This window comes from Hemitrygon akajei, chromosome 15 (assembly GCF_048418815.1).
Source record: "Hemitrygon akajei chromosome 15, sHemAka1.3, whole genome shotgun sequence".
NCBI classification, from domain to species: domain Eukaryota; kingdom Metazoa; phylum Chordata; class Chondrichthyes; order Myliobatiformes; family Dasyatidae; genus Hemitrygon; species Hemitrygon akajei.
In genome coordinates, this window is record NC_133138.1 from 86,638,813 (window position 1) to 87,748,608 (window position 1,109,796).

Consider the following 1,109,796-nt stretch of genomic DNA (forward strand, 5'->3'; position numbering starts at 1 on the left):
ACAGTCTATACTCCGTCCATCCACAGTCTGTCCTCAGTCCATCCTCAGTCCATCCACAGTCCATCCACAGTCCATCCACAGTCTGTCCTCAGTCCATCCACAGTTCATCTACAGTTCTTCCGCATTCCATTCACAGTCCATCCACAGTCCAACCACAGTCTATCCTCACTCCATCTACAGTCCATCCATAGTCTATCCCCAGCCTATCCACAGTCTATCCACACTCCATCCACAGTCTATCCTCTGTCCTTCCACAGTCTGTCCTCAGTCTATCCTCAGTCCATTCACAGTCCATCCACAGTCTGTCGACAGTCCATTCACAGTCCATTCACAGTCCATCCACAGTCTATCCTCAGTCCATCCACAGTCTATCCTCACTCCATCTACAGTCCATCCATAGTCTATCCCCAGCCTATCCACAGTCTATCCTCACTCCATCCACAGTCTATCCTCTGTCCTTCCACAGTCTGTCCTCAGTCTATCCTCAGTCCATTCACAGTCCATCCACAGTCTGTCGACAGTCCATTCACAGTCCATCCACAGTCCATCCACAGTCTATCCTCAGTCCATCCACAGTCTGTCCTCAATCCATTCACAGTTCATCCACAGTCCATCCACATTCTATTCTCAGTCCATCCACAGAGTAACCACAGTGCATCCACACTCCATCCACAGTTCACCCACAATCCATCCACGGTCTATCCGCAGTCCATCCTCAGTCCATCCACAGTCTATCCACAGACTATCCTCCGTCCATCGACAGTCCGTCCTCAGTCCATCCTCAGTCCATCCACAGTCCATCCACAGTCTGTCCTCTGTCCATCCACAGTCTGTCCTCAGTCCATCCTCAGTCCATCCACAGTCCATCCACAGACAGTCCTCAGTCCATCCACAGTTCATCTACAGTTCTTCCGCATTCCATTCACAGTCCATCCACAGTCCAACCACAGTCTATCCTCACTCCATCTACAGTCCATCCATAGTCTATCCTCAGCCCATCCACAGTCTATCCTCACTCCATCCACAGTCTATCCTCTGTCCATCCACAGTCTGTCCTCAGTCTATCCTCAGTCCATTCACAGTCCATCCACAGACTGTCGACGGTCCATTCACAGTCCATCCTCAGTCCATCCACAGTCTATTCACAGACCATCCTCATTAAGTCCACAGTCCATCCACAGTCTATCCCAGCCCATCCACAGTCCATCCTCAGTCCATGCACAGACCATTCATAGTGCATCCAGTCCATCCTCAGTTCATCTACAGTTCTTCTGCATTCCATTCACAGTTCACTCACAGTCTATCCTCAGTCTATCCACAGTCTATCCTCAGTACATTCACTGTCTATCCTCAGTCCATCCACAGTCCATCCACAGTTCATCCACAGTCCATCCACGGATTATCCGCAGTCCATCCTCAGTCCATCCGCAGTCTATCCTCAGTCCATCTACAGTCCATCCACAGTCCATCCACAGTCTATCCTCAGTCCAACCACAGACTGTCCTCAGTCCATCCACAGACCATTCATAGACCACGCAGTCCATCCACTGTTCATCTACCGTTCTTCTGCATTCCATTCACAGTTCACTCACAGTCCATCCACAGTCCATCCACAGTCTATCCTCAGTCCATCAACAGTGTATCCACAGTGCATCCACACTCCATCCACAGTTCACCCACAGTCCATCCACGGTCTATCCGCAGTCCATCCTCAGTCCATCCACATTCCATCCACATTCTGTCCTCAATCCATTCACAGTTCATCCACAGTCCATCCACAGTCTACCCTCAGTCCATCCACAGAGTAACCACAGTGAATCCACACTCCATCCACAGTTCACCCACAGTCCATCCACGATCTATGCGCAGTCCATCCTCAGTCCATCCACGGTCTATCCACAGTCTATCCTCCGTCCATCCACAGACTGTCCTCAGTCCATCCTCAGTCCATCCACAGTCCATCCACAGTCTCTCCTCTGTCCATCCACAGTCTGTCCTCAGTCCATCCTCAGTCCATCCACAGTCCATCCACAGACTGTCCTCACTCCATCCACAGTTATTCTACAGTTCTTCCGCATTCCATTCACAGTCCATCCACAGTACAACCACAGTTTATCCTCACTCCATCTACAGTCCATCCATAATCTATCCTCAGCACATCCACAGTCTATCCTCACTCCATCCACAGTCCATTAACAGACCATCCTCAGTCTGTCCACAGTCCATCCTCCGTCCATCCACAGTCTGTCCTCAGTCCATCCTCAGGCCATCCACAGTCCATCCACAGTCTATCCTCTGTCCATCCAGAGTCTGTCCTCAGTCCATCCTCAGTCCATCCACAGTCCATCCACAGTCTGTCCTCAGTCCATCCACAGTTCATCTACAGTTCTTCCGCATTCCATTCACAGTCCATCCACAGTCCAACCACAGTCTATCCTCACTCCATCTACAGTCCATCCATAGTCTATCCCCAGCCTATCCACAGTCTATCCTCACACCATCCACATTCTATCCTCTGTCCTTCCACAGACTGTCCTCAGTCTATCCTCAGTCCATTCACAGTCCATCCACAGTCTGTCGACAGTCCATTCACAATCCATCCACAGTCCATCCACAGTCAATCCTCAGTCCATCCACAGTCTGTCCTCAATCCATTCACAGTTCATCCACAGTCCATCCACAGTCTATTCTCAGTCCATCCACAGAGTAACCACAGTGCATCCACACTCCATCCACAGTTCACCCACAATCCATCAACGGTCTATCCGCAATCCATCCTCAGTCCATCCACAGTCTATCCACAGACTATCCTCCGTCCATCGACAGTCTGTCCTCAGTCCATCCTCAGTCCATCCACAGTCCATCCACAGTCTGTCCTCTGTCCATCCACAGTCTGTCCTCAGTCCATCCTCAGTCCATCCACAGTCCATCCACAGTCTGTCCTCAGTCCATCCACAGTTCATCTACAATTCTTCCGCATTCCATTCACAGTCCATCCACAGTCCAACCACAGTCTATCCTCACTCCATCTACAGTCCATCCATAGTCTATCCTCAGCCTATCCTCAGTCCATCCACAGTCTGTACTCAGTCCATCCACAGAACATTCATAGACCACGCTGTCCATCCACTGTTCATCTACCGTTCTTCTGCATTCCATTCACAGTTCACTCACAGTCCATCCACAGTCCATCCACAGTCTATCCTCAGTCCATCCACAGTCTGTCCTCAATCCATTCACAGTTCATCCACAGTCCATCCACAGTCTATCCTCAGTCCATCCACAGAGTAACCACAGTGCATCCACATTCCATCCACAGTTCACCCACAGTCCATCCACGGTCTATCCGCAGTCCATCCTCAGTCCATCCACAGTCTATCCACAGTCTAGCCTCCGTCCATCCACAGTCTGTCCTCAGTCCATCCTCAGTCCATCCACAGTCCATCCACAGTCCATCCACAGTCTGTCCTCAGTCCATCCACAGTTCATCTACAGTTCTTCCGCATTCCATTCACAGTCCATCCACAGTCCAACCACAGTCTATCCTCACTCCATCTACAGTCCATCCATAGTCTATCCCCAGCCTATCCACAGTCTATCCTCACTCCATCCACAGTCTATCCTCTGTACTTCCACAGTCTGTCAGTCTATCCTCAGTCCATTCACAGTCCATCCACAGTCTGTCGACAGTCCATTCACAGTCCATTCACAGTCCATCCACAGTCTATCCTCAGTCCATCCACAGTCTATCCTCACTCCATCTACAGTCCATCCATAGTCTATCCCCAGCCTATCCACAGTCTATCCTCACTCCATCCACAGTCTATCCTCTGTCCTTCCACAGTCTGTCCTCAGTCTATCCTCAGTCCATTCACAGTCCATCCACAGTCTGTCGACAGTCCATTCACAGTCCATCCACAGTCTATCCTCAGTCCATCCACAGTCTGTCCTCAATCCATTCACAGTTCATCCACAGTCCATCCACATTCTATTCTCAGTCCATCCACAGAGTAACCACAGTGCATCCACACTCCATCCACAGTTCACCCACAATCCATCCACGGTCTATCCGCAGTCCATCATCAGTCCATCCACAGTCTATCCACAGACTATCCTCCGTCCATCGACAGTCTGTCCTCAGTCCATCCTCAGTCCATCCACAGTCCATCCACAGTCTGTCCTCTGTCCATCCACAGTCTGTCCTCAGTCCATCCTCAGTCCATCCACAGTCCATCCACAGACAGTCCTCAGTCCATCCACAGTTCATCTACAGTTCTTCCGCATTCCATTCACAGTCCATCCACAGTCCAACCACAGTCTATCCTCACTCCATCTACAGTCCATCCATAGTCTATCCTCAGCCCATCCACAGTCTATCCTCACTCCATCCACAGTCTATCCTCTGTCCATCCACAGTCTGTCCTCAGTCTATCCTCAGTCCATTCACAGTCCATCCACAGACTGTCGACGGTCCATTCACAGTCCATCCACAGTCCATCCACAGTCTATCCTCAGTCCATCCTCAGTCTATCCTCAGTCCATCCACAGTATATCCTCAGTCCATCCACAGTCTATTCACAGACCATCCTCATTAAGTCCACAGTCCATCCACAGTCTATCCCAGCCCATCCACAGTCCATCCTCAGTCCATGCACAGACCATTCATAGTGCATCCAGTCCATCCACAGTTCATCTACAGTTCTTCTGCATTCCATTCACAGTTCACTCACAGTCTATCCTCAGTCTATCCACAGTCTATCCTCAGTACATTCACTGTCTATCCTCAGTCCATCCACAGTCCATCCACAGTTCATCCACAGTCCATCCACGGACTATCCGCAGTCCATCCTCAGTCCATCCGCAGTCTATCCTCAGTCCATCTACAGTCCATCCACAGTCCATCCACAGTCTATCCTCAGTCCAACCACAGTCTGTCCTCAGTCCATCCACAGACCATTCATAGACCACGCAGTCCATCCACTGTTCATCTACCGTTCTTCTGCATTCCATTCACAGTTCACTCACAGTCCATCCACAGTCCATCCACAGTCTATCCTCAGTCCATCCACAGTGTATCCACAGTGCATCCACACTCCATCCACAGTTCACCCACAGTCCATCCACGGTCTATCCGCAGTCCATCCTCAGTCCATCCACATTCCATCCACAGTCTGTCCTCAATCCATTCACAGTTCATCCACAGTCCATCCACAGTCTATCCACAGTCTATCCTCAGTCTATCCTCAGTACATCCACAGTCCATCCATAGTCTATCCACAGTCTATCCACAGTCTATCCTCAGTCTACCCTCAGTCCATCCTCAATCCATTCACAGTTCATCCACAGTCCATCCACAGTCTATCCACAGTCTATCCTCAGTCTATCCTCAGTACATCCACAGTCCATCCATAGTCTATCCACAGTCTATCCACAGTCTATCCACAGTCCATCCACAGACCATCCACAGTCTATCCTCAGTCCTTCCACAGTCCATCCACCGTCTATCCACAGTCTATCCTCAGTCCATCCACAGTCTATCCACAGTCTATCCTCAGTCCATCCACATTCCATCCACAGTCTAACCTCAGTCCATCCACAGTCCATCCACAGTCTATCCTCAGTCCATCCACAGTCTATCCACTGTCTATCCTCAGTCTATCCACATTCCATCCACAGTCTAACCTCAGTCCATCCACAGTCCATCCACAGTCTATCCACAGTCTATCCTCAGTCTATCCTCAGTCCATCCACAGTCCATCCATAGTCTATCCACAGTCTATCCACAGTCTATCCTCAGTCTATCCTCAGTCCATCCTCAGTCCATCCACAGTCCATCCACAGTCCATCCACAGACCATCCACAGTCTATCCACATTCCATCCACAGTTCACCCACAGTCTATCCTCAGTCCATCCACAGTCTATCCACTGTCTATCCTCAGTCTATCCACATTCCATCCACAGTCTAACCTCAGTCCATCCACAGTCCATCCACAGTCTATCCACAGTCTATCCTCAGTCTATCCTCAGTCCATCCACAGTCCATCCATAGTCTATCCACAGTCTATCCACAGTCTATCCTCAGTCTATCCTCAGTCCATCCTCAGTCCATCCACAGTCCATCCACAGTCCATCCACAGACCATCCACAGTCTATCCACATTCCATCCACAGTTCACCCACAGTCCATCCACGGTCTATCCGCAGTCCATCCTCAGTCCATCCACAGTCTATCCACAGTCTATCCTCCGTCCATCCACAGTCTGTCCTCAGTCCATCCTCAGTCCATCCACAGTCCATCCACAGTCCATCCACAGTCTGTCCTCAGTCCATCCACAGTTCATATACAGTTCTTCTGCATTCCATTCACAGTTCACTCACAGTCTATCCTCAGTCCGTCCACAGTCTATCCTCAGTCCATCCTCAGTCCATCCACAGTCCATCCACAGTCTGTCCACAGTCCATCCATAGTCTATCCACAGTCTATCCTCAGTCTATCCACAGTCTATCCCCAGTCCATCCACAGTCCATCCTCAGTCCATCCACAGTCTATCCTCAGTCTATCCTCAGTCCATCCTCAGTCCATTCACAGTCTATCCTCAGTCTATCCTCAGTCCATCCTCAGTCCATTCACAGTCCATCCTCAGTCCATCCACAGTCTATCCTCAGTCCATCCAGAGTGTATCCACAGTGCATCCACAGTCCATCCACAGTCCATCCACAGTTCACCCACAGTCCATCCACGGTCTATCCGCAGTCTATCCTCAGTCCATCCACAGTCTGTCCTCAATCCATTCACAGTCCATCCACAGTCTATCCACAGTCTATCCTCAGTCTATCCACAGTCTATCCCCAGTCCATCCACAGTCCATCCTCAGTCCATCCACAGTCTATCCCCAGTCCATCCACAGTCCATCCTCAGTCCATTCACAGTCTATCCTCAGTCTATCCTCAGTCCATCCTCAGTCCATTCACAGTCCATCCTCAGTCCATCCACAGTCTATCCTCAGTCCATCCAGAGTGTATCCACAGTGCATCCACAGTCCATCCACAGTTCACCCACAGTCCATCCACGGTCTATCCGCAGTCTATCCTCAGTCCATCCACAGTCTGTCCTCAATCCATTCACAGTTCATCCACAGTCCATCCACAGTCTATCCTCAGTCCATCCACAGTGTATCCACAGTGCATCCACAGTCCATCCAGAGTCCATCCACAGTTCAGCCACAGTCCATCCACAGTCCATCTACAGTCTGTCCTCAATCCATTCACAGTTCATCCACTGTCCATCCACAGTCTATCCTCAGTCTATCCTCAGTCCATCCTCAGTCCATCCACAGTCCATCCACAGTCTATCCTCAGTCTATCCTCAGTCTATCCTCAGTCCATCCACAGTCTATACTCAGTCCATTCACAGTCTGTCCTCAATCCATTCACAGTTCATCCACAGACAATCCTCAGTCTATCCTCAGTCCATCCACAGTCTATCCTCAGTCCATTCACAGTCTATCCTCACTCCATCCACAGTCTATCCTCACTCCATCCACAGTCTGTCATCAGTCCATCCACAGTTCATCCACTGTCAATCCACAGTCGATCCACAGTTCATCCACAGTCTGTCATCAGTCCAACCACAGTCAATCCACAGTTGCTCCACAGTTCATCCACAGTTCATCCACAGTCAATCCACAGTCCATCCACCGTTCATCCACAGTCTATCTTCAGTTCATCCACAGTCTGTTCTCAGTCCATCCACAGTCCATTCATAGTCCATCCAGTCTATCCACCGTTCATCTACATTTGTTCTGCATTCCATTCACAGTTCACTCACAGTCTATCCTCACTCCATCCACAGTCTATCCTCACTCCATCCACAGTCTGTCATCAGTCCATCCACAGTTCATCCACTGTCAATCCACAGTCGATCCACAGTTCATCCACAGTCTGTCATCAGTCCAACCACAGTCAATCCACAGTTGCTCCACAGTTCATCCACAGTTCATCCACAGTCAATCCACAGTCCATCCACCGTTCATCCACAGTCTATCTTCAGTTCATCCACAGTCTGTTCTCAGTCCATCCACAGTCCATTCATAGTCCATCCAGTCTATCCACCGTTCATCTACATTTGTTCTGCATTCCATTCACAGTTCACTCACAGTCCATCCTCAGTCCATCCACAGTCTATCCTCAGTCCATCCAGAGTGTATCCACAGTGCATCCACAGTCCATCCACAGTCCATCCACAGTTCACCCACAGTCCATCCACGGTCTATCCGCAGTCTATCCTCAGTCCATCCACAGTCTGTCCTCAATCCATTCACAGTCCATCCACAGTCTATCCACAGTCTATCCTCACTCTATCCACAGTCTATCCCCAGTCCATCCACAGTCCATCCTCAGTCCATCCACAGTCTATCCCCAGTCCATCCACAGTCCATCCTCAGTCCATTCACAGTCTATCCTCAGTCTATCCTCAGTCCATCCTCAGTCCATTCACAGTCCATCCTCAGTCCATCCACAGTCTATCCTCAGTCCATCCAGAGTGTATCCACAGTGCATCCACAGTCCATCCACAGTTCACCCACAGTCCATCCACGGTCTATCCGCAGTCTATCCTCAGTCCATCCACAGTCTGTCCTCAATCCATTCACAGTTCATCCACAGTCCATCCACAGTCTATCCTCAGTCCATCCACAGTGTATCCACAGTGCATCCACAGTCCATCCAAATGCCATCCACAGTTCAGCCACAGTCCATCCACAGTCCATCTACAGTCTGTCCTCAATCCATTCACAGTTCATCCACTGTCCATCCACAGTCTATCCTCAGTCTATCCTCAGTCCATCCTCAGTCCATCCACAGTCCATCCACAGTCTATCCTCAGTCTATCCTCAGTCTATCCTCAGTCCATCCACAGTCTATACTCAGTCCATTCACAGTCTGTCCTCAATCCATTCACAGTTCATCCACAGACAATCCTCAGTCTATCCTCAGTCCATCCACAGTCTATCCTCAGTCCATTCACAGTCTATCCTCACTCCATCCACAGTCTATCCTCACTCCTTCCACAGTCTGTCATCAGTCCATCCACAGTTCATCCACTGTCAATCCACAGTCGATCCACAGTTCATCCACAGTCTGTCATCAGTCCAACCACAGTCAATCCACAGTTGCTCCACAGTTCATCCACAGTTCATCCACAGTCAATCCACAGTCCATCCACCGTTCATCCACAGTCTATCTTCAGTTCATCCACAGTCTGTTCTCAGTCCATCCACAGTCCATTCATAGTCCATCCAGTCTATCCACCGTTCATCTACATTTGTTCTGCATTCCATTCACAGTTCACTCACAGTCTATCCTCACTCCATCCACAGTCTATCCTCACTCCATCCACAGTCTGTCATCAGTCCATCCACAGTTCATCCACTGTCAATCCACAGTCGATCCACAGTTCATCCACAGTCTGTCATCAGTCCAACCACAGTCAAACCACAGTTGCTCCACAGTTCATCCACAGTTCATCCACAGTCAATCCACAGTCCATCCACCGTTCATGCACAGTCTATCTTCAGTTCATCCACAGTCTGTTCTCAGTCCATCCACAGTCCATTCATAGTCCATCCAGTCTATCCACCGTTCATCTACATTTGTTCTGCATTCCATTCACAGTTCACTCACAGTCCATTCTCAGTCCATCCACAGTCTATCCTGTCCATCGTAAGTCCATCCACAGTCCATCCACAGTCTGTCCACAGTCCATCCTCAGTCCATCCACAGTCCATCCACAGTCTATCCTCCATCCATCCACATTCTGTCCTCAGTCCATCCTCAGTCCATCCACAGTCCATCCACAGTCTATCCTCTGTCCATCCACATTCTGTCCTCAGTCCATCCTCAGTCCATCCACAGTCCATCCACAGTCTGTCCTCAGTCCATGCACAGTTCATCTACAGTTCTTCCGCATTCCATTCACAGTCAATCCAGAGTCCAACCACAGTCTATCCTCACTCCATCTACAGTCCATCCATAGTCTATCCTCAGCCCATCCACAGTCTATCCTCACTCCATCCACAGTCTGTCATCAGTCCATCCACAGTTCATCCACTGTCAATGCACAGTCGATCCACCGTTCATCCACAGTCTATCTTCAGTTCATCCACAGTCTGTTCTCAGTCCATCCACAGACCATTCATAGTCCATCCAGTCCATCCACAGTTCATCCACTGTCAATCCACAGTCTATCCACAGTTCATCCACAGTCTGTTCTCAGTCCATCCACAGACCATTCATAGTGCATCCAGTCCATCCACAGTTTATCTACAGTTCTTCTGCATTCCATTCACAGTTCACTCACAGTCTATCCTCAGTCTATCCACAGTCTATCATCTGTCCATTCACAGTCTATCCTCACTCCATCCACAGTCTATCCTCACTCCATCCACAGTCTGTCATCATTCCATCCACAGTTCATCCACAGTCAATCCACAGTCGATCCACAGTTTATCCACAGTCTGTTCTCAGTCCATCCACAGACCATTCATAGTCCATCCAGTCCATCCACAGTTCATCTACAGTTCTTCTGCATTCCATTCACAGTTCACTCACAGTCTATCCTCAGTCCGTCCACAGTCTATCCTCAGTCCATCCTCAGTCCATCCACAGTCCATCAACAGTCTGTCCACAGTCCATCCACAGTCTATCCACAGTCTATCCTCAGTCTATCCACAGTCTATCCCCAGTCCATCCACAGTCCATCCTCAGTCCATCCACAGTCTATCCTCAGTCTATCCTCAGTCCATCCTCAGTCCATTCACAGTCCATCCTCAGTCCATCCACAATCTATCCTCAGTCCATCCAGAGTGTATCCACAGTGCATCCACAGTCCATCCACAGTCCATCCACAGTTCACCCACAGTCCATCCACGGTCTATCCACAGTCTATCCTCAGTCCATCCACAGTCTGTCCTCAATCCATTCACAGTTCATCCCCAGTCCATCCACAGTCTATCCTCAGTCCATCCACAGTGTATCCACAGTGCATCCACAGTTCATCCAGAGTCCATCCACAGTTCAGCCACAGTCCATCCACGGTCTATCCGCAGTCTATCCTCAGTCCATCCACAGTCTGTCCTCAATCCATTCACAGTTCATCCACTGTCCATCCACAGTCTATCCTCAGTCTATCCTCAGTCCATCCTCAGTCCATCCACAGTCCATCCACAGTCTATCCTCAGTCTATCATCAGTCTATCCTCAGTCCATCCACTGTCTATACTCAGTCCATTCACAGTCTGTCCTCAATCCATTCACAGTTCATCCACAGACAATCCTCAGTCTATCCTCAGTCCATCCACAGTCTATCCTCAGTCCATTCACAGTGTATCCTCACTCCACTCACAGTCTATCCTCACTCCATCCACAGTCTGTCATCAGTCCATCTACAGTTCATCCACAGTCAATCCACAGTCCATCCACCATTCTTCCACAGTCTATCTTCAGTTCATCCACAGTCTGTTCTCAGTCCATCCACAGTCCATTCATAGTCCATCCAGTCTATCCACCGTTCATCTACAGTTGTTCTGCATTCCATTCACAGTTCACTTCCAGTCCATCCTCAGTCCATCCACAGTCTATCCTGTCCATCATAAGTCCATCCACAGTCCATCCACAGTCTGTCCACAGTCCATCCTCAGTCCATCCACAGTCCATCCACAGTCTATCCTCCGTCCATCCACATTCTGTCCTCAGTCCATCCTCAGTCCATCCACAGTCCATCCACAGTCTATCCTCTGTCCATCCACAGTCTGTCCTCAGTCCATCCTCAGTCCATCCACAGTCCATCCACAGTCTGTCCTCAGTCCATGCACAGTTCATCTACAGTTCTTCCGCATTCCATTCACAGTCAATCCAGAGTCCAACCACAGTCTATCCTCACTCCATCTACAGTCCATCCATAGTCTATCCTCAGCCCATCCACAGTCTATCCTCACTCCATCCACAGTCTGTCATCAGTCCATCCACAGTTCATCCACTGTCAATGCACAGTCGATCCACCGTTCATCCACAGTCTATCTTCAGTTCATCCACAGTCTGTTCTCAGTCCATCCACAGACCATTCATAGTCCATCCAGTCCATCCACAGTTCATCTACAGTTCTTTTGCATTCCATTCACCGTTCACTGACAGTCTATCCTCAGTCCATTCACTGTCTATCCTCAGTCCATCCACAGTCCATCCACAGTTCATCCACAGTCCATCCACGGTCTATCCGCAGTCCATCCTCAGTCCATCCTCAGTCCATCCGCAGTCTATCCTCAGTCCATCCACAGTTTATCTACAGTTCTTCTGCATTCCAATCACAGTCCATGCTCAGTCCATCCACATTCTATCCTCAGTCCATCCACTGTCTGCCCTCAATCCATTCACAGTCCATCCACAGTCTATCCACAGTCTATCCTCAGTCTATCCACAGTCTATCCCCAGTCCATCCACAGTCCATCCTCAGTCCATCCACAGTCTTTCCCCAGTCCATACACAGTCCATCCTCAGTCCATCCACATTCTATCCTCAGTCCATCCACAGTCTGTCCTCAATCCATTCACAGTCCATCCACAGTCTATCCACAGTCTATCCTCAGTCTATCCACAGTCTATCCCCAGTCCATCCACAGTCCATCCTCAGTCCATCCACAGTCTTTCCCCAGTCCATCCACAGTCCATCCTCAGTCCATTCACAGTCTATCCTCAGTCTATCCTCAGTCCATCCTCAGTCCATTCACAGTCCATCCTCAGTCCATCCACAGTCTATCCTCAGTCCATCCAGAGTGTATCCACAGTGCATCCACAGTCCATCCACAGTCCATCCACAGTTCACCCACAGTCCATCCACGGTCTATCCGCAGTCTATCCTCAGTCCATCCACAGTCTGTCCTCAATCCATTCACGGTTCATCCACAGTCCATCCACAGTCTATCCTCAGTCCATCCACAGTGTATCCACAGTGCATCCACAGTCCATCCAGAGTCCATCCACAGTTCAGCCACAGTCCATCCACAGTCCATCTACAGTCTGTCCTCAATCCATTCACAGTTCATCCACTGTCCATCCACAGTCTATCCTCAGTCTATCCTCAGTCCATCCTCAGTCCATCCACAGTCCATCCACAGTCTATCCTCAGTCTATCCTCAGTCTATCCTCAGTCCATCCACAGTCTATACTCAGTCCATTCACAGTCTGTCCTCAATCCATTCACAGTTCATCCACAGACAATCCTCAGTCTATCCTCAGTCCATCCACAGTCTATCCTCAGTCCATTCACAGTCTATCCTCACTCCATCCACAGTCTATCCTCACTCCATCCACAGTCTGTCATCAGTCCATCCACGGTCTATCCGCAGTCCATCCTCAGTCCATCCTCAGTCCATCCGTAGTCTATCCTCAGTCCATCCACAGTTTATCTACAGTTCTTCTGCATTCCAATCACAGTCCATGCTCAGTCCATCCACATTCTATCCTCAGTCCATCCACAGTCTGCCCTCAATCCATTCACAGTCCATCCACAGTCTATCCACAGTCTATCCTCAGTCTATCCACAGTCTATCACCAGTCCATCCACAGTCCATCCTCAGTCCATCCACAGTCTTTCCCCAGTCCATACACAGTCCATCCTCAGTCCATCCACATTCTATCCTCAGTCCATCCACAGTCTGTCCTCAATCCATTCACAGTCCATCCACAGTCTATCCACAGTCTATCCTCAGTCTATCCACAGTCTATCCCCAGTCCATCCACAGTCCATCCTCAGTCCATCCACAGTCTTTCCCCAGTCCATCCACAGTCCATCCTCAGTCCATTCACAGTCTATCCTCAGTCTATCCTCAGTCCATCCTCAGTCCATTCACAGTCCATCCTCAGTCCATCCACAGTCTATCCTCAGTCCATCCAGAGTGTATCCACAGTGCATCCACAGTCCATCCACAGTCCATCCACAGTTCACCCACAGTCCATCCACGGTCTATCCGCAGTCTATCCTCAGTCCATCCACAGTCTGTCCTCAATCCATTCACGGTTCATCCACAGTCCATCCACAGTCTATCCTCAGTCCATCCACAGTGTATCCACAGTGCATCCACAGTCCATCCAGAGTCCATCCACAGTTCAGCCACAGTCCATCCACAGTCCATCTACAGTCTGTCCTCAATCCATTCACAGTTCATCCACTGTCCATCCACAGTCTATCCTCAGTCTATCCTCAGTCCATCCTCAGTCCATCCACAGTCCATCCACAGTCTATCCTCAGTCTATCCTCAGTCTATCCTCAGTCCATCCACAGTCTATACTCAGTCCATTCACAGTCTGTCCTCAATCCATTCACAGTTCATCCACAGACAATCCTCAGTCTATCCTCAGTCCATCCACAGTCTATCCTCAGTCCATTCACAGTCTATCCTCACTCCATCCACAGTCTATCCTCACTCCATCCACAGTCTGTCATCAGTCCATCCACAGTTCATCCACTGTCAATCCACAGTCGATCCACAGTTCATCCACAGTCTGTCATCAGTCCAACCACAGTCAATCCACAGTTGCTCCACAGTTCATCCACAGTTCATCCACAGTCAATCCACAGTCCATCCACCGTTCATCCACAGTCTATCTTCAGTTCATCCACAGTCTGTTCTCAGTCCATCCACAGTCCATTCATAGTCCATCCAGTCTATCCACCGTTCATCTACATTTGTTCTGCATTCCATTCACAGTTCACTCACAGTCTATCCTCACTCCATCCACAGTCTATCCTCACTCCATCCACAGTCTGTCATCAGTCCATCCACAGTTCATCCACTGTCAATCCACAGTCGATCCACAGTTCATCCACAGTCTGTCATCAGTCCAACCACAGTCAATCCACAGTTGCTCCACAGTTCATCCACAGTTCATCCACAGTCAATCCACAGTCCATCCACCGTTCATCCACAGTCTATCTTCAGTTCATCCACAGTCTGTTCTCAGTCCATCCACAGTCCATTCATAGTCCATCCAGTCTATCCACCGTTCATCTACATTTGTTCTGCATTCCATTCACAGTTCACTCACAGTCCATCCTCAGTCCATCCACAGTCTATCCTGTCCATCGTAAGTCCATCCACAGTCCATCCACAGTCTGTCCACAGTCCATCCTCAGTCCATCCACAGTCCATCCACAGTCTATCCTCCGTCCATCCACATTCTGTCCTCAGTCCATCCTCAGTCCATCCACAGTCCATCCACAGTCTATCCTCTGTCCATCCACATTCTGTCCTCAGTCCATCCTCAGTCCATCCACAGTCCATCCACAGTCTGTCCTCAGTCCATGCACAGTTCATCTACAGTTCTTCCGCATTCCATTCACAGTCAATCCAGAGTCCAACCACAGTCTATCCTCACTCCATCTACAGTCCATCCATAGTCTATCCTCAGCCCATCCACAGTCTATCCTCACTCCATCCACAGTCTGTCATCAGTCCATCCACAGTTCATCCACTGTCAATGCACAGTCGATCCACCGTTCATCCACAGTCTATCTTCAGTTCATCCACAGTCTGTTCTCAGTCCATCCACAGACCATTCATAGTCCATCCAGTCCATCCACAGTTCATCCACTGTCAATCCACAGTCGATCCACAGTTCATCCACAGTCTGTTCTCAGTCCATCCACAGACCATTCATAGTGCATCCAGTCCATCCACAGTTTATCTACAGTCCATCCACAGTCCATCCACAGTCTATCCTCAGTCTATCCTCAGTCTATCCTCTGTCCATCCACAGTCTATACTCAGTCCATTCACAGTCTGTCCTCAATCCATTCACAGTTCATCCACAGACAATCCTCAGTCTATCCTCAGTCCATCCACAGTCTATCCTCAGTCCATTCACAGTCTATCCTCACTCCATCCACAGTCTATCCTCACTCCATCCACAGTCTGTCATCAGTCCATCCACAGTTCATCCACTGTCAATCCACAGTCGATCCACAGTTCATCCACAGTCTGTCATCAATCCAACCACAGTCAATCCACAGTTGCTCCACAGTTCATCCACAGTTCATCCACAGTCAATCCACAGTCCATCCACCGTTCATCCACAGTCTATCTTCAGTTCATCCACAGTCTGTTCTCAGTCCATCCACAGTCCATTCATAGTCCATCCAGTCTATCCACCGTTCATCTACATTTGTTCTGCATTCCATTCACAGTTCACTCACAGTCTATCCTCACTCCATCCACAGTCTATCCTCACTCCATCCACAGTCTGTCATCAGTCCATCCACAGTTCATCCACTGTCAATCCACAGTCGATCCACAGTTCATCCACAGTCTGTCATCAGTCCAACCACATTCAATCCACAGTTGCTCCACAGTTCATCCACAGTTCATCCACAGTCAATCCACAGTCCATCCACCGTTCATCCACAGTCTATCTTCAGTTCATCCACAGTCTGTTCTCAGTCCATCCACAGTCCATTCATAGTCCATCCAGTCTATCCACCGTTCATCTACATTTGTTCTGCATTCCATTCACAGTTCACTCACAGTCCATCCTCAGTCCATCTACAGTCTATCCTGTCCATCGTAAGTCCATCCACAGTCCATCCACAGTCTGTCCACAGTCCATCCTCAGTCCATCCACAGTCCATCCACAGTCTATCCTCCATCCATCCACATTCTGTCCTCAGTCCATCCTCAGTCCATCCACAGTCCATCCACAGTCTATCCTCTGTCCATCCACATTCTGTCCTCAGTCCATCCTCAGTCCATCCACAGTCCATCCACAGTCTGTCCTCAGTCCATGCACAGTTCATCTACAGTTCTTCCGCATTCCATTCACAGTCAATCCAGAGTCCAACCACAGTCTATCCTCACTCCATCTACAGTCCATCCATAGTCTATCCTCAACCCATCCACAGTCTATCCTCACTCCATCCACAGTCTGTCATCAGTCCATCCACAGTTCATCCACTGTCAATGCACAGTCGATCCACCGTTCATCCACAGTCTATCTTCAGTTCATCCACAGTCTGTTCTCAGTCCATCCACAGACCATTCATAGTCCATCCAGTCCATCCACAGTTCATCCACTGTCAATCCACAGTCGATCCACAGTTCATCCACAGTCTGTTCTCAGTCCATCCACAGACCATTCATAGTGCATCCAGTCCATCCACAGTTTATCTACAGTTCTTCTGCATTCCATTCACAGTTCACTCACAGTCTATCCTCAGTCTATCCACAGTCTATCCTCTGTCCATTCACAGTCTATCCTCACTCCATCCACAGTCTATCCTCACTCCATCCACAGTCTGTCATCAGTCCATCCACAGTTCATCCACTGTCAATCCACAGTCGATCCACAGTTCATCCACAGTCTGTCATCAGTCCAACCACAGTCAATCCACAGTTGCTCCACAGTTCATCCACAGTTCATCCACAGTCAATCCACAGTCCATCCACCATTCATCCACAGTCTATCTTCAGTTCATCCACAGTCTGTTCTCAGTCCATCCACAGTCCATTCATAGTCCATCCAGTCTATCCACCGTTCATCTACAGTTGTTCTGCATTCCATTCACAGTTCACTCACAGTCCATCCTCAGTCCATCCACAGTCTATCCTGTCCATCATAAGTCCATCCACAGTCCATCCACAGTCTGTCCACAGTCCATCCTCAGTCCATCCACAGTCCATCCACAGTCTATCCTCCGTCCATCCACATTCTGTCCTCAGTCCATCCTCAGTCCATCCACAGTCCATCCACAGTCTATCCTCTGTCCATCCACAGTCTGTCCTCAGTCCATCCTCAGTCCATCCACAGTCCATCCACAGTCTGTCCTCAGTCCATGCACAGTTCATCTACAGTTCTTCCGCATTCCATTCACAGTCAATCCAGAGTCCAACCACAGTCTATCCTCACTCCATCCACAGTCTGTCATCAGTCCATCCACAGTTCATCCACTGTCAATCCACAGTCGATCCACAGTTCATCCACAGTCTGTCATCAGTCCAACCACAGTCAATCCACAGTTGCTCCACAGTTCATCCACAGTTCATCCACAGTCAATCCACAGTCCATCCACCGTTCATCCACAGTCTATCTTCAGTTCATCCACAGTCTGTTCTCAGTCCATCCACAGTCCATTCATAGTCCATCCAGTCTATCCACCGTTCATCTACATTTGTTCTGCATTCCATTCACAGTTCACTCACAGTCCATCCTCAGTCCATCCACAGTCTATCCTGTCCATCGTAAGTCCATCCACAGTCCATCCACAGTCTGTCCACAGTCCATCCTCAGTCCATCCACAGTCCATCCACAGTCTATCCTCCGTCCATCCACATTCTGTCCTCAGTCCATCCTCAGTCCATCCACAGTCCATCCACAGTCTATCCTCTGTCCATCCACATTCTGTCCTCAGTCCATCCTCAGTCCATCCACAGTCCATCCACAGTCTGTCCTCAGTCCATGCACAGTTCATCTACAGTTCTTCCGCATTCCATTCACAGTCAATCCAGAGTCCAACCACAGTCTATCCTCACTCCATCTACAGTCCATCCATAGTCTATCCTCAGCCCATCCACAGTCTATCCTCACTCCATCCACAGTCTGTCATCAGTCCATCCACAGTTCATCCACTGTCAATGCACAGTCGATCCACCGTTCATCCACAGTCTATCTTCAGTTCATCCACAGTCTGTTCTCAGTCCATCCGCAGACCATTCATAGTCCATCCAGTCCATCCACAGTTCATCCACTGTCAATCCACAGTCGATCCACAGTTCATCCACAGTCTGTTCTCAGTCCATCCACAGACCATTCATAGTGCATCCAGTCCATCCACAGTTTATCTACAGTCCATCCACAGTCCATCCACAGTCTATCCTCAGTCTATCCTCAGTCTATCCTCTGTCCATCCACAGTCTATACTCAGTCCATTCACAGTCTGTCCTCAATCCATTCACAGTTCATCCACAGACAATCCTCAGTCTATCCTCAGTCCATCCACAGTCTATCCTCAGTCCATTCACAGTCTATCCTCACTCCATCCACAGTCTATCCTCACTCCATCCACAGTCTGTCATCAGTCCATCCACAGTTCATCCACTGTCAATCCACAGTCGATCCACAGTTCATCCACAGTCTGTCATCAGTCCAACCACAGTCAATCCACAGTTGCTCCACAGTTCATCCACAGTTCATCCACAGTCAATCCACAGTCCATCCACCGTTCATCCACAGTCTATCTTCAGTTCATCCACAGTCTGTTCTCAGTCCATCCACAGTCCATTCATAGTCCATCCAGTCTATCCACCGTTCATCTACATTTGTTCTGCATTCCATTCACAGTTCACTCACAGTCTATCCTCACTCCATCCACAGTCTATCCTCACTCCATCCACAGTCTGTCATCAGTCCATCCACAGTTCATCCACTGTCAATCCACAGTCGATCCACAGTTCATCCACAGTCTGTCATCAGTCCAACCACAGTCAATCCACAGTTGCTCCACAGTTCATCCACAGTTCATCCACAGTCAATCCACAGTCCATCCACCGTTCATCCACAGTCTATCTTCAGTTCATCCACAGTCTGTTCTCAGTCCATCCACAGTCCATTCATAGTCCATCCAGTCTATCCACCGTTCATCTACATTTGTTCTGCATTCCATTCACAGTTCACTCACAGTCCATCCTCAGTCCATCCACAGTCTATCCTGTCCATCGTAAGTCCATCCACAGTCCATCCACAGTCTGTCCACAGTCCATCCTCAGTCCATCCACAGTCCATCCACAGTCTATCCTCCATCCATCCACATTCTGTCCTCAGTCCATCCTCAGTCCATCCACAGTCCATCCACAGTCTATCCTCTGTCCATCCACATTCTGTCCTCAGTCCATCCTCAGTCCATCCACAGTCCATCCACAGTCTGTCCTCAGTCCATGCACAGTTCATCTACAGTTCTTCCGCATTCCATTCACAGTCAATCCAGAGTCCAACCACAGTCTATCCTCACTCCATCTACAGTCCATCCATAGTCTATCCTCAGCCCATCCACAGTCTATCCTCACTCCATCCACAGTCTGTCATCAGTCCATCCACAGTTCATCCACTGTCAATGCACAGTCGATCCACCGTTCATCCACAGTCTATCTTCAGTTCATCCACAGTCTGTTCTCAGTCCATCCACAGACCATTCATAGTCCATCCAGTCCATCCACAGTTCATCCACTGTCAATCCACAGTCGATCCACAGTTCATCCACAGTCTGTTCTCAGTCCATCCACAGACCATTCATAGTGCATCCAGTCCATCCACAGTTTATCTACAGTTCTTCTGCATTCCATTCACAGTTCACTCACAGTCTATCCTCAGTCTATCCACAGTCTATCCTCTGTCCATTCACAGTCTATCCTCACTCCATCCACAGTCTATCCTCACTCCATCCACAGTCTGTCATCAGTCCATCCACAGTTCATCCACTGTCAATCCACAGTCGATCCACAGTTCATCCACAGTCTGTCATCAGTCCAACCACAGTCAATCCACAGTTGCTCCACAGTTCATCCACAGTTCATCCACAGTCAATCCACAGTCCATCCACCATTCATCCACAGTCTATCTTCAGTTCATCCACAGTCTGTTCTCAGTCCATCCACAGTCCATTCATAGTCCATCCAGTCTATCCACCGTTCATCTACAGTTGTTCTGCATTCCATTCACAGTTCACTCACAGTCCATCCTCAGTCCATCCACAGTCTATCCTGTCCATCATAAGTCCATCCACAGTCCATCCACAGTCTGTCCACAGTCCATCCTCAGTCCATCCACAGTCCATCCACAGTCTATCCTCCGTCCATCCACATTCTGTCCTCAGTCCATCCTCAGTCCATCCACAGTCCATCCACAGTCTATCCTCTGTCCATCCACAGTCTGTCCTCAGTCCATCCTCAGTCCATCCACAGTCCATCCACAGTCTGTCCTCAGTCCATGCACAGTTCATCTACAGTTCTTCCGCATTCCATTCACAGTCAATCCAGAGTCCAACCACAGTCTATCCTCACTCCATCCACAGTCTGTCATCAGTCCATCCACAGTTCATCCACTGTCAATCCACAGTCGATCCACAGTTCATCCACAGTCTGTCATCAGTCCAACCACAGTCAATCCACAGTTGCTCCACAGTTCATCCACAGTTCATCCACAGTCAATCCACAGTCCATCCACCGTTCATCCACAGTCTATCTTCAGTTCATCCACAGTCTGTTCTCAGTCCATCCACAGTCCATTCATAGTCCATCCAGTCTATCCACCGTTCATCTACATTTGTTCTGCATTCCATTCACAGTTCACTCACAGTCCATCCTCAGTCCATCCACAGTCTATCCTGTCCATCGTAAGTCCATCCACAGTCCATCCACAGTCTGTCCACAGTCCATCCTCAGTCCATCCACAGTCCATCCACAGTCTATCCTCCGTCCATCCACATTCTGTCCTCAGTCCATCCTCAGTCCATCCACAGTCCATCCACAGTCTATCCTCTGTCCATCCACATTCTGTCCTCAGTCCATCCTCAGTCCATCCACAGTCCATCCACAGTCTGTCCTCAGTCCATGCACAGTTCATCTACAGTTCTTCCGCATTCCATTCACAGTCAATCCAGAGTCCAACCACAGTCTATCCTCACTCCATCTACAGTCCATCCATAGTCTATCCTCAGCCCATCCACAGTCTATCCTCACTCCATCCACAGTCTGTCATCAGTCCATCCACAGTTCATCCACTGTCAATGCACAGTCGATCCACCGTTCATCCACAGTCTATCTTCAGTTCATCCACAGTCTGTTCTCAGTCCATCCACAGACCATTCATAGTCCATCCAGTCCATCCACAGTTCATCCACTGTCAATCCACAGTCGATCCACAGTTCATCCACAGTCTGTTCTCAGTCCATCCACAGACCATTCATAGTGCATCCAGTCCATCCACAGTTTATCTACAGTCCATCCACAGTCCATCCACAGTCTATCCTCAGTCTATCCTCAGTCTATCCTCTGTCCATCCACAGTCTATACTCAGTCCATTCACAGTCTGTCCTCAATCCATTCACAGTTCATCCACAGACAATCCTCAGTCTATCCTCAGTCCATCCACAGTCTATCCTCAGTCCATTCACAGTCTATCCTCACTCCATCCACAGTCTATCCTCACTCCATCCACAGTCTGTCATCAGTCCATCCACAGTTCATCCACTGTCAATCCACAGTCGATCCACAGTTCATCCACAGTCTGTCATCAGTCCAACCACAGTCAATCCACAGTTGCTCCACAGTTCATCCACAGTTCATCCACAGTCAATCCACAGTCCATCCACCGTTCATCCACAGTCTATCTTCAGTTCATCCACAGTCTGTTCTCAGTCCATCCACAGTCCATTCATAGTCCATCCAGTCTATCCACCGTTCATCTACATTTGTTCTGCATTCCATTCACAGTTCACTCACAGTCTATCCTCACTCCATCCACAGTCTATCCTCACTCCATCCACAGTCTGTCATCAGTCCATCCACAGTTCATCCACTGTCAATCCACAGTCGATCCACAGTTCATCCACAGTCTGTCATCAGTCCAACCACAGTCAATCCACAGTTGCTCCACAGTTCATCCACAGTTCATCCACAGTCAATCCACAGTCCATCCACCGTTCATCCACAGTCTATCTTCAGTTCATCCACAGTCTGTTCTCAGTCCATCCACAGTCCATTCATAGTCCATCCAGTCTATCCACCGTTCATCTACATTTGTTCTGCATTCCATTCACAGTTCACTCACAGTCCATCCTCAGTCCATCCACAGTCTATCCTGTCCATCGTAAGTCCATCCACAGTCCATCCACAGTCTGTCCACAGTCCATCCTCAGTCCATCCACAGTCCATCCACAGTCTATCCTCCATCCATCCACATTCTGTCCTCAGTCCATCCTCAGTCCATCCACAGTCCATCCACAGTCTATCCTCTGTCCATCCACATTCTGTCCTCAGTCCATCCTCAGTCCATCCACAGTCCATCCACAGTCTGTCCTCAGTCCATGCACAGTTCATCTACAGTTCTTCCGCATTCCATTCACAGTCAATCCAGAGTCCAACCACAGTCTATCCTCACTCCATCTACAGTCCATCCATAGTCTATCCTCAGCCCATCCACAGTCTATCCTCACTCCATCCACAGTCTGTCATCAGTCCATCCACAGTTCATCCACTGTCAATGCACAGTCGATCCACCGTTCATCCACAGTCTATCTTCAGTTCATCCACAGTCTGTTCTCAGTCCATCCACAGACCATTCATAGTCCATCCAGTCCATCCACAGTTCATCCACTGTCAATCCACAGTCGATCCACAGTTCATCCACAGTCTGTTCTCAGTCCATCCACAGACCATTCATAGTGCATCCAGTCCATCCACAGTTTATCTACAGTTCTTCTGCATTCCATTCACAGTTCACTCACAGTCTATCCTCAGTCTATCCACAGTCTATCCTCTGTCCATTCACAGTCTATCCTCACTCCATCCACAGTCTATCCTCACTCCATCCACAGTCTGTCATCAGTCCATCCACAGTTCATCCACTGTCAATCCACAGTCGATCCACAGTTCATCCACAGTCTGTCATCAGTCCAACCACAGTCAATCCACAGTTGCTCCACAGTTCATCCACAGTTCATCCACAGTCAATCCACAGTCCATCCACCATTCATCCACAGTCTATCTTCAGTTCATCCACAGTCTGTTCTCAGTCCATCCACAGTCCATTCATAGTCCATCCAGTCTATCCACCGTTCATCTACAGTTGTTCTGCATTCCATTCACAGTTCACTCACAGTCCATCCTCAGTCCATCCACAGTCTATCCTGTCCATCATAAGTCCATCCACAGTCTGTCCACAGTCCATCCTCAGTCCATCCACAGTCCATCCACAGTCTATCCTCCGTCCATCCACATTCTGTCCTCAGTCCATCCTCAGTCCATCCACAGTCCATCCACAGTCTATCCTCTGTCCATCCACAGTCTGTCCTCAGTCCATCCTCAGTCCATCCACAGTCCATCCACAGTCTGTCCTCAGTCCATGCACAGTTCATCTACAGTTCTTCCGCATTCCATTCACAGTCAATCCAGAGTCCAACCACAGTCTATCCTCACTCCATCCACAGTCTGTCATCAGTCCATCCACAGTTCATCCACTGTCAATCCACAGTCGATCCACAGTTCATCCACAGTCTGTCATCAGTCCAACCACAGTCAATCCACAGTTGCTCCACAGTTCATCCACAGTTCATCCACAGTCAATCCACAGTCCATCCACCATTCATCCACAGTCTATCTTCAGTTCATCCACAGTCTGTTCTCAGTCCATCCACAGTCCATTCATAGTCCATCCAGTCTATCCACCGTTCATCTACAGTTGTTCTGCATTCCATTCACAGTTCACTCACAGTCCATCCTCAGTCCATCCACAGTCTATCCTGTCCATCATAAGTCCATCCACAGTCCATCCACAATCTGTCCACAGTCCATCCTCAGTCCATCCACAGTCCATCCACAGTCTATCCTCCGTCCATCCACATTCTGTCCTCAGTCCATCCTCAGTCCATCCACAGTCCATCCACAGTCTATCCTCTGTCCATCCACAGTCTGTCCTCAGTCCATCCTCAGTCCATCCACAGTCCATCCACAGTCTGTCCTCAGTCCATGCACAGTTCATCTACAGTTCTTCCGCATTCCATTCACAGTCAATCCAGAGTCCAACCACAGTCTATCCTCACTCCATCCACAGTCTGTCATCAGTCCATCCACAGTTCATCCACTGTCAATCCACAGTCGATCCACAGTTCATCCACAGTCTGTCATCAGTCCAACCACAGTCAATCCACAGTTGCTCCACAGTTCATCCACAGTTCATCCACAGTCAATCCACAGTCCATCCACCGTTCATCCACAGTCTATCTTCAGTTCATCCACAGTCTGTTCTCAGTCCATCCACAGTCCATTCATAGTCCATCCAGTCTATCCACCGTTCATCTACATTTGTTCTGCATTCCATTCACAGTTCACTCACAGTCCATCCTCAGTCCATCCACAGTCTATCCTGTCCATCGTAAGTCCATCCACAGTCCATCCACAGTCTGTCCACAGTCCATCCTCAGTCCATCCACAGTCCATCCACAGTCTATCCTCCGTCCATCCACATTCTGTCCTCAGTCCATCCTCAGTCCATCCACAGTCCATCCACAGTCTATCCTCTGTCCATCCACATTCTGTCCTCAGTCCATCCTCAGTCCATCCACAGTCCATCCACAGTCTGTCCTCAGTCCATGCACAGTTCATCTACAGTTCTTCCGCATTCCATTCACAGTCAATCCAGAGTCCAACCACAGTCTATCCTCACTCCATCTACAGTCCATCCATAGTCTATCCTCAGCCCATCCACAGTCTATCCTCACTCCATCCACAGTCTGTCATCAGTCCATCCACAGTTCATCCACTGTCAATGCACAGTCGATCCACCGTTCATCCACAGTCTATCTTCAGTTCATCCACAGTCTGTTCTCAGTCCATCCACAGACCATTCATAGTCCATCCAGTCCATCCACAGTTCATCCACTGTCAATCCACAGTCGATCCACAGTTCATCCACAGTCTGTTCTCAGTCCATCCACAGACCATTCATAGTGCATCCAGTCCATCCACAGTTTATCTACAGTCCATCCACAGTCCATCCACAGTCTATCCTCAGTCTATCCTCAGTCTATCCTCTGTCCATCCACAGTCTATACTCAGTCCATTCACAGTCTGTCCTCAATCCATTCACAGTTCATCCACAGACAATCCTCAGTCTATCCTCAGTCCATCCACAGTCTATCCTCAGTCCATTCACAGTCTATCCTCACTCCATCCACAGTCTATCCTCACTCCATCCACAGTCTGTCATCAGTCCATCCACAGTTCATCCACTGTCAATCCACAGTCGATCCACAGTTCATCCACAGTCTGTCATCAGTCCAACCACAGTCAATCCACAGTTGCTCCACAGTTCATCCACAGTTCATCCACAGTCAATCCACAGTCCATCCACCGTTCATCCACAGTCTATCTTCAGTTCATCCACAGTCTGTTCTCAGTCCATCCACAGTCCATTCATAGTCCATCCAGTCTATCCACCGTTCATCTACATTTGTTCTGCATTCCATTCACAGTTCACTCACAGTCTATCCTCACTCCATCCACAGTCTATCCTCACTCCATCCACAGTCTGTCATCAGTCCATCCACAGTTCATCCACTGTCAATCCACAGTCGATCCACAGTTCATCCACAGTCTGTCATCAGTCCAACCACAGTCAATCCACAGTTGCTCCACAGTTCATCCACAGTTCATCCACAGTCAATCCACAGTCCATCCACCGTTCATCCACAGTCTATCTTCAGTTCATCCACAGTCTGTTCTCAGTCCATCCACAGTCCATTCATAGTCCATCCAGTCTATCCACCGTTCATCTACATTTGTTCTGCATTCCATTCACAGTTCACTCACAGTCCATCCTCAGTCCATCCACAGTCTATCCTGTCCATCGTAAGTCCATCCACAGTCCATCCACAGTCTGTCCACAGTCCATCCTCAGTCCATCCACAGTCCATCCACAGTCTATCCTCCATCCATCCACATTCTGTCCTCAGTCCATCCTCAGTCCATCCTCAGTCCATCCACAGTCCATCCACAGTCTATCCTCTGTCCATCCACATTCTGTCCTCAGTCCATCCTCAGTCCATCCACAGTCCATCCACAGTCTGTCCTCAGTCCATGCACAGTTCATCTACAGTTCTTCCGCTTTCCATTCACAGTCAATCCAGAGTCCAACCACAGTCTATCCTCACTCCATCTACAGTCCATCCATAGTCTATCCTCAGCCCATCCACAGTCTATCCTCACTCCATCCACAGTCTGTCATCAGTCCATCCACAGTTCATCCACTGTCAATGCACAGTCGATCCACCGTTCATCCACAGTCTATCTTCAGTTCATCCACAGTCTGTTCTCAGTCCATCCACAGACCATTCATAGTCCATCCAGTCCATCCACAGTTCATCCACTGTCAATCCACAGTCGATCCACAGTTCATCCACAGTCTGTTCTCAGTCCATCCACAGACCATTCATAGTGCATCCAGTCCATCCACAGTTTATCTACAGTTCTTCTGCATTCCATTCACAGTTCACTCACAGTCTATCCTCAGTCTATCCACAGTCTATCCTCTGTCCATTCACAGTCTATCCTCACTCCATCCACAGTCTATCCTCACTCCATCCACAGTCTGTCATCATTCCATCCACAGTTCATCCACAGTCAATCCACAGTCGATCCACAGTTTATCCACAGTCTGTTCTCAGTCCATCCACAGACCATTCATAGTCCATCCAGTCCATCCACAGTTCATCTACAGTTCTTCTGCATTCCATTCACAGTTCACTCACAGTCTATCCTCAGTCCGTCCACAGTCTATCCTCAGTCCATCCTCAGTCCATCCACAGTCCATCCACAGTCTGTCTACAGTCCATCCACAGTCTATCCACAGTCTATCCTCAGTCTATCCACAGTCTATCCCCAGTCCATCCACAGTCCATCCTCAGTCCATCCACAGTCTATCCTCAGTCTATCCTCAGTCCATCCTCAGTCCATTCACAGTCCATCCTCAGTCCATCCACAATCTATCCTCAGTCCATCCAGAGTGTATCCACAGTGCATCCACAGTCCATCCACAGTCCATCCACAGTTCACCCACAGTCCATCCACGGTCTATCCACAGTCTATCCTCAGTCCATCCACAGTCTGTCCTCAATCCATTCACAGTTCATCCCCAGTCCATCCACAGTCTATCCTCAGTCCATCCACAGTGTATCCACAGTGCATCCACAGTTCATCCAGAGTCCATCCACAGTTCAGCCACAGTCCATCCACGGTCTATCCGCAGTCTATCCTCAGTCCATCCACAGTCTGTCCTCAATCCATTCACACTTCATCCACTGTCCATCCACAGTCTATCCTCAGTCTATCCTCAGTCCATCCTCAGTCCATCCACAGTCCATCCACAGTCTATCCTCAGTCTATCAACAGTCTATCCTCAGTCCATCCACAGTCTATACTCAGTCCATTCACAGTCTGTCCTCAATCCATTCACAGTTCATCCACAGACAATCCTCAGTCTATCCTCAGTCCATCCACAGTCTATCCTCAGTCCATTCACAGTCTATCCTCACTCCACTCACAGTCTATCCTCACTCCATCCACAGTCCATCCACAGTCTATCCTCCATCCATCCACATTCTGTCCTCAGTCCATCCTCAGTCCATCCACAGTCCATCCACAGTCTATCCTCTGTCCATCCACATTCTGTCCTCAGTCCATCCTCAGTCCATCCACAGTCCATCCACAGTCTGTCCTCAGTCCATGCACAGTTCATCTACAGTTCTTCCGCATTCCATTCACAGTCAATCCAGAGTCCAACCACAGTCTATCCTCACTCCATCTACAGTCCATCCATAGTCTATCCTCAGCCCATCCACAGTCTATCCTCACTCCATCCACAGTCTGTCATCAGTCCATCCACAGTTCATCCACTGTCAATGCACAGTCGATCCACCGTTCATCCACAGTCTATCTTCAGTTCATCCACAGTCTGTTCTCAGTCCATCCACAGACCATTCATAGTCCATCCAGTCCATCCACAGTTCATCCACTGTCAATCCACAGTCGATCCACAGTTCATCCACAGTCTGTTCTCAGTCCATCCACAGACCATTCATAGTGCATCCAGTCCATCCACAGTTTATCTACAGTTCTTCTGCATTCCATTCACAGTTCACTCACAGTCTATCCTCAGTCTATCCACAGTCTATCCTCTGTCCATTCACAGTCTATCCTCACTCCATCCACAGTCTATCCTCACTCCATCCACAGTCTGTCATCATTCCATCCACAGTTCATCCACAGTCAATCCACAGTCGATCCACAGTTTATCCACAGTCTGTTCTCAGTCCATCCACAGACCATTCATAGTCCATCCAGTCCATCCACAGTTCATCTACAGTTCTTCTGCATTCCATTCACAGTTCACTCACAGTCTATCCTCAGTCCGTCCACAGTCTATCCTCAGTCCATCCTCAGTCCATCCACAGTCCATCCACAGTCTGTCTACAGTCCATCCACAGTCTATCCACAGTCTATCCTCAGTCTATCCACAGTCTATCCCCAGTCCATCCACAGTCCATCCTCAGTCCATCCACAGTCTTTCCTCAGTCTATCCTCAGTCCATCCTCAGTCCATTCACAGTCCATCCTCAGTCCATCCACAATCTATCCTCAGTCCATCCAGAGTGTATCCACAGTGCATCCACAGTCCATCCACAGTCCATCCACAGTTCACCCACAGTCCATCCACGGTCTATCCACAGTCTATCCTCAGTCCATCCACAGTCTGTCCTCAATCCATTCACAGTTCATCCCCAGTCCATCCACAGTCTATCCTCAGTCCATCCACAGTGTATCCACAGTGCATCCACAGTTCATCCAGAGTCCATCCACAGTTCAGCCACAGTCCATCCACGGTCTATCCGCAGTCTATCCTCAGTCCATCCACAGTCTGTCCTCAATCCATTCACACTTCATCCACTGTCCATCCACAGTCTATCCTCAGTCTATCCTCAGTCCATCCTCAGTCCATCCACAGTCCATCCACAGTCTATCCTCAGTCTATCAACAGTCTATCCTCAGTCCATCCACAGTCTATACTCAGTCCATTCACAGTCTGTCCTCAATCCATTCACAGTTCATCCACAGACAATCCTCAGTCTATCCTCAGTCCATCCACAGTCTATCCTCAGTCCATTCACAGTCTATCCTCACTCCACTCACAGTCTATCCTCACTCCATCCACAGTCCATCCACAGTCTATCCTCCATCCATCCACATTCTGTCCTCAGTCCATCCTCAGTCCATCCACAGTCCATCCACAGTCTATCCTCTGTCCATCCACATTCTGTCCTCAGTCCATCCTCAGTCCATCCACAGTCCATCCACAGTCTGTCCTCAGTCCATGCACAGTTCATCTACAGTTCTTCCGCATTCCATTCACAGTCAATCCAGAGTCCAACCACAGTCTATCCTCACTCCATCTACAGTCCATCCATAGTCTATCCTCAGCCCATCCACAGTCTATCCTCACTCCATCCACAGTCTGTCATCAGTCCATCCACAGTTCATCCACTGTCAATGCACAGTCGATCCACCGTTCATCCACAGTCTATCTTCAGTTCATCCACAGTCTGTTCTCAGTCCATCCACAGACCATTCATAGTCCATCCAGTCCATCCACAGTTCATCCACTGTCAATCCACAGTCGATCCACAGTTCATCCACAGTCTGTTCTCAGTCCATCCACAGACCATTCATAGTGCATCCAGTCCATCCACAGTTTATCTACAGTTCTTCTGCATTCCATTCACAGTTCACTCACAGTCTATCCTCAGTCTATCCACAGTCTATCCTCTGTCCATTCACAGTCTATCCTCACTCCATCCACAGTCTATCCTCACTCCATCCACAGTCTGTCATCAGTCCATCCACAGTTCATCCACTGTCAATCCACAGTCGATCCACAGTTCATCCACAGTCTGTCATCAGTCCAACCACAGTCAATCCACAGTTGCTCCACAGTTCATCCACAGTTCATCCACAGTCAATCCACAGTCCATCCACCATTCATCCACAGTCTATCTTCAGTTCATCCACAGTCTGTTCTCAGTCCATCCACAGTCCATTCATAGTCCATCCAGTCTATCCACCGTTCATCTACAGTTGTTCTGCATTCCATTCACAGTTCACTCACAGTCCATCCTCAGTCCATCCACAGTCTATCCTGTCCATCATAAGTCCATCCACAGTCCATCCACAGTCTGTCCACAGTCCATCCTCAGTCCATCCACAGTCCATCCACAGTCTATCCTCCGTCCATCCACATTCTGTCCTCAGTCCATCCTCAGTCCATCCACAGTCCATCCACAGTCTATCCTCTGTCCATCCACAGTCTGTCCTCAGTCCATCCTCAGTCCATCCACAGTCCATCCACAGTCTGTCCTCAGTCCATGCACAGTTCATCTACAGTTCTTCCGCATTCCATTCACAGTCAATCCAGAGTCCAACCACAGTCTATCCTCACTCCATCCACAGTCTGTCATCAGTCCATCCACAGTTCATCCACTGTCAATCCACAGTCGATCCACAGTTCATCCACAGTCTGTCATCAGTCCAACCACAGTCAATCCACAGTTGCTCCACAGTTCATCCACAGTTCATCCACAGTCAATCCACAGTCCATCCACCGTTCATCCACAGTCTATCTTCAGTTCATCCACAGTCTGTTCTCAGTCCATCCACAGTCCATTCATAGTCCATCCAGTCTATCCACCGTTCATCTACATTTGTTCTGCATTCCATTCACAGTTCACTCACAGTCCATCCTCAGTCCATCCACAGTCTATCCTGTCCATCGTAAGTCCATCCACAGTCCATCCACAGTCTGTCCACAGTCCATCCTCAGTCCATCCACAGTCCATCCACAGTCTATCCTCCGTCCATCCACATTCTGTCCTCAGTCCATCCTCAGTCCATCCACAGTCCATCCACAGTCTATCCTCTGTCCATCCACATTCTGTCCTCAGTCCATCCTCAGTCCATCCACAGTCCATCCACAGTCTGTCCTCAGTCCATGCACAGTTCATCTACAGTTCTTCCGCATTCCATTCACAGTCAATCCAGAGTCCAACCACAGTCTATCCTCACTCCATCTACAGTCCATCCATAGTCTATCCTCAGCCCATCCACAGTCTATCCTCACTCCATCCACAGTCTGTCATCAGTCCATCCACAGTTCATCCACTGTCAATGCACAGTCGATCCACCGTTCATCCACAGTCTATCTTCAGTTCATCCACAGTCTGTTCTCAGTCCATCCACAGACCATTCATAGTCCATCCAGTCCATCCACAGTTCATCCACTGTCAATCCACAGTCGATCCACAGTTCATCCACAGTCTGTTCTCAGTCCATCCACAGACCATTCATAGTGCATCCAGTCCATCCACAGTTTATCTACAGTCCATCCACAGTCCATCCACAGTCTATCCTCAGTCTATCCTCAGTCTATCCTCTGTCCATCCACAGTCTATACTCAGTCCATTCACAGTCTGTCCTCAATCCATTCACAGTTCATCCACAGACAATCCTCAGTCTATCCTCAGTCCATCCACAGTCTATCCTCAGTCCATTCACAGTCTATCCTCACTCCATCCACAGTCTATCCTCACTCCATCCACAGTCTGTCATCAGTCCATCCACAGTTCATCCACTGTCAATCCACAGTCGATCCACAGTTCATCCACAGTCTGTCATCAGTCCAACCACAGTCAATCCACAGTTGCTCCACAGTTCATCCACAGTTCATCCACAGTCAATCCACAGTCCATCCACCGTTCATCCACAGTCTATCTTCAGTTCATCCACAGTCTGTTCTCAGTCCATCCACAGTCCATTCATAGTCCATCCAGTCTATCCACCGTTCATCTACATTTGTTCTGCATTCCATTCACAGTTCACTCACAGTCTATCCTCACTCCATCCACAGTCTATCCTCACTCCATCCACAGTCTGTCATCAGTCCATCCACAGTTCATCCACTGTCAATCCACAGTCGATCCACAGTTCATCCACAGTCTGTCATCAGTCCAACCACAGTCAATCCACAGTTGCTCCACAGTTCATCCACAGTTCATCCACAGTCAATCCACAGTCCATCCACCGTTCATCCACAGTCTATCTTCAGTTCATCCACAGTCTGTTCTCAGTCCATCCACAGTCCATTCATAGTCCATCCAGTCTATCCACCGTTCATCTACATTTGTTCTGCATTCCATTCACAGTTCACTCACAGTCCATCCTCAGTCCATCCACAGTCTATCCTGTCCATCGTAAGTCCATCCACAGTCCATCCACAGTCTGTCCACAGTCCATCCTCAGTCCATCCACAGTCCATCCACAGTCTATCCTCCATCCATCCTCATTCTGTCCTCAGTCCATCCTCAGTCCATCCACAGTCCATCCACAGTCTATCCTCTGTCCATCCACATTCTGTCCTCAGTCCATCCTCAGTCCATCCACAGTCCATCCACAGTCTGTCCTCAGTCCATGCACAGTTCATCTACAGTTCTTCCGCATTCCATTCACAGTCAATCCAGAGTCCAACCACAGTCTATCCTCACTCCATCTACAGTCCATCCATAGTCTATCCTCAGCCCATCCACAGTCTATCCTCACTCCATCCACAGTCTGTCATCAGTCCATCCACAGTTCATCCACTGTCAATGCACAGTCGATCCACCGTTCATCCACAGTCTATCTTCAGTTCATCCACAGTCTGTTCTCAGTCCATCCACAGACCATTCATAGTCCATCCAGTCCATCCACAGTTCATCCACTGTCAATCCACAGTCGATCCACAGTTCATCCACAGTCTGTTCTCAGTCCATCCACAGACCATTCATAGTGCATCCAGTCCATCCACAGTTTATCTACAGTTCTTCTGCATTCCATTCACAGTTCACTCACAGTCTATCCTCAGTCTATCCACAGTCTATCCTCTGTCCATTCACAGTCTATCCTCACTCCATCCACAGTCTATCCTCACTCCATCCACAGTCTGTCATCATTCCATCCACAGTTCATCCACAGTCAATCCACAGTCGATCCACAGTTTATCCACAGTCTGTTGACAGTCCATCCACAGACCATTCATAGTCCATCCAGTCCATCCACAGTTCATCTACAGTTCTTCTGCATTCCATTCACAGTTCACTCACAGTCTATCCTCAGTCCGTCCACAGTCTATCCTCAGTCCATCCTCAGTCCATCCACAGTCCATCCACAGTCTGTCTACAGTCCATCCACAGTCTATCCACAGTCTATCCTCAGTCTATCCACAGTCTATCCCCAGTCCATCCACAGTCCATCCTCAGTCCATCCACAGTCTATCCTCAGTCTATCCTCAGTCCATCCTCAGTCCATTCACAGTCCATCCTCAGTCCATCCACAATCTATCCTCAGTCCATCCAGAGTGTATCCACAGTGCATCCACAGTCCATCCACAGTCCATCCACAGTTCACCCACAGTCCATCCACGGTCTATCCACAGTCTATCCTCAGTCCATCCACAGTCTGTCCTCAATCCATTCACAGTTCATCCCCAGTCCATCCACAGTCTATCCTCAGTCCATCCACAGTGTATCCACAGTGCATCCACAGTTCATCCAGAGTCCATCCACAGTTCAGCCACAGTCCATCCACGGTCTATCCGCAGTCTATCCTCAGTCCATCCACAGTCTGTCCTCAATCCATTCACAGTTCATCCACTGTCCATCCACAGTCTATCCTCAGTCTATCCTCAGTCCATCCTCAGTCCATCCACAGTCCATCCACAGTCTATCCTCAGTCTATCATCAGTCTATCCTCAGTCCATCCACAGTCTATACTCAGTCCATTCACAGTCTGTCCTCAATCCATTCACAGTTCATCCACAGACAATCCTCAGTCTATCCTCAGTCCATCCACAGTCTATCCTCAGTCCATTCACAGTCTATCCTCACTCCACTCACAGTCTATCCTCACTCCATCCACAGTCTGTCATCAGTCCATCCACAGTTCATCCACTGTCAATCCACAGTCGATCCACAGTTCATCCACAGTCTGTCATCAGTCCAACCACAGTCAATCCACAGTTGCTCCACAGTTCATCCACAGTTCATCCACAGTCAATCCACAGTCCATCCACCATTCATCCACAGTCTATCTTCAGTTCATCCACAGTCTGTTCTCAGTCCATCCACAGTCCATTCATAGTCCATCCAGTCTATCCACCGTTCATCTACAGTTGTTCTGCATTCCATTCACAGTTCACTCACAGTCCATCCTCAGTCCATCCACAGTCTATCCTGTCCATCATAAGTCCATCCACAGTCCATCCACAGTCTGTCCACAGTCCATCCTCAGTCCATCCACAGTCCATCCACAGTCTATCCTCCGTCCATCCACATTCTGTCCTCAGTCCATCCTCAGTCCATCCACAGTCCATCCACAGTCTATCCTCTGTCCATCCACAGTCTGTCCTCAGTCCATCCTCAGTCCATCCACAGTCCATCCACAGTCTGTCCTCAGTCCATGCACAGTTCATCTACAGTTCTTCCGCATTCCATTCACAGTCAATCCAGAGTCCAACCAGTCTATCCTCACTCCATCTACAGTCCATCCATAGTCTATCCTCAGCCCATCCACAGTCTATCCTCACTCCATCCACAGTCTGTCATCAGTCCATCCACAGTTCATCCACTGTCAATGCACAGTCGATCCACCGTTCATCCACAGTCTATCTTCAGTTCATCCACAGTCTGTTCTCAGTCCATCCACAGACCATTCATAGTCCATCCAGTCCATCCACAGTTCATCTACAGTTCTTTTGCATTCCATTCACCGTTCACTGACAGTCTATCCTCAGTCCATTCACTGTCTATCCTCAGTCCATCCACAGTCCATCCACAGTTCATCCACAGTCCATCCACGGTCTATCCGCAGTCCATCCTCAGTCCATCCTCAGTCCATCCGCAGTCTATCCTCAGTCCATCCACAGTTTATCTACAGTTCTTCTGCATTCCAATCACAGTCCATGCTCAGTCCATCCACATTCTATCCTCAGTCCATCCACAGTCTGTCCTCAATCCATTCACAGTCCATCCACAGTCTATCCACAGTCTATCCTCAGTCTATCCACAGTCTATCCCCAGTCCATCCACAGTCCATCCTCAGTCCATCCACAGTCTTTCCCCAGTCCATCCACAGTCCATCCTCAGTCCATTCACAGTCTATCCTCAGTCTATCCTCAGTCCATCCTCAGTCCATTCACAGTCCATCCTCAGTCCATCCACAGTCTATCCTCAGTCCATCCAGAGTGTATCCACAGTGCATCCACAGTCCATCCACAGTCCATCCACAGTTCACCCACAGTCCATCCACGGTCTATCCGCAGTCTATCCTCAGTCCATCCACAGTCTGTCATCAATCCATTCACAGTCCATCCACAGTTTATCTACAGTTCTTCTGCATTCCAATCACTGTCCATGCTCAGTCCATCCACAGTCTATACTCAGTCCATCCACAGTCTGTCCTCAATCCATTCACAGTTCATCCACAGTCTATCCTCAGTCCATCCACAGTGTATCCACAGTGCATCCACAGTCCATCCAGAGTCCATCCACAGTTCAGCCACAGTCCATCCACAGTCCATCTACAGTCTGTCCTCAATCCATTCACAGTTCATCCACTGTCCATCCACAGTCTATCCTCAGTCTATCCTCAGTCCATCCTCAGTCCATCCACAGTCCATCCACAGTCTATCCTCAGTCTATCCTCAGTCTATCCTCAGTCCATCCACAGTCTATACTCAGTCCATTCACAGTCTGTCCTCAATCCATTCACAGTTCATCCACAGACAATCCTCAGTCTATCCTCAGTCCATCCACAGTCTATCCTCAGTCCATTCACAGTCTATCCTCACTCCATCCACAGTCTATCCTCACTCCATCCACAGTCTGTCATCAGTCCATCCACAGTTCATCCACTGTCAATCCACAGTCGATCCACAGTTCATCCACAGTCTGTCATCAGTCCAACCACAGTCAATCCACAGTTGCTCCACAGTTCATCCACAGTTCATCCACAGTCAATCCACAGTCCATCCACCGTTCATCCACAGTCTATCTTCAGTTCATCCACAGTCTGTTCTCAGTCCATCCACAGTCCATTCATAGTCCATCCAGTCTATCCACCGTTCATCTACATTTGTTCTGCATTCCATTCACAGTTCACTCACAGTCTATCCTCACTCCATCCACAGTCTATCCTCACTCCATCCACAGTCTGTCATCAGTCCATCCACAGTTCATCCACTGTCAATCCACAGTCGATCCACAGTTCATCCACAGTCTGTCATCAGTCCAACCACAGTCAATCCACAGTTGCTCCACAGTTCATCCACAGTTCATCCACAGTCAATCCACAGTCCATCCACCGTTCATCCACAGTCTATCTTCAGTTCATCCACAGTCTGTTCTCAGTCCATCCACAGTCCATTCATAGTCCATCCAGTCTATCCACCGTTCATCTACATTTGTTCTGCATTCCATTCACAGTTCACTCACAGTCCATCCTCAGTCCATCCACAGTCTATCCTGTCCATCGTAAGTCCATCCACAGTCCATCCACAGTCTGTCCACAGTCCATCCTCAGTCCATCCACAGTCCATCCACAGTCTATCCTCTGTCCATCCACATTCTGTCCTCAGTCCATCCTCAGTCCATCCACAGTCCATCCACAGTCTGTCCTCAGTCCATGCACAGTTCATCTACAGTTCTTCCGCATTCCATTCACAGTCAATCCAGAGTCCAACCACAGTCTATCCTCACTCCATCTACAGTCCATCCATAGTCTATCCTCAGCCCATCCACAGTCTATCCTCACTCCATCCACAGTCTGTCATCAGTCCATCCACAGTTCATCCACTGTCAATGCACAGTCGATCCACCGTTCATCCACAGTCTATCTTCAGTTCATCCACAGTCTGTTCTCAGTCCATCCACAGACCATTCATAGTCCATCCAGTCCATCCACAGTTCATCCACTGTCAATCCACAGTCGATCCACAGTTCATCCACAGTCTGTTCTCAGTCCATCCATAGACCATTCATAGTGCATCCAGTCCATCCACAGTTTATCTACAGTTCTTCTGCATTCCATTCACAGTTCACTCACAGTCTATCCTCAGTCTATCCACAGTCTATCCTCTGTCCATTCACAGTCTATCCTCACTCCATCCACAGTCTATCCTCACTCCATCCACAGTCTGTCATCATTCCATCCACAGTTCATCCACAGTCAATCCACAGTCGATCCACAGTTTATCCACAGTCTGTTCTCAGTCCATCCACAGACCATTCATAGTCCATCCAGTCCATCCACAGTTCATCTACAGTTCTTCTGCATTCCATTCACAGTTCACTCACAGTCTATCCTCAGTGCGTCCACAGTCTATCCTCAGTCCATCCTCAGTCCATCCACAGTCCATCCACAGTCTGTCTACAGTCCATCCACAGTCTATCCACAGTCTATCCTCAGTCTATCCACAGTCTATCCCCAGTCCATCCACAGTCCATCCTCAGTCCATCCACAGTCTATCCTCAGTCTATCCTCAGTCCATCCTCAGTCCATTCACAGTCCATCCTCAGTCCATCCACAATCTATCCTCAGTCCATCCAGAGTGTATCCACAGTGCATCCACAGTCCATCCACAGTCCATCCACAGTTCACCCACAGTCCATCCACGGTCTATCCGCAGTCTATCCTCAGTCCATCCACAGTCTGTCCTCAATCCATTCACAGTTCATCCCCAGTCCATCCACAGTCTATCCTCAGTCCATTCACAGTGTATCCACAGTGCATCCACAGTTCATCCAGAGTCCATCCACAGTTCAGCCACAGTCCATCCACGGTCTATCCGCAGTCTATCCTCAGTCCATCCACAGTCTGTCCTCAATCCATTCACAGTTCATCCACTGTCCATCCACAGTCTATCCTCAGTCTATCCTCAGTCCATCCTCAGTCCATCCACAGTCCATCCACAGTCTATCCTCAGTCTATCATCAGTCTATCCTCAGTCCATCCACAGTCTATACTCAGTCCATTCACAGTCTGTCCTCAATCCATTCACAGTTCATCCACAGACAATCCTCAGTCTATCCTCAGTCCATCCACAGTCTATCCTCAGTCCATTCACAGTCTATCCTCACTCCATCCACAGTCTATCCTCACTCCATCCACAGTCTGTCATCAGTCCATCCACAGTTCATCCACTGTCAATCCACAGTCGATCCACAGTTCATCCACAGTCTGTCATCAGTCCAACCACAGTCAATCCACAGTTGCTCCACAGTTCATCCACAGTTCATCCACAGTCAATCCACAGTCCATCCACCGTTCATCCACAGTCTATCTTCAGTTCATCCACAGTCTGTTCTCAGTCCATCCACAGTCCATTCATAGTCCATCCAGTCTATCCACCGTTCATCTACATTTGTTCTGCATTCCATTCACAGTCCATCCACAGTCTATCCTCCGTCCATCCACATTCTGTCCTCAGTCCATCCTCAGTCCATCCACAGTCCATCCACAGTCTATCCTCTGTCCATCCACAGTCTGTCCTCAGTCCATCCTCAGTCCATCCACAGTCCATCCACAGTCTGTCCTCAGTCCATGCACAGTTCATCTACAGTTCTTCCGCATTCCATTCACAGTCAATCCAGAGTCCAACCACAGTCTATCCTCACTCCATCCACAGTCTGTCATCAGTCCATCCACAGTTCATCCACTGTCAATCCACAGTCGATCCACAGTTCATCCACAGTCTGTCATCAGTCCAACCACAGTCAATCCACAGTTGCTCCACAGTTCATCCACAGTTCATCCACAGTCAATCCACAGTCCATCCACCGTTCATCCACAGTCTATCTTCAGTTCATCCACAGTCTGTTCTCAGTCCATCCACAGTCCATTCATAGTCCATCCAGTCTATCCACCGTTCATCTACATTTGTTCTGCATTCCATTCACAGTTCACTCACAGTCCATCCTCAGTCCATCCACAGTCTATCCTGTCCATCGTAAGTCCATCCACAGTCCATCCACAGTCTGTCCACAGTCCATCCTCAGTCCATCCACAGTCCATCCACAGTCTATCCTCCGTCCATCCACATTCTGTCCTCAGTCCATCCTCAGTCCATCCACAGTCCATCCACAGTCTATCCTCTGTCCATCCACATTCTGTCCTCAGTCCATCCTCAGTCCATCCACAGTCCATCCACAGTCTGTCCTCAGTCCATGCACAGTTCATCTACAGTTCTTCCGCATTCCATTCACAGTCAATCCAGAGTCCAACCACAGTCTATCCTCACTCCATCTACAGTCCATCCATAGTCTATCCTCAGCCCATCCACAGTCTATCCTCACTCCATCCACAGTCTGTCATCAGTCCATCCACAGGTCATCCACTGTCAATGCACAGTCGATCCACCGTTCATCCACAGTCTATCTTCAGTTCATCCACAGTCTGTTCTCAGTCCATCCACAGACCATTCATAGTCCATCCAGTCCATCCACAGTTCATCCACTGTCAATCCACAGTCGATCCACAGTTCATCCACAGTCTGTTCTCAGTCCATCCACAGACCATTCATAGTGCATCCAGTCCATCCACAGTTTATCTACAGTCCATCCACAGTCCATCCACAGTCTATCCTCAGTCTATCCTCAGTCTATCCTCTGTCCATCCACAGTCTATACTCAGTACATTCACAGTCTGTCCTCAATCCATTCACAGTTCATCCACAGACAATCCTCAGTCTATCCTCAGTCCATCCACAGTCTATCCTCAGTCCATTCACAGTCTATCCTCACTCCATCCACAGTCTATCCTCACTCCATCCACAGTCTGTCATCAGTCCATCCACAGTTCATCCACTGTCAATCCACAGTCGATCCACAGTTCATCCACAGTCTGTCATCAGTCCAACCACAGTCAATCCACAGTTGCTCCACAGTTCATCCACAGTTCATCCACAGTCAATCCACAGTCCATCCACCGTTCATCCACAGTCTATCTTCAGTTCATCCACAGTCTGTTCTCAGTCCATCCACAGTCCATTCATAGTCCATCCAGTCTATCCACCGTTCATCTACATTTGTTCTGCATTCCATTCACAGTTCACTCACAGTCTATCCTCACTCCATCCACAGTCTATCCTCACTCCATCCACAGTCTGTCATCAGTCCATCCACAGTTCATCCACTGTCAATCCACAGTCGATCCACAGTTCATCCACAGTCTGTCATCAGTCCAACCACAGTCAATCCACAGTTGCTCCACAGTTCATCCACAGTTCATCCACAGTCAATCCACAGTCCATCCACCGTTCATCCACAGTCTATCTTCAGTTCATCCACAGTCTGTTCTCAGTCCATCCACAGTCCATTCATAGTCCATCCAGTCTATCCACCGTTCATCTACATTTGTTCTGCATTCCATTCACAGTTCACTCACAGTCCATCCTCAGTCCATCCACAGTCTATCCTGTCCATCGTAAGTCCATCCACAGTCCATCCACAGTCTGTCCACAGTCCATCCTCAGTCCATCCACAGTCCATCCACAGTCTATCCTCCATCCATCCTCATTCTGTCCTCAGTCCATCCTCAGTCCATCCACAGTCCATCCACAGTCTATCCTCTGTCCATCCACATTCTGTCCTCAGTCCATCCTCAGTCCATCCACAGTCCATCCACAGTCTGTCCTCAGTCCATGCACAGTTCATCTACAGTTCTTCCGCATTCCATTCACAGTCAATCCAGAGTCCAACCACAGTCTATCCTCACTCCATCTACAGTCCATCCATAGTCTATCCTCAGCCCATCCACAGTCTATCCTCACTCCATCCACAGTCTGTCATCAGTCCATCCACAGTTCATCCACTGTCAATGCACAGTCGATCCACCGTTCATCCACAGTCTATCTTCAGTTCATCCACAGTCTGTTCTCAGTCCATCCACAGACCATTCATAGTCCATCCAGTCCATCCACAGTTCATCCACTGTCAATCCACAGTCGATCCACAGTTCATCCACAGTCTGTTCTCAGTCCATCCACAGACCATTCATAGTGCATCCAGTCCATCCACAGTTTATCTACAGTTCTTCTGCATTCCATTCACAGTTCACTCACAGTCTATCCTCAGTCTATCCACAGTCTATCCTCTGTCCATTCACAGTCTATCCTCACTCCATCCACAGTCTATCCTCACTCCATCCACAGTCTGTCATCATTCCATCCACAGTTCATCCACAGTCAATCCACAGTCGATCCACAGTTTATCCACAGTCTGTTGACAGTCCATCCACAGACCATTCATAGTCCATCCAGTCCATCCACAGTTCATCTACAGTTCTTCTGCATTCCATTCACAGTTCACTCACAGTCTATCCTCAGTCCGTCCACAGTCTATCCTCAGTCCATCCTCAGTCCATCCACAGTCCATCCACAGTCTGTCTACAGTCCATCCACAGTCTATCCACAGTCTATCCTCAGTCTATCCACAGTCTATCCCCAGTCCATCCACAGTCCATCCTCAGTCCATCCACAGTCTATCCTCAGTCTATCCTCAGTCCATCCTCAGTCCATTCACAGTCCATCCTCAGTCCATCCACAATCTATCCTCAGTCCATCCAGAGTGTATCCACAGTGCATCCACAGTCCATCCACAGTCCATCCACAGTTCACCCACAGTCCATCCACGGTCTATCCACAGTCTATCCTCAGTCCATCCACAGTCTGTCCTCAATCCATTCACAGTTCATCCCCAGTCCATCCACAGTCTATCCTCAGTCCATCCACAGTGTATCCACAGTGCATCCACAGTTCATCCAGAGTCCATCCACAGTTCAGCCACAGTCCATCCACGGTCTATCCGCAGTCTATCCTCAGTCCATCCACAGTCTGTCCTCAATCCATTCACAGTTCATCCACTGTCCATCCACAGTCTATCCTCAGTCTATCCTCAGTCCATCCTCAGTCCATCCACAGTCCATCCACAGTCTATCCTCAGTCTATCATCAGTCTATCCTCAGTCCATCCACAGTCTATACTCAGTCCATTCACAGTCTGTCCTCAATCCATTCACAGTTCATCCACAGACAATCCTCAGTCTATCCTCAGTCCATCCACAGTCTATCCTCAGTCCATTCACAGTCTATCCTCACTCCACTCACAGTCTATCCTCACTCCATCCACAGTCTGTCATCAGTCCATCCACAGTTCATCCACTGTCAATCCACAGTCGATCCACAGTTCATCCACAGTCTGTCATCAGTCCAACCACAGTCAATCCACAGTTGCTCCACAGTTCATCCACAGTTCATCCACAGTCAATCCACAGTCCATCCACCATTCATCCACAGTCTATCTTCAGTTCATCCACAGTCTGTTCTCAGTCCATCCACAGTCCATTCATAGTCCATCCAGTCTATCCACCGTTCATCTACAGTTGTTCTGCATTCCATTCACAGTTCACTCACAGTCCATCCTCAGTCCATCCACAGTCTATCCTGTCCATCATAAGTCCATCCACAGTCCATCCACAGTCTGTCCACAGTCCATCCTCAGTCCATCCACAGTCCATCCACAGTCTATCCTCCGTCCATCCACATTCTGTCCTCAGTCCATCCTCAGTCCATCCACAGTCCATCCACAGTCTATCCTCTGTCCATCCACAGTCTGTCCTCAGTCCATCCTCAGTCCATCCACAGTCCATCCACAGTCTGTCCTCAGTCCATGCACAGTTCATCTACAGTTCTTCCGCATTCCATTCACAGTCAATCCAGAGTCCAACCACAGTCTATCCTCACTCCATCTACAGTCCATCCATAGTCTATCCTCAGCCCATCCACAGTCTATCCTCACTCCATCCACAGTCTGTCATCAGTCCATCCACAGTTCATCCACTGTCAATGCACAGTCGATCCACCGTTCATCCACAGTCTATCTTCAGTTCATCCACAGTCTGTTCTCAGTCCATCCACAGACCATTCATAGTCCATCCAGTCCATCCACAGTTCATCTACAGTTCTTTTGCATTCCATTCACCGTTCACTGACAGTCTATCCTCAGTCCATTCACTGTCTATCCTCAGTCCATCCACAGTCCATCCACAGTTCATCCACAGTCCATCCACGGTCTATCCGCAGTCCATCCTCAGTCCATCCTCAGTCCATCCGCAGTCTATCCTCAGTCCATCCACAGTTTATCTACAGTTCTTCTGCATTCCAATCACAGTCCATGCTCAGTCCATCCACATTCTATCCTCAGTCCATCCACAGTCTGCCCTCAATCCATTCACAGTCCATCAACAGTCTATCCACAGTCTATCCTCAGTCTATCCACAGTCTATCCCCAGTCCATCCACAGTCCATCCTCAGTCCATCCACAGTCTTTCCCCAGTCCATCCACAGTCCATCCTCAGTCCATCCACATTCTATCCTCAGTCCATCCACAGTCTGTCCTCAATCCATTCACAGTCCATCCACAGTCTATCCACAGTCTATCCTCAGTCTATCCACAGTCTATCCCCAGTCCATCCACAGTCCATCCTCAGTCCATCCACAGTCTTTCCCCAGTCCATCCACAGTCCATCCTCAGTCCATTCACAGTCTATCCTCAGTCTATCCTCAGTCCATCCTCAGTCCATTCACAGTCCATCCTCAGTCCATCCACAGTCTATCCTCAGTCCATCCAGAGTGTATCCACAGTGCATCCACAGTCCATCCACAGTCCATCCACAGTTCACCCACAGTCCATCCACGGTCTATCCGCAGTCTATCCTCAGTCCATCCACAGTCTGTCCTCAATCCATTCACAGTTCATCCACAGTCTATCCTCAGTCCATCCACAGTGTATCCACAGTGCATCCACAGTCCATCCAGAGTCCATCCACAGTTCAGCCACAGTCCATCCACAGTCCATCTACAGTCTGTCCTCAATCCATTCACAGTTCATCCACTGTCCATCCACAGTCTATCCTCAGTCTATCCTCAGTCCATCCTCAGTCCATCCACAGTCCATCCACAGTCTATCCTCAGTCTATCCTCAGTCTATCCTCAGTCCATCCACAGTCTATACTCAGTCCATTCACAGTCTGTCCTCAATCCATTCACAGTTCATCCACAGACAATCCTCAGTCTATCCTCAGTCCATCCACAGTCTATCCTCAGTCCATTCACAGTCTATCCTCACTCCATCCACAGTCTATCCTCACTCCATCCACAGTCTGTCATCAGTCCATCCACAGTTCATCCACTGTCAATCCACAGTCGATCCACAGTTCATCCACAGTCTGTCATCAGTCCAACCACAGTCAATCCACAGTTGCTCCACAGTTCATCCACAGTTCATCCACAGTCAATCCACAGTCCATCCACCGTTCATCCACAGTCTATCTTCAGTTCATCCACAGTCTGTTCTCAGTCCATCCACAGTCCATTCATAGTCCATCCAGTCTATCCACCGTTCATCTACATTTGTTCTGCATTCCATTCACAGTTCACTCACAGTCTATCCTCACTCCATCCACAGTCTATCCTCACTCCATCCACAGTCTGTCATCAGTCCATCCACAGTTCATCCACTGTCAATCCACAGTCGATCCACAGTTCATCCACAGTCTGTCATCAGTCCAACCACAGTCAATCCACAGTTGCTCCACAGTTCATCCACAGTTCATCCACAGTCAATCCACAGTCCATCCACCGTTCATCCACAGTCTATCTTCAGTTCATCCACAGTCTGTTCTCAGTCCATCCACAGTCCATTCATAGTCCATCCAGTCTATCCACCGTTCATCTACATTTGTTCTGCATTCCATTCACAGTTCACTCACAGTCCATCCTCAGTCCATCCACAGTCTATCCTGTCCATCGTAAGTCCATCCACAGTCCATCCACAGTCTGTCCACAGTCCATCCTCAGTCCATCCACAGTCCATCCACAGTCTATCCTCTGTCCATCCACATTCTGTCCTCAGTCCATCCTCAGTCCATCCACAGTCCATCCACAGTCTGTCCTCAGTCCATGCACAGTTCATCTACAGTTCTTCCGCATTCCATTCACAGTCAATCCAGAGTCCAACCACAGTCTATCCTCACTCCATCTACAGTCCATCCATAGTCTATCCTCAGCCCATCCACAGTCTATCCTCACTCCATCCACAGTCTGTCATCAGTCCATCCACAGTTCATCCACTGTCAATGCACAGTCGATCCACCGTTCATCCACAGTCTATCTTCAGTTCATCCACAGTCTGTTCTCAGTCCATCCACAGACCATTCATAGTCCATCCAGTCCATCCACAGTTCATCCACTGTCAATCCACAGTCGATCCACAGTTCATCCACAGTCTGTTCTCAGTCCATCCATAGACCATTCATAGTGCATCCAGTCCATCCACAGTTTATCTACAGTTCTTCTGCATTCCATTCACAGTTCACTCACAGTCTATCCTCAGTCTATCCACAGTCTATCCTCTGTCCATTCACAGTCTATCCTCACTCCATCCACAGTCTATCCTCACTCCATCCACAGTCTGTCATCATTCCATCCACAGTTCATCCACAGTCAATCCACAGTCGATCCACAGTTTATCCACAGTCTGTTCTCAGTCCATCCACAGACCATTCATAGTCCATCCAGTCCATCCACAGTTCATCTACAGTTCTTCTGCATTCCATTCACAGTTCACTCACAGTCTATCCTCAGTGCATCCACAGTCTATCCTCAGTCCATCCTCAGTCCATCCACAGTCCATCCACAGTCTGTCTACAGTCCATCCACAGTCTATCCACAGTCTATCCTCAGTCTATCCACAGTCTATCCCCAGTCCATCCACAGTCCATCCTCAGTCCATCCACAGTCTATCCTCAGTCTATCCTCAGTCCATCCTCAGTCCATTCACAGTCCATCCTCAGTCCATCCACAATCTATCCTCAGTCCATCCAGAGTGTATCCACAGTGCATCCACAGTCCATCCACAGTCCATCCACAGTTCACCCACAGTCCATCCACGGTCTATCCGCAGTCTATCCTCAGTCCATCCACAGTCTGTCCTCAATCCATTCACAGTTCATCCCCAGTCCATCCACAGTCTATCCTCAGTCCATCCACAGTGTATCCACAGTGCATCCACAGTTCATCCAGAGTCCATCCACAGTTCAGCCACAGTCCATCCACGGTCTATCCGCAGTCTATCCTCAGTCCATCCACAGTCTGTCCTCAATCCATTCACAGTTCATCCACTGTCCATCCACAGTCTATCCTCAGTCTATCCTCAGTCCATCCTCAGTCCATCCACAGTCCATCCACAGTCTATCCTCAGTCTATCATCAGTCTATCCTCAGTCCATCCACAGTCTATACTCAGTCCATTCACAGTCTGTCCTCAATCCATTCACAGTTCATCCACAGACAATCCTCAGTCTATCCTCAGTCCATCCACAGTCTATCCTCAGTCCATTCACAGTCTATCCTCACTCCATCCACAGTCTATCCTCACTCCATCCACAGTCTGTCATCAGTCCATCCACAGTTCATCCACTGTCAATCCACAGTCGATCCACAGTTCATCCACAGTCTGTCATCAGTCCAACCACAGTCAATCCACAGTTGCTCCACAGTTCATCCACAGTTCATCCACAGTCAATCCACAGTCCATCCACCGTTCATCCACAGTCTATCTTCAGTTCATCCACAGTCTGTTCTCAGTCCATCCACAGTCCATTCATAGTCCATCCAGTCTATCCACAGTTCATCTACATTTGTTCTGCATTCCATTCACAGTTCACTCACAGTCTATCCTCACTCCATCCACAGTCTATCCTCACTCCATCCACAGTCTGTCATCAGTCCATCCACAGTTCATCCACTGTCAATCCACAGTCGATCCACAGTTCATCCACAGTCTGTCATCAGTCCAAACACAGTCAATCCACAGTTGCTCCACAGTTCATCCACAGTTCATCCACAGTCAATCCACAGTCCATCCACCGTTCATCCACAGTCTATCTTCAGTTCATCCACAGTCTGTTCTCAGTCCATCCACAGTCCATTCATAGTCCATCCAGTCTATCCACCGTTCATCTACATTTGTTCTGCATTCCATTCACAGTTCACTCACAGTCCATCCTCAGTCCATCCACAGTCTATCCTGTCCATCGTAAGTCCATCCACAGTCCATCCACAGTCTGTCCACAGTCCATCCTCAGTCCATCCACAGTCCATCCACAGTCTATCCTCCGTCCATCCACATTCTGTCCTCAGTCCATCCTCAGTCCATCCACAGTCCATCCACAGTCTATCCTCTGTCCATCCACATTCTGTCCTCAGTCCATCCTCAGTCCATCCACAGTCCATCCACAGTCTGTCCTCAGTCCATGCACAGTTCATCTACAGTTCTTCCGCATTCCATTCACAGTCAATCCAGAGTCCAACCACAGTCTATCCTCACTCCATCTACAGTCCATCCATAGTCTATCCTCAGCCCATCCACAGTCTATCCTCACTCCATCCACAGTCTGTCATCAGTCCATCCACAGTTCATCCACTGTCAATGCACAGTCGATCCACCGTTCATCCACAGTCTATCTTCAGTTCATCCACAGTCTGTTCTCAGTCCATCCACAGACCATTCATAGTCCATCCAGTCCATCCACAGTTCATCCACTGTCAATCCACAGTCGATCCACAGTTCATCCACAGTCTGTTCTCAGTCCATCCACAGACCATTCATAGTGCATCCAGTCCATCCACAGTTTATCTACAGTTCTTCTGCATTCCATTCACAGTTCACTCACAGTCTATCCTCAGTCTATCCACAGTCTATCCTCTGTCCATTCACAGTCTATCCTCACTCCATCCACAGTCTATCCTCACTCCATCCACAGTCTGTCATCATTCCATCCACAGTTCATCCACAGTCAATCCACAGTCGATCCACAGTTTATCCACAGTCTGTTCTCAGTCCATCCACAGACCATTCATAGTCCATCCAGTCCATCCACAGTTCATCTACAGTTCTTCTGCATTCCATTCACAGTTCACTCACAGTCTATCCTCAGTCCGTCCACAGTCTATCCTCAGTCCATCCTCAGTCCATCCACAGTCCATCCACAGTCTGTCTACAGTCCATCCACAGTCTATCCACAGTCTATCCTCAGTCTATCCACAGTCTATCCCCAGTCCATCCACAGTCCATCCTCAGTCCATCCACAGTCTATCCTCAGTCTATCCTCAGTCCATCCTCAGTCCATTCACAGTCCATCCTCAGTCCATCCACAATCTATCCTCAGTCCATCCAGAGTGTATCCACAGTGCATCCACAGTCCATCCACAGTCCATCCACAGTTCACCCACAGTCCATCCACGGTCTATCCGCAGTCTATCCTCAGTCCATCCACAGTCTGTCCTCAATCCATTCACAGTTCATCCCCAGTCCATCCACAGTCTATCCTCAGTCCATTCACAGTGTATCCACAGTGCATCCACAGTTCATCCAGAGTCCATCCACAGTTCAGCCACAGTCCATCCACGGTCTATCCGCAGTCTATCCTCAGTCCATCCACAGTCTGTCCTCAATCCATTCACAGTTCATCCACTGTCCATCCACAGTCTATCCTCAGTCTATCCTCAGTCCATCCTCAGTCCATCCACAGTCCATCCACAGTCTATCCTCAGACTATCATCAGTCTATCCTCAGTCCATCCACAGTCTATACTCAGTCCATTCACAGTCTGTCCTCAATCCATTCACAGTTCATCCACAGACAATCCTCAGTCTATCCTCAGTCCATCCACAGACTATCCTCAGTCCATTCACAGTCTATCCTCACTCCACTCACAGTCTATCCTCACTCATCCACAGTCTGTCCTCAATCCATTCACAGTCCATCCTCAGTCCATCCACAGTCCATCCACAGTCTGTCTACAGTCCATCCACAGTCTATCCACAGTCCATCCACAGTCTGTCCTCAATCCATTCACAGTCCATCCTCAGTCCATCCACAGTCCATCCTCAGTCCATCCACAGTCCATCCACAGTCTGTCTACAGTCCATCCACAGTCTATCCACAGTCTATCCTCAGTCTATCCACAGTCTATCCCCAGTCCATCCACAGTCCATCCTCAGTCCATCCACAGTCTATCCTCAGTTTATCCTCAGTCCATCCTCAGTCCATTCACAGTCCATCCTCAGTCCATCCACAATCTATCCTCAGTCCATCCAGAGTGTATCCACAGTGCATCCACAGTTCATCCAGAGTCCATCCACAGTTCAGCCACAGTCCATCCACGGTCTATCCGCAGTCTATCCTCAGTCCATCCACAGTCTGTCCTCAATCCATTCACAGTTCATCCACTGTCCATCCACAGTCTATCCTCAGTCTATCCTCAGTCCATCCTCAGTCCATCCTCAGTCCATCCACAGTCCATCCACAGTCTATCCTCAGACTATCATCTGTCTATCCTCAGTCCATCCACAGTCTATACTCAGTCCATTCACAGTCTGTCCTCAATCCATTCACAGTTCATCCACAGACAATCCTCAGTCTATCCTCAGTCCATCCACAGTCTATCCTCAGTCCATTCACAGTCTATCCTCACTCCACTCACAGTCTATCCTCACTCCATCCACAGTCTGTCATCAGTCCATCCACAGTTCATCCACTGTCAATCCACAGTCGATCCACAGTTCATCCACAGTCTGTCATCAGTCCAACCACAGTCAATCCACAGTTGCTCCACAGTTCATCCACAGTTCATCCACAGTCAATCCACAGTCCATCCACCATTCATCCACAGTCTATCTTCAGTTCATCCACAGTCTGTTCTCAGTCCATCCACAGTCCATTCATAGTCCATCCAGTCTATCCACCGTTCATCTACAGTTGTTCTGCATTCCATTCACAGTTCACTCACAGTCCATCCTCAGTCCATCCACAGTCTATCCTGTCCATCGTAAGTCCATCCACAGTCCATCCACAGTCTGTCCACAGTACATCCTCAGTCCATCCACAGTCCATCCACAGTCTATCCTCCGTCCATCCACATTCTGTCCTCAGTCCATCCTCAGTCCATCCACAGTCCATCCACAGTCTATCCTCTGTCCATCCACAGTCTGTCCTCAGTCCATCCTCAGTCCATCCACAGTCCATCCACAGTCTGTCCTCAGTCCATGCACAGTTCATCTACAGTTCTTCCGCATTCCATTCACAGTCAATCCAGAGTCCAACCACAGTCTATCCTCACTCCATCTACAGTCCATCCATAGTCTATCCTCAGCCCATCCACAGTCTATCCTCACTCCATCCACAGTCTGTCATCAGTCCATCCACAGTTCATCCACTGTCAATGCACAGTCGATCCACCGTTCATCCACAGTCTATCTTCAGTTCATCCACAGTCTGTTCTCAGTCCATCCACAGACCATTCATAGTCCATCCAGTCCATCCACAGTTCATCTACAGTTCTTTTGCATTCCATTCACCGTTCACTGACAGTCTATCCTCAGTCCATTCACTGTCTATCCTCAGTCCATCCACAGTCCATCCACAGTTCATCCACAGTCCATCCACGGTCTATCCGCAGTCCATCCTCAGTCCATCCTCAGTCCATCCGCAGTCTATCCTCAGTCCATCCACAGTTTATCTACAGTTCTTCTGCATTCCAATCACTGTCCATGCTCAGTCCATCCACAGTCTATCCTCAGTCCATCCACAGTCTGTCCTCAATCCATTCACAGTCCATCCACAGTCTATCCACAGTCTATCCTCAGTCTATCCACAGTCTATCCCCAGTCCATCCACAGTCCATCCTCAGTCCATCCACAGTCTTTCCCCAGTCCATCCACAGTCCATCCTCAGTCCATTCACAGTCTATCCTCAGTCTATCCTCAGTCCATCCTCAGTCCATTCACAGTCCATCCTCAGTCCATCCACAGTCTATCCTCAGTCCATCCAGAGTGTATCCACAGTGCATCCACAGTTCATCCAGAGTCCATCCACAGTTCAGCCACAGTCCATCCACGGTCTATCCGCAGTCTATCCTCAGTCCATCCACAGTCTGTCCTCAATCCATTCACAGTTCATCCACTGTCCATCCACAGTCTATCCTCAGTCTATCCTCAGTCCATCCTCAGTCCATCCTCAGTCCATCCACAGTCCATCCACAGTCTATCCTCAGACTATCATCTGTCTATCCTCAGTCCATCCACAGTCTATACTCAGTCCATTCACATCTGTCCTCAATCCATTCACAGTTCATCCACAGACAATCCTCAGTCTATCCTCAGTCCATCCACAGTCTATCCTCAGTCCATTCACAGTCTATCCTCACTCCACTCACAGTCTATCCTCACTCCATCCACAGTCTGTCATCAGTCCATCCACAGTTCATCCACTGTCAATCCACAGTCGATCCACAGTTCATCCACAGTCTGTCATCAGTCCAACCACAGTCAATCCACAGTTGCTCCACAGTTCATCCACAGTTCATCCACAGTCAATCCACAGTCCATCCACCATTCATCCACAGTCTATCTTCAGTTCATCCACAGTCTGTTCTCAGTCCATCCACAGTCCATTCATAGTCCATCCAGTCTATCCACCGTTCATCTACAGTTGTTCTGCATTCCATTCACAGTTCACTCACAGTCCATCCTCAGTCCATCCACAGTCTATCCTGTCCATCGTAAGTCCATCCACAGTCCATCCACAGTCTGTCCACAGTCCATCCTCAGTCCATCCACAGTCCATCCACAGTCTATCCTCCGTCCATCCACATTCTGTCCTCAGTCCATCCTCAGTCCATCCACAGTCCATCCACAGTCTATCCTCTGTCCATCCACAGTCTGTCCTCAGTCCATCCTCAGTCCATCCACAGTCCATCCACAGTCTGTCCTCAGTCCATGCACAGTTCATCTACAGTTCTTCCGCATTCCATTCACAGTCAATCCAGAGTCCAACCACAGTCTATCCTCACTCCATCTACAGTCCATCCATAGTCTATCCTCAGCCCATCCACAGTCTATCCTCACTCCATCCACAGTCTGTCATCAGTCCATCCACAGTTCATCCACTGTCAATGCACAGTCGATCCACCGTTCATCCACAGTCTATCTTCAGTTCATCCACAGTCTGTTCTCAGTCCATCCACAGACCATTCATAGTCCATCCAGTCCATCCACAGTTCATCTACAGTTCTTTTGCATTCCATTCACCGTTCACTGACAGTCTATCCTCAGTCCATTCACTGTCTATCCTCAGTCCATCCACAGTCCATCCACAGTTCATCCACAGTCCATCCACGGTCTATCCGCAGTCCATCCTCAGTCCATCCTCAGTCCATCCGCAGTCTATCCTCAGTCCATCCACAGTTTATCTACAGTTCTTCTGCATTCCAATCACTGTCCATGCTCAGTCCATCCACAGTCTATCCTCAGTCCATCCACAGTCTGTCCTCAATCCATTCACAGTCCATCCACAGTCTATCCACAGTCTATCCTCAGTCTATCCACAGTCTATCCCCAGTCCATCCACAGTCCATCCTCAGTCCATCCACAGTCTTTCCCCAGTCCATCCACAGTCCATCCTCAGTCCATTCACAGTCTATCCTCAGTCTATCCTCAGTCCATCCTCAGTCCATTCACAGTCCATCCTCAGTCCATCCACAGTCTATCCTCAGTCCATCCAGAGTGTATCCACAGTGCATCCACAGTCCATCCACAGTCCATCCACAGTTCACCCACAGTCCATCCACGGTCTATCCGCAGTCTATCCTCAGTCCATCCACAGTCTGTCCTCAATCCATTCACAGTTCATCCACAGTCCATCCACAGTCTATCCTCAGTCCATCCACAGTGTATCCACAGTGCATCCACAGTCCATCCAGAGTCCATCCACAGTTCAGCCACAGTCCATCCACAGTCCATCTACAGTCTGTCCTCAATCCATTCACAGTTCTTCCACTGTCCATCCACAGTCTATCCTCAGTCTATCCTCAGTCCATCCTCAGTCCATCCACAGTCCATCCACAGTCTATCCTCAGTCTATCCTCAGTCTATCCTCAGTCTATCCACAGTCTATACTCAGTCCATTCACAGTCTGTCCTCAATCCATTCACAGTTCATCCACAGACAATCCTCAGTCTATCCTCAGTCCATCCACAGTCTATCCTCAGTCCATTCACAGTCTATCCTCACTCCATCCACAGTCTATCCTCACTCCATCCACAGTCTGTCATCAGTCCATCCACAGTTCATCCACTGTCAATCCACAGTCGATCCACAGTTCATCCACAGTCTGTCATCAGTCCAACCACAGTCAATCCACAGTTGCTCCACAGTTCATCCACAGTTCATCCACAGTCAATCCACAGTCCATCCACCGTTCATCCACAGTCTATCTTCAGTTCATCCACAGTCTGTTCTCAGTCCATCCACAGTCCATTCATAGTCCATCCAGTCTATCCACCGTTCATCTACATTTGTTCTGCATTCCATTCACAGTTCACTCACAGTCTATCCTCACTCCATCCACAGTCTATCCTCACTCCATCCACAGTCTGTCATCAGTCCATCCACAGTTCATCCACTGTCAATCCACAGTCGATCCACAGTTCATCCACAGTCTGTCATCAGTCCAACCACAGTCAATCCACAGTTGCTCCACAGTTCATCCACAGTTCATCCACAGTCAATCCACAGTCCATCCACCGTTCATCCACAGTCTATCTTCAGTTCATCCACAGTCTGTTCTCAGTCCATCCACAGTCCATTCATAGTCCATCCAGTCTATCCACCGTTCATCTACATTTGTTCTGCATTCCATTCACAGTTCACTCACAGTCTATCCTCACTCCATCCACAGTCTATCCTCACTCCATCCACAGTCTGTCATCAGTCCATCCACAGTTCATCCACTGTCAATCCACAGTCGATCCACAGTTCATCCACAGTCTGTCATCAGTCCAACCACAGTCAATCCACAGTTGCTCCACAGTTCATCCACAGTTCATCCACAGTCAATCCACAGTCCATCCACCGTTCATCCACAGTCTATCTTCAGTTCATCCACAGTCTGTTCTCAGTCCATCCACAGTCCATTCATAGTCCATCCAGTCTATCCACCGTTCATCTACATTTGTTCTGCATTCCATTCACAGTTCACTCACAGTCCATCCTCAGTCCATCCACAGTCTATCCTGTCCATCGTAAGTCCATCCACAGTCCATCCACAGTCTGTCCACAGTCCATCCTCAGTCCATCCACAGTCCATCCACAGTCTATCCTCCGTCCATCCACATTCTGTCCTCAGTCCATCCTCAGTCCATCCACAGTCCATCCACAGTCTATCCTCTGTCCATCCACATTCTGTCCTCAGTCCATCCTCAGTCCATCCACAGTCCATCCACAGTCTGTCCTCAGTCCATGCACAGTTCATCTACAGTTCTTCCGCATTCCATTCACAGTCAATCCAGAGTCCAACCACAGTCTATCCTCACTCCATCTACAGTCCATCCATAGTCTATCCTCAGCCCATCCACAGTCTATCCTCACTCCATCCACAGTCTGTCATCAGTCCATCCACAGTTCATCCACTGTCAATGCACAGTCGATCCACCGTTCATCCACAGTCTATCTTCAGTTCATCCACAGTCTGTTCTCAGTCCATCCACAGACCATTCATAGTCCATCCAGTCCATCCACAGTTCATCTACAGTTCTTTTGCATTCCATTCACCGTTCACTGACAGTCTATCCTCAGTCCATTCACTGTCTATCCTCAGTCCATCCACAGTCCATCCGCAGTCCATCCTCAGTCCATCCTCAGTCCATCCGCAGTCTATCCTCAGTCCATCCACAGTTTATCTACAGTTCTTCTGCATTCCAATCACAGTCCATGCTCAGTCCATCCACAGTTCATCCACTGTCAATCCACAGTCGATCCACAGTTCATCCACAGTCTGTCATCAGTCCAACCACAGTCAATCCACAGTTGCTCCACAGTTCATCCACAGTTCATCCACAGTCAATCCACAGTCCATCCACCGTTCATCCACAGTCTATCTTCAGTTCATCCACAGTCTGTTCTCAGTCCATCCACAGTCCATTCATAGTCCATCCAGTCTATCCACCGTTCATCTACATTTGTTCTGCATTCCATTCACAGTTCACTCACAGTCCATGCTCAGTCCATCCACAGTCTATCCTCAGTCCATCCACAGTCTGTCCTCAATCCATTCACAGTTCATCCACTGTCCATCCACAGTCTATCCTCACTATCCTCAGTCCATCCTCAGTCTATCCACAGTCCATCCACAGTCTATCCTCAGTCTATCCTCAGTCTATCCTCAGTCCATCCACAGTCTATACTCAGTCCATTCACAGTCTGTCCTCAATCCATTCACAGTTCATCCACAGACAATCCTCAGTCTATCCTCAGTCCATCCACAGTCTATCCTCAGTCCATTCACAGTCTATCCTCACTCCACTCACAGTCTATCCTCACTCCATCCACAGTCTGTCATCAGTCCATCCACAGTTCATCCACTGTCAATCCACAGTCGATCCACAGTTCATCCACAGTCTGTCATCAGTCCAACCACAGTCAATCCACAGTTGCTCCACAGTTCATCCACAGTTCATCCACAGTCAATCCACAGTCCATCCACCATTCATCCACAGTCTATCTTCAGTTCATCCACAGTCTGTTCTCAGTCCATCCACAGTCCATTCATAGTCCATCCAGTCTATCCACCGTTCATCTACAGTTGTTCTGCATTCCATTCACAGTTCACTCACAGTCCATCCTCAGTCCATCCACAGTCTATCCTGTCCATCGTAAGTCCATCCACAGTCCATCCACAGTCTGTCCACAGTCCATCCTCAGTCCATCCACAGTCCATCCACAGTCTATCCTCCGTCCATCCACATTCTGTCCTCAGTCCATCCTCAGTCCATCCACAGTCCATCCACAGTCTATCCTCTGTCCATCCACAGTCTGTCCTCAGTCCATCCTCAGTCCATCCACAGTCCATCCACAGTCTGTCCTCAGTCCATGCACAGTTCATCTACAGTTCTTCTGCATTCCGTTCACAGTCAATCCAGAGTCCAACCACAGTCTATCCTCACTCCATCTACAGTCCATCCATAGTCTATCCTCAGCCCATCCACAGTCTATCCTCACTCCATCCACAGTCTGTCATCAGTCCATCCACAGTTCATCCACTGTCAATGCACAGTCGATCCACCGTTCATCCACTGTCTATCTTCAGTTCATCCACAGTCTGTTCTCAGTCCATCCACAGACCATTCATAGTCCATCCAGTCCATCCACAGTTCATCTACAGTTCTTTTGCATTCCATTCACCGTTCACTGACAGTCTATCCTCAGTCCATTCACTGTCTATCCTCAGTCCATCCACAGTCCATCCACAGTTCATCCACAGTCCATCCACGGTCTATCCGCAGTCCATCCTCAGTCCATCCTCAGTCCATCCGCAGTCTATCCTCAGTCCATCTACAATCCATCCACAGTCCATCCACAGTCTATCCTCAGTCCATCCACAGTTCATCTACAGTTCTTCCACATTCCATTCACAGTCCATCCACCGTCTATCCTCAGTCCATCCACAGTTCATCTACAGTTCTTCCGCATTCCATTGACAGTCCATCCACAGTCCACCCAGTCCCTCCACGGTTTCTATAGTCCATACACAGTCCATCTGCAGTTCGTCCACCGTCCACCCAGTCTATCCATAGTCCATCTGCTGTTTATCTTCAGACCATCCACAGCCCATCCGCAGTCCAGGAGTACAGCATTCTCACAGCTGTGTCTGGTTTGATTTTGACCTTGGGTGCTGTCTGTGTGGAGTTTGCATGTTCTCCCTGGGACTGTGCAGATTTCTCCCAGAGCCTCCACTTTTCTCATATGATCCAAAGATGTGTTGGTGATTGAATACATAGATGGAGAGTATGGAGACCTAAGGGGTTGTTAATGGACATGCATGAGGTAATAGCTTACAGTGGGGGAAGCGAACTGCTCTGAGATCTGTTCCAGACTTGATGGGCTAAGTGACCTTCTATGCCATAAAGAGGTATGGAATATTGACTATGAACTATATAACGACCTTAAGACATAGGAGCAGAATTAGGCCTTTTAGCCCATTGAGTCTTCTCCCCATTCCATCATGGCTGATTTATTATCCCTCTCCACCCATTTTCTTCCCTTCTCTCTATTCATCATCATCATCAGGTGCCAAGCCTGGTTTGAGCTTTGACTTCCATTACCCACACACTCCTCTTTCGGGTCAAGTGGATCAATTCATTGGAATTCATTTCCTTCTCTCTATTGCCTTTGATATAACCTTTTAAATATACCCAATGACTCTGCCTCCATGGCTGTCTGTGGCAATAAATCCACAAATTCACCACTCTCTGGCTAAAAAAACCCCATTTCTGTTCCAAAGGTAACAGAGGCTGTGTCCTCTTGTCCTAGACTCACCCACTATAGGTAACATCCTCTCCACATCCACTCTATCTAGGCCTTTCAATATTTGCTAGGTTTCAATGAGATTCCCCCACCCCTTGTTTTTCTAAATTACAGCGAGGGCAGGCCCAAAATTATCAAATGCTCCTCTTTCGTTTCTGGAATCATTCTCATGAACCACCTCTGGACCCTCTCTAATGTCTGCACATCCTTTCTTAGATATGAGGCCCAAATCTGCTAACAATGCTGTAAGTATAGTTTGACCAATGGATTTTAAAGCATCAGCATTACATCCTTGTTTTTCTGTCTAATCCTCTCAAAAGTATTACATTTGCCTTTCTTACCATCAACTCAACCCGCAAGTTAACCTTTAGGGAATCCTACACAAGATCTCTGAAATCCTTTTGCACCTCTGATTTCTGAATTGTCTCCCCGATTAGTAATTAGTCTATGCCTTTATTCCTTCTGCCATTGTACATAACCATACTCTTCCCTGCATTCTATTCCATCTGCCAATTACTTGTGCATTCTTCTTATTCGGCTAAGTCCTTCTGCAGATTCGCTGCTTCTTCAACACCACCTGCCCCTCCACCTATCTTTATATTGTCTGCAAACTTGGCCACAAAACATTCAATTCCATCATCAAAATCATTGATATTTAGCATGAAAAGAAGCGGCTCAAGCACAAACCCTGTGGATCAGGGTGCAACAGAGCATATTATCAAAGAATTGCAATTTATTTCCTCATACCAGCAGAATCGGTCTCAGATAACTGCTTGCATCTTTATTCATTTTTATCTGAGCACCTTACAAAAGAAAGTGATACGAAACACACACTTCTTTTCCTGCTTCATTCAGCTTCAAATGCTCTGACAGAGATCATTTGGAATCGTTGGAAGCATTGAAGAAACAAGTATCATCGGGGAGTTTAACAATAAGATATCGATTGGCAAACATTCCTGGTGAAATGGAGAATGAAGGCACAGAACTCCTGCTGATTTAGTGCAGCATGGAAATCTGTCAGGGAGAAGCAGCTGAAGCAGAAATTAAATTATGGTTCAAGCAACGAAGTGAAACAATTGAAACAATATGAGAGAATGGGGGTGTTAATGCCACCTTGTAAATCTGATGCTTGGAAATCAGCTTTAAAAACAAACATACACACGAGAGATTCTGCAGATACTGGAAATCCAAAGCAACCCCCACAAAATGCTGGAGGACTAAGCAGGTCAGGCAGTATCTATAGAAATGAACAAACAGACAATGTTTCAGGCCAAGACCCTTCTTCAGGACTGGAAAGGAACAGGAAAGATGTCAGAATAAAAAGGTGGTGGGGGGGGGGAAGGAGGACTAGCTAGAAGGTGAAGTCAGGTGAATGGGAAAGGTAAAGGACTGGAGAGGGAGGAATCTGATAGGAGAGGAGAGTGGACCATAGGAGAAAGGGAAGGAGAGAGGTGATAGACAGGTGAGAAGAGGTAAGAGGTCACAGTGGGGAACAGAAGAAGAGGGCTGTGGAATGGAATTTTTTTAACTGGAAGGAGAAATCAATATTCATGCCATCAGGTTGGAGGCTACCCAGATGGAACATAAGGCATTGCACTCCATCCTCACTGTGGCACAAGAGGAGGCCATAGACTGCCATGTAGGAACAGGAATGGGAATCAGAATTAAAATGTCTGGTCACTGGGAAGTTGCACTTTTGGCAGATGGAGCAGAGGTGCTCAGCAACGTGGTCCCCCAATTTACATCGGGTCTTACCAATATAGAGGAGGCCACATCAAGAGCACCGGACACAATAGATGACCCGAACAGATTCACAGGTGAAGTTTGCCTCATCAGGAATGACAGTTTGAGGCTCTGAATGGAGCTGAGGGAGGAGGAGAACGGGCAGGTGTAGCATGTTGGCCTCTTGCAAGGATAAGTGCTGGGTGGGAGATTAACGGGGAGGGACGAGTAGACAAAGGAATCATGGAGGGAGAAATCCCTGCAGAAAGGAGCGGGAGGAGGTAAGGCTGTGCTTGGTTGTGGGTTCCCTTTGGGGATAGCAGAAGTTACGGAGAATAATGTGGTGGATGCAGAGGCTCAGGGAGTGGTAGGTAAGGTCAAGAGGAACTTTATCAATGGGAAGATGGGGTGAGCGCGGATGTCTGGGAATTGGACGAGATGCAGGTGAGGGTAGTGTCAATGGTGGAGGAAGGGAAACTCCAATCATTGAAGGAGGAGGACACCTCTGATGTCCTGTGAAGGAGAGCCTCATCCTGAGAACAGATATGACAGAGACAAAGGAACTGAGGAAAGGGATTAGCTCTTTTACAGGAGACAGGGTGGGAAGGGGTATAGTTAAGTTATAAAAAAACAAATATGGAAACGCTCAGCAGATCAGGTTGCATCTGTGGAAAGAGTAAGAGAGATTACATTTCAGATCAAAGATGTTTTGTCAGGCTGTTTCCTTTTCCACAGATGCTGCCTTTCCTGCTCAGTGTTTCCAGAATTTTCAACTTTAATTTCAGATTTCCAGCATCTGCTGCTGTTTGGTTGGGGCGCCATAAATGAACTTGAAAATGTATCGCCAGTCCTTTATCATCACTGTTCTAATCCTGGAACTACTGCCCCAATGTCACTGTGGGAGTGCCTTCACCAAGAGGACTGCAACAGTTCAGAAATGCTCATCCTCACCTTCTCAAGGGCAATTAGGAATGGGCAGTAAATTCTTCTTTGCCAGTGACATCCAGATTGCCAAAATGGGTATTAAAAATAGACCCCGAGAACATTGTACACTTCAACAAAATCACTTACTCTGTTTAAAGTTTCTATGGAAATCAGTCCAATCAATCTGATGATAACTTGCTACACTCATTCAATGGCAAGGATATCCTTGCTGCATACCTATACACAGATTCTAGAGATGGCCTCATCAGTGTTTATATAATCAGGGCAAGATGTTTCCCCTCATGTACTCAAACCTTCCTTCAGTGAAGGCCAATGTTCTGTCTGCCTTCTTATGTGCTTGTTGAACCTGCATGTTAACTGTCAGTTATTCAAGTGGAAGGACACTCATCACCCTCTGACATTTAATCTGACAATCTCTCAGCATTTAAAATATACTCTACCTTTCTAATTCTTCCTGGAAAATGAATAGCCTCCCAACCCAAAAGCTTTCTGCAACCTGTCAATTAATCCATCCACTCCCAATGCTGCATACTTTTCTTTAATAAACTTATATATTTTTAATTCTGGAGCAAAGGAGGCTGAGAGGGGATCTGGCAGACGAATATGAACATAAAGTGCACCTACAAGGTAGAAAAGCATACAGAAAGCCTTACAACTGTAGACATTCAAATCATTTTCCAATGTCAGGGTTACCAAACACAAGAAGCAGTTTTAAATGGAATTTGAAGGGTGGGTTTCTTTTATTGCAAATTTGATTGATATCTGGAACACCCAGCCACAGAAAGTGTTGGAATCAGATACAAGCAGGACATTTCAGCAAACAGTTAAATAGGCAAGTGATGCACCATCAATAACACACTCTGAGACGTAAGAAACGAGGTATCGGCTTTTATTGACTGGAAGAATGAACAACACTACATCCTGGGGAATGAGGCTGGGCAACAGGCCTCAGTCGCCTTTATACAGGGGTCTGTGGGAGGAGCCACAGGAGCAGTCAGCAGGGGTCTGTGGGAGGAGCCACAGGAGCAGTCCAGACAGGTATATGTAGTTCACCACATTCACCCCCCCGCCCTTTGTTTTAAAAGAGTCCCCAGGTGGCGAAGTTTCTTACAAGTATATTTACAGGTTAAGTCTATCAGGTGATCTACGTAGCTCCGGCTGCAATTGCACAGGTGCTGGACGTGGTGATTGCACCGGAGACGGAGGTTGTGCTGGTTCTGGCCCAACTGGAGGTGTCAGGGATCCCTCGCGTGTGTGCGAGGCCCCCGGAATAGACGCGTACGAGATGCCCGGTACATGAGCGTCGTGAGGAGTCTGGGTGTGGCACGGTGTGCGCAGTGTCACCTCGGGTACAGGGTTCATAGTTACCGTGGAGTGTTCGGGGTAGTGGTCTGCTGCTCCGGGCGGGCGCCAGGTCGCGGACAGAGACCGTGTCCTCCCGCCCATCAGGCAAGACCACGTAGGCATACTGGGGGTTAGCATGCAGAAGGTGAACCCTCTCAACCAGCGGGGAGTATTTATTACTCCTCACATGTTTACGTAGCAGCACTGGCTCCGGGGACGTCAGCCAAACTGATAGGGTGGTCCCAGTGACAGACTTCCTGGGAAAAGAGAATAGGCGTTCGTGAGGGGTGGCATTGGTGGACGTACACAACAGGGAGCGGATAGAGTGGAGTGCCTCAGGGAGGACCTCCTGCCATCGGGAGACTGGCAACCCTTTTGACTTAAAGGCTAAAAGTGTGGCCTTCCACACTGTGGCATTCTCCCTCTCCACCTGTCCATTCCCCCGGGGATTATAACTTATGGTTCGACTAGTAGCAATGCCCCTAGCTAGCAGGAACCGGCGCAACTCGTCACTCATAAAGGAGGACCCTCTATCACTGTGGATATAGCAGGGATATCCGAACAGAGTGAAGAGCTGGTGCAGGGCTTTTATGACGGACGTGGTAGTAGTGTCGGGGCAGGGAATGGCAAAGGGGAATCGCGAGTACTCGTCAATAATACTGAGAAAATAGACATTGCGATCGGTGGAGGGAAGGGGGCCCTTAAAGTCAACACTCAGTCGCTCAAAAGGGCGGGTGGCCTTGACAAGCTGCGCAGTGTCAGGACGGTAGAAGGGCGGTTTGCACTCAGCGCAGATCTGGCAGTCCCTGGTCATTGTCCTGTTGTCCTCCAGGGAGTACGGCAGGTTCCGGGCTTTAACGAAATGGTAAAATCGGGTGACCCCCGGATGGCAAAGATGTGCATGAAGGGCATACAGCTGGTCGAGCTGTGTGCTAGCACACGTTCCCCGGGATAGGGCATCAGAGGGTTCATTGAGTCTGCCAAGCCGGTACAGGATATCATAATTGTAGGTGGAGAGTTCTATTCTCCACCGCAAAATTTTATCATTTTTGATTTTGCCCCGCTGTTGGTTGCTGAACATGAATGCAACCGAGCGCTGGTCGGTCAGCAAGGTGAACCTTTTGCTGGCGAGATAGTGCCTCCAGTGCCTAATAGCTTCCACTATGGCCTGGGCTTCTTTCTCCACTGCGGAGTGCCGAAGTTCAGAGCCTTGAAGGGTACGAGTAAAGAATGCCACTGGTCTGCCTTCCTGATTGAGGGTAGCGGCAAGCGCAAAATTGGAGGCGTCACTCTCTACTTGGAAGGGAATGGTCTCGTCCACCGCATGCATCGTTGCTTTGGCAATGTCCCCTTTAATGCAGCTGAAGGCCGCGCAGGCCTCAGCAGAGAGGGGAAAAGTGGTAGACTTGACCAGGGGCGGGCCTTGTCTGCATAATGGGGGACCCATTGGGCGTAATAGGAAAAAAAACCCAGGCACCGCCGGAGGGCTTTGAGAGTGGTGGGAAGAGGGAGTTCTAACATACGGTTATATTATTATATTATATTATATTATATTACCATATTCATAGCATACAGTCGGGGTCAGGGCCAATGACCCCGTTCTCCACGACATACCCAAGGATAGCGAGTCGGGTGGTTCTGAACACACACTTGTCCCTGTTATAAGTAAGGTTCAAAGCTTCGGCCACTTGGAAAAATCGTTGGAGGTTGGCGTCGTGATCCGGCCAGTCGCGACCACAGGTGGTGATGTTATCTAGATAGGGAAATGTGGCCTTCAGTTTGTACCGGTCCACCATCCGGTCCATTTCCCTCTGGAAGACTGAGACACCATTGGTGACACCAAATGGTACGCGCAGGAAGTGATAGAGCCTGTAAGTCTAAACCGCGCGCGGGGTCGAGCAGTGCTGCGTCTGAGACCTGGGGGCCGCCATCTTGCATGCCCGGATGTGAACGGCCATCTTTGCGGGCGTCACCATGCCCCGCCCCTACCTACCCGTGTGAGACGTGGGGGCCGCCATCTTGCATGCCCGGATGTGAGCGGCCATCTTTGCCGGCGTCACCATGCCCCGCCCCCAACTCGCCGAAGTTTACCGGGCACCAGGACGGCTCAACTCTGGCCACCGTAACCCTCGACCAAAGCGCTCCGCACCAGCTCGCAAGGTCAATGATGGACATCCTGGTGGAGGGACACAGGACTAGCTGCCTGCTTGACACAGGCAGCACTGAGAGTTTTATTGACCCGGCCACAGTGCAACGCTGTGGACTCGTGACACGGCCGGTAAGTCAGAGGATCACCATGGCTTCTGGGTCGCATTCCACAGACATCCGGGGGGGGTTGTGTAGCGACATTGGTGGTGCAGGGCACAGAATATCGGAACTTTGCGCTCCTGGTCATGCCTCGACTGTGCGCACCTGTGCTATTGGGGCTGGACTTCCAGAGCCATCTCGTAAGTGTGACTATGGCATATGACGGGCCCCTCCCACCACTCACTGTCAGGAATCCTCAGTTTGGTGGGACTTCACCATATACTCCGTTACCACACGCACATACACACCGAACCGCACATCCTGCCCAGCACCATGCCGATAGCTGTGCTACTGACACTACTTGCAGCTTCTCCACCCTCAAGATCCCTCCCCCACCGCTGTTCACCAACCTGACCCCCGACTGTAAACCAGTGGCGACTAAAAGCAGGAGGTACAGCGCAGGGGACAGGACCTTCATTCAGTCAGAGGTGCAGCGGCTGCTCGGGGAGGGGATCATTGAGCCCAGCACAAGCCCTTGGCGGTCCCAGGTGGTTGTTGTTTGGACTGGGCAGAAAAATAGGATGGTTGTGGACTATAGTCAGACCATCAATAGGTTCACGCAGCTTGACGCGTACCCCCTACCCCGCATCGCGGATATGGTCAACCAGATAGCTCAGTACAAGGTGTACTCGACGATAGATCTGAAATCTGCTTATCACCAGCTCCCCATCCGCCCAGAGGACCGCCCCTTCTAGGCGGGCGGCAGGCTCTATCACGGTGGCCAGAGTTGAGCCGTCCTGGTGCCCGGTAAACTCCGGCAAGTCGGGGGCGGGGCATGGTGACGCCGGCAAAGATAGCCGTTCACATCCGGGCATGCAAGATGGCGGCCCCCAGGTCTCAGACGCAGCGCTGCTCAACCCCGCGCACGGTTTAGACTTACAGGCTCTGGCAAAATGGCCCTTTTTCCCGCAGCTGGAGCAGGTCGCTTCTCGAGCTGGGCAACTGTTTCGAGAATGTTTCAGGAGCCCACAAAAGTAACACAGTTTTCTGTCTGACGAGTTCGGGCAGCGGCGTTGGCGAATTCGCTTGCGGGAACCGGTGGCGGCGGGGCCGGAGACGTCCACAGACCCAGCGGGGAATCGCACGGCTGGACAGTGTCAGCGTAGTGCAGAGCAGCCTCCAGCATATCAGCCGTCTCGATCGCTGAGCGTAAGGCCAGATCAGCCTTTTCCAGCAGCCGCTGGCGCACATACACTGACCTGAGTCCTGTAACAAAGGCGTCTCGGACCAAGAGTTCCGCATGCTGTTCCGCTGTGAGCATTTTGCAGTCACAAGTCCGCACGAGTGCCTGTAGAGCTCGGAGAAATTCAGCGGTCGACTCTGCAGGCCGCTGTTTGCGCGTGGCCAAGCGATGTCTGGCATAGACGGCGTTCACTGGCCGCAGGTACTGTCTTTTGAGGGCATCAAGCGCCCCTTCGTAGGTCGAGAGGTCCCTGATGAAGGAATAAACTTTTGGGGCGACTCTCGAGAGGAGAATTCTGTGCCTAACAGCGGGGTCAGTTGCACGAACCTCCTCCAAGTATGATTGGAAGCATGCAAGCCAGAGTTCAAAGGCAAGAGCTGCTTCAGGGTCTTGGGGGTCCAAATCCAACCGTTCCGGACGTAAAACGGTTTCCATGCTTTAACTTCCAGTCAATAAAATTGATGCACCATCAATAACTCACTCTGAGACGTAAGAAGCGAGGTATCGGCTTTTATTGACTGGAAGAATGAACAACACTACATCCTGGGGAATGAGGCTGGGCAACAGGCCTCAGTCGCCTTTATACAGGGGTCTGTGGGAGGAGCCACAGGAGCAGTCCAGACAGATATATGTAGTTCACCACAGCAAGACATGTAAAGGACATACCTAATGGTATGGATGTGGTGGGCAAAGGTGCGATTTCTGTGCTATACAACTTTATAACTATAACTCATATCTCTGAATGACATCTTCCCACAGTTCATACCACTGTACCAACACATTCCCTTATCTATTCCATAGGCTGCAACTTTTAAAAAATTCCTAAAGATTTATCAAACAAGATTTCAAACAAGATAGTACAGAGGAGATTTACTAGAATGTTATCTGGGTTTCAGCACCTAAGTTACAGAGAAAGGTTGAACAAGTTAGGTCTTTATTCTTTGGAGCGTAGAAGGTTGAGGGGGGACTTGATAGAGGTATTTAAAATTATGAGGGGGATAGATAGAGTTGACGTGGATAGGCTTTTTCCACTGAGAGTAGGGGAGATTCAAACAAGAGGACATGAGTTGAGAGTTAAGGGGCAAAACTTTAGGAGTAACACGAGGGGGAACTTCTTTACTCAGAGAGTGGTAACTGTGTGGAACGAGCTTCCAGTAGAAGTTGTAGAGGCAGGTTCGATTTTGTCATTTTAAAAAAATTGGATAGGTATATGGACAGGAAAGGAATGGAGGGTTATGGGCTGAGTCCGGGCCAGTGGGACTAGGTGAGAGTAAGTGTTCAGCATGGAGTAGAAGGGTCAAGATGGCCTGTTTCCGTGCTGTAATTGTTATATGGTTATATTTCCTTTTTATCAATCCATTTTGACTCTGTCAAGGGCTATTATGATTATTCAAGCATCTTATCAGCATTTCCTTATAAAAGATTCCAGCATCTCCCTTTCTCAGCCAGTCCAGCTGAATGCACCTCCACCCACACTAACTCAGTAGACCATCCCTTCATGACTTTCTCCTTTTCTGCAGCCGTGACATTATCTCCAATTAGCAATGCCACAGCCCCACCTCTTTTGCCTTGTCTGTTCTTTTAGAAACATCTGAAGCCTGGCACTCTCAGCAGCCATTCCTGCTCCTAAGACATCTAAGTCTCTGTGATGGCCACAAGTCATAGCTCCACATATTCACCCACGCTCTAAGTTTATGATACTCATAGAAACATAGAAAACCTACAGCACAGTACAGGCCCATTGACCCACAAAGCTGTGCCGAACATGTCCTTACCTGAGAAATTACCTAGTGTTACCCATAGCTCCATGTACCTACCCAGGAGTCTACCCAAGACCCTATCATATCCGCCTCCACCACCACTGCTGGCAGCCCATTCCATGCACTCACCACTCTGTGTAAAAATCTTACCCCTGACATCTCCTCTGTACCTACATCCAAGCACCTTAAAACTGTGCCCTCTTGTGCCAGCTATTTCAGCCCTGGGAAAGAGCCTCTGACTATCCACATGATTGATGGCTTTCATCATCTTATACACCTCTATCAGGTCACCTCTCATCCTCCATCGCTCCAAGGAGGAAAGGGTAACTCAACCTATTTTCATGAGGCATGCTCCCCAGTCCAAGACCCCTGCTCTTCGTGATTTTTATAAATGACCTAGACAAGTTCACTCGACCCATTCTCATAAGGTATGCCATCCTTGTAAATCTTCTCTGCATCCTTTCTATGGTTTCCACATCCTTCCTCTAGCGAGGCGACCAGAATTGAGCACAGTTCTCCAAGTGGTGTCTGACCAGGGTCCTATATAGATGCAACATTACCTCTTGGCTCCTAAACTCAATCCCATGATTGATGAAGACCCATGCACCATATGCTTTCTTAACTACAGAGTCAACCTGCGCAGCAACTTTGAGTGTCCTATGGACTTGGACCCCAAGATCCCTCTGATCCTCCACACTGCCAAGAGTCTTACCATTAATACTATATTTTGCCATCATATTTAACCTGCCAAAATGAACTACCTCACACTCCACCTGCCACTTCTCAGCCCAGTTTTGCATCCTGTCAATGTCCTGCTGTATCCTCTGACAGCCCTCCACACTATCCACAACACCCCTAACCTTTGTGTCATCAGCAAATTTTTAAAAATCACGAAGAGTAGGGGACCCAGAACAGATCCCTGAGGCACACCACTGATCACCAACCTCCATACAGAATATGACCTGTCTACAACCACACTTTGCTTTCTGTGGGCAAGCCATTTCTGGATCCACAAAGCAATGTCCCCTTGGATCCCATGCCTCCTTACTTTCTCAATAAGCCTTGTATGGTGTACCTTATCAAATAGATAGATAGATAGATAGATAGATAGATAGATAGATAGATAGATAGATAGATAGATAGATAGATAGATAGATAGATAGATAGATAGATACTTTATTCATCCCCATGGGGAAATTCAACTTTTTTCCAATGTCCCATACACTTGTTGTAGCAAAACTAATTACATACAATACTTAACTCAGTAAAAAAATATGATATGCATCTAAATCACTATCTCAAAAAGCATTAATAACAGCTTTTAAAAAGTTCTTAAGTCCTGGCGGTTGAATTGTAAAGCCTAATGGCATTGGGGAGTATTGACCTCTTCATCCTGTCTGAGGAGCATTGCATCGATAGTAACCTGTCGCTGAAACTGCTTCTCTGTCTCTGGATGGTGCTATGTAGAGGATGTTCAGAGTTTTCCATAATTGACCGTAGCCTACTCAGCGCCCTTCGCTCAGCTACCGATGTTAAACTCTCCAGTACTTTGCCCACGACAGAGCCCGCCTTCCTTACCAGCTTATTAAGACGTGAGGCGTCCCTCTTCTTAATGCTTCCTCCCCAACACGCCACTACAAAGAAGAGGGCGCTCTCCACAACTGACCTATAGAACATCTTCAGCATCTCACTACAGACATTGAATGACGCCAACCTTCTAAGGAAGTACAGTCGCCTCTGTGCCTTGCTGAAATCCATATACACTCCATCTACTGCTCTACCTCCATCAATGTGTTTATTCACATCCTCAAAAAAAATTTAATTAGGCTCATAAGGCATGACAAGCCTTTTACAAAACCATACTGATGATTCTTAATCATATTATGCCTCCCCAAATGTTCATAAATCCTGCCTCTCAGGATCTTTTCAATCAACTTACCAACCACTGAAGTAAGACACACTGTTCTATCTCTACACCCTTTCTTGAATAAGGGAACAACATCCCGCAACCCTCCAATCCTCCGGAACCTCTCCCATCCCCATTGATGATGCAAAGATCATTGCCAGAGGCTCAGCAATTTCCTCCCTCTTTTCCCACAGTAGCCTGGGGTGCATCTCGTCTGGTCCTAGTGCAGGCATGGGCAAACTACGGCCCAGGGGCCATATGCTTTTTAATCCAGCCCGCAGAACTTGATGAAATTATATTAATAAACCTTGTTAATGTTTTTTCCCCGCAATTCTGGCATTTTCCCAATAGATGACGCACTCTATATACATTGACCTTTGTTGAGGTGCAGCGTATTATTCCACATTTGCGCTTTACTCTTTGACCTCTCACCCCTTCTGTAAAGATGAGTGGAGCTAAGAAAAGAAAAGTGGATAGAGAATGTCGGGTGTTTAATAAGGAGTGGACAACTAAATATCTTTTTACCGAACACCGATCAACTGCTGTATGCCTGATATGCCAAGAGACTGTGGCGGTTTTTAAAGAACATAATATCAGCCGTCACTTTGCCACAAAACATGCCAACTATGCTAGCAACCAGTCAACGAAAGAACGGGAAGCTAATGCTCAGAGGTTGGCAGCTAATTTACAGGCTCAACAAAATTTTTTTCACCGTCAAACTGCCATTCATGAGTCAAGTACCAAGGCGAGTTTTATGCTGTCATTCAAATTAGCAAAGGCCAGCAAGCCTCTGTCTGAAGGTGAGTTTTTAAAAGAATGTATGGTGGAGACAGCAGGTGTATTGTGTCCGGAGAGCAAAGACAAATTTGAAAAAATCAGTTTATCACGCAGGACAGTGACTCGCCGTGTGGAACTGATAGATGAAGATATAACCAGCGACTTAAATAAAAAGGCAGAGTCGTTCACGTTATATTCATTAACACTGGATGAAAGCAACGATGTAAAAGACACTGCTCAGCTCCTCATTTTTATCCGAGGAATTAACAATACTTTTGAAATAATGGAGGAGTTTTTGACAATGGAGTCTCTGAAAGGAAAAACACGGGGAGAGGACTTGTATGACCGGGTGTCTGCTGTCATCGAAAATATGAAGCTCCCTTGGAGTAAACTTATCAACGTCACCACAGATGGATCTCCTAATTTGACAGGGAAAAATGTCGGCCTGCTGAGGAGAATACAGAATAAAGTGAAAGATGAAAATCCTGACCAGGATGTTATTTTCCTTCACTGCATCATCCACCAGGAATCTCTATGTAAATCGGTATTACAGCTGAATCATGTTGTGAATCCTGTCGTAAAACTTGTCAACTTTATACATGCAAGGGGACTTCAGCACCGTCAGTTCATCACGTTCCTGGAGGAAACTGATGCGGATCACCAGGACCTACTTTATCACTCCTGTGTCCGCTGGTTAAGTTTGGGCAAAGTGTTTCAACGAGTATGGGAGCTCAAAGAGGAGATCGGTGCATTTTTGGAGTTACTGAGGAAGGCCGGCGAATTTCCTGAGCTGAGCAACAAGAGCTGGCTTTGTGACTTTGCGTTTGCTGTGGATATATTTTCACACATGAATGAACTGAACGTGAAGCTACAGGGGAAGGATCAGTTTGTGCATGACATGTACACAAACGTGAAAGCCTTTAAATCCAAGCTGGCTTTTCTCTCCAGGCAAATTTTGAATAAGTTATTCACTCATTTTCCCACACTAGCCACGCTGGAAGAGGCCGGCGCAAATGTGAAAAAATACAGCGAGTCACTGGATGCGCTGCACAGAGAATTCTGCCGTCGCTTTGCTGATTTTGAAAAAATTGACAAGTCACTTCAGTTGGTGGCCTGTCCCCTGTCACAAGATCCTGAAACAGCACCAGAGGAGCTACAGCTGGAACTGATCAACCTTCAGTCTGACCCCATCTTAAAAGAGAAGTTCAACCCTCTTAAACTGAATGACTTTTATGCTTCACTTGGTAAAGAGGTGTTTCCAAACCTCCGGAGGACGGCACAGAAGATGCTGGCGTTGTTCGGCTCGACCTATTTGTGTGAACAGGCGTTCAGCGTCATGAACATCAACAAAGCCGGCCACAGATCCAAGTTAACTGACCAACACCTCAGATCCATCCTGAGAATCGCCACAACAAAACTAAATCCAGACTTTGATGCGCTGGCTAAAAAGGGAGACCAACAACACTGTTCCCACTGAAATTAAAATTAAGTTTCTTCATTGTGTTATGTAAAAAATGCATTTGAAAATATTTTTTTCAATAAGCCTTACATGTTACATGTCATTTCTGTTAAGTGATGGACATGAGTAGTGCGCAGGTGCACGTACGTTCTCAAAATAAAAAATGCGCTCCAGATCAAATAACGCGCTGTGCTGGTCGTTGTTGAGTTTTGGCACAGGGGACAATTCAATAAGAAGGAGCAGGACAAGTAGACCTGCATCTCCTACCGGTTTTGAAATAAAGACAGTCAGGAGGAGAGTGATGATGATAATATCTTGAAGGATAACAGAATTTTCAGTGCTTTAAAATAATAACTGTTACTATTAAAAAAAGCTGTATTTTATTCATTTAATTTTCAGTGTTTTAAAAGTCATTTCAATAAATAGCTAAATACCATGGGACTTCAAAGACAGATATTTTGTTGTAATGCATTTGTTCATTTTCAATTGAAATTAAAGCACATGTTTTCTACATATCCCTTGATATTTTATTTTCTCTTATGAGGTGTATTACCAAAACACTCCGTCCATCTGCTCCTGGTCCGGCCCCCCTGTCAAATTTTAGAACCCTTTGTGGCCCACAAGTCAAAAAGTTTGCCCACCCCTGTCCTAGTGACTTATCCGACTTGATGCTTTCCAAAAGCTCCAGCACATTCTCTTTCTTAATGTCTATATGCTCAAGCTTTTCAGTCCACTGTAAGTCATCCCTAAAATTGCCAAGATCCTTTTCCGGAGTGAATACTAATGCAAAGTACTCATTAAGTACCTCTGCTATCTCCTCCAGTTCCATACACACTTCTCCACTGTCACACTTGATTGGTCCTTGCATTAAAATAGACACATCTCAAACCATCAAGCTGAGTGCATCTTTGCTCTAACATCTGTCAATCATTTCTCAGAGACTCCCTATAAGCTGTCTCTATTTGTGTTCCAACTTCCCCATATTCTGCCTCTTCATTTCAGTTGCAACCCCCCTGCAAATCTAGTTTAAACCCTCCCCGATAACATTAACAAACCTCCCTGCCAGGATATTGGTCCCACTCAGATTCAAGTGCAACCCGTGCAAGCAGGTGCATTTCCTTTCAGTGCTGGATCCATAATCTCAACTACTGCAAGGAATGAACTCCATTTAGAAGCAAGGTCCAAAGACTTTACAGACATATTGGCACTCATTTATAGAAACATCATTTCACATGCTTGCAGTGAGTGGGGGTACAGAAATAAGATTGTCTTTACGTGCAGTCTGGAAGAACACCAGCTTCAAGGAGGAAATGAGAGCTGAAGCCTTTGAGTTGAGTAACGGCAACCTCTCCATGGGATCACTAGTATGGAGAGCCTGACATCGTCTCCATAGGATCACAACATGGAGAGTCTGACATCTCACCATGGGATCACAACACGGACAATCTGACATCACTCCACAGGATTACTCGTATAGAGAATCTGACAACCTCTCCATGGGATCACTAGTATCGAGAATCTGACAACCTCTCCATGGGATCACTAGTATCGAGAATCTGACAACCCCTCCATGGGATCACTAGTATCGAGAATCTGACAACCTCTCCATGGGATCACTAGTATCGAGAATCTGACAACCTCTCCATGGGATCACTCGTATGGAAAGTCTGACATCTCACCATGGGATCACAACATGGAGAAACTAACAACAGTGACATCAGATTGTGCTAAAGAGATGGCCCAAATTAAGAATCTGTTTTGGCAGTGAAGCCACTGCCAAAAATGTGCTACACAAACTGAAATGTCTTAAGGTGGATCAGTCTACTGGTACAGATGGACTACAGTGTAGTGTCCTGAGAGAGGTTGCTGAAGAGATAATAGGCACATTGGCCATGATCTTTCATGAATTACTTGATTCTGGCATGGTTTCGGAGGACTGGAAGATTGCATATATCACTCCTCTCTTTTAGAAGGGAGGAAAGCAAAAGAAAGGTGGAGCTAAGGAGCTAATGGCGCCTAACGGCGACTCCTTTGCTTGCATCTTCGGAAACAGCTCTATTATCTTTAATATCTCTATTTCCCTTTCAGGATTCTTTTGAAGACCCTTACCTGGAGGTACACGCTGACTTTGGTTCTTTGCAAGAATGGGACCCCCTCATGGGGTCTCACAACCAGCTGTTACTCGAGATACCAAGGACGCAGCCTAGAAGATTAGCTCGCCTTTGGAGTTCCGGGGTTTCATGGCTCTGGAAGCGGGCGGACTCATGGTCGGTGCCTCTGCAGGGAATCAGTGAGTTGAGGCAGACTGAAGATTGAAAGCAGCAAGCTGGCTGCTGGCTGTGTGCCCAGAGACCCGAGTTCTTTGGGCACAGAGCTCAGAAAAAACGATGCAATGGATTTTTAACATTGTAAATCAACGAGTTGTTTGTTATGTCTCCACTCTCGCTGTGAAATGGGGACATCTCTTTAAACTTTATTATGGAGAGACAGAGCCTGTGGAATGTTGAATTACCAGGTGAACGAGTAGTCATTGGGGTTCTGCAAGTCTGTGTCTTTATTGATGCTTTACTGCATGCTTGAGTGCTCGGTGGGGGCTGCCGATGCTTTTTTTGCTGGTGGGGAGGGAGGTCATTGCTTTGCTGTTGCTTACATGTGGGAGAGGGGAGCTGGGGTGGTTTTGGGCTTCTAACATTTAACTATCATTCATTCTTTGGGGCGCTCCTCTGTTGCGAAGAAAAAGCATATCAGGATGTATATTGTATACGTTTCTCTGACATTAAATATACCTTTGAAATCTTTGAAAGGAAATTATAGGCCAGTTAGCCTAACCTCAGTTGTTGGGAAAGTACTGGAGTCTATTATTAAGGATGAGGTTTCCGGGTACTTGGAGACTAATGATAAAATAACTCAAAGCCAGCATGGTTTATGAATAGGGAAATCTTAAATGAGAAATCTATTAGAGTTCTTCAAGGAAGCAACAAGCAGGGTTGACAAAGGAGAGGTAGTGGATGTCATTTACTTGGATTTTCAGAAGGCTTTTGATAAGCTGCCACACAAGAGGCTTCTTAACAAGATAAAATCCTATGACGTTACAGGAAAGTTACTGGCATGGATAGAGGAATGGCTGACAGCCAGGAGGCAGTGAGTGGGAAAGAAGCAATCTACTTTTCTCATTGGCTGCCTGTGTCTATTGGTGTTCCTCAGGGGTCAGAATTGGGACTGTTACTTTTACATTGCTTGTCAATGTAAACAAAATTGCAATGATAACAATGATAACAAAATTGCTGACTTTGTGGCAAAATAGGTGGAGGGGTAGGTAGTGCTAAGGAAGTAATGCAATTGCAACAGGACTTAGACAAATTGGAAGAATGGGCAAAAAAGTGGCAGATGGAATACAGTGTTAGGAAATACATGATAATGCATTTTGGTAAAAGGAACAATAGTGTAGACTATTATCTGAATGGAGAGAAGGTTCAAACATCAGAGGTGCAGAGGTGAAGCAGGGCTGCTAAAGCTTTTGATGTCATCATAACAACAGATAAATCTGTCTCAACCTTGTGCAAGACTCCTAGAAGGTTAATTTACAAGTGGAGTCTATGGTAAAGAAGGCAAATGCAATGTTGGCACTGAAATCAATGGGAATAGAATATCAAAGTGAGGAGATAATGCTGAGGCTTTATAAGACACTAGTAGGGCCACACTTAGAGTATTATCAACAGTTTTGGGCCCTAGATCTCAGAAGGATGTGTTGTCATTGCAAAGAGTCCATAGGAGGTTCATGAGGATGATTCCAGGAATGAAGGGGTTAATATATGAAGAGCGTTTTGCAGCTTTGGGCCTGTATTCACTGGAATTTAGAAGAATGTATGGGAATCTCATTGAAACCTACCAAATGTTGAAAGGACTAGATAGGATGGATGTGAAGAGGATGTTTACTATGGTGGCGGTATCCAGAACTAAACGACACAGCCTTAAAATTGAGGGGCGATTTCTTAGAACAGAGGTAAGGAGGAATTTTTTTAGCCAGAGAGTAGTAAATCTGTGGAATATTACCACAGACGGTTCTGGAGGCCAAGTATATATATATAAGGCAGAATGTGATTGTTTCCTGATCGATTCGGGCATCAAAGGACATAGCGAGAAAGCTGGTGTATGGGGTTGAGTGGGATATGGGATCAGCCATGATGGAATGCTGGTACGGACTTGATGGGCTGATTGGTCTAATTCTGCTCTCATGTCTTATGGTCTTACAGCAGAGAATCTACAGATTTGCTGTTTGCAATCATTTTGTTTCGATGCCTAGTGAGCTTGCAACTGGAATGACAAACATTATGGCATGTGCTTGCTTCCAGTAATTCTTACTTCTCCATTATATATGCCTGAGGCCCCTTAAGTATTAATTCATTGAGTTATTATTGTGCCAGTTATAGGAAACCATTCCTCTGTGTCCTTCAGTGATATAGGCTCAGGGTTAGCATAGCAATGTTATATTCCCTGTGAGGGCATTCCCGACAGAACAGAAGGCAGTTTACCAATAGCAACCTCACTGCCCCGCAGTTATAAGGCTGTTAGATAGTTCTCTGGTACAACAAGATGGACTCTTGACTTCACAATCTACTTTGTTATGATTTTGCACCTTATTGTTTATCTGCCCTACACTTTACTCAGCATTGTTATTGTTTTACTTTGTTCTACCTCAATACACTGTGGAGTGATTTAGTCTGTATGAACAGTAGGCAAGACAAGCTTGGTACAATAATAAACCAGTTCCACGCTGCTACCTCAAAGCTGAGACAGATTTATCCGTTGTAATGATGACATCAAAAGCCTTAGCAGCCCTGCTTCACCTCTACCCGTGGTATAAGGGCTGAGTCTGCAGTTTTGGATTATACCAAGACTCTCAGGAGGAAGGAAGCTCACATTATCAAGTATCTACCATCTTCAGAGCCCTGTTAAACTGGTTGGTGATGGGTGGAGTCAGTTAATTTGAAGAAAATATTTATAGACATTTTCATTTTAAAATCCCACCCTATCTAAATGTACTTGTTTTGGTGGATAATATTATCCAATTTGTGTTGAGGTTCAAGAAGATAAGCAGATAAAACTGTTATAAAGAAAAGAGGAAAAGATGTACAACAGCACAGAGATAATTAGTTGATAAACTCTGGAGATTGTGTCAAACTTCATGGGGGCAGGATGTTAACATGTGAAGTGGGTGTCAAGAATCCACTGAAATGATAAGAGATATCTGGCGGTGTGGAAGACTAAACTGGCTATTTTCCTGAAAGGCTTAAGAGCAAGGCTGAAGGAGGAGAAAAGTTCAAACTACATACTTTAGTAAAGATCAAGGAAAACTATTTTGATACCTTGGTGAGTGGCATTGAAGGTTAAGAATATTTATTGGAGAATTACTAAGACATTCGCAGCTGTTCTGCAAAATATGGTAGGGACAGAATCCACGGGAAGTTTTAAAGGGATAAATATTACCGAAAGCAAAGGAAAGCCTTTGCCGATGGCTCCATAGAGAGCAGTTATCAGAGACAGATGTATTGTAAAAACAATTACTGTATGAGCCTTCCATTCCATCTCAGTCAGAATAATGGGTAAAGATCACAGTGTTCTGGAAAAAGAAATATACTGCCAGAAAGATGCTTTTACAAATTCTAATCCAGAGGATGTTTTTCCACAAGCAGCCTGAAGTTCAAATTGGTACTGGCTTCAGATGTCCAAACATCTGTGAATATTTTATTCAAAATAATCAATGCACCTATCACTTTCCGTGTAGCCCACTCCCAGTCTGGTGGACATTGTATCAACAGAGGCAGGCCTCAGGGATGCATGCTTAACCTGGTCTACTCTCTCCACATTCAAGACTGGCTAAGCACAATCAATTACTTAATGAAGAGGAAAATCAGTGCCTGTAACTGCACAAGCATGGAAGGACAGAGTCTTATTGTATGTACATCACAACCATCAACTTGAAAGGAAAAACTCTTTCTTTTCTCTCTCAGTCAATGCAATCAATTGCAAAAACACTGTGAAGTCATTACTGCAATGAAGTTGCAGTTAATGATAAGGTTTAAATGCTTTTGCACCTGGTTGTTTTTTTATCAGGTTATGTTTCTGAAAAATAAACCCAGAGTAACAGAAGGATTTCATTTTCTTGGTAATTAAACTTATTGAAAGTCTTTTCAATGATTTGACCTGACACATTTTTGTTTCCAGGGGCACTTGGAAATACACACTCCAGGTTTTCTGCTTCTAAGAGGGACATGAAGGTGAAGTGAAGAAAACATTAAAAGTGAACAGATATCAGGATCCATGTGGGAACCAATGAGGTGTGAACATTTACTTTGCCCCTCTCCACATATATAAATCAGTTTATAAACACAAATAATCTACATATCTGAAAAGAGGGGCTAAAGACACAATTACAGATCTCTGTTTTATAGTACACAAGAGTTCTTTCATTTACGTATTGATCACTAAAGTCACAAGATATTAAAATCCAAATCAGGTCTGAACATTTAAAGCTGGAAGGTCAGTGAGGCTGGACCTTTTCTCAGGCAGTGACCTTGTGTACACAGTGTGAAATGAAATATTCATTGCAGACCACATTAAGGCTATGTTAATTCCCTGATGCATGAAATGTGCAGTGGCAGAGTTGAGTTAAAAATATGGAATTCCTATAAAAATTAATAAGCCACACAGAGCCAACTTAATGATAAATTAATTGGCTACCTCTGGTCTTAATCATGATATTGGGAGTGGTTATGATTTCACAATAACAATGTAAATTCAACTTGAGATTTAGCAGTGTTCTTCTGCATGTCTGTGTAGAAGGTGCTGTGATGAATCTTTGGAGCTCACACAAAAGAGTCTAGAGCGCAGGATAGTGGAGCACTGGGACAGGTCTCCTCGTGAGTATTCAGGTGGATAGGTCTCCAAGGTCTGATGGGATTTACCCCAGGTTTTTGAAGGAGGCAGGAGATGAGATTGCTGGGCCCTAGACCAATATCTTCATACCCTCTCCAGCCACAGGCGAGGTCCCAGAGGACTGGCGGGTGGCTAATGTTTTATCTGTATTTAGGGAGGGAACAAGGGAAAATCCTGGCAACTATAAACAGGTGAATCTCACAACAGTTGTAGGGAAATGGCTGGAAAAATACTTAGGGATTGGATATAAGAGCATTAGGAGACCTAGAGTCTAATTAGGGAGAGCCAACATGACTTTGTGTGTGGCAGGTCGTTGCTTACCAATTTAATTGAGTTTTTTGATGAGGGAGATTAATTAGGGTAAGGCAGTGGAAGTTGACTACATGGATTTTAGTAAGGTATTTGACAAAGTCCCTCATTGGAGGCTAATCCAAAAGATTATGATACATGGGGTCCGCAGTGAATTGACTGTTTGGATTCAGAATTGGCTTGCACATAGAAAACAGAAGTTAGTGGTTGAAGGGACTTATTTGAGCTGGAGGTCTGTAATTAGTGGTGTTCCACAGAGATCTGTGCTGGGACCTTTACACGTTTGTAATGTATATCAATGACCTGGATGAAAATGTAGATGGATGGGTTAGTAAGGTTGCGGATGATACCAAGACTGGTGGTCTTGAGAATAGTGTAGAACTCTGGCCAAGAATATAGCACAATTTAGATCAGTTGCAGATATGGACAGAGAAATGGCAGATAGAGTTTAACTAACCCAGATAAATGTGAGGTGTTTCACCTTGGTAGGGCAAATACAAGGAGACAGTACACTTTTAAGGGCAAGATCCTAAGTGTTGTTGAGCAGAGAGATCTTGGAATTCAAGTTCATAGCTGCTTGAAAGTGGCTACACAGGTCAATAAGGTGGTTAGGAAGGCTTATGGAATGCTTGCTTTTAATAGTCAATGCATTTAGTTCAAAAATCAAGAATTATGTTGCAACTTTATAAAACTCCAGGTAGGCCACATCTGGAGTATTGTGTACAGTTCTGGTCGCCCCCACTATAGGAAGGATGTTGAGGCCTTGGAGAGGGTGCAGAAGAGATTTACCAGGATGTTGTCTGGTTTAGAGGGTATGTGCTACCATGAGACACTGGATAAACTGGGGTTGTTTTCTCTGGAGCTCCAAAGACTGAGGCGAGATTTGATAGAGGTTTACAAGATTATGAGAGGCAGAGGCAGAGTGGACAGAGAGCATCTTTTTCTCCCCCAGAGGTGAAATGTCTAATACCAGAGGGCATGCATTGAAAGTGAGGTGGTAGTTTCAAGGAGATATGAGGGGTAAATCTTTTACTGAGAGGAGTTGCGGATGCCTGGAGTGTGCTGCCTGGTATGGTGGTAGAGGCAAATATGTTAGAGGCTTTTAAGAGATGTTTGGATAGACACATGGATGTGAGGAGGCTGGAGGGATATGGACATGGTGTAGGTAGGAGGATTAGTGTTTGCGTGTTTTTGATTTGCTTTTTAATTGGTTCAGCACAACATTGTGGGCTGAATGGACAATCCTGTGCTGTAATGTTCTATGTTCTAACAGCAATAATGCCAAGTCTATCTAATCCTATCTGCCTCTGTGGGGTCTAAATCTGTCAATTCCCTGTCTGTTCGTGTGTCTGTCTTAAATGTTCAGAGTTCAAAGTATATTTTCTTGTGGGCATACTCAGTAAATCTATAGAATAGTAGCTATAACAGGATCAGTGAAAGATCATCCAGAATACAGAAGGCAACAAACCTTGCAAACGCAAATATAAATAAATGGCAAAAAATAAGAAGAACATGAGATATGTGATGAAGAGTCCTTAAAGGAGATCATTGATTGTAGGAACATTTCAATGATGGGGCAAGTGTGCATAATTACCCCTTTTATTCAAGAGCCTGATGGCTGAGGGGTAGTAACTGCTTCTGAATCTAGTGGTGTGAGTCCTGAGGCTCCTATACCTTTTACCTGATGGCAGCAGCGAGAAGAGAGCATGACCTGGGTGGTGAGGATCTTTGATGATGGATTTTGCCTTTCTGTGACAGTGTTTCATGTGATGTGCTCAATATATCTGCTTCCACCAATATATCTCAATATATCTGCTTCCACCATCACTGCTGGCAGCACATCTGTGTAAATATATTGCCTCATAGATCTCCTTTAAGGCTTCTCTCTCACCTTAAACCTATGGCCTATGGTGTTTGCCAGTTCCTTCCCGGGAAAAAGACTCTGATACCCCCTATCCATGCCTATCATAATTTTATATACATTCATCAGTTCGGAGCCTTTTCCCAGGCAGCAGGAGGGAGAAGAGAATATATGAGGGGTGTTCATTTAGAATAGAGTTGGGGAGGAATCACTTTAGCCAGAGAGTGGTGAATCTGTTGAATTAATTGCCACAGGTACTGTGGAGGCCAAGTCATTGGGTGTATTTAAGGCAGAAATTGATAGATTCTTGATTGGGCAGGGCATGAAAGAATACAGAGAGAAGGCAGGAGACTGGGGCAGAGAGGGAAATGTATCAGCCATGATGAAATGGTGGAGCTGACTGGATGAGCCAAATGGCCTAATTCTGCTCCAATATCTTATGGTCAATTTCCTCACTTGTTTCACTCAGTATTCTGGAATAGATTTCATCAGTTCCTAGAGGCCTATGCACAGCAATGTATTTCAAGCACCCAACAAATCCTGCTTTCTTCATATTGACATGCTCTTGAACACGTGCTTATCCCTTCCCAATCTCAATTTCAAACAAGTCCCTTTCCTTGGTGAATACCAATGCAACATACTCATCCTGATTAGAATCTCAACCCGAAACATCTTTTCCATAGGTGCCACCTGAGCTGCTGAAATCTCCAGCATTTTGTGTATGGTACTCTGGATTTCCAGCATCTGCAGAATTTCTTCTGTCTCTTTAGTCCTCGAGTGGACCTATCCTTTCCTCAGCTACCTCCTGGCTCCAAAAATATGCATAAAATACTTGGAGTCTCTCTTTAATCCTACTTGCCAAGTATATTTTATGGTTCCTTTTAACCCTTCTCATTTCTTAATTTCATCATAGCTAGTTCAGCAAGAAATGCTCCTGAAAGTTAGGCAGAAGCTGAGTTATTCCACAGAACCTTTCCCTCAGGTAGTTTTAATACTATGTATAAATGTGTGCACACCCACTCCTCGTACTCAGACTCCACAACAGAGGGTTTCCAACAACTGAGAAAACTACCCTAGGACACAGTTTATGATCTTTTACTAATTGACCATCAATCAAGTCAAAATTGTTCAAGTTCATTAGACATAAAAATTAGCTTTTAGCAATAGCAGCACAGTAAATTACTAGATGACAAATAATTTGTTAACACAAGTTAAATTAACATGAATTATTCATAATCCATATATGTGGGATACAAGCAGAAGGAGGGTTTTCACCTCAGCCTAAGCGGTTTGTCACAAACCCAGCCAATATTTTGTATCATACTGCAGAGGTGCAGTCTGAAGCTGCACTGTCTATATTAGGAAACAATACTTCCGATAAACATTCCGCACCCAACTGATATACATCTGTGAATCATACAGCTGTGACTGTGCTTGCCCTTCATCAGTGTCAGTCTCTCAAGTGACCTCTGTGTCTTTGCGGTCTGCATCACTCTTGGTGTCGTTTGTTTCCATGTCTGTATATGTGGAAATGCCCTTTGCATCTGTAAGTGGAAACTCCCTCTCACCTGTCTTCAGTAGATGCTTCCTGTTCCTCCTGTAGACACTTCCATCCGGCATGCAAACTATGAAGGATCTTGGTTGCTGATGTCTGTACACAATCACAGCTGGTTGCCAAATGTCTCCTCTCTGTATTCTGACATATTCACCTGTATGCAGATCTGGCAACTGTCTTGTATGTCTGTCATAGTAGCTCTTTTGCTTTATTTGCTTGTATTTTTGCTTGTCATGTACTTGAGCATTACCTTCAGGAGTCAGTAGAGTTATAGATGTTGACGGTTTGGACTTCAGACGACATCCCATCAGCAGCTGCGCAGGAGAGAACCCCACACCCTCAATCAGTGTGTTGCAGTATTCAAGCAGAGCAATATAAGGTCACCGTTGCTGCTTTGTGCCTTCTTGAGCATGTTCTTGACAGTTTGTACAGTTCTCTCTGCTTGTCCATTAGACTGAGCATGCCCTGGACTGGAAGTAACATGTTGAAATTCCCAGCTTTCTGAGAATCCTCTGAACTCACCACTGGATATTGTGGACCATTGTCACTGACGACAATATCTGGAATACCATGTCTTGTGAATATCGACTTCATTGCGGTAATGACACCTTGACTGGACGTGTCACTTAACTTGGTGATCTCCGGATATTTTGAATAGTAGTCCACACAAAGCAGATATTCTGCACCATTGTAGTGAAAGAGATCTGTGCCAAGCTTCTCCCATGGTCTTCCTGGTAGTGAATGGAGAAGCAGAGGCTCTCTTGGATTGCTGATTTTGTTTTCATTACAAACAACACACTGAGACACAATGTCCTTTATCTGAGTCGACATGCCTGGCCAATAGAGAATGTCTCTTGCTCTATCTTTACATTTCACTATCCCCAGGGGTGACTCATGAATTCTGTTGAGCATTTCCTGTCTCATTTGGTTTGGTACGATGAGTTGTGCCGCTTTGAACATTAGTACTGATGCATAGCTGATTTCCTCTTTAAATGTCCAGTACTTCTGCATTTCTTTTGGAGCATCTTTTCTTTCTGTTGGCCATCCATTCATTGTAATGTCTCTTAGCATTTACATTTCAGAATCATCTGCAGTCGCTTTCCTGAACATGTTCAACTTCTCCTCAGAGATGGGTAGCTGAGGTATAACCCAGTTGACCCCCAGCTCTCTTCCTGGCAGCTCTTCCTTTTGCTCTTTGAGGTAAGCATGGCTCAAGGCATCAGCGATGTACAATTCTTTTCCTGGCTTATAGGTGACTGTGAGAGTGTACCTCTGTAGCCTGAGAAGCATCCTTTGCAGCCTCATAGGAACTTGGTGGAGTCGCTTTTTGAAGATGCTCTCAAGTGGTTTGTGATCACTCTCAACCTGGATTTCTTTGCCATATACATATGGTGGAACTTCTCACACCCATAAACTATGGTGCGTAATTCCTTCTCGATTTGAGCATATTGGCATTGATAGTCCGTAAGTGCTCGTGATCCATATGCCACAGTCCTCCCATCTTGTATTATAACAGCTCCTATTCCTTCCGAACTGGCATCCACAGACATTATCACCGGTTTATTGACATCATAGAACTTGAGTGCTGGTGCATTGGTAACTAACTGCTTCAAGGTGTCAAAACTTTTCTTTTGTTCGTCTTCCCAATCAATGCCATTCAGTGTTGCTCTCTACTAGCTTTCGAAGTGGAGCACTGACCTCTGATAAGTTGGGAATGAACTTGGCAAGATACTGTATCATGCCCATGAACCTCAATAGTCCTTGCTTGTCTTCGGGTGGTGGTAGCTGTACCACAGCCCTGACCTTTTCATTATCTGGTTTTAGCCCATCAGCGCTGAGTATGTGACCTATGTATTTGATCTCTGTAGTTCTGATCTTACATTTACTTTTGTTCAGTTTTAGGTTGTATTCACGTGCTCTCTCCAGGAGCTTCCTCAGTCTCTGATCATGTTCCTCAATGGTGTCACCCCATACCAGCAAATCATCAATGATATTGACCACTCCGTCCAGGCCTTCAATCATTTGTGTCGCTGACCTCTGGAATACCTCTGATGCAGAAGAAATCCCAAAGGGTAGACGCAGGAAACGATATCTCCCTATGGGCATGTTGAAAGTGCATAATTTGGAACTTTCCTCATCCAGCTTGATCTGCCAGAAACCTTGATTTGCGTCTAATACTGAAAAGTATTTCGCATTAGGTATGCAGGAGACAACCTCTTCAACTGTGAGCAGTGGATAGTGCTCTCTTTTAATGGCTTGGTTGAGATCTTGTGGATCCATGCAAATCCTCATCTTTTTTTCTGTGACCACTGTCACCATACTATTCACCCAGTCGGTCGGTTCTATTTGTCTCGTTATGACTCCCATCTGTTCCATTCTGTGTAGCTCCTCCACTACTCGATCCCTGAGAGCTACTGGAACCTTCCTCGGAGCATGCACAACTGGTGCAACAGTTGGATCAATCTGGATATGGTGTTTCCCTGGTAAACATCCTAATCCAGAAAACAAGTCAGCAAAGTCTTTGAGAATGTCATTTTCTTTTTCCACACCATAGATTCACTTCACCAGGCCTAGCTTTGTGCATGTTGCTTTGCCCAGTATTGCTGCAACATGTTGCTGTACTATCTCAAACTCTATCTTGTGTTTTTGTCCTTCGTACTCACAGGTGAGTGTTTACTTTCCCAATGACGCCGTCTTGTGGCCAAAATACGCAACAAGCTTGCAGGTGGATTTTCTCAGTCTTCCTCTGATGTCCAGTGAGTTGAATGTTTCTGCTGACATTACATTGCACTTTGCCCCAGTGTCAAGCTTAAATGTCACATTCCTCCTGTTTATCATCAGATCTTGAGTCCAATCATCTTCATCCTCCATCTCTGCATTGTCAATATTCTTGATGCATACCTCCTGTTCCACTTCAACTGTGCCGATGAACATGTCACTGTTGCCCTCACTCTGTTCCACAGCATGCATTTTCCTTGCGTGCTCCTGCGATTTGCACATCTTTGCAACGTGATTTCTTTTCTGGTGTAACTTGCATGTCTGACCAAAGGCTGGACATTTTCTGTATCCAAGGAGATGGTTTGCAAGTATGAGGTTTCACTGTTGCAACTTATGATAGTTTCAGGAAGCTGGACTGTCTTTTCAGCTCTGAGTTCATGAAGGCTGACAAGCCAGGGCCCACACATTGATCTGAGCATCAGGAAGCATCACAACGTGATATGGCAATTGCCCTGTCCGAGTCAATGCACAGTGAAGATCACATCCATTACAACTCTAGAAGGAAGAAATCCACATTGTGATTCAGGAAGCAGCTCTGTGAGCAAGGAGGAATTTAAGTGAGACAATGAGATAATCATCAAGAGATGATAAGGTTTACTGAGAAAAATTCTAAAGATTGCTCTCAAAAATCCACTCATTCTCTAGCTGAAGTGCTCAACTCATTGATAAAAACAGACATAAACCATGGATCCAAGGTAAAAGGTAATTTTGAACAGAGGTTGGCATTCACTAGAAATCAAATACAATTTCTGCCCACTTTTGAAAATATCTTACTCTATTGTAACTAAATAATCTAATGTCTGCACTCTGTCAGACTCTTAAACAGAAACTAGCCTCCAACGGTTACACCCTCAGATGGTGGATGAATTTGACCCATTGAGACAAACTTCTGTGGCACTATGACTATTTCAGCTGCATTGTAAAGTAGGATTTTTTGACACACCTAGGAATGTACTGCAGCAGCATCGTTGGCTTTATTGAGCAGCTGATGAAGGCTATTCATTAGAAGACTACAGGATTTATATTGTATTGGTCTCACTCCAGGAACAGAAGAAATATACAGTATATTACTTTGTATGATAAAGGCTTTTAAAAGAAAGTCTTCCAAACTGACCCTGACACACCAACTACTTAATTCAGAACAGCATAACTTACTGTGTATTTACTTGTGATTTTTGAAAAGATCCCTCTTACATTACTGGTTTACCTGCAGACAATTTCCAGAAGCTGGCCTCAGCACTTCGGATTTTGTAAAATATGTTATTTCTAATAAGTTTAGAACATAGAACATTACAGCACAATACAGGCTCTTCAGCCCACTATGTTGTGCCATCCTCTTAGCCAATTCTATGATCAATCTAACTCTTCCCTCCAACGTAACCACTTTTCTATTGTCCATGTAAGAGTTTCTTAAATATTGTACCATCTTGTCTGGCAGGGCATTCCATGCATTCACTGCTCTTTGTGTAAAAAAACTTAACCCCTGATATCCTCCCTATACTTTCCACCAATCTCCTTAAAATTATGCCCCCTTGTATTAATCATTTCAGCCCTGGGAAGAAGTCTCTGACTATCCACTATCTAAGCCTCTTATCATCTTGTACACCTTTATCAAGTCACCTATTATTCTCCTTGGTTCCAAAGAGAAAAGTTCTAGCTTGCTCAACCTATTTTCATAAGACATGCCGTCTAGTCCAGGCAACAACCTAGTAATTCTCCTCTGCACCTTCTCTAAAGCTTCCATGCCCTTCTGATAATGAGGCGACCAGAACTGGACACAATATTCCAAGTGTAGAATAACCAGGCTTGTATAGAACTGCAATATTACCTCACTATTCTTCAACTCACTCCCCTGATTAATGAGGGCAAACACACCAAACGTCTTCTTAGCAAACCTATTAATCTGCACAGGAACTTTGAGGGATCTACGGACATGGACTCCCAAGATTCCCCTTTTCTCCACACTGTGAAGAATTCTGCAATTAACCCTGTATTCTGCCTTTAAATTCAACCTTCCAAAATGAATCTCTTCACACTTTTCCATTTTTAATTCTATCTGCCACTATTCTTCCCAGCTCTGCATCCTGTCAATGTCCCGCTATAACCTACAATCTAAACCCCTACACTGTCCACAACTCCACTCACCTTCAAAGCATCTTCCACTTCCTCATCCAAGTCGGTTATAAAAATCACCAAGAGCAGGGGACCCAGAACAGATCTGTGGAAAACTGCTGTTCACTGGTCTCCACCTATTACTACCCTTGTTTTCTTTGGGAAGAAAATTTCTGTATCCACCCAGCCAAATTTCCCTGGGGAAACTCATCAAATACCTTACTAAAATCCATATACATCACATCCACTGTTCTTTTTTCCCAAAAATGGCACTGGCATACATTGGTGATTGTGGGCTACAGGAAATTGTACCAGTTTTTCCAGCATGTAAGTGCCCTCTTAACAACAGACTACAAAATTATGTCAAAGATCTTCAGATCTCACAATTGACGGTTAAATGCAGAGCAGTTAAGCGTGGCAGCTTTAAGGGTCAACGCCATAGCCAAGAACGCAGCAGGAGAAGCAGAATTCAAACCAGGCTGAAACATAGAGGGATGAGGCCTCCACCATTTCCATGTAGAAATTAACAATAGCTGATGACAATGGAGGACTTCGAGGAGAGGGCTTGGAGTTGATTGTCCTTGCGCCCCAAATGCTTCTTCAGATACATCGATAATACCTTCGTAGTGTGGCCTCATGGACTCTAGGAACTCCAACAGTTCCACGACCGTCTGAACAGTATACATCCAAACAATAAAATTATGATGGAGATCGAGAATCATGGTTGCCTCATGTTCCTGGGCATTTTAATATGACAGAATCCAGATGGTAGCCTCAGACACGGTTTCTGTCGGAAATCCATTCACATGGACTTGTACCTCAACAATAGCAGCCACCATCACGTCTCCCAACGTAGAGTGGTTCTTTCTACTTTGATTAACTGTGCAAAAAATATTTCAGACCTTGAGAATTTCCCCAAGGAAATAAAATGACTATGCACGATATTCCTACAATGGCTTTTGTATAGGTCTTGCTCCAAGTAGAACTGGAATTCAATTGTAAACAAGTGGGAGAGTGGAAACCTGATTGGATGAGGACTAAGCAATCAGAAAGGATGGAGTATGGGGAGGGGGTTATAAATACCACCAGACTAGACATGCTCAGGCATCATCCCTGATCAAGATTGCAGAGTTTGTCATCAAAATGTTGGGTACAATCAATATCTGTACTTGGCTGGAAGCCTGAGAAAAGTTTATTCCTTTAACCAGGCCTGTTTGAAGAAAACCCAGCCCAATCATCACCAGCATGTAACTAGTTGCACCAGAGGTCCCAACACTCTGGACCACTGCTACACTACGATAAGGAATGCCTATCGTTCCATCCTGAGATCACATTCTGGCAAGTTGGATCATTTGGCTATACCCCTACTACCTGCATACAGACAGAGCCTAAAGAGCAAGGCTCCAGAGATCAAGACATCTAAGAGGTGGTCACAGGAGGCTGAGGAATGGTTACAGGATGGCCTTGAGTCAGTGTACTGGGCCATGTTCAAGAACTCATCTGAGGACTTGAATGACTACACTGGTGGTATTACAGACTTTATTAAAACAGCTGTGGATGAGTGTGTCCTCATGAAATTGTTCGGGGTTCCCCCCCCCCCCTTCAATCAGAAGCCCTGAATAAATAATGAAATCCAGAAATTGATGAGAGCCAGATCAGAGGCATTCAAGTCTGGAGATCAAGAAAGCTACAGGAACTGCATGATATCGACAAAGCCATCTCTCAGGTGAAGTAGAGATTCCAGACTAGACTGGAATCAAAGAGGGATGCTAGATAGCTGTGGCAGGGTTTGAATGCAATAATGTCCTACAAAGCTAAATCTTGTGACACAAGAGCTTTGCTTCCAGATGAACTCAATGCCTTCCATTCTCGCTTTGACCATCAGAACAGGAAGAATCATCACACAGCCCCATGACTCCTGATGATCCTTTGGTCTCAGCATCTGAAGATGACATGTGGGCTGCCTTCAAGAGAGGGAATCCAAGGAAAATATCTGGTCTGGACAGAGACCCTGGCTGAGTACTGAAGACCTGAGCAAAACAACTGGCTAGTGTATTCATGGATATCTTCAACTTCTCACTCCAGCAGTGTGTGGTACCCACCTGCTTCAAGCCGGCGTGGTAACCTGTCTAAGTGACTATCGTCCAGTGGCACATACATCAACAGTGATGGAGTGTTTTGAGAGGCTGGTGTTGAATCATATCAACTCCTGTCTGAGTAGTGACTTAGATCCGCTCCTAATCACCTACCAAAGCAACAGGTCTGCAGTAGATGCTATTTTGTTGGCTCTTTACACAACCCTGGAACATCTGGACAGCAAAGATACATACATCAGAATGCTCTTTATTGATTACAGCCTGGCATTTATATCGTCATCCCTTCTAAATTAATCAGTAAACTCCAAGACCTGGACCTCAATACCCCCTTGTGCAATTGGATCCTGGATTTCCTCACTTCTAGACCCCAGTCAGTTCAGATAGCAAAAACATCTCCTCCACAATCTCTGTTAGTACAGGAGTATCACAGGAATGTGTGCTTAGCCCTTGCTCGACTTGCTTTACAACCATGACTGTGTGGCTAAGTACAGCTCCAATGCCATATACAAGTTTGCTGATGACACCACTGTTGTGGCCTGTATCAAAGGGGGTGATGAATCAGCATTCAGGAGGGAGATTGAAAATTTGGTTGAGTGATGTAATAACAACAACTTCCCACTCAAGGTCAATAAGACCAAAGAACTGATTGTGGACTTCAGGAGAGGGAAACGAGAGGCCCATGTGTCAGTAATCATTGGTGGGTCAGAGGTGGAGAGGGCAGTACCTTTAAATTCTTGGGTGTCACTACCTCAGAGGTCCTAGCCTGGACCCATCACACAAATATAATTGCTACGAAAGCTCAGCAGTAGCTCTATTCATCAGGAGTCTGCAGAAGTTCGGCATATCATCAAAAACCTTGGCAAACTTCTATAGACATATGCTGGAAAGGGTACTGACTGGCATGGGAACACCAATGCCTTTGAGTGCAAAATCCTACAAAAGGAAGTGGATTTAGCCCAGTACATTATGGGTAAAGGCCTCCCAACCACTGAGCACATCTACATGAAACATTGCCGTAGAAAAGCAGCATCCATCATCAAAAATCCTCACCACCCTCTTCTCGCTGCTACCATCAGGTAAAAGGTACAAATGCCTCAGGACTCGCACTACCAGGTTTAAGAACAGTTACAATGCCTTAACCATCTGGCTCTTGAACAAAAGGGGATAACTACACTCATTTAAGGACTCGTGTTATTTCATGCTCATTATTTATTGCTATTTATTTATTATCTGCATTTGCACAGTTTGCTTACAGCTCCTGATGTTCATAGTTACTGTTCTATAGATTTGCTAAGTAGGCATTGATTGTGTATGGATAGTCAGAGGCTTTTTCCCAGGGCTGAAAAGGCTAGCACAAGAGGGCAGTTTTATGGTGCTTGGAAGTAGGTACAGAGGAGATGTCAGGGGTAAGTTTTGTTTTACACAGAGAGTGGTGCGTGTGTGGAATAAGCTGACGGCGATGGTGGTGGAGGCAGATACAATAGGGTCTTTTAAGAGACTCCTGGATAGGTACATGGAGCTTTGAAAAATAGAGGGCTATGGGTAACACTAGGTAATTTCTAAGGTAAGGACATGTTCGGCACAGCTTTGTGGGCTGAAGAGCCTGTATTGTGCTGTTGGTTTTCTATGTTTCTTTGTTTCTATGCCTGCTGAAAAAGAATCTGAGTTGTATGTGGTGACCTGTTCATACTCTGATAATAATTTTTTCTTTGATTTTCATATCAATGTGCTTTGCCACATCCTCAAAGACTTCAATCAGGCTTGTGAAGCATGGCCTGCCTCTCCCTAATCAGTTTCTCCAAATGCTCATTAATTCTGTCTCTAAGAGTCTTAGTGTGGAGTGACATTTCCAATTTTTCAGTCTTCTGGAACCATTCTGGAATCTAGTGATTCTTGAAAGATCATTACTAATCCCTCCACAATTTCTTCAGTCACCTCTGTCAGAATCCTGGGGTGTACACCATTTGGTCCAGGTGACTTATCTACCTTCAGACCTTTCAGTTTCCCCAAGAACCTTCTATCTAGTAATGGTATCTTCACACACTTAATGACCCCTAACATATGGAAGTCCCACCACACTGCTGGTGTCTTCCACCATGCAGACTGATACAAAATACATATTCAATTCACCTGCTATTTCCTTTTCCCCCATTACTACTTCTCCAGCATCATTTTCCAGCAGTCCAATATTCACTCTCATCTCTTTTACACTTCATGTATCTGGAGAAACTTTTGGTATATCCTTCAATATCATTGGCTAGCTTACTTTCGATTTCCATCTTTACCTTTTTAATTACTTTTTAGTTGTCTTCTGTTGGTTTTTAAAAAACTCCTAATCTAACTTCCCACAAATTTTTGCTCTATTATATGCCCCCTCTTTGGCTTTGACTTCTCTTGTTAGCCATGGTTGTATCATCTTGACATATATATATATATATATGTTGTGCCATCCGAATTGTTTCCAGAAATTCCAGCCATTGCTACTCTGCCATCAACCCTGCCAGTGTTTTTTTCCAGTCAATTCTGACAAACTCCTCTCATGCCTCGTAATTCCCTTTTCTCCACTCTAATACTGATACTTCTGGCTTTAGCTAAATTTGATCATATTATGATCACTTTGTTACATACCCACAGTTTGAACATGGGACAGTGGGATGATGTAATTGCTCATGACCGTGGCGTGATGTTATGTCATGTGAAGGCATGTTCCAAATGGTATTTAAACCAAAGCCTGCGGTCTGTGACGCAGTTCTCATTTTTATTTTTGTGCAACATTGTTGCCGGTTGGAGGTGTGGAGGCTCCACCAGTTTTGTTTGTTGCACGTTTATTTTTTCCTTACAGTCCAGTATCGGAGAGTGAAGGCATTACTGGAGTTATCCAAGTTCAAAGAATTGGACAAAGTTAATGTTGTTCAGCGTTTGAGGAATGATAGACCTTTGTGACTTCGTTCAGGAATTGTGGCATGCACTTTTGAGTTAAACTCCTGCAAGGTTGGGAAGGTTTGTGCAGTGACCACCCTCCAGCCCAAAGGTCAGTTCCAGCTATTTCCTCGTGATTTCTTTGAACAAGGCATCTCTCAGCTGTGGGATCGGAAGATTCATCATTACTTCCAAGGAATCATTGTTTTGGGGAAGTCTCTCCTTAAAGACAGCATAAATCACATGGACTTTTTTGAATTTATTACTTTAAGTCTGTGCTTGGATGAGAACTCGTTAAGAACAGTTTCTAAGTTTGACTGTTTGTTAGATATTGCCGCCTAACTATTAACTTCCGGTTAAGTTAGTCGTTTGTTTACTTTTCTAAGTTTTGAGCAGAGTTTAATAAATCTCAGGATTTGTTTTAAACCCTGTCTCAGTTTCATATTCATTACTGCTGCATTCATTACAAATGTAGGAGCTCATCCAAATTTGAACCTATTTTGAGCTTAATTGCTTGTTTAATTGTTGATCCGATTGGAAAAGGGGAAATCCTTTTTTGTTTGATTGGTTTGTGTGTGGGTTAGCAGCAATGGATATTAATAATTTTCTGATGTCACCAACCCCTGCGGCATTAGTGTATGCAGTAATGGGTGAGGTGCGGGAAATTGCTAAAGATCTGAAGCATAAAGGAATACCGATGGTTAAAACTAAGCCAGTAATTCAGAGAACAATCACGGAACACTATACAAATTCAGGAGGTTTTGCTGAAGCGGAGTTAGATAAGTTCCCTGTCAGTAAGGAGGTGATCCAGTTGCACCTGGAACTGGTAGCGTTCGAGGAGCTTAGAGCAGAAGATGACTTGGAACAAAGTCGATTAGAAGCTGCAGAAAAACAAAGGGATTTTGAGCTAGCGATAGTGAAGGTAAGGTCTGAGAGTCAGTCCTCTGGTTCTAGGAGACAGTTTGTTGCTAGTCAGGAAGTTAAATTGGTTCCTCCATTTAACAGGGCAAAAATTAAGGCAATTTCTGATGTTCTCATTCCAACTGGTTAAAATGGAAATGGTTAATTAAACTCCAATTTAATGATAGAACAAAACTTAATTTTATAGTGATATGATATATTAATAATGCATATTAAAGGCATATTATAAGGTGATTGCAATTGTCTGTTCAGATGTTGATTTTACAATGTAATTTTTTTATGGAGTGGAATTTTAATATTTGTAACACTCCTACTGTATATTAGTTTGTAAGGTGCTGTATAAAAATTATATGTACATTTTGTGGGTTTTATACATTTGTATATTTTATTTGTAAATGGTAGTTAAAATTTTGCTCATAATAGACCAAAATTTCCCCTTTTTTGTGGGGGGGGAGGTGTTACATACCCACAGTTTGAACACGGGACAGCGGGATGATGTAATGGTCTTGTGAGTAGGATTATATAATTTTTCATGACCGTGGGGTGATGTTATGTCATGTGAAGGCATGTTCCAAATGGTATTTAAACCAAAGCCTGTGGTCTGTGACGCAGTTCTCATTTTTATTTTTGTGCGATGTTGTTGTTGCCGGTCGGAGGTGTGGAGGCTCCACTGGTTTTGTTTGTTGCACGTTTATTTTTCCCTTACAGTCCAGTATCAGAGAGTGAAGGCATTACTGGAGTTATCCGAGTTCAAAGGATTGGATAAAGTTAATGTCGTTCAGCGTTTTGGGGAATGATAGACATTTGACTTCGTTCAGGAATTGTAGCATGAGCATTTGAGTTGAACCCCTGCAAGGTTGGGAAGGTTTGTGCAGTGACCACCCTCCAGAGAAAAGGTAATTTCCTTTCGTTTCCTTGTGATTTCTTCGAATAAGGCATGTCCAGGCTGTGGGATTGGTAGATTCATCGTTACTTCTGTTACGAACCCCGTAACTGGGTTACTTACCAGCAAAGATAGAGACGTCCGTTGGAGTCTGGTGATACTATTTTTAACAGTATTTATTAGTAAAAATACACAAAAATAATATCAATGAAAATATACAGATAATATACGTCATCAATACTAAACCTAAAAGTGCGGGTATAATAATAATCAATAAGAAATAAGCTCTATCGTTGTCTAGGGGATAATGAATTGTCCGATGGAAATATAAAGTTCGTTTCAGTTCACACAGGCGGCGGTGCTTGTTTGTTGCTGCGTTGGAGAGAGAGAGAGAGATAGAAGAATGGGAACAGTTACCGCTATTGGTTTTGCCAACCTTCCTTTATGATTTCGATCCGTCGGTGTCTCGTTGTTGTGGCCGTTCAAGCATGACCTCTCCTTTAGCTAAACCGTTCTTCCGTGATGAGCCCGCCACCCAGGCAAGGGAGGACACACACGAGCTCTCACCAGCTTTCGCTATAAAACGCTGTCACTGGATTTCTAGCGTTTCTCCTGGTGTGTCTGAGGGGTGTTCCCCAGACACGACTTTTATCCTCACTCACAGGGTCTCAGATGTCAATCAGGTTGGGATGATGCAATCCCTCAACCAGACCACTCTGGCTGTGTCCTGAGGGGTTTCAATGAATAGTACAGTACTCAATACACAATTCCTTCTCCAAGAGACTATAGCAGTAATCAGTGGTTCCGTTCCGCTTTGTGTTAGGAGACATTCCACTTTTTGTGTATTCCTGCATCTCTCTCTCATTACTGACATGATGTGTATCTCTCTCATTTCCTGGGTATCAGACCCGAAATAATAGCGATCTTGCGATTCTCAAAAAGGAGGGGGCGACTTTGCACCCTTCGGCCCATCAGAGTTGCTCCACATTCTTAACACTTCAAAGGAATCATTGTTTTGGGGAAGTCTCTCCTTAATGACTGTATAGGGGGTGGGGTCTGAATACAACTCCCACCAGAGTATTTTTACCCTTGTAGTTCTTTAGCTCCATCCACAATGATTCAACACCTTCCAACCCTATGTCACCTCTTTTTAATGATTTAATTTCAATTTTTACCAACAAGCCCTCCCTGCCTGTCCTCTTGATACCTTGGACATTAAGCTCCCAGCTACAATCTTCTTTCAGCCATGATTCCGTGGTGTACAACATCTTACATGCTAACCTGTAACTGCACTACAAGTTAATCTCCCTTATTCCGTATACTGTGTGCATTAAAAATATAACACCTTCAGTCCTGTATTCATCCTTTTAGATTTTGTTCATCTTTTATGTTGCACCTCATCCAGTTGACCACAATTTTATCCTATCAGCAATCTCTCCTGACTATACATTGCCTCTATAAACCAACCACCTCATTTTCAACACCATCACTCCAGTTCCCTTGCCCCTGCTAAATTCATTTAAATCCTCCCAAACAAGTCTAGCAAGCCTGCCCCCAAGGATATTGAACCCCTCTGGTTCAGGTGTAACCTGTCCCTTTGTACAGGTTGTCCCTTCCTCAGGAGAGATCCGAACGATCCATAAATCTGAACCCCCGCCTCCTGCATCACTTTCTCAGGCACTGCTAAATCATCCTATTCCTGCCCTCACTGGCAAGTGGCACAGGCAGCAATCCAGAGATTACTACCCTGGAGGTCTTGTTTCTCAGGTTTTTATACACTGCCTCCTGCTGATTTGTCGCTCGTCAGCTCAGTGAATCTGCCACAAAGTTCTGCATTTAAAACCTCGATCGTCCTGATCGAAAGCTAGCTCTTTTCTCAGCTTTCTACCTGTGGTGAACTAGATATACCTGTCTGACTGCTCCTGTGGCTCCTCCCACAGACCCTGCTGACTGCTCCTGTGGCTCCTCCCACAGACCCCTGTATAAAGGCGACTGTGGGCTGCTGCTCTCCCTCATTTTCCCCAGGATGTAGTGCTGTTTATTCTTCCAGTCAATAAAAGCCGATATCTCACTTCCTAAGTCTCAGCGTGAGTTATTGATAGTGCATCACTACCGAACTCCCTAAAATCTCTCTTCAGTACCTCCTCCTTTTGTCTATCTATGTCACTGGTGCCAATATGCACAAAATTTCTGGCTGCTCAGCCTCACCCTTGAGAATGCCTGATCTGAGGCATCCCTAGCCCTGGCACCAACATACTATCTGGGTGTCTCTATTGTGCCCACAGACCCTAGTCTCTGTTTCTCTAACTAGGGAATCTCCTATCAACACTGCAGTTCTCTTCACCACTGTTCTTTTGAGCCACAGCACCAGACTCAGTGCCAGAGACCCGCTCACTGTGGCTCTCCCTCCCCCCCCCCCACCAATTAGGTTGTCCCCCTCAATAGTATCTAAGGTTGCATACTTATTATTGAGAGGAACAGTCACAGGTGTACTCTGTACTGGCTTGTGCATTTCCCCTCCTTCTCCTGACAGTCACCCAGTTACCCGTCTCCTGCAATCTTGGAACAAGAGAAAAATTGGCCTGAAACGTTGACTGTACTTTGTTTTTCCATAGATGTTGCCTGGCCTGCTGAGTTCCTCCAGCATTTAGTGTGTGTTGCTGGTATTTCCAGCATCTGTAGATTTTCTCTGGTTTGTGGTTTGGTTCTGTGAAGCCTCTTCCAGCGATGCCTACCCTGAAGAAGTTCAAATCTTGCCTTCAACGGGAGTTCAATTATACTCTCTCTCACTGCTCCCCTGCTGCTCTCCAACTCTTTGACCACGTGCTTACCCAGACCCACTACTACAGCCAGGTATAATTTCTGGAAACATGTCCTCACCACCAGCTTATACAAAGGTTTCCAGATTCATTTTCAAGCTGCTCAATTTGGACCTTCTGAGGACCCCAGGTACTCATATTCAATTGAATGCTTCACCCACCGTGTTCTACGCACCATGCTTTTTGCCATGAGAAGGTACCTGGTGTCCCTATCCCACTCACTTCTACAACTCCGGGATTCCCTCTCTGCTGGCTGTAATAGACCTGTACACTATTTCACCCTTCGCTGGATCCACGTTTTCAATTGCTGGACTCCTGCCGAAGGGTCTCGGCCTGAAATGTTGACTGTACATTTTTCCCCATAGATGCTGCCTGGCTTACTGAGTTCCTCCGGCATTTTGTGCGTGTTGCTTCTGCAATCTAGAGCTGAATTCCTCTATCAACTCCTTGTTCTCCTGTATGAGTCAAAGGTAATCAAACAGCAACTCCAGTTCCCTAATACATTCTCAGGGGAGCTGCAGCTCGGTGCATCTACTGTAGATGTGTTTATCCAGGAGACTGGAGGTCTCCCAGATTTCCCACATCCCATGCAGAGTACAAAATACTGCCTCTGGCGTCATGCTCACTAAACTACAAGGAATGAACAAATAAGAACAGAAAGAGAGTAACTTATGATACTTTACCTCACCTGAGCCTGATGAGCCAAAACTACACTAAACAATGGCACGCTCCAAAATAACGGCTGCTCCGTTTGCACCTGTGCTAGTTTTATAGACCCTTTATAATGAATCTCTCTTACTGACTGGTCACTCCTCAACTCAGGGAAACTGTCATGAAGCTCTGTCTTTAAAATCTTGATCACCCATCCTGATTGAAGGCTAGCTCTTTTTAGAACAGTACAGCACAGAAACAGGCCTTTTGGCCCTTCTTGGCTGTGCCGAACCATTTTTCTGCCTAGTCCCACTGACCTGCACCTGGACCATATCCCTCCATACACCCCTCAAGTTTTTCTTAAATGTTAAAAGTGAACCCGCATTTTCCACTTCATCCGGCAGCTCATTCCACATTCCCACCACTCTCTGTGTGAAGAAGCCCCCCACCAATGTTCTCTTTAAACATTTCCCCCTTCACCCTTAACCCATGTCCTCTGTTTTTTTTCTCTGCTAGCCTCAGTGGAAAAAGCCTACTTGCATTCACTCTATCTATACCCATCATAATTTTATATACCTCTATCAAATCTCCCCTCATTCTTCTACGCTCCAGGGAATAAAGTCCTAACCTATTCAACCTTTCTCTGTAACTCAGTTTCTCAAGTCCCGGTAACATCCTTGTAAACCTTCTCTGCACTCTTTCAACCTTATTAATATCCTTCCTGTAATTCGGTGACAAAAACTGCACACAATACTTTAAATTCAGCCTCACCAATGCCTTATACAATCTCACCATAACATTCCAACTTTTAGACTCAATACTTTGATTTACAAAGGCCAATGTACCAAAAGCTCTCTTTACGACCCTATCTACCTGTCACGCCACTTTTAGGGAATTTTCTATCTGTATTCCCAAATCCCTCTGTTCTACTGCACTCCTCAGTGCCCTACCATTTACCTTGTATGTTCTACCTTAGTTTGTCCTTCCAAAGTGCAATATCTCACACTTGTCTGTATTAAACTCCATCTGCCATTTTTCAGCCCGTTTTTCCAGCTGGTCCAAATCCTTCTGCAAGCTTTGAAAACCTTCCTCACTGTCCACTACACCTCCAATCTTTGTACCAGCAGCAAATTTGCAAATCCAGTTTACCACGTTATCATCCAGATCATTAATACATGATCATTGATCATTGATTGGCAGTCTTTTTACGCCAATTGTCCAATCCAGAGAAAACTGCCGCAAAGCTTTGCTTATTAAATTTTGTATGTGGGCCGGACTGAAAGGTAGTTTTTTTCACAGACTGCTTCTTTCTGACGATTCAAAGAGACAACAGAGGGCTGCAGGTGATGATATCTGATAAGTACGGAAGCTGGGAATTGGATATTGGGCAGATGGAATAAGGTGGGAGAGGGGAAAGGACATATAGGGCTCCATTTAAAACCCAAATATCTCTCCAAATCACTTTACAAACAATGAAATAAATGCAGTAACATTTTCAAAATGGGAAACAGCTGGCAAGATTTTATAGTAGGTAATTTCTCAGGCCACTGCAACAGAAAGAATTATAGCATCAGCAGAAATGGACTTAAAACCTCTTTGTATTTAAACACAATAAAAGTGGCTTTGGAAAGAGTTTTTATCTGACAGACGCTAAAGCATCACAAGACTGGGTAACACTGAGTTTTCAGTGGATAGCCATGGTGAATGAGTTGGGTGACCAGTGATGGGAACGGAAGAAGGTGATTGGGGAAGCATACAGTCATGTGATGAATGTGTGTAAACGGAGTTGGCAACCCCCTGTACTCAGTTGGACAGTTCTTATGCTGCAATGAGAATCTAGAATGGGATGTGCAAATGTGCTTCTTTCTCTGATGGCCACAGTTGAATCAAGATAAAGTCCCATCACTTGAAAAAGAACTGAAACTCTTGCACTTCATTGAAGCAGACTTAGCTGCAGTTTATTCATTAAGAAAAAAAGCAGACAGTAACAAGGACAAAGGTACATCAGCTGAATTGTTTGACCCATACAATAAAGAGCCAATCTCACCTGCCCTTTCCCTTCCCAATATATAAAGCACTTGTATCAGGTGGTCAAACCCCTAACACAAAACAGCCACAGCATGTCCTAAAGCTCAGAGCAGTACTTTAGTCACATCCATGACAACCCTCCCCACTTCCCCATCTCTTCTCCCCCCTCCCCCCACCAACTTCCCCATCAAAAAAGGGCATGGCAATTAGCATGCAATAAAAAACATTGTAATACAGAAGAGAATAATTTACTGCAAATTCACTTGAGTTTTTTTTAAAAAGAAAATACTGAAATTGTCCAGTTCTCCCACCAACCCCTCATTCTTTTAAACATACATGTATGGAAACAAGTATATGGCATCAAACACCAACTCTGGCATCTTTCCCATTGATTAGGTAGCAGCAGGCAGGTGCCTTGTATCTTGGTTCTGGAATTTGTTAAGCCATCACTGGAAAAACATGCAGTGTCCTTTTAAAGTGGTCCCTGAAATAAAGGTTTTCTGTTTTGGGATCCATGAAAGTACCTACTGAAGTTAGTCTGAGCTTGAGCCAGTCCTTTGGTACTATAATTTCCAAAGGAACTTCTGGCAAGAGTAGAGAACAAATGCTTTAAGTTTTCAAACCACATTTTCAAAGTTTAAATGGAGTTGGTCTGACCTACTTAAAATAAATTGGTTAAACATTTGGCTTCTGTCAAAGTTATGCAGCACCACACAAGCTCACTAATGTTGGTGCCCTAACAAAGCCAATGGTCAGCTCCAAAAGTATTTCTCATCTGTTTTTTGGAAACTAGATTTCACCAGCAGATCATATACAAGAAAACTGGTCTTTTGGGGGGGGGGGGGAAATAGGTGAATAGTGAATATTATTTCCAATTGGTTAGAAGCTGAATAGAATAAAAGGTGAATTTGAGAGATTTATTCTTGAAAACCATTGGTACATAAGGAATAAGGACCAATTAACAATTTAGTATAGGGAGCAAAGGCAAATGATAACTGATAATGGAAGTAAAACAGGTAATTGTTTTAAAGAGAAGAGGTAGTGAAAAGGGCTGAAGAGGGATTAAAATTTGACAAGAGACAATTGGCAGCATGGAGTCTGTAAGTTCAGTTTGAACATTTAAGAAAAACTTGGACAGGTATGTGGATGAGGGGTGTATTGAGGGATATGGGCCAGGTGCAGGTCAGTGGGACTAGGGAAAAAAATGGTTTGGCACAGCCAAGAAGGGCCAAAAGGCCTGTTTCTGTGCTGTAATGTTCTATGGTTCTAAATGTTAACATCTTTCGCAGATGCACCAGCAAAGGCCTCTTATCAGGATGCATCACAGCTTGGCACGGCAAACTACTGTGACCAAGATCATATGAAAACACAGAGTTGTGAACTCACCCCAGTCCATCCTCTCTGCTGGCTTCACCAACACCTCTATTTATTTATTGGGATACAGTGCAGAGTAGGCCCTTTTTGCCCTTCGCGTCGTGTCATCCAGCAATTCACTGATTTAATCCTAGCCTAATCATGGGACAATTTACACAGTAACCAATTAACCTAACGGTATGTCTTTGGACTGTGGGAGGAAACCATGGCACCTGGAGGTCACAGGAAGAATGTACAAATTCCTTTCAGGCAACAGCGGGAAATGAACTCCGATCGCTGGCAATGCTGGCTCAGGAAAGCAGCCAACAATATCCAAGATCTTTCCAATCTTGGTCTTCCTTTCTTCTCCCTTCACCCATTGGGCAGAAAATACAAAAGCTTGAGAGCACACATCACCAAGCTCAAGGGCAGCTTCTGAACGGGTGTTATCAGACTTTGAACAGACCTCTCATACAGTAAAAGATGCCCTTGAACTTTATTTGCCTGCCTGGACTGTACTTTCTCTGTAACTGTAGCACTATATTCTGCATTCCAAATAGCTCAATGTGCTTCTTATATGGAAAGATCTGTCCGGATGGCATGCATAACAAAGCTTTTCACTGTATCGCAATCACAGCTTGGCACAGCAAACTACTGTGGCTTAGATCATATGAAAACACATAAATATCAAAATCAACACAAGCCTACATTTTCTTGAGTGAATCAGGTCTACACTATGATGGCTAGATCTGGCATGAAAGTTTCACTCAAAGAACAATAAGTTGAAACTCTAATTCGGTTTGCTGTATGGCCATGGTCAGATTATTGATCAGGTAAGAGGCTGAGTTTGGGGAAGAGGATGGATGGAAAGGGGAGAGGGATGATTTGGTGATGGGCCATGCAATGAAAGAGAGGAGCTGTATCGTGCAAGCCTCATCTATCTCAATTACATATTATTGGTATTGGGGCCTGAGACCAGGTTAGCATTGGGACAAAGGGCAATTAGTGGATGGGAATCTCATTGTATATTTCTTGATCAGGGCCTAGGGCAATTGGCAATGCAATTCAGGTACCAAAGTGTAATCATCTGAGGATGGGACCCAGTCTGGACAAGAGCCACAAGACCTTATATGCCCATTGATGGATATCAATATCTTAGTTTAACATGATCTAATTTCCACTGTAATTCTACAAAAATAATATAGGGTGGGGAAGTCCATAGTCAAATTTATATCCAACCTTGGCATTGTCTCAGCTGGGCAGACAGGGCCATAATGGGTAATGTCCATCCGCATTCTGGATTGATGTAAAGTGGTTGGAGAATGATGCTATCACTTCCACTCTGTGGGCCACACATCTTCAACTGGGATGTCCTGAAATAAGCAGCTTAATGAGATCTAATTTCCAGATAATCAGGTGAAAAACTCATTCTGTTTTTTACTTAAGGGGCTTTCTGCTACCCCATTGATACAAATCAGTTACTCTAATCAGAGTTCATGAGTCAAGAACGGTTCCTCATGCTTCAACTGGCCTTAGTGCCATTGAAAATGGCACAGGCAAAATAAATACTATATCATCCATATTCCCATCTTAGATAGTTATTCAATGATCACTGCTGGAAGGTCTAATGAAGTGAGGTGAGACATTACCATCACTGTTCCAAGTGCAATGCAATGAAGAATGAGGATGAGGAGCTAAGCTCTGAGACAGTGGTGTCAATGGTCCAGTGACTGCTGCATATATATAAATTATGTTTAACTTCAAAACCCTATGTTTGAATAGTCACCTGTAACATGTCTAATGAGTGCTGAAAAAAATTTCGGCGAGTGCCTATTATCTGGGAGATATTGACTCTGACTAGTTTAGTTATGTTATAAATGATGAATCACTGCAGACCAGATCAACCATGTTATACGTGGTAATTAGTACTACAGGCACATTAGAAGAGAAAATTGTAAAGAATGAAATCATTCCCAATTCAACAGGAGACAGTCAATATGATTCTCAAGTCCACTTCATACTCTGGACATTGAAGGGTAGAGTTCAGTCTAAATCTAAGAAAATTTGGTGCAACTAATACTTGAAAAAAATTATCTCATTGGATTAAGAATTGATAAGCTTACTTTTTAGAGTAGTTGGTGGTATGTTGCAGAATTTAATGACATCACTTTTTAAAACTAAACTTTCCACCAATGTTTGCTGAACAACAGATCGAATTTGCTGTACTATTATAAGCACATCATTCTAAATGTTAAGACAAATTTCAAATAGTAATTCTTCTTTTGGTGAATTTAATTAAAAGAAATTAATTCTTGAGATCCAAGGATTGTGGTCATAACATTATTTGATTCATTTTAAGAATAATGGTTTCTCCCTCTCTTGAATGTGTTGTTTGCTTTCTCTGTTGCATGGTTCTAAGGATGGCAGGCACTTCCAGTTCCTTGATGAATTCTTTGTGATGGAACCCAAGTTCTTTAAATTCTGATCCTGCTCTCAGTACCCATCCACCTGTCCATTACTACAAGACCAGTTTCTACTCAGGGCTTCTGTACATTGATTGCAAGTTTTTACTGATTTCTTTTCGCTCCTTCCCTAACCCAGGAGCTGGAGTTGTAAGGAGGATAGTAACTTACTTGTGAACGTGGATGAGATCAATACAAACTGAGAAAATTGATATGTACTATTACATTGCCCACTCCCTTAACCCACTCAGCTACATAGTGAAAGCACCAAACCTCCTTTAAGCTTCAATCAACATAGCAAAACTTAGGGACAAGTAAAAGTCAGAGGAATGGTCATAAATACAAAAAAACTTGCATACTTAGTTAAACTTTCCAACAATACAGAGAGGACAGTGTAGTTTGACAGTATTCTGGTGTAAATGAATACTGCTGTTTTTAAATACTACTAGAAACAGAAACTCCACATTCTATGCCTAGCTATACAAGTATTAAACTGAGGAACCTGTGCAAACTGCCAGGATAATATTAACAGAAGACATTACAATGTCTGAAAGAGGTAGCTGAAGAGATTGTGGAGGCATTAGTAATGGTCTTTCAAGAATCATTAGATTCTGGAATCATTCCAGAAGACTGGAAAATTACAAATGTCACTCCACTCTTTAAGAAGGGAGGGAAGGAAAAGGAAAGAAATGATAGGCCAGTTAACTTGACTTCAGTGGTTGGGAATACGTTATAGTCCATTATTAAGGATGAAGTTTCAGAGTACTTTAGAGTCACATGATAAAATAAGCTAAGGTCAGTATGGTTTCCTTAAGCGGAAATCTTGCCTGACAAATTTGTTGTAATACTTTGAGAAAATAACAAGTAGGATAGACAAAGGAGAATCAGTGGATGTTGCCTATTTGGATTTTCAGAGGGCCTTTGACAAAGTGATGCAGATGAGGCTGCTTAGCAAGATAAGAGCCCATGGTATTACAGGAAAGATATCAACATGAATAAAAGATTGGCTGATTGGCAGGAGGCAAAGAGTAGGAATAAAGGGGGCCTTTTCTGCAGGCTAGTTGTGTTCCACAGGGGTTGGTGTTGGGACCATTTCTTTTCACAGTACGCATCAATAATTTGGATGGTGGAATTGATGGCTTTGTCGCTAAGTTTGTGGGTGATATGAAGATAGGTGGAGGGGCAGGTAGTACTGAGGAAGGTGGGATTCTGCAGAAGGACTTAAACAAATTGGGATAGCGGGCAAAGAAGTGGCAGATAGAATATGTAGGGAAGTGTATGGCCATGAATTTGTGTAGAAGGAATGAAGGTGCAGACTATTTTCTAAACAGGGAGAAAATTTAAAAATCGGAGATGCAAAGGAATTTGGGAGTCCTTGTACAGGATTCCCTAAAGGTGTAACTTATAGGTTGAGTGTGTGGTAAGGAAGGCAAATACAATGTTAGCATTCATTTCAAGAGGTCTAGAATATAAGAGCAAGGATGTAATGCTGAAGGTTTATAAGACATTGGTCAGACTGCATTTGGAGTATTGTGTTAAGTTTTGAACCCTTTATCTAAGAAATAAAGTGCTAGCATTGGAGAGGGTCCAGAGGAGGTTCACAAGAATGATCCTGGGAATGAAAGGGTTAATGTACAGCATGAGGAGAGTTTGATGGCTTTGGGCCAGTACTCACTGGAGTTTACAAGGATGGTTGGGGGGGGGGGGGGTGTGATCTCATTGAAACATATTGAATATTGAGAGGTCTGGATAGAGTGCATATGGGGAGGATGCTTCCTATATTGGGTGAGTCGAGGACCAAAGGGCACAGACTCAGAATAGAAGGATGGCCATTTTGAACAGTGATAAAGAGCAATTTCTCTTGCCAGGGTAATAAATCTGTGGAATGCATTGCCACAGATGGCTGTGGAGACCAGGTCATTGGGTGTATTTAGAGTGGAGGTTGATAGGTTCTTGATTAGTCAGGGTGTCAAAGGTCATGGTGAGAATGCAGGTCAACAGGGTTGAGTGGAATAATGAATCAACCACGATGGAATGATTGAATGGCCGAATTCTGCTCTTATGTCTTATGATCTTATTACAAAGAAATCAATTACCAGAACTGAATTCTTCATCATTGGGAAGCTAGGGGGAGGGCAAAAAGACATTTTGAGATCTGACATAAATAGGATACAATTTAAAAGTAAAATTTTAGGGTATACACAGTTACTCCCATCATAAGAGTTGTAAAACTTGAAAAACACTACCTACAAGAGCCTTGAGAGCCTCAGGGCTTTAAAAATCTATATTTTCAAATTGGCATTAATACAGTTAAATGCTTTCTAGTTTGCTTGTTCAACAACATTTCATTCTCCTGTATACTGAGCTACAAAATTCTCCGGGTCACTTCACAAATAAGAGAGACTTTAGTTAAAGGAATTGTGATTGAAAATTCCCTGATTCATTAAACTTCATTCATTATAGGATACTGGCGGGTGCATGGAATTACTCTCGATCCTAGAGTGTGTAGAAACAGGAGGGCGCGTCTTATGGAGAAAGGAAAGTAAAAAATATAAACTTGGTTTAAGATTTGATGCTCTCTGGAAGCAGCTGTCAATTGGTGCAAATAAGTTATTTGGATAAACATATCCAAGGCATTGACAGCTGAACAGAAGAAATACAGAACATAGCTTTTTACCCCCATTTCTATGAGGAAAATAAAAGAAAATATACAAGACAGTGTTGAATATTTACACCCTTAAAAGCCAGAAGGAGTAGATGGAAATCTTACGAACAGAAGCCATTTGTTCTAGAACGAATGCATCAAAGGAACTCTGAATCCACACAACAAAAGGCACCCCACAGCTTCATTAAGACAGACAACCTGACAAAGCTATTGTTTGGGTTAATTTCCAGAGGACAGATTTTCCTTTGAAAAATAATAATTTGATGTTTAATCATATGCAGTGTTAAGGTGACCAGTCAAACAAATGTTCTAGTTCACTTTGTCCTGGAATATATAGAGGTTGTTTGTGGCAGCGACTGCTATAATATTCTCTGAAGGGTGCCATGCTGTGTGCAGAATCTTCTTACTGAAGTCCAAACTGTCGACACTAATTTCATCTTTCTTCCGCTTGCCCCCCATGCATACTTTGCGGGGTTTGAGGATTGCTCTGGGCTTGCTGTTCTCACGTGATGCTTCCAGCGTGACATCGCGCTTTGTATTGCGATCGAACATCCTGAAGAAATTGTTGTATGAGCCAGTCATGATCACACTGTGGAGGAAGAACAAATGCAGGCATAAGACTGTGCGACATAACATCCTTCCAAAGCCCCTCAACCTCCTCCAAGGCACAGTGACCACCAACTAATCGCCTACTGGTAGATTGGCTATGTCATAAACAGTATTCCCCAAATAAAATGGGATCAACTAGAGGAAATAATTTTTTAGGATACACTCTCAAGAAATTATTCAACATTGAAAACCTTTATTGATTGTATTCAGTGCTATAAATATTTTCTCTTGATAACATTTCAGCTAATCTTTGCTGTATCCTTTGACTTCTGTATATATCTGCCTCTACCCTTTTCTTTTCAGTGACATCCAAAAGACCAAGTCCACAATCTTCCAACAAACCCAGTTTTAAAGTGCCGTGTTATTGCTGGTTTTGCTTTAAGGACAGTTAAGTATTCTTGCATTTTTGTGGATGTTTTGGACTCCCAATCCAAGAGAAATAAGATTTAAAATTAGTGATAGAATTAAAGGCACAGAGTGATGACTATCTGTGATAATGGACACAGGAGACTGATGGACAGTAGTGATGAGATAATGCTAATTTATCCTTGGACATGTACAACCTTGAATTGTATTAATGAATGTTTGGCACATATAGATGATGTATTAACTAATTGAAGAATTCTATCCCAATTCTCAATAGGAATAATAAGATTGAGCTCTCTTTCCCAATCATTTTTGGTCTTATCAAAGGGCACTGAACATATCTTCATAATTATATTATAAAGTTTTGATATAATCCCTTTTTGAGAAGGGTTTAATTCAAACAAACTCTCCAAAATATCTGAAGACACAAAATTTGGAAATGTAGGAAGTACCATACTTAAAAAATGCCTAACCTGTAAGTATCTAAAAAAATGAAATCTAGGCAAATTATATTTATTAGATAATTGCTCAAAAGACATAAAACAGTTGTCCGAAAATAAATCGGAAAATCTTAATAAACCCTTGGTTTTCCAAGCCAAAAAAGCTTGATCTATAATTGAGGGGTGGAAAAAACAATTAGATACAATAGGACTATTTAAAACGAATTGAGTCAACCCGAAAAATTTCTGAAATTGAAACCATATACATAAGGTATATTTAACTATCGGGTTGTCAATTCATTTCAGCAATTTAGAAAGAGCAAAAGGGAGAGATGTCCCTAAAATAGAACCCAGAGCATAACCTGGTACCAATTTAATTTCCAAACTCACCCAATGAGGGCCAAAAGGACCATCCCAGTCTTTCAACCAACATAACAAATATCTAATATTAACTGCCCAATAATAAAATCTGAAATTGGGTAATGCCAACCCACCTTCCTTCTTTGTCTTCTGTAAGTATGTTTTACCTAATCTGGGATTTTTATTCTGCCATATATATGAGGAAATTTTTGAATCAACATTAGTAAAAAAGGATTTCGGAATAAAAATTGGTACCGCTTGAAAAATATATAAAAATTTAGGTAGAATAACCATCTTAATAGCATTAATCTTACCTATCAGAGATAAAGATAATGGTGACCACTTAGTAAACAAGCCTTTAATCTGATCAATTAAGGGTAAAAAATTAAACCTAAATAATTCTTTATGGCTTTTTGTGATTTTAATCCCTAAGTAAGTAAAAGAGTCATTAACTAATTTAAAAGGTAAAATACCATAGCTTGGGACCTGTCTATTCAAAGGAATCAATTCACTCTTATTAAGATTTAACTTATACCCAGAAAACTCACTAAATTGAGCCAACAATAATAAGACTGCTGGAATAGATTTCTCAAGGTTAGAAATGAATAATAATAAATCATCTGCATACAAAGATACCTTATGAATATCTGTTCCACGATTAATACCCAAAATATCCTGTGATTCTCTGATGGCAATTGCCAAAGGTTCTAAAGCAATGTTAAATAGTAATGGGCTAAGAGGACAACCTTGTCTAGTGCCCCGAAATAAACGAAAAAAAAGATAAATTAGCTCATTTTTATTCTTGTATAAACCCTATTGGTGACAGATGTCAATTAGAAATCGCGTCTTTAACTCATATGTTTTGGTCATGTCCGCTTTTGAAAAAATATTGGAAAGATATTTTTGATATTATCTCTGCGGTACTGAACATCGATTTACAACCCCATCCTATTACCGCAATTTTTGGTTTACTGATGATGGACTCACTCCATTTATCTCCTTCCGCCTGTCGAATGATTGCTTTTCTCACTTTGATGGCTAGAAGATCCATTTTGTTGAATTGGAAGGAAATTAATCCTCCCACGGTATTTCATTGGCTTTCTCAAACTATGTTATGTCTAAATTTAGAAAAAATTAGAAGTGCTGTATTTGATACTTCTATTAAATTTGAAAAGATATGGAGACCATTTATTCAATATTTTCATATGAGGTAATATGACCCTGTGCCAAGCTTATTGGTTTTTTCAGCTTTAATCGTATTTATGTTGAGAGGATCGGAGTTGACGACATTGATGTTTATGTATTCTTGTGAGATACTATAAACAGCCCTTTTTTTTCCTCTTTTTTTAGTTTTTTTTTCTTTTTTTGCTTCCTTTTTTTTCCCTTAGATACTAGATTAGTAGTTAGTCAACTTTGCATATTTTTTTCTTTTTTTATATTATATATTATGAAATATCTAGATTTACCTTGTTCATATATATACTATATGGTTCATGTTTTGGGAAAACTTATACTGTATTCATTGCTTATGTATTCTTTCATGTATAATGGGAATTTGTATGTTTGTAATCCCTTTACTAATATATTAATTGTATTTTGTTCATAATATTATTAATACTAATAAAAAGATTGAAAAAGAAAGAAAGATGAGATAATGCATGAGGATAAAGAACAGATTGAGATTAATGTTAAATATTGGTAAATTGGTTTATTATTGCCGTGTACTAAGATACAGTGAAAAACCTGTCCTGCATACTGTCCATGCACATTAATTCATTACAATGGTGCGCCGAGGTAGCACAAGGTAAAACAATAACAAAGTGCAGAATAAAGTGCTACAGTACATTGAAAGTGCAGTTCAGGTGGACACTAAGGTGCCAGGTCACAATGGGGTAGATTATGAGGTGAAGGTGAATTGTATAGCACATGCTGGGAAAGAAATGCGCTTGTGGATTTCTCAGAGGATTGTGAAAGCACAATTTTTTAAATGATCAGTAATCATCTGTCCTTTATCCTAGCAAGATGACTCCTGTTTACCAACACATAGGAAAGCTACCTCCACTCTAGAATTCTCTGAAGTGCTCTGTCTCTGAGCCTCTTTCCCTTCTTTCATGATATTTGTTAAGTTGCTGGTTGTCTTGCCTAATTTCTCTCCCTCGCTGAGAATCATGCCCTGACGCCTATACTAATACCAGGATATAACCATGTATCCTAGCAGAGGCCTGCTACTGGCTTAAGTTGGGAGTGACAGCTTCTGCCTTGCTGCCTGTCCCTGCTTTGTTTCAGTGGATTCCACTGGGCTTCCAACAGGACGGCCCAATGTTCTTAAGATTTCCTAGCTTTGATTTTACCTGTGAAGGGTGAACCCACTGGAACCCCCCCAACTCCCCCCCCCCACCAACTGGAAGCCAGAGTCACTGTGCAAGACTGCACAGGGGCTTAACCAGAATAGGGATAGGCAGACAGCCTATTCAGAATGACTAAAGATCTGAACACGAGACTAGTCGGTCAATGAGTTTGTGCTGTTGAAAAATCATGTCAGTTTCATTGCCTTTCTCTCTTCCCATAGCCCTACAGATTATTTCCCTACTAATACCTATCCAATTGGGTATCCACACCTCTTGATTATGCACCAATTCCTTTCCATTTTTCAAGCTCCTTTGGTCCTCTAATGGGAATGTGTTCCTTCTAGCTACCCTGTATAAAGCAGTAATAATCTCTTAACAAAGACAGTGGCCAATCAGAGATTAGGATTCATTAGCAAGAGCAAATAAGAATAAGGCGGGGCAAGCGGAGCTGCCTTTGTCGGAGCTACATTGCTGGAGTGGACAGTGTTAGACTGGACAGTGCTGGAGTGGACAGTGTTACAGTGGACAGTGCTGGAGTGGACAGTGTTACAGTGGACAATGCTAGAGTGGACAGTGCTGGAGTGGACAGTGTTAGACTGGACAGTGCTGGAGTGGACAGTGCTAGAGTGGACAGTGCTGGAGTGGACAGTGTTAGACTGGACAGTGCTGGAGTGGACAGTGCTAGAGTGGACAGTGCTGGAGTGGACAGTGTTAGAGTGGATGATGATAGAGTGGACAGTGCTGGAGTGGACAGGCTTGGGGTAGACAGTGCTGGAGTGGACAGTGCTGGAGTGGACAGTGTTACAGTGGACAGTGCTAGAGCAGACAGTATGGAGTGGACAGTGCTGGAGTGGACAGTGTTAGAGTGGACAATGCTAGTGGACAGTGCTGGAGTGGACAGTGTTAGGGTGGACAATGCTGGAGTGGACAGTGTTAGAGTGGACAATGTCGGAGCTCCCATTGTCGGAGTGGACAGTGCTGGAGTGGACAGTGTTACAGTGGACAGTGCTGGAGCAGATAGTATGGAGTGGACAGTGCTGGAATGGACAGTGTTAGAGTGGACGGTGTTAGAGTGGACAGTGCTGGAGTGGACAGGCTTGGGGTAGACAGTGCTGGAGTGGAAAGTGTCAGAGCTACCATTGTTGGAGTGGACAGTGTCGGAGCTACCATTGACAGAGTGGACAGTGCTGGAGTCAACAGTGTTGGAGTGGACAGTGTTACAGTGGACAATGCTAGAGTGGACAGTGCTGGAGTGGACAGTGTTAGAGTGGACAATGCTTGAGTGGACAGTGTTGGAGTGGACAGTGTTGGTGTGGACAGTGTCGGAGCTACCATTGTCAGAGTGGACAGTGCTGGAGTCAACAGTGTTGGAGTGGACAGTGTTGGAGTGGACAGTGCTGGAGTGGACAGTGTTACAGTGGACAGTGCTGGAGCAGATAGTATGGAGTGGACAGTGCTGGAATGGACAGTGGTAGAGTGGACGGTGTTAGAGTGGACAGTGCTGGAGTGGACAGGCTTGGGGTAGACAGTGCTGGAGTGGAAAGTGTCAGAGCTACCATTGTTGGAGTGGACAGTGTCGGAGCTACCATTGTCAGAGTGGACAGTGCTGGAGTCAACAGTGTTGGAGTGGACAGTGTTACAGTGGACAGTGCTGGAGTGGACAGTGTTACAGTGGACAATGCTAGAGTGGACAGTGCTGGAGTGGACAGTGTTAGAGTGGACAATGCTTGAGTGGACAGTGTTGGAGTGGACAGTGTTGGTGTGGACAGTGTCGGAGCTACCATTGTCAGAGTGGACAGTGCTGGAGTCAACAGTGTTGGAGTGGACAGTGTTACAGTGGACAGTGCTGGAATGGACAGTGTTACAGTGGACAGTGCTGGAGTGGACAATGCTTGAGTGGACAGTGTCGGAGCTACCATTGTCAGAGTGGACAGTGCTGGAGTGGACAGTGTTACAGTGGACAGTGCTAGAGCAGACAGTATGGAGTGGACAGTGCTGGAGTGGACAGTGTTAGAGTGGACAATGCTAGTGGACAGTGCTGGAGTGGACAGTGTTAGAGTGGACAATGCTGGAGTGGACAGTGTCGGAGCTCCCATTGTCGGAGTGGACAGTGCTGGAGTGGACAGTGTTACAGTGGACAGTGCTGGAGCAGATAGTATGGAGTGGACAGTGCTGGAATGGACAGTGTTAGAGTGGACAGTGTTAGAGTGGACAGTGCTGGAGTGGACAGGCTTGGGGTAGACAGTGCTGGAGTGGAGAGTGTCAGAGCTACCATTGTTGGAGTGGACAGTGTTGGAGTGGACAGTGTTGGTGTGGACAGTGTCGGAGCTACCATTGTCAGAGTGGACAGTGCTGGAGTCAACAGTGTTGGAGTGGACAGTGTTACAGTGGACAGTGCTGGAGTGGACAGTGTTACAGTGGACAATGCTAGAGTGGACAGTGCTGGAGTGGACAGTGTTAGAGTGGACAATGCTTGAGTGGACAGTGTTGGAGTGGACAGTGTTGGTGTGGACAGTGTCGGAGCTACCATTGTCGGAGTGGACAGTGCTGGAGTGGACAGTGTTGGAGTGGACAGTGTTACAGTGGACAGTGCTAGAGCAGACAGTATGGAGTGGACAGTGCTGGAATGGACAGTGTTAGAGCGGACAATGCTGGAGTGGACAGTGTTGGTGTGGACAGTGTCGGAGCTACCATTGTCGGAGTGGACAGTGCTGGAGTGGACAGTGTTGGAGTGGACAGTGTTACAGTGGACAGTGCTAGAGCAGACAGTATGGAGTGGACAGTGCTGGAATGGACAGTGTTAGAGCGGACAATGCTGGAGTGGACAGTGTTGGAGTGGACAGTGTCGGAGCTACCATTGTCAGAGTGGGCAGTGCTGGAGTGGACAGTGTTAGAGTGGATGGTGTTAGAGTGGACAATGCTGGAGTGGACAGTGTCGGAGCTCCCATTGTCGGAGTGGACAGTGCTGGAGTGGACAGTGTTGGAGTGGACAGTGCTGGAGTGGACAGTGTTAGAGTGGACAGTGCTGGAGTGGACAGTGTTAAAGTGGACAGTGCTGGAGTGGACAGTGTTGGAGTGGACAGTGTCGGAGCTCCCATTGTCGGAGTGGACAGTGCTGGAGTGGACAGTGTTGGAGTGGGCAGTGCTGGAGTGGACAGTGTTGGAGTGGACGGTGCTGGAGTGGACAGTGTTAGAGTGGACAATGCTAGTGGACAGTGCTGGAGTGGACAGTGTTAGAGTGGACAATGCTGGTGGACAGTGTTGGAGTGGACAGTGTCGGAGCTAACATTGCCGGAGTGGACAGTGGTGGAGTGGACAGTGTTGGAGTGGACAGTGTCGGAGCTACCATTGCCAGAGTGGACAGTGCTGGAGTGGACAGTGTCGGAGCTCCCATTGTCGGAGTGGACAGTGTTACAGTGGACAGTGCTGGAGCAGATAGTATGGAGTGGACAGTGCTGGAATGGACAGTGCTGGAGTGGACAGTGTTAGAGTGGACAGTGCTGGAGTGGACAGGCTTGGGGTAGACAGTGCTGGAGTGGAGAGTGTCAGAGCTAACATTGTTGGAGTGGACAGTGTTGGTGTGGACAGTGTCGGAGCTACCATTGTCGGAGTGGACAGTGTTGGAGTGGACAGTGCTGGAGTGGACAGTGTTACAGTGGACAGTGCTAGAGCAGACAGTATGGAGTGGACAGTGCTGGAGTGGACAGTGTTAGAGTGGACAGTGCTGGAGTGGACAGTGCTGGAGTGGACAGGCTTGGGGTAGACAGTGCTGGAGTGGACAGTGCTGGAGTGGACAGTGTTACAGTGGACAGTGCTAGAGCAGACAGTATGGAGTGGACAGTGCTGGAGTGGACAGTGTTAGAGTGGACAATGCTAGTGGACAGTGCTGGAGTGGACAGTGTTAGGGTGGACAATGCTGGAGTGGACAGTGTTAGAGTGGACAATGCTGGAGTGGACAGTGTCGGAGCTCCCATTGTCGGAGTGGACAGTGTTACAGTGGACAGTGCTGGAGCAGATAGTATGGAGTGGACAGTGCTGGAATGGACAGTGTTAGAGTGGACGGTTTTAGAGTGGACAGTGCTGGAGTGGACAGGCTTGGGGTAGACAGTGCTGGAGTGGAAAGTGTCAGAGCTACCATTGTTGGAGTGGACAGTGTCGGAGCTACCATTGACAGAGTGGACAGTGCTGGAGTCAACAGTGTTGGAGTGGACAGTGTTACAGTGGACAGTGCTGGAGTGGACAGTGTTACAGTGGACAATGCTAGAGTGGACAGTGCTGGAGTGGACAGTGTTAGAGTGGACAATGCTTGAGTGGACAGTGTTGGAGTGGACAGTGTTGGTGTGGACAGTGTCGGAGCTACCATTGTCAGAGTGGACAGTGCTGGAGTCAACAGTGTTGGAGTGGACAGTGTTACAGTGGACAGTGCTGGAATGGACAGTGTTACAGTGGACAGTGCTGGAGTGGACAATGCTTGAGTGGACAGTGTCGGAGCTACCATTGTCAGAGTGGACAGTGCTGGAGTGGACAGTGTTACAGTGGACAGTGCTAGAGCAGACAGTATGGAGTGGACAGTGCTGGAGTGGACAGTGTTAGAGTGGACAATGCTAGTGGACAGTGCTGGAGTGGACAGTGTTAGAGTGGACAATGCTGGAGTGGACAGTGTCGGAGCTCCCATTGTCGGAGTGGACAGTGCTGGAGTGGACAGTGTTACAGTGGACAGTGCTGGAGCAGATAGTATGGAGTGGACAGTGCTGGAATGGACAGTGTTAGAGTGGACAGTGTTAGAGTGGACAGTGCTGGAGTGGACAGGCTTGGGGTAGACAGTGCTGGAGTGGAGAGTGTCAGAGCTACCATTGTTGGAGTGGACAGTGTTGGAGTGGACAGTGTTGGTGTGGACAGTGTCGGAGCTACCATTGTCAGAGTGGACAGTGCTGGAGTCAACAGTGTTGGAGTGGACAGTGTTACAGTGGACAGTGCTGGAGTGGACAGTGTTACAGTGGACAATGCTAGAGTGGACAGTGCTGGAGTGGACAGTGTTAGAGTGGACAATGCTTGAGTGGACAGTGTTGGAGTGGACAGTGTTGGTGTGGACAGTGTCGGAGCTACCATTGTCGGAGTGGACAGTGCTGGAGTGGACAGTGTTGGAGTGGACAGTGTTACAGTGGACAGTGCTAGAGCAGACAGTATGGAGTGGACAGTGCTGGAATGGACAGTGTTAGAGCGGACAATGCTGGAGTGGACAGTGTTGGTGTGGACAGTGTCGGAGCTACCATTGTCGGAGTGGACAGTGCTGGAGTGGACAGTGTTGGAGTGGACAGTGTTACAGTGGACAGTGCTAGAGCAGACAGTATGGAGTGGACAGTGCTGGAATGGACAGTGTTAGAGCGGACAATGCTGGAGTGGACAGTGTTGGAGTGGACAGTGTCGGAGCTACCATTGTCAGAGTGGGCAGTGCTGGAGTGGACAGTGTTAGAGTGGATGGTGTTAGAGTGGACAATGCTGGAGTGGACAGTGTCGGAGCTCCCATTGTCGGAGTGGACAGTGCTGGAGTGGACAGTGTTGGAGTGGACAGTGCTGGAGTGGACAGTGTTAGAGTGGACAGTGCTGGAGTGGACAGTGTTAAAGTGGACAGTGCTGGAGTGGACAGTGTTGGAGTGGACAGTGTCGGAGCTCCCATTGTCGGAGTGGACAGTGCTGGAGTGGACAGTGTTGGAGTGGGCAGTGCTGGAGTGGACAGTGTTGGAGTGGACGGTGCTGGAGTGGACAGTGTTAGAGTGGACAATGCTAGTGGACAGTGCTGGAGTGGACAGTGTTAGAGTGGACAATGCTGGTGGACAGTGTTGGAGTGGACAGTGTCGGAGCTAACATTGCCGGAGTGGACAGTGGTGGAGTGGACAGTGTTGGAGTGGACAGTGTCGGAGCTACCATTGCCAGAGTGGACAGTGCTGGAGTGGACAGTGTCGGAGCTCCCATTGTCGGAGTGGACAGTGTTACAGTGGACAGTGCTGGAGCAGATAGTATGGAGTGGACAGTGCTGGAATGGACAGTGCTGGAGTGGACAGTGTTAGAGTGGACAGTGCTGGAGTGGACAGGCTTGGGGTAGACAGTGCTGGAGTGGAGAGTGTCAGAGCTAACATTGTTGGAGTGGACAGTGTTGGTGTGGACAGTGTCGGAGCTACCATTGTCGGAGTGGACAGTGTTGGAGTGGACAGTGCTGGAGTGGACAGTGTTACAGTGGACAGTGCTAGAGCAGACAGTATGGAGTGGACAGTGCTGGAGTGGACAGTGTTAGAGTGGACAGTGCTGGAGTGGACAGTGCTGGAGTGGACAGTGTTACAGTGGACAGTGCTAGAGCAGACAGTATGGAGTGGACAGTGCTGGAGTGGACAGTGTTAGAGTGGATGGTGATAGAGTGGACAGTGCTGGAGTGGACAGGCTTGGGGTAGACAGTGCTGGAGTGGACAGTGCTGGAGTGGACAGTGTTACAGTGGACAGTGCTAGAGCAGACAGTATGGAGTGGACAGTGCTGGAGTGGACAGTGTTAGAGTGGACAATGCTAGTGGACAGTGCTGGAGTGGACAGTGTTAGGGTGGACAATGCTGGAGTGGACAGTGTTAGAGTGGACAATGCTGGAGTGGACAGTGTCGGAGCTCCCATTGTCGGAGTGGACAGTGTTACAGTGGACAGTGCTGGAGCAGATAGTATGGAGTGGACAGTGCTGGAATGGACAGTGTTAGAGTGGACGGTTTTAGAGTGGACAGTGCTGGAGTGGACAGGCTTGGGGTAGACAGTGCTGGAGTGGAAAGTGTCAGAGCTACCATTGTTGGAGTGGACAGTGTCGGAGCTACCATTGACAGAGTGGACAGTGCTGGAGTCAACAGTGTTGGAGTGGACAGTGTTACAGTGGACAATGCTAGAGTGGACAGTGCTGGAGTGGACAGTGTTAGAGTGGACAATGCTTGAGTGGACAGTGTTGGAGTGGACAGTGTTGGTGTGGACAGTGTCGGAGCTACCATTGTCAGAGTGGACAGTGCTGGAGTCAACAGTGTTGGAGTGGACAGTGTTGGAGTGGACAGTGCTGGAGTGGACAGTGTTACAGTGGACAGTGCTGGAGCAGATAGTATGGAGTGGACAGTGCTGGAATGGACAGTGGTAGAGTGGACGGTGTTAGAGTGGACAGTGCTGGAGTGGACAGGCTTGGGGTAGACAGTGCTGGAGTCAACAGTGTTGGAGTGGACAGTGTTACAGTGGACAATGCTAGAGTGGACAGTGCTGGAGTGGACAGTGTTAGAGTGGACAATGCTTGAGTGGACAGTCGGAGCTACCATTGTCAGAGTGGACAGTGCTGGAGTGGACAGTGTTAGAGTGGACAATGCTTGAGTGGACAGTGTTGGAGTGGACAGTGTTGGTGTGGACAGTGTCGGAGCTACCATTGTCAGAGTGGACAGTGCTGGAGTCAACAGTGTTGGAGTGGACAGTGTTACAGTGGACAGTGCTGGAGTGGACAGTGTTACAGTGGACAATGCTGGAGTGGACAGTGCTGGAGTGGACAGTGTTAGAGTGGACAATGCTTGAGTGGACAGTGTTGGAGTGGACAGTGTTGGTGTGGACAGTGTCGGAGCTACCATTGTCGGAGTGGACAGTGCTGGAGTGGACAGTGTTGGAGTGGACAGTGTTACAGTGGACAGTGCTAGAGCAGACAGTATGGAGTGGACAGTGCTGGAATGGACAGTGTTAGAGCGGACAATGCTGGAGTGGACAGTGTTGGTGTGGACAGTGTCGGAGCTACCATTGTCGGAGTGGACAGTGCTGGAGTGGACAGTGTTGGAGTGGACAGTGTTACAGTGGACAGTGCTAGAGCAGACAGTATGGAGTGGACAGTGCTGGAATGGACAGTGTTAGAGCGGACAATGCTGGAGTGGACAGTGTTGGAGTGGACATTGTCGGAGCTACCATTGTCAGAGTGGGCAGTGCTGGAGTGGACAGTGTTAGAGTGGATGGTGTTAGAGTGGACAATGCTGGAGTGGACAGTGTCGGAGCTCCCATTGTCGGAGTGGACAGTGCTGGAGTGGACAGTGTTGGAGTGGACAGTGCTGGAGTGGACAGTGTTAGAGTGGACAGTGCTGGAGTGGACAGTGTTAAAGTGGACAGTGCTGGAGTGGACAGTGTTGGAGTGGACAGTGTCGGAGCTCCCATTGTCGGAGTGGACAGTGCTGGAGTGGACAGTGTTGGAGTGGGCAGTGCTGGAGTGGACAGTGTTGGAGTGGACGGTGCTGGAGTGGACAGTGTTAGAGTGGACAATGCTAGTGGACAGTGCTGGAGTGGACAGTGTTAGAGTGGACAATGCTGGTGGACAGTGTTGGAGTGGCCAGTGTCGGAGTTAACATTGCCGGAGTGGACAGTGCTGGAGTGAACAGTGTTGGAGTGGACAGTGTCGGAGCTACCATTGCCAGAGTGGACAGTGCTGGAGTGGACAGTGTCGGAGCTCCCATTGTCGGAGTGGACAGTGTTACAGTGGACAGTGCTGGAGCAGATAGTATGGAGTGGACAGTGCTGGAATGGACAGTGCTGGAGTGGACAGTGTTAGAGTGGACAGTGCTGGAGTGGACAGGCTTGGGGTAGACAGTGCTGGAGTGGAGAGTGTCAGAGCTAACATTGTTGGAGTGGACAGTGTTGGTGTGGACAGTGTCGGAGCTACCATTGTCGGAGTGGACAGTGTTGGAGTGGACAGTGCTGGAGTGGACAGTGTTACAGTGGACAGTGCTAGAGCAGACAGTATGGAGTGGACAGTGCTGGAGTGGACAGTGTTAGAGTGGACAGTGCTGGAGTGGACAGTGCTGGAGTGGACAGTGTTACAGTGGACAGTGCTAGAGCAGACAGTATGGAGTGGACAGTGCTGGAGTGGACAGTGTTAGAGTGGATGGTGATAGAGTGGACAGTGCTGGAGTGGACAGGCTTGGGGTAGACAGTGCTGGAGTGGACAGTGCTGGAGTGGACAGTGTTACAGTGGACAGTGCTAGAGCAGACAGTATGGAGTGGACAGTGCTGGAGTGGACAGTGTTAGAGTGGACAATGCTAGTGGACAGTGCTGGAGTGGACAGTGTTAGGGTGGACAATGCTGGAGTGGACAGTGTTAGAGTGGACAATGCTGGAGTGGACAGTGTCGGAGCTCCCATTGTCGGAGTGGACAGTGCTGGAGTGGACAGTGTTACAGTGGACAGTGCTGGAGCAGATAGTATGGAGTGGACAGTGCTGGAATGGACAGTGTTAGAGTGGACGGTTTTAGAGTGGACAGTGCTGGAGTGGACAGGCTTGGGGTAGACAGTGCTGGAGTGGAAAGTGTCAGAGCTACCATTGTTGGAGTGGACAGTGTCGGAGCTACCATTGACAGAGTGGACAGTGCTGGAGTCAACAGTGTTGGAGTGGACAGTGTTACAGTGGACAATGCTAGAGTGGACAGTGCTGGAGTGGACAGTGTTAGAGTGGACAATGCTTGAGTGGACAGTGTTGGAGTGGACAGTGTTGGTGTGGACAGTGTCGGAGCTACCATTGTCAGAGTGGACAGTGCTGGAGTCAACAGTGTTGGAGTGGACAGTGTTGGAGTGGACAGTGCTGGAGTGGACAGTGTTACAGTGGACAGTGCTGGAGCAGATAGTATGGAGTGGACAGTGCTGGAATGGACAGTGGTAGAGTGGACGGTGTTAGAGTGGACAGTGCTGGAGTGGACAGGCTTGGGGTAGACAGTGCTGGAGTCAACAGTGTTGGAGTGGACAGTGTTACAGTGGACAATGCTAGAGTGGACAGTGCTGGAGTGGACAGTGTTAGAGAGGACAATGCTTGAGTGGACAGTCGGAGCTACCATTGTCAGAGTGGACAGTGCTGGAGTGGACAGTGTTAGAGTGGACAATGCTTGAGTGGACAGTGTTGGAGTGGACAGTGTTGGTGTGGACAGTGTCGGAGCTACCATTGTCAGAGTGGACAGTGCTGGAGTCAACAGTGTTGGAGTGGACAGTGTTACAGTGGACAGTGCTGGAATGGACAGTGTTACAGTGGACAGTGCTGGAGTGGACAATGCTTGAGTGGACAGTGTCGGAGCTACCATTGTCAGAGTGGACAGTGCTGGAGTGGACAGTGTTGGAGTGGACAGTGTTACAGTGGACAGTGCTAGAGCAGACAGTATGGAGTGGACAGTGCTGGAGTGGACAGTGTTAGAGTGGATGGTGATAGAGTGGACAGTGCTGGAGTGGACAGGCTTGGGGTAGACAGTGCTGGAGTGGACAGTGCTGGAGTGGACAGTGTTACAGTGGACAGTGCTAGAGCAGACAGTATGGAGTGGACAGTGCTGGAGTGGACAGTGTTAGAGTGGACAATGCTAGTGGACAGTGCTGGAGTGGACAGTGTTAGGGTGGACAATGCTGGAGTGGACAGTGTTAGAGTGGACAATGCTGGAGTGGACAGTGTCGGAGCTCCCATTGTCGGAGTGGACAGTGTTACAGTGGACAGTGCTGGAGCAGATAGTATGGAGTGGACAGTGCTGGAATGGACAGTGTTAGAGTGGACGGTTTTAGAGTGGACAGTGCTGGAGTGGACAGGCTTGGGGTAGACAGTGCTGGAGTGGAAAGTGTCAGAGCTACCATTGTTGGAGTGGACAGTGTCGGAGCTACCATTGACAGAGTGGACAGTGCTGGAGTCAACAGTGTTGGAGTGGACAGTGTTACAGTGGACAATGCTAGAGTGGACAGTGCTGGAGTGGACAGTGTTAGAGTGGACAATGCTTGAGTGGACAGTGTTGGAGTGGACAGTGTTGGTGTGGACAGTGTCGGAGCTACCATTGTCAGAGTGGACAGTGCTGGAGTCAACAGTGTTGGAGTGGACAGTGTTGGAGTGGACAGTGCTGGAGTGGACAGTGTTACAGTGGACAGTGCTGGAGCAGATAGTACGGAGTGGACAGTGCTGGAATGGACAGTGGTAGAGTGGACGGTGTTAGAGTGGACAGTGCTGGAGTGGACAGTATGGAGTGGACAGTGCTGGAATGGACAGTGTTAGAGCGGACAATGCTGGAGTGGACAGTGTTGGAGTGGACAGTGTCGGAGCTACCATTGTCAGAGTGGGCAGTGCTGGAGTGGACAGTGTTAGAGTGGATGGTGTTAGAGTGGACAATGCTGGAGTGGACAGTGTCGGAGCTCCCATTGTCGGAGTGGACAGTGCTGGAGTGGACAGTGTTGGAGTGGACAGTGCTGGAGTGGACAGTGTTAGAGTGGACAGTGCTGGAGTGGACAGTGTTAAAGTGGACAGTGCTGGAGTGGACAGTGTTGGAGTGGACAGTGTCGGAGCTCCCATTGTCGGAGTGGACAGTGCTGGAGTGGACAGTGTTGGAGTGGGCAGTGCTGGAGTGGACAGTGTTGGAGTGGACGGTGCTGGAGTGGACAGTGTTAGAGTGGACAATGCTAGTGGACAGTGCTGGAGTGGACAGTGTTAGAGTGGACGGTTTTAGAGTGGACAGTGCTGGAGTGGACAGGCTTGGGGTAGACAGTGCTGGAGTGGAAAGTGTCAGAGCTACCATTGTTGGAGTGGACAGTGTCGGAGCTACCATTGACAGAGTGGACAGTGCTGGAGTCAACAGTGTTGGAGTGGACAGTGTTACAGTGGACAATGCTAGAGTGGACAGTGCTGGAGTGGACAGTGTTAGAGTGGACAATGCTTGAGTGGACAGTGTTGGAGTGGACAGTGTTGGTGTGGACAGTGTCGGAGCTACCATTGTCAGAGTGGACAGTGCTGGAGTCAACAGTGTTGGAGTGGACAGTGTTGGAGTGGACAGTGCTGGAGTGGACAGTGTTACAGTGGACAGTGCTGGAGCAGATAGTATGGAGTGGACAGTGCTGGAATGGACAGTGGTAGAGTGGACGGTGTTAGAGTGGACAGTGCTGGAGTGGACAGGCTTGGGGTAGACAGTGCTGGAGTCAACAGTGTTGGAGTGGACAGTGTTACAGTGGACAATGCTAGAGTGGACAGTGCTGGAGTGGACAGTGTTAGAGAGGACAATGCTTGAGTGGACAGTCGGAGCTACCATTGTCAGAGTGGACAGTGCTGGAGTGGACAGTGTTAGAGTGGACAATGCTTGAGTGGACAGTGTTGGAGTGGACAGTGTTGGTGTGGACAGTGTCGGAGCTACCATTGTCAGAGTGGACAGTGCTGGAGTCAACAGTGTTGGAGTGGACAGTGTTACAGTGGACAGTGCTGGAATGGACAGTGTTACAGTGGACAGTGCTGGAGTGGACAATGCTTGAGTGGACAGTGTCGGAGCTACCATTGTCAGAGTGGACAGTGCTGGAGTGGACAGTGTTGGAGTGGACAGTGTTACAGTGGACAGTGCTAGAGCAGACAGTATGGAGTGGACAGTGCTGGAGTGGACAGTGTTAGAGTGGATGGTGATAGAGTGGACAGTGCTGGAGTGGACAGGCTTGGGGTAGACAGTGCTGGAGTGGACAGTGCTGGAGTGGACAGTGTTACAGTGGACAGTGCTAGAGCAGACAGTATGGAGTGGACAGTGCTGGAGTGGACAGTGTTAGAGTGGACAATGCTAGTGGACAGTGCTGGAGTGGACAGTGTTAGGGTGGACAATGCTGGAGTGGACAGTGTTAGAGTGGACAATGCTGGAGTGGACAGTGTCGGAGCTCCCATTGTCGGAGTGGACAGTGTTACAGTGGACAGTGCTGGAGCAGATAGTATGGAGTGGACAGTGCTGGAATGGACAGTGTTAGAGTGGACGGTTTTAGAGTGGACAGTGCTGGAGTGGACAGGCTTGGGGTAGACAGTGCTGGAGTGGAAAGTGTCAGAGCTACCATTGTTGGAGTGGACAGTGTCGGAGCTACCATTGACAGAGTGGACAGTGCTGGAGTCAACAGTGTTGGAGTGGACAGTGTTACAGTGGACAATGCTAGAGTGGACAGTGCTGGAGTGGACAGTGTTAGAGTGGACAATGCTTGAGTGGACAGTGTTGGAGTGGACAGTGTTGGTGTGGACAGTGTCGGAGCTACCATTGTCAGAGTGGACAGTGCTGGAGTCAACAGTGTTGGAGTGGACAGTGTTGGAGTGGACAGTGCTGGAGTGGACAGTGTTACAGTGGACAGTGCTGGAGCAGATAGTATGGAGTGGACAGTGCTGGAATGGACAGTGGTAGAGTGGACGGTGTTAGAGTGGACAGTGCTGGAGTGGACAGGCTTGGGGTAGACAGTGCTGGAGTCAACAGTGTTGGAGTGGACAGTGTTACAGTGGACAATGCTAGAGTGGACAGTGCTGGAGTGGACAGTGTTAGAGTGGACAATGCTTGAGTGGACAGTCGGAGCTACCATTGTCAGAGTGGACAGTGCTGGAGTGGACAGTGTTAGAGTGGACAATGCTTGAGTGGACAGTGTTGGAGTGGACAGTGTTGGTGTGGACAGTGTCGGAGCTACCATTGTCAGAGTGGACAGTGCTGGAGTCAACAGTGTTGGAGTGGACAGTGTTACAGTGGACAGTGCTGGAGTGGACAGTGTTACAGTGGACAATGCTGGAGTGGACAGTGCTGGAGTGGACAGTGTTAGAGTGGACAATGCTTGAGTGGACAGTGTTGGAGTGGACAGTGTTGGTGTGGACAGTGTCGGAGCTACCATTGTCGGGGTGGACAGTGCTGGAGTGGACAGTGTTGGAGTGGACAGTGTTACAGTGGACAGTGCTAGAGCAGACAGTATGGAGTGGACAGTGCTGGAATGGACAGTGTTAGAGCGGACAATGCTGGAGTGGACAGTGTTGGTGTGGACAGTGTCGGAGCTACCATTGTCGGAGTGGACAGTGCTGGAGTGGACAGTGTTGGAGTGGACCGTGTTACAGTGGACAGTGCTAGAGCAGACAGTATGGAGTGGACAGTGCTGGAATGGACAGTGTTAGAGCGGACAATGCTGGAGTGGACAGTGTTGGAGTGGACAGTGTCGGAGCTACCATTGTCAGAGTGGGCAGTGCTGGAGTGGACAGTGTTAGAGTGGATGGTGTTAGAGTGGACAATGCTGGAGTGGACAGTGTCGGAGCTCCCATTGTCGGAGTGGACAGTGCTGGAGTGGACAGTGTTGGAGTGGACAGTGCTGGAGTGGACAGTGTTAGAGTGGACAGTGCTGGAGTGGACAGTGTTAAAGTGGACAGTGCTGGAGTGGACAGTGTTGGAGTGGACAGTGTCGGAGCTCCCATTGTCGGAGTGGACAGTGCTGGAGTGGACAGTGTTGGAGTGGGCAGTGCTGGAGTGGACAGTGTTGGAGTGGACGGTGCTGGAGTGGACAGTGTTAGAGTGGACAATGCTAGTGGACAGTGCTGGAGTGGACAGTGTTAGAGTGGACAATGCTGGTGGACAGTGTTGGAGTGGACAGTGTCGGAGCTAACATTGCCGGAGTGGACAGTGCTGGAGTGGACAGTGTTGGAGTGGACAGTGTCGGAGCTACCATTGCCAGAGTGGACAGTGCTGGAGTGGACAGTGTCGGAGCTCCCATTGTCGGAGTGGACAGTGTTACAGTGGACAGTGCTGGAGCAGATAGTATGGAGTGGACAGTGCTGGAATGGACAGTGCTGGAGTGGACAGTGTTAGAGTGGACAGTGCTGGAGTGGACAGGCTTGGGGTAGACAGTGCTGGAGTGGAGAGTGTCAGAGCTAACATTGTTGGAGTGGACAGTGTTGGTGTGGACAGTGTCGGAGCTACCATTGTCGGAGTGGACAGTGTTGGAGTGGACAGTGCTGGAGTGGACAGTGTTACAGTGGACAGTGCTAGAGCAGACAGTATGGAGTGGACAGTGCTGGAGTGGACAGTGTTAGAGTGGACAGTGCTGGAGTGGACAGTGCTGGAGTGGACAGTGTTACAGTGGACAGTGCTAGAGCAGACAGTATGGAGTGGATAGTGCTGGAGTGGACAGTGTTAGAGTGGATGGTGATAGAGTGGACAGTGCTGGAGTGGACAGGCTTGGGGTAGACAGTGCTGGAGTGGACAGTGTTACAGTGGACAGTGCTAGAGCAGACAGTATGGAGTGGACAGTGCTGGAGTGGACAGTGTTAGAGTGGACAATGCTAGTGGACAGTGCTGGAGTGGACAGTGTTAGGGTGGACAATGCTGGAGTGGACAGTGTTAGAGTGGACAATGCTGGAGTGGACAGTGTCGGAGCTCCCATTGTCGGAGTGGACAGTGCTGGAGTGGACAGTGTTACAGTGGACAGTGCTGGAGCAGATAGTATGGAGTGGACAGTGCTGGAATGGACAGTGTTAGAGTGGACGGTTTTAGAGTGGACAGTGCTGGAGTGGACAGGCTTGGGGTAGACAGTGCTGGAGTGGAAAGTGTCAGAGCTACCATTGTTGGAGTGGACAGTGTCGGAGCTACCATTGACAGAGTGGACAGTGCTGGAGTCAACAGTGTTGGAGTGGACAGTGTTACAGTGGACAATGCTAGAGTGGACAGTGCTGGAGTGGACAGTGTTAGAGTGGACAATGCTTGAGTGGACAGTGTTGGAGTGGACAGTGTTGGTGTGGACAGTGTCGGAGCTACCATTGTCAGAGTGGACAGTGCTGGAGTCAACAGTGTTGGAGTGGACAGTGTTGGAGTGGACAGTGCTGGAGTGGACAGTGTTACAGTGGACAGTGCTGGAGCAGATAGTATGGAGTGGACAGTGCTGCAATGGACAGTGGTAGAGTGGACGGTGTTAGAGTGGACAGTGCTGGAGTGGACAGGCTTGGGGTAGACAGTGCTGGAGTCAACAGTGTTGGAGTGGACAGTGTTACAGTGGACAATGCTAGAGTGGACAGTGCTGGAGTGGACAGTGTTAGAGTGGACAATGCTTGAGTGGACAGTGTTGGAGTGGACAGTGTTGGTGTGGACAGTGTCGGAGCTACCATTGTCAGAGTGGACAGTGCTGGAGTCAACAGTGTTGGAGTGGACAGTGTTGGAGTGGACAGTGCTGGAGTGGACAGTGTTACAGTGGACAGTGCTGGAGCAGATAGTATGGAGTGGACAGTGCTGGAATGGACAGTGGTAGAGTGGACGGTGTTAGAGTGGACAGTGCTGGAGTGGACAGGCTTGGGGTAGACAGTGCTGGAGTCAACAGTGTTGGAGTGGACAGTGTTACAGTGGACAATGCTAGAGTGGACAGTGCTGGAGTGGACAGTGTTAGAGAGGACAATGCTTGAGTGGACAGTCGGAGCTACCATTGTCAGAGTGGACAGTGCTGGAGTGGACAGTGTTAGAGTGGACAATGCTTGAGTGGACAGTGTTGGAGTGGACAGTGTTGGTGTGGACAGTGTCGGAGCTACCATTGTCAGAGTGGACAGTGCTGGAGTCAACAGTGTTGGAGTGGACAGTGTTACAGTGGACAGTGCTGGAATGGACAGTGTTACAGTGGACAGTGCTGGAGTGGACAATGCTTGAGTGGACAGTGTCGGAGCTACCATTGTCAGAGTGGACAGTGCTGGAGTGGACAGTGTTGGAGTGGACAGTGTTACAGTGGACAGTGCTAGAGCAGACAGTATGGAGTGGACAGTGTTGGAGTGGACAGTGTTAGAGTGGACAATGCTAGTGGACAGTGCTGGAGTGGACAGTGTTAGAGTGGACAATGCTGGAGTGGACAGTGTCGGAGCTCCCATTGTCGGAGTGGACAGTGCTGGAGTGGACAGTGTTACAGTGGACAGTGCTGGAGCAGATAGTATGGAGTGGACAGTGCTGGAATGGACAGTGTTAGAGTGGACAGTGTTAGAGTGGACAGTGCTGGAGTGGACAGGCTTGGGGTAGACAGTGCTGGAGTGGAGAGTGTCAGAGCTACCATTGTTGGAGTGGACAGTGTTGGAGTGGACAGTGTTGGTGTGGACAGTGTCGGAGCTACCATTGTCAGAGTGGACAGTGCTGGAGTCAACAGTGTTGGAGTGGACAGTGTTACAGTGGACAGTGCTGGAGTGGACAGTGTTACAGTGGACAATGCTAGAGTGGACAGTGCTGGAGTGGACAGTGTTAGAGTGGACAATGCTTGAGTGGACAGTGTTGGAGTGGACAGTGTTGGTGTGGACAGTGTCGGAGCTACCATTGTCGGAGTGGACAGTGCTGGAGTGGACAGTGTTGGAGTGGACAGTGTTACAGTGGACAGTGCTAGAGCAGACAGTATGGAGTGGACAGTGCTGGAATGGACAGTGTTAGAGCGGACAATGCTGGAGTGGACAGTGTTGGAGTGGACAGTGTCGGAGCTACCATTGTCAGAGTGGGCAGTGCTGGAGTGGACAGTGTTAGAGTGGATGGTGTTAGAGTGGACAATGCTGGAGTGGACAGTGTCGGAGCTCCCATTGTCGGAGTGGACAGTGCTGGAGTGGACAGTGTTGGAGTGGACAGTGCTAGAGTGGACAGTGTTAGAGTGGACAGTGCTGGAGTGGACAGTGTTAAAGTGGACAGTGCTGGAGTGGACAGTGTTGGAGTGGACAGTGTCGGAGCTCCCATTGTCGGAGTGGACAGTGCTGGAGTGGACAGTGTTGGAGTGGACGGTGCTGGAGTGGACAGTGTTAGAGTGGACAATGCTAGTGGACAGTGCTGGAGTGGACAGTGTTAGAGTGGACAATGCTGGTGGACAGTGTTGGAGTGGACAGTGTCGTAGCTAACATTGCCGGAGTGGACAGTGCTGGAGTGGACAGTGTTGGAGTGGACAGTGTCGGAGCTACCATTGCCAGAGTGGACAGTGCTGGAGTGGACAGTGTCGGAGCTCCCATTGTCGGAGTGGACAGTGTTACAGTGGACAGTGCTGGAGCAGATAGTATGGAGTGGACAGTGCTGGAATGGACAGTGCTGGAGTGGACGGTGTTAGAGTGGACAGTGCTGGAGTGGACAGGCTTGGGGTAGACAGTGCTGGAGTGGAGAGTGTCAGAGCTAACATTGTTGGAGTGGACAGTGTTGGTGTGGACAGTGTCGGAGCTACCATTGTCGAAGTGGACAGTGCTGGAGTGGACAGTGTTACAGTGGACAGTGCTGGAGCAGATAGTATGGAGTGGACAGTCCTGGAGTGGACAGGCTTGGGGTAGACAGTGCTGGAGTGGAGAGTTCAAAGCTACCATTCTTGGAGTGGACAGTGTTGGTGTGGACAGTGTCGGAGCTACCATTGTCAGAGTGGACAGTGCTGGAGTCAACAGTGTTGGAGTAGACAGTGTTAGAGTGGACGGTGTTAGAGTGGACAGTGCTGGAGTGGACAGGCTTGGGGTAGACAGTGCTGGAGTGGAGAGTGTCAGAGCTACCATTGTTGGAGTGGACAGTGTTGGAGTGGACAGTGTTGGTGTGGACAGTGTCGGAGCTACCATTGTCAGAGTGGACAGTGCTGGTGTCAACAGTGTTGGAGTGGACAGTGTTACAGTGGACAGTGCTGGAGTGGACAGTGTTACAGTGGACAATGCTAGAGTGGACAGTGCTGGAGTGGACAGTGTTAGAGTGGACAATGCTGGAGTGGACAGTGTTGGAGTGGACAGTGTCGGAGCTACCATTGTCGGAGTGGACAGTGTTGGAGTGGACAGTGCTGGAGTGGACAGTGTTACAGTGGACAGTGCTAGAGCAGACAGTATGGAGTGGACAGTGCTGGAGTGGACAGTGCTGGAGTGGACAGTGCTGGAGTGGACAGTGTTACAGTGGACAGTGCTAGAGCAGACAGTATGGAGTGGACAGTGCTGGAGTGGACAGTGTTAGAGTGGATGGTGATAGAGTGGACAGTGCTGGAGTGGACAGGCTTGGGGTAGACAGTGCTGGAGTGGACAGTGCTGGAGTGGACAGTGTTACAGTGGACAGTGCTAGAGCAGACAGTATGGAGTGGACAGTGCTGGAGTGGACAGTGTTAGAGTGGACAATGCTAGTGGACAGTGCTGGAGTGGACAGTGTTAGGGTGGACAATGCTGGAGTGGACAGTGTTAGAGTGGACAATGCTGGAGTGGACAGTGTCGGAGCTCCCATTGTCGGAGTGGACAGTGCTGGAGTGGACAGTGTTACAGTGGACTGTGCTGGAGCAGATAGTATGGAGTGGACAGTGCTGGAATGGACAGTGTTAGAGTGGACGGTTTTAGAGTGGACAGTGCTGGAGTGGACAGGCTTGGGGTAGACAGTGCTGGAGTGGAAAGTGTCAGAGCTACCATTGTTGGAGTGGACAGTGTCGGAGCTACCATTGACAGAGTGGACAGTGCTGGAGTCAACAGTGTTGGAGTGGACAGTGTTACAGTGGACAATGCTAGAGTGGACAGTGCTGGAGTGGACAGTGTTAGAGTGGACAATGCTTGAGTGGACAGTGTTGGAGTGGACAGTGTTGGTGTGGACAGTGTCGGAGCTACCATTGTCAGAGTGGACAGTGCTGGAGTCAACAGTGTTGGAGTGGACAGTGTTGGAGTGGACAGTGCTGGAGTGGACAGTGTTACAGTGGACAGTGCTGGAGCAGATAGTATGGAGTGGACAGTGCTGGAATGGACAGTGGTAGAGTGGACGGTGTTAGAGTGGACAGTGCTGGAGTGGACAGGCTTGGGGTAGACAGTGCTGGAGTCAACAGTGTTGGAGTGGACAGTGTTACAGTGGACAATGCTAGAGTGGACAGTGCTGGAGTGGACAGTGTTAGAGTGGACAATGCTTGAGTGGACAGTCGGAGCTACCATTGTCAGAGTGGACAGTGCTGGAGTGGACAGTGTTGGAGTGGACAGTGTTACAGTGGACAGTGCTAGAGCAGACAGTATGGAGTGGACAGTGCTGGAGTGGACAGTGTTAGAGTGGACAATGCTAGTGGACAGTGCTGGAGTGGACAGTGTTAGAGTGGTCAATGCTGGAGTGGACAGTGTCGGAGCTCCCATTGTCGGAGTGGACAGTGCTGGAGTGGACAGTGTTACAGTGGACAGTGCTGGAGCAGATAGTATGGAGTGGACAGTGCTGGAATGGACAGTGTTAGAGTGGACAGTGTTAGAGTGGACAGTGCTGGAGTGGACAGGCTTGGGGTAGACAGTGCTGGAGTGGAGAGTGTCAGAGCTACCATTGTTGGAGTGGACAGTGTTGGAGTGGACAGTGTTGGTGTGGACAGTGTCGGAGCTACCATTGTCAGAGTGGACAGTGCTGGAGTCAACAGTGTTGGAGTGGACAGTGTTACAGTGGACAGTGCTGGAGTGGACAGTGTTACAGTGGACAATGCTAGAGTGGACAGTGCTGGAGTGGACAGTGTTAGAGTGGACAATGCTTGAGTGGACAGTGTTGGAGTGGACAGTGTTGGTGTGGACAGTGTCGGAGCTACCATTGTCGGAGTGGACAGTGCTGGAGTGGACAGTGTTGGAGTGGACAGTGTTACAGTGGACAGTGCTAGAGCAGACAGTATGGAGTGGACAGTGCTGGAATGGACAGTGTTAGAGCGGACAATGCTGGAGTGGACAGTGTTGGTGTGGACAGTGTCGGAGCTACCATTGTCGGAGTGGACAGTGCTGGAGTGGACAGTGTTGGAGTGGACAGTGTTACAGTGGACAGTGCTAGAGCAGACAGTATGGAGTGGACAGTGCTGGAATGGACAGTGTTAGAGCGGACAATGCTGGAGTGGACAGTGTTGGAGTGGACAGTGTCGGAGCTACCATTGTCAGAGTGGGCAGTGCTGGAGTGGACAGTGTTAGAGTGGATGGTGTTAGAGTGGACAATGCTGGAGTGGACAGTGTCGGAGCTCCCATTGTCGGAGTGGACAGTGCTGGAGTGGACAGTGTTGGAGTGGACAGTGCTGGAGTGGACAGTGTTAGAGTGGACAGTGCTGGAGTGGACAGTGTTAAAGTGGACAGTGCTGGAGTGGACAGTGTTGGAGTGGACAGTGTCGGAGCTCCCATTGTCGGAGTGGACAGTGCTGGAGTGGACAGTGTTGGAGTGGACGGTGCTGGAGTGGACAGTGTTAGAGTGGACAATGCTAGTGGACAGTGCTGGAGTGGACAGTGTTAGAGTGGACAATGCTGGTGGACAGTGTTGGAGTGGACAGTGTCGGAGCTACCATTGCCGGAGTGGACAGTGCTGGAGTGGACAGTGTTGGAGTGGACAGTGTCGGAGCTACCATTGCCAGAGTGGACAGTGCTGGAGTGGACAGTGTCGGAGCTCCCATTGTCGGAGTGGACAGTGTTACAGTGGACAGTGCTGGAGAAGATAGTATGGAGTGGACTGTGCTGGAATGGACAGTGTTAGAGTGGACGGTGTTAGAGTGGACAGTGCTGGAGTGGACAGGCTTGGGGTAGACAGTGCTGGAGTGGAGAGTGTCAGAGCTAACATTGTTGGAGTGGACAGTGTTGGTGTGGACAGTGTCGGAGCTACCATTGTCGAAGTGGACAGTGCTGGAGTGGACAGTGTTACAGTGGACAGTGCTGGAGCAGATAGTATGGAGTGGACAGGCTTGGGGTAGACAGTGCTGGAGTGGAGAGTGTCAAATCTACCATTGTTGGAGTGGACAGTGCTGGAGTGGACAGTGTTAAAGTGGACAGTGCTGGAGTGGACAGTGTTGGAGTGGACAGTGTCGGAGCTCCCATTGTCGGAGTGGACAGTGCTGGAGTGGACAGTGTTGGAGTGGACGGTGCTGGAGTGGACAGTGTTAGAGTGGACAATGCTAGTGGACAGTGCTGGAGTGGACAGTGTTAGAGTGGACAATGCTGGTGGACAGTGTTGGAGTGGACAGTGTCGTAGCTAACATTGCCGGAGTGGACAGTGCTGGAGTGGACAGTGTTGGAGTGGACAGTGTCGGAGCTACCATTGCCAGAGTGGACAGTGCTGGAGTGGACAGTGTCGGAGCTCCCATTGTCGGAGTGGACAGTGTTACAGTGGACAGTGCTGGAGCAGATAGTATGGAGTGGACAGTGCTGGAATGGACAGTGCTGGAGTGGACGGTGTTAGAGTGGACAGTGCTGGAGTGGACAGGCTTGGGGTAGACAGTGCTGGAGTGGAGAGTGTCAGAGCTAACATTGTTGGAGTGGACAGTGTTGGTGTGGACAGTGTCGGAGCTACCATTGTCGAAGTGGACAGTGCTGGAGTGGACAGTGTTACAGTGGACAGTGCTGGAGCAGATAGTATGGAGTGGACAGTCCTGGAGTGGACAGGCTTGGGGTAGACAGTGCTGGAGTGGAGAGTGTCAAAGCTACCATTGTTGGAGTGGACAGTGTTGGTGTGGACAGTGTCGGAGCTACCATTGTCAGAGTGGACAGTGCTGGAGTCAACAGTGTTGGAGTAGACAGTGTTAGAGTGGACGGTGTTAGAGTGGACAGTGCTGGAGTGGACAGGCTTGGGGTAGACAGTGCTGGAGTGGAGAGTGTCAGAGCTACCATTGTTGGAGTGGACAGTGTTGGAGTGGACAGTGTTGGTGTGGACAGTGTCGGAGCTACCATTGTCAGAGTGGACAGTGCTGGTGTCAACAGTGTTGGAGTGGACAGTGTTACAGTGGACAGTGCTGGAGTGGACAGTGTTACAGTGGACAATGCTAGAGTGGACAGTGCTGGAGTGGACAGTGTTAGAGTGGACAATGCTGGAGTGGACAGTGTTGGAGTGGACAGTGTCGGAGCTACCATTGTCGGAGTGGACAGTGTTGGAGTGGACAGTGCTGGAGTGGACAGTGTTACAGTGGACAGTGCTAGAGCAGACAGTATGGAGTGGACAGTGCTGGAGTGGACAGTGCTGGAGTGGACAGTGCTGGAGTGGACAGTGTTACAGTGGACAGTGCTAGAGCAGACAGTATGGAGTGGACAGTGCTGGAGTGGACAGTGTTAGAGTGGATGGTGATAGAGTGGACAGTGCTGGAGTGGACAGGCTTGGGGTAGACAGTGCTGGAGTGGACAGTGCTGGAGTGGACAGTGTTACAGTGGACAGTGCTAGAGCAGACAGTATGGATTGGACAGTGCTGGAGTGGACAGTGTTAGAGTGGACAATGCTAGTGGACAGTGCTGGAGTGGACAGTGTTAGGGTGGACAATGCTGGAGTGGACAGTGTTAGAGTGGACAATGCTGGAGTGGACAGTGTCGGAGCTCCCATTGTCGGAGTGGACAGTGCTGGAGTGGACAGTGTTACAGTGGACAGTGCTGGAGCAGATAGTATGGAGTGGACAGTGCTGGAATGGACAGTGTTAGAGTGGACGGTTTTAGAGTGGACAGTGCTGGAGTGGACAGGCTTGGGGTAGACAGTGCTGGAGTGGAAAGTGTCAGAGCTACCATTGTTGGAGTGGACAGTGTCGGAGCTACCATTGACAGAGTGGACAGTGCTGGAGTCAACAGTGTTGGAGTGGACAGTGTTACAGTGGACAATGCTAGAGTGGACAGTGCTGGAGTGGACAGTGTTAGAGTGGACAATGCTTGAGTGGACAGTGTTGGAGTGGACAGTGTTGGTGTGGACAGTGTCGGAGCTACCATTGTCAGAGTGGACAGTGCTGGAGTCAACAGTGTTGGAGTGGACAGTGTTGGAGTGGACAGTGCTGGAGTGGACAGTGTTACAGTGGACAGTGCTGGAGCAGATAGTATGGAGTGGACAGTGCTGGAATGGACAGTGGTAGAGTGGACGGTGTTAGAGTGGACAGTGCTGGAGTGGACAGGCTTGGGGTAGACAGTGCTGGAGTCAACAGTGTTGGAGTGGACAGTGTTACAGTGGACAATGCTAGAGTGGACAGTGCTGGAGTGGACAGTGTTAGAGTGGACAATGCTTGAGTGGACAGTCGGAGCTACCATTGTCAGAGTGGACAGTGCTGGAGTGGACAGTGTTGGAGTGGACAGTGTTACAGTGGACAGTGCTAGAGCAGACAGTATGGAGTGGACAGTGCTGGAGTGGACAGTGTTAGAGTGGACAATGCTAGTGGACAGTGCTGGAGTGGACAGTGTTAGAGTGGTCAATGCTGGAGTGGACAGTGTCGGAGCTCCCATTGTCGGAGTGGACAGTGCTGGAGTGGACAGTGTTACAGTGGACAGTGCTGGAGCAGATAGTATGGAGTGGACAGTGCTGGAATGGACAGTGTTAGAGTGGACAGTGTTAGAGTGGACAGTGCTGGAGTGGACAGGCTTGGGGTAGACAGTGCTGGAGTGGAGAGGGTCAGAGCTACCATTGTTGGAGTGGACAGTGTTGGAGTGGACAGTGTTGGTGTGGACAGTGTCGGAGCTACCATTGTCAGAGTGGACAGTGCTGGAGTCAACAGTGTTGGAGTGGACAGTGTTACAGTGGACAGTGCTGGAGTGGACAGTGTTACAGTGGACAATGCTAGAGTGGACAGTGCTGGAGTGGACAGTGTTAGAGTGGACAATGCTTGAGTGGACAGTGTTGGAGTGGACAGTGTTGGTGTGGACAGTGTCGGAGCTACCATTGTCGGAGTGGACAGTGCTGGAGTGGACAGTGTTGGAGTGGACAGTGTTACAGTGGACAGTGCTAGAGCAGACAGTATGGAGTGGACAGTGCTGGAATGGACAGTGTTAGAGCGGACAATGCTGGAGTGGACAGTGTTGGTGTGGACAGTGTCGGAGCTACCATTGTCGGAGTGGACAGTGCTGGAGTGGACAGTGTTGGAGTGGACAGTGTTACAGTGGACAGTGCTAGAGCAGACAGTATGGAGTGGACAGTGCTGGAATGGACAGTGTTAGAGCGGACAATGCTGGAGTGGACAGTGTTGGAGTGGACAGTGTCGGAGCTACCATTGTCAGAGTGGGCAGTGCTGGAGTGGACAGTGTTAGAGTGGATGGTGTTAGAGTGGACAATGCTGGAGTGGACAGTGTCGGAGCTCCCATTGTCGGAGTGGACAGTGCTGGAGTGGACAGTGTTGGAGTGGACAGTGCTGGAGTGGACAGTGTTAGAGTGGACAGTGCTGGAGTGGACAGTGTTAAAGTGGACAGTGCTGGAGTGGACAGTGTTGGAGTGGACAGTGTCGGAGCTCCCATTGTCGGAGTGGACAGTGCTGGAGTGGACAGTGTTGGAGTGGACGGTGCTGGAGTGGACAGTGTTAGAGTGGACAATGCTAGTGGACAGTGCTGGAGTGGACAGTGTTAGAGTGGACAATGCTGGTGGACAGTGTTGGAGTGGACAGTGCTGGAGTGGACAGTGCTGGAGTGGACAGTGTTACAGTGGACAGTGCTAGAGCAGACAGTATGGAGTGGACAGTGCTGGAGTGGACAGTGTTAGAGTGGACAATGCTAGTGGACAGTGCTGGAGTGGACAGTGTTAGGGTGGACAATGCTGGAGTGGACAGTGTTAGAGTGGACAATGCTGGAGTGGACAGTGTCGGAGCTCCCATTGTCGGAGTGGACAGTGCTGGAGTGGACAGTGTTACAGTGGACAGTGCTGGAGCAGATAGTATGGAGTGGACAGTGCTGGAATGGACAGTGTTAGAGTGGACGGTGTTAGAGTGGACAGTGCTGGAGTGGACAGGCTTGGGGTAGACAGTGCTGGAGTGGAAAGTGTCAGAGCTACCATTGTTGGAGTGGACAGTGTCGGAGCTACCATTGACAGAGTGGACAGTGCTGGAGTCAACAGTGTTGGAGTGGACAGTGTTACAGTGGACAATGCTAGAGTGGACAGTGCTGGAGTGGACAGTGTTAGAGTGGACAGTGCTGGAGTGGACAGGCTTGGGGTAGACAGTGCTGGAGTGGAGAGTGTCAGAGCTAACATTGTTGGAGTGGACAGTGTTGGTGTGGACAGTGTCGGAGCTACCATTGTCGAAGTGGACAGTGCTGGAGTGGACAGTGTTACAGTGGACAGTGCTGGAGCAGATAGTATGGAGTGGACAGTGCTGGAGTGGACAGGCTTGGGGTAGACAGTGCTGGAGTGGAGAGTGTCAAAGCTACCATTGTTGGAGTGGACAGTGTTGGTGTGGACAGTGTCGGAGCTACCATTGTCAGAGTGGACAGTGCTGGAGTCAACAGTGTTGGAGTAGACAGTGTTAGAGTGGACGGTGTTAGAGTGGACAGTGCTGGAGTGGACAGGCTTGGGGTAGACAGTGCTGGAGTGGAGAGTGTCAGAGCTACCATTGTTGGAGTGGACAGTGTTGGAGTGGACAGTGTTGGTGTGGACAGTGTCGGAGCTACCATTGTCAGAGTGGACAGTGCTGGTGTCAACAGTGTTGGAGTGGACAGTGTTACAGTGGACAGTGCTGGAGTGGACAATGTTACAGTGGACAATGCTAGAGTGGACAGTGCTGGAGTGGACAGTGTTAGAGTGGACAATGCTGGAGTGGACAGTGTTGGAGTGGACAGTGTCGGAGCTACCATTGTCGGAGTGGACAGTGTTGGAGTGGACAGTGCTGGAGTGGACAGTGTTACAGTGGACAGTGCTAGAGCAGACAGTATGGAGTGGACAGTGCTGGAGTGGACAGTGTTAGAGTGGACAGTGCTGGAGTGGACAGTGCTGGAGTGGACAGTGTTACAGTGGACAGTGCTAGAGCAGACAGTATGGAGTGGACAGTGCTGGAGTGGACAGTGTTAGAGTGGATGGTGATAGAGTGGACAGTGCTGGAGTGGACAGGCTTGGGGTAGACAGTGCTGGAGTGGACAGTGCTGGAGTGGACAGTGTTACAGTGGACAGTGCTAGAGCAGACAGTATGGAGTGGACAGTGCTGGAGTGGACAGTGTTAGAGTGGACAATGCTAGTGGACAGTGCTGGAGTGGACAGTGTTAGGGTGGACAATGCTGGAGTGGACAGTGTTAGAGTGGACAATGCTGGAGTGGACAGTGTCGGAGCTCCCATTGTCGGAGTGGACAGTGCTGGAGTGGACAGTGTTACAGTGGACAGTGCTGGAGCAGATAGTATGGAGTGGACAGTGCTGGAATGGACAGTGTTAGAGTGGACGGTTTTAGAGTGGACAGTGCTGGAGTGGACAGGCTTGGGGTAGACAGTGCTGGAGTGGAAAGTGTCAGAGCTACCATTGTTGGAGTGGACAGTGTCGGAGCTACCATTGACAGAGTGGACAGTGCTGGAGTCAACAGTGTTGGAGTGGACAGTGTTACAGTGGACAATGCTAGAGTGGACAGTGCTGGAGTGGACAGTGTTAGAGTGGACAATGCTTGAGTGGACAGTGTTGGAGTGGACAGTGTTGGTGTGGACAGTGTCGGAGCTACCATTGTCAGAGTGGACAGTGCTGGAGTCAACAGTGTTGGAGTGGACAGTGTTGGAGTGGACAGTGCTGGAGTGGACAGTGTTACAGTGGACAGTGCTGGAGCAGATAGTATGGAGTGGACAGTGCTGGAATGGACAGTGGTAGAGTGGATGGTGTTAGAGTGGACAGTGCTGGAGTGGACAGGCTTGGGGTAGACAGTGCTGGAGTCAACAGTGTTGAAGTGGACAGTGTTACAGTGGACAATGCTAGAGTGGACAGTGCTGGAGTGGACAGTGTTAGAGTGGACAATGCTTGAGTGGACAGTCGGAGCTACCATTGTCAGAGTGGACAGTGCTGGAGTGGACAGTGTTAGAGTGGACAATGCTTGAGTGGACAGTGTTGGAGCAGATAGTATGGAGTGGACAGTGCTGGAATGGACAGTGTTAGAGTGGACGGTGTTAGAGTGGACAGTGCTGGAGTGGACAGGCTTGGGGTAGACAGTGCTGGAGTGGAAAGTGTCAGAGCTACCATTGTTGGAGTGGACAGTGTCGGAGCTACCATTGACAGAGTGGACAGTGCTGGAGTCAACAGTGTTGGAGTGGACAGTGTTACAGTGGACAATGCTAGAGTGGACAGTGCTGGAGTGGACAGTGTTAGAGTGGACAGTGCTGGAGTGGACAGGCTTGGGGTAGACAGTGCTGGAGTGGAGAGTGTCAGAGCTAACATTGTTGGAGTGGACAGTGTTGGTGTGGACAGTGTCGGAGCTACCATTGTCGAAGTGGACAGTGCTGGAGTGGACAGTGTTACAGTGGACAGTGCTGGAGCAGATAGTATGGAGTGGACAGTGCTGGAGTGGACAGGCTTGGGGTAGACAGTGCTGGAGTGGAGAGTGTCAAAGCTACCATTGTTGGAGTGGACAGTGTTGGTGTGGACAGTGTCGGAGCTACCATTGTCAGAGTGGACAGTGCTGGAGTCAACAGTGTTGGAGTAGACAGTGTTAGAGTGGACGGTGTTAGAGTGGACAGTGCTGGAGTGGACAGGCTTGGGGTAGACAGTGCTGGAGTGGAGAGTGTCAGAGCTACCATTGTTGGAGTGGACAGTGTTGGAGTGGACAGTGTTGGTGTGGACAGTGTCGGAGCTACCATTGTCAGAGTGGACAGTGCTGGTGTCAACAGTGTTGGAGTGGACAGTGTTACAGTGGACAGTGCTGGAGTGGACAATGTTACAGTGGACAATGCTAGAGTGGACAGTGCTGGAGTGGACAGTGTTAGAGTGGACAATGCTGGAGTGGACAGTGTTGGAGTGGACAGTGTCGGAGCTACTATTGTCGGAGTGGACAGTGTTGGAGTGGACAGTGCTGGAGTGGACAGTGTTACAGTGGACAGTGCTAGAGCAGACAGTATGGAGTGGACAGTGCTGGAGTGGACAGTGTTAGAGTGGACAGTGCTGGAGTGGACAGTGCTGGAGTGGACAGTGTTACAGTGGACAGTGCTATAGCAGACAGTATGGAGTGGACAGTGCTGGAGTGGACAGTGTTAGAGTGGATGGTGATAGAGTGGACAGTGCTGGAGTGGACAGGCTTGGGGTAGACAGTGCTGGAGTGGACAGTGCTGGAGTGGACAGTGTTACAGTGGACAGTGCTAGAGCAGACAGTATGGAGTGGACAGTGCTGGAGTGGACAGTGTTAGAGTGGACAATGCTAGTGGACAGTGCTGGAGTGGACAGTGTTAGGGTGGACAATGCTGGAGTGGACAGTGTTAGAGTGGACAATGCTGGAGTGGACAGTGTCGGAGCTCCCATTGTCGGAGTGGACAGTGCTGGAGTGGACAGTGTTACAGTGGACAGTGCTGGAGCAGACAGTATGGAGTGGACAGTGCTGGAGTGGACAGTGTTAGAGTGGACAATGCTAGTGGACAGTGCTGGAGTGGACAGTGTTAGGGTGGACAATGCTGGAGTGGACAGTGTTAGAGTGGACAATGCTGGAGTGGACAGTGTCGGAGCTCCCATTGTCGGAGTGGACAGTGCTGGAGTGGACAGTGTTACAGTGGACAGTGCTGGAGCAGATAGTATGGAGTGGACAGTGCTGGAATGGACAGTGTTAGAATGGACGGTGTTAGAGTGGACAGTGCTGGAGTGGACAGGCTTGGGGTAGACAGTGCTGGAGTGGAAAGTGTCAGAGCTACCATTGTTGGAGTGGACAGTGTCGGAGCTACCATTGACAGAGTGGACAGTGCTGGAGTCAACAGTGTTGGAGTGGACAGTGCTGGAGCAGACAGTATGGAGTGGACAGTGCTGGAGTGGACAGTGTTAGAGTGGACAATGCTAGTGGACAGTGCTGGAGTGGACAGTGTTAGAGTGGACAATGCTTGAGTGGACAGTGTTGGAGTGGACAGTGTTGGTGTGGACAGTGTCGGAGCTACCATTGTCAGAGTGGACAGTGCTGGAGTCAACAGTGTTGGAGTGGACAGTGTTGGAGTGGACAGTGCTGGAGTGGACAGTGTTACAGTGGACAGTGCTGGAGCAGATAGTATGGAGTGGACAGTGCTGGAATGGACAGTGGTAGAGTGGACGGTGTTAGAGTGGACAGTGCTGGAGTGGACAGGCTTGGGGTAGACAGTGCTGGAGTGGAAAGTGTCAGAGCTACCATTGTTGGAGTGGACAGTGTCGGAGCTACCATTGTCAGAGTGGACAGTGCTGGAGTCAACAGTGTTGGAGTGGACAGTGTTACAGTGGACAGTGCTGGAGTGGACAGTGTTACAGTGGACATTGCTAGAGTGGACAGTGCTGGAGTGGACAGTGTTAGAGTGGACAATGCTTGAATGGACAGTGTTGGAGTGGACAGTGTTGGTGTGGACAGTGTCGGAGCTACCATTGTCAGAGTGGACAGTGCTGGAGTCAACAGTGTTGGAGTGGACAGTGTTACAGTGGACAGTGCTGGAATGGACAGTGTTACAGTGGACAGTGCTGGAGTGGACAATGCTTGAGTGGACAGTGTCGGAGCTACCATTGTCAGAGTGGACAGTGCTGGAGTGGACAGTGTTGGAGTGGACAGTGCTAGAGCAGACAGTATGGAGTGGACAGTGCTGGAGTGGACAGTGTTAGAGTGGACAATGCTAGTGGACAGTGCTGGAGTGGACAGTGTTAGAGTGGACAATGCTGGAGTGGACAGTGTCGGAGCTCCCATTGTCGGAGTGGACAGTGCTGGAGTGGACAGTGTTACAGTGGACAGTGCTGGAGCAGATAGTATGGAGTGGACAGTGCTGGAATGGACAGTGTTAGAGTGGACAGTGTTAGAGTGGACAGTGCTGGAGTGGACAGGCTTGGGGTAGACAGTGCTGGAGTGGAGAGTGTCAGAGCTACCATTGTCAGAGTGGACAGTGCTGGAGTCAACAGTGTTGGAGTGGACAGTGTTACAGTGGACAGTGCTGGAGTGGACAGGCTTGGGGTAGACAGTGCTGGAGTGGAAAGTGTCAGAGCTACCATTGTTGGAGTGGACAGTGTCGGAGCTACCATTGACAGAGTGGACAGTGCTGGAGTCAACAGTGTTGGAGTGGACAGTGTTACAGTGGACAATGCTAGAGTGGACAGTGCTGGAGTGGACAGTGTTAGAGTGGACAATGCTTGAGTGGACAGTGTTGGAGTGGACAGTGTTGGTGTGGACAGTGTCGGAGCTACCATTGTCGGAGTGGACAGTGCTGGAGTGGACAGTGTTGGAGTGGACAGTGTTACAGTGGACAGTGCTAGAGCAGACAGTATGGAGTGGACAGTGCTGGAATGGACAGTGTTAGAGCGGACAATGCTGGAGTGGACAGTGTTGGTGTGGACAGTGTCGGAGCTACCATTGTCGGAGTGGACAGTGCTGGAGTGGACAGTGTTGGAGTGGACAGTGTTACAGTGGACAGTGCTAGAGCAGACAGTATGGAGTGGACAGTGCTGGAATGGACAGTGTTAGAGCGGACAATGCTGGAGTGGACAGTGTTGGAGTGGACAGTGTCGGAGCTACCATTGTCAGAGTGGGCAGTGCTGGAGAGAACAGTGTTAGAGTGGATGGTGTTAGAGTGGACAATGCTGGAGTGGACAGTGTCGGAGCTCCCATTGTCGGAGTGGACAGTGCTGGAGTGGACAGTGTTGGAGTGGACAGTGCTGGAGTGGACAGTGTTAGAGTGGACAGTGCTGGAGTGGACAGTGTTAAAGTGGACAGTGCTGGAGAGGACAGTGTTGGAGTGGACAGTGTCGGAGCTCCCATTGTCGGAGTGGACAGTGCTGGAGTGGACAGTGTTGGAGTGGACAGTGCTGGAGTGGACAGTGTTGGAGTGGACGGTGCTGGAGTGGACAGTGTTAGAGTGGACAATGCTAGTGGACAGTGCTGGAGTGGACAGTGTTAGAGTGGACAATGCTGGTGGACAGTGTTGGAGTGGACAGTGTCGGAGCTACCATTGCCGGAGTGGACAGTGCTGGAGTGGACAGTGTTGGAGTGGACAGTGTCGGAGCTACCATTGCCAGAGTGGACAGTGTTGGAGTGGACAGTGTTACAGTGGACAGTGCTGGAGTGGACAATGTTACAGTGGACAATGCTAGAGTGGACAGTGCTGGAGTGGACAGTGTTAGAGTGGACAATGCTGGAGTGGACAGTGTTGGAGTGGACAGTGTCGGAGCTACCATTGTCGGAGTGGACAGTGTTGGAGTGGACAGTGCTGGAGTGGACAGTGTTACAGTGGACAGTGCTAGAGCAGACAGTATGGAGTGGACAGTGCTGGAGTGGACAGTGTTAGAGTGGACAGTGCTGGAGTGGACAGTGCTGGAGTGGACAGTGTTACAGTGGACAGTGCTAGAGCAGACAGTATGGAGTGGACAGTGCTGGAGTGGACAGTGTTAGAGTGGATGGTGATAGAGTGGACAGTGCTGGAGTGGACAGGCTTGGGGTAGACAGTGCTGGAGTGGACAGTGCTGGAGTGGACAGTGTTACAGTGGACAGTGCTAGAGCAGACAGTATGGAGTGGACAGTGCTGGAGTGGACAGTGTTAGAGTGGACAATGCTAGTGGACAGTGCTGGAGTGGACAGTGTTAGGGTGGACAATGCTGGAGTGGACAGTGTTAGAGTGGACAATGCTGGAGTGGACAGTGTCGGAGCTCCCATTGTCGGAGTGGACAGTGCTGGAGTGGACAGTGTTACAGTGGACAGTGCTAGAGCAGACAGTATGGAGTGGACAGTGCTGGAGTGGACAGTGTTAGAGTGGACAATGCTAGTGGACAGTGCTGGAGTGGACAGTGTTAGAGTGGACAGTGCTGGAGTGGACAGTGCTGGAGTGGACAGTGTTACAGTGGACAGTGCTAGAGCAGACAGTATGGAGTGGACAGTGCTGGAGTGGACAGTGTTAGAGTGGACAATGCTAGTGGACAGTGCTGGAGTGGACAGTGTTAGGGTGGACAATGCTGGAGTGGACAGTGTTAGAGTGGACAATGCTGGAGTGGACAGTGTCGGAGCTCCCATTGTCGGAGTGGACAGTGCTGGAGTGGACAGTGTTACAGTGGACAGTGCTGGAGCAGATAGTATGGAGTGGACAGTGCTGGAATGGACAGTGTTAGAGTGGACGGTGTTAGAGTGGACAGTGCTGGAGTGGACAGGCTTGGGGTAGACAGTGCTGGAGTGGAAAGTGTCAGAGCTACCATTGTTGGAGTGGACAGTGTCGGAGCTACCATTGACAGAGTGGACAGTGCTGGAGTCAACAGTGTTGGAGTGGACAGTGTTACAGTGGACAATGCTAGAGTGGACAGTGCTGGAGTGGACAGTGTTAGAGTGGACAATGCTTGAGTGGACAGTGTTGGAGTGGACAGTGTTGGTGTGGACAGTGTCGGAGCTACCATTGTCAGAGTGGACAGTGCTGGAGTCAACAGTGTTGGAGTGGACAGTATTGGAGTGGACAGTGCTGGAGTGGACAGTGTTACAGTGGACAGTGCTGGAGCAGATAGTATGGAGTGGACAGTGCTGGAATGGACAGTGGTAGAGTGGACGGTGTTAGAGTGGACAGTGCTGGAGTGGACAGGCTTGGGGTAGACAGTGCTGGAGTGGAAAGTGTCAGAGCTACCATTGTTGGAGTGGACAGTGTCGGAGCTACCATTGTCAGAGTGGACAGTGCTGGAGTCAACAGTGTTGGAGTGGACAGTGTTACAGTGGACAGTGCTGGAGTGGACAGTGTTACAGTGGACAATGCTAGAGTGGACAGTGCTGGAGTGGACAGTGTTAGAGTGGACAATGCTTGAGTGGACAGTGTTGGAGTGGACAGTGTTGGTGTGGACAGTGTCGGAGCTACCATTGTCAGAGTAGACAGTGCTGGAGTCAACAGTGTTGGAGTGGACAGTGTTACAGTGGACAGTGCTGGAATGGACAGTGTTACAGTGGACAGTGCTGGAGTGGACAGTGTTAGAGTGGATGGTGATAGAGTGGACAGTGCTGGAGTGGACAGGCTTGGGGTAGACAGTGCTGGAGTGGACAGTGCTGGAGTGGACAGTGTTACAGTGGACAGTGCTGGAGCAGATAGTATGGAGTGGACAGTGCTGGAGTGGACAGGCTTGGGGTAGACAGTGCTGGAGTGGAGAGTGTCAAAGCTACCATTGTTGGAGTGGACAGTGTTGGTGTGGACAGTGTCGGAGCTACCATTGTCAGAGTGGACAGTGCTGGAGTCAACAGTGTTGGAGTAGACAGTGTTAGAGTGGACGGTGTTAGAGTGGACAGTGCTGGAGTGGACAGGCTTGGGGTAGACAGTGCTGGAGTGGAGAGTGTCAGAGCTACCATTGTTGGAGTGGACAGTGTTGGAGTGGACAGTGTTGGTGTGGACAGTGTCGGAGCTACCATTGTCAGAGTGGACAGTGCTGGTGTCAACAGTGTTGGAGTGGACAGTGTTACAGTGGACAGTGCTGGAGTGGACAATGTTACAGTGGACAATGCTAGAGTGGACAGTGCTGGAGTGGACAGTGTTAGAGTGGACAATGCTGGAGTGGACAGTGTTGGAGTGGACAGTGTCGGAGCTACCATTGTCGGAGTGGACAGTGTTGGAGTGGACAGTGCTGGAGTGGACAGTGTTACAGTGGACAGTGCTAGAGCAGACAGTATGGAGTGGACAGTGCTGGAGTGGACAGTGTTAGAGTGGACAGTGCTGGAGTGGACAGTGCTGGAGTGGACAGTGTTACAGTGGACAGTGCTAGAGCAGACAGTATGGAGTGGACAGTGCTGGAGTGGACAGTGTTAGAGTGGATGGTGATAGAGTGGACAGTGCTGGAGTGGACAGGCTTGGGGTAGACAGTGCTGGAGTGGACAGTGCTGGAGTGGACAGTGTTACAGTGGACAGTGCTAGAGCAGACAGTATGGAGTGGACAGTGCTGGAGTGGACAGTGTTAGAGTGGACAATGCTAGTGGACAGTGCTGGAGTGGACAGTGTTAGGGTGGACAATGCTGGAGTGGACAGTGTTAGAGTGGACAATGCTGGAGTGGACAGTGTCGGAGCTCCCATTGTCGGAGTGGACAGTGCTGGAGTGGACAGTGTTACAGTGGACAGTGCTGGAGCAGACAGTATGGAGTGGACAGTGCTGGAGTGGACAGTGTTAGAGTGGACAATGCTAGTGGACAGTGCTGGAGTGGACAGTGTTAGGGTGGACAATGCTGGAGTGGACAGTGTTAGAGTGGACAATGCTGGAGTGGACAGTGTCGGAGCTCCCATTGTCGGAGTGGACAGTGCTGGAGTGGACAGTGTTACAGTGGACAGTGCTGGAGCAGATAGTATGGAGTGGACAGTGCTGGAATGGACAGTGTTAGAGTGGACGGTGTTAGAGTGGACAGTGCTGGAGTGGACAGGCTTGGGGTAGACAGTGCTGGAGTGGAAAGTGTCAGAGCTACCATTGTTGGAGTGGACAGTGTCGGAGCTACCATTGACAGAGTGGACAGTGCTGGAGTCAACAGTGTTGGAGTGGACAGTGCTGGAGCAGACAGTATGGAGTGGACAGTGCTGGAGTGGACAGTGTTAGAGTGGACAATGCTAGTGGACAGTGCTGGAGTGGACAGTGTTAGAGTGGACAATGCTTGAGTGGACAGTGTTGGAGTGGACAGTGTTGGTGTGGACAGTGTCGGAGCTACCATTGTCAGAGTGGACAGTGCTGGAGTCAACAGTGTTGGAGTGGACAGTGTTGGAGTGGACAGTGCTGGAGTGGACAGTGTTACAGTGGACAGTGCTGGAGCAGATAGTATGGAGTGGACAGTGCTGGAATGGACAGTGGTAGAGTGGACGGTGTTAGAGTGGACAGTGCTGGAGTGGACAGGCTTGGGGTAGACAGTGCTGGAGTGGAAAGTGTCAGAGCTACCATTGTTGGAGTGGACAGTGTCGGAGCTACCATTGTCAGAGTGGACAGTGCTGGAGTCAACAGTGTTGGAGTGGACAGTGTTACAGTGGACAGTGCTGGAGTGGACAGTGTTACAGTGGACATTGCTAGAGTGGACAGTGCTGGAGTGGACAGTGTTAGAGTGGACAATGCTTGAATGGACAGTGTTGGAGTGGACAGTGTTGGTGTGGACAGTGTCGGAGCTACCATTGTCAGAGTGGACAGTGCTGGAGTCAACAGTGTTGGAGTGGACAGTGTTACAGTGGACAGTGCTGGAATGGACAGTGTTACAGTGGACAGTGCTGGAGTGGACAATGCTTGAGTGGACAGTGTCGGAGCTACCATTGTCAGAGTGGACAGTGCTGGAGTGGACAGTGTTGGAGTGGACAGTGCTAGAGCAGACAGTATGGAGTGGACAGTGCTGGAGTGGACAGTGTTAGAGTGGACAATGCTAGTGGACAGTGCTGGAGTGGACAGTGTTAGAGTGGACAATGCTGGAGTGGACAGTGTCGGAGCTCCCATTGTCGGAGTGGACAGTGCTGGAGTGGACAGTGTTACAGTGGACAGTGCTGGAGCAGATAGTATGGAGTGGACAGTGCTGGAATGGACAGTGTTAGAGTGGACAGTGTTAGAGTGGACAGTGCTGGAGTGGACAGGCTTGGGGTAGACAGTGCTGGAGTGGAGAGTGTCAGAGCTACCATTGTCAGAGTGGACAGTGCTGGAGTCAACAGTGTTGGAGTGGACAGTGTTACAGTGGACAGTGCTGGAGTGGACAGGCTTGGGGTAGACAGTGCTGGAGTGGAAAGTGTCAGAGCTACCATTGTTGGAGTGGACAGTGTCGGAGCTACCATTGACAGAGTGGACAGTGCTGGAGTCAACAGTGTTGGAGTGGACAGTGTTACAGTGGACAATGCTAGAGTGGACAGTGCTGGAGTGGACAGTGTTAGAGTGGACAATGCTTGAGTGGACAGTGTTGGAGTGGACAGTGTTGGTGTGGACAGTGTCGGAGCTACCATTGTCGGAGTGGACAGTGCTGGAGTGGACAGTGTTGGAGTGGACAGTGTTACAGTGGACAGTGCTAGAGCAGACAGTATGGAGTGGACAGTGCTGGAATGGACAGTGTTAGAGCGGACAATGCTGGAGTGGACAGTGTTGGTGTGGACAGTGTCGGAGCTACCATTGTCGGAGTGGACAGTGCTGGAGTGGACAGTGTTGGAGTGGACAGTGTTACAGTGGACAGTGCTAGAGCAGACAGTATGGAGTGGACAGTGCTGGAATGGACAGTGTTAGAGCGGACAATGCTGGAGTGGACAGTGTTGGAGTGGACAGTGTCGGAGCTACCATTGTCAGAGTGGGCAGTGCTGGAGAGAACAGTGTTAGAGTGGATGGTGTTAGAGTGGACAATGCTGGAGTGGACAGTGTCGGAGCTCCCATTGTCGGAGTGGACAGTGCTGGAGTGGACAGTGTTGGAGTGGACAGTGCTGGAGTGGACAGTGTTAGAGTGGACAGTGCTGGAGTGGACAGTGTTAAAGTGGACAGTGCTGGAGAGGACAGTGTTGGAGTGGACAGTGTCGGAGCTCCCATTGTCGGAGTGGACAGTGCTGGAGTGGACAGTGTTGGAGTGGACAGTGCTGGAGTGGACAATGCTGGAGTGGACGGTGCTGGAGTGGACAGTGTTAGAGTGGACAATGCTAGTGGACAGTGCTGGAGTGGACAGTGTTAGAGTGGACAATGCTGGTGGACAGTGTTGGAGTGGACAGTGTCGGAGCTACCATTGCCGGAGTGGACAGTGCTGGAGTGGACAGTGTTGGAGTGGACAGTGTCGGAGCTACCATTGCCAGAGTGGACAGTGTTGGAGTGGACAGTGTTACAGTGGACAGTGCTGGAGTGGACAATGTTACAGTGGACAATGCTAGAGTGGACAGTGCTGGAGTGGACAGTGTTAGAGTGGACAATGCTGGAGTGGACAGTGTTGGAGTGGACAGTGTCGGAGCTACCATTGTCGGAGTGGACAGTGTTGGAGTGGACAGTGCTGGAGTGGACAGTGTTACAGTGGACAGTGCTAGAGCAGACAGTATGGAGTGGACAGTGCTGGAGTGGACAGTGTTAGAGTGGACAGTGCTGGAGTGGACAGTGCTGGAGTGGACAGTGTTACAGTGGACAGTGCTAGAGCAGACAGTATGGAGTGGACAGTGCTGGAGTGGACAGTGTTAGAGTGGATGGTGATAGAGTGGACAGTGCTGGAGTGGACAGGCTTGGGGTAGACAGTGCTGGAGTGGACAGTGCTGGAGTGGACAGTGTTACAGTGGACAGTGCTAGAGCAGACAGTATGGAGTGGACAGTGCTGGAGTGGACAGTGTTAGAGTGGACAATGCTAGTGGACAGTGCTGGAGTGGACAGTGTTAGGGTGGACAATGCTGGAGTGGACAGTGTTAGAGTGGACAATGCTGGAGTGGACAGTGTCGGAGCTCCCATTGTCGGAGTGGACAGTGCTGGAGTGGACAGTGTTACAGTGGACAGTGCTAGAGCAGACAGTATGGAGTGGACAGTGCTGGAGTGGACAGTGTTAGAGTGGACAATGCTAGTGGACAGTGCTGGAGTGGACAGTGTTAGAGTGGACAGTGCTGGAGTGGACAGTGCTGGAGTGGACAGTGTTACAGTGGACAGTGCTAGAGCAGACAGTATGGAGTGGACAGTGCTGGAGTGGACAGTGTTAGAGTGGACAATGCTAGTGGACAGTGCTGGAGTGGACAGTGTTAGGGTGGACAATGCTGGAGTGGACAGTGTTAGAGTGGACAATGCTGGAGTGGACAGTGTCGGAGCTCCCATTGTCGGAGTGGACAGTGCTGGAGTGGACAGTGTTACAGTGGACAGTGCTGGAGCAGATAGTATGGAGTGGACAGTGCTGGAATGGACAGTGTTAGAGTGGACGGTGTTAGAGTGGACAGTGCTGGAGTGGACAGGCTTGGGGTAGACAGTGCTGGAGTGGAAAGTGTCAGAGCTACCATTGTTGGAGTGGACAGTGTCGGAGCTACCATTGACAGAGTGGACAGTGCTGGAGTCAACAGTGTTGGAGTGGACAGTGTTACAGTGGACAATGCTAGAGTGGACAGTGCTGGAGTGGACAGTGTTAGAGTGGACAATGCTTGAGTGGACAGTGTTGGAGTGGACAGTGTTGGTGTGGACAGTGTCGGAGCTACCATTGTCAGAGTGGACAGTGCTGGAGTCAACAGTGTTGGAGTGGACAGTATTGGAGTGGACAGTGCTGGAGTGGACAGTGTTACAGTGGACAGTGCTGGAGCAGATAGTATGGAGTGGACAGTGCTGGAATGGACAGTGGTAGAGTGGACGGTGTTAGAGTGGACAGTGCTGGAGTGGACAGGCTTGGGGTAGACAGTGCTGGAGTGGAAAGTGTCAGAGCTACCATTGTTGGAGTGGACAGTGTCGGAGCTACCATTGTCAGAGTGGACAGTGCTGGAGTCAACAGTGTTGGAGTGGACAGTGTTACAGTGGACAGTGCTGGAGTGGACAGTGTTACAGTGGACAATGCTAGAGTGGACAGTGCTGGAGTGGACAGTGTTAGAGTGGACAATGCTTGAGTGGACAGTGTTGGAGTGGACAGTGTTGGTGTGGACAGTGTCGGAGCTACCATTGTCAGAGTAGACAGTGCTGGAGTCAACAGTGTTGGAGTGGACAGTGTTACAGTGGACAGTGCTGGAATGGACAGTGTTACAGTGGACAGTGCTGGAGTGGACAGTGTTAGAGTGGATGGTGATAGAGTGGACAGTGCTGGAGTGGACAGGCTTGGGGTAGACAGTGCTGGAGTGGACAGTGCTGGAGTGGACAGTGTTACAGTGGACAGTGCTGGAGCAGATAGTATGGAGTGGACAGTGCTGGAGTGGACAGGCTTGGGGTAGACAGTGCTGGAGTGGAGAGTGTCAAAGCTACCATTGTTGGAGTGGACAGTGTTGGTGTGGACAGTGTCGGAGCTACCATTGTCAGAGTGGACAGTGCTGGAGTCAACAGTGTTGGAGTAGACAGTGTTAGAGTGGACGGTGTTAGAGTGGACAGTGCTGGAGTGGACAGGCTTGGGGTAGACAGTGCTGGAGTGGAGAGTGTCAGAGCTACCATTGTTGGAGTGGACAGTGTTGGAGTGGACAGTGTTGGTGTGGACAGTGTCGGAGCTACCATTGTCAGAGTGGACAGTGCTGGTGTCAACAGTGTTGGAGTGGACAGTGTTACAGTGGACAGTGCTGGAGTGGACAATGTTACAGTGGACAATGCTAGAGTGGACAGTGCTGGAGTGGACAGTGTTAGAGTGGACAATGCTGGAGTGGACAGTGTTGGAGTGGACAGTGTCGGAGCTACCATTGTCGGAGTGGACAGTGTTGGAGTGGACAGTGCTGGAGTGGACAGTGTTACAGTGGACAGTGCTAGAGCAGACAGTATGGAGTGGACAGTGCTGGAGTGGACAGTGTTAGAGTGGACAGTGCTGGAGTGGACAGTGCTGGAGTGGACAGTGTTACAGTGGACAGTGCTAGAGCAGACAGTATGGAGTGGACAGTGCTGGAGTGGACAGTGTTAGAGTGGATGGTGATAGAGTGGACAGTGCTGGAGTGGACAGGCTTGGGGTAGACAGTGCTGGAGTGGACAGTGCTGGAGTGGACAGTGTTACAGTGGACAGTGCTAGAGCAGACAGTATGGAGTGGACAGTGCTGGAGTGGACAGTGTTAGAGTGGACAATGCTAGTGGACAGTGCTGGAGTGGACAGTGTTAGGGTGGACAATGCTGGAGTGGACAGTGTTAGAGTGGACAATGCTGGAGTGGACAGTGTCGGAGCTCCCATTGTCGGAGTGGACAGTGCTGGAGTGGACAGTGTTAGAGTGGACAATGCTAGTGGACAGTGCTGGAGTGGACAGTGTTAGGGTGGACAATGCTGGAGTGGACAGTGTTAGAGTGGACAATGCTGGAGTGGACAGTGTCGGAGCTCCCATTGTCGGAGTGGACAGTGCTGGAGTGGACAGTGTTACAGTGGACAGTGCTGGAGCAGATAGTATGGAGTGGACAGTGCTGGAATGGACAGTGTTAGAGTGGACGGTGTTAGAGTGGACAGTGCTGGAGTGGACAGGCTTGGGGTAGACAGTGCTGGAGTGGAAAGTGTCAGAGCTACCATTGTTGGAGTGGACAGTGTCGGAGCTACCATTGACAGAGTGGACAGTGCTGGAGTCAACAGTGTTGGAGTGGACAGTGCTGGAGCAGACAGTATGGAGTGGACAGTGCTGGAGTGGACAGTGTTAGAGTGGACAATGCTAGTGGACAGTGCTGGAGTGGACAGTGTTAGAGTGGACAATGCTTGAGTGGACAGTGTTGGAGTGGACAGTGTTGGTGTGGACAGTGTCGGAGCTACCATTGTCAGAGTGGACAGTGCTGGAGTCAACAGTGTTGGAGTGGACAGTGTTGGAGTGGACAATGCTGGAGTGGACAGTGTTACAGTGGACAGTGCTGGAGCAGATAGTATGGAGTGGACAGTGCTGGAATGGACAGTGGTAGAGTGGACGGTGTTAGAGTGGACAGTGCTGGAGTGGACAGGCTTGGGGTAGACAGTGCTGGAGTGGAAAGTGTCAGAGCTACCATTGTTGGAGTGGACAGTGTCGGAGCTACCATTGTCAGAGTGGACAGTGCTGGAGTCAACAGTGTTGGAGTGGACAGTGTTACAGTGGACAGTGCTGGAGTGGACAGTGTTACAGTGGACATTGCTAGAGTGGACAGTGCTGGAGTGGACAGTGCTGGAGTGGACAATGCTTGAATGGACAGTGTTGGAGTGGACAGTGTTGGTGTGGACAGTGTCGGAGCTACCATTGTCAGAGTGGACAGTGCTGGAGTCAACAGTGTTGGAGTGGACAGTGTTACAGTGGACAGTGCTGGAATGGACAGTGTTACAGTGGACAGTGCTGGAGTGGACAATGCTTGAGTGGACAGTGTCGGAGCTACCATTGTCAGAGTGGACAGTGCTGGAGTGGACAGTGTTGGAGTGGACAGTGCTAGAGCAGACAGTATGGAGTGGACAGTGCTGGAGTGGACAGTGTTAGAGTGGACAATGCTAGTGGACAGTGCTGGAGTGGACAGTGTTAGAGTGGACAATGCTGGAGTGGACAGTGTCGGAGCTCCCATTGTCGGAGTGGACAGTGCTGGAGTGGACAGTGTTACAGTGGACAGTGCTGGAGCAGATAGTATGGAGTGGACAGTGCTGGAATGGACAGTGTTAGAGTGGACAGTGTTAGAGTGGACAGTGCTGGAGTGGACAGGCTTGGGGTAGACAGTGCTGGAGTGGAGAGTGTCAGAGCTACCATTGTCAGAGTGGACAGTGCTGGAGTCAACAGTGTTGGAGTGGACAGTGTTACAGTGGACAGTGCTGGAGTGGACAGGCTTGGGGTAGACAGTGCTGGAGTGGAAAGTGTCAGAGCTACCATTGTTGGAGTGGACAGTGTCGGAGCTACCATTGACAGAGTGGACAGTGCTGGAGTCAACAGTGTTGGAGTGGACAGTGTTACAGTGGACAATGCTAGAGTGGACAGTGCTGGAGTGGACAGTGTTAGAGTGGACAATGCTTGAGTGGACAGTGTTGGAGTGGACAGTGTTGGTGTGGACAGTGTCGGAGCTACCATTGTCGGAGTGGACAGTGCTGGAGTGGACAGTGTTGGAGTGGACAGTGTTACAGTGGACAGTGCTAGAGCAGACAGTATGGAGTGGACAGTGCTGGAATGGACAGTGTTAGAGCGGACAATGCTGGAGTGGACAGTGTTGGTGTGGACAGTGTCGGAGCTACCATTGTCGGAGTGGACAGTGCTGGAGTGGACAGTGTTGGAGTGGACAGTGTTACAGTGGACAGTGCTAGAGCAGACAGTATGGAGTGGACAGTGCTGGAATGGACAGTGTTAGAGCGGACAATGCTGGAGTGGACAGTGTTGGAGTGGACAGTGTCGGAGCTACCATTGTCAGAGTGGGCAGTGCTGGAGTGGACAGTGTTAGAGTGGATGGTGTTAGAGTGGACAATGCTGGAGTGGACAGTGTCGGAGCTCCCATTGTCGGAGTGGACAGTGCTGGAGTGGACAGTGTTGGAGTGGACAGTGCTGGAGTGGACAGTGTTAGAGTGGACAGTGCTGGAGTGGACAGTGTTAAAGTGGACAGTGCTGGAGAGGACAGTGTTGGAGTGGACAGTGTCGGAGCTCCCATTGTCGGAGTGGACAGTGCTGGAGTGGACAGTGTTGGAGTGGACAGTGCTGGAGTGGACAGTGTTGGAGTGGACGGTGCTGGAGTGGACAGTGTTAGAGTGGACAATGCTAGTGGACAGTGCTGGAGTGGACAGTGTTAGAGTGGACAATGCTGGTGGACAGTGTTGGAGTGGACAGTGTCGGAGCTACCATTGCCGGAGTGGACAGTGCTGGAGTGGACAGTGTTGGAGTGGACAGTGTCGGAGCTACCATTGCCAGAGTGGACAGTGTTGGAGTGGACAGTGTTACAGTGGACAGTGCTGGAGTGGACAATGTTACAGTGGACAATGCTAGAGTGGACAGTGCTGGAGTGGACAGTGTTAGAGTGGACAATGCTGGAGTGGACAGTGTTGGAGTGGACAGTGTCGGAGCTACCATTGTCGGAGTGGACAGTGTTGGAGTGGACAGTGCTGGAGTGGACAGTGTTACAGTGGACAGTGCTAGAGCAGACAGTATGGAGTGGACAGTGCTGGAGTGGACAGTGTTAGAGTGGACAGTGCTGGAGTGGACAGTGCTGGAGTGGACAGTGTTACAGTGGACAGTGCTAGAGCAGACAGTATGGAGTGGACAGTGCTGGAGTGGACAGTGTTAGAGTGGATGGTGATAGAGTGGACAGTGCTGGAGTGGACAGGCTTGGGGTAGACAGTGCTGGAGTGGACAGTGCTGGAGTGGACAGTGTTACAGTGGACAGTGCTAGAGCAGACAGTATGGAGTGGACAGTGCTGGAGTGGACAGTGTTAGAGTGGACAATGCTAGTGGACAGTGCTGGAGTGGACAGTGTTAGGGTGGACAATGCTGGAGTGGACAGTGTTAGAGTGGACAATGCTGGAGTGGACAGTGTCGGAGCTCCCATTGTCGGAGTGGACAGTGCTGGAGTGGACAGTGTTACAGTGGACAGTGCTAGAGCAGACAGTATGGAGTGGACAGTGCTGGAGTGGACAGTGTTAGAGTGGACAATGCTAGTGGACAGTGCTGGAGTGGACAGTGTTAGAGTGGACAGTGCTGGAGTGGACAGTGCTGGAGTGGACAGTGTTACAGTGGACAGTGCTAGAGCAGACAGTATGGAGTGGACAGTGCTGGAGTGGACAGTGTTAGAGTGGACAATGCTAGTGGACAGTGCTGGAGTGGACAGTGTTAGGGTGGACAATGCTGGAGTGGACAGTGTTAGAGTGGACAATGCTGGAGTGGACAGTGTCGGAGCTCCCATTGTCGGAGTGGACAGTGCTGGAGTGGACAGTGTTACAGTGGACAGTGCTGGAGCAGATAGTATGGAGTGGACAGTGCTGGAATGGACAGTGTTAGAGTGGACGGTGTTAGAGTGGACAGTGCTGGAGTGGACAGGCTTGGGGTAGACAGTGCTGGAGTGGAAAGTGTCAGAGCTACCATTGTTGGAGTGGACAGTGTCGGAGCTACCATTGACAGAGTGGACAGTGCTGGAGTCAACAGTGTTGGAGTGGACAGTGTTACAGTGGACAATGCTAGAGTGGACAGTGCTGGAGTGGACAGTGTTAGAGTGGACAATGCTTGAGTGGACAGTGTTGGAGCGGACAGTGTTGGTGTGGACAGTGTCGGAGCTACCATTGTCAGAGTGGACAGTGCTGGAGTCAACAGTGTTGGAGTGGACAGTATTGGAGTGGACAGTGCTGGAGTGGACAGTGTTACAGTGGACAGTGCTGGAGCAGATAGTATGGAGTGGACAGTGCTGGAATGGACAGTGGTAGAGTGGACGGTGTTAGAGTGGACAGTGCTGGAGTGGACAGGCTTGGGGTAGACAGTGCTGGAGTGGAAAGTGTCAGAGCTACCATTGTTGGAGTGGACAGTGTCGGAGCTACCATTGTCAGAGTGGACAGTGCTGGAGTCAACAGTGTTGGAGTGGACAGTGTTACAGTGGACAGTGCTGGAGTGGACAGTGTTACAGTGGACAATGCTAGAGTGGACAGTGCTGGAGTGGACAGTGTTAGAGTGGACAATGCTTGAGTGGACAGTGTTGGAGTGGACAGTGTTGGTGTGGACAGTGTCGGAGCTACCATTGTCAGAGTAGACAGTGCTGGAGTCAACAGTGTTGGAGTGGACAGTGTTACAGTGGACAGTGCTGGAATGGACAGTGTTACAGTGGACAGTGCTGGAGTGGACAGTGTTAGAGTGGATGGTGATAGAGTGGACAGTGCTGGAGTGGACAGGCTTGGGGTAGACAGTGCTGGAGTGGACAGTGCTGGAGTGGACAGTGTTACAGTGGACAGTGCTAGAGCAGACAGTATGGAGTGGACAGTGCTGGAGTGGACAGTGTTAGAGTGGACAATGCTAGTGGACAGTGCTGGAGTGGACAGTGTTAGGGTGGACAATGCTGGAGTGGACAGTGTTAGAGTGGACAATGCTGGAGTGGACAGTGTCGGAGCTCCCATTGTCGGAGTGGACAGTGCTGGAGTGGACAGTGTTACAGTGGACAGTGCTGGAGCAGATAGTATGGAGTGGACAGTGCTGGAATGGACAGTGTTAGAGTGGACGGTGTTAGAGTGGACAGTGCTGGAGTGGACAGGCTTGGGGTAGACAGTGCTGGAGTGGAAAGTGTCAGAGCTACCATTGTTGGAGTGGACAGTGTCGGAGCTACCATTGACAGAGTGGACAGTGCTGGAGTCAACAGTGTTGGAGTGGACAGTGTTACAGTGGACAATGCTAGAGTGGACAGTGTTAGAGTGGACAATGCTTGAGTGGACAGTGTTGGAGTGGACAGTGTTGGTGTGGACAGTGTCGGAGCTACCATTGTCAGAGTGGACAGTGCTGGAGTCAACAGTGTTGGAGTGGACAGTATTGGAGTGGACAGTGCTGGAGTGGACAGTGTTACAGTGGACAGTGCTGGAGCAGATAGTATGGAGTGGACAGTGCTGGAATGGACAGTGGTAGAGTGGACGGTGTTAGAGTGGACAGTGCTGGAGTGGACAGGCTTGGGGTAGACAGTGCTGGAGTGGAAAGTGTCAGAGCTACCATTGTTGGAGTGGACAGTGTCGGAGCTACCATTGTCAGAGTGGACAGTGCTGGAGTCAACAGTGTTGGAGTGGACAGTGTTACAGTGGACAGTGCTGGAGTGGACAGTGTTACAGTGGACAATGCTAGAGTGGACAGTGCTGGAGTGGACAGTGTTAGAGTGGACAATGCTTGAGTGGACAGTGTTGGAGTGGACAGTGTTGGTGTGGACAGTGTCGGAGCTACCATTGTCAGAGTGGACAGTGCTGGAGTCAACAGTGTTGGAGTGGACAGTGTTACAGTGGACAGTGCTGGAATGGACAGTGTTACAGTGGACAGTGCTGGAGTGGACAATGCTTGAGTGGACAGTGTCGGAGCTACCATTGTCAGAGTGGACAGTGCTGGAGTGGACAGTGTTGGAGTGGACAGTGTTACAGTGGACAGTGCTAGAGCAGACAGTATGGAGTGGACAGTGCTGGAGTGGACAGTGTTAGAGTGGACAATGCTAGTGGACAGTGCTGGAGTGGACAGTGTTAGAGTGGACAATGCTGGAGTGGACAGTGTCGGAGCTCCCATTGTCGGAGTGGACAGTGCTGGAGTGGACAGTGTTACAGTGGACAGTGCTGGAGCAGATAGTATGGAGTGGACAGTGCTGGAATGGACAGTGTTAGAGTGGACAGTGTTAGAGTGGACAGTGCTGGAGTGGACAGGCTTGGGGTAGACAGTGCTGGAGTGGAGAGTGTCAGAGCAACCATTGTTGGAGTGGACAGTGTTGGAGTGGACAGTGTTGGTGTGGACAGTGTCGGAGCTACCATTGTCAGAGTGGACAGTGCTGGAGTCAACAGTGTTGGAGTGGACAGTGTTACAGTGGACAATGCTAGAGTGGACAGTGCTGGAGTGGACAGTGTTAGAGTGGACAATGCTTGAGTGGACAGTCGGAGCTACCATTGTCAGAGTGGACAGTGCTGGAGTGGACAGTGTTGGAGTGGACAGTGTTACAGTGGACAGTGCTAGAGCAGACAGTATGGAGTGGACAGTGCTGGAGTGGACAGTGTTAGAGTGGATAATGCTAGTGGACAGTGCTGGAGTGGACAGTGTTAGAGTGGACAATGCTGGAGTGGACAGTGTCGGAGCTCCCATTGCCGGAGTGGACAGTGCTGGAGTGGACAGTGTTACAGTGGACAGTGCTGGAGCAGATAGTATGGAGTGGACAGTGCTGGAATGGACAGTGTTAGAGTGGACAGTGTTAGAGTGGACAGTGCTGGAGTGGACAGGCTTGGGGTAGACAGTGCTGGAGTGGAGAGTGTCAGAGCTACCATTGTTGGAGTGGACAGTGTTGGAGTGGACAGTGTTGGTGTGGACAGTGTCGGAGCTACCATTGTCAGAGTGGACAGTGCTGGAGTCAACAGTGTTGGAGTGGACAGTGTTACAGTGGACAGTGCTGGAGTGGACAGTGTTACAGTGGACAATGCTAGAGTGGACAGTGCTGGAGTGGACAGTGTTAGAGTGGACAATGCTTGAGTGGACAGTGTTGGAGTGGACAGTGTTGGTGTGGACAGTGTCGGAGCTACCATTGTCGGAGTGGACAGTGCTGGAGTGGACAGTGTTGGAGTGGACAGTGTTACAGTGGACAGTGCTAGAGCAGACAGTATGGAGTGGACAGTGCTGGAATGGACAGTGTTAGAGCGGACAATGCTGGAGTGGACAGTGTTGGTGTGGACAGTGTCGGAGCTACCATTGTCGGAGTGGACAGTGCTGGAGTGGACAGTGTTGGAGTGGACAGTGTTACAGTGGACAGTGCTAGAGCAGACAGTATGGAGTGGACAGTGCTGGAATGGACAGTGTTAGAGCGGACAATGCTGGAGTGGACAGTGTTGGAGTGGACAGTGTCGGAGCTACCATTGTCAGAGTGGGCAGTGCTGGAGTGGACAGTGTTAGAGTGGATGGTGTTAGAGTGGACAATGCTGGAGTGGACAGTGTCGGAGCTCCCATTGTCGGAGTGGACAGTGCTGGAGTGGACAGTGTTGGAGTGGACAGTGCTGGAGTGGACAGTGTTAGAGTGGACAGTGCTGGAGTGGACAGTGTTAAAGTGGACAGTGCTGGAGAGGACAGTGTTGGAGTGGACAGTGTCGGAGCTCCCATTGTCGGAGTGGACAGTGCTGGAGTGGACAGTGTTGGAGTGGACAGTGCTGGAGTGGACAGTGTTGGAGTGGACGGTGCTGGAGTGGACAGTGTTAGAGTGGACAATGCTAGTGGACAGTGCTGGAGTGGACAGTGTTAGAGTGGACAATGCTGGTGGACAGTGTTGGAGTGGACAGTGTCGGAGCTACCATTGCCGAAGTGGACAGTGCTGGAGTGGACAGTGTTGGAGTGGACAGTGTCGGAGCTACCATTGCCAGAGTGGACAGTGCTGGAGTGGACAGTGTCGGAGCTCCCATTGTCGGAGTGGACAGTGTTACAGTGGACAGTGCTGGAGCAGATAGTATGGAGTGGACCGTGCTGGAATGGACAGTGTTAGAGTGGACGGTGTTAGAGTGGACAGTGCTGGAGTGGACAGGCTTGGGGTAGACAGTGCTGGAGTGGAGAGTGTCAGAGCTAACATTGTTGGAGTGGACAGTGTTGGTGTGGACAGTGTCGGAGCTACCATTGTCGAAGTGGACTGTGCTGGAGTGGACAGTGTTACAGTGGACAGTGCTGGAGCAGATAGTATGGAGTGGACAGTGCTGGAGTGGACAGGCTTGGGGTAGACAGTGCTGGAGTGGAGAGTGTCAAAGCTACCATTGTTGGAGTGGACAGTGTTGGTGTGGACAGTGTCGGAGCTACCATTGTCAGAGTGGACAGTGCTGGAGTCAACAGTGTTGGAGTAGACAGTGTTAGAGTGGACGGTGTTAGAGTGGACAGTGCTGGAGTGGACAGGCTTGGGGTAGACAGTGTTGGTGTGGACAGTGTCGGAGCTACCATTGTCAGAGTGGACAGTGCTGGTGTCAACAGTGCTGGAGTGGACAGTGTTACAGTGGACATTGCTAGAGTGGACAGTGCTGGAGTGGACAGTGTTAGAGTGGACAATGCTGGAGTGGACAGTGTTGGAGTGGACAGTGTCGGAGCTACCATTGTCGGAGTGGACAGTGTTGGAGTGGACAGTGCTGGAGTGGACAGTGTTACAGTGGACAGTGCTAGAGCAGACAGTATGGAGTGGACAGTGCTGGAGTGGACAGTGTTAGAGTGGACAGTGCTGGAGTGGACAGTGCTGGAGTGGAGAGTGTCAGAGCTACCATTGTTGGAGTGGACAGTGTTGGAGTGGACAGTGTCGGAGCTACCATTGTCAGAGTGGACAGTGCTGGAGTCAACAGTGTTTTAGTGGACAGTGCTGGAGTGGACAGTGTTACAGTGGACAATGCTAGAGTGGACAGTGCTGGAGTGGACAGTGTTGAGTGGATAGTGCTGGAGTGGACAATGCTAGAATGGACAGTGCTGGAGTGGACAGTGCTGGACTGACAGTATTAGACTGGACAGCGCTAGAGTGAACAGTGTTGGAGTGGACAGTGTTACAGTGGACAGTGCGGGAGTGGACAGTGTTACAGTGGACAGTGCTGGAATGGACAGTGCTACAGTGGACAATGCCGAGTGGACAGTGCTGGAGTGGACAGTGTCGGAGTGGACAGTGCTGGAGTGGACCGTATCGGAGCTACCATTGTCAGAGTGGACAGTGCTGGAGTCGACATTGTTACAGTGGACAGTGTTATAGTGGACAGTGTTGGAGTGGACAGTGTCAGAACTACCATTGTTGGAGTGGACAGTGCTGGAGTGGACAGTGTTACAGTGGACAGTGTCAGAGCTACCATTGTTGGAGTGGACAGTGCCGGAGTAGACAGTGCTGGAGTGGACAGTGCTACAGTGGACAGTGTTGGAGTGGACTGTGCTGGAGTGGACAGTGTTGAGTGGATAGTGCTGGAGTGGACAGTGTTACAGTGGACAGTGTTAGAGTCGACAGTGCTGGAGTGGACAGTGTTAGAGTGGACTGTGCTGGAGTGGACAGTGTTGGAGTGGAAAGTGCTGGAGCGGACAGTGTCAGAGCTACCATTGTTGGTGTGGACAGTGTTGGAGTGGACAGTGTCAGAGCTATCATTGTTGGTGTGGACAATGCTAGAGTGGACAGTGCTGGAGTGGACAGTGTTGAGTGGATAGTGCTGGAGTGGACAGTGTTACAGTGGACAGTGGTGGAGTGGACAGTGCTGGCGTGGACAGTGTTATAGTGGACAGTGCTACAGTGGACAATGCTAGAATGGACTGTGCTGGAGTGGACAGTGTCAGAGCTACCATTGTTGGCGTGGACAATACTAGAGTGGACAGTGCTGGAGTGGACAGTGTTGAGTGGATAGTGCTGGAGTGGACAGTGTTACAGTGGACAGTGGTGGAGTGGACAGTGCTGGAGTGGACAGTGTTACAGTGGACAGTGCTACAGTGGACAATGCTAGAATGGACAGTGCTGGAGTGGACAGTGTCGGAGTGGACATTGTTGAGTCGATAGTGCTGGAGTGGACAGTGCTGGACTGACAGTATTAGACTGGACAGTGCTAGAGTGGACAGTGCTGGAGTGGACAGTGTTACAGTGGACAGTGCTGGAGCAGATAGTTTGGAGTGGACAGTGCTGGAGTGGACAGGCTTGGGGTAGACAGTGCTGGAGTGGAGAGTGTCAAAGCTACCATTGTTGGAGTGGACAGTGTTGGTGTGGACAGTGTCGGAGCTACCATTGTCAGAGTGGACAGTGCTGGAGTCAACAGTGTTGGAGTAGACAGTGTTAGAGTGGACGGTGTTAGAGTGGACAGTGCTGGAGTGGACAGGCTTGGGGTAGACAGTGCTGGAGTGGAGAGTGTCAGAGCTACCATTGTTGGAGTGGACAGTGTTGGAGTGGACAGTGTTGGTGTGGACAGTGTCGGAGCTACCATTGTCAGAGTGGACAGTGCTGGTGTCAACAGTGTTGGAGTGGACAGTGTTACAGTGGACAGTGCTGGAGTGGACAGTGTTACAGTGGACAATGCTAGAGTGGACAGTGCTGGAGTGGACAGTGTTAGAGTGGACAATGCTGGAGTGGACAGTGTTGGAGTGGACAGTGTCGGAGCTACCATTGTCGGAGTGGACAGTGTTGGAGTGGACAGTGCTGGAGTGGACAGTGTTACAGTGGACAGTGCTAGAGCAGACAGTATGGAGTGGACAGTGCTGGAGTGGACAGTGTTAGAGTGGACAGTGCTGGAGTGGACAGTGCTGGAGTGGAGAGTGTCAGAGCTACCATTGTTGGAGTGGACAGTGTTGGAGTGGACAGTGTCGGAGCTACCATTGCCAGAGTGGACAGTGCTGGAGTGGACAGTGTCGGAGCTCCCATTGTCGGAGTGGACAGTGTTACAGTGGACAGTGCTGGAGCAGATAGTATGGAGTGGACAGTGCTGGAATGGACAGTGTTAGAGTGGACGGTGTTAGAGTGGACAGTGCTGGAGTGGACAGGCTTGGGGTAGACAGTGCTGGAGTGGAGAGTGTCAGAGCTAACATTGTTGGAGTGGACAGTGTTGGTGTGGACAGTGTCGGAGCTACCATTGTCGAAGTGGACAGTGCTGGAGTGGACAGTGTTACAGTGGACAGTGCTGGAGCAGATAGTATGGAGTGGACAGTCCTGGAGTGGACAGGCTTGGGGTAGACAGTGCTGGAGTGGAGAGTGTCAAAGCTACCATTGTTGGAGTGGACAGTGTTGGTGTGGACAGTGTCGGAGCTACCATTGTCAGAGTGGACAGTGCTGGAGTCAACAGTGTTGGAGTAGACAGTGTTAGAGTGGACGGTGTTAGAGTGGACAGTGCTGGAGTGGACAGGCTTGGGGTAGACAGTGCTGGAGTGGAGAGTGTCAGAGCTACCATTGTTGGAGTGGACAGTGTTGGAGTGGACAGTGTTGGTGTGGACAGTGTCGGAGCTACCATTGTCAGAGTGGACAGTGCTGGTGTCAACAGTGTTGGAGTGGACAGTGTTACAGTGGACAGTGCTGGAGTGGACAGTGTTACAGTGGACAATGCTAGAGTGGACAGTGCTGGAGTGGACAGTGTTAGAGTGGACAATGCTGGAGTGGACAGTGTTGGAGTGGACAGTGTCGGAGCTACCATTGTCGGAGTGGACAGTGTTGGAGTGGACAGTGCTGGAGTGGACAGTGTTACAGTGGACAGTGCTAGAGCAGACAGTATGGAGTGGACAGTGCTGGAGTGGACAGTGTTAGAGTGGACAGTGCTGGAGTGGACAGTGCTGGAGTGGAGAGTGTCAGAGCTACCATTGTTGGAGTGGACAGTGTTGGAGTGGACAGTGTCGGAGCTACCATTGTCAGAGTGGACAGTGCTGGAGTCAACAGTGTTTTAGTGGACAGTGCTGGAGTGGACAGTGTTACAGTGGACAATGCTAGAGTGGACAGTGCTGGAGTGGACAGTGTTGAGTGGATAGTGCTGGAGTGGACAGTGTTACAGTGGACAGTGGTGGAGTGGACAGTGCTGGAGTGGACAGTGTTACAGTGGACAGTGCTACAGTGGACAATGCTAGAATGGACAGTGCTGGAGTGGACAGTGCTGGACTGACAGTATTAGACTGGACAGCGCTAGAGTGAACAGTGTTGGAGTGGACAGTGTTACAGTGGACAGTGCGGGAGTGGACAGTGTTACAGTGGACAGTGCTGGAATGGACAGTGCTACAGTGGACAATGCAGAGTGGACAGTGCTGGAGTGGACAGTGTCGGAGTGGACAGTGCTGGAGTGGACCGTATCGGAGCTACCATTGTCAGAGTGGACAGTGCTGGATTCGACAGTGTTACAGTGGACAGTGTTATAGTGGACAGTGTTGGAGTGGACAGTGTCAGAACTACCATTGTTGGAGTGGACAGTGCTGGAGTGGACAGTGTTACAGTGGACAGTGTCAGAGCTACCATTGTTGGAGTGGACAGTGCCGGAGTAGACAGTGCTGGAGTGGACAGTGCTACAGTGGACAGTGTTGGAGTGGACTGTGCTGGAGTGGACGGTGTTGAGTGGACAGTGTTGAGTGGATAGTGCTGGAGTGGACAGTGTTACAGTGGACAGTGTTAGAGTGGACAGTGCTGGAGTGGACAGTGTTAGAGTGGACTGTGCTGGAGTGGACAGTGTTGGAGTGGAAAGTGCTGGAGTGGACAGTGTCAGAGCTACCATTGTTGGTGTGGACAGTGTTGGAGTGGACAGTGTCAGAGCTATCATTGTTGGTGTGGACAATGCTAGAGTGGACAGTGCTGGAGTGGACAGTGTTGAGTGGATAGTGCTGGAGTGGACAGTGTTACAGTGGACAGTGGTGGAGTGGACAGTGCTGGAGTGGACAGTGTTATAGTGGACAGTGCTACAGTGGACAATGCTAGAATGGACAGTGCTGGAGTGGACAGTGTCAGAGCTACCATTGTTGGCGTGGACAATACTAGAGTGGACAGTGCTGGAGTGGACAGTGTTGAGTGGATAGTGCTGGAGTGGACAGTGTTACAGTGGACAGTGGTGGAGTGGACAGTGCTGGAGTGGACAGTGTTACAGTGGACAGTGCTACAGTGGACAATGCTAGAATGGACAGTGCTGGAGTGGACAGTGTCGGAGTGGACATTGTTGAGTGGATAGTGCTGGAGTGGACAGTGCTGGACTGACAGTATTAGACTGGACAGTGCTAGAGTGGACAGTGTTGGAGTGGACAGTGTTACAGTGGACAGTGCGGGAGTGGACAGTGTTACAGTGGACAGTGCTGGAATGGACAGTGCTACAGTGGACAATGCAGAGTTGACAGTGCTGGAGTGGACAGTGTCGGAGTGGACAGTGCTGGAGTCGACAGTGTTGAGTGGACAGTGCTGGAGTGGACCGTATCGGAGCTACCATTGTCAGAGTGGACAGTGCTGGAGTCGACAGTGTTGAGTGGACAGTGTTACAGTGGACAGTGTTAGAGTGGACAGTGTTGGAGTGGACACTGTCAGAACTACCATTGTTGGAGTGGACAGTGCTGGAGTGGACAGTGTTACAGTGGACAGTGTCAGAGCTACCATTGTTGGAGTGGACAGTGCCGGAGTAGACAGTGCTGGAGTGGACAGTGCTACAGTGGACAGTGTTGGAGTGGACTGTGCTGGAGTGGACAGTGTTGAGTGGACAGTGTTGAGTGGATAGTGCTGGAGTGGACAGTGTTACAGTGGACAGTGTTAGAGTGGACAGTGCTGGAGTGGACAGTGTTAGAGTGGACTGTGCTGGAGTGGACAGTGTTGGAGTGGAAAGTGCTGGAGTGGACAGTGTCAGAGCTACCATTGTTGGTGTGGACAGTGTTGGAGTGGACAGTGCTGGAGTGGACAGTGTCAGAGCTATCATTGTTGGAGTGGACAGTGCCGGAGTAGACAGTGCTGGAGTGGACACTGCTACAGTGGACAGTGTTGGAATGGACTGTGCTGGAGTGGACAGTGTTGAGTGGACAGTGCTGGAGTGGACAGTGTCAGAGCTACCATTGTTGGAGTGGACAGTGTTACAGTGGACAGTGTTAGAGTGGATAGTGCTGGAGTGGACAGTGTTGGAGTGGACAGTGTCAGAGCTACCATTGTCAGAGTGGACAGTGCTGGAGTCAACAGTGTTGGAGTGGACGGTGCTGGAGTGGACAGTGTTACAGTGGACAGTGCTGGAGTGGACAGTTTTACAGTGGACAATGCTAGAGTGGACAGTGCTGGAGTGGACAGTGTTGGAGTGGACAGTGTTGGAGTGGACAATGTTACAGTGGACAGTGCTGGAGCAGATAGTATGGAGTGGACAGTGCTGGAATGGACAGTGTTAGAGTAGACGGTGTTAGAGTGGACAGTGCTGGAGTGGACAGGCTTGGGGTAGACAGTGCTGGAGTGGAGAGTGTCAGAGCTACCATTGTTGGAGTGGACAGTGTTGGTGTGGACAGTGTCGGAGCTACCATTGTCAGAGTGGACAGTGCTGGAGTCAACAGTGTTGGAGTGGACAGTGTTACAGTGGACAGTGCTGGAGTGGACAGTGTTACAGTGGACAATGCTAGAGTGGACAGTGCTGGAGTGGACAGTGTTAGAGTGGACAATGCTGGAGTGGACAGTGTTGGAGTGGAAAGTGTCGGAGCTACCATTGTCGGAGTGGACAGTGTTGGAGTGGACAGTGCTGGAGTGGACAGTGTTACAGTGGACAGTGCTAGAGCAGACAGTATGGAGTGGACAGTGCTGGAGTGGACAGTGTTAGAGTGGACAGTGTTAGAGTGGACAGTGCTGGAGTGGACAGTGCTGGAGTGGACAGGCTTGGGGTAGACAGTGCTGGAGTGGAGAGTGTCAGAGCTACCATTGTTGGAGTGGACAGTGTCGGAGCTACCATTGTCAGAGTGGACAGTGCTGGAGTCAACAGTGTTTTAGTGGACAGTGCTGGAGTGGACAGTGTTACAGTGGACAGTGCTGGAGTGGACAGTGTTACAGTGGACAATGCTAGAGTGGACAGTGCTGGAGTGGACAGTGTTACAGTGGACAGTGCTACAGTGGACAATGCTAGAATGGACAGTGCTGGAGTGGACAGTGCTGGACTGACAGTATTAGACTGGACAGCGCTAGAGTGAACAGTGTTGGAGTGGACAGTGTTACAGTGGACAGTGCGGGAGTGGACTGTGTTACAGTGGACAGTGCTGGAATGGACAGTGCTACAGTGGACAATGCAGAGTGGACAGTGCTGGAGTGGACAGTGTCGGAGTGGACAGTGCTGGAGTGGACTGTATCGGAGCTACCATTGTCAGAGTGGACAGTGCTGGAGTCGACAGTGTTACAGTGGACAGTGTCAGAGCTACCATTGTTGGAGTGGACAGTGCCGGAGTAGACAGTGCTGGAGTGGACAGTGCTACAGTGGACAGTGTTGGAGTGGACAGTGTCGGAGTGGACAGTGCTGGAGTGGACTGTATCGGAGCTACCATTGCCAGAGTGGACAGTGCTGGAGTCAACAGTGTTACAGTGGACAGTGTTATAGTGGACAGTGTTGGAGTGGACAGTGTCAGAACTACCATTGTTGGAGTGGACAGTGCTGGAGTGGACAGTGTTACAGTGGACAGTGTCAGAGCTACCATTGTTGGAGTGGACAGTGCCGGAGTAGACAGTGCTGGAGTGGACAGTGCTACAGTGGACAGTGTTGGAGTGGACTGTGCTGGAGTGGACAGTGTTGAGTGGACAGTGTTGAGTGGATAGTGCTGGAGTGGACAGTGTTACAGTGGACAGTGTTAGAGTGGACTGTGCTGGAGTGGACAGTGTTAGAGTGGACTGTGCTGGAGTGGACAGTGTTGGAGTGGAAAGTGCTGGAGTGGACAGTGTCAGAGCTACCATTGTTGGTGTGGACAGTGTTGGAGTGGACAGTGTCAGAGCTATCATTGTTGGTGTGGACAATGCTAGAGTGGACAGTGCTGGAGTGGACAGTGTTGAGTGGACAGTGTTGAGTGGATAGTGCTGGAGTGGACAGTGTTACAGTGGACAGTGTTAGAGTGGACAGTGCTGGAGTGGACAGTGTTAGAGTGGACTGTGCTGGAGTGGACAGTGTTGGAGTGGAAAGTGCTGGAGTGGACAGTGTCAGAGCTACCATTGTTGGTGTGGACAGTGTTGGAGTGGACAGTGTCAGAGCTATCATTGTTGGTGTGGACAATGCTAGAGTGGACAGTGCTGGAGTGGACAGTGTTGAGTGGATAGTGCTGGAGTGGACAGTGTTACAGTGGACAGTGGTGGAGTGGACAGTGCTGGAGTGGACAGTGTTACAGTGGACAGTGCTACAGTGGACAATGCTAGAATGGACAGTGCTGGAGTGGACAGTGTCAGAGCTACCATTGTTGGTGTGGACAATACTAGAGTGGACAGTGCTGGAGTGGACAGTGTTGAGTGGATAGTGCTGGAGTGGACAGTGTTACAGTGGACAGTGGTGGAGTGGACAGTGCTGGAGTGGACAGTGTTACAGTGGACAGTGCTACAGTGGACAATGCTAGAATGGACAGTGCTGGAGTGGACAGTGTCGGAGTGGACATTGTTGAGTGGATAGTGCTGGAGTGGACAGTGCTGGACTGACAGTATTAGACTGGACAGTGCTAGAGTGGACAGTGTTGGAGTGGACAGTGTTACAGTGGACAGTGCGGGAGTGGACAGTGTTACAGTGGACAGTGCTGGAATGGACAGTGCTACAGTGGACAATGCAGAGTGGACAGTGCTGGAGTGGACAGTGTCGGAGTGGACAGTGCTGGAGTCGACAGTGTTGAGTGGACAGTGCTGGAGTGGACCGTATCGGAGCTACCATTGTCAGAGTGGACAGTGCTGGAGTCGACAGTGTTGAGTGGACAGTGTTACAGTGGACAGTGCTAGAGTGGACAGTGTTGGAGTGGACACTGTCAGAACTACCATTGTTGGAGTGGACAATGCTGGAGTGGACAGTGTTACAGTGGACAGTGTCAGAGCTACCATTGTTGGAGTGGACAGTGCCGGAGTAGACAGTGCTGGAGTGGACAGTGCTACAGTGGACAGTGTTGGAGTGGACTGTGCTGGAGTGGACAGTGTTGAGTGGACAGTGTTGAGTGGATAGTGCTGGAGTGGACAGTGTTACAGTGGACAGTGTTAGAGTGGACAGTGCTGGAGTGGACAGTGTTAGAGTGGACTGTGCTGGAGTGGACAGTGTTGGAGTGGAAAGTGCTGGAGTGGACAGTGTCAGAGCTACCATTGTTGGCGTGGACAGTGTTGGAGTGGACAGTGCTGGAGTGGACACTGTCAGAGCTATCATTGTTGGAGTGGACAGTGCCGGAGTAGACAGTGCTGGAGTGGACAGTGCTACAGTGGACAGTGTTGGAATGGACTGTGCTGGAGTGGACAGTGTTGAGTGGACAGTGCTGGAGTGGACAGTGTCAGAGCTACCATTGTTGGAGTGGACAGTGTTACAGTGGACAGTGTTAGAGTGGATAGTGCTGGAGTGGACAGTGTTGGAGTGGACAGTGTCAGAGCTACCATTGTCAGAGTGGACAGTGCTGGAGTCAACAGTGTTGGAGTGGACAGTGCTGGAGTGGACAGTGTTACAGTGGACAGTGCTAGAGTGGACAGTGTTGGAGTGGACACTGTCAGAACTACCATTGTTGGAGTGGACAGTGCCGGAGTAGACAGTGTTACAGTGGACAGTGCTACAGTGGACAGTGTTGGAGTGGACTGTGCTGGAGTGGACAGTGTTGAGTGGACAGTGTTGAGTGGATAGTGCTGGAGTGGACAGTGTTACAGTGGACAGTGTTAGAGTGGACAGTGCTGGAGTGGACAGTGTTAGAGTGGACTGTGCTGGAGTGGACAGTGTTGGAGTGGAAAGTGCTGGAGTGGACAGTGTCAGAGCTACCATTGTTGGTGTGGACAGTGTTGGAGTGGACAGTGCTGGAGTGGACACTGTCAGAGCTATCATTGTTGGAGTAGACAGTGCCGGAGTAGACAGTGCTGGAGTGGACAGTGCTACAGTGGACAGTGTTGGAATGGACTGTGCTGGAGTGGACAGTGTTGAGTGGACAGTGCTGGAGTGGACAGTGTCAGAGCTACCATTGTTGGAGTGGACAGTGTTACAGTGGACAGTGTTAGAGTGGATAGTGCTGGAGTGGACAGTGTTGGAGTGGACAGTGTTGGAGCTACCATTGTCAGAGTGGACAGTGCTGGAGTGGACAGTGTCAGAGCTGCCATTGTTGGAGTGGACAGTGTTACAGTGGACAGTGTTAGAGTGGATAGTGCTGGAGTGGACAGTGTTGGAGTGGACAGTGTTGGAGCTACCATTGTCAGAGTGGACAGTGCTGGAGTGGACAGTGTCGGAGCTGCCATTGTTAGAGTGGACAGTGCTGGAGTGGACAGTGTCGGAGCTGCCATTGTTAGAGTGGACAGTGCTGGAGTGGACAGTGTTGAGTGGACAGTGCTGGAGTGGACAGTGTTGAGTGGATAGTGCTGGAGTGGACAGTGCTGGAGTGGACAGTGTTGAGTGGACAGTGCTGGAGTGGACAGTGTTGAGTGGATAGTGCTGGAGTGGACAGTGTTGAGTGGATAGTGCTGGAGTGGATAGTGCTGGAGTGGATAGTGCTGGAGTGGACAGTGCTGGAGTGGACAGTGTCGGAGCTGCCATTGTTAGAGTGGACAGTGCTGGAGTGGGGAATTGAGGCTTTAGCTCTTCGAGGCTTCAGCAAGGAGAGGCTGGAGTGAGAGAAGGCAAAAAGCTGTAGGTAATTTTCTTTCAGTTTATTTATTGTTTCCTTCTTTATAATTGCATAGTTAGAGCAGTAGGGTTGCCAGGCAGGATAGCTGAATGGTCCTCTTGTGGGATGTGGGAAGGCAGGGTGTCCCTGACAACTACTCCTGCAAGAAGTGCATCCAGCTGGAACTGGATGAAATTTGGATCATTCAGGATGCTCAGGGTGACAGACAGAACATATAAAGAGATAGTTACACACAGGAAACTGGGGTTGCAGTCAGGAGGGTGAAAGGATTTAAACTGCCAGTGAAGCAGATCCCTGTGGCCATTCCCATTATATACTGCTGGGGAGGATGACTATCAGTGTAATCAACACATACAAAAAAGTTGGATGAACTCAGCAGGTCGGGCAGCATCCGTTGAAATGAGCAGTCAACGTTTCAGGCCGAGACCCTTCGTCAGGACTGTCCAAACTGTCAGGACCTATCCAAATTTCACTTAAACGTTGAAATCAATCTCAAATGCACCATTTGTGCTGGCAGCTCGTTCCACACTCACATGATCCTCTGAGTGAAGAAATTTCCCTTTATGTTCCCCTTAAACTTTTCACCGTTCACCCTTAATCCATAACCTCTCGCTATAGTTCCACCCAACCTCAGCAGAAAAAGCCTGCATGCATTTATCCTATTTATACCTGTCATAAATTTATATACCCCCATCAAATCTCTTCTTAATCTTCTATGTTCTAAGGAATAAAGTTCTAACCTATTCAATCTTTCCTTATAACTCAGGTCCTTCAGACCTGGCAGAGTCATAGTCTATGTCGGTACCAATGACATACTGTGGACAGAAGAGGGCTGAGGTTCTTCAAAGTGAATTCAGGGAGTTAGCTGCTATGTTAAAGGACAGGACCTCCAGGGCTGTGATCTCAGGACTGCTACCCTTGGCATGTGCTAGTGAGGGCAGAAATAGGAAGATCATACAATTTAACACATGGCTAAGAAGCTGGTGTAGGAGATTGGGCTCTCTTCTAGGGAAGGTGGGACCTGCACAGAAAAGCAAACACGAGGAAATCTGCAGATGCTGGAAATTCAAACAACACACACAAAATGCTGGTGGAACACAGCAGGCCAAGCAGCATCTATAGGAAGAAGCACTGTCGACATTTCAGGCCGAGTCCTGACGAAGGGTCTCGGCCTGAAACGTCGACAGTGCTTCTTCCTATAGATGCTGCCTGGCCTGCTGCGTTCCACCAGCATTTTGTGTGTGTCACCTGTACAGAAGAGACGGCTTGCACCTAAACTGGAGGGGACTAATATCCTAGTGGGAAGGGTTGCTAGTACTGCACAGGGGTGGCTGGTTTAAACTAGAGTTGTAGGGTGATGGGAACCAGAGTGCCAGAACAGATAGTGGAGTGGTTGTGTAGACAGATGTTGTTATGACCTCAAAGTCAGGAAGCAAAAGGTTCAACATGGTGGGACTAATGTTCTGAGTTCTGTATACTTCAATGCAAAAAGTATTGTAGGAAAGGTACATAAGCTCAGGGCATGGATCAACACATGCAATTGTGATATTGTAGCCATTAGTGAGACTTGGTTGCAGGACGGGCAGGACTTGAAGCTCAATATTCTGGGGTTGTGTTGTTCTAGAGGGATTAAAAGGAGAAGGGTGGCATTACTAGTCAGGGAAAATGTCATGTCAGCACTCAGTCAGGGCAGACTGGAGAACTCATCTAGTGAGACTTTATGGGTAGAAATGAGGATTAAGGAGTAAGGAATATCATGTTAATAGGGCTATATTACAGACCACCCAACAGTCCATGGGATTTAGATAGGCAAATTGGTAGAGATATTGCAGACTGTTGCAAGAAACATAAAGTTGTAATAGTAGGGCGATTTTAACTTTACATATATTGACTGGCACTCCCAAACTGTGAAAAGTCTAGATGGGATAGAGTTTGTCAACCGTGCTCGGAAAAGTTTCCTTGATCAGTACGTAGAAGTCCCAACAAGAGAGTGTGCGATATTTGATCTCCTAATACTTTACTTTATTGTCACCAAACAATTGATACTAGAGCGTACAATCATCACAGCGATATTTGATTCTGCGCTTCATGCTCCCTGAAGTACAAATCAAAGTAAATATAATAAAAATTTAAACTATAAATCATAATTAGAAAATAGAAAAGGGAAAGTAAGGTGGTGCAAGTCAGGTCCGGATATTTGGAAGGTACGGCCCAGATCCGGGTCAGGATCTGTTCAGCAGTCTTATCACAGTTGGAAAGAAGCTGTTCCCAAATCTGGCCGTACAAATCTTCAAGCTCCTGAACCTTCTCCTGGAGGGAAGAGGGACAAAAAGTGTGTTGGCTGGGTGGGTTGTGTCCTTGATTATCCTGGCAGCACTGCTCCGACAGCGTGCGGTGTGAAGTGAGTCCAAGGATGGAAGACTGGTTTGTGTGATGTGCTGGGCTATGTTCACGATCTTCTGCAGCTTCTTTGGTCTTGGACAGGACAACTTCCATACCAGGTTGTGATGCACCCTAGAAGAATGCTTTCTACGGTGCATCTATAAAAATTAGTGAAGGTTTTAGGGGACAGGCCAAATTTCTTCAGCTTGCTCAGGAAGTAAAGGCGCTGGTGGGCCTTCTTGGCAGTGCTTGGTTAGACCAAGTCAGGTCATTTGTGATATTCACCCTGAGGAACTTAAAGCTTTTGACCTGTTCCACCTGCGCACCACTGATGTAGATGGGGTCATGCGGTCCGCTACTCCTTCTGAAGTCAACAACCAATTCCTTTGTCTTGCTGACATTGAGGGATAGGTTATTGTCTTCACACCATGCCACCAGGTTCTTAATTTCCTCTCTATACTCCGACTTGTCATTACCCAAGATACGGCCTACAATTGTGGTGTCATCAGCAAACTTATATATTGAGTTCGATGGAAACTTGTCTACACAATCATGGGTGCACAGTGAGTACAGCAAGGGGCTGAGTACACAGCCTTGTGGGGCACCGGTGCTCAGAGTGATTGTAGAGGAGAGCTTGCACCCTGTCTGTGAGGAAGTTGAAGATCCAGCTTCAGATCTGAGTGCTAAGACCCAGGTTCCAGAGCATAGGAATCAGTTTATTTGGAATGATGGTATTAAAGGCAGAGCTGTAGTCAATGAAAAGGAGCCTTACATATGCGTCTTTATTCTCCAGGTGTTCTAAGGAGGAATGTAGTGCCAGAGAGATGGCATCTGCCATTGACCTGTTACTCCGGTAGGTGAATTGCAAAGCGTCGAGGTTGACCGGTAGGTTATGGTTGCTGTGTGCCATAACCAATCGCTCGAAGCACTTCATAGTAATTGACGTCAGAGCCACAGGTCGATAATCATTCAGGCATGCCACCTTGCTTTTCTTCGGCACCGGGATTATCGTTGCCTTCTTAGACTGAAGCAGGGAGCAGTTGAAGATGTCAGCAAATACTCCAGCTAGCTTGCTTGCACAGGCCCGGAGAACCCGTCCTGGGACGCCATCTGGGCCCCTTGCCTTCCTTGGATTTATCTTCAGGAAGGCTCTTTTAACGTCTTCCTCGGTGACGATGAATCTTGATGCCACCAGGTCTGGTTCATCCTGAGGGTGCGGGATGCTCCTCTTCTGTTCGACTCTTGTGTAGAATACGTTAAGTTCATCAGGAAAAGAAGGGCTACAGTTATTGATATTCCCAGCCTTTTCTTTGCACCCGGTGATCTCATTTAGACCCTGCCATAGTCTACTGGCATCCCTCTGGTCAGCCTGGGCTTCCAACTTGGCTCGGTATTTCCTCTTGGCACCCTTAATGGCTTTCCGGTGTTTACACCTGGATTCCGTGTAGCGACTGATATCCCCAGACCTAAAAGCCGCAGCTCTAGCCTTCAAAAGGGATTGGACCTCATAATTCATCCAAGGTTTCCGGTTAGGGAATACCCGGATTGTCTTGTGAGACACACAGTCCTCTGTGCATTTCCAGATGAAGTCCATGACAGCTGAGGCGTACTCTTTGAGCTTAGCTGCCGAGTCCTTGAATACTAACCAGTCCACTGATTCACAGCAGTCACAAAGGACCTCATCCATTTCCTCTGTCCAACGTGACACCACTTTTGACACCGTGACCTCCCGCTTCAGTTTCTATTTGTAAGCCGGGAGGAGGAGTACGGCCTAATGGCCCGATTTTTCGAAGTGAGGTCGTTGGATGGAACGGTAGGCATCCTTGACTGCTGTGTAGCAGTGGTCAAGTATATTCGGGCCTCTAGTGGAGCAGGAGACATGTTGGTATAACTTTGGCAGAGCTTTTCTGAGGTTGGCCTGGTTAAAGTCTCCGGCTGTAATGAGCAAAGCCTCCGGATACCTGGTCTCAAGTTCACTGATGCTGGCATACAGTGTATTCACAGCACACTCCACGTCTGCCTGGGGGGGAATGGAGATCGCTGTCAGTATGACCGAGGTGAATTCCCGTGGCAGATAATAGGGACGACACTTCACCGACAGATGTTCCAGGTCTGGACTGCAGGAGCTTGTCAGTGACACTGTGTCCAAGCACCACACAGTGTTGATCAGTAGGCAGACATCACCTCCCTTCGTCTTGCCCGAAGACGCCGAGTGGTCCATCCGATGGATCGAAAATCCCTCTGGTCGGATGGCACAGTCGGGGGTGGCAGGGGAGAGCCAGGTCTCTGTGAAACAGAATACACAGCAGTTCTGCATCTCCCTGCAGTAGGTGAGTCTCCCTTTAAGATCATCCACCTGGTTCTCTATGGCTTGCACATTAGCTAGTAGGATGATGGGCAGAGGGACCCTAAAGCCCCTCCACTTCAATCTGACCAGCAGCCCAGCTCTTTTCCCACACTTCTTCGGTAAATAGTGCATCTTTCCAGGTTTCCATCGATATAATGTGTTGTTGGCAGCTCTTTGAGGTTGATGGACGCGTCCCGCGGGGATCGATCGGAGGGTCGCATCGTTGGGCGCTCCAGGTCGGGCCGAGTGACAGGGGAGGCTCCGCTGCCACTTCCAACTGCCAGGGGCCCGGGCTGTCGATCGGGTTGGGCCCCAAAGCCGACACTTAATCCCGGAGGGCCGGGCTGCCAGCTGAAACAAGTCCGTGAACTGAGTCACGATTGCGGAGGCCTCCGCTCTAGCCGAGCCCCGGGCTCGATTTCCAAGGTCAGTGGTGGAGGCCTCACTACCAGCAGCTGTGGATAGCCACCAACGGACCAGGCCTCGCTGATCGGGTCCAGGTGTGGTCCGGAATTGAAGAAGAAATTCTGACGCGTCGATGATCTCCAGCTGGGTCAGTAGCTTCGCCAGGGTGTTGTTGATCTTGCTAGATGTAGCAAATTGGAGGTTTAGATGGGTTTCTCGGGTATAGGATAGTGTAGAGGGCAGTTTGCTCAGGAGAGCACGTGCAGAGTCGCCATCATAGTAGTGAACGAGACAGGGCAGGTGACGAAGTTTGTACAGGCGAACACTTGCATCTAGTGATCATAATGCCATTCTTTTCAAGGTAATTATGGAAAAGGAATGGTCCGGTCCTCAGGTTGAGATTCTAAATTGGAAAAAGGCTAATTTTGATTATATCAAAAGGATCTGACAAGTGTAGACTGGCAAATGTATACTTGGTAAGTGAGAGACCCCCAAAACTGAAATTTTGAGAGTACAAAGACTGCATGTGCCTATCAGAATAAAAGGCAAGGATAAACAATTTAGGAAACATTGGTATTTGAGAGATATTGAAAAAATGGAGGTGCCAAAAAGTACAGGCAGGTAGGAACAAGTGTGGTATTTGCAGAATATAAGAAATGGAAGAGCACACTTACAGAAATCAGGAGGGTTAAAAGAAGGCATGAGGTTGCCTTTGTAGACAAAGTGAAGGAGAATCCTTAAGGGTTCTATAGATATGTTAAGAGCAAAAGGATTGTAAGGGATATGTGTGGAGCCAAAAGAGTTGGGGGAGAACTTAAATGGATTCTTTGCATCTGCATTTACTCGGGATATGGACATAGAGGCTATAGAAGTGAGGCAAAGCAGCAGTGAGGTCATAGACCCTATACAGAATACACAGGAGGAGCTGTTCGCTGTCTTGAGGCAAATTAGGATGGACAAATCCCCAGGCCCTGACAAGGTGTTCCTTTGGAACTTACGGGAGACAAGTGCTGAGACTGCAGGAATCCTAGCACAGATATTTAAATCATCCTTAGCGACAAGGGAGATACTGGAGGATAGCTAATGTTGTTCTGCTATTTAAGGAAGGCTCTAAAACTGGACCAGGAAATTTTAGGCTGGTGAGCCTGACATCAGTAGTGGGAAAGCTATTGAAAAGTATTCTAAGGGACTGGTCCTATAAGCATTGGGATAGACAGAGATAAATTAGGGACAGTCAACATAGCTTTGTGCTTGTTAAGTTGTATCTAACCAATCTTACATAAGTTTTTTGGGAAGTTACCGGGAAAGTTGATGAAGGCAAGGCAGTGGATGTTGTCTGCATGGACTTTAGCAAGGTCTTTGACAAGTTCCTACATAGGAGGTTGGTCAAGAACTTTCAGTTGCTTGGCATTCAAGATGAGGTAGTAAATTGGATTAGATATTGGCTTTGTGGGAAAGACAGAGGGTGGTAGTAGATGATTGCCTCTCTGGAGGGCTGTGCCTATAGGTGTACCACAGGGATTGGTGTTGGGTCTGTTGTTGTTTGTCACCTATATCAATGATCTGGATGATAACATCTATTATAAACCCATGGACTCTCATAGCTACCTGCACTGTATCTCGTCCCACCCTGTTACTTGTAAAAACACCATCCCCTTTTCTCAATTCCTCCATCTTTGCCGCATCTGTTCTCAGGATGAGGCTTTTCATTCTATAACGAAGGAGATATCCTCCTTTTTTCAAAGAAAGGGGTTTCCCTTCCTCTACCAGTAACACTGTCCTCAATCACATCTCTTCCATTTCACACGTCTGCTCTTACCCCAACCTCCTGCCACGCTACCAGGGATAGGGTTCCTTTTGTCCTTGCTTACCACCGCACCAGCCTCCATGTCCAGCACATAATTCTCCGCAACTTCTGCCATCTCCAATGGGATCCCACCACCAAGCACATCTTTCCCTCCCACCTCCCCTCCCCCACTGTCTGCTTTCCACAGGGATTGCTCCCTACGCAACTCCCTTGCCCATTTGTCCCTCCCCACTGACCCCTCCTGGGACCTATCCTTGCAAGTAGAACAAGTGCTACACGTGCCTCCTCCCTCACTACCATTCAGGATCCTAAGAAGTCCTTCCATGTGAGGTGACGTTTCACCTGTGAGTCTGTTGGGGTCATATTCTGTGTTCAGTGTACCCAGTGTGGCCTCCTGTATATTGGTGAGACCTGACATAGATTGGGAGACTACTTCACTGAGCACCCATGTTCCGTCCATCAGAAATAGCAGGATCTCCCAGTGGCCACCCACTTTAGTTTCACTTCCCATTCGCATTCCCATATGTCCATCCATATGTCCATTTCCATATGTCTCCTCCTCTGTCATGATGAGGCCACACTTAGGTTGGAGGAACAACACCTTATATTCCATTTGGGTAGCCTCCAACCTGATGGCATGAACATACAGTATATTTCTCAAACTTCCAGTAATGCCCCCCACCCGCTCCCCCTTCACCATTTTCCATCCCCTTTTCCCTCTCTCACCTTATTTCCTTGCCCACCCATCGCCTCCCTCTGGTGTCTCCCCCCCCCCCACCTTTTTTCTTTCTTCCACGGCCTTCTGTCTCTTTCACCAATCAGCTTCTCAGTTCTTTTCTTCATCCTTCCCCTTCAGGTTTTACCAATCACCTTGTGTTTCTCTGTCCCTTATCCCAATCTTTTAAATCTATTCCTCAGGTTTTTACTCCAGTCCTGCCGAAGGGTTTCGGACCGAAGTGTCAACTGTACTCTTTTCCTAGATGCTGCCTGGCCTGTTGAGTTCTTCCAGCATGTTGTGTGTGTTGCTTGGATGATAATGTGGTTAACTGGATTAGCAAATTTGTGAATGACAATGTAGGGTTCTCAGTACCAGAAACAGTGGTGTTAACTGTTCAGGCTAACAAAATGGCTTCTCCGTATTTTATAATAAAATGGCTTCTCTGTAATGCTGTAATGGGACCCAGTGTCTCGTACGTTTGGGTTACGGGTATTGATAAGGGGAAAACTAACCAATGGAGAATTGTTATGCTATCTTGTCTGTATCAGCTGAATGGGAGTTCGTGGTCTTTTCCGGGAGGAGCGTGAGGAGGACGGACATGTGTGGAGCGGGCAGCGGTTCCAGAGCAACAGATACTGGACATCGGCGGTTCGGACGGTGGCCGAAGGCTCGATAAAGGAACCGGAGGCATGAGCTCCAACATATTAAAATATGTGCACAAACTGACAAACTGATTATTACTTTGGTGCCTTTAGGTTATCTGTTTCTACTAACCCATCACTAAGAAATCACTATAAAGTTGCAATTATTTATTCACTTTTGGGTATTGTCTGGTACTTGTATTGTGAGCGTGTACTTGGGGGGCATTACACCGTATTTACAAAGAAGTATTGCACTACTGGCGGGGCGACGGCGGTTTACCATAGGCAAACGGGGGGTCAACTGGGGGTACGGAGGCTACAACACCAAGATAGGGGATGTAGTGGACAGCGAGGAGGACTATCAAATCTTGAAGTGAGATTTGGACCAGCTGAAAAAATGGGCTGAAAATGGCAGATGGAATTTAAAGCAGACAAATGTGAGGTGTTGCACTTTGGGTGGACCAACCAGGGTAGGTCTTACACAGTGAGCAGTAGGGTATTGAGGAGTATGGTAGAACAAAGGGATGTGGGAAAAAGATACTTAATTCCTTCAAAATGGAGCCAAAGGTAGAGAGGGTCGTAAAGAAAGCTTTTGGCTTATTAGCCTTCAATAAGCAAAGTACTAAGTATAGGAGTTGGAAGTTCATTGTGTGCAGTTTTGGTCACCTGTCTACTGGAAGGGTGTAAATAAGATTGAAAGAGTGCAGAGAAAGTTTACAAGGCTATTGCTGGGACTGAATGACCTAAGTTATAAGGAAAGGTTGAATAGGTTAGAACTTCCCTAGAGTGTGGAGGTTTGAGGTGAGATTTGATAGAGGAATACAAATTATGAGGGGTAAATTATGATAGGGTAAATGTCAGCAGGCCTTTTCCACTGACATTAGGTGAGACTACAATTAAATGTCATGGGTTAAGGGTATATAGTGATTGTTTAAGGGGGACTTGAGGGGAAACCTCTTCACTTAGAGGGTGGTGAGAGTGTGAAACAAGCTGCCAGTACAAGTGATGAATGAGATTTCAATTTCAATGTTTAAAAGAAGTTTGGATAGATATATAGATGGAGGGTTGGAGTGGTATGAATGGCTATAGTCCAGGTACAGGACAATGGGACTAGGCAGTTTAAATGGTCACCATGGACTAGATGGACCAAAGGGCCTGTTTCTGTGCTGTGTTTTCTATGAATACATGACTCTGAATCTCTGCTGTAAGAACAATTCCCAGTTTCTCTGGTATAATCCATTGGACAGAGTCAGGGGATCATGCAGCACAGAAACAAGCCATTCAACCCACCACATCCACACTGATTACACTGAACAGTAAATTTTTTTCAAAGGTGTTGCTTCCTCAGACATTTTTTGTGGTTATGTTCAGCTTGAAACTGAACACAAATATAATTTCAGACTCAAACACGAGGAAATCTGCAGATGCTGGAAATTCAAGCAACACACACAAAATGCTGGTGGAACACAGCAGGCCAGGCAGCATCTATAAGGAGAAGCACTGTCGACGTTTCGGGTGTGTGTTGCTATAATTTCAGACTATTGTAATTATAAGTACTATATCACTATTTATAATTTGGAGAAACAAGAAATTAACTTTTATTGAATATAATGTGTTTAATTGCATAATGGTGCTGACATTTTGCAATAGTTCAACTAAGCTAAAAATGTTTTGTTGATGATTTTCATTGTACCGAGTGTCTGAGGCTTCTCACTATAATCAGCCAGCACTGATGGATTCCAGTTTCCTGGATACCATTTTTCCATGACCACAATATCCTGGTGAAACCTTTCACCATGCTTGTCACTGACAGTGACAGGATTTGCAAGGAAGAATTCTAAACAGGAATGTAGAAAATGTGACATGTACACTTCATGATTTTGAATGCTTGAAGCATGTTGTCAACCAGCTGCATATAGCTTGGTGCACTGTAGTTGCCAAGAAAATGTTCAACAACATCTTTGAATGCCTTTCATGCAATTTTCTCTGGTCCCATTTAAAGTTCTTTGAAATGCCTATCATTGATGACCTGATTGATTTGTGGACCAATAAAAATGCCTTCCTTAATTTTGGCATTAGTTATTCTGGAAACATCTGTCTCAAACATCAAAATCCTTCATGGAAATTTTTGTGTTTGGTGACAGCAGATTCCATCCTTGCAGTCTTGAACCCAGTAATTCTGCTTTTGCCTTTGACAAATGCAAGTCCAATCAGGTCACTCATAATAAAGAGTTAAAAAATCTGTATTAGTATCAATGTCGTTTTCCATTCCTGGCTTGTGCATCAAGGCGTCTTTGTCTGCCCCCTCTAGACTCCATGTCTCTGGTTGGCTTCGGTGGTGGAAGACTATTGTCATGCGCCACAGGTCTCGTGGCTGAAGGGAGATTGGGATATTCAACAGATTTCTTATTTTTAGCAGAGAAGCCAGACTCACTGGTCAGACAGAAGCAGAGTCTATCACATGATCCTTCTGTTCTCGCCATATCATCGGGACAGCAAACAGCATTTTCTTCCGAGTACCTCTGAGCCAAGCTCTAAGATCAATAGTGCATGTTGCACAACAAACATGAGGAGCCCGGGCTTCATCTTGGTCATCAATTTGAGACCCAAAGTAAAGCTCATAGGCTTTCTTAATAAGAGGAATCATGCTCAGTCTTTGAGATTTAAGCATAAACTCGCCACAAACATAACAGCAAGTATTACAGCTAACACAACATTGGTGAGACATTTTGCTAACACAATTACTCCTGAAAATACTTTATTATAATGAGTATGCACAATATGCTATGTGCATAGAGTATGCGCATCAATGTGATCTCAAACCGATATACATGTAAACACATGCATAGAATGGTGTGTACATGATGTCTTTATTGCCTTTCTAAAGCCCGTCCTGCCATGCAGCATCCACCCTGCCTAAGTATGCCCAGGCATGCCTTGACAAGATAGAAAACTTTTCAGCTTATATTGTGGGCAACATTTTAATTGACTTGAATTATGAAATAGCAAATATAGGCAATTTTTAAAAAAACTGGTGCATGATCGGGAAATCTAATGGTGAGTTTCATGATCAGCAACCCAAAATCCATAAGGTACACCCAAAGGTATTCAGGAAGCAAAATCATTGTTGTTTACCAGTGTAATGTTCATTTGAAGTGTCTCAAGACTATTTGCTGTTTAAGGAACAATGTAAAAGTAGACTATTTATAATCACTCATAATCATTATAATCATTCTTTTTTTCACAAGTCATGATCTGCTTGTCTAATCCCTTAAACTGCACAAATATTCTTATCAACAAAATGTACCATGTATTTCACAGCAAAAATCTCTATCTGCCCTCTGTCCTTATACATTTTCCTGTCTGCGTTGTTCCTTGTGCAGTCTATTTAATCACAAGCAGTTATGTCCTTCTTTATCTTGTTTGTATCAGTAAATTTCAATACTATTTTTCATGGGTCTGGTTCAAACCTTCAATATAAGTAGAAGAGCAAGAGTGTGGAAGGTCGTTAGGCACACCTCTTACCTCATTCTACATTTACCTTTTCGTTCTGTGTTTTAGCCATTTCTAAGATGTTGCCCCTTTGATACTGTTGCTTATAATTTTGTAACAAACCTCTCATTTTAACAGATGCCTTCTGAAAATTCATACATACAAGACCTGTCCGTTTCTCTTTAGGTAGGCCCTGAGATTTCTTCAGCAAAAGACCTCCCCATATGAAAACTGGATTTTTGCCAGGATATGGCACCTCATGTCGTGATTGCTGTTTATATGTGGCCTAGAGAGTGTTTCCCATTTTCAATTTCTTCTACGTCGTATAGAAGCTGCTGAAGTAATTGCACTTTGACCTACAAGAGATCATTTCAATGACAGCTCCAGCCCACGGAGAAAGAGGCCTACTCCTGCCTGTGTTTTATTTGCAGTGAATGCCTGAAGGCAAAGGCAGATCAAAAGGACTACCTACCTGTCAGAGCCATTCCACACACATTCAAACTTGTCAAAGATGCAGTCATTTTCATAGAGGGAACATAGCTTACTCCTCAGGTATTCATGCACCTAAAAGACCCCAACAGGAAAGAAAGAGGATTAAAAATGAATGGCAGAAATGATATAGAATCCACATTTTCATCCAAGTATTAGACACCCCAGCTAAATATACAAAATGCTAGAAGAACTCAGCAGGTCAGGCAGCATCTATAGAAATGAATAAACAGTGATGTTTCGGGCCAAGACCCTTCCTCAGGACTGGAAAGGAAGGGGGAGGAGACTGAAATAAAAAGGTGGGGGGAGGGGAAAGAGGCTAGCTGGAAGGTGATAGGTGAAGCTAGGTGGGTCAGAAAGGTAAAGGGCTGGAGATGACCCTTTTGTGGGCCGAAGGGCCTGTACTGTGCTGTAGGTTTTCTATGCTTCTATGCTTCTAACAGTTACTTTCCTTCAACCGTTCAGTTTTGTACCAATCCTAATCACTACAGTTCAGCAGCTCTATGAACGTATGTGATAGGAGAGGAGAGCATGCCATAGAAGAAAGGGAAGGTGGAAGGGACCCAGGGGGAGGTGATATCTTGGTAGCCTCCAACTTGGCATGAATATTGACTCTCCTTCCAGTAAAAACAATTCCCTCCCCCTCCCCTTCTCTTTTATTCCCTACTCTGGCCTCTTACCTTTTCTCACCTCCTATCACCTCCCCCGGGTGCTCCTCCTCCTTCTTCTCTTTCTCCTATGGTACACTCTCCTCTTCTATCAGGTTCCTTCATTTCCAGCTCTTTACCTTTCCCACCCACCTCACTTCACCTGTCACCTTCCTACTATCCTTCTTCCCCTTTCCCTATCTTTTTATTTTGGTGTCTTTCCTCTTCCATCCCATGGATACTGCCTGACCCGACCAGCATTTTGTGTATGTTCCTTTGGATTTTCAACATCTGCAGAATTGCTTGTGTTTATCCATGTGGAATGTCTCTAACCATGGACCTCCAACCAGAATAAGTCATTGACTACTTCTATGGACAAGCTAATTATAGACAATAGACAGTAGGTGCAGGAGTAGGCCATTTGGCCCTTCTAGCTAGCACCGCCATTCACTGTGATCATGGCTGATCATACACAATCAGTACCCCGTTCCTGCCCTCTCCCCATATCCCTTGACCCTGCTATCTATAAGAGCTCTATCTAACTCTCTCTTGAATGCATCCAGAGACTTGGCCTCCACTGCCTTCTGGGGCAGAGCATTCCACATATCCACCACTCTCTGGATGAAAAAGTTTTTCCACATCTCTGTTCTAAATGGCCTACCCCTTATTCTTAAACTGTGGCCTCTAGTTCTGGACTCACCCATCAGCGGGAACATGCTTCCTGCCTCCAGCATGTCCAATCCATTAATAATCTTATATGTTTCAGTCAGATCCCCTCTCATCCTTCTAAATTCCAGTGTATACAAGCCCAGTCGCTCCAGTCTTTCAACATATGACAGTCCCGCCATTCTGGGAATTAACCTTGTGAGCCTACGCTGCAGTCCCTCAATAGCAAGAATGTCCTTCCTCAAATATGGAGACCAAAACTGCACACAATACTCCAGGTGGGGTCTCACCAGGGCCCTGTACAGCTGCAGAAAGACCTCTTTACTCCTATACTCAATTCCTCTTGTTATAAAGGCCAGCATGCCATTAGCTTTCTTCACTGCCTGCTGTACCTGCATGCTTGCTTTCATTGATTGATGTACAAGAACACCTAGATCTCATTGTACTTCCCCTTTTCCTAACTTGACTCCATTTAGATAGTAATCTGCCTTCCTGTTCTGGCCACCAAAGTGGATAACCTCACAGTTATCCAAACAACCGATTCATCTTGGATCCCATGCATCTCAATCTTTTGGATGACCCTCTCATGAAGGACCTTGTAAAACGCCTTACTAACTTCCATGTAGAAAATATCCACAGCTCTAATTTCATCAGTCATCTTTGTCACCTCGTCAAAGACATCAAGTTAGAAAGACTTGACTTGCTCTGCACAAAGACATGTTGACTGTTCCTAATTATGCCATGGTTTTCCAAATAGCCTTAAACTGTATCCCTAAGAATTCTCTCCAATAATTTCCTTGTTACTGACATGAGATTCATCGGTCTAGAGTTAACAGGATTATTCACATTTCCCCTCCCAGAAAAAAATCGAACAACATTAGCTACTCACCAGTCCTCCAGGACCTCACCTGGAGTTAGAGAGGACATAAATACCTTGTCAAGGTTTCTGCAGTCTCAGCTCTTGCCCCTCTCAATAACCTGGTGTCTGTTCCATTGAGCCCTGGGGACTAATCCACCTTAATGTTTTTTTAAGAAACCCAACACACTACCTCTTCCTTAATCTCAAAATGCCCTGGCATATTAGCGTGCTTCACAATGATCTCACTATCCTCAACATCTCACTCCTTGGTACCCTCACTCAAATCCTCTACCTCCAAGCGCACGTTCCCTCCTTCATGTTTGAGTGGTCCTACCCTCTCCTTAGATATCCTCTTGCTCTTAATGTAGGTGGAATGCCATGGGATTTTCTTTAATCCTACCTGCTAAGGAGTTTTCATAGTTCCTCCTGAATTTCCTAATACACTTCTAAGAATTTTTTAGGCTTCCTTATAAACCACAAGCTCCTTGTTTGATTTTGAAGTTTGAAGTCCAGATTTTTAAAGACACTGTTGCCCAGACAGACAAAACATGCGCTATGACAGAGACTTTCTTGGTGAATTTCATCATTGATGTCTGCCTGCAATGAGAAAAGTCTCCAAACTGGTCCAAGATTTCAGGAACTCATGATGAAGCTTTATTGTTGAAGGACCATGTTGTGAGGCAGGGGCAGGTTGGTAGAGGCCTACTGTCTCTGGACTTTGAATGTAAGGGCTGTTACATCATATGCTTCAAGGGAACAAGATGACAGCTTGAAGCCTGATCTTTGAACTTGAAGAAAGGCATGCTGCTGTTCCAAAAGTGAGACAAAAACTAATTCTTCTGAGAGACAACCAGACTATGGAACAAAATGTATGAGAAGACCCAACAGGATCGTCAACAGAAGGTATTTCTTCACATGGTCAAAAACAGCCTTGGCAGCTGTATTATCTGTGACATCTTTACAACACCAGACATCACAAAACACTGAATTCTGACATTGACAATGAACAGAGAGCCAGTGATTATGGAAAAACATGTCTACTGAGGCTGTAAAGAGGGGGAGCAGTGCAAGATGGATGTCTGCAGAAAATGTATGGGGAATAAAGTCATCTTGAAATTTAAAGCAATGTCCCACTCTGTCTTGGAAATACATTGTTGTTCAGAATCAGAATCACTTTATTGCCAGTATGCGAAACAAACCAGAATTGATTGTGGTCGGGTGCCAAGCATAAAACACCAAAACAGACAGCACAATAGCAACCAACAAATTATAAGAAAGACAATAATACAAACAGCCATGAGCAATCAACAATTAGCACAAATGTCAATAATCAACATTAAATCAATGTGAACATATAAATAGACTAAATAATTATCATCAGAACAAGAGGAGCAGGAAAGACCATGTAACTGATTTGTTGTGCAGGGACAGTCAGGGTATTACACCAGAGTGAGTTTTGTTGAGACATTGGATAGCTACAAGAAAGAAACTTTTTCCAGATCTTTTCGTTGCCCTGGTGATGAACAAGTCTTTGAACATCTGTAGCTGACAGTCAATGATCATCTTTGCTGAGTGAACCACAATCCGCAACCTGGACTTGGAGAGGAAGGAGGTGGCAGGAAACCAAATGGTGCTAGAGGTGGTCATAACACTCTCAATGATGACTGAGTAAATATTCTTGAGATGTTAAGTTTCCTAAACTGGTACAGGAAGAGCAATCTTTGCTGAGCTTTCCTAGTGCTTGTCCCACTTCAATGTATTGGTATTGGTAGTCCCAGGAACTTGAATAACTCAATGATAGTCATAGCCTGACCATTAATTTCTGAGAGGGAGGCAGGTAGGGTGGTTGCTGCTGGAATTCAATCCTCCTTTCCACTGTTTTGATAGCATTAAGCTCTAAGCTGTTACAAACACTTCTTTATTAGAGATGAGACCAGCTACAGTCATGCATCCATGAACTTCAAGATTTGTTTGGATTTGTCTGAGGAGGTACAGTCATTTGCATAAAATGAGAACAGGAGGGGTGAAAGTACACAGCCATGGGGAGAGCCTGTGCTTATAGACATAGGATCAGACAAGCAGGAGGCCAGCCTTACATACTGCTTCCTTCCTGTAGAGAAGTTCGTAATCCACTGACAGATAGCTGGGTTAGTTTGCTATGGAGCAACTCTGGAACAATAGTGTTGAAGATGGAGCTAAAATCCACAAACAAGATCCTCACATGGGAGATGAGGGAGTTCAAATGTTGAAGAATGTAATGAAGGCATAAATTAACTGCATCCTCAACTGAGCAATTTGAACTTTAGTTGGTCAAGAAGAGGATCAGTAGTGGGCTTAAAGTAGGCCAACATCAGACATTCAAAGGTTTTCATAACTACTGAAGTCAGAGCAACTGGCCTATAATAATTGAGTCTAGTAATCTTGTCTTCCTTGGGAACTGGAATGATTGTAGCAACGTTAAAGAATTCCAGATCTTCACATAATTGCAGGGAGGTGGTAAAAATCTCAGTGAAGATAGTTTCTAGCCGATTGGCACAGTTCCTTAGACTACCAGGTTTTCCAAATAGTTTGTGAATGTCTTTTTGCTTCAGGGTGGGATGGAGAGACAGGGGTAAAGAGGTGGGGAAGGCCAAAGAAGGTGAATGGAGCTAGGGTGAAGAGGAGATGGTGACATTGAAGTAATTATGAAAGGGAGCTGGGTAGGAGCTCAGAGTATCAGGATTAGAGGAAATGAGAAGAGATAGATGTTGATTGTCTTTATTAAATCAGCAATAAAACTGATTGAGCTGATTGGCCAAGGTCGGAAGGGGGAGACTTGGGAGTACTTCTGTTTGAAGCTTGATGCCTGGCTATTGTTGTTGAAGTCTCTGTCTAGCCGATCTTTTTAAGTGGCTTTTGCTGTCACTGGGCCAAACTGGTAATCCCTACTGAACAAAAGTGCAGATGTACTTTCATCTTCAGATGAAGGTGGTGGCTCACCACCACTTTCACAAGAGATTGGGTGGATATTAAATGGTGGCATAACTAATAGTGCCATAATCCATGAAGGAATACAAAACTTTGACCAGAAGTGTGGAGAGTAGAATTGAGACACAAGAGGCTGTAAATGCTAGAATCTGGACACATACACACACAGTGCTGGAGGAACTCAATGGGTCGGATAGCATCTATGGAGGGAGATGCACAGTCAATGTTTTGGGATGTGACCCTTCATCTGAATGTGAAATATTGCCAGTCTGTTTCTCTTCATAGATCTAACTGATTTGCTGAGTCCCTCCAGTGCTTTGTGTGTTGCTGTGGTGTAGAGAGAATGTTCTAACAAAACCCATTTTCAACCATGGTGCCTGGAATTATCTTTCAGTGACAAACATTGGGAAATGAACTCAAATGCAAGTTATTTGGTGAAACTGTATGAAGAACAATTCAATTACTCATCTGCTCAGCAATAAGAAACCTCTAAATATTTGGAAATGTTAAATTATTGGGAAGTTTGAAATTCTCTGCTATTTGCACCATGATATATCGTTATCCACCATGTAAAATAACAGGAATTTTTATACTTTATACTTTACTTTATTGTCACCAAACAATTGATACTAGAGCGTACAATCATCACAGTGATATTTGTTTCTGCACTTTGCACTTCCTGAAGTACAAATCAAAGTAAATATAATAAAAATTTAAATTCTAAATCATAATTAGAAAATAGAAAAGGGAAAGAAATTATTTACTAATGGCACTGGAGTTGGTTCATTAACTTTCTTGAATTCCAATCTTACATATTCCAGTCAAGCCACAGAAGGTTGCAGATGCTGGAACCTGGAGAAACATATAAGATGCTGAAGGTACTCTGTGGGGCAATCAGCATCTGTGGAGAGAACTGAACAAGTCGTTTTGTGACCCTTCACCCGGACTGAAAGACAGAGGGGAGATAGCCAACCTAAAAAGGTGCAGAAAAGGTTTTAAGAGGTAGGAGGGGAAATGTGGGAATATCACCAGAAACTGGGAGGTGACAGATGGAATCAACAAAGGGCTGCAGATGATAGCAGAGGAATGTGGACCATGGAATCAAGTGAGAGAGGATGGGGGAGAGGGGAATAATGGAGGAGGAAAATCAGCAGAAGGAATGTATGATTATAGGAAAGTGATATGTGTGATAGAGGGTAGAGAAACCAGGTGATGCGGCTGGACTGTGTGTAGGAAAAACTGGATAGATCACGAGAGATGAAAAGGAATAGAGAGGGAGAGATTTACAGAAATTTTAAGAATTCAATGTTTGTGCTGTCAGGTTGTAGACTAATGAGGTGGAATACGAGTTGGTGTACCTCTAGTTTGTGTTTAGCCTCATCTTGGCGGTGCAGGAGGCCAAGGATAGACAAGTCAGTATGGGAACAGGCATAATTTGAATGACTGACAACTAGGAGATCTGCATGGCTGTGCTTGAATGAACTTCAATGCTAGGTGTTTTTGTCCATCTCTTCCATATTTGGTTTCCACACACTTTTAACTCAACTGTGCCCTGTTAGTCTCTTAGAAATTCCCTTAAAGATTAAAGATGCAATTTTTTAGTAATGCACACTTGTTTCCTGGGCCATTCCATTTTTTATGGTTTCAAAGACAATGAAGCATCTGGAAAATAGTATGGAAGTTAATATGCAGAAAAAATAAATTACTTACACTGGCAGACTGTAAATATACTACATCTTTTCCAAGGAACTGAGTCAATGAAATCAAATGTTACATGTGAAACAAGCATGTAACTGTTGTTAAGTAACTAATTTAGCTGCGAAAAAGAATACTTTTCTAGCTAATCAATTTTAAATAGTCGGAGACTTTCCATTCTCAGTGCCGTTCCCCAGCTGCAATCTCATAGTACTGAAATTCCAAACTGGTTGGTAAGCTAACCTCTTCGGATGCCAAAAACATTGAAATAAAAGTGGTAAATCCAGAAGACACCCAATGCGTCAGGCAGCATGTGTGAAGGGAGAAAAGGAATTTTAGCCTGAAAAAAAAATTAATTTTGTTTCTCTCTGCACAGATGGTGGGTGGTTGATGCAGAATAAAAACCTTGGTTGAGAACCGGATCCTGTGAACTTCACAACATAGAAGACACTTCAGCTATACCAGGATGAACTTTGACTGTATATGATCAGCTGAGTTGTGAAGAGGCCTGGGAAAGGTCAATGTGGAGAAGGTGCTTCCATTAGTAATAAAGTCTAGGATCTAAGGGCACAGCCTCAAAAATGTAGGGACATCTCTTTAAAACTGAGATGAGGAAGAATTTCTTCAGCCAGAAGGTGGTGAATCTGTGGAATCTGTCGACACATATTGCTGCAGAGGCCAAGTCATTAGGTGTTTTTAAGGCAACAATTGGTAGGTTCTTCATATGGAAGTGCATTAAGGGTGTTTGGGAGAAGGCAGGAGAATGGGATTAGAAAAACAAATAGACATGATTGAATGGAAGAACAGATTTGATAGGCCAAATAGCCTACTATTGCTCCTATAATCTTATGGCATTATGGTCTATTGAGCTGGAAGATGTAGCTAACCAAATCATTTACAATCATATAATGATGGAGTAAAAAGGCTCAATGATTGCACTTCTAAATCCACATACTCTTCTCAAAAGCCAAGAAGAACCCAGTCCTGCTCTTGCACTCTCTACCTGTGGAGTAGCAAGAGCGTAAAGCTCCAATCTGTCCTCCTGACAAGAAGGAATGAATAAAGAGAAGGGATAAATGAAACAACATTGCTGGAATACTAATTTCTGTTTCAAATTTAATTGAATATCTCTCTAACTTTCCTATTCACTCGCCAACCTCCCATGCCAGATTATTCCTCACTGTAATACATTATTCCAGTATGGATTCAGTTCACTGGCTCCAAATTTTCCTCTCCTTTCGTACCTCTCTCCATGGCTGTCTAATAAGATGGGCTAACAACAAACATTCATTACAAGCCTACAGCTACCTTGACCATACTCACTCCCAGTAGAGCTACTGTAGACAGCCTTCACACCATTCTCCCAGTTCCCCTTTCTCCATTGGGTTTGGTCCAATGATGTGCATTTCTTTTTAGATGCTTCCAACATGTCTTCCTTTCTCCTCAACTGTAGCTTCCTCCCATCATAATGGACAGAGTCCTTGACCACATCACAACCTGTTTTAATGTCCTATCCTGGACAGACCAAGGACAAGATTACCCTGGTACTTGCTTTCTACCTTATCAATCTCTGCATTTAATGGAACAGCTTTTACAATTTCCAACTCCAACAAGATTCTACTACACATTCCTTTCCCTTTCAGCATTGCAAGGGGATCATTCCTTTAGAGACGCCATTGTCTGCTCTTCCAACCTCACTAACCCCAGCAACAGCAGGCAATGCAACACTGTTCATTCACCTCTTCTCACCCCCACCATCCAGGTTCTTCCAGATGAAGCAGCAATTCAATTACACTTCCTTCAAGCATCCAGTGTTAACAATATGGTCTTGTCTATAATGGAGAAATTAAGATAAATTGAGCTTTTGTGGAGCGCGTGCTCAGTGCAGATTCTTGTTAACTGCCTTTTAATTCTCTAACAGTCCTGCACTATTATAATTCCAAAGTACACTTGGACCCAATTTCCAATTGGAAATACTGAAACATTCTGGATTCAATATCAAATTCTTCTAATTTTTTCTGTTTGTATCAGAACTAGCCACATCTGCTGGAAGTTATCCATATGTGATATTGGCTCAGCTTTTTCTCCTCCATCAGCATTGCATTATCTGCTGGGCATAGAGTCCAGGAGCAGCAAACAGGTAGGGTTTTGCAAATTGCTTTTTCTATTGAGGCATTGTAAACATGTGGCCAGATTGATGGGGATAAAGTTCAGTTTAAAACAGAAATAGAGTCTGCTGATCAGAAAGCAGCCTATATTAGCATGTGAAATAACTTACACACCAAGACAACACATTGGCGTAACAAGTAGAGCTGCTGGCTATCAGATCCAGAAATCTGGCTTCAATCCTGACCCTTTTGTACCGTCAATGTGCAGACATTCTCCCTGTGATCACTTGGATTTCCACTAAATGCTCTAGTTTCCTTGTAAACTAATTGGCCAACTGCAAAATAACACTATTGTATAGATGAATGATAGAATCTACAGTAGTTGATTGAAATTTGGGGAGATTTCCTGCTGCCTCACTAAAGTAGCCAACATAATCAAAGATCCCTCCCACCCAGATATTCTCTCTTCTCCCCTCTCCCATCAGGTAGAAGGTACAAAAGCCTGAAAACACATACCATCAAGTTCAAGAACAGCTTCTATCTAACAGTTCTAAGACTATTGAATGGACTTCTTGAGCTCACAATCGACACTCAGTGGCCACTTTATAAGGTACAGGAGGTATTTGATTTAATGTCGCCTTCCTATCTGGCCATTGTCCTCTGACCTCTCTCATTAACAAGGCATTTTTGCTCACTCATATTTTTGTTTTTATCTGTTTTTCAAAACATTCTCTGTAAACTTTAGAGACAGTTGTGTGTGAAAATCCCAGGAGATCAGCAGTTTCTGTGGCACTCAAACCAATCCATCTGGCACCAACAATCATTCCAATGGTCAAAGTCACTTAGAACACATTTCTCCTTCCATTCTGATGCTTGGTCTGAACAATTGAACCTCTTGACCATGTCTGCATGCTTTTATGCATTGAGTTGCTGCCACATGATTGGCTGATTAGATATTTGCATTAACCAGCAGCATAAAGGTGTACTTTAAAGTGACCACTGCGAAGACCTTGTCATGACATGCATCTTATTGTCTGCCTACACTGCACTTTCTCTGTAACTACAACATTATACTCTGCATTCTGGTATTGTTGTTTTCCCTTGTGATACTTTGGTACACTGATATAATGCAATGATCTGTATGGATGGCATGCAAAACAAAGTTTTTCATTGTTTCTTGGTACATGTGATTCCAGATTTCCAATTACCAGAAAAAGTAGTATTACTTGGTTGATACTTGTGGGCTTAAGGACCTGGTTCTGCAGTCCTGATGAAGGGCCTTGCCCCGAAGCATCAACCATTTATTCCTCTCCATAGATGTGGCCTGACCTGTTGAATTCCTCTGGACTTTTGTGTGTGTTGGTCTGGTTTTGCATTGTTCGACTTAATGACTAACTTATCGAAGTGAACAGGATTAATCAAACTTTGCCAAGTGCTTTAGCTCCAAACTGAAACCACCGTTGAAGCTGTATTAAATATGCATTTCTGACATCAGACAGAATACTCCATTTCAACTTTGCATTTAATGTAAGTATGAAACATGTTTTCTCTAATAATTCAGTTTTGGTCTCTTGGGAATCCTGCCCATTAACGTACAATTGCAAGGTTCCAATCTCCATTCTGATCTGTTTATCAGTGGCAGCCTACATGATTGTCATGAGACACGTGTGCTTGAAGAACAGCAACTCATTTCCAACTCGGCACAATTGGAATTCAAAAATTTCAGATAACTTGCTTTTCATCTGTATTAGAAGTAGCCAGTTCTTCTGGAAGGTTATCCATCTGTAAACATTAACTTAATTTTTCTTTCTTCACTGACACTGCCTGATCTGTTGGGCATTTCCAAAATTCTCCATTTGTTTTTAGGTTTTAGTAGCAGCTTAGACCTGCATTCCACAGCTTTTATGCCTCTGTTTGCCTTCTCTCTTTCTAACTTCCCTCATTAATTTGTCAACTAGATAGCTACAAAAACATCAGCAGCACTAGCCTCACCCATTGTTCTACACCTTCTCTCTGCAATTTAAACAAAACTCACTTCTTCAGTCTCTCAGTCCTGACCCTCTCTCCACAGGTCCACAAGTGTTTCAGCATGTTCTAGTTTTTATTGGAAACTCCATTCAACAAGTACCTGGTACGTTTCCAACGGTCTGTTCTCCATGTTCAAGTCCCAGACTTTGACGGTGAGGTAATCTCTTGTCATCATATATCTTCCACTGTGGCTGAACTTCACATCTGATATTGAAGAGATGATTTCAGAGAAAAACGACCGGTTGCTGGGGTCTTCTGGCTCTTCGAAAACTGGAGATCATCACAGTCAGAAGAATAAAAGTTAAATGTACACATTAGCAGTCCTTCATTGAAAGGAACAAAAGAATATTAGAAATAAGAGCAGACAATGCCTCAAAAATAAAAATTGTTTTGTCGCAACAACTTTGCACTCATTGTCAGTAAGACCAAGGAATTGATTGTGGACTTCAGGAGGGGGAAGTCAGGAACACACACCAGTCCTTACTGACAGATCAACAGTGGAAAGGGTGAGCAGCTTCAAGTTCCTGAGCGCCAACATCTCAAAGGATCTATCTTGGGCCCAACATATTGATGCAATCACAAAGAAGACATGCCAGTGAGTATACTCCATTAGGAGTTTGAGGAGATTTAGCAGACCCGAGCAGATTTCTACAGATGTATTATAGAGAGTATCCTGACTGGGTGCACCACTTCCTGGTGTGGAAGTTCCAGTGCACATGTTCAAAGAAATCTGCAGAGGGTCGTAGACTCAGCCAGTTCCATCATGGGCACTAGCCTCCCCACCATCAAGGATTTCTTCAAAGTAAAAGACTGGCATCCATCATTAAGGATGCTCACCATGCTGGACATACCCTGTTCTCACTACTACCATCGGAGTGGCAGTACAGGAGTCTTAAGACTCAGTCTTAAGCAGCTTCTTTCCCTCTGCTATCAGATTTCTGAAAGTTCCATGAATACAATCTCACTGTTTTGCTCTCTTTTTGTACTTATTTTTATATTTCTTATTATAACTTATAGCAATTTTTATGTATTGCACTGCTGTCAGAAAACATCAAATTTCATGACATATGTCAGTGATAATAAATTCTGCTTCAGCTGGATCTATGTTCAAATTAAATTAATGCAGTATTTGACATGACCTGTTCTCAACTCAACCTTATAGTGTGGGTCTTTAGAAAAAGCTTCAGTATGAATTTGTGAATCCTAGGGAAGGAAGCAGCAATGACAGTTTACATGAAGAGCTGCAGCCAGTGTTAGAGGGGACACAGTCATGGGCTACAGCTATGGAAGGAAATGGAAAGTTCAGATTCATTTCTCACAAATGCATTGAATTGAATTTACTTTATTACTTACATCCTGCACATATATGAGTAAAAATCTTTAAGTTACATCTCCATCTGAATGTGAAGATTATAGTAATTTGTAATAAATAGTATGGACAGTAAGATATACAACAGAACAGTCAATATAGCTTAGAAATACAATTGTATCAGCGTGAATTAATCAGTCTGATGGCCTGGTGGAAGAAGCTGTCCCAGCACCTGTTGGTCCTGGCTTTTATGCTGCGGTATTGTTTCCCAGATGGTAGCAGCTGGAACAGTTTGTGGTTGGGGTGACTCAGGTCCCCAATGATCCTCCGGGCCCTTTTTACGCACCTGTCACTGTAAATGTCCTGAATAGTGGGAAGTTCAAACCCATAGAGTCCTGCGATTAAGGGAAGTGCAGTTCCCATACTAGGCAGTGATACAGCCAGTCTGGATGCTCTGAATTGTGCCCCTCTAGAAAGTCCTTAGCATTTGGAGATTCATTCCGAACTTCTTCAACTATCTGAGGTGAAAGAGGTGCTGTTGTATTGAAACACTGAAGGAGTCGACAACAGTCCTTTTCCCTCCATAACTGCTGCCTGACCTGCTGAATTGTTCCAGAGTTTTATGTGTTGCTCCACATTTCAGCATCTGTCGTCTCTTGTGTCTCTATATAAAGAGCTTTTCAGGGTGGCCGGGTGTTAAATATCTGCATTATGTTACTGGCCCTCCTCTGAGACTGACTATTTAAATGCAAACACATTTTCTAATCTTTGTGTGGAGAAAGAACTTCCTCATTTGCTTCCTAAATGGTCTACCTTTATGATGATCTTTTTATTCTATAGGTTTGCCCCAACAGAGGACACTGCTTCTTTGTATCTATCTAACTCTAAATCAGTTCACACCCCTCAAATTTCTACACTCACAAAAATTCAGGGCACAGAATGCAAACTGAGAGTCTTGATCTGCCCTAGACCTGCTCGATGACTTCCTATGCTGTAATACTTAAAACTGAACACACTGGTCCTGACAAGATCTGACTGATACTGAACCTCACCTCAGCAATGCACAGAAAATGAACTCAGCAGGACAGGCAGCATCTATGGAAAAAAGTACAGTCGATGTTTTGGGCCAAGACCTTTCATCAGGACCATGGATTGACATACTGGAATGGGAATGGGAAGTGAAATTAAAATGGGTGGCCACTGGGAGATCCCACTTCTTCTGGCAGGTGCTCGGCGAAACGGTCTCCCAATCTATGTTGGGTCTCATTGATATACAGGAGGCCACTGGGAACACCAGATACAGTATATGACCACAACTGATTCACAGGTGAAGTCACAAATAAGAGAGAATCTGCAGATGCTGGAACTCCAAGCCACAAACTCAATATGGAAAAAAGTAGGGTCTTCAGAAGGGTCTCTGTCCAAAACATCGACTGTATGTTTTTTCATAGATGCTGTCTGGTCGCTGAGTTCCTCCAGCATTTTTTGTACAGTAGATGACCCTAACAGACTCACAGGTGAAGTGTTGCCTCACCTATAAGGACTGTTTGGGGCCTTGAATGGTAGTGAGGTGTGGCTCTTTATCCACTTGCAAGGATACATGCCAGGAGGGAGATCAGTGGGGAGGGACGAATGGACAAGAGTTGTTAAGGGAATGATCCCTGCATAAAGCAGAAAGTGGGGGGGAGGGAAAGATGTGCTTGGTGGTGGGATCCCATTGGAGATGGCAGATGTTGCAGAGAATTATGTAAACAACACACACAAAATGCTGGTGGAATGCAGCAGGCCAGGCAGCATCTATAAGGAGAAGCACTGTCGACGTTTCGGGCCGAGACCCTTCGTCAGGACTAACTGAAAGGAGAGATACTAAGCGATTTGAAAGTAGTGGGGGGAGGGGGAAATGCGAAATGATAGGAGAAGGCCGGAGGGGGTGGGATGAAGCTAAGAGCTGGAAAGGTGATTGGCAAAAGTGATATAGAGCTGGAGAAGGGAAAGGATCATGGGACGGGAGGCCGGGAGAAAGAAAGGGGGAGGGGGGAGCACCAGAGGGAGATGGAGAACAGGCAGGGTGATGGGCAGAGAGAGAGAAAAAAAAACAAACAACTAAATATGTCAGGGATGGGGTAAGAAGGGGAGGAGGGGCATTAATGGAAGTTAGAGAAGTCAATGTTCATGCCATCAGGTTGGAGGCTACCCAGCCAGTATATATGGTGTTGTTCCTCCAACCTGAGTGTGGATTCATCTTGACAGTAGAGGAGGCCATGGATAGACATATCAGAATGGGAATAGGACGTAGAATTAAAATGTGTGGCCACTGGGAGATCCTGCTTTCTCTGGCAGTCCGAGCGTAGGTGTTCAGCGAAATGGTCGCCCAGTCTACGTCGGGTCTCACCAATATATAAAAGGCCACACCGGGAGCACTGGATGCAGTATACCACACCAGCCGACTCACAGGTGAAGTGTCGCCTCACCTGGAAGGACTGTCTGGGGCCCTGAATGGTGGTGAGGGAGGAAGTGTAAGGGCAGATGTAGCACTTGTTCCACTTACAAGGATAAGTGCCAGGAGGGAGATCAGTGAGAAGGGGTGGGGTGTTGTGAACAGTTTTGGGTCCCTCATCTTAGAAAAAATGTGTTGGCATTGGAGAGGGTCCAGAGGAAGGTTCCAGGAATGAAGGGGATGTTTGATGGCTCTGGGTCTGTACTCGCTGGAATTCAGAAGGATGAGGGGGGGGGGATCTCATTGAAACCTTTCGAATGTTGAAAGACCTAGACAGAGTAGATGTGGAAAGGATGTTTCCCATGGTGGAATAGTCTAGGACAAGAGGGGACAGTTTTAGGATAGAGGGCCCTTTCGAAACAGAGATACAAATAAATTTCTTTTTAGCCAGAGGGTGGTGAATTTGTGGAATGTGTTGCAGAGGCCAGGTTGTTGGGTGAATTTAAGGCAGCAACTGATAGGTTATTGATTGGACACAGCACTAAAGTGGAGAAGGCCAAGAACTGGGGTTAAGGAAGAGAAAAAAAAGGATCAGCCATGATTGAACTGTGCAGCAGACTCAAAGGGCCAGAAGGCCTAATTCTGTTCCTATATATTGTGGTCTAAGACTAACTGACCATCTGGGAATAATTAACAAGAAGAAAAAGATGATTAGTATACAAATGTAGACCTTACCCAGGCATGGTTGGTGGTTGGAACTGGACCCCGAATTTAATCACAAACATAATATCATTAATGACCCAAATCTCATTATGTCTGTGCCAATCAGGAAAGAAAAAAACTACCCAGGCTAATTTCAGCTCAAGGTGCATAGCCTTGCAAGTCAAGGCTTAAGTGAATATTCAGTTTTTAATGAGGGCTTATCAAACTGCAGAGCTGAGGTTCACCTACCATCCCACCAGCCTCCGCATCCAGCACATATTTCTCTGAGCAAACACGAGGGAACCAAGGGTGTAGCCATGGGCACCTGTATGGGTCCCAGTTGTGCCTAGCTTTTTGTTGGCTTTGTGGAACAGTCCATGTTCCAACTCTATACAGGTATCCGTCTCCCTCTTTTCCTTCGCTACATTGACGACTGCATTGGCGCTGCCTCCTGCACGCATGCTGAGCTCGTTGACTTCATTAACTTTGCCTCCAACTTTCACCCTGCCCTCAAATTTACCTGGTCCACCTCCCTCCCCTTTCTTGATCTTTCTGTCTCCATCTCTGGAGAAAGCCTATCTACTAATATCTACTATAAGCTCACAGACTCTCACAGCTACTTGGACTATTACTCTTCCCACCCTGTCTCTTGCAAAAATGCTATCCCCTTCTCACAATTCCTCCGTCTCCGCCGCATCTGCTCTCAGGATGAGGCTTTTCATTCCAGGACGAAGGAGATGTCTTCCTTTTTTAAACAAAGGGGCTTCCCTTCTTCCACCATCAACTCTGCTCTCAAACACCTCTCCCATTTCCCGCACATCTGCCCTCACCCCATCCACCCGCCACCCCATTCGGGATAGTGTTCCCCTTGTCCTTACCTACCACCCCACCAGCCTCCAGGCCCAACATATAATTCTCCGTAACTTCCGCCACCTCCAACGGGATCCCACTATCAAGCACATTTTTCCCTCCCCCCCTTTCTGCTTTTTGCAGGGATCGCTCCCTACGCGACTCCCTTGTCCACTCGTTCTCCCCCCACCCCTTCCCACCGATCTCCCTCCTGGCACATCCTTGTAAGCGGAACAAGTGCTACACCTGCCCTTACACTTCCTCCCTCACCACCATTCAGGGCCCCAGACAGTCCTTCCAGGTGAGGCGACACTTCACCTGTGAGTCGGCTGGTGTGGTATACTGTGTCTGGTGCTCCCGGTGTGGCCTTTTATATATTGGTGAGACCCAACGCAGACTGGGAGACCGTTTCGCTGAACACCTACGCTCGGTCCGCCAGAGAAAGCAGGATCGCCCAGTGGCCACACATTTTAATTCCACGTCCCATTCCCATTCTGATATGTCTATCCATGGCCTCCTCTACTGTCAAGATGAATCCACACTCAGGTTGGAGGAACAACACCTTATATACCGGCTGGGTAGCCTCCAACCTGATGGCATGAACATTGACTTCTCTAACTTCCGTTAATGCCCCTCCTCCCCTTCTTAACCCATCCCTGACATATTTAGTTGTTTTTTTTTCTCTCTCTCTGCCCATTACCCTACCTGTTCTCCATCTCCCACTGGTGCTCCCCCCCTCCCCCTTTCTTTCTCCCGGCCTCCCGTCCCATGATCCTTTCCCTTCTCCAGCTCCGTATCACTTTCGCCAATCACCTTTCCAGCTCTTAGCTTCATCCCACCCCCTCCGGTCTTCTCCTATCATTTTGCATTTCCCCCTCCCCCCACTACTTTCAAATCTCTTAGTATCTCTCCTTTCAGTTAGTCCTGACGAAGGGTCTCGGCCCGAAACGTCAACAGTGCTTCTCCTTATAGATGCTGCCTGGCCTGCTGTATTCCACCAGCATTTTGTGCGTGTTGTTTGAATTTCCAGCATCTGCAGATTTCCTCGTGTTTACTCAAGGTGAGGCCTCACCAGTGCCTTATAAAGCCTCAGCATCACATCCTTGCTCTTGTATTCTAGACCTCCTGAAATGAACGCTAACATGGTATTTGCCTTCCTGACCACTGACTCAACCTGCAAGTTAACCATTAGGGTGTTCTACACAAAGACTCCCAAGTCCCTTTGCATCTCAGATTTTTGGATTTTCTCCCCATTTAGAAAATAGTCTGCACATTTATTTCTACTACCAAAGTGTATGACCAAGCATTTTCTAACAGTGTATTTCATTTGCCACTTTCTTGCCCATTCCCCTAATCTGTCTAAGTCCTTATGCATCCTAACTATTTCCTCAACACTACCTGTCCCTCTACCAACCTTCGTATCATATGCAAACTTGGCAACAAAGCTATATATTCAATCATCTAAATCATTTATATACAGCATCAAAAGACGCGGTCCCAACAACGACCCCTGTGGAACACCACTACTCACTGGCAGCCAACCAGAAAACAATCCTTTTATTCCCACTTGCTGCCTCCTACCAACCAGCCAAAGCTCTAACCATGTTAGTAACTTTCCTGTAATACCATGAGCTCTTAAGTTGGTAAGCAGCCTCATGTGTGGCACCTCGTCAAAGGCCTTCTGAAAGTCCAAATATATAACATCCACAACATCCCCTTTAACTATCCTACTTGTAATCTCCTCAAAGAATTCCAACAAGTTCGTCAGGCAGGATTTTCCCTTAGGGAAACCCTACTGACTTTGTCCTATCTTGTCCTGTGTCACCAAGTACTCCATAACTTCACCCTTAACAATTGACTCTAACATTTTCCCAACCACTGAGGTCAGGCTAACTGGCCTAAAATTTCCTTTCCTCTGCCTTCGTCCTTTCTTAAAGAGTGGAGTGACATTTGCAATTTTCCAGTCCTCTGGCAACATGTCAGAATCCAATGATTTTTGAAAGATCATTTCTAATGCCACCATAATCTCTAACACTACCTCTTTCAGAGCCCTAGGGTGCAGTTCATCTGGTCCAGATGACTTATGTACCTTTAGGTCTTTCAGCTTTTTGAGCACCTTCTCCCTTGTAATAGTAACTGCACCCACTTCTCTTCCTTCACACACTACAACATCAGGCACACTGCTAGTGTCTTCCACAGTGAAGACTGACGCAAATTACTTAGTTGGTTCATCTGCCATCTCCTTGTCCCCCATTATTATTTCTCCTGCTTCATTTTCTAGCGGTCCTATGTCCACTCACATTTCTCTTTTATTTTTAACGTACTTGAAAAAACTTTTACTATCTACTTTGATATTATTTGCTAGCTTGCTTTCATATTTCATCTTTTCTCTTTGAATGATTTTTTTTAGTTGCTCTCTATAGGTTTTTAAAAGCTTCCCAACTCTCTTTCTTCCCAATACTTTTTGCTTTGTTGTGTGCCCTTTCTTTTGCTTTTACAATAGTTTTGAATTACCTTGTCAGCCGCGGTTGTACTATTTTACCATTTGAGTTCAGTATTTCTTCATTTTTGGAATACATATGTCTTACACCTTCCTCATTTTTCCCAGAAATGCACGCCATTGCTGCCAGCAGCTCCTTCTAATTTACTCTGGCCAACTCCTCTCTCATATCTCTGTGATTTCCTTTACTCCACTGAAATACTGCTACATCAGACTTTACTTTCTCCCTCTCAAATTTCAAGTTGAACTCAGTCATATTGTAATCACTGGTTCCTAAGGGTTCTTTTACCTTAAGCTCCCTACTCGCCTCTGGTTCATTGCATAACACCCAGTATATCTATAATCCAGTTTAGCTGATCCCCTAGTAGACTCAACGACAAACTGCTCTAAAAAGCCATCTCTCAGGCATTCAACAAACTCACCCTCTTGAGATCCATTACCAACCTGAAATTCTCCATCAACCTGGATGTTAAAATCTCCCATGACTACCGTAACATTGCTCTTTCGACATGCCTTTTCTATTTCCTGTTATAATCTGTGGTCCATCTCCCAACCACTATTGAGAGGCCTGTAAATAACTGCCATCAACATGCTTTTACCCTTGGAGATTCTTAACTCAACCCACAAGGATACAACAACTTCCGATCTTAAGTCACATCTTTCTACTGATTTGATGCCATTCTTTACCAGTAGAGTCACACCACGCCTATCTTCCTATCCCTCCAATATAAAGCGTAACCTTGGACAATCAGCTCCCAACTACAACAGCCACAATTCAGTGATGGCTACATCATACCTGGCAATCTGAAATATTGCAACAAAATCATTCACCTTATTTCTTATACTACACGCATTTAGATACAACACCTTGCTATTCTTTTTTTATTCTGCATCCCTAATGTTTTGATACTCCTTGTGCCCCTCCCTAACCTTTGATATGGAGGATGAAGAGATCCATCCAAAGAAGAAAATGATTTTACAAAAAGCAACAAATGGAAGAAAAAATGGTCCTTTTACTGTATTCTTGCTAAAGAATATTAGGAACATAGAAAACCTACAGCACAATACAGGCCCTTTGGTCCACAATGCTGTGCCGAACATGTACGTACTTTAGAAATTACCTCAGGTTACCCACAGCCCTCTATTTTTCTAAGCTCCATGTACCTATCCAAGAGTCTCTTAAAAGACCCTATCATATCTGCCTCCACCACCGTCACTGGCAGCCCATTCCACGCACTCACCATTCTCTGCGTAAAAACATTTACCCGCCATCTCCTCTGTTCCTGCTTCCAAGTACCTTAAAACTGTGCACTCTCGTGTAAGCCATTTCAGCTGTGGGAAAAAGTCTCTTTCTGACTATCCACACATCAGCATCTGTCAGCATCTTATACACCTCTATCAGGTCACCTCTCATCCTCCATCACTCCAAAGAGAAAAGGCTGAGTTCACTCAACTTATTCTCATAAGTCATGCTCTCCAATCCAGGCAACAGACCTTGTAAATCTCCTCTGCACCCTTTGTATGGTTTCCACATCCTTCCTGTAATAAGGTGACTAGAATTGAACAGAGTGGGGTCTGACCAGGGTCCTACATAGCTGTAATATTACCTCTCGGCTCTTGAACTCAATCCCATGGTTGATGAAGGCCAATACAGGTAGTCCCCGAGTTATGAATGTCCGACTTACGGACAACTCGTTCTTATGAACCGAGGAAGGAGAACGCCATCCACCATTTTAAGTCAGATTGCGACACTGTCCACCATTTTAAGTCGGATCACGATGCCGTCTGCCATTTTAAGTCGTTGCCGTTGACACTGTGTTGAGTGTTTAACTATGCATTTGGTTTAAATTTTTCTTAGTAAGATTCAACCTGACCCTGCATCCCCCCCCCCCCCCCCACCCATTCTGGTCAGCTGGTGACGCAGTGAGATCAGCGCCGGGCTGGAGAACAGAGGTTCCCGAGTTTGATTTAGTGACAGACAGCTCCCATACCAGGTTGATGTCGAGCTCACAACTCAATCTCATAAAAAAAAAACTGCCACTTCCAGTTTAAATTCCCATGCGGAATATTGTGGAGGATCAAATACCCAAACCCAGCACAGCCCCCACTTGTCCCATTTAACCTGTTTCAGTGCGGTGGAGTTTAGGACCCGGGGAATTTAGTGCAGTGGTCCTTAGGACCCAGCGGACCTTGGGACCTGCCGCCCGCAGTATTTCTGTTCCACTGACGGGAAGCGATTGCAATTGAAAATAAAGTGGCAATAATAAAGCATTTGGAAAAAGGTGAAACACCATCAGTCACTGGAAAATTGTTAGGCTAGAGTCGGTCAATGATCAGAACAATTTTAAAGGATAACAGATAAAGTGAGAATAATGGAGCAAGGTCCTGCCCCGATGAAAGCTACAATTATTACTAAGCAACGCAGTGGTTTAACTATTGGAATACATACGTTTCTTAAGTGTTTTATATGCATAGAAAGGTAATATATATATATACACACTAAGACAAATGTTTGACTGACTTACACTAAATAATATTGGATGTACTTGTTCCGACTTACGTACAAATCCGACTTAAAGATGGACTCAGGAACGGAACTCGTGCGTAACCCGGGGACTGCCTGTACACCGTAAACCTTTCTAACCACACAGTCAACCTGCGCAGCAGCTTTGAGTGTCCTATGGACTCGGACTCCAACATCCCTCTGATCCTCCACACTGCCAAGAGTCTTACCATTAATGCTATATTCTGCCATCATATTTGACCTACCAAAATGAATCACCTCACACTTATCTGGATTGAAAAAACTACTTATAATTTAAGAAATGAATATGATATATTTCTGAAAATTTGGCATCCTTATTTACAAAAGATAGGATTAAATATATAGGCCCTTTGAAGATAAAGTTATTAGCCATTTGGGGAAATAAATAAATATATATATTAAAGTTATTTTCAATTCCATGGAGCATGTGGGGATCTTCCAATATCCAGGCAATCTTTCTTTCTTTCTTCTTTCTTTTTTTCTTTTTTTTCCTTTTTTTTCCAGATGAGGATGTTAGCGGGGGAAGGGTAAAGGGGAGGGGGGAGGGCTGATATTATACTCTATTATTCTATTATACTATTTATTCTATGTAATTATCTTAAAAATTGAATAAAAAATATATATTTAAAAAAATTATCTGGATTGAACTCCATCTGCCACTTCCAGCCCAGTTTTGCATCCTATCGATGTCCTGCTGTAACCTCTGACAGTCCTCCACCCTATCCACAACACCCCCAACTGTTGTGTCATCAGCAAATTTACTAACCCATCCCTCCACTTCCTCATCCAGGTCATTGATAAAAATCACAAAGGGAAGGGGTCCCAGAACAGGTCCCAGAGGCACATCATTGGTCACCGACCTCCATGCAGAATATAACCCATCCACAACCACTCTATGGGCAAGCAAATTCTGGATCTACAAAGCAATGTCCCCTTGGATCCTATGCCTCATTACTTTCTCAATAAACCTTGCATGGGGTACCTTATCAAATGCCTTGCTGAAATCCATATACACTACATCCACTGCTCTACCTTCATCAATGTGTTTAGTCACATCCTCAAAAAATTCAATCTGGCTTATAAGGCACAACCTGTCTTTGACAAAGCCATGCTGACTATTCCTAATCATATTATGCCTCTCCAAATGTTCTTAAATTCTGCCTCTCAGGATCTAATCAACTTACCAACTACTGAAGTGAGACTTACTGGTCTGTAACTTCCTGGGCTACCTCTACTTCCTTTCTTGAATAATGAAACAACGTCTGCAAACCTCCAATCCTCCGGAACCTCTCCCGCCCCTATTGATGATGCAAAGATCATTGTCAGAGGCCCAGCAATCTCCTCCCTCACCTCCCACAGTAGCCTGGGGTATATCTCATCCGGTCCTTGTGACTTATCCAACTTGATACTTTCCAAAAGCTCCAGCACATCCTCTTTCTTAATGTCTATATGCTCAAGCTTTTCAGTCCACTGTAAGTCATCCCTAAAATTGCCAAGATCCTTTTCCGTTGTGAATACTGAAACAAAGTATTCATTAAGTACCTTTGCTATCTCCTCCGGTTGTATACACACTTTTCCACTATCACACTTGATTAGTCCTATTCTCTCACGTCTTATTCTCTTGCTCTTTACATACTTGTAGAATGCCTTGGGGTTTTCCTAAATCCTGCTCACCAAGGCCTTCTCATGGTCCCTTCTGGCTCTCCTAATTTCATTCATAAGCTCCTTCCTGCTAGCCTTATAATTTTCTAGATCTCTATTATCACCTAGTTTTTTGAACCTTTCGTAAGCTTCTCTATTTTTCTTGTCTAGATTTTCAACAGCCTTTGTACACCATGGTTCATGCACCCTACCATCCTTTTCCTATCTCATTGGAATGTACCTATGCGGAACTCCACGGAAATATCCTCTGAACATTTGTCACATTTCTACCGTACATTTCCCTGAGAACATCTGTTCACAATTTATGCTTCCAAGTTCCTGATTAATAGCTTCATATTTCCCCTTACTCCAATTAAATGCTTTCCTAACTTGTCTGTTCCTATCCCTCTCCAATGCTTTGGTAAAGGAGTTAAAATTGTGATCACTATTTCCAATATGCTCTCCCACTGAAAGAACTGACACTTGACCAGGTTCATTTCCCAATACCAGATCAAGTACAGCCTCTCCTCTTGTAGGCCAATGTACATATTGTGTCAGGAAACCTTCCAGAACACACCTAACAAACTCCATCCCATCTAAACCCCTTGCTCAAGGGAGATGCCAATCAATGTTTGGGAAATTGCAATGGACTTTTTCAAGCTATTAATCTCCCACCCATAACCAAGATGCCATGCTGCAATAGATAGGTATATTTACAACAATGTAAAATGCTAAACTGAGAGATAATAGAAAGAGGATTCACATGTGGAAAAAATGAAAAATGCATTCTTGGAAGCAAAGTTGGTCAGGCAAACAAACCTCCTATCTGGATAATTTTTCATTCAATCTTTGACCTGTGCTATCTCAACTGATCTTGATGATAAGAACTCAATCATAAAAGACCGATAAATTAACAGAAGTTTTTAGTTTCAATTTTCAATGATGATCCTGTACTCATGACCATGCTGTGTAATGATAGGACTTGCCGTGATACCACCTTCTTTACCCCCAGTAGCTTTAGTGGATCTGAGCAAGTGTAACAATTACCAACATTTAGGGAGGAACTGCCTGCACCAGTTCTTTGAAAGAGCTAACCATTCAGTCCTGCCGAAGGGTCTCGTCCCGAAATATTGACTTTTTTCCATAGATGCTGCCTGGCCTGCTGAGTTCCTCCAGCATTTTCTGTGTGTTGCTTGGATTTCCTGCATCTGTAGATTCTAATGCTTAACCATTCAGTCCTACTTTTGCCTTCCTCTGAACATTCTGTAAATCTTCCCTTTTCCATACAATTAACTTCCCCTCTTAGATTTACTGTCATCTCCAGTTGCTCTATACCATTACAGAATTATAATCAAGTCTAGTGTAACTCAATATCCAAAAAAAACTCATCATATTTCTGCTCCTTAGGCTTAAAGTGCACCCTCTGGTAACCATCCACTCTATCAGGGGAATCAGCTTTTTCTTATTTACTCTATTAAATTGATTTTGAACATTTTTCTAAATCCTTTCCTGCTTAAAAGAGGTTCTCCAGCCTCTGAAATCAGAAGCAACTGAGAAACTCAAAGCTCTGTCCCTGGTAACATTCTTGTAAATCTCCTGAGAATCCTCTTCAGAGCACTGTTATCCAGGCTCAAAGAAATGCAATCATTCTGTGCAGATGACTCTGGCACTTTCACACCATTTATGATTCCTGACACAATAACCTGTGTAGGAAAATTCAAATTGGTCACTGAGCATGCCTTCCTGCTCAGACACACTTTAATGAGAATCCTTCAATTTACACCATGGTTCCCAAGCAGATGGTGCCACAGACAGTGATGCCCAAATAAACTGCCTGTGTAAGGTAGTTAGCCTGAAGAGTGTAAATTTGTAAATTTGCTGAGATTGATCCTGGCTGTTGCTTTAGAATATGTTACACAATCACAAATGCTTTTATATTTATTAAAAAAACAATCAGTACAGTCATGCTGAAATTCTCCAATTTATTTCAGCTTTTAAAATTCTCAGCTGTGGGAGCCCCAAAATGTGGGGTTCAATTTGTTTAGATGACAGGCTGCATTGTTCACTTTCTTTGTTGGTTAACCTCCTCTCCTAGCAGACTCCGGCTCTCGGGAGACTGACTTGCCTCTGAGTTGGGAAGTTGTGGTTTCAAGCTGTCTTTCAGATGAAGTGATAAACCAGGCCTCTACATGGTTGTTTTTGGAAGGAAGGAAGAGTCCCACTGCTTTCCATACAGAGTGCCTGGGGAAATTTTCTCCTGTTTCCTCACTAACATTTATCTCAGTCAACACAGTAAAAAAAGATGATTTGCCCATTTACCCAAACACTCTTTGAGGGAGATTTCCATATGTTGTAATTTACATATGAAAGCAATTCACTGATTGTGATAATCCTTGGAACATATCAATGATTTCAAAGCTGTCATATGTACTACAGAGCTTTTTTTTCTTTCTCTCATTGGGCATAAAGGACATAGGCTTTAAAAATAATGCTCAGGATATGGGTATCACTGGCCAGCACTTACTGACCATCACTTAGACTTTATACAATTGCTTAACTGTTGTGTTTTAATCGGATGTGCAAATATAAAGCAATATTATATAATAAAGTTCCAACCTGCTTATGTCAACACTACTTGGCCTGAGTAAACTTTGTCAATGTAAGAGGTTCTCAACGTTATTGACTAAAGCTAATTGGATGGGGCATGCAGTCAGCATGTCCCTGTGTTTCTTTCATCATGTTTAAATGTCCAGTAGGAAACGTGGTATGCACACCAAGACCTCTATGCAACATGTATTACTGACTGCCAATTAAAACCACCACAGCTAGCTCAAGTCTGACAACACAGACAGGAACAATTAATTTCTATTTGCTATATTGAGGGTGCAAAAATCGGTACAGCATGCAGCAGGATTTTTCAGCACAGCATGTTTATTCCAGCTGATTGAAAGAGCAATCCAATTAATACTTCTCCCCTGCCCTGAAAATGCCTCATTTACCAGTATATATCACTATTCTGCTGCTTGAGTTTTCTCCTGAATCTGCTTTCACCATCCTTTTGGTCAAATCATAAAAACTCACTGTATAAAGTAATTTCGCATGACACCTTTGGGGGTACACATCAGAAGAAAGAGACTAGTAGGGGGCAGGGAAGATGTATAGTTGGCCATGTTCAAATTCCAGGCTGTGCTGATCACCATTGGGTGTGCCATAATGGATTACAGCAGGTGAGGAAAAGCAACCTGGAACCCCACTCTGGGTCAGTGATTGTTGTGCAGCTGTTTGGGATAAACAGAGACAAGGATCCTTGCATCCTTTTCCGCACCCTGTTAGTCTGCGAAGAGGTGGGTGACTGTCCCTCTACTGCAGCTGTCCCTAGGGCTGTGTGCATGGGACAAGGTAAGTCCTCATGGTTGAATAATACAGAAGGAACATCCTTTCAGCTCCTCAAGTTTGTTCTGCTCTACACTGCTCATACTTACATTAAATGCTTCATCATTGAAAACAGCCCATCAGGGCACAGAGCCCAAAGGCAGCGGAAACCCGTGGGACAGGATGCTTAGATAAATCAACAACTTCAGCAGAGGAGAAACAGGAGGGAAATAGAGATGTGCTTTGGGCAATAACACAAGTGTTGCTGAAGCATGACAGAAGCCATGTTACCTACTCACACGTCTCAGTCAGCTCTTCATTCGTCATACCTTAATGGGTCTCTCTGCAGCAAAAACAGTGAATCCACTTGTTTCCTAACCAAATGGCAGGTTTTTGCCTACTTCTTGATCTGTTGTAATAGTAAATTTTCTTTTTGCAAGATTTCCTGAATAATACTGTCATTATTTACCACAGTTTCACCAGGATGTACAATACATCCTCACTTCAAAATTAGGTGATAAATCAGGGTTTGTTTATGCTACAGTACTATATTTTTAGTCTGAAACCCATTGCCTTTTGCAGTGTTATCTTGCCAAAACATTTGAATCAGTTCAGTTTGTGAGGGCTATAAAGGATTGAATACATTCTCTGGAGGACCTGGAGTGAGAGAATACATTAAGGATGTTAATTCTATACAAGAAAACTGGATTAGAGGTCTGGCACCTATGAATAGGACCAATGTTGACGCATTTTTTCAGTTTTAACTAAGCAACGCCTTTGCAATTAATCTATAATTAGCAGAGATTAAAAGAGAAAGCAAAAATGCAAATGACAGGAAATCAGGAATCGAATGAGAAATTTCTGCCTTTTGTCTCTCTTGCTTTTGCCTCGAGCAAAAATTTCTCTGCTGATCTCATCTTCCTGTCCAAAGCTTCCCCAATTCTCTTCACTGCTCCCTCTGGTCCAATTGATCACTCCAAACCATTTTATTGAACACTGCCACCCACGATACCAGCTGTGTTTCTCAAATCCTTTTACACACTCTAGTCTATCATCCTCTCAATTTCTGGCTCCTGTTTATCGGCCAATGGTGCCAGTCATGAATCAGTTAGTTATAATCAGAAGAGTAGTTAAGGATGAGTTACAAATGCAGGCACTGCTAATGACAGCCACATCCTCAAATGAATAAAATAAAATTCCAGGGACTTTAGCACAGAATCTAGGCTGTGAAATCAGCGCAAGCAACAAGGGAGGGTCCTACATCATCTGCGGCACTAATGTCTAGATAGCAATAGTCAGGATGCTTTGAAATCTCATTTCATCAGTTTTAAAACACCTCAGATGTCCCAGGGGTATAAAACCTGTTAATGGATGCTGCCTGAGCTGCTGAGTTCCTTCACCATTTTATGTGTGTTGCTCAAGTAAATGCAAACAACTGTTTGTAAAATGCTCTCTTTCAATAACAAAAGGCAGAAGGTTGGGTTGGGGACAGTGCACCCAAATATTGCTATCCATTTTTGTGCAAGCTAGAAAAGTGGACTAAATACTCTGTTAAATCATCAACATGGTGAAAGGCAATCTTTAGTCTGCCTGAAACTGGTTGGTCTTACATCTGTTACGTACCCGTGGGTATCTTGTGACTGTCACATGACCATGATGTAATTGAGGCTCTGCTGAGCATGATGTAATGGTCTTGTGATGGTGGAGTGATGTCATTTTCCCGCCAGTGAGAGGTCATGTGATGTTTTTTCCCCAACAGGGTATAAAAGGAGAACCCCTCCCTGTGACGCAGCTAAGTTCGTGGCTTAAGTCGTCAGTGATTCTGTTCTGCTGCATATTTGATTTTATGACGCAGTTTTGTTTTAAAAGTGGAGTTTTAATTTCTACCATAAGAATTGTTGTGTTGGCAGTTCTGAAAATCACTGCCAGTTAAAGCTCAGTCGGACAGTGAAGAATTATTGAAGCTCGGGAAGCTGAAGGATTGAGGAAAGTTGATGTTGTTGGCGGTAAAACAGGTTCGACCTTATTTAATCTTCATACAAAGAGTTAGTAATCTGTGTCCGAGATAGCTCCTGCTAAAAGAGCAGAAAGAGTTGGATGCAGAGTTTCGCCAAGGAAAGGTCAGTGCCTTTAAGCCATTTTATTTCCTGCATCATAAATCCTTCGGGCAAGGTACTTCGGCTGGGATCAGCAGTAACGTCATGAAAGAGAATTTATTACTTCAAGCAAAGTCTCTCCTAACTGACTGTAAATCATTTTGGACTTTTTGCAATACTATTTTAAAGAACTGAGTTCGCATTTCTTGCTTTAAGAACTGTTTGAGCTGCCGTATAGCAGCCAACTTCCGGTTAAGTTAGTCGTTTGTTTACTTCGGGATTTTTTAAAATCAGTCTTTAATAAATGTTTTATTTGTTATAAAAAACCTGTCTCAATTATATATTCATTGTTGCTGGATCATAACACACCAAAGCAATATGAGCACTGAGTGGCACAGGTGATCTGTGAATAGAATACATTGATGTGAAGACACCACGTAAAGAGGGATGCATTATGATTGCACTGGATTTCTTGCATATGTACATTTGTATGAATGAAGTTCATTTCTGAAATAAAGAAAGCGGAAGATAGCAAAACAAGTAAAAGAAACCTTGTCAGCATTAGTAAAATGTTATGACCTTTGTTGAGAGGTAACATTCTGTCTTATAATGGGAATTCATATAACTAGTTTCACAATACCTTCAGCTACATTGTAAGGAATAGAGCTTCACTCGTGTGTTTAAATATACAGATATTGAGGTTAGCACACTGTTATCTTGCTTAGCATTACCCTGTAGAGAGCTGACTTGTTACAGCACTTGTGTTCCTCCAGTACAAACAATTATAAACCACTTTTGTGCATTGTCGGGCTGGAATCCTCATGGGAGTTCCTGCCATCTGCTGCCATGCCTCCAGCAATGGCTCAGAGTGGAAAGGACTGGTTCTAGGCAGGCTGGCATGACTGGTGCCTCTGCTCCATGATGCTTCCTGGTGGGCCAGTGCTGCGGACTGCCATTGCCTCTCCTTGCTGTGTGCACAATGTGATTGCTCTCTGGTAACAAGCGCCCTAGGGTGGGAAGTCCGACTGCAAACTAATGAAGAGGTAGAGAGACACCATCTTCTATCACATACAACAGGGGGTGATGGGAGAAATGGTAGCATCTGGATATGTTAACATATGGAGCAGATTCTGCCAGTCCCTAATGAGGGTTCACATTGCCCAGGGTTAAACGCTGTGCACTATATGTAATGCTGAGTGGCTGCATGGCCTGTCCAAAACCACACCTGAGAGGCACCCATTGCTGATGGACTGTAAGGTTCCAGAGAAAAGGAGGGCAGGGCCACGTCTAGTTACTATCCCCATGAATATCAGTGTCTGGCTCAGTTCTGGTGGGTATAACAGTTGGGAGTTTATGGCTGCATTTGGGAGTATCATGCTCAGTTTTGGTTGCCCTTCTATAGGAAAGATGTTATTAACTGGACAGAATGCAGAAAATATTTACAAGGATATGTCCAGGAATGGAGGGACTGAGTTACTGGAAGAGGTTGAGAGAGAATAGACTGCCAGAGAAAGTGGCTGAGGGAGGTACTATTAGAACTTTTAAAAGACAGTTGAATGAGCACATGGACAGGAAAAGTTTGGAAGGGTTAAACACTAGCAAATGGGACTAGCTTGGATGGGGAATCTTGGTCAACATGGATCAATTGGGCAAAGGTAAAAACAATCTAAAATATACAGGCCTCCAAACAGCAGCCAGCATGTGGGGTAGAAATTACAATGGGAGTAGAAAAGGCAATTATCATGGGGATTTCAATATGCAAGTAGATTGGGAAAATTAGGTTGGTGCTGGACCCTAAGTGGAGGAATTTGCAGAATGGCTATGACATAGCTTTTTAGAGCAGCTTATGGTTGAGGCCACTAAGGAAAAAGAAATTTTGGATTGGCTGCCGTGCAATGAACCTGATTTGATTAGGGAGCTTAAAGTAAAAGAACTCTTAGGAGGCAGTACTCATAATGTGATAGAATTAATCCTGCAGCTTGAGAGAGAGAAGCTAAAATCAGATATCTCAGTATTACAATGCAGTAAAGGGAATTATAGAGGCATGAGAGAGGAGCTGGCCAAAGTTGATTGGAAGCGGACATAAGCAAGAATGACAGCAATGGCTGGAGTTTCTGGAAACAATTCAGAATGCACAGGATAGATCTCAAAGAAGAAGCTACTCTAAAGGGAGGATGAAGTAACTGCAGCTACAAGGGAAGTCAAATCAGTATAAAAGCAAAAGAGAGAGCATATAATATACAAACGTTTGTAGTAAAAAGTAGTGCAGAGTTTGAGGATTGGAAAGCTTTTAAAAATCAGAAGAAGCCAACTAAAAAGCCATTAGGATATAAAAGGTGAATTATGAAGTTTTGCTGGTCAATAATATGAAAGAGGATACCAAAAGTTTTCTCAGATATATACAGAGTAAGAGAGAGGAGAGAGTAGATATCAGACTGCTGATATCAGATATCATGGTAACGGGAGCAGAGAAATGGCAAGAACCTACTAAGAACTTTGTGTCCATTGACAATGTGAAGACACCAGTAGTTTGCCTGAAATTCCAGGGTTTCGGAGGGGATGAAGTGAGTGTAATTGCTATTATAAAGGAGAAGGTGCTTGGGAAGCCAAAAGGTCTGAAGGTGGATAAGTCACCTGTTCCAAATTGACTACACCCCAGGGTTCTGAAAAGGGTAGCTGAAGAGATTATGGAGGCACTTGTAATAATCTTTCAAGAATCACTAGATCCTGAAACAGTTCCAGAGGACTGGAAAATTACAAATGTCACTCCATTCTTTTAACAGGGGGAGGGGGGGAAGAAGAAGCAGAAAACAGGAAAGTATAGGCCAATTAGCCTGACTTCAGTGATTGGGAAGATGTTGGAGTTGATTATTAAGGATGAGGTTTTGGGAAGTCAGCATGGTTTCTTAAGGGAAAATCTTACCTGACAAATCAGTCTCTGAGGAAATAACAGGCAGGATAGACAAAGGAGAGTCAGTGGATGTTGCTTACTTGACATTCAGCAGGCCTTTGACAAGGTGCAGCACATGAGGCTGCTTAACAAGATAAGAGCCCATGGTATTACAGAAATGATACTAACATAGAAAGTTGGCTGATTAGTAAGAGGTAAAGAGTGGAATTAAAAGTGGGGGGGGGGGGGAGCTGATGACCAGGGATGTTCTGCAAGGGCCAGTGTTGGGACCACTTCTTTTCAAGTTATATGTAAATGATTTGAACAATGGAATTGTTGGCTTTGTGGCTAAGTTTGCAGATGATACAAAGACAGGTGGAAGGGCAGGTAGTGTTGAGGAAGCAGGAGTCTGCAAAAGGACTTTGATAGATAAGGAGAATGGGCAAAGAAGTAGCAGATGGAATATCGTGTTGCAAAGTGTATGGTCATGCACTTTGATAGAAGGAATAAAGGAATATGTTCAGAAATTCAGAAATCAGAGGTGAAAGGCAGTTTGGGAGTCCTTGTGCAGGATTCCCTAAAGGTTAACTTGCAGGTTGAGTTGGTGCCAAGGAAAACAAATGCAATGTTAACATTCATTTCAAGAGGACTATGATGTAATGCTGAGGATTTATAAGGCATTAGTCTGACCACACTTGGAGTACTATGAGAAGTTTTGGGCCCCTTATTCAATAAATGATGTGCTGGCATTGGAGAGAGACCAGAGGAGGTTTGTGAGTATGATCCCGAAAATGAAAGGGTTAATGTATAAGGAACATTTGATGGCTCTGGTCTTGTACTCACCAGTGCTTAGAAGAATGACGAAGCATCTCAGTGAAACACATCAAATATTGGAAGTCCTGGATAAAGTGACTGTGGCAAGGATGCTTTCTATAGTGGGGGAGTCTAGGACCAGAGGGCACAGCCTCAGAATACAAGGACAACAGAGATGAGGAGGAATTTCTTTAGCCAGAGGGTGGTGAATCTGTTGAATTAATTGCCACAGGAAGCTGTGAAGGGCAAGTCACTGGGTATATTTAAAGCAGATATTGATAGTAAGGGTAAAGATTATGGGGAGAAGCAAGGAGATTGGGGTCAAGAGGCAGAATAAATCAGCCATAATGGAATGGCTGAGCAGACTCGATGAGCTGATCTGCCTAATTCTGCTCCTATATCTTACTGTTGTATTATAGGGAATGATTATATATAATTGATGCATATACTGGGTACAAAAGGAGCTTAGTTATATTTGTAGTTTTATTATTTATATGAAGTCCTCTCCCTTGACTTTAATGAACGTGGACATAATATATTTCTATATTCCACTTTTCCCTCTGATTGCTGTTCAAAAGAATACCCTCATTGACAGTTTTATTTTGATTTTTATTTTCTTTCAGCTTTACAATACAGAACCTATAAAATAGCATTGAACCCATCAGACAAGCCAGGAGAGCAAAGAGCTGAATTTCACTGCCTGCTTTCCCTCCATACCCCTACTGCTTTTATTCCTTCAGGTAATTATTAAATTCCCTTGGAAAAGTTAAAATTGAATCTGCTTCCACTACATCTGTCAGGCAGTGCACTTAAGATCACAACAGCTCAATGTAACAGCAGTCTCCTCAAATCTCACTTCTCAGGATGTTTAATTCAATTAAAAAAACATGCATGAGTTATGTGGATAATACACACTAATATATTCTAAACATCTGGCTGTACAATATATTCCAATCACTGTACATGATATATGTGCTTCACTTTAAATGTTGCATTTATTTATTGGAATGGTTTTTTGATTAAGAAAAAAAAATCACAGCTTTCATTTGCTTGGTATCTCCATAAACTATGAATGACAAAACACTAAAAATAGTGACCTAATGAGACACAAGATCCTTTCATAATATTCTTCATCTGACGGGGTAGAATGATAAACATTCCTAGTATTTATGAACAATGATTGATAATTAAGTCTCATGTTCTTGCAGCAGAGAACAAGGAGCTTATTACAAATAACCCTATCCGAATTAGTGTGCAAATATTCTATGTTTTGCTTCTCTTTCTGTTCTATTATCATCTGCTTTTTATATCCTTACTTTTCTCATCATCATTCTGTCCTTCTCACGTTCCCTTTATTCTTTTCTTCCCCACTACTTATTCCCCTAGCTTTTAAATGGTTAATCACCAACATCTTACATTTCTGGTGAAAGCTCCTCACTTTGTTACTCCACACTTCCCACTTGATCTGAACCTTTACTGCTTTTCAGTTTCAGTGTTGTGTAACTGTTGATCCAGTAGTTCATCCTGTCTCATTTATTTACTACAACATAGGGGGCAGCCATTTAGATAATTGGATCTATCTGATTTCTCAGCAGACCAATTAATCAGTCCCATCCCCTCTCCCCTTATATCCTTGGACCAATGCAACTTATCCTCTTTTGCATTCCATCAACTTTCCTTTGATTCTTTAGCCATACACTGATGGTAATTTGAAGAAGATAGATAACCTAGAAGCATATCTTTCAGGATGAGCTCTGAGGACACCAGAGCACCCAGAGGAAACCAGGGAGAATGTGCAAACTACACATATGCTATGCCAGAGATCATAATTGAATTTTGAAGCTGAAGCTGAAAGGCAGTGACTCTGACTGACGTGCCACTGTGCCATGTTTCTTTAGGAGAATACAGCTGGTCAGTTGTGGCTGTGACTGAAACCAAGAGCACTGCTGGGGGGAGTGGATTATATCCGCACATCAACCTCTTGTACCCCACATCTTGCAACGGTCACCACAACGATCTTAAGTGAGACGGTCGTGTACAATCCAAACCACCAGCAATTGACGTAGTGAAAGAATCAGATGGGTACTCACGCTTGGAATGCTTGTCACACAGTGCTGAGGCCCGCATGTCACACAGTCGGATTGTTCCTTTACTGCTGCTGTACACAAACATGTTACAGTGATGCGGGTGGAATTCTGCTGCTGTTATCACCTCTGTTAACTCCTCCATGTTGGCAGGCTTTATATCTACAATGTCTGAAAAGCTATGGATTAAGGCAGCAACAAGACTAAAGTAAAATGTCAGATTTCCAAGTACAATGTTACATTCTACCCCTGTACTCTGGATACACTCGTACACTAATAGATTCTTAGAGCAATGGAAGGTGGCGGTCAGTAACTCTAAACCTCCTTCCGTCACTGAGCCAGTGATATTAAACCTGATTCTGATTCTGACACTACTTCTGATGTGCCTCTTAACTGGAAAGCTGGGAAAGATGCCCTGTGATTCTATTCAAAGCTATTTTCACAGAAACATAATTTTAACAAAGGCACAGTCCTCCTCATACTCTCTTTCTATTCATGGCTCTTCAGTAGCTTTGGAATTTTCCTTAGAGGTTCTCCATTTAAACTTCTGTCAGCAATGGCCCTACCACTTGTTGTCTAGCATGTCAATCCTCATAGTATACCAACCTCCCTAAGCCAGAGGAAAGGTGGATGGACTATTTGGTTGAATAAACTAGTTTCCCAAGCTTTATTCTATCGGAATTTGAATCATATTTATTATCACTAAATTATATGATGTGAAATTTGTTTTGAGACAGCAGTACAGAGTAATGACATAAAATTACAATACATGGTGCAAAATTAGTGCAAAAAACAATTCAAAAATCTGATAGCAGAGAGGTAAGAAGCTGTTTCTGAATTGTTGAATAAGGGTTTTCATATGTCTCCTCCCTGATGTTAGTTATGAGAAGAGAGCATGAACCAAATGGTAAGGGCCCTTAGTGATGGATGCAAATATCTGTGGCACTGCCTCTTGGAGATGTCCTCGATGGTGGGAAGGAATGTGCCCGTAATGGACTGAGTCTATAACCTACTGCACCCTATTGTGATCCTGTGCATTGGAGACTACACACCAGGCTATGAGGCAACCAGTCAAAATGTTCTCTATTGTACATCTATAGAAATTTATAAGAAGCTTTAGTGACATACCAAATCTCTTCAGTCTTCTAACAAAGTAAAACTGTTGGCATACTTTCTTCACGTTTGCATCAGCGTGCTGGGTGCAGAGTAGATCCTCTGAGATACTGGTGACCAGGATCTTGAAGCTGCTCATCTTTTCCACAGCTGGCCCCTCAATGAGTATTGATGAGTGTTTTCCTGACTTCCCCTTCCTGCAGTCTAGGATCAATTCCTTGGTCTCACTGACACTGAGAGCAAGGTTGTTGATGTACCATTCAACCAGCCAATCTACCTCATCTTTGCCATCTGCGATTCGATCAGCAACGGAAGTGTCATTGGTGAATTCACAGGTGGCATTTGAGCTTTGTTTAGCTACAGTCATGAGTATAGAGAGTGGAGCAGTGAGCTAAGCACGTATCCTTGAGGCATGTTCCTTGTTGACTGTCAACAAGGATGAGGTGTTATTACTGATCCCCACTGACTGTTACCTCCCAATTAGGAAGTTGAAAATCCATTTGCAGAGGGAGATACAGAGGCACAATGGATGATGGTTTTGAATGTGGAGTTGTAACTGATAGACACCAAGCCAGTTTTCTGAGTGCTTCAAAGCAGAGTGGAGAGCCAGTGAAGTTTCAAGACCAATTACAAAATGATAGCATTCAAGCTGTTTGTTTAATGAATGTCTATTTCTAACGTCAGTATTTTAACACAGTGACTACACTGTAAAAGCACTAAATTTACTGTGAAGAATTGTAACATTCCCAGTGTGGAAAGTGTAATAGAAATTAGAGTCTGCTTCTCTCTCTCACGGGGGGGGGGGGGGGGTCATCTGTACACTTACCAGTGTCTCTCAGTCCCTCTCTCCCTCAGAAGGACATTTCTACACTCACCGGGATCTTCCAGTCACTCTCTCTCCAGTGACTAGAATATAAAAGCAAGGACGTAATGTCGAGACATTGTAAAGTACTGGTGAGGCCTTACCTGGTGCTGTGAGCACTTTTGGGTCCCTTATCTAAAAAAGGATACACTGACATTCAAAGCAGGTTCACAAACATGATTTCAGGATTGAAAGGTTTGTCATATGAGGAGCGTTAGATGGCTTTGGGCCTCTACTCACTAAAATTCAGAAGGATGGTGGGGGGTGGACCTCATTGAAATCTATCAAATGTTGAAAGGCCTTGATAGAATAGATACAAACACGAGGAAATCTGCAGATGCTGGAAATTCAAACAACAACACACACAAAATGCTGGTGGAACACAGCAGGCCAGGCAGCATTTATAGGGAGAATCGCTGTCGACGTTTCGAGACCCTTCGTCAGGACTAACCGAAAGGAAAGATAGTAAGAGATTTGAAAGTAGTGGGGGGAGGGGGAAATGCGAAATGATAGGAGAAGACCAGAGGGGGTGGGATGAAGCTAAGAGCTGGAAAGGTGATTGGCGAAAGTGATACAGAGCTGGAGAAGGGAAAGGATCATAGGACGGGAGGCCTCAGGAGAAAGAAAGGAGGTGGGGGGAACACCAGAGGGAGATGGAGAACAGGCAAATGACTAAATATGTCAGGGATGGGGTAAGAAGGGGAGGAGGGGCATTAACAGAAGTTAGAGAAGTCAATGTTCATGCCATCAGGTTGGAGGCTACCCAGCCGGTATATAAGGTGTTGTTCCTCCAGCCTGAGTTTGGATTCATTTTGACAATAGAGGAGGCCATGGATAGACACATCAGAATGGGAATGGGACGTGGAATTAAAATGTGTGGCCACTGGGAGATCCTGCTTTCTCTGGCGAGCCGAGCGTAGGTGTTCAGCGAAACGGTCTCCCAGTTTGCGTCGGGTCTCACCAATATATAAAAGGCCACACCGGGAGCACCGGACGCTGTATACCACACCAGCCGACTCACAGGTGAAGTGTCGCCTCACCTGAAAGGACTGTCTGGGGCCCTGAATGGTGGTGAGGGAAGAAGTGTAAGAGCAGGTGTAGCACTTGTTCCATTTACAAGGATAAGTGCCAGGAGGGAGATCGGTGGGAAGAGATGGGGGGGGGCGAGTGGACAAGGGAGTCGCGTAGGGAGCGATCCCTGCAAAAAGCAGGAAGTGGGGGGAAGGAAAAAATGTGCTTGGTAGTGGGATCCCGTTGGAGGTGGCGGAAGTTACGGGGAATTATACGTTGGACCTGGAGGCTGGTGGGGTGGTAGGTAAGGACAAGGGGAACCCTACCCCGAGTGGGGTGGCGGGCGCATGGGGTGAGGGCAGATGTGCGGGAAATGGGAGAGATGCGTTTGAGAGCAGAGTTGATGGTGGACGAAGGGAAGCCCCTTTGTTTAAAAAAGGAGGACATCTCCTTCGTCCTGGAATGAAAAGCCTCATCCTGAGGGCAGATGCGGCGGAGACGGAGGAGTTGTGAGAAGGGGATAGCATTTTTGCAAGAGACAGGGTGGGAAGAGGAATAGTCAGGTAGCTGTGAGAGTCTGTAGGCTTATAGTAGATATCAGTAGATAGGCCATCTCCAGAGATGAAGACAGAAAGGTCAAGAAAGGGGAGGGAGGTGTCGGAAATGGACCAGGTAAATTTGAGGGCAGGGTGAAAGTTGGAGGCAAAGTTAATGAAGTCGACGAGCTCAGCATGCGTGCAGGAGGCAGCGCCAATGCAGTCGTCGATGTAGCGAAGGAAAAGAGGGGGATGGATACCCGTATAGACTTGGAACATGGACTGTTCCACAAAGCCAACAAAAAGGCAGACATAACTGGGACCCATACGGGTGCCCATGGCTACACTCTTGGTTTGGAGGAAGTGGGATCCCCATATCCCTTCATACCTGTTCTCCATCTCCCTCTGGTGTTCCCCCCACCTCCTTTCTTTCTCCTGAGGCCTCCCGTCCCATGATCCTTTCCCTTCCGCAGCTCTGTATCACTTTCGCCAATCACCTTTCCAGCTCTTAGCTTCATCCCACCCCTTCCGGTCTTCTCCTATCATTTCGCATTTCCCCCTCCCCCCACTACTTTCAAATCTCTTACTATCTTTCCTTTCGGTTAGTCCTGACAAAGGGTCTCGGCCCGAAACGTCAACAGCGCGTCTCCCTATAGATGCTGCCTGGCCTGCTGTGTTCCACCGGCATTTTGTGTGTGTTGTTGATAGAATAGATGTTACCTATGGTGGGAGAGTCTACGACCAGAGGACACAGCCTCAGAATGGAGGGATGTCCTTTTAGAATGGAAGAAGAAGAAAACCCTTAACTTGAAGTGCAGTAATCGGGATGCTGTCGTGACGGCATTTTTTTTTAGTAGGCTTTCTTGTTTTTACGAGGCCGAGTTGCTAGCTTGACGCTCAACCCAGCATGGGTTGAGGCAGGAACTCAGCATGGATGGAAATTGTGCAAGGAACCTGGCTGGATTCGACCTTGGGAGCCTTCACTCCAAAGTCCAGCGCTGATGCCACTACACCACCAGCCGGCTTTAGAATGGAGATGAGGAGGAATTTCTTTAGCCAGAGAGTGACGAATCTGTGGAATACATTGCCGTAGGCAGCTATGGAGGCCAAGTCATTGGGTATATATAAGGCAGAGACTGATAGATTCTTGATTAGTCAAGGTATGAAGGGATATGGGGATAAGTCAGGAGACTGGGGCTGAGAGGGAAAGGGATCAGCCATGATGGAGTAGCTGAATATTTTATGGTCTTATGTGCAGAGCAGATACCATACCAAACTGTTATGTATCCAGACAGAATAGTTTCTATGGTACATCCAAAAAAGTGGTAAGAGTTGACAGGGACATGCTAAATTTCTTTAGCCTCCTGAGGAAATAGAGGCACTTGAGAGCTTTCTTGGCTGTGTCATCAACATGGTTGGACCAGGAAAGGTTATTGGCAATGTTCACACCTGGAAACATGAAGCTCTCAACCCTTTAAACCTCAACACCTTTGATATAGACAAGAGCATGTGCACCACCCCCATTTCTGAAGTCAACAGCCAGTTCTTTCGTTGACATTGAGGGAAAGGTTGTTGTCAGAACACCATGTCACTAAGCTCTCTATATCCTTACTGTACTCTGATCCACTAGTAGTGTGTGGCCCACTACAGTGGTATCATTTGCAATCTGCAACATGTACATTTTTGGGATGTGGGAGGAAACTTGAGCACCAAAGAGATAGTCACAAGGAGAAAGTATAAAATTCACATGAACAGCATCCAATATCAGGATCAAAGTCAGAGTGCTGGTGCAGTGAGGCAACAGCTCTACAGCCTGTGCCATTGGCTTTGGCAAGGTGGTACACACTGAAGATGGAATGCTGGGTGATCAATGTTAGTGCAGTTGCAGGTATGAGGCTAAATGGCAGAACCTGCATGAAAATTTGCCATTAGACTAGAGAATCCTAAATGGAGAGATAATGGAGATTACTGTGCCTCTGTCAAAATGATGTTCTTTCCAAGCAAGCAAAAATAGCTGCAAATAGAAGTGATGGTAACTTCTCTGCTGTTTCACTCCAAGTAGAGAGCTATAATCCATATATTCAAATCAAGTTTAAGGGAGATCATGTCCTGATCTATACCTACTGCAGTTCTGAGTTCTGCAAGTTCCTTGTGATGAGGAAGTAGTGATTCAATTACTCTTCATACTGGGTCTGAAAAGACTAGTGCCAGATAGAACGTAACCAGTTGTCAAGGGATCAGCATCAATAATTGCCCATAACAACCAGAGGCTGTCACTGACTTGAATTAGACCTTCATACCACACTGGGTCAGCATAGTAAGGGGTTGTATGGATAAGTCACCACCTCTTTTCACCCAAATGCCTCTCTTTCCCTTTGGAAAGTTTTCACTTCCATTTTGTAAAAAAGGTTTTTGTTAAAAAAAAATATTTACTTTTAACTTATATTAAATTATCTACAAATTTCTCATATTAAAATGTGACTATCCTTGTCCAGGATGCTCTCCAGCACCTGGCGTGCCCAAACTTTCTGAAAAGCCTCCCAAGAGCCAGTAAACATGGAGTCAGGATTTCAAGAGTTATAGAATTCTGTAATATATCAGATATTAATTCAAACAAGAACCAGCTTTCAGTTCTTAATGTAAATTACAAGCAGTAACCGAACTGAAATTAAAAGGGCAGCCTTGTAAGTAAACAACAGTCTACGACACACAGACTACTAGCCCATGGCAGGAGGCTGAATGCACAAAGAGATATGGTTTGAAAAGTATAGTGATCAGTTGTATGGTGTTGGGGATAGAGAAGGGAGTTAGGAGTCAGATTAGGGTTTGGAGCCAGGGATCTGGAGGAATCAGACATCAGGCCTCCGCTCTGTGTTCAAAGTCCATCGATGTGGTAAAGTGATGAAAGAGAATCAGAGTCCAGGCCTTCACTCTGTGCTTGAAAGCCAGAGATGTGGATGGGTGATGAAGGACATTGTGGATGTCAGGCTGGGAGAAGTCGGTGGGTCTGAGGTCGGATATCCGTGCAAAAAAAGGCACGAGGACCAGTCAATCGACGAGCCTAGAGTTTGGGGTTCTGTCATCGCCTAGACTGGCATCTATACTGAAGATTGAAGCCCGAAGGTCAATAGGATTAAAAGTCTGGAGGGTGTGTGTGTGTGTGTGTGTGTGTGTGTGTGTGTGTGTGTGTGTGTGTGTGTGTGTGTGTGTGTGTGTGTGTGTGTGTGTGTGTGTGTGTGTGTGTGTGTGTGTGTGTGTGTGTGTGTGTTTCTGTGGGTGAGTGTGTGTGTGGGTGAGAGTGAGTGTGTGTGTGTGAGTGAGTGAGTGTGTGTGTGTGTGTCTGTCTGTGTGTGTGTGTGTGTGTGTGTGTTTCTGTGGGTGAGTGTGTGCATGTGTGTGTGTGTGTGTGTGTGTGTGTGTGTGTGTGTGTGTCTGTCTGTCTGTCTGTGTGTGTGTGAGTGTGTAAGGGAGTTGTTTTATTGCTTGTTGTGTTCTGTGTTGTTCTGCCAAGCATTATGGGCAGACTATGTTGGCACTGGAATATGAGGAGTCACTTGCAGGAGCCCCAGCGCATCCTTAGTTGTGTTGGTGTTAATGCAATACAATGTTGCATTTCACAGTACGTTTCAAAACAGGTTGATGAAGAGGTCCCCCAACCAACTCTCCCACCACTCCATGAAACTTCTCCTGCCAAACAACCCCTCCTGCCAAAAGGTCAGTACTATATGACTTAAGTGCAACCAGAACTTGAGAAATAGCCCCTTCAAATACTCAAAGAGGGGCTGCAACCTCAGTATGAAGGATACTGAAACTTCGGTTTGTGATCTCCAGATGCCAAAGGTTTATTCTCAAGTCATCGGCCGACATGTAGGTCTCATAGTCGCTGTTAACCGAAATGGAGTTGATGTGATACGTGTGAGCATTGGCAAACACTCTTCTTGGACTGGCCTCCACCATTAGATCCATGGGTCTCAGCACTGGCACCTGGGGATGAGAACACACAGCACTTGAGCATCAAGCTGCAAGAGTTCAGCAGAACAATAAGTCAAACAGCACTTCACATCATGGTCCCAATGACTCTCCAGCCTCAAGATCGTGAACTCCTCCAAAAAGAAGTAGGTGAATTCAAACTCTCAAGTGGCAGGAACCGATGTCACATGTCAAGGTAAAAAGTGCAAGTTTCTGGTTATTATCTATTCACAAAAACTTGTTTCTCTTGTACCAAAGACAAAGTGTTCATTGATAGTTAAAAAGAGGCCTTTCAATCCAATTCACCCAAGTTGACCACTGTATTACCTAAACTGACACTTCACTTCAAAGTTCAAAGCTCATTACCGAAGTACAAACACGAGGAAATCTGCAGATGCTGGAAATTCAAACAACAACACACACAAAATGCTGGTGGAACACAGCAGGCTAGGCAGCATCTATAGGGAGAAGCGCTGTCGACGTTTTGGGCCGAGACCCTTCGTCAGGACTAACCGAAAGGAAAGATAGTAAAAGATTTGAAAGTAGTGGGGGGAGGGGGAAATGTGAAATGACAGAAGACCGGAGGGGGTGGGATGAAGCTAAGAGCTGGAAAGGTGATTGGCAAAAGTGATACAGAGCTGGAGAAGGGAAAGGATCATGGGACGGGAGGCCTCAGGAGAAAGAAGGGGGGGGAGCACCAGGGGGAAATGGAGAACTGGCAAACAACTAAATATGTCAGGGATGGGGTAAGAAGGGGAGGAGGGGCATTAACGGAAGTTAGAGAAGTCAATGTTCATGCCATCAGGTTGGAGGCTACCCAGCGGTATATAAGGTGATGTTCCTCCAACCTGAGTTTGGATTCATTTTGACAATAGAGGAGGCCATGGGTAGACATATCAGAATGGGAATGGGACATGGAATTAAAATGTGTGGCCACTGAGAGATCCTGCTTTTTCTGGTGGACCGAGCGTAGGTGTTCCACGAAACGGTCTCCCAGTCTGCGTCGGGTCTCACCAATATATAAAAGGCCACACCGGGAGCACCGGATGCAGTATACCACACCAGCCGACTCACAGGTGAAGTGTCGCCTCACCTGGAAGGACTGTCTGGGGCCCTGAAGGGTTGTGAGGGAGGAAGTGTAAGGGCAGGTGTTGCACTTGTTCCGTTTAAAAGGATAAGTGCCAGGAGGGAGATCGGTGGGAAGGAATGAAGGGGGATGAGTGGACAAGGGAGTTGCGTAGGGAGTGATCCCTGCGAATAGCAGAAAGAGTGGGGGAGGGAGAAATGTGTTTGGTAGTGGGATCCCGTTGGAGATGGCGGAAGTTATGGAGAATTATATGTTGGGCCTGGAGGCTTGTGGGGTGGTAGGTAAGGACAAGGGGAACACTATCCCGAATGGGGTGGCGGGTGGATGGGGTGAGGGCAGATGTGCGGGAAATGGGAGAGATGTGTTTGAAAAGGGCATGATGGCATGAACATTAACTTCTCTAACTTCCGTTAATGCCCCTCCTCCCCTTCTTACCCCATCCCTGACATATTTAGTTGTTTGCCTGTTCTCCATCTCCCTCTGGTGCTCCCCCCCCTTTCTTTCTCCTGAGGCCTCCCGTCCCATGATCCTTTCCCTTCTCCAGCTCTGTATCACTTTCGCCAATCACCTTTCCAGCTCTTAGCTTCATCCCACCCCCTCCGGTCTTCTCCTATCATTTCGCATTTCTCCCTCCCCCCACTACTTTCAAATCTCTTACTATCTTTCCTTTCGGTTAGTCCTGACGAAGGGTCTCGGTCCGAAACGTCGACAGCGCTTCTCCCTATAGATGCTGCCTGGCCTGCTGCGTTCCACCAGCATTTTGTGTGTGTTGTTATCTAAGTACATATATGTCATGACATACAACCCTGAGATTCATTTTCTTGCAGGCATTCACAGTAAATACAAGAAACACAATAGAATTAAAGAATGACTGCACTCAACAGGATGGACAAACCACCAATGTGCAAAAGACAAAAAACTGTGCAAGTACAAAAAGAAAGGAAAAAAAACATCCTTCTAAATAATTCCTATCCATGTAGCTGTTCAAATGTCTTCTTAACATTGTAATTGTGTCTGCCTCTGTCAGTTTTTCCTGTATGGCCACTATTCCTGGTATGAAAAAGTATCCCCACAGGTTCCCTTTAAAATTTCTTCTCTCACCTTAAACCTAAGTCCTCTAGTTTTAGACTCCCTTATCCTGGAAAAGATTTGAAATCCTCTACATTATTAAACCCCCTCATGATTTTATAAAACTCTATAATCCAAGGTATTTTCTGTTTTACAACAGCTACAGAGCCCTGCCATTCACTGTCTTGCCCTGCTTTAACTTACCAAAATATATCACTTCACACTTGTCCAAGTTAAATTCCATCTGACATACCTTTGCCCACTTTCCCAGTTGATCTAGATTCTGTTCTAACCCCAATCTTTTTCACTTAACCAACTTTACAGAACAAGCCCACAGAATCAACCCAATATTATTTTACAAGCAGGGAGGAAAAATACTATATGATCTGTCAGGTACTCCTCCTGAAATCTGACCACATCTTTAAAAGCACTTCAGTCCTCAAGAGTATTTTACAAGGTAAACTTAAAGGCAACACTAACTATTAGGGGAAAAAAGGAAAAACCTCTTCATGCTTTCATCTGACAGGTTAGACATTACCCTTTCCCTCCTTTCCCTACATCAGGAACACATTCCCTCCTTGTTCACTTTCAGTAACTTTATATGTTACAGAAATCATCAAGCAATTTCTTTTTAGCTTATCTCTTAACCAAAGTAATAAAATTAAGCGAGGGAAGGAATGAGGGGGAGAGAGAGAGAGAGAGAGGGAAGGAATGAGGGAGAGAGGTTGATCATCCACTGAATCTTACAGCCACTGTGTTGGCACCAGCTCTTCAAAATTCTTCTCTAAAATTTCCAAATTGAGCGGCATGCAAAAGTTTGGCACCCCTGGTCAAAATTTCTGTCACTGAATAGCTGAGCGAGTAAAAGATGACCTAATTTCCAAAAGGCATAAAGTTAAAGATGACACATTTCTTTAATATTTTAAACAAGATTACTTTTTTATTTCCATTTTATACAATTTCAAAATAACAAAAAAGGAAAAGGGCCTGAAGCAAAAGTTTGGGCACCCTGCATGGTCAGTACTTAGTAACACCCCCTTTGGCAAGTATCACAGCTTGTAAATTCTTTCTGTAGCCAGCTAAGAGTCTTTTGATTATTGTTTGGGGGATTTCCGCCTATTCTTCCTTGCAAAAGGCTTCTAGTTCTGTGAGATTCTTGGGCTGTCTTGCAGGCACTGCTCTTTTGAGGTATATCCACAGATTTTCGATGATGTTTAGGTCGGGGGACTGTGAGGGCCATGGCAAAACCTTCAGTTCGCGCCTCTTGAGGTAGTCCATTGTGGATTTTGAGGTGTGTTTGGGATCATTATCCTGCTGTAGAAGCCATCCACTTTTCATCTTCAGCTTTTTTTTTACAGATGGTATGATGTTTGCTTCCAGAATTTGCTGGTATTTAATTGAATTCATTCTTCCTCTACCAGTGAAATGTTCCCCTTTGTGCCACTGGCTGCAACACAAGCCCAAAGCATGATCGATCCACCCCCATGCTTAACAGTTGGAGAGATGTCCTTTTCATGAAATTCTGCACCCTTTTTTCTCCAAACATCCCTTTGCTCATTGCAGCCAAAAAGTTCTATTTTAACTTCATCAGTCCACAGGACTTGTTTCCAAAATGCATCAGGCATATTTAGATGTTCCTTTCCAAACTTCTGATGCTGAATTTTGTGGTGAGGACGCAGGAAAGGTTTTCTTCTGATGACTGTTCCATGAAGTACTGTTCCACAATAGAACAGCACACCACCACTCCAGAGTCTGCTAAATCTTCCAGAAGGTCTTTTGCAGTCAAACAGGGGTTTTGATTTGCCTTTCTAGCAATCCTACAAGCAGTTCTCTCGGAAAGTTTTCTTGGTCTTCCAGACCTCAACTTGACCTCCACCATTCCTGTTAACTGCTATTTCTTAATTACATTAAGAACTGAGGAAACTGCTACCTGAAAACACTTTGCTATCTTCTTATAGCCTTCTCCTCTTTGTGGGCATCATTTATTTTAATTTTCAGAGTGTTAGGCAGTTGCTTATTGTTGGTACAAGGTTTGAAGAGTCAGGGTATTTAAAAAGCTTTGAAATTTGCATCACCTGGCCTTTCCTAACGATGACTGTGAACAAGCCATAGCCCTAACAAGCTAATTAAGGTCTGAGACCTTGGTAAAAGTTACCTGAGAACTCAAATCTCTTAGGATGCCCAAACTTTTGCATGGTGCTCCTTTTCTTTTTTTTTACTCTAAAATTGTACAAAACAAAAATAATTGACTAATCTTGCTTAAAATGTTGAAAAGAATGTTTCATCTTTAATTTTGTGACTTTTGGAGATCAGTTCATCTTCTACTCACTGAAATATTCACAGTAATAGAAATTTTGACCAGGTATGCCAAAACATTTGCACACCTCTGTATATAGTCACACTGAACCCAGCAATACCCTACCCGTTATATAATAACAGAGTACACCTGCAGCACTATACCTGTGTTTTACAATGTTGGACTGTACCCAGCAATACTGGACCTGTTATATAATAACAGAGTACGCCTGCAGTACTATACCTACAATGTCAGATTGTACCTAGCAGTACTGTTCCTGGTATATAATGCCAATCTGTACACAACAGTCCTAGTAAGGATCAGCCAACTTTCTTTTCAGATAATGGGAAGCCCCAAATCACTTAGAACTACTGGCAAACTAAGAAAGATCCCGGAGATTTAGGGCCTGCTTTGTGGGATGGGGGGGATTTAGTGCAGAAATATAATTGATCTTTGGGATGGGTGATGAGGGATCAGAAGTCCAAAGACCCAGCAGGGAAGCAAAGTCAAGTGTGGCCCCTGCCACAGAAAGAGCTGTGCTTACTTGGTTGTCTCACATCATTAACCACTGCAACATTTGCAATATAGACCTTACAGATAATACTTTCCATGATCTCAGTGGATGATGGATTCAGTAATACAAAGATATTTCACACAAGTTACTTCATAATAACATCAGAAAGAGCAGAGCTTGGGGCAAGGAACTTATATCACAGGTACAGATGGGAGCGAGAGTTATTCACTATGGAAGGATGGAAAGTGGAGTTCGACAAGAATCAATATGGGAACAACAATTTATATCTGCCATTTAGACTCTGGAATTAAACACCATCTCTAACGTTGCAGATATCACCAAATTAGAAGAGAGCGGGGAAGAGAAAGAAAGAAAGAGAGAGAGAGCGAGAGCGAGAGAGAGAGAGAGAGAGAGAGAGATTGAACATGTACACATCATCTCGATTTAAACACAGATGTTGGGTAATTGTTAAAAAGCAGGAATAAAGTGCAGCAGAACAGTGAATACACTAGCCTTCAGTCTGAAAGACATAGCAGCTAATTTTCCCTGACAAAAATCAATGATGCATCACTTGATGTGCTTGGGTACTGCTGAGTTCCTAGGGAACTGGGTTGAGATGCTTGCTTAGAGATAAGGCAAACCCGAGGCAGCTACCTCCATGGGAAGAGGGCATTAAAACCTCAGCAGCAGATCTGCTGGTGCAACTGAGACAGCCCTCACTGAATTACTGAATGAAATCCAGTGACCCATCCCTAATTAGTCTTGCACCTTCAAAGCTCTCTGAGTGCAATGAATCAAGCACCGATAAACATTGCTCAGTATCTACAGCAAGTTCAATTACCTTTTGCATGTAATCCATGCTTTGCTGCTTTCCCTGGTTTGTATGCTAAGGAGATGCTCTAGGCATGATGCCCGGATAGTTTGAGGAAAAGCCAGGTTGCCTGATTGATCCTTTTTAACTCTTTGTAGACTCTAAATCTGTCTAACAACCTTCATTCTACTTCACAGTCTTTTTCGCCCCAAGCAGCACTAAACCTGTGCAAAGCTCAGTTCTGGGATCATTCTATGTGGCTTTAATAATGGAAGTTCAGCATACCACTTTGCAAATAACTAAATTTACTTATTATAACAAAAGGACCAGTCAGCCCATTGGATCCATGCTGGCTGCAAGTAGAGCTATTTGGCAATTGGCTTATAATTGTTCGTGTGTCAAGATGCAGTGAAACACTTCTGCATGCATGTCTTCATTCGATACATCAGCACAATGAGGTGGTAAAAAGGGGGGAAATGAATGCAGAGCTTCAAGCTGCAGTTACCGAGAGAGGGCAGTGCAGGTGAACGTTAAGGTGCAGGCATCACAGCAAGCGATGTTAGAAATCAAGAGTTCACCGTTCAGCATATGAGAGGTCTGTTAACAGTGGAATAGAAGCTGTCCTTGAACTTGCTGAGATATGCTGTCAAACTCTTGCATCTTCTGCCGGATAGGAGAGGGGAATGACTGGAATAGGAGGGGCCCTTGATTGAGTTGTCTGCTTTTCCAAGGCAGTGGGAAGTGTAAACAAAATCAATAGAAGGGAGGCTGGGTTGTGCGATGGACCAAGCTGTGTTCACAATTTTCTACAGTTTCTTGGGTTGTTCCACAAATTATTCTCTTTCTTTGATTCTTCTGCCACTTTCTTACTCTAAGCATTAACTTATAGCAACCAATTAACCTACCAGCATGTCTGTGGGACGTGGGAGGATGAGGAGTAATTCATATGCTCTCAAGAAAAGTGTGCAAACTCCATACAGGCGGACTGAAGGTCAGAGTTGAACCTGAGTCACTAGGGATGTGAAGCAGCAATACCCAAACATGATTGGCAGGGATTTCAGAGGCCTGGCAAACCAGGATGGACACACAACAACAAATAAGAATACTGCAGATATTGGGGGTATTCATCTACAAATCAAGCCCCAAGTTAAGTCAATGCTTGCAAACTGAAGTCTTATGATGAAACATCACCAATTAATAGGTCATTGGTTGACCGACTATTTGCTGTACATAGATTAGTCATACCTGCTTCTTTAACAATGACAACAGTTTTGTAAAACCAATTAATTAACAGAGGAATCCTGAAAAGTGAAAGGGATGACAGGATGTCAGGCTTCATCAATAAGGCAACTGGATTTTTATTTGTTAATAAAACAGACTTAGTGACATATTATAAAATTATGGGGGGGGCATTATATTATGAAATGTCTAATGATGACATTTCAGGATACAAGTTCAAAGGAGGTGTGCAAAGCAGATGTTTTACACAAAGAACTGTGGGTGCCTGGAATGTATTGTCACGGGTGGTGGTGGAGGTTAATCCAATAGAGATGTTTAAGAGGCTCTTAGTCAGGTATATGAATATACAGAGAATGGAGGGATATGGATGATGGACAGGTGAAAGGGATAAGGATCATTAATTTAATGAATTTGGAACAACATTATGGGCTGAATGGACTGTTTCTGTGCTGTACTGTTCTATGTTCACTATCAGATTTAATATCACCAGCATATGGCATGAAATTCTATTAATCTTACACACCAGATGTTACACTAGTATAGCTAGTAAAACTGCAGCCTCAGAACCAGAGAGACAGGTTCAATCTGGACCTCATGTTAAGTTCATTCTTTCTCTCTGAGTCTGCATGACTTTCTTTCAAGTGCTTCAGTTTCTCCCTACATCCCACAAACGTGTGGGCCAGTGGGTTAATCTGCCAGTGTAAATTGTCCCTAGTGTGCAGATGGGCAGAAATGATGGAGAATAATACGTGATTACTGTAAATGAGCGGTTGATGGCCAGCACAAATCTGATGGGCTGAGGGTTGGTTTACATCTGCTTTATCTGTCTGATTCTATTAACATTTATGAAACGTAGAACAAATCTGAGGATAGGTTTGATATTGATTAAGGGTTGAAAAAGCTCCAACTTACAAGTAATATAAAACAACACTGAATAATTTCCTGAAATTTTCTTTCTTCCTGGTAGGGCCACATTACTTTACATATCTAAGTAATGCCTCCACAGGGAGCATTCTGACCCAAATCAAAAATTGTGGTTCTGACTCCCGCTGCTGAGACTTCAGTGCAGAGTAGAGGCGGAATTTCACGACATATGCCAGTTATTAAGCCTGATTCTGACACAGATTCTGTCCTTTCAATGCATCACTGTGCTGACATCTCTTGGCAAACTACCACACTCAGTGTGAAATTTCTCCCCAAAACTTCCAGACCAAACTCATCTTCCTCTGGGACCTGGATTGACAGCCTTCTTTCCCTCCACTTTCCAGATCTGGCCTTAGCTCCTGATTTATCAGGGTCTCCACCCAAAATGTTGGTCATCCCTTTGGCAACAGAGATGTTGTTCAGCCTGCTGAGTTTCACACATTGAGAAGGCTAGAATGGTTGTTTTGGAACAGTGAGCACAGAGTGGCAGACCAAGCACTAGAGCAAAATAAAGTAAAACGCTCCACAAAGAGCCACTAGCATTAGAGTAAAAATTTGTAAATCAGGGAATTATTTATTTCAATTGGGCCCTATGTGGAAGAGAGTAGAATAAGTAATGTGAACTGTCCTGGGTCATTGCTCAATGCTGTTTTCTGAATTCATGACTGGAATAATTGTGGATGCGCTGTGTGATGGTCCTGTAAAGGCACAGATGAATATCTCGACCTGTGCTTCCAGGGGAAAAAAGACTAGATGAAAATTTAAAAAAATACATTGAGACAGATTAACACTCCCACAGACAGTCGGCCGGTTGCCAAAGACAAACAGATGACATTTTCGACAGTTTAATGCCACCAATTTTATTTCCAGCTCACATTAGTGATGCAAAGCAGTTACTTCGGCACTTTTGAAGCATACAGGGGAAACAATTTGGAGTGGAAAATGTTCGAACTGACAGAAAGGGTGAAAGGTCGATTTGAGGTTTACAGAACTATGTCAGCCGCATACCAAAAGGTTAATCCAATTGCATTCATGTTGACTTTTTTTTATTATTGTTGCCCATATTATTCAATTTCCTGCCACTCCCTGTTTGATTCCAGGACAGCATTAGAGGAATTCTGATGCAGGGTTTTGTTTTCGAGGACGAATTCAATCCTTTTAAACTAGATAATAAAAGAAATGAAGACTTAACCTGCAGGTCAGAATGACTCGCTTCTAAGTCTGCAGCACAGTCATTACTTCACTGGAAAACTGAGAGTGGGGAACTGTGCAGGTGAGAGGAGGGGGAGGGCAATGTTATCAGTGTAGCTAGTGGAAGATAGTTATTTGGTTTGCAAGGCCTCTTCCACCTCTAAAGGGGTTAGCTCCTGTTAGCTGACAACATTGCGGTAATCGTTGTCAAGGCAACCCTATCATCACAGCTGATAGGGTGAACAGCAGTGAAATATATTCAATGTTAATGTGTCTGCTTGAACTGTTGCTTATGTTGGTTTCTGCACTGCCCATTGTCTTTGTGGAAAGGACCAGTCCCTGAACAATGCCCGTGTACAATGATGAGCCATATTCCTCTCCAGCATCCTCATTGTTGAGGGGTAACTATGCTTTATCTGATTTCCCAATGCCACCAGCCAATGCCACCAGCAATTTACCCTTGGGTGGGTGGGTCTAGTTTTTCTGTAAAACATCTCAAGAGTGCCTTTGTTTCCCAGCTCATGGACCAGATACATGCAAGCTAGTCTTCATTCTCAGTGTTCCCGAGAGTTAAAGGATGCAGTAAAATTGTAACAGAAGGAAAAAGGCAAAGGGCTCTTGCTCCACTGTATTGTAGATGATAGTATAAGAAGAGAATAGCACAAGAAATCCCGTTAATCGAATGAAAGGGTGAAATCAATGGGCAGCAAATAGAGGGGAGTCTCTCTGGGCTTCATTAACATCCAAACAGTTAGCAATCTTTGTCTTAATATTCTCAGAAACTGAGCTTTGGCTAGTGAACTTTCACTATCCTCTGGATGAAGAAATTTCTTCCCATCTCTGTCCTTAATAGCTGATTCTTTAATTTTGAGACTGTGCAGTTCGAGACCCGACCATGAGAAATGCACTCCCTGTGTTTGCCCCTTCAAGCTCTGGAAGAACTTTGGATATTTCAGTGAGATCACCTCTTATTTTTCTGGAATTTGCAGAGTACAGGCCCATACTTCTTAACTTCCTATAGGAGAGTTTCCCCTGTCCCAGGAATCAACCTGCTAATTCATTGTTGCACAGGGAGGCCGTGACAGCTGATTATGATTCATTTAAAAGGTTTTGATGAGAGGATCAAATACATTATGTCCAAGTTTCCAAATGATAAAGCAGCGGACAGCAGTAAGAGTTCTAAGGAGAATACAGATAGGCTTCAGGGTGATGCAGACAGGCTCACTGAAATCAGGCAAATAAATGGAAGGGCAGCACTAGAGAGAGTTCAGAAGATATTCACTTGGATCTTGGCTCAAATGGAGGGTGGTGGTTCTAAGAGATTAGAAGGCTGAATTTATTCTCACCAGAACATAGAAGGCTGAGGGATGACATTACTGCAATTTATAAAATTATGAAGGTAATATTACAGACCCTCTTTTCCAAGGAAGTCTAGAACCAGAAGGTATAGACTTGAGGTACAAGGGGAGAAGTCTAAGTAAGATCTGAGTAGTGTTATGACCTCGGCCCCCTCCTTTGTGAGAATCGCAAGAGCCCTAGTCAAGGGGGGGTCAACTGACCCAAGAGGGGGAGAGACGTGCTGAATAGACACAGGAAATGGGAGAGAGAGAGGGAGACGTGCGGAAGACCACGTTCTCCCGAGAAGCAGAATAAAGACAACATTGACTATTGTCTCATGGAGACCACGTGAAAAGCCCTCGGGCAAAGTGGGCTGGTTGAGAGAGAGATCGCATCACCTGCAACCTGATTGACACCTGTGATCCGTGAAGAAGTATAAAGGAGGGTCTGAGGGGGGGACAACCCTCAGACGCACCAAGGAGACACCAAGGAAGCACGATACCGATTCCCGTGGGAGCGGGAAGCCATTTTGAAGGAAGCCACGTGCGTTAGATTCCGAATTTTGAATCTGTGGCTGGAACCAACGGAAGACCGCTTTTAACTAACAACGGGGAAGCCTGCTCCCCTGATTCCAAGGATTTGCTCTGTAAAGACAACGGGCAAGTGTTTATCCTTTCTCAACCATCTCTCTCTCTCCACAACGTGAAACCCCAGCGGTTCCCAAAAGGGAAAAGCCTGCAGACTTCTGAGTGACTCTTTATATTTCAATTGGACTCAGTATTATCCCCTAGACAACAATCGAGCTTATTTCTGATTGATTATTATTACACCGGTGTTTTAGATTGAGTTTTGACGATGTATATGATCTGAATGTTTTGTATTAACCATACGTTTGTGCCCCTTTTTGAATAAAACGTTTGAAAATAGTAGCATCCGACTCAGCTGATCCCGCTATCTTTGCTGGTAAGTTACCTGGTTACGAGGTTACGTAACAAGTGGGGTTCTCGTCCCGGATTTGAAACCAAAGGGGAGGGTCAGTGAATCGGGCTGTAAGTCCAAACTTAAATCTGGTTACGCAGGTAGCCAGACAGGAAACCAGCAAAGATGGATGTGGATGAATTTACGAGAAACCCAACGGTAGAGGCGCTAGGGAAGGCTACAAAATCAGACTTGGTAAATTTGGCGCAGGCGTTAGACCTCACAGCGGTGAAGCCAGCAATGAAAAAGCAGGAAGTGCGAAGGGTCATACAACAGTATTACGTTGAAAAGGAGGTGTTTGCAGCTGAGGATTTGGAAAATATCCCCAAAAAGAGGTTAGCGAGTGGGACAGATCAGGTAGAGTTGGAGAAAGCAAGGTTGGACCATGATCTTAAAGTAAAGCAGCTAGAAGCAAAGGAAAAGGCTGAGGAAAGGGAGCATGTGTTCAAACTAAAGGAATTAGAGATGAAACGGGGTCATGAGCTCCAGCTAAAGCAGCTAGAAGCAGAAGCAGAAGCAGAAGAGAAAGAGAAACAAAGGAGCCATGAATTGGCGCTGGACAGGCGAAAGCAAGAGCGAATAGCTCAAGGGCAAGAGAGAGAGGAGGGGTTTGATGTTAGTCGGGCGTTGAGGTTGGTCCCTCCGTTCGAGGAGACGGATGTTGATAGTTATTTCTTGCTTTTTGAGAAGGTGGCAGTGAATCAGAAGTGGCCCAGAGAGCAGTGGGTGGTGTTGTTACAAAGTGTGTTACGAGGGAAAGCACAGCGGGTATATGCCGCGCTGCCCCCAGAAAGGGACGGGAATTATGATCAAGTAAAGGAGGCCATTCTCCGAGGTTACGAGTTAGTACCTGAGGCGTATAGACAAAGGTTCCGAAATTTAAGGAAAGGGTGGAATCACCCACGAGAAGGGTGTGCTCTTGGATCGCTGGTGCACCGCAGAAAAGGTGGCCGAGAATTATGGGCGTATCAGGGAGTTATTTTTGGTTGAGGAATTTAAAGGTTGTGTTCCGGAAGAGATCCGGGTGTATTTAAATGAGAGGTCGAATCAGTCCATCTCAGAACTTGCTAGGTTCGCAGATGAATATGCCCTAACCCACAAGCCAAAGTTTTCCTCGCCAAAAAGTTACCCGAGAGACCGTCGGAACGGCAGGGAAAGCCCACCGGCTGAGGCGGAGATTCCGCCGGGGCTAGCAGAAAAAGTGAGGATAACAGAAAGGAAACCTGGAGACCCCCTGGTTTAACCTGCTTTAATTGTGGGAAGGTGGGTCATATCGCATCAAAATGCTTTACTCCGAGAAAGGAGCCAGAGAGGGAGAGAGCAGCGATCTCTATCGGGCGTGCAGTGGTAATCAGGAAATCGACAAGAGGGCCCCAGATAGATGGAATACAGGAGGGGCGGGAGACATTTAGTTCCGAAGGAACCGTGTCTTTGAAGGAAGGGGACCCCCCCATCCCCGTACGAATTCGGAGAGACACGGGGGCGGAGCTATCATTAATTAGCCGTAACGTATTACAATTCGGACCTCCGACGTCGAGGTAGCCCTGAGAGGCCTAGGGAACTGGATCAAAGTAGTGCCTTTGCATAGGGTCCTTCTCGATTGCGAGTTGGTGTCGGGACCTGTGGAACTAGGAGTCCTGCCGGAGTTGCCGGGGGAGGGCGTGGACCTCCTTTTGGGTAATGACCTCGCGGGTGGGAAGATGGGAACTGCCCTGATAGTTGAGGCCCTGCCCATGGAGCCCCCGAGCTATCCCGCATGCGCGGACACTCGCAGCCTGTCGAGAGCGGCGGCTGGGACAGCGCGCAGTTTGAAATTGGCCCAGACGTTTTTACAGACCCTGTGCCACGAGGGTTTCGTGGGGGGTAAAACAGAAGGTAGTAAAGTGAAAGGGGGTAAGGGCGAGGAGATAGCCCTCCCCTTAGTGAAGAGAAAGGTCCTAGAGGTAGGAAATAAAGATGAGAAACGGATAAAGCTGTTAAAAGGTCCAGAGTTGGGCATGATTGATCTGTCTGGTTTGGCAGAATTGTTTGGAGAAGTTGAGAGTTCTAAAGGTGTTCCCGATGGTCCCGAGAGTGAAATGAGGGCAGTCTTAGAGAGGAAGGGTATCCTTGCTGTGGAGAAGTCAGCTGAAATGGCCGAGGAGGTTGTTTCAGCTCGCAGGGTTGCGCCTTCCCCAACGGGGGGCTGCCTAGAGAGTAACTGGAAGGATCGGGGGACGTTAGAATTTGGAAAAGGTACGGGTGTTGAAAGCCTGGAAGAGGCCAATGTCCCATTTGAGTGTGTCCAAGATGGGGATGCACGTGGTGCTGAACCTAGTCACGGAGCTCAGGAAAAAGCTGAGGTATTTGACTCAGCTGGACGAGATGGCCGTCCTTTTGGATCAGATAGGCTTGGTTCGGGGAAGAAAGGGTTAACCTTGGGGAGTGCGAGTCCCCAGAGGGTTGTGCTGAGGGGAGTGTTCAGAGTTAATGTGGAGTTTATGAATGGGGAGATAACTGTTGTTGTGGGGGAGAACGGTAAATCTGTAGTTCCCAACTCGAAGGGAAAAAGGTTAAAGTCTAAAATGATGCCTACGCACCGATTACGGGTTGAGTGGGTATGTAAAGGTGCCTCACACGCTATTGTTATTCAAGAAAGCGCTGCGAGGAAGCCGAAATTTAAATGCGGCCAGGGAGAAAGGTTCGCCCTGAAACACATCAGCCTGTATGGTCTTGGCAGAAGGGCTAACTACCTGGGTGGACGCGGAGTTAAGAGAATAACCCTTGTGGGAAGGAAAGGAGGGAGAGTACCTTGCCAAATTACTCGCAGTCCCCACGGGGGGACTCACCGGGAAAAGGCGATGGGTAATAGAAATGCCCTTTGTAAATCACAACGCCGGTTGTACGGGTTCGCACCAAAGCCTGTGAATAATAAAGACCACCCCTTGGGAGACCTGCCAGTGAAATAACACGACCGAAACGATTAGTATTTGTATAAACTTTTGTAGATGCACCTAAGCTAAGATCACACCTCCTTAGTTATGTTGCTGAAGAAAGCAAATAGATAAGGTGGTTATTGAGCTGAAGTTTGATGCTACCAGACTTTAGTATGGCACGTGAGGTTAAGGTATTAAAGAAAGGGGCACTGTACTTGTTACCTGTTTAGATACTGACTTGAATGTATAACGGTAGTACTCTGTGAAGAGAAAAGCTTGTGTAGTATGTAGATTCAAAAAAAAAGTCCTGTACCAACCTGTTTTTAACCGCTGGTAAAAAACCTGCTATGGGGGGAGGTGTTATGCCCTTGGCCCCCTCCTTTGTGAGAATCGCAAGAGCCCTAGTCAAGGGGGGGTCAACTGACCCAAGAGGGGGAGAGACGTGCTGAATAGACACAGGAAATGGGAGAGAGAGAGGGAAACGTGCAGAAGACCACGTTCTCCCGAGAAGCAGAATAAAGGCGACATTGACTATTGTCTCATGGAGACCACGTGAAAAGCCCTCGGGCAAAGTGGGCTGGTTGAGAGAGAGATCGCATCACCTGCAACCTGATTGACACCTGCGATCCCATGAAGAAGTATAAAGGAGGGTTTGAGGGGGGGACAACCCTCAGACACACCAAGGAGACACCAAGGAAGCACGATACCGATTCCCGTGGGAGCGGGAAGCCATTTTGAAGGAAGCCACGTGCGTTAGATTCCGAATTTTGAATCTGTGGCTGGAACCAACGGAAGACCGCTTTTAACTAACAACAGGGAAGCCTGCTCCCCTGATTCCAAGGATTTGCTCTGTAAAGACAACGGGCAAGTGTTTATCCTTTCTCAACCATCTCTCTCTCTCCACAACGTGAAACCCCAGCGGTTCCCAAAAGGGAAAAGCCTGCAGACTTCTAAGTGACTCTTTATATTTCAATTGGACTCAGTATTATCCCCTAGACAACAATCGAGCTTATTTCTGATTGATTATTATTACACCGGTGTTTTAGATTGAGTTTTGACGATGTATATGATCTGAATGTTTTGTATTAACCATATGTTTGTGCCCCTTTTTGAATAAAACGTTTGAAAATAGTAGCATCCGACTCAGCTGATCCCGCTATCTTTGCTGGTAAGTTACCTGGTTACGAGGTTACGTTAACAGTAGAAAGATTTTCATACAAAGGGCAGTGGTTATGGAACAAACTGCTAGAGGAGATGGTAGAGGCCGATTTAGACAGACACAGAGTAGAGGGAGAAGGGTCTGTGCAGACAAATGGGATTGGTGTATATAGGCATGGTCAGCATGCATGAGTTGGGCTAACGGGAATGTTTCTATGTTTTATGATTCTATAATAACATATAAAATTAGGCAAAGGGAACATTTTTAAACATGAAAGTTTGAAAGGAATTTGTTTTCAGGGGTACGTACACAATCACTGAAAGAACATGCATGTACAAGCATTAAGAAAGACACATTATATGTTCATCTTTAGTGCAAGAGTGTATTTGTAAATAAAATCTTACTGCCATTATTTAGAACCCTGATTTTGTGCACTGAGCCAATTCCTCAACTTGAGGAAGGCCATTCTATTATAGAAGATTTGTAATGATGGTTTAACAAGCAGATTCATGAGATAGGAGAAGTCTTCTGTCAGGATTGATTAAGAAGTATGAACCTAATTATTCAGAGAGTTCAGGAGAATGAGAAGTGATTTCACAGAAACATCCAAACTTCTCACAGGGCTTGAGAGGGAGATGCAGGGAGCACACTGCTCCTGGCTGGGGTATTGAGCATGAGGGCACAGAATCAAACTAAATGATCAGTCATTAAACCCACAGAAAAGAACCTAGGGGTTCTATGTGGTGACACATACAGTGCCTACACAAAGTATTCACACACACCCCCCTTTGGAAGCTTTCATGTTTTATTGTTTTACAACATTGAATCACAGATGATTTAATTTGGCTTTTTTGACACTATCAACAGAAAAGACTCGTATAAGTGAAAACAAAGTTTTACAAATTGATAAAAATTTATTACCATTATTAACCAGAAAGTAATTGATTGCATAATTATTCACCCCCTTCAAGTTGGTATTTAGTAGATGCACCTTTGGCAGAAATTACAGCCTTGAGTCTGTGTGGATCGGCCTCTATCAGCTTTGCACAGCTGGACACTGTAATTTTCCCCCATTCTTCTTTACAAAACTGCTTAAACTCTGTCAGATTGCATGGGGATCATGAGTGAATAACCCTTTTCAAGTCCAACCACAAATTCTCAATTGGATTGAGGTCTGGACTCTGACTTGGCCACTCCAGGACATTAACTTTGTTGATTCTAAGCCATTCCTGCATAGCCTTGGCTTTATGCTTGGAGTCACTGTCTTGCTGGAAAAGAAATCTCCTCCCAAGTCGCAGTTCTCTTGCAGACTGCATCAATATCATATTTTGCTGCATTCATTTTACCCTCTACCTTATAACCATATAACAATCACAGCATGGAAACAGGCCATCTCGGCCCTCCTAGTCCGTGCCGAACTCTTAATCTCACCTAGTCCCACCTACCCGCACTCAGCCCATAACCCTCCACTCCTTTCCTGTCCATATACCTATCCAATTTTACCTTAAATGACACAACTGAACTGGCCTCTACTACTTCTACAGGAAGCTCATTCCACACAGCTATCACTCTCTGAGTAAAGAAATACCCCCTCGTGTTTCCCTTAAACTTTTGCCCCCTAACTCTCAAATCATGTCCTCTCGTTTGAATCTCCCCTACTCTCAATGGAAACAGCCTATTCACGTCAACTCTATCTATCCCTCTCAAAATTTTAAATACCTCGATCAAATCCCCCCTCAACCTTCTACGCTCCAATGAATAGAGACCTAACTTGTTCAACCTTTCTCTGTAACTTAAGTGCTGAAACCCAGGTAACATCCTAGTAAATTGTCTCTGCACTCTCTCTAATTTATTGATATCTTTCCTATAATTCAGTGACCAGAACTGTACACAATATTCCAAATTTGGCCTTACCAATGCCTTGTACAATTTTAACATTACATCCCAACTTCTGTACTCAAAGCTCTGATTTATAAAGGCCAGCGTTCCAAAAGCCTTCTTCACCACCCTATCCACATGAGACTCCACCTTCAGGGAACTAAGCACTGTTATTCCTAGATCTCTCTGTTCCACTGCATTCCTCAATGCCCTACCATTTACCCTATATGTTCTATTTGGATTCATCTATTTGGCCACTAGACAGCGTAGCAATAGGCAGGTAGTGCAGGAGTCCCCTGAGGTTATCTCCCTCCTAAACAGATATACTGTTTTGGATACTGTTGGGGGAGATGTCTCATCAGGGGTAGGCAGCAGCAGCCGAGTTCATAAGCCTTCCAGGGCCTGCTGCAGTGAAGCATCCCCACAGCATGATACAGTTACCACCATGCTTCACGGTAGGGATGGTGTGTTTTTGATGATGTGTTGATAAAGTTTTAAGGGAATTGGAGGATTCTCGGATTCCTGTGAATAATGGGTTAAGGTTGAGTACCAACTGTGCCTGTGTATTCTGGTCTGAGCAGCTGCTTCTTTTCAGCGAGATAAGGACTAAAAAGCGGTGTGGAAAGTGGCCATTGAGTGAGTGGGCCAGTGAAGGAGTGGAGATTTGAGGCTTTGACGCGAGAGGCTTCGACGAGAAGAGGCTGAGGACGAGCTTCACTCCAAGTGAGGTAAGGCCGGGTAAGTTCCTTTCAAAGGAGAAAGTTTCAAAAGTTGAGGCAAGTATTGGGTCTCATGGCAGCTGAGATCGGCCCCGTGGTTTGTTCATCCTGCAGCATGTGGGAAATCAGGTGTTCCAGTGTCCCTGACGACTATGTGTGCAGGAAGTGTGTCCAACTGCAGCTTCTGGCAGACCGCATTGAGCGTCTGGAGCTGCAATTGGATTCATACTGGAGCATCCGCAATGCTGAGAAAGTCGTGAATAGCTCGTTCAGTGAGTTGGCCACACCGCAGGTAAAGGCTACACAGGCAGAAAGGGAAGGGGTGGCCACTAGACAGCGTAGCAGTAGGCAGGTAGTGCAGGAGTCCCCTGAGGTTATCTCCCTCCTAAACAGATATACTGTTTTGGATACTGTTGGGGGAGATGTCTCATCAGGGGAAGGCAGCAGCAGCCGAGTTCATTGTACCATGGGTGGCTCTGCGGCACAGGAGGGAAGGAAAAGGAGTGGGAGAGCTATAGTGATAGGGGATTCGATTGTGAGGGGAATAGATAGGTGTTTCTACGGCCGCAAATGAGACTCCAGGATGGTATGTTGCCGCCCTGGTGCAAGGGTCAAGGATGTCTCTGAGCGGCAGCAGGACATTCTGGAATGGGAGGGTGAACAGCCAGTGGTCGTGGTGCACATAGGTACCAACGATATAGGTAAAAAATGGGATGAGGTCCTACAAGGTGAATTTAGGGAGTTAGGAGATAAAGGAAAAAGTAGGACCACAAAGGTAATAACCTCTGGATTACTACCAGTACCACGTGCTAGTCAGATTAGAAATAGGAGGATATTTCAGGTGAATACATGGCTTGAAAAATGGTGCAAGGGGGAGGGATTCAAATTTCTGGGGCATTGGAACCAGTTCTGGGGGAGGTGGGACCGGTATAAACAGGACGGTCTGCACCTGGGCTGGACCGGAACCAATGTCCTAGCAAACCAATGTTTGCTACTGCTGTACAGGAGGCTTTAAACTAATGAGGCAGGGGGATGGGAACAAGTGCAGAGAGACAGAGAGGTGTAAAATGAGGGTAGAAGCAAAAAGTAGTAAGGTGAAAAGTAAAAGTGGCAGGCAGGCAAATCCAGGGCAAAAAGCAAAAAGAGACACTTTTCAACATAATTGTATAAGGGTTAAGAGTGTTGTAAAAACAAGCCTGAACGCTTTGTGTGTCAATGCAAGGAGCATTCATAACAAGGTGGATGAACTGAATGTGCAGATAGTTATTCATGAATATGATATAGTTGGGATCACAGAGACATGGCTCCAGGGTGACCAAGGATGGGAGCTCAACATCCAGGGATATTCAATATTCAGGAGGGATAGACAGGAAAGAAAAGGAGGTGGGTAGACATTGCTAGTTAGAGAGGAGATTAACGCAATAGAAAGGAAGGACATTAGCCTGGAGGATGTGGAATCGATATGGGTAGAGCTGCATAACACTAAGGGGCAGAAAATGCTGGTGGGAGTTGTGTACAGGCCACCTAACAGTAGTAGTGAGGTTGGGGATGGCATTAAACAGAAAATTAGAAATGCATGCAATAAAGGAACAGTAGTTATAATGGGTGTCTTCAATCTACATATAGATTGGGTGAACCAAATTGGTAAGGGTGCTGAGGAAGAGGATTTCTTGGAATGTATGCGGGATGGTTTTCTGAACCAACATGTCGAGGAACCAATTAGAGAGCAGGCCATTCTAGATTGGGTATTGAGCAATGAGGAAGGGTTAGTTAGCAATCTTGTCGTGCGAGGCCCCTTGGGTAAGAGTGACCATAATATGGTGGAATTCTTCATTAAGATGGAGAGTGACATAGTTAATTCAGAAACAAAGGTTCTGAACTTAAAGAAGGGCAACTTTGAAGGTATGAGACGTGAATTAGCTAAGATAGACTGGCAAATGATACTTAAAGGGTTGACGGTGGATATGCAATGGCAAGCATTTAAAGATCGCATGGATGAACTACAACAATTGTTCATCCCAGTTTGGCAAAAGAATAAACCAGGGAAGGTAGTGCACCTGTGGCTGACAAGGGAAATTAGGGATAGTATCAAGTCCAAAGAAGAAACATATAAATTAGCAAAAAAAAGCGGCACACCTGAGGACTGGGAGAATTCAGAGACCAGCAGAGGAGGACAAAGGGCTTAATTAGGAAAGGGAAAAAAGATTATGAGAGAAAGCTGGCAGGGAACATAAAAACTGACTGTAAAAGCTTTTATAGATACGTGAAAAGAAAAAGATTGGTCAAGACAAATGTAGGTCCTTTACAGTCAGAAATAGGTGAATTGATCATAGGGAACAAAGACATGGCAGACCAATTGAATAACTACTTTGGTTCTGTCTTCACTAAGGAGGACATAAATAATCTTCCGGAAATAGTAAGGGACCGAGGGTCTAGTGAGATGGAGGAACTGAGGGAAATACATGTTAGTAGGGGAGTGGTGTTAGGTAAATTGAAGGGATTAAAGGCAGATAAATCCCCAGGGCCAGGTGGCCTGCATCCCAGAGTGCTTAAGGAAGTAGCCCAAGAAATAGTGGATGCATTAGTGATAATTTTTCAAAACTCCTTAGATTCTGGATTAGTTGCTGAGGATTGGAGGGTGGCTAATGTGACCCCACTTGTTAAGAAAAGGACGGAGAGAGAAACAGGGGAATTATAGACCGGTTAGTCTGACATCGGTGGTGGGGAAAATGCTAGAGTCGGTTATCAAAGATGTGATAACAGCACATTTGGAAAGAGGTGAAATCATCGGACAAAGTCAGCATGGATTTGTGAAAGGAAAATCATGTCTGACGAATCTTATAGAATTTTTTGAAGATGTAACTAGTAGAGTGGATAGGGGAGAGCCAGTGGATGTGGTATATTTAGATTTTCAAAAGGCTTTTGATAAGGTCCCACACAGGAGATTAGTGTGCAAACTTAAAGCACACGGTATTGGGGGTATGGTATTGATGTGGATAGAGAATTGGTTGGCAGACAGGAAGCAAAGAGTGGGACTAAACGGGACCTTTTCAGAATGGCAGGCAGTGACTAGTGGGGTACCGCAAGGCTCAGTGCTGGGACCCCAGTTGTTTACAATATATATTAATGATTTAGACGAGGGAATTAAATGCAGCATCTCTAAGTTTGCAGATGACACGAAGCTGGGCGGCAGTGTTAGCTGTGAGGAGGATGCTAAGAGGATGCAGGGTGACTTGGATAGGTTAGGTGAGTGGGCAAATTCATGGCACATGCAATTTAATGTGGATAAATGTGAGGTTATCCACTTTGGTTGCAAGAACAGGAAAACAGATTATTATCTGAACGGTGGCCGATTAGGAAAAGGGGAGATGCAACGAGACCTGGGTGTCATTGTACACCAGTCATTGAAGGTGGGCATGTAGGTACAGCAGGCAGTGAAAAAGGCAAATTCATAGCAAAAGGATTTGAGTACAGGAGCAGGGAGGTTCTACTTCAGTTGTACAAGGCCTTGGTGAGACCGCACCTAGAATATTGTGTGCAGTTTTGGTCCCCTAATCTGAGGAAAGACATTCTTGCCATAGAGGGAGTACAGAGAAGGTTCACCAGATTGATTCCTGGGATGGCAGGACTTTCATATGAATAAAGACTGGATCGACTAGGCTTATACTCACTGGAATTTAGAAGATTGAGGGGGATCTTATTGAAACGTATAAAATTCTAAAGGGATTGGACAGGCTAGATGCAGGAAGATTGTTTCCGATGTTGGGGAAGTCCAGAACGAGGGGTCACAGTTTAAGGATAAAGGGGAAACCTTTTAGGACCAAGATGAGGAAAAACTTCTTCACACAGAGAGTGGTGAATCTGTGGAATTCTCTGCCACAGGAAACAGTTGAGGCCGGTTCATTGGCTATACTTAAGAGGAAGTTAGATATGGCCCTTGTGGTTAAAGGGATCAGGGGGTATGGAGAGAAAGCAGGTACAGGGTTCTGAGTTGGATGATCAGCCATGATCATACTGAATGATGGTGCAGGCTCGAAGGGCTGAATGGCCTACTCCTGCACCTATTTTCTATGTTTCTATGTTTAAAAGCTCACACAGATGCAGGATGTCTCCTGACTTCTCACACCTTTTAGGTTTCGACAAAAGGTGGAGATAAGGCAGGGCATTCCTTTCTTAACTTCAGTAGAGTCTCTTCTTTAAATTATTAAGTTCTGCTCTATTTGAGTAGCCGGAATATCTATTGATCTGACTGTTATTTTGTATTGAGATGTTAAAGGATCAATCTGCCCTGCCAACATGTAAATACTGAGTGTCCAGACAAGCACATGCAGGATGTGAGAATTAATTCTACTCTGTCCTCTGTTTACCTCTGCCTGATGTAATTACATATTCTTTGTCAAGGATGTTTACCTCCGTTTTAGGTGATTAAGAGGCCTTTGTTTTGGACTATTACTGTTGCTAGGCTTTTGTGACAAATATAGTATAAAAATCTCTGTATCTCTGTGCTTCGAGAGCGAGCCGTCCATGTCTGACCCTCCGTGAGTGCAGAAGGAAGATTCTCTCTCGTAGCTTGCTACTAACAAAGGTGGAAAAGAATCAACTGTGGTATTTGTTTCATTACATTAGGTTAATAGTGTGATGTTTGGTTTATGCCAAACATAGTGTTTAGTCTAATGGCTGAAAAGCTCAATTTTTGTTTCATCAAACCATAGAACCTTCTTCCAGCTACCTTCAAAGTCTCGCACGTGTCTTCTGGCAAACTCCAGCTGACAATTCATGTGAGGTTTTTTCCAACAGTGGCTTCCTCTTTGCCACTCTCCCATAAAACTGTGACTGGTGAAGCACCCGGGCAATAGCTGTTGTATCTGCAGTCTCTCCCATCTCAGCCACTGAAGCTTGTAACACCTCCAGAGTTGTCATAGGTCTCTTGATAGCCTCCCTCACTAGTCCCCTTCTTGCACGGGGACTCAGTTTTTGAGGACGTCCTGCTCTAGGCAAATCTACAGCTGTGCCATATTCTTTCCATTTCTTTATGATTGACTTAACTGTACTCCAAGGGATATTCAGTGACTTGGAAATTTTCTTCTATCCATCTCCTGAATTGTGCATTTCAATAACCTTTGTCGTGGGAGTTGCTTGGAGTGTTCTTTTCTCTTCATAGTATAGTTTTTGCCAGGATACTGACTCACCAGCAGTTGGATGTTCCCGATATGGGTGTATTTTTACTTCAATCAATTGAAACACCTTGACAGGTGATCTCCATTTAGCTAATTCTGTGACTTCTAAAACCAACTGGCTGCAGCAGTGATGATTTGGTGTGTCATATTAAAGGGGTGAATACTTGTACAATCAATGATTTTGTGTTTTACATTTGTAATTAATTTAGATCACTTTGTAGAGATCTGTTTTCACTTTGACATGAAAAAGTCTTTTTCTGGTGATCAGTGTCAAAAAAGGCAAATTAAATCCACAGTGGTTCAATATTGTAAAACAATAAAATACAAAAACTTTCAAGGGGAGGTAAGTACTTTTCATTGGCATTATATGTACTCTAAAAATAAATTTTACTTAGAACTTTGAACTTTTAAAGGCAGAGATGGGAAGAAACTTCTTCATCCAGAGAACAGTGACTATTTGGACTTCACTATCCCAGGTCGCTATGGAAGCTCTGTCACTGAGTATGCTTAAGAGAGAGGTTGATAAGTGTTTGGATGTTAATGAAGATCAAAGTGACTATGACAATGTAGCAGTAGCGTAAAAAATCCACCATGACACTGAATAGATAAGCAGGTGCAAGGGGATAATGGCTTACTCCACTTTTTTTTATATATTCATTAAAAACGCATTAGTGAGGTTGGATTTTCTGTAGCACATGTAAGCAAAATGAGAATCAGGTTCAACATTGCCGGCATATGTTGTGAAATTTGGCACTTCACATCAGCTGAACCATGTTCATTACAAAGGATTCAGTATTACGAGCAGAGAAGCATGTTATGATCAATGACATCCAAACAACAATAAAACAGAGGCCACAGTAATTCACCGCTTTCCAAAGTTGGCCTGTTCACCAGAAGAAAAAACCCTTCATAGTTGGTGACACTTTGTGGCAACAATGTGGCTTCAATGTCAGTTGCCCACATGATAACATCACTCTGGGTCCAAGGTTTCCTTTGGAATTCTTTTAGATTGCCTAATTGACCTGTATATAGGATGTCCTCAGCATTGAATAAGACACTGCTAGGCTAGTGTGTTCATCGCTGATGTGAGTTCATCGCTTGCCCCTTCCCCATTTCCTAGCCAAAATACACGGACCCCTCACTCCCAACTGAGAAACCCAATGCTCCAGCCACGGATGCTCAGCTTTGCTCTCCTGCTTCCATTTTATTATTTTACACACCCCACCAGATGCTCAGCTGTCAGCCCCTAACCCAAACTCCCACCCCTAGCACTCTGGTCCCACCATCCTTCCCTCCCAACCTTCTGATACACTTTGTTCTTTCACATGCCAATCTCCCTGCCTTCTGGTATTCATTTCCAAAAGCCCCACCTCTGGGAGGAGGAGCTTAGGAGAGTCAACGGCATCTAACAGCGACTCCTTTGCTTGCATCTTCGGAAACAGTTCTATTTCTATCTTTAATATCTCTATTTTTTCCTTTCAGGGTTCTTTTGAAGACCCTGACCTGGAGTTACACGCTGACTTGGGTTCTTTGCGGGAATGGGACCTGCTCGTGGGGTTTCATGACGGGCCGTTACTTGACATGCCAAGGGCCCAAGAGCTCTGCTTGACTTCGGAGGTCCGAGATTTTCTGGTTCTGGAGACGGGTGGATTGAAGGTCCATGTCCCAGAAGGAGATTGGTGTGTCGTGGGAAGTTGGAAGATCTATGGCTGTGTGCCCAGAGCTCGGAAAAAGCGATGCAACGGACTTTTAACATTGCAAACCAGTGAGTTGTTTGTTATGTCTCCCTTCTCGCTGTGAAATGCAGACACCTCTTTCTCTCTTATTATGGAGAGAGAGCCTGTGGTATGTTGAGTACTGGGTGAACGAGTAGTCTTTGGGTAATGCAAGTCTGTGTCTTTGCCGTTTCTTTGCTGTACACTTGAGTGCTCAGTGGCTAGCACCGATGTGCTTTTTTTTGTCGGTGGGGGAGGGGGGATTGTTGCTTGCTGCCGCTTACACGCAGGAAGGACAGGAGCTGGTGGGGGTTCTTTGGGGTTCTAACATTTAACTGCCTGTAGCGATGTGCTACACACAGCGCTGAAATAACGACACACAGTCGGTAAGTCGTTTCAAGACTAGTTTATTCAAACTTCGTGGCGCAGGCATTTAATCCCTAATGCCTGCCCTCTCCAGGCGGAAATGACGTCAGCGGCGCATTACCAAAGTCTCCCCCCGCGCGCTGGCTATTTGTGAGCCGGTTTGCCTGCGCAGAAAATGGGTTGCCACAGTATCACATAACTCACACACTTGCACGCTCAAGTCCCATTCCTGAGGCAAGATCTAGACTGACAACCACACAGCACTGAAGGAGGGCTACCTAATTCTTGTTCTTCTTGGAGATAATTATCTGATCATCATTGTCTTACTGTTTTGGGGGTTGCTATGATGAGGCTCACTGCTATGTCCCCTCCAATGCATCAAGAACTTTATTTGATGTGTGAACTTTGAGAAACTACGAGACATTCAAATAGATACCTTCTTTCTTTCTGTAAAGTGAGCAGGAGCAGAAGGAGCTGATGCTGAGATTTGACAAAGATTAGATTTATTTGTCACATCAAAACAAGATAGTGAAATGCATTGTTTGTGTCAATAACCCACACAGTCTCGGATGTGCAGAGGGCAGTCCGCAAGTGTCACAATGCTTCTGGTGCCAACGTAACATGTCCTCAACTTATTAACCCTGACTCGTATGTCTTTTGAATGTGGGAGAAAACCAGAATACCTGGAGGAAATGCGCATTCATTGAAAATGTAAAAGCTCCTTACAGGCAGCAGCAGGAAATGAGCTCTAATCTTCTACTGGTGCACTCCCATGATAAATCAGAGATATGATGATATCCGCTGGGTGTTGTGCTTGCCATTTAATATAACCTGGCACTATGCTGTTTAACCTATGATGGTTTAACCTGCACAGATTCAATATACCGTAGATTCCGGACTACAGAGCGCACCTGATTAAAAGCCGCTGGCTCTAATTTTAGAAATAAAATCAATTTTTTACTTGTAAAGGCCGCACCGGATTTTCGGCCGCAGGTGTCCCACGTTGTAATATGAGATATTTACACAGAAAGATATTACACGTGAGGATTTTTTAACTTTTAATTAAATCCATATGGTAACAAAAACAAATACATATTGCAAATGCTTTTTTTCGAACCGTGCCCGTAACGCGGCTACTTTTAAATATACGTTGCGTATACTTCTTTACTGAACAACATTCCAATATCTCCTAACGACTGGTAAAAAATATATATACTGCAGCCTACCAGGAAAAGTTATTGATCGCCTTTAACTTAAAAGCAGCGTTTTCGCTCCGCCACTCCGCTGCTCCCCCACCCCCCGCCGTCCCGTTTATCGCAAACGGCATTTAAAAGCAGCGTTTCGCTCGGGTCTAATGCCCCCTCCTTCCCGTTTATCGCAAACTGGTATCCCACAAGACGCGGCGAAACCGGGTGTGACGTCATAGCATCCCGCGATGTAGTACAGAAAACAAATATAGTTAAAACTCTTCTAACTTTAACTAGAAAATGAATTACTAAGCGAAAATATTATAAACTAAATAACTGCCATAAAGGCAGCACAATGCTTTTCTTCGAGTGTTTTCCATGTTGATGAGGGTGAGTACAAATGACTGATTTACAATAATTTAATTGTGAAAGTGCGCTTGATTTATCGTACAATTTCATTGGACCTCTGTGAACTACTCATCAATTTTATTGGTCTACTGTTACGAGGCAAAATGTTTACGAGGCGGCATGAAAAAAAACCATGTATTAGCCGCTCTGTATTAAAGGCCGCAGAGTTCAAAGCTGTTCAAAATGTGGGAAAAAAGTAGCGGCTTAAAATCCGGAATCTACGGTAGTTGTTGTGTTAACTGCACCTTGGCTGTTCGGCACTGCGCGCACGTTCTGGCCCATTCACTGAACTGCTTGCGAAGTCCGTGCCACGTGAACTTGCTGGAGACCAGCCGGATGGTTGTCCTGATAGATGGGTGCGCCAAACTGTGTATGGAGTCAAAAACTCGCTGCCTCCAGGCTGCTGGGACGATGAGGCGAGGTTGGCTGGTAGCCACGTCGCACAGGAGGGTCCTCTCACCTGGGCCTACGAGAAAGTCCTGCAGCTGCAAACCCGAGACTGCTGTCCTCTAGCTGCGCATCTCGTCGTCTGCCTGCTGCGCCTCCGCCAGTGCTGCATAGTCACCATCCAGAGACAGAGAAGCAGCTTCAGCGGCAGGTTGCTATCGATGCAATGCTCCTCAGACAGGATGAAGAGATCATTACTCCCCAATGCCATTCGGCTTTACAATTCAACCGCCAGGGGAAAGATATGTTAAAGTGCCGGGGTTATGACTGAGCTTAAGTTACCATTCAATGTATTTTAGTAAACTATTTAAGAACTTTTTAAAAGCTATTTATTAATGCTTTTTTTTGAGAGGGTGATTTTAGATGCATATCATATTTATACTGAGTTAAGTATTGTATGTAATTAGTTTTTGATACAATAAGTGTATGGGACATTGGAAAAATGTTGAATTTCCCCATGGGCATGAATAAAGTATCTATCTATCTATCTATCTATTTATCTATCTAGTCCACCCCCAGGGACAGAGCCTGGACAGCTGGTCTGGAGAGTGCGTCCGCCACGACGTTGTCCTTTCCCGAGATATGCTGGATGTCCGTTGTGTACTTGGAGATGTAGGACAGATGTCGCTGCTGGCAAGCCAACCAGGGATCGAACACCTTCGTGAATGCGAAGGTCAACGGTTTGTGGTCCGTGCCTTCTAAGAAGTACCTGAAATGCCGGATTGCCAGATACAGCGCCAACATTTCCTGGTCGAAAGCACTGTACTTGAGTTCGGGTGGTCGTAGGTGCTTGCTGAAGAACGCCAGGGGTTGCCAGCGCCCCTCGATGAGCTGCTCCAGAACCCCACCGACTGCTGTGTCGGATGCGTCCACCGTAAGTGCGGTTGGAACGTCTGTTCTGGGGTGCACCAGCATCGCGGCATCTGCCAAGGCTTCCTTGGCTTTGATGAAAGCGGCCGCGGCCTCCTCGTCCCAAGTAATGTCCTTGCCTTTACCCGACATCAGGGTATACAAAGGGCACATGATACGGGCTGCTGAGGGGAAGAAATGGTGGTAGAAGTTCACCATACCAACGAACTCATGTAGGGCCAAGTGGCAGATCGCGTCTACCTTGGCGGGCAGAGGTGTTGCCCCGTCTTTGGTAATCCTGTGGCCCAGGAAGTCGATGGTATCGAGACCAAACCAGCATTTGGCCCGGTTGATCATAAGGCCGAAATCACTCAGGCAGGAGTAGAGCTGGCGGAGGTGGAACTGATGCTCCTGGCAACTACTGCTGGCTATAAGGATGTCGTCCAAATAGATGAACGCAAAGTCCAGGTTGCATTCCACTGCATCCATTAGCCGCTGGAATGTCTGTGCGGCATTCTTCAGGCTGAACGGCATTCGGAGGAACTCGAACAGGCTGAACAGGGTGATAAGTGCTGTTTTGGTGAAGTCTTCAGGGTGCACCGGGATTTGATGGTATCCCCGGATGAGGGCTACTTTGGAAAATATTCTTGCCCCGTACAGGTTTGCTGCAAAGTCCTGTATGTGCGGCATGGGGTAGCGGTCTGGAGTTGTAGCCTCGTTCAGTCTGCGGTAGTCGTTGCATGGTCTCCAACCCCCGGCTGCTTTGGGCACCATGTTCAGGGGGGAGGCCCATGGGCTGTCGGACCTCCGTACGATCCCCAATTCCTCCATCCTCTTGAACTCCTCCTTCGCCAGGCGGAGCTCTTCTGGGGGGAGCCTTTGTGCGTAGGCGTGGAGGGGTGGTCCCTTGGTCGTGATGTGGTGCTGAACCCTGTGTCTGGGCATGGCTGCCGTGAACTGTGGTGCCAGAATCGATGGAAAGTCCGCCAGGATTCTGGTGAATTCGTTTTCCGACAGCGTGATGGAGTCCAGGTGTGGGGCCGGCAACTTGGCTTCACCCAGGGAGAACGTCTGGAAAGTCTCGGCATGTACCAGTCTTTTCCCTTGCAAGTCAACCAGCAGGCTGTGAGCTCACAAGAAGTCCGCCCACAGGAGTGGTTGGGCCACGGTGGCCAGTGTGAAGTCCCACGTGAACCGGCTGGCACCGAACTGTAGCTGCACTGTGCGGGTGCCGTAAGTCCGTATCGTGCTGCCGTTTGCGGCCCTCAGGATGGGTTCTGGCTTCCTGTTGCGGGTGTCGTACCCTGTCGGGGGCAAGATGCTGATTTGTGCTCCGGTGTCGACCAAGAAGCGGCATCCCGACTGTTTGTCCCAGACGTACAAGAGGCTATCCTTGTGGCCAGCCGCCATAGTCATTAGCGGCAACTGGCCCTTGCAGGGCGGGCGACAACAGTGGGGTTTTGTGCCCCACCGCTGGTGGTAGAAACACCACTGTTCACTGGCCTCCTCACTCCTGCCTGTGTTGTGTGCGCCCCCCTGCCGGGCCTGGTCTGGTCCGCTGTTGGGCGCGTGGCCTGGTAATCTGACTGACGGACTAAGCTCTGACTAAGCTCTCCCTCTTGGCTTTCCACAGCACGTCTGCCCGGGCCGCCACCTTCCGGGGGTCGCTGAAATCTGCGTCGGCCAGCAGCAGATGTCCCCGGGCAGTTGCTCTAGCAACGCTTGCTCGAACACGAGGCAGGGCTTGTGTCTGTCAGCCAGGGCCAGCATCTCGTTCATCAATGCTGACGGCAGTCTGTCTCCCAAACCATCCAGGTGAAGCAAGCGGGCACCTGGCTCACACCGTGAGAGGCCAAAGGTCCCAATGAGCAGCGCTTTGAATGCTTCATATTTGCCTTCTTCCGGGGGCGACTGTATGAAATCCGTAACCTGGGCGGCCGTCTCCTGGTCAAGAGCGCTCACCACGTGATAGTAACGTGTGGAATCAGAAGATATCTGCCGAATCTGGAACTGGCCTTCTGCTTGGCTAAACCACACACGTGGTCGCAGCGTCCAGAAAGTTGGCAGTTTGAGCGAAACTGCGTGAACAGATGAAGAGTTGGTCATCTTTGGTCCAAATTCCGTTTGGACCGTCGGGGTCACCAATGTTGCAATGTGCTACACACAGCGCTGAAATAACGTAAGTCGTTTTGAGACTAGTTTATTCAAACTTTGCGGTGCTGGCATTTAATCCCTAGTGCCCGCCCTCTCCGGGCGGAAATGACATCAAGGGTGCATTACCAAAGTCTCCCCCCGCGCGCTGGCTATTTGTGAGCCGGTTCGCCTGCGCAGAAAGTGGGTCGCCACATGCCATTAATTCTTTGGGGGCACTCCTCTGTATTCATGGATGGTTGTGAAGAAAAAGCATTTCAGGAGGAATATTGTATACATTTCTTTAAGATTAAATATACCATTGAAACCTTCACCTCACCCATCTCATTGCCTGTCCTGCCTCTATGCCAAATCTAATGGTTACCAACTCGACTACTTGCCTACAAAAGAGGAATCAGTCTGCACATTTTGACTAGCAATACCCACTTGTTTCCTCAAAATGTCCAAGGCCATACTGCAGCCCAATTAACATATCCCTTAGGCAAATTTACACCTGATAAAACCGGGATGTGAAAGTGCAAATACATTTTTAATGGATGTTAAATGTTGTCAAACAACTTCTCTCATGCCCAGAACTATCAACAGTGGAGAATTCCTTCAGATTGTAATTACTGAATATTTGAAACCATTAAAATAATTTTCATCACTTTTAGAATCATGTTTCTTCCTTTCAAGTCACAGAATTATTGAATCATATTGGCTGCAAACAGCCCCTTTCACCCAACTTGTCCTTGCTGATCAAGATGTGTATCTGAGCCAATCCCATTTACTTGTCGTTGGCCCATATCCTTCTAAACCTTTCCTATCTGTGTACCTGTCTGAATATGTTTTAAACATTGTAATTGCAACTTCCTCTACCGCCTCCTCTGATAGGTGGTTCCGTATACCACCACCCCCTGCATGACGAAATCTCCACTCAGTCCCCTTTAAATATTTCCACACTCACCTTAAAATTATGTTCTCTAGTTTTAGACTCCCCTACCCTGGAAAAAGACTATTAATCTTATATATGCCTCTCAGAATTTTATGGACTTCTATAAGGTCACCCTCAACCTCCTACACTCCAGGAAAAAGTCCCAGCCTATTCTTGTAAGTCAGGCCCTCTAGACTCAGTAATGACCTTGTGAATCTTTTCTGTACCCTTTCCACCTTAATGACATCCTTTGAAGAGCTGGGTGACCAGAACTGCAGACAATACACAAATTGTGGTCTTGCCATAGTAAGTTATTATTCACGTGTAAGCGAGTGGAGAATCTGGGGGGAATTGATGGGAATGTGCTTAAATGGGTAATTGGGGTCAGTATGGACAGAATGGGACAAAGGGTCTGTTTCTGTGCTGCTTCTCTATATGATTGTATCACAGAAATATCATTCAAACCATGCACACCACTCACTGATGACTTTGGAGCAAGAGTTGGCCACTTGCAGGGATGAAGATGAATCTCTTGCAGGGATGAAGTGATACATAATCACTGCTGGCAGCAGCAGCTGGTATGGTTAGGCTTGGATGGATCACCTCATTCCCCTGAAGGAGTTAACAAACCTCAGCACTGGAGGGTCCATATCCAGACTTGCTGAGGCACTTTCAGGAGGTCACAGTGGCAGTGTGGAGCGAAACGTGCCACCATTTCTCAAAATGATCACACCATTCCAACGCTGCCTGTTTGCCAACATACAAGTGAAAGGCAAGTCCCCTTGGCTTAGAGTTCCAGATGATTGCCCTGTCAGGACAGTCAACCTGTCACAAGTCAATGTACTATGAAAGCCAAAGGTCCAAGGGAAATTGGTTCTATAGGTATGCATAAGCTTTACTAATTAGGATACTGCACTACGTGGCAGATTCTGTATTTTAAATTTAGTTAAAGTCTTGCATTGTGGCCAAAAGGAATTTATGAAAGTTAGTGACAGAGTTAAAGAAGATGTGATAGTATAGGTAAATTGGAACTCAGTGTCGTACACAATAGGACAACTTAAATGTTATACAACCAGGCTAGTAAAGACAACTTAGATTCCCTCTAAACATCTTTTTTTTTAATGATGGCAGGACAAGCTGGACATTCAGAACTTTAGGTACTACAGGTCTACCCCGTCAGTGAGCTGCTCACTGGCAGAGTTGCTACAGAAGCAGGCCGTGTTATTGTAAAGGTGGTGTGCAGTCAAACAGTAACTTGGACATTTCTCTTGCGATCACAAGACATTGGTAATGTAAAATGCTGCAAGTCAATTTCCCTTGTTTATTGGCGAGACAGACAGCGGAGAGCTGCGTGGCCTTGGTTGTAGTAAGGACCCGGCCTCAAGCCATCGGCTTGCCTGTTGCAGCATTCCAGGAGAGGAGACAATGGAGGTGGTGTAGCACAGTGTCCATGCTGGTTTGGGGGCTGGCCCCTTCTGTCAATGCTGCCCTCCAATGACAACCTGGGATTAAATGTGTGCGTATGTTTGTCTGCAGACTGCTGACAACTGTTTGCCTTTGCTGATAACACCCATGCACCAAGCCATGTCACTCAGGGACTTGGGATATATACTGTGTGTATATATTGTGTGACTGTATGTTTACTTGCTATCTTATATGTGTTATATGTGCTTATGCTGTATGACTGTTGATACTGTGTTTTGCACCTTGGCTCCAGAGGAACACTGTATTGTTTGGCTGTATTAATAGGTGTTCATGTATGGTTGAACTTGATCTCTACATTCTGTGTTTAGCTGAGTGCAAGGACTGAATGTCAGAATGGTGCAGTCTAATAGCACATCTGACAGTACCTCCAGTTTAAGCACCTCAGGTCTTCTGCTGAGAAGTGCAGCAAGTAGAATCATTGAGCATGCCAATAGTCTGTCTGACAGCCCCATATAATTGTAGCAAGTAAAGGCAATCACAAACCAATCTGTACATACCCAAGGGTTCCTTTGAAATGGATTGTTGTGCGATTCTTGTTGCTGTTGAAAGCATGTTCAGCTGGGTTTCATTAATCTCAGATAAAATGTTGAGCTTATTCTGGTGATAGTGCTGTCAAATCAGTACTGTATACTTAATGTATACAGTATAACCTAGAGTGTAAAAGACTTCAGGTTGACAAAAAGATGATGGGTGCAACATGAATGCAAGCCAACGACTGGACACAAATGCAGGCAGAGCAAAGAGCTAAATTGTACCACAGAGGCAAAAGTTCAAAAGGGCAAAGAATGCAGGACTGAAGGTTCTGTATTTACATTAAATGCGCATAGCATTTGGAATAAGGTGGACGAACTCGTGGCACAATTAGTGATTGGTTGGTATGACGTTGTGGGCATCACTGAATTGTGGTTGAAAGAAGACCAGAGTTGGGAGCTTAACATCAAAGGATAGAAGAACATAAGAAATAGGAGCAGGAGTAGGCCATCTGGCCTGTCGAGCCTGCTCCGTCCTTCAATATGATCATGGCTGATCTGGCCATGGACTCATCTCACCTCCCTGCCTTTTCCCCATAACCTTAATTCCCCTACTATGCAAAAATCCCATCCAATCTTGTTTTAAATATATTTACTGAGGTAGCCTCCACTGCTTCATTGGGCAGAGAATTCCACAGATTCACCACTTTCTGGGCAAAGTCGATCCTTCACATCTGCATCCTAAATCTACTCCCCAAAATCTTGAGGCTATGCCCCCTAGTTCTAGTCTCACCTAGCAGTGAAAACAACTTTCAACTTTCTACTTTGTATCAAAAAGACAGGCAGGAAGGCATAGGCAGTGGTGTGGCTCTGTTGGTATGAGATGGAATTTCATTTTTAGTAAGACGTGATACAGGGTCAGAGAATGTTGGATCTTTGTGGGAGGAGATAAGAAACTGCAAGGGTAAAAAAAAACCATTATAGGAATCATATTTAGGCCTCCCAATGGTAGTCAAGATGTGGGATTAAGATTGTAAAGGGAGCTGGAAAGGGCGTGTAATAAAGGTAATGACACAACTGTAATGGGGGACTTCAATATGCAAAGGGATTGGGTAATGACACAACTGTAATGGGGGACTTCAATATGCAAAGGGATTGAGAAAATCAGGTTAGTGTTGGATCACAAGCGAGGGAATTTATTGGAGCCTAGAATATGGCTTTTTAGATCAGCTTGAGTTTGAGCCTATTAGGGGAAAGGCTATCTTAAATTGGGTGATGTGTAATAACCCAGATCTTATTAGGGAGCTTAATGCAAAGGAACCCTTATGAGGCAGTGATCATAATATGATTGAATTCATACTGCAATTTGAAAGGGAGAAGCATAAGTCTCATGTATCAGTATTGCAATGGAATAAAGGGAATCACAGAGGCATGAGAGAGGAGCTTGCCCAGGTGGATTGGAGGAGGATATTGGCAGGGATGACGGCAGAGCAGAGATGGCTGAAGTTTCTGGGAATAGTTCACAAAGCGCAGGATAGGTATATCCCACAGAAGAAGTTGTTCTCAAATGGCAGGCAGGCGTAGGCAACCATGGCTGACAAGGGAAGTTCAGAACTGCATAAAAGCCAAGGCAAGGGCGTACAAGGTAAAAAAAAATGAGTGAGAAGGTGGATGATTGGGAAGCTTTTAAAATCCAACAAAAGGCAACCAAGAAGTTATAAGAAGGGAAAAGATTAACTATGAAGGCAAACTAGCCAATAATATAAAGCATCATACCAAATCTTTTTCAGTTATATAAAGAGTAAAATGAGGGTGAGAGTTGATATTGGACCACTGGAAAATGATGCTGGTGAGGTAGTAAAGGGTGACAAAGAAATGGCAGATGAATTTAATGGCTACTTTACATCAGTCTTCACTGTGGAAGACACTAGCAATGCGTCAGAGGTCTGTGAGTGTCTGGGAGCAGGAGTGAGTGCCATTGCTATTACAAAGAAAAAGTGTCAGGCAAACTAAAAGGTCTTAAGGTGGATAAATCACCTGGACTAAGTGGACTACAGCCCAGAGTCCTGAGAGAAGTTGCTGAAGAGATAACAGATGCATTGGTGATGATCTTTCAAGAATCACTTGACTCTGACATGGTCCCGGAGGATTTGAAGATTGCAAATGTCACTCCTCTCTTTAAGAAGGGAGGAAGGCAAAAGAAAGGAAATTATAGGCCAGTTAGCCTTTCAGTGGTTGGGAAAGTGTTGGGGAGTATTATTAAGGATGAGGTTTCGGAGTACTTGGAGACTAGTGATTAAATAAGTCAAAGTTAGCATGGTTTCTGTAAAGGGAAATCTTGCCTGACAAATCAGATCAGATTCAGATTCAGATTATTGTCATTTAGAAACCACAAATGCAATGCAGTTAAAAAATGAGACAACGTTCCTCCAGAATGATATCACAAAAGCACATGACAAAACAGACAACACCAGAAAATCCACATAACGTTTGGCAATCCCCAATCCAGAGTCCGGAGAGGCTGCTGCGTATTAATATCATGCTACCGTCTTAGCACATTCCCTGGAAAGGAACTCCAAAACCACCAGACAAAAGAAGACCAAAAACTAAACCTACAAGACCTGCACAAAACCACATAGTTACAACATATAGTTACAACAGTGCAAACAATAGCATAATTGATAAAAAACAGATCATGGGCACAGTAAAAATAGTGCAAAGATGTTAAAAGACTATAAGTTCAAAAGAAACCACCACACAGGAGGAAGTAACAAGCAGGGTGGACAAAGGAGAGTCCGTGGATGCTATTTACTTGGATTTTCAGAAGGTATTTGACACATGAGGCTGCATAATAAGATAAATTCCTATGGCATTAAGTGAGTGGGATTAAAGGAGGGCTTTTCCAGTTGGCTGCCAGTGCCTAGTGGTGTTCCTCAGGGGTCAGTATTGGGACCGCTACTTTTCACATTGTTTGTCAGTGTTTTAGATAATGGAATTGATAGCCTTGTGGCAAAATTTGCAGATGATACAAAGATAGGTAGAGGGGTAGGTAGTGCTGAGGAAGCAATGTGATTGCAGCAGGACTTCGACAAATTGGAGGAATGGGCAAAAAAGTGACAGATGCAATGCAGTGTTGGGAAATGTATGATAATGCACTTTGGTGAGAGGAACAATACTGTGGACTATTATCTAAATGGGGATAATAGAAGTGCAGAGGTTCATAAGTATGATGCTGGGGATGATGGGGTTAACATATGAGGAGTATTTGGCAGCTTTGGGCCTGTACTCACTGCAATTTAGAAGAATGCGGGGGATCTCATTGAAACCTACTGAATGTTGAAAGGACTACATAGGGTGGATGTGGAGAAATGATCCCTGTGATGGGGGTATCTAGAACTAGAGGGCACTGCAAAAATTGAGGGGTGATCTTTTAGAACAGAGGTAAGGAGGAATTTTTATTAGCCAGAGAGTAATGAAACTGAGGAATGCTCTGCCACAGACTGCAGTGGAGGCCAAGTCCATGGGTATACCTAAGGTAGAAGTTAATTGTTTCCTGATCAGTCAGAGCATCAAAGGATATGGCAAGAAGACAAGTGTACAGGGTTGAATGGGATCCAGGATCAGCCATGATGGAATGGCGGACCAGACTTGACAGGCTGAATAGCCTATTTCAGCTCCTATGTCTTATGGATGTAGTTTCCAGGGATGCAGTGATTCCTGCCCCTTAGAGACATAGATGATCTCAGGCAGGCACCTCATGGCATTGGGAAACAACCTCTTGCATCTATCCTGAGCCCAACATATCGATGTAATAATGATAAAGGCAACGAGTGGTTTCCTTTGTTAGAAATCGAGGGAATTTGTTATTTCACCAAAGACTTAGAAATTACTATAGATATAAGGTGGAGAGCTTTTCGACTGGTTGCATCACAGCCTGGTAAGCAGCCTCCAATGCACAGGATTACAAAAGGCAGCAGAGGGCTGTAGACTCAGCCAGCACCATCACGGATACCACCAACCCTACTATTGAAGACATCTTTCAGATATGATGCCTGAAGTGAGCGGAGGTTAATTATGATGGCGCTAAACAGTAACTCTTTTGCTTGCATCTTCGGAAACAGCTCTATTTTCACTTTAATATCTCTATTTTTCCCTTTCAGGGTTCTTTTGAAGACCCTCACCTGGAGTTACATGCTGACTTTGGTTCTTTGCGGGAATGGGACCTGCTCTCGGGGTTTCATGACTAGCCGTTATTCGACATACCCAGGATGCGGCCTAAGAGCTTAGCTTGCCTTTGGAGGCCCGGGATCTTGTGACTCTGGAGACAGATGGATTGAAGGTCAGTGTCCCGGTTTGAGATTGGTGTGTCATGGGAGTCAGAAAATCTCTAGGAGGAGTTGGGGACATACTTTGGGGTTCTAACTTTTATTCTTTGGGGCAATCCTTTGTTTTTGTGGATGGTTGCGAAGAAAAAGCATTTCAGAATGTGTTTTGTATATATTTCTCTGACATTATATGTACCTTTGAAACCTTTGATGAAGGCAACATCCATCATTACGGACCCTCACCATATTCCTCATCTTATTACTACCATCAGGGAGGAGGTTCAGGAGCCTGAAGACTCACACTCAATGATGTAGTAAGTTACTTCTTCTCTGCTCAGATTTCTGAATGGTCCAGGAATACAACAATTTATTTATTTTCATTGGCACTATTTATTTTTGTAATTTATTGGTCTTTATGTGTTTGAACTGCACTAATACTAATTTATGTCATATCTCACAAAGAATAAATTTGATTCTAATTCCAATGTTGAAACCACAAACTGCACCAAACTCACCAGAAGGAAAGTTATCAACATCAGTTTCCTCTGGCAGTCCACAATCCTTGCATCGAGATTCCTGTTTCTCTCAGTATACCAAAACTGGCAGGCCTCATTATTCACATACCTCACAACAGAGTCTGTCCTCAATCCAGCACACTTGCAATCTCTAGTCTCTAAATGAACACTGGATAATTTCTGTCATTTCCTACAGATGTTGCTCAACCTCCTGAGTTGATCCAGGTGTTAGCTTTTAACTCCAGCATTCATTTTAGACAATTTCTATGACTGATGCAATGGTGGGCAATGTAGATTCATCCACGTGGGGAAGAAAGTCTGCTGGTAGTATTTTCCTACCACATATTGGTAGGCCAATATGAATTTTTTGAAGTAGTTACGAGGAATGTTGACGAGGGTAAGGCAGTGGATGTAGTCTATATGGACTTCAGCAAGGCCTTTGACAAAGTTCCACATGGAAGGTTAGTTAAGAAGGTTCAGTCGTTAGGTATTAATGCTGGAGTAATAAAATGGATTCAACAGTGGCTAGATGGGAGATGCCAGAGAGTAGTGGTGGATAATTGTTTATCGGGATGGAGGCCGGTGACTAGCGGGGTGCCTCAGGGATCTGTTTTGGGCCCAATGTTGTTTGTAATATACATAAATGATCTGGATGATGGGGTGGTAAATTGGATTAGTAAGTATGCTGATGATACTAAGGTAGGAGGTGTTGTGGATAATGAGGTGGGTTTTCAAAGCTTGCAGGGAGATTTATGCCGGTTAGAAGAATGGGCTGAACGTTGGCAGATGGAGTTTAATGCTGAGAAGTGTGAGGTTCTACATTTTGGCAGGAATAATCCAAATAGAACATACAGGGTAAATGGTAGGGCATTGAGGAATGCAGTGGAACAGAGAGATCTAGGAATAACAGTGCTTAGTTCCCTGAAGGTGGAGTCTCATGTAGATAGGGTGGTGAAGAAGGCTTTTGGAACACTGGCCTTTATAAATCAGAGCATTGAGTACAGAAGTTGGGATGTAATGTTAAAATTGTACAAGGCATTGGTAAGGCCAAATTTGGAATATTGTGTACAGTTCTGGTCACCGAATTATAGGAAAGATATCAATAAATTAGAGAGAGTGCAGAGACGATTTACTAGGATGTTACCTGGGTTTCAGCACTTAAGTTACAGAGAAAGGTTGAACAAGTTAAGTCTCTATTCATTGGAGCGTAGAAGGTTGAGGGGGGATTTGATCGAGGTATTTAAAATGTTGAGAGGGATAGATAGAGTTGACGTGAATAGGCTGTTTCCATTGAGAGTAGGGGAGATTCAAACGAGAGGACATGATTTGAGAGTTAGGGGGCAAAAGTTTAAGGGAAACACGAGGGGGTATTTCTTTACTCAGAGAGTGATAGCTGTGTGGAATGAGCTTCCTGTAGAAGTAGTAGAGGCCAGTTCAGTTGTGTCATTTAAGGTAAAATTGGATAGGTATATGGACAGGAAAGGAGTGGAGGGTTATGGGCTGAGTGCGGGTAGGTGGGACTAGGTGAGATTAAGAGTTCGGCACGGACTAGGAGGGCTGGAATGGCCTGTTTCCGTGCTGTGATTGTTATATGGTTATATGGTTATATCATTCTTAAAGTGTGGAACTGAAAGTTTCAGACATAACAACACACACATCTCACACAAAGTGCTGGTGGAACACAGCAGGCCAGGCAGCATCTATAAGGAGAAGCGCTGTCGACATTTTGGGCCGAGACCCTTTGTCAGGACTAACTGAAGGGAAAGATACTAAGAGATTTGAAAGTAGTGGGGGGGGGGGGGAGGGGGAAATGTGAAATGATAGGAGAAGACCGGAGGAGGTGGGATGAAGCTAAGAGCTGGAAAGGTGATTGGCGAAAGTGATACAGAACTGGAGAAGGGAAAGGATCATGGGATGGGAGGCCTCAGGAGAAAGAAGGGGGGGGGGAGCACCAGAGGGAAATGGAGAACAGGCAAACAACTAAATATGTCAGGGATGGGGTAAGAAGGGGAGGAGGGGCATTAACGGAAGTTAGAGAAGTCAATGTTCATGCCATCAGGTTGGAGGCTACCCAGCCAGTATATAAGGTGTTGTTCCTCCAACCTGAGTTTGGCTTCATCTTGATAGTAGAGGAGGCCATGGATAGACATATCAGAATGGGAATGGGACGTGGAATTAAAATGTGTGGCCACTGGGAGATCCTGCTTTCTCTGGCGGACCGAGCGTAGGTGTTCAGCGAAACGGTCTCCCAGTCTGCGTCGGGTCTCACCAATACATAAAAGACCACACCGGGAGCACCGGACACAGTATACCACACCAGCTGACTCACGGGTGAAGTGTCGCCTCACCTGAAAGGACTGTCTGGGGCCCTGAATGGTGGTGAGGGAGGAAGTGTAAGGGCAGGTGTAGCACTTGTTCCGCTTACAAGGATAAGTGCCAGGAGGGAGATCAGTGAGAAGAGATGGGGGGGACAAATGGACAAGGGAGTCGCGTAGGGAGTGATCCCTGCGGAAAGCAGAACGGAGGGAGGGAGGGAAATATGTGCTTGGAACTGGGATCCCGTTGGAGGTGGCAGAAGTTACTTTTAGGAGCGGGCAGTGTCGGTGCGGGCAGCGGAGCGGGAGCAAGGAGTGCTCGAGGTTGACAGACGACTGGAGATCGGAGGATCAGCCATTGTAGGTAGGCCGAGACCGTCGGACCTACTTGGACAGTACCTGAGGAGGAAGGTAAAACTGCGCAGGCATGGGTGACGTCAGCGGCGAGCGTGGGGTTTAAAAAGAGGCCCACTTTCAGGAGCGGGCAGTGTCGGTGCGGGCAGCGGGGTGCGCGGGAGCAGAGTGCTGGGCTTTGGCTTAGCGGGCTTTGGCGCAAGGGGACTTCGGTGAGAGGAAATCAGTGAGCCTGAGTACGTGCTTGCTGAGGTAAAAAAGGTAAGGTCGGTAGGTACTTTTTTCATTTATTCTGACTAATCTGGGATCAGGTAATGGGGGAGACAGTTAGAGCAGTGGTGTGCTCCGTTTGCAGTATGTGGGAGGTCAGGGTCAACACAGTTGTCCCTGATGACCACACCTGCAATAGGTGCATCCAGCTGCAGCTCCTATCAGACCGAGTTAGGGAATTGGAGCAGGAGCTGGATGAACTACGGATCATTCGGGAGGCAGAGGCAGAGATAGATAAGAGTTATCGGGAGGTAGTCACACTGAAAAGACAGGAGGTAGGCAAATGGGTGACAGTCAAGAGAGGCAGGGGGAGCAGACAGAGAGAGCAGAGCACCCCTGTGGCCGTTCCCATCAACAATAAGTATACTGTTTTGGATACTGTTGGAGGGGATGACCTACCAGGAACAAGTTGCAGTGGTCCTGTCTCTGGCACTGAGGTTGGACCCTCGACTAGGAAGGGGAGGAGGGAAGAGAAGAGAGCGGTAGTGATAGGGGATTCTATAGTCAGGGGGGCAGATAGGAGATTTTGTGGGGAAGATCGGGAGTCTCGGATGGTATGTTGCCTCCCTGGTGCCAGGGTCCAGGACATCTCAGATCGGGTGCAGGTTATTCTCGAGAGGGAGGGCAAGAACCCAGATGTTGTGGTCCATGTAGGGACCATTGACGTGGGTAGGATGAGTGAGGGGGTCCTGCGTAGGGAGTTCAGGAAGTTAGGTGCGAAGCTGAAGGGCAGGACCTCCAGGGGAACAATCTCAGGATTGCTACCTGTGCCACGTGCGAGTGAGGCAAGGAACAGAAGGATTATACAGATTAATACGTGGCTGAGAGGATGGTGCAGGAGGGAGGGCTTCAGGTTTTTAGATAATTGGGCTTTGTTCCAGGGAAGGTGGGATCTGTTCCAACGGGACGGTTTACACCTGAACTGGAGCGGTACTAACATTCTTGCAGGAAAGTTTGCTAGTGCTGCTCGGGGGTGGGGGGGGGGGGTGGTGAACTACATATACCTGTCTGGACTGCTCCTGTGGCTCCTCCCACAGACCCCTGCTGACTGCTTCTGTGGCTCCTCCCACAGACCCCTGTATAAAGGCGATTGAGGCCTGATGCCCGGCCTCATTCTCCAGGATGTAGTGTTGTTCATTCTTCCAGTCAATAAAAGCCGATACCTCGTTTCTTACGTCTCAGAGTGAGTGATTGATGGTGCATCAGGGGGGGTTTAAACTAAATTTGCAGGGGGCAGGGATCCAGAATGTAAGAGAGGATAGCGAGATGAAGAATAAAGGACAGGTGGGGACTACACGGTTCCGGAATATTAAGTGTGTAGTAGAGAAAGGTGAGGCGGAACAAGTGCTAAGGAGGACACATGTACAGAGGGATGGTCTGACGGAACATGGAGGTAAATGTGCAGAAAGAATAAGTCAATTTAGGAAGGACAACAAAATTCAAGGGGCATATAGCCCGATGGGAGTTCAGGGAGCTGAGTTAAGCACAATAGGCAGCGATTTAAACAGAGAGAGGAGAAATGGGCTAAAAATTCTATATCTGAATGCACGAAGTGTCAGAAATAAGGCAGATGAGCTTGAAGCTCAGGTGCGAATGACTAACTATGATGTTGTTGGGATAACGGAGACATGGCTGCAGGGAGATCAGACCTGGGAAATGAATGTACAAGGGTATACGTGCTATCGTAGGGACAGAAATGTGGGCAGAGGGGGTGGGGTGGCCCTGTTGGTGAGGAATGAGATTCAGTCCTTTGCAAGGGGGGACATAGGGTCAGGAGAAGTAGAGTCTGTGTGGATAGAACTGAGGAACAGTAAAGGCAAAAAGACCCTAATGGGTGTTGTCTACAGGCCCTCAAACAGTAGCATGGATATTGGGTGCAAGTTGAATAGGGAGTTAACATTGGCATTTGGCAAAGGTAATGTTGCAGTAGTTATGGGGGATTTCAACATGCAGGTGAACTGGGAGAATCAGGTTGGTGCTGGACCACAGGATAGGGAGTTTGTAGAGTGCCTACGGGATGCATTCTTGGAACAGCTTGTACGAGAGCCGACCAGGGACAAGGATATTCTGGATTTAGTGTTGTGTAATGAACAGGATTTGATAAGCGATCTTGAAGTAAATGAGCCATTAGGAGGTAGTGACCATAATATGATAAGTTTTTATCTGCAATTTGAGAGGGATAAGGGCAGATCGGAGGCGTCAGTGTTGCAGTTGAACAAAGGAGACTATGGAGCCATGAGGGAGGAGCTGGCCAAAGTTAAATGGACAGATAGCCTAGCAGAAAAGACAGTGGAACAGCAATGGCAGGTATTCTTGGGAATAATACACAAGGTGCAAAATCAGTTCATCCCCCGGAGAAGGAAGGATTCAAAGGGGGGAAAGGGGCCACAGTGGTTGACAAAGGAAGTCAGAGACTGCATAGCATTAAAAAAAAAGTATGACAGAGCTAAGGTGAGTGGGAAGACAGATGATTGGGAAATTTTTAAGGAACAACAGAACTTAACTAAAAAGACAATACGGGGAGAAAAAATGAGGTACGAACGCAAGCTAGCCAGGAATATAAAGGAGGATAGCAAAAGCTTTTTTAGGTATGTGAAGAGAAAGAAGATAGTTAAGAACAATGTTGGGCCCTTGAAGAATGAATTGGGTGAAATTGTTATGGGAAACAGAGAAATGGCAGAAGAATTTAATAAGTACTTTAGATCTGTCTTCACTAGGGAAGACACAAGCAATCTCCCAGATGTATGGATGGGCCAAGGACATAGGGTAACAGAGGAAATGAAACAGATTGACATTAGGAAGGAAATGGTGATGAGTAGACTGATGGGACTGAAGGCTGACAAATCCCCAGGTCCAGATGGTCTGCACCCTAGGGTACTAAAGGAGGTGGCTCTGGAAATTGCCGATGCATTGGTAATCATTTTCCAATGTTCCTTAGATTCAGGATCAGTTCCTGAGGATTGGAGAATGGCTAATGTTATCCCACTTTTTAAGAAAGGAGGGAGGGAGAAAACAGAGAACTATCATCCTGTCAGCCTAACATCTGTAGTGGGGAAGATGCTGAAGTCCATTATTAAAGATGAAATAGTGGCATATCTAGATAGCAGTGATAGGATTGGGCCGAGCCAGCATGGATTTACCAAGGGCAAATCATGCTTGACTAATCTATTGGAGTTTTTCGAGGATGTAACCAGGAAGTTAGACAAGGGAGATCCAGTGGATGTAGTGTACCTCGATTTTCAGAAGGCATTTGATAAGGTCCCACATAGGAGATTGATGGGTAAAATCAGTGCTCATGGCATTGGGGGGAACATATTGACATGGATAGAAAACTGGTTGGCAGATAGAAAGCAAAGGGTAACGGTGAATGGGTGTTTCTCGGAATTGCAGGTGGTGACTAGTGGGGTGCCACAGGGCTCGGTATTGGGACCACAGCTGTTTACGATTTACATCAACGATTTAGATGAAGGCATTGACAATAACATCAGCAAGTTTGCTGATGATACTAAGCTGGGTGGCAGTGTGACATGTGATGAGGATGTTAGGAGAATTCAGGGTGACTTGGATAGGCTGGGTGAGTGGACAGATACTTGGCAGATGACGTTTAATGTGAATAAGTGTGAGGTTATCCACTTTGGGAGTAAGAACAGGAAGGCAGATTATTATCTGAACGGTGTAGAGTTAGGTAAGGGAGAAATACAAAGAGATCTAGGAGTCCTTGTTCATCAGTCACTGAAGGTGAATGAGCAAGTGCAGCAGGCAGTGAAGAAGGCTAATGGAATGTTGGCCTTTATTACAAAGGGAATTGAGTACAAGAGCAAGGAAATCCTTTTGCATTTGTACAGGGCCCTGGTGAGACCACACCTGGAGTATTGTGTACAGTTTTGGTCTCCAGGGTTAAGGAAGGACATCCTGGCTGTAGAGGGAGTGCAGCGTAGATTCACAAGGTTAATTCCTGGGATGTCAGGACTGTCTTACTCAGAGAGGTTAGAGAGACTGGGCTTGTACACGCTGGAATTAAGGAGATTGAGAGGGGATCTGTTTGCAACATATAAGATTATTAAGGGATTGGACAAGATAGAGGCAGGAAATATGTTCCAGATGCTGGGAGAGTCCAGTACCAGAGGGCATGGTTTAAGAATAAGGGGTAGGTCATTTAGGACAGAGTTAAGGAAAAACTTCTTCTCCCAGAGAGTTATGGGGGTATGGAATGCACTGCCTCAGAAGGCAGTGGAGGCCAATTCTCTGGATGCTTTCAAGAAGGAGCTAGATAGGTATCTTAGGGATAGGGGAAACAAGGGATATGGGGACAAGGCAGGAACCGGGTATTGATAGTAGATGATCAGCCATGATCTCAGAATGGTGGTGCAGGCTCAAAGGGCCGAATGGTCTACTTCTGCACCTATTGTCTATTGTTATGGAGAATTATACATTGGACCTGGAGGCTGGTGGGGTGGTAGGTGAGGACAAGTGGAACTCTATCCAAAGTGGGGTGGCGGGCAGATGGGGTGAGGGCAGATGTGCGGGAAATGGGACAGATGTGTTTGAGAGCAGAGTTGATGGTGGAAGAAGGGAAGCCCCTTTGTTTAAAAAAGGAAGACAACTCCTTCGTCCTGGAATGAAAAGCCTCATCCTGAGAGCAGATGTGGCGGAGACGGAGGAATTGTGAGAAGGGCATCTCAAGGGCATTGAGAATTGTGTGCATTTTTGCAAGAGACAGGGTGGGAAGAGGAATCATCCAGGTAGCTGTGAGAGTCTGTAGGCTTATAGTAGATATCAGTAGATAAGCCGTCTCCAGAGATGGAGACAGAAAGGTCAAGAAAGGGGAGGGAGGTGTTGGAAATGGACCAGGTAAATTTGAGGGCAGGGTGAAAGTTGGAAGCAAAGTTAATGAAGTCAACGAGCTCAGCATGTGTGCAGGAGGCAGCGCCAATGCAGTCGTTGATGTATCGAAGGGAAAGAGGGGGACGGATACCCGTATAAGCGAAGGAAAAGAGGGGGACTTTTATATATTGGTGAGACCCGACACAGACTGGGAGACCGTTTCGCTGAACACCTACGCTCGGTCCACCAGAGAAAGCAGGATCTCCCAGTAGCCACACATTTTAATTCCACGTCCCATTCCCATTCTGATATGTCTATCCATGGCCTCCTCTACTATCAAGATGAAGCCAAACTCAGGTTGGAGGAACAACACCTTATATACTGGCTGGGTAGCCTCCAACCTGATGGCATGAACACTGACTTCTCTAACTTCCGTTAATGCCTCTCTTCCCCTTCTTATCCTATCCCTGACATATTTAGTTGTTTGTTTTTTTTCCCTCTCTGCCCATCACTCTGCCTGTTCTCCATCTCCCTCTGGTGCTCCCTTCCCCTTTCCTTCTCCCGAGGCCTCCTGTCCCATGATCCTTTCCCTTCTCCAGCTCTGTATCACTTTCGCCAATCACCTTTCCAGCTCTTAGTTTCATCCCACCTCCTCCGGTCTTCTCCTATCATTTCGCATTTTCCCCTCCCCCCACTACTTTCAAATCTCTTACTACCTTTCCCTTCAGTTAGTCCTGACAAAGTATCTCGGCCCGAAATGTCGACAGTACTTCTCCCTATAGATGCTGCCTGGCCTGCTGTGTTCCACCAGCATTTTGTGTGTGTTGTTGTTTGAATTTCCAGCATCTGCAGATTTCCTCGTGTTTGCTCTTTAAACACACATCTGGAGATTTTCTCTTGTTTAATTGTACTCTCATATATTTGATAATACCTCTCAATTTCCATATAGGCTTTTCCCTAAGGCTGAAATGGCTAACACGAGGGGGTATCATTTTAAGGTGTGCTTGGAAATAGGTACTGAGGGGATGTCAAGGGTAAGAATTTCACACAGAGAGTGGTGGGTACGTGGAATGCACTGCTGGAACAGCGGTGGAAGTGGATAAATACGGTCTTTCATGAGCCTCTTAGGTACATGGAACTTAGAAAAATAGAGGGTTATGCTAGGCGGTCTCTAGAGTAGCTTACATGGTCGGCACAACATTGTGGGCCGAAGGGCCTGTGATATGCTGTAAATTTCTATGTTCTATATTTTAAAACTGAGATATAGCACTGATCTTCTGGCCCTTTGAACCACACCACTTAGCAATCCCCAGATTTAAGCCTAGCCTTATCATGGCATAATTAACAATGGCCAATTAACCTCCCAACTGGGTTGCATGCTCAGTCCACTGCTGTTCACTCTGATGACCCACGACTGTGCTGCAACACACAGCACGAACCATATCATCAAGTTCGCTGATGACATAACCGTGGTGGGTCTCATCAGCTAAAGAATGACGAGTCAGCTTACAGAGAGGAGGTGCAGCGGCTAACGGACTGGTGCAGAGCCAACAACATGTCTCTTAATGTGAACAAAACAAAAGAGATGGTTGTTGACTTCAGGAGGGCACAGAGCGACCACTCCCTGCTGAACATCGACGGCTCCTCGGTAGAGATCGGAAACAGATCTACATAATAATACCATCACTGCCTGATTCCCCTTACCACTCCTCGGAACAGATTGTTAAGAGCACCAAATTTCTTGGTGTTCACCTGATGGAGAATCTCACCTGGTCCCTCAACACCAGCTCCATAGCAAAGAAAGCCCAGCAGCGTCTCTACTTTTTGTGAAGGCTGAGGAAAGTCCATCTCCCACCCCCCCATCCTCATCACATTCTGCAGGGGTTGTATTGAGAGCATCCTGAGCAACTGCATCACTGCCTGGTTTGGAAATTGCACCATCTCAGATCGCAAGACCCTGCAGCGGATAGTGAGGTCAGCTGAGAAGATCATCATCACCCTCTTCCTGCCATCACGGACATTTACACTACACGCTGCATCCGCAAAGGAAACAGCATTATGAAGGACCCCATGCACCCCTCATACAATCTCTTCTTGCTCCTGCCATCTGGGAAAAGGCTCCGAAGCATTTGGGCTCTCATGACCAGACTACGTAACAGTTTCTTCCCCCAAGCTATCAGACTCCTCAATACCCGAAGCCTGGACTGACACCTTGCCCTACTGTCCTGGTTATTATTTATTGTAATGCCTGCACTGTTTTTGTGCACTTTATGCAGTCCAGTGTAGGTCTGTAGTCTCGTGTAGCTTTCTCTGTGTTTTTTTTATTACGTAGTTCAGTCTAGTTTTTTGTACTGTGTCATGTAACACCATGGTCCTGAAAAACGTTGTCTCATTTTTACTATGCACTGTACCAGCAGTTATGGTCGAAATGACAATAAAAGTTGACTTGACTTGAACTGGTACATCTTTGGATTGTAGGAGAAAACCAGAGCACCTGGAGGAAACCCACGTGGTCATAGGGAGAACATACAAACTCCTTTCAGGCTGCGGCAGAAATCGAAACGGAGTTGTCTGTACTGTAAAGTGTTGTGCTTTACATATCTGTTGTATCTCTGCTGTAAAATCTGTAACCATTAGATTTTTTAATAGTCTAATATATTTGAAGTGTGGTTTGTTTGTAGGTTAGGTCTAATTCTATGTCAACTGATTACAATGTATGAGTACTTGCTTTTTATTATACTAGCATACATCAGCTACTTAACTCGAATGTTATAATGAGTGCATTCTCTATTAAAATTACAAGATTTACGGTTCATAAGCCTTTCACTACTGCTATAAGTGCTGTGATAGCACTGAAATTATTACGAGAAAATATTTATTTTGGAATAATGACCAAAGTATTCAGTTCTTCCACTCACAATCTATTACAACGTCCCACATTATACACAAAGACATGGATGTACTACAGAGGTTAAGGAGATTTATCAAAATGATTGCAGAGGATGTGAGACTTCAGCCACAGGGCAAAGTAAATGGAACTGGTGTTGATCTTCCGATTACAGAGTGTTAGGGTGACCATTATGACACTTATGATCTAGAACAGACTGGTGACAGAAGCTTTTATAATAAGTTTTAAAGGGAACAGGTATGGAATTAATGGAGCAGTTCTGAAAGTAGTTTGGGAGAAACCATCTTGATGGGCAGTTGAGTCAGTAACAAAGGACATAGATTTAAAATAACTAACAAAAGGACCAGAGAAAGCAGAGGACAGAGGACACTTTTTTCAAGAGCAGTGTGGTTAGTTAGGTCTTATATTTGCTTCCAAAACAGAGGGAAGTGATTTATTCCACTGTGTCAATGCTAGCACTCACAGCTACCTTCCCAATTTATATCTCACACACACACACACACACACACACACACACACACACACACACACACACACACACACACACACACACACACACACACACACACACACACACACACACACACACACACACACACACACACACACCCCCCCCCCCCCCCCCCAATTAGCTGTCCACTGATTTCCCCATCACCTGGGGCTATTTACAGCAACCAATACCCAATCAACCCTTCCCCATTACATTGCCCTCCACATTTCTATTGTCCATGTGCCTAAATCAGAGTTTCTTACATGTCCCTAATGTATGTACCACTATCCCTGGCAGGGCAATCTACGCATCCACCACTTACCTCTGACATGCTCTCGATCTCCTCTGTAACTTTCAATTCCATGACCCTGGCGGCCTCATTTTCACCATAGATGACCAGTCCCTATACACTTCTATACCCCATCATGAATGCCTTAAAGCTCTCTGCTTCTTTCTCAATAAAAGAAACCAACCAGATCTACTCCACCACCACCTTCCTCCATCTGGCAGAACCAGTCCTCACCCTGAACAATTTTTCCTTCTGCTCCTCCCACTTCCTCCAGACTCGAGGTGTAGGCATGGGCACTTGCATTGGTCCCAGCTAAGCCTGCCTTTTCGTTGGCTCCATAGAACAGTCCAAGCCTTCCCCGGTAATGCTCCTCAACTCTTCCTGTGCTACGCCGATGACTGCATTGGTGCTGCTTCATGCACCCATGCAGAATTCATTAATTTCAACAACTTTGTCACTAACTTCCACCCTGCCCTTAAATTCACGTGGTCTATCTCTGACACCTCCCTCCCCTTTCTCAATCTCTCTGTCACTATCTCTGAAGACAAACTGTCAACTGACATCTTTTATATACCTACTGATTCCTACAGTTCTCTTGATGATACTTCTTCCCACCCTGTCTCCTGTAAAAATGCAGTGCCCTTTTCTCTGTTACTTCGTCTCAACTGCATCTGTTCTCAGGATGTGGCATGCCCTTCTAGGACAGTCCTCCTTTTTCAAAGAATGGGGTTCCCCTTCCTCCACTATTGATGCCGCCTCACCTATATCTCCCCAATTTCCTGAACATCTGTGCTCACCCTGCCTTCTGCCACCTTAACAGTGATAATCTTGTCCTTATCTACCACCAGCCTCTGCATTCAACATATCATCCTCCACAACTTTGGCCATCTTCAAAGGGATCCTACAACTGCTCTCCGCTTTCTGCAGGGATCTGTCCCTCTGTGATTCCCTTCTCCATTCATCCTATTCTAATGAACTCCCTCCCCGCACTTACCCTGCAAGCAACTGAAATGCTACGCCTGCCCATTCACCCCCTCTCTCACCTCCATTCAGGGCCCAAACAGTCCTCCCAGGTGAGCCTGTGAATCTGTTGGGCCTGTCTATTGTGTCTAGTGCTCCTGATGCAACCTCTTATACATTGGTAAGGCCCGTTGTAAATTTGGGGACTGCTTCATCGAGCATCTCCGCTCCATCTGCCAAAAGTGAAACTTCCTGGTGGCCAGACATTGTAAGTCCAATTTCCATTCCTGTTCTAACATGTCAGCCAATGCCCTCTTCTTGTGCCAAGATGAGGCCACCCTCAGGGTGATGGAGCAACACCCTGCCTGAGTAACCTCCAACCTGATGGTATGAGTATTGATTTCTCCCTCCAGTAAAAAAAATTCCCCCCTCCTCTCTTCTATTCCCCACTCTAGCCTCTCAACCTCTTCTCACCTGTTTATCGACGCCCTCTGGGTCCCTTCCTGCTTCTCTTTCTTCTCGGGTCCACTGTCCTCTCCAGACCTTTACCTTTCCTACCAACCTGGCTTCACCTATCACTTTCTAGATATCGTCCCTCCACTCCTACCACCTTTTTATTCTGAAGTCTTCTCCCTTCCTTTCCAGTCCTGAAGAAGGGTCTTGGGTCAAAACATCGACTTGTTTATTCATTTCCATACCTGTTGCCTGACCTGCTGACTTCCTCTAGGATTTTGAGTGTGTTACCTTAAAATTACACCCTCTTGTATTAGCCATTTCCCACCTGTCTCTGTCTATCCACTAGATCTATGCCTCTTTTCATCTCCTGCACTTCTATCAAGTCACCTCTCATCTTCTTTTGCTCCAAAGCAAAAAACCCTAGCTCACTTAACTTTTCCTCATAAGACACGCTTTCTCACTCAGGCAGAATTCTGGTAAATCTGCTCAGTACCCTCTCTAAATTTTCCCACATCCTGCCTAGAATGAGGTGACTAGAACTGAACAGAATATTCTAAGTCTGGATTTTATAGAGCTGCAACATTAACTCGTGGCTCTTGAAATTGATCCCCTGACCAACGCAGGGCAACACACCTTTTTAACGATCTTATCACCTTATGCAGCAACTTTGAGGGATCTACGGTTGTGAACCCTAAGATCCCTCTGTTCTTCCGCATTGCTAGGAATCCTTGTATTCTGTATTACCCCTGTATTCTGCCTTCAAATTTGACCTTCCAAAGTTAATCACTTCACACTTTTTTGGCTTGAATTTCATCTACCACTTCTCAGCCCAGCTCTTCATCTTTTCAATATCCTGTTGTAACCATTGACAATCTTCTACACCATATATGTCAAACTCAAGGCCCGCGGGCCAAATCCGGCCCGCGGTGGAATTATCTTTGGCCCGCGAGATAATATCTAATTACTATTAAAGCTGGCCCCAGTAATCGAAGCGCCTATGGCGTATGATATGGCTAATGCTGTGTTTATTCAGGTACCAGGTTTTCAGGGTTTTTAGTGTTTATTCGGCAGTCTTCTTCATAAGAAACGGAATTTGTAAAGTGAAACACTTTGTAGTTATAGCAGAGACTGAGACACATGAGAGCAGGCTGAAAAAACGGAGGCAACGAAAGCTGCATTCGCACGCGTCCGACTGATCTGGCCCGCATGAAGCTGCATTTTGCTCAATCCGGCCCGTGACCTAAAATGAGTTTGACACCCCTGTTCTACACTATCATATATAACCATATAACAATCACAGCACGGAAACAGGCCATTCCGGCCCTCCTAGTCCGTGCCGAACTCTTAATCTCACCTAGTCCCACCTACCCGCACTCAGCCCATAACCCTCCACTCCTTTCCTATCCATATACCTATCCAATTTTACCTTAAATGACACAACTGATCTGGCCTCTACTACTTCTACAGGAAGCTCATTCCACACAGCTATCACTCTCTGAGTAAAGAAATACCCCCTCGTGTTTCCCTTAAACTTTTGCCCCCTAACTCTCAAATCATGTCCTCTCGTTTGAATCTCCCCTACTCTCAATGGAAACAGCCTATTCACGTCAACTCTATCTATCCCTCTCAACATTTTAAATACCTCGATCAAATCCCCCCTCAACCTTCTACGCTCCAATGAATAGAGACCTAACTTGTTCAACCTTTCTCTGTAACTTAAGTGCTGAAACCCTGGTAACATCCTAGTAAATCGTCTCTGCACTCTCTCTAATTTATTGATATCTTTCCTATAATTCGGTGACCAGAACTGTACACAATATTCCAAATTTGGCCTTACCAATGCCTTGTACAATTTTAACATTACATCCCAACTTCTGTACTCAATGCTCTGATTTATAAAGGCCAGCGTTCCAAAAGCCTTCTTCACCACCCTATCTACATGAGACTCCACCTTCAGGGAACTATGCACTGTTATTCCTAGATCTCTCTGTTCCACTGCATTCCTCAATGCCCTACCATTTACCCTGTATGTTCTATTTGGATTATTCCTGCCAAAATGTAGAACCTCACACTTCTCAGCATTAAACTCCATCTGCCAACGTTCAGCCCATTCTTCTAACCGGCATAAATCTCCCTGCAAGCTTTGAAAACCCACCTCATTATCCACAACACCTCCTACCTTAGTATCATCAGCATACTTACTAATCCAATTTACCACCCCATCATCCAGATCATTTATGTATATTACAAACAACATTGGGCCCAAAACAGATCCCTGAAGCACCCCGCTAGTCACCGGCCTCCATCCCGATAAACAATTATCCACCACTACTCTCTGGCATCTCCCATCTAGCCACTGTTGAATCCATTTTATTACTCCAGCACTAATACCTAACGACTGAACCTTCTTAACTAACCTTCCATGTGGAACTTTGTCAAAGGCCTTGCTGAAGTCCATATAGACTACATCCACTGCCTTACCCTCGTCAACATTCCTCGTAACTACTTCAAAAAATTCAATAAGGTTTGTCAAACATGACCTTCCACGCACAAATCCATGCTGGCTACTCCTAATCAGATCCTGTCTATCCAGATAATTATAAATACTATCTCTAAGAATACTTTCCATTAATTTACCCACCACTGATGTCAAACTGACAGGTCTATAATTGCCAGGCTTACTTCTAGAACCCTTTTTAAACAATGGAACCACATGAGCAATACGCCAATCCTCCGGCACAATCCCTGTTTCTAATGACATCTGAAAGATCTCCGTCAGAGCTCCTGCTATCTCTACACAAACTTCCCTCAAGGTCCTGGGGAATATCCGGTCAGGACCCGGAGATTTATCCACTTTTAAATTTCTTAAAAGCGCCAGTACTTCCACCTCTTTAATTGTCATAGGTTCCATAACTTCCTTACTTGTTTCCCACACCTTACACCATTCGATATCCTTCTCCTTAGTGAATACCGAAGAGAAGAAATCGTTCAAAATCTCTCCCATCTCCCTCGGCTCCACACATAGCTGACCACCCTTATTCTCTAAGGGACCAATTTTATCCCTCACTATCCTCTTGCTTTTAATATAACTGTAGAAGCCTTTCGGATTTACTTCCACCTTATTTGCCAAACCAAACTCGTAACTTCTTTTAGCTTTTCTAATCTCTTTCTTAAGTTTCCTTTTACATTCTTTATATTCCTCGAGCAATTCCTTTACTCCATGCTGCCTATATCTATTGTAGACATCCCTCTTTTTTCGAACCAAGTTTCTAATATCCCTTGAAAACCATGGCGCTTTCAAACCTTTAATCTTTCCTTTCAACCGAACAGGAACATAAAGATTCTGTACCCTCATAATTTCACCCTTAAATGACCTCCATTTCTCTATTACATCCTTCCCATAAAACAACTTGACCCATTCCACTCTCTCTAAATCCCTGCGCATCTCCTCAAAGTTAGCCTTTCTCCAATCAAAAATCTCAACTCTAGGTCCAGTCCTGTCCTTCTCCATAATTATATTGAAGCTAATGCTATTGTGATCACTGGACCCGAAGTGCTCCCCAACACATACATCTGTCAGCTGACCTATCGCATTCCCTAACAGGAGATCCAACACTGCCCCATCTCTAGTCGGTACTTCTATGTATTGTTGCAAAAAGCTATCCTGCTCACATTTCACAAACTCTAAACCATCCAGCCCTTTTACAGAATGAGCTTCCCAATCTATGTGTGGAAAATTAAAATCTCCCACAATCACCACCTTGTGTTTACTACAAATATCTGCTATCTCCTTACACATTTGCTCTTCCAACTCACGCTCCCCATTAGGTGGCCTATAATACACTCCTATCAGTGTTACTACACCTTTCCCATTCCTCAATTCCACCCAAATAGCCTCCCTAGAGGAGCTCTGTAATCTATCCTTCCAAAGCACCGCCATAAGATTTTCTCGGACAAGCAATGCAACACCTCCTCCTCTGGCCCCTCCTACTCTATCACACCTGAAGCAACTAAATCCAGGAATATTTAGTTGCCAATCACACCCTTCCTGCAACCATGTTTCACTAATAGCTACAACATCATAATTCCATGTATCAATCCACACTTTAAGCTCATCCACCTTTCTTACAATGCTCCTAGCATTAAAATAGATACATTTAAGATACTCTCCACCTCCTCCTCTCTTTTCATCCCTAGCAATGCATTCAAATTTATTATCCTTTTCTTTCTTCTCCCCTACAACTTCGGGCTGAGCGCATCCCTCCTCCATCACCTGCCTGTCCTCCCTCACACACGGTCTACTTACTTGCTCTACTGGTGAACTAACCTCCTCTCCCATAGTTTCCTCAAATTGATTTCCGCCCCCCCATCTTACTAGTTTAAAGTCTGCCCCGTAGCCCTAGCAAACCTCCCCGCTAGGATATTGGTCCCCCCAGGATTCAAGTGTAACCCGTCCTTCTTGAACAGGTCACGCCTGCCCCAGAAGAGGTCCCAATGATCCAGAAACTTGAATCCCTGCCCCCTGCTCCAATCCCTCAACCACGCATTCATCCTCCACCTAATTCCATTCCTACTCTCACTGTCGCGTGGTACAGGCAGTAATCCCGAGATTACTACCTTTGCGGTCCTTCTTCTTAACTGCCTTCCTAACTCCCTATACTCTCGTTTCAGGACCTCTTCCCCTTTCCTACCTATGTCATTGGTACCTACATGTACCACGACCTCTGGCTCCTCACCCTCCCACTTCAGGATATCTTGGACTATCTTGGACTATCCATAACACCACCAACTGTTTGCATCTGCAAATTTACTAACCCACCCCTCCATGTTCTCATCCAGGTCATTTATAAAAATCACAAAGATTGGGGGTCCCAGAGGACCACTGATCACTGACCTTGAAGCAGAATATGCTCCATCTACTTCCACCTCCTGCTTTCTATGGTAAAGCCAATTCAAAATTGCCAGAATTCCCTGGATCTCATGCCTTTTAACTTTCTGAATGAGCCTACCATGGGGAACCTTATCAAACACCTTACTAAAATCCAAATATACCATGTACACTGATCTACCTAATTCAATGTGTTTTGTCACATCTTCAGAGAATTCAATCAGGCTCCTGAGGGATGACCTACCCTCACCAAGCCATGCTGACTATGCTTCTTCAAATGCTTGTAAATCCTATCTCTTCTCCAATAATTGAAGAAAGACTCACTGGTCTATAGTTCCCAGGATATTCCCTACTCCCTTTTCTGTACCAAAAATAACATATGCCACCCTCCAGTCATCTGATACTATAGCCTTGACCTGCAAGGATGCATAGATCATTGCCATAGGTGCAGAAATCTCTTCTCTTGCTTCCCTGGGGTGTAACTGGTCTGGCTCGGGATTTAACTATCCTAATGTCTTTCAAAAGTTCCAGCACATCCTCTTTCTTAATGTCAACATGCTTTAGCAATTTAGTTGCTTTATGCTTCCCAGACAAACGTCAAGCTTTCCTATCAGTGGTGAATAATGAAGTAAGGTATTCATTAAGGACCACCCTCTACCTCCTCCGACTCATGGCACATTTCATCTTCTATCCCTGATTGGTCCTACCCTCACATTACTCATCCTTTTGTTCTTCATATATGTGGAGAATGTCTTGGCGCTTTCCTTTATCATACTCACTGAGGCCTTCTCATGACCCCTTCTAGCTTACTTAAGTCCATTCTTAAGCTTCTTCCAGGCTACCTTTTAACTCTCTAGAGTCCTGTCTGACCCTTGCTTTGTAAATCTTAAGAAAGCTTCTTTTTCCCTCTTGACTAGATGTTGTACATCTCTTGTCAAATATGGTCGTGTCACCCTCACATTCTTTCTAAATGGAACAAACCTATCCAGAACCTGATACAAGTGCTCCCTAAACAACCTCCACATTTCCTTGTGCATTTCCCTGAGCACATTCATTCCTAATGTATGCTCCTAAGTTTCTGCCTAATAACATTATGATTCCATCTCCCACATATGCATTCTCATATCGTCTGCTCCAATCCCTTCCTAAGTAAGGCTACAATCTCCGAAATGCTCACCCACTGAGAGATTGGACACCTGACCAGGTTCATTGCCTGGCACCAGATCCAGCCTGGCCTCTCCTCTCAATGGCCTATCTACATAGTGTCCAGGAATCCTTCCTGAACACACCTAACAAATTCCGCCTCATCTAAACCTTTTGCACTAAGAAGCTGCTCATCAGTATTAGGGAAGTTGAAATAACCCATGACAACAACTCTGTTATTTTTGCACCTTTTCAAAACATGCCTCCCAATCTGCTCCTCAGTATTCCTGTTGCTAATGGGTGGTCTATAAAATATTCCCAATAGAGCTGGGACTCCCAACCTGCTTAATGGTATGGTCCATGGCATTAAAAAGATTGGAAATCCCTGCAATAGAGTGATTACTCCCTTGCTATTTCTGACCTCCACCCACACTAACCTATCTTTCATATCATCATAATTGGACTGCTACTGGTTTGTTCTTTCTGACAACATTCCATACACCATCAATCTACAGGACATGTCACTCAGAGACTTGGGTTATTTTTTTAAATGTGACTGGTTTAGGGGAATACTGAAAATCTCGTGACAGCAATCTATTTTCAGTTGCATTCTGGCATGATAGGAGTTACCTTGGTTGGTTATGTAGAACCTTTGTCATTGAGTCAGACGTGTGTTTCATTGCCCAGAGACGTGAACAAAACATAGATCAGCATTCGTTTATAGTACTGAGGGTGTGCAGTGTTACAAGATGTGATCTGTGAATGAGAACCTGCATGCATCTTCCTAGGTACATGAGAAATGGAATTTTCCCAGTCATCCTGCCAATATTTCCCTTCAAATAGTGACACTAAAAATAGATGTTCTTGTAGTTCTTGGCCTTGAATGGCTGCATCAATATGCACATAACAAGCCACAAAATTCAGATGTTGAATCTGAACCAAACATCACATAAATCCAGGTTAGAATAAGCCAAAATGCAGGAAGTAGTAATGTGTGCAATGACTATAATTATTTAGTCATTATTCTCCAAGGAGATATTACATCATGTTTCAGTCATAGTTCAAGTTATTGATGGGCTATAACTCCCATTCAAATCAATGGGTTGCTTCATTCCAAATTCAGGATGCAATGCTGTTGACTGAGGGAATGTAAAACTAATGATACTGCTTTAAAAATAGCTCACATAACTTAGCAGCACTCTGCAGTGGCTGTGCTTTTAATATTCATGTGTGCCTTTGTTTTGAATATTCATTTAATTCCTGCCTCAGCAATCCCCCTATATATATAAAATATACTTTACTAAAAATACCTCATTTTCTGAATGCCAGACAGACTCCCCTCAGACCTTGAAAGATAAAGTGGGCTCCATTTTATTTCTCCCTTCTAACAACTAGCAATTTGCATTTTTATAGGAGTGTTGGAGAGCATTCTGACTGTGATCCACATTTGGAGAGTGAAAGACAGGTGAGCAATGAATTGCTGAAGGAGGAAGCATTTAAGAAACATCTAAAAAAGGTTTGAGTGAGTGGTGGGGGATAGAGAGAGAGAGGGAGAGAGAGGAAAACAAAGTAAGAGAAAGGGGAAAGAAAGAGAGTGAGAAAAAAGAGGGAGAGAAAGAGAATGTAAAGAGAGGGAGAAAAAGGGAGAGAAGAAAAGAGAGAGAAATAAATAATGGTGTTGGTGGTGGTTATGGTCGGGGAGGGATTCAGGGAGGAAATTCCGAAACAGTAGTTCGGCCGCCCAAATCACAACTGTCAAGGTTGAAGCAGTGAAGCTTGGGGATGCTTTGGCGGTCAGAAATGTAGCAGCACTGAGACCTGGAAGGTTGGTGGGTTGGAAGAAATCACATGGATCAGCCCATGGCTCCTGGAGTGTTTTCCCCCTCATCCCTTATTATGGTTAGCTTTAATTTTCCTCTCCTTGTTACTTCCCCTCCTCCCCTTAAAGCACAGTCTCTAATTTATGGTTTTGCATGATTGGAGATATTCTTCACACGGATGACTGGGCACTGGATGATTGGTAGGTAGTCAGCTACCAATTCAACCATGGCAATGTGTCATTTCTTAATGCGCCGATCAGAGGGAGCCACAGTTATAACACTATAAAATTACATTCCATACCGTCACCATTCAATTGCTTAATGTGCCACCTGCTTCACCAGAGTCTTTCACCTACGTAATGCAGCAGGTTAAACCTGCGATCAATGTTTTTTCAAAAGCCATGTGCTGCTTGTGAGAATTGTGATTTATAGCATCAAATGTTTAATACTATGTTAGTCACCCTAGTCCAAGACTGTTTATAGTAAATGAAAATAGTTTCCAAGGATGCTTTCTGCCTGACACAGTTCTTATTACTATCTCTGATACTGAATAAGAAGTATCCTAGAATGCAAACACGAGGAAATCTGCAGATGCTGGAAATTCAAGCAACACCCAAAAAGTGCTGGTGGAACGCAGCAGGCCAGGCAGCATCTATAGGAAGAAGTACAGTTGATGTTTCGGGCCGAGACGCTTCGTCAGAACTAACTGAAAGAAAAGATAGTAACAGATAGTAAGAGGTCTCTTACTATCTTTTCTTTCAGTTAGTCCTGACGAAGGGTCTCGGCCAGAAATGTCGACTGTACTTCTTCCTATAGATGCTGCCTGGCCTGCAGTATCCTAGAACTTTGAGTTTGTTCTCTTTTAAATCAATGTGTCTTTGGATAATTATTAACAAACGAGTAGTTAGCAAAATAAAATAATATATAATTGACCACAATAAAACAGTCTCACCTAGGAGTCAGAGGTGAGAAAAATTGGAAAACATCTCAAGAATTCATTTGCAGCACTACAGTACCCCACCCAGGAGAGAATCCACTCCCTATCAGAACAGTGAACAAATTTCTGACAAATTCCTTATCAGCAACTGATGAAAAATGGTTTTCCACTCCTTCTGCAACATTCTTGTTTACAAGTTCAAGCTTGTACTTTCAGAAACTGGGTCTGTAAACAATAGTACCCATACCATACTTTTTGTAAGGAACATTCAGCAATCAGCCTCACCACTATTACTATCTGAAATATTTGCATCTATACAGTCCATGATTCGTCATAGCAGAGGTATTGGTCGTCCAAACCTTCTCTTGAATTCTGCCATTAAGATCATGGCTGAACTGCAGTTTGAAATATCCTGGAGTAACACACACACAAAATGTCAGAGTGACACACACACAAAATCCCAGAGTAACAAACACAAAATGCCAGAGGAACTCACACAAAATGCCAGAGTGACACACACAAAATGCCAGAGTAACAAACACAAAATGCCAGAGGAACTCACACAAAATGCCAGAGTGACACACACAAAATCCCAAAGTATCACACACAAAATGCTGGAGTAACACACACAAAGTGTGTGATAAGTAGAAGAAAAGGGTTGAAGAAGAAGGATGATGATAGAAAAGGAGAATGGACCATGGGAGAAAAAGAAAGAGAAGGAGCACCAGCGGGGAGGTGAAAGGCAAGTGAGGAGAAGCGAGGTGAGAGGGGAACCAGAATGGGGAATGGAAGAATAGAGAAGAAAGAGAGGGAGAAGTTATTGAATGTTAGAGAAATTGATGTTGATGCTGTCAGGTTGGAGGTTACCCGGACAGAATAGGACTTGCTATTCCTCCAAGAGTAGCCTCATCATAGCAGTAGAGAAGGCCATGAACCAACATGTTGGAATGGGAATGGGATTGGACTTAAAATGGTTGACCACTGGGAGATCCTACTCATTGTGGATGGAGCTAAGGGTGCATCGGGTCTCACCAATGTAGAGGAGGTACACAGGGAGCACTGAATTCAGTAGATAACCCCGACAGACTCACAGGTGAAGTGTTGTCTCACCTAGAACGATAGCCTGGTTATTGGGATATTGGAGGTGGTGCATCTGCAGAACCTCTTGTGTTTTTGAAATATCCTAACTTATTTAAAGTGAACAATCTTAAAATCAACAATATCTAGTCAAATGAAGTAACTGACCTTAATGAGCAGTGTTTCATGCCCGCACGGTCAACAGCTCTATAGATATATTTGGTCGTTCCTGGTTTATGGCAGTAAAAACAACAGAACTGGCCATTATCCAGCTAGACATTAAAGAGGTCTAGCTGGATAAAATGCATGATGTTATGTCCCATCTTTCCTAATGGCATTCTTCCATAGAAACATAGAAAACCTACAGCACAATACAGGCCTTTCGGCCCACAAAGCTATGCCAAACATGTACTTACTTTAGTAATTACCTAGGGTTGCCCATAGCCCTCTATTTTTCTAAGCTCCGTGTACCTTACCACTTTACCACGCATTCACCACTCTCTGTGCAAAAAACCTACCCCTGACATCTTCTCTGTACCTACTTCCAAGCACCTTAAAACTATGTCCTTTTGTGTTAGCCATTTCAGCCCTGGGAAAAAGCCTCTGACTATCCACACAATTAATACCTCTCCATCATCTTATACACCTCTATCAGGTCACCTCTCATCCTCCATCTCTCCAAGAGGAAAAGGCCAGGTTCACTCAACCTATTCTCATAAGGCATGCTCTGGAATCCAGGCAACATTCTTGTAAATCTCCTCTGCACCCTTTCTATGGTTTCCACATCCTTCCTGTAGTGAGGTGACCAGAACTGAGCACAGTACTCCAAGTGGGGTCTGACCAGGGTCCTATGTAGATGCAACATTACCTCTCGGCTCTTGAACTCAATCCCATGGTTGATGAAGGACAATGCACCATGTGCCTTCTTAACCAGATTCAACCTGTGCAGCAGCTTTGAGTATCCTATGGACTCGGACCCCAAGATCCCTCTGCCAAGAATCTTGCCAAGAATAATATATTCTGCCATCATATTTGACCTTTCCTTTGGATAGGAGCACAAAATAAAGAACCAGGTTGTATAAGCCTCCAACATTCCAGAAGATTATAGCTGATCCTGTCCATAATATACCCCAATTCCTTTAGTGTCTCAAAATGCAGCAAACACAGCCTTGAATGAATATCCTTAACTCTGAGGGAAAGAATTCCAAAGATCTGGAAAAAAGAAATTTCTCCATATCTCATTTAACAGCCACCCTATATTCTGAAAGTACATTCTCTTCTTGAAATTACCTAAGATTATTGGTTCAAGTCCTAACATAGGAACAAAAACTTGGACAACTCTGTACACTACTGAGAGATACTGATATACTGTACATACTGAGGGTGTGCACCATTGATGGATTTTACACAGAACATGAAAGTAACTTCACAAACCTCCACAGTTACTGATGACCTTGTGATTTCAGTCTTTGAGGCCAATGTGAGAACATCCTTCGTGGGGGTGAACTGAAGGAAAGCATCTGGCCAACTACTGTAGACATGTGCTAATCAACTGGCTGCAGTGTTCACTGACATCGTCAATCTGTCACTTCAGCAGTCTGAGACACTTACCTATTTCAAGCAGGCTGCAATCATTTTGGTAGCCAAGAAGAACATGGTAACCTATTGTCCAGTACCACTTATTGTACATCCACTGTGATAAAGTGCTTTGAGAGGTTGGTCATGAAGTATAGCAACTACTGCTTGAGGAGTGGCTTGGATCCACCTACCATCATAACACGTCAACAGTAGATGCCGTTTCATTGACTCTTCACTCAGCTCTGGAATATCTGGACAATGAAGATGCTCTTCACTGACTACATCTCGGCATTCAACACTATCATCCCCTCAAAACTAATCACTAAACACTGTGATACCTCACTATGCAATTGGATCCTTTATTTCCTCACTTGCAGACCCCAGTCAGTGGAGATGGGCAAGAACATTTCCACAATCACCATCAGCACAGGTGCAACACGAGGCTGTGTGTTTAGTTCTCTACTCTACTCGCTTTATCTCTGTGATTGTGTGGCTAAGTACAACTCTAATGCTATATTTAAATTTGTTGACAACACCACTGTAGTTGGCTGAATCAATGGTGGTGACAAATCAGTTTATAGGAAGACTAAAAATCTGGTTGAATGGTGCCACAACAACATCCTCTCACTGAAATTCAGCAAAACCAAAGTTGATGATTGACTATAGGACAAAGAAACCAGAGGTCTATCAGCGAGTCTACATTAGGGGACCAGAGGTGCAGATGGTCAGTAACTTTAAATTTCTTGGCATTATCATATTGGAGGGTCTGTCCTTGGACCATTGGTAAGTGCAATTATAAAAAGGGCACAACTTCAGCTTTACTTTCTTAGAAGTTTGCATATATTTGGCAAGTCATCATGCAATATTACCATCACTTCTTATCTGAACACTGTGAATGTGCATCCATTCTTTATAACTGTATAATATTATGGTAATTCCTGCACTACCATCTTATCTGTATGAACTTGGAAATCTTAGAAATCTTGTAATTTTTGACTTGTAAATCTTGTACAGCTTATTTTTAAGGTAACTTTTTTTCTTACTTCTCTTCTAATATTTGTATATCTGTACACTTGTAATACTCCTGTAACACTGCAATTTCCTTTGGGATCAAAGAAGTACCTATCTATCCTTAAACCCTTCACCCTTGGGGAAAAGAAGAGTATTTTGTCTGGGCTGCCACCACATAAAGATGCTTCTGGGAATTCAGAATTCTGGTGCAAGCTCAAAGAACTGATTGAATTTTACCAGATGCACCCAAAAGATGTACACATGTTGGTAAAAGAAGAATGCCCAAGGAATATGTGGGCCAGCAAGGCCCAGGGAGCGCAGAACAGCACATGTGTAATGAACAGGAATGAGGAGAGATTTTGCTGCTGTAAAGGAGACAGATTGTGTAAGTGGTTGCACAATCCAGGGAGGGATGATCTAGTGTTTCTGAAAATGCTGAAGGTGCTCAGTACACCGGGAGGTCCTAGATTGTGGGACAGCAGAGAGATCGACCTACTCCATGATTATATCATGGGCTGGGGAGACAGACCAGAGGAGGGGGAAGGGAAGTTGAAAAGAGGCTGTTGCAAAGGTTGCTTCTGCAATGTCACAGAGGCAAATAAATACTGTCTGTGGAGCACAGGCTGGCCCAAAGACTAATAAATGGTTTTCAAAATGGTGACCATCAGCCAAACAAATTGGGAAATTTGTGTACTCAGAGAGTCATCTTTCACAACACCGATCTTGGGCATATGGCTCTCTGTTCTCAGAAGTCTTCTTTAAGAGCAATTGTGTCAATTAGTTTGTTCCAGCAAAGGTAATTGAACATTCAGAGGTGTCTCCCACTGGAGGTATGCAATTCAATGTAAGCATTATCAACCCAAAGTATTGAAGTAAACACTATCACTGTAACTATTGAATTGTATTTAATCATCTACTGTTACCTTTGATATTAAGAGTATAAAAATATGATGTATTTCTGAGTTTGTGAGACTCCATTGAGAGGATCTCCAGAAGAATGCCTGCTTATCATATTGAATAAAGACTTCAGGGCCTCTCTGGTGACTTCGATTGCTGTATGAATTCAAGTCTTTCTTTACTGTAATAGAGAGCCTAGTTCAAAAGTCCAGTGGGAGATGTAAACTCACCATGACTAAGGGCACATTTATTACCTAATATTTCACTAATAATACCCATCAGCACAGGTGAGATGCCAGGAGGGAGAATGAAAATATGGCTGAATGGTGCCATGACAACCTCTCACTCAGTATCAACAAAACCAAAGAGCGGATTATTGACTACACAAAAGAAAACCAGAGATCTATGGGCCATTTCTCATCAGGGCAGTAACTTTAAATTTAACCATATTATCATATCAAAGGATCTATGCTGGGTCCATCATGTTGCTGCGAAGGCACACCACTGCCCCTACTTTCTTAAAAGTTTGCCAAGATTTGACATGCCATCTAAGACTTCTATAGATACACAGTAGAGAGAATACTGACTGGTTGCACCTTGGTCTGATATGGAAACACCAATGACCTTGAACTGAAAAGCATGCAAAAAGTAGTGGATACAGGCCAGTCCATCAGAGGTAATGGCTCCTCCCCCCCCCACCCCACCCTCACCATTCAGCACATCTACAATAAGCACTGTAATAGGAAAGCAGCATCCATCATCAAGGATTCCCACCATCCCTACCATGCTCTCTTCTCACCGATGCCATTGGGAAAAAGGTACAGGAGCCTTATGTCCCACACCACAAAGTTCAGGGACAGTTATTACCCCTCAACTATCAGGTTCCTGAACCAGAGTGGATAATTTCACTCATCCCAGCACTGTATTGATTCCACAACCTGTGGACATACTTTCAATGATTCTTCAACACATGTTCTTATCATTTATTATTATTTTGTTTTTTAAAATTTTGATTTTTGCACAATTTGTTATCTTTTGCACATTGGTTGTTTGTCTTTGTGCAGAGTTCTTCATCCACTGTATTGTGTTTATTTTTATTTACTGTGAAAGCCCACAAGAAAATGAATCTCAGGGTAGTATATAGTGACATACATGTACTTTCATAACAAATTCACTACATTACTTTCTGATACTGAACATTTGACACTAGAAGTTGCTTCATTCTCAACTCTTAAATCACACAGTTTTGTGGAAACATAGAAAACCTACAGCACAATACAGGCCCTTCGGCTCACAAAGTTGTGCCGAACATTACTAGGCTTACCCATAGCTCTCTAGTTTTCTAAGCTCCATGTACCTATCCAAAAGTCTCTTAAAAGACCTTATCATATCCGCCTCCACCACAGTTGCCAGCCACCCATTACATGCACTCACCACTCTCTGAGTAAAAAACTTACTCCTGACATCTCCTCTGTACCTACTCCCCAGCACCTTAAACCTGTGTCCTCTTGTGACAACCATTTCAGCCCTGGGAAAAAGCCTCTGACTGTCCACACAATCAATGCCTCTCATCATCTTATACACTTCTATCAGTAGCAAAACAACCAATATCTTTCCTAAATTTGTAAACCCTTGACTTCATTCCAACAAATTTCTGTCCAGCTTTTTCTTACAGACTCACATTATCAAATTCTTTCAGCAGGCATCCTCTGTGCAGAGTACAGTGTAGGTGGGAAGAAGTGGGAATGATTGATGGGTTTAGCAGAAAGTGCTTGTGGGTCAGGATAATGTGATTTGACTATGTCACAAATTTTTCAGAAGCTGTATCCTGTAGACATACATAGTTCAGACCAGAACATCCCATTACATTTATGTGCACATTAGAGATACCTGCACATTCCCCACCTCCTTCACTGGCTGTCCCTCTGAAAAGATAAATTGGCCCACTCCAGGGCTGAGGAGTGAGAGTTGCCTGGGCATGGCTATCTCTATTGTGGGCTGCCTATTGTACACTAGCTACAAGAGTTGAAGCAGAGAGTATTTGGTCTAATGGCGAAAGGGATCTAAACAATTGGATACCAGGCTCTAATGCACAAGACAACTAACACATTAAGAACAGACATACACACTTGATCCAAACACATGGACATATGATCTTACCCAGCAACTTTTCCTTCACAGAATCTTGCTCCCCCACACCCAAAAGTTAGATCTTCCCTCCCTCAGTTTTCCTATCTCAGCAACTCCTCCTAGTCGACCTCCGTCACCCTTTACTTACAATCGCAACCGTCGCTGCCTCAATGTGCCTCCTTCCCTAGTTGATCACTCTTCCTAAAATGAGGTGATACAATGATTGCTGCCACCCACACTCTTCAGAGACAATCACCATTCTTTACACCTGGTTGTCATCGTAGTCACCCTCCACCTCACTGCTGGGGAAGTCTATACCTTACACCTTATCTCTAGGTGAATGCATTCCCATGCTTCCCTCCATCCCATCACTGTTTCTAATCTCTGCCCTCCTCCCCACCCTGGGAGCCCCATTCCCCACACTCCTCTACACCTCAGGGGACACTGTTCCTTTCAGCTTGCTCCACTACCAGTCACCTACTAGTGAATAGTGGTGACCCCCCCCACCAAAGCAGCCCATAACCTCCCCACTGCCTTTAATGCTCCTCCAGCTCTAAAGTTTCACCTGCAGCCCCCATGATGCTCACTTGGTGAGGAAGGGTGATAGGCAGATGGGAATAGAGATAGAAGATGGGAGGTATATGATAAAGGGCCGCGGATGATGGAACCTGAAGGGAAAGGAAGGTGGAGCATGGAACCAAATAAGGAGGCAGAGAGGGCAGATGGGAACAGTGGGGGTAGAGTACCTACCGGAAAGAGTGTGCAGGTGATGGGCAGACAGAATGTGTAGAGGGTCTGAGTCAAGGGATGCAGGAGGAACTGGGTAAGTCAGAGCAAGAAAAAATGGACAAAAAAAAAGCAGGTTGCTTGAAATTGGCAGTGTTCATGCCATTGTGTTACAGGTTAGCATATTCCATTCCTCTTATTATTCACGAAGATCGGTTTTATTTTATTTTGAGTTCTCTCTACAGTTGTTTGCAAAGGTGTTCAGGAGGTTAACTTTTAATTACTGATGAAAGATCTTTAACTCTGCTTCTCTTTCTGCAGATGCCTTCTGACCTGCTGAATGTTTCTAGAGCTTACGGTTCCAATGATCTTTAATGACTGTGGGCAGCATGTCGATATTGGAGGGCTATGGACTGTTGGATCACTAGAATCTATCGCCAGGACTTGTCTGAATTGTCATTGAGACAGCTTAACACACCTTCCCCTCCTGGCTTTCAGCAAACTCCAGAATGAAATGTCTGTCAGACAATTTTCTTCTGCTAGAGGACTCCTGTAAAAGCAAAAGTCACATAATCCTTTGTAGAACAGGTCACTAGCCAGCAAATTATTTTTTGGCCAATAATTTATAATGAAATGATCTGTCAGTAAGCTTTCTTGATTCTCCTCCCCCACCCCATCTGCACTGTTCACTTGTGGATATAAATATTAATACTGAGCATGTGGAGTTCTTATTCTCCCCGTCTCACGGCTGATCAATAATTACATTAACTCCTGCAGAGATAAATTGAACTTCTATGACTGCCACCAGTTCATTGGGAATATTTTACTTGGTAATTTCAGGGTCCCTGCATCAAGGAAAATGGTTCAGTTCAAATGTGGCATAATACTGTTGGGAGAGGCAGCAACTCAGATGTTACCTTAGCAACTCAAATTTGGACCCTGTTTAAAATAAAATGCTTGCATTTTGTACAGTGTTATTACTTTGAAACACTACCAATCTTTTCATACACTGGTCTTCTAGATGATGGGAGAGGGACTGACAAAACTGGAAAGAACTTGATCAGATTTTGATGAAAAAGAATCACTGGGTTAACATTCCAGGCCATTATTAATATGTAAACCAACCAACGTGCAGGAAGCAGCCCATGAGGAAAATATTTCTTTGCCAGTTTTGCATTAACTGCCAATTAACCTTTAATAGTCAGCAATCAGACTCTCATCTATAAAGTTTAAATATGCTGCCTCATTCCTTCAAGGATTTAGAAGATTTTTAAAAATTACAGACTTCACATTAATAAATACTTCTCTATTTTCCTTTGTCATTTTTCTTCCTCAATTTAATCTGTATTTCTGTTTCTCTCTGTATGCACTGTATGTTGACTTGAATTCTCTTTCTCCAAAATACAGCATTTTTCAAATCTTTAATCTGCAATGGTAGAGAGATGTACTGATGGGCTACTGTATTCTCTGAAGTCTCTGGCACTGTATTGCTCTCGAGTATCTTTGAACAGTTTGTACTTCTACCAGCTTCACAGACCCATCTAAATACCATGATCTGTCACAAGATCTACTGATCTAGAAAAACATGTTATAGAACCATATGTCCTCTTAGATGCTGTGTATGATGTAAATGCCTACCTAAATGTTGTCTCATTTTTAACTGCATTGTATTTGTGGTTATAAATGACAATAAACTGAATCTGAATCTGAAATGCCACATTTTCCACACAGCAGTATCCCACTAACAATAAAAGAGCAACGAGGTAAATTACTGGCTTTACCCTTAATTGACAACTGGGAGAATAATATCTGTTTACCTCTCGTAGATCCACAGGACCTTGAATGAACTAGGAGTGTCTACAGTGCCCAACCTTACTCCTTGTTATACTAATGACTGCAAGGCCAGATTTTGCTCCAACTCCATCTACAAGCTTGCTGATGACATCACCATAGTGGCCAAATTTCAAACAAAGGGCTGGAGTACAGGAAGGAGATAGAGAGTCTTGTGGCATGGTGTCATAATAACTGCCTTTCTCTCAATGTCAACAAAACCGCCAGTTAGAGATCAATCACTAACTAGAGAAAATCTACAGATGCTGGAAATCCACACGACGTACACACAAAATGCTGGAGGAACTCAGCAGTCTAGGCAATATCTATGGAAAAAAGTACAGTCAGTGACTTTGGGCGGGGGTGCTGGGGGCTGGTGTACTTGTTCCTATTTATAGTAGCGGTGTAGAGTTTGAATGTTGAGAGTTTCAAGTACCTAGAAGGGAACATCACCTGTCCTGGTCCACCACATGGCACAATGATACCATTGGCCAAGAAGGTATGCCAGTATCTCCACTTCTTCAAGTGGCATATCCCCTATGATTCTCACTAATTTTTAATTGACACACAAGAGAAAGTATCCTGGAAATCATAAACACAAGCATCAAGGTTTGGTATAGGAATGGCTCTGCTCATGATTGTAAGAAACTGCAGGGAGATGTGAACATCATTGAAACCAACCTCCCCTCCAAGGACTCTTGCATGATAAAATTAACTCTTGACCTCACAACATACCTCTTCATGGCATAGAGAGTACAGCACAGAAACAAGTCCTTCGGCCCATCGGGTCCATGTCGAACCATGGCCTTGCACCTTGCCTGCTTTCACTGCATCTTCTCTATAACTGTAACACTATTCTGCATTCTCTTGTTGCTTTTCCTTTATACTACCTCAATCTATTGACTTGATGAAAAAATCTGCATGGATGTGACATGTGACAAGAATAAACCAATTTACCACCACACTCATGCAGGAGATGGTTTTATTCTAAAGACAGCTGACATGTTTCTAAGGTAAAGTGCACAGAATGAATAGAATAATGTGACAATTGGGTAAAGTTCTGTCCTGAGAAGGGCTTCAGGAATATGGGAAATACTACAGTAAGTGTTACCTACTCCAAAGAGAGAAATGTGTTTATTGAGCAGAACAGCTCTTCCCTCAACGTTCCAAGTTTATACCAGTATTCTCTTGAAACAACTTAGCTAAGTGCTAACAATGTCATACTTACTGCAGAAAAATCACACAAGTTCTGGATCAAAGTAATATCTTACAACCAGTTATTTTAAGACCTGCTCATCCCTGAGGGCAACTGATATGGACTCTAATCTCAAATCATTGCTCAAACACTCCTCAAAATTAAATGCAGACTTTAACAAAAATGATAAGCTCCTCGTTCTCTTTTACTAAAACTTCACACTTTCAACAATCCACATGCCCTGATCCCTTTCCCAGGCACTACACTAAGTTTCTCTTCATATGTTCCATATTTCCATTCCTTTCCATCTGATGGTCGCTTTTCTTTGCTTCATAGAGGGGAAGGGGGAGCAATAAAGGATGGATTGTTGAACAAGGAACAGTAATTATTTAGCTGTAAATTTATTCAAGATTTCAAGAATTACAGCTGCCTTCCCCAAGCCCAGTCCTTTTTTTATCCTCCCTGCCACCTTCTACTCCTTTGACTATTGCGGCTCGCTTTAATGTTCTTTCTGAGTTGTTCCACTTCTATTGTCCTGCCCCTGTTATAAACACAGAGTGCTAACTCTCCAGTTAGGAGTAGAGCTTTTAAAGTACTGGTCAGGGATTAATAATCTAGCAGTCCTTGAACTGCCCCACTTGTGCTTGTTCCCTACCTACACAATCTATGTACTGAATCAGGAAGGGACACCTTGTCACCATCTGTTTTCAATACGATCGGAAGCACAGACATCAGATCATACATGTATGATGATGATACTCAATATCACAGTTACATCACCTCTGCCTGCTCCTGTAAACCTCTCCAAATGCCTACTTATCAGCTGTGGCTCTCTGGACAGCATTCACACCTGGTAAACTGGAAGCTGGTGGACTTCAGCTCCACACTGGAGACTGAGCATATGGGGCAACAGTGGCATAGCTGGTAAAGTCACGGTCTCACAGCTCCAGTAGCTTGAATTCAATCATGTGCAGGTTGCACATTATCTTTGTAACTGTGTAATTTTCCTCTTGAGACAGCAACCCCTTTTCTGGGAGACTTACAATTCCTTCTGAGCAACTGTGAACCTGGAAGACTGCAGACAGGGATACAGGATTTTGTCCATTCCACTGACAGGAAGTCAAAGTCAAAGAGGAGTTTTTAACATATGCGCAAATATGTATATGCAGAGGTGCAACAGAAATATAACAGAAACAGGATCATCACAGGCATATATAACATTCCCCAAAAAAACTAAGGATAAACGATACAAAAACTTATAGAGAAAGAAAATATTTAGAAAAAAAAGTGGTTATAGTGTTGCTATACAGTCATGTTGGTTTGTTCCAGAACCAAATGTTGAAGGGAAGTAGCTGTTCTCAATCCCAATGGTGTGGGACTTTAGGCTTCTGTAGATCCTGCCCAATGGTAGTTGCAAGAAGATGGCATGCTGAATGGTGAGGATCTTTGATTATAAATTACGTCCATCTATAAACTGGAGAAGAGATTCTCACACAGCATACAGTGGTTGCTTAGCTAACTTTCAGCTACTGAATCAGGCTGACAATTTATGTCCGCTTGCTTGGGTGACAGAATGGTGCAGCAGGTAGTGCAATCACTTCGTCTCTCTAGGAATCCAGATTCAATCCCAATCTCTGTTGAACTTGTATATTCTCCCTGTGGGTTTCCACTGGGTGCTCTAGTTTCCTCCCACCAATGTTCCCACTAATATGCAATAACCAGTCTGCACAAAAATCTTGTGTTATGCAATTTTTTTTGCCCAGTGACAACATGTGCACATTGAATTTTATACAGAGAGCTAGCAAAACACTATCAGGTAAGAACTTAGATCTCTTCTGGGTTTGATAGTTTTCGGTCTCGTTCATGTGCACTCTCACAAAACAAAAATAACAGGCCTGTAGTGGGTAATGAAGGATATTCTTGCACACTGTCCATTGTGATCTGCTTGCTAAATGATGTTTCAAGTTTCCAAATATCACTGTACTTTGTCACACCTGCAAAATCTCCAGCAACTTTTGCATCATGACAATACACACAGGTAAAACCAGCTTCTCTATTGTACATAAATATTTATTGTAACTGCATGTTCCTGACCTCATGAGCTTTCAATAGAGCAATTTCTACTGTTTCATTAAGCTATTGTACTTCATACCCTTTGCTTCCTTGGAATTTGACATAGTGAATCAATGATTTCTTCAATAAAAACAGTATAATAAGCCAGTTCTAAAATCTGCAGACAAATCATCATAAACTCCACATTGTCAACACCTTCTGCACCAGAAACCAGAAAAGGAAATGTGATTATGTATGATCACAAAATATACCTAACATGCCAACGAGGTAGGGGGTTGACAACCTTTTGTGTGCAATTTAAATTCCTTTGTGCGCTAGTAGCACACACCTTAGAGGGAACATTGCTCCCACCTCCTATTGACATGCAGGTTGGTAGGTTAAACTGGCTGTTATAAATTGTCCCTAGTGAACAGACAAGTGGTGGAACCTGATGAGAATAAAAGGGAATTCAACTAAATAGGTTAGTATGGGCTCAGTGGACTGCATGATCTATTATTCTATAATCTGGGTAGTTTCCAGTGCAAGGCTGCAAGGCTGTAATGGACACAAGAGATCCCACAGCAATATTCACAAGAAAACATTCAAATGCTGTAGGTATTCTTGGGGGGGGGGGGAATCTTTCATCCAACATCACTAAAACAGAGTACGATGCTGTTACTGGGAACTCATGCAGCCAAGTTGCTATTTAATCAGCTACAAATCACGTAGGGTGGGAGAAAGGGAGGCTCCCAAATATCAGATTCAAGTTTTAGGTCATTGCTCACAGAATGGAGTAACCCCCTATTAATTTTTGAATCGCCTCAAGGGATGTTAGCCATGGTTAGCAGAGAGAGCAGCTATTTGATCATTTGAATCCCAAATCTCTGAATTGGGATAAATGTAACATTTTTTGATTCTCACAAATTAAATATAAGGCCATAAGGTATAGGAGCAGAAGTATAGGCCCATCGAGTCTGCTCCACTAGTCAATCATGGGCTGATCCAATTCTTCCAGTCATTCCCACTCCCCTACTTTTACCTCATACCCTCTGATGCCCTGGCTAATCAAGAACTTATCTATCTCTACCTTAAATACACCCAATGACTTGGCCTCCACAGCCGCTCGTGGCAACAATTCCACGGGTTTACCACCCTCTGACTAAAGTAATTTCTCCGCATCTCTGTTCTAAATGGACGTCCTTCAATCCTGAAGTTGTGCCCTCTTGTCCTAGAATCCCCTACCATGGGAAATAACTTTTCTAATCTGTTCAGGCCTTTTAACATTCGGAATGTTTCTATGAGATCCCCCCCTCATTCTCCTGAACTTCAGGGAATACAGCCCAAGAGCTGTCAGGTATTCCTCATACGGTAACCCTTTCATGCCTGGAATCATTCTTGTGAATCTCCTTTCAACCATCTCCAATGTCAGTACATCTTTTCGACAATAAGGAGCCCAAAACTGCACAAAATACTCCACGTGTGGTCTCATGAGTGTCTTATAGAGCCTCAACATCACATCCCTGCTCTAGAAATGAATGCCAACATTGCTTTCATCTTCTTCACCACTGACTCAACCTGGACGTTAACCTTTAGGATATCTTGCACAAGGACTCCCAAGTCCCTTTGCATCTCTGCGTTTTGAATTCTCTCCCTATCTAAAAAATAGTCTGCTCGTTTATTTCTTCCATCAAAGTGCATGACCATACACTTTCTAACATTGTATTTCATTTGTCATTTCTTTGCCCATGCCCCTAAACTATCTAAGTCTCTCTGCAGGCTCTGTTTCCTCAACACTACCCGCTTCTCCACCTGTTTTTGTATCATCGGCATATTTAGCCACAATCTGTTAAACCCATAGTCCAAATCATTGACCTGCATCATAAAAGTATATGTTTTTTTCTGTGGCCAGCAAATAATTAATTCCCTAACAATCACCATCCTTTTCATCAGCAGCTACTGCTGTACGGTCAAAGTTTTTGTCAAATGCTTGCATCTTGTTCTTTAAGAGTGGCATCCATCACTGTGTGCAAGGCAGAATTGTGCATGCGTGCCAACTGAAAGTTGGAAATTATTTGGCACTTACTGCTCCAAGCATGATGCTACTGCTCCAACATTGCACTGGTACTACATCCAGAACAACATCTCCCATTTCCTGGAAAGACAACTCAGTCCTGGCAGAAGCTCTTGCTTGAGGCTACATTCCTTCCACTGCTTTTATCAGCCACTGCTTTATAACTGCACACCCACTGAGCCATGTGTAATGTGACCTTTCTCACACCCAACTACGATATCCACCGAGTCACAAACAATTGGCAGAAATGGTCTGGAAGTAAGTGCAACAAGGCTTTTGGCTTTGCACCCCAGAGGAGTTGCCCTAATTCATAAAATTCTGCTTTACTAAACTATTTGCCAGACAGGAAATGAGCTAATATTTCAGAACAGCTGAGTGGTTACCAATAGCAACATGTACATTAAGATACATCCAAGGCTTGAGCATATACTCACAATGTTACTTGTGGAAGATTTTACACTTGATGAGCCTAACATTGAACAATTTACAATATCCAAGTTTAGAAACCTATTTAATACTAGCACATAATAGCATATGATAAAAATGGAACAGCATGGGCAGGTGGAGCTAATGTAGGAACTGAATGAGCTCTTTGTATTAACATTGGGAGAACATCTAAATAAAGTGAAAATAGAGGTGCTTGCAATGTAAAGCATCATTTAAGGTAAGGTAGCTATTGAGATTTTCTTGGACTCTAGTTCACAAGTGCACCAGTGTTCAGTTAAACAAATGAGTAAAGTCATTCTTGCAACTTTTAACCTTTAATTGAACTTTTAATTGAACAATTAAATTTAACTTTTAATTGAACAATTCAGGATAGATATGTTAATGCTCCGTACTGATGTCACAATAGCATCATCTGGATTGAGGTGACTTGTGGAAAAGTATCCATAACATTGATTTGAACTGTACTACTGCCATCCTACTTCCATACATCTAAAGCCTGCCTCAGATGAAGTCACGATTATTAGTGAAAGTTGCCTCACATGCTCCAGCTATGACTATGTGGCACCTTTACAACAGTTTCATGAAGTTACATTCTAATTTACTGATAGTCCTGTTGCAGAACTTTGACCTGAAATGTTGACAATTTCTTTTCCCCACAAATGATGCTTAACCCGCTGTTCCTCCAGCAGATTGTTTGTAGATCCAAATTCTAGCATCTGAAATCTCTTGCGTCTCTCATTTACTTTTGGCTAATTCCCATCTTTCCTACACAGAAATGCTAACTCCTTGCTCCAGCATTGATCAAAGGCCACTAGAAACCCTTCATTTCATTGTCCGAGTGCACATTTCTCATGTGCAGGTCTTGCTGAATGAGTGCTAGGAGACTATCTTGCTACAAAGGACCACAATCTGCTCCATTCCAGTGGTTGGATGGTAATCAGGTTATAAACAAGGAAGGGTTTTCTTAACTCATGGCTTGCAGCATTCACAATATTGCCCGTGGTGTTGGCTGAAATGCATTTATGTAAGACAAGACTAGGGATCATACTTGGAGCCTGTTGATCTGTGCAGCTTTTGCTAGACTTCGCCTTGAAGGCTATTAGGAAATTTAGCCAATGTGCTTACATCCCACTTGGTGTGTTTCAGGTTCACAATTATTAGCAGCTCTGGAGGACTAACTCACTCTTTGCTGAAAAACATCTGCTGAAGATGCATTTAATTGCAAAAATTGGAAGTCAAGATGGTGCCAGTGACCAATAGGGAAATGTTGCAGGCAACTTACAAAACTGTTAGACACTCTTCTACTTCCTCTTCTGAACTGTGATTGATTGCAGCCTGTAATTCCCCTTTTAAGGATGTACTTTTGAGCTGACAAAATGATCTGGCGTTATTGTAATCTCCTGGGGAATTTGGCGAACTAGTTTCTCGAGAGAGCTGCAGAGGAGGCCATCACTGGGGGTGTAGGCTATGTTGACCCCTGATGGTGGAAGTTAATTCCATGGTCCGTTCCATTACTCGAGTTGAGCAAGATTAAAATCGCCAAGGATGAGAGCAGAAAAGAGACAGATGTTCAGCTGTCTCCCTCTCTTCTTGCTGCTTCCATCAGGCAGGAGGTGCAGAAGTCCTGGGTCCCATGTGGCCAGGTTTGGGAATAGCTGCTACCCTGCAGCCCGGGCCCCAGGACAGGTTCGAACAAGTTCTGCAGCTTTGGACTCACTTTCAGGGACTCTGCAGTTCATGGTCCATGTGTTTTTGTTTACATATTGTGCAATTTGATCAAGGCACTTTAGCGCTGAAATAACTCTGCAGTGATTGCCCACAACCACTGCACTCACCTCTGCACTGAACTGGCTCTGTGTCTGTGGATTCACTTTCAGGACTCTGCAGTTAATTTTGTGTTTTATTTGTTTACTTGACCAATTTGTTCTTTTTTTCACACATTGTGATTTGATGGTCTTATGTGAGTTTGCTTTTTAATGGGTTCTCTTTCTTTGTTTGGCGACTGCCTGCAAGAAGATGAATCTTAAGGTTGTATATTGTACACATACTTTGATAGTAAATGTTCTTTGAATTTTGAAACTCGTCTATACACCTCAAGAACGCACAACCAGCAATGAAACAGATGGCCCCACAACTTGTTTACAACTACAAACAGAAAATACTGGAAACACTCAGCAGAATTGATGACCCTTCACCTTTGATCTAAACTGGTTTCTTTCTCCAGAGACGCTGCCTGATCAGTTGCGTATTTAGAACATTTTCCATTTTCTTTTCATAGTTTCAGCATTTGTAGTTTTTTTTTGCTTAGTGTTGATTGGGGAACAAATGATCCTCAGGCAATTGTTGCACTTTTTATTTGAAGTACTTACTTGCTATGATGCAGTTTAAGATCATTCAGCCGAGGCTCAGTGGCAAAATTCTATTTTTCCTTAAATCTATCTAAGGAGGTATAAATACTCGTTTTCAAATCTTTTTATTAATTTTTAAGAAAAACATAAGTAAAATATAAGTACAAAACATTTGAGAGTACACAATTAATAGATTAATTAACAATCAGATATGTATTAATCAATATATAAAGTCTCCCAAACTCATAGTATTAATGTAAAGGAATTAAGAAAAAAAGAAAAAGGAGAAAAAGAACCCCCCCAAAAAAAACTAAAAGAATTAAAAAAAAACAACTAATAAAAAAAAACTAACCAACATGGGCAATTGCATAATGTTAAATACATACAGTAGTGCCGATGACTCCGAACCTCCATCCACACAATTCAGGATAGTAACAATAAGGTTCAGGATCAGACCATTTAATTCATATGAAAATGTTGAATAAATGGTCTCCAAGTTTCCTCAAATTTAACTGAAGAATCAAAAACCACACTTCTAATTTTTTCTAAACTCAAACAGGAAATAGTTTGAGAAAACCACTGAAATACAGTTGGAGGGTTAATTTCTTTCCAATTCAGTAAAATAGATCTTCTAGCCATTAGTGTAACAAATGCAATCATTCGTTGGGATGAAGCGGATAAACGCTTATTATCTATCATTGGTAGACCAAAAATTGCGGTAAAAGGATGTGGTTGGAGATTAATATTTAAAACTCTTGAAATAATATTAAAAATATCTTTCCAATAGTTTTGTAAACAAGGACAAGACCAAAACATATGAGTCAATGAAGCAACATCAGAATGACATCTATCACAGGTTGGATTAACATAAGAATAAAATCGAGCAAGTTTATCTTTAGACATGTGAGCTCTATGTACAACCTTAAATTGTATTAGAGCATGTTTAGCACAGATAGAGGATGAGTCTACCAATGATAAAATTTTTTCCCATTGCTCAGTAGATATAGGGCAATGCAATTCTTCCTGCCATTCCTTCTTAATTTTTTCTGATACATCTGGCTGTACATTCATAATCATATTATAAATGATAGCTACTAAACCCTTTTGACAAGGATTGAGAGCTAAAATTCTTTCTGTAATGTCCAATGGACATTCTTTCCAAAAAGACTTTAGTTCGTTATATAGAAAATTTCTAACTTGTAAATATCTAAAAAAATGGGTTTTAGATAAATTATATTTATTAGATAACTGTTCAAAGGACATAATGTTATCATCCAAAAACAGATCACGAAAACATGTTATACCTTTTGTTTTCCATAAAAGAAAAGCTTGATCTATAGATGATGGTCGGAAGAAGTAGTTAGATATTATAGGACTTAACAGCATAAACTTATTCAAACCAAAAAATTTACGAAATTGAAACCAGATTCGTAATGTATACTTGACTATGGGATTAGTTATCTGTTTATTCATTTTGAGTAATGAAAAAGGAAGTGAAGATCTTAAGATTGAGATCAATGAGAAATCTTGCACAGACTTACATTCCAAATTCACCCATTGTGGGCCAGCAACTGTAGTCGATTCTTGTGTCCAAAATATCAAATACCGTATATTAACTGCCCAATAGTAAAATCTTAAATTTGGTAGAGCCAAGCCGCCCTCCTTCTTAGGCTTCTGTAAATATTTTTTACCTAGCCTAGGATTTTTGTTCTGCCACAAATACGAAGATATTTTAGAGTCAACCATATCAAAAAAAGATTTAGGAATAAAAATTGGTAATGCTTGAAACAGATATAGAAATTTAGGTAGTATCATCATCTTAATGGCATTAACTCTGCCTACCAAAGACAAAGATAGTGGAGACCACCTATTAGCAAGTTGCTTAATTTGGTCTATTAAAGGTAAAAAATTAGTTTTAAATAAATCTTTATGTTTTTTAGTAATTTTAATACCTAAATAAGTAAAATAATCTGTAACAATTCTATATGGTACATGATTATAAATTGAAGTATGCATATTTAATGGAAAAAGTTCACTCTTATTAAAATTCAATTTATATCCAGAAAAATTACTAAATTGAGCAAGCAAAGAAGAAATAGCAGGAATAGATCTTTCAGGGTCAGATATATATAATAACAAATCATCCGCATATAATGATACCTTATACATCGTCTCCCCACGGGTAATACCTAAAATATTGGGTGATTCACGAATGGCTATAGCCAAGGGTTCTAAAGCAATGTCAAATAATAAAGGGCTTAAAGGACAACCTTGCCTTGTACCCCGAAATAACTGAAAAAAAGGGGATCTTTGATTATTGGTAAAGACTGAAGCTAAAGGTTTCTGATATATTAATTTAATCCATGATATAAATTTTGAACTAAAATTAAAATGTTGCAATGTATTAAATAAATATGACCATTCGACTCTATCAAATGCTTTTTCGGCATCTAAAGAAATGACACATTCTGGGCTTTTAGATGAAGAGGTATAAACAATATTAATTAATTTTCTAATATTAAAGGATGAATAGCGATTTTTAATAAATCCAGTCTGATCCTCAGAAATAATCCAAGGCAATATATTTTCTAATCTAATAGCCAAAATTTTACTAAAAATCTTAAAATCCGTATTCAGCAAAGATATAGGCCGATAGGATGCACATTCAGTAGGGTCTTTATCTTTTTTAAGAATTAAAGAAATAGAAGCTTCATAAAAAGATTGTGGTAGTTTACCTATACTTAATGCATCTTTAAAAATTTTACAAAGCCAAGGAGAAAGTCTGGAAGAAAAGGATTAAAAAAATTCTGCAGAAAAACCATCTGGACCCGAAGCTTTACCCGAGTTCATTGAAAAAATAGCCTTTTCTATTTCAGACTCCGTAATAGGTGTATCCAAAAATACACTATCCTCAACAGTTACTTTTGGAATATTCAATTTCCTTAAGAATCCATTCATTATAGAAGAGTCCTTAGTACATTCTGATTGATATAAGGAATTATAAAAATCTTGAAAGGCTTTATTTATCTCTTTATGATCAATCGTCAAAGTACCATCCTGTTTGCGAATCCTAGTAATCTGTCGCTTATCCGAAGCAATTTTCAATTGGTTAGCTAGTAGTTTACCAGACTTATCTCCATATGTATAGAATTGAGCTTTCGATTTAATTAACTGACTTTCAATCGAGGAGGTTAATAATAAACTATGCTCCTTTTGAAGTTCCACTCTTTCTTTATAAAGTTCTTTACTAGGGGTCAATGAATAGATCTTGTCAATTGCCTTAATTTTATCAACTAATGTTAATATTTTAGAATTAGTTCGTTTCCTAACTCCAGCAGAATATGAAATAATCTGTCCACGAATATATGCCTTAAAAGTATCCCACAAAATTCCACTAGAGATCTCTGCTGTAGAATTTATTGAGAAAAATAAATCAATTTGCTGTTTAATAAAGTTGACAAAGTCAGAGTCCTGCAGTAAACCAGGATTAAACCTCCAACCTTTAGTACTAATATATGAATCCGTCACCTTAATAGATAACTTCAAAGGTGCATGATCAGATATAGTAATAGAATCATATTTACAATCCATAACATCTGTAAGTAAATGCTGATCAATGAAAAAGTAATCAATTCTTGAGTAATTATGATACACATGGGAAAAGTATGAGAACTCTTCATCATTAGGGTGTAAAAAATGCCAAATTTCACAAATAGCTGAATCAATCATAAAAGAATTAATAAGAGAAGCTGATTTATTCGGAAAAGTTTGAGTGGGCTTGGATCTATCCATCAAAGGGTTTAGACAACAATTAAAATCCCCACCCATTATCAGTCTATATTGATTCAGATTGGGAAAGGATGTAAATAAGCATTTAAAAAATTCAGGACAGTCAGTATTTGGAGCATAAACATTAACTAAAACAACTTTTTGATTAAAAAGTAAACCAGTAATAAGCAAAAATCTACCTTGCGGATCTGAAATTGTTTCATGATGTATAAAAGCAGTTGATGAGTCTATAAAAATAGAAACACCTCTCACTTTGGCTTGCGAATTTGAGTGATACTGTTGGCCCTTCCAAAACCTAAACAACCGCTGACTATCCACCTTCCTTACATGAGTCTCTTGTACAAAAATAACATTAGCATTCATTCTATGGAATACTTTGAATATTTTTTTCCATTTGATCGGATGATTTAAACCATTAGTATTCCAAGAAACAAAGTTAATAGTCTTATCCATATTGACAATATATATTACAGTTGACACATAAGTTTGAAAGAAAAGTGAACTCATGAACCCGGAAGAAGGAAGTAAGTTCAAAGGGAAACCGGAAGTCACAGCACTGCAGCCATTTTTGTAGTTTCATATAAGCCCATGAAATAAAACTAAGCAAAAAGCAAGCGAAAAAAAGAGAAAAAAGAAAAATCCCCCTCCCACCACTCTCAAAACCCCAGGAAAAAAGCCAAAAAGAGGCAAGCGAGCGATCTAATACTAAAATTACCCCCTTGTCTCAAGACGGCAACTCGAACGTAACAAAGTTAAAAAAAATACAAACAACCCACATTATAAAAAAGGGTTGATATAACAAAAGTTAAAATATAAAATTAGTGTTATAAATGTATATAAACAAAAGGGTTAAAAAAAAGAATTAAAACAATAAATGAAAGTTTAAAACTTTCAAACACATCAAAACAGTTATGACGCTGCAAACACTAGAGTCTGTCGGGAAGAAGAAACACCATTTTATTTTTTTCTCAATCTTAATATTCAAATGTTAAAAGTGTAAAAGAGAGCGTATATCGATTTAAAAAAAGAAAAGCAAAAAGGAAGAAAAAACCCTAATAGGTTATTTTCAACGCTAATAGATTAATAATATGAAAAAATATAAAGTCAGAATAAACCCAGCAAAAAAAAAGCTTTAACCGTATGTAAGAAATACATGTAAACCATATAAAAAAAAACCAAACGTCAATCTATAACAGATCCAAATCTATAGGCTAGATTACATTGGTCAGCCCGATAGAATGTCATTGTTCCAGGAAACCTTGAGCATCCGTTGGCGCTTTAAACAGCCGGAAAGTTCCATCCTGAAGAGTGACTCTCAAGTGTGCTGGAAATAACAACGCTTGCTTGTAGCCTTTCTGGTGAAGATTCGACATAACCGATCTAAAAGCCAGCCTAGCCCGTAAAACCTCCGAGCTATAATCCTCCAAAATGCGAAATTTGAAATTTTGATGGGTTATCATGCCTTTTTTACGAGCTGCCCGAATCAAACGTTCTTTGATATGGGGATAATGAATCCGGAGAATTACGTGTCGTGGTTTCAAGCTTGAATCCGCCTGAAATCTGGAAACCCGATGTGCCCGATCGATTACCAGGGGAATATCCAGTACCTCTGAGCCCAGGACATCCACTAGGAATTTAGAGAAGAAAACGGTAAGATCACCGCTTTCAAATTTTTCCGGGATCCCAATTAACCGAAGATTTTGTCTTCGAGAGCGATTTTCCAAATCAGTAATTTTAACTTTATAGCGATCCATCTGTTGAGAAGTCGAAGTTTGCTCTTCTTGTATTTTTTCAATTATACGATCTTTCTTGCGAGCGGCTTCTTCAAGAGCCAAAATACTTGCTTGTTGTTTTTGTGATTCCAGTGAAAGTGTCTGGAGCTTTTCTTCAACTAGTTTCAAACGCTCATCAAACCGAAAAAACTTTACGGTTATTTTTCGCTCCAGTTCTTCAAATTTGTCTTCTATAAGCTTCACAATTGTTTCTAAAGTTATCGGTTCTTTCGTCTGTTTCGATTCTTTTGCTCTAGACATTTCAGCAAGTTGAGAATAATTCAAATAGTTAAAAAGAAAAATTCTGTATGTTTAGACCCCTTTAGAATAAGTATAAAAAGATCCTTTAAGGGGTGTTTGTAGGTTAAAAAGACGGAAAAGGTTTGGAGCAAAGCCTAGAAGCGGTTTACTCCATGAGCGCAATCTTGAGACCTCCAGGAGGTATAAATACTCAACGACTCACTCAGCATCACAACACAGAGTGGGAGTAGGGCCCTGGAGAAAAGGCTAAACACAGGATTCCCGAGCTCAATACACTGCAGCTTACTCAAGATATAATATACATCTTATAATATGCTACATAATAAGAACTTGTACTCAAGACAGGGTAAGGTCACTTCAGAAGTTACTCAACATGCATTGGAAATGAAACATTAAACACTTAAACATTAAAAATTAAACACTTCAATGTCTCACCTCTAAGCTGTGGTGTGGCATACAGTTCAATAAATGACCTTACCCGCAGGGTTGTAATGGTGGACGGATCTTTGATTCTGCCATCTTCATCTTTTAAGTTATATCCTTCTGGTCTTTTGTCCCGCTCGCTGATCTTCCATAGTTTGACTGTCTTATCTATTTACAAACAATTAATACTGCGTTATCCTGGAGAGTTACATTATTTATAAAGCAAACTATTTTTCAGCTCTCTCAAGATGAAGAGTCTTTGACCAGAAACTTTGACTCCATTTCTCTCTCTGCAGATGCTGCCTGACCTGCTGAGTATTCACAGCATTTCGGTTTTACTTCAGATTTCCAGCATCTCCATGTTTACATTTCCTTACATAGCATTGTCCCTGTGAAAGTCTGGCCTGCTGGTTCAAGCATGTCATTCAAATTACCCTGCAATCTGTGACAAACGTCACTAAAAATCCCCGCGTGAAGTGCAATCATCTTTCTCCTTTCTGATGTATCTGTAGAGCTCACTCCTTGGAATAAATCCTGGTATGTTTACGCTTCATTTCACTCACAAATGGTTAGTAGAATACAAAGTGAACTATGGAATTGAATTAACACAGTAGCAGGACTGAAGAGGTATTGAGGATTTCTGAAAATTATACAATCCATTTGGCTCTTCCATGGTGCCTTCACACTCGGCCAAGGTTCCCAACTGAAACTTCATCCCCATCACTCATTCCCCTTTATCCATGTGTCCTCTCTGTAAATTAAACCATGAAGGGCCATGATTGATGAGAAGGTAGGCTGCATTACCTATACAATGGCCTAATGGATATAATATGCTATTTGATAAGAACATGTGGCTAATTAGCTCACAGAACCTGCTCCGCAATTCAATCATGGCTGATGTTTTCTAAACTCCATTCTCCTGGCTTCTCCTGTAACCATTAATGTCCTAACCAATTAAGAACTTATCAATCTCTGCCTTAACTACACCCAATGATTTGGTCTCCACAGCCCTCCATGGCAATGAATTCTACAGATTCACCACCCCTGGCTGAAGAAATTCCTCTTCATCTCAGTTTTAAAGGGACGTCTCTTTATTCTGAGGCTGTGCTCATGGATCCTAAACTCTCCTATAAATGGAAATTCTATCTCCACATTCACTCAATTTTGGTCTTTCTGTATCTGTTACATTTCAATAAGATACTCCCTCATCCTCGGAACTCCATTGAGCAGAGGTTCAGAGGTTAAACTTTTCATTCCTGGGATCGATCGTGGCTGTGGATTTCTTCTGGTCCCTCTCCAGAACCACCACATCAGCAGGATCAAAAATTGCTCACAATATTTCAAATGCAGTGTAAGCAAAACCATATAAAGCTTGTGGGTGAGCTATTTTAATGATCCATATCATCAAATCATCAACCAGCCCTCCATCACGTTTGTTGTCATTGACTGTAGAAGCATGATTACATGGCTTGCAATATCACATTCTCTTCCTCTCAGTGGGGGTATATATTGTTTCCTGCTAATCCTTCGCTGAAACATGTATTTGCATCCTGTCATTTCTTGGTTGCGAATACTGCATCCACTAAGATCTGAGACATCAAAGACTGTTCTTTTTTATATAAATATAAAACCAAATATAATCTGTGGAAAGTCAAATAACACAGGATGCGTACAGTATTTAAAATGGGTGGGGAAATTTAAAGGAGTTGTGTAGGGCAATAGATTTTTACAAAGAGGGCTAGGTGTCTGAAAGAAGCTGCTAGGGGTAGTGCTGGAAGCACTTACAATAGGGGCTCTTGAGGCTTTTAAATAAATACATATATCTCCAGGGAATGGTGGGATGTTCATGCAGAAGTGAGCTAGTTTAAATTGGCATCATGTTTGAACACAGACGTTGTGGGCCAAAACGCCTGCTCCTGTGTGGTTCTGTCCTATGTTCTATAATTTATTTCGTAAGGTTTGCTTGTCAAAGTGTCCAATCTCTAATTCCCAAAGAGTGGAGAACAGCCTTCAAAGGCTGGTAATTTGACTTTGCTCTTCAGACTATGACATGTAAGAAAAGAAGTACTTGGTTCAATGTAGAGTATTGAAACTGACAGCTGTTTTGATAACCACACTGAAATTCCTACAGGGATGACTTTGGTGGAGAGGAATGGGTTGACGTTCTTTTGGCTTGCTGACAGACAATTGATAGGAAACTTTATACCTAAGCATAAGAACAGGAGCAGAGCTCAGGCCCTGAAATCAGAGCTCCATCCTGATAGGTGATGTGATGGATGAGTTTAAAATGTTAAAAGAGATTGCAAATGTAGATGTTTAAAACTCCATTAATCTGGCACATTCTGAACTCTGATGGTGCTGTACTGACAGACATTCTGGTTCTTAAGACCATAAGATGTATGAACAGAATTAGGCCATTTGGCCCATCAAGTCTTCTCCACTATTCAATGATGACTGATTTATTATCGATTCCATTCTCTTGCCTTCTCCCCGTACTATTTGACACCCTTACTAATTGAAAACCTATCAATCTCTGCTTTAGACATATTCAATGACCTGGCCTCCATAGCTATCAATGGTAATGAATTCCACAGATTGACCAACTTTTGTTTAAGAAATTCTTACTCATCTCTGTTCTAAAGAGATGTCTTTCTACTCTGAGACTGTGCCTACTGGTTTGAGGCTCCTCCTCTCCATTTCCACTCTACCTAACCCTTTCAATATTCAATAGGATTCAATGAGATTCCACCCCTCCCCGCCCATTCTTCTAAACTCCAGTGAGTACAGGCCCAGAGCCATCGAGCACTCCTCATATGTTAACCCCTTTATTCCCAGGATAGTTTTTGCAAACCTCCTCTGGACCTTTTCCAGTGCCAGCACACGCTTTCTTAGATTAGGGGCCCAAAATTGCTCACAATGCTCCAAGTGCAATATGCCCAATGCGTCAGTATTGCATCCTTGCTCTTATCTTTTAGACTTCTGGAATGAATGCTAACAATGCATTTGCCTTCCTTACCACCAAATCAACCTGTAAGTTAACCTCCCAAGTCCCTGCAACTCTCATTCCTAAATTTGCTCCCCATTTAGACCAGACACTTATGATCTAAGGAAACGGGTTCAGTCATCACATAAGAGAGAGTGCAGAAATAAGAAACTCCTTCCAATTACTTGATTGCTGTTGGCACACAGTAATTTTCTGGGATCAACTCATTTTTCATGCAGATGTCGAAAATATAAAACTAAAACAGAAAATACTTGAAATTCTCAGGCAGTGTGTGTAGAGAGAGATAATATATATAGGTTTTTGCTTGGTAAATTTAATTGAGGTTAGAGAACTAAGCCAGTCAAGCAGAGTTAAGATGTAGATCAGCCATAATCTCATTCTAAAGCAAAACTGGCTGAAGACCATATGTATTTTCTCTAATGTCCCTAGACTGGGACAAGTGCAAAACTGCTACATACAAAAATATCATATACCTTCTTATTATTCACAGATCCACAAAGACATTAATTGTTTTGCAATTGATAGGAAATAGCAAATGATAAAACACATGAGACACTTTACAATCTATTACCAATACTATGTTCCTATAACCTACCATTGGTTGACAGAAGAAAGTAGGCTGCATTTTGCTGGGGTAGCCACCTGATTTTATTTATCTTCTCTTCGATCTCAAGACTCTTCAGATAGTCAAACTCTGGTTCATGGCTCTGGAAAGTGCTGTAAACATTGTATTCTCCCCTGCGATGGGACTGGTTTTTACTCTGTGGGCAAATAATAAAATAAATGTATTACTCACAATTTGTCTCAGTATAACCACTTAAAGATAAATATTGAATATTATTATCTGGATTAATAAGATAAATTATTAGAGGGAACAGATTGTTGCACCGATGGAGAGCATGTTTTATAAGGACAGGCTGAGCGAGCTAGAGCTTTCTCTTTGGAGTGAAGGAGGATGAGAGATGACTTGATAGAGAGACACAAGATAATAAGATGTATAGATAGAGAAGACAGCCAGTATTAGAGGAAAGTATAAGGGATGTCAGAGGTATGGCTTTAATTACACAGAGTGTGGTAAGTGAGTGGTATGCTCTGCTGGGGGTGGTAGTAGAGGCAGATATATTAGGGAGATTTAAGAGACTCTTAATAGGCACATGGATGAAAGAAAAATGGAGAGCTATGTGGGAGGGAGGCATTAGATTGCTCTCGGTGCAGATTCAAAGGTTGATACAATATCGTGGAATGATGGTTGTTGCCAGACGGGGTCAGTTTGAGTATCTCAGAAACTGCTGATCTCCTGGAATTTTCACACAGAGCAGTCTCTAGAGTTTCAAAGGTTCATTTTATTATCAAAGTATGTATGTAGAATACAACTCTGAGATTTGTCTTCTCCAGATAGCCATAGAATACAGAAAACCATAGACTAGTTGAAAGAAGACATCAATCCCTCCCACACAAAAAGAAAATTAAAGAACTTACAGACCCCAACCCCACCAAATGCTCCCACACACAAAAACTAAAGATCATTCAAACCCCCAGCCCACCAAATCACAACAAGAAAGAATGGGTCAGAACATGAAAAACAACATAGAAGTGAAAGAGGCCAATATGAACTACAGTTAGTCTGAACTACAGTCCAATCCATAAATTTCAGTAACATCTCCGAGAGTATCGGGACCCCAACAACTCTGACTCCGAGGGCAGCAACTCAAACTAGTGGCCCCTCTGAGGGCAGCGACTTGAACCAGTGGCCCATCCAAGGGGCAGCATCTCGAACCAGTGGCTCCTCCAAGGGCAGTGACTCGAACCAGTGGCCTCTCAGGCTGCAGCAACTCAAACAGTTCAGCATTCAACACCACTGTTCTCTCATGGCTTGGCAAGAAGCTCAGAGACCTCAGCCTTGACCCTGCCTGGATCCTGGACTTCCTGTCAGATCGCTGGCAGGTGGTAAGAGTGGGCTCCCTCATCTCCACCCCTCTGATTTTCAATACAGGAGCCCCTCAGGGCTGTGTACTGAGTCCCCTTCTTTACTCTCTGTATACCCATGACTGTGTCACCACCTACAGCTCTAATCCACTAATTAAATTTGCCAACGAAGCTACATTGTTTAGCCTTATCTCAAACAATAACGAGGTGGCCTACAGGGAAGAAGTCATCTCTCTGATACAGTGGTATCAAGAAAACAACCTATCCCTCATTGTCTCAGAAACAAAGGAGCTGGTTGAGGATTACAGGAGGAATGGAGACAGGCTAACCCCTATTGACTTCAATGGATCTGGGGTTGAGAGGGTAAACAGCCTTAAGTTCCTTGGCATACACATCACCAAGGACCTCATGTGGTCTGTACACACCAGCTGTGTGGTGAAAAAGGCACAACAGCGCCTCTTTCGCCTCACATGGCTGAGGAAGTTTGGTATGGAGTGGTGCAGACAGCGCATCTATAGTTGTGAACTTTCCATGATTCAGGACATTTACAAGCACTGGTGTGTAAAAAAGGGCCTGTACGATCACTGGGGACCTGAGTCACCTCAACCACAAACTGTTTCAGCTGCTATTATCTGGAAACGGTACCGCAGCATAAAAGCCAGGACCAACAGGCTCCGGGACAGCTTCTTCCACCAGGCCATCAGACTGATTAACCCATGCTGATTTGAGTGTATTTCTATGTTACATTGACTGTTCTATTAATTATAAATTACTATGATTGCACATTTAGACAGAGATGTAACGTAAAGATTTTTACTCCTCATGTATGTGAAAGACGCAAGAAATAAAGTCAATTCTATTCAACCTGCGGACACACCGAGGAAAGAATCAAAAACCAGTGGCCTCCCTGAGGACAGTGACTCAAACTAGCGGCCTCTCCGAGAACCACTCACTCTCCTCTACATTTGCCTCGACATTTCAATAATCCTTGATGCTGAAACAGCGAGAAATGTAGTCAATCATGGCCCCTTGCCTTGTCTCTGAGCTTCTCCTTGTGTGACCTTGTGCTCACATTTCTCTCCTGAAATGTGGACAGCAGAGTGTGAGATCAGTCGATTGAACTGCATACTGTAAGTCACAGGCTCCAATAGTTTCAAAAACAAAATTAAGATAAAAAGAATAATTAAAAGACATAGAAAAACTTAAATGATTGACTATCTGGAAAATGTCGCCTGAGCAAACACTGGCACCATCTTGAGTGGAAGGAAAAAAGATTTACAGAGATATGTACGAAAAACAAAAAAAACATCCAATGAACGGCAAAGCTGTGGGCAAAAAGTGCTTTGTTCTACAATACCTTGTCAATGAGAGAGATCAGAGGAGAATGGTCAGACTGGTTGAAGCTGGCAGGAAGGCGACACTAAGTCAAATAACTACATGTTACATCAGTGGTGTGCGGAAGAGCATCTCTGAATGCACAACACATCGAACCTTGAAGGGGATGGTGAGGGATAAAATTGGTCCCTTAGAGAATCAGAGTAGACAGCTATGTGTGGAGCCAAAAGAGATGGGGGAGATTTTGAACAATTTCTTTTCTTCGGTATTCACCAAGGAGAAGGATATTGAATTACGTAAGGTAAGGGAAACAAGTAGGATAGTTATGGAAATTATGATGATTAAAGAAGAGGAAGTACTAGAACTTTTAAAGAATATAAAAGTGGTTAAATCTCCGGATCCTGGCAGGATATTCCCTAGGACCTTGAGGGAAGTTAGTGTAGAAATAGCAGGGGCTCTGACAGAAATATTTCAAATGTCATTAGAAACGGGAATGGTGCTGGAGGATTGTCGTATTGCTCATGTGGTTCCATTGTTTAAAAAGGGTTCTAAGAGTAAACCTAGCAATTATCGGCCTGTAAGTTTGACGTCAGTGGTGGGTAAATTAATGGAAAGTATTCTTAGAGATGGTGTTTATAATTATCTAGATAGACAGAGTCTGATTAGGAGCAGTCAACATGGATTGTGCGTAGAAGGTCATGTTTGACAAATCTTATTGAATTTTTTGAAGAGGTTACTAGGAAAGTTGATGAGGGTAAAGCAGTGGATGTTGTCTATATAGACTTCAGTAAGGCCTTTGACAAGGTTCCAGACGGAAGGTTAGTTAGGAAGGTTCAATCGTTAGGTATTAATATTGAAGTAGTAAAATGGATTCAACAGTGGCTGGATGGGAGATGCCAGAGAGTAGTGGTGGATAAATGTTTGTCAGGTTGGAGGCCGGTGACTAGTGGTGTGCCTCAGGGATCTGTACTGGGTCCAATGTTATTTGTCATATACATTAATGATCTGGATGATGGGGTGGTAAATTGGATTAGTAAGTATGCAGATGATACTAAGATAGGTGGCATTGTGGATAATGAAGTAGGTTTTCAAAGCTTGCATAGAGATTTAGGCCAGTTAGAAGTGGAGCTTATGCTGATAAGTGTGAGGTGCTATATTTTGGTAGGAATAATCAAAATACATGGTAAATGGTGGGGAATTGAGGAATGCAGTAGAACAGAGTAATCTAGTAACAATGGCGCATAGTTCCCTGAAGGTGGTATCTCATGTGGATAGGGTGGTGAAGAAACTTTTTGGTATGCTGGCCTTTACAAATCAGAGCATTGAGTATAGGAGTTGGGATGTAATGTTAAAATTGTACAAGGCATTGGTAATGCCGAACTTGGAGTATTGTGTATAGTTCTGGTCACCGAATTATAGGAAAGATGTCAACAAAATAGAGAGAGTACAGAGAAGATTTACTAGAATGTTACCTGGGTTTCAGCACCTAAGTTACTGAGAAAGGTTGAACAAGTTAGGTCTTTATTCTTTGGAGTGTAGAAGGTTGAGGGGAGACTTGATAGAGGTATTTAAAATTATGAGGGGATAGATAGAGTTGATGTGGATAAGCTTTTTCCATTGAGAGTAGGGGAGATTCAAACAAGAGGACATGAGTTGAGAGTTAGGGGTCAAAGTTTAGGGGTAACACGAGGGGGAACTTCTTTATTCAGAGAGTGGTAGCTGTGTGGAACAAGCTTCCAGTAGAAGTGGTAGAGGCAGGTTCGATTTTGTCATTTAAAAAAAATTGGACAGGTATATGGACAGGAATGGATGGAGGGTTATGGTCTGAGTGCAGGTAGGGGGGACTAAGTGAGAATAAGTGTTTGGCACAGAGTAGAAGGGCCGAGATGGCCTGTTTCCGTGCTGTAATTGTTATATAGTTATAGGATGGGCTACGGAGGCAGAAGACCATGAACATATTAGGTATCTCCTGTACCTAATAATGTAGCCATGAGTCAATCCACAAAAGAGATCTTTTTAGTTCAGTAACTCAAACTAATATAGAGGAAGTAACTTACAAGGAGCTTTTATTTCTAAGGACCTGTGTGAGGAATGTTGGTGATGCTGACAAAACCAATGCAGAATCAGAAACAGAACACACAGGAATCAACAGAACACCATTACAATCCAATTCCTTTCACTCGGTTTTTCCTGACAGTCCTCACAAACCCCAGATTGCCTGCAGGTAAACATTGGCCAAGAGCTGTCCTATTAGAATTCTGTCTCTTATATTTTGCCAAAGGCATATCTCTACCAAGGGGAATGAATTACTTGTGGAAACCTTTATAGTAAATTTTGCTGAAGATTGCCAACGGACCTACCACATTTCCCCTAATAACCATTGTTACCTCCTTTACTGATCAGATTGTGGTACTGGTACCTTACCTCCCTCCAGCAGTTGTCTCCAACTTGCACTCTCCCCCTGCTCCCCCCCACCTTGCTCCATCTGCCTCCCATTTTATCTATTTTGTCTGCCGCCATCTATCATTCACCTGCCTTCTATCTGCAGCACCCTTGGCGCAAACTGCCCGGCAGCTTTCACTAACACAGAAGATTCTGCAGATGCTCAAGATCTTGAGCAATGCACACAAACTGCTGGAGGAACTCAGCAGGTCAGGCTGCCTCCATGGAGGGGAATAAACAGTTGACAGTTCTGATGAAGGGCCTCGGCCCAAAAAAATGCTTCCATAGATATTGGTGTGTGTGCGCGCACACGCGTGTCTGCTTTCATACACCTCAGTCCATCAATGACCACTGGCTCCATCTCACCACTTCTCTTCTCCCCTTAGGCCGGCCAGTTCCCTTTAGCCCTAACGCAGATTCCAACCTGGAAACTTGACAATTGTTACTCTTCCCTCATCTCCACCCACCCACCCACATACTGCTTGACTTGGTGGGTTCCTTCAGCCTTTCAACAGTACCCTTTAAAGGGATTGTTAGGAGAATCAGTCAGTTCTCACCCCTGCAGATGAAGGTTTTGTGTTGCTGTCTCCCTTATTCGTATTTGGGCATGAAGGGGCATTAAAGTGAGCACTGAACTTCACCATGAAGATGTAAATACCTGTTACGTTCCCCAGTAACCGGGTAGTTTTCCAGCAAAGATAGATGGAGCCACCGAAGCCTGATGCTACTATTTTCAAACGTTTTTATTTATAAAGGGGCACAAACGTATGGTTAATACAAAACATTCAGATCATATACGTCGTCACAACTCAATCTAAAGCACAGGTATAGTAATAATCAATCAGAAATTAGCTCTACAGTTGTCTAGGGGCAATGTAGATATATATTGTTTACTGGATATTTAAAAGTCTTTTTTTTGGTCACTGCAGTTCCACCAGCTGCCGTCGTTGTGGTGTCGCGTTGGTGCACTTTTGTTAGACAGAGAGAGAGAGAGAATGAAACATTTACCCGACAGTTTTTCCAACCTGTAGGAGGTAGTCGGAAGTCTCGTTGGGGAATGGACTCTCATCTGTGGCTTCCCCTGTAGCTAGGCCGTTCTTCCATGGTGAAGTCGCCAATCCCAGGCAAGGGAAGGACGCACACGAACCCCACCACCGGCTGTCGCTCTCTAAACGCAGTCGCAGGAATTCTCGCGTATCTTCTGGTGCGTCAGCAGCCCACCTTTTATCTGGACTGGCAGGGTTGTAGATGTCCATCAGGGTGGGGGGGTGAGGCAATCCTTCCCCCATCACCCATCTCACATTGCCCTGAGATTTTGCACGTAGGCCAGTTCCTTATCCCACAAAGGTGTCTCCCAAGACAATGGCTATGTCCGAGGCTTTTGTCTTGTTGAGCGACCAGCCTACTTTGCCCGAGGGCTTTACACGTGGTCTTCATGAGACAAGTGTCAAAGAGTCGCCTTATTCTGCTTCCTGGGGGGGGGGGGGGGGGGAATGTGGTCTTCAGCACGTCTCCCTCTCTCTCTTGGGTCATTTGACCCCCCCTTGACTAGGGCTCTTGCGAATCTCACAAAGGCGGGGGCTGAGGTCATAACATACCTAATCCTATTAGACTACAAAAACTGCAGTTCATTTCCAGGCAGAAGAGAGAAACAGGGAAATCAAACAAGAAATTAAAGAGAGGTACAATTTCTGGTTTGGCGCTGCAGGTGTAATGATAATGAGGATCAATTTACCATCTAGAAGAGAATTTTTAATTCTGTAATGTGACTGGTAAACAAGGATCTACTCTGTGTGCTCTACAATGATGTGAAACTAAAAAACATCTTAATGGGATAGGAAGTAATTTCCTTTGGAACAAAGCCTTGAATTCCCTTGTTCAATAATAATAGGAAGTTAGAGTTGAGCAATTCAGGATTCAGAATTGGGAATCAAGCACAATTTCAAAATTTGTGACACTAAAATGTGAGGGCTTATTGAGGACATTGCAGGGGATGTTCCAATGTTAAATAATTTGCAAAATCATACCAGCTGAAATAAAGGTATGCAGAAGATGGTATTCATTAACAAGATTAACAAAGCGGCCACACAACATACTTTAACATAACTAACTAGGCATTAAAGGCCAAGAATTATTTAGATAATATCTCTAAAATATATTTTAAATAGTGATCCAGGTTAAATAAAATATTAAAAAGGGAAATAAAGGATGGACGTTAAATTGCATGGTCACAATGAAAACAGAGAAAGGCCATGTACAGAACCTTGAATAGTGGTTATGGAAATGGTTAATGGTAATGTCTCCCTGATGTTAGTGATAACAGAATATTCCAAGACTGAAATTGACCGTTTAGGTCCACCCCAGGTTACAAAGTCCTGATACGGACTACCCATACATCTGGGAGACCAGTGACCTGCTGTGGGGTTGCAGGCATCTTCCGCTGTGTGAGAACTCAGTGCATAGCTCTATTGTAAGCCTGGGATCACAGTAAACATTCTATCTTTATGTAGCATGAATGAAACAAACTAGTCCTTTATTACATACAGAGCAGAGATTTTATTCAGTAAGGATAATAATTTTCTTGCAACAATAAATCATTGCATCTTGGAGAGAAATCTGAATGGTTGAGTTAAATGCCTGGTTTATCTGTATATCACCCTTGGTTGGCCTATGTTTTTAACAGACAGACATACTTTATTGATCCCGAGGGAAATTGGGTTTCGTTAAAGTCGCACCAACCAAGAACAGTGTAGCAATATAAAACCATAAATAATTAAATAATAATAAGTAAGTTATGCCGTGGAAATAAGTCCAGGACCAGCCTATTGGCTCAGGGTGTCTGACACTCCGAGGGAGGAGTTGTAAAGTTTGATGGCCACAGGCAGGAATGACTTCCTATGACACTCAGTGTTCCATCTCGGTGGAATGAGTCTCTGGCTGAATGTACTCCTGTGCCTAACCAGTACATTATGGAGTGGATGGGAGACATTGTCTAAGATGGCATGCAACTTGGACAGCATCCTCTTTTCAGACACCACCGTCAGAGAATCCAGTTCCACCCCCACAACATCAGTGGCCTTACGAATGAGTTTGTTGATTCTGTTGGTGTCTGCTACCCTCAGCTTGCTGCCCCAGGACACAACAGCAAACATGATAGCACTGGCCACCACAGACTTGCAGAACATCCTCAGCATCATCTGGCAGATGTTAAAGGACCTCAGTCTCCTCAAGAAGTAGAGACGGCTCTGACCCTTCTTGTAGACAGCCTCAGTGTTCTTTGACCAGTCCAGTTTGTTGTCAATTTGTATCCCCAGGTATTTGTAATCCTCCACCATGTCCACACTGACCCCTTGGATGGAAACAGGGGTCATCGGTGCCTTAGCCCTCCTCAGGTCCACCACCAGCTCCTTAGTCTTTTTCACATTAAGCTGCAGATGATTCTGCTCACGAAGTGACAAAGTTTCCCACCGTAGCCCTGTACTCTGCCTCATCTCCCTTGCTGATGCATCCAACTATGGCAGAGTCATCAGAAAACTTCTGAAGATGGCAAGACTCTGTGCAGTAGTTGAAGTCCGAGGTGTAGATGGTGAAGAGAAAGGGAGACAGGACAGTCCCCTGTGGAGCCCCAGTGCTGCTGACCACTCTGTCTGACACACATACTGTGGTCGTACGTGCACTGTTTCCCAGAATCCTCTCAGAGACTGCAGAGTGGTGAAGCACCCGAATGATCTCCAAGCTTCCGCATTCGCACGTACTATTTAATTCAATATGGGTGGCCATGTTTCTCACTTATGAACTGTTTGGGTTATGAACAGTTCTCAGAAACTATCAGTGCTCAGATGCCTATTATAACCTGGCGAGGAACCTGTAATTCATTCTTGGCACGTAAGTCCATGGATGAAAGGTAGATGAACAGTGTTGTGGCAAGGTCAGCAGTGATCAAAGACACGAGTGGCCCCACTCCAGCTCCCAGAAAAGTATTTCCACACACACTGCTTGTATAATGAACACACACTTTTCATCACACAACATTGCATGTGTTGCTGCCTCTCTGCTAGAATGCAAAAACAAATTTCCCCAATTCTGCTGAATGATCACAGATCTGAAAGATTAACTCATTTCTTTTCTCTCTACATGGATGTTGCCTGATTTGCTGTGTATTGCCAGCATCTTCTGCTTCTATTTCATCTACCTAGTGTGTAGAATAATGCAATCTCATATCTCAGCTTCATTATCACGGGAAAATCACAAATACTCTTGGTCCTCTGTCTAATCGTGTCCATTGATGTACACTGCAAGGCATAGTAAGCTGTCAGGATTCCTACTCAACGAATACCCTGGAACATGCATCGGCTGAGCAGCAACTTTACAGTGCCTTGACAAAGTATTCAGCCCCCACAAATATTTACACATTTTACTGGCTCATTTTCTAAATCTAAAATTTATGAAGTAGCTTTCTTTGAGCTATCTACAAAACATTGTGCACCATGTCAAGAGAAATTCCAAAAAAATTCCAAAACCTGTCAACAACTTACTAAGAATTAAAACCAAAAATTCTGAGACTAAAAAAGTGTTCATCCCCTTTGTAATTGACTTCTGCTGGAGATGGTGCCTGTGTATAATGCTTCTTCGGTCAACATCTTCTGTATAGATCATGAAACCATCTTTTTCATTTCTATTATGTCATCCACATTTGTTTTTTTATCTTGGATGTGGTTCTGGAACAGTTGCAAGTCTGTGATTTGCTGTTTGGGTGTTCCAGCACTCTGCAGTCTCCCAGAGGATTCCAGGAGGTAGAGGCAGCATGCATGAACCTCAAGCCCGTGAGCCGATGTTTGACTCCATTTCGCTGATTAAAGTGACGAGAGAGATTGAAACATCGAAGCGAATGCGGAAGCTTGGAGATCATTTGGGTGCTTCACCACTCTGCAGTCTCTGAGAGGATTCCGGGAAACAGAGGCAGGCTGCAGGGCAGGGTGCGTGCCAATGTTTGGCTCTATTTCACCGATGAAAGCTTCCATTGTGTGTTGATTAAAGTGATTGTGGAGGGTGAGCACCGACTTCCTGCCTTTTGATCACTGAGAATTGCTCTGCTATGCTGCCAGAGAGGGGAGAGCCTGCTGCTGTGTCCAGAGAATGTTGCCAGGTTTTCTGCATTTTGGATGTGGACATGGACTATAGACTTTTCTTGGTCTGATAGTTTTTTTGTATTCTGTGTTTCTTGTCTGATCTTTCTCGTTTTTTTATGTGTAGAGGGGGGAATCTGAGGCTCTATGTGCCTGTTCTGTTTTTGTACACTTTTTTGCATGGAGAAGTGGGATTTGGGGGTTAATAATCATGCGGCCTTTCTTTTCTTTCCTGGTTTCATGGCTACCCAGAGAAGATGAATTTCAGAGTTGTATACCTTGATAATAAATGAACCTTTGAACCTTTAATTACTACACTGACAATCCTCGTGTGCAGTATACTTACCCAATTTGCTGATGTAGAAAATTAGAGGATCATTGTTTTCAATGAATTCATAAGAATAAATACCCCCTCTCTCTGTAAGGTCCAACTGTATGGTAGATTTTCAACACACCAAACCAAAATGAAGACAATAGAGCAGTCAAGACAAGTCAGAGAAATTACAGTAAACACAAAGTACACTGCAGATGGTATGGTCAAATCAACACATACAAACAAGCTGGATGAACTCAGCAGGTCGGGCAGCATCCATTGACGTTGTCTGTCCTGACAAAGGGTCTCGGCCCGAAACGTTGACTGTTCGTTTCAACGGATGCTGCCTGACCTGCTGAGTTCATCCAGCTTGTTTGTAAGAGAAATTACAGGCAGTCCCCGGGTTACGTACGCATTCCATTCCTGAGTCTGTCTTTAAGTTGGATTTGTACCTAAGTCGGAACAAGTACATCCAGTATTATTTAGTGTCAGTCAGTCAAACGTTTGTCTTAGTATATAGTATATATTTTACCTTTCTATGCATATAAAACACTTAAGAAACGTATGTATTCCAATAATTAAACCACTGCGTTGCTTAGTAATAATTGCAGCTTTCATCGGGGCAGGGCCTTTCACATCCTCCATTATTCTCACATTATCCGTTATCCTTTAAAATTGTTTCGATCATTGTCTGACTGTAGCCTAACACTTTTCCAATGACCAAAGGTGTTTCACCTCTTTCCAAACGCTTTATTATTTCCACTTTATTTTCAATTGCGATTGCTTCCCGTCAATGGAACAGAAACACTGCGGGCGGCGGGTCCGGACCTCCGTCGGCTCCCGAGGTCCATTGAGTCCTAAGGACCACCGCACTGAGACAGGCTAAATAGGACAAGTGGGGGCTGTGCTGGGTTTGGGTATTTGATCCTCCACAATATTCCGCGTGGGAGTTTAAACTGGAGATGGTAGTATGTTTTTTTACAAGTCGAGTTGTGAGTTTGACATCAACCTGGCACGGATGGTACGGGAGTCACTAGATCGACATCAACCCGGCATGGGAGTGGTCTATCACTGGATCGAACTCAGGAACCTCCGTTCTCGAGCCTGGTGCTGATCTCACTGCGCCACCAGCTGACTGGAACGGGGGGTGGTGGGGTCAGGGTGAATCTTACTAAGAAAATTTTAAGCCAAATACAAAGTTAAACACTCAACACAGTGTCAACGGCAACAACTTAAAATGGCGGACGGCGTTCTCCTTCCTCGGTTTGTAAGTACGAGTTGTCCGTAAGTCGGACATTTGTAACTCGGGGACTAACTGTGTAAAAAAAAAGCACAGATCTGGGGAAGGGCACATGACCTTCTCTAAGGCTCTGAACATACCCCAGTGCAGTCCATTGTGAAAAAGTGTAAAAATATGAACCCACAGCCATACTGCATAGGTCAAGACACCTCTCTAGACTTAGTCTTCGGAGAAAAGTGTCACTTGTAAGAGAGGCTACTGTGATACCAACTCTGGGCGAGCTGCAGAAACCTGTGGCTGCAACTAGAGATTAAGTTATATAGGACCCTGGTCAGATTCCACTTGGAGTACTGTGCTCGGTTCTGGTCGCCTCACTATAGAAAGGATGTGGAAACCATAAAAAGGGTGCAGAGGAGATTTACAAGGATGCTGCCCGGACTGGAGAGCATGCCTTATGAGAATAGGTTGAGTGAACTCAGCCTTTTTTCCTTGGAGCAATGGAGGATGAGAGGTGACCTGACAGAGGTGTATAAGATGATGAGAGGCATTGATCAGGTGGATAGTCAGAGGCTTTTTCCCAGGGCTGAAGTTGCTAGCACGAGAGGGCACAGTTTTAAGGTGTTTGGAAGTAGGGACAGAGGAGATGTTGGGTAAGTTTTTACGCAGAGAGTGGTGAGTGTGTGGAATGGGCTGCCAGCAGCGGTGGTAGAGGCGGACACGATAGGGTCTTTTAAGAGACAGGTAGACCATAAGACCATAAGACAAAGGAGCAGAAGTTGGCCATTCGGCCCATTGAGTCTGCTCCGCCATTTCATCATGAGCTGATCCAATTTCCCCTTTAGTCCCATTTCCCCGCCTTCTCACCATAACCTTTGATGCCCTGACTACACAGATACTTATCAATCTCTGCCTTAAATACACCCAATGACTTGACCTCCTCTGCCACCCGTGGTAACAAATTCCACAGATTCACCACCCTCTGGCTAAAATTTTTTTTCGCATCTCCGTTCTGAATGGGCGCCCTGCAATCCTCAAGTCATGTTCTCTCATACTAGACTCCCCCACCATGGGAAACAACTTTGCCACATCCACTCTGTCCATGCCTTTCAACATTTGAAATATTTCTGAGGTCCCCCCTCATTCTTCTAAATTCCAAGGAGTACAGTCCAAGCGCGGTCAAACGTTCCTCATATGTTATCCCTCTCATTCCTGGTACATGGAGCTCAGAAAAATAGAGGGCTATGGGTAACCCTAGGTAATTTCTAAGGTAAGGACATGTTCAGCACAGCTTTGTGGGCCAAAGGGCCTGTATTGTGCTGTAGGTTTTCTATGTTTCTAAGTTAATGGCTCCACAATCTCTAAAGCCTTCCACAAAAAAGGATACTTATCCAAGAGTGGCAAGGAAGAAGCTCATAAAGACTTTGCAAAGCATCACTTAGAAGATACTGTAAAAATGTGGAAGAAAGTCTTGTGGTCAGATGAGAGTAAAGTGGAATTTTTGATCTCAACACTCTAACACTGTGCATCAGCCAGGTAACACCATCCCTTCTGTAAAGTATGGTGGAGGTAGCATCAAGCTATGGGGATACTTTTCAGCAGCAGAGATTGGTAATATGGTCAGGTATTGGTGGGAAGATGAATGCTGCTAAATTCAGAGAGATGCTAGATAAAAACCTGCTCGCCTCTGCTAGAAAGCTTAAACTGGGGAGCAAATTCGTCTTTCAGCAGGATAATGACCCAAAGCACACCGCCTGAGCAACCATAGAGCGGCTTTCAAATGAAGAAGATTGATGTCCTTGAGTGGCCCAGTCAGAATAATGGCCTTAACCCGATCGATCATCTCTGGCAAGAGCTCACGATTGCTCTCCACTGCAGCTCTCCAAATAACCTGGAGAGCTTATGCAATAGCTTGTGCAATTTTGCAAGCAGGAATGAGAAAATCTTGCTCCATCACTTTGTGCAAAGTTAATAAAGACTTATCCAAAAAGAGTACTGTCTGTAATGGCTGCGAGAGATGTTTTAGCGTACTGAGCAAATGAGGATGAATACCTTTGAACTGCTGACATTTCAGCTTCTGATTTTTTAGTTTTTCATGCTTTACAATTTTCCCTTTTTTTGCACTGTATTGTGGAAAAAAAGGAGCATGTGATGTACAAATAAAAAATCTTAGTTAAATTAATAAAATTCTCTGGTTGTAATATTATTTTTTTATGAACAAAGTGTTGGGGGCCGAATACTTTTGCAAGGCACTATATTTTACTAACATTCCCTGTCAATTTAATGGATGGGACTTATTTTATGAGCTTTGACCCACCAAAGAGGTTTATGCAGAAAATCTAAGGTGGCACTCCAGTGTAGTCCTGAGGGAGCCTGAAGTGACATTTAACCCAATCCGTGTGGATTTAAGATCCCTGACAATGCTTGAGGAGTGTGGGGCAATTCCCACGTAATGCAATGATATCACTGAAAAGGTTATCTCTGTGACTGGTGGGAACCTGTCGAGCACAAGCTGCTGGCACATTTCCTTCCTCTTACAACAGCGAACACACATCTTTTGCTAGTTAACTGCTTTCAGACAGCTGGAGATTGTGATAGGCAATACATAAAAGCAAATCCATCATTCTTTAAGCTTGCAAATTGAAGAAGAGCTGTTGGTGCTCATAAACTTTGCATGAATCAGTAAAGTATAGAAGGAAGATAAGATTAAATTTGTAGGAGCTGGTGTGGTTAACAGCAAGATCAGATCCCCCATTTTCTAGCCTGTGAAACCCTCTGGACAGCATCAAACCTGAAAACTCGCAGGAGCTCCTTATTAGCCCCTCTCCCTGTGAGATTAGTGCTGTGTGGTTTAGCTTCAATTTTCTGGACAGTGACACTGATGTTTTCTGGTACAGAGAATGGAACTCCGGGAGGACAGGGATTATTGTGAGATGTGAACTGATTGATAGTGACAAGAAAGCCAAGGGCTGTTTTCTGATTTGACTGCTGGCAGCTGGAAGCAAGTAAACACAAGTCAAAGACCAGGGAATGATACAGATAGACTTGGCAAGCCAAGAGAGAAAAAACAGTCCTTCCTCTAGCTAATAGCTCTCAGTATTTTAAAAAATTCTTTATCTTAAAATCTCAAAGTCCTAAATTCTGTCTGAGATGTGGCTTTAAGCTTCCAATGGAAGTGAAAACAGGATGAGGTAAATTCTGATTTGCAAAAGACACTCGATGAGACACTACCGAAAAAAAAATTATGACATAACCTAGGAGCTTATGGGTACAGGGTTGAAAAGTGTGGAGGAGTGACGTCAGTATAAGCAGACAATAGAACTAAACAGGTGTTTCTTCCAATTTGGCAATCTGTTACTAGATAGATAGATAGATAGATAGATAGATACTTTATTCATCCCCATGGGGAAATTCAACTTTTTTTTCCAATGTCCCATACACTTGTTGTAGCAAAACTAATTACATACAATACTTAACTCAGTAAAAAATATGATATGCATCTAAATCACTATCTCAAAAAGCATTAATAATAGCTTTTAAAAAGTTCTTAAGTCCTGGCGGTTGAATTGTAAAGCCTAATGGCATTGGGGAGTATTGATCTCTTCATCCTGTCTGAGGAGCATTGCATCGATAGTAACCTGTCGCTGAAACTGCTTCTCTGTCTCTGGATGGTGCTATGTAGAGGATGTTCAGAGTTTTCCATAATTGACCGTAGCCTACTCAGCGCCCTTCGCTCAGCTACCGATGTTAAACTCTCCAGCACTTTGCCCACGACAGAGCCCGCCTTCCTTACCAGCTTATTAAGTCGTGAGGCGTCCCTCTTCTTAATGCTTCCTCCCCAACACGCCACCACAAAGAAGAGGGCGCTCTCCACAACTGACCTATAGAACATCTTCAGCATCTCACTACAGACATTGAATGACGCCAACCTTCTAAGGAAGTACAGTCGACTCTGTGCCTTCCTGCACAAGGCATCTGTGTTGGCAGTCCAGTCTAGCTTCTCGTCTAACTGTACTCCTACTTGTAGGTCTTAACCTGCTCCACACATTCTCCATTAATGATCACTGGCTCCATATGAGGCCTAGATCTCCTAAAGTCCACCACCATCTCCTTGGTCTTGGTGATATTGAGACGCAGGTAGTTTGAGTTGCACCATATCACAAAGTCCTGTATCAGTTTCCTATACTCCTCCTCCTGTCCATTCCTGACACACCCCACTATGGCCGTGTCATCAGCGAACTTCTGCACATGGCAGGACTCCAAGTTATATTGGAAGTCTGATGTGTACAGGGTGAACAGGACTGGAGAGAGTACGGTTCCCTGCGGCGCTCCTGTGCTGCTGACCACCATGTACTAGTACTAGTACTAGTGAGTACTTGGAAGTATTTAGCATTCAAAAGGTGTAACAAATGTGATCTTTACTGTATGATAACTTGAAAGTAATATATAAGGTTGGAGCATCAACTATTAAAGCAAACCTTACTTACAGTCATCAAGTTATCTGGCATGGAAACAGAGCCTTTAATCCAACTTGCCCATGCTGACCTAGTTGACTGACTGAGTTAGTCCCCACTTCTTTGAGATTGGAACATATTCTTCTAAACCAGGAGCTCCCAACTTCTTTATGGCATGGACTCCTATCATTAACCAAGGGGTCCGTGGACCCCAGATTGGGAACTCCTTCTCTAAACTACCCTATCGATGTACCTGTGTAAATGTCTTTTAAAAATTGTAACCAACCCTGCCTATACCACTTCTCCTGGCAGTTCAGTTCCACATACCCTCAGGTTCCTATTAAATTTTTCCCCTCTCATCTGAAACCATTCCTCTCTCGTTTTATACTCCTCTACCCTGGGAAAAAGACCTTGATCATCCACCATATCTAAAACCCTCATGATTCTATAAACTTCTATAAGGTCATCTTTCAGCCTACTAAGCTCTAGAGGGGGGAAAGTCCCAGTATATCCAGTCTCTATCTCAAGCTCTCTAGTCCCAATGACATGATTTTCTGCGCCTTTTCCAGCTTCATGACATCTAATATCTTTACATTCTGTTAGCAATAATAAAACTTGGCTGCCCCCAGAAATTTGTCTCCATTTTATACCTGTTCAACAAAAGTATGTGAACTAGGATGCTAACAGATAGGCCATAACAGATCTGGTGCAAACTGTGTATGTAACCCTCTCACTGGGGCTAGTATACAAACTTGGCTCATTAGCTATCTATGCTAACAGCCTCGTGACTCAGCGATGAGAAGGCCACGTTCCATAAACAATATAATGTCTAGGTCAGTATGATTTAGGGTTCAACCAGACAGGAACACTGGGAATTCTGATTAAAGGAACCTCCATTTGAGCGAATGCTGCTTAAATACTGCCCATACACAATTGTCACCAAGGATTAACAGATCATACTCCGTATAAAATTGTAAAGGAAGTACATTTACCAATTTCAGCTTTATCAAACACAGTTAATAGGAAAAAGAAAAGAAGAAAAATAGTAAAACGGACAGTTACAGTTAAACTGGTCTAAGTGTGTACAATAACATTGGAGCTCATTTTGGTAGTGGTTGGGTGTATCACTTTACTCACCGAGATGAATTCTCATCACCAATCACAGGTAGAACTTCCCTTCTAGGACTCCTTCATCTTGTGAAGTACATTAGCGTCTCCCCTTCGGATAAGATCATCCAGGCATCTTCCCTGATCCTCTCTTCTTTGATCTCCCGCCAAAAGACCAAGAACCTGACTACTGTCCATCACAAATCTCTCTCCAGCCAGCTCTCTCTAGAATCTTCTCCCCAACCCCCCATTCTGATTGGCTGACACAACATACCTAATTTGAATAACATTGCTCCTTATCTTTAGGCAAAACCAAAACACTCTGCCAGCAGGACACACTGCTTTTACAGAAAACTGCTAAATAAAATACCTCACTGCATAGCCAGGGCATTACATGGGTTTTCTTTTATAGATTCCATTTCTGAGGATTCTGGAGTAGTATTCTGGTTAGTATTTATTGACCTTGAGAAGGTGATGGTAAGCAGCAGTTCTTCTGGTGAAGATGTCCCCACAGTGCAGTGGGTCTTAGACCCAGTGATGTTGAAGGACCAATGATATATTTTGAAGTGAGGATGGACCACAACTGAAGGCAAACTTGCAGGTGTTTCATTCTAATGTTTCTTCCATGCCCTTGGTGGCAGAAGTTATGGGTTTTGATGGAGAGAAGTTGAACAAATAAATGGCATACACTGCAGCCACTGTGAACTGGTGGAGGAGAGACTGGATGTTTAGACCATAAGACATAGGAGCTGAATTAGACCACTTGGCCTGTCGAATCTGCTCCACCATTCCAGCATCATTCACACAAAATACTTAAGTTTCTCTGACATTTCTTTGTCTCCCATTGCTACCTCTCCAGCATCATTTTCCAGTAGTCCAATTTCCACTCTCACCTCTCTTTTACTCTTTATATATCTGAAAAAATTTTTAGTATTCACTTTGATATTTTGGCTAGCTCCCCTTCGTATCTTATCCTTTCTCTCTTTTTGGTTTTTTCAGTTGCCGTCTGTTGGTTTTTAAAAGCTTCCCGATCCTCTAGCTTTCCACTGTTTTTTGCTACATTATATGCCCTCTCTTTTACTTAATGCTGTCTTTGACTTTCATGGTTACATCATCATCCTCTCAGAATATTTGTTCATCTTTGGGATGTATCTATACTACATCTTCCAAAGTGCCCCTAGAAACTTCAGCCATTACTGTTCTGAAATCATTCCTGCTTGAGTTCCTTTCCAATCAACTTTGGTCAGCTTCACTCTCATGCCTCTATAATTCCCTTTACTCCACTGTGATACTGATACACCTTCTTCTCAAACTGCATGATTAATTCTACCATATAATGATCACTGCTTCCCAAGGGTTCCTTTACCTTAAGCTCTCTAACCAAATCTGGCTCATTATGCAACACTCAATCCAGAATTGCCTTCCCCCTATTGGTTTCAATACCACAAGCTGTTCTAAAAAGCCATCTTGTGGGCATTCTATAAATTCCCTCTCTTGGGATCCAGCATCAATCTGATTTTCCCAATCTATCTGCATAACCTCCAGTTTAAAATGGCGATACCAAATGCAAGTGACAGCTCATTGGTAGCTCAAAAGGCAGGGAATACTGAAATCTTCCATGACTACTGTAACATAGCCCTTACTACACACCTTTCCAATCTCCCATTGTAATATATATTCACATCCTGGCTACTCTTCAGAAGCCAGTATATAACTCCCACCAGGATTCTTTTACCCTTGCAGTTTCTTAATTCTACCCACAAGGATTCTACGTTTCAATCCTACAGTATATCACTTCTTTCTGAGGATTTTATTTCACTTTTTTACCAACATAGCCACCCCACTCCTTCCACCTACTTGCCTGCCCTTTCAATACAGTGAATATGCTTGGATGTTCAGCTCCCAACTGTGATCCTCTTTCAGACACAACTCAGTGATGCCCACAACATCATATCTGCCAAACTCAAAATGCGCTACAAGATCATCTACCTTATTCTATATACTGCATGCATTAAAATATAAGACCTTCAATCTTGTATTCATCATGCTTTTTGATTTTGGCCCACTGTAACACTTTAACTCATCCCACTCACAGTAATTTTGCTCTTTCTTTCCTCACAGCCTCACTACACACTGCATCATCTTGTATACCGATTGTCCCATCCTCAGCCCTACCACTCTATTTCCCATTCTCCTGTCAAATTAGTTTAAACCTTCCTCAACAGCTCCAGCAAGAGTCTACAAAGAGAAAGTAGAAAAGCTCTTTCAAAAGGGCAAAGTTAAAGATGCCTGGGAAGGTGCCAAAACAATGGCCGGCCTTCTGTAATCACCAGCCTCCATCCTACCTAAGCTGGGAGGAATGCGTAGAGTTTGCAGAAGAACTGAACAGCTCTTACTACAGGTTTGATCAGTAAAATTTCATACTGGAGATGGAGGAGCTGACCACCATTCTTCTATCAGATGCACTAAGCAGCACCAATATAGAGTTTTATCCAAGAGAGGTGGGGAGACGCTCAGGACAACAAACCCCAGTAAAGCACCAGGTCCAGACAACATCACTGGATAGCAACTGAAACTCTGCTGTAGACAACTGTCAGAGGTTTTCTGTCACCTCTTAAACCAGCTCTCTGCCTGAACATTTCATACCATTTGGGAACTGCCATCATATGCCCAATGCCCTAGAAGAGCAATCCCATATGCAGTAACGACCACTGTACTGTAGCTCCAAAATCGCTGGCAAAGAAGTCCTTTGAAAGGCTGCTCCCACCACAGCTACGAGTGCTCACTGACCCATTTCAGTTTGCTTACAGGCTGAAAAGAGGTGTGGACGATACAGTACTAACGTTACTACATAGCTAACTACACTTGGAGAGGCCCCGATCATTTATTAGGATGTTGTTTGTGGACTTCTCCAGTGCATTTAACACCATGCAATCCCATCTCATGGGACACAAACTTCACCAAATGAATGTAAATCCTCATCATCTCCTTCCTCACAGACAGACATCAAAAAGTGAGATGTAATGGTTATAAGAGCACCAACAAATATCAACTGGAGCACCACAGGGCTCAGTTAACCCACCAGTTTTGTTCACACTGTACACAGACGACTGCAGAAGCTCACACCCATGTACACAGTACACCAAGTACTCAGATAACACAGTCAGTCAATCAGGAAATACATTTGCTGGATGGTGCACAAACCATTATCTGGACCAGAACCCCAGTAAAACCAAGGAAATGGTAGCATACTTTAGAAAACAACAGTACATTGTCCCAACTCTGGAAATAAGTGGCCAGTCGAGAGAGAGTGTTGAAGAATACAAATACCTTAGCACGACTATAGATAACAAAATCACCTTTAACACCAATGGTGGGTTGATACTCTACAAGTGCCAACAATGGCTATTTTTCCTCAAGAAGATACAGAAATATCAGGTCCAACCATTGATTCTCCAGACATTTTATCACTGCTTCATTGAATCAATATTAACCTACAACATCACTACATGGTTCAGAGTAATGAGCACTATCAACCTCAGCCCACTCCACAGTGGAGTCAGAGTAAGTAGTAAAATCATTGGCTAGGAACAAGAATCACTCAGCAGCATCCATAAGAAGCAGACAATAAAAAAATCTCAACAAATAGTAGATGACATTACACATACTACACTCTCATGCCATCTGGATGCTGCTACAGGTCCCTACCCATCAGCAGCAGAAAAGCCTTATCCAGTTTTGTGCCTTCCTCCATTTGCCTCCTCAACACCCAATTTGAATATAGTATGCGCAGTACCTTTGATAGTAAATTCAGTCAGTTTTATTATGTGTATTTTAAATTACATGTATTAATTTTTAGTATTTATTATTTATTTTATATTGTGTTTAACTATATGTAGTGTGGTGGTGTGCATCTTAACTTCTGTGATGTTATCCTTACGGCTGCACAAAGTTCTTCATGGAAAATAAAGTGCATTGAAAACCTGCCCACCAGGATATTGTCTCGTTCGGGTTCAGGTGTAACTTGATCTTTCTTTACAGGTCATACTTTCCCCAGAAGAGAGCTCAATGATCCTGAAATCTGAAACCCTGCCTCCTGCACCACTTCCTCAGCCACTCATTCATCTGTATTATCATCCTACCTCTGCCCCGACTAGCACGTAGCACTGGGAGTAATCCAACAATTACTACCTTGAAGGTCCTGCTCTTCAGCCTTTTCTCTAACTCCTTATACTCTCTTTGCAGGACTCTTCCCCCTTTCTACCCATGTCATCGGTGTCACTGTGCACCACAACCTCTGGCTGCTCACCCTTCCTCTTGAGAATATTTTGCAGCTACTCCGAGACCTCCTGGACCCTAAAACCTTGGAGGCAACACACCATCCTGGCTTCTCTTTTGCAGTCATAGAATCTGCTGTCTATCCACCTTAATTATCGAGTCTCCTATCACTATCCAACTCACTCTGTGATCTCCCGCTCCATTTAGGGTGGTTGATGGGATGCCGATAAAGCATTCTGCTTCATATTGGATAAAGTTGAGCTTCGCGCGTGATGTTACAACTGCACTCATTCATATAAGTGCCTAGTTCCTGCTTTTTAAGATGATTTAAAGCTCAGGGATGTCAAGAGATGATTCACTTGCAATAGAACATCCAGCCACTGAGTCGTTCGTATTGTCAGAGTATTAATTTGGTTGGTCCAGCTGAGTTTCTGGTCGTTGATGAGCTCCAGCATAATGTTAAGTGATGGGGCTCTGCTCCATTGGAGGTGGTCATTGCCCGACGCTTTTGAGGCACAAATGTTATTTGCCACTCACTGGCACATGTCCGAATGTTGTCTAGGTATTGCTTTGTGTAGACATGGGCTGCTTCATTTGCTGAGGACTTCAGAATGTAATTGGGTATTCTGCTAACATGAGTAAACATCTTCATATCTAACCTATGATGGAAGAAAAAATCATTGATAATGCCACTCCCACTGAAAATGACTGGGCTGAAGATTGATTCACTGAGGTTTCCAGACTGGTTGCATCATTGTCTGGTATGTCAACTCTAATGTACAGAATGTAAAAAGTTGCAGGGAGTAGTGGACTCAACCCAAAACATAATGAGAACCTTCCTCCCCACAATCAAAAGTGTTCCTCAAAAAAGCATAATCTATCATCAAAGATACACAGCATCAGGATAATGTCATCTTCTTGCACATCAATGGGCAGGAGGTATAGAAGCTTTAAGTCCCACACCACCAAGTTAAAGAACAATTACTTCCCTTCATCCATTCAGTTCCTGAACCAATTGGCTAATTGCCAATTACCTCAGCATGACCACTTTAACCACTTTGCACCAAAAAAACTTAATTATTTTCTTTCTGAATGTTCTGTTTCTAACATTATGTGCCTGAGATGCTCCTGCAAATAAGTTTCTCATTGCATCCATACGTACATATACTTGTGCATATGACAATAAACTGACCTTGACTCTTCAAAGTAACTCCTGCACTGATGTCCTGTGGCTGGGACGATTGACCTCCAAAAACCATAACCATCTTCGTGTGAAATATGATTCAGTTTGACATCAGCTTTGTCCCAGCACCTTGATACCACAGTTAGTTGATGTCAAGGACAATCACTCTCATCTTGCCTCACCTCTGGAATTCTGATCTTTGCTCCATGTTTAGACAAGTCTGTATTGAGGTCTGGGGCCAAATGGTCTTGGTGAATCCCAGAGTGGGTATAGGCAAGTAGGTTTTTGGTAACTAAGTACCAATGGTGAACTCCTTCACTTAATTTGTCCTGCATTATGTCAATGAGATATGCCTAGATAAGTTTCCAATTATTGGGCAAATGTTTGTGTTGTAACTGTATTAGAACAGCTTGGCTAGTTCTGGAGTGTAGGTGTTCAGTACTATAACTGGGATCTTATCTGCTCCGTCGAGTTTGTTATATCCAGTGCTCTCACCCTTTTCTGGATATCTTGTGAAACAAAATTAATTAATTAACAAAAGGCCAGACTCCGTGACAGTAGGGAGGGAGCCGAAATGAATCATTCACTCAACACCTCTGTTGAACATAAGATCACAAGACAAAGGAACAGAATTAGACCACTCAGTCCATCGAGTCTGCTTCATCATTCCTTCAGGGCTGATATATTATCCCTCTCAACCCAATCGTCCTGCCTTCTCCATGTAACCTTTGTCACCCTGAATAAGTAAGAACCTATCAACCTTTGCTTTAAATATACTCAATGACTTGGTCTCCACAGCCTCAGTGGTAATGAATTCCACAGATTCAACATCCTCTAGCTAAAGAAATTCCTTCTCAGCTCTGTTCTAAATGGACAGCCCTCTATTCTGTGGCCTCTGATCCTAGACTCACCCACTACAGGAATCATTCTCTCCACATCCAGTCTGTCTAGACCTTTCAATATTTGATAAATTTCAATGAGATAGCCCCTCATTCTTGTAGACTCCAGCGAGTACAGGCCAAGGGCCATCAAATACTCCTCATATGTAAACCCATTCATTCCTGGAATCATCCTCGTGAACCTCCAATGGATGCCCTCCAACGCCATCACATCTTATCTCAGGTAAGGAGCTCAAAACTGCTCATAATACTCCAAGTGCGGTCTGACCCATGCTTTATAAGCCCTCAGCACGACATCCTTGCACGTGTCCTAGTCCTCGCGAAATGAATGCTAACATTGCATTTACCTTCCTTACCACCAAATCAACCTACTAGTTAACCTTCAGGGGATCCTGCACAAGGACTCCCAAGTCCCTTTGCACCTCTAATTTTTGAATTTTTCTCCCCATTTAGAAAATAGTCAATGCCTTTATTCCTTCTACCGAAGTGCATACACATCCCTGCACTATATTCCATTCGTCACTTCTTTGGCCATTCTCTCAATCTGTCCAAGTCCTTCTGCATACTCCCTGCTTCCTTACTACTATCTGCCCCTTCACCTATCTTTGTATCATCGGCAAACTTGACCACAAAGCCATCTAATCCATCATCTAAATCACTGTAATATAGCGTGAAAAGAAGTGGTCCCTATATGACCTCTGAGGAACACCACTTGTCAACACCACCAACCAACCAGAATATTCCCCCTTTATTCTGACTCTTTGCCTCCAGCTGATCGCCTATCCATGTTAGTATCTTTCTGTTAATACCATGGGCTCTTACCTTCTTAAGGAGCGTCATAAGACCATAAGATATGGGAGTAGAATTAGGCCATTCAGCCCATCAAGTCCGCTCTGCCATTTCATCATGGCTGAACCTGATCCCATTCAACCCCATACACGTGCCCTCTCACCAAATCCTTTAATGTCCCGACCAATCAGTAACCTATCCACTTCTGCTTTGAATATATTCACAACTTGGCCTCTACCGTAGTCTGTGACAGAGCCTTCCACAAATTCACCACTCTTTGGCTAAAAGAATTCCTCCTTACTTTTCTAAAAGATCAACACTCAATTTTGAGGCTGTGCCTTCTAGTTCTGGATGCCCCCACCATAGGAAACATCCTCTCCGCATCCACCCTATCTAGTCCTTTCAATGTTCGGTAGGTTTCAATTAGATCCCCACACATTCTTCTAAATTCCAGTGAGTACAGACCCAAAGCTGCCAAATGTTACTCATATGTTAACCCCTTCTTTTCCGGAATCATCCTCGTGAACTTCTTCTGGACTCTCTCTAATGACAACATATCCTTTCTGAGATAAGGGGCCCAAAACTGTTGATAGTATTCCAAGACCAGCTTGACTAGTGTCTTACAAAGCTTCAGCATTATCTCCTTGTTTTATTTTCCATTCCCCTTGAAATACATGCCAACATTGCATTTGCCTTCTTCTCCACAGGCTCATCCTGTGAATTAACCTTCTGGGAGTCTTGCACGAGAACTTTGCATCTCTGATGTTTAAAACTTCTCCCCATTTAGATAATAGTCTGCATTATTCTTCCTTTTACCAAAATGCATTATCATACATTTCCCAACACTGTATTCCATCTGTCACTTTTTTGCCCATTCCTCCAATTTGGCGAAGTCCTGCTACAATTGCATTGTTTCCTCAGCACTACCTACCCCTTCACCTATCTTTGTATCATCCACAAACTTTGCCACAAATCCATAATTTCCACCATCTAAATCACTGACAATGTGAAAAGCTGCGGTCCCAATACTGACCCAAGGAACACCACTAGACATTGGCAGCCAACCAGAAAAGGCATCCTTTATTCCTACTTGCTGCATCCTGGCTGTCAGCCATTCCTCTATTCATGCCAGTATATTTCCTGTAACAACATAGGATTTTTATCTTGTTAAGGAACTTCATATGAGGCACCTTATCAAATACCTTCTGAAAATCAAAGTAAATTATATCTACTGCCTCTCCTTTTATTCTTTATATACAGTAACTGAAAAAACTTTTAGTATCCTGCTTTATATTGTTGGCTAGTTTGCCCTCATTTTTCACCTTTTCCATTTCTATAGCATTTTTGGTTTCCTTTTATTGGATTTGAAAAGCTTCCCTATCATTCAACTTCTCACTTACTTTTGCTACCTTATATGCTCTTTCCTTGACACTTATGCAGTCCTTAACTTCCCTTGTTGGCCACGGTTGCCTACCTTCATGTATCTTTCAAACGTTGCTCTAAGTCATTAGCTGAGGGAGGACAGTAGTGGTAATGAAAGGGGACTGATTTGACCATATCCCATGAGACTTCATGGGTCTAAAGTCATTTTTCTAAATTTACTGGAAGGACAAGCAAGCCAATCTGGTACGATTTCCCAGGCCTGTAGCCCAACACTGAGGCTATAATAACACCTAGAGGGTGATGTTGTGTAAGTTGCTCCATTCACATGCCTGATACGAGACTCTTAATATGATACTCTGCTCTGAGCTCCATCATGGAAAGAATATTTCTGGGATATTCTTAAAACCTCTGTGTACATAGGTAGTATTTAGTAGTTTTATATCTTTGCACAGCTACCACAAAACAACATAATCACATCATACAAGTTAGAGATAATGCATCTGAGCCTCACGTAACTTCCTCCCAGTCTTATGGAATCTTGGCTGCTCAAAGGAAATAGGGATTACATGGTGTGATAATGAGAACCTCAGAGCAATGCACTGTGGTCATAAGAAACCCAGTGTAATCAGTAGAGGAAGAGAATCAAATTGAATTGACTTCATTACTTACATCCTTCACATACACGAGGAGTAAAAATCTTTACGGTACATCTCTGTCTAAATGTGCAATGTGCAATTTATACTAATTTGTAATAAATAGAATGTACAACAACTTACTAACTATCCACTCACTTGCTCTATCAGGATTTTCCTGCCCATTTTTAAAAGTATCTGTTTATTATACAAACAATTACTTAACTGTTTTTCATATTAGCTTCATCAACCACCTCGGTACCTCCAGAGCTGGAATGGAAGTAAGTTATCCTCAACCATTAAGAATCTCCTTCGCAGGAGTACCACAAAGATTAATACAGGAGTTTAAAGGGCTAAGGGCACAGATTAGAAAGAAAACTGTAACTAATTCACATCTGCCGACTTAACAAAGCTACGTGTGCAAATAACCAGTCAAGGGTAAACACAGATTCTCCACACATGAAGAGATTAAGCACATTGGCAAGAAAGCAGCATTGTGTGAAATGCGAAATCAGAGGCCAATTTCTTTGGGATTTTTTAAAAAACATAAATATTATAAATGTTAGAAACATAGAACATAGAAAACCTACAGCACAATACAGGCCCTTCGGCCCACAAAGTTGTGCCGATCATGTCCCTACCTTAGATTACTAGGGCTACCCATAGCCCTCTATTTTTCTAAGCTCCATGTACCTATCCAAAAGTCTCTTAAAAGACCCTATCGTATCCGCCTCCACCACAGTTGCCAGCAGCCCATTCCACGCACTCACCACTCTCTGAGTAAAATATTTATCCCTGATCTACTCCCAAGCACCTTAAATCTGTGCCCCCTTGTGGCAGCCATTTCAGCCCTGGGAAAAAGCCTCTGACTATTCACACGATCAATGCCTCTCATCACCTTATACACCTCTATCAGGTCGCCTCTCATCCTCTGTCACTCCAAGGAGAAAAGGCCAAGTTCACTCAACCTATTTTCACCAGGCATGCTCGCCAATCCAGGCAACATCCTTGTAAATCTCCTCTGCACCGTTTCTATGGTTTCCCTATCCTTCCTGCAGTGAAGTGACTAGAACTGAGCACAGCCAAGTGGGGTCTGACCAGGGTCGTATATAGCTGCAACATTACCTCTCGGCTCCTAAATTCAATTCCACCATTGATGAAGGCCAATACACCATATGCCTTCTTAACCACAGTGTCAACCTGCGCAATTGCTTTGAGTGTCCTATGGACTCGGACCCCAAGATCCCTCTGATCCTCCACACTTGCAAGAGTTTTACCATTATTACTATATTCTGCCATCATATTTGACCTACTAAAATGAACCACCTCGCACTTATCTGGGTTGAACTCCATCTGCCACTTCTCAGCCCAGTTTTGCATCCTATCAATATCCCGCTGCAACCTCTGACAGCCCTCCACACCACCCACAACACCTCCAACCTTTGTGTCATCAGCAAACTTACTAACCCATCCCTCCACTTCCTCATCCAGGTCATTTATAAAAATCATAAAGTGTAAGGGTCCCAGAACAGATCCCTGAGGCACACCACTGGTCACCGAACCCCATGCAGAATATGACCCATTTACAACCACTCTTTGCCTTCTGTGGGCAAGCTAGTTCTGGATCCACAAAGCAATGTCCTCTCCTTACTTTCTCAATAAGCCGTGCATGGGGTACCTTATCAAATGCCTTGCTGAAATCCATATACACAACATCCACTGCTCTTCCTTCATCAATGTGTTTAGTAACATCCTCAAAAAATTCAATCAGGCTTGTAAGGCACGACCTGCCCTTGACAAAGCCATGCTGACTATTCCTAATCATATTATACCTTTCCAAGTGCTCATAAATCCTGCCTCTCAGGATCTTCTCCATCAACTTACCAACCACTGAAGTAAGACTCACTGGTCTCTAAGTTCCTGGGCTATCTCTACTCCCTTTCTTGAATAAGGGAACAACATCCTCAACCCTCCAATCCTCCAGAACCTCTCCTGTCTTCACTGATGATGCAAAGATCATCGCCAGAGGTTCAGCAATCTCCTCCCTCGCCTCCCACAGTAGCCTGGGGTACATCTCATCCGGTCCTGGTGACTTATCCAACTTGATGCTCTCCAAAAGCTCCAGCACATTCTCTTTCTTAATTATCTACATGCTCAAGCTTTTCAGTCTGCTGTAAGTCATCAATACAACTACCAAGATCCTTTTCCATAGTGAATACTGAAGTTAAGTATTCATTAAATACCTCTACTATTTTCTCCGGTTCCATACACACTTCTCCACTGTCACACCTGATAGGTCCAATTCTTTCACGTCTTATCCTCTTGCTCTTCACATACTTGTAGAACGCCTTGGGGTTTTCCTTAATCCTGCCTGCCAAGGCCTTCTCATGGCCCCTTCTGGCTCTCCTAATTTCCTTCTTGAGCTCCTTCCTGTTAGCCTTATAATCTTCTAGATCTCTAACATTACCTAGCTCTCTGAACCTTTTGTAAGCTTTTCTTTTCTTTTTGACTACATTTATTACAGCCTTTGTGCACCATGGTTCCTGTACCCTACCATAACTTTCCTGTTTCATAGGAACGTACCTATGCAGAACTCCACACAAATATCCCCTGAACATTTGCCACATTTCTTCCGTACCTTTCCCTGAGAACATCAGTTCCCAATTTAAGATTCCAAGTTCCTGCCTCATAGCCTCATAAATCCCCTGACTCCAATTAAACGCTATCCTATCTCTCTCCAATGCTATTGTAAAGGAGATATAATCACTATCTCCAAAATGCTCTCCCACTGAGAAAATTCACACCTGACTAGGTTCATTTCTCAATACCAAATCAAGTACAGCCTCTCTTCTTGAAGGCTTATCTACATATTGTGTCAAGAAACCTTTCTGAACACACCTAACAAACTCCACCCCATCTAACCACTTGCTCTAGGGAGATACCAATCGATATTTGGGAAATTAAAATTTCCCACCACAACAACTCTGTTATAACAAAGAACAATACAGCACAGTACAGGCCATTTTGCCCACAATGTCGTGCCAATCCTTAAACCCTGCCTTCCATATAACCCTCCATCTTAAATTCCTCCATATACCTGTCTAGCAGTCTCTTAAATTTCACTAGTGTATCTACCTCCACCACTGACTCAAGCAGTGCATTCCATGCACCAACCACTCTCTGAGTGAAAAACCTTCCTCTAATATCCCCCTTGAACTTCCCTCCCCTTACCCTAAAGCCATGTCCTCTTGTATTGAGCAGTGGTGCCCTGGGGAAGAGGCGCAGACTGTCCACTCTATCTATTCTTCTTAATATCCTGTATACCTCTATCATGTCTCCTCTCATCCTCCTTCTCTCCAAAGAGTAAAGCCCTAGCTCCCTTAATCTCTGATCATAATCCATACTCTCTAAACCAGGCAGCATCCTGGTAAATCTCCTCTGTACCCTTTCCAATGCTTCCACATCCTTCTTATAGTGAGGTGACCAGAACTGGACATAGTACTCTAAGTGTGGCCTAACCAGAGTTTTATAGAGCTGCATCATTACTCCGCAATTCTTAAACTCTATCCCTCGACTTATGAAAGCTAACACTCCATAAGCTTTCTTAACTACCCTATCTACCTGTGAGGCAACTTTCAGGGATCTGTGGACATGTACCCCCAGATCCCTCTGCTCTTCCAAGTATCCTGCCATTTACTTTGTACTCTGCCTTGGAGTTTGTCTTTCCAAAGTGTACCACCTCACACTTCTCCAGGTTGAACTCCATCTGCCACTTCTCAGCCCACTTCTGCATCATATCAATGTCTCTCTGCAATCTTCGACAATCCTCTACACTATCCACAACACCACCAACCTTTGTGTCGTCTGCAAACTTGCCAACCCACCCTTCTACCCCCACATCCAGGTCGTTAATAAAAATCACATAAAGTAGAGGTCCCAGAACCGATCCTTGTGGGATACCACTAGTCATAACCCTCCAATCCAAATGTACTCCCTCCACCACGACCCTCTGCTTTCTGCAGGCAAGCCAATTCTGAATCCACCTGGCCAAACTTCCCTGGATCCCATGCCTTCTGATTTTCTGAATACGCCTACTGTGTGGAACCTTGTCAAATGCCTTACTAAAATCCATGTAGATCACATCCATTGCACTACCCTCATCTATATGCCTGGTAACCTCCTCAAAGAATTCTATTATTACACCTTTCCAGGATCTGTTTCCCTATCTGCTCCTCGATATCCCTGTTACTATTGGGCGGCCTATAAAAAACATTCAGTAGAGTTATTGACCCCTTTCTGTTCCTGACCTCCACCCACAGAGACTCCGTAGACAATCCCTGCATGACGTCCACCTTTTCTGCAGCCATGACACTATCTCTGATCAACAGTACCACACCCCCACCTCCTTTGCCTCCCTCACTGTCCTTTCTGAAACATCTAAAACCCGGCACTTGAAGTTACCATTCCTGTCCCTGAACCATCCAAGTCTCTGTAATGGCCACCACATCATAGCTCCAAGTACTGATCTACACTCTAAGCTCATCCGCTTTGTTTACAATATTCCTTGCATTAAAATAGACACACCTCAAACTGTCGGTCTGAGCACATCCCTTCTTTAATCACCTGCCTCACACACTGTCTCCAAGCTTTCTCTATTTGTGAGCCAACCGCCTCTTCCCCAGTCTCTTCAGTTCGATTCCCACCCCCCAACAATTCTAGTTTAAGCTCTCCCCAGCAGCCTTAGCAAACCTCCCCAACAGGATATTGGTCCCCCTGGGATTCAAGTGCAACTTGTCCTTTTTGTACAGGTCACACCTGCCCCAAAAGAGGTCACAATAATCCAGAAATCTGAATTCCTGCCCCCTGCTCCAATCCCTCAGCCACGCATTTATCCTCCACCTCATTCTACTCCTATACTCACTGTTATGTGGCACAGGCAGTAATCCCAAGATTACTACCTTTGCAGATCTGCTTCTCAACTTCCTTCCTAACTCCTTGCAGTCTGTTTTCAGGACCTCTTCCCTTTTCCTACCTATGTCAATATTTACCACAACTTCTGGCTCTTCTCCCTCCCACTGCAGGATACCGTGGACGCGATCTGAAACATCCCAGACCCTGGCACCTGGGAGGCAAACTACCATCCGAGTTTCTTTCCTGCGTCCACAGAATTGCCTGTCTGACCCCCTAACTATAGAGTCCCCTATCACTACTGCCTTCCTCTTCCTTTCCCTACCCTTCTGAGCCACAGGGCCAGACTCTGTGCCAGAGGCACGACCACTGTTGCTTCCCCCAGGTAGACTGCCCCCCCCACCACAGTACTCAAACAGGAGTACTTATTGTCAAGGGGTACAGCCACAGGGATACTCTCTCGTACCTGACTCTTCTCCTTCCCTCTCCTGACTGTGACCCATTTGTCTGTCTCCCGTGGCCTCAGTGTGACAAGTTCTATCACCTCCTCGCTCTCCCTGACCTGACGAAGGTCATTGAGCTGCAACTCCAGTTCCCTAACACGGTCCCTTAGGAGCTACAGCTTGACACACCAGGTGCAGATATGGCCGTCTGGGAGGATGGGAGACTCCAGAACTTCCCACATCCGACACTGAGCAAATTAACTACCTCACGTTGTTACCACCTAAGCCCGTTGAGCCAAAGCCCTATCACTCTGCTACCTCTCACTCGGCTGCCCACTGGACATGGCGTTTCCAACTCTGCTGGCTGACGTCATGCGCCTGCGCAGTCTTGCCTCTCTTTACCCTAAGCAGCAAAATGCCTTCACTCTGGAAATCCTTAGCCATTCCACTCGCAGCCTTCTTGCCTTGAATCTAAAACTGCTGAAGATTCCTTGCCTTTTTAAACTTTTCCCGCTCTACTAGCTGACATCACATGCCTGCGCAGTCTTGCCTCTCTTTACCCCAAGTAGTGAAATGCCTTCACTCTGTTGTCCGTCCAGAGAAGTGGAATGGGGGAGTTGGTTAATGGAATGCAATAGGTTAATATGCAACCACATAATACACCCAGGAATACAAGTAACATACACAAAATGCTGAAGGAACTCAGCAGGCCAGGCAGCATCTATGGAGAAGTGTACAGTTGACATTTGCAAGTAGTCTGTTTGGTAGTAGCAAGTTGCATGGGATTGAAACTGAGAAGTATTGAAGACTTTGCCCAGTCGCACAGGGTTTTGGAGAGACCACATTCGGAGAAACATGTGCAGTTTAATCTCTGCACATGAAAAAAGATTTAGATCGAGCTGTTATACCACTGATAGAACAGTTTCATTTCTGGAATGATGGGATGGTTTTAAGAGAAGAGTGAGCAAAGCAGGGTGAGACACGAAGAGGACACAGAGGGGCTCTATGGAGATATAGAAAGGTTGCATTTGAGTACAAGAATAGAGATGTCTTCCTGAAATTATAAAGAATCCTGGTGAGACCACACTTGGAATATTTTGTGCCAGTGTGACTTCACTACTTAAAGATTTACTTACAATTAAGGAAATAACAAAGTTTCACCATATACTGTAGATTCAGGAATTGCCTTAACAGGAACAAAAAGTATATACCGTCTCAAGTTCAGAAGAACAAAGAGCCGTACAGTACAGGATAGGCCGTTCAGCCTTATGACGACTGTGCATGCCAAAATGCCAAATTAAATGAATCCAGTTTGCTGACACAATTCATATCCTCCATTCCTTGAAAGGCCTCTTAAACACCACCCCAGTAGCCTATTCTAGGCATCTACCACTTTCTGTGTTTAAAATATGCCTAGCACATCACCTATAAACTCACACCCCACCACCTGAGTTCTGCCCTTTGATATTTGATATTTCCACCATGTGAGACAGACTATCTACCCTATCTACAAGGCTCATAATTTATAGACCTATTAAATCTCCTGTCAGCCTCTTACACTGGGGAGAAAACAATCCAGGTTTGTCCAGGCTGCTTATAGCGAATCCAGGCAACATTCTGGTAAAGTGTGAGTGATGATTTCACTAAACATACTAAATCCTCTGGCAGCCTTACAGGTGAGATGCAGGAATGAAGCTTCCCTTACTCAGGAGGGGAGTCTGCAATCAGAGGACAGTCTCAGCATGAGGAGGTTGGTCTTTCAGGATTGCGACAAGGCAAAATTTGTTTCCCCAGGGGATGATGAAACTTTATATCAAGAGGTGCAAGAGGCTTTGGGTATATTTAAGAGAAAAATCAATAGACTTCCGGCTAACAGGGGAATTAAAGGGTATGAGGTTAGTGAAAGAAAGTAATGCTGAGGTAAAAGATTAGCCACAACCTTAATGAATAGTAGAGAAATTTGAGAGAATCCACTCTTGCATTTATTTCTTATGACTACAGCCAGTGAGATTTGGAAAACAATAGACAGAATCTTCCTTGCTGCTCAAGGGATACGTAAATTATGCAAAGCAGAAAAAAGTTCAATTTTCAGAGTTATTTCATATTTTGAGTTATTTTCCCCAACAGGATTGTCTGTGCCTGATTCTGAATATGTTGAATGAGATAATGGGTGACTTTTGGATTTGAATAGCAGCAAGGAATTTACAATAGCAGTGGATGTAATTTATTATTGTCAATGTACTGAACCAAGATTCATTGAGAAGTCTCTGTTTGCGTGCCATCCAGACAGCTCGTTCCACACATAATTATATCAAAACTAGTAAAAGAGGAAAACAGAATGTTATCACGAGGAAATCGTGATTTCCTATAACAGAATGTTATAGTTGCAGAGAAACTACAGTGCTGGTAGAGAGAAAAAAAAGAAAGGACTACGATGAGGTAGATTTGGAGATCAAAAGTTCATTGTTTTGCACATCAGAAGACTGTTCAAGAGTCTGATACAACCAAATGTAAACAGTCCTTGAGCTTGGTGGTACAAACTCTTTTACCTAATTGGAAAGGGAATTCAGAGATCATTATAAATGTTGGTATCAGCAACATAGGTAGAACACGGGAAGAGTCTATAGAACAGGTATGGGAAGTTAAGAAGCAGGACCTCAAGTGTAGTGACCTCTGGATTACTCCCAGTGCCAGTGAGGTCAGAAATAGAAAGATAGGATAGGCCAAATGAATTTGTTGCTGAGGAGCTGATGCAAGAAGTGGGGATTCAGGTATTTGGACCACTGGGATCTCTTCTGGAGTAGTGGCAATCTGTTTAAGAGGGACTGGTTGCACTTGTACGAGAGAGAAACCAATATCCTTGCAAGGAAATTTGCTAGTGCTACGTACGTGGGAAGATTTAAATTAAACTGGTGGGATGGGGCAGGATGGTCAAAGACAAGGTTGAGTTTATCGTCATAGACACAATTTATTTACTTTTTGAGATACAGTGCAGAGTATGCCCTTCCGGTCCTTTGAGCCGTGCCAACAGCACCCCCAATTTAACTATAATCAAATCACAGGACAATTTAAAATGACCAATTAGCATACCTTTGGACTGTGGGAGGAAACCCATGCAGACACGGGGATAACATACCAACTCCTTACAGGCAGGGGCGGGAATTGAACCTGGATCACCTGCACTGTAAAGTATTGTGCTAACCAATACGCTACTGTGCACTGATGCAATGAAACACTTATCTGCAGTGGCATCATGGGCACATAACATCAGACACGCTGCATTCACAAGCGAAACATAAATAAAACAAAATACCATAAAATATAGGAGCAGAATTAGGTCATTTGGTCCACTGAGTCACCTCCGCCATTGCATCATGGCTAATCCAAGTTTCCTCTTAACCCAACTCCCCCCCCAAATCTCCTGCCTTCTCCCCATATTCCTTCATGCCCTGACCAATCAAGAATCTATCTACCTCTGCCTTAAATATACATAAAGATTTGGCCTCCACAGCTGCCTGTAGCAAAGAATTCCACAGATTCACCACCCTCTAGCTGAAAATGTTCCTGCTCATTTACATTCTAAAAGGATGCCTCTCTGTTCTGAGCCTGTGTCTTCTGGTCTTGGACCCTCCCATCATAGGAAACAACCTCTCCACATCCACTCCATTGAGGTCTTTCACCATTTGTGCTGTATCTCTAAGTAAATAAAGAGTGAGATAGCAGGAGCCCAGGAGCACCCTTGTTCCTGGTAGACTGAAGGGTAAAACTGTGAAGTTCAGGGAAACTCGGTGGATGAGAGATATTGAGGCTTTGGCAAGAAAAAGAAGAAAGCATACATTGGTTTTAGATGGTTGGGAGTGTGGTGGGGGAAGAGAATCCTTTGATGACTATAAAACAATTACAAATATTCAATCTTGAGGGTAAAATCAGGAGGGCAAAGAGGGGTTATGAGATAGATCTGGTAGGTAAGGTGAAGTAAAATCAAAAGGTTCTACAGCTATATTAAAAGGCTGGCTATGGACAGAGAGCATCAGCTATATGTTGAGCCATAGGAGATAGGTGGGATTTTTAACAAATATTTCTCCTTAGTTTTTATTGGGGAGCAAATCATGGTTGCTCTGGAGAAGGGGTTCCCAACCTGGGTTCACAATCTGTGGCATAAAAGAGGATGGGAACCTCTGCTCTAGAAATATGGGAAGCAAGTAAGGATGTTTTAGAGAACTTTATAACCAGGGAGGAGGTATTTGCATCCTTAAGGTGAGAGCCTACAGATTCCCTGTTGGGGACCGATGCTAGAGAAGAAACTATGGTGGCCCTTGCAGAGACATTGGCTTTACTGTCAGCTACTGGTGAAGTTCCCAGCGATTGAAAGGTGGCTAATGCTGTTCCTTTGTTTAAGAAGGCTAGCAAGGGCAAGTCAGGAAACTACACCTGCTCACCCTGATACCTATACTGAAGTTGTTATTGGAAGCAATTCTGAGGATCAGCATCTAACAGCATTTGTACAGTCTGATTAGCAGGACCCAGCCTTGGCCTTGTGCTTGGGAATCACGCATGAGGAACCTTCCAGAGTGTTTTGAACATGTAACCAAAAAAGTAGATGAGAATAGTGCAGTGGATTTTATCTGTTTCGACTTTAGCAAGGCCTTCCACAAGGTCCAGCATAGTGGACTGGCCTGGAAGGTTAGGCCAATGGAAGAGCTAAGTAGGTGGATTCAAAATTGGCTTGGAGGTCAGAAGCAGAACATGGTGCCTTAAGATTTTATCTTCAGAATGAAGACCAGGGGTCAGTGTTGGGATGCTTGTAATTCATTATTTATTTAAATGCTTTGGACACAAAAACACATGGCTTGATAATTAAGTTTGTGGATGACACAAAATTAGTAGGTTGGTGATAATAAAGAAGTTATTGTAGATTTCAACGGGATCTTACTCAGTTAGGGAAGTGGACCAAGGAGTGGCAATGGATTTCAATATAGATAAGTGTGAGGTGATGCATTTTGTAAAGTCAAATCAGCATCGGACTTGTGCAATGAATGGTAGGACACTGTAGGGACTGTATTGACACAGAGGAGCAAGGTGTATAATTGCATATTCATCAATTAAAAGTGGCATGACTAGTAGACAGGATAATAAGAAAGGTGTTTAGCATGCTGGCTTTCATCATTCAAACCACTTAGGAGATGAGACATGATATTGCAATTGTATAAGTCGCTGGTGAGGTGAGGCTGCAGCTTGAGTATTGTGTGTAGTTCTGGTCACCCTGTATTTGGAAAGATGTGGTGAAGTTGTAAAGAATGCAGGAAAGGTTCATGATGATGTTGCCAGGACTAGTGGGCCCAAGTTATAGTGAGAGGGTGGCCTGGCTAGGTCTTCATTCCTTATACTGTAGAAGAAAGAGGGGTGACCTTATAGAGTTATAGAGCAATACAGCGTGGAAATGTCCTTCCACCCAAATGGCTCCTGCAAACCACAGCATCCTAGTCCCAGTTGTCCACATTCAATCCATAATCCTCCAATCTCTTCCTCTTCATGCACCTATCCAAATGTTTCTCAAGTGTACCTGCCTCAACCACTTCCTTCAGTAGCTCATTCCAGGTATTCACTACCCTTTGAGTAAACAAATCACCTTTCCCCTCAGATCGTTTTTCAATTTTTCCCCTCTTATATCTGGTTCTGAACTCTCAATCCTGGGGAAAAGACTATGACTGTCTATCTTATCAATACCTTTCACGATCTTATAAACTTCAATGAGAATTATTTACATTGTAGAGATACAGAGTAGAGCAGGTCCTTCCAACCCAATGACTGCACCACCCAGCAACCGACCAGTTTACCCCTTGCCCAATCCTAGGACAATTTACAATGGTCAATTACTCAACTAACCAGTACACCTTTGGACTGTGGGATGAATCTGGAGTATATGGAAGAAACCCACACATTCACAAGAAGAATGTACAAACTTCCTTACAAAAGTCACCGGAATTGAACTCCAAACTCCGATGCCCCAATCTGTATAGCACCATGTTAACCATTACAGTGGTGCAGAGATTACCTATGAGGTTCTATAAGGTCAGCTCCTTCTAAATAGTTAATGTATATTGTGAATACCTGCCCATCAGCACTGACTCCTTCAGCACCCTGCTCACCACTGATTGCCTACAAGAAAAAAACACCTATTTAGTTGGGATAAATGTATGCTTTCTGGTTGGCAGTCAGTAGTGAGTGGGACGCCACAGGGATCAGTGCTGTGTCTGCAAATGTTCACTATGTAGCGATGTGCTACACACAGAGCTAGAAATAATGACACGCAGTCTGTAAGTTGCACTCGAGACTAGTTTATTCAAACTTCGTGGCACTGGATTTTACTCAGTTCCGTTCCCGCCCTCACCTGACGGAAATGACATCAGAGATGCATTACAAAAGTCTCTTCCCACGCGCGGGCTTTCTCCCCTTGCTGGTGAAGAAGAAGGCCCAGCACTATTTAGGGGCTGGCCTCTCTGCTGACGCGCGCGCCATTTTGTGAGCCGGTTCGCCTGTGTTGAAAGTGGGTCACCACATAACCACCCCCGCCCAGAACCGGCAATACACCCCCCCAACGTCCACAGTCTGGATCAGTCTCTGTTTGGGCAGTCTGCCTCTGTGCCGTGGTGCCTGAACCTCGACCGGCTACACCAAGTCCACATGGGCCGGTTTGAGTCGGTCCACCGTGAAAACCTCCTCTTTCCTCCCCAATGTCCAGAATGTACGTGGACCCATTGTTCCTGATCACCTTGAACGGCCCCTCATACGGCCGCTGTAGCAGTGCCCAGTGTGCACCCCTTTGTACAAATATAAACTGACAGCTCTGCAGGTCTTTCGGTACGCAGGTCGGGATCTGTTTGTGCTGTGAAGTCGGTACAGGGGCCAGGGGGCCAGGTTGCTGAGCCTTTCGCGCAGTCTGTCCAGGACTGCTGCGGGTTCTTCCTCTAGTCCCCTTGGGACTGGTATGAACTCTCCTGGAACGACCAGGGGTGCGCCGTACACCAGCTCGGCCGACAAGGCGTGCAGATCCTCTTTGGGTGCTGTGCGAATTCCAAGCAGGACCCAGGGAAGCTCGTCCACCCAGTTAGGTCCTCTCAGGAGGGCCATGGGAGCCGATTTCAAGTGACGGTAGAAGCGTTCCACTAGTCCGTTCGACTGTGGGTGGTAGGCAGTTGTGTAGTGTAGCTGTGTTCCCCACAGGCTGGCCACAGCCGACCACAGGCTGGAGGTGAACTGGGCGCCTCTGTCGGAGGTAATGTGGGCTGGTATCCTGAAGCGTGCTACCCAGGTTGCAATCAGCGCTCGGGCACAGGAATCGGCGGTGGCGTCAGTGAGCGGGACCGCCTCTGGCCATCTCGTAAACTGGTCTACCATAGTTAGGAGGTTCCTCACAACACTGGCAGGGGCCCCACGATATCCACATGAATGTGGTCGAACCTCCAGCGGGTGGGTTTGAACTGCTGCGGCGGGGCTTTGGTGTGCTGCTGCACCTTGGCTGTTTGGCACTGCGTGCACGTTTTGGCTCATTTGCTAACCTGTTTGTGAAGTCCATGCCACACGAACTTGCTGGAGACCAGCCGGACGGTTGTCCTGATAGATGGGTGCGCCAAGCCTTATATGGAGTTGAAAACTCGCCGCCGCCAGGCTGCCGGGATGATGGGGCAAGGTTGACCAGTAGCCACGTCGCACAGGAGGGTCCTCTCACCTGGGCCTACGAAGAAGTCTTGCAGCTGCGAACCCGAGACAACGGTCCTGTAGCTGGGCATCTCGTCGTCTACCTGCTGTGCCTCCGCCAGTGCTGCATTGTCCATCCCCAGGGACAGGGCCTGGACAGCTGGTCTGGAGAGTGCGTCCACCACGATGTTGTCCTTTCCCGAGACATGCTGGATGTCCGTCGTGTGCTCGGAGATGGAGATGTAGGACAGATATTGCTGCTGGGACCAGGGATTGGACACCTTCATGAATGCAAAGGTCAACGGTTTGTGGTCCGTGAACGCGGTGAACGGCCTGCCTTCTAAGAAGTACCTGAAATGCCAGATTGCCAGATATAGTGCCAATAGCTCCCAGTCGAAGGCACTGTACTTGCGTTCGGGTGGCCGTAGGTGCCTGCTGAAGAACGCCAGGGGTTGCCAGAGCCCCTTGCATGAGTTGCTCCAACACCCCACCGACTGCTGTGTTGGATGCGTCCACTGTGAGGGCGGTTGGAACGTCCATTGTGGGGTGCACCAACATCATGGCGTCTGCCAAGGCTTCCTTGGCCTTAACAAAAGTGGCCGCGGCCTCTTCGTCCCAAGTAATGTCCTTGCCTTTACCCAACATCAGGGTGTACAAAGGACACATGATACAGGCTGCTGAGGGGAGGAAGCGGTGGTAGAAGTTCACCATACCAACGAACTCCTGCAGGCCTTTGACTGTGTTGGGCCAGGCAAAGTGGCGGATCGCGTCTACCTTGGCGGGCAGAGGTGTTGCCCCGTCTTTGGTAATCCTGTGGCCCAGGAAGTCAATGGTGTCGAGTCCGAACTGGCATTTGGCTGGGTTGATCGTGAGGCCGAAATCACTCAGCAGGAGTAGAGCTGGCGGAGGTGGGACAGATGCTCCTGATGACTACTGCTGGTTATGAGGATGTCGTCCAAATAGATGAACGCAAAGTCCAGGTCGTGTCCCACCACATCCATTAGCTGCTGGACCGTCTGTGCGGCATTCTTCAGGCCGAACGGCATTCGGAGGAATTCGAACAGGCCGAATGGGGTGATGACTGCTGTTTTGGGGATGTCTTCAGGGTGTACCAGGATTTGATGGTATCCCCGGATGAGGTCTACTTTGGAAAAGATGCTTGCCCCGTGCAGGTTTGCTGCAAAGTCCTGTATGTGCAGCATGGGGTAGCGGTCTGGAGTTGTAGCCTCGTTCAGTCTGCGGTAGTCGCCGCATGGTCTCCAACCCCCGGCTGCTTTGGGCACCATGTGCAGGGGGGAGGCCCATGGGATGTCGGACCACCATACAATCCCCAATTCCTCCATCCCTTTGATCTCCTCCGCCATTCGGAGCTTGTCCGGGGGGAGCCTTCGTGCGCGGGCATGGAGGGGTGGTCCCTGGATCGGAATGTGGTGCTGTACTCCATGTCTGAGCATGGCTGGTGTCAACTGCGGTGCCAGAACCGATGGAAAGTCCGCCAGGATTCTGGTGAATTCGTTGTCAGACAGCGTGATGGAGTCCAGGTGTGGGGCTGGCAACTTGGCTTCACCCAGGGAGAACGTCTGGAAAGTCTTGGCATGTACCAGTCTTTTCCCTTGCAAGTCGACTAGCAGGCTGTGAGCTCGCAAGAAGTCCGCCCCCAGCAGTGGTTGGGCCACGGCGGCCAGCGTGAAGTCCCACGTGAACCGGCTGGCGCCGAACTGCAGCTGCACTGTGCGGGTGCCGTAGGTCTGTATCGTGCTGCCGTTTGCAGCCCTCAGGGTGGGTCCCGGCTCCCTGTTGCAGGTGTTGTACCCCGTCGGGAGCAAGACGCTGATTTCTGCTCCGGTGTCGACCACAGACGTACAAGAGGCTGTCCTGGTGGCCAGCCGCCGTAGCCATTAGCAGCGGCTGGCCCTGGCGTTTTCCAGGAACTTGCAGGGCGGGTGACAACGGCGGGCTTTTGTGCCCCACCACTGCTGGTAGAAACACCACTGTTCATTGGCCTCTTCACTCCTGCCTCTGTGTTGTGTGCGACCCCCTGCCGGGCCTGGTCTGGTCCGCTGTTGGGCGCGTGGCTTGGTAATCTGTCCGATAGACATCCCGCTCTCCCTCTTGGCTTTCCACAGCACATCTGCCCGGGCCACCATCTTCCGGGGGTCACTGAAATCTGCACCAGCCAGCAGCAGATATATGTCCTCGGGCAGTTGCTCTAGGAACGCCTGCTCAAACATGAGGCAGGGCTTGTGTCCTTCAGCCAGGGCCAGCATCTCGTTCATTAATGCTGACGGCGGCCTGTCTCCCAAACCGTCCAGGTGCAGCAAGCGGGCACCTCACTCACGCCGTGAGAGGCCAAAGGTCCCTATGAGCAGCACTTTGAATGTTGCATATTTGCCTTCTTCCGGGGTGACTGTATGAAATCTTCAAGCTGGACGGCTGTCTCCTGGTCAAGGGAGCTCACCACGTAATAGTAACACGTGGAATCAGAAGATATCTGCCGAATCTGGAACTGGGCTTCTGCTTGGTCCAACCACACATGTGGTCGCAGCGTCCAGAAAGTTGGCAGTTTTAGCAAAACTGCGTGAACAGATGAAGAGTCGATCATCACCAATGTAGCAATGTGCTACACACAGAGCTAGAAATAACGACACGCAGTCTGTAAGTTACACTCAAGACTAGTTTATTCAAACTTCATGGCACTGGCTTTTACGCAGTTCCGTTCCCGCCCGTGGGCTTTCTCCCCTTGCTGGTGAAGGAGGAGGCCCAGTGCCATTTTGGGGCTGGCCTCTCTGCCGACACGCGTGCCATTTTGTGAGCCGGTTCACCTGTGTAGAAAGTGGGTCACCACAACTGTATATTTTAACAGTTTGGAAGAGAGAAATGAATATGGTGGACCCAAGTTTGCCAAAGACACTAAATTGAGTGGAAAAGTAAATAGTGCTGAGGACACAGAGTCTGGAAGGAGATAGGTTAAGTGGGCAAGAGTCTGGCAGATGGAGTACAATGTTAATAAATGCAAAGTCATCCACTTTGGAAGGAATTATAGTAGACTGGATTATTATTAAAGTGAATTGAATTGACTATTTCTTACATCATTCACATACATGAGGAGCAAAAATTTTTATGTCATATCTCAGTCTAAATGTGGGATGTGCAATTTATAGTAAATAGTATGTACAACAGGACAGTCAATACACCATACAAATACAATTGTATCAGCATGAATTAATCAGTCTGACGGCCTGGTGGAAGAAGCTTTCCCGAAGTCTATAAGGAAGTAGATTGTAGCATGCTGCTGTGCAGAGGGACTTGGGAGTGCTGGTGCATGAATCACAAAAAGTTAAAATAGTAAAATAGTAGGTAAAATAGTATTATTTAAGAAGCAGTTAAAATAGTATTATTTAAGAAGCACTTAGATAAGTGCATGCAGGGACTGGGCTTAGATCGATATGGAATGGAGGAAATTGGGACTAGTTGGGAGGAATCTTTGCTACCTTCCCAAGGCAGAGGCTGGTTTACACGAAGGACTGGACCCATCTGGCCCTTTGAGTCGCATTGCCCAGCAAACACAGACAACCCCAATTTAACCCTAACCTAATCACAGGACAATGACCATTAACCTACCTGGTTCGGCTTTGGACTGCGGAAGGAAACCGGAGGAGCCAGAGAAAACCCATGGGGAGGTCGAACAGAGTCCTTACAGAAGACAACAGGATTGAACTGTGAACTCCAGTGTCCTGAGCTGTAATAGCGTCATGCTAACTGCTACACCACTATGGCACCAAAGCACAGTAAGTTACTAAGAAAGTACAGAAAATAATTAGGAAGCCAGTCAGTATCTTGGCCTTCTTTCAAGAGGATCTAAATACAAAAAATGTATTGTGAAAATTTTATAAGGCTTGAGTGAGACTGTGGCTGGGACATTACTAACGAATCTGGTTCCATCTCAAAGGAAAATTATACTTGTGTTAGACAGAGTGCAACAAAAGTTCACCAAATAGACTTCCGGTACGATGGCGACTGTTTAGCTGTTCCGAACTTTTGCTCCGTCATTTCCCTACCTTTGCACTATATGTCTCCATTCTTAAACCTTAGTTAGGTATTTTATTAGGTTTCTCTTACTTGCCTGCGAACACATCTATCTTATAATGTCTAACAAAAGTACTAAAACCAGGAAAAAGGAAACTTCTACGGCTTTGCCGGCTGACATTTTCGCTGCTTTGGAACAGCATCAACAAAATATTTTAAAGGAATTTAGAACTTCTTTCAACCAGCTGGATGTCAAATTGGATCGGATCAACGCTAGAGTGGATGAACATGCTGAACATTTATCTCGCATCGACTCAACTTCTGAAGATTTAATACGCCGTGTCCAATATCTGGGAACCCTCTGCTCCAGCCTAGAGCAGCAGAATTGTAAACTTTTTTCCAAAATGGTGGATCTTGAAAACCGGAGCAGACGTTGTAATCTACGAATTCTTGGTTTGCCAGAGGCCACCGAACAGGGCTCTCCCGTGAAATTTTTTTCCGATTTTCTCTGTGAGATTTTTGGGAAAGAATTTCTTCCAACTCCACCTGAGCTTGAAAGGGCACACAGGATCTACGTTCCCTGTGCAACTCTGGGTTCCCGCCCACGGCCGGTAATTTTGTGCTATCATCAATACCAGGTGAAAAACCGTTTGATTATGTGGAGGCATGCCGCAGAGGTACTTTTGCTTTTCAAAATACAGCCATTCGTTTTGTGGAGGATTTTGCCCCCCAGGTTCTGAAGATGCGTGCTGAGTTTAAAGGTGTAATGAAAGTGCTTTTTGATCGTGGTCTCAGACCCTCCCTTCGAAATCCAGCCGACCTGCGAATTATGCTTACTACTGGAGAATATAAGTGGTTTAAATCGGTGAAGGATGCTGAGGCATTTGTTGGAAGTCTTCCGGCCATCCTGTCTCCTCAGGAACCCGGTCTGACCTTCTAAAATGGTGGATAAGTACCTCTCGTAGTAAAGCTATTTTTTCCGGACTCAGACTGTACTTGAATAATTCAGACATTACCTATTGAAACTCTAAGGGCTGTAGACAATCTCTCCCTGGACTTGGTGCGTTTTTTCTAAATAGATAATCCGAGTTTAATGTTTCCCTGCGGATGTTTAGATTGTACTTGTGTCATCTATTTTATTCTTGTATAACTTTATCTATAGAGATCTACAATTGACTTTATCTTGTTTTGGAGGTTGGGAGTTTTTATTGAAGGCCTCCCTGTTGGTTGATTCATAGTTTAAGTTTTGCTTTTTTTCCTGTAAATGGTTGATAAGTACTCTCTTCGAATCTATAATTTCCCTCTTTTCTCCCTCCCCCTTTTTTTCTTTTAATCTTCTATAATTTTTCACGGGTAGGTTAGTTTTGGTTTTCTTTTGATTTTCTTTGTAGTTAGTCTTATACTTCTGCTGAAGTTGTTTCTATTTGTTATGTTTTCTAGTGCATAAACTAGTTACCATTTGCTATAGTATTTATACGGAACTGTTGTTAACGACACAGAACTGGAAGTCATAATTGGGTTAATTTTTTTGGTAGAGCTAGCTGCTTTTTTTGGTAGCCGTCTAGTTTTGGGTTGCGAGGATGGGGTGGGTTCTCCAGTTCCAACACTACTCACTGTTTCCTTTGCTTTCCTTTGTTACTCAGGACATGTTTCTGTTTTGATTCTACGAATCTATGTTTACATTTTTGCTCCCAGACTGTTATTGTACTGCTTGACTTTTTATATGCCTGCTGCCTTCTACGCATTAACAATTGATAATGGTTAATACACTTAAATTTGTGAGCTGGAATGTAAAGGGATTGAATCACCCTGTTAAAAGAAGGAAGGTCTTCTCACATATTAAACAACTCAAAGCGGACATTGCTTTCCTTCAAGAAACTCATATTTGTTGTTTTGATAACTCCCGGCTTTTGTCAAAGTGGGCGGGTCAGCATTTTCATTCATCCTTTGCTGCCAAAGCTAGGGGGAGTCTCCATCCTTATTAACTCAAATATTCCTTTTGAACTCCATAATAAGATATCTGATACAAATGGCCGTTTTATTATTGTTTCTGGTAAACTATATAATACTAAAGTTGTACGAGCAAACCTGTATGCCCCCAATTTTGATGATGTTAATTTTTTTGAACGTTTTTTCTCCTCACTACCAGACTTAAACTCATACTCTCTTATACTGGGTGATGATTTCAATTGTTGGTTAGATCCTAGTTTGGATCGATTGTCCTCTGTTACTAGACCACCTACTAAATCTGCCTTAGCTATTCAATCGTTTCTCTCTAATTATGGTATCTCTGATATATGGCGTTTCCTTCATCCTACTGAGAGAGATTATTCTTTTTTTTCCACATGTTCACCATACCTTTACTAGAATTGACTACTTCTTACTCGATAATCAACTCATTCCATTTGTCTACTCTTGTGATTATCAGAGTATACTGATTTCTGACCATGCCCCAATTATTCTGTCTTTAAATTTTCCTGGCCTCCCTCAGAGGAATAAACACTGGCAGTTTGATTCGACTTTACTATCGGATGATGATTTTCTAAAATTTATCAAGGATCAGATGACCTTTTATTTTAACACCAATACATCACCTGAAGTGTCATCCCAGATTGTCTGGGATGCCATGAAAACAAATCTGAGGGGTCAAATAATCTCCTATACAGCAAATCTTAATAGAAAGTCCTATGCAGATTGATTAGACCTCATTAATCAGATTAAAGAATTGGATCAACTGTATGCTCAAACTAAGAATCCTGAACTATACAAGAAACATGTAGAACTTCAAACTAAATTTAATCTTCTGTCTACTCAACCTGTCGAATGCCAACTTCTTGAAAGTAAGAGTCGCTTTTATATTCGTGGTGACAAATCTGGTAAATTTCTAGCCAATCAGCTGAGGTGTTCCAAAGCCAAACAACATATTACAAAGATCCAGAAGGAGAATGGAGACCTTACATTGGATCACTTAGAAATCAATGACGCATTTAAAATTTTCTATTCTCGACTTTATTCCTCTAAATCTTTGAATGACAATATCTCTATTGATCATTTTTTAAATAATCTGAATATTCCTTGGCTTTCATCTAATTTTAAAGCCAAACTTAATGCGCCTATATCATCAGAAGAAATATCTTCTGCAATTTCTGCATTGTCCTCAGGGAAATCTCCTGGACCTGATGGGTTACCCGTAGAATTTTATAAATCATTCTCTTCACTTCTTTCTCCTCAGTTACTTTCAGTATTATCTGACTCATTTAACTACGGCAAATTGCCACCCTCTTTTAATGAGGCTTCTATTATTCTTTTATTAAAAAAGGGTAAAGACCCAACAGAGTGTTCCTCGTATAGGCCAATTTCATTGCTTAATGTTGATGTTAAAATCTTGGCCAAAGTTTTGGCTTATAGATTAGAAACTGTTATTCCCTCTATTATTTCTGATGATCAAACTGGTTTTATTTCTGATTTCTGATGATCAAACTGGTCCTTTTTTTAACATGCGGCGTTTATTTAACATTTTATATTCACCTCCAACTGGGATTCCTGAATGTGTTATTTCCCTCGATGCGGAGAAAGCATTTGATCGTATAGAGTGGAACTACCTTTTTGCAGTTTTAGAAAAATTTGACTTCGGTCAAAGTTTTATCTCTTGGATCAAATTGCTGTATTTGTGTCCTACTGCCTCTGTTTTAACTAATTTTCAGAAATCCCAGTTATTTAACCTCAAACATGGCACCCGTCAGGGATGCCCTTTAAGTCCCTTTCTCTTTGATTTGGCTATAGAACCTTTGGCGATAGCTTTTTGAAATTGTCCTGAACTGACCGGGATTTGGAGAGGGGTGTTGAGCATAAAGTTTCTTTTTATGCTGATGACTTATTACTTTTTCTTTCAAATCCGTCTACATCCTTACCTCCAATGTTTTCACTTCTCGACCAGTTAAGCCAGTTCTCTGGATATAAACTTAATTTACATAAGAGCGAACTTTTCCCAATTAATAAAGAAGCACAAGAATTAACATTTTGTGATCTCCCTTTTAAAGTAGTCCACAATCAATTTACTTATCTTGGGATTACAGTCACAAGGAAGTTTAAAGATCTCTTTCGTGAAAATTTTGCCAATCTTTCATATACTATTAAACAGAGTCTGTTACATTGGTCACCTCTATCTATGTCTTTGGTAGGTCGTATTAATGTTGTTAAAATGTATGTTCTCCCTAAATTTTTATATTTATTTCAATCAATCCCAATTTTTATTCCTAAATCTTTTTTTGATTCCTTAGACTCTATTATTTTGTCGTATCTGTGGAAGAATAAGCGCTCTAGAATTAACAAAGTTTATCTCCAAAAATCTGAAAAAGAGGGCAGCATGGCTTTACCTAACTTTCGTTTATATTATTGGGCAGCCAATATACATTGTGCTGCCTTCTGGTCTTTCTTCCACGGTCAACCCGAGTGCCCTAACTGGGTGGCAATGGAGTTGAGCTCCACTAAAGAATTATCTATCTCTGCACTTCTCGGCTCTGTACTCCCTAGTAGTTTGTCCAGATTAATAGTTAATCCTCTTGTTAGACCCACTTTGCGTATATGGGCTCAGTTTAGGAAATTTTATGGTTTCCATGGTTTTTCCTTTTCTAGCCCTATCTTACAATAATCACCTTTTTTTACCTACTACATATGACTCAGCATTCCATGATTGGTATAGGAAGGGCATTAGACATTTTGAAGATCTTTTTATTGATAATCGCTTCGCTTCTTTTCAACAGCTCTCTGCTAAATTCAATCTGCCCAATGCTCATTTTTTAAATTATCTCCAAATTAGACACTTTATTACTCCTTTAATCCCTAACTTCCCTGAAATGCCTGAGAAAAATGTTATGGACTTATTTCTTTCTATTAATCCACTAGGTAAAGGTTTAATATCATTTATTTGTGATAAATTAGCAGCCTTACGACATGCCCCTGTAGATAAAATTAAAATGGCAAGGGAGCATGATTTAAATACCTCCTTACCCGATGAGACTTGGGACTCGATTCTCAAGTCAGTTAATTCAACCTCTCTTTGTGCTCGCCATTGCCTTTTACAGTTTAAGATTGTTCATAGAGCCCATATGTCTAAATCTAAATTATCTTGATTTTACCCTAACATCAGTCCGCTTTGTGATAAATGCAAAAGGGGCGAGGCCTCTCTCATTCATATGTACTGGTTTTGTCCCAGCTTGGAGAAATTTTGGAAAGATGTCTTCATAACGTTATCATATATTCTGAATCACCACCTAGAACCTAACCCTTTAATTGCTTTGTTCGGTTTCTGGGGTGAGACAGATTTACGTCTGAGTTCGACTAAGTGTCGAATATTATCTTTTGCCTCTCTCCTGGCTAGACGTTTAATCCTCCTTAGATGGAGAGATGTTGCCCCGCCCATGCATGCTCAATGGCTTAACGATATTATGGCTTGCTTAGACCTTGAAAAAATTCATTATTCAGTCCTTAATTCGGATTTAAAGTTCCATAAGGTCTGGGGACCTTTTATTGAGTACTTTCATAACCTTCCTCTTAACTAAGGTTTTTTTTCGGTCCCTTGCTTTCAGCTCCTTTTTTTTTGGTAGTAGGCTTTAATATCTTCTGTTGTTAAGTGTATTTACAGTTTTGGGGGTTTGATTGTCCTGATTTATATTCTCTATATTGTGTTGTAGTTGGTCTGGAGCTTTTTTTTTGTTGCGGGGCTTGGGGAGGATACTAATTTTACATGTCTTCAATTTGGGTGCTTTCTCAATTATCTTTCTTTGTATCATATTATTTATTGTATGTTTATTTTTGCACTGTATCAATGTTCTTCATTTTGATCTGGGTTTTTTTTTCATCTGTAGCTATGTAGAAAATGTATAAAAAAACTAATAAAAAAAAGTTCACCAAATAAATGAAGGGTCCTGATGAGGGGTCTCGGCCCAAAACGTTGACAGTGCTTCTCCTTATAGATGCTGCCTGGCCTGCTGTGTTCCACCAGCATTTTGTGTGTGTTGTTCACCAAATAAATACCTGGGTAACAGGGTAGGTATTACTCTGTGACGAGATATTATGCAGACTAAGTCTACAGTGTTTGAAGCATGAAAAGCAATTTCATTAAAATGTTCCAGCAGGCTAGATGCAGGGATAATGGTTCCACAGTCTTAAAAATAAGGGTTGTCCATTCAGATTAGAGATGAGAAGACATTTCTTTAGCCAGGTGGTGATGAACCTTTGGAATGCTCAACCCAAGAGGCTCAGTCACTGAATGTTCTCATGACAGAGATGGATGGGCTTGTAGAAATTAAGGGAATCAAGAGATATGTGGTTAGTGACCCTGAGGTTAAAGATCAGCTATGATCTCACTGAATGTTAAGAGGGAAAACCTGACCACCTTCAGCCTCCTACATTATTCAACAATACCCACAGTAAGCTCAAAGAACAGCACTTCATCTTCATCTGGACACTTATACCCTTGGGATTCAATATTAAATTTAACAATTTCAGATATCTGCTCTTTTTCCACAGATACCGTTATACCATTCAGTTTCTATTTGTGGTACGGTGAGCCAAAAGCAATCAATGTCCATTGGTCAGCTGACAATCAATACCAGGCTGACTTTCATTGATTGGTTGTTTTCCCTAACATTGTCCCGAATGCTCTTTGTATTCATTTAAATAGTTGTGCTCTGGATGCACTGTTGGATTGTTTTACTGAATAAAAGTTTATTTTGTGTTCCTGCTTAGTACTATCTCCAGGCTTGGGGTCTCATTGGTATTTATAGGTGAGTGACACGAATTGGCTACAAGGTCCTGTATTATATTGACGTGACAATTTTATCAGAAGACTTGTGTGAAATTCTAAAACAGCAGCAAGCTCAATTTGAGGCAGGCCAATTGAAGTTAATTGAAACTTTCTCTTCAGGCTATCAGAGAGTCCAACAATGCAGTGTCAAACACTGAACACTGTTATTCAATATCACAATTGAATAAAGGAAATTACAAAGGTATGAGAGAGGAGCTTGCACTGGTGAACAGGAGGAGGATATTGGCAGGTATGATGGCAGAGCAGAGGTGGCTGAAGTTTCTGGGAATAGTTCAAAAAGCACAGGATAGATATGTCCCATAGAAGAAGTTGCTCTCAAGTGGCAAGGGTAGGAAACTGGCTGACAAAGGAAGTTATAAAAGCCAAGGAAAGGGCATATAAGGTAGCAAAAGTGAGTGGGAAATTGGATGATTGGGAAGCTTTTAAAATCCAACAAAAGGCAATTAAAAAAGCAATAAGAAAGGAAAAGATGAACTATGACAGCAAACTAGCCAATAATATAAAGCAGGATACCGAAAGTTTTTCAGTTATAGAAAGGGTAAAAAGGAGGTGAGAGTTAATATTGGACAACTGGAAAATGATGCTGGTGATGTAGTAATGGGGGACAAAAATTTCAGATGAACTTAACAAGTACTTTGCATCGATAGGATGCAGAACTGGGCTGAGAAGTGGCAGATGGAGTTCAACCCAGAAAAGTGTGAAGTGGTTCATTTTGGTAGGACAGATTTGAAGACAGAATATAATATTAATGGTAAGACACTTGGCAGTGTGGAAGATCAGCAAGATCTTGGGGTCCATATGCATAGGACACTCAAAGCTGCAGTGCAGGTTGACAGTGTTATCACAAGGTGTGGGGTAGGATGTGTTGGCCTTCATCAACCATGGGATTTAGTTCAAGAGCAGTGAGGTAATAAAGCTATATAAGACCTCGTTAGACTCCACTTGGAGTACTATGTTCAGTTCTGGTCACCTCACTACAGGAAGGATGTGGATACTATAGAGAGACTACAGAGGAGATCTACAAGGATGTTGCATGGATGAGTGAGCATGCCTTATAAGAATGGGTTGAGGGAACTTGGGCTTTTCTTGGAGCGATGGAGGATGAGAGGTGACTTGATAGAGCTTATAAGATAATGAGAGGCATTGATCGTGTGGATAGCCAGAGCTGCCCTTTTCCCAGGGCTGAAATGGATAACATGAGGGGGAATAGTTTTAAGGTGCTTGGAAGTCGGTATAAAGGGATGTCAGAGGTACGTTTTTTACAAAAAGAGTAGTAGGTGCATGGAATGTACTGCTAGTGATGGTGGTAGAGGCGGATACAATAGGATCGTTTAAGAGACTTTTAGATAGGTACATGGAGCTTAAGAAAATAGAGGGCTATGCAGTAGGGAAATTCTAGAGAGTTTCTAGAGCAGGTTACATGGTCGGTACAACATTGTGGGCTGAAGGGCCTGTAATGTGCCGTAGATCTCTATGTTCTATGTTCTATGATATGAAGATAGGTTGAGGTAGTGCTGAGGAAGCAATGCAATTGCAGCAGGATGGGCAAAAATGTGGCAGATGGAATACATTGTTGGAAGATCTAGGCCTCATATGGAGCCAGTGATCATTCATGGAGAACGTGTGCAGCAGGTTAAGACCTACAAGTATCTGGGAGTACAGTTAGACGAGAAGCTAGACTGGACTGCCAACACAGATGCCTTGTGCAGGAAGGCACAGAGTCGACTGTACTTCCTTAGAAGGTTGGCATCATTCAATGTCTGTAGTGAGATGCTGAAGACGCCCTCTTCTTTGTGGTGGCGTGTTGGGGAGGCAGCATTAAGAAGAGGGACGCCTCACGTCTTAATAAGCTGGTAAGGAAGGCGGGCTCTGTCGTGGGCAAAGTACTGGAGAGTATAACATCGGTAGCTGAGCGAAGGGCGCTGAGTAGGCTACGGTCAATTATGGAAAACCCTGAACATCCTCTACATAGCACCATCCAGAGACAGAGAAGCAGTTTCAGCGACAGGTTGCTATCGATGCAATGCTCCTCAGACAGGATGAAGAGGTCAATACTCCCCAATGCCATTAGGCTTTACAATTCAACTGCCAAGAGTAAGATATGTTAAAGTGCCGGGGTTGATTGTATTTAATGTATTTAAGTAAACTACTTAAGAACTTTTTAAAAGCTATTATTAATGCTTTTTGAGAGAGTGATTTAGATGAATATCATATTTTTACTGAGTTAAGTATTGTATGTAATTAGTTTTGCTACAACAAGTGTATGGGACATTGGAAAAAATGTTGAATTTCCCCATGGGGATGAATAAAGTATCTATCTATCTATCTATCTAAAATGTACGATAATGCATTTTGGTAAAAGGAACAATAGTGTGAACTATTATCTAAATAGGGAGAATATTCAAATATCAGAGGTGCAGAGGTCTCCTGCAAGACTCCCAGAAGGTTAATTTATAGGTTGAGTCTGTGGTAAAGAAGGCAAATGCAATGTTGGCATTTATTTCTAGGGGAATAGAATATAAAAGGAAGGTTTTATAATGTTGAGGTTTTATAAGGCATTAGTCAAGCTGCACTTAGTGTATTGTCAACAGTTTTGGGCTCCATATCTCAGAAAGGATGTGTTGTCATTGGAGAAAGTCCAGTGGGGTTTCACAAGGATGATTCAAGGAATGAAGGGGTTAACATAATGAGAAGAGTTTGGCAGCTTTGGGCCTGTACTCACTGGAATTTAGAAGAATGCAGGGGGATCTTATTGAAACCTACCAAATGTTGAAAGAACTAGATAGAGTGGATGTGGAGAAGATGTTTCCTATGGAGGGGGGTATCCAGAACTAGAGGGCACAGCCTCAAAACTGAGGAGTGACCCTTTAGAACAGAGGTAAAGAGGAATTCTTTTAACCAGAGAGTAGTAAATCTGTGCAATGCTCTGCCACAGACAGCGATGGAAGCCATGTTCATATATTTAAGGTGGAAATTGATAGTTTCCTGATCAGTCAGGGCATCAAAGGTTATGGCGAGAAGGCAAGTGTGGTTGAGTGGGATGAGTGGGATCTGGGATCAGCCATGATGGAATGGTGGAGCAGACTTAATGGGCTGCATGGCCTAATTCTGCTGCTACAGTCTTATGAACAGAACATATTAGTCAGTTGTTGCTTCCAATACCAAGCCTTATGTCTGTCCCGAGCCTTATAGGCTCGTCAGGCCGGTGCTTATGCCGGCGTCCGTGACGTGAAGTGACTGAGTGTATGAGACTGCCCCCCCTCCCCCCGGATAGGACGCCAGTCTATCACGAGGTTAACCCCCAGAATTTTGCTGGTACCCATTTTCAGCTGCGTTGACTGGAGCAATGTGTGGTTAAGTGCCTTGCTCAAGGACACAACACACTGTCTCAGCTGGGGCTCAAACTCACGACCTCCAAATTATCGCAAGTCCAATGCCTTAACCACTAGGTCACACACCACATTACCAGTTCAGAAGTTACATTTGAATCATAGTTCAAACATTACGAAGGTACCTTCCAAGACAAGTTCACTTATAAAGGTGACTCGTGGAAGACGTACACCTTATTCCAAAAATTGGGTAGTGCTGAACATGAGTGTTATTTTAACTTCATCCTGCCTCAGAACCCACCTGACCTAATGCTTGACATAACTATCCAACAGTTAACAAGCATTTTGGGAGAGCAGTACAGCAGTCATCTCTGCCATGTTTGCTACTATTGCTTAAAACTTGTTAAACATGACACAATGACTTCATCACAAATGCTGATGTCATCAATCACAAACGTGAAACTTCAAGTTGAGTAACATGACTGAATCACAGTTCAAATGTCTTGATTTCTATTTGTGGACTTCAGGCACCTGGTAATGCAGACATTCACAAACAACTCCTGGCCAGACTGGAGCAATACTCTGATATGACTCTACAAGCTTTCACTCAAGAATGCCAATGTTAAGTCAACCTGAAATATGATTTCACCCTGGTCAAACAGAACCTTCTCAATACAATTTTGAGTGGGACAGTCAGGGTGCCCAAGTGGCCAAACACAGCTTGCTGGAACTGGGGTACATGGCATGAATCATATTTGCAACATATGTCAATGCCTTGGTCACAAATAAGGCTTCTCTTTCTTCTAAGCCAATGAAACACAAGGGTAAGAAGTCTCAAAAGCCATCAAAATCTACAAGGCGTTTAATGGTCACATTTAAAGATGACTTCACCCCCAGAAGAAGGTACATCAACATATTTATTGCCAAACACACGTGGTGAGCACTTGGTTCCCCACCAGTCGAAACAACTTATCACTCTGCCTGCAGTGCATTGGGTAGAACCCGCCATTTGATCGGTGAACTGCACTGCATGGTCACCAAGTCAATGTTATATTACCTAACAGGCCAGCCAGATTTGAATGTTCTTGCCATTGACTGGATCACTGGTGCATCCCTCTGGATGAGGTCTGTGCAAATACATTGACCATTCAGATCATGTCAGTCAACACCATACCACAATCGATACATGAGGCCATACAAGAACAACTGCAGCAGCATTATGCAGCAGTATTTCAAGATGATTTAGCACACTGCAAGCAGAAGTCCAGCTCCATTCAGACACAAAGCCAGTCTTCTGCCCCAAAAGACCAGTAGCTCGAGCAGCTATTCCAATCATACAGCAAGAGCTAGTTCACCTGCAACAAGCTGGTGTGATCGCCACTGATATTGGGCAACTCCAATAGTCATGATCAAGAGGTGGTGTGTAGGCTTTACAAATGGCCTCATTGCAGCTCTAGACATACACCAGTACCCATTATCAGTACCTGCAGATCTCTTTGCTAAATTGAATGGTGAAGTTAGACTGGGCTGAAGCTTACCTCCAGATAGAAGTGGTGGAAAGTTCAAGAGTTTCTCACCATTGCAACACATAAGGGGTTGCTTTCCTTCCTCCATCTACCTAAAGGTGGTTCCTTCAATATTCCAACAGCTTATGAACACCATACTGAATGGATTGATGGTGTTACCACTTATCTTGACGACATCATTATTTTGGGTACGAATCAGATAGAGCAATGCCAATGCCTGGATCATGTTTTGAACAAAATACAAGTCTTTAGATTGCAACCCAGCAGAAAATGCAGCCTCCTGATGTCTTCCATCAGGTATCTGAGGTTCTTTATAAATTATCAAGGTCATTTCCCAGATCCCAAAAACATTGCTGCTATTTTAAAGATGCTTCCACCTTATGATCAGTTTTGGGCATTATCAGTTATTTAGCATTCCTCCCAGGAATGCACTAGCTGAGGAAGCCTTGGTTCAACATCGTAGAAATGGTCCAATCAATTTCAAGAGGCTTCTGAGCAGGTGAAGAATATGCTGTCGCCTAACCTTCCCTTGACACATTGTCAATCATCATTGTGATGGACGCATCCAATAACAGGTGAGTGCGGTCCTAATAATTCTGCAAAAGCTGCCATGTATGCAGTCAGTCAGATGTTGAAGGAGCTACGGACAAATTGAGAAGGAACCCTTGGGAATCATCTTTTCTGTGAAGAAATTCCACAAGTTGCTTTATGACAAATGCTTCACTAATCCTTACTGATCACAAGTCACTGTTATCCATCTTCAGGTCTGAGAAAGGCACCCCAGTGTACACAGCTAACTGTCTACAAAGGTGGGCAATGATGTTATTTCCCTGACTTTGAAATCAAGTACACATCAACCCATGGACTTGGTCAGGCAGTGGCCCTCTCCAGACTTATGAATCAGCAGGTTACTGAAAACAAAGATGCAGCTGTGGCTGTGATTTCAGTTGACTGCAAAGACTTTTTGGATGCTGCTGAACTTCTCCCAGTCATGGTCAACAAGATCGGAACAGAAATGTCTGCAGATCCTCTTCTTCAGTGTATCTCCAGATTCACCGGTGGTTGGCCAGTCAGGTTGAGGAAGATTTCATACCCTTCTACTGACATCATCATTCATCACTCTCAGCTGTGGATTCCTGCCTAAAGATTGGAGACAGAATAGTGATTCCAAACACTACAACCAAAAGTACTGAAACAATTCCACCGGGGTCACCTGGGCATGAATGAAAGCCCTGGCAAGAAGCTTGTGAACCGGCCAGGGCATAGATGAAGACATCACATCCATATACAAGCAGTGTACTCAGTGCTGTATGACAGTTAACAATCCGGGTGGAACTGGTCCACAACCATGGCCTCAGGCTACCAGACCTTGAAGTTGAGTACATATTGACTTTGCTGGCCCAATCAGTAGGCCGTCCTCATCCTGGTAGGTGCCTATTCCAAATGGCCGGAAGTCAACAACGAAAGAGGCTACCATTAAAAGCTGCTGCAGATCTTCAGCAGGTTTGGGATGTCAGAAATGTTTGTTTCTGACAACAGCACCCAATTCAGTGCACAGCAGTTTCCTGCATTCCACCAGAATATTGGAATGATCCACATCCACTCACCTCCGTATCATCCATAGTCCAACAGCCAAGCAGAGTGATTTGTGGATACCTTCAAATGGTCCCTTCTGAAATCAAGAGTGGAAGGAGCATTGGCCAAGGTTCTCAACACATTTCTGCTGACATATCAAATTGCATTGCATCCAGGTGTCCAGCTGAATTGTTTTTGGGAAGGAAACTGCACACAGTATCGAATGCAATGCTGCCACCGCATCCAACATCTGAGACAGCAGACGGTCAGGTGCACAAAGGCAGCCACACAGACCTTCGTCAACAGTGAAGTAATTCAAGTCTGGAACTGCTGTGTGGGCCAGACAATATCACAATGATTAAGACCCTTAGGTACTAGGTCAGGTTGTCAAACAAATGAGGAAATGGCTCTCCAGAGCTATCATAGATATCAAAGCTATCATAGAGCATTGAGTATAGGAGTTGGGATGTAATGTTAAAATTATACAAGTCATTGGTTAGGCCAAATTTGGAGTATTGTGTGCAGTTCTGGTCACCGAATTATAGGAAAGATAATAGACAATAGACAATAGGTGCAGAAGTAGACCATTCGACCCTTCAAGCCTGCACCGCCATTTTGAGATCATGACTGATCAATTCCTATCAATACCCGGTTCCTGCCTTGTCCCCATATCCCTTGATTCCCCTATCCATAAGATACCTATCTAGCTCCTTCTTGAAAGCATCCAGAGAATCGGCCTCCACTACCTTCCAAGGCAGTGCATTCCAGACCCCCACAACTCTCTGGGAGAAGAAGTTTTTCCTTAACTCTGTCCTAAATGACCTACCCCTTATTCTCAAACCATGCCCTCTGGTACTGGACTCTCCCAGCATCTGGAACATATTTCCTGCCTCTATCTTGTCCAATCCCTTAATAATCTTATATGTTTCAATCAGATCCCCTCTCAATCTCCTTAATTCCAGCGTGTACAAGCCCAGTCTCTCTAACCTCTCTGCGTAAGACAGTCCAGACATCCCAGGAATTAACCTCGTGAATCTACGCTGCACTTCCTCTACAGCCAGGATGTCCTTCCTTAACCCTGGAGACCAAAACTGTACACAATACTCCAGGTGTGGTCTCACCAGGGCTCTGTACAAATGCAAGAGGATTTCCTTGCTCTTGTACTCAATTCCCTTTGTAATAAAGGCCAACATTCCATTAGCCTTCTTCACTGCCTGCTGCACTTGCTCATTCACCTTCAGTGACTGATGAACGAGGACTCCGAGATCTCTTTGTATTACTCCCTTACCCAACTCTATACCGTTCAGATAATAATCTGCCTTCCTGTTCTTACTCCCAAAGCGGATAACCTCACACTTATTCACATTAAACGCCACCTGCCAAGTATCTGCCCACTCACCCAGCCTATCCAAGTCACCGTGAGTTCTAACATCCTCATCACATGTCACACTGCCACCCAGCTTAGTATCATCAGCAAATACGCTGATGTTATTTTCTATGCCTTCATCCAAATCGTTAACGTAAATGGTAAACAGCTGTGGTCCCAATACCGAGCCCTGTGGCACCCCACTAGTCACCACCTGCCATTCCGAGAAACACCCATTCACCGTTACCCTTTGCTTTCTATCTGCCAACCAGTTTTCTATCCATGTCAATGCCTTCCCCCCGATGCCCTGAGCTTTGATTTTACTCACCAATCTTCTATGTGGGACCTTATCAAATGCCTTCTGAAAATCGAGGTACACTACATCCACTGGATCTCCCCCGTCTAACTTCCTGGTTACATCCTCGAAAAACTCCAACAGATTAGTCAAGCATGATTTACCCTTGGTAAATCCATGCTGGCTCGGCCCAATCCTATCACTGCTATCTAGATATGCCACTATTTCATCCTTAATAATGGACTCTAGCATCTTTCCCACCACCAATGTCAGGCTAACAGGTCGATAGTTCTCTGTTCTCTCCCTCCCTCCTTTCTTAAAAAGTGGGATAACATTAGCCATTCTCCAATCCTCAGGAACTGATCCTGAATCTAAGGAACATTGGAAAATGATTACCAATGCATCCGCAATTTCCAGGGCCACCTCCTTTAGTACCCTAGGGTGCAGACCATCTGGACCTGGGGATTTGTCAGCCTTCAGTCCCATCAGTCTTCTCATCACCGTTTCCTTCCGAATGCCATTATGTTTCATTTCCTCTGTTACCCTATGTCCTTGGCCCATCCATACATCTGGGAGATTGCTTGTGTCTTCCTTAGTGAAAACAGATCTAAAGTACTCATTAAATTCTTCTGCCATTTCTCTGTTTCCCATAACAATTTCACCCAATTCATTCTTCAAGGGCCCAACATTGTTCTTAACTATCTTCTTTCTCTTCACATTCCTAAAAAAGCTTTTGCTATCTTCCTTTATATTCCTGGCTAGCTTGCGTTCGTACCTCATTTTTTCTCCCCGTATTGTCTTTTTAGTTAAGTTTTGTTGTTCCTTAAAAACTTCCCAATCATCTGTCCTCCCACTCACCTTAGCTCTGTCATATTTCCTTTTTTTTAATGCTATGCAGTCTCTGACTTCCTTTGTCAACCACTGAGGCCCCTTTCCCCCCTTTGAATCCTTCCTTCTCTGGGGGATGAACTGATTTTGCACCTTGTGCATTATTCCCAAGAATACCTGCCATTGCTGTTCCACTGTCTTTTCTGCTAGGCTATCCGTCCAGTCAACTTTGGCCAGCTCCTCCCTCATGGCTCCATAGTTTCCCCTGTTCATCTGCAACACTGACACCTCTGAGCTGCCCTTATCCTTCTCAAATTGCAGATAAAAGCTTATCATATTGTGATCACTACCTCCTAATGGCTCCTTTACTGTGAGATCACTTATCAAATCCTGTTCATTACATAACACTAAATCCAGAATAGTCTTGTCCCTGGTCGGCTCTCGTACAAGTTGTTCCAAGAATGCATCCCGTAGGCACTCTACAAACTCCCTATCCTGTGGTCCAGCACCAACCTGATTCTCCCAGTTCACCTGCATGTTGAAATCCCCCATAACTACTACAACATTACCTTTGCCACATGCCAATGTTAACTCCCTATTCAGCTTACACCCAATATCCATGCTACTGTTTGGTGGCCTGTAGACAACACCCATTTGGGTCCTTTTGCCCTTACTGTTCCTCAGTTCTATCCACACAGACTCTACTTCTCCTGACCCTATGTCCCCCCTTGCAAAGGACTGAATCTCATTCCTCACCAACAGGGCCACCCCACCCCCTCTGCCCACATTTCTGTCCCTACGATAGCACGTATACCCTTGTACATTGATGTCAACAAAATAGAGAGAGTACAGAGATTTACTAGAATGTTACCTGGGTTTCAGCACCTAAGTTACAGAAAGAGGTTGAACAAGCTAGGTCTTTATTCTTTGGAGCGTAGAAGGTTGAGAGGGGACTTGATAGAGGTATTTAAAATTATGAGGGGGGTAGATAGAGTTGACGTGGATAGGCTTTTTCCATTGACAGTAGGGGAGATTCAAACAAGAGGACATGAGTTGAGAGTTAGGGGGCAAAAGTTTAGGGGTAACACTAGGGGGAATTTCTTTACTCAGAGAGTGGTAGCTGTGTGGACCGAGCTTCCAGTAGAAGTGGTAGAGGCAGGTTCGATATTGTCATGTAAAGTAAAATTGGATAGGTATATGGACAGGAAAGGAATGGAGGGTTATGGGCTGAGTGCAGGTCAGTGGGACTAGGTGAGAGTAAGCATTCGGCACGGACTAGAAGGGCCGAGTTGGCCTGTTTCCGTGCTGTAATTGTGATATGGTTATAGATGGACATTCCTGGCATCGCTACATGCTCCCAAAGGTACAACAAGTTTGTCGGGCAGATCAGCAAACACACCTCCAAAGGGTTCATCTCTGGAAGGGTTTGATTTATCCCGACTGAAACATATCACCAAAACCAGCACAGCTGCAAGCAACATTGCAACAAGAACACTACAGCTTGCAACCATGAAGAAAGGTTGAACACCAGTGCAAGCTCGGTATTCCAACCTTTGGCTCAAATCCTACAAGTAAACATCTTCAAGAGGGATATATTACATACAGCCAGATAAAAGTAACCAATGCCTATAGGTCGGCTGACAACTGATTCCAGGCTAGCTTTCACCGATTGATTGCTATTCCTAACATCTCCAGTGTTCTTCATTATTATTAAGTTGCTGTGCTCTGGATGCATTGATATTTTTGGCAGCATAGTTTTACTGAATAAAGGTTTATTTTGTGTTCCAGCTTAGTTCTACCTCCTGGCGCAGACTTTTTTTAAAGTAAAGTCTTCACCTGTCTCCCTTTTTACAGTTTAACATATTTCTGCATTTTCACTTTCCAGCTCCAATGTAAGACCTTAAACTTGAATATTAACCCTGCTTCTTTCTCCAGTGATGCTGCCTGACCTGCTGAGTGTTTCCAGAATTTCAGTACCTTCAGTCTTTTTGTTCCAATCTCAAATGGACTAACTGTTTTCAGGACAGAAATGACTAAAGGAAGAAAACTAAAGTGGAAAATGGTAGATGGCTGGTACATCTCAGAGCATTCCTTTGTATCTCGGCAACAAAACTAGTGAATAAAACAGAGGCATTAGAAGCTGAAATCTGGAGTTAAATCAAACTCCTATCTTCTAACACCCATCCCCCTTACTTGGTTCCATATTCCACCTTCCCTTCCTATTAACTTCCACCACCTGCAATGCTCTGTTGAATCCACCTATCACTTGCCCCTCAGGTCCCTTTTAAATACATCCCCCTCACCCTAAACCTATGGCCCATGACCTATGCCCCCTATCCTGGGGAAAGGACTGGAACTGTTCACCTTATCTATGCCTCTCATAATTTTAAACGATTCCATAAGGTCCCATTCCCATATATCCCAGGAAATAAAGACCGAGCCTGGCCAATCTCTCCCTATAACTTTGGCCTTCTAGCCCAGGCAGCATCTTTGTGAATCTTTTCTGAACCTTCATCTTTGTGAACCTTTTTCCAGTTTAACCATGTATTTCCTGCAATGAGGTTAGGGCATTTTATTCACCAATTTTGCTGCTGAGATACAAAGAAATGCTCTGAGATTTACCAGCCATCCCACCATTTTTACCTTCAGTCCTGCCGAAGGGTCTTGGCCCAAACATTAACTGTGCTTTTTTCTATAGATGCTGCCTGACCTGCTAAGTTCCTCCAGCATTTTGTCTGTGTTGCTTGGATTTCCAGCACTACAGATTTTCTCTTGTTTGGAATTTTTACCTTCATCCCTTGATTTTACATTCAGTTTTCTTCCTTTAGTACTCCAAGTGTGGTCTCACCAACAACTTACACAATTGCAACATAATATGCTCCACTGGCAGTGGTGGTGGAGGCAAATACGATAGGGTCTTTTAAGAGACTCCTGGATGGATACATGGAGCTTAGAAAAATAGAGGGCTATGGGAAGCCTAGGTAGTTCTAAGGTAAAGACATGTTTGGCACAACTTTGTGGGTCGAAGGGCCTGTATTGTGCTGTAGGTTTTCTATGTTTCTATGTAACATCTATACTCAATGCCCTGTGCGAAAATGAAAGCAGAGATTCTTGTGCCCATTATCACTGAACCCACTTAGCTGAATATCAATGTAAGCTCAATTCATAAGGATTTTGTTTTAGAGGAACCATCATACTATTTGCAAGACATGATAGCATACCATGGCATAAGTTGGGGATTTAGTCCAAGTGGCTAACTCTTCATGCTCCACTTGCCCCAATATTCCCCAATATTCTGCACTTACAATATTGGTCTACATTTTGAGATCAAGTCCCTGATCCAGGTGATCATGCTTAGTTCCACTTGCTTTGTATGAATACTTAGATAAATTACATACTTGTACTATGAAAGAAAAGACATGTTCAGTTTAATAGTTGTAACAGATCTGTCACCATTAAAAGGATATTAAAATGCAGCCTCATGAAAGCCTGAGGGAAAAAAGTTAGCTCATTAGATATAGGAATACATTTTGCAAATCACTCCTAGGGAAGCTTTAAAGTTCAATAACAACGTGGCTTGGAAACCAGCAGGATTCTACCTAATAGGAACAAAACAGACATGCTGGGTTTTCAGAATAACTCACCTCCTGCTCCCTCTGAAATATTACAACTCGACCCCCCTTGTCCCCTGTCGCTAGCAGTTCTCCTGTGCTGTTGAATTCTACCGTTGAAATAATGTCAGCTGTAAAACAAAAGCAGAGACAAAATGAAAGTTAAGGAATTTATTTGCAGTTAACAAGTTGTCTAGCCTCATTTCCCCATTGCAACTACAGCAGGCAGTTCAAATTTAGCTTATTTCATTAATGGTCCATGCAAAGCCTTTGCATTGTTAGTTCTTTATTTCTACCAGAAGAACTACAGAATTCAGGGCAGCTGCTCATCAGTATCTTCTCAAGAGCAACTCCAGATCCCAAAATATGAATAAATAAAAAAAACCTTCTGAGCATCCGATAATTCAACAGGACACTCAAAGGCAGATATGTATTAAGAGAAAGGGTACAAAAAAAGGAGAAGAGATCACAAACCAGTGGCCTTAAAGATTCCCATGTCAAGCCCTTTTTGGCTTGAAAATTTTGGGCTAATGGCCTTGTGATTTTCATTAATGGAGAATCTCATTGATGATATCCTGTGTCTTTGTGAGTGGGTCAAATATTATTAATGAAGACATTGTTAATTTTCATTGTGAATCCCCACCATTACTTCTGCAATTTGTCTCCACTCCTTATCAAACATGCAATTTTCAAATTAAGAATACTGATATAGGAATATGAATATTACAATGGAACCAGTATGGGTGAATTGCCATTTCACTTGGCATCTCTGGATAGTGGGATTGGAAGAGGTAAAAGGGCTGCTGTTGCATGCAAAGGTGCCATGAGGGCGGGCATGTGTGTTGGTTGAGATGAAAGGGAAACTGGAGATTGGTCAAAGGAGTAGACTTTTCAGAGTGCTCAGATGGGAAGTTATACTTGGTGGCATTACAATAAAGGTAGTAAAATTACAGGCATTGACTGATGATGTGGAGAGCAGAGGGGGAAAGATGAGGACAAGCAGTCCATATCCTTGCTGTGGATGGGATGGTGAAGATCTGAGATCAGAAGTGTGGGGAATGGAATACAGTTGACAGCCCTGTTGAGTTTAGGGAAGCCACGGTTAGGGGATAAGAAAGCCATCTCATAGGCTCCAGTATATATTTATCAGAGCATATAAATTTAGAGATGTACTGTTGAAAGTATTCTGACTGGAGCATCATTGTATGACAATAGGAATGGCAATTAAAATGCACAGGAAAATAAGAAGCTACAGAGAGTAGTGGACTCAGCCCAATCATCCTTTCCTGCTATTGGAAATATCGACATCAAGTGCTGCCTCATGAAAGCAAAATCTATCATCAAAAATCCCCACCATCTGAGCCATGCCATCTTCCCACAGCTACCATCGGCAGGAAGTACAGATGCCTTAAGTCCCACACCATGATGTTCAAGAACATCTACTCCCTTTCCACTATTTGGCTTTTGAACCATATGGTACAACCCCAATCATAATGCAATGCTCCAACCACTTTGAATCTTTGCACTTAAAATGGACTTAACTCAAGTTTCGGATAACAAGCCTTCTGTTCATATCAAAGCATAATAAGAGTGAGAGGGCTACAAATTGTATAATGACTGAACTATTATTACAGATAGGACAGTCCATAATAATACAGGATAAACAAACAAGAACAACTTACTTAATGGATATAGCCATTCCAAACACACACAACATACAGAAATCAGTAAATGAAAAACACCAGAAATATGCTGATTTAAAAGGAAATTGAAAGACTATGGAACATAAACAGGGTATACATTGTCTCAATAGTAGTATCTACGACTTATGTCATCCCAAAGTCACTGCACAATTCATTAAACAATTAGGCCAACATAGCATTATTTATGTAAGTCTCCAGAAAGCCACAATATTAAACACAATTATAAATTGACTTTAATACAAAAAGTCTGCAGATTCTGAAAATCCAAAGCAACACACACAAAATTCTGGAGGAACTCAGCAGGTCAGGCAGCATCTATGGAAATGAATGAACAGTCAATGTTTTGGGCCAAGACTCTTCGTCAGTACTGGAAAGCAAGGGTGAAGACAATAGAGTAAAAAGGTAGGAGGAGGGTAAAATGATAACTAGAATGTGATACACGAGGAAATCTGCAGATGCTGGAAATTCAAGCAATACACACAAAATGCTGGTGGAACGCAGCAGGCCAGGCAGCATCTATAGGAAGAAGTACAGACGACGTTTCGGGTCAAGACCCTTCATCAGGACTAACGGAAAATAAGAGATAGTAAGAGATTTGAAAGTGGGAGGGGAAGGGAAGACCCGAAATGATAGGAGAAGACAGGAGGGGGAGGGATGAAGCTAAGAGCTGGAAAATTGATTGTCAAAAGGGATACACAGCTGGAGAAGGAGCAGTATCATAGGACGGAAGGCCTTGGAAGAAAGAAAGGGGGAGGGGAGCACCAGAGGAAGATGGAGAACAGGCAAGGAGTTATTCTGAGAGGGAAAGAGAGAAAAAGATAAAATTAAAATTAAAAAATAGGGGATGGGGCAAGAAGGGGAGGAGGGGCATTAATGGAAGTTAGAGAAATCAAAGTTCATGCCATCAGGTTGGAGGTTGAATAGAAGTGTATAGGGTCTGGAGATCCATAGTGAAAATGAAGCAGTCAAAGCCAGGAAATTGAGTTACTGAAGAGACTGAGAGTTATTGAGGAGATGGAGAGCATGAGAAGTGTTGCAGATGTAGGTGGGAAGGGTGTACAAAAAAGCTGGATGAACTCAGCAGGTCGGACAGCATCTGTTGAAAGAAGCAGTCAACGTTTTGGGTCGAGACCCTTCATCAGGACTAAAGAAGGAGGGGGCAGGTGCCCTATAAAGAAGGTGGGGGGAGGGGAAAGGTGAAAAACCAATCAGAGGAAAGATCAAGGGGTGGGGAAGGGGAAGCAGGGAGGGGATAGGCAGGAGAGGTGAAGAAGGAATGTAAGGGGAAAGCACTATGGATAGTAGAAGAAGGCAGAGTCATGAGAGGTGATAGGCAGCTAGAAGAGGAGACAGAGTGACGGTGGGATGGGGGAAGGGAGAGGGAGGGAATTACCGGAGAATTCGATGTTCATACCAAGGGGCTAGAGACTACCCAGACGGTATATGTGATGTTGTTCCTCCAACCAAAGTTTGGCCTCATCATGGCAGTAAAGGAGGCCATGTATGGACATACCCGAATGGGAATGTGAAGGAGAGTTGAAGTGAGTGGCAACCGGGAGATCCTGTCTGTTGTGCCTGTTGAAGGTGGCGGAAGTTGTGGAGGATAATATGCTGGATCCGGAGGCTGGTGGGGTGATAGATGAGGACAAGGGGGACATGGTCCCTGTTGTGGTGATGGGGTGAGGGCCGAAGTGCGGGAAATGGAGGAGATGTGGGTGAGGGCATCATTGATGACGCCAGAAGGGAAACCACAATTCTTAAAGAAAGAGGACATTTGGGATGTCCTGGAACGGAAAGCCTCATCCCTGGAGCAGATGCGGCAGAGACAGAGGAACTGGGAATAGGGAATAGAATTTTTGCATTTGGCAGGGTGGGAAGAGGTATAATCAAGGTAGTTATGGGAGTCAGTGGGTTTATAGAAGATGCCAGTGGACAGTCTATCTCCAGAGATGGAGACCGAGAGATTGAAAAAGGGGAGAGAAGTGTCTGAGATGAACCAAGTGAATTTGAGGGCTGGGTGAAAGTTAGAGGCAAAGTCTTTCTTGGTCTCCATCTCTGGAGATTGACTCCCTCTGCATCTTCCACCACCTTCAACAGGACCCCACCACTAAGGACATCTTTCCCTCTCTACCCCTCTCTGCTTTTCGCAGGGATCGTTCCCTCCACGACTGCCTGGTCCACACATCCCTCCCCACAGATCTCCCACCTGGCACTTATCCCTGCAAGCGTAAATGCTACACCTGTCCCTACTCCTCCTCTCTCACCACCATGCAGGGCCCCAAACAGTCCTTCCAGGTGAGGCAACACTTCACTTGCGAGTCTGTTGGGGTAATCTATTGCATCCAGTGCTCCTGGTGCGGCCTCCTCTACATCAGCGAGACCCGACGCAGATTGGGGGACCGCTTCATCGAGCACCTACGCTCCATCCGCCACAACAGACAGGATCTCCCGGTTGCCACTCACTTCAACTTTCCTTCACATTCCCATTTGGATATGTCCATACATGGCCTCCTCTACTGCCATGATGAGGCCAAACTTCGGCTGAATGAACAACATCTCATATACCGTCTGGGTAGTCTCCAGCCCCTTGATATGAACATCGAATTCTCCAACTTCCAGTAATTCCCTCCCTCTCCCTTCCCCCATCCCACCTTCACTCTGTCTCCTCTTCTAGCTGCCTATCACCTCTCATGACTCTGTCTTCTTCTACTACCCATAGTGCTTTCCCCTTAGATTCCTTCTTCACCTCTCCTGCCTATCCCCTCCCTGCTTCCCCTCCCCCACCCCTTGATCTTTCCACCGAGTGATTTAGGTGCTCGACGAAGTGGTCCTCCAATCTGCGTCGGGTCTCGCCGATGTAGAGGAGGCCACACCGGGAGCACCAGATGCAATAGATTGGTTTTCCACCCTCCCCCCACCTTCTTTATAGGGCCCCTTCCCCCTCCTTCTTTAGTCCTGATGAAGGGTCTCGACCTGAAACGTTGACTGCTTCTTTCAATGGATGCTGCCCGACCTGCTGAGTTCATCCAGCTTTTTTGTATGGTTTGATTTGACCACAGCATCTGCAGTGTACTTTGTGTTTACTGAATCAAGGGTGATGGAATCGAGTGAGGACTCGAGTTCAGAGTGGCAGAAGCAGGCAGAGACATTGGGCCTACCTGGATAATCAGGTTTGTGGATCTTGGGTAGGAGGTAGAAGTGAGCTGTGCTGGATAAGAGAACTATGAGCTTGGTAGCAGTGGATGGGAATTCTCCAGAGTTGAAGGGGAAGTAATTACCAGGTTAGAGAAATTAATGTTCATGCCATCAGGTTGGAGGCTCCCCAGATGAATATGAGGTGCTGTTCCCTCTATGAGAATATGAGAGTCTGGCCTCATCATGGCAGTAGAGACAGCCGTAGGCATCCTCCTCCTCCTCTACGTTGTTGAGAACCAGTGCATATTGGGGGACTGTTTTGACGACCACCTTCACCCCAAAGGCAAGATCTCACGGTGGCTTCCCATTTCAATTTGACATCCCATCCCATTCTGACATGTCTGCATGGATCTCTGACGTAAGCGTTAACTATTTATTCTCCTCCTGAGATGCAATCTGATTTGCTGAATTTCTCCATCATTTTCTGGGTGTTGTACAAGATTTCCAGTGTCTTCAGAATTTTGTGTGTTTTCATAATGTGCTGGTTTCCAGCTTTTCTCAGTTCTGACGAAAGGTCAAACTTAAATATTAATTTGGTCTCCATACAAGACACCTGATCTTCCAATTTTTGAGATTACATAGAAACATAGAAAACCTACAGCACAATACAGGCCCTTCAGCGCACAATATTGTGCTGAATATGTACTTAAAAAGTACCTAAGGTTACCTATAGCCCTCTATTTTTCTAAGCTCCATGTACCTATCCAGGAGTCTCTTAAAAGACCCTATTGTATCCACCTCCACCACCGTTGCTGGCAGCCCATTCCACGCACTCACCGCTCTCTGCATAAAAAACTTACTCCTGACATCTCCTCTGTAGCTACTTCTAAGCATCTTAAAACTGTGCCCTCTCATGTTAGCCATTTCAGCCCTGGGAAAAAGCCTCTGACTATCCACACAATCAATGCCTCTCATCATCTTATACACCTCTATCAGAATCAGAATCAGGTTTATTATCACCGGCATGTGACGTGAAATTTGTTAACTTAACAGCAGCAGTTCAATGCAATACATAATCTAGCAGAGAGAAAAAAAAGATATAATAAACAAGTAAAGCAATTATGTATATTGAATAGATTACTTAAAAAATGTGCAAAAACAGAAATACCGTATATTAAAAAAGTGAGGTAGTGTCCAAAGCTTCAAAGACCATTTAAGAATCAAATGGCAGAGGGGAAGAAGCTTTCCTGAATCACTGAGTGTGTGCCTTCAGGCTTCTGTCTCTCCTACCTGATGGTAACAGTGAGAAAAGGGCATGTCCTGGGTGCTGGAGGTCCTTAATGATGTATGCTGCCTTTCTGAGACAGCACTTCCTAAAGATGTCCTGGAAACTTTGTAGGCTAGTACCCAAGATGGAGCTGACTAGATTTACAACCTTCTGCAGCTTCTTTTGGTCCTGTGCAGTAGCCCTTCCATACCAGACAGTGATGCAACCTGTCAGAATGCTCTCCAAAGTGCAAATACAAGAAGTTTTTGAGCATACTTGTTGACATACCAAATCTCTTCAAACTCCTAATAAAGTATAGTTGCTGTCTTGCCTTCTTTATGACTACATCAATATGTCGGGACCAGGTTAGATCCTCAGAGATCTTGACACCCAGGAACTTGAAGCTGCTCACTCTCTCCACTTCTGATCCTTCTATGAGGATTGGTGTGTGTTTCTTTGTCTTACCCTTCCTGAAGTCCACAATCAGCTCTTTCGTCTTACTGACGTTGAGTGCCAGGTTGTTGCTGCGGCACCACTCCATGAGTTGATATATCTCACTCCTGTATGCCCTCTCGTCACCACCTGAGATTCTACCTCTAATTACATAATTTAAAGGTTCTTGATTAGTAAAGGCTCAAAGGTCATGTGGACAGGACAGGAGAATGGGGTTGAGAGGGATAATAAATCTGCCATGATTGATTGGTGGAATAGATTCAATGAGCCAAACGGCCTAATTCTGCTCATATGTCTTATTGTCTAATTGAAGATAACAAAGGACGTGGAGTTAAAAATGTGCTAGAGTTAGCTGAAATTGTGAGAACATTTAGAATAAAGATGCTGAAATGCTGATTATCTAAATCTGTTGAACTCAATATCCAGAACCAAAGGGAAAAGTGACAAGTTACTGCCACTTCAATAACGAGCATTTTTATTCCAAATTCCTTTGGTAATTTCCATAAATAGTTTACTTTGCAAACTTCTATATCCTTGCATCAGTCTGCATTACCAACTGCTTTGTATCTCCTCTCCTTATCACTACATTCTCCCATTCTTCAGTCACCCCAAATAAAGCCTAAGTGCTGAAATTACTCAGGTTAGGAATAGAGCGTGGAGAGAGAAATAGTTAACGTTTCTGTTCTCACTGAACGTCATTCACTTCGTATTGAATTCCCTCCACAACCAACCTATTCTCTCTCACATGTTGAGTAACTCCCTCTAGTCACATTCTGCCTCCCCCACCACTCTTCTATCACCCACCTATTACAGGAGACAATTAACCAAGGGTGATGATGATGGTGCTGTGACTCTGCCACAGGATATGGATATGGATAAGTGGATGAAAAGAGAGCTTGGAAAATGTGATATCATGCACTTCAGTAAGAGGAATCAAAAGTCAGATTATTATCACAATGGAGAGACTGAAAATAAATATAGAGAAATTTGCATGAATCTCAAAAAGTCAGCAGGCAAAATCAGCAGCTAATTAAGGCAACAGATACGGTGCTCTTTGTTGCAAATAAGTTTAAGTTTAGAAACAGAGGCAACTGGTAACAGTTGTACAGAGTGCTGGTGAGGTCACTTTTTGATTACTCTGCACATTTCTGGTTCCCTTATTTAGGAAGGACTATAGTTGCATTACAGAATCACCAGGCTAATTCTTGGGGTGAGAATTCTATCAGGGAAGGGAAAGAGGCTGGGCCTCCAACCAAAATTTTGCGAGCAGTGGTCACTATTTGTTTAATGCTATTAGTTTTTTGTTCTGCACTGCCCAATCAGTGGAAATAGTTTCCCTATCTACTCCAACAACTGGAATAATTGCAAACAATATCTAACCTTTAATCTCGGATTGCGCTATGTGCCTCTGCTGCATACTGAACATAGTTCTTTGTATTGCACAAGATACATGTCCCAGTAGTGATTTACCTTCTGCTCTTGGCCTGCCCTAGCTTGCCCATCCATTCAATGGAGATGAGAATGATCGTATTGGAGGTGCACTGCAATTCCCAGAGAAGCCTGCTGGAAGGAGCATTGTAATAAAACGAGTTCTGAGCAATTCTCCATTGTTACAAGAGGGGAATTGATTTGGAGGGATTCCAGGGATCGTGAAACAGATAGCAGTTATATTATGCAAACCTTTACATCCTCATCAATGAAAATCTGGAAAATCAGTCTAAACCAAAATATTGACTGCTGTTCTCATCTTCTGTTACCTGTAAACATCCAATCCTATACTCTGATGAAATTAAGATTCCTTTTTATTCCCAGTCATTCTAATGTTTTCATTTCAACCTACAACTTCAGAAGTCCAAGCTTAGATTAAACCATCCCCAAGAGTTCATTTCACTGATCCTACAGCACAAAGTCCTTCACTCTGATTTCATACTTCTAAAGTAGAGCACCACAAACTGTTGTGGCTCCCATTTACTTTCTGGCAATCTTACCCGTACAGCTGAACTGAAAGGCTACAACATATGTACCGAAATACATTCTGTACCCAAGAGAATGGAGCATCTAAATTATTGCTGCAACTCAGTCACCAGGAAAACATCACAACAAGCACGACCAGTTCACTTACTACAGAGGTATGTGTGGGAGTTTGTTTCTTCTGAATATTAATAAGGATGTATATGCTTATAATTAATCTCAGCTCTTGCCATCTGGGCAGTTCACAGCCCATCAAGTTGATGTGCTACCAAAGAAACATTTTTATTCGCATGGGAAGATACCTATTGCTGGATTTCAGTGTCGCTCCAGAGCTGACCAAATCTGGAAAGTTGTTCTTAGACTTTACATCACAAACTAGTTTGTCCACAGAAATTAAGGGAAAATAACCAATCGTTAGTCCCTAGTGAACACAAGATGTGATAGATATAGATATATATATATCTATAGAGTAAGGACATCTTCCATTGTGCACTACACCATTCTCACTTGGCTAATTGGGGAAAATTCGCATCTCTGTATCACTGTGCCATCCGACCCACCAACCACCATTGTCTACATCATTAGAAAAGCAATGGAACACCTACACAAAATAGCCTGTCTACTGGTGCATGAAGGTGTGGAGAATTTTACCAAAACCAGTCAACTTAGCCAAGGTAAGATCATGACAAGATGTAGGGCAAATGGAACAGTAAATGCACCTGACATTGAGATAGGATGCAACCATGCCCAATGCCGGCAATCTCAGTTGCCATCATTGCTGCAAGACAAAACATCTCTGGTGCAGCTACCTCAAAAAAGAGATAATCGTGAGAAACCTGGGGTTTCCAATGCAATGTATTCATCAGTTTAATCACTGCTGTCAATTACCATAAAGGTATAGTCTAGTTACTTGTTAACTAAGCAGCCTTTGGCAGACAGCACAAACAGAAACTAGGAAACAGGAGCAGGAGAAGGTGTTGGGGTCTGGAGCCTGTTCTGCCATTTACTGTGATTGTCTATTTCAATGCCATGTATCTATTCTTTGCCCATACCCTTCATGCCTTTTATGTTCAGAAATGTACATTCTTAAATATTTAGCAATATTGTACATCATATGTCACCATGGTCCTTTTAAATAGTGAATTGCAAAGGTTCACACTCTCAGAGTGAAGATATTCCTTCTCATCTCTATCTACAACATGATGAGGGGCCCTAGGAGGCCAAGAAATAAGGGGCATAGGTTTAAGGTGAGAGAGAAAAGATTTAGAGGGGACATGAGATGCTACTTTTGTTTTACACAGAGGGCAATGGGTTTATGGAATGAGCTGCAAGAGCAAGTGGTTGAGGCAGGTACAATAACAACTTTAAAGATAGTTGGCAGGCCAGGTACATGGACAGGAAAGGTTTAAAAAGATATGGGATAAGTGCTGTGACCATGAACCAGTTGGCCAAAGGGCCAGTTTCCAAGCTGTATGACTGCTCAGAGCCTGCAGGGTCTTGACATCTTACTCACCAACTTGAGAGGTATTGTTGTCTAGGTGCTTTGGAGCAGGTAGACAACAGCAAACACACATCAGGCTGCTGTTTATCAATTACAGCTCGATGTTCAATACCATAATCCTCTCAGTAATAATCACCAAACTTCTAAATGTGGGCCTCTGTACCTCCTCTGCAAATGGATCCTGCACTTCCTCCTTGGGAGACCACAGCCAGTGCAGATCGGTAATAACATCTCCTCCTCACTGACAATCAACAAAGGTACACCACAAAGATGCTGCATACCCACTGCTCTACTCAGGACTGTGTGGCTATCCCCAGCTCAAACGTTTATATAAATTCACAGATGACATTACTAATGTTGATAAAATCTAGGTGGTGACGAGGAAGCATATAGAAATGAGAAAAATCAGCTGGTTGAGTGGTGTTGCAACAACAACCTTGACAAAGGAATTGATTTAGAAAAGGGAAGTCAGGAGAACACATACCATTCCTCATTGAGGGGTCAGCGAAGGAAAGGGTGACCTGCTTCAAGTTCCTGGCTGTCAACGGGTTGGAGAATTTGTCCTGGGCTGAACACATTGATGTAATTATGAAGAAGGCATACCATCTTCGTTAGAAATTTGAGATTTGTTATGTCACCAAAGACTCCAGCAAATTCCTACAGTTCAACATGGGCATAAGACTCCCTACCATCAAAGACATCTTCAAGAGGCAATGCCTCAAGAAGGCACCTTCCATCTTGAAGGAACTCCACCATCTGGTACATGGCTTTTTCCTCATTACATTCCTCATTACATCTCCTCATTGGAGATGCAGAAGCCTGAATCTTGTTAAGTAGCCTTACACGGCACCTTGTCAAAGACCTTCAGTACACAATATCCACTGATTCTCCTTTGTCAATCCTTCTTATTTCTTCAAAGTATTCCAACTGATTCCCTCAAGGAAACCTTGCTGACTTTGGCCTATTTTATCATGTGCCTCCTCTAAGTACCCTGACACTTCATGCTTAATAACCAACTCCAACATTTTCCCAACCACTGAGGTCAGACTAACTGGCCTATAATTTCCTTTCTTCTGCCTTCCTCACTTCTTGAAGAATGGAATGATATTTGAAATATTCCTGTCCTCCATAACCATGCCAGAATCTAGTGATTCATGAAAAATCATTATTAATTCCTCCACAATCTCTGCAGCTGCCTCTTTCAGAACCCTGTAGTGTGGTCCATCTGGTCCAGGTGACTTTTCTACCTTCAGACCTTTCAGCTTTCCAAGCACCTTCTCCTGAGTAATAGCAATTGGACTCACTTCTGCCCCCTGACAGCCTCAAATTGCCGGCATACTACTAGTGTCTTCCACAGTGACGGCTGATAGAAAATACTTATTTAGTTCCTCCACTATTTCCTTCTCCCCTATTCTAACCTCTCCAGTGTTATTTTCCAGTGGTGGGTCAAATTGGATCACGCCCACACTGGTCTGCTATATTCACCTCATCCAGTCATGGTGGCTGAATGACCACACTCCCTGCACCTGAGAGGCTTCCCATGATGCAGTGCAGACACCATGCATTGATCAGCATGGAGGGGGTAGTAAGAAAACAAACAATAGTTTTTTTCCCATTGGGTTGGGGGCCCAGTTCAAGGAATGGAAATGTCCTGGAGTTCTTGGGTATTAAGCCTGGGGGGCCAGATGTGTTGCACCCTCATCCTTTCCCAGTATGTTCTTGGTCCACTGCTGAGATTGATAGTAAGTCCCAAGGGAGTTGAGTTTGTAGGCAACAGTTGGTAACAGAATAAAATGGGAATGGTCTTTGTTTGTGTTGTAAGGAGGACATCACTCTCTCCAAGTCAGAAAACCAGACACAACCTCCTTTTTCCATTTCCTAATCCTCCCTCATCCATGGCAAGATCAGTTTTATCTGGGAATCACTCAAGGATTCAGAAGACTGGAGATCCAGTAGACTGTCTCTGGTTTCCTGATGAGGCTGCCTTAGGAGGAAGGATGGAAATAGGTATGATCATTCCCAACTCTCTGAATTCAATGTCCAATGTTACAGATCTTTGAAAAGAATTGTGAAAATGGCAGTGTCCTGCCATTCTGACACCTAAACCAGACTCTGGTGTGCATAACCAAGATCGTTCCTTGAAGCTCATCTCTGGTTGCAAGGATGAGCCAATGACTAGTTAGACAACAGGGAAAATTAACATGGTCCTTAACCCAAGTCTTAAATCAAAGCATTCTTCTGGGACATAAGGGTATGCTGGTATAACATGTTACTATTTATACCTTTTGGTGAGCTGTGACTATCATGGGGATTCCCACACTCTGGCCATTCTACAGGAACACAGCCATCCTGTATCCATAGGGGAAAGACAATTTTCAGATGCAGAATGCTTCATACACTATAGGGCTACTGGCAAAAATGGCCTGATGTGCCTCTAATCAAATTAGAAGTTATTTTGTCTGTAACTGTGAATTTTTCCTCCACATTCTCTTGCCGTGACCTCTGCTCTTACGCCCCCAACATTCTGCCTGCTCTTACAATGTTACTGTACATCCCTATGAATGCACACCCAGGCATCTTTGGCTTCCCTTTGGTTACTTCACACAGATGTAATTGAGAATGTCCCACCAGTTCATAAGAGTTCTCTTAAACCTCTACTGATGTGCTACAGAAAGTATCCTAGGTTACAACTCAACCTGGTATGGCAACTGTTCTGCTCCAGACTGATGAAACCCACTGTCCAGTGGTTAAAGGCCTCCACACCACTGACGATATCTTCAAAAGGTGGTAACTCAAAAAAAGAGGCATCTATCATTAAGGACTCTTCCTCCAGGCCAAGCCCTCTTTTCATGCTATCATCAAGGAGGAGGTTTGGGAACATTAAAACATATACTCTACATTTTAGGAACAGCTTCTTCCCCTCTGCCATCAGATTTCTGAAGAGACTATATATATATATATCTATATATATATATATATATTTCTTGTTGCAACTTATTTGGTTCCTTAAGGTTGCCATAGCAAGAGGAGGTAGTGGGGATAAGCTCCCACTACCAATTAAATTCTCCCAATGGCTTGTGTGTTAAATAGCCTCTGACAAGCAGATCCTGGCCACCATATGCGCCTTAGCTACTAAGCCCAGCAGGACCATTTCTACTTACAGAAGAAGGGGTAAAGGCAAGTTACTGGCACTTTAAAACCAGTCACTTTGGGCAGATTGGGCTTGTCAGCTGCGTTGGCAGCTCATCCTGTAGGAGGAAAACTGATCTCAAACCTCCACTACCTTGCAGCTATACCTACTCATGGGGAAGGCTTCAGGAGTAAACTCCGAGGAAAAATCCAGAGCTGGAGTCCCTAAGGCAATCCTACAATGAGTTCAATGCTGACTGGCAAATCCAGTGACCACTGGTGCCAAACTGTATCAGTCTTTGCCATTTCTTTGGATTCATCAGCTGCATGGACAACAGCTTGCTCTCCATATCGTAATGCCCTGGTTTGCGAATCACGTATACAACTAGGACATAATATTCATGGTTGACCCTGACCAACCGATGGCCTTCTCGAAGTTAGTTTATTTTTACGTAATGCACTGCACTGCTGCCACAAAACAACAAATTTCATGAAATTTGTCAATGATAATAAACTGGATTCGGAGTCTGTCCACCACAAGCTTTTCGCTTTTTTCCAGTCCACCTTCATGGTGCTTTCCTTCAAGAGGCTAAATGTTTTTGTTAAGGATGCCTGCTATCCAGTCCACTCTCTTTTCTCTCTTCTACCTACTGTTAAGCAAACAGGCTTAACGACAACTTCAGGCTCCTGAACCAGTCATATCTTTCACACCTCTTTACTGATAGTGCTGCCACATTCTCATACTCTTAATTTTGCCTCTGTTATTAATTCCATTCTTGTCACTTTAGCATTTCTTTTTGCACTGCTACAGATTGTACAAATATACTTTACACCATTCAGTTATTTTGTACTCATCTTTGTTGTTGTTATTAACATGTATGCTGTTCACTCTGTGAGCTTCATGTCAGCAAGGAATTTCATTGCAACCTGGTGTAAATGGCTATAAGCTAATCTGAACCTGTTACTTCTGGAACCCTCATACAAAGACGTCCACACATACACTGATGTCAAGCAGACATCCCTCAGTCCCATCTTCTTGCATAACCTACTCCTGCATGAGCTTCCATCTCCATCAGCCTTTCATTGGGGAGGTCAGTTTCACCAGCTCCATTCCTTACCCTGCTCACTAGACTGTTGATAACCTTCACATCTTAGTCCTACTAAATACTTACACATTCCCATTTCTGACTCATTGTGCTGGGTGCTGACAGCTTCCTTCATGTTCATGTTTCCTTCAGGCTCCTTGAGTCCAATGCCTCCCATCCTTCAGTTTGCCCAGATTTCAGTTTATTCAAGACAATGACGATCTTGTCCTTCTCCCCTCTTGTACTTAGTGGTTTACCAAAAATTCACATCCTCGGGTTTAAATCTCTTTCTCTCTTCACATCTCAGTACATTTGACAATAATAAACCAATTTATCTACCTTTGTCCTAAGTTCCTTGTAAATTTCTTCCAACCTTCATTATGATGGAGCCTTAACTCAAGGATGTCATCAAAAAACTACAAAGTGCTCACAGGAAGTCAACCTCAATTGCATTTGCCTGTGGCTGCAATTTTGTGAAATGAGGAACTGCTGCGGCATGTTCTTGCAGAAACATGGCTCCAGAACAATATTCACAAACCATTATTCCACAAGCCATGACACTCAGGGACTTGGGCTATATTATTATTATATATATTTTTGTAACTGTGGCTTTCTGTTATCATAAGTAAGTGCTATATGTGATGTATGCTGTGTTTGCCTGTTGGTACTATGTTTTACCTTGGCCCCACAGGAACGCTGTTTTGTTTGGCTGCCTTCCAGTTTGACTGATTAAACGACAATTAAATTTGAACTGGAACTCATTTCGCCCCTAAGCATTAGAGATGCACTAGGGTACAAAATTAAAACTCCCCCCCCCCCCATATCCAATCAGACCATTACTTCAGCAGAACAAAGGCAATCCAAACACAATCCTATCTGATAAGAGCCATTGTAAAGGCCAATACCAACCAATGTCATGCAAGTATCACACGATCTTTTCCAGACTGTACTGGACCATCACTCACTAGACACGAATGCTGCATCACAACAGGCACCAGACTCAAACACAGCACAGAGTCATGTCCTTTGAGCTTGGATTGGGCAAACAAACCACTGAAAAAGCGAGCAAATATTCCCAACTCTCCACTGTTTGCATTCTTATGTTTCCTCTAAAAGCACCTTCTGGCTTTATTGCAAGATTTCCTTATTTAGAAGTACACACACATTAATTTTCAGAAGTTAGCACTGAATCTGCTCTAATCGTTTCAAACTCATGCATTCAAGATTATAATAATTCTGCTTAAATACTCATTTACCTTCTACTCTCCCTTCACTAATTGCCTTCAATCCACTTCCTGTGGTTAGGTTTGCCCTATTTACACTGTGAAAACTGATCAAAATCACAAAAAGCTTAAAAATTTGACAGGTTTTTTATGAATTTTATTTTGAGCATAAAATGCAACATCTTAAATGAAAAGTAATAACCAACATATTTATCAACTAAAACATAATGATAGTGTCAAGGAGCATTAATTCTGCACTGACATAGGAGTGGGAGCATGCTAAATGAGATAAGAAGAAAACATATAGATCTGGAAGAAGCAGCTTAATTTTCAGTCTGCATTGAGCCAGCAGAATTTAGCCGGTAGCACTAGGTAATCATATTTAGACTCTGCTTTGTTGGGATAAGCTGCGAACTGATCTGCCTTTATTGCACTGCAGCTTGTATACAATTGCTGAGATGCCTGGAAGGAAGAACAGAATGTGAATAGGCGACTTTATAACACCAATGCCTAATTGGCAGTTGGGGCTCTTGTCTCACAGATACAGGGACTTGGCTGTGATCTGACTTCCTGTGCTGTTTGTGTGGAGTTTGCATATTCTACCTGTGTTTTCCCTGAGTGCTTCAGTTTCATCCCAAAGACAGGTTAAATTGCCCCTGCTATTTGTGGTGGGAGGAGTTGATACGTATGTGATAGAGAGTAGGTTACAGGAAAATACAGAGTTATGGGATGGCTCTGTGAGCTATCATAGAGTCGATTTGCCATCAAAATGTGAGTTGGGGATGTGGAGAGAATAAAGTGAGTGGGGTAATGTTTGTGTCAAAATGGAATCAGTGACCAGGCAGAAGACAGCAACGGATATTTCCCAGACCTACAGCAGCCACGAAGGAAAAGTAGTTTGCAGGCTGTTTTGTTTAAAACAAAATGATGCAAAAACAAACTACTGCTTTGTTCTCCAGTGGCAATCACTGAAACAAACGTTATAACTCTTAAGTTATAAAGCAGGCATTCCTCCATTTCAGCAACTATGGGGTTTCGAGGAACTGCTGTCATAAGGAAAGAAGACCCTCATCACTCACTGCCTCTTCCTCCGCCCCATTGCTGTCTTGCTCCTACCTACATGTAGACTTCAATGTCAAAGAAACGATGTCAGGCTCAGTGCACTTGACAAACACCTCTCCCCCCAGTGCAAATGCAACATGTTCCAATTTGCTTTATAAATGTTGCAATTGCCAATACTGAGTGTCATGAGAACAATTACAGCCACTTTGTATATGGATTGCAACATGCACTCAACACATTCTCTTAATCTTTCAACAACTCATTAGCTTTGGAATTAATGACAAACAAGAGGAGAGCAGTCTGGAAGCAGACAGCAAAGACAAAGGATTTGCAATCTTACATGGAAGCAGCCTTACAACCCATTGGAAGAGCTTTAGAAGATGGGTGAGGGTGGTGATTGTGGAGGGGGCTTCTCTCACTTGCCATCAGCAGTTGTTCTTTTGAAGGGAATTAAAACCTCCCTTACAGAGCAAGAATTATCACACTTTGTAGGTGAAAGTAATTGGAGCTCTTGACAGATTTATCGGAGATTTGAATTAAGATAACATCTGTTTCTGGAAGTTGGATATTATCATTAGCAAACTGGCTGCAACCAAGGGCTTCAAATTCAGAGGGACGTGAAATAATCAGCCTCCATCAAATGACTTTTCTGTGTGACACTCGTTTAATTGTTGCAATCTGAAAACTGGCAAAATGGATTTAAGATGCAAATCAATCAACACCCTCATTTTCCAGACCATAGACTCAGTTTATTGCAGTTAGGCACCTTTAGCTGTTCCCCAGCATCTTCCCAAAACTAAATATTCATGGTTTGATATATCAGTATTTAATAGATCAGTAATATTGTTAATCTATTGCTTGATTAAGCATTTTTGTTGTTTATACAATTCATTATGGCTTAGTGAATCAGAATCAGATTTATTATCACTGGCATGTGACATGAAATTTGTTAACTTAAAATGAAGTAGACATGTTATACTAGGCTCTCGTGTTTTTCTTTTGATTTTGAGTACAAAACATAACAATAGCAACAAGGAAGTTTTAAAATGAACCCAAGGCAACTACCTACCTGTTGAAGTGCAGCATGGATTTTCTTCGCAAAGGAAGAGGGATTTTAGAGTTTTAAAAAAGGCAGAAAATGGACAAAATTCATGGATAAACAGTGATGATAAATTTTAAAAAAGAAGAAATAGATGGCTATATTAAAAAGATTGATGTGCAACAGGTAACTGGATGATGTAACTGAACAAATTGACCAGTATTTTGAAACAAATTGAATAGCTGATGAGCAACGAGTGTAGTTTTGCTGAGTGCAATTTGGTGCAAAGGCTTAGAGTTTAACAGTTGAAATCAATGGAAACAGCAGCCAGAGATGCAGTCAGGAATGGAAGTGAGCATGAACAAAATTGCAGCGTCTAAATAGAAACCTGCCTGACCAAACAAATTACGAACCATTACGGCAGGGGCTCATATACCAGACCAATGCGGATTTAAATATACAAAGAGCATGTCAGTGGACAAAAATAAATGGACTGCAGAGGGAAGAGAAAAAGATAAAAAGTCAAGTTGCAATTTCAAAAACAACTCTAATTTGCATGCCATTGATGAAAAATCTGATAATGATGAGAGTGACACAGGACTGGGGAGCTTTGAAATTTATAATGTGAAAACTAGCAATAGACAACCAATATAGCTTACACCAGAAGTGAACGACAAATTAATTAAAATTGTATTGGACACTGACTCAGCTGTTTCAGTCATTTCACAAAATGAATTTAAACGGCATTCAAAAGATAATGAAGATATCCAACTCAGAAATTATACTGGAGAAAACTCCTCTGGGAATGGCATCCATAGCAACAAAATCTAACAACCAACAAGTCATAATAGGCTTACGTATGGTACAAATGGGCTGGCTGGTGATGTAGCGGTATCAGCACTGGACTTCAAGGTAGATGGTCCCGAGTTTAAACCTAGCCAGGTCCCAACATGGGCAGCAGCAGTATTTGCATGGAAGAAAGGCCTGGCAATTTACTTCTGTATCTTGCCATGAAAACCCTATGGTCCCTATCGCCCATGAGGTCACAAAGAGTCGGACTCCACTAAATGACTGAATAATAACAAATGGTAAAAACAGGAGGGCCAGCATTGTGGGACCATGATTGGCTGAGACAACTACAAACTGACTGGAGATCCATTCACCATTTGCTTGCCATTTCCCCTGTAAGATAATCATCTGAAAGTAAATTAAGAAAGGTACTGGGTGATGCCATAGCTGTGCTTACGGATAGCAAAGGAAAACACAAATATATCAAGGGTTAAATAGACTTAAATGAAATGCCACACCAACGTTTTACAAAGCCCTTCTGGTTCCTTACATCATTTGTGACAAAGTAGCCACATGGAGGCTGAAGGAATTCTTTCCAAGGTTTAGTGGAGCCCATAGGCAACAACAGTGGTTCCAGAATTCAAGGAGGATAGCTCTAGCAGGTGACAATTTTAAAGTCACCATCAACTCAGCACTGAAAGTAGATCAATAGCCTCTGCCCAGGATAGAGGATATCTTTGCAAACTTTTACGAAGGGAAACAATTCTGCAAAGTGGATTTAGCAGAGGCCTATCTACAGATGGAAATGGAAAAAGAGCCCTAAGTGGTTCTCACCACAAAAACTCACGAAGAGTTTTATCACCATAATATGCTTATTTTTGGGATAGCATCTGTACCTGCACTGTGGCAGAAATCTATGGACCAGTTACGGTAAGGCTGCCAGGTGTCACCTGAATAACATTATTGTTTTTGGTGAGGATGGCAAGGATCATCTCGAAAATCTCAAGACATTGTCAAAAAAATTAGAAGTTTAATGGCTCAGATCATGATACAAGAAGTATTAATTCTTTAAAACAAGCATTACTTACTGACACCAGTGACACACAAGGATTACACAATTGTACTGAGTAAATTCAAGCATTGGTGGATGCCCCAAGGCCAAAGGACAAGTCACAATTGTGGTCCTTTTAAGGATTTGTCAATTACTATAACAGATTCTTGCTAAACCTGGCTCCACTCCTTAAACTCATTATGGCAGATTGGGAAGAAATAGTAATGGACAAAGCAATGTGAGGTGGCTTCCAAAATGATGAAAGAAATGGTGTTGTCAGATACATTATAATCCACATTGTCCAGTGAAGCTTGCCTGTGACACCTTGTCTTATGGTATAGGTGTAGACATGTCACATGTTATGAACAATGGAAGAGAACTACCAGTGCCGGGATGAACTTGCTTTTGACATGGGTTGCCCTATGTGGGGATTGAGAATTGTTATACAATCCAAGCTCAGAACTAAAGTGTCGAAGGAGTTAAATCCCAGTCATCTAGATGTGGTCAAACTGAAAGTGTTGGCTCAAAGCATTGTCTGGTGTCCTGGGATAGATCAGCACTGTTCAGGATGCCAACACACCTAGAAGATGCCAGGGACAGTGCCTCTCCATCCCCAGGAATGGCCTGCAGAAGATTGCCGTGGATTTTGCCAGACATTCATGGGCACAAATTTCTTGGTAGTAGTGGATGCAGCTATAAAGTGGCCAGAAGTACACCCAACAGCTTCCACTACAGCCTTGCACACCACTGATGTGTTGAGAACCCTCTTCCCAAGGTCTGGGTTCCAGAACATAGTCAATGACAATGGACCACAATTTGCAGTGGAACAGTTTCAGTCATTCCTGAAAATGAATGAAATAAGACAGATCACATCTGCACTGTATCACCCAGCTACGAATGATTTGGCAAAAAAGTTTGTCCAGAGCCCAAAGAACAAACTGCAAACAAGGTTAGCGGAACACACTACACTGACACTCAATCAGAAGCTTACCAACTTCCTCCTTGCATATCACAATACAGCACACTCCCATACCCAACAACTCACTAACTATGCTATTCCTGGGTCGCCCCTTGCATTCACATTTGGATGTCCTCAAACATAGTCTCAGAAGGAGTATACAGGACAAACAGCTGAGACAAATTGAGGGCTCCTCAAACAAGGTGGTTTGAAATTTCACTCCTGGCAAACAGTCCTGGTGAAGGACTAAGGACAGAACTGGACCACTCTTCAACACAGTGGAGGTTGTGTCTGATGTCATCTGGAGACAATACATTGATCAGTTGAAGAGAGCAGAGTCAATTGTTTGAGAAGAAGTGTCTAGAGCATCAGAACCACTTCCACAAATCTTACCTGCCAAGCAGAGTGACAAGATATCCCACAGGAGTAAGATATTAAATCTTTAGGTCTGAAGGGGGCAACTTAAAATTTACTGTACTGTGGATGTCTATATAGTATACTGTGTATACTAGCACATACAGGAGTATATTGAATAGAGATCAATATGTTACATATTTGAGTGGAAATACATTCTATGTTGTGTTGGTGTTTATAGCTAAGCAGTAAGGAGTGTCTTGTTTTTAATATTTCAGTAATTCTGTAAATATATTGTTTGCTTAAGCTGCTCATGTAACTCATTGTGGGTTATATGTATGAAGTGTGAGAATAGCCTGTGTCATTACGCCAACATGTCTTTAGTGTACACCTCACTAAAGTAACATGAAGTAGACACATTATCATGTGTTCTTCTTTCAATGAGATTTTGGAGTACAGGTTACTCAATGCTGGCCTGCATGAGAATGAAAATAGAAATTCAAGTTACATGTTGCTTATGAATATTGACAGGCAGTGCAAACCACACTGACCAAAAGGGAGGAAGTGGACTTAAAAGCAATCTTCTTAAGAGATTTGGATCAAATCTAAAGTGACAAATTTTGCAGGCTTGTAGGGAAAAGAATGAGTGAAGGGACCGACAGAATGGTCCTTCACGGGATGGGTCAGTTACAATGGAGCTCAGCACCTTGTTATGAACATTTCAATCCTCACAGGTTGCTGTTGAGCTTCCCTGGGTGTTAACACACTGAATCTAATGTGAGAGGCATTCTGGTAGATGATTAACAAGGATTATAGACAACACACACAAAATGCTGGTGGAACTCAGCAGGCCAGGCAGCATCTATAGGGAGAAGTAATGTCGACGTTTTGAGCCGAGACCCTTCCCCCCGCTTTCCAGTACCACAAACATAACAACTAGAGCAAAATGAAAACAGCTCACACAATATTTATTTACTGATTCAGAGAAAAAAATCCACTGTGTAATATGGGTGAGACACATGCCACGAGAAAACAGACACAGGAAGTGTGGTATATGAAGAATCCAAGGGGAGAGAATGAGAATGGGATAGTTAAATAAAACAAATAAGAGGTGGGTAAGTGTAAGAGGGGGAGGAGGGAAGAGGGAGAGAGAGAGGGGGGAGAGAGGGAGGGGAGAGAGGGGGAGAGGGTGAGAGTGGGAGGGGGGAGAGAGGGCGTAGGGCGGGATGGGACGTTGGAGGGATAAGACTTGTTAACTTTTCTAAAACGGGAATGTGTTTGAAAATGGTGACAACGTTTGGAAATATGAGACTATGACAAAATTACAGAGCAATGGAGTTCATATGCTGAAAGATTTGAATATTTTGCATTGGCAAATCAAATTTCAGATGATACTAGTGTTCCAACTGTTCTGACTGCGATGGGTGCCATTACGTTTAATTTATTACACAGTCCAGTGCGATCTGCTAAGTCTATTTATAAGCCTCATGAGGAAACAGTTAAAGGACCACTTTTCAATGAAACCTTTGATTATTGCTGAGAGGTTTAGATTTCATAAAAGGAATCAAGAGGAAACATAGAAACATAGAAAACCTATAGCACAACACAGGGCCTTCGGCCCACAAAGTTGTGCCGAACATGTCCTTACCTTAGAAATTACTAGGGTTACCCCTAGCCCTCTATTTTTCTAAGCTCCATGTACCTACCCAGAAGTCTCTTAAAAGACCCTATTGTATCCGCCTCCACCACCGTTGCCGGCAGTTCATTCCACACACTCGCCACTCTCTGAGTAAAAAACTTACCCTTGACATCTCCTCTGTACCTACTCCCCAGCACCTTAAACCTGTGTGCTCTTGTGGCAACTATTTCAGCCCTGGGAAAAAGCCTCTGACTATCCACACAATCAATGCCTCTCTCTCATCATCTTATACACCTCTATCAGGTCACCTCTCATCCTCCGTCACTCCAAGGAAAAATGGCCGAGTTCACTCAACCTGTTTTCATAAGGTATATTCCCCAATCCAGGCAACATCCTAGTAAATCACCTCTGCACCCTTTCTATGGCTTCCACATCCTTCCTGTCGTGAGGTGACCAGAACTGAGCACAGTACTCCAAGTGGGGTCTGATGAGGGTCCTATACAGCTGCAACATTACCTCTCAGCTCCTAAATTCAATTCCACAATTAATGAAGGCCAATACACCACGTGCCTTCTTAACCACAGAGTCAACCTGCACAGCTGCTTTGAGCGTCCTATGGACTCAGACCCCAAGATCCCTCTGATCCTCCACACTGCCAAGAGTCTTACCATTAATACTATATTCTGCCATCATATTTGACCTACCAAAAAGAACCACTTCACACTTATCTGGGTTGAACTCCATCTGCCACTTCTCAGCCCAGTTTTGCATCCTATCAATGTCCCACTGTAACCTCTGACAGCCCTCCACACTATCCACAACACCTTTGTGTCATCAGCAAACTTACTAACCCAACCCTCCACTTCCTCATCCAGGTTATTTATAAAAATCACGAAGAGTAAGGGTCCCAGAACAGATCCCTGAGGCACACCACTGGTGACTGACTTCCATGCAGAATATGACCCGTCTACAACCACTCTTTGCCTTCTGTGGGTAAGCTAGTTCTGGATCCACAAAGCAATGTCCCCTTGGATCCCATGCCTCCTTACTTTCTCAATAAGCCGTGCATGGGGTACCTTATCAAATGCCTTGCTGAAATCCATATGCACTACATCTACTGCTCTTCCTTCCCCAATGTGTTTTGTCACATCCTCAAAAAATTCAATCAGGCTCGTAAGGCACGACCTGCCCTTGACAAAGCCATGCTGATTATTCCTAATCATATTATACCTCTCCAAATGTTCATAAATCCTGCCTCTCAGGATCTTCTTCATCAACTTACCAACCACTGAAGTAAGACGCACTGGTCTATAATTTCCTGGGCTATCTCTACCTCCCTCAACCTCCCACAGTAGCCTGGGGTACATCTCATCTGGTCCCGGTGACTTATCCAACTTGATGCTTTCCAAAAGCTCCAGCACATCCTCTTTCTTAATATCTACATGCTCAAGCTTTTCAGTCTGCTGCAAGTCATTACTACAATCACCAAGATCCTTTTCCATAGTGAATACTGAAGTATTCATTAAGTACCTCTGCTATTTCCTCCGGTTCCATACACACTTTCCCACTGTCACACTTGATAGGTCCTATTCTTTCACGTCTTATCCTCTTGCTCTACACATACTTATAGAATGCCTTGGGGTTTTCCTTAATCCTGCCTGCCAAGGCCTTCTCATGGCCCCTTCTGGCTCTCCCCTAATTTTCTTTTTAAGCTCCTTCCTGTTAGCCTTAAAATCTTCTAGATCTCTAACATTACCTAGCTCTCCGAACCTTTTGTAAGCTTCTCTTTTCTTCTTGACTACATTTATTACAGCCTTTGTACACCACGGTTCCTGTACCCTACCATAACTTCTCTGTCTCATTGGAACATACCTATACAGAACTCCATACAAATATCCCCTGAATATTTGCCACATTTCTTCCACACTTTTCCCTGAGAACATCTGTTCCCAATTTAAACTTCCAATTTCCTGCCTGATAGCCTCATAATTCCCCTTACTCCAATTAAACACTTTTCTAACTTGCCTGTTCCTCTCTCTCTCCAATGCTATTGTAAAGGAGATAGAATTATGATCACTATCTCCAAAATGCTCTCCCACTGAGAGATCTGACACCTGACCAGGTTCATTTCCCAATACTAGATCAAGTACATCCTCTCCTCTTGCAAAGGGAGTTTATTTCACAGCTTGTGGCAGTGTGATTTTGGGCATTCACTGAATTACGTTACGTGATGGACTTGTATGTGGTTTGCATAGTGAGGCAATTCAGGAATGTTTGCTTACGGAAGACAGACTAACATTACAGAGGGCAAGTGTGATTAGTACATCTATGGAGATGGCAAGTAAAGAAACACAGCTAATCAGCTGATCTACAAGAGGAATTGAAGAAACTTGCAGAAATATTCAAACGAGCACTGTGCAATATTAAAGGGATCACTGCTAAGCTGGCTGTTAAGCCTGACAAAACATCCAGATGCCTGTACCTTATGCCCTCAAACCAAAGGTAGAGGCTGAATTGGAAAAACTGGTCCAGAGTGAGGTATTGGAACCTGTGTGTAAGTAAATGGGCAACTTCAGTGATTCCTGTCCTAAAAAGGAATGGGTCATTAAGTTTTGGGGAAATTTCACAGTAACATTAACCCAGTTCTTTCAGCAGAACAATGCCCTCTTCCCCTCGCAGGACTGGCTGAAGGACAGACATTTATCAAGCTTGACATGTGTCATACGAACTTGCAGATGCATGTGGAGACAGGCTCACAGGAACTGTTGACCAGTGATTCACAGAGGAATATTCAGATACCGTTCAGCATCACGTCTGCTCCCACACTTATCCAGTGAGCAATGGATGACTTACTCGTTTTTGGGAAAAATGAGCGTGAACACCAATGAAACTCGGATACAGCACTACAGAGACTCAAGGAGTATGAGCCAAGGGTCCAGTACGAAAAGTGTGAGTCCTTTTCACCTTCCATTGAATATTTGATTGACAACTCAGGGCTTCACATCAAAGGTGAAGGCAATTCACCACAGAATGTAAGTCAATTGAGATCTTTCTTAAGGCTGCTAACATACTACACAAAGTTTGTTCCTAACCTAAATCTATGTTTTTAGCTAGAATGCTGAAACCACTTCATGAGTTTTTAAACAAATCAACACACTAGCAGTGGACAGATCGCTGTGAAGAGGCTTTTAAAAAGACCAAAACAGCTTTGTCACAATCTGAAGCACTCACACACTTCAACCTGTCATAGCCCATACAGTTGGCATGGCTGCATTATCAGTGAGTGAAAAACGCTCCTCAGCTTGCTCCTTTGTATCCATGCAAATGGCCCTAAGAGCCATGGCAGAGGATTCACAAATATTTTGCTGGACTCCTGTCTTCCACCTTTATGGAAGCAAATAGTATTCAGCATATCAAGTCAGCACCTATGATCCAGCTGCTAATGGCCCTGCTGAATGACTCATACACACAATGAATTAAGCCCTCAAGACTTCAAGTGGAAAGTGGATCCCTCAACCAGCATCTTAGCAGTTTCTTGTTGACATACCTCAACATACCACATGCCATCACCAAAATGGCTCGAGGTATTGCATTGATGAAAAGATGGCTTTGCGCCTGGCTTGACCCGCTTAGACCCCCAAATATAAAACAGATTGTGAAAAATGAACAGAAAACCCAAGAAGAGAGACATGCCAAAGTGGCTCACAGAAGGTTCACAGCAAGAGAGAGAGTACTTGCTTGGAACAAAGTGCGGGCGGTGGAGGCACAAACTGGACCTGTGTCATATACAGTGGAAAGTAGTAACCACAACACCCAGAGAAGGCATGTTGGTCAGCTGTTGCCCACTTCTGAGGTGACTGAAAACCAACACAAACTGACCAATCCAGATCCAGTTATGGAAATAGGACAGGATTCTATGACTATGACTGCAGGAAATCCATTCAGATCAAATGACACAGCTAGTGCTCCCCATCACTTGTGCTGTCTGAGGTGCTCCACTGACAATGCAGCACCCAAGCCAAGATCTATACATACACCACCAAGAGGTAAAATTATTTAGGCATTATCCCCAAGTTGTCAGTACCCTGACAGGAGCAAGCGGCCTCTAGACAGATCAAGTCTCTAGTTTAGTGATTAGCCCTCAGCACAAGGGGCAGAATAATCCCCAGGGTTATGTCTGCAAATAGAGGCAGTCTACCCTCTTTCCACTGCTTAGAAACCTAATTTGATGATTACTCAATGTACATTCGATGTTAACAGTTTAGCAGTTGGTCTGTGTATGAAAAGCAGGAGAAAACTTTAAAATAATGGGGGGGGGGGAATATGTTATGTACTTATGTATATTTTGACCCTTATGGGTTGCTGCCAAGCTTCCCTGGGTGTTACGCACTGAACATAATGTGAGAGGGCATTCTTGGTAGATGACTAACGAGCAAAATAAACAGCTGCACATCTGTTCCTCAATTCTCTGTCTGTCATGTGTGTTATTCACAGCTTCCCGGCTTCCCAGTACCACAAACATAACACTAACGGTGCCAAGTTATTAACTGATCTTCATCTAGTAAGATTAAGCGACTGACCACAGGGTGAGCTAAGGGAACAGACAAGTGAAAGGCAGACACACTGTAAATCATTGCTATTGTACACAATATCTGTATCAATTATTAAAACATTAACAAATGTGTGACGGCCAGTAGAACTTATTTCCATATTTAGGACATTTTAAAGCACTTTATAACCCAAGTATACTTTCAGTGCAAATCTCTGTTATTGAAAAGGTGCAGAAGACATTTGGAGAATCTGGAAAAGGATTGGCCAAAGCTTATTTGAAGTTAATTAAGGGACATACAAGTTAACAGGGACATTAAAACATAAGACACAGGAGTAGGATATTAGAACCTTCACACTTGCTCTGCTGTTCAATGGCTGATCTTTCATTTCAGAGTTATTTTGCCCTTTTCTCTCAATTTCCTTAATTTCTAAAAATCTATTGACCTCTATCTTGAATGCATTCAGTTCCAAAGCCCCATTGTGTAGAGTTTCAATGGTTCATTGCCCTCTTGGTGAAGAATTTCTTCCCATCTCTGTCCCAATGGTTGACTTCTTATTCTGTGACTCCAGGTACTAGACACACCAGTCATTATCCCAGCATCTATTCTGTAAGAATTTGGTATGTTTTTATAAGTCTGCATTTTCTGAACTCTACAGAAAGAACACTACTGCTGTTCTTTGCAATGTGGCTATGGGATCTTTGAAATAACTCTAATGGTGAATCAGGACTGTGACTGAAACAACCGTTTTACTAGAAGGTCAAATATATACAGCGTCATCTCCAACTTGCTCCCAAGCTACTGCAATACCAAACTTCACTCTGGCTGACTCCAATGAGCCCTGTTTTACCTTATCTCCATCAACTCTGCAAATAATGATGATCCCTTTGAAGGCTGCCCAGTCAGCCTTGCTAGGTGTGGGTTACACTGTGGGAATTATAGCTACCCCCACCAGCATCACATGGAAAGTGCCAATTATGCAGCGCACACTAATTGACATCATCTCTATTTGCTCTCTGTGTTTTGATTGTGTGTACACAACATGCAGGAAACCCCGACATCTAATGTTGCTTCTGTGTGAAGAGTGTGCTTTAAATGACCTGATGTGATTGATTTTGCTTTTCTAACCTGTGGCAATTTAAAAATGAGTGTTATGTAAAGAATTTCTTGATTGGTATCTCTGACATGACTCAATCCCACAACATGCTGACTCAGTGGCAAGAGAGTTGTTCCCTGCATTGTTCAAGTCAAGTCAAGTCACTTTTTATTGTCATTTCAACCATAACTGCTGGTACAGTTACACAGTAAAAATAAGACAACGTTTTTCAGGATCACGGTGCTACATGAAACAGTACAAAAACTACACTGAACTACGTAAAAACAACACAGAAAAAAAAACACTAGACTACAGACCTAACCAGGACTGCATAAAGTGCACAAAACAGTGCAGGCATTACAATACATAATAAACAAGACAATAGGCACAGTAGAGGGCAGTAAGTTGGTGTCAGTCCAGGCTCTGGGTATTAAGGAGTCTGATGGCTTAGGGTAAGAAACTGTTACATAGTCTGGTTGTGAGAGCCCAAATGCTTTGGTGCCTTTTCCCAGATGGCAGGAGGGAGAAAAGTTTGTATGAGGGGTGCGTGGGATCCTTCATAATGCTATTTGCTTTGCGGATGCAGCGTGTGGTGTAAATGATATTCTCAGCTGACCTCACTATCTGCTGCAGGGTCTTGCGATCTGAGATGGTGCAATTTCCAAACCAGGCAGTGATGCAGCTGCTCAGGATGCTCTCAATACAACCCCTGTAGAATGTGATGAGGATGGGGGGTGGGAGATGGACTTTCCTCAGCCTTCGCAGAAAGTAGAGGCACTGCTGGGCTTTCTTGGCTATGAAGGACCAGATGAGATTTTCCGCCGGGTTAACACCAAGAAATTTGGTGCTCTTAACGATCTGTTCCGAGGAGTGGTAAGGGGAATCAGGCAGTGATGGTATTATTATGTAGATTAATGATAGCCAACTGTGACAGCCAAGAGAAAACCAATATTTGCCAAAGTCGTCCTTCCTCACCAGCACATCACACAATCACATAAACTCTGCAAAGTAATTAGCATCAAAGCATCAAAAGGCATAATAAATAGTTACAATAAAAACGTCACTACATTCAAATTATTTTCAATGGTTTTTCATATTTCTTTTGCCTTCTAAATCTGTCAGTCACAACTGTGTAGGGTATACAGTATCCCCTGCAACCCTGTACAGTACATACCACTCTGTGGTAGTAACTTACATTGAGCAAATCTGCTCATAGTTCATGATAAAAGGGTGACTGGGGCTGTTGCTTAGGACATTCCTATGGGAAAGGGTTGAACTGTTTAGAAATAATAGAAGTTTATAAAGTTATGTAAGGCATTGACAGGGTAGAAATGTCAAATATTAGAGGAGGAAGTTTAAAGGAGATGTGCAAGGGCAAGTTATTATTTTACAGAATGAGTAGTAGGTGCCAGAGGTAGTGGTGGAAGCCGATATGGAAGTGGCATTCAAGAGGCTGTTAGATAGCAACATGAATATGCAGAGAGTGGAGAGATATGGATGACTTGCAGGCAGAAAGGATTTAGTTTAAATCTGCACTCTGTTTGGTGCAGACATCGTGAGCCGAAAGGGCTACCATTGTGCTGTACTCCTCTGTGTTCTAAAACTGGCAACTTTAAGATGAGATGCTAATGTTTCATGGCTTTTCCTCACTGTGGAGGGGTCAGATGCTGTTTGAAAGCTGCAGGAAATGCTGCACAGTTTGACATGGTTGATGTAACTGATCTTAAAACAGATTTCAAACCAGTTTACGGAATTATTGAATGAGGCCATTGTGCCCATCACATCTCTGCAGACTATTTGAATGAGGTTTTCTTTTACAAGCGTTCCTGTCTGAAGCTCTCTGGAGAAGACCATGGTTTGACTTTATGCTTTTGGTAGAATCAGGAGTCATTCAATAACCCTGCAAACAATTGGCACGTGCACCCATCACCCACTGGCGCTTCTCCCTTTCCAACCATCCTCACTGCTGACAACTGCTCTGCAAAATGTACTGTAGGGGGAACAAAACTATTTTAGTATTGGGAAGTAGAGAAAGAGTATGCTGAAGGAGAGAGAGATAAGATGGAATAAATCAATGCCTGTTCTCCCCTTTTACTGTTCTTTAGAACAACTTAAGGTAAAGGTTGGCAGATAGGGTACTGAGAATGAAGATTTGTTTAAAGTGGTAAACATAAGGAAGAACTTAACAAAGAGAGATGAGGAATTTAGAGGAAGATTGGGAGCCAAGCAAATGAAGACCACACATGAAGAAACAGTGACTGTGTTGGAAAGTGAAGTGAAGTGAATTGGGATGATGCTAACAATCTAAAGAGGAGTACAGTTACTCCAAGAGGCAGTATGTGGAGAAGACTACAGGGACAGAGAAGGTAGAATTTGTAGAATTTATTTAAATCTTACATTCATCCCACAACATGAGGGAGTAAAAATCTTTGCATTATGACTCTGTCGTGAATTTGTAAGTCTAATGGCTTGTAGAAGGAGGCTGTCCCATAGCCCATTGGTCCTGGCTTTAATGCCACAGTACCACAGAATGAAACAGGTGAAGTAGTTTATGGTTGGGGTAAATGGTTCCCCAGTGATGTTCCAGCCCTTCTTTTTGCACCTGCTGCTACAAATGTCCTCAGTGGAGGGAAGTTCACATCCACAGATGCACTGGGCTGTCCGTACCACTCTCTGCAGTATCCAGCAATCAAGGTTGGTACAGTTTCTGTACCAGGTGGTGATACAGCCAGTCAAGATGCTCTCAATGGTGCCCCTGAAGAAGGTCTTGAGGATTTGGGGGCTGATTCCAAACTTCTTCGGTCACCTGAGGTGATAGAGACACTGTTGTGCTTTTTATTTGCCACAAAGTCAGTGTGTACAGTCCAGGTGGGATCTTAGGTTATGTATATACCAAGGAACTTGAAACTGCAGGCCCATTGATGTTGATCAGGGCAAGCCAGTCTCTGTTCCTCCTGTAATCTACAATCAGCTCTTTGGTTTTTTGGACATTGAGGGAGAGGTTGTTATCCTGGCACCACTGAGTTAGGGTGTTAACCTCTCCTCTGTGGGGTGTCTCATTAACACCAGAAAAAAGGCCAATCAAAGTCGTGTCATCAGTGATTTTAATCAGCAGATTGGAGCTGTGTGTGGCAGCATGGGTGTAGAGGAAGGAACTCTGAACACAACCTTGGGGGGTACCTATGTTGAGGGTCAGAGGGGCAGAGGTGAGGGAGCCCATCCTTACCACCTATCAGTGATCCAATAGGAAGTCTAGGTTCCAGTTGCACAAGGTGGGGTGCAGGCAGAGGTCTCTGAGCTTCCTTTCATCTGGAGGGAATTATGGTGTTGAATGCTGATCTGTAGTGCAGAAACAGCATTCTAATGTATACATCCTTCTTCTCCAGGTGAGTGAGGATGGTGTGTAGTACTGTGGCTATGGTGTCATTAGTAGTACGGTTCCATTGGTAGGAGAATGGAGAGGGTCCAGTATGGGTGGCAGCATGCTGTAGATGCAGTCTTTAACCAGCCTCTTAAAGCATTTGCTTGTAACTGAGGTGAGCGTGACAGGGTGGCAATCGTTCAGGCATGCTACCTTGGTTTTCTTAGGTACAGGGACAATGATGGATGATTTGAAACAGGAGGGCACGACACACTGGGAGTCCAGGGAAGAATTTATGTAGCAGTGACATAGTAAAAGCTGCAGGAACTCAGTTCAGGTAGCACCTATGGATGGAAATGGATAGTCAATGTTTCAGGTCAAGACAGTTCATCTGTGTTGAATGAGCAAGAGGAAAAAGCCAATATAATGAGATAGAGGGAAGCTGTGCAGCAAGAGTTGGCTAGTCATAGGTGGAACCGTATCAGTGGTGTGAAAGGCAAATAGAGGAGGGGAGAGTGGAGAAAGTGCCAAGAGCTGAGTGGTGATAGGTAGAAATGACAAAGGCTGAAGATGACAGAATCTGAAAGGGGAGGTGGACGGGGCATGGAATCAAGGGAAGGAGGGAGGAAGGGCAGATGGGAGTGGTGGGGGGAGGAGAAGCATGGGGAGAATGGACAGATGGAGAAGATGGAGGAAGGGAAAGAGACAGGCTGATGGGGCTGGGCTGAGGGCAGGCAGAAATAGGTGAATCAGAAAGACAGAGAAAAGGAATGGAAAGTGAACAGCTTACCAGAAGCTAGAGAACTCGATGTTCATGCCATCATGTTGTAAACTACCCAGATGGAATGTGAGTTGTTGTTACTTCAGTTTGCTTTTAGCCTCTCCAGGCAGTAGAGGAGGCCAAGGGCAAACAAGTCTGAGAATTAAAATGGCTGGCAACTGGAACCTCAAGACAGGCATGGTGGATGGAGAATAGGTGTTTGGAGAAACATTTAAACATGCAGTTTAAATGTGAGACCAACTCTGGAGCCACTGTCAGCAAAGGAGCAGCAAATAACAGTTCTGTTTGCTCTTACAGACTGAAAGTGCTTAAATTCCTCAGCAAAGACACAGACAGCAAGTAGCCCTCAGTAACTCTGAGCAGTATGTTTTGTGGAAAGCTTGGGCTGTGCTGGATAGAGTACATAAATTGGTTTCCACTGCTATCTAATGTCTTGGAGGCAGACTGCACTGTAGAGTGCAGATGCAATTACGAGGGTTGGCTCGCATGAGTGATGATAGCCCGCATCCCACGTTCCAACGGGAAGCAAACGCATCTTATCAGGACCTGGCACATTTGAACATTAAAAAAGTGCGATTTGACCTCTGGTGTCTATCAAAAGCGGATTGGAAACAAATCACATTTACATTCAAATATCCAGCCTGTTGCTCAGTGCCTCAGTGCGTGCCGGAATCCAGGCAGTTAGGGCAGTCCGGTTCTGAGCCAAACAGCATACTAATATAGCTTCATTCACCAAAGCTGTATTCAAGACATTAAATAGCAGTGGAAACCAATTCATGGATATAAGACAGCACTGTAACCCAGCTTTCCACAAAAATCCTCAAAATTATTGATTCCTACTTTTTATCTACACCTTTCCAAAGAAATTTAAACAGTTCTGGCTGTAACAGAACACAGAATTCTGTTTAGCTCATCGATCAAGGGTCAGAGTGGCAGAGGTGAGGGAGCCCATCCTTACCAGCTATCGGCGATCTGAAAGGAAGTCTTGGTTTCAGTTGCAATTAAAACTCTAAAGTATGTGCTTAAATGTTCCCCTGGACTTTGCTGTGATCTCCTGCACCCGACCACTATGCGATATCTGCATATTCCACTTTGCTGTGATCTCCTCTGCCCCACCACTATGAGATATCCAAACTCAGTTCAACTTTTAGCATTTGGCCTTCCCTAATTTTCACTGTTGCAAGAGTCCTCCTGAAATCTCCCTTAAAACACATCAGTTTGATGAGGCCTTTAGTCACTTAACCCACTGTCTTATCTTTCATTTGTTTCTACATTATGGTTATATTGCCATTTTAAGTTGTGATTTCATCAAGATGCCTCCATCAAAGTTGGGGTCAGAAGGGGATGAAGACTGGTTGCAGTATCAGTGAATGGGAATGCCAGAACATGCCTAATGTATCTCCAGACTTTAGATCAGGGGTTCCCAACCATGCAGCCTTATGCCTTAGAACCTTACCATTAACCGAGGTCCACAGACCCCAGTTTGGGAACCTCTGCTCTAGATCATCATTGATCTAGATCATCATTGGAATGAAGTTTGTGAAGTCAGAATGTAAGACACAAAGGCTCATGAAAATCAGTATCATAGGGGCAACATCTGGCTTACAGCGCACGTGGGAAACTCGATACTGCAATACTGCATTTTGGAGATAAAAATAGCTTGGCCATAGAGAGGTTCTGGTTGCTTTGATCTTTCCACAAATGATATTAACACAGCCATCCAGACCATAGACATGAATTAATTCTCAATTCCAGAACCTCCCAAACTGATTTAAAATCATGTAACTTCTCTTGAAGTCCATAACTCCTATGATTTTGGTGTGGAAAAGCTATTACTCATAACAAGATGCCACACACAGAAATATGATAGTTATTACCAGGTAATGGTGTTAACAATGTAAATTGGTCAGGACGTGGCTGGAACTCCTCTGCTATTTAAAATAATGCCTTGGAGTTTTCAACCAAATGGATGATCACTGCTTTTAATGCCTGGTTGAGGAGACAGTACCTTGATGATATTCTGTTCTTCAGTAGCAACTTTGCCTAGTTGTTATGCTTGTAGGTTTATCTGGACTGGGTTTTGAACCCCACAATTCTCTAACTCAGAGTTAATAAAGTTGACACTGAACTAAAATGACATAAAAATACACAAACCAAGATCAAAGAGATCTCAAAAGCAGAATTAGGGAATAAATCTTAAAGTTACAATTTTTCAAAGTGAAACACAGAAAATAAATTTTGAAGAAGCATATAATTTGACAGCAACTGTGCTATAATGTAAAAACTACTTAATAATAAATGGTTATCATAAAATCCTGGTGAATAACACAATTATCTTACCAGCATCTGAAATTAGGGGAGATGGACATATGTTGTTCATCACGATTTTATGATCAGTTGATATTATTAAATAAACTTTACATAATAGCAACAGAAGACACAGCGAAACACTGAGAAAGAATGCAATGAAAAAGTCAATTTTTGTCTTTAAAGTACTATTAATTTCCTGTAGTGCTTCAGACACTCTTTCAGACTGCACATTATAATTCGATTTATAAGCAAAACTTTTGTCTATTTATTAATTATCATATGCCAGTATCGGACAAATCCTACTGTCAATGAAAATATCAGTCCGAATCAAAATGCTCTATGGTACTGAAGAAAGCAGTCAAATTCACCACAAACTTCTCTGTTGTAAGGCATCTCTCCAGTAATTTCCAAGTACGAGGAATGAGGACAATGGTGGAGGAGGGCACTGAACTCGGAATTGAACCGTTGCTTGGGAGAATCAATTCAATGGGTCAGATTGAAGATATTGAGTAAATCATCTACTTTCACACAAGACGATACTCCTGACAACTACCAAAGCAATAATCAACTAAAAATTACATGACTGTAATAAGCAACACTGTCAAACGTCAAGAGCAAAGTAACTGTGTTTAGGAGTGTCAGCTGCTTTTATACTGAGTCAGCAATGTGTCTGTATTCTTTAGAATTTAGAAAAAGGACGGCTGACCTTATGAAACAAATAAGAAGACATGCCAGCATGATTTGTGGGAATCTCCAAAGAGGGGACATAGTTACAAGATGGGGAGATGGGGGGAAGTTGGTATGAGCATAACCATTTACAGCAAAGTTTTAGAAATTTCTTCTCATAAATAACAGTGAATCTCTGGAATTCTCCACCCAAGGGTTGTGGAGGATACGTTATTAAGAGTTTTTGAACTGCAGGTAGATACAGTTTTGAAAAAGCAGGGGAATTAAGGATGATGGCGATTTGACGGAGGGGACACTGAGGCCTGGGGGAGATCAGCCATCACCACACTGAATGGAAGGGCAGATTTGAGGGACCTATTAGCCTAGTCCTGATCCTTCTGTGCACTGTTGATAATGGAAAATGTTTCTAAGTTACGGTGTTTAATATGCAAAATCAAGACTTGCTTTCATTCATTCTCTGCTTGCAGAGACAGACACCTGTATAGCACGTCAGTCTGTTCTTTCATGTATAATTATTGATATTAATGTGGAAGATTTCTACCAACCCACTCAATGATCATTCAGTTTTCATGGAAATCAAATCAAATAGTATTAGAAAATGGAAACTAATATCAGAATAAAATTATCCCATATTGTTGAATGGTATGCACTTGTTCTGGATGGGAATGTGAGAATGATGCTTTCTGGTAGATTCCAGGCTGCAGGCGTATGTGTTGAAGGATGCACTGAAGCTCCGTGAAGCCATTGCAAAGGCTCCATGAGGAAGGACCTCCGTATAGGATCATTGTGACACTGCAAATGGACTGGTGGAGTCACGGGGAAGCCCTCAAACACTGAAATAGTTTATCACCTCAGGCGGCTGCATGAGTGGTTTAAACCTAATGTTAACATTACTGAATGTATTGACTATGACTATTAAAAGTTCTGTAGTGTTTATTCTTTTGTAATTTTTATTATTATGAATAAAATTTATTTTTGAAATAAAAACAGCCTTTGCTACCTGACCCAGTGAGTTTCTCCAGCAATTTGTGTTTGCTTTTGGGACTGAGCTTCCTGTACCTGGGCAGCAATCATGAATACAATACTCCAGGTGAGTTCTAAATAAGTTGAAAACAATGCAACAATAGAATGAAGAAGTAGCATCAAACTGTTGAATCGATTAACCTCCCCCCATCCTCAGTTGAATGCTGAGCCCAATTGTTTGACTGAGATACAAGTGAGCCATGCAAATACTGTGCAGAGGCTGATCTCCAGTTACACTGAAGAGGAATGGCTGGAGGATTGCATAATCTGGAAATAGAGGTTCCCAAGAAGCAAACTTAATCCGAGCATAACTTTGTTCTAGATGGACAGAAAGTTGATGAAAGTTGATTACTTTTAATTTATCCTTTTGAGGGGATTTGTAGTTTATTGGGAAGGCCATTTACTGCCCATCCCAATATGTCCTTAATAAGGAGATGACGAACCACCTCCTTGAATCACTGCAGTGTTTCTGGTTAAAGTTAACCCATAGTGCTACTGAAGATTCAGTCCCAGTAGTGACAGGTTTTCAACTCAGGTTTATGTGTGGCACTCTCCCATTTAAATGGATGGGAGGAGAGGTCACAGGTTTGGGAGATGTTATTGGAGGAGACAAATGTCTCACAATTTATAGATAACAGAAATGAAGACATGGTGATGAGGGAAGGAATGAATGCTTAATGTTGTGGATGGGATGGAAAGCAAGCAGGTTGCCTTGCACTTGATGGTGCTGTGCTTTGAGAGTTTTTGGAGTTGCACTTATTCAGACACCAAGAGAGTGTTTGATTACATTCCTGACCTGTGACATGTATATGGTGAAAAAGCCTTGGGGTGTCAGAAAATAAATACCTAACCTCTGACCTGCTGAAGTAAACATGACATTTACGTGGCTGCATTCAGTTGAGCTTCAGGATATTGATGGTCAGGGACTCAGTCAAAAGGTGCGGCATTAGATCATCTCTTGACGGAGATGACCATTGCCTTTACCTTTTATGGCACTGATCATGTATCATTCTGGTTCCTAAACATAGGGAGGGCTGGAGAGAGTGCAGAAAAAAATTCCCAAGGATGGTACTGGACTTGACGGCTAGAGCTATAGAGACTGGATAGGCAGGGAATGTTTTCTCTGGCGTGATGGAGGCTTAGGGATGGCATTATAGAGATTTATGTAATAATGCAGGGCACAGATAAGGTGACTAGCCACAGTTATTTTGTAACCTAGCACTGGGGAATCTAAGGGCATAGATTTAAGAGAAAAATTCAAAAGGGCCTGAGGGGCTTGTGGAATGGAGACAGAGTATGTGGAATGGAGGGAGGGTATGTGGAATGGAGGGAGGGTATGTGGAATGGAGACAGGGTATGTGGAATGGACTGAGTGGGTATGTGGAATGGACTGAGTGGGTATGTGGAATGGACTGAGTGGGTATGTGGAATGGAGAGAGGGTATGTGGAATGGAGAGAGGGTGTGTGGAATGGACTGAGTGGGTATGTGGAATGGAGACAGGGTATGTGGAATGGACTGAGTGGGTATGTGGAATGGACTGAGTGGGTATGTGGAATGGAGACAGGGTATGTGGAATGGAGACAGGGTATGTGGAATGGACTGAGTGGGTATGTGGAATGAAGCTGAGTGGTTATGTGGAATGGAGAGTGGGTATGTGGAATGGAGAGTGGGTATGTGGAATGGACTGAGTGGGTATGTGGATATGTGGGTATACAGCAGCATGTTTGCTGCTGTATAACTTTATGTCTCTATTGCCTGTTACTTAGGGGTTTGATGACACACCGCTGCAGTCATCCTCGCCTGAACGTGGTCTTTAACCCTCCCCTTACCACAACTTCCACATTTCCTCACTTTTTGCAATTGCTTTCAGCTGGTACCACATTTACAGTATATTCCCACAGCAACCTTCATCCAACCACATTTTCCTGGTCCAATTTAGAAAGCATGGGTAACATAGATGATGAGGCAAAGATCTGATCAACAGTTATGATTTGCGGGCAAGTTTTGGTTAACTTTACCTGATTCCTACATTTCACCATTGCTCTTTTTTCGGTGAATTTCCTATTCGCCAAGACCAAGAACTCCATTCCAAACCTTGGAGCTGATTTATGTCTTCTTCATTTCACTCCATGAACTACACAACACCCCACCCAGCTTTCAATAGCATTCTTACTATATTGCACACACTCTTACTCCTTCCAGCAGACAGCATCACCAATTCAGATATCCATATTTTATCTTATCGGAGCAGTTTTGTTTTTCTTTATAACCAGTCACTATATGAAATCAAGGGACAACACAGGGCTGAATGGTATATAAGGAGGTGCTGTGGCGGAAGAAGGAAATGAAGATAGACTTTGGACAACAATAATAAATTTTGGGGGAGGGACAGTAATAACCTTTATGGAGAATATTATCCCAAATAATCCACAGGAAATTCTGTGTAAACCAGGTATCACTGGAATAGCAAGTCAAGAGGAGGGCAGTGTGCTTTATTCTGCTTAGTAACAATGAACTCTAATCAGCAGGCAAGCTCAAATATGCGACAGGCATTTAAAAGGAAGAGTTCAATCAATAGGACTGCTGGAAGGTCTGTTTGACAAATCAAGTCAGGGAGAGGGAGAAAGACAGGGAGGAAGAGGGGAAAGGATCATTGATTGACATTTCAACCTGTGCCCAAGAGAGGATTCATCAATATATCAGCTAATGTAATTCTGATTATGTAGATTGCACACTCCTAGGGGATGATCTGCATTCAGCTCATGATACTGACAATCTCCAGGGTTAGGAGGGGGCATCATCCCCACTGACCTTGTGCCAATACCACCCTTACACAAAGGTCATGTCGCATTGCAACATTCCTCACTTCACGGCATGAGTCTGGGAAGCAAATTTTATCCTGGGGCAAATTCCTCATTCTATCAAGGTCAAATAGGTGCTGTTGTTCATTGCTGAAGAATACAAGCAAAGGCAGGAGATTCAGTACATCGATGTACAGTTCAGCAGATAAAGTACAGCTGCAGCAAAGTTAAACTGGGACATTATAAATCTAGAAATCACTGCTGTAGATCATTTTGTGTGGCAATTCTCAATCAGCTATTTTAAATATGGGCAATTTTATTTCTAACTCCCAGATCCTGACTGCACTATTGGTTAGTACTATTAGTACTATTAAATTGTACAGGACACAGTTTAACAGTTAGGTCTTTGCAACCAGATTCCTTGTTCACACTTTTTGTGTGGACCCAGTGCACAGAGGTGACATAGGAACCTCTCAGGCTTGTTCATTTACTTAAGAGCAATAAAAACAAAACTATACTAGAGACTTACTCAAGTAGCAATTGCACCTGTGAATACAAATACACCTGTGAACACAAATGCACACATCAATGAACGGACACTCACAAAAATCACAAAATAAGGGGGAAAAAAAGGTTGTGTTTTCTCAGGTTCACTGATGCATTCACATAGAACAGCCTCTACCAATTGATTGCCTTTGCTGGTATGCCATGCTGATGAAGCATTTTCAACTGCAAAGTAATTGAGATTTTATATTTTGGATCTTGACTTCAGAGAAACCACAGATGCTACATGCCCGACCTGCTAAGCATTTCCAGCGTCTATTTGGAATCAAATTAGTTTTCTGAACATAAGTCAGATCAGTACTTTGTTTATACTGGATCTGAATACTGCAGGTAAATAGCTGCAGGTTTTACAAGACTAAGCTAATGGTCTGCACACTTCACTGAACGGATCAGTGAGCAATGATGTGGTAACTGAAGTCTGCACAATGTTCTGAGGCTAAGTTTGGGATCCTAGATGCACACTATCATTGTGATCTACGATCACTGTGTTTTTCACCCCTCTGTGGAACAACATGAAATATGTAACATACCTGTGACACGGCAGCAGCCTGGCATTCTAACTGGTTGGATCACGGTCTGGTGTGGAGGGGCCACTGCACAGATTCGAAAAAGCTGCAGAAAGTTGAAAACTCAGCAAGATCCATCATGGGCACTAGCTTCGTCAGCATCCAGAACACCTTCAAAAAGTGATATTATGGACTCTCCCACCCAGGATGTGCTCTCTTCTCCATGCTGCCATCAAAGAGGAGGAACAGAAACCTGAAGACACACACTTGATGTTTCAGGAACAGCTTCTTCCCCTCTGTCATCAGAATACTGAGTGGACAATGAACCCACAAACACTTCCTCAGAATTTTATTTTCCTCTCTTTTTGCAATACTTAGTTGATTTTTTCTTTTTTTATTATTATGTATTGCAATGTACTGCTGTCACAAAATAACATTGGCCAATAATATTAAACCTGATTCTGAGTTGCACACTTAGCCCGAGTCACATTCTGAAGTATAAGATGGAAACACCCTGAGACTGTGGCAGTATCACCTGTACAGTACAATCTAAACACTACATCGTGTAGGAATTCATCCTGGCTGTAAGTCACATTATGAAAAATATCCAGTGCACATCAAAGACGACACAGTGACCCCACACTCACAGCACATCACATACACTATTACACTGAGAAGGTAGAAGTGAGCTATTTCTGTGATTTCTGTGAGACATGAGAACGTTAAAACGTGGATTGTTTTGCAATGTGGGAGAAAGGGCAGCCAACATAATCCTAAATTATACAGAACTTTTCTTTTCATTGTGGATAACATAATGGTGTGAATGGGAGACTCCTCACATAAAAATTGGGGCAGAAGTGGGTCACCTGGCACTTTTAAGCCTGTCTTGGAGTCATAAAGGACAAAAAGCCCCAGGACCCACCATCATGTGCCCATTTACACAAATCTCATTGTAAATACAAGATCATTGCTGACACATCATTGCTGCACCATCCCGACATCACCTGATTCAATATGGTGCCACATCAAAGGTGTTCTCAAAAAAAAAGTTCATGGTATAGGGGGCAACATATCAGTGTGGATGGAAGATTAGCTGACCAACAAGAGGCAGAGAGTGGATCAGAGGGTGTAAATAACTCACATGAAAGCACCAAAGCTAACCATGCTGATAATGGAAAGATAAGTAGAAATGTAAGTTGTGAAGAGGCTATAAAATAGACACAACTAGAAAGAGCTAGCAAATGGAGTGAAATGTGAAATCATCCATGTTGGAAGGTAAAATAAAAGTATAAGATCTGAGTTAACAAATGCAGATGGAGTTGGGTGTTTAACAGTATGAATCACGGAAGGCTGGCAACTACAGCAAGTAATTAAGAAACGAACAGAATGGTATCCTTTACTGTGAGGAGAACTGAATGCAAAAAGGTGTAATGTTTTGTTTCAGCAGTACATCACACTGGTGGTTCACAGTAATGGAAGAAAGTATGCTAAGCATTGTGAGCATCTTAGAGGTGCTTTACTGCACTGAAATCCTGGAATGGACAGGCTGTCTTCTGAGGAAAGACCAGACAGGCTTTTCTTGTATTCACTGGTGTTTACAAAGGTGAGAGATAACTTGATTGAAACACAGATTCAAAGAGCAGCTCCAATTATGCAGAATTATGCTAAGATCATGTATAGAATACTGTGCACAGCTCTAGTCCCCTTGCCAGGAACATAGAACAGTTCAGCACAGTACAGTCCCTTTGACTCACAATGTACTGACTTTTAACCTACTCCACGATCAATCTAACCATTCCCTCCCGCATAGTTCTCCATTTTACTATCATCTATGTGCCTATCTAAGAGTCTCTTAAACATCCTTAGGGTGTCTGCCTCTACCACCACCCCTGGCAGTGCGTTCCATGCACTTACCACTCTCTGTGTGAAAAAAACCTACCTCTGACATCCCATATATTTTCATTCAATCACCTTTAAATTATGCCCTCTCATATTAGTCACTGCTGCTCAGGAAAAAGGCACTGGTTGTCCATCCTATAAAGTTATGCCTCTTAACATCTTATAGACTTCTAACCCCTCCTCCTCCTCCTTTGCTCCAAAGAGAAAAGCAGTAGCTTTCCTCATAAGACATGCTCTTTAATCCAGGCAGCACCCTGACCAATCTTCCTGCACCAAATACTTGTAAGTTCTGTCTCTGAAAATCTTCTCCAACAGCTTGCCTACCACTGATGTAAAATTCACTGGTCTATAATTCCCTGGATTGCTCCTATTACCTTTCTTAAACAAAAGAATAATGTTTGCTATCCTCTAATCCTCTGGTATACTCCTGTGGTCAGTGAGGTTGCAAAGGTCCTCGCCATAAGTGTAGCAATTTCTTCCCTCGCTTCCCAGAGTAACTTGGGGTATATCCTGTCTGGCCCTGGAACTTACCTATCCTAATGTTTTCAAAAGATGCAGCACATCAACATGTTCCAACACATTAGCCTCCGCTCATCAAGGTTCCTCTCACTGATGAACACAAAAGTAAAGTATTCATTAAGGAACTCCCCTGCCTTCTGATTCCAGGCACATTTCTTCTTTTATCCCTGCTCACTCCAATCCTGACTCTAGTCATTCGCCTGTTCTTCACGTACATGTAAAACTCGTTGAGGTTTTTCTTAATCCTACTCGCCAAGGCCTTCTTTTGACCCCTTTTAGCTCTCCTAAGTTCCTTCTTGGCTACTGTATAACTCTTAAAGAGCTCTGCCTGATCTTTGCTTTTATAAGATGTGTATCTTGTGTATAAGATGATAAGAGGCATTGATCGTGTGGATAGTCAGAGACGTTTTCCCAGGGCTGAAATGGTTGCCACAAGAGGGCACAGGTTTAAGGTGCTGGGGAGTAGGTACAGAGGAGATGTCAAGGGTAAGTTTTTTCACTCAGAGAGTGCTGAGTGTGTGGAATGGGCTGCCAGCAACGGTGGTGGAGGCGGATACAATAGGGTCTTTTAAGAGACTTTTAGATAGGTACATGGAGCTCAGAAAAATAGAGGGCTATAGGTAAGCCTAGTAATTTCTAAGGTAGGGACATGTTCAGCACAACTTTGTGGGCCGAAGGGCCTGTATTGTGCTTAGGTTTTCTCTGTTTCTATGCTTCTAAACCTTAAATATGCTTTCTTCTACCTGTTTACTAAATGTTCAATTTCTCTTGTCAACCATGGTTCCTTCACCCTGCCTGAATGGGATAAACCCACCCAGAACCCAATGCAGTGCTTCCTAGACAACCTCCACATTTCCCATGTGCATTTTCTTGAAAACATCTGTTCCCAATTTATTCTCCCAGGTTCCTGCCAAATAACATCATATTTCACCCTCCCTCATTTAAATGCTTTCCCATACCATCTGCTCCTATCCCTATCCAAGGCAATGTCAGGGAGTTGTGGTTACTGTCTTCAAAATGCTCACCAACTGAGACATCTGCTACCTGACCAGGTTTGTTGCCTAGTTATAGATCCAGTATGGCTTTTCTTCTAGTCAGCCTGTCCACATATTATGTTTGGAAACACCTAACAAATTCAGCCCCATTTAAGCAACACACACAAAATGCCGGAAGAACTCAGCAGACCAGGCAGCATCTATGGAAAAGAGTACAGTCGACGGTTCAAGCCGAGACCTTTCATTTGTGTGTGTTGCTTGGATTTCTAGCATCTGCAGATTTTATCGAGTCTACCCCATTTAAACCTTTTGTTCTAAGGAGGTGCCAATTAATGTTAGGAAAGTTGAAGTAATCCACGACAACAACCTTACTATTTTCGCTCCTTTCCAAAATTTGTCAGCCAATCTGCTTTTCAATGTCCCTGTTGCTATTGGGGAGGTCTATAAAATACTTCTAATAGAGTGATAGCTCACTTCCTGTTTCTGACTTCTAGACGCACTAACCCAGTAGAGAATTCCTCCATGATGTCCTTCCTTTCTGCAGCTCTGATGCTATCCCTGATTAGTAATGCCACTCCCCATCTCTTTTACCTCCCTCCTGTTCCTTTTGAAATATCTAAACTCCAGAACATGAAGCAGCATTCCTGCCCTTTGACATCCAAGTCTACATAATGCCCACAACGTCATAGTTCCATGTACTGATCCATGCTTTAAGTTCATTACCCTTGTTCCTGATGCTCCTACAGTACGTTAAACATATTTTAACCCATCCAACTGACAGTATTTATACCATATATGCCAGAACAGAGATCAGTGCTGTACTTTTGCTATGGGGGGGGGGGGTGCAATAACAGTTTACAAGATAGTTTAGTGGGATGGAGGTATGGAGGCTTTATTGTCTCCAAAAAGTTTAGGTGGACTCGAATTTAGAAGATGTCACTAGTGACATTCTGCAGGCTACTTGCAATACTTCTATATATACTTCTTTTGAATTATTCTCACCACAATCTGCAGCACGTAATTTCCCTTTAAGCAAAGTACTTCTAAATCGACTTAATGAACTACAGATTTCACAAACTATTGAAGGCCCTGTCAGATTTAACTCTCAAGCGAGAAGTATGATATCTTTAAGCAAAGGAAGATTCATATCCATGGTCGGAAGCAAGGTGAGGGGAGATCTCGAAGTCATGCTGAAATACAGATGAATGAGGCTTCCTCTACCCAGCATCTTGTTAACAAATGTGCAGTTGTTAGAGAACAAAATTGAGAGCCTGAGAGCAAGATTGCTATATCAAAGGGAAATGAGAAATTTTTGTATTCTGTGTTTTACTAAGATGTGGCTCTCTCAGAGTATGCCAGATTCAGTGATCAGACCCGAAGGCTTCTCTTACACAGGATGGACTGAAGGCAAAATGTGGAGGTGTGTACTTCATGATAAATACTCTGTAGTGCTCCAACGTAGCAGTTTTGTTATACACTTGTTTCCCCAACCTTGCACACCTAACTGTGGATCTGAATGAATATGAACTTGTCACGGACTTTATAAAAATGGTCAGACAAGTGTGTCCACACAAGATCATTTAGTCTTTTTCAGCCAGAAGCCCTGGATGAAGCATGAGATCATCAGTCTACTGAAGGCCAGATCGAAGGCATTCAAGTCTGGTGACCAAAGAAGTTACAAGAGGTCCAGGCACGATCTCTGGAAAGCCACCCCATGGGCAAAGTGACAATTCCAGACTAAATCTGAATCAATGAGGGATGCTCGACAGCTGTGGCAAGGCTCAAATGCTGCAAAGTGAAATCAAGTGACAACAGGCTACACTTCCAGATGACTCGATGTCTCCTATGTTTGTTTTGACCATCAAAACATGGAAGAACCATCACAAACTCTTACAGCTCCAAAGACCCTGAGATTTCGAGTATTCTCAGATGACGAGTGAGTATTCTTCAGGAGGGTGAACCCACAGAAAGAGTCTGGCCCAGAACCTGGCCGAGTACTAAAGACCTATGCTGATTAATTGGCTGAGATCTTTCTCTTGCTACATCTGTTCTCTTGTCGATGCAACACAACGGGTTTAGATGGGCTGGAGTTTGTTAGGTGTGTTCAGGAAAGTTTCCTGACAGAATATGTAGATAAGCCTACAAGAGGAGAGGCTGTACTTTATCTGGTATTGGGAAATGAACCTGGTCATGTCTCAGATCTCTCAGTGGGAGAGTATTTTGATGGTAGCTTCCACAACTCTATCTCCTTCACCATAGTGCTGGAGAGGGATAGGAGCAGACAATTTGGGAAAATGTTTAATTGGGGTAGGGGGAAATATGATGCTATTAGGCAAGAACTTGGGAGCATAAATTGGGAGTAGATGTCCTTGGGGAAATTCACAGCAAAAATGTGGCAAATGTTCAGGGAACATTTGCACGGAGTTCTGCATAGGTATGTTCCATTGAGGCAGGGAAAGGATGGTAGGTTAAAAAAAAAACATGTATACAAAGGATGTAGAAAATCTAATTAAGAAGAAAAGAAAAGCTTATGAAAGGTTCAAGAAAGTAGGTACTGTTAGAGCTCTAGAAAGTTATAAGGTTGCTAGGAAGGAGCTTAAGAATGGAATTAGAAGAGCCAGAAGAGGCCATGAGAAGGCTTTGGTGAGCAGAACTAAGGAAAATCCCAAGGCATTCTACAAGTATGTGAAAAGCAAGAGGATGAACCATGTGAGAATAGGACCAATCAGGTGCGATAGTGGAAACGTGTGCATGGAGTCAGAGGAGGAGGTAGAGGTACTTAATGAATATTTTGCTCCAGTATTCACCAGGGAAAAAGACCTTGGCAATTGTGGGGATGACTTACAATAGACTGAAATGCTTGAGCATATAGACATTAAGAAAGAGCATGTACTGGAACTTTTGAAAAGCATTACGTTAGATAAGCCACTGAGATCAGATGAGATATACCCCAGGCTACTGTGGGAAGTGAGGGAGATGATTGCTGAGCCTCTGGTGATGATCTTTGCATCACCATTAGGGACAGGAGAAGTACCAGAGGATTAGAGGGTTGCAAATGTTGTTCCCTTGTTCAAAAAAGGGAGTAGATATAGCCCAGGAAATTATAGACCAGGGAGTCTGATTTCAGTAGTAGGCAAGTTGTTGGAGAAGATCCTGAGAGGCAGGAATTATGAGCACTTGGAGAGACATAATCTGATTAGGGATTACTGACATATGGCTTTGTCAAGGGCAGGTTGTACCCTACGAGTCTGATTGAATTATTTGAGGATGTAAAAAGATACGTTGATGTAGAGCAGTGGATGTATGTATATGGATTTCAGCAAAGCATTTGATAAGGTTCCCCATGCAAGGCTCCTTCAGAAAGTAAGGAGGCATGGGATTCAGGGGCAACCTTGCTTTGTGGATCCAGAGTTGGCTTGACTACAGAAGGCAAAGGGTGATTGTAGATGGTTTGTATTCTACATGGACGTCAGTGACCAGTGGTGTTCCACAGAAATCTGTTGTGGGACCCCTCTTCTTTGTGGTTTTTATAAATAACCTGGATGAAGAAGTAGAAGTATGGGTTAGTAAGTTTCCTGATGACACAGAAGTTGGGAGTGTTGTGGATAATCTAGAGGGTTGTCAGAGGTTACAGATGGACATCGATAGGATGCAGAACTGGGCTGAGAAGTGGCAGATGGACTTCAACTCAGATAAATGTGAAGTGGTTCATTTTGGGGTCTGTGTCGATGGAACACTCAAAGCAGCTGCACAAGTTGACAATGTTGTTAAGAAGGTGTACAGTGTGTTGGCCTTCATCAACCGTGAGATTGAGTTCAAGAGCCATGAGGTAATGTTACAGATATATGAGACCTCGTTCAGACCCCACTTGGTGTACTGTGTTCGGTTCTGGTCACCTCACTACAGGAAGGAAGTGGATACTAAAGAGAGAGTGCAGAGGAGATTTACAAGGATGTTGCCTGGATTGGAGGGTGTACCTTATGAGAATAGGTTGAGTGTACTTGGCCTTTTCTCCTTTGGACAACAGAGAATGAGAGGTGACCTGACAAAGGTGTATAAGATGATGAGGGCATTGATCGTGTGGATAGCCAGAGGCTTTTTCCCAGGGCTGAAATGACTAACACGAAGGGACAAAGTTTTAAGGTGCTTGGAAATAGGTACCAAGGGGATGTCAGGTTTAAATTTCTCAGGTGGGTGTGTGGAATGCAGCGCTGGTGGCAGTGGTGGAAGCGGATACAATAGGGCCTCCTAGATAGGTACATGGAGCTTAGAAACATAGAGGGCTATGCAGCAGGGAAATTCTAGGCAGTTTCCAAGAGTAGGTTACATGGTCAGCACAACATTGTGGGCCGGAAATCCTGTAATGTGCTGTAGATTTCTGTGTTCTATGTTCTTGCTTCGTCAGGCTGAGGTAGCCACCTGCTTTAAGCAGGCTTCAGGTGTACTATGGACTCACTTTCAAGGACTATTCATCTCACGTTCTTGATATTTATTTATTATTATTTATTTTGCATTTGCACAGCTTGTTGTTAGCCTTGTTGGTGTGGTCTTTCATTGACTCTATTAACATTCTTGAATTTACTGAGTATGCCCACAAGAAAATGAATCTCAGAGTAGTATATGGTATTTGATAACCATATATGTATTTGATAACAAAGTTACTTTGAGCTTTGATGAGAGATCTCATTGAAATATACAAAATCTTTACAGTGTTTGTCAGGTAGATGCGGAGGTGATCTTTCCCTTGGCTGAGATGGCTAGAGATAGGGATCAGAGTTTGAAAATCGTGTATAAGCTTTTCAGATAGAGATGGGAAGAAATGGCTTCATCGAGACGTAGAGAATTCTTGGAATATTCTGTGCAAGTAGGTTGTGGAATCTCCTTTGCTGAGTATTTTCAAGAAAGACATTTATAGATTTTTTTAAGAAGTTCAGGAAATCAAGGATACAGTAGAGAATAGGCTCTTCCATCCTTTCGAGCCACACCAGCCAGCAATTCCCCCTAATCATAGGGCAATTTATGATGACCAGTTAACCTACCAACCGGTACATCTTTGGACTGTGGTACACCGGCACACCTGGAGGAAACCCCTGTGGACATGGGGAGAACGTACAAACTCATTGAGGGAAAGTGGCACTGAGGTTAAAGATCAGCTGTGATCTTTCTGAATGGTAGGGCAGGGTCAAGGGATTGAATGGCCTAAACTTGTTTAATCTCCTTACGTTCTAGGAAAGAAACAAATTCCTATTCATTAAATATTCTCGGAACTCAGTGAAGTCAATGACTAAGTGTTTAAAGTTCTTTGAATAATATATTAACCTTCTGACATTTTAGTTCAAGTATTCTCTGAATCAAAATCCATTCTATACAACAACAAAAACATTGATTTTTTTATTGCGACTGCAGAATTGGTTATTACACCTTGGTTGCTTCATTCACATAATGGGGATATAAAAATGTTAATTAACCTCATCTCCATGCATTAATGCCCTGGAGAAATAAGACACTATATGGGTCAACAATCATAAGACCTGTGCCCAGGGGATTGGGAGTGATTATAGATTCGTTATGTCACTGATTTGCACACGATAATGTAGGCATAAATTAATAACTTTATGCAGAGTGAAACTTATTATATCAGTTTTCATTTTGACAGATTTAAAAGAATTCTGAGAACAGTATCAGCAGGGGTGACATGGTAATGTAGTAGCTTGCCTGACGCTTTCCAAAGCCAACAATTGGGATAAATTTCCCGCCTCTGTAAGGTGGTTGAACATTCTCCCCATGGCTGCATGTGTTTCCTCACACATTCCAAAGACGTATGGGTTAGTCATTTGTGGGCATGCCCTCAGCAGGTCCTCAACTGTGTTGGTCATTGACACAAGCAACGCATTGCACTGGGTGTTTCAATGTTTTTGTGTACATCTCTCCACGTTCCCCTCGGAAATCACAAATATACTGCTGTCCCTGTGTGGTTACTGGTCTAAGTAACTGGTCATGGGCCAAACAGAACTGCAGGTATACCTACATCCAGCTACAATATCACTGAGCAGTTTGAAGCAGCCGGGTAAAGTGATTCACGAATTGAACAAAATTCTCACAGGACTTACTAAAATTACTTCAATTGGATTGAGCAAAAGGGGTGCGAAAGGCATGGAGTATGGATAAAAGAGAGGAAAAAAGGGCAGGAAAAGTGGAAAGTGAGAGCCAGTGAGCCAGGATAGTGACGGAGAGGGGACAGCAAGAGAGGGAGAGGGAAAAGAGAAGAGAGGGAAAGTGAGAGGGTGTAGACAATAAGAGGAAATGAGGAAAGCTGAGAATCAGAAACTTGAATATATACAGTATTGGTGAAATTTCACAGCAGTAACTACCATGCAGATTTAACTTTGTAATATTACTGTCATCATACACTGGCATCTGGTGGGGTGTCTCAACCCATTCTTGTGTGCAAATTGAATTCCGTGGTAAAGAAAAATGAAATAAACCCTAGGATAAGAATAATCAAAGCAAAAACTGAAGATGTCATCTGTTTTGAAAATGCCCATGCTATAAATGGCAGCAAATCCCACAAATAATAATCTCATAGTAATCCGATCAGTGGGTCCAGACGTCACTTGTTAAGAGCTGGAATGAAGGAAGATATTGTTTACCCGGCTGCTTCAAACTGCTCAGTGATATTGTAGCTGGAGCATTTTATCTGCCCATTTTGATTCCATAAAGCTCCCCTCCCTCACTGATTAAATCTAACAAAATTCATTTCAGAGAGTTCAGCTGAGCCTGTACCTTAACAGCTTTTCAGAAAACAAATTGAAAAGACTTGCAGCTTCAAGACCAAATCAAGGCATCATCACAACTAAAAAAGCAGTCATTAGACCAGGGTTGGCATCAAAACCTCAGTGAAGGTAAAAAGGAAAAAAGCTAGGGTTGAACAGAACTTTGGTGTGGTTTAGTAGCGTTGGGAAAGAATAAATTCAGTGGGAGTAACAAAATATCTTAATGTGTCTTGATTTCAAGTCAAGATGAGGAAACAAAAGAAAACTTTTGAGGTAATGTGGCCCTGATTCACAGACACCACTTGAGCTGCTGGGGTCTTCAGCAGTTGGTCTCTTTGCCACTGAGGCAGAGTCAGGACTTATCTGGATCAGACCATACAGGAGCAAGCTGATGGCTGAACAACAACCATGGGTACTTGAGGCAGCAAATATTATATTGCTTAAATGAGAGTATACTAAAACAAAGGAGAAAGAGGTAAGCAACCCAAATGGTATTTGAAAGAGGCAGAGCAAATTCAGATTTTGCACAGAAGAGGATCAAGGCCAGGGGCAAATCAGTCACATCACAATGCATGGTGACAAGAACTTGAGGAAACAGGGAGCCTACTGCTGCTCTTAGTATCGTGTTGTAGCGATGTACTATAAACAGAGCTAGAGACGACACGCAGTCAGTAAGTCGTTTCGAGACTAGTTTATTCAAACTTCACGGCGCTGGCATTTAATCCCTAGCGCCCGCCCTCTCCAGGCAGAAATGACGTCAGAGGTGCATTACCAAAGTCTCTCCCCACGCGCTGGCTATTTGTAAGCCGGTTAGCCTGTGCAGAAAGTGGGTCGCCAGATAACCCCCCCCCCCCAAGAACCGGCAATACACCCCCCCAATGTCCACAGTCTGGATCAGCCTCTGTTTGAGAGGTCTGCCTCTGCGGCGCGGTGCCTGAACCTCGACCGGCTGTGCCAAGTCCACATGGGCTGGTTTGAGTCGGTCCACCGTGAAAACCTCCTCTTTCCCCCCAATGTCCAGAACGTACGTGGACCCATTGTTGTTGATCACCTTGAACGGCCCCTCATACGGCCGCTGTAGAGGTGCCCGGTGTCCGCCCCTTCGTACAAACACAAACTTACAGTTTTGCAGGTCTTTGGGTACATGGGTCGGGGTCCGTCCGTGCTGTGAAGTCGGTACGGGGGCCGGGTTGCCGAGCCTTTCGCGCAGTCTGTCCGAGACTGCTGCGGGTTCTTCCTCTTGCCCCCTTGGGGCTGGTATGAACTCTCCTGGGACGGCCAGGGGTGTGCCGTACACCAACTCGGCCGACGAGGCATGCAGATCCTCTTTGGGTGCTGTGCGAATTCCAAGCAGGACCCAGGGAAGCTCGTCCACCCAGTTAGGTCCTCTCAGGTGGGCCATGAGAGCCGACTTCAAGTGACGGTGGAAGCGTTCCACTAGTCCGTTTGACTGTGGGTGGTAGGCAGTAGTGTGGTGTAGCTACTTCCCGACAGGCTGGCCACAGCCGACCACAGGCTGGAGGTGAACTGGGCGCCTCTGTCGGAGGTAATGTGGGCCGGTACCCCGAAGCGTGCTACCCAGGTTGTAATCAGTGCTCGGGCACAGGAATCGGCAGATGTGGCTGTGAGCGGGACCGCCTCTGGCCACCTTGTGAACCGGTCTACCATAGTTAGGAGGTACCGCGCTTCTCGGGACACTGGTAGGGGGCCCACAATATCCACATGAATGTGGTCGTACCTCCGGTGGGTGGGTTCGAACTGCTGCGGTGGGGCTTTAGTGTGCCGCTGCACCTTGGCTGTTTGGCACTGCGTGCACATTCTGGCCCATTCACTGACCTGCTTGCGAAGTCAGTGCCACGCAAACTTGCTGGAGACCAGCCGGACGGTTGTCCCGATAGATGGGTGCAACAAACCGTGTATGGATTCGAAAACTTGCCGCCTCCAGGCTGCCGGGACGATGGGGTGAGGTTGGCCGGTAGCCACGTCACACAGGAGGGTCCTCTCACCTGGGCCTACGAGAAAGTCCTGCAGCTGCAAACCTGAAGCTGCGGTCCTGTAGCTGGGCATCTCGTCGTTTGCCTGCTGCGCCTCCGCCAGTGCTGCATAGTCCACCCCCAGGGATAGGGCCTGGACAGCTGGTCTGGAGTGTGCGTCTGCCATGACGTTGTCCTTTCCCGAGACATGCTGGATGTCCGTCGTGTACTTGCAGATGTAGGACAGATGTCGCTGCTGGCGAGCCGACCAGGGATCGGACACCTTCGTGAAGGCAAAGGTCAACGGTTTGTGGTCTGTGAACCACCTGCCTTCTAAGAAGTACATGAAATGCCGGATTGCCAAATACAGTGCCAACAGCTCCCGGTCGAAAGCACTGTACTTGAGTTCGGGTGGTCGTAGGTGCTTGCTGAAGAACGCCAAGGGTTGCCAGCGCCCCTCGATGAGCTGCTCCAGCATCCCACCAATTGTTGTGTCGGATGCGTCCACCGAGAGTGAGGTTGGAACGTCCGTTCTGGGGTGCACCAGCATCGCGGCATCTGCCAAGGCTTCCTTGGCTTTAACGAAAGCGGCCGCGGCCTCCTCGTCCCAAGTAATGTCCTTACTTTTACCTGACATCAGGGTGTACAAAGGGCGCATGATACGGGCTGCTGAGGGGAGGAAATGGTGGTAGAAGTTCACCATACCAACAAACTCCTGCAGGCCTTTGACCGTGTTGGGCCGGGCAAAGTGGCGGATCGCGTCTACCTTGGTGGGCAGAGGTGTTGCCCCGTCTTTGGTAATCCTGTGGCCCAGAAAGTCAATGGTATTGAGACCGAACTGGCATTTGGCTGGTTTGATTGTGAGGCCGAAATCACTCAGGCGGGAGTAGAGCTGGCAGAGGTGGGACAGATGCACCTGGCGACTACTGCTGGCTATAAGGATGTCGTCCAAATAGATGAACGCAAAGTCCAGGTCGCGTCCCACTGCATCCATTAGCTGCTGGAACATCTCTGTGGCATTCTTCAGGCTGAACGGCATTCGGAGGAACTCGAACAGGCCGAACGGGGTGATGAGTGCTGTTTTGGGGATGTCTTCAGGGTGCACCGGGATTTGATGGTATCCCCGGACGAGGTCTACTTTGGAAAAGATTCTTGTCCTGTGCAGGTTTGCTGCAAAGTCATGTATGTGCGGCACAGGGTAGCGGTCTGGAGTTGTAGCCTCGTTCAGTCTGTGGTAGTCGCCGCATGGTCTCCAATCCCCGGCTGCTTTGGGCACCATGTGCAGGGGGATGGCCCATGGGCTGTCGGACCTCCGTACGATCCCCAATTCCTCCATCCTCTTGAACTCCTCCTTCACCAGGCGGAGCTTTTCCGGGGGGAGCCTTTGTGCACGGACGTGGAGGGGTGGTCCCTGGGTCGGAATGTGGTGCTGTACCCCGTGTCTGGGCATGGCTGCCGTGAACTGCGGTGCCAGAATCGATGGAAAGTCCACCAGGATTCTGGTGAATTTGTTGTCCGACAGCGTGATGGAGTCCAGGTGTGGGGCCGGCAACATGGCTTCACCCAGGGAGAACGTCTGGAAAGTCTCAGCATGTACCAGTCTTTTCCCTTGCAAGTCGACCAGCAGGCTATGAGCTTGCAAGAAGTCCGCCCCCAGGAATGGTTGGGCCACTGCAGCCAGTGTGAAGTCCCACGTGAACCGGCTGGCACCGAACTGTAGCTGCACTGTGCAGGTGCCGTAGGTCCGTATCGTGCTGCCATTCGCGGCCCTCAGGGTGGGCCCTGGCTTCCTGTTGCAGGTGTCGTACCCCGTCGGGGGCAAGACGCTGATTTCCGCTCCGGTGTCGACCAAGAAGTGGCGTCCCGATTGTTTGTCCCAGACGTACAAGAGGCTGTCCTGGTGGCCAGCCGCCATAGTCATTAGCGGTAGCTGGCCCTGGCCCTGGCCCTTGCAGGGCGGGTGACAACAGCAGGCTTTTGTGCCCCACCGACACTGGTAGAAACACCACTGTTCACTGTCCTCCTCACTCCTGCCTCTGTGTTGTGTGCGACCCACTGCCGGGCCTGGTCTGGTCTGCTGTTGGGCGCGTGGCCTGGTAATCTGACCGACGGACACCACGCTCCCCCTCTTGGCTTTCCACAGCTCGTCTGCCCGGGCCGCCACCTTCCAGGGGTCGCTGAAATCTGTGTCGGCCAGCAACAGATATATGTCCTCGGGCAGTTGCTCTAGGAACGCTTGCTCGAACGTGAGGCAGGGCTTGTGTCCGTCAGCCAGGGCCAGCATCTCGCTCATCAATGCTGACGGCAGTCTGTCTCCCAAACCATCCAGGTGAAGCAAGCGGGCACCCCGCTCACGCCGTGAGAGGCCAAAGGTCCCAATGAGCAGCTCTTTGAATGCTTCATATTTGCCTTCTTCCGGGGGCGACTGTATGAAATCCGCAACCTGGGCGGCCGTCTCCTGGTCAAGGGCGCTCACCACATGGTAGTAATGCGTGGAATCAGAGGATATCTGCCGAATCTGGAACTGGGCTTCTGCTTGGCTAAACCACACACGTGGTCGCAGCGTCCAGAAAGTCAGCAGTTTTAGCGAAACTGCGTGAACAGATGAAATCCCGTTTGGACCGTCGGGGTCACCAAAGTAGCGATGTACTATGTACAGAGCTTGAGACGACACGCATTCGGTAAGTCGTTTCGAAACTAGTTTATTCAAACTTCACGGCGCTGGCATTTAATCCCTAGCGCCCGCCCTCTCCGGGCGGAAATGACGTCAGAGGTGCATTACCAGTCTCTCCCCGCGCGCTGGCTATTCGTGAGCTGGTTCGCCTGCGCAGAATGTGGGTCGCCACAGTGTGATCAAACAAGACAACCATGGAGAACAGAGTCCAATGGGGTGACCAGCAGACTTGTTTTCAATCACTGACACGTCAAGATGGTGCCGATAAAGCGTGCAGCTCCAATGGAAATCATCAAACATTCCCGTTGAGGACTACTAAAGCTGAAATCCTCAGGCACAGCCATGGGTACTTCAGTAAGCAGCATCATTTTAATATGCTTTAAAAAATCTATCAATACTCAAATCTAGAGACACAGGTGGATTCCGGACTGCAGACGTAGGTCAGATGTGCAATTCCCCTTTAATAAAAGGAGCAGGAATGGTCTACTGATTCACAGGTACAATAAAAACGCAGAAGCTCTGGATCCCCCACTTCCAACTATCCAGCTGGTGAATGTACAGTGTCTGAAAAATAAAAGTGACGACCTGAGCACAAGATTGTAGTACCAGAGGAACACCAGGGACTGCAGTGTACTCAGCTTTATGGAAACATGGCTCACAGCCCACCATTTCGGGTACTATGCTGCAGCCCGCTGGCTTCATCATTCTCCGCAAAGACAAGAGAACTCAGCCTTTTAAAGGCAGAGGAGGTGGAGTCTGTTTTATGTTCATCTCATTGTGTACTCAGTCCTGCTCACCCAACCTGGAACGTCTAGTGGTCAGTTGTTGCCATTTTATCTGCCGAGGGATTTTCCACCATCATCCTGGTAGTGGTGTACATTCCACATCAGGCCAATGTCAGGCAGGCACTGGATGAGCTGAGCACTGTAATCAGCAGTCACAAAACAGCATACCTTGATGTGTTGTCTATTACTCTGGAGGATTACAACCAGGCCAGCTTGAAGATGTCCCTGAACAACTACCACCAACATATCACCTATGAAACCAGAGGAGACAACACACGACCATTGTCATGTTACTATCAAGAATGCTTACCATGCCATCCCACGTCCACACTTTGGAAAGTCTAATCACCTGGCTGTACTTCTACTCCCAGTGTATAGGCAGAGACTACAGACTACAGCACCAGTAGTGAGGACCAGGAAGGTATGGTTAAGGTAGGCAGAAGAGTGCTTACAGTACTGCTTTATGTCAGTGGACTGGACAATATTCATGGACTCATCCTTGAACCAGAATGAATATGCTACAGTTTATCAAGACCTGTGTGGATAAGTGAGTGCCTTTGAGAATGCAGCAGTCATGCTCAAACCAAAAACCGTGGATGAACCAGGAGATTCGTAGTCTTCAGAGGGCTCAATCCGTGGTGTTAAAGAACAGTGATCCAACCTATATGTCCAGAGATGAGCTATAGAAGGCTATTTTAAAGGGGAGAAAAACAATTCCAATTGAAGTTACAGATGGAATTGGATGCACGTCAGCTCTGAAAGCGTTTGCAGGCCGTTACTTCCTACAAAACCTAACATTATGAATGACTCTGATGCTTCAGTCCTAGATGAGCTCAAATGGTTTTTAGGCATACATTAAAAAGGAGAATAAAACTACACCTGTGTGAATCCATGCTGCGTCTGGTGACCCTGTGATCTCCGTCTCAGCAGCCGATCTTCAAGAGGGTGAACCCTCGCAAGGGATCAGGCCCTGATGGTGTACCTGGTAGGGCTTCAAAAACTTGTGTCAACCAACTGGCTGAGTGTTCAAGAACATCTTCAATCTCTCACTGCTTTAGTCAGATGTTCCCACCTGCTTCAGAAAGGTGACAATCATATCAGTAACCGAAGAGTGCAGGGTAAGCCCAGTTGCACTCACATCTACTGTAATGAAGTGCTTTGAGAGGTTGGTCACAGCTAGAATCAACTCCTGCCCAAGCAAGAACCCAGACACGCTGCAATTTGCCTATCACCTCAATATGTCTACAGCAGATGTAATCTCACTGGTTCGTCACTCAGCCTTGGATCATCTGGACAATAATAATACCTTAATCAGATATACCTGCAATTTACTGACTGCAGCTCAGCATACAACACAAACATAACCTCAGTTCTCATCAACAACTTCCAAAACCTGGGCATCTGTAGCTCTCTTTGCAACCAGATCTTTGACTTCCTCACTGGGAGACCACAGTCAGTGTGGATTGAAAGTAACATCTCCTCCTCACTGACAATCAACACTGGAGCTCCTCAAGGATGTTGCTTAGCCCACTGTCTACTCTCTCTACACTCATAATTGTGAAGGCAAAGCACAGCTCAGATGCCATCCATAAATTTGCTGATGACATAACTATTGTAGGCAAAATTTCAGATGGTGACAAGGAGGTGTAAAGGAGCGAGATATATCAGCTAGTTGAGTGGCATTGCAGCAACAACCTTGTACTCGATGTCAGTGATTGATTATGGACTTCATGAAGGGGGTGATGAGGGAACACACATCAGACCTCTTCGAAGGATCAGCAATAGAAAGTGTGTGCAGTCTCAAGTTCCTATGTGTCAACCTCTCTGAAGATCTATCCTGGATGCGACAATCAATGCAATTACAAAGAAGGCATGGCAGTGGCTATGTATCATTACGAGTTTGAGGAGACTTGGTATATCACCAAAGGTTCTCACAAATTTCTACAAGTATAATGAGGAGTACATTCTAACTGGTTGCATCACTGTCTGGTATGGTGGGGCCAATGCGCAGGATTGCAAAAAGCTGCAGAAAGTTATAAACTCAGGCATTTCCATCCTGGGCACTAATCTTCCAAGCATCAAGAACACCTTCCAAAGGCGATGCCTCAAGAAGACGGCATCCATTATTAAGGACCCACATCACTCAGGAAATGGCCTCTTCTCATTGCTACCATGAAGGAGGTGGTACAGGAGCCTGAGGACGCACACTCAACATTTCAAGAACAGCTTCTTCCCCTCCATCATCAGATTTCTGAATGGACAATGAACCCACTACCTCACTATTTTTTGTTCTCTTTTTGCACTATTTTTTATATACATTTCTAATGTACCACTGCCGCAAAGCAACAAATTTCATGACATATGCCAGTGACATTAAACCTGATTCTGATGATCACACTGCTTAAAACTGTTGTATTACTACTCATTTCAATCCCACCACATTCCAACCTCTTTAATAATAATAAATAGAATAAGCAACAGATTCAGGGAGCCAATCTTATATTTTCCCCATTTGTTATTACAGTCCATTACTTGGCAAAGGCCATTTGCTGTCCCATAAAACAGCAGCACAGCCCCTTTGTCCTATTAAATTCTTCATTCATTATCATCTATGGCAACTGCTGGAGCCTCTCCAAATTCAGCATTATCGAGACTAATAAAATGAAGGCAACAGGGATAATAAGAAAATGGCCCAACTCACTTCCATAACACTACATTAGCAAGGCCGATGTACAATTAAGAAGATGAAGATAACGAGGATCCGAAATTTTATATTATTAGGGGTCATTAATTTTATTTGCTTGCTTCAATGTGGAAAAGCAGCAGATAGCTCTGGGAATGCAGCCCAGTCAGAGGCAAAAGGCAATTGTAATAAAGCTTTAAGGATTTTAGATTTATGCCTCGCTACCACACTCTGTATAAATGTAATGGATAACGGCTGAATGATGAATTTATAGCCTGAGACAGCAGAAGACTTCAAGCCAGTGAGATTACAGGAATAGCCTTAATCAGAGCTACTGGTACAGTTGTTCCTCATCCTTTTTACACGCTGCCATTTGGAATGACTTATGTTAGACACCTGGTATTCATTGAGGTCACAAAGCACTTCTCACTGGAATATGCAGATCCATTTCCCCAACTCCAGGTGATTCTAGTTCATGACTGCAATGTCCTCACAGCTCCACTAGGCAAAGAACTGAGACAGTATCATAGTTTTTCCACTTAGTACTGCAGATGGGAGTCACTTGGAAATCATGCCTACAACCATATTGGGAGATTTTGAGTTTCTATCTTAAGCATTCTCAGGACTTGGACAGATAGTCCTCTTGGACACAAAACCCATTCAGCAGGACCTTGTATATTTGTAAACTGCTTCTGCAGTTTTGCTATTTATTCTTCCGAAGAAAATTAGCAACCAAGATCTGCTTAGTCTTTTTTGACCAAGTAAGTTCCTATTGCAACTTACTTGCCTATTTGCACTTTGCTTTCTCTGTAACAATAACTGTTATCGTTTTTCCTTTATACAGCAGCTTCCAACCTTTTTTATACCATGGTCCAATACTATTAAGTGGGAGGTCTTTGGATCCCAGACATCTGTGAGTCTGTTGGGGTCATATACTGTGTCCAGCGCTCCTGATGTGGCCTCCCGTATATCAGTGAGAAACGACGTAGACTGGGAGACCACTCCACTGAGCACCTACTCTCTGTCTGTCAGAAGAAGCGGGATCTCCCATTTTAATTCCACATTCTATCCCTATTCTGACATGTCAGTCCACGGCTTCCTCTACAGTCGCAATGAGGCCACATGCAGGTTGGAGGAACAACACCTTATATTCCGTCTGGGTAGTCTCCAACCTGATGGCATGAACATTGATTTCTCAAACTTCTGGTAATGCCCCCCTCCCCCTTCACCATTCCTTATCCCCTTTTCCTCTCTCTCCTTATCTTCTTGACTGCCCATTGTCTCCCTCTGGAGCTCCTCCCCACTTTTCTTTTTACCATGGCCCTCTGTCCTCTCCTATTAGATTCCCCCTTCTCCACCTCCTGGTTTCATCTTGTGTTTCACCCTCTCCTCCACTCACCTTTCAATTCAACTCCTCATCTTTTTTTCCTCCAATCCTGTTGAAGGTCTCAGCCTGAAACATCAATTGTACTCTTTTCCATAGATGCTGCCTGGCTTGCTGAGCTCCTCCAGCACTTTGTGTTTGTTGCTTGAATTTCCAGCATCTGCAGATTTTCTCTTGTTTATGAATGAAACCCAGTCCTTTCCGCAAACCTGCTTCCCTTTAAATCAGTCAAAAAGCATGTTCTCTCTTGACAAACACAAATGTTCAGAAGGCAAGAAACGACACAAGTATAACTCATCAGAAATACCTCTGAAACACTGTGGCAGGGATAAAACATGCTATTCCTGACTGTGCAAGGAGAAATTCATGATAATCTCACAAGTGGGTTTCATTGATCACATTTATCAAGTAGGATACAGGAGGATTTAACTACAATCACACAAGGCTTTGAGATGCTGAGGAGAGTGAGAATGTGCATATTCAGAGATCGGACAATAAAACTAGAACGCACCAGATTCTAACATCACTTTTTAAAAAATAATTCTTGCCCACATTGATTGTCATCTACCTTAGAGGGATCTGTACTGACATTAGGTCAAAGTTAGTTGCTGAACTTGTTGGAAAAGCACCTAAATATGAAAAGGGCCATACTCAATAGACTTGGGCACACTGGCCCTTAAGCACCATATTGAGGACTGCTACACTTTTGAATTAGGAACCTGTATTCCCAGTCAAATTAATGTAAAACATACCTTGAAGTAATGCAGCTAATGCACTCTCTATCCTCAAACAACTCTAAAAATCTATTACCTGTTTTGGCTTTTGGAGCTATGCTTTAGTCAACTTCCTGCTGTGTTTCACTCCATTACAATGGTGATTGAATTTCAGAAGTACACTATTGGTTGTAAAGGATTTTGGATTATCGTAAGGAAGTGAAAGGTGCTGCATGAAAAATTCTTTCACACAAGAAGTTGAGAAATCAAGCTTTACAATGTCCTAAGATGACATTAAGGGTATCGCTGGGACACTGCAGGGAACACTGTGCCCTTAGACTCTTTGGAGCTCCTGGCTAATTATGGAAGAATGCTCTGTAGATTTGAACAGTTGTTAGCTCTCCAGAAGAACTCATTATTTAAGCCTGATTTTACTCTTTTCCTTCCCTGGAAGATCCCAGAATTCTGTTATGAAGATTAGCTGAAGAATTTTACTGAATAACCTGGCCATGACTTAGAAAGTAATAGACTTTTAAAGCATAAAACCAAGCCCTTCTGCCCATCACACTCATGCTCATCAACACTTATTTCATCTGTCCATCTAGGCACCAATATCTGCTATACCTTGCCTATTGAAATGTCTACTTTAGTGCCTCTTGAAAGTAGTGATTATATCTGATTCTGTCCTCCTATGGCAGTGCATACCAGATGTCAGTCATGTTGTGCTAAACAAGACTTACCCTTAGATCAACTTTAAATTTCTTATCTCTTATCTTAAATTTATGCTGTTTTGTTTTTCAACCTCCTACCACAGGAAAAAGCTTCAGACCATCTACCCCACTATGCTCTTATGATTTTATACACCACTATCAAGTCACCACTCAGCCTCCCTTGCTCCGTGAAAAACAAGCCCAGCCTATCAATTTCTTCCCATAACTAAAGTCTTCCAATTCAGACAACATCCTGGTGAATTCTCACCAGCGCTCCAAGTACGAACTGGCCAGTATCTGTAAGTTGCAACTTAACCTCCCAACTCTTAAATTCAATCCCCCAAATATTAAGGCAAGCATACTATATACCTCCTCTACCACCCGGACTACTTGTGTTGTTATTTTGAAGGAACTAAGTGCTTAAATCCCTCAACAAACATCACTAAACTAAACCTTCCACTTGTGCGCAAAGATGCTGCCACTTTTAAAGCAGCCATTAGACTTCAAAAGCAACTAGGTAAGCGCAAAATGCTTCATGATATCTTGAATTCACTTTAGGAGTGCAAGTCTTACATCTAGTTCTTTAAAATGGTTAATATTCCTCATCCATCTTCTATGGACATGATTATATAGGACTTGGCTCAAAACGTCCTTCTTATTCCATCCTTGCAAAATCAGGGACACATATTCTTCCAGAATCAGGGACATTTGTCATTTCAAAGTCAGGAACATGCATCCTTATATTCCATCTAAGTAGCCTCCAACCTGATGGCTAGAGCACCTATTTCTCCTTCCAGTAATCTCCCACATACCTAGTTTCACCTATCACCTTCTAGCTAGTCCTCCTTCCCTTTTGATTCTGGTGTCTTCCCTCTTCCTTTACAGTCAAACGAAGAAGGGTGTTGGCCCAAAATGTCACAGTTTATTCATTCCCATAAATGCTGTCTGACCTATTGAGTTCTTCCAGCATTTTTTGTGTGTTGCTCAGGATTTCCAGCATCTGCAGAATCTCTTGGTGTTTATGATAAAAGGAATTATTTATTCTCTAAACCAATCTTTATAGCGCATGTTTAATAATTTGCAAAACATACCTATTCTCTGTACTGTTCTCCAAAAAATGAATATCCTATTTTGTAAAAAAAAGTAATTTATTCAAATATAATTTCCAGCCTGCCAAAATAGCCTGTAAAGTGACTTGTGACCAAAATTCTTGGAGAGGACGTGCATCCCAGACTTCACGACAACGTGTGTCCTCGAGTCTGAAAGGAGGTGTGTCCCTGACTTTGGAAAGATGAATGTCCATGAGTCTGGAAGCAGTGCCCCTGAATTTGGAAGGACATGTGTTCCTGACTTTGCTATCACAAATGTCCCCGAGTCAGGAAGGACGTGCTACCCCGACTTTGGAAGAATGTCTATTCTGGAATTTGGCAAGAGGTGCAGACATCAGTTTCATTGTATGTTGGTCTAAAGAAGTGAGAGGGTCAGTTGGACCTCCTGCTGAGGAGACGAATGAAACATTCACCCACTCACAATGTCAACAACTGCATAGCAGGACAGTGATACATTCTAGATAAATTACTGCACAGCTGAAGGCTGTGATGGGAAAAGCGAGAACAGCAAAGATATTTCAAATAGATTGTATCCCATATTAAAATGTTCAAAATGGCATCCATGTGTTGCATTATTCCTGATATTACTATTGTATAAAATTCAGATTATTTTTCATTAAAAATTAATAGCATCTTAGCAGTGTGGATCAGTTCATTAAAATCTAATTACAAGAACTTTTTCATCAAAATTGCTTTACAGCTCATAGATAACGCAGCCACAAAGCTGTAAGATATCAGAGTAGCTTGATGTGATTTATATATTTTTAATAGTTAAATGCAATATTGTCACATTAATAGCATAAGGGCATTTATTTTTCATAATGGTTTTACTGGGATATTCATCTCCTTTCAATCACAAGCACATGTCATTCTATTCTAGAGAATCTTATAATCTTACCTGGGGCACATTCCAGAGTCTCCAGTGATCTATAAACATTACCAAGCTCTGGGAGACTGCCATTGGGGAGAGCGTAGAGTAGCATTCGTTCTTTAATAGACTGCAAACTCCCACTCAGATGTTCACCTTGGATCCTGATCAATGTAGCTCTAACATTGAGTTTCACAAGAAAAAGCTGTTGGACCTAGCTAACACTTCCCTAGTAGAAGATGGAAAATAATCTGAGCAAGGTGAAGGTATACTACAGATTTGCCATGTGAGTCTCCCATTTAACAGTGTGGCTGGCAGCGCTATTCCTTGAACCTTCAAGGAATTTACTGCTCTACCTAATGCTTCTGTGGCATCGAGAATGACTCATTTCCACCCAAGTTCTTAAGTGCCTGATGAGGTACCTGGTGGGATCTACAGGCTCTGTAGCAAACAGGCTTCATGGTGGGTCTATTGAATGTTGCTCCTTATGCTGGACTTCCATTAGGCCTTCTTTGTTTTGAGTGACTATGCACATGGACTCCTAGGGATGGCACAATTTTTTTCCCTGGAGGCTTTGTAAACATCCTGAAACATTTTCCCTGTCCACCAGTAATCTCTTGCTACTATGGAGTTTACAGTAGTGCATTTGTTTTGGGAATTATAGAATTAGGCACACTAATGAAATGAGCAGCATATCAGATGCCGGCGGAACTCAGCAGGTCCTTCCATGGAGTGAAATGGACAGTGGACATTTTGCATCGAAGCACATCAGTCCAGTTTTAGTGCAAGATTCCAGCAGATGTACATCCATGCTAATGAAATGGCCCACCAAAGGAGGCTGCTGCAAGTCATCAATAAAGTCACAGCTGAGTACGTTGGTCTGATGGAGCACACTGACACTAGTTCACTCATGAATTGGAGAATCAGTGGAACTCAGGTTGTGTTTTTTCTCTGTCAGAGCTCTCACCCACTCTAAAATCAGCCCCAGTTTCTGCTGACCAAGCTACAGTGACACAGATGGTTCTGTGACTTATATGCACACCACAACAACTTCAGGAGCAAATGCATTTTATCTGTGAACATTCAGAAGTAGTTGGTGAACACTATCACAACTGTGCAAAAATCACATCTGACTGACTACCACACCATGGTGGCACACCAGCTGTCATGAGGTTACTGAAATGCCAAGGTGTACACAAACCGAATTGTGAAGAACTCTCCCGTTGCCCTAACAAGAGGGGCTAGGTCTATATTCCTTGCAATTCAGAAGAGGGGTGAACCTTATTCAAATATATAAGCGGGCTTAAGAGGAAAGACCTAGAGATATTTTCACCATTGGGAGAGTCACAAACAAGGAGACAGTCAAAAGGGGGCACATATTTAAAACTGGTGTGCATAGAAATTTCTTCTCTGGGGATTATAGTGAATCTCTGGAACTCTACCTTCCAAAAGTGGTGGGTGTGATAATTAAATATACAATCAGTGGCAGCTTTATTAAGTACACCTGTTTGTTAATGCAAATGTCTAATTAGCCAAACAATGCACAAAAGAATGCTGACATGTTTGAGAGGTTCAGTTGTTATTTAGACCAAACATCAGAATGGAGAAGAAATCCGATCTTAGTGATTTTAACTGTGGAATGATTGTTGGTGCCAGATGGAATGGTTTGAGCATTTCTGAACCTGATAGTTTTCTGGGATTTTCATACACAACAGTCTCTAGAGTTTACACAGAATGGTGTGAAAAACAAAATAAAATCCAGCAAACATCAACTCTGTGGGTGAAAACATCCTGTTAATGAGAGAGGTCAAAGGAGAATGGCCTGACTAGTTCATACTGACAGAAAGGCAACAGTAACTCAAATAATCATGAGTTGCAACAGTAGTGTGCAGAAGAGCAACTCTGAATGAACAATATGTTGAACCTTGTGAAGGATGAGCCACAGTAGCATAAGACCATGAACATAACTCAGGAGTGCAGGTGCAGGAGTTACCTCAAAAGTGGCCACTGAATGCATTTGAGGAGGAGATAAGTAAATACTTAAAAGATTAAGGAATTGAAGATGATGGGGAGCAGGTGCACGAGCTGAGACTGGAATAAATCAGATCTGAATACAATGAATGATGGAGCAGACTTGAGGTGGAGGGGGGTATAGGTCTAGTGTTATTTTCTTATCTTCTTGTATTTTCCAGTAATTTATGGAGGTTATGTAGCTCCAAATTCTTGAGAATAAATACTGTGTCACTACAGGTGAACACACAGCATCTGACAATTTTCATTGAATTCTCCAGGGGATTTGTGTGACATTTGATAACTGTCATGGTATCTGTGTGACACAATCAAAATACTGGAAAACTCAGCAGGCCAGGCAGTATCTATGGAAAAGGGTAATCGACAGTAGAGGAGGCCATGGGCTGACATGTCGGGATGGGAATGGGAAGTGGAATTAAAATGGGTGGCCACTGGGTGAACCCGCCTTTTCTAACAGATGGAGCATAGATGCTTGGCAAAACTATGTCGAGTTTCATGGATATATAGGAAGCCACACTGGCTACAGTAGATGACCACTACAGACTCTCAAGTGAAGTGGCTGTGGAAGGACTGTTTGGGGAACATGCAAAAAGTGCTGGAACAACACAGCTGGCCAGAAAGCATCTATGGAAAAGAGTACAGTCAACGTTTTGGGCCAAAACCCTTCAGCAAGACTGGAGAGAAAAATATGAGGAAGAGTAGATTTAAAAGGTGGGAGGAGGAGAGAGAGAAACACAAGGTGAAACTGGGAGGGGGAGGTGTGAAGTAAAGAGCTGAGAAGTCAATTGATGAAAGAGATACAGGGCTGGAGAAGGGGGAATCTAATAGGAGAGGACAGAAGACCATGGGAGAAAGAAAGGGGGAGGAGCACCAAAGGCAGGTGATGGTAAGGAGATGAGATGAGAGAGGAAAAACAGAATGGAGAATGGTGGGGTGGGGGGGGGGTGATTACAGGAAGTTCGAGAAATCGATGTTCATGCCATCAGGTTGGAGGCTATCTAGACAGAATATAATGTGCTACTCCTCCAACCTGAGTGTGGCCTCATCGTGACAGCAGAGGAGGCCATGGATTGACAGAATGGGAATGGGAAGTGAAATTAAAATGGATGGCCATTGGGAAATACTGCTGACGGACGGAGCATAGGTGCTTGGTGAAGCAGTCTCCCAATCTATGTCATCTCACCGAAATACAGGCCACACCGGGAGCAAATTTTACAGTAGATGACCCCAAAAGACTCACAGGTGAAGTGTCAATTCACCCAGAAGGACTGTTTGGGTCCCTGAATGGTAGTGAGGGAGGAGGTGTAGGGGTAGGTGTAGCACTTGTTCCATTTGCAAGGATAAGTGCCAGGAGGGAAGTCAGTGGGGGGGGGGGGGGGGAACAAATGGACAAGGAAGGTTGTGTAGAGAGCAATCCCCCCCCCCCCCACGGAAAGCAGAAAGTGGGGAGTGGAGGGAAAGATGGGCTTAGTGGTGGGATCTCTTTGGAGATGGCAAAAGTTGCGGAGAATTATGTGCTGGACGCAGAGGCTGTTGGGGTGGTAGTTGAGGATAAGAGGAACCCTGGCCCTGATAGGGTGGCGGGAGGATGAGGCAAGGGTAGATGTACATGAAATGAAAGAAGTGTGGTTGAGGGCAGTGTTGATGGTAGAGGAAGGGAAGCTCCTTCCTTTGTAAAAGGAGAACATCTCCTTCATTCTGGAATGAAAAGTCTCATCCTGAGAGCAGATGTGGTGGAGGTGGAGGAATTGAGAGAGGGGGATGGTGTTTTTACAAGTAGCAGGATGGGAAGAGGTATAGTCCAGGTAGCTCTGAGAGTTCGTGGATTTATAAAAAAATGTCAGTAGATAAGCTGTCTCCAGAGATAGAGACAAAAGAAATGGGCAGGAGATAGATAGATAGATACTTTATTCATCCCCATGGGGAAATTCAACATTTTTCCAATGTCCCATACACTTATTGTATCAAAAACTAATTACATACAATACTTAACTCAGTATAAATATGATATGCATCTAAAATCACCCTCTCAAAAAAAGCATTAATAAATAGCTTTTAAAAAGTTCTTAAATAGTTTACTAAAATACATTGAATGGTAACTTAAGCTCAGTCATAACCCCGGCACTTTAACATATCTTTCCCCTGGCGGTTGAATTGTAAAGCCAAATGGCATTGGGGAGTAATGATCTCTTCATCCTGTCTGAGGAGCATTGCATCGATAACAACCTGCCGCTGAAGCTGCTTCTCTGTCTCTGGATGGTGCTATGCAGTGGATGTTCAGGATTTTCCATGATTGACCGTAGCCTACTCAGCACCCTTCGCTCTGCTACTGATGTCATACTCTCCAGTTCTGTGCCCACGACAGAGCCCGCCTTCCTTACCAGCTTATTAAGACGTGAGGCGTCCCTCTTCTTAATGCTGCCTCCCCAACACGACACCACAAAGAAGAGGGCGCTCTCCACAACTGACCTATAGAACATCTTCAGCATCTCACTACAAACATTGAATGACGCCAACCTTCTAAGGAAGTACATTCGACTCTGTGCCTTCCTGCACAAGGCATCTGTGTTGGCAGTCCAGTCTAGCTTCTCGTCTAACTGCACTCCCAGATACTTGTAGGTCTTAACCTGCTCCACACATTCTCCATTAATGATCACTGGCTCCATATGAGGACTAGATCTCCTAAAGTCCACCACCATCTCCTTGGTCTTGGTGATATTGGAAATGGACCAGGTAAATTTGAGGGCAGGGTGGAAGCTGGAGGCAAAATTGATGAAGTCAACGAGTTCAGCATGGGTGCATGAAGCAGCACCAATGCAGTTGTTGATGTAGCATAGGAAAAGTTGGGGTGTGATTATCAGTGTAGGATTGGAACATAGACTGCTCCATGTAGCCGACAGAAAAGCAGATATAGCTGGGACTCACGCGTGTACCCATGGCTACACCTTTTGTTTGAAGGAAGTGTGAGGAGCCAAAGGAGAAATTATTAAGAGTGACAAAAAGTTCTGCTAGACGGGGGAAGAGAGGTGATGGAGGGGAACTGGTTGGGTCTGGTGTCCAGAAAGAAACGGAAAGGTTTGAGTTCGTCCTGGTGGGGGATGGAGGTGTATAGGGACTGGAAATCCATGGTGAAAATAAGATGGTGGGAGCCAGGGAACTTGAAATCATTGAAAAGCTCAAGAGCGTGTGAAGTGCCACAGGTGTACGTAGGAATAGACTGAACGGGGGTGGGGGGGATAAAATCAAGTTGAGGTATGTAAATATAAGTTCAGTGGGACAGGAACAAACTAACAGTCTACCTGGACAGGCAGGTTTGTGGATCTTGGGTAGGAGGTAGAAACGGGAGGTGTGGGGTCCGGGAACTATGAGGTTGGCAGCAGTAGCTGGGAGATCCCCAGAGTTAATAAGGTCGGTGATGGTGTACAAGACACAAATGCAATTAAACGACAAGAGGAGGTTTCTGTGAGTTTTTGCTGGGCCTCAGCAAAGTAGAGGTCAATCTGCCAGACTACCACAACACCTCCCTTATCTGCAGGTTTGATGGTGAGGTTTGGATTGGTGTGGAGAGCAGTATATTCGGAAGGAGTGAGGTTGGAATTGGAGAGAGGACTGGTGAAGTCAAGATGGTTGATGTCTCGTCGGCAGTTAGCTATGAAAAGATCCAGATCAGGCAGAAGACCAGGGCAGGTCCATTTGTCCCTCCTCTCCCTCCTGCTACCTATACTTGCATACAGAACAAATGTTATACCTGCCTCTGCACCTCCTCCCACACCTCCATTTAGGCCCCAAACAGTCCTTACAGGTAAGGAGACACTTCACCTATGAGTCTTCACCGGATTCACCAGTGTATCCGGTGCTCCCAGTGTGGCCCCCTATTTATCAGTGAGACCCAAAGGCTTCACTGAGTACCTATACTCCATCCACTAGAAAAAATGGGGTCTCTCAGTGGCCACCCATTTTAATTCCACTCCCATTCCCATTACATCATGTCAGTCCTTGGCCTCCTCTACTGTCGTCAAGAGGCCACACTCAGGTTGGAGGAGCAGTGCCTTATACTCATCTGGGTAGCCTCTAACCTGATAGCATAAACAGCAATTTCTTGAACTTCTGGTAATGCCCCCCTCTCCTTCACCATTCCCCATTCCCATTTTTCTTTCCCACTTTATCTCCTTACCTACTCATCACTTTCCTCTGGTGCTCCACCCCCTTCTGTCCTCTCCTACCAGATTCCCCCTTCTCCAGCCCTGTATCTCTTCCACCAGTTGACAACCCAGCTCTTTACTTCACCCCACCCCCAAGTTTCATCTATCACCTTGTATTCTTGTATTTCTTCTTCCCCTCCCCCGACTTTTTACTCTGACCTAATCTTTTTTCTCCAGTCCTGATGAAGGTCTGAAATGTCAATGATTTTCTCCTTTCCATATTCTGATGCTGTGCCCTTGAATTCTAGACTCTCCTATTAATAAAAACTTCCTCTCCATGTCCAGTCCATGAAGGCCTTTCAGTATCTGATAGGTTTCAATGTGATCTCCCCTCATCCTTTTGGACTCCAACAAGTACAAACCTCCATGAGTATGATTAGATTCCTTCTTCTCTAGCCCTGCATCTCTTTCACCAATTCAACACAGCATACCAATGCAATGGAGATCAATATTTCACAGGAACCTACACGGGTTCAGTCTTCTTTTTAAGTAAGAAGACTACTCCAGAAATCTGCAGAATTGCTATCAGCAAAAAGCAAGAAATTCCCGGTCCTGTTTACAACCACTTTTCTGTATCATTGCAGCACTTTCTTTGTGTCTTCTTGCTGGGCCTGTCTCCACCAGCTCCAGACATCTTTTACACCCAAAGGTACCATCTTACAGTTTAGCCTAATGACCACTAACGGGCCTACATCACAGCTGTGCCCCATCTCTTCCTTTGCTGCTGAACACATTCACAAAATCAAACAAGTAAAATAGAAAGTTGAGTTTAACTACCCCTGTGCAAAAGATAGTGAGGCAAATTATAGTTACACCAGTTCCCAGCTGGGATTAAGACTGGCACCTTCCTGTCCCTTGAGGTGCAACAATATTGCTGTCAGTGTGCTTCTAATTTTGTGTTTTTTTAATGCAGCAATATACCCCTTTACAGAAACACAAGCAGTTAATAGAACATCAAGCCAAAAGAAAGAGGCACTGGGGTTGGCATTAACACTATATTGGAAGGGCAGATTTTAAGTAGTGTCTTTGAAGTAAGAGAAAGAGATAAAGGTTTGGGAAGGTATTCTGGACATAATGTAGTGGGCACTGCATAAAAGTCTACAGGTCCCTGGTTTGTTGCCTGGTTTGGAGAACAAGTCATATGAAGCAAGGTTAGCAGAGCTGGGACTTTTCTCTTTGGAGCGTAGAAGAATGAGAGGAGACTTAATAGAGGTCTACAAGATTATGAGAGGCATAGATAGGGTGGATAGTCAGTACCTGTTTCGCAGGGCACCAATAGCAAACACCAGAGGGCATATGTGCAAAATTAAGGGAGGGAAGTTTAGGGGAGACATCGGGGTAAGTTTTTTTTTTACACAGAGGGTTGTGAGTGCCTGGAATGACTTGCCAGGGATGGTGGTGGAGGCTAAAACATTAGGGGTATTTAAGAGCTTCTTGGACAGGAACATGGATGAATGAAAAATGGAGGGTTATGGGGTAGTGTGGGTTTAGTACTTTTTTTTTAGGATTATATGGGTCGGCACAACATGGAGGGCTGAAGGGCCTGTACTGTAGTGTTCTATAGTTCTATGGTCCCAGTATTTGCCTGTTCATGTTGTGGCTGAAACTTATTAGTGCTCATTACTGCCACCCTTGTAGGTCAGTACTAAAGGAGATAATGCAAATCATTAACTGCAATATTTTGGCTGAGCTTTATAGCTACATTAACCCTGTTTCTCTCTCTACCAATTCTGCTTGACCCACTGAACACTTTCCATAGGAGCAGAATTAGGCCATTTAGCCCTTTGACTTTGCTCTGCCATTTTAACTCTCAATCTCATTCTCCTGCCTTCCTCCCATAACCTTTGACACCCTTACTAATCAAGAATCTATCAACCTCCACTTTATGTACTCAATAACTTGTCCTCTACAGTGTCTGGCTAAACGAATTCCTCCACATTTTCAGTGCTCTGTGCGTTTATATCACATTTCCAGCATCTGCATTTCTTTTGACTTTCATTCAAACAAGAGGTTTTGTCTACCTTGAAAGTGGTGTCACAGACAGATAGGGCCGAAAATAAAGCTTTTGGCACATTAGTCATCATAAATCAAAATATATCATACAGGAGATGGGATGTTATGGTGAATTGTATAAGAGGTTAATGAGGCCCTATTTGGAGTACTGTGTGCATTTCTGGTCACCTACCTACAGGAAAGATATCAATAAGATTGAAAGAATACAAAGAAAATTTACAAGAATGTTGCCAGGACTGGAGTACCTGAGCTACAAGGAAAGGTTGAATAGGTTAGGGCTTTATTCCCTAGAGTGTTGGAGAATGAGGGGAGATTTGGTAGACAAAATTATGAGGGGTATAGATAGGGTTTTTTCCACTGAGGTTGGGTGAGAATGGAACCGGAGGTCATGGCTTAAGGATGAAGGTTGAAATGTTTAAGGGGAACTTCTTCACTCAGAGGGTGGTGAGAGTGTGGAATGAGCTGCCAGTGGAAGTGGTGTTTCAATTCAAGATTTGAGAGAAATTTGGATAGGTACATGGGTGGGAGGGCTATGGTCTGGGCTACATGCAATTGATGGGACTGGGCAAATTAATAGTTTGGCACAGACTAGATGGGCTAAAGAGCCTGTTTCTGTGCTCCAGTGTTCTATGACTCTACTTTCTCAGGTAGATATCAAAGATCTCATGTCCAAATGCAAAGAATCATTTCAGGTGACTTCTAACAATCACATGAATAGAAAAAACATTCAGTGTTCTGTTCATTTGAGTGTGTCCTGAATAACACCAGTGGCTATTCTTCAGAAGAACTTAATTAGTTCTAAAGCATTTTGAAATTATGAAAAGGATGGAATATATACAAATACTTTCCTTATCTTTATGTTTGTAAATTATACAGACATGTTAAGATCTCAATGGTCAGCCCTGACTGATATTCAGCAATTTCAGTAATCCATTTAGACAAAGGAAGTAGTTGCAGGCATTTCATATAATTAAGATCCTCAATATTCATTTTACAATTCAATTAATACTGTGGTACCTAATTCAATTTAGCTGAACACTTGTGTTGTCATCAGGCTAAGGGGGAACATGTCTGCAATCTGGAAGGCAGATAAGTACGATTGCCTCACATTTCCATACCTGCCACATCAATAGACATTCATCTCCGTTATGATATTGCTGTGAGCTTTTATTGCTACCAAACAAATGTAAAAAGCACAAAGCAGAAAATGGGAACCTCATGCTTTCCGGAAAGGAGGGGCACAGGTGCTATCCATTTTCTAGTGATTAATGGATTTGCTCTGAGCTGAACACAATAAACAATTAGAGCCTCTGGCAAGAGTGCTGACAGAGTCAGAACAGGCAGTGTGATTCTCACTGCAATTAGCAGCTGGAGTACAGCTAAAAGTTCAAGGGCCACTCTGTGAGCTACTAGTGTCTGATTGGGGTTGTGGGAGGGTAGGGGGAGGGGGATAGGTAGAGGAGGGACGGAGTGGAGATGGAATGCCCCTTGCTGTTTCAGGATGTCTTCATAAGTGTCAAAAGCAAAGGTTTCTGGCCCTTCTTGGCAAAAGCTGGGTACATTAATAAGTTCAACCACACACCAATGCATTTTAAAGAGTCCTGTAAATCAGACTCCATCAGATTTGCTGCTCTAATAATCATTTCCCTCCTCCAGTTCATTACAAGTAATCATGGGCTCCATCACTGTGCCCTGCTGAGATCAGCCTCTTTAGATCTCAACACCAATTAAGCCACTTCAGTCCAATTCTGCAGAACATCTGCTCCTTATTCTGTCAGATCACCACTCTTCATGTCAATTCAACTGTGACCTCAAAGTACTCTTCCCACAAAGTGTTAGAGAAAAAGATTAAATGCTGCTGAGCAGAGTGCAGATGTACTTGATTATTTTTATAGCCTGGAGGTAATAAGTTGTGTATGAGACAACTGCCAAGAGATTTACAATTTCAATCTGTCAATAATGCAATTAAGTTAATATCTTTTAAGATTTTTTTCAGAGATGCTTCCTGTGAGATTTCCAAGTTATTGTTAGACAGCACCCATGTCTGTGGCAAAGTAATATAGTCTGATCCCATTACCTCCACGTTCATCCTTTCTCAGAGCTCAGAACTGCAGAACTCTGAATTCCTTTATCCCATTTTCCCTCAATCCTGACATCATCCAAGATTGTTTTTTAAAACATGCCTGGCATTATCTGCTCAAGTCTTCCTTATTCAGCCTGCCCTCCTGTTGCATTGTGCATTGCATGACACTTGGTCTTTAGCCTAAGTTTGACAATATTTGTTTTCAGATATAAGGCCAATTGAAGCTTTGGTGCTATGGTTACTGTTGCAACATGGAGTGCTCCAGGTAACAGTACAAATAATGAACCTGAAGTGGACACTTCTAGTGAATCAATTGCGAACAGTATATTACTTGAGGATTCAGAGGTTTCTACCTTTATGTTATATACATCATACTTACCAGTTTAACATTCCACCCATTGAAGCACCTGTCTTGCTTGGTTACCTGGCTATATGCTCACTGCTCCATACATATTGGCATTTCCCCACACCTGGGGTTCCAGCACATGCATGTATGAACAAAGAAACCCCAATCTTGCTGGCTGTACTCTCCAGCATATTCCCAACTGCAACTGAAAACAGACTTCTCACAGAACCATACACAGAACGCAAGTTTCCTGAAAATGTCCTTCAAATGCACACCCATCTCTCAACTCATTTGAATGGAGACGAACAATTGTGTAAGCAAAAGAGTACATTCTTTGGAATTAAGTGAGTTTAGTTGAACACTTTTCATTTACTTTGTGTTCTTAATAGTTTTTTTTTAAAACTGATTGTCTTTGTATAACTAATTTTTAATCATTTAAAAATATTTGATTCTGATTTAAAAGTTTGATGTTCAACAATATTCCTGGAAATCACAGTGAATATTCCCTGCCTGTTCTGTACCTGTCTTTCCTGCAGGATTAACAGTATTTTAACAGTCTAACATTCCTCTGAACAAACTGCGTGCAGACGAGGAGATCCACATTTTAGGAAATTGTGCTTCCTTGTGGAAGGACTTGTACCGGCCCTCACCACTGAGTTCAGGGGAGCGATTTCCAGCAGGTGACACAGGGGGATATGATTATGGGTTTAAACCTTTACTGAGGAAAGGTTATTAGCTCAAAATACTAACTCCTGGTTCTTGCTCCACAGATGCCAGCTGACATGCTCAGCAATCCCAAGCATTTTCCACTTTTTAAAATTCCAGATTTCAAGCATCTGCAGAGTTTTTTCACTTTTGTGATATTTGAATCTACCTGTCCTTGCCTTCAGCAAGAAATTCTGTGCCATTGACTTTTGATGTTTATTAAAACTCGAATGTAACTTAATAAAAGATCACCCTTAATTTCAAAACATAAAAACACCAAACTACCTTGAGCTAATTACAATGCCTAATTATTTAAAACATAATAGGTTTTCTGTCCCAGAAATGGTCAATTTTAAGACTGCATTGTTTAAGAAATATTTAAAGCCAAATATCATTCAACAACTTCAGGGAGAGTGTGAAACAAAGCATGCACTTATTGTAATGCTGGGCTGTTGCAAACACCTGCTTGTCTCATATTAATTCAGATACAATTACTCATGTAGCTACAGCTGATCATATATTGATCACATCAATACCGCACAAAGCAGTCATAAATCCTCCAAATCCTGCTGCCAGAAGTCTATTCTAAATTAGTGCAAAAACCAATGTTCCAATGGAGCAAGAATTTGTTTTACTTCAGAGACAACTTTGCTACGATGTGAAACAGCTCTCCTCCATGTACCTCATCAAGAGGAATACTGGGCTGCTGGATACTGAACCCTGAAGGGATAACAGAGCCTGCAAATAGGATAGGCTCAGTGACAATCGTTGGAGGCAGCTGTTTGCAATAGATTCAGCTATCAAAAATACAGTTAAATGAGAGAGCAAACTGATATGACAGATTGCTCATCCAACAATAAACAAAAGCAATAACTGTTCATAAATCATTGGCTTCAGCTGAAGGGAACTTCAGGGGACTCACTGGAATGGTTTTGGTTATATGGACAAGCATGAATTGGAGGGAATCTGACCATCCACACTTTTACACCTCATGTTCTCAGTTTTATTTTTATTTGCAGTTTGCCTTCTTTTGCACTTTGGTTATGTTACCAGTCTTGGTATGTTTAGAACGTTGAACATAGAAGGTTGCAGCATAGTAAAGGCCTCTCTGCTCACGATGATTATGTATAGTTTTTTTTGTAAAATTCGATTGTATTTTTTCCACTGTAAATGCCTACAAGAAAACAAATCTTAAGATAGCATATGTAAACATATATGTACTTAGATAATAAATTTGCTTTGAATTTTGAACCAGTACTGCAAGATGGTCATCACCTGGTGCAGTGGGTTAATGGGCTAATGTTGATGGAAAAGTCCTATAAAACAAGGTATATAAATTGTGAGCTACTTGAAGAATGCACTTTGAAAGAGACATAATTAGTGATACCTCTTCAACTTGCAATTCATTTAGTCATTGCTAGGCAGAAGCTACGCAGAGGAGCAGATTTTTACTTGCAGATCAATACAGACCTAGGTTATGAGTGCCTGAGTAATGAAGCTGCATGCTTTTCTTATGATTCTAGCTGTGTACCAGACTCAGTGAGAGTTTCTATCCCACAGTTATCAGATTCTAGAATGGACCTTTACGATTCATGACTGTCTACTGTCATTCTTCAGTGCACAAATATAAAGGAGAACAAAGTGATTGTTATTTCAGATTTCAATGCAGCATTAAAAATAATAAGCATAACTAACACAATAAAACAATAATTATAAATTTAAAAGTAAACTCATAAAACACAATGTGCAAGTAACATAGCTGATATGTGAAAGATAAATTCTTGATCTCTCAACCCACCTGGTCATAGCTTGTGCACTGTCTAGTTGTACTGCACTTTCTTTGTAGCTGTTAACTATGTTCTGCATTCTGTTTTCATCTTGATGTACTTAAGCATGGAATAATCTGCCTGGATGACACTCAAACAAAAAAGCTTTTCACTTTACTTCAGTAAACACTCAGTGGCCACTTTATTAGGCTAATGCAGGTATCCAATTGGACAATCATGTGGCAGCAATTCAGTGCATAAGAACATGCAGACGTGGTCGAGGGGTTCAGTTATTGCTCAGATCAGACATCAGAATGGCGAAGAAATGTGATCAGAAGTGGAAAGAGTGAGCAATTTCAATTTCCTAGGTGTCAACACAAAGTATACTGCAGATGCTGTGGTCAAATCAACACGCACAAAAGCTGGATAAACTCAGCAGGCTGGATAGCATCCGTTGAAAAATGTTATTTCAACTGATGCTGCCTGACCTGCTGAGTTCATCCAGCTTTTGTACGTCCTGGGTGTCAAGGTCTCTGAGGATCTAACCTGGACCCAACATATTGATGCAGCTATAAAAAAGGCAAGACAATGGTGATATTTCATCAGGAGATTGAGGAAATTTGGTTTGTCACCTAAAACACTCAAAAACTTCTACAGATGTATCCTAGAGAGCATTCCGATAGACTGCATCACCATCTGGCATGGGGATTGGGGAGGGGGGCGGTGCTACTGCATAGGATCGAAAAAAGCTAAGAAAGTTGTAAAAGGTAGTCAGCTCTATTATGGGTACCAGCCTCCGCAGTATCCAACACATCATCAAGGAGTGGTGTCTCAGAAAGGTGGGGTCCATTATTAAGAAGCACCATTACCCAGGACAAGCCCTCTTCTCATTGTTACCATCAGGTAGGAGAAGCCTGAAGGCACATATTCAGCACTTCAAAGAGAGCTTCTTTCCCTCTGCCATCCGGTTCCTAAATGGACATTGAACCCTTGAACACTACCTCACTCTTTTATTTTATATGGTTTTGCACTATTTTTTAATTTAACTATTTAATATACTAATATATATATATATATACATACTAATATATAGACACACACTTTCCATAATTGATTTATTTTTCGATATTTATCATGTATTGCATGGTACTACTGCAGCTAAGCTAACACATTTCATGAGATATTCCAGTGATGTTACAGCGGATCCTGATTCTGAAATGTGATCTTACTGATTTTGGTCACAGAATGGTTGTTGGTGACAGCTAGGGTGGGTGGTTGAGAATCTCAGAAACCGCTGATATCCTGGGACTTAGAATTTACAGTGAAAAACAAAAAAAAAAGCAGTGATTGGCAGTTCTGTGGGTGATAACACCTGGTTAATGAGTGGTCAGAGGAGAATGGACTGGGTCAAGCTGACAGGAAGGCAACAGTAACTTGAATATCTATTTGTTACAACAATGGTGTGCTGAAGAGCATCATCAAATGCACAGCATGTTGAACCCTGAAGTGGATGGGCTGCAGCGGCAGAAGACCACGAACATGCACTCAGTGGCTACTCTATTAGGTACAAGAGGTACCAACACAGGCTGGATGCTAGTCCCAGATCTATTCTCTAGATCACACCCACTGCACTACCCTATGTTCTTACTTTACTCAGAGTACACCTGAGCTGTGTTTGGTCCACCCATCCCCAAGCAGGGGTAAGTCATTAATCCTTAGGCTCTTTCACAAAACAGCAACCACTCTTGACACTGTAGTGATGACACCAGTAGGAGAAGGAAGAAAAAAACTCAGCTCTAGGAGGTGCCAAGGCTAGCTCCATTATACCACTGCAATGATAGCCATGATTTGTCTCTAAGCACTAGGCAAGTTTAAACAGCCAAAGCTACAGATGGTTCTGTTCATTATAAAAGATTTACACATCATTGGAAAGAGTGAAGGAATCCACCTGAGGCTCTGATATAAGTGCCGGGACATCACATGGACATTGGAGCTTCAGTTAGAAGTTGGAGAGATAAGTGGGATTTCAACATTAGGGTTAGGTCAGGGTGTTGCCATGGGACAGAATGCGGTGGGGTGGGGTCTGGAGGTGGACAACTAGGGCATAGCAAGGTAGAAGTTGGTAATGGGGAGCCTGAAAGAAATCTGCACTGTGGTGGGGGTGGCAAAAGTTAACAAATAATTTTAATTGCAGTCCTACCCAAGGTATTACACTACAGTAATATAACTGACGTACACTATTCCCAAGAAATTTCCAAAAGCTGATTTCTACTTAAGCCGTATACATCTGTTCCCCAGAGTGGCATGCAAAAGTTTGGGCACCCCTGATCAAAATTTCTGTTACTTTGAATAGCTAAGCGAGTAAAAGATGACCTGATTTCCAAAAGGCATAAAGTTAAAAATGACACATTTATTTAATATTTTAAGCAAGATTACTTTTTTTTATTTCCATCTTCTACAGTTTCAAAATGACAGAAAAGGAGAAGGGCCCAAAGCAAAAGTTTGGGCACCCTGCATGGTCAGTACTTAGTAACACCCGCTTTGGCAAGTATCACAGCTTGTAAAAGCTTTCTGTAGCCAGCTAAGAGTCTTTCAATTCTTGATTGGGGGATTTTCACCCATTCTTCCTTGTAAAAGGCTTTTAGTTCTGTGTGGTTCTTGGGCCATCATGCATGCACTGCTCTTTTGAGGTCTATCCACAGATTTTCGATGATGTTTAGGTCGGGGGACTGTGAGGGCCATGGCAAAACCTTCAGCTTGCACCTCTTGAGGTAGTCCATTGTGGATTTTGAGGTGTGTTTAGGGTCATTATCCTGTTGTAGAAGCCATCCACTTTTCATCTTCAGCTTTTTTTTTTTACAGTGTGATGTTTGCTTCCAGAATTTGCTGGTATTTAATTGAATTTATTCTTCCCTCTACCAGTGAAATATTCCCCATGCCTCTGGCTGCAACATAAGCCCAAAGCGTGATCAATCCACCCCCATGCTTAACAGTTGGAGAGGTGTCCTTTTCATGAAATTCTGCACCCTTTTTTCTCCAAACATACCTCTGTTCATTGAGGCCAAAAAGTTCTATTTTAACTTCATCAGTCCACAGGACTTCTTTCCAAAATGCATCAGGCTTGTTTAGATGTTCCTTTGCAAACTTCTGACACTGAATTTTGTGGTGAGGACGCAGGAAAGGTTTTCTTCTGATGACTTTTCCATGAAGGTCATAGTTGTTCAAGTGTCACTGCACAGTAGAACAGTGCACCATCACTTCAGAGTCTGCTAAATATTCCTGAAGGTCTTTTGCAGTCAGACGGGGGTTTTGATTTGCCTTTCTAGCAATCCTACAAGCAGTTCTCTCGGAAAGTTTTCTTGGTCTTCCAGACCTCAACTTGACCTCCACCGTTCCTGTTCTCTGTCATTTCTTAATTACATTACGAACTGAGGAAACGGCTACTTGAAAACACTTTGCTATCATCTTATAGCCTTCTCCTGCTTTGTGGGCCTCATTTATTTTAATTTTCAGAGTGCTAGGCAGCTGCTGATTGTTGGGACAAGGTTTGAGGAGTCAGGGTATTTAAAAAGCTTTGAAATTTGCATCACCTGGCCTTTCCTAACGATGGCTGTGAACAAGCCATAGCCCTAACAAGCTAATTAAGGATTGCAACCTTGGTAAAAGTTATCTGAGAGCTCAAACCTCTCGGGGTGCCCAAAGTTTTGCATGGTGCTCCTTTTCTTTTTTTTAAACTCTAAAATTGTCCAAAACAAAAATAATACACTAATCTTGCTTAAAATGTTGAAAAGAATGTTTCATCTTTAACTTTATGACTTTTGGAGATCAGTTCATCTTCTACTCACTTAACTATTCACAGTAACAGAAATTTTGACCAGGGGTGCCCAAACTTTTGCATGCCACTGTAGCTACCCATATGCTGTTACTCTACTGTCTGTATAAATATTATCATTGTTTCATTTCACTAAACATAACCTATAAGTACATTAATTGGATATACACCATATCCAGTCATCAACAAATACACATTTTATTATTCTAACTATTGAAAAATTATTTCAACAGGTATGAGAGGATTTGCATGGTCAGATTTGCATACATCAGGTGCACATTCATTTAGAAGAAAACTAATATGGTGGCTGATAACCTGTGAAACTCCCATAATAATTTTCTTTTAATATTTGCTTAGGGCAGGATCCATTATAGTGAGCTGTTTTCTTGAACCACTGCAGTCCTTGTGGGCTAGGGCAAGAATTTTAGACTAGCCTTTGACTTCGCTCATTAACCAGGCATTTTCACCCACAGAACTGCTGCTTACCAAATGATTTTTTTTGTTTTTCTCTCCAGTCTCTGTGAACTTTAGAGACTGTTTTGCATGGAGATCAGCAGTTTCTGAGGTACTCAAACCACCCTGTCTGGCACCAACAATCCACAGTCAAAGTCACATAGGTCACGTTTCTTCTCTATCCTGATACAGACGGCCCTCCTTATCCGCGAGGGATTGGTTCCAGGACCCCTCGCAGATACCAAAAAACGCGGATGCTCAAGTCTCTTATTTAACCTGTCTCAATGCGGTGAACCTTCGGATCCAGCAGAAATCCGGACCTTATTTAATCTGTTTCAGTGCAGTGGACACTAGGACCTGGCGACGGAGTCCTGAATCCGCAGTGTTTCTGTTCACGAAAACAATCACGATCACGATTGAAAATAAAGTGGAAATATTAAAGTGATCAGAAAGAGGTGAAACGCCATCGGTCATTGGAAAAACGTTAGGCTACAGTTGGTCAACGATCGGAACAATTTTAAAGGATAAAGTGAGAAAGGCCCTGCCCCGATGAAAGCTATAATTATTACTGAGCAACGCAGTGGTTTAATTATTGAGCTTTGGGGTTTTGGGTTTTTGATCCTCCGCATCAACCTGGCATGGATGGACAGCGCGCTCCGGAGCGATCTGTCACTGGATCGCCCGCCGCTGAATCATACGTTTCTTAAGTGTTTTATATGCATAGGAAGATAGAAAGGTAGAATATATACTATATACTAAGACAAACGTTTGACTAACTGACGCTAAATAATACCGGATGTACCCGTTCCAACTTACTTAGTAAGAGAACTTCTGATTTTTAAAAAGTCCCGATCCACGATAACCTACGCACATTCTCCCGTATACTTTAAATCATCTCTAGATTATTTATAATACCTAATACAATGTAAATGCTATGTAAAATAGTTGTTATACTACATTGTTTAGGGAATAATGACAAGAAAAAAGGTCTGTACATGCTCTAAGTGCTATACTATACAGCACTATACAAGTGCTGGAAGACCACTTCCGGGTTTTTTAGATTCGTGGTTGGTTGAATTTGCGCATGTGGAACTCGCGGATAAGGAGGGCCGACTGTATTTGGTCTGAACAACAACTTGTACCTCTTGACCATGTCTGCATGCTTTTATGCATTGAACGCTGCTTCATGATTGGTTGATTAGATATTGACGAGCAGGGGTAACGGTGTACCTCAAAGTGTTTCTTGCCCTCTGATCCAGCATCATCCTGGTAAACCTCTTCTGCACCTTTTCTAAGACCTCAACATCCTTCCAGTGATGGGGCAACTGCCCACCACGTTCCAAGTATGACCTAACCAAAGGCTTTATATAGCTGCAATACAACTTCGCACTACAGGAAGAAATTCCAGGGTAATTGCTTTACAACAGGAACAAGGTTCACCCCCTTGCATTCTGGCACAGAGGGTGAAGATGAATTGACACCCCACCTCCCCCACCTCTACTTCTGACATTTCTGTGATGAATGAGAAACAGATAGTAAGTTCAAGAGAAGGGAGAAGAAAACCCAGTGCCTCACCATTGTAATGTTGAATATTATAATATTGCTGGTTATCCCTCATTATATCGTTATCTTAAATATGATATGAATGCACTCTCTTATATTTTTGAACATTGGGACCTTGAAGAAAACACTTAAGGAACCTAATATTTTAAAAAGCTGTTTCCCCCTTCATCTACCTTTCCACCACTTGATTAGCAAGGCTACTAGTGACCTCAGTGTTGAAGTTAAATTGCTGTGAAATTAAGCCATAGAAATGATAAAGTAAAAACAGCAGGTGGGCTTGTAGAGTCAATCCAGGGATAACAAAAGAGAGATACGTCTGAATGCAGGGAGGTTTAAATTAAATCAGAACAATATCAAAGAGGCTTCAGTGGTTAGCTATTGGAGGCTATGTTATACCTAGTTGAAACAATTGAAGTTTGAAAGTTTATTTTTAAATTAAAGCTCCTAAATTACTTCAGATTGAATGGTGATTGATGAATGGTTACCAATATGTCACCAAGGTAGTATCTGATATTTTGTTTACAGTTGCACAAGAATGATAATACCTCACAGAAGGCCTTCAATTCAATTTACTGAATGGAATTTCTGAGGCAAAGCAGAGCGCTGGCACAGCTATATAGAGCTTTCAGTCCACTCACTGACAGTGGAAGTGTTTCTGGGTAATGACTAACGAATTAAGTGCACACACACGCACGCACGCGCGCAAAACAACAAACAGTCAATATTTCCAAGGATTCCACTTAAAACATTTTAAAAAGTTAAATCTTCCAAAACAATTCACATGGATCAGATTGCAGAGCCAATTTTAACACAGATGATGGATTTTCTCCTTTGACCTCCATTCTTGCTGGAAGATTGTGTCCGATAACTTCCCACCCATAGGTCAATCCAGCACTGGTTTCTCTGCGGAGCATAGCTACCCAAAGTCGATATAATAAAAATCTGCCAAACACTGAAGGAAATTATTTCACAGGGCTAGCCCAGAATGATTACAGACACAAGCAGTGAGACACTCACTGGTTTTAATTGCACATTCTAGGTGAAGGGACGGGGCAGATGGTGCATGACATCAATGGGGAAGATGTGATAACCGAGGAAATTATTTCTTTAGAATTGCTAGAGCACAAAATCCTTTGCCACAGGTAGAAACAGATATGAAACAAGATCACAGAGCCTTTTGAAGGGAGGAATTGGCAAATAATTCAAATAAAGGAATGTATGGAGCTTACTAATTAAGAGAAAGTGTTTCAGCTCTAAGCAGATCAAAACAATTCCAATGAATTCTTATTCTCCTGTGCCCCTGCAACTTAAACTCTCCCACATCAACACCCTTTTGCCACTGACCTACACAGAGAATCTGAGAGAAACAACAAGAATATCATGAGAATACACTGTGTTAGTATGGGATTAGACGTTCAATAGTTGGCATGGATTTGGTGGATCGAAGAACCTGTCAAATATGCCGTGTACTTCTATGATTACATGAGTGTATCAAGCATGTGTCTGCAATACTCCCATTGTACCTTTCCTAGATCCCTTCAAATCCCATCTACTCAAAGGGAGCTAACTGGCGTAACTTAAAGCCATTCTTCCTGAAACGACTCGGCACATCTCTGCAATGTATGGTTCTTCCTCAATTTCAGCTTCTGACTTCAGTCCATCTGAGTGGATCAGTTTAATCTAGCAGACTGTCCACACTACTTGCATGCTCCTGAACCTCATAGCAAACGATTAGCTACACTTCTGCAGTTCAAATGGTCCCTATTTAATGATTACAGTGGAAATCCTTATCTAGATAACAATACGAAATGTACACAGCTGAAGTTATATATAACCAGCACAATACCTGTAACCTTCCCATCTGACAGCATTCTGTTATTTTTGAAGGATATTATTTGAGATGTTTACAAGTAAATTGAAGCATCCAGATGGCATTCTCAACACTTCTTTCCTCTCATAATCCACCACAGATATCGAAACTGGTATTGCTAATCTATCAGCATTGTGGAAGTTCCAATGTAGAAAGTGCACTACTACCTTTCATGGAAATGTTCTATGTTGAGTTCAAGAGTAGAAAGGTCATGTTACAACTCTACAAATCTCTGGTGAGACCACACTTAAGAGTATTGTGTTCAATTCTGGTCACCTCATTATAGGAAGGATGTGGAAGCTATGGAGAGGGTGCAGAGGAGATTTACCGGGATGTTGCCTGGTTTGGAGAACAAGTCATATGAAGCAAGGTTAGCAGAGCTGGGACTTTTCTCTTTGGAGTGTAGAAGAATAAGAGGGGACTTGATAGAGGTCTACAAGATTATGAGAGGCATAGATAGGGTGGATAGTCAGTACCTGTTTCCCAGAGCACCAATAGCAAACACCAGAGGGCATATGTACAAAATTAAGGGAGGGAGGTTTAGGGGAGACATCAGGGGTAAGCTTTTTTTTAAACACACACAGAGGGTTGTGAGTGCCTGGAATGACTTGCCAGGGATGGTGGTGGAGGCTAAAACATTAGGGGCATTTAAGAGCTTCTTGGACAGGCACATTGATGAAAGAAAAATAGAGGGTTATGGGGTAGTGTGGGTTAAGTACTTTTTAAAAAAAAGGATTATATGGGTCGGCACAACATGGAGGGCTGAAGGGCCTGTATTGTGCTGTAGTGTTCTATGGTTCTAATGTTCTATGAAATAGCGATGGGTAATAATTACAGGTCTTGATTTTGCTAACTCAAGAAATACTTGGGCTTTGAACATATAAATTTGTTCACTGTGACAGCTCTTCTCTTTCATCCATGATACTAGCTTCACCAACCCCTTAGTCAGGTTTGACACAATGATGAAAAGGAGAATAGCTTTAGTAGCTGCCAATGAGATTGCAATCCCTGCAAAGGAGCAAGGTTTAAAACTCATCAGCTTTCTTCTCCCTCAAATCATCCTCATCCACATTTGATTCCAATGTCATTTCCCATGATACTCTTTTCACATTGAGCCCTCCATGATCAGGTCCTTTCCCCTCAACATTGTACTCTTTGAACAGACCAGCTATGGCTGGCCTCAAACGATCATTGATTTAATCATTTTCTTTGCCATTCTATCAGTATTTGTTTGCATAGATGTATGTACGTGAAGTAAACTGCTTGATGTTGCTGTATAAGGGACCAGGATCACGTTGAAGTATGAAGTAAATCAGAGATAGCAAAGGAATCCGGGACATTGTGGCAGATTCACTGGGATGAGTGTTACAAAAACATCAACCATTTAGAAAATACCAGACATCAACAAGTCATCGTGACTTTTCAGAGTTCAGTAATAAATGTATATCTGTACATGTTTAGCTAGGTTAAGAAGGACATACTGAGCTCCACTATTACAATTAAAGTAGAACCTTTTTTCTTAATAGTGATGAGGATATTTGTTATTTACCTGAGAAGCCAGATAGAACATCACCTGAACATCTCATAAAAGACACAGACCTTGACAGTTCAGCCTTTCCTCAGAGCTGCATTAGTGCCAGCAGAGATTTGTGACCTACTCCACACTAACCATCAAACAATGATATTTACACCAATCCTACTTAAATCTCTTTATTCTTACCCCCACATTCCCATCAATCCATCCCAAATTCTACCATACACCAACACACACACTGGATAATTAACTGGCCAATTGTATTTCCAGAAACCCTGGGGAGAAACAAATAGTCACAGGAAGAACACGTGAGCTCCACACACAGAGCACTTGAGGTCAGAATTGAATCTGGGTTGCTGGAATTGTGGATGAGCAGTTCTACCAGCTGCACCACTGTGTCACCCATGTACTCAAGTCCAAGGCCTATCTCTCGCCAACTTCAGCTGAAAGAAGCCTGGTACTCATACGGTCAGAATACAATGGTGCACCCACTCATGCCTATAAAACTAGCAAGAGTTTTTGCGCTCATTTGTAACATTGGCAGGGAAGTACCTTACACAGCAGTCCTTCCTGCCTCCAGAGATAAGCAACCGACATGTAAATATGTAACTTGTGTAAATAAATCACAGAATTTTTTTTCCAAAAATACTTTATTCAGATTTATTACAAAATAAAGTTATTTACATAGAAAAAACATTTGTTAAATCTGAGTCATTATATAATAAATAGTTATTTACAATAAATTATGCATTGACTCTCTGTTCCTATTCAAATTAAAGATGTTTACAATAAAACATTCATTGACTGATGCTATTGGCCACTGTATCAGCAATGTGCACCTCTAACATTGCTCCTGTTTATTTTCTTCAGTTGCATGGATGATAAAGTTGACAGGCCTCTTTAGTAAGTCACACTCACCAGTTTTCCACTACATAAAACACTGGTATCAACTCTGTTGTGCCAATCAATTCCAGTTAACCCTTTGAAAGCTGACCTTGACAACACAGCTTCCAGGTGAAGATGTTCGAGATATTTATTTCCCGTGGTTGCAAAGGACAGATCAATGAAAGGAAACAAAGCTGATGTATTACACAAAGAATGTTATACAGAGTGTTACATTCACCTACAGACAACTCAATCACCCCTTCATTTCTCTATCACACCTTGAGTGCCTCAAGTCAAATACCTCAAGGCAATGAAGAAAAGCAACAGATCTGATGCATAATAATGAGATGTGAAGAAGTGGCAGCCGGATGGGATGAACACTGCAATCAAACAAACATCTGAAATAGAGTTTAATACACACAACCCCCAGTGTAATGAATTACTAATAGGTGGTGTTTGAAACATTCTGCAGACCTCTCCCAAGTGTTTCCAATGGCCCTCTTGTTTTCATGTGCATTTAGCAGCAGCTAGATAAACACATGGGAGGAGTAAAAATTGCCAGGATATTAGGAGGGGTGGCTGGAGGAACATGGTAATATAATGATCTCGACACATAGAGTTCAAATCCCACCATGGCAGCTAGGAATTTAAATGCAAATAATTAAATGAATTTGAAATGTTACAAAATAAAATTAGCCTTAAAAATGGTAAATATGGAACAACTGAATTTGTTCACTAATGTTCTTCAGGTGGGAAAATCTGTCATCTTTATCCAGTCTGACATATGTGCAGACATCCCAGCCTGCAAAAACTCATTTCAGGAAGGTAGCACCATCAGTTTGCAGCAGATTCTCAGGTAAGTTTTCAATAAGCAATAATTGCGCCTCGAGTAAACCTCATCAGCTACAATACTGCTACTGCACAACTTCCGGGGAGAGGTGGGATGTCTGCAATAGAGTAGCTCCTTAGCAGCTAGCTTAAATAATGTTAGCTATGCTAATGAACGAATGACACCTGTTAAACTCACCTCAGCAGTGATTTAACCCACCATGGTCAATAGAAAAGTCACTGTTGCAAACAGTGCAGCAAGTAACACTGTCACTATTTTTGATCCCTATTAGGCAGGGGTACACTTTAGTGTAGTCTGGGGTGAAGTATGTTTTATATTTGCTTTTTTTGGAACACTCTGCCATGGCGCGCACGCTCGCTCTAGCTCTAAGAAAAATCAATTTCCGGGATATTGTATATAATTTGTGGGCATCAGGGAGCCACTATCAATATGCGTGAGATGCTCGGAACTTCTGGGATAGGCGGGCGGGATAACTGTATGTGACGTCAAACCAATCCATATGCTTGACTCCTAACCAGCTCCTCAGTTCAGGGGCAGTAAATCCTATCAACAAGTGAAAGGCACATATAGAGCACAAACACTGGCACACATTCATTTGGCCTGTTTCTGGGCTATACTCCCTTTAAAATTTTAAGAGATATAGAGTCAGACAGCATGGGAATGGCCCTTCAACCCATCAAACTGTGCTTTCTGGTTACAGAATAAAACAGACTGTCGCCTTATGCATTTGACGTAGATAAACAGGTCGTGCCCGAGACAAAATCCCATCACAATTATAATTTGCCTGGAATAGATTCTCTACATTCATGGAAGCACATACACAAAAGTGTGTTGGCATGCGGCCAAGTGGTTAAGGCTTTGGGCTGGCGATCTGAAGGTCGTTAGTTCAAGCCTCAGCCGAGGCAGAGTGTGTGTCCTTGAGCAAGGCGCACACTGCTCCGGCATGTTTATAGTCCAGTGGTGGCAGTTGGTACAGTATGGACAAGACAAGGTCATTTGTGAAACAATAAAAATAGCTGGACTCTGCTAGTTTGCTTGTTAAGAACACTACAATGGACCAACCACCAATGTTCTCATTGTCTTAGGCCTGTGGTGTCTTTAATGATTGGATAAGGAAGTTATTTGGTTAGTTTTTCCAAACCAGAGAGTGGGGGTAAAAATATCAGTTTAACCTAGCCATGATCCCTGCCAGTGAAAGCTGCCTTAGCCTCTAAACCAATAGCTCTCCTGGTGGCACTGGCCAAAACAGGGACATTCAGTGTAAACTAATCAGTATAGATAGAACATTTTATTCCAGGTATATTCCCGTGCCTCTGAGAAGGGTGTTCTGCCTTGCAAGTCTATTACATGAAAACAAGAACAGGTGATTTGAATGGTTCCATTAATTATCAGATAATGTATACAGTACAGTCGGCCCTCCTTATCCATGAGTTCCGCATCCGCGAATTCAACCAACCGCGGATCGAGAAAACCCGGAAGTGCTCTTCCAGAACCTGTTGTGCGAGCATGTACAGACCTTTTTTTCTTGTATATACAACTATTTTACATAGCATTTACATTGTATTAGGTATTATAAATAATCTAGCAATGATTTAAAGTATACAGGAAGATGTGCGTGGGTTATCATGGATCGGGATCGAAAAAAAATCGGAAGTTCTCTTACTAGGTAAATTGGAACAGGTACATCCGGTATTATTTAGCATCAGTTAGTCAAACGTTTGTCTTAGTACATTGTATATATTTTACCTTTCTATGCATATAAAACACTTAAGAACGTATGTTTCAGCGCCGGGCTCGGGAATGGAAGTTCCCGAGTTCAATCCAGTGACAGACCGTTTTCGGGTGCGCTCTCCATCCGTGCCAGGTTGATGTGGAGGATCAAAAACTCAAAACCCCAAAACCTAATAATTAAGCCACTGCATTGCTTAGTAATAATCGTAGCTTTCATCGGGGCAAAGCCTTTCTCACTTTATCCTTTAAAATTGTTCTGATCGTTGACCGACGTAACCTAACGCTTTTACAATGACCGATGGCATTTCATCTTTTTCTGATCGGTTTATTATTTCCACTTTATTTTCAATCGTGATTGTGAACCACTGCGGATTGACAGATCTGCCGCTGGGTCCTAATGTTCACCGCACTGATACAAGTTAAATAAGGTCTGGGATTCCGCTGGGTCCCAAGGTCCACCGCATTGAGACAGGCTGAATAAGGGACTTGAGCATCCGTGATTTTTGGTATCCGCAAGGGGTCCCGGAACCAATCCCTCATGGATAAGGAGGGCCGACTGGATACAACCTGAAATACTTGTCTTTGTAGCTATCCACAAAAACAGAAGAACCCCAAAAGAATTAATAACAGAAAAAACATTAGAACCCGAAAGCCTCCCTCCCCCATGTAAACAGCAGGAAGCATCAACGGCCTCCCCCTCCCCCTTTCCCGTTTCAGCAAAAAGCAGTAACATCCAACACCCACCAAGCAATCACAAGGCATCCAAAGAGAGAACATGATCTGTAGTCAACAAAAACTATTGTTTACCCAATAGTGTGACATGCCACGGGCTCTCTCTCTCACTAGCAAGCAAGGTATCACCCATTTATTTCATAGTGAAAGGGGAGATTGACAGCCTCTTAAATCCTTCGTATGGGAATAAAATGAGCCAGTAGCAGATTACACAATAACAGAACACTCAACCCAGAGACTGTTGCTAGTAGCTGGAACCAGTCAGTGATCAGAGTTCAGACTCCATGTCAGACTGAAAATTTGGAACTTTATCTCCTATATTTGGGACTGAGAGCTTTGACAGAAAGTTTGAAATTAACTGCAGAGCTTGGAAGACAGCATAAAAAAACCTTTCTCATAATTTTAGAATCAGAATCAGGTTTAATATCACTGGCAAATGTTATAACATTTGAATATAAATAACTTAAATAAGTTTTGTCCATTCGGAAATCTGATGACAGAGGGGGAGAAGCATGTGTCTTGAGGTTCCAGTGCTCCTGTACCTCCTCTTTGATGATAACAATGTGAATAGGAGATGTCCTGGGTGATGGGGGTCCTTTTTGAGATATAGCCTTTTTGAGATGTAGGTACATTGGAGGCTGGACACTTTTGACCTTCAACAAGCTGCACAGGGCTCCTGTCCCAATCTCTCCTGGGACTGAAACACTGCTCTTGGCTGCAGTCTGAAAAAATAATGATTTTGTGCCATCAGGTCAAACACTGAGTACCAAGATGGATGATATGTCATTCAGAAATCACCAAACTATCTGGGATTATTAAGGACCTTGACCTATGATGGTGACATGACAAACACTGCTCTCTGCTGTTGATGAAATACATCAAAATCACTTTTAGTTGGAGAAAACAACTGGGCTAGGTGGGCTTTCAAGTCCTCAGTTGTTAAAGGGGGGGGGGATTTTCAGCATAAGTATAGACGCAGAATGAAAATAAAGCATACTGTCATAATGGAAATGCAGAGCAATATTTCCCTGTGGCTTTTAGTTCTTTTTTTGCTGTTTTAAAATGGATTTTAAGCTTTCTTCGGTTCCTGAGCTACAGGGAAAGGTTGCATAGACAAGGATTTGGAATGGAGTATTGAGGGGTGGCCTGATAGAAACAAGATCATGAGGCATATAAACAGGGTGAAAGCACAGTCATTATTCGAGGGAGGAAGTGCTAAAACAAAGGGGACATGGGCTTAGATACAAAGGCAAGAGATACCAAAGGGACATCAAGGGCATTTTGTTCTCACAAAGGGTGGTGCATATTTGCAACGAACTGCCAGAATAGGTGGGCACATTAGCAATGTCTAAAAGCCATCTAGATAAGTACATAGATAGGAGTGGCTTATTGGCCTATCGGCCAGATATGGTCAGATGGGAATAGCTTGCTGGGCAACACAGTCAGCGTGGACAAGTTAGGCAGAAGGGCCTGTTTCTATGCTGTAAGACTCTATTATGGTTTTAATTTTTCTAAACCAAAAATGGTCAACCAAATGCTGTAAATTTTTTCACTCTGTTTTTCAATCTTCATCCATTACTGCTTGTTAATCTCACACTGACCACCTACAACCGTAAGTCATAAATGAGCATGGACATACGATAACATCATTCAGACTATTATCTTTGTATCAAACTAAATGATGTCAAGGGTAGGGGTGATTCATATTGGTTGACTTTAGTTTAGTCTTGTGAAGATACTGATCTATTTATCCAGAAGTAATTACTTTAGAGAAGTCATACTCCTCATTGAAACCAAAATCAAAAGGCATATTATAATTATATTTAATTCACAGTCTCAGAAGACTGAGCAAAGATTTATGACACCACTTCCTCTAATCCAATTTCTGTTTTCCCTAACTAAACTAGAATGGATTTGAAAATCAATTACATTTTGCTCATCTTCCATCCGGAAGATGGAGGCAATAGGTGGCAACTTTTTGCGTGCAGCTCCAATGAAAATCATCAAATATTCCTGTTTAGAACTATGGCAGGTGAAATCCACAGTAAGCAACAACATTTTAATATGTTTTTTAAAAAATCTATTGATACTCAAATATAGTGATAGCAGCGGATCCCAGACTGCAGACTCAAGTTGCAAGTGCAGTTTCCATTTAAGAGAATGGAAGTGGGGAAGATAAGCCGGTCTACAGGTATGATTAAAATGCAGAGGCTTTGGATCCCACTCCTGACTATCCTGTTGGTGAACGTATAGTCTCTGGAAAATAAAACTGCAGACCTCAGAGTAAGATTGCAGTACTAGACAGACATCAGGGACTGCTGTGTATTATGCATAATGGAAATATGGCTGTCACCTACCATTTTGAACACAGCACTGCAGCCCACCCCCTTCCCTCTTCTTTTATTCCCCACTCTGGCTTCTTACCTCTTCTCCTCATTAACCTCCCCATACCCCTCCTTCTTCCTTTTCTCCTTCACTCCCATATCCCATCAGATTCCTTCTTCTCCAGCTCTTTACCTTTTCCACCCACATGGCTTCAGCTAACCCCTTCTAGCTAGTCCTCCTTCTCCACTCCCCAACCTTTTCACTCAGCATCTTCTTCCTTCCTTCCTTCCCAGTCCTGATGAAGGGTCTTGGCCCAAAACATCAACAGTTTATTCATTTCCAGAGCTGATGGCTGACCTGTTGAGTTCCTTCAGCATTTTGTGTGTGTTGCTTTGGATTTCCAGTAATTTCAGCATTTCTCTTGTTTATTAATAATTTCATTGAATTGAATTGACTATTTCTTACATCATATATATGTAAAAATCTTTACGTTATGTCTCCATCTGAATGTGCAATGCGTAATAATTAGTATGTACAGTAAGATAAACAGAACAATTATATTTATTACAGTTTACAAATCTCTCTTTTACCCTCTACAAGTGACATTGGATGTCATCCTGCATTTTAATAGCATCACTTATGGTTGGCATTGGAAAGACATTGAAACAAAGTGATTTATATCATAATCTGACAAAACTGTCTCTAGAATTTACAAATAATTGTCCTTGCAACAGTTACCAACTGCCATATCAGAGAATTATTGAATATTTGACAAACTATCACTTTACAATTGATCACAGTTTCAACTTAAGAAATCTATACACAACTGAAGAAACAAAAGCATCAAAGGTTACACACATAAATGGAGAAAGATGGAGTTGAAAAGTTAATCCTATCACTGCAAAACTATCAGACACAGATAAAATGTATCAGGGACGTGACAAAGCTGGGCTCATAGATCAAAGTGCAAAATGGTTGATCTGACGAGTGGTTTATGTTCAAATCATAGACTGAGTTGGCAAGTGTTTTGGGATTAACAAACAGCCATTATTTCACTGCCATAATCAGTTTAACAAAACAAAGAACAATACAGCACAGTATAGGCCATTCGGCCCACAATGTTGTGCTGACCTTAAATCCTACCTCCCATAAAACCCTCCACCTTAAATTCCTCCATATACCTGTCTAGTAGTCTCTTAAACTTCACTAGTGTATCTGCCTCCACCACTGACTAAGGCAATGCATTCTACGCACCAACCACTCTCTGAGTGAAAAACCTTCCTCTAATATCCCCCTTGAACTTCCCTCCCCTTACCTTAAAGCCATGTCCTCTTGTACTGAGAAGTGGTGCCCTGGGGAAGAGGCGCTGGCTGTCCACTCTGTCTATTCCTCTTAATATCTTATATACCTCTATCATGTCTCCTCTCATCCTCCTTCTCTCCAGAGAGTAAAGCCCCAACTCCCTTAATCTCTGATCATAATGCATACTCTCAAAACCAGGCAGCATCCTGGTAAATCTCCTCTGTGCCCTTTCCAATGCTTCCACATCCTTCCTATAGTGAGGCGACCAGAACTGGACACAATACTCCAAGTGTGGGCTCACCAGAGTTTATAGAGCTGCATCATTACCCCGCAACTCTTAAACTCTATCCCTCGACTTATGAAAGCTAACACTCCATAAGCTTTCTTAATGACCCTATATACATGTGAGGCAACTTTCAGGGATCTATGGATATGTACCCCCAGATCCCTCTGCTCCTCCACACTCCCAAGTATCCTGCCATGCCATTTACTTTGTACTCTGCCTTGGAGTTTGTCCTTCCAAAGTGTCCCACCTCACACTTCTTCGGGTTGAACTCCATCTGCCACTTCTCAGCCCACTTCTGCATCCTATCAATGTCTCTCTGCAATCTTCGACAATCCTCAACACTATCCACAACACCACCAACCTTTGTGTCGTCTGCAAACTTGCTAACCCACCCTTCTACCCCCACATCCAGGTTGTTAATAAAAAATCACGAAAAGTAGAGGTCCCAGAACCGATCCTTGTACTCCCTCCACCACGACTCTCTGCTTTCTGTAGGCAAGCTAATTCTGAATCCACTTCGCCAAACTTCCCTGGATCCCATGCCTTCTGACTTTCTGAATAAGCCTACTGTGTGGAACCTTGTCAAATGCCTTACTAAAATCCATGTAGATCACATCCACTGCACTACCCTCATCTATATACCTGGTCACCTCCTCAAAGAACTCTATCAGGCTTGTTAGACATGATCTGCCCTTCACAAAGCCATGCTGACTGTCCCTGATCAGACCACGATTCTCTAAATGCCCAAAGATTCTATCTCTGAGCATCTTTTCCAACAGCTTTCCCACCACAGACACAAAGCTCACTGGTCTATAATTACCCGGACTATCCCTACTACCTTTTTTGAAAAAAGGGAACAACATTTGCCTCCCTCCAATCTCCCAGTACCATTCCCATGGACAACAAGGACATAAAGATCCTAGCCAGAGGCTCAGCAATCTCTTCCCTCGCTTCGTGGAGCAGCCTGGGGAATATTCCATCAGGCCCCGGGACTTATCCGTCCTAATGTATTTTAGCAACTCCAACACCTCTTCTCCTTTAATATCAACATGTTCCAGAACATCAACCTCACTCATATTGTCCTCACCGTCATCAAGTTCCCTCTCATTGGTGAATACCGAAGAGAAGTATTCATTGAGGACCTCGCTCACTTCCACAGCCTCCAGGCACATCTTCCCACCTTTATCTCTAATCGGTCCTATCTTCACTCCTGTTAAACTTTTGTTCTTCACATAATTGAAGAATGCCTTGGGGTTTTCCTTTACCCTACTCACCAAGGCCTTCTCATGCCCCCTTCTTGCTCTCCTCAGCCCCTTCTTAAGCTCCTTTCGTGCTACCCTATATTCTTCAATAGACTCATCTGATTTTTGCTTCCTAAACTTCATGTATGCTGCCTTCTTCCACCTGACTAGATTTTCCACTTCACTTGTCACTCATGGTTCCTTCACTCTACTATTCTTTATCTTCCTCACCGGGACAAATTTATCTCTAACATCCTGCAAGAGATCCCTAAACATCGACCACATGTCCATAGTACATTTCCCTGCAAAAGCATCATCCCAATTCACACCCGCAAGTTCTAGCCTTATAGCCTCATAATTTGCCCTTCCCCAATTAAAAATTTTCCTGACCTCTCTGATTCTATCCTTTTCCATGATAATGTTAAAGGCCAGGGAGCGGTGGTCACTGCCCCCCAGATGCTCACCCACTGAGAAATCTGTGGCCTGAGAAGTTTATAATACTTTTAGCAGGATTTCAGTTAAACCTAACATGTAGTATGGAAAATGAAATGTCATCTCATTATTGCTGTTATCAAATGACATCACATTACTTTTTATTCCACACAACACTGTCAAAGTTTATTTCTGCTGAGAAAGTTTCGTAACATACTCACTGCAACTCCTTCCTTTGTTTTCTATACAGTACACCATTCATATAAAACTCTGCAACCATTCTGATTATCCTGCATGGCATTTCACTCATTAGGATCACGATTTGGTCATTCATTACCCCGAGGCTCACTGCCCCACTCTCATGCATGGTTCAAGCACATTGCTACCATATTCCTATGACCTCTTCTAGCCCTATCACTTTCAAGAGTCCTGCATTCCCCAATTTTGGCTCAGTTCCAATTTCAATGTTCCAACAATGTTCCTGGACCATCAGGTTTGGATTCCAACCCACCTCCAGGGAGGGACCACTAGTGACTGCTCTTGGAAAAACCGTATTTTTCCACCACCACTCCCTCTGTAGCAGCCTGAATTATAGGAGGTCTGACGGGGCAGATCCCAGCCCAGCTCTGAGGGAGGTCCCCTTCAGTATATTTAGATAGATAGATAGATACTTTATTCACCCCCATGGGGAAATTCAACATTTTTTCCAATGTCCCATACACTTGTTGTAGCAAAAACTCATTACATACAATACTTAACTCAGTAATAATATGATATGCATCTAAATCACTAACTCAAAAAGCATTAATAATAGCTTTAAAAAAAGTTCTTAAGTCCTGGCAGTTGAATTGTAAAGCCTAATGGCATTGGGGAGTATTGACCTCTTCATCCTGTCTGAGGAGCATTGCATTGACAGTAACCTGTCGCTGAAACTGCTTCTCTGTCTCTGGATGGTGCTATGTAGAGGATGTTCAGGGTTTTCCATAATTGACCGTAGCCTACTCAGCGCCCTTCGCTCAGCTACCGATGTTAAACTCTCCAGTACTTTGCCCACGACAGAGCCCGCCTTCCTTATCAGCTTATTAATTTGGCTGTGCTCCTTACAGAGCCTTCTCTTCATTGCCATCACTCCTACCATTCATTCCATACATGGCAGTCCAGCTTCCAACCTGATTTCTGGACAAACATCTGCTATTAAGGCTTTGATCCCTGACACACAAACAAAAGTAACTTTACCTTTCCATAAGGCCTGAAGCGGGCCTCTCTTCCACCACCAAGTAATTCCTCAACTCCTACATCCTGACTCTTGAAGATCTTCTCAATCTCGCTGTATTTTCTAATTTCCAACCATCATCTTCACATACCAAATTGACTGTGACCAGGTTTCTGACTTTCTGCCTCTCCAGACATGACCTTAGTCATATTGTATTGCACTCTGTGCACATTCTGGACGTCACAGTGGCCTATTTGGGCATCAGAAGTTTTGAGAGAAGGGGACTTCAATCAGGTCCGCTACCCAAATTCAAAAGTCAGCAGTGGGTCATTAGAGCGTAAAAGTATGTTGACTAATGACCACTTGGCATTTGGGATTGATTAACATGAGCAAATTAAAGAAAGGCAGGGGCAAGCACAGTGACCATCATCTGAGTGGACAGAGTCAGAGTGGTGATCTTGAGGTTTTAGCTCTTTGAGGCTTCTGTGAGGAGAGGCTTCAGTCAGAAATCACAAAAAGAAAAGCTCAGGTGTTTTTCCTTCCCTTCCTTATATCTGCTCAGCTAGGATAGTAGAGATGTCAGGTAGGATGGTTGAATGTTTCTCTTGCGGGATGTTGGAACGCAGGGAGACCCTCCAGTGTCCCTGACAGCTACATCTGTGAGAAGTACATCCAGCTACAGCTTCTAAAATTGACGTTAAGGAGTTGGAACTGGATTGGTTGCCTAGAAACCATTCAACTTGGCATCTTGGTCAAGTAGTGCTGTTGGTAAGTTATTACAAATTCCTCATCATTGTTTACAAGTCAGGCATGCACGTGAGGGGCAGCAGAGAGCTATTTGCTCATGATTTGACACCATTAACTTTTAAAATAAAACCATAATTGTTAATTACACTCTGTCAGCTATACGGCACATCTAAATGCCTGGCAACTCCACAGGAGGGTAATGAAGGAATTGTAGATTGGAACAATCAACAACACAGATGGGGTATTAAGGATTCCGGCAACACACCATTACTCTGAGGCTGCAACAGTGCAGTTTTTCACTTGACTAACTCAAAATCTTCTTCTGCTCCTAAGTTCCATTGCTCATTGAATGGCTCTTTAATATCTTGTGCATTCTCCCTAATCTTGGTAATCTGTTTCAATTCCAGCAACGTTTTATAATCCATAATACAGAAAAGGAATCTCATGGTCTGGATTCTCCAGCCCTATGTGAGAGAGAAAGTCAGCAGAATGCTATTGTCCTCTGTGTTCTGTGCACTTGCCGTTGTTTACAATGTGTGCAAGAAAGGTTTACCAGGCTGGTTCGAGGATGATGGATTTGCTGCATCAGAAGAGGCTGAGCAGGTCAGGTGTGTATTTTCTGGAGTTTACATAAATGAGAAGCAGTCTCAGAAAATCAAACGGTAAATGTCTCCCATGGCTGGAGTGTGGCGGACAGAATTTCAGAATGAGTAAACCATTTAGGAGAGAAATTTCTTCATGCAGAGCCTGTGAACATTTGGAATTCTCTACCTTGAAAAGCCGTGGTGGTGCAGACACTGAGTTCGACAGCAACAGAAACTGGAGAGGATCAAAGGATGTGGAGTTGATGAAGATCCACCATGATCTTGATGAATGGCAAAGCAGGCTCAAAGGGCTGGACCGCCTGCTCGTGCTCCTAAAATTTATAACTCTAATATTCTTAATTCAAGGCTAGCTGAATGAAGCTTGCTCATGTTTTGGCACCCTTCTATTATTCTCTCTCCTTTACAGTATTCCTATCCCATCACACAAATGCCTAAGCTACTCTGCCAATCTGTGTCTGTTGCCCCATAGATTGCATCACTCAAAGTCAACACAATCTGCTCATTGGTTAGACCCCTGAGATGATAATGAGAAATGCTTGGTTGTTTACAGTTAACTGCTTCTTCAACCTGAAGTGCAATAACTCGATGACCTCATGCCAATTTGATGCCAACTTAAACTCAGTGACTACTTTATTAGGACATTTGCTCATTAATGCAAGTATCTAATTAGCAATTCACATGGCAACAATGTATTACAGAATGCAGACATGATCAAGAGGTTCAGTTGTTGTTCTGACCAAACACCAGAATCAGGAAGAAATGTGACATAAGTGACTGACTGTGGAATGATTGTTGGTGCCAGAGAGGGTAGCTTGAGTACCTCAGAAACTGTTAACCTCCTGGGTCTTTCACACGCAAGTCTCCACAGATTTTACAGAGAATGGTGCAAAAAAACTAAAAAGCATCCAGTGAGCGGCAGTTCTGTGGGCAAAAATGTCTTGTTAATGAGAGAGGTCAGAGGAGAATGGCCAGAATGGTTCAAACTGATAGTGAAGTTAACTCAAATAGCCACATGTTACAACAGTGGTGTGTAGAAGACCATTTCTGAATGCACAACAGGTCAAACCTTAAATGAATGGGCTACAGGAGACCACGAACGTGTGCTCAGTGGCCACTTTATTAGGTTTAGGAGGTACCTAATAAAGTGGGAATTGAGTGTATTAGCCAAACCAAAACCTGGATCCACACAGAAAAAGCCACCATAAATGACACAAATGGAATGCAATTCTGTTTGTACAAATATCCAGTAAATTCCGGATAAACTCTGTATGTATCCATGCATGTTTCCTGCACTACTGGGAAATTCAGTGCAATATATCAAAGTCTACAATTTCTCATTTCCCATCATCATCAAATTCTCAACTCCAAAATGTCTCTGACTGCCTACCTATGGAGTCAGACTGGGTCATTCCAAAGTAAACAGAAGGAGATTGCTCATTTAATCATAGACAGCTCGAACAACTCAAAGCCCATATTTGTTACTGAATTTTCGTACAATTTGCTTCACAAACATACAATTCTCACTGGACTCTGTCTCCCTTCACTAATCTGTTTAATGTTCTGGAAGTGTTTGCTTAGGAATTGGCTGGAAGGAGTGATATTATGTTGAAATCTTTGTCACTGATGGCAGAATGTATTGGTGCTACAAGGCTGAAAGGATAACTATGTCCAGCAGAGATAAACCTCATCAAACAAGGAGAGGCTGTTTCCAGGTCAACAAATTTTATAGGCTGTAGAGCGGAGTTTACAGACTAAAGGACTGACCAAAACACAAAAAGACATTTCCTTACATTTATAAATGTTCTGACTACAGGGATGATGCAAGAACATACAATATCCAGACCTCTTTAAATAAATGCTAACATTGTATTTGCCTTCCTCTCTACCAACTCAACCTGGAAGTTAACCTTTAGGATGTTTTGCACAGGGACTCCCAAGTCCCTTTGCATCTCAGATCTTTTGATTTTCTCCCCATTTAGAAAATAGTCTACACAGTTATTTCTTCTACCAAAGAGCATGACCAGGCATTTTCCAACATTGCTTTGCATTTGCCACTTTCTTGTCCATTTTCCAAATTTGTCTAAGTCCTTTTGCACCCTCCCTGTTTCCTCAACACGACCTGCCTCTCCACCAATCTTCATATCATCTGCAAACTTGGCAACAAGGCCATCTATTCCATCATTTGAATCATTGATATACAGCATAAAAAGAAGCGGTCCCAACACTGACTGCTAAGGAACACCATTAGTTACCGGCAGCCTTTTATTCCCACTCACTGCCTCTTGCCAATCAGCCAATGCTCTAACCATGCTAATAATTTTCCACAGGCTCTTAACATGGTAAGCAGCCTCACGTGTGGCACCTTGTCAAAGGTCTTCTGAAAATCCCAATATGCAACATCCACTGCATCCCCTTTATCTATCCTACTTATAATCTCCTCAAAGAATTTAGACAGGTTCATCAGGGAAGATTTTCCCTCGAGGAAACCCTGCTGACTTTGTTCTTTCTTGTCCTGTGTCATCAAGTACTCTATAACCTCACCCTCAGTAATTGACTCCAACATCTTTCTAACCACAGAGGTCAGACTAACTGGTCTATAATTCCTTTCTGCTGCCTCCCTCCCTCCTTAAAGAGTGGACTGACATTTGCAATTTTCTATTTTTCTGGAACCATGCCAGAGTCCAATGATTTTTGAAAGATCATTACAAATGCTTCTACAATCTCTACCATTACCTCTTTCAGAACCCTAGGTGCAGTTTATCTGGTCCAGGTGACTTATGTACCTTCAGGTTTTTTAGCTTTTTGAGCACCTTCTCTCTTGTACAATCGACCTTCACTAATCTGACTACCTGTAATCCGGTTCCTTCGATAATCCAGCACTGATTTCAAATTTTCCGCACAACTGTAATTTCAAATTTCCCCGGCCACCGTACCAATCTGCTGTGCATTGTTTTGGTTGCACTAGATCTGTTCACGTGTTGGCACGCTCTTGTAAGCACAGACAGGCGATTCCTGCTTCTTTTCCTGCATTTATTAATATCATTTGTGTGAGGCGCGGCCACCCGGCACCTGCCCACCTCACCCACCAGTGGCGGGGGAGCTGACACGCGCTGGGTTGGTCCGACTTCTCACCTGCCTGCCGGCAGTTGCGCACTGCCCTCCGGAGTCGCCCAGCCGGCGCTCCATTCTCTTCTGCCTACGACCTCAGATCAAACGTGGCGACCCGCTGAATTTAAGCATATTACTAAGCGGAGGAAAAGAAACTAATGAGGATTCCCTCAGTAACTGCGAGTGAAGACAGAAGAACCCAGCACCGAATCACCAGCTGCCTGGTGGTTGCATGAAATGTGGTGTATAGAATACCTCCTTTCTCCGATTTCTGCTTCTGCTCACCCCAGATGTGCTGCCACCAACATTAACAGTTTTTGAAGAAACTGTTGTGCCAGTTTCAGCACCAGTTCCTGTTGCTTCACTCATTTTTCAAGATGAAGATGTTGATGATCCTGACAACCCCACACTTGCAGACTGTAACTTTGCCTGAAGGTATATCAGACATCTCACTTTAGAAGCGGAAGTGCTCAACTGTTCTGTATAAGTTAATTCCTGTACATTTACCTGTACCCATTATTTTATCTGTGCCTGTACAGTATATTACTTTATTAAAATTTCACTTGCTACTCATTTAATATTTCTGTTTCATTATTATCTAACTTGTACTGATTTACATGATATTATAAAGGTATGATGAGGCAGTTAGCTATTGCTTAATGTGATCCTTCTGTAATTCGGCATTTTCACTAATCCGGCTCTCTTCAGGTCCCAATGGTGCTGGATTATAGAAGGTTGACCTGTAATAGTAACTGCACTCACTTCTCTTCCCTCACACAAATTCAACAACTGGTACAGTACTACTGTCTTCCACAGTGAATACTCATCTGGTTAGTCTAGAATACAAGAGCAGGGATGTGATGCTGAGTCTTTATAAGGCACTGGTGAGGCCTCACCTGGGGTATTGTGAACAGTTTTGGGCTCATTGAAGATAAAGATGTGCTGGCTTTCGAGAGGGTTCAGAGGAGGTTCACAAGGTTGTTTCCAGGAATGAAATGGTTATCATATGAGGAATGTTTGATGGCTCTGGGCCTGTACTCGCTGGAATTTAGAAGGATGAGGGGAATCTCACTGAAACCTTTCAAATATTGAAAAGCCTATACAGAGTAGGTGTGGAAAGGATGTTTCCCATGGTGGGGGAGTCTAGGACAAGAGGGCACAGCCTCGGGATAGAGGGGTGTCCATTTAAAACAGAGACAAGGAGAAATTTCTTTAGCCAGTGGGTGGTGAATTTGTGGAATTTGTTACCACAGGCAGCTGTGGTACCAGGTCGTTGAGTGTATTTAAGGCGGAGATTGATATGTTTTTGATTGGCCATGGCATCAAAGGTTACAGGGAGTGGGGCTGAAGAGGGGGTAAAAGAATCAGCCATGGATTGAATGGTGGAGCAGCTTGATGAGCCAAAATGGCCTAATTCTGCTCCAATCTCTTATGGTCTTATATTAACCTTCAATAGAAAACTGTATACATACTTACGAAGGACAACATCAGCAGCTCAGAGGATAAGATGCAGAGAAAGCACAACCAATAGCATGGTGACTGCATATAAGTCACCCTGAATAAAATTCTTGCAGATTATTGTTGCTATTGGGCAGCATTGTGATGCAGTGTTTAGCATACAACGGGTCAGAGTTTGCACATTCTGTCTGTGACTTTGTGCATTTCCCCATGCTCTGGTTTCCTCCTACATTTACATGCCAAAAATAGATAGGCAGAAGTGAGAGAGGCAAGATTAAAGGAGGACCAGAGGGGGCAACTTCCTCATGTGGTGGGTAGTGGGTATATGGAAGTCAAGGCAGGTACAATAGCAACATTTAAAAGACATTTGGAGAGGTGCATGGATAGGAAAGGTTTAGAGGAATATGTGCAAACATGAGCAAATGGGACCAGTTTAGATGGGCATCTTTGGTTGGCATAGCCAGTAGGGTGGAAGGGCCTGTTTTTCTGTTGTATTAATCTATTGTAGAGTAATTGACTACAGTCAATCACCCCCAGTGTAGTTTAATGTAAAAAGCAAGGTAGAGTTAGTGGGCATGCGTGAGAGCGACTCAGTTGCAAAGCTACCGGGGAAATAAAGGAAGGGAAAGGGACTGAAAGGATTGCTCTACTCGGTGACAGCATGGCCCCAAACGGCTGAATAGTCTTCCGTGACTTAATCAGATCACTGCTTGAGGGCTTTGCTCTACTCACCTCTAATGTCGGAGGGAAATAATTTTTTAAAAGGAAAGGCAATCGGGATACAATGCAAACATCCAAAATAAACATGCAACAGAACTGGATTCAAATTATTTGGCAATACTGTACAAAGAAAACAGGCAGTGTGCACGGAGCTGGTCCAGGAGTAAGGAAGGGGCAGACACTGTACAATTAACGCATTGTTTGCCTAAGTCACTCTATCAAGATACAAGCCTGCCAGTACTTAGCTACTTCTGCAGCTGCCCTGAGACGGATTCAGGTTATTATCTCTTACCATCTGGATCTTCCCATGGACCTATGGCTTGCCAGCTGAGTGCTAGTGCAGCAGCAGTTATTAAAGCAGGAATGCCCCAGTCACTGTTGGCTGCAGGAGGGATACAAGATCCTGGAGCCACAATCTAACAGTGCGTCAGTCTCACAAAGATTCCAGTGATCAAAGGAGCCAATATAAAACTCTTCCACTAAAATGAAGCCTAATATACTAAAAACTAATTGCACAATCACAGACTACAGCTGCGGAGAACTGCCATTTTAAGCACTAGCAAATACTAAGCAAATACTTGATTCCTCATTGAATTGCTGAATTAAAACAAAGGTTTTGAAGGTGTAATTTATTGCATTCCAAACTGGTGTGAAACATGAATTATCCTGCAATTCTGGTGTTTTTCACAGCTCCATAACCCAGCAGGATTATGATCTCTCTCCTTCCTGTGTGCTGCCCACTTGCAGGAGGATCAATGATGGCCTGGACTGACACCTTGCCCTATTGTCCTGTTTATTATTTATTGTAATGTCTGCACTGTTTTTGTGCACTTTATGCAGTCCTGTGTAGGTCTGTAGTCTAGTGTAGCTTTCTCTGTGTTGTTTTTTTATTACGTAGTTCAGTCTAGTTTTCTGTACTGTGTCATGTAACAACATGGTCCTGAAAAACGTTGTCTCATTTTTACTATGCACTGTACCAGCAGTTATGGTCGACATGACAATAAAAGTGACTTGACTTGACTTAGTTCATCTCCAGCCAGAGACGGAGGAGCAGGGACGAACTGGTTTCAGTATGTTGGGTTAGCAGAAAGCTATCAGGTCGGACACGAGGAAAGATCACAACCAGCAGCCGGCGACAGTCTCCCGTACACAATGTATCGACACTGGCAACAACAAGCATATTGTAATGACAGTGAAGGAGGGAGTGAAGGAAGGAGGAGGCAAGAGGACACAGGAGGGTGGGGCTGTGTGACCAAGGAAACAATGATAGAGTAAGTGAGTGAAGAAGGGGGAGATGACCAGATAAGTGGGGGAGAGGCAGCAGAAGTGCCAACAGAGTGGTGGGAAGACAGCAGGAGTCGGGGGAGAGGGGAGAGGGGAGAGCGGAGAGCGGAGAGCGGAGAGCGGAGAGGGGAGAGCGGAGAGGGGAGAGGGGAGAGGGGAGAGGGGAGAGGGGAGAGGGGAGAGGGGAGAGGGGAGAGGGGAGAGGGGAGAGGGGAGAGGGGAGAGGGGAGAGGAGAGAGGAGAGAGGAGAGAGGAGAGAGGGAGACTGACTGAGCATGGGGAGATCGTGGTGGCTGGGCAGAGCGCGGGCGAGGTGGGGAGAGCATGAGGGGGAGATTACAATGAGGGAGAGAAGGGGAGTGGAAATGACTGAGCAATCAGTGGGCAACATGGGATTGCCGAACAGAGGGGGAGTGTTGTAACATCATCAGGGTAACAAGAAAGGCAAAGATGGGTAAGCTGGCCAGTATGGCTGATGTAGAATTGTTATCTGAAGACACTGACACTGAAACCATTAATATTCTGGTATTTTGACATATTTATGCCATTATCCTGTGGGTGACCTTTAAAAGAGGAATTGATTCACTTTTCTCCCCATTTCACCTCAGCTGCTCTGCTCACTCTGACCTCACTTACTGTGAATAACCTTGACCAGGTCTCCTCACTGAGTGCACCCACCAGTTTAGCAGAGTCTCAGCATCACCTATTTCTACAGCACAAGGACAGAAGAAGGTCAAAAGTATTTAAAAGGAGGACACAAGAACAGCGTTATTTGCCCATCAACGTGATGGAACTGGAATGACTGATGGGTGATCATGGTCTTAAATTATGAAGAGGTTTTATAGAGTACAAGTTCAGAAGGGGACTTTTATTACAACAGCAGCCACCATTAAACCAACCGGGAACACCGACGTTCTCACGGTTGACTTTCATTTTGACTGGTTACATAAAAGTCAAAATGGCAATGAAGTGGCAACACCCAACTCCCAATAATGGTGCTAGTTTTAAATTCTTAAATCGTATTTCAAAGTTTCAAGACAGGAATTTCAGTCCAGCAAAGCTCCATGAACATAGCACTGCTGAACTCTTAGGCAAAATTAGTTTTAAGCCACTGGCAGCAGAAGCATGCTCAGCAGACTAGGATGGGGGTGATGAAGCTTTCTGCTGGAACAGTTGGGGAGTAGATGCTTTGCTGCTGCTTGTGCATGGGAGGGGGAAGAGGGGCTGTGCATATCTAGTGTTTTTCTGTCATTCTTTTTTTTTGTTTTGGGAATGTCTGCAAAAGAAGAATTTCAATTTGTATACTGTATACATTCTCTGATATAAAATTCTAGAGGCACGAGACCAGCAACATCAACCTGGCCTAGGTGGCTCCGGCGAGAGAGCAGCAGATGCAGATGGTGCAGAGAAAACAGAAATGTGGCAAGAAATGGGCTGGCAGGTACCAGCACTTCTCCTGGCCAACATCAGCTCGTTAGAAAATAAAATGGATTCACTGCGACTGAGAATGAATGCACTTAAGGAGATGAGAAACTGCTGCAGTCTAGTTTTCATTGAAAGGTGGCTAAATAATAACATGCCCTACTCAGCATTTTATCTCAACGGGATGACTGTTCCACACAGTCAGATACTTCCCATCGGGGAAATCCAAATGGGGCGGAATCTATGTATAAATTAATGTAAGTTGGTACTCAAACTCATCTGTGGTTAGCAGTCACTGTTTTGGGGCAACTGAACATCTTACAATTAAATGGCAGCCACATTACCTGCTCAAGAAGTTTACTGTTGTGCTAACAGAAGTTTACTGCTGTCTACATCACCCCCCAAGTTCAAACAATGATGATGCACTGGGAGAGCTTCACATTACCATCAGTTCTCTACAAATCAAGCATTCAGACGGTCTCTTCATAACTGTGGGAGACTTCAATCAGGACATTTTACCCAAATTCTACCAGCACATAGCTGGCCGGTGGTGTAGTGGCAACAGCAAACTACACTACATCACTTCGAAATGAGTGGTCCCAGGTTCGAATCCAGCTGGCTCCTTGTATGCTTTCCATTTGTGCTGGGTTGAGCGTCAAGCTAACAACAAGCAGACAAAATGCTTAAGAAACGGCAAGGTTGCCATCCAATGCACTACAAGGCGAAGGCAGGAATAACAACAACCAAAATGTAACATGGCCATTAGGGGAACAAATAGACTGGGATCAGGTTTATATAAACAGACGTGGTACTTTCAAAGCCACGCCAAGCCCTCATCTTGGCCTGTTTGTCCGCATCTACATAATGTTAATCCCAGCATACCAACCGCTGCTGAAAATGGAGAAAGCAATCAAGAGGATATAACGAGGCGATTTCAATGCTTCAGGACTGCTCTGAATGGCCTAACTGGCAGATTCAGAGAGGCCACAGACATCATGCAATACAATATGCATCATCCGTCACTTGCTTCATCTGTAAAAGCTGATTTATACTTCTGCGTCAAATGAACACTATAGGTTACACGGGTATGCTGTACCTACGCTGTACCCTATGCCCTACTCTATACGCCATAGCCTAACGTGCACCTCTCCAAAAATGTAACTGCACGTCACAGCAATGCAAACTGCAACAACTGTGATTGGTTCACGTGGTAGCATCGCATTTCCTCCTGTCTATAGGCATACTGTGCGTACACTGATGCGAAATAAATGGTGGGAGACAATGAACCAAATCGTCAAATCTACCTGCTGAGATCCGAAAATATTTGAAATGCATTTCCTCGTCCATGTCTCTCAGTGGCCAACAAGCACAGAAAATTCACCCTCCTTCTGCTTCAATCTGTTCAATGGTCATACATACCATCTCCTCTAACGTCTTCTCTCTTTTCTGCATTGCAGTAATTTCAGTAACCCTTGTTCAACATTTATTAGCTCCAACTCCAACATGATGCGCTCAGTCGCCATTGTTTGAAGTACACTAAGAAACTCTACACAGTGGCATAGAAACCCCACCGCCAACTAGTGTTTTGGCGGTGAATTGCAGAGCGACACAGACGCACCAACGTACAGGTACAAATGCTCACAACAGCGCAGTCCACTTACGAAGGCTATGGCATAGGCTACTACGCAAAAGTACAAATCAGCCTTAAGTGTGCAGATAACATTGGTATCTCAAGAATGGTCATCCCATGTCCCAACCAGAGGTCCTGGCTAAATGTAGAGGTCAAGTCTGCAGACAGAACAGCTCTCATAGCCAGGAGAAACCTTATCCTAGGAATCAAGAATGCAATGGCAAAAGAACTTCAGGAACACCTGATTGAGAATGATCCCTGGCATATATGGCTGGGCAAAGGCATCACTGACTACACAAAGAAAAACAGAGTCAACGACATCAGCGACACCTCCCTCCCCCGAGGTTCTAAAAACTTTTATACACGTTTCAAGGCATGCAACATAACGCCAGCCACGAAACCTGCCCTCTCCCAGGTGGAGCAGCCACTGTCTGTAACAGCAACAGACATGAGAAGGACTCTGCAGTGAGTCAACCCCATAAGCAGACCGGGCCAGACAACATCCTAGGCTGAGTACTCAGGGAGTGTACACACCAGTTCACTGACATCTTCAACACTTCACCTTCAGAAATAAACAACAACTGCCTGATGGCACTGATGCCAATCAGCATGAAGAGTTTTGTACAGCTCATAATGGCACAAATCAAAAACTCCACACGTGTCACACTGAATGCTCACCAATATGCCTCCTGACAGAAACACTCTACGACAAATACCACAGCATTTGTCATTCACCTGGCCCTGACACACTTAGGACACTTGTGTCAAAATCCTTTTTCTGGATTCCAGTTCAGCATATTGTCCCACAGACCTTTGTGAACAAACTCCTATTCCTCCGTCTAAATGCATCATGGTGCAACTAGGTGTTGGACTTCTCAACCAACAGACCCCAGATAGTCTGGATGCACATTTGCTCCACCTCAACATGCGTGCTTTCCAAGGTTGTATGCTGAGCCCACTACTATACACTCTGCTCACACAGGACTGCATGGCCCAGCACCCAAGTAATCACATTGTCAAGTTCATCAATGGTGCAACAGTCGTGGGCCTCATCACCAACAATGATGAGATGGCCTACAGAAAGGAGGTGAAGAACTCAAGGTCTGGTTCTAGGCAAATAACTTCTTCCTCAATATCAACAAAACAAAGGGGATAGTTATCGACTTCAGGAGAACTCCTATCATGCAAACCCCTCTTTATATCAGTGGCACAACAGTGGAAACTGTAAGCAGTTTCAAATTCCTGGGAGTGCACATCTCACACAACCTCTTTTAGTCCTAGAACACACAATCAGGAAAGCTCACCAATGCCTCTACTTTCCGAGGTTGAAGAAAGCTGGACTATGTACATTTATACTCACATCATTATACAAATGCACAGTAGAGAGCATCCTAACAAGCTGCATCATGGCAATGGTATGGAAACTGCACTGTGGCCAACAGGAAGTCTCCACAATGAGTAATCAAAACTGCCCATGCATCAATGGCAGCAGCCCACCCACCATCAAGGACATGTATGGTGCCAGAAAAGGCCAGTAACATCATGAGGGATCCCACCCACCCTCACCATGGGACTATTTATCCCACTCCCTTCAGGGAGGCAGTTGTGCAGTATCCAAGCCAGGACCGCCAGCCAGTTACTTTCCCAAAGCAGTAAGGTTGATCAACACCTCCACCCACAACCCAACCCCTCTATACCCCTAACCACCACTATTTTATCAATTCCTGTCAGTCACCTTATGTACAGAGACTCCTGTGCCTAGTGTCATTTTATGGACGTACAATCAATGTATATAAGCTATCTTATGTATTTACATTTATTGTGTGTTTTTTATTATTGTGTTCTTTATCTTATTGGGTTTTTTTTTGCTGCATTGGATCTGGAGTAACAATTATTTTGTTTTCTTTTACACTGGGTACAGGAAATGATATTAAACAATATTGAATTTTGAAGTGTGGAAGTAGAGTACATGCCTTTCAGACAGGTACAGAAGGATTAAAGGGGCAAATTTCCAATTCAAATGCAGTGGGTGGGAGGTGGTACCCAGTTCCTGTGCTTTACATGGTGTTAATTCAGATAAAAGGATGAGTCAAATAACTGTGCTAGGAACTCTCCTTGAAGCTGACATAACAATCCATGGTAGATCAGCTGTTCTTGTAACTGTGGGAAATTTGATATGATCTTCACAGCTAGGTTAAAGTTATTAGTGGCTATTTGGCCCACCATTGACAATGTCAACATACTCCTGAAACATTTTATTTATAAAGAAGTGATTCAATATGAAGATCCAGAAAACACAGATCATGACAATGCATCACAGTGTCAGTTTTGGCCTGCATTGAGACTGGAGGATTGTGAATCTGATCTCAATCGCCAATTCTCCACCTCCACTATCAGTCCCCTGACATGTCCATATTAGTTTCTAATCCCAACAGAAAGTTAACATGCCTTGTGAATTAAGTGGAGTAATCTGGATACAAGGTCCAACACCCCATACTACAAGCCACTTGATTGGTCTTGTCATTTCACCTTGGCTTGCACACTGTAGATAGTGGACAACTCATACCAACAGAGACCATCAATAGGAGTAGTATCCACCCCAGAACTGCACCATCCAGTAATCCCCAAACCTACCATAAAAAGTAAGTAAAATATTTCACACACCTACCAGCTTAAGTATTTCCTGATGCGCAGTGCTCTTTCAGCATTGACACCAAGGAAGGTAATTGTGGCCAGCATCACCAAAAGCATGGACATAATGGAGACCTAGTTCCTTATATATTTTACAACTGTGAGTACACTTCTAAGAAAGGGTCCTTGACTGGAAATAGTTAACTCTTTCTCTTGCCACATAGGCCGATTGACCTGCTGAGTATTTCTAGCATTTTTCATTTTTATTTCAGTTTTCCATCATTTGAGGTTGTTTTGATTTTCATTCCTGGGTTAAGGAGTCTTCCCTTGTATATAGGGCACAGTTTTGTGCTTGGAAGTAGGTACAGAGGAGATGTCAGGGTTTTTTTAAAAACAAAAGAGTGGTGAGTGCGTGGAATGGGCTGCCGGTGATGTTGGTGGAGGTGGATATGATAGGGTCTTTTAAGAGACTCCTGGGTAGGTACAGGGAGCTCAGAAAAATAGAGGGTTATGGGTAACCCTAGTAATTTCTATAGTAAGGATATGTTTGGCACAGCTTTGTGGGCTGAAGGGCCTGTATTGTGCTGTAGGCTTTCTATATTTCGCCTTAAGGTTCAGTCCAACACAGGGATGAGTAATTGGCCCCTTTCTTGAGACCTTCATGTCCTACTCTTAGCAAGGACCACCATCTTCTCTCTAGGTGGAACTGCTCACTCTCCTGACCTTGGGCCAGCACCTACACACACTGTATCCAAGCAATAACACTCTCCAGGTTGCCTCCCAAATGCCATTCTTGCAAATAATTGAATGGCAGAAGGCACAAGTAATTAGTTGGGGGAGAGAGAGGGGGGAGAGAGAGGGGGGAGAGAGAGGGGGAGAGAGAGGGGGAGAGAGAGGGGGAGAGAGAGGGGGAGAGAGAGGGGGAGAGAGAGGGGGAGAGAGGGGGGAGAGAGGGGGGAGAGAGGGGGGAGAGAGGGGGGAGAGAGAGGGGGAGAGAGAGGGGGAGAGAGAGGGGGAGAGAGAGGGGGAGAGAGAGGGGGAGAGAGGGGGAGAGAGGGGGAGAGAGGGGGAGAGAGGGGGGAGAGAGGGGGGAGAGAGGGGGGAGAGAGGGGGGAGAGAGGGGGGAGAGAGGGGGGAGAGAGGGGGGAGAGAGGGGGGAGAGAGGGGGGAGAGAGGGGGGAGAGAGGGGGGTAGAGAGGGGGGAGAGAGAGGGGGAGAGAGAGGGGGAGAGAAAAAATGTTTGGGGGTGAGAGGTCAACCTTCAAGAATACAGTAAATGATACACGTTAAATGCAGGACCTTTGGAGCACTGATATTCAGAGGGATCTTGGGGTGCAAGTCTTTAGCTCCCTGAAAGTGGCAACACAAGTAGATTGGGGGACGGGAGGTTACGTGGTATGAAACATGCTTGCATTCATCAGTTGGGCAATTGGATATAAAAGTTGGCAAGTCACGATGAAGCTGTATAAAACTGGTTAGCCCAAATTTGTAACAATGTGAAGTGTGGTTGCTACATTACAGGACAAATGTAGAGGTTTTAGAAATGGTGCAGAAGAAATTCACCAGGATGTTGCCTGGATTAGAGAGTATTAGCCTTTTCTCTCGAGTGTCAGAGTGTTCTGACAGACATATGCAGGGAATTAAAGATTACAGACTATGTGCATGCAGATGGAATTGGTTTAATTTGACATCGTAGTTGGTACCAGTCGAAGAGTCTGTTGCTGTGTTGTACTTTTCTGTGTTCTGAGACACCAGGACTATGGGATCGTGGGAAGCACTGATTGGAGATTTAGGTAAAGGATGTCAAGAGCTTCCTTGAGCGGTGCGGGGGATGATATCAAGCTCCTCTGCCTATCCTAGATGAACTGAAGCCAGAATTCCTGGGATTGGCAGCCTCTGATACCCAGGTTACTATCTGAACCTCTTTTATGTCAATCCATTTGATCCACAACATGGAATATTAGGAAACATCATTATAGTTGTCACCTCCAAAATTCATTTAACCTGTAAGGAAGCTTCCAATGGTGACACATCACCTGACCAACACTAGGAATGCTGACAACACCCATTTAAATAAACTAACCCCCAGTACCTCCAATGCACCCCTGCTGTACCTTGCATACACTCAACCATACCCCAATGTCAGGTCACCAAGCTTCAAACTACACCAATGCAAAGGAGCAACAAGGTGAGTGGCATACTTATACATTACAGGGTGAAGAACTAGAGACCGTTTATAAAACATTACTCACAACCAGTGACCACACAGGTGCATCCTTCCCACTGACTGTGTACTTAGCTACAAGGCTAGAGTGGTGCATGAGACAACTGGGCTCCATTGCACACGGCAAGAATGAAATGAAAATACTCATCAATATTGCCAGGCCCTGAAACAACTCAATGTTAGAAGAGGTAATTTCTGCTCTCAAGTGAGAGCGCAAAATGCAGAGCACTGAAAGATGCACATCAAATCAACTTGACATAAAGGTCATGAAAAGGGCATTTTACTGTCCAAGTTAGTGAATCCATTAGCTGCCCTTTACTTTGAAAGTAATAATGTAGAAAACCAAAAGATACAGCTGTGATCAGAATGAGAAGACAAAGTAAACACCATGTTAGAATATTTACTTGAAACTGAAACTGTCAAAGACAGTGTAAGTGGGATGAGCAGAACTCAGAACACAGGGCCACACTATGTAACAGATTCTTTAGTTGGTTTATGGACTCCCTGCTGCCTGTCATTTATTGTATGTAGTAAGTATTGATATCTTCCAAAGATATTCCATGTGATAGACAATCAACATCCAGGTGATTGTAACAAAGCAAAGAAAAACAAGTGCAAACATATGCTCAGATCTATGCTATTAGAGCTTGCAGATACAGTTCTTGCAAAATGGAGCAAGGCAAGGAACTCCTTGTGACACCACAATTCCATCTCATGATTCAGAGTATTGCTCCCAGTGGATCACATATTCAAACTCTCAGAACACCATCTACCACTGATGAATTTGAAACGGGCAACTTTGAGCCAAAAAGAAGCATGTCAATTGAATTCTAAGTGCAATGCATTCAGTCCTTAAGTAGCCAAGCATTATCCATCTTGTGAGAGAAAACTTGCCTTGAATCTGAATTATTTTTCAGATAAGTAATACAAAATTAAGGCAACTATAATGCATTTAAATTAAGTTAGGGAGACCATAAGAGCAGAATTAACCTATCTGGCCCATTAAGTCTAGTCTGCCATTTCATCGTGTCTAATCCAATTTACTGCTCAACCCCATTTTCCTGCCATCTCCCCCTATTCCTTCATGCCCTGACCAATCAAGAATCTATCAACCTCTGAGAGGGTTGCAGTTTGTTGTTTCCCAATACTGTAACATTTCATTTTGAAAATACAGTGGATTCTGGTTAATTGGGCTATCGGTAATTAGGGCAGCAACACTAAAAACTAACCCTAGAACAAAAACTAAATCAAGAAAGTAGCCGAGATACCCTTCATTTATATGGGACAACATGCCACTTAATTAGGGCAGAAGACTGTTGCTGAACAGTTTCTAACTACCATCAATCGTGTGCACTTGTGTGGCTGTTAGACACTACCCCATGCTTAAAGCAAACAGTTTTAAAGTAGAGCCAGTTGTGTGTTTGCATTCAAAAAGCAGTGCTTTTTGTCATTGCTAGTTGGTGAGAAATAAGTAGTAAGACAATTTAGAACTGTTTTGTTCACTACAGTTTCAAGCATTCTAGGCAGATTCTAGAGAAGGTTACATGGTTGGCACATTATGGGCCGAATGGCCTGTAATGTGCTGTACATTTCTATGCTCTATGTTCTATGTTCATACAGGGTTGAAGATGCCAGAAACAGCCACGAGTGAAAATGAATTGATTTCAGTACTTAAACAAGGTAAGAACTAATAAGAGTTTGAAAGTACAGTCGACCCTCCTTATCCGTGAATTCCACATGCACGAATTCAACCAACTGCGAATCGTGAAAACCCAGAAGTGCTTTTCTAGCACTTGTTGTTTGAGCATGTACAGACTTTTTTTCTTGTCATTATTCCCTAAACAATGCAGTATAACAACTATTTTACATAGCATTTACATTGTATTAGGTATTATAAGTAATCTAGAGATGATTTAAAGTATACGGGAGTGCGTGGGCTATCGTGGATTGGGGTCGAAAAAAATCAGAAGTTCTCTTACTAAGTAAGTCGGAACAGGTACATCTGGTATTATTTAGCATCAGTTAGTCAAACGTTTGTCTTAGTATATAATTTACTTTTCTATGCATATAAAACACTTAAGAACGTATGTTTCAGCGCCGGGCTCCAGTTCGATCTAGTGACAGACCGCTCCTGAGTGCGCTCTCCATCGTGCCGGGTTGACGTGGAGGATCAAAAACCCAAAACCCAGTAAATAAACCACTGCGTTGCTTAGTAATAATTGTAGCTTTCATCAGGGCAGAGCCTTTCTCACTTTATCCCTTAAAATTGTTCCGATCGTTGACCGACTTAGCCTAATGCTTTTCCAGTGACCGATGGCATTTCACCTCTTTCTGATCGCTTTATTATTTCCACTTTATTTTCAATCCCGATCATGATTATTTTTGTGAACAGAAACACTGCGGATTCAGAGCTCTGACACCAGGTCCTAATGTCCACAGCACTGAGACAGGTTAAATAAGGTCTGGGGTTCCACTGGGTCCTAAGGTTCACCGCATTGAGACAGGTTGAATAAGGGACTTGAGCATCCATGAATTTTGGTATCCGCGAGGGGTCCCGGAACCAATCCCTTGTGGATAAGGACTGTATCAACAATCATCTTGAATGTTACAATGAAAACGAAGATTGCAATTTTCTGGAGCATTGCATGAAGGCAGTCCATTATCTGCACCAGGTGTATGTACTGATTCTGTTCATTTGCAGTCAATCAAAATAACATGGCCCCATACACTGGGCAAATTCCTCTGTCAATAACTATTGGGAACTTATACACAATTTTACAGTGCTGTAGTAGTATTGATAGCGTTCTCATTCTGTGTTTCATTTAAATACATAATTTGTTACTCAGTTAACGGTAGTTTGTCTGTTTTATACCTTTTTAACTAGTTCTATAAACTTCGGCTAATTGGGACAGTCACTTAATTGGACCAAACTGTACGGATCCTGATGTTTTCCAGTTAACTGGAATCCACTGTGCTGCATTTTTTAAAACTATGCAGCAAAAAAGAACAGTAGCAATTGTTTACATTGTTTTGAGTAGCGTAATCAATCACAAATAGAAGGGTGAAACCAGTCAGTGTTTACACACCCAGCCACTGTCTAGGATCCCAATAAATAATACAAGTTAACTCTTTAGTGCAGCTCTGCGAGGTAATCTTACTGGTACCTAAAGGGAGCACTAAAGTAATACTGTACTGCTCATCCTGAGTACCAAATAGATGCAGAATAACTAGCCCTTGTTGCTAAGAATGAAGTTCACTTTGCTGTACAATACTGCATCCAAGTTTGTAAATCAACACAAGTTAATTCCATATATGAAGGATTTTGTGTTGTCCTTGAGACCTAGAGTGCTTTAAAAATCAAAACTATATCTGTATGTAACACATCACTGCACGAGATTATTCAAGTAAAGCTGTTCACTACATTGAAAAGCTCAGTAATAATACCGTACTTATGGCAAAACAAATGAGTAAATGGGATAAGAGTACCTTTACCATAAATCTCTCACATGCAGTCGCTAGCTCTATAAGCTTCAGCATCTGAATCCCCAACATTAGTTTCCCTTCACCTCAACCATTTCCCCCACATTTCTAGTTCTGCTTTCTCACTCCTCCCCAGTCTTCCACTGATGGGAAACTACTTTCAATCATGTAGTCTAACCTTTTCAAAAAGGTAAAGTGAGACACTTTATAAGAAACAGGACCTATTTAGGTGCAGGAGATATTGTTGATACTTGGGTCCTGACTGAAAGGACCAAATGGGATCATGACAGCTCCAGACCCAGATCCGAAAGAATTTCCACAACAGTAGCTTGGAATTTATGTATTTCAAGGAAGGTTATATACTGTGATGCAGTGGGAGAATTTGGACACACATCAGAATTTAATACAAATCTCCAAAATAATCAAAGTATAAATTTCTTGAGAAACTGTTGTCTACAGTTCTTTGACAATTAATACATACCATTATTGAATGATTATGCAGCAAGATAGAACCATGTTGTTGAATCATCTGCAATACAATATGTGAACAATGATGGAAAGGTTTACAGTTGACAAAATAATTAGACTGCAAACCCTGAGAATCTAGAAATGCTTCTGATGTTGTTCAGCATGCACCGTCACGGTTACAGCCAGGAGTTTTTCGTCTTTCTTCATCCATGCACACAATGTCCAGAAAAGGAATGGTAGAAGCCTCCTTACTCATGGAATGATTCCTGGTGTTGATGTTGCAACAGAAAGCAACAAGGTTCATATAAAATCAAAGTGAAAATCTGCAGATGCTGGAAATCCAAGCAACATACGTAAAATGCTGAAAGAACTCAGCAGACCAGGCAGCATCTGTGGAAAAGAGTAAACAGTCAACATTTCAGGCTGAGACCCTTCATTAGGATTGGAAAAAAGAGATGATGAAGAGCCTCAGCCTGAAATGTTGACCCTTTACTCTTTTCCATATATGCTGCCTGGTCAGCTGAGTTCCTCCAGGAATTAACATTTTTTTAAAAATTTATTCATTTACGGATGTGGGCATTACTAGCTAAGCCAGCATTTATTTCCTATCCCTAGTTGCTCTTGAGAAGGTGGTGATGAACTGCCTTCTTGAACCGCTGCAGTCCCTAAGGTGTAGGTACACCCACAGTGCTGTTAGGGAGGGAATTCCATGATTTTGACCCAGCGACAATTAAGGAACGGCAATATGTTTCCAAGTAAAGAATTTGGAGGGAGATTTCCAAGTGGTGGTGTTCCATGGTATCTGCTGTTCCTGTCCTTGTAGATAGCAGTGGTCTTGGGTCTGTATGGTGCTGCCTTAGGAACTTCGATGTGTTGTAGCAGTGCATCTTGTAGATAGTACACACTGCTGCAAATTTCTGTGTGTGTTGTTCATGTAGTATTGAACCTGATGAGAATGTAAGACTTGACAGTTCATTTCCACAACAGTAGCTTGGAATTTATGTATTTCAAGGAACAATATATACCGTATGCTGGTTTTACCCCAGACTGACCTATACTTGAACACAACCCCACCTATGTGATTGTCTCTTCACTATGATCTCAGATGAGGGCCATAGGCATTGTCAGCAAAATGGACATTCAATCAATGAATACATTTGATAAATGCTGCTAACTGCATTAATGGAAAATACAATGACTTTAAAATGTAAGTGCGTTAATGATCAGTGTATTGATAGGAACTGCTGACTGCTCAGTTATGGCCTGAAGTCTGAACAGCAAGGCATCCAGCAAACTGTCATTGACAAAAAAAGATGCTGAATCAGAGCACACACTTTGATGTGATATAGAAAACTAAAGTTAGATACAATGTACAATTTCTCCTGATGCTGTTGGTTGTTACAGCCAAATTCAAAAATTGCCACATTCTGCTACAAAGAAGTTGGCTCAAAGAATGAAAAGTAAATTGGGTCAGATTTGAGCAATCACGTCTAGTTCGGCTTCTAGTGCAATAGGGCTGTTCAAAGATCCACCTTCTGGCATGAAGGAACACATGGACAAGACAGACATCAAACCAGGTTACAGAAAATCTGCTCCTGCACAGTCCTCCAGTGGAAGGGGCTCACATGGAGAAGTGTCTGAACCAGCTGTCCTAGTTAAACTGCAAAGAGTACTTGGGCCCAGTGTTGTGGTGCCCAAAGCAGACAGAACTATCCTGAGACAACATGGGAACTCTCAATCCAGCCATGGATAATGAGCACATTGTAGGATCTTTCAATTGGTGGAAGTCATGCTATTTACAAAGTTCCAGATTGTCATGGGCTTACTGTAAATGCCCTGGATATAGATGCCATGAAAATTAGCTTTATGCAGCAGCAACAAAGGATGTTACAAACACAATGAACACAAATTATATAAACTTTAATTAACAAGTTATACATAACCTTCATGACAAAATAAACTAAAATAGACATAATGACATTAGTGCAAGTTGAAGAAAATATATTTTGAGATACAATTAGAGTTTTTTCAGGTCAGTTCAAGAAACCAATGACAATGGAGAAGAAAACTGCTCCTGTCCCATGTGTCAACATCATTAAACATGGACAAAGAAAGCCAACACCATCTAACAGGACTCATAATCAACTTTGCTCAGATACTGGGTTGCCTTATGGTGTGAACATCCTGCAAATAGTTCAAGCCACTGTGGATGAGAGAAATCGGTCAAGGTTTATCCAGCTGAGGTGAAGTTGATCACAACTGCTGCAGGAGAGGGAATACTTGAGAAAATATTCAAGAGGCTTCATGACCAGAACATGAAGTTCCAGAAGAGGAAATTCACCTTTGTACACCATTAGGCAGGGCATTTACATTGGTCACTGACCATTAACCCCCATCAACCGTTCCCAGATTGGAAGCCTCAAAAAGGCTCCACTCCTGTTCCATTAAGATTATAATATTGAACTGTGGGCTCCAAACATAGTATCACAGCAGATGCAATATCAAGAGTGAAATACAACAAGCAACAAGCCACAATGGGCTTGTATGTGGTTAAGAGGGCCAGCATTGTGGGAATGTGTATGGCTGAGACAACAACAAATTGATTGAAGATCCATCAACCATTTGCATGCTACATCTCCTGAAAGAGAGTCAACTGAAAGCAAATTAAGAAAGGTACTGGGTGATGCTACAGCAGTGTTCAAGGATGGCATTGGAAAACCCAAACACATCATAGAACAGTACAGCACAGAAACAGGTCCTTCGGCCCTCAATATTGTGCCGAAACAGCTAAACAGTGAATAAAGAAAACCTAAAAACTAATCCTTCCTACCTATACAATGGCCATGTCCCTCCATTTTCCTCATATTCATGTGCTTATCTAAATCTCTCTTAAAATCCTCCATCTAGTTGCCTCTACCACCATAACCAGGCAACATATTCCAGGCATTCTTCACGCTCTGAATAAAAAAAACATACCCATCACATCCCCTTTGAAACTACCCCCAACCCCACCTTCAATGCATGCACTGTGGAATTAGACATTGTTACCCAGGGAAAAAGATACTATCTATACCTCTCATAATCTTAAAAAACTTCTATCAGATCTCTCCTCAGTTTCTTCCACTCCAAAGAAAACTCAAGTTTGTCCAGTCTCATGCTAGCACATGCACTCTAAACCAGTCAGCATCCTGGTAAACCTCTTCTGCGCCCTCTCCAAAACCTCAACATCCTTCCTATAGTGGGGTGACCACAACTGTATGTAATACTCTAGATGTGGCTTAACCAGACTTTTATAAAGTTGCAACATAACCTCTTGACTTTGGAACTCAATCCTCCAACTAATAAAGGCAAGCATTCCATAAGCCTTCTTAACCACTCTATTGACCTGTGTACCAACCTTCATGGAGCTATGAACTTGGACCCCCAGATCTCTGTTCTCAGCAGAATTGTAAAGTGTCTTGCTCTTAACAGTGCACTGTCTCCTTGCATTTGCCCTACCAAGGTGCAACACCTCATTTTTATCTGGGTTAAATTCCATCTGCCTTTTCTCTGTCCATATCTGCAACTGATCTATATTGCACGGTATTCTTTGCCAGCCTTCTACACTGTCCACAACTCCACCAATCTTGGTATCATCCAGAAACTTACTAAACCCACCCTCAAGTACATTTTCATCCAGGTCATTTATATACAGCACAAACAGCAGAGGTCCCAGCACAGATCCCTGCAGAGCAGCACTAATTACAGACCTCCAGCTGAATAATTCCCTTCAGCCACTATCCTCTGTCTTCCATGTGCAAGCCAGTTCTGAATCCAAACAGCCAATTCACCAATTGAGAGATTCGTGGTTCCAAGATATTGGTGAGATCAGAGATATACACAGTTCCAACATACTGGAGAGATTGGAGAGATACATGGTTCCAAGATACTGGAGAGATCAGTGAGATACATGGTTCCAAGATAGTTCAAGTTCAAGTTGCTTTTTATTGTCGTTTTGACCATAACTGCTGTAACAGGACACAGTAAAATGTTTTTCAGGACCATGGTGCTATATACTGGGTAGATCAGTGAGATACATGGTTCTAAGATATTGGAGAGATCAGAGAGATTCGTGGTTTCAAGAATCTTCTCCAAAGAGTAGCTGGGAATTTCAGAAAGGCTCATGTTGAGCAATTGATCCCAATTCAAGATAACAAAAAGTGAGGAAGATCTTGGGTCTGAATATATTGCTGCAGGAATCAGCAAGCTTTGATGAGAAATAAACAGCACAATACAATGTCAAAGAGGAAGAGTATTTGAAACCAGTTAAATTAGTACACGTTAATTGAGTGAAACAAGTTTAAAAGGGCACATAGGTAAGTGTGATGCTATCGCATGACCCATTGATTATATACATAGAGCTAGATTCAGTCTGAGAAGAACCTCACATACAACAAGTAATTTTAGAACTCTGCCACCTTACACATGCCTTGATTTCAGATTATAAGCACACTTTGGAGCCTTCATTAAAACCTCAGTTCTGGATCTACCCCAGTCCACTTGAAACCTGGCATTTAACACTTTGTACTCCAATCCACGTTCTATCCTTAAAGATTACTGCTGTGCTTCAAAGAAATATCGTCCTGCTTTATAAATTTGCAGTCAGTGCATTTGACTTAAGTAAATACTTAATGTCCTACTCGGGCAGATGGGGCTCGTCAGCCGTGGTTGGCAGTTCAACTAGGAGAAGGAAAACCCTGATCTCAAATCTCCACTGCCTTGCGGCTATTCCAACTCATGGGCAAACACAAGGAAATCTGCAGATGCTGGAAATTCAAACAACAACACACACAAAATGCTGGTGGAACACACCAGGCCAGGCAGCATCTATAGGGAGAAGCGCTGTCGACGTTTCAGGCCGAGACCCTTTGTCAGGACTAACTGAAAGGAAAGATAGTAAGAGATTTGAAAGTAGTGGGGGGAGGGGGAAATGCGAAATGATAGGAGAAGACTGGAGGGGGTGGGATGAAGCTAAGAGCTGGAAAGCTGATTGGCGAAAGTGATACAGAGCTGGAGAAGGGAAAGGATCATGGGACGGGAGGCCTCAGAAGAAAGAAAGGGGGGGGGGGGGGAAGAGCACCAGAGGGAGATGGAGAACAGGCAAACAACTAAATATGTCAGGGATGGGGTAAGAAGGGGAGGAGGGGCATTAACGGAAGTTAGAGAAGTCAATGTTCATGCCATCAGGTTGGAGGCTACCCAGCGGTATATAAGGTGATGTTCCTCCAACCTGAGTTTGGATTCATTTTGACAATAGAGGAGGCCATGGGTAGACATATCAGAATGGGAATGGGACATGGAATTAAAATGTGTGGCCACTGGGAGATCCTCCTTTTTCTGGCAGACCGAGCGTAGGTGTTCAGCGAAACGGTCTCCCAGTCTGCGTCGGGTCTCACCAATATATAAAAGGCCACATCAGGAGCACCGGACGCAGTATACCACACCAGCTGACTCACAGGTGAAGTGTCGCCTCACCTGGAAGGACTGTCTGGGGCCCTGAATGGTGGTGAGGGAGGAAGTGTAAGGGCAGGTGTAGCACTTGTTCTGTTTACAAGGATAAGTGCCAGGAGGGAGATCGGTGGAAAGGGATGGGGGGGGGGGGGGGGAGGTGAGTGGACAAGGGAGTCGCGTAGGGAGTGATCCCTGCGAAAAGCAGAAGGGGGGGGGGAGGGAGCTCATGGGAAAGGTTCTGGGGTAAACCCTCAGGAAAAGTCTGGAGCTGGAGTCCCTGAGTCAGTCCTACATTGAGTTCAACGTTGACTGGCAACTCCTGCGACGCTGCTGGTGCCAAACTGTATTGGTCTCTGCCATTCCTTTGGATTTATCAGCTGCATGGAGAGGAACACCCTGTTACCTGGGCAGCAGCTTGCTCTCCGTATCGTAATGTCCTGGCTTGCATAGCACATAGACACCCCTGGTTGCCCCTGAGCAACGGAGGGCCTCAATGTACGGTTCAATTTGCTTAAGTGCATGAAGCAATTCTTGCTTCATAAACTCACCAACAGTTACATATTGTTCAACTAAATGGCCACAAAAGATGTTGCTGTGATATGGAGGACTTGAAGCTTCACATGCCATGACAGTCACAAACTAGCATAAAGGGCTGGGTAGCATGAAAGAACACTGAGTGATACCCCATTCACACTATGCCTTACCTCAGCTGTAACGTAGCAGCCAGACACAACACCAAAGTCAAAGCAATACAGCATTGAAACAGACTCTTCAGCCTACTGAGTCCGTAAAAATCATCAACATTAACCATACATTAATGCAACACTTTAAGAAACACGTTCTTAACAATTACCCTCAGATTTTAACATTTACCTCCACACTTGAGGCAATTTATAGTGGTCAATTACCCTACCAACCACACATCTTTAGAACATAAGAGATAGGAGCAGGAGTAGGCCATTTGGCCTGTCGAGCCTGCTCTGCCATTCACCAAAGATCATGGCTGATCTGACCATGGACTCATCTTCACCTACCTGGCTTTTCCCCATAACCCTCAATTCCACTACTATGCAAAAATCTATCCAATTTTGTCTTAAATATATTTACTGAGGTAGCCTCCATTGGGAAGATAATTCCACAGATTCAGCACTCTTTGGAAAAAGCAGTTCCCCATCTCTGTCCTAAATCTACTCCCCTGAGTCTCGAGGCTATGTCCCCTAGTTCCAGTCTCATCCATCATTAGAAACAACTTTCCTGCCTCTATCTTATCTATCCATATCATATGTTTCTATAAGATCGCCTCTCATTCTTCTGAATTCCAGCGAGTACAGTCTCAGGCAACTCAATCTCTCCTCATAGTCTAACCCCCTCATTTCTGAAATCAACCTGGTGAACCTCCTCTGCAACACCTCCAAAGCCAGTATATCCTTCCTCAAGTAACTGCAAGCAGTACTCCAGGTGCGGCCTCACCAGTACCCCATACAGTTGCAGCATAACCTCCCTGCTGTTGAGTTCAATCCCTCTAGCAATGAAGGCCAACATTCCATTTGCCTTCTTGATAGCCTGCTTCACCTGCGAACCAACCTTTGTGACTCATGCACAAGCACTCCCAGGTCCCCCTGCACAGCAGCATGCTGCAATTTTTTTTTACCATTTAAATAATAATCTTCTCTTTCATTCTTCCTTCCAAAGTGGATGACCTTGCAATTACCAACATTGTACTCCATCTGTCAGACCCTTGCCCACTCACTTAACCTATCTATATCTCTCTGCAGACTCTCTGTATCTTCTGCAGAATTTGCTTTTCCACTCAATTTAGTATAATCAGCAAGCTTAGATACACTACACTCGGTCCCCTCTCCTAGATCGTCAATGTATATTGTGAACAGTTACAGGCCCAGCACCGACCCTTGCGGCACACTGTTCTCCACTGATTGCCAACCAGAGTATCACCCACGTAGCCCAACTCTCTGCTTTCTATTAGTTAACCAATATCTATGCTAATACATCACCCCCAAGTTTATGCATCCTTATCTTATGGATGTCTTTTATGTGGCACCTTACTGAATGCCTTCTGGAAATCCAAGTAAATAACGTCCATCTGTTCTCCTTTATCCACTGCATTCATTATATCCTCAAAGAACTCTAGTAAGTTTGTCAAACAGGACTGTCTTTGCTGAATCCATGTCAGTGTCTGTGTGATGGATCCATTTCTTTCCAGATGCCTCGCTATTCCTTTTTTATTGACAACTTCAAGCATTTTCCCCAACTACAGATATTAAACTAACTGGTCTATAGTTACTTGCTTTTGCCAGCATCCTTTTTTGAACAGAGGCGTAACATTTTCTATCTTTCAATCTACCAGGACCTACCCAGAGTCCAGAGAATTTTGGTAAATCATCACCAAAGCCTCTACTATAACTTCTGCCATTTCTTTCAGTACCCTGGTATGCATTCCATCATGACCAGGGGACTTGCCCATCTCCAGGGCCCAATCTATCTTTGGAATGTTAGGGGAAAGTACTGCACTTGGCGGAAATCCACAGGGTCACAGGGGAAACATGCAAACTCCACATACATAACATCTAGGGTTGGGACTGAATGTGGTGTCCAGAGCTGTGAATCAGTGAGATACCTCTCTAATATCCTATTTTCTCATCTTGCACCTACCAACAAGCTATGCCGCTGTACTGCGCTGTGAGCACCTGCAATCCTGCACCAAGTCCTTCTGCCTGACTGCCAACTTCTTTAACTTTGTGTCAGTGTATAGAAAACTCAACTTACACAGGTCAGATGATTTATTTACACACAGACAAGTGGCTATTAGGTCATTTAACATAATTTGCTATTTTATAGGGGAACATTTTGCACTTTGACCCCATGCTCAAAAGGTTGAGATTGTCCAGACACGTCATAAATGTAACCTTTCGCCTACTCACAGATTTCCATCAAATCAGACTGGGTTGGATTTAAACAAAGTTCTTAAGATCAAAGGTCAATACTAATTTACTCTGGGACTTGGGTCTTGACCTGAATATTGATATTACTGGCTTTTCAATGTTCTTTCTGCAAAATTGCACCATAAAACCCCCATGGCAGTGACTGCAATTCCCTGGTGATTTCTGTCCTTTTATATGCTAAGCGTAGATACTTGGTAAAAATAAATACTATGGGTTTAACCATTGATGTGCAAAAGAAATTAAACTCATGACAAGCTGTCACTGCCTCAGATTGCTGCTGCTGTTTAATAATTAATTCACAGCGAGAAGTCAACTCAGGGAACTTGAACTCTCAGCAGATGCCACATTATTAGATGCTTATTTTAAAAATCTCAAAGAATTCACTGTTCTTGTTCAACATAATGTCCTTTCCTGAACTTCCAGGTTTTCCCTCACACCTGGTCACATATCTCCAGTCATTAGAAAATTACAAATCAGACCCACAGTGCAGAACAGGCCATTTGATACATTTTGGTACTGATACTTTACTTCACCCCAGTGCCTTATCCCCTTTTCCTTGTTTCCTCCCACAGTTAACTTTTTCCTGAAATCCCTCAGAGGTTCCTAACCTGGGGTCCATGGACCCCTTGCTTAATCGTATTAGTCCATGGCATAAAAAGATTGGGAATGCCTGCTCTATGATATTACATCACCATTGACTGGTCCATTTACTGCACTAAGTAAAGAGAATATTTCTTCTGAACTACTCACTAATTATTATCATTTAAATTTATCTTCTTTCGCACACCCCAAGTGGAGACACCTTTAGCACAGGGGTTCCCAACATTTTTTTATGCCAATGAGTCTTACCATTAACCGAGGGGTCTGTGAACCCCAGGTTGGGAACCCCTGCTTTAGTGCATTGCTTCTTTAGCACAGTTCTGTGCTCATGCTGTACAATTTACAGATGGTGTGATTATTTTTGCACAGTGAGGAGGTTGCAGTCTCTCTCTGTCCTGCCACCAGTACATTGATTCATGCTGTGCCAGGAGTCCTTGGCCAATTGCATTTTGTCAAATGCTACCACAGCTGAGATCAGCTAATTCAGCAGAGGCAGGAGCCTTCTGGTCTGCACAGCTTTGTACTGCACCTGATACAACATGTCACATGTGGTTGCAGCAATAACATCTCATCACTTCAACAGCTTGAAATTCTACAGAAAACTCCTGCCAGGATCAGAGTCAATTTACAATACATTATGCCAGTCCATTATACATTAAAAAAAGAGTTCAGCAAACCTAAGGTTTCCTTCTAGCTCATGGGTGTTCAAGTGCACAGGGTCTTCCTGGCTTACAAATGACCTGACTTATGAAAATTTGACTTATGTGGATTGGCTCAGATATTTTTAAAGCGTTTTTCAAGAGAGCAATAATAACATGTTTCATGGGATTCATTAATGACTGAATACAGTGCATATTCCATTAGCTTAATGATGGTGAATGGTCAGTGAAATAAATTATAGCAACTGTATATACAGCAACACAATATGAGTTACATAGAAAACAATTGAGAAATAAACATATAGACAGTTCTTAAGAACAGAATAACCCAGAGATACCATACACTGGATAAATACACCATTTTCTACTTTCACAAGCGGAGAATTCCAGACCTCTGCTAATCTTTGGTTGTGAAAATGTTAGCTCATTTCCACGCTAATTCTTCCATCAATTATTTTCAATCTATCTTGATAGATACCCTCAGCTGAAGGTAAGAGATTCTTCCTATTTATTCCATTGGGACCCTTCATTGTGCACCTCAGTTAAGCCTCCCTCAATCTTCTCTCAGGAGATTTTGGTAAGGTGGCGGCACACTCAGACACAGCAGCCCCTCAAAGGTTTTGTTTGTTTGTTTGTTTATTTGTTTGTCTTGTATATCTTTTACAATCGCAAGTCACTACTGGATACCAAGAACATCAAGCACTGCAGGACTGTCCATTCAGCGAATTACTCAATAGCAATGGAGAAGGACTTATTGCATACTGTTATTGTGTTGTCACCTGGTCTTGTTGGGTACCATTGTGCTGAGAAGGTGCATGGTCCAATGCGTTCAATGGTTCTTTGGCATGACCAGTGGTGGAGGGAGCTGCAGTGCCTCAGATGTTGTGTGGACAAGTCCCTAATGCCTCTGAGTCTTCTGTCGTGGTCACGGTGAAGGAGACTCTGGAGCTGGCGTGTACCACTGGGGGCTGGCCCCTCTTATTGGTGCTGCCCTCCAATGTTCGCTTGGTGGAAGAACAAATTGTACAACACAACTCAGGGATGTGGGTTATACATTTCTCCCCCTCTTTGTGACTGTACGAGGGGTGATTGATAAGTTTGTGGCCCAAGGTAGAAGGAGATGACTTCAAACTTTCTGCATAATCACTCAAAGAGTTGACCTGCATGTGCATGCAACGAGAGCTGTGTAACTCATCTTCTTCTACCTTAGGCCACGAACTTATCAATCACCCATCTGTGGGCACTTTCTGGAGGTCCAAGATCCATATGCTCCACGACCGCAGGACTAAGTGTGTAAATGTAGGAGGGGACTATGCTGAAAAATAAATGTGCTATGTTTTCTAATATTTACTCCTTCTACCTTAGGCCACAAACTTATCAATCACCCCCGTAAGGTTTTTCTGAAATCATTACGTGTACAATATGTGCTGTTGGTAATCTGTTTTGCACCTTGACCCAGAAGAAATGTTATTTCATTTGGCTATATTCATGTATGGTTGAATGATAAGTAAACATGAAACTTGAAATTCTGTTCAAAAGAAAACTAATTTTCCTGACATAGGGTTTTGATCTGAAATGTTGACAGTTTTTTCCCCTCACACATGCTGCTGAATAGCTGAGTTCCTCCAGAAAATAGTTAGATAATACAATTTCCCTGCCTCTGACAACATCTTCCTAAGTCTCCTCTGCAGTCTCTCCTGTGGAACCACATCTTTCTTGTGAAACCTCCTTTTCCTAGACATCTCCGGAAATGCAGCTTGTAGATCCTCACTAACAGCCACTGGATTCCGTGGTGACTAACCCACCTTTCTCCGGCTTTGTACTTCTAAGGTGTGTACGACTTTGGTCCTGCCAAATCCGTGGGGTTGGAATGTCTCGCCCATCCAAACCCCGATTTGTGTGAATGCTGTGTGATTGACTGCCCCACAAAAGCTAGTCAGCATGAAATAACAGGTCGCACACCGCATACAATTATAAAGCAGTATATTTGTGAACGTTATCTTAACCAAAGAGTTAGTAAAGAAAAGAAAGACATAAAACAAAAGGGACTGTTATAATTATATCAGTCAGAAGCACACAGGTTGGAGCTCAGATCTTCCAAAAGCCACATTTACCAATCCTCGGCAGACCTCTGTGCCTGGGCTCCATCACATCATGTTTTCTCACCAGATCGAACGCCAGTGTCAGTCACAAAACCGCTTCCCCAGCCTACTCCAGAACCTTCTCCTTATTCCACTCTCCTGATTAGATGGCCCACACTCCTAAGCATCCTTTATCTCCCTCAGTAAACCAAACACTGGTTCTACAGAAAGACAATTACAGCATTAGCGGTAAAACCTTCACCAGGACGTTACACTTGCAGTGTGGTGACCAGAACCTTTAGTTCCTGCTATTGAGCCAAATCTGGATACATTTTGCCAGACTCTTGAGAATTCCATAACCGTTTACTTTTTTTGATTAGTCTGCTTTTGGAATCCATGCATACTATACTAAATACACCGCTCTCATTCACCTTCCTTGTCACTGTCTCACAGAACTCATTTAAATTAGTCAGACACAACCTACCCTTAATTAATCTATTTTGACTGTCACTAATTAACATAGTCATGGAGTCATAAAAAAATACAACACAGAAACAGACCCTTTGGCCCATCTAGTCCATGCTGAATTATTTAAACTGACTCATCCTATTGACCTACACCTGGACTTGTAGCCATCCACATACCGATCCAAACTTCTCTTAAACGTTGCAATCAAGTTCACAGGCACCACTTACGCTGGCAGCTCATTCTACCCTCTCACAGCCCTCTGAGTGAAGAAGTTTTGCCTCCTGATCCCCTTAAACTTTTCACTCTTAACCCATGACCTCTAGTTGTAATCCCACAGAACCTCAGTAGAAAACCTGCTTGTATTGACCCTATCTATACCCCTCATAATTTTGTATCCTTGTAGCAAATCTCCTCTCAATTTTCTATATTCTCAGGAATAAAGCCCTAATCTATTCAATCTTTCCTTATAACTCAGGTCCTCCAGTCCCTGCATCACCCTTGTAAGTTTTCTCTGTACTCTTTCAATCCTTTTTACATTTTTCCCTTAGGTAGACAATCAGAATTGCACACAGTCCTCCAAATGAGGCCTCACCAACGTCTTATACAATCTCAGCATCACATCACATCTCCTGTACTCGGTATTTAGATTTATGAAGGGCAGTGTGCCAAGAGCTTTCTTAATAACCTTATCTACCTGCTACCTGTGACGCTACTTTCAATGAATTATGGACCTGTATTCCCAGATCCCTTTGTTCTACCACACTCCTGAGTGCCTTACTGTTCACTGTGTGACACCTACCCTGGCTGGACCTCGCACTAGTCAGCATTAAAATTCCATCTGTCTTTTATCAGCCCTTTTTAACAGCTGGTCCAGATCCCACTGCAAGCTTTGATAGTCTTCCTCACAGTTCACTACATCCCAATCTTTGTGTCATCCGCAAATTTGCTGATCCAGTTAACCACATCATCATCTAGATCATTGACATAGACGATGAACCCAGCACCGATCCCTGCGGCACTCCACTAGTCACAGGCCTCCAGTCAGAGAGGCACCAATTACTGCCAATCTCTGGCTTCTCCCACAAAGCCAATGAATAATTCAGTTTTACTACCTCATCCTGAATGCCACGTGCTGAATCTTCTTGACCAGCCTCCCAAGCAGGACCTTGTCAATGCCTTCCTAAAGTCCACGTAGACAACATCCACTGCCTTTTCATCATCATCCATGCCTTTTCATCATCCTCTTCATCAACTTTCCGGATAACTTTCTCGAGAAACTCTATAAGATTAGCTATACACGACCTACCATGCACAAAGCCATGCTGGCTGTCATTAATCAGCCCATGTTCATCCATATTCATATATCCGGTCCCTTAGAATACCTTCCAATAACTTTCCCACTACTGATGTCAGGCTCACCGGACTATAATTTCCTGGTTTATTTTTAGAATCTTTCTTCAACAGCGGAACATTATCTACCTCCCAATCCTCCGCTATTCCGGCTGTTGCTAAGGATGATTTAAATATCTCTGTTAAGGCCTCTGCAATTTCTGCATTTGCCTCCTGCAGGGTCCGAGGAGGACTTTGTTAAGGGGATTTATCCACCCCAATGTGCCTCAAAGCAGCAAACACATCCTGTTCTGTCACCTGTATAGATCCATGACCTTGCTGCTGCTTTGCTTCACTTCTATAGTTTCTGTATCCTCTAAATGAAGTATCCCTTGGATTACAATTATTGACTTTAAATAGGTTAAAGTCAAGAAGGCAATTGGTTTGTTTACCTTGTGCCTTTTTTTAAAGAACAACAGTATGACAGTAACAATTCTCTGATTTCACTCTTCCAGCAAGATGGGTTTAAAAAGTTGTACTCAGTGCAAGTAGCCAGGATATTTCATCCAGGCTTCACAATTTATCCATTTTCAAGATGATAAAATCCTTAAAACTTACTCTTTCACTAACTTTTGTGTCTAACATTCCCTTAACTACAACATGGGGACCACCTCCCTGTTCTGTGGATGAAATATTCATCTAGAACTTTCTCACATCCTCCACCTTTACATACAGACTATGTTTTGAACCCAAATAGCTTACTCTTCCCTAACTTGTCCTTTTGATCTTTATGTACTTTGGATTTTCTTTACTCATCGGGGTATTTTCCCTCTTTTATTTTCCTAATTTTCTTTAATTTCCCTTTTAATTTCTCTCCTCCACGCTATTGTGTTAATTCTGGCTCAAACTTCTCTCAATTTTGGTTCTATGTACCTTGTTCGTCAGAGGGCTCTAGATTTAGACAATCACATCATTCTTTGTAATAGAATATAGACCAGAGAAAGTACAGCCCCCTTCAGCCCAAAATTTAGTGTCAGCCTGTATATAAGCCTACTCCAGTATTAAGACCATAAGACATGGGAGCAGAATTAAGCCTTTCAGCCCATCGAGCCTGCTCTGCTATTCCATCATGGTTGATCCCAGAACCCATTCAATCTCAAACACCTGCCTTCTCATCATATCCTTTGATGCCCTGACCAATCAGGAAATTATCAATTTTCGCTTTAAATATACCCACAGTCTTGGCCTCCACAGCTGTCCGTGGCAGAACATTCCACAGATTCTCTACTCTCTGGCTAAAGTAATTCCTCCTTACCTCTGTCTAAAGGGTCATCCCTCAAGTTTGAGGCTGTGCCCCCTAGTTCTGGACACCACCTCCATAGGAAACTTCCTCTCCACATCTACCTTATCTAGTCCTTTCAACAGTCGGTAGGTTTCAATGAGATACCTCCCTGTATTCTTCTAAATTCCAGTGAGTACAGGCCAAACCCCTTCATTTTCAGAATCATCCTCGTGAACCTCTTCTGGACTCTCTCCAAAGACAACACATCCTTTCTGAGATATGGGGCCCAAGACTGTTGACAATACTCTAAGTGTGCTCTGCCTATTGTCTTATAAAGCTTCAACATTATCCCCTTGTTTTTATACTCTGTTCCCCTTGAAAGAAATGCCAACATTGCATTTGCCTTCTTTACCACACACTTAACACGTAAATTAACCTTCTGGGGGTCTTGCACAAGGTCTCCTAACTCCCTCTTGCACTTCTAATGTTTGAATTTTCTCTCCATTTAGATAATAGTCTGACTTTTGTTCCCTCACCAAAATGCATTATCATATATTTCCCAACACTGTATTCCATCTGCTACATTTTTGCCCTTTCTTCCAATTTGTCCAAGTACTTCTGCAATCACACGGCTTCCTCAACACTACCTACATCTCCACTAATCTTCATATCATCTGCAAACTTTGCCACAAAGACATCAATTCCACTATCTAAGTCACTTACAAACAATCTGAAAAGTAACGGACTCAATACTGACCCCTGAGGAACACCACTAGTCACTGGCAGCCAATAAGAGAAGACCCCCTTTACTCCCACCTACTGCCTCCTGCCTTTCAGCCATTCCCCTATCTTTGCCAGTATCTTTACTGTAATGCCATAGGATTTTATCTTTTTAAAGAAGCCTCACCTGTGGCACCTTTTCAAATGCTTTCTGAAAATCGAGTAAATGACATCCACTTCCTTTCCTTTGTCCTACTTCCTCAAGGAACTCTAACAGATTTGTCTGGCAAGATTTCCCCTTTACAGAAACCATGCTGATTTTGACTTATTTTATCATTAGTCTCCAAGTACCCCAAAACCTCATTCTTAATAATAGACTCCAACACTTTCCCAAACACTGAGGTTAGGCTAACTGGCCTATAATTTCCTTTCTTTTGCCTCCCCCTCCCATTAAAGAGTACAGTGATAGTTGCGATTTTCCAGTCCTCTGAAACCATGTCAGAATAAAGCAATTCTTGAAAGATCATAACCAATGGACCTGCTATCTCTTCAGCAACCTCTTTCACAACTCTGGGATGTAGTCCATCTTGTCCAGGTGACGTCTACCTTAAGACCTTTCAGTTTGCCTGACTCTTCTTCCTTTGTAAATAGGAAAGGCACTCACTCCTGCTCCGTAACACTCATGGACCTCTAGCACACTGCTAGTGTCTTCCACAGTGAAGTCTGATGCAAAGGACCAATTAAGTTCATCTGCCATTTCTTTGACCCCATTACTACCTCAGCAGCATCACTTTCTAGTGGTCCAGTTGCTCACCTCCCTTATATTTCTTATCTAACTGAAAAGAACTTTTGGTAGTCTGCTTTATATTATTGGCTAGTTTGCCCTCATATTTCATCTTTTCCCCTTTTATAGCTTTTTTTAGCTGTCTTTTGTCAAAGCTTCAAAAGTTCACAATCATCCAACTTCCCACTCACTTTTGCTGCATTATATGCCCTTTCCTTGGTGTTTATACAGTCCTGGCAGTCCTTTAATTTTTGTTTAAATTTAGAAATACAGCACAGAATAGGCCCTTGCGATCCTTCGGGCTGTGGAAACCAGCAACCCCCATTTAACCTTAACCTAGTCGTATGACAATTTACAATGATTAATTAACCTACCCGGTACATCTTTGACCTGAGGAAACCAGATCACTCAGAGAAAACTCTGGGAGGACAGAGACTCCTTACAGAGGATGAACTCTGAATTCTGATGCCCCAACTGTAATAGCTTCCCGCAAACCACTACGCTACTGTGGCACCCCACAGAGTTCTCTGCACCCTCTCTAAGTCCACCACACTCTCCCTAAAAGAGGCAACAACAAATGAACTCCAAGTGTGCTCTAACCAGAGTTTAATAGAGCTGCAACATTACCTTGCTGCTCTTGAAATTAATCCCTACTATTGAAGGCTAGCATACAATATGTCTTCTAAACCACCCTATTAACTTGCCCGGAAACTTTAAGGGTTATGGATCTGGACCCCAAGATCCCTCTGTTTCAACACAATGGTAAGAATCCTGCCATTAACCTTGTATTGTGGCTTTGAGTTCAGTCTTTCAAAGTGTTTCACTTCACACAATGAACTTCATCTTTATATATATACAACAAATATCAGCCACCAGTCAAAAACTAAACTTCTTACAATGATGTGAAACAGTCTGTGGCTACTTTTATTATTTTTACCAAAAATATATTAAAAAGTTAAATCTATGCACACAGGAGTTGAAAATTACTCTTCAGCTCACTGCTAGGATCAGCTCTGGGAGAATAAAAAAGAACTCATGATGCAAAAATTAACCATGTTCTGTAATTTTCCTGAAATACCTTTGTTCAATTATAATGTAATGGATGGAAGGAGACAATGGAAAGAGTGTTTGATCAACAGTCAAGAAGTAGGTAATGAAAACTCTGCACTTCCCAACTTCCCAGTGAGAAGACGTGCTCTTTTAAAATTAAATGTGTGGGACTTGTGGATAGCGTGTATTATGAAGCATACATTGAACCTTTGAGAATACAGTCAGACAGAGATAGCAGACTTTACACACATCTAACAACGATGCCTCAGTCATTCTTACTTAAGGAAGGACATCTGTATTTTCAATTATCTACCATGGATTTGGCTAATATATTGGGTAACACTGAACCTGGTTACACAGAGAAATTGTCATACCAGTTCAGCAATTTTTTTAAATGGAGCTCTATAAATGGGCTCTTATCAATAACCAGTGGGAAATGGTGACATGATACTGTATTAAGATCAGATGTCTGCCCAGAGTTCATTGTTGCCATTTCATTGCCAGGTTTTCTACTTTGTAACCAGTGCTTCACCTCCAGTACACCAATGTGCTTAATAATTAAATACATCCTTCCTGAAGATCTGCATTTTAAAATATAGCACTAATCTCAACCAAGTGCTTTAACCACTAGATATTTTTAATTAACTATTCTGTGCCTGTTTGTAATTTGTAGTAACTGTTACTATGGTAACTATTTGGAATATTCATCCCAACTTATCTGGGGATATAAGAGCAGCACTGTGATCCAAAGTCAAATTGATTAAGATCATCAAAGAACAGGTTCTCAGATACAGTAATATTAAACACATATTTTAAAGTTTTCATTAATTTTATCTTACCCCCATAAATTCCTCTCCTGCAGCTTGGAGACACTTTAATAAAATTAAAGCTTTTGCTTGAAGTCAGAATCACACAGGCCCTTCAGCCCACTGATTTCAGTCTAACCATCAGTGACCTATATATTAATCCCACTTCCCGTTAACCCCCCCCCCAACCCCTCAATTCTACCACTCACCTACACACATGGGGCAATTTACTGTGGGCAATTAACCTGCTTTAAGATGTAGACGATCACCGGAGCACCCACAGCAAACACACACAATCACAGGGAAAACGTACAAATTCCAAAACAATAGGGCCTGAGGTCAGGATGGAACTTGGGCTGCTCAAACTGCAAGACAGCTGCTCTACCAACTGCACCACTGTACTGCCTGGACTCTTATTCCCTGTACTTCAAATGTAAAAAATAGAATGCCTTCAATTAAACATGTACAAAATGAATTTGAAACTGCACGGGTTCTCTTAGGATCATAAGATATGAGAACAGAATTAGGCCGTTTGACCCACACAAGTCTGTTCTGCCATAAAGTCATGGCTGAATGTTTTTGAACCCCATTTTTTTGCCTTCTCCACATAACCTTAACCCCCTCACCACTCAAGAACCTATTAATCTCTGCCTTGCTCTCAATAATCATTTGTGGCAATGAATCCCACCATAAATTTTATGGCTGGAGAAATTCCTTAGTTCAGTTTTAAAGATATGTCCCTTACTCCTGAGGCTATGCTTTGTATCCTTCCTTCTAATGGAAGCACCCTCTCCACATCCAGAATCGCATTTGAGAATCTGGCAGGTTCTAGATGTGCTGTTACGGGGTGACCATCACCTGTGCACTGATCTCCAGACGCAATCACTTATTAACTTGTTCAGATCCCAGAGGTAACCAGGACTGGTTATGCTGCTACTGAGGCACACAACAGACCAGAGGAGGGCTATATACACTTGAGGAGAAGGCATAAAGGGAACACACATCATGAAAATCAGCCGAGAAACAGCAGATGCTAGAGAACTAACGTAACACCAGAAAGTGTTAGAAACATTTAGGCAGCATCTGATCAAAGAGAAGCAGATTACCTTTCAGGTTGAAACCCCTTTGCTAGAAATGAGAAAGAGAGATAAGCTTTGCAGAGAAGGCAGAAACAGGATGTGTAGAACAAAAGGAGCATCTTAGATCGAGTACAATAAGGTCAGATGGATTAATGGGAACAGTTAGAGGGTTAACAGTACAGAATGCAAAATAAAGTGCGGCAGTTACAGTGAAAGTGCAGTGCAGTAGACAATGAAGTGCACAATCATAATGAGGTAAGTAGTGAGGTCAGGAGTTTATCTTATTGCACTAGGGAATCATTCAATAGTCTTATAACAGCGGGTCAGATATACCATGGAAGGTCATGCATATGACCCTGTACAGCCAGTAATCAGTATCCAGGCAGGGCTTCAATCTGGGCAAGGTGCAAGGTTTACAGGTAGGATCATACTAGATGCACTGCCAAAAAAGACTAGAATGATGGGCAAGAGTACCACTGATTAGAAAGCAGACTGCTGAAATGAAGTTAACCCCAATTTACTTCCTACCTGCTCCCAATAAACTTGGTCCCATCTCCAAGGAGAGGTAAAATCTGTCTGATCACAACTCCCGAGGTCCAACTATGTGGCAATTATCCAAGTTACTTCAGAAGGTCGGCTGTCAGTACCAGGTGCCTTTGATTACTTACACCAAATTAATCAATGAGGATTTAAACTACACAACGTTTATCCCATGGGACAACATTATTGAACACTAATTTACTGAGGTTCAGAATCAAAGCCAGTAGCAGATGGAAGCTAATATGGCAACCAGACACTTCGTGAAAGCAGCTTTTGGTTTTAAATTGATTGAAATTTCTAACGAGCTTTTGATGGAATTCCTGTTCTGTTTATTTTGAGATCCCAGTAATGAGGCAGAGTTGAACCCCTAGCAAAGATGACCATGCAAGGAAGTCAATAAATGTGAGCTGGAGAGATGCAAGAAATTATTTTCACAAAATGGAAGTCGGGAGGTGAAAGAGGGGAAAATGTTTACTGCAAATTGGAAAGAGAAGGGAGATAAAAGGTTAAAAAATGTCTGTTTTCCTGAGGAACTAAATATAGGACGGGTGTCACATTGTACTTTATTTCAGAAAGTAGGTTGCAGAGAGCAGATGACCAAAGAGAAAAAATGACATTAGTCATGTCCAGCAAATAAGAACCTGAAAACTTAATTCTTACCCTTACTATACATGCTAACTTCCATGCTGGATAAACATATTGTATGAACACTGATTTGTCCTGCACACATCTTACAATCACATTAGGAATAGCAACTCAGATGATTCCTAAAGCAGGTTAATCTTCTTTCGTGCTGATCTGGAATCTGGTAAGATTTTGTTTCCACCCATTATTGATCTGTGTGCAGTCCAATGGACTGCTCTATAATTGTAATGCATTGAACTTGCCTTGTAGTCAGTAAATTAAGTGACGTGTTACCTTGAATCTTACAAGATATTTAAGTCAACATTGATACACTGTATATTAATCACTCCATATTAAAACTTAGCACAGTACATAATGAAAAGAATAACAAATAACTGGGAAAGTCTTTTCCAAAGGTGCCAGATATTGAACAGGCGTATTAGCTTGGTATAGGGACAGTGGGATGTGGAAAAGCTGGCCTCTCACAGTAGTGTAGGTGCTGGAAGACTAGCTCAAGGAGACAGAAACCATCCGTGCAAAATTTTTTTTAAAAGTTCCCACATTTGATCATAAAAACTAAAATGAAGACCCACTGCCCAAAATGCAGAGCAGTTTTGAGGGGAGTATGGGTCAAAAAATAACAGATGAAACAAGGTCAAATGAGATCAAGTGTTGGAAGTTGAAAGGTAACGATTTCAGGAACTTTGGGGGTACCACATTTCAGGACTCCTAGCAGAGAATAGAAAGTAGGATAATGAGTTTTAACATCAGCATTTGGGAGAATGTAAGGAACTGGGAGAGTAATATATAGATTTTTTTTGACAAGTTTAATTCACACTCAATGCAACTAGTTCCAGGATTTTACAAGTAAAAAAAGATCTGGTTTAGGTAAGTTCCTCCTTCAGATTATGCACTATTACAGGCAAACACTTAAATCACTGTGTCACATGATCCACAGGAGGTCTCTGTCCCCACTGACTTGCATTGGGACACCAGCATGACTCTGCAAGAAGTCTACTATCCAATGTAGCATTCATGTGAAGAGTGATTTTCGTATACAGGACATCCTCAGGTAATGAATAGGTTATTTACAGATGGTCGTAAATCGATTTACAGAGGAGATTTATTAGAATGTTACCTGGGTTTCAGCACCTAAGTTACAGAGAAAGGTTGAACAAGTTAGGTCTTTATTCTTCGGAGCGTAGAAGGTTGAGGGGGAACTTGATAGAGGTATTTAAAATTATGAGGGGGATAGATAGTTGATGTGGATAGGCTTTTCCATTGAGAGTAGGGGAGATTCAAACTAGAGGACATGAGTTGAGAGTTAAGGGGCAAAAGTTTAGGGGTAACATGAGGGGGAACTTCTTTACTCAGAGAGTGGTAGCTGTGTGGAATGAGCTTCCTGTAGAAGTGGTAAAGGCAGGTTCGATTTTGTCATTTAAAAAAAAAATTGGACAGGTATATGGACAGGGAAGGAATGGAGGGTTATGGGCTGAGTGCAGATCGGTGGAACTAGGTGAGAGTAAGTGTTCGGCACGGACTAGAAGGGCTGAGATGGCCTGTTTCCGTGCTGTAATTGTTATATGGTTATAAGTTGGAAAATACACAAAAGGCACTCAAATTGACTTCTGAAGTTAATAGTACAATGAAGTTTTTGGATATAATTTGGATGTTCTTGACTCAGGGAAGACTGGTATAGGGTGAACACCTCTGAAACAGTTAACTTATCACCAATGCTGCAATGCAGGATTACTTGCTAAAGCATCAAACGTAGTAGTGCAGTGGGTGACATTCTTGCCTCTGCTACACTTCTTACATTACAACAGCAACTATACTTCAAACATTTGTTACTGATTGTGAAGAGTTTGGGGCAACCCAGGGTCATTAAAGGCACAACATAAATTCAAGCTTTATCAATATTTATATTTTGAAGGTGCCATTTAAAGATCAGTTTATAGAACATTTCAAATTCTTCTCTATTTATAGCAAGCAAAATGATTTTCCAGTGACTTTTTGTCACCCTAAAGGGCACAGCTGCACTTGTGAGACAGCACATTTTAGAGGTTCAGAAACAGAAGTGAACTAGGAAATAATTCCCTGCTAATTAATTTTGGCCTTGCAAGCAGATATTTACAGACACAGGCAACCTTACAAAACCATTCCTTGCCAAAAACAATTCCCTTCCAATTGACGTCAAGAATTAGAATGAACAGGCTTGCTGACCTGAGCGAAAATAATCACCTTAACCAGATTCACCTGATCCTAACTTACATGGTCTAACATTCCTGTCACTTTAAATGGTCATCCAACAAACGTGACTAACTCTCTTACATGTTACCAAATGATCATTATATACATGTACCACTGTTCCTTTGCTGTCTTTGAAATGTCCAATCAGTTGCATCCTCAGCATTACACTAATTCCTCCTACCTACACCATGTCCATATCCCTCCATCTTCCTTACATCCATGCACCTATCTAACATCTCTTAAAAGCCTCTAGTGTATTTGCCTCTACCACCATACCAGGCATTGCATTCCAGGCATTCAATCTTACACCTCACATTCTCTTTGAACCTACCCCCTCTCACCTTCAATGCATGCTTTCTGGTATTAGACATTTCTACCCTGAGAAACAGATACTCCGTGTCTACTCTATCTATGCCTCTCATAATCTTATAAACCATTATCAGATCTCTCCTCAGCCTCCTCCGTTCCAAAGAAAACAACTCAAGTTTGTCCAGTCTCTCATGATAGCACACCAGGAAGCATCCTAGTAAACCTCTTCTGAACCCTCTCCAAATCCTCAACATCTTTCCTATAATGGGGCGAGCAGAACTGTACGCAATACTCCAGAGGTGACCTAACCAGAGTTTTATAAAGTTGCAACATAACCTCTTGAATTTTGAACTAAATGCCTTGACTATTAAAAGCAAGCATCCCATAAGCCTTCCTAACCACTTGTAACCACTTTCAAGGAGCTATAAACTTGGTTTCCAAGATCTCTCTTCTCAGCAACACTGTTAAGGACATTTCCCTTAAAAGTGTACTGTTTCTTTGTATTTGCCCTACCAAGGTGCAACACTTCACATTTATTTGGGTTAAACTCCATCTACCATTTCTCAGCCACATCTGCAACTGATCTATATTGTACTGTATTCTTTACCAGTCTTCTCTACTATCCACAACTCCACCAATCTTGGTATCATCCACAAACGTATTAACCCACTCATCTACATTTTAATCCAGGTCATTTATATACTTCACATACAGAAGAGGTCACAGCACAGATGCCTATGGAACACCACTAATTACAAACCTCCAGCTTGAATAAGTCCATTGAACCACTATCCTGTGTTTTCTATGCACAAGCCAATTCTGAATCCAAACAGTCAATTCACTGCCTATCCCATGTATCTTAATCTTCTGGATTAGCCTCTTATGCAGAACTTTGGCAAACACCTTACTAAAATTCATGTAAACAATATCCACTGTACTACTCTGATCAATCTCTCTCATTACCTTGCCAAAAATCTCAGTCAAGTTGGTAAGACACTACTGGCCTTGCACAAAGCCATGCTGGCTCTCCCCAATTAGCCAATGGGTTTCCAAATGCTAATATATCCTACCACTAAGAATTTTCTCCAGCAATTTCCCTACAACTGATCTGAAACCCGTCAATGTACAGATGCCAGGATTTTACCTTGTTCCCTTCTTAAATAGAAGTACAACATTAGCCACTTGCCAGTCCTCCAGGACTGGTCAAGACCCCAGCAATCTCATCTCTAGCCTCCTTCAATAACCTGGGGTAAATCCCATCAGGCTCTGGGGACTTATCTGCCTTAATACTCATTAGGAGACCTAACACTTCCTTCTCCTTGCCCCCTAAATGCCCCAGCATATTTATGCACTCAGCACTTATCTCCTGGTCCTCCATGTCCTTTTCCTTGGTAATTACTGAAGCAAAGTACTCATTAAGTACCTCAATCACATTTTCTGCATCCAGGCAAATGTTCCCTCCCCCCTTATCCATGAATGGTTTCACCCTTTCCTGAGTTACCCTCTTGCTCTTGTAAAGAATGCCTTGGGATTCACCTTAATTCTACTTGCCAAGGTCTTTTCATGGCCCCTCCTGGCTTTCCTAATTCGCTTCTTCAGTTCTTTTCTGGCTTCTTTATACTCCTCATGTGCTTTGCTTGATCCTTACTTATGAATCTTTACATACTTTTCCTTTTTCTTCTTGATTAAATTCATCACCTTTCTGGACATCCAAGGTTCTCTTATCTTTCCATCCCTGTCCTTCCTTCTAATAGGAACAGACCTTTCCTGTACTCTGTGCAGTTGATCTTTAAACACCCTCCACATATCTGATGTGGACTTGCTAGAAAAAAAGGTGTTTCCAATGAACTCATCTTAGTTCCTGCCTAATGCCCTTGTAATTTGCCCTATAATTTAAACCTCTCCCACAAGGACCATACCTATTCTTATCTATAGCTATTCTGAAGTTAAGAAGTTGTGGTCACTGTACCCTAACTGTTCACCCACTGAAAGGTCAGTCACCTGGCCAGGCTCATTACCCAACACCAGGTCCAGTACAGCCCTTCCTCTCAATGGACCATCCACATACTGATTTAAGAAACCTTTCTTGATACACTTACATTCTGCCTCATCTCAACCTCTTGCAGCCGAAATCCCCATAACAACCTTATTACTTATACACATTTCCTTACTCTAATTACATATCTATTCCTCAATGTTCCAGTGGCTATCAGGGGGTCAGCAGTACAATCCCATCAGTGTGTTTGCACCCTTCCTGTTCCTGAGTTCCACCCAAATGGACTCAGTGTCTGATCCCTCTATTATGCCTCCCCTGAGTGCAGCTGTGATATTGTCCCTGATTAGTACTACAATGCTGCCACTTCTTTTACCTCCTTCTCTATCTTTTCTAAAACTTTGATGCATTAATCACCCATTCCTGCCCCCCTCTCAAACAAGTTTCAGTAATGGCTACAACATCTTAGTTCCATGTACTAATCCATGCTCTAAGTTCATCACCCTTACCCATAATACACCTAGCATTAAAATATACACACTTCAAACTATCCGACCCGTCATATTGTTATTTTGATTTTACCTTTTAATACTTTCCCTGACATTTACCTTCCGGTCAATCCTTCCCTTACTGACCTAGTACTCCAGTTCCCAGCCACCTACAAAACTAGTTTAGACTCTCCCGAGTAGCATTAGCTAACCTCCTGGTCAGGATATTGGATACAACATATTTGGTATAAGACCAAACACTTCCTAACCTATCAGGATTTTAGGTCAGGAAATCCTTCTTTCTTTTTCTGTCAAAATAGATCCCTTCAAATTTATCCAAGTTCTATTACAATTCCCTCTTTCTCATTCTGCCTTATACCCTCATTACATCCTTCTCAATATTTACATCCCAAGTAGTTTAATGTCAGTGGAAAACTTAAAAATATTACATTCTGAAGCCTAAAATCCTGCACTTCCAGTTCAAAAACTGTTTTTCCCTTCAACCATTTGGTTCTTGACCAAACCTAGAAAACCTTAATCACTACTTCAGTGTGGCAACACTATGGCCACTTTCGTCACAGTGCACTGCAATCAACCTCGTTTTGCTTTTGTTCTAACTGCGTTCTTTCATGTAAAAATGCTTTTAGCCTGTAATTTCTGTCTCTTTTGACTTTGTATCTTCTTGCCTATGATGCTGTTAAAAGCAAGTTTTTCATTGCTGTTGAACCTACATGTACTTGTGCATATGCCAATAAACTCAACTTAGACAATCTTGTTCCCTCAGCAAAATGTTCCATATATTTTGTATAACTGAGGCCTAAGCACTGACACCTGCACTGTCCCACTAGCTACCACCTACTATCTTGAAATGGACCCATTTATTCCTAATGCTAGTTGCTTGGGTAATAATTTACTCTTTTCCATAGATGCTGCCTGTCCTGCTGAGTTCCTGCAGCATTTGGTGTGTAGTGCTTTGATTTCCAGCATCTGCAGATTTGCTCTTGTTCACCATCTGGGTTATTAGTCCAGTGACTTAATCATAATGCCATTCGAATAAGGGGAATATTAAAGGTTAATGTTAAAGTGCATTATCAACAATCAAAGCAAGTTGCTAAAGAAGAGATCTGGAGTTCATTCACCTTTCACTGCTTTGGTTTGTTCCAAGGCACTCATTGAAGAACTAATGGCTTTTGAAGTACTGTACAGTTAAGGATAACAGCCAGTTTTCAAAAGGTGCCAACAAATTAAAGACTACCAGAGATTTTTTACTTAAGTACAGATCCTATCCAGGAGACTGTTCCTCAAAGAAGACTACGTACACGTCATTTACTTTGGCAGTTCTTGTTTTAATATCACATTACAGTGATGAAATGTCCAGCACAACAGTACTCCTGCAGTGAATTTGTATAAATCATCTGATACAACTGGGGAGAATAAGGAAATACATTAGTGAGGCCTTTCTGCTCCCCTCATTCTTCCTTTGAAACTTACTTGGCTATTGTTTCAAGTGCATCCCAGGTTGAGCCATTTAAAAAAATTGTGAACAGTGCTGGAAGCTTAACTACGCTGAATGTCACAATTAAGACCAACCCTGTCTTTAAGTGATGCTCATGTCTCCCTCTCCATAGGGGATCCAGTAGGAAATTGGAGTTAGGCCATCCAGCCTATTGAGTCTGCTCCGCCATTCCATCATGGCTGATCCCAGAACCTACTCAACCCCATACACCTGCCTTCTCGACGTATCCTTTGATTCCCTGACCGACTATGAAACTATCAACTTCTGCCTTAAATATACCCACGGACTTGGCCTCCACTGCAGTCAGTGTCAGAGCATTTCCACAGGTTCATAGAAACATAGAAAACATACAGCACAATACAGGCCCTTCGGCCCACAAAGCTGTGCCGAACATGTCCCTTCCTTAGAACTTCCTGGGCTTTACCCATAGCCCTCTAGTTTTCTAATCTCCACGTACCTATCCAGGAGTCTCTTAAAAGACTCTATTGTTTCCACCTCCATCACCACTGCCGGCAGCCCATTCCACGCACTCTCCACTCTGAGTAAAAAAAATCTTACCCCGACATCTCCTCTGTACCTACTTCCAAGAACCTTAAAACCTGTGCCCTCTTGTGGCAGCCATTTCAGTCCTGGGAAAAGCCTCTGACCATCCACATGATCAATGCTTCTCATCATTTTATACACCTCTATCAGGTCACCTCTCATCCTCCCTCACTCCAAGGAGAAAAGGCCGAGTTCACTCAACCTGTATTCATAAGGCATGCTCCCCAATCCAGGTAACATCCTTGTAAATCTGTTCTGGGGCCTCTACTTCTCGTGATTTTTATTAATGACCTGGATGTGGGGATAGAAGGGTGGCTTGGCAAGTTTGCAGATGACACAAAGGTTGGTGGTATTGTAGATAGTGTAGAGGATTGTCAAAAATTGCAGAGAGACATTGATAGGATGCATAAGTGGGCTGAGAAGTGGCAGATGGAGTTCAACCTGGAAAATTGTGAGGTGGTACACTTTAGAAGGACAAACTCCAAGGCAGAGTACAAAGTCCACAGATCCCTGAAAGTTGCCTCACAGGTAGATAGGGTAGTTAAGACAACTTATGGGGTGTTAGCTTTCATAAGTCGAGGGATAGAGTGTAAGAATCACGATGTAATGATGCAGCTCTATAAAACTCTGGTTAGGCCACACTTGGAGTACTGTGTCCAGTTCTGGTCGCCTCACTATAGGAAGGATGTGGAAGCATTGGAAAGGGTACAGAGGAGATTTACCAGGATGCTGCCTGGTTTAGAGAGTATGGTTTATGATCAGAAATTAAGGGAGCTAGGACTTTACTCTTTGGAGAGAAGGAGGATGAGAAGAGACATGATAGAGGTGAACAAGATATTAAGAGGAATAGATAGAGTGGATAGTCAGCGCCTCTTCCCCAGGGCACCACTGCTCAGTACAAGAGGACATGGCTTTAAGGTAAGGGGTGGGAAGTTCAAGGGGGATATTGGAGGAAGGTTTTTGCTCAGAGAGTGGTTGGTGCGTGGAATGCACTGCCTGAGTCACTGGTGGAGGCAGATACACTAGTGAAGTTTAAGAGACTACTAGACAGGTATATGGAGGAATTTAAGGTGGGGGGTTATATGGGAGGCAGGGTTTGAGGGTCGGCCGAAGGGCCTGTAATGTGCTGTACTATTCTATGTTCTAAATCTGCTCTACACCCTTTCTATGGTTTCCACATCCTTCCTGTAGTGAGGTGACCAGAACTGAGCACAGTTCTCAAGTGGGGCCTGACCAGGGTCCTATATAGCTACAACACTACCTATCGGTTCTTAAACTCAATCCCACAATTGATGGAAGGCCAATGCACTGTATGCCTTCTTAACCATAGAGTCAATCTGCGTAGCAGCTTTGAGTGTCCTATGGACTCGGACCCCAAGATCCCTCTGATCCTCCATACTGTCAAGAGTCTTACCATTATTGCTATATTCTGCCTCTCTGGTTCATTACTCTCTGGTTAAAAAAAAAAATTCCTCCTTATCTCTGTTCTAGAAGGTCATCCCTCAATTTTGAAACTGTGCCCTCTGGTTCTGGATACCCTGGCCACAGGAAACATCCTCTCCACATCTACCCTATCTTGTCCTTTCAACATTCAGTAGGTTTTAATGAGATGTCCCTGCACTCTTCTAAACTACAGCGAGTACAGGCCTAAAGTTGCCAAATGCACCTCATATGTTAACCCCTTTATTCCCAGAATCATCATGGTGAACCCCAGTTGGTTCTGTCCAATGTCAACACATCCTTTCTAAAATACAGGGCCCAAAACTTCACAGTACTCCAAGTGCAGCCTGACTAGTGTCTTATAAAGGTTCAGCATTATCTCCTTGCTGTTATATTAGATATAATACAATAGATAATAGATGTCAGCATTGCATTTGTCTTCTTTACCACACTCAACCTTCTAGGAGTCTTGCACGTAGAATCCCAAGTCACTTTGCACCTCTGATATTTGAACGTTCTCCTCATTTAAATAATCATTCCTTTCACCAAAATGCATAATCATATAGTATATTTCCCAAAACTGTATTCCATCTGCCACATTTGTGCCCATTCTTCCACTTTGTCCAGGTCCTGCTATAATCACATTGCACTACCTACCACTCCACCTGTCTTCATACCATCCGCAAACTTTGCCACAAAGACATTAATTCCATTATCTAAATCATTGGCAAAGAATGTGAAAAGTAGCCATCCCAATACTGACCCCGAGGAACACCACTAGTCACTGTCAGCCAACCAGAAAAGCCCCCTTTTATTCCCACTTACTGCCTCCTGCTTGTCAGCCATTCCACTATCCATACCAATATCTTTCCTGTAACACTGTACGATTTAATCTTGTTAAGCAGCCTTATGTGTGACACCTAATCAAATGCCTTCTGAAAATACATGTAAATAACATCCACTGCCTCTCCTTTGTCCACCCTGATTATTACTTGCTCAAAGAACTCTAACAGATTTGTCAGGCAAGATTTCCATTTACAGAAACCATGCTGACTTTGACTTATTTTAACATTAGTTTCCAAGTACCCCAAAACCTCATCCTGAATAATAGACTCCAACTATTTCCCAACCACTAAGGTTAGGCTAAGTGGCCTATAATTTCCTTTCTTTTACCTTCTTCTCCTCTTAATGCGTGCAGTGACATTTTTAATCTTCCAGTCCTCCGGGACCATGCCAGAATCAAGTGATTCTTGAAAGGTCATGACCAATGCATCTGTTATCTCTTCAGCAACCTCTCACAGAACCCTGGAATGTAGTCCATCTGGTCCAGGTGACTTGTCAACCTTAAGACCTTTCAGTTTGCCTGGCACCTTTCCTTTGTAATAGCAATAACGCTCACTCCAGCTCCCAGACACCCACAGACCCCTGGCACACTGCTAGCATCTTCCACAGCGAAGGCAGATGCAAAGTACCCATTAAGTTCATCTGTCATTTCTTTGTCCCCCATTACTACTTCACCAGTAGCATTTTCCAGCGGTCCAACATCAACTCTCACCCCCAGTTTACTCTTTATGTAACTGAAAAAAAACTTTTGGTATCTTGCTTTATATTATTGGCTAGTTTGCCCTCATATTTCATCTTTTCCCTTCTTATTGCTTTTTAGTTGCCTTTTGTTGGATTTTTAAAGCTTCCCAATCATTCAACTTCTCACTCATTTTTGCTATCTTAGCTTTTATGCAGTCCTTAACTTCCTTTGTCAGTCACGGTTGCCTATTCCTGCCATTTAAGAACCACTTCCATGGGACATATCTAACCTGTGAACTATTTCCAGAAACTTCCACCATCAATGTTCTGCTGTCATCCCCACAAGTATCCTTCTCCAATCCACCTGGGCAAGCTCCTTTCTCATGCCTCTGTAATTCACTTCATACCACTGTGATACTGATACTAACTTATGCTTCTCCCTCACAAATTGCAGTAAGAATCCAATCATATTATGATCACTGCCTCCTAAGGGTTCCTTTACATTAAGCTCCATAATAAGATCTGGGTTATTACACAACACCCAATCTGAGATAGCCTTTCTTCGAGAAGGCTCAAGCACAAGCTGCTCTAAAAAGCCATTTTGTAAGCATTCAACAAATTCTCTCACAATCCGAGACCAACCTGATTTTCCCCAATCCCCTTACATATTGAAGTCCCCCTACTTTGTTCCAGATCCAAATACAGCTTTGTTCAAATATAGCTTAAAACAAAAGCAAGGTAAGACTTATTGTCCTGCACATCAAATATGGTTTCAAGGGGATCTGAGGTCAACTGGAATTGAAATGTAACCTCTCCACAAAGGAAAACAATTGTGACTGTTGGATGCCAATCATAGCTCCAGGGCATCACTGCTGGAATTCAAGGACTGAGCTCAACCACTCAGCCATTTTGTCAATGACCTTCCACCCCTTATAAGGTCAGGAGTAGAGATACATGCTGATGATTGCACTTTGTTCTGTTTTAGTTGCAACTCCAAATCAATAACAAATCAATTTCTATTTGCACTAATTCTTGGGCCACAAGGTCGTTGTAGCAAGTGCCAAGAAGTGACCAGTGTAATGGAATCTAACCACTTCCCCTTGACAACGAACAGCATTAGCATTGCTGAATTCCGCATAGTCAACATTCCAGGTGGGATAGGCACCACCAGAAAGAAACTTAACTACATGAATATTGTAGCTGAAAAATAATGGTCAGAGACTAAGTACCCTGCAGATTGCAACTCAACCTGCAACGGCCCAAAGCCTTTCCTGTATCTACAAGTCAAACTTCCCTAGAAAGTTCAACTGGAGGCTGGTGTGAAGCTAAAATATCGCACTTATGCCAGAACTTATCAAAGACAAATACAGTACAAACACACAATCCAATTTCTATTCGATACCAAGCAATGACTATAAGGAAATTTTTTTGAAATTAATTCTCTTATGCATCATCTCATCCTTGACTAAGGATATGTTGGTAGGCTGGTATCTTGAACTGCTGTCCAAGCTGGTAAATTATGCATATTGGTATTGATTTAAGAAATAAAAACACCTCAAGGATAGATAGCAGATCTTATTCCTTTAAGTTTTTTAGTAAACCAAATGTGAGCATAACCATTTAAAAACCCAACTCAAGTTCCAAAATAATCCTATGAAGTATTAATCCAAGCTTTCTATTTATTAATATAGTAACATGACCACAAGCCAAATACTGTAGCTCTTTCCTCTTTTACAAGAAATATATGAGGAGAGATCTTATGATGAGGACAGATGAAACTTAAGATGAAGAGCTTAATAAGGTCAGTATAGAGAAGATTATTCCACTTGTGGAGAAGATAGGGCCATACACATGAGACATCTGAATACAAACTGTGAAAACTTTAACAGACCTAACCACTTCTCCTCCACTACCACCCTTCTCCATCTGGCAGAACCAGTTCTCACACTCAACAATTTTGTTTTCGGCTCCTCCTACTTTTTCCAAATCCAAGGTGTAGCCTTGGTCACCATCACGGGCCCCAGTTTTGCATGCATTTTTGTTGGCAATGTGGAACAGTCCGTGCTTCAAGCCTACACTCACCAAATCTTTCTACACTATACTGACATCAATGTTCTGTCCCAACTGTTCAACAGTCTCTTTGACCCCCTACCAACAGGCAGGAGGTACCATAACATTAGGACAAGGTTAGGATGGGAAACGGCTTCTTCCCCCAAGCTGTAGGACTACTCAACACCCTGTCACCAGCCAGGTCTCATCACTTATGAAGTGCCAGTAGTGTAATTCTGTTTACTTTTTAGCTTGTGTCGTAAAATGCTCCTCATTATTTGTGAAGTTACTTGTTGTAATATTTGTGTGAGAGTTGTATGTACTGTGTTGTCAACCTTGGTCTGGAGGAATGTTGCTTTGTTTGGCAGTGTACGTGTATATGATTGATTGACAATAAACTTGAACTTGTCTGCATTAGTGAGCAAACACGAGGAAATCTGCAGATGCTGGAAATTCAAACAACACACACAAAATGCTGGTGGAACACTGCAGGCTAGGCAGCATCTATAAGGAGAAGCACTGTTGACGTTTCGGGCCGAGACCCTTCGGTGCTTCTCCTTACAGATGCTGCCTGGCCTGCGGTGTTCCATCAGCATTATGTGTGTGTTGCTTGTCTGCATTAGTGCTGCTTCCTGCACCCATGCTGAGCTTAACAATTTCATCAACTTTGCCTCCAGCTTCCCCCCTGTGTTCAAACTTAATTGACAAATCTCTGACATGTCTCTTCCCTTTCTCAATCTCTCTATCTCAATGTCTGGAGGTAGACTATCTACTGATATATTTATTTTACAAACCTACTGACTCTCACAATTACCTTGACTATACCTCTTCCCACCCTGTCATTTGTAACAATGCTATTCTTTTCCATCTCTGTTGCACCTGATCTCAGGATTTCCATTCTAGAGCATCTAAAATATTCCTCTTTTTCAAAAAACAGTGTTTCCATTCCACCACCATCAATGCTGTCCTTACTCACATCTCCCCCATTCCCTGTATATTTGCTTTCACCTCATCCTCCCACTGCCATAACAGGGATAGGGTTCCCCTCATCCTTTGCTAGAATTCCACAAGCCTCCATATCCATAGAACCATTGAACATTACAACACAGTACAGGCCCTTCAGCCCACAATATTGTGCTGACCCACACTACCCCATAACCCTCTATTTTTCTTTCATCCATGTGCCTGTCCAAGAGGCTCTTAAATACCCATAATGTTTTAGCCTCCATCACCATCCCTGGTAAGTCATTCCAGGCACTCACAACCCTCTGTGTAAAAAACGTACCCTTGATGTCTCCCCTAAACGTCCCGCCCTTAATTTTGTACATATGCCCTCTGGTGTTTGCTATTGGTGCCCTGGGAAACAGGTACTGACTACCAACCCTATCTATGCCTCTCATAATCTTGTAGACCTCTATCAAGTCCCCTCTCATTCTTCTAAGCTCCAAAGGGAAAAGTCCCAACTCTGCTAACCTTGCTTCATATGCCTTGTTCTCCAAACCAGGCAACATCCTGGTAAATCTCCTCTGCACCCTCTCCATAGCTTCCACATCCTTCCTATAATGAGGTGACCAGAGAAGTGCAGTCTCACCAGAGATTTGTAGAGTTGCAACATGACCCCTCTACTCTTGAAAATGATACTCCCAAGTATCCTGCCATTTACTTTGTACTCTGCCTTGGAGTTTGTCCTTCCAAAGTGTACCACCTCACACTTCTCCAGGTTGAACTCCATCAGCCATTCTCAGCCCACTTCTGCATTCTATCAATGTCTCTCTGCAATCTTCGACAATCCTCTACACTATCCACAACACCACCACATCATTTTACATAACTTCCACTACCTATAATGAGATCCTACCACAAGCAAATCTTCCCACCCACTCCCATAGGCATCACTCTTTACATGATTCCTAGCCCACTCATCCCTCCCCACTGATCTTTCTGACACATACTCCTGCAAGTGGGGCAAGTACTGCACATTCAGGGTCCCAAACAGTCCTTCACCTGCAAGTCTGTTAGGGTCAGACTTGTTAAAATACATCAGGACGGATAAGTCCCCGGGGCCTGACAGCATATTCCCAGGCTGCTCCACGAGGCGAGGGGAGAGATTGCTGAGCTTCTGGCTAGGATCTTTATGTCCTCGTTGTCTACGGGAATGGTACTGGAGGATTGGCGGGAGGCGAATATTGTCCCCTTGTTCAAAAAAGGTAGTAGGGATAGTTTGGGTAATTATAGACCAGTGAACCTTATGTCTGTGGTGAAAAGATTCTGTTGGAAAAGATTCTTAGAAATAGAATCTATGGACATTTAGAGAATCACGTTCTGATCAAGGACATGCTTTGTGAAGGGCAGATCGTGTCTAACAAGCCTGATAGAGTTCTTTGAGGAGGTGACCAGGCATATAGATGAGGGTAGTGCAGTGGATGTGATCTACATGGATTTTAGTAAGGCATTTGACAAGGTTCCACACGGTAGGCTTATTCAGAAAGTCAGAAGGCATACGATCCAGGGAAGTTTGGCCAGGTGGATTCAGAATTGGCTTGCCTGCAGAAGGCAGAGGGTCATGGTGGAGGGAGTATATTTGGATTGGAGGGTTGTGACTAGTGGTGTCCCACAAGGATCGGTTCTGGGACCTCTACTTTTCGTGATTTTTATTAACGACCTGGATGTGGGGGTAGAAGGGTGGGTTAGCAAGTTTGCAGATGACACAAAGGTTGGTGGTGTTGTGGACAGCGTTGAGGATTGTCCAAGATTGCAGAGAGATATTGATAGGATGCAGAAGTGGGCTGAGAAGTGGCAGGTAGAGTTCAACCCGGAGAAATGTGAGATGGTACACTTTGGAAGGACAAACTCCAAGGCAGAGTACAAAGTAAATGGCAGGATACTTGGGAGCGTGGAGGAGCAGAGGGACCTGGGGGTACATGTCCACAGATCCCTGAAAGTTACCTCATAGGGTAGTTAAGAAAGCTTATGGAGTGTTAGCTTTCATAAGTTGAGGGATAGATTTTAAGAGTCGCGGGGTAATGATGCAGCTCTATAAAACTCTGGTGAGGCCACACTTGGAGTACTGTGTCCAGTTCTGGTTGCCTCACTATAGGAAGGATGTGGAAGCATTGGAAAGGGTACAGAGAATATTTACCAGGATGCTGCCTGGTTTAGAGAGTATGGATTATGATCAGAGATTAAGGGAGCTAGGGCTTTACTCTCTGGAGAGAAGGAGGATGAGAGGAGACATGTTAGAAGTATACAAGATATTAAGAGGAATAGATAGAGTGAATAACCAGTGCCTCTTCCCCAGGGCACCACTGCCTCTTCCCCAGGGCACCACTGCTCAATACAAGAGGACATGGCTTTAAGGTAAGGGGAGGGAAGTCCAAGGGGGATATTAGAGGAAGGTTTTTCACTCAGAGAGTGGTTGGTGCATGGAATGCACTGCCTGAGTCAATGGTGGAGGCAGATACACTAGTGAAGTTTAAGAGACTACTAGACAGGTATATGGAGGAATTTAAGGTAGGGTGTTATATGGGAGGCAGGGTTTAAGGGTCAGCCCAACATTGTGGGCCGAATGACTGTGCTGTATTGTTCTTTGTCATTTATCGTATCTGGTGCTCCCAGTACAGCCTTCTCTACATCGATGAGACCCAACATAGATTGGGGGAACGCTTCTTGAGCACATCCTCCACAAAAGGCAAGATCTCCCAGTTTCACCCATTTCAAATTTTACTTCCCATTCCCATCCTGAAATGTCTGTCCATTGTCTCCTTTACTGCTACAATGAGGCCACACTCAGGCTGGTGGAGCATATTCCATCTGTGTAGTCCCAACCTGGAGGCATAAACATCAATTTTTCCAATGTCCTGAAATTTCTCTCCGTCCCCCTTCTCTCTTTTTCCATTCCCAATTCTGGTTACCTTCTCATCCCTTCTCTTCTCCTCACCTTGCCATTACCTCCCTCTAGTGCCCCTTCTCCTTCCCGTTCTTCCATGGTCCACTTTCTATCCTATTAGCTTCCTTCTTCTTCCACCTATCACCTCCAGCTTCTTACTTCATTCACCCTCCTTCTCCCCCTCACCTTTTTCAACTATCACTTACTAGCTTATACTCCTTCTCCTACCTTCTTATTCTAATGTCTGACCTCTTCCTTTCCAGTCCTGTTGAAGGCCACAGCCCAAAACATTAACTGTTTATTTTCCTCCCTAAATGCTGCCTATCTCATGCATGTTGCTCAAGATTTCAAGCATCTACTGAATCTTTTGCATATGAGAAAATCTACATCAAGGCAGTGATGAGAATTCATACCAAGTTATTCAGGCAAATTTCAAAACTACATGTAAGGGGAGAAAGCGAATAAAAGTATATAATCAGTAGTGTGAGATGGAACATTCATCGTTTGCATAATTTGGTTGTGTTTGGTAAAATACATAATCCTCCAACCCTGATATTTAAAAATATTCACTCATCTCTAACACTCATCAGCATGACACTTTGCACACACATATTCACTGTAGCATAAACAGTCAAGGTCTATTGGAACAAATGACACACTCCACCATTAATTCAAATGAAAGTGAGGTTCCTATTAATAAAGAGAAACTTCACCAAATCACCAAGTTCATGAAGTCCACAAATGCCCTCAATTTCTCAGAGATGTTGCTGGTGCCAAATACTCTAAACAGTCAACACAAAGACAGAGAGGCTGTTGTCAGAGAGACCCACTGAGGACAATGTCAATCAATAAATTTGGCTCAAGATCTTTACAGTGAAGTGCCAACAAAATGCAATTATGAGAAATTAATTCTAAAACACCAGTCAGTGGTAAGCACTGCTTAACTGAGGTTGCCTTGCAGAAATAATACAAAATAGTGTATGACATGGTTACACAGTGGATGGAATCGTCGAAGCACTATCGGTGCAGGAAGGAATTGCTTTAAATTATCTTAATGTTATTGCCAATGGTGTTGTGGTCTAGATTATGTGTTAAAAAAAACTTTCTTGAATTTGTATGCTCATCTTTCTGCACAGCTCAAAAGAAATACCTACAAATTTTATATCCTGAACCCACAAAAAATATTGTTTAAATAGGTTCTTAGTCAAGAAACACATCAACAGTCCAGCTGTCGCTCACTTTGCTTATCTCCTTCACCATCTCAGTCTCTCAACAAACTTAAAGAACAGGGGGAGACAATATATTCAATCACAATTTAGCTCTACCAAGAGTTATACGCTAAGATTCAATCTCCCACCTTTTAACTGGTCGTTATCAAATACTTGTCCACTTCCACCAGAAAGCAGCTTTACAACTTACTTCTACTACTCCTCTGGTCTACCTTTGTATGTTCCAACAGTCCTTATTAAAAGGAATAGTGTGCATTATTTCTCCACTTCTGTATATATTATCTAAATGTACATCCTTCAGTCACAGACACATGCATGAATGGAATTTGCATTAGAACGATCTCTTACACGCTTGTTTAACAGCATACAAACTCAAATCACACCAAAGCACTTCAACCTTCAGAAAAGGCAACATTTCGATAAACGACAGTGTAGTCCATAAATGAAATGTGCTGTCAGAGGAAGTGTTTCAAGTAGGTACAAATTATTTGGCCAGGTACGTTGATAAGAAAGGTTTAGAGCAGGGGTTTCCAACCGTTTTCAGGCCATGGACCCCTGCCATTTTCCGAGGGGTCCATGGAGCCCAGGTTGGGAACCCCAGTTTAGAGGGACATAGGTAAATCCGGGCAAATGGAACTTATAGATGAGCATCTTAATTGGTATGGACCAGTGGATCAGTTCCAGTCCTGTAGGTCTCTATTACTCTAATTTTAACATTTAGAAGTTTAGAAGAAGCTCCTTCAACAATTTCAATCTCTCTCTTAAATTTGGAAATGGTAAAATCTGAATCTTCATTATAAAACATATCGAAAATGACCACCCGAGAAAGGTATGAGCCATAGACAGTACATAAAGTCACAGAAAATATATCTGTTATAAGAACTTGAACTATAGGCTGTCTGTCAAGAGATACAAGTTGTTGGTAAAGTCTATGTTTTCCATATATTCTAGGGAATACAAGAGGTTCTGGTGAGAGCAAAAAGCCTCCATTCAAATCAGAGATTGCCTGTCACTTAAAGGAATCCTAATACCATTTGCCATGAACTGTTAGCATTTGTGATGTACAACAAGCTATACTGCAGAGAACAAACTGTTCAGTTACCTAGCAAAAAGGAGTGTTTATTTCCTTCTTCCAAAATGTTCTTTCTCCCCTGCATCTGTTATATCCACACATGCCCTCCAGTAAACTCCCAGCTCCTCCTCCTTCCCACAGCAAACATCTTGCTGGGCTAATCGCCAAGTAACCTTAGACTCACTTAATACACAAAAAGAAATTTAAGAATTCTGCAGCACCATTACATGCTGAAGAAATTAGTTATGATGCCCTGCTGAAGGCTGGTGGGGAGGTATCATTTCCACACATACCGTGCATGTAGCAAGTGTCACAGCATGATCTCCATCAGATCATGAAACAGAATTTTGAAAAGGACCATCCCTCAGGGAGCCTTACACTAGTCTTATGTCAAAACTAATTGCCAAAAGAATCAGAACAATAGGCCTAATTTAATCCATCGACTAGCATTTTTCTCAGGGTTTCTGACGACAGGTCAAGTTGCATGTTGTTATAAAGACAAGAGTATCACGCCCTAAAATACCATTTATGTTATTCTTTTAAAGCCATTAAAGCGATTACTGAGTGAAATCAGATAAACGTATTTCAGATTACATGCTTGGTTAAATGAAGAGATTGTTTCTAATGACAGTCGGATTGGCAGCCAGGGAATACAGATTTCAAATATTTGGTACAGAGTGGTAAAATATGGAGGAGACATTGATTACTCAGCAAGTTGCTAAGATCTGGAATTCACTTCCTGAAATAGGACTGGAAACAGACTCAACAACTTTTAAAAGGGATTTGAAAAGGAAAAGACTTGTTGTGCTCTGGGGAACAAGCAGTAGAGTGGGACTAAATGGATAAATCTTTCAACTAGCTGACACAGGCAAAATGGGTCTTCTTTGCTGTCCCAATTTAGTCATCCATTCTCTGCTTCTAGAATAGGCATAAATCATTTCAGCCAAGGATTACAAATATTCAGGCACCCATCCTTGATAAAATATATACAACAATTGAATGACTTGGTATATTGCTAGTTTTAAGCAGACATTATAAAAAGGTGTGTGTACAGTTATCATTCTAGTTCAGAATGTTCTCTTTATTGTTAAGAGTCGGGAGTGGCAGTTTGGTGGCATAAATTAGGAGAATCATCAGGGAATAGAAAAATAAATATAAAAATGTTAAATCTATTTCTAAGTACATTTTAAAACCTATTTTAAACAAAAACAGAAGGTGAATAGAAATGATAAAGGAACCACCCTACTTTGATGGATGCTGTTCATATTTGCTGCCCCCTCGGCTAAGTTGAGTGGTAAAGAAGTAAGAAAATTGGAAGAAAATTTACACATTAAATTAAAGACTTTACACTCCACACTTTTCCTCTATTAGTAACATTTTACTGAAATACTGTTCAACACTCTTGAATTTTCACCTTGGAGTTCCATTTACAAACACCCACCTCCAGCTTCACCACTGGTTGCTTTCATCTAAAATTCATAATGCTATCTCTGAATTTTGTTGGGTTGTATTTCCAACCCAGCAAAATCATAGAACCAAAGAAACTTCAACGTAAAAACAAAAGCAGACATTGTTAATGCCTTATGACTTGACATCTGGTTATCACACAGCAATGTTGCAAGGCCAACTTCTGCAGAATACTGAACACATCAACGTTAATTCCAGGAGACACTTATGAGCCAGCAACCCCATGCATTAGTCATATAAAGACAAAATAAATGGTGTATATTTAATCACCATTTATTTAAATGACTACTAGAAACTATCAAAGAATGATAATATCACTCTTAAATAAATATTGAATTTAATATTGAATAATGATAGTTGCAACCTATTAAAGTTGAAATGAAACACAACATTTACTATTTCTAGACTTGTATCAAATACACGTTTTGGGAAACACTGGCTTCACTTACATATTTTCTGATGACTTGGGAAACAATACAGCCTATGCCAGCTCTTTGAACATAACGTTCACAAGCCAGTTAACTAACCAACACACACCTTTGAGATGTGTGAGAAAAACGGCGCATCCTGAGGAAAACAACTGGGAGAGCACGTGAATTTGATTGAGTAGCACCAGAGGTCAGATTGAACCAAGGCCACTTGCAGCTGTGCCAATGGGCCAAATGAAAAGTGGTCTTATTAGAAGTAGGATTATGAGGGGGTATGACAGTGTAATGACAGGGAATACTTTCCATGGCAAGGGAACACAGACTGGCAGCACACATTGGTTGAGTAGTTAGATCTCATAATCAAAGGCACATCATCAGCATAGAGACAGATGTCAACCAAAAATCTGTCCAACAGTCCACACGTGGCACAGTTGTCACCACTGCTGCCTCACCACTCCAGTGACCAGTTACAATCTGGACCTCAGGTGCAGTGTGTTTCATCTGCGTGCACTGGTTTCCTCCCACATCTGAAAGATGTGATGAAAGGTCAATTGACCCCTCGGTGTAATAACACAGAACTAGCAAAACAACAAAGGGGAGTTGATGGTCACTTGTGCGAAAATGAATAGCTGGGCTGCAGGAAAATAAGGAGAGGGGAGTGGTATTGATGGAACTTCTCTACTGGGGGATAGCATGGCCCGAAAGATTTCCTTAACTTGTAACGAGTACACAGCTTCTGGGATTTCTGCTCCATACATTTCCTCTTAGCTGTAGATTTTAAATGAGAGGGGAAAGATTTAAAAGGGACCTGAGGGGCAACATTTTCCCAACAGAAGGTGAAAAGTACCTGCAACATGCTGTTACAACATTTAAAAAGTATTCAGACAAGTACATGGATAACAAAGGTTTAGAGGGATATGGGGCAAACTCAGATAAATGGGACTCACTCAGCTAGGCAACTTGTAAGGTGTAGAAATTCTGAACTGAAGGGCCTGCTGTCTAACTCTACGATTACTACAACCACCCATCCCCATCTAATCCTAACCATTCAATCCAAGCAGAAAGGGCACAGAAATCCTCAGTTCCTTTGTATAGCTGCACTGATCCATATCTGTCCCATAGATGAGAATATGTAGCAGGTCATTTGGGCCTCCAGTCTCTCTAATTAACTGAATGGTTAGTCATAGAGACTGCCTCCAGCTCTCCTTCCACACAAATTATTCCAAATAAGCTTTACAGAAACTGGCCAAAGGTGACAATGTAGAAACCCCGACTCACCATCCTCTCAAATCACTCACTGGTGTGAGAGCTCAGACCCATAAACCCTAAAGTATTTCCTCCCAATTCCTGCCCAGTGCACACAGTCTCAAAAGATGGCCAGAAGAACCTGGCAGTCCATGTCAACTAATGTTGTTAACGGAGATTTTCCTCACTGTGTTAAAAAGGAATTTTTCAGAATTTTGCCGTGTCAATTGAGGGTTCACTAAATTGGAGGACAAGCTTGAAATGTTAATTCGGAACGCTTTATAATCCCGTATAACCCCGATGATACCGACATATATGGCTCCACTTCTCGCTAGGATCTATTACAGACATCCCTAGTGAGTGTACATTAAGGTACTGGTTTGAAAGATCAGATGCTCACAGTCCAAGCCGGCCATAAACTGACTCGGTTACAGAACTAGCCCGGATCTTTCCGCTGTTCTGCCTGCCGCCCGATGTGTGGGTATCAGCAAGCTGCCAGCAAGGAAAATGAAATTCCAGAGCAACGTTTCAAGCGATTGCATAGAATTCCAGCCGCTGCACTCTCTAGCCAAGGTTCGGAGCATAGTACTGGAGACCGATCACACCATGGTCACCACAAACAGTTACTCTCAATCTCCGGAGTTTCTTTAAAATCATCGATCAAAACGAGCGATGCTTATATCGGTCGACCCAATAGGGGCATTTTAAGGTAAGCACGCGACCCCTCCCCCCATTTGATTCAACCTGTGAGGTCAACTAGTAAAGGCATAAGCTTAAAAGATGCAAAGCAAAGAACGCTTCAATATTAGATACAGGAATGGTTTCCAGCCCCCCCCCCCCGCCCCAAACATTGGCGGGTCCTCCCAGCGACGCCTGGAACTATAACCAGGTATTTGTAGCTTCTTTAATGAAACGCCATGTTCGTTCAGGCTAATTTATCCGCAAAGGTGTATCACCTTCGTGTTGTCGTTTTAGCTGCATTATGGTGAATAGGCGACAGACACTAATCACACAGTTCCAACAAACACAGACTGCACAAAATGAGGACTGTCACCGCAAGCGAACGATTTGGCGGCCCCATCTCACCTGTACAGTGGTTAGACGGGTCCATAACCTTACATAGCAGCCGCTTTCTGTGCCCACTGTTGGAGCACTCACGATTGGCCGTCCAGATAATGAAAGAATGTATTTCTTTTACTCTTATTTGGTGCCAGGAACGAGGACATTTCAGGAATCCGTGCTTTAAACCCCTGTGCGTAATCACAGATCTTCAATCCCAGCGGCCCATTTCTAATCAGCCCTGCACTCCAAATTAAAATTTCCACATTTTCCACTCAACATCCAGCAGTGTGTTTTAATGCATTAAAGAACGATCTCACTGTCCGACCCCCTGATTTCAGGAGCACCGCAATTTTAACTCAACAACATTTGTCGATGCCTTTCACTGGATTCCTATAGGTATCAGGCAAGGACATGGTGAAACACCGCTTAGTTCCCAAACCAATTTCTCATTCGGTTCCGCAACTGCAGCGAGTCTGTCTACTGCTACTGAAATAGTTCCAGACACCAAATATTATTACACAAGGAAGGGAGACAGTAATATTACTTGCATGCAGACAAATTAACAACCCCGGGTTAAATACCTTCAGTTGCATAGTTATGATCACGCAAAAAACTGTTGTTAATTTTGCGGGTGTCAATCTCCTCCTCCATTTACAGCCGGGTAACTTGGGGTACTGGATATGAAGCAGGCAAGTATCCACCATCCCATTGCCCTAGCGATACGGGGAGAGAAGGCTGGCACGGCGCGACATGGTCCACAGCTGCCCAAACGGTCAAAGCCTTTAAGAGACGGAGGTGGGAAGGAGGCAAAGCGGAATAGTTTCCTTCCGCAGTCTCAACGGACCCGCTAGAAGGACATGCTTCTCGTGTGTGACCTGCACACACACACACACTGCGTGTCCTTTTGTTTAATTGCTCTTCTTAAAATATACAAAATAAGATCAAGCGTAGTTGTAAAGAAAACGAGACAATGATCCCGGGCGGTTATAAAGTTGATTCTGCCTCGGGATCAGTCAGCCGCTATGGCCACTCAAGAGGAGCATATGAAGCAGGCAGGTAGCTGTGAGAGGATTTTAGTATTAAAATTCTGTAGTTACTTCAGGCAGAGAAAATGCGTCAGCACCGCCTGCGCTGGTTCATCTCCCATCTCTATCTCTAGAGTGCTGCATGAGACTGCTGTAGCTGGAGCCGTATGCTGCATCGCGCCTGGCTCCTCCCCTAAAGCTTGCCAATGTCCAACCGCATCAGGACCGTTCTCTTCCTCTCCCTCTCCCTCCGTCTCACAAGCTGCAGATGGGGGGGGGGGGGGGGTGAGGGGAGGAATTAAATCACGAGCAACAGACTGAAGGACTGCTAATTCCCCGCCATCGCTGCAGAATCTGTTGCCTTCAACTGTTCGCCGCACCTCCGCCCCCACCCCCGTGAATCGTTCGTAGTGAATGGTCATGTCAATTCAGCAGACCACAGGTCAAAAAACTCGAGGAGGGAAGGCTGCGTTGAGGTGACCCTCCTTAATAACGTCAAATGGATATCAACAGATATCAAGCACTGTCCTGCGTTGGAACAGGAAAGGTTGTATGAAAGGAAAGGATATGGAGGCAGTTTGCGGTACACCCGGAGAGCGCCACATGGCTCTAGCTGAAATAGCCTGGGCTCGAAGGGTTAAATTATTCTGCCAAATTTTATCGGCTAGTTTTGTATTGTCTGAAGGACAGAAGATTCAGGGGTGATCTAATTGAGATGTGTAAAACGATTAAAAGATTTAATAGAGTGGGTGGAAACTATTTTCTTGGGGAGGGGGAGGGGTTCTGATGTTAAAATGGGGTCCGGTGGTGTTTCGCAAAGTTTTAGCTCTCAATACCCAAAATGCTATTTAAGATACAAATCAGTGATTTGAAATAATGCTGGGGAAGACTTAAAAGGCTGAACAGTTGCTCTTCAAAAAGGACACTGCTGAGGAACTTGGTCTAGCAAAGATTCGGGCCAAATCCAGGCAAATGGGTCTAGTTTAAATGAAAATCTTGGTTGGCATCAGCTAAAGGGCCCACTTCCATGCTGTATGATAAAGTTATTAGATGATGTGTTTCAACTTAGAATGCAGTTGAGGAAAAGGTAAATGAGTTAGACAAGTGCACATGGGGTTTAATAATCCAGGGAGAGATATCCAATGGATTTAACGACCTACCATTTATAGGAAAGCAGAAGATGTGGACTCATGGGAAAAGGGGAGAGTTCACCAAAACAGTTAGGGAGATAAATAAATGAGTGGGTGTAAAGAATAGGAACAATATTGACTCCACAAATAACTTGGAACCTCCAAGAATAAAAAGTACAGGGGCACTATAGACCAGTGACATTTGAGGAACTGATATCAAAGAAGCAATATCAACCTGTTGCATAGAATTACAGAGAAGACACAATGTAGAAAATGGCCTAAATACTCAATGGCAGTGTTCATGTTCCATATGAGCTGCTTCCATCATGATCCATCTAACTCCACCTGTGTAATCTTTTGTTCCTTCTCTCAACATGTTGAAATGCCTTCTCTTTGGAATTAGGAATACATTTCAACTACTCTTTATGTAGCCAGTTTCTCAGTCCGGATAATATATTTGCCATTGAATTCCCTATTGTCTTTGGGATCGATTTCTTTATGTTTAACACCACTCGATTTGGTCTCCTCCAGAGTGAAACCAACTCCAAGTCTACTTTATCCAGTTTATTAATTATCCTGAAGACTTCTTGAAGGCTGTTCTATAGTCACTGCACTTTCAGAGAAAGTAGACAAATGAGGGACTGGGAAGGAAGGGGTAAAAAGAGAAGGGGGTAACAGGATCCTATTTGAGGTGGGCAAGAAGAAACAGACTAGAGAAGACAGTCAACATCTATTCAGAAGATGTGTTAGTCCAGAAATAGACACCAATAAATACAAGAAAGGGAACAACAATAATATGATTTTATGCACATTGGAACTATTAGAAATAAGATGCTGCACTGGTATCAGTTTGGGAATTAGGAGCAGAGGTGAAGATGCCCATTCAGAAGGTTGAGTTGTTTGATGCAAAAAGAGAAATGCATGGAATGGTGAGGATTTGCCAGAAGAGTACTGTCATTGCAAATGACTGACCTCAGACATTCCTATACTAAATGGGAAACCCAACCGCTTTCAACTGAGACTTGGTGAATATTATGTCACTTCCACTTTATTGCTAGTGCATCAGGAGCACTAGAAGTGTCAATGTACATGGATCTTGTGTATTCATAAAACAACCATTAGAAAAAAAGGCATAGAAATAGAGTTTGGCCCATTGAGTCTGCTGTGTTATTCCATCATGGTTTATTTCCTATCCCCCTCAACCCCATTCTCATGCCTTCACTCCATAACCTTTGACACTCTTACTAATCATGAACCTATCATCCTCTGCTTTAAATGATCCCAATGGCTTCGTCTCCATCGCCGTTTATGGCAATGAATTCCACAGATTCACCACCCTCTGGCTAAAGAAATTCTTCCTCATTTCTGTACTAAAGGGTTGTCATTTTACTGTGAGGCTGTGCACCCTAGTCTTAGACATCCACTCCACATCCAATCTGTCTAGGTCTTTCAATATTCAAAAGGTTTCAATGAGATCCCCTTGCATTCTTCTAAACTCCAGGGAGCACAGGCCCAGAGCTATCAAATGCTGCTCATACATTAGCCCTTTCATTCTTGGACTATGCTTACATGCTGACCGTGGTTCTTTGCGGGAATGGGATCCGCTCTCGGGATTCCACAATCAGCCATTGTTGTTCGGTTTGCCAAAAGCTCGGCCTAAGAGTCTGGCTCGGATTTGGAAGCCTAGGATCTCGGATCTCTGGAGATGGGTGGATTGAGGGTCAGTGTCATGGCAGGAGATCCGTGTGTCATTGGGTTATCTGTGACTGTGTGCCTGGAGACCCGGGATCATTGCAATTTTCAGGCACAGAGCTCGAACAAAGCGATGTAATGGATTTTTAACATCGTAAACCAGTGAGTTATTTGTTATGTCTCCCTGCTTGCTGGGAAAATTGGGACACCTCTTTCTCCCTTATTAGGGGGAGAGAGAGAGCCTGTGGTATGTCAAATAATGGGTGAAACGCGAAGTCTTAGGGGTAATTGCAAGTCTGTGTCTTTGCTATTGCTTTGCTCACATTTGAGTGCTCGATAGCTCATTGCTTTTTTTTGTCAGTGGGGGAGTGGGGATTGTTGCTCACTGCTGCTTATGTGTCAGAGGGGCAAGCTGGGGGGGACTTTGGGATTCTAACATTTAACTGTCATTCACTCTTTGGGGCACTACTCTGTTTTGTCAATGGTTGTGAAGAAAAAGCATTTCAGGATGTATATTGTATACATTTCTCTGACATTCAATTGTACCTTTGAACCTTTGAATCATTTTCATGACATTCCTCCGAACCCTCTCCAATGCCAGCACATTCTGTCTTAGATAAGGGTCTCAAAACATCTCACAATACCCCCAGAGCAGTCTGAACATTTCTTCTTAAAGCTTCAGCATTACATCCTGCTCTTATATTCTAATCCTCTAAAAATGAATGCTAACATTGCATTTGTCTTACTTACCACCAACTCGACTTACAAGTTAACCTTTAGGGAATCCTGTACAAGGACTCTCAAGTCCCTTTGCACCTGATTTTTTGAAGTTTAGAAACACAGAAAACCTACAGCACAATACAGGCCCTTCGGACCACAAAGCTGTGCCGAATATGACCTTACCTTCAAAACTATCTATGGTTACCCATAGCCCTCTATTTTTCTGAGTTCCATGTACCTGTCCAGGAGTCTCTTAAAAGAGCTTATTGTGTCTGCCTCCACTACTGTCACTGGCAGCCAATTCCACACACTCACCACTTTCTGCGTAAGAAAACTTACCCCTGACATCTCCTCTGTACCTTCTTCCAAGCTCCTTAAAACTGTGCCCTCTTGCACTAGCTATTTCAGGCCTGGGAAAAAGCCTCTGACTATCCACATGATAAATGCGTCTCATCATCTTATAAACCTCTTTCAGGTAATCTCTCATCCTCTGTCACTCCAAGGAAAAAAGCCCGAGTTCACTCAAACTATTCTCATAAGGCATGCTCCCCAATCCAGGTAACACCCTTGTAAATCTCCTCTGCAACCTTTCTATGATTTCCACATCCTTCCTGTAGTGAGGTTACATGAACACAGTACTCCAAGTGTGGTCTGACCAGGGTCCTATATAGCTGCAATATTTCCTCTCAGCTCCTATACTCAATCCCACGATTGATGAAGGCCAATGCACTGTATGCTTTCTTAACCAAAGAGTCAACCTGCACAGCAGTTTTGAGTGTCCTATGGACTCGGATTCCTCTGATCCTCCACATTGCCAAGAGTCTTACCATTAATACTATATTCTGTCGTCATATTTGACCTACCAAAATGAACCACTTCACACTTATCTGGGTTGAACTCCATCTGCAACTTCTCAGCCCAGTTTTGCATCCTATTGTTGTCCCGCTGTAACCTCTGACAGCCTTCCACACTATCCACAACACCCCCAACCTTTGTGTCATCAGCAAATTTACTAACTCATCCCTCCACTTCTTCATCCAGGTCATTTATAAAAATCACGAAGAGTAGGGGTGACCAAGCTATTTTAGAAAATAGTCTATGCCTCTATTCATTCTACCAAGGTGCAGGACCTTAGAGACTAAAGAATCATACAAAATATGTAGATCTCAGAGCACCCTGGAGGACAGTGATGATCAAACAAAACATCTTGCATTGATATCATATCTCCAATGCAGCAACATACCCAAGTTACTTCATAGGAACATTAATTAGGCAGAATTTGGCAGGAATCAGAGAAAATGATATAGGACAACACGAGGAAATCTGCAGATGCTGGAAATTCAAGCAACACATACAAAATACTGGTGGAACGCAGCAGGCCAGGCAGCATCTATAGGGAGAAGCAATGTCGACGTATCGGGCCAAGACCCTTCGTTAGGACTAACTGAAAGGAAAGATAGTAAGAGATTTGAAAGTAGGAAGGGGAGGGGAAAATGCGAAATGATAGGAGAAGACCGGAAGCAGTGGGGTGAAGCTGAGAGCCAGAAAGGTGATTGGTGAAAGGGATACAGAGCTAGAAGAAGGGAAAGGATCATGGGACGGGAGGCCTGGGGAGAAAGAAAGGGGGAGGGGAGCACCAGAGGGAGATGGAGAACAGGCAGAGTGATGGGCAGAGAGAGAAAGAAAAAAAAGGGAGGGGAAAAAACAAAAAAAAACTAATATCAGGGTAAGAAGAGTAGGAGGGGTATTAACGGAAGTTAGAGAAGTCAATGTTCATGCCATCAGGTTGGAGGCTACCCAGCCGGTATATAAGTTATCGTTCCTCCAACCTGAGTGTGGCTTCATCTTGACAGTAGAGGAGGCCATGGATAGACATATCAGAATGGGAATGGGACGTGGAATTAAAATGTGTGGCCACTGGGAGATCCTGCTTTCTCTGGCAGACAGAGCATAGGTGTTCAGCGAAACAGTCTCCCAGTCTGCGTCTGGTCTCACCAATATATAAAAGGCTACACCATGAGCACCGGACACAGTATACCACACCAGCCGACTCACAGGTGAAGTGTCACCTCACCTGGAAGGGCTGTCTGGGGCCCTGAATGGTGGTGAGGGAGGAAGTGTAAGGGTAGGTGTAGCACGTGTTCCACTTGCAAGGATAAGTGCCAGGAGGGAGATCGATGGGAAGGGATGGGGGGGGGGAATAAATGGACAAGGGAGTCGCATAGGGAGCGATCCCTGCGGAAATCAGAAAGGTGGGGGAGGGAACGATGTGCTTGGTAGTGGGATCCTGTTGGAGGTGGCGGATGTTACGGAGAATTATACGTTGGACCTGGAGGCTGGTGGGGTGGTAGGTAAGGACAAGGGGAACCCTATCCTGAGTGGGGTGGCGGGTGGATGGGGTTAGGGCAGATGTGTGGGAAATGGGAGAGATGCGTTTGAGAGCAGAGTTGATGGTGGAAGAAGGGAAGCCCCTTTGTTTAAAAAAGGAGGACATCTCCTTCGTCCTGGAATGAAAAGCCTTATCCTGAGATCAGATGCGGCCGAGACGGAGGAATTGTGAGAAGGGGATAACATTTTTGCAAGAGACAGGTTGGGAAGCGGAATAGTCCAGGTAGCTGTGAGAGTCTGTAGGCTTATAGTAGATATCAATGGATAGGCCGTCTCCAGAGATGGAGACAGAAAGATCAAGAAAGGGGAGGGAGGTGTCAGAAATAGACCAAGTAAATTTGAGGGCAGGGTGAAAGTTGGAGGCAAAGTTAATGAAGTCAACGAGCTCAGCATGCGTGTAGGAGGCAGCGCCAATGCAGTCGTCAATGTAGTTAAGGAAAAGAGGGGGACAGATACCCATAAAGACTTGGAACATGGACTGTTCCACAAAGCCAACAAAAAGGCAGGCATAACTGGGACTCATGTGGGTGCCCATGGCTACACCTTTGGTTTGGAGGAAGTGGGAGGAACCAAAGGAAACATTATTGAGAGTAAGAACTAATTCCACTAGACAGAGGAGAGTGGTGGTAGAGGGGATTTGGTTGGGTCTGGAATCCAAAAAGAAGCAGAGAGCTTTGAGACCTTCCTGGTGGGGGATGGAGGTATATAGAGACTGGACGTCCATTGTGAAAATAAGGCGGTGGGGGCCAGGGAACTTTAAATCATTGAAAAAATTCAAAGCGTGAGAAGTGTCACAAACATAGGTGGGAAGGGATTGAACAAGGGGGGATACAACAGTGATGATAAAATGATTTCGGAACTTGATCTTGAGTAGACATTCTCAAAAGTGAGAGCAAAGTGGTTCAGACTAAATTCAGTGGCGTGGAAGGGGCTGGAGGAGTTCAGAGTTTAGTCTGAATAAATATCTTTGTAAAATACATTCACAAGCTCTTTAGTGGACTGCTAGGGGGATGGGGGGGGGGGGCTCTTGGTTTTATCCCTGTTCGTGTGATATGGATTTGAAAGGCCACATTTCCACCTGCCTGATGAATCTGTTTAATTCACTATGTGGAGGAGTATGCTCTTTCCTGCAGGACTCTGAGAGAATCTTACTTGATAGGTTCTCTGCCTATTAAGCACCACAGTTAACAGAAAGCAACACACAGAGAAAAGGGAACAGACAACCAGGATTTGCATTGGTCTTGTTTTCCATCTCTTTCTTCAGACTTGTTCTGGCTTCATATTTGATTTTGTTGGGATATTAATTCTGGGAGTTGGGTGTTGCTGCTGGGAGTTATGTTGCTAATGTTGGAGCATTGAGAAGCTGATACTGAAGGTGGATGGTGGATGTTGGGTCTTGTCTCTGAGTGCCGAGTCGTTGGTGCTCAATGTTGGGACATTGGGGTGTTGGTGCTGGAGGTTTGCATGTGTTGGGCCATTGTTGCTGGGCTTTGAGATGTTGGTGTTGGGTGATAGGTCACTGCTGCCCGGTGTTGTGATATTAGTGCTGAGGGTTGGGCATCAGTGCTGGGGATTTTGGCCACTGGTGCTGTGGTCAGGAGCTTGGACCTGGGGTTGGAATGTTTGTGATAGGGTTAGGATCTTATCCACTTTAGGTGTATGATCCAGTCTGACCACACTCTAGGTCAAGCAAGTGCTCATTGCTGATAACATTCACCTCACTCACAGCTCAAATGAGAGATTTCCAGCATTTGCAGATTTTCTTTTTTTACTTTATTTTTATTGTTTTGCCAGTAACAGAACAAACAGGATAAAAACAAACAGACAGACAGGGTTATCATGGGTGAAGTAAAATCTGTATCTTACAATAGAAAAACGGGTTACATTGCTGTATCAAAGTTAACCAAACTCTTATGTCCATAATTGTCCTTCAAAGTCTCAGGGGACCTTAAGATCCATGACTTTAAAGTCCATTCTGCAGGTTCCCTCATAGGAAGAAATAAAACTAAGTTCTTCAAACCAAATAAATGTACAGTGAAGAAGTCATTTCAGGTTCAAATAAAATGTCCAATTTTCCCAGTATCTTTCAAATATTTTAGTGGCATGTCTCAGAGACAAAGTCAATCAATCCATAACATAAATTTCTTGAATTATTTCGATCCATTCCAGGACTCTTTGCTTAGCCATTTCCTGGTAATCGCTTTCTTACTGGCTGCGAGTAGCATTTGTAACAAATATCTTTCATGCTTTTTGAGCCCATTTGGTACATTACCCAAATAAATAACGTTAAACTCAAAATTAAATTCTGGGCTGATTATTGACCTTATCTCTGTTACCACATCTAACCAATAAGACAAAATCGTTGGACACTGCCAGAAAATATGAAAATAATCAGCCAACATATTATCACACATTCTCCAACATTGACCTTGTTCAGATCTGTTACTTTGTAACTTCTTTATTTTTGGTGTTATGAAAAATCTTAAGGTATTCTTCCAGGTGAATTCCCTTTGTAGACCTGAGCTTGAAGTAGTTGAATGTGTTCTGCATATGTTCGACTCTGTCAATTTTATGTTGGTTTCTTTCTCCCATTTTGATTTAACATACATCGTGGAGAGACCCCTGTTAGATTGTAAAATCGAATAAATCCTGGTTATCAGTTTCTTTTTAATATTACCTTTATACACATCAATGAATATATTAATCAGACTTAACCCTTTCTCTCCAATAGTTTTATTATTTTTATTAAAATATTGTCTTAGTTGAAGATATCTAAAGAAGTCTTGTTTCTCTAAGTGATACGTTTCTGTGAGTTGTTGAAAGGCCTCCAAACCCTTAATGGAGGATATTGTACAGTACGAGGTGACTCCCTTACTTGTCCAGTGCGTAAATCTACCATCCAATTGTGCTGGAAGGAATTCTGTGTCATGTACCACTCAACATAGTATTCTTACATTTCTTTCATATGTTTAGAGGGACTGTTGTCCACTTAGTCAGTTTATTTAAATGCTTCTTTTGGAGTGTTTTATCCACCAGTAAAGATCGGAGAGGGATATTTATTAGATGTTGTTCTAAATCCTTCCACTTTGCCTCACAATTAGGGTCACACCAACAAACCAGACTGTGCAGCTGTGCTGCTCTATAATAGTCTTCATAGCATTTGCAGATTTTCTTGCATCTAGTGTCAGTGCTGGCCAGGCTGTCCTGGACTCAGGGTAATACAAGATCTGATCTTGGATAGTGATCACCCAACCAGAAAAATTAACTTGTGCAAAAACCACCATTCCTACGTAATTGTCAAGTTGTTCTTCCTAAATATCTTAAGGATTATCACCAAATGGAGGTTTAATTGGATATATTCTGTCACTATATGCTTATTCAAAAGTGATTGATTCCATGATGATGAATGAGATCCAATACAGAATATGATGAAATATCACGATCCAAAGGCCTCGGCAGACTGCAGTTGGAGTATTGTGTACAGTTTTGGACTACTTAATCATAAAAAGGATTTACTTGCCATAGGAGGAGTGCAAAGAAGATTGATTCATCTTCTTAATGAATGGCAGGTTTATTGTATGAGGAGGAATTACTATCACGAATTCCATCATGTTCAGAAGAATGAGCAATGAGCTTGTTGAAATGTACAGAACTCTTACAGAGTTCAACAGGGTGAATGCAGGAAAGAGCCATCTCCTGGCTGACAGTCCGGTGTCAGGGATCACTGTCTCCAAAATAGGATATTTAGGACTAAAGTGAAGAAAAAATTCTTCATGTCAACTTTGAGGGCATTAGGCAGGACTTAGCTGGGGTCAATAGAGTGAGACAACTTAATGGAACACTTGGCAAGTGGAAGGCTTTAAAAGGGTCATTACATGAGGCAGAATATTCCTTTTAGGGTGAAGGCTAGACATGCAAAGTTCAAGGAAGCCTGGCTGACGAGAGGTGTAGGCAAAGCTCCAGTCTGAAATAAAACACAAGTGTGTATCAGTTTTAGGAAACTGTGTACACATAAATCCCTCAACAAATATAAAAAGTTTAAGAGTAGGATTAAGAGAGCAATGCGATGTACTTGGCAAGCATGGTTAAAGATAATCCATAAGAGGTTTTTCAGTTATATTAACAGTAAAAGGGTGACTAGGTCTTATTAAAAACCAGAAGCATCTAAATTTGGAACCACAGGAGATGGCTGAGATTTTTAACATTTATTTGTCCTTTGTGTTTCCTATGGAGTTAGTATGGATGCCAAAGAAATGACACCTACAAATAGTAAGATTTTGGAACATATGCATATTAGAGGAAGGACATATTTGCATCCTTCAAAGGCACGGGGGGGGGGGGGGGCGGGGGAGGGAGTGTAAATCCCCAAGATTTACCCTTGGATCTTATGTGAAGCAAGCCAGGGGGAAAAAAAAGGAAAAAAATTGCAGAGGCTGTTGCAGAAATATTTGTTTCATCATTAGTCACTGGGGAAGTTCCAGAAGACTGAAGGGTGGCTAATTTTATTCCATTTTTCAAAAAGGGTAGCAAGTACAGACCAGGGAACTTCTAGCCTGTGAACAACGTCATATGTAGGGAAATTACTGGATAAAATTCTGAGAGACAAGATCTACCACCACTTGGGCAGTCAAGGCATGATTAGGGATAGTGTGGTTTTGTGCATGGGAGATCATGTTTAATGATTCTTTTGCAGTTTTTTTGGAAGGGAGGGCAGTTAATGTTGGCTATATGAACTTTAGTGAGGCCTTTGACAAGTTTGCATGGCAGGCTGATCTGGAAAGTTAGGTTGCATAAGTTTTAGGTGAGCTACCAAGGTATATTCAGAGAATACGTACACAACACTGGAAGAACTCAGCAGATCAGGCAGCATCCATGAGAAAAGAGTAGCCAACGTTTCGGGCCGAGACCCTTCATCAGGAATGATGGGGAAGAGAGGGCCGAAGCCCAGTAATAGAGATAGGGGAGGGGGTAGGGCCTAGAGGCGCCAGGTGGAAAACCAATCAGAGGAAGGATAAAGGGGGGAGGGGAGGGGATAAGCATAAAAGAACTGTAGAGATAAAGAAGCAGAAAGTTGAAAGGGGAGAGAGGCAGAGAGGGACCTGGGATAGGGGAAGCGGGAGGGGGAGGGAATTACCGGAAACTGGAGAATTCGATGTTCATACCACCAGGCTGGAGGCTACCTAGACGGTAGATGAGGTGTTGCTCCTCCAACCTGAGTTTATTCAGAATTGGTTCAATGATGATTGAAGATTGATTCTTCAACTGGAAGCCTGTGACTAGTGAGGTGTCCCAGGGGTCAGGACTTTTGGGTTTAGCACATTTAGCAAATACCTTTAGCCACCAATCTTGAAATCTAAATATAAATTGTAGATTTAATTTAAAATGTTATTCTAAGCAATAGGTGTCTAAAAGCCTTGAATGGCTGACCAGAGAGACTAGGAAACAGGCACTTAACTGAATGTCTACATATGCATGAATTCAATCAACATCCCATTGTATGGACGTAACAATCATTAACACTTGTGTGTGATGGTGGGGAGATACAGGCATTTTAAACTGTTACTTGCACAACCTTCTCACCAGGGCTCCTATATAAACTTGGCTCATTAGCTGACTCTGCCCACGGCCACGTGACTCAGGGGTGAGAAGGCCGCCTTTCATAAGCAATACACATCTAGGGTCAGTATGATTTGGGGTACAACCAAACAGGAGCGTTGGGATTTTCCAATTAAAGGAACCTTGATTTGAGCGAATGCTGTGTAAATACTGAATACTGTAGATTGGGGAAAATTGGTACCCCAGTAATGACAGATTTTACACAAGCATAAAGTTATAATTAAAGTATGTTTACCAGTTTTCAACTTTATGAAGCAGTTAACAGAGAGAAAAAATAAAAGAGCCCGTTATAGTTAAACAGGTCTAACTGCACACACAAATGTTGGAGTTCATTTCTGTAGCAGCTGGGAGTAGCTTTACTCATGGTGCTGAATTCTCTTCACCAACTACAGGCAGAACTTCCTTTCTTGCAATCCTCCACCTTGGAAAGCACTCCTTGCAATAGGATCTCCCCTTCGGATGGAATCCTTCAGGTGTCTTCCCTGATGCTCTTCTCTCAGCACCTCCCGCCAACAGATCCCAAACCAGACTACTGTCCTTCAGAAAACTTTTCCCACCTAGTTATTGAGAATGTTCCATGCCATTCCATTCCTGATTGGCTTGCACAACATTCCTAAGCTGGACAACATAGCTCCTTATCTTTAATTGAAAACACTCTTACTAGAAGGTCACACTACTTTTACAGAAAACTGCTAAAATAAAATACCTTGTGGTGTAGCAGTAGAAATCTTAACCAGGACATTGCACTCTTCCCCCCACCCCACCAAAATTAGTCATGTCCTCATGACTTTTGAACTTACTAAACCATTACTAATAACACAGTATTCAAATTAAGTTCATTATTTTTAGGGCATCCAATCCATTTGTAAATGGCTGTAACATATCTCACTATTGGGACAGATGTAACATTCTGTTATTCCCAGTGCATCATATGACAGCCTACCAGGGAGTTTCCCGACTCTGAGACCTTCTGATCTCATTGTCAGCTTCTTCAGCCTCATGCACTTCTTATGACTGTTCCTGTTCACTTGGAGATGGCTCCCCCTGTCTATCACTAATACCTTCCAGCGACTCAGGCCCCTGGCCACCTGACTGAACTCAGCTTCATCCCCAATTATATTGGAGCCCAATTTCCCCTCACATCTGCCTTCCATTGATAGTCATCCCCATTACATCTGAGTCAGGGTTGGGAGATTCAGAAATCTCATCAATTCTTGGGGAGTTTGCATATCACACTCCCATTTCCTCATCCTCTGAGTCTGTACCGTACTCAGTGGTTGGTCTCTCTTCATGTCTTTCCACTGAAATCGTACTATTGCCAGCTTTTCCGTTCTCCTACTAAGTGTAGGTTCCATGTCAGGCTCTGTGTCAACACACACTGCCTGTCCTAGGGGGCAGAGGGTGATTCCAATGGAGAATTTTGACAGGATCATTCCCATCCTTTGGCTTCACCCGGACAACTGGCAAATTTGGCATCTGGCTCTCCATTATGTAAGGTGTATATACCGAGCAGTCAGCCAACTTATGGTTCTCTAGTAGCCCCAAATTTCTTATTAAAACTCAGTCTCCAGGCATCAGTTTAGAGAATCTAATTTTTTGATCGTATCTCCTTGTTTCCTCGGTTTTACTTGGTAACAGAAACCGCTGTCAGCTCATAAGCTTTTTGTATTTCTTTCTTCATGTCAGACACATACTTGCCTACTGTGGCAAGTCTTCACCACTGGCTCCAAGACAGAGATCTACAGGTAATCTTGCTTTGTGTCCAAATATCAAATAGTATAGTAAGTAACCAGTAGGTTCATTCTGTGTACAGTTGTAGCAATGCACCAAATGGCCAATACGCTGGCTTCACTTATTCTTTTTGTTGGCATCCAGGGTTCCCAGCATGTTTAGCAATGTCCAGTTGAACTTTTCAGGCTGAGGATCACCTTGAGGGTGATTTGGCATGGTCCTTGATTTCTTGACTCAAAGTATACTCATGTATGAGCCGACTCTCAAAATCCCTTCCCTGATGTATCCTTCTTGGAGGCCATAATGAACAAAATACTTCTCCCATAACACCTTGGCAACTGTGGATGCTCTCTGATCCTTTGTGGGGAAGGCTTGAGCATATCTGGTTTAGTGCTCCATGATGACTAAGATACTTGCAACGTTACTGGAATCCATATAACCATATAACAATTACAGCACAGAAACAGGTTATCTCGGCCCTTCTAGTCCGTGCCGAACACTTACTCTCACCTAGTCCCACTGACCCACACTCAGCCCATAACCCTCCATTCCTTTCCTGTCCATATACCTATCCAATTTTACTTTAAATGACAATACCGAACCTGCCTCTACCACTTCTACTGGAAGCTCGTTCCAAACAGCTACCACTCTCTGAGTAAAGAAATTCCCCCTCGTGTTACCCTTAAACTTTTGCTCCCTAACTCTCAACTCATGTCCTCTTGTTTGAATCTCCCCTACTCTCAATGGAAAAAAGCCTATCCACATCAACTCTATCTATCCCCCTCATAATTTTAAATACCTCTATCAAGTCCCCCCTCAACCTTCTACGCTCCAGGCTCTATGGATTTCCTCTCAATACAAACTAAATCAAGTGGTCCCATACTTTGTAAATGAGTTAATGGAGCAACTCTCATAGGCAGCATCTCCCTCCGAATACACTGGATGCATGACTTACTGTACTCTTTGACCTCAGGTTTCATTTAGGACCAACCCATAGGTCTTGTCAAACCCCAAATGACCTGAGTCATCACAAAGTGACTTTAGTACTTCTCGCGCAAAACTGACTGGGAATGCCAAGTTCTGCCTGGTGGAGACGTTCCCCTGTAAAAAACTTTGTTCCGCAACTCCAGTATGTCCCATTCCCTCATCAGTAGGGGTATGGTAGGGTGTTTTGTCTTTTCATGCTAAGCCATATCCCCTTTGACCACAGATGATCAAATGGCACCTATACAAGGGTCATCTCGCTGGGCTGCTGCCAATTCTGCAGGACTCAAGGCAGGCAACAGCTTCATATCCAGAGTGGTATGACTTGTGAAATAGCACAACTAGAAGCTCACAAATAATCCACAGCTCTACCATGTCATTAGCTTGCCTTGGATTTCCCCAATGTGGAAAAGTGGCACATTGCTTTAACACCAGAGGTAGGAACACTCCCCCATTCTCCATCCATTTCCAGCACCTCATGCAAACATCGGAGCAATGCATCTGCATCATTGTTCCAACTCCCCAGTGACATTTCTGGCTGAAATCATAAGCAGACAAGCCATCAATCAGCGATGACCTGTGGCATTCAACTTTGACAAGGTCAGGATATAAGTCAATGGGTTGTTGTCCATCCTCACCTTGACCTTGGTGCCATATAGATAGTCACTTAACTTATCCACCACAGCCCACTTCAATGCCAGAAACTCCAATTTGTACGAAGGGTAGCTTCATTCAGATGGTGACAGACTCTGGCTGATGAAAGCAATAGGTCTCAAACCTATACCCTTGGTCCTGATATTGGTCCTAAGCCCTCATGGCTGGTGTCTGTATGTAGTACATATGGCAACTGAAGGTTTGCAAAGACCAGCACAGGTGCTTTAGTCAGCAACTCTTTCAGCACTAAAAGGCCTCTTCACATTTTTCATCCCATCTTTCCCTGAAAGTCTCTGATGGACTAAGAAGACCCTTGCTGCCTTCTCCTTTCATCTCCTCCCTTTCTTCTCCATGGAGGGTAACCACACAGAAGCTGATTGAAAGGATGGCTTATCTTGGAGTAGTCCTTCACGGATCTCCAGTAGTACCCACAGAATCAAAGGAATGAATATAGGGCACTCACATTCTTAGGCCTTGACCTCTAATTTGGATGGCTTCCTGTGAGATTATGGGTTCTACATAATTGACTAACTTCTTACAGAACTGGCACTTGTCTAGTGAAGTTTTTTTAACTTTTCCGCTTTCAGGCAGTCTAGCACCTTCAGTAGCCTTATCTCATGATCCTCCAGTGTAGACCCGAACAGTATGAGATGATCCAAATACACCATTACCTCAAGCAAGTTCATTCCCTCAACAGTCTTCTCCATGACAAGATGAAAACTACCTGGTGCTCCTGATATGCCTTGGGGCATTGTTTCAAACTAAAGAATCCAAGTGGACATATTATGCCGTCTTCTCTTTACCAGCTTTACTCATGGGTATCTGATAATACCCACTCCTTAGATTCAACATACTGAACCACTTTGCTCCACCCGGGCAGGCCAGAGCATCCTCGCTCTATGGAACAGTATACTGGTCTGGGACGGTACGTCAGTTCAGTGTTTGATCATCAACACACATTCATACCTTCCCATTCTTCTTCTTCAACACAGCTTCCTTTGGTTTCAGCAGGTGCTGCCGGACATCTTCCACCAACGCTGGTGCAAACTGTTGAGACTTCTCTGAAAGGGGTGTCCTCTGTCACTCTAATCATGCGGCGAGTACTCTTGGAGCAACCTGCATCAAACTCGTCAGTAGAAATGATATCTTTGAGCTTTAACACCTATTCAGTTAGTCTCCTTTTCCATTCCTTGGGTACTGGGGAGTCACCAAAGTTGAATGACTTTGCTGTTATCTTTCCCAATCCAGGAGATTCCTGTTTTCTCATTCTAGACATTACTCTCACTGGGAAAAGATGAGGCATAAGCCTCCCAGAACTAATGGTAACCTGTCTCTTCAAGGTGTTCCCGACAATCACTGTCATCTGTTTACATACACAGCTGAAGGTTTCTGCAGTTCAGGACTCACCAGCACTCCAGCAGATAAATGTGACTCTTCTTCATGATCCTCTGGGGCATCCACCAAGAGGTCCTCAGTATCAGGCATTCCAAGGAATTCCTGGTTTCCCATCACTCTAGCTACCTCCGCAGGATATAGTCTGCCTCTTTGAAGACTTTTCTGATTCCTGTTCTTTGCTCATTGCCTTTGTTTTTCAAGGATGCAACATGCTAATGACAGGTTCTGCTGAAATCCTTTCAGCATTCTATCTAGAAGAACATAGTAGTTCATAACATCTACAAATGATCTTAAATGAAAACTGAAAATAATGGAAATACTCTTCCCCAATCAGGTAGCAAAAATGGGGAGACAAACAGTTGACTTTTCAGTTCAATGAGCTTCGACAGAACCAGGTGTCTTTCTGGGGTCAGGATTATTTGGTCACAGTGATTTAAAAAGCTAGTACATGGGCAGTCCTGTCAAATATATAAATAGCCAGCTTTGCACTATATCTCAGTACATATAATAATAATAATAATAATAATAATAAACCAATGATCAATTCTACTCTGCAGCCTGGCCAAGCTCAGCATTAGGCTAATATTGTCTTCTGAAGGAATCATCTGCAGCTACCTTACCATCAGCTCTGAACCAAAAATGCTGCATTTACTCTATACTGGGACCTCCACCAAGGAGCTGTTACATGTCCCTTCCTTTCTCTGCTCAAAGGAGTCGGGGTGGGGGGGGGGGGTAGTTTCTAAACACAAAGGGTACCATCTTTCCTAAAATTAAATTGGCACTACTTTTAAAGCATTTAGTTCACGTGGATGCTTTTCTTTCCTCACATGTCTACATGGGGACATCCTGCTGCTCTGTCAATGGCCGGCATAATGCATTCCCTTATGCAAACTTTCAGGTGTCATCTGAGGCTCAGATTTGGACTATCACCTTGGAGTCAAGTGTTCGGCCCAATACCAGAGAGATGAGCAGGGAATTGAGGTGAGCACAGCAGTGTAGCGTAAGGAAAGGCCAGTTGAGTCATTAACCAACAGAAAGGGGGTACAGGCGCTTGAAGGCACACACTCAACGATTCAGGAACAGCTTCTTCCCCTTGGCCATCCGATTTCTGAATGGACATTGAACCTATGGAACACTGCTCACTACTTTTTTTAATTCTGTTTTTGCACTATAAAATTAATATATATCGATTTACTGGCCCAGACACTTCAACCTATTTTGTTCATCAGATCCAGGATGCTTTTGAGCCTTGTAGAGCCTTCCAACTAAGTGTTTTTCAGAAAGATCAGGGTGGCAGCAGATATCACTTGGCAAAACCAGCAACAATAGTTTATAACCTTTGCAATTTTGTTAAATGAGCACCAGTGAAAACAATGCCAGCAGACTACTAAGTGAGGGGCAAAGGATACACACTTCACAGCCAAGCCTTTTCTTTCACCCTTGTTTAGGATCTCCTTTGTAACACCACAACATAGAGATGAGCAAGATCTGTGGCTGCACAAGACCTTAGTAAAATTTCACCCTTGTTGGGCTCCTAGAACCAGGTGTACTTGTCAACTAGACATTGACAATTAAGTGCAAAAATCTTTTATGGTTTGCATGGTACATGAACACCTAAAAGTTTTAAACGAAGTTCTTTAGTCAACAAATATCTGGAGACAAAAGGGTCCAAGAGGTTGCTGTTGGTAGATGTTCTCACATTTATAATGTATTTGGACAAACGCTTGAATTGCCAAGGCTTAGAAGGCTATGGATAAAGTGCTGATAATTACAATTAGTACAGATGGGCATTTCATGGTTGACGTGGACATAGTGGGTCCAAGAGCTTGTTTGAGTGCTGTCAACAATGACAAATAAATTACAAGTCAAGTCAAGTTGCTTTTATTGTCATTTCGACCATAACTGCTGATACAGTACACAGTAAAAACAAGACAATGTTTTCAATTAATTAATGATACTTTGGGGCAAATTGAATGTCAGATAAATGTAAATTTCTGATAGCTGGCATAGTCTGAAGGCAAAAGGGTCTGTTTCTGTCCAATGTGACTCTATAGCCCTCAGTTGTCAGTGAACTCTACAGGAATCTGACCCTGTGCTCTACAATTACAGAGCCAGACATTTATTTACATTGTTGTGTGCTATGTAAATAAATTGTTTTATTAATCTTGATTTAGATACAAAGTAAAGCCACTACAAGTATGTAAACATTAAGAGAAGTATGTAATGGTCTCATAAAAGCTAAGACAAAGGAATAAGACAGAGCCATTGAGTTTTGTACCAATTTTCATTTTAGAAAAATTACCAAAAAATTGTAGATGACCAAGGGGAAAGAACCAGAATGATGAACTTCAAACAATGTCAGCATTGTTTGATAAGGTTCCCTATGCGAAGGCTCAATCAGAAAGTAATGAGGCACGGATTCCAAGGAGACCTTGATTTGTGGATCCAGAATTGGCTTGACCACAGAAGGAAAAGGTGGTTGTGGAGGATTCGTATCCTGCACGGAGAATGGTGACCAGTGGTGTTCCACAGGAATCTGTTCTGGAACCCCTCCTCTTTGTGATTTTTATAAATGACCTGGATGAAGAAGTAGAAGGGTGGGTTAGTAAGTTTGCTGATGACACAAAAGTTGGGGGTGTTGTGGATAGTGTGGAGGGCTGTCAGAGGTTACATCGGGACATTGATAGGATGCAGAACTAGGCTGAGAAGTGGCAGATGGCGTTCAACCCAGATAAGTCTGAAGTGGTTCATTTTGGTAGGTCGAATTTAAAGACAATATAATATTAATGGTAAGACTCTTGGCAGTGTGGAGGATCAGCGAGATCTTAGGGTCCATGTCCATAGGATACTCAAAGCTGCTGCACAGGTTGACAGTGTTGTTAAGAAGGTGTATGGTGTGTTGGCCTTCATCTACTGTGGGATTGAATTCAAGAGTTATGAGGTAAAGCTACAGCTGTATAACACCTTGGTCAGACCCCACTTAGAGTACTGTGTTCAGTTCTGGTCACCTCTCTACAGAAAGGATGTGGATACTAAAGAGAGAGTGCAGCGGAGACTTACAAGGATGTTGCCGGGATTGGAGAGCATGCCTTAGGAGAATAGGTTGAGTGAATTTGGCCTTTTCTCTTTGGAGCATTGGAGGATGAGAGGTGACTTGATAGAGGTGTATAAGATGTTGAGAGGCTTTGATCGTGTGGATAGCCAGAGGAATCTTCACAGGGTTGAAATGGCTAACATGAGGAAGCATAGTTTTGAGGTGCTTGGAAGTAGCTGTAAGGGAGATGTCAGTGGTAAGTTTTTCACACAGAGAGTGGCGCGTGCGTGGAATGCATGGCCAGCGAAGGTGGTAGAGGCAGATACAATAGGGTCTTTTAAGAGATACTTAGATAGGTACATGGAGCTTAGAAAAATAGAGGGCTATGTGGTAGGCAAATTCTAGGCAGCTGCTAGAGTAGGTTACATGTTGAGCACAATATTGTGGTATGAAGGACCTGTAATGTGTATGTTTTCTATGTCACCAGCAGAAGAGTATTATGCAACCTAATGACCCTCTGGAGAAGATGGCTTGTGTCTTGGGGTTGCAGAGAAAGAAGTTACTGAAAATATCCAATATATTAGGGAACTGTCATCTTCAAAATGCACTTGATTTGGGATAGGTTCACTTGATTTGGATAGGTGGGGATTGGATTGGGAAAACAGTAAATATAACAGGTGTTTAAGAAAGGAGAAAGGGAGACACCAAGGAACAGGCTAATTAGCCCAATATTGTCAGAGAAATACTTAAATCCTTTGAATGATAACGGAACAATTAGAAAGGCACTAAGTAGATTTACAGTGGTTTTATTAAAAATAACTTATTTTTCAAAAACATTTGAATACTTTAAAGATGAAAGGTAAAAGGTAGTCCTTAGGAAAAATTCATCCTGCTTTGGAGTTTTACAATCAGCAAACAGCAAGTTCAAAGTAATTTTATATTCAAAGTACACATTTGTCACCATATACTACCCTGAGATTTATTTTCTTGTGGGTATTTGCAATAAATACAAAGGAACACAATAGAACCAATGTAAAAAGGATACATAAGACATACAAACAACCAATGTGCAAAAGACAACAAACTATGCAAATAAAAGCCAAAATAATAACAAATAAATATTGAGAACATGAGATGAAGTGTCCTTGAAAGTCAGTCCATAATTTTTGGGAACAGTTCAGTGTTGGTGTGAGTGAAGCTGAATAAAGTTATCCCCTCTGGTTCAAGAGCCTGATGGTTGAGGGGTAATCAATGTTCCTGAACCTGGTGGTGTGGGTCCTGAGGATCCTGTATCACTTTACTGATGCAGCAACAAGAAGAGAGCCAAGTAGGTCAGAGGTAATGATCTTGCAGTTTTCCCTTTGCTGGTTGCTGCTCCGTAACAGCTGAGCCCCAGCCAGCACCACAGAGGTCTCTAAGTTCCACATTCAAACCACCCCAATCTGGATTTGTCTGTTTGTATTGTCAACCCCTATTCCTAGACTGTGAATCCTGAGAAAATTATGAGTCCAAAAGCATACCCTGGCCCTGAGCCTGAGTATGAGTGACCAACCTGCCCCAAACCACACCATGTCCATTTGACAAATGAGCATCAGCCTATCCTCATGTCTAGGACTGTGTACATCTGACAACATATCCTTGAGCCAGCGTGATTGTACCTGGCCATTCCAACTTGACTCCAAGAAAAGATCCACACTCAGACTACCCAAATTATGCTGGACCCACTTTCAACTGAATGTCTCATCCCAATTGCAAAGTCTAACCACCCAATACCACACTCCTGGCAAACAGCTTGACTAAGCATACTCAGGCTCTAATACCAATCCTTTACTCAAGTTATGTCTCTGACCCTCCTATTCCCAAACTATTGTAGCCTTGGACCTCAAAAGATCTCACATTCAATCAACCATGACCTGATAATCATGCCTCAGTGCCTTTGCACTGCTACCTCCTTCCCCAACACAGAGTCAACCTCAAAAGGCTTATACGCCAAGGCCCTTTGCCTTTCTTCCACTGGTATTCCCTCCCTGTCAACTCCATAAATCCTATTTAATTTTCGCTCCTGCAGTGGCTCAGCAGTGGACAACCCTCTGTTCCGCCATGCAGGACTTATTTCAATATGCATAATGTCTTGCAATATTTGAGGCTATTTCACACAAACCAGTAGGACACTTTTAATATTTCTTTTGAAGCATCAGGTCACTTGTTGGTCCACATAACTCATTCATCTCATGTAAAATAAAAATAAAGCAAGATGTTGGAAAAACTCAGCAGATCAGAGAGTATCTGTAGAGGACAAAAATCTAGTTAATATTACAGGAGGATGACCTGCCTGACATAAACTAGACTGTTTGGCTATCTAATATCAAGTCCTGAGGGCTGCAATGTGTCTGGAAGCAGGACAAGGTGTCATTTCATGAGCTTATGGTTTCATACACTTTTAATGTTAACTCAGTTTATCCCTCTCCATAGCTGCTACCTAACCTGACAGATATTTTCAGCACGTGGCTAAATTTCAGAATTCCAATATTTGCCACGTTCTGCCTCTCATAGTTCCAACACTGTTCTTATCTCTTTACTGCCATCACTCATTTCCCTGTTTACACTCTTCTAGACGCATCAGCTGTGCTTTGCAAGTTTTCGTCATCTTCTCTTGGATATCAGCTATAGTACTGTGTTACCAGGATAACTGTAGTCTCTATCCAACACCAGACGTTTTCTTTGTTCCCTCCACACCCTCCTCTCCACTTTCTGAACGTAAAACACGTTTTCTCATATTTCCTAATCTCTTGAAAAGCCATCAGCTTGAAATGTTTCTCTCTTTATAGATGACTATTCCAAGAAATTTCAGATTCTGTATCAGACATCCAGCATTGGGAGTTTTTAATGTTTCAATCACTCAGACCACAGTGCTGGAGAAATAATCCTTTAAACAACTGAGCATTATACTGCTGCTTATGAAATGACTAGGCATTGGCACTAAAGATCCACAATTCAGCAGTTTACTTACAGATATTAGCAACAATCCCAGTTTATTTTTAACAATTCTTCAAAAAAGAAAACCTTAAGCACCAGTAAGCTGCACTGTAAGTAGGTCAGGAAGAGGACTGATGAAATGCAGACATCTCCCTGTAAGTAGGTCAACGTGGAATAGGAATGTTGCAATGTTCTTATACAGCTCACAAGAGGCATTTGTCAGGATGTGATTCCCTGTGAGCACGGTCGGCAGGCATTGATGTGACAGCCAAAGCAAGGCAATTTGCTTAGCATTGTGGGAAGGTGGTTTCCTATGGTTACTAATAAACACCATTAAGCATTGTCAGAAATCCTGCTCAATGCTAAATAGCATTATCCAGCCTCGACACTGTCTGCATTGGTTCATATGGGGGCAGGGTAGCATGTTGGGTCAGTGTTGTGGGTGGAGGATTAACAACTACTTAGCACAATGGATATGTCCCTACCCAGCCACCAACTCCAAGTTCAAATAGTTGAAAGTAAATTTATTATCAAAGTACAAACACATCACCATATATAGCCCTGAGATTCATTTTCTTGTAAGAATACTTAATAAATCTAATAGCCATAATCTCCACCCCATGGAAGACTGCCATTTGGCGACTGAGTAGCATCCTTTCACTTTTGCATCTTGATTCTGAATTTGGGAATTAACATGCAATTGGAGTTATTATTTTGAGTGAATACCACAAGTTATTAGAACTTACCTCTTTGTGACATCCATGTCTGGTGGTTTGGATGCCCTGGCGTGCTGTTCAAGTACAAAGTGTATTGTGGGCTTGTCATTCTGATTACTCGACCTGACATTTTCTGTTGCAAACCACACTTGAGTAAATCAGCTAGATTCTATGTTGGGCATGAAGGCAATGATGCTTAGAGTGTTACTGGAAGTAGTAAGGTCACAATGTATGAAGCATCCCTATACTGGCACTCTCAAAACATCCATGCTTAAAAGGTTTGGAGTTGTTAAAATACATTAGGATGGATAAGTCCCCAGGGCCTGACGGAATATTCCCCAGGCTGCTCCACGAGGTGAGGGAAGAGATTGCTGAACCCCTGGCTAGGATCTTTATGTCCTCGTTGTCCACAGGAATGGTACCGGAGGATTGGAGGGAGGCAAATGTTATCCCCTTGTTCAAAAAAAGTAGTAGGGATAGTCCAGCTAATTATAGACCAGTGAGCCTAAGGTCTGTGGTAGGAAAGCTGTTGGAAAAGATTCTTAGAGATAGGATCTATGGGCATTTAGAGAATCATGATCTGATCAGGAACAGTCAGCATGGCTTTGTGAAGGGCAGATCATGCCTAACAAGCCTGATAGAGTTCTTTGAGGAGGTGACCAGGCATATAGATGAGGGTAGTGCAGTGGATGTGATCTACATGGATTTTAGTAAGGCATTTGACAAGGTTCCACATGGTAGGCTTATTCAGAAAGTCAGAAGGCATGGGATCCAGGGAAGCTTAGCCAGGTGGATTCAGAATTGGCTTGCCTGTAGAAGGCAGAGGGTTGTGGTGGAGGGAGTACATTCAGATTGGAGGGTTGTGACTAGTGGTGTCCCACAAGGATCTGTTCTGGGACCTCTATTTTTTGTTATTTTTATTAACGACCTGGATGTGGGGGTAGAAGGGTGGGTTGGTAAGTTTGCAGACAACACAAAGGTTGGTGGTGTTGTAGATAGTGTAGAGGATTGTCGAAGATTGCAGAGAGACATTGATAGGATGCAGAAGTGGGCTGAGAAGTGGCAAATGGAGTTCAACCCAGAGAAGTGTGAGGTGGTACACTTTGGAAGGACAAACTCCAAGGCAGAGTACAAAGTAAATGGCAGGATACTTGATAGTGTGGAGGAGGAGAGGGGTCTGGGGGTACATATCCACAGATCCCTGAAAGTTGCGTCATAGGGTAGTTAAGAAAGCTTATGGAGTGTTAGCTTTCATAAGTTGAAGGATAGAGTTTAAGAGACGCGATGTAATGATGCAGCTCTATAAAACTCTAGTTAGGCCACACTTGGAGTACTGTGTCCAGTTCTGGTTGCCTCACTATAGGAAGGATGTGGAAGTATTGGAAAGGGTACAGAGGAGACTTACCAGGATGCTGCCTGGTTTAGAGAGTATACATTATGATCAGAGATTAAGGGAGCTAGGGCTTTACTCTTTGGAGAGAAGGAGGATGAGAGGAGACATGATAGAGGTGTACAAGATATTAAGAGGAATAGACAGAGTGGACAGCCAGCGCCTCTTCCCCAGGGCACCACTGCTTAGTACAAGAGGACATGGCTTTAAGGTAAGGGGAGGGAAGTTCAAGGGGGATATTAGAGGAAGGTTTTTCACTCAGAGAGTGATTGGTGCGTGGAATGCACTGCCTGAGTCAGTGGTGGAGGCAGATACACTAGTGAAGTTTAAGAGCCTACTAGAGAGGTATGTGGAGGAATTTAAGGTGGGGGGGGTTATATGGGAGACAGGGTTTGAGGGTCGGCACAACATTGTGGGCAGAAGGACCTGTAATGTGCTGTACTATTCTATGTTCTATGTTTAAAGCGGGCCTCCCTGAGCACCCCTCAAGTTCACTGCTAGGAATTCCAGCTATAGAAGATTCCTTTAAATGTGCTTCCTCTATCACTCCACATCCATACCTCATTAGCTGACAATTAACACATGCACACCTCAGGGATGTGTGCTTAGCCCACTGCTCTACTCTCTCTACACCATGACAATGTGGCAAGGCACAGCTCATAAATCACCTATAAATTTGCTGGTGGCACAGTTGTTGTTGGCAGAATTTAGATGGTGACAAGGAGTGAGATAAATCGGCAGGTTGAGTGATGTCGCAACAATAACCTTGCAATCAATGACACTAAGACCAAGAAAGTTTATTGTGGACTTCAGAAAGGGGAAATTGGGAGAACACACAGCAGCTCTCATTGAGGGGTCTGCAGTAGAAAGGGAAGAACCCTCACAATCCAAGATGTGCCCTCTTTTCGTTACTACTAGAGGAGCCTGAAGACACGTAATCAACTTGTTAGACAGCTTTCTCCCCCCTCCACCATCCTGAACAGTCCATGCCTTCAAGGACACTACCTCATGGTTTTGCACTCTTTTGCACTATTTCTTTTTTAAATTTTATATTCTTATTTTGATTTATAGTAATTTTTATGTATCGCATAAACTTGTTCTGGCCCCTAAGGCGCGGTTCATTTTGTATGAACATCACTTCCTATACGCAAGCTGCATTCTTATATCACTTCCTGCACTGTTTAATTTGCATTTTGTTCTGAAGCACACTGTAGAAAGTGATCCATCTGCATCCCCTCTTTATTTGCCCTTGAAATGGCGGCATCTGTAAGTATTAAGTTTTGTTAATATCGGTAAACATTTAGTAGATATATTCTGCAGGAAATATTATGTCTATTACTTATCGCTACAAAGATATCATTACGCTGTGTACATGTGTGCATTACCTTGATCATCACCGATTGCAAGAATAACCTAAGTACTTTATCTAACTTTTTTCACAATTTCACAAGTAAGACCTCATTAAAAACCCTGAAGGAAGCTTCCACCTGGGGTGATTTTAGAGAAGGTGTTTCACTCACTGCATAGTTTATACATCTGCACTGTGAGGGCAGTAGAGTACAGCTGCTGCAGAACAATGAATCCACAATTCTTAAGCTAAGGACCTGTCCAAGAATTAGCCAGCTTTCCTCTGTGAGACATGCACAGTTGGAAATGCTTTCTCAATGCCAGGCTAGTGGAGAGCTGCTGGCATCAAGTTCAAGTTTGTTGTCAAACAACATGTATATCGCCAAACAAAACAACATTCCTCAAGACCAAGGGGGCATAACACAGTATGTACAATTCACACACAACACGAAGTAATATTACCATATATAAAATAACATAATAAAATATATTCCAGAATATTGACATATAGTATGAGGTGCATTTATAACAAAAGTTAAAAAGTAAGCAGTATAATGCTACTGACGCTTCAGAGGTGATGAGCCTTGGATAGTGGCAGGGAGTTCAGTAGTCTCACGGTCTAGGGCAGGGGTGTCAAACTCATTTTAGGTCACGGGCCGGATTGAGCAAAATGCAGCTTCATGCGGGCCGGATCAGTTGGACGCGTGCGAACGCAGCTTTCGTTGCCTCCGTTTTTTCAGCCTGCTCTCATGTGTCTCAGTCTCTGCTATAACTACAAAGTGTTTCACTTTACAAATTCCGTTTCTTATGAAGAAGACTGCCGAGCAAGACTGCCGAATAAACACTAAAAACCCTGAAAACCTGGTACCTGAATAAACTCAGCATTAGCCATATCATACGCCATAGGCGCTTCGATTACTGGGGCCAGCTTTAATAGTAATTAGATATTATCTCGCGGGCCAAAGATAATTCCACCGCGGGCCTTGAGTTTGACATATATGGTCTAGGGGAAGAAGCCATTTTCCATTCTAATAGTCCTTGTGCTAATTCTATGGAACCTCCTGCCTGATGGTAAGAGGTTAAAGAGATTGTGGAGCAAATGGGAGGGATCCTTGACACTACTAAGGTCCCTACATATGCAGTGCTCCTGATAAATATCTCAGATGGGTAGAAGAGTGACCAGTAGTCTTCAAAATCTGGACACTCACAATGGTGTTCCTGTAAAAATTGGTTAGGGGGAGAGCCTTGCTTGCCCTTAGGAAGTGGAAATGCTTCTGTACTTTCTTGACTAAAGATGTGTTATTGAGGGATCAAGTAAGATAGTTTGTTATGGACACTCCCCAGAAACTGAATTCTCCTAACTGTCTCCATGGAGGAGACGTTTATGTGCAGTGAGGAGTGATCAATCTGAACCTTCCTAAAGTCCACAATCACTTCTTTTGTATTGTCCACGTTGAGACTGAAGTTGTCATGCTCACACTATTCTCCCAACCGTTCCACTTTCTCTCTGTACTCTGTCTCATCGTCATTGTTAATGGGGCCAACCACTGTTGTGGCATTAGTGAACTGATGAATTGGTCTGAGCTGGATCTGGTGGTGTCTCCTGGATCCTGGATCTCCTGGTTCTCTCGTGCAGCACCATCAAGTGCAACAATTGTCAGCATCAGTGATTTCCAGAGGACAGAGTGCATTCAAAGCTGGTGGAACCAAATATTTTACAAGCCCTAAAGTAGCACAAAGCACCTTATAACAAAGAACCACAGGATGTGACAAGGAGAATCTTATTGAATGAAAGAACAAATGACTTGAAACAGCATAATAGAACAGAGTGTCAGAATCTGGTTTGAACATATAATATCAAACTAATGTGCAGTTTTCCTGCCTTGCTTCAGAGAAACGTTATTTGGATCACTATAGGACACACAAGGATTGAGAGATTTAATTGTTAGAATGGGTATGATGCATACAACATTAGATTGGCCACAGCTGCAGTGATGTAGGCATTTCTGGTCATCATTTGATTGGATTGTGCTGGAGCAGGTTCAGAGGCGAATCACTGGGATTCTCTGAAAGAGGCGGAGCTGAGTGATAATGACGCTAAACGGTGACTCCTTTGCTTGCATCTTAGGAAACAGCTCCATTTCTATCTTTGATATCTCCTTTCCCATTTCAAGGTTCTCTGAAGACCCTGACCTGAGTTACACTCTGATTTTGGTTTGTTGCAGGAATGGGACCGCTCTCAGGGCCTCACAACCGGCCTCTTTTCAATATGCCAAGGACACAACCGGAAGACCAGCATGCCTTCAGGGTGCCAGATTTTCATGGCTCTGGAAGTGGGCTGATTCAAGGCTGGTGCCACCAACTGATACGTTGTGGGAGAACAAGGAAGATCAGAAGCAGTGGGCTTGCTGCTGGCTGTATGCCCAGAGGCACAGAGCTCAGAAAAAGTGACACAACAGACTTTTAAAACCATAAATCAGTGAGCTGTTTAGTTATGTCTCCCCCCTCACTGTGAAATGGGAACATCTCTTTTTCCCTTATTAGGGAGAGGGCCTGTGGTATGTCGAATTACTGGGTGAACGAGTAGTCTTTGCGGTACTGCAAGTCTGTGTCTTTATTGATGTTTTGCTGCACACTTGAGTGCTTGGTGGAGGGTGTCAATGCTTTTTAGCTGGTGGAGGGGGGCCATTACCTTGCTGCTGCTTTTGCATGGGAGGGAGCTGCTGGGGGTTGTTTTGGGGTTCTAACGTTTAACTGTCATTCTTTGGGGCACTCTTCTGTTTTTGTGGATGTCTGTGAACAAAAAGAATTTCAGGATGAATATTGTATACATTTCTCTGGCATTAAATGTACCAATTGAACCTATTGGATATTGCATGGGATGGAATGGTTCACCTATGAGGAGAGACAGATGGGATGCATTTGTTTTCTTTGGAACAGTGAAAGTTGTTGGGAGATCTAATTGAGAAATACAAAAAAACTTAAGGGGCATAGTTAGTGTAGAAAATGTGAAACTCTTCCATTTGCCCAAGTAGGAGTTGTTATAATGGAGGGCATGCATCTAAGGTAAAGGGCAGTAGGTTCAGCAGAGATGTTCGGAAGAATTCCTTTCACCAAAAGAGTGGCTGTAATGTGGAACATACTGCCTGAGGTGGTGGTTGAAGAGAAGCAGAATCTCATAAAATGCTTAAGAAATATTTAGCTGAGTACTTGGAAAATTCTTAGGTTTTGCTCAGAAAGTATACAGTTTGAGAGTGGGGGTCCAAGGGGCTTGTATCCATGTTGTATGGCTTTATGTATCTATAATCAGTAGTAAGAAACATCAGACTTGTATTTTCCTCCCATTACCAGCACACCACTAACCTGCGTGTGTTGAAGGATGAAGCAGGGAAGACAAGCTGGATTGTGTTTGTCTACAGCTGCGGTTGTGTGAAATGAGGGACTGCTGTGACTTGTTCTTGTAGAAACATGGCTCCAGGATACATCCACACACAATCATGATGCTCAGGAACTTGGGCTTGATTCTTTTTAATTTTTTTTTGTAACTATGTTTTTCTACCACCAGAATTATACGTGTTATATATGCTGAGTGCTGTGTGTGACTGTTGATACTGTATTTTGTACCTTGGCCCCAGAGGAATACTATTTCATTTGACTGTATCCCTGTACATGGTTGAATGATAATTAAATGAACTTGAAGGTAGAAAAGCCAAACAGCCTGACCAACTAGTCACTGAGGAAAGTAATTGGCCAACTGAGTGAAGCATTGATGGAGGAATTGTCCCCCATCACTGAGTTGCTGATGGCTAATAAAGAAGAGGAAGTAACAGTGAAGATGCTGTCAGAACTGAGTGGGCACTGAGGCAGAGTTTAACTAAGCAATCAGGCCTTGCAATGGGATGCTTTTCAACTACTTTAAGAATTATTTCAACCCACCAGTCAGTGAGACAGTGAACAGTTTTTCAGGATATGTAGGGGAACATTCCACACATACTTCTGAGTTGCTGGCTGCAAACCTTGGAAATCTAAGTGGCTTCAAGAGAATTTGAAGGAAGAATATTGGCAGGAAAGGAAGCTTCAACCAGCAGAAATGGATAACATGAGATGAAGATCAAAGTACAGAACTGCATCAGGAAAGCAAGACTGTGGAAGGGGTTCAGGAGCCTGAAATTGATGATGAGCCAACAGAAGATGCATCTTCTGCTGCAGAAGAAGATCACTGCTTCTGATTCAGGCAGCAACAAGTAATGAGCAGATCTGGGAGAAATGCTTGTTGATTGAAATATCTCAGACTTCAGTTGCAAGTGCAAGATTGGAACCTTGTACTTGAATTTTGTTGAAAAGTAGCTTCGATTGCATGCATATTACTTAAATTTGGGTTTATTGGAAGAAAGGATATGTATTCACTGTTGTACCTAAATGTTGAAATCAAAGCGCTCTAAAAGAAACACAAAATGATAGATTTAAGAGATGTGGTGTCATCTAACAATTCTACACATCAAACACATCAAGGTCAAGCTTCAGTGCCGAATGATAGCTACTCTGAAGGTTTGTAGATAACTCAAAGTCAAATTTTGATTGCACTCTTGAACCCAGCCAGTGTTTTACCAAAAGGAAACTGCTGCCCATGAAGGAACTAAAATATGGACAAAACAAAATATCTAACTGAAACAAGTCAAGGACAGTGAAGACAGACAAAACAAGTCTCTTTGTTCTTGCCATCTGATGCCATCTCCATTTTGTGAGAATTCTGCAACCTCCATTTTATGAACTGATTTTGCACAAGAATAGCTGTATCAAAGTAATAAAAAGTGGCCACAGTGAGGCCCCTACCAATAATCTGCTAAACTGGAGATCAATTCCACATAACAAAATGGTTGTGACATGCTCTTTGGCAAGGCAGAAGATGCAGATTTAAGAAATGGGCATTCTATGTCTGTGACCTGAAGTAACCTGAGCCCAGCAACTGGCTGATCTGGCTAAACTGATCTGAACTTGTCTGACTCAGGGAGAACAAAGAAGGAGGCACAAGGCACAGTTCTTAATTGGAAGAAGAGCAATAAAATAATGCTGCCTTGGACCAGAGCCCCAAAAAAGCTGACACATATTAGCTAGATAGGCCAGAGCCAAGAAAATCAGAACACAACAGTTTAAACTAATAAGGAAGGAGAATAAAAATGAGAGGCTTCAGATGTAAAGCAGTGAGAACTCTGAAGAACAACTATCCCAAGAAAAACACATACCAGGACTGGGAAAAGAAGGATCAATTGTTTGGCCAATTGAAGATCCCCTATTTCAGTGCTATAAACTGGAGTGGTAATCTGTGTACGCATTAGTACATAGGGAACAATGACATTCAACGTTATTTACGTGGATATTTGTGAAGAAACAGTAAAATGTGAGTTTTGAATTAATTCTCTGTGGTAATTTACCCAAGACAGTTTGCTATAGGTCAACAAAACAAGTACCCTTCCAACTGCTGGTAGAGAGATGGCCTTTAGTTCTTCAATTTGATTATAAGATTGATAATGATGTTTTCTAGGAAAGAAAAGTTGATTTTTGGGATGCCAGGAATAAAACATGAAGTGAGTTTATATATGTGCTTAAGTTTAGAAGAATAAGAAACTTATAAAACATTGAACTGTGCAGATGAGATGCAGGAAAGTTGTTCCTAATGGTGGGGTGTGCGGCGGGGGGGAGTTAACAGAGATCACCTAAGGATATACAATAGCCTGTTTAGACTGAGGCTACGTCCACACTACGCCAGATAAATCTGTAACCGAAGATTTTTCTCTTCGTTTTTTACCTGCCGTCCACACTAAAATGGCGTTTTCATCCCCTGAAACCGGAGCTTTTCAGAAACGCTTTCCAGGATGGGTATTTTTGAAAACGCTGCTCAGGCAGATCAGTGTGGACGGGGTAACCGGAGACTTCTGAAAACGCTATCAGACGGCAGCGCGCTATTTCATTGTTTTCCTGAACGCAACCTAACAATTTCAGAACAGACGGCAATGAGACTGAAACCAAAAGAGTTAGGAATGTACTCACCAAATACTTTGACCCATAACTTACAGAATAAATAAGTATACTCACTTTGCCCTGTTTTCTGTCCTTGCTCGTATGAAGGTGGTTTACCTATTTATGCAAGTACTTCTCTGACAATAGGTGTGTAACAGCCTAATGTAACATTGTATGGAAATACAAGATAACACTGATGCAGACATTAAAACATATATACATTTAACAAGGTGCTTTATTAATGCAACAGAGTTAGTCAGTTTTTCAATGTTTGTCGTCAGCCGGGTCAATCTGTCCGTGAACTCCCTGTCGGTTGCCTCCATATGCTCCAGTATTTGTTTTTTATTATTTTTAAGTTCTCTTACGCGAAAGCCAACAGCTGTCCGTTGTTTTAAGTTTTTCTAGTCTGTAACTACACAAATGCGCACTTTTACGGCGAGATTCGACACCAAACATGTCGCTTGTTTTCAGTAGATGTGTCCTGCGCATGCGCAGGAGGAGGAGATTCGCCGAAATCTCCATTTCAATGTGGAAAGAAATATTTATAAAAATGCATAGTGTGGACGCCTATCGTTTTTACGCGAAACCGACATTTTCAAATTTATCTGGTCTAGTGTGGATGTAGCCTGAGACTTCTCTACTACAGAAAGCAGCTGAATTGAATATTAAGTATATTGAAGGCACCAAATGGCTAAACAGATGACGTGATCAGGGGAGAAAGCCAGAACAGGGAAATGAATTTGCATGATCAGTCACAATCACATTGAATGTCTTCTATGGTAGAGAATTCTACGGGTTCAGAATGAAGAAACTTCTCCTCATCTCAGTCCTACATATTTTAGCTTTTAAGGGGAAAAATAACCTAATCATGTTCCTAATCACAATGTTTATATTAGTGGTCACCAACCTTTTTAAGCCCAAGATCCCATACCTCAGTCTTAGTGAAAGGCGAGATCGAGTAGTTATACGCATGCGCACCGGGGCAGAAAAGACCGGAAGTTAAACCCCACAACCCGGAAGTAGAAATAATATAGATATACCCACCCAGAGATATAACCAGACATACCCACCCTTTTTTGCACCACGGACCTGTTTAATATTGATAATATTCTTGCGGACCAGCCGACGGGAGGGGTTGGTGTTAAACACGGCTGGAATACACCGATACATGTTCCTTATGTCCAGTCCATTCCGCAATTTTTTCGTGGCTCTCGGCACTTAGTTTCTGTCCTGCTTGCTCACGTTTTTTTCCACTGAAAAATCTCAATGCGTTTCTCTTTAAGTGTGGGGTGCTTGGACTCAGGGTACCGAAGCCGTTTTGAGGGCTTCATTGCCTCAGACAGCCTCCCGGCCTGAACCGCAGCCTCTGCCCGCCCGCCGCCAGATGCCTTGGCAGGTTTGGCTGGTTATGGGTAGGGTGAGAATACAAGGTCAGGGCCGGACAGGTCCCCGTGCCAGGGCCGCGGCGTTCGCAGTCCGGACAGAGTGACCGACCGAGCGAGGAGTGTGACAGGTCCGCCCCCCACACCCCCCCCCCCATAGGATCTATCGGCCGACAGAAGTTTGTTTTAGTAGATCGCAGCGCGGTAGCTGCTCTGATACTTACGAAACCTTGAGCCCGAATTAGGTCATCTGCAAATAATTTAGCACTGGCTTCTCCATGAATATTTGGAGTGGTGAACAGGTTTAGAGGCGGCGCCCATCTATCTGCGCTCCAGGCCAGCAGCAACAGCACTTCCCACCAGCCGCACTCCAGGCCAGTAGCATCGGCAGTTCTCGCCGGCCGCATGAGGCGAACACTGGCGCGAGGGTATCACTGCGTTTAGGCAACTGATGACCTCATGTGTGTTCAAATTCAACAGTGGCCGTGACAGGGAATGAGGAAAAGTGCAGCTGACTCATTGTTTCCTCGCGGTGGTTGGGGACCATTGAATTACACCGTATAGTGAGGGGGAGCTACACGCATGCGCACTGTGCAGAAAGAACGGAACTAAAACCCCGCAACCCGGAAACAATCTCTCAACAGTATTTGTGAGTGACTATTTCTGTGTTCAGTCTTCTGAAGACAACCCAAGATAATTAGCAATAAATTAGGAAGCATTTCTCACAAAATCAGCATAACCCAATCGTTGAATATACAGAGAATCGGATAGCACAGGAGGCCATTCAATCTGTCATGTCCATGCCAGCTCTGTGAAAGAGCTATTCAATCTGTTGCCCTCTTTCAGCTCTTTCCTCACGGCTTTGTGATCCAAATCCCTTTTAAATTACTGGAAAAGTAGGAAATGCTCCCCAAAACAATTGTCTCCTAATCTTCACTCTTCTTTTTCTCCATATTTCCAATGTACAGTATGTACTTCGCAAAGGCAGGTGGAAATTATATTAAAGATGCAGGATTCTCTGAAAAATATGCCCAAATAAACTGCAATATTGTCAGGTATTTAGTTTGTTAACCATTAACTTTAAGGGGGCACATGGGTCAAGTAAACACACCTTGATCAACATTCAAATATGTATTGAACCATGCATTTCTGCTGAACTAAATTGCATTCAAAACATAATATTTCATTATTTCTTGCCATAAAGCTTATTTAGGTTGATAATCGCTTCAAATATTAAGATTAAAATTTATTTCAGATTTTACTACACACCAACAAAGAAAACATTAATTAGCAGTGACAGCAATAAGACTGTTCGGTAAGATTTGCTCTGAAGTGAATTTAGAAGGTATTGTCTCAAAGAAAAAAGACACCAGAAGAAAGTGGAATGGTAATAAATCAGGCAGTCACATACAATGCAAAAAGAATTCAAACTCATCAGCCAAGCTCGCATTTTATAGATTAATTGAACTACTCAACCTGCTTTAATGCAAAATGTCCTTGACTACAAATTGAAGTTGCAGACACACAGTAAGGGTCTGAAACCAGGAGGCACCATCCATCACATCACTTTCACATGGAGGAAGGCCTTGATGCTGTTATGTAAGTAGGTGATAGTGAGTTGCAAGCATGCTTTCGCATCCCCACCTGAATTTAATTTTCCTTGACTGCAAAAGAAAGCAAAATAGGAAGGATGTACAATGGGCTGCTGGCTAACTGTCATCCAATATATTCTGCCAAATAACACCAAAATCTGCTGCTACAATTCCCAAGACTAATTGGACCAACGTGGTGCCTTCCAATGTCTCTGAAGCCAACAGCCTCCATCATCCACAGTCCAGGAGTAGTTGCATAAAATGGTTCTACTCCACTGCTTGATGTCACTGAATTGAATCCCTTTCATCACAGAGTCATACAGCATGGAAATAGACCACTCAGCCCACCACACCTACAACCAACAGGCACCCATCTACATTAATCCCATCTTCCATGCCCAGGTGTTAGGTGTACATCTAGATACTTAAACGCAGTCAGTGACTCTGCTTCCACCACTCTCTCAGGCAACCCTGGAACTCATTACTCTCTGGGTGATAAAGGTCCTCCTCATATTCCCTTTGAATCTCTAACCTCTTACCTTAAACCTATGTCTTCTAGTTTTATAAACTTATGAAATGGGGCAAGGTTTTTTTGCAGTCTACCCTACCTACGCACCTCCATTTTTATATACCTCAGTGATGTCCCCTCTTAACTTCTCTACTGATGCACCATCAATAACTCACGCTGAGACTTAGGAAGTGAGATATCGGCTTTTATTGACTGGAAGAACAAACAACACTACATCCTGGGAAAATGAGGGAGAGCAGCAGACCACAGTCGCCTTTATACAGGGGTCTGTGGGAGGAGCCACAGGAGCAGTCAGCAGGGTCTGTGGGAGGAGCCACAGGAGCAGTCAGACAGGTATATCTAGTTCACCACATCTACTCCAGTGAAAATGTCACCAAGACCAAGGAGATGGTGGTGGACTTTAGGAGATCTAGGCCTCATATGGAGCCAGTGATCATTAATGGAGAATGTGTGGAGCAGGTTAAGACCTACAAGTATCTGGGAGTACAGTTGGACGAGAAGCTAGACTGGACTGCCAACACAGATGCCTTGTGCAGGAAGGCACAGAGTCGACTGTACTTCCTTAGAAGGTTGGCGTCATTCAATGTCTGCAGTGAGATGCTGATGATGTTCTATAGGTCAGTTGTTGAGAGCGCCCTCTTCTTTGTGGTGGCGTGTTGGGGAGGAAGCATTAAGAAGAAGGACGCCTCACGTCTTAATAAGCTGATAAGGAAGGCGGGCTCTGTCGTGGGCAAAGTACTGGAGAGTTTAACATCGGTAGCTGAGCGAAGGGCGCTGAGTAGGCTACGGTCAATTATGGAAAACCCTGAACATCCTCTACATAGCACCATCCAGAGACAGAGAAGCAGTTTCAGCGACAGGTTACTGTCGATGCAATGCTCCTCAGACAGGATGAAGAGGTCAATACTCCCCAATGCCATTAGGCTTTACAATTCAACTGCCAGGACTTAAGAACTTTTTTTTTTAAAGCTATTATTAATGCTTTTGAATTAGTGATTTAGATGCATATCATATTATTACTGAGTTAAGTATTGTATGTAATGAGTTTTTGCTACAACAAGTGTATGGGACATTGGAAAAAATGTTGAATTTCCCCATGGGGATGAATAAAGTATCTATCTATCTATCTATCTATCTAAAACAGATAGCTTCTGCAGCCTCTCTGTGCAACTGAAACACTCCATCCTAGGCAACATCCTGAGGAATCTCTTCTTCACTCACTTCAGCACTATCACATCTTTCCTATGGTGTAGTGACTAGAAATACATGCAGTAAGTATTCTGTGGTCTGATTAATGTTTCAGCATATTCTCCTTCTCTTATATTCAATGTCCCATCAAGTGAAGACCAATATCATACAGTGGTGCTAGGAAGTTTGTAAACTCTGCAGAATTTTCTCTACTTCTGCATAAATATGATCTAAAATATGATCAGATCGTCGCACAAGTCCTAAAACCAGATAAAGAGAAATCAATTAAATAGATAACACAAAACCATTAACCTTGTTCATTTATTTAATTGAGAAAAAGTAGTCCAATATTGCATGTATTTGTTGGAAAAGGTATGTGAACCTGTGGGGCAATGCCTTCTACAAAAACTATTTGGAGTTAGGTGTTCCAATCAATAAGATGAGATTAGAGATGTGTGTTATAGGGCTCTGTCCTATAAAAAAAAGACACAAAGGTTACTGACAGAGCCTGCTCTTCCCAAGAAAGATTTATATATTTGCACAATGCCTCAATCAAAACAACTTTCAGAAGACGTTAGAAGAATTGTAGAGATGCATCAAGCTGGAAAAGGCTACAAAAGCATTTCTAAAGACCTAAGTGCTGATCAATCCACAGTAAGAGAAATTGTGTACAAATGGAGAACTGTTGCTACTCTCCCTAGGAGTGCGCATCCAGCAAAGGTCACACCAAGAGCAAAATGTACAATGCTGAGGGAGGTGAAAAAGAACCCAAGGGTAACAGCAGAAGACCTGCAGAAATCTCTAGAATTTGCTAAAGGCTCTGTTCATGTGTCTACTGTAAGAAAAACACTGAACAAGAATGGTGTTTGTGGAAGGACACCACAGAGGAAATCAATGTTCTCCAAAAAAAAAGTTGTTGCATTTTTCAAGTTTGCAAAAGACCACCTGGATGTTCTACAACACTTCTGTGGCAGAAATGCAGATGGCTATGTTTGGAGGAAAAAGTGCACTGCACACCAACACCAAAACCTCATCCCAACTTTGAAGCATGGTGGAAGGAGCATCATGGTTTGGGACTGTTTTGCTGCCGCAGGGTCTGGACAACTTGCAGTTGCTAAGGGAACAATGAATTCAAAATTATATCAAAATATTTTACAGGAGAATATCAGGGTAGCAGACCATCTTCGAGGTTTCTGCAAAGAGAGACTTCAGTTAGAGAAAGCAAAGGAAAGAAAAGCTCAATTTTTTTTCTTTATCTGCTCGGCTAGGACAGTAGAGTTGGCAGGCTGGATAATAGAATGCTCCTCTTGTGGGATGTGGGAAGGCAGGGAAACCTCCCATGTCCCTGACGACTACAACTGCAAGAAGTGCATCCAGCTGCAGCTTTTAACAATCCATGCTAAGGAGTTGGAGCTAGAACTGGATGAGCTCCGGATCATTTGGGAGGCGGGGGGGGGGGGGGGGTTATAGATAAGATATACAGAGAGGTAGTTACACCCAAGGTGCAGGACACAGGAAGCTGGGTGACAGTCAGGAAGGGGAAAGGGGTTAAGGAGCCAGTGCAGAATACCCCTGTGGCCATCCCCCTCAAGAACAGGTATGTCACTTTGGATACTGTTGGGAAATGACCTAACAGAGGAAAGTCACAGTGGCTGAGTCCCTAGCACTAACTCTGTGACTCAGAAGGGAAATGGGGGAGAAGAGACACACTGTGGTGATAGGGGATTCATTAGTTAGGGGAATGGACAGGAGGTTCTGTGGGCAAGAAAGATTCCCGGATGGTGTGTTGTCTCCCGGATGCCAGGGTCTGGGATATCTCAGATTGAGTCCTCAGAATTCTAGAGTAGGAGGGTGAACAGCTAAAGATCATGGTCCATGTAGGTACTAATGACATTGGTAAGTTGAATGACAAGGCTCTGCATAGGGAGTTCAGGGAGTTAGGTGCTAATTTAAAGGGCAAAACTTCCAGGGTTGTGATTTCAGCATTGCTACCCATGCTAGGAAGTTAGAAGACAGTTAACCTGACTTTAGTGTTTGGGGAGATGTTGGAGGATGAGGTTTTGAGATACTTGGAGGCACATGATAAAGTAGGCCAAAGTCAGCATGGTTTTCCTTAAGGGAAAATCTTGCCTGACAAGTCTGTTGGGAATTCTTTGTGGAAATAACAGATAGGGTAGACAAAGGAGAGTCAGTGTATGTTGTTTACTTTGATTTTCAGAAGGCCTTTGACAAGGTGGCACACAAGAGGTTGCTTAACAAGACAAGAACACTTGGTATTACAGGAGAGATACTTGCATAGAAAGAACTTCGGCCAACTGGCAGGATGCAAATAGTGGGAATAGTCTATTCTGGTTAGCTGCTGGTGACTAGTGATGTTCACAAGGGTTGTTATTTAGGCCACTTCTTTTCATATTATATGTCAATGATTTGGATGACAGAATTGATGGCTTTGTTGCAAAGTTCAACAATGTGTGATGTGTAATGTGTAAACATGTGTAATGTTACAAAGGAACAGAAGGGGTTGAGCAAGCAGGAAGTCTGCAGAAGGACTCAGACAGATTTGAAGAATGGGTAAAGAAGTGGCAGATCACAAGACAAGACAAGATCACAAGACAAAGGAGCAGAATTGGGCCATTTGGCCCATAGAGTCTGCTCCGCCACTCCACCATGAGCTAAATTATTCTCCCATCTAGTTCCAATTTCTGGCTTTTTCCCCATATCCCTTGATACCCTGACTAATTAGATACCTATCAATACACATATTGATGGAAGATATTGTAGCAAAATCTATGCTCATCCATTTTGGTAGAAGGAATAAAGCTGTAGACTACTTTCTAAACAGGGAAAAAATACAAAAATCAAAATCAAAGGGACTTGGGCGGCGTGGTAGCATAGTGGTTAGCACAGTGCTTTACAATGCATGTGACCCACTGCTGCCTGTTAGGAGTTCTATGTTTTCACTGTGACTGCGTGGGTTTTGCTCTGGGTGTTCTGGTTTCCTCTCACAGTGCAAAGATATACCGGTTAATTGGTCATTGTAAATTGTCCAGTGATTAGGCTAAGGTTAAATCAGTTGCTGGCCGATGTGGCTCAAAGGGCTGGAAGGGCCTATTCCATCTGCACTGTATCTCAATAAATAAATAAACTTAGAAAATCCTGATGAAGAGTCTCAGCCTGAATCGTCAACTGTGCTCTGCCATAGATGCTGCCTGGCCTGCTGAGTTCCTCCAGCATCTTGTGTGTGTTAAATAAATAAACTTGCAGTTTCAGTTTGTAGTAAGGAAGGCAAATGAGTGTTAGCATTCATTTTGAGAGCACTAGAATATAATGGTTCAAAGGTTCATTTATTATCTCTGAAATTCTTCTCTGGTAGCCATGAAACCAAGAAAGAAAAGAAAGGCCGCATAATCCCAGATTCCCTCATCCCCGCAAAAAAAAATAAACAAAATCAGAACAGGCACATCAACCCCTAAATTCCCTTCCCTGCACAATCAAAATGCGATAGATTTGGCAAAAACCACAGAATATTAAAAAAAACTATAGACTTCAGTCATAGTCCAAGTCCATATCCAAAATGCAGAAAACTTGGGTAACTCCGAGGCCTGAAGGATCACTGGGGACCCAAGTCACCCTAACCACAAACTGTTCCAGCTGCTACCACCCAGGAAATGGTACAGCAGCATAAAAGCCAGGACCTACAGGCTCCGGGACAGCTTCTTCCACCAGGCCACAAGACTGATTAATTCACGCTGACACAATTATATTTCTAAGCTATATTGACTGTTCAGTTGTATATCTTACTGTACATACTATTTATTACCAATTACTATAATTTGCACATTCAGATGGAGACATAACGTGAAGATTTTTCCTCACGTATGTGAAAGATGTAAGAAATAAAGTCAATTCAGTTCAAAATTCTCTGGGGACAGCAGCAGGCTCTCCCCTTTCTGGTAGCAGAGCAATCAAAATACAGTCAGCTGATGCTCAGCTTCCGCATTCACCTCTATGTTTTAATCTCCCTCGTCACTTTAATCAATAAACAACGGAAGCTTTAATTAGTGAAATGGAGTCAAATACTGCTGGGCCCCGTCAGCAGCATGCCCACCATAAAGTTCACACACGCTGCTTCTGTCTCCTGGCATCCTCTTAGAGACTGCAAAGCGGTGAAGCACCCAAATGATCTCCAAGCTGCTGCATTCACCTCAGTGTTTCAATCTCTCTTGATGCTTTAATCGGTGAACAATGGAATCTTTAATGGAGTCGAACCGGCTCACACCCCATCCTACAGCCTGCCCATCATGAGGTCTGCACACAATGCCTCTGCCTTCCAGAATCCTCTGGGAGCCTGCAGAGCACTGGAAACCCAAACGATCTCTAAACAGCAAATCACAGTCTCCAACAGTTCCAGAATCACATCCACATGATAAATGTTAAAGACAGAAGAAGTGAAATACATGGTTTCATGATCTATCTAGAAGATGTCGACTGATGGAGCATTGTACATAGGCACCATCTTGACCAGAAGTCAAGGATGTAAGCTAGAATACAAAGCTGAGACTTTATAAGGCAGTGGTCAGACTGCACTTGCAGTATTGTGAGCAGTTTTGGGCTTCTTATCTTAGAAAAGATGTGCTGCCCTAGGAGAGTATTCAGATGTGGTTCACAAGAATGAAAGGGTTAACATGAGGACCATTTAATAGCTCTGGGCCTGTACTCACTTGAGTTTAGAAGAATGAGGGGAGATCTCATTGAAACCTATCAAATATTGAAAGGCGCAGAGTAGATGTTTCATGTAATGGTTAAGTCTAGGAACAGAGGCCATGGCCTCAGAATAGAGGGGCATTCATTTAGAACAGACATGAGGAGGAATTTCTTTAGCCAGAGGGTGGTGAATCTGTGAATTTGTTGCCATTGTTGACTGTGGAAGCCAAGTCACTAAATATATTTAAAGAAGAGATTGATGGGTTCTTGATTAGGTGGGGTGTCAAAGATTATGGGGAGAAGGCAGGAGAATGGGGCTGAGAGGTATAATAAATCAGCCATCATAGAGTGGCAGAAGATACTCTGGGCTGAATGGCCTAATTCTGCTCTTGTGTCTTATGGATTTATAGACAGTTTGGAGCCAGGTCACTGGAGCTGTGAGACAATGTCACCAACAGATGTACTGCCCAGCTTTGGGAACTTCTGATAGGTAAAGAGGCTGAATTTTAAATAGAGTGCCATTAAAAAGATATTGAATAATTTTAAAATTCTTATAGAAAAAAACAGCTACAGCATTAAAAAGACCTGCTGCCTGAGTTTATTAACCTAAAGAAATCCATTGATAAAATGTGCCACAATGGCTATGGTAGATCATGAGGAACTGTAACATTAATTTTTTAAAAATCCATATAAAACTCAAATTATGTAACAGTTTAGTCTTTAATGTGATTGCCGTTGACTTGGGATGTCCTCTCTTCCCTGCTTTGTTCAACTTCATCCTGGAAAATTATCATGCACAGGTCTCTGGAATGCCAACTATATCTAAAGGTCAAAGGAAGAAGAATTACTGTATAACCAAACTATATTTAGCTGGTGTCGAGACTAATAGAGATGGACAAGACTTATTGGGATCTAACAACAGGGCTGGCAATAACGAGCACATTCTCATCTAGTGGATAGCAAAGGTTTAATTGACCCTAGCTCATTTATTGCATAGATATAATAAAGAATGACTTGAAATTGCAATAGATACCCCATCTTTAGATGCTTGTGTCTGGCACCTTGGGAAAACATAAATGTTGAAATAGAGATGAAGATTACAATTGTAATTGCAGCAATGTCCATATGACATGATCATATAAATACAGAGGCAGCAGTTAACCACTCGTGCCTGGCTGCTCAGATGATGGCTGCTGTGCTTGCCCCTACCTTCCTTTAATATGTTCGTGCTAATCAATCCCAAATGCCGAGTGGTCGCCGTTTGGGATCATCCTCAGGCAATGGACCTGATGGGAAAATTACTGAAATATTCTAGGCATGGTAGGTCTTGGGGGAAATGTTCATTTGGTGGTAACAAAATAGATAGAGCACATTATTACACCTTTATTTCCTTAGTAAGACATAACACATCAGATGGCAGTGGATGGAGCTGGGTGTATTTCTATAAACAGCAAAGATCCAAGGACCTCAAGTTTGCACTGTTGAAGAAGCCTGGTATTAGGCTAACTCACCCGTAGCTGAACAAAGCCGTAGGAACTTGAGAGGAAGGTTATCAATATGTAGTGGTCAACAGTTCAATTGCTTGCAGACTTTGCAATGGATAACTTTCTTCTTCCTCCTCATACAAACTCATCCTTCAAGTTTTAATTTCTACATTCCCTTTTATCCGAAAAAACCTTAAATGCCACTGAGCAAAATCTGCCTTTTGATGCTTCATTAGCTTTGAAATCTATTCTGAGCCTTTTATTCCTCTAATGCATCTCACAGATTTAAAACACTTCTTCCTGTACCACAATCAGCACAAGGGCAGTTATTTACCCATGAAGTGACCATATCTTTGGCCACTTATCAGTATTTCCATATTGGTGGTAATTGGTGTTAAAATTTGACAGTTAGTGATAGGATTTATAGGAATTAACCCAGGAAGGAATTAATAATCAATGATTTTGGAGACTTCCAAAACATTTGCAGATATATAATAACACAGTGACAGATCAATGTTATATCACAGTCTGAGATGTAAATAAATTTACACCCAATGATTAATATTCCAACTTTAAGCTCCATATTCACATCTGGTATGGTTTTATACATGTACAAGTAAATACATAAAAATAAATCTCAGCATTTTAAATTATTTTTGCTCATGCAAAGACTCAAAATACCATTAATATTTCAATCTTGTTGAGAATCCTTCTTAACTATGAAAGAATTAAAACCAGCTCAGGGAAAAAAGGCTGATGATTTACAAAAATGGTCTAAAACTTCTTTCTGCAAAGTTCGCCAATGTAATGCATTCCTCAAAGAATTTCAAAAGGATGAAAACCTAGTTAAATAATAAGCCCATGATTTGAATATCTCTCAGTTATATCTCCAAGAGCTCTTTAGACTGCATGCAATGTCCTCTTGAGATAGATACAGCTGACAGAAGCCATTTGGTTCACTCATCCAAAACAGATATGCATACCCCATCACGTTATCCAGTCTCTGAATCAATACTAATATGGCCTGCTTTCACAACATAAACGCAGAGGTCTATACTTATTGATCATTTGCTTTGTGTGCAAAAATTTCTTGACATCACTCCTCAGTTTACCTTCCAGCAATTTGAACAACATTCCTATAATTCCTCCCACAGCCTTCTACATCTTTGCCCAAGTTCGTAGTGATTCATTCACCTGTTCTCTTAACCCCTTTGCTTAAGTTTGTGTCAGTATCAATCCAATGAGAGGAACTGAGAGGTACTTTGCAACATTAATATTACACAAACACGAGGACTTTTTGTCATGTCTTCTCAAAGGTTGCATGACTGAAAAATTGGATTAAGAATTGGAATTAGAATTAGGATTTTTAATGCGTCTGATGAGCTTCTGATTTTAATGACTGGTAATTTCCATTTAAAGACAAGGTTCTTCACCAACAATACAAAAATCAAAATAGTACAGATAAAAAAGTGCAATTCTTCCAGGTGCTATTTTCGCATGGTCCTGTTTACTTATAGCATAAAAATAAGGTAAAGCCTCCCCCCAAGAGCATTGATGGTTCAAAAAGAATTGAACCATGATCCAGGAAACTATCACATTCTCAGACAAAATACTGGAGTGGAGTCCAAAGGTATGTGATGGTAGTGGGTTTGCTGACTGCAAACCTAAATTTAAAACAAAAACTTGAAGTGCTATCAGCTATAAATAACCACAAGAACTCTCACTAAAAGGAGATTATACTGCAATATCCCAATCTTCAAAGACTAGTTTACTTCCCCGTTTATTCTCCACAGCAAGTTTAGCTGTCAATGCCCACTATTCGAGTGGTGGGTCCCCTCACCCTACCAAGAGGAAGATATTTCCAGCTAAGAAAGCTATTTAAAACACAGTTCATTTATTTTCAGTGATACTCATTTAAATCCAAACACCACTCTTAAAATACATTTAAAACTCAGCATCTCTAGCTTAAAAATTTCCAAATTACAAACTATTTCTAAAATACAAACTATTTCCAAAGCACAAAGCACTTCCTAACCATAAAGCATTTCACAAACACAAAAGGTACAATTCCTTTTAACCTAAAAAGACCTACAAATAAGCTGAAGCTGGACAAATCATCCGTGGCAGAGACCAAAGCTTGAGGAATGGATTCTCATTCACCCCATATTCCGTTCACGCTTGAAATTCCATGCCCCATTCCTAATAAGCCTGAACTGCTCTCAACATGTATATCCTTTTTCTCCCACTTGGGTGACATTATACACATATGGCATTTCCTCAGATATCTTTTTAACACTATCGGACTAAAAGCATTTTTAGCGACGTAGACCTCAGCTTAACGTTCACAGTTCACAATTGATGTTGTAAAGCTAATTTATGAGTACATCAACTTTGCAACTATAAACACTTCAGTTATTGAAGATTACTTTTGAATCGAAGCAAGAGGCTGAGAGTGGAAGACTGAAGGCATCGTGGAGAGAAGGTCGTTTTTCTTTAACAGCTCAGGGAAAAGAGGCTAGACTGCGCAGGCGCATGACATAGCGCGCGCCAAGGTTTAAAAGAAAGACCGCCATATACAGCAGCCATCATCATAGCGGCCATCGTTGGAGTGGACTGAGTTGGAGTAGGACGGCTTTGGCTCAATCAGACTTCGGCAAGAAACAGGCAGAGGCGAGGGTAGGTTCCGGTAAGTGTCTGTTTCCTTTTTTTTTTGTTCAGACTAGAGAATATGCAAGGCAGGATGTTGGAATGCTCCCCTTGAAGGATGTGGGAAGTCAGGGAGACCGGAGTCTCGAGGTCTCGAGGTCTCCCTGACAACGATACTTGCAGTTTCACATGTTTTGTGCAGCTTTTGGTTCCATTATCATAGACAAGACTTGGACTAATCTTGAAAACAAACCTTGCTATTAATTATGAAAATATTTTCCTGTGCCAATAATCTGTTATTTTGTCAGGTCTCCTTTCAGCCTCCAACTCTCTAAAACAATCTAACTCTGACAACCTGCCCTTATAGCCAACACTCTTTAATCCAGGTAAATTTCAGGTAGATCTCTTATGCATCTTCTCCAAAACTTCCACATCCTTCCTGTACTGTAGTGACTAGAACCTGCCCAGATAGATCAAATGCGGCCTAACCAAAGTTTTAAATAGCTACAGCATGGTTTCCTGTATTTTATACTCTACAGTTTGATCATGAAGGCAAGTATTCCTTATGATTTCTGTATTATCGCATCTACTCTTGCTGCAAACATCCAGGGACCTATGCCCTTGCACTCCAGGATTCTTCTGGGCACCCAATGCTCTTGAAAATCCTGCCATTTACTGTATTCTTTCCACTTATATTTGACCTCCGAAAGTGCAGTAGCTCAAATTGTCAGATTAAACTCCATCAGCCATTTCTCTGTCTATATTTCCAATTGGTCTATATTCTGATAAATCCTTCAACAGCCTTCCTTACTATCCACAAGTCCACCCATTTTTGTGTTGTCTGCAAACTTACCAATCAGTCTACCTACATTTTCATCCAAATACTTTTTCATACAGTATCACAAAGAACAGAGGCCCTATACTGATCCTTGTGGAATACCACCGGTCACATACTTTCAACTGGAAGAATATCCCTCCACCGTTACCATCAATCCTCTATTGTGAAACCAATTTGAAATCCAATCTACCAATCTGTATGGATCCCATGTGACATAATCTTTTAAATCAGCTCTGGGAAACCTCATTGAAAGCTTAATGAAAGCTATTCAACATCCACTGCTTTACCCTTGTCAATCACCTTCGTCTTCTCCTCAAAAAACCTGAATTAATTTATAAGACATGACAAAGGGAACATTAGTGTGTGTGTGTGTGTGGGGGGGGAGGGCTTCTTCACACAGAGAATGGTGGGAGTGTGGAATGAGCTGCCAGATGAAGTGGTGAATGCGGGCTCACTTTTGACATTTAAGAAAAACTTGGACAGGTATATGGATGAGAGGTGTATGAAGGGATATGGCCCAGGTGCAGGTCAGTGGGACGAGGCAGAAAAATGGTTTAGCACAGACAAGAAGGGCCAAAAGGCCTGTTTCTGTGCTGTAATGTTCTATGGTTCTATTGATATGTTAAATAACATTATCCTTTTGTTCTGCAGCCTCCTTTGAACTAAGCAACTTAAGAGACAGTTTATCTGTTTGAAACAACCCAAATTAATCAGCCCATTGTCTTACACTTCACCTTGAGCAGTAATATAGTATCTGCTTTCACAGACAGATTGTCTACTATCTACAGAGTTTGTTTGCAAAGCTCTACTATAGAATGCTTTTTAAACTTCAAGCTGATTACTGCTTTCCATTTGCATTTTAAGAACTGAAGACTGACTTCCATTTATGACCAGAATCTAAGCAAACTGTTAGTTGGAAGTTTACTTGCATCTGTTTTTAATCTTTCAAGTGGCAGCTGCTGTGTTTAGAAAGCATGCTTAGCAAACATGAGACCACCTGTCCCAAGACAGTGAATATCCATCACACTAGTAAGTGTGTTGAAGATCATGTGATGGAGAGGGAAAGCTGCCAACAGACCTTTGGTACGAGCCACCAATCCAACGCAGAGGGGTAAGTAGATTGGCAAATAGAATGGATGACAACAGGAGATCCAAACCAGCTCAAGTCTTCTCAAATTAACAAAATAACAGATTATTGGCACAGGAAAATACTTTCATAATTAATAGCAAGGTTTGTTTTCAAGATTAGTCCAAGTCTTGTCTAGGATACTGGAACCAAAAGCTGCACAAAACATGTGAAACTGCAGAACAGAAAGGAGATCAGAAGTCTGTTAACCAGCTCAGCATTTCCTTTCAATTAAGTAAAACTAGTGAAATCCTCCGTTGCTCAGGATTGAGCATGGATATTGCATCATAGCTCTCTATGTGATATGGAAGGCAGAGCAGTAGGATATGGAGAACAAGCAGTTGCCAATGCAGCAGGCTCTGTCTCTCCACACAGCTATAAATCCAAAGGTACGGTAGAGACCGATACAGTAGGAGTAGTGGGAGCTTATCCTCACTACCTGCCCTGGCTATGACAACCTTAAGGTGTCTGTAAAACTAGTAAGTGCAAAATAAATTTTCATAACTTCCACTTCATAACAATGAAATACCAATCATTTAAATACATATACTGATGTTGTCACAATGTAGCAGTCTAAAATATTCATACATCAACACTCAAATGCTAAATACCTCTAAAAATTAGGGAAATAATGTCAGATGTGTTCCATAATATTGGCTTTATATAAAAAGAAACAAGTGAATAAATGCACTACATGGCTTGGCACTAAACTTCACCAGGTAAACCCCAGATTGATTCCCTAGTCCATGGTGAATGAAGCAAAGGTAATCATGGATGGAGTCTAAAAATGCCCTAATGTCCTTGGGGGCCAGGGTAGGAGGTAAACACAGACATAGTTCAAGTCCTGGTCACTATGTGGTGGTAATTGCTGGAAAATGATTATATATTATACTGGCAATAATACTGGCAATATCTGACAGGTCAGGCTGTGTCTTTGAAAAGGGCAAAAGGGCTAAATGTTTCAAGCTGATGATCTTTCATCAGCTCTGAAACCAGCTTGTACAATAAGGTAGGAAGGGAGAACATATGGGAAGGTCAGTGACAGTTTTGAAGACAGGAGAGTGGTAATGTTAAATGAATCAGTGGTATGTATGAACAAGAAACAAAGAATCACAAGATCTATCTGGGGAGGTGTAAATTAAGCATAATTATCATAAATTAACAGTCATGAATGGTAGATGCTGAACAATAATGCTAGTAATGCAAGGTATCTAAAATTGTTGAGTTCAAACAGGTGTACTGGGCCAAACTGGAAACTGGAGTCACACAAAATGCTGGTGGAACACAGCAGGCCAGGCAGCATCTATAGGGAGAAGCGCTGTGTGTGTTGTTGTTTGAATTTCCAGCATCTGCAGATTTCCTCGTGTTTGCTCTGGAAACTGGAGTGCTGTTGCTCAAACTGACACAGGGCTCCATTGGCACAATGTATGTGTTTGCCTACATGAGCTCAGGGTAGGCACGGTTAAGTAATTAAAATGACAGTTGACTGGAATTTCAGGTCTATGTTTTCACTTCTGAAAGCCTGCAAAGGTTTTCAGCATAACTTTATCCAGATAAACAGTTCACCTCACAGTCCATTCCACTGGTAATTTCAGATCAGTACCTTGCATTTTGTCTAAGTGAATCCTCCTCTTTTACATTGTATTGCCACTCCCTTTCACCTTGTACCATCAATTTTTGCCATGAAGTTGCTCATGCTTTCCATCCGGAAGCAGACCTTTTCTCATGTTCTCTCCATTCCTTCCTGCTACTCTCTTTGCATCATAGAATGTGGTCCAGCACTTCCTATTTCTGTTCCTCAGGCGGCCCAATCGAATCAGGAGCGATAGAGGAAGCAACTCACAGGTCTGCGAGTGAGATTTACAAAGAAGTGCTCACGAGCTTTGTGTTTTTCCAGCAGCCTGATCAAATTGGGAGCGAGAAAGGAGGCAACTCGCAGATCTGTGAGTGAGAGTTAAAAACTAGCCTTGGCAGGCTTTCAGTGTTTCTCCAGCAGCCCAATAAAATGGTGATTCATTAGCAAGGGCAATTAAAAATAACACAGGGACAAGTGGAGTTGCCATTGTTAGAATGGACCAGCATTAGAGGGTAGAGGCTTTGACTCATCAGGATTCAGCAAGGTAAATATCTGATAAGTTTCTTGCTCTTCATTCTTTATCTGTTAGTACATAGTTAGAAGCTGGACAAAGTTGATTGAAAGGGGATACTAGCCACCATGATGCCAGAGCACCAATGGCTGTAGTCTCTGGGAGCAATTTGGAAGGTGCAGGATATATACATCCCAAAGAAGAAATAAACAAGGGAAGTGAATGCCAACAAACAAGCAAAAGAAAGATCACATAAAACAGCAAAAAAAAGTGGTAAATTAAAGGACTGGGAAGCTTTTAAAAACCAACGGAAGGCAATTAAAAGAAAATCATGGGGGTAGGAGAAGATGAAACATGAAGGGAAGCTAGCCAATATAAGAGGATACCAAAAGTTTTTCAAGATATATAAAGAGTAAAATAAAGTTGAGAGTAGACATCGAACCACTGGATAGGTAGTAATGGGGATCAAGGGAATGGCGGACGAACTGAATAAGTATCTTGAATCAGTCTTCACTATGGTAGACACTAGCAGTATGCTGCAAGTTCGAGATTGTCAGGGAGTGCAGTTGCTATTACTAAGGAGAAGGTGCCTGAGGTGGTGAAAAGTCTGAAGCTAGATAAGTCACCTGGATCAGATGGACTACATCCAAGTTTCTGAAAGTGATAGCTGAAGAGATTGTGAAGGCATTAGTAATGAACTGTCAAGAATCAAAAGATTCTGGCATGGTTCTAAAGGACTGGTCACTCCATTTTCAAGAAGGAAGGGAGATAGAAAAAGGAAATTATAGTTTGCCTGACCTGAGTAGTTGGGAAGATGATGGAGATGATCATTAAGGATGGGGTTTCAGGATACTTGGAAGCTCAAGATAAAATAGGCCAGGGTCAGCATGGCTTCCTTAAGGGAAAATCTTGCTTGACAAATCTGTTGGAATTCTTTGAGGAAATAACAAGCAGGATAGACAAAGGATAATCAGTTGATGTTGTCTACTTGGATTTTCAGGCAGCCTTTAACAAGGTGCCGCAAGTGAGGCTGCTTAGCAAAATGAGAGCCCTTAGTAACACAGGAAAGATACTAGCATGGATGAGCATTGGCTGATTGGCAGGAGGCAGAGAGTGGGAATAAAAGGAGACTTTTCTGATTGAGTGCCAGTGAGTAGTGGTGTACCATAGGGATTGGTGTTGGGACTGCTTCTTTTTACAATATATGCCAATGATTGTGATGATAGAATTTGTGGCCAAGTTTGCAGATGATACGAAGACATGTGGAGGGTCAGGTAGTGTTGAAAGAGGGAGGCTTCAATAGGACTTAAAGTAGGAGACTGGGCAAATAAGTGGCAGATGGAATACATGTTGGGAAAAAGATGGCCATGCACTTTGATAGAAAGAATAAAAGCATAGATTATTTTCTAAACATAGAAACATACAGCACAATACAGGCCCTTCGGCCCATAATGCTGTGCCGAACATGTACTTACTTATAAATTACCTAAGGTACCTAAGGTTACCCATAGCACTCTAACAGGGAGAGAATTCTAAAATTCAACATGGAAAAGGACTTAGGAGTCCTCGTGCTAAATGTTAACTTGCAAGTTCAGTCAGTGGCAAGGAAGGCAAATGTAATGTTAGCATTCCTTTCGAGAGGACTAGAATATAAAAACAAGGATGTAATGCCATTGTGTGACATCACAGGGCAACAGGTAAGTGATTTGTGGGTGTTTCTTCCCAGTTTCTCCTGCTTGGCCAAGAGCCAAAAATCAGGGGATTTTTTTGGTACTACCAGGGAATGAACATTGAAAGCAAATCCTAATTAGTTAACTAGAACAAGCATGTAAAGGCAGGTGATGTGTTGTGGTTACAACATATGTAAATAGGAGTATCCCACTGTGGTTGATAATGATACATCTATTGAAGGTGTTGGCTGCTTGAAGAACTTTGAATAGAGTTGCTGAGCTGGAGTCTGAGTTTCAGGCAGTGGCACATAATGGAGGGGGTGTTGTGTGGTGAGGGAATTACCTAGAAATTGTAACTTTGAATTTGATCAGTGGTTAGGTACAGGAGGCTTTCACTGCAAAAGAGGCAAGCGGGGAGCCCTGGTGGAGCTTAAGCCCTTATGCTTGTCCAATAGGAATTAAGTTCTTAGAGCCAAAAAATTATATATCATGAAAACAGGCCTTCAGCTCAATGCCTTCCTGAGAGAGACCCATTTGCCTGTGTTTGGCCTGCATTTCTCCAAACCTTTCCAATTCATGCACCTGCCTATATGTTAGAATTAGAATCAGGTTTAATATCACTGGCATATGTCATGAAATATCTTGTTTTGCAGTGGCAGTACATAGCAATACACAATAAAGACTACAAATTACAAGAAGAAATATTTATACTGTATATATAATTTAATTAAGTTGTGGAAAAACAGAGCAATTGTCCATTCAGAATATCTGATGGCGGAGGGGAAGAAATTGTTCTGAAAAATTTGTGCACGTGTTCAGACCTCTGTATCTCCTCCTTGATGGTAGCAATGAGAAGAGGGCATATCCTGGGTGATGGGGTCCTTAATGATGGATGCTGCCTTTTTGAGGCATCACATTTTGAAGATACTGTATCTTGATGCTGCAGTCTAGTGTCCATGATGGAGCTGGCTGAGTTTACAATTCTCTGCAGCTTTTTCCAATTCTGGGCAGTGACCCCTCCATATCAGATGGTGATGCAACCACCCGGACTTCCTGTATAGTTCTGGATTTCCAGGCTTGAATGCCACAGATCTAACCCTTAGCAGACTACGAATCTCTTGGTTCATCCATGGCTTTTAGTTTAGTTAGTCCAGTACATTCTTGAAGGCAAACACTGATCCACACAGATCTTGTTGAAATTTCTTAAACATTGCAATTGTACCTGGCTCTATCACTCCCTGCGGCAGCTCCTGCCATATACCCCTGTAATCCTCAGGTTTGGCCAGAACGTGTTTATCTAGGGGGAAGACAGCCTCTGGCTCAGTCAAACTGAGAAATCTTATTTGTGTGGACGCTGTGTGATGTGTTGCCCGATTACAAATCCGAACTGCAAAACATCAGACAGTACACCAGATAAACTTTATATATCTTAATCTGACTATAGGGTTAGTAAAGAAAATTTTAAAAAAAGGGCCCATTGTAATGAAACGGTCTAATGTGCACGTTGGAGCTCACGGATTTGTCCATTTGTCCCCATCAATCTCCTCCGAGCGTCGCTGACCGTTGGACCCCCGCTCCGAGTCCACTTCGTCCAGCGGTCTACCAACTCTTGCGAGCAGCACTTACCATGTGACCCAGAGCTTATGTTGCCGGTAACTAACAGGAACTAAAGAAATGCAGCTACAATCTGCACAGTCATCAGGGCAGCGAAACAACAATACGCGAACAAGATCCACACTCAACTGCCCACCAACAACACAGCAGCTTGTGGCAAGGTCTGCACACCATCGCAGACTTTAAAGCTAAACGCAGTGGTGTTTCTGCCTCTCTCCCAGATGAGCTAAATCTTTTTTTTTAAACGCTCAATTCGATGTTGCCAACACTGAGCCCCCGAAGAGACCTACAGCTGATGTGACCGGCAGCTTGGTCATCACTGAGGCTGAAGTATGCAGGTGTTTCCAACGAGTGGACAGTCGCAAGGCTATGGGACCAGACAGGGTCCCAGGACAGGTACACTGGATGTGTGCAGCACAGCTGGCAGGTGTGTTTTTACCGACATTTTTAATCTCTCCCTCTCCCAGTGTAGAGTGCCCTCCTGCTTCAAAACATGCTTCAATGTTCCGGTATCTAAAAAGACCAAGGTAACACGTCTGAACGACTGGTATCCTGTCGTACTCACCTCAATAATAAGCAAATGCTTTGAGAGGCTGGTCAAGGACTACATCTGCAGCATGCTACCACCCACACTGGACCCCCCCCACGATTCACCTACTGACACAACTGATTGACAGAGAATGCATAGCCACAGCTCTACACACTGTCCTACACAACTGGAGATGGAGCAAAAACAAAGGAGCTGGTTGTGGACTACAGGAGGAATGAAGACAGGCTAACCCCTATGGATCTGGAGTTGAGAGGGTGAACAACTTTAAGTTCCTCAGCATACACATCACCAAGAATCTCACATGGTCTGTACATACTGGCTGTGTGGTGAAAAAGGCATAACAGCCTTTCATCTCCTCTTTCACCTCAGACAGTTGAAGTAGTTTGGCATGAGTCCCCAAATCCTAAGGAATTTCTACAGGGGTACAATTGAGAGCATCCTGACTGGCTGCATCACTGCCTGGTATTGGTACTGTACTTCCCTCTATTGCAGGACTCTGCAGAGAATGGTGCAGACAGCCCAGCTCCTCTGTAGATGTGAACTCCCCACTATTCAGGATATTTACAAAGACAGTTGTGTAAAAAGGGACCAATGGATCATTGGGGACCCAAGTCACCCCAACCACAAACTGTTCCAGCTGCTACTATCCAGGAAACGGTACCACAGCATTAAAGCCAGGACCCACAGGCTCTGGGACAGCTTCTTCCACCAGGCCATCAAACTGATTAATTCATGCTGATGCAACTGTATTTCTATGTTATATTGTCTGTCCTGTTGTACATAATATTTGTTATAAATTACTATAAATTGCACATTTAGATGGAGATGTAATATAAAGATTTTTACTCATGTGTATGAAGGATGTTAGTAATAAAATCAATTCAATTCAATTAGGAGAATTCATTTTAGACTTCTCTCCCTCTTTGAAGTTAGGATGTAAAGTATTTGTGTAGACTGTCCATAGTACCATGGCACAGGGGACCATACTCAGACACTGTACTCTGAGTTTGGGATTCTGTCTTTGTTTTGGAGAGTTGCTTGCTTGGTATCAGCGCAAAGGCTTCTGTGCTTGAGAACTACTTGGAGTGGGAGAAAGTCAAGGTCCACATAAGCATTAATGACATACCAGGAAGGAGGTTCTGATGAGGGTTTATGAGTAGCTCAGGATAATGTTGAGAAATAGAACCATGACGGTGATAATCTCAGGATTATTACACGAGCCACGAGCAGATGGACAGAAGGTAAATAAGATCACAGAAGTAAATAATCCCACAGATTGGTGGGGGAGCAATGGGTGAAGTCTGGAACGAGTACTGTGACTTCATCCAAATCCTGCCAGGTCCATTGTTCTGGGGAATCATTTAAATAGGTTTATGGACAGATCTTTAAACTACTTAGAGAAAGAGTATTCAATTATAGGAAATTTAATCAAAAAGAAATGAGAGCAGTGGCCTAAGGTGGTGAGAAGTGAATAAAAATCAAAATATCAGATGAAGGGGCTGAATATACAAGCAAAGTTGTGGAGCAGAAATTGAAACTTGGAGTAGCCTACAGTCATAAAGAGTCAAAACACAAGGCTCTTTATCTGAATGCACCCAGCATCTTAACAGAAATAAATGAGTGATTTAAAAGCTATTAGATTCTGTATATGGAGTTTAGAAGAATGACGAGAAATCTTATTGAAACATTTACCATCTTTAGGGAGGTTGACAGGGTAGATGATAGATATTTCCAACAATGAGACTCTCAAATATGGGGAGAAAGTTATATGATGGGGGATAGTAATTTAAAACTGAGGTGCAGGAAATCTCTTCTAGAGGATGACAAGTCTCTGGAAATTCAAGAGACTAGTCAAGAGATTGTGGAGTATGGTCATTGAATGTATTGGAAGACAAGGTAGATACATTTTTGAAAGATCACATAGTTAAGGACATATGAAATGGTAGAGAGGAGGAGTTGAGGTCTGGGGCAAATCGGCCATGAACACTTTGAATGGCAGGGCAGGCTTTAATGGAACATGTGTCTTACTCCTGATCCTATTTCCTTCCATGTATTCTTGCATGCTAATTTGCTAACCAGATAAAATTCCTCCCATAAACAACCAAGATGTTCTCAATTGCAAACAGTTTGTTAAATAATTTAAGGAGAAGGGAACTTGCAACTTCTAACTGTTGGCCTATATGTGGCTCTTACACCATACAGACCATTACCATCTTTAGTCTATTAGTTTTTAAACACTTCTACATCAAAAACACAGGCTCCATTTCTTAAGACCACTCTGAGGATTGACCATAACAGGATTTCCCAGGTCTTTTCCAGTTGAGTTTCAGTAGTGTAATTACTATTAATTGTGCTAATAATATAACCAATTATGAGACATTTTAGCTGCTTTCAGCACTTTAACTGTTAGAGATAACCATTTGGGATTCATTTTCAAATGTGATAATTCCATCTGAATGAAGACTACAAATACAAGGAGCAGGAATTTCTGCACTGTGAAAATGAGAAAAATTCAAGGTTGGATTTTAAAATCTGGGAGCATGAATTATGCACATTGGTAAAGGAATCAAAGAGCAGATCGCTATCTAAATGGAGAGAGACTGCAAAAGAATGAAGGTCAGAAAGACTCAGGTGTTCTGGTGCATGAATCACAAAATATTAGCAGGCCAGTATAATCACAAACAAGAGAAAATCTGCAGATGCTGGAAATCCAAGCAAGACACACAAAACACTGGAGGAACTTAACAGGTCTAGGCAGCATCTAAGAGTGCAGTTAATGTTTCAGATCGAAACCCTTTGGCAGGACCCTTTTGGCCTGAATCATTGACTGTTTACTCTTTTCCATAGATGCTGCCTGGCCTGCTGAGTTCCTCCAGCATTTTGTGTGTGTTGCCAGGTCAGTATAATACTTTGTTAAGGTGACAAACAGCATATTGATCTTATTGCAAAGGGATTGGAGTTTAAGAAAAGGGAGATTTTGTTAAAGTTGTCCAGGGCATGGGTAATGTCACACCTGGAATACTGTGCACAGTTTGGGTCCCCTTATCTAAAAATAAATATGGTAGCACAAGACGCAGTCAAAGGAGATTTGCCAGGCTAATTCTTGGAATTAGAGGTTTGTCCCATCAGTTTGGGTCTGTGCTTCTTGGAGTTTAAAAGAATAATGGGGGACCTTATTCAAACATGCATGTTACCAAAGAGGCTTGATAGAAACAGCTCAACATCTGACCGACTCGTGGGAGAGTCAGGGGCAAGGGGAGAGACTTATTAAATGAGGGGCTATCATTCTATATTGATGGGCATAGAAATTTTTCTCAGAGGCTAGAGAACACCTGAAAGTGTTACCCTCCCAAGGGTGGTGGAGGCTAGATCACTGATATTGTGGCAACCATTGGTCAGATTACCAGGCCACGCGCCCAACAGCAGACCAGACCAGGCCCGGCAGGGGGGCACACACAACACAGAGGCAGGAGTGAGGAGGCCAGTGAACAGTGGTGTTTCTACCACCAGCGGTGGGGCACAAAAGCCCGCCGTTGTCAGCCGGCCTGCAAGGGTCAGGGCCAGGGTCAGCTGCCGCTAATGACTATGGCGGCTGGCCACCAGGACAGCCTCTTGTACGTCTGGGACAAACAGTCGGGATGCTGCTTCTTGGTCGACACCGGAGCAGAAATCAGCATCTTGCCCCCGACGGGGTACGACACCCGCAACAGGAAGCCAGGACCCACCCTGAGGGCCGCAAACGGTAGCACGATATGGACCTACGGCACCCGCACAGTGCAGCTGCAGTTCGGCGCCAGCCGGTTCACATGGGACTTCACACTGGCTACGGTGGCCCAACTGCTCCTGGGGGCGGACTTATTGCGAGCTCACAGCCTGCTGGTTGACTGGCAAGGGAGAAGACTGGTACATGCCGAGACTTTCCAGACATTCTCCCTGGGTGAAGCCAAGTTGCCGGCCCCACACCTGGACTCCATCACGCTGTCGGATAACGAATTCACCAGAATCCTGGTGGACTTTCCATCGATTCTGGCACCGCAGTTCACGGCAGCCATGCCCAGACACAGGGTACAGCACCACATTCCGACCCAGGGACCACCCCCCCACGCTCGCGCACGAAGGCTCCCCCCGGAAAAGCTCCGCCTGGCGAAGGAGGAGTTCATGCGGATGGAGGAATTGGGGATCATACGGCGGTCCGACAGCCCATGGGCCTCCCCCCTGCACATGGTGCCCAAAGAAACAGGGGGCTGGAGACCATGCGGCAACTACCGCAGGCTGAACGAGGCTACAATACCGGACCGCAACCCTGTGTCGCACATTCAGGACTTTGCAGCAAACCTGCATGGCGCACAGATCTTCTCCAAGGTAGACCTCATCCGGGGATACCATCAAATACCGATGCATCCTGACGACATCCCCAAAATGGCATTCATCACCCCTTTCGGCCTTTTTGAGTTCCTCCGCATGCCATTCAGCCTAAAGAATGCCGCGCAGACGTTTCAGCGGTTAATGGACGCGGTGGGACGCGACCTGGACTTCGCTTTCATCTATTTGGACGACATCCTCATAGCCAGCAGCAGTCGTCAGGAGCATCTGTCCCACCTCCGTCAACTCTACGCCCAACTAAGTGAATACGGCCTCACGATCAACCCGGCCAAATGCCAGTTCGGTCTCGATACCATCGACTTCCTGGCCCACGGGATTACCAAAGATGGGGCAACACCTCTGCCCGCCAAGGTAGACACGATCCGCCACTTTGCCCGGCCCAACACGGTCAAAGGCCTGCAGGAGTTCGTTGGTATGGTGAACTTCTACCACCGTTTCCTCCCCTCAGCAGCCCGTATCATGCGCTCTTTGTACACCCTGATGTCGGGTAAAGGCAAGGACATTACTTGGGACGAGGAGGCCGCGGCCGCTTTCGTTAAGGCCAAGGAAGCCTTGGCAGATGCCGCGATGCTGGTGCACCCCAGAATGGACGTTCCAACTGCCCTCACGGTGGACGCATCCGACACAGCAGTCAGTGGGGTGCTGGAGCAGCTCATCGAGGGGCGCTGGCAACCCCTGGCATTCTTCAGCAGGCACCACGTTCACAGACCACAAACCGTTGACCTTCACGTTCACGAAGGTGTCCGATCCCTGGTCGGCTCGCCAGCAGCGACATCTGTCCTACATCTCCGAGTACACGACGGACATCCAGCATGTCTCGGGGAAGGACAACAATGTGGCGGACGCACTCTCCAGACCAGCTGTCCAAGCCCTGTCCCTGGGGGTGGACTATGCAGCACTGGCGGAGGCACAGCAGGCAGACGACGAGATGCCCAGCTACAGGACCACAGTCTCGGATTTGCAGCTGCAGGACTTTCTCGTAGGCCCAGGTGATAGGACCCTCCTGTGCGACATGGCTACCGGCCAACCTTGCCCCATCTATCTTCACTTTAAATAATACTGTACTGATGTGCTACACACAGCGCTGAAATAACGACACGCAGTCGGTAAGTCGTTTCGAGACTAGTTTATTCAAACTTTGCGGTGCTGGCATTTATATCCCCATTTATATCCATTTATATCCGCCTGGAGGCGGCGAGTTTTCAACTCCATACATGGTTTGGCACACCCATCTATCAGGACAACCATCCGGCTGGTCTCCAGCAAGTTCGCATGGCACGGACTTCGCAAGCAGGTCAGTGAATGGGCCAGAACGTGCGCGCAGTGCCAAACAGCCAAGGTGCAGCGGCACACTAAAGCCCCACCTGTTAAAGCAGCAGTTCAAACCCACCCACCGGAGGTTCGACCACATTCATGTGGATGTTGTGGGTCCCCTACCAGTGTCCCGAGGAGCACGGTACCTCCTAACGATGGTAGACCTGTTCACGAGGTGGCCAGAGGCGGTCCCGCTCACTGACACATCTGCCGATTCCTGCTCCCAAGCACTGATCGCAACCAGGGTAGCAAGCTTCGGGGTACCGGCCCACATTACCTCTGACAGAGGCGCCCAGTTCACCTCCAGCCTGTGGTCGGCTGTGGCCAGCCTGTTGGGAACGCAGCTGCATCACACAACTGCCTACCACCCACAGTCGAATGGACTGGTGGAACGCTTCCACCGTCACTTGAAGTCGGCTCTCATGGCCCGCCTGAGAGGACCTAACTGGGTGGACGAGCTTCCCTGGGTCCTGCTTGGAATTCGTACAGCGCCCAAAGAGGATCTGCACGCCCCTGGCCGTCCCGGGAGAGTTCATACCAGCCCCAAGGGGGCAAGAGGAAGAACTCGCAGCAGTCCTGGACAGACTACGCGAAAGGCTCGGCAACCTGGCTCCCGTACCAACTTCACAGCACGGATGGACCCCGACCCATGTACCCAAAGACCTGCAAAACTGTAAGTTTGTGTTTGTACGAAGGGGTGGACACTGGGCACCGCTACAGCGGCCGTACGAGGGGCCGTTCAAGGTGATCAACAACAATGGGTCCACGTACGTTCTGGACATTGGGGGGAAAGAGGAGGTTTTCACGGTGGACCGACTCAAACCAGCCCATGTGGACTTGGCACAGCCGGTCGAGGTTCAGGCACCGCGGCGCAGAGGCAGACCTCCCAAACAGAGGCTGATCCATACTGTGGACATTGGGGGGTGTATTGCCGGTTCTGGGGGAGGGGGGGTTATGTGGCAACCCACTTTCTGCACAGGCGAACCGGCTCACAAATAGTCAGCGCGCGGGCGGAGACTTTAGTAATGCACCTCCGACGTCATTTCCGCCCGGAGAGGGTGGGCGCTAGGGATATAAATGCCAGCACTGCAAAGTTTGAATAAACTAGTCTCGAAACGACTTACCGACTGCGTGTCGTTATTTCAGTGCTGTGTGTAGCACATCGCTACAATATTATTTAAAGTGAAGATAGATAAATATTTGAACAGTTGAGGAGTTGAGGGTTATGGACAACTGGTAGAGAAAATCAACCATGATTGCATTAAATGGTGGGGTAGGTCTGAAGGGCCTGGAGTCCTATTCCAGCTCCTACCTCTTTGTGTTTCAAGTCAAAGCCAAGTTTATTGTAATTTGCACAAGCACAGGTATGCTTGTGTGCAATGAAGAGCTCACTTTCAGCACATCATAGGCACATAGCATCATATAAACAGCATTCACAAGAAAACCAATTATACACAACATAACAAACAATTAAACCAAAAATAAAACAGTCTATTTCAGTGCAAACTGATCACAATGTTGCTAAACTGTGGTAATTGAGATTTTTCTGTTCAGTTTAAGAACCCAATTGTTGTAGTGAACTAGCTCTTCTTGAACTTGGTGGTGTGGTCTTTAGGCTTCTCCACCTCCTGCATGATGGTAGCTGCAAATAGATGGCATGACTCGAATGTGTGGGATTTTTTTAAAAATAGATATTGTCTTCTTGAAACATTGTCTCCTATAGATACTACCAATGGTGGGGAGGGATGTGCCCTTGATGGCAGAGTCCACTATACTCCACAGATCTTATATTCCTGTGCATTCAAATTGTCATACCAGACCATGATGCAATCAAAGTACTTTCAACAGTACATCTGTTGAAGTTTGTTAGAATTCAACAATTAAACACTTTATGTTTCTTGATGTTAAGTGAGAGTAAGATGCTGGTTTTGCATCACCACAAAACCAGGTGACCTAGCTCACTCTGGTAAGCTGACTCATTTCCACCTGTGATTTGTCCAACAACAACAGCGCTTACCCACACAGTCACATGCGTAAAAGGGAGTAGAGCAGGGAGCCAAGCATACTGCCTAGAGGTGCACCCATGTTGATGATCAGCAAGGAGCAGATGTTGTCACTAAATCTCATGGACTGAGTTTTGCTGATGAGGAAGCCCAGTATCCAGTTACAAAGTGAGATACAGATACCCATGTCATGAAACTTATTGATGACTTTGGATAGAATGGTTCTGTCAAATGCTGAGAACACCCTAGTATCAGCAAAATGACATATGTTCCTGCATACAGAATGAACCTGACTCAACGTACATATGATCTTTGCCACACCCTCTTCCCCAGGAAACCCACCACAATACACATCCTCTCACAGGCTCCATGCTAATTACACTCTTCCTCCCTCCTTCAATATCCCTCTCCTTTTCTCCCCCAACCCAACTAACACTCTTAAGCTCTCTCACAACAAACCTTTACCTCCACCTGTAAACATTAGCTGACCTGACTCTCCTAGAGCAAGAGTCCTCTTTACCCTTCAGTTATCCCAATTCATCTCCAGTCCTTACAGCCATGTCATCTTGGACTGTTTAGAAGTGAATGCAGCAAAATACAGGGAAATCCTGATGCAGTCTGCAAGAGAACTGCGACTTGGGAGAAAATCTGTTTTCCAGCAAGACAATGACACCAAGCACAAAGCCAAAGCTACACAGCAATCGCTTAAAAACAAAGTTAATGTCCTGGAGTGGCCAAGACAGAGTCAAGACCTCAATCCAATTGAGAATTTGTGGCAGGACTTGAAAAGGGCTGCTCATTCATGATCCCCATGCAATCTGACAGAGCTTGAGCAGTTTTGTAAGCAAGTGTAACATGCTGTAAGGTTTCACTGATAATGGAAGATAAAGAATGGTAGGGTGAAGGCAGGTGGGTGACAAGTGAGGTGGAAAATCTAGTCAGGTGGAAGAAGGCAGCATACATGAGGTTTAGGAAGCAAGGATCAGATGGGTCTATTGAGGAATATAGGGTAGCAAGAAAGGAGCTTAAGAAGGGGCTGAGAAGAGCAAGAAGGTGGCATGAGAAGGCCTTGGCGAGTAGGATAAAGGAAAACCCCAAGGCATTCCTCAATTACGTGAAGAACAAAAGGATGACAGGAGTGAAGGTAGGACTGATTAGAGATAAAAGTGGGAAGATGTGCCTGAAGGCTGTGGAAGTGAGCGAGGTCCTCAATGAATACTTCTCTTCGGTATTCACCAATGAGAGGGAACTTGATGATGGTGAGGACAATATGAGTGAGGTTGATGTTATGGAGCATGTTGATATTAAGGGAGAGGAGGTGTTGGAGTTGTTAAAATACATTAGGACGGATAAGTCCCCAGGTCCTGATGGAATACTCCCCAGGCTGCTCCATGAGGCGAGGGAAGAGATTGCTGAGCCTCTGGCTAGGATCTTTATGTCCTTGTTGTCCACAGGAATGGTACCGGAGGATTGGAGGGAGGCGAATGTTGTCCCCTTGTTCAAAAGAGGTAGTAGGGATAGTCCGGGTAATTATAGACCAATGAGCCTTAGGTCTGTGGTGGGAAAGCTGTTGGAAAAGATTCTTAGAGATAGGATCTATGGGCATTTAGAGAATCATGGTCTGATCAGGGACAGTCAGCATGGCTTTCTGAAGGGCAGATCGTGTCTAACAAGCCTGATAGAGTTCTTTGAGGAGGTGACCAGGCATATAGATGAGGGTAGTGCAGTGGATGTGATCTACATGGATTTTAGTAAGGCATTTGACAAGGTTCCACATGGTAGGCTTATTCAGAAAGTCAGAAGGCATGGGATCCAGGGAAGTTTGACCAGCTGGATTCAGAATTGGCTTGCCTGCAGAAGGCAGAGGGTCGTGGTGGAGGGAGTACATTCAGATTGGAGGGTTGTGACTAGTGGTGTCCCACAAGGATCTGTTCTGGGACCTCTACTTTTTGTGATTTTTATTAACGACCTGGATATGGGGATAGAAGAGTGGGTTGGCAAGTTTGCAGACAACACAAAGGTTGGTGGTGTTGTAGATAGTGTAGAGGATTGTCGAAGATTGCAGAAAGACATTGATAGGCTGTAGAAGTGGGCTGAGAAGTAGCAGATGGAGTTCAACCCGGAGAAGTGTGTGGTGGTACACTTTGGAAGGACAAACTCCAAGGCAGAGTACAAAGTAAATGGCAGGATACTTGGTAATGTGGAAGAGCAGAGGGATCTGGGGGTATATGTCCACAGATCCCTGAAAGTTGCCTCACAGGTAAATAGGGTAGTTAACAAAGCTTATGGGGTGTTAGCTTTCATAAGTCGAGGGATAGAGTTTAAGAGACATGATGTAATGATGCAGCTGTATAAAACTCTAGTTAGGTCACATTTGGAGTACTGTGTCCAGTTCTGGTCGCCTCACTATAGGAAGGATGTGGAAGCATTGGAAAGGGTACAGAGGAGATTTACCAGGATGCTACCTGGTTTATAGAGTATGGATTATGATCGGAGATTAAGGGAGCTAGGGCTTTACTCTTTGGAGAGAAGGAGGCTAAGAGGAGACATGATAGAGATGTACAAGATATTAAGAGGAATAGACAGAGTGGACAACCAGCACCTCTTCCCCAGGGCACCACTGCTCAGTACAAGAGGACATGGCTTTAAGATAAGGGGAGGGAAGTTCAAGGGGGATATTAGAGCAAGGTTTTTCACTCAGAGAGTGGTTGGTACATGGAATGTACTGCCTGAATCAGTGGTGGAGACAGATACACTAGTGAAGTTTAAGAGACTACTAGACAGGTATATGGAGGAATTTAAGGTGGGTGTTATATGGGAGACAGGGTTTGAGGGTTGGCACAATATTGTGGGCCGAAGGGCCTGTAATGTGCTGTACTATTCTATGTTCTATGTAACGGTTTCTCTGTAGCAGCAATATTTCGGTTATGACTAGAGATAACGGTGTTTGGAATGCTGTTGTTCTTTCTTGTGTGTCTGGAAGAGAGATTTTCACGGTCTTTTGCCGGGGAGAGATGAGGAGAAAAGACACGAATGGAGGAACTTGGTAGACCGCCGGATGGAGTGGATTTGGAGTGAGGGTCCTAAGGGCAGTGACGATCAGAGGAGGCCGATGGTGGATGACCGGCTTATCAGTGAGCTCCAACATTGCGCAATAGACTGTTTCATAAGAATGGGCCCTTTTTCTTTTTTTTCCCCATTTTCTTTACTAATCATAAAGTCAAAGTAAGAATACTAAAGCTTAATCATTTAATTGCATATTGTGTACTGTTTGTTATTTCAGGGTACTGATTTGTAACAGGGGACACATCGCGCAGCATCCACCCAAACGAGATTTCTTAAGTTTGGCCGGGCCGGGGGCTTTGACACAAAGAGTCTTTTCTGTTGATCAGTGTCAACAAAGCCAAATTAAATCCACTGTGTTTCAATGTTGTAAAACAATAAAACATGAGAACTTTCATGTGTGTTTGGGTGTGGGGGGAAATTCTGTTTACAGGCATTGTTAAGCTGCTAGCCGAAGCAAGAGTTACAGAAGAATAGACAATAGACAATAGGTGCAGGAATAGGCCATTCGGCCCTTTGAGCCAGCACTGCCATTGAATGTGATCATGGCTGATCATCCACAATCAGTACCCCGTTCCTGCCTTCTCCCCATATCCCTTGAGTCCGCTATCTTTAAGAGCTCTATCTAACTCTTTCTTGAAAGCAATTGGCCTCCACTGCCTTCTGAAGCAGAGCATTCCATAGATCCACAACTCTCTGGGTGAAAAAGTCTTTCCTCAACTCTGTTCTAAATGGCTTACCCCTTATTCTTAAACTGTGGCCTCTGGTTCTGGACCCCCCAACATCAGGAACATGTTTCCTGCCTCTAGCGTGTTCAATCCCTTAATAATCTTATGTTTCAATCAGATCCCCTCTCATCCTTCTAAATTCCAGTGTATACAAGCCCATTCGCTCCAATCTTTCAACATATGACACTCCCGCCACTACCCCACTACCCCACTACTACCCCACTAGTCACTGTCTGCCATTCTGAAAAGGACCCATTAATCCTTACTCTTTCCTGTCTGCCAACCAATTTTCTATCCATGTTAGTACCCTACCCCCAATACAATGTGCTCTAATTTTGCCCACTAATCTCCTATGTGGGACCTTATCAAAGGCTTTCTGAAACTCCAGGTACACTACATCCACAGGCTCTCCCTTGACCATTTTCATAGTTACATCCTCAAAAAATTCCAGAAGATTAGTCAAGCATGATTTCCCCTTCGTAAGTCCATGCTGACTCAGACCGATCCTGTTACTGCTATCCAAATGTGCCGTTATTTCTTCTTTTATAAGGGTAAAGAAAGGGGAAAAATTGCAGTGTCCAGATGTGCAAAGCTGATAAGGGCCTATCCACACAGACTCAAGGCTGTAATTGCTGCCAAAGGTACATCTACTAAATACTGACTAGAAGGGGGTGAGTAATTAATTACCGTAGATTCCGGACTACAGAGCGCACCTGATTAAAAGCCGCTGGCTCTAATTTTAGAAAGAAAATCGATTTTTTACTTGTACAGGCCGCACCGGATTTTAGGCCGCACCGGATTTTCGGCCGCACCGGATTTTCGGCCGCAGGTGTCCCACGTTGTAATATGAGATATTTACACAGAAAGATATTACACGTGAGGATTTTTTAACTTTTAATTAAATCCATATGGTAACATAAACAAATACATATTGCAAATGCTTTTTTTCGAACCGTGCCTGTAACGCGGCTACTTTTAAATATACGTTGCGTATACTTTTTTACTGAACAACATTCCAATATCTCCTAACGACTGGTAAAAAATATATATACTGCAGCCTATCAGGAAAAGTTATTGATCGCCTTTAACTTAAAAGCAGCGTTCGCTCAGATCCAATGCCGCTCGCGTAATGCCGCTCGCCCCCCTCCTTCCCATTTATTGCAAACTGGCATTTTTCCCACAAGACGCGGCGAAACCGGGTGTGACATCATAGCATCCCGCGATGTAGTACAGAAAACAAATATAGTTAAAACACTTCTAACTTTAACTAGAAAATGAATTACTAAGCGAAAATATTATAAACTAAATAACTGCCATAAAGGCAGCACAATGCTTTTCTTCGAGTGTTTTCCATGTTGATGAGGGTGAGTACAAATGACTGATTTACAATAATTTAATTGTGAAAGTGCGCTTGATTTATCGTACAATTTCATTGGACCTCTGTGAACTACTCATCAATTTTATTGGTCTACTGTTACGAGGCAAAATGTTTTTGGCGGCATGAAAAAAATCATGCATTAGCCGCACCGTATTAAAGGCCGCAGTGTTCAAAGCTGTTCAAAATGTGGGAAAAAAGTAGCGGCTTATAATCCGACATCTACGGTATGTAATCAATTATTCTGTGATTAGTAATTGTAATAAATTTAGGCCAAGTTGTAGAAATTTGTTTTCGCTTTGACACAAAAAGAGTCTTTTCTGTTGATCAGTGTCAACAAAGCCAAATTAAACCCACTGTGTTTCAATGTTGTAAAACAATAAAACATGAAAACTTTCATGTGTGTTTGGGTATGGGGAGAAATTCTGTTTACAGGCATTGTAACTCTGCAGTACATAGGAATAATGACGAAAAGGCCATTTCCAATAAATAAACACATTCAGAATAAATATGATTCAGGTAAACACAACACAAAAGTTTGAATGTTCCTGTAAGGAAAAGTAGGACTGTTGTTTCTATGAATACTAATACACCCATGCAAACTTACCATTTACCAAGAAGCAATAACTGAACTCACACCAGTACAGGCATAGGTAGATTGAAGCTGTATTGACAAGATATTTTAAACTATAACAAACACAATGACGAAAAGGACCCATCCTATGTATATTAATTAGCCCATAGAGTGCACATAATCATCGGAGTTCACTGGTGCATAATCAATTCAGTTTGCCTCACTTTGTTTACTCACAGTACTGAGCAATTCTGCCTGAAAAGATAGTCCAAGAAAAAAACATAAATAAATATCCACGCAATGTGCAAGGACAAAACATCAAACTGTCTCCAAAGTCATGTGATAACTAGCTAACTAAAAGATAACTGCACATTGTCTGTGGGACCATTGTTTGCATCAGGATTTTCCAACAGCAGTACTTATCCTTCCAAATTAGTTCATGTTCTTCTACTATGTTTATTGTTCATCTCCATTCTTTCATCACTGCTGCTTCCTTCAAGTCTCTCCAGAAAAATGGCTACCTCCAAACCCGCTAGTCTGTTCCAGGGTGGCTTAGTGGCCAAATGTTAACAAGACAAATCCTATCGGCTAATTTAACAAGCCTAAATTATCATCAACTGAATTACTCAATTGTACAATATAATTTACAATATAATTAAAGGAACACATTGCAGTTTGACAAAATATGCAGAAAATAAAACACCCAACAGCATAACTGTATTAATAAAATAAAGCATGGTCTTAAACCAGGGGTATTACGCTGGCATATAATTTCCTTTTTTCTCTGCCTCTATCCCTTCTGAAAGACAGGAGTTATGTTTGCAGTTTTCCAGTCCTCAGGAACCATTCCAAAATCTGGTGATTCTTGAAAGATCACTACCAATGCTTCCCTAATCTCTTCCATTACCTCTTTCAGAACCCTGGGGTAAAATCCATATGGTTCAGGTGACTCATCTACCTTCAGACTTTTCAGCCTCCCAAACACCTCTATAGTAATAGCAACTACACTCATTTCTGCCCCTGAGTCTCTCAAATTTCTGGTATACTGCTGGCATCTTCCTCAGTGAAACTGGTGCAAAATACTTATTAGGTTCATCCACCATTTGTTAAACACACGTTACTACCCCTCTGGTATCATTTTATAGTGGTCTGATATCCACTGTTGGCTTTTAGTTGCCTTCTGTTGGTTTTTAAGTGTTTCCCATTCCTCTAACCCCCACTATATTTTGTATATTATAGCCCTCTCTTTTGCTTTTATGCTCCTTTTCCTTCTCTGTTACATCATCCTCCATTTAGAATGCTACTACTTCTTTAAGATGTGCCTTCTGAATTGCTCTCAGAAACTCTTAACAACTGATGTCAGACCATAAGATAAAGGAGCAGAATTGGGCCATTTGGCACATTGAATCTGCTCCACCATTCATCATGGCTGATCTATTTTCCCTCTCATTCCCAATCTCCTGCCTTCTCCCTATATCCCTGGTAGGTCATTCCTCCCTCCCCAACAGTATCCAAAGTGGTATACTTGTTATTGAGAGGAATGGCCACAGGAGTACTCTGCAGTGGCTGCCTATTCCCTTTCTCTCTCCTGACAGTCACCTAGCTACCCACCTCCTGCAACTTAGGGATGACTACCTCCCTGTAGTTGTTATCTATAACCTTCTCATTTTCCCTATATGAACCAAAGGTAATGCTCCTGCAGCTCCAATTCCTTAACATGGATTGTAAGTAGACCACTGGGCATGGGCAGGACAAGGTAGAGTGGAATGGTGTTTAGATGCCAAGAGAATTTTCTGATACTGATCCAGCATTAGGCAGGCAATTCCCACTGGATAACTCTGCCTAGTAGCTCAAGTGACCTACCAGACACCTATGCTCAAGACTCAGCTTAAGAACAGCTGCAGAGTTGCCCATGGACAATGCTTAATAATATCACATATCCCCAAGGTCAAAACAAAAGACCAGCAACAAAACATGATGCAAGGCTATCTCTGCATTATTTGAAAGCAGAATTGTTTTCCCTTGGTTCATAGGACATAGAACATAGACATAGAAATTTACAGCCTATTACGGGCCCTTTGGCCCACAATGTTGTGCCGACCATGTAACCTACTCTACAGACTGCCTAGAATTTCACTAGCATGTAGCACTCTATTTTTCTAAGCTCCATATACCTATCTAAGAGGCTCTTATAAGTCCCTATTGTATCCACATCCATCACTGTCGCCAGCAGTGCATTCCAAGCACCCAGCAGTCTCTGTATGAAAAACTTACCCCTGACATCCCCTTCGTACCTATTTCCAAGCACCTTAAAACTATGCCCCCTTGTGTCAGCTGTTTCATCCCTGGGAAAAAGCCTCTGGCTAGCCACACAATCAATACCTCTCATCATCTTATAGACCTCTATCAGGTCACCTCTCATCCTCCACTGCTCCAAGGAGAAAAGGCCAAGTACACTCAACCTATTCTCATAAGGTGCACCTTCCAATCCAGGCAACATCCTTGTAAATCTCCTCTGCACTCTCTCTTTAGTATCCACATCCTTCCTGTAATGAGGTGACCAGAACTGAGCACAGTACTCCAAGTGGTGATTGACCAAGATCTTATGTAGCTGTAACATTATCTTACAGCTCTTGAACACAACCCCACGGTTGCCAACACACCATACGCCTTCTTAACAACACCATCAACTTGCGCAGCAACATGGACCCCAAGATCTTTCAGATTCTCCACACTGCCAAGAGTCTTACCATTTACATTATATTCTGTCTTCAAATTGGACCTACCAAAATGAACCACTTCACACTTATCTGGGTTGAAGTCCATCTACCACTTCTCAGCCCAGTTCTGCATCCTATCGATGTCCCACTGTAAACTCTGACAACCTTCCAGACTATCCACAACACCCCCAACCTTTGTGTCATCAGAAAACTTACTAACCCACCCTTTTACTTCTTCATCCAGGTTATTTATAAAAATCACAAAGAGGAGGGGACCCATAACAGATCCCTGTGGAACACCATTGGTTACCAACCTCTATGCAGACTATGAACCATCTACAACCACCCTTTGTCTTCTGTGGGCAAGCCAATTCTGGATCTACAAAGCAAGGTCTCCTTGGATCCCATGCCTCCTTACTTTCTGAAGGAGATTTGCAAGGGGAACCTTATAAAATGCGTTACTGAAATCCATATACAGAACATCCACTACTCTCCCTTCATCAATGTGTACTATTACATCCTCAAATAATTCAATCAGGCTCATAAGGCACAGCCTGACCTTGACAAAGCCATGCTGACAATCCCTAATCAGATTATGTTTTTCCAAATGCTCATAAATCCTGCCTCTCAGGATCTTCTCCAACAACTTGCCCACCACTGAAGTCAGACACACTGGTCTATAATCTCCTGGGTTATCTCTACTCCCTTTCTTGAGCAAGAGAACAACATTTGCAACCCTCCAATCCTCTGGTACTTCTCCCATCCTTATTGATGACATGAAAATCATCACAAGAGGCTCAGCAATCTCCTCCCTTGCTTCCCACAGAAGCCTGGGATATATCTCATCTGGTCCGGGTGACGTATCGAAAGCTCTAGCACATCTCAGTTCTGATAAAAATTCTTCAACCTGAAATGCTAAACTCTGTTTCCCAAGCTATCCCCCTTGAACTTCCCAACCCTTACCTTAAAGCCATGTCCTCTTGTATTGAGCAGTGGTGCCCTGGAAAAGAGGCACTGGCTGTCCACTCTATCTGTTCCTCTTAATATCCTGTATACCTCTATCATGTCTCCTCTCATCCTCCTTCTCTCCAAAGAGAAAAGCCCTAGCTCCCTTAATCTCTGATCATAATCCATACTAAACCAGGCAGCATCCTGGTAAATCTCCTCTCCACATCCTTCCTATAGTGAGGCAAACAGAACTGGACACAGTACACCAAGTGAGGCTTAACCAGAGTTTAATAGAGCTGCATTATTACCTCGCGTCTCTTACGCTCTATCCCTCGACTTATGAAAGCTAACACCCCATAAGCTTTGTTAACTACCTGTGAGGCAACTTTCAGGGATCTGTGGACGTGTACCCCCAGACCCCTCTGCTCTTCCACACTACCAAGTATCCTGCCATTTACTTTGTATTCTGCCTTGGAGTTTGTCCTTCCAAAGTGTACCACCTCACACTTCTCCTGGTTGAACTCCATCTGCCACTTCTCAGTCCTCTTCTGCATCCTATCAATGTCACTCTGCAATCTTTGACAATCCTCTACACCATCCACAACACCAACAATCTTTGTGTCATCTGTAAACTTGCCAACCCTCCCTTCTACCCCCACATCCAGGTCATTAATAAACATCATGAAAAGTAGAGGTCCCAGAACTGATCCTTGTGGGACACCACTAGTCACAACCCTCCAATCTAAATGTACTCCCTCCACCATGACCCTCTGCTTTCTGCAGGCACGCCATTTCTGAATCCACCTGGCCAAACTTACCTGGATCCCATGCCTTCTGACTTTCTGAATAAGCCTACCATGTGAAACCTTGTCAAATGCCTTACTAAAATCCATGTAGATCACATCCACTGCACTACCCTCATCTATATGCCTGGTCACCTCCTCAAAGAACTCTCTCTGGCCTGTTAGACACAATCAGTCCTTCACAAAGCCATGCTGACTATCTCTGATCAGACCATGATTCTCTAAATGCCCATAGATCCTATCTCTAAGATTCTTTTCCAACAGCTTTCCCACCACAGATGTAAGGCTCACTGGTCTATAATTGCCCAGACTATCCCTACTACCTTTTTTGAACAAGGGGACAACATTCGTCTCCCTCCAATCCTCCAGTACCATTTCTATGGACAACGAGGACATAAAGATCGTAGCCAGAGGCTCAGCAATCTCTTCCCTCGCCTCATGGAGCAGCCTGGGGAATATTCCATCAGGCCCTGGGGACTTATCCGCCCTGATATAGTTTAAAAACTCCAACACCTCCTCTCCCTTAATATCAACATGCTCTGGAACATCAACCTCACTCATATTGTCCTCACCGTCATCAAGTTCCCTCTCATTGGTGAATACCGAAGAGAAGTATTCATTGAGGACCTCGCTCACTTCTACAGCTTCCAGGCACATTTTCCCACCTTTATCTCTAATCGGTCCTACCTTCACTCCTGTCATCCTTTTGTTCTTCACATAATTGAAGAATGCCTTGGGGTTTTCCTTTTCCCTACTCACCAAGGCCTTCTCATGCCCCCCTCTTGCTCTTGAGTGAGAGGTGGTAGTTATGACACCATTCAGTCAAATTTTCAATCTCCCTCCTGAATGTTGATTCATCACCTCCTTTGATATGGCCCACAACAGTGGTGTCATCAGTGAACATGTATATGGTGTTGGAGTGGTACTTAGCACACAGTCATAAGTTTAAAGTGAGTAGAGCAGGGGGCTAAGCACACATCCCTGTAGTGCACCTGGTCTGATGGAGACTGTGGAGGAGATATTTTTGCCTAACGGAATTGACTGGGTCTGCAAATGATGAAATCCAGGATCCAATTGCACAAGGGGGTATTGAGGCCCAAGACTTGAAGTTCACTGAATAGTTTCGAGGGGATGATGGTATTAAATGCTGAGATGTAATTGATGAAGAGCATCCTGATGTATGCATCTTTGCTGTCCGGATGTTCTAAGGTTGTGTGAAGAGTCAATGAGATGGCATCTGCTGTGGACCTGTCACTTCGGTAGGCAAATTGGAGCAGATTCAAGTTGCCACTTAGACAGTAGCTGATATGTCTCAATACCAGGTTTTCAAAACTCTAGTTAGGACACACTTGGAGTACTGTGTCCAGTTCTGGTCGCCTCAGTATAGGAAGGATGTGGAAGCATTGGAAAGGGTACAGAGGAGATTTACCAGGATGCTGCCTGGTTTAGAGAGTATGGATTATGATCAGAGATTAAGGGAGCTAGGGCTTTACTCTTTGGAGAGAAGGAGGATGAGAGGAGACATGCTAGAGGTGTACAAAATATTAAAAGGAATAGACAGAGTGGACAGCCAGCACCTCTTCCCCAGGGCACCACTGCTCAGTACAAGAGGACATGGCTTTAAGGGGAGGGAAGTTCAAGGGGGATATTAGAGGAAGGTTTTTCACTCAGAGAGTGGTTGGTGCGTGGAATGCACTGCCTGAGTCAGTGGTGGAGGCAGATACACTAGTGACGTTTAAGAGGCTACTAGACAGGTATATGGAGGAATTTAAGGTGGTGGGTTATATGGGAGGCAGGGTTTGAGGGTTGGCACAACAAATTGGGCCGAAGGGCCTGTAATGTGCTATACTATTCTATGTTCTATGTTCATCACTGTGGATATAAATGCTACTGGGCGATTGTCATTGAGGCAGGTTACCACGCTCTTCTTGGGCACCAGTATGATTGAAGCCTGCTTGAAGTAGGTGGGTACCACACACTGTTGGATTGAGAGATTGAAGATATCTGTGAACACACCAGCCAGTTGATCAGCACAGGTCTTTAGTACTTGGCCAGGTCCTCCATCCAGATCTGATGCTTTCCTTGGATTCGCACTCTTGAAGGCAGACTGCACATCATCTTCAGGTACCGAAACCAAAAGATCACTGGGACACCAGATATTGTTCATCCCTGTTCTGGTTGTCAAACTGAGCATATTAGTAATTCAGCTCAACTAGAAGTGAAGCTCTGCTGTCCCCTATGTCACAGGATTCAACTTTGTAGAAGGTAATGGCATTCAAATCCTGCCACGGTTGTCAAGCATCCCTCATTGATTCCAGCCTAGTCCAGAATTTCCACTTCACCTGTGAGATGGCTTTCTGGAGATTGTACCTGCCCTCTTGTAGTATTCTTGATCTCCAGACTTGATTGCCTCTGATCTGGCCCTCAGCAGATTCCAGATTTCATGGTTCATCCAGGATTTCTGATTTGGGTAGACCCTTAATGGTTTTTTGGGGACACACTCATCTACTACTGTTTCAATGAAATCTATTATACCCCTGGTGTAGTCATTCAGATCCTCATCTGAGTTCTTGAACACAGCCCTGTCCACTGACTCAAGGCAATCCTGTAACTGTTCCTCAGCCTCCCATGACCACTTCTTAGTTGTCTGGAGCAACTCTGGAGCCTTGCTCTTCAGTCTCTATCTGTACACAGGTAGCAGGAGCACAGCCAAATGAACTAACTTGCCAAAATATGGTCTCAGAAAGGAATGATAGGCATTCCTTATTGTAGTGTAACAGTGGTTTAATGTGTTGAGACCACTGGAGCAACAGGTGACATACTGGTGATAATTGGGCAGGGTTTTTCTCAAACAGGACTAGTTGAAGTCAGGGGAACAAGAGGTCGACACAACTCCTACATCCAAACACCCACAAGAATTGACTAGAAAGCACACGCCACCATCTTTTTCCTTACCAGGGTTCACAGTATGATCTATTGTGAAAATTGTAAAGCCTTCTGGTCGGATCTCTGCATTCAGTGTATCTGCTAATAGCAAAGTCTCAATGCAACAAACAATTGAGACCTGCCTCATCTGCCTCTGATGCAACAGCCTTGCCCTGAGAGCATCAATCTTATTCTCCAACAACTGCACATTTACCAACAAGATGCTGGGTAGAGGAGGGCTCATCCCTCTACACTTCAGCCTGGCTTGAATTCCGCCTCTCCTGCCATATTTCTGCCCATGGCATTGACCCTTAAAGACACCAAGCTCTACTGCTCCACTGGAGCTCCGCATTCAATCATCGATTGTGAGATCTGAAGATCATTGATGTAATTCTGTAGTCTGTGGTTAAGAGGAAATTTACATTCTACAAATTGCAGTGAAAGTAATTCCAAACAAGTATATTTAAGAAAAAAACTGGGACAATTTTCTGCAGCCCTGTAGAGTCGCTGATGTACGCTGGCGTAATCTTCATTAGCAACAGTGGCTTCAAATGTCCAAGCCCATCTTCTAGAACTCCTTCCCCTAACCTGTTACCTCACTTTGCTCCTTTCAGTTCCTCTTGATTGAACCTATTAGTTCATTAGGTGGGTTGGTATCAGAATCAGAATCAGGTTTATTACCACTGGCATGCGACGTGAAGTTTGTGCCACTGTAAATTGCCCATAGTGTATAGATGAGTGGTATGTTGGTCTCTGTAAATTGCCCATAGTGTATAGATGAGTGGTATGTTGGTCTCTGTAAATTGCCCATAGTGTATAGATGAGTGGTATGTTGGTCTCTGTAAATTGCCCATAGTGTATAGATGAGTGGTATGTTGGTCTCTGTAAATTGCCCATAGTGTATAGATGAGTGGTATGTTGGTCTCTGTAAATTGCCCATAGTGTATAGATGAGTGGTATGTTGGTCTCTGTAAATTGCCCATAGTGTATAGATGAGTGGTATGTTGGTCTCTGTAAATTGCCCATAGTGTATAGATGAGTGGTATGTTGGTCTCTGTAAATTGCCCATAGTGTATAGATGAGTGGTATGTTGGTCTCTGTAAATTGCCCATAGTGTATAGATGAGTGGTATGTTGGTCTCTGTAAATTGCCCATAGTGTATAGATGAGTGGTATGTTGGTCTCTGTAAATTGCCCATAGTGTATAGATGAGTGGTATGTTGGTCTCTGTAAATTGCCCATAGTGTATAGATGAGTGGTATGTTGGTCTCTGTAAATTGCCCATAGTGTATAGATGAGTGGTATGTTGGTCTCTGTAAATTGCCCATAGTGTATAGATGAGTGGTATGTTGGTCTCTGTAAATTGCCCATAGTGTATAGATGAGTGGTATGTTGGTCTCTGTAAATTGCCCATAGTGTATAGATGAGTGGTATGTTGGTCTCTGTAAATTGCCCATAGTGTATAGATGAGTGGTATGTTGGTCTCTGTAAATTGCCCATAGTGTATAGATGAGTGGTATGTTGGTCTCTGTAAATTGCCCATAGTGTATAGATGAGTGGTATGTTGGTCTCTGTAAATTGCCCATAGTGTATAGATGAGTGGTATGTTGGTCTCTGTAAATTGCCCATAGTGTATAGATGAGTGGTTGAATCTGTGCCAGTTGGTGAGAATGTGGGGATATTAGTGTATTTATTCATTCAGAGATACAGGCTGGTAATATTGGAGTATAAAATATTATGGAGTATAAAACTTGTATTACAAAACTATGTGGAATGCCAGAGACAATGGTGTGTTGGTATATGCTAGTGAGAGGTGGCTGGGAGAGGTCGTCAGCTTTGAAGTTGGCTATGTGCTAAACTTGTATTATTTGCTGTGTAACCAAACCCATGTGAAATGCTAAAAACTATGTGGAATGCTAAAGACAATAGTGTGTTAATATATGCTAAGGAGAGGTAGTCAGCTTTGAAGTTTGCTATGGGCTCTGCATGTATCCAATTGAATGTAGACGACAATGGTGCTAAGAGATGTTTTGCTTTGAACTTGTTTGCTGTGTAACTAAAGCCATGTAGTCAATAGGTAGAAACAATAGGGACAAGATAGTACGTGTGATATGTAATTATAGCAACTGGTCCAGGAGATTGCTTTAAAAAGCTGCTGTGTCCGGAGAATCGGTAGACAATCAGCGACTAGCTCAATGACTGTCTCAGCTTTGATTTGCAAATTAAAGTTTAACCCTTCTTGAAGAATCTTCTGTGTCTCCTGGTCACTTGTAAAGCACGAAAAACCACGACAGTAACAGGTCATTCAAAGAGCTCATGCTGCCCAATTACACCCACAAGTCCAATTAACCTCTCACCCGTATGTCTTTGGAACGTGGAAGGAAACCAAAGCACCCGGAGGAAATCTACAAGGTTATGAGGAGACCATACAAACTCCTTGGAGACAGTTGGGGGAATTGAGCTTGAGTCGTTGGCGCTGTAAACCATTATGCTAACTGCTACAGGACTGCGCCACCCTTAGAATTAACGTCAATGGATGCCTGATGCTCAGCATGGGCTTACTGGATGTAGAGCCAGTTTTCATGCTGTATGGCTTGCCTTGTGATGTGGGACTCAAGTGTTGGGGGTGCTGATCTGAGACAGGCTCCTAACATTGCTACACTTATCCTGCCAGTGGTTTTGGAGGAGCATGTGAGATTTTGAAGTACAGACTTTGAAATACACTACCTTCTCTAGGTGGTCCATATGTCAGATGCATACAGATGTCAGGGCTTAATGTTGCTCAGTAGACCGTGAACTGTGTGCTGTTCTGATACTCCGAAGGCCATGCTGAATTCCATCATTTGGGATCCAATGAGATAGATCTCAAGTTATGGAAAGTCATCAATATTTTCCATTTATGTGCCTGCCTGCTCTAATCTGCTAATTAAATTTGCCGATGACACTACATTGATTGGCCTTATCTCAAACAATAACAAGGTGGCCTACAGGGAAGAATTCATCTCTCTGACACGATGGTGTCAAGAAAACAACCTCTCTCTCAATGTCACAAACACAAAAGAGTTGGATGTGGATTACAGAAGGAATGGAGATGGGCTAACCCCTATTGACATCAATGGATCTGGGGTTGAGAGGGTAAACAACTTCAAGTTCCTCGGCATCCACATCACCAAGGACCTCATGTAGTCTGTACACACCAGCTGCATGGTGAAAAAGGCACAACAGCGCCTCTTTCACCTCAGACGGTTGAGGAAGTTTGGTATGGGCCCCCAAATCCTAAGAACTTTCTACAGGGGCACAATTGAGAGCATCTTGACTGGCTGCATCACTGGTATGGGAACTGTACCTCCTTTAATCACAAGATTCTGCAGAGAGTGGTGCGGACAGCCCGGCGCATCTATAGTTGTGAACTTCCCATGATTCAGGACATTTACAAGAATAGGTGTGTAAAAAGGGCCCACAGGATCATTGGGGACCCAAGCCATCCCAACCACAATCTATTCCAGCTGCTACCATCCGGGAAGCTGTACCGCAGCATAAAAGCCAGGACCAATGGGCTCCAGGACAGCTTCTTCCAGAAGGCCATCAGACTGATTAACTCATGCTGATTTGAGTGTACTTTAAGTTACATTGACTGTCCTATTTATTATAAATTACTATGATTGCACATGGCACATTTAGATGGAGACGTAATGTAAAAATTTTTACTCTTCATGTATGTGAAGGATGTAAGAAATAAAGTCAATTCAATTCAAAGGCACAGTTGTTTCCACAGAATAAGTTTGGAGTTTCTTCAAACACTAGCTCTTTAACTTGATTTCTATACTGTTCCTGCCTGCCAACTACCATTAAATGACAAGGAAAATCACATAAGCCTTCAGAGTGATAAATATTTTCATAAGTATCCTCTAGTTATGTAATTATAACTGACATTATAAAAATCTCAGTCGATGTTATAATTATACACTTTGTGTAATATTTTACAAGAGACAAAATCAAATCATACTTCTTTGTAGCTGGCAGTTCAGTGTGTGAAGCAATCATTTTGCTCTATACTGATCACTCAAAGAGCATCCATATAGCCCAGAGCAGAAAAAACAGTCCACTCACAGTTCCCTACTAAAATTATGAAATAATTCCATAAAATATATTTAATAAAATTAACATCATTGCTCGGTGAAATAGGGGAAGTGTTTTATTAAATTATTTTGGAATTGTAGGATTTTAAAGTCTAGTGTCATTATTATAAAATGGCTGTCTTGGGATAGCAAGAGATTACTTTCCCTAAACATTTAGCATTTCAAAGAATTACAAGTGGAGACGAGTTTCTTTTTTGTTTCTAATTGTATTATTTCTTGCAAAATTGTGTATAATTTATGTTGAATTTATATTTCACTAATGAATGTCATCTATACGATGCCGTGTGTCTGTGATGCTCCTAAAAGACAGTTTTTCATTACACAGATACATAAACATATTCATACATACGACAATGAACTCTATTTTTATTTTGATTGAATTTTTATATTTTAGTGACTTTTATTCCAAGACACATACTGCAAGTGGGAATATTTTATCCTATTTTTGATTGGTGGTTGGGGCCACTAAGTGTTTAGAAGGGGGCTCTGTCTTATAAATTTCAACAACATGTGAGGTGCAATACTCAATGCACAATGGGAAAGGTTCTGTCTCGGGAGCAAGACGCGGGTCGTGAGTCAGAGACTGCTGGAGTTTGTGTAGGGAGGAGGTGGAGAAGAGAGGTTTATGTGCTGAGGGAAAGGTCAGCGATCAGTCAGTAGGTGGAGTTTGAAACTTTGTTTTTTGGTTTGGGCCACTGGAGAGGGAGATTGTGATTGGTTGCTTGATGATTGAGGGCTAGGTTTGTGATCAGGGTGTTCCATTGTGACAGTAAGAGGAAAGGAGGGTCTTGTGAGGAGACTGGGTTCTAGGGCTCCTGAGAGTTGAATATGACTAATTTTAAGTTAGAACTAAAAGGGAAGTGAGCTGGACTCTGTAGCTCAGGATCTCGTCAACAGCTCAGGTTTAAATATCCTAAAGCCAAAGGGAGCAATGCACAGTGAGGAGGTTTCTTGCAGGTTGGCGGCACTTGTTTAATAGGAGAGCTTTGCGGGCATTCGGCGTCATTCCATCAGCCTAATCAGTAACGGGAGCAGTGCAGAGAGGAGTAACTAGAAGTACAGAAGGGACAAGCAGAGCAGCCATTGTTGGGAATGGACCAGTGAGAGAGTAGAGTGCCAGGCTTTGGCTCAAAAGAGGCTTTGGCTTGGAAGAGGCATCGGCTCTGGTGAAGTTGTCTGGGTAAGTTTCTGTTAAGTTTCCCCTTTTTTCTTATTGTGTCTGGGGCAATTTGTGTAGTTTAAATGGCCATTGTGTTCTTCATGCCGGATGTTAGGAGTCCTGGGAGACCCAGAGGCTTGTACAGGAGAGTGAGGAGATCATCAATCAGAGTTACGGGGAGTAGTTAAGTTGCAGGAGGCGGGTAGCTGGGTGATTGTTAGGAGAAGGAATTGGATGGAGAACAGGCAGTTAGCGCAGAGCATCCCTGTGGCCATTCCACTCAATAATAAATAAACCTGCCAAAAGAGGGCTACATGCTAGGGAAATTCTAGGCAGTTTCTAGAATAGATTACATGGTTAGCACAACATTGAAGGCTGAAGGGCCTGTCATGTGCCGTAGATTTGTATGTTCTATACCATTTTAGATACTGTTGTGGGAGATGACCTCCCAGGGTAATGCCACAGTCACTAGGTTACTGGCACTGAGCATGGGTCTGTGGTGCAGAAGTGAAAGAGGGAGAAGAGGGGAACAATAGTGATAGGGGACTCAATAGTCCAAGGGTTCTGTGGACGTGAACAGAGTTGCCTCCCAGGTGCCAGGATCAGGAATGTCTCGGATCACATCCACAGCATTTTGGAGGGGGAGGGAGAGCAACCAGATATCTTGGTACATATTGGTATCTATGACATAGAAAGGGAAAGCAAAGAGGTCCTGAAGAGAGAACTTAGAGAGCTAGGCAGAAAGCTGAGAAGCAAGACGTCCAGTGTAGTAATTTCTGGATTGCTACCTGTGTCATGTGCCAGTGAAGGTAGAAATAGGATGATCTGACAGATACAGTACTCGAAGGGTTATATTTCAATGCACAGAGTATAAGAAATAAGGTGGATGATCTTGTTGCACTTTTACAGATTGTCATGTAGGGTGTTGTGGCCATTACTGAATTGTGGCTGAAGTATGGTTGTAATTGGGAGCTGAATGTCCAAGGTTACACATTGTATCGGAGGGATAGGAAGATGGACAGAGGGGTGACGTGGCTCTGCTGGTAAAGAATGGCATCAAATTAGTAGAAAGATGTGACATAGGATCAGAAAATGTTGAATCTTTGTGGTTTGAATTAAGAAAATGCCAGAGTAAAAGGACCCTGATGGCAGTTATATACAGGCCTCTAAACAGTAGCAGGGATGTGGACAACAGATTACACCGGGAAATAGAAAAGGCATGCCAAAAGGACAATGCTATGATAGTCATGGGAGATTTTAACTTGTAGGTAGATTGGAAAAATCAGGATGCCAAGAGAGTGAATTTGTTGAATGCTTACTAGATGGCTTTTTAGAGCAGCTTGTCATTGAGCCTACTAGGGCGTCAGCTATACTGGATGGGGTGTTATGTAATGAAGGTGATTAGAGAGCTTAAGGTAAAGGAACCCTTAGATAGATAGATAGATAGATAGATACTTTATTCATCCCCATGGGGAAATTCAACTTTTTTTCCAATGTCCCATACACTTGCTGTAGCAAAACTAATTACATACAATACTTAACTCAGTAAAAAAATATGATATGCATCTAAATCACCGTCTCAAAAAGCATTAATAGCTTTTAAAAAGTTCTTAAGTCCTGGAGGTAGAATTGTAAAGCCTAATGGCATTGGGGAGTATTGACCTCTTCATCCTGTCTGAGGAGCATTGCATCGATAGTAACCTGTCACTGAAACTGCTTCTCTGTCTCTGGATGGTGCTATGTAGAGGATGTTCAGAGTTATCCATAATTGACCGTAGCCTACTCAGCGCCCTTCGCTCAGCTACCGATGTTAAACTCTCCAGTACTTTGCCCACGACAGAGCCCGCCTTCCTTACCAGCTTATTAAGACGTGAGGCGTCCCTCCTCTTAGGAACCATTGATCACAATATGATTGAGTTCAACTTGAAATTTGATAGGGAAAAAGTATTTCAGCAGTATTTCAGTGGAATAAAGGAAATTACAGTGGCATGAGAGAGAGGAGATGGCCAAAGTAAACTGAAAGGAGATGCTGGCAGGGATGACAGCAGAGCAACAGCGGCTTGATTTTCTGGGAAAAATTAGGAAGGTGCAGGATAGATATACTCCAGAAACAAAGAAGTACTAAAATGGAAAAATAGTATAATGTGGCTGACAAGGGAAGTCAAAGCTAACAAAAGAGAAGGCATATATCAAAGCGAAAATTAGTGGGACGATAGAGGATTGGAAAGCTTTGAAAAACCTACAGAGAGCAACTAAAAGAGTCATTAGGAGGGAAAAGATGAAATATGAAAGCAAGTTAGCAAACAATATCAAGGTGGATAGAAAAAGCTTTTTCAAGTATATAAAAAAATAAAAGAGAGATGAGAGTGGATATAGGACCATTAGAAATTGAGGCCAAAGAAATAATAATGGGGAAAAAAATAAACTAAGTAAGTACTTTGCATCAGTCTTCACTGTGGAAGACACTAGCAGCGTGCCAGGTGTTGAAGGGTGTGAGGGATGAGAGGTGAGTGCAGTTACTATTACAAGGGAGAAGATGCTCAAAAAGCTGAAAGACCAACGTGCATAAGTTACCCGTACCAGATGAACTGCACCTTAGGATTCTGCAAGAGGTAGTGGTAGAGACTGTAGAGGCATTAGAAATGAACTTTCAAGAATCACTGGATGCTGGCATGGTTCCGGAGCACTGGAGGATTGCAAATGTCACTCCACTTTTTAAGAAAGGAGGGAGGCAGCAGAAAGGAAATTATGGACCAGTTAGCTTGACCTCAGTGATTGGGAAGAAGTTGCAGTCAATTGCTAAGGATGAAGTTATAGAGTACTTGGTGACACAGGACAATTTAGGACAAAGTCAGCATGGTTTTATTGAGGGAAAATCTTGCCTGATGAACCTGTCGGAATTCTTTGAGGAGATTACAAGTAGGATAACGGGAATGCAGTGGATGTTCCATATTTGGATTTTCAGAAGGCCTTTGACAGGGTGCCACACATGAGGCTGCTTACCGAGTTAAGAACCCACAGTATTACAGGAAAGTTACTAATGTGGTTAGAGCATCAGCTGATTGGTAGGAAGCAGCAAGTGGGAATAAAAGGCTGCCAGTGACTAGTGGTGTTCTGTAAGAGTGGGTGTTACTAGCATGGTTAGAGCACTGGCTGATAGATATAGATAGATAGATAGATGCTTCATTGATCCCAAAGGAAATTATAGTTTCACAGTAGCATTACAAGTGCACATATATACAAATATTAGAAAAATAAGTTACCTCAAACAGCCTATTGGGAGGGGGTTGTCACATCCCCAGCTATCGTTTGACTCATTATAGAGCCTAATGGCCAAGGGTAAGAGAGACCTTATATAGCGCTCTTTGGAGCAGTGCAGTTGTCTTAGTCTATTATTAAAAGTTCTCCTCTATTCAGCCAAGGTGGCATGAAAAGGGTGAGAAACATTATCCAGATTTGCCAGGATTTTCCATAGGGTCCTTTGTTCTATCACAGCCTCCAGTGTGTCCAGTTTGATTCCAATAGCACAGCCAGCCTTTATACTCATTTTATTGAGCCTGCTGGCATCACCCAAGTTGATGCCATTGCCCCAGCAATGAGTGGGAATAAAAGGATCCTTTTCTGGTTGGCTGCCAGTTGGCTGTGTTCTGCGGCGGTCGGTGTTGGGACCGTTTCTGGTTATACTGTATATCAATGATTTAGATGTTGGAATAGATGGCTTTGTTGCCAAAGCTGGCAGATGATATGAATAGTGGTGGAGGGGTAGGTAGTGCTGAGGAAACAGGAAGGCTGCAGAATGACTTAGATTAGGAGAATGGGCAAGAAAGTGTCAGATGAAATACAATGTTGGAAAATGCATGATCATGCTCTTTGGTAGAAGAAATAAATATGCAGACTATTTTCTAAATGGGGAGAAAATCCAAAAATCTGAGTTGCAAAGAGACTTGAGAGTCCTGGTGCAGAACACCCTAAAGGTTAACTTGCAGGTTGAATCGGTGGGGAGGAAGGCAAATGCCATGTTAGCATTCATGTCAAAAGGTCTAGAATACAAGAGCAGGGATGTGAAGGGATGTGATGCTGTGACTTTATAAGGCATTGGTGAGGCCTCACTCTGAGAATTGTGAACAGTTTTGGGCCCCTCTTCTTAGAAAAGATGTGCTGGCATTGGAGAGGGTCCAGAGGAGGTTCACAAGTATGATCCCAGGAATGAAAGGGTTATATAAGGAATATTTGGAATGTTTGATGGCTCTGGAAATCAGAAGGATTTCATTGAAACCTTTCGAATGTTGAAAGGCCTATACAGAGAGGATGTGGAAAGGATATTTTCTATGATGGGGGAGTTTAGGACAAGAGGTTACAGCCTCATGATAGGGAATGTCTCTTTAAAGAGATACAGAGAAATTTCTTTAATCAAAGGGTGGTGAATTTGTGGAATTTATTACCACAGGCAGTTGTAGAGGCCAGGTCATTGGGTGTATTTAAGGCAGAGACTTATAGGTTCTTGATTGGCCACAGCATCAAAGGCTATGGGGAGAAGGCCGGGAAGTGGGGCTGAGAAGGGGGAGAAAAAGGATCAGCATTGATAGCATGGCGGAGCAGACTCAATGGACCAAATGGCCTAATTCTGCTCCCGTGTCTTACGGTCTTAAGGTCTAAAGCAGCTTTCTTTTGCAGAATTGGCATGATTACACAATGGAATTTCCTGGAAGTGGGTTACAAACTTGATGTACTCCGTAGAGCATGGTTGGGTAACTTAGAAAGCCTGGAAGCGACTTTGCAAACTGGGTAAAAAATACATTAAGTACCTGGTACCTGTTAATCATCAGTTTTCTGATAACAATTCTATTTGCTCTTTCTTACCGACTATGCATGCAGGAAGCCCCTGAATTTTACTGTACACCTGCAATGGACTTTCTCTGTATCTGTAACACTTTATTCCGCACTCTGTTAATGCTTTTCTGCTGTATTGCCTCGATTCACTGATGGGATGAAATGATCTGGATGGATGCACTGAAAACCAAGTTTTTCACTGTACTTCAAAACATGTGCCAAGAAACCAATTGGCAGTTTACTAATTTATTCATCCTGGGGTGAGTGTGTTCTTGCAAGCTTAGTGTTTCTTGTCCAGCCTAAATAACTTGAATTGCAAAGTCAACCACATTGGAGAATCTGGAATCAGTCTAGAACAGAGCTGCTACAGAGAACAGATTTCTGTTAGACTTATAGAGCATGGAAACAGGCCATTCAGCCCTCCAAAACTATACTGGTTTATATTAATCCCATTTTATTCTCCCTACATTTCCATCAACTCTCTCCAAATTCTGCTTACTCCCCTCTACACTATATACACTATGCTTTGGGATGTGGAGAGAAACTGGAGCACCTGAGGGAAAAAAAACCCCATAGTCACAAGTAGAACATGGAAACTCCACACAGACAGTGCTGGATGTCAGAAAATAACCTGGGTCACCAGGGCTGTGAGGCAGCAAGACCACAACGTCAGCTCAAATTTAAATCCCTGAAGAACAAGGCAAAATAATCCAGAGTTATACTGTTATGGTTATTAATACTAACCTTTTTGCCAAATGTGCATACTTACTTGAAGTTAAATTCTCCAGGTACCATTGTGAGGATTAAACTTGTGTTCTGTATCAATAGCCCAGTGCTCTAGATAGCACACACAAATACTGCATTATGCAACCAAAATTCAAGGCCAAGTGTTACCTTCAGATTACAAGTATTGAAATTCAAGACATTTTTGAAATAATTGGTTTACTTTGAAATTATTTCCAGCATTGAAAATAATCTCCAGCTCAGCAGATTCAAATGATGGTTTGCCAAAAGGAGAGTGACTTGGAATCGGTTGGCTGGGGGAGGGTTGTCAATATTCTTGATTTCATTGTCTTTGCTGTGCAGAAAAAGCACTTTAATCCATCAATACCCAATTACATTAATGGAATCCACATACAATGACATATATCAGCACTTAATCCCCCCCCAAGATTCAATAATTAGCTAGTGCAAAAACATCATATAATCAACCTAAAGTAAACTGAAGTTCCATAAAGAAGGTCCTGAAGCTCCATACAAGATTATGTCTGCAACATATCATGAGCTAAACAGACTCCAAGCAGAAAAGCTTTTCTATTTCATTCAATAAAGCATGTTTTTGTTTAAATAATTCATTTAAGTTGATGCACAGGATGTGCTGGAATATCTTATTAACAATGAAAGACATAAATGCTTTCTAGTTATTACAGTCTTAGGAGAGCAAACCTTTGTGAAAGAATACTCTTTTTAATAAAACAGAATCAGCAACAATAATTTAAGGTGGTGGGGGAGGGGGGGAGGCGATGATGGAAATGGCCAAACTAAGATGATCATAACACAGATGATCTTAATTTGAACTAGGAACTTAAGTAGCATAAAGCAGAGGGAGAGAAACAAATGGCCAGAGGAGTGAGAGAGTGATTGATGACAGGTGGGGGAGGGGGAAAATGGGGAGAGAGAGATAGAGGGAGAAAAAGGTGGGGGGTGTGTGGAAGAGATATGGATGATTAGCATTAACATATTGTAGTTAGGCACACACATTTCCCAAAACATACCAACCTTGTTTAATGAAGCAATTAAAAGCCAAGTGCTTATGTTTACCTAGCAAATCTCCAAAGCACTTGCTCTAGAGCAGGGTTTCCCAGACTGTTTATGACATGGAGCCTTACCACTAACCCCAGGTTGGAAACCCCTGCTCTGATGTAATGTTAGCAGGGACATTGTCAAGGCCCCAAAGAACATTGATAAAATGTTACATCAATCTGACTGGAAAATTAAATCGGTTGGGGCAAAAAGTGTTTGTGAACTATATAATGGAAGCCAATTAATTCAAATTGTCAATTTAAAAATCATGATAAAATGCAAACTAACCACAAACACATTAAAAAGCAACAAATAGTTATTCACACTTTATATAGAACCTAAGAATCAAATATATTTTGTACATCAAAAGATTTGTCAGGATCAAACTTGTTGATTTATTTGAAGTCCAAAGGTGAGTTACAGCCCATCAACAGGAACTGATAAAGGAGTAGAAAGCTGGTTCCTACTGAAAGTGTTTAACTTTCTTTCTAGAAATTTCACTCAAGGTTCTCTGAGATTCCTCAGACACAGTCCTGCTTAGCAGTTGGGTTGAGAAGGATAAGGTAGCAGATGGTAAATCAAGAGAAACCTTAGCCATTGTTTCAACATTGCCATTCCTCTCTTAGGTCTTACAATGCCTCTTTCGTGGATGAAATACTGTAGGCTGACAATTATGTATAAGTTTGGATCTACCCAAATCTATGAGGGTACGAGCTAAGGATGTAAAGAACTTGTGATATGAACCATTTTTGATTACTAAGGATGTCAAAGGTTACAGGGAGAAGGCAGGAGAATGCGTTTCAGAGGGATAATACATCAACAATGATAGAATGGTAGTCTTGACAGAATTAGGCCATTTGTCCTGTTTTATGGTCTTTTCTTTGGGACACTAATGAATTAAGTCATAGTTAACCTACCCTCTCCTTAGACAACAGCCAACCTTCCCAGGAACCACACAGGTGAATCTTCATTGTACATCCTCTATGGGTATCCATTCTTAGCTGAACCAGTTTGGCCATTCTCCTCTGACCTCTCTCATTAACAAGGCATTTTTGCCTACAGAACTACCACTTACTGGATGTTTAAAAAAAAATTCACACCTTTCTCTGTAAACTCTGGAGACTGCTGTGCATAAAAATCCCAGGAAATCAGCAGTGTCTGAGATACTCAAACCACCAGGTCTGGTACCACAGTCAGAGTCATTTAGATCACATTTCTTCCTGATTCTAATGTTTGGTCTGAACAACAACTGAACCTCTGAACCATGTCTGCATGTGTTTATATATTAACTTGCTGCCACATGATTGGCGGATTAGATAACTGCACTAACGAAAGGGAATACAGGTGAACCTAATAAAGTGGCCTCTGACAGTATGCCATGGAATTTACAGTCTTGTGGCAGAAATAATGAAGCAGCGTCATGAGTTCATTGGCTGTTCAGAAATCTGAAGGCAGAGGAGAAGTAGCAGTTCCTGAAACATTGCTTGTATGTCTTTGAGCTTCTATACTTCCTCTCTGCTTATAGTAATGAGGAGAGGCATGTCCTTAATGACTGTTTGAGATATTGCCTTTTGGAGGTACCTTAATGCTGGGGAGGAAGTTCCCATAATGCAGATGACTGGGTTTGCAACTCTTTGCAGCTTTTTCCGATCCTGTGTTGTAGCCTGTGATGCAACAGCTAGTATACTCTCCAAGGTGACATAGCAAATCTCCTCAAATTCCAAATGAAATATAGCCACTGGTGTGCCTTTTTCATAATTGCGTCAACATGGTGAGCCCAGGATAGATCTTCAGAGATGTTGACACCCACAAATTTGAAATCGCACAGCCTTTCCATAGCTGACCCCTCAATGAGGACTGGTGTGTGTTCCTTCAAATTCCCCTTCTTAAAATACACAATCAATTCCTGGGCCCTATGCTGAGTGCAACTCCACTCAACCCTTTGAACTATCCCTTTCCTGTACGCCTCCTCATCAACATCTGAGATTCTGCCAGCAACAATTCTTTCTTTGGCAATTTTATAGATCGCATTTGAGCTATGCCTAGCCACACAATCATGGGTGTAGAGAGAGTAGAGCAGTGGATTAAGCACACATCCTTGAGGTGTGCCTGTGTTTAATGTCAGCTAGGAGGGATGTTATTTCCAATCCACACTGACTGTGGTCTCCCAATGAGTAAGTCAAGGATCCAGTTACAGAGGGAGGTACAGAGGCCTAGGTTTTGGAGCTTGTTGGTTAGTACTGAGGGGATGATGGTGCTGAATGCTGAACCGTAATCAATAAACAGCAGTCTGACATAGGTACTGCTGTTTTCCAGGAGGTCCAACACCAGGTGGAGAGTCTGTGAGATTGCATCCTCTGAACACCTATTCTGGTTGTAGGTAAATACAAGTTGGCCCAAATCCTTGCTTAGGCAGGAGTTAATTCCAGCCATGATCTCAATTTAAATGTAGGTGGCAACCAAAGCCTTTTCTGTCTCATTGACAATAAATGCATTGATGTTTTCAATGAACTGAACTCAACAGGCAGAACAGGTGGATGGGATACTCCAGCATGCAGAAAGGAATTGTTTGCAGTTATGTGAAGTTTTTCATTACCTCAAGATGCTTAATGCTGTAAACCCAATTAAGAACATTTTTGAACTGTAATCACCATTGTAACATTGAAATCCTGGTGGTCAATCTAGTTGTTTTGCATTACCTGTGTTAATAGTGTCGGGCCAGGGTGGGTCAGCCAAGACACCGAAACACATTCTTCTTACATTTACCCAAATGATTTCAATTCTATCCATACAGAAATAAATCACAACACGGTTTACATTTTAATATGATCTCACAACAGTGATTCATAATACAGTGATATAGGTATTCATATTTGTGATACCATTGTCCTTTGGTTTATACCAATTAGGTAATTTTTTTTCAAATTTCAATATGACCCCCATAACAAATGTTGAAATATCCTTTGCCAATGAGGTGGCAACTCTTCATAATAATTTATGTCTTAGAATTCCCTGGAGAGTCAGGACTCTCTATGATTCTTTCCCTCAGGACCTCTCACTGACCACCTCCCCCAGGATCTATCAGGACCTACTGAGAGTCTGGAACATGGTTGCCTCAGGCTGGGAATCCCCTCCTCTGGCAGAGGGTGGAGTCCTGGCTGACCTTTGCACTACCTCAATGGATGTCGGTGCGGCTCAGGTGTCTGGACTGACTCAGGCTGAGCTGCTTGTCAGGCCCAGGCCCCGCAATCTTATCCGAGAGCCAAGTCCACACAACTTGAGCCGTCTCTCCTCGACACCCACAATCCCATTCAGGGATGCAAGTAGGAGGTATCTGTATGGGCTGCTGCTCCACACCCTCCATTTCCTTGCCCTTGTCCACTGTCCCGACACGCCATGGCTTTCCACCTGGAGGTGAGGGGGGTCCCAATGGAAGTCCCTTTATGAGGAAGTTCTTCCCATGCATCTTGGGGATCTCGGCTGGAGGATGCTGCATAGAGTGGTGCCCTGCAATAAGTTCTTTAGTTTGTACACCGAGCTCCCACCCGCATGTCACTTCTGTGGGCTGGAGGAGACCGTGTACCACATGTACCTGGAGTGTGTGAGGCTGCAGCCCCTTTTTGTGTATTTGCGTGGGCTGCTTCTCACCTTTTGGTTGCATTTTAGCCCCACCCTATTTAAATATGGTCATCCAGTAAGGAGGGGGGTATGGAGGGATGAGGATGTCCTTATTAACTGGCATCTGGGGCTGGTGAAATCAGCCATCTGAGGGTCTTGGAAACGGGTGGCAGGAGGATGTCCCCAGGCAGACTGCCTGGCAATGTTTAGGGGATATGTTCCTGCTTGGGTGAATATTGAACAGGAACATATGCAGTCCACGGCAACCTTAGAGGCGAACCTTGGGCTTTGCGGGTGTAAATGCCATCATTGATAGAGATGGGAACATTTTGGTGTAATGTCTATCGTCTATTTGTAGTGAAGTAATTGTGTTAGTCACTGTTTTGTATATATTGTATAGCACCGATATTTGTAATAAAGGAATTCTGTTAAAAAAAAGGATCCCTCACTGACTACTTCCCACAGGACTCCTCAGGTGTGATTGACATTTTGGAATGTATCAATTGACTTTAGTATCAATTTTTAACATAACTCCTGACCACTACTCCCTTTCTCACTTTTTGACCCAGATGCCCGACACCTTCTCTTTTCTTCATCTAGAATAGGTACAAGTTTCCACCCAACAGCACCCAATTCTATCTCAGCATCATATTGAATGACTTCTTCACTCCCTCTACATTGTTTAGAAGATGTCTAACCTCCAATATGGGACAATTACAAAAATTCCTTCAATAAAATATTGGGAAACATACATGCATTGGGGCATTTATGTTGAGAAGTGCTGACAGCTTGGTATAGAATTACTGACATATCCCAGCAAGTTCTGTTCCATTTTCTTGGAGAAGATATTTTAATTTATTCAAGACTTCACAAAATGTGTTTAAGCTATTGAAACTATTAGGAGTCATTCAAATACTGTTAAATAATATATTCACAGGATCTTACTGCATTAAAACTTACCAATGAGTAAAAAAAATTGGAAAGGGACAAGATAAACTATTGCTTTTAGTCCAAGAGATTAAAAAAAGTCTGGGGGTGACAATCTAATTCACAAAGCAGAGTTGGAAGATCTCTGGGCCTGAGCTTATTGAAGCCTGAGTTGTCCACAATCACCAATTTATACATGACACATATGGACCAGTGTCAACTTGCTGCTGAAAGCCTGCTCAAGGGAAAGCCAGAGCAAGCCCTGCCCACAATATTTTGACAGCTGACTAAGCCATGCACACAGGCTTAGCCAACTGTCAACCCTACCAAATGCTCTGAATTATTCTGAATGTCCCTATAAACTCATAAACAATTAAAACAATGAAAGAACTAAACATGCTTAAAAAGCTAACAGAACAAAACAAATTAAAACACCTAAAACCAATTAAAAACAAATCCCCATGAACTTTATATCACTGGACCTGCCAGTGGATGGACCCATGATCTCGCTGAAAGTGCCCACAAAGCAGCAAATAAATGGGCTCACCAAACCTGTGGGGAAAATTCCCTAAGCTCAAAGGATTTGTGTTCCAGACTGAGCTACAGCAGGACAATGAGGTACTTTGGGCAGCCAGCATTTTCTAGGTAATGCCTAACTCTTTCGGACAATATGCTAATAAACACTGTCAGTGCTGACATCTCCCAGAAAGTTCTGGCTTGTTTTTATGGAGTAGCAATTTCAATTTAGTTCCATTCTTTTTACAGTATGTTATTTCTGGTATTAATAAAAATGATTGGAATAATGTTAATTAATTTAGTTCACCAGATCTTGCAATCTCATAGCCTGCCCCTTCCTCAGTGATTCCTCAGCAAATCATTCCATTAGAAAGAAAGAGACAAAACAAACTAGCACTTAAGAATTTAACAGATGAAGAAAAGTTTGTGGGTGAACAATCTATTCATTCTAATATCACAAAATACAGCCTTAATACAATTTACCCAGTAACATTGAAATTTCACCTATTTTGTTACAGTAGTGTAGTGGTTAGCACAGCATTTTACAGTACAGGTGACCTGGGTTCAATTCCCGCTGCTGCCTGTAAGGAGTCTGGACATTCTCCCTCTGACCACGTTGGCTCCCTCCGGGTACTCCAGTTACCCGGTACAGTCCAAAGACATACTAGTTAGTAGGTTAATTGGTCATTGTAAATTGTCCACGGATTAAATTGGGGCATTGCTGGGCAGTGTGGCTCGCAGGCTGGAAGGGCCTATTCCAAGCTATATCTCCATCAATTAATCAATAAATAAACAGTTGCTGTGTTACAATTCTTCCCAGAATTTTTCAGGATGTAACAGTATTATTCTCATTAGGACTTACTGGGTAGTTCAAATGCCTCGTCCAATATCCATCTATTGATCTTTAGACAGTCTAGTTTAAAATAGAGCTATAGAAAGAAACTCATTTTTCACATACAGCTTGTTCTGACCTCTATTTCAAAAAGATACACATTTATAAATAAAGAAAAGAGAGATCAGAAAACACATCTCACTAACCTTGGCTATTACTCCCAGTTGCATTCGTACCTCCACCCTTACACAGAGGCATACTTTATTCATTAACTTACTTTTCAAATTTTTTAACTCGCCCTTTTGTTTTCTGTGTGATAACCACTTACAAGCTGTGGTTTATTATTAAGCACTTAGAGGCACATTGCTTAAAATACAAAAGTTACTTTTAAATTAAGCAATTATAAGTCTCTGATTTCAAATTCACTTCTTATGACGAATTATTTCTTGTGCGTACTTAATATAATATGTTAAGTATTTCAACAATCTTTTGCTCACATTTTTATTTGGGTACTAATTTTATTTCCTTTTTTTGGTGCAGGGGGTGGGTCAGTGTGAAGAATGGGTGGGTAGTGTCTGGAAGACTGGTTCACCAGTATGAGTAATGATGATTTGGTCAATTGTGGAGTGTCCGGAAAGAGAGTGTTGGATATTTTAGCAAAAACTCCAGAATTATTGCATCTTTTAGTGGGATTTAAATGCATGGATTCTTGAAGATGTGCTGATTTAAGTCAACAGGCCTGTTTTAGACTATAAGACACAGGGGTAGAATTAGGCCATTTGACCAACAGAGTGTTCTCTGCCATTCCATCATGGTCGATTTATTATACCTCTCAACCTCATCCTCCTGCCTTCTCCCTGTAATGTCTGACACCCTTACTAACCAGGAACCCATCGGCTTCAACTTTAAATATACCCAATAATAGATTTAATAAAATTTAATAGATAGCCCTCATTCTCTGTCCAACAGTTGTCATATATAGTAGCATGTCTAATGGGCAAGAGCAGTATGTGGCAGGAGCTTTGATTGGCACTGAGCTGGCCGGTTGCATTCATCACAAGTTAAAATCCAAGCTACAAACTTCATTATGTTTTTGTGCAATCACGGTAATACAACATCTGTGTAACATTAAATGCCACATTAAATTGCATGAGCTTCAAATAGGTCGGAGCTCACGGAATGATGTAACATTTGTGTCACAGAGGAAGGCTGTAGTCATGGGAAGAGGCTCCCAATAAGACCATGTCAAAAAGTACAATGACATTCAGCATAAATTAAAATCTTAAGAGATCCTGCAGATGCTGGAAATTCAGAGCAACACCCCCAAAATGCTGGAGGTACTCAGCTGGCCAGGCAGCATTTAAGGAGCAGAATAAGCAGTTAATGTTTTGAGTCGAGACTCTTGATCAAGACACTTCACAAGTTCTAATGAAGAGTTTTGTCCTGAAAGGTTGAGTTGAGACTCTTGATCAAGACACTTCACGAGTTCTAATGAAGAGTTTTGTCCTGAAAGGTTGACTGCTTATTTCCCTCCATTTTTGCCACCTGACCTGCTGAGTTCTTCCACCAGCATAAATCAAAGCCCTTTCAACATTTCCAAGAAGCAAGAGAAATAAAAGAATAATTCAGATTCATTTAGTTATCATGTGTACATCCAAACAAACAGTGAAAGCATTGTTTACATTAACAACCAACTCAACCTGGGGATGTGCTGGGGTCAACCGTCAAATGTCGCCACACATTCCAGTGCCAACGTAGATGGCCATAATGTTCAGCAGAACAACAGTAAACCAAGCCCCTTCCTCCCTGCAGCCACCCATTAATCCAGGCCTGGAACTCTGGATTCGCCAATGAAGGGATCCTGAATTCCAGGCTTCAAACTCTGGGTTCACCGACTGGTGTATCTGAGGGATCACCACCCTCGTACCTCTTTCCTGCATGGACTCCAATCCCACTGATTCTACTGACCTTGTGTAGGGGCAGGGGCAACAGCCCTCACCCTCACTAGTCTTTGTTCACTGTGTTTGCCTTCCATCCATGGATGTCTTTTGCCCACAGTGTCACTTGCCTTTAAATGAAGAATGCACAACGGGGGCCTATACTCAGGCCTGACTTCTGACTTCCCATATCCTTGTCCCTAAAACCTAACCTGACCCCCTATCTCCCCACTCTGTCCCAAAAATCATCCCTGTGAACCTAAAAATAACTATATCTGAGCCATGACAAAGGTATTAAGAGGGGAAGTGGTGAGAGCTGGTTGGCTGTGAGGAGTTTGTGTAAATATTTGACATGATTTTAGTGTGATTTAATTTATGGAAGATCAAGACTCCAAGAAAATTGATCTTACTATCTTAGGCCACATTTCTAGATCTCATTATGGATGTGGAAGAAAATTGGTTTACATCATTAACCAGCTTTTGAAGAATGTTTTTAGACTGACAAGACAACATTTGCAACAGCCACACTGGAACAGTTAATGAGGTAAAAGATAAGTGAGCATAACAATGTAGACTGGGTGCAGTGAAACTTCCTATTTCTGCTGGAATGTACACATTATCTCTAACACGTGTCACAGTTAGCATTGGATATACATGCAAAACAATTCCTAGTTTCTCACTGATAATCCTTATCTTTCAGGAACACATTGCAACTTGCTATTGATTTGTAACTAAGAATAGTGAGATAGCAAACAGTGATAAACAGTTAATCAAAACCAGTTATTATAAGTGTGATATTGCATGGAATCTAAGAGGATTGTACAGGTTGTCTAATGAATACAAGAGATTTGAAAAAAATTGTGAAACTAATAAAGGAAAGGAGGCTCGTGAACGGCTTTGCAAATACATAGGGAATTACTGAGTCCTTACACATCCCCACTGGGTTGTGATCAAGAGAAAGGTTGATATTGCTGAGAGCAAAAACAAAGGATACTTCCAAGGCGCCTAACCACTTCTGAATTCTTCAAAGCCATTGACATGATTAATTATTTCTTGAATGTAGCCACTAGAAGAAAACTAAAACAATGGGAGACACTCTTGATATTGCCATCTATTAGCACAAAGTCATCACTGGTCATGAAGGACAGAGGTTAAGAAGGGTAAAAAAGACATATTTTGCTGTGGGATAAATCATCTTGTCAGTCAAAGAAGCCAAGCACTTTATATCATTTACTGAATTACAGAGAGAGAGAGAGTGTGTGAGAGACCAGTTCCATGATGGGATGACTGCTCGGGTGACCATAGGAGGACAGGAGGACAAGAGTCCGTGCCCTTCCTTGTACGCACAAGGGTGAGGCAGGGGTGTGTGCTAGTGCCATTGCTCTTTAACATCTTCCTCTTGTGTGTTACCAAGCTTTTCCACAACGAGATTGAGGATTGCAGTGGTGTGGCAGTGGACATCAGATTAGATGGCAACCTCTTTAACATCAGGAAGCTCCACGCAACCACCAAACTCCATAGAGAACAGGTCCTGGAGCTGCAGTCTGCAAATGACGTGGCACATACTCCAGAGGATCTTCAGACTGTCCTTGCTGTGGCGGTGAGAGCGTACAGCAGGATGGGGCTGACTGTCAATACCACCAAGACAGAAGTGGTTTGCCAATTCACTGTTAGTGATGAAAAGATGTCAGTACTGCCATCTTTCAAATATCTGGGGAGCATTCTCTCTGAGGATAGCAGCATTAACAACGACATCCAGAGCCACATTAAACAGGCATCAGCTGCCTTTGGGAGACTTCAGTGTAGAGTCTTTCAGAACAGGAGCCTTTGTCCCTCCACAAAGGTCACTGTATGCCAAGTGGTCTGTGCCACCACCCTCCTTTATGGCTGTGAAGCTTGGGTAACTTACAGCCATCACATCAAGTCCTTGGAGTGCTTCCACATAAGCTGCCTTCAGCACATCCTGGGAATTACCTGGTGTGAGCGGGTGCCTCACACTGAAATACTTGTAAAGACCAACTGCAGAAGTATTGAGGCCATGATCACCCAGCATCAGTTGCAGTGGCTGGGGCACGTGATAAGGATGCCCCTATGTTGGCTACTCCACAGAGTGTTATACGGCCAGCTACATCATGGTTGATGCTCAGCTGGAGGGCTGAAGAAGTGCTATAAGGATCAGATGAAGAATGCTTTAAGGAAGTGCAAGATCAGACCTGAGGACCTGGAGGATGTTGCTGCTGACCGTAACACTTGGCGACAGCTGTGTAGGGATGGGGTTTGTATTGTGGAGATGGAAAGAACAATCAGAAGACAGCAGAAGAGAGCCAGGAGAAATGCAGCCATGGTTGCCATCACTACCACCACTACTACTATCACTACCACATATATATGTCCCACCTGCAATCAAACTTGTGGGTCCAGGATAGGACTGTATAGTCATCAAAGATCTCACCGTTAAAGGAGTGGACGTCGTCATCGGATTCCAATGGACAACTGAAGAGAAGTGTGTGAGAGAGAGAGAGAGAGAGAGAGAGAGAGAGAGAGATATTCCCAACATCCTTTACTCCTGCCAGATTTACAAACTTGCTCTCCACTACTCCACATTGACAAATACAGAACTGTGCAAAAGTCCTAACTATATATATGTGCCTAAGACTTTTGCACAGTACTATAAGTGTGAGTAAAGTGTAACACACATCCACATGACTGGATTTTCAAAGGTTTTCTAACTTCATTTGAGTGTAGCTGAGGTACCCACCTGCTTCAAGCAGGATTCAAACAGTTGCCTAAGATGAATGTGGTGGCCAGCCTCAATGTCTGTTATCCAGTAGCACTTATAGCCACAGTGATGAATTGCTCAGAGAGGTTGGTGATGAAACATGTCAACTGCCTGACAAGTGACTTTAATCCACTCCAATTTGCCTACCAGTACAACAGGTTCACAGCAGATGCCATTTCATTGGCCTCTTCCTCAACTGCGGAACATCTAGACAGTAAAGATGCATATGTCACAATACTCTTAATCAACTACAGGTTAGCATACAATACCATCATCCCCTCAAAATTAATCAATAAGCTTCAAGACCTCCTTGTGCAATTGGATCTTTGATTTCCTCACTTGCAGACCCCAGTCAGTTTGGATTGGTAACAACATCTCCACGATCTCCCTCAGCACAGATGTACTACAGGCTGTGTGCTCAGCCCCCTGATCTACTTGCTTTACACCTATGACTGTGTGGCTAAGCATAGCTTCAATATTACATTCATTTGCTGACAACACCACTGTTGTAGGCTGAATAAAAGGTTGTGACAAATCAGCATATGAGGGAGAATTGAAGATCTAGCTGAGTGGAGCCACAACAACCTCTTCACGTCAGCAAGACCAAGGAGCTGATTATTACTTCAGGAGAAGTTCATGAGCCAGTCCTCATTGTTGGATCAGAGGTGGAGAGGATTACCAACTTTAAAATCCTAGGTGTTATTATCTCACTTGGGACTCAAGTGCAATTACGAAGAAAGCAAGGGGGCGCCTCTACTTCTTTAGGAGTTTTCAGAGACTTGGCATGACATTTAAGACTTAGACAAACTTCTATAGATGTGTAGTGGAGAGTATATTAAATGGCTGCATCACAGTCTCGTACGGAAACACTAATTCCATGAATGGAAAATTCTATTAAAGAAGCATTGTTGCAGGAAAGCAGCATCCATCATCAGGAACTCCTGCCACCCAAGACATGTTCTCTTCTCGCTGTACCATCAGGAAGAAGGTACAAGAGCACCAGGATTCACAGCAAAAGGTTCAGAAACAGTTATCACCCCTTAACCATCAGGCTCTTGAACCAAGGGATAACATCACTCAACTTCACTTGGCCCATCATTGAAATGTTCCCATTTCATAGGTTCCAACAACCTATGGACTCACTTTCAAAGGGTCTTCATTTCATGTTCTTGATGTTTATTGCTTACTTATTTATTATAATTATTTCTTTCTTATTGTATTTGCACAATTTGTTGGCTTTTGCATACTGATCAATCACCCAAGTTGGTAGGGTCTTTTATTGATTCTACTATGGTTATTATGCTATTTTAGATTTATTGAATATGGCTGCAAGAAAATGAACCTCGGGGTTGTATATGGTGACATATGTGTACTTTGATTATAAAGTTACCTTCAACTTTGATGTATTAATGAATCTGTTTTCATTAATATAGGTCCAATTTTACCGCTTAAGAGAAATTTGGATAGGTACGTGGATGGGAGTGGTATAGAGGGCTATGGTCTGGGTGCAGGTCAAAGGGACTAGGCAGAATAATTGTTCAGTATGCTCTAGATGGGTTGAAGGGCCTTTTTCTGTGCTGTAATGTTCTATGACTTTATTGATAATTCTTGTAGTTTTTTAAAGTTATTGGATCTGTCTTGACCACTTCCTCTGGCAGCTCCCAGCTCTGGCTGCTCTGGCACCAGCTTCTCCAAGAAGCATTTGCCTCTCAGCTCCCTTCTAAATCTTTCAATTATCATCCTCAACCTATGCCTTCTAGTTTATTTCACATTTCCTTGGGAAAATGACTATGTTCATTCACCCTTTCTATACCCCTCATGAATTTACATACTCTATAAGGTCACCACTCCTCCTATATTCAAAAGAATAGGGTCCTAGCTTGCTCAAGCTCTCCCTGTAACTCAGGCCTTCAAGCCCTGGTAATAGAGCAACAGTAACTGTACACAATACTCCAAGTGTGGTCTCACTGATGATAGCACTTCATTCTCTATACCCAGTGCTCTGACTGATGAAAGCTAGTGTACAAAATGCCTTCTTTACTGCCTTGTCAACCCGTGATGCTGCTGTCAGTGAATTGTGTACACAGATATCTGAATAATATCCCCAACAATTCAATGCTAAACATACCCACAACGTAAAGATGGCTGCACAAGTTGCCTTTATTACCATGCTGTTCAAAAGTACAGGAACAAAGAGTTAACTATTCACAATGCAGTGTAACATCCTGGGCAGGGTTTCACTGCCAATGTAATGGTCTTTCTGTAGAAGCAGTGTTATGGTTAGAGATAATGGTTGCTTTGGAATGTGAGCTGGGTCTTCAGTTCAGAAGGAGATGAAGAGAGAAGACGCTGAAGAGAACCAGTCGTAGGATATGACCTGGTGGGGAGATCGTGGTTCGATGAAGCCGGGTGGCAAGATTGACTGAGGATTGGTGAATTGAGCTCCAGCTAGTGCACATTTGACTGTTTAATTATAATGGACACTTTCTGCTTTTTTCTTTCTTTTTTTTATGTAATGCTCAGCTATATCAGCTTGTACGTATCTAGGGGAGACCCCGTCCCCCGCCTAACCTTGTCTCACGGTTGCATTGGTTGCTCTGCAATGCCACCTGATACGACCTCAAAATTCAATCATCAGCCAGCACACAATGTACATTTTACAAATTACACTTTATAAATCTTACTTGGACTATGAGATTAATAAGGAAACAATACAAAAAGGAATGAATGGAAACAAAAAAAGGCACCAGACTTATCAAAGTTCAGTTTCTTCGTGAACACACAGTTGGAGCTCGGGACCTTCTTTCTTCCTCTGCGATCCGCTCCGACCCCACGACTCGTAGCTCAGGACCACCTGAAGTGATCAACCAGAGCATTCCCAGCATGTCGGTCTTCCTCTCGAACTCCCCTCCAACTCCCCGCCAAAACCCCTGTTTCCCAGCCATATGAGACAGTATATCACCCCAAAAGAAGAATAACATCTATCCCAATTGGTTAACAAATGAATACAATTCTCGTTATCAGTAATTATAACCCAGACAAGCTGGTGAGAGACAGCACTCTCTCACCAGTTAGCATAACAAAGAAGCATTTTTACTTTTAACAAAGAAGCCATTTTGATTAACATACGCAGTCACATAAAGAAGAAACCCCTTACACTTACTACCCCTTTGGTTAAGATTCATGAATATAATTCCTTTAATCGTATGCAGTACGCTGTCTGTTGTTTCTGGGCACCGAGTTGTAACAGGGTAGCAAACTACACAGCCACCACACAAACCGGGGTTGGGGGGGTGGGGGGGGGGAGAGCCATCGCAGTTTTGTGGGTTTGGCGGGACCAGAGTGTGTCTTCCCTATACCAGCGGGGTTTCATTGGTGGGGTCTTCTGGGATCGATTTTGTTGGATGCTGTGTGATTGTCCTGAGCATTGATCCAGTGGGTTGTGTGTTTAAGCCTGTGTTAATCTATTGTCCAGTAAAACCATTAGATATGTAGTTATGGACGTAGCAGGGGTTATGCGGTAGTGCGAATCCACGGGGTTACTGGTAATGAATGCGTGTGTAATGAGTGGGGTAGACATTCGTAGCCCCAATGAATTGTTAATTCGAGCTTTAAGTACCGTTAAAGCATTAGGAACAATCATGATCATGGAGCAGAGGTTTGACAAAATGGCGGGCAAAGACTTTGTTTTAGTTTAGACTAGCGCTGACGTAATGGCAGTGACTCTGCCTGGTACTATTGGGGCCCTGGGAGAGGGTGGGGTCAAGGGCTGTCCTACTTCTCGGGAGGAGGGGGTGAGCATGCCAATTCAGAAACCAAGTTTCCCGTAGCTGGGGGCAGACACTTTAAAGACATGGCTTTTGATTCTGCAGAGTGAGGGGAAGGAGTGGTCTGATATGGAAAGTCTAATGAGTGAGGGGTGAGTATTCCGAGTTGGGTAATGGAAAAATGCCCAGGTTCAAAGTCCCACCTATCATAGGCTCAGAATGATCTCCGGACTAACGCCCACCCCTGACAGGGAAGAGGAGTATGAGACTTGGGCGGAGCAGAATGACTGCTCTGATGACTTAATAAGATAGCAATTGGTAGAGAATTTGAGGGGGCTGGCTGCTGATATAGTGAGATCTTTAAAGGCTCAGAACCCCTTTGTTCTGCAGGCTACATGCAAGTGCTAGAAAATGTTCTTGCTGCAACAGGAAGCCTAATGGTGCTTATGACAGGGTTTCAGATCATGTTTCAGGAGAAGGTGGAGAAACTTTCTGTCTACACTTTTCAGCATGAGCGGCAGCTAAGTTGTTTGTGGCGTCGGGGGGAGGGGTGGCATTCAATGGGCTGTGGTGAATGGACCAAGTAGCAAAAGGCACCCAGTCACAGGGTCTGATTGCTTGGGGTCTCCGAATGTCTCATAAGACACACCCCCCTCCGTCCTTTGTCGAGCTGATCAGAAGTTGTTAGAGGAGATATCTTTTCTAGTGACGAGTTTGATGTGGGTTGTTCCAAGAGCACTCGCCACACCATCCGGGTGACAGAGGACACCCCGTTCAGAGAAAGGTTACACCAACTGGCACCTGCAGGGGTGGAAGATGTTCAGGAGCTTTTGTGAAAGTTGAATGAAGCTGGGATCATCAATGAGTCCAGATGCCCTTATGCATCTCCAATAGTGGTGGCGAGGAAGAAAAATAGGAAAGTACGGATGTGTGTGGACTATTGGACTCCGAACAGGCGTACAGTCCCCAATCAGTGTATGGTCCTGAGAATCAAGGATGCACTGATCTGCCTGAGTGGTGAGAAGTGGCTCAGTGTGCTGGACCTGAGAAGTAGGGATTATCAGATCCCCATGAGTGAGTCTGACAAAGAGGAGACAGTATTCATATGTCCACTAGGATTCTACCAGTTTGAAAGGATGACTCAGGGCATATCGGAAGCCCCAGTGACTTTCCAGCGTGTCATGGAGAAAATGATGGGAGATATGAACTTCTTTGAGGTATTGGTGTACCTGGATGATCTCATAATGTTCGGGTTCACCTTGGAAGAGCACAAGATGAGGCTATTGAAGGTGTTGGGCTGCCTGAAAATTTAAGGTTAAAAACTTTCCCTGGACAAGTGCCAGTTCTGCAAGACGTCTGACAACTATATGTTGGGCACATAATCTCACGGGATGGAGTAGCTACAGATCAAGATAGAAGCGGTGACCACATGGCCAAGGCCCCAGACTGTGAGCTCCTTGAGCTTGTTCCTTGGGTTCTATGGGTACTATCGGAGGTTTGTGAAGGGCTACTCTAAAGTGAGTCACCCTTTAAATCAGTTTCTGTGCGGTTACCCTCCCTTGGGGAAGAAAGGGAAGAGGACAAAAAGAAAGGAGGGTAAAGAGTATCTTCAGAGCCTTTTGGAGCAAGATGAGATACAAAATCTGAAGAGGCCTTTCAGTTGCTGAAGGAGCTGCTGACAAAAGCTCCTGTGTTGGCTTTTGCAGACCCCTCCGGCTGCAGTATGTATTGTATACAGAGAGAGCTTAGGGGCGTCCTGTATTAGGATCAGAGCACTGGGTTGAGACCTGTCGTGTTTATCAGCTGGAGTCCGTCATCCTCTGAGTGAAACTACCCCATGCGCAAATTGGAGTTCCTGGCATTGAAATGGGCTGTGGTGGATAAGCTAAGTGACTATCTATATGGTGCCAAGTTTGAGGTGAGGACAGACAACAATCCATTAACTTAAAAACCTGACCTCCGCAAAATTGGATGCCACAGACCATTGGTGGTTAGCAGTGTTGTCTGCCTATGATTTGAGCCTGAAGTACCGGAGCCGGGCAGTTGGAACATTGATACCTATGGCTTGTCCCGATGTGCGCATGAAGGGCTGGACAGGGACGAACAGTGGGAGAGCATTCCTGCCCTGGGAGTGAAAGCCATGTATCAGTTTGCCATCATGGGGAATGCAGAGAAAGGTGAGGGCAGAATCGAGCGGTAGATCATTTGGGACCTTCTGATGGTGCCATTCCAGAAGCTTACTGCAACTGGACTGCTCTGAAGATAAACCAGTTACCCGAATTGAGACCTGGGGAAGTGGCAGCCGCTCAGCGAGATGACCATGCATAGGGACTATTTGATCAGCCATTGCAGAAGGGGACATGGCCCAAGCAGACAAGATGAAGTACTCTGTGGTATCTGTACTACTGAGAGAATGGCCCAGATTGGAGTTGAGGAACCAGATCCTATATCGGATCATGTTGCCTCCTGACCGGCCTTGGCGTTCCCAGCTGGTTCTGCTTGAGAAGTTTCAGAGGATTGTGTTGAAGCCACTTCATGATGATTCCGGTTATTAAAGGGTTGATAAGACCTATGGATTGCTCAGAGATCGGCTCTACCAGCCCCGGATGAGACCAGAGGTCAAAGAATACTGCAAGTTGTGCATTTGATGTACACGGAGGAAGACGCTGCCCACAAAGGCAGCTCCCTTGTCCCATTTGGGGCCACTTGTATGGATTTCCTGTCAATAGAGCCACATGCCAATAACATGGCGAATGTATTGGTTATTACAGATCACTACACCAGATGTGCGCAAGCCTTCTCTACCAAGGATCAGAGGGTGTCCACCATGGCCAAAGTGTTATGGGAGAAGTATTTCGATTATTATGGCCTCCCCAGATGGATACATAGTGATCAGGGATGGAATTTCGAGAGTAGGCTCATACATGAGTTACTGAGCATGCTTGGAGTCGAGAAGTCGAGGACTACGTCTTATCACCCACAGAGTGATCCCCAGTCACAGAGGTTCAATTGGACCTTGCTAGACATGCACGGAACCTTGGAAATCAGTAAAAAGAACAACATATTGAACATCTGGTCCAATGCTACAGAATGAAGCTACTGGGTACTCTCTGTATTATCTGATGCTTGGGCGTGAAGCGAGGTTGCCCATTGACCTCTGTTTTGGGATTGTTGGGGAAGACCTAAAGCAGATGACTTATCTGAAATATGTGTCTGATATGAGAAGGGAGCTCAAAAGGCTTATGAATTAGCTGGGGTCACAGCTGCCAAACAGAATCAAGGAAATAAAAGGAGTATGAGCAAAAGATTAGCTTCTCCCAACTCATACCTAGAGACCGAGTTCTCATAAAGAATTTGGGTCTACCTGGGAAGCATAAGTTGACTGACTGCTGGGCAGCTATGCCCTATGTAGTGGAGAGTCAGATGCCAAAGGTACCAGTTTTCCATGTGAAGCCAGAGGATGGGAATGGGCTTGTCAAGATTCTCCACTGGAACCATCTTCTATCTCTGGGACAAGAGGTACATGTTGACCCAGAGCCTGACCTGGACCCTACACTTAGTAAGAGGACTCCGCAGAGACGGGGAACCAAATTGACCAACAGTGGGAAGGAATAGACTAGACCCCACCCCTGAATGTGATACTGACTCAGAAGATGAGGAAATGGGGGTGTAGAATATGCTGCCCTTTGCAATAATTGATGAAGAAATTCCCAACCCTTCTCACACTGAGTTGGGTGAAAAGGGGGGAACTAGCAGTGGACAGGCAGGTTTGTGGTTAGAAAATTACGGGAGGCTGTACTCTAAAGTAACTGGGCATGAGGATGAGCTCAGTCAAGTGACAAGGGGACCTGATTGTCAGGAAGCACGAGTAATGGACAGGGAGGGGCCTCCCCAGGTAGATGGGAAAGAACCCAGGGAGTGACTGAAACTGAAGAAGTAGATGATGGGGTAAGGAGGTCCCAAAGAGTCAGGAGACCCCCCAGACAGACTGGCCTGTCACACCCAGAGAACAGAGTGTGGCACCTATCCCCTTGGTGAGCCATGCCACTGCCATTTACACCTGGGTTGGGCTTTGTGCTTTGTATGAAAGGGTGACAAATTATCTCAATGTCATATGGACATGACTAATTTTGGTGGTGAGAGAGTGTAACACCCTGGGAAAGGTTTCATTGCTAATGTAAAGGTATTTGTGTAGAAGCAGTGTTTGGGTTATGGTGAGAGATAATGGGTTTTTTGGAATGTGAGCTGGGTCCACTGTTCAGCAGGAGATGAAGAGAGAAGAGGCTGGATAGAACTGTTCGTAGGATACGAACTGGCGGGGAGATCGTGATTCGATGGAGCCGGGCAGTGAGATCGACTAAGGATCGGTGAATTGAGCTCCAACTGGTGCACATTTGACTTTTCAATTATAATGGGCCCTTTTTGCTTTTTTTCTTTCTTTTCTTTACCAACCCTTTAGTTAAGATTCTAAAATATAATTCCTTTAATCGTACACAGTGTGCTGTCTGTTGTTTCTTGGCACTGAGTTGTAACAGGGTTGCAAATTACACAGCATCCACATAAACCGGGTTTTGGGGTGGGAGAGCTGCCTCAATCTCATGGGTTTGGTGGGACTAGAGTGTATCTTCCCTATGTATGCAGCCAAAGAAACCAACAGGGTTTCAGTTGTAACAACAAACAAAAGCTAACAATTCCTCCCCCACCCCCCTTTTTTGGCATTATTTTCCAACACAATAACATCACTTTCAATAACAAATAAAATTAAAATGGTGAAGATACTCAGTAGGTTTGGCAACATCTGTGGAGAAGAGAAATAATGTTGATGTTCCAGTTCAATGATCCTCAATACAATGGAAATAATGAGAAAATGAGGGTCTTTAAGCTGCAAAGAGAATGAATGGGGAAACTTAGGGAAAATCTTGTGATGAATGGAGACTGAAGTCATCCAAGTAACATGATGCTTCTTGTGGCATCTGATTAGTAGGTTATTGAGGGTAGGTGGAGGGAAGGGTTTAAAAAAAACAAAAGAACGCACTGGAGCCAAGAGCAGTGAACACTGCAAATGCTGGGGACCTGAAACAATAGAGTTTGCTGATAAACACCATTGATAGAGAGAGAAACAGTAAGTTAATATTACAGTAGAACTGGCCAGTCTTTGTACAGACTGGAAGGGCTGGTTATCTGAAATTGTTGAAATCAGTAGAATCCCAAGGACTGTATTATCAAGGTGGACAATGAGATACTGTTCCACAAGCTTATGGTTTGTTTTTCAATGCCAGTTCAAACATTTTCAACAGTCCATACTTTCTATATGGTTCAGTAAATACTTAAATCTTCAGGAAAAGGAGTAGCTGGAGAAGCATTTCTGTGCAATGGCGGATATTCTACATTCAACATAGACCTTGCCCAGTCGAATCTCCCTCATATCTGAAGGCCATTCACAAGAGACTTTGGCAAGTCCCAGTTTCAGTTTCCTGCACAGCCCAGCAATCAATTTTCCCTAAATTTTTCTACATTACCAGCTCTCTTTCCTTCTTTCAGACATACCTACATTGTACACCCTTGCCAAACTTTTAGGCGACTCGACCAAAAAGCTTGATTTAAATTTAAAGATGAAGATTAGCTTTATTTGTCACAAGTACTGTACATCAAAGCATACAGTGAAATGTGTGGTTGTGTCAATGTCCAAGGATGTGTTGGAGGCCGCCCACAAGTAACGCCATGTTTCAGGTGTCAACATAGCATGCCCATAACTTGCTAACCTGAACCCTAACCCATACATCTTTGAAATATAGGAGGAAACCAGAGATCTGGAGGAAACCCACAGTCATGGGAAGAACACATGAACTCTTTATAGACTGCAGTGGGAATTGAACCATGATCACTGATCAATGCACTGTAAAACATTGCACTGACCACTATGCACAGAAATGTTCTGCTTTCTTTCAGTCATGTAGAGTTTAAAACAGAGCAGAAGAGTATAGACAGCACAGGAAGCATTGATCCTAATATTTTACAGCCCCTGTTTGATACTCCGTAATAATGATGAATTATGACAGTTTTGAAAAATTATATGAGCATTTCTTTCTCTTCCCAAGTGTCCTCCTGTCCTGTTCCACACTCAGCATTGTTCAATGCCACAGCCATATTAGTCTTTTGGGTCAGTTTGTTTATACTGAAGGTTTACGTCACCCTAATGACAGTCGAAGCAGGCCTTAACTGTCCAAAATTTCTCCAGGTCACCTTGCAGCTTCAGTATAAGTGACAGATGGCATTAGTAATTCACATACCCCAAGGCTACTGTGTTCACACAAGTCAAAGGTATTAAGATTTATTTTCTGGAAATGTGCAACCCTTCTTGAGTTATGCGAAGAAATTACTAGCTCAGTGCTGACAACACCAATATTGTGGCTGAATCAAAGGTAGTGATGAATTGGCATATAAGGAGGGAGATTGATAATCTGGTTGAGTGGTGCCACAACAACAATCTCTCACTCAAAGTCATCAAAACCAAAGAGCTGGTTATTGGGTACAGGAGGAAGAAGCGAGAAATTCTTAAGCCAGTCCTCATTAGGGGAACAGAGGTGGAGAGGGTCAGTAGCTTTAAATTCTCTGGCATTAACATATCAAGAGTATCTGTCCTGGAATCTAACACATATGAAGACACGACAATGCCTCTACTTCCTTCATAGTTTGTGTAGATTCAACATTTCACCAAAAACTCTGAGAAACTTCTATAGATGCACAATGGAGAGTATCCTGACAAATTGTATCATGGCCTGTATGGAACACCAATGCCCAGGAATGAAACAGGCTGCAGAAAGTGGTGGATAAAGCCCAGTCCATCACAGTCAAAGGCCTCCCACCAATGAGTACAGCCAGAAGAAAGCAGCATGCATCATTAAAGACCCCACCACTCAGGCCATGCCTTCTTCTCACTACTACCATTGAGCAGGAGGTACAGAAGCCTTAGGTCCCTTAGGTTCAGGAACAGCTATTAACTTAGAACCATCAGGCTCCAGAACCAGCTTGTATAACTTCATTCATCACTACTCTGAACTGATTCTACCACCTACAGACTCACTTTCAAGGACTCTTTACAACTTGTGTTCCTCAGTATGATTTCTTACTTGCACAGTTAGTCTACCTTTGCACATTGGTCGTTTGTCAGTCTTTGCCTGTTTATGTGTAACTTTTCATAAAATCTATTGTATCTCTTTTTTTCCTTAATCTCAAGGTAGTATATGTAAATATTTATGTACTTAGATAATAAATTTACTTTGAACTTTGAAAATGCAAAGGATAAAGAACAAATGGCAGAGTAAAGAGGGATGTAGAGAGTAACAGAGTACATGATAGAAAGGAAGAAAATCAGTTGTAAGCCACACTAAACCTCTATTTTCTAAACACATTAGCAAGTGATCCAATGTTATGGGCTAGAAAATCTTTGCCTTTTGAAATGCACTATGCAAATCCAATGAAGTTGCACTATGTACAGTATTTATCAGTGCCAGTTTGTTCAGACCATAACAGGTATATGCATTTACATACTTTCCATTGGCTGCTCTGGGATATATCACATTTGACTGATGCTAGTGGGCACCTGCATCAATCAAGGTCAATGGGATATTCCACTGTTTATGGAGAACTCCAGGGACAGTCCCAACCATAAAGTGAGTGGGAAGTTGGATGATGGAGAAGTTTTTAAAATCCAGCAAAAGGCAACTAAAAAGCTATATGAAGGGAAAAGGTGCAAACTAGCCAATAATATAAAGCGGGATACTAAGAGTTTGTTCAGTTATATAAAGAATAAAACGGAGCTGAGAGTTAATACCGGACCACTGGAAAATGATAATACTGAGGTAGTAATGGGTGACAAAGAAATTACAGAGAACTTATTAAGTACTATGCTTCAGTCTTTATTGTGGAAGACACTAGCTATATGCCAGAACTCTGTGGGTGTCAGGGAGCAGGAGTGAGTGAGTGCCATTGCTATTACAAAGGACAAAGTGCTAGACAAACTCAAAGGTCTTAAAGGTGGGTAAGTCACCTGGACCAAATGGACTACATCCCAGAGTCCTGAGAGAGATTGCTGAAGAGATAATGGATGCATTGGTCATGATCTTTCAAGAATCACTTGATTCTGGCATGGTCCCAGAGGAATGGAAGATTGCAAATGTCACTCCACTCTTTAAGAAGGGAGGATGACAAAAGAAAGGAAATTATAGGCCAGTTAGCCTAACCTCAGTGGTTGGGAAAGTGTTAGAGTCTATTATTAAGGATGAGGTTTCAGGCTACTTGGAGACTAATGATAAAATAAGTCAAAGTCAACATGGTTTCTGTAAAGGAAAGTCTTGCCTGACAAATCTGTTAAGAGTTCTTTGAGGAAATAACAATCAGGATGGACAAAGGAGAGGCAGTGGATGCCACTTACTTAGATGTTCAGAAGGCATTTGATAGGGTGCCTCACATGAGGCTGCTAAACAAGATAAAATCTTATGGCATTACGGGAAAGATACTGGTAGGATAGTGGAATGGCTGATAGGCAGGAGGCGGCAAGTGGGAATAAAGGGGGCCTTTTCTGGTTGGCTGCCAGTGATTAGTGGTATTCCTCAGGGGTCAGGATTGGGACCACTATTTTCCACATTGTTTGTCAATGATTTTGATAATGGAATTGGTGGCTTTGTGGCAAAGCTTGCAGATGACACAAAGATAGATGGAGGAAGCTATGTGATTGCAAAAGGACTTGGAAAAATTGGAAGAATGGGCAAAGAATTGGCAGATGGAATACAGTGTAGGGAAATGTATGATAATGCATTTTGGTAAAAGGAACAATAGTGCAAGCTATTATCTAAATGGGAAGAAAATTCAAACATCAGAGGTGCAAAGGAGTCCTTGTGCAAGATTCCCAGAAGGTTACTTTACAGGTTGAGTCTGTGGTAAAGAAGGCAAATGCAATATTAGCAATTATTTCAAGGGGAATAGAATATAAAATCAAGGAGATAATGTTGAAGCTTTATAAGACACTAGTCAGGCCGCACTTGGAGTATTGTCAACCGTTCTTGGCCCTTTATCTCAGAAAGGATGTATTGTCATTGGAGAGAGTACAGGGGAAGTTCATGAGAATGATACTGGGAATGAAGGGGTTAACATATGAGGAACATCTGGCAGCTTTGAGCCTGTAATCACTGGAATTTAGAAGTACGTATGGGGATCTCATTGAAATCTACTGAATGTTGGAAGGATTAGATAAGGTAGATGTGGCACAGATGTTTCCTCTGTTGGGGGTATCCAGAACAAGAGGGTATAGTCTCAAAATTGAAGGGGGACCTTTTAGAACAGAAGGAGGAATTTTTTTAGCCAAAGAGTGGTGAATCTGTGGAATGCTCTTCCACAGACTGCAGTGGAGGCCATGTCCGTGGGAATATTTAAAGTGGAAGTTGATAGATTGCTGATTGGTCAGGGCATCAAGGGATATTGTGAGAGGGCAGGTGGGGTTGAATGGGATATGGTATCAGGCATGATAAAATGGCGGAGCGGACTTGATGGGATGATGGCCTAATTCTGCTCCTATGTCTTATGGTCTTATCCCGTGATCATCCTCAACCACCCTCTGCTAGTGGCAGAGCTGCTGCCTCCCAATGCCAGAGATGCAGGTTCATTCCTGACCTCAGCTGCTGTTTGCATGCTTTCCCCACAGTTGTACGGGATTCCTCCAGGTTACAAAACTATGCAAGTTATTTGGCTGCTGTTAGCAGATATCTTTCAAACAGTTTTTCATCAGATGAGCGAGCCCTAAAATGTCAAGTGGAGCAGGCGGTCAACTTTGTGTAATGCTTCTCCTGCTTTTGGTGCTGTGCTGTTTCTGAAGTGAACAGAAGAATAGAAATTGGTTTATTATTGGTTTATTTACTGAGGTACACTGAAAACCTTTACTATTCATACAGATCAAATCATTGCACAGTGCATTGAGGTAGTACAATAATAACACAATGTAGAATAAAGTGTTACGGTTACAGGGAAAATGTAGTGCAGCTTGACAATAAGGTGGAAGATGATAACAAATAGATTCTGAGGTCAAGTCCATCTTATCATTCTAAGAAACAGTCTTAAACACTGGAGTACATGCTGTCACTGAGCCAACTCTCGTGATTTTCGTCTTTTGTATCTTATGCCTGATGGGAGAGGATAGAAGGGAGAACGTCTGAGCGAGTGAGGCAGCCAAAGCTTGGCTGGTTTCTGTCAGGTGCTGAGCTGTGTCCACAACTCCCTGCAGTCTCTTGTGGTCACGGGCAGAACAGGTACCATACCAAGCTATTATGATTCCAGATATGATGCCTTCTAATGTGCATTGAAAAAAATGTAATAAAATTGTTGAGATTTCTTGACCATGGTGTTAACATGGTTAGACCTGGACAGGCTACTGCTGATGTTCACTCCTAAGAACTGGAAACTTAGTACAGTTAATGAAGTCAAGAGCACGTGCAGCACTCACTTCCTGAAATTAATGACATTTTGTCACAGAGGGCAGTGATTGTGTTAATTTACACTGGCATTGGGAACTGAGGAGGAGTTACATTGATTGTGTTAATTTACACTGACACTGGGACCTGAGCAGGAACTACATTAATAGTGTCAATTTACACAGACACTGGGACCTGAGGAGCAGTTACAGTGATCGTGTTAATTCACACAGACACTGGGACCTGAGGAGGAGTTACAGTGATCGTGTTAATTTACACTGACACTGGGACCTGAGGAGGAACAATTTGCTTCTTGTTATTAATTTCCCAACTCCAACATTAGACAACTACACATGAACACAGGCACATAATGACCAGCCTTCCTCTCTCCAGGCATAGTCTTCAGTAAAATCGGTCGGTTTTGTTGCCTTATTCAGATGCAAAGAGTGACAGACTTGAAGAAGTGCAACATTGCCCTTAGGCATCAGAAGCTGGGTTTTAAAGCCACAATGATTCAGATCATTTTCTACCATTTTTTGAAGGATTCAATGGACCTGATATCTCCTCTTTTCATATATTCACAAACCCTCTTCATCTAGGTCAACAGAGCAATGAACAATTCTCCTGTTCTTCTCAAGTCTATAAAGTTATGGCAGCTAGAGACGCACAGTTAAGTGGTCGGACAGCTTGCTATTATACCCACTTTTGGTTGCTGCACCTCAATGATGTCTCTGTGGCCCGGCCTTATATCTGACACTGCACCAACATCTTCTCTCCTTTTGCCAACAGCACCATCTCATGTTGGAATATAGAATGATTAAAACTGAAAAAAGACAAATAAGCCCATAGCATCTATGTTGCTCAAAAACAGTACGATCCAACCTAATCCCAAAGACATTGAGTACATAAAATTGGAATATTATGTTGCAATTATGCAGGACATTGGAGAGGCTACATTTGGAGTGCTGTGATCAGTTTGGTCACCGTCTATAGGAAGGATTGCATTCAACTGGTAAGAGTGCAGAGGAGATTCTTGAGAGTGCTTCCAGAACTCGAAGGACTGAATTATGGAGACAGGTTGAGCAGGTGGGGACTTCTTTCACTGGAGTGTAGAGGAATAAGGACTCATCTTATAGGAGTGTATAAGATCATGAGGTGCACCCAGGATGAATGCAGTCTTTTCCCCAGGGTTAGGAAATCAAGAACTAGGGGCATAGGTTTAAGGTAAGAGGAAAGAGATAGAATGGAAATTTTTTTCATCCAGAGGATGGTCATTGTATGGAATGAGCTGCTAGAGAAAGTGGCTGAGACAGAGATATTAACAATATTTAAAAGATACACTGACAGGTACATGGATAGGAAAGCGTTAGCAGGATGTGATCGAGGACCAAGGATCAGCATGTATTTGGAATTTGCTGTGGTATGTTGGTGCAATATGCAACAAAGACAACAACATTTACAAATTACAATGAATAAAGAATTATCTCAAAATACATTAGAGGTTAAAATTTGGATATGGAGGAAAATGTGCACACATACTTAATACCAGCATGTATTTCCAACGTAGGCAGCATTATAGAATGTGGTTTAAAGTGCTTACAGCGCAGTGCCGTGACCGGGGTAATAGATAGGGGATGGAGCGGGGGAGGCTAACTAGAATGCTTGATCAGGTTAACTGCCTGGGAGAAAAGACTTTTAAAATGGTGTGAAATTTTAAAAGCTTATTGAGAAAGTAAAGAGGCATGGGATCCAAGGGGACATTGCTTTGAGATCCAGAATTGGCTTGCCCACAGAAGGCAAAGAATGGTTGTAGACAGGTCATATTCTGCATGGAGGTTGGTGACCCGTGGTGTGCCTCAGGGATCTGTTCTGGGACCCCTTCTCTTCATGATTTTTATAAATGATCCTGGATGAGGAAGTGGAGGAATGGGTTAGTAAACTTGTTGATGACACAAAGGTTGGGGGTGTTGTGGTTAGTGTGGAGGGCTGTCAGAGGTTACAGCAGGACATTGATAGCATGCAAAACTGGGCTGAGAAGTGGCAGATGGAGTTCAACCCAGGTAAGTGTGAGGTGGTTCATTTTGGTAGGTCAAATACAACGGCAGAATATAGTATTAATAGTAAGACTCCTGGCATTGTGGAAGATCAGTGGGATCTTGGGGTCCGAGTCCATAGGACGCTCAAAGCTACTGCGCAAGTTGACTGTGTAGTTAAGAAGGCATATGGTGTATTGGCCTTCATCAACCATGGGATTGAGTTTAAGAGCCGAGAAGTCATGTTTCAGCTATAGAGGACCCTGGTCTGGCTCCACTTGGAGTACTGTGCTCAGTTCTGGTCACCTGACTACAGGAAGGATGTGGAAACCATAGAAAGGGTGCAGAGGAGATTTACAAGGATGCTGCCTGGATTGGGAAGCATGCCTTATGAGAACAGATTGAGTGAACTCGGCCTTTTCTCCTTGGAGTGACGGAGGATGAGAGGTGACCTGATAGAGGTGCATAAGATAATGAAAGGCATTGATCATGTGGATAGTCAGAGGATTTTTCCCAGGGCTGAAATGGCTAACATGAGAGGGCATAGTTTTAAGGTGCTTGGAAGTAGGTACAGAGGAGATGTCAAGGGTAAGTTTTTACGCAGATAGTGGTGAGTGCGTGGAATGGGCTGCCGGCGATAGTGGTGGAGGTGGATACAACAGGCTCTTTTAAGAGACTCCTGATAGGTACATGGAGCTTAGAAAAATAGAGCGCTATGGGTAACCTAGGTAATTTCTAAGTAAGTACATGTTCGGCACAGCATTGTGGGCCGAAGGGCCTGTATTGTGCTGCAGGTTTTCGTTGTTTCTATTTTGATAGTCTTACAACACTTTCCCAAAGGGAGCTTTTGGAAAAGGCAGTTTGAAGGGTGGATAGTGTTGGTAATGATTTTCCTGCCTGTTTCTTTGTAATAAACACATACAGTACAAGCTCTGCAACGATGGTACACTGCAGCCAATGAGCTTTTCTGCTAACCTGACATTTCACTGTAGTTTTACTAAATTGTGAGAGGATGCTGCACCAAATCAGATAGTATTGGCTGATAAATCATAAACACGAGAAAATCAGTAGGTGCTGGAAATCTAAAGCAATGTGCACAAAATGCTGGAGTCAGGCAGCATCCATGGAAATGAGTAAACAGTCGACGTTTTGACTGTTGAGACCCTTCTTCAGTAATGGCTGATATAAAAATGCAATGTAGAATTGCACCAGTGTGTTCTGGGGAAGTTGGAATTTTACCACCTGTCACAAGACGTACATCCTCTGCTGAGCATTTCTGTTAATGAAGGAGATGGTTGTCCCACATGTGGTGCTGCAAAATACTGTTGCCCAGAAAGCTGAATATTAAAATGGTACTGACTGTAGAGTTGTTGATGATGAGTGGGTGGAGAGGAGACACGTTTCTCTTGATGATGGCATGCATCTCCATGGCGTTGAGGGCATTCAGATGCTAGTTGTTGTGATTGGACCAGAACACCAGCTTGTTTATTTCCTAGTGGTTTGTGGATTCATCGTCTCTGGTGATTAACTCTATGACATTTGTATTCTCTGCAAACTTTATCGGCAGTACTGTCCTCAAAACTACTGGAGGAGAATCTATTTTAATGAAACATACACTGGAGATGCAGTCACTGGTGTGTAGAGGAAATCACAGAGAGGAGAGAACACAGTCCTGTGGCACACCAGTGCAGAGTGAGCGGGATCTGGAAACGTGGTCCTGTGGCACACCAGTGCAGAGTGAGCGGGATCTGGAAACGTGCTCCTGTGGCACACCAGTGCAGAGTGAGCGGGACCTGGAAACGTGCTCCTGTGGCACACCAGTGCAGAGTGAGCGGGATCTGGAAACGTGGTCCTGTGGCACACCAGTGCAGAGTGAGCGGGACCTGGAAATGTGCTCCTGTGGCACACCAGTGCAGAGTGAGCGGGATCTGGAAACGTGGTCCTGTGGCACACCAGTGCAGAGTGAGCGGGATCTGGAAACGTGGTCCTGTGGCACACCAGTGCAGAGTGAGCGGGATCTGGAAACGTGGTCCTGTGGCACACCAGTGCAGAGTGAGCGGGATCTGGAAACGTGGTCCCGTGGTACACCAGTGCAGAGTGAGCGGGATCTGGAAACGTGGTCCTGTGGCACACCAGTGCAGAGTGAGCGGGATCTGGAAACGTGCTTGCTGCAACTCTAGGTTGAGGATGGCCCCTCAGTTTACATCCCTAATCCACCCAGCTGTGAATCTTAGGTGGTGATAGTTTGATTTTGTTGCCATTGCAGTCAAATATCTGATTGTCGCTCATTGTTTAGACTCATTGATGGTGAAGGCCAGGTTAATAAAGATCATAACACCATGGATATAAGAGCAGAATTAGGCCACTTGGCCCATCGAGTCTGCACCGCCATTTCAAATGGCTAATCCAATCTTCCCCTCAGCCCCAATCTCCTGTCTCCTTGCCGTATCCCTTCATGTCCTAATGAATCAAGAGTCTATCAACCTCTGCCTTAAATATACAGGAAGACTTCGCCTCAACAGCTGCCTGTGGCAAAGCATTCCACAGATTCACCACTCTCAGATTTAAAAAATTCCTCCTCATCTAAAAATACGCCCCTCTGTTCTGAGGCTGTGATCTCTGGTCCTAGACATTCCCAGCATAAGAAACATCCTCTCCACATCCACTCTATCAAGGCCTTTCACCATTTGATAGGTTTCAATTAGGTCACCACGTATTCTTCTGAATTCTAGTAAATACAGGCCCAGTGCCATTAAACACTCTTCATATGACAAGCCATTCAAACCTGGAATAATTTTTGTGAACTCGGAGTTTCACAACATCCTTTCTAAGATAAGGAGCCCAAGCCTGCTCACAAGACTTCAAGTGAGGCCTCACTAGTGCTTTATAAAGTTTCAACATTACATCCTTGCTTTTATATTCTAGTCCTCTTGAAACGAATGCTAACATTGTATTTGCCTTCCTCACCACAGACTCAAGCTGTAAATTAACCTTCAGGGAATTCTGCACAAGGACTCCCAGGTCTCTTTGCACCTTATTTTCTTTCCTTTTCAGAAAATAGTCAATCCTTTCATTTCTTCTACCAAAATGCATGACCATACACTTTATTCCATTTGCCATTTAATTGCCCATTCTCCTAATCTGTCCAAGTCCTTCTATAGCCTCTGTACTTCCTCAAAACTACTTGCCCCTCCATCTACCTTCATACCACCTGAAAATTTTGCAACAAAGCCATCAATTCCATCATCCAAATCATTGACATATAACATAAGAAGAATCAGTCCCAACACAGAACCCTATGGAACACAGGCAGCCAGTCAGAAAAGGCTTGTGTTATTCCCACCTGCCTCCTGCCAATCAGCCACTGCTTTATTCATGTTAGAAAATTCCCTGTAATACCATGGGCTTGTAGCTTGTTAAGCAGCCTCATGTGTGGCACCTTGTCAAAGACTTTCTGAAAATCCAAGTAGACAACGTCAATCAATTACCCTTTGTCTATCCTGCTTGATACTTATTCAAAGAATTCCAACAGATTTGTCAGGCAAGATTTTCTATTGGGGAGTCCATACAGACTATGGCCTATTTTGTCATGTGCCTCCAGGTACTCTGAGACCTCATCCTTAATAATCAACTCCAACATGTTCCCAACCACTCTGGCCTATAATTTCCTTTCTTCTGTCTCTCTCCCTTCTTTAAGGTGGAGTGACATTTACAATTTTCCAGTCTTCTAGAACCAATCCAGAATCTATTGATTCTTGAAAGATCATTACTGATGCTTCTATGATCTCTTCGCCCTCCTCTGTCAGGACTTTGATGTGTACACCATCTGGTCCAGGTGATTTATCTACCATCAGACCTTTCAGTTCCCCAAGAACCTTCTTTCTAGTTATGGTAACTTCATACACTTCATGTCCCCAACACCTGAAACTTCCACCATACTGCTAGCATCTTCCACAGTGAAGGCTGATGAAAAATATTTATTCAGTTTGTCTGGTCTTGCCCAATACCACCACACCAGCATCATTTTCCAATGGTCCAATATCCACTCTTGTCTTTCTTTTATACTCTGTATCTGAAGAAATCTTTACTTACTTAATAACTTTTTAGTTGCCTTCTGTTGTTTTTTAAAACCTTCCCAATTCTCTAACTTCCCACTGATTTTGCTCTATTATATGCCTTATATGCCCTCTCCTTGGCTTTTGTGTTGGCTTTGACTTCTCTTGTTAACCATAGTTGTGTCATCTTGCTGTTACAATACTTCTTCCTCTTTGGGATGTATATATCTTGAACCTTCCAAATTACTTACAGAAATTCCAGTCATTGCTGCTCTGCCATCATCCCTGCCAGTGTACTCTTCTGATTGATTCTGGCCGACTTCTCTCTCATGCCTCTGTAATTCCCTTTACTTCACTGTAATACTGATATATCTGACTTTAGCTTCTTCCTCGTAAATTTCAGGGTGAATTCGTTCATATTATGGTCACTTTCTCCACAGGGTTCATTTACATTAAGCTTCTAATCAATTCTGCGTCATTGCACAACACCCAATCCAGAATAACTGATCCTCTAGCAGGCTCAACCATGAGCTGCTCTAAAAAGCCATCTTGTAGATACTCTAGAAATTCCCCCTCCTGGAATCCAACACCAACCTGATTTTCACAATCTACCTGCATATTGAACTATTGTAACATTGCCCTTTTGGCATGCATTTTCCATCTCCCATTGTAATTTGTAGGCCACGTCCTTACTACTGTTTGGGGGTATGTATACAACTCCCATCGGGGTCTTTTTACAATTGCAGTTCCTTCACTCTATCCACATTGACTTAACACCTTTCTGGCCCTATGTCACCTCTTTCTAAAGGTTTGTTTTTTTACCAACAGGGCAACAACACCCTTTCTGCCTTCCTACCTATTCTTTTGATACATGTACCCCTGAACATTAAGGTCTTAGCTGTAATCATGCAGTGATGATTCAGTGATGGCTACAACATCATACCTGCCAGTCTGTAACTGTGCTGCAAGATCATCTACCTTATTTCGTATATTACGGGCATTCAGATACAACACCTTCAGTCCTGTATTCACCCTTTTCAATTTTGTCTGCCTTTTTCATTGCAAATCATCCTGTTGACTGTAATTTTGCCCTATCAACAGCCTCTCCTCACTACACATTGCCTCTGTATGTAAACCAGCTACCTCATCTTCTGCACTACTCTCCACCTTTCCTACGATACTTCTTGCATTTAAATATAGGCAACTCAGGACACTAGTCGCACCAAGCTCAACCCTTTGATTCCTAACTTTGTCTGAAGTCTTACCAACATCTGCCTCAACAACCTCTCCACTAACTGTTCTGGCACTCTAGTCCCCATCCCCCTGCAACTCTAGTTTAAACCCCACCATGCAGCAATAACAAACCTTCCCAGTAGAATATTAATCCCCCTCCAATTCAGGTGCAAACCATCCCTTCCGTACAGGTCCCACCTTCCCTAGAAGAGAGCCCAATAATTCAAAAATCTTGTAGCCTCCCTCCTACACCAACTCCTTAACCACATATTAAACTGTATAATCTTCCTAGTTCTGGCCTCATTAGCACATGGCATGTGTAGTAATCCTAAAATCACAACCCTGGGGTCCTGCCTTTTAACTTAGCAAAGTATTAATGTGTACTTATGAATCCAACACTAGGGGCCAAACATGGACAAATGGGACTAACCTAGAGAGGAATCTTTGTCAGCGTTGGCCATATGGGTTGAAGTGTCTGTCTGCAGCATGATTCCATAACACACCCTCCATTACTGGGTGTGTAGTCCTGGAGGGTAGGATCTTTCCAGTCCACAGCCAAGTACTGTTCAAAGGTGCTGAGAGTTTCTATTTCTGAGAGTGATGTTATTTATTGTGTGTGTGTGTGAAAAAGAGAGTGAGACTGTGAGAGAGGGTGAAGGAAATAGTGTAAGAGTGAAAGAGAGAGGGGAGAGAGAGATAGAGAGAGAGGGCGGTTGAGCAGAAGGGAGAGCATGGGGATGGGGAGGAAGAGGGAGCAGGGGAGAGAGAGAGAATCAACTGATCCCTTACTCAGGGGTGTCAAACTCATTTTAGGTCACGGGCCGGATTGAGCAAAATGCAGCTTCATGCGGGCCGGATCAGTCGGACGCGTGCGAACACAGCTTTCATTGCCTCTGTTTTTTCAGCCTGCTCTCATGTGTCTCAGTCTCTGCTATAACTACAAAGTGTTTCACTTTACAAATTCCTTTTCTTATGAAGAAGACTGCCGAGCAAGACTGCCGAATAAACACTAAAAACCCTGAAAACCTGGTACCTGAATAAACTCAGCATTAGCCATATCATACGCCATAGGCGCTTCGATTACTGGGGCCAGCTTTAATAGTAATTAGATATTATCTCGCGGGCCGGATTTGGCCCGCGGGCCTTGAGTTTGACATATATGCCTTACATCACTAAATGTGGTCATCATTACTTTCCTGTCTGTGAACAACGACTGCCTGCAAACAGTTCTGTATTTCTCACATCAGAACAGATACTTAGAAAGCATTGCACAAGTTGTGAAATGTTTGGTAAAATCTCAAGGGCATAAATTACATAAACCCATTATTTCTCCTGAAGTAGCTGATTCATGCAGGAGCATGGTTTGGGTTAAGTCTGAGGCTACTTTTCGTCTGCACATCTATGTAACCATGTGGAGCCCCACCCACCTATTCACACCTAATGCAACAAACAACAGACAATTGACCAGCAATATCCTCATTGGCATCTATTTTAAGATTAAATAGCTCAGTAGAGATGCGGGGCTGAATCCTAACAGACATGAAAATATTTTCACACTCCATGGGTCTCTTATACAGTGCCTTTATAAGTATTCAGTCTCCAGCTCTTTGTTCACATAAATGAGCATTACAACCAGTGATTATTATCAATTTACCTGAGAACTTTTATTTGTGAATCACATGCTGCTTCTTTTCCACAGTGGAGCCAAAAAATTGGGGAAATTGTAAAGAATGAAAAACTAAAAATTCAATAACTGATATGTCAGCAGTTCAAAAGTATTCATCCCCCTTTGTCCAGTACTTTGTTGAAGCACCTCCTGTAACTATTGCAGCCAGTGGTCTTTTAGGATAAATCTCTATCAGTTTTGCACAATATGATGGAGAGGAATGCGCACAATTTGCCCATTCCTCCTTGCTAGTTTGGTTAAGCTGTGCCAGATTTGTTGCAGAGCAGCGGTGGACACTTCAGATTTGAGGTTTTGCTAGAGATGCTCGTTCGGGCTAAGGACAGGACTCTGACTGGGCCACTCAAGGACATCAATTTTTTTTCATTTGAAGCCACCCCATTGTTGATCTGGCAGTGTACTTTGGCTCATTGTCCTGCTAAGAGATTAACTTCCTCCCCAGTTTCAGCTTTCTGGCAGAGGCGAGCAGGTTTTTATCCAGGATCTCTCTGTATTTAGCAGCATTCATCTTCCCATCAATCCTGACCAGATTTCCACTCCCTGCTGCTGAAAAACATCCCCACAGCACAATGCTACTTCCACCACACTTAACAGTAGGGATGGCATTACCTGGCTGTTGCACAGTATTAGATTTATACCACACGTGCTGCTTAGTGTTGAAACAACAAAGTTCCACTTTAGTCTCATCCAACCACAATACCTTCTTCCACATCTTTACAATATCTTCCAAGTGACACTTTGCAAAGTCTTTACAGGCAAGGATAAGCCTTTTAGCAGTACGTGTGGCGTAAATCTAACACTGTGCATCAGCCAGATAACACCATGTCTACTGTATGTTGTAATTTTAAGTATGTAGACTAATGCAGCCTGGGTTTGAAACTCAGTCTGTCGTAATTTCAGTGCACAAGCACAAAAAATTAAAAGATGTTAAAAAAAACACATTACTACCACTACTCCTACATACCCTTCTCCAACACTCTTCATCAACTACCCTACGGAGAGAAATGCCCTCTCATTTCACATCCCTAATCCACCTAGCTGTGGCCAAGTTGCAGCTCTGCTAGACAGTGATAGGTTGATTTTGTTGCCATTGCAGTTAAATAGTTGATTGTCACTTGTTGTTTAGACTCACTGATGGTGAATGCCAATAAAGTATTAGTGTGTACCAACGAATCCAAATTCTGGCAATTATCCAAGATGCTGAAGAAACTCAGCAGATCAGACTGGAGACCTGCTGAAGGGCCTGGGCCCGAAACATCAACTGTACTCTTTTCCATAGATGCTGCCTGGCCTGCTGAGTTCCTCCAGCATTCTGTGTGTGTTACTTGGATTTGCAGCATCTGCAGATTTTCTCGTTTGTGTCTGGCAATTACCCGATGTCTTAATGAAGGGAAGCAGAAAGATAATGCAGGAGGGAGAGAAATCAATTAAAAAGAACAATAAAATGAAGCCTACCACAGAGTTCTGGAGGGACTTTAAAATAGTGTCATCAAACTGATTAATCTCTTCTTGCCCTCCAGCACTTCAGCTCATGATTAGTCCAGGAGAATGGCCCATTCTTGCTTCACTGCAGAGATTTAAATGCAGAAACCAGCAGCAACATGCCACTGGAAAGATAAAAGAACAAAAATAATCTTACACACTGGCAGTGTGACGTGCAGCGTATGAGGCAGCTGTTGATAGAAGTTGAATGGGCTGAATCAGCTGACAGACAGCTTGGAACACAAAGTGTAACTTCTGTGGTTAGCTGACCTGCCAGTAACCAAGCTCAGAGGTCAAGGTTCAAAACCTGACATGAGAGCCCTCAAGTCGTTCTAATTAGTTTACAAGTTGTCCAACAATAATGCTGCCCACTCTACACTTTCTCTTCTAATTGGCTGGGATATCCTTCTGATGAACAGGTATACAGGACTAATACCACGAATGATCATTCAGTAAACTGGCTCAAAGGTTTGTGCACAATAAAACCCTAACAAACTGGAGGCCTCATGACTTGGTAGTTCCCATTGGATGTCATTCCCACAACTCCAATACACTTTCCATTTAATTTTATCTGCATGTTACCCAGTAGCATGGTACACTTTCCAGTGAATGCAGTAGTCTGAAGGGTGTGGGAAACAGTATCTGGTGAGTGTCAGCTGGTATATTTCAGCCCTACCTCCAGCTTTAAACCTATGGAGGTACCCAAGCTCTACTCTGGCTGCCAATCTAGCCCATACTCCCAGTAATACACATCCAGACTTGCAAATTTATGGGCTTTCACTGCATAAGTCTACGGACCAAGAAGAACTTAGTGTACTTGTGAGTGACCCAGATGATCAAGATTTCTGAATGATTGTATACCAGATTATCAGTGATTTACAGTGCATCAATTTCTAGACACAAAAGGCAGTAAGTGGTATTGGGAGAGAGAGCAGGAATTCAGTGTTGAGATTGAGGAGCAACACCGTGATCATACTGAATGGCTCAAATGACCTATTTCTGCTTCTGTTTTTTGTGTCTGGAAAAGTGATTGTCTTTGTCACAATTCATTACAATGCCCAACATGTTTATAAACCACACAAAGGGAATATTTTAAACCATTTTACCCGATTTCTCCTCATCACCTTCCAATTCCTAATGATCATGTTGTACTACACAATGGATTCTCTCCCAGGGCTGCCTTCTGAAATCAATCACTACACTGTAATTTATTCTCAACTTTATTACCATTCAGATGCACATTTCCCACATGCTTCACTTCCATCTTTTAAGATTAATTTATCCAGACTAAGGTTGGAATCCTATGTCAAAGGGAGCGCAGCCAACTAAAAAGTCAATGCCATTTCAGGCAACCATATTAAGACCTATTATAAAAACATTTTAAACTTGCAGACACCAAAAACTTAAAATAAAACAAGAATTGCTGGAATAACTCAGCAGATCAGGCAGCATCTATGGAAAGAGAATCTAAGTTAATGTCAGTATTGGGGACAAGAGACAACAGCTAGATTTATGTTGTTGAGGGGTTCAGAGGGTAGGGGGGAGTTGGGTAGGACAAAGCTAACATTACTGATAGGGTGAGGGCAGGCTTTCAAAAGGTGATATTAATATTTACAGAACCAGTTGTTAATAGATTAATTAGAAAGAGAAACAAAAACCAAATGGCATCTTCCCCCTGTCTTTCCAGTTTTCAAGAAGGGTCTCGCCCCAAAACATCGACTGTTTATTCATTTTCATAGATGCTGCCTGACCTGCTGAGTTTCTCCAGCATTTTGTGCGTGTGTTGCTCTGGATTTCCAGCATCTGCAAAATCTCGTGTGTTGATGATTCCACTCCATCCCTTGGTCAAGAGCCCCTTTTGTTACATAATGGAGCACTAATTGACAGCAATTTTGATCTTCGTGGGGCATGTTAGCAGAGCTCAATTCTGTGCACGCATGTGAAATGTAGCCTGGTTGTTGGTTGTCTATCTAGAGTGACACGTGCATAGATATATAACATAGATTCACCTGTACACTGAGGTGCCCTCTTGGTGGCACAATGAATGGAACATTGTTCAGAATTTCATATGATGGTCAAAATGTCCTCAAAGAAAAACAGAGTTTGTGAACTTTATTTAAGCCACTTTACAAAACTAATTCTGTGCTACATTGTCTTTGTCAGTCCATCTTTCATGCGTAGAATTTTGAAAATGCTTGAAATGTCCACTACAAAAGTGAGTGGAGTTGAAGGACTTGTTTAATGTAACAAGTTTGATTAGGTGAATGTGTCTGTTGGTATTGGTTAATATATTCATTTTAAAACAGTGTACAGTCAATTTCAACCCCAAATGCACAATCAGCTTCTGTCAAGGACCCCATATCCAAATACATGGGTCACAAAGAATCCTTCTTCTCTACAGGAAAACGTGGCCCATAATCCTCCACTACCACCAGCTCATGTGCTGTAAAACCTGCGTTGGTATTCCCATGGGGGCTCATCAAGATCAAGGGGTTGCACTGTGGATTACACCAAACAGTATAGCATAATATAGCATGGGAACAGTGCTTCAAGATGCCCATCTAATTTAGTGCTATTTGCTTATGTTTTGCACCCAAATTCTAAACCCTTCCTATCCACATTTCTGTCCAAATATCTTTTAAATGTTGTTTTTGTACCTGCCGCGACTACTTGCTCTGGCAGATCATTCCATACACAGACTGAGTGAAAAAAAAAAGTTGCCCCCAGGTTCCTGTTAAACCTCACCAAATAGAGAGCTATGTGGTAGGAAAATTCTAAGCAGCTTCTAGAGTAGGTTACACGGTCGGCACAACATTGTGGGCCGAAGAGCCTGTAATGTGCTGTAGATTTTTCATGTTCTATGTTCTATCTCCCTTTAAACCTATTTTTGATTCACTAACTCTGCAACTGTTTCTTCAACATGAGAAGACTTAAGTCAAGAGAGAAGACACCTACAGTTCAAAGTTCAAAGTAAAATTTACAACCCTGAGATTCTCTCCCATGCAGGCATTCTTAACAGATCTATAGATAGGAACTGCAAACAAGATCAATAAAAGAGCAAGAGCATAGAAGACAACAAACAAAATATCAATAAATAACGAGAACATGAAATAACAAGATAAAGAGTCCTTAAAGTGAGATAACTGGTAGCTAGAACATTTTAATAGATTGAATCTAATTATCTTCTTTTGTTCAAGAGCCTGATGGTTGAGGGGTAGTAACTGTTCTTGAATCTGGTGGTCCGAGCCCTGAAACACTTGTACCTTCTGCCTGATAGCAGCAGTGAGAGAAGAGCATGGCCTGAGTGGTGAGTATCTTTGATGACGGATGCTGCTTTCCTACAACAGTATTTCATGTAAATATGCTCAATGGTTCGGAGGGCTTTACCCATTATATACTGGGCCAAACCACTACACTTTGTAGGATTTTCTGTTCAAAGGCATTGGTGTTCCCATACATCCCATAGTGGAGAGTCAGTACACTCTCCACTACTCATCTATAAAAGTTTGTCAAGGTTTTTCATGTCATGCTGAATGTCTGCAGCCTTCAGAGGAAGTAAAGGCGCTGTCGTGCATTCTTTGCAATTACACCTGGAGAAGAGGTTACCACCAGTTGGACACAATAAAATGTGGAGGTGATTATATGGGAGTGGCAGCATAAGATGTAATGGGAAACTCAGAATAACTGATTTTAGTCAGAGTGGTTGGAATGAGGAATTTCCACCAGCTAATGTAAAGTAGTTGTCACTGAGGTTCACCGGCGTAAAGGAGACAGACAGCTATGAGAACAAGGAAGAGAAAAATAACAGTATTAGAGGCACTGGGATAAAAGGAGGCACCAGTGAAGCATTAGCATCAAAATGTTGAGCTGAATTGCCTCTATGGGGTAAGTTTGTTGTTAGTGTTTCTAAGTCTTAAGTTGAGATCAACACTATATCAACTGTATGATAACCGTCAAGAAAACACCTTAAAACCCCGAGAAGTAATATGTAGATGCTGACTACCCTGCCGCATTTTTCCAAAGCTCACATTCTTCCCTAATGAATGCAGCCTCTCCACAAATCAAGACAGAGATCATCGATCTCCAGCTGTGGCAGAGCTTTGTAATTTAGTAAAGCCTCTCTTCCTAGTCTCACACACCCTAAAACAGCAAGCCTCTGGTCATGGTTACCAAAGCAATGTTGTTGTTAAGCTTTCTCCCCTTGACCTTGCCTTGTTTGATTTGTCTCTGAAAATATTCTAGTATCAATACCACTTCAAATCAATAAAAAATCTTTGCTAGAATTACAACAGTACTGCTGCAGAAGCAAATGGCAAAATCAATCCAAACCTATTGCCCTTTGAGTCAAGTTGACAGAGGAGTTAATTGGAATATGAAATGTCTCTGAGTTAATTTTCTATCAATTAATGCCAGTATCCTTTGTAAAGCTTCAAAATTGCAGGGCCATGATAATTCTGCTGCTGCTGGTTCCTCTGCCTGCGTACTAATTCAGCACCCACCCACAAGATTCATTTATCCAGATGCCTCAAACGACAAAAGCAAATCTTGGTGGCCAGCACTTATTGCACACCCCAAGATGTCTGTGAGAAGGTGGTTATGCAGTATTTTAGGTTTATAGAGTAATGCAGTATGAAAGCAGCCCCCCTGACCCAATCCAACTATGCCACCCAAGATTCCCACCTAAGCTAGTGCCGTTACATGATTTGGTACTTATCCCTCCAAAGCATTCCTATCCATGTACCTGTTACTACACCTGTTTCAGCCTCTGGCACAGTAGATTAACAGTGTTATGACCCCAGCCCCCTCCTTTGTGAGAATCGCAAGAGAGAGAGCGATGTGCTGAATTGGACTCAGGAAAATAAGAGAGAAGCCTTAAGGTTTGGAATGTGGTCTGGCCTCTCAGCCAGACAAAAGCCACGGACATGGCCATTGTCTCTTGGAGACACCTTTGTGGAATGGGGACTGGGTTACGTGCAAACCCTCAGGGCAACGTGGGCTGGGAGATGAGGAGAGATTGCCTCACCCCACCCTGATTGACAGCTACAACCCTGCAAGTCCTGATAAAAGGTGGGCTGCCGAGGCGGCCCCTCAGACGCACCAAGGAGACACGCTAAGAAGACACGATAGCGCTTCCTGTCGGAGCGGGAAGCCATTTTGAAGGAAGCCACGTGCGTTAGATTCCGGATCGGGAGTCTGTGGCTGAAACCAAAGGAAAAACCGTTTTTAACTAACAACAGGGATTTGCTTCGCAAAGACAACGGGCAAGTGTTCCCTTTTCTCTCACCAATCTCTCTCTCCAACACGTGAAATGCCAGCGGTTCCCAAACGGAAAAGCCTGCAGATTTCTGAGTGACTTTTATATTTCCAGTGGACTCAGTATTATCCCCTAGACAACGATAGAGCTTATTTCTGATTGATTATTACTATACCTGTGCTTTAGATTGAGTATTGACGACGTATATGATCTGAATGTTTTGTATTAACCATACGTTTGTGCCCCTTTATAAATAAAAACATTTGAAAATAGTACCATCAGACTTCAGCGGACCTCTCTATCTCTGCTGGTAAGTCACCCAGTTACGGGGAACGTAACAACAGCTAGTGCAATACTTTACACAGGCAGTGATTACCAATCAGGGTTCAATTCCTCTCGCTGTCTGGAGGAGTTTGCATTTTCTTCCCATGACCGCGTGTCCCACATTCTCGACGTACAGTCAGGGTTAATAAGTCGTGGGCATACAATGTTGGCACCAGAAGTGTGGTAATGCTTGGGGGCTGTACCCAGGACATCCTCAGACTATGTTGGTCATTGACGCAAATGACACATTTCACTGTATTTTTGATGTACATGTGACAAATAAAGTAAATCTTTTAAAGATCTTTAAAATTCGTTCTTTCCAGTTAAGATGGTGCTACCAAGCGTGTGTAACAGCTTCCTGGTAGTCTAACAGCTAGGAAATCCAATGAAAAATTTCACTAAAAATACCTTCCCTGAAGTAAATTGTGTTAAATTATTGATGCAAATAGTGAAGGGGCCAGCAATGTGGAGGTGAGCTTGGAGGATGAGCCGAGATGGTGTGTTGCAGAATCATTGCAGGTGGAGTTCCGATGCCCATACAGCTGGTCTGGGAGTGACCGCTCTGGGTGCCAAGCTGATTGAAAAACTTGAGAGCGGTGATATCTGAGCCCATAGCAAATTGCTGGGCGGTGTGGTTTAGGCCCAGACCCTTTTGTAGTCGGGTCCTAGTGCAGGGTCCGATTCAATGTTTAGACCAGATTGGAGGCTGAGAGCCAATTTTGCTCACTCTCCGTGATCTTCACTCATCTCTCCAGGGCACTGGAGCCTTTCGCAGCTCCATTTTAGGTCAATTTCAAAGTTGGCCCAGATAGACTGAAAAGACCGGGACGAGAGCCAGTTCTGCTTGTTTTCCATGATGGTCATTTCCATGGTGCTGAGGCTATGAAGATTGCCCTGGCTGCTGTGCTCCATGCCTGCTAATATGATGAACTGATAAGCAAGGCTTTGGGCCTACTCCAGCTGCTCTGGAGTTCAGATCTGAGGACTCAATTTTGTTTCAGAATGAATGCTGTTGTTCACTTCAATTGTTTGCATGATTTGTACTTTTTTACTTTCTCTTGCACATCTAGCACTGGTCTTTTATTTTTTTTAAATTTTATTCTCTTTTTTTCTTTAATTGGCCTAAAGTCTTTCAGGCTTCTTGCTTTGTGGCTACCTGTGAGCAAGCAAATCTCAAGTTGTGTAATTCATATATTCTTTAATAATAAATGAACTTGAATATACTGACCACTCACTGTGTGAAAAAACTTGCCGCTAAGGTTTCTAATGATAGTGTTGCCAATCAGGCGCCATCATCAAGGAGCGAAATATTCAATGCCTATGGAAAAGAACCTCATTGTGGAGGAGGCAGGACCAGTGAGAAGCAAGAAAAACATGAGGTGTAAGACAAGAAATGTCTGTCTCAAAATAGTCACTATTATCACACATATACAAGAATAAACAGAAAAGATTAACAACTGTAACAGCAAACATTCACAAAATTGTTTCTAACTTTCCAGATAGATACAGTATATAACTAAGAGAAGATATTTCAATAATTGTGAAAGAACCAAGCCAAGGTCAAGCAGAAAACACAGGCACAATCCTGCCTAAATACTGTACTTCCTGCAATGTGAGCAGAAGCAGCAGGTAGCTCACAGCTTGCAGGCATTTCAGATAAACCAACAGCACGAGTTTAAGTACATGGCAAAAGGTTTCTCGGCTATTGGGCTAGGCTATTATGATATATTTTGAATTTGAAACATCTGGGCAAGTGTCTGAAATGACGTCGATTAACTTGAAAGACTACAACTAAAATGTGCTTTACAACTACAGGCTCAGATTGGTTCTATTCCTGGAGGCAGTTTACCAAACTGCTGTGCCTTTATAGGTGTTGTTGCACACAATTGAGTGCCCTTTGGTCTTAATATAACAAGCCATAACATCAACTTAAACCATGCACCTACCCAGATTCTCATCATTAACCTTTGTAGACAGTGTGATTTTTTTTTCAAGTTAGCCTACAACAGAGACAAAGAGCAAGTTAGTGGAAGAAAGGGTTAAAATACTGAACTAAACCAAAGGAAGCAAGGCAGACAACACTGAAGCAGCAGGAAACAGGCATTATATTCTGGATGACAAGAACTGTGTTTTTTCTTAATATTCAACCTATTTCACCTCTAGACTGTTCCAAAGAATAGACAACGATAAGAATGTTTGTGGCATGTTCATTTTGGTAAGTGCTGTGTGTGTGAACAATCTTAAAGCATTTTATGTTCTATTAGGATGGTGATTATACTTCAAAAGTACACCCATTAGCTGAAAAGCACTTTCGAATGTTCCAAGGACATAAGAGGCACCATTACTAACTGCAGTGATCTATGCTGTGCCTTGGCAGTTGTAAATGCAAATTCGCTCTTTATATTGGGACCATAAAATAACAGCTATAAATGCAAATTATCTTATAATGGTATTATAAAATAACATGTGATCTAGACTGAGCAAAAGATCCTTCACTGAAGTACACAACAACAATTCCTCAGTAAAAGATTCAAAAGCAGTATTCATTAGTGCAATGGAAATATAGAAATAATCATATTCGGTGCAGAGTTGGTTATGCAGTAAAGATTGTGGAGGAAGAGGATTTAAGACAAAAAACACTTAGGTATATTCTATGATAAAAAAACATTCTGAATCCCTCTTTCTCTGCACCAATTTAAACAAAAGCCTCCTAGCACGTGCTTTGTGGGCACAGAAATTTTGTCCAACTAAACAATATGTTACAATGAAGTGGGGTGAGTGAGAAATTGGGGAATAGATGGGGTAAAAAGACATTTCATTGGATCACAGTCAATCCAAACAGATGGCATTCTTAATTCTCCACCACAGAAAGCATCCTATCTGGATTCAGCACAGTTTGGTACAGCAATTGCTCTGCCCAAAACATCAAAAAAAAAATCACAGAAGGAGGAGCAGGAGAAGTGACATGATAGAGGTTGAGATGATAAGAGTCATAGACAGAGTGGACAGCCAGCTCCTTTTTCCCAGGTGACAATTGCTAACATGAGAGGACATAACCTGAAGGTGATGGGATGAAAGCACTGGGAGTATGTCAGAGGTAGACATGCAAAATGCTGGAGGAAGCCAATATCTTATGGAAAGGAATTAACAGTCGACATTTCAGGATGAGACCCTTCAATAGGATTGGAGACGAAGGGGATGATGCCAGAATAAGAAGGTGGGTGAGGGGAAGGAGGACAAGCTAGAAGGTGATATGTGAAGCCAAGTGGGTGGGGGGGGGGGGGTAAAGTAAGAATTGGGAGGTGATAGATGGAAAATGTAAAGGGCTGGAGAAGAAAGGATCTGATAAGAGAGGAGAATGGAATATGGGAGAAAGAGGAGGAGGAGGGGCACCAGGGGGAAGTGATAGGCAGATGAGGAGAAGTTATAACGCCAAAATGGGGAACAGAAGAAGAGGGAAGGGGGCGAGGAAAAAATTGCTGGAATGAGAAATCGATGTTCATGTGATCAGATTGGAGTGGCCTCATCATGGCAGAAGAGGAGGCCATTGACTGACATGTTGAAACTGGAATGGGGATAAGAATGAAAATAGTTGGACATTGGGAAATTCCACTTTTTGTAGATGGAGCAGAAGTGCTCAAGAAAGGAGGTTCACAAAAACGATTCCAGGATTGAATGACTTGTCATATGAAGAGCGTTTGATGGCTTTGGACTTGTATTCACTAGAATTCAGAAGAATGAAGGGTGACCTAATTGAAACCTATTGAATAGTGAAAGGCCTTGATAGAGTGGATGTGGAGAGGATGTTTCCTATGGTGGGAGAGTCTAAGACCAGAAGACACAACTTCAGAATAGAGGGGTGTCCTTTTAGAATGGAGATAAGGAGGAATTTCTTTAGCCAGAGAGTGGTGAATCCATGTAATTCTTTGCCACAGGCAGCTGTGGAGGCCAAGACTTTATGCATATTTAAGGTAGAAGTTGATTGATTCCTCAGGGCTGTGTGCTCAGTCCACTGCTGTTCACTCTGCTGTCCCACGACTGCTGCAACACACAGCTCGAACCATATCATCAAGTTCGCCGATGACACGACCATGGTGGGTCTCATCAGCAAGAACGATGAGTCAGCTTACAAAGAGGAGGTGCAGCGGCTAATGGACTGGTGCAGAGCCAGCCTGTCTCTGAATGTGAACAAAACAAAAGAGATGGTTAACAAAAGAGGAGTATAGGAAACTGATACAGGACTTTGTGATGTGGTGCAACTCAAACTACCTGCGTCTCAATATCACCAAGACCAAGGAGATGGTGGTGGACTTTAGGAGATCTAGGCCCCATATGGAGCCAGTGATCATTAATGGAGAACGTGTGGAGCAGGTTAAGACCTACAAGTATCTGGGAGTACAGTTAGACGAGAAGCTTGACTGGACTGCCAACACAGATGCCTTGTGCAGGAAGGCACAGAGTCGAATGTACTTCCTAAGAAGGTTGGCGTCATTCAATGTCTGTAGTGAGATGCTGAAGATGTTCTATAGGTCAGTTGTGGAAAGCGCCCTCTTCTTTGTGGTGGCGTGTTGGGGAGGAAGCATTAAGAAGAGGGACGCCTCACGTCTTAATAAGCTGGTAAGGAAGGCGGGCTCTGTCATGGGCAAAGTACTGGAGAGTTTAACATCGGTAGCTGAGCGAAGGGCGCTGAGTAGGCTACGGTCAATTATGGATAACTCTGAACATCCTCTACATAGCACCATCCAGAGACAGAGAAGCAGTTTCAGTGACAGGTTACTATCGATGCAATGCTCCTCAGACAGGATGAAGAGGTCAATACTCCCCAATGCCATTAGGCTTTACAATTCTACCGCCAGGACTTAAGAACTTTTTAAAAGCTATTATTAATGCTTTTTGAGACGGTGATTTAGATGCATATCATATTTTTTTACTGAGTTAAGTATTGTATGTAATTAGTTTTGCTACAACAAGTGTATGGGACATTGGAAAAAAAGTTGAATTTCCCCATGGGGATGAATAAAGTATCTATCTATCTATCTATCTATCTATCTATTGACTTCAGGAGGGCACAGAGAGACCACTCTCCACTGAACATCGACGGCTCCTCGGTAGAGATCGTTCAGAGCACCAAATTTCTTGGTGTACACCTGGTGGAGAATCTCACCTGGTCCCTCAACACCAGCTCCATAGCAAAGAAAGCCCAGCAGCATCTCTACTTTCTGTGAAGGCTGAGGAAAGTCCATCTCCCACCCCCCCCATCCTCATCACATTCTACAGGGGTTGTATTGAGAGCATCCTGAGCAGCTGCATCACTGCCTGGTTTGGAAATTGCACCATCTCAGATCGCAAGACCCTGCAGCGGATAGTGAGGTCAGCTGAGAAGATCATCGGGGTCTCTCTTCCCGCCATTACAGACATTTACATTACATGCTGCATCCGCAAAGCAAACAGCATTATGTAGGACCCCACACATCCCTCATACAAACTCTTCTCCCTCCTGCCATCTGGGAAAAGGCACCGAAGCATTCGGGCTCTCACGACCAGACTATGTAACAGTTTCTTCCCCCAAGCCATCACACTCCTCAATACCCAGAGTATGGACTGACACTAACGTACTGCCTTCTACTGTGCCTATTGTCTTGTTTATTATTTATTGTACTGCCTGCACTGTTTTGTGCACTTTATGTAGTCTTGGGTAGGTCTGTAGTCTAGTGTAATTTTTCTGTGTTGTTTTTACGTCGTTTAGTGTAGTTTTTGTATTGTTTCATGTAGCACCATGTCCTGAAAAAGTTGACTCGTTTTTTCTCAGTACTGTACCAGCAGTTATGGTTGAAATGACAATAAAAAATGACTTGACTTGACTTGACTTGATTTGTCAAAGAAGGAAGGGAAACTGAGAGGAGGCAGGAGATTGGGGCTGAGAGGGAATATTGTATCAGCCACAATGAAATGGCAGAGTAGATTTGATGGGCCAAATGGCCTGACTCACCTCCTATATCTTATGGTATCATGGTCTAAAGCAGTCCCCAATGTGACTGCATTCCGGATAAAATGTTCATGATACTCTTTCCCAACTTTACTTATCAGGGTGTCGCAAATAACACTGCAGCCCAACAACTCTGAGCTAGAAACATCTCCAGCAGAAATGTTTCTTTGAAACATCTTGCTGCCCACAAATTCCCACATACTACAGTCCACACACATAAACTGTTCATTGGACTTAGCTTGATTTAATATTTAAATAAGTGAAATTGCTATTTGTTAACACAATTCATAATAACTTTCTGGTTTAGACCAATAATATACTTTGCAGCCCTAAAATGCAAATACAACACCTCTTTCCTCATTGCACGAAATTCCCTCCCAGTTACACGATTATCAATAACTAACAGGCAGCTTGTCTACCACTAACATTGTGAAATAAACTATAGGATAAGATTGAATTCAACGCTAAATGTTAATTGCAAAACATAAGTAAGTTGAAGAAAGATATACATTCACAAATTCTTAAGAAATATCTTTAAAATTGTTAATCAGTTATTCATGCCAAGATAAAGATGTACTAACACTACTGGCTGCAAAAAACAAATATTCTGAAAGGGCGAAAGAATGTTGAATTTCAGTGTAAAAATCAACATTCTACACAAGTTAGTTGGACTGACAAAGATAACGTAGCACAGAATGAGTTTTGTAAAGTGGCTTAAATAAAGTTCACAAACTCTGTTTTTCTTTGAGGACATTTTGACCATCATATGAAATTCTGAACAATGTTCCATTCATTGTGCCACCAAGAGGGCACATCAGTGTACATGTGAATCTATGTTATGCACTTTATGCATAAATAACTATGTTATCTACTATGCACGTGTCACTCTAGACAGACAACCAACAACCAGGCTACATTTCACATGTGTACACAGAATTGAGCTCTGCTGACATGCCTCATGAAGATCAAAATTGCTGTCAATTAGTGCTCCATTATGTAACAAAAGGGGCTCTTGACCAAGGGATGGAGTGGAATCATCAACACACGAGATTCTGCAGATGCTCGAAAATCCAGAGCAACAGACACACAAAATGCTGGAGAAACTCAGCAGGTCAGGCAGCATCTATGAAAATGAATGAACAGTTGATGTTTTGGGGCAAGACCCTGCTTCGAGACGAGAAAGTAAGGGGGAAGACACCAAAATAAAAGGTGGGGGGTGGGGAGGAGGATAGCTGGAAGATGATAGGTACTGCCAAGAGGGTGGGAAAGGTAAAGGCCTGCAGAAGGAGGAATCTGACAGGAGAGAAGAGTGGACAATGGGAGAAAGGAAAGGAGGAGGGGAACCATGGGGAGGTGATAGGCAGATGAGAAGAACAGGTAGGAGGCCAGAGTGGGGAATAGAAGGGAAGGAGGACAAAGAATTACTGGAAGGAGAAATTGATGCTCGAGCCAACAGGTTGGAGGCTGCATCAAGAGCACCAGATAAAATAGACAACCCCAACAGGTTCGCAGGTAAGGTGTTGCCTCACGGGGAAGGACTGTTTGGGCCCTGAACGGAGGTAAAGGAGGCAGAGAATGAGCAGGTGTCACTTGCAGGGATATGCACCAAAAGGGAGATTAGTGGGAAGGGCTGAATGGACAAGGGAATCACGGAGGGAGCGATCGCTGTGGAAAGAAGAGAATGGGGAAAAGTTAAAGATGTACAAATGTTTGTATTTGGTGGTAGGGTTTGTCAGAAGTAGGTGTCTTTACACAGAGAATGGTAAGTGTGTTGACATGCAGATGGGTGGTGGTAGAGGAAGATATGTTAGAGGTATTTAAGAGACTCTTAGATAGGCACATGGATGAAGGAAAATGGAGGATAATGAGGGAGAGAAGTGTTAGAGTGATCTCAAAGTAGGTTAAAAGTACATTGTGCAATGAAGGACCTGCAGTGTATTATACTATTCTATGTTTTATGAACACAGCGCTTGAACACAGTGTTGGCAACCTAGTGGATAAGGCATCAGACTAGTAACCTGAAGGTCACTGGTTCGAGCCTCAGCTGAGGCAGCGTGTTTGTGTCCTTGAGCAAGGAACTTAACAACGCATTGCTCTGCAATGTCACCGGTGCCAAGCTGCATGGGTCCTAGTGCCCTTTCCTTGGACAACATCGGTGGCGTGGAGAGGGGAAGGCCTGCAGCTTGGGCAACTGCTGGTCTCTCATACAACCCTGCCCAGGCCTGCACCCTGGAAAGTCCAGGCGCAGATCCATGGTCTCTCGAGACCGATGGATGCCACCACCATGAACACAGCCCAGTATATCACCCAAATCAGCCTTCCCTCCATGGACTTCGACAGTTGCCACTGCCTTGGGAAAGCAGACAATATAATCAAGGACTGCTCCCACCTCAGTCATTCTCTCTTCTGCGCACCTTTCATTGTGCAGAAGATCTAAAAACCTGAGCACTTGCAATCTCAAGGACAACTTTTTATCAGAGTCTTGAATGGGGCCTCTTATACAATAAAGATGAACTCTTGATGTCTCAGTCTACCTTGTCATGGCCTTTACATGTTACTGTCTGTCTGCACAGCCTTTCTCTGCTACAGCAACTCTATATTCTGCATTACATTTGTTTTTCCTTTTGTACTCCCTCAATGCACAGTACTTATGTTTGAAATGATCTGTCTAGATGGCACGCAAACAAAGCTTTTCACTAACCTCATGTATATGTAACAATAATAAACCGGTTTAAATGTGAAAGCTGAAGTACTGGATAATGAGAGAATATCCTCACTCTCCAACCAGCATTCAGTAAGCAAGCTGACAACTGCTAATAAGAAGCAACTTTCACCTTAATAAGAGCGAAAGATGAATCAATATGACTGAAATAACACCTTTGATTAAAAAGTCACACTAATCCATGCCGCATTCAAGCAAGAAAACAGAATGAGACAGAGTTTTCAGATTTTGAAGTCAATTTTGGAATTGAATGAGACTGTTAGCTTACCTCCCCCTAGTGTCTCTGGCTCCATGTTGCTCTGCACCCCTGCCTGCCCAACTAACATTTATTAATCTCTGTTTTGCTGTTATTCAGCAACCCTAAACCTTAGCAGTCTTATGGAGAAAACTTCAAGGCTTTCACTGTTCCATCTACAATGATATTACTCCCACAAGCCCTGGCTTTTATCACAAACTTCTAAACTCTCCGATCAGAGGAAATATTTTCTCTCCATCACCTTTCACATCTTTTAATCATGCTAAACTGTTCCTTAGCCTTCTAAGAAGTATAAGCCTATTCTGTGAAAACTGTGCTCATCATTCAACCTATAGAATCCAAGGTATATTCACTGGAACCTAAATTAATTTAGGTCCAGATTGCTCATGAGGACACAAGAGGCTATTCAGCTCATTATGTCTTGCCAGCTCCCAGCAGAGCAATGTCAAAAGTCCTGTTCTCCTCCTTGTTTCCATGCAATCTCTGAAAAGGCCATCACTTCCCCTTTGAGTCCTATGCCATTTACCTACACTAGATAAGTTAGCAGCACCTTCAGACACATGGATGCTTGGGGACCAAGCACAGATGTTCTGTCTTTTTTACAATTGCAAGGCAATGCTGGACATTAAGAACTTCAAGGATTGCAGGTCTATCCCATCAGTGAGCTGCTCGCTGGCAGAAGAGCTGGCCTTTGTGAGGACCATGTTACTGCCTACTACAGGAAGGCATTGGAGTCAGTGCGGGAAAGCAGTGTGCAATCTTAAAGCGAGTCAATGTCTTGGACATTTCCCTTGAAATTGCAAGACCCTATTGGACATTTGTAACATAAAATGCTGTAAGTCCATTTCCCTATTTTTTTATTGGACAGAAAGACAAAGGGAGAGCTGCATGGCCTTGGTTGTAGAAAGGACTAGGCCTCAAGCTGTGGCCTAGAGGAGAGGAGACTCCAGAGGCAGTATAGCACAGCATCCATGCTGGGTTGGGGCTGGCCCCTCCCATAGGTGTTACCCTCCAGTGTTCAATCAGAGGAATGACAAGCTGGATTGCATATGTGTGTGTATGCCTGTGTTAGTCTGTGGACTGCTGAGAACTACTTGTTCATACCAATAACATTTAAGCACCATCAATTTACAGGACATGTGACTCAGGGACTTGCGCTACATCCACATATATTTTGTGTGACAATATGTTTACTTGCAAGCTTATATGTGTCTTGTGTGACTTTTGGTACCTTGGTCCCAGAGGAATGCTGTTTGGCTGTAATCATGGGTGTTCATATGGTTGAATGATAATTAAACTTGAACTTAACAGGTAAATTACAATAGAGATTTAACAGAATATCCTTGAGACATGGGAGGAAACCAATGATTAGTGGAAGCCCACCAATCACAAAGTTCAAAGTAAATTTATTATCAAAGTACATATATGTCACCATATACAAACCTGAGATTCATTTTGCTTGCAGGCATTCATAGTAAATACAAAAGGCACAATAGTAAACACAAACAACCTGCGTGTAAAAAATAGCGCAAATACAATAATAAATTAAAAAATTTTTAAACTGATAATAAATAAATATGAAGAACATGAGATAAGAAGTCCTTGAAAGTGAGTCCATAGGTTGTGAGAACAGTTTAGTGATAGGGCAAGTGAAGTTATCCTCTCTGGTTCAAGAGCCTGATGGTTGAGAGGTAATAACTGTTCCTGAAGCTGGTGGTGTGGGTCATGAGGCTCCTATGCCTCCTTCCTGATGGCAGCAGCAAGAAGAGAGCACAGCCCAGATGGTGGGCGCTGTTGATGATGGATGCTGCTTTCTTGTGACAGCACTCCATGTAGTACCACTCAGTGGTGAAGAGGGTTTCACTCGTGATGAACTGGGCTGTATCCACTACTTTTTGTAGTTTTCTCTGTTCAAGGGCATTGACATTTCTAGGCCATGCTGCAACCAGTCACATACTCTCCACCGCACATCTATAGAAATTTCTCAAAGTTTTAGATGGCATGCCAAATCTTCACAAGCTTCTACAAAAGTACAGGCACTGCCATGCTTTTTTTCGTAATTACACTTACATACTGGACTCAGGACAGAGCCTCTGAAATGATAACACGAAGAAATTTAAAGTTGCTGACTTTCTCCACTTCTGATCACCCAGTTTCTTCCTCCTGAAGTCAAAAATCAACTCTTTCATTTTGCTGACATTAAGTGAGAGATTGTTGTTGTGGCATCACTCAGCCAGATTTTCAATCTCTCTTCCATATGATGATTCATCAGCACCTTTGATTTGGCCAGCGACAGCAAACTTAAATATGGCATTGGAGCTGTGCTTAATCTCACAGTCATATGCGTAAAGCAAGTAGAGCAGAGCACTAAGCAGACAATCTCGTGGTGCAGCTGTGCTGATGGTGGATTGTGGAGGAGATGTGTTGCCAATCGAAACTGACTGGAGTCTGTAAGTGATGAAGTCAAGGATTCAGTTGCACAAGGAGTATTGAGGCCTCATAAAGCTTATTGAAAATTCTGCACAGACTCAAGTTCAACACTTGACCTGCACTTTATTTGAATGATATATTGAACACGAACATGTAACTATACTACCTCCTTAATGTGCTTATTAATCAGGGGGTGAGGGATCTCCGTTTTCATACATCTTTTTCTGGTGAATTTTTTTATCATCCTGACATTCCAATTTTCAACAGTAATTTTATTTAGCTCTGGCAATTCTCATTGAGCTTTTGAATATGTTTCAAAGTTTTTCTTTATTGTCATTCTTATCCAACATCAAGCTTCATCTTCCCCAGACAATGGTGAAAGATCAGAACTGAAACTAATTCCTGTGTTTAATGAAGAGTTACTGACTTGAAACATTTCTCACTACACAGGTGCTAACTGACCTACAGAGTTTTTCAGCTGTTTTATTTCAGATTTGCAGCATCTGCTGTTTTTTTTAATTTGATCCCATATTTTTATTATTGAACTAGACTGCAAAAAGCATCAGAAACTCACAGTTTATTGAATTCTCAAGAAAATACTTTCTAATGTTATGTTGTCATTGTCGACATATTCATGCACAAGGTGCTAGAAATCCTCACCAGGTCAGGCAGGATCTGTGGAGATAAATTCAGAATTAATGATTCAAGTCAGGGACCTATCATCAAAACAGGGAATTGGTTGCATTCAAAGTTCAAATTCAAATTATCAAAGTATGTATAAATTATACAACCTTGAGATTCAGGCAGCTACAAAAAAGAAATCTGAAAGAACCCATAAAAAAGATTAACAAACACCCAATGTGCAGTGAGGAAAAAAAACATAAATTGTGCAAACAATAAAAGCAAGCAACAGCACTCAGAACTAAAGTGAGGCACGAAGCTCAGAGCCTCAGCCTCAGTTCATCACACAGCAGGACAAATCGTTGCATAGCTCACAGACATGAAGCCCCGATCAGCCGTAGCAGGACACAGCCTCAGTGCTACGGAGAGCAGAGTAAACATCACGGAGCAGTGAGCAGAAGATTCTCGATCCGCACCTTCAATCCCCGACACCTGGCCTTTTCAATCCATCCAGTCCGTGTTCAAACAGCAGGACATCTTTCACACTAGGATACGAGCCATGTAGCTTCGATATGCTCTGGGCCTGGATACTGCCACCACATTCTAGCCCATATCTGATCTTTTCAAATAGGACCGGCAATTAAATCAATCAAATCTCACTCTTGAATTTGATGGACGGTCTACGAAACTCCTCCATTCCAAATTTTCTCCGCCTCTCACACCCCGATTCTATCCCACGTCTTGACCTCACTTCAACCACTTCCCCTCACTCCAACTCCATCTTGCACCCGAATGCCTTGACCCTTTGGTCAGCCTTGCCTTCGCTCACCTCTTCACTGTTTGTAGTGATTGTTTACCACAATTTTCCACAGAAAAAGTGTTATTAATGAAGTGTTTAGCTGTACTTCTTGCTTTATGAACTGCCAGTAAGCTGCCGGCCATCTTCGGTAGTGCCATCTTAAACTGCAATGTTATTTCCTATAAATCTTAATTCTGAGCTGATAAAACATCAGATTGAGCTGAAATTTCAATTCAGTTGCTCTCTCCACAGATACTGCTTAGCCTGTTGTGTGTTTCCATCATCTCCCATTTCTATTTTGGATGTTCAACATCTGTAGTATTTTATTTCTGGATTAGATATTTATACGTGTATTTAAATTTGCCTCCTGCCAACATCAGCCAAGCTGAGTTTTCTCATTATAGGATGAAAGGGCTTTAAGAGATATATGCCTTGTTTAAATATAATTTTCCTTAATGCATTACTACAGAAAAAACTAATTAATAATTCTATGCCTTCATGTAGCACATAATGATGTAAATCAGAATTTCCTTACTTCCAGTCCAATTCTTTTGGAGAACACTTTCATACAATATTTGCTGCAATAACTTTCTAACACTGGATACGAAAATCAAGCATATGCAACTTTCAGGGCATTTTAACATGGATTACAAGAGGTGGAACCTGTGGTGAAATCCACCTCTTGCAATCAGTGTTAAAATACCCTGAATGTTGCATACTTTTTCAAAAGTATTGGGTATTGTAAAAGTAAAGAGTAAATTTATAAAGCAAGTTTAAAACTTTGTAAGAGAAAAGTAAGTGCTAGATATTGAAATCCAGTTTACAACTGGTGAAATCCACCATTTGGTGAACCAGTAGTGAACTCTGGTTAAAATAAAGTGAAGTTGTTAGAATAGAAAAATAGAAGCACTAGAAAGGAACTTCCATGTTTCTGGAGGGATTGCTCTTTAATCTTTCTTTCAAATGCTCGCTGTGCACTCCAACCATTCTAAGGTCTGATTTCATAAGCAAAAATCAATGGGATTCTCCCCACGACCTTCTTCTGTACAGCAAGTGATTGAGCTTCCAGAAACTACAATTTTATTGCTTCAAGGCTTTTTACATTGCTGTGGTCCTATTGCCCGAGTTCAATCAGCTAAGTGTTGACACTCACGCAGGGCAAGAATCACTTGCCTGAATAATTGGGTGTACCATTTCAGCACCACAAACAGCTCCATTACTAAACAAGGACCAGACTATCTTCAGTCCACATGCTGACCTCAGTAAATATTAACAGTCCTATATTTACATCTTTTTACCAGACCAAAATCATTGTAGAATCTTTTCTTTTATCAAAATCAATCAAACAAATCTATTTCGTACAGTGATTCTTTTGATAGCAGAATATTAGAGGTTTTAATTCTGTCTTTAATGGATATTTACAAAGAACGGGAGAGGTGGATTTGGGGGTCAATGTGCCCATTCCGTTTTTGTTTGTTTTGTGTGGGGAGGAGGAATTTGGGGATTGATAGTCATGCTGCTGTTCATTTCTTTCTTGAATTCATGCCTATCTGGAGAAGAAGAATTTCGAAGTTCTATACTTCGATAATAAATTCTGGATACGATAGGGTCTTTCAAGAGACTCCTAGATAGGTACATGGAGCTTAGAAAAATAGAGGGCTATGGGTAACCCTAGGTAATTTCTAAGGTAGGGACATATTCTGCACAGATTTGTGGTCCGAAGGGCCTGTATTGTGCTGTAGCTTATCTATGTTTCTCTGTTTCCAAATGAACCTTCAAACCTTTGAACACAGTGAACTGGATTAACCCCAGTTTAACAGGTTTGACCAAAATCAACCCCTCCAAAAAATGATGGAACTTGAATTCATAACTATAGAGATGGAGAGCTGGGGTTTGAAATGGTTCATTTTTCCAGGATCTTTACATCACATTGATTGTTTTAGATTGGTTTCATTTCAATTTTAAAGTTGATCTTCTGGATTCTCTCATCAGAGGTGACAATCTCTTTTCACTCTATATCATTTTAAATACTTTGCAAAATCCTCCCTAAATTCATGACATACAGCTAGTTAGCCAAACCCTTTTTGCTGAATCTGTCAGGTGCTTTGCACCATTCCACCCTTCATTGCCTTGTAACCACAAACCTTTCAGCTCCAATAGTACAGGAATGTAGTAAGCAGAACTAAAGAGAATCAAGGCCAAAACAGAGCTTTCCACCACTGTCACTTCCAAATCTTCTGAATTCCAATCCTGTTCAGCTATTGTTTTGCAAAATAAACACAATTTTGTGTACTAAATACAATAAAACCATAGAGATTTTGTTTTCTTTATTCACATTTTGGGATCATGGTATTCACAGGCAAGCCCAGTATTTATTGTCCTTGTTTCACAACCTTTCAGAAGATGGTGGTAAGCTGCCTTCTTGAACCATGACAGTTATTCTGATGAAATTGCTGCCACAGTGGAGTTGGGGAGGGACCAAGCAATGGTCAAGGTGGTGTTGGGGAGGGAGTTTCAGTTTTAACCAAGTCATGGTGAAACCTGTTGCTTACTGCCCTTGTTTTTCTTGGTGCTGGAGGTTGTGGGTTTGGGAGCTGCAGCCTGGGTGAGTAGGTGCAGAGCTTCTGTAGATGGTACATGCATTACAAACAGTGCACAGGTACTGGAGTGTGCTAATCACAGAGCTTCTTTGTCCTTGCAGGTTCAAAAGTGGACCTACATTCAACCAGGCAAGTGCAGAGTACTCTATCATACGTATGTACAATGCCTGGCAGAGGCTGGAAAAGCTTTGGGGTATCAGGTGAAAAACCCAAGCCTCTGAACCGCTTCTGCAGTTACAATATTTGCTTGGCTGCTTCAGTTGAATTTCTGATCAATGGCAACATTCCAGGATGTGATGGCAGTCCCACTGAATGCCAAAGATAGGTGGTTAGACTCTCACTGCCTGGCACTTTTGAGGTGCCAATGATATTTCCTCTTAGCAGCCTATGCCCAAATGTTGTCTGGATCTCTCCTCTTGCAGGCTGGCAACAAAATACTTAGCTTGTGGGTGTGTGGGGGGGGGGGGGGTGTTGCACAAACAATGATGAAAATTCCTGGTTCTAACCTTATGAGGAAGGAAGGTCAAGGTTAATGATGAAACAGGTGAAGATGATAAGTCGCAGGGCACTGCCATTGAGGACCTCCTGTAGTGACATGCTGGAATTGGGATAACTGACCTTCAGGGACCATAACCATCTTTCTTTATGTGACATCTGACTCTGGACACTGGAGTATTTACCATGTGACAGCCATTAACCAGTTTTACCAGAGGACTTTGAAACCAGATTTAGTGAAATAATGCCTTGATATCAAAGGGGATCTTTCCCATATTACCTCTTGAATTCACCTCTTTGGCCCATGTATGATGAGGTTTGGAGGCAAGTAGACCATATGACACAGGTGAGTAGGTTACTAGTAAGCACCACTTGATAGCATTATTGATGACAGCTTCTATCTCCCTACTGCTTGCTGAGAGGACAGGTGATAGAATATGTCCGTTTAGAAAAGATGAAGGGTCTCGACCCTGAAACATGAGTGTCCATTTTTGTTCATAAATGGTTCCTGACCTGCTGAGTTCCTCCAGCATTTTATGCATTGTTTCAGATTCCAGCAGCCTCTAGTGTCTCCAAGATTTGATTAGCTTTTTATAAACAGTATATACTTGGACAATTTTCCATGCTGACAGGTGTGTGTCAGTTTTACAAAGGACTAAAATATGTATGGGCAGTTCTGGATTGCACGTCTTCATTTGACCAGACAGAATGTTGTCTGGTTACTGACCTTTGCCAGAGACCTCAGCAGTTTCTCGATCTTGTGGACTGAACTGGATTAGCTGGAGATTGGATCCTGTGATGGCGATGTCAGGAGGAAGAATGCAGAGGTGGACCAGCCCAGCTAGATTCTTCAGCCTTGTCGTTAGCAATGTCACTACCAGGGATGGGATGTTCTTTGTGCCTCCTCATCTTGTCAATATTTAGTTGTCACCCACATAACTGATCCTTGGTTGTGACGTCAACTACCTTCACAATTGCAGGCAGTTTCTGCTGTTCAGTCCTCTGGTGCACTCTTAACAGGGTAGTATCTCTTTCCATCTTTTTCTGTGCTCCTCAGTGAGGCAGCTTTGGTAATCATTGTGGACTGAGGGATATGATGCTTTGAGATTATGGTGGTAGATATTTTTGCAGCTGATGGTGGTCTTTAGCACCATATGCTGCCCAGTATTGAGGTGCTGAATCTTTTGTGAGGCTGTCCTCGGCAGGTTGTTCATAGTGCAGCACAACACATGGAGAATGCTCTCAGTATGAAGGCAGGTCTTTGCCTCTACAAGAACTGTGTGGTGGCCTTCACTACCAATGTTGTGATGGCCTGATCAATTTGCCACAGGTAAATTGGAAAGGACAAGGTTAAGGACGCTCATCCTTTGGTTCATTCGCTACCTGATGCAGACCCAGTCTGGAAGCTAGGACCACGTCTGCCCATGCCTTACCAAGCCAGTCTTGGTCAGTACTGAAGATTTCCACCAACCAAGAATACATTCTCTGTCCTCAATATTTTTGATGCTGCTATCAAAAATTGTTTCACATGGAGGAACACCAATTCTTCAGATGAGTAAGGACAATAGGAATCAGTTAGGCCCTTTATCACTCCCATCTATCACCTCCCAGCTTCTGTTGCTATTATAATTCTTCCCTCCTTTATCAGCCTCTCACTCTCCTCTCCTGAATTCACCTAACACTTGCCAGCTCTTGCTACACCTTTCTTCCAACTTTTTATCTCCTATCTTTCAGTTCAGAGGATGGGTCTTCACCCAAAATGTCTACTGTCCGTTTCTCTCCATAGATGCTGCCTGATCTGCTGAGTTCTTCCAATGTTCTCTGTGTTGCCCTAGATTCTAGCATCTGCAGTCTCTCATGTTTCCTTGTAGAAACCTTGTCTAACCATCCATTTCACCATCATCAGCCTAGATAGAAAAAGTTAAAGAGCCTTCAACCAGCTCTCCTGACACATACTGATTAGCTCAGCACAGAGTGAGAATCAAGCACATTTTTGCCTGACAGGTTTCACTTTTGATTTGATGCTCATTTATTCATGATTACTTATCAGCTCTTCAAGGGCTCAATGTTTCTTCATGATCTTGTCCTTTGATGTGGAAGCCATTCAAAAGTATTATCATATTTAGCAGAAATGCAAAGACCTTTTCTGATTTCAGGCAGGACTACTTATTCCTTCATGTCACTGAAACAACAGCTCTGGTGTAATCGGTTTTGATAAGAAACACATTTGTTTTGTGCTGGTCATAGTACTTTGTACAAAAAAAACTTGCATCAAGTTAATTAAAAGTTTGAGCACCCCATCATCATATAGTCAAATATTAAAAAGAGTCTAGCTGTGCTGACAGCACAGTTAACCATACCTTGAAAAATACAGAATACCAGAAGCCCAGGACAACTTACTGATATTAGGTGCAATATATTAATATCAATTGCAGCTGCTCAGTAACTTATTAGCATTTTGTAGGTTCTCCCTTGCTTCACTTGAGACAGTTTCTATCCACATTTGCACATCCCGCACAAAAAATCTGCTTTAGTAACCTCGAGGAAATCTGCAGATGCTGGAAATTCAAGCAACACACACAAAATGCTGGTGGAACGCAGCAGGCCAGGCAGCATCTATAGGAAGAAGCGCTGTCGACGTTTTGGGCCGAGACCCTTCGTCAGGACTAACTGAAAGAAAAAATAGTAAGAGATTTGAAAGTAGGAGGGGGAGGGGAAATGTGAAATGATAGGAGAAGACCGGAGGGAGTGGGGTGAAGCTGAGAGCCAGAAAGGTGATTAGCAAAAGGGATACAGAGCTAGAGAAGGGAAAGGATCATGGGACAGGAGGCCTAGGGAGAAAGAAAGGGGGAGGGGGAGCACCAGAGGGAGATGGAGAACAGGCAGAGTGATGGGCAGAGAGAAAAAAAACCTAAATATATCAGGGATGGAATAAGAAGGGGAGGGGCATTAACGGAAGTTAGAGAAGTCAATGTTCATGCCATCAGGTTAGAGGCTACCCAGCCAGTATATAAGGTGTTGTTCCTCCAACCTGAGTGTGGCTTCATCTTGACAGTAGAGGAGGCCATGGATAAACATATCAGAATGGGAATGGGACGTGGAATTAAAATGTGTGGCCACTGGGAGATCCTGCTTTCTCTGGTGGACAGCGAAACTTCGCTACATCGACGACTGCATTGGCGCTGCCTCCTGCACACATGCTGAGCTTGTTGGCTTCATAAACTTTGCCTCCAACTTTCACTCCGCCCTCAAATTTACCTGGTCTATTTCTGACACCTCCCTCCACTTTCTTGATCTTTCTGTCTTCATCTCTGGAGACGGCCTATCTACTGATATCTACCATAAGCTTACAGACTCTCACAGCTATCTGGACTATTCCTCTTCCCACCCTGTCTCTTGCAAAAATGCTATCCCCTTCTCACAATTCCTCTGTCTCCGCCACATCTACTCTCAGGATGAGGCTTTTCATTCCAGGACGAACGAGATGTCTTCCTTTTTTAAACAAAGGGGCTTCCCTTCTTCCACCATCAACTCTGCTCTCAAATGCATCTCTCCTATTTCCCGCACATCTGCCCTCACCCCATCCGCCCACCACCCCACTTGGGATAGGGTTCCCCTTGTCCTCACCTACCACCCCACCAGCCTCCAGATCCAATGTATAATTCTCCGTAACTTCCACCACCTCCAACAGGATCCCACTACCAAGCACATCTTTCCCTCCCCCCACCCTTCTGCTTTTTGCAGGGATCATTCCCTACACGACTCCCTTGTCCATTTATCCCCCCCCCCATCCCTTCCCATTGATCTCCCTCCTGGCACTTATCCTTGTAAGCGGAACAAGTGCTACACCTGCCCTTACACTACCTCCCTCACCACCATTCAGGGCCCCAGACAGTCCTTCCAGGTGAGGCGACACTTCACCTGTGAATCGGCTGGTGTGGTATACTGTGTCCGGTGCTCCTGGTGTGGCTGTTTATATATTGGTGAGACCCAACGCAGACTGGGAGACCGTTTCGCTCAACACCTATGCTCTGTCCGCCAGAGAAAGCAGAATCTCCCAGTGGCCACACATTTTAATTCCACGTCCCATTCCCATTCTGATATGTCTATCCATGGCCTCCTCTACTGTCAAGATGAAGTCACACTCAGGTTGGAGGAACAACACCTTATACACCGGCTGGGTAGCCTCCAACCTGATGGCATGAACATTGACTTCTCTAACTTCCGTTAATGCCCCTCCCCTTCTTACCCTATCCCTGATATATTTAGGTTTTTTTTCTCTCTCTGCCCATCACTCTGCCTGTTCTCCATCTCGCTCTGGTGCTCCCCTCCCCCTTTCTTTCTCCATAGGCCTCCTGTCCCATGATCCTTTCCCTTCTCTAGCTCCGTATCACTTTTGCCAATCACCTTTTTGGCTCTCAGCTTCACCCCATCCCCTCCAGTCTTCTCCTATCATTTCACATTTCCCCTCCCCCTCCTACTTTCAAATCTCCTGATGAAGTGTTTCGGCCAGAAACGCCGTCACTATCTCCTCCCATAGATGCTGTCTGGCCTGCTGAGTTCTGCCAGCATTTTGTGTTTTTATTTCAAATCTTTTACTATCTTTCCTTTCAGTTAGTCCTGACAAAGGGTCTCGGCCCGAAACGTCGACAGCGCTTCTCCCTGTAGATGCTGCCTAGCCTGCTGTGTTCCACTAGCATTTTGTGTGTTGTTGTTTGAATTTCCAGTATCTGCAGATTTCCTCCTGTTTGCTTTAGTAACCTAACAGGTCGAGCAGCATTTGTGGATGGAGCAGATTTACCCTATATCAGGGCTTTCCCTTCCCACAGATGCTGCTTGACCTGCTGAGTTCCTCCAGCAGATTAATTTTGGTCTGGATAGATCTACAGAGTGTTTGCACACTGGCACCTGCAGTCTCATGTCCCCATTCTACATAGCTGACATCTCTGCTGACACACCTTTCAACACAAGGATGCCTCAGATAAATTTGCTGCACATGAGATGAGTCAGTGTTCTCCCAGTGGCAGGTGTGGTCTGCAACTGGAAACAGGACCTTGATTTCCCTTATTTTCATCTACACCATTAAATCTGGAACCAAGGATGAAGCTAAAGATTTCCCAGTATTCAAAGGCTCACTGAGGTAACAGTTTTACTGAACTCCCCCTGCAGTTGACTCATTCCAATCTGATAGCAAGATACTTACTGCTCAATACGACTAGTTATACATTCACACTTTAGTACTAATAGAATGAAAGTAAACTCCACACTTTGTCATCAGATTTCACTGTTACAGAAATGTAAATCCTCTCATCACTGCTTATTTCCACAGGAATCATTGACAATGTCGCAACCATCCCTGTAGATCAGTGACTTCATACAATGACTTCCAGAGCTCTGGCATAATGTTTGTGTTCGTGATGGTTTATCTTACAAGAAGTCCTTTAGTATCACATTAACTGCTGACCCAGTAGAAGTGATGGAAAATTTCATCAGTTTCCCTCCCTTCTCTGCAACTTTAAGAAGGAAAAACAGCCACTGAATTTGCATATAGATGTTTTGCAAGTTAACTTTTCTATGGGGAGCAGGGGAGTTGTAACACACATAACTTGTTCAAAAGAAACATGTTCTTGTGTACCATTTGCTTTGCTAGGGACGAGCACTTGATGACTCTCATCCTCACCAGCAGATGGCTCTGCTATTCACATCTTCAGTCCGGGTTACTTATATTCTGCAGCTTTGGATCCAGTAAAGAAACATCACTTACCTGTAAGAGATGAAAGGGGCAAACGTTTTAAAACATTAACACTACACATAATCATTAAGAGCTGCATATGAATTTCAGATATCTCTTAAAGCAGGAATCAAGTTTGTGATGCCATCACCAACATTCTGACCCTCTGTTCTGACAGTCACAGTTACATCGCAAAGAAACGGGTCGTTCAGCCCACCACGTCTGGGCCAAACTTCATGCCCAGCTATATCAATCCCATTTACCCACATTAAACCTGCATCCTTCTATTCCCTTCCATTTAAATATCTGTCTTAACCCTCTGTACGTTATACAGTTAAACTCAATGCCCTTCAATACACCCGCCAGGAGGCTGCCTCTGATCAGTGATGGTTACAGTAAACATTCAGCGGCTGTTAACTACAAAGGGCAATCAACCCAGTAACACCATATAAGCACACACACACACACACACACACACACACACACACACACACACACACACACACACACACACACACACACACACACACACACACACACACACACACACACACACACACACACACACACACACACACACACACACACACACACACACATCTTGAGACAAGGCAGACTTCCTAATGGACTAATCCAGAATTAAATGCAGGCAGATAAAATGGTGTCACCACAATGATCAAACACGAGGAAATCTGCAGATGCTGGAAATTCAAACAACACACACAAAATGCTGGTGGAACACAGCAGGCCAGGCAGCATCTATAGGGAGAAGCGCTGTTGACATTTCCGGCCGAGACCCTTCGTCAGGACCTTCCGTGAGTCCTGACGAAGGGTCTCGGCCCGAAATGTCGACAGCGCTTCTCCCTACAGATGCTGCCTGGCCTGCTGTGTTCCACCAGCATTTTGTGTGTGTTGTCACCACAATGATGCCTATTTTCTGACTAGGTTAGGACTTGTATGAGCCCTTGGTTCATGTGAGATTTTATTTGTTTTTATGTATTGGAAAATAGACAGGAATGCATGCTCAACAGATTTTACACAATATTTTACTTTCAATGTGATGGCCTGGAACACACTGTCTCAAACAGTGAGGGAAGCTAATCTAATGCAACAAATTGAAAATTGGATTTCCATTTGGGTAAGCAAAATGAGTCAAGTGGTTTCTATCAGTACTAGAGGCAAACTTTGGGATGATAAAGACCTCATTTTTGGTTCACGTCACAAACCTCATTCTTCTCTGTAGCAAATGTTTGAAATTGTTTGAAAATGTTTGAATATTTTGCTCTCTTTTTGCACTATTTATTTATTTTCTATTGTGTATTGCAACCAAAGTAAATGTTTATGTTTTGCACTACACTGCTGTGCAAAACAACACATTTCATGACATACAGAATGTTCATGATAATAAACCAGATTCTGATTCTACAGAAAGATACATAATCATACAGCATCGGGACAGGCCCCTTGGCTTAACTTGCAATTGTCTATGTGACCTATATCATCATTTCCCTGTGCTCGGACTAGGAACACACACACACCAGGCTGCTGTTCAGGAACATAGCAAGGAGTGCAAGGAATGTTCAGGAACGTGCTGCTCAGCATTCAAAGTTCAAAAGTTCAAAGTAAATTTATTATCAAGGTACATATATGTCACCATGTACAACCCTGAGATCCATCTTCTATTCATCAACTATTTCACAGTTGAAATATTCTGACTTGCTGCATCAAGGCAATTAAAGTATACAGAAATACAAACATCTGCAGAGAGTCATGGTCTCAGTCCTCCACACCACTGACAGCAGCTCCAGCAGGCATTACTTCAAAGTAGCAGCATCTTTCACCAAAAAACCCCACCATCTGGATCATGCCCTCATCTTGCTGCTACTGCCAAGCAGATGTACAGCAGCCTGAAGTCCCACACCTTCAGGTTCAGGAATGGCAACTTTCCTATAACCATCAGGTTCTTCAGCCTACCCGCAAAACTCTAATCCTACCTTAGCAATGGAACACTATGGACCACTTCCTGAACTACCATTGACTTGATTATGCTTTTCGCACTTTTGTCTTTTTTATAGCTTTTTAAAATTTTCTTCATTATCTTGTACGAGGCATTTATAATCTATGTTTTCTGTGTTAACTGTACATGCCTATGATGCTGCTGAAAGCAAGTTTTTCGTTGTTCATATATCTCAGCACATGACAATAAAATCTTCTTGAGAATGTGAGCCCATCTGAACCTGCAGGTCTTTTGTAACCAGTGTCAGGGAATGTGATATCACAGTCCGCTCCCCCAGAGAATGTTTCACTGACCTGATGATCAGCTTTTGCAATGTTTATTGAGGGATAGATATTCAACCAGGCAGAAAGCCACTATATTTTCTCAAAACAATGTCTCAAAATATTTTGAGTGCAAGTATGGGCTTGGTCCTATGTGTTATCCAGCAGAAGAGAAACTTGGTTGGAAAAAAAACAGAAGAGGTGAATGGGAGAAAAAGAAGTATCATTATAAAATAAATAAAATTGGATGCAATTCTGTTCAAATGATCAGCATTGAAACATGACGTCCCAGATGGAGTTCCATTCATGCCATCCTGTTATTCGTTATTGTGTAGGTCTTCATGATATAAACAAGAGAAAATCTGTAGATGCCGGAAATCCAGAGCAACACACACAAAAATACTGGAGGAACTCAGCAGGCCAGGCAGCTTCTAGGAAAAGAGTAAACCGTCAATGTTATGGGCTGAGACCCTTCATCAGGACTTGAAGATATGTTATTTCAGGGCTTTATATAAACTCAGAACCTACCCCGCACAGCGCTGATTCAACAGTTACTCAATTCTTTACTGAAATTTTTTTAAATGACAAAAATTCATTCTAAACATCTCTTAAAACTTCTCAAGAGCCACCACTATTACAGTAAACATTCAATCAGCCAATGAGAGTGCTTTACATACACTCTGAGCCACTCACAGCCAATCACATATTAGTTCATGCTCTGCATGAACTCTGCAAGGGAGTTGCATGTGTCAACATTCTTGCTCCCTCACCAATTTATTTCTTTTTTTTCTGGAAAACGGCCTGCAACTTCCAGCGAGGGCAGTACATCTAAGATGTCTAGGAAAAGCATTGGCATGGATGTGAAACTGCAAGTGATACGGCGTTTGGGAGCTGGTGAGCGTCAGGTTGATGTTGGCATCTCTTTGAACTTGGCTACATTGACTATCAGAATGACCCAGACTGGGACTGAAGCAACAAGGCAAAGAGAGGTGTTCTTGACATGATTTCTAGTTACCGAAAACTGCTTCATGAGAGGAAACTTAAGAAAAGGCAGTCAAATCTCAATGCTACTTGAAGAATCCAAAGTCAGAGGAGAATCCACAGCCTGGTCCCTCCTCTAAGATGTAACCACCACTCGCTTCCACATGTTGCTGCTCCACTGATGTACAGGTTAGGCTTATTTGCGTGTTTGTTACTCCACAAATGACTGTGTTTACATGAAATATTATATCATATCTTGGGTTTGATTTTTTTTAATCAGGCACACATGTCCATTTACATAGTGCTGATTTACACAACACTTCACCTCTGAGGAACACATCCTCAGCAATAAGCGAAGTCAGTGTGTAACAGGAATGGCCACCTGCATTTATATTTTTCTACAACTTGGTTAGGACATGCACTGATTCTATTTTTATTTCTTGCCCAGAAATGTAGACGTCAAAGCTACACACAGAAGGTTCAAAGTTCAAAGTAAATGTTATTATTAAAGTATATATGTCACCATACACAGCCCTGAGATTTATTTTCTTGCAGGCATTCACAGTAAATATAAGAAACACAATAGAATCAATGAAAGTCCATACCCAATAGGACATAAAACAGCTAATGTACAAAATATAACAAACTGTGCAAATACAAAACTAGAGAAAAACAAAATAATAATAATAAATAACAAGAAAATAAGTTGTAGAGTCCTTGAAAGTGACTCTATAGGTTGTGGGAGTATCTCAGTGACGTTGACTGAGGTTTGCTGGTGCTATCTGGGAGGGTTGAAACTAGCTTTGCAGGCAGCTGGGATCTGGAGCACCAGGTCAGTAAGGGAAGGATCGGACTGCAAGGTAGAGGTCAGGGGAAGTATTGAAAGGCAAAATCAAAATAACAGGTATGGGTCAGATAGTTTGAACTGTGTATATTGTAATGCTAGGAGCATTATAGGTAAGGGTGATGAACTTAGAGCATGGATTAGTACATGGAACTAAGATGTTGTAGCCATTACTGAAACTTGGTTGAGAGAGGGGCAGGAATGGGTGATTAATGTACCAGAATTTCAAAGTTTCAGAAAAGATAGGGGAGGTGGTAAAAGAGGGGGTGGAGGTGCACTTCTAATTAGGGACAATTTCACAGCCTCACTTAGAGGAGACATAATGGAGAATTCAGACTGTGAGCCCATTTGGGTGGAACTCAGGAATAGAAAGGGTGCAATCACACTAATTTAATTGTAGTACAGACCCCCCCCCCCCCCATAGCCACTGGGACACTGAGATACAGATATGTAATCAGATTAAGGACATGTGTAAAATAATAGGGTTGTTGTCATGGGGGATTTTAATTTCCCTAATATAAACTGGGACCTTCTTAGTGTAAGGGTTTCAGATAGGGCTAAATTTGTTAAGTGTATCCAAGAAATTTCTTGAATCAGTATGTCGACGGTCCAATAAGAGGAGGTGTTGTACTGAACCTGGTGTTGGATAATGAGTCTGGCCAAGTGACTGACCTTTCTGGGGGTGAAGAGTTAAGGAGTTGAGGTCACTGTTCCCTATCTTTCAGGATTGCTATAGATAAGGATAGATATGGTCCTTGTGGGAAAGTTTTAAATTGGATTAGGGCAAATTATGAAGCCATTAGACAGGAACCAAGGAACATTAATTGGCAACACCTTTTCTCTGGCAAGTCCACATCAGACATGTGGAGGGTGTTAAAATATCAACTGCACAGAGTACAGGAAAGGTACATTCCTGTTAGAATGAAGTTCTGGGATGGAAAGACAAGAGACCCTTGGATGTCCAGAATTTAGTCAAGAAGCAAAAAGGATGTAAAGCTTTGGAAGTCAGGATTGAATGAAGCACATGAGGAGTATAAAGAAGCCAGAAAAGAAATATAAGAAGGGAATTAGGAAAGCCAGGAGGAGCCATGAAAAGACCTTGGCAAGTAGCATTTTGGTGAATCCAACGCATCCAATAGGATCCAATAGAGCAAAAGGATAACTAGGGAGTGAGCAGGACCACTCAACGATAAAGGGGGGAAGCACTTGCTTGGATGTGTAGAATGTGAATGAGGTACGTAATGAGTACTTTGCTTCAGTACTCACTAAGGTGAAGGATATAGAAGAGCATGAGATCAGTGCTGAATGTATAATTACATTTGGCAGTCAAAGAGGAAGACATGTTGGGCCTCTGAAGGAGAATTGAAAAGCCTTTTTACCGGCCATCTCTAGAAACACAGTTCGTTAGCCCCTCACTAACAGCCACTGGATAGCGGAGAGAAAACCACCTTTCTCAGACTCCATACATCTAGGGTCGGTATGACTTCGGTCCCACCTAAACTGGGAAGCTGGAATGCCTCGACCACCTGAATCCCAATCTGTGCAAATACTATGTAAATACTTAGCAGGTCGGGCAGCATCCATGGAAATGAGCAGTCAATGTTTCGGGCCGAGACCCTTCGTCAGGACTGAAGAAGGAGGGGGCAGGGACCCTATAAAGAAGGTGGGGGGAGGGTGGGAAGGAGAAGGCTGGTAGGTGCCAGGTGAAAAACCAATCAGAGGAAAGATCAAGGGGTGGAGGAGGGGAAGCAGGGAGGGGATAGGCAGGAAAGGTGAAGAGGGGATGTAAGGGGTCCCAAACATGCTAAAAGCAGAAGAAACTGCTCTTACAGAAGCGCTAAAATGAAATATCTACAGCATAGCAGTAAAAAGCTTAACCAGGGTATTATAGTATTAAGGCGGGATTTAGCCCAAGTTTTTGAAAGAGGCAGGAGATGAGATGGTAGGGGCCTAGACGGTACCTGCATCTCACAGGCAAGGTCCCAGAGGACTGGCAAGTGGCTAATGTTGTAATTCTGTTTAGGAAAGAAACAAGGGAAAATCCTGGGAACTATAGACCAGGGAGTCTCGCAACGGTGAAATTGCTGGAGAAAAGTCTTAGAGATAGGATATACGAGCATTTGGAAACCATGGCCCAATTAGGGAGAGCCAACATGGCTTTGTGCATGACAGATCATGCCTTACTGACTTGACTGAGTTTTTTGACAAGGTGATGAGAGAGATTGCTGAGGGTAGGGCAGTGGATGTTGTCTACATGGATTTTTAGTAAGGCTTTGACAAAGTCCTTCATGGGAAGGTAATCCAGAACAGTAGGATGCATGGAATCCGAGGCAAACTGGCTGCTTGGATTCAGAACTGACTTGCACACAGAAGACAGAGGGTAGTGGTTGAAGGGACTTATTCAAACTGGAGGTCTGTAATTAGTGTTCCGCAGGGATCTGTGCTGTGACCTCTGCTGTTTGTACTATATATAAATGACCTGGATGAGAATGTAGATGTGTGGGTTAATAAACTTGCGGATGAGACCAAGATTGGTGGAGGCGTGGTTAGTCTGGAAGACTGGCAAAGAATGCAGCATGATATAGAACAGTTGCAGGCATGCAGTGAGAAATAGCAGATGGAGTTTAACCCAGATAAATGTGAAGTGTTGCACCTTGGTAGGGCAGATGCAAGGACAAGATCCTTATCAGTGTTGCTGAGCAAAGAGATCTTGGGATTCAAGTTCATAGTTTCTTGAAAGTGGCTACACAGGTCAATAAGATGGTTAAGAAGGCTTATGGAATTATGGAATGCTTGTTTTTATTAGTCGAGGCATTGAGTTCAAAAGTCAGGAGGTTATGTTGCAAGTCTATAAAATGCTGGTTGGGCTACATCTTGAGTATAGCATATAGTTCTGATTGCCCTATTATAGGAAGGATGTTGAGGCTTTGGAGAGAGTGCAGAAGAGGTTCACCAGGACGTTGCCTGGTTAGAGGGTGTGTGCAATCATGAGATAAACTTGGGTTGTTTTCTTTGGAGTGTCGGAGGGCGAGGTGAGATCTGATTGAGGTTTACACGATTATGAGGCATAGATAGAGGACACAGCGCATCTGTTTCCCAGAGTTGAAATGTCTAATAGCAGAGGACATGGATTGAAGGGGAGAGGTTGAGGTTTAAGGGGGATGTGAGGGATATGTTTTTAACTCAGAGTCATGGATGCCTGGAATGTGTAGCCAGGTGTGGTGGTAGAGGCAAATACATCGGAGGCATAATGCCCAGGTTAAGAACGTGTATTATTGTATTACCACAGTTATGCTGTTATATATTTTATTTTCTGCATCTTTTCTGTAAAACACAGTGTGTTTTGTTAATTACACTTTACAGTCCAGTACTTTGGTTTCTGCCAAGCTAAGGATTCATTTGATAACTTAGGAATGTGTTGTCACCCAGTCGGGTTTGTCTTGATAAGATTCTGTCCAGTGGGATACCACGGAACATTTGAGAGAGGTTGGCAGCAACTTATTTCTAGGAGACAGTAGGTTGTTTTGGGATCTTTGGCAAGTGTTGGGAGGAGGAGGAGGTGCGGAGAGGAGCACAAGAGAAGATGCTAACCCGCCCGAAGGAGACACACCATTGTAAGAAGTACTTTGTGCAGGTGAATGGCTCCAAGGGGAAAGTGCCAATACTTCAGAGTTAGCCAGTTCATTCATAACAGTCATCAAGGGAAGTTCAAACTAAGGCTGGTGTCTTTCACACAGAACGTGCATTCAGTGCCATGAGTAATTAAAACAATGCCCCCAACTGTCCAGCAATAGACTGGATTAACTGTAATGGGCCCTTGTTCTATTAACTATTTGTTAAAGTTGAAATATCTGTAAATATACTTCTACTTTAAGTTTCTGCCAGTGTTATTTCCTGGTAAACTTTGCACAGGGCAGCATTTGCACAGTATTCACCACAATCTCCGTTTCCTCAACGGAACATCCCAACCCTCCTGTTTGGTTGAACCCAAATCACACTGACCTTAAACATGTGTTGCTTATTGAAAAAGCTGTTATCCATGCAATGCTAAATCATGTGGCTATTAGCTTGCTAGCCTATGAACCTGTTTTATTATCAGCCAAGCAATGCTGAGCCATGTAGCTATTAGCCTGTGCTAGCTAACAAACCTGGTTTATTACAAGCAAAAGTGAGATGGGTACAGAGGCTTTTAATAGGCACACAGATGTGAGGAGGATGGAGAGACATGGACATGGTGTCAATAGGTGGGATTAGCCTTCAGGTGATTTTGACTTGCTTATTTTGCTGGCTCAGCACAACATTGTGAGCTGAATGGCCTTTCCTGTGCTGTACTCTTCTACATTCTGGTTCAGGAGCCTGAATGTTGAGAGTTAGTAACTGTTCCTGAACCTGATGTGTAGGTCCTGAAGCTCCTCTACCTCCTTCCTGAAGGCAGCAGCGAAGAAGAGAGCCTGTCCTTGGTGGTGGGGGTCCCTGATGACGATGAGGATGGATGCCACTTTTACAGTAGGTTTACAGTAGTCTGGTGCCAACTTTTTCCACACAGTGATGGGTATATGGAACAGGCTGCTAGAGGAAGTGGTTGAAACAGGTGCAGTTACAATGTCTAAAAGATATTTGGACAGCTTTATGCGTAGTAGAGTTTACAGGGATATCAAATTAAGATTATTGTCATATCCATGAATAAGGTGGGATGTAGTAGAAAGTAAACATGCTTGCAATAGCATCCTGGGCACATGGGTTTAGACAAGAGACAGAACATAAATTACACATAATTTTTACAGAGGACATGGATTTATGATGGTTAACAAGAGGGAGGTGAGGACCCACCGAATATTGAAAGGCCTCAATAGAGTGGACATGGAGAGGATTTTTCCAATAGTGGGAAATCTAAGATCAGAGGACACAGCCTCAGTATAGAAGGAGGATCACTTTAGAACAAAAATAAGGAGGAATGTTTTTACCCAAAGGGTAGTGAATCTATGGAATTCATTACCACAGACGGCTGTGCAGGCTAAGTCACTGGGCACATTTAAAGCAGTTTGAGCAAGAGCATTAAAGGTTACGGGGAGAAGGCAGGAGAATAGGTTGAGAGAGAAAAGAAATCCATGATTGAATAGCATGCAGATGATGTTCCAAATTACCCAGTTCTGCTCCTGATGTCTTACGGTCTGAAATTAAGAGGAATTTTGGTTCAGAATACACTGCCCAGATGGTATGTATGTATGGCATCCGTTAGTCTCGCGAGACCATGGACCTGCACCTGTAAAGTCTTCTCTAGGGCACAGGCCTGGGCAAGGTTGTATGGAAGACCGGCTGTTGCCCATGCAGCAAGTCTCCCTCTCCACACCACTGATGCTGTCCAAAGGATGGGCAAGGACCGATACAGCTTGGCGCCAGTGTCATCACAGGAGTTGCCAGAATGAGGTTGAAGACAATGTCGGACTGCCTTAGGGACTCCAGCTTCAGATTTGTCCTCAGGGTTTACTCCTGAAGCCTTTCCCATGAGTGGGTATGGCCGCAAGGCAGCTGAGGTTTGAAATCAGAGTTTTCCCTCTCATAGATGGACTGCCCTCCCAGGCTGACGAGCTCCATCTACCCGATGGTAATGGTAAATTAAATTCCAGGACTCAAAAAGAAATTGCATGCATGGGACTTGGAAGGGAAGAATTTGTAGCGTTCTGAGGAAAACCATAGCTTGGTCAACAGTGGGCCAGTCAAAGCTCCTTTGATGGTGTGCTATTCAGCAAATTTCATGGATACTCATTAATCACATACCAGGAAGATGCAGTTACACAGTAATGCTGCAGCTTGATACCTTCAAGGACCGGGCAGTTTTCTTGATCAGCATCTGTTCCAATGTACTCTGTTTCCATTCGGTCCATCATCAACTCCACACATATTAGGAAGCATCGAATCATCTACTAGCTGATTCCTTTAGCTGTCCTCCTTTAGCTTCTATCACTGAGACAAAGGCAACCATGCCAAGGGTTCACAATTAAGTCCCAGTTCCTCATTGAGCCATAGTTCACCTCAAAACAGAAGGTCACTCCACCGGAAATTATAGGCCAGCTAGACTGACTGAATTGGGTGAAAGATGTTGGAGTTGATTATCAAGGATGAGGTTTTGTGATACTTGGAAGCATGTGAAATATTAGGCCAAAGTCAGCATGGTTTCCATAACGGGAAATCTTGCCTGATAAATCTGCTGGAATTCTTTGAGGAAATTATAGATAGGATAGGCAATGGAGAGTGGATATTGCTTACTTGAATTTTCATAAGGTCTTTGCCAAGGTGCCACATTTGAGGCTGTGAAACAAGAGCTAATGGCATTACAGGAAAGATACATGCATGGACAGAAGATCAGCTCAGGTAGAACACAAAGAGTTGGAATAAAGGAGGCCTTTAAAGGTTAGCTGCTGGTGACTGGTGGTGATCTGCAAGGACTGGTATTGGGACTTTCTTTTCACGTTATATATGATGGAATTGATGGTTTTGTGCCCAGCTTCATGGACAATACAAAGATAGGTGGAGGGGCAGGTAATGTTGAGGGAATCTGCAGAAGGACTTGAACAGATTAGGAGAATGGGCAAGACTGGCAGATGGAATAGTGTAGGGAGGTATATGGTTATGCACTTTGGTAGAAGTAATAAAGATGAAGACTATTTTTTAAATGGAGAGCAAATTCAGAAACCAGAGGTGTAAATGGACTTGGGAGTCCTCACACAGGATTCCTTAAAAGTTAATTTGTAGGCTGAGTCACTGGTAAGAAAGACAAATGCAATATCAGTATTCATTTCAAGAGGACTAGAATATAAAAGCAAGGATTAATGCAAAAGCTTTATAACACATTGGTCAGACCACACCTGGAACATTGCCAGCGGGTTTGGGGTCCCTATCTGAGAAAGGATGTGCTGACATTGGAAAGGTTCCAGAGGAAGTTCATGAGAATGATCCCAAGAATGAAAGGGTTAATATATGAGGAGCATTTGATGGCTCCGGGCTTGTACTCACTGGAGTTTAGAAAAATAGGGGGGACGGGGTATCTCATTGAAACCTATCGAAAACAGAAAGGCTGAGGTAGAGAGAATGTGGAGAGGATGGTGAAGGAGTCGAAGACCAGAGGGCACAGCCTTAGAATGCAAGGACATCCATTTAGAATAGAGAAGAGGAGGAATTTCTTTAGCTAGAGGGTGGTGAATCCATGGAATTCATTGCCACAGATAGCTCTGGAGGACAGGTCATTGGGTTTATTTAAAACCGTGGTTGATTAGTATGAGTGTTAAAGGTTACAGGGAGAAGGCAAGAAAATGGGTTGAGAAGGATAATAAATCAGCCATGGTGGAGCAGATTTGATGGGCCGAATGACCTAATTCTGCTCCTATATCTTATAATATTAGGGTCTAAAGTAGCTCCTTCCTATGGAGTGCCCATCTGCAAAACCACTTTTATTCTCAGCTATGCGGATTCTAGGAAATAATGCTTACAGTGGACAAAGTTGATCTGGAACAGGTCACTCAGAGACCCTCAGAATGCTGATGCAGTATCTGCTTACACAGCAATTTCTATATTTACAGGGCAAAGAATAATGCATGGAAGCAGAAGGTTCACAAGGTTCAGCTGTTTTACTGCTGAATCAAACAAAAGGTGCAATGAAGGGGACTGGTAATTAAACAGTAATCCTCCAAGGGAAATCCGCACTCAATATTTACAGGCTATTTTAGAATTTTAATCATTGCAGGCACCTGCAACCATCCTCTTCACCTACTTCCCTTAGATATTATTTTAAAAGTTAATCAGATAGCTCAGTATTTATGCAGTTTTAGTCAATTAACGGAGATTGGATAGGCTGAGATTATTTAGCCTGGGCTGCATGAAGAGGTGACCTTACAAAGGTGATAAAATCAGGAAGGACAGAGGTAAGTTGGATGATCAGAGCTCCCAGCGTAGAGCACTCTAAAAGAAGAGGCCATAGATTTAAGGTGAAGGGCGAAAGGTTTAAAGGAACAAGTTTTTCACACAAGGTGGTGGACTATGAAATAAGCTGTGTTAGATCTAGGCATGCAAGGTTTACAATGTTTATAAAAGATTTTGACAAGTACACGGATAGGATAGGTTTGGAGAGGGATAAGGACAAATGGGATTAACTCAGCGTTGTCAGCATGGACAAGTTGGGACAAAGAGCCTGTTTTGAGCTGTATAACTATGATGCAACAACCCCAACAAAGTATGTGCATGGATCACAGCAGAAACTGCATTCTATAGACAGAGAGCTGAACAGTTCCACAAGCAACAGGTCAGGCCAAAGCTCATCTAGTCGGGCACTGTGGCAGATCACTAAAAACCCATGGTGGAGAGCAGGGTCCATGAACAAATTGTGTATGTGCAAAAGGCAAGGCTAGAGTGTTTCTAACCCCCTTCAGCCAGAAGTGCCAAGTGAATGATTCAGCTTGTCCTCCTCTTGAGGACTCTACTGTCACAGAAACAAGATTTGATTCTCTCCAGATAACATCAATAAATGCTAGTGTGCCACAGGTACAGGAGACCCTTCCCTGAAGGCACCCCACTCATCACTCATAGTCACACAGAACAGCAAATAGAATTTAATGCAGGTAAGTAGGGGACACTGCATTTTGGACAGTCAAATCACAGTGAACAGTAGGACCCTGGGAAGCATTGTAGAACAGAGGGAACTTGGAGATGGTTCCCTGAAAGACAGAGTAGTGAAGGCAGTTTTGAGCACATTGGGCTTCTTCAATCAGTGCTCTGAGTAAAAAAGTTGGGAAGTCACAGAGTCATAGAAAAGTACTGCACAGAAACAGACCCTTCAGCTCATCTAATCTGTGACAAACCATTTAAACTGCCTAATCCCATTGACCTGCACGAGGACAATAGCCCTCCATACCCGTCCCATCTATGTACCTATCCAAACTTCTCAAATATTGAAATTGAGCTCGCATGCGCCTCCTGCGCTTGCAGCTCGTTCCACACTCTTATAACTGTCTGAGTGAATTAGTTTTCCTTCATGCTCCTGTTAAACTTTTCACCTTTCACCCTTAACCCACCCAAATGCAGTGGAAAAAGTCTGCTTGCATTAACCCTATTTATACCCCTCATAATTTTGTATACGTCTATCAAATCTCCTTTCAATCATCTAAATTCCAAGGACTAAAGTCCTAAACTATTCTATCATTCTTTAAGCTCAGGCTCTCCAGTCCCAGCAATATCCCTACAAATTTTCTCTGCACTCTTTCAACCTTATTTACATCTCTCCTGTAGATAGGTGACCAAATCTGCAACAATACTCCAAGTTAGGCCTCACCAAAGTCTTATAAAACTTCGGCATGATATGGTTATACAAATTGCATGTGGGTGCAAAAAAGATTTACAAGGATGTTTGTCAGTTCTTGAGGTACTGAATTATAAGGAGAGGTTAAACAGGCTAAGACCTTAAGCCGTGAAATTTAGGAGATTGAGTGGTGATCTTAGAGAGGTGTATAAAATCATGAGGTGCATAGATCAGATAAACGCACTCAGTCTTTTTCAAGGCCAAGGAATCAAGAATTAAATGGGGTTCGATTTAAGGTGATTTAATATGAACTTGAGGGGTAGGTATGTGGAATTGGCTGCCAGAGGAAGTGGTTCAGACACGCACAATAACAACTTTTAAAAGCCATTTCACATGGACAGCATGAGAGATGGCTGATGCTGAAAATCTGGAGCAATGCACACAAAATGGTGGAGAAACTCAGCTGGTCAGGCAGCATCTATGGAGGGAAATGAACATTCAATGTTTTGGGCTGAGGCTCTTCATCAGGACTGGAAAGGAAGAGGGAAAGAAGCCAGAACAGGTAAGTGGGAGGATTAGTACAAGCAAGCTGGTGATAGGTGAATCCAGGTGAGGGGAAAGGCAGGAAGGTGGGACAAGAAATTTAAAGAGAATGATGTGAGAAGCTGGGAGATTACAGGTGGAAGAGGCAAAGGGCTGAAGAAGATGAATCTGATAAAAGACAGACAAAATAGAATAAACAGAAAGAGGTAGAGAACAAGAGGGAGGAAGGCAAAGGCAGGTTGTGAGGGTAGGGGAGGGGAAAGAATGGGCAAATGGCCCACCAGGTCTATACTGACCTCTTGGCTCATCTACACTAATCCTATTTGTCTATATTAGGACCATGTTCTTCTTTGCCTTCCATAAGGCAGTGCCTGTCTTAATGTCTGTTAAATGATGAGATTGTTTCTGTTTCGAATAAACAGTTCTATATATCAACAACTCTGTGCAAACGAAGATCCTTTCAAACTCCTTCTGCTCCCCTTAAATCTATTCCCTTTGGTTCCTGATACCCCTATCATGGGGAAAACAGATTCCAAATCTCTGCAAGATGTACAAAAAAGCTGGATGAATTCAGCAGGTCGAGCAGCATCCGTTGAAAGAAGCAGTCAGCGTTTTGGGTCGAGACCCTTCGTCAGGACTAAAGAAGGAGGGGGCAGGGGCCCTATAAAGAAGGTGGGGGGAGGGTGGAAAACCAATCAGAGGAAAGATCAAGGGGTGGGGGAGGGGAAGCAGGGAGGGGATAGGCAGGAGAGGTGAAGAAGGAATCTAAGGGGAAAGCACTATGGATAGTAGAAGAAGACAGAGTCATGAGAGGTGATAGGCAGCTAGAAGAGGAGACAGAGTGAAGGTGGGATGGGGGAAGGGAGAGGGAGGGAATTACCAGAAGTTGGAGAATTCGATGTTCATACCAAGGGGCTGGAGACTACCCAGACGGTATATGAGATGTTGTTCCTCCAACCGAAGTTTGGCCTCATCATGGCAGTAGAGGAGGCCATGTATGGACAAATCCGAACGGGAATGTGAAGGAGAGTTGAAGTGAGTGGCAACCGGGAGATCCTGTCTGTTGTGGTGGTCGGAGCGTAGGTGCTCGACAAAGCGGTCCCCCAATCTGTGTCGGGTCTCGCCGATGTAGAGGAGGCCACACCAGGAGCACCGGATGCAATAGATTACCCCAACAGACTCACAACTGAAGTGTTGCCTCACCTGGAAGGACTGTTTGGGGCCCCGAATGATGGTAAGAGAGGAGGTGTAGGGACAGGAGTAGCACTTGCGTTTGCAGGGATAAGTACCAGGTGGGAGATCTGTGGGGAGCGACATGTGGACCAGGCAGTCGCGGAGGGAACGATCCCTGTGAAAAGCAGAGGGGCAAGAGAGGGAAAGATGTCCTTAGTGGTGGGGTCCTGTTGAAGGTGGCGGAAGTTGCGGAGGATAATATGCTGGATCGTTCCCTCTGCGACTGCCTGGTTCACACATCCCTCCAGACAGGATCTCTTAGTTGCCATCACTTCAACTCTCCTTCACATTCCCATTCAGATATGTCCATACATGGCCTCCTCTACTGCCATGATGAGGCCAAACTTCAGTTGGAGGAACAACATCTCATATACCGTCTGGGTAGTCTCCAGCCCCTTGGTATGAACATCGAATTCTCCAACTTCCGGTAATTCCCTCCCTCTCCCTTCCCCCATCCCACCTCTACTCTGTCTCCTCTTCTAGCTGCCTATCACCTCTCATGACTCTGGCTTCTTCTACTACCCATAGTGCTTTCCCCTTAGATTCCTTCTTCACCTCTCCTGCCTATCCCCTCCCTGCTTCCCCTCCCCCACCCCTTGATCTTTCCTCTGATTGGTTTTCCACCCTCCCCCCACCTTCTTTATAGGGCCCCTGCCCCCTCCTTCTTTAGTCCTGACGAAGGGTCTCAACCCGAAACGTTGACTGCTTCTTTCAACGGATGCTGCCCGACCTGCTGAGTTCATCCAGCTTTTTTGTACATCTTGATTTGACACAGCATCTGCAGTGTACTTTGTGTTTAGTTTCCAAATCTCTACCCTCTCTCTGCCTCTTATCATTCTGTATCCCTCATCGGAGTATCAGAGGTGACTGACAAGCTTCTTTAGATGTGCTGTGGAGAGTATACTGACTGGTTGCTTCACACCCTGGTACTGAAACACCAATGTCCTTGAACAGAAAAGCCTACAAAAAGTAGTGGATACAGCCCAGTCCTTCAGAATCAGGATCAGGTTTAATATCACCGGCATATGTCATGAAATTTGTCTTTGTGGCAGCAGTACAATGCAATATATAACAAAAAAAATGCGTATTACAGTAAGTATACATTAAATAGTTAAATTAAATAAGTGGTGCAAAAAAAAAGTAGTGAGGTAGTGTTTCTAAAAACGCAAACATGAGGAATTCTGCAGATGCTAGAAACTAAAGCAACACACACAAAATTCTGGTGGAACGCAGCAGGCCAGGCAGTATCTATAGGAAGAAGTACAGTCGATGTTTCGGGACAAGACCCTACGTCAGGACTAACTGAAAGAAAAGATAGTAAGTGATTTGAAAGTGGGAGGGGGAGGGAGAGATCCGAAATGATAGGAGAAGACAGGAGGGGGAGGGAGAGGAAAAAACGGGGGGAATAATACGTAAGTAAGTAAGCAAGTAAATAAATAAATAAATAAATAAGGGATGGGGTAAGAAGGGGAGGAGGGACATTAATGGAAGTTAGAGAAATCAATGTTCATGCCATCCAGTTGGAGGCTACCCAGACGGAATATAAGGTGCTGTTCCTCCAACCTGAGTGTGGCTTCATCTTGACAGTAGAGGAGGCCATGGATAGACATATCAGAATGGGAATGGGACGTGGAATTAAAATATGTGGCCACTGGGAGATCCTGCTTTCTCTGGCGGACAGAGCATAGGTGTTCAGCGAAACGGTCTCCCAGTCTGCGTTGGGTCTCACCAATATATAGAAAGCCGCACCGGGAGCACGGGACAAAGTATACCACACCAGCCGACTCACAGGTGAAATGTCACCTCACCTGGAAAGACTGTCTGCGGCCCTGAATGGTGGTGAGGGAGGAAGTGTAAGGGCAGGTGTAGCACTTGTTCCACTTACAAGGATAAGTGCCAGGAGGAACATTGGTGGGAAGGGATGGGGGGGACGAATGGACAAGGGAGTCAAGTAGATCCCTGTGGAAAGCAGTTCAATGTCAATTCAGAAATCAGATGGCAGAGGGGAAGAAGCAGTCCTTGAATTGTTGAGTGTGTGTCTTCAGGCTTCAGTATCTCCTTCCTGATGGTAACAGTGAGAACAAGGCATGACATGGGTAATGGGGGTCCTTAATGATGGATGCCGCCCTTTTGAGGCATTGCTACTTGAAGATTTCCTGAATAGTAAGGAGGCTAGTACCCACGAAGTTTACAACTCTCTGCAGCTTATTTCAATCCTGTGTATTACCCACCCCCATACTAGACAGTGATGCAGTGAGTTAGAATGCTCTCCACGGCACATCAGCAGAAATCTGTCAGTGTCTTTGGTGACATAACAAATCCCATCAAACTGTGAATGAAATATAACCACTGTCACGCCTTCTTTGTAGCTGCATCGATATGTTGAGTCCAAATAGCTTCTTAGAGATATCGATACCCAGGAACTTGAAATTGCTCACTCTTTCCACCTCTGATCCCTCTGTGAGGACTGGTGTGTCTTCATCTTACCCTTGCTGAAGTCCACAATCAGTTCGTTGGTCTTACTGACATCGAGTTCAAGGTTGTTGCTGTGACACCACTCAACTAGCTGGTATATCTCACACCTGTACGCTGTCTCATCACCATATGAAATTCTGCCAACAATGGTTGTTTGTCAGCAAATTTAGAGATGGCATTTGAGCTGTGCCTAGTCACACAGTCATGGGAGTAGAGAGATTAGAGCAGTGGGCTAAGCAGAAATCCTTGAGGTGCACCAGCGTTGATTGTCAGTGAAACATAGAAAACTTAAAGCACAATACACACCTTTCGGCTCACAATGGTGTGCCAAACATGTACTTACTCTGAAATTACTTAGGGTTACTCATAGCCCTCTATTTTACTAAGCTCCATGTACCTAGCAGCAGCTTTGAGTGTCCTATGGACTCGGACCCCAAGATCCCTCTGATCCTCCACTCTGCCAAGAGTCTTACCATTAATACTATATTCTGCCATCATATTTGACCTACTAAAATGAATCACCTCACACTTATCCGGGTTGAACTCCTCAGCCCAGTTTTGAATCCTATCGATGTCTTGCTGTAACCTCTGACAGACCTCCACACTATCCACAACACCCCCAACCTTTGTGTCATCAGCAAATTTACTAACCCATCCCTCCACTTCTTCGTCCAGGTCATTTATAAAAATCGCCAAGAACAGGGGTCCCAGAACAGATTCCTGAGGCACACCACTGGTCACTGACCTCCATGCAGAATATGACCCGTACACAACCACTCTTTGCTTTCTGTGGGCAAGCCAATTCTGGATCCACAAAGCAATATCCGCTTGGATCCCATGCCTCCTTACTTTCGCAATAAGCCTTGCATGGGTATCTTATCAAATGTCTTGCTGAAATCCATATACACCACATCTACTGCTCTACCTTCATCAATGCGTTTAGTCACAACCTCAGAAAATTTGATCAGGCTCATAAGGCACGACCTGCCTTTGACAAAGTTTGCTGACTATTCCTAATATTATTATACCTCTCAAAATGTACATAAATCCTGTCCCTCAGGATCTTCTCCATCAACTTACCAACCACTGAAGTAAGACTCAGAGGGCTATCTCTACGCCCTTTCTTGAATAAGGGAACAACATATGCAACCCTCCAATCCCCCGGAACCTCTCTGGTCTCATTGATAATGCAAAGATCATTGTCAGAGGCTCAGCAATTTCCTCCCTTGCCTCCCACAGTAGGCTGAGGTATATCTCATCCAGTCCCGGTGAATTATCCAACTTGATGATTTCCAAAAACTCCAGAACATCCTCTTACTTAATGTCTATATGCTCAAGCTTTTCAGTCCACTGCAAATCAACCCTACAATCGCCAAGGTCCTTTTCCATAGCGAATACTGAAGCAAAGTACCTCCGCTACCTCCTCCAGGGTTCCTACACTCTTTTCCACTGTCACACTTAATTGGTCCTATTCTTAATTTATTTCCTATGTTATAGAACCACAGAACCATAGAACACTACAGCACAGTTATGTTGTATGTTATTTCTGATCTGCACAGATTTTGGTTCAAAAGTCAGGAATCCAGTTGTAGCGGGAGGTATAGAGGCCTAGGTTCTTCAGCTTTTTGATCAAAACTGTAGGAATGATGGTGTTAAAACACTGAGCTGTAGTCAATAAACTGAATCTTGATATAGGTATTTGTATTGTCCAGGTGATCCAAGGTCATGTGAAGAGCCAGTGAGATCACATCCACTGTAGACCCATCACGGGTAAAGTTCTCCCCACTACTGAGCACCTCTACATGGAGCGCTGTTGAAGGAAAGTAGTACCCATCATTAAGGACCTCCACTATCCAGTCCATGTTCTCTTCTCACTGTTGCCATCAGGAAGGAAGTACAGGAACCTCAGAACCCACAGCGCCAGGTTCAGGAACAGTTATTACCCCTCAACTAACAGGCTCTTGAACCTGAGGGTTCACTTACCCCAACACTGAACTATTCCCACAACCTATGGATTCACTTTCAAGACCCCTCATCTCATGTTCTCAATATTTATTGCTTATTAATTATTATTATTTTGGCTTTTTTTTGTTTTTGTATTTTCAGTTTGTCTTTTACACATGGATCATTTGTGGGGGTCTTTTCATTGGTTCTATTGTGTTTCTTTGTATTTATTGTGAATGCCTGAAAGAAAATTAATCTCAGGGTTTTATAGGGTGACATATATGTACTTTGACAATAAATTTACTTTGAACTTTGATTTCGTTTTTATCTCTGTCATGTTACCCCTCAGGTTCCTTCACTCCAAAGAAAGCAACCCCAGCCTGTCTAATCTCTCCAAAAACCAGAATCTTCCAATCCAGGCAACACTCTGGTGAAGCTCCTCTGCATTCTTTCTGTTTCAACCATATCCTTCCTGTAGACGAGCAATCAGAATGGCATACAATACTCCAAGGATTATCACAACACTTTCAATGCGTTTACAAAGAAAAAAAAGCAAATCTTTCTGGTCAATATTTACCCCTCCACCAACATCATTAATTAGTATTGTGGGTATAGATCACCAGCGTTTGTTGGACACTCCTAATTACCCTAAAGAAAGGGGCAGTGAACCCCCATGTTGAACCACTAAATGCTCCAAGAATGCTACTACTGAGAGAATTCCAACGCTTTGATGGAGGAGATATTTAACTGAGGCAAAAAGAGTTACCAGAAGCATAGACAAACAAGATCTGTTTCTCTGAGCAAAGAAGGCTTGAATTTGTTAATACTTTGAAGGATTAGAGTGAAACAAAGGAAGAACGTCTTCACCCAGAGAGTGACAGTGGTTTGGAACCCACTGCTTGAAATGGCGCTGGGAGGAAGGGAGACAGAAACCCCCATCACTTGTCAAAGAGAACTGTATAATCACTCTGAACTACAGCTACAACCAAGGGCTGGGAGATACCCAAGAGTAGCTGGCATGGACATAATAGGTTGAATAGTCCCCATCTGCACTGATTATACAGTACCTATAGAAGTATTCACTCCCTTGAAAGTTCTCATGTTTTATTGTTTTACAACTTTGATTCACAGTGGATTTAACTTGGCTTTTTTTTTTGACATAATCAACAGAAAAAGAAAACAGATCTATACAAAGTGATCTAAATTAATTACAAATATTAAACACAAAATAATTGATTGCATAAGTATTCACCCCTTCAAGTCAATATTTAGTAGATGCACTTTGGAAACAACTACAGCATTGAGACTGTGTGGATAGGTCTCTACCAACTTTGCACATCTGAACACTACAATTTTTCCCCATTCTGCTTCACAAAACTGCTCAAGCACTGTCAGATTGCATGGGGATTGGGAATGAACAGCCCCTTTCAAGTCCAGCCACAAATTCTCAATTGGATTGAGGTCTGGACTTTGACCTGGCTAATCCAGTTAGTTAACTGTTGTTTTTAAGCCATTCCTGTGTAGCTTTGGCTTCATGCTTTGGGGTCATTGTCTTGCTGGAAAACAAATCTTTTCCCAAGTTGCAGTTCTCTTGCAGACTGCATCAGGTTTTCCTCCAGGATTTCCCTGTATTTTTGCTGCATTCATTTTACTCTCTACCTTCACAAGCCTTCCAGGGCCAGGTGCAGTGAAGTATCCCCGCGGCATGATGCAGCCACCACCATGCTTCATGGTAACACTAGAACACTACAGCACAGTATAGGCCCTTCAGCCCTCAATGTCGTGCCAACCCACGTATTCCTTTAAAAAAGTACTAAACCCACACTACCCCGTAACCACTATTTGGCTGAGTGTTGCCGGCTGGCACATTCTCGGCTGCAGGACGCACTGAAACTTGGTGCAGCCACTGCAAAGGCCCGTTGGGGAAGGACCACAGTTTAAGGTTCATCACCCGTGGGAGGGGTCAGGTGGGGAGGAGAATACCCCTCATCAGCGGTGTGGATAGATGAGTCAACATAGGGCCCCAGGAGTGGCTGGAAATGTATAGACCGTAAAGGAACTTTGGTAAAGGAATGAGAGTCAATGCCTGGATGTTTGTTGTTAATAATTTTATTTTATTGTAAATAAGTCTTTTAATCCTTGACTAAAGTTTGAGAGGCAATGAATGTTTTATTGTAAACATCTTTAATTTGAATATGAACAGAGAGTCAACGCATAATTTATTGTAAATAACTTTATTTATTGTATACGGACTCAGATTTAATGAAATGGTTTTTCTATGTAAATAACTTTATTTTGTAATATTTCTGAATAAAGTATATTTGTGTTGAAAAAATAATGCAGCAATTTGACCTATCCTGACTGAGCTTGCTGTTTGAAAGAACTGTCAAATTTACCCTCCTCTTTCACTGTTATAATAATCTTGCATCTTATTGTTTACCTATGCTGCACCTTCCTTGTAGCTATTACACTTTATTCTGCATTGTTTAATACTTTATCTTGTTCTACATCAAAACACTGTGTAAATGAACAATAACTTTTCACTGTGCCTTCCAATTGCTTTCAAGTATTCCTCCAAATACTTAAGCATGCCCATTATTGAAAATTACTTTTGAAACTGCTTCTACTGTTCTTTCAAGCAATCCATAAAGCATTGCTTAGGCACAATGCTGTTTTTGGAATTATAGTGCTGTTGGGCTCCCCCTTAAAAACTTACACTGCCACCTTCTGGCCCTAAGTCAGACTGCAGGAACTTTGAAAGGTTGACGTACTGCAAGAAACGGGACTGAGCTTATTTTAAATAACCCATTACAAGTTTAGTGTGGGTTTTCACGGAGTCACTGACAGATAGGTAAGAATTCCATCAAAATTTTAAATATAAATATATTACCAGTGCCCCACTTTGGAGGAAGCTCCGTATTCTTCTGTCGAACTGTTACCAGTTGATGCTGCACATTGCTGCAAACCCATAATAGACTCACTCAGTACTAGGTCAAATTTGATGCCATGACCTGCTGCTTTCAGCTAATTACCCAGCTTGAAAAAAATACCCTTTCATAATGGCTGGTGGCACCATGTAGTTCAAGACAAGAAAGGGGTAGGGAAGACAAGACATTGGTCCGGTAATGGGTGACAGAACAAACAGCAAGGCCATCAACGTACATTGTTATAATGGTGGAATTTATCGAAGCAAGAGAAATACGGGCTTAAATGGCAAGGGCAGAAACCCAGAAGTGACAATCAGCTTTTTCTTACTCTTCAAAGTGTGCTATTTTACAACCCTTACCAGTGTAATCTTCATTAATCAGTGAAATTCTTGTCATAAAATACTTACGGATGTTTCCTTCATTACACAAGGCATAACTGGATTATTAATGCTGCATTAAGAGATAATTACTGCTCAGTAACCTCTCTAGCTTGTAAAAAGCTAATTAGATAGGTACAGATTTTATTCCTCAGGAAACATTTTAAAAATCATATTCCTATTTGACATAATTATCTCCACTATTATTTGTTAAACATTTTGCCATTTTAGCCTCTATTTTACAAAGAAGAAAACATTGTAAAATACCCAGGAGAGCATGGGCAAAATGTTTAATGAATATGATGAGAATAAATAAGCTCAAACAAGTGAAATTTTGAAAAATTACCATGAATAATTGTGCATGGAATGGGCTGCTGGCAACGGTGGTGGAGGCGGATACGATAGGATCTTTTAAGAGACTTTTGGATAGGTACATGGACCTTAGTAAAATAGAGGGCTATGGGTAACCCTAGAAATTTCTAAGGTAAGGACATGTACGGCACAACTTTGTGGGCCAAAGGGCCTGTGTTGTGCTGTAGGTTTTCTATGTTTCTATGAATAAAATCCAAACACACATCATAGCTTTGTATCCCTTATCTGCTGCCAATCAAATTTCTTCAATGTATTACTTAAGCTGTTCTGGTAAGATAATTCTGTTGATCACCAGTTTTTCAAGTGCCGATAGGTGTATTGCCCATGTAAATGGACCCTTTAGAAGGTTGGCAGTGGTAGAAAAGGTTACAGGGAGATAAGGAAATAAGACTCCAAGAGCTATCATATTCTCAAACAAAAGCAGATGCTGGAAACACTTAGCAGGCCAGGCAGAAAAAACTAAAAGATTGACTATAGTTTTCATTTCAAAGGTGTTGCCAACCTGCTGAGTGTTTCATGCATTTTCACATTTCATTTCAGACTTTCAGCATTTGCAGTTTCTGTTCATCATTCACCACTTGAATTGATGGCCCAAACTGTTTCCTTTTGCATTATAAGGAAATTTTTAACTGATCATTTTCACTCTTTAGCTCCAATTTTGGACATAAACAGCAGTGTCTGACAAAATGCAGACCTGAGATTCTGTGAGGTTCCTGGCTCATATCCACAAAACCCCACTCTGCCAATTTTTTACCGGAACGTTATCTTGAATGCAGGTTAAACTTTTTCCCATTCACCTCACAGTTTTTCAAGTTGATATCACACCAAACACTTACCAGTAATTTTTAAAAACTTGAACAATTATGCAAATATACTGTTTATTCATGATAAACACATTAAAACTGCCCAGAAGGAGCTTCTAAAACTCTCCCCTAATTTCCTGATCACCTTGTATTCTGTAAAATGGTAGGAGGATCATTGGACAAGGAGCAAATGGCAAATGTGCTGATTCATTGCTAACCAGTGTATCATCATCAGTGCTGGAGGCTCCTGGGTAATGGAGTTAATCTGGTGGAAATTATACTTTTTCACACTGCAATGCATGTTCCTGCTTTGGCAGCTCAGTAGTTGAGTCAGTGAACAACTGAACTATAGCAGAAAGAATCCCTCCATTTACACCTAAGAATACCACTCACAGTTGTTACAGTCAACCCCTCCAAGTACACAACATATGGAAGCCTTTTACTGTGCACAGACATCGATGATAAAACCCCGTTTATACAGTCATGAACCAGTTATGTAGGGCTGTCCAATCAGCTGCTCATACTTCATGCAAAAGTTTGGGCACCCCTGGTCAAAATTTCTGTTACTGTGAATAGTTAAATGAGTAAAAGATGACCTGATTTCCAAAAGGTATAAAGTTAAAGATGACACATTTCTTTAATATTTTAAGCAAGATTACTTCTTTATTTCCATCTTTTACAGTTTCAAAATAATTAAAAAAAGGAAAAGGGCCCGAAGCAAAAGTTTGGGCACCCTGCATGGTCAGTGTAGTAACACCCCCTTTGGCAAGTATCACAGCTTGTAAACACTTTCTGTAGCCAGCTAAGAGTCTTTCAATTCTTCTTTGGGGGATTTTCACCCATTCTTCTTGCAAAAGGCTTCTAGTTCTGTGAGATCCTTGGGCCGTCTTACATGCACTGCTCTTTTGAGGTCTATCCACAGATTTCTGATGATGTTTAAGTCAGGGGACTGTGAGGGCCATGGCAAAACCTTCAGCTTGCGCCTCTTGCGGTAGTCCATTGTGGATTTTGAGGTGTATTTAGGATCATTATCCTGTCCTAGAAGCCATCCATATAACAATTACAGCACAGAAACAGGCCATCTCGGTCCTTCTAGTCCGTGCCAACGCTTACACTCACCTAGTCCCACTGGCCCGCACTCAGCCCATAATCCTCCATTCCTTTCCTGTCCACTTTTCATCGTCAGCTTTTTTTTACAGACGGTGTGATGTTTGCTTCCAGAATTAGCTGGTATTTAATTGAATTCATTCTTCCCTCTACTAGTGAAATGTTCCCCATGCCACTGGCTGCAACACAAGCCCAAAGCATGATCGATCCACCCCCATGCTCAACAGTTGGAGAGGTATTCTTTTCATGAAATTCTGCCCCCTTTTTTCTCCAAACATACCTTTGCTCATTGCAGCCAAAAAGTTCTATTTTAACTTCATCAGTCCACAGGACTTGTTTCCAAAATGCATCAGGCTTGTTTAGATGTCCCTTTGCAAACTTCAGACACTGAATTTTGTGGTGAAGACACAGGAAAGATTTTCTTCTGATGACTCTTCCATGAAGGTCATATTTATGCAGGTGTCACTGCTCAGTAGAACAGTGTACCACCACGCCAGAGTCTGCTAAATCTTCCTGAAGGTCTTTTGCAGTCAAACAGGGGTTTTGATTTGCCTTTCCAGCAATCCTATGAACAGTTCTCTTGAAAAGTTTTCTTGGGCTTCCAGACCTCAACTTGACCTCCACCATTCTTGCTAACTTAATTACCTTACAAACTGAGGGAATGGCTACCTGAAAATGCTTTGCTATCTTCTTAGAGCCTTTTCCTGCTTTGTGGGCATCATTTAATTTTCAGAGTGCTAGGCAGCTGCTGATTGTTGGGACAAGGTTTGAGGAGTCAGGGTATTTATAAAGCTTTGAAATTTGCATCACCTGTCATTTCCTAACGATGATTGTGAACAAGCCATAGCCCTAACAAGCTACTTAAGGTCTGAGACCTTGGTAAAAGTTATCTGAGAGCTCAAATCTCTTGAGGTGTCCAAACTTTTGCATGGTGCTCCTTTTCCTTTTTTCAGCCTAAAGTTGTACAAAACAAATAAACTAACTTTTGTTAAAATGTTGAAAAGAATGTTTCATCTTTAGCTTTATGACTTTTGGAGATCAGTTCATCTTCTACTCACTTAACTATTCACAGTAACAAAAATTTTGACCGGGATGCCCAAACTTTTGCATGCCACTGTATCTTGCTGCTTACGTAGAATGCAAGTCACAGAATCACACTGTTTTAGTCTAATCAGTTAATAGTGCTCTTCTTGACCTCATCAAAATCTATCATATTACCTCACATTGCCTTCTCCCTCAGACACCCCTGAAGTGTTCACCCCAACCACTCCTTGTACGAGTGAGTTCCACATTCTGACCTCTCTGTGGAACCATTCTCTCTGTGTTAAACTCTTCCATCATATTAAATACATGTATTAGGTCCTCTCTCATTTCATTAGAGACTGTTCACCCTTGTAAATCTTCCCTGCACTCTCTGTGTACCTTTCTATACACAGGATCGTAAGAGGCTTCAGAGGGTTCTGCTCTGTCACAGACATGACACTCCCCACCACCAAGGACCCTCACCATCTGCGAAGAGGTACAGGTCCTGAAGACCCATATTCAATGTTCCTTTTCCACTCTGCCATCAGTTTTCTGAATGGTTCACGAACCCATAAACACTACTTGGCTATTTCGCTTTTGCATTCCTTCTTAATTTTTTTTATTGTAACTAATAGGAGTTTGTTAAGCTGTACTGCTACCACAAAACAACAAATTTCATAATTTATTTCACTGACAATAAACCAGATTCTGACTCAGTTCCCCAGCATTGAGGCCCTAATTAAACTCAGTTTCCTGCACTGGATAAGTTATGTCACTCACATGCCCCACACCAGACTTCCAAAAAACTCTACCATGTTCTGCTATAGGAAGAGATTATCAGGGCAACCAAGCAGGAGAATGAAATGTACTGGAAAGATCCTTGCAAAAATCTATGAACCTTATGGTACTTCAGAGATCTCACATGAGGTGACTTTGCAATAGCATTGAGAACTGAAAGTTTCACACTGTTCACAAAGTCATCAGAAAACCTGTTTAAAGTGTCAGGCTGATAAGTGGAGTAAAAACACCAGCAGAGCCCAGGTGCATTGAAAGCCCAGCTTTTTTTCCCAATGTTGATACCTGCCTTTCTCATTAAACACACTCCTGGACACACTCAGCAGCATGCAAGACCACTAAAACCACAAGAAGCAGAATGTTTATTAATACTATGAAAACCTGCAATTGCCCAGTCCATTCCTTCCCTATCAACTCTGTGGCTTAAAATAACCTTTTGTCTCAGTTGCTCACTTCTGACACACCTTCAAATGTGAACTCTGTACCTCATTCAACAAATGCTGCCTCACTTGCCATATGACCATATAACAATTACAACATGGAAACAGGCCATCTCGGCCCTTCTAGTCTGTGCCGAACGTTAACTCTCAACTAGTCCCACTGACCCGCAATGTTTACAACATTTTTTTGTTTCTATTTCACAATTCCAGCAGGTGAGGATTCCTCTGGTTTTTATCATAGATGGCTCAGACAATTTTGCATTTAAAAACTCATCTGTATTTGTGTTAGCAAGCAGAAATATATCTTTATAACAGCAAGTTAAGCATATTGCACGGTTAGCAGAGCCACTGTCACACAAGTGCCAGATGTCCAGATTCAATCCTGACCTTGGGCACTGATAGGTGTGGAATTTGCATATTCTCTGTGTGACCACATGGATTTCCTCTGGGGGCTCCTTCTATGTTGTAAGGGAATATGGAAACATCTGAATAATCTCACTCAATGTTTTTCTCCCATATGTTACAAAGTTTTCCTTTTTCAGCTTTTATTTTCCCTTTAATGTTCCCATTAAGTTTGTCACCATCGTTTTCCTTGCGCATACCATTTTAGAAACAATAAAAGTAGTTTACTCATCCTTGTGGTGCCTTCAACAATTATCTTAATTGTGGGAATGTGAAAGTCTGGAGTTAATCATACATGGGAGAAAGACAGGGATTACACAAGGACAAGTGTGGACATACCCATACAGGGATATGAAAAACAGTTATGGAAGTTTAGAGTCAAGGTATGAATAGATTGGAAACCAATATAGTCCAGTAAGTAATGGAGTGAAAAGGACATGGTTTGAGTTTAGGTTTTAAATGGAGAGATTTCAATAAGATCAAGCAGGCAACGCTGTGGCACAGGTAGTGATCCAGTAATCTAAACTCAATACTGACTTCTGCTGCTGTCTGAGAGAATGCATGTTTGCCTCTGTCTGCATCTGCTTCCTCGGGTTGTTCTAGTTTCCTTTCACATCCCAAAGGTGTAGGAATTGATAGGTAAGTTGGCCACTGCAATTGTCCTTAGCTTGTAGGTGTGTGAGAAAGTGAGTAAAATAATATGGGATGATAGTAGATGGCTGTTGATGGTCAGCATGCATCTGCAGGGCAGCAGAGCCTGTTACCATTACGTTTGACTCTAAAACTAAGTTTATGAAAGGTGGAACCTGACAAAAATCATTAATATTCTTTCTCTTTCAAGTTTGAACAGTTATAAGGAATAGAGGGAGTACAGAGAAAGATCTCCATTTGAATCTAAGGCCACAGCTTATGTCAGAAACATCCCATGTGGAACAGGTGAGCACCTATAGAAGGCTGTTTCAAGGGTGCAAAAATAATTCTGATTGAGGTTAGAGACAGAATCGGATGATGTCACCTCTGGCAGGGTTTGCAGACCATCACTTCCTACAAAGCTAAAGCTAACATCATGAATGACTGTAATGCTTCACTCCACTCTCCACTCTGCCTTGGATCAACTCGACGATAGCAATACCTACAGTACGTCAGACTGTTGTTTATTGATGGCAGCTCAGCATTCAGCACAATCATATTCTCAGTTCTGATCAACAACCTCCAAAACCTGGTTCTCTGTACCTCCCTCTGCAACTGAATCCTTGACTTCCTCACTGGGAGACCACAGTCTGTGCAGCTCAGAAATAACATCTCCTCCTCACTGACAATCAACACTGGTGCACCTCAAGGATGCATGCTTAGCCCACTGCTCTACTCTCTCTACACCCATGACTGTGTGGCTAGGCGCAGCTCAAACACCATCTGTAAATAAGACGATGACACAACTATTGTTGGCAGTATTTCAGATGGTGACGAGGTGTTCAGGAGCAAGACAGATCAGCAGGTTGAATGGTGTTTCAGCAACAACTTTGCTTTCAGTGTCAGTAAGACCAAGGAATTGATTGTGGACTTAAGAAAGGGGAAGTCAAGGGAACACACACCAGTTCTCATTGAGCGATCAGAAGTGAGAAGTGTGCAATTTCAAGTTCCTGGGTGTCAACATCTCTGAGGGTCTATCCTGGTACCAACATATTGATGCAATTACAAAAAAGGCATAACAGCAGCTATATTTCATTAGGATTTTGAGGAGATTTAGTATGTCACCAAAGACTCTAGCAAACTTCTACAGATATACCATGGAGAGCATTCTAACTAGTTGTATCACCATTTGGTATGGAGGGGCCACTGCAGAGATTTGAAAAAAAACTGCAGAAAGTTGTAAACTCTGCCTCTCTCAGATCCCAATCGCATGTCTCAGCCACATACCTTTCAATGATCTGTAAATGTTAAGGTAGTGGCCTGGGAAGGGCAAAGAGTTTGAAACCACCTATGTGTAGATAGATCTGGAAGTTAGTGGAGCTGAATAAAGGAGTCACTTAAGTTATTTAAGTTGTAGTTAACATTTTACTACGTCAATCATGCCAATGAAGATCCATCGTAGCATGACTGGTCAGACTGCACTGTGACTGCAGTCCACATACCATCAAAACAGCCAACGTGTATCTTCTATTTTGTGCTTACTTGATGCTAAATTAAGCAATTTGTCATTCTCGTGTGAGCTATTTTAAGTATGATTACCAAAGCAGAAAATAGATTTCCTTGCAGATCCAGTTGATACATGCAAAATGTCAGTGGATCAAGGTAACTGTCTAGATAAATATTTTTGTAATATGAACAGCAGTAACCACTCCATGTTAAAATTGCCTACGAGTCTGTGTAATCAATAGTAAAGGGAGAATGGGGTACTTTGGGAGTCAGCTGCTTCCAGGATAAGTTCCAGGTTGAAAGGAGAAATACTATGTTCTCAGGAAGCAAGGTGAACAGAGAGGCAAACAAGAAGAACAAGCTGTTCCTGCAGATGATTCTGTAGCTAATTTTGAAAGGATTGGGTTCAAAATTAACCTTTCAGTGTACAAAAGCTCCAAACACTTCTTAAATTTAGACAGGTATATGGAGGAATTTAAGGTGGGAGGTTATATGGGAGGCAGGGTTTGAGGGTCGGCACAACATTGTGGGCCGAAGGGCCTGTAATGTGCTGTACTATTCTATGTTCTGTGTTCCAAAGGCAAATTTTGGCTATGGAAGATGATAGATAATAACTAAGGCAGCACAGATGATGGCATGTCACAAAGACATCCCTTGCATTTTCTCCTTTCTCCTCTCTTCAAGTCAGGAAACCTGACATCACTTACCCATGACGGATCACTCTAACTTTCTCTATTAATTCGGGGATATTGCTAGTGTTGTTAAGAAGGCTTTTCCAAATCACTGTCCCAGTGATTATATATTTTCAGTCCAACACTTCACAAAACACCCTTCAATTGTCTACACATTAGAATACAACCAAAGGGCAAAGCAGCAAAACATTGGCGATCATTGATTATTGTTCCTCTTAAAATCTTTAGTTGCCTTGCAGATCACGTCGTGGCTGCTGTATAGTTTTGGAATTGCTTGGTATTTCTTTTGGAGAACGGGAGTGGAGGATGTGGCCTGAGGCCTAATTGGGCTCATTCAGTAGATTTGGAGTGTGGGTGGAGAGGATGGCAATTCAGTGACATTGGAGTACTGCAGATGAAGTTAGAGTGGTTGAGGAAAACTAATCAGGATTAGTAGTTGAAGGGATGGATTGGGAATTAAGGAAAGAATCTGGAAGACAAGCATGTTCAGAAAAAGCATTCAGGGACAGAGAGCAGGCTGGAGAACAAATATACTGGGTGAAGTTCAGGGTGAGGTTGCATTCAGTGCATTCTGGGTGAAAGTGGCATGCAGGTCTGAATAATAAAAAAATGGTCATTTTCATACCTTTCAGGTATTCCAATCTTGAGCTGTGCTGAGAAGACCACTTTGTCTTCTACCCAGAGCAAGATTGTTGCTACAGCTGAGACAGTGCACCTGTCCTGGGGATAACACCTAGGGAAAGATAGGACAGCTTCTGAGAGCACAGATGAGATCTACAAGAAAGAAGGGTTGGAGGAGAGTGAAAAAATCTGGAGATGGGCCAATTCTCATTGGAGTACAGATCAAGATTGTGATGCAAAATCATACAGACTTTGGATAGCAACAAATAAAAAGGAACCTTTCAGTCTTTGAATGGTCAAGAACCAAAGGACAAAGATTTCAGGTGAAAGAACTATATGAGACAAGAGGTTAACTTTTGAAATACATGCCTGTCAACAAGGAGTATGCATAATTTCAAACACAGAATCAGATAAAAATTTAAAGAAGAAACATTTACAAGAAGCTTGGGAAAGAGGAGTGCAACTAAATGAACTATTTTTTGCAGACTTGATGTGAAAGATTGTACTACTGTATTTATCAATAAAACTATTACCCACTTTCCATTTTCATTAGATGTATCACTGTCCAATTCATTGAATGAACTTGTATTTCTAAACTGAGAATTTTATTCTTTCCAAGTATTCAATTCCTCCACTTACCTTGGGAGAGCACTATTTATAATGATGACTTGTCCAACATCATCCTGCACTTCACTATATCATACTAAATTGCTTTATGTTATTTGACAAATCTAGTTCATTGTATTGTCTTGAAGAAAACCACAGGAAAGCTGTAATATACTGGAAGAGAAAAAAGAACTTCAGCTGTCTAGAAATTTCTTAAGATTATTTGTTTTCCCCTCCAGTGAGTAGTAACACAATTTGCCAAACACCTGCACATCTTCTGCAATAGATGTACAGTCAGTGGCCACTTTATTAGGTACACTTATACACCTACTCAGTGCATAAAAGCATGCAAACATGGTCAAGAGGTTCAGTTATTGTTCAGACCAAACACCAGAATGGGAGAAGAAATGTGATCGAAGTGACTTAGACTGTGGAACGATTGAGTGGTTTGAGTATCTCAGAATGGGATACTGGGATGGCAGGACTTTCATATGAAGAAAGACTGGATCGACTAGGCTTATACTCACTGGAATTTAGAAGATTGAGGGGGGGTCTTATTGAAACGTATAAAATTCTAAAGGGATTGGACAGGCTAGATGCAGGAAGATTGTTTCTGATGTTGGGGAAGTCCAGAACGAGGGGTCACAGTTTAAGGATAAAGGGGAAGCCTTTTAGGACCGAGATGAGGAAAAACTTCTTCACACAGAGAGTGGTGAATCTGTGGAATTCTCTGCCACAGGAAACAGTTGAGGCCAGTTCATTGGCTATATTTAAGAGGAAGTTAGATATGGCCCTTGTGGCTAAAGGGATCAGGGGGTATGGGGAGAAAGCAGGTACAGGGTTCTGAGTTGGATTGATCAGCCATGATCATACTGAATGGCGGTGCAGGCTCGAAGGTCCGAATGGCCTACTCCTGCTCCTATTTTCTATGTTTCTATGTTTCTAGAAACTGCTGATCTCCTCGGATTTTTGCACCCAACAGTCCATAGAATTACAAAGAATGGTGCGAGAAACAGAAAAAAAACATATACAGTGAGTGGCAGTTCTGTGGGTGAAAACACCTTGTTAATGAGAGAAGTCAGAGGACATTAGCCAGCTTGGTTCAAGCTGATAGGAAGGCAACAGTGGTGTGCAGGACAGCATTTCTCAATGCACAACACATCGGACCTTGAAATGGATGTGCTACAGTAGCAGAAGACCATGAACATACTTTCAATGGCCATTTTATTAGGCATAGGCGGTACATAGCAAATGCAGTTAACTCATAATTGGACATTAACTGCAAAACTGCTCAGTAAATTGATGTTCAGTAAATGTTGTTCGAAACTACTCCAAATCTACAACAAACTCCAAAATCCTAGACTTGCTCCAGAGAAAATGATAGTAATGGCAATTTTGCTGATATTTAATGATATATTCTGCTATTTATCAAACAGAACACGGTGGGGTCTGGAAGGATATAGCTAGTGGGGTGCACCAAGGATCCATTCTTGCTCCTCAGATCTATATCTTTTGTGTTAATAACCTGAAGGAGAGGTCTGAATGTAAGGCATTCAGTTTTGTCAACGGCACTAGGAGGGAGTGCATTTTGCAATGACTCTGCATCAGGATAAAGATAGGTTGAGTGAATAGGCAAAACTTGCAAATGGATTTATATGTGGGTGAGGGCATGTACTTTGGTAACAGGAATCAAAAGGCAAAACACTAATTAAATAGAGAGAAACTGCAAATGATTGAAATGCAGAGCAATCTAGGTTTTCTAATGCATGAATCAAAAATAAAGCAGGCTAGTGAGCAATTAAGCTAGAAAAATAAATCGATCTTGACCCATATTGCTTAGGGCTTGAAACTTGGAACCAGGGAGGTCACAGCCCAGGTACTGCACATGCTTTTGGTAACCTAACCTATGAAAAGATGTAGTAGTACGTGAGACAGGCTAAAAGAGATACACTAACCTAATGGACAGGTACATGGATAGTATGGGTGTGGAGGGCTATGGTCCCTGTGCAGGTCGATGGGAGTACATAGTTTAAATGGTTTTGGCATGGACTAGATGGGCAGAAGGGCCCATTTCTGTGCTGTATATTCATGGGATTTTGCCATCACAAGTAGCTGACGAAGTTGGATCTGTATTCTTTAGAATGGGTGATTTTAGTCCTGATAAAGGGTCTTGATTTGAAATGTCAACCACTCTTTTCTATAGAAGCTGCCTGGCCTGCTGAGTTCCTCCAGCATTTTGTGTGTGTTTCTAAGGGAAATGATGGGTAGATGCCAAGATATTTCCACTTGTGGGACTAATTTAAGCAAACTTAGTTAATAGATAATAGTGTTGGGGGAGAGGTAGTAATTTGAAACTAGGGTGCCTAAGAATTTCTTCTCACAGAAGGTAGTGAGTCTCTGAATTCCCTACTCCAAAGAATTGTGAGGACTAGATTATTAGAGTTAAAGTAGAGGTAAATTTTTGAAAAATTAAGAGAATTATTAGTACAGAGGAGCAGTTGAAGCCTGGAGCAGATCAACCATGGTCATATTGAATGGCAGGAAAGGCAAGAAAGGCTAGGGGAACTATTCCTACTCCTATTTTCAAGTGTTCTTGTATAAAATTCTTTTGAACTGTCAATTCATCATCTGCACCTATCCACCGTTTAGCTAGTGTTAGAATGGAAGCTGAAGCCCATTGGCTTCAGTAGCATCCGGAGTCACTACACCACTGCAATTGAAGTCCGATAGACCTCTTTTTATGACTGTATCTGCCAAACACTTAAAGTTCATTTTAATGTCAAATAGAGGGTGCAGCCTTTGAAGATACAAAGTCATTAAAGTCTTTGGAACAAGTCCCTTCAAGTAGTAAGATTCTCTTTAAGTTCTGGTCTATACTCTGAAAGTTGCTACAATCTGGAAGTTTAATATAAAACAGAATGCAAACATATTTAGCATTCACTTGGCTTAATACATGTGCAGTGATGTTCGGAAGTATCTTGGTGCCTACCCTGGTCTGAACACATCCTTTTTTCAAGCCATATTGAGAACATTCACATCCATTTAACTACAGATCAGGCGAGAGCTGGGCAGAACCAGCTCACTTAATCACTGGACACGGCTCATCTATGCACCTCCACCCAAATACAATTGCCTCCAAAATCACCCATCATAATCCTAAAATGTTGCAACTTCATTTTCTTTCATTCTTCTAAATTTTCAAGAACATGAGGTCACTGGGAATAAAGGAAGCACTGAACACAGTATATGACCCTAAAAAACTCACAGGTGTTCTTGCAGGCAGAACAAATGCTACACCTGCTCTTACTCCTCCTCCCTCACTATCTTTCAGGTCCCCAAACAGTCCTTCCAGGTGAAGTGACACGTCACCTGTGTTCAGTGCTCCCGGTGTAGCTTCTTGTATATCAGTGAGACCCAACGTAGATTGGGCGACCAGTTCGCCAATCATCTACGCTCCGTCCTCCAGAACAAGCAGGATCTCCTAGTGGCCACCTATTTTAATTCCACTTCCCATTCCCATTCCGATATGTCCATTCACAGCCTCTTCCACTTTTGGATAAGGACACACTTAGGTTGGAGTAACACCACCTTATATTCCGTTTGGGTAGCCTCTGACCTGATGGCACGAACATCAATTCCTCAAACTTCCAGTAATGCCTTCCCCACCACCCCCTCCAACCTTCACCATTTCCCATCCCCTGGACCCTCTCTCATGTTATCTCCTGTTGTAATGTGAGTATTATTAAAAGTAAGTTCATACTAATCGGTAACAGGAGGGGGGTTCCGGGGTTGACGGGGTTTTTACTTCCAGTGTGCATTGTATATAGTTCCACCACCCATGCCGCACGAGGTACCTGTATTGTAAATATCATTTGCCGTCCCAGATAAAGATGTTCTTTTGGCCATGAACTTGTCAAGTGGTCCTTTTTTAAAGTAGAAGTTACCACATATTTTTGGCAATGAGGTGAACTGGTTTTGTGGACGTGTCTGCCCATTTCGAACAGGAGCTGTGAGCAGGTTCGGATGGCTACGTTTGGGACTATCGGTGAATTTGTGGAGGGAACCGAGGACTGGTTGGAGTATGAGGAAAGGTTGGGACACTTTTTCTGTGCTAATGGAATTACTGAAGAGGCTAAGAAGAGCTCTATTATCCTGAGTGTGTGTGGGGCAAAGACATACAAGCTGGAACTTAGCCACACCGCGGAAACCGGGAGAAGTTCCATATGACAAACTGGTTAAGCTCGTGGGGAACCACCACAATCCAAAACCTTCAGTGATAGTCCAACGATTCAAGTTTCACAGCCATGTCCGGAAGCCAGGTCAGTCTGTGGGTGATTTTGTGGCCGAGCTTCAGCAGCTATCGGAGCATTGCGATTTCGGAGCCGTGTTGGATGACATGCTCTGTGATAGATTAGTATCCGGCATTAATAATGACACCACACAACGTCGCTTGCTGGGGGAAACCCCACCGTTAACTTTCAAGAAAGCCTTAGAGATTGCCCAAGGCATGGAGGCAGCTACTAATAGTGCTAAGGATATCCAGAAAGGACATGGTGGGGGGGGGGGGGGGTGGTTGTAGTTGGCAGCAGTGCACCAAGTCAGGAGGGAGAGTGGTAAACAGGCGAAGCGGGTGAAATGTTTTCGGTGTGGAGGGACGTACTATGCAAATGTTTACAATTTCAAAGATACTGTCTGCATGCTTGTAGCAAAAAGGGATACTTAGCTAAAAAATGCAGGAGCTTAAAGGGTAAGGTTTTGGTCCCCTAATCTGAGGAAGGACATTCTTGCCATAGAGGGAGTACAAAGAAGGTTCACCAGATTGATTCCTGGGATGGCAGGGTTTACATATGAAGAAAGACTGGATCGACTAGGCTTATACTCACTGGAATTTAGAAGATTGAGGGGGGATCTTATTGAAACGTATAAAATTCTAAAGGGATTGGACAGGCTAGATGCAGGAAGATTGTTCCTGATGTTGGGGAAGTCCAGAATGAGGGGTCACAGTTTAAGGATAAAGGGGAAGCCCTTTAGGACCGAATGAGGAAAAACTTCTTCACACAGAGAGTGGTGAATCTGTGGAATTCTCTGCCACAGGGAACAGTTGAGGCCAGTTCATTGGTTATATTTAAGAGGGAGTTAGATATGGCCCTTGTGGCTAAAGGGATCAGGGGGCATGGAGAGAAAGCAGGTACAGGGTTCTGAGTTGGATGATCAGCCATGATCGTACTGAATGGCGGTGCAGGTTTGAAGGGCCGAATGGCCTACTCCTGCACCTATTTTCAATGTTTCTAAGGTTAAGCCTGGGCAGGGGAAAGCTCAGCAGGGGATCCAACCTGTCTCCCATCAGACCATCTAAGCTCAAACTCAGGACCTATATGGGGCAGCCCATACCTCATTTAGGGGTGTTATATATGGACATTTCAGCCAGGGGTCAGAAGGCTGAAGCCAGGCTGGTGATAGCTAAGGGCAATGGTCCTACTCTTTTGGACAGCGGTTGGCTTTGCAAAATCTGGCTCAACTGGCATGAAATTAAGTATGCACACATGACACAGGACATTCTGCAGCGGTATAGTGACGTTTTCAGGGATGAGCTGGGCACACTGAAGGGCACGACTGTGAAACTCCATGTCGACCCTGAGGCCACACCACGTTTTTTAAAGCCCAGGTCGGTGCCCTATGCCATGAAAGGCAAAGTCGAGGAGGAGCTGGAACGTTTACAAGGGCTGGGCATAATTGAGCCTGTCCAGTTTTCAAGGTAGGTGGTTCCCATTGTTCCAGTTTTGAAGGCAGATAAAATGGTGAGGATATGTGGGAACTACAAACTTCTAAAGGACAATGGACTCTTTGCTGCAGGGGATTCTGCACATAGTAGTGTATCTTGATGATATTTTGATCACGGGAGCCATGGAGGGGGAGCATCTGGCTAACTTAGAACAGGTGCTGAAGAGGCTCTCAGATGCAGGGCTGCGATTGAAACGTGGAAAATGTGTGTTCCTGGCTCCGAGTGTGACCTACCTGGGACACAAGATTACAGCTGAGGGACTTTGCCCAGTGGAGGACAAAGTGAGAGCTATCAAGGAGGCCCCAAGAGCGTCACTGAACTCAGATCATTTTTGGGCATGGTGAATTATTGTGGCAAGTTTCTTCCTGACCTCTCAAAGGTTTTGGCCCCACTGTATAAGCTGCTTCACAATGACACTAAGTGGCAGTGGGGTGAAGAGCAGGAGAAAGCTTTCAAGGAAGTGAAAGAACTCCTACACTCAGCGAAGCTGCTGGTTCACTATGTCCCAGTCAAGGCGATCACCCTTTCATGCGACGCTTCACCCTATGGAGTCGGGGCAGTTCTCTCACACGTAATGGAGGACCATTTAGAGAAGCCTATTGGTTTTGCTTCATGTACCCTAACAGCTGCTGAGAAGGGATATTCACAGCTAGACAAAGAAGGTCTGGCCGTTGTTTTTGTGGTGAAATGCTTTCATCAGTACCTCTATGGACGTGCATTCACAATTTCTATGGACCATAAACCACTGATGAGCCTTTTTAGTGAGAGCAGATGCATCCCACCACTAGCCTCAGCCAGGATACAGCAATGGGCTCTCACATTGTCAGCCTACCAGTATACTATAGTGTAGAGTGGGTGGGGATAATGCAAACGCCGATGCGCTGAGTCGACTACCTTTACCTGAGACACCTGGTACAACATATGTGCCTCTGGAGCCCACAATGCTCTGCCGAACATGTACTTACTTTAGAAATTACCTAGGGTTACCCATAGCCTTCCATTTTTCTAAGCTCCATGTACCTATCCACGAGTCTCTTAAAAGACCCTATTGTATCTGCCTCCACCACCGTCACTGGCAGCTCATTCCACACACTCACCACTCTCTGCATTATAAAAACTTACCCCTAACATCTCCTCTGTACCTGTTTCCAAGCACCTTAAAACTGTGCCCTCTCATGTTAGCCATTTCAGCCCTGGGAGAAAGCTTCTGACTATCCATGCAATCAATGCCTCTCATCCACTTACACGCCTCTAACAGGTCACCTCTCATCCTCTGTCGCTCCAAGGAGAAAAGGCCAAATTCACTCAACCTATTCTCATTAGGCATACTCCCTAATCCAGGCAACATCCTTGTAAATCTCCTCTGCACTCTTTCTATAGTTTCCAAATCCTTCCTGCAGTGAGGTGACCAGAACTGAGCACAGTATTCCAAGTGGGGTCTGTCCAAGGTCCGATACAGCTGTAACATTATCTCTTAGCTCTTGAACTCAATCGCATGGTTGATGAAGGCAAATACACCACATGCCTTCTTAACCATACAGTTAACCTGCGTAGCAGCTTTGAGTGTCCTATGGACTCGGACCCCAAGATCCCTCTGATTCTCCATACTGCCAAGAGTCTTACCATTAATACTGTATTCTATCATCATATTTGACCTACCAAAATGAACCCCTCACACTTATCTGGGTTGGACTCCATCTGCCACTTCTCAGCCCAGTTTTGCATCTTTATATTTAGGAATATAAAAGTGGATAAAAGTGGAATATAAAAGTGGATAAATTCCTATTGAGGAGACCTAATTATATTCCTAAATTATATTTAGGAATATAAAAGTGGATAAATCTCCAGATCCTGACAGGATATTCCCAAGGACCTTGAGGGAGGTTAGTGTAGAAATAGCAGGGGCTCTGACAGAAATATTTCAAATGTCATTAGAAATGGGGATGGTGCTGGAGGATTGGCGTATTGTTCATGTGGTTCCATTGTTTAAAAAGGGTTTTAAGAGTAAACCTAACAATTATAGGCCTGTCAGTTTGACGTCAGTGGTAAGTAAATTAATGGAAAGTATTCTTAGAGATAGTATATATAATTATCTGGAGAGACAGGGTCTGATTAGGAACAGTCAACATGGATTTGTGCATGGAAGGTCATGTTTGACAAATCTTATTGAATTTTTTGAAGAGGTTATGAGAAAAATTGACGAGGGTAAAGCAGTGGATATTGTCTATATGGACTTCAGTAAGGCCTTTGACAAGATTCTGCACGGAAGGTTAGTTAGGAAGGTTCAATTGTTAGGTATTAATATTGAAGTAGTAAAATGGATTCAACAGTGGCTGGATGGGAGATGCCAGAGAGTAGTGGTGGATAACTGTTTGTCAGGTTGGAGGCCGGTGACTAGTGGTGTGCCTCAGGGATCTGTACTGGGTCCAATGTTGTTTGTCATATACATTAATGATCTGGATAATGGGGTGGTAAACTGGATAAGTATGCAGATGGCGCCGGTAACTGGCCACTCTGCGCATGGTCTGCCGAGCAAACTGCCCTCTACACTATCCTATACCTGAGAAACCCTTCTAAACCTCCAATTTGCTACATCTAGCAAGATCAACAACACTCTGGCGAGTTACTGACCCAGCTGGAGATCATCGACGTGCCAAAATTGCTTCAACTCCAGACCGTACCTGGACGCGATTGTCGAGGCCTGGTCCGGGGTCCACCACGTTCCCAGAGACCCGCGGCCTGCTACCGTGTCGGAGCACCTGGAGACATGGCCCATTCCGACCAGCACCTCTCCGAAGCAAACAAGCACACAGAAGTGATGTCGGAGACCTCAAGATACCCCAGACGCTTCCCAGGAGCGACCACCATAGAGCCTCATTGGTGGCTATCCACAGCTGCTGGAAGTGAGGCCTCCGCCACCGACCTTGGAAATCGAGCCCGGGGCTCGGCTGGAGCGGAGGCCTCTGCAACCGTGACACAGATCATGGACTTGTTTCAGCCGGCAGTCCGGCCCTCCGGGATTAAGTGTCGGCTTTGGGGCCCAACCCGATTGACAGCCCGGGCCCCTGACAGTTGGAAGTGGCAGTGGAGCCTCCCCCATCACTCAGCCCAACGACGCAACCCGCCGATCGATCCCCGCAGGACGCGTCCACCAATCTCAAAGAGCTGCCAACAACAGAATGCATCGATGGAAATCTGGAAAGATGCACAAATTACCGAGGAAGCGTGGGAAAAGAGCTGGGCTGCTGGTCAGATTGAAGCGGAGGGGCTTTAGGATCCCTCTGCCCACCATTTCCTTTTCTACTTCAAGGAGCACGAAGCGCAGAAACAAATATCACTGTGATGGTTGTACGCTCTAGTATCAATTGTTTGGTGACAACAAAATATTTGCATGATACTAAGGTAGGTGGCATTGTGGATAACGAAGTAGGTTTTCAAAGTTTGCAGAGAGACTTAGGCCAGTTAGAAGAGTGGGCTGAATGATGGCAAATGGAGTTTAATGCTGATAAGTGTGAGGTGCTACATTTTGGTAGGAATAATCCAAATAGGACATACATGGTGAATGGTAGGGCATTGAAGAATGCAGTAGAACAGAGTGATCTAGGAATAATGGTGCATAGTTCCCTGAAGGTGGAATCTCATGTGGATAGGGTGGTGAAGAAAGCTTTTGGTATGTTGGCCTTTATAAATCAGAGCATTGAGTATAGGAGTTGGGATGTAATGTTAAAATTGTACAAGGCATTGGTGAGGCTGAATTTGGAGTATTGTGTACAGTTCCGGTCACCAAATTACAGGAAAGATATCAACAAAATAGAGACTACAGAGGAGATTTACTAGAATGTTACCTGGGTTTCAGCACCTAAGTTAGAGAAAGGTTGAACAAATTAGGTCTTTATTCTTTGGAGCATAGAAGGTTGAGGGGGGACTTGATAGAGGTATTTAAAATTATGAGGGGGATAGATAGAGTTGATGTGGATAGGTTTTTTCCATTGAGAGTAGGGGAGATTCAAACAAGAGGACATGAGTTGAGAGTTAGGGGGCAGAAGTTTAGGGGTAACACGAGGGGGAATTTCTTTACTCAGAGAGTGGTAGCTGTGTGGAATGAGCTTCCAGTAGAAGTGGGAGAGGCAGGTTCGGTATTGTCATTTAAAGTAAAATTGGATAGGTATACGGACAGGAAAGGAATGGAGGGTTATGGGCTGAGTGCAGGTCAGTGGGACTAGGTGAGAGTAAGCGTTCGGCACGGACTAGAAGGGCCGAGATGGCCTGTTTCCGTGCTGTAATTGTTATATGGTTATAACAAATGTCCCGCTGTGAACTCTGACAGCCCTCCACACTATCCACAACACCCCAACCTTTGTGTCATCAGCAAATTTACTAACCCTTCCCTCCATTTCCTCATCCCCAGGTCATTTATAAAAATCATGAAGAGAAGGGGTCCCAGAACAGATCCCTGAGGCACACCACTGGTCACCGACCTCCATGTAGAATGTGCCCACAACCACTCTTTGCCTTCTGTGGGCAAGCCAATTCTGGATCCACAAAGCAATATCTGCTTGGATCCCATGCCTCCTTACTTCCTGAATAAGCCTTGCATGGGGTACCTTATCAAATGCCTTGCTAAAATACATATACAACATCTACTGCTCTACCTTCATCAATGTGTAAAGTCACATCCTCAAAAAATTCAATCAGGCTCGTAAGGCATGACCTGCCTTTGACAAAGCCATGCTGACAAAGCATATTATGCCTCTCCAAATTTTCAGATATCCTGCTTCTCAGGATCTACTCTATCAATTTACAAACCACTGAAGTAATACTCACTGGTCTATAATTTCCTGGGCTATCTCTACTCCCTTTCTTAAATAAGGGAAAACATATGCAACCCTCCAATCCTCCAGAACCTCTCCTGTCCCCATTGATGATGCAAAGATCATTGCCAGAGGCTCAGCAATCTCCTCCCTCACCCCCACAGTAGCCTGGGGTATATCTTGTCCGGTCCTGGTGACTTACCCAACTTGATGCTTTCCAAAATCTCCAGCACATCCTCTTTCTTAATGTGCTCAATCTTTTCAGTCCACTGTAAGTCATCCCTACAATTGCCAAGTGAATACCGAAGCACAGCATTCATTAAGTACCCCTGCTATCTCCTCCAGTTTCATTCACACTTTTCCACTGTCACACTTGATTGGTCCTATTCTCACATGTCTTATCCTCTTGCTCCTCACATGCTTGGAGAATGCCTTGGGGTTTTCCTTAATTCTGCTCGCCAAGGCCTTCTCTTGGCCCCTTCTGGCTCTCCTAATTTCATTCTTAAGCTCCTTCCTGCTAGCCATATAATTTTCTAGATCTCTATCATTACCTATTTTTTTGAACCTTTTGTAAGCTTTTTTCTCCCCTTACTCCAATTAAACATTTCCTAACTTGTCTGCTCCTATCCCTCCCCAATGCTATGATAAAGGAGATAGAATTGTGAAAATGGCAAAGAAGGTACAATTCTCCTCTGAAAAGGCTTGATTAAATGGTTCAAAAATGCTCCACTCCATTCACACCACCATAACTGCTCTTCTTAAAATCATTTATGACATCCTTCCATGGAAGCAGTGAATCACAGTGTAATTGTCAATACAATTGTGGTAAATGCCAGTAATAATTGTAGCTACTTTGGACCAGAGTTGCCTTTTTCTTCAGAATGGATAAAAGTTTAAACAGACGAGTTCTAAAGTGATTGAGGTGTCTCAATATGCAACTCAATAAAATGCCACCAATTGATACAAATAATAACCAAAAAGAAAACTGGAACAGTGCCTTTTCTGAAAGACGAGAATGTGGAGGTCATGTTAAAAGTTCACACAGCTCTGGATAGACTCCTCTCCCAGCACCCATGTGTTGCAGCAATGTGAAGGTTTCCTTTCTTCTGACATATATTAACCATTCAACACTGGCATGTTTTAATCGGCCAGTAAGAAGACAATATTGAGAGAGGGTTTTGCTAAACTGCTGGTTCAAGAAGGGCAAATGAAATAGGGATTTTCTGGTTGGTTAATGTTACATAGAACAGAGAACATAGTATAGTGCAGGAAATTGTCCCTTGACTCACAATGTTCTGCCGAATAGCAATAGCAATAGCAATCAAACAGCCAACTGAACTAATATATTCTGCTTCCATATCCCTCCATTTTCCTCACATTCATGAGCCTATCTAAACATTTCTTAAAAATCCCTAAAGTTTCTGCTTCTCCCATACCCCATGCAGCACATTCCAGGCATCCACCACTCTGTAAAAAAACTACTTGCCCCTCACATCTTTGAAATTATTCCCACTCACTTTAAATGCATATTAGATTATTAGATATTTCAACTCTTGGAAAATGATACCGTCTGACTACTTTATCTATGCCTCTCATAACTTATAAACCTCTATCAGATCTCCTTTCAGCCTCCTCCACTGCACAGAAAACAACCCAAATTTGAACAACCTCTCATTATAACATAGGACAGTTAAGCCAGGCTACATTCTGGCAAACCTCTTCGGCACTCACCCCAAAGCCTCACCATCCTTCCTACAACAGGGCAACCAGAACTGTATACAATAGTGCAGTTTTATAAAGCTGCAACATAATTTCTTGACTGTTCAAACTCAGCGCTTCGACAAATAAAGACAAGCATGCCATATGCCTTCTTAACCACCCTATCAATCTATGTAGCCACTTTCAGGGAACTATGAACTTGGACCCCATGATCCCTCTGAACATTGTTAAGGATTTTGCCCTTCTCTCTTTACATTTGACCTATCAAGGTGCAACACTTCACATCTCTCTACCCATATCTGTAACCAACCTATATCCCATTGTACTCTTTGCCAGTCTTCTACACTATCTACAACTCCACCAGTCTTTGAATTATCTGCAAACTTACTACCCCACCCATCTATGTTTTCATCCAAGTCATTTACATACATCACAAACAGTGCAGATCCCTGCGGAACACCACCAATCACAGACATCCAGCTAGAATGTCCCTTCCACTACTACCCTTTTTCTTCTACAAGCAAGTCAGTATGAATTCAAACGGCCAATGCACCATGGGTCCCATGCATCTTAATCTTCTGGATGAACTTCCCATGAGGGACCTGGTCAAACACCTTACTAAAATCCATGTAGATAATTCACCAGCTCTAACTTCATCAATCACCTGTGTTACCTTGTCCTTAGTAAGTCATAACATGCCATGCAAAAAACCATGCTGGCTTTCCCTAATTAAGCCTTGGTTTTCCAAATGCTCATAAATCCTATCCCTAAGAATTCTCTCCAGTATCTTCCCCACCACTGATGTGAGACTAAGTGGTCTACAGTTTTCAGGATTATCCCTGGTTCCCTTCTTGAACAATGGAACAAAATTAGCTATTCACCAGTCCTCTGGGACCTGACTTGTGGATAGAGAAGACTCAAAAGATATTGATTAAGGCCTCAGCAATATCTTTGTTTGCCTCTCTCAATAACCTGGGGCATATCCCATCAGGCCCTAGGGATTTATCCACCTTAATGCTCTTTAATAGACCCTACACTACCTCTTCTTTCAGTTCAAATTCGCCCAGCATAGCAATACACCCAGCACCAAGTACGCTACCCTCCACATCTTTCTCCTTGGTAAATACTGATGCAAAGGATCTCATCCATATCCTCCACATCCAAATAAATGTTCTCCCCTTTATCCCTGAGTGGTCCTACTCTCTCTCTACCCTCTTACTCTTGATGTATGTATAAAATGCCTTGGGATTCTCCTTAATCTTAATTGCCAAGGACCCTCTTGGCTTTCCTAACTTCCTTCTTGAGTTCTTTACTGGCTTCTTTTTGTGAAGTGCAGACTGTTTTATAGTTCAAGGGAGTTCACTACAATTGTGTTTGTAGCTGTATATATTTTCCACCAACCACACCCCGCCCCCAATGCCGGCAAGGTGTTGCATGAGCTCTACAGAGCCAACAGCAACTTTCAAACCAAACATCCCAATGGTATCTTCATTACACAGAGGTGTCAAGAAAACAACAAGGTGTCAATGTCACAAAAACAAAGGAGCTGGCTGTGGACTACAGGAGGAATGGAGACAGGCTAGCCCCTATTGACATAAATGGATCTAGGGTTGAGAGGGTGAACAGTTTTAAATTCCTCAGCATAAACATCATCAAGGATCTCACGTGGTCTGTACAGACTGGCTGAGTGGTGAAAAGGCGCCTCTTTCACCTCAGATGGTTGAAGAAGTTTGGTGTGGACCCCCAAATCCTAAGAACTTTCTATAAGGGCACAATTGAGAGCATCCTGACTGGCTGCATTGCTGCCTGGTATGGGAAATGTACCTCCCTTAATCGCAGGACTCTGCAGAGAGTGGTGCGGACAGCCCAGTGCATCTGTAGATGTGAACTCCCCACTATTCAGGACATTTACAAAGACAGGTGTGTAAAAAGGGCCCAAAGGATCATTTGGGACCTGAGTCACCCCAACCACAAACTGTTCCAGCTGCTACCATCTGGGAAACAGTACCACAGCATAAAAGCCAGGACCCACAGGCTCTGGGACAGCTTCTTCCACCAGGCCATCAGACTGCTTAATTCATGCTGACACAACTGTATTTCTATGTCATATCGACTCTCCTATTGTACATACTATTTATTATAAATTGCACATTGCACATTTAGATGGAAATGTAACCTAAAGATTTTTACTCATTATATGAAGGATGTAAGTAATAAAGTCGATTCAGTTCAATTATCACAATTATCAATTAACCATGTGAACCTAAAGACACTCCTGGCTAAATTCCACCAGCATGTTGATTTTGCTACCAGAGGTGAAAATGCAATAGACCCGATTTACACTACCATACTAGGTGCCTATAAAGCAGTCCCTCAACCCCAAATTGGACTCTCACTCACTTGTAACATTAATTCCAGCATATGAACCAGTGATCAAATGGGTCAAAGGTGGTGAAAACCTGACCTGAGGGTGCAGACTCTGCACTGCAGGGCTGCTTTGATAATACGAACTGGAGAATGTTCAGGGAGGCTGCTCCCTATAGCAACCACGTTAGCATTGAGGAGTATGTGGATTCTGTGACCAGCTACATAGAGAAGTGTACAGAGGATGTTACCATCACGAAACACATCTGGGTGAGGGCAAATCGGAAACCATGGCTTACTGCAGCAGTCCATGCACAGCTGAGGGATTGTGATGCTGTCTTTAGATCGGGGGACGCAACAGTTCTCAAGGAATCAAAAACTGTGCTCTCCCATTCAATCAGGAAGGCAAAGTGGGAACACTCTCAGAGAATTTACAGCCACTTCTGCAACACAAGATACATGAAGCGCACATGGCAGAGAATACAAGTCTACCCCATGCATCAGTGACCAGGATGTTTCACTCCCTGAGAGGCTGAATGTCTTCTACAGCCGGTTTCATATGCAGAGCAAAGTGCTGGCGAGGAAGGCACCCCTCCCCCAGGGGAGCAGGCACTCCGTCTGACTGAAGCTGAGATGAGGAAGACCCTGGCAAGAGTCAACCCACGCAATGTTGCAAGGCCCGATAATATATCAAGATGGGTCTGAAAGACTGTGCAGCCCAGCTGGCAGAAGTGCTGATAGATATATTCAACATCTCTCTTGAATAACCCATTGTCCCCTTGGTTTTCAAGGCATCAATCATCATTACAGTGCTAAAGGTGACGACAGAAACCTGCCTAAATGACGCTCGTCCGATGACATTAACATCAACTATTATTAAATGCTTTGAGTGGCTGGTCATAGAGCACATTAAAGCCTTTCTCCTGGCTACATTGGACCCTTTCTAAGTTCGCTTATTGCTCAAATTGATCTATTGATGATGCAATAGCCTTTGCCTTCCACTCTGCCTTGTCCCATCTGGACAGACCATAAGACATAGGAGCAAAATTAGGTGTAGCCCCTGGTAAGCCTCAGACTCACTCAGCTCGCTTCCATCTAGGGGGAGCAGCCTTCGGCCCCGCCAAACTGAGCAATCAGCTGGTGTAGATGCTGTGTGATGTCCCCACCCCACCAAATAACAGACAGTACACCATATGTGATTAAATAATTACACTTTATAGCTCTTACTGGAGCTATGTACTTAATAGAGATACAATATAAAAGGAAAAGTAAAAGGCGCCAAACTTATCAAAATTCAAACCACTTCATGCACAACTGCTGGAGCTCAGTTAATGAAGTCTTCATGCCACCATTCGATCCCCTTCGACCTCCTCGACCTGCCGCCTGGGACCAACAACGGTGGTCGATCAGATGCTCCACACAAATCTGTCCTCGTCTCCTCTCCTCGCCGAAGACCCTGGGCCTCGGACTCCTGCTCGGGGTCCGTTCCATCGCCCAGCTTACAGTATCGTGTCTCCTCTCTCTATCCCCATCGCGCTTTCTCCTCAAAGTTCGCGGAACAATAGCTTACAGACCCACAAGAAAGAATAACATCTATCCCAATTGGTTAACAAATGAATACAATTCTCATTATCAGTAATTATAACCCAAACAAGCTGTGAAAGAAAAGCACTTTCAAAAGTAGTACAAATGTGACTGACAAAGGATGTCAATGTTAAAGTAAAAGCAAAAGAAAGTGCATACAACGAAGCAAAAAGTAGTGGTAAGACAGAGAACTGGGAAGCTTTTAAAAACCTACAGAGAACAACTAAAAGAATCATTAGAAGGAAAAAGATGAAATATGAAAGCAAGTTAGCAAACAATATCAAAGTGGCTGGTAAAAGCTTTTTCAAGTATGTAAAAAATAAAAGAGATGAGAGTGGATATAGGACTGCGAGAAAATGAGGCCAGAAAAAAATAAAGGGGGCCAAGGAGATGGCAGATGGACTAAATAAGTATTTTGCATCAGTCTTTACTGTGAAAGACACTAATAGTGTGCCAGGTGTTGAAGGCTGTGAGGGAAGAGAAGTGAGTGCAGTTACTATTACAAGGGCAATGGTGCTCAAAAAACTGAAAGACCTCAGGGTACATTAGTCACCCCGACCAGATGAACTGCACCCTAGGGTTCTGAATGAGGTAGCGGTCGATATTGTGGAAGCTTGAGCAATGATCTTTCAAAAATCATTGGACGCTGGCAGGGTGCCAGAGTACTGGAAAATTGCAAATGACACTTCACTCTTTAAGAAAGTAGGAAGGCAGCAGAAAGGAAATTATAGACAGTTACTCTGACCTCAGTGGTTAGGATATGCTGGAGTCAATTGTTAAGGATGAGGTTATGGAGTACTTCGTGACACAGGACAAGATAGGACAAAGTCAGCAAGGTTTCCTGCAGGGTAAGTCTTGCCTGATGAAGCTTTTAGAATTTTTTGAGGAGGTTACAAGTAGGATAGATAACGGGGATGCAGTGAATATTATATATGTGGACTTTCAGAAGTTAAGAGCTCGTGGTATTACAGGAAAGTTACTGGCATGGTTAGAGCACTGGCTATTTGGGAAGAGGCAATGAATGGGAATAAAAGGATCATTTTCTGGTAGGCTGCCAGTGACTAGTGGTGTTCTGCATGGGTTGGTGTTGGGACCACTTCTTTCTATGCTGTATATCAATGATTTAGATGATGGTATAGGTGACTCTGTTGCCAAGTTTGCAGATGATATGAAGATTGGTGGAGGGGCAGGGAGTGTTGAGAAAACAGGTAGACTGCTGAAGGACTTAAAACAGATTAGGAGAGTGGGCAAGAGAGTGGCAAATGAAATACAATGTTGAAAAATGCATGGTCATGCACTTTGGTAGTAGATGTGCAGATTATTTTGGTAAATGTGCAGATTATTTTCTAACTGGGGAGAAAGTCCAAAACTCTGAGATGCAAATGGACTTGGGAATCCTTGTGCAGACCACCCTGAAGATTAACTTGTAGGTTAATGACAGTGGTGTGGAAGGCAAATGCAATGTTCACATTCATTTCAAGAGGTCTAGAATAGAAAAGCAGTGATGTGATGCTGAGGCTTTATAAGGCACTGGTGAGACCTTACTTTGAGTATTATAAACAGTTTTGGGCTCCTCTTTTAAGAAAAGGTGTGCTGGCATTGGAGGGGGTCCAGAAGATGTTCACAAGGAAGATTCTGGGAATGAAATGATTATGATACGAAGAACGTTTGATGGATCTGGGTCTGTACTCACTCAAATTTAGAAGGATGAGGGAGGGATTTCATTGAAACCTTTTGAATATTGAAAGGCCTAGGCAGAGTAGATGTGGAAAGGATGTTTCCCATGGTGGGGGAGTCTAGGACAAGAGGACACGGCCTCAGGATAGAAGGGTGTCCCTTCAAAATAGAGATGCAGAGAAATTTCTTTAGCAAGAGTGTGGAAAATTTATGGAATTTATTACCACAACCAGCTATGGAGGCCAGGTTGATGGGTGTATTTAAGGCAGAGCTTGCTAGGCTTTTGACTGGACACAGCATCAAAGATTATGGGAGAAGGCTGGGGAGTGGGGCTGAGGAGGAGAAAAAAGAATTAGCCATGATTGAATGGCACAGCAGACTCAATAGGCCAAATTGCCTAATTCTACTCCGATGTCTTATGGTCTTATATCCTATGGTCTAATGAAGACCAACACATCATATGGCAAATTTGAGGAATCTATGGATGTGGATATCATTCTCTCTAATTTTTTTTACAGCTGTGCAAAACAACCATTGTACCGAGTAAGAAATTTTTACACAGCCTCACAACCACTATGTAATATGCATACTATGAATATTTAGAATGAAAATGTACTTATTAATTGAAAGTTATAATGAAATACAGTGCAACAAAGAAAATCTTTCAAGTTTCATAAACTTTTTCTTGTCTGTCAAATTCATTGTTTATAAACACTGTCCAGATTAATTTCGGGTCCAGATGAAAGATGTCTTCATCTTCATGAGATCATTTAAATGTTCTACTTCTAGTCTGTTAATGAATTTACCAGTCTTTACTTGACATATTTGACTTAAATGACATATTTTAATCACAGTATTGCTGTGATATTTTGAAGGCACCATTTTCATCATAGTTTGTAACAGTAGCTGAGCATTTGTTTTATCAGTCATACAACATTCTCTTTTCCAAGTTCAAAATTGGTTGTGTTTGCAATAGCAGAGTCAAAGGCTTGCCATTCGCTTAACTCATCGTCAAGAAAACTATTATCCAAATGATTACACACACGGTGAATCAATCAAATAATAGGTGCAGTATCAGTGTCAGAACTTATAGATGCAAGCAGATCTTTCACTTTGTCACTCCGATAAATGGTATTGCCAATATACCGCGACCGTATCTTGTTAATATTTGCTTTTGCATACTACAGTGCTTCAATTGTATTCAAAAAACTTTTCTGAAGGAACTTACAAAGAGATGACAGATCTTCTAAAATATCATTAAGGACAGTTAATGCTACTCAATATTGTGGATTGGTCAGGAAGTACTTGCTGAATGGCTCATTAACTGTTCTTTGCAATACTGGATCAGAACTTTTGTAATTCCTCTTAAAATAACAATGGCAAAATGTCTTGACAGCTTTCTTACTCCATTCAGTGGTCTAAATGACACAACCTCATTTTCTGTGGTATCAGCTAATTCCACCAGCATGGTAAAGGCTATATGCGCGGGAGCATTTCAGTTACTGTGCAGCCATGTACTCACTCAGCTCAGAAGAAATAGTAGATGTGGACCCCAAGATTCCTCTATTTCTCCACACAGCTAAGAATCATGCCATTAACCCTGTATTCTGCCTTCAAATTCGACCTTCCAAGGAGAATCACTTTACTCTTCTATGGGTTGAACTTCATCAGCCACTTCTCAGACCAGCCCTGCATCCTGTCAATGTCCCGACAACTTTCTACACTGTCCACAACTCCACCAACTTTCTTGTCATCTGCAAACTTACTAACCCGCCCCTCCACTTCCTCATCCAAGTGATTTACAAAAATGACTTAGAGCAGGGGTCCCACAACATATCCTTACAGAACACCACTGGTCACCGACTTCCAGGCATAATGCAACCACCTTTTATTGGCAAGCCAATTTGTAATCCACACAGCCAAGTTGCCCTGGATCCTAAACTTCTTGACTTTCTGAACAAGCCTACCATGGAGAAACTTATCAAACACCTTACTAAAATACATATACACCGCACCCACTGATCTACCTTCATCAATATGCTTTGACACATCCTCAAAAAATTCAGTTAGTTTCATGAGGCAAGTTCTGCTCCTCACAAAGCCTTGCTGACTATCCCTAATCAGACTATGCTTCTCCACATGCTTGTAAATCTGGTCTCAACCACCTCTTTTCAACAAAGGAATAACATATGGAATCCTCCAACCATCTGATACTACTTCTCTGGCCAAGAGGATGCAAAGATCATTGCCAAAGGCCCAGCAATCCCTTCCCTCCTGTAGTAACCTCAGGTACACCCCATCCTATCTGGCTATAGAGTTCTGCCTGATCCTTGCTTCTTAAATCTTAAGTATGCTTCTTTCTTCCTCTGCACTGGATATTCCACAACTGATGTCAACCATCATGTCAACCACCCTACCATCTTTTCCCTGCCTCCATGGAACAAACCTATTAAGAGCCCCATGCAAGTGCTCCCTAAAGAACATCCACATTTCCATTGTGCATTTCCCTGAGTACATCCATTCCCAATTTATGCTCACAAGTTCCTGTCTAATGGCATCATATTTCCCCCTCACTATATTACTTTCTCAACCCTCTGCTCTTATCCCTGTCCAAGGCTATGGTAATGGTCCCTGAAACACTCACCCACTGAGAGATCGGGCACCTGACCTGTCACCAGATCCAGTATGGCCTCTCCTCAGCCTGCCCGTATATTGTTTCAGGAACCCTTCCCAGACACACCAACAAATTCCGCCCCATCAAAAACTTTTCCACTAAAGAGGTGCCAATCAATATTAGGGAGACTTCAGCTTCTCTAATATTGATTGGCACCTCTTTAGTGGAGAATTTTTAATTTTTGCACCTATTCAAAATCTACCTCCCGATTTGTTCCTCAGTATTTCTGTTGCGACTGGGTGTCTAAAGAAAACCCCAATTAGAATGGTGTTGCCTTCCTGCTTCTGACTTCTACCCACACCAACTCAGTAGATAAAAACTCCACAACGTCTTCCCTTTCAGCAGCTGTGATACTATTCCTGATTAGCAATGCCACTCTTCTACCTCTTACCTCCCTCACTGTTCTTTTGAAATATCTAAACCCTGGAACATTCAGCAGCTATTGTGACAGCCACAACATTGTACTGACCCATGCTAAGTTCATCACCCTTGCTCCTATTACTCCTTGCATTAAAATAGATACACTTTATCTCAACTCACTGACTGCAATTTTTCCCCATCATCTACCTATCCTTCCACACAGTCTCTCCACATGCTTCATCTACCGGTATACCAACTTCCTCATTCTCTGCCCTATCACTCTGGTTCCCATCACCCTCCCCAACAGCTCTAACAAACTTGCCACGAGGATATTAGACCCCTCAAGTTCAGGTGTAACCTATCATTTTTGTACAGGTCATACCTTCCCCAGAAGAGATCCTAATGATCCACAAATATAAATCCCTGCCCCCTGCACCAATTCCTCAGTCACACATTCATCCTATCATCCCACTCTGGCACGTGGCACAGGCAACAGTCTGGAGAATACTACCCTGGAGATCCAGCTTTTCAGCTTCCTACCTAGCTCTCTATATTCCACTTCAGGATCTTGCCCCTTACGTATAACAACTTCTGGCTGCTCACACCCTTTAGAATGATACGACCCAATCTAACCCTGGTACTTGGGAGGCAACAAACCATCCAGGTGTCTCTTTCACGTCCACAGAATCCCATCTTACTCATTGAATTCCCTGTTACTACTGCACTCCTCTTCTCCCCAATTCCCTTTGAAGCCACAGAACCTGAGTCAGTGCCATTGCAGCTTTCCCCTGGCAGTGTGCCCTCCCCCAAAAGTACCCAAGATTGAGGGGAACAGCTACAAGCTACTCTGCAATGTCTAACTATGCCCTTTCCTTCTATTGACAGTCACCAAACTACCTGTCTCCTGCAAATTGAGTGTGATTTACCTCCCTGTAGCTCCCATCTATCACCTCCTCATTCTCATGTACATCACCAAACTGCAGCTGCAGTTCTCAAATACAACCTCAAATACAGCTGCAGCTGGATGCACTTCATGTAAATGGAGTTATCAGGGAGCCTACAGGTTTCCCAGAGTTCCCAAATCTGACATGAAGAACACACCACTGACCCTGGATCCAATCTCATTACACGAGCTAGGCAGTAATAGACAATGAGAAAAGTAAACTTACCAGAAACCTACCACAGCCTCTGTCGCTAAACACTGAAGCTGTTGTTTGGTAACTCCAGAAACTAATTGAAAGAAAAATATACTGTAGGAGCTTGTCTACTGAGTTTTTCTTTTCTTTTTTCTAGAGAGTCACTCATAGCTGACACGGTGGCATAATGACATATGTCATTCATGTACTTCTTACATACAACCCATAATGAATTATTTAAACAAATAAAGTTAATCAAGCAATGTAGTTACATGAATCAAATATTACTGAATTATTAAATACACTATATTCCTCCCTGCTTAGATATAAACTGCAATTCAATATAGATTACATGTCAACTCAAATATGTAATGTATTGTTCTCTAGTCATCTTACATACACAGTATGTAGACTACATAATACAACTACTATGTAGACATCCACAGCACAGTAAATTTTAATTTGTCTCATTCAGGCCTCAAGATTTAATCACTATGAAGGACTTCTTACTCTTGTGGGATAACATCTTTCCTGACAAGGGGGAGGGACCTGTGGCTGTGAAACAAGCTCAGGTTCTGGGCCTCCTCCATGGTGGTGTAGGAGTTTGCTCTGGGACAGCATGAAGTGGTTCTGAAAGCACTGGACACCTTTCTTCTCTAACAAATTGACTCTGCTCACAACTGATTGATACTACATCTCCAAATGACATTAGATGCAATCTCCACTGTGCAGGAAAGTGGTCCAGCTCTCTCCTTAATCTTTCTGAGTACCCACTTTTGATCACCTCTGTAGTCCCTTTGTATACCAAACTGATATACCAAAACTCCTGGTTTGAGGAGCTCTCAATTTGTCTCACTGTTTGTCCTGCATACTCCTTCTGAGATTGTTGAGAAGATCTGAGCATGAGAGCAAGGAATGACCCGGCAAAAGTACAGCTAGGGACCGGTTGGTTGTGGAGTGTGCTGCATTATGATACACAAGGAGAAAATTGGCAAGCTTCTGCTTCACTGTTCCTGTAATGTGTTCTGCTGACGTTGCTCACTGTGCACTTTTTAAGACTCTGGACAAAATTTTCCATCAAGCCATGTGTAGCTAGTTGGTACTGTGCAGATGTAATATGTCTTATTCCATTCATTTTCAAGAAAGGCTAAAACTGCTTTCATCGAAACCACATCTTGATTTTTTATCATTTTCTCTTCCCTGTGCAATCCATTTATTTTTGTCTGCTCAACATGCTCTTTGCCTCTCAAAGTCCAACCCTACATCCCTGTCATGGGATGCAGAAATGGGTATGGCAGGCCAACAGGGCTCTGTTGAAGCTGTATAGGCCAGTCCCCTGTACAATGGATACAATGAATTGCAGAAACATTGATGAACTTCAGCTATACCATTGACTGAGGACAATGGAGACAGAATGTCATCAATTTTGGTGTGTGGTTGCCCGTGATCTGGGGTTAAACTGCAGCGGACCATGGCTTATCACCCTCAATGGCCTATATTTCACTGGGAGCTAAGGGCCCAAGAAGAACAACATTGTCTTTGTATGTGTCCTACATTGTTGCATTTTCTGCAAGTTTCATCTTTAAACCTGCATTGGTCTGGTGTATGTGAGCCCCTGACAAGATGATAACATAATTGTTTCAGTTATCTGTTCTGCAGTTAAACAGGTCTATCTTTCCAATGCAGACAACCACTTTTGCTTTGTTTTTTTATTATCATCACCCCGTACTCACAGGGCAGAAATCCATGGCCATTCTTGTTGCTTGTTAATTTTGTCCATTTATGCCCTCTTTTTAAATTCAAACTCCTCTCTCTTCCCTTCTGAAGAAAAACATGCTGCACTTCAACAGGTAGGTAGTCATCTCAGGTTTGTTTTAAAACTTCCTCATCGCCCCTGTTGTGTTTTGTAACTCCAGAAGCTAATTGAAAGAAAAACTCAGGAGCTTGTCTATTTAGTTTTTCTTCTTTTATTTTAGTGAATGGCTCAGATATGACGTGGTGGTGTAATGAGATTTACCATTCACATAGTTCTTACATATAACCCACAATGAATTATGTAAATAAACAAAGAATGCTTAATCAAACAATATATTTACAATATTACTAAATATTACTGAAATGTTAATACATATGCCTCTTCAGCTAAAGGCTCAAACCACTAGCACTGTACCACTGCAACAATGGTTGCTCCACTTAAACCTAACCTCTCTTTATTGACCGTTACCAAGTGTCTCAAGACGGCCAAATGTCCCAGCTAGCCCTGCTCACTTTTTCAAAACTTGCACTCAAAAACCACAAACCAACAGCTCTACTAATCGCAAAAGCTCTGAATGTCCTGACTGGCCCCACTTGCTTTTACAAACTCACTTTAAAACTGCGCAAGCTAATGGTTCTGCCAATTGCAAGCCAGCTGAGCATACTGCAAAACAGCCCAGCACAGGAACAAACATTGTGTCAAACTAATTAAATTAGTAACCAAATGCCTACCTACATTAATTCCTACTGCCTACACAACATCCATATCCTTCTATTTTGTGCACATTCATGTGCCTATCTAAGAGCCCCTTTAATGCCACTGTCATATTTGCCTCCACCAGCGCTCCAAGTATCATATTCTTGTCATGGTCCCTTCTGGCAATTGTCCACCTGGCTATTTTCCTCAGGCATTGGGCCTCAATCACCTCGTTTAGTTTCCAATCATTCTCAGGTTCTAGTAACTACAAACACCTGCTTTCCATCAGCAAATGCAGTATAAAACCCCGTGACCACAACAATGAGCTGCAAGTTTGTTGGTTGACTTGTGTATCAGTAACTTTGTTCCATGGTTCTTAGGGCTATCAGTTCTAAGTCTAGTATTGTTCCTGAATTCTCTACTAAAACCAAGACTCTGGGTAATACTCCCTTGGCACCAATTCCACGCTCTCTATGACCGTAACGCCTCCCTTCTCGGCCTCCGCGCCCATGTTCAGCACTTGGGTTTGTTCCATTGCCACGTCCTTGCAACAATTCTAGGGACTCACCACTCTCTAGGTAAAAAAAAAAATGACCCACACATCTCTTTTGAACTTGCTTCCTCTCATTTTAAATACATGTTATTTGGTATTATAATTTCAACACTGGGACAAAGATACTGGCTTGCTATTCTATCTATGCTACTTATAGAACTGATCTCCCCTCAGCATCCACAGCTCCAGAGAAAATAACCCAAGTCTTTACAGCCTCTTTACAGCACCTACCATTTACTCCAGGCAGCATCCTCTCCAAAACAAGATGACCAGAGTGAACACAATACTCCATGCATACCTTACACACAATGCGGCCTAATTAGAGATTTATAAAGCTGAAATATAACTTTTTGACTCTTTAACACAGCTCCTTAACGAATAAAATCAACATACCATATCCTTTATTTACCAACGCAAACACGAGGAAATCTGCAGATGCTGGAAATTCAAGCAACACACATAAAATGCTGGTGGAACGCAGCAGGCCAGGCAGCATCTATATGAAGAAGCACTGGCGACGTTTTGGGCTGAGACCCTTTGTCAGGACTAACTGAAAGAAAAGATAGTAAGAGATTTTAAAGTAGCGGGGGAGGGGGAAATCTGAAATGATAGGAGATGACAGGGGGGAGTGGGATGAAGCTAAGAGCTGGGAAGGTGATTAGCAAAAGGGATACAGAGCTGGAGAAGGGAAAGGATCATGGGACAGGAGGCTTAGGGAGAAAGAATGGGGAAGGGGAGCACCAGTGGGAGATGGAGAGCAGGCAAAGAGTGATGGGCAGAGAGAATAAAAAAAAGTAGGGGGGGAATAAATAAATCAGGGATGGGGTAAGAAGGGGAGGAGGGGCATCAACAGAAGTTAGATAAATCAATATTCATGCCATCAGGTTGGAGGCTACCCAGACAGAATATAAGGTGTTGTTCCTCCAACCTGAGTGTGGCTTCATCTTGACAGTAGAGGACGCCATGGGTAGACATATCAGAAAGGGAATGGGACATGGAATTAAAATGTGTGGCCACTGAGAGATCCTGCTTTCTCTGGCAGACAGAGTGTAGGTGTTCAGTGAAACGGTCTCCCAGTTTGCGTCGGGTCTCACCAATATATAAGCAGTATACCACACCAGCCAACTCACAGGTGAAGTGTCGCCTCACCTGGAAGGACTGTCTGGGGCCCTGAATGGTGGTGAGGGAGGAAGTGTAAGGGCAGGTGTAGCACTTGTTCCGCTTACAAGGATAAGTGCCAGGAGGGAGATCGGTGGGAAGGGATGGGGGGGACGAATGGACAAGGGAGTCGTGTAGGGAGCGATCCCTACTGAAAGCAGAAGGGGGAAGGGAAAGATGTGCTTGGTAGTGGGATCCCGTTGGAGGTGGCAGAAGTTACGGAGAATTATACGTTGGACCTGGAGGCTGGTGGGGTGGTAAGTGAGGACAAGGGGAACCCTATCCCGTGGGGTGGTGGGCCGATGAGGTGAGAGCAAATGTGCATGAGATGGGAGAGATGCGTTTGAGAGCAGAGTTGATGTTGGAGGAAGGGAAGCCCCTTTGTTTAAAAAAGGACATCTCCTTCGTCCTGGAATGAAAAGCCTCATCCTGAGAGCAGATGTGGTGGAGATGGAGGAATTGCGAGAAGGGGATGGCATTTTTGCAAGAGACAGGGTGGGAAGATGAATAGTCCAGGTAGCTGTGAGAGTCAGTAGGCTTATAGTAGATATCAGTATCAGTAGATAAGCCATCTCCAGAAATGGAAACAGAAAGATCAAGAAAGGGGAGGGAGGCGTTGGAAATGGACCAGTTAAATCTGAGGGCAGGGTGAAAGTTGAAGGCAAAGTTAATGAAGTCAACAAGCTCAGCATGCATGCAGGAAGCAGCGCCAATGCAGTCGTCGATGTTGCGAAGGAAAAGAGGGGGACGGATACCCGTATAGTCTTGGAACATGGACTGTTCCACAAAGCCAACAAAAAGGCAGGCATAACTGGGACCCATACGGGTGCCCATGGCAGCACCTTTGGTTTGGAGGAAGTGGGAGCCAAAGGAGAAATTATTGAGAGTAAGGACTAATTCCGCTAGACAGAGGAGAGTGGTGGTAGAGGGGAACTGGTTAGGTCTGGAATCCAAAAAGAAGCGGAAAGCTTTGAGACCGTCCGGGTGGGGGATGGAGGTATATGGACGTCCATGGTGAAAATAAGGCAGTGGGGGCCAGGGAACTAAAAATCATTGAAAAAATTCAAAGCGTGTGAAGTGTCACGAACATAGGTGGGAAGGGATTGAACAAGGGGGGATAAAACAGTGTCAAGGTATGCAGAAATGAGTTCAGTGGGGCAGGAGCAATCTGAGACAATGGGTCTACCTGGACAGGCAGGTTTGTGGATCTTGGGTAGGAGGTAGAAACGGGAAGTGCGGGGTGTGGGAACTATGAGGTTGATGGCAGTGGATGGGAGATCCCCAGAGCTGATAAGGTTGGTGATGGTGTGGGAGACAGTGGCCTGGTGCTCCTTAGTGGGGTCATGATTGAGGGGTAAATAAGAGGATGTATCAACAAGTTGTCGCTGTGCCTCAGCAAGGTAGAGTACGCCATACTACAACAGCGCTCCCTTACCACTCGTACCACTCTATCTACAAAGGTAGCCACCTTCAGGGAGCTATGAACTTGGAATCCAAGATCCCTTTGTACACCAACATTGCTACACAACATTACAGTTCCATTTCCTAAAATATCTCTCAGAATGGACATTCATCTCAGCAATGTTAACAAGTTTTTCTTCTAATCTAACCAGCCTTCCTCAGTTAAGCACGGATGTGTCATTTATCCCCATATAATTTTATTTCCCAATGGAATGTACATTACTTGAGAATTATAAAATGTTTCTTTAAAGGTTTTTCCATTGTTAATCATATTAAACACAAAATTTGTCAACCTACCTTAGCCAATTAGTTCATCATACTTTAGTAATTCCATTATTCCACTGCAAAAGTACAATTTGTGACTGAATACCAATCCCTTTAAACAAATACAAAATTATCTCATGTTGTGATTGCTCCTCCACAGACGATCTCTTAAGTGATATCACTAATATGACAAATAGCCATGAATACGGCCCAATCCATCATGGGTAAATCCTTCCCCACCATTGAGCATATCTACATGGTGTTGTCACAGGAAAGCAGTATCCATCGCAGGATGGATCTCTTCTCAATGCTGCCTTCAGGAAGAAGACACACTAGCAGGACTCATACTACCAGGTTCAGGAACAGTTATTACCCCTCAAACAGCAGACCCTTGAACCAAGGGGGAATAACTTCACTTAATTTCACTTGCCCATCATTGAAATGTTCCTACACCTAAGAACTCACTGTCAAGGGCTTGCCATCTCATGTTCTCAATATTTATTGCTTATTATGTAATATTATTTCTTTCTTTTAGTACTTGCATAGTTTGTTTTTTTGCACACTGGTTGAATGCCAAGTTGGTGAGGTCTATCAGTGATTCTATTACAATTATTTTTCTATTATGGACTTAAGCTCACAAGAAAATGAATCTCAGGGTTGTAAGTGGTGACATTGATAACTTTGATAACAAACTTACCTTGAAATTTAATAAATTCTTTCCAATTATGGAAAACATGCAAAATAGCCTTGCCTCATATATTCTTTCAGGAAGCAAATCAGATTGAGTAGTGAATTCCAACTTCCTAACTACATTCTCCAATTTGATTTTTCTATTCCATGTGAAGATTAAAACCCCATCTCTTTCCCTGTTACCAAGGGTTGTTGCCTGACTCACATTTAATTCTCGTTTATTACTCTTTCCATTTCTTATCACTCTAGTCTGTTTAATGTTCCTTCTGATCTATTCACTCCACCCATAAAACTAGATTTCCTGTTCTTCTGGACGAAATCACTTATTAATGTTCTAAATTTGTTGTTATGACTTCCCTTGATCTGAACTGACCCAACTCTGCCTATTCATGCAGATCAGGTTCACAACTTGGACTTTCACTGCATTGATCTGCCTTTTCAGACATTGGGGTCCCTGCAATATTTAATCTGCAATTTTGGTCATCTTGCAACCAGGTCGCTGAAACTATTCTTGAACAAAGAACTGTTGTTACCAGTTTTGGATATGGCCCAAGTGTGGAAGGAGAGACACTGAAGCAGGTTGATAGTTCACAAAACTTTATTATGAACAGTGTTAAAGGGAAAATAAACAATAAATGCTAGGCCAAATAGGTTGTAAGCTAAAACTCTCAAATGGGAAACGAAGCCTATACCGTGGCTGAAAAGAACATCTAAGCATTAAACGAATACCACTAGTCTTCGAAGTCAGTTGACTCAAAAGTCCAGTTTCTCAGGGAAGGCCGAAAGCAAACAGGCAGCGAAGTGTTGTTGTGGTCTGTCCAAGTCTCGACAAGCACTATGACAAGAAGTATGGAATTAAATACTATCACGAATAAATAATAATTAGTTGACACGTGTACGTTCACAAGCGCAATTGCCATATCTATTGCACTGCCGAATCCGTGGTTGTGACAACTGTATCTAAATTTTCATCATTAACTTGACTATTTCTGATGAAAGGCATTAGCATTCTGAGATAATGTGCTCAATTTTACCATTCAAGGATGCATAGCTTCTGTTAAACTCTGTTTGCTTATTATTACCCATGGGTTTCTGGTAGCTTGTCACGATAATTCACCATCTCACTCATATTTTGTTCTCTCTGTGACACTGTTCCAGTGAAGCACAATATAAATTTCAGGAGCAACATTTCATCATCCATTTGGGCACGCTGCAGCCTGCAGGACTCAACAGCATCAGGTAACTCCCCTTTCCTGTTTGTATCAGAGCTGGCTGGTTCATATTAAGATCAGTTTATTTTTATAACATCAGGGTGCAATGAGGTTTGAAGAGATTTGGCATGTCAACAAATGCACTCAAAAAATGCTATAGTTGTACCATGGAGAGCATTCTGACAGGCTGCATCACTGTCTGGTATGGAGGGGCTACTGCACAGGACTGAAAGAAGCTGCAGAAAGTTGTAAATCTAGACAGCTCCATCGTGGGTACTAGCCTACAAAGGACCCAGGACATCTTCAGGGAGCGGTGTCTGAGAAAGGCAGCGTCCATAATTGCCCTTTTCTCCCTGTTACCATCATTTAGGAGGTATAGAAGCCTAAAGGAGCACACTCAGCAATTCAGTAACAACTTCGTTCCCTCCACCATCCAATTCCTGAATGGACATTGAATCTTTGGACTCTACCTCAAATTTTTTTAATATACAGTATTTCTGTTTTTGCACGTTTTTTAAATCTATTCAATATACGTAATGGATTTATTTGTTTATTTATTATTATTTTTTTATTTTATTTATTATTATCATTATTATTTTTTCTCTGCTAGATTATGTATTGCATTGAAATGCTGCTGCTAAGTTAACAAATTTCACGTTACATGCCAGTGATAATAAAGCTGATTCTGATTCTGGTGTAAAGCATAGAAAAGTAGGTAATGCAGCCAAAGTGCTGTAGGATATGTGCATAGAGTCAAAGTACCATCGAGAACTACAGCACTGAAGTAGGTTCATTGCCCCATTCAGTCTGCACCAGCCTGGTCTTCTGTATAGTCCTAACTACCAGTATCTGATACCAGGTACCAGATACCTCTCTCAACCATGTACCTATTCAAACTTCTCTTAAATGTTACAATTAAACTTCTTGTAAAGAAATTCCCCCTCAGATTTCCCTTAAATATTTCACCTTTCACCGTAAACCCATGACCTCTAGTTGTAGTTTCACCCATTGAGGAAAAAAGGCCTGCAAGCATTCACTTTATCTATACACCAGATATTTTATGTTTACCTCTGTAAAACCTCCCCTCATTCCCTGTAACTCAAGTCCTGAAGTCCGGGCAACACCTTTGTAAATTTTCTCTGAAGCTTTCAAGCTTACTGATATCCTTCCTGTAGGTAGGTGACCAGAAAGTTCGAAAACAAAAGTTCAAAGTTACTATCAAAGTACATATATGTCACCATATACAAACCTGAGATTCATCTTATTGCAGGCATTCACAGTAAATATGAAGAATCTAAACAAGCAAAATAATAATAAAAATAAATAGCAACAAATATTGCGAGCATGAGATGAAGAATTCTTGAAAGTGAGTCCATAGGTTGTGGGAACAGTTCAATGATGGGTGAGTGAAGTTTAGTGATGTTATCCCCTGTGGTTCAGGAGCCTGATGGTTGAGGGGTAATAACTATTCTTGAACCTGGTGGTTTGGGTCCTGAGACTCCTGTACCTCCTTCCTGATGGCAGCAGTGGGAAAAGAGCACGGCCTGGATGGTAGGGGTCTCTGATGATGGATGCTGCTGTCTTGCGACAGTGCTCCATGTAGATGAGTTCAGTGGTGGGGAGGGCTTTAATTCTTGATGGTCTGGGCTCCACCACTTTTTGTAAAGTTTTCCATTCAAGGGCACTGGTGTTTCCATACCAGGCCTTGATGCAATCAATCAATATACTATCCACAGCACATCTATAGATGTTTGTTAAAGTTTTAGATGTCATGCTGATTCTTCGCAAACTTCTAAGAAAGTAGAGGTAATGCTGTGCTTTTTTTGTAATGGCACTTATGTGCTGGACCTAGGCCAGATCCTCTGAAATGATAAAACCAAGGTTGCTGATCCTCTCCACCTCTGATAAGGACCGGCTTATGGTCCTCTGGTTTCCTCCTCCTGATGTCAAATATCAGCTCTGTGGTCTTGTTGACACTGAGTGAGAGGGTGCTGTTGTGGCACCAGTCAGATTTTCCATCTTTCTCCTATATGCTGATTCATCACCACCTTTGATTCAGCCAACAGCAATGGTGTCGTCAGCAAGCTTAAGTATGGTATTAGAGCTGTGCTTAGCCTCACAGTCTACAGTGAGTAGAGCAGGAGGCTAAGCACACAGCCTTGTGCTGATGGTGATTGTGGAGATGAGGTTGTTGCCAATCTGAACTGACTGGGGTCTGCAAGTGAGGAAATCAAGGAGCCAGTAGCACAAAGGGTACTGCTGTGGCGACCCATTTTCTGCGCAGGCGAACCGGCACACAAATAGCCAGCACGCGGGGGAGACTTTGGTAATGCACCTCTGACGTAATTTCCACCCGGAGAGGGCAGGCACTAGGGATTAAATGCCAGCGCCGCGAAGTTTGAATAAACTAGTCTCAAATCGACTTACCGACTGCGTGTCATTATTTCAGCGCTGTGCGTAGCACATCGCTACATTGGTGACCCCGACGGTCCAAACGGGATTTGGACCAAAGATGACCAACTCTTCATCTGTTCACGCAGTTTCGCTCAAACTGCCAACTTTCTGGACGCTGCGACCACGTGTGTGGTTTAGCCAAGCAGAAGCCCAGTTCCAGATTCAGCAGATATCCTCTGATTCCACGCGTTACTACCACGTGGTGAGTGCCCTTGACCAGGAGACGGCCGCCCAGGTTGAGGATTTCATACAGTCGCCCCCGAAAGAAGGCAAATATGAAGCATTCAAAGCGCTGCTCACTGGGACGTTTGGCCTCTCACGGGGTGAGCGGGGTGCCCGCTTGCTTTACCTGGACGGTTTGGGAGACAGGCTGCCGTCAGCATTGATGAACGAGATGCTGGCCCTGGATGACAGACACAAGCCCTGCCTCATGTTCGAGCAAGCGTTCCTAGAGCAACTGCCCGAGGACATACATCTGCTGCTGGCCGACGCAGATTTCAGCGACCCCCGGAAGGTGGTGGCCCGGGCAGACGTGCTGTGGAAAGCCAAGAGGGAGAGCGTGGCGTCCGTCGGTCAGATTACCAGGCCATGCGCCCAACAACAGACCATACCAGGCCCGGCGGGGGGTGCACACAACACAGAGGCAGGAGTGAGGAAGACAGTGAACAGTGGTGTTTCTACCACCAGCGGTGGGGCACAAAAGCCCGCCATTGTCGCCCGCCCTGCAAGGGCCAGGGCCAGCTGTTGCTAATGACTATGGCGGCTGGCCACCAGGACAGCCTCTTGTATGTCTGGGACAAACAGTCGGGATGCTGCTTCTTGGTCGACACTGGAGCGGAAATCAGCGTCTTGCCCCCGACAGGGTACAACACCCGCAACAGGAAGCCAGGACTCACCCTGAGGGCCACAAACGGCAGCACGATACAGACCTATGGCACCCACACAATGCAGCTGCAGTTCGGTGCCAGCTGGTTCACGTGGGACTTCACACTGGCCGCGGTGGCCCAACCACTCCTTGGGGTGGACTTCTTGTGAGCTCACAGCCTGATGGTCGACTTGCAAGGGAAAAGACTGGTACATGCCGAGACTTTCCAGACGCTCTCCCTGGGTGAAGCCAAGTTGCCGGGCCCACACCTGGACTCCATCACGCTGTCAGACAATGAATTCACCAGAATCCTGGCGGACTTTCCATTGATTCTGGCACTGCAGTTCACAGCAGCCATGCCCAGATACGGGGTTCAGCACCACATCCCGACCAAGGGACCTCCCCTCCATGCCTGTGCACGAAGGCTCCCCCCAGAAAAGCTCCGCCTGGCGAAGGAGGAGTTCAAGAGGATGGAGGAATTGGGGATCGTACGGAGGTCCGACAGCCCATGGGCCTCCCCCCTGCACATGGTGCCCAAAGCAGCTGGGGGTTGGAGACCATGCGGTGACTACCGCAGACTGAACGAGGCTACAACTCCAGACCGCTACCCCGTGCCGCACATACAGGACTTTGTAGCAAACCTGCATGGGGCAAGAATATTTTCCAAAGTAGACCTCGTCTGGGGATACCATCAAATCCCAGTGCACCCTGAAGACATCCCCAAAACAGCACTTATCACCCCATTCGGCCTGTTTGAGTTCCTAAGAATGCCGTTCGGCCTGAAGAATGCCGCACAGACGTTCCAGCAGCTAATGGATGTGGTGGGATGCTTTCATCTATTTGGACAACATCCTCATAGCCAGCAGTAGTCACCAGGAGAATCTGTCCCACCTCCGCCAACTCTACTCCCGCCTGAGTGATTTCGGCCTCACGATCAACCCGGCCAAATGCCAGTTCGCTCTCGATACCATCAACTTCCTGGGCCACAGGATTACCAAAGACGGGGCAACACCTCTGCCCACTAAGGTAGACGCGATCCGCCACTTTGCCCGGCCCAACATGGTCAAAGGCCTACAGGAGTTCATTGGTATGGTGAACTTCTACCACCATTTCCTCCCCTTAGCAGCCCGTATCATGCACCCTTTGTAAACCCTGATGTCGGGTAAAGGCAAGGACACTACTTGGGATGAGGAGGCCGTGGCCGCTTTCGTTAAAGCCAAGGAAGCCTTGGCAGATGCCGCGATGCTGGTGCACCCCAGAACGGATGTTCCGACCGCACTCATGGTGGATGCATCCAACACAGCAGTCAGTGGGGTGCTGGAGCAACTCATCGAGGGATGCTGGCAACCCCTGGCATTCTTCAGTAAGCACCTATGACCACCCGAACTCAAGTACAGTGCTTTCGACCGGGAGCTGTTGGCATTGTATCTGGCAATCTGGCATTTCAGGTACTTCTTAGAAGGCAGGCCGTTCACCGCATTCACGGACCACAAACCGTTGACCTCCACGTTCACGAAGGTGTCCGATCCCTGGTCGGCTCGCCAGCAGCGACATCTGTCCTACATCTCCGAGTACACGACGGACATCCAGCAAGTCTCGGGAAAGGACAACGTCGTGGCGGACGCACTCTCCAGACCAGCTCTCCAGGCCCTGTCCCTAGGGGTGGACTATGCAGCACTGGCGGAGGCGCAGCAGGTAAACGACGAGCTGCCCAGCTACAGGACCGCAGTCTCGGGTTTGCAGCAGCAGGACTTTCTCGTAGGCCCAGGTGAGAGGACCCTCCTGTGCGACGTGGCTACTGGCCAACCTCGCCCCATCGTCCCGGCAGCCTGGAGGCGGCGAGTTTTCGACTCCATACACGGTTTGGCGCACCCATCTATCAGGACAACCGTCCGGCTGGTCTCCAGCAAGTTCGTGTGGCACAGACTTCGCAAGCAGGTCAGTGAATGGGCCAGAACGTGCGCTCAGTGCCAAACAGCCAAGGTGCAGCAGCACACTAAAGCCCCGCCGCAGCAGTTCAAACCCACCCACCGGAGGTTCAACCACATTCATGTGGATATCGTGGGCCCCCTACCAGTGTCCCGAGGAGCGCGGTACCTCCTAACTACAGTAGTCTGGATCACGAGGTGGCCAGAGGTGGTCCTGCTCACTGACACATCTGCCGATTCCTGCACCCGAGCACTGATTGCAACCTGGGTAGCACGCTTCGGGGTACCGCCCCACATTACCTCCGACAGAGGCACCCAGTTCACCTCCAGCCTGTGGTCGGCTGTGGCCAGCCTGTTGGGAAGCAGCTACACCACACTACTGCCTACCACCCACAGTCTAACGGACTAGTGGAACGCTTCCACCGTCACTTGAAGTCGGCTCTCATGGCCCACCTGAGAGGACCTAACTGGGTGGACGAGCTTCCCTGGATCCTGCTTGGAATTTGCACAGCGCCCAAAGAGGATCTGCACAACTCGTCGGCCGAGTTGGTGTATGGCCCACCCCTGGCCATCCCAAGAGAGTTCATACCAGCCCCAAGGGGGCAAGAGGAAGAACCCGCAGCAGTCCTGGACAGACTACACGAAAGGCTCGGCAACCTGGCCCCCGTACCAACTTCACAGCACGGACGGACCCCGACCCATGTACCCAAAGACCTGCAGAACTCTAAGTTTGTGTTTGTACGAAGGGGCGGACACCGGGCACCGCTACAGTGGCCGTACAAGATGATCAAAAACAACGGGTCCACGTACGTTCTGGACATTGGGGGAGAGAGGAGGTTTTCATGGTGGACTGACACAAACCAGCCCATGTGGACGGCGCAACCGGTCGAGGTTCAGGCACCTCAGCGCAGAGGCAGACCTCCCAAACAGAGGCAGACCTCCCAAACAGAGGCTGATCCAGACTGTGGACATTGGGGGGTGTATTGCCGGTTCTGGGGGGGGGGGGGTTATGTGGCGACCCACTTTCTGCACAGGAGAAACAGCTCACAAATAGCCAGCACGCGGGGGGGGGGGGGGAGACTTTGGTAATGCACCTCTGATGTTATTTCCGCCCGGAGAGGGCGGGCGCTAGGGATTAAATGCCAGCGCCGTGAAGTTTGAATAAACTAGTCTCGAAACGACTTACCGACTGCGTGTTGTTATTTCAGCGCTGTGTGTAGCACATTGCTACACTGCACACAATACTCCGAATTTGGCGTCACCACCACCCTATAAAACATCAACACAACATCACATCTCCTGTACTCAATGCATTAATTTATTTAGGTCAATGTGTCAAGTATTTCCATCTTCTACATCATACCTAAGTGCCCTACCATTCGCTACACAAGTCTTACTCTGATTTGTCTGATCAAAATGCAACTCCTTACACTTGACTGCATTAAATTCTATCTGCCATTTTTTCGGGCCATTTCCCAGTTAGTCCAGATTACTTTGTGAGCTTTCCTCACTGTTCACTATGCCCCCAGTCCTGGTGTCCTCTGCAAATCTACTGATCCAGCAATGATCCCTGCAGCACACCACCAGCCACAGGCCTCTAGTCAGAAAATCAACCATCTACAACCACTCTCTGGCTTCTCCCGCTAAACCAATTTTGATTCCAGTTAACTACATCATCCTGTATGCCAGTTGACATAACCTTCCAGATCAGCATCCCACATGGGACTTTGTAAATGTCTTGATGAAATCCAAATAGTCAATGCCCACAGCCCTTCCCTCATCAACCTTCTTGATAACCGCCTTGAAAAACCCTAAGACAGGTCAGACATGGCCTGCCACACACAAGGCGCAGATTATGTTAATATCCCTAAACAGGCCCTGTCCATCCAAATACTTATAAATCTTGTCCGTCAGAATACCTTCCAATAAATTACCAACAACTGACATAGTTTCCCACTTATTCTTAGAGCCTTTCTTTAACGACAGAATATCATTAGCTATCCCCTCGTCCTCTAGGATCTCACCTTGGCTGAGGACATTTATATGTTACTGCCAGGGTCCCTGCAATTTCTGCACTAGCCTCCTTTAAGGTCTGAGGAGACACATCATCAAGCCATAGGAATTTGTTCATCCTAATTAGCCTTATGACAGCAAGAGCCTCCTCTTCGTAATCAGGATAAAGTCCATTAACCTCTTACTGATTTGCCTCAGTACTATAGATACTGTGTTTTTCTCCCAAGTGCAAATTCATTTAAGATCACCCCCATCTCTTTTCACTCCATACAGAGATGATCATGCATAGTTTTGAAGATGGAGTGAAAAAGCAGTCCCTCGGTCTACACTGGGTCTCAGTCTACATGTGTGATAATGCCCTCACCTGCATCTCCTCCATTTCTCAGACACCCACCCTTTGTCCTTACCTACAACCCCATGAAACCTACCACTAAACACATCTTTACAACCCCCTTCCCCTACTCTCTCTCCATGATTCCTTTGTCCATTCATCTCTCCCCTCCTGGCACTTACCCCTGCAAGTACCAAAGTGCTACACCCTGTCTATTCATCTCATCTCCCACCACCATTCACACCCCAAGTGAGGCAACACGTGACATGTGAGTCTGTGGATATCATCTATCATCATCTGAGGCTCCCGCTGTGGCCTCCTCTACATCGCTGAGAAACATCTCATATTCCCTCTGGGTGGTGTCCAACCTCACAGCATGAACATCAACTTCTCTAACTTCTGGCAATTTCTCTCCCCCCCATCTTTTTTCCATTCCCTATTTTGGCTCCCCTTTTACCCTTTCCCTTCTCGTCACCTGCCTATCACCTCCCTCTGGTGTCCCTCCTCTTTACTGTTCTCCCATGGACAACTCTCCTCTATCATATTATTTAATGTGATAGAGCCCCTTATCTTCCCCATCAGCTTCCAGCTTCCTACTTCATCCTTTTTATTCCCCCCACCCTCCATTTGCCCACTAACGTAACTTCACCTATCATTTACAAACTTGCACTCTTTCCTTTCCCCCCACCTTCCTTTTCAGTCCTGATGAAGGATCTTGGCCCAAACCATCAATTGTTAATTCCTCTCCTTAGATGCTGCCTGACTTGCTGAGTTCCTCTAGCATTTTGTATGTGTTTCTTGGGTTTTCCAGCATCTGCAGAATCTCCTATGTTTATGATTTGATTACTCTCAATGTTTCACTTCTGAAGGTCTCCCAGTTACCAACCATCTCTTTGCCAAACAATAACCTTTTCCAATCCATGCCTGATAGATCCCTTCTGATGCCATTAAAATTGGTCTTAGTACAATTTAGAATCTGAAATCTAGTACCAGTCCTAGACTTCTCCATAATTACTGTAATGCACACAAAATCCAGGACAGAGGTCTGACTGTGCTCCCAAAGCGAATGTTCAAACACTGTCTCTCCACTGTGATTTCTGCTGGTCTCTGTCCTGCTGGTACTCCTTATCCTCCCCCACCTTCTCATTTGTCTTCTTTCCCCTTCCTTTTCAGTCCTGATGAAGGGACTTATTTATTTCCCTCCATGGATACTGCCTAAATTGCTGAGTTTCTCCAACATTTTATTTCTGTTGCTCAAGATCTCCAGAATCGGCAGAATTTTGTGTCCATAATTAGTCTGCCAAATTAAGTTAGTTCTTTGCTTACTGCTGACTCTGCCTGATTTTCTAGGTATTTCCAATATTCCCATTTTGATTTTAGGTTTCAGTAGCAGTTCTCTGACCTTCATTTCACAGCGTTTCTATTTCCCTTTGTTCACTTCTTCCCTCCATCTACTTTGCGTAACTTACTAACAGGACAGCTCGGCAAAAATTGGGATCTCCAACTGCCCTTATCCTATCACTGGTATTCTCTTTGTCCTATCCATCCACTTGGGAACTAAAACTAACTTCTATTCTCACTTTCCCAAAGTAGGGTCTTCAACTCAAAACATTTACTCTGTTTCTCTTTCTACAGGTGTTGCCTGTTACCTCACTCACCGAGTGTTTCTCCCACTTTCAACTTTTATTTCAGATTTGCAGAATCTTCAATTTGTTGATTTCAGTTATTGTGTACTTCAGGAGGCAGAGAAAGGAATTGTACTGGTGTAATGGTCCTCGTGAAATGATACCTCTGCGGTCACTAAAACAGCTAATAGACTACAGTTAGCATAAAATGAATAATAATTAGGTCTGGAATTATATAGTTAGATTTTAACTTCAACAGGAAATATTCAAAAAGGGTTGAGAGGAAGATGAAGACTGAGTGCTGCAGGAAAAAATCATTTCATTTAAAAAATCTTTTTATTGATATAATCTACAGCTATAAAATGATACAAAACTTCAACAAGTTGATATATATAGAATTAATAAAGCTGAAGAAAAAAACTATCAAAAAAGGATAATATATAATGAAAAAATATTTTTATAAAGGAGGAAAAAAGAGAACCCCAACTTACTAAAAGAAACACTAGCTACAAGAGAAAGAAAAAAACCCCATTTTGAAGGGAAAAACCCCATTAAGAATCAACCTCCAGAGCAATACGACTTACCATGATCTACATATATAAAAAAGAATCATCAACCACCAATTCATGTTTATATAAAATAAAATTGGAAGGAAACCATATAAAGTAATTCAAATTAAATTATAATATTTGGCAAAAGAGCCCCATCTTCTCTCAAAATCAAATCGAGGATCAAAAGTTCAACTTCTAAATTTTTCCAAATTAAGACATAACATTACTTGAGAAAACCATTGAATTAATGTAGGGACAGAGGTATCTTTCCATTTTATTAAAATAGCTCTTCTTGTCAACAATGTAACAAATGCAATTACATGTTGGTCTGAAGATGAAATACCCTGAATATGATGCGGAACTATTCCAAATAGAACAGTCAATGTATTTGGTTGTAAATTAATTTTCAGAGCTTTAGAAATTGTAGAAAATAAAGATTTCCAAAAAGGTTTTAATGAAGGACATGACCAGAGCATATGTGACAAAGTGGCTACTTCAGTTTTACACCTATTGTCTATGTTAGGAAAAAAATAATCAATTCAATGTTGAGGAAGGTTAGGGAAGCAAGGAATTAGTGATGAGGATTAAGAATATGAGGATTGAAGACTACTGAGGGAACTATGTATAAACAACTAGCATCTGTGAAGGAAAATAAACATGATATTTCAAAGCAAGACCCTTCATTTGGATGAAAAGATAAAAGGGACATAACCAGTTAAACAGAGGTAAGGAGGAGAATAGTTATGTGCAGTTCTGCTTGCCAAATATCAGGTGGTTTTGGAGAGACTGCAGAAGAGATTCTGAGATTAGACCATTCAGTCCATCGAGTGTGCCCCGCCATTTAATCATAACTGTTCCATTTTCCCTCTCAACTTCATTTTCCGCCCTATAACTTTTCATGCCCTGACTAATCAGGACCTTATCTACCTCCACCTTAAATATCCAATGACCTAGCCTCCACAGCTGCCTGTGGCAATGAATTCCACAGATTCACCACTCTCTGGCTAAAGAAATCACTCCTCATCTGCATTCTAAATGGACATCCCTCTATTTTGAGGCTGTGTCCTCTGGTCCTGGAATATCCCACTATAGAAAACAACCTCTTTCCACATCACTCTATCTGGGCCTTTCATTATTTGATAGGCTTCAATGAGATCTCCCCCCCCACCCCCCCAAAATTCTTCTTCCAGCAAATACAGACCCAGAACCACTAAATGCTTTTCATAAAATAATCCTTTCATTCCCAGAATAATTCTCATGAACCTCCTCTGAATTCCCTCCAATATCAGCATGTCCAAAAAGTACTCACAATACTCCAAACCAGGCCTCACCAGAGCCTTACAAATCCACAGTATTACATCCGTGGTTTTACATTCTAGTCCTCTCAAGATGAATGCTCACATTGTTTTTGCCTTCCTCACCACCAACTCAACCTGCAAGTTAACCTTTAGGGAATCCTGAATGAGGATTCTTTGCATCTTGGCTTTTTGAATTGTCTTCCCATTTAGAAAATAGTCTAAGCTTTTACTTCTTCTACCAAAGTGAATGACCATACACATCCTGACACTGTATTCAATCTGCCACTTCTTTGCCCATTCTCGTAATTTAAGTTCTTCCGCAGCCTCCCTGCTTCCTGAACACAACCTGGCCCTCTATCTATATTCATATCGTCCACAAACCTGGCCACGAAGCCATCAATTCCATCATCTAAATCATATAAGGTTCAAAAAAAGAAATCCCAACACCAACCCCTGTGGAACATCACTGGTCACTGGTAGCCAATCAGAAACGGCTTCCTTTATTCCCAATCTTTGCCGTCTGCCAAACACCCAATGCTCTACCCACACTAGTATATTTCCTGTAATACCTTGGACTCTTATTTTTTAAAGCAGCCTCTTGTATGGCATTTTGTCAAAGGTCTTCTGTAAATCCAAGTACATAACATCCACTAATTCTCTTTGTCTATCCTGCTTGTTATTGTCTCAAAGAATTTCAACAGATTTGTCAGGCAAGATGTTCCCTTAAGGAAGCCATGATGACATTGGCCTATTTGATCATGTGCCTCCAAGGACCCTGAGACCTCATCCTTAACAATTGATTCTAACATCTTAACTACTGAGGATAAGCTAACTGGCCTGTAATTTCCTTTCTACTGTCTCCCTCCCTTCTTGAAGAGTGGAGTGACATTTGCAATTTTCTGGTCCTCTATAACCACGCTAGAATCTGGTGATTCTTTAAAGATCATTACTAATGCCTCCACAAATTCTTCCGCTACATCTTTCAGAACCCATTTGACTTATTTCCCTTCAGACCTTTTAACTTCCCAAGCACCTTCTCCCTAGTAATAGCAACTGCTCTCTGACACTCTCAAACTTCTGGCATGCTGCTAGTGTCTTCCGCAGTGGAGCCACATGCAAAATACTTATTCAGTTTGTCCGCCATTTTTTTGTCCTCCGGTACTGCCTCTCCAGTGTCATTTTCCAGTGGTCTAACATTTACTTTCACCTTGCTTTTACTTTTTACATACCTGAAAAACTTTTGGTATCCTGTTTCACCAGGATGTTGCCCAGATCAGAGAATACTAGCAAAAATGAAAGACTGGTCAAACTTGGATTGTTTTCTCTAGATCGCTGAGGGACAACCTGATACAGAAAATAAAATAATAAAAGATTATAGATAAGATAGATAGGCAAAGTCTTTATTTTCCCAGAGGAAATTTCAAATACTGGAGGGGATTATTTTAAAGTGAAAGCAAGTTTTCTTTTACCCAGAGAGTGACAGATGCTTGGAACGTGCAACCAGGGGAAGCTGTGGAAGCAGATATGATAGCAATATTTAAGAGTCATTTAGAAAGGCCACATGAACAGGCAGGGAATGGAAGGACATAAACCCTGTGCAGGCAGATGTGCAGTTTAAATTGGCATCACGGTTGGCTCACAAATGCTATGACCCAATGGGCTTGTTTCTCCATTGTTAATTATCCCCACTATAAATAGCCTCTAGTGTGAAAGTGAGAGACAAAGATATTTAAAGGGGAGTTGATGGGCTTTTGAGAAAGAATGAGACTACACGGAAACAAGGAAGGAGGGAAATCCAGGAGAGGACAGAAGCTGGAATCTGGAGCAACCTGTCCTAATACAAGGTTTTGACTCAAAACATTGACATTTTCTTCCTGTTGACAGTTGTTGTCCAACACATTCAGTTCCACCAGTAGCTTGTTGCATAAGGAGAAAGAAAATGGGACTTACAGGATTGATCTGCTGGGAGTCAGCATGGGCCTCTGGCATGATAGTTACAGTATTAGAGTTCTAAGCACAGAAACAGGCCCCTTAGCTCAACTGGTCCAAGCTGGCCTAGGTGCTATAATATAATACAAGTGGTCAATGTTTAGGGATCGCTTGCAGGATGTTAGGGATAAATTTGTCCCGGTGAGGAAGATAAAGAATGGTAGGGTGAAGGAACCATGGGTGACAAGTGAGGTAGAAAATCTAGTCAGGTGGAAGAAGGCAGCATATATGAGGTTTAGGAAACAAAGATCAGATGGGTCTATTGAGGAATATAGGGTAGGTCACATCCACTGCACTACCCTCATCTATATGTCTGGTCACCTCCTCAAAGAACTCTATCAGGTTTGTTAGACACGATCTGCCCTTCACAAAGCCATGCTGACTGCCCCTGATCAGACCATGATTCTCTAAATGCCCATAGATTCTATCTCTAAGAATCTTTTCCAACAGCTTTCCCATCACAGACGTAAGACTCACTGGTCTATAATTACCCGGACTATCCCTACTACCTTTTTTGAACAAGGGGACAACATTCACCTCTCTCCAATCCTCTGGTACCATTCTCATGGACAATGAGGATATAAAGATCCTAGCCAGAGGCTCAGCAATCTCTACCCTCGCCTCGTGGAGCAGCCTGGGGAATATTCCATCAGGTCCCGAGGACTTATCCGTCCTAATGTATTTTAACAACTCCAACACCCCTCTCCCTTAATATCAACAGACTCCAGAATATCAACCTCACTCATATTGTCTTCACCGTCATCAAGTTCCCTCTCATTGGTGAATACCGAAGAGAAGTATTCATTGAGGACTTCGCTCACAGCCTCCAGGCACATCTTCCCACCTTTATCTCTAATTGGTCCTACCTTCACTCCTGACATCCTTTTGTTCTTCACATAATTGAAGAATGCCTTGGGGTTTTCCTTTACCCTACTCACCAAGGCCTTCTCATGCCCCCTTCTTGCTCTCTTCAGCCCCTTCATAAGCTCCTTTCTTGCTACCCTATATTCCTCAATAGACCCATCTGATCTTTGTTTAAGGAAGATTAAGGAAGCTAGGGTTTTACTCCCTGGAGAGGAGGAGGATAAGAAGAGACTTGATGGAGGTATAGAAGTATTAAGAGGAATAGACAGAGTGGACAGCCAACGCCTCTTCCCCAGGGCACCACTGATCAATACAAGAGGACATGGCTTTAAGGTAGTGGGTGGGAAGTTCAAGGAGGATATTAGAGGAAGGTTTTTCACTCAGAGAGTGGTAGGTGCGTGGAGTGTACTGCCTGAGTCAATGGTGGAGGCAGATACACTAGTGAAATTTAAGAGACTACTAGACAGGTATATGGAGGAATTTAAGATCAGGGGTTATATGGGAGGCAGGGTTTAAGGGTCAGCACAACATTGTGGGCTGAAGGGCTGTGCTGTACTATTCTATGCTCTGTGTTCTAATATCAAAAAACTGGTATGCGGTTATTAGGAGTTGGCATCTGGCAGTGACCCTCACTACATAGCTAAAGCTGAAAACACCAGCTTATGTAAACGCTCTGGCCACAAACAAGTGCCTAAATGGAGATGTTGAGTAATTCAGCCAAAATGCTGGAGGAACTCAGCAGGTCAGGCAGCATCTATGGAAATGAATGAACAGTCGCCATTTAGGGCTGAGACCCCATCAATCATTCTTTTCTCTTTATAGATGCAGCCTGTCTTGTGAGTTCCTCTGGAACTGTGTGTGCATTGCTCAAGATTTCCAGCATCCACAGAATCTCTTGGGTCCCCTAAGTGGAGATGTAAAATATTTAGTATCTTTCAAACCAGATGCCACCAACAAGAGGATGTCTGGGAGCTCCTCTGCTCTTAAGCTTACCCTGGATCTTTCTAAATGCTGATGTCAGACACGGGTCCGGCCAAACCCAAGTAACCATTACAAGATGTTGTGACAATGTTGTCAATGCAATCTTGACTTTCATTTGTCTGATTGGTGGTTGTATGGAAGGCTGTTGGCGAACGCCGTACCCAAGCTAAGCTGGAGCCTCCAGCCATGAGAGTACTTAGTAACGACGTTCACCCATGGTGTTGAGTCAATCAAGTGGTCTGATTTGGTGAGTGCTGGGTTATTGGTGGAGATTGTTGAAACCTTCTTGTAAATTACCTACTAACACTTTGCTAACTGTGAGTTAAATATTCACTTACTGTTTCCTTTATAGCCAGGTTGTTGGTATGTGGCTAAGTGGTTAAGGCGTTGGTCTAGTGATCTGAAGGTCAATAGTTCAAGCATGCATGTTGTGTCTTTGAGCAAGGCACACATTGATGCCAGCGCCTGTATTGGCCCTGGTGCCCTTGGACTACATCGGTGGTATGGAGAGAGGAGACTTGCAGCATGGGCAACTGTCTTCCATACGACCTTCCCAGGTCTGCATCCTGGAAACCTTCCAAGGTGCAAATCCATGGTCTCACGAGACTAACGGATGCTTATACAATGAGAGTGACCAGAATCCTCAACTCACCCTACAAGTAGAGGCAGCCAGCATGGATTTGTCAAGGGAAACTCATGGCCAAAAGACTGAAATGTTTGAAGAGGTTTCTGAAAAGGCCAAAGGAGGGCTGTCACAGTGTACTTCCAGAAAGATTCTGAAAATGAGAGCTTATATTTATGAAATACCACTGGTTTCCTTGGCTGCGCAAGTCTAGGGAAGATATATGCCAAGCCCATGAGATTGAGAGGGCTCTCCCACCCCAAACCCCCGTTTATGTAGAAGCTGTGTAATTTGCTACCCTGTTACAACTCAGTGCAAGAAATAACAGACAGCACACTGCATGTGACTGAAGGAATTATATTTATAAAACTTACTTAACTAAAGGGTTAGTTAAAAAAAGAAAGTAAAAACAAAAAGTGCCCATTATAATTAAACAGTCAAATGTGCACAAGTTGGAGGTCATCTTGAACTTCTTTGTCACCCACGCACTGGACCCTCGGTCAGCGTGAAAGCACACACCACCTTTCGAACGTCGCTCTCAATCCACCTCGAACAAAATGGGTCTCACACCAGGTCATATCATACGACCAGTTCTCCCTAGTCCTCTCTCTTCATCTCCTGCTGAACAAAAGCCCCATTATTGTCCCTCACCAAAAAAACCTCCCCCTAGTTCCACGATCCTAATCAGATGGCACACATTCTTCACCACCCCTTAACTTCAACAATAACCCAAACAAGCTGAAAGCAGAACAGACTACTCGTACAGAATCAGAATCACGTTTATTATCACCGGCATGCGTCATGAAATTTGTTAACTTAGCAGCAGTAGTTCAATGCAATACATAAAATAGAAGAAAAACATAAGTAAATCAATTACAGTTTACATATATTGAATAGATTAAAAATTGTGCAAGAACAGAAATTATATTAAAAAAAGTGAGGCAGTGTTCACAGGTTCAATGTCCTTTTAAGAATCAGATGGCAGAGGGGAAGAAGCTGTTCCTGAATTGCAGAGTGTGTGCCTTCAGGCTTCTGTACAGTACCTCCTACCTGATGGTAACAGTGCGAAAAGGGCATGCGTTGGGTGCTGGAGGTCCTTAATAATGGACGCTGCCTTTCTGAAACACCACTCCCTGAAGATGTCCTGGGTACTTTGTCGGCAAGTGCCCAAGATGGAGCCGACTAAATTTACCACCCTCTGCAGCTTCTTTTGGTCCTGTGCAGTAGCACCCCTCCCCCCACCCCCCATACCAGACAGTGATGCAGCCTGTCAGAATGCTCTCCACGGTACATCTATAGAAGTTTCTGTGTTTTTGTTGACATACCAAATCTCTTCAAACCCTTAATGAAGTATAGTTGCTGTCTTGCCTTCTTTATAGTGTTACGAAGGATGAACAACTCTGATGGGCAGAAGGGTGCAGAGTTGCCCATGCCCCCCTTTTGGAGAATCGCAAACCATTACTATTTCGATGCTGCTAACAGGAGAGTAAGAGAGACAAAAGAAAACATGCCAGGACAGCTGTTACTGATAACAGCTCATGAGAGAGAATGAGAGAGAGACACAGATAAGAGGTAAACAAGTTGGAACATCTGCTACTGATAAGAGAGAAGAGGAGCCATTGATTTACTGTTATTGTCTTTTGGAGAAGGATTGTTTACTTGGTACTATTCTGTTCATTGAAATTCCTTGGTGGACAGCTGGAGTGGGCTGGTTTGATGGGCTAAGTCATTCAAAACTGATTGATACTTGAGACCCCGTGAGTGGGGATAAAAGTAAGGTCTGGGGTGACACCCCTCAGACGCACCAGGAGACACACTAGTGAGCATCAGACACCCACAAGAAAGTGTGGGGCATCGGAGACCGAACGAAGGATCGGTAAATTTTAACTCACGGTGTTTATAGCGAAGCCAGTGGGGGCTTGTGTGTGTGTCCACCCTTGCCTGGGTGACGAGTCCACCACGGAAGAACGGTCTAGCTAAAGGACGGAGGGGTCATACTTGAATGGCCACAGCAACAACACATCGACGGATCAAGATCGTAAAGGAAGGTTGGCAAGACAATAGCTGTTACTGTTTGCGCGCTCTCTCTCTCTCTCTCCCCAACAATGACAACACATCGACCAACAACTACCTCAGCCTGCATGAACTGAACTGAACTTTATATTTCCATGTGACAATTCATTATCCCCTAGACAACGATAGAGCTTGTTTATTATAGATTACTATTATACCCACACTTTTAGGTTTAGTATTGCTAACGTATATTATTTGTATATTTGCATTGATATTGTTTTGTATATTTTTACTAATAAACACTGTTGAAAATAGTACCACCAGACTCCAACGGACACTTCTATCTTTGCTGGTAAGACACCCAGTTACGGGGTACGTAACAATAGCTGTATCGATATGTTGGGACCAGGTTAGGTCCTCAGAGATCTTGAAACCCAGGAACTTGAAACTGCTCACACTCTCCACTTCTGATCCCTCTATGAGGGTTGGTATGGGTTCCTTCATCTTACCCTTCTGAAGTCCATAATCAGCTCTTTCGTCTTACTGATACGAGTGCAAGGTTGTTGCTGCAACACCACTCCACTAGTTGGTATATCCCACTCCTGTACGCCCTCTTGTCTCCATCTGAGATTCTACCAACAATGGCAAACCCGAGGAAATCTGCAGATGCTGGAAATTCAAGCAACACACAAAAAATGCTGGTGGAACGCAGCAGGTCAGGCAGCATCTATAGGGAGAAGCGCTGTCGATGTCTCGGCCTGAAACGTCGACAGCGCTTCTCCCTATAGATGCTACCTGACCTGCTGCGTTCCACCAGCATTTTGTGTGTGTTGCTTCTACCAACAATTGTATCATCAGCAAATTTATAAATGCCATTTAAGCTATGCCTAGCCACACAGTCATGGATATAGAGAGAGTAGAGCGGTGGGCTAAGCACACACCCTGAGGTGCACCAGTGCTGATCGTCAGCAGGAGGAGATATTATCACCAATTCACACAGATTGTGGTCTTCTGGTTAGGAAGTCGAGGATCCATTTGCAGACGGAGGTACAGAGGCTCAGATTCTGTAACTTTTCAATCAGGATTGTGGGAATGATGGTATTAAATGCTGAGCTATAGTTGACGAACAGTATCCTGACATAGGTGTTCGTATTATCCAAGTGGTCTAAGGCCATGTGAAGAGCCATTGCGATTTCATCTGCTGTTGACCTATTGTGGCGATAGGCAAATTGCAGTAGGTCCAAGTCCTTGCTGAGGCAGGAATTCAGTCTAGACATGACCAACCTGTCAAACCATTTCATCACTGTAGGCGTGTGTGCTACTGGGTGACAGTCATTAAGGCAGCTGACATTATTCTTCTTCTTAGGCACTGGTATAATTGTCTCCTTTTTGAAGCAAGTGGGAACTTCCATCTGTAGCAGTGAGAGGTTGAAAATGTCATTGAATATTCCTGCCAGTTGGTTGGCACAGGATTTCAGAGCCTTACCAGGTACTACGCCGGGACCTTCCGCCTTGTGAGGTTTCACCCTCCTGAAAGACAGCCGGACATCAGTCTCTGAGACAGAGATCACAGAGTCATCTGGTCCAGCAGGGATCTTCACAGCTGTAGTTGTGTTCTCCCTTTCAAAATGGGCATAGAAGGTGTTAACTTCACCTGGTAGTGAAACATCGCTGCCATTCATGCTATTGGGTTTCGCTTTGTAGGAAGTAATGTCTTGCAAACCTTGACAGAGTTGCCGTGCATCTGATGTCACCTCCAACTTCATTCAAAATTGTCTCTTCGCCCTTGAAATAGCCCTCTGCAAATCATACCTGGTCTCCTGGTAGGGACCTGGGTCACCAGCCTTGAATGCCACAGAACTAGCTTTCAGCAGATAACGTACCTCCTGGTTCATCCACGGTTTTGGTTTGGGAATGTACAGCAAGTCTTTGTAGACACACACTGATCACACAGGTTTAATGAAGTCAGTAACAGCTGCAGCGTACTCATCAAGATTTGAAGTTGAATCCCTGAATACGGTCCAGTCCATCAATTCAAATCAGTCCTGTAGGTGCTCCTGTGCTTGTCCATACCTTCTGGGCCTTCACAACTGGTGCTGCAGCCTTTAGTACAGCCAGGTGATCAGACTTCCCGAAGTGAGGGCGTGGAATAGCACGGTAGGCTTTCTTGATGGTGGTGAAACAATGGTCCACTGTGTTGTTTCCTCTGGTATTGCAAGTGATCTGTTGATGGTTGATACAGAGCTGCTAAATGAAATACCTACAGCATAACAGTGAAGAGGTGAACCAGGGCATTACATTTATATCACACATCACCTCAGGATTACTGCTAAAGAAATATTGTGTTTCACAAGATCCAGCAAACAGTAAGCAATAAGAATCAGACCATTTATGTTTTTTGAAAGTTTGCTGTTTGAGGAATAAAATATTGGCCAAGGCAACAGGCGAACTCTGCTTTCAAGCAATTATTTAGATCTTTGTCATACACCTGAGAAAACTAACATGAGTTAACATCTCAAGTGAATAGAAATAACTCCAACATTACAGCAATCCCTCACTGTTCATGCTGTACACATCACACCACAATGAGGATTCAGCCTACATTTCACTGATTGGGGCAATACACACAAAATGCTGGTGGAACGCAGCAGGCCAGGCAGCATCTATAGGAAGAAACACTGTTGACAGTGGCCTGGCCTGCTGCGTTCCACCAGCATCTTGTGTGTGTTGCTTGAATTTCCAGCACCTGCAGATTTCCTCGTGTTTGCGTTTCACTGATTGGGAGCAAATGATTCAGCCATTCTGTTGTGTTCGCTGCAGAATACACATCTTCAGACACCTCTAAGAGGCAGATATCTTTTTAGTATTCTGACTCAGATTAGATTATATACATAAAGGTACAATGGAATTCTTTGCTCATGTGAACTTTACACAGTAAACAGTGTGCTTACTGTGTTTAAGTACAATCAAATGATTCAAAGCATGCTGCACTCAGACTTGCTTGAGATAGCTCTTGAAACCAGATTTCAGAACAATAGGATACTGTGATTGGCAACTATCACAACAGACGATGTAATTAACAATTTGGCCAGAAAGTAACAAAAGGGAAGAGAGTAGATCAATGTACATTTGTTCATGATGTTAACAAACCAAGGATGCTTGGAGACAGAGAAGGCACAACTTCCATGTCAACAGGTGATTTACCTAGATTAGAAAACTGGTTACTAGGATACTTACAAAATCAACATGGGAAACTGTTCACACAGGACTTGGTGGTCATAAAAACCAGTCCATTAATAACAGAATCTTGCCTACATTCCTGGGGGGGGGGGGGGGGGGGACGACGACGACAAATTGCATCTCCAACTGAGATAAGAGCTGGTCATAACATGATCTGAGTTAGAATAACTGTTTAATTTATGCCCAGGCAACAGGAACAGGAAATGAGTACAAAATAAAGCATAAAAATAGAGCCTTCCTTTTTTGAGTATTCAAATTCTCAATGGTCGGCAGCGCAGAGAAGCCCCAGAAGTCGGAACCGATTAACCCGGGCTTTAATTCTAGCAAGCCACTTTCCAGCTAATTAGATGTAATGCGTAGGCGGTTGTATTATTGAGAATACTAAAACAACAGTTCTTCGAACTACCCATGAGCCCTAATTGCACAAAAATGATTGTTGAAGGACTTACCAGCCACTAATTACAATAGTAACTACAGTAGAACATACTGATTTTCATTCACCCATTTTGTGTAAAATGATACAAGTTCTGCACTGCAGTTAGCCTCAGCTGAGTTTGTCAAGTTGCACTACATTTTCGTGAAAGACACTACTAAGTGTCAAGATTTTGATGAAGTGATTTGTGGTTGAAATAGTGTCTTCATATGAATTGTTGGACATGCTCTGAAGTGTCTGATCTGTTTTATTCCTTCACCTTTACCCTTGAGTTAAATATCAATGGAGATATCTCTGCTATAACAGCCAAGCCCCAAGAAGCCAAATGATGATCAAAACTAGACATGGTTGGGCCTTTGTCAAGGTTTGTCATTTATTCATGATACTTTATAGTTGGATTGAATGATCATTACTTAAATGATCCAGTGACCATTGCAGTTTCATAAAGTAATCCAGGTTTTCAGGAGAGGAGAATGGATAGCAATCACGAAGGGGACAGAAGCAACTTATAAAAAGCACAGACTACAAAGAGGAGAAAAAAAGTCTATTACTATTAGAAATTTATTCTACGTGGATCAAACCACACATAAAACAGACCAACTGCATATTTCCCTTGTCAATTTTTAAACACAAAAGTAGAAATAATTCCAAATCAATGCTGAGCAAGTCAACTATGATTGAAGATAAGTATTGTAAAATACTGTGCAGCAGCTTACATAGTCTGTGCCTCTAAAACCAAGAGCATGAAAATAAATTCTCAATCTATTATTTTTGGCTACAGATGCTTAAAACAGCAGAGCACCAAGTTAGTTATTTTGTCCCTGTAGTAAATGAATCCTTGTTACACTTTTTTTCTCTTCACAGTTGAATAATTTTAAAAAGTATGCAAGCATTCCAATTCAATTGAACTGAGAACTGCTGAAATTTTCAAACATCAAATTGTTAGAAATAAAAAAGTCACATGAAGTAAAATAATGTTGATATATATTTCAGGAAGATATGGTGACAAATTCACTGGATTCAAGATGACATGAGTAAACAACGCAACCAATGGCAAGATCCTGTAGACAGTTCATAAAACTCCTACTTCTTTCCAGTATGATTCTACTGCTGAGCTGCGTGCAATTGGAACCTGTGATTTACAATTCAACAGTGTGTTTTTGGACCAATTGAGCGATCTGTTGCTTTGCTATCTCTGAAGAAGTTCAGTGAGTTTAGGACCAGAATGTGCAGCCTAGAGGCCAGGAAGTGGGCACGAGCTCATGATCAACTCCCTTGCTTCTGTAACCGGGTGACCACCTAATCCTATTCATTATCATTAAAAAGTGTACTTACACATTCAGCTGGGTAATGCTAGAATAGTTGTCTGTGTCTTCAAGTGGAGATGGTGACGTCATTACGCACGTGCGGGATAGTGGGGAGACCATTTTGTTTTCTGCAGAGGAAGCTGGTGGAGCTGTGGGATTAAGTTCCTCCCAGAAATACGGGGCATGGTGAGGAAAAGTGAGTATTAATTGAGGATATCCATGTGAATTTGTTTATGCTAGTTGGTGAATCGAGAATATCGGTAATCTGACATGTTTTACATGTGGATGCTTTAGATTTTCATGAGTGAAGGCATCGGCGCAGATAGCGTGGCTTGTGCGAAGTTCCTCACCAGCCAAATAGCTCAGTCTTCCTGTAACTTAACTACCAGGCAATATCATGTAAAAGTTGTGCCAAAGTGTACCATTTGTCTAACTTTATTGTATCATGACTGACTGTGAATGTAACAGCATAACATGAACGTTTAGTCTCTGTTTGGAAGTTCAGCACGTGCAGGAGTAGACGTCTTAGATGAGATGTATTCGCTTACATTTTCGCTGATATGTATAAGATACAGGGTCGATGGGATTCTAATGTTGTTTGTATTGTGTTCCTTCAGAATTACCACTACCGTCTTAGTACTGTATTAGTTTTGTGCTGTTTTCTTTATATATTTTTATACTGCATACGCAATCTGTCAATCCACAAGTGTGTGGATCGAAGGTTAAACAGAGATTGTAACAGCAGGAACTGATTGTAAAGTCGTTCGGTTTGTTTTAAGACCCTCTTCCAGCACTAAAACATATAAAGGAATTAAAACCTGAAAACGTATTTGTTGTCCTGAGTGTGTACTTTTCCTCAGGCTACGCTTCTATCCCATTGAGGCATTGAGCAAGGTTGAAGTAGACAAAGACAAGAGCGGTATGCGGGCATGTGTTCAGTGCAGTCTGCCTGGGTTTGACAGGCCTTCCTCTCCCTCTCGCTAGCTGCTGTAGGAGGGAACTGCAGGAGTCTTGGGATCCACATTGCAAGGTTTGATCAGTGAGGCTTGTGACTGTGGAGTCATTTCGGGGGAACATTGTGCTTCACGTTGCATTTGCTACTGGATTCCGATTACTCTTATTTTTTCACAAACAAGAGAAAACCTGCAGATGCTGGAAATCCAAGCAACTTACACAAAATGCTGGTCGAAGGTAGAGCATTCCTATGAAACGGTTTGTAAGCCGGAATGCCGTAAAGTGAAGAAGCAATTACGATTTATTTATATGGGAAAAAAATTTTAGCGTTCACAGACCCAAAAAATAACCTACCAAATCATGCCAAATAACACATAAAACCTAAAATAACAGTAACATCTAGTAAAAGCAGGAATGATCTGATAAATACACAGCCTATATAATGTAGAAATACTTTTCTACAATTATTGCAGCCCTGTCCACCGCAGCGAAAATTTCACGCAAGCGCTCTCAGCAGTACTCGTGACAGAAACACACGGCGCAAGCGCTCCCGGCAGAAGCACTTTTTCCAGTAACCTTTAAGCTATGAAGCTACCAAATAACACATAAAAATACACAGCCTATATAAAGTAGAAATAATGTACACCCAGTGTAGTTTCACTTACCAGAATCAGGAAGACAGTGAGGACACTGATGATGGTGTGTTAGGCTGAGTCGTCGGAGGTTGGGGTGGTGGGAGGTAGAGGACACTGGGGTGTCATCTCATCATTGTCTGTTTCCATCAGGGCAGGCAGGTCACGTTCTTCTATGACTGCCTGCCTCAATGTCGAAGGTTGAGTTTCATTGTCTGCTGTGGCTGATGTGGAAGGCTTGAAAAACGACAGTATGCTTGACTGCTTAGCCTCGTGCATTTTTCTATCATACAGTTCTTTGTAAGCACTCAAACCATCCTGCAACCCTGCCCTAAACCTACATACCCTTTCAAAATTAAAGTCATACTTTTCTGCAATTATTGCAGCGTTGTCAATTGCAGCAAAAATCTCATGCAATTGCTTCACGTTCAGTTCCTGGACGTCTTCACTTTCAGGCCAAAAATCTGTGATATGTTACTTTACGCTACTTTTATACCCAGTCATGATACCTCACCTGCTACCAATTAGCCTGCTTAATGTGGAATCTTCCAAACCGGTGTTACTTGAATATTCTGTGCACTTTTCAATCTTATTTTAACACTGTCCCAACTTTTGTTGAGTATGTTGCAGCCATCAAATTCTAAATTTGTGTTTACAAAATACAATTAAGTTGGTCAGTAAAACTATTGAAAATCTTTTCTTTGTACTTTTGTCAGTGAAATAAAGGTTCACGTGAATTAACATATCACAGATTTTTGTTTTTATTGCATTTTGGAAAATATCCCAACTTTTCTGGAAATGGGGTTTGTACTTCCTACCTCGCCTCATCCCGTTACCGCCTCATTCTGTTGAGCCAATGCCCCATCACTGTGCAGCCTCTCACTCCGCTGCCCGCTGGATATGGCCACCTTCTTTTTATACCTTTCGTGTTCTACTGGCTGACGTCATGCACCTGTGTAGTCTCAGCTCTCTTTAATCTGAGTAATTAAAAAAAAACTCCCTTCACTCTGAAAAATCAGCAGTTCAACTCGCAGCCTTCCTGCTCGGAAAGGTGCATGGATTTAGTCCTGGAGCCACGTTTCTGCAAGAACAGCCCAAAGCAGTTGTTCATTTCACACAAGTGCACCCACAGATAAATGCAATCCAGCTTGTCTTACTGGAAGCAAACACTGGAGAGCAGCAGTGATGGGAGGGGCCAGCTCCCAACACAATACAGAAACCAGTGGCACATAGCCAACTGCAGCATCTCCTTTGCCAGTAGCTGAAACAGGTGAGCCAGAGGCATCAGGGTCCAGACCGTGCCCCAGCCAAGGCCTCACAGCTCCCCCACCATCAGTCTCATCGAAGAACTAGCCAATCAAACTTGCAGTTTCTATATTACCAATATCCAAAAGGGTCTTGCAATCACAATAAAAACTAATAAGCTAATCACTTTCACCTTTTGTTCCTCTGCACACCACCTCTGACACATTCTTCCCTGAGTGACTGAAGAACACAATGCACAACAAGTTCAGGTCCACTGATGTTAAGTAACTTGCTGATGGAATAGAAGCACAGTACACTGTGTTCTTAATATCCAGCAGTGCCTTGTGATCATAAAGATGACAAAGCATGAACAATTACTCCCTTGTTTGAACCCAGAGATGGCACTGCATCCAAGCGCTCAGCCAACTTAGCAGAAGATGCAGTATCATGCAGTCAGTGCGGATCGTAAATAATATCTCTTCCTTGCTGACAATCAACACTGGTACACCTCAATTATGTGTGCTTACCCCACTGCTCTATTCTCTCCACACCCATGATTGCTTGGCTAGGCACAAGCTTAAATGCCATCTATAAATCTGCATGACAAAAACATTGTTGGCAGATGATGTCGAAGAGGCGTACTGAGTGAGAGAGATTAGCTGATGAAGTAGTGTCACAACAACAACCTTGCACTCAATGACAGTAAGACCAAGGAACTAATTGTGTGCACACACTTGTCCTCATCAAGGGACCAGCAGTGGAAAGGGTGTGCAGTTCCAAATTTCTGCGTGGCAGCGTGCCTGACGATCTACCCTGGGCCGAACATATTGATGCAATTACAAAGAAGGCATGACATCAGCTATAATTTTATTAGGAGATTGGTATGACACCAAAGACTCTAATGAATTTCCACAGCTGTACTGTGGAGCACATTCCAACTGGTTGCATCACCGTCTGGTATGGAGGGGCCACAGCACAAGATTGGAAAAAATAATAGGAAGTTGCAAACCCAGCATCACCCAGAATATGCCCTCTTCTCATTGCTACAATCAAGGAGGAGGTATAGGAGACTGGAGACACATACTCAACACTTTAGAACAGCTTCTTCCCCGTTACCATCAGATTCCTGAATGGGCAATGAACAGTACCTCACTATTTTTTCTTTTTTTTGCTCCCTACTTACACTATGTCTTTCTATATTTCTTCATGTAATTTATAATTTCTTTTACTATTATGTGGTGCAAAGTATTGCTGCCACTAAAACAACTAGATTCATGACAAGTTCCCTCATGAGATGCTCATACAGAAGATTAAGATGCACGGTGTCAGTGGTGAATTCAGAACAGGTTTTCCCACAGAAGACAGAGGGTGGTTGTTCTCGCTACAGATCTGTGATTAGTGGTATTCCATAGGGATCTATATGAGGACCTCTGCTATTTGTGATGTATATAAATGACCTGGATAAAAATATAGATGAATGGTTTCATAAGTTTGTAGATGACATAACATAGGTGTGTGTTGTAGATAACAGCATTCTAGATCAGTTGCAGATATGGGCGGAAAAATGGCGGATGAAGTTTAACCCGCCAAATGTTAAGTGTTGCACCTTGGTAGGTCAAATGTAAAGAGACAACACACTGTCAAGGGCAAGACCCTAACAGTGTTGAAGAGCAGAGGGGTCTTGTGTCTGAATTCATAGCTCTCTGTAGATGGCTACACAAGCTGATAGGGTGTTTAAGGAGGCATATGGCATGCTTGTCTTTATTAGATGGAACTTTTGAGTTCAAAACTCAGGAAATTATGTTGCAGCTTTACAAAACTTCAATTAGGCTGCATCTGGAGTTTTGCATACAGTTCTGGTTACTCCATTATAGGAAAGATATTGAGTCTTTGGAGAGGGTGCAGAAGAGGCTTACCTGGATGCTGCCTGGATTGAGGGGTTGGACAAGCTTAGGTTGTTTTCTCTGGAGCAGCAGAGGCTAAGGGCAAATCTGATATAAGTTTATAAGATTATGAGATGTATAGATAGATTAGACAAACAGTATGTTTTATTTTCCCCCAGGTTTGGAATGTCTAATACAAAAGGCATGTAATTCAGGTAAGAGGGTTTCATTTTAAAGGAGATGTGAGAGGCAAGTTTTTTTTTTGCACAGAGAGAGATGGGTACCTGGAACGCATTGCTTGGGGTGGTGGTAGAAGCAGATACATTAAGGACTTTTAAGAGACATTTAGTCTGAATGTGAGGAAAATGGAGGGATATAAATATTGTATAGGGATATGGGATTAGTTTCGGGTAGATGGAGGTTGTCAGCCTGGGAAGGCAGTCCATCTAAGAGAGGGAAAACTCTGATTTCAAACCTCCTCGGCCTTACGGCCATACCCACTCATGGAAAAGGCTTTGGGAGTAAACCCTGAGGACAAATCTGGAGCTGGAGTGCCTAAGAGGGAGACTTGCTGCTTGGGCAACTGCCGGTCTTCCATACAACCTTGCCCAGGCCTGCACCCTGGAGAAGACTTTCCAGGTGCAGATCCATGGTCTCGTGAGAACATACATACATATATGGGATTAGCTTAGTTGGTCATTTAATTACTAATTTATTTGGTTTGGCCCAACATTGTGGGCCTGTTCAATGTTCTAAGGCCATTGATATTAAATCTGATTCTGATTCTAACTCTGAATTAGGCAGATCAGGGCCATACCTCAAAGCTAAAGAGAATTGTAAACCAGGAATAATTCTTTCCCCTGACCGATATTTGAAATCCTATGTTAGAGGCTCAGTAGAAAGGTGAACAGCCAATCAGAACAGAAATGACATTCCTTACACAAATGGACTCTTGGGTCACCCAGAGAAAGACAGAATTTAAGATTAAAACACTTAATATAGGCAAGTGGCATTGAAGTCAACAACCACGGTGATGCTGTTAAATGGTGAAGCAGGCACGGATACCCAAAAACCTACCCTTGCTTGAGATTTGAGACCACTGCTGAGAGAATGGCAATATCAAGCCAGACAGTTGCAGGAAGAAGTGACTGTGCTCCAGAAAACCTGAAGCTGAATTTCCTTCTGGTACTGGGATAAAAAAAACTTTCCTTCTTCCCACACACAGGCAAATTTTTAAATTACCTCTTTTGCCTACAGACTTGGCAAGAAAACTGAGTAAATTCCCTGCTCAGCAGCGGTTAGGAAGCAGCAAAGTGCAATTTCTTTAGGAAATACACATCCTCCTCTGAATCCAACATAAATGTGGTATTTCAATGGAAGAGGGGACATCAGAAGGATCAATAGAAGGACTAAAATGTCACAGAAAGAGGCATGTTATTCCAAGATCGAGGGAATGACTGATCATTGGCACATGATTCAGAGTACATGGCATTTATACTGAGCAGGAGGAACTTCTGTATTTCTCTTCCCACATACATTTTCTTCAATTCACCTGACATCTGTCTCATGCCCACTTTCCTCTTGATGATTAAATCTTATTGGCTGACGAGTTAAACTTTTGGTCTCCATCAACCATTGCTCCAGTGATCAAGTATCAGTTCATCTTCAGTTTGCAAACCTCAATTGTAGCACAACCATTTTGTGGAGGTGATTGAGGAGAAGAATTATCGTAGGTGCAGCCCATGGTAGGAGTCCAACATATTTCGTGGTGACGGAGTGGGAGGGAAATTTAAATAAGGCTAAGCAGCTTTCTCAAATGGAATTTAAATGTGAGTGTTCATCCTAACAAACCAATGGCAATCTTGCAATTCATACACCTCCTTACCTAGAGCAGCATAGAGCAGGCAAAGAAAGGTTAACTCGTCCAAGCGCTCTTGTGGTAGAAAGTGGCCCATCTGGCATCTTCATAGAACTAATTATAGCTTATAATGGAACCTGACAAGTTACAAATTGCTGCAAGGCAATATACACAGACCATTTATCTAGCCTGATGGCAATGATGCAAATTACAGGACGAAGGTTATTGATACATAGAAAACAGCTGACAGCTAACAATTGATTAGAAACAGATTTTAACTAGTCTCCCTCCCTCTTATTCTTATTCCACTGATGACCAACCTATTTATAGCTATCCTATAATTTCAGCATTGCTCAATGTCAGCTCAAGACACAGTCCTGATCTTCTCTCTCATGACTCTGTTGTGAAAATAATTTCAGATAAACAGCCCAATTTTTTTCTCCACACATGGCTGCTCTATCAATTTCAATTTGTTTCTTTTCTTCCTCCTCTCCTACCTCAAAAAACAGTTTTCCAGGTAAGAGAATATGATGTAGATGTGACGTCTCTTAAAAAAAAAGCTGGCATCCACTGCAATAGCAGGTGCAGGTGTTATTATTAAGTGCTCCCAATTTTTCACACTAAGTCCCAAAATGTGCATGTATGAACAGTGAGGAATAATACTTTTACACAGATATACAATATATTTATTTACACAGATATACAATATAATACTTATTGTGAACAGTTTTGGGCTCTTCACCTTAGAAGAGATGTTCTGGCATTGGAGAGGGTCCAGAGGAGGTTCACAGGGATGATTCCAGGAATTAAAGGGTTTTCATATGAGGAATGTTTGATAGCTCTAGGTCTGTACTCACTGGAATTCAGAAGGATGAGGGGTGATCTCATTGAAACCTTTCGAAGACTGAAAGGCCTAGACAGAGTAGATGTGAAAAGGATGTTTCCCATGGTGGGAGAGTCTAAGACAAGAGGACACAGCCTCAGGATAGAAGTGAATCCTTTCAAAACAGAGATGCGGAGAAATTTCTTTAGCCGAAGGGTGGTGAATTTATGGAAGTTGTTGCCACATGCAGCTATGCAGGTTCGTTTGGTCTATTTAAGGCAGAGATTGATTGGACTTGGCATCAAAGGTTAAGGGGAAAAGGCCGGGAACTGGGGTTGAGGAGCAGATAGAATAAAAGATCAGCCATGATTGAATGGCGGAGCAGACTCGATGGGTCAGATCACCTAATTCTGCTCCTATGGTCTTATGGTCTTACACAGAACAACCATAAGATATAGGAACATAATTAGGCAATTTGGCCTGTTGAGTCTGCTCTGTCATTCAATCACGGCTGTGCTTTTTTACCCCCCTCCTCAGCCCAACCCCTTTGGCCTTCTCCCCATGACCTTTGATGCCATAGCCAATCAAAAACCTATCAATTTCCACCTTAAATACACCAAACAACTTGGCCTCCAAAGCTGCCTGTGGTAACTTGGCAAGTAATTTCTCTGCATCCCTGTTTTAAATGGATGTCCCTCTATCCTGAGGCTGTGCCCTCTTGTTCTCAACTCCCCCACCATGGGAAACATCCTTTCCACATCTACTCTGTTTAGGCCTTTCAACATTGAAAAGGTTTCAATGAGAATTCTCTCATCCTTCTAAATTCCAGTGAGCACAGACCCAGAGCTATCAAACATTCTCATATGATAACCCTTTCATTTCTGGAATCATCCTTACGATCCTTCTCTGAATCCTCTCCAATGCCAACACACCTTTTCTTAGATAAGGAACCCAAAACTGTTCACAATACTCAAGGTGAGGCCTCCCCAGTGCCTCAACATCACATCCTTGCTCTTATATTCTAGGCATCTTGAAATGAATGCTAACATTGCATTTACCTTCCTCACCACCAACTCAACCAGCAAGTTAACCTTTTGGGTGTTCTGCACAAGATCCCTTTACACCTCAGATTTTTTGATTTTTCCCAATTTAGAAAATAGTCTACACATCTATTTTTTCTACTGAAGTGCATGACCATGTATTTTCCAGCATTGTATTTCATTTGTTACTTTCTTGCCCATTCCCCTAATCCAAGTCCTTCTGCAGCCTTCCTGTTTCCTCAACACTACCTGCCCCTTCACCAATCTTCATATCATCTGCAAATTTGGCAACAAAGCTATCTATTCCATCATCTAAATCAGGGGTGTCAAACTCATTTTAGGTCACGGGCCGGATTGAACAAAATGCAGCTTCTTGCGGGCCGGATCAGTCGGACGCGTGCGAACGCAGCTTTCGTTGCCTCCATTTTTTCAGCCTGCTCTCATGTGTTTCAGTCTCTGCTATAACTACAAAGTGTTTCACTTTACAAATTCCGTTTCTTATGAAGAAGACTGCCGAATAAACACTAAAAACCCTGAAAACCTGGTACCTGAATAAACTCAGCATTAGCCATATCATACGCCATAGGCGCTTCGATTACTGGGGCCAGCTTTAATAGTAATTAGATATTATCTCGCGGGCCAAAGATAATTCCACCGCGGGCCGGATTTGGCCCGCGGGCCTTGAGTTTGACTCGCGGTGGAATTATCTTTGGCCCGCGAGATAATATCTAATTACTATTAAAGCTGGCCCCAGTAATCGAAGCGCCTATGGCGTATGATATGGCTAATGCTGAGTTTATTCAGGTACCAGGTTTTCAGGGTTTTTAGTGTTTATTCGGCAGTCTTCTTCATAAGAAACGGAATTTGTAAAGTGAAACACTTTGTAGTTATAGCAGAGACTGAGACACATGAGAGCAGGCTGAAAAAACGGAGGCAACGAAAGCTGCGTTCGCACGCATCCGACTGATCCGGCCCGCATGAAGCTGTATTTTGCTCAATCCGGCCTGTGACCTAAAATGAGTTTGACACCCCTGAATTATACAGCATAAAAAGAAGTGGTCTCAACACCAACCCCTGTGGAACATCACTAGTCACCGGCAGCCAACCAGAAAATGATCCTTTTATTCCTATTTGCTACCTCTGACCAATAAGCCAATGCTCTAACCATGCTAGTAATTTTCTGTAATATCATGAGCTCTGAACTTGGTAAGCAGTCTCATGTATAGTCTCTTGTCAAAGGCCTTCTGAAAGTCCAAATATACAACATCCAGTACACACCCTTTATCTATCCCACTTGTAATCTCCTCAAAGAATTCCAACAGGTTTGGCAGAGCAGGTTTTCTCTTAAACATAGAACATAGAAATCTACAGCACATTACAGACCCTGTGGCCCATAATTTTGTGCCGACCATGTATCCTACTCTGGAAACTGCCTGGAATTTCCCTAGTGCAGAGCCCTCTATTTTTCTAAGCTCCATATACCTACCCAAGAGGCTCCTAAAAGACCCTATTGTATCCACTTCCACCACCACCACCACCAGCAGTGCATTCCATGCACCCACCATTCTCTGTGTGAAAAACTTACCCCTTGGTACCTATTTCCAAGCACCTTAAAACTGTGCCCCCTCATGTTAGCCATTTCAACCCTGGGAAAAAACCTCTGGCTATCCACACACTCAATGTCCCTCATCATCTTAAACACCTCTATCAGGTCAACTCTTATCTTCCGTCGCTCCAAAGAGAAAAGGCCAAGTTCACTGAACCTATTCGCACAAGGTATGCCCTCCAATCCAGGCAACATCTTCGTAAATCTCTTATGCACTCTCTCTGTAGTATCCACATCCTTCCTGTAGTGAGGTGACCAGAACTGAACACAGTACTCCAAGTGGGGTCTGACCAAGGTCATAAATAACTGTAGCATTACCTCACAGTTCTTGAACTCAGTCCCATGGTTGATGAATGCCAACACACCATACAACTTCTTAACAACACTGTCAACCTGCACAGTAGTTTTGAATGTCCTATGAACACAGACCCCAAGACCTCTCAGATCCTCCACACTGCCAAGAATCTTGCCAGTAATATTATATTCTGTTTCAAATTTGATCTACCAAAATGAATCACTTCACACATATCTGGGTTGAAGTCTATCTGCCACTTCTCAGCCCAGTTCTGCATCCTATCGATGTCCCACTGAAACCTCTGACAACCTTCCAGACTACCCACAACACCCCCAACCTTTGTACTATAATATAAGAAAACCATGCTGACTTTGTTCTATCTTAAAAGCATAAGTCATAGGAGCAGAATTAGGCCATTCAACCCATCAAGTTTGCTCTGCCATTCCATTATGGCATATCCCATTAAAACCTGCCTTCTTGCCATAACTCTTGATGCCCTGACTGATCTTGTTTCACGTCACCAACTACTTCATAACCTCATCCTTAACAATTGACTCCAACATTTTCCCAAACACTGAGGTCAGGCTAATTGGGCTATAATTTCTTTTCTCCTTCCTTAAAGAGTGCCATTTGCAAATTTCCAGTCCTCTGGAACCATGCCAGAGTCCAATAATTCTTGAAAGATATTACTAATAACCATATAACCATATCACAATTACAGCATGGAAACAGGCCATCTCGGCCCTTCTAGTCCGTGCCGAATGCTTACACTCACCTAGTCCCACCGACCTGCACTCAGCCCATAACCCTCCATTCCTTTCCTGTCCATATATCTATCCAATTTTTTTTTAATGACAAAATCAAACATGACTCTACCACTTCTACAAGAAGCTCGTTCCACACAGCTACCACTCCCTGAGTAAAGAAATTCCCCCTCGTATTACCCCTAAACTTTTGCCCCCTAACTCTCAACTCATGTCCTCTTGTTTGAATCTCCCCTACTCTCAATGGAAAAAGCCTATCCACGTCAACTCTATCTATCCCCTCATAATTTTAAATACCTCTATCAAGTCCCCCCTCAACCTTCTACGCTACAAAGAATAAAGACCTAACTTGTTCAATTTTTCCCCGTAACTTAGGTGCTGAAACCCAGGTACCATTCTAGTAAATCTTCTCTGTACTCTCTATTTTGTTGACATCTTTCCTATAATTTGGTGACCAGCGCTGTACACAATACTCCAAATTTGGCCTTGCTAATAACTTGTACAATTTTAACATTACATCCCAACTCCTATACTCAATACTCTGATTTATAAAGGCCAGCATACCAAAAGCTTTCTTTACCACCCTATCCACATGAGATTCCACCTTCAGGGAACTATGCACCATTATTCCTAGATCACTCTGTTCTACTGCATTCCTCAATGCCCTACCATTTACCATGTGTGCCCTATTTTGATTAGTCATACCAAAATGTAGCACCTCACACTTATCAGCAGTAAACTCCATCTGTCATCTTTCAGCCCACTCTTCTAAATGGCCTAAATCTCTCTGCAAGCTTTGAAAACCTACTTCATTATCCACAACGCTATCCATCTTAGTATCATCTCCATACTTACTAATCCAATTTACCAACCCATCATCCAGATCATTAATGTATATGACAAACAACATTGGACCCAGTACAGATCCCTGAGGCACACCACTAATCACCAGCCTCCAATCTGACAAACAGTTATCCACCACTACTCTCTGGCATCTCCCATCCAGCCACTGTTGAATCCATTTTACTACTTCAATATTAATACCTAACAACTGAATCTTCCTAACTAACGTTCCGTGTGGAACCTTGTGAAAGGCCTTACTGAAGTCCATATAGACAACATCCACTGCTTTACCCTCGTCAACTTTCCTGTAACCTCTTCAAAAAATTCAATAAGATTTGTCAAACATGACCTTCCACGCACAAATCCATGTTGACTGTTCCTAATCAGACCCTGTCTATCCAGATAATTATATATACCATCTCCAAGAATACTTTCCATTAATTTACCCACCACTGACGTTAAACTTACAGGCCGATAATTGCTAGGTTTACTCTTAGAACCCTTTTTAAACAATGGAACCACATGAGCAATACGCCAACCCTCCGGCACCATCCCCGTTTCTAATGACATTTGAAATATTTCTGTCACAGCCCCTGCTAATTCTACACTAACTTCCCTCAAGGTCCTAGGGAATATCCTGTCAGGACCCTGAGATTTATCTACTTTTATATTCTTTAAATCGCCAGTACTTCCTCTTCTTTAATCATTATAGTTTCCATAACTACCCTACTTGTTTCCCTTACCTTACACAATTCAATATCCTTCCCCTTAGTGAATACCGAAGAAAAGAAATTGTTCAAAATCTTCCCCATCTCTTTTGCTTCCATAATCTCTACTACTACCTCTTTCAGAACCCTAGGATACAGTTCATCTGGTCTGGGTGACTTATGTACCTTTAAATCTCTCAGCTTTTTGAGCACTTTCTCCTTTGTAATATTAACCGCACTTACTTCTCTTCCCTCACACCCTTCAACATCTGGCATACTGCTGGTGTCATTCACAGTGAAGACTGATGCAAAATACTCACTTAGTTCATCTGCTATCTCCTTGTTTCCTGTTATTATTTCCCGGGCCTCATTTTCTAGCGGTCCTATATCCATTTTCATCTCTCTCTCTCTTTTCATATACTTGATTTTTTTTTCTTGCTATTGTTTGCTAGCTTGCTTTCGTATTTAACCTTTTTCCTCTTAATGATTCTTTTAGTTGTTCTCTGTAGGTTTTTAAAGGCTTTCCAGTCCTCTATTTTCTCATTAGTTTTTGCTTTGTTGTATGCCCTCTCTATTGCTATTAGATTAGCTTTGACTTCCTATGTCAACCACATTATACTATTTTGAAATTTGAGTATTTCTTTGTTTTTGGAATACATTTATCCTGCACCTTCTGCATTTTCCCCAGAAACTTACGCTACTGCTGCTCTGCTGCCATCCTTGCCAGCATCTCCTTCCAATTTACTTTGGTCAGCTTCTCCTTCATACCACTGTAATTTCCCTTACTCTACTGAAATACAGTACTGCTATGTCAGACTACTTTCTCTCTATCAAACTTCAAGTTCAATGCAGTTATATTGTGTTACGTTCCCCAGTAACCGGGTAGTTTTCCAGCAAAGATAGATGGAGCCACCGAAGCCTGATGCTACTATTTTCAAACGTTTTTATTTATAAAGGGGCACAAACGTATGGTTAATACAAAACATTCAGATCATATACGTCGTCACAACTCAATCTAAAGCACAGGTATAGTAATAATCAATCAGAAATGAGCTCTACAGTTGTCTAGGGGCAATGTAGATATATATTGTTTACTGGATATTCAAAAGTCTTTTTGCGGTCACTGCAGTTCCACCCGCTGCCATTGTCGTGATGTCGCGTTGGTGCACTTTTTGTTAGAAAGAGAGAGAGAGAATGAAACATTTACCCAACAGTTTTTCCAACCTGTAGGAGGTAGTCGGAAGTCTCGTTGGGGAATGGACTCTCATCTGTGGCTTCCCCTGTAGCTAGGCCGTTCTTCCGTGGTGATGTCGCCAATCCCAGGCAAGGGAAGGACGCACACGAACCCCACCACTGGCTGTCGCTCTCTAAACGCAGTCGCAGGAATTCTCGCGTATCTTCTGGTGCGTCTGGCCCACCTTTTATCTGGATTGGCAGGGTTGTAGATGTCCATCAGGGTGGGGGGGGGGGGGGCGAGGCAATCCTTCCCCCATCACCCATCTCACATTGCCCTGAGATTTTGCACGTAGGTCAGTTCCTTATCTCACAAAGGTGTCTCCCAAGACAATGGCTATGTCCGAGGTTTTTGTCTTGTTGAGCGACCAGCCCACTTTGCCCGAGGGCTTTACACGTGGTCTTCATGAGACAATAGTCAAAGAGTCGCTTTATTCTGCTTCCCGGGGGAACGTGGTCTTCAGCACGTCTCCCTCTCTCTCTTGGGTCATTTGACCCCCCTCTTGTCTAGGGCTCTTGCGAATCTCACAAAGGAGGGGGCTGGGGTCATAACACCTCCCCGCTTAAAAGTTTTTTACCAGCGATTAAAAACAAGTTGGTACAGAGTCTTATAGGATTTTTTTTCTAACACAATACACAAGCTCCTCTCTTCACAGAGTACTACCGTTAAACATTCAAGTCAGTATCTAAACAGGTAACAAGTACCGTGCCCCTTTTCTTTAATATCTTAACCTCACGTACTGTACTAAAGTCTGGTAGCATCAAACTTCAGCTCAATAACCACCTTATTTATTTATTTTCTTCAGCAACATAACTAAGGAGGTTTGATCTTAGTTTAGGTGCATCTACAAAAGTTTATACAAATACTAATCGTTTTGGTCGTGGTATTTCACCGGCAGGTCTCCAAAGGGGTTGTCTTTATTTTTCACAGGCTTTGGCACGAATCCGTACAACCGGCGTTGCTGTTTAAAAAATGGCATTTCTATTACCCATCGCCTTTTCCCGGTGAGTCCCCCCGTGGGGAACGTGAATAATTTGGCGAGGTACTCTCCCGCCTTTCCTTCCCACAAGGGTTATTCTCTTAACTCCCCGTCCCCAACCTAATCCATCAGGGGAATTTCCACCCACGTCTTTAAGGCCACCCAGGTAGTTAACCCTTTTTCCAAGACCATACAGGCTGATGTGTTTCAGTGCGAACCTTTTCCTCCGGCCGCATTTAAATTTCGGCTTCCTCGCAGCGCTTTCTTGAATAACAATAGCGTGTGAGGCACCTTTACATTCCAAATCAGCCTGTACTCGATGCGCAGGCATCAATCTAGACTTTAACCTTTTTTCATTCGAGTTGGGAACTACAGATTTACCGTTCTCCCCCACAACAACAGTTATCTCCCCATTCGTAAACTCCACATTAACTCTGATCACTCCCCTCAGCACAACCCTCTGGGAACTCGCACTCCCCAAGATTAACCCTTTCTTTCCCGAACCAAGTCTATCTGCTCCAAAAGGACGACCGTCTCGTCCAGCTGAGTCAAATACCTCAGACTTTTTCTGAGCTCCGTGACTAGGTTCAGGACTACGTGCATCCCCATCTTGGACACACTCAAACGGGGCATTGGCCTCTTCCAGGCTTTCAATACCCGTACCCTTTTCAAATTCTAAATTCCCCTGATCCTCCCAGTTACTCTCTGGGCAACTCACTTCCGGAGTAAACTCAACCCCGCGGGCTGAAACAACCCCATCTGCCAACCCAGCAGACTTCTTCAAGGTAATGGAATCCTTTTCATCTAGGACTGCCCTCATTTCATTATCGGGAACACCTTTAGAATTTTCAACTTCTTCAAACAGTCCTGCCAAACCAGACAGATCATCCATGTCCAACCCTGGACCTTTTAACAGCTTTATCTGTTTCTCATCTTTATTTCCTACCTCTAGGACCTTTTTCTTCGCTAAGGACAGATATACCTTCTCTCCCTTACCCCCTTTTACGTTACTATTCCTCGTTTTACCCCCCTCGAAACCCTCGTGGCACAGGGTCGGTAAAGACGTCTGGGCCAAATCAAAACTGGCCAATTTTAAACTGCTCCCGTTCTCAGCTGCCACTCTCGACAGGCTGCGAGTGTCCGTGCATGCGGGATAGCTCGGGGACTCTATGGGCGGGGCCTCAACACGCACCGGTCGGCGGGTCATAGTCATGGCTGACCAAACTTTTCCTCCTGCTAAATCGTTCCCAAGGAGGACATCCACGTCCGTTCTCGGGAATTCTGATGGCACCCCCATTTCAACTGATCCATACACCAGCTCACAATCCAAAATGACCCTACGCAAAGACACCCTTTCTGTCCCTTTTCCTATTCCTCTCAGGGCTACCTCGCCCGTCGGAGGTCCGAATTGTAATACGTTACGGCTAATTAATGATAGCTCCGCCCCTGTGTCTCTCCAAATCCGTACGGGAATTGGCGGGTCCCCCTTCCTCACAGACACGGTTCCGTGTGACTTATAAATCTCCGACCCCTCGCGCTCTTTGCTCCCCTGGGACCCTCTTGCCGATTTTCTGATTACCACTGCACACCCGATAGGGATCGCTGCTTTCCTTCTCTCTGGCTCCTTTCTCGGAGCAAAGCATTTAGATGCAATATGACCCACCTTTCCACAATTAAAACAGGTCAAGCCAGGACCTCTCCTCCTCAATTTTACCACTAGCTCCCAGCGGGATCTCCGCCTCAGCCGGCGGACTTTCTCTACCGTTCCCACGGTCTCTCTGGTAACTTTTTGGCAAGGAAAACTTTGTCTTGTGGGTTAGGGCATATTCATCTGCGAACCTAGCAATTTCTGAGATGGACTGATTCGTCCTCTCATTCAAATACATCCGGATCTCTTCCGGAACACAACCTTTAAATTCCTCAATCAAAAATAACTCCCTGAGACGCCCATAATTCTCGGCCACCTTTTCCGCGGTGCACCAATGGTCCAAGAGCACACCCTTCTCATGGGCTAGCTCGGTATACGTTTGATTCCATCCTTTTCTTAAATTTCGGAACCTTTGTCTATACGCCTCAGGTACTAACTCGTAACCTCAGAGAATGGCCTCCTTTACTTGATCATAATTCCCTTCCTCTTCTGGGGCAACGCGGCATATGCCCGCTGTGCTTTCCCTCGTAACACACTTTGTAACAATGCCACCCACTGCTCTCTGGGCCACTTCTAATTCACTGCCACCTTTTCAAAAAGCAAGAAATAACTATCAACATCCGTCTCCTCGAACGGGGGGACCAACCTCAATGCCCGACTAACATCAAACCCCTCCTCTCTCTCTTGCCCTTGAGCTCTTCGCTCTTGCTTTCACCTGTCCAGCTCCAATTCATGGCTCCTTTGTTTCTTTTTCTCTTCTGCTTCTGCTTCTAGCTGCTTTAGCTGGAGCTCATGACCCCATTTCATCTCTAATTCCTTTAGTTTGAACACCTGCTCCCTTTCCTCAGCCTTTTCCTTTTCCTTTGCAGCTCTTTCCTCAGCCTTTTCCTTTGCAGCTGCTTCTAGTTGCTTTACTTTAAGATCATGGTCCAACCTTGCTTTCTCCAACTCTACCTGATCTGTCCCACTCGCTAATCTCTTTTCGGGGATATTTTCCAAATCCTCAGCTGCAAACACCTCCTTTTCAATGTAATACTGATTTATGACCCCTCGCACTTCCTGCTTTTTCATTGATGACCTCACCTCTGCGAGGCCTAACCCCTTTGCCAGATTTACCAAGTCTGATTTGGTAGCCGTCCCTAGCGCCTCTACAGTCGGATTTCTCATAAATTCACCCACATCCATCTTTGCTGGTTTCCTGTTTGGCTACCTGCATAACCAGATTTAAGTTTGGACTTACAGCCCGATTCACTGACCCTCCCCTTTGGTTTCAAATCCCGGACGAGCCCCCACTTGTTACGTTCCCCAGTAACCGGGTAGTTTTCCAGCAAAGATAGATGGAGCCACCGAAGCCTGATGCTACTATTTTCAAACGTTTTTATTTATAAAGGGGCACAAACGTATGGTTAATACAAAACATTCAGATCATATACGTCGTCACAACTCAATCTAAAGCACAGGTATAGTAATAATCAATCAGAAATAAGCTCTACAGTTGGCTAGGGGCAATGTAGATATATATTGTTTACTGGATATTCAAAAGTCTTTTTGCGGTCACTGCAGTTCCACCCACTGCCATTGTCGTGATGTCGCGTTGGTGCACTTTTTGTTAGAAAGAGAGAGAGAGAATGAAACATTTACCCAACAGTTTTTCCAACCTGTAGGAGGTAGTCGGAAGTCTCGTTGGGGAATGGACTCTCATCTGTGGCTTCCCCTGTAGCTAGGCCGTTCTTCCGTGGTGATGTCGCCAATCTCAGGCAAGGGAAGGACGCACACGAACCCCACCACTGGCTGTCGCTCTCTAAACGCAGTCGCAGGAATTCTCGCGTATCTTCTGGTGCGTCTGGCGCCCCGCCTCGGCAGCCCACCTTTTATCTGGACTGGCAGGGTTGTAGATGTCCATCAGGGTGGGGGGGGCGAGGCAATCCTTCCCCCATCACCCATCTCACATTGCCCTGAGATTTTGCACGTAGGCCAGTTCCTTATCTCACAAAGGTGTCTCCCAAGACAATGGCTATGTCCGAGGTTTTTGTCTTGTTGAGTGACCAGCCCACTTTCCCCGAGGGCTTTACACGTGGTCTTCATGAGACAATAGTCAAAGAGTCGCTTTATTCTGCTTCCCGGGGGAACGTGGTCTTCAGCACATCTCCCTCTCTCTCTTGGGTCATTTGACCCTCCCCTTGTCTAGGGCTCTTGCGAATCTCACAAAGGAGGGGGCAGGGGTCATAACAATTGTAATCATTGCCTCCTAAGGGCTCCTTTACCTTAATCTCTCTAATTGCCTCCAGTTCATTAAATAACACCCAATCCAGTATAGCTGATCACCTAATAGGTTCAATGACAAACTCCTCTAAAAAGCCATCTGATAGGCATTGAAGAAATTCACTCTCGAGATCCATTACCAACCTGATTTTCCTGATAGACCTCCACGTTAAAATCTACCTTGACTATCATAACATTGCCTTTTTGAGCAAACACGAGGAAATCTGCAGAGGCTGGCAATTCAAACAACACTCACAAAATGCTGGTGGAACACAGCAGGCCAGGCAGCATCTATAAGGAGAAGCACTGTCAACGTTTCCGGCAGAGACCCTCCATCCTGACGAAGGGTCTCGGCCCGAAACGTCGACAGTGCTTCTCCTTATAGATGCTGCCTGGCCTGCTGCGTTCCACCAGCATTTTGTGTGTGTTGATTGCCTTTTTGACATGCCTTTTCTATTTCCTATTGTAATCTGTGGTCCGCATCACAGCCACTGTTTGGAGACCTGTATATAACTGCCATCAGGGTCCTTTTACCCTTGCAGTTTCTCAACTCAACCCACAAAGATTGAACATCTGATCCTATGTCACATCTTTCTGATTTGAGGCCATTCTTTACCAACAGAGCCATGCCACCCACTCTGCGTACCTTCCCATCCCTCCAATATACATGTAACCCTGGACATTCAGCTCCTAATTAACCATCCTTCAGCCACTATTCAGTGATGGTCACAACATCCTACATTGACAATCTGTAAAAGTGCAACAAAATTATCCACCTTATTTCTTATATTCCTGCATTGAGATATAACACTTTGAGTACTGTACTTGCTACCCTTTTTGATTCTGCATCCCTAATACACTGATACTCCTCCAGCTGGCTGCAATTTTGTCCTATCATCTGCTTGCCTTTCCTGATGATAGTCTGACTGCACACTATCTTTTTTACCATCCGTCCTCTCGAGTCCCTTCACTCCAGTTCCCCTCTCCCTGCCAAATCAGTTTAAACCCTCCCCAACAGCTCTAACAAACTTGCCCTCAAGAATATTGGTCCACCTTGGGTTCAGTTGTAACCCATTCTTTTTGTACAGGTTGTACCTCTCCCAGAAGAGAGCCCAATGATCCAAAAACTTGAAGCCCTGACCCCTGCACCAGCTTCTCAGCCACACATTAATCTGCCACATCATCCTGTTTCTACCCTCACTGGCGCATGCCACAGGTAGCAATTCAGAAATTATTACCCTGGAGGTCTTAGTTCTCAGCTTTCTGCCTAGCTCTCTAAATTCTCTCTTCAGGACCTCTTTGCTTTTCCTTCCTATATCTTTGATACCAATATGTACCAAGTTATCTGGCTACTCTCCCTCCCCCTCCAAAATGCTGTGGATGCGATCCGAGACATCCCTGACCCTGGCACTTGGGAGGCATTCAATATTCAAATCCTCCCTCAACCTAGTCACAAGCACCTACCACAATTAGTGTCTTCAACCCCCCCCGGGGGGGGGGGGGGGTTATACTGAAGTCTATTTTGTATCTTTAGCCCCACTCACTTACATATAACACATCAGCAAAAATCAATGAATTAATAGACAAGAGAATTCTTATCTACTACATAATATTTATAAATCATAATTTCTAACCATTTTCTAAATCATCACATAATGTATTTTGTACTTATTTATCATCTTACAAACATCTTAATCACTTTACCCCCAGGCGCCCATGGTACGTCCTTTTTGCACACTGTGCATGAGCATCTTCACTCCAGGAAGAATAATACCAGCCCAGAAGCAGCACCTCAGTTTTGCCAAGATGTACCCCGAACTGCCACACCACAAGCAAACAGACCAACAGAGCTCTTGGCACACAAGCATAAAACAAATAAGCATTTATGTATTAATGTTAATAAACTTAACTGTTATAACTCTATGTTTATGTTACTTCGAGGATGTGAAATTATTGCAGTATCACAGGGAAGAAAATGGTGTTTGCTGCACTTTCTCTATCGCTCAAAACAGACTCATTTTCTCAACCACTCAGTTCTCACGAAGGGTCCCTTCACTTGAAACACTGACTCTCCTTTTCTCTTCTTAGTTGCTGCCTGATTGCAGTGTGCTTCTAGCCATCTGTTTTGATTCAGATCTCCAGTATCTGCAGCTTTTTGATTTAGTTTATAAAATCAACTCTATTCCAAGAAGAAATCAGTCACCAAGAGTTGTCTGGTGTTGCCTTTATTTTTAAAAACTGAAGTATGCACTGTAATCAGAAAGTATGCTAAATCTGTCAACTTAACTATGTATTACAGTTGCCACTGATGAGTCAATATATGAATATGGACATGCGAAGGAAAAAGAAATGAATAATTTAGAAGTATAATGATAGGACCAACTATTGAACACACAAGCCAAATTCACAAGAAATAACAACAAAATCTCAAAAATATTGCCCAGTCCATTTTCCTCAGGGTTATCAAGGCAGGCATGGAATTAAAAAAGATGAAAAGAATGATATCAAGGCATTTTTTAATATAACTGGAATTGGTTTATAATTGACCCAGGCACCAAGATGCAGTGAAAAGCTTGTTTTGCATACTGTTCATGCAGATCAAGTCACTACACAGTTCATTGGTAGAATAAAGCAAAACAATAACAGAATAAAGTGTAACAGCTACAGAGAAAGTGCAGTGCAGGTAAACAATAAGGTGCAAGATCATAATGAGGTAGATTGTTAGGTCAAGAGTCCTCAAGGGGATAGATAGTGATGAAGTTGTCAAACTCACAGAGAATAAATGCATAAATAAATGAATTCAACCTGCGCAGAGTTATACAGAATAGAAACTAGTCCTTTTGCTCACAAAGACCACCTGATCATCAAGCGGTTGCCCAACACTGACCTCATTTTATTCTCCCCATATTTCTATCCATCTCTCCCAGATTCTACCACTCATCTATACACTATGAGCAATTTACAGCAGCCAATTCAACTACTAAACAGAGTGAGTTTAGGATGTGGGAATTGCGACAGAGAAAACCCTTTCAATGACTGGGAGAACATACAAACTCCACATGAACTGCATCAAAGTACAGGACTGAGTGCAGCTTACTGAAGCTCCACTAGTTGCACCAGTATGCTACCACACATTATATGAAATCAGGAAGAAATTGTCAAAGTGTTACTGAACAGATGTAATGATTAATTTGAAATAATAGTGCCAAGGATTGGCCCACGCCCTCTGTCAATCTAGCATTTAAAATGATAGACAAGTTAAACGAATGATTTTACATAATTCCACATCAGTAATGGGACAGGTAATAGTCTTGAATATCTGCCAGTATAGGGAAACCACAGTATTTAGAAATTGAAAGCATAATGAAGGACAGTTTGAATTTCCAAAGATGCTGAGACTGAATTATTGGAAAAGGCAGATAACAACAACACTTCATTTATAGGGCACTTTCAAATTGTAAAAATATTCACAAGAGTGGTCAGACACAAGGCATCAGGCCACATGAAGACATTAGACACAAAAGTCAGAGATGACTTTGAATCAAACAGCTTGAACAAAGGAAGAGTTATAAAGAGGTTGCATGGTTTTGAAAGGAAATTCTAGACACAAAGCACTGACATGGGAACCAGTGGCATACAGATAATACATGGGGTCTAGGGGTCAGAACTGGAGGTGTACAGATATCTCTGAGGCTAGAAAAGATTACAGATATGGGGAATGGGGCTTAAATACAGTGAGGGATTTGAATACAAGGACCACCCTGGCTGTTTTGAACCCTGTTGAAGCTTATTAATGCTAATAATAGATATCAAATTCCAGGAAACGGAGCTGTGTTCAAAATCTCTTCAGCACCTAATTCCTAATGCTATAAAAAGACTGAGTGTACCCTTTTAAGAATGCTGCCTTGCCCTGAACCAGAGTTAAGGCACAAGATAGCTTTGTCTCAAACCTGATGGAAGTTGTGTTTTTTTTTTGGTCTAGTCGTTTCCTTGTAAAAATTATGTAAAATTTATGTTTATTTCATGCTTATCTTGTGAATGTTGTTTAAATGGTGTCATGTGTTTGTGATGCTGTTGCAAGTAAATTTTTCATTGCACCTGTGCACACATATATTTGTACATACATGTACTTGTGCACATGACAATTAAATGACTGATATCTGGCATTGAAGTTACCTCAAGTTTGAATTTCAGATAATTTGGCTGTCAAACACACTGATTACCTCATCATCAGTATTCTTTCTAAAGAGTTGCTTGAGGCATTAGCTATCCATTTTTGGATATCCAAACATCTGCAATGATAGATTTGTGCTCAAATGCAATGTCTGATCACAAATATTCAATACACTGTGTGCACACATCCTAAATATCCTATAACACTTTTTCATAGGTAACCAAGTGGGTTCCACATCAGCTTGCAATCAAACATTTGGCAATAGCAGTAACTGCTGCACAACATATACAAATTCCATATTGACTCCTACTGGAAGGAATTTTTAATTGGATGCCTTTATTCTTATTTTTATGGATTATTTAAGGAACAATATGCTCCATTCACTTTGATCCCTGGTATAAAACTGAAAGCATCTGCATACTAACCTAAAGTAATCAAAGATTCTAGGTTTGCTACTGAAGCAAAATAGTTCAAAGATCAAAGCAGTATTAGGTTTTGGGCAAATATACAAAGAGATAAAAGGTTCCAAGCCAAACTCTAAATATTGATCACTGCAATTGTATAAAGAAAGCTCCCCCCCCCCCCCCCCCAGAGCTTGTCAAGAAATAAAATGGGTCATCCCAACATTGCTTCTTCTCTCATCTAAAGTGGCCTTTAATTCTTTGCTGAACATATTTAGCAGCCTAATCACACAGGTCTTACTAGCAGTAAATGATCAAGTGTCCAGTGCTACAGAACAGAGCTTTGCAAAATAAATCTCCTAGTCCTTTTTTGTTTCAATTTGATCAAAGTGCAAGGAATTTTTCAGCATATAATTGAACTTGTCCAATTATAAGCATGCACGCATATAGCAGGATGAATAAGCTAGTAATTAGCCAGCTTTTCTAAATAACCCACGTCGCATATATCTCTCCACCATGTAAAAATCCTCCAGAGGAAAGGCATACTATTTTTCTTTTTCTTTTATGCAACCATTTGCATTTGTACATACTTTCATTATAGTAAAGCATCCCACAGGCACTTCTTGAAACTAAACATGACACCAAACCACACAAGGAGTTATTAAGTTCAATGCCAAAAGCTGAGAAACAAGTTTAAAAGGTGGGTGGCCTGGAGAGTCAGTGGGCTTGTTCGAGAGCTTGCAACTGAAGTCACATCAACAATGAGCAGGAACAATTCAGGGAAAGCAAAGGTCCCACAAAAGAGATCTCATAGTACAGATAAACTGAATGAAATGCAGAAGTAAAAACAGAAATGTCATGCAAGGATTTCAATATGGCAGTAAGAATTTAAGCATTCACTGAGTACAGTGATAGTTCAAGGACTCACCCTATATGATATGGTAATGTAAAGATGCCAAAATGGCTCTGGAACTTTATTATTCCAGACAAGGAAAAGGATTCAAAGATGTGCTCAAAACCTCCTTGAAGGAATACAATATTCCTTTCAACTTCCAGGAATCTCTAGCCCACACTAACCTGTCTCTCCTCGGCCTCCTTTACTGCTACGTTGAAGCTAAAAGCAAACAGCATCTCAGATTCCACCTGGGTTGTCTAAAACCTGACAGCACAAATACGGAATTCTCCAACTTCTGTACAACTATTCCCTTAATCACAAGACTCTGCAGAGTGGTGTGGACAGCCCAGCGCATCCGTAGTTGTGAACTTCCCATGATTCAGGACATTTACAAAGACAGGTGTGTAAAAGGGGCCCGAAGGATCATTGGGAATCCGAGTCACCCCAGCCACAACCTATTCCAGCTGTTACTGTCGGGGAAATGGTACCGCAGCATAAAAGCCAGGCCCAACAGGCTCCAGGACAGCTTCTTCCACGAGGCCATCAGACTGATTAACTCACATTGATTTGAGTGTATTTCTGTTACATTGACTGTTCTATTTATTATAAATCATTATAAATTACCATGATTGCATATTTAGATGGAGACGTAATGTAAAGAGTTTTACTCATGAAGGATGTAAGAAATAAAATCAATTCAAAATTCAAATTCAATTCACTTTTCTCCTCATCCACCAGGCCCATCCATCACCCTGTCCCATTCCTTTCACTCCCCCTCTCCATCTGTCTATCATCCACACACTCATCTTACTGTTTCCTCTTCCCAATCCCTCACTTTATTCTATGCTCCATCTTCCACTCCTACCAGATTCCATCATCTTCGGTCCTTGATCACATAGACCTATCACCTCCCAACTTCTGATACCATTCCCACTCTGCCCCCTCCTCCATCTGTCTGTCATGCCTTCTCACCTGGAACCACACATCACCAATCAGCTCTTGCTTAATCCCTTCCCTCTGCCTTTTTTATATGGACTATTTCCTCTCTATCTTTCAGTTCAAATGACGGGTCTCCACCAGAAATGTAAACTCTCCATTTCCCCTTCATAGATGCTGCTGACCTGCTCAGTTTGTGTGAAGTAGGAGCATTCTGTATTCAGTATCAAGAACCTGCAGGCCATGTGCTAGGACAGAGAGGCCCTGCATAAATAACAGGAAGAGGGTATCACATCACAAGCTACCCAGCCACGTGTCCCGCCATGAGCCTCCTGCTCCATCTGTGCCACATGCACCTTATTGTTGTGCTTATAATGTCACAGAATGAGATAATTTAGTCTACTGGGTCAGGGAAACAATCCCATCCTCCCTCCCCTTACTTCTCTTGTAACTAAGTATCTCTCACACAAGCCCATCAGCGCCTCTCTCATTCTTTTTGCCACCCACTTACATTCTCCAATAATTAGAGCAGCCTGTTAACTTACAATCTTATATCGAAATGTTGCAGGAGCAAGCAAGAACATGTCGACTGCACACAGACAAGATCAAATCCATGTGCCTGGGATTGCGTATCAGCAGCACTAACTGGTACATAACCATACTGACCTGGGTTCAGTACCTATAAAACCAGAGAAGCAAGACACACTCCATGTCAAGGAACTGCCTCAGAAGAATAATGGACTGTGAAGGTATTTTCACAAATCTTACACAGTGAGATTTCATTCTCAACAATGTTCATGCCTAGGGAAATTCTAGGCAGTCTCTAGAATAGGTTACCTGGTTGGCACAATATTGTAATGCGCTGTAAATTTCTATGTTCTAACACCAATATTGAGCATTTTATCATGATAGCTTTCGGAGACCAAAGGCTGGTAAAGGTTTAACACTTTTGCAGTGTTTTTGGAACGTTCAACCAAATTACCAGTCCAAAGGAGTGAATACACAATGATTAATTAGGAAATAGCATTTTAAAAAATATTTATTTATTTATTTATTGAGATACAGCATGAAGTAGGCCCGTCTAGCCCTTCGAGCCATGCCACTCAGCAATACCCCAATTTAATCCTAGCCAAATCATGGGACAAGTTACAACGACCAATTAATCTACCAACCAGTAAATCTTAGGAGTGTGGAAAGGAAACCCATACGGTCACAGGGAGAAAATACAAACTCCTTACAGGCAGTAGCGGGAATTGAACCTGTGTCACCTGTACTGTAAAGCATTGTGCTAACCACTACACTACTGTGCCGCTATTGTGAGAAATTTAAGCAGACACTTATCACCCAAAAAGCACTGAAGGATTAAATAATGTGAATAACATTGAGAGGTGACAGACTGTTACCCGGGAAATCAGTCTTCACCATGGAAGACACTGGAAGTATGATGAAAGCTCCAGAGTGTCAGGGGTCGCAAGTGTGAGAAGTTGCCATTACTAGCGTGAAGGTTCTTGGGAAACTGAAAGGTCTTAAGGTAGTTAGGTCACCTGGACCACATGACTGGCTGGTATACATCCCAGGATTCTGAAAGAGGTGGTTGTATAGATTATGGAGGCATTAGTAATGGTCTGTCAAGATCACTCAATTCTAGAATGGTTCTGGAAAATTGCAAATGTCACTCCTCTCTTCAAAAATGGAAAGAGGCAAAAGTAAGGAAATTATAGGCCCGTTAATCCGACCTCAGTGATTGGGAAGATGTTGGAGTTGATTGTTAAAGATGTGGTTTCAGGGTATTTAGAGGCACATATTAAAATAGGCCATAGTCAGCATGGTTTCCTCAAGGGAAAATCTTGCCTGACAAATCTGTTGGAATTCTTTGAAGAAGTAACAAGCAGGATAGATTGGGGTGAATTGGTTCATGTTGTGTACTTGGATTTTCTGAAGGGCTTTGACAAGGTGTCACACATGAGGCTGCTTAACAAGCTATGAACCCATAGTATTACATGAAAGATTCTAACATGGATAGAACACTGGCTGATTGGCAGGAGGCAAAGAGTGGGAATAAAGGAAGCCTTTTCTGGTTGGCTGCCAGTGACTAGTGGTGTTCCACAGGAGGTCTGTGTTGGGACTGATTTTTTTTACATTATATGGCAATGATGTGGATGACAGAATTGATGGTTTGTGGATGATACAAAAATACATGGAAAGGCAGGTAGTTTTGATATGCTACATAAGGACTTAGACAGATTAGGAGAATGGGCATAAAGTGGCAGATGGAAAACAGTACTGGGAAGTGTATGGCCATGCACTTTGATACAAGAAATAAAAGATAGACTGTTTTCTAAATGGAGAGAATTCAAACATCTTCTTACTACTACCATCATGCAGGAGGTACAGAAGTCTTCAGACCCAGACCACCAGGTTCAGTAACAGTTATTACCCTGTAACTATCAGGATCATGAACCAGCATGAATATGTTCACTCACCACTACTCTAAACTGATTCTACGACCTACAGACTCACTTTCAAGGGCTCTTTACAACTCGTGTTCTCAGTATTACTTTTAATTGCAGTTTGTCTTCTTTTGCACATTGCTTGGTGGTCAGTTTTAACTGGATAGTTTTTTGTTCTGTATAATTTTTCCCCCCCTCCCCCCATAAAGGATGCTGAAGGTAGTATATGGTAACATTACATACTTTGATAAAACATTTATTTTGAAGTTTGATCTTTTCATTTGTTGCTCCAGATTCCAGTACCTGCAGTCCCTTGTGTCCCCCTTTGTCCCTTGTGTTATTTCCTGAAATCTGTACCTCTAGTTGCTGATCATTCTGCTTGTGAAACAGATTCTCCTTATTCACTCTGCCACATCGCAGGTTCAGAAAGACACCAAGGCCAGGAACTGAAAAACAGGCAGAGAAGCCTACAAACATACACTCATTAGGTATCTAATAATGTGGTCACTGATTGTATTCTACCACGTTATTCTAGCTGTTCATGTGTGGTTAAAGGTAATGCTCCATGGAGTGCAGATGTGCCCAAAATTCAACTCTCAGTCAATGCTGAGTTCTTATTTAGTTCTAATGCTGAGTGTCATGAAGAAAGAGTTCACCTGGGAGAGAGAGTGCTTTGCAGAACTAGGGAAACTTTTTTTAGAATCAGTGATACAATGATAATTTATTCCTGCCTACACAACATAAAGATCTTTTAACTTTAATATTTATCACCAAGTTACCTCATACTTCAATTACCAGCATGGCCGGGAATTGGAAAGTATATAGATTAAATTCCTCAAATTCAAGAGGAAGCAACACTTGAAAAATAAATTGGGCAATAAGCTTGGACTCTTTGGAGACAAAAGAGTTCCATTAGGAGCTGTGATGAAATTGGGAGTACATGATGATTAAAGGAGCATTGTAGCCCATAGAGAAACTAGTTCACACTAGTGAAGGACAGAGGACAATGAGACATAGATAAACTAATCCACGTTGCATAGAGGCTATCTTAAGATGTAGACAAATGGCCTATGGTTGTCTGGAACCTCCTCTATACCACTGTTGCAGCTAAGGTTCAACTGAAAGTTTAATGTACTTGCAGATTTTTGTTCAACTATGACATTAAAGGTTTCTGAACCGAACCTGGTGAATGGAGTTCATCTATCAAGTAGCTGTGATCCAGTAGAGTTTCGGGTTGAATGGCCTACACCTAACCCTGCATTATATCCCAACTGACAAAGAAAGGGTTCTAAAATGTGCCTTTGAAGAACTTCTGTCAATTCTGATAAAGGATTGCATACCTAAAACATTAACTGTTTCACTTTCCACAGATGCACCCTGAACTGACGTTTTTCTAGCATTTTCTGCTTTTATTTTGATTTTGTGCTTGCGTGGCCTGAAGTCCAAGTAAGTAAAGGATTTGTTTCCTCTGTTACCTATTAATGACTGACAACCAGATGCTCCAGCAATAAGGGGTTCAACGAGAAGCATCAGAGTCTCAGAATCAGAGCATTTCTCCACAAGAGAAACTGATGCTATCCAGAGTATGACAAGCACGACAAGTGTTAACAGTCCTCATAGCCAGTCTAATCCAGTTGCTATTCACTCAATAGGACATGCCCCATGGTGAATTATGTGCAGCGAGCAGACATTTGACCCAGATTTGTTCATAAGCCAAACAAACTTTCAGTACGAGTACCATAACACTACCAGATTATTGTGAAATCTCATCTGATTTCCTAATGCTATTGAAGGAAAGAAATCTGCTGTATTAACCAAACTTGGCCTCGCAGAATTTAAAAGCAGGAAACCAGGCCATTTGGTGATCTGAGCAATGGGATCAACATGCATAGAACAGCATAGCCTAACACCTTCACCATCATTTTCGGGGATTTTAACCAGGCCAGTCTGAAAATAATCACTAAACAATTACCATCAACACATCTCCTGCGATACCAGAGAAAACAACACACTGGACCACTGTTACACCACCATCAAGAATGCCTACCATGCCATTCCATGCCCTCACTTCGGGAAGTCTGATCACCTGGCTGTACTTCTACTCCCTGAGTATAGGCAAAGACTGCAGCACCAGTAGTGAGGACCAAGAAGGTATGGACAAGGTAAGCACAGGAGCACCTACAAGACTGCTTTGAATCGATGGTCTGGACTGTATTCAGGGACTCATCTTCAAATCTGTATCAGTATGCTGCAGGTGTTACTGATCATTAAAATCTGTGTGGGTGAGTGTGTGCCTACAAAGACTTACTGTATGTCCCAAACAAAAAGCCGTGGATAAACCAGGAGGTATGTCATCTGCTGAAGGCTAGATCTGTGGCATTCAAGTCAAGCGACCCAGGGTCTGTACCAGAAGACCAGGTATGATTTGTGGAGGGCTACTTCAAGGGCGAAGAGACAATTTTGAATGAGGTTGGAGGCGATATCGGATGTACGACAACTCTGGCAGGGTTATGCAAGATATTACATCTTATAAAGTGAAACCCAATAACATGAATAGCAGCAATGCTTCACTACCAGATGAACTCAGCGCCTTCTATGCCCACTTTGAAAGGGAGAATGTAACTACAGCTGCGAAGATCCCTGCTACACCTGATGACCCTGTGATCTCTGTCTCAGAGGTCAATGTTAGGCTGTCTTTAAAGAGGGTGAACCCTCGCAAAGCAGAAGGTCCTGATGGAGTGCTGGTAAGGCTCTGAAAACCTGTGCCAACCAACTGGTGGGAGTGTTCAAGGACATTTTGAACCTCTCACTGCTACGGACAAAAGTTCCCACTTGCTTCAAAAAGGCAACAATTATTCCGTGTCTAAGATGGAATAATGTGAGCTACCTTAATGACTATCAGCCGGAAGCACTCACGTCTACAGTGATGAAATGCTTTGAGAGGTTGGTCATGACCAGACTGAACTCCTGCCTCAGCAAGGACCTGGGCTCATTGCAATTTGCCTATCACCACAAAAGGTCAACGGCAGACTACACTTCATTAGGAGTTTGAAGAGATTCGGTAAGTCAACAAATGCACTCAAAAATTTCTATAGATGTACCGTGGAGAGCATTCTGACAGGCTGTATTACTGTCTGGTATGGGGAAGAGGGCTACTGCACAGGACCAAAAGAAACTGCAGAGGGTTGTAAATTTAGTCGGCTCCATCTTGGGTACTAGCCTACAAAGTACCCAGGACATCTTCAAGGAGCAGTGTCTCAGAAAGGTAGCACCCATTATTAAGAACCTCCAGCACCCAGGGTATGCCCTTTTCTCACTCTTACCAACAGATTGGAGGTACAGAAGCCTGAAGGCACACACTCAGCAATTTAGGAACAGCTTCTTCCCCTCTGCCATCCGATTCCTAAATGAACAGTGAACTTGTGAACACTACCTCACACTACCTCCGGTATCCCTGACAATGACATCTGCAGGAAGTGCATCAGCTGCAGCTCCTAACAAACCACGTTAGGGAACTGGATGAGGAGCTGGATCATTCAGGAGAATGAGAAGTTTATAGATAGTAGCTACAGGGAGGCAGTTACACCAAAGGAGCAGCACACAGGTAATTGGGTTACCGTCAGGCGAGGGAAGGGGAAAGGGCAGGCAGAGCAGGGCTCGCTGTGGCCATTCCCCTCAACAACAAGTATACCGATTTGGATACTGTTGGGGGGGGGATGACTTACTTGGGTCAAGGTGCGGCAGCGGATCTCTGGCACTGAGTCTGGTTCTGCAGTGCAGAAGGAAGGGGGGAAGAAGAGGGGAGCGGTAGTGATAGGGGACTCGATAGTTAGAGGTACAGACAAGAGGTTCTGTGGTCGCGACAGAGACTCCCGGATGGTTTGTTGCCTCCCGGGTGCCATCGTCAGGGATGTCTCTGATCACGTGCATAGCATTCTGAAATGGGAGGGTGAGCAGCCAGATGTCATGGTACACATCGGTACCAATGACATAGGAAGAAAGAGTGAGGAGGTCCTGAAGAGTGAGTATAGAGAGCTTGGTAGGAATTTAAAAAGCAGGACCTCGAGGGAGATAATCTTAGAACTGCTACCTGTGCCACGTGCCAGTGAGGGTAAGAATACGTTGCTCTGGAGGATGAACCCGTGGCTGAGGAACTGGTGTAGGCGGCAGGGTTTCAGATTTCAGGATCATTAGGACCTCTTCTGGGGCATGTGGGACCTGTACAAGAGAGACGGGTTACACCTGAACTGCAGGGCGACCAATATCCTTGCAGGGCGGTTTGTTAGTGCTATGGGGCTTAAACTAGATTTGCAGGGAGATGGGAACCAGAGTGCCAGAGTAGATAGTGGAGCGGGGGTGAAAATAAATGATGTTGAAGTTTCATGTAAAGTCACAAATAGAAGGGTTGTGTTTGGTGGTAATAATCTTCTGAGGTGTGTCTATTTCAATGCGAGGAGTATTGTGGGGAAGGCTGAAGAGCTGAGGGTGTGGATTGACACGTGGAATTATGACATTGTAGCCATTAGTGAAACTTGGCTACAGGAGGGGCAGGACTGGCAGCTCAATGTTCCAGGGTTCCGATGTTTCAGACATGATAGAGGCAGAGTGATGAAGGGTGGGGGGGGGGGGTGGGGCGGCGTTGCTAGTCAGGGAAAACGTTACAGCAGTGCTCAGGCTTGTCTACCGAGGCCATATGGGTGGAGCTGAGAAACAGGAAAGAAATGACCACATTAATGGAGTTGTATTATAGACCACCCAATAGTCAGCGAGAATCGGAGGAGCAAATCTGCAGAGAGATAGCTGACAACTGCAGGAAACATGAAGTTGTGATAGTAGGGGATTTTAATTTTCCATGTATTGATTGGGACTCCCATACTGTTAAAGGTCTAGATGGGTTAGAGTTTGCAAAATGTGTTCAGGAAAGTTTTCTAAATCAATATATAGAGGTACCCACTAGAGAGGATGCAATATTAGATCTCCTATTAGGAAACGAGTTAGGACAAGTGACGGCAGTGTGTGTAGGGGACCACTTTGGTTCCAATGAAGATGTTCTATATAGGTCAGTTGTGGAGAGCGCCCTCTTCTTTGTGGTGGCGTGTTGGGGAGGAAGCATTAAGAAGAGGGACGCCTCATGTCTTAATAAGCTGGTAAGGAAGGCGGGCTCTGTCGTGGGCAAAGTACTGGAGAGTTTAACGTCGGTAGCTGAGCGAAGGGCGCTGAGTAGGCTACGGTCAATTATGGAAAACTCTGAACATCCTCTACATAGCACCATCCAGAGACAGAGAAGCAGTTTCAGCGACAGGTTACTATCGATGCAATGCTCCTCAGACAGGATGAAGAGGTCAATACTCCCCAATGCCATTAGGCTTTACAATTCAACCGCCAGGACTTAAGAACTTTTTAAAAGCTATTATTAATGCTTTTTGAGATAGTGATTTAGATGCATATCATATTTTTTACTGAGTTAAGTATTGTATGTAATTAGTTTTGCTACAACAAGTGTATGGGACATTGGAAAAAAAAAAGTTGAATTTCCCCATGGGGATGAATAAAGTATCTATCTATCTATCTATAACAGCATTAGTTTCAACTTGATCATGGATAAAGATAGATCTGGTCCTTGGGTTGAGGTTCTAAACTGGAAAAAGGCCAATTTTAAATGAGAAAGGATCTAAAAAGCATGGATTGGGACAGGTTGTTCTCTGGCAAGGATGTCGTTGGTAAGTGGGAGGCCTTCAAAGGAGAAATTTTGAGAGTGCAGAGTTTGTATGTTACTGTCAAGATAAAAGGCAAAGCGAATAAGAATAAGGAACCTTGGTTCTCTAGGGATATTGGAACTCTGATGAAGAAGAGAGAGGTATGACATGTATAGGAAATGGAGCAAATAAGGTACTTGAGGAATATAAAAAGGGCAAAAAAAATTTAAGAAAGAAATCAGGTGGGTGAAAAGAAGACATGAGGTAGCTTTGGCAGTAAGGGTGAAGGATAATCCAAAGAGCTTCTACAGGTATGTTAAGAGCAAAAGGATAGTAAGGGATAAAATTGGTTCTCTTGAAGATCAGAGTGGTCGACTATGTATGGAACCAAAAGAAATGGGGGAGATCTTAAATGGGTTTTTTGCATCTGAATTAACTAAGGAAACTGGCATGGAGTCAATGAAAATAAGGCAAACAAGTAGTGAGGTCATGGAACCTATATAGATTGAAGAGCTTGCTACCTTGAGGCAAATCAGAGTAGATAAATCCCTAAGACCTGACAGGGTATTCCCTCGGACCTTGAAGGAGACTAGTGTTGAAATTGCAGGCGCCCTGACAGATATATTTAAAATGTCGGAATCTTCTGATGAGGTGCTGGAGGATTGGAGGATAGCTCATGTTGTTCCATTTAAAAAAGGCTCTAAAAGTAATCCGGGAAATTATAGGCCGGTAAATTTGATGCCAGTAGTAGGTAAATTATTGGAAGGAGTACTAAGAGATAGGATCTACAAGTATTTAGATAGACAGGGACTTATTAGGGAGAGTCAACACAGCTTTGTTCATGGTAGGTCACGTTTAACAAATCTATTAGAGTTTTTCGAGGAGGTTACAAGGAAAGTGGATGAAGGGAAGGCAGTGGATGTTGTCTACATGGACTTCAGTAAGGCCTTTGACAAGGTCCCGCATGGGAGGTTAGTTAGGAAGATTCAGTCGCTAGGTATACATGGTGAGGTAGTAAAATGGATTAGACTTGGTTCAATGGGAGAAGTCAGAGAGTGGTAGAGGAGGATTGGTTCTCTGAGTGGAGGCCTGTGACTAGTGGTGTGCCACAGTGCTGGGTCCATTGTTATTTGTCATCTATATTAACGATCTGGATGATAATGTGGTAAATTGGATCAGCAAATTTGCTGATGATACAAAGATTGGAGGTGTAGTGGACAGTGAGGAAGGTTTTCAAAGCTTGCAGAGGGATTTGGACTAGCTGGAAAAATGTGCTGAAAAATGGCAGATGGAGTTTAATACAGAGAAGTGTGATGTATTGCACTTTGGAAGAAAAAACCAAGGTAAAACATACAGGGTAAATGGTAGGGCACTGAGGAGTGCAGTAGAACAGAGGGATCTGGGAATACAGATACAAAATTCCCTAAAAGTGGCGTCACATCGGCCTTTATAAATCAAAGTATTGAGTATAAGAGTTGGAATGTGAGGTTGTAAAAGGCATTGGTGAGGCTGAATTTGGAGTATTGAGTGCAGTTTTGGTCACCTAATTACAGGAAGGATATTAATAAGGTTGAAAGAGTGCAGAGGAGGTTTACAAGGATGTTGCCAGGACTTGAGAAAATGGGTTACAGAGAAAGGTTGAATAGGTTAGGATTTTATTCCCTAAAATGAGGGGAGATTTGATAGAGGTATATAAATTATGATGGGTATAGAAAGAGTGAATGTAAGCAGGCTTTTTCTACTGAGGCTAGGGGAGAAAAAAAACCAGAGGACATGGGTTAAGGGTGAAAGGAGAAAAGTTTAAAGGGAACATTAAGGGGGGGGGGGGCTTCTTCACACAGAGAGCGGTGGGAGTGTGGAATGAGCTGCCAGATGAAGTGGTAAATGCGGGCTCACTTTTAACATTTAAGAAAAACTTGGACAGGTACATGGATGAGAGGTATATGGAGAGATATGGTCCAGCAGCAGTTCAGTGGGACTAGGCAGAAAAATGGTTCAGCACAGCCAAGAAGGGCCAGAAGGCCTGTTTCTGTGCCGTAATGTTCTATGGTTATATCAGAATTGCACACAATGCTCCAAGAGTCTCACCAAAGACTCATACATGAAACATGACATCCAAAATTCTATACTCAAACATCCTGAATGATGAAGTTAAGTAAGTCAAATTCCTTCTTCACCAATCTGTTTACCTGTGTTGCACTTTTTATTTGTCCCAAACAACTAATGTAGGCCATCGGTGGTATAGTGGCATTAGCACTGGACTTCAATATAAATGGTCCAGGGTTTGAAACCAGCCAGCTCTTTGCACGCTTTCCATCCGTGCAGGGTTGAATATCAAGCTAGCAACTCGGCTTCATGAAAAGCAGTCAAAAGTGATGGAAGCAGCAAAAACGCTGACCACAAGGCTCAAAAAAAGGAACAGCAAACAAAGTAAGCCACTAACATGGTGACTCTTACCTGTTCATTTACGGGCAGGTAGGAGTAGGCAACAATGCTGGCATTGCCAAAGTTGTCCACATCCTGTGAAAGTAAAGGAAACCCAAAACCTGCACCAAGGTGGGAACTGGAACTTGACCAACACTCTCATACAATATCAAACAAATTGCCAATCAGAATGCAGTGCTTGCAAGTGCAGCCAAATCAATAAAAATATATCACTACTTCATACAAACCCATTTCAAAATCATTTTATAATCTAAAAGCTACTCTTTCAACCAGGGGTGAAATCAATTTCAATTCCTTACAGGCCCAGTTCTATCACCCACTTGCCAATTTAACCCTCTACTACTGATTGCGTCTCCAACTGTTACTCTCAGATTACTAAACAGATTACTCTCACCTCATTCTGAATGTTTCTGAAGGAATCACCAGTGGCTTCTTCATACTATTCTCGTCTCTGAGTTAGACTTCCAGTGATTTTAACAACATCTGTTCAGTACTGAGTAGATACTGCTGGAGGAGTTATCCTGCAAGTGGGTCAATTAAACTGCCCTCATGAAAGGGATCCCAGCTATTCACTTCAACACCCCCCCCCCACCCACCCATCTTCCCCTCACCTATCACCTGCTAGCTTGAACTGCTTCCCATCTTTCCACCTACTTATTTTGGCTTTTGCCCCCTGCAGCCAGTAACATCAAATGTTTATTCTCCTCCATAGATGCTGCCCAACTTTTGTTTGAGAAGAGATTTGCAACATCATTAGAGACATAAAAATGCTTGTTTTATTTCTTTTTCACCCCACCCTTCCTTCCATTTATGTAGTCACTCCTCACACACTCGACTATTTACACATCATAGTTAATAATAAGCAGAACAGCCTTACTCTCTAACAAGTAGTGTATATGGATTTCAGCAAGGCATTTGATAATGTACCCCATGCAAGACTTACTGAGAAAATAAGGTGGCATGGGATCCAAGGGGATATTGCTTTTTGATCCAGAACTGGCTTGACCACAGAAGGCAAAGAGTGGTTGTAGACGGGTCATATTCTGCATGGAGGTCAGTGACCAGTGGTGTGCCTCAGAGATCTGTTCTAGGACCTTTACTCTTCATGATTTTTATAAATGACCTGGATGAGGAAGTGGGGAGAGGGGTTAGTAACTTTGCTGATGACACAAAGGTTGGGGGTGTTGTGGATAGTGTAGACGGCTGTCAGAGGTTACAGCGGGACATTGATAGGATGCAAAACTGGGCTGTAAAGTGGCAGATGGAGTTCAACCCAGATAAGTGTGAGGTGGTTCATTTTAGTAGGTCAAATATGATAGCAGAATATAGTATTAATGGTAAGACTCTTGGCAGTATGGAGGATCAGAGGGATCTTGGGGACCGAGTCCTTCGGACGCTCAAAGCAGCTGCGCAGGTTGACACTGTGGCTAAGAAGGCATATGGTGCATTGGCCTTCATCAACCATGGGATTGAGTTTAAAAGCTGAGAGGTAATGTTGCAGCTATGTAGGACCCTGGTCAGACCCCACTTGGAGAACTGTGCTCAATTCTGGTCGCCTCACGACAGGAAGGACTTGGAAACTATAGAAAGGGGGCCGAGGAGATTTACAAGGATGTGGCCTGGATTGGGGAGCATGCCTTATGAGAATAGGTTGAGTAAACTCGGCCTTTTCTCTTTGGAGCGACGGAGGATGAGAGGTGACCTGATAGAGGTGTACGAGATAATGAGAGGCATTGATCATGTGGATAGCCACAGGCTTTTTCCCAGGGCTGAAATGGCTAGCATGAGAGGGCATAGTTTTAAGGAGCTTGGAAGTAGGTAGATGTCAGGAATAAGTTTTTTTTTTGTTTTTTGTTTTTTTTATGCAGAGAGCGGTGAGTGCATGTAATGGGCTGCCGGGCGGCGGTGGTGGTGGAGGTGGAAACAATAGGGTCTTTTAAGAGACTCCTGGATAGAGACATTGAGCTTAGAAAAATAAAGGGCTATGGGTAAGCCTAGGTAGTTCTAAGGTAAGGATATGTTCGGCACAGCTTTGTGGGCCGAAGGGCCTGTATTGTTCTGTAGTGTTTCTATGTTTCCAAGCAAGCTGCAGGAGGGACTCAGCGGATCGAGTGATATCTATGGGGAGCGGGAGTGGGGTGATGGGTAGAAAGGAGTTGTAAAGAATTCAGGTTGAACTCCTGGATGAGGACTGAGGGCAGTGAGGGGAGATAACCAGTGTAAAGAAGCAAGGGGGATTGGTGAAACAGGGGCCAGTGAATGATTGGTGGGCCTGAAGAGGGGTGAAGGATGATGGGCAGATTGAGCAGGGTTAGGGAGGGGAGGAGGCTAGAGGAGTTGGAAGACAAAGTCAGGTGGATGAAAGGTTGAAGCAGACAAAAAAAAAGGTATATAGAGCCAGGAGCCCTTTTCCTTGTCTGTTGCTGAACTGCACACAGTACCCCAAAGGTGGACTAACTAAACTTCTATACACCTGCAACATGACTTACCATAATTTATACTCAAAGCACCGACTGATGAAGAGAAGCATGCTGAACCCCTTTTGTACCACCCTGTCTACTTACGTTGCAACTTTCAGCCGTTCACATCTCACCAGTGGGAAGTTACTGCCCTACCTGTCTCATTAAGCAGTGAGCTGTTGTGCTCTCTACAGACTTACCCTGGCCTCCCTACAGCAATAACTTGGTTTTTTGACTTCAGTCAACAGCTGCATGAGAAGCTCCATCAATTCAGCACCTGTGGTGTGTCTACCAGTATTCATTTCTAATGACTTGAAAATTGACTGATATGTGCAGTATCTAGTGGAATTAAAAGCACACTTTCACACAAGATTAAGAGTAAGAATCAAGATTAAGAATCAGAATGAACTCCCAAATTATGAAGATAACAAGGTTCTCAAAGCCTGAAGCTGAGAAAGCATACTTCCTGATCCGGGTTTGCTGGGGTCTTACTGGCTTTGTTCTGTTGCTGGACTTCTCATGGAGAGGACACTTGCATCCTATGATTTCCAGTTCTCTGGATTTATGTTGGGAAACTCAGCTTCTGACACTGCACTAGGATTAACTCCCTCTGCTCTTGAGTAATTCTTATGGAATTAGCTTAATCAGCTCCTGAGTTGTTTTTCAGCATTCCTCTGGGCTTAAACCACAATAAAATATCACCCCTTTCTGTAAGCCTTCAAGGTCTGAGCTGGCTTCACCACTGAAGATGCTGCCAGAAAACTTTCTGATGACAAGTACAAATACAGTGAATCCATGGGCAGCAGGCAGGAGAAGCTTGGAAATTCTGGACCAGTTCATAACACATTCAGGCTGTGTGAAGCTGCATTATATGTCCTTGATCATAAGTTACCCAAGCTTGAGTTTCAGCTTTACCTGGTGAGAGGTTTAAGATGTACGAGCCAATCTCACCAAACTGATCTCCAATACATTTCAACGAGAGTGCACGGTATGCTCATCGGTGTGGGACAAGGACAGCATTAACAAGCTGTACTGACTATCTGTACATTTCCTTCAAAATATGGAAGAGCTGATGATTTCTTTCAAGCTGATTGCACTCTTCAGTAGATCTAATGAAGAGAAATAACAAATGAACCCAGAGACAGTACTTAGGGGTACAGCAATGTCAGAACGCATATCATCACCTGAGGAGTGGCTGATTCTCACAGTCAATTAAAGTTTGAAGGGAATTTTGTTAAAAATAAAATTATTAAAAGCAACAGAGCCAATGGAGACAACCAGAGAGAAAGTAAGATAAGCCACTCACACAAAATGCTGGAGGAACTCAGCAGGCCAGGCAGCATCTATGCAAAGGAGTACAGTCGATGTTTTGGGCTGAGACCCTTCCTTGGGACCCAGCATTTTGTGTGTGTTGCTTGGATTTCCAGCATCTGCAGAATTTCTCTTGTTTGTGACAAAAAAAAAAGAGCTATAATCCAACTGAATGTAAGAATAAACTACAGAATCAGAATTATTCTCAGTCATAAAATGAAATTTGTTGTTTTGTAGCACTGCGAAAAGACAAAGACACACATTGCAAAGTAAATCATACAAAAAAAAACAAAGTCATGTTTATAGGTTCATGAACTGTGCAGAAATCTCATGGCAGAGGGAAAGAAGTTGTTTCTGAATCATTGAGTGTAAATCTTCAGGCTCCTGCACCTCCTCCCTGATGATAGTAATGCAAAGAGGACATGTCCTAGATGGTGAGGGTCCTTACTGATGGAAACCATCAACTTGAGGCACCACCACTTGAAGATGCCCTCAATCATGGAAAGAATTGTGCCTGAGATGGAGATGAAAGTGTTGACAAGCCTCTTCAGACTCTTGCAATCCTGTGTATTGGAGCTTCTTTACCAGGATTGTGACACAAGCAGTCAAGTTCAACTTTAATTGACAGACAGACAGACATACTTTATTGATCCCGAGGGAAACTGGGTTTCGTTGCAGTCACTCCAACCAAGAATAGTGTAGAAATATAGCAATATAAAACCATAAATAATTAAATAATAATAAGTAAATTATTCCAAGTGGAAATAAGTCCAGGATCAGCCTATTGGCTCAGGGTGTCTGACACTCCGAGGGAGGTGTTGTAAAGTTTAATGGCCACGGGCAGGAATGACTTCCTATGACGCTCAGTGTTGCATCTCGGTGGAATGAGTCTCTGGTTAAACGTACTCCTGTGCCTAACCAGTACATTATGGAGTGGATGGGAGACATTGTCCAAGATGGCATACAACTTGGACAGCATCCTCTTTTCAGACACCACCGTCAGAGAGTCCAGTGCCACCCCCACAACATCACTAACCTTACGAATGAGTTCGTTGATTCTGTTGGTGTCTGCTGCCCCAGCACACAACAGCAAACATGATAGCACTGGCCACCACAGACTCGTAGAACATCCTTAGCATCGTCTGGCAGATGTTAAAGGACCTCAGTCTCCTCAGGAAGTAGAGACGGCTCTGACCCTTCTTGTAGACAGCCTCAGTGTTCTTTGACCACTGTTTATTGTTAATAACCAAACAAAACAGTGTTCCTCTGGTGCCAAGGTTCAAAGCACAGTCCTAACAGTCACACGAAGTATCTATAATTATAATAGCAGAAAAACATGCAGTACAAAATATACAAATAATAATATAGCCCAAGTCCCCAAGTGTTACGTCCTATGCTTGGCTTGCCGTGAGCGAACGGTGGACAGTAACACTGATGGGAAGGGCCCAAGGCAGATGTTTCCTCTTCTATCGCTGATTAGTTCTACCCTTATTTTTGTCATCCTCCCATCCTTCACATACATGAAGAATACTTTGAGGTGTTCCTTAACCCTACTTACCAAGATCTTCTCATGCTCCCTTCTAGCTCCTCTAAGTTGCTCCTTAAGGTCAATCCTGGCTACCATATAGCCTGAACTGATCTTTGCTTCCTAAATCTTATGTATGCTTTCTTCTTCTTGATTAAGGTGTTCCAACTCTTTTGTCATGCATGGTTCCTTCAGCCTGTTATAGTTTCCCTGCTTCAACGGGCCAAACCTATCCAGAGCCCCATGGAAGTACTCTCTGAACAACCTCTATTTCTGCAGTGCATTTCCCTTTGAACATCTGTTTCCAATTGACATTCCCAACCATCATAATTAGCCCTGCCCTAATTAAATATTCCTTCATACCACCAGCTCTAGTTCTTGTCCATGGCAACGCTAAAGGTCAGGGAGATATGGTCACTATCTCCGAAATGTCCATCCACCAAGTTATCTATCAGCTAATCAAGGTCATTTCCTAGCACTAGTCTCAGGATGGCATCTCCTCTAGTCGGCCTCTCCACATACTTAACAGGAATCCTTCCTGGACACACCTATCAAATTCTACCCCATCTAAACATCTTGCATTAAAGAGGTGCCAATCAATATTAGGGAAGTTGACATCACCCATGACAACAACCATTTTAATTTTGCACCTTATCTGCCCCTCAGTGTCCATGTTGCAATGGGGGGGGGGGGGTGTATAGGATACTCCCAATATAGTGATTCCTCCATCCTGTTTCTGACTTCCACCCACACTGTCTTAGAGTAAAATCTCTCCAAGACATCCTCCCTATCTGCAGTTTTGATTGTATCCCTGATTAGCAATGCCATTCACCTCTCTTTTACCTCCCTCCCAATTCTCTTTGAAATATCTGAACCCCAGAACATCAAGCAATGAACCTGTCCTTGTGACAGCCAAGTCTCTGTCAAGGCCACAACATCCATAGAAACTTACAAGAGCCTTTGATGACCTACCAAGTCTCCTCCAACTCCAATTGAAGTAGAGCTGCTGACATACATTCTTCATTGATTGCATCAATGTGCTGGGGCCAGGAAAGATCCTCTGAGGTAGTGACGCACAGGAACTTGAACTGCTCATCCTTTCCACAACTTCCCCCTCAAGACTGGTGTGCCCTTTCACAATTACCCCTTCCTTAAGTCCATAATCAATTCCTTACTCTTCATGACATTGAGTGTGAGGTTGTTGAGGTATCACTCAACCAGCCAATCTATGTCACTCCTGTATATCTACTCTTTGCAATCTGAGATTCTCCAAAGTGGTGCCATTGGCAAATTTATAAATGGCATTTGAACAGTGCTTAGCCACACAGTCATGAATGTAGAAAGAGTAAAGCACTGGGCTAAGCATGCATCCTTGAGGTGTGCCTAAGTTGACTGTCATCAAGGAGGTGATGTTATTACCAATGCACAGTGACTGTGGTCACCTAATAATAAAAACAAGGATCCAGTGACAGAAGGAAACATAGAAACATGGAAAACCTACAGCACAATACAGGCCCTTCGGCCCACAATGCAGTGCTGAACAATCACCTACTTATAAATTACCTAAGGTTACCCATAGCCCTCCATTTTTCTAAGCTCCATGTACCTATCCAGGAGTTATAGAGGCCCGGTCTTTGAAACCTTAAGATAAATATTGAGGGGATGATGATGGCTGAATACTGATCTGTAATTGATAAAAAGCAGCCTGATTTTTTTTTGCCAAAGCAGAGCCAGGGAGATGTTGTCTACTATAGACCTATTGCATTAGGGGAACCCCTGCTTCTGCTTCTAATGCTCTGTTTAAAAGATTATCAAAAATAAATAGATTGACTTTGCATGCCGTGGTGTCTTAATAGCAAGTTTCTTGGAAGAGTGTTTGTAACTTCTGGATCAATACACTGGTAGTCCCCACGTACTATTGCATGATAGTTTGTGAATGTCCAAGTATGTCCAAACAGAAAGACTTTATTTTCAATAGGCATTACAATAAGCAACCATGCATTTGGAGACATGGGAAGGGAGACCCAGTGGCCCAAAATGTAAATGAACCAGAGCTTTTCTAGTGGATTGTCCTTTCAGAGAAGCAGCTCCAATACATCATAGTGGAGTCTTCAGTGTAGCAAGCCCACCAGCTTAGTTGCTCAGCATGAGTGGCTGCACACACTACTTAGTTGCTTATCCAAAAGAAGGTGGAGGAATACACTTCTATTTGTTTCCATGATTATTATGGAGAGTGAGTGCAAGAGTGCTGAAAGAAATGCACTGCATTGCACTCACTAATAGGAGTTAACTGCAGAAATTCATTCTTGCCCATAATAGAACAGACTTGTGATCATTTACAGGGTGAAGTCATGCCAATTACAGAACTAGATTGGTGTATCCTTGTGTGATCCATGTCACCTGCCTGTCTCCTTCCTGGTGTCAGGCACACATCTAACACCATTATTGGTGCAGGCTCACTTCCTTCCATTCCAACATAAACAGAAGCCAAAGTAGAGTGCCTAGCACCATAACCATTGGAAAACTAGGCAGTCTGACTTCCCAAGTCCAGCCAGCTATGGACCCATGTGCCCATAATGATTCCCCATAAAACACACTTTTGTCAGCAGGAAAGGTTTCCATTAGCTCAATATGCAACTAATACACTCTCAATGCAAGTGGAGATTTAATTGCTTGCAGTTTGGAAACACAAGGAATGTAGCAACTTTCTAGTGCATCAAACATGGGGGGGGGGGGAGAAATGTAACTTCTAGGCAAAACTTGGTCCATAAGTTGTTTGGGTGTGGGGAGGACTAACATTCCCTAATTCACTCACATCCTCTACATCAATGGTTTCCAAACTTTTTTGGATTACTGCTCCCTTGTTTCCCGGACTACATCCCCAGCGCCCCAACTCGCCCTTTCCAGCCTTTACATAAAAAAACTAAAGAATTTTGATTTATGATGCACAGTGAAAGAAAATAGGAACTGCAAATTCAAAGAAGTGACAAGTAACACCACGTTCGGTAATTTCCAGTCTGTTTCATTGCTTGGAAAGAAGTTGTGTAAGTACATTGAAACTGTGCTCCACTAAATATAATGTTGGAAAGGCAATAAAGAACATCTTGACCTTTCTCCATAGTGCAGGATAGCATTCAGAGATTTCTTTTGAAACCAATAGAATGAATGCTTACATTTTGTATTTTAAAGTATTTATTTCTGACTGAGCAACCTTGCAACAATAATTTCTTTTCGGATAAATAAAGTTTTATCTCATCTTAACTGATATGAATTTTTGAACCTCAGCTTCAGCTCAAGGATCAGATCTTCCTCCATCCTACCTGTTAATTCCTCATAACAAGTGTTCAAGAATGGATTTATTAACCAATCTGGATTTACATTGAGAGAAGATCCTGAAATCTCCCTGACATGTTTTCATACAGCTCACCCACCTGGGTGAGTATACTTGAAGATTATCTGGTATTTTTTCTTTCTCTTCCAAGTCAGAGAGGTTCAGAAATTGGAAAAGGTTGTGATGACCAAGAAATAGCATTAACTTGGGCAGAAATATGGAGACAACTGATTTGATATTGATAAGATTCACTCATCTCCTTGCATTTTAATTCTGACAAAAAGGCAACATCATGCCTAATATTCTTGAGTTGATTACTGAATGAAGCATTCAAATCTTCAAAGAAATTTATCATAGTTTCAAAAAGCACAGAAAAGCATCTTAGGAAGTTTCCTTTTGAGAGCCATCTGACCTCCGTGTGCAACAGCAAAATTTCAAATTGTTCATCATTCTCAATACAAAGCTCTTGAAATAGTTGAGAATTGAGGGTGTAGGACTTGACTTTATCACTGTTGTGATAACAGTATTTAATGATTTGTACAGACAATCACAGGGTTTTTTGAGACAAGATGTTGGCTGTGAATTACATAGTGAATTATCACTGCAAACAATGAAGAGGCAAGCGAAGGTGAAGCAAATTACGGGGATGAGCAGTGCTGATGTGTTACAAAATAGGAGCAGATGGAGTTGGAGTGAGTGATTTGGAGAAGAGAAGTCGAGGCAGGGGAGTTTTGAAGCCCATCCAACTAACCTGGGTGCAAGGTTGGATCACTCTAATCACAATTTGGAGAGGTCAAAAACGGCTTCAAGCTGGCTAAAGAGATTCAGAGTGAATTGCTGAGCAGCGTGGTCTAGGCTCAGAGCATTTCGCTGTAGCAGGCATGATTCGCTGTTCAACAATTAAAACTCTGGCCCAGACAGACTGGAAAGGCAGGTTATCAGAACCGGAGGCTGATATCACTCGCTCTCCAACAATGTTCACTCTGCTCTCCACAACGCTGAGGCTGTGAGACTGCCCAGGCTGCTGTGTTCTGTGTCTGCAAGTTTTGCGGCGATTTGCCCCGCTAATATGATGAATTGAGACCGAGGCTTGGGCCTATTCCAGGCTGCTCTGGGGATTCGGACCTAAAACTCAATTTGGTTCAGAATAGTTTTGCTCGCTTCTATTGTTTGCACGATTTGTGTATTTTTCTGTTTCTCTACACATTGGGTATTGCTCTTTTTTAAAAAATTGGTTTCTTTCAGATTTCTTGCTCTGTGGCTGCCTGGAAGCAGACAAATCTCAAGGTTGTATAATCTATACACTCTTTGATAATAAATGTACTTTGAATGGTAAAATGTTAGATAGAGCTTTTTTCAAGAAAGTAGTAACCCCACAGTAGTGTCCTGTTATTGATGTCCCATCTGTTGCATGAGCAAGAATGTTGGTGAGTGGAGTATCCTTCTCTTTGAAAAATTGATCAACATGAAGTATTGACTCCCCTTTCATACCTGTTTCTAGTCCCCTTGCAAATAACAACTCTTGAACCGTGCTTTCATCCCTTATGAAGCTAACATAACCAAGTAGCAAAGATTTGTTCTAACTCATCTAACTGCAGAACAAATTCTGTTGTCCTAAGTATGTTGCACTATGTGTCTCCACATTATCAATCATTTCATCTACTCATCTTTCAGAAGAATCACTTTAATAATTTGGTCTGGTGAATTATGCAGAACCGTACTTAGAACTTGCCTTTCTAGCAGAATCAGTACTTCCTCAATTGTATGGGGTTTTCCAGATTCATCAATGAGCAATGAGATATGAAGCATGGAAATAATCCTATTTTGTTGCGAAGTGTAGGCAAACATGCTTTGAAGCGTTTTCTGTTTCTGATTCGTACTAGCTAACACTGTACTACAGTAATGAATGCAGTAATGCACGGGCCAAACCTGGGCAAAAAAAAACATTTCTTCAGTTCGGATTTCTCATGACATGCCAAATACAGAAGAGTCATATTACTTTTCAACAGCTATAACGCAATTCAAGCAAAGTCTAAGTCTTCAGCTGTCAGGTGCTGTAAGAGGACAGATTTGAATTTGTAAAGGAGCTTCCACAACCTGTGGAGAGACGGGGGAGGGGGAGGGGACAGGGGAGAGAGAGAGAGGCAGGGGTGCGAGAGAGAGACGGGGAGTGCGAGGGAGGGAGAGCGGGGGCAGGGAGAGAGCGGGGGAAGAGAGAGCAGGAGGGAGAGAGCGGGGGAGTGGAGAGAGCAGGGGGGAAGAGAGCGAGTGGGACAGAGCGAGTCAGAGAGGGAGAGGAAGAAAATAAATTAGAGAATATGCATGCTGGGGTGCCCAAGACTTTTGCACAGTATTGTATTTATCAATGTGGAGCAGAGAGTGAGTTTGTATTTCTGGTGGGAGCAAAGGATGTTGGGAATGGTGTTTGGTGGAGCGCCGTAGAAGGGGGTGGGACAGGAGGCAGAGGCCAAAGAATCCCAGGACAGTGGTGGTGTGTGTGCAGCTATGAAACATCAGGCAAGGCCTTTTGATTCTTGACTCCAAACAATTGGATTATTGACCATTATAGAATGTCTCTCTGGTGCTTCTTGCTTCCTTCCCTCTCCCTTCCCCTTTTTCCAACCATGATACTCCTTCTCCCTGCCTCCTTCCCACTCTCAGTCCACCGAACAGAAGCAGAATTAGCACTCACATTTGTCATGAAATTATTATTTTTTAAACCAACAGCAGCAATACATAAAATTACTACACAGTACCGAGGTGGGAACTGATGCACCATCAATAACACTCGGAGATGGGAGGTGAACGATAGGCTTTTATTAGCAGCAAAACGGAGCACGACTGAGGGAGGAGCAGTGCCTCCAATCACCTTTATACAGGGGTCTGTGGGAGGAGCCACAGGAGCAGTCAGCAGAGGGGCGTGTCCAGACAGGTATACATAGTTTACCACAGGAACCAAACTGAAGTGACGGAGGTTGGCTCACAAATAGAGAAAGCTTGGAGACAGTGCGAAAGGGAGGAGAGGCAGGTAATAGAGAAGGGACGCACTCAGACCGATGGTTTGAGACGTGTCTATTTTAATGCAAGGAGTATTATGAATAAAGGGAATGAGCTTAGAGTGTGGATCAGCACTTGGAGTTATGATGTTGTGGCCATTACAGAGACTTGGATGGTGCAGGGGCAGGAATGGCTACTTCAAGTGCCAGGCTTCAGATGTTTCAGAAAGGATGTGGAGGGAGGCAAAAGAGGTGGGGATGTGGCACTGTTGATCAGAGATAGTGTCACGGCTGCAGAAAAGGAGGAAGTCATGGAGGGGTTGTCTGCAGAATCTCTGTGGGTGGAAGTAAGGAATAGGAAGGGGTCAATACCTCTACTGGCCAAACACGAGGAAATATGAAGATGCTGGAAATTCAAGTAACACACACAAAGTGCTGGTGGAACGCAGCAGGCCAGGCAGCATCTATAGAAAGAAGTATAGTCGACATTTCGGGCTGAGACCCTTTGTCCGGACTAACTGAAAGAAAAGATAGGAAGAAATTTCAAAGTAGGAGGGGGAAGGGGAAATCCGAAATGATAGGAGAAGATGGGGGGAGGTGGGGTGAAACTAAGAGCTGGAAAGGTGATTGGCAAAAGAGATGCAGAGCTGGAGAAGGGAAAGGATCATGGGACGGGAGGCCGGGAGAAAGAAAGGGGGAGGGGAGCACCAGAGGGAGATGGAGAACAGGCAAAGAGTGATGGGCAAAAAAAGAGAGGGGGGAAAATAAATAAATCAGGGATGGGGCAAGGGGAGGATGGGCATTAATGGAAGTTAGAGAAATCAATGTTCATGCCATCAGGTTGGAGACTATCCAGATGGAATATAAGGTGTTGTTCCTCCAACCTGAGTGTGGCTTCATCTTGACAGTAGAGGAGGCCATGAACAGACATATCAGAATGGGAATTGGACATGTGTGGCCACTGGGAGATCCTGCTTTCTCTGGCGGACAAAGCGTAGGTGTTCAGAGAAACAGTCTCCCAGTCTGCATTGGGTCTCACCAATATATAACAGGCCGCACCAGGAGCACTGGATGCAGTATACCACACCGGCCGACTCACAGGTGAAGTGTCGCCTCACCTGGAAGGACTATCTGAGGCCCTAAATGGTGGTGAGGGAGGAAGTGTAAGGGCAGGTGTAGCACTTGTTCTGCTTACAAGGATAAGTGCCAGGAGGGAGATCGGTGGGAAGGGATGGGAGAGACAAATGGACAAGGGAGTCATGTAGGGAGTGATCCCTGTGGAAAGCAGAAAGGGAGGGAGAGGAAGATGTGCTTGGTAGTGGGATCCCGTTGGAGGTGGCAGAAGTTACAGAGAATTATACGTTGGACCCAGAGGCTGGTGGGGTGGTAGGTGAGGACAAGGGGAACACCATCCCAAGTGGGGTGGCGAGTGGATGGGGTGACAGCAGATGTGTGGGAAATGGGAGAGATGCATTTGAGAGCAGAGTTGATGGTGGAGGAAGGGAAGCCCCTTTGTTTAAAAAAGGACATCTCCTTCGTCCTGGAATGAAAAGCCTCATCCTGAGAGCAGATGCGGCGGAGATGGAGGAATTGCAAGAAGGGGATGGCATTTTTGCAAGAGACAGGGTGGGAAGAGGAATAGTCCAGGTAGCTGTGAGAGTCAGTAGGCTTATATTAGATATCAGTAGATAAGCCATCTCCAGAGATGGAGACAGAAAGATCAAGAAAGGGGAGGGAGGTGTCGGAAATGGACCAGGTAAATTTGAGGGCAGGGTGAAAATTGGAGACAAAGTTAATGAAGTCAACGAGCTCAGCATATGTGCAGGAGGCAGCGCCAATGCAGTCGTTGATGTAGCGAAGGAAAAGAGGGGGACGGATACCCGTATAGGTTTGGAACATGGACTGCTCCACAAAGCCAGCAAAAAGGCAGGCATAGCTGGGACCCATATGGGTGCCCATGGCTACACCTTTGGTTTGGAGGAAGTGGAAGGAGCCAAAGGAGAAATTATAGAGAGTAAGAACTAATTCCGCTAGACGGAGGAGAGTGGTAGTAGAGGGGAACTGGTTAGGTCTGGAATTCAAAAAGAAGCAGACAGCTTTGAGACCTTCCTGGTGGGAGATGCAGGTATATAGGGACTGAACGTCCATGGGGAAAATAAGGCGGTGGGGGCCAGGGAACTTAAAATCATTGAAAAAATTCAAAGTGTGAGAAGTGACATGAACATAGGTGGGAAGGGATTGAACAAGGGGGGATAAAACAGCGTCAAGGTATGCAGAGCAAACACGAGGAAATCTGCAGATGCTGGAAATTCAAACAACAACAGACACAAAATGCTGGTGGAACAGAGTACTTCTCCTATAGATGCTGCCTGGCCTGCTGTGTTCCACCAGCATTTTGTGTGTGTTGTTGTCAAGGTATGCAGAAATGAGTTCAGTGGGGCAGGAGCAAGCTGAGACAATAGGTCTACCTGGACAGGCAGGTTTGTGGATCTTGGGGAGGAGGTAGAAACGGGAAGTGCGGGGTGTGGGAACTATGAGGTTGGTGGCAGGAATGGGAAATCCCCAGAGCTGATAAGGTTGGTGATGGTGTGGGAGACTGTGGCCTGGTGCTCCTTTGTGGGGTCATGGTCGAGGGGTAAATAAGAGTGAGCATCAGCGAGTTGTCGCTGTGCCTCGGCAAGGTAGAGGTCAATAAGCCAGACTACAACAGCGCCCCCCCCCCCCCGCCCTTATCAATGGGTTTTATAGTGAGGTTGGGATTGGTGCGGAGGGAGTGGAGAGCAGAGCATTCGGAAGGGGTGAGGTTGGAATTGGAAGAAGGTGTGGTGAAGTCAAGACTGTTGATATCCTGTCGGCAGTTAGCAATAAAGAGGCCCGGAACAGGCAGAAGTCCAGAGCAGGATGTCCATGAAGAGGAGGAGGGTTGAAGACAGGAGAAAGGGTCATCGGTGGGGGTGTAGAGTCCTTGCTGAAGAAATAGGCTCGAAGACAGAGCTGGCGGAGGAAGAGTTCAGTATCATGGCGTACGCAGAACTCGCTGAGGTGTGGATGAAGGGGGACAAAGGTGAGGCCCTTACTGAGGACAGAGCGCTCTGCCTCAGAGAGTTGAAGGTCGGAGGGGATGGTAAAGACCTGGCACGGATAAGAGCTGGGATCAGAAGGGGGAGGGGGAGGCTGGTGGTGTCGGTGGAGAGGGGAGGGTTGGGGTGAGAGGAAGATGGAGCCTCTAATGGTCCAGGAGTTGATGGTGGGAACTGAGGGAGAGGGGATTGCAGAGTGTGGTGGGGTGTTTTTTTTATAGGCCACCCAATAGTAACAGGGATATTGAGGAGCAGATAGGGAGACAGATTCTGGAAAGGTGTAATAATAACAGGGTTGTTGTGGTGGGAGATTTTAATTTTCCAAATATTGATTGGCATTTCCCTAGAGTGAAGGGTTTAGATGGGTGGAGTTTGTTAGGAGTGTTCAGGAAGGTTTCTTGACACCATATGTAGATAAGCCTACAAGAGGAGAGGCTGTGCTTGATCTGGTATTGGGAAATGAACCTGGTCAGATGTCAGTTCTCTCAGTGGGAGAGCATTTTGGAGATAGTGATCACAATTCATAGCATTGGAGAGGGATAGGAACAGACAAGTTAGGGAAACGTTTAATTGGAGTAAGGGGAAATATGAGGCTATCAGGCAGTGTGAGGTATTTTATTTTGGTAGGTCATCTATGATGTCAGAATATAGCATTAATGGCAAGACTCTTAGCAGAATGGGGGATCAGAGGGATCTTGGGGTCCGAGTCTATAGGACACTCAAAGCTGCTACACAGGTTGAATCTGTGGTTAAGAAGGAATATGGTGCATAGGCCATCAAATCATAGGATTGAGTTTAAGAGTCGAGAGGTAATGTTGCAACTATATAGGACCCTGGTCAGACCCCACTTGGAGTACTGTGCTCAATTCAGGTCGCCTCACAACAGAAAGGATGTGGAAGCCATAGAAAGGGTGCAGAGGAGATTTACAAGGTTGTCGCCTGGATTGGGGAGCATGCCTTATGAGAGCGGGTTGAGTGAACTCGGTCTTTTCTCCTTGGAGCGACAGAGAATAAGAGGTGACCTGATCGAGGTGTACAAGGTAATGAGAGGCATTGATCGTGTGGATAGTCACAGGCTTTTTCCCAGGGTTGAAATGGCTAGCACGAGAGGGCATAGTTTTAAGGTGCTTGGAAGTAGGTACAGAGGAGATGTCAGGGGTACGTTTTTTTTTAAACGCAGAATGTGTTGAGTGTGTAGAATTGGCTGCCACCGGCAGTGGTGGAGGGGGAAACGATAGGGTCTTTTAAGAGACTCCTGGATGGATATGTGGAGCTTAGAAAAATAGAGGGCTATGGGTAACCCTAGGTAGTTCTAAGTAGTTCTAAGTTCTCGGTAGTTCTAGGTAGGTAGTTTGGCACAGCTTTGTGGGCCGAAGGGCCTGGTATTGTACCGTTTTCTATGTTTCCACTGTGCGATTTCTTAGGTTGCCTAGCTATATATACAGTATGTGCCCAAGACTTATGCACAGTGCTGTCTTCTGAGATCAGAGTGCACACTCAGTGTTTCTCTCAGAGAACGGTGGAATATGTGATCATTGTAATCAATTATGAGGCACTGATGTTCAAATGCTTCTAATAAATAATTCATTCCTGAAATTAAGCCTGTATTCCTTCTTGCTACAGAGCCCCTCCCACCATTTCCTTTATTGTTATTGCCCCCTTAAAATCTCCCACTGCCAGAGGATGATATTGTCCACTTTGGTAACCACTGTAATAGACAAAAAAAAATTACCAGAAATTTACTTAGAACCTGCGCCTGTGCTCACTCACACTTGTTCTCGCTGAAGCCTGTTGAGCTAAAGCTTCCCACTTTAACAGTGGCCTATAACAGCAACGATCACTCTGCTTGCACGTCCCTTTTTTATTTGCTCAAATAAAACAGTCTCCTGATGACACACAAAATGCTGGTGGAACACAGCGGGCCAGGCAGCATCTATAGGGAGAAGCACTATTGACTTTTCGGGCTGAGACCCTTCCTCAGCATTTTGTGTGTTGTTTGAATTTCCAGCATCTGCAGATTTCCTCGTGTTTACTCTCCTGATGAGCCTTGTTCTTTTCAAATGGCTCACACTCTGCAATGATGTGTCTCTCTCTCTTGCTACTTCAAATTATGTCTCACTCCCAACAAGACATGTTCTTTTCAAATGGCTCCTGCCCTAACTTCATCTGACTTAACAAAGAGCAGGGGTCCAAAACAGATCCCTGCTGTACAACACTAGTCACGGCCTTCCAAGTACAATACTCTCCATCTACTACCAAACTCTGCGTTTCTGGGCAAGCCTATTCTGCATTCACACAGCCAAGATTTCCAAGGATCCTATGCCTCCTGACTTTCTGAATGAACTTGCATTCATTTCTGAATGGAACCCACGTCAAATGCCTTACTAAATCCATATACACCACATCCACTGCTGTGCCTTCATCAATATTTTGTCACATCCTCAGAGAATTCAATCAGGTCATGAGAGACAATCTGCCCCTCATAAAGCCACATTGACCATCCCTAAACAGACTATGCTTCTCCAAATATTTGTAAATCCTTTCTCCGAGAATCCTCTCCAATAGTTTGCTCACCACTGACTCAATAGTTTATAATCCCCAGGGTTATCCCTATTACTTTTCTTGAACATAAGAATAACACTTACGAATATATCCAATCTTCTGTTATTATTCCTGTAGCCACAGAAGTCACAAAGATCATTGCCAAAGATGCTGCAATTTCTCCACTCACTATCCATAGAAACTTGGGGTATATCAAGTCTGGCCCTGGAGACTTAACTATCCTAACATTTTTCATAAATTCCAAAACATCCCGTTTCTTAACCTCGGTCCATGATGAAAGTAACAGAGATCCAGAACTGTGAGATTTATGCTGGACAAAGCAGAGAGGAAATAGGGACCAAGGGAGGTAAATTAGTTGAGAAACAGCTCAATGTCAGTGATCACAAGAATGGGATGCAACTCAAAGTGACCTGTTGCTGTGGCTATTTGATTTGATATTCTTTTGCGAGTTCATATTTGGCCAGCAAGAAAAAACAATTTTCCAATCTACTTACAATGCATTTTATATTCTCACACTAACAGCTCACAGGGGAGGAGCTGCTGATACTTGTTAGGGTTAATCTTCATGACATGACTTTCTATGCATGCAAAAATGAGCACTGTAATTATTATGTGGTGAGCACAGAAAGCAATGAAGAGCTGTGTTTTAGTCAACACCATTCAAAACAAAAGGTTAGTGATTTCCATATGAACAAAAACAGTGGACTGACTAAATGTCCAACATCAACAACCTTAAATGCCTAAAGTTCATTACTTCTGATCCTGAACTGAGACTTGAGACAAATAATTTAGACAGATTTTTCAGATTGAATTATATCAAATAGCAGTAATATTAACACTGTACACAAAAAAACTTTCACTCTTCTAACATTACTGTTTAGCCAATACACATTGCCTCTAATGAGTTGTCATAATTTTGTGTGTCACACACCCATGCTCCTGTGTGGTGTATGTGCTTGTGTGTGCTCGTGTACACAAGTGTTTGTGTGCAGCCTAGCTTGCCAATCTTCATGAAATTTCAAAGTGCCACTTTCACTCTTTGGATGTGCTGTAGTATTGGTGCCAGCAAATAATAATAACATGCTTTACATTTATCTGACATAAATCAATGCATGAGTGAAAAATTATCAACCTGAACCCGAATCTGTAAACCTGCAAACCAGTGTTCTAAAGATTTAATAGACACAAAGAAATAAGTTATATATTACTTATTTCCATTGGAAAACAGTGAATAACTGAGATTAAAAGTCACACCAAAAATTCTGATTCATCACACCTCTCTGTCAAGTAACTTTACACGATCAAGGGGTAAATAGGTACTCTCACAACATTCAAAGTATTTACCTGAAATGTCATGGCACAGAAGGCTACAGACCAGCCACTGAACACTGACATTAACAAAGACAGCCATCTGATGGCCAGCAATGACATGATTAGCTAAAAGGGCCAGATTCCGTGTTACGCATCTCTAACCCACCATAAAAATATAACTTGCAATTAAATTATTGAACAGAACAGCACTACAAGAAACCAGTAAAGAAGTTTCCAATTTACCTTAACACAACACAATATTTAAAATTATTGACAATATTTTGATGTCTTGCACAGTTGGTCTTCCAGCACAGTACATCACCTGCCCTGTGCAATCTTATGGCAATCTCTCTCTCTCAAATCCACAGCCACTTGACACATCACAGATTCAATGGCTGAACCTGAAGAGAAAGTTTGGAGGCAATAATTCAGCAGGCCCTACCACAGGTACTTACCCAGACAGTCAACAGCATGGTTACAATAACCAGCTACTTGGAAAGTAGTTAAAATATATTTCAACAAATGACGGAAACAAAGGCCAAGTATGCCACCCTGAAGTGTCTTTTTAAACAGAGGGACTGACTACAGAAGTGACTTATACATGCATCCAGCTGGTCAATAAATCATCCTCGCTTTCTTCTACATAAATAATTAATACCTGCTCAATCTTTTTTTATTATTCATTAGTTGAGCTCACCACCATGAACAGTACATAAGCAATGCAATGTTACTAATACACCACAACTGACCAAACTAATTAAGCTGCTTTAAAAGTCACTCCACGCAGTAGCAATACTCCATTACGATAGAAGGAAAAATATGCTTTTCTGCTTAATAATACCTAATTAAAAAAGCACAGCTTTGCAGAGCACTTCCAAGCAGGATTTAAGGAGCATTAGGCCCCAATGCAGAGAATGCGTTGCTAGCAATTATAGATTGCTTTCTGGAGAACACCTTGAAAGGGACTACACAAGGCCCTCTCTTCAGGTTATTATTTTTCTCACTACTTCATTTGCTCTCTCCCCACAAACACACCCTAATTCACCTCCCAACAAGCACCAACCCCCCTCTTGCTGGGTCTTCATACACTACCTTCTGTGTAGCAGCTGGATGAGAAAATCGTACTGGGCGGTCTGAAGATGTAAGGCAGGTACCGAGAGAAGCATTTCATCTTCCAATCGAAAAACGTAAGAGAATGTCTTCAGTCCACGTGGATGGTAGCTTTCATTCTTCCTCACATAAAAGTTGTTTTTATTCTGTCACAGATGGGGTAGATAAGTGAAGATGAGCAATGCTCATAACTTGGATCAGATTTACCATGCTTGCATCTTCCGACACCAGGCTACAGAGCCTCGCATCTCAGTTGGAATGCTGTACAAATCCCAAAGCGACAGGATACTTAAATCATTGGCTGTTGTCCATCAGATCAGAAAATGCTGACTAAGAGCACTATAAAACATTTTAGCAATGCTGCTAAAACTCACCCTTGTGTCAAAAGAACTGCAAGTTTGTAGCAGCCAAGTCAATATTAATACTCACTGAATAATCCAAAATAAATATAGCAGTGGCAGATATTTTTAATAAATGGATTAGAAGCTTTTAATTTCCAGCAAAGTAAAAGGTTTAAAAAAATGGTATCTTCTCTAGAAGTCTACTCGTTTGTATGCAGTATAATCGAGACACTTATAGCCATCTCCCTTCTCACATTTCAAGCCACGCAGTCCGCAAGTCTTGCTGAAGCCTGCTCCCATTAATTTAAACAGTCACGTTAGAGGCTGTACAGTAACAGAACCTTGCAACCAATTATCAGCACCTTACGTAGCAGTGTTTAAAAAAAAGCGATCTTGCTCTGTTAGCAGCAGTGCCACCATTCACTTTCAACCCCCTTGAGAAGCTGAGCACAGTACGCAGAGCTTCAACCAGTATCCTTATTTTAAAGATTACCTCAGCAATTGTACCTTTAACATGAGAAAATAGCCTGATGCTTTACACCGGAGCATCATCAAACAAAATCTGATACAGATCCACAGGGCCTTACATATGCGCTCAAATACCTGGGCAGAGCTCAGGGTTTAAGGGGCATCATAAAAGGAGAGAGGCAGGCAAATGGAGATAAACTGAAAGAATTCCAAAGCTTAGGTGACTTACTATTACAAACACGTAAACTTTTCAATACTGCCCCAGGCAGATGTCATAAACATAACATACTGTCCTACGGAGAGGGCATTGCATAGTGTTGTGGCTGCTGCTGTTTTACGCTATGCCAGATAACAGTCAAAGAAAGCAAGGCTCTTTGGCTCAGTGACCTATGGGCAAGCTGTCAAAAAAAATAACATTTTCAATCAATTAATCAATCAAAATGGGAGTTGCCACTCATAGCAACGGTGGGAGAAAACCCACTCATAGCAACAATCACTACAATCAAATCTGCAAAATGTTAACAACAAAATTAACAGATATAGCTATGAAGATATTGTGAATGGAATCAGACTTACAGCATGAGATTTTCAACCCAGCATCAGTGATGTCATTGGAATTATTCCTGTCTGTGCAAAACCAACCAAGCATCACAAGCAGTGAGGAAATCTCTATCATTTCTCCCTTTGGGTTCTATTGGTTTACCAGCAGGCACAAGTTGACAAGTTACATGTGATCTAATTTCCTCATTACCTACTGAGTCTACACCAGCTCAAAGCAAAAGCTTCCTGCCACCTCCTTATAATTTTAATTCTTTATCCAATTCCCATGACCCTGCCTCCATTACATCCTCACACAAACTAGAGTGACTAGATATAGAGTATAATATTTCATTCTGTTGCTATTAACTGAAATAAAACAATGAAGTGACTGGTTGTAGAGAGCTTTAGTTTATGCAACAAATGGTTGTGAATCATTTTGTTACATTTACTTGATTGTACAACTTAACTCTATATCACAAAGTAACCTTAATCCTTCAAAATTGGCTAAATGGATGTTCCATGGAAAACAACTCTAGCTTCCTCAGACCACTCACATATCTATTATCCCTCAACACTCCAATCACTTCAGGCATTCTTTCTAAATCCTTCCTGAAGTCTGGTGCCCAGAACTAGACACAATACTCCAACTACAGCCAAAGAAATATTTTATTCTCTTGTGCTCTGGGCTTCAATTTACAAACCCAGGTTCCCTAATGCTTTGTTAACCACTTTCAAAACCTTCTGCCACTTTCAACAGCTAGGGCAGATACCCAGGATCCCTCCATTCTGTACCCTTTTCAGCACTATGCATTGTAATCTAGTCATTTCTCATTCTTCTACAGAACTATAATATTTTGCATTAATCTGTGCTAATGACCCGCACCAATTTTTTTACCAATACACCATAAAAGGCATCCTATCCGGATGCATTACAGATTGGCACGGCAACTGCTGTTCCCAAGACCGCTAGGAACTACAGAATTGTAATCACAGTCTGCACATCACATTTACTTATGGTTTAAGAAGTATATGACAGGAACAGGAAACCACAATCAAGCAAGTCTCTTGAGAAATAGAGATTGAGGAGCATACTTAAGGTATATAGGAGGGGAAAAGATCTTGAAATATTCTCATTAGATAAAGTTATGGGGATCTTAATTGTGTCTCTAAACACATCAGAAGCAAGAGGGTAGTTGGGGAAAGAATGCCTATCCTTAGGGATCAAGGAGATATCAAGGATCAAGGGATCAAGTGGATGGGAGCAGAAGAGGATGTAAGTAAAGTCCTAATTGAATAGTTCTCAAAACTATTCACCAAAGAGAAGGACATGAATGATAGTGAGTTGACAGAGGGATGCACACAGTCCGTAGTAGATTAGTATTGTGAAAGGTGAGGAGTTTAATGTCTTGGGAAGCACAAGGCTGAATAATTATTCAAGAACAGAATACTGTCAGTGGTTTGAGTCATTATTGACCTGTTCTGCACAAAATTATAAAACCACAAAAATCATACAGAACAGAAACAAACCAAGTCTGTGCTATCTATCATACTCCCATTTACACTAATCCCATTTCACTTGCACCAGGTTCCCAACAACATCCCCTAGACTCTGCCACTGATCTGAACACAAGTAGTAATTTACAGTTGCCAATTAAGCAACAACCAGCACATTTTCAAATGTAGGTAAAAAAACACAGAACTGGAACACACGTACAGATTCAGAGATAACTTCATCATTGCTTTGTGCTGTGCCATAGATGTGGGTGACCGTGGTTTTCCATTCTGTCTTTAATCTGATCAGTCCCTGCGGGAAGTCCCCCTTCCCAATGGTGTTCCTAAATTTTTTCTCTATCTATGACCACAATTGATCTTGGCAAATTTTTCTACAGAAGTGTTTTGCCATTGCCTTCTTCTGGGCAGTGTCCTTACAAGATGGGAGACTCCAGCCATTATCAATACTCTTCAGAGATTGTCTGCCTGATGTGTCACAACCAGGACTTATGATGTGTACCAGCTGCTCATACAACCACCACCTGCTCCCATGGCTTCACATGACCCTCATCAGGGGTCGGGGGGGATTACCAAGCAGGTGCCAACACCTTGCCCAAGGGTGACCTTCAGGCTAGCAGAGGAAAGGAAGGCCTTACACCTCCTTTGGTAGAAACGCACCTCCACCCTCTTAATGTAAGGGGTAAATTACATTAATCAATTAATTAATAGAGCATACATAATTGGGATTGGGAGCAAACTGGAGCATCATGCAGTCAAAGAGAGATATGCAAACCCCACATAGACAGCACCAGAGGACATGAGAGTTTGTGGCAGCTGTTCTACATGCTGATCTTGGTTTACACTCAGCCAGGCTGACAGAATGCTACATGGGATTTTCAGCCAGTGAAAAAGAGAGGAGGATGTCATACGTAGGCCTTTGAAGCATGCAGTAAAACAAAGGGGTCTTGGAGTAATTTCTAGAAAGTAGTGTCACAAGTAGATAGGATCATAAAGATAGCATTTGGCACATTAGCCTTCATAAGTCAAAGTAATGAGTACAGGACTTGGGACGTAATGTTAAAGTCATATAGGACTTGGTGAGGCCAAAATTGAAGTATTATGCACAGTTCTGGTCACTTACCACTGAAAAGATATAAATAAGATTAAGAGAGTACAAAGAAAATGTACAAAGATGATGCTGGGTATCAAGGGCCTGAGTTGAATAGGGAAAGGTTGAATAGGCTAGGACTATTTAACCTTGATTGTAGGAGAATGAGAGATTTGCCCATTCATAAATCTAATGGCAGAGGGAAAGAAGTTGTTCCTAATTCATAGAGTGTGCCTCTTCAAGTTCTTGTACCTCCTTTCTGAGGGTAATTATATGAAGAGGGCATGTCCTGGTTGGTGGGAGTCCTTAACGATGGACCTTTTTTGAGGCATTTCCTTTTGAAGATGTCATTGATGGTAAGGAGGCCAGCACCCATGATGGAGCTGGCTAAGTTTACAACTCTCTACAACTTTTTCCAAGCCTGTGAATTTGCCCGTCCATACTAGACAATGATCAAACCAGTTAGAATGCTCTCCATGATACATCTATTGAAATTTGATAGTCTTTAATGACATACTAAATCTTCTCAAACTCTGAATGAAATACAGCTGCTGTCATTGCATCGACTTGTTGGGCCCATGATGTTGACACCCAGGAACTTAAAACTGCTCTCCCTTTCCACTGCTGACCTATTGATGGGGACTGGTGTGTGTTTCCTCAACTTCTCCTTCCTGAAGTGCATGATCAATTCTTTGGTCTTACTGATGTTGAGTTAAAGTTGTAGTTGTGACACCACTTAATCAGCTGATCTATCCCACTCCTACACATTTCCTCATCACCATCTGCGATTCTGTCACCAATAGTTGTGTCATAGGTGAACTTATAGATGGTATTTGAGCTACAGGTATGCTGAGCCGCACAGTCGTGCATTTAGAGTAGAAGAGCAGGCTAAGTAATCATCCTTGAGGTACACTGGTGTCCATTGTCAGTGTGGAGTAGATATTATTTCCAACATGCACTGATGAGGAAGTCAAGAATTCATTTGCAGAGGGTGGTACAGAAGCCCAAGTTTTGAAGCTTATTGATTAGTACTGAGGGGATGATTGCATTGAACGCTGAGTTGTAATTAATAAGAATAGCCTGACGTAGATATTGCTGTTATCCAGGTTATCCAAGGCCTAGTGGAGAGACAACAAGATCACATCCACTGTAGATCTATCGTGGGGACAGGCAAATTGCAGCGAAATACAAATTATGAGGCATATACATACAGTAAATATAAACAAGCTTTTTCCACTGAGGTTGGGCGAGATAAGAACTAGAGATCATAGGTTATGGGTGAAAGGTGAAATATTTAAGGGGAACAAAAAGGGTAATTCTTTACTCAGAGGGTAGTGCATGTGGAATGAGAAAGTGTGATTACAACCCTTAAGAGAAAATTGGGGAAGTACATACACGGATGGGAGGAGTAATGAGTGCTAGGGTTCAGATTGATGGGACTGGACCACTTTCTCTAACTTCATTATTTAAAATTTGCCACACTGAATGCTTATCTATGTTGTACTACCTGCAAGGATAGTACAGGCAATCTCATGAATATGCTTCCGAAAGGGAACTGGTTAAATGCCACAGAAAGACAGTCAAAACTTTGGGAATGACGGGAAAGTTAGATTAGCTGAACATGCTAGCTCTTTTGAAGAGCTAGCATGGACATGACGAGCTGAATGGTCTTCATCAGCGCAGCATAGTACAGTGATTCCAGGCAGAAACAGGTAGAGTGTGAAAGAAATATAATTGGAGCAAAATATGATGAAATAGGAAGCAAGAGAAGAGAGGGAATAAAGTAACTCCAAGAGGGAATGAAGTGTTCAAGCTCTGATGCCTATTTGTCCCAATTATCTGCTTATGTAACTGATGAAAGGACATCAGGACCTTCCAGGAGGAAGAGAGAAAACTGCTTTGAAAATAGAAAAAAAAATGTAAGGCAACATATAACAAGCTGGCTTTGTTTAAAGAAGAGAGCAAACCTGAAGATCAAAATCAGGGTGAGAGAGAAAGGTGAATTTAAATCTAATCTATATTTAAGGCTGCATTTTTTTGCCTTTTTTTAAAGAACAGTTCATTCTCAAAGATATCAAGCAACAATAAATGTATTAGATCAAAAAAAAAAGCTTCATATGCAAAAGATTCAATGCAGAAACAGCCCAATAGCCTGCATGCACATTCATTTGTTAGATGACATTTATTGATTTATTGAGGTGGCACAGCAGTGCAGCTGGGAAGAGACAAGATTTTACTGCTCCAGAGACCTGGGCTCAATCCTAAATTCAGGTGCTGTCCATGAAGAGTTTGCATGCTGTTCCTGTGAGTGTAGGCTTCTCCCCAGGTCCTCTGGTTTCCTCTCACATCCCAAATACTATTCGTGTGGGTTAGAGGGTTAACTGGCCACAGTAAATTGACCCTAGTGCAGGGATTACCCTAACTTTTTTATGCCATAGACCCTACCATTAACTGGGGAATCCATGGACCCCAGGCTGGGAACTCCTGTCCTACTGTATTGATAAGCACTAGAATCTAGGGAGTTGAGTATGTGGGAAGAATGAAGAATGGCGTTAATGAAAGATCAGTGTAAATGGATGGTTGATGATCATCAGGGACTTAATGGGGCGAAGGGCCCATTTTTTACTGTAATTCTCTAGGACTCTACACACTGGCATTAAAATAGTTCCTCTGCAAACTCAGAGCCCCATGATATAATGTTCAACCACCTTAAAAGAACCCACAATACAATGGTTTACTATGAAAATTAATAATTATAGTGCCCATGAATGAATCTAATTCTACAAGGTCAGAAGCACTAATCTAGATGAAATAACTGCACTCAGCTTTATAAAGGAAAAATGCATTGACATATAGAAGGTGATGAGATAGCAAAATCTTGTGTGTGCATGCATGGAACAACTCAGAGCCAGACAGTCTGTAGTATGATGCTGACGTTTGTACCTTGCTGTCTAACAGACCAGATTCTTTGACTGCTGGAGCAATGCTGTATAACTCAGTGGAAGCACGCAGATAAGAGAAGTTCACACTGTTTTGAGACATGTGGTTTGACTTTGTTTGATCAGTGTCAATGTTACTGTCGTGGTCACAGAGCCTTGCAAGATAGAAATATGCATTTAAGCCCATCACGTCCATGCCAACCAAGGCCCCAGACCTCTCTGCCATGGCAATTCAAGTAGTTCTGAATACTTCGATGTCAGAGGGAGACATTGCCTCTTAACACTGCAATGTGCTCCAGGTTCCAACCATACTTAGGGTAAAAAAAAATCCACTCTCTCCAAATATCCGGAATGCTCCCCCTAGTCAACCTCCTCTGCACCTTCTTCAGTGTAATCATGAATGGTGACCATGACTGCACACCATACTCCAACTGTGGACTAACATATGTTTTATAAAGTTGTACCTTAACCTCATGACCTTATAGAAGTATATCAACGAGGGGCTTAGATACAAATGATGTCCTCAATCTTTTCCCAGGGTAGGGGAGGCTAAAACTAAAGAACATAGGTTTGAGCTGAGAGGGGGAAGATTTGAGGAGGGCGGCAGTTATGTGGAACAAGCTACTGAAAGAGAGGGGAGCAATTACAATGTTTAAAGGACACTTAGACAACAACATGGATAGCAAAGTATCAAAGGTTAGGGGCCAAATGCTGGCATGTTGGACTAGCTCACTCCCACATGCAGTAAGTTCTTCTAAAGGATTTCAAAAATGTCAAATATTTCTCCAACTGTTCTTTCTTCCTCTATTTCCCCCTCTCTTTGTTCTTTATATTTTTCTTTCTCTGTATTTCTCTTTCTATACATAAATTCAGAGTAATGCACAATCATTCCTACTGTCATTTCTCTATTTTCTCCTTATCTCAATGGGCAAGAGTCTGTTGATCCAATGTGGACTAACGTCCTGTTGGCAGACATGCCATTGCTTTTGCTCCGCTAGTTTTAACTTGCACCTGCAGGACCCAACGGTACGAATACTGATTGACCTGCAGGATTTGTAATGAATATAACTATTGGCACAAGTTGCAGATCTGGTGATCTTGGTTATATCTGAGCCATGGCAGGACACAGATCGCATTTATATTACTGGAACCTAATCCACAATCCTGTATTATAGACCTGAAAAGGCAAGCCCAGTGCAGATGGAGAGTTTAAATTCCATTAAATAAAGATAGAGTGAAAACACATGTCAGCAATGGTAGCTGGATGCTATTATAAACACATAGGGTTCTTCAGGGAAGAAAATTTGCTACTTACCAATATAACTTTTGTGTGTCTCTAAATCCACAATTACCTTCTGACATGGCCAAGTTATTTTGTTCAGGAATAATGAGGGATGGATATTAAAACAGATTTATCAGCTTACTGACATGTTACAGCATGGAAAGATGACAACACCAACACTGTAGTTTATGCAACACACTGTAAGGTTTCACTGCTAATGTAATGGTTTCTCTGTAGCAGCAATGTTTGGGTTCTGACTAGAGATAAACGGTGCTTTGGAATGTGGGGCTATCCAGTCAGAGGGTTGTTCTTTCTTGTGGATCTGGGAGCAGGGATTTCACGGTCTTTTGCCGAGGAGAAATGAGGAGAGAAGACACGAATGGAGAGAATTGGTAGACCACCAGACAGAGAGGACTTGGAGCGAGGATCCGAAGGTCAGCGACGATCAGAGGAGATCAATGGTGGACGAACAGCCTTGTCAGTGAGCTCCAATGTTTGTGCATTAGAACGTTTCATGAGAATGGGCCCTTTTCTTTTTTTTTGTTTCTTTACTAACCATACAGTCAAATTAAGAACTGTAAACCTCAATCTTTTAATCGCATGTTGTGTACTGTTGTTATTTCGTGGTACTGATTTGTAACAGGGGACATTGTGCAGCATCCACTCAAATGAGATTTCTTAAGTTTGGCCGGGCCGGGGGCTATCATCCCCTAGACTAAGTCACTAGGCAAATCGAGAGTTACATTTAAATAACACAATAGGACTTACATGCTGGTAATCACATATCCACTCACAATTCAAACAACAATCCTGGTACCTGATCCATTTTCTACCAGACCAAACACTCCCTTTGTATCATTAGCTATGAATAGCATGGGTCTGCTTTTGCACAAATTAGATCAACATAATTATAGCTTCTTCTTAAAAATATAGTTTTGCAAGTATAATCACAGAGACAACTGAATCGCAGTGCCAAACACAGGCTCAGTTATGGGTGTTGCCTGATGTCATTAAAACAAAGCTAGAACAGAACAGCACTGCAAATCCATTCAGCCCAAAATGTTGTGCTTCGTTTAATTTGTATAAATGTCCTCCTCCTGTTTATCATCCAGATCCCCCCATTCTCTTCATATCCATGTATTGCTATGCTTCCAGCACCAACAGAGCATGCCCACAACTTACTAACGCTAATCCATGCATCTTGTTTTACAGCAGATGCTCCCAAACAATACTCCTTACCTCCAATTATATCCTGTTGTGATTTGCTCTCCTTCAATATCGTACCCTCTCACAACATCTGATTTTATATTTACCCATACCTTAAGACAAAATGAGTTGTGGTCACTATTCCCAAAATGTTCACCCACCATCAGGTCTGTCACCTAGCCTACTAGTTCATTTATCAGAACTAGGTCCTGTATGTTCTCTCTTCTAGTTAGACTCTTCACATACTGTTTCAAAAATCTGTCTTTGATGCTCAGAAGAAATTCTACCCCATTTGAACTTCTTGTATTAAGGAAGTTCCAGTCAAATCTGGTAAAACTATAGTAATCTCAAGTTCTGTCAGCTGTGTCAGCTAGGGAAGACAATCTCGGGCCCTGCCAAACAGGTGAGATTGAGATGCGAGGCCACCCCAAAACCCCCTGTTTGTGTGGATGCTGTGTGATTTGTTACCCTGTTACAAATCAGCACCACGAAATAGAAGACAGTACACCGCATATAGTTAACAATTTAGCTTTAAAATTCTTAATTGACTACAAGGTTAGTGAAGAAAAAACAAAAAAAAGGGCTCATTTTAATGAAACAGTCAAATGTGCATAAGTTGGAGCTCATGGTTTCCTCTTTGACAATCCTCCTTCGATCTTCCTGGTCTTCGTCGGATCATGGCCCACTCTGGGTCGAGTCCTATGACCTCTCCTCTCCGACATCTTCTCTCTGCATCTCCCACCGAACAAAAGATCCAGATCTTCCTGGTGTCAGGCACACAGCACGAAAACACCTTCCCGTCATTGGATGGCTCACATTCCAAAGCACCCATTATAACTAACCATAACTGCTTCTACAGAAAGACCATTACATCAGCAGTGAAACCTTTCCCAGGGTGTTACACTATAACAACCTGTTGTTTCAACACCTTTCAATAATCTGTCTAAATATCAGTTCCTCCACCTTTTAGTGGCCATTGTAAGACCTATTGTAAAAACCCCATCAGAGTAACTACACCTTTCCTACTTCTGAACTCCATGCCACTCTATTGCCTTGCAACAATTAAATCTGGCCAGAGTATGGGGATTCAGAGTGAGAGGGAAGTGCAAGAGAGCTAAATCAGGATATTCCACACTTAGTGGCTAATTTCAATGGGCTCAAAGTATCAAAGCTTCATTGAGTATTGTTGCATGAATATCAATCAAAAGTGATTAATGTCAATTTCCAGTTCGCTTAAGTAGCTTCCCATGGTGAAACTGGCAGCTTATCTTCTCAAGTGAGAATAGTGTCTAATTATCTCTCGAAGGTTACATATAAACATGTTTTCTTCTCCTCAAGATTTGGTTCTGGTTTGAACTTAACCATATTTTTGGGAGCTTCATTCATGTAGGGCAGCTGTAACCTACTTTATCATTGTTAGATCTCAAAAGCAACTTCTAAATATTTAAGATATGTGATTGTAATCCTCAGGTTCGGCCAGCGGCGTTAGTCTGGGGAAAACAGTCTCCGGCCCCGCCAAATGTGAAATCTCGTTTGTATGGATGCTGTGTGATGTGTTACCCTGTTACAAGTCAGTAACATGAAATAACAAATGGTACACCATATGCAATTAAATGAGTTAGCTTTATGATTCTTAATTTGACTAGAAGGTTAGAGAAAAACAAAAGGGTCCATTTTAATGAAACAATCTAATGTGCATGTTGGAGCTCATGGTTTTCCCATCTGCTAGTTCTCCATTGATTTCCCCCCAGACCTCATCGACTCCCGGCCCCATTCCAAGTCCACTTCATCCTGCAGTCTACAACCTCTCCATTTTGGCATCGTCTCTCTCCATCTTCCGCCGAACAAAAGACCGCGAATCCCTGGCTCTCGGGCACACAAGAAAGAAAACCCACCCCTGTGTCCAGTGGCTGAGACCTGCTTCATCCTTTGCAGGATTCCACTGCAACCCAGGCTGTCCACAGATTGCGCCCCCCCCCCCCCCCCACAACCCCTGATTTCACCTTACTCAGCATGAGAAGGTTAGCAGTCTCTTCCTCAGTCAGTGGGGAGTTAGCAAAAGGCAGCATATATCACACCCCAACATCCTCATCCTCCAAATCAGTATCCCACTCAAGGGTGGGGGCTGGCCTAATCTCTCCTGTTGTTGGGCCTGCAGTCTCCCCGCATCACCGCAGAGTCCTCTTACTAGGTGTAGGCTCCAGGTTGGGCTCTGGGTCTATCTGCACCTCTTGTCCCAAAGGTAGAAGGTGGTTCCGATGAAGAATCTTGACAGGCCCATTCCCATCCTTTGGTTTCACCCGAAAAACTGGTACATTTGGCATCTGACTCTCCACCACACAGGACATAGCCGCCCAGCAGTCAGCCAACTATGTTTCCCAGGTAGCTTCAAATTCCTTATGAAGACTTGGTCTCCCAGCATGAGTTTGGAGAACCTAACCTTTTGATAATTCCTTCTCTTATTTCCTTGATTCTGCTTGGCAGCCACGACCCCGACTAATTCATAAGCCTTTTTCAGCACCCTTCTCATATCAGACACATACTTCAGATAAATCATCAGTGGTAGGTTCCCCTCGTCAGTCCCAAAGCAAAGGTCAATAGGCAACCTCGCCTCGCGCCCAAACATCAGATAATACGGTGAGTACCCGGTAGCTTCATTTTAGGTACAGTTGTAACAGTGGATCAGATGTCCAATATGTTGACGCCATCTGCTTTTCTTGCTGATCTCCAAGGTCCCAAGCAGAGAAACATAGAAAACCTACAGCACATTACAGGCCCTTCAGCCCATAATGCTGTGCCAGACATGTACTTACTTTAGAAACTACCTAGGGTTACCCATAGCCCTCTATTTTTCTAAGCTCCATGTGCCTATCCAGAAGACTCTTAAAAGACCCTCCACCTCCACCACAGTTGGCAGTATCCCATTCCACACACTCACCACTTTCTGCGTAAAAAACTTACCCCTAACACCTCCTCTGTACCTACTTCCAAGTACCTTAAAACTGTGCCCTCTCGTGTGAGCTATTTCAACTCTGGAATGCAGTAAGGAGACCCAGATGGTAGTTTGCCCACCTGGTGCCAGGGTCCAGGATGTTTCTGATCACGTCCAAGATATCCTGAAGTGGGAGGGTGAGGAGCCAGAGATCATGGTACATATAGGTACCAATGACATGGGTAGGAAAAGGAAAGAGGTCCTGAAAAGAGAATATAGGGAGTTAGGAAGCAAGTTGAGAAGAAGGACTGCAAAGGTAGTTATCTGTTATTTGTGAAGTGGGGTGCTGTGCGCAATCATAATCGATTGAAAATGGACGTGGGAGCATGGAGGAACATCAGGAAATTCCAGGAAGACCTTTTTCGTTGCTGCTGCTGCTGTGAGGTCCGGGACTTTGCTGGGAAGAACAGGCCCCCAGTCCTTGGGTCGCGTTGCCGATGGCCGTTGGCAGGGCCGTCTTAATACGCTCAGCAGAGGATGGTGCTCGGAGAAGCTGTGCCGGAGGGGATGGTCATCAGCTCGGAGGTTCGACGGACTCGGAGTCCGCTGTGGTCAGGTCACTTTCGGTGTGTGCTGTGTCTGCAAGGCTGGGTTCGACGGAGCTTTCATTGTGTGCTGCATCTGTGAGGCTGAGTCGGGCGGCGCCGTGGAAGTCCATAGCAGGGGTATTCCCTTCAGCCACCGGCGTGGGATGGTGAGTCTCTCGGGACCCTGGGGACTTGTGGAAACTGTGTGGTGATTTCTTTTGAACTTATAGTCCTTTAACATCTTTGGACTATTTTTACTGTGCCCATGGTCTGTTTTTTTTTTATCAATTATGCTATTGTTTGCACTGTTGTAACTATATGTTGTAATTATGTGGTTTTGTGAAGGTCTTGTAGCTTTAGTTTTTTGTTCTTGTTTTTGTCTGGTGGATTTGGAGCTCCTTTTCAGGGAACGCGCTAAGACGGTAGTGCAATATTAATACGCAGCAGCCTCTCCGGACTCTGGATTGAGGAATGCCAAATGTTATGTGGATTTTCTGGTGTAGTCTGTTTTGTCATATGCTTTTGTGATATCATTCTGGGGGAAAGTTGTCTCATTTTTTAATTGCATTGCATTTGTGGTTTCTGAATGACAATAAACTGAATCTTGGGTTTACTGCCTGTGCCATGTGACAGTGAGAGTAGGAATGGAATGAGGTGGAGGATAAATGCGTGGCTGAGGGATTGAAGCAGGGGTCAGGGATTCAAGTTTCTGGATCATTGGGACCTACCTCTTTTGGGGCAAGTGTGACCAGTACAAAAAGGTCGGGTTGCATTCGAATCCTAGGGGGACCAATATCCTGGCGGGGAGATTTGCTAAGGCTACTGGGGAGACTTTAAACTAGAATGGTTGGGAGGGGTGGGAATCAAATTGAAGAGACTAGGAGAGAGGAGGTTAGTTCACAAATAGAGAAAGCTAGTAGACAGTGTGTGAGGGAGGATAGGCAGGTGATAGAGAAGGGGAGCGCTCAGACCAAAGATGTAGGGGAGAAGAAAGAAAAAGACAATAAAGTTGTTTGCACTGTTAGGGATAAACAGATAGTAAGAGGTGGAGAGTTTCTTAAATGCATCTATTTTAATGCTAGAAGCATTGTAAGAAAGGTGGATGAGCTTAGGGCATGGATTGATACCTGGAAATATGATGTTGTAGATATTAGTGAAACATGGTTACAGGAGGGCTGAGATTGGCAACTAAATATTCCTGGATTTCATTGCTTCAGGTGTGATAGAATCGGAGGGGCAAGAGGGGGAGGTGTTGCGTTGCTTGTCAGAGAAAATATTACAGCGGTGCTTTGGCAGGATAGATTAGGGGGCTCATCTAGGGAGACTATTTGGGTGGAATTGAGGAATGGGAAAGATGTAGTAACACTAATAGGGGTGTATTATAGACCACCTAATGGGGAGCAAGAATTGGAGGAGAAAATTTGTAAGGAGATACCAGATATTTGTAGTAAGCACAAGTTTGTGATTATGGGAGATTTTCATATTCCACACGTAGACTGGGAAGCCCATTCTGTAAAAGGGCTGGATGGTTTGGAGTTTGTAAAATGTGTGCAGGATAGTTTTTTGCATAGAGCTACCAAATAGAGAAGGGGCAGTTTTGGATCTCCTGTTAGGGAATGAGATAGGTCAGGTGACGGAGGTATGTGTTGGGGAGCACTTCAGGTCCAGTGATCACAATGCCATCAGTTTCAATATAATTATGGAGAAGGATAGGATTCAAGAAAGGCTAACTTTGAGGAGATGCGAAAGGATTTAGAAGGAGTGGATTGGGGCAATTTGTTTTATGGGAAGGATGTAATAGAGAAAAGGAGGTCATTTAAAGATGAAATTTTGAGGGTACAGAATCTTTATGTTCCTGTTAGGTTGAAAGGAAAGGTTAAAAGTTTGAGAGAGCCATGGGTTTCAAGGGATATTGGAAACTTGGTTCAGAAAAAGAGACAGATCGATAATAAATATAGGCAGCATGGAGCAAATGAGTTGCTCGAGGAATATAAAGAATGTAAAAAGAATCTTAAGAAAGAAATTAGAAAAGCTAAAAGAAGATATGAGGTTGTTTTGGCAAGTAAGGTGAAAATAAATCCAAAGGGTTTCTACAGTTACATTAATAGCAAAAGAATAGCGAGGGATAAAATTGGTCCCTTAGAGAATCAGAGTGGACAGCTGTGTGTGGAGCCAAAAGAGATGGGGGAGATTTTGAACAATTTCTTTTCTTCAGTATTCACTAAGGAGAAGGATATTGAATTGTGTAAGGTAATGCAAACAAGTAGGGTAGTTATGGAAACTGTGATGATTAAAGAAGAGGAAGTACTGACACTTTTAAAGAATATAGAAGTCTCATCAACTTTCCGGTGGTCTGCAAAAGCCAGCACAAGTGCCTGTGTCTGCAGCACCTTCAGCAACTGAAAGGCATCTTCACATCTTCACAGGCTCCGAAGGACCAAGATACTCTTTACCCCCCTCTCCTTTTGTCCTCCTCTTCCCTTTCTTTCCCAAGGGAGGGTAACCACACAGAATTTGATTCAATGGGTGGCTCACTTTCACATAGCCCTTCATGAACCTCCGATAGTAACCATAGAACCCGAGGAGTGAACGCAAAGCACTCACAGTTTGGGGCCTTGGCCATGTGGTCACCGTCTCTATCTTAGACAGATTTTAGCTACTCCATCCCATGAGACTATGTGCCCAACATAGCTAACAGAAGTTTTGCAGAACTGGCACTTGTCCAGCGAAAGTTTTAACCCTTCAGCTTTCAGGCAGCCCAGCACCTTCAGTAACCTCACTTCATACTCTTCCAATGTGGACCCAAACACTATAAGGTCATTCAGATATACCAATGCCTCAAGCAAGTTCATAATCCCCCACCATTTTCTCTATGACATGCTGGAAGGTTGCAGGGGCTCCCAATATGCCCTGGAGTATCCTTTTGAACTGGAGGAATCCAGCAGACATATAAATTCCATCTTCTCTTTGTCAGCCTCACTCACGGGGATCTGGTAATATCCACTCTTCCAAGTCCAGCACACTGAACTACTTTGCACCACTCAGACAGGCCAGCACGTCTTCAATCCTCAGGACCAGAGTCCCACAATCCACACGCATCCGTATTTTCTCATTCTTCTTTCTGGCCACTACTATTGGGGATGCATAGGGGCTTCGGGACTCGGTGATGATCCCAGCTTCCTTCAACTTCCACAAATACTGCTGAACATCTTTCACCTCTGCTGGGGCCAGTCACCACGACCTCTCTTTGAATTGAGTGTCCTCAGTCACCTGCAGAGTGTGACGAGTGCTCTTGGAACAACCTACGTCAAACTCTTCAGTGGAAAAGTCACCTTCCAGCTTCAACACCTTCTCTATCAACCTGCTCTTCCAACCCGCAGGTCAACTTTCCCCCTTTTTCCAATAGTTTCTCCCTATCTTCTCTCACAGGGAGACTAAACATTACTGTCACCTGGAAAAGATGCTCCGGGACATAAAGGTGACCTCCCTCTGCGTAGTGTTCCTGACAATCACTGCCGTCCTGTTTACCTGTACAACCGAGGGCTTCTGCAGTTCGGGCCTCACCAGTACCCCAGCAAGCATTCCCGACTCCTTGTCATGGTCTTTCGGAGCAAGAGGGCCTCGCCCTCGGGCATTCCGGGAAATTTAGGGTTTCCCCATTATTCTGGCTACTTCTCCAGGCCGGAACACGATTGGCTTTGACTGGGTGAACCACACAGTCCCTCGTCTAAACTCATTATCCAGCCCAATGCAGTAACACACTTCCTCAAAAGCCGCTCGAAACACTGGGTGAACGGACGATGTTCTCAGGAAACTCTCTTCAGCTTTCTCCTTGCAGGCTCCCATCAGCCTCCTCACCATAGGAGTGTTTTGTCCCCACAAGAATTGAAACGGCGCCCTTCTCGGCCTTTTCTCCTTGGAGAGCAGGAGGATGAGAGGTGACCTGATAGAGGTGTACAAGATGATGAGAGGCATTGATCATGTGGATAGTCAGAGGCTTTTTCCCAGGGCTGAAATGGTTGCCACAAGAGGACACAGGTTTAAGGTGCTGGGGAGTAGGTACAGAGGAGATGTCAGGGGTAAGTTTTTTACTCAGACAGTGGTGAATGCATGGAATGGGCTGCCAGCAACAGTGGTGGAGGCGGATACGATAGGTACATGGAGCTTAGTAAAATACAGGGCTTATAGGTAAGCCTAGTAATTTCTAAGGTAGGGACATGTTCGGCACAACTTTGTGGGGCGAAGGGCCTGTATTGTGCTGTAGGTTTTCTGTGTTTCTATGCTTCTCAACAGGGTCCGGATAAACTAGCACTAATGCATCAAGGGCCTCAACTACTCCCACATCAGCCTCCAAAAACTCCAGCTTCACTGACAAATAACCATGGATAACCAGCTGCATTAAGATCCCAGATCTCTGGTGCACTGAGAGACATCAATGGTATATGCATCAAATACTGTAAATGCATCAAATGGTTGTAAAATGAACGGTACAGCAAAGTGACCTGCAACCCTTTGTCAAGTATGGCTCTAGCATAAATACCATCTAACCAGAGCGATATACTGGAGTTTGGCCGCCGGGAATATGGTTCTTTGCTTTAGTGTGCTCCTTGATATTTTGCTGTGGTGTCCACCCCCACCCCCCCCCCCCCCCCCCCCCCCCCCCGCGATATGCCAGGCCATCCCCTCACTGGGTCTCTCTGCTTAGGTACCCAGGGGCTCACTCTCCAAGGGGTTTCCCATCATCACACTCCTGCCCGAAATGTCCCTCTTCACCACAGTTATAACAGACAATACCGGCCACTCCCCTTCTCGCTGGACACCAGCTGTTAGCAGCTTTCCGCATAGTCTACCCCCTTAGAGGATCCACCTATCAGCTCCATCACCATCATATGGTGGGGGGGGGGGGGGGGTCCACAGCCACCGATAACAACCAGAACATCTCAGCTCTCAACTCTGCCACAACCTCCTCTACTACTCCCCGGGGTGTGCTATCCATGGTCACTTCACCGCAGCAGACCGCTACTGAGGACTGTACCCTGCTAACAGAGGCCACCCGCGCCTTCAACACATTCTCCTCCTCTCGTACTTCTCTGATCAACTCAACAAACAAGGGAGGGGACGCATCTTCCAAGACAGTCGGGGACCCCAAGCAATCAGGTCCTGGGACTGGGCTCCCTTTGCTATCTGGTCCATTCTTAACTGATCTACCTCAGCCGCCTGAATGGCCCCTCTGCGCCGCAAGGAATTTAGCTGCCTCTCCAGCTGAAATATGTAGGCAGAAAGCTTCTCCGCCTTCTCCTGACACATATTCTGAAACCCCGGCATGAGCTCCATTGGGCTTCTTGTCACGCTAAATACATTTTCCAGTGCTCCCATGTACCAGGACTTCATGGCTCTCACATCAGCACCCTCAAACACTCAACCAATCTCTGTTGCTTTACGTCATCAGAGCACTGCCACTCATCTAACAACTGAGAGGTCTGATCCGCCCAAAACTCATAGTCCTCTTCCTTTAGGGGTGGGCTTCGTTCCTGAGAATAGACTGAGCCTACCTTAGCTGGGAATTTGGACCTGGGCAGTTTTCTATTTATTTGTCAGAGAGATAAGGGCAAATACTAACTCAGAATTCTCACTCTTCCCTGGGGACCAACGATCCATTAGACATTCCAAATCAGACCATTCCTTCCCTTCGTTAAGCAGAAATGAGATAACCCTGTCTTTGAAGTCCCCACCCCCAGCTACGGGAAACTCGACTTCTGATTTGGCCCACTCTGCTACACTCTCCTCCTCCCTGAAAGTGTGGGCAACCCATGACCCCCCCTTACCTGGGACACCGATAGTACCAGGCAGTTCCACTGCCGTTATGTCAGCGCTAGTCTGCAGTAAAATGAGGTCTGTGCAAGCCATTTTACCAAACCTCCACCCCGTAATCGTAACTTTGCTGACAACTTTAACAATACATATCAGGCGAATTAACAATTCATCCGGAGTATGAATATCTACCCCACTTAACACATGATTAGTTACCGGTAACCATGGAGGCACACCACTGCTCCACCCTGGCCATTTTATTAGGTATACCTGTATTCCTTGCTCAATAATGCAAATACCTAATCAGCTAAACATGTGGCAGCAACTCTATGCATAAAAGCATGCAGTCATGGTCAAGAGGTTCTGTTGTTGTTCAGACCAAGATCAGAATAGGGAAGACATGATCTACGTGACTTTGACTGTGGAATGATTGTTGGTGTCAGATGGGGTAATTTGATCAGATGGTTAGACTGCTGATCTGCTGGGCTGTTCACGCACAACAGTCTCCAGCGTTTACAGAGAATGGTGTGATAAACAAACAATATCCAATGAGCAGCTGCCTGTGGGTGGAAACACCTTGTTGGTGAGAGAGGCCAGAGGAGATGGCCAGACTGGTTCAAGGTGTAACTTTCCCAGATGTGGACAAACAGGAACATGCTCCAAACTGTGCAGGATGATGGTTCCTCTTCTACCCCAAATCTAGTTGTCAATTGTGTTATATCATCTTTGAAATAAAAAATATGGGAGAGGTAAGTTTAAAGGAGATGGGTAGCATAAGTTTTTACACAGTTCCTGGAATGCGCTGCCATGGGAGCAGATAGAAATAAATATAATAAAAGTCATTAAGAGGTTCTTATTAAGCACATGAATGGAGGGATATTGACATTGTGCAGGCAGAAGGGACAATTACAGTTGGGCATTTGTTTACTCATTTAATTAGTTTCACAGGACCATGTGGGCCAAACATTCCTGTGCTGGGTTGCTCTATGGTCCATATTCAGGGAACTTGTGTAAGAATAAAATAGTTATCAATAAGCCAGAAGTTAGAATGTAGAAATAAATTACCAGGAATCGTCACAAAATAATTAAGGGCATCTATAACAACTTAAAACATAGATTAAAAAATAAAATTGATTTCTTAGTAATAAAAGAGGAGAAATTATAAAGGGAAATGTCAATTTTAATTTTGTAAAGCACCCATGGCATTGCTTGGTTCATTTTACTGTAAATGTGGCTCTTTTTGTCTTAGATTCACTTTTTTGCATGTATGTAAAGTCCTGGGAAAGGTTTTGCTGCTATGTAATGGCTTCTCAATACCTGCAGTGTTTGGGTTATGACGAGAGATAAGGGGGGGTTTGGAATGTGCGCCATCCAATGAGGGATGTGTTTTCTTTCTTGTGTGCCCGAGAGCAAGGTATTTGCAGTCTTTTATTTGGCAAAAGAGATGGGGGAGATTTTGAACAATTTCTTTTCTTCGGTATTCACTAAGGAGAAGGATATTGAATTGTGTAAGGTAAGAGAAACAAGTAGGGAAGTTATGGAAACTATGATGATAAAAGAAGAGGAAGTACTGGCGCTTTTAAAGAATATAGAAGTGGATAAGTCTCCAGATCCTGACAGGATATTCCCTAGGACCTTGTAGGAAGTTAGTGTGGAAATTGCAGGGGCTCTGACAGAAATATTTCAAATGTCATTAGAAACGGGGATGGTGCCCTGGGAGGATTGGCGTATTGCTCATGTGGTTCCAATGTTTAAAAAGGGTTCTAAGAGAAAACCTAGCAATTATCGGCCTGTAAGTTTGACATCAGTGGCGGGCAAATTAATGGAAAGTATTCTTAGAGATAGTATATATAATTATCTGGATAGACAGGGTCTGATTAGGAACAGTCAACATGGATTTGTGTGTGGAAGGTCATGTTTGACAAATCTTATTAAATTTTTTGAAGAGGTTATTAGGAAAGTTGATGAGGGTAAAGCAGTGGATGTTGTCTATATGGACTTCAGTAAGGTCTTTGACAAGGTTCCACATGGAAGGTTAGTTAGGAGGGTTCAATTGTTAGGTATTAATACTGAAGTAGTAAAATGAATTCAACAGTGGCTGGATGGGAAGATGCCAGAGAGTAGTGGTGGATAACTGTTTGTCAGGATGGAGGCCAGTGACTAGTGGTGTGCCTCAGGGATCTGAACTGGGTCCAATGTTGTTTGCCATATACATTAATGATCTGGATGATGGGTTGGTAAATTGGATTAGTAAGTATGCAGATGATACTAAGATAGGTGGCGTTGTGGATAATGAAGTAGGTTTTCAAAGCTTGCAGAGAGACTTAGGCCAGTTAGAAGAGTGGGCTGAAAGATGGCAGATGGAGTTTAATGCTGATAAGTGTGAGGTGCTACATTTTGGTAGAACTAATCCAAATAGGACATACATGGTAAATGGTAGGGCACTGAGGAATGCAGTGGAACAGAGTGATCTAGGAATAATGATGCACAGTTCCCTGAAGGTGGAATCTCATGTGGATAGGGTGGTGAAGAAATCTTTTGGTATGCTGGCCTTTATAAATCAGAGCATTGAGTATTGGAGTTGGGATGTAATGTTAAAATTGTACAAGACATTAGCAAGGCCAAATTTGGAGTACTGTGTATAGTTCTGGTCACCGAATTATAGGAAAGATGTTAACAAAATAGAGAGAGTACAGAGGAGATTTACTAGAATGTTACCTAGGTTTCAGCACCTAAGTTAGAGAAAGGTTGGACAAGTTAGGTCTTTTTTCTTTGGAGCATAGAAGGTTGAGGGGGGACTTGATAGAGGTATTTAAAATTATGAGCGGGATAGATCGAGTTGACGTGGATAGGCTTTTTCCATTGAGAGCAGGGGAGATTCAAACAAGAGGACATGAGTTGAGAGTTAGGGGGCAAAAGTTTAGGGGTAACACGAGGGGGAACTTCTTTACTCAGAGTGGTAGCTGTGTGGAACAAGCTTCCAGTAGAAGTGGTAAAGGCAGGTTTGATATTGTCATTTAAAAAAAAAATTGGATAGTTATATGGACAGGAAAGTAATAAAGGGTTATGGGCTGAGTGCAGGCTGGTGGGACGAGGTGAGAATAAATGTTCGGCACGGACTAGAAGGGCCAAGATGGCCTGTTTCCATGCTGTAATTGTTATATGGTTATGTGGTTAAGACAGAGAGAGAAGATGCCAGAATGGAGAGGTCGTAGACTGCAGGACGGAATGGACTTGGATTCGGGCTGGCAATCGACGATGCCCAGGGATAATCGATGGAGGACGAACGGATGTGAAATGTTTCATTAAAATGGGCCCTTTTCTTTTTGTTTACTTTACTAACCCTCTAGTCAAATTAAGAATTATAAAGCTAAATTGTTTAATTGCATATGGTGTACTGTTTGTTATTTCATGGTACTGATTTGTTACAGGGTAACACATCACAGAACATCCACATAGACGAGATTTCATAAGTTTGGCGTGGCCAGAGACTACCTTCCCTAGACTAACGCCACCCACCGAACCTGAGGGTTACAATTGTGGGGGGCTCGTCTAGAAATGAATTTGTTGGATGCTGTGTGATTGCCCTAAGCATTGAACCAGTGGGATGTATATTTAAGTCTGTACTGGTATGAATGCTGCTGGGGTTGAGCATCCATGGGGTTATCAGTAACTAATGCGTGTGTGTTGAGTGCGGTAGATATTTATACTCCGGATGAATTGTTAATTTGTCTGTTAAATATCAGAATCAAGTCTGTCATCACTTACTAATATGACATGAAATTTGTCATTCCATGGCAGGAGTACAGTGCAAAGGCATAAAATTACTATAAGTTACAAAATAAATTACTACAAAAAAGACAGTATTCATGGGTTTCATAAATCTCACAGCAGAAGGAAAGCTGTTGTTGAATTGTAAATGTGGATCCTGTAACTCCTCCCCGATGGCAGTAATGACAAGAGGATGTGTCCTAGATGGTGAAGATCCTTCATGAGGGATGCCGCATTCTTGAGGTACCACCTATTGAAGATGTCCTTCTGGTGGGGAGGGTTGTGCCCGTGATGGAGTTGGCCACATCTACAACATTCCATGGCCTCTTACAATGCTGTGCATTAGAACCTCCATACAATGTTCTCTCCCTTAGAAATTTGCAAAAGTCTTTGGTAACAGATCAAATCTTCTCAAACTCCAAATGAAGTAGAGCTGCCGGTGTGCCTTCTTTGTGATTGCATCAATGTGCTGGATCCAGGATAGATCCTCTGAGATGCCCAGGAAGCTGCTCACACCTTTCACCCTGACATCAGCACCCGCCCCCCCCAAATGCGGACTGATGGACTGGTGTGTGTTCTTATGACTTCCCATTTCTGAAATTCATGATCATTTCCTTGGTCCACACAGTCACGAATGTAGAGAGAGCAGAGCAATGGGTTAAGCACTCATCCTTGTGGTGTGCTTTTGTTGACTGCCAGTGAGGAGAAAATGTTATTACTGACCTGAACTGACTATGGCTTCTGATGAAGAAGTCAAGGATCCAGCGGCAAAAAGATGTTCAGAGCCCTAGGTGTTGAAATTTGGAGATCAATTCTGCAGGGCTGATGTATTAAATGTCGAGCTAGAATCGATAAGCAACAGTCTGACATATGTCTTGCTGTTGTCTAAGTGCTCTAAAGCAGAATGTAGAGGCAGTGAGATTGTTTCTGTAGTATAACTGATACAGCAGTAGATGAATTGCAGTGGGTCCAGGTCCTTGCCCAGGCTGTAGTTAACACCAACCATGACCAACTGATCATCAAAGGTGGTGATGAATTGGCATATATGATAGAAATTGAACACCTGGTTAAATAGTGCCATAACAATGTCTCACTCAATGTCAGCAAAGACAAAGAGCTGATTATTGACCACAGTCCAGACCATCACAGGCTAAGTCCTCCCCATCATTAAGCACATTTACTAGCAGCGCTCCACAAGAAATGAGCATCCATCATCAAGGACTCTCCCATCATCCAGGCTATACTCTTTTCTGCTACTTCTGCTACAGGAGGTACAGTTCAAAAGTTCAGAATTCAAAGTAAATTTCAAAGTTCAAATATGTCACCATATACAACTCTGAGATTCGTTTTCTTGCAACAAATATCAAGAACATGAGATGAATCAAGGGATCAGAGGTGGAAAGAGTGAACAATTTCAAGTTCTTGGGTGTTAATATCTCTGAAGGCACAATGGCAGTCAGCTCCATCATGAACACTCTCCTCTCCAGCATGCATGACATGTTCAAAGTGTGATGCCTCAAAAAGGAAGCAGCATTAGGGACCCCATCACCCAGGACATGCTCTCTTCTCATTGCTACCATCAGGGAGGTAGTACAGGAACCTGAAGACACACATGCAAAGTTTCAGGTCCACTTCCCCTCTGTCATCAGTTTTCTGAATGGAAAATTAATCCATGAACACTACCTCTCTTTTTACACCACTTACTTAATTCAAATATATATATATCTTTCTGTAATTTTCAGTTTTTATTATGTATTGCAATGTACTGCTGCTACATAACAACAAATTTCACAACATATGCCAGTGATATTAAGCCTGATTCTGATTCTAAAGAGTCCTTGAAAGTGAGTCCATAGGTTGTGGGAACAGTTTAGTTAAAGGGTAAGTGAAGTTATCCACACTGATTCAAGAGCCAGATGGTTGAGGGGTAATAACTGTCCCTGAACCTGGTGGTGTGGGTCCTGGACGTGAGGCTCCTGGACCTTCTTCCTGATGGCAGTAGTGATCAAGGTAGTGAAGGCCCTTGATGATGGATGCTGCTTTCCTGCAATAGCACTCTATGTAGAAGTGCACAATGGTGGGGAAGGCTTTTCCCTTTGATAGAATGGGCCATATCAACTACCTCTGTAATATTTTCCAAACATTGGTATTTCCATACCAGGCTGTGATGTAACTAGTCAGTATACTCTCCACCACACATAAATAGATGATTGCCAAGATGTTTTAGATGTCATTCTGAATCTTCACAGATTTCTAAAGAATTAGAGGCACTGACATGCTTTCTTCGTAATTACACTTACATGCTGGCCCAGGACAGGTCCTCTGAAATGATAACACCAAGAAATTTAAAGTTGCTGACCCTTCTCCACTTCTGATCTCTCAATGACAACTGACTCATTGACTTCTGGTTTCCTCTTCTTGAAGTCAATAATCAGCTCCTTAGTCTTGCTGAGATGAAGAGAGGTTGTTGTTGTGGCACTTGATTGAAAGCCAGGCTTTCAATCTCCCTCCTATATGCTGATTTATCAGTGCCTTTGATTCAGCCAGTGACAGTGGTGTCATCAGCAAATGTAAATATGCATTGGAACTGTGTTTAGCCTCACAGTCACAGAGTGGGGTGTGGGGGGAGGGTGCTAAGCACACAGTCTTTTGCTGCACCTGTGCTGATGGAAATTGTTTAGGAGATGTTGTTGCCAATCTGAACTGAATGGGATCTGCAAGTGAGGAAATTCAGGATCCAATTGCACAAGGAGGTATTGAGGCAAGGTCTTAGAGCTTGTTGATTAGTTTTGAGGGGATGATAGTATTGAATGCCGAGCTGTAGTCGATAAAGAGCATCCTGATGTATGCACCTTTGTTGTCCAGATGTTCCACGGTTAAGTGAAAAGTCAATGAAATGGCATTTGTTGTCGATCCCATACCGCCAGGTTCAGAGACAGTTTATTACCCTACAAACATCAGGCTCCTGAACCATTGCAGATAATTTCACTCACCTCAACACTGAACTGACTCCACAACCTATAGACTCCCTTTCAAGGACTCTACAACTCATGTTCTCAGTATTTTTTGTTTACATTTGTTTTTATTTCTTATTGATTTGTCCTCTTTTGCACACTGGATGTTTTTCAGTCTTTGTTATGTATAGGTTTTTCATAAATTCCATTTTTTAAAAATGTTCCTGTAAGATAGTATATGGGTGACATAAACAGACTTTGATAATAAATTTACTTTGAACCTCTCAAAGCTTTTCATTACATAGTTTTGTGTGTTACTGGGCAATGGCTGTTGTGGCAGCTCACCCTGCTCTTCTTGGACATCAGCATGGTTGCTGTCTTGTTAAAGCAAGTGGGAACCTCCAAATGCAGCAGTGGGGTTGAAGATATCCTTGAACACTCCAGCTAGTTGCTCAGCATGTTTTCAGTGCCCTGCTAAGTATACTGTCAGGACCCAAAGCCTTGCAAGGGTTCATCCTCTTGGAAGATGTACTGGCATCCGCCATGTAGAGATCACAGGATCACCAGACGCAGTATGGATTTACGAAGGTGTAGTGTTATACTCCATTTAAATGCGTGCATAAAAGGTTTTGAGCTCATTGATGAATGAGTGTCACCACTGTTTATGCTGTTAAGTTTTAAGTTACTGGAAGTAAAGTAATTGCACGCCACTGCCATCACACATCCGATCCTGTCTCTAACTTCACAGAGAATTGCCCTTTTGCTCTCATGATGGCCTTCTATAGATCATACCTGGGCTTTCTGTGGGATTCTAGATCACTGGCCTTAAACAGTACAGATTGAACAATCTGAATCTCCTAGTTCATCCAAGGTTTCTGATTTGAGAAGACTCTGTATGTTTTCAAATCACATACTTATCCACAAAGGTCTTGATGATAGTTGAGGTATATTCATTCACATCTAAAAGATAAACCCCTGAACATGGTCCAGTGTCTAATTCAAATCAGTTGTGTTCAAATCAGCTCCTCCACTTCCCTTGGCCATACCTGTCATACATTATTAAGAGCAATGAGATCTTCCGACAATTCCCTTTCATTGTAAGGACAGAGTAAAGATGTGAACACCCCAAAATGGTCTGCCAAAAAAGGTAGTGAAGGCTCACTCTATATGCCTCACAACCCAATCAATGTCTGGGCAGAACGTGGTTTTAAATTGAATGGAATCTTAAGTAATTACTTGTACTTTTTTTAAAAAAAGCTTGAGGGATACAGGATTTTTTTTTCTCTGATAATGTGTTTTCTCTGGCCATGATCATTAGAATTATTAAGTGTCATTACAATGTCTTACAGGGAAGTCAACCTGTGCAGAAAAGGCCCAATCATCTTACTTCTGAATACAAATACAGCAGTCCATTAGGGTAACATCCCAAGTCCTTCAGTTTCTTCAGTCATGTCCTTCCTTCATCTGAATGGGCCTTAGGAGATTGGTTAATAGCTACACAATGTTTCAATCCATTCACAATTTCTTAGAAAGATCCAGCCAAAGATCCTTGACCTAACACGCATTTGTGATATATTAAAAACTATACAAGTTATTTTGCAGATGATATGAAAATTCAAAGTCAAACTACCCAAATGGAAGGCGCACAGTAGATTATAGAGCCCTATGGTGCACAGGCAAATAAAATGCTGAAGAAAGCATATGGGTTGTTTTTCCTCATTGGCTGTGGCAGAGAGTTAGACATCATAATACAGCTTTGTAAGACACTAGTTAGGCTACAACTGGAACACTGTGTGCAGTTCTGGCTGCTACACCACAGGAAGAATATGAATGCACCAGAGGGAGTTTGAGAAGATTCACCTTGCATGCTTCCTTTTTACTGAGTCCTTGTTCATTTTCCCACCCAGCTTTGGAGCATCAGCAAAATGAAATGTGTTAGATATAGTCTATATAGTGTGAATTGTTGACAGCCTGAGACTGATCTGTGTGGCAACACACAACTCACAGTCTGCAGCTGTCACAAGTACCTATTTATTCCTACTCACTGCATTCTACCCTTTAATCATTCTCCGTTCATGTTAACATTACATTTCCCAACCTGTTTTCTGATACCTTAACAAACATATTCTGATGACCAAGATTATTCTTATTTATTTATCCATAAGGACTGAAGATTACTGGCAAGGTCAGCATTTATTGCTCATCTCCAGGGTGAGAAGAAGGTGTTCATGAGCCGCTGAAATTCCTCTGCTAAAGATGCTCCAGCAATGTTGCTGTGAAGAGATTTCCAGTACTGTATCTACATCCAATGACTATCAAGGAATAGCTATGTATTTCAAAGTGCACAGACCTTTTATGGGTTATGCATGCTGCTAGCTACATCCACTAGAAACAATTTTTCATGGACGAGTTTCTCCTCAAAAAACTCCGTTTGTGCTGCCTAATCATATTAGGATTTTCTACATTTCGTGTTACTGTGCCCTTCAAGTCCAAAGTTCTCTGAAAGTGGCAACAGATGGTTAAGAAGATGGTTAATGGCATGCTTCCCTTCATATAAAAGTTGGGTTGATATGTTCAGCTTTACAAAACACAGATTAGACTGCCCTGAGAGTCTCGTGCAGTTCTGGTCACCACACCATAGGAAGGATATGACTGCTCTGAAAAGTGCAGAGGAGAATTAGCATGGTAAATTCCAGTGTTCTTCCAATTGATGTCAGACTAACTGACTTTCTTCCATGTTTCAATCATTCTCTTTAAAGATGTTATTGGTGTTTAAGTCGCTGTTATTGGACACTTCTTTCCCATCCATTTCTGCTGCATTTACTGTGCTGTCTGCACTGACTCATGATTTTCTGGCTCAGAGACAGAAGTGCCATCAACAAGCCAAAGCTGACACCCACACAGCTGACGGTAATTTCACATAATTTCATTTCTCACTTATCCACAAAGCCCCTATGTACTAATTCATCACTGATATAAAATAGCAATCACTAAGCAACCACACTGAAGGAGTTTACAACACAAACATATTCCCACACAAAGACCTTATTTCTAAAATTAGCTGCTATCCTTGCAAAAGGTAACCACCCCACCACAGTAAATGCAGAAGGTCACAGAAATCACTTCCACCCAAGCTGGAACAGCTTCCACACTAATCGATGCAAAGCTACATACTCTTGCAGAAATCAAATTGAAGTGGCAGCCCTGTAAAATCAATAGTAAAAATAGTGTGTTTACAAGTCAAAGTGAGGCAGAGATTTCCATTTTTTGCGCACTGCATTAGCAATTCACAGTTGGAAGAGGGAACACAGCATCGTGTCTCAGTCAACCCAAATAAGCTGATAAAGGGCACATTTTAAATGTATTTATTTCAATATAGCTTATTTTTTGTGACTAACTGCTGCTGTGTTGTGGAACATGGTGGGGATATTCCTTAGCAACAGACACAAAATGTTGAAGGAACTCAGCAGGTCAGACTGCATCTATGGAAATTAATAAACATTCAATGTTTCAGGCAGAGAACATTCTTCAGGACTGGAAAGGAAGGGGGAAGACACTAGAATAAAAAGGTGGGGGAGAGGGAGGAGGACAAGCTAGAAGGTGGTAGGTGAAGACAGATGGGTAGGAAAGATAAAGAACTGGAGAGGAAGGAATCTGATTGGAGAGAGAGTGGACCACAAGTGAAAGGGGAGGAGGGAGAACCTGGGAGGTAATGGAAGTGATAGGCAACTGAGAAGAGGTAAATGGCTAAAGCAGGGAAAAGAAGAAGAGGGGAGGGGGAGGAAAGATTTTTTACCATAAGGAGTCAGAGTCAGGCTTAATATCACCAGCATATGTTGTGAAATTTGTTAACTTTGCAGTACAATGCAATACTGAGGTAGTGTTTGTGGTTTCCATGTCCATTTAGGAATCAGATAGCAGAGGGAAAGAAGTGGTTCCTGAATTGCTAAGTGTGTGCCTTCAGGCTTCTGGATCTCCCTCCTGATGGTAGCAATGAGAAGAGGGCATGTCCTGAGTGGTGGTAGTCCTTAATAATGGACGCCACCTTTCTGAGGCATTACTCCTTGAAGACATCTTGGATACTACAGAGGCTGGTACCCATGATGCAGCTGACTAACTTTACCACTCTCTGCAGTCTACTTGTTATGACCTCAGCCCCCTCCTTTGGGAGAATCGCAAGAGAGAGAGAGCCTTACGGCCTGGAATGTGGATTGGCTGCTCAGCAAGACAAAGCCTTGGACACAGCCATTGTTTTGGGAGGCACCTTTTGTGGAATAAGGACGTGGGCTATGTGCAGACCTTCAGGGCCATGTGAGATAGGGAATGGGGGAAAGATCGCCTCACACACCCCCCCCACCCCCGATTGACATCTACAACCCTGCCAGTCCAGATAAAAAGGTGGGCTGCCGAGGCGGGGCCTCAGACGCACCAAGGAGAGACACAAGGAAGACACGATAGTGCTTCCCGTCGGAGCGGGACGCCATTCTGAAGGAAGCCACGTGCGTTAGACTTCGGATCGGGAGTCTGTGGATGGAATCACGGACAATCGCTTTTAACTAACAACCAGGAAGCCTGCTCTTCTGATTCCACAGCGGTGCTCCGTAGGGACCCGGGCAGGTGAAGCTGTTTAATGACATCTCTCTCTCTCTCTCTTTCTAACAAAAGTGCACCAACGCGACACCACAACCGACGGCGGCTGGTGGAACTGCAGTGATCTAAAAGACTTTTAGATATCCAGCAAACGATATATATCTACATTACCCCTAGACAACTGTAGAGCTTATTTCTGATTGATTATTACTATAGCTGTGCTTTAGATTGAGTTGTGACGACGTATATGATCTGAATGTTTTGTATTAACCATACGTTTGTGTCCCTTTATAAATAAAAACGTTTGAAAATAGTAGCATCAGGCTTCGGTGGATCCATCTATCTTTGCTGGAAAAACTACCCGGTTACTGGGGAACGTAACATACTTCAATCCTGTGCAGTAGCCCCCGCCACATTCCCCCCGCCACATTCCCCCCTCCACCATGCCAGATGGTGATGCAGCCAGTCCAAATGCTCTCTGCTCTCCACAGTACATTTGTAGAAACTTGAGCGTTTTAAGTGATAAACCAAACCTCCTCAAATTCCTAATGAAATAGAGCCACTGTCCTGCCTTCTGATTGCTGCACCCACCTTTATATTCGATTCAACTTTATCGTCATTGTGCCAAGTACAGATACAAAGCCAAATGAAATGCAGTTCGCATCTAACCAGAAATGCAAAGAAGAGTGCTATTTACAAAATAACTGAATAAAAAGTGCTACAGCACACAAATATAAAAGTACTGAGACAGTACAATATGGGTGCAATACTGCTTAGTGATGTGATGTGAGGTTCATCAGGGTAACAGCCTCAGGGAAGAAGCTCTTCCTAAGCCTGCTGGTGCAGGAGCGGAGGCTCCTGTAGCGCCTACTGGATGGGAGGAGAGTAAAAAGTCCATGGTTAGGGTGAGATGCATCCTTGATAATGCTTTTCGCCCTGCCCAGGCAGCGTTTATGGTAGATGTTCTCAATGGTGGGGAAGAGGGTGCCCATAATCCGCTGGGCAGTTTTCACCACACACTGGAGTGCTTTGCGGTCTGATACGGGACAACTGCTGTACCACACTGAGATACAGTTGGTGAGTATGCTCTCAATGGTACAGCGGTAAAACTCCGTCAGTATCCTGGGACAGAGGTGAGCTTTCTTGATGCTCTGCAGGAAATAAGGGCGTTGTTGCATCTTTTTGATCAGGATGGAGGAGTTCAGGGACCAGGTGAGATCCTCAGAAATGTGGACACCAAGGAATTTGAAGCTTATATGGTGGATCCAGGTTAGATACTCAGAGATGTTGAAGTCCAGGAACTTGAAATTGATCACTCTCCCTATTTCTCATCCCTCTGCTGAGGTGGAAGATAATTCTAGCCATGACCGAACTCTCATCACCATTCATACCGTAGATGTGAGTGCTACTGGATGATAGTTGTTAAGGCAGCTCATACTACTCTTCTTGGGCACTGTTGAAGCAATTGTTGCCCTTTTGAAGCAAGTGGGAACTTCTGAACATAGCAGTGGGAGATTGAATACCACCACCAGTTGGGTGGCACAAGTTTTCACAGCCTTACCAGGTATACCACCTTGCGAGGGTTCACCCTTCTAAAAGACAGCCTGACATTGGCCTCCAAGACAGAGATCACAGGGTCACTGGGTGCTGCCAGGATCCTCACAGCTTTCAAAGAAGGCAAAAAATGGTAGTGATGCATCACTGCCATTTCATGGTGCTGAGTTTTGTGTTATAGGATGGGATAGCCTGCAAAACCCTGCCAGAGTTGATGTGCATTCAATGTTGCCTCCAACCTTGCTCGAAATTGTGGGAAATTAATATTCATGCCATGAGGTTGGAAGCTACCCAGATGGAATAAGGTGTCACTTCTCCATCCTGATGGTGGCCTCATCTTTGCACAAGAGGAGGACAGAGCCCGAGAAGTCAGAACAGGAGTAGGAATCAGAATTAAAATGTTAGGCCACCAGCAAGTGACACTCAGCAGATGGAGTGAAGGTGCTAGATGAAGCTGTCGCCCAAATTACAATGTTCTCACCAATGTAGAGGAGGCCATATTGGGAGCACCAGCCACAAGTATTACCTCACCTGGAATGACTGTTTAGGGCTCTGAAAGGAGGTGTGGGAGGGGGTGGATGGGCAGATACAACATTTTGGCAGCGCGCAGGGGTAAATGCCAGGAGGGAGATTATTGGGGAGGGACGAACAGACAAGGGAATGACAGAGAGAGCACTCCCTGCAGAAAGTGGGAGGTGGGTGGGAGGGGGAGGGGGGGAAGGTAAAGATATGTTTGGAGGTGACTTCCCTTTGGAGATGGTGAAAGTTGCAGAGGATGATGTTTTGGATGCAGAGGGTCATGGGGTGGTAAGCAAGAACAAGAGGGACTCTATCACTGTTAAGGCGACGGGAAGATGGGGTGAGCACGGATGCTCAGGAAATGGAAGAGATGCAAGTGAGGGAAGCAGCAATGGTAGAGGAAGGGAAACCCTGTTCTTTGAAGGAGGACAACACTTCAGACAACATCTGGGAAAGGAAAGCCACATCCTAAGAACAGAAGCTGTGGAGATGAAGGAATTGAGAAAAGGAAATAGCATTTTTACAGGAGACTGAGTAGGAAGAGGTATAGTCAAGCTAACCATAGGTTTATAAAATATGTTGTCAACAATTTGTCTCCAGAGATGAAGGCAGAGGGATTGGGATTGGGCAAGGAGATGTCAGGTGGACCAAGTGAGTTTAAGGGCAAGGTGGAAGTTAGAGGCAAAACTGATGAAATTGATGAGCTCAGCAAATGTGCACGAAGCAGCATCAATGCAGTCATCAATGTGGGAAGAGCTGGGGAGCATTACTGAGGAAGGGTTGGAACATGGTCTATTCTATGTTACCTAGATATTCTTTGGTATAGTTGTATTATCAGGCTTCATTTCAGCAATTAAAAGATTGTTGAGAAGCAGAACCAAATGAGAGATACAAGGATTGGGGTCAGGATGCTGATGAACTTTACTTGGTATTTTTTCCCATAATTAAGATTTCCAACTATCCCCAATATACAGGATTTTTATTCAGGTGTGACCTGGCATAAGAGAGGATGAAACAGCTGTCTATCCACAATTTACGAATCTACAGCCAAAGACAAATATAAGGAGTGGTATTATCATTTATCAGTGTTATTAATTGTCAATTGGAGCCTGGACCTGTCCCTCAATCCCAAGTGCGCATTGTTCATCTCTCTACTCCTGTAAACCATACACAATTTCACATTTTCATTTTTAAAAAGATAACTACATTGAGTAATAATGCTTAAAGTCAGTGCAAAAGGAAATCTTCTTGTGCAAGAAATCAGTGCTTTAATCAAGAGGGCCACAACAGCTGATGAAACTTCCAAATGCTATTAGGATTTCTCTCTAACAATTGCATGGTTTATATTTTCCTCTTTTTATTTTGCTTCTTTGTGATTACTGTGAATGTCTACAAGAAAATGAGTCTCTGGGTTGCATATGGTGACATATGTACTTCAATAATACATTTACTTTGAACTTTGAGTTTGAAGTCCTCAATTTTAGCCCTGCAATTTAAAAACAAAAAATGGATCAAACATTAAATAAACTGATCAACATCAGAATCAGGTTTATTATCACTGGCATGTGTTATGAAATTTGTTAATTTAGCAGCAGCAGTTCAATGCAATACGTAATATAGAAGAAAAATATTAAATAAATCAATTACATATGTACATTGAATAGATTAAAAATCCTGCAAAAACAGAAATTATATATATAGTATTCATGGGTTCAATATCCATTTAGGAATCAGATGTCAGAGGGGCAGAAGCTATTCCTCAATTGCTGAGTGTATGCCTTCAGGCTTCTGTACCTCCTTCCTGATGGTAACAGGGAGAAAAGGGCAGGTCCTTAATAATGGACGCTGCCTTTCTGAGACACTCCTTCTTGAAGACGCACTGGGAACTATGTAGGCTAGTACCCAAGATGGAGAGGACTCAATTTATGATCCTCTGCAGCAACCCTCCCATACCAGACAATGATGCAGACTGTCAGAATGCTCTCCACAGTACATCTATAGAAGTTTTTGAGCATTTTTGTTGACATAACAAACCTTTTCAAACTCCTAATGAAGTATACACAAAGTACACTGCAGAGGCTGTGGTCAAATCAAGACGTACAAACAAGCTGGATGAATTCAGCAGGTCGGGCAGCATCCGTTGAAAGAAGTAGTCAACGTTTCGGGTCGAGACCCTTCGTCAGGACTAAAGAAGGAGGGGGCAGGGGCCCTATAAAGAAGGTGGGGGGAGGGTGGAAAACCAATCAGAGGAAAGATCAAGGGATGGGGGAGGGAAAGCAGGGAGGGGATAAGCAGGAGAGGTGAAGAAGGAATCTAAGGGGAAAGCACTATGGGTAGTAGAAGAAGCCAGAGTCATGAGAGGTAATAGGCAGCTAGAAGAGGAGACAGAGTGAAGGTGGGATGGGGGAAGGGAGAGGAAGGGAATTACCGGAAGTTGCAGAATTCAATGTTCATACCAAGGGGCTGGAGACTACCCAGACGGTATATGAGATGTTGGTCCTCCAACCAAAGTTTGGCCTCATCATGGCAGTAGAGGAAGCCATGAATGGACATATCCAAGTGGGAATGTGAAGGAGAGTTGAAGTGAGTGGCAACCGGGAGATCCTGTCTGTTGTGGCGGACGGAGCGTAGGTGCTCGACAAAGTGGTCCCCCAATCTGCGTCGGGTCTCGCTGATGTAGAGGAGGCTGCACCGAGAGCACCAGATGCAATAGATTACCCCAACAGACTTACAAGTGAAGTGTTGCCTCACCTGGAAGGACTGTTTGGGGCCCTGCATGGTGGTAAGAGATGAGGTGTAGGGACAGGTGTAGCACTTACGCTTGCAGGGATAAGTGCCAGGTGGGAGATCTGTGGGGAGCGACTTGTGGGCCAGGCAGTCGCGGAGGGAACGATCCCTGCGAAAAGCAGAGAGGGGTAGAGAGGGAAAGATGTCCTTAGTGGGGTGGGGTCCTGTTGAAGGTGGCGGAAGTTGCAGAGGATAATATGCTGGATCTGGAGGCTGGTGGGATGGTAGGTGAGGACAAGGGGGACACGGTCCCTGTTGTGGTGACGGGAGGATGGGGTGAGGGCTGAAGTGCGGGAAATGGAGGAGATGCGGGTGAGGGCATCATTGATGACGGCAGAAGGGAAACCACGATTCTTAAAGAAAGAGGACATTTGGGATGTTCTGAAACGGAAAGCCTCATCCTTGGAGCAGATGCGGAGGAGACGGAGGAACTGGGAATAGGGAATAGAATGTTTGCATTTGGCAGGGTGGGAAGAAGTATAATCAAGGTAGTTATGGGAGTCAGTGGGTTTATAGAAGATGTCAGTGGACAGTCTATCTCCAGAGATGGAGACCGAGAGATTGAGAAAGGAGAGAAAAGTGCCCGAGATGGACCAAATGAATTTGAGGGCTGGGTGAAAGTTAGAGGCAAAGTCGATGAAATTGACGAGCTCAGCATGGGTGCAGGAAGCAGCACCAATGTAGTCATCAATGTAGCGAAGGAAAAGTTGGGGAGCAGTACCAGTATAGATTTGGAGCATAGACTGTTCCACATAATCCACGAAGAGGCAGGCATAGCTAGGGCCCATGCGAGTGCCCATAGCTACACCCTTGGAAGTATAATGAAGTATAGTTGCCGTCTTGCCTTCTTTATAACTGCATCGATAGGTTGGGACCAGGTTAGGTCCTCAGAGATCTTAACACCCAGGAACTTGAAAATGTTCTCTCCACTTCTGATCCCTCTATGAGGATTGGTATGTGTTCCTTCGTCTTACCCTTCTTGAAGACCACAATGTGGTCTTCCAGTTAAGAAGTTTAGGATCTAATTGCTGAGGGAGGTACAGAGGCCCAGGTTCTGTTACTTATTAGTCAGAATTGTGGGAATGATGGTGTTAAATGCTGAACAGCATCCTGACATAGGTGTATGTATCACCCAGTTGGTCTAAGGCTGTGTGAAAAGCCATTGAGATTGCATCTACTGTTGACCTATTGTGGTGATAGGCAAATTACAGTGGGTCCAGGTCCTTGCTGAGGCAGGAGTTCAGTCTAGTCATGACCAACCTCTAAAAGCATTTCATCACTCATTTCATGAGTGTTATTGAACGATAGTCATTAAGGCAGTTCACATTATTCTTCTTAGGCACTGGTATAATTGTTGCCTTTGTGAAGTGGGAACTTCCACCCAAAGCAGAGAGAGGTCAACAATGTCCTTGACTATCCCACCATTTGGTTGGCACAAGTTTTCAGAGCCTTACCAGGTACTCCGTCAGGGCCTTCCACCTTGTGAGGGTTCACTCTCTTTACAGACAGCCTGACATCGGCCTCCGAGACAGAGGGTAAAAAGATGGTTTAGTTCTTGATTGTAAGCTTTTATCACATCCTAACTTCATAATCTTGGTCCTGTGTCTTTTTTCCCCTCACATACTGAAAACGTTGTTCAAAATTCAAAGTATGTATATTTCACGAGGTATTTAAAAATACAATAGAATATTTGAAAAACTAAATCTAAACAAAGACTGACAAACAACCAACGTGCAAAAGATAACAAACTGAAAATTAAAAAAACTGAGAACTCGAGTTGTAAAAAGTCCTTGAAAATGACCCTGTAAGCAGTAGAATCAGTTCAGAGTAGTGGTGAATGAATTATCCACACATCAGTTCAGGGCCCTATTGATGTAGGGTAATAACTGTTCTAAAACTTAGTGGCGTGGGACCTAAGGCTTATCTACCTCCAGCCTAATGGTAGTAGAGTGCATTGAAAAGAAGAACTGCCTCTCAATAACGAAGCATGAATGATTTCAGATAGTTACTTGCCTGCCTTGAGTTTGGGGAAAAGAAGATACTAAGGAAACAATCCTTGCCACTAGTTCACTAAACTAGTGAAGTTTAAGAGACTACTAGACAGGTATATGGAGGAATTTAAGGTGGGGGGTTATATGGGAGGCAGGGTTTGAGGGTCGGCACAACATTGTGGGCCGAAGGGCCTGTAACGTGCTGTACTATTCTATGTTCATTATTGCCCAACCAAGTGAGATGTGACTAAATATGCATTGCAATGGAGAATTAAATTAACAAGTTAAGATGGTTTGTCTTGAGTTGAAAAAATAAGGAGAACCAGTCAGATTTATTTTTCTACTGTTTTCTAATGTATTGAGAATACAGTGTTCTGAAACGCATTCTCCAAATCACTTCTGCAATTGCTTGGGAATACCAGAGGCAAGCATCTGTTCAGTGGAACGGTAGAACTGGTGATGGTTAGCAAGATAGGTAGTGTGGCTGATGCAGGAACAACCTTTCGGTTTTCATTAGAAAATTTCAAGACCATGGTGCACACTAGATACTGACCTATGCCACTGTCTGCACTGGAGTGATTGTGTGTGTGAAGATGTTATTTAAAGAGTAATGGCTCATATTGATGACATCTGGCTAGTGCTAGCGCTACACTTTGGATGCTAGCAGAATACCCTATGGCATGGTTTGTTTGAAAGGTAGTGCTAGTTACACTAGGCTCATGTTAGCATCATAGCTCAACTAGTCCTTCAGTTCATTTCCATTAATTAAGTTGGCATGTCTAGGGGACCACACCTACAGTTGTGCTCCACGTAGGTGAATAACTTTTGCTTTGGGATTTCACTGACTCGGCAGCAAACTGCTTGCAGAACTGATCTCCAAGATGAAGCACACTATAGCAGCATTTGATCTGCTGAAAAACTATACTTTCAACATCATGACAGCAGTAACCAAGATAGAAAGATGGCAGCATCAACACAAAGACAGCTGGGAGACATGAACCAACAGATATAGATAGACTATTGTTTATTAATTATAATCCCAAACAAACTCAATCAAATTCCAAGACCTGAAAGTTAACACCTCCCCTCTGCAATCAACTTCCAAACCAACAAATCTCAGTTGATAAGGATAGGCAGCAAAACCTTTGCCACAAGTATTCTAAGCACTGGTGTATCATCAAGTTGCATCCTCAATCCCCTACTTTACTCCCTGAACACTCATGACTGTGTGGCCAGATTCTGTTCTAACTCCATCTACAAGTTTCCCAATTATACCACCATAATGGACCACATCTCAAATAATGATAACTCAAAATATAGGAAGAAGGTAGTGAACTTAGTAATGATGTCATGATTTCTCTCAATGTCAACAAAACAAAAGGGCTGGTCATTGACTTCAGGAAGTGGGGGGGGGGGGAGTCGATGTACATGATCCTGTCTAAATCAATTGTGCAGAGGTTGACATGGTTGAGAGCTTTGAGTTTCTAAGTGTGAACATCACAGATTAGTTAATCTTGCACCAACCAGGTACAGTAGATGGCCACAGTCAAGAAACTTCAACAGCTCTACTTCTTATGAGGCTGAAGAAATTTGCCATGTCCTTATTGACCTCTACTGATTTTAATCGATGAACCATTGAAAGCAAAATACCTGGATGCATTCTGGATGGTACAACAACAGCTCTGCCCATGATTGCAGGAAGCTGCAATGAATTGTGGACATGGTTCAGCACATCATGGTAACCTGTCTCTATTATACTTCTTGCTGCCTCAATAAAGCAGTCAGCATAATCAAAGAACCCCACCCACCCTACACATTCTCCTTTCTCTCCTCTCCCATTGGGCAGAAGATACAAAAGTCTGAAAGAATATACACCAAGCTCAAGGACAGCTTCTGCCCCACAGTTGCATGGCTTCCTAGCATAATAAGATGGATTCTTGACCTCACAGTCCACTTTGTTTCAATGTTATCATCTACCTGCTCTACAATTGCTCTGTAGCCGTTTTACCTTGTACTACCTCAATGCATTGTGTAATGGTGTTATCTGTATGAACAGTGTGCAAAACAAGCTCTTCATTGTACCAGATACATATGACAATAATAAACTAATTCCAATCTCACAGCCCACTGGCTTCATCTGTAGCAAGAGTCTGGAGCAACAGCAAACAATGCAGCAAAGGGCTTGTTTCTGTGTTGTATTTCGCTATGACTTGAAAACAAAATGGAGTCATCCTTAATGCTCGGGGCAATACTAATCCCTCAATAAATATCAGAAATAAAGATAACCTAGGCAGGTGGGTGAACCTTTTTGAGTGTGTGCTCAAATTAATGATAATCCTTTAAACATTTCTTTCACATGGTAATCATGAGCAGAGATTTTCATTAAGGAATTGGTAACAATAATTAAATAATTAAGACAACAAGATGAGTCTTGTTGTTTATTTACATACATTCATTGCTTTATTATTAATCAAAGTTTAACTGAGTCAGATTGAAGTACATGATGCATTTTAGAAAATCTGTTCACGAGATAATTGAAAAAATCTTCTTTTCTAAATAGTATTAAGACTGTAACTATTTACTATCCAATTACTGAGGTTTACACTAGGTCAATAAGCCCATTATACATAGAAACGTAGAAAGCCTACAGCATAATACAGGCCCTTTGGCCCACAATGCCATGCCGAACATGTACTTACTTTTGAAATTACCTAGGGTTACCCATAGCCCTCTATTTTTCTAAGCTCCACATACCTATCCAGGAGTCTCTTAAAAGGTCCCATCGTATCTGCCTCCACCACTGTTACCAGCAGCCTATTCCACGCACACACCACTCTCTGCGTAAAAAACTTACCCGACATCTCCTCTGTACCTACTTCCAAGCACCTTAAAGCTGTGCACTCTCGTGTTAGCCATTTCAGCCCTAGGAAAAAGCTTCTGACTATCCACATGATCATTGGAGCAGAATAAGGCCATTTGGCCCATCAAGTTCTCCACCATTCCATCATGGCTGATTTCTTATCCCTCTCAACCATATTTTCCTGCCTTCTTCCAATAACATTTGATGCCCTGACTAATCAAGAATCTATTAACCTCCGCTTGAAATATATTCAATGATTTGGCCTTCACAGCTGTCCATGGCAATAAATTCCAAAGTTTCACCATCTTCTGGCTAAAGTAGTTCCACCTAATCTCTGTTCTAAATGGACTTCTTTCTATTCTGAGGCTGTGCCCTCCAGTCTAGACTCACCCATTATAGGAAACTTCCTCTCCACATTAACTATCTAGCTCTTCTACATTCAATAGATTACAATAAGATCCCCCTCTCATTCTTCTAAACTCCAACAAGTACAGGGCCAGAGTCATCAAATGCTCCTAATACTTTAGCACTTTCATTCCTAAAAACATTCTCAAGAACCTCCCCTGGTCCCTCGCCAATGCCAGCACATGCTTTCTTAGATAAGGGGCCCAAAACTGCTCACACACTGCAACCAAGGTCTGGCAAATGGCTTATCCTCACATCCTCACTTACATTCTAGTCATTTTGAAATGAATGCTAACATTGCATTTGCCTTCCTTAACAGCAACTCAACCTGCAAGTTAACTTTTAGAGAATCATGAAGAAGTCCCTTTACAACTTGGAGGTCTTTGCATCTATGAGGATTTCAAAACATACCATCCAAAGTCACGTGATCTCGCAACCATCTAGCTGGCGCCAAGCCAGTGGGAGACATTTCCTGTGAAACCAGTTCACTGTTCTCAGGCAATAAAAATAATTTGCTGCTTCATTTGGCAGTAAGTGTAATCATTATGCAACTTCTTCATTATGGGTGGGGTTTAAAGAACTGAGGGGTAGCACAGTATGCCACACACCAAAAAAATATTTGAGCGTGCCATCTTGGACACTCATGCCATAGGCTGGCCACCCTTGATTTTAGGCATTAAGATTAGATGTCTTAATAATGAGAGTAGCTTTATTTGTCACATGTACATCAAAACACATAATGAAATATGTAGTTTGTGTCCATGACCAACACAGTTCAGAAGTTCTGTGTTGAACAGAAGAACAAGTGTTGCCATGCTTTCAGCAGCAAGATAGCAGGCCCATATCCTACTACCCCTAATTTGTACCCCTTTTGAAATGTGGGAGGAGACTGGTGCACCCCAGATGAAATCCATGTGGTCACGGAAAGAAGGTACAAATTTCTTAGAGACATGGTGGGAACTGATCCACGATCTTACAGCTGGCGCTGTAAAGCTTAATGTGACTGTGCCACCTCAGGTTGTTATGTGCGAATACTTGCTGTAGACAAGCTGGCTACAATGTTTCTTACAGACACAATGTCAACACTCAAAAACGTTCAATTGGCAGGAGAAATAGAAAGGACGTGTACTGTTTCCTTCCCCTTTATTTACAGATACTTCCTGTCCATCTACATTGAGACCTGACATGCTAGAAAACAAACCAAATCATGTGTCAAAAATAAAACATATCTCTGGATGTTTCAATCACATTCAATCTATTTTTGCCTCAATAGCTACTCTGCTGAACATTAGTTGCAGAACCTATCCAGATGCATCACAGCTTAGTAACTGCTCAGCCCAACCAAGACCACAGGAAGTTGCAGAGACCACACAGCTCAGCCCATTATGAAAACTAACTTTACTGACTCTGACTCTATCTACACTTGTAACTGTCTTGGGAAATCAGCCCAAATAATCAAAGACCCCTCAAACCTTGTTCATTCTCTACTTCCCAATACCATTGAGCAGAAGATACAAAAGCTTAAAAACATAGACCACAAGGCTCAAAGCCAGCTTCTATCCCACCGTTATAAACAAAATTCTTGTAGATTAAAGATAAACTCTTGAGCTCCAATCTACGCTATAGCCTTTGCACTTTATTGTCTATCTGCACTGCACTTTGTCTGTGACTGTAACACAACATTCTGTACTTTGTTATTGCATTTCCCTTTGTACTACATCAATGTACTCACATTTAGAAATTATCCATATGAATGACAAGCAAAACTAAGTTTTTCCACAGAATCTTAGGACATGTGGCAATAATAAACCATTTACTAATTAGTCTTTGCCCTTGCAATAATACTGATTAATGGCAGGGTACACTGACAGCTGATCTGGGAACCTAGCACGGCTCCTAGAAATTCCTCTGCACCACACTGAACAGACTGGTGCTATCCCTTTGACCTGGAGCAAATGAGCTCGGTTCAACGCCGATCGAGAATTTGGATTGCTGACATTTTGGTGGGAGTTCTGATGGACATGGCACCTTTCATCCAGTGTAAGGTCAATACCAATACAAAAGGTCAAATTCATCCTAGTACAAGTTTCGTATTCACTTGAACTGAGTGACAACAATTCTTATTCACTTATAGGACCTCAGGCACTACTAAATCGGTTTTCTCTGAAGCCATGTTGCTTCAAGGGACAACACTCAAGCAGTATGTGATGTGACCTCCTGCCACCACCTACATGTGACTGGACAGCTTTCTCCATGGAGAGTGCTCTCAGCTTCCCAGTTTCAGGAACATTCTCTGCATGAGAATAAGACATGAGAGAACAGGACCACTCAAGTGTGACAATGAAAAGGTGTGTATGGAACCAGAAGAGACAGCAGAGGTACTTGATGAATACTTTGATTCAGTATTCACTACGGAAATGGATCTTGGTGATTATAGGGATGACTTACAGCGGACTGAAAAGCTTGAGCATGTAGGTATTAAGAAAGAGGATGTGCTGGAGCTTTTAGAAAGCATCAAGTTGGATAAGTCACTGGGACTGAACCCCAGGCTACTGTGGGAGGCATGGGAGGAGATTGCTGAGCCTCTGGCGATGACCTTTGCATCATCAATGGGGACGGGAGAGGTTCCGGAGGATTGGAGGGTTGCGGATGTTGCTCCCTTATTCAAGAAAGGGAATAGAATAGCCAAGGAAATTATAGACCAGTGAGTCTTACTTCAGTGGTTGGTAAGTTGATGGAGAAGATCCTGAGAGGCAGGATTTATGAACATTTGGATAGGCATAATATGATTAGGAATAGTCAGCATGGCTTTGTCAAAGGCAGATCATGCCTTACAAACCTGATTGAAATTTTTTTGAGGATGTGACTAAACACACTGATGAAGTTAGAGCCGTACATGCTGTGTGTATGGATTTCAGCAAGGCATTTGATAAGGTACCCCATGCAAGGCTTATTGAGAAAGTAAGGAGGCATGGGATCCAAGGGAACATCACTTTGTGGATCCAGAACTGGCTTGCCCACAGAGGCAAAGAGTGGTTGTAAATGGGTCAGATTCTGCATGGAGGTCGGTGACTAGTGGTGTGGCTCAGGGATCTATTCTGTGGCCCTTACTCTTCGCTATTTTTATAAATGACCTGGATGAGGAAGTGGAAGGATGGGTTAGTAAATTTGCTGATGACACAAAGGTTGGGAGTGTTGTGGATAGTGTGGAGGGTTGTCAGAAGTTACAGTGGAACATTGATGGGATGCAAAACTGGGCTGAGAAGTGGCAGATGGAGTTCAACCCAGATAAGTGTGAAGTGGTTCATTTCGGTAGGTCAAATATGATGGCAGAATATAGTATTAATGGTAAGACACTTGGCAGTGTGGAGGATCAGAGGGTTCTTGGGGTCCGAGTCCATAGGACACTCAAAGCTGCTGCACAGATTGACTCTGTGGTTAAGAAGGTGTATGGTGTATTGGCCTTCATCAATCGTGGGATTGAATTTAGGAGCCGAGAGGTAATGTTGCAACTATGTAGGATCCTGGTCAGACCCCACTTGGAGTACTGTGCTCAATTCTGGTCACCTCACTACAGGAAGGATGTCGAAACCATAGAAAGGGTGCAGAAGCGATTTACTAGGATGTTGCCTGGATTGGGGAGCATGCCTTATGAGAACAGGTTGAGTGAACTCGGCAATTGGAGCGATGGAGGATGAAAGGTGACCTTATAGAGGTGTATAAGATGATGAGGGGGGAATTGATCATGTGGATAGCCAGAGGCTTTTTCCCAGGGCTGAAATAGCTAGCATGAGAGGGCACAATTTTAAGGTGCTCGGAAGTACGTACAGAGGAAATGTCAGGGGTACGTTTTTTTTTAAAAACGCAGAGAGTGACGAGTGCATGGAATGGGCTGCCAGCGACGGTGGTGGAGGTGGATACAATAGGGTTGTTTAAGAGATTTCTGGACAGGTAAATGGAGCTCAGAAAAATAGAGGGCGATGGGTAACTCTAGGTAATTTCTAAGGTAAGGACATGTTCAGCACAGCTTTGTGAGCCGAAGGGCCAGTATTGTGCTGTAGGTTTTCTATGTTTCTATGTCTCAGAGCTTTTTTGTTCACTGCTGGTCACCCCAAGTCTGGGCTTCACCTCCATTTCCCTCAACACACGGGAGCAGGCAGTGGGTTTACCTATACCTCCCCAATGTGTAGTGATCATTATTTGGACCCTACATAGTGGTACTCTCTGCAGAGACATCACTGGTAACTTGGGACCAGGGGCACATTAGTGTAGCTTCTCATACAAAGAACATGTCTATAATCCCTACAACACTCCCAATACAAACAAACCTCCGATAATCCTCGAACAAACCACTCAGAAATCACAATGTTTTGGCATCTGGCTCACCAGGTTAATGTCCGCAGTGCACTTTTTCATCTCATTGGGCCTCTGATTCCTGCGCTCCTTTTAAACTGATCAGGGCATCATTTTCTGTGCTTCCTTTAGACTTAACAGATTCACCACAGAACATTGCAAGATTGTGTAACATTTAAAAATAACAGATTTTAAAGTGTGCTTATATATAATATCAATATCCAGCAAATCTGTCAGTCCTACAATACCAAAGTGTACTGGATTATTGGAATTTTACTATGGTTGTAAGAGAACTGCGTGTAGTTTGGTCTGTCCCATTAAGGGCGGACTGCACAGATCGCATCTGCTGGATATAATGCTGGCAAATGCGAGAGCAGTGCTGAACCTGCCACAGTATGATGCTACAAGAGTGAAACCCAACATTATTTGTCTGAGAACTTGATAACTGAAGATCACCCAGTTTCTGAGACTTTAAAAAATACACCATTAGTGTCAGGCAATACTGTTTTGATATATTATGATACACAAAAGCAATTTCCAGCCTCCTACTTTGAATCAAAGCAGTTTTGGGACAATGACACAGCTGGAGTTGTAATGTGCTGTACTATTGTTATGTGTGTTGAACAAACCAGATGGAAACAGGGTCCAGGGCTGAGGCCCCCCCCGGGAACTATGCTGCTAATGAGAGAGAGAGAGATGAAGAGGTAGAGGCATCTGCTACAGATAAGAGAGAGAGAGAGAGAGAGACGAATGATTTATGTATTATGGCTGTATTTATGTATTATGTAATAATCTTCACTGATTATTTACCTTTTGCTACAAGGACACTTCTTTGCTCGTTAACATTCTTGCTGAGACAGCAGGGAGTGGACTAGCTTGATGGACATGGACATGTTGAGTTGATGGATGGCTGATACCCCATCAGTGGGGATAAAAGACGGGTCTGGGGAGACACCCTCAGACACACCAGTGGACACTGAAAGAGTGTTGTGCACCCACAGGAAGGTGGGGGTCTGGAGGATCGGTTCAGGAGAATCGGTCTGGAGCACGGTGGATGAAGGCAGACCGATGGGGACTTGTGTGTGTGTCCGCCCTTGCCTGGGTGATGAGTCCATCACTGAAGAACGGTCTAGCCTGGAACGGAAGGGTCATAATCGGTGACCCCAACGGTACAACGGAACAAGAAGACAACGGAAGGTCTGCCTTCTGCAGCTGCTCATCTCTCGCTCGCTTGCTCTCTCTCTCTCTCTCTCCAACATTGCAACACAACAACTACCTCAGCACGAACTGAACTGAACTCTATATTCTCTTATGACAATTCATTTACCCCTAGACTTTGATAGAGTTTGGTTTTGATTATTATTCCTGCAGTTCTGTATTTATCATTGATAACCTGGTTTATATGTATATTGGCATTTTTGATACTGTATTGTTTAGTTTACTAATAAACACCTTCAGTTACAGTACCACCAGACTCCAACGTATCATTCCATTTCTGCTGGTCTGTTAACCTAGTTATGGGGTACGTAACTATGTTCTATGGAGTTGATTACATTTTGATTTACCAAGTTTACCTTTTGTCCTTCCCCCATTAACTTTCACCCATCAGATGAAGCCAAGCCCACAAACTGCCAAACCACATTTAATCAGTGACCAGATGAGTAAACCATTGTTGTACTGAACTTGGAATGCACCCTAAACAATGGGGCGAAGGACTTACAAAGGGCCACCAACAACATCCCAGCCACTCATAATCACTCCCCAACTCTGCCACCAAATGAAACCCCAGCCATGGCTGATTGGAGTTGTTGTGACTGTGATTGAAGTCACTGGAGAGACACTGAAGCTGGTCATACAGGAGTCTTCATGATAAGCAGGCATTTTCTTAGAGACGCTCTAAGTTATGTCGCCCCAACTCAAAAGTACATCACATTCTTACAACTTTAATATCAAAGGTAACAGCAGATGATTCCGTACAATTTTCAATAATTACAAAGACATTGTTTATAGGTCTTCTATCATTTCGCATTTTCCCCTCCCCCTCCTACTTTCAAATCTCTTACTATCTTTCCTTTCAGTTAGTCCTGACGAAGGGTCTCGGCCCAAAACGTCGACACTGCTTCTCCCTGTAGATGCTGCCTGGCCTGCTGTGTTCCACCAGCATTCTGTGTGTGTTGCTTGAATTTCCAGCATCTGCAGATTTCCTCGTGTTTGCTTTATATCTATAATTTGGGTTAATAGTGCTTATTTTAAATTGTATATCTACAGTAGGAGACACCTCTGAATGTTCAAACACCCTTGCTAGGATGGACAAACTGACACAAATATTTTAAAAACTAAGTTTTAAATTTAATTAACACAGTTATTTTAAAAACTTCTGAAGCCAGAAAGCCAAACACCCACGATTTGTATTTGTACAAGCTGCTTCTGAATATACAAATCCCACAACTATTGAAAAATCAATTATTTAATGTGTTAAGTGGGGGAGGGGTGTGTGGATGTATCAGTCTGCAAGCTTCCTTGAACCTGGTGCAAATTACCATAAATTCCGGACTACAGAGCGCACCTGATTAAAAGCCGCACGCTCTAATTTTAGAAAGAAAATCAATTTTGTACTTGTACAGGCCGCACCGGATTTTAAGCCGCAGGTGTCCCACGTTGTAATATGAGATATTTACACAGAAAGATATTACACGTGAGGATTTTTTAACTTTTAATTAAATCCGTATGGTAACATAAACAAATACATATTGCAAATGCTTTTTTTCGAACAGTGCCTGTAACACAGCTACTTTTAAATATACATACGTATCGGTAACACACAAATTACGTTGTGTATACTTTTTTACTGAACAGTGCACGAACAACATTCCAATATCTCTTAACGACTGGTAAAAAAAAATATATATACTGCAGCCTCCCAGGAAAAGTTATTGATCGCCTTCTTCATCTTCCTCCTGCGCACTAAAACCATCAAAGTCCTCTTCTTCAGTGTCCGAATTGAACAACCTCAGGATCTCGTCACTCACTTCAGTCTCTTCGTTGTCGCTCTCACTTGAGCGCACGCGGTCCTCTTCATCACGCAGCAGTCCAGCCTTTCGAAACCCGTTGGTGATGGTGGATGTTGTGACACAGCTCCACGCATTTAGGATCCACTGGCAGACTTGAGTTAAAGATGCTCTTCGCATGTGGCCTGTTTTGGTAAAGGATTTCTCGCCGCTCGTCATCCAAGTCTCCCACTCAACGCGCAGCGCCACTTTAAATGCCCGGTTCACACTGATGTCCAGTGACTGCAAATACTTCGTGGTGCCCCCAGGAATCACAGCTGGAATTGAGTTTGTACTCTTGATGGCAGCTTTCACTGAATCTGTTATATGGGCCCTCATGCTGTCCATAACGAGCAATGCTTTTTTTCTGTGAAAAAATCCCCCTGGTCGCTTGGCGTAGCACTCTCTCAGACAATCCTTCATTAGACTCTCCATCATCCAACCTTTCTTATTGACTTTCACCATGATTCCTTTTGGGAATTTTTCCTTTGGCATTGTCAGCCGCTTAAAAATCACCATCGGTGGAAGCTTTAGTCCGGATGCTGTGCAGCTCAGAACACAAGTAAAATGCGTTCTCTCATGGCCACTTATTTTCAGTGTGATGGACGAGTCACCTTTTTTATTAACAGTCCGAGTGAGAGGCAGGTCAAACGTCAAAGGTACTTCATCCATATTTATGATATCATCTGGCCCGATGGAATTCTCCGCTATCTTTGTTTGAGTGAATGTGCGGAAGTTAGCAAGTTTTTCCTCGTGGTCGGGAGGGAGCTGCTGACACAGAGTCGTGCGTACCCTGACAGACAGGCCTTTTCGTCTCATAAATCTAAAACACCACGATGGCCCACCTCTAAAATCTTCGATTTTCATTTTGGTGGCGATTGCTTTAGCCTTCAGTCTGATCTGCACGGTGGAAACACCGCGGCCGCCTGCTCTCTGTGTGTTAACCCAGTCTTCAAGAAAGTTTTCAAGTTCGGGCCATCTGCTATGATTACCTCTGAAAGCTTTTGTCGTCTTTTTGCATTGACTCAGTTCTTCACGCTGGCGTCTCCACCGTCTCACCACCGATTCATTTATGCCAAGATTATGTGCAGCAGCTCGATTTCCTTCTTCAACCGCCAGATTGATCACCTTTAACTTAAAAGCTGCATCATATGCTTTTCTTCGAGTGTTTTCCATGTTGATGAGGGTGAGTACAAATGACTGATTTACAATAATTTAATTGTGAAAGTGCGCTTGATTTATCGTACAATTTCATTGGACCTCTGTGAACTACTCATCAATTTTATTGGTCTACTGTTACGAGGCAAAATGTTTTTGGTGGCATGAAAAAAAAACATGCATTAGCCGCACCGTAGTATAGGCCGCAGTGTTCAAAGCGTGGGAAAAAGGTAGCGGCTTATAGTCCGGAATTTACGGTACTTAAACCCATAGTTGTCTGGTCGATGAAGGACAATTAACACAGCCCCACTGTCTTAACATTTGGGTGATACAAAATTTTGTCATTTAAAAAAACATTGGTTAAGTATATGGACAGGAAAGGAATGGAGGGTTATGGGCTGAGTGCAGGTAGATGGGACTAGGTGAGAGTAAGCGTTTGGCACGGTCTAAAGGGCCGAGATGACCTGTTTCCATGCTGTAATTGTTATATGGTTATATGCTACAAATGCAGACATCTCATGGTCACCATTATTTGAACCACATCTCAGTCGATGGGCCAGCTTGTGCTCCACAGACAGTATTGTTTAATTGCAAAGGTGTACTTTTAACTTCAATTTACTACTTACAATTTACAAGAAGAACTGAAGACCAGTTCCTGCTTGAATTAACATCATTCACATAACTCTGGAACATTCCCTAACAAAGTCTCAGAAGTGTACAGGAGAGCAGAGATCACTGCTGCCAGTAGACCAGTAGATATGGTCTGAGATCTCAATCTTCAAACACCAAGCTCTATTGGCGGAAAAGATCGCCAAGTAAACAGATCAAAAGATTCAAGAATGAGCTCAAAGCTTCCTTAAGAAAACACAACATTCCACAGATTCCTAAGAGTCCCTTATGCATGAAGGGTCAATATGAAGGAGCATTCAGGATAACAAATGCATTGGGAGCACAAAGGAGCAGAAGGAATGCACAGCTATAAAGCTTACCTGCTCTTCAGCCACTTTCTGTGCAGTTTCCACATTTACCTCATCAGAAATCATAAAGCTGGAGAAGACGCAAGTTAAGTTTTATCCTTAGGAACTGGTTAAGAAAATATGGTTGTTAACTAAAAAATTAGTCATTGGCCTGCAACGTTTTAAAATTAAACTATTAACTTAACTTTTGATAACATGATTCAATTGTGAAGTATTAAAATAATCAGGTAATGTTTAACAACTACCTTCTGAAGAAAGTGAGGGGAGGTTGAAATCTATTTAGCCCCATGCTGATAAGAATTACTGCCTTGTGAAATTATTTGAGCTTTCTTTCTTGAGCACTAGTGCCTCTGATTTCCTCAGACTCCCTTTCTGTAACCCAGGCCTACTAAAGCACATCACAATGCATTAGCTGCAAGTTCTAATGAGAAGCACCACTTTAAAGGTAAATAGGGAATGAGGCCTCAGCACACTTCAAACTGATGTGTACAAGCGACCGAATACTTAGCCAAACAATTCACCAAAAAACAAAATTAAAAACTGTAATGGTATGGGAGACAAATTCAAAATGACCGACATAAAAGAAAGGATTTATTTTAAATGGAGTTAGTGAACAGGAATCCACTGCTTGAGTAAGTTTGAAAGAGAAACTTGTGCAAGTGGCATTAATGCCTGGCAAAAGAACCCAGATGGTAGATCAGGAGAATAAAATGTTGTGAGTTGCTGTAATCTAGAATGTATTATTCTGAAAGCAGCAGGTTCAACAACATTTCTAAAAAAGAAACTGGGAAGGAAAAAAATGTTTGATCTTTAGGCAAACAGCAGAGGAGGTAACTGGGAACTTTCTTTGAGAACCTACACAAATACAGTGGCCCAACCATTCTGTTGGAATAACTTCCAAGAGATTTTGCTGCCAAAGGCTTTACAGAAGAGATGCATAAATAAATGGGATGTATGTACACAGAAGCAAAATAATCCAGATATTGGAATTCTGAAATGAAGACAGAAAGCATTGAAAATGCTTACATACAAAACACTGGAAGAACTCAGCAGGCCAGGCAGCATCCGTGAGAAAAGAGTAGCCAACGTTTCGGGCCAACACCCAATGCTTAGCAGGTCAGGTAGCTTCCAGAGTTAACGTTTCAGCTTGATAACGTCAAAGGTGTTAGTGACAGTTCTCTGTGGAATGAACTCTGGAGATTCTGTACAATAAGCTGATTCTACCATATTGTACTATACAGTGCCTATATAAAGTATTCACTCCCCCTTGGAAGTTTTCATATTTTATTGTTCTCAAACATTGAATCATAGTGGATTTAACTTGGCTTTTTTGACACTGATAAACAGAAAAAGACACTCATGTCAAAGTGAAAACAGATCTCTGCAAAGTGATCTAAATTAATTACAAATATTAAACACTAAATAATTGATTGCATAACTAATTCACTACCTTCAAGTCAGTACTTAGAAGATGCATCTTTGGCAGCAGTTACAGCCTTGAGTTTGTGTGGATAGGTCTCTATCAGCTTTGCACATCTGGACACTACAATTTTTCCCCATTCTTATTTACAAAACTGCTCAAGCTCTGTCAGATTGCATGGAGATTGTCAATGAACAACCCTTTTCATATTCAGCCTCAAATTCTCAATTGAATGGAGGTCTGGACTCTGATTTGGCAACTTCAGGACATTAACTTTGTTGTTTTTAAGCCATTCCTGCATAGCTTTAGCTTTATGCTTGAGGTCATTGTCTTGCTGGAAAACAAATCTTCACCCATGTTGCAGTTCTCTTGCGAACTGCATCAGAGTTTCCACCAGGATTTCCCTGTATTTTGCTGCATTCATTTTACCTTCTAGCTTCACAGGCCTACCAGAGTCTGCTGCAGTGAAGCATCCCCACAGCATGACGCAGCCACCACCATGCTTCATGGCAAGGATGGTGCGTTTTTGGCATAAGCCAAACACAGCATTTAGTCTGATGGCCAATAAACTCAATTTTGGTTTCACCAGACCATAAAACCTTCTTCTAGCTGACTTCTAGAAAACTCTAGTTGAGATTTCATGTGAGTTTTTTTCCCAACAATGGCTTTCTCTTTGCCATTCTTCCATAAAGCTATGACTGGTGAAGCACCCAGGTAGGTAATAGCTGTTGTATGCACAGACTCTCCCATTTGAGCCACTGAAGCATGTAACTCCTCCAGAGTTATCATAGGTCTCTTACTAGTCCTCTCCTTGCACGGTCACTGGGTTTTGAGGATAGCCTACTCTAGGCAAATTTACAGCCGTGCCATATTCTTTCCATTTCTAGATTATTGACTTAAGTGAAAATCCAAGAGATATTCAGTGACTTGGAAATTTTCTTGTATCCAGCTACCTGACTTGTGGTTTACACTAACCTTTTTGCAGAGTTGCTCAGAGTGTTCTTTTGTCTTCATGGTGTAGTTTTTACCAGGATAATGACTCTCCAGCAGTTAGACATTCCAGATTGATTGTATTTTGACAACAATCAATTGAAACACCTTGATTGCACAGAGGTGATTGCCATTTAACTAATCATGTGGCTTCTAAAACCAAATGGCTGCACCAGTGATGACTTGGTGTGTCATATTAAGGTGGTAGGGAGTGCCGGGTGAATACTTTTGCAATCTATTATTTTCTGTTTTACATTTGTAATTAACTTGGATCATTTTGTAGAGATCAGTTTCCACTTTGACATAAAAGTCTTTTTCTGTTGATCAGTGTCAAAAAGCCAAATTAAATCCAAAACAATAACCTTTTGAGACTACCCTGCCGAGTTAATGCTCACATGGCCAGGTCCAGTGGTGAATAGCTTTACTCATTTTACCTCAGAAATGTGAGACCATTTGGAAATGCAGATAATTGGAAAAACAAATGAAGGAAGGTTAAGTTGCTTTACAGAAAGAGACCCAAAACAATGGAAAGGTAAACTCTGTAAAATATTTTTAAAAAAGCAAATTTAATCACCAGAAAACAAAACACAAGAACATGAAATAGAACACCAGACCCCTGCACCCCCAAGCTTGTCCAATGATTCAATATGAATCATGGTTGAGCTATTCTGGCCCTAACTCCATCTCAGTCCCACGTCGTACACAGTTCCTTCATTTTTCAGAAATTTATCTACCTCCACTTTAAATTCCTCCAATAATTGTGCCTTCATAATAATCAACAGTGCTCCAAAATCAGTCACACCACCAAAAAAGATCATCAGCTTTGCTGAACACATGTACAAGATTCATAAATGTGATTGTCCAAAAAAAATGGAAGACATTATGGGGATAAAAGGGTTGTCCCACCACAAGAAACTTCAACTCAGCACATCATAAAAGCCAGCCTCTCCTCCATGGATTCTGTCTAAACTTCTCACTGTCTTGGGTAAAACAGCCAGCAAAATTAAAGATACTTCCCAGTCTGCATAAAGAGAAATCTTATGTATGGTTCCATTCATAGAAATACCTTGAATATTTTTAGCTTCACGTAATGTTATGGCCAAAGGCTCCAATACAAGATTAAATAATAAAGGGCTTAATGGACATCCCTGGAAGTGAAAAAAAGAGGACCTGAAATTATTAGTAATAACCGTGGCAATAGGATTCTTATAAATCATTTGAATCCACCTATTGAAATTATTAGCAAAACCAAATTTTTCTAATATTTTAAACAAATATGGCCACTCAACTCTATCAAATGCCTTTTCTGCGTCGAGAGAGATAACACATTGGGGTTGCTTAGATAATGATGAATATATAATGTTCATCAATCTCCAAACATTGGAAAGAGTAACAGCCTTTACTAAAGCCAGTTTGATCCATAGAGATGATTTTAGTTAAAATATTTTCCAAGCGGTTAGCTGTTATCTTAGAGAGAATTTTTGCATCCACATTTAATAGTGAAATGGGTCTATATGATGAACGTTCAATAGGATCTTTATCTTTCTTAAGGATTAAGGAAATAGATGCTTCATGAAAAGAAGGTAAACTACTCGTCTCAAAGGATTCATGAAATATTTCCAAAAGATACGGAGAAAGTAATCTTTCAAATTTTTTGTAAAATCCTACCGAATAACCATCAAGTCCAGGAGCTTTACTTGATTGCATTAATAGAATAGCTTTCTGAATTTCATGCTGAGTAATTGGAGCGTCAAGCATCTGTTGATCTTCAATAGAAATTTGAGGAAATTTAATCTTATGCAAAAAAGCCTTCATTTTGGAGGAATCTGCAGGAAATTGAGATCTATAAACATCAGAATAAAAATCTTGAAAAATATTATTGATGTCTTCTTGGTTACTTGCTATATCTCTATTATTTTTGCAAATCTTAAAATTTGTCTTTTAGCTCTAGATGCTCTTAATTGAGAAGCTAAGAGCTTATTATTTTTATCCCCAAAAATCTAAAACTGACTTTTCAATTTAAGCAAATATCCTTCAATAAGATATGTTAATAATAAATTATATTGTGATTGTAATTCTACTCTTTTAAATGAAACAACATTTGGAGAGATTGCATTGATGTCATCTAATTCTTTAATTTCTTTAGAAATTTTATCTAATTCCATTTGTGTTTGTTTCTTCAGTTTAGCTATATACGAAATAATCTGACCATGTAAATAGGCTTTTAATGTATCCCAGATTACTAACTTTGAGACGTTTCCTGTATTATTAAAGAGAAAAAACTCTTTTATCTGAGTATCAATAAACTCAACAAATTCTGAACTTTGTAACAAATGATCTGGATAACGCCAAAATGGTCTGGTAGAAGCAACATCTTTCAGTTCAAATATTAGGTTTAGAGGAGCATGGTCAGAGATAACAATCGCATCATACTCACATTAAATAGAAGTCGAGGATCGACTATAAAATAGTCGATTCTCGAATATTTATTATGAACATGTGAGAAAGAGTATTCTCTATCACTAGGATGCATATACCTCCAAACTTCAATTAAGCCATAATCAATTAAAAAGGAATTAATAAGTGATGCAGAATGATTAAGGAGTTGATGTTTGGATGATGACTTGTCCATTAAAGGATTTAAACAAGTATTAAAATCACCACACATTAGTAACATATATTCATTTAAATCAGGTAATAGAGCAAAGACAGCTTTACAAAATGAGGGATCATCAACATTTGGTCCATAAATATTAAACAAAACCGTTTTCCTCTTATAAATTATTCCTTTAACAATCTAAAATCTACCATTAATATCGGCTATAATATCCAACTGATTAAAAGGAATATTGGAATCAATAAAAATAGAAACACCTCTAGTTTTACTCTGGAAGTTTGCATGAAACTGAGGACCCACCAAAATTTAAAAAATCGATTTTTATCACATAACCTGATATGAGTGTCTTGAGCAAAGATTATATCAGGTTGGAATTGGTTAATAATTTTAAATGTTTTCTTACGCTTAATAAGATGATTCCAACCATGGACATTCCAACTTAAAACATTTAACTGTTTAGATATCATCATGAAACTTTGTATCTAAAAAAAAATAGTTATGACGCATGTCAGGATAAGGTAGTAGAAAATGGTGGAGATGAACAACAATAATATTAATTTGCATATGCTCCGGGATTCCATAATGGGGATAAAAAAAGGAAAAAAAAGAAAAAAACCCACCCAAACTACACAGCCCGGAAATAAGTTGATGTCAATTGACACAAGCCCCAAAGAAGGCATAGAATGCGAATATAAACTCCACCTACCTAAATCAATTTAAAAAAAAAATGAAACAAGTAATCTCTGTCTCCCTCTACCGAACATAAGACTCGTTACAGTCGACATATAACTCAATATAATTAAGTTGGAAGGAACAGTGTTTTTTTGTAAAACAAAACAACCTTCAATTTTGAAAGTAGCCTTCATAGTATTAGATAAGGGAAGAAAAACAGATCCAAAACAATTCTTGAAATATTTGCATAAAAGAAAAACAAATGCCATCTTTAAATTATCCAATCTATCTTTAAAACGTAAGGAAATCCAGATAATTACTTTAAAAATCTTGTAAAAGCATACGGAACAAAAAAAAACCAATTAGTTCATTTAAGTGCTACAGTGAAAACATTCTAGATGGTTCAAAATTATCTACAGTCTTTCAACAGCTCTCCCGCTATGTCTTCTGAGGTTAAAACCATCCAAACCAGTCTTTTTCAGACAAAAAAAATACTTTTTAAGGTAAAGACTTTCTATAACCATCAAATCTTCCAGTTTCATCACTCCTTACGTCACGAGACAATCAAACAGTTGTAAATCATTCAAACTTCAGGCTTCAGACTCGTCAGGCAGAGTTAATAAAACGCAATGCTTCGGCTGGGTCATCAAAAATACCAGTCCCAGAATTTTTGACAAAAAGCCTTAATTTAAGCTGGATATTGAAGTGATGGAAAAAGCTGTTTTTGGTAAGCTAAACGCATGGCCGAAGCAAATCCAGCACGTTTCTTAACAATTTCGCGTGGAAAATCTTCAAAAAAGCGAATTTCCGAACCTTGAAATTGAAACAACCTTTGTTTTCTTGCAAGCTTAATAATGCAGTCTTTGTCTCTAAAACGAGGAAAACGCACAACGATATGCCTGTTTTTACCTTGGTCCAAAAGTTTTAAATCACCAGTTCTGTGAGCCATTTCAATCTCCGGGAGTTGCGAACAAGCCTCCAGAAATAAAGACTGAAACATTTTAGCAAAATAATCCAGTGTGTCGGCAGATTCTGATTTCTCTTTTAATCCAACAATTCAGATGTTGTTCCAACGCGACCGAGCTTCCAGATCGACGATTCGTTGTTGAGCCTTTTCCAAACGAGAAGAAAGGTCAGCCACATTTCGACTAACTTCTTTAAGATCGAGGCTCAGAGAGTCAATTTTTTCCTTAAAAGGAAGAAATTTATCTTTTAGTTGAGTTATTTCAGTGTCGATACAGCTGATTTGAGACTCTAATCTCTTCACCCAAGGGGGTTCCTCCGAGAACTCATCAGCTTTTTCAGGCTTTCCGTTGCCTGGGTCCGGATTCCTTTTGATGCTTCTTAAGGTAGCCATAATTATAACTGTTGCTCTGCAGATCCGACTGAATAAAGTTGAAATTTCAAAGTTTAAGTTGGAAAAGGGAGAGATTATAGGCAGACAGAAAGAAACTACCTCTTACATGTCCATGAGTGGAAGGCTGAGTCCATGATTAAAATATCTACATGGATGGCAAAATGCAAAAAGATGAGGGGTGTTAGAGTGGACAGTTGGAGGTGTACATTGCTGGGCGATTCAAGGAGTGGAGATCATAGGAGAAGATTATTAACAACACATGATGGAAAGCCTTATGCGGAAACATAAACACGTGTGGTTGGAATCTAAAAGGCACTATCTGTTGTTGTGGTGGAGGCAGACTGCATTCTGGCCTTCACAAGAGAAATGATTAAAGAGTAGGTGGAGAAAAAGTCACATGGCTATGGTGAAAAACCAGGAGTTGGATTAGAGTGTTGCTCTGCTGACAACTGGTACAGCCATGCAGGGCTGAATGGCATTATTCCATTGTAACAATGCAATGATTCAATAATACAATCATTAAAATCACGGCCGCCAAGCACAACACTGCCTAGGAACAAATTGCTTTCTGTAAGGTTTACTGGATAAGATTCAGCACCATGTTTCGAACTTTCCACCCTGCTCTCACCCACTGCCATTCTGCAGTGGCAGAACATACATCCAGCACTCAGAACAAGTCTGTGTGCTACATCTTAACTTCGAACAATAAGAGAATTTGGCCGAGCATATGGGGGGAGGGAAGCTAAAGGGACGTTAAAGTTTGAACTAATTTAATATCCGGTTTCTCTGAGTCAAAAATTCTCATCTCACTGAGTTCCATCTGTCCTGCCTGAATATAACAGGGTTTCTCATATCACCAGTTTTTGCCATTAGTGGAAATGAAGCAATTGTTTCTCAAGAATGTTGTTAGGCAGAGAGATGAGGAGGGAGTGTGAGGAAAATGAGTGCAGAGAGTAGAGGACCCCAACCTGTAGCTGGGGTGGAGCAGTGTCTGGAGTTTGCTAGGGTTGATTACTGTTGGTGTGAGGGCTAAGAGTATGTAGAGCTGGGAGTCACAAGGCTTTATGTCGGTTGTGGATAGGGTCTGAAGTAGTAGGTAAGAACCAAGATCAGGACTCAGCTGAATAACCACAAGCAGAGCTACCAGCCTGACCGAGAACGAGCAGTGAGAGTCTGTTGTTGTGGGAGAGCCACCCACAAGATGATGGGCATCTCTGGAACCCATGCAGTAGACCAGGTAAGGTGCAATCCAGTCAAATCCCTTTGCAGACACCTGTGGTATATGCAGGACTTACACGTGCACAAGAATATGAGCAGCAGAGTGGTACAGCTACGACTCACTGCCTCATCCCACTGTGAAACCAGCATTCAATCAGGCACTGCACATTCTGCCTGTTACTACATAGATTCCGTCCCATATGCCAAAGACATGCTGGTCACCAGGTTATTTAGTCACTGCATATTGCCCCTGGTATGTAGATATGCGGTGAAATCTAGGAGAGAATAGAAATAAATTTAGTTTAGGATTAGAGTAAATGGGTCTGAGATGGCAGGTTGCACAGGTATCACAGAGCAGGCATAATGGCTTTTGTGCCTGTGCGTGCCATGTGTACCAAAGACCAATGTCAAATGTACAGAAGGCCATGACATAGTTACAGAGAAACATAGAAAACCTACAGCACGATACAGGCCCTTCGGCCCACAAAGTTGTGCCGAACATGTCCCTACCTTAGAAATTACTAGGCTTACACATAGCCCTGTATTTTTCTAAGCACTATGTATCTATCCAAAAGTCTCTTAAAAGACCCTATCATATCCACATCCACCACATAGCCAACAGCCCATTCCACGCACTCACCACTCTCTGAGTAAAAAATATACCCCTAACATCTCCACTGTACTTACTCCAAAGCACTTTAAACCTGTGTCCTCTTGTGGCAACCATTTCAGCCCTGGGAAAAAGCCTCTGACTATCCACACAATCAATGCCTCTCATCATCTTATACACCTCTATCAGGTCACCTCTCATCCTCTGTCGCTCCAAGGAGAAAAGGCTGAGTTCGCTCAAACTGTTTTCATAAGGCATGCTCCCCTATCCAGGCAACATGCTTGTAAATCTCCTCTGCTTCTATGGCTTCCACATTCTTCCTGTAGTGAGGTGACCAGAATTGAGCACAGTACTCCAAGTGGGGTCTGACCAGGGTCCTATATAGCTGCAATATTACCTCTTGGCTTCTAAATTGAATTCCACGATTGTTGAAGGCCAATACACCGTATGCCTTCTTAACCACAGAGTCAACCTGCGCAACTGCTTTGAGCATCCTATGGACTCGGACCCCTAGATCCCTCTGATCCTCCACACTGCCAAGAGTCTTAATATTAATACTATAATCTGCCATATTTGACCTACCAAAATGAACCACTTCACACTTACCTGGATTGAACTCCATTGACCACTTCTCAGCCCAGTTTTGCATCCCATCAATGTTCCACTGTAACTTCTGTCAGCCCTCCACACTATCCACAACACCTCCAACCTTTGTGTCATCAGCAAACTTACTAACCTATCCCTCCACTTCCTCATCCAGGTCACTTATAAAAATCTCAAAGAGTAAGGGTCCCAGAACAGATCCCTGAGGCACACCATCCCTGAACCTCCTGCAGAATATGACCCGTCTACAACCACTCTTCGCCTTCTGTGGGCAAGCCAGTTCTGGATCCACAAAGCAATGTCCCTTTGGATCCCATGCCTCTTTACTTTCTCAATAAGCCTTGCATGGGGTACCTTATCAAATACCTTGCTGAAATCCATATACACTACATCTACTGCTCTTCCTTCATCAATATGTTTAGTCACATCCTCAAAAAATTCAATCAGGTTTGTAAGGCACAACCTGCCCTTGACAAAGCCATGCTGACCATTCCTAATCATATTATACCTCTCCAAATGTTCATAAATCCTGCACCTCAGGATCTTCTCCATCAACTTACCGATCACTGAGGTAAGACTCACTGGTCTATAATTTCCTGGGCTACCTCTACTCCCTTTCTTGAATAAAGGAACAACATCTGCAACCCTCCAATCCTCCGGAACATCTCCTGTCCCCATTGATGATGCAAAAAGGCTCAGCAATCTCCTCCCTCTCCTCCCACAGTAGCCTGGGGGTACATCTCATTTGGTCCTGGCGACTTATCCAACTTAATGCTTTCCAAAAGCTCCAGCACATCCTCTTTCTTAATATCTACAAGCTCAAGCTTTTCAGTCTGCTGCCAGTTGTCACTTCAATCACCAAGATCCTTTTCCATAGTGAATACTGAAGTAAAGTATTCATTAAGTACCTCTGTTGTTTCCTCCAGATCCATACACACTTTCCCACTGTCACACTTAGTCAGTAGTGCCAGATCAGTTAGTGACTAGGTTCTGAATGACAGTCACTCATGAAGCTCACAAACATATTACCCCATGTGAGAGAAATCTTAAATGAGAGATCTAAATCAGTCAGGGCTCAGGAGAAATGTTTACACTCAGTGACATACAGAACATGGAAAAAAAATCCTTCAGCTCTGGCAATTCAAAACCTATTTACACTAATCCTACATTCTCCCCAATTCTACCACTCACTGACAAACTTGAGACAATTTAGAGCAAATAATCAATCTGCCAACCTGCATGTGGGATGCAGGAAGTATCTGGAGATCGTGGGGTAAATCCACATGGTCTCAGGGAGAACATGCAAAGTCCACACAGACAGCAGCCAAGTATGGTACAGAACACGAGTCCCTGGCGCAGTGAGGCAATGACTCTATTTATTGAGCCATTTCTAATCCTTATCAGTAGTGGAATGGGGGATTCAAATGTAGGTTTGTGTGTGCACTTCAGTGCAGTAATGGAAAATGATGGAAGGAAGGAGAACAGGGTGGAAGGGAAGGTTAATCGGGTGATGTGAAATAAAGCTGGAGAAAACTCAGCATCGTGAGACTAGATAGGCCAAATCATCTGTACCATTCTACAAGGTGCAACTGTGTGTGCATATAGAACAGTTTACAACTAAAGCAGGACCTCCATCTCATATTGTCCATGATGCCAAATTAAACTAATCACAAATGTCTGCGATGATCTATATCCCAGCATTCCGTCTGCTCACATGCCTGTCTAAACATCATTATCCACTTCCACCACTACCCTGGCAGCACATTCCAGGAAAAAACTTGCCTTGTAAATTTATTTTAAATGTTTTCCCTCTCACTTTAAAGCAATGTCATCCAGTATTGAAATTTACATCCTGGGGAAAACTACTCCAACTATCAGCTCTTATATCTAATAAAATTCTATCAGGTTCTCCCAATCTCTGGTATTCAAAAGAAAAATCAATCCAAGTGTGTCCAGCCTCTCCTTATAGCCAATATTCCTTAATCCAGGCAACATCTGGTGAACCTCTTCTGCACCCTTTCCAAAGCCACCACTTATATCCTGTAATGCAATACATACTCACAACTGTACACAATACTCCAAATGTAGCCTGACCAAAGTTTAATAGAGCCGCAGTGTGACTTTTATACTCAGCACCTTGACCAATGCTGGCAAATGAATGTAGAGTGATTGCCACAGTGGGGCACCAATAATACTATAGCCCAGGTACAACTGAAGCCACCTGGCACTTATCCTGTCCGCAAAACACCCTGTTACTTTGGATTTTGAGAGGCAGGAGGGCTGGCAAAATATGGCTAAGCAGCAAGGATGGGGAACAAGTTGCTAAAGCAGGAAAGTGACCAGGAACAGTGGGAGAGTTGGAATTATTGGGCTCTCAAGAAAAGGAATCAGGATAAGGATCTGTGAGAAGGATTTGGTTGGGAACAAATGAGAGGCAAGGGGAAGCTCAAGATGTTTGGGATTATTTTGCAGAGTGGGACCTCATTGGAGGCCTCAGAAAATATTTGGCTGAGGAACATTTGGTGGGGAATAGGCTTTACACAGTTCATGGAATGGGCTGGGATAGTGAGGGTATGTGGGGAAGTGGCTCTCGATTTGGAGACCCTTAGAATCAGAGTTGCGATCATTTCTGGGTCTCAGGGTCAAAACTAGAGGGTTGAGAGCGGGCTACTTGTTACTTTAAAAAACTTTGTATGTAATGGGAATTCCCAGTCTATGACATTCAAGTCACAATAAAATATATAACCATATAACAATTACAGCACGGAAACAGGCCATCTCAGCCCTTCTAGTCCATGCCGAACGCTTACTCTCACCTAATCCCACTGACCCGCACTCAGCCCATACACTCCATTCCTTTCCTGTCCATATACCTATCCAATTTTGCTTTAAATGACAATACCGAACCTGCCTCTACCACTTCTACTGGAAGCTCATTCCATACAGCTACCACTCTCTGAGTAAAGAGATTCCCCCTCATGTTACCCTTAAACTTTTGCCCCATCTCAATTCATGTCCTCTTGTTTGAATCTCCCCTACTCTCAATGGAAAAAGCCTATCCATGTCAACTCTATCTATCCCCTTCATAATTTTAAATACCTCTATCAAGTCCCCCCTCAACCTTCTACGCTCCAAAGAATAAAGACCTAACTTGTACAATCTTTCCCTGTAACTTAGGTGCTGAAACCCAGGTAACATTCTAGTAAATCTCCTCTGTACTCTCTCTATTTTGCTGACATCTTTCCTATAATTCGGTGACCAGAACTGTACACAATACTCCAAATTCGGCCTTACCAATGCCTTGTACAATTTTAACATTACATCCCAACTCCTATATTCAATGCTCTGATTTATAAAGGCCAATATACCAAAAGCTTTCTTCACCACCCTATCCACATGAGATTCCACCTTCAGGAAACTATGCACCATTATTCCTAGATCACTCTGTTCTACTGCATTCTTCAATGCCCTACCATTTACCATGTATGTCCTATTTGGATTATTCCTACCAAAATGTAGGAATTGTACTTCCTTTTTGGAAATCCTTTGAGTTTTAGAAATAGTTTATAATTTGGAACTGTTTAAGATAGTTATCTTCTGCTGATAATGCTCACACTTATCAGCATTAAACTCCATCTGCCATCGCTCAGCCCACTCTTCTAACTGGCCTAAATCTCAGCAAACTTTGAAAACCTACTTCATTATCCACAACGCCACCTACCTTAGTATCACTGCATACTTACTAATCCAATTTACCACCCCATCAGCCAGATCATTAATGTATATGACAAACAACATTGGACCCAGTACAGATCCCCTGAGGCACACCACTAGTCACCGGCCTCCAACCTGACAAACAGTTATCCACTACTACTCTCTGGCATCTCCCATCCAGCCACTGTTGAATTCATTTTACTACTTCAATATTAATACCTAACAATTGAACCTTCCTAACTAACCTTCCATGTGGAACCTTGTCAAAGGCCTTACTGAAGTCCATATAGACAACATCCACTGCTTTACCCTCTTCAACTTTCCTAGTAACCTCTTCAAAAAATTTAATAAGATTTGTCAAACATGACCTTCCACGCACAAATCCATGTTGACTGTTCCTAATCAGACCCTGTCTATCCAGATAATTGTATATACCATCTCTAAGAATACTTTCCATTAATTTACCCACCACTGGCGTCAAACTGACAGGTCTATAATAGCTAGGTTTACTCTTAGAACCCTTTTTAAACAATGGAACCACATGAGCAACACACCGTTCCTCCGGCATCATCCCCGTTTCTAATGACATTTGAAATATTTCTGTCAGAGCCCCTGCTGTTTCTACACTAACCTCCCTCAAGGTCCTAGGGAATGTCCTGTCAGGATCCGGAGATTTATCCACTTTTATATTCCTTAAAACCGGCAGGACTTCCTCCTCTTTAATCGTCATAGTTTCCATAACTTCCCTACTTGTTTCCCTTATCTTACACAATTCAATATCCTTCTCCTTAGTGAATACCGAAGAAAAGAAATTGTTCAAAATCTCCCCCATCTATTTTGGCTCCACACATAGCTGTCCACTCTGATTCTCAAAGGGACCAATTTTATCCCCCACTATCCTTTTGCTATTAATATAACTGTAGAAACCCTTTGGATTTATTTTCTCCTTACTTGCCAAAGCAACCTCGTATCTTCTTTTAGCTTTTCTAATTTCTTTAAGATTCTTCTTACATTCTTTATATTCCTTGAGCACCTCATTTACTCCATGCTACCTATATTTATTGTAGATATCTCTCTTTTTCCTAACCAAGTTTCCAATATCCCTTGAAAACCATGGCTCTCTCGAACTTTTAACCTTTCCTTTCAACCTAACAGGAACATAAAGATTCTGTACCCTCAAAATTTCACCTTTAAATGACCGCCATTTCTCTATTACATCCTTCCCATAAAACAAATTGTCCCAATCCACTCCTTCTAAATCCTTGCGCATCGCCTCAAAGTTAGCCTTTCTCCAAGCAAAAATCTCAACCCTGCCTCCAGTCCTATCCTTCTCCATAATTATATTAAAACAAATGGCATTGTGATCACTGGACCCGAAGTGCTCCCCAACACATACCTCTATCACCTGACCTATCTCATTCCCTAACAGGAGATCCAAAACTGCCCCTTTCTCTATTTGGTAGCTCTATGCAAAAAACTATCCTGCACACATTTTACAAACTCCAAACCATCCATCCCTTTTACAGTATGGGCTTCCCAGTCTATGTGTGGAAAATTAAAATCTCCCACAATCACAACCCTGTGCTTACTACAAATATCTGCTATCTCCTTGCAAATTTGCTCCTCCAATTCTCGCTCCCCATTAGGCAGTCTATAATACATCCCTATAAGTGTTACTTCACCTTTCCCATTCCTCAATTCCACCCAAATAGTCTCCCTAGACGAGCCCTCTAATCTATCCTGCCAGAGCACCACTGTAATATTTTCTCTGACAAGCAACGCAACACCTCCCCCTTTTCTCCCTCCGATTCTGGCACACCTGAAGCAATGAAATCCAGGAATATTTAGTTGCCAATCACACCCCTCCTTCAACCATGTTTCACTAATAGCTACAACATCATATTTCCAGGTGTCAATCCATGCTCTAAGCTCATCCACCTTTCTTACAATGCTCCTAGCATTAAAATAAATGCATTGAAGAAATTCTCCTCCTCTGCCTCTCTGTTTATCTCTAACAGTACAAAGAACTTTACTGTCTTCTTTTTCTTCCTTCTCCCATACATCTGTTCCTACACTCTGGTTCCCTTCCCCCCTCATATCTAGTTTAAATCCACTGCAGCCTCTCTAGCAAACCTACCTGCAAGAATATTTGTCCCCCTCCAGTTGAGATGTAAACTGTCCCGCTGGAACAGGTCCCACCTTCCCTGGAAAACTGCCCAATTATCTATAAATCTGAAGCCATCCATCCTGCACCATGTCTTCAGCCACGTGTTGATCTGCACTATCTTACTATTTCTAAACCCACCTGCACGTGGCACTGGTAGCAATCCTGAGATTGCTATCCTGGAGGTCCTGTCCCTTATCTTGGCACCTAGCTCCCTAAACTCACCTTTCAGGACCTCCTCACTCTTCCTACCCACGACATTGGCCCCTACATGGACCACAATATCCGGCTGCTCACCCTCCCTCTTGAGAATACTGAGAACTCGATCCGAGATATCGCGGACCCTGGCACCAGAGAGGCAACAGACCATCCGGGATTCTCGATCTCTTCCACAGAACCTCCTATCTGTCCCCGTAACTATCGAATCCCCTATCACTACTGCTCTCCTCTTTTCCCTCCTTCCCTTCTGAGCCGAGGGTCCAATCTCGGTGCCAGAGACGCAACCACTGCAACTTGTCCCTGGTAGGTTGTTCCCACCAACAGTATCCAAAACGGTATACTTATTGTTGATGGGAACGGCCACAGGGGTGCTCTGCTCTTTCTGTTTATTCCCCTTCCCTCTCCTGACAGTCACCCAACAACCTGTCTCCTGACTCCTAGGGGTGACTATCTCCCTATAACTCCTGTCTATTTCTGCCTCTGCCTCCCGAATGATCCGAAGTTCACCAGCTCCAGTTCCCTAACATGGTTTGTCAGGAGCTGCAGCTGGATGTACCTTTTGCAGATGTAGTCATCAGGGACAGCTGTGCTGATCCTGACTTCCCACATACTGCAAACAGAGCACTCAACTGCCCTGACTGCTGCCTCCATTACCTACTCCTAATCTAATTAGATTAATTAAAGGAGTTTACCCGGCCTTACCTCACCTGGAGTGAAGCTCGTACTCAGCCTCTGCTCGCTATTTAAATTCTCCTGCTGCCTCAGTTGTGCCCCGTTCAACCTTGCCTCTGCCTGTTCTTGCCGAAGCCTGATTGAGCCAAAGCCGACCCACTCTGGCGACAGCCGCTGTATATGGTGGTCTTTCTTTTTAAACCTTTGGCGCGCTACGACATGCGCCTGTGCAATCCAGCCTCTTTGCCGTGATCAGTTAAAAAAACAGCTTCTCTCCAAGCTTCTTTTACCTATTCCCTCTCCACCTCTTGCTGTGATTTAAATGGCATGTCTTAGTAAATTCTTTGCTTCTGGTAATTTTTTTTTCAAATTGGCAATTCCATGAGTGAGCTTGTTTGACCTGAATAGCAGTTGGGAACTGACAGCAGTCTGTGTCGGGAGTCAGATTATCAGAGAAGTGTGGAAACAAAACGAAGCAGAGAGAGCAAGTGCAGAATGAAAGTACAGTGAGATCTCAAGTTAGCTGCAGTATCTTTAATGTAAAATAATGAATAATCTCTCAGACATTAATGTACTGTAACACTGGAGCCTCATAAAAAAGGAGATACAGTGCATGTCATAAGTCACTGATGTACATTATTAATTCAGAATATGAAATATTTAAGAAATGTTTAGTTTCATCTCTTTCACTCAGTACTTGTAACATGCGAAACCTGGGCAAAGCAGGTTTTGCATGTTACAAGTACTGAGTAAAAGAGACCCAGCGGACCTCAGGAGCCGGCAGAGCTCGGAACCCGTCGCCCACAGTGTTTCTGTTCCATTGACGGGAAGTGATCGCAAATTGAAAATAAAGTGGAAATAATAAAGCGTTTGGAAAGAGGTGAAACGCCATCAGTCATTGGAAAATCATTAGGCTACAGTCAGTCAACGATCGGAACAATTTTAAAGGATAACAGATAAAGTGAGAATAATGGAGCATGTGAAAGGCCCTGCCCCAATGAAAGCTACAATTACTAAGCAACGCAGTGGTTTAACTATTGGAATACATATGTTTCTTAAGTGTTTTATATGCATAGAAAAGTAAAATATATACTATATACTAAGACAAACATTTGACTAATTGACGCTAAATAATACCTGATGTACTTGTTCTGACTTACGTACAAATCCGACTTAAAGACGGACTCAGGAACGGTACTCGTACGTAACCCGGGGTCTGCCTGTAATCTGAACCTTCACACCCAATCAGATCTGTTGTGATCTCACTACCAGTTACATATTCCCCTCTCCCCATTTATACTTTCTGGAAGAACCACTTATTCCAGGACTCCCTGATCCATTTATCTCTCCCCACACAGCCTATCCCATGTCCTGGTACTTCCCTGCAACTTTGGAAAACGTAACGTCAGTCCTTTCACCTCCTCTCTCACTGCCATCCGGGGAACTTTAACACCCCAACTGAGGCAGAGGTTCAGCTGCACCCCCTCCAACCAGGTCTTCTGCATTTGGAGCTTGTAATTTGCCTTTGCTACATTGGCAAAACCGATGGAAGAGGAGGCAACGTCCATCTCAAACTTCTGATTGCATGTCACTTTAACTCTCCTTTCCATTCCCACACTGACCTCTCTGATACCGGCCTTCTCCATTGCGATGGAGAGACCAGTTACAAATGTGAAGAACAACATCCTCACTCGGGTAGCTTACAACTGCACAGTACCTACACTGAATTTTCCAGTTTCAGGCAACCCACACCTTGGTATTCTGCTCCCACACACTCACTTGACCACCTACTTCTCCCTTTGTTCATCCATCCCCTCCTCCTTCACCTGATGTATGACTTCATATTTATTCCAAGTTAAATTCCACCTGACATTCTTCTGTCCACTTTCTCAGTTGATCTAGATCTGCTGAAGGCTTAGCCAACTTTCTTCACTACCACTATGCCCCCAGTTTTGATGTTACCTGAAAATTTCCCAATCATGTCACTTATATTCTAACCTATATTTGTAACATATATAATAAACAACTGGGGACACATCACTGATTCCTATTGCACAACATGATCACAGGCCTCCAGTCTGAAATAACAACCCTTAACCACCATCCTTTGTCTCCTCCCAGCCAATTATTCTTGTATCCAATAATTAGCTCACGCTGGATGTTAGGGAGTATGCTGGAGTTATGTGAATGCAGCAGATATTAATTTAATCAAGAACTAGACTTCAATTCTTGATCTAAATTGTAATCAGTAAATTGAAATTAAAAGCAATGCTGGTAGAGCACTGCTGGGTCCACAAACTAAGAGATATGGTCTGAAAAATGATGACCATGATGTATTTGCATAGGCATCTACCAAACATTAATACAATGGCCAGAATTGTACAGGGCTGAGATAGATCAGTAGGTTGAGTAGTGTTGCAACAACAACTTTGCACTCAACATCACTAAGACCAAGGAATTGATTATGGATTTCAGGAAGGGAGAGTTGAGAAAACACATACCAGTCCTCATCGAGGGATCAGCAGTGGGAAGAGTGAGCAGTTTCAAGCTTGTGGATGTCAATATGTCTGAAGATCTATCCTGGGCCAAGCATACTGATACAATTACAAAGAAGGCACGACAATGGCTATATTTCATTAGGATTTTGAGGAGTATCACACCAGATACTCTTGTAAATTTCTACAGACAAATCACAGTTGCATCACCTACTGGTAAGGAGGAGCTACTGCAAAGGATCGGATAAAGCTGCAGAAAATTGCAAACTCAGCTATTCAATCATGGACACTAGCCTACCCAGCTTCAAGGACATCTTCAAAAGGCGATGCCTCAAAAAGCAGCATCCATCATTAAGGACTCCCAACACCCAGAACATCCCCTCTTCTCATTACTACCATTAAGGAGAAGGTACAGAGCTTCAAGACACACAGTCAACCTTTTAAGAGCAGCTTCTTTCCTCCACCGTCAGATTTCAAAATGGACCTATGTACACTATAGAAACATAGAAAACCTACAGCACAATAAAGGCCCTTTGGCCAACAAAGTTACCTTAGAAATTACTAGGCTTACCCATAGCCCTCTATTTTTCTAAGCTCCATGTAAAAGTCTCTTAAAAGACCCTATCGTATCTGCCTCCACTACCATTGCTGGCAGCCCATTCCACGCACTCACCACTCTCTGAGTAAAAAACTTACCCCTGACATCTCCTCTGTACCTTCTCCCCAGCACCTTAAAACTGTGTCCTCTTGTGGCAACTATTTCGGCCCTGGGAAAAAGCCTCTGACAATCCACACTATCAATGCCTCTCGTCATCTTATACACCTCTATCAGGTCGCCTCTCATCCTCCATCGCTCCAAGGAGAAAAGGCCAAGTTCACTAAAACCTATTCTCATAAGGCGTGCTCCCCAACCCAGGCAACATCCTTGTCCCAACCATCTGAATTAAATTTTCTTTTATTCTGCTCTCTTTTTGCACTACTTACTTAGTTTACTTTTTCAATATATTTCTTATTGTAATTGATAGTTTTCATTATGTATTGAAATGTAGGGTGGATAGGGTGCCCAGGGAGGCGTAGCACCTCTGGTGAAGTGGCTTGTCATGTTCATTCTGGGGCAGCTCAATCACCTTTGGTTCCCACCAGACACTCAGCTCTAACTTGTGACTCCAAATAGCTGTTTGCAAGTGACAGTAGCCACACCCCTATACATCACTTCGACAGGCAGGCTAAACCAAGTGATGATAGTTCGCCAATGACACGACTGTGGTGGGTCTCATCAGCAAGAACAATGAGTCAGCATACAGAGAGGAGGTGCAGCGGCTAATGGACTGGTGCAAAACCAACAACCCGTCTCTGAATGTGAACAAAACAAAAGAAATGGTTGTTGACTTCAGGAGGGCACGGAGCAACCACTCCCCACTGAACATCGACGGCTCCTCAGTAGAGGTCGTTAAGAGCACCAAATTTCTTGCCGCTGATTCTGGCGGAGAATCTCACCTGGTCCCTCAACACCAGCTCCATAGCAAAGAAAGCCCAGCAGCATCTCTACTTTCTGCGAAGGCTGAGGAAAGTCCATCTCCCACCCCCCATCCTCATCACATTCTACAGGGGCTGTATTGAGAGCATCCTGAGCAGCTACATCACTGCCTGGTTCGGAAATTGCACCATCTCAGATCGCAAGACCCTGCAGCGGATAGTGAGATCAGCTGAGAAGATCATCGGGGTCTCTCTTCCTGCCGTTACAGACATATACACTACACACTGCATCCGCAAAGCAAACAGCATTATGAAGGACCCCACACACCCCTCATACAAATTCTTCTCCCTCCTGCCACCTGGGAAAAGGCACTGAAGCATTTGGGCTCTCACGACCAGACTATTTAGTAACAGTTTCTTCCCCCAAGCTATCAGACTCCTCAATACCCAGAGCCTGGACTGACACCTTACTACCCTATTGTCCTGTTTATTATTTATTGTAATGCCTGCACAGTTTTCTGCACTTTATGGAGTCCTGGGTAGGTCTGTAGTCTAGTGTAGTTGTTTTTTTTCCTCTGTGTTGTTTTTACATAGTTCAGTCTAGTTTTTGTACTGTGTCATGTAACACCATGGTCCTGAAAATTGTCATTTCATTTTTACTATGTACTGTACATAGCAGTTATGGTCGAAATGACAATAAAAGTGACTGGACTGGACTGGACTTGACTTGACACCCATACCAGCCTAGCATGCAAAAATCAGCTCCAGCGGACTACAGTGACATATGATGGCCAGAAAGGTGGTTCTGCAATGCTACATGGAGAGTGAAGAGCATGGTAAGACACAGAAGACACTATAGTCATGGTGTCTGCAACCAAGGAAGACCACAGATTGTTATGCTTGTTCATTCTACAGGACCTGACATCTGAAGTCGAGAGAGTGGAACTGCCCCAGTGCAACAGTTTTTCCACTTTAAAAACTCTCCCACACAGGTTTCCTTTCATCATCGGACACCCACCATTACAATGCACTGCAGCCGCTAAAACAGCAAATTTCTCGACATACAATGTGCCAAAACTATTAAACTTGATTCTAACTACATAATCCTCACTGCATTTCACAATGGTAATACACTGCATGGAGTGGTTGAGGCATCTTGAGAAAGATCCCATAATTTTGGTACAGTTTTGTTACAGATCACCTTCACCAGAGAAGTGCAACATCAATTTTCCATCAAAGCTTCAAGTGCAGAATATCCAGCTTTCTGGAAAGATGAAGAGATCTCCTCCATTGATATCTTCCTGATTGAAAAGTACAGTCAGTACATCTCAAACTTAGGTGTGAACTCATTCCCTCACACTGCTAGGAAATTGAAATAGACAATAATCAATGTCTCCAGCACCAAACATTTTGCAGTGTAATGTGTACAATACACTACCTGGAAACTCTCATCTATGTAGAATGGAGGTTGAAGCCAACTAAGTTTCCAAGTACACAAAATCGTGGAGAACCAGAACAGTCCCCTATTATTTACCACGGCTCTTAAAGAAGAGAGTGTTATCATAGCTAGGTTAATTGAAAGACTGATTCATAATTTTCTTGGTAAGGACAGGAGGCAATTTGAAAGCAAGGTGACTAGACATAACTAGGAGTGCAATTGAATTAAAAACCTGAACCAGGGTCCGGGGTTACTCTAGTTTCAATGTTTGGATTTTTAATAATATTCTGTTTACATTGGTTGCAGCATTTCCTACACATCCACCAGTATTAGCCAGGCTCTACAATACTGTTGTTCAGAGCCACATCATTCATCCTTCTACAACCTGTTATTTAACATTGCCAACTCGTGTTCCAGATACATGATGTGGAATATACATTATGAGTCAAGTGCCCGTCTGTTTTGACCAACTGATAAATCCTCATCCTTGAGGAATATTTCCAATCATCCAGGCCCTTTAATATTTTTATATTAAAGACACAAAAACATTGCATCCTCAATTTCTGATGACCAATCTACCTTTCCTCAGAAACAATTATGATGCTCGTTTATCCATAACTGATCAGATGAATACTCTCTTATCCACAATACTGCACAACCTGCAGCACAACGTGTTGGACCTGGTCTACACAAACATCCCCGACGCGTACCGGGCAGAGCCCCGCCCCACCTCAGTTACTCAGACCACATCTCTGTTATGCTAATCCCAGCATACAGACCACTTGTCAGGTGCTCCAGACCAGTTCAGGAGCAGGTGAAAACCTGGCCAGGAGAAGCCATCTCTGCTCTTCAAGACTGCTTTGAGCACATGTTCAGGGAGGCTAAAACCAATGGCAACTCTACCAACTCAGAGGAGTACACAGCATCAGTGACCAGCTACATCAGCAAGTGCATTGATGATGTTACCCTGTCCAAGACCATCACTATACGTGCTAACCAGAAGCCATGGATGACCATGGAGGTGCGTGTGCTGCTGAGGACCCGTGACTCTGTCTTCAGAGCAGGCGACAAGGCAGCCCTAACAACAGCAAGGGCCAAACTGTCATGGGCCATCAGAGGGGCAAAGCGTGCACACGCCCAGCTAATCCAGAGCCACTTCCAGGACAGCGGTGACACACGGCACATGCAGAAGGGCATCCAGGGCATCACCAATTACAGGACAACATCACCTGACTGTGCGGGTGATGCCTCCCTCCCAGATGCGCTGAATAACTTCTACACCCGTTTTGAGGTGGAAAATGACGTGGTGGCGAGGAAGTCACCCCTCTACAAATGACCAGGTGCTATGTCTCACCGTGGCCGATGTGAGAAGAACCCTGTACAGGGTCAACCCACGGAAGGCTGCTGGACCAGACAACATCCCTGGTAGAGTGCTCGGAGCATGTGCAGACCAGCTAGCAGATGTTCTCACTGACATCTTCAACATCTCCCTGAGCAGCGCCACTGTTCCAACGTGCTTCAAGGCCGCCACCATTGTCCCCATGCCGAAAAAGTCTTCAGCGTCCTGCCTAAATGAATACCATCCCGTTGCACTCACATCCATCATCATGAAGTGTTTCGAGAGGCTCGTCATGAGGCATATCAAAACGCTGCTGCCCCCCTCACTGGACCCCCTGCAGTTTGTGTACCGTCCTAACCACTCAACAGACAACGTCATTGCCATCACCCTCCACCTGGCCCTAACCCACCTGGACAAAAAAAGACATGTACGTTCAAATGCTGTTCATAGACTTCAGTTCAGCATTCAACACAATCATTCCTCAGAAACTGATTGGAAAGCTGAGCCTACTGGGCCTGAACACCTCCCTCTGCAACTGGATTCTAGACTTCCTGACTGGGAGACCTCAGTCAGTCCGGATCAGGAGCAGCATCTCCAACACCATCACACTGAGCACAGGGGCCCCCCAGGGCTGTGTGCTCAGTCCACTGCTGTTCACTCTGCTGACCCATGACTGTGCTGCAACACACAGTTAAACCACATCAAGTTCACTGATGATACGACTGTGGTGGGTCTCATCAGCAAGAACAATGAGTCAGCATACAGAGAGGAGGTGCAGCGGCTAACAGACTGGTGCAGAGCCAACAACCTGTCTCTGAATGTGAACAAAAGAGATGGTTGTTGACTTCAGGAGGGCACAGAGCGACCACTCCCCGCTGAACATCGACGGCTCAGTAAAGATCGTTAAGAGCACCAAATTTCTTGGTGCTCACCTGGCGGAGAATCTCACCTGGCCCCTCAACATCAGCTCCATTGCAAAGAAAGCCCAGCAGCATCTCTACCTTCTGCGAAGGCTGAGGAAAGTCCATCTCCCACCCCCCATCCTCATCACATTCTACAGGGGCTGTATTGAGAGCATCCTGAGCAGCTACATCACTGCCTGGTTCGGAAATTGCACCATCTCAGATCGCAAGACCCTGCAGCGGATAGTGAGGTCAGCTGAGAAGATCATCGGGGTTTCTCTTCCTGCCGTTACAGACATATACACTACACACTGCATCCGCAAAGCAAACAGCATTATGAAGGACCCCACACACCCCTCATACAAATTCTTCTCCCTCCTGCCACCTGGGAAAAGGCACTGAAGCATTTGGGCTCTCACGACCAGACTATTTAGTAACAGTTTCTTCCCCCAAGCTATCAGACTCCTCAATACCCAGAGCCTGGACTGACACCTTACTGCCCTATTGTCTTGTTTATTATTTATTGTAATGCCTGCACTGTTTTGTGCACTTTATGCAGTCCTGGGTAGGTCTGTAGTCTAGTGTTTTTTTTCTGTGTTGTTTTTTTTACGTAGTTCAGTCTAGTTTTTGTAGTGTGTCATGTGACACCATAGTCCTGAAAAACGTTGTCTCATTTTTACTATGTACTGTACTAGCAGTTATGGTCGAAATGACAATAAAAATTGACTTGACTTGAACTACGCAGAATAAATCCTAGTTTCATCCACCTCTTAAATCTAATGATACTCATTATCAACTCTTCCATTGACTGACTTCAAGCCTTAACGGGGATGTGGAGGAGCAAGACTGTTGGAATTTATGTTAGCATATACCACTTTGGGTGACATACATCTGGTAGGACAATCAAATACCAGGAGATAAGTGATGTCACCCCTGCACGTACATAAAATTAACAACCAATTCAGCAAGATGCTAAGAGGCATCAAACTTTCTTTTAATTTATTCAAGAGATGTGGGTTTGACAGGGTGGGCCAGTATTTAATTGCTTATTCCAAATGCCTCAAGAAGGTGTCCGTGAGCTACCTTCTTCAACTGCTACATTTTGTGCAACAGTACAAAGTGAGCAACAGTAGGACAGCATGGTCACATTCCTTTCTATTTCAACTTGTCTGCATGAAAGTGGTATAAAGCAAAATGTTTGCATCCATTTTAGATGATCACACAATGTCATGATCCAGAGTTCGTTGTTGGTAACTTGGCATGATACGGAATTTTATAATCTTCTTTTATTTGGCAAGTAAGTAGGACATTATACAATGGGAAGCAATTCTCCTGGTTTACTCCTCATTGAGTGGGGTGGGGGGGGGGGAGGGGTGGGTTTGGAAGAACACAAATACTTCTGCAAGCGAAGTTTTGGCAGGCAGGATTCCTTGCAAAGCAGCCCCTTCGGGAAGTTCATTGAAGCATATTAGCAGAACCCAAGAAAAGAAGCAATAAGCTTCAGTGTTAAAAACAGCGTCAGCATATCAATCGCAGACCCTCATGTTTTTCAGGCTGTCCCGGCAGGTGTGGAAAACCAGAATACCAAGGGACATCACACCAAGTTAAGGCAGGCTGAGGACCAACACTGGAAAGTGGAGGCTTGCTAAAATTGCAACCATGACTTCAGAAGAGAAATTGCAAATTAATATATAAAATATTTAAATTGAATATGTACTGTATTCAGTAGGCATTAAAAGAATGATTGATGTTGGATGTCACCGGGACCGGACGGGAGGTACCCCAGGCTACTGTGGGAGGTGAGGGAGAAGATTGCTGAGCCTCTGGCAATGATCTATGCATCGTCAATGAGGACAGGAAGGTTCCAGAGGATTGGAGGGCTGCGGATGTTGTTTCCTTATTCAAGAAAGGGAGTAGGGATAGCCCAGGTAATTATAGGCCAGTGAGTCTTAGTACAGTAGTTGTTAAGTTGATGGAGAAGATCATGACAGGCAAGATTTATGAACATTTAGAGAGGTATAACACGATTGTGTATAGTCAGCATGGCTTTGTCAAAGGCAGGTCCTGCCTTACTAGCCTGATTGAATTTTTTGAGGAGGATGTGACTAAACACATTGATGAAGGTACAGCTGTAGATGTAGTGCATATGGATTTTAGCAAAGCTATTGATAAGGTACCTCATGCAAGGCTTATTGAGAAAGTAAGGAGGCATAGGATGCAAGGAGACATTGCTTTGTGGATCCAGAACTGGCTTGCCCCTAGAAGGCAAAGAGAGGTTGTAGATGAATCATATCCTGTATGGAGGCCAGTGACCAGTGGTGTGCCTCAGGGACCTGTTCTGGGACCCCTACTCTTTGTGATTTTTATAAATGACCTGGAGGAGGAAGTGGAGGGATGGGTTAGTAAATTTGCTGATGACACCAAGGTTGGGGGTGTTGCAGGCTGTCAGAGGTTACAACAGGACATTGACAGAATGCAAAACTAGGCTGAGAAGTGGCAGATGGAGTTCAACCCAGATAAGTGTGAGATGGTTCATTTTGGTAATATAGCATTAATGGTAAGACTCTTGGCAGTGTGGAGAATCAGAGGGATCTTGAGCTCCAAGTCCAAAGGATGCTCAATGCAGCTACGCAGATTGACTCTGTGGTTAAGAAGGCATACAGTGTATTGGCCTTCATCAATCGTGGGATTGAGTTTAAGAGCCAAGAGGTAATGTTGCAGCTATATAGAATCCTGGTCAGACCCCACTTGGAGTACTGTGCTCAATTCTGGTCGCCTCACTACAGGAAGGATGTCGAAATCATAGAAAGGGTGCAGAGGAGATCCACAAGGATGTTGCCTGGATTGGGGAGCATGCCTTATGAGAACAGGTTGAGTGAACTCTGTCTTTTCTCCTTGCAGCAATGGAGGATGAGAGGTGACCTGACTGAGGTGTACAAGATAACCAGAGGCATTGATCGTGTGGATAGTCAGAGGCTTTTCCCCAGGGCTGAAATGGCTAGCACTAGAAGGCATAGTTTTAAGGTGTTTGGGAGTAGGTACAGAGGAGATGTCAGGGGTAAGTGTTTTTTTTTACAAAGGGAGTGGTGAGTGCGTGGAATAGGCTGCTGGTGGCAATTGTGGTGGAGGAAATGATAGGGTCTTTTATGAGACTCCTGGATGGATACATGGAGCTTAGAAAAATAGAGGGCTATGGGTAAAGCCTAGGTAGTTCTAAGGTAGGAACATGTTCGGCACAGCGTTGTGGGCCAAAGGGCCTGTATTGTGCTGCATGTTTTCCATGTTTCTATGTAACTCTTCCAGAACTGCCAATGGCAATACACTATCTGATCCATAATGGCAAGGCATCGCTGGATACAAGCATCATTCAATGTAATTATACAGATTTGCCAATGCAAATCTTGCCAAACTGTCAAGGAGAAAACTTTGACAGCTGGCTAAAGTTTGAAGTAAATTTTATTATCAAGGACATATATGTCACCAAAAACAACCCTGAGTATACTTCAATAGATTAGTAACTTTAGCAAAATCAATGAAGACCCGCACCAACTGGGATGTGCAACCGAAGTGCAGAATACAACAAACTGTGCAAATACAAAAAGAAGAAATAATAATAATAAATATTGAGAACATGAGATGGAGAGTACTTGAAAGTGAGTCCATAGGTGGTGGGAACATTTCAACGATGAGGCAAGTGAAGCTGAATGAAGTTATCTCCTTTGGTTTGAGAGCCTAATGTTTGAGGGGTAATAACTGTTCCTGAACCTGATGGTCAGAGTCCTGAGGCTCTTGTACCTTCTTCCTGATGACAGTAGCGAGAAGAAAGCATGTTCTAGGTAGTGAGGGTCCCTGATGATGGATGCTGCTTTCTACGACAGTGTTTCATGTAGATGAGCTAAACCATAATCCAGCATTCAGAAATAAAGATATTCAAAACCTAGAGTCATAGCCATTTACACTAAACCTAAACCAATCACATTTTGTTCTCCCCTCCCCCGCAGTTTCATCAACTCCACAACAAAAATTTGTGTCACAGTTCCTAAGGAAATGTCAGATTGTGTAGAGGGAGAAAGAGGTTAAAAGAAGTGAGCAGGGCAGTCGATATATTTTGCGTGCCACCGTTCCCAAAGAGACATCTGATTGCGCAGAGGGAGGGAGAGTTTTATAGTTTTACAGAAACAGATTGCCTAGAGGAAGAGAGTGATTGGGGGCACTTAGAACATTAAGCGCACCACAGTTCGAGACATTGGATTACACATAGCTAGGCATTGGCAAGGTCCAAGAAAAAGAAGTTAGGTTTAAGGAGAGCGGCTGTTGTGTGAGTAGGCTACTGTTACAATGGGAAGTTGAGACTTTAGCTCATCGAAGCTTTGTCAAGGACAGGCATAGGCCATAGGTAGATTTTTTTTGTTATTTATTCTTTCATTCTTATTGCACATTTAGAGCAGTGGGGATACAGGCAGGATAGTGGATTGTTCCTCTTGTGGGATATGGCAAAGAGACCTCCAGTGGTCCTGACAACTACATCTGCAAGAAGTGCATCGAGCTGCAGCTTCTAGCAGACTGTGTTAAAGAGTTGGAACTGGAACTGGATGAACTGCAGATCATATGGAGAGCTGAGGGTTTGACAGACTGGACATACAGAGAAAAACCGGGGAATTATAGACCGGTGAGTCTGACATCGGTGGTGGGGAAAATGCTAGAGTCGGTTATCAAAGATGTGATAACAGCACATTTGGAAAGAGGTGAAATCATCGGACAAAGTCAGCATGGATTTGTGAAAGGAAAATCATGTCTAATGAATCTTACAGAATTTTTTGAAGATGTAACTAGTAGAGTGGATAGGGGAGAGCCAGTGGATGTGGTATATTTAGATTTTCAAAAGGCTTTTTGACAAGGTCCCACACAGGAGATTAGTGTGCAAACTTAAAGCACACGGTATTGGGGGTATGGTATTGATGTGGATAGAGAATTGGTTGGCAGACAGGAAGCAAAGAGTGGGAGTAAAAGGGACCTTTTCAGAATGGCAGGCAGTGACTAGTGGGGTACCGCAAGGCTCAGTGCTGGGACCCCAGTTGTTTACAATATATATTAATGATTTAGACGAGGGAATGAAATGCAGCATCTCCAAGTTTGCGGATGACACGAAGCTGGGCGGCAGTGTTAGCTGTGAGGAGGATGCTAAGAGGATGCACGGTGACTTGGATAGGTTAGGTGAGTGGGCAAATTCATGGCAGATGCAATTTAATGTGGATAAATGTGAGGTTATCCACTTTGGTTGCAACAACAGGAAAACAGATTATTATCTGAATGGTGGCCGATTAGGAAAAGGGGAGGTGCAACGAGACCTGGGTGTCATTGTACACCAGTCATTGAAGGTGGGCATGCAGGTACAGCAGGCGGTGAAAAAGGCAAATGGTATGTTGGCATTCATAGCAAAAGGATTTGAGTACAGGAGCAGGGAGGTTTTACTGCAGTTGTACAAGGCCTTGGTGAGACCGCACCTAGAATATTGTGTGCAGTTTTGGTCCCCTAATCTGAGGAAAGACATTCTTTCCATAGAGAGAGTACAGAGAAGGTTCACCAGATTGATTCCTGGGATGGCAGGACTTTCATATGAAGAAAGACTGGATCGACTAGGCTTATACTCACTGGAATCTAGAAGATTGAGGGGGGATCTTATTGAAACGTATAAAATTCTAAAGGGATTGGACAGGCTAGATGCAGGAAGATTGTTTCCGATGTTGGGGAAGTCCAGAATGAAGGGTCACAGTTTAAGGTGTTACGTATCCCGTAACTGGATCACTTACCAGCAAATATAGAGAGGTCCACTGAAGTCTGATGGTACCATTTTCAAACGTTTTTATTTATAAAGGGGCACAAAAGTAAGGTTAATACAAACATTCAGATAACATACGTCGTCAATACTCAATCTAAAGCGCAGGTATAGTAATAATCAATAAGAAATAAGCTCTATCGTTGTCTAGGGGTTAAACGATTGTCCGATGGAAATATAACAGTCATTCAAAAGTCTGCAGGCTTCAGCCTTTTGGGAACCGCTGGGTTTCCCGTGTTGGAGAGAGAGAGAGAGAGAGTGATTGGTGAGAAAAGGAACACTTGCCCGGGTCCTTACGAAGCAAAGCCGTGGAATCAGGGGAGCAGGCTTTCCTGTTGTTAGTTAAAAGCGATTTTCCGTGATTCCAGCCACAGACTCACGATTCGGAATCTAACGCACGTGGCTTCCTTCAAAATGGCTTCCCGCTACGACGGGATCGCTATCGTGTCTCCTTGGTGCGTCTAAAGGGGTCGCCCCCCCCCCAAGACCCTCCTTTATATTTCCTCACGGGATCGCAGGTGTCAATCTCTCTCTCTCAACCAGCCCACTTTGCCCGAGGGCTTTACACGTGGTCTTCATGAGACAATAGTCAAGGTCGCCTTATTCTGCATCCCGGTGGAACACGGTATTCAGCACGTCTCTCTCTCTCCCATTTCCTGTGTCTATTCAGCACGTCTCTCTCTCTCGGGTCATTGACCCCCCCCTTCACTAGGGCTCTTGCGATTCTCACAAAGGAGGGGGCTGGTATCATAACACCTCCCCTCTTAAACATTTTTTACCAGTGGTTAAAAACAGTGGTATAGAGTCTTACAGGATTTTTGAATCTACCACAATACACAAGCTTTTCTTTTCACAGAGTACTACTGTTATACATTCAAGTCAGTATCTAAACAGTTAACGATTCCAGTGTCCCTTTCTTTAATATCTTAACATCGTGTACCGTACTAAAAATCTTGTAGCATCAGACTTCAATTCAATAACCACCTATTTATTTATTTTTTCTTCAGCAACAAAACTAAGGAGGTGTGATCTTAGCTTAGGTGCATCTACAAAAGTTTATGCGAATACTAATCATTTCGGTCGTTTCACTTCACCGGCAGGTCTCCAAAGGGGCTGTCGTTATTATTCATAGGCTTTGGCGCAACCCCGTACAACCTGCTTTGCTGTTTAAAAATGTCATCCCCATTAACCGTCGCCTCTTTTTTCAGTGAGTCCCCCCGTGGGGAACTTGAGTAATTTGGCGTGGTGAACTCCCGCCCGTCTCGTTCATCGGGGTCATCTTATCAACACCACTTAGACCATTTCCACCCAATTCTGTAATTTTCCCCAGGTAACTAGCCCTTTTGTCAGGACCATGCAGGCTGATGGGTTTCAGTTCGAACCTTTCCCTCAGGCTGCATTTATATTTCGGCTTTTTCACAGCACTCTCTTGAATAACAACAGCGGGGTGGTGCACCTTTACATTCCAAATCAACCTGTAATTGATGCGCAGGCACCGCGTTACCAAGCCCTCGTTTCTGTAGCTTGGTTGCTTCTTCTGACACCAATCTAAACTTTAAATTTTCTTCATTCGATTTGGGAACTAAAAACTTCCCGTTCCCTTCAATAATAATGTTTATTCCCCCATGGTCGAGTTCCACTTTAAGGTTCACCACCCCTTCGTGTACCAACACCTGGGAACCCTCCCTTCCCCCAATTACCAGGGTTAACCCTGTCTTCACTAAACCCAGTCCATCTGACCCACAGGGACTGCATTCCTTTTCAGCTGAATCAAATACCTCAGACTTGTTCTGAGCTCCATTACGAGGTTCAGTACCACGTGCATCCACATCTTGGACACACTCAAACGGGACATCTGCCTCTCCCAGGCTTTCAATACCCGTACCCTTTTCAAATTCTAAATTCCCCTGATCCTCCCAGTTCCTCTCTGGGCAACTCCCTTCCGGAGTAAACTCGACTCCGCGGGCTGAAACAACCTCGTCTGCCAACCCAGCAGACCTCTCCAAGGTAATGGCATCCTTTTCATCTAGGACTGCCTTCATCTCATTATCGGGAACACCTTGATAACTCTCAACTTCTTCAAACTGGGCTGCCACCCCGACAGATCATCCATGTCCAACTCTGGACCTTTTAACAGCTTTTTCCGTCTCTTATCTTTATTTCCTACCTCTAGGACCTTTCTCTTCACTAAGGGAAGATCTCGCTCCTCTCCCTTAACCCCTTTCTCTTTCCTACTCTTCGGTTTACCACCCTCAGAACCCTCGTGGTACAGGGTCGGTAGGACCATCTCGGCCAAATCAATACTGGCCAGATTTAAACTGCTCGCTTTCTCAGCTGCCTTTCTCGACAGGCTGCGAATGCTCGCGCCTGTGGTACAGACTGGAGATGTGAGGGGCAGGGCTGCAATCCTCACAGGCTGTTTGAGCCATGTCCAAACCTGCCCCCCGGCTAAATCATTTCCGAGGAGGACGTCCGCGTCAGTTCTCGGGAATTCTGGTGGCACCCCTATTTCGACTGGTCCAGATACCAGCTCACAATCCATAATTACCTGATGTAGGGGCACCATTTCTATTCTTGTACCTATCCCCTTCACGGCGACCATTCCCCTTCTCCGACCGAAATCTAGTATCTCACGGCGGATCAACGACAGCTCCGCCCCGGTGTCTCGCCAGATTCGGACGGGAATGGGTGGGTCTCCCCCCTTCACGGACACGGTTCCGGGTGACAGCCAAGTCTCTGACCCTTCTCGTACTCTGTCTACCCGGGGCTCTCTCGTCGATTTACTGATTACCACGGCACACCCGATAGGGACCGCTGCTCTCCCTTTTTCTGGCTCCTTTCTCGGAGCAAAGCACCTAGAGGCAATATGTCCTCCCTTCCCACAATTAGAACAGGTCAAGCCCGGAAATCTCGGGCCGCCTGGCCTTTCCCCCTCAACCTTACCACTAGCTCCCGGCGGGACCTCTGCCTCAGCCAGCGGACTTTCCCTACCGTTCCGACGGTCTCTCAGGTAACCTTTTGGCGAGGAAATCTTTATCCTGTAGGTTAGGGCATATTCATCTGCGAACCTAGCAATTTCTGAGATGGACTTATTCGCCTTCTCATTCAAATACATCCGGATCTCCTCCGGAACACACCCTTTCAATTCCTCAATCAGAAATAACTCCCTGATACGCCCATAATCCCCGTCCACCTGTTCCGCGGTGCACCAACGGTCCAAGGGCACACCCTTTTCGTAGGCTAGCTCGGTATACGTTTGATTCCACCCTTTCCGTAAATTTCTGAACCTTTGTCTATACGCTTCCGGTACTAGCTTGTAACTCCAGAGAATGGCCTCCTTTACTTTGGCATAATTCTCCGCTTCCCCTTCCTCGACGGCCAAGGCCGCATATGCTCGTTGTGCCTTTAACACACTTTGTAACAACGCCACCCACTGCTCTTTGGGCCACTTTTGATTTACTGCCACCTTTTCAAAAAGCAAGAAATAACTATTAACATCCGACTCTTCGAACGGAGGTACTACCCTCAACTCCCGACTAACATTAAACCTCTCCTCTCAATCTAACCCTAGATCTCTTCGCTCTTTCTTTAACTTCTCCATCTCCAAGTCATGTTCCCTCTGTTCTCGTCTCTCCTCATACTCTCTTTGCTTTTCGGCTCGTTCTCTCTCGTTCTCGGCTCGTTCCCTCTCATTCTCGGCTACTTCTAGCTCTTTTAGCTGAATTTCATGCTGTCTTTGCTTTTCAGCTTGGTCCTGCTCCCGTTCTTTCTCTCCCTCAGCCGCTTCCAGCTGCTTCATTTTAAATTCATGTTCCAACCTTAATTTCTCCAACTCTAGCTGATCCATCCCACTCGCTGGTACTTTTTCAGGGATATTTTCCAAGACCTCAGCTTCGAACACTTTCTTCCCAATGTAATACCGAGTTATGGCCCCTCGCACCTCCCGCTTCTTCATGGACGACCTCACTTCTGCGAGGTCCAATCCCTTCACCAAATTTAACGTCTGATTTGGTGGCCGCCTCTAGCGCCTCTACAGTCGGGTTTTTCATAAATTCATCCACGTCCATCTTTGCTGGTTTCCCGTCTGGCTACCCGCGTACCAGATCCAAATTTTTTTTTTTTTTTTGACTTACAAACCCAATTCACTGCCCTCCCAATTTGGTTTCAAATCTCGAGACGAGGCTCCCACGTTGTTACGCATCCCGTAATTGGATCACTTACCAGCAAAGATAGAGAGGTCCACTGAAGTCTGATGGTACCATTTTCAAATGTTTTTATTTATAAAGGGGCACAAAAGTAAGGTTAATACAAACATTCAGATAACATACGTCGTCAATACTCAATCTAAAGCGCAGGTATAGTAATAATCAATAAGAAATAAGCTCTATCGTTGTCTAGGGGTTAAACGATTGTCCGGTGGAAATATAACAGTCATTCAAAAGTCTGCAGGCTTCAGCCTTTTGGGAACCGCTGGGTTTCCCGTGTTGGAGAGAGAGAGAGAGAGAGAGATTGGTGAGAAAAGGAACACTTGCCCGGGTCCTTACGAAGCAAAGCCGTGGAATCAGGGGAGCAGGCTTTCCTGTTGTTAGTTAAAAGCGATTTTCCGTGATTCCAGCCACAGACTCACGATTCGGAATCTAACGCACGTGGCTTCCTTCAAAATGGCTTCCCGCTACGACGGGATCGCTATCATGTCTCCTTGGTGCGTCTAAAGGGCCCCCCCCCCCAGACCCTCCTTTATACTTCCTCACGGGATCGCAGGTGTCAATCTCTCTCTCAACCAGCCCACTTTGCCCGAGGACTTTACACGTGGTCTTCATGAGACAATAGTCAAGGTCGCCTTATTCTGCATCCCGGTGGAACGCGGTATTCAGCACGTCTCTCTCTCTCTCCCATTTCCTGTGTCTATTCAGCACGTCTTTCTCTCTCCCATTTCCTGTGTCTACTCAGCACGTCTCTCTCTCTCTTGGGTCATTGACCCCCCCCCCCTTCACTAGGGCTCTTGCGATTCTCACAAAGGAGGGGGCTGGTATTATAACAAAGGATAAAGGGAAAACCTTTTAGGACCAAGATGAGGAAAAACTTCTTCACACAGAGAGTGGTGAATCTGTGGAATTCTCTGCCACAGGAAACAGTTGAGACCGGTTCATTGGCTATATTTAAGAGGAAGTTAGATATGGCCCTTGTGGCTAAAGGGATCAGGGGGTATGGAGAGAAAGCAGGTACAGGGTTCTGAGTTGGATGATCGGCCATGATTATACTGAATGGCGGTGCAGGCTCAAAGGGCCAAATGGCCTACTCCTGCACCTATTTTCTATGTTTCTATGTTACAGGGAGGTAGTTACACTCAAGGTGCAGACATACATAACTGGGTGACCGTCAGGAGGAAGCAAGGAGATAGGCAGCCAGTGCAGGCTGCCCGTGTCCATTCTCCTCAACAGGAATATCTCTGGGATACTATTGGAGGAGATGACCTAACAGAGGAAAGCCACAGCAGTTAGGACTCTGACACTGAGTCTGGCTCTGTGGCTCAGACGGGAAGGGGGTAATGGGGAAAAGAGGCGAGCTGTAGTGATAGGGCATTTGTTCACTAACGGAACAGAAAGGATGTTCTGTGAATGGTAACGATATTTCCAGATGGTTTTCTGCCTCCCAGCTGTCAGGGCTAAGAACATCTTAGATTGAGTCCACAGCATTCTTAAGTGTGAGGGGAGCCAGAGGTTATGGTGCACATTTACTAGTGCTGTATGGGGGAGTGAGGTGGTTAAAAATAAAGTAGCTGAGAGATAGGAACCAAAGTGCCAGAATGGAGTGGAGTGGTTGTGGAGAAAGATGTTGTTAAACCTACATACAAAGTCAGGAATCAAAATGCCGAGCATGGTGGGACTAATGTTCTGAGCTGCTTACATTTCAGTGCAAGGAGTATTGTAAAAAGTGGGCGTAGGGCATGGATCAACACATGGAATTATGATATTGTAGCTATTAGTGAGATTTGGTTGCAGGAGGGGCAGAACTGACAGCTCGGTGCTCTGGGGTCCTGTTGTCTTAGATGTGACAGAGTGGGAGGGATTAAAGGGGGAAAGGTGGTATTACTAGTCAGGGAAAGTATCGTGCCAGTGCCCGGCCTGGTCAGACTGGAGAAGTCGCCTAGTGAGGCTTTATGGGTAGTACTGAGGAATAAGAAAGGTGTGACCTTGGTTATAACCTCTTCCCACCCTGTCTCCTGTAAAAGTTCTATACCCTTTTCTCAGTTCCTTCATCTTCACCACATCTGTTCCAAGGATATGGCCTTCCTTTTCAGGATATTGTGGCGACCCACTTTCTGCGCACGCGAACCGGCTCACAAATAGCCAGCCCGCAGGGGGAGACTTTGGTAATGCACCTCTGACGTCATTTCCACCCGGAGAGGGCGGGCGCTAGGGATTAAATGCCAGCGCCGCGAAGTTTGAAAAAACTAGTCTCGAAATGGCTTACTGACTGCGTGTTGTCTCTAGCTCTGTATGTAGTACATCGCTACTTTGGTGACCCCAATGGTCCAGACGGGATTTGGACCAAAGATGACCGACTCCTCATCTGTTCACGCAGTTTTGCTAAAACTGCCGACTTTCTGGGCACTGCGACCACGCGTGTGGTTTAACCAGGCAGAAGCCCAGTTCCAGATTCGGCAGATATCCTCTGATTCCATGCGTTACTACCACGTGGTGAGCGCCCTTGACCAGGAGACGGCCGCCCAGGTTGCAGATTTCATACAGTCGCCCCCGGAAGAAGGCAAATATGAAGCATTCAAAGCGCTGCTCACTGGGACCTTTGGCCTCTCATGGCGTGAGCAGGGTGCCCGCCTGCTTCACCTGGACGGTTTGGGAAGACAGACTGCCGTCAGCATTAATGAACGAGATGCTGGCCCTAGCTGATGGACACAAGCCCTGCCTCATGTTCGAGCAAGCGTTCCTAGAGCAACTGCCCGAGGACATACATCTGCTGCTGGCCGACGCAGATTTCAGCGACCCCCGGAAGGTGGCGGCCCGGGCAGACGTGCTATGGAAAGCCAAGAGGGAGTGCATGGCATTCGTCGGTCAAATTACCAGGCCACGCGCCCAACAGCGGACCAGACCAGGCCCGGCACACAACACAGAGGCAGGAGTGAGGAGGTCAGTGAACAGTGGTGTTTCTACCACCAGCGGTGGGGCACAAAAGCCTGCCGTTGTCACCCACCCTGCAAGGGCCAGCTGCCGCTAATGACTATGGCGGCTGGCCACCAGGACAGCCTCTTGTACGTCTGGGACAAACAGTCGGGACACCAATTCTTGGTCGACACCAGAGCGGAAATCAGCGTCTTGCCCCCGACGGGGTACGACACCTGCAACAGGAAGCCAGGACCCACCGAGGGCCGCAAACGGCAGCACGATACAGACCTATGGCACCCGCACAGTGCAGCTGCAGTTCAGCGCCAGCCGGTTCACATGGGACTTCACACTGGCCGCGGTGGCCCAACCACTCCTGGGGGCGGACTTCTTGTGAGCTCACAGCCTGCTGGTTGACTTGCAAGGGAAAAGACTGGTACATGCCGAGACTTTCCAGATGTTCTCCCTGGGTGAAGCCAAGTTGCTGGCCCCACACCTGGACTCCATCACGCTGTCGGACAACGAATTCACCAGAACCCTGGCAGACTTTCCATCGATTCTGGCACCGCAGTTCACGGCAACCATGCCCAGACACGGGGTTCAGCACCACATCTCGACCAAGGGACCACCCCTCCACACCTGCGCACGAAGGCTCCCCCCGAAAAAACTCTGCCTGGCGAAGGAGGAGTTCAAGAGGATGGAGGAATTGGGGATCGTACAGAGGTCCAGCAGTCCATGGGCCTCCCCCCTGCACATGGTGCTCAAAGCAGCTGGGGGTTGGAGACCATGCGGCGACTACCACAGACTGAATGAGGCTACCACTCCAGACCGCTACCCCATGCCACACATACAGGACTTTGCAGCAAACCTGCACGGGGCAAGAATATTTTCCAAAGTAGACCTCATCCAGGTATACCATCAAATCCCGGTGCACCCTGAAGATATCCCCAAAATAATACTTAACACCCCATTCGGCCTGTTCGAGTTCCTCCGAAAGCCGTTCGGCCTGAAGAATGCCGCACAGACGTTCCAGCGGCTAATGGATGCGGTGGGACACGACCTGGACTTTGCGTTCATCTATTTGGACAACATCCTTATAACCAGCAGTAGTCGTCAGGAGAATCTGTCCCACCTCCGCCAGCTCTACTCCCACCTGAGTGATTTCGGCCTCACGATCAACCCAGCTAAATGCCAGTTCGGTCTCGATACCATCGACTTCCTGGGTCACAGGATTACCAAAAATGGGGCAACACCTCTGCCCGCCAAGGTAGACGCGATCCGCCACTTTGCCCGGCCCAACACTGTCAAAGGCCTACAGGAGTTTGTTGGTATGGTGAACTTCTACCACCGTTTCCTCCCTTCAGCAGCCTGTATCATGCGCCCTTCGTACACCCTGATGTCGGGTAAAGGCAAGGACATTACTTGGGACGAGGAGGCCGCAGATGCTTTAGTTAAAGCCAAGGAAGCCTTGGCAGATGCCGCGATGCTGGTGCACCCCAGAACGGACATTCCGACTGCCGTCACGGTGGACGCATCTGACACAGCAGTCAGTGGGGTGCTGGAGCAGCTCATCGAGGGGCGCTGGCATCCCCTGGCATTCTTCAGCAAGCACCTACGACCACCCGAACTCAAGTACAGTGCTTTTGACCGGGAGCTGTTGGCACTGTATCTGGCAATCCAGCATTTCAGGTACTTCTTGGCAGGCAGGCCGTTCACCACGTTCACGGACCACAAACCATTGACCTTCGCGTTCACGAAGGTGTCCCATCCCCGGTCAGCTCGCCAGCAGCGACATCTGTCCTACATATCCGAGTACACGACGGACATCCAGCATGTCTCGGGAAAGGACGACGTCATGGCGGACGCACTCTCCAGACCAGCTGTCCAGGCCCTGTCCCTGGGGGTGGACTATGCAGCACTGGCGGAGGCGCAGCAGGCAAATGACGAGATGCCCAGCTACAGGACCGCAGTCTCAGGTTTGCAGCTGCAAGACTTTCTCATAGGCCCAGGTGAGAGGACCCTCTTGTGCGACGTGGGTACCGGTCAACCTCGCCCCATCGTCCCGGCAGCCTGGAGGCGGCGAGTTTTCGACTCCATACATGGTTTGGTGCACCCATCTATCGGGACAACCGTCCAGCTGGTCTCCAGCAAGTTCGCGTGGCATGGACTTCGCAATTAGGTCAGTGAATGGGCCAGAACGTGCGCTCAGTGCCAAACAGCCAAGGTGCAGCGGCACACTAAAGCCCCCGCCGCAGCAGTTCGAACCCACCCATCAGAGGTTCGACCACATTCATGTGGATATCGTGGGCCCCCTACCAGTGTCCCAAGGAGCACGGTATCTCCTAACTATGGTAGACTGGTTCACGAGGTGGCCAGAGGCGGTCCCGCTCACAGACACATCTGCTGATTCCTGCGCCCGAGCACTGATTACAACCTGGGTAGCACGCTTCGGGGTACCGCCCCACATTACCTCCGACAGAGGCGCCCAGTTCACCTCCAGCCTGTGGTCGGCTGTGGCCAGCCTGTTGGGAAGCAGCTACACCACACTACTGCCTACCACCCACAGTCTAACGGACTAGTGGAACGCTTCCACCGTCACTTGAAGTCGGCTCTCATGGCCCACCTGAGAGGACCTAACTGGGTGGACGAGCTTCCCTGGGTCCTGCTTGGAATTCGCAAGGCGCCCAAAGAGGATCTGCACGCCTCGTCGGCCGAGTTGGTGTACGGCACACCCCTGGTCGTCCCAGGGAAGTTCATACCAGCCCCAAGGGGGCACGAGGAAGAACCCGCAGCAGTCCTGGACAGACTACGCGAAAGGCTCGGCAACCTGGCCCCCGTACCGACTTCACAGCATGGACGGACCCCGACCCATGTACCCAAAGACCTGCAGGACTGTAAGTTTGTGTTTGTACGAAGGGCCGGACACCGGGCACCGCTACAACGGCCGTACGAGGGGCCGTCAAGGTGACCAACAACAATGGGTCCACGTACATTCTGGACACATTGGGGGGAGAGAGGAGGTTTTCACGGTGGACCGACTCAAACCAGCCCATGTGGACATGGCGCAGCTGGTCGAGGTTCAGGCACCGCGGCGCAGAGGCAGACCTCCCAAACAGAGGCTGATCCAGACTGTGGACATTGGGGGGTGTATCGCCGGTTCTGGGGGGGGGGGGGGTTATGTGGCGACCCACTTTCTGCACAGGCAAACCGGCTCACAAATAGCCAGCGCGCGGGGGGAGACTTTGGTAATGCACCTCTGACGTCATTTCTGCCCGGAGAGGGCGGGCGCTAGGGATTAAATGCCAGCGCTGCGAAGTTTGAAAAAACTAGTCTCGAAACGGCTTACTGACTGCGTGTTGTCTCTAGCTCTGTATCTAGTACATCGCTACAATATCAGAGATTTCCTCCTCCTTCAAAAAATGGGTTTCCCTTCTTCCATCATTGATGCTACCCTCACCTGCATCTCTTCCATTTCCCAGACATCAGCATTCACCCCAACTTCCCACCACCTGAACAATGCTACAAGTTCTTCTTATCATTACCTACCATCACAAGAGCCTCCATCCAACACATCACTCTCCACAACTTACGCCATCTCCAAAGGAACCCTACCACCAAACACAAACTTATTTACCCCCCCCCCACTCTCCACTTTCTGCAGGGATCGCTCATCTATTTATTCCCCCCAGTAATTTCCCACCCGGCACTTATCCCTGCAAACGGCCAAAGTCCTGCACCTGCCCATTTACCTATGGCCTCACCTCCATTCAGTGCCCCAAAAAGTCCTTTCAGGTGAGGCAACACTTCACCTGTGAATATGCTGGGGTCACCTATCGTGTCCAGTGCTGCCAATGAGGCCTCCTCTACATTGGTGAGATACATCTTAATTTGGGGGGTTTATCAAAGGAATGAGACAGACCAGGTGACAGAAGCTTCTCTATGTGAACACTTTGCATTTAGTGATCATCGTGCCACTCTAGCTTTTTTCTGTCTCTGGTAGAAGACTCCAACATATCCTTTGAAATGAAACATCAAATTGCTTCATACCCTGAAGACATCTTCAACAACCCATCAATAGTATCAGTCAGGACAAGGTAATGTTATTCATGTATAGAAACATAGAAAACCTACAGCACAATACAGGCCCTTTAGTGCACAAAGTTGTGCCGACCATGACCCTACCTTAGAAATTATTAGGCTTACCTATAGTCCTCTATTGTTCTAAGCTCCATGTACCTATCTAAAAGTCTCTTAAAAAACCCTATCGTATCTGCCTCCACCACCACCACCTGCAGCCCATTCCATGCACTCACCACTCTCTGAGTAAAAAAATATACCCCTGACATCTCTGTACCTACTCCCTAGCACCTTAAACCTGTGTCCTCTTGTGACAACCATTTCAGCCCTGGGAAAAAGCCTCTGACTATCCACACAACTAATGCCTCTCATCATCTTATACACCTCTATCAGGTCACCTCTCAATCTCCGTCACTCCAAGGAGAAAAAACCAAATACACTCAACCTATTCTCAAAAGGCATGCTCCCCAATCCAGGCAACATCCTTGTAAATTTCCTCTGCACCCTTTCTGTGGCTTCCACATCCTTCCTGTAGTGAGGCGACCAGAACTGAGCACAGTACTCCAAGTGGGGTCTGACCAGGGCCTATATAGCTGCAAAATTACTTCTCGCTCTTAAACTCAATCCCACGATTGATGAATGCCAAGACACCATACACCTTCTTAACCACAGAGTCAAACTGCACAGCTGCTCTGAGCGTCCCATGGACTCGTACCCCAAGATCCCTCTGATCCTCCACACTGCCAAGAGTCTTACCATTAATACTATATTCTGCCATCACATTTGACCTACCAAAATGAAACCACTTCACACTTATCTGGGTTGAACTCCATCTGCCACTTCTCAGCCCAGTTTTGCAACCTATCAATGTCCCGTTGTAACCTCTGACAGCCCTCCACACTATCCACAACAGCTCCAATCTTTGTGTCATCAGCAAACTTACTAACCCATCCCTCCACTTCCTCACCCAGGTCATTTATAAAAATCTCAAAGAGTAAGGGTCCCAGAACAGATCCCTGAGGCACTCCATTGGTGACCGACTTCCATGCAGAATATGACCCATCTACATCCACTCTTTGCCTTCTGTGGGCAAGCCAGTTCTGGATCAACAAAGCGATGACCCCTTGGATCCTATGCCTCCTTACTTTCTCAATAAGCCTTGCATGGAGTACCTTATCAAATGCCTTGCTGAAATCCATATACACTATATCTACTGCTCTTCTTTCATCAATGTCACATCCTCAAAAAATTCAATCAGGCTTGATGGGAACGTTCTGCCTTTGACAAAGCCATGCTGACTATTCCTAATCATATTATACCTCTCCAAATGTTCATAAATCCTGCCTCTCAGGATCTTCTCCATCATCTTACCAACCACTGAGGTGAGAGTCACTAGTCTATAATTTCCTGGGCTATCTCTACTATTCAGTTCAGTTCCCACCCCCAACAATTTTAGCTTAAACTCTCCCCAGTAGCCTTAGCAAACCTCCCTGCCAGGATATTCTATTCCTATTCTCACTGTCGCATGGCAGAGGCAATAATCCTCAGATTACTACCTTTGTGGTCCTGCTTCTCAACTTCCTTCCTAACTCCCTGTAGTCTTTTTTCAAGACGTCTTCCCTATTCCTACCTATGTTATTGGTACCAATATGTACCATGACCTCTGGCTGTTCTCCCACCCACTGCAGGATATCTTGGACGCGATCTGAAATATCCTGGACCCTGGCACATGGGATGGAAGCAAACTACTATCCGAGTTTCTTTCCTGTGTCCACAGAATCACCTGTCTCACCCCCTAACTATACAGTCCCCTATCACTACTGCTTTCCTCTTCCTTTCCCTACCCTTCTAAGCCACAGGGCCAGACTCTGTGCCAGAGGCACGACCACTGTCGCTTCCCCCAGGTAAGCTGCCCCAACTGTACTCAAACAGGAGTACTTATTGTCAAAGGGTACAGCCACAGGGGTACTCTCTAGTACCTGACTCTTCCCCTTCCCTCTCCTGACTGTGACCCACTTGTCTGACTCCCGTGGTCCCAGTGTGACCATCTACCTATAACTCCTCTTTATCATCATCTCGCTCTCCCTGACCAGGTGAAGGTCATCGAGCTGCATCTCCAGTTCTCTAATTCAGTCCCTTAGGAGCTGCAGCTCAACACACCTGGTGCAGATATGGCCGTCCGGGAGGCTGGGAGACTCCAGGACCTCCCACATCTGACACCAAACACAGAAAACAGGCCTGATACCCATACTTCCTCCTTTCCGCAAACAGCACAGGTAAACCTACCTCACCTCGCCCCGTTACCACCTAAGCCCGTTGAGCCAAAGCCCTATCACTCTGCTGCCTCTACTGCCCACTCCAAATGCTGCCAGCTGGATATGGCGGTCTTCTTTTTAAACCTTTCATGCTCTACTGGCTGACGTCACACGCCTGCACAGTCTTGCCTCTCTTTCACCCCGAGTAGTAAAACTGCCTTCGCTCCAGAAATCTGCCATTCACTCGCAGCCTTCTTGCTCTGAATGTATCTGAACAACAAATCTGAAGTTTCTCCACCCTATCACAGACCTCTCCTTTTGTTTTTTCATCCATATCCACTTGTGTCACTGCAAAATTTTCTTAGTTCTAATGACGGGTCAACAATCAGGAATATTAACTTTGTTTTTCTTTCTCCAGAGATGCTTCCTGACCAACCTGCCGAGTAGTTCTGGTATGATCTGCTCTCACTAACAAGCTCAGTTTCATTTCCATATTGGTCTTGAGCTACAACAATGAAAAGGTAAAATGGGTCAAATTTCTATTATCATTCTACAGTTGGTTTTGATGAAATTTGTAATGTTCAAAATGGAGGGAGTTCCAATGAGACTCAGATATCCATATACAAAGATTCTTACTTCCTTTCTTTCTCCAGAGATGCTTCCTGACCAACCTGCCGAGTAGTTCTGGTATGATCTGCTCTCACTAACAAGCTCAGTTTCATTTCCATATTGGTCTTGAGCTACAACAATGAAAAGGTAAAATGGGTCAAATTTCTATTATCATTCTACAGTTGGTTTTGATGAAATTTGTAATGTTCAAAATGGAGGGAGTTCCAATGAGACTCAGATATCCATATACAAAGATTCTTACTTCCTTTCTTTCTCCAGAGATGCTTCCTGACAAACCTGCCGAGTAGTTCTGGTATGATCTGCTCTCACTAACAAGCTCAGTTTCATTTCCATATTGGTCTTGAGCTACAACAATGAAAAGGTAAAATGGGTCAAATTTCTATTATCATTCTACAGTTGGTTTTGATGAAATTTGTAATGTTCAAAATGGAGGGAGTTCCAATGAGACTCAGATATCCATATACAAAGATTCTTACTTCCTTATTACAGCAATGAAGGTCCTTTGCCCTTTAGGTCCATGTTGGTTCTCACACAACAATCCCATCCAATCCATTACACCCTCTCCTCATTTCCCTGTAGCTTTGCAACAATGGCTCACATGCCCTTCAACTCCATTTCAATTCTTGTACCACTGACCTACGCTAAACGGCAACTTAGAGTCACAATCATAGATACAACCATAGGTGGCATAGCAGTTAACGTGACACTATTATAGTTCATAGTCCAAAGTTCAATTCCAGTGCCCTCTGTAAGACAGCTTGTATGTTCCTCCCACATGCATGCAGGTTTCCTCTTGGTGCTCTGGTTTCTTTTCACGGTGCAAAGATGTCCTAATTAGTATGTCATTGTACATTATCTTGTGATTAAGCTAGACATTAAATTGGCAGGTCACAGGGAAGCACAAAATAGTGGCATGGAAGGGATTGTTCTGTGCTGTATCGCTAAATGAGAAAATAAAATAAAATAATTACCTTCTTCTGTGGTGTCACAAAATTCGGATAGGCTAGAGACAGTTTAGTGTAGTGAGAGGGGACTTTTTTTGAAAGAGCCTTTGGAGTAATGAGAGGTTGTTAATAAAAAGGATATATCCTCTTGTGGGGGAATTTAGAACTTGTGGTCAATGTTTCCCTTTCTTCAATGCTCTGATCTACTTCCACACGTGGAGGCTGGTGGGATAAATGGCCTCTATATATTGCCCATAGCATGCAGGTGAGTAGTAGAGTCATGGGACAGTTGATGGAAATATGAGAGAGAGAAGAAATAGGATTAGCATAGGCAGTATTTGGAAAGGAAATCCCAGAAAAAGATCCATTGAGGTCATAGAGGTTGAACTGAGAAAAGATAAAAAGAAGGGACTTTCCTGTTGGGATTACATTATAAGCCTCACCAGCAGGAATTAGAGGAGCATATATATGGTGAAAATTTCAGAAAGGTGCAAGAATAATTGGGTTGTAATAGTAAGCAATTTTAGCTTCCCTAATATCGACTGCAACCACATTCAGATTGATATTTGGATAAGAATATAGGAGATAGGATTTGGAAGTTTGCAGGTGACACCAAGATTTATGGTATAGTGGACAGTGAAGAAAGTCGGCTAAAGTTAAAACAGGATACAGATCAACTGGGAAACTGGGCAAAGGAATATCAGGTAGAATCTAACTTAGACAAGCGTGAAATTTGGTAAGTTAAACTAGGCCAAGACATACACAGTGAATGGGAGAGTCATGGAAAGTGTTACTAAACAGAGAGACTGAGATGTAAGAACACAGTTAAGTGACAACAAAGGCACCTGTATAGAATTATGAAGGTGTCATATGGTATGCTTGCCTTCACTGGCCAAAGCATTGAGAAGAGGAATTGGGACATCAGTAGCACAAAACATTGATTAGGCTGCACTTGGAATATTCTGTGCCATTTGAGTTACCACACAACAGAAAAGAAAAAAATTATGCAAAAATGGTTACAGAAAATATTCACGAGTATGTTGCCTGAATTGGAGAGCTAGAGACACAAGGAGAGACTGAATAGGCTGTGTCTGTTTTCTCTGGGTGAGAGGTGACACAAAAGAGATACGCAAAATCATGTAATGCGCAGAAAGGCTAGATGGCCAGAGTACATTTCCCATGTAGGGGTGTCTGAAAATAGAGGGCATAGGCTAAAGGTGAGAAGGTGAAGGTTTAAAGAAGATCTGAGGGGTATATTTTTCCACACCAAGCAAGATGGTGTTTGGAATGAGCTGCCAGAGCAGGTAGACAGGACAGGAACAGATCATCTGGATAGGTGCTTGAATGAGCAGGGCCTAGAGGAATACAGAATTATTCCAGGCAAGTGGATAGACATTATTACAGATAAGCACTATTACTTAGCATAGACAAAGTAGAATGACCAACCTGTTTCTATACTGTACAACTCTTTTACCTTTCTATTAAGTACTAAAAAATCTCAACATAAAACTGCAATAAAAATCTGTAAAACATACAGAAAACTGAATGACATCGACACACATGCTTTCCAAGGTCTCTTCACTCAGTTCATTATAACAAGGTGAAGAGTGGAGATAAGAAAATACAGCAGTTGCACTGATCAGAAATTTGTGGAGTAGTTCCGAGAGTTATATTCATCTCTACGCTTCTGAGCACACAAAATACTGCAAAACCTTCCAAAATCAGCACAAGTACGTTGCTAAAGCACAGAGTAACTGTTGGAAAGCCAATCATTCACAATTAAACAACTGACTGAAGCCCTAGAATAATGTCAGAATAAATTTGATATTTGAAATGCCATTGGCCATTTTAACATCGAACGTAGAACATAGAATAGTACAGCACAGTTCAAGCCCTTCAGCCCACAATGTTGTGCCGACCCTTAAACCCTGCCTCCCATATAATCCCCCACCTTAAATTCCTCCATGTACCTGTCTAGTAGTCTCTTAAATTTCACTAATGTATCTGCCTCCATCACAGACTCGGGCACTGCATTCCACGCACCAACCACTCTGAGTAAAAAACCTTCCTCTAATATCCCCCTTGAACTTTCCACCACTTACCTTAAAGCCATGTCCTCTTGTATTGATCAGTGGTGCCCTGGGGAAGAGGAGTTTGCTGTCAACTCTATCTAATCCTCTTAATATTTTGTATAACTCTATCATGTCTCCTCTCATCCTCCTCCTCTCCAAAGAGTAAAGCCCTAGCTCCCTGAATCCCTGATCATTATGCATCCTCTCTAAACCAGGCAGCATCCTGATAAATCTCCTCTGTACCCTTTCCAATGCTTCCACATCCTTCCTATAGTGAGGCGACCAGAACTAGACACAGTACTCCAAGTGTGGCCAAGCCAGAGTTTTATAGAGATGCATCATTACCTCACGACTCTTAAACTCTATCTCTCAACTTATGAAAGCTAACACCCTATAAGCTTTCTTAACTGCCCTATCTAACTGTGTGGCAACTTTCAGGGATCTGTGGACACGTGCCCCCAGATCCCTCTGTTCCTCCACACTACCAAGTATCCTGCCATTTACTTTGTACTCCGCCTTGGAGTTTGTCCTTCCAAAGTGTACTACCTCACACTTCTCCGGGCTGAACTCCATCTGCCACTTCTCAGCCCACTCCTGCGTCCTATCAATGTCTCTCTGCAATCTTAGACAATACTCTACACTATCCACACACCACCAACCTTTGTGTCATCTGCAAACTTGCCAACCCACCCTTCTACCCCCACATCCAGGTCATTAATAAAAATCACGAAAAGTAGGGGTCCCAGAACTGATCCTTGTGGGACACCACTAGTCACAACCCTCCAATCTGAATATACTCCCTCCACCACAACCCTTTATTTCTGCAGGCAAGCCAACACTGAATCCACCTGGCCAAACCTCCCTGGATCCCATGCCCTCTGACTTTCTGAATAAGCTTACCATGTGGAACCTTATCAAATGCCTTACTAAAATCCATGTAGATCACATTCACGGCACTACCCTCATCATTTTTGGACAAGATTCGCCTCCCTCCAATCCTCCAGTACCACTGATCCCAGCCAGAGGCTCAGCAATCTCTTCCCTCGCCTCATGGAGCAGCCTGAGGAATATTCTGTCAGGCCCCAGGGACTTATCCGTCCTAATATATTTTAACAACTCCAACACCTCTTCTCCCTTAATATCAACATGCTCTAGAACTTCAACCTCACTCATATTGTCCTCACCGCCATCAAGTTCCCTCACACTGGTGAATACCTAAAGTATTCATTGAGGACCTCGCTCACTTCCACAGCCTCCAGGCACATCTTCCCACCTTTATCTCGAATCGGTCCTACCTTCACTCCTGTCATCCTTTTGTTCTTCACATAATTGAAGAATGCCTTGGGGTTTTCCTTTACTCTACCACAACCAAGGCCTTCTCATTTTTCATTTTTAGAATCTTTTTATTGGTACATAATCTTCTACAGCTATAAAATGATACCAAACTTCAACAAATTAATATGTATACAATTAACAAAGCTGAAGAGAAAAAGCTGATCGTAATATATAAAAATGGGAAAAAATGTTTTATAAATGAGGAAAAGAAGGAAAAAAAGAACCGCATCTAACTAAGAAAAAAAAACCCACTGACTACAAAAAAAAGGGAAAAAAAACATTAGGAATCAACCCCCGGAGCAATACGTCTTACCATCATCTATATATCTTTTTCTTTATATATATATATAAATAAAGAAAAAGAGTCATCAACTGCCAATTCATATTTATAAAAAAAATTAAATTGGAAGGAAACCATATAAAATAATTCAAATTAAATGATAGTATTTGGCAAAAGAGCCCCATCTCCTCTCAAAATCGAATCGGGGATCAAAAGTTCCACTTCTAATGTTTTCCAAACTGAGACATAACATTACTTGAGAAAACCATTCAATAAATGTAGGGGCATAAGTATCTTTCCATTTTAATAAAATAGCCCTTCTTGCCAATAATGTAACAAATGCAATTACATGTTGATCTGAAGATGAAATACCCTGAATATGATGCAGAACTATTCCAAATAGTTCCTGTAAAGGTAATGGAGCTCCTAATATTGAAGTTAAATGAAATTGTTTAACAGTTTTTAATTCCAAATCAATCCATAGTGGTTTTTGGCTCTTGTCGAGCCAGTATAACCAAAAACATAATTGTCTGAAATTCACAGCCTTAAATTAGGAAGTGCAAGTCCGCCATCTTTTTTAGATTTTTGTAAATGATACTTCTTAATTATTGGTCTCTTAGTGTTCGAAATAAAGGAAGAAATAAGAGAGTCAGTTTGATCAAAACATTTTTTAGTTAAAAAGATAGGTATATTTTGGAAAATATATAAAAATCTAGGTAAATCATTGTTTTCACAGCATGGATACGACCTATTAAAGAAAGTGGATTCCATCTAGAAAATAGTTGTTTCATGGAGTCCATTAAAGGAACTATATTAGCTTTATAAAGATCTTTGTATATTTTAGTAATTATAATACCTAAATATTTAAAAGTATTAACAATTCTATAAGGAATATCATTACATATACTAACAGGGGCATTTAATGGAAACAATTCACTTTTATTCAAGTTAAGTTTATATCCTGAAAATTTACCAAAATCTTTTAGTGTTTCCAAAAGAGTAGGAATTGATTCCTCAAGATTCGAAATAAAAACCAAAAGATCATCTGCATAAAGAGAAATCTTATGTATGGTTCCATTCATAGAAATACCATGAATATTTTTAGCTTCACGTAATGTTAGGGCCTAAGGCCATAACAAGATTAAATAATAAAGGGCTTAATGGACATCCCTGTCTAGCACCATGAGAAAGTGAAAAAAAGACCTGCAATTATTAGTGATGACCGTGGCAATAGGATTCTTATAAATCATTTGAATCCACCTATTGAAATTATTAGCAAAACCAAATTTTTCTAATACTTAAACAAATATGGCCACTCAACTCTATCAAATGCCTTTTCTGCATCGCGAGAGATAACACATTGAGGTTGTTTAGATAATGGTGAATATATAATGTTCATTAATCTCTGAACATTAGAGAAAGAGTAACGGCCTTTAATAAAGCCCGTTTGATCCATTGAGATGATTTTAGTTAAAATATTTTCCAAGCGGTTAGCCATTATCTTTGAGAGAATTTTTGCATCCACATTTAATAGCAAAATAGGTCTATATGATGAACATTCAACAGGATTTTTATCTTTTTTAAGAACTAAGGAAATAAATGCTTCATTAAAAAAAAGGTAAATTACCCTTCTCAAAGGATTCATGAAATATTTCCAAAAGATACGGAGAAAGTAATCTTTCAAATTTTTTGTAAAATCCTACCGAATAACCATCAAGTCCAGGAGCTTTACCTGACTGCATTAATACAATAGCTTTCTGAATTTCATGCTCGGTAATTGGAGCATCAAGCTCTGTTGATCTTCAACAGAAATTTGTGGATATTTAATCTTATGTAAAAAAGCATTCATTTTGGAGGAATCTACAGGAAATTGAGATCTATAAACATCAGAATAAAAATCTTGAAAAGTATTATTAATATCCTCATGGTTACTTGCCATATCTCCATTATTTTTACAAACCTTTAAAATGTGTCTTAATTGGGAAGCTAAGAGCTTATTATTTTTATCCCCAAAATCTAAAACTGACTTTTCATTTTAAGCAAATATCCTTCAATAGGATATGTTAGTAATAAATTATATTGTGATTGTAATTCTACTCTTCTTCTAAATGGAACAACATTTGGAGAGATTGCATTGATGTTATCCAATTCTTTAATTTGTTTAGAGATTTTATCTATTTCCATTCTTGTTTCTTCAGTTTAACTATATATGAAATAATTTGACCACTTAAATAAGCTTTTAATGTATCCCAAGTTACTAACTTTAAGATGTTTCCTGTATTATTAAAGAGAAAAAACTCTTTTATCTGAGTTTCAATAAACTTAACAAATTCTGAACTTTGTAACAAGTGTTCTAGAAAATGCCAAAATGGTCTGGTAAAAGCAACATCTTTCAGCTCAAATATTAAGTTTAAAGGAGCATGATCAGAGATAACAATCGCATCATACTCACATTTCTGAACATTAAATAGAAGTCGAGGGTCGACTATAAAATAGTCCATTCTCAAATATTTATTATAAACATGTGAGAAAAGAGAGTATTCTCTATCACTAGGGTGCATATGCCTCCAGACTTCAATTAAACCATAATCAATTAAAAATTAATAAGTGATGCAGAACGATTAGGGAGTTGATGTTTGGATGATGACATCCATTAAAAGATTTAAACAAGTATTAAAATCACCACCCATTAGTAACATATATTCATTTAAATTAGGTAATAGAGCAAAGACAGCTTTAAAAAATGAGGGATCATCAACATTTGGTCCATAAATATTAACCAAAACCGTTTTCCTATTATAAATTATTCCTTTAACAATCAAAAATCTCCCATTAATATTGGCTATAATATCCAACTGATTAAAAGGAATATTGGAATCAATAAAAATAGAAACACCTCTAGTTTTACTCTGGGAGTTTGCATGAAACTGAGGACCCACCAAAATTTAAAAAATCGATTTTTATCACAGAACCTGATATGCGTCTCTTGAGCAAAGATTATATCAGGCTGGAATCGGTTAATAACTTTAAATGTTTTCTTACGCTTAATAGGATGATTCCAACCACAGACATTCCAAGTTAAAACATTTAACTGTTTAGATATCATCATGAAACTCTGTATCTAAAAAGAGTAGTTAGATGCATGTCAGGATAAGGTAGTCAAAAATGGCAGAGATGAACGACAATAAAAATAATTTGCGTATGCTCTGGGATTCCATGATGTGGATTAAAAAAAACTCACCCAAACTACAAAGCCCAGAAATAAGTCGATATCAATCGACGCAAGCCTCAAGAAAAGCATAGATGCAAATACAAACTCCGTCTACCTAAGTAATAATAAAAAAAATGAAAAAAGTAATCTGTCTCCCTCTACTGAACATAAAACTCATTACAGCTGACATATATCTCAATATAATTAACTTGAAAGGAAAGTGTTTTTCTTGTTAAACAAAACGACCTTCAATTTTGGAAGTAACCTTCATAATATTAGATAAGGTAAGAAAAACACATCCAAAACAATTCTTGAAATATTTACACAAAAGAAAAACAAATGCCATCTTTAAATTATCCAATCTTTCTTTAAAACGTAAGGAGATCCAAATAATTACTTGAAAGATCCTTACAAAAGCATACGGAACAAAAAAAACAATTAGTTCATTTAAGTACTGCAGAGAAAAAATTCTAGATGGTTCAAAATTATCTAGTCTTTCAACAGTTCTCCCGCTGTCTTCTGAGGTTAAAACTATCCAAACCAGTCCTTTTTCAGAGATAAAAATGCATTTTAAGGTGAAGACTTTCTGTAACCATCAAATCTTCCAATCTCATCACTCTTTACGCCGCGAGACAATCAAACTATTATAAATCATTCAAGCTTCAGGCTTCAGACTCGTCATCAGATTCATCAGGTAAAGAGCCAATAAAACACAATGCTTTGGCTGGGTCATCAAAAAAATGAACCCCAGACTTTTTGACAAAAACCCTTAATTTAACTGGATATTGGAGCAATGGGAAAAGCTTTTTTTGGTATGCTAATTTCACGGCTGATGCAAATCCAGCACGCTTCTTAACAATTTCACGTGGAAAATCTTCAGAAAAGTGTATCTCCGAACCTTGAAACTGAAACAGCCTTTGTTTTCTCCAAAGCTTAATAATATGGTCTTTGTCTCTGAAATGGAGAAAACACACAACAATATGTCTGTTTTTACCTTGATCCAAAAGTTTCGAAGTACTGATTCTGTGAGCCATTTCAGTATCTGGAGGCTGTGAACAAACTTCCAGAAATAAAGACTGAAACATTTTTGCAAAATAATCCAGTGTGTCAGCTGATTATTATTCAAATATTATTCCGACGTGACCGAGTTTCCAGATCGACGATCCGTTGCTGTGTTTTTCCAAATGAGAAGAAAGGTCAATAGCATTTCGATTAACTTCTTTAAGATCAAGGCTCAGAGAGTCAATTTTTCCTTCAAATTTCTCTTTTGAGTTATTTCAATGCCGATACTGCTGATTTGAGACTCTAATCTCTTCACCCAGGGGTGTTCCTCCGAGAATTCGTCAGCTTTTTTAGGTTTTCCGATGCCTGATCCGGATTTCTAGAGTAGCCATAGTTATAACTGTTATTCTACAGATCCGACAGAGTAAAGTTGAAATTTCAAAGTTTAAGTCGGAAAAGGGAGAGATTAAAGGCGGACATAAAGAAACTATGTCTTACATGTCCGTGTGTGGAGGGCAGAGTCCCCTTCTCATGCCCCTTTCTTGCTCTCCTCAGCCTCTTCTTAAGCTCCTTTCTTGCTACCCTATATTCCTCAATAGCCCCATCTGATCCTTGCTTCCTAAACCTCATGCATGCTGCTTTCTTCCACCTGACTAGATTTTCCACCTCACTTGTCTCCCATGGTTCCTTCACCCTAGCATTCTTTATCTTCCTCACTGGGACAAATGTATCCCTAACATCCTGCAAGAGATCCCTAAACATCGACCACATGTCCATAGTACATTTTTGAACAAAACACTGAAAATTCTTGTTATATCAATTACATGATTCAACTTTAAGTCCTGTTACGATACAGCAACAATGAATATAGAATTGAGTCTAGTTATATAAACAAATAAACATTTATTAAATAAAAAACACAAAATGCTGGCAGAACTCAGCAGGCCAGACAGCATCTATGGGAGGAGGTAGTGACGACATTTATTAAACATTTATTAAACTCTGCTCAATAAAAATAAAAAGTAAACAAACGACTAACTTAACCATAAGTTAACTGCTATACGGCAACTCGAACAGTTCTTAAAGCGATAATTGCGAACACAGTTCTTAAAATGGTAAATGCAAAAGTCCAAGTGCTTTATACAGTCAATTGGGAGAGACTTTCCTGAAGTAACGAATTCCTCAACGACGTGACATTACTGCTGATCCCAGCCAAAATATGCCTTGCCTGAAAGACTCACGATGAAGGAAATTTAAAAAGCGGCTTAAAGGAACTGACTTTTTTCTTGGCGAAAAACACTGCTCCAACCCTTTCTGCTCTTACAGCAGTGATTATCTTGGATGCTGGTTACTATCTCCTGAATGAAGACCCAACAAGGTCGATCCTGTATTACCACCGACAACACCAACTTTACTCGATCCTTCGGGTTCCCGTACTTCGATAAATTCTTCACTTTCCAACTGAATTGCAAAGGTAGAAACCAAACCACAACTGGCAGTGTTTGGCAAAACTGCCGGCAATAACCTTTGAGACTTAAGACAGAAAATAAAACTCCACTTTAAAACAAAACTGCATCATGAGACAAATACGCAGCATAACGGAGTAACTGACAAATTAAATAACGAACTAACCTGCATCACAGCAAAGCTTTCCCGTTTTATACCTGTTGGAACAGTCCATCACATGACTTCCCACTGGCGGGAAAATTACATCATGTGACCTCACACTGGCGGGAAATTACATCACCTCACCATCACAAGACCATTACATTATGCTCACCAGATACTCAATTACATCACGGTCATAAGACAGTCACAAGATACCCATGGGGTATGTAACAGCCCATTTACCATTGTATTAAGGTTAAGATTTAAAACTTCCAATTTCAAATGCAGCAAGAGAAAATTCAGCTAACTCCCTCCAACACTCTATGATGTGAACTCCACAACACCACCCTCCCACCACCAACCGCTGTCATTGACCAGAATCAAAACTGGAGTAGCCATATACTCCGTTGTCATTTTATTAGGTACAGGACTGTACCTAATAAAATAGCCACAGGAGTGGAACCAGGTATAGTTTTCTGCTGCTGTAACCCATCCACTTCAAGGTTCAACGTGCTGTGTGTTCAGTGATGCTCTTCGGAAAAACCACTGATGTAACACATGGCTACATAGTTACTGTCAGCTTGACCCAGTGTGGCCATTCTCCTTATCACCCACAAAACTACCACTCACTGGATTTTTTTTGTTTCTCACACCATTTTCTGTAAACTATACAGACTGTTGTGCGTGAAAATCCCAGGAGTTTCTGAGATACTCAAACCGCCCATCTGGGAGCAGCAATCATTCCACAGTCAATCACTGAGATCAAATTTCTTCCTCATTCTCTGGTCTGAAAAACAACTGAAGCTCTTGGAACGTGTTTGTATGCTTATATGTACTGAGTTGCTGCCACAATTGATTGATTAGATATTTACATCAATGAACAGGCAGACAGGAGTACCTAATAAAGTGGCAGCTGAGTGTATACAGTTTGGTTCTAAGAGCAGATCAGAGAATGAGTATCCTGTGGTGAGTAACTCACCTCCTAATTCCCTAAAGCCCATCCATCATCTACAAGTCTCAAGTAAGAAGTGTGATGGAATGCTGTCCACCTACCTGGATGACTACAGCTTCAACAATACTGAAAAGCTTCAACAACAAACAGGACATGGCAGCCTGCTTAATACGGATCCCATTCACTCACTCCACCAGTCATACATGTTGGTAGTAGTTTGTACATCACTGTAGCCCACCTCACCAAGTCTCCTTAGGCAGCACCTTCCATATACATGACCTCTATCAGTAGGAAAGGCAAGAGCAGCAAAAGCATGGAAAGATCACCACCTGGAAGTTGCTCACAAAACACATCCTGAGATCACCACTAGCTTCACCATCAGTGGGTCAAAATCCTGGAACTCTCTCCTAACAGCATTGAGGATGTATCCGCACCTCAAGGTCTTCACCAGTTCAAGAAGGCAGCTCACTACATGATCTTAAGAGCAACTAGGGACAAGCAATTAAATGTTGGCTCATCCTGGTAGAATGTGGTCATACTCCTCATACTTTGCTCAAACATAAAATACTGGAAGAACTCATCAGGTCAGGCAGTATCAATGGAGAATAAATAGTAAGTGTTTCAGAGACCCTGGTAACTCCATACAGCCCTGGATATGTCTTTACAATTTAATTAGTAGAGTCTCCAAAGCAAGTAAATTTCCATATTCACCATTAGCACTGTATTAATCATGTAAGATGTTAAATGTTCTCAGAAAATGGTCCGAGTCATACAGCAGATTAATAGATCCTTGTTAATGCCCACCAAGTTCATGCCAACCATCAATCATTCATTTACACTAATCCCAATCTATTCTCCACAAATTCCAATCCTCTCCCTCATTCTACCATTTGCAAACTACAGTGGCCATTTAACCTGACAACCTGAATATTTTTGACATGGGCAGAAACTAGGACATTAGCAAGAAAGACAGGACCCAAGGTCAGAATCAAGCCTGGGTCACTGGAGGAGTGAGAGAGTGCATCAACCGACATTAATTAGTAAATTAATTGGGTAGATTGGCAGAGAGCAGCTTGAAATGAGTTGCTCTACTGCAGTGCCATCTCACAATATTTTGTACTACTGTGCCATTTTCTTCTTCATCCTCTGCTTGTGGTCAACTTAAATATCATTGAGAAAAAAATGCACTAATTCAGAAAAAGTGGACACCGTTGATGATGAATTTGCAAGGATGAATTTATTAAAGCGAATAGTTTAGATTGCTAGAGGTAGTTAGAGTTCCAAGAAGGTTGATACAATTACAACTCTTGAACATACAAATAAGTTCATGAAGGTGAAGATACTTTCCATGTCAATCATGTGACTTCAAAGGCAGAGGTTTCATAATGATTCAAATTAAAATAAAATTCAAACAAAAACTGTGTGATAAATATGAGTGAAGTGACCAAAAATCTTGAGACTGGAGCAAAAAAAGTGATTAAAAAGGCTGGAAGGAAGCACAAAAGACCAGGCATCAAAATAAACTCACTAGAAGCTAAAGGTAAAAACAAAGGAGAATGGGTCACCACCGAGACAAGATGGATGTTATCTTATAATTCAAACTGAACTGTGGTATAGCTAAGTGGTAGAACCTGGGGCACTGATGGAGATGTGGGGAAAGTTCAACAGGATTGGAAAAGATTAGTGTAAAAGGGATGGTTGGCATGGACTCAGATGGCCCAAAGATCTGTTTCCATGCTCTATGATGGCATACCACTAAAACAACGTGGATCTAGCACTCTAAAACTGGGAACCCAAAAGAATTTATGCCCATTGCATCAGCAGAATTATATTTCACTAAAGTCCAAAAAACAACTCCCATGCTTCTGACTCATTAACACAAAACTAAAATGAACCCTGTTCAATAAGAAATGAAGAAAGAAAGGCAGTGAAACAGGGCAAAGGCATTGGTCTGAAGATCCAGGTTGGTTAAGGACAAAACAGACTGCTGGAAGATCCAAGGCTCCCCTCACCAATGAACCCCAGCAAAACTCCAGTAGCTCTCCTTTATTTGGTAAAGAATGGTAATGACTAACTAAACAACCTTTCACTAAAATCCAAGAGTGTAAAACCCTGGGAAAGGTTTCACTGCTAACGTAATGTTTTTTTTTCTGTAGAAGCAGTGTTTGGGTTATGGTTAGAGGTAACATATGCTTTGGAATGTGAGCTGTGTCTTTTGTTCAGCGGGAGATGAAGAGGAAAGATGCTGGAGAGAGTCGGACATAGGATTCGACCCGGTGAGAGACCGTGATTCGATGGAGAAGGTGTCACAGTCGACTTAGGATCGGTGAATATTACTTTTGGAAGAGTTGAGCTCCAACTTGTACACTTTTGACTGTTTAATTATAATGGGCCCTTTTTGTTTCTTTTCTTTACTAACCATTTAGTTAAGATTCATAAATACAATTCCTTTAATCGTATGCAGTATGCAGTCTATTATTTCTGGGCACTGAGTTGTAACAGGATTGCAAATTACACAGCTTCCACACAAACCACGGTTTGGGGTGGGAAAGCCATGTCAGTCTCACAGGTTTGGTGGGACCAGAGCGTGCCTTCCCCAGACGTACGCAGCCAAGGAAATAGCAGGGTTTCATTTTGGGGTTTGTCCGAGATCGATTTCGTTAGATGCTGTGTGATTGCTCTGAGCATTGATCCAGTGGGTTGTGTATTTAGGCCTGTGTTAAACATTTGTCCAGTAAAGTGATTAAGATACATGGTTATGGACGCAGCAGGGGTTGGGCGGTGGTGCAAATCCACAGGATTACCGGTAATGAATGCGTGTGTAATGAGTTTGTAGATGGTCATAGCCTCAATGAATTGTTAACTTGGACATTAAGTACCGTTAAAGCATTAGGAACAGTTACAATCATGGAGCACAGGTTTGATAAAATGGCGGGCAAAAACTTTGTTTTATTTCAGACTAGCACTGAAATAATGGCAGTAGAACTGCCTGCTACTATTGGGGCCCTGGGAGAGGGGGGGCTGTGGGCTGTCCATACTTTCCCGGAGCAGGGGAGTGTAAACAAGGGTGCCGAATCAGAAGCCGAGTTTCCCGTAGCTGGGGGAAGAGACTTTAAAGACAAGTTGCTCTCGTTACTACAGAGTGAGGGGAAGGACTAGTCTGAAAGTCTAAAGAGTCCTCCAGTGAGGGGTGAGCATTCTGAGCTGGTATCTGACCTTACCTCCCAGGTGAATAAACGCCAACATGCCTGGGTTCAAAGTCCCAGCTATCATACACTCAGCATGTTCTCGGGAATGAAGCCCATCCTCGATGGGGAGGAGCAGTAGGCACACAAGTCTCAAATTCTGGACGAGTGGCAGTGCTCTGATGATATAAAAAGACAGTGATTGGTAGAGAGTCTGAGAGGTCCAGCTGCTGACATAGTGAAGTCATTAAAGACATAGAGCCCCTTTGCTACTTCTGCGGGCTACGTGCAAGCGCTAGAAAATGTTTTTGCCGCAACAAGAAGCCCAATGGAGCTTATGACAGGGTTTCGAAACATATTTCAGGAAGAGGGGGAGTATCTTTCCACCTACCTCCCATAGGGAGGCAACTGAGTTGCTTGCAGTGTGGTTGGGAGGGGAGCGGCACTCAAACAGCTGAGGTGTATCAGTTAAGAATGGAACAAGTGACGAAAAGTGCATAGTCACAGGACATGATCGCTTGGGGTCTCTGAATGTCTCATAAGACACATCTCTCCCTTGTTTGTCAAGCTGATCAGAGAAATTAGAGAGGAGGAGAATGCAACAGAGGTGCAGGAGGCCTCCATCAGCATGGTACAGTTCTTGGTAGTGGCCCTCTTGGCTGAAGTAACCAGATACCCCACCCTGGGAAGTGGTAAAGGCACTTGTAGCAGAGTTTAGGACTGAGATGTCCCAGTTATTATCGGCAGGTGTGGCCACCCGCATGACAAAGCCAAAAGGGATTCCCTGAGGAACCGGTGTTTGGGGTGGGAGGGCTGTCTCAATCTCACGAGTTTGGCTAGACCGAAATGTGTATTCCCTAGACTTATGCAGCCAAGGAAACCAGTGGGGTTTCATTTGATTTTAATGGAACATCATGAACATCCCCATCATTAACTAAAACTGATGCTGGGATATGAGAATAAGAGAAAAGGTTGAAGAAGGACTTTCAACCATCTTGAGCCAAAAGTACAACAAAAACATTGGTTAACCAGCTCTTGATTTTCACACTGTAAGCACTAGATCGCAGCTAATTCCATTGAACTTGCATGTTTTGAATGAGCTTCTGTCCAGATCAAAGGCTATTTTCTGGTCCTGGCAACATCCTGACTTGTTCAAGACTGGAGTACTTGTCTAAAACTAAATTATCTCGCACTTACCCAGATGTTAATCCCTATTGCAACAAATGCAAAAGGGGTGAGGCTTCCCTTATCCATATGTATTGGACATGCCCTAGTTTGGAAAAATACTGGAAAGATGTCTTCCAAACTCTATCCCAAATACTTAATTACAATCTGGAACCTAACCATTTGATAGCTCCTTTCCGCACCTCCAGAGAGGGGGACATGACCCTGGGTCCGACTAAATGTCGCACACTGTCTTTTGCTTCTCTGTTGGCCAGGCACGCAGTTTTGCTCAGGTGGAAGGATGCTGCCCCGCCCACCCACGCTCAGTGGCTCAGGGATATCATGTCCAGTCTATATCTTGAGAAGATCCACTATTTAATCCTCAATTCGGACATGAAGTTCCAAAAGATGTGTGGACCCTTTCTTGAATATTTTCAAAATTCCCAGCCAGATGAAAGGTCCATTCTCTCTCCCTTGCCTCAGTACATAAATCCCTGACCTCCAGCATTTTCAAGTAAAACTCTTTGGACTCAAATTTGTTATCATACAACAGTATGATAACAAATACACCTTATCTATACCAATGCAGCTCTGTGGGGACAAAGGTTCTGTTTAACCCTTTTTGCCAATGCATTGATGGCTTGGAGTTGGAGACTGGGAGGGGTTGGGCTGATAATCAAAGCATGTTTGTGCTATGGGTGCATCTCTTTCATAAATGTGAATTGTACATTTGTTATGCACTGCACAATTCTCCTTTATACTATGTTCTCTTTATTTAAAAAAAAACAATAAAAATATTGTTGAAAAAAAAGACTGGAGTACTTGCACTGACCGACCTGCAGTCCTTATTGACACCAACCAAACAACATGTTAAGTTGCCATAAAAGGGTTGATGCAAAGCTACATAAATCTTTGTTTTGTCCTCACAATCTCTTTGTTATGCAAAAAGCAAGATCACAATAAACAACATCATGGAGCATTTTTGCACCGAGTTGCTCTAAAGAAACAATTATTGGAGAGTCAATAAGAAATTACACAATGGTAAATATCTGTGGCTGCTACAGGACAATCATGTGCTGTTAGGGCCCATGAGCTATATTCCATGCCCTAATTATCTTAACTCCTTCAATGGCCTTCTATCCATCTGTGCACAATTAAGGACCTACTACATTGATATATGGTCATATATGATATATAGACCAGTGAGTCTTACTTCAATGGTTGGTAGGTTGATGGAGAAGATCCTGAGAGGCAAGATTTATGAACATTTGGAGAGGTATAATATGCTTAGGAATAGTCAACATGGCTTTGTCAAGGGCAGGCCATGCCTTATGAGCCTGATTGAATTTTTTGAGGATGTGACTAAACACATTGATGAAGGAAGAGCAGTAGATGTAGTGTATATGGATTTCAGCAAGGCATTTGATAAGGTACCCCATGCAAGGCTTATTGAAAAAGTAAGGAGGCATGGGATCCAGAAGGACATTGCTTTGTGGATCCAGAACTGGCATGCCCACAGAAGACAAAGAGTAGTTGTAGACAGGTCATATTCTGCATGGGAGTTGGTGACCCGTGGTTTGCCCCAGGGGTCTATTCTGGGACCCTTACTCTTCGTGATTTTTAAAAATGATCTGGATGAGGAAGTGGAGGGATAGGTTAGTAAGTTTGCTGATGACGCAAAGGTTGGGGGTGTTGTGGATAGTGTGGAGGGCTGTCAGAGGTTACAGAAGGACATTGATAGGATGCAAAACTGGGCTGAGAAGTGGCAGATGGAGTTCAACCCAGATAAGTGTGAAGTGGTTCATTCTGGTAGGTCAAATATGATGGCAGGAATAGTATTAATGGTAAGAATCTTGGCAGTGTGGAGGATCAGAGGGATCTTGGGGTCCGAGTCCATAGGACACTCAAAGGTTGACTCTATAGTTAAGAAGGCATATGGTGTATTGGCCTTCATCAATCATGGAATTGAATTTAGGAGCCCAGAGGTAATGTTGCAGCTATATAGGACCCTGGTCAGACCCCACTTGGAGTACTGTGCTCAGTTCTGGTCACCTCACTACAGGAAGGATGTGGAAGCCATAGAAAGGGTGCAGAGGAGATTTACAAGGATGTTGCCTGGATTGGAGAGCATGCCTTATGAAAACAGGTTGAGTGAACTTGGTCTTTTCTCCTTGGAGCGACAGAGGATGAGAGGTGACCTGATAGAGGTCTACAAGATGATGAGAGGCATTGATCATGTGGATAGTCAGAGGCTTTTTCCCAGGGCTGAAATGGTTGCCACAGGAGGGCACAGGTTTAAGGTGCCTGGGAGTAGGTACAGAGGAGATATCAGGGGTAAGTTATTTTTTTATGCAGAGAGTGTTGAGTGCATAGAATGGGCTGCCGGTAATGGTGGTGGAGGCAGATACGATAGGGTCTTTTAAGAGACTTTTGGATTGGTACATGGAGTTTTGAAAAATAGAGGGCTATGGATACACCTAGTAATTTCTAAAGTAGGGACATGTTTGGCAGAACTTTGTGGGGCGAAGAGCCTGTATTGTGCCGTAGGTTTTCTATGTTTCTCTGGTCAATCTTTTCAAAACACCTCACAAAAAATATAGCTCTTGGCTACCCAGTAGCCACTACTTCCAACAAAATAAACAGGCAATACAGCCAAAGAATCCTAAAACAGGGAAACATTTCCTTCCGCCCAACTGTGCTTCATATTGATCAGGATGCCAAGAGAGAAAGACAGGCACAGGGAGACAGAGACGCAGAGATGGAAAGTAATCAGTGGTCAAGTGACATTTGCAATCAAGTACTAGTCTTTCTCTCACCAGCAAGTTTACTCTCAACTAACTGGTGATATTTCACTGTCAAACAGCGCTCTCTCAATTCCAATACTTTTATTATCACCAAACAAAAGTAAAAAGAAAAATTTTGATCAAATGCTTTGGTATGCTGTTTTCTATTTTGCTTTGCGGATACTGACATCCATATGTACAAAAGTTAATGGCAGTTTTTGATTGGTCTCCTAACTGGTTTTGACAATGTTGATCAGAAGCATCCTCCTCCCTAATTACCTCAAAATATTTACAAAATAGCAAATCCAATAAATCACTTTAAACTGGAGGATGGGAAATGATTACAACACGCAAACAATAAAAGATTTGAATTCCCCCAATCTCTAAATTCAGGTGACAGTACTAAACACTGAGCCACGGATTTTGATAATATAGTCTTAAAAATACACAGCCCTACTTCCTTGTCTATACACATAGATGTCATTTTGCCCTTAATACAGAGTCCAAGGTATTACAGGGAAAGTACTAGCACGAACAGAAGGTTGGCTGGCTGGCAGGAGGCAAAGAGTGGGAATGAAGGGACTTGTTCTGGTTCACTGCCAGTGACTAGTGGTGTTCCACATTGATCGGTGTTGAGTTGCTACATTATATGTTAATGATCTCGGTGGTGGAATTAATGGCTTTGTGCCCAAGTTTGCAGACAATACAAGAATAGGTGGAGGAGCAGGTGGTGCTGAGGAAACAGTGAGGTTGCAGAAGGACTTTGGACAGATTAGGAAAATGGGCAGATGGAATACACTATAGGGAGGTGTATGGTCATACTCTTCGGTCAGTGGAATAAAGGCACAGATTATTTTCCAAAAAGGAGGCAAATTCAGAAATCAGAGGTACAAAGTGACCTGGGAGTGCTGATGTATGATTCCCTAAAGATTAACTTGCAAGCTGAATCATTAATAAAAAAAAAGCAAATGCAATGTTAGCATTCATTTCGGGAAGACTAGAAATGTAAAATTAAGGATGTAATGCTGAGGTGTTATATAACATTGGTCATACTACATTTGGAGTATAGTTCTGGGCCCCAAATCTAAGAAAGTAAGAAGGGTGCTGACATTGAGAGGGTTCAGAGGATGAGAAGGTTCAGCAGATAAGAATTATACAGAGAAGGAAAGGGTTAATATACAAGAAGCAGTTAACATGAGGAAATCTGCAGATGCTGGAAATTCAAACAACACACACAAAATGCTGGTGGAACACAGCAGGCCAGGCAGCATCTATAGGGAGAAGCGCTGTCGACATTTCGGGCCGAGACCCTTCGTCAGGACTTTATCTTTCCTTTCGGTTAGTCCTGATGAAGGGTCTCGGCCCGAAACGTCGAAGCGCTTCTCCCTATAGATGCTGCCTGGCCTGCTGTGTTCCACCAGCATTTTGTGTGTGTTGTTCTAAGAAGCAGTTGATGGTTCTCACTGTACTCACTGGAGTTTTGAAGAATGAAGGGGGGGGGGGGGGGGGTCCTCATTGAAAAATATTGTATAGAAGAGTGGACATGGAGAGAAGGTTTTCAATCGATAGAGAGTCTAGGACCAGACTGCATAGCCTTGGAATAGAAAGGCATCCCTTTAGAACAGAGATGGGGAGGAGTTTCTTTAGCCTGAAGGTGGCAAATCTATGAAATTCATTACCACAGTCAGCTGTGAAGTATTGAGTATTTTCAAAGCTGAGTTGATAGGCTCTTCATTAGTCAGGGCATCCGTCTGTTGTTCCAACTGAATTTTTCTGATACCGTATGTCACATGATTTATTTACCTTCGAAGTAAGAATTCTGGAAAAAACAATGTTATAATGGAGTAGTGTACCCATAATCACAGATTGAAGTGCAAGTCACAATCATGAATTTTATTACCTTCAGACTTCCCTGACCAAGTCAAGCATCTATGGGTTTTTTTATTCATTTCAGGGCTTTTCAGACTGAGCCAGCATTTAGTTGCCTATCCCTAGTTTCCCTTCAGAAGATAGCAGTGAGCTGCCTGTAAGAGGTGGGTATACCCACAATGCTGATAAGGAGAGGGTCCCGTGTTTATGATACAGTGACAATGAAAGCAATATACTTCGAAGTCAGTATGGTGCGTGGCTTGGGGAACAATTTCTAGGTGGTGGTATCCCCAGCCTTTTGCTACCCTTCTTGTCAGTTTTAGAGGCAGGGATTGGAAGATGCCATCTAATGAGTTTTGGATGAGTACATTTAGTAGCTAATATAAACTACTGCTATTGTGCATCAATGGTGGAGTGAGCAAACACTAAAACTTTTCAGTTTGTCACTATTTATAGAAAATATCCTCTTTCCCTACCAGTGGCTAACAACATGTTCTTGTTGCAATTCAGTTGCCACATCCCTTGCCTGTTCATTTAATTCCAAAGCCTCTCTGCAGCCCACACTGCCACCTAGCTTTCCATAATTAGTGAAGGTTAGTAATGAAATAGCTGAACTATGCTCTCAGGACATATCCAAGGACTGTAATGAGACACCTGGAAACTTGTGCACCACCACAGCAGACAGCTGTTAGGCTGGTTGGTGGAATAGCTCTTTCAGGCTGGACTCCCATCGACAAATGGTTGAGGACTCGAAAATGTTGAATGCACTGGAAGCAACTTTATAAACACAAGGGATTCTACAGATGCTGGAAGTCCAGAGCAACACACACAAAATGCTGGAGGAACTCATCAGGTCAGGCAGCATCTATGGAAACAAATAAACAGACAACGTTTGTTCTGGAAGCAACTTTGTTGTGCTTAGGATTTAGCGCTAGGTTAATGCATCATGATTTGTCCAGTGTTGTTCTTTCAGTATAGTACAAGTGGCTGGCTTGCTTGGTCATTTTACGGAGTTCCTCAGCAATTTGTGGGCCGAAGGGCCTGTAATGTGCTGTAGATTTCTATGTTCTAATGTAATAAATCTAAAAGCCTTGATATCATAATTACAAATTAAACAAAAAAATCCTGATTTTGATTTCCACTGGTGTTAACATGAAATCTGAACTCATAACTTTGAATATCTGTCTGATAAAGTGACCACTGCCTCACTACTATACCACCCACCCCACCCCAATGAAGAGTCTTTATCTACCTCTTTGTTCCACAAGCAAATCACTGGCTACCTTCAGACAAGACTGAATCCATTTTTTAAACCGGAGATTTTCAAAATAGAGCAACTTCAGGGACTGAGTAATCTCCTTAAACAGTTTTGATGACCTAGTTTCACTGGATAAGAATTTATCATCCAAGACCAGGGGTTGCCAACTTTTTTTTGCCATGGACCCCAACCATTAACAGAGGAGTACATGAACCCCAGGTTGGGAATCCCTGCCCTATATGGTATTTGACCTGGGTTTTAAAGTCTAGTTCCACGCTGATTAATGGACTTCAAAGTCTTGGGGTGGATGCTACACAGTAATGTAGCTGTTAGCCTAACAGCGCCAGCAATCACTGTTCAGGGTTCAGTTCCCTCTGCTGCCTGTAAAAAGTTTGTGTGTTATCCCTGCGACTACATGGTGCTCCACTTTCCTCCCACAGTCCAAAGAAATTCAGTTAGGGTTAGTGAGTTGTAGTCTTACTACTCTGGCACCAGAAGCATGGCGACATTTGCTCACTGATTTGATTCGACAAAAATGATGCACGTCACTGTATGCTTCGATATACATGTGACAAATAAGGCTAATCTTTCTCATTAACACAATTATGTGGGAATAAGTGGATGGAGCAGATGACATTAATTTTGGTCCATCATTTTTCATCTGTTATAAATTTACAGTGTGTATAACTACCGATATATTCGAGCCCACCCAACGTTTTAATAGTCTCTGTAGGAGTCATTCTAACACATTATAGCATCTTATAATGTACCTAGTAATATCAGAAAACATCTAAGGTGGATTGATACTCTGTGAGATTCAATTTTCAGAACTGTTCATTTTTTAGTTTATTTAATATTCACCACATGATCGCACGAAGATAAATAACAGTCTTAAAGCTAACGTTTCCATAGGATTTGAATATAATCTTACTTGTAAGATTCTGAACATTTCAAGTTCATCGAGGAGCAGATAGGGAGACAGATTCTGCAAAGGAGTAATAATAACATGGTTGTTATGGTGGGAGATTTTAATTTTCCAAATATTGATTGGCATCTCCCCAGAATGAGGGGTTTAGATGGGGTGGAGTTTGTTAGGTGTGTTCAGGAAGGTTTCTTGACACAATATGTAGATAACTCTACAAGAGGAGAGGCTGTACTTGATCTGGTATTGGGAAATGAACCTGGTCAGGTCTCTCAGTGGGAGAGCACTTTGGAGATAGTGATCACAATTCTATCTTCTTTACCGTAGCATTGGAGAGGGACAGGAACAATCAAGTTAGGGAAACATTTAATTGGAGTAAGGGGAAATATGAGGCTATCAGGCAGGAACTTGGAAGCATAAATTGGAAACAGATGCTCTTGGGGAAACATACGGAAGAAATGTGGTAAATATTCAGGGGATATTTGTGTGGGGTTCTGCGTAGATACGTTCCAATAAGACAGGGAAAGAATAGTAGGGTACAAGAACTGTAGTGTAAAAAGGTTGTTGTAAATCTAGTCAAGAAGAAAAGAAGAGCTGATGAAAGGTTCAAAAAACTAGGTAATGATAGAGATCTAGAAGATTATAAGGCTAGCAGGAAGGAACTTAAGAAAGAAATTAGGAGAGTCAGAAGGGGCCATGAGAAGGTCTTGGCAGACAGGGTTAAGGAAACCCCCGAGGCAGTCTACAAGTATGTGAAGAACAAGAGGATAAGACGTGAGAGAATAGGACCAATCAAGTGTGACAGTGGAAAAGTGTGTATGGAACTGGACGAGATGGCAGAGGTACTTGATGAATACTTTGCTTCAGTATTTACTACAGAAAAGGATCTTGGCGATTGTAGGAATGACTTGCAGCAGTCTGAAAAGCTTGAGCATGTAGATATTAAGGAAGAGGATGTGTTAGAGCTTTTGGAAAGCATCAAGTTGGATACATCACCAGGACCAGAGGGGATGTACTTCAGGCTACTGTGGGAACCAAGGGGGGAGATTGTTGAGCTTCTATCAATGATCTTTACATTTTCAATGAGGACGGGAAAGGTCAGAGGTTTGGAGGGCTGCAGATGGTGTTCCCTTATTTAAGAAAGGGAGTAGAGATAGCCCAGGAAAGACAAGTGAGTCTTACTTCAGTGGTTGGTAAATTGATAGAGAAGATCCTGAGAGGCAGGATTTATGAACATTTGGAGAGGCATAATATGATGAGGAATAGTCAGCATGGTTTTGTTAAAGGCAGGTCGTGCCTTATGAGCCTGATTGAATTTTTTGAGGATGTGACTAAACACATTGATGAAGGAAGAGCAGTACATGGATTTCAGCAAGGCATTTGATAAGGTTACCCCATGCAAGGCTTATTGAGAAAGTAAAGAGGCATGAGATCCAAGGGGACATTGCTTTGTGGATCCAGAACTGGTTTGCCCACAGAAGGCAAAGAGTGGTTGTAGACGGGTCATATTCTGCATGGAGGCTGGTGACCAGTGATGTGCCTCAGGGATCTGTTCAGGGACCCCTACTCTTTACGATTTTTATAAATGACCTGGATGAGTAAGTGGAGGGATGGGTTAGTAAATTTGCTGATGACACAAAGGTTGGGGGTGTTGTGGATAGAGTACAGGGCTATCAGAGGTTACAGTGGGACATTGATAGGATGCAAAACTGGGCTGAGAAGTGGCAGATGGAGATCAACCCAGATAAGTGTTGATAGGTCAAATATGATGGCAGAATATAGCATTGATGGTAAGACTCTTCTTGGCAGTGTTGAGGATTAGAGGGATCTTTGGGTCCGAGTCCATCGGGCACTCAAAGCTCCTATACAGGTTGATTCTGTGGTTAATAAGGCGTACAGTGTATTGGCCTTCGTCAATCGTGGGATTGAGTTTAAGAGCCAAGAGGTAATGTTCCAGCTATAAAGGACCCTGGTCAGACCCCACTTGGAGTACTGTACTCAATTCTCGTCACCTCACTACAGGAAGGACGTAGAAACCATGGAAAGGGTACAGAGGAGATTTACAAGGATGTTGCCTGGATTGTGGAGCATGCCTTATGAGAATAGGTTGAGTGAACTCAGCCTTTTCTCCTTGGAGCAACGGAGGATGAATGGTGACCTGATAGATGTGTACAAGATAATGAGAGGCATTGATTGTGTGGATTGTCAGAGGCTTCTTCCCAGGGCTGAAATGACTAGCACAACAGGGCATAGTTTTAAAGTGCTTGGAAGTAGGTACAGAGGAGATGTCAGGGTTAAGTTTTTTTTTATGCAGAGATTGGTGAGTGCATGGAATGGGCTGCTGGTGGCAGCAGTGGAGGTGGTAACAATGGGGTCTTTTAAGAGACGCCTGGATGGATACATGGAGCTTAGAAAAACAGAGAGCTACAGGTAAGCTTAGGTAGTTCTAAGGCAAGGACACATTTGGCACAGCTTTGTGGGCTGATGGGCCTGTATTGTGCTGTAGGTTTTCTGTGTTTCTATGTTCATGTTGCAACACAAGCGTGTTACATTGGCATAAAACCTTTCACCTACACTGCTTACTTTTGCATACCCCTCATGTCATGCAGAATGGATCTTTCCTTCTTTCAGCATTTATTATACAGGTCCTCCTCAGCTTACAAATACCCATTTGTATGGCCTAATTTATGGCCACATTTCTAACCTATGACCAGTCACAGGAACAGAATGCGGCTGTAACCCAGGGAGGACCTGTATGTTCACAACATAAATACATAACCAAGGAGCATATAGCAAAATCACATTAATTAATGATGTATTAGAGCGGTGGTCCCCAACCACCGGGCCATGGAGCAGTACTGGTCCGCAGCCCAGTGGTTGGGAACCACTGTATTACAGAACAAAAAATAACAATTCACAATTCCAATAGTATTCTTGAAAACAATTATTCCAATAAAATTCTTAGTAACATGCTCCTGAAAACTCTTTGACCTGAAATAGTCACCCCCAGTGAATATCAGTTAACTTCATTTTAGCATACATATAATTTCAAAGCTACAGTACATGTAGGAACTCATGGGTTCTTTATTATTTTTTATTTATGATTTTGTTAGTTATGAAGAACCTCACTGATAACCTTAATCATGGATGAAAATGAAATTTTAAAAATATAGTTTCTTTGAACACACTCTGCACTGTGGTCAATTCAGAAGTTTCTTTCCAGCCCTTGGAAACCAAGTTTAAGCCATCAGAGACTGAAATAATTTAATGTTGGCCATCTTGCAGGCATGAGATGAAACTATGTTACCTATAATATAAAGCCAAACCATTGTTTCATCAACTTTCATTAATCTGATGTCTGAAAGAATCCACAATTGCAATCTCAGTAAAAGTACAGCTCTAACAACTCATTCAGCAGGATAGATAGATAGATAGATAGATAGATAGATAGATAGATAGATAGATAGATAGATAGATAGATAGATAGATAGATAGATAGATAGATAGATAGATAGATAGATAGATAGATAGATAGATAGATAGATAGATAGATAGATAGATAGATAGATAGATAGATAGATAGATAGATAGATAGATAGATACTTTATTCATCCCCATGGGGAAATTCAACTTTTTTTTCAATGTCCCATACACTTGTTGTAGCAAAACTAATTACATACAATACTTAACTCAGTAAAAAATATGATATGCATCTAAATCACTATCTCAAAAAGCATTAATAATAGCTTTTAAAAAGTTCTTAAGTCCTGGCCAGAAAAAATATAACATTACAGCTGTTTTAAATCGGTGGTTCTCAACCTTTTTCTGCTCACGTACCACTTATGACTTTCATTTACCTGTGGCCCCCACCCTCCATAGTCTCCATTGGTTGGTCTAATTATTCTAATATACAGTCAATATTTATGTTTAGCAAGTTATAGGTATTATTATATGTTAAGTATAATATTACAGGTACATTAGTAAAATAAAACAATCTCAAAGCTCTAAATAGGATACTTTATAAATAAATAGGCAAAAAAAATTTGAAATTGCTATAACATATGCCAATTCTATGTGGCAATAAAGAGCGTGCAGTCACTGAGAAAAGCGAATTGAACTTCCTTTCAACATTTGGTAAGTATCAGGGAGTTACTAGGTGGCAGGGTGGAGTTACGTTTCAACCAAAGGATGTGCAAGGCGCTCCTTCCCTTCACTGGCCTACAGGTCACCCTTGGGCAAGGTGTAGCACCTGCTCAGCAAGCAACCCCCCCCCCCCCCCCCCCCCACCAAATCAGACTACATGAAGCCATAGGGGCAAGTGGTGGATGGTCATATGAGCAGCTGATGCATAAAACAAGTCCTGGTTATGCGACCACTGATGCCAAGCAGACAATCTCTGAAGAGTACTGATAATAGCTGGGGTCACCCTCTTGTGAAGACACTGCCCAAAAGGTGGCAATGGCACCTGTGAAATCATGATGAAGACCACATCATGTGACATGGCACATGATGAATGAATGAATCAAGGATTTAAATGTTGCAGTGCTAGGTAATGATTTGTCAGGGCTGCAATGGCAAAAAGAAACGTAACGGTTGTAACGGTAGAGTTAACATGTTATCACCTCTTTGCAGTTTGGCCATTTCTGGCAGATGACCTCCACTGCAGTAACTGCAGCCTTCATGTATTTTAACATGCAGGGGTCAGTAAAAGGGAAACAGAACCAGCCTCCTGATGCATACTCACTAACTGACTTTGCTGCAGACAGCCCTGCCCAGTCTGCAGTTTGTGATTTGAGGTGGATGTGGAGCAGAGCTAAATGGGCTGCCCTGCAGGGTGTTTTGTGCGTGGTCAGGCAGAAGCAGAGATAACGACTGACCCTCACACGCATAGGCTACGCTTTTTTCTGCCTCATTTGCATAATCTAGCATATTTTCCAATTCGTTTCATTCAGGGTTCCAATCAAATTACATATATTCATTTATTTTTTATTTATATATTATAGCAATACTTCATTAAAACAGTAAACTTATCATGGCCCATTCAGAAACTCCTGTGGCCTCTATGAAATCCAGCATGGCCCATGTTAAAAACCACTCTCATAAATACTCAAAACATTGTACTATACAAGCCAAGAAGCATTAATTTTAGTTTACAAATCAGATTCATTCTTCTTCTCTCTGTGCTTCAAAAATTTCTTCCAAAATTCCAGTGTTAAAGAAACTGGTTGGCTGGGTTGGGGGCAAGCACTCACAGTGCCAATGTTGGAATGACACAACTAACTGAATCCATAATCAGGCTTCCTCCTATGCCAACCCACTCTTCAATTTCACATTATTCCCTGGTTAAAAAAACTGCTTTACCACGAGTTGAAAAAGCAGTAGGTGTCAACATTAATTATACACCCTCTGTCAAATACAGTGACTGCTAATAAAACAATACCAAAGGCTATGAAACAGGAGCACCCATCAGGAAAGCACAGTCAAGTTTGATTACCTTTAAACAATTTTTATTTCCATAATATTCAGTTCTAATCCCTAGATTTGAGTAGAACATTTCTAAAGATGGTCCAGTGCAGAAAACAGAATGCCATATTATCATTTTGAACCAAAGCCCTCTTTGTGTCATGGCTTTGATAGATGTAAGGATCCTTGCAGGGAGTTGACTCCTGTATCCCTAGCCAATATTTATACCTTCATCAATTACTAAAAATACCTGGCCAATGAAATTTTTGTGAGAGGTTGAAGAACATAATCAGACAATCTGGCTTCTCTGCACCACTACCAAATGGCCACGAAAACGTGTGGGTAAATTATGAAAGGTGCTATACAAATGCAAATCCAAGAATGCAAGTCAACTTGATTCAACTTATTATTGCAAAATACCAACCAAAACCATCCAGATTTAATAGTTTTGCCAGGGACATCCTCAAAACATTGACCAAATTTCAATCAAAAATGCTGCCTAACCCGCTGAGTTTCTCCAGCACTTTCTGCACAAGACATAACTGCAGTCTCCTTTATGAGAATTTGAGAGACATTTTTGTACATTAGCAACCAAAATACTAATTTTGCTGGTGTTAATGTAGCTATGCAATGTATGAAAGGAAACGGTCAAATATTACACTGATGCAATTGGTGTCATTACTTACTGTGGACCGCTTATGTTATATGTGAGTGCTAGCTCAGATCCCAAAATATACTCTAACCAACGTAAGAAAGGGGTGTGGACACCCTGCAGCAATTATTAATCAAGTTGAGAACACACATAGAAGATGTGTTCCCAAATGCTTTCCAAAGCTGTTTGAATTTGAATTCCTACTCACAGTTCTCTGTCAACTTGCATTTTCTTCAGCCTGACTTCATTCCAGTGGAACCTTTTTCTGTTCTTTCCTCATCCTAGCTGCCTTCATTCCTAAGTCGCTTACAAACCCACATTACTTTGGAGCTCTTTTTTTTTTGGATCCTTGCACTGCCAACCTCTTTCTGTTCCTTAGTAGGGAAGCCATGGGCAGTGTTAGACCATTGATTCAGTGATTAATTATAGTTAATTAATATATAATTAATTAACTATTATTAATTATAATTAACTATCATTAATTATAATTCAATTCCCACCAAGGCAACAATGGAGAAAACAGCCAGTCACAGTACTGGTGAGCATAAAGCCATGAAACTGTCATCTGAATCCCCCACAACCTTCAGGAGTGGGTGGTATATTTCCTTACAGGTCCAACCCCAGATCCTAATGTTTCTCTTTTTTATCTGCTGTGCTGACTCCAGGGCAATAAGTAATAGCACTACTAGTGTTTTTCATTTGTACATAAAGAAATAAAATTTAAATATATCCAAAATTTCATCTGTCTTGGCTTAACACTCTGAAATTATCTTTCCCATCATCTCTGTTCTAGTCTAGGTTTCTCTCTCTCTCAATGTTAAATTTTCTTTAAAAGTTCTTCATATTGATTTACTTGATTACCACATCCCCTTATCAACATCAGAATACTACAGCCCTTCAGCCCTCGATTTTGTGCCGACCCATATATTCCTTAAAAAAGTACTAAACCCCACACTACCCTGTAACCCTCTATTTTTCTTTCACACATGTGCCTGTCCAAGAGGCTCTTAAATATCCCTAATGTTTTAGCCTCCACCACCATCCCTGGCAAGTCATCATTTATACATAATTTCCTCAATGCACAGATGTATAAACACAATTGTCATCATTCTTGCAAGACAGATATTGCTGATATCAAAACCACAGTCTTTATATATCTGCATATCTTGGGGGTAAAGTTAGAATGTTATCACACAACTGTCTGAAAAGTGATTTGAGCAATTATTCTGGAGTCAGAACTCACACAAACTCGAAGTTTGTGGCTTTATAAGAAATAACTTATTATCTGAAAGCACAATCTGTTCCCCAACTGTTCCACAGTTAACACTACCTGAAGTTAGCAAAAATCTTCCCCACTTGTTCTGACAGCTTATCATTGCACAAATTAAAATGACGTTGTCAACTGAATCTGGTGTTGACAGATACACATGTTCACTATTACTGTTTAGAACAAAATACTGTTGTTTAATACAGTCAATAACATTCGTAAACAATCATTTAGCTGGAGTGGCAGCAACGATTACTCATTACTACAACAACTGCAACATTTACACGCAAAAAACAAGAGCTCCGTTATTTTGCTAACCAGTTTGGGAGGGGTTTGGTGTGGGAGGAAGGGGACGGAATTTATAGTTCGTATGTAATGCTGCCATTCAAAATATTAACAGCTCTTCACGGTATGGAGCAGACCAACTCACGCAAACGTTCTCCTGATCAACTCACACAAGCGGGAAGGAAGATGAAGTTGTCTTATTACGTGACATTTTACATTTATTTTATGGAAAAATAAAAAGCAGGCTTACCTTCTGATACATCCTCGTCAATAGTTCCCTTAACCTGAGAGAAACACCACTGCATTTCGTTTGCATTGCCTCCAAACCCTGCATTGTAGAAAGGAAAAACACCAAACATTAACGCACGAGCAAAACGAACTGTGCCCTCAGCCAGCGACAGCGCGAGGTTCCGAGAGAGAGGCACCGATGCTGATACCCTACCCGGCATCATTCTCCAACACACCGTACAGCTGCCGCCGGCGAACCTGTCAATCACCCGCCCCCGCGCGCCCATCCTCCAATCGCAGCGCACCGGAAGTACCTCTTCTTCCTTAGCAACGGAAGCGATTGTTCTCCAGTGAATTGGGCGTGTGGTTGGCACTGTTGGCTGAAGATTATTAAACGGTTAATGTTGGCTGTTATTGATTGATAGCAAAAGTTGCTGCCTCCCTCTTAATGTTTTATGTCAGGGGTCACTGGCCATGAAAGCTTCACCAGGTGCGACAGCGGTAAGGCAAGGATGGTGGCAGTGAATGCTCCTTCACCATTTCTGCTGGGTCCAAATGCTATGGGATTAAACCTCATAAACATTGTGACAAAGGCACGGATTTTTATATTCTGATTATGCAAAGAGAAGGTACAGATAGGAAGCCTGCAAAATACGTATGTAGCCTGAAAACAAAAAAAATTTTCAATAGGTTTTAATGAAAGGCCCCAGAACTGAAACATTGAAGGTCTCAGTCCAAAAAGTCAACTGTTTATTCCTCTTCATTGATGCTGCCAGACCAGCTGAGTTCCTCTTCTTCAGTCCACGACTTGGATGAGTGGCAAAACGTCTTCTAGACAACACAGCAAGTTCAGTTGCCTTGAGTCACTACTGCTTGATATTCAATTACCTGGATGATGGAGAACCTTCACAGACATGTACATAGTTTTGTGTGTGACCTCAGAAACAATTTGCACAACTGCATCATAATGTCCAAGCTTTACTCATTGCCTGACTGTGAAGGTTAATGAACTTTTTCACCACCCTATCAACATCTGACACCACTTCCAATGAACTCGATCTCCGAGGCACCTTTGTTCCATTACACTCCCTAAAATCCTACCCTTCATATTATAAGTCCTGTACTGGGTTGACTTTCCAAACTGCATCATCTCACATTTATCTATATTGAAATCTATTTGCCACTCCTTGACCCACTACCCTAATCAAGATCCATATAACCTATGATAACCTTCTTCATTATCAACAGCACCTCCATGTCACCTGTAAACTTGCTGATTAAGCACTGTACATTCACATGAAATCATTTATAGACTATAGATGATAACATGTTCCCAGCATCAAGCCCTGTGCCACACTGCAAGACACAGGCCTCCATTATGAGAAACATTCTCCATCTACCACCCTCTGAGCTAATTTTGAATCTAGCTAACTAACTTTGTAAATTCCATACCATCTAACCTACTAGATCAGCTTGCCATGTGGGAGCTGGTCAAAGGCCTTGCTAAAGTTTTTAAAAAAAAATATCCACTACTCTACCTTCATTTATCTTTTAGGCTACCACTTCAAAAAATAACCTCTAAAAGATTCAGCAAACACAACTTCACATGTACAAAGTCACACTGAGTCCTCTATCAAACTCTGTCTATACTAATGTTGAAGGATCCTGACCTTCAGAATTCCCACTACTGCTCCTCCGCTAATGCCAGTGAACACAGTGGAAAAACGTTTATCCAAGATCCCAGCCATCTTCTTTGGTCTATATCTCCCAATTTCCTGCCTGTTTGTGAGTCTGTCTAAAAGCCTCTTAAATATCGCTATCATATCTAGTTGCACCATTTGGTAGGGCACTCCAGGCGCTCTCTATACAAAAAGCCTGCCACATAAATCTTTTCCGCTCTTGCCTTAAAGCTTTGCCCTTTAGTATTTGACATTTTCAGGCTGAGAAAAAAGCTATGGCTAACTAATTTATCTTTGGCACTCATAATTTTATATACCTGTTGTGGATAATGTGGAGGGCTATCAGAGGTTTGGGTATTTGATCCTCCACAATATTCTGCATGGGAATTTAAACTGCAGGTGGCAGTGTTTTTTTTAAAATGAGGTTGAGTTGCAAGCTCGACCATCAACCCGGCACAGATGCTCGGGAGTAGTCTGTCACTGGATCAAACTTGGGAACCTCCGTTCTCGAGCCCGGCGCTGAGTCACTGCTGGACACCGATAGGATGCAAAACTGGTTACAGCAGGACACCGATAGGATGCAAAACTGGGCGGAGAAGTGGCAGGTGGAGTTCAACCCAGAAACGTGTGAGGTAGTTCATTTTGGTAGGTCAAATATGATGGCAATATAATATAATGGCAAGACTCTTGGCGGTGTGGAGGATCAGAGGGATCTTGGGGTCTGAGTCCATAGGACACTCAAAGCTGCTATGCAGGTTGACTCTGGTTAAGAAGGCATACGGAGCATTGGCCTTCATCAATTGTGGGATTGAGTTTAAGAGCCAAGAGGTAATGTTCCAGCTATATAGGACCCTGGTCAGACCCCACTTGGAGTACCGTGCTCAATTCCGATCACCTCACTACAGGAAGGACGTGGAAACCATAGAAAGGGTGCAGAGGAGATTTACAAGGATGTTGCCTGGATTGGGGAGCATGCCTTATGAGAATCGAATTAGTGAACTCGGCCTTTTCTCCTTGAAGTGACGGAGGATGAGAGGTGACCTGATAGAGGTGTACAAGAAAATGAGAGGCATTGATCATGTGGATAGTCAGAGGCTTTTTCCCAAGGCTGAAATGGCTAGCACGAGAGGGCATAGTTTTAAGGTGCTTGGAAGTAGGTACAGAGGAAGTGTCAGGGGTAAGTTTTTTACGTAGAGAGTAGTGAGTGCGTCGAATGGGCTGCCAGCGGCGGCGGTGGAGGCGGAAACGATAGAGTCTTTTAAGAGACTCCTGGATGGATACATGGAGCTTAGAAAAAGGGCTATGGGTAAACCTAGGTAGTTCTAGGGTGGGGACATGTTTGTCAGAGCTTTGTAGCCAATCGGCCTGTATTGTGCTGTAGGTTTTCTATGTTTCTAACTCTATCAGGTCATTCCTCAGAGAAAACATGATAGTGTGGGACTTCAGGCTTGTGGATCTCCTGCTTAAGAGTAGTGTTAAGAAGATGGTATGACCCAGATGGTAGTGACTGATGATTATAGATGCCACCTCCTTGTGATAGCACATCCTGTAGATGCTTTCAGTGGTGGGGAGGCTGTGCCCATGATATACCAGGTTGTATCCATTATGCTCTGCAGCCTCTTGCATTCTTGTGCATTGTTAAATCAGTTGGGGTGTTAAATATAAAGTCAGAGTCATATTGCAGCTGTATAATACTTTGGTTAGGCCTTGTTCATCTACAGAATGTGATCTAATCAGAGTTTTAAACAACAGCAATATGACAGTCATAAATTTTATATTGAACACTGATCAATGCCATATGCATTATTTACTACTCTGAAGTATTGAATCGTGACTTTATAGGGTCTTGAATGAACATCTTCAGGCCACTACCACAAATGATTTATCATTTTGGCACCAATTCTAGTGCTATGTCCTGATGTTCAGGGAGGGGTGGTGATGGGTACTTGTTTGAAAGTTGTGATTCTCAGGGTGTGATAAGCACAGATTGTTTGTTGAGGGAAACACAGAATTCCTGCATGTCTCTTAAGTGTTCATCAGGTGGATCTCACAGATGTCTGGGCAAGATGAGACTCCAAACTGTGTGGTGTATGGTTCCTCACAACCAAGAGAAAATCTGCAGGTGCAAGAAATCCGAACAACACACTCGAAATGCTGGAAGAACTCAGCAGGCCAGGCAGCATCTATGGAAAAAAGCACAATTGACGTTTTGGGCCATAACTCTTCAACAGGATTGGAGAAAAAACACTGAGGAGTAAATTTAAAAGGTGGGGAGAGGGGGGAGAGAAACACCGGGTAATAGGTAAACCTTGGAGGGGGAGGGATGAAGCAAAGAGCTAGGAAGTTGATTGGTGAAAGAGACATAAGGCCATGGAAGAAAAAAAGGGAAGTAGGTGAGGAGCACCAGAGGGAGGTGATGGGTGAGCAAGGAGATAACATGAGAGGAGGAAAAGGGGATGGGAAATGGTGAAGGGGAGGTGGCATTACTGGAAGTTCGAGAAATCGATGTTCATCCCATCAGGTTGGAGGCTATCCAAACAGAATATAAGGTGTTGTTCTTCCAATAAGTGTGGCCTGAACACGACAGTGGAGGAGGCCATGGATGGACATATCGGAATGGGAAAGGGAAGTGGAATTAAAATGGGTGGCCTCTGGGAGATCCCTCTTGTTCTGGCAGACAGAGCATAGATGCTCGGCAAAGTAGTCCCCCAGTCTATGTCAGATCTTCTGATAATGTATGACTCTTACCAGCTTTTCATAGTTATAGAATTGTAGATTTGCCCCCACAATATACCAATACCCCCAATATTCCACCAATTCACCTATCTACTAGGGTCAATTTACAGTCATTTAGGAATGAAATCAGAGCACCCAGAAGAAACTCATGATCACAGAAAGAACATGCTGAGACCTTAATCAGGACCAGTCCAGATGAAGGGTCTCAGCCCAAAATATTGACTCTTTATTCCTTTCCAAAGATGTAAAGTTCCTTTGGCAGTTTGTATGTATTGCTTTGAATTTCCAGAATCTGCAGTATCCCTTGTGTTTATGATTGTATCAGAAGCTCTCTATGCAAGGTAGAGTACTTCATTCAATCCAATCATACAACCCACCACAATCAATCTACCCTATCTTTCCTCATACATCTAGAGACATGTATTTTCCAGCAGTTGTCATTGTTTGGTGATCAGAAACAAGATCCTGACTGATTTACTTTCTTCCTTCTTAGCCTTAGGGTACTGAAAATAGTGTGAAACTCTCCCAACATCCCAACATCTCAACTGAGATTACTGGATTTGGGTGTTTATGTTTTGGGTTAGTGTTTCATTATCTACAAAGCAATGAAGAGATTTTGCAATTTTTTTTAACGTTGAAAACCTTAGATTACTCACAGCCAGTGACAGATAAAGTCAGAAAGGAAGCTTCTTGAGAAGTCCCTAAGATCTCAATAGATGAGGGAATTAGTTTAGGTAACTCTTTGACGATATTCCAAAGCCATTTATTTTATTTCAAGATTCAGATTTTGGCAGCAATATATACATTGTAAAAATAGTTACAAAAATATTGACAGTGGCAATCTGATCTAAACTGTTATCATACAAAGTGCAGAGTAAATTTATTATCAAAATAGGAGCTTAGACGTAATGATGTCACCTAATGGCGACTCCTTTACTTGCATCTTTGGAAACAGCTCTATTTCTACCTTTAATATCTTTATTTTTCCCTTTCAGGGTTCTTTAAAAGACCCTGACCTGCAGTTACACACAGGCTTCGGTTCTTTGCGGGAATAGGACCCGTTCTCAGGGTTCCATGACTGGCCACTATTCGACATACAAAGGGTTTGGTCTAAGAATCTCGATCGTGTTCGGAAGCCTAAGATCATGGGGAGTCTACGGGGAGTTTGGCCTCATCATGTAGGACATCAAAAGAGTAGTTCCTTAGCAGCTAGCCAGCTAGGTTAAATAACGTTAGCTATGCTAATGAACAAATGTCTCTCTCTCTCTCTCTCTCTCTCTCTCCCCCCCCCCAAAAAAAAATGAGGCCACAGGTTTAAGGTGCTGGAGAGTAGGTACTGAGGAGATGTCAAGGGTAAGTTTTTTACCCAGTGAGTGCGTGGAATGGGCTGCCTGCAACAGTGGGGGAGGTGGATACAATAGGGTCTTTTAACAGACTTTTGGATAGGTACATGGAGCTTAGAAAAATAGAGGGCTATGGGTAACCTTAGTAATTTCTAAGGCAGGGACATGTTCGGCACAACTTCGTGGGCCGAAGGGCCTGTATTGTGCTATGTTTATATGTTCCTATCTCTATTAGCACAGGTGCATCACACAGTTGAGTGCTTAGTCCCCTGCTGTACTTGCCTTTCCCTTATGATTGTATATCTTAGCACAACTCAAATGCCATATTCAAGTTCGCTGACAACACTACAATCATTAGCCAAATCAAAGGTGGTGATGAATCAGCTTACAGGAAGGAGGCTGAGAATCTGGCTGAGTGGTGTCATAGCAACAATCTCTCACTCAATGCCAGCAAGACCAAGGAGCTGATTATAGACTACAGAAGAAGGAAATCAGAGGTCCATGAGCCAGTGCTCATCAGACTATCAGAAGTGGATAGGGTTAGCAACTCTGCCTGTTCTCCATCTCCCTCTGGTGCTCCCTCCCCCTTTCTTTCTCCCTAGGCCTCCCGTCCCATGATCCTTTCCCTTCTCCAGCTCTGTATCCCATTTGCCAATCACCTTTCCGGCTCTTAGCTTCACCCCATCCCCTCCGGTCTTCTCCTATCATTTCGCATTTTCCCCTCCCCCTCCTACTTTCAAATCTCTTGCTATCTTTCCTTTCAGTTAGTCCTGACAAAGGGTCTCGGCCCGAAACATCGACAGTGCTTCTCCCTATAGATGCTGCCTGGCCTGCTGCGTTCCACCAGCATTTTGTGTGTGTTGCTTGAATTTCCAGCATCTGCAGATTTCCTCGTGTTTGCAATCTCCTGTAATACCTTGTTCTCATAATGATGATCATGGATTATTTTTGCCTTCAAAACCATGAAATATAACACTTACTGATCTGAAGATTTGCACCTCTTGAGTAAATAACACTAAGCGTTTATATGAAGCTGAAGTGAAGTGAGGACAAATAGCTATGTGAAATTCAAAATAAGGTCATTTTCTACAAAATTATCATAAGGCAGTCTGCTTAAGTATCCATTACTTTCCAAAATGAATTGAGAAAAATTCAATAATGTTTATCCATCTGCAAATCTACATTATGCAGTTCTTATTAATTATATATTGAGTTAATATGCTGAAGTTTAGTTTAACAATGCTTTTTTGTGATTTGTGCTCTGGATCATTAGTTCATCCCAATCCAATAATTTTACCACTCCCTTTTCTTATAGGGTGAAAATAGGTATCCTCAGGAATATTACTGGAACAATTCTTTTCTGGAATAAGAATGCAAATACTGAACAGAATTTTTGAGATTCTGATCTCAGTGGGCTTGGTAATATTAATCAGAACAGAGTTTATTCAATTTTGAAATAGGAGTAGAGATGGTATTTTGATTAGGCTGATCCAATCAGCAAAGCATGATTACATTTGTCCATTCATTTAGGCATAGAGTTGTAAGCACAGAAATGAGCATTTCAATCTTCCATGTTCATGTCAACCTGTTTGGTCATCTATACTAATCCCACATGCCAACATTAGGTCTATATCATCCTTGCTATTCAAGTTCTTTCCATATGGTGATACCATTTCTAATTCATTCTTAGATCTACTTCTTAAAGCTACCTAGACGTTTAGGTGGATTGTGCCAAAATTGTGTAATAACTCACACTCCAAGGAGTGCCAGGAGACACAAGTGCAAGTTGTTGCTGTCATAATCCTTAATGGTTCAGTCAATGCAGTCAATAAAGCTAGAGGACATAGATTTAGATTAAAGGGGAATCTTTTATTCATCCAGAAAATAGTGAGCATCTGGAATGCTCTGGTGGAGAGAATGAGCTGAGCCCTAACATCAGTTAATATGGGTCTAAATGTGCACTTGAATCACTTGGGCATAGAGGACAAGTTTGGCGTATACATCTTTTTGGAAAAATGCTATTTGAATCATGTGAATATTCTTTGTTCTTCAAAGTAATTAAGAGCTATATCATAGTGGAAATGTTCCCTCTATAGTATGTACACGTGCATGCACACACACCTTCTGTTACCAGCACACAAAAGAATTAAACTACGCACAAAATGTTGTCACCCTCTACCTCACCGGCATGTTAAATATATTTCATGATTACACACAATCACATTTCCTTTTCCAGTTCCTGATGTGTATGGTGTTAACACTGTGGAGTTTGTGATGACTTGTTTGCAAATTTTAGAACTGGCTTATTTAGACTGTTTTAATTGAATAAATTATTGATTCACTATGTCGAATTCCAAAGAAGCAAAGGACATGAAGTGCAAAAGAACTGCTAGTTCATTTCAAGTGGAATGGTTTAATGAAACAGTAGAAACTGCTATACCAAAAGCTCATCAGGTCAGGAATGTGCAGTTCAAGAAATATTTATGTACAAAACAGAAATTGGTGTTACCTGCTGTATTGCCATGATGCCAAAGTTGCTGGAGAATTTGCAAGTGGGAAAAAGTGGAGTGATATTTGGAAACTTGACTCTTTAAAGTGTGTTTCAGCGAGCAAATCACATATGCAAAAGCTCCAGCAAGAAAATCCTTCATTACCCGCTATAGGCTTGCTCTGTATGTTTTGATTGACCATTTCAAACAACTTTAGTAACAAAAAGATTGATATTATTACATGCTGTCGTATAGTATACTAGAAATAAGACATTGATGTGTATTATTTTATTTCTTTTAAACAATAACCAACAAACTGGACTTGGTAGTTTATTATATTTAGAATGGTTATATGTTGGAAGGTCACTCAAGGGATGCTCATTTGTTGCTTTGGTTTTAACTGTTGATCTTAATTCACAACAACGGTGATGGTAATGCTCATAATGTATTACACAAAAAGTTGGAGGTACTCAGCAGGTCAGACATCAACGGAGGTAAATGAATAGTCAACATTTTGGGTTGAGACCCTGAACTGCCCCAGATGAAGGGTCTCAACTCAAAATATCAACTGTCCATTTCCCTACATAGATATTGCCTGAGCCATGGAATTTTGTGTGCTGCTCTAGATTCTAGCATCTACAGTTACTTGTGTATCTCTTGTGTTCATTGAATTGACTTTATTTCTTACATCCTTCACATACATGAGGAGTAGAAATCTTTACATTACATCTCCATTTAAATGTGCAATGTGCAATCATAGTAATGTATAATAATTTATAAATAATAGAACAGTTAATGTAATATAAAGTACACTCAAGTCAGTGTGAGTTCATCAGTCTGATGGTCTGGTGGAAGAAGCTGTCCCAGAGACTGTTGGTCCTGGCTTTTATGCTGCAGTACTGTTTCCCAAATGGTAGCAGCTGAAATAGATTGTGGTTGGGATGGCTTGGGTCCCCAATGAACCTATGGACCCTTTTTACACACTTGTACTTGTAAATGTCCTGAATCATGGGAAGATCACATCTACAGATGCACTGGGCTGTCCGCACCACTCTCTGCAGTGTCCTGTGATTAAGGAAGGTACAGTTCCCATACCAGGCAGTGATGCAGCCAGTCAGGATGCTCTTAATTATGCCCTTGTAGAAAGTTCTTAGGACTTGGGAGCCCATACAAACTTCCCCAGCCGTCTGAGGTGAACGAGGAACTGTTGTGCCTTTTTCACCACACAGCTGGTATGTACAGACCACGTGACGTGAGGTCCTCGCTGATGTGGATCCCGAGAAACTTGAAGCTGTTTACCCTCACCCGTCTCCACTCCTCCTGTAATCCTCAACCAGCTCCTTTGTTTTTGCGATGTTGAGGGAGAGGTTCTGTTCTTGACACCGCTGTGTCAGAGAGATGACTTCTTCCCTGTAGGCCACCTTGTTATTGTTTGAAGTAAGGCCAATCAATGTAGTGACATCAGCAAATTTAATTAGGAGATTGGAGCTGTGAGTATCGATACAGTCATGGGTATACAGGGAGTAAAGGAGGGGACTCAGTACACAGCCCTGAGGGGCTCCTGTATTGAGAGTTAGAGGGTTGGAGGTGAGGGAGCCCACTCTTACAACCTGCTGGCAATCTCTGACAGGAAGTCCAGGAACCAGCTGCATAAGGCAGGGTCAAGGCCGACATTCTGAGCTTCATGTCAAGCCTTTCGTTTATAAGTTTTAGTGTTTAATAAATTTATACAGTTATTTACAATCTGAGCCACAATTTTATATCATTCTCCAATGATCATCGAGAATGTGGTTAAATGTGAAATAAGCTGAAACGTAATAATAAGAATTTTCTTGAGCAATGCATACAAAATGCTGGAGAACTCAGCAGGTCAGACAGTGTCTGTGGATTTCCTTCTTCCCTATTCTCACTTTGTTTGCCTCAATACTGGGCAAGCTGTGGCATCACATACTGTTGTTCTATAAAGCCATAAGGCATAGGAACAGAATTAAGCTATTCAGCCCATCAAATCTGCTCTGCCATTCGATCATGGGTGATTGATTTTCCTTCTCAACTCTATTCTTCTGCCTTCTCCATAATAGCCATATAATGCTAGAATCAGAATATAACGTTTAGCTATAGTTACTTAGATTATAACTGTGTCTTTTTGGTAGTCCCTCAGAGTTGAGATCAAGGGTGACTCCAGTAATGTTAGTGTGATCTGACCGATAAAGTCAGAGTTATACAACACAGAAACAAGCCCTACCATCTAAACCTATCTGTGCCGACAAAGGTGTCTAACCAATTTATTCCCATTTTTCTACATTTAGCTCGTATCCCTCTAAACTTTTCCAATTCATCTATGTACAAATGCCTTTCAAATGCACCTGACTCTATCACTATTTCTGACACTTGTTCCACAGATTCTCCCACAGAAAAACTGCTGGAATTGAAGGGCTTGATTTCTAAGGTTAGACAGGATAGATTGCATCGTTTTCCCTTGAGTGAAGAAGGCTGAGGGGTGACCTTTTAAAGATTTATAAAATTGTGAGAAACATAGATAAGGTAGATGGTCACACTATCTTCCAGGGTATGGGAATCTAAAGTTAAAGTATTTCAGTTTAAGTTGAGAGGGTAAGTATTTAAAGGGAACCTTAGGGGCAAGCCTTTCACACAGAGGGTAGTGGGTATATGGAACAAGCTACTATTCAGTTAAATACATGGATAGGAAAGACTTAGAGGATTTGGACCAAATGCAGGTAAATGGGAATGGCTCAGGTAGGCATCTTGTTTGGCATGGATGTTGGGTCAAAGGGCTGTTTCTGTGCTGTAAAATTCAATTACTTTATTATTATGACTATGATGGCCAGAAGTCCCCATCAAGGTGGAAAGGTGAGAAGCTTCTGAGGTACTGTGCTCTTTTTAAAGCTTCTGTGTACACTGGATTCATGGCATCGAGTTTCTTAATACCATCCTGAATCCCCAATTTGAGTGGTCATGGGACAGAATTCCAACATGTCAGTGGGAATATTGCATTTCTTCAAGAAGGTTCTGGGTATCTCCTTGAATCTTTTGCCCTAGTTGGTAATCACTTTCCTCAACAGAAGGCAGGGTAATCAGCCTATTTCTGGATTCTTGGGTCTAGAATGTGAATGAGATGTCCTGCCCAGCATAACTGACTAAGTATAACTATCACTCCAATGCTGTTGGCATAGGAGAGGTGAGTAAAATTGGTTCACTATCTTTCCAGTAGACTTAGAAATTTTATTGAGACTGCTTTGGCGATATAGAAAGCCTACAGCACAATACAGGCCCTTTGGCCCACAAAGCTGTACCAAACATGTCCTTACTTCAGAAATTACCTAAGGTTACCGATAGCCCTCTATTTTTCTAAGCTCCGTGTACCTCTCCAGGAGTCTCTTAAAAGACTCTATTGCATATATGTCAAACTCAAGGCCTGCGGGCCAAATCTGGCCCACGGTGGAATTATCTTTGGCCCGCGAGATAATATCTAATTACTATTAAAGCTGGCCCCAGTAATCGAAGCGCCTATGGCGTATGATATGGCTAATGCTGAGTTTATTCAGGTACCAGGTTTTCAGGGCTTTTTGTGTTTATTCGGCAGTCTTGCTCGGCAGTCCTCTTCATAAGAAACGGAATTTATAAAGTGAAACACTTTGTAGTTATAGCAGAGACTGAGACACATGAGAGCAGACTGAAAAAACAGAGGCAACGAAAGCTGCGTTTGCACGCGTCCGACTGATCCGGCCCGCATGAAGCTGCATTTTGCACAATCCGGCCCGTGACCTAAAATGAGTTTGACACCCCTGCTCTATTGTATCCGCCTCCACCACCGTTGCCAGCAGTCCATTCCATGCATTCACCACTCTGCATAGAGAACTTACCCCGACATCTCCACAGCACCTATTTCCGAGCACCTTAAAACTGTGCCCTCTCGTGTTAGCCATTTCAGCCCTGGGAAAAAGCCTCTGACTATCCACATGACCAATGTCTCTCATCATCTTATACACCTCTATCAGGTCACTTCTCATCCTCTGTCACTCCAAGGAGAAAAAGCAGAATTCACTCAACCTATTCTCATAAGGCATGCTCCTCAATCCAGACAACATCCTCATAAGGTGCCTACTGTAGGTATACAATTCTGGGAACCACACCCACAAAAGTTATTCAAAATATTGCAGCCCAGATTCACTAGTGTGTAACCAGAGCACTGTGCTTTACATTATAGGAACTGTATACATTAGCAAAGTATTCTCTCTGAGAAAACAAAGGTTGGGGGATAATTTGATAAACACTTTTAGAATGTTTAAGTGAACTAATAACTTTAAAGAGAAACTTTTGCAGGTAGACTAGCATATTACAAACAAACATCAGGTAAAATCAGGATAGAGTCATTCAGTAGCCAAGTAAGGAAACATTGCCTAATACAGAGGATGAAACTCTCTCTACAAAGAGCTGTAAAAGCTGCATCGAGCAATAAGATTAGTTCTTTAGATTTTACCATGCTATGCTAATAAAAGGACATAGAACCAATACATCTGGATGGATTCAGCATACTGTGATCTCACTGAATCATGGAATACATCAATGGAACTGAATAGTCTATTCCTGTCCCATGTTTCAAGTGTAATGCTTAATTTCATGAGTAATGAAAAATGTTAGAGTTGTCCAAGTTAAAAGAAATTCTTACAATTTCACAACAATGCAAAATTAAATTTTCTTTTCTGTTAGCAAATTCCTAGCCCTTAACATTTGACTAATAAACTAACAACTTGCAATTAACCTTTACTTGAACTGCTTAGATGTCTGTGCATTATCCTGGAGAAAAACCACTGTGATTGAATAATGCACAGTGATAATAATTTAACTTGAAATAATAAATACCACCTCTTGCAATAAGAATTAGCCAGTTAAATATAAAATCACTAGGTAATGATTTTTCTTCCATTTAAAATGTGATGTGAGTTTTCTTTCATAATGTAATTAAATTAGGCTGTGAACAAAAGTGTTGTTAGAGTTTATCACAAAAAGATCATTGACAGTGCTTTACAGAGCACTGATTGTTTCATGCATAATCGTTAACTCATTCTCACACACAGCTGTCTAGTAATACTACTCTTCTTTTTTCAAACTCTATGTGTAATGTCCATGTTATAGATTATGTCAAAGATTATTTCATTATGTTGTGAAAATGTCCTAAAATTCTTACTTTTAATATACTTTCTATATGTTCTATGTGCAATTGGGCACACTGTTGTGATACAGTAAAGTTACTGTTGTCTTTTCCATATTTCAAATTCCAGTTCAAATCAGCTGATTTTAATTTGAAGTTCATTGCCTCCAAATTCCTATTTCCCAATTATTACACAGAAAAACTAGATTATTTCGATCTGAATTTGTGAAAAAGCAACTTTTAATTATTAATAGATTGCACAAGAAGTGTTTTGAAGCAAATAATATCTCCACAAAATTCAGTTATCATGTAATTTCTGCATTAATATACCTTTTAAATGATGTGCATACATAATGCAATCCTTGCAATCCTCATCTGTTTCATTTTGAAATTGGTTAATTCCATTGTATGCCATTCCATTCTGAATGCCATAGTTGATTAGAAATATAGAAACATAGAAAACCTACAGCACAATACAGACCCTTTGGTCCACAAAGCTGTGCCGAACATGTCCTTACCGTAGAAATTGCTAGGCTTACCTATAGCCCTCTATTTTAGTAAGCTCCATTTACCTATCCAAAAGTCTCCTAAAAGACCCTATCATGTCCGTCTCCACCACCGTTGCCAGCAGCCCATTTCACGCAGTCACCACTCTGAGTAAAACACCTACCCCTGTCATCTCCACTGTGCCTACTCCCCAGCACCTTAAACCTGTGTCACCTTGTGGCAACCATTTCAGCCCTGGGAAAAGGCCTCTGACTATCCACATGAACAATGCCTCTCATCATCTTATACACCTCTATCAGGTCACCTCTCATCCTCCATCACTCCAAGGAGAAAAGGCCAAATTCATTCAATCTGCTCTCATAAGGCATGCTCCCCAATCTAGGCAACATCCTTGTAAATCTCCTCTGCACCCTTTCTATGGCTTCCACATCCTTCCCGCAGAACTGAGCACAGTACTCCAAGTGGGGTCTGACCAGGGTCCTATATAGCTGCAACATTATCTCTCGGCTCCTAAATTCAATTCCACGATTGATGAAGGCCAATACACTGTATGCTTTCTTAACCACAGAGTCAAACTGCCCAGCTGCTTTGAGCGTCCTATGGACTTGGAGCCCAAGATCCCTCTGATCCTCCACACTGCCAAGAGTCTTACCATTACTACTATATTCTGCCATCGTATTTGACCTACCAAAATGAACCACTTCACACTTATCTGGGTTGAACATCTGCCACTTCTCAGCCCAGTTTTGCATCCTATCAATGTCCCACTGTAACCTCTGACAGCCCTCTACACTATCCACAACACCCCCAACCTTTGTGTCATCAGCAAATTTACTAACCCATCCCTCCACTTCCTCATCCAGGTCATTTATAAAAAAACACAAAGAGAAGGGGTCCCAGAACAGATCCCTGAGGCACAACACTGGTGACTGACCTCCATGCAAAATATGACCCGTCTACAACTACTCTTTGCCTTTTGTGGGCAAGACAGTTCTGAATCCACAAAGCAATGTCCCTTTGGATCCCATGCCTCTTTACTTTCTCAATAAGCCTTGCATGGGGTACCTTATCAAATGCCTTGCTGAAATTCATACACACTGCATCTGCTGCTCTTCCTTCATCAATGTGTTTAGTCACATCCTCAAAAAATTCAGCCAGGCTTGTAAGGCACGACCTGCCCTTGACAAAGCCATGCTGACTACTCCTAATCATATTATACCTCTCCAAATGTTCATAAATCCTGCATCTCAGGATCTTCTCCATCAACTTACCAACCACTAAGGTAAGACTCACTGGTCTATAATTTCCTGGGCTATCTCTACTCCCTTTCTTGAATAAAGGAACAACATTCGCAACCCTCCAATCCTCCGGAACCTCTCGCGTCCCCATTGATGATGCAAAGACCATCGCCAGAGGCTCAGCAATTTCCTCCCTGGACTCCCACAGTAGTCTGGGGTACATCTCATTTGGTCCCAGTGACTTATTCAACTTGATGCTTTCCAAAAGCTCCAGCACATCCTCTTTCTTAATATCTACATGCTCAAGCTTTTCAGTCTGCTGAAAGTCATCACTGCAATCACCAAGATCCTTTTCCATAGTGAATACTGAAGTAAAGTATTCATTAAGTACCTCTGTTATTTCCTCTGGTTCCATACACACTTTCCCACTGTCACACTTGATAGGTCCTATTCTTTCACATCTTATCCTCTTGTTCTTCACATACTTGTAGAATGCCCTGGGGTTTTCCTTAATCCTGCCTGCCAAGGCCTTTTCATGGCCCCTTCCGGCTCTCTTAATTTCCTCCTTAATTTCCTTCCTATTAGCCTTATAATCTTCTAGATCTCTAACATTACCTAGCTCTCTGAACCTTTTGTAAGCTTTTCTTTTCTTCTTGACTAGATTTATTACAGCTTTTATACACTATGGTTCCTGTACCCTACCATAACTTCCCTGTCTCATTGGAACATACCTATACAGAACTTTACATAAATATCCCCTGAATAATTGCCACTTTTCTTCTGTACTTTTCCCTGATAACATCTGTTTCCAATTTAAGCCTCTAATTTCCTGCCTGATAGCCTCATAATTCCCCTCACTCCAATTAAACACTTTTCTAACTTGTCTGTTCCTATCTCTCTCCAATGCTATTGTAAAGGAGACAGAATTATGATCACTATCTCCAAAATGCTCTCCCACTGAGAGATCTGACACCTGACCAGGTTCATTTCCCAATACCAAATCAAGTACAGCCTCTCCTCTTGTAGGCTTATCTACATATTGTGTCAAGAAACCTTCCTGAACACACCTAACAAACTCCACCCCATCTAAACCCCTTGCTCTAGGGAGATGGCCATCGATATTTGGGAAATTAAAATATCCCATCACGGCAACTCTGACATTATTACACCTTTCCAGGATCTGTTTCCCTATCTGCTCCTCAATATCCCTGTTACTATTGGGCGGCATATAAAAAATCACCCAGTAAAGTTATTGACCCCTTCCTGTTCCTAACTTCCACCCACAGAGACTCTGTAGACAATCCCTCCATAGTGTCCACCTTTTCTGCAGCCGTGACACTTCCTCTGATTAACAGTGCCTCGCCCCCACCTCTTTTGCCTCCCTCCCTGTCCATAGAACCATAGAACATTACAGCACAGAAAAAGGCCTTTTGGCCCTTCTTGGCTGTGCCAAAGCATTTCTCTGCCTAGTCCCACTGACCTGCACCTGGCCCATATCCCTCCATACACCTCTCATCCATGTACCTGTCCAAGTTTTTCTTAAATGTTAAAAGTGAGCCCACATTTACCACTTCATATCTTGGACATGACCCTGGTATCTGGGTCACATGAAAACATTACCATATGGCCCAAATAAATTAGTGCCTTTTAAAGCATTGCCTACTGTGCTGTGCCAACTTCTAGACCACACCTATATTTCTATGCTAAGAGAAAACATCAATCAAGAAACCCATTTCTGTCAAGTACCGGCTTTGTAAGGCTACTCCACTCTGGAATAGAAGCTAACAGTTCTAATGAATGCCAAGATTGTCTAGAACTTGATCCCAATTGCTCAGATGCCTTCTGAGTCAATCATATCCAAAGTACTCCTATGGAGTAAATAGCAAAGAATGATATTTACCAACACACCAGTTAATAATTCTTTGCATCTCAGGTTGTTCCTGATTATTCCGTGCAAGGAAGGAATGGCTATGCCCTCTTGGAGAGGAAAAATGTACAGTTCGGCTCTGATCCAAGTTCCAAACCACCGCAGCATCAGAAAGAGATAATGTAGTGAGCATGAACTATATTATAGTGCAATAAAGTTTTAATGATTTACCAGGAAAAAGATAAAATAAGAGTGCAGGGATAAAAAATCAAGTTGCTGTTTCAAAAAGAGCACTAATCTGCATGCTGTTGATGAAAAATCCAATAATGATGAGTGACACAGGACTGGTGAGTTTGAGATTCACTATATGTAAGCTAATAGAAGACAGGCATTATGGCTTACAATAGAACAGCAAATTAATTAATTAATAATTGGACACTGAACAAATGATTTGAATGGCATTTCAAATATACTGAACTGAAGCCTGCAGATATCCAACTAAGAATGTTCTCATAGAACTTAAAATGGAGAAAAAAAAACACAAACATAGGAAAATCTGCAGATGCTGGAAATCCAAAACATCACACACAAAATGCTGAAGGAACTCAGTAGGCCAGGCAGCATCTATGGAAGAGAGTCAACAGTTGACCTTTTGGGCCAAAACTAATCTTCAGGATTGGAAAGGAAGTAGAGAAGACAGAGTAAGATGGTAGGGTGGGGGGGGGGGGGGGGAGAGGTGAAGAAGTAGATAGATAGATAGATAGATACTTTATTCATCCCCATGGGGAAATTCAACTTTTTTCCAATGTCCCATACACTTGTTGTAGCAAAACTAATTACATACAATACTTAACTCAGTAAAAAAAAATATGATATGCATCTAAATCACCATCTCAAAAAGCATTAATAATAGCTTTAAAAAGTTCTTAAGTCCTGGCGGTAGAATTGTAAAGCCAAATGGCATTGGGGAGTATTGACCTCTTCATCCTGTCTGAGGAGCATTGCAAGGTGCCAGCTGATAAATGAAACTGGGGAGGGGGTGAATTAAAGAGATGGGAAGTTGATTGGTGAAGGAGATCAAGGGCGGGAGGAGAGAGAATGGAATAGGAGAGGATGAAAGAAAGGGAAGGGAGAGGAGCATCAAAGGGAGATGATGTGCAGGTAAGGAGATAACGTGAGAGAAGGAAACAAATGTAGAATGGTGAAGGGGTGGGGGGGCAATTATTGGAGGTTCGAGAAATCGACATTCATGCCATCAGGTTGGAGGTTACCCAAATGGAATATAAGGTGATGTTTCTCATCATGACTTTAGAGAGGGCCACATGTCAGAATGGGAATGGGAAGTAGAATATCAATGGGTGGCCACAGGGAGATTCTGCTTTTTTGGCAGACAGAGGGTAAGTGCTCAGTGAAGCGGTCTCCTAATCTATGTCGGGTCTCACCAACATACAAGAGGCTGCACTGTGAGCATCGGATACAGTAGATAATCCCACAAGACTCTCAGGTGAAGTGTCGCCTCACCTGGAAGGACTGTTTGCGGCCCTGAGTGGTAGTGAGGGAGGAGGTGTAGGGGCAGATGTGGCACTTATTCCGCCTGCGAGAATAAGCACCAGGAGGGAGATCAGTGGGGAGGGATGAGTGGATAAGGGAGTTGTTTAGGGAGCGATCCCTACGAAAAGTGAAAAGTGGGGGAGAGGGAAAGATATGCTTGGTAGTGGAATCCCGTTGGAGATGTGGAAGTTATGGAGAATTATGCGTGGGACATGGAGGCTAGTGGGGTGGTAGGTGAGGACAAGAGATGATAAGACCATAAGACTTAATAGCAGAATTAGGCCATTCAGTCCATTGAGTCTGCTCCACCATTCTATTATGGCCGATCCCAGATCCCACTCAACCCCATACACCTGCCTTCTCACCATATTCTTTGATGCCCTGACCGCTCAGGAAACTATCAATATCCGCCTTAAATATACCCACAGACTATGCCTCTACTGCAGTCCGTGGCAGAGGATTCCACAGATTTACTACATTCTGGCTAAAAAAATCCTCCTTACCTCTGTTCTAAAGGATCACCTCTCAATCTTGAGGCTGTGCCCTCTAGTTCTGGACACCCCCAGCATAGGAAACATCCTCTCCACATCCACCCTATCTAGTGCTTTCAACATTTGATAGGTTTCAATGAGAATTCTTTGGTCCACACTATTGTTTCTTTTACCAAAATGCATTATCATACATTTCCCAACATTGTATTCCATCTGTCACTTTTTTGCCCATTCTTCCAGTTTGTTTAAGTCCTGCTGCAATCACATTGCCTCCTCAACACTACCTAACCCTCCATCTATCTTCATATCATCCGCAAACTTTGCCACAAAGTCATCAATTCCATTATCTAAATCATTGGCAAATAATGTCAAAAGCAGTGGTTCCAATACTGACCCTTGAGGAACACCATTAGTCACCAGCAACCAGCTAGAGAAGGTCCCTTCTGTTCCCACTCACTGCCTCCTGGGTGTCAGCTATTCATCTATCCATGCCAGTATCTTTCCTGTAACAACATAGGACAACATAGGACTCCAACACTTTCTCAGCCACTGAAGTTAGGCTAACTGACCTTTTTTTTAATCCTTCCTCGCTTCTTAAAGAGTGGGGTAACAATTGCAATCTTCCAGTCCTCCGGGACCATTGCAGAATCAAGTGATTCTTGAAAGATCATGACCAATGTATAATCTCTTCAACAAGTTCTCTCAGGACTCTGGGATGTAGTCCATCTGGCCTAGGTGAGTTATCCACCTTAAGAACTTTCAGTTTGCCTAGCACTTTTTCCTTTGTGATAGCAATGGCATTCACTCCTGCTCCCTGACACTCACAGACCATTGGCACACTGCTAGTGTCTTTCACAGTGAAGACAGATGCAAAGTACCCATTAAGTTCATCTGCCATTTCTTTGTCCCCCATTACTACTTCACCAGCATGATTTTCCAGTGGTCCAATATCAACTCTCACTTCCCTTTTACTCTTTTTATAACTGAAAAAAAAACTTTTGATATCCTGCTTTATATTATTGGCTAGTCTACCCTCATATTTCATCTTTTCTCTTCTTATAGCTTTTTTAGTTTCCTTTTGTTAGATTTTAAAAGCCTCCCAATCATCCAACTTCCCACTCACTTTTGCTACCTTATATGCCCTTTCCTTGGCTTTTATGCAGTCCTTAACTTCCTTTGTCAGCCATGATTGCCTACCCCTGCCATTTGAGAACTTCTTCCTCTGAGGGACATACCTATCCTGTGCCTTATGAACTATTCCCCGAAACCTCAGCCATCTCTGTTCTGCCATCATCCCCACCACTATCCTCTTCCAATCCACCTGAGCAAGTTCCTCACTCATGCCTCTGTAATTCCTTTTATTCCATTGTGATACAGATACATGTGAGTTATGCTTCTCCCTCTCAAATTGCAGTATGACTTCAATCATATTATTATCACTACCTCCTAGGGGTTCCTTTACATTAAGCTCCCCAATAAGATCTGGGTTATTACACAATACCCAGTCTAATATAGCCTTTCCCTGAGTAGGCTCAAGCACAAGCTGCTCTAAAAAGCCATCTCATAGGTGTTCAACAAATACCCTCTCTTGCAATCCGACACCGACCTGAATTTCCCAATCCCCTTGCATATTGAATCCCCATTACAATTGTGTAATTACATTCCTTTTCCAGCTCCCTTTGCAATCTCAACTTCACATCTTGGCTACTATTTTGAAGCCTATAGATGATTCCCATAATGGTTTTCTTACCCTTGCAATTTCTTAATTCCACCAACAAAGAGTCAACATTCATCACCCTACATCACCTCTTTCTAAAGATGTAATTCCATCTCTTATTAACAAAGCCACACCATCGCCTGTGCCTTCTTGCCTGTCCTTTCAATACAAAATATATCCTTCGATTTTAAGCTCCCATCTATGGCCTCCTTTCAGCCACGACTGTGTTGAACCTTATCCCTGGTGTGGTGGCGGGAGGATGGGATGACGGCAGACAGGCACAGAATAGAAGCAATGTGGCTAAGGAAGCCCCTTTCTTTGAAGAAGGAGGACAACTCATTAGTTCTGGAATGAAAAGCTTCATCCTGACAGCAGATGCGTGGAGATGGAGGAACTGAGAAAAGGGGATGGCATTTTTACAAGTGACAGGGTGGGAAGAGGTATAATCCAGGTAGCTGTGAGAATCAGTGGGTTTATAAAAGATAACAGCAGATAGGATGTCTCCAGAAGTAGAGTCAGAGACACTGAGAAAGGGGAGGGAGGTGTCAGAAATGGACCAAGTAAATCTGAGAGCAGGGTGGGAGCTGGAGGCAAAATTGTTGAAGTCAATGAGCTCCACATGGCTGCAGGATGCAGCACCAATGCAATCGTTGATGCAGGGTAGGACAAACTGGGAAGCAATACATAGACTGTTCCACATAGCTGACAAACAGGCAGGCATAGCTGGGACTCAAACGAGTGCCCATGGCCATACCTTTGGTTTGAAGGAAGTGAGAGGAGCCAAAGGAAAGTTATTGAGAGTGAGGATCAGTTCCACCAGATGGAGGAGAGTGGTGGTGGAGGGGAACTGGTTCCGTGAAACTGGTTGAGGGAAACTGTGTTTCCTTTGTGCAAAGTATGTCTGAAACCATTGAAATGTTTTTTTTCCTTTGATCCCCATAATCTCAATTTTAACAGAGCCCATTAATGCCACACCTAATCAATTGCTGCCTTAATATCAAGGGCATCCTCATCTCACCTCTAGAATTTAGCTCTGTAATGTTGTTTGCTCTTAAGTTGAGCTGAGTTGAAAGCCAAAGTGGACATCAGTGAATAAGTTATTGACAGCATAGTCAATAAAACCTTCCATTACCCTGCCGATTGAGAATAGACTGATTGGGCAAAAACAGCCAACTTGGATTTGTCATATAGGGCATACATGGGCAATTTTGCACATGATAGGGTAGATGCTAATGTTGTATCCATACTGGAAAGCTTGGATAAAGGTGCAGCTGAGATATTTTCTGGTCTCATAAACATTTGCTATATCCAGCATTTTTAGCTGTTTCTTGACATCCCACGGAACAAATCCATTTGGCAGGAGACTGGCGTCTGTGATGGTGGATGTGTCAGGGGGACGAAATTAAATGACATCTCTTCCTGAATATGGTTGGAAATGGCGTGCAAACGCCATTTCTCTGGCGTGCAAACACTGGGCCCACCATCACTGTAACTACAAGTCTAGCAGCAAGTAGACTCTGTTTTATTATCTGAAGGTTGCTGGATTAAGATGAACAGTAGCAAAGTAATGGGTTTCATGTCATCAGATTAAATTCACTGTTCAGTGATGAAGCCCTCAGGATCACATATCTTCTGGGTTATATATAAAGTGATAATGAAAATTTGATAATAGCTAATCACTCTAGTCAGTGGATTGTCTGCTTTGTTATTGGAGTCTGAAGCCATTATCTGTCCCATGGTATTTTAATAAATGCCCTGAATATAAATATTAATTTAACATTTTAAACATTAATTTATGCATAAAGGGAATTTAATCAAAGAGCTGCTCAGCCATAATGGTGAATGTAAGTCTAATCATTAAAACGAAGATAGTTTACCATTTCCTATTTACTTAAACTCAGATCAATTGTTCATAATTAAACAATAATGCAATAATTCCCGAAACGTCGTCACTACCTCCTCCCATAGATGCTGTCTGGCCTGCTGAGTTCTGCCAGCATTTTGTGTTTTTATTTATTTGCAGCATCTGCAGATTCACTCGTGTTGCCTAATAATACCTTCATATTTTGTCTTAAAGTGTGAGATGATTTTGTAGTGGAATTGAAGCTACACTATAATTATTCAATTGTATTGAAATAATGAAAAAGAGTAAACCATTCATGAGTAAACTTTCTGCAAAAACTAAGCAGTGTCATAGATGAGTGACTTACAGTATAAATGACTAGTCCCTATGTAGAAAGATAAAGTGAGCTACGTAAAGTTGGAAATTTCACTATTGAGTACAAAAGGTTTAAACATGCCCAGGTGAAAGATGAAGCACTGTTCCTTAAGCTTGTTTTGAAACTTATTGTAATAGTGCAGAGAGCTACAGACAGTTAAGGTTGAGTGGGAGTGGGATGGAGTATTAAAGTGACACGTAACAAGAAAAGTTTGGGTCAGTCCTGAAGTCTACATGCAAGTATTCTGCAAAGTGATCATCTAATTTCCAATGTAGAAAACACATTGAAAACACCAGATTAAGTATACCAAGTTGAAAGAACTACAAGTGAATCACTGCTTGTACTGGAAAGACTATTTGGGTCTATGAATGCTGAGGGAGGAAGAGAAGAAAGGACATGTATTGCATTTTCTACAGTTTTATCAGAGAGTAGCAGTGGGAAGAAAGGAGTGGAGCAGAGAATTGGGAAATAAACAAAACTCTTTGTCACAAGGATCAAAAGTCCTGAAGGCTGTGTTGTCTGCCTGATACCAGACATCCCACCTCTTCTGGAAATTCCGGGAGTCTCCCACATATTGATAGCAGCTCCCTGATGCCCACAAATTATATACAATATCCCAGAAATCGATTTTTTTGAGAGCGAGTGAGAGGGAGGGGGAGAGAGAGAGAGAGAGAGACAGACAGACAGAGCATCCTGATTGGTCTCTCTTTGTGCTAAGTAGACCTATCAGTTTTCTCTGTGGGTGGGCTTTACAGTCGACCTCTCTCTCTCTCTCTTTCATTGTCCATCAGTCCAGTTCAGTGTCCTGCAGCGCCATGGTAGAGTGTTCCAAAAACAGAAAATATAAAACGTACTTCACCCCAGACTACACTAAAGTGTACCCCTGCCAAATAGGGGTCAAAAATAATGACAGTGTTGCTCGCTGCACTGTTTGCAACAGTGACTTTTCTATTGCCCCTGGTGGGTTAAATGACTGTAAAAGACATGTTCAGGTGAGTTTAACAGGTGTCATTGGTCCATTATCATAGTTAATGTTATTTAACGTTAACATTAACGTGAGCTAGCTGGCTAGCTGCTAAGGAGCTACTCTACTGATGTCCTACATGATGAGGCCAAACTCCCTGTAGACTTGCTTAAAATAGTAATAGAATAAAAAAATAACTCCATGATAATATAATATAATATAAGTACATATTTTAACGTCACATTTTCTGCATAAGACAATATAAAAAGGATACACCTTATGGTTTTAGTTCTTTTAGGGACCACAACATATTAGGGAGGCGGGGGTGGTGGTGCTACCTCCCTGGAATGAGTTTTTGCAGGGTGGCATGTCTGTGATACCAAATTTGTGACATCTCACTTGACCTGTGGAGGAGTTTGGAGTAGCACGGGAAAGATCCAGTTGTCATGGAATTTGAGCAAATCGGGACTAAATTAAAATGTGGAATCATAAAAGTAATTATCTCTGGATTGGTACTTGAGCAAAGCACAGGGTAAATAAGATTAGAGAATTAAATGTGTGTCTCATAGATTGATGTGGGAGAAGTGGGTTTGAATTTGTGGGACATTGGCACCAGTAATGGGGAAAGAGGGAGTTGTTCTAATGGGACGGGCACCACCTCAACATTGCTGGGGCCTAGATTCAAAGGTTCAAAGGTTTAATTTAATGTCAGAGAAATGTATGCAATATACATCCTGAAATGCTTTTTCTTCGCTAAACATCCATGAAAACTGAGAAGTGCCCCAAAGATTGAGCACCAGTTAAACATGAGAACCCCAAAGCACCCCCCCCCAGCTCCCCACTCCCGCACGTAAGAGGCGGCAAGCAACAATCCTCCCTCCCCCCACTGGCAAAACAAAAAGTGCACCCACTACCGAGCACAAGTGTGAGCTAAGCGATAGCAAAGACACAGACCTTGCAGTTACCCCAAAGACTATCGCAATTCATCTGGCATTCGGCAACCCACAGGTTTCTCTCTCCCTAATAAGGGAGAGGGATGTGTCCCCCATTTTCACACAAAGCGGGAGACATAACAACAACCCGCTAGTTTGCAATGTTAAAAAGTACATTTCATCGCATTTTATGAGCTCTGTGCCCGAACATCGTAAAGATCTTGGGTCTTTGGGCCCGCAGTGAAAGATTTTCCAGCCTCCCCAATGACACATGAGTCTCCTGCCTTGACATCGACCCTCAATCTGCCCGTCTCCAGAGTCTCAAGATCTTAGGCTTCTGAAGTCAAGGCTGCCTCTCAGGTCAACCCCTTGACGTGTCAAACAACGGCCAGTCCTGAAACCCTGAGAACGGGTCCCATTCCCGCAAAGAACCAAAGTTAGCATGTAACTCCAGGTCAGGGTCTTCAAACCCCGAAAGGGAGAAATAAAGATAATAAAGATTCCTGGTGAATTGTATAATTAGGGCTGTAAACTAAATAGTAGGGAGTAGATTCAACAGGGTGGAAAAGTAAGATAAAGAAAAGTGTCAGGAGAGTGCAGAAGAGGAAGTCTCCAGAATAAAGAAAAAAGAGTAATGGATATCGGACCCCTGGAAAATGATGCTGCAGAGATAGTAATGGGAGACACATAAATGGTAGACAAACTCTTAAGTATTTTTCATCAGTCTTTACCATGGAAGACACTAGCAACAGAACCATAGAACCATAGAACATTACAGCAGTACAGGCCCTTCAGTCCTCCATGTTGTGCCGACCCACATAATCCTTAAAAAAAAAGTACTAAATCCACACTACCCCATAACCCTCTATCCCTGGCAAGTCATTCCAGGCACTCACAACCCTCTGTGTAAAGAACTTACCCCTGTTGTCTCCCCTAAACTTCCCTCCCTTAATTTTGTACATATGCCCTCTGGTGTTTGCTATTGGTGCCCTGGGAAACAGGTACTGACTATTCACCTTATCTATGCCTCTCATAATCTTGTAGACCTCTATTAAGTCCCCTCTCATTCTTCTATGCTCCAAAGAGAAAAGTCCCAGCTCTGCTAACCTTGCTTTATATAACTTGTTCTCTAATCCAGGCAACATCCTGGTAAATCTCCTCTGCACCCTCTCCATAGCTTCCACATCTTTCCTATAATGAGGTGACCAGAATTGAACACAATACTCTAAGTGCGGTCTCACCAGAGATTTGTAGATTTGCAACATGACCTCTCTACTCTTGAGCTCAATCCCCCTGTTAATGAAGCCTAGCATCCATAGGCCTTCTTAACTACCCTATCAACCCTATTTGGATTTGAACCCCAAGGTCCCTTTGTTCATCCACACTCTCAAGTAACTGACCATTAATCCTGTACTCAGTCTTCTGGTTTGTCCTTCCAAAATGCATCACCTCACACTTATCCGGATTGAACTCCATCTGCCATTTTTCTGCCTAACTCTGCAGCCTGTCTAGATCCTCTTCGACAACCTTCCACAACTCCTCCAATCTTCATGTCATCCGCAAACTTACTCACCCATCCTTCCACCTCTACATCCAGGTCATTTATAAAAATCACAAATAGCAGGGGTCCCAGGACAGATCCCTGTGGCACTCCACTAGTCACCAACCTTACGTCACCAGCGACGTAGGTCTCACCAGTCTATAGTTCCCAGGTTTCTCCCTATTACCTTTTTTAAACAAGGGAACTATATTTGCCATTCTCCAGTCCTCTGGCACTTCCCCTGTAGCCAAAGAGGATTCAAAGATCATAGCTATCCAGCGATCTCTTCTCTCAATTCCCACAACAACCTGGGGTGTATCATATCTGGCCCTGGGGATTTATCAATCTTGATGTTTTTAAGAAGATCCAGCTCTTCTTCTTCCGTAATCTCCACATTGTTCAGCACACAGGCCTGCTCTATTTCAACCTCACCCTGATCAAGATCCTTTTCACTTGTGAATACTGAAGCAAAGTATTCATTTAGGACCTCCCCAAACCCAACCTCATCCCTTCAAAGTTAGTCCTTCCCCAGTTAAGCGCTTTACCACTTCGTCTGATTTTATCCCTTTCCATAGCTATGCGGAAGCTAAGGGAGTTGTGGTCACTCTCACCAAAATGCTCCCCCACCAAGAGATCTGTCAGCTGACCAGGTTCATTACCCAGAACTAGATCCAGTATAGCCTCTCCTCTCGTCAGCCGGTCCACATACTGTGTCAGGAATCCTTCTTGAACACACCTGACAAATTCAGCCCCATCTATCCCCCTTGCACTCAGGAGGTGCCAGTCAATATGAGGGAAGTTGAAATCACCCATAACTACTACCCTGTATTTTGTGCACCATTCTAAAATCTGCCTACTTATCTGCTCCGTGGTGTCCCGAGGGCTATTTGGGGGCCTATAGACTACTCCCAGCACAGAGATTGATCCCTTCCTATTTCTGATTTCCACCCACACTGACTCAGTGGACACTTCCTCTGCAGCATCCTCCCTTTCTATAGCTGTGATACCATCCCTGACCAGCAATGCCACTCCCCCTCCTTTTCTACCTCCCATCCTATTCCTTTTAAAACACCTGAACCCCGGGACCTGCATCATCCAATCCTGCCCTTTGTCCAACCAAGTTTCAGTAACGGCCACAACATCGTAATTCCACGTACTAATCCATGCTCTAAGTTCATCCTCCTTGTTCTTAATACTCCTAGCATTGAAATAGACACATTTCAACCCCTTTAACTGGCTACAATTATGTTCTGTCCCCTGCCTGTCCTTCCTCATCAACTCAGAACTCTTAGTATCATGCCCTTGTCCTTCTACCTTAATCCCTGCACTCACATTCTGATTCCCACCCCCCTGCCAAACTAATTTAAACCCTCCCCAACAGCTCTATCAAACCTGCCCGCCAGGATATTGGTCCTCCTGGGATTCAAGTGCAACCCGTCCTTTTTGTACAGGACACATCTGCCCCAAAAGAGGTCCCAATGATCCAGAAATCTGAATCCCTGCCCCCTGCTCCATTCCCTCAGCCACGCAGTTATCCTCCACTTCATTCTATTCTTATTCTCACTGTCGCGTGGCACAGGCAGTAATCCCGAGATTACTACCTTTGAGGTCCTGCTTTTCAACTTCCTTCCTAACTCCCTGTGGTCTTCTTTCAGGACCTCTTCCCTTTTCCTACCTATGTCATTGGTACCAATATGTACCATGACCTCTGGCTGTTCTCCATCCCACCGCAGGATATCTTGGACATGATCGTAAACATCCCGGACCCTGGCACCTGGGAGGCAAACTACCGTCCAGGTTTCATTCCTGCATCCACCGAATCGCCTATCTGACCCCCTGACTATCACTACTGCCTTCCTTTCCTTTCCCTACCCTTCTGAGCCACAGGGCCAGACTCTGTGCCAGAGACACAGCCACTGTCACTTCCCCCAGGTAGGCTGTCCTCCACCAACAGTACTCAAACAGGAGTACTTATTGTCAAGGGGTACTCTCTAGTACCTGACTCTTCCCCTTCCCTCTCCTGACTGTGACCCATTTCTCTGTCCCCCGTGGCCCCAGAGTGACCACCTCCTCACTCTCCCTGACCAGATGAAGGTCATCGAGCTGCATCTCCAGTTCCCTAACATGGTCCCTTAGGAGTTGCATCTCGATGCACCGGGTGCAGATGTGGCTGTCTTGGATGCCGGGAGACTCCAGGACCTCCCACATCTGACACCGACCACAGAAAACTGGCCTCACACACATACTACTTCCTTTTGCAATCAACAACTGCCTCGCCTTGTCCCTTTACCACCGAAGCCTGTTGAGCCAAAGCTGATGAAATTTTCCATCACTTCTACTGGGTCAGCAGTTAGTGTGATACTAAAGGACTTCTTGTAAGATAAACCATCACGAACACAAACATTATGCCAGTGCTCTGGAAGTCATTGTATGAAGTCACTGATCTACAGGGATGGTTGCGACATTGTCAATGATTCCTGTGGAAATAAGCAGTGATGAGAGGATTTACGTTTCTGTAACAGTGAAATCTGATGACAAAATGTGGAGTTTACTTTCATTCTATTAGTACTAAAGTGTGAATGTATAACTAGTCGTATTGAGCAGTAAGTATCTTGCTATCAGATTGGAATGAGTCAACTGCAGGGGGAGTTCAGTAAAACTGTTACCTCAGTGAGCCTTTGAATACTGGGAAATCTTTAGCTTCATACTTGGTTCCAGATTTAATGCTGTAGATGAAAATAAGGGAAATCAAGGTCTTGTTTCCAGTTGCAGACCACACCTGCCACTGGGAGAACACTGTCTCATCTCATGTGCAGCAAATTTATCTGAGGCATCCTTGTGTTGAAAGGTGTGTCAGCAGAGATGTCAGCTATGTAGAATGGGGACATGAGACTGCAGGTGCCAGTGTGCAAACACTCTGTAGATCTATCCAGACCAAAATTAATCTGCTGGAGGAACTCAGCAGGTCAAGCAGCATCTGTGGGAAGGGAAAGCCCTGATATAGGGTAAATCTGCTCCATCCACAAATGCTGCTCGACCTGTTAGGTTACTAAAGCAAACAGGAGGAAATCTGCAGATACTGGAAATTCAAACAACAACACACAAAATGCTAGTGGAACACAGCAGGCTAGGCAGCATCTATAGGGAGAAGCGCTGTTGACGTTTCGGGCCGAGACCCTTCATCAGGACTAACTGAAAGGAATGATAGTAAAAGATTTGAAATAAAAACACAAAATGCTGGCAGAACTCAGCAGGCCAGACAGCATCTATGGGAGGAGATAGTGACGACGTTTCTGACCGAAACCCTTCATCAGGAGATTTGAAAGTAGGAGGGGGAGGGGAAATGTGAAATGATAGGAGAAGACCGGAGGGGATGGGGTGAAGCTGAGAGCCAGAAAGGTGATTGGCAAAAGTGATACAGAGCTAGAGAAGGGAAAGGATCATGGGACAGGAGGCCTACGGAGAAAGAAAGGGGGAGGGGAGCACCAGAGGGAGATGGAGAACAGGCAGAGTGATGGGCAGAGAGAGAGAAAAAAAACAAACAACTAAATATGTCAGGGATGGGGTAAGAAGGGGAGGAGGGGCATTAACGGAAGTTAGAGAAGTCAATGTTCATGCCATCAGGTTGGAGGCTACCCAGCCGGTGTAATAAGGTGTTGTTCTTCCAACCTGAGTGTCATAAACATAGGTGGGAAGAGATTGAACAAGGGGGGATAAGACAGTGTCAAGGTATGCAGAAATGAGTTCGGTGGGGCAGGAGCAAGCTGAGACAATAGGTCTACCTGGACAGGTAGGTTTGTGGATCTTGGGTAGGAGGTAGAAACGGGAAGTGCGGGATGTGGGATCTATGAGATTGGTAGCAGACTGCATTGGCGCTACCTCCTGCATGCATGCTGAGCTCGTTGACTTCATTAACTTTGCCTCCAACTTTCACCCTGCCCTCAAATTTACCTGGTCCATTTCTGACACCTCCCTCCCCTTTCTTGATCTTTCTGTCTCCATCTCTGGAGACGGTTTATCTACTGACATCTACTATAAGCCTACAGACTCTCACAGCTACCTGGACTATTCTTCTTCCCACCCTGTCTCTTGCAAAAATGCTATCCCCTTCTCACAATTCCTCTGTCTCCGCAGCATCTGCTCTCAGGATGAGGCTTTTCATTCCAGGATGAAGGAGATGTCTTCCTTTTTTAAACAAAGGGGCTTCACTTCTTCCACCATCAACTCTGCTCTCAAACGCATCTCTCCCATTTCCCGCACATCTGCCCTCACCCCATCCGCCCACTACCCCAGTCGGGATAAGGTTCCCCTTGTCCTCACCTACCACCCCACCAGCCTCCAGGTCCAACGTATAATTCTCCGTAACTTCCGCCACCTCCAACCATTACCAAGAACATCTTCTCCTTCCCCCACTCTTTCTGCTTTTTGCAGGGATCGCTCCCTACGCGACTCCCTTGTCCACTCGCCCCCCCCCCCCCCAATCTCTTCCCACCGATCTCCCTCCTGGCACTTATCCTTGTAAGCGGAACAAGTGCTACACCTGCCCTTACACTTCCTCCCTCACCACCATTCAGGGCCCCAGACAGTCCTTCCAGGTGAGGCGACACTTCACCTGTGAGTCGGCTGGTGTGGTATACTGCGTCTGGTGCTCCCGGTGTGGCCTTTTATATATTGGTGAGACTTGACGCAGACTGGGAGATCGTTTTGCTGAACACCTACCCTCGGTCCACTAGAGAAAGCAGGATCTCCCAGTGGCCACACATTTTAATTCCACGTTCCATTCCCCATTCTGATATGTCTATCCATGGCCTCCTCTACTGTCAAAATGAATCCAAACTCAGGTTGGAGGAACAACACCTTATATACCGGCTGGGTAGCCTCCAACCTGATGGCATGAACATTGACTTCTCTAACTTTTGTTAATGCCCCTCCTCCCCTTCTTACCCCATCCCTAATATATTTAGTTGTTTGTTTTTTTTCTCTCTCTCTGCCCAGCACTCTGCCTGTTCTCCATCTCCCTCTGGTGCTCCCCCCTTCCCTTTTCTTTCTTCCGAGGCCTCCCGTCCCATGATCCTTTCCCTTCTCCAGCTCTGTATCACTTTCGCCAATCACCTTTCCAGCTCTTAGCTTCATCCCACCCCCTCCGGTCTTCTCCTATCATTTTGCATTTCCCCCTCCCCCCACTACTTTCAAATCTCTTACTATCTTTCCTTTCAGTTAGTCCTGACGAAGGGTCTTGGCCCGAAACGTCGACAGTGCTTCTCCTTATAGATGCTGCCTGGCCTGCAGTGTTCCACTAGCATTTTGTGTGTGTTCTCTGTTATCGGAGTCAAACTGAACACTCTGGAGGCTGTGGTAGAACAAAGGACCCTACAGACAATCCTGGCAATTCCAGGCAATGTTTCTCACCTTGGTTGAACAAAGGAGAACTTTTAGTAATAGGCTAAGACAACTGCATTGTTCCAAAGAGTGCTATATGAGGTTATTCTTACCCTTGGCCATTAGGCTCTATAATGAGTCGGGGATGTGATGACCCCCTCCAGTTAGACTGTTACATACCAGAGCTCTGTTTAACTCTGTTTTATTTTTAAGGTGATTTATTTTCTATTCTTTCTTATTTCTCTTCTACTATTTGTATATATGTGCACTTGCAATGCTTTTGTGACACTGTAACTTTCTTCAATATCAATAAAGCATCTATTTATCTATCTAACCAACACATACAAAATGCAGGAGGAACTCAGACAAAATCTATGTGTAGCCCTCTGGTAAGCCTCAGGGTCGCTCAGCTCGCTTCCGTCTAGGGGGAGCAGCCTTCGGCCCCGCCAAACTGGGTAATCAGCTGGTGTAGATGCTGTGTGATATCCTCACCCCACCAAATAACAGACAGTACACCATATGCGATTAAATGATTATACTTTATAGATCTTACTGCAGCTATGTACTTAATAGAGATACAATATAAAAGGAAAAGTAAAAGGAGCCAAACTTATCAAAGTCCAACCACTTTGTGCACAACCGTTGGAGCTCAGTTAACAAGGTCTTCTGGAGGTTTCCGGTAACGTCATCGTCGAGAATGGCAGCTTAAGTACTAGCTCCTCCAGAAAAATGCGTATTAAGCCCAATTAACCCATCAAATATAATATTTTTCGAAAAATATTTGAACTGAAAAGAGGGGCAAGAATGGGGAAAAAGAATGGAAATTTAAAAAGCGACACTGCGGATCCTACGTCCGAGAGGAGTGCAGTGAGCGGCTCTCTGATCCAACCGCGTGCGAGCGAGGCGGGCGCTGGGCCTCGTTCAGACGAAGCGGCGAATATGCTCGAAATCCTGAAAGAAGTAATGGAGGTCCAGAAAGATATAAAGCAGCAGCTCTGGGATATTAAGGCAGAGCTCGCCGGCATCAATCAAAAAATAGCGGTGGCAGAGACTCGCATTGAGAAGGTGGAAGATTGCGTTCAAAACGTGGAACGGATACTGAGCAAGACAATAAAAATCATACATCACCAAGAAGGTAAACTGCTTGATCTGGAGGGAAGATCACGGCGGAAAAATATCAGAATCTACAACGTTTCTGAAGGAGCGGAGGGCCCGTCTATGACGGAGTTTGTCGGAAAGTTACTGCGGGACACGCTGGATCTTCCCCCGGCTATGAAGCTGGAAATCGAGAGAACGTACCACGCGCTAGTCCCAAAACCTACCCAGGATAGAAAGCCATGATCAATTATAATTAAATTCCTTCAGTACAGCACCAAGGCGGAGATTCTTCGAAGGGCCTGGGGTAAGAAGAGAGTGTTTTTATATGATAAATTAATATATTTCGACCAAGATTACCCCCCCCGCGGTCCTCCAGAAACGCAAAGAATACTCCGAAGTAAAGCGAGTACTAAAGCAAAATAAGATTAGATTTCAATCTCCGTACCCTGCTAAACTTCGAGTGTTTTATGACAACGGGACGCAGTTGTACCAGAGGAAGAGGCGACTACAGACATGAAGGCCAGAGAGTTGTCCATCAGCATGACCAAAATGAAAGAAAGCCTGGCTGAGGAATTGTCTCGCTCGGCTTGGGAAATAGTGCGAGAATCGAGAAGGTAGGAGACGGGAGGAAGCCGAGAGAAACTTATCAGGAAGAGACCGGGAGTTTCCCAAAGACAGTCCTCACCCCTTTCAGAAGAGCCATAAGGTTTGGCTAACTTCAAAAATGCTGAGAAGCTAAACAGAAGCGAAAGTACATGGTGATATACCTAACTCAAGAAATACTTATTATAATGTGGATTTTATATTACTTAGTTGTTATTCTTTATTCGCTCACTTACTCCTTTTTCCCTACCAAAATGAGAATATATATATATATATATATATATATATGTGTATATGTGTGCATATATGTGTATGTATGTGTGTAATGTGTGTGTATGTGTGTGTGTGTCTGTGTATGAATATATGTGTATGCATATATATATATTTGTGTGTGTGTGCATGTATGTATGTGTGTGTATATATATATGTATATGTATATATAGGAGGAGTACACAGGGAAATCTTTTCTGTGTAATGGATTTGTTCACTGACTTTTATGAATACTGCAATGGGGGCAGGAGGGGTTATCCTCCACAGCTAAACATTTCCTCTAGCTCAATGCAGGGTCATTTACTAGAGACCTCAGCCTTGGAATCACACGTTTGTTGCCATTTTTGTTATTATTTGAGTTTCTTGGTTCTTATTTGTTCAGGGAGTAGATCGATTAAGTTTTATTCTAATTTCAATTATACATTGACAGATAAATACAGATAGCTAAAGACAAGGTAAAATTCATTTCTTTTAATGTAAATGGGCTATTAAATCCAATCAAACGTAAGAGAATTTTATCCAAAATGAAAAAAGAACAAGCCCATGTAGTATATTTACAGGAAACTCATTTAAGTGATAATGAGCATGAAAAACTAAAGAGAATGGGCTTCACTGATCTGTTTTTCTCCTCATATAAATCAGGACATAGGAGAGGAGTTGCTATTCTTATCTCAAGTAAGCTAAATTTTGAAAAAATATTCGAAATGGGAGATAAAGAAGGCAGATATATTCTGGTAATGGGGAATATAGACCACAATTCAGTTACTCTATTGAATATATACGCACCCCCGGGAAGTGATATTGGGTTCTTTCAGAAAATTACTGATATTATGCTAACGGAAACAGAAGGTCTCCTGATATGTGGGGGAGACTTAAATTTACAATTACAACCAAACTTAGACTCTTCCAATAGAAAAACCTATGAAACAAAATCTTTACATAAGAAAGTTAATACACTTTTTGAGGATGTTGGTTTAATTGATATATGGAGGGTCCTTTCCCTGACAGAAGGGATTACACTCATTATTCTGCTCCACATTCTGTATATACAAGAATAGACTATTTCATAACATTTGGAAAAGACAAAGACAAAATAAACACCTGTGGAATTGGGACAATAGATGTAAGTGACCATGCACCAATATATTTATCTGCTGATTTTGACCTACAACCAAAGAATACTATTTGGAAACAAAATTCAAGTCTATTCAATGATCCGTACTTTAAGGAACAAATTAAAAAAGAAATTGGTCTCTACTTAGAATTTAATGATAGTGGAGAGGTTTCACCTCCCATTTTATGGGATACTCTGAAGGTGGTCTTAAGAGAGAAAATTATAGCGATATCTTCATATAAGAAAAAAATAAGGAGTAAAACATTAGAGGAATTACAAAATAGACTGAAGGAACTAGAGAAAAAACACAAATTGAATTTGGCACAGGATACATTAGGGGAAATTAAAAGAATTAGGAATGAAATAAATAATTTGGCTACGCAAGAAATCAGGAAAAACTTAATGTTTCTGAAACAGAGACATTATGAAAGTGAATCGAAATCTATGAAAATACTGGCGTGGAAACTGAAAAAAAAGATAGCAGAAAATACAATTCATAGAATTAGGGACCCAAGAACGAAAATGATAAAAAAATAAGCTAAGTGAAATTCAAGAAGCTTTTGAAGTGTTTTACAAAACGCTCTATTCCAAAGTTCCAGGGGAAAGCATAACCCAAATTGACACCTTCTTGAATTCTCTAGAGTTACCCACTTTAAGCGAAGAACAAAATAGAACGATGACTGCTGACATAACTGAAGTTGAATTAAAAGCTGCAATTAGTAAGCTTAAATTAAGCAAGTCACCAGGATCAGATGGGTATACGGCAGAGTGGTACAAAGAATTTAAAAATGAGTTAATTCCTGTTTTACTCCCCACACTGAACTGGGCTCTAAAAAAGGCACAAATGCCACCCAGTTGGAAGGAAGCGATAATCTCAGTTAAACCGAAAGAAGGCAAGGATAAAATGGAATGTGGGTTATTTAGACCAATATCCGTTCTTAATGTAGATTATAGGTTATTTACCTCCATCATGGCCAAACGATTAGAGGAGTTTCTACCCATACTGATACGTAATGATCAGACAGGTTTTATACGACAATGCCAGACTCAAGACAATATACGAAGGACACTTCACATTATGGATCATATACAAAAAAATAAAATCGAAGCAATAGTGAAAAGCGTGGATGCTGAAAAAGCATTTGATTCGGTTAATTGGAATTTTCTTTACAGAGTTTTACATAGATTTGGTTTCCAAGACACAATTATTAAAACAATACAGACACTATATGACAATCCTACTGCTAGGATTAAAATCAATGGATATTTATCAAATAGTCTTACCCTAGAAAGGGGCATGAGACAGGGCTGTGCATGGTCACCACTACTCTTCGCGTTATATCTGGAACCATTAGCTCAATACATCAGACAAAATGAAGATATCAGGGGAATTACTATTAAAGGGACAGAACATAAATTGGCTTGTTATGCGGATGACATTTTGATCTATCTAGGGCAACCAACATACTCTTTACCTAAATAGATGCAATCCTTTGAACAATATGGTCAATTATCAGGATACAAGATCAACATAGGTAAAACCCAATTACTTTCATATTACTATAGCCCACCAAGAGAAATTGAAAGTTGATACCCCTGGGCATGGCACACAGAGTCTTTCAAATATTTGGGCATCATTATGCCATACATCTTATGGCAATGTTTGTTTGATGAACTTCAATAAAATATTACAAATTACAAAAACAAAACAAAGTCTTCTTGCCACCATTCGATTCCCTCCGACCTCCTCGACCGGCCACCTGGGACCAACAACAGTGGTCAACCAGACGCTCCACACAAATCTGTCCTCGTCTCCTCTTTTCTCTGAAAATCCTAGGCCTCGGACCCCCGCTTGGGGCCGTTCCATCGCCCAGCTTACCACATCGCCTCTTCTCCTTCTAACCCCTCACGCCATCTCTCTAAAAGTCTGCCCAACACTAGCTTACAAACCCACAAGAAAGAATAACCTCTTACCCAATTGGTTAACAAACAAATACAATTCTCGTTATCAGTAACTATAACCCAAACAAGCTTCGAGAGAAAGCACTCTTTCACCAGTTAGCATAACAAAGAAGCATTTTTACTTTTAACAAACAAAGAAGCCATTTTGATTAACACACGCAGTAACATAAAAAAAGAAGAAACCCCCTTGCACAAAGAAGAAAGCCCCTTACACTCTCACCCCACCAAATTTAGTCATGTCCTCATGACTGCTAAATAACTTGCCAACCCTTCCTGCAGATACAAAACCCAATCCAGGCACAAACAGTAACATTGCTCCCCAAACAGTAGACCTCACGTCCTGTTCTGCAGGCGCTACATAGGTCAACCTATCTGGGAGTTTCCTAACCCTCCGAGACCTCCATACCTCCTCACCCAAACCCTCCAGGCTCGGACACAACTGAGGATACTTTGGGTCTGCTTGCCAACTCTTCTCTCAATCTCTCACTCATGCCCCCCCTGCAACTCGGAGCCCCCTGTCCTGTGTCCTGGGCCCCGCCATAACTCAGGCTGCCCACAGCTAACCACCCCCACTACACCTGACTCAGTGGGAGAAGGGCCAAAGGTCTCTTCCTCAATCAAGGGGATGTTAGCAAAAGGCAGCATGTACCACACATCCAGCACATCATCCTTCGAATCCGTATTCTTCCTCATTTCTGCGATCGGTAGCTGCTGTTTGGTTCTCTCCACGCTGGAGCACTTGGCCTGGACTGCTCCTCCAGCCTTTTCAGCCTCCTGTAATCAGGGCAACAGCTTCTTCTTGGGCTCCTCCAACTCTCGCCACAGTCTCAGCAGTTCTGACTCACACTTCCTGACCATCTCAATCTGGGGCGCAGTTACTCCACCAGCTTCTTCCACCTCGACCTGAAAAGTAGCAGTTAAAGATTGGTCAGCCTCTAGTTCAGTGTTCACTGAACTTATCTCCAGTTTTCTCTTCCTAGTGACTTCTTCCAGGTCAACTTTCAGGTTTTCCACTTCATTTAGACTGCCGATGGTCATCTTCAGGTTCCCTTCAAGCTTCCGCCTCCCTCCTCTGAGATCTGTCCACAATTGCTTCACCTCCTCAAACTCCCCTCTCTGGGCTCTCGGTTTTCTGTTGCCCTTAGTCAGACATCTTTCTTTGTCTTCCCCAACTTGCAAGTTTTCCAACTGGTTCTGGATCACTTTCTGCAGTCTCTGCTGAGAATTCAGTCTCTCCATCTTCACTTCGAACTTGATCTCGTAGAGACAGTCACTCACGAGCTGTGACCTTCACCAGACCTGTCACATGCCCAGAGAAAGCTTTAACTCTTTAGTTCTCAGCTGCTCCTGCAACAGTCTCGCTTCATATTCTTCTGAGGCAGATCCAAATACCAGGAGATCATCCACATACGCCAAAACTCCAAACACCTCCACATCTCCCAAGGTCTTCCCCACGCCCCGTGGGAAGGTTGCAAGGGTTCTGGATATGCCCTGTGGCATCTTTTCGGACCGGAAGAATCCTAGGGGACCTATAACAGCCGTCTTCTCCTTGTCGGCCCCACTCATCAGGATCTGGCAACATCCACTCCTCAGATCCAGCACCTTAAACCACTTCACACCAATCAGACAGGCCATCACCTTTTTGGCCCTCAGGGCCGTATTCTGGTCAATGACAGTGCACCTCTTCAGAGTCCTATAATCCACACACACGCTACCTATGTCTTCCATGGCTGCAGGGGCCAGTCGCTGCGACCTCTCTCTCACCGAGGTGTCTTCAGCGGTCAACTCCCCACCCTCGTGGTATTTCGGAGCATCCACTAAGAGGGTCTCACCCTCAGATATTTCCCTCAGGCCGTACCACCACCGGCTCTCGTTTGAATTCGGTACCGGCCCAATGCTGCTACACACGCCCGCACAAACAGCTCGAAACACTGGGTGCATAGACAATGCCTCCTCCTGGCAGGACCTCATGCGCCTCCTCACCAGCAGGGTGTTGGTCCCCTCTAGAATCAAAATGCTTGCCCGTCTCAACAGTGTCCAGACACAATAGCATTAATGATTCACAAACCTCAGTCACTTCCACATTGGCGTCCAAGAACTCCAGTTTCTCTGACCAATAACCGTTGTCTGGATAATCACTGGCACTGGTACCCCAAATCTCCAGTGCCCTCAATGTCATCCAGGGTAAATGCTTCAAAGACTGGTTATAAAACAAACTGTACAGCAACTTGACCTGCACCCCAGTGTCGAGGATGGCTTTAGCATGGCTTCCATCTATCCGTAACGACACCCAAGTGCGTGGTCCCTCTAGGCCTTCAGGAATAGGATCTGTTCCTTTCAGGAGTTCCTTGGTACATTGCTGGAAATGTGCTCCACCAGAGACCCCAAGCTGTTCCCCCACTGGGCCTCCTCTAAGTTTCCTGACACCTCTCTGGTCAGCTGAACAATTGAGGGAGGGGCTGATCCCTTTGACTGATCCCTCTGGCACTGCAAACAATTTATCTGCCCCCCTAGCAAAAGAAGATACCCCGAAAGCTTTCCACCAATCTCCTGCCACAGATATGGTAAGCCCCCCAGCTGTGGCATTTGACTTCCAGTTGAACCAAACACATTTTTCCCCACTTTCCGATAACCGGCATCTGTCACTTCGAGGTAATTGGACCAGACAGTTCTAACAACGTCACCAGCCTGCCTACTCCAACCAATCCCTGCTGCTTTCCCTCAGCCAAGCATTGCCATTCACCTAACAAATGAGAGGTCCGCTCCACCCATGCCTCTGCCCCTTTAGAGCTGGCCATTATTCCAACAACCGGGCAGAGCCTACCATAGCTGGAACATTCTTTCCTAACAATATGGACAGCCCATGGCCCCACCACCATTTCGTCAGTGCTAGTCTGAACTCGAACAATGAGCTCCGGGGTACCACCTGCCACCCTACCCAACACACATGCAGTGTTAATCAATTGCACAGAGACACACCAGCTTTCCGTCCCCGCCGCATGCATAATTTAAAGAGTGTGATCACAGAGCTTCCACTAAAATTCAATCCCGGACAAGCCCTCACAATGGGTCCCCCACAATGTAGCCCCCTGGTAAGCCTCAGGCTCGCTCAGCTCGCTTCCGTCTAGGGGGAGTAGCTTTCGGCCCCACTAAGCTGGGTAATCAGCTTGTGTAGATGCTGTGTGATGTCCCCATCCCACCAAATAACAGACAGTACACCATATGCAATTAAATGATTACACTTTATAGATCTTACTGGAGCTATGTACTTAATAGAGATACAATATAAAAGGAAAAGTAAAAGGCGCCAAACTTATCAAAGTCCAACCACTTCATGCACAACCGTTGGAGCTTAGTTAATGAAGTCTTCTTGCCACCAATTGATCCCCTCCGACCTCCTCGACTCACCGCCTGGGACCAACAACAGCAGTCGACCAGACACTCCACACAAATCTGTCCTCGTCTCCTCTCCTCTCTGAAAACCCTGGGCCTCGGACCCCCGCTTGGGGCCATTCCGTCACCCAGCTTACCACATTGCGTCTTCTCCTTTTAAACTCTTCGCGCCATCTCCCTAAAAGTCTGCCCAACACTAGCTTACAAACCCACAAGAAAGAATAACCTCTAACCCAATTGGTTAACAATCAAATACAATTCTCATTTTCAGTAACTATAACCCAAACAAGCTTCAAGAGAAAGCACTCTCTCACCAGTTAGCATAACAAAGAAGCATTTTTACTTTTAACAAACAAAGAAGCCATTTTGATTAACACACGCAGTAACATAAAGAAAGAAGAAACCCCCTTACATATGGAAAAGAGGAAGGAGTCTTCATCAGGGGTCTCGGCCTGAAATGTCAGCTGTTTACTACTCTTTTCCATAGATATATTTATTTATTTATCGATCTATCTTTCTGAAGAGATTGTAGAGGCAATAATACTGATCTTCAAGAATCACTAGATCTGGAATGGTTCCAGAGGACACGGAGAATTGAAAGTGTCACTCCACAGTGGGAAGGAGTGAACTGAGGAAATTACAGGCCATTTAGCCTAAATTCATGGATTTTGAGGTACTTGGAGGCACATGATAAAATTGGCCAAAGCCAGCATGATTTCCATGAGGGGAAACATTGACTGACAAACCTTTGAGGAAAAGTACAGACAGGATAGGCAAATGAGAGTCAGTGAATTTTGCTCACTTGGATTTTCAAAAGGTCTTTGACAAGGTGCTGCATGTGAGGCTGCAAAACAGAATTGAAAGCTTTGTGGCCAAGATTATGCATGATACAAAGATATATGGACAGGCAGGTGACATTGAAAAAACAGGGACTCTGCATAAAGACTTGAACAGAATAGGAGAATGGGTTTAGAAGTGTCAGATGGAATTGAGTGTAGGAAGTGTTTGGCCATGCACTTTCAGAGAAAGAATAATGTTGACTATTTTCTACACACGGAGCAAATTCAGAAAGAGAGGTTTAAAGAGACTTGCAAGTCGTACTGCAGGACTCTCTTAAGGTTAAGACCATAAGACGTAGGAGCAGAATTAGGTCATTCAGCCCATTGAGTCAGCTCTGCTATTCCATCATGGTTGATCCCTCATAACCCTTTTCTCCCTGTAATTCTAACTCCCTGATTTATCAAGAACCTATCTACCTCTGCTTAAATATACTCAATCACTTGACCTGCACAGTTATCTGTGGCAATGAATTCCACAGGTCCACTAACCACTGGCTAAAGAAACTTTTCCTCATCTCTGTTCTAAATGGACGTCCCTCAATTCTGAGACTGCTTTCTGGTTCTAGACTCCCCCATTATAGGAAATAACTGTTCCACATCCACTTTATCCAGACCTATCAATATTTGATAGTTTGCAATGAGATTCTCCTTTATTTTTCTAAACTTTAGCAAGTACGGACCCTGACCAACCTAACGCTTCTCATATGTTAACCATTTCTTGGGATCATTCTTGTGAACTGCCTCCGAACTTTCTCCAATGCCAGCACATATTTTCTTAGATAAGGAGCCTAAAACTGCTCACAATATTCCAAGTGCAATCTGACCAATGCTTTATAAAACCTCAGCATTACAACCTTGCTTTTGAATTCTAGTCTAATCAAGATGAATGCTAACATTGCATTTTCTTTCCTTACAACCAACTCAACCTGCAAGATAACCTTTAGAGAATCCTGCACTAGGACTCCCAAGTCCCCTTGTACCTCTGATTTTTAATTTTCTCCCTGTTTAGAAAATAGTTTATACCTTTATTCCTTCTAACGAAGTGCAAAACCATACACTTCCCCACATTATATTCCATCTGTTACTTCTTTGTCCATCTCCCCAATCTGTCTAAGTAGTTGCATAAACACCACCTGCCCCTCCACCTATTTTTGTATCATCGGCAAACTTGGCCACAAAGCCATCATTTCCTACATCCAAATCATTTACATACAATGTGAATAGAAGTGGTCCTAACTGTGGTAACTTCTACTTTACAAAAAGACCACCCGACAACTTGATGGCCAAAAGAGCATCTTTATCGGGGACGGCAAATGATATTTACAATACAGAGGCTTCCAGGTACCTTGTGCGGCATGGGTGGTGGAACTATATACAATGCATACTGGGAGTAAAAAGAGTGGAAGTAAAGACCCCGCCAACCCCGGATCCCGCCTCTTGCTACCAACAGCTTCCTGATTAGTATTAACTTACTTTTAATAATACTCACATTACAACACTAACACCAACCCCTGCAGCATACCACTAGTCACCAGCAGCCAACCATAAAAGGCCCCTTTTATTCCCACACTTTGTCTCCTGCCAGCTAGCCAATCTTCTGTCCATGCTAATATCTTTCCTGTAACACCATGCACACTTACTTTGTTAAGATCCTCATGTGCAGCACCTTGTCAAAGGTGTTCTGAAAGCCCAAAGAAACAATATCCTCTGACTCTCCTTTATTTCTCCTGCCAGTTATTTCCTCAGAGAATTCCAACAGATTTGTCAGGCAAGATTTCCCTTTTAGAAAACCATGCTGTTTTAGCCTGTTTTAGCATGCACCTCCAAGTACTGCAAAACCTCATCCCTAATAATAGACTTAATAACATCTTCTCAACTACTGAAGTCAGGCTAACTGGCCTATAACTTCCCCTTTTGCCTTTCTCCCTTCTTAAAGGGTGGAGTGACATTTGCAATTGTCTAGTCCTCAGAACCATTCCAGAATCTAGAAATTCTTGAAAAATTATTACTGCCTCCACAATCTCTTCAGCCACGTCTTTCAGATCCCTGGGCTGTAGTCCATCTGGACCAGGTCACTTATCTACCTCCAGGCTTTTCAGCTTCCCAAGCACCTTCTCCTTAGTAATGACAATGACATTCACTCTGTCCCGTGGCACTCATGCAGACTGGCATTCTGCTAGTGTCTTCCAAAGCAAAGACTTACACAAAATACTTATTAAGGTTCTCCGCCATTTCTTTGTTCCCAATTACTACCTCTCCAGCGTCATTTTCCAGTGGACCAATATCCACTCTCATCTCTCTTTTTTTCTTTATATATCTGAAAAAACTTTTTGTATCCCTTTATGATATTGGCTAGGTTACTTTCATATTTCATCTTTTCTCTCTTTATGGTGTTTCTAGTTGCCTTCTGTTGGTTTTTAAAAGCTTCAGTTGTTTTTGCTATATTATATGCCCTCTCTTTTGCTTTTATGCTGTCTTTGACTTCCATTTCACACACGATTGTCTCATCCTCCCTTTAGAATATTTCCTCATCTTTGGCACATATCTTTCCTGCCCCTTCCAAATTTCCCCCATAATTTCCAGCCATTGTTGTTCTGCTGTCATCCTTGCTAGTGTTCCCTTCCAATCAACTATGACCAGCTCCTTTCTTATGCTTCTGTAATTCCCTTTACTCCACTATAATACTGATACACCTGATTTAACTTCTCCCTCTCAAATTGCAGGGTGAATTCTGTCATATTATGATCACTGCCTCCTTAGAGTTCCTTTACATTAAGCTCCCTAATCAAATCTGGATCATTACACAGCACTCAATCCCAAACATCCTTTCCCCTAGTGGGCTTAATCACAAACTACTCTGATAAACTAACTCCTAGGCATTCTACAAATCCTGTCTCTCACAGAACAGTACCAACTGAATTTTCCTAGTCTACCTGCATATTAAAATCTCCCATGGTTATCACTACATTGCCCTTTTAACATGCCTTTTCTATTTCCCATTGTAATTTGTAGCTCACATCCTGGTTACTGTTCAGAGGTCTGTATATAACTCCCATCAGGGTCTTTTTGCCATTGCAGTATTGCCATAGGATTCCATATCTTCCAATCCTATGTCACCTCTTTCTAAGGATTTGATTTGACTTTTTACCAATGAACCACATCACCCCTCTGCCTACCTACCTGTTCTTTCTATACATATGTATACTTGAATATTAAGCCCCCAATTTTGATCTTCTTTCAGCCATGATTCAGAGATATCTATAATATCATACATGTCAACCTCTAACTGCACCACAAGATCATTTAGCTTATTCCTTATACTAGTGCAATACCTTCAGTATTGTATTCATCATCCTTTTTGAGTTTGGCACCCTGTTACACTTTTACCTCATCCCACTGATTGCAATTTTGCCCTGTCCTTCCTCACAGCCTCACTACATACTGCATATGCCTGTACACCAACTGCCTCATCCTCAGCCCAATCATTCTGGTTCCCACCCCCTGCTAAATTAATTAAATCCCTTCCGAACAGCTTTAACAAATCTGCCCACAAGGATATTGATGCCACTCAGGTTCAGGTGCATTTGTAGGTTAACTTTTAGGTTGAGTCTCCAGGTTGTTGTGGGAATTGAGAGAAGAGATCACAGGAGCATTAGCTATGATCTTTGAATCTTCTTTGGCTGCAGGGGAAGTGCCGGAGGACTGGAGAATGGCAAATGTAGATCCCTTGTTTAAAAAAGGTAATCGGGAGAAACCTGGGAACTATAGACCGGTAAGCCTTACGTCGGTGGTCTGCAAACTACTGGAAAGGATTCTTAAGGATAGGATCTACGAGCATTTGAGAAGTACAGTCTACTCATGGATAGTCAACATGGCTTTGTGAAGGGAAGATCATGCCTCACAAGCCTGATTGAGTTTTTTGAAGAGGTACCAAAATAAATTGATGAGGGTAGGGCAGTGGATGTGGTCTACATGGACTTTAGCAAGGCATTTGACAAGGTCCCTCATGAGAGACTCATCCAGAAAGTCATGAGGCATGGGATAAGTGGAACCTTGGCTGTTTGGATAAAAAATTGGCTTAAAGGAAGAAAGCAGAGGGTAGTTGTGGAAGGAAAGTATTCTGCCTGGAGGTTGGCGAGTAGTGGAATGCTGCAGGGATCTGTCCTGGGAGCCTTGCTATTTGTGATTATTGTAAATGACCTGGATGTAGAGGCGGAAGGATGGGTGAGTAAGTTTGTGGATGACACGAAGATTGGTGAAGTTGTGGATAGAGCTGTAGGTGGTCGAAGGTTACAAGAGGATCTAGACAGGCTGCAGAGTTGGGCAGAAAAATGGCAGATGGAGTTCAATCCGGATAAGTGTGAGGTGATGCATTTTGGAAGGACAAACCAGAAGACTGAGTACAGGATTAGTGGTCAGTTACTTAAGAGTGTAGATGAACAAAGGGACCTTGGGGTTCAAATCCATACATCCCTCAAGGTCGCAGCACAGGTTGATAGGGTAGTTAAGAAGGCCTATGGGTTGCTAGGCTTCATTAACAGGGGGATTGAGTTCAAGAGTAGAGAGGTCATGTTGCAACTCTACAAATCTCTGGTGAGACCGCACTTAGAGTAGTGTGTTCAATTCTGGTCACCTCATTATAGGAAGGATGTGGAAGCTATGGAGAGGGTGCAGAGGAGATTTATCAGGATGTTGCCTGGATTGGAGAACAAGTCATATGAAGCAAGGTTAATAGAGCTGGGACTTTTCTCTTTGGAGTGTAGAAGAATGAGAGGGGACTTGATAGAGGTCTACGAGATTATGAGAGGCATAGATAGGGTGGATAGTCAGTACCTGTTTCCCAGGGCACCAATAGCAAACACCAGAGGGCATATGTACAAAATTAAGGGAGGGAGGTTTAGGAGAGACATCAGGGGTAAGTTTTTTACACAGAGGGTTGTGAGTGCCTGGAATGACTTGCCAGAGATGGTAGTGGAGGCTAAAACATTAGGGGTATTTAAGAGCCTCTTGGACAGGCACATGGATGAAAGAAAAATGGAGGGTTATGGGGTAGCCTGGGTTTAGTACTTTTTTAAAAGGATTTATATGGGTCGGCACAATGTGGAGGGCTGAAGGGCCTGTACTGTGCCGTAGTGTTCTATGGTTCTATGGAGTCAGTAATAAGGAAGGCAAATACAATGTTAGCATTATTTTGAGTGGACCAGAACATAAAAGCAAGGATGTAACGTTGAGGCTTTATACAGCAATGGTCAGACAACATTTGGAGCAGCCCATTATTAAAGAAAGGATTCACTGGCATTGGAGAGTGTCCAGAGGAAGTTCACAAGAAAGATCCTGGGAATGAAAGATTTGATGTATGAGGAGCATTTGATGGCTCTGGGCCTGTACTCGCTGCAGTTTAGAAGGCTAAGGGTGGTTGGGGGGGGGGGTGGAATCTCATTTAAACCTGTCAAACATTGAAAGGTCTAGATAGAGTGAACATTGAGAGGAAGCCTAGGACCAGTGGACATGGCTTCAGAATACAAGGATGTCCTTTAGAACAGAGATGAGGAGGAATTTTTTTGCCAGAGGGTGATAAATCTGTGGGATTCACTGCTACAGATGTCTGTGGAGGCCAAATCATTGGGTATATTTAAAGCATATGTTGATAGATTCTTGATTAGTCAAGACAACAAAGGGTTAAGGGGAAATGGCAGAGGAATAGGATTGAGAGGGTTAATAAATCAGCTATGATGAAGAAATGAGCTGAATGGCCAAATTCTGCCCTATTTCTTGTGTCTTATGGAGTCACAAAGGGAACACTCCTTCCAAATTTTTAAAAAGTTGAGGGAAATATGTGCCTGATGGTGAAATCTTATTGAAATGATGGATGTGCTGATTACAGAGGCTGGCAGGTGGAGGAAAGGACCTGGGAAATTCTGGCCTTACATTGTCCAAGAAAAAAAAAGTGAAAGCAAAAGTAAGATTAAGGGTATCAAAACCAAGAGGGCATGGGTTTAAGCTGAGAGGAAGAAGTTTGAAAGCAGATCTTTATGGAAAGATTTTTTTGCACAATGAGTGGTTGAACAATACATAGAACATAGAATAGTACAGCACATTACAGGCCTTTTGGCCCACAATGTTGTGCCGACCCTCAAACCCTGCCTCCCATATAACCACCCACCTTAAATTCCTACATATACCTGTCTAGTAGTCTCTTAAATTTCACTAGTGCATCTGCCTCCACCACTGACTCAGGCAGTGCATTCCATGCACCAACTACTCTCTGAGTAAAAAACCTTCCTCTAATATCCCCCTTGAACTTCCCTCCCCTTACCTTAAAGCCATCTCCTCTTGTACTGAGCAGTGGTGCCCTGGGGAAGAAGTGCTGGCTGTCCACTCTGTCTATTCCTCTTAATATCTTGTACACCTCTATCATGTCTCCTCTCATCCTCCTTCTCTCCAGAGAGTAAAGCCCTAGCTCCCTTAATCTCTGATCATAATCCATACTCTCTAAACCAGGCAGCATCCTGGTAAATCTTCTCTGTACCCTTTCCAATGCTTCCACATCCTTCCTATAGTGAGGCGACCAGAACTGGACACAGTACTCCAAGTGTGGCCTAACTAGAGTTTTATAGAGTTGCATCATTACATCACTACTCTTAAACTCTATCCCTCGACTTATGAAAGCTAACACCCCATAAGCTTTCTTAACTACCCTATCTACCTGTAAGGCAACTTCCACGGATCTGTGGACATATACCCCCAGATCCCTCTGCTCCTCCACACTACCAAGTATCCTGCCATTTACTTTGTACTCTGCCTTGGAGTTTGTCCTTCCAAAGTGTACCACCTCACACTTCTCTGGGTTGAACTCCATCTGCCACTTCTCAGCCCACTTCTGCATCCTATCAATGTCTCTCTGCAATTTTCGACAATCCTCTACACTATCTACAACACCACCAACCTTTGTGTCGTCTGCAAACTTGCCAACCCACCCTTCTACCCCCACATCCAGGTCGTTAATAAAAATCACGAGAAGTACAGGTCCCAGAACAGATCTTTGTGGGACACTACTAGTCACAACCCTCCAATCTGAATGTACTCCCTCCACCATGACCCTCTGCCTTCTGCAGGCAAGCCAATTCTGAATCCACCTGGCCAAACTTCCCTGGATCCCATGCCTTCTGACTTTCTGAATAAGCCTACCGTGTGGAACCTTGTCAAATGCCTTACTAAAATCCATGTAGATCACATCCACTGCACTACCCTCATCTATATGCCTAGTCACCTCCTCAAAGAACTCTATGAGGCTTGTTAGACATGATCTGCCCTTCACAAAGCCATGCTGACTTTCCCTGATCAGACCATGATTCTCTAAATGCCCAAAGATCCTGTCTCTAAGAATCTTTTCCAACAACTTTGCCACCACAGACATAAGGCTTTCTGGTCTATAATTACCCAGACTATCCCTACTACCTTTTTTGAACAAGGGGACAACATTCTCCTCCCTCCATTCCTCTGGTACCATTCCCATGGACAACGAGGACATAAAGATTCTAGCCAGAGGCTCAGCAATCTCTTCCCTCGCCTCGTGGAGCAGCCTGGCGAATATTCCATCAGGCCCCAGGGACTTATCCATCCTAATGCATTTTAACAACTCCAACACCTCCTCTCCCTTAATATCAACATGCTCCAGAACATCAACCTCACTCATATTGTCCTCACCGTCATCAAGTTCCCTCTCATTGGTGAATACCGAAGAGAAGTATTATTGAGGACCTTGCTCACTTCCACAGCCTCCAGGCACATCTTCCCACCTTTATCTCTAATCGGTCCTACCTTCACTCCTGTCATCCTTTTGTTCTTCACATAATTGAAGAATGCCTTGGGGCTTTCCCTTACTCTACTCACCAAGGCCTTCTCATGCTCCCTTCTTTCTCTTCTCAGCCCCTTCTTAAGCTCCTTTCTTGCTACCCTATATTCTTCGATAGACCCATCTGATCGTTGCTTCCTAAACCTCATGTATGCTGCCTTCTTCCACCTGACTAGATTTTCCACCTCACTTGTCACCCATGGTTCCTTCACCCTCCCATTCTTTATCTTCCTCACCAGGACAAATTTATCCCTAACATCCTGCAAGAGATCCTTAAACATCAACCACATGTCCATAGTACATTTCCCCGCAAAAACATCATCCCAATTCACACCCGCAAGTTCTAGCCTTATAGCCTCATAATTTGCCCTTCCCCAATTAAAAATTTTCCTGTCCTCTCTGATTCTATCCTTTTCCATGATAATGTTAAAGGCCAGGGAGCAGTGATCACTGTCCCCCAGATGCTCACCCACTGACAGATCTGTGACCTGACCCAGTTCGTTACCTAATACTAGATCTAGTATGGCAATCCCCTAGTCGGCCTATCAACATACTGTGACAGGAATCCCTCCTGGACACACTTAACAAACTCTGCCCCATCTAAACACTTGGAACTAATCAGGTGCCAATCAATATTAGGGAAGTTAAAGTCACCCATGATAACAACCCTGTTATTTTTGCGCCTTTCCAAAATCTGCCTCCCAATCTGCTCCTTGGTATCTCTGCTGCTACCAGGGGGCTTATAGAATACCCCCAATAGAGTAACTGCTCCCTTCCTGTTCCTGACTTCCACCCATACTGACTCAAAAGAGGATCCTGCTACATTACCCACCCTTTCTGTAGCTGTAATAGTATCCCTGACCAGTTATGCCACCACTCCTCCCCTTTCCCCCCCTCTCTATCCCTTTTAATGCACTGAAATCCAGGAATATTGAGAATCCATTCCTGCCCTGGTGCCAGCCAAGTCTCTGTAATGGCCACTACATCATAATTCCATGTATGTATCCAAGCTCTCAATTCATCACCTTTGTTCCTGATGCTTCTTGCATTGAAGTACACACAGTTGAACCCTTCTACCTTACTACCTTTACACCCTTTATTCTGCTTCTCTTACCTCAAAGCGTCTCTGTATGTTAGATCTGGCTTTACTCCATGCACTTCTTTCACTGCTCTATCCCCCTTGCAAATTAATTTACTCCAGATGACATCCAAGATCAGTATCAAGCTTGTGTCAGTGGAATTATGAGACAGCATTAACTGCTGTGCCACACACAGTGTTGCCCGAGGTCAGTATCCTAGAATTGCCATTGACCAGAAACTCAACTGAACCATATACATAATACTGTGATACAAGAGCAAGTCAAAAGCTTGCTGTTCAGCACTGAATAACTTACCTACCAATTTCTTTTTTTTTCTCAAAGTCTTTCCACCATCTGTAAGCACAAGTCAGGAGCATGCTGAACAACACTGCTCTTGCCTGGGTGAATACAGCACAAAAATCTCCAGCTGAGTGGCAACATCCAGGACAAAGCAGTTATCTTGATTTGTGTCCCTTCAATGTTCATTCCTTCACCATGGGCACACAGTAGTTGCATCTACAAAATGTTTTGATTATTCACCTAGAATGATCCAATAGCACCCCCTCCCAAATTGCAACATCTACTTTAGCACCAAGAAAGGCGAAGGCAGCAGAAGCAGGGGAATGCTACAGCTTACATTCACGCAATATATTATACTTGAAATATACCATACAGTGTAAATACTGGGGCTCCCTACCCAACAGTACTGTAGAACTACCTTCACTGAAATAGTGATAGGGTTTCAAAAAGTGGCTTGTCATCACTTGTCAAAGATGATTGGGGCTGTAGATGTTGGCTACTCTTGCAATGTTAGTTCCTAAAAAATTAATTTTCTAAACATGTGCTTCTTGGATGGGTTTGGAAATGTCGCCATTTAGCAGTTTTCTTTGCCCTCCTTTTCAGTACTAGATTAGGAAGGGATTTTTGAGGAAAGCTCTTGTGAGTGAGGTGCTTCTGCCCTGGATGATGCAACAACTTTTTTTTGTGTTAATTGACTCTTGATTCCTTTGAGAGTCAAGGTGAGTTGCATGCTGTAAGCTTTCCTCTCTTGTGCTCTTGTAGCTATGGTATTTGGATAGCTCTTGCTGTTAAATTTCTGGTCATTAATAACACCGATAAGTTAGTGGAACTTCCAATAGGACCACAACCTTGTTGTGGTTTGAAGACTTGTGTGCCTCAATGACCTGGAGATCTATATTGGCTGGAGTCTGGGCCTTGTGTTTTGGCTCTTGGTGGGGTCACCCCAAACAGGTCAAAGATAGTGGCTAGACTGACTGATCCACCAGTTCTCCAGGTTTGGGAGTTCAGCCTGGGGCTAACAACCCTGACTGGTCAAAAAAACCTGTTATGGAAACAGCAAAGAAGTATCCTTCTACATCTGTTTGCGATGGTATGAAGCGTTGGAAATGGATTGGGCATGTGAAGAGAAAAGAGGTCAACTCCATCAAGATTGCACAATACCAGAGTAGGTGTTGGAATCTGATGCAACCACTACATTTAAGAGGTACTTGAATAGGCAAGACATAGGAGGCAATAGAGCTAATGCAGGAAAATAGGATTAGTGTAGATGGGCAAGAAGTTGGCATTGGCATACCCGTTGTGCCAAAGTTCTTGCTTTTGTGAGACATGACTCTGTGAAGTGTGGAAAATAGCTGAGATGCAGAAACCCAGAGGTTTAGATGGGACAGAATTTGTTAGGTGCATCCAGCTGTGTCACATGACACAGTGTGGAGATAATCCAACAAGGAAAAGAGCCATACTTGACCTTGTGTTGCAAATTGAGTCTCATCAGGTGATCAAAGTTTCTGGGGGAGTGCATTTTGGGTACAGATGTAAGGTAGTTATGGGAAAGGTTGGACCTCAGGGAGGGTGGAGAAAGAGCTAGATTGGGGAAAGGGTAATTTAAACAGTATTGGGCTGGAGAAGGGGAGTGCAGATTGGGAACAGCTCCACATCTTTGGTTAGTCCACATCTGACATGTTGGACTCATTTAAAGGCAGCTGGTCAGAATTCAAGATCAGCATGTTCCCACGAGGAAGAAAGATGTACAGAAGATGGCAATGTTTGGGAACTTAGTATGGCAAGAGATGTTGCAAATTTAGTCAGGAAGAAAAAGAAAGAGTATGTAAGGTTTAGGAAACTGAAATTGGACAAAGCTTTTGTGGATTATTAAGAGAGGAAAAGAGAACTTTAACAGGGAAACATGAGAACCAGAATCAGAATCAGGTTTATTTTCACCAGCATGTGACGTGAGATTTGTTAACTCAGCAGCAGCAGTTCAATGCAATACATAATCTAGCAGAGAAATAATAATAATGATATTAATAATAATAAATAAACAAGTAAATCAATTATGTATAATGAATAGATTACAAAAAAAACATGCAAAAGCAGAAATACTGTTTATTAAAAAAAAAGTGAGGTAGTGTCCATTTAGGGATTGGATGGCAGAGGGGAAGAAACTGTTCCTGAATCACTGAGTGTGTGCCTTCAGGTTTCTGTTCCTCCTACCTGATGGTAAAAGTGAGAAAAGGGCATGCCCTGGGTGCTGGAGGTCCTTAATGATGGACACTGTCTTTCTGAGAACCACTACTTGAAGATGTCCTGGGTACTTTGTAGGCTAGTAACCAAGATGGAGCTGACTAGATCCACAACCTTCTGCAGCTTCTTTCGGTCCTGTGTAGTAGTCCCTCCATACCAGACAGTAATGCAGCCTGTCAGAATGCTCTACATGGTACATCTATAGAAGCTTTTGAGTGTATTTGTTGACATGCCAGATCTCTTCAAACCCCTAACAAAGTATAGCCGCTGTCTTGCCTTCTTTATAATTACATTGATATGTTGGGACCAGGTTAGATCCTCAGAGATCTTGACACCCTGGATCTTGAAACTGCTCACTCTCTCCATTTCTGATCCCTCTATGATTGGTATGTGTTCCTTCGTCTTACCCTTCCTGAAGTCCACAATCAGCTCTTTCATCTTACTGACGTTGAGTGCCAGGTTGTTGCTGCAGCACCACTCCACTAGCTGGCATATCTCACTCCTGTACACCCTCTCGTCACCACCTTAGAAACTACCAACAATGTTTGTATCATCAGCAAATTTATAGATGGTATTTGAGCTATGCCTAGCCACACAGTCATGGGTATATAGAAAGTGGAGCAGTGGGCTAAGCACACACCCCTAAGGTGCACCAATGTTGATCATCAGCAAGGAGGATATGTCATCACAAATCCAGACTGTGGTCTTCTGGTTAGGAAGTTGAGGATCCAATTGCAGAGGGAGGTACAGAGGCCCAGGTTCTGAAACTTCTTAATCAGGATTGTGGGAATGATAGTATTAAATGCTGAGCTATAGTTGATGAACAGCATCCTGACATAAGTGTTTGTGCTGTCCAGGTGGTCTGAAGCCATGTAGAGAGCTACTGAGGTTGTGTCTGTTGTCGACCTATTGTGGCGATAGGCAAATTGCAATGGGTCTTTGCTGAGGCAGGAGTTTAGTCTAGTCATGACCAACCTCTCAAACCATTTCATCACTGTCAATGTGAGTGCTACCGGGCGATAGTCATTAAGGCAGCCCATATTATTCTTCTTAGGCACTGGTACAATTGTTGCCTTTTTGAAGCAAGCGGGAACTGCCGCCTGTAGCAGTGAAAGGTTGAAAATGCCCTTGAATACTCCTGCTAGTTGGTTGGCACAGGTTTTCAGAGCCTTACCAGGTACTCCATCAGGACCTTCTGCCTTGCGAGGGTTCATTCACTTTAGAGACAGCCTAACATTGGCCTCTGAGATCACAGGGTCATCAGGTGTAGCTGTAGTTGTGTGCTCCCTTTCAAAGTGTGCATCAAAGGTATTGAGTTCATCTGTTAGTGAAGCATCGCTGGCATTCATGCTATTGGGTTCCACTTTGTAGGAAGTAATGTCTTGCAGACCCCGCCATAGTTGCTGTGCATCCGATCTCACCTCCAACCTCATTTGAAATTGGTTCTTCGCCCTTGAAATAGCCCTCTGCAAATCATACCTGGTTTTCTGGTACAGGCCTGGGTTGCCAGACTTGAATGCCACAGATCCAGCCTTCAGCAGATGACGTACAGCTTTTGGTTTGGGAATATACAATAAGTCTTTGTGGGCACAAACTCATCCACACAGGTTTTAATGAAGTCAGTAACAACTGCAGCATATTCATCCAGGTTCGAAGATGAATTCCTGAATACAGTCCAGTCCACTGATTCAAAGCAGTCCTGTAGGTGCTCCTGTGCTTCCCTTGTCCATACCTTCTTGGTCCTCACTACTGGTTCTGCAGTTTTCAGTCTCTGCCTATACTCAGGGATTAGAAGTACAGCCAGGTGATCAGACTTCACGAAGTGAGGATGTGGAATAGCACGGTAGGCATTCTTGATGGTGGTGTAGCAATGGTCCAGTGTGTTGTTTCCTCTGGTATTGCAAGTGATCTGTTGATGGTAATTGCTTAGTGATTTCAGACTGGCTTAGTTAAAATCTCCCAGAATGATGGTGAACATGTAAGGGTGCACTGTTCCATGCATGTTGATCCCATTACTCAGATCATCTAAAGCCTGCTTGACATTGGCCTGAGGTGGAATGTAAACTGCTACCAAAATGACCCCAGAGAACTCCCATGGGAGGTAAAAAGGACGGCATTTTACTGCGAGATATTCCAGGTCTGGTGAGCAGAACTGGGACAGCACTGATATATTTGTGCACCAAGAAGAGTTGATCATGAGGCATACTACTCCACCTCTGCTTTTGAGAGACTCTATAGATCTATCCTGTCAGTGTATAGTACACCTGCTGATCTGAATCGCTGCATCTGGTACAGAAGGGCTTAACCAGGATGCTGCGACACACATCGTCCTAATGTCCCTCTGATTCAGCACCCTGGTTCTGAGATCATCGATCTTATTCACCAGAGACTGCACATTTGCCAGCAAACTAGTCGGTATAGGGAGTTTAAAACCCCATTTCCTTAAATGCACTTGTAATCCTAATCTACACCCACACTTCCTCCGAGGTGTCCTCCGTGGGCCCTTCTGACCACAATCGGTGTTTCCATTGGTTTTAGGCAGCGATAGTTCGTTTAAATGCACTAAGACATCTTTGTTGACTTGAGGGCTAAAAGGGACTATGAAGTGCTCTTGGCAAATAGGATGAAAGAGAATCCCAAGATATTTTGTACATTATAATGAAGGAGGTAACTAGAGAAAGGGTAGGACCACTCAAGTATAAAGAAGAGAATTTATGCCTGGAGCCAGAGGAAGAGGGCAAGGTAATAAGTGGGTACTTCACATTGGTATTCACCAAAGAGAAGGACATGTACTCTATGATAGCAAGATAAGGGAAACGTATGCTGATATTTTGTGACATGTTGTTAAGCTGCTGGGTCTTTTGAAATAGTTAAGAACCCCCAGGGCCTTGTGGGGTCTATCTCACATTATTGAGAGAAACAAGAGAGGAGACTGATGGGGCTATGACAGAATCTTGGTATCCTCTTCAGCTACAGGTGAGGTCCAGTGGACTGGCAAATAACCATTGTTGTTTCTTTGTTTCAGTAGGGCAGCAGAGTCAAGCTAGGAAGTTTTATGCTAATGAGCCTAATATCGGTGGTAGGGAAATTACTGAAGAAGGTTCTCAGGGTTAGGATGAATTTTCAACTAGAAAAGTATAGGCAATTTAGGGATAGTCAGCATGGCTTTGTCATGTCTTATAAATTAATTCAGGTTTTTTGAGGAGATGACGAAGGTGATTAACAAGGGTAAAGCAGTGGATGTTGAATAGCTTTCATTAAGCTTTCAATGAGGTCTCCCAGAGCTGATTTAAAAGATTATGTCACATGGGATCCATACAGATTGGTAGATTGGATTTCAAATTGGTTTCACAATAGAGGATTGATGGTAACATTGGAGGGATATTCTTCCAGTTGAAAGTATGTGACTGGTGGTATTCCACAAGGATCAGTATAGGGCCTCTGTTCTTTGTGATACTGTATGAAAAAGTATTTGGATGAAAATATAGGTAGACTGATTGGTAAGTTTGCAGACAACACAAAAATAGGTGGACTTGTGGATAGTAAGGAAGGCTGTTGAAGGATTCATCAGAATATAGACCAATTGGGAATATAGACAGAGAAATGGCTGATGGAGTTTAATCTGACAATTTGAGCTACTGCACTTTCGGAGGTCAAATATAAGTGGAAAGAATACAGTAAATGGCAGGATTTTCAAGAGCATTGGGTGCCCAGAAGAATCCTGGAGTGCAAGGTCATAGGTCCCTGGATGTTTGCAGCAAGAGTAGATGCGATAATACAGAAATCATAAGGAATACTTGCCTTCATGATCAAACTGTAGAGTATAAAATACAGGAAACCATGCTGTAGCTGTTTAAAACTTTGGTTAGGCCGCATTTGATCTATCTGGGCAGATTCTTGTCACTACAGTACAGGAAGGATGTGGAAGTTTTGGAGAAGATGCATAAGAGATCTACCTGAAATTTACCTGGATTAAAGAGTGTTGGCTATAAGGGCAGGTTGTCAGAGTTAGAAAGGAGACCTAATAAAGTATATAAAGTTATGAGAGGCAGAGATAAAGTATATAGTCAGAGTCTTTTTTTTGCCTGGGTGGAAATGCCAAACTAAAATGATAGGCAGGTGATAGAGAAGGGACACGCTCAGACCAATGGTTTGAAATGTGTCTATTTTAATGCAAGGAGTATTATGAACAAAGTGGATGAGCTTAGAGCGTGGATCAGTACTTGGAGCTATGATGTTGTGGCCATTACAGAGACTTGGATGGCTCAGGGGCAGGAAAGGCTATTTCGAGTGCCAGGCTTTAGATGTTTCAGGAAGGACAGGGAGGGAGGCAAAAGAGGTGGGGGCATCACACTGTTGATCAGAGATAGTGTCATGGCTGCAGAAAAGGAGGAAGACCTGGAGGGATTGTCTACGGAGTCTCTGTGGATGGAAGTTAGGAACAGGAAGGGGTCAATAACTCGACTGGGTACTTTTTATAGACCACCCAATAGTAACAGGGACATCGAGGAGCAGTTAGGGAGGCAGATTCTGGAAAGGTGTAATAATAACAGGGTTATTGTGGTGGGAGATTTTAATTTCCCAAATATTGATTGGCATGTCCCTAGAGTGAGGGGTTTAGATGGGGTGGAGTTTGTTAGGTATGTTCAGGAAGGTTTCTTGTCGCAATAAGCCCACAAGAGGAGAAGCTGTACTAGATTTGGTATTGGGAAATGAACTTGGTCAGGTGTTAGATCTCTCAGTGGGAGAGCATTTTGGAGATGCTGATCACAATTCTATCTCTTTACCAGAGCTTCGGAGAGGGATAGGAACAGATAAGTTAGGAGAGTGTTTAATTGGAGTAAGGGAAATATGAAGCTATCAGGCAGGAACTTGGAAGCATAAATTGGAAACAGATGTTCTCAGGGAAACGTATGGAAGAAATGCAGCAAATGTTCAGAGGATATTTGCGTGGACTTCTGCATAGGTACGTTCAAATGAGGCAGGGAAAGGATGGTAGGGTACAGGAACCATGGTGTACAAAGGCTGTTGTAAATACAGTCAAGAAGAAAAGAAGAGCTTACAAAAGGTTCAAAAAACTAGGTAATGATAGAGATCTGGAAGATTATTAGCCTAGCAGGAAGGAGCTTAAGAATGAAATTAGGAGAGCCAGAAGGGGCCTTGAGAAGGCCTTGGCGAACAGGATTAAGGAAAACCCTAAGGCATTCTACAAATATGTGAAGAGTGAGAGGATAAGATGTGAAAGAATAGGACCAATCAAGTGTGACAGTGGAAAAGTGTGTATGGAACCGGAGGAGATAGCAGAGGTACTTAATGAATACTTTGCTTCAGTATTCACTACGGAAAAGGATCTTGACGATTGTAGGGATGACTTACAGTGGACTGAAAAGCTTGAGCATGTAGATATTAAGAAAGAGGATGTGCTGGAGCTTATGGAAAGCATCAAGTTGGATAAGTCATCGGGACCGGACATAATGTACCCCAGCCTACTGTAGGAGGTAAGGGAGGAGATTGCTGAGCCTTTGGCGATGATCTTTGCATCATCAATGGGGACAGGAGAGGTTCCGGAGGATTGGAGGGTTGCAGACGTTGTTCCTTTATTCAAGAAAGGGAGTAGAGATAGCCCAAGAAATTATAAATCCATGAGTCTTGCTTCAGTGGTTGGTAAGTTGATGGAGAAGATCCTGAGAAGCAGGATTTATGAACATTTGGAGAGACTTAATATGATTAGGAATAGTCAGCATGGCTTTGTCAAAGGCAGGTCGTGCCTTACAAGCCTGATTGATTTTTTTGAGTACGTGACTAAGCACATTGATGAAGGAAGAGCAGTAAATATAGTGTATATGGATTTCAGCAAGGTATTTGATAAGGTACCCCATGCAAGGCTTATTGAGAAAGTAAGGAGGCATGGGATCCAAGGGGATATTGCTTTGTGGATCCAGAACTGGCTTGCTCACAGAAGGCAAAAGGTGGCTGTGGTTGGGTTATATTCTGCATGGAAGCCGGTGACCAGTGGTGTGCTTCAGGGATCTGTTCTGGGACCCCTTCTCTTTGTGATTTTTATAAATGACCTGGATGAGGAAGTGGAGGGATGGGTTAGTAAGTTTGCTGATGACACAAAGGTTGGGGGTGTTGTGGATTGTGTGGAGGGCTGTCAGAGGTTACAGCAGGACATTGATAGGATGCAAAACTGGGCTGAGAAGTGGCAGACGGAGTTCAACCCAGATATGTGTGTGATGGTTCATTTTGGTAGGTCATATATGATGGCAGAATATAGTATTAATGGTAAGACTCTTGGCGGTGTGGAGAATCAGAGGGATCTGGGGTCTGAGCCCATAGGACATTCAAAGCAGCTGCGCAGGTTGACTCTGTGGTTAAGAAGACATATGGTGCATTGGCCTTCATCAACATTGAGATTGAGTTTTGGAGCCAACAAGTAATGTTGCAGCTATATAGGACCCTGGTCAGACCCCACTTGGAGTACTGTGCTCAGTTCTGGTCACCTCACTACAGGAAGGATGTGGAAACCATAGAAAGGGTGCAGAGGAGATTTACAAGGATGTTGCCTGGATTGGAGAGCATGCTTTATGAGAATAGGTTGAATGAACTTGGAGCGACGGAGGATGAGAGGTGACCTGATAAGAGGTGTATAAGATGATGAGAAGCATTGATCATGTGGATAATCAGAGGCTTTTCCCCAGGGCTGAAATGGCTAGCATGAGAGGGCACAGTTTTAAGGTGCTTAGAAGCAGGTACAGAGGAGATGTCAGGGTTAAGTGTTTTTACACAGAGAGTAGTGAGTGCGTGGAATGGGCTGCCGGCAACAGTCGTGGAGTCGGATACGATAGGGTCTTTTAAGAGACTCCTGGATAGGTACATGGAGCTTAGAAAAATAAAGGTCTATGAGTAACACTAGGTAATTTCTAAGGCAAGGACATGTTCAGCACAGCTTTGTGAGCCAAAGGGCCTTTATTGTGCTGTGGCTTTTCTATGTTCTATGTTGAACCCAAAACTCAAGGTTTCCCCTGCAAACTGAATGCAGTTGCTGCACAAAGCCTTCACCCAATAAGTGTTCTCCACTGCATAAGAGGATACATCATGAGCCCACCTTGTCCACTAGACTGGAAGAATTAATTTGTTCTCTCTTTTCCAGTCCTGACAAAATGACCACAAGCTGAACTGTTAGCTCATCTCACATTCCAGTGATGCTATGGGACCTACTGTATCATACTGGCATTTTCTGTTTTAATTTCAGATTTCCAGCATCTGCAGTTCTAATTTTTCGAACAAAATGATAATTGTGTTTTATTACTCTACTACTTTCTCGGCTTCTATAGAAATGGTCTACTTGAATGCTGATGTTTTGTTTTATGATCAGTACAGTGAGCCACTGTAGGACATTTTGCAACCATGGTGTAAATGTTCTGGAATGAGTGAATGTTTGAAGTTGATTGTATGTGCTATGTAGTCCCAAATGGTCATATTTTTTGCGTGGTGTTAATGCTGACTCTATTCAGGTCAGTGGAAGAAATACAATTATGTTCCTATCTTGTATCTTGGTGGAAAAGCTTTGGGGGAGTCGAGAGGTGAGTCCATCCACAATAAACACTTGGCATCTAACCTGTCTCTGTTCACTTAAATTAGCACAGCTCAGTCTGATCTCATTCTCACATGAAACATGTAAAACAGGTAATCTGAAATGGAAATCTGAACTGATAACCTAAAGTCAATTTTTCACCATTATGTCCTATGGCTAAGAATTGTCAATAGAGTTTAGCACCTAGGCTCAAAATGTTCCATTTTACTTCAGGTTGATTGCTTTCTGACAGAGTCATTGAAAAAGTCGAGGATACTGCTCTGCTGTTTTAACTTTGTTAAATATAGTGACAAGATGGTGATTTTTAAATTAAAAGGTAGGCAGTATTATTTTGTTATAGGTTTAGTATATTTAGTGCATTAGAAATACTTCTAAGGTGTCATACTTAGTTGTTGTATGAGACTAGTCTGAATTAAGCTGTCAAGCACGGTAACATTAGATACGTCATCTTCTCATAAATTATTTGCTGAATCTTTTAACATTTTCTCCTAAATGTATTTTATTTGCTGTGTTGTAATTATAATGTTTGGAGGCAATACACTCATTTTGTTGACAAGTGAAGAAGTAAAGGCATCTCGGAGAGAAGCCATTTTTAAAAAACAGATCAGGGCAAAGAGACTAGACTGCGCAGGTGCGTAATGTAATGCGCCAAAGATTTTTAAAAAAGGATGCATATACAGTGGCCATCATCGGAGTGGACTTGAGGCAGAGTGGGACGGCTTTGGCTCAACAGGCTTCGTTGTGAACAGGCAGAGGCGAGGGTAGGTACACGGTAAGTTTGGTTTTTTGTTCGTTTAGAGTAGAGAGAATGCCAGGCAGGATGTTGGAATGCTCCTCTTGCAGGATGTGGGAAGTCTCCAGTCTCCCTGACAACGACACCTGCAAGAAGTGCATCCAGCTGCAGCTCCTAACAAACCACGTTAGGGAACTGGAGTAGGAACTGGATGACTTCCGGATCATTCGGGAGAATGAGAAGTTTATAGATAGTAGCTACAGGGACGCAGTTACGCCAAAGGAGCAGCGCACAGGTAATTGGGTTACCGTCAGGTGAGGGAAAGGGAAAGGGCAGGCAGAGCAAGGCTCCCCTGTGGCCATTCCCCTCAACAGCAAGTATACCGATTTGGATACTGTTGGGGGGGATGACTTACCTGTGACAAGCTGCAACAGATCTGTGGCACTGACTCTGGTTCTGCAGTGCAGAAGGGAGGGGGGAAGAAGAGGAGAGCAGTAGTGATAGGGAACTCAATAGTTAGAGGTACAGACAGGAGGTTCTGTGGTCACAACAGAGACTCCCGGATGGTTTGTTGCCTCCCGGGTGCCAGGGTCAGGGATGTCTCTGATCGTGTGCACAGCATTCTAAAGTGGGAGGGTGAGCAGCCAGATGTCAATGTACACATCGGTACCAATGACGTAGGAAAAAAGAGTGAGAAGGTCCTGAAGAGTGAATATAGAGAGCTTGGTAGGAAGTTAAAAAGCAGGACCTCAAGGGTGGTATTCTCAGGATTGCTACCTGTGCCATGTGCCAGTGAGGGTAAGAATAGGATGCTCCAGAGGATGAACACGTGGCTGAGGAACTGGTGTAGGTGGCAGGGTTTCAGATTTCAGGATCATTGGGACCTCTTCTGGGGCAGGTGGGACCTGTACAAAAGAGATGGGTTAGAACTACAGGGGGACCAATATAAAATTAGTTCTATTGTGGGGGGTTTAAACTAGATTTGCAGGAGTTTGGAAACCAGAGTGACAGAGTAGATAGTGGAGCGGGGGTGAAAATAAATGATGTTAAAGTTTCATGCAAAATCACAAATAGAAGGGTTGTGTGTGGTGGTAATAATCTTCTGAGGTGTGTCTATTTCAATGCGAGGAGTATTGTGGGGAAGGCTGATGAACTGAGGGCGTGGATTGACATGTGGAATTATGACATTGTAGCCATTAGTGAAACTTGGCTACAGGAGGGGCAGGACTGGCAGCTTAATGTTCCAGGGTTCCGATGTTTCAGACATGATAGAGGTAGAGGGATGGTGGGGGGTGGGGGAGGGTGACTTTGCTAGTCAGGGAAGATGTTACAGCAGTGCTCAGGCAGGACAGATTAGACAGCTTGTCTACCGAGGCCATATGGGTGGAGCTGAGAAACAGGAAAGGAATGACCACATTATTATAGACCACCCAACAGTCAGCGAGAATTGGAGGAAGAAATCTGTAGAGAGATAGCAGACAACTGCAGGAAACATAAAGTTGTGATAGTAGGGGATTTTAATTTTCCGCATATTGATTGGGACTCCCATACTGTTAAAGGTCTAGATGGGTTAGAGTTTGTAAAATGTGTTCAGGAAAGTTTTCTAAATCAATATTTAGAGGTACCGGCTAGAGAGGATGCAATACTAGATCTTCTATTAGGAAACGAGTTAGGACATGTGATGGAAGTGTGTGTAGGGGAACACTTTGGTTCCAGTGATCATAACACCATTAGTTTCAACTTGATCATGGATAAAGATAGATCTGGTCCTTGGATGAAGTTCTAAACTGGAAAAAGGCCAAATTTGAAGAAATGATAAAGGTTCTAAAAAGCGTGAATTGGGACAGGTTCTTCTCTGGCAAGGATGTTGTTGGTAAGTGAGAGGACTTCAAAGGAGAAATTTTGAGAGTGCAGAGTTCGTATGTTCCTGTCAGAATTAAAGGCAAAGTGAATAAGAATAAGGAACCTTGGTTCTCTCGGGATATTGGAACTCTGATAAAGAAGAAGAGAGAGATGTATGACATGTATAGGAAACAGGGAGCAAATAACATACTTGAGGAGTATAAAAAGTGCAAAAAATACTTAAGAAAGAAATCAGGAAGGCTAAAAGAAGACATAAGGTAGCTTTGGCAGTCAAGGTGAAGGATAATCCAAAGAGCTTCTACAGGTATATTAAGGGATAAAATTGGTCCTCTTGAAGATCAGAGTAGTTGGCTATGTATGGAACCAAAATAAATGAGGGAGATCTTAAATAGGTTTTTTGCGTCTGTATTTACTAAGGAAACTGGCATGGAGTCAATGGAAATGAGGCAAACAAGGAGTGAGGTCATGGAACCTAGACAGATTGAAGAGGAGTAGGTGCATGCTATCTTGAGGCAAATCAGAGTAGATGAATCCCAAAGACCTGACAGGGTATTCCCTCGGACCTTGAAGGAAACTAGTGTTGAAATTGCAGGGTCCCTGGCGGATATATTTAAAATGTCGGTATCTGCAGGTGAGGTGACAGAGGATTGGAGGATAGCTCATGTTGTTCCGTTGTTTAAAAAAGGCTCTAGAAGTAATCCAGGAAATTATAGGCCAGTAAGTTTGACGTCTGTAGTAGGTAAATTATTGGAAGGAGTACTAAGAGATAGGATCTACAAGTATTTGGATGGACAGGGACTTATTAGGGAGAGTCAACATGGCTTTGTGTGTGGTAGGTCATGTTTAACAAATCTATTAGAGTTTTCTGAGGAGGTTACCAGGAAAGTGGATGAAGGGAAGGCAGTGGATGTTGTCTACATGGACTTCAGTAAGGCCTTTGACAAGGTCCCGCATGGGAGGTTAGTTAGGAAGATTCAGTCGCTAGGTATACATGGTGAGGTAGTAAATTGGATTAGACATTGGCTCAATGGGAGAAGTCAGAGAGTGGTAGATGAGGATTGCTTCTCTGAGTGGAGGCCTGTGACTAGTGGTGTGCCACACGGATCAGTGCTGGGTCCATAGTCATTTGTCATCTATATCAATGATCTGGATGATAATGTGGTAAATTGGATCAGCAAATTTGCTGATGATACAAAGATTGGAGGTGTAGTGGACAGTGAGGAAGGTTTTCAAAGCTTGCAGATGGATCTGGACCAGCTGGAAAAATGGGCTGAAAAATAGCAGAATGAGTTTAATACAGACAAATGTGAGGTATTGCACTTTGGAAGAACAAACCAAGGTAGAACATACAAGGTAAATGGTAGGGCACTGAGGAGTGCAGTAGAACAGAGGGATCTAGGAATACAGATACAAAATTCCCTAAAAGTGGTGTCACAGGTAGATAGGGTAGTAAAGAGAGCTTTTCGTACATTGGCCTTTATAAATCAAAGTATTGAGTATAAGAGTTGGAATGTTATGGTGAGGTTGTATAAGACATTGGTGAGGCCAAATTTGGAGTACTGAGTACAGCTTTGGTCACTGAATTACAGGAAGGATATTAATAAGGTTGAGAAAGAGTGCAGAGAAGGTTTACAAGGATGTTGCCGGGACTTGAGAAACTGTGTTACAGATAAAGGTTGAATAGGTTAGGACCTTATTCCCTGGAACGTAGAAGAATGAGGGGAGACTTGATAGAGGTATATAAAATTATGATGCGTATAGATAGAGTGAATGCAAGCAGGCTTTTTCCACTGAGGCTAGAGGAGAAAAAAACCAGAGGACATGGGTTAAGGGTGAAGGGGGAAAAGTTTAAAGGGAACATTAGGAGGGGCTTCTTCACACAGAGAGTGGTGGGAGTGTGGAGTGAGCTGCCAGATGAAGTTGTAAATGCGGGCTCATTTTTAACATTTAAAAAAAACTTGGACAGGTACATGGATGAGAGGTGTGTGGTGCGATATGAGCCAGGTGCAGGTCAGTGGGACTAGGCAGAAAAATGGTCTGGCACAGCCAAGAAGGGCCAAAAGGTCTGTTTCTGTGCTGTAAGGTTCTATGGTTCTATGGTTCTAACCACTAAGGATAGCATTCAAGATGATTAAATAGTGTCTTCCTTTCCCTCTACCTCTTCTAAAACTCAGATTCAAGTCACTATTCCTTGTCCAATGAATGGCGACTTACTTTCAAGTTGCTTTGAATATCTGAAATTTGTTTTATTCTAATCCACTAGCTCTAAAATGTCTAGGATGCGTGCAATTTTTCTCCTAGCTGATAGGTAAGTGACCTGTTGGCATTACCATCGAGGCTCAACTGCAGATGAGTTACAATTTAGTGAACATTGTGGGAGAGTGAGTGAAAACGACCTGGCACCCTGTCTCTCCAATCTATCTGGGCTGGTGGTTATATTGTCCAAACGCCAGGTCATGGCCCATAGGTCCGGTTGCCCAGCCTGAAGCTGTTCTCGACCTTTCCAAATTGGCTCAGCACTTAGAGCAATCCAACTTCATGCCCTGTTTAGGCGGATGGGCACCAAAACTTCTCTGCTTTGACTCCTCTTCGAATCGCTTGCTCCAATTCCATCTTCGCCTTGAACACGTTGCACCCCGATTCTGTAATGCACCAGCATGGCTCATTCCTTGAGTCAGTTTCACCTCTAATCACCTCGTCCTTGTTTGTGGTGATAGAATACCACAATTTACCTCCTGAATAGTGTTATTAATGATGTGTTTAGACATATGTCTTGCCTTCTGATTTACCAGTGAGCTGATCCACAACTTCAGTTGCGCCATCTTAAACCGGTATCAATATCTCAATGGTAGATATTTTCTAATATTTTAAGTGCATCCATGAGGCATGTGTACTGTAGTCACAAACGAAACATCAGCAGAAGCTAATAGATTCATAGTCACAGCACAAAAATAGGCCCCATTGTTCACTGTGTCCATGCTGATCATCAAGTACAGTATCTCAGTAACCAGTATTTGCTCTGTAGCCCTCTATGCCTTGGTGATTCAGGTGTTCATCCAGATACTTCTTAAATTTTGTGGAAGCCTCTGGCCTCACCACCTCTCAAGCAATGCAAACACTTACTCTTTGAAAAATATATTTCTCAGATCTACTTTAAACCTTATTCCTCACTTACACCTATGCTTTCTACTCTTATACACCTCTGCCAGGGGAAAATGTTCTTACTATCTACCATATCTGTGCCTTTTTAAAATTTTGCATGCCTCTATCGGATATTCCCTCAGAGTCCTCTGCTCCAAGGAAATTGTACTCAGCTTATCCAGCCTCCCATTAAAATTAGGAGGTTCCTTCTGAAAACATACTGGTGTATTTTCTCTGCACCCTCAACATGTCCATCCAATAGTGTGGCAACCTGAACTGCAACCAATACTTCACCTGTGGCCTAACCAGAGTTTCATAAAATTGTATAAAACGCTGGTTAAGAGAGCTTAAGGTAAAAGAACCCTCAGGGAAAGTGATCATAATATGATTGAATTCACCCTGAAATTTGAGAAGGAGAAGCTAAAGGCAGATGTATCAGTACTACAGTGGAGTAAAGGGAATTATAGGGGCACGAGAGGGGAATTGGCCAGAATTGATAGGGGATAAAACACTGACAGGGATGATGGCAGAGCAGCAATGGATAGAATTTCTGGAAGCAATTCAGAAGGCACAGGATGTATACATCTCAAAGAGGAAGAAGTATTTAAAGGAAAGATAACACAACCGTGGCTAACAAGAGAAGTCAAAGTCAGCATTTAAGGCAGAGGTTGATAGATTCGTGATTGGTCAGGGCATGAAGCAATACTGGGAGAAGGCAGGAGATTGGGGCTGAGAGGATAATTGGATCAGCCATGATGAAATGGTGGAGCAGACCCGAAGGCCAAATGGCCTAATTCTGCTCCTATATCTTATGGTCCATATTCTATCTTCCGGCTAATTATGGCCCTCTGTTGGTTGGGACCGACCACAGATGTTGTGTCCTAGCCGTCAAAGGCAGAGAGTATGATATGGAGAACAAACTGTTGCTCATGTGGGAGGCTCACCCTTTCCAAGCTGCTGATGAATCCAAAGTAATAGCAAAGACTGATACAGTTTGGCACCAGCAGTCTCGCAGGAATTGCTAGTTAGCATTGAACTCAATGTAGCTCCAGATTTTTCCTCAGGGTTTACTCCCGAAGCCTTTCCCATGAATGGGTACAGCCTCGGGACAGGGGAGGTTTGAAATCAGAGTGTTCCTTTTCCTAGGTAAGCTGCCAACCACTGCTGATAAGCCTCATCTGCCCAAAGCAATTGGTTTTAATGCCCCAGTAACTCGCCTTAACCCCTTCTCCTGTCAGTAGAAATGGTTTTGCTGGCCTTGATAGCTAAGTCTCACCTGAAGGCAATGAGCTGTATTTGATTGTCAGGGACTGTTTGAAACACACCCCACTGGGAGCATTTAATACGTGGTGGAAGCTTATCCCTACCACTCACCCCATCCCCGGCTATGACAACCTTAAGGAATAAAAAAGTAAAATCAAGCTTTCCATATACCTTCTTCACCACTCTATCTACTGTGTTGCTACCTTTATTTATTGCTCTTTAGACTAGCACTCAAAGGTTCCTTTATTCCTTAATATTCCCTAGGATCCTACCATTATTAGATCCCCTCAAAATGCATGACCTCACACTTACCAGGATTAAATTCCATCTGCCATTGCTGTGTTTAACTTAACAGCTGAAGACTACACTTCTCTCTATTAATGACACTGTGAGCTTTCATGTGATCTGACGCTTATTAATCCTACCTCCTACATCCACATCTAAGTAATAACTATGAATAACACATGGCAAGGATACCTGCTCCAATTCCTGCAGTACAGCGCTGGTCATAGGCTTCTAATCACTAATGCAACCTTCCACCATCATCCCCTGTCTTCTATTACAAAGCCAAATAGCAAACTTTCCTTGAATCCCATGTATTCTAACCTTTTGGACCATCCTTCCATGCAGAGAGTGGTGACTGTGTGGAATGGGCTGCCGGAGGCAGTGGTGGAAGCAGGAACGATAGGGTCTTTTAAGAGGCTCCTGGATAGGTACATGGAGCTTAGAAAAATAGAGGGGCTATGGATAAGCCTAGGTAGTTCTAAGGTAAGGACATGTTCTGCACAGCTTTGTGGGTTTTCTGTGTTCTATGCTCTAGAGTTTTATCAAATGCCTTACTGAAGACCATGTAACCCACATCAGTGACATTGCTTCCTCAATATATTTAGCTACCTCTTCAAATTAAACCTTGGTTATATACATAATACATGATCTCTCACCAGATAACACTCCTTCATCAGACCCTGCCTTTCCAAGTGTAGATTAATCCTGGCTCTCAATAATTTCCATGTCACTAATGTTAGATTTTCTCACCTGTCATTATCTGGCTTATCCCCAGAACCCATCTTGAACATTTGCCATTTTTCAGCCTCCATCTGCTCAACTTGCAACCAGCAAAGGATCATAAAATTCCATTATATTGGGGTGGGGGGAAATGACCTTTCAGAGGCCAGCAGCAGTAACTAAATCAGTAGCACCATGGTCAATTCCGAGGCAAAGAGGTGAAGAGCGGTCAAGTAGAGTGATAGTGATAGGGGACTCCATAGTAGGGGATGCAGATAAACATTTCTATGGCCACAATGAAGGCTCCCGGATGTTGTGTTGCCTCCCTAGTGCAAATGTCAATAACGTCTCACAGTGGGTACAGGGCAGCCCAATGGAGGAGAGTCCATATAGACAAGAGCATGGATGAGGCCCTGCAAAATGGTTTTATGGAGCTAAGCAGAAAATTGGTCCCTGCAGGACTTTCAGGGTTATAATCTCACGATTGCTAGTCATGCTATGTGTAGGTGAGGTGAGGGATGTACAGTACAGTTCAGTACACGATAAGGAGTTCGTACATAAAGGAGGGCTTCAGATTTATGGGTTATTGGACTCTGTTCCAGGACAGGTGGATGATGATGGAATTATGTTATGACAAATAAGACTTAAAGGAAGGACAGCAATTGAATCTTTTGAGGAGGTGATAAGGTTCAATGCTTTAATATTTCCATTTAATATCAGAGAATGTATATGGTATACAGCCTGAAATTCTCTGCAGACATCCTCAAAACTGAAGAAAAACCCCAAAGAATGAATGACAGAAAAAACTTAAGAACCCCGTCCCCCTGACCCTCCCACAGACAAGCAGCAACAACCCTCCCCTTCCCCCTCCCCCTCTTTCCAACATATTCCAGTAGAGATCATCAGCACTCTCACTACCTGCCCTGCAAGCAACAGTGAAGCCCCCAAGAGAGGCCATAATTTACAGTCCATCAAAAAGTACTGTTCATCCCAACAGTTCGACATCCCACATGCACTCTCTCTCACTAACAAGGGAGAGAGACATACCACTCATTCCACAGTGAGAAATCGGGTCCAAGTGACTACACAGGGCTGTACCTCAAAGGCGCCATCTTCCAAGCCGCTCCTGGAGATATTGAAAATGTGGCAGATCGGCAAGCTCCAAGAACTGGAACTTGCCACTGTGAAGAACCATACTTTGAGTGCAGCTATAGATCATGGACTCTGACAGGGCCCCAGCCACCTTGAAAGGAAAAAAAAGAGGCATCAGAAGAAGAATTTAAACTGGTCTGCTGATGGTCTGGGAAAAGTCACCCTCTGGCACCAGCTTTAGCTGTAATTTGGGTTCTTGTTGAGGATAAAGCAATAGATATCATCTGCACGGACTTTAGTGAGGCAGTTAATAAGGTACCTCATGGTGGGTTGATTGAGAAGATAACAATGCATGAGATCCAGGGTGAATTGAAAGTTTGGATTCAGAACTTGCTTTTCTTTAGGAGATACTAGAGGCAGTCTTTGGCAAGAATTGGTGCTGGGATCAATTTCAACATTTAAGAGGCATTTGTATAGGAAGATGGAGGGGAAAGGCTCAGAGGGTTATAGACCTTATGCAGACAACTGGGACTAGGAGGAAGGATGTTATAATCAACATGGACCTGTTGGGTAGTAGGACATATTCACATGCTGTATTATTCTATGATCCTTTGACCTCTGTTACTTGTGACATAGGTACATATGAAAATGTAGATTGGTGGATTAGCAGATCTGCAAATGACACCAAGACTGGTGGAGTTGTGGTCAAGGATTATCACAGAATACAGCATGATATATGTAGATCAGTTACAGAAATGGGCGGAGGGATGGCAGATTGAGTATGAGCTGGGCAAGTGTGAGATGTTGCAAATTTGGGAGGTCAAATGAAAGAAGAAATGTTGCCATTAATGATAGACCCCTTAGAGAGATCTTGGGGTCCAGGTCCATAGTATATTGAAAATTGCAACACAAGTGGATAGGATGTTAAAGAATGTTTATGGAACACCTGCCTTCTGTGGTAGGACTGTTGAGTATAAAAGTAAAGAAGTCATACTGCAGCTATATAAACCTTGAGTCAGATGAGACGTGCAGTTTTAGTTACCCCATTATAGGTTAGGATGTGGAGACTGTGAAATTGGTGCAGAAAAAGCTGCTTGGATTAGAGGGAATAAGCTATAAGGAATAGTTGAACAATCTTGGGTTGCTCTCCCTAGAGCATTGGAGGTTGAGGGGAGACCTACTCACTGCATGGATTCATTGTCCATGCGAAGAGAGATTAAAATTGGCCCATAATCAATAAAATTTTTAAGCATAAGAAGTGATCTTCTTTCATAGAGGGATTCTGATAGTGTAGATGCTGAGAGGCTGCTTACTCTGGCTGGTGATGTTAAACTAGAGGCATAAGGGCACAGGTGCTCCACAAGGCTGTGTGCTTAGCCCCCTGATCTACTCACTTTATACTTATGACTGTGTAGCTAAGCACAGCTCCAATGCCATATTTAAGTTTGCTGACAACACCTCTGTCATAGGCTAAATTAAATGTTGTAGATGAATCAGCATCTAGAAAGGAGATTGAAAATCAGGCTAAATGGTGCCACAACAACAGTATTTCACTCAATATCAGCAAAACTAAAGAGCTAATTATTGACTTCAGGAGGAGAAGACCAGAGATCCATCAGCCATCCTCACTGGGGTCTTGTGAGCAGTTTTTCATCGATTCTGCTATGCTTCTTTATAGTTACTGTGAATTCCCACAAGAAAATGAATCTCAGATGAGTAGTGAGATATTTTTGTGTTTTTTTAGAAAGGGTCCTTAAGACTATTGGACAGTACGGTATTTGTCAACATCGAGTGGAGAGTGAGTTTGTAAATCTGGCAGGAGCAAAGGATGTTGGGAATGGGAAAGTGGAGGGAGGGGTGTGGGGCAGGTGGCAGAGGAGGAGAGTAAGGGGCAGGGGTGGCACAGGTGCAGACACACCCAGCCCTGAGACTCCAGGCAAGGCCACTTATAATTACACCTAAGACTTTTACACAGCACTGTATACCATTGTATGCACTTTGAAAATAAATTTACTTTAAACTCAGTATAGGGGCTCTGTCATTTGGAACTGAGATGTGCAGAAATTACCTTTAGAAGTTTGTAAATACTTTAGGTTCTATACCCAGATCCCTGTGGTTACAAATTCTTTGAATATATTTAAGATTAAGACTGATACATCATTGGACATTAAGGAATCAAGGAATGTAGGCAGAAAAGTGGATAGAAAATACAGAATAAACCCTGATTGTATTAAATGACACAGCAAGCTTATGGGTTGTATGGCATATGGGGCTTTTATTTCCTACGCTTCCTCTTTGTCAACATGAATGGTATTTCTAATCTACCTATATTTCCAAGGATTGATTTTGAAAATGAATATTTTTGGTTTTTTTTCTATTACCTATTAATTATTTTTGTTTTATTGATCATCCAGTGGAATCCTATGTCATCAATGGTAGGATGAACGGTGATGGTTTTCAAAAGTAGGTGGTATCAATGTTAGCCCTTACAAATCATTGTTGTAATGATTTTCCAGATACAATATTATAATCTTACATTATTAAATCATAAATCAATATGAAATTAGTCATATTTTAATTTTAATATTTTATATGTAATTTATATATTTCCTTACAATGGATGGATGTCATTTGACCTATCCAGTCTCTGTCAGCTCTCATCCCAATTTGTTTCTCTGTGACATGTATATGTCCAAAAACTGTCTCCTGATTCACCAACTACCTAATGCACTGTGGGTGATTTACAGCAGCCAATTAGATTAGCAGCCAGGATGTGCTTTGGATGTGGCAGCAAAGAAAACATTTGTAGGGGTATTCACTAGGTCACAGGGAGAGAGTGCAGCTGAACACAGATGGCACCAGAGATTAGGATAAAACCCAGGTTGCTAGAGTTTTGTGGCAGCACTAAATGCTGTACCACTGTGCTACCCCATTTTGTAATTTTATCAAGAGTTCCATTCTTCAATTTTTAATATTTATTCTTTCTATCAACATTCACAAAGAGAAATAATACATGAGTACTTTTATGTCTGGAACTTAATTTACATTTCTGTGGGAAATCTCTTCTAATGTTTCTTTGCTGTTGAAACTACTGCAAGGTTATCTTAACCTAAAATTTAAGAGCCTAAAATTGAAATATGTAAATTTTCTTTAACATATCCACTGGTTTAGCAAGCCTGTTATCCAATTTCTCCAACACTACTTTCAATTATACATTAGTTCTTCATTTTATATGGTCAAGAAGTTTATTTGCACAGCTCATAATTCTGTGATGTTCTTTGTGACAGCAATTTTGCAGCAAGATTCATAAGCATAAGATACATCAGAAATCCAATGGTGATCAACAGTTAAGGTTGATCTTTGGTCTTTTGTGGTTGTAATGTTCGGATCTATTTTAAAGTAAGCGATAGAAGCATAGAGCTAGCTAATCCACACTGTGAACTCCCTCACAATGCGGTGCTGCAAAATATAGTTTAGTTTTGTTTTTCTGGCCCTTTTTTAATTTGTAGTTGATTCCATCTTCACCTCTTCTTCTCAGATTCCATAACCTGCAGCCCTTTCTTGTCTCCACTTAGCACCTTCGCTTTTCTCTCCCACCACCTGACTATCTGCTAATCAACCTCTTCTCATCTGGATCCACTTAGTACTTGCCAGGTCTTGCCCCATTCCTCCAATCACCCCTTTATCCTTTCTATCTCTCCTGTCTTTCATCCCTGATGAAGGATCTCAATCCCAAACATCGACTGCTGATTTCCCTCCACATATGTTAACTGACCTACTGATTGCTTCAACAGCTTTTTTTCTCTTCAGGTTCCCTCTGGGTGCTCCAGTTTCCTTCCACTTTACAAAGAGGGTTAGTCATTTGTAGACATGCTATGTTGGCACTTGTGGGATGCCCCCAAGTACAATTCTCGGACTGTGTTGGTTGTTGATGTAAAATACATTTTCATTGTATGTTTCGATTTTCATGTGACAAATAAAGCAAATCTATCTTAATAAGCTTTGATTCATAAATTTTGTTTGGAAAACTTACTTTATATTGAATTTATTTTTCCTTTGTGACCAAGTAAATGCCATGCGTAAATTAACTTGGGAAAATTCTGAAGAATCAGGAATTGTGGTGTCCCAGTGGTATCCTGGTTGGTTCTTCCCCTTTATATTCCTCCTGCTTCTCAGCTACTCTGGTAAAATTGGTGGGAAGGACTAAGGTGATGATCAGCATACAACAGACAAGCACAGATGATGATATTTTACAAAGATAATGAAAAGCACAAACTGCTTAGCCTCTTGTGGCCAATCTACTATTCAATAAGACCTTTTCCCCTCAGTGCTACTTTTCTATATAACTACATTTGACTGCCTTAATATATAAAATTCTGTTGATGTCTGTCTTCTACCAGAATTCTCTTGTGTGGGTAATCCCAATGATTCAGGGTTAAGATATTTCTTCACTTCTCTGTCATGAATAGCTGGCACTCTATTTTGAGATTGTGATCCCCATGACTCTAGACATTCAAGGCAAGGGAGAAACATCATGACCATATCAGCCCTTAAGAATTTTATGAATTTCTATCAAATCTCCTTCGATTATTCTACATTATAGGAAGAGTAAGCTCAGTTAGTAGTTAGTAGTAAGCTCAGTTACTCTTTACTTGCAGTACATCAAGCCTGCCATTTATAGAAGCAATCTGAAGAACTTGTAACTTACTGTTTCTATTACATAGAGTCAAGCAACAGGGAAATGGGCCATTTAGCCTTCTACAACCACACTGATCTGCAGACATTCATCCATATTCCTTCCTTAAAGTACAGAAATTGAACACCATGAAGCAACATTCCTGATGCAATTTCAACAAAGTATGTAAAATAGAAACATCTTTCATTTTGAACTCAAACCTCCTGACAATAAAGGCCACCTTCCAGTTGCTTCATGCACACAAAAGTCAATGCACAAAAATATCGGCATTTATGATAAAATGGATGGCTTTGAAAGTGTTGCGGAAGTATTTCCTACAACATTTGCTTTGTAAGAAATAGGGTATCCAATTTGTTCATTGTAAGATTCAAGGTAGCAATGAAGAGATATTCAGTCAGAATGATATTGGTTGAAAAAATGTATTAGCCATAACACCGGAATGAATATCTGCACTTTTCTTTAGAGACATGTCAAATCTACTCTGATCCCTCAGGAAGTGAATAAATTTATTTGCTTTCTTGATCACTACATTAGCATAAAGAATCCAGCCGAGGTTGCTGGTGACGTGGATGTGTTACAATATGGACCCAACCGCGCCAGCCTCCAGGGATTAGCCACACTAACTCTCTGGAATACAGAGCCCCTTTAAGGTTTCAGAGCCATCTCGCTAATTGGCAGCCATGTTTTGGTGGCAGGATAAGGAGCACCTTACTGGACGTTCAGTGCTCAATTGCCGGTTCTACATGGATTACCATCTAGCATGTAGTTTAATATTATTTTCTTGTTTCTGTCTAGCATTGTGTCTCGATTCCAGCTTCAGATGCTCCAACCCTTGGATCCAGCCATCCTCGCCTTGGTCTTAGCCACAGCGAGAGCATTTCTAGACAGAGCCTGGAGATACACAACCTCCGGGTCGCCATGTGTCAGCTTTCACAAGGATAAAGCCAAAGTCACTCAGGTGAGGTTGTCGGTCGCTCTGCAAAGCCAGTATTTCTTCCAACCCTGTAGGGATCCGATGGTGAACTGGGTTGTTGCCACAGCTTCCTCACTCAATGCTCATTGGTGTTTGAACTCCAGCCATCCCAGTTCCCTTTGGAGCGTGGAAAAGTGACTTTCACTATCTCTGTCCTGACTGGGAGAACCTTGGCCTGGGCCATCGCACCTTGGGAACAAAGGTTGGAGATTTGCTTGGATTCAGAGGAGGATGTTCCATCATGTTCCACTGTCCCATCAACCTCTGACCGTCTGATGAAAGTGTGTCAGGGCAGATGGTCAGTGGCTGATTATGCTATTGGGTTTGGGACTTTGGCTCAAGAGAGTGGCTGGAACAAGGAAGCCATGGCCACTCTATTCCACCATGGACACTTTAGACAAACTGAAGGATGCCCTTACCTTGGGAAAGCCAGCAGATAACTTAAAGGTTCTGATCAGCCAGTCCATCCACCGTGATAATTGTCTGTCCGAGTGTAGGTGGCACAGCTTCAAAAGGTCAAAGCAGGCTAGCCAGAGCCCAGCCTCAACACATTGCAGGTCCACTCCCCAAAACCTAGTTCCAGCACTCCACCAACCAGACAGGGTCTGGATTCTTTTTAGCCCGTCTCCTGCTCAGGATCTGGATAAGCCCAAGCAGATTGGTTACTCAAGACTCTCTGCTGATGAGAAGTCCTGGCATCAGAGCTGAGGATGCTGCTATTACGGCTGGAATGCAGGTCACCTGCAGGTTGAATGCCTGAGGTTGCAGCTGTCACCCAAGCTGCTGAGACCGTCCAGTGTCAGGGTTGCTGTGATGGTAGCCGCCACCATTCCCAACCCTACAGATTCCGGTGTCACACTGAGGGCGAGATCTTCTGAGGTAAGTACTAAAGAGAGGTGTATGTTTTTGTGGACTCTGAGGCAGCTGGTCATTTTCAGGACTTGGGGATCCCCCGTCGGCCCAACATACCACTACAGGAGTTGAACCAGCCAAAGTCTGCAACTGTCCAGGACGGCTGCCAACAGGACTGTGTGAGTCCCAACCCGGTCTGGTCGGTGTTGTGCTAGAACTAGAGAGAGGGGAACACTAGTTCTGGAGCAAACCAGGGAGGTGTCCAAGCAGTCTGGAACTCTATCACTAAGACCTAAGGGATCCAGCCGCCAGGTCCTGACTAAAGGACAGACTCCTAAATGCACACCCTTGGAGCTTGGTCCCAGGGGCGCAAGGACCATTTGTAATGCCTCGTTACTGTCATCTCAGTATACAGATGAGGATATGGACTCTGATTTGGCCACTGTTTCAAGGAAGAATCTAGGGAACCTATGGAGGAGACTCTGAGGTCTGGCGAATCACCATTGCCACCTATGGAGCCTCAGGAATTGTCCTCAAAAAATGATTCAGAGGAGATTGCAACATCCAAACTGGCCAAAATCCTTTCCATCTACAAAGATTTGGAAGAGGTCGTCAGAAAGAGAATGACCTTGACTCTTCCACCATACTGACCCAATGACTGTGCTATAGATCTACTGCCTGGTACTTGTCCTCCACATGGTTGACTGTACGTGCTCTCAGACCTGGCGAGAAGTGCAATGGAAGAGTATATAAAGGAAGCTCTTGTCATGGGTTTCATTCAGCCCTCCACCTCATCACCCAGTGAGGATTTCTACTTCATACAGTAAAAGGATGGGAGCCTGCAGCCATGCATTGATTACAAAGGGTTGAATCACATAACAGCCAAGAACTATTACTCCCTTCCACTCATGAACACTGCCTTCGAGATTCTCCAAGGGATAAGAGCATTCACAAAGCTAGGCTTGCAGAGTGCTTACAATCTGGTTTACATAAAGGAGTGTGATGAATGGGAGATGCCATTCGACACACCAACAGGACACTGTGAGTACCTGGTCATGCCCTTCAGCCTTGCAAACACTCCAGCAGTTTTATAAATGACATGCTCCTAGATACCGCTATAAGTATGCCTTTGTCTACTTGGAAGATATCTTAATCTTCTCGACATCCTGTAGGAGCACATTGCTCACATCAGGGTTATTTTAAAGAGAATTCTAGACAATGGACTTTATATCAAGCTGAAGAAGTCTGAATTTCACATGACCATCATTTCATTTTTGGGTTTTATCATCTCTAATGGCATTCTCAAGATGGATTCTACTAAGACACAGGAGTGATTAGTCACAACTATCCCATGTGAAATAAGTCCAATGTTTCCTGGGATCTGCCAACTTTTACTGGAAGTTCATCAGGAACTTAAGCTCAGTGGTGGCTCCACTGACAGCTCTGACTATGACGTCCATGAGCCCTTTTGTTTGGACTACAAAAGTGGAGGCTGCTTTTGCAGAGATCAAACAGCGGTTCACAACAGCTCCTATTTTGGTTTCACCTAACCCAGACCTTTCCTTCATTGTGGAGGTGGATGCCTCTGTTGTCAGAGTGGGTGCAGTGTTGTCTTAATGGACACCTTCAGACAATAAACTGCACCTGTGTTCATTCTTTCCCAGGTGGCCATCCCTGGCAGAGGGAATAGAAAGCTGCTTACAATCAAGCTGCTTTGGAAGAATGGCATCATTCAAAAGCCTTTTATTGTTTGGACAGACACAAGAACCTGGCTTATATTCAGGAGGCCAAGAGCCTGAATTCTAGGCAGGCCAGGTGGTCTCTTTTCTTTAAGTGCTTTAATTTCATCCTGACTTATTGACCAGGATCAAAAAAATAGAAATCAGATATCTTGCCCTATCATTTTGATGAACCCTAATGAGAGGAGCATCTTACCAACATTTTGCCTCAATTCATTTGAGAGTTGCTCCTCTTGCTTGCAAGGCTCAAGAGCAAAGGGAGATTCTTAAGAATGGTCCTCCAGGTTTGCTGTTTGTGCCGAGTTCCACACGAGTTCAGGTATTTCAATCGGGCATGCATTGAGAATGACTGCTTACCTAGGATTACCAGAAATCCTCAAGTTCATCAAGAGAAGATACTGGTGGCCTGAATGGCAAGAGAGGTCCAACAATATTGTTATGATCCCAGCCCCCACCTTCTTGAGAATCGCAAGATCGCTATTAATTCGGGTCTTGGACCCAGGAAATGAGAGAGAATCCTCAGGCAGGACAAAGCAACGGATTTGGCCATTGTTTCTTGGAGACACCTTTGTGGATTGCGATCCTATACTACGTGCCAGCTCTCAGGGCTATGTGTACACCCTCGGGCAATGTGGGCTGGGGATTGCATCACCCCCACCCTGATTGACATCTACAACCCTGCAAGTCAAGATAAAAGAGGGACTGCAGGGGGCAGTCCCCTAGCGACGCACCAGAAGGAGACACCATCGCTCATCGCTCCCGTGATAACGGGAAGCTATTCGGAAGCCACGTGTGGTCCGTTTCCCCTGGCCTGGGAACGGGTGGCTGATAACACCAAAAAGGACTTTAAACTAACAATGGGGAACCCGCGTTCCCAATTCAACGGTTTGCGTCCTGAAAGACTGGGCAAGTTTCTTTTCTCACCAAAAATCAACATATATCTCTCTCTCTCTCTCTCTCTCTCCTCTCTCTCTCTCTCTCTCTCTCTCCTCCTCTCTCTCTCCTCTCTCTCTCTCTCTCTCTCTCTCTCTCTCTCTCTCTCTCTCTCTCTCTCTCTCTCTCCTCTCTCTCTCTCTCTCTCTCTCTCTCTTCTCTCTCTCTCTCTCTCTCTCTCTCTCTCTCTCTCTCTCTCTCTCTCTCTCTCTCTCTCTCTCTCTCTCTCTCTCTCTCTCTCTCTCTCTCTCTCTCTCTCATCTCTCTCTCTCTCTCTCTCTCTCTCTCTCCCCCCCCCCCCCCCCCCCCCCCCCCCCCCCCAGCGGTCCCCGAAAGGCTAAAGCCTGCATGAACTCGAGACACTTTCATATTTCCATCGGACAATATTTTTACCCCTAGACAAAACGATAGAGCTACTTCTTATTGATGATTATTACTATACCTGCACTTTAGATTGAGTATTGACGACGTATATTATCTGAATGTTTCGTATTAACCTTACTTTTGTGCCCCTTTATAAATAAAAACGTTTAAAAATAGTAGCATCAGACTTCAACGGACCTCTCTATCTTTGCTGGTAAGTGACCCAGTTACGGGGTTCGTAACAATATATGCAGACATGCGGGTGTGCGCCTGGAACAAGGAGACCAACATCCACCCTCAAGGGCTTCTTCATACCCTGCCTGTTCTGGACAGACCATGGCACACATCTCCATGGTACATGAGCCTTCTGCCTTCCAAAGGGGAAGACCATGGTAATTTTAGATCACTTTTTGAAGGCTTGCAAATTCACTGCCTTGGATAAACTACTATCTGCAGTGGAGAAGGCTGGAATTCTCCTGCACCAGGTGGTCTGTATCCACAGATTTCTGGTGGACATTGTGTTGGATTGCGGTCCTCAATTCGCATCACATTTTTGGAGGACATTCTGTAAGCTGATTAGGACAACAGCAAGTCATTCCATTGGGTTTCACCCACAGTCCAACAGCCAGACAGACTAGCTAAAATAAGATTTTGGAATGAACTCTAAGATGCCCGGCCAGAGAACGAGTGGTTCAACCATTTGATGTGGGCAGAACCTGCCCTCAACACTTTACAGCATTCGGCACACAGAGTGTCCCCATTTTAAGCTGTAACATTTGACAGCCCTCCACGCTATCCACAACACCTCCAACCTTTGTGTCACCAGCAAATTTACTAACCCATCCCTCCACTTGCTCACCCAGGTCATTTATAAAAATCATGAACAGTAAGGGTCCCAGAACAGATCCCCGAGGCACCCCACTGCTGACCGACCTCCATGCAGAATATGACCTGTCTACAACCACTCTTTGCCTTCTGTGGGCAAACCAGTTCTGGATCCACAAAGCAATATCCCCTTGGACCCCATGCCTCTTTACTTTCTCAATAAGCCTTGCATGGGTTACCTTATCAAATGGCTTTCTGAAATCCATATACACTACATCTACTATTCTTCCTTCATCAATGTGTTTAGTTACATCCTCAAAAAATTCAATCAGACTTGTAAGGCATGATCTTCCCTTGACAAAGCCATGCTGACTATTTCTGATCATATTATACCTCTGCAAATGTTCATAAATCCTGTCTCTCTGGATATTCTCCATCTACTTACCAACCACTGAGGTAAGACTCTCTGGTTGATAATTTCCTGGGCTATCTCTACTCCCTTTCTTGAATAAAGTAACAACATTCGCAACCCTCCAACTCTCCGGAACCTCTCCTGTCGCCATTGATGATACAAAGATCATTGCCAGAGACTCAGCAATCTCCTCCCTCCCCTCCCACAGTAGCCTGGGGTACATCTCATCTGGTCCCGGCGACTTATCCAACTTGATGCTTTCCAAAAGCTCCAGCACAACCTCTTTCTTAATACCTACATGCTCAAGCTTTTCAGTCTGCTGAAAGTCATCGCTACAATCACCAAGATCCTTTGCCAAAGTGAATACTGAAGTAAAGTGTTCATTAAATACCTCTGCTGTTTCCTCCGGTTCCATACACACTTTCCCACTGTCACACTTGATAGGTCCTATTCTTTCACGTCTTCTCCTCTTGCACTTCACATACTTGTAGAATGCCTTGGGGTTTTCCTTAATTCTGCCCGCCAAGGCCTTCTCATGGCCCCTCTGGCTCTCCTAATTTCCTCCTTAAGCTCCTTCCTATTAGCCTTATAATCTTCTAGATCTCTAACATTACCTAGCTCTCTGAACCTTTTGTAAGCTTTTCTTTTCTTCTTGACTAGATTTATTGCAGCCTTTGTACACTGCGGTTCCAGTACCCTACCATAACTTTCCTGTCTCATTGGAACGTACCTATACAGAACTCTGCACAAATATCCCCTGAATATTTGCCACATTTCTTCTGTACTTTTCCCTGAGAACATCTGTTTCCAATGTAAGCCTCCAATTTCCTGCCTGATAGCCTCATAATTCCCCTTACTCCAATTAAACACTTTTCTAACTTGTCTGTTCCTATCTCTCTCCAATGCTGTTGTAAAGGAGATAGAATTATGATCACTATCTCCAAAATTCTCTCCCACTGAGAGATCTGACACCTGACCAGGTTCATTTCCCAGTACCACATCAAGTACAGCCTCTCCTCTTGTACGCTTATCTACATATTGTGTCAAGAAACCTTCTTGAACACACCCAACAAACTCCACACCATCTAAACCCCTTGCTCTAAGGAGATGCCAGCTGATATTTGGGAAATTAAAATCTCCCATCACGACAACTCTGTTATTATTACACCTTTCCAGGATCTGTTTCCCTATCTGCTCCTCAATATCCCTGTTACTATTGGGCGGCCTATAAAAAACACCCAGTAAAATTATTGGCCCCTTCCTGTTCCTCACCTCCACCCACAGAGACTCCATAGAAAATCCCTCCACGACATCCACCTTTTCTGCAGTCGTGACACGATCTCTGATCAACAGTTTTTGCCTCACTCCCTTTCCTTTCTGAAACATCTAAAACCCAGCACTTGAAGTAACCATTCCTGTCCCTGAACCATCCAAGTCTCTGTAATGTCCACCACATCATGTATCCACGTACTAATCCACGCTCTAAGCTCATCCACTTTGTTCACAACACTCCTTGCACTAAAATAGACACATCTCAAACCTTTGCTCTGAGTGCATCCCTTCTCTATCACCTGCCTATCCTCCCTCTCGCATTGTCTACAAGCTTTCTCTATTTGTGAGCCGACCTCTTCTTCCCCAGTCTCTTCAGTTTGGTTCCCAACCCCCAACAATTCTAGTTTAAACTCTTCCCAGTAGCCTTAGCAAACCTCCCCGCCAGGATATTGGTCCCCCTGTAATTCAAGTGGAAGTTAACTCTTTCGGAAGTTTGAAATACAGATAATCTGATCCAAGGATTTGTCATCTCTTTGTCAGTTCAATTTCTCCGGTAATATATTTTTCACTAATGCTAGCTTCTTTAGTTCCTCATTCAATCCAGGTGAATTGCTTTTCAAAATTTCCTATAAGTTTTCCTCTATGAAAACATGCAGGCACATCTTCAGATCATAGTTCAGCCATTTTCTTATTCCCCAATAGAACTTATTCTGTCTCAATCTGCAAGCTAGATATTAAATCTATTGAGAAGATGTGACAAATGCCAGGTTGTTAACATGTGAGAACACAAGCTGATTATGGATAATTCAGAAGGGAAGAACTGTGTGAAGACAAAAAGAAAGCAAAGAATGAACTGATAGGAAACAAAAAACAAATCCAAAATTATCCTTTCAGCTTTTGAAGTGAGTTATTACAGGAAATGTAAGTCCCATCACTGACTAAAAAGAATATCTAATTTTGAGGCACGGAGTATGGTTAAGGTACAAAATGAGTACTTCACATCATTCTATACCAAGGAAGAAGAAGCTGCTGGTGTCTCAGTAAAGGAAGATGCAGCTGAGGTTCTGGGTGGGCTAAATATTGAAAAAGAGAAGGAATTGCAGTGGCTATTTGTCCTTTAAATGGGTCAGTCACCTCATCCAGATTGGATACATTTTAGGTTACCAAGGAAAGTAAGAGAGCACATTGTGAAGGTCCTTCCCATAATTTTCCCAGCGTCTGTAGATCCTAGGTGGTGACCAGATGCTGCAAAATTGGAAGTATGAGTGTTGGCAAAGACCCAGTAACAGATTGAACTAGCCCTCATCACCTATTCCCCTTTCCCCACCACTGCTCTCTATCTGTCCATCGGCCACATACTCCTTTCAAAGGGAGAGCTAACTTAAGCTCCATTACACTGAGCACTGGTGCACTCCTTCGACTGTGTGCTCAGTTGTGCTGCTGACTCACAACTGCACTGCCAGATCCAAATAAACCACATCAAGTTTGCTGATGATGAGTTGGCATGCAGGGAGGAGGTACAGAGGCTTCTCAAACTGTGTAAGGACAACAACCTGAGTCTCAACATGGACAAGACAAAACAGAATATTGTGGACTTCAGGATGGCATAGGTTGACCACTGTCTATCGCACATCAATGGTTCAGCTGTGGAGACAGTAAAGAGCACAAAGCTCCTTGGTGTGTACATAACAGACAATGTAACCTGGACCCAAACATCTCCTTACTAGTCAAGAAGGCACACCAGTGCCTACACTTTCTGAGGAGATTGAGGTGCAAGGCTCCCCACCCCCATTTTAACAACTTTCTACAGCAGCACCATTGAGTTCACCACCTGTCTGGCTGCCTCTTTGTGTGGCACAGAAGCTGCAATGGATCAGACCTCAAGATGCAACAGAGGATAATAACAATCACCAAGAAGTTACCTGGGTCTCCCTCGCCTCCCGCTCCCCTATTTGTGACATTGACTGGGAGGATTGTACACTAAGTATTGTTCAGGAACTGCACCATCCAATCCACAATCCATTTGAGCCACTGCTATCAGAAAGGAGGTGCGGGAGCATCAGGACTAGGAGAAACAAGAAATTAACTTTTATTGAATATAATACATTTAATTGCATAATGGTGTTGACACTTTGCAATAGTTCAAGTCAGCTAAAATGTTTTGTTGCTAATTTTTATTAGTATTCAGTGTCCAAGGTTTCTCACTTAATTATCCAACAATATTCATCTAGCATTGTTGGATTCCAGTTGGTCTGATACTGTTTCTCCATGACCGTAATGCCCTGGTGAAACCTTTCACCATGCTCATCACTGACAATGCCAGGATTTTCAGGGAAGAAGTCTAAATGGGAATGCTGAAAATGAATATTTAGTGACATGTTGCACTTCATGGTTTTGTATGATTGAAGCAAGATGTCAACCAGCTGCACATAGTTTGGTGCTCTGTAGAGGCCAAGAAAATTTTCAACATCATTGAATACCTTCCATAAGATTTTCTCCGGTCCCACTAAAAGTTCTGTCATTGGTGACCTGTTTGATTTGTGGACTAATAAAAGATGCCTTCCTTAATCTTGGCATCAGTTATTTCATAAAAGAAAAAGAAAAAGAAACCATCACATTTGAGAACCGGCTAGATGCAATGCACTTAATAGAAATTGGTTGAATTCTAACTTGAATTATGAATTAAAACAATATAGGCAATTTCAAAATAATGATACTTGATAAGTGAATTTCATCACCAGCAGCCTAAAATCCATAAGATACACCCAAAAGTATTCAGGAAGCAAAATCTTTGTGTTTGAGTGTAATATACTCATCTGAGATGATCTTTGATGCACAATAAAACAAAGCTGGAGGTACTGAAGGTGCTAGAGTACTGAAACTCTAAAACAAAATCAGAAAATATTGGTAAAATATCAGCAAGTTAGGCAGCATTTGTGGAAAGCAAATCAGTAAACATTTTGTCTCTGCAACTTCGCTGGAACTGGGAAAAAGAGAGATATAAGTCGGTTTACAATACGACAGAAGTGGGGGAATTGTGTAGAACAGATGGAGTTTCTGTGATAGAATGAGTTGAAATGCTTAAAGGGGTAGTTTATCAGTAATTACACTGTTTAATGAATTGTTAACCATAAGATAGTCCAACTTACCTGGTGGGTTAGACTGATGCATGAAGAATAAGAACAAAAAATAGAAACATAGAAACATCGAAAAACATAGTAAATCTACACACATTATAGGCCCTTTCAGCCCACAAAGCTGTGCAAAACATGTCCTTACCTGAGAAATTACCTAGGGTTACCCATAGCCCTTTATTTTTCTGAGCTCCATATACCTGTCCAGGAGTCTCTTAAAAGACCCTATCGTATCCCTCTCCACCACTGTCACCAGCAGCCCATTCCACGCCCTCACCACTCACTGCGTAAAAAACTTACCCCTGATATCTCCCCTGCACCTACTTCCAAGCACATTAAAACTGTGCCCTCTCGTGCCAGCCATTTCAGCCCTGGGAAAAAGCCTCTGACTTTCCACACGATCAATGCCTCTCATCATCTTATACATCTCTATCAGGTCACCTCTCATCCTTCGTCGCTCCAAGGAAAAAAGGCTGAGTTAACTCAACCTATTCTCATCTCCCCAATCCAGGCAACATCCTTGTCAATCTCCTCTGCACCCTTTCTATGGTTTCCACATCCTTTCTGTAGTGAGGCGACCAGAACTGAGCACAGTTCTCCAAGTGGGGTCTGACCAGGATCCTATCTAGCTGCAACATTACCTCTTGGCTCCTAAATTCAATCCCATGATTGATGAAGGCCAGTGCACCATATGCTTTCTTAACCATAGAGTCAACCTGTGCAGCAGCCTTGAGTGTCCTATGGACTCGGACCCCAAGATTCCTCTGATCCTCCAAACTGCCAAGAGTTTTACCATTAATACTAGACAATGCTGGAAAAAGTAGGCAAGTCAAGCAAAACCTGTGGAAAGAGAAGTGGCTAATATTTCAGATCTGCACTTCACAAGTTCCTATTCCATAGAACCTTTGCAAATTTGATTAGTTCAGTCAATATAGAGATTAAAATCCCTAATGATAATGACAGTTCAAGTTTTACATAGTTCATTCCTCCACCATTGGTGGTTATACCTTTGGGTCCAAAGCTCTGGAATTATCAGCTTCCTTCACTTGTCTTTCCTTTCTTCAGATGCTGAAAACCTTCTCTGACTGATTTTGTTTGTTAGTTCATCTGTGTTATGTCTTGGAAGCATTTATAAATGCAAATGTTGTTTTTGATACTGGGCATGCCAAATATTATGGTATATCTCCAAAAATCATAAACTCATTAATTTTCCTATAAGTTTCATTACTCTTATTTTTATTCACAATTTTTTGTGAATAGCTTGTGTTGTATTTATTTATGAACTAATCCAGTACTCATGCATTGTACATTGTGCTTCAAGGTACTAAACTGAGAATTATGTTGGGGATATTGTACTTGGTGCTAGAGAGACATTCAAACTTTTCTGTAATATGCAAAGCCAATTAGTCATAAAAATATTGGATAAATGCCATCATGTATTAGCAGGATCTTTGACTCAAGTATTTACAACCTGCATTTAATAAAATCCTAAACTCCAAAAGATCCAATTTAAGCATCTATCTCATCTCATAAATTTGCAACTAATTAGGGACTCTTTCAGCCTTTGCAACATTTCTTGGCATCAGTCACAATTCTATTTCTCTAGTCATTGCTATTTGAGAATGTTGTGGCACGGTTCAGTGACATGTCAATAATGACTGTTCTGTATTTTGAAGCAGTGGGGCTTTTTTTGAGAATTGTGATAAGCACATAATAAATACAAGTTAATCTATTTTCATTTCAGTTAAAACAATATTGTTAAATATGTTATTCATCAAAACTTGGGAATTATATCTCAAATACCTTATGAGAGTGATGTGACACAATGCAAAGAGAGCTTGGAAATAGACGGTGTATCACTCCTCATTTTCTCATAGCTCCAGGAACAGCATAACATCATGCATTCACAGCATTTTGTACTGATGAAAATTTGGAGCCTCTTATGTGAAAACATCAGATTGGTGTGGCTCCATCTGTCTGCTAAACATCAAATGTCATTCCAGATCCTATTTCCATTAAAATCAGTGTTACATGGCAACTCTTGTTCTGTTGTAGTCCACCCACACTAGTTATCCTTTGTAGAACTAAGTGCAAATATCTTATTCCTCATATCTCCAAAATGCAACTGAACTGCGGTGGATGTTCTGCATTAAAGATTATTGTCCAAATGCTTTTATTTTGCAATGGATGGTGATGGATTTGCTGGCTGCTGCAGTGCTGTAGACATCTTCTTCCACTTCTTCTTGGGCACTTCTTCTCTTATAACCATATAACAATTACAGCACAGAAACAGGCCATCTCGGCCCTTCTAGTTCGTGCCGAATGCTTACTCTCACCTAGTCCCACCAACCGGCACTCAGCCCATAACCCTCCATTCCCTTCATGTCCATATACCTATCCAATATTTTTTTAAATGACAATATCGAACCTGCCTCTACCACTTCTACTGGAAGCTCGTTCCACACAGCTGCCACTCTCTGAGTAAAGAAATTTCCCCTCATGTTACCCCTAAACTTCTGCCCCTAACTCTCAACTCATGTCCTCTTGTTTGAATCTCCCCTGCTCTCAATGGAAAAAGCCTATCCACGTCAACTCTATCTATCCCCCTCATAATTTTAAATACCTCTATTAAGTCCCCCCTCAACCTTCTACGTTCCAAAGAATAAAGACCTAACTTGTTCAACCTTTCTCTGTAACTTAGGTGCTGAAACCCAGGTAACGTTCTATTAAATCTTCTCTGTACTCTCTCTATTTTGTTGACATCTTTCCTGTAATTCAGTGACCAGAACTGTACACAATACTCTAAATTTGGCCTTGCTAATGCCTTGTACAATTTTAACATTACATCCCAACTCCTATACTCAATGCTCTGATTTATAAAGGCCAGCATATCAAAAGCTTTCTTCACCACCCTATCTACATGAGATTCCACCTTCAGGGAACTATGCACCATTATTCCTAGATCACTCTGTTCTACTGCATTCTTCAATGCCCTACCATTTACCACGTATGTCCTATTTTGATTATTCCTACCAAAATGTAGCACCTCACACTTATCAGCATTAAACTCCATCTGCCATCTTTCAGCCCACTCTTCTAACTGGCCTAAATCTCTCTGCAAGCTTTGAAAACCTACTTCATTATTCACAATGCCAAAAGGGCAGTGGCAAAAGGGATGCAGAGCTGGAGAAGGGAAAGGATCATGGGACGGGAGACCCAGGGAGAAAGAACGGGGGAGGGGAGCACCAGAGGGAGATGGAGAACAGGCAGAGTGATGGGCAAAGAGAGAGAAAAAAAAGGAGGAAATAAATAAATTAGAGATGGGGTTGAAGGGGAGGAGGGGCATTAACGGAAGTTAGAGAAGTCAATGTTCATGCCATCAGGTTGGAGGCTACCCAGCCGGTATATAAGGTGTTGTTCCTCCAACCTGAGTGTGGCTTCATCTTGACAGTAGAGGAGGCCATGTATAGACATATCAGAATGGGAATGGGACATGGAATTAAAATGTGTGGCCACTGGGAGATCCTGCTTTCTCTGGTGGACCGAGTGTAGGTGTTCAGTGAAACGGTCTCCCAGTCTACGTCAGGTCTCACTGATATATAGAAGGCTGCACCGGGAGCACCGGACGCAGTATACCACACCAGCCGACTCACAGGTGAAGTGTCGCCTCACCTGGAAGGACTGTCTGGGGCCCTGAATGGTGGTGAGGGAGGAAGTGTAAGGGCAGGTGTAGCACTTGTTCTGCTTACAAGGATAAGTGCCAGGAGGGAGATTGGTGGGAAGGGATGGGGGGAACGAATGAACAAGGGAGTTGCCTAGGGAGTGATTCCTGCGGAAAGCAGAAAGGGGGGGGGGGGGCAGGGAAAGATGTGCTTGGTAGTGGGATCCCATTGGAGGTGGCGGAAGTTAAGGAGAATTATATGTTGGACCCGGAGGCTAGTGGGGTGGTAGGTGAGGACAAGGGGAACCCTATCCTGAGTGGGGTGGCGGGCGGATGGGGTGAGGGCAGATGTGTGGGAAATGGGAGAGATGCATTTGAGAGCAGAGTTGATAGTGGAGGAAGGGAAGCCCCTTTGTTTAAAAAAGGAAGACATCTCCTTCGTCCTGGAGGAGATCCCCACGCGACTCCCTTGTCCATTTGCTTGAATTTCCAGCATCTGCAGATTTCCTCGTGTTTAATTTATTCAAATTGGTTTCCAATAACAACCAATTTGCCATATCGTAACTGTGATTATGCAGCATTTTAGCACAGATTGCTAGTGTTGTGACACAGGGGGATTACTGTGAAAATGGCAGGAGTATATACTTAACTACATATCAAGACACAGAAGGAAATCATTCAACCCATTATGCCTGCATTGGCTTCCACTTCCCATCTCCTTATTTCTGCATCTGCTGGGAGATAGCTGTAAAGAGCTGATTGATCTGATGGGTAAAAAGTAAAAGGTTGGAAAAAGTTTGTGCTTAATGAATAACAGGCAGTCCCTTAGGGACTTCAGAGGACTTCAGTAGATGGATGACCAGCAGGAGAGGTAAGGGGATTAAGAAGTCAATGCAGATTTCCCCTGTGGCCACTCCCCACAGGATTCCCTCCCCCATACCAATCAGTGATATAGCCAGTCAGAATACTCTCCACAGTACATTGTAGAAGTTTTTGATTGTTTTAGTTCACAAGCCAAATGTCCTCAAACTCATGATGAAATATAGCCACTGTCTTGCCTTCTTTATAACTGCATCAATCTCTGAGTTTAGGTCCTCAGAGATCTTGACATCCAGGAACTTGAAACTGTTCACTCTTTTCACTTCTGATCCCTCTATGATGATTGGTGTATGTCCCCTCGTCTTACCCTTCCTGAAGTCCACAGTTAGCTCTTAGTCTTGCTGACGTTGAGTTCAAGGTTGTTGCTACAACACTAAAGAACACAGAACCACAGAACATTACAGCACAGAAACAGGCCTTTTGGTCCTTCTTGGCTGTGCTGAACCGTTTTTTTGCCTAGTACCACTGACCTGCACCTGGCCCATATCCCTCCATACACCTCTCATCCATGTACCTGTCCAAGTTTTTCTTAAATGTTAAAAGTAAACCCGCATTTACCACTTCATCTGGCAGCTCATTCCACACTCCCACCACTGTGTGAAGTAGCCACCCCAATGTTCCCTTTAAACTTTTCCCCCTTCACCCTTAACCCATGTCCTCTGTTTTTTTCTCCCCTAGCCTCAGTGGAAAAAGCCTGCTTGCATTCAGTCTATCTATACCCATCATAATTTTCTGTACCTCTATCAAGTCTCCCCTCATTCTTCTACGCTCCAGGGAATAAAGTCCTAACCTATTCAACCTTTCTCTGTAACTCAGTTTGTCAAGTCCTGGCAATATCCTTGTAAACCTCCTCTGCATTCTTTCAACCTTATTAATATCCTTCCTGTAATTCGGTGACCAGCACTGTATACAATACTTCAAATTCGGCCTCACCAATACCTTATACAACCTCACATTAACATTCCAACTCTTATACTCAATACTTTGATTTATAAAGGTCGATGTACCAAAAGCTCTCTTTACTACCTGTGATGCCACTTTTAGGGAATTTTGTATCTGTATTCTTAGATCCCTCTGTTCTACTGCACTCCTTAGTGCCCTACCATTTACCTTGTATGTTCTACCTTGGTTTGTCCTTCCAAAGTGCAATACCTCACACTTGTCTGTATTAAACTCCATCTGCCATTTTTCAGCCCATTTTTTCCAGCTGGTCCAGATCCCTCTGCAAGCTTTGAAAACCTTCCTCACTGTCCACTACACCTCCAATCTTTGTATCATCAGCAAATCTGCTGATCCAATTTACCACACTATCATCCAGATCATTGATATAGATGACAAATAACAATGGACCCAGCTGATATATTAGCTGATATATTTCGGTCTTGTATGCCCTTTGGTCACCATCTGAAATTCTGCCAACAATGGTTGTATTATCAGCAAATTTATAGATGTTGTTTGAGCTATGCCTAGCATCACAGTCATGGGTGTAGAGAGTGTACAGCAGTGGGCTAAGCTCTCATCCCTGTTACCAGTGTTAATTGTCAGTGAGGTGGAAATATTACTTCCAATCTGTTATGATTGTGTTCTTCCAGTTAGGCAGTCGTGTTGCAGAGGGAAGTACAGAGCACTAGGTTCTGTAGCTTTTGATCAGGACTGTAGGAATGATGGTGTTCAGTGCTGAGCTTTGGTCAATAAACAACATCCCAACATACAGTAGGTATTTACATTGTCCGGGTGATCCAAGGCTGCATGGGGAACCATTGAGATCACACCTTTTGTAGACCTATTGTGGTGATAGGCAAATTACAGTGGGTCCAGGTCTTTCCTGAGACAGGTGTTGATTCTAACCTAGACCAACCTCTCAAAGCATTTCAGTACAGTAGTTGTGAGTGCTACTGGAGGATAGTTGTTGAGGCAGCTCACACTGCTCTTGGGCACTAGTATAGTTGTTGCCCTTTTGAGGCAGGTGGGAAATTCCAACTGTAACAATGAGAGATTGAAAATGTCTTTGAATATTCCTCTAGTTGGTTGGCACAGGTTTTCAGAGCCTTACCAGCTATTCCATTGGGCCCTGTGCCTTGTGAGGGTTCACCCTCCTGAAAGACAGCCTGACATCGGCCTCCAAGACCAAGATAACAGGATCATCAAATGCTGCAGGGATCCTCATAGCTGTGGTTATATTCTCCCTTTCAAAGCAAGCATAAAAGACATTGAGCTCATCTGGTTGTGAAGAATCACTGCCATTCAAGATGTTGGATTTTCCTGTGTAGGAAGTAAAGGCCATTTAACCCTGCCAGAGTTGATGTGCATCTGATGTTACCTCCAGCCTCTCCCAGAATAGCCCTCTGCAAATCATATCTGGTTTTCTTATACAGACCTGGATTGCTAGATCTAAATGCCACAGATCTAGCCCTCAGCATACTACAAACCTCCTGGTTCATTCACAGCTTTGATTTGGAAATGTACAGCAAGATTTTGTAGGCAAACACTCACCACACAGGTTTTAATGAAGTCGATGACTACTGTGGCAGACTCATCCAGGCTGAAAGATGACTCCCTAAACACAGTCTGTCCACTGATTCAAAGCAGTCCTGTAAGCACTCCTGTGCCTCCCTGGTTCACATCTTCTTGATCCTTACTGTTGGTGGTCCAGTCCAGCTGTGCCTATACTCAGGGAGTAGAAGAACACCCTATCCTTGTTATATGCGTATTCAGACTATGTCGATTCACAGTTACGCGAGGAACCTATTTCTACCAATGTCTCCTTATATGCGTCCAAAACTCATAGTTATGCGAGGAGCCCTGCTTTCCCACTAATACAAGTCACATGCGAATGCCTCACAGTCTCACTCCCGCCAGTCCCCCATTGGTTTTGGCAAGGTGTGGATATGCGATCTTGCTCTCTTAAACTTTTGTCGGTTTTACCTATGGTGTAGTGATTTTGTGCTTGAAATATTTAACTGTGCCTCCTAAGCGTCCGATGTCATGTCCTGGGCTATCAGCCGAGCGGCAGAGAACCGCTTTAACATTTGAAAAAAAGTTGGAAATTATAAACAGCGCAGCATCAGCTGAAGGTAACACAGCTCTGGGACGCTACTGCTGGGAACAGAATCTTGCCTCTAAAGTTCGCTTGACAATGCGCTAGCCCATCCTAAAGATTTGGGCAGCATTCATCCTCACATAACCGTGCGTTTCCTGCCGCCTAACACAGCATTGCTGATTCAACCACTCAACCAAGGTGTGATCCATATTCAAGGCGTTTTTTTTTACGGCGAACTATCTCTCATGCTGCAAGCAACAGACTATTTTGAAAATCCCAGGAGTTTACCAACAGTGAGGGAATGGTGGAAGTCGGAACACTTGGCACAAATGGCAATGGACATGGATCCAAGTTTAGAACAGTTCAGCATTTCAGTCGTTCCCTGCCGTCAACCCTTCTTCCCTACAAGCAAATTTATGCTGAAAAACAAAGTGCTGCCAAGCAAACAACCCTCACCACTTTCTTCAAACCAGTGTCATCATCTACTGCTGGCAGTTCTAAGAGTTCTTCCTTCACCCCTTGCTGTGCTTGATATGATCCCGACACCACAACAACCACTCATCTCCCAGAGCGAATGCACCTGCTACTGTTGGTGAGTACTGTACACCCTAGTATGTTAACTTTCTATGATTTATTACGTTGAATATTACCTTAAATTGATGAAATGTAATACGAATGTTGCCTTTGTGGTACAGCTTTTATGTCGTATTGGTATGAAAATGTGAATAAATTACAGATAAAACATACTTAGGAAGCCCTTTGAAACGCATCCCTATTTTCTCCATTTAAATAATTATTCACATTATGCGATGACCGCAAGGAACGCATATAATGAGGATAGTGTGTACAGCCAGGACTTACAAAAGTGTGGGCATGGAATAGCCCACTTTGTGTAACAGTGGTGTAATATGTTATTTCCTCTGGTACTACAGGTGATTTGTTGATATAATTACTTAACGACTTCATCAAGTTGGCCTGGTTAAAATCCCCCAGACTGATGGGGAAGGCATCAGGATGTGTTGTTGCATACCTGTTGATTACATCAGAAACAGAATCAGAATTAGGTTTATTATCACCAGCATGTGACATGAAATTTGATAACTTAGCAGCAGCAGTTCAATCCAATACATTATCTAGCAGATAAATATATATATAAAATAGTAAATAAAATAAATCAGATTCAGAATAATAATAAATAAACAAGTAAAGCAATTGCATATATGTAATAGATTTAGAAAAACATGCAAAAACAGAAACACTGTATATTTTTTAAAAAAGTGAAGGAATCGGATGGCAGAGGGAAGAAGCTGTATCACTGAGTGTGTCCCCTATAGGCTTCTGTACCTCCTATCTGATGGTAACAGTGAGAAAAGGGCATGCCCTGGGTGCTGGAGGTCCTTAATAATGGACGCTCCCTTTCTGAGACGCCGCTCCCTGAAGATGTCTTGGGTACTTCATAGGCCAGTACCCAAGATGGAGGTGACCAGATATACAACCTTCTGCAGCTTCTTTCAATCCTGTGCAGTAGCCCCTCCATACCAGACAGTGATGCAGCCTGTCAGAATGCTCTCCATGGTACAACTATAGAAGTTTTTGAGTGTATTTGTTGACATGCCAAATCTCTTCAAACTTGGAGTACACTTGGAGTACTTCTCTTCACACCAACGGCCAAATCTCTTCACACTTGGAGTACTGTGTCCAGTTCTGGTCGCCTCACTATAGGAAGGATGTGGAAGCATTGGAAAGGGTACAGAGGAGATTTCCCAGGATGCTGTCTGGTTTAGAGAGTATGCATTATGATCAGAGATTAAGGATGCTAGGGCTTTACACTTTGGAGAGAAGGAGAATGAGAGGAGACATGACAGAGGTATACAAGATATTAAGAGGAATAGATAGAGTGGATACCCAGCACCTCTTCCCCAGGGCGTCACTGCTCAGTACAAGAGGACATGGCTTTGAGGTAAGGGGTGGGAAGTTCAAGGGGGATATTAGAGGGAAGGTTTTTACTCAGAGAGTGGTTGGTGCGTGGAATGCACTGCCTGAGTCAGTGGTGGAGGCAGATACACTAGCGAAATTTAAGAGACTACTAGACAGGTATATGGAGGAATTTAAGGTGAGGGGTTATTTGGGAGGCAGGGCTTAAGGGTCGGCACAACAATGTGGGCCGAAGGGCCTGTACTGTGCTTTACTGTTCTATGTTCCTAATAAAGTATAACCACTGTCTTGCCTTCTTTATAACTACATCGATATGTTGGGACCAGGTTAGATCCTCAGAGATCTTGACACCCAGGAGAGCTGCTCACTCTCTCCACTTCTGGTCCCTCCATGAGGATTGGTTTCTTCGTCTTACCCTTCCTGAAGGACACAATTAGCTCTTTTGTCTTACTGACATTGAGTGCCAGGTTGTTGCTGTGGTACCACTCCATTAGTTGGCATATCTCACTCCTATATGCCCTCTTGTCACCACCTGAGATTTTATCAACAATGGTTGTATTGCCAGCACTCAGTCTGTCTAGAGCCTGTTTGATATTGGCCTGAGGTGGAATGTACCACACTAACAGAAAGATTACTAAAATCTCTCATGGCAGGTAAAATGGCCAGCACTTAATTGTGAGGTATTCCAGGTCTGGTGAGCAATATTGGGACATCACTGACACATTAGTACACCAGGAAGAGTTGATCATGAGGCATACACCTCCACCTCTGCTTTTGAGAGAGTCGACCAACCTATCTTGACAATGTTTTGTGAACCCATCTATTCAAATCTTAAATGTCCAGAGAGGTGATGAATATTCAGGTATGATGGGACAGATAGTTTGAAGTGTGTATACTTTAATGCTAGGAATATTATGGGTAAGTGTGATGAACTTAAAGCATGGATAGTACATGGAACCATGATGCTGTGACCATCACTGAAACTTGGTTGAGAGAGGGCAGGAATGGATGATTAATGTACCAAGTTTTTTGCAATTTTAGGAATGATAGAGTAGGAGGTCAAAGAGTGAGGTGGGGAGTTGCACTTCTAATCAGGGACAATATCACAGCTGCACTTGGGAGAGACATAATGGAGGGTTCAGGCACTGAATCCATTTGGGTGGGGCTCAAGAATAGGAAGGGTGTGATCACACTGACAGGATTGTACTACTGACCACTGAATAGCCATTAGACATTGAGGAATGGCTATGTAAACAGATTAAGGAAATGTGTAAAAATAATAGGGTTGTTGTCATGGGGGATTTCAACTTCCTTAATATAAACTGGAACCTTCTTAGTGCAAGGGGTTTGGATGTGACAGAATTTGGTAAATGTATCCAGGAGGGTTTCAACATGTGGACAGCCCAATGAGAGGAAGGGCTGTACTGGACCTGGTGTTGGGTAATGAACATGACCAGGTGACTGACCTTTCAGTGGGTGAACAGTTAGGGTACAGTGACCACAACTCCTTAACTTTCAGGATAGCTATAGATAAGGATAGGTATGGTCTTTGTGGGAGAGGTTTAAGTTGGATTAGGGGAAATTATGAGGGTATTAGGCAGGAACTTTTTCCAAGTATGTAAAAAATAAAAGAGAGATGAGAGTGGATATAGGACCGCTAGAAAATGAGTCAGTAGAAATAATAATGGGGGACAAGGAGATGGCAGATGAAATAAATGAGTATTGTACATCAGTCTTCACTGTGGAAGACACCTAGCAGTATGCCAGATGTTGTAGTATGTGAAGAAAGAGAAGTGAGTGAAGATACTATTACAAGGTAGAAGGTGCTCAAAAAGCTGAAAGACCTAAAGTTACATAGGTTACCCAGACCAGAAGAGGTAGCATTAGAGAATGTGGCAGCATTAGAAATGATCTTTCAAAAATCATTGGAATCTGGCATAGTGTCAGAAGACTGGAAAATTGCAAATGTCACTCCACTCTTAAGAAGGCAGCAGAAAGGAAGTTATAGACCAGTTAGCCTGACCTCAGTGGTTAGGAAGATGTTAGCATCAATTGTTCAGGATGAGGTGATGAAGTACTTGGTGACACAGGACAGATAGTACAAAGTCAGCATGGTTTTCTTCAGGGAAAATCCTGCCTGATGAACCTGTTGGAATTCTGTGAGGAGTTTACAAGTAGGATAGATAAAGAGGATGCAGCAGATTTTGTACATTTGGACTTTTGGAAGGCTTTTGAAAAGGTGCCACACATAAGGCTGCTTACCAAGTTAAGAGCCCGTGGTATTATAGGAAAGTTGCTCAGATGGTTAGAGCATTGGCTGGTTGGAAGAAGGCAGTGAGTGTGAATAAAAGGATCCTTGTCTAGTTGGCTGCCAGTGACTAGTGGTGTTCCACAGGGGTCGGTGTTGGGACCACTTCTTTTTATGCTGTATATAAATGATTTGAATGATGAAATAGATGGATTTGTTGCCAAATTTGCTGATGATACGAAGATTGGTGGAGGGGCAAGTAGTGTTGAGGAAACAGGTAGGATACAGATGGGACTTAGATTAGGAAAATGGGCAAGGAATTGGCAAAAGAAATATAATGTTGGAAAATGCATGGTCATGCACTTTGGTAGTAGAAATAAATGTGTGGACTATTTTCTAAATGGGGAGAAAATCCAAAAATCTGAGTTACAAAGGGACTTGGGAGTCCTTGTGCTGAATACCCTGAAGATTAACTTGCAGGTTGAGACAGTGGTGAGGTTTTTTCCGGTGACATCATCGTCGAGAATGGCAGCTTAAGTCACTAGTTCCTCCGGGAAAATGTGTATTAAGCCCCATTAACCAGTCAAATATAATATTTTTCAAAAAATATTTGAACTGAAGAGGGGCAAGAATGGGGAGAAGAAATGGAAATAAAGAAAGCGACACTGTAGAGCCTGCGTCCGAGAGGAGTGCAGCGAGAGGCTCTCTGACCCAACCGCGTGCTAGCGAGGTGGCTGCTGGGCCTCGTTCAGGCGAAGCGGCGAATGTCTTCGAAATCCTGAAAGAAATAATGGAGGTCTAGAAAGATATAAAGCAGCAGCTCCGTGATATTAAGGCAGAGCTCGCCAGCGTTAATCAAAAAATATCGGTGGCAGAGACTCGCATTGAGAAGGTGGAAGATCACGTTCAAAACGTGGAACGGATACTGAGCAAGACAATAAAAATCATACATCACCAAGAAGGTAAACTGCTTGATCTGGAGGGAAGATCATGGCGGAAAAATATCAGAATCTACAACGTTTGTCGGAAAGTTACTGCGGGACATGTTGGATCTTCCCTCGGCTATGGAGCTGGAAGTCGAAAGAGCACACCGCACGCTTCTCCCGAAACCTACCCGGGATAGAAAGCCACGCTCAATTATAATTAAATTCCTTCAGTACAGCACCAAGGCAGAGATTCTACGAAGGGCCTGGGGTAAGAAGAGAGTGTTTTTAGAGGATAAATTAATATATTTCGACCAAGATTACCCCCCCCCCCCCGGCGGTCCTCCAGAAATGTAAAGAATACTCCGAAGTAAAGCGAGTATTAAAGCAAAATAAGATTAGATTTCATACTCCATACCCTGCTAAACTTCGAGTGTTTTATGACAATGGGATGCAGTTGTACCAGACAGTGGAAGAGGTGACTACAGACATGAAGGCCAGAGGGTTGCCCGTCAGCATGACCAAAACGAAAGAAAGCCTGGCTGAGGAATTGTCCCGCTCGGCTTGGGAAATATTGCGAGAAACAAGAAGGCAGGAGACGGGAGGAGGCCGAGAGAAACATATCAGGAAGAGACCGGGAGTTTCCCGAAGACAGTCCTCACCCCCTTCAGAAGAGCCATAAGGTTTGGCTAACTTTAAAAATGTTGAGAAGCTAAACAGAAGCAAAAGTACACGGTGATATACCTATCTCGAGAAATACTTATTATAATGTGGATTTTATATTGCTTAGTTGTTATTCTTTATTCACTCATTTACTCCTTTTTCCCCACCAAAATGAGAATATATGTGTGTGTGTGTGTGTGTGTGTGTGTGTGTGCGTGTGTGCGTGTATGTGTGTGTGCATATATGTGTATGTGTGTAATGTGTGTATGTGTGTGTATGTATGTATATATATATGTATATGTGTGTGTATATGTGTATGCATATAAATATATTTGTGTGTGTGTGCATGTATGTATGTATATATATATATGCGTATATATAGGAGTACACAGGGAAATCTTTTCTGTGTAATGGATTTGTTCACTGACTTTTATGAATACTGCAATGGGGGCCCTCAACTCACAAATTGGAGGGGTTATCCCCCACAGCTAGACATTTCCTCTAGCTCAACGCAGGGTCATTTACTGGAGACCTCAGCCTTGGAATCACATGTTCATTGCCATTTTTGTTATTACTTGAGTTTCTTGGTTCTTATTTGTTCAGGGAGTAGATCGATTAAGTTTTATTCTAATTTCAATGATACATTAACAGATAAATACAGATGGCTAAGGACAAGGTAAAATTCATTTCTTTTAATGTAAATGGGCAATTAAATCCAATCAAACGTAAGAGAATTTTATACAAAATGAAAGAAAGAACAAGCCCATGTAGTATATTTACAGGAAACTCATTTAAGTGATAATGAGCATAAAAAACTAAAGAGAATGGGCTTCACTAATCTGTTTTTCTCCTCATATAAATCAGGACATAGGAGAGGAGTTGCTATTCTTATCTCAAGTAAGCTAAATTTTGAAAAAATATTCGAAATGGGAGATAAAGAAGGCAGATATATTCTGGTAAGGGGGAATATAGATGGCAATTCAGTTACTCTATTGAATATATACGCATCGCCGGGAAGTGATATTGGGTTCTTTCAGAAAATTACTGATATGCTAACGGAAACAGAAGATCTCCTGATATGTGGGGGAGAGTTAAATTTACAATTACAACCAAACTTAGACTCTTCCAATAGAAAAACCTATGAAACAAAATCATTACATAAGAAAGTTAATACACTTTTTGAGGATGTTGGCTTAATTGATATATGGAGGGACCTTTTCCCTGACAGAAGGGATTACACTCATTATTCTACTCCACATTCTGTATATACAAGAATAGACTATTTCATAACATTTGGAAAAGACAAAGACAAAATAAACACCTGTGGAATTGGGACAATAGATGTAAGTGACCATGCACCTATATATTTATCTGTTGATTTTGACCTACATCCAAAGAATACTATTTGGAAACAAAATTCAAGTCTACTCAATGATCCGTACTTTAAGGAAGAAATTAAAAAAGAAATTGGTCTCTACTTAGAATTTAATGATAATGGAGAGGTTTCACCTCCCATTTTATGGGATACTCTGAAGGCGGTCTTAAGAGGGAAAATTATAACGATATCCATATAAGAAAAAAATAAGGAATAAAACATTAGAGGAATTACAAAATAGGCTGAAGGAACTAGAGAAAAAACACAAATTGAATTTGGCACAGGATACATTAGGAGAAATTAAAAGAATTAGGAATTAAATAAATAATTTGGCTACGCAAGAAATCAGGAAAAACAATGTTTCTGAAATGGAGACATTATGAAAGTGGATCGAAATCTATGAAAATACTGGCGTGGAAACTGGAAAAAAAGATAGCAGAAAATACAATTCATAGAATTAGGGACCCGAGAACGAAAATGGTAAAAAATAAGCTAAGTGAAATTCAAGAAGCTTTTGAAGTGTTTTACAAAACGCTATATTCCAAAGTTCCAGGGGGAAGCATAACCCAAAATGACACCTTCTTGAATTCTCTAGAGTTACCCACTTTAAGCGAAGAACAAAATAGAACGATGACTGCTGACATAACTGAAGTTGAATTAAAAGCTGCAATTAGTAGGCTTAAATTAAGCAAGTCACTAGGATCAGATGGGTATACGGCAGAGTGTTACAAAGAATTTAAAAATGAATTAATTCCTGTTTTACTCCCCACACTGAACTGGGCTCTAAAAAAGGCACAAATGCCACCCAGTTGGAAGGAAGTGATAATCTCAGCTATACTGAAAGAAGGCAAGGATAAAATGGAATGCGGGTCATTTAGACCAATATCCGTTCTTAATGTAGATTGTAGGTTATTTACCTCCATCACGGCCAAACGATTAGAGGAGTTTCTACCCATACTGATACGTAATGATCAGACAGGTTTTATATGACAACGCCAGACTCAAGACAATATACGAAGGACACTTCACATTATGGATCATATACAAAAAAATAAAATCGAAGCAATAGTGATAAGCGTGGACGCTGAAAAAGCATTTGCTTTGGTTAATTGGTATTTTCTTTACAGAGTTTTACATAGATTTGGTTTCCAGACACAATTATTAAAACTATACAGACACTATATGACAATCCTGCTGCTAGGATTAAAATCAATGGATATTTATCAAACAGTCTTACCCTAGAAAGGGGCACGAGACAGGGTTGTGCATGGTCACCACTACTCTTCGCGCTATATCTGGAACCATTAGCTCAATACATCAGACAAAATGAAGATATCATTTAATATATTTTTAATATATTATTAATTATATTATTAAATAATTATTATTTAATAATTATTAAATATATCATTTAATATACTATTAAAGGAACAGAGCATAAATTGGCTTGTTATGCAGATGACATTTTGATCTACCTAGGGCAACCAACATACTCTTTACCTAAATTGATGCAATCCTTTGAACAATATGGTCAATTATCAGGATACAAGATCAACATAGATAAAACCCAATTACTTTCATATTACTATAGCCCACCAAGAGAAATTGAAAGTCGATACCCCTGGGCATGGCACACAGAGTCTTTCAAATATTTGGGCATCATTATGCCAAAAGATCTGGCAAAATTATCAGAATGTAATTATCAGCCTCTATATAAAAAAATTAAGGAAGATGTGGCAAGATGGAACCTGATTCCTTTTTTCAGTCTGAGTTCAAGGATTGAGTCTATTAAAATGAATATACTGCCCAGACTGTTTTATCTCTTTCAGACCCTACCAATAGAGATTAATCAAAATCAATTCAATGAATGGAACAAGATACTATCAAGGTATATTTGGCAGGGTAAAAGGCCTAGAGTTCATCTCAAAACTTTGCAATTAGCAAAGGAAAAGGGGGGATGGGGCTTGCCTTCTCTTAGAGATTATTATTTTGCAGCACAGTTGAGAGCTGTGATATGTTGGTGCAACCCATCATATGACGCTCAATGGAAAAACATTGAGGAGCGGGTACTTCCCATCCCCATACAAGCAATTTTGGCTGATAACAACCTGCAAAGGTACATAAATACTATTGATAACCCATGAGTGAAAATGACTGTTAAAATATGGAAAACTACTATAAAAGAATATAATCTCGAGGGAGATATTGCAATTCTTAAATGGTGTGCATATGACTCGGATTTTACACCAAATAAATTGGATGCTAGATTTAAGGACTGGACAGCTAAAGGAATAACAGTTCTTTGCAACATAATGAAAGAAGGAACACTGTTCAGTTTTGAAATGCTTAAAGAGAAACACTTATTAGAAAAACAAGATTTTTATCGGTATTTACAGATGCGACAATATGTTAATAAGATGCCTAAAAATGTAACCAAGGCAAATACATGCTTGATAGAGCTCTTTAGAAAAGCATATAATTCAGATAATGGTAGTAGAATCATTTCAAGCATGTATAAGGTGTTGTCAAATCTTAAAACACATTCGACTTCATACATTAAAACAAAATGGGAGAAGGAAGGAGGGATAATTATATCTGAGGAAGAATGGACAACAATATGGAGATATCAATGGAAGTGTACCAGTTCACAGAAATGGAGGAGTTTGGATGGAAAAACTTGATAAGATATTTTATTGCACCCTCTCAGAAATCCTATTATGATAGTAACCTCCCTGTTTGCTGGAGAAATTGTGGAAATCAAAATGCAAATCATTATCATATTTTTTGGGACTGCTCTATTATCAAAAACTATTGGAGGGGGATACACAATGCCCTACAATACCCATGGAGAGTAAGACCATATATTTTGGATATATACCTCAAGAATGGTTGAAAAGAGATAAATAGTTAATGAATATACTGTTGGTGGCTGGTAAAAAGACTCTTACTAGGAAATGGTTATCACAGGAGAGCCCAACTTTAAATACATGGATGGAAATTACAATGGATATTTACAAAATGGAGAAGATAACAGCATCTGTTATTCATAAGCTGGAACAATTTGATTCATACTGGGAAAAATGGTTTAACTACATAATGCCTCATAGGCCTGATTTTATTCTCACAAATCAATGAATCTGTTGTAAAAAAAAAAGATCACTCCCTACTTGTACATAGTTCTTTCCTTTTGCTTGTTCTTTCTTTCTACTCTTTTCTATAAGTGTATATCCCAGAAAAATACTTTGTGGAGATTTTGTGATATATATGATTATATGATATATATGTACAATGTCTGAAATACATCTTATGGAAATGTTTGTTTGATGAACTTCAATAAAAAATAAATTATGAGACAGTGGTGAGGAAGGCAAATGCTATGTTCGCATTCATTTCAAGAGGTCTAGAATATAAGAGCAAGGATGTGATGCTGAGGCTTAATAAGGCACTGGTGAGGCCTCACCTTGAGCATTGTGTACAGTTTTGGGCTCCTCATCTTAGAAAAGATGTATGGGCATTGGAGAGGGTCCAGAGGAGGTTCACTAGGATGATTTCAGAAATGAAAGGGTTATCATATGAGGAATGTTTGATGGGTCTGGACCTATACTTGCTGGAATTTAGAGGAATGAGGGGGATCTCATTGAATCCTTTTGAATGTTGAAAGGACTAGACAGAGTAGATGTGGAAAGGATGTTTCCCATGGTGGGAGAGTCTAGGACAAGAAGGCACAACCTCAGGCTAGAGGGGCATCCGTTCAAAACAGAGATGCTGAGAAATTTCCTTAGCCAGAGGGTGCTAAATTTGTGGAATTTGTTGTCACATGCAGTTATGGAGGCCAAGTCGTTGGGTGTATTTAAGGCAGAGATTGATAGGTTCTTGATTGGACATGGCATCAAAGGTTACAGGGAGAAGGCTAGTAAATGGGGTTGAGGAGGAGGAAAAAAAGATCAGCCATGATTGAATGGCAGAGCAGACTCAATGGGCCAAATGGTCTAATTCTGCTCCTATATCTTATGGTCTTATTGAACTATGAAGCTTTAATTGGGAACACCTTTTTTTCTGGCAAGTCCACATCAGACATAGATAGATAGATAGATAGATAGATAGATACTTTATTCATCCCCATGGGGAAATTCAACTTTTTTCCAATGTCCCATACACTTGTTGTAGCAAAACTAATTACATACAATACTTAACTCAGTAAAAAAATATGATATGCATCTAAATCACTATCTCAAAAAGCATTAATAATAGCTTTTAAAAAGTTCTTAAGTCCTGGCGGTAGAATTGTAAAGCCTAATGGCATTGGGGAGTATTGACCTCTTCATCCTGTCTGAGGAGCATTGCATCGATAGTAACCTGTCGCTGAAACTGCTTCTCTGTCTCTGGATGGTGTTATGTAGAGGATGTTCAGAGTTATCCATAATTGACCGTAGCCTACTCAGCGCCCTTCGCTCAGCTACCGATGTTAAACTCTCCAGTACTTTGCCCACGACAGAGCCCGCCTTCCTTACCAGCTTATTAAGACGTGAGGCGTCCCTCTTCTTAATGCTTCCTCCCCAACACGCCACCACAAAGAAGAGGGCGCTCTCCACAACTGACCTATAGAACATCTTCAGCATCTCACTACAGACATTGAATGACGCCAACCTTCTTGGGAAGTACAGTCGACTCTGTGCCTTCCTGCACAAGGCATGTCATGTTAAGGCATGGAGGGTGTTTAAAGATTAATTGCACAGAGTACAGAAAAGATCTGTTCTTGTTAGAAGGAAGAATGGGGATGGAAAGATAAGAGAATCTTAAATGTCCAGAACGGTGATGAATTTAGTCAAAAAGAAAATGGAAAAGCATGTAAAAGCAGAAGTTAGGATCAAGCAAAGCACATGAGGATTATAAAGAAGCCAGAAAAGAACTAAAGGAGGGAATTAGGAAAGCCAGGAAGGACCATGAAAAGTCCTTGGCAAGAAGGATTAAGGTGACTCCCAAGGCATTCAATACATACATCAAGAGTAAAACCCAAGAGAAGGTGAGACCACTCAAGGATAGGGGGGGCAGAGAGACATTTGCTTGGATGTGGAGAATGTGAGTGAGGTACTTAATGAATACTTTGCTTCAATGTTTATCAAGGGAAAGGATATGGAGGACCAGGAGATCAGTGCTGAGTGTATAAATATGTTAGGGCGTTTAGAGGTCAAAGAGGAGTAAGTCTTGGGCCTTCTAAAGAGTGTTAAGGTGGATAAGTCCCTAGAACCTGATAGGATTTACCCATCAGGAGGCAAGAGATGAGACTGCTGAGTCCTTGACTAGTATCTTCATGTCCTCTAGGCACGGGCGAAATCCCAGAGGACTGGCAAGTGGCTAATGTTGTACCTCTATTTAAGAAGGGAACAAAGGAAAATCCTGGGAACTATAGACTGGTGAGTCTCATGTCAGTTGTAAGGAAATTGCTGGAGAAAATTCTTAGGGATAGGATATATGAACATTTGGAAACCCACAGGATTATTAGGGAGGGCCAGCAAGGCTTTGTGCAGGACAGGTTGTGTTTTACCAACTTGATTGAGTTTTTTTGACAAGGTGATGAGGGAGGTTGATGAAGGTAAGATGGTGGATGTTATCTACATAGATTTTAGTAAAGTGTTTGACAAAGTCCCTCATGCAGATGATTAAGATGCATGGGGTCTGTCATGAATTAGCTATTTGGATTCAGAATGGATTGTGCATAGAAGACAGAGGGTAGTGGTCAAATGGACTTTTTCAAGCTGGAGGTCTGAAATTAGCGGTGTTTCGCAGAGATCTGTGCTGGGACCTCTGCAGTTTGTAATGACATAAATGACCTGGATGAAAACGTAGATGGTGTTGTTGCGTGAATGAAGTCGCTGGAGAAAATTACTGGTAGATTCAAAGCAGTTTTTTTATTTGACAAAACAAGATACAGCAGGCATCATATGGAGATGCTTTCAGTCGAAATGTCTCACTGGCACAATGTGGGGCCCGATATTTTATGTGCCAATCATCAAAGGACAATTCCATATTTACAATGTAACCTTCACACCTCCTGGTTCACATCCACACCACAGACATTCAAATGAATTTTAATCAGCATTGTCTGAACTGGGATTCACAGCTTTTAGGAACCCATTGTTCAAAGCTGCACTCCAAATTAATGCACAATATATTTTCAGATGTGAAGACTGGTAGCTAAAGTCAGTTGTTAAATGTATATGTCCTAAACCCAAAAATCACTCTAACAGATAGGTGTTACTGCAAACAGTAAGTTTGCAGATGATACCAAGATTGGTGGAGTTGTGGATAGTATAGAAAGCTGGTAAAGAATACTGCACAGCACGATATAGATCAGTCGCAGATTTTGGCAGAGGAATGGCATTTCGAGTTTAACTCAGATAAGTGTGAGGTGTTGCACCTTGGTAGGGCAAATGCAAGGAGACAGTACACTGTTAAGATCCTTAACAGTGTTACTGAACAGAGAAATCTTGGGATCGAAGTTCATAGCTCCTTGAAAGTGGCTACATAGTTTGATAAGGTGGTTAAGAAGGCTTATGAAATGCTTGCTTTTATTAGTTGAGGTATTGAATTCAAATGTCAAAAGGTTATGTTGCAATTTTATAAAACTCTGGTTAGGGTGCATCTGGAGTATTGCATGTAGTTCTGCTCGCCCCACTATAGGAAGGATGTTGAGGCTTCAAAGAGGGTGCAGAAGAGGTTTACCAGGATGCTTCCTGGTTCAGAGGACATGTGCTCTCATTAGAGGCTGGTTAAACTTGGGTTGTTTTCTTTTGAGTGGCAAAGGCTGAGGAGAGATCTGATCGAGGTTTATAAGATTATGAGAGGCATAGATAGATTAGACAGGGAGAAATGTCTCATACCAGAGAGCATGCATTGAAGGTGAGAGGGGATAGTTTCAAAGGGGATGTGAGGGGTAAGTTTTTCACTCAGAGAGTGATGGATGCCTGGAATATGGTGCCTGGTATGGTGGTAGAGTTAGATACATTAAGAGATGTTTAGATGGAGACATGAATGAGGAAGATGGAGGATATGGACATTGTGTAGGTTGGAGTAATTAGTTTTTGGGTGTTTTGATTTATTTTTTATCTGGTTTGGCGTAATATTGTGGGCCAAAGGGCCTGTTCCTGTGCTGTACTGTTCTATGTTCTGTTTGAGGCCATTGAGGAAACCACAGATTCTTCCAGATTTAGTAGGAGATGCTTGATGGAGCAGGCAGATTTTATAGGAAGACCTGTGGGAGGTTCGCCTGACTCTACCTACAGTAACAGTGCTGTGCTGGGTCTATATGCCTAGAGAATATTTATGTGCCAAATTCCGGAAGTGACTGAAAGCTGTAGCTTTCATTCATGTCCTGAAAGAACCCAGTTCTGTGTTAGAAACAACTTTGAAAACATAACAGCTACATTGCGGTGTGAGAGAGAAAGCGGGAGCAAGAGTCATAGATCTGACCTCCCACCAGAGCCAACATTCACAATGCTGTTCTAAAACAAGCTTCTTGTGCTGGATTTCCATGCTAAGAAACTATTAGAAACACTGGCATGCAGGTGATGTTTGCTTACATTTTTTTTTCTGTTTCAAAAGCAGAAAATAAAAGCTGGGAAGTTCAAGAAGTTTTCATATCCTCATCTAAAATTATTCTGATTGTAATCCCACTGAGTCATTCTCAAACCTGAAATATTACTTGAGTCAAGTATCCCATTGTAACTTCTGAATTTGTATCTGTTCACCTGGAATGTATTTGATCAATTCAGAATGTTAAATTTTGCAGAATCAATCACAGGTGACACATGCAACAGGACAGGAAAAGAGAAGTGAAGCACTGGAAGCTGGTTTGCTTAAGCCAATAGGACAGAGACTGTGTGAAACTAATATTAAATCAAAGGGAAAGTTGCATTTTCTACTGTTTTATGGTCATGAAGTTTTACCATAAAAGTAAAATTTCTCAGCCATGGAGAGAGCGCAATCAGAAAAAGTATTAATTGGTCTTTCATTAGTAATTTTCAATTAGTGAGAAAGAGACTGCAGTCAGGGAAGTAGTATCTCATGGGATTGATCCCTGAGACTGTCATGAGTATAGGCAAGCTTCAGCTCATATCAATAACATGAAGATAGAAGGAATGGGAGCCTACCCCAGTATTCAATATGATCATACCCGATCAGCTTCAGGTCGGTCTATTGTCTGCACCAGATTTCCATAAACTTCAATTCCCTGAACTTATCCACCTCCCCTATAACTATTTAGAATAATTTAGCCTCCACAACTCTGGTTCTAAGTATCAAAATTGTATTTTATCTCCTGGAATATAAAAGGAAAAAACCCGATTTTGTAAAATTTTAAATTCTATCACACAGCTAAAAATTTCAGTGCAGAGAAATTTAGAGATTCTCTACCTTCTGTGGGATAGCTCAGTTTTAAACTACCACACCCTCCCAAATTGAATTATGTCCCCTTGTTCCAGGCACAATTAAAAACAACACAACATCTACCCTGTCAAGCCCCCTTTAAGATCTTCTGTGTTTCAATAAGTCACTCCTTAGTTCTACAACTTCTAAAGAATGCAGATCTAGCTTGTTTACCTTCTCTTGATGGAACAATCCTCTCATCTCAGGAATTAGTTCTATGAATCTCTTTTGGTCTGCCTCCAATGCTGCTGTATCTTTTCTGAGGTAAAGGGACCAAAACTGTATGTGATACTCCAGATGTAGCCCCACCAACACCTACACAATTGTAGCACAACTTCCCTATTTCCAAACTCCAACCCTTGATTCCTCTTATCAAAATGCATTATGTTATACTTTCCCATGTTAAACTTCATATTTGTCAATTATTCATTCTATCTATATTCCATTGCATAGATAATAGGGAATTGGAAGAGTATTCTAAAGCATCTGTTACTAAAATTACTAATCTCAAGATATTTTCACCACAAAAAAGGGAACTTTAGAGTTTTTATGTTACCTACAAAAAATCTCTAGTCAGGACTTCTGTAGAATCATCAGTGATTTAAGGCCCTGTGAAAACAAACTGGGGAGTATGGCACCTGTGTAAAGGTGGGTAGTTTCTGACATAGTGTGGGCTTTTTTCATTTACATTAAAAACCATAGACTCAAACACCTCAGTGCTATCCCAAACTCTCCATGTATGAGCTGATGGACCAGAAGTTTCCTGGAGCAGTGTATCAAGGAGGCTTTGAACACAACATTGAACCTTTTCCTCTGTCTGTCTGGTAAGATATTCCTGTGACATTGCTCAGGATAGAGTTCCAGTTTCACAAGCATAGTGTGAACAGAGCCAATTAAATGAAGTTGGAGCCCCAATCCTGGCGTGGTAGTCTGAGAGGGGATGCTGCCATTGTTCACATATCCTCTATTGAATTTGAAAGAATGGCAGAAACAGCATGAGTGCTATTTCCCTAGTTCCAGTTCCAAGGCTGACTAGAAGGTTTAAGCAGTTAGTTTAAGGGTCTCTTGAGTCCTTCTTGCTCAATAGCAATTTTTCATTCTTGAATCGCATTGATTGTGATAGTTTCTCAGGGGTTTACAGCCAAAGGTGGGAGTAAGCCCCCATTAGACCAATATCACTGCCAAAGTAGGGGAATGAGGGAAGAAGTTACTAGTCTACTGAATAGTTTTAACTGGCTTAGCAGCCTCAGAGAAAAGTCAGGTTAATGACTTCATTGCCATTACATTGGCAAATTGGTTTATTGTCACATGTACCGAGGAGCGGTGAAAAACTTGTCTTGCATACTGTTCATAGATTCATTCATTACAAGAGTATTGAGGTAGTACAAGGTTAAACAGTCACGAAGTGCAGAATAAAGTGTTACAAAGAAACTGCAGTGCAGGCAGACAACAAGGTTTAAAGCCATAATGAGGTAGATTGCGAAGTCAAGAGTCCATCTATGGAACTGTTTGATAGTCTTATAACAGCGGGATAGAGATATCCTTCAGCCTAATGACACATATCCTCAGGCTTTTGTATTGTTTACCTGATGGCAGGTGGAGAAAAGAGAGTATGGCTGGAGTATTACATTTTGTCTGCTGCTTTAGCAAGGCAGCAGGAAGTATAGAGAGGGAGTCCATGGAAGCGAGGTTGGTTTCTATGATGTGCTACAACTCTCTGCAGTTTCTTGTGGCCACAGGCAAAGCAATTGTTATACCAAGCCACAATACATACAAATAGCACACAAAGTACTGGAGGGACTCAGCAGGCCAGGCACATCTATGGAAAAGAGTAAACAGTTGATATTTCAGGCTGAGACCCCTGATGAAGACTTTACTCTTTTCCATAGATGTTGCCTGCTGAGTTCCTCCAGCATGTTGTGTGTTGCTTGGATTTCCAGCATCTGCAGATTTTCTTGATTGTGAATATATTTAAATAGGATGCTTTCTGACAGACAGACATACTTTATGGATCCCGAGGGAAATTGGATTTTGTTACAGTCACTCCAACCAAGAATAGTGTAGAAATATAGCAATATAAAACCATAAATAATTAAATAATAACAAGTAAATTATGCCAATTGGAAATAAGTCCAAGCCCAGCCTATTGGCTCAGGCTGTCTGACACTCCGAGGGAAGAGTTGTAAAGTTTGATGGCCACAGGCAGGAATGACTTCTTATGACGCTCAGTGTTGCATCTCGGTGGAATGAGTCTCTGGTTGAATGTACTCCTGTGCCTAACCAGTACTTTATGGAGTGGATGGGAGTCATTGTCCAAGATGGCATGCAACTTGGACAGCATCCTCTTTTCAGACACAACCACTAGAGAGTCCAGTTCCACCCCCACAACATCACTGGCCTTACGAATGAGTTTGTTGATTCTGTTGGTGTCTGCTACCCTCAGCTTGCTGCCCCAGGACACAACAGCAAACATGATAGCACTGGCCACCACAGACTTGCAGAACATCCTCAGCATCATCCGGCAGATGTTAAAGGACCTCAGTCTCCTCAAGAAGTAGAGACGGCTCTGACCCTTCTTGTAGACAGCCTCAGTGTTCTTTGACCAGTCCAGTTTGTTGTCAATTCGTATCCCCAGGTATTTGTAATCCTCCACCGTGTCCACACTGACCCCTTGGATGGAAACAGGGGTCACCGGTGCCTTAGCCCTCCTCAGGTCCACCACCAGCTCCTTAGTCTTTTTCACATTAAGCTGCAGATGATTCTGCTCACACCATGTGACAAAGTTTCCCACCGTAGCCCCGTACTTCACCTCATCTCCCTTGCTGATGCATCCAACTATGGCAGAGTCATCAGAAAACTTCTGAAGATGGCAAGACTCTGTGCAGTAGTTGAAGTCCGATGTGTAGATGGTGAAGAGAAAGGGAGACAGGACAGTCCCACGTGGAGCCCCAGTGCTGCTGACCACTCTGTCTGACACACAGTGTTGCAAGTGCACGTACTGTGGTCTGCCAGTCAGGTAATCAATAATCCATGACACCAGGGAAGCATCCACCTGCATCACTGTCAGCTTCTCACCCAGCAGAGCAGGGCGGATGGTGTTGAACGCACTGGAGAAGTCAAAAAACATGACCCTCACAGTGCTCGCTGGCTTGTCCAGGTGGGCGTAGACACGGTTCAGCTGGTAGATGATGGCATCCTCAACTCCTAGTCGGGGCTGGTAGGTGAACTGGAGGGTGTCTAAGTGTGGCCTAACCATAGGCTGGAGCTACTCTAGAACAAGTCTCTCCAGGGTCTTCATGATATGGGAGGTCAATGCCATCGGTCTGCAGTCATTGGAGCCACTGGGGCATGGCGTCTTCGGTACAGGGACGAGGCAGGACGTCTTCCACAGCACAGGAACCCTCTGGAGACTCAGGCTCAGGTTGAAGACATGGTGAAGTACTCCCCATAGCTGCGGGGCACAGGCTTTGAGCATCCTAGGGCTGACACCATCCGGGCCTGTGGCCTTGCTTGGGTGGAGACGTTTCAGCTGTGAAGCCCACCGTGGTGGTTTCAGGTGGGGGAGGGGTGTAGTCATGAGAGCAGGGTGGGGGGCTGTGAGGAGGGGTAGGAGGGGAGAGTGGAGAATGTGTTGGTTGGGGGCCGACAACAGATGAATCATGTGGGGTATGGGCAGGGGCCAAAGTGTCAAATCTGTTGAAGAACAGGTTAAGTTCGTTGGCCCTGTCCACACTGCCTTCAGCTCCTCTGTTGCTAGTTTGCCAGAACCCAGTGATGGTCCTCATCCCACTCCAGACCTCTCTCATGTGGTGCATCAATAAAGATTGGAGAGGATCAAAGGGAATATGCCAAATTTCTTGAGCCTCTTGAGAATACAAAGCTACTGGTGAGTTTTCTTGGCTGTAACAATGTGTATGGACCAGAAGACGTTCAGTCCTAGGAACTTGAAGCTCTCAATCTTGTCAACATCAGTACCATTGACATAAAAACATAAGAAATAGGAGCAGAAGTAGTCCATCCGGCCCATTAAGCCTGCCCTGCCATTCAATAAGATCATGGCTGATCTGTCCATAAACTCAGCTCCATCTACCTGCCTTTTCCCTATAACCCTTAATTCCCCTACTGAGTAAAAATCTATCTAACTGTATCTTAAATATATTTAGTAAAGAAGTGTCAACTGCTTCCTTGGGCGGAGAATTCCACAGATTCACCACTCTCTGGGAAGAACAGTTTCTTCTCATCTCTGTCCTAAGTCTCAACCTGAATCCTGAGGCAATGTTCCCTAGTTCTAGTCTCACCTTCCAATGGAAACAACTTTCCTATTTCTATCTTATCTATCCCTTTCAAAATTTTGTATGTTTCTATAAGATCCCCTCTCATTCTTCTGAATTCCAGAGAGTATAGTCCCAGGCGACTCAATCTCGCTCATAGGTTAACCCCTTCGTCCCTGGAATCAAACTGGTGAACCTCCTCTGCACTGCCCTCCAAAGCCAGTATATCCTTCCTCAATAAAAATAGGAACATGCACACCATCCCCTTTCTGAAGTCAATGGCCAGCTCTTTTGTTTTGAGAACAGTTGAAGTCATGACACCATGTCATTAAGATCTCTATCTCCAAATTTTCATTATTACTTTACAGAAACATGCTGCACATTGACCAAATTGTTTGCAAAATATTCCCTGAATTGGGAGATAAATATTCACTGATGTTTAGGAAGGACAGATAAAGAAAACAAGGAGAGGAGGATGTTAATATGGGATGACATTGGTATAGTAGTAGTTAGACAGATTCATCTCAGCAAATTATGGTATTAAGAAACTGAATAATTTTTAGATGATCTGAAAAAAACAGCAACAAGCAGAAAATGTTGCTGGGAATTGCTTTTAAACTTCTGAACTATCGTTGTAAGGCAAGTTATAGATGATGAACTTAGAGGTTCCATATACAAGTGGTCAATAATCATAGGGTACTTCAATTTTCAGATAATCTGGACAAATTAAATTAATATAGCATGAAGTAATGAATTCCTAGAATATATACAAATTACATTTCTTGATGAGTATGCAGAGGAACTCAAGAAAAAAAAAGAACATTTTGGATCCAGAACCATGCAAAGAGAGGACCCTAAGAAAAACAGCACGTAATATTTGACATTAAGTTTGAAAGTGAAACAGCTCAATCTGAAACCAAGGTTTGTGATAGACGTGATTAAAGGGCATGGTTTTCCCCATCACAAATGGGTGGTGGAAGTGAGTATGATGAATGCATTCTATTTGTCACAGAACCCAGTACTGCTTACAGCAGAAACCACTGTCTGCTTACAGTGGAGAACTGATGCTTCACATCAAGCAAGTCTTTGTGTTCTTGAATGCATTGTCAAGTTCACCATTCTGAAGAAATACTTTGTCGGCTGCTTTTCAAATGCCAAATGATAAAACAAGCTAAGCATTAGGTGTTGGGGTAAAATCAATATCAAAATTGAAGATTAGATTGGACAGATATAAGAAAAGACTCAAGGATATATACAATCAGACATTTACAGTTCTTTGCCCACATTGGGTCCAATGTCCTGTTTAACGTTGCAATTTCTTAGTTTAGTTGAAATAGCTGTATGTGCAATAGTAAACTTTTCTATTGTCTTCACAAATCCTGACCACTCAGACGTAAGCTTCTATGTTTAATGTATTTCCAAAAGCAGTCAGATTTAAATGTCTTCATATACTTCTGAGCATAGCCCTTATGCAGGTCTTTCTGCATCCTCCCAAAATTAAGGTTAGTAGGAGCAGCATATGGGAGGTAATGACAAGAGGCTGTTGCTAAGTGTGCCCATATCCAGAAAGACATGGTGTTTCAGGCTGTGAAGGCAGACCTTGATGTCATTTGGCTTTGTGATTTCCAGGGATTCCCTTTGTGATGATGACTTCTCCATTTATCTATCAATGGCACCACCAATCTTGACAATCCAAAACACAGATGGGGACCTTGTACTGCCTTCATTCTCGATATTCACACCACAAAGAAGAGCAACAGAAAAACCATTCTCCTCCATGATAGCAGATACAAGACTTAAACAGCTGTATGCTCAGCTGTTTTAATACAGGACTCATCATTAAGAAGATGGATGTCAAGCATAGTGCTCCTTATAGAAAGAATGGACTACCTTCTCAGATTAATAACAACAGACTTCATTGGTAAACTATTGGGCTGTCGGTCTCATTATTGCACTTCATTGCTTACTCCATTATTTCCACTCTACTCTTGAATGTCAAGATTTAGTAGAAGATCCATTATCAACATAAGCAAATACCTAGATCAGTTTTGGCTTTAAAACAGATGTAATCCAGTTATCCGAAGACAAATTCCAAATGGTATAGTTGTAAAATTTACCCACCTTTCTATTTGAACCCTACAGCTACCCATATCATTTTTCCTTCCACCCATCTACCTATGTAAATATGGGTTGTTGAAGTCACCATATTCAAGTAAGATCATCTCCCTGCCACAGCGAAATTCAAACACAGCCAGAGGAATGATGCATGGATTATTTCAATTGTAGCTTTGTGTTCTTCCATCCATGCCGTCTTCAGTACAATCTGTATAACACAAACCCTGAAAGTAAATCTTTATGAATTAAATCTAAATATACTCAGGGGAAGGCAAGAAAACATTTAGTAATAATAATGTTAGCTAATTACCCTTGTATTTCAATTTCATGCTTGCTTATTACTAATTTCCTTGACCTACTTCTCCAAAATGTTTCATCTGTAACTGCTTTCTTGGAGATGTAAAGGTCAACCATAAGCAGCTCAAGGGCAAGATGACTTTAATTTGAGACAAAAATCTAAATAAAAGTAAGGATGCTGGAAATCTGACATGAAACAGAAAATGCTGGAAATACTCATCAGATCTGACACATCTTTGGGAAGAGAAACAGAGTCAATATTTCAGATTGAAGCCTCTTTGTCAGAACTGGGAAGGTGAGCTATTTCCCTGTTCTGATAACATCTTTTCAACTTGAAATTTTCCTTTCCACAGATGTAGTTTGACCTGCTGAATATTTCTGTTTCATTTATTTTGAATAGTTTTTGAGTCAGGAAGTCTTATCACAGTTGTATAGGTCCTTGGTGAGATAACCCCTCTAGTATTGTTCACAATTTTGGTCTCCTTATCTATGAAAGGATTCACTCACTATAGAGATAGTGCACTATTTTAATTTAACTACTTAATGAACCTTTATATACTTACTGTAATTGATTTACATTCTTTCTATATTTTCATGTATTGCATTGTATTGCTGCCACTAAGTTAATAAATTTTACAACATATCCCAGTGATATTAAACCTGATTCAGAGTTTCTGCATGCCTGGGTCAATGGCTGCTAAAACAAAGCCCCCTATCATGTCTTGACTGGACTAAAGATATATGGTTTATGGTTTCTCTGTTTGGAATGTTGGCACATTAATTTCCCTCACACCTTATGTGACTAGACCTTGCTAATGGCAGTTAATGCCACTTGAGTTTGGGGAATTTTACTACACTCAAAATTATATATTTCAGGATCTGAAATTAGTACTTAGAGGTTCAAAGGTTCACTTGTTATCAAAGTATATGTGCAGTATACAACTCTGAGATTCTTCTTCTCCAGATGTTGCCAGATCTGGAGGATTTGAGTGATAAGGAAAGATCAGATAGGTTAGGACTGTATTCTTTAGAATGTAGAAGATTGAGTGGAGATTTGATAGAGGTACACAAAATTATGAGGGGTATAAATAGGGTAAATGCAAGCAGGCTTTTTGCACTGAGGTTGGGTGGGACTACAACCAGATATCATGGGTTAAGTGTCAGGGTACTGGAGCAGGGATCCAATCGCAGACCCAGTACAAACAAAGTCAGCATCAAAGTTCAGGCAGAGATCAAAACATCCAGAGAAATCCAAAAACCAGAATTGGGAATCAGACAGAGTCGATATTCAGACAGACAGAGTACAGGTACGAATGCTGGAAAGACTCAGGAAAAATCATTGGCACAATCTGGCAACAAATAGGTGAAAACACAGGACTGAAATACACTGAGCAATAAAGAGAGGCAGATGATAGGTGGAGCACAATGAGACACAGGTGGCAGCAATACAGGTAATAATGAGAAACAGGTGAGAGATGGAGTACTCAGTGATACAGGGGCCGGAGTAGAGCAGGAGCAGGGACAGGAGCACATGGAATACAAAACCACAGACTGACGGCTAGGGGGAAACACACAAAAAGACAGAGTTCAACTGGAGGTACTGACAGTTAAGGGTGAAAGGTGAAAAGCTTAAGGGGAACATGAGGGGAAACTTCTTCACTCAGAGGGTTGTGAGAGAGTGGAATGAGCTGCCAGTGCAAGTGGTGCATGTGAGCTCAATTTCAATGTTTAAGTGAAGTTTGGACAGGGACGTGGATAGTAGGGATATGGAGCGCTATGGTCCTGGTGTGTGTTGATGGGAATAGGCAGTTTAAATGTCTTGTCATGGACTAGATGGGCCAAAGGGCCTGTTTCTGTGCTTTACTTCTCTATGACTCTATAGCACAAAGCAAAGGCATGGAAGTCAGTTAAAAAAGAAACAGCAATCCCACCCAACACCCCATGCAAAAGAATGGTAACACCATTAACAACCCATTAAACCCCCTCCCCCTGCACAAAACACATCAAGAGCATTGGCCCCCAAACCTCCCTCCCTCCATACAAAACACAACAAGAACATCGGCCTCCAAACCCCCTCCCCTACATGTAAAAACAATGAGAAAGAATGGGCAAAGACACAGAATATAAATTATAAGACTGAAAAAGTCCAAATCCATAAACGCAGAACCTCCATAACATCATTGAAAGAGAGACACTGCTTAAATGCAGAAGACTGCCCTCCGAGCACTGTGATAGGGCACACAGGCTCCTGCTCCAGCAGAGAGTAAACCCATCAGCAAATAAAGGGCCAGTAGTTGGCACTCACCTTACATATTTGCCTCAGTGTTTTAATTGGCAAATAATAGATGCATTAGCTGGTGAAATGGAGTTAAACATCTGCTCACATCCTGTCTCGTAGTTTCTTCACCTCGAGGCTTGCATTCGCTGCTGCCCGGAATCTTCTCAGAGACAGCAAGCACGGGGTCACTCAATCGATCTCCAAACTGTAAATCACAGTCTTCAACAGTTCCAGAACACATTCAAGATGAAAAACATTGGTAAAAGAAGTGAAATTAACTGTTTTGTGGTCTATCCAGAAGACGTCAACAGAGAGATCATTGTATGCAGGTGCTATGCCAACCGATGTCACATACAGTGATGTGCTTTCCGTCTCATCCTCAGTGAGGGAACACTTTACTGACCTGATGGTCATGATGAGGGTGTTGCAGTTGAGAGGGGCACTTATCAGATACATGAATAGACAGAGAGCGCAAACATTGTGAATGAAGAGCAGAAGAATCTGAAAAGCCTGATTATAACAACTAGAATCTATCAGTTTTCTTATCACTGTTGTTGGAAACCCACTTTTTTAAGATTATACATTTTATAAGATTTGTACTTTGAACTAATTCATGTATTTTTCACTCACTGGCAGAAAGCAGTATAGCAGCTAAACTAACAGATTATCACCGTTCTCATCTTTCACTGGCTAAGTATTAGCACATTACCCAGGTGTTACGGTACATCTCTGGCAGCAATGAATATAGAATTGAGACAGGTTTTTTATAAACAAATAAACAATTTATTAAACTCTGCTCAACAACAATGAAAAGTAAACAAACAACTAACTTAACTGGAAGTTAACTGCTATACGGCAACTTGAACAGTTCTTAAAGCGATAAAGGCCAACACAGTTCTTAATGTAGAAAGTCCAAACGATTTATACAGTCAATTAGGAGAGACTTTCCTGAAGTAAAGAATTCCTCAACGACATGATGTTACTGCTGATCCCAGCCGAAATAAGCCTCGCGATGAAGGAAATAAAAATGGCTTAAAGGAACTGACCTTTTCCTTGGTGAATAACACTGCCCCAACCCTTTCTGCTCCTACAAGGCAGGGGTTATCTTGGATGCAGGTTACTACTTCCTGAACGAAGATCCAATAAGATCGATCCTGTAGTAAAATGCCGAACTTTACTTGACTCCACTTTAAAACGAAACTGCGTCATGAAACCAAATATGCAGCATAACGGAGTGACTAATGTCTTAAAATGACATCTCAACATGAAAACTCCTGCATCACAGCAGGCTTTCCAGTTTTATACCTGTTGAGAACAGGTCATCACGTGACCTCCCACTGGTGGGAAAATTACATCATGTGACCTCACACTAGCAGGAAATTACATCACCCCACCATCACAAGACCATTACATCATGTTCACCAGATACTCAATTACATCATGGTCATGAGACAGTCACAAGATACCCATGGGGTATGTAACACAGGTGATGTAATTCTTTCAGTTATGTAGCCTATTGGCTAGTTTAACCCTATCTTATCTATAAAAGTTAGAGATTGTTCGGAGGTGATTATTTTGTCATTGCATCTATATGCCTCTTAGCATCATTTCTCTGCTCTTTATTTAATTGTCTTAGTGGTTGTATGTTCTCTAAAGTAAACTGAAACCTTGGAATTAAGACTGCTCATCATTCTTGACTCCCAGAAGAACCCTAGGAATCAGAAAATAAAGAGAGATCCAACAAGTTGATGCCAAAACACGGGAGAGTTACTTTAAGAAAGGAACTGGGCTTTCAAAGTAAGTTTTATGCGTGCAACTGTGAGTTAAGACATTCTTCTGTTCCTTAATTGTTCAAAAATAAATATCTTCAAAGGGAGTTTAAGAGTGAGCAGAGGCATTGTGGTACAACCTGTGTGGGGTTGGTATAAATTATCAAAAACCTTAAGTCTGATACTAGTCACAACGGAGAAGAGGCCGGCAAGAGTTTTAAGGTATTGTCCAGATGTTTGTTTGGTTGTAACTCGATGTTACAGTCACAACAGGATTGTAAGTTTTGTAAGTGACATCTTAGCATGCTCCTTAAGATGGCCAAAGCTTTGAAACAGACCGACGGGTCCCTTGGAAAGTTAACAGAAATCGTAAGTGCTTCTTTAAGTGATGTATATCAGCTTGATAATGTTGGTAAAGAAACATAGAATAACTGTGCTGTCGAAGTTTAGTGAAGACTTGCGTGTAAGCGATGTTGAAGCCATATCTAGGGAGATCAAAAAGATGTGGTTGGGAACTAAAAAGAAAGTTTGGATGCTAGTAACCATAACTGGGCTGAGAAGGCATGAGCATATTGAGTTACAACGCCAGATTGCTACTTTCCAACGTGAACACACTGATTTAGAAAAAAAATGCATAACATGCTAAAGGAGCAGTGTGAAAAAAAAGAATCAGCAAAATATCTGATCTCTGCATTAATAAAGTTTGTCCATAGTCAAAAGCTCTATTCAAAGTTGCAAAGTGAAATGAGGCGAATCTGCAGGGCATTGAGGAGACCTTCAGTGGTGGTTTGGACAACCCAGAGGGTGGTGTCAATCATGTTGACCGAGAGCCAACACTGAGTAGTCCACAGAAAATGCAACCACCTTGGGAACTCTGAGGAAGTGCAAAGTGATACTGATCTAACAGACACCTCTAACAAGAGAAAATGTTCCGGGCCAAAACCCTTTGGCAGGACTGGAGAAAAAAAGCTGAAGGGTGGATTTGAAAGGTGGGGGGAGGGAAGAGAGAACACTATGTGATAGGAGAAACTTGGAGAGGGAGGGATGAAATGAGCTAGAAAGTTCATTGGTGAAAGAGACAGAAGGTCATGGAAGAAAGAAAAAATGGTATGGGGGGGGGAGCACCAGAGGCGGGCAGGCAAGGAGATAACATGAGAGAGGGACAAGGGGATGGGAAATGGTGAAGGTGGGGGAGGGAGGCATTACTGGAAGTTTGAGAAATCGATATTCATGCTATCAGGTTGGAGGCTACCCAAATGGAATATAAGGTGTGTTCCTCCAACCTAAATGTGTTCTTATCCCAACAGAGGAGGAGGCCATGGATGGACATATCAAACAGAGACTGCTAGTGGCTTAAGTGATGATGACAGTAATGAGGTAATTGGTCTGAGAGCTATTCAAGTCTTTCTCCAGTAAAAATTAAAGAGAGTGAAAATATACAAGACTGATGATCGAAAGTATGAAAGGGAACAGGAGGTTTGTCAGCAGATCCAGAAAAAATGACAAATGGTCCACGGAAGTTCCACATCCTAAAAAAGGAAACATAATAGACTTGAGCTGAACTTCAATGAATGAAGAATATACAAATTGCATCCATATGATGGCATTCAAATTTTAGCTACAGTTTAACTCACTCAGGGGTCCCAGGATTAAACAAAGATAATATTGAAGATGCTATATGTGGCCCATTCAAGTTGACTTTCATGGATGGTTTGAAACCAAATATTGCCAAAATGGTGAAGCTAACAGAAGCATATTAGAGTGTTGTTTCCTGCAGAGAACTGGTACAAACTGCCAAGCAAGTGGAGTGGAATATCAATGTCCAAATAAGATCAGTATAAACAGGTTAACGGTATCCACCTGCTAATCAACAGAGCAAATGGAATTGGATATGCAAATTACGTGGTTGAAGAGGACTTTGGGTTAGATCTTTTTTGGCATAAGAGGTCAACTTTACCATGAGGACAACAACAATCTCAACAGCAAGATTAACCCCCTATCTCACAAGGGAAGGAAAATGTTGATTAGATGGCACAACTTCAGGCTACAATTGCAGGTGTAATAGAGGTACTGTCCAAGTAGCAAGACTGGGGTAGAACAAAATTCAGATGGTTTATATACACTATAGTCAGTGGACATGGAACACTGATTGTGCAAAAGCAATAACATGCCAAGAAAATACAAGAAGTGCTTTTGTTGAACCCAGATCTGGTTCTGTATGCTGATAGCTCCTCAACCACTGAGGAAAGAATTGGAATGGTTGGTTGTGCTGAGTGATAGGCTCAGGAAACATGTTTGCTGGTACCTCTGCACAACAGGCAGAACTGGAGGCTTTGATTGAAACCTGTAAGCTATCAGATCAGTTAATATCCACATGGATTCTCTATATACTTCTGGATTTTTCATGACTATGGAAATTTATGGAGACAGAGTTTTTTTACAGCCATGGGAACTCCAATCAAGAATGGTGAACTAGTGTGAAAATGTATGGAAGTCATACAACTACCTTCAGAAGTTACAGTATTAAAAAGTAAAGGTCACTCTAAAATGGCCACAATGGAAAAGTGTGGAAATGCATTTGCAGATGAAACTGAAAAAAGAGCAGTGAGCGAAGGAATAAATAAAATCAAAGAAATGGAAGAAAACCCGATTACTGAAAAGAGCTGAACATGCAAGATAGTCAAGAAATGCAAAATCAGAGTTTAAATAAAGAGAAGTGGTACTGGATAGAAAATGGTGGATTAATAAATGATGCTGGAGTATGAAGATACAGCTACGGCATAGACTGGTAGCCCCAACTTACCTGGCACAGCAGATACACTCCTTAGGACACACTAGGGTGCAAATGATGGTCGAGAGATTCTCCCAGTGCTGATGGAATCCAAAGTTCAGTATGTGAGCTCGACAAACAGTTGACAAATATATGACAGGCCAGCTATCAAATCTCGGATCAATGGAGAAGCTACTTCAACCAAGTACTCCTGCTCCACCTGTTCCATTTTTACATTTACAAGTGGATTAGATTACTTTACCAAAGTGCCAAGGATATTCAGCTGAGTTGGTAATAGTGAACAAATTTTCAAGACGGGTGGAAGACATCCCAGCAAGAAAAGCTACTGCCACACACAGAGCCAAAACTCCAATTTTACAGCACCTCCATTTCCTAAGGAGTCTGCAGAGATAGAGCATGTAATTGAATACCTTGGCAAACTTCTACAGATGTGTGGTGGAAAGTGTGCTTACTGGCTGCATCATGGCCTAGTATGGGAACACCAATGTCTTTAAGCAGAAAATCCTATAAAAACTAATGGATTTGTCCCAGTACATCACGAGTAAACCCTCCCAACCATTGAGCATGTCTACATGAAACGTTGCTGTAGAAAAGCAGCATCCATCATCAAAGATCCTCACTACCCAGGCCATACTATTTTCTCACAGCTGCCATCAGGTAGAAGGTATAAGAGCCTCAGGACGCACACCACCAGAGGTAGAATAGTTACTACCCCTCAACCATCAGGCTCTTGACCAATATATATCCTGCAATTTATTTTACTTTGAACTTCAATTATGGACTAGAGATTGACTCAGACCAAGGACATATTTCACTGGAAATATCTGTCAAAAATAATTTTGAATGATGAACACTGAATGGTCTTTTTATTGCACACATCACCCAGAGTCATCAGGACAAGCTGTAAGAATGAATGGATTCATCAAACAACGGCTGACTAAGTATAACAAGAAAGACGTACCATTGTCTACAGCTCCCCTTTTGGGTTAATGCAATCCCAAACAAGAAAGCAAAATTGAGTCCATTTGAAGTGATTGTGGGGCAACCTATGTCACTACCAGGAGCTCTTAATCTCAGAGAGGCTGATATACAGTACATGTTATGTCAGACAGTTTAGTTGATCCATAAACACGAGGAAATCATCAGATGCTGGAAATCCAAAGCAACACATACAAAATGCTGCAGGAGCTCAGAAGTTCAGGCAGCATCGATGGAAAAGAGTGAACAGTCAACATTTCGGGCCAAGACCACCAGGACTGGAAAGGGAGGGAAGAAGGTGGGGGGAGGAGAGGAAGAAGAACAACCTAGCAGGTGATGGGTGAAATGAGGAGGGGTTTAAGTGAAGAGCTGCGAAGTTGATGGTGAAAGAGGTAAAGGGCTGGAGCAGAGGATAGAAAACCATGGAAGAAAGGAAAGGGGGAGGAACACCAGAGGGAGGTGTTGGGTAGTTAAGGAAATAAGGTGAGAAAGGGAAACAGGAATGGGAATGGTGAAGTGGGGGGGAAGTTCAAGAAATTGATGTTCATGCCATCAAGTCAGGGGCTACCCAGACAGAGCATAGAGTTTCTCCTCCAACCTGAGTGGGGCCTCATTGTGGCAGTAGAGGAGGCCACAGACTGACATGTCAGAATGGGAATGGGAAGTAGAATTGAAATGGGTGGCCATTGGGGATCTCACTTTTTGTGGTGGGCAGAGCAAAGGTGCTTGATGAAGCGGTCTCCCAATCTATGTTGGGGTTTCACCTTTATGCAAGCAGCCACAATGGGAGTTTAGTTGATTATTGTGTAAAACTAACACAAGCTGTTCAATCTACTTCTCAACAGGTTTCTGCTGCTTGGAGTAGTCCATCAGGAAGAGGCCACACCTTGTTTCCTGCCGAGTGGGTACTGGTCAAGAAACCAAATAAGGAATCCCTGGGAGCTCAGTAGGAAGGTCATAGAATTGTAGAGAAGTACAACACAGAAACAGGACCTTTGGGTCATCTAATCATTTAAACTGTCTCCTCCCGTCAGGTCGACCTACCATCCATGTACCTATCCAAACTTTCCTTAAAAGTTGAAATCGAACTTGCATGCACCACTTGTGCTAGCAGCTCATTTCACACTTTCACGACCCTGAAGTTTCCTAGAAACATGGAAATCTACAGCATATTACATTCCCCTTGGCCCACAATGTGGTGCTGACCATGTAACCTACTCTAGAAACTGCCTAGAATTTCCCTACCACATAGCCCTCTATTTTTCTAAGCTCCATGTACCTATCTAAGAGACTCTTAAAAGTCCCTATTGTATCCACCTCTACCACCATCACTGGCAGTGCATTCCAAAAACCCACCACTCTGTAAAATATAAACAATAACTTGCCACTGATATCCCCCTTGTACCTACTTACAAGCACCTTAAATCTCTTGTGTTCACCTTAAACTTTTCACCTTTCACCCTTAACCCATGGCCTCTCATTGTAGTCCCACACAACCTTAGTGGAAAAAGCCTGCTTGCATTTACCTGATCTATACCCCTCATAATTTTGTATACCTCTAACAATTCTTCTCTCAATTTTCTGCATTCAGTTTTCCCCTCTAACTCAGGTCATCCAGACCTGGCAACATCCTCATAAATTTTCTCCATACTCTTTGAACTTTGTTTATAACAATACTCCAAATTAGGCCTCCCCTATGTCTTAGACAATTTCCTGCATTCAATACATTTATTTATAAAGACCAATGTGCCAAAAGCTTTCTTTATGAACCCATCTTCCTGTGATGCCACTTTCAACGAATTATGGACCTGTAGTCCCAGATCCCTTTGTTCTCAGTGCCCTACCGTTCACTGTGTAAGACTTACCCTGGTTGGTCCTACCAAACTGCAAACCTTGCACTTGTCTGCATTAAATTCCATCTATCCTTTTTCCAACTGATGCAGATCTCTCTGGAAGTTCTGATGGCCTTCCTTGCATTCCACTACACCCCCAGTCTTAGTGTCATCTGCAAATTTGCTGATCCAGTTAACCACATTACCATTCAGATCATTGATATAGATGACAAGCAACAAAGGACTCATCACCAATCCCTGTGGCATGCTACTAGTCACAGGCCTCCAGGGGTGCAACCATCTACTACCACTCTCTGGCTTCTCCTACAAAGCCAATGTCTAATCCAGTTTACTACCTGATCTTGAATGCTGAGCAACTGAACCTTCTTGATGAAGCTCCCATGTGGAACCTTTTTAAATGCCTTACTAAAGTCCATATAGACAATATCCACTGCCTTGCCTTCATAAGCTTTCCTGGTAACTTCCTTGAAAACCTCCAAGATTGGTTAGACATGACCTACCATGCACAAAGCCATGGTGACTATCCTTAATCAGTACACGTCCGTCCAAATACTTGAATATCTGGTCCCTTGGAATACCTTCCAATAACTTTCCCACAACTGATGCCAGACTCTCCTGCCTATAATTTCCTAGTTTATGTTTAGAGTCTTTCTTAAACAGCGGAACAACGTTGGTTATCCTCCAATCCTCTGGTACCTCACCTGTTGGTAAGGATGATTTAAATATCTCAGTGAGGGCCCCAACAATTTCTGTACTTGCTTCCCACAGGATCCAAAGAACACCTTGTCAGGTTCTGTAGATTTATCCACCCTGATTTGCCTCAGGACAGCAAACACCACCTTCTCTGTAACCTGTACAGTGTCCATAAAGTTGATGCAACACACACAAAATGCTGGTGGAATGCAGCAGGCCAGGCAGCATCTATAGGGAGAAGTGCTGTCGATGTTTCGGGCCAAGACCCTTCGTCAGGACTAACTGAAAGGAAAGATAGTAAGAGATTTGAAAGTAGGAGGGGGAGGGGAAATGCAAAATGATAGGAGAAGACCGGAGGAGGTGGGGTGAAGCTGAGAGCCAGACAGGTGATTGGCAAAAGGGATACAAAAGGGATACAGAGCTAGAGAATGGAAAGCATCATGGGATGGGAGGCCTAGGGAGAAAGAAAGGTATGCAGAAATGAGTTCAGTGGGGCAGGAGCAAACTGAGACAATGGGTCTACCTGGACAGGCAGGTCTGTGGATCTAATGTAGCCTGTTTTACAGTAAGTGTACAGATTTCTCAGGATTCCTCCACCAATTTCAAAATTGGTTTACAGGGAACTCTCTGTTTTTGCACACTTCATTCTGGACTTACATATACCTGATTAGCATCTGTACCTAAAAAATTACAAGTTTTAATTGATTTCAAAAGGTGGCAATTCTGAATATAAAGCAAGCTGCAAAGGCATACATTTTGAATTCTGCAAATTCACTGCTTACGTTATTATAGTGACATGAAGGGAAGATCTAATACTGAAAGAAGCACTTATCTTTCAAACATTTCAATTGAGCATCATAGAACCATAGAACAGTACAGTACAGGCCCTTCAGCCCTCCATGTTGTGCCGACCCATATGATCCTTAAAAAAAAGTACTAAACCCACACTACCCCAGAACCCTCCATTTTTCTTTCATCCATGTGCCTGTCCAAGAGGCTCTTAAATACCCCTCATGTTTTAGCCTCCACTACCATCCCTGGTAAGTCATTCCAGACACTCACAACCCTCTGTGTAAAACTTACCCCTGATGTCTCCCCTAAACTTCGCTCCCTTAATTTTGTACATATGCCCTCTGGTGTTTGCTATTGGTGCCATGGGAAACAGGTACTGACTATCCACCCTATCTATGCCTCTCATAATCTTGTAGACCTCCATCAAGTCCCCTCTCATTCTTCTACGCTCCAAAGAGAAAAGTCCCAGCTCTGCTAACTTTGTTCTCCAATCCAGGCAACATCCTGGTAAATCTCCTCTGCACCCTCTCCATAGGTTCCACATTATTCCTATAATGAGGTGACCAGATTTGAACACAATACTCTAAGTGTGGTCTCACCAGAGATTTATAGATTTGCAACATGATCTCTCCACTCTTGAACTCAATCCCTTTGTCATCAGTCATCACATTTGATACACTTATCACAATATAAGACTGTTTCCCAATTAATTCTGATGTATGGAATATCCAAAGGAGGAGAGTGGTCTACATGTGTGAAGTAGAGAGTAGCAGAAACAGAGTATCTCCTCTCTACTCCAGTTATGGGGAGGAAGGGACACTTTTAGTTTATGATGTCTCCCCTAAACTTCCCTCCCTTAATTTTGTACATATGCCCTCTGGTGTTTGCTATTGGTGTCCTGGGAAACAGGTACTGACTATCCACCCTATCTATGCCTCTCATAATCCTGTAGACCTCTATCGTCCCCTCTCATTCTTCTACGCTCCAAAGAGAAAAGGCCCAGCTCTGCTAACCTTGCTTCATATGACTTGTTCTCCAAACCAGGCAACATCCTGGTAAATCTCCTCTGCACCCTCTCATTCATGAGTGTCTTTCATTTCAGACCTGAAGTTCTGAATTATTGCCAATTTTGATCACAAAATGCAAGCATACAATTTTAGTAAGGAGCATACTACTCACCCATGTAGCCATGTATTAAATACATGTAGAAACGGCTGATGGTGAGGTTAGTCATTGTTGGCGCTAGGAGACTGGGCATTATCAAACCAGTTAATGCCATGTGTCGATCAAGGACTAGAAACTTGGCATTTAGCTACAGTGGAAAGAAAAACACCCACCTTAGTTTTATGCTTCCAGCACCACAAGAGACCATTCAGCTTGTTAAGTATGAGCAAGAACAACAATGGTGTTTTGGATTTAATGTTTTTACGGAGTCAAGTTAGCCACAGTATACACTGGGCAACTTACAGTGCAGGAACGAGGAGCCTGCTGAGATAACAAAACATGTACTTCAAACCACAATAACCAGAAATATCTGTCTCCAACATGGTCTAAAATAGTCAATGTGGATGTGCTTGAGTCAAACTTGTGATGAAATCACCTACATTCTTTTCAGGGTCTGCTGTAACTATGAGAATCTGAACACTTTCTCCTGCACCTCTTTGCATCTCTGTTCTAAATGGACTTCCTCCAATCCTGAAGTCATGCCCTCTTGTCCTAAACTTACCTACCATGGGAAATAAATTTGCAATTTCTAATCTGTTCAGGCCTTTTAACATTCGGAATGTTTCTATGAGATTCCCCTTCATTCTCCTGAACTCCAGGGAATACAGCCCAAGAGCTGCCAGACGTTTCTCATACAGTAACCCTTTCATTACTAGAATCATTCTCGCAATTCTTCTCTGAACCCTCTCCAACGTCAGTATATCCTTTCCAAAATAAGGAGCCCAAAACTACACACAATACTCCAAGTGCGGTCTTAGGAGTACCTTATAGAGCATCAACATCACATCCCTGTTCTTATATTCTGTACCTCTAGAAATGAATGCCAATTGCATTTGCCTTCTTCACGTCCAATTTAGATAAGATATAGAAGCAGAATTAGGCCATTCAGCCCATCAAATCTGCTCCACCATTCCATCATGGCTGATCCCAGATCCTACTCAACCTCAAACACCTACTTACTTGTCATAACCTTTGATGCCCTGGAAACTCAGGAAACTATCAATTTTTGCTTTAAATATACCCGTGATCTTGGCCTCCGCAGCTGTCTGTGATAGAACATTCCACAGATTCATTACTCTCTGGCTAAAAAAATTTCTCTTACTAAAGGGTAGCCTCTCAATTTTGAGGCTGTGCCCTCTAGTTCTGGATACCCCCAGCAAAGGAAACATCCTCTCCACATCCACCTTATCCAGTCCTTTCAGCATTCAGTAGGTTGCAATGAGATCCCTTCACATTTTTAAAAATTCCAGTAAGTACAGGCCCAAAGCTGCCAAACGCTTCTCATATGCTAACCCCTTCATTCCCAGAATCATCCTTGTGAATTGCCTCTGGACTCTCTCCATCACAACACATCCTTTCTGAGATATGGGGCCCAAAACTATTGACAATACTCTAAGTGTGTATTGACTAGTGTCTGTCTTATAAAGGCTCAGCATTATCTCCTTTTTCAATTTTCTATTCCCCTTGAAATGAATGCCAACATTGCATCTGCCTTTTTTACCACAGACTCAAAATGTAAGTTAACCTTCTGGGAGTCTTGGATGAGGACTTGCACTTCTGATGTTTGAATTTTCTCCTCATTTAGATAAAATAGTCAGCACTTTTGCTCCTTTTACCAAAAGGCATAATCATACATTTCCCAACACTATTTTCCATCTACCACTTTTTTGCCCATTCTGTCCAATTTACCACTTTGCCCAATTTGGCTAAGTCCTTCTGCAATTACTTTGCTTCCTCAGCACTTCCTACCCTCCACCTATCTTCGTATCATCTGCAAACTTTGCCACAAAGCCATCAATTCCATTATCTAAATCATTGACAAACAATGTGAAAATTAGCGGTCCCAATACTGACCCCTGAGTAACACCAATAGTCACTGGCAAAAGGTCCCCTTTATTCCCACTTCCTACCTCCTGCCTGTCAACCATTACTCTATCCATGCCAGTATTTTTCCTGTAATGCCATGAGATTTTTTACCTTGTTAAGCAGTCTCATGCGTGGCACCTTATCAAGTGTCTTCAGAAAATCCAAGTAAATGACATCCACTGCCTCTCCTTTGAACGTGCTGCTTGTTACTTCTTTGAAGCACTCTTAGCAGATTTGTTGGGAAAGATTTCCATTTACAGAAACCATGCTGACTTTGACATATTTTATCATTAGTCTCAAGTACCCAGAAACCTCATCCTTGATAATAGACTCCAATACTTTCCCAACCACTGAGGTTAGGCTAACTGGCCTATAATTTCCTTTCTTTTGCCTTCCTCCCTTAAAGAATGACATTTGCAATTAGCCACAGTTGCCTACCCTTGCCATTTGAGAACAACTTCTTTGGTGGGACATATCTATCCTGTGCCTTGTGAACTTCAGCCATCTCTGCTCTGCTGTCATCCCTGTCAGTATCCTCCTCCAATCCACCTGGGCAAGCTCCTCTCTTATGCCTCTGTGATTCCCTTTATTCCATTGCAGTACTGATACATGTGACTTATGCTTCACCCTCTCAAATTGCAATGTGAATTCACTGTCTTCTATGTGATCCTTTACCTTAAACTCCCTAATAAAATCTGGATAATTACATAGCACCCAATCTAAGATAGCCTTTCCCTGAATAGGCTCAAGCACAAGCTGCTTGAAAAAGCATTCAGCAAATTCCCTCTCTTGCAATCCAACACCAACCTTATTTTCCCAATCTCCTTGCATTTTGAAGTCCCCGAATTGTGACATTACCCTTATTACAAGCTTTTTCCAGCTCTCTTAGCAATCTCAACCCCACATCTTGGATACTATTTGGAGGCCTATAATTCCCATAATGGTTTTTTCACCCTGAATTTATTAACTCCACCCAAAAAGCTTCAACATTCTCTGACCTTACGTCATTCTTTCTAAAGATGTAATTCCATCTCTTACCAATAGAGTCACACCACCGCCTACGCCTTCCTGCCTGTCCTTTCAATATAAAGTATACCCTTTGATGTTAAGCTCCCAATTATAACCTTCTTTCAGCCATGATTCAGTGATGCCCACAACATCACTAACTGGCAAATGTCATTCTTTAAGGGAGGAAGGCAAAAGAGAGGAAATTATAGGCCAGTTAGCCCACAACATCTCTAATTGCACCACAAGTTCATCCACCTTATTCCGAATACAATGTGTATTTAAATACAGCATCTTCAGTACTGCATTATTCACCCTTTTGAATTTTGCTTTTGTGATGCAATTTAACTCTTTGCTCTGTCTGCATTTATACCCCATCATTGGCTTGTCTTTCCTTACATTCATGTTACATCCATCATCTACTTGTAAGCCTGCTGGCTCATCCTCAGCTCTGTCATACCGGTTCCCATTTCCCTGCCATATTAGTTTAAACCACTCCAAACAGCTTCAGCATACCTGTCTGCAAGAATATTGGTCGCCCTCAAATTCAAGTACAACCCATCCCTTTTGTATAGGTCACACCTGCCCCAGAAGAGGTCCCAATAATCCAGAATCTGAATCCCTTCCCCCGCTCCAATTCTTCAGCCACGCATTTATTTCCCACCTCATTCTATTCCTATCCTCACTGTCACATGGCAGCAATCCCAAGGTCCTTGAGGTCCTGCTTCTCAGCTTCCTTCCTAACTCCCTGTTTTCTGTTTACAGGAACTCCTCCCTTTTTCTGCCTTTGGTGTTGGTACCAATATGTAGAATGAACTCTGGCTTCTCACCCTTCATTTTCAGGATATTGTGGACACGTTCAGAAACATCGTGGCCCCTGGCACCTGGGAGGCAAACTAATCTCCCCACCCTACCAACAGTACTCAAAACGGAGTACTTACTGTTGAAAGGGGATGGCCACAGGGATGCTTTCCACTATCTAGCATTCTCCCTTCCCTCCCTTGACAGTCACCCATTTATCTGTCTCCTGTAGCCTTGGGGTGACTAACACGGTCTCTAAGGAGCTGCATCTCAATGCACCTGGTGCAGATGTGGCCATCGGGGAGGCTGGCGGTCTCCTGGCAATCCCACATCTGGCACCCAGAACAGAACACTGACCCTGCAGATATACCCATTATTCTTTCAAGAGTTAAATAAGAAAAAGGAATAATGAATAAGCTTACCTCGCCTCTGCCTGTTCTCGCTGAAGCATGTTGAGCCAAAGCCTCACCACTGCCACAGTGACTGCTCCGATGATAACTACTCCCCTAGGTGGTATCTCTTTTACAGAGACTGGATTTTTCAAGCTTTGCTCCAGACCTTCATGGGAATGCTTCTGCTACATCTGCGCTGTTGTCCAATCAAAGACTCCTGCTGAAAACTGGCTGCTTTTTCAAGCTCTGCTCCACTCTGGGAACACTTCTACTCCATCTCCTTTGTTAAACTTTCTTTGATTTGTTTGTATTTCAACGCCTTCCTTTACCAGGCATCCTAAAAGCCATTGGTGCAGCGCAGTAGTTTTGTGCCGATGAAGTCAATCCTATGGCCATTGCGAATGCAATGTTTCCACCAATTTCTCCAGATCCAAAAGGTTACACCTCCTGTGCTCCTTGATGCGGGCTTCCATCATGCGTCCTGTCCGGTCAATATATGCTGCTCTGTGTTCACAGGGAATCCTGTAACTGCCAGTTGACCTGAGTCCCAGGTCATCTTTGACCTGCATAACAGGACACACAGTCTACTTTGTCATAGCTGCAACCTAAATTGGATTGGGTGCTTTGAGCAGAGTGGCTACTCGTTTTGATCCCAACCTCATTCCCAACTGTTACGTTCTTGCAGAGCAAGAACGGCAATGAAGGAGTACAATTGAATGTTTTTGCTGAGTCATATCAGCCACGGTACCATACTGAGCAGTTTAACAGTGAGTGGTGTCTAACCAAGAACGTGCATATTTGAAAATCCGCATGTAGGAGATACAGTGGATTCTCCTTGTGACCTATCAGATGCATGCATACTTGCCACATTCTCACAAATGATCTGATATGGTTCACAGTGCATCAGATCCCTCCTGGTCTCCAGAAGACTATCCCATTACTCCTGTTCCTTGGAATAGCCAATTAACAATGCCAGCTCATCATTGGGATATGGGAGGAAAACACAGCATTTGGGGAAAGTTAACAAAGTCACAATGAGAATTTGCAGAGAACACTGAAGATCAGGATCAAATATAGGTTCATGGTGCTGTGAGGTAGCACTTAAGAATTCCCATGGTAAAGGATCCTCAATGCAATATTTATTAGTCAATGAGCAAAGAACATGAGCTGAAGAGAGCTTCTGTGTAATTCATTTTGAAGAGGAAAACTCTACAATAAAACTCTGATAGTCTGGCACCCTTGGGACTTTAGTGCTGTTAGACTGGCAGATTTGCTGAATTATTGAATATTACTCCTATTAAAACACCCACACAGTTTCAATTTACCTTTTGTTAGATGTTATATGGTAGAATTTAGGGGTGGGGATGGTAATGAGAATGCAGGGACAGTAAAATTGAATTAATGTAGAAAGAGTATAAGTGGGTGCTTAATGGGCAGTGGTAACTCAGTGGAGCTGTTTCTAAGCAATTTTTTACCTCTAGGACTTTATGGTTTTATAAGAACATATTGAGTTAAGGGAAGTGCAGGGGATGGGACCATGGTGTGTTTAAAGGATCAGAACTGTTGAGGAATACAAAGCCTGGTGAGGCAGATGCCAAATCATCTGGATTCTAAATAATTGTATCATGGATTTAGAAGGTCACTGAATATAAAATAGGTCATTTGACTGCAGCTACCTTGATCACCTTAAGAATCACATTTGATGGCACAGATGGGATTTTGCTAGCCCCTCCCTGTGCTAACAGAAGAGATAGGATGAGGAAAGGAAGAAGAGCTCTGGCTTCAGTCCTGTGCACTAGTCTTCATGATGTCCATGTACAATGGGACCCATTTAATTCAGGGTGGAAGGAAACATTTACAGAGACCTGCTATGTGCTGCAGGCAGAGCTAGTGTCACAGCGGTAGCAATGCATTTTTGCTTTTTTTACAAAATAGGCCATTTCACCCTGAATCTATCTCAACAATCCCATTGTTCCATTTACATCCATGTATCCTATTCTCCCTTACCCACCCATCAATTCCTCCAACTGATTCTCCTGCCACCTAACTATACTGGAATGTCTTCAGTGGCCAATTAACTTACCAAGCCACACATCTCTGGACTATGGGAGGTAACTAGACCACCCAGAGAAGCACATGCAGTCATGGGTAGAGAATACTGTCATCACTGGGGGGTAGGATTAAACCTGAGTTCCAGGAGCTGGTCACCGCCAGCACTCCTGCTGCAATACTGCGACACACAACACCATACTATAGAGGTTCACGGAGACTGCAACTTATGCCATGGAGCAGAGGGGGATTGAATGCATTCATATTGTTCCAAGTGCTTCGGCACTCTGCATAGAACTGCAAGAGGTTTTACCTAAATGTGCAAGATCTAAGAAATAATAATAAAACTGTAAAGTCCAGATGACCTAAGAACTCACACAATTCTGCATTTTGTGGTCAACAGCTGTATTCTAGTCAACATGACAGACTAGTGAGCGTCAAGGGCAATCTCTATTTACAAGTAATCCTAACTCCAATGACAAGATCAAAATGCTCTCTTAATAGCTGAACAGCCATCCAGCAGTCTAGAATTTCATAGAAACATTGTTCCAGAGTTGATGCAGCATTCTTTTATGATCAGGCTAAACCAGTGGTTCCCAACCTTTTTTTGGCCATGCCCCACCTAATCACCTCTAAAATCCTGATGCCCCCTGTGGTGATATATAACTCTTATTATTCAAAAAGTGAACTCCTATTCACCTGGAGGAAGCCTAAAAGACCATTAACTTGGTTTAAACAAGCTTCCAAAGAACATGGCATTCGTGAAAGAGAAAAATAAAAGAACCAAAGGACTGTTAAAGTTCTGAGGAAGAAATTACTAAGAAATTGTAAAAAAAAAGAACATTAAGTGATATTAAAATAATAATAATGATAATAAATAAATAAAACAATGCCGATTCGTTTCTACAGCATACAAAGACAGATACACCGTTTAAAAGAGATGACGCAATGTACACACCTTCACACCACCAAGAACCGAAAGCTATTGCAAAAAGCAGCATTGGCGCGACCTCGTACGAGTTTCTTACGCGTTTGGACTTGTTCATTCATTCCTTCCTACATCAGTCAATTCATTAATTTAATTATGAAAGCCATTTGATGGTTGTAATGATGGTGATACACTATATATACAGTACATACGCAATTACACATGTACATACACACAAGTATTTTTATGTATGCATACTGTATATACACATATGTATTAACTCGCACACACACTCATACTCACACAGACTTACTAGAAAAAATTCACTGTTAATAACTCATTCTCAAATTGCCCCCCCTTAAAAATCAAATTACCCCACTGTGGGGCTTATGCCCCACGTTGGGAACCACTGGCCTAAACTAAAAGTGTCCCTTCCTCCCCATAACTGGAGTAGAGAGGAGATACTCTGTTTCTGCTACTCTCTACTTCACACATGTAGACCACTCTCCTCCTTTGGACATTCCATACATCAGAATTAATTGGGAAACAGTCTTGTATTGTGATAAGTGTATCAAATGTGATGACTGATGACAGGGGGATTGAGTTCAAGAGTAGAGAGATCATGTTGCAAATCTATAAATCTCTGGTGAGACCACACTTAGAGTATTGTGTTCAATTCTGGTCACCTCATTATAGGAATGATGTGGAACCTATGGAGAGGGTGCAGAGGAGATTTACCAGGATGTTGCCTGGATTGGAGAACAAGGTTAGCAGAGCTGGGACTTTTCTCTTTGGAGTGTAGAAGAATGAGAGGGGACTTGATAGAGGTCTACAAGATTATGAGAGGCATAGATAGGGTGGATAGTCAGTACCTGTTTCCCATGGCACCAATAGCAAACACCAGAGGGCATATGTACAAAATTAAGGGAGGGAAGTTTAGGGGAGACATCAGGGGTAAGTTTTACACAGAGGGTTGTGAGTGCCTGGAATGACTTACCAGGGATGGTGGTGGAGGCTAAAACATGAGGAGTATTTAAGAGCCTCTTGGACAGGCACATGGATGAAAGAAAAATGGAGGGTTCTGGGGTAGTGTGGGTTTAGTACTTTTTTTTAAGGATCATATGGGTCGGCACAACATGGAGGGCTGAAGGGCCTGTGCTGTACTGTTCTATGGTTCTATGATGCTCAATTGATATGTTTGAAAGATAAGTCAAATCTTAGCAGGTAAGTCAATGCCTGAGAAATAAACTTGGAATATAAACCCAGGAGCTTCTTTCAGTATTAGATCTTCCCTTCATGTCACTATAATAACGTAAGCAGTGAATTTGCAGAATTCAAAATGTATGCCTTTGCAGCTTGCTTTATATTCAGAATTGCCACCTTTTGAAATCAATTAAAACTTGTAATTTTTTAGGTACAGATGCTAATCAGGTATATGTAAGTCCAGAATGAAGTGTGCAAAAACAGAGAGTTCCCTGTAAACCAATTTTGAAATTGGTGGAGGAATCCTGAGAAATCTGTACACTTACTGTAAAACAGGCTACATTAGATCCACAGACCTGCCTGTCCGGGTAGACCCATTGTCTAAGTTTGCTCCTGCCCCACTGAACTCATTTCTGCATACCTCAACACTGTTTTGTCTCCCCTTATTGAATCCCTTCCCACGTTCATGACACTTCTCACGCTTTGATTTTTTCCAATGATTTTAACTTCCCTGGCCCCCACCACCTTATTTTCACCATGGATGTCCAGTCCCTACCAGGAAGGTCTCAAAGCTCTCCGCTTCTTTTTGGATTCCAGACCTAACCAGTTCCCCTCTACCACCACTCTCCTCCGTCTAGTGGAATTAGTCCTTACTCATAATAATTTCTCCTTTGTGCTCCTCCCACTTCCTCCAAACCAAAGGTGTAGCCATGGGCACCCATATGGGTCCCAGCTATGTCTGCCTTATTGTTGGCTTTGTGGATCAACCCATGTTTATCAATCCATTATCCAAGATGGTGGCGCGATGCAGCTTGCAGTGGCCACTCCGGAGCTGATTATCTGTTATTTGTGAAGCGGGGTGCCATGCGCAATCATAATCGATTGAAAACAGACGTGGGAGAACGGAGGAACATCGGGAAATCTCCAGGAAGACCTTCTTCGTTGCTGCTGCTGCTGTGAGGTCCGGGACTCTGCTGGGAAGAACAGGCCCCCAGTCCTCGGGGTCGCGTTGAAGACGGCCATTGGCGGGGCTGTCTTAATACGCTCGGCAGAGGATGGTGCTCGGAGAAGCTGTGCCGGAGGGAATGGTCGTTGGCTCGGAGGTTCGACGGTCACGGAGTCCTTTCGATGGATTCAGGTCGCTTTCAGTGTGTGCTGCGTCTGCGAGGCTGAGTCGGGCAGCGCCGTGGAAGTCCATAGCGGGGGTATTCCCTTCTGCCACTGGCGTGGGATGGCGAGTCTGTTGGGACCCTGGGGACTTGTGGAAACTGTGGTGATTTCGTTTGAACTTACAGTCCTTTAACATCTTGGACTATTTTTACCGTGCCCATAGTCTGTTTTTTATCAATTATGCTATTGTTTGCACTGTTGTAACTATATGTTGTAATTATATGGTTTTGTGCAGGTCTTGTAGCTTTAGTTTTTGGTCTTGTTTTTGTCTGGTGGATTTGGAGCTCCTTTTCGGAGAACGCGCTAGACGGTAGCACGATATTAATACGCAGCATCCTCTCCGGACTCTGAATTGGGGATTGCCAAACGTTTCGTGGATTTTCTGGTGTAGTCTGTTTTGCCATATGCTTTTGTGATATCATTCTGGGGGAACGTTGTCTCATTTTTTAACTGCATTGTATTTGTGGTTTCTAAATGACAATAAACTGGATCTGAATCTGAATCTGAATGTTCCAAGCCAATCATTGACTTCATTAACTTTACCTCCAACTTTCACCCTGCCCTCAAATTTACCTGGTCCATTTCTGACACCTCCCTCCCCTTTCTTGATCTTTCTGTCTCTGTCTCTGGAGACGGCCTATCTACTATAAGCCTACAGACTCTCACAGCTTCCTGGACTCTTCCCACCCTGTCTCTTGCAAAAATGCCATCCCCTTCTCGCAATTCCTCCGTCTCAGCTGCATCTGCTCTCAGGATGAGGCTTTTCATTCCAGGATAAAGGAGATGTCTTCCTTTTTTAAAGAAAGGGGCTTCCCTTCCTCCACCATAAACTCTGCTCTCAAACGCATCTTTCCCATTTCACGCACATCTGCTCTCACCCCATCCTCCCGCCACCCCACTCGGGATAGGGTTCCCCTTGTCCTCACCTACCACCCCACCAGCCTCCAGGTTGAACATATAATTCTCCATAACTTCCACCACCTCCAACGGGATCCCACCACCAAGCACATCTTTCCCTCACCCCCTCTTTCTGCTTTCTGCAAGGATCACTCCTTATGCCACTCCCTTGTCTATTCGTCCCCCCCATCCCTTCCCACTGATCTCCCTCCTGGCACTTATCCTTGTAAGTGGAACAAGTGCTACATCTGCCCTTACACTTCCTCCCTCACCACCATTCAGGGCCCCAGACAGTCCTTCCAGGTGAGGCGACACTTCCCCTGTGAGTTGGCTAGTGTGATATACTGTGTCCAATGCTCCTGGTGTGGCCTTCTATATATTGGTGAGACCCGACGCAGACTGGGAGACCATTTTGCTGAACACCTATGCTCTGTCCGCCAGAGAAAGCAGGATGTCCCAGTTGCCACACATTTTAATTCCACGTCCCATTCCCATTCTGATATGTCTATCCATGGCCTCCTCTACTGTCAAGATGAAGCCACACTCAGGTTGGAGGCTACCTTATATTCCATCTAGGTAGCCTCCAACCTGATGGCATGAACATTGATTTCTCTAACTTCCGTTAATGCCCCCCTCCCCTTCTTACTCCCCTTATTTATCTATTTATTTATTCCCTTTTCTCTTTTCTCTCTCTGTCCCTCTCCCAATAACTCCTTGCCTGCTCTCCATCTCCCTCTGGTGCTCCCCTCCCCCTTTCTTTCTCCCTAGGCTCCCTAGGTCCCATGATCCTCTCCCTCTCCAGCTCTGTATCCCTTTTATCAACTTTACAGCTCTTAGCTTCATCCTTCCACCCACCATCCCCATCTTCTCCTATCATTTCGGATCTCCCCCTCCCTGTGGTAAACTATGTATACCTGTCTGGACACGCCCCTCTGCTGACTGCTCCTGTGGCTCCTCCCACAGACCCCTGTATAAAGGCGATTGGGGCACTGCTCCTCCCTCAGTCTTCGAGATGTTGTGCTCCCTTTTGTTGTTAATAAAATCCTATCGTTCACTTCCAGTCTCCGAGAGTTATTGATGGTGCATCACTCCCCCTCCCACTTTCCAATCTCTTACTATCTCTTCTTTCAGTTAGTCCTGTCAAAGGGTCTTGGCCCGAAATGTCGACTGTGCTTCTCCCTATAGATGCTGCCTGGCCTGCTGCATTCCACCAGCATTTTGTGTGTGTTGCTTAAATTTCCAGCATATGTAGATTTCCTCGTGTCTACATTTGATTTATTCACTTCCAGATTACAGCATTATGACTTGTTAAACTGTGCATTATTCTTTGCAGTCCAAATGTTTACAGTGTTTTCACAGCATTGCCTTAAGTGTTCCTTTAGAGTTTGTGTCATTATGGTTTGCTTTCTTCCAGTTGATTTAGTGGAATATAATGGCAGGAACAGGTCATGAGTGGCAATAGGTTTGCTACAAGGCTATAGGGATGTATATACTTTAGTTGCTGACATGCAATCTGGGTGCAGAAAAAGCTGTATACATCCATGACCCATTGATGAAATCTGCACCAGTTTGTTCACAAATCCAGGTAATCTTAATGAAGACCTTGGCCTTCAAGTAAACTTGATATTGGGCTCAAAGAGATCACAATACTCACCTGTTTTCTTCCAGCTTGTTCTTGCTAGTGCATGAAGCATCAGCAGTAACCAAAAATTATTCCCATCCAAGTACTGAATCAGCAGGTCTTAGCAATTCTTTGACATGCTGTTCAACAGCTTAAGTGTAACAGAATTTCATCAGATTGCTGCATATTTAAAATATTTTATTTGGTGGTATCTTCATTGTGTGTAAGCACTCTGCAATACTTTACACGTCTGGAAAGAAGTGCCAACATGCACCATGCCATGGTACCCTGAACAGGTCCAAGCCCTCTACATAGGCAACAACAGGAAACTTTTTCTGCTATTCATTTGTTTGCAGAGGACACACTAGTAAAAGTTCAGAAAAAATGGTATATTCCAAAACAAGCCTCCTGTGAAGGATAGGTTTAATCTCCATTTTCTGACCTCAGTTTTGTACCAACTGAAAAACTGCAGTTATTGACAGTGGCTCTTGATTGGAGAGGATCAAAAGTAGCCAGACACTCCATCATTGTCTGTCGACCTCCGTTTTGCAAGTACGTGTAGTCTTTATGATTTGAAAATCTTCCATTCATTTTCATTGGTGAAATATTAAAAATATTTTGTCATTCAGACTTTTTGTTAAATAATCTCTATAGTTCATGAATGTTTTGTTGAATTTCATCAGTAAACAGAGAATTCCAAGCTTGTCTTTTCCCTGCACCCTTGTTCATGGTGACATCTTGTGGTCACACTAAACATCAAAGGTTCTGCCACTGAAGGGATCAAGTGAAATACAGAGTCACACACAAAATGCTGGAGGAACTCAGCAGGTCAGGCAGCAGCTATGAAGGGGAATAAATAGTATATGTTTTAGGCTGATACATCAACTGTCAATTGCCCTCCACAGATACCACCTGACTTTCTCAGTTTCTCCAGCATTTTGTGTGTGGTTCTGGATCTGCAGAATCTCTTGTGTAAGTAATTTACAGGGTATTTAAACATAGAAAACCTACTGCACAATACAGCCCCTTTGGCCCACAAAGTTGTGCTGAACGTGTCCTTACCTGAGCCCTCTATTTTTCTAAGCTCCATATACCTATCCAGGAGTCTCTTAAAAGACCCTATCGTTTCCACCTCCACCACCGTCGCCCATTCCACACACTCACCACTCACTGCGTAAAATACTTGCCCCTGTCATTTCCTCTGAACCTGCTTCCAAGCACCTTAAAACTCTCATGCTAGTCATTTCAGCCCTGGGAAAAAGCCTCTGACCATCCACACGATCAATGCCTCTTATCATCTTATACACCTCTATCAGGTCACCTCTCATCCTCCATCGTTCCAAGAAGAAAAGGCCAAGATCACTCAATCTATTCTCATAAGGCATGCTCCCCCATCCAGGCAACATTCTTGTAAACCTCCTCTGCACCCTTTCTCTGGTTTCCACATACTTCCTATAGTGAGGTGACCAGAACTGAACACAATATTCCATGTGGGGTCTGACCAAGGTCCTATATAGCTGCAACATTATCTCTCGGCTCCTAAAACTCTATCCCAAAACTGATCAAGGCCAATGCACCATCTGCTTTCTTAACCACAGAGTCAACCTACGCAGCAGCCTTGAGTGTCCTATGGACTTGCACCTCAAGATCCCTCTGATCCTCCAAACTTACAATTAATACTATATTCTGTTATCATATTTGACCTACCAAAATGAACCACTTCACACTTACCTGGGTTGAACTCCATCTGCCACTTCTCAGCCTATTTTTGCATCCTATCATTGTCCTGCTGTAACCTCTTACAGCCCTCCACACTATCCACAACACCTCCAATCTTTGTAACATCAGCAAATTTACTAACCCATCCTTCCACTTCTTCATCCAGGTCGTTTATAAAAATCACGAAGAGTAAGTGTCCCAGAACAGATCCCTGAGGCACACCACTGGTAACTGACCTCCGTGCGGAATGTGACCAGTCCACAACCACACTTTGCCTTCTGTGGGCAAGCCAGTTCTGGATCCATAAAGCAATTTCCCCTTGGATCCCATGCCTCTTTGCTTTGTTAATAAGGCTTGCATGAAGTACCTTTTCAAATACCTTGCTGAAATCCTACACCTACTGTTCTGCCATCATCAATGTGTTCAGTCACATTCTCAAAAATTCAATCAGGCTTGTAAGGCACGACCTGCCTTCCACAAAGCAATGCTGACTATTCCTAATCATATTATGCCTCTCCAAATGTTCATAAATCTTGCCTCTCAGGATCTTCTCCATCAACTTACCAACCATCGAAGTAAGACTCACTGGTCTATAATTTCCTGGGGTACCTTGACTCCCTTTCTTGAATAAGGGAACAACATCCGCAACCCTCCAATCCTCCGGAACCTCTCCCGTCCCCATTGATGATGCAAAGATCATTGCCAGAGGCTCAGCAATCTCCTCCCTTGCCTCCCATAGTAGCCTGGGGTACATTTCGTCCAGTCCCAGTGACATCCAACAGCTCTGGCACATCCTCTTTCTTAATATCTACATGCTCAAATTTTTCAGTCCACTGTAAGTCATTTACAATCGTCAAGATCCTTTTCTGTAGTGAATACTGAAGCAAAGAATTCATTAAGTACCTCTGCTGTCTCGTCTGGCTCCATACACACTTTTCCACTGTCAGACTTGATTGGTCCTATTCTCTCACATCTTATCCTCTTGCTCTTCACATACTTGTTGAATGTCTTGGGGTTTTCCTTAATCCTGTCTGCTAAGGTCTTCTCATGGCCCCTTCTTTCTCTCCTAATTTCTTTCTTGAGCTCCTTCCTGCTAGCCTTATAATCTTCTGGATCTCTATCATTACCTAGCTTTTGAACCTTTCTTATGCTCTTCTTGACTAGATTTACAACAGCCTTTGTACAACACAGTTCCTGTACCCTACCATCCTTTCCCTGTCCCATTGGATCGTACCTATGCAGAACTCCATGCAAATACTCCCTGAACATTTGCCACATTTCTTTCATACATTTCCCTGAGAACATCTGTTTCCAATTTATGCTTCCAAGTTCCTGCCTGATAGCCTCATATTTCCCCTTACTCCAATTAAATGTTTTTCTAACTTGTCTGTTCCTATCCCTTTCCAATGCTATGGTAAAGGAGATAGAATTGTGATCACTATCTCTAAAATGCTCTCCCACTCTGAAATCTGACACCTGACCAGGTTCATTTCCCAATACCAGATCAAGTACAGCCTCTCCTCTTGTAGGCTTATCTACATATTGTGTCAAGAAACCTTGAACACACCTAACAAACTCCACACCATCAAAGCTCCTCGCTCTAGGGACATGCCAATCGATATTTGGGAAATTAAAATCTCCTGTTATTACACCTTTCCAGAATCTGCCTCCCTGTCTGCTCCTCGATGTCCCTGCTACTATTGAGTGGTCTGTAAAACACACCCAGTAGAGTTATTGACCCCTTCCTGTTCCTAACTTCCACCCACAGAGACTCTGTAGACAATCCTTCCATGTCTTCCTCCTTTTCTACGGCCATGACACTACCTCTGATCAACAGTGCGATGCCCCCCTGCAAAAAACAAATACATATGATTTTTCCTATGAAGAGCAGAACTAATTTCTTCACTGTTTCCACTTATAGTAATTGTTCTTATCAGACTTAAGTGTTTTTAATGCTATTCACCACAACACTGTGGAAGTATGATAACCATATTAAATGCTCTTATTTTGCGTGATATTATTGACTCATGGACTGTCTTCATTATCGTTTTTGAACATATCTCTCTATTGAGTCTCCTATCATAGCAGGAAGATATTTGGCCTATTATACCTGTAATGGGACCAACTTCCGTTAATGCCCCTCCTCCCCTTCTTACTCCATCCCTTATTCTCCAGTTCTGTGTTCTTCCCTTCTCAGTGACTCTGCGAAGATTCCAGTTTTTGTGCAATTCCGTTGCATACAGATCTTTACATACTCCAGCAAAGGTTAGAAAAAGGTAAGTTAGATAACTTACCATTAACTTAAATCTCTCCCATTTCACGCACATCTGCTCTCACCCCATCCTTCTACCACCCCACTCGGGATAGGGTTCCCCTTGTCCTCACCTACTACCCCACCAGCCTCCGGGTCCAACATATAATACTCTGTAACTTCTGCCACCTCCAATGGGATCCCACTACCAAGCAGATCTTTCCCTCACTCCCTCTCTGCTTTCTGCAGGGATCGCTCCCTATGCGACTCCCTTGTCCATTCGTCCCCCCCCATCCCTTCCCACTGATCTCCCTCCCAGCACTTATCCTTGTAAGCAGAACAAGTGCTATACCTGCCCTTACCTCCCTCACCACCATTCAGGGCCCCAGACAGTCCTTCCAGGTAAGGCGACACTTCACCTATGAGTCGGCTGGTGTGATATACTGCGTCCGGTGCTCCTTCTATATATTGGTGAGACCCGATGCAGACTGGGAGACCATTTTGCTGAACTCCTACGCTCTGTCCACCAGAGAAAGCAGGATCTCCCAGTGGCCACACATTTTAATTCCTCCCGTCCCATGATCCTTTCCCTTCTCCAGCTCTGTATCCCTTTTGTCAATCACCTTCTCAGCTCTTAGCTTTATCCCTCCCCCTCCTGTCTTCTCCTATCATCTCGCATTTCCCCCTCCTCCTCCCAATTTCAAATCTTTTACTATCTTTTCTTTCAGTTAGTCCTGACGAAGGGTCTTGACCCGAAACATCGTCAGTGTTTCTTCCTATGGATGCTGCCTGGCCTGCTGCGTTCCACGAGCTATTTTGTGTGTGTTGCCTGAATTTCCAGCATCTGCAGCATATCCAGTATCGTGCTGGCAAGTTAAATAACTAACAGTTTTTCTTCTTCCTTCTTGTCTGAAAATATTGAGGGTGGTGTACGAACTCACTGTTTGCTCCATTGATTGCAGACATGGGGAAAGGAAGCAGTTGTTTTTTTAACCTCCATGCACAACAAAGGCAGCAGTATTTAGTGGTGCTGACTCACAGCTCCAGAGCACTGGATCAAAACTTCAGGTTCTGTCTGTCTAGAGTTTGTGAGTTCTCTCCATGACCATGTGTGTTTCTCCCAGATATTCAGGTCTCCTCTCACATCTCATAGAGGGTATAACTTGCAAGGTTGCATGGAAATTAAAAAAAGAAGGGAGGAACAGGACTGATGGATTGCTCTACCAGGAACCAGCAAGGACTCAATGGAGAAAATGGCCAGTACAGTGGAACAGCTAGTATAGCTGAAGACTCACAATGCAAGAGACCTGGGTTTAGTCCTGACCTGGGCTGTTCTCTTTGTGAAGTTTCCATGTTCTCCTATGACCAAGTGGGTTTCTCCAGTGGATTGCCTGTAAGCATATAACTGGATACAGACTTGAAATCAAATCAGAGATTCTTCCTTGTTGTCAGGGTCCGGTCCGGTCTGATCCGTAATCCATGTTCTGGGTCTTGATCCGGTCCGAGTACTCTGGACTCTGGGTCTTGTCACTGTCCCTCCCAGCCCCTTTCAGCCTGTTAAGATCAGCCTGGATCAAGGAGGCACAGCTGAGGCCAATTCGGCTGCAGGTGTTTATAAGGGGCCGTGGGACAGAGACTGGGTGGGTGGTTGTTTTGTTCTGTATCCTGTCCTACCCTGGTTGCTGGACTGTTCTGTATATGCTCTATCCGGTTGGTCTTGTTCCCCTGCTTCTCTCCTGAGCGCTGGTCCCGCTGTTCTGCCTTATTCTCCTTGCTTGCGCTGCCATGCTGTTGGTTGCCTTTCCCAAATTACTAATGTACCCGGTGGATCACTGTAGTTCTGCTGCTCACCCTGGACCCAACTTCTTGCTTGTTGCCTCCATCGGGCGGGTCTGGCCAGACTGCCGCTGCCTGGCGGGGGTTCTGCCCCCTCCTACCCGTTGCTTCCGTCGGGCAGGTCCGGCTGGATCATTGGGGACCCAAGCCATCCCAACCACAATCTATTCCAGCTGCTACCATCCGGGAAGCTGTACCGCAGCATACAGCCAGGACCAGCCGGCTCCGGGACAGCTTCTTCCACCAGGCCATCAGACTGATGAACTCACGCTGATTTGAGTGTACTCTATATCACATTGACTGTTCTATTTATTATAAATTATTATGATTGCACATTGCAATTGAGATGGATATGTAACATAAAGGTTTTTACTCCCCAAGTATATGAAGGATGTAAGAAATAAAGTCAATTCAAATCAATTCTTAACAGAACTTGCCTGTAAACTCTGAACTGAATATCAAATAGCTGATGTTGAGGTGTTAGCACAGAGGATTTGGTGCCTTGTGAATTCCTGATTTCAGGCTCTGAGGATAAGCATTCACATGGGTGAAAGACAGTATGCAAGAAAGATGGTATACCAAACAACCTTCAGTATTTGAATCCTTGTTAGGTAGTGTACCTACAGGGATGATATCATCAGCCTAGAGCTCTGATGCACTGCTTAACGTTGTTTAATAATGTTGTTGATCATCCTGATTACATTGAGGGAGTTGGAAGGTATTTACCCTGCTTTTCTTCCTCTGACTACAATTAAGACAAGTCTGACAATAGTTATGGGTTAATAACCTCTTTGGCCCTGAAAGTCTAATGTTATGTGTGTTTTGTCATCCTCTCATAATTATTTCAAAGTATGGTTTAATTTATTTTTAAAAATCTGATATTTTAGATTTTACCTTAATGTTATATGTAACTATTGATTTTTATTCACCATTCCTAAAATGTCAGAGTGGAATTGTATTGTTATTTTCCTTTTTGGGTTGTTCAGTCTGCAAATTCTTTAATCTGAGCCTGTTTGATGACATCATTGTTGCTGGATATCTGAAAACTGGAACTGATGCTAGCAGATAGATGTTCAGAATGATGAAATCTATGTTTGTCTTTTGTCCTTCCACTGTAATCATAAAATTTAAAACACAGTGCAAAAAGAGACCTGGAGTAAAATATCAAAAGAGCTAGCTGTACATTTGAGGTGAATGGGAAGATGTAGAGCAGGGGTGTCAAACTACCGGCCCACGGGCCACATCCAGCCCGTGAAGGGGTTCAATCTGGCCCACAGGTTGATTTGGGGGAAAAAAGTATATTCACGACCATTTATTATGTATCAGTACGGCAGCCGTACAATAGGAGGCAATTAACCACCCGCTGTGCATAAGCACCTACCACCCTGAACTGAAGACCACTAAGCCCCACCTACGTCATCAGACACAGTATAAACACACAGAGTACTCAGGTAAGTAACACCTGTAGCAAAGCTGAGACAGCAAATTGGAAAGATCGTTTTTTCTTCTGTGAGGTCAACGGCAAACCTGTGTGTCTGATATGCTCACAACAAGTGGCTGTGGCAAAAGAGTACAATATCAAACGACAACTATAAGACGTCACACAGAGAACAATATGACAAATACGCAGGACGACTCAGAAGACACAAGGTAAATGAGCTTGAAGCAGTTCTGAAAAAACAGCAATCAGTGTTCACCAAAACTCAAGAGACTCATGATGGAGCTGTCAAGGCCAGCTATATTATTGCCAACAAAATAGCTGCTGCATCCAAGCCATACTCAGAGGGGGAAATTCATCAAAGTATGCATGCTGACGGCGGCTGAGCTGGTATGCCCTGAGAAGGGACAGGCTTTTGGTAATATCAGCTTGTTAAGAAATACTGTGGCAGAGAGAATTATGGACCTTGAAGGAGATTTGAACAGTCAACTAAAAGACAAAGTGAAGTCATTTATTGCCTTCTCTATTGCAATTGATGAGAGCACCGATGTGACTGATGTAGCTCATTTAGGAATATTTATTTGTGGTGTTGATGCATCTTTGACCATCACCGAGGAGTTTGTGGAGATGGTGCCCATGACAGACACCACAATGGCGAACAACGTTTTCTCCAGCCAGGTCCAGGCCTTGGGTTGACTGGAGTCACGCTGTCAGTTGGCAACAGATGGCACACCGTCCATGGTCGGGAAAAAGGCAAGTGTTGTTGTGAAACTCAGGGAGAAAGTTCAGACAGAGAATCTGGAGCAGGAATTCTGGAATTTTCATTGTATTGTACACCAAGAGGCGTTATGTAGCAGGAGCCTGGCAATGGCATGGATGTAGTCATCAAAACGGTTAATTTTATTAGAGCCGAGGGACTCAACCATCGGCAATTTGACACTCTTTTGTCTGAAAGTAATATTGGACACGGCCTACCCTACCACACTGAAGTCCACTGATTGAGCAGAGGGGTTGTGCTCAAATGTTTTCTTCAATTACATGCAGAAATTGGACTATTCATCAATGAGAAAGGGAAGCCAGTGGCAGAGTTGGATGACCCAGACTGGCTTCACAATTTTGCACTTTTGGTGGATATAACAGAGCACTTAAATGTGCTTAATGTTAACCTGCAAGGCCGCAACAAACTTGTTACAGAATACTACAACAGCATTTGTGCCTTTCAAATTAAATTAGGCCTGGGGGAAGATGCAACTATCCCGGAGCAACCCAACTCATTTCCCCTCTTTGCAGTCTGTGAGTGTCACTCATGGGAATAATGACAACATGAACAGGTACAAGGACAAAATGTCACGGCTGAAAAGTGAGTTTCAGAATTGTTTCCAAGTCTTCACTCAGCTCAAGAAGGAATTATCACTATTTTGCTCGCTGTTTGCTGTCAATGCAGCATTAGATGTGCTGGAGGAACTCCAAATGGAACTAATTGAAATTCAGTGTAACTTGGCTTTGAAATATAAATTTGATACTGTGGGTCTGGACTCATTCTATCTTGGGGTATATCGATCACCTGGGATCAATATACCCCAAGATGACAGACTTTGCCTCAAAGATCCTTTGCATGTTCGGGACAACATATCTCTGTGAGCAGGCGTTCTACATAATGAACATTAACAAATCCAAACTGCACTGGCAGCTGACACATAGACATCCAAAAGACATTATGAAAATCACAACTGCCCAGAAATTGGTCCCCAATGTTGACAGGCTGGTTAAAGCCAAGAGATGTCAGGTGTCTGGAAGCAGCAAGTGAAAAATGAGTGACACTGTTCAATGCACTGCGGCATGTAAGTAAAATGCATTATGAAATATTGAGTGTCATAATATTGTGATTCATTCATTTTCTGACTTCTATTATTGTAAATGTGATCACTTCAATAAAAGTTAGAGGCTAACTGTGTTCATTGTCTGAGTTTCATTGCTGGAAGCAGGCTAATAAAAATTAGGTGCAGTTGTGTAGCCTACATGTACAATTTGTTTCGTTAGGTCTGCATTTGTGTCTGATAATGTTCGGTTTCAAATGGTTTATTAATGGAAAGGGTGTGGTTCCCTAAACAATTTTAGCCAAAATAGCATAGTTTTTTCTCTCTCTCTCTCTCTCATCACAACTTCCTTGTAGCTTATGACTGTAAGTTAATACCAATCATAAAAATAATGCTTGCTATGCAATCTTCTTCATAAGAAACGAAATTCGTAAAGTGAAACACTTTGTAGTTATAGCAGAGACTGAGACACATGAGAGCAAGTTGAAAAAACGAAGGCAACGAAAGCTGTGGGAGCACGCGCGTGTGCACAACTGATCCAGCCCGCATGAAGTCGCATTTTGCCCAATCTGGCCCGTGACCTAAAATGAGTTTGACACCCCTGAAGAGATAACAAAACTTGTTCAACTTTGGCATAGCCAAGCAACAGTTTCTCATCATGTTCTGCATATCTTTATATTCCTAAAACAGTAACTTGGATTGATTCACTTAATTAACTGAAATGTTAAGAAAATAAATGTATCAAGAAGGAACTGTAATTCATGTCTTCCTTCTTCCCCAGTGGTCAAACTGGGTTGGATGAAAACACTGATTAATTTCATCCCATGCCCTTCATTTAGCATGACATACTGAAAATAACTGCAGCTTGTCATAACCTCTATTATAGCTACAGTCCTAACTTAACACAGGCAAGAGATCAATACTGAGACATGAAATATAGTATTCCAACATAGGGCATCAGCAGGCAGGGCATCAGCAGGCAGAAATATGTGTTCAAAAATCTAATGTTCTCAGGGCAATTGCCAATACATTATGATATTACATTAGAATAGTTTTGATCAATGTAAATATTGGAACATTTCATTTATTAACTGCATCCAGAAGCAATATAACCTTAAGTATGCTAACATTGTATAAACTCTTTCTATTATTCACCTTAGCCAAAGTTGTTAAAAAAGCAGATATTTTCAACAACAAACGAGATTATCTGCAGATGCTGGAAATCCAATCAACACACACAAAATACTGGAGGAACTCAGCAGGCCAGACAGCATCTATGGAAGTGAGTCGACGTTTTGGGCTGAGACACCTCAGCAGGACTGGAGAGAAAAAGATGATGAGTCAGAGTTAGAAAGTTAAGGGAAGGGAGGAAGAAACTGGGGAGGGGGAGGGGTGAAGTTGATTAATGAAAAAGATACAGGGCTGGAGAAGAGGGAACCTGACAGGAAAGAACAGAAGACCATGGAAGAAAGAAAAAGGGGAGGAGCAACAGACAGGCAGGTAAGGAGATAAGGTGAGAGAGGGAAAGGGAATTTGGAGTGGGAGTGGGGGGGTCGCCTTTCAGCAAATTTAATTTATAGATCTTTTCTGTTCTTTTGGAGCTATCTGTCAAAAAGACACATTCATGAAAAAGATAAAAAATAGTTACACATCAAGTAATAAACACTGCAATACGTTTCAAGGCTTCAAAAGCATGTGGTTGACTGCTGCATGGATCAAATAACACAGAAACAGCTGTCTCATTGACAGCATTCAATGAACTGATTCTGTTCTGTTTTGCAACTCCAGAAACTCATTGAAAGAAAAACACTGGATCATTTGTTTACTTAGTCTTTCCCATATTTTTAGTAAGGCACTCATATATGACTTGCTAGCATACTAACTTCTTATATATACTTAAGTATACTTATATATAACCCGTAGTAAATTCTGTAAACAAGGAAAGAATGTTTAATCAAACAGTACATTTACAAAATTACTCAAATATTACTGAAAGATTGAATACACTACACTCCTCCCTGCTTAGATATAAACTCCAACTCAACTCAAATATACAGCATACTGCTTTATATGTGTACAGTAGGTACCTTTCTGCCAAGCCTTTTGTAGCTGGGTGGTACGGTGCACGTGTAATATATCTTACTCCATTCATTTTCAGGAATGACTGAAATAGTTCCAAAACAAACTGAGTCCATTGTCACTAACTGAGTGTCGTGGAACACCAGTCTTTGAAAAGAAGATTCTCGACACACCAGCAGTGTGTGAGGCTGTAGCGGAGGCAATTGGGAACACTTCTGGCCTCTTTGTAGCTGCGTCCATTGCTATCAAGAAATTTATGCCCATGAATGGAGTGACAAATTCCACATGAATCCTCAGCTCTGCAGGCCATTCCCAGGGATGAGAAAATGCTGCTCTTAGCATCTTCTGGATGTGTTGGCATCCTGAACAATGCATGGAAAGCCATTTGATCTGCTGATCTATCCCAGGCCACCAGACAAAGCTTCAAGCCAACACTTCCATTTTGATCATGCTTAGATGACCAGCATGTAGCTCCTTCAACACTTCAGCTCTCAGCTTGGGTGGGACAGAGGGCAGAAGTGAGTGAGGTTGCCATTACTAGGGAGAAGGTGCTTGGGAAACTGAAAGGTCTGGAGGTAGATAAATCACCTGAACAAGATGGTGTACACCCAAGAGTTCTGAAAAAGGTGGCTGAAGAAACTGCGGAGGCATTAGTAGTGATCTTTCAAAAATCCAAAAATTCTGGCATGGTTCCAGAGGACTGGAAAATTGCAAAGGTCAGTCTACTCTTCAAGAAGGGAGAGTGGCAGATGAAAGGAAATTATAGGCCAGTTAGTCTGACCCCAATGGTTGGGAAGATGGTGGAGTTGATTGTTAAAGATGTGGTTTTGGGGTGGTTGGAGGCAGATGATGAAATGGGCCAAAGTCAGCATGGTTTCCTTAATACTTGGCTGACAAACCTGTTGGAATACTTTGAAGAAATAATAAGCAGGATAGACAAAGGAGCATTAGTGCATGTTGTGTACTTGGATTTTCAGAAGCCCTTTGATGAGGTGCCACACATGAGGCTACTTAACAAGCTATGAACCCCTGGTATTACAGGAAAAAATATTAGCATGGATAGAGCATTGGCTGATCAGCAGGAGGCAGAGACTGGGAATAAAGAGAACCTTTTCTGGTTGGCTGCTGGTGACTAGAGGTGTTCCACATGATTATGCATTGGGACTGATTATATTATATGTCAATGATTCGGATGCTGGAATTGATAGATTTCTGGCCAAGCTTGTGGATGATATAAAAATAGGTGGAAGACATAGTTTTGAGGAAGCAGGAAGGCTACAGAAGGACTTAGATTAGGACAATGTGCAAAGAAGTGGCAGATGGAATACAGAGCCGGGAAGTGTATGGTCATGCACTTTGGTAGAAGAAATAAAAGCATAGACTATTTTCTAAATGGAGAGAAAATTCAAAAACTGAGGTACAAAGGTAAAAGCTAACTTGCAGGTTGAGCCAGTGGTGAGGAAGGCAAACATAATGTCAGCACTCATTTCAAGAGGATTAGAATATAAAAGCAAGGATGTAATGTTCAGGCTTTATAAAGCACTGGTGAAGCCTCACTTGGAATATTGTGAGTAGTTTTGGGCCCCTTATCTAAGAAAGGATGTGCTAGCATTGGAGAAGGTTCAAAGGAGGTTCATAAAAAAGATTCCGGGATTGAAAATCTTATCATATGAGGAATGTTTGATGTCTGTGGGCTATACTCATTGGAATTCAGAAGAATGAGGAGGGATCTCATTAAAATCTATCAAACATTGAAACACCTTGATAGAGTAGATGTGGAGAGGATGTTTCCTCTGGTGGGGGAGTCAAGATCAGAGGATACAGCCTCAGAATAGAATGGAGATGAGGAAAAATTTATTTAGCCAGAGAGTGGTGAATCTGTGGAATTTGTTGCCACAGGCAGCTGTGGAGGTCAAATTATTGGGTATATTTAAGGCAGAAGCTGATAGATTCTTGATTAGTCAAGGCATGAAGGGATACAGGGAGAAGGCAGGAGATAGAAGCTGCAAAGGAAAATGGATCAACCATGATGGAATGATGCAGCAGACTAAATGGGCCAAATGGCCTAATTTTTGTCTTACATCTAATGGTCTTAGGGTGTAAAACAGCTGATGGAGGGAATGAAAGTGCCAGGTTCTGGATGTACTAGAGCAATAACCAAATTATTGAAATAATTATTCCTGTGTAGTTGACTGTCACTTAGCTATGTGAATGATAGAAGCACATTCATGCTGCATGTCTTTGAAACCTAGCCAGCTGGGAATGAGCAAATATAAATGGGCCTACTTCTCTTTGTAAGTTTTCAGTACCCAGTTATTTGAGCAATAAGTAGCTGTCAAAGATTGAAGTCCTCATGAACATCTTGTGTTCAGATTATGAAAGTAAATCTAGATTTATTAAAGTATGATATTGTGGTGAACTACATATACCTGTCTGGACACGCCCCCTGCTGACTGCTCCTGTGGCTCCTCCCACAGACCCCGGTATAAAGGTGATTGAGGCCTGAGCCCGGCCCTCAGTCTCCAGGATGTAGTATGGTGGTCAACTACTGCTCGTTCTTTCTTCCAGTCAATAAAAGCTGATATCTCGCCTTCTCGTCTCAGAGAGAGTTATTGATGGTGCATCAGATATATTCTGCAATTGTAGTAAAGATTGACAGGAGTGGGTTACACCTCAAGATATTCAGGAAAGGTTGTCAAGGTACAGTTAGCATATTAAGGAAAGGGTATAACGTGAATGTTAAATCTTTGCTACATATCATGCTACAACCATAATGTACAAATGTCTCATTAGTTGTACTAGTCACCATCTCCACTACTCACATTTGGGACATCAGACAGGAGTCTATAAATTCATGCACCATCTGCACACTTACAAAATTCATACTCACTAGAAAGCAGTTATTTCACAGAACATGAACTACAATGCATACAAGGTACAGCAGTTAAGCATTCCTTCACAATTCATCAAGAATTAAAAGTATCCATAACTTAACCTGTGATCAATCTGTTGATGGAATGTAAATTCTTTAAACAAACAAATAAGTATTCATTTTAAAGTCTTGACCTCTTCATGATGTTGCTTATCAGCCATCTCTTCAATGATCCCTTACATGGAGATTCACCTCTAGTAATCCCTGGCTCACATGGATCTCCCAGTTGAATATCTTAACACATTTTGTTGGCTTGTCACTATTTCAACCAATTTCAATTAATTGCTTGAAGAGAAATTAAAACATATACAACATTAGGAATATGTATCTTCAAACTTAGAGGGAACAAAAAATTATTGTAAGGTTGAACCAATGTAAATTGATTTGGGTGGTGTTCTTTTTCTGGAAAAAAAATCTTTAGACAGCCAAATGATGGTAAATCAAAATTCTATGCACCTTCATAAATTTTAAGTATCTATTATTAAATAATAAATCTATTACAATCAAAATACTATCGTTTCATAATCAGTGGAATACAAAGTTATTTAACTTTAAATTCATAATCATCCAAACAAAGTATATCTACAGTGATGTATATCGTCTGCCGGAGCAGACTGAATACAACTCACACGGATATCTATAGCCGGGCAGCTTAGCAGCACAATGTTTCTGCTAGTGATTGAAGAAAAAGATAAGATTAAGGCTAGCTTTATTTGTCACATGTTCATCAGAACATCGAAACATGCAGTAAGATGCCTCGTTTGCAGCATCATTTATGATGTGCTTCTGGCACCAACATAGCATGCTCACAACCTAAGCTCCATGGTTTTTTTTGGAATGTTGGAGAAAGCTGGAGTACCAAGAGGAAAGGCATGCTGTCATGGGGACGATGTACAAACTTCTTACAGATAGCAGCAGGAATTAATCACTGCGGCTATAAAGCATTATGCTATCCGCTACACTACCATGCTACCCAAATATAATATACCTTCTCAAAAGATAAAAGTGCCCCTACTGCATCCATCAATAGTTAAGCATAGATAGTCACTGTGAAATACCACTGCACTACCCTCATCGATATGCCTGGTCACCTCCTCAAAGAACTCTATCAGGCTTGTTAGGCACGATCTGCCCTCCACAAAGCCATGCTGACTGTTCCTGATCAGACCATGCCCATAGATCCTATCTCTAAGAATCTTTTCCAACAGCTTTCCCACCACAGATGTAAGGCTCACTGGTCTATAATTACCCGGACTATTCCTACTACCTTTTTTTGAACAAGGGGACAACATTCGCCTCCCTCCAATCCTCCAGTACCATTCCTGTGGACAACAAGGACATAAAGATCCTAACCAGAGGCTCAGCAATCTCTTCCCTCGCCTCATGGAGCAGCCTGGGGAATATTCTGTCAGGCCCCAGGGACTTACCTGTCCTAATGTATTTTAACAACTCCAACACCTCCTCTCCCTTAATATCAACATGCTCCAGAACATCAACCTCACTCATATTGTCCTCACCGTCATCAAGTTCCCTCTCATTGGTGAATCCCGAAGAGAAGTATTCATTGAGGACCTCGCTCATTTCCTCAGCCTCCAGGCACATCTTCCCACTTTTATCTCTAATTGGTCCTACCTTTGATCCTGTCATCCTTTTGCTCTTAACATAATTGAAGAATGCCTTGGGGTTTTCCTTTACCCTACTCGCCAAGGCCTTCTCATGCCCCCTTCTTGCTCTTCTCAGCCCCTTCTTAAGCTCCTTTCTTGCTACCTTATATTCCTCAATAGACCCATCTGATCCTTGCTTCCTAAACCTCATGTATGCTGCCTTCTTCCACCTGACTAGATATTCCACTTCACTTGTTCCTTCATCCTACCATTCTTTATCTTCTTCACCGTGACAAATTTATCCCTAACATCCTGCAAAAGATCGTTAAACATTGACCACATGTCCATAGTACATTTCCCTGCAAAAACATCATCCCAATTCACACCTGCAAGTTACAGCCTTATAGCCTCATAATTTGCCCTTCCCCAATTAAAAATTTTCCTGTCCTCTGATTCTATCCTTTTCCATGATAATGCTAAAGGCCAGGGAGTGGTGATCACTGTCCCCCAGATGCTCACCCAGATGTCCCCCAGATCTGTGACCTGACCCGGTTCATTATCTAATACTAGATCTAGTATAGCATTCCCCCTAGTTGGCTTGTCAACTACTGTGACAGGAATCCATCCTGGACACACTTAACAAACTCTGGCCCATCTAAACCCTTGGAACTAAACAAGTGCCAATCAATATTAGGGAAATTAAATATTATCACCCATGATAATAACCCTGTTATTTTTGCACCTTTCCAAAATCTGCCTCCCAATCTGCTCCTCGGTATCTCTGCTGCTACCAGGGGGCCTACAGAATACCCCCAGTAGAGTAACTGCTCCCTTCCTGTTCCTGACTTCTACCCATACTGACTCAAAAGAGGATCCTGCTACATTATCCACCCTTTCTGCAGCTGTAATAGTATCCCTGACTAGTAATGCCACCCCTCCTCCCCTTTTTCCTCCCTCTCTATCCCTTTTAAAGCACTGAAATCCAGGAATATTGAGAATCCATTCCTGTCCTGGTGCCAGCCAAGTCTCCGTAATGGCCACTACATCATAATTCCATGTATGTATCCAAGCTCTCAGTTCATCACCTTTGTTCCTGATGCATTGAAGTACACACACTTTAGCCCTTCTACCTTACTACCTTTACACCCTTTATTCTGCTTTTTCATCAAAGCCTCTCTATATGTTACATCTGAGTTTACACCATGCACTTCTTTCACTGCTCTATCGATCCGGGTCCCATCCCCCTTGCAAATTAGTTTAAACTCTCCCAAACCATGCTAGCAAACCTACCTGCAAGGATATTGCTCCCCCTCAAGTTCAGGTGCAACTCATTCAATCTGTAAAGGTCCCACCTTCCCCAGAAGAGATCCCAATGATCCAAAAATCTAAAACCCTGCACCAACTCCTCAGCCACGCATTCAACTGCCATCTCCTCCAATTCTTACCATCACTATCACGTAGCACTGGCAGCAATCCTGAGAACGCCTCCCTTGAGGTCCTGTTCTTCAGCCTTCTGCCTAGTTCCCAAAACTCACACTTCAGGACCACATCCCTCTTCCTGCCTATGTCATTGGTACCAACATGTATCACGACTTCTGGTTGCTTTCCTTCTCGTAACAATATGTCATGCACCCGGTCAGAGACATCCCAGACCCTGGCACCCGGGAGGCAACAAACCATGCAGCTGTCCTTCTCATGTCCACAAAATCTCCTGTCTGCTCCCCTGACTATAGAGTCTCCAATGACGACAGCTCTCCTCTTCTCCGTCCCATCCTTCTGCACCACAGGATCAGACTCAGTGCCAGAGGCCCTGCCACCATGGCTCACACCTGGTCAGTCATCCTCGCTAACAGCATCCAGGACGGTGAACTTATTATTCAGGGGATTGGCTACAGGGGTGCTCTGTACTACCTGTCTACTCTCCTTCACTTTCCCCCCTTGGACTGTCACCCAATGACCTGCTTCCTGCAGCCTAGGTGTGACTACCTCCCTGTAGCTCTCATCTATGACTGCCTCATTCTCCCTTATGAGTCGAAGGTCATCCAGCTGCTGCTCCAGATTCCTCACACGGTCTTCCAGATTGCCCAGCCGCAAGCACTTCTGGCAGATGTGACTCTGTGGGAGAGGGGAGTTCCCCCAAGACTGCCAAATCACACAAGGGAGGCACATCACTGTCTCAGGAGGCATTGCAAAGACCAACTGGGAACAAACTTGTCCTCCGCCTCTCAAGTCAAAGCCTCAAATCTCCACTCCTTCACTCACTCACAGGCCACTCTGCTTGAGCTACCCCTCTATTTATTTGTTTGAGCTTTTCAAACTGCTAGGTCACACGACCTCGATTGCCCAATCAGCTGCTTTCTGCTGAGTCTGAGCTATTCAAATCTCGATTGTCTAATTAACGGCTTTCTGCTGAGCTATTCAAATCTTGATTGACTTGATTGCAACAGTCCAACTTCCAAAACTGCCAGAATCTCTCGAGTCAAAGACTCAAATCTCCGCTCACTCACTGGCCGCTTTCCATTAAATGGCATTTAATTGATATCATTCAATTCACGTCAAAATTCAAAGGTAGTGAAATTGAGAAGAACTTTGAGTCCCTCAGTTTTCACCATTAAAAACAGAACTACTGGAACAATCTCAGAGATCCTTTAATATACAACGAATGGGCCATCCCAGCCCAAATTCTTGCTTCATTCATAATCATTTATGCATTCCTAACATAGAACATTGAACATAGCAGAGTTCCGCATGGGGAAATGTCTTTTGGCTCATGATGTGCTGAACTGATAAAGCTAATGATGCCTGATGAAACTAATCCATTCTGCCTATACATTGCCAAGATTCCTCCCTTCTCTGCATGTTCTGGTGCCTATCTAGAAACCTATTAAACACTGCATGATATCTGCCTTCAGAAACACATTTGGCAGCATAAACCTGCCTTGCACATCTCCCTTGAACCACCCCAACCTTGCAGTTGATATTTAGGGCATGTAAAGCTTACAGACAAATAAAATATCAGGTAATACAACACAAGCAGAGAAGAGGTGTACAAGAATGAGATAAATCAGCTGGTTTAATATAATTTTATTTATTTATTGAGATACAGCGTGCATTAGACCCTTCCAGTTATCCCACCCAGCAACTCCTGATTTAACTCTAGCCTACACAGAACAATTTATAATGACCAATTAACCTACTATCTGGTATGTCCTTACACTGTGAGAGGAAACCAGAGCACCCAGAGAAAACCTGCACATTCCATGGGAGGACGTACATCTCCAATGCCCCGAGCTGTAATAGCAATGCTCTAACCTCTACGCTACCATGAGCGCCCAAATGGTGTCACAACACCAGTCTTACAGTCAGTGTCAGCAAGATCAAGGAATTAATTGTAGACCAGGAAGGAGAAGTCAGGAGAATACACACCAATCATCATTAATTGGTGAGTGGTGGAAAAGGTGTGCAGCTTCAAGATCCTGGGAATCTGTACCTCAAAGGACTGACCCTGAGTCAAACACTTTTAGAAATGTTTATGGATGTATGTGGAGAGCATTCTGAATGTTTGCAACACAACCTGATATCAAGGCTCCAATGCACATGATTGCAAGAGACTGCAGAGGATTATAGACTTAGCCAGCTCCATCATGGGCACTACCCTTCCCACCATTCATGACATCTTTGAGAGGGGGTGCCTCAAGAACATGGCAAAAGTGACATCCATCACTAAGGACCATCAACATTCAGGTCATTAGTACCACTAGGAAGGAGGTACAGAAACCTGAAGAGCCACATGCAATCCCCTCTGCCAAGAGATTTCTGACCTGTCCATTTTGCACTATTCTGAATTTACGTTAATTTTATGTTTACTGCTGCCACAAAACAACAAATTTCACATCATTGAAGTCACTGATAACAAATCAGATTCTGATTCTAATTCTGACTCTGGTACCGTTGGTGAGAAAGAATCCCACAGTCATTTCTTTAGCACAACATCATTAGCATTTATCAGATTTGCAGATGGAATGTTAGAAAATGTTGATTGGGAAGGAGGCCATCTCCAACAGCACAGCATAATCTTAATGCTGCAATGATTTGCCAGCTAAATTATGCACTCAAACCATGAAATAAGAGTTTATCTTGTGTATTTCCATTGCATTATCATTCTCCCTAACTAATACCACCGTGAGGCCCTGTGACAAGTAGTCATTGCTGTACATCAGTTTAGCTCCAACTGTTCTGCTTAAATACATTCAGTGACCACTTTTTTAGGTACATCTGTACATCTGCTCATTGATACAAAACATCTAATCAGCCAATCATGTGCCAGCAACTCAATGCATAGAAGCATATAGGTTTTAGTTGGTGTTCAGACCAAACATCAGAATAGGGAGGAAATTTGATCTAAGTGGCTTTGACCAGGGAATGATTGTTGGTGCCAGATAGTGTGGTCTGAGTATCTCAGAAACTGCTGATCTCCTGGGATTATCATGCACAACAATCTCTAGAGTTTATACAGAATGGTGCAAAAATAACACAAAAAATATCAGGGAGCAGCAGTTCTGTGGGCAAAAATACATTGTCATTGAGAGGGGTCAGAGGAGAATGGCCAGACTGGTTCAAACTGACAGGAAGGTGACTAAATAACTGTGCGTTATAGTAGTGGTGTGCAAAAGAGCATCTCTGAAGGCACAATATGAGGATCCCTGAAATAGGTGGGCTGTGGCAGCTAAAAACCATGAACACGGTTTTACCTCACAAAGTGGCCATTGAGTGCAGGTTCCTAGTTACAAGTTGGTTTTGCACAATTTCACTGTTTTAACAAGGCTGAATGCTGATTCTGATATTAACAAAACAAAGGTTCATAACGATTTTGAAGGCAACAACACATTAAAGGACTTGAAAAACAGGCTGAAGATGGTGTGTGAGTTTGCAAGCCAGGGTCATCAGTATTTTTTTTTGTGGGGGGAGGTCAATTTGTTAGGAAAAGGAATATGAGGAGAGGTAGTCATTAGCAACATCCCTGGTCAGAAAGGAAAGTTCTGTTCTTGCATTTCATAGGAATTGAGACAAGAGAGAGGAGGTTGGACAGGAAGAATATGAAGAGATATGAGGTAGTAAAGAAAATAAACTATAGAAAGATACAAGTTCAGGGACAGATGGAATTAGACCATAAGATATAGGAGTAGAAGTAGGCCATTCGGCCTATCGAGTCTGCTCCACTAGTTCAATCATGGGCTGATCCAATTTTTCCAGTCATCCCCACTCCCCTGCCTTCTCCCCATACCCTTTGATGCCCTGGCTAATAAAGAACCTTTCTATCTCTGCCTTAAATGCACCCAATGACTTGGCCTCCACAGCCGCTCGTGGCAACAAATTCCACCCTCTGACTGAAGTAATTTCTCTGCATCTCCATTCTAAAAGGACGTCCTTCAATCCTGAAGTCATGCCCTCTTGTCCTGAACTCCCCTACCATGGGAAAAAAACTTTGCCATATCTAATCTGTTCAGGCCTTTTAACATTTGGAATGTTTCTATGAGATCCCCCCTCATTCTCCTGAGCTCCAGGGAATACAGCCCAAGAGCTGTATTCCTCATACGGTAACCCTTTCATTCCTGGAATCATTCTTATGGATCTTCTCTGAACTCTGTCCAATGTCAGTATACCCTTTCTAAATTAAGGAGCCCAAAACTGCACACAATACTCCAAGTGTGGTCTCATGAGTAACTTATAGAGCCCCAACATCACATCCCTGCTCTTATATTCTATTCCTCTAGAAATGAATGCCAACATTGCATTTGGCTTCTTCTCCTCCGACTCAACCTGGAGGTTAACCTTTAGGGTATCCGGCACAAGGACTCCTGAGTCCCTTTGCATCTCTGCATTTTGACTTCTCTCCCCATCTAAATAATAGTCTACCCATTTATTTCTTCCACCAAAGTGCATGACCATATACTTTCCAACATTGTATTTCATTTGCCACTTCTTTGCCCATTCCCCTAAACTATTTAAGTCTCTCTGCAGGCTGTCTGTTTCCTCAACATTACCCACTCCTCCACCTATCTTTGCATCATCAGCAAATTTAGCCACAAATCCATTAATCCCATAGTCCAAATCATTGACATACATCGTAAAAAGCAGCGGTCCCAACATCGACCCCTGTGGAACTCCATTGGTAACTGGCAGCCAGCCAGAATAGGATCCCTTTATTTCCACTCTTTGTTTTCTGCCGATCAGCCAATACGCCACCCATGCTAGTAACACCCCTGTAATTCCATGGGCTCTTATCCTGCTAAGCAGCCTCATGTGCAGCACCTTGTCAAAGGCCTTCTGAAAATCCAAGTACAGCATATCTACTGCATCTCTTTTGTATACCCTGCTTGTAATTTCCTCAAAAAAACTTCCCAATCACTGATGTCAGGTTAACAAGTCTATAGTTTCCTTTCTGCTGCCTCACACCCTTCTTAAATAGCAAAGTAACATTTGCAATTTTCCAGGTTCATCCAGGAAAACGAGAGTTTTCTGGACAGGACCTACAGCGAGATCGTTACACCGAAGATATTGGAGGGGGGGGGGGGCAATGATGAGGAAGGGATGGATGCTTGAATTACAGGAGACTCCTCTTGAAAACAGGTTCACCCTCTTGGAAGCTGTCAGGATAGAAGACACTGCCAGTCTGAGAGGCGGACAGGTCTGTGAATCAAAAATTGGCACTGAAGCAAAGCCGAAGAGACAGACGTCAGGCAGAGCCGTGGTAGTAGGGGACTCCATAGTGAGAGGTACAGAAAGGGGTTTCTGCAGCAACAGGCGGGATTTAAGGATGGTGTGTTGCCTCCCTGGTGCCAGGATCCAGGATGTCATGGACCGATTGTAGGGCATCCTCAAGGATGAAGGTGAACAGCCGGAAGTAGTAGTACATGTCGGCACAAATGACGTTCAGAAGAAGAGGAAAGAAATTCTGCAGCGTGATTTTATCCCACTTGTTATTTTATCCCAATGTTATCCCACTTTTTAAGAAAGGAGGGAGAGAGAAAACAGGGAATTATAGACCAGTTAGCCTAACATCAGTGGTGGGGAAGATGCAGGAGTCAATTATAAAAGATGAAATAGCAGCACATTTGGATAGCAGTAACAGGATTAGTCTGAGTCAGCATGGATTTATGAAGGGGAAATCATGCTTGACTAATCTTCTGGAATTTTTTGAAGATGTAACCATGAAAATGGACGAGGGAGAGCCAGTGGATGTAGTATACCTGGACTTTCAGAAAGCCTTTGATAAGGTTCCACATAGGAGATTAGTGTGCAAAATTACAGCACATGATATTGGGGGTACTAACATGGATAGAAAATTGGTTGGCAGACAGGAATCAAAGAGTAGGGATTAGCGGGTCCTTTTCAGAATGGCAGGCAGTGACTAGTGGGGTCCTGCAAGGCTCAGTGCTGGGACTGCAGCTATTTACAATATACATTAATGATTTAGATGAAGGGATTAATAGTAACATTAGCAAATTTGCAGATGATACAAAGCTGGGTGGCAGTGTGAAATATGAGGAGGATGTTAGGAGAATGCAGGGTGACTTGGACAGGCTGGGTGAGTGGGCAGATGCATGGCAGATGCAGTTTAATGTGGATAAAATGTGAGGTTATCCACTTTGGTGGCAAGAACAGGAAGGCAGATTACTATCTGAATGGTGTCAAGTTAGGAACAGGGAAAGTACGAGATCTAGGTGGTCTTGTACATCAGTCACTGAAAGTAAGCATGCAGGTACAGCAGGCAGTGAAGAAAGCTAATGGCATGTTGGCCTTCATAACAAGGGGAGTTGAGTATAGGAGCAAAGAGGTCCTTCTGCAGTTGTACAGGGCCCTGGTGAGACCACACCTGGAGTCTTGTGTTCAGATTTGGTCTCCAAATTTGAGGAAGGACATTCTTGCTACTGAGGGGGTGCAGCGTAGGTTCACAAGGTTAATTCCTGGGATGGCGGGACTGTCATATGTTGAAAGATTGGAGCGACTGGGCTTATATACACTGGAATTTAGAAGGATGAGAGAGGATCTGATTGAAACATATAAGATTATTAAGGGATTGGACACACTAGAGGCAGGAAACATGTTCCCAATGTTGGGGGAGTTCAGAACCAGAAGCCACAGTTTAAGAATAAGGGGTAGGCCATTTAGAACAGAGTTGAGGAAAATCTTTTTCACCCAGAGAGTTGTGTATCTATGGAATGGTCTGCTTCAGAAGGCAGTGAAGGCCAATTCTCTGGATGCTTTCAAGAAAGAGTTAGATAGAGCTCTTAAAGATAGCAGAGTCAAGGGATATGCAGAGAAGGCAGGAATGGGGTACTGACTGTGGATGATCAGCCATGATCACATTGAATGGTGGTGCTGGCTCGAAGTGCTGAATGGCTTACTCCTATACCTATTGTCTATTGTCTAATACAATGCCAGAATCTATGGATTCTTGAAAGATCATTGATAATGCCTCCTCAATCTCTCCAGCTACTTCCTTCAGAACCCGAGGGTGCTTTCCATCAGGTTCAGGAGATTTAACCACCCTCAAACCATTAAGCTTCCTGAGCACCTTCATTGTGTAATTTTCACTGCACGTACTTCACTTCCCTGACACTCTTGTATGTCCAGTATACTGCAGATGTCTTCCACTGTGGTTAAGAAGGCATACAGTGCATTGGCCTTCATCAATCGTGGGATTGAGTTTAGGAGCCAAGAGGTAATGTTGCAGCTGTATAGGACCCTGGTCAGACCCCACTTGGAGTACTGTGCTCAGTTCTGGTCACCTCACTACAGGAAGGATGTGAGAACTATAGAAAGGGTACAGAGGAGATTTACAAGCATGTTGCCTGGATTGGGGAGCATGCCTTATGAGAACAGGTTGAATGAACGCTGCCTTTTCTCCTTGGAGCGACAAAGGATGAGAGGTGACCTGATAGAGGTGTATAAGACGATGAGAGGCATTGATCGTATGGATGGTCAGAGGCTTTTTCCCAGGGCTGAAATTGCTAGCATGAGAGGGTACAGTTTTAAGGTGCTTGGAAGCAGGTACAGAGGAGATGTCAGGGGTATGCTTTTTATGCAGAGAGTGGTGAGTGCGTGGAATGGGCTGCCAGCGACGGTGGTGGAGGAAGATACGATAGGGTCTTTTAAGAGACTCCTGGATAGGTACATGGAGCTTAGAAAAATAGAGGGCTATGGGTAACCCTATGGGTAATTTCTAAGGTAAGGACATGTTCGGCACAGCTTTGTTGGCCGAAGGGGCTGTATTGTGCTGTAGGTTTTCTTTGTTTCTATGTTTCTAAAATACGCATTCATTTCCTCTGCCATCTCTGTGTCCCTGATTACAATATCTCCAGCATCATTTTCTATTGGTCCTATATCTACCTTCAACTCTCTTTTACCCTTTATTTTCTTAAAAAAAACTTCTAGTATTTTCTTTTATATTAGTCACCAGCTTCCTTTCATAATTCATCTTTTCCTTCCTAATGACCTTCTTAGTTTCCTTCTGCAAGTTTTTAAAAGCTTCCCGATCTTCCATCTTCCCACCAGCTTTGGCTTCCTTGTATGCCCTCTCTTTTACTGTTATTTTGGCTCTGACTTCACTTGTTTGCCACAGTAGTGTCCTTTTTCCATTTAAAAATTTCTTCTTACTTGGAATACATCTGTCATGCACTTCCCTCATTTTTCACAGAAACTTCAGCAATTACCGCTCTGCTGTCCTTCCTGTTAGTGTCCCTTTCCAGTCAACCTTGGCCAGGTTGTTGCTAAAAGTTGAATTGGTGAATGAAATAAGTTTTGCAGTGGTAGCTGAATGGACAGACTCATTCTTGGTGTAAAGATATTAATAAGTTCCAGTCTAGAAAAACTATGCAACCATTTGAACACTTGGGATTATATCTCATACTTTTATCTGAAATGAT

General features: G+C 43.6%; 1 protein-coding gene and 1 non-coding gene across 7 annotated transcripts; both read right to left on the reverse strand.

Annotated features, from left to right (window-relative positions):
• Positions 1-99,538: 99,538 nt before the first annotated feature.
• On the reverse strand, positions 99,539-945,848 carry LOC140739522 (serine/threonine-protein phosphatase 2A 55 kDa regulatory subunit B beta isoform). 6 transcript variants are annotated; one of them, XM_073067905.1, is made up of 10 exons: positions 945,793-945,848; positions 945,601-945,678; positions 373,079-373,176; positions 310,103-310,268; positions 306,559-306,671; positions 222,955-223,132; positions 215,633-215,797; positions 192,489-192,658; positions 181,402-181,493; positions 99,539-106,703 (listed from the first exon to the last, which is right to left on the reverse strand). In XM_073067905.1, exons 1-10 carry the CDS (start codon positions 945,800-945,802, stop codon positions 106,424-106,426), a joined length of 1,350 nt encoding a protein of 449 aa, XP_072924006.1. In that variant the 5' UTR covers positions 945,803-945,848; the 3' UTR covers positions 99,539-106,423. The 6 variants fall into 6 exon arrangements, with proteins under 6 accessions (XP_072924006.1, XP_072924011.1, XP_072924005.1 ...); XM_073067910.1 differs by lacking the exon at positions 945,793-945,848 and adding an exon at positions 366,978-367,042 and having other exon boundaries at positions 945,601-945,766; XM_073067904.1 differs by lacking the exon at positions 945,793-945,848 and having other exon boundaries at positions 945,601-945,766.
• LOC140739626 (U4 spliceosomal RNA) lies at positions 460,242-460,381 on the reverse strand. The gene has a single exon (XR_012101696.1). It is a non-coding gene; the product is annotated as a U4 spliceosomal RNA (small nuclear RNA).
• Positions 945,849-1,109,796: the final 163,948 nt, after the last annotated feature.

What these genes read in the sequence shown, in the direction of transcription:
- LOC140739522 (XM_073067904.1), bottom strand. Translation starts at nt 945,709, where the DNA reads ATGTTTGGTGTTTTTCCTTTCTACAATGCAGGGTTTGGAGGCAATGCA. An exon ending in TGACGAGGATGTATCAGAAG is followed by an intron (nt 373,177 to 945,600) that starts GTAAGCCTGCTT and finishes TTTGTTTTACAG; the next exon opens with CTGACATTATTTCAACGGTA. An exon ending in GATCACAAACCGAAGTTTCA is followed by an intron (nt 215,798 to 222,954) that starts GTATCCTTCATA and finishes ATAGCTTTTCAG; the next exon opens with ACATTGTAGATATAAAGCCT.